Here is a 1,010,316-nt window from a genome sequence, read left to right on the forward strand (position 1 = left end):
TCTAATGGCAGGTGCCCTTCGAAAGGCAGAGGGACACAGAAGGAAGGGGCCATGTGAAGACAGAGGTACAGACGGAGCAATGCGGCCACAAGCGAAGGAATGCCGGGGGCATCAGAAGCTGGAAGAGGCAGGAAGGATCCCCCCTGGAGCCTCGGAGGGAGCCTCAAAGGGGTCCCTGTGACACCTGGTTTCCGACTATGGCCTCCGGAACGGGGAGAGGATCCATGTCCTGTCTGGCCTCCGGAACGGGGAGAGTATCCATGTCCTGCTGTTTTAAGCCCCTAGTTTGTAGACCTCTGTTACAGCAGCCCCAGGAGACCCTGACACAGACCCGGGTGTGTGGCCGAGGCCGCGCATCCCTGCTCCTTGTCGCCCCCGAGCCAGCGCTGCCTTCCCATCTGCAGCAGCTCTGCTCAGCTCCTCAGCCCTTTCCCTGCCGCAGCATCTTCCACTGTGACCCCATGGGACCCGGCCCCACAGCCCAGGCCCGGCACGCTCGAGTGACTCCACCCAAGGTGGGCCACACAGAAGGGGTCCAGGCAGGTCACAGGCACTGACCCCACATCAGGGAGGCCTGGGGCAGGGTCTCAGGGAGCAGGAGGAGAAGAGGGTTCAGCTGGGAGACAGCAGGCTCAAAGGCCCTGAGGCTGCAGACTCAGAAAGGAGCAAGTGTCTGGGGTGTCTGGAGTATCTGGGGTGTCTGGAGTATCTGGGGTGTCTGGAGTATCTGGAGTCTCTGGGGTGTCTGGAGTGTCTGGAGTATCTAGGGTGTCTGGGGTGTCTGGAGTGTCTGGAGTATCTGGGGTGTCTGGAGTATCTGGGGTGTCTGGAGTGTCTGGAGTATCTAGGGTGTCTGGGGTGTCTGGAGTGTCTGGAGTATCTGGGGTGTCTGGAGTGTCTGGGGTGTCTGGAGTATCTGGGGTGTCTGGAGTATCGAGTGTCTGGGGTGTCTGGAGTATCTGGGGTGTCTGGGGTGTCTGGAGTATCTAGGGTGTCTGGGGTGTCTGGAGTATCTGGGGTGTCTGGGGTGTCTGGAGTATCTGGGGTGTCTGAGTATCTGGAGTGTCTGGGGTGTCTGGAGTATCTGGGGTGTCTGGGGTATCTGGAGTATCTGGGGTGTCTGGAGTATCTAGGGTGTCTGGGGTGTCTGGAGTATCTGGGGTGTCTGGGGTGTCTGGAGTATCTGGGGTGTCTGAGTATCTGGAGTGTCTGGGGTGTCTGGAGTATCTGGGGTGTCTGGGGTGTCTGGAGTATCTGGGGTGTCTGGAGTATCTAGGGTGTCGAGTGTCTGGAGTATCTGGGGTGTCTGGGGTGTCTGGAGTATCTGGGGTGTCTGAGTATCTGGGGTGTCTGGGGTGTCTGGAGTGTCTGGGGTGTCTGGAGTATCTAGGGTGTCTGGGGTGTCTGGAGTATCTGGGGTGTCGAGTATCTGGAGTGTCTGGAGTATCTGGGATGTCTGGAGTGTCTGGGGTGTCTGGAGTATCTGGGGTGTCAAGTATCTGGAGTGTCTGGAGTATCTGGGGTGTCTGGGGTGTCTGGAGTATCTAGGGTGTCTGGGGTATCTGGAGTGTCTGGAGTATCTGGAGTGTCTGGGGTGTCTGGGGTGTCTGGAGTATCTCGGGTGTCTGGAGTCTCTGGGGTGTCTGGGATTTCTGGGCTGGGCTAGAGGGGCTGGGGCAGGAGGGGTGGAGAACTGGGAGGAGAGCCTCTGCCCTAGGGGAGAGTTTTGTGCACAGCAGGGACATTGGCTGTCCCCAGCTGCTAACCTGCTGCCAACCTGGAGCCCCCGTGGGCTGGGCAGGCCTGGCTGATGATACCCAGGATGAGCAAGGTAACAGCTGTGAACAGGGGCCAGGGGCCAGGGTGGAGCCTGCTGGGTCCTCTCTCTGCACCTGCTCCCCATGTTCTCCGTGGCTCCTCTCACTCAGGCCTATCCCTATGGCTCAGAACAGCTCAGAAAGCCCTGGCCAGGGTGCCCCCCAGCTGGCCTGGGCGGTGCTGCAGTCCAGCCTTCCTGACCACCTCGAGGCAGCCATGCAGGGGCCTGGACTCCAGGGACCTGGACAGACCCTCCCTCAGCTGGGGCAGCTCTCTGGGGGTGAACTCAGGAGTTGGAACCCAACGCATTCCTGATCCTCTCCGGGACCACTTCCACTTTCTGACTCCTTTTCCTCCCTGAGCTCAACATGACAGAGGAGGGCTTAGGCCTTTGTTCTGAGCGAGTGAGAACTGATGCTAAACTCTTGGGCTCACACCAGACAGCAATTAAACGTCCATCAGCCTTCCCGTTCCCAGGCTGGTCCTCCTTAGCCTGGGGTGACCTGGAGGTGGCTCCCCACCCCTCCCAACCAAAACTTAAATTGAATAAATAGATGGGACTTCCGAGGGGCCTTCGAGGAGGGGCTCTCCCGAATGCAATCAGCCAAAAAGGGCTGAGAGCTTTGGAAACGATTTCATTCATCAGCCTAATGGCTTTGCAACCCTGTCTGAGGAAGCTCAGGGTTAGGGCTTTTGTCTCTGATGCCAGCGCCTAAGCCCCTTCCCTGGGCAGGAATGTGGGCTCCCTGGACCCCAGCCCAACCCCACCGCCCTGAAACCAGAGCCACAGGCTCAGCCGGGTTGACTTTGGCTACAGGGCCAAGGCCCCCGCTTTTCCCAGGCTCTGCGAGATTTTGTTCCAAGCAGAGCAATTTCTTGGGCACTTTCCCTGGGATCAAGTGTTAGCCAGGGCTGTAAATCTTTTGTTCCAAAATGCAGACCTCATTCTTCTTGGTTTCTGACACAGATTTGCAGTAAATTAAATGAGAGGGGCCTGGAGGTGGGACTTAACGTCCTGAGTGATTCTGTGGGGTGCCAGCCATGAAGAGTGCCGTCTGTGGAAAGGCCACAACCTTGGACCTGGGATGTGGGTTTCTCTCGCTCCTCTTGGTCTGAGAGGGCACCAGGAGACCTTCTGCCCAGGGCCAGGCTGTCCTGGGCACCAACCTCCAACCTTTTTTTTTTTTTTTTTTTTTTTTTTTTTGAGCCATCTCGGCTCACTGCAACCTCTGCCTCCCAGGTTCAAGCGATTTTCCCGCCTCAGCCTCCCAAGTAGCTGGGATTACAGGTGCCCGCCACCACGCCCGGCTAATTTTTGTGTTTTTAGTAGAGATGGGGTTTCACCATGTTGGCCAGGCTGGTCTTGAACTCCTGACCTCAAGTGATTCATCTGCCTCAGCCTCCCAAAGTGCTGGGATTACAGGTATGAGCCACTGTGCCCAGCCAGTGACCTCCAACTTTAACCAGGAGTGGGGCTGGCAGGGGGCTGCGGCTTTGCTGGCTCAGTTCTGTCCGCACAGGGTGCAGGACCTCCAGCCCTGCTGCTTCTGTTCTGGGTCCGCACAGGGTGCAGGACCCCCAGCCCTGCTGCTTCTGTTCTGGGTCCGCACAGGGTGCAGGACCCCCAGCCCTGCTGCTTCTGTTCTGAGTCCTAGCTTTGGAGCACATGGGCCGCGGGCACCCTCCCCCGTACTCCAGGCCCCGGGCCAGCTCTCTCAGGTGGTCTTGTCTTCCTTTCACTGATTAGAACTGGGGCTCTGAGAGTGGTCAGGGGAGGTCTTAGCGGGTCGAACCAGCCTCAGCCCAGTGCTCCGAACCAGTACCTCTGCCCACACCCCCAGATGGCCTCACGTGGGGCAAATGTCACCCAGAAGTTCACGTCCAGCACAGTCCTCAGGCAGCCCCACAGGCGGGGCCTGGATAGTGCTGCCAGGGGCCTTGCCAGCCCAGGTCCTGAGTGTCCCCATCTCTGCCATCTGAGGAGGGCAAGGATGGCTTCGTTCCTTATTGCTACAGAGATTTCTGGGACTGTTCAACCAAGAGCTGCCATGCCTTTGGTGGTGGAGGATCCGGGAGCGGGTCACTGCGGAGGGCCCAGCTCTGCCGAGGAAGCTGCGTGTTCTCCCTGTGCTCCAGGGAGGGCGGCCAGTGGGGCGGGCAGCGGGGCTTGGCTGGGCGACTCCTGCTCAGCTTACTTTGAACAAACACAGTGACCTAAAGCAGAGCCGGGCGCTCCAATCTTTTCATCAGGAAAGATTTAATTTATTGGGAGCGCAGAGCCACAAATCATAGGCCTGGAGATTTATCGCCTCCAGGGGCAGAATTGACCACAGAGGGAAGGCAGCCTTCCCAGGCCCACCTGGCTCCTTTAATAAAGTTGAAAATGTAAAATATGCCCTGTCCCGCACCGGGCGCCTTGGGTCCCACGGCTGAGTTTATGGAGGAGGCAGCATGACCATCATCTCCTTACGGAGAACTCGGCAGGGGCCTCCTGGGCCAGGGCTCGTGTGCTTAGGGTTGCAGTGCTGGTTGGGGTGGCGGTGGGGAGAGTCGTACTCCGCGGGTGCCAAGGAGGTGCTGGGGCCCAGGAGGGGCCCCGAAGATCAGCCTTTGGAAGACCTGGAAGACGGGGAGGAAGAGCGCCAGCATTGTAGGCAGGGGAGCACTGGGGGAACTGGGATCAGCGTGGCCGTCGCGGGCGGGGACAGCACTGGGGGAACTGGGATCAGCGTGGCCGTCGCGGGCGGGGACAGCACTGGGGGAACTGGGATCAGCGTGGCCGTGGAGAGCGGGGACAGCACTGGGGGAACTGGGATCAGCGTGGCCGTGGAGAGCGGGGGGAGCACTGGGGGAACTGGGATCAGCGTGGCCGTGGAGAGCGGGGGGAGCACTGGGGGAACTGGGATCAGCGTGGCCTTCGTGGGCTTCACAATCAACAGAGCCCGCCCCTGCGCTCATGGAGCCTCCAGGCCCCGAGCTGGGCTCTTCACGATGTCTCGTCCCCGAAATCCTGGTGACCAGGCGTCAGAGGCTCTTCCTACTCCTGGCTCACGGGCAAGGATGCCAAGTCTCAGACTGGCAGAGGCCCCTTGTGCTGAGTCCCCAGAGCCTGCACACCCCCGCCCCCGGCTCCTCACTCTACCTCCTCAGGTCCCCAGCTGGTAACACTACCACTCACACACAAACCCCAACCCACCGGGGCTCAGTCACACACTGAAAGTCAGCCCCGACCCTGTGGGCAGAGCTGGGGGCAAGGAAGCCCCAGATGCCCCTCAAGTCCGTGGGAGCCCCCCATGCTGCCTGGGGCATTGAGATCTTTGTGGGGGGTAAGGGATCCCCTTTCCCAGCATTGCAGAGAGCATGGGCAGGCCTGTGATCAAAAGCGGCCCCTGCTGGACCTGGCGCCAAGGCCAGGAGGAGACAGAGCTGAGCTGGCCAAAGGGGCAGGGCTGCTCACCCCCATCCCAGGCTTGTCCCCCTCTGTAGCTGCCACAGCTCCATCCCTGAAAAAATGCCCCCAGTCCTCAGTGAAGAGCCGCAGAGCTGGAGGGACCCTCCTGGGGCCCCCTCCCCGTTCCTGGCTCTCCTGTCCGGGACAATGACATCCTTAGAAGATAAGCTAAGCCTGTGCCATTCAACCTCAATCCACCCGTCAGGCAGTGTCAGCTCCCGAGCCTCAGGGCTTCCCTCAAACTGCCACTTCCAGGGAGGACTGAGCAGGAGCAGGGGTGTTTTCCAGCAGGCACTGCGAGGGCTCAGGGCTGGGCCACAGGCCCCCCGGGAGGTTCCAGAGTCCGAAACTGGGGCCTGGAATCTCGGGACCTTGGACAGTCTGGCAAGGAAAGACAGACTCCCGAACCTCTTCAGCTGCAGCTGGGGAAACAGGCCGGGAGGGAAGGGATTCACTCAAAGCCACAGGGGAGGTAGTGAGCCCACAGAGGGCCCAGCCAGCCTCCAACAGACCACAGACCCAAGGGTCACCCTTGCCGGCTGGGATGGGTCCAGTGTACCCCAGACACCCCCCGGGGCCCCGTACATGGCTCCTTGTTCTTCCGCCCACCCTGCAGTAGGGACACGTCCACTGAAAGTCAGGCTGCCTCAGGAGGAGCCGCCTGCCCTTTGTCCTGCTTCCCAGGTGGGATGTTTGCTCCTTGCCGGAATCAGACAAAACGGTGAAGCCCTTTCTTTGGCCTGAGCTAAATTCTACAAAACAGCACCCCCTTGCAATGTGTGTTTTTGCATGTAAAATAAATAAATAAATTTTAAAAATAAGGCAGTGTCCCCCTAACCTCCATACCCCAGTGGTGCTTTCTTGCAAGTTTATCCAGCAACGCTGAGGGCAAACCTTTCCAACCCGGGACACATGTGACTCTGGGTCTCTCCAGGAGCGGGAAGTTCAGGCTGAGAACTTTCTTCAGCAGGGAAATCAGAGAAGTGGCCTCGGAGGAGAGAGGAGGTCAAGCAAGGTCTGGCAAGGAGCAGAAGTGTGTGTGCACAGACGTGTGTGAGCGTGCACACCTGTGTGCAGCGTTCATGTATGTGTGCACGCGTGTAACTGAGCACAACGTGGCCATGTGCGTGTGTCCCCACACTGGGTGGGCAGCCCCCTGCGTGAGCGCGTGTGTGCACACACAGCGTACTTGCCTGGTGTGTTCATGGATACCTGTGGGCAGCCTCACCTTCTTGGGGCCCTCCCGCATCAGGCCTGGTGCTCCGGGGTTCCAGAGCCCTGAGACCCCAGGGTTGGGATAACCTGGCAGCCCCTGCTCTGAGTCACCTGTGGGCCCCTGGGCAGACCAGGCCTCCCCATGCCCGGGGCCTCCCCAGTGCCCAGCTGCCCAGGCCCTGGCAGAACATGCAGCCCAGCCCCTGCCCGCAGCCCGCTCTCTCCCCTCACCAGAGGTTGCAGCTCTGGGACCACCCACTTGCCCAGCCCGTGCCCCCCCGCCCCCCAAGCACTCTACTTAATGTCTTTCTCATCAGGAGTTTTAAATTATAAGCCTAAATGAGGTCTATAAATTTGACTTCATAAAATCCCGTGCACATCATTTTCCAGCAGAAAAGACTCTGTAAGAAATATTTGCCATGCGACCCTCTGCACCCCCTCCCTGGGCAATAGAACATTTATTCTAATATTAAAATGGCAGGCGTTCTATAAATCGTGAGTCACCAACACTCTTCATTGATTTTCCTGTGGTCTCCAGCCCGGGGTAGGAGCCGTGTGAATATCTGTCTATTCGATTGAGATTCATACCCTATTTGGGGGTCAAAGAGCGAGACCTTGTGAGCTTGAACTATCAGCCCAAAGCTGATCAATACTTGGAGATATATTGGGGCCCGGCTGCTCACACAGATTAAGTGGCCATAAATACGAGGTGAGGGGGTACCTGGGCCCTCCAGAGGGAGGCAGGAGGCCTGGAGGGTCTGATCAGAATTGGAGGCTTCCCTGGGGGCCCCAAGGGGAGGGGTCACCTGAGGGGCTGGATCTGGCGTGGGGGAGCCAGGGGTGCAGGGCCGAGTGGTAGGGCAGGTTGAGGCGCTGCCTCCAGCCCTATGCAGGCCCTCCTGGCCCACCTTGACGGGCTCAGAGGTACGGGAGCCCAGAGGGATAGCCACCAAGGCCTGGGGAGGCTAGAAACAGCCGAGAGACCCTGGTCCTGGGCGGAGAGGGGCCTGGGATGCAGGAGCTGCCGCATCAGAGGGACCTTCTCACCTCCATTCGCCAGAACGTTCTGCAGGCTGGAAGGGCATACCAGGAGGGGTTTTAATCATTCAATTAGATGATTTTCATCACTAAATCACTTGTTTTAATCATTAAAAATGATTTAAATTTTACCCACGTTCTCTGCTTGGTTTCCGGGGCCTCGGAGGCCTGTCCTGTCCTCTCATAGAGAATGAGATCTTGATACTCTGTACAAGTTGATGCGATATCCTGATGCATTTCGGGGAACTCGGCATAAAACGAAGAAATTTGTGCAAAGGGGGCCGGGGGATGAGAGTAGAGACTGTCTGTGCTGGAGCCTGAACTGCACGGGAAGCAGCATCTTCAAGGTTCACATGTCCAGCTACAAGTTCATATGAGTAACAGACCAGGTAAATATTTGAGGTCAAAACCCTACCATGTTTTTGGCCGGGCGCGGTGGCTCACGCCTGTATTCCCGGCACTGTGGGAGGCCGAGGCAGGCGAATCACGAGGTCAGGAGATCAAGACCATCCCAGCTAACACGGTGAAACCCCATCTCTACTAAAAATACAAAAAATTAGCTGGGCGTGGTGATGGGCACCTGTAGTCCCAGCTATTCGGGAGGCTGAGGCAGGAGAATGGTGTGAATCTGGGAGGTGGAGCTTGCAGTGAGCCGAGATTGCACCACTGCACTCCAGCCTGGGCAACAGAGCGAGACTCCATCTCAAAAAAAAACAAAAACAAAAACAAAAAAAAACTTTACCATGTTAACAAAAGTATTTATTTGCTTGGGGAGGAAGGAAAGGAAGGAAGGAAGGAAGGAAGGAAGGAAGGAAGGAAGGAAGGAAGGAAGGAGGGAGGGAGGGAGGGGAGGAGGGAGGGAGGGAGGGAGGAAGGGAGGGAGGAAGGAGAGGGAGGGGAGGAGGGAAGGAAGGGAAGGAGGGAAGAAAGGAAGGAAGGGAAGGAGGGAAGGAAGGGAGAGAAGGAAGGAGGGAAGGAGGGAAGTAAGAAAGGAAGGAAGGAAAGAAGGAAGGCAGGCAGGCTTGCTCCTCTCTGGGCCTTGGCCTCCCGGCTTGTCCTCCTTCCTGGGGCTACTCCCCTGCAGAGGCCACCTCCTCCCTCTCCTGCACTAGACCCACCCTCACCCTCGGGGCCTCTCCTGATTCTGCCTTGGACTCCAGCTCATTCTGTTGGACCTCAGGACCCTTGAGGCAGGCCCAGGGGCTCCCTTCTCCCTGCGCCCTGCACAGCCCTGGGCTGGTGACATGGTTCATCCTACATTTTCTGAGCACCTATTGGATCCCGGTCCCAGGAAAGCATTAGGAAGTCTGCAGAAGCCGGCCCTGCCTCATCTGGGGCAGGAGGAGCCACAACCCCCAGGATGCGGGGTTTTATGAAGGACACTGTAGGGGCACAGCTCACAGGGCCCACCTCTCCTGGACGTGTACATAGGGGTCCCCAGCTCTGCAGGCACGCCCTAGCTGTACCCTTGGGGTGGGGTCCCTCTTCCCGCCTCCTCATAGATCACCCACCCCGACTGGCTGGAGGCCTGCCTGCCTGCCAGCCTCTGACATCATGCATGCAATCTATTAAGTTATTAGGGAGATAAATAATTTGAACTCTGGCCTTTTACCTTTTCCCCTGTGGGCGGCCACCCTGCACGGCACCTCGGGCCGCCCCGCCCAGAGGAGCAATTTCATTAGGAGTATCCGCGGCAGCTGGCAGAGGCCAACCGGTGAGGCCCGCGAGTGGAATTTCTTTATGGAGATGAGAAATAGGAATATGAAATTTTAAGCCTCAGCGGATGTAATTTAACTTTGCATTATTTATCGGGGACACAAATCCTTTCTAATATTGGCGGATTTGGGAGGCCAGGGCAGGGTCTTGGGGGCCTTAGGGAGCTGCCAAGGCACTGGCCGGGCACCCCTGCCTGCCCCCTCCAACCACCCGCAGCCAATAAAAAGCTGCTGGGAGAGTCAGGGGACCGAGGCGTGATGGGCGGGGGCTGCAGATGCCTGCCCGGGCTGAAGGGTGAGAAGGAAGGGCCCCAGCTGGTGGCAGGACAGGGGTCATTGCTGCCAAGGCTGGACAGCAGCCCCAGGCCCTGGAGAGGTGAGGCCCCAGCAGGTGCCCTGGGCTGGAGCCTGTGCCCAGGATGACTTGCTCAGGGCCACACGGGGCCCTGCTCTCCTGTGTGCCCAGCCCCAAGTAGGGACCCTAGTGCACCACGTCCACGGGCCTGGCCAGACCTCAAGGCACAAGTCAGCACTGGCCAGGGACCGGCCCGGGCAGGGGGAGCCGAAAGTAAACCCCTTGGAGACACATTAGTGTCCTGGGGCTGCTATCATAAAGTGCCGCCAGCTTGGCAGTTTACACAACGGAAAGGCATCCTGCCGGTGTCGGGGGGCCACAGTCTGAAATCAAGGTGGCCTGCTGGGGTGGCTGCCTCCAAGGGCTGGGGGAGAATCATCGTCCTGTCCCACGCCTCTCTCCCCGCTCCTGGTGGCTGCTGGCGTTTGCCCGTTGGCTTCCGCCACACCTGCCTCTGCCATCACTTGGCCTTCTGGTAACGCCTCCCATGTGCCTTTGGTCCAAATCCCCCTCTAAGAAGAGGAAATGCCTGGATCCGGGGCAAGGACAGTCTGAGAAGGATCTGCCTTGGATCAGGGCCCCCTACTCCAGCGTGGCCTCATCTCAACTTGCTCTCATCAACAAAGACCATATTTCCAGATAAGGCCATATTCACTGGGACAGGGGTTAGGACGTGGGCATATTTTTTTGAGGGACACAGTTCAACCCCTAACAGGAAGTGGGGGGCAGGAATGGGGGGCCTGTCATCTCACACCCACAGAACGCTCAGAGCACCCAATAGCCCAAGTGTGAAGTTGCATAAGAAAAATTTAATTTGTTGGCCGGGCGCGGGGTAGGTCACATCTGTAATCCCAGCACTTTGGGAGGCTAAGGCAGGTGGATCACCTGAGGTCAGGAGTTCGAGACCAGCCTGGCCAACATGATGAAACGTCTCTACTAAAAATACAAAAATTAGCTGGGCTTGGTGGTGCGCGTCTGTAGTCCCATCTACTCTGGAGGCTGAGGCAGGAGAATCGCTTGAACCCGGGAGGCAGAGGTTGCAGTGAGCCGAGATCACACCACTGCACTCCAGCCTGGGCGACAAGAGCGAAGCTTTATCTCAAAAATAAAAAAAAAAAGAAAGAAAAATGTAATTTGTTAACTATCAGTATTCCATGCTCTTGAATGTTTTTGTTTTTGTTTTTGCATAGAAAAGATTATTCAGCATAGTTATTTTGGTTTTTGAAATATTCAACTAATTTAAAACTGTAGCTGTTCGTTAAGCTTTTACGTTCAGTTTACAAATATGATTCCATTAGGAATCTTAGTAAATTTTAAAAACAATGTGAAGGAACTTCCACTACTCAATTAAATTTCCTTCAACATTTAAACTTAAAATTTGGTTTCCTGGCTGGGCGCGGTGGCTCACGCCCGTCATCCCCGCACTTTGGGAGGCCGAAGTGGGCGGATCACAAGTTCAGGAGATTGAGACCATCCTGGCCAACATGGTGAAACCCCGTCTCTACCAAAAATACAAAAATTAGCCGGGCATGGTGGCAGGTACCTGTAGTCCCAGCTACTTGGGAGGCTGAGGCAGGGGAATTGCTTGAACCCGGGAGGCGGAGGTTGCAGTGAGCCGAGATTGCGCCACTGCACTCCAGCCTGGCGACAGAGCAAGACTCCGTCTCAAAAAAAAAAAAAAATTGGCTTCCCTTTTAATTGCTTCAGTTGTTGGACATAAAGCAAACGTCTCATGAACATGGACCATTCTTTCATATCTTAAAAACACATTAAACTTGCAAACATGAAGACTCTTCAGCCCTCTTATATTTTCGATCTAGTTTACAAAGTTGATCATGGATTGACCTAACAGCTTAAGTCGATGAATTAACCATTTCCTTTTGGAATCGCAGCTAACTTCTGACTAACGGGCCAAGTTACTTTAACCAAGACAAAAACAGAAGAGAGCAAACAGGCAGGTTCCTTTACCCCAGATGCATCGACATTCCTAGAACCAGTTCTCCGTGTTGTTGAGTTCAATTACGCCTACTCCAAATGAAACAATGAGGAGTTGTTTTAGGGGGGACCATGTGGCCCCGACCCCCAGGCCAGACGCAGAGTTGCAGCCTGTAAGAAGTCAGAGCCTGTGCGAGGCCGGGCCGCCTCCTAACGCCACCTCCCCACTCGAGCTGCTGCTGCCTGAGCCCTGACCTCTGTCAACATCTCCCCCATCTGGAAAGCCTGACCCCCCACTCTGGTCAGCTCCCGGCCCCTCCTCACCCCTGCACGGCACTCGCCACTCCTGACGCTAGATGTCAGCTCGGTGGGAGCTCAGTGGAGGACAGGCCGAGTGCCCCAGCGTTCTGGGGGCAGCTGAGGTATTCCCGGGAACAGGAGGAAGGGGTGGCAGGGTCTCGCCGGCTGTCTCAGCTCCCCAGTCCCCCACAGCTGTCCCCATCGACCCCGGGCCCATTAACACCTCTTGTTGCTGCCCCACGACTGGGGGAGTCAAAGGAGATGGTTCCGTTTAAAAATCCCTCAAAGGGTTTGTTAAGGAACAGTGACAGGGGGCGGGTCTGGGCAGGCCTCGGGGGTCCGACCCTTCTAGACCCTCACGTAGTGCCTGCCTGCCTGGGGCCTGCACACAAAGGGACAGATGGATGGCCAGATGCAGGCATGGGGGCGCGGGCGGCAGGGATGGGCGTGGGGTTGGATGGTCCAGGCGGCCACCAGGGCCTGCCTTCTTCGCAGTGGCCGGCCACGTCCCTGGGCCACCCAGGCGGCACCTGCCCCTCAGGTGACTGAGCCCCACCTCCGGAGCCAGCTCCCCAGGCCCACTGGGTGCCCTCCCTGGCCCGCTGCCCGAGGGTGCCACAGGGCAGCCACACGCCTGCCTCAGGGTAGGAGGAGGGAACGGGGCCAATGGTGGAGGTGCCACCCAGGGCGGCTCCTGGGGTGGAGGGGACAGAGCGAGGGCCCCAGAGCCCAGAGGCGAGCTCTGCACAGCAGGAGGGCAAGTGGGCGCTGGCACCGCGCGGTGGCGGGCAGTGGCGCTGGAGCTGTGAATAGGATCGGTAGCAGCAATGGACAGCAGCTGCCGCTGTTCCAGCCGTTACTGCGGGAAACGGTTTTAGGCCTCAGCCTTTCCAAGCTTCCTCTCTTGATGGCTGGGACACACCACGTGGTTCTCCTCCTTCTCTGGGACTCGCCTCTTGCCCACCCCTCCTCCCCACCCCTCCACCCTAGCCCACACCCCCCTCCCAGGGCACCTCTTCACACTGCTGCTGTGCTTGGAGAGGTCACATTCAAAGCTGCCAAAACTTACTGTGTGACCCCAAATGCACCACTCCCCTTGGCCCCTCCCAGTCCCCCGTCCCACGATGGGTAAAAGGGGCTTCCTTCAGTTGTTCCCTCCCCGAGAGAGACCCCTCACTTTCTCTCAGTGCCCCCCAAAGCCGTCACAAGCTCATGACCACATCCACACACATCTCTACCTCCATGCCTAACCCCAGGCCCCGACCACCACCGCCTCCGCCAGGGACATCAGCTGGTCCCTAATCATATTGCTGCCCTGGACCGAGCCCCCCGAGGGGGGCAGGCAGCCCTCTGGGCAACCCAAGGGCCCCCACCCAGCTCTGGCTCAGCCTCTTTGGACCTGAGCTCTTCCCACATCCGCTCTCGCCGGGATGCCCTTCCCAGGTGGGGATGCCTCAGACCTCGTGGGAGCACGGCCTCTCCGGGAGCCTCCCTTGGCCACCGCTGCCACTGCAGCTCAGCTCCTTCCTGACCTCTGACACTGGAAGGGACCCTGCTGCCTCGTTCAAGGTCAATCCCCAGGCTGGGAACAGCATTTGCTCCCTTAACCCTAAGGACAGGCCCACGAGATAAATGTATTCCCGACCCCACACTGCAGGTGAGAGAATGGGGCTTCAGAGAGTTCTGGTGCTGATGGAAGCCAGTTAGCTGCTCTGCGGTGCATCCATAAACCATGAGGGCTCCAGGCCCACTCGACTGTCCCGGAAACGGGCGTGGAGACAGTGTTTCAGAGGGAAACTTTTCTCAGGTCCTCCAAGCTGACCTCAGCCGTCTTTATTATAATTTCAATATGTGAAAATCAGAATGCAGGTGAACATCCCCGGGCCTGTGGCCTTCGGTAATGATAAAATCAAAACAGCTTTGGCTAAAATTCAGAACACTGCATTCCAACTAACCGTTCATTTCAGTGACAAGAAGGCTCCTTCCTCCGTCAACCGTGTCATTGCCGCACCCAAGAAGTCCATGCCCGTCGCGCTGTCCAGCGTCCAGCCCACCCTCATTGCCACCTGGGAGCTGTAGGAACCCTGGGTACCGGGCCTCAAACCTGGGGTTCTTGGCACCTGGGAGCTGTAGGAACCCCAGGTACCAGGTCTCAAACCTGGGGCTCTTGGGGGAGGGTCCCCACCGCCACGCGATTTGTTTCTAGCCCCTCAAGTGGTTCTAAACGCACAGGCAGGGTCAGCTCCAAAACACAAAATTTTAAAGATTCTGGCAAAGCACGCAGGATGCGCTGAGAACGATGGCCCCTTCGCTGCAGCGTGAGAAACTCAACGTCACCCAACCAGGACAGGGAGGGAGGAAGACCGGGGGCCGGGGAGAGCCACAGTGGCGACCGTGAACAGGGTCCCCACATGCTCAGAGGCCCCCTCAGCGACAGGGAGGATTACAGATGGGAAGGGGGAGTGGCCTGGGCACGGGAACATTCTAGAAATGAAGAAGAAGGCTGCAATGTGAAGAGTCCTCCCCGAGGGGTTGCTCCTTTGGTCAGGGAGGTGCCCCTGGGGAGGGGAGATGCTGATTCCCTGGGGTGAGTCCTGGGCCACCGTCCAGACTCTAGGCTGTGTGCGTCTCGGTCTGTGTGTGTGCTGGTGGGGGACTCGTGAGCCCAGGTGCTGCCAACATGGCCCTGTTGGCCTGACGAGCTGCCCCTACTCCGTCCAGCTTGGACGTGGACCATGACTGCCCAGTAGAAACAATGAGAGAGGCCTAAAGGGCCAGCCCGACCTCAGAAAGCTCTGCCACCCCAACTCTGGAGGGTCACCAATGGCCCGGGAAATGGTCATAGTGTGACAATCAAGCCAAGAAGTAGGTTTCAAGGACGTACATCTCGGCCGGGCGCAATGGCTCACGCCTGGAATCCCAGCACTTTTGGAGGCTGAGGCAGGAGGATCACTTGAGGCCAGAAGTTCGAAATTGGCCTGGGCAACATCATGAGTCCCTGTCTCTCCAAAACGTTTAAAACATGAGCTGGGTGTGGTGTCGTGTGCCTGTGGTTGCAGCTACTGGAGGGAAGGAGGGGCTGAACTGGGAGGGTGGCTGAGGCTGGGAAGTGGAGGCTGCAGTGTTTTGCACTTAAGCCTGGGTGACAAAGGACCCTGTCTCAAAACAAAGCAATACATCTCCTAGAAACCCAACCCTGGGGCCGGGGGCGGGGCGTGGTATTTCCTGCCTGTAATCCCAACACTTTGAGAGGTAAAGCAGGAGGATTGCTTGAAGCCAGGAGTTAGACACCAGCCGGGGCACCAAAGGAACACCCCGTCTCTACCCCCGCCCAAAAAAAAAAAAAAAAAAAAGCCAGATGTGGTTCCAGCTGTGGTTGCTGAAGTCCCAGTGACTCAGGAGGCTGAGGCAGGAGTTTCACTTGAGTCCAGGAGTTGGAGGCTGCAGTGAGCTATGATGGCACCACCGCACCCCAGCCTGGGCAACTGAGTGAAACCTTGTCTCAAAATAAGTAAATAAAAATAAAATTTTGGGCCGGGTTCGGTGACTCACACCTGTAATCCCAGCACTTTGGGAGGCTGGGGGGTGGGGGTGGGGGCGGATCACGAGGTCAGGAGTTCAAGACCAGCCTGGCCAAGATGGTGAAACCCCGTCTCTACTAAAAACTACAAAAATTAGCCGGGCGCGGTGGCAGGCGCCTGTAAATCTCAGCTACTCAGGAGGCCTTAGTAAGGCAGGAGAATCGCTTGAACCCAGGCGGCAGAGGTTGCAGTGAGCCGAGATCACGCCACTGCACTCCAGCAAGGGGGGCAGAGCCAGACTCTGTCTCAAAATAAAATAAAATAAAAAATTATTTTTTAATTAAAAAGATAAACCCACCTGGGGCAAAATGTGCATGTGTACCGTGTAGGAAAACCCTGGAAGGAGCAGCAGCAAAATGGGGTCTGGATAGAGGACCTGTGGGGCCGCGTCGGGGTTCTGTTTTCCAAATTCTCCACAATGAGCATATGTTACTTTCGTAACAAAAAATCAGCCATGCGCGTGAGTTTATACACGCTGAGCGAGGCCAGCCTGGCCCCTGGGAGATGGGACTGGAGGAACCCAGTGGCCACCCGGGTCTCTCTGCCCCGAGCCCTGGTGGGGAAGGAGGCAGCCCCTGCCAGCCACGCTGCCTTTCAAATGCCCGGTGGGGTCAGGGCTCGGTGTGCTCACTGGCGACATCATCTCTGCAGGCGGTGGCCTCTCCACACACCCTGGCTGCAGAGGTCCCAGGCCTGAATGTCTCAGCCCCCCGAGAGCCTTGCCACAGCCAGCCCAGCCCTCCCTCGGTTCTGAGACCATGTTACCTGAAAGACTGGGGGGACCCCGCCTGTCCGTGTTCTGACACCAGCCTGGGCGGCAGGAAAGGCGCCCACCCGCCCATAAAACTCCCAGCTGCCTTATCCATCTCCACCACAATCCCAATCCCACCGCCATCAAGTTTCACTTTAACTAATGGGACACTTAGTTTAATGAGGAGAGTTTGCGTAAGAGGAGCCTGCTAATTAAATTTTAAACCTTGTCATTCCGAGGATTACTGAGCTCTGAACAAAGCGTTTGCCAGGGAGAGGAGCGAGCCCCACCCTAGCAGAGGCCTGGAGCTCCCTGGTGTCAGCTGCTCTCTGCCCTGCAGGACGCATTGGGCGTCTCGGGCACAAACCACAGAGGGGCCTCTGGCTGCCACAGCCAAAAAGGAGCTTTCGTCAGGCCTAGGAGTCTCAGGGCCCTAGATCCCCAGGCAGCCCCCAGGAGGGGCCTGGCTCTGGGGCCTTTGCCCTGAAGAGGCGACTTCAAGGGCCCTCCGGCCACACCCTTCCAGGGTGCCAGACCTGGGGGGCAGGATTGCTGTCTCCCAGGGTCAGACCCGGGGGAGTAAGTGCTGTAAGGAACCGCCTGAGGTGGGGCTCCCGGAGGACCCACCGCCCTTTCTGCCGTCCTCCCCCTCCCCCTCCCCCTGCCTCATCCCAGGGTCAGCCCTCTCGGGCTCAGAGCAGGTGGCGGCTGGCTGGTCCCACCACCCCGTCCTCTGGGAGACCTAGCTGAGCCTTCAAGAGTGGCCATCCCTAACGCTCAGCCACCCTCCATATCTCCTAATGCTCAGCCACCCACCATATCTCCTAACGCTCAGCCACCCACCATATCTGCAGCCAGCATTGTTCCCCAAGCAGAGGAAGAAAATGGGGAGGGTGGCATGAGTCATGGTGTCACCCCTAGAACATCACAGGTCTCAACCTCTGACCTCTCTGAAGGTCTGACAAAGCCGGCGGTCAGGGTGGGCCAGCCTGAGGACCAAGCTCTTGCAGAGCTTTTGGCTGAGGACAGGACAGAGCCACTCTATAAATGACCACCAGGCACAGGCAGTCAGTGGGTTTGGGGGGCACTGGAGAAGCACATGCCTGCTGGGCCCCAAGGACCCCAGTTCCCTGCCCACCTGTCTGGGCTCTCCCAAGTGAAGGCAAACCTGTGGAGACGCAAGCCTTCCAGGGAAGCCCTGGGGCTGCAGGAGGTGGGTAAGGACATCCTGTCCGACACAGGCCAGCCGTGATCAGGTGCTGGGCACAGACACGCTGCTGCCCACGGCCCAGCCCTATGCACAGGCCAAACCCGTGTGGTTGACCTGTGCAGGAGAGGCTAGCGGGGCTCAGTCCTGCTGCCCTGGGCCAAGACTCTTCAGAGGGGTGAGGTGGGGAGCGGCTCCCAGAGATGGCAGCTTTTGGAGCCAGGTGGGACGTGGCCCGCACCAGGCTAACCACAAGACTTCCCGTCTGCCTCTCCCACTGGGAGGCAGGCTCATCCTCCAGGGCGGCCTGGGAGGGAGTAATTTTAATTTTAATTGAGGTAAAGTTCACATCACGTAAAATGAACCACTTTAAAGTGTGCCCTGTGCAACCATCGCCACGGTCTAGTTCCAATCCAACCACCACCTCCCGCACTTACGCTCTGGGAGAGCGTGGGGGATGTTTGTGTGTGTACCGTGCAGTGGGTGTGTGACCTCTTGGAGAGCGATGAGCGTGTGGATGAGCAGATGTGGGTGTGCAGGTCGGAGTGGGTGTGCCCTTTACCCACCCATCCCAGGCTTTGCCTCCTCAAGCCCCATGGTAACCCTGGGAAGGAGATTGTACTTGCTCTTCACAGACTCAGAGAGGCTGAGCGGCTTGTCCACGGTCACACAGTGTGGCCAGTGAGTAGCATGGATAAGAAGGATGAGGAGCCAGTTCTCCCGAGCCAGTGCTCTGGGGCCTTTTCTGCCCAGGGCATCCCACCGTGGCTCCCCGGCTCCTGGACCCACCCAGCCCCGACGATGTGACCTGGGGGACCCCAGCCCTCCTGAGATGGCACCCCAGGATGGTGTAGGGGGAAGTGTGTGGAATTGGGTTTGGAGGGCTGTGCGGCATCTGGGGCCTGTGGCTCCCAGGCAGGGCCGCCCCCCACAGCACTGCAGCCTCTCACGCGCACGTGCAGGGCAGACTCTGCCCGGGGGCTGCAGAATCAGGAGTCTTCTCCTAGGTTTGGCCTTGGGCTCCATCCTACACCCTGAATGTGACAGCTGCGTCTTCGTCTCACACCTACTTTTGAATGCCAAGAGGGGGCTCCGCTGGCCAGGACAGAATATTTTTATGGTAAAAAATGACCGGCAGTTGCATCAGCTCCAGGAGGGTGGGAGCCGTCACCCGAGGTCGCACAGGCAGACTGATGAAAATTCTGCTTATAAAGTCACTGCTCCCCCATTAATTAGGGGGGAGGGGGCGCTCCGGAGCCACCACGCACCTCGCCCACGGCCAAAAGCTTGTCAACATTTTCCACGAAGGATGAAAATGTAAATAACTTTCAGATTATTCAATGTCACCAAGGTATGGAAAAAGGTCGCCATACTGGGTGTCATTTATCTCGTTGTGGATTTAAAGAGCTTTTTTCTATTAAATTTCTTAAAATTAATGTTTTATGTTGCTCAGAGTAATTTAAACAATTATGGGCTTAAAGAATTGATCATTACAGCCCCTGGGATTTAGCGCTGCAGGCTGATTCCCCTGAAAAACCTCTGATTTATCAGGGCTGCTACTCGGCCAGGCAAGCCCGGGGATTTGGGCCCCCACCCGCTCCTGTCCACCCTTGGGGAGGGGGGCTGGACCTGCCGGCAGATGGTGAGGAGGGAGAGGAGGGGAGGGCAGGGGGTGTCCCTGCTCTTAGGGAGAGGGAGGGGTGCCTCTGTGACTTCTAAGGCATCCCCTGATTCGGGAAGGTCCTTCGGGCTAAAAGCAGCTCTTCGTATGAATTTCATATTTAAGAGAAAATAATCCCTTTTAATGTGCTGGTTGAAATTACTTTATTATTCAGATATTTAAGTTGGATGATGTAATACAGTTGCCAGATTCAAAGTTAGCAAGCTCCTCCCCCGTCCCGCCAAGGGGACGCCACCCAGAGCCCTGTGCCACCCCCAGCCCCGCCCCCGCTGCAAGGGGGATGGGGTCCTGGGCAAGGGTCGGTCCTCTCTGGTCAGCGACCCCGCTGCCTCTCGGGTCGGGACCCCAACGAGCGGGAAAAAAAAAAAAAGACAGAACGCGTGCCGGGGAGTATGACCCCGGCCCCGGCTCCCTGCACCCCGGGCTGCGCAGAGCCCTCGCCCTCCGGGTTCCCTCTGCCAGCGACGCCAGCAGAGCCGGGCAGGTCCCATCTCGGGGTCTCCCCGCGCCCGGACGACCCCTCTCCCACTGCGGCCCCGGCCCTGCCTCACCCGCCGCCCCACCAGGGTCCGAGACCGGGAGACCCCAGCCGCGGGGGGGGGGGGACATCAGCCTTCGACCTGCCCCCGCACCTCCCGCTCCGCGGGGAGACTGGGCGCCAGGAACCCCGAATTCGGGGCTGACAACCCGCAGGCGCGCGGCTAAAGCTTCCACCGTCCGCGAGAAGGCGTCTCCACCCTGGAAGGAAGGGGGCTCGGACCCAGGGAGGATGAGGGGTCCGCCTTCTCCTTCCCCTCACCTCGCTGCAGCCCAGAGCCCGCAGACAGCCCCGCGGCCCAAGGTCTCTCTCCGCCCGAGGTCTGCAGCTCTGGCTGGGCGTCCCCCGGCCTGGCGGGGGTCCGGGTGGGGGCCGCGGCCCGAAGTCTGATTCTGGGTTCGCCCTCGCGGGTACGGAGCAGGAGCCGGAGGAGGTCGGAGCCCGCGTTTCTGTCCCTGGGGCGCGGGGAGGTCACAGGGCTCCCCCCAGGCCCGCGCGGGGCGGAACCGGGTACGGCCAGAGCGGCGCGCGCTGCGCTCCGATCGGGAACCGGAGGCCGGCGAGGTCACGCAGACGCGCTCTCCAGGGCACCGCGGGTCTCCCATCGCCGAGGCCGCCTCCGCAGGCCCCGCTCCCCTCCCCGCGGCGGCCAGGGCGGTGTCGGGGGCGGCCACGGGCTCCGGGATTATCGACGCGCCGCCAGCTGGAGCGGGCGCGGGCGGGGTCCCCGCGGGAACAGTCGGCACTTTATTAACCTGTCAGCGCCTAAAAGGTCCCGGGCGGCCTGGGGGAGGGGCCGGAGGCCGGGGCGGGGTGGGGGCGCGGCTGGGGGATTTGCGCCCCCTCCTCGGGGCTGCCCCCCGCCAGCCCGCGCTGCACCCCGGCGGCCGCGCCCCCTCCCTAAATTCCGCCTTCGACCTGGGCCCGGAGCCGCTTTCCCCGCGGGCTGCCCGTTGCCCCCGGAGAGTTCGGGGTCGTCCCTCCAGCGCCCGTCCCTGGCCGCGGGGCCGCTGGCTGGAGTCTCTGCCCTGGGGACACCGACTCCGCAGGCCGGCCCCGAACCTCGCACTTTCCCGCCGGCGCGCCTTTGCCCGCACTGGTCGCCGTCGCCACGCGCCATCCTCGCGTCCAACCCCATCTGCTTCCACGCTCGGCTCCAGTGTTGCCGCCATTCCCAGTGGCCGTCGGGGCCCTTCTCCCCTCCCGGGACCGCCCTGGTGATCCGCGCGTCTCTGCGCTTCCCAGGGGTGCTCGGTGCCTCCTTAGACACAGCGTGGCTGCCAGAGCCTGGGGGTCGAAGGCCATGCGCCACAGGGAGGGAGGGAGGGCGGGTGGGGCTTGGGAGGACCCGACAGAAACCCCGTTGACCGCCTGGTCAGCACCCCTCCTTCCCCACAGCGGGGGTTGGGGGGTGGGGGGACCCAGGCCAGGACAGGTCCTTTCCTCCTCTGGGCCTCAGTCTCCCCACAGGCAGAGGCCGCTGGGCGGAGCACAGCCAATTCTAGAAATGTTCATGGAATGAACAGGTCCAGGAGCCTGCCAGAGCCCCTGCCCGGTTTAGCCCTGCAGACCTGGGGTCTGTGGGCGCCTAGAGGTCAGCAGAGGTCAGGGTCAGGGCAGACTGGACATCAGACCTTCTCCCGGTGATGTTCCTCAGAGGTCCTTTGCCCCAGCCCCATCACTCCCAGTCCCCAGGGTTGCCCAAGCCTGCATGGCTGAGGACAGTCTCCCGCTCTTTTCTCCCAAGCTGCCCTCCCCTCTTCCCCCTCTTCCCTCCCCTTCCCCTTCTTCCCTCCTCTCTCCTCCCTCCCCACTCTTCCCTCCCCTCCCCTTCTCCATCTTCCCTCCCCTCTCCTCCCTTCCCTCCCCTTTCCTGGGCCTTAGCTTTCTCTTCTGTGAGATTGAGAGGAGAGGCCGCTGTGGGACTCAGAAGAGGATGTGCCTGACACACATCCCGAAACGATGAAAAGGACGTCCCTTAAAAGACAACTGTTCCCTTGGCCAGGTGCGGTGGCTCACACCTGTAATCCCAGCACTTTTGGAGGCCAAGGCGGGTGGATCACCTGAGGTCAGGAGTTCGAGGCTAGCCTGGCCAACATGGTGAAACCTTGTCTCTACTAAAAATACAAAACTGGGAATGGTGCTGCGCGCCTGTAATCCCAGCTACTTGGGAGGCTGAGGCAAGAGAATCGCTTGAACCCAGGAGGCGGAGGTTGTGGTGAGCGGAGATCACGCCATTGCACTCCAGCCTGGGCAACAAGAGCAAAACTCCATTTAAAAAAAAACCACACAACTGGTCCCAACCAGTTCCCCCCAAAAGATGGCTGGTCCTGGAGAGACTTGGAAGTCTGCAGCTCAGAGCAGCTTCCCTTGGCCACATTCTGGAGGGGCCTCCGCACCCTTACTGGGGGAACTGAGGCCAGTGCAAAGGTCCCCATGAAAGGCATGGGGACTCCTCCACCTTCCCTCCCCGTCCACTGAGAAATAGGGAGCCCAGGCTCCAAGGGGCCTCCTCCCTCCAGCCCCCACTCTGCTCCAGGGAGACCCCCTCAGAGGAAGAGACCCTCAGGGAGGAGGCCCAGCCCTCCTTCCTGCAGGAGGGAAGGCCGAGGTGGAAGGGCCAACCCTGCCTGCTTCTACCACTGCCCCTATAGGAGCACTTACCTGGGGGTGGGGGTGGGGCGCATACAACTTCTTTCTGCCCTCTGAGGGGACTGTCATCACTGTCTTCTCTTTACGGCGGCGGCGGGGTTGGGGGGGTTGGGGGGTGGGGACGGGGAAGCAGGGCTCAGAGGGTTCCAGCCCCCAGCCCAGGGTCACACAGCAAGTTAGAAGAGCCAGGATTGGAATCCAAGCTGGAGAGACTTCCATGACCATGAGCCTGGTCACCCTACCAGCCTATGTCCTGGGGTTGGTGCCAGCTGCAAGCTGTGAATGGCACACACGGCCCACCTCCCACCCCCATCATGCTCTCTGGACATCCCAACCCCTGCCTCTCCCAGGGACAGGGTGTGGAGACCGCAACCCCTCCCCTCCATCAGGAAGGGATGGGCTGTTCCCCCCACCTCCTTCCAGTGCTCATGAGCATGGCCAAGATCCAGGGATAAAGAGAGCCCAAATTCATACTAGGTGCCAGCCCAAGCAACGAACTAGGGGGACTCAGGGCCCCTCCAGGGCTGCCTCTCAACATTCACAGAATGTTCCCCACACCCAACACTCCCCAACCCCCGCAGCCTCAAAAAAACGCGGGCCTTCCATTGACTGTAACTGACAAATTTATTGAAGTCTTGGAAAGAGCTGATCACCCGAGAATAAATAAAAGACACAGAACATTCACAGAACCAATAGGTAGCTCGAGATTCAGGTTTGCGGGAGTGACTTTGACTTACACACAGGCCAGCCTTTGTGTCTGGGGCACGCACAGCTGCGGGCATCTCCCAGAAACTTCTTCCCAAAGGATCTGATGGAGGAGGCAGGGCAGGCTCAGAGGAGCCCCACCCTTCTCCAGCGGGGAGACTTCCCAATCTGGGGCTGGCAGAGCCGGCTCCGGCAGGGAGGGCAGGCTGTTTGGCAACAGACATCTGTGGGTGCAGCCTGGACACCAAGGGCCTGGGGTGGGGTGAGGAGGAGACCCTGAGGGGCTTAGAGAATTGAGCTTGGAGAGAAGGGGCGCCAGGCATTTTTGCCTCCTCCACAGGATACTCGAGAACAGAATGATCTAGAGACCTGGGGATTGGGGAAAGCTTCTCCCGGGGAAGGTGGGGCTGGAGGCAGAGAGGCCCCCTGTGGTCTGGGGAGAGGAGGGGGCCTCTCCCGGAGGACACAGGTGTGTCCCCGCCTCTGCAGCCTCTTGCCTCGACAGGCAAGGCCAATCTCCGACCTAAAGAGGGAGCCTCGGGGTGACGGCTCCAAGACACATGGAGCCTGGGAAGTGAAAGCACAATTATGATGATTTCTCAGTTTTAGAGATGAAAGCGTTTTTCCAGCCCTCGGGCTATGCTGGGCTGGGCTGGGCCTCAGCAAGGTGACATTTCATGTCTAGAAATAGCAGCAAGTGCTCAGTTAATTGGTCAATAAAGGGGAGAAATTTGCTTACAAAAAAGGCTGGCTTGCTGGGAGGCCACCTGGCGGGCCAGCCCTGTGTCAGAGGAGGGGCCAGGTGGGTCCCTCAGCCCCCAGAGAGGGAGCTGTGCGGTCGGCAGTGGGAGGCTCCGAAGGCACCAGCCCTCCCTTGACGCCCTGGCCCCACTTCCTCGGAAACCCCAGCAGCCCCGAGCCGCCCACCCAGGGGCAGCTCCCTCGTGTGAGGTGCAGGGTGGAGCCGGGCCTGGGTCAGAACTGAGCGTGGTCTACCTCATCCAGCCAGGAGGCGGGGCTGGCAGGGAAGTCGGGGTAACCCCCGCTGCTCCCCGTGGATAGGTCAGAACTGGGTCCGTTCCCTGCCAGCACCCTCATGGGTGGGGGCCCGCCGGGGGCTCCCGAGGGCACAAGGCCCAAGCTGGTGTCTGGGTACACCAGGCTGGAGAGGAGGGGCTGGGGGCCAGGGAGGCTCTGCGGGGCGGCGGGGGATGGGGGGACACCGTAGGGGCTGCCGGGACGCAGCTCTCGGTACTGCTCTGGGCCTGCCAGGCCTCCATGCTCCAGGGAGAAGTTGCCCAGGGCTCCCGAGGGCCGGCCCAAGGCCTGGGTGGGTTCCCCCAAGCTCCCGTAGAGGCCATTGGCCGGGCCCATTTCCGCCAAGGAAGGCTCATCTGCAACAGAAGCAGAGGCTCAGTCAGCGCCTGCCCTCCACCTGCGGCCCCTCAGAGTCCCATCCTGCAGGCGGAGGCACCCCTGGGTCGGAGAAAGAGTGGCTGCCCCACACCACATGACAGGTCATAACAGGCCCCTTCTACTGTTGGAGCATGGCTGCCCCTGCCCCTCCACTGCCCTCACCCCTGAGTCAGCCCAGGTGTCTCAGGCCTGGTGGGATCAGAGTCAGGAACAGCCCAGCCAGGGCCCAGGCTTTCAGGACCAGCCCCACAGCAGCCTAGGAAGGGGGCACAGATACCACCACCCACATTTTGCAGACAAGGATATTTAGTTCCAGAGTGGCTGAGTGAGTAGCCCGGGTCACGAGGCAGCCCAAAAGAGAGTGTCTTGTCCACATTCTGAGGATGGGCATCAACAGATGGGGACGCAGCATCCCCGGTGCCCGGAGAATGAAATAAATAATCCAGGCCCCACAGAAGGGTATGGAACCTTCTCTCCCTGACCCCAGGTAGCCCCCTCCCCCAACTCCAAGCAGCTGGGACTTCGACTCAGTCTTTCCCGAAATGCACTGCCCATTCTCCTAAAAATCACTGCAAGGGCTAGGAGCCAGAGAGACGGCCTGGACACGCCCACCCCCCCATGAGAAAGCCCGTAGGCGCCCAGCTTGGGGACAGGTCGGGCCACAGGGATTGTGTCCCCACCAGGGGAAAAGCAGTGGTCCGGAGTGGCCACCCAGGGCGGGGAGGGTGCTGGGGGAGCAGGTTCTGTAAGTGAAATGCTTTTGAAAGTAGAACTTAAGGAGTCCACTAACTCCATGGGAAATTCAGATCCGCGGGCTCCCTGGGACCCCTGCGACCCCGCCGACGCGCGCTCGTCCCCCCCCGAGCTCCGCGATCCCTCCGCCTACCGGGGAAGGAGACCTCAGCGTCGCTGTCCTGCCCCTCCTGAACGCTGTCCTTGTCCGACTTGGAGCCGCCGCGGGAGCGCTTCATGTTGCGGAAATACTGCCCCCAGCGCTGCCGGCCGGCGTCCTTCTTCAGCCTCTTCTCCTTGGCCCGGCGGTTCTGGAACCAAACCTGGGGGCGGGGCGGGGTGAGCGGCCGCCCGGCTCTGCGGGGGCCCCCAAGGCCGCGGGCGGGAGGGAAGCAGGGGCGAGCGCTGACCTGCACCACGCGCATGTCCAGGCCCGTCTCGGACGAGAGCTGCTCGCGCACGTGGCGCGCCGGCTTGGGCGAGGTGTTGTAAGCGCTCTTCAGCGTCTCCAGCTGCTTGGCGGTGATGGTCGTGCGCGGCCGCTTGGCCGTGGCCTCGGCCTCTGCGCGGCGGGCGAGCGGTGAGGCGCGGCAGCCCCTCCGGCCCCGGCCGGACCCCCAGCCCTCCCACCCCGGCCGGCGCGGGGACGTCGGGGCCTCAGGTGCCCACCCCCATCCCGCCCCACAGGCTTCTCGGAAGGCGCGGGCGCTGGGAGCGATTGGCAAAAACGGGCAGCACCCGGGCTGGGGTGGAGGGGGCGCCGGCGGAGGGCGGGTTCTGCCGCGGGGGCGGGGGCGGCGCCTTCCCTAAAATCGCACCTCCACGGCGCCCCCGCCTTCAGCCTTGGCTCCCTTCTCCAAGCACCCTGATTTCCCCGCGGGCTCCCCTTTATTCTAAGGGTGTGGGTATGGCCCAGCCTTCGCGGCCAAGAATTTAGGGCGATAATTCCGACCAGGGGCGAAAAGCCGCACACTTCGGACCGAACGAAGCGGTTCGGGACGCGGGTCTGTCCGTGACTCCGCCGTTCCCGGCCTCGGCTTCCTGCTGCCTACACCGCCCTAGCCCAGGCCCCCTTAGTGAGCGCTTGGGGAGAGAATTTCCCCGGACGCCCCCCTGGGCGTGGCCTCAGCCCCATTTTTTTCAGACCAGGAAAGGTGGGAGCGTCGTCCCCTCGGCTGACCTCGCTGCTTGGCGGTTTCGTAGTCCGCCTTGCACACGAGCCGGCTGTCCTCCATGAGGTAGAACTCGTCGCCCGTGGCCAGCTGCCGCTTGCACACGACGCAGGCAAAGCAGTGCAGGTGGTACACGAAGTCCTGGGCGCGGCGCACCACCTGCGTGGGCGGGATGCCCAGCTGGCACGCGGCGCACTTGGTCCCGAAGCGCCTGCGGGACGCACAGGGCCGGGCTCAGCGCGGAAGCGCGAGGCTCATTTCGCCCCGAGCGGGTTGGAGAGAGGCAAGCGGCTGCCTGGGAAGGCGGCCCCGGAGGAAGGCTCTGTCCGGCCCTGCAGGGTGGTCGCCAGCCTGGCCGCCGGGGCAGAGCTGCCCACTCCCACTGAGAAGGGAACCTCAATCTCAGAAAGACCTCGGGGAGCCCAGCCGCCATTGCCTGCAGGACCCATGCTGGATCTGGGAAGGTGAATCCGGAGGGAGAGGACCCATCTGGGGCCAGTCCCTCACACCCCACAGCTGGAGCCATGAAGGCCACTGGGCCAGAGCCGCTGGGTGCCAGCATTAGGAACTAAAACATCACCAATTTCGGAGGAACTAAGTCCAGTAGAATCCTACAAATAGGGGTGTATCTTCTCTAATGACTGCTTCTGTGATTTAGGTAATAAATTGCTTTTTTTTCCAAATAATACTTGCTGATGTCCCAGCCAGGCCCAGCCACCCAGGGAGCACCCATGGAGAGGCCCCACCCTTAATTTGGCCAGGCCACAGGGTGCCCTGCCTGGGTGACAGGAGTGGGCTGGGATTGCGAGAGACGCAGGCTTCGAGGGCCTGGCCTTGGTGATTGTGAGGGGAGGAGTCCCTGGGGCAGGCGTGCCCTCCGCTCCCACACTGAGGTGAGGTTTCGGGGCTCACTTGAAAAAGTCGTCCTTGCAGTAAACGCTCTCCCCTCGGCTGAAGCAGCGCTCGGCCAGTGGCGTGTGGCAGTCGCTGCACTTGAGACACTTGCTGTGCCAGTGGCGGTCCAGAGCCTTGAGGATGAAGCGGTCCAGGATGTGCTGGTCACAGCCAGCGCACAGCGGGATCTCTGTGGGCACGAGGAAGTTCTGGGTCACCTCGTAGACCAGGAGGCAGTGAAGCCACCTTCCCACCCCAACGCGAGCCAGTCTCCCCTCCGGCCCACAGGACTCAGGGCTGCCGAGGGGTCCTCCTTTCCCTACACACCCTCTTCCCCAGCCAGCTTAAGTGGCCCCGCAAGTTCCGGGAGTGTGCAGGCACCGCATCCTATGTCAGGAGCTAAGGGGAAACTGACATCGGTCTAAAAATGTGTGTGAGCAAGAAAGCAGCCCAGGCCATTTCACGAGGCTGAATACTCAATTACAAAATGTTGCCAGTGCCAAGAAGGGTGCATGTGGAGCTCAAATGAAAACCCCACCCCAGGGGGATCTGCTCTCTGAAGCCCGGCAGGAAACATAGGGAAACGGGTCTTCACCATCACCTGGAGCTGGGGCACCCCATCGGGTCTCCTTCATGTTAAGCGTCATGGCCACTCTTTCTAGGGACTCCTCGCAAATGTGGCTGCCCTGCCTGGTGGCCCTGTCTGCAGGCCTCCGGGGTAAATATCAATGCCTTCCCCATCATTGGGCAGCCGCAAAATTACTTATGAGTGGACTGGACAAGCCGATCCACTGCCTTTGTGTCAGGCGTGGGTGCCCCCAACACCGTCAGAGTTACTCAAACGTCTGGCTTCCCGCTGCTTCTGCCCCCCACACCCCACTTCGGTACTGCAGGCCCCCTGGAGGAACCACACTGGGGAGGTCCAAGGGTGCCCTGTGGGAGCCTCGAGTCTGTGAGCGGGTTTTCCAGGTGTCAAGGGCTGAGGACTCCCTCTTCACTTAGAAAAAGTCTCTGGAAGAGAGGAGTGCCCGCTGAAGGGACCGGGATTTACTGACATATTGCACCCGCCTCCCTGGCTGTGGACCCCGCCGGCTCCAGCCCATCTCCCAGTGGGTGAGAGACACCAGGAAGGGGCTCCCTCGACCTCCGGCGGAAAAAACTGGGCTGCGCCTCCCCACGCAGTGGCGGGAAACCGGCGATGAATGCGCCCCGCATCCGGCAAAACCGCAGCTCCGGGTGCGGAGCGTCGAGGACCCGCTGCGCGCCCGGGGTCCCCATCGTGGGCAGCGATCGCAGGCGAGGACCCGGCTCGGAGCGGGGCGGCCCGACAGGCCGACACAGCGCGGATTCAGCACCGCGGACCGGACAGCGCCTCGGCCGCAGCTCGCCGCCGGCGCCCGCGTCGGGCAAAAGCCGCCCCAGCCCACCCCGCGCCGCGCCCGCGACCCCAGCCTTACGCTGCATGGCGACTCCAGCCCTGGCGGGGGCTCCTGTGTCAGGGATGGCGGGGTCGGCGGAGCCTGGACGCCAGCCCGCCCGCTCCGGCCAGCTCTCCCGAGCGCGGGCGCGCAGTCCTCCTTCCTCCCTCCCTCTCTCCGCCCCCCAGCCCCCGCGGCCAACCCCTCCCAGGAACCGTCGAAAAATAAATAAATAAGTAGGGAACCGCGAGCCCCCACAGCCTGGATGTAACCCCCTTCCCGCCGGCCGGTCCCTCTCACTCCCCACTGGCTCCGGGGCCTCCTTCCCCATCCTGCGGCTCCAGCTGGCCCGGGAGTCGAGGAGAACTGCCCAGGTTCCCTAAGAACCAAAGTGCTGGGAGCTAGAGTGGTGCCACCAGGAAGCTGGGGGGCCTGGAGAAGAGAGGCTTTTTCCTACAGACGGGCCCTGAGCGGGGATAAACCGAGCGGGTGTCTGTGGGCGCAGACGCTGAAACCTGACTTCGGGGAGACCGACGGTCGGAGTTCAGCTCGACCTTGGCCCCTGCATCTGACTCTGTTCCGCTGGAACGTGGAAAGAGTCCGGCTGGGGCGGCCTTCTTGGGGACCCTCCTGTCCCGTGGTCACTGCCCCGCCACTGCTCCCTGCGCCTCCTCCAGCCCAGGGAGCTGGCTCCGGGCTGCAGAGGTCTCCTAAGCCCACCCTGGACCCCCGAGAGCTCCCTGGCCGGAGCAGCGCAGTGCCACAACCTCACTCACTCCCTGACAACCCAGGCCAGGGGCCCTGCAACAAATACAGGCTGAGGCGCCCAGGCGCGGACGTTCCGGGGTCCTCGCGCCCACTCCCGCCCAGATCCTCTAGCTCCTGCCAGCCTCCGCGGCCAGGCCCGGAAAGGCCTGAGGATCTCCTGGTCTCCCCGGTGCAGCCACTCGGCCCGGGCACCCACCTCGGCGCAGGTCCGCCCTCCGCGCCAGCAGTGCTAGCAGCAGGTCGCCTCCCGCCGACTCCCGGGCCGGGCCCAGCTCCCCGCGCGCCTCCATGGGTCCCGCCGCCCGGCGTCGCCACTCTCCAGTCCCGAACTTTCCCGGGCCCAGCGACGCCACCCCGCAATAGCCCCGAACCGGCGTCCAAGCGACTCCGGGTGCTGCTGGGCGCTGCGCCCGCGGGCCGCCCTGGGGCCCGGAGCCTCTGGCCGAGCGGAGGGCGGAGCGGCCGGGGGGCGGGGCCGCGGGGCGGGGCGGGGCCGGGGGTCGCGGAGACCAGCCCGGGCCACTGCGGACTCTGAGCGCCTTTGCGCCGGGACCTGCGGTGCCCAGAGGCCGCCCCGCGTGCCCGGCCCGAGGGCGGGCACCGGTAAGGGAGGGCCCAGGTCAGGGCTTCCCGCCAGCGTTCGTCCCGGCCCCGCAGCTTCCTGCGCCGGAGCGGCCCAGAGGCAGAGGCCTGAGCTGGAGCACACGCCAGGAGGGCTAAGGTTCCCGGGAGAGGGGTCGAGAAGGCAGCAGGGTCCTCCCGCCGCTGAGGTTTGGCCTCGGGAGCAGCAGATGGTCGGCGGGAGCTCAACCCGAAACGCAGAAGGGGTGAGTGTGGCGCCGAGGGCTGCGTACCGGAACCGCAAGGTGCCGGACCGATCCCAGATGCTAACAGGCTTCTGGGCTCCACCCCTGGAACTGCGGCCCCGGACGGCTCAGGGAGGAAGGGCAATCCTTGAGAGAGAACAGGCTCTGTGTCCTGGACACGCAGCCAAGACCTCGGGTCGTGAGGGGCCGAGCTGGGGAAGCCCCAGGGCACACCTTCCATTTCCAGCCCCCAGCACTCCGGCTCCATTGGAACACGGTCCCTTACCTGATATTTCAGCCTCTTGCCCCAGTCCACACAGGTGAGCTCTCCAGAACCCACCTGTCCTTGCAGGCAGAGGGACGCACCCACCCCTGCCCAGAGGGCCCTGGGCCAGCACCAGCCCTGGGCAGCCACCCGGGGAAGAACACAGCAGTGGGTGGCCCTCGGCAGCACAGGACTTGGCAAAGGCAGGGGTGCCCTGGCAGTGCGCAGAAACACACAGGAAGGGTTGGGGGACCAGGGGCTGATGCCATCCTGCAGGTCCCTCTCCCTGTGGGTCTCACAGCAATACTCTGTCCACTCTGCCTATGGCTTCTGGACTGTGAGCTTTAAGGGCCCAGGCCCAGAAGGATGGGCACAAGAAACCACAGTCCCTCCCTCCTAGCTCCCAGCAGGTCCGATGTGTCCGTTTTGAGCAGTGGCCCATGCAGCCAGCTTTCTGCCCCTTCACTTTGCACAGCACTTGTTACCCAAGAAGGGCCAGGGCAAGGACACGCGGGTGCAAAGCCGAGTGTGTGCGGGCTGTGCTGGGTGCAGGTGGCTGAGTGTCAGCTGCTGCCGAAGCGATCAGGGGTCGTGTGTGGCAGGACTGGGGAAGGGGCGGCGGCAGGTTAAGGAGGCGGCCCACCCTGCTGGCATCTGGCCAGCCCTCCAACAATGCCTCCATTATTTCCCAGCGTCCGTGGTGATGGAATGGCCCTTGGGGAGGGTGGTTCAGGCGGGAGACACAGGCTTGGGTCCCCTGCTGTGGGGTCCAGAGACCTGGGCCGGGCTGTGTGCAAGAGCTGACGGGCACTGGTCACCGGGGGAACCTAGCACCCCTTGGTCGGCCCCATCGCCCCCCAGCTGTGCCTGCGATGCCCCCTTTTTTTCTAGGGGCCTCCACTCCAACCGCTGTCCCGCACTCTTGCAGGCCAGCGTCAGGCCCTCCCCGCCACCCTGGGATCTGGAAACTCACTCTCTGCAGTTTCCATCTCTGTGTCCCGCCTGCAGAGCGGCGGGACTTTCTTTGCCTGGCCGCTGGCCCTGCACGCACCCCCTTCCTCGCGCCTCTGCCGCCCTTGCCGTTTCTGTCCTCAGTGTCCTGCTGGGGCTTACCCCGAGTCCCGCCCAAGGTGCAGACGGCGGCGGCCCCGGGCCTCGCTCGGTCGCGCTCGAGCCCCGTTTCCAGCAGCATCGCGGCCACCAGGCCGAGTGGCGCGAGACGCGCTCCTCCTAGGTCAGCGTCCCCTGGAGGGTTCGGGGCTCCCAAGTCCCGCCGCGTCGTGCGGGGCAGGGAGCCCGGGAGCCACTGGGCCTGGCGCTGTCCGCGGTGCTGAAGGAGGCGCCCGCTGCCCGCCCCGCCCGCGCGCCCGCCCACCTCCCGGGGCCCCTCTCGTCGCCCCGGTCCCCACCCCCGCCTCTGCCCCGTGTCGGGCGCGCCTCCCTCCCTGGCTGGGTTGGGCCGCACTCAAGGCAGCCCCCGCCCTCACCCCTCTGAGACCCAGGGTGGCCGTGCCCGCTCCTCCCTAAGCTCCAGGCCCTGCTGAGGCGCTGGGATTCGCCGAGTTTCGCAGCAAGCGGGTCGTCCAGCCGCAGGGCAGGAGGACACTGACCCTACCCTTCTGGCGTGCAGCCTCTGGAAGGCAGTGCCCAGGCCGTGCCCCGGGGCAGCCCCATGCGTGATCAACTCCAGCCCAGGGCTCACTGGGGCACTCTCCTGCAGGTGTTTTGCTGGTCAGGGAACTTTCCACTCTTAACCTCCTTGAACTCAACCCCCAACTTCTGGGAGGAGCTCAGCCCGCACCCCTCCGGGCTGCCAGGAGGAGAGGCACCTGCAGTCCCCTGTAACAAAAGCACTGCTGAGGACTCAAGACCTTGGGCATAGGCAGGGCCTGAAGGAATCGCCCAGTACACACCCAGGCTGGTGTCTGCTCGGTGCCTGACGAGTGACTGAGTTACTGCCAGCCTCTGCACAGCCTGGCCAGGGAGGTGCCAACCGGCTTCCTCCACAGCCACAGGCAAGACTGTTGACCACTGCCCTGCCCCCACTGGCACAGCAAAAGTAGGGGAGGGGCAGAAGACAACACGGGGTCAAGGGCACCCCACAGAACACCACAAACAGCCTTAGCAGGACACTCACACCCAGGAAGCAGAGGGATGGCCACTCAAGCAAGCTGGGGGTCCTCTGAGGTGCCCTCAGGCTGGGCTGCCGCGCGTGCTCTTTGAAGTGTGTAGCTGACATGCATCTCAGCTGCCCTTTAACCTGTGTAAAATCAAGGGTCTTGTCCTGTGAGTCTCGTCCAGATCAGCTCCAGGGAGATGATCTATCACTGCTTTCCATCTTCTACTTTCCATCCGACCCTTGGGCTGTGTCCCAAAAGCCAATGATTCGATAGGAGAAACTCTAGGATTTCAGATGTCCAGTACGTGAACAAAAGAGGGGTCCATTCTGCACCCACCGCCTCTACCACAACTCCCACTGGTAGAGCTGGTTCACATTTCAAAAGAATCACCATTTTTTCAAATGTCAGATTTCTTTATTAAAATGTGCACATTATAGTTTACTTAAATACAAAATGTTCACTTTCCTTGCAGGTAAGAAATTTCACTGACATTTCCATGTCAATTAGCTTCTTTTTAATAAAAATCCTTCCACTGAAAATAAATAAGCATTTAAATTACTGAACTATTATATTCATTAGTCTCAATACCTCTTAAAATACTTAAAACTTTAGAAAATAGACTCTAAACATTGCCTAAAGGTGGCATCCAGCTCTGAGCAGGCCACACAAGGTGTGTCTGAGTATGGCCATATGACTCCTGGGGCCACCTCCACGACGGCCCAGCCCCACCGACGCTCTGCTGAAAATCCTGCCCCTCAGCAGGACGCAAGCTTGTTCCCCAAATAGTGGTGACCTCAAACTGCAATATGATGAAACCTGCAGCCAACACTGCCCTCCACAAGGGTTTCTGGAAAGGCTGAAGCTGGAGACGGTAAACCACAACACCGTCCCAGGTCACTCCAGGTCACCCCAGCTAAAGACATTCAACACCAGCCAAAAGGCTAAAGTTTAGTTTGAAGGGTTCAAAGGCAAATACACTGAAACCCACGTGTAAACCTGCCTGGTTTTCAAACTGGAAGAGAAACACTTTGGTGTCTTCAATAACCCAGGCCTGCACTGGATGAAGCAATGAAGGCAAGGTCACGGCTGCTAAAGCACAGAGGGGTTAAAAAGTGTGAAACCAGAAGCAACTCTCGAGTGAGACACGAAGCAGCAGGCTGACGCACCAGACACCGCTCCCACCAGACACCTCTCCCGCCAGCTGCAGGGCCCTGGGCAGCGTTCTCAGCCCAGCCATTCTGTGACAGTTGTTGAAAGAATCAGCTGTTGCCTTTTTTTCTCAAGCGACAACAATCACATCAATATTACATGGTCTTATGAATACATCCATGTCATCAACTTGTTAGTAAACACATGATTATACAACATAAAGTAGGCAAAGCGGAAAAAATATCTACAACCGTCAAAGTCTCTCTCTCTCTCATACACACACACACACACACACACACACACACACACACACGGGCACACAAATACATCTGAGCCTATTTTAGCCAAATCAAATTTTGCCTGTGAGACACACCAATAGCCACAAAGAATCTCAATATAAATGTTCCCAGAAATAGTGTATTTGTTTGTTTACATCTTCAGAGGCAACGGACCACTAAATGTTTTGGGTTTAAAAACAATGTTTAAAATTATCAAATGGTAAAAGACATCATGACAAAAGCTTGGGAGATCAGTGCCTGTGTGGAGACCCTTCCCAAAACAGCTTCAGGCAAAGGAAGCCTGGCCCCCTCCGTGGGCCGAGTGAGATGCTTGTGTGTGCAGCAGGTGCCTCTGTGGTGCTGGGTGAAGAGCAGACGACAGGGGGGGCTTTAGAAGTCTCCCTGGGGCCTACGCTCCCAAGGGCAGACTGCTCTCCTCCCCATCCCCCAACAGAGGGGCCTGTGCTCTAAGCACTGCCCGCTGAGCCCAGAGCTGCCCTCCAGGCACCCGCCGTCCCAACGGCCCCCATTTACTTGTCTCTCTCTTGTCACCAGATAGACAGACAAAGGCGCTGCCTCTGAGGGTTAAATGAGCCCCCATCCTTCCAACCCCCAGGTCCACAGCCCAAGGCCTCTGGGGGTTATTTTCTGAAACGCAGCACAGCCACAGAATTCCTTGGCTCCTCCCCTGTTGAAATCCCCACGTCTGGTGTCGAACACCCGGAGGAACAAGGAGAGCCCTCAGGAACCTGCCCTAGGGAAGCAGCTACAAACACAGGATAGTCCCTGGAGCACTTGCTTGGAGGGGCTGCAGAGGCCGACTGCGCTTCCGGCTCTGTCTGTCCCCGCCCGGCTAAAGGAAAACACTTGGCAGCCTGGAGCAGGGGGCGTGGGGGGAGCGGGGGGAGGGGGAGCGAGGGGAGTGGGGGGGAGCCAGGAGCCGCGGGGGGGATGGGCGAGGTTCTCCAAATACAAAAACAAGGCCCTGCAGGATGGGGCGGAGTGGAGGAAACGAGATGAAAGTGTGTGGGGAAGACTATCTGGCCTGGACTCTGCACCCTCTTTTCACATCTAGAAGAGTAAAAATACAGAAGTCTTTTTGCTGTAAGACCTGCAAAAGGAGCATGAACAGACTTGAGTACGCCAGGAATGCAAATATCCCCACAAAATTACCCCGTGTTCTTCCCTTGTTAGAAGAGCGTTTGTAAAACCAGGACTTTGAAGCCAAAAGGTGCCATCCGATGTGAAACCAGGCCCGCATGTTTATAAAATCCCTGATCATAAATATTAAAGCTGCAGGTGGCACGGGGCAGGGCTGCCTCCAAGGGAGCTTCCGCCGTGGCTGGCAGCACCCGGGCACTCACACGGCCGGGTGGTGGTGCTTGACCTTCCACCGCCTGGACCTCACCCGGAAGAAGAAGTACATCACCATGAGGAACAGGGATGAAGCCACGTACAGCACGACACAGAGACTCATGTCCAGGCTGGAGAAGTCAACCCCGAGGAAGGGTGCGGCCCCGCCCACCTCCTTGTGGGCCCCGGGCCCATCCAGACTCTGGAGTTTCCCGTCCAAGCTGTGATGCAAGCTCTCTGGAAGGGCAGGCCTGGGGCCCAGTGCACCAGGTGGACGGACGCTCTGGGTGTCTCGGTCTCCATGGGACACCTCTGGGGGAGTGAGTCTTTTCTCCTCTTCCTCACCCCTGGCCAGGGTTCCTCCTTCACTGGAATCCCCCTGGTCTGCGGAATACGTGTCTAAGAGGTTGTCGCGGCCATAGTGCTGCTTCAAGAATGTGAGCACGTGGCCTTCATCCCAGCTGGCCAGGCCCTTAATTTCCTCATGGCAGGCTGGGCAGAGGTCCGGAGTGGGCCACTGAAGCTTTGGAAACCGGGGATCCTCACTCAGATGGCCTAGGAAGAAAAGGAAGCGGGAGAGCCAGAGGGAAGGAGGCTTTGTGCAGCCACGTGCAGCGTGCGGCAACCGGACTCCCACTCCCACCCACCACGGGCCTCCACTGCCCTGGCCCAGGGTCCTGCCAGGCCTCCCTCCCTGCCCTTCCCACCACCCGTCCCTTGCAGTTCGGCCCAGATAACATCCTGCTTCTGCAGGCCCCTGCGCACGTGTTCCCCTCTGCCGGTTCCCATAGCCTGCAAGTGAGGAGACGCTACACGCTCGGCCTCCGCCACTTCCCAGACCACACCTGTCCCAAACCACCCAGCACTCCACTTCCAAAACGGAGCATGCAGCTCTCACCTGGAGGCCTTTCTCCGCACAGTGCTGCCTGTGTGCCCCTCCCCCCACTGCTGCCCCTCTGCCCTTTCCTGAGGGTGCACCTGAGGCCCACTACCTACAGAGCCCCGGCCACCTGGGTGCTATGGACAGTGGGCCTTAGGTGCACCTTCAGGAAAGGGCAGAGGGGCAGCAATGAATTTCCACTGCACTTCAGGTACACTGGCCCTTTCCGGACTACAAATCCCTTCAAGATCTCCAAAACTCGTTTCTGAAGTGACATGTGCTCACTTCCAGGCCCAACAGGCATCCGTCATGCAGAAGCTGCGGCGCACGGCGCCTCCTAGCTCTCGGAGCCCCTGCGACCCGACTTGCTGACACCTGGCCACCCTCACAGAGCTTCCAGAAGTGAATGTAAACACAACCACGTTTGTCTGGGGGACTTGAGACGTGCCTGAAATCAAGAGATGCCCTACTCGGGCCAGTCACTGACTGCGTGCTTATCCGGCCAACCGGCAGCAGGTGCTGCACACGAAGCCAGAGGGGACAAGCACAGACCAGTGGCACCTTGGTCAGAAGCTGCCAGAGCTTCATGTAGGACTGTCAAATAAGGCGCCAGCCCTGGGCAGAAGACCCCAGGCACATCTCCGAGGGGCCTCCCAGGAGCTTGGGTCTCAATGCACAGGCTGGAGGTGGGACTGGAGTGGGAATCTCAGGAGTGACAATCACACTGGGCTGTAAGGCCCCTTTCTGTTGCAGTCTCATGACTGGGGTAGTGGGGGCACATGCGGGCTGGGGCCACAGGTAGCAGCAGGGGCTCCAGGTCCAGGCAGGCCTGGCGAGGGTCCTGGTCCCACTGCCTCAGAGCCGAGGGCTCGGGGAAAGCACAGGGAGCTCTGTGGGCGGCGGCGATGCAGAGGCTGCCAGGGCGGAGAGACGGAGAAGCTGCGCTGACCGAGGGAACAAACCCCGCAGACACACAGCGCCTTCGTCACATGACCCCGGCCCCGGCAGTCAGGCTCAGGGCAAAGAAAAACCAATTTCTTTAGTGCTTCAGCTGTAATATGTTTTTCTAACACAGTGGATTAAATAAAAACCAATAGTTTAGTGGCATTTTCTATTCATCTCTATTAAGATTTCTCAGTGGAATTATTTTTAAGCCTAATTTTAATCTGCCACTGATTTAGGAACAGTTTGAAGTACTTAACTCTGAGAAAATACATGTGCCCTATTTAATTATTTTTTTTTAACAAAACAAAGCACTTTGAGAGGTTTGGTTTACGTTTGGACAACAGATTTCCATACTACTAAAATTCCTCATCAAAAATTAATTACGTTCCAAGCTTTCCAGAGTCAAAAACATCTTCAGAGTCTAACGGGCTACCAGTGGGTACCGATGGGGGAAGAAAGAGCCACACCCATTTCCACGGGGTCGAAGAGCCCCCGGAGTGAGAGAAGCATCTAGAAAGCCGGGGACAGAAGCAGCCTGGGAAAGGCTGCAGCTCTGGCAGCTCTCAGCCACCCAAGTCCTGATCCCGTCAGCACAGTGGGTGGCACGAGGCCGCAAAGCTCAGGGACAAGCCCCACGGCAGCCGTGCCGTCCTTGCTGTCCCAGGACCAGGGCCTCCCTCCGCCCGTGCTGAGCCCCCCATGCCCAGGGGCTTCTCACCTGCCAGGCGGCCGTTCACCATATTATGCTTCTTCCACAGCCAGAGGATGGCTTGGTCTGGGGTTTTCACCGAGTCCATGGATTCTTTAGCCATTTCCTCAAAGTGCTCACCACATTCCTTACACCCAAAGAAGGTGTGAACGTACCTCCTCATTGTCTGCAGCACAGCCTGGGGGTCGTCTTCAAAGCCTGCAGGGGAAGAAACACTGCTGACAACGGCAGGTGCGTGGGCATCACCTGACCCCACGCTTGTCCAGAGAGCCTGGGGGGAAACCGCTCCTGACATGTCGGGAAGCCACCTCATGTCTCCCCAGGGGCCTCAGGCTGTGGGCACAGACCAGAAGCCAGCACCTGCCAAGATGTCCAACACGCCCACGGGTGCTGCAGGCTCTGGAGACACAATGACTGTGGACAGCCCAGAGGGCGGACATGCTCCCCAGATGCCCTGGTGCCAGGAGGATGAGCCACGGACTCGGCCGCCAGGGCCCAAAGGAGCCCTTCCAGGGGCGCCTCCCACCTCCCACCAGTCTTCCAGCCGTCTGTGCCAGAACGCCCGGAGTGCCGCTCTTCCCCGGGATTTGCCAGCTGGGTGCAGTCTCTCTTGCCTTACAAGCAACTCTCAGGGGCTGGTACCAGGGCAATGACTCTGCTCATTCTAAACCTGCAGCTGTCGCGTTTGAAAGCCCTGCAGGACACCAGCCCAAGTGGGGACACGGCCTTAGGAAGTGACTCTTAAGCTGCCGCCAGCCACGGGCGTGAGGATGTGGAGCAGGTGGGCAGGCACAGGGACGGGTGCACCCACAGCCAGAGTTTGTGCCACCGAACGTATTAACAGACATGGACAGGCCGGGGCGCTTCCGCAGATACTGTGAATGAACAACACACATCTCAAGAAAGCAACACCTGCCCACAGGTGGCAGGAAGCAGCCAGCACCGCAACCAAGGGGAACCCCTGAGAAAACCAAGGGGGCAGCATGGGGCGGGGCTCGGCAGTCCCCACTCAGACGACTGACACAGGAGCTTGAACGCACAGATAGGAGACCCATGAGATTAAAACAGATTACATGTCAGCATTAAAAAAAGACATGCTTTCGCGAATGAATCCGTCTTCATCGACAGCAGGCCCTGGGGGAGCTTCCCGCGTGAGTGCAGGCCTGACGCTTGTCGTGGCTCCCTGCAAAACACAGCTGCGTGCAGGCCCTGACCTCAGCGTCCTGGTCGGTCCCAAATCCCGACACTTCTTGTTTATTTCACCCAGAAAGGTGAGAGCAGAGCAGAGCAGACCACCTCCTCCTCAGCCTTGAGCGTGTCCACGGGCAGCTGGGCGGTGTCTCAGATGGGACCGCAGGCGCTGGCCCTGTGACCCGGCCCGTCTGCCCTGCTCTCCTGCCGGGAGGGCTCCACAGACATCTGCCTTGCATCTCCACGTAATCCCCCTCCTCTTCCCCACATCACCGCAGGCGCGGGGCCACCCTAATCTTTAAAGTGGACAAGAACCATAAACCTCTACCTGTGGGAGGATTAGAGGCCTTCACAGGCATTTTACTAGATAGGGCTTAAACATACAGTAAAGAGAAGAAAAACCTTCCAAGACTTAATCCCGTGGTCGCCTCTGACCCAATTCTCTTGGCAGGAGGCTACTCCTGGAGGCTGCTTCCAATATGCTGATGGGCGGAAGGAGCGCTGAGGGTCTTGCTAGCAGTGTGCTTTGCCATCACACTGCTCTTACAATTCCACTACACTAGGGCTGGTCCTAGAAGAGTTTAAAATCAAATACCCCGGTCACTCAACTTCTCCCCTTGGCCAACACTGTACCCACACTGCCTTCAAGGAGCCGTTCCTCATGCCTGCGTGTGCCCGTGTGATCAGAGCAGACGGAAAGGGGGATGGCATGTCAGCTCATCTCCTCACCAGAACTTTCCATGTGTAAACGTGAGGTTTCCTAACTCAGGCTCACGCTTCAGAAGCAGTTTTGTTGTGTTTTTTTTTTTTTTTTTTTTTTGAGACAGTCTTGCTGTTGCCCAGGCTGGAGTGCAGTGGCATGATCTTGGCTCACTGCAACCTCCAGTGCTGGGATTACAGGTGTGAGCCTTGTGCACAGCTCAGAATCAGATTTACATGGTCTGGCTGGGCATTCGGTCGGAATCAGGTTTGCATGGTCTAGCTGGGCATTAGATCAGGCAGTGTGGATGCTGTGATTTCAATTTCTGTTTGGACAGCTCCCAAGGTTTCTCCCCAAAAACATACTACTCTTTTTTTCTGTATGATTATGAAAAGGATTTGAGGTTAAAACCCACCCTCTCCCCCAACCAGACCCCCGAGAAGCAGTAATCCAATATCACCTTGAGGAGGGCCAAAACAGATTTTCAGAAGGCCACTATAGTGCCCCCATCCCGGGACACTCTCCCATTAACAGGTGGAATCTATTTCTCTCACCACGAATTTAGGCTGGGTCAACAGGATGCGGCAGAAGTAATAATATGTGACTCCACACTGAGGTGGACTCTCAGGGGGTCCTGCCTGAACCTGGTGCTACTTGGTGGGGAAGCCACGTTCAGGAGTACGAGGCATTCCAAGGTCCCCTGGACTGACCAGCTGCCACCAGACGAAGGCAGACACACACGAGTGAGCCCAAGCAGCAACTCACAGAAGAACCGCCCAGCCGAGCCCAGCCCAAACTGCTGATCCACAGCATGATAAGCAAACAGTGGTGGCTGCTTTAAGCCCCAGCATTTTAGGTTAGTTTGTTATGTGGCAAAAAATAACCGTAAAGGAATTTGAGAATCTTACTGGAAAGAGCGTTGAACTGTGTGAGTCAAGACTCCACTTCGGCTTTGAAGTAAACATTAATGAACCTGAATTACTGCTTCAACTGGGAAGCACACACACAACAAAATTCAGGGGGGATAAAAAATCCAATACATACTTTAGTGTTCTGTGAAGGACAGAAAATTTGTTTTTATCTATTTCCTAGTAATTGAAAATTATTAAATCCAACTTCGAAGTTTTATAGGTTTTAACCCCTTGTGGTGGGCAGCCTCTGCGACGGTCCCCACAGATCACACCACCTATACTCACGCCTCCTGTAATGTCCTCCCCTTGCGAGTGGCCTGGGCCTGGGGACTGACTAGTAAGCAGAATCTGACAGAGGTGATGGAATATCATCCTCGGATAGGCACCCTCTCACTGGCTTGCTGATGAGGCTTGCTGCCATGATGTGAGCCGCCCGATGGAGAGGCCCTGAGCGTGGCCTGCAGTCAACAGCCAGCATGGAGCTCAGGGCCTTAGGCAAGCCACGTGCAAGGAGGCAGGCCCTGCTCTCTGCCCCATGAGGGTGCTGGGAAGCCACTCTCCCCAGGTGGGCCTTGGGTGACCCCCCAGGCCCAGCTGACACTCCGACTGCAGCCTGACCAATCCTGAAGAAGAGGACCCAGATGAGGCCATGCCCGGCCCTCAGAAACCATGAGCTCATAACCGTGCGTGGTTCCCGTGGTTCTGGCTGCTAAATTTTGGGGTGATTTGTTATACAACAGCTGATAATGAGAACACCTCTCCAAACAGATTTCACTTATTCTGTCTTTTTAAAGCAAAAAACAGGGAGTTTACACTGCAGGGAAACTCCCAGCCAGCACTCTTTCTTCTTTATGGTTTATTTCCTGCACGTTAGCCATGCACATCCTTGCGAGTTCTGACAAGGGGAACTCGTGCCCCCGCAGCCACAGCCCTGGGTGAGCTGACCGTGTGAGAGGAGTCTGAAGTGCCATTCCCCTGCCTCAGTGGCCTGGCGACATGCTGCCTCCCATACAGCAGTACATGCCTTTGCACACACCGGCTGGGTTAACTTGTTAGGCAGACCATCGGCCCCTCTGGCCTGTATGGGCACAGCTTACCTGTGCCAACCAGTGCATCTGGGTGGGTCGAGGCTTCAACAGTCAAAGTGTGGAACAGTTTCCAGAGAGAACACGGGTAACCCCTCAACTCAGATCGGCTTCCTTGACATCCAACCCACTTTATGTGATTAGTAAGGAATATTCCAGAAATCTGAAAAACAAACAAACAAAAAAACCCCAAAGAATAAAAGATAATTGTTGAAATTAAAAACAGTCGACAGCTGCCTTCTTGACTGGGGGGGGTGGATAATGGGGGTGTGGTTTACTGAAGCTGTATCAACTGTACACATAAGATCTGTGCCTCCTACCATATGCAAATTTAAATTCAATAAAACAAAAGAGAGGAAATGGTCTCCTTTACTAAAGGAGCTCTCAAGCCAATCTCTGAAGAGACAGTTCTTCTGTATCTTGATAAACCAGTAATATTAAGCATAAAATGTATCCACCTTTTCTTTTAAATTAGAATTAGTTGTAAGGACAGTATTAAGAGAAAAGGCAACTAACAACAGAAAAAAGCTCAACTGTCAAATAATTCTTGGCCAGAACAAACAAGGTGTGTTCACTTTGAAAAAGCAATAGGGTGGCCATCAGAGTGGGTGACTGCTGGACTGGGAGGGCTGAGAGCCCCAGGCAGATTCCGCTGGGTTTGGTTTCGTGTCTCATCAACCTTTTCCTCCCTAAGGACTCCTGAGCCCAGGACGTGCTCTCGAGGGAGATGTCACACGTCGCAGTCACGTGAGAGTGCTCCCATGACCTCGAGCTCGGAGTAGAGTCAAGGTGGAAGACAGACTCAGGCAAGAAGCCCGGCACCGTCTGCTTCTCAGCTGCAGCCAGCAAATGACAAAGCTGGCAAAATCACGGCACGACAAGTGCACCTTACAGGATTCCCAGAAGATCTGCTGTGTGCACTGACCACGCGGGCGTCGGACAAGCAGCACGCTGGGTTTACTGCCCGCGAGTAAACACTCTGGGGGCCACAGAGAAGCTGCTGATCTGGACTAAGGAGGGAATGGCAGGACGGAGTGCCAGGACCTCTTGGGGTGCTGGTCCCCTGAGCAAAGACTGGCACCTGCTGGCACCTGGTCTTGGGGAAAGCTCTGGAAAGGCTGCCACACTTACTGAATACATCAGTTTTCGTCAGATTGGCTTACTAAAAATTTAAAAAGCCCAACTACTACGTTGCTTGAGAAAACCCCATTTTGTCCAAAGGACAGGTGGTCACAGTGCACTTTTGGTGAGCTGTCCTTAAACTGAAGTCCCAGCATGACGCTGCCAAGGCAGACAGGAGGCCATGGCCATGATGCTGTCGTGGAGACAGTAAGTCACTGCTCCCCTTCCTCACAGCGGAGCCCGGGCCCCGAGCAGGGAGATGCACCAGCTAAGGGCAAGGGAAGGAAGGCGAGGGAAGGAGGGTGCAGCGTGGCTGGCGAGGGTTCTGGGGCTCACCCGCATCTTGTTGTTGACCAGGTCAAGCACGGCGTTGTAGGGGATCCTGTCCAGGGGAAGGCTGGCCAGCCACTCCTGCAGCATCTCCAACAGCTTCTTGACTGGCGGCCGTCCAGGGAACAGCTGCATGAGGAAGGAGCCACCTGAGAGCTACAGACCCAAACCCGGGCCCGCCCCCACCGCGGGGGGCACCGCACCTCCAAAGAGAAGCACTCCATCCGCAGAGGGGCTGAACCTAGGATGGGGCCTCTCATAACTCGGGTTTCTCTGATGGGAGGCAGGAAACCCAAGGGGCCATGGGGTGGGCATCTAGCCTGCGCCTCTCCCCAGGACAGCCTGTGCCCACGGCCATGCCTTTCTCCAGCCCGTGCCTGCAGCTCACCCACCTGCGCCCACGGCCTCGCTCCGGCCAGGTGACAGGCAAGGTCACGGTGTGTGACTCATCATGGAGCTGGCGGGGGCTTGCTGATTTATTCTGCCTTCCTCACGAGGAGCTGTGCTGACCCCGCCTGCCCGCCCGCTGGGCTTCCCCTCTGCCGTCACTGACTGTATGAAGGGCGCGCGGCAGTGCACATGCGCCGGCAGCCGGGGCTAACTGCCTATGGGCTTGTGTGGGCCGTGAGGCTGGCCGACATCAACACAGCTTGGGGAGGCGTCTGGCTGAGAAGATCCCAGGGCTCTGTCTTTTTAGGAGAAACTCTGATCAGCTGCTGCACCACAAACTGTGCAAAACATAGGCTGCCGAAAGAGCTCCGAAAACCCGAGCTGAAATCTCACGGGTGGCAATGCCAGACCAGAAACACCAGCCACCAAAAGAGTTCCTCAAACCCGAGCTGAAGCTCACAGGTGGCGATGCCAGACCAGAAACGCCGGCATCTTCAGCTCAGTCCAATATATTTTCTCCCGTGCAGGTTAAAAAGTACCATGATTAATTTACCAGAATCAAATTTATTTTAGACATCCAAGTAAACTTCAGAAAAATATTAAGAATAACTTATTAATACCCTGGCCTCAGGAGTTGCCCAGAGCACAAGTGTAAAAGCTCCAAGCCTAACTAGACTAAGGGGAAGACGGAGAAGCCGGGAGAGGAGAGCAGGTCTGCCTAGCGACAGCTGTGCGACTCCAGCGAATTAGCTGGCCGGCGGCCACCACCACTAAGAGCCACACTGTCCTCCACTAATATGATGGACAGATTAGCAGGACACTTTCTTAAAGGAAATGAGGCCAGCTAGAGATTTCTGAACTCTGGATGGCACCGTGGGGGAAAAAGCTGCCTGGGCAATGTTCATGCATTCATCTGAGGCACCTCCAGTCCTTCAAGATTTCCTGTACTTTTCACAAATCACTTTGTAAGTAAACTCTATCCAAAGTGCTCACTATAAATTATTCTATCATGCATCTTATTTTTGGCAAGATAAATATTTTAAGCCTAAGCCTTCTTGTCATTTAGACAGTAACAAGCAACCGAGCTCATGGAGTTACACCTGGCCACCTCCCTGGCTGGTCCTCTTCAGCCTGACCCTGGGCACGGCCAGGCCTGAGCTCTGTTGGGTGGCATCTCTGCCCGCTCCTGGCGACCCCCTCAGTGGTCTCAGACACCACATCTGTGCTGGTGATGGTGCTGAGCGTGAAGCTCCCAGGACCCCTCCCTGAACCTGGCTGGTGGGGCAGATGCACACCCCACCTGGATCTGCACAGCCCTTGCCTCTCCCTCTCTCTCTCCCCCCAGCCCCCGTGCAGCGCTCCTCTGAGAGCCAGCTGAGGTGTGTGTGGGCCTCCGCTCCCTCCTCCATCTACTCTCCAGGCAGCCAGAGCTGGGCTTTTCCAGCAGGTGCTCGGCTCACACCCCCGCCCCTCTCTACACCCACCGCCCCAGCCCCAGTGCTGGGAACAGCAGTGGACGCAGGAGGCACTCGGGAAATGGGTGGAATGAGTTGGGGCGTGGGCCTGGGCGACAAAGCAAGGTGGAGAGCACCTCAGCGGAGCTGGCGGAGCCCCCGCAGTGTCCGACGCCCCCCAGGGCCCACTCTGTGCAGAGCCAAATTCCCACATGCAGCCCAGACCAGCACCGTCCCAAACCTTGGCCAAGACAGTCACAAAGTCCTTGAGCGTCTTCAGCTCTGCTCCGGCCAGGGACTTGTGGGCTGCCAGCTCCACCCGCAGGAGGTAGTGTAGCCCTGACTCCAGGTCCACCGTGTACAGCTTCGACCTAGGACGGGATATGGCAGCGTCAGGGAATGCCCAACCTTTCCCTCCACAGCAAGTCTCCCTGTCCTGGCTCCTCCCCACGGACTCCCAGGGCCCCTGGGAGGGCTCCTGAGCGGCCCTCACTGGCTGGGGTGGGTTTCTGAGTAAACCCGCCCTGCAAGCACGCAGCCTTCGGTCTACACGCACTGTCTCCGGGGGCTTCAGTTCAAGAGGAACACTTGCTTGTCAAATTCTCTCCAAACCACGATTTCTGAATTTTCTTCTTTGTGTGGCTTTTCAGGCAAGGGAAGCGATTTTTTCCTCACATCCGGCAATGACTTCAAATAAGACGAAAAGAAGGCCCGCAGAGGCTTCACGCTGTGAGAGAGGGGAGGGCAAAGGTGAGAAGAGCCTCCTTTATAAAATCCTAAAGTAGGAGCCGTGGCATTCAGGACAGCTCTGGGCCACCCCTTTCATCCTTTGGGCATTTATTGGGGCATGGGAGTCAGTGGGAACAGCTGACACCCCGCCTGGGCTCCGGCTGCGCTTCCACCTGGGGGATAAGAGGAGACACACCAAATCCACAGATTTACAACCAGTTCCAGTTGTAATAAGTACTATGACTCATTTATGTTTGTGGGGACCTTAAGGCGTTTTGTAAAGCTGGGTTGAGCATCTGCCAAGATGAGCTTTATTCTGACTGCGATTTCCAACACGCCTAAGAGCCTTCACCGACGCGCCCACAATCTGCCAGCCCTGAGTGAGGCATCTGGAAGTCGGGGCCTGGGGTGGACGTCAGCCCCTCCCTGATGTCAGGCCCCTGAGCTCCCTGCGTGCCCACCCTGTGTGGACAGGGTGGAGCTGAGCCCCCTGTGTGCCCACGCTGTGTGGACAGGGTGGAGCTGCCTTCTGAGGACACCCTCAATGCCATTATTGAGCACTTCAGTGTGACGTGGAGCTTGTTTCCAAAGACAGAATGTAGCAGTGCTATTTGCAAAAACATTAAAATATCTATAAAAATATTAACATTATTTGACACTAAGAAGTTGTCTAGATGATACTTTTAACACTAAACAAACATCTGGGAGTGGTTCAGGCCGCTCTGCCAAGTGCAGTGCTGTGCCCCAGGCCTGGAATGGGCCACCTCGTTGGCAGAGCCAGGCCCCCAAGCACTCAGAGCATCTCCCAACAAGCTCAATGGCCTCTGTGGTTACCCTGAATTCCAGCTTTATCTTTTGTATTTTCACTCATTTATCTATTTTTGAGACAGGATCTTTCTCTGTTGCCCAGGCTGGAGTGCAGTGGTGCAATTTCAGCTCACTGCAGCCTCAACCTCCTGGGCTCAAATGATCCTCCCACCTCAGCCCCTTGAGTAGATGTAGCCACAGACATACTCCACCACGCCCGGCTAATGTTTTATTTGTCATAGGCTGGAGTCTCACTATCAACCTGGGCTGGTCTCAGACTCCTGGGCTCAAGTAATCCTCTCATCTCAGCCTCTGAAAGTGCTGGGATTACAGGTGTGAGCCTGGCCTCTTTTTCAAAAGGAAAGAAAAATACTTAAGAAACTGCGGTGTTCTGGGCTTCTGTAAGGCGCCCTCTATGCCCCAGTCGATCTTTGAGGAGGCTGAACTGGAAGCCCCAAGAGACAGGAAACACGTCCTATCTTCTCACTGCTGTGTCCCTGCACCTCGGAGCCCGGCGTGGTGAGTCACCAAGAGCCGCAGAGTCAACCGTGGCTAAACCAGCACATGCTGGAAGCCTGCAGGTGCTGCAACTTCAGGCCAGGGGAAGGGGCCACCCAGTGTAGGGCAGGCTAGCCTCACGCTGTCCTTCTCCTCACGCTGTCCTTCTCCCCAAGGTGAGGAGGAGCGGGGCCCCTCCAGCCTCAGGACGTTACTTAACTTTCTCAACCATTTTTCATTTTCTTTCTTTTTTTTTTGAGATGGAGTCTGACTCTGTCGCCCAGGCTGGAGTGCGGTGACAGGATCTCAGCTCATTGCAGCCTTGACCTTTGAGGCTCAAGTGATCCTCCCACCTCAGCCTCCTGAGTAGCTGGGACTACAGTGGCACACCACCAGACCTGGCTAGTCTTTTTTTTAGTATAGATGGGGTCTTACTATGTTGCCCAGGCTGGTCTGGAACTCCTAGACTCAAATGATTCACCTGTGCCCAGCCTCATTTTTCTCACTGTTCTTTTTCTAACCTGATTCAAGTTGTTTACTTTTTCATTGGGCTTATCCGAGGGGCACACAGGCACTCCACGCAGAGGCAAAGGGCTTATCCTCATGAGGGGCACACAGGCACTCCACACAGAGGCAAAGGGCTTATCCTCATGAGGGGCACACAGGCACTCCACGCAGGGGCGAAGGGCTTATCCTCATGAGGGGCACACGGGCACCCCACGCAGGGGCAAAGGGCTTATCCTCATGAGGGGCACACAGGCACCCCACGCAGGGGCGAAGGGCTTATCCTCATGAGGGGCACACGGGCACCCCACGCAGAGGCAAAGGGCTTGCCAAGGTTCTGCAGTTCTTAGAGAAAGAGCAGAACGTGAGGGGCAGGGCCTGGTGCCCACCCCTACTTCTCATTCTGCAGAGGTGGGCACGTGGGCTTGTCTGCCAGCCCCAGACACAGACCCAAACTGCATCCCAAGAGTCCACCCAGAGCAGGGTTTTAGGAGCATCGGCTGCTCCCAAAGCCCCGGCCCAGCAGCCCTCATGCATGTGCTGGTTTAGCCACGGTTTCCTCTGCGACTCTTGGTAAGTCACCACGCCAGGCTCCTCCTAGGTGCGGGGACACAGCAGTGAGAAAACAGAAATCCACGAAAACACAGCACAGATCAGCAATACCCACGGGCTGAGAGCCAGGGCCCAAATCTGCCCAGGGAAGCGAGGCGGAGGGGCCAGGGCTCCCCCGATCTCACACCAGACTTGCACTGTCTACTCGGAGCCTCTGTCCGGTAACTCCGAGCGGCACGGAGTTCCCAGACCCCACCCGGGCACTCACACGTTAATCAATCCATGCGACCCATTTGGGTAGATCAGGTAACACGAAGGGACTGAAGAAACACCAAGTTTCTCCAGAAATGCTTTGTCCCCGTCCAGTGCTCGGGTCACCACGATGCTTTCATACGGGATCAGGTCTAAGATCACCTGGGGGATGAGAACACAATGACACTTCCACAGGGGCTGGCAGTTTCTCAGAAAACACGACGTGCAGACACATGGCCTTGCAGGGAACCTTTCACAAAAGGGCATGAAGTCTGTCCCCCTGCAGGCAAGACCCTCACTCAAATCTTCACTCTCATTGCACTTTAAGGCAACTGACGGCACACACGCCATGAGCAGAAACCACGGTCTTATTCGGCAATTTTACAAACTCATCAAAGAAAACACTTATCCGCGAATTTGCACTTGACTTTCTAAAACCAGCGCGCCCCCCACAACACTGATACTGGTCAAGTGAGTCCCTGCACACAGCAGCCACACCCCACGGCCTCGCACTCCCGTCCCGCGTGTGGAAGCTTCGTGGCCGGGGCAGCAGGCCTCGTGCTGCCGCTCCTCCCCAGCCACCCTGCTCCTGTCTGGTTCTGCTCAGGCTGAAGGGGCAGCAACAGGGTCTCCGTGGCAGAGAGACCACAGGAGTGGCATCTCAGGATTTTGGAAGAAACCCTGCGTGCGCCACCACCACATCGGGCGTACGTCTTTCCTTCTCTTAACAGAGGAACAAAACCAGCTGCTCCTCAAACCAAGGGCCCTGGCTAAAGGTGTGAACTGGGCGCCCCGCGTGGCCGTGCCTCTCCTGAGCTGGGTGTGTCTGCGAAGAGCTGATCGCTACTCTGGGGCCACACTGGTCTCTGCTCTGGGCCATGCCGTGACTCTGTGCTGAAGAGCACTCCTCCTGCACGAGTGGAGCCTGGCTGCCCCGAACGCACCAGCATGCCAGGCAGGTAGGGGAGCGTGCCCGGCACCAAGACGGTCCCACACCCGCCTCTTCTCAGGGGAACACCTGCCTCTGGTCTGCGTGTGTGGAGGCCCCGCCCGAGACAGCAAGGGCACGAGGGGCCTTGGGACAGGGGTGAGGGGTCTGGGAGAGCCACACACTGCTAGCGGTTCCTCAGCCCTCCACAGAGAATCCTGGCCAACCATCTGGAGGCAGCCTGGCGTCACCATCAAACCTGGAGGGGGCGGTGCTGGGGTGCCAGGAGGGCAGCCAGGGCACAAAGCGAGACGGTCACAGTGCAGGTGTCTGCAGCTGCCTTCCCAAGTGCGTCTCCAAAAGCCCTCGCAGGGGCAAAGCTGTTTCCTACATTCACCGCAAGGCCCCTCACAGTGGACAGAAAAACAGTCGCCTATCAAGTTGCAAGGAGGAGGAGGAGAAGCTCAGGGTGAGTGCTGGGCGAACGCATGTGCAGTGAGGCCTTTCTCTCGTCTCCGGGAAGACTGTCAGCAATAATGACTCTCCGTGAGCTGCCCCTGCACCTGGTCCCTGGACCTTATTTAGACTTGGCCAGAAGCAAGGCTTCAGAACTGTACGTGTGAAATCAAAGTATGACGATAGAAACGACGTTTTACAGAATCTTGGATTTGGCAAAAATGTTGAGAGTTCAGAATACGGCAACGAAAAAAATCTTAGTAATAATGCATACAAAATACAGAATGACCTCAAGGTGAGCTGGGCGTGTCATAAAAATGAGATCTTCTGCAAAGCCCCCTCTTAGTTTCAAACCTAGGGTTAGGCCACCTTCTGAACCCCTCCCACCGCCAAGCTCATTCATCCTAACAGTCTTCTCCAGACACCAGTGACTTTGCTGAGTAACATTAACTAAGCTTCTGATAATGAACAAGACCTAAAGCCACAGACAGGACACGAGATGCCGACACAGTGACCGGCACCTGCAAATCTCATCACAGATCCACCGCCAACCCCAATCACACCACGTGTGACACCTGGAGCCCACGCAGAGGCCGTACCTCCCGTCCAAGGTAGGAGCTGTTGCTTTCAAAGACAATAGCCACGTAATGGCTGCCACGGTTGTCAAGAAGGGAAAGAACATCACTGGGCCTTTCAAGAGGAAAAAAAGAGGCTTTTAGTGCCGTCAACAGCAGCGAGTTGGCCACCACATCCCAGTGGCCACATCACTTAATAGAAACCTATTACGTTTCTTGCACAGTTCAACACGAGTCTAACGGCCGCCTTCTTCATGGAGCTACTCACTGAATGGGGTCTAGGCGCGGGCAGGCAGGGGGCCGGCTTCCTTCCGTGTGGTTCTGCAGGAAGTCAATCATCGTCTGTCTGACTGTTCGCAGCTCTCGGTCAGGTCCTGCCGGAAGCACACCAGGGTCAGAGCTGTGTGTGCGGCTGTCCTCGTGGGGCAGGCATACACCCAGGGACAGCAGCCCCGTCCCAGCCTGGGGCCCAAAGACAGCAGGGTGCAGGTGGCAGCAACATGTGCAATCCCAATGGGTGTGCCCAATGCCACCCACAGGCGTGGTACAGACAGCGCTGGATTCACACAACTGGAGACCACACAGCAATGACACAAGCATGGGTGGGCCACAGGGACAGGCAACAGAGGCAGATGGCAAGACACGGCACTGCGAGGAGCAGGCCAGGCGGCTCCACTGGGTCACTCACAGGCAGAGCCCCCCCAGGGCGCGGCGAGGAGCAGGCCAGGCAGCTCCACCGGGTCCCTCACAGGCAGAGCCCCCCAGGGTGTGGCCTGCGGGGTCTGATCACACTCTGGGCGATGCTCGGCTGGGTGGGATCATTTGTAAAAATTCATCGGGTGGGTACATGTGATCTGTGCACATCTCCAAATATTTTTACAATAAAAAATTTACTCTGAAAAAGTTTTTACTACAATATTTGCCAAGCAAGGCAAAGCACAAAATTAAAATTTCTCTTTGAAACTATTAATATCTGAACTCTTAAGGGAAAGCAGGCAGGAAGGTCAGCAGAGGGAAAGGTGCTGACCCAGGCTGGGAGCTCCCCAGGCTCTGGGACCGTGTGTCTTTAGCAGGTTTATGAGGGGAATCTCAGGGACTAAAATACAATGCTTATGTCCTTACCTTTAAAATTTTCTCCAGTTGTAAACTCCTTTGTAAATGCTTTAAAATACTAAGAGGAAAAACACAGAACAAGTAAGAGGCAGCCTTCCATGGGCATCTGCATGTGTTTAAGCAACAAAACGCCCGTCACCTTAGAGGGAGCTTTACTCAATTTCCTTCGGAAAGTTTTCATAAATTAATGACAAACCACACGCTTCTCCTTGTCTTTGTGCATATTAATGTTTCCTGTCAGATTTACGAGGGGGCTAAGGTTAGCTCCAATCAGCATTCCCATCATTTACATTTTCTGACCCAACAGGGCTAGAAGCAAGACAGTTCAACTGGGCTGGAATCATAAAAGACACCGCTCTCTGGGACTTGGTAGTGAGCCTATGTCTTAATGGTTAGCTGTAGCGTTAGCTGTGACAACACGGAGGATGTGCAGGAGGAGGAGACACCACGCAGTATCTCTGAGTGGATGATTAGGTTCTTATGTTAACATTAAAAACTTTCTTCATCAAAGGGTACGTTAGAGACAGCGACGAGACAAGGTTACATGATGGCGGAGATGAGGTCGGTAAGAAAAGCACTGGCCAGCTAAGAGGGAAACGTGCAGATGACAGGAAGACACTTCACCCATGACACCCACGGCCCACAAAGCCAGATGTGCTGGCACTGCAGCCGCCAGGGAAATGCAAACGAAGCCGCCAGTGCTTCCTGCTGCACTGGTCCCTGGGCGAGCACAAAACTGCCTGACACTGCTGGCCCTGCAGGTCTGTTGTGCACAGACCCGGTTCGCGGCCCAGTGGCTTCTCTCCCAGCCTCAGCTCTCCCCTTGCCCGGGAAGGCGCACAGCAGCGCCGTTCAAAGCCACCAAAGCCTGGAAGAGCCCACACACCTGGCAACGGGGGGCTCTGGTTCTCAGAGTGACGTCACTGGACAATCCCATCCAATGAGCATCGTAGTGGATCTGGGCAATGTCCCATTAAGTAACAGAAAGAGGGCCCGAAAGTTTACATACAGCACAGTGTGAACTGTGTCTGAAGCAAAATCAAAATACAACAGGAAGCCATGCTGACGTAATCACACGCAGAGGCAGGCAAGCAAGTGTGCGACACAGGCCCCGAGAGGCCCTGGGGCAGGGCTGACACCGGTGCCGCCCAGCGTGGCACCTGTTAGGGCAGGACCACAGGTGCTGCCAGCACAGTGAAAACAACAGCCCCCAAAATACAAGCGAAGCCACCATGACATGACACCACACCACACAGCAAGGCACCAGGGCTGACAAGGACGGAGTTTTACTCAAATTGACAAAGCTTCCCAGGAAGTGGGCCCAAGGCGCCCACGTTTCTGGAGATGTCCATGTCAAGGCACGCAGGAGGCAGTGGCACCCGCAGGTACACACATGCTATGCACGGGCCTGCAACAGGGTCACAGGTACCTCCGCCCCCTAGTGGGAGCAATGGGCACAGCCTTGTCTGCAGGGCTGACTTTGGCTGGGGAAGGCAGAGGCCCTGTGCCTGTGTGTGCGTGTGTGTGTGCATGAGTGTGCATGTGTGAGAGCCCCATGGTACACGGACCACACGCGTGGCTTCAGGCTGGGGTGCCAGCCCTCGCAGTCCTGGTCTCCTTGCGCCCCCTGGCCGTGCAGGCTGCAGGGGGTCTTTTCACGCATCCCCTCCATGTGACCGGGTCTGTGTGAGCGTGGACAGTCCCACAGACACTTCCACAGCACAACAGGGTGGAACAAGAGCTGCCCCCACCAAACATCAGCTCCTACAATTCCTACGAAGTTCCAAGGAGAGAGCCAGAGAAGCCGAAAACACAGGCACTATGATGTGGCGAATTTCAACAGACAAGCAGCCGCGTGATGCTCACCTGGAAGGTGGGGTAGAAGGTGAATTTCAACGGACAAGCAGCCGCGTGATACTCACCCGGAAGGTGGGGTAGAAGTGGATGTCGTAGTCATGGCACACGGCCTGGTTCTTCTCTTCCATGCAGTCCAGAGCTGCGACGCGAATGGCACTGGCCCAGTCTGAAAAGCAGGAGCATGACCTTCAGTGTGGTGAGCACTGGACTCCCGGGAAGCCCAGGACCCAGCAGTCCCCACTCCAGGCTGCGGCCACCTGCGAGACCAGCCCACCTGCCCCCTCTAGGTCATCAGTTAGGCCCTCATCACACAGAGCGTCTATGTGGAGCTAGGAGAGAGAACTCCACCAACAGCACGATGCCTCTCCTACCACAGATAGTCACAGAACAAGCGGATTTGTGCTGAACCTGCACATCACGGAGCAGGGACAAGGCTGTGGGCCCCTAATTAAATGACACCCTGATGGATGAAAGCGCTGGTAACAGACGCGGCTGTCAGCGGCCGGCACTTAAGTCAGGACAGCAAGCAAGTACGTGCAGATTAATCAGATACGGTCCAGGCTGTTTGGCAAAAACATTCCCGTGTTCTCACTCCAGCGAGTACTGGCAGCATCTGAGCAGGGTCTTTCAAGGCAAGGATGCGTGCACAGACACATGTGAAGTGGTTTCCAACACCATCCCAGACACTGCCCGCAAACCCTGGAACACCTATGCCATTTTGGGGAGGCTAAAAGGAACCATAAATTTTTTTGTTCCTATCTCTAAAGTTTTTGCTATGGAAAATTTCTAACATGCAAATAAAATAGAGATAAAAATGTAACAAATCCCACACATTCTACCTCTTGGATCAATAATTATCAGCTCAAGGTGAATCCTGTTTTGCCAAAGTCTCCACCCACTTTCAGAACTGTCCCACAACAAATCTCAGCACGTCATTTCTACACAAAACCCACCAGGCTTTGCCTCTGAAAGATGAAGGCTCTCCACTGGGCATGGTGGCTCATGCCTGGAATCCCAGCACTTTGGGAGGCCGAGGTGGGCAGATCGTTTAAGCCCAGGAGTTTGAGACCAGCCTGGGCAACATGGTAAAACCCTGTCTCTAAAAAAAAAATACAAAAAATTAGCTGGGCGTTGGTGGCGCACACCTGCGGTCCCAGCTACTGGAGAGGCTGAGGTGGGAGGACCGCTTGAGCCCGGAAGGCACAGGCTGCAGTGAGCCGGCGACAGGGGGAGGCTCCACCTTAAGAAAAAAAAAAAGTCCCTATTTGTTCGTTTAAAGTTTGTTTGAATCAAGATCCCAGCGAGGCTTGTTGGTTACTGCTGGTGGGTCCTGGCACTTTCCTTCTCTGGGTTTGACTGACAACATCCCGGACTCCTGGCATTTCTGTAACAGGGCACTCAGATCTAGATTCTTGTCTGATTTGTTTGGTGACATTACTTTGTAGGTAGTGGAACATGCTTCCACCCAGAGGCAAGCGACGCCTCTCTCCTTAGTGATCACGACCTAAATGCATTAATGCACCAGGGCTGCAGTGAAATGGTGACGTGTCATCTCTCACCGTTTGCTCATGATGAGCTGGGACAATTCTGTAAAGAGAGACCTGCCCTCACTGCAACCCAGCGGAATGACTCACATGAGGAAGGGGAGTGCCTGGCTCGTGCTTCAGTCACCAGTATCAAAGTCATGGTTTCCGAAGCTGACCAGTGAGGTTTTCTTTTTAAAAGATTTGTGTTCTTCCTCTGGGATGTAAAAATTGCACTGCCAACAATTCACAAATATTTCCTGGCTCCTCACTCTGTAGGGGTCCTTCCAGGCCCTGAGACTTTGAGGGGACAGCCTAAAGGGGCACCACTGGGTCAAGGGATGGGTGCTGGCTATCCTGGAGCCTGGAGGCCTCAGCAGAGTCGGCAGTGTGGCAGGGCACGCCGCACCGTGGGAGAGGCAGGTGCAGAGGCGAGACCCAGGCACCCAGCAAATGGACCTGCCTGGAGGAATGGAGCCAGCCACGTGGGGTGCTGCCCTGGCACAGCCTTGTGACCGGAAGCCCAGTGATTTCTGAACGGGAGGGAACGTTATGTCTGCCTGTCACTGAGATACTGATGAGGCTCTTTTTTGCCTTGTATTCCGATTCTGCCCACTTGTCTAAATCAATGATTCCACTATAAATCATGTAAAAAGAGTAAGAGTCTTTTCTGAGAGCGAGCTATGATCTCAAACTCCAGAGGTTCTGTTAAAAGCATGCCTGGAAGAGACGGAACATATCACCAGACTCTGTACAAATATGAAGGCTTGTGTGTGTTAGCGGTTCAGATTGCTATTTTTCTACATAATATACCACAGCTCTGTTTCAGATACTGGCCTTTTCTCCCTGTAATTTAAAAATAAAAAAGAAAGAAACCTCTTTCAGAAACAATGACCAAATACCGTTCCCGCTTACGCTGGCTAAGTGAAACCAATTCAGGTTTTGAGGCCACTTTCAGTGGATGAGGGAGAAGCGACACGAGCTCTCTGCATCCCCGGCCACTCCTTGCCCAAGCCTCAGACCACATGGAACTGAGGAAGAAGGGTTCATGCTCTCACCCAGTCAGCGCAGCAGACGGCACGGGACGCGGAAACAGGAGGTGCTCCCAGCAGCCCCGCCGTGGGCAGCTCACGGGCGGACCCCTCCACAGCCCCGGCTCCTCAGCCCGTGCATCCTGGCGAAGTGTCTCATTTCTGTGGCCTTTTATCTGGCTCACAATTCCACATGGTTTCATTCTGTTTATTGGGAATTTCTATAACACATTTTTATTCCACACTTTTTTTAAAAAAAAGCACCTTTGTGCCCAGAAAGAACATGTAACAAAACAAAAAGTTGCTCTGAGAGCCCAGACTGCACACACAACAGAATCACGGCCGTGTGACATCATCAAGCCGGCCTAGAAACAGCAAAAACAAAAGACGGGAAGAAGAAAACGTTCCAAGATGTTTGCCAGGATTTGGTTTTCACGGTGGGATCTGGTCCCATCTGTGGTTTCTCAGATTTGTCTTAGGGCATGTTACCTACACAAACAAACACACAGCACATCCCTGCTGCCCCAGGCACTTGCTGGCCACATCACACCCTGCCCTCCTCTGGCCACCTCTCCTGCATGTTTCCTAGTTTCTATCTTCCCGTAGATCTTGGTACAAGGTGGCAACACAGAGCCCTGCACAGCGACCGTGGAACTCTCCCGGCACCTCAGGTGAAGGCCGCTTGGACAGTCTGGGCCCAGGCCAGGTGGTGCTGCTCTTTTTAAATAACCCTCCTGGCCGGGCGTGGTGGCTCACGCCTGTAATCCTAGCACTTTGGGAGGTCAAGGCAGGCAGATCACGAGGTCAAGAGATAGAGACCATCCTGGCCAACATGGTAAAACCCCGTCTCTACTAAAAATACAAAAATTAGCCGGGCGTGGTGGTGCGTGCCTGTAGTCCCAGCTACTTGGGAAGCTGAGGCAAGAGAATGGCATGAACCCGGGAGGAGGAGGCTGCAGTGAGCCAAGATAGCGCCACTGCACTCCAGCCTGGCGCCAGAGCGAGACTCTATCTCAAAAAACCCTAAAATTAAATAATTCTCCTGAATCTCAGGCAGCGCTAGAGAGAATGTGAAGAGTTCAAATGTGGCCGGTGGGAATGGCTGTCAGCCCTGCAGTAAACAACTCTGTAACACCTGGAATGCAGAATCCCAGGTGCCAAAGGGCTGAGCCCAGGAGGAACAGAGGCATGATCCGACCCAGGCCTCACAACTGCTCTGATTCCTGTGCCCCACTCCCAACAAGCTCATCCACCGCAGGGCGCTGCCCAAAAACACATGAGCCTCAGTACTCGGCCTCCGTGACGGCATCCTTATCACGTCGGGCCACAAATCCACCCTGTCACTGGCTCCTCACAGGCTGTCCCCAATGAGGCTTCAGATTCCCAAGACCAAATGTCTGCTGGTTGTTTCTACCTGTTACTCTTCCATGATAAGCCAGTAAACACTCAAATCAAGACTTAAGTACATAATTCTAACATTCTGAACCGAGCTGGAAGGCGCCTGGGAGAGTCCCGGCCTCCAGAGGATCCGCCAGACCCAGCACTGCTCCGCTCACTTGTCCCCTCCTCTCCCCTCCAGCCATGCACAGGCCTGACCTCCGTCCCACCACCCCTGGGCCTCTGCCCTGTCTCCTCCCTGGTGGAACTCTTTCCACTGATCTGTTCCTGGTTGCTTTCCCATCTATTTCACAATTTGAACACAGGTAACACCTCAGCAAGGACTTCCCTGACCCCCTGCCCAGGCCTAGTTTCATTGGCAGGAAAAGCCTCCGACCGGCCTTGTTTCCATGGGAAGTAAATTTACACAGCCCTTTACAGTTGACAAAGCTTTCTGACCAAATTATCTACCACGGGAGTGGCCTGGTGACAAACGCAGGATCCTACAGACGGGGAAACTGATGCTCACAGAGGCCGAGGAAGGCTCCAAAGTCCGTCAGGTCCGCATAGCACACACCTCGAGCATGGAGGGCAAACGTCCTAACAGGCGTGCCCGACTCCGACTAGCGTGTGACCAGAATACGCCCCCATCCTACCGTGGCGAATGAAGACTCCCCGTCACGCAGGTGACATGCTGCAGCCCAAACATGCATCAGCTACGCCCTGAGGCAAACACCTGTGGAGGAATCATTCCACCAACTCCCTTACAAAGGCTCCCGCAGGACACGCTGCCTCCTTCAACATGTAGAAAACCAAGGCTTTGCAAAAGCAAAAGATCTTCATCTTCCCAACATATTTCACACCGTCTCTCCACTAGACCAGAGGGCTCTGCCCTTGGAAGGCAGGGATCCGTGTCCAATCAGCCTGGCGGCCCATCCCCACACATAGGAGGCCCCTGGCCAGTGCTCAGGGGCTTGTGCGAAATGACGCGGCAGAAGGGCAGTGCCCCTCACAGCCCCACACTGATCGCTCCTTACCCAGCCCGCTACCATGGCCTCCGTGCAGTTTCTTCAGCCCTTAATGCTTTGGAAGCACCCGGACCCACCTTATTCCTTTTGAGCTTCCATCAAAGGCTGTGGTGTGAATGTCACCGCCCCTACTTGGCAGATGAGGACACCGAGCTCCAAGTCCTCAGAGGCCGAGAGAGGGAGAGCGAGCCTCAGGGCCGGCAATCCGCCCCCTCCACCCCCTCCACCCTCTCCACCCCCTCCACCCCCTCCACCCTCTCCGCCTCCTCCGCAGGTCCCATCTGCCAGGCTCTCCCAGCGAAGAGAAACCTCTGCTCTGGAACTGTCCCACCCACTGACCCTCAGACACATAAACAGGGAGGCAGAGGAAACTAAGGAAGTCCTCACTTCGTGTCACTGACAGGCTCCTGGAAACGGTGGCTTGAAGGGGAAGGACACATAACAAAACCAGTTTTTTTTCTCTCATCCACGTTATAAGGAAATGACGTTGACAGAAATGTCGTTATCTGAGGACCTGCCGTCTTCCTTGCACTTCGCGTGGCAGTTTGCAGGAACCGTTGAGGCTGTGCAGTGAGCGCTTTCCGCACAGGGCAGGCAGCCTCCCTCACCTCCTGTCCCCTCCTCTTCGTGACACATGGGAAGGGGTCACCTTGACCAATATGTCTTTAAACTGCGTGTGTCCACTTAAATACGCACATTTTTTCAACAAATGTATTGGGAAATTTTTTGGAGATATGTGACAATTTGAAAAAACTTGCAGATGAGCCACACGGCCTAGAAATATACAAAAAATTAAGAAAAGGCATGTCATGAATGCAGAGACCATATGTAGATGCTGTTTTATCATTTACTACCACAAAATATATACAAATCTATTATAAAAAGTTACAATGCATCAAAACTCACACACGCAAAACTTACAGACCACACACAGCACCATTCACAGTACAGAGAAAGGTAAACCACTGTCAGGATACAGCGTAAGTCGGGGCCTGGAGGCTCATGGCTATAATCCAAGCACTTTGTGAGGCTGAGGCCGGTGGATCACTTGAGCCCAGGAGTTTAAGACCAGCCTGGGCAACATAGGGAGTCCCTGTCTCTGCAAAAAATTTTAAAATTAGCCAGGCACGGTGGTCCCAGCTACTCAGCAGGTTGAGATGGGAGAACTACTTGAGCTCAGGAGGTCAAGGCTGCGGTGAGCCGAGATTGCACCACTGCACTCCAGCCTGGGTAGAGTGAGAACCTGTCTCAAAAAAAAAAAAAAAAAAAAAGAAAAAAGAAAAAAAAAGAAAATCATGGAGGAGAAAGGACATCTGCCTGAACAGGTATTTTTATGCAGGCGCAAGTGCCCTATTAGGGAAAAAATGCCACAAAGGACATGAATTAGGAAGGAAGAGGAGCGAGCACCAGTCGGGAGAGGCTGACTCTGCTGTTTGTGCACACGCTGCCGGGTGTATCAGCAGGACTGCCCTTAGCTATAAAGCCGCTAACCCTGAGCCTCGAACAAGAAAGACAAACAGCAGCTGCCAGTCTTCTGGTTGCACGAGAAGGCCTGGGCAATGAGAAACACTTTTCCAGATGCTTTGTCCCTGAAGCCAGGAAGTACCTTCCAGTAAGGGACTGCCTTTTACAGTGATTTCATCTTGCTGAATGCCCCTGGCCACGAAGAACTCATGAGTTCAACACCGAAGGCTTCATCAGTCTACCTGCTCCCCAAACACAATGAGCCTTACTCTAGATCTGGGGTCCTAAGGCCCTTTAGGGCTCATTACACAGTCCTCTCAGGACGGCCAACACGGTGGCAGAGAACCTCACAGAGGAAACATGATGACAGCTGGAAGGACTGCACCACTGAAGACGCCATCGTTGTTATAGGAAGAGCCGTGAAGGCTGTCGAGCCCACACAAACTCCCGCTGGAGAAAACTGTGTCCACAGGCTGTGTCTGACCTCACGGGATTTATGACAGAGCCAATCAAGGAAACCACGAGAGGTCGTGGATGTGGTCAAAAGGGAGGGGAGAAGGGTTCCATGAGACGAATCGTGCAGCAACTCAAGAGAACAGAAGACGACGCTGTGGAGCCAAGTGCCTCCTCACCAGTGCCAAACACAAACGCACCATCACCTGGCAGGACTCTCAACACTCGAGACGGTTTTTGCTTTCTTCTATGACACGGACCCTTTTCTAAAACAGGCACTAAAACTAAAGCAAACAGTGGAAGGAAGACTGGGACCACACAGAAACCGTTTAGAGAAATAAAAAGCAAGAAAGCCAGACAGAAGGCACAACGTACCTCCATGAAGTGACACGGAACACGCCTGCCTCCCCTCTACTGCCTCCACCTCCTCTGCCGCTGCAACCTGGGGCAGGACAAAGGTCTTCACGAGGCTCCACCTGGGGCAGCCTGGCCGGGACAAAGGCCTTCACGAGGCTCCACCTGGGGCAGCCTGGCCAGGACAAAGGCCTTCACGTGGCTCCACCTGGGGCACTTCCTGAGCAGAAGGCCTACTTCTCTTTTGTGCGACGATCTTCTCTAGCTTCCTTTACTGTAAGAACACAGTACGGAACACGTGTAACACACAAAGTTTGTGTCAATCGACCGTTTGTCACTGGTAAGGCTTCCAGTCAACGGTGGGCTATGAGCTCAGTTTTTGGGGAGTCGCAGGTTATATACACATTTTTGACTGTACAGGAGCTGGCACCCCCAGCCCGCAAGTTGTCTGAGGGTCAACTGCACACGTAACGGGAGTGCTGCCCTTCTAACTGAGCCCCTGGAGGGCCGCCCAGATGTCCGGCAGATGTCCCACACCTTTTCCAGCTCAGCGTTGACAACGCACCATCCTAGAGCAACGGTGGCAAATTCTTCTTGGCCTGACAGAGACACTTTATGGAGAAAAAAGTGACAGAGTTCACACAGCCCCTTCAGAGCTAGCACGCTGGCACCCAGGAACCTTCCTGGGCGTGAGGCTGCTGTCACTAAGACCTCTCCTGTGAACCTCGCATCAGCAGGTGGAGACGGAAGCAGGGCCCTGGAGGAAGCCCCGATGGCCATCCCCGGCTTGGGAGCAAGGCTGGTCTCCACAAGGCCCCCCAGCTCCACTGCGCCCGCCCCAGCCTCATCGCGCCACACCCCAGCTTGGGAGCAAGGCTGGTCTCCACGAGGCCCCCCAGCTCCACTGCGCCCGCCCCAGCCTCATCGCGCCACACCCCAGCGACCACAGGCGAGTCTTGCTCCAGTCATGTCTGGACTGTGTGACCCCCGCTCCCTTTACCGGGCTCGTTCCTATTTGCCTTCCAGGTCTCCATCCGAATGCCACTTCATCTGAGTCTACCCTGACCGCTGTTCAACTGGTTCCCCCGCCCATGGCCCATGCTCAGCAGACCCTCCTTGCAGGTGGAGACCCAGCCAGGCAGCTTCACATCCAGCTCTGCTGCTTACTGGGTTTTGAGAATTGGGGCAAGTAACAATCTCTTCTTGCCTCAGTTGCTCCATCTGTAAAATGGAGATGCCAAGGAAGATCCATCTCCCAAGGGCAGTGTGAGGATCGGCGGGGTCAAAGGCACGAGTGCTGGCACAGCACACCCCCCGGAGGAGGGCCAGGACCAACATGCCCACTCAAAGGCCACGTCCCCACGACGGCCACACCTGCAGGGACTGACAAGCATGTGCTGGGGATGCAAGACCAGGGACACTGCTGGGCCCTTACGGGGAGTGACGACCAAGGAAGGAGAGAAGGAGAGAAGACAACTCAGGCTGGCAGGGCAGAAGGGGAGGCGGCCGCGGGAGCACCTGGAGTCAGGGACACCGTCATACGGAAGACGAGGGGAAGCCCTGAGCTGGGCTCGGGCCGGTTCACAAGAGGCTGCAGATCTTGGTGCAGACTTTGTTCTTTGTCTCAACAGCCACGGGCAGCCACTGATGTGCGTGGAGAACTCATAACCACCACGACGTCTGAGTGAAGGAAGACGGTGGCCAGTGAGCTGGGTGGCCAGCAAGCATAGAGCGCTGGCATCAGCCAGAGCCCTGAAGACCACCTGCTCCCCTCTCCCTCGCGCTGGGTCACACCCAGGCGACCCGTGGAGCTCTGGTGGCTACAGAGGCAGCATGGCCCAGTGGTGGCCAAGGCTGAGCCGTCTCTTCTCCACATCCAAGACCACGGACTCCGGGCACACAGAAAGGCATGGGTCTCCGGCTCAGCACCTGCAGGCACTTCCTCTATGAACATTTTCATCAGCGACACTCTCTGGCCTCAGCTTCGGGAGGAACTGGGCTGTGGAGAGCAGTTTCCATCGTAAGGATGATGTATGGAACTTCGCAGCCACCGTAGCTGAGGGAGCAGCCAGTCTCCCTCTGGGTCCGAAGTCACTGGCAGTCAGGGTCAGGGCCAGGATGGGGGCTGCACCCCACCAAGTCAACCCGGACCTCTCCCAGTCTAGACTCTGCAAGCCACCTGCCACCCACCACCTCCACTCAGCTGTCCCAGGCATCGTCACAACGCTCCTGACCCTCCACCTCCTCCCCACTCCCTGCTCCGCACAGAGAGCCAGGTAGACAGCTCTCCTCCATGGGGCACCCGGAGACAGGACTGGCTGCTGCCCAAGGACAGAGGGCTGTGTGCCGGCCCCTGGGGAGACGCACGGTGTGCGGAGATGGGGCAGATGCTAGGTGGCAATGGTGATTCTCCTTCAGCCGGACTAGACGGATATTCACAGGTATCTGAAACAGGACGCCCTCTGAAACAGGCCGCAGCTGCCAGCTTAAATAAAGGAGACAGAAAAAACCCACCTTGCTTTCCCTCCAGTTTTGGCCAATCTGAGGCTTTCCTCACGACAGCAGAAGAGCCAGCGCTGCAGCATCACCCAAACCACAGGCCCCCTGGCCAAACGGGTGCTCCAAAACCCAGCGTGCGCCCCGAGACTTACACGGGTGCACTCCACCTTGACACCTCTGATAAATAAAATACCGGGTGAATTCCCAGCGTCAGGAGTGCACATCTGAAGCCCGTCCTGTGCCAGCGACACCTGAAGCCAGTCCTGTGCCTGCGTCACGTGGAGCTCGTCCTGGGTCTGCGTCACCTGGAGCCCGTCCTGGGCCAGCGTCACCTGGTGCCCGTCCTGGGCCGGCGACACCTGGAGCCCGTCCTGGGCCTGCATCACCTGGTGCCCATCCTGTCCCACACCTGGAGCCTGTCTTGTGCCACACCTGGAGCCCTTCCTGGGCTGGTGTCACCTAGAGCCCGTCCTGTGCCACACCTGGAGCCCGTCCTGGGCCTGCATCACCTGGTGCCCGTCCTGTGCCACACCTGGAGCCTGTCCTGGGCCGGCGTCACCTGGAGCCCGTCCTGGGCCGGTGTCACCTGGAGCCTGTCCTGTGCCACACCTGGTGCCCGTCCTGTGCCACACCTGGTGCCCGTCCTGTGCCACACCTGGAGCCTGTCTTGTGCCACACCTGGAGCCCATCCTGGGCCGGCGTCACCTGGAGCCCGTCCTGGGCCTGCATCACCTGGTGCCCGTCCTGTGCCACACCTGGAGCCTGCTCTGGGCCGGCGTCACTTGGAGCCTGTCCTGTGCCACACCTGGAGCCCATCCTGGGCTGGCGTCACCTGGAGCCCGTCCTGGGCCTGCATCACCTGGTGCCCGTCCTGCGCCACACCTGGAGCCTGCTCTGGGCCGGCGTCACTTGGAGCCTGTCCTGTGCCACACCTGGAGCCCATCCTGGGCTGGCGTCACCTGGAGCCTGTCCTGGGCCTGCATCACCTGGAGCCCGTCCTGTGCCACACCTGGAGCCCATCCTGTGCCGGCGACACCTGGAGCCCGTCCTGTGCCGGCGACACCTGGAGCCCGTCCTGTGCCGGCGACACCTGGAGCCCGTCCTGTGCCACACCTGGAGCCCGTCCTGTGGCGGCGTCACCTGGAGCCCGTCCTGTGCCACACCTGGAGCCCATCCTGGGCCAGCGTCACCTGGAGCCCGTCCTGTGCCATACCTGGAGCCCGTCCTGGGCCTGCATCACCTGGTGCCCGTCCTGTGCCACACCTGGAGCCTGCTCTGGGCCGGCGTCACCTGGAGCCCGTCCTGTGCCACACCTGGAGCCCATCCTGTGCCAGTGTCACCTGGAGCCCGTCCTGTGCCAGTGTCCAAGTAGAATTTTCCAAAAGCTAAACACACGATTCTCACACAAACGCAGAGTGAACATGCGTCAACAACATTCTTCCACTGGGACTGCTGAAGGAAAGGGTGAGGCCAGGTGGGGAGCACAGAGAATAGTGCTATCTGCCCCCAGGGACAGTGCACAAAGAAACTGTCCTATGGGGCAAGAAAACCACAACCTTTGGGCTTTCCTTGTCTACCAGACAGATGAGGTCGGCGAGCTCACGAGTAACCACAGAGCCTGGGCCCTTAATCAGCAGTGAACAGCAGGATAAACACACAGATGTCCGTGCCCCAGGTCACAGCCCTTGGGCGAGCCTGTGCAACACCCCAACATGATGCTGAGAGGACACAAGACTCAGCTTTTTGTCCTATTTCCAGGTTTTACCTAATATTTCCTTAGCAACAGGATGCAGAAAACTAGTCAGACGGGGAAACTGATCAGCCAGGGGCCAGGAACAAGAGCCGTGCCCTGGGCAGGAGCGAAACACGCTGCTCCGCATCTCAGGTGCGTGCCCACCTCCCTGCACCCTCTCATGCTCCAAGAAGACAAGACATGGCCTTCGGTAACTTTTGCCCAAACACTGTCTACATGACCTGAAACCACAATTCTACCAGGAAGGCACAGACTTCCCCTTTGTTCCCCGAGGATCCCTCACACTTCAGGGAACCCTGAGCTGGCCTTCCAAAGACAACGCTCCCCGGGCCTCATTCCCGCCTCGCAATCCAGGCCCTGAGCAAGCCCGGCGGGCAGCCTCCTCCCACCTGGCTGTGCCAACCCTCCCTCTGCCCCTCAGGCCCCAGCTGCCACGCGCGGCCTGGCCTCTCTCACACATCCCACTGTGCTCCGCTGGTTTCTGGTCTTCAGTTCTCCAGAGAGCAGCCAGAGAGTTTTACCTAGAAACCAGGTTTCCCTGCTTAAAATTGTTCTTTGGCATTCTGTTGCTCAGGAAGAAGACAAGCACCGTTTACTGAGCCTGCATCTGCCTGCTGCCGGGCCCTCAGGGACCTCGTGGTTGCCCCCTTGAGCGACCAAGACCCTATCAAAGTCCTTTTAGCCGGGCGTGGTGGTACCTGCCCATCGTCCCAGCTACTTAGGACGCTGAGGCAGGAGGGTCCCTTGAGCCCAGGAGTTCAAAGCCAACCCGGACCACACGAAGAGACCGATCTCTAAAACAAAAGGTCCCCTGGACACTGCAGTCTTGGCTGTCTCGGGTCCTCTGTGCTGGCCATGCCCCTGGCAGGGCCTTCACCTCGTGGCTCCTCTCCCAAGTCGCTGCCCTCTGACGCCTTGCTCTACCACCCAGGGCCACTCCAGTTTCTTTCTAATTGGTCTGTTCATTTTTCTAGGAGTTACAACCTATAGGTAACTCATTTATTTTAATTTGAGACAGGTCTCACTCCGTCACCCAGGCTGGAGTACAGGAGAGTGATCACGGCTCACTGCAGCCTCAACCTCCTGGGCTCGAGTGATCTTCCCATCTCAGCCTCCTAAGTGGCTGGGGCCACAGGAGTGGGGATCTTGCTATGTTGCCCAGGCTGGTCTTGAACTCCTGGGCTCAAGTGATCCTCCCACCTTCCAAAGTACCGGGATTACAGGCGGGAGCCACTGCCCCGGCCACTTCCTTGTTTTATTTGTCTTCCTGTTGACTGTCTGCTACTCCCTCTAAAGCACAGGCTTCCTCAGGTGGGGACCTCCCTGCTTTGTTCCCTGCTGTTCCTCCAACAGATGAATTTCCAGCGCAAATTCATCCCGGAGCGTGAATTCACGCAGAGCCCCTGCACACACTGCAGGGCGAGGGAAGTCCAGCTCCATCCACCAGTCCGCAGGGGCAGCACCTCGACCTGCCTCAGTAGAGCTACGCTCCCAACACCACCACCCCACTCAGGGTCAGTCCTGGTGAAGGGGCATGCGGGCACCCCACGTCGCCTTTGTCTGTCCTTGAAAGAATGCCAGGCCGTGTGCTCAGGGAAGGCCGAGCAGATGAGGGAGAATTTCAGTTACACAGGCCTCCCTCAGCAGCTGAACAGGCGCCAGGAGTACCGGCAAGGACTCGGCAGATGGACGGTATTCATGGCAACACAAAAGATATGGTAGTCCATATTATCAAATCAAATACAAAACACGTAAAAGGCTTAGCTTCAGGGCACTGGCCTCATTCAACGGGTACCCTCCCCTTCTCCTGCTCTGCCCACCTGTCTAGCTCTGAACCTCTAAAGCAGAATGCAAATGGCCTGCTTTCATTGGGCCTCTGGGGTTAGAGCCAGCTGAGAGGCACAGGGTGTGGCAGGGGCGGGGGTGCCCAACCCAGCACAGCCAGGGGGTTCCAAAGGGAGGCAGAAATGAGACCGCAGGCCTATTCTCACTTCTGCTCAAGAGCCTGGCTATTTTAGGACTCCAGTCTTAAAAATACTTGGGAAATAATTAAGCTTCTATATATAGTAGATTAACATTTATTTCAAATGTGCTTGTCAAATAACTCTAATACTGAATCTAACAAGGTTAACTCTTTACTGCTTGTCACGTTCTAATGAAAAAGTCTACAGAAGTCTAATGTATAGTCCAGTATCAAATCGTTCTAGAAAATGATTACAGTAAAGATAAAACAATCTCCCAAGTTGAAAGGCAACTAGGGAGCTGTGTTTAAGGGACAGAGGTCCACTGCAGCCTCTCCTTCCTGAGTCAGGGCCATGCTGGGGTCTCGAACTCCGCATACCAGTCCCTGGAGAAGACCCTCTCTGGGTGGAGCCCCCTCTTGGCTGAGCAAAGGTCTTCTTAGCTAAGCTCCAAGTTCAAGGCACAAGTTTGGAATAACAGGCCTGGGTAGAAATGAAACCCACCTAGCGACCAGGAGAGCCTAACACAAATCACCTAGAAGTTGCCAAGGGCTGGTCTGAGAAAACCCGGGCACACGCTACGGTCGCCTCATCTGGGGACTGAGGGCAGGGCTGGGTCCCATGGACTCTTGATCCCCAGCATTTAACTCAATTCTGGTAAACCAAAACTACACGTTCTTCAGCCTCGAAGGGTGCTCCGAGGTGACAGCAATTCCAATGCTGTTTATCTGTTGGTAGGGAATGACAGTCCCTCAGCCCGTCCTCTGTCAGGGAAGCCCAAGCAGTGCTTATGACCTGGGTCACCCCATGGCACGACGACCGGCATGACACAGCGGAGACGGCTCCCTGGACGTGGCTGTAAGGCCCTCTTAGCAAACCATCCCGTCTTACTTCAACAACAAGTAAGTGGCCTGGGTCTCTCGGTGTAGTCTCAGACGCACCAACCACAGCCACTGGGGAGGCCAGCGGGGAGCCCGGCTGCTCCGATGCACCATCCTTTCTGTAAAATACTCATGTGGTCGCCACAGCGGGGCTACATTAAGCCATTTCTGGGCCCGTAAGGAGACAGGAGGCCTCCACTGCCCAACTCTTCCTCCTTCCACCCTCTCCATCCTCCCGAGTCCAGTGAGCACCTGGCAGCTCTCACGGGCCGTCAGCCCCGCCAAATGCCCGCTGACACCTGCATGTCCCCCTCCCTCTGGCCCTTATTGTTTCTTTTTCCAGTAAACGGACAATGAGCCTGTGGGGAACACCAAGTTCTAATTCATCTCCAAGAAGCCTGCAGCCTAGTCGAGTAGACAAGAAACCAGACCAAGTGGGACAGAGGAGCTGGCAGCAATCACAGAATGCCCTACCCTTCCTTCAAGAGATGTCGGATGTGTCCAGCTCCCAACCCCCACCTGTCCTCTACAAAGACACAGGAATGAACTGCCATGGCTCCAGGTCACCCACACCTGGACACCCATCCCGGCCTGTCACTCAGCTGCGTGACCGTGACTATCCCACGCAACCTCACGTGCTATCACCTGCAACATGAGCGCCCCCGCACTCCTGAGGACAGGTGTGGGAGGACTCGGCCTGTTCCACGCAACCTCATGTGCTATCATCTACAACATAAGCGTTCCCGCCCTCCTGAGGGCAGGTCTAGGAGGACTCAGCCTGTTGTGGGTGGTGGCCTGCCCTGTTTTCTCAGGCTGACCAAGTGAAGGAGATGGGAGGGAACAGGCACCAGGGCCACAGAGGGCGCACGGGGACACAGGCCCTGCCTTTAGGGTGCACCCTCTTGTCCACTCAAGACTGCAGAGGCATTTCGGAGATCTCACCGGTCAGACGGGCCAAAGTGTAGCCCCAGGCCCTGGTGCCTCATCTTCCATCACAAACCCAGCAACCATCACTGCCAGGCAGATCTTCAGGAACCCAACAAGGTTTTGTTCTGCAAAGTACTTAGAAGTGACAGGCTTAAGCCAAATCTCCACAAACACTAGAATGACACTTGGTCACACCAAACAGTACAACTTTTGTTTCTTAAGCCACCTTCTTATAAGAAAAAACATTTATTTTCCCAGCCTTGAAAAAGCCAGTCAAGAGCTAAAGTTCAATCCAAATTTCTGAGGAAAACAAAGGTGCCCTGGCCTGTCCTGCTCCTTCCAGCTGGAGGCTCCTGGGAAGCAGAGCCCACACCTAACCATCCTCTCCAGCAGCCACAGGCATGAAGAACGCAGGGCGTGGCGGGCGCTGGCCAGGGGGACCAGTGGGAGAAGGCGGCTGGACACTCTAGGTAGAAGTGGGGGCCCAAGCCATGGCCTGTGTGCCCCCAGGGGATCAGCAGGATGACCTAAGTCACAGGTGATTGATCAGGGCCACAGGTGACTGATCTGAGTCAGGTCAACAGGGACATAAGAAAACATGAGAATGTTGACAACGGGAATGCCTGCATGCAGCCAGACCCCTGCACTGCCACGGGCAATGGGCGCCCTATCCCTGTGGGACAGCTCCACGCAGGGATGACAGACAGGGAGCCAGGCGCCAAGCAGACAGTTCTGAGCTGGCAGGTCTGGGCTGGGGCTGTGGAGAAGCAGGCATTTCTAACAAGGCCCTAAGTGGCCCTACTTTGAGAGTCCCAGCCTTAGAACAGCTCCGGGGACTCCTCAGTGCCAAGGGCCTTTCATCCCTTTCTACCCGGACTCTACCTCCCACAAGCCTCATGGGCACAGCTTGGCTCTCAGGACTGTAAACCAAAAATAAAATCCTGAGTCCCCTAACTGACTGAATTGAACCCCCTCTTGGCCAAGGAGACCCCAGGGCAACCTGAGGAAAGAAATTCCAGGCCCTGACGGCAAGGGAGGTCAGACACGCCTGGTTACATCACCTCCCTTTGGAGTTTAGGCAGAGCTGACCAGCGTGATGAAACAGAGATCACAGACAGACAGCACAGCCTCAGCAGCAACGACACCAAACTCCAGCCTGACTCGGGTACAGCACCACATGACAAATAGCACACCCTGCAGGAAATCAAAATATTTCACCCCCAAATACATTTATTTCCCTGACATATTTGAAATGGTCCTGCAAAGCTGTCTTTTGTGAGGGAAATTTGCATCTGTAGAGAATCTCCCTCCCTTTCTAGGTCTTTCCTGGATCTAGGAGACATTTAACGAGTCTGACAGCATTCAGGTCTGAAAAGAGACATTTACCCTCTATTCTCCCCAAGGCTGCTGCCTGTGAGGCTTCATCTACTTAACCTTGGCCTCCACAGCCCCTTTAGCTTAACTCAAGCATTTCTCTTTGCTGACTTCAAGTCTTTAGACAAAGCTTAACTCTTTCAATCAATTGCCAGTCAGAATCCACCTATGATCTGTAAACCTACCCCTTCCTATACCTTACATGTACTGATTTATGTCTCTCTGCCTATAACTTCTGTCTCCCTAAAATGTATAAAATCAAATTAACGTGACTGCCTAGAGCACACTTTCTTAGGACCTCTTGACACTGTTCCCCTGGCCATGGCCACTACACTTATTGGCTCAGAACAAACCTCTTTCAGTATTTTATAGTTTGGCTTTTTAGCCAACAGGACCCTCTGCCTGGGCTCCCTGAAGCCCTCTCCCTGCTGCCTGGTCAGGTCACCGCTGTCTTTCACTTTCAGCCATATCCTCCTCCAGTCTCAGTCTCAGGCACAAGCCTGTTCTTCCTGTCGTGACTGGGAAGACAGTCAGCCTCACTAAAGGAGGCTTACTGAGTTGAGTTCATCACACCACTGGGTATGGACGTTACTGTGTGGCTCTCAGGAGGGGCCTTCCTTCTGAGCTCCAGGGACAGTTCTCAAGGCTGCCTATGTGCTGCTTCGGTTACAGAATTTGCAATATTTGAATCTGGTACGATCTTTAGACTTCAGCGACTCAACTGAAAAAAAAAAATCAAAACCAAAACCCACAAAAAAAGTGACCAAGTCCTGCCAGGGCCACCTGCATTTTAATGAACATATCTGTTTCTGCCACTGAATAACACACAAGAACTGAAGGGTTCCCTACGTGATTGAATTACTTGTTTGTTTTCCTAAAAGCAGTGTCTAAAAACCCCACTGAACAGTTTTTCTGTCCATCTCTTCCAGTCTCTGACCTCAGTTCTGAGTCAGGTCAACAGGGACATAAGAAAACATGAGATCAAAGAGGAGGAATCCATTAGAATCAAAAGGCCCCAGCTCTCTAAGAGGAGAATGCATTTTAAAGATAACCATTTACAGTAACATACAAAAGCCCTACTTAGACTTGAAAAAAAGTTTCTTTACAAATCTGTTTGCGATGAGAAAAATACAGCAGGATTGGGTGTAAGGCATAAAAACAAAGGTGCAGGAAGAAAGAGTAGCAATTTGTTACAGATCTTGCCCACTGAAACATGTAATTTGAGGTTAGCACAACACAGGAAGTCCTGCCAAACCTCACTGGGTCGGGAGGACCTCCTACTTCAGTGATTTAAATACCATTTTAAGGGAAGGGTGTTGTGAATGCCCCCTCCCACGCCAACTCTAACCTGTAGAGCAGGCGAGTAACTTCGTGACTGGTTAACAACGTGCGACCAGATGAAAGCACTAAACAATAAAGTGCGGAACACTACCAGCAGTTTGGTGAAAGATTTCTCAAAGGCTGTGCATCTGTGATCAAGGAGCCCACCAATGAAATTCTTTGTAGAGTTAAAAAAATTGCTTTATAGGTTGTTTTGGGGTATTATAGAGAAGTCTCCAGAGTATTTGGACTTCTAAGTTGTGGGTTCACTTTGAGCACCCACTATATGGCCAGCGATCCGAACCAGAAAGTTAATGATGAAGGTTCAAAGGGAATGGGGTGGCTACGAGTGTGGAATAGGAATGAGGGATCCTCAGAGAACAGGAATTCTGGGCACTGGGGATGGGGTGTGTGGACGCTAGGAAACAGGTAGGGTAGGAGGCCTGGAAGGTCAATGAAGTTCTTGGGGCTCAAAACATAGGTATTTTGAGAGCTGGGATACGGGAGGGCTTCCCTATCCCCAAGCGTGCGGTGAGGGCTGCGGGAGAATGGTTTCATTTTGACTTCAGACAGCCCAACTCGTCAGGATCTAACGGGGATTAACTGGGAGAGACATGGGGAGCAGCTGGCTTAGTCTCCCGCCCCTGGAAAGGCCAGGGTTGGTCCGAGTCGGGTGCCTCTGTGGGGCAGGGACTGGCTCTGCGGTAAGGAAAGAAATACGGGGGAGGGGCCCCGGGACCCGCCTTCTGGGGCGGTCGCAAGGGGTCCCGGAAGGCCGCGGTCCCGGGGGTCGGGGGGTCCCCGCGCGGGGGCGCGCCTCACCTCGCACATCCCCAGCCAGGGCCCGCCAAGTGGGCGCGTAGCCGATGCAGTGGCCACACCACGACGAGTAGAACTGCACGAGCCACGCGGCCGAGCTGTTGGCGGTGGCCCCGCGCACGCTGCCGCTGTCCAGCACCCACACGGCGTCCTCGCCCGCGCGGTACAGCCGCGCCGCACCGCCCGCGCCCGGCCCCACCGCCGCCGCCGCTAGCAGCACTAGCAGCCGCGGCAGCCGTGCGGCCCGCGGCGGGGGCGAGCGCCGGGCTCTCAGCGCAGGTCCCGCTCCGATTCCCGGGCTGCGCGCCACCGCCGCCCCGGCCGCCGCCATGTTGGAAGTGCCGCCGGCGCGCTGAACTTTCACCCTGGCAACCACCGTCACGTGCGCCGGCGCGCCCGGCCCCGCCCCCGCGCGCCCAGTTCTGTTCCGCCCCGCCCCCTCACGTCTGACCCCGCCCTCTCTCCCCGCCCCCGCCCCCGCCCATGCGTGGCAGCCCCGCCCCCAAGAGTCTGATGACGCCATCTCCCCGCCCAGGCGCGGCAGGCTCCGCCCAGGCCCCGCCCCACCCCGCCGCGCGTTCCCCAAACCCCTTCCCTGAACAGGGCCAGGTGGCCACATTTAGCAAATGGAAGTGCACGACGCCAGGTTCAACGTGAATTTCAGACAAACAGTGAGTCGGTTTTTCAGCCTAGGTCTGTGCCATGCCTGAAATACAAATTTAACAAGACATTCTTAGACGTAAAAAACTATTCCGGGGTTCTTTTACTTGGCAACCCCACCTGGGGCTTCAGAGGGTCTGCAAGCCAGCCTCGACTTTTTAATATGATATTGGAACGCTTAGAAAATGCAGCAAAACATCCACTCAAAGTCAGATGTGTTGTGTGCTACCTTTTAGGATGTTCCAGTCGAATGCAGCTTCACGGTTTGGAAATGAAATCATATGACTTTTTTGCTTCATTGAACAGGATACCTGATTTTTTTTTTTGTTCCTATTCCTAATTTTTACACATGTCAAGATTTTCTCTGAACTGTGTGACCAAAACAAAACAAGGGAGTGGGCGAGCCTGGGCAACATAGCGAGAGCCCATCTCTTAAAAAAAAGAAAAAAGCCGGGCATGGTGGTGCACACCTGTAGTCCCAGCTACTTGAGGGGCTAAGGTGGAGGATGGCTTGAGCCTGGGAGCTTGAGGCTGCAGTGAGCCGTGACTCTGCCACTGCACTCCAGCCTGGATGACAGAGCGAGACCTTGTCTCAAAATAAATAGATAACTGTATTGTGGGGTTCTGTGTAAGATTTTGTTTAAAAGGTTTTGCTGCTAACAATGGTTAACCCCAGATGAGAGGATTCTCCCCAGAGGGCCCCTGGCCAAGGCGTCTGCTCCCTTTTCCTCACGTCCTGCGTCTCCCTGTTCATGTTTCCTTCCATCACCCACGTTTCCTGGCTTCTGCTCTGTGCCAAGCCCTGGAGACAAATCAAGAACAAAACCGAGCCCCCAGTGTCCCTGGCCTGCATTTGGGCAGACCCCAAACAAACCAACGCGTAAAGCAGCCACCGCGTGCTATGAAAAGCAATGAAGCCGGACACGGAAGCAGGTGCCAGCAGGGCTGCCGTACAGAGGAGGGTGGGGAGGTCTTTGAGAAGGTGACCCGAATGGAGAAGGAGGTGAGGGAGGAGGCACACATGCAAAGGCCCTGGGGCAGAAGGGTGCTGAGCACGCTGGAGGAACAGCAAGGAGCCGGACCTGGTGGGAGCGGAGCAAGCTGGGGGAAGCGTGGGAGGGAAGAAAAGCTGAGAGCCCGAGCGAGACCCAGGGGGCCTCACAACCTGGGCCGCAGACTCAGACTTTGATGCTGAATGGGGGGGTGGCCACGGAAGGATCGGTGCAAGGATGCAGCTCTGCCCTTCTAGTTGCAGAGTAGGAGGGGCAGGAGGGGAAGCAGGGGACCTGGGAGGGGCCGCCGCCTCCTTCCACAAGCTGGAGGGACTCCGGGGAGGGGTGAGAGGCAGTGCTGGTGGAGGGGTCGGCTGAGTCTGGGTGGAGGCAGAGGGTGTCACATTCGCAGAGTTTGGGCCAAAGCAACCAGAGGAATGGGGTTGCTTACGGCTGAGACTAAATCCTGCAGCGGCGAGATGGGAGAGCTATGCTGGGGAGGATGCCATGAGTTTGCTTTGGACCTGTTACATCTGAGCAGCCTTTTCAACCTCTAAGGGAGGTGTCAGGTCAGGGTTTAGAAGTGGGAGTCGAGTCTGGAGCTCAGCGCTTGAGGCTGCTTGAGGTCCCCCGGGGAGGCTGTGGGACAGAGGGGAGGGCCACACACTGAGCCCCAGGCCTCCAGAAGGAGCAGCAGCGAGGTGGCAGGGGAACAAGGAGTGGAGGAAAGGAGGCTGATCTGGCTGAGACAGAGGACGTCATGAGCCCAACTGGAGGGGCACATTCGGAACATCGGGGCAACACCTCACCCCAAACCTGCTCGGTGAAACGGAGCCACCCCTGGGACCAAGCTTAGCCCAGCACTTAGAGGCCACACCCCAAAACAACCAGAGTTTCTCCCATCTAAGGCAGGGCGGGGGAGGGGAAGGGGTTAGGATTGAATCTCGGAGTCTACGTAAGAGCTGTCTGTGCTGAGCCAGATCCTGCCCAAAGCCTGCGTGAAATCTGCCCCCCACCCCACCTGCAGGAGAGGCATCGCACGTCGCTGTGGCAAAGGCCAGGTGACTGCAGGCGCGGTTAGCGTGCGTGCCGCGGAGCGAGAAAACACGCGGCCAGTGGCCATTTTCAGATGCCCTGACAGAGACAGCTCTGGCTTCAAAGAGATCAAAATGCGGGGAGATCACATCTCAGACATGATGAGATAAGGCACTGTGCAGGCTGAGGCAGCAGCATCTTGGACCTAATCTGCTGTGTTGGATCCTGATGAGCCTGATTCCGGGAAGGCCTCCAAGATTTCCAGTTGATCTGTTGTTCCCTGTGTAGAGCAGGTACTTGCCGTAAATCCCACCCTTAGGGCACAAAGCCTTGATGCTGTCTGCTTCAGGTTTCTGCACGTTCCTTCTAAACCAGCCTCCCCTATGGCAGATAAGCCCTGGGCCTGGGGGTGGTGGCGGGATCCCGTCTGTCGGTGCCTCCAGAGACACAGATGTGGCTTCCATTTGTAAGTCCCTACTAAATGTTTCTTCCTGAGAAACTGGACTTGTCAGCCTCTTTCTTCTGCCTCTCAGCCTCCTCCATCTTTGGGGCAGGTTTGCAGAGGCCTACCCATCGTGGAACAGGTATTGATATTCCTGTTTTACAGAGGGAGAAACTGAGGCTCAGAGGGCTGACTACTGTGTGAGGTGAAGGGCACATGGCATGTATGTGACAGAGAGGAGGGCCTCAGGCCCACGTGCCTCCCAGAACCCAGGAGGGCCCACTCTGATGCTTGCATTGGAGACAAAGACAGAACCCAGCTCTGAGCCGCCTCCCTTTCCACATGGGGAGAGCAGAGATGAGGCCCAATGGATTTCAATGGCCCCGGCTCCAGGACTTGCCCTGCTGTCCACGTCTCCCCCTTTAGCAGGAGTTTGGCATGGAGGGCTCAGCTGCTTAACGACCACCACCCATTTTGGGAAAACTTCTGAGGAAAAATTCTGCACACCTGTGCCAGCCCCTGAGCACTGGCGACGTGCCCGGGACAGTGCCTGAGGGAACAATTCTTCATGTCCTCACTAGGACACCATGAGGAGGTGGGTGGCCACCCTCCAGGGACTGTGGACATGGAGGCACGTCTGGGGGCAGGGGCTCCTGCCAGACCCCTAGGGAGAGGTGGAGCAGGGCCCAGGCAGCCTCAGAGCCCGAGCTGGCTCCCAGCACCAGTGTGGTTGGTGCTGTATCGGCTACAGCCTGATGGACATGGTGAGTGGCGGGCAGGAGAAGGGCGGCTGGGAGCCCCGGGGCAGGGCCAGGGCCAGGGGGTGTGTGTGATCCCATCCTCCGCTCCCAGCTCTGATGCTGCCATGCGGGGACAGGGCACCATGGGATGGCTGTGGGACCTGCCAACACTCTTCCAGGACCCCAAAGCTGCCTGGGGAGCTGGGAAAAGGACGGCTTGTGAGCCTGGCTTTGCTGGGCATGAACGGGCCAAGCTCGACCCTGGGGACAGAGAAAATGACCCGCAGGGACCCTGCTCCGCCTGGGCAGTGAGTGAGCTCTCCCAGCGCCCTGGGTGCCTGGAGGCTTTGCTTCCCAGGAAAGTGTGCGGCCGCCACCTTTCATAAAGGGCCCCCGGCCTTCATGCGTGTTTTATGAGGGTGGCCGTGATGGCCACGCAGGGCAGGGAATCAAAGGGACTCGTAAAGTTTGTCTGATGATTTGGGACTCGGAGCACTGCGGACACGTTCATGGGCATTTTATGCAGGAGGGAACCGTTAAGCAGGGAAGCTGAAAGAGACAGATCACGGGAAAATTAAATGTAGGGTTTAACTGAGAAATAATCATTTTCTATGAAAGATAATGACTTCTCTGGAGGCTGGTATCAAGATTTATTGGCCCAAGCGGTGACGACAGATCAGAGCCCAGGCAAATACAGCAGGAGACCTTGAAGGGGAGGAACCTTGGATTACCATCTTGCCCGGTCAATATATCTGAATGCCAAAGCCCTCCGCTCTGTATATGTCCTGTTGGGAGATTAAATGCGTTTACACCTCTGCTGAAGCGGCTTTTTCTCCGGTGCTCAGAGTAACCTGACGGCTCCGGCCCCCTCCAGGGCCGCTGTCCTTGGAAGCCCTGGCCCGGGTTTTCCTTCGTTCCTCACGACCAGCCCCCTTCAAGGGCACCCTACCACCTGCCAGCGACGCGAGGCACCTGCTGGGCTCCCAGGGAAAGTCACGCTGGTTCCAGCTGTGACTGCAGCCGCCACCGCATTGCGCCGCACGTCAGCACCAACCACGTGGCAGCGAGCCTGGGAGCCATCAGATTCGCTGCAAATCTGCGGGGCTTCAGTGGTGGAGATTTATCGTCATGCCAGATGCGTGTGTGTGAGATACATAATTCCTCTCACACGGCCTCATAAATCCAAAAGGGTCAGCAATAAATGGAAAAAAATAAAAAATCACAGACTAATTTGTTCAGAAGACTAGAAGGGGATCAATGAGAAAGCTGTAGCTCAGCTCAAAGTTTGTTCTGAAATTGGGAGCATGGAGCAGGAACACATTCCCCACTGGATCCAAACATCTGCATTCTCAGGTGGGCTGGGCAGGAGCTGGTGCAAAATCAGATGCATGGCCCGAGCTGGGCTTCCTGTGCACATGGTGAATGGGGACCCTGACACAGGCCGGCCATTGTTAACGGCACCTGGGGCTAAGCAGCCGCCCCGGGGCTGGAGAAGGCAGGCTGGGTCCAGCTGCTCCCGGGCGAGGGGTGTCTGGAGAGGGGCTCTTGCCTCACGGCAGGGGGCCCAAAGAGGTTCTAAGGGGCCTGGGGTCTCTCACCAGAGCTATGGGGTAGAGGGCCTTGGCAGCTCCGTGTGTCCTGTGACCTGGCATCTTAGGGCTTTGCCACGCCAGCTTTGTGATGCCTCCCACCAGACTGCATGCATAAAGTCTGGAGTATGCTCCTCTCTGAAGTGGAGGAGGCCTGAGGCCCTGGACAGGAGAAGCCACATCCTGGAAGGATCAGTGCTGGGACACAGATGTCCCTAAGGCCAACACGCTGCTCATCAACTCCGCATTCAAGAAGAGACCCTCAGATTCAAAAGGGTCCCAGAGAAATTACAGGGGTCCCAGTGAATCCTCTGGAAGCAAAGAAAAGTCCATGGCACCAGGAGAAATCAGCTGCCCTGGCCTTCCAGGCACAGCAAGTCCTGAGCATGCTCCAGAAGAGACCTTGGGCCACTGATCCCCAGAGGAAAAGCCCCCGGCCGTGCGGGCTGCGCAGAAATGACCTTGGGCCCTTGAGCCGTGGCTTCCTCTGGTCTGTGCAGCTCAGGTGTGAGACATCCATGCCCAGTCCACCCAGCTGCACGTCATGTGCCGGCAGTTTGGGTGTGGGAGGAGCCTCCAAAGTCAAAGCAGGCAGATGCCCCTGACTTCTAAGCAGGGCTCAGGGGTGTGAGTCAGCACCAGTCAGGCCCACCCCAGCTCTTCTTTTCCCCAGATGTTCTCTCTTCCTCTCTTGGCCTTCGCTGATCCCCATGACCCCCTTCCTGGCATAGGCGCTGCTCCGCCCCGTCCTCGTTCCTGCTCTTGGCGACTCTGACTGTTCTTGCCTCTGGGCTGCAACGCCTTTTCTTGGACGCCTCTTCGTGGCTTTGATGCGAAGAAGCAGGTGTGCAGTCCGGGCCTGGCTTCAGGTGACCGTCCCGCGGAGCCGGCGCCCACCCTGTCCACCGGGGGAAGAGCCGGCCACCCACCCGGTCCACCCCGGGAAGGTCCAGGCGACCGTCCCGCGGAGCCGGCCGCCCACCTGGTCCACCCTGGGAAGAGCCGGCCGCCCACCCAGTCCACCCCGGGAAGGTCCAGGCGACCGTCCCGCGGAGCCGGCCGCCCACCTGGTCCACCCTGGGAAGAGCCGGCCGCCCACCCAGTCCACCCTGGGAAGGTCCAGGCAACCATCCCGCACAGCCGGCCGCCCACCCCGTCCACCAGGGGAAGGTCCAGGCGACCGTCCCGCAGAGCCGGCGCCCACCCTGTCCACCAGGGGAAGAGCCGGCCGCCCACCCGGTCCACCCCGGGAAGAGCCGGCCGCCCACCCGGCCCACCCTGGGAAGAGCCGGCCGCCCACCCAGTCCACCCCGGGAAGGTCCAGGCGACCGTCCTGCGGAGCCGGCCGCCCACCTGGTCCACCCTGGGAAGAGCCGGCCGCCCACCCAGTCCACCCTGGGAAGGTCCAGGCGACCATCCCGCACAGCCGGCCGCCCACCCCGTCCACCAGGGGAAGGTCCAGGCAACCGTCCCGCACAGCCGGCCGCCCACCCTGTCCACCGGGGGAAGGTCCAGGCAACCGTCCCGCACAGCCGGCCGCCCACCCGGTCCACCCTGGGAAGGTCCAGGCGACCATCCTGCACAGCCGGCCGCCCACCCGGTCCACCGGGGAAAGGTCCAGGAGACTGTCCCGCACAGCCGGCCGCCCGGCCGGTCCACCCTGGGAAAGTCCAGGCCTCTAGGTTCTTACTCCCACGTGTGCATGTGTATGCCACACACAGCTCACAATGACATTGTGGACGCCTGTGCACCTCTGTAGTTCCAGAAAACACTCCCTAGGGGCTGCACCTGGGGGCCTGTGTGGAGAGAGCTGCTAAGGAGTCACGCAGGACCCTCCTGGTGAGCCACGTGGAGACCAAGTCCACTGCCTGGTCTCTCTCCACACCTGGGAGATGGGTACAGCGGCCTGAGTCTGTCTCCAGGAGCGGCTTTCTGCCCAGTGAGCCCTCGGGCCTGGGTGGGTCCTCTACCTGGCAGCTCAGGCCTCCCTCAACGTCCTCACCAGCATGCTCAAGGGACCCAGACTTTCCACTGGCGGCCAAGGGCACTTGGCCTGGGAGAGAGGCTGCCGGGGCTGCCAACCAGGGACATGGAGGTGTGGCTGCCTGTGGGGGTGTGGCTGCCTTCCTGTTCTTACCCAGCATTTCTTTGGGGTCTTGGCCCCTGGTGGGGGTCTTGGCCAAGCAGGCTCGGCTGCCCAGGGACCCTGCCGCAGGTGAGGCAGTGTCCAGGAGCTCATCCAGACCCACTAAGAGCTGCCCCGCTACCCACCCCGGCTCTCTGCATGCCCAGAGCTCTGCGCTCCTTCCCAGGGCTCTCCCCGACTGCCCAAGACCTCCTCAAAGGCCACATCAGCCCAGAACCCTGTGCCCAAAACAGGAGCCCAGTCCGCCGATCATCACTTCCACGTCACCAGCTGCCAACAGCCCTGACAGACCTTCCCTGGCCACAGAGGCCACTCTGGATGGAGCTGGGGGCTGCACTGATGGCCCTGGGAGCCCTCCAGGGGCACTGCCTGACCCCTCACACGACGAGTGCCCTGGCCAGCTGACAGGTTCAGGCCACTGGCTGCCTCCGGCCTCATCCCCTGCTGCAGAACTGCATCTACCCAACTGGTCGTCAACGCTTCCACCCGGACCAGCCACCCCTGGGCAGAGCCCCAACTACTGGGTTCCCGCCGACCCCTGGGGCCCAGGAAACAGTCCCTCCGGCAGACTCTCCTCAGACAAGGAGGACAAATCCTGGGTGGTGATGGCGGTGTCCTCCTCAAGGGGCCCCGAGGGCGGGGAAGGGAAGGCATCCGAGCATGGGTTGGTGTCTTCACCATCACTCTGTGCTTGGGGAGTGGGAGGAGGTGGGGGTAGGGGGGCCTCCCTGTGGATGGAGGACGGGAGGTCGGCACTGCCGTAGGACAGCAACTCGTCCACGGGAGACAGGATCTCAGTCAAGACGTCACCGGCAAGTAGGGGACAGGCTTCCTCCAGGACAGTGGGGGCCCCATTCCCACCAGGCCCAGGCGCCCGGCTCTCAGCTACTGGAGGTGCCAGCCTGCCTGGGTCCCCAGGAGGAGCCTGCAGGGTCACCGGGGTCTCGGGCTCTGGCATGAGGTACGGGAGTTTGCTCTTGGTGGATGGGCTCGGGTCAGCATCCCGGGTTCCCTCCTGGTAGCCAGAAGTCTCTCCTCCTTTGCCGAAATCTGCCCCTTCACTCAAAGAGGTCCACGAAGGAAAGACCAGCAGTGAGTCCGAGTCACCGGCAGAAGAGATTTGCAGCGGGAACACCACACCGGCGGCCTCAGGGGGTGCCTGGAGGGCTTCTCCTGTGTCTGACACCCCCATCAGGCTCTCGCTGGTCCCAGAAGCTTCCAGCCCCTCCCCAGGCCATGGGGACGGAAGAGCCACCTGGGGCTCCATGCCGCTTCTGACACCCCCTTTCAGGCTCTCGCTGGTCCCAGAAGCTTCCCGCCCCTCCCCGGACCGTGGGGAGGGAGGAGCCACCTGGGGCTCCACGCCGCTTCCAAGGCCCAGTGAGCCACCTGCAGGCAGGGAGCTCCCCGAGGCTGGCTTGGCCCCGGTACAGGGTTCTGGCAGGTCCTCCTCGCAGTCCTCCTCCCAAACTTTGCTGGAGGCCTCTGACAGCTCTGACCCTGACCTTGGAGAGGGGATGTCTGGGAAAGGCAGTAGCCAGCCTGCCTTTGGGCTTTGCTCCGGCGCTGAAACTTCTGCCATGGCCGTGTCCAAGGAGGAGCCACGCAGGGGGCCGGCCCTGCGGCCCTGGGGCCTCTGCCAGGTCACCCATCCTCCACCCCCAGGAGCACTGCCTGGCCGAGGCTCACCCTGGTTTGACCGCCAGGACAAAGGCAGGCCAGCTTCCCCCGAGGAGTGTCGGGCAGAGAGCTCTCCAGGCCAGCTGAAACCTTCGTCTGGGGAGTCTTCAGCTTCCAAGCTGGGAAGAGAGCTGGAGCTCCCAGAAAGCTGGATCAGGGTAGCCGCTGCTTTCTGGAACTCCCAGAGAGAGGGACAGGACAGGCTGCTCACAGAGCCTGCTGGGGAGGTGTGGGATGACACCGTGGCTTCTTCCGAAGGCCCCCAGCAGGTTCCAGAAGCAGACTCAGAGCCTGGACCGCAGGAGGAGGTGGTGGGGAGAAGGGGACTGCCCTGGTGCAGGATTGGGGGCGCCGCCTCCTCAGGGACCACAGGAGCTGCTAAGAGAGGGGGCAATCAACAGTGGTCACCCTCTGCACCCTGGACCCCATGCATATCCCACGACCCCCAAAGCCAGGAGGTCAGAACAGAGAAACACCCTGAACAGAGGCAGGAAAAGCGTCGAGGGTGCCAGCGTGTTCGACCCTTGTGATTCCAACCCAGGGGTTCACCACGCCCACCCCCACCCACACGCAATGAGTCATGTCCAGGGGCCTTGCCGAGCCTCGGGCACCCGGCCTCATAGCACCACAGCTGTGGTTCAAGGACTGACTGGTTGGCTCTGCCTTGTTTTATTTTCATTAGGGATGTGGGTGGATCCAGACAGAGGATCCCTGACCGTCACTCACCTCCCCTGGCAACCCTGTGATGGGGAGGTGCGTGGGCAGAGCCCCCCAGCTAGGCAGTGGGGAAGGCAGGGGCTGCGTATTGTGGGGAGAAGCTGGCTCTGATGTAGAAATGGCTTGGGGGACCCTTAGTGGGGACTCGATGGCTGAAGGAGGGGCTGGGGGCTGGGGCATTACCTGGGGAGGCAGCGGCCTGGGCAGCCTCCAGCCAGGTGGAGGAGATGCCGGGGACCTCCTGCTGACAGGCCTCCGTCCTGCAAGCACATTCGTGGAGAACCCTGTGGGGATCCTGGTCCTCCTGGCCTCTTCCCCAGGGCCCACTGTCAGGGACCCCACCAGGCTCAGTCCACAGCTCACACTCGAAAAACATCCCAGCCAGTCCTCTGCCACCACCTGAGTGACCCTGAGGGCAAGGGCTCCCCGAGGGCTTGTCTTTGGGGGCATCCAGTCTCAATCCCACTGGATCAGGTGGCAGAGAGGGGGGTGGGGCTGCCACTCCCAGGGGGTTCGAAGCCGCTCTGCTGACCTTGGGCTGATTCATGGGTGACATTTTTATTTCCAAAAGTGGGTCAGACCCAGGAGGGCTCAGGGTGGGTGCAGGGCTGTGCCCCGGCAGCACAGGTGTGCCAGGAGAGAGTGAGGGTCCCCACAGCAGGGGGACAGGGGGTACCGGCTGAACCCGTCTCCGTGCCTCACGCTCCACCCCTGCTCCAGGGAGCTCAGCCCCACACCTCTGCTCCCCCGATCGCCAGCTCTCGGTTTCCTGGGACTCCTCCACGGGGCTCTCAGCAAAATCCAGCCCCGATTCCAAGCCCTCTTCGCTCATGCTGTCCTCAGCCACCTGCTGGAGAGACGTTGCAGAAATGACACTGTTGGGGTGTGGCCTCTGTCTCTGTCCACCTCCCGTAGCTGGATGGAGCCCCTGTGCTTCCAGCGACCACGGTAAAGGAACAAAGACCACTCAAAAGAGGGCTGTGGAGACCCCCACTTGCCAGATTCCCCTCCTCCCATTGGGCCCTGCCACCATGGAAAAAAAGTCTGTTTTTCTGCCCAGGTGTTGAGTCTTAGGGTGAGACCCAGAGAACTGGCAAACCTCAGAACTGAAGGCATCTGCTGGGAAGGGCCCTGGGGCACCCATGGGATGGACCAGGAGACCCCTCAGGGCCACACAGCAAGGCCGGGCCCCACACAGCCCACAGGAAGGGCACGGCCACACCCGACTCACGCTGGCTTCTTGTGGGCCACAAGGACCTTCTCTGCCGCAGGAGCGTCGGCTGCGTTCCCTGAAGCTCCCCACATGGCTGTCTGTTGGAGCCCGGGGCTTCCCTGCTAAGGAAGGGCCGGGCTTGGTCTGAGGGTCTCCTGGAGGGCAAAGGGACTGTCAGCACTGGTGGGGACAGAGGCAGGGAGCAGGAGCAGCTCCCAGGAATTCCGAAGCCACATAAAACAAATCTTAAAATTCAAAGTGGTGTACACCTTTCTACAGTGCTTGGTTAGTATGAGGGCGGAAACATACATGGTAGTTTGCTCCTAAAATGATCCTGTCATTGGACAGTTAGTGATCAAAGTCCCAGCCAAAAGTTTAGAGAAAATTCGTTTAGAATTCAGAGGCCGGCTGGGCGCAGTGGCTCACGCCTATAATCCCAGCACTCTGGGAGGCCGAGGCGGGCGGATCACAAGGTCAGGAGTTCGAGACCAGCCTGGCCAATGTAGTGAAACCCCGTCTCTACTAAAAATACAAAAATTAGGCGGGCATGGTGGCGGGGGCCTATAATTCCAGCTACTCAGGAGGCTGAGGCAAAAGAATTGCTTGAACCCGGGAGGCGGAGGTTGCAGTGAGCCAAGATCACGCTACTGTACTCCAGCTGGGGAGAGAGTGAGACTTTGTCTCAAAATTATAATAATAATAATAATAATAATAATAATAATTTAGAGGCCTCTTTCCCTCCCTTGGGGGAAACCTTTTGCCAGAGCTTGTTCTTCCCCCTCGGTGCCGTCCGACAGACACTGGTGTGAGGCAGGGGTGGTGCAGAGGGCCGGTGGGGGGCAGGCCTCGGACACAGCAAGGCCACCAGTGCACCGCCGGGGATCACAAAGGGGGACAAAGGGACGGGTGGGGCCACCGCAGAGCCCTCCCCAGGAGCACCAGGCCCCCCAGCATTGCACCTCCATCTCCCTAGACTTTCGTTCTGTGGGGTCAGGGGACTCTGAGAGCCAAGGCCACCTGGCTAAGGGAACCAGAGCTGTTTGTCTAAAGCCCAAGGAGGGGGAAGCTCCATCAGTGGGAACACCTGCCCTCTTGTCCGTGGCTCCGGGTGACCCCAGCGACCACAATGGGGCGTCACCCAGGGAGCCCCTGCAAGCGCAGTCTTTTGATCAGAGAGCGGCCGGCACCGCAGTCAGGCAGACTCAGGGTGAACCCTAGACCACGTGAGAACATAAGTCAGGCCTCAGGCTCCTCCTCTGCTGCGTGGGCATAACGAGTGAATCCACCTCCAGAGGCAACGAGGACCCATGGTGGGTGCAGGCGCCTGGCTGGCCCCCCGAACGGTGACAGCTGGTACACGTGGCCATGCGGCGAGGGAGGCTTCAGGCTGAGCAAGCTTCACGGTGGCCGCAGAAGCCTGAACAGCGCAGGCCCGGAGGTGACGCGGGACACAGAGGGAAAGCGCTCTGTATTCACTCCGCCTCCCAGTGTCACTGGCCTCTCCAGGGAGCCCCACCAGCCACGCTCTCCTGGGCAGCCCCACAAGTGCTTCTGATCTCTTTCCGTCTCAACCCATCTGTCCTGAGGTTTGCTCTCCCTGGCCCCAACGGCAGGGACCCCCCAGTCTATGCCACCCCCCTTGGGTGGCATAGTCTCCCTGCTTCCGAGGATGGACACTGGGTGGGGGCCTTCTGAATTCGGCACCCAGGGCTGGTCAGGGAGCTCCGAGGTGGCATCGCAGGGCACACAACCCCCCACTCTTCAGCCGGCGGCTACCAGACGCACCACCAGGGTTCCCTGACACTGTGAGTGCATCTGCTCCCGCCCCACCTGCAAATTGGGGACTTGGCTCTCGGGGGGGGCCCCGGCCAAGTGTAAGGTTCAGAAAGAGAAAAATGTAATCGGTGCAGAAACCTCCGTCAGCTGAAGACGCTCAGGCAGTGCTGGCTTCCAAACACTTAAAAATCTGCCCCAGATGAACGAAGTTGCGACTAAAACAATCCCAGCCAGTTATGACTTTTAATTTCTCCAGAAGAGCCGCTGCGTCACCTCCGGTAGGAGATGGAGCCGGCCACTCTTCTTGCAGTGAAGGGGTCTGAGGCCAGGGTGGGGGGCCACCAGGGCCCATCTTCTTTGCTTTCCGTCCTTGTCCAGTGGCTGAGCTCCAGCCTCGGACAGGCTCTGCTGGATGTGGGGGAAGTGTCTGGCGCCGTGGAGGCCCACGCGGTGTTTCCAGGGTGCTTACCTGGGGGTGGCTCCTTCACCTCCCGAGACCTGCACTGAGCTGTGGGGAGGCGCCCCTCCGCCTCCTCGGCCTGGGGGGTGAGACGGGAGTGGACATGGCACAGGGCCCTGAAGGGAGGGCACCAAGGGCCAGGGATAGACCAGGATGGATGGGGACAGATGGGGACAGACTGGGGTGGATGGGGACAGCCGGGGGCGGACAGGGACAGATGGGGACAGGCAGGGACAAACAGGGACCCACTGCAGGAACCAAGGACCGGCCACAGGAACCAAGGGGCCCCAACCAAGATGAAGATCAAGTCACAGATTGGCAGAATGTTGGGGGGGAGGGTACCAAGATGAAGATCAAGTCACAGATTGGCAGAATGTTGGGGGGGGGTGGTCCCTGAAACAGGCGGTGCTGGGGAAAGGGCTTCCAGGGAGAGTGCGTACGGGAAAGGCTGGGCCCAGCCGCTGTCCGTCCGGGGGGCTCACGTGCTGCAGGCCCAGCAGAGGGGCCCGAGGCTGCTCCCCAGGCTCTGAAAGACACAATCCCAGGAGTCACCAGCAGCAACCACAGACTGAGACCAGGAAGGGAAGGAAGGAGGCAGGGGCAGAATGGAGCTGCCAGGGGGTGGGGGATGGGGAGAGACAAGCTAACCTCAAGGGAGACAGGGACGGCCTGGGGCCACATCCAGCAATCTGCCCTGCCATGTCCCCTGCCTGGAGGCCCGAGGGTCTGCTCAGCCCCAGCCTGGGAAAAGCAGCCTCTGAGACAAGCGCAGGGCAGGCCCTGCCCAATCCTCCTTCTGCCCTGGCCAGGGGCTCTCTGTGGGCCTGTGTTTCTGGGACCTGCCTGGCAACAGTCTGAGGGCTGCACGTGGCCCAGGGGCTCTGAGTAGCCGCCCCATGAGGAGCCCTTCCCAGACAGAACCTGAGTGGTTTCCCGGCTGGCACACCCCTCGATCTGTATCTTGGGAATGCTGGCTGCCAGTGCACGGGGTGGCCCGCCTGCTGGCAAACCCACTGTGTGCTCTGCTGTGCTGAGATGCAGAAACAGGGAGGCCGGGGTGGCCCGGTCACAGGCGGGGCACAGCAGGCCAGAACACAGGCCTACCTGACCCTGGGCCTAATGCCACCCCACACTGCCCAGGGCCCACTGAATGAGCATCCGTCTGACCCTGGGCGGTCGCCGCGGCTGCTCATTACCTTGACTGACATGGCTGCCACTCTCCACCAGCGGGCCCTGGGGGTCGTGTGTGTCCTCGCCCCATGCTGGCCTCGGAGGCTGCTGGTGACCATCTGCATCGGAGGTTGTCTGGGGTGGCGTCACATCCTGCTGCTCAGTGGGAGGGCTGCACGGCCATGCAGAGTGGAGGTGACCGCCCGCCCGGCTGCCCCTTCCCAGGTGTCCAGCCCTGGCCACAACCTCCACCAGCACCCTCTCCCTGGGAACAACCTCATGTCACATCCAGGGATGGCTGTGGTCAGTGGCCAAGCAGAAGACGGGACTGTGACCCCCTCACCCAGGCAAGGTGGGTGGGAGAGGCCTGTGTCTCCCCAGCATGTGGCCCCTTGAGACTTCTGCCTGGAGATGGACTGTCCCTCCCAGGTGCACATGCTGGGCCCCCGAGAATCACGGTGCCACCCCAGGCCTGCACTGACCTCCAGGCACCCCCCCATCTGACTCTGCCTGGGTCACACTGCTGGGGTGGCAAGAAAACTCCTGCTGTCTCAGGTGCCTGCCCGGCGACACGTCGTCTGCCTCCCTTTCTCCCCCGGGCACCTGCCACATCTGGGCACAGCTTGTTGCCTCCACCCAAGGGTGCCCCTGAGCATTTCCCCCCGGATTCACAGATGGTCCAGGGTGAGCAGGAGGTTCAGAGGAGGGTGGCCCTAAGGGCCTGGAAACCCTGTATCCCAAGGTAGATGCAGCTGAGGGGCTGCAGCCCGCACTCTCACTGGGGCAGCAATGGGAGGGCATCTTGACGCCAGTGTGTGCCCCACACAGGCTCTGGAGGGAGACAGGGCAGTGCCTCCAGGGCCCGGCACTCAGCCCACAAAGCAGACCAAGGCACTGTGCTCTTAGAGCCGCCCCAGAAACAGAACAGGCTGAATAAAAATGGGAACAGGAACCCCCATGTCCTAAAGGATTCATTCCCCTCCCCTACACCCTCCTCGGCACGCGGCGTCTCAGGCCAGGACCCCACAGCAGCTCCATCTGCTCTGTCCAGCTTCTTCCTCACTCCCGTGGGAGTGCTCATAGACACACCCCGACCCCAAGGCGCCCAGCTCACAGCTGAGCTTCTCTCGAACGGCCCAATGAAGGAGGGAAGCGCACCTGCTCCCGTGTGGCAGGACCCCCAGCAAAACACCGCAGGCGAGCTTCTCGTGGGTAGGCTCCCAGGGAGCCGAAGTTTTCTCTGTGAATACCTCACTTTTCTCTATTTTCTAGCTGTGGACAGTGCTACACATCGCTGGTGTGACAAGCCGAGCATAGGGTGTACCCCTCCGCCAGGAGGGTGGGCTGACACCCATGCTGGGGTCCAGGTCTGCAACCATACATGTACCGGCCCCTCCCCTCCAGCCCTATAAGCAAACCCTGGGGGACCAAGGGGCGGTATTTGGCCTGGAAGCCTCTTCAGAGATTCCTGGGACTGGCAACTGGTTGCAATGTGAATGACAGATCAGTCTGTGCCCAGGTTTATTTGAAAGCTTCAGGAGGAGGCACGGAGCCAATGGCCGAGCCTGAGTGGCCAGCAACTCCCCTCACTGCAGAGGCCCCTCTGGGCTGGGAAAGAGCCTCAGGACGCTCCCCCAGGCAGACAGGGGCCTCCAAAGGCTGCTCCCCCGGGTCTGCGCTGCCCCCCGCTTTCTGCTTCGAGGGGTTCTGTGATAGAGTCTTGAGGGCTGCTGGCCCTGGGGGCCTGAGCTCAAAGGAGAGAAGGCCTCCTCGGCCCTCCAGGGCCATTTCGAGCCCGGAAAGAAGAGCTGTTCCCAGCATCAGGAAGCCGGGAGGCTCTTGATGGGAAAAACAGCTCCTCCTCCCATGGCCAGGCTCTCGGGCAGCGGCCAGGCTCTCGGGCAGGTGACCCTGGTCATCACTCCCCCTCCCCTGCTCCATGGGGACAGTCCAGGCAGAGCCCTGGTGCCCTTTAATGAGGCGCTTTTGTTGCAAACCAAAGCCAACGGCCATACGGCCAAGCCTCAGAGAAGGTTGAGCTGCCACCGGCCGGCAGAACAGCCCCCAGCCACCCTGGGAGGGGATGCCCAGGGCTACACGTGCCACCCCGGCCCCTGAGCCAGGCTCGTCCACCGGCCACCCGGGGCAGAAAAGGCTTCTCAGGGGAACATCAGGGTCCAGACCCCGACCCCCGACCCCCTAAGACCAACCAACTCACCGCGTGGCCTTTGAGCTTGCGGGGCTGCTCTGGGGGCGATGGCTGGTGGAGCTGCTGGGCCTGCATGGGGTCAGGGGACACAGGGAGGCCTCTGGCTGCTGGCTTGTCTCTGAGCCTCCCTCCCAGGCGGCCTTGACTTTGGGGCTGGAACCCTGTAAGAAATGGTGCAGGAGAGCCTGGCAAGGCCACCTCTGCCCATTTCCTCCTCAGAAAAGCTGGTGGCTTCACGTGGCTGTGGCTGTGGCAGGGCTAGGGCAGTGCCGGGGCTGCTTGCTCCCCACTGGGTGCCAGGCTGAGACAGGACCTCTCATTTGAGCAGGGGTCCTGCACCCCCACTGAGAGGTATGGATGGGAGGCCCAGAATGAGGAGTTTTTCCCAAGGCTGGCCAGAGACCCCCATGCCCAGCTCTGGAATCAGGTTGCTGGTGTCCCCTCTCCTGCAGCCCAGCCTGGAGCAGGTGCTTCAGAGAGCTCAGATCATTCAATCCTCATCCCCACCCTCCAGGTGAGCCTGCTGCCCTCCCTGCCTTACAGAGGAGACGCGCAGGTGGGGAAGGCACATAGCTTGCCTGGGGACAGTCCCCCACCCCTTGTCCACACAGCGTCCTCACTCCGTCTGCCGGTGGACATGGGGGACAGGAGCCTCCCTCCAAGGATGCAGCTGCTGCTTGGGGTCCCTGAGGGGCTGGCCTCCCTGAGGAGCTCCCAGCCACACTCTCCTTCCTGCCTGGGTCCCATGAGATCCCCAGTCCTGCTTATCCTCCCCACCCAATCCACCGCTGCCCCCACCTGAAGTCTGGCTCTGCTCTAGGGCCTGGCCAGGACCACCCCATCCAGGAAGCCTCCTCAGCCCCCCAGCAGTGTCCCCTCCCTCCCTCCATCTGCCCCACCCCACCCCCCAGCAAGTCTGCCTGGGGCCACAGGCTTTTTTTTTTTTTTTTTTTGAGACGAAGTCTCCCTGTCGCCCAGGGTGGAGTGCAGTGGCATATCTCGGCTCACTGCAGACTCCGCCCCCCGGGGTTCATGCCATTCTCCTGCCTCAGCCTCCCGAGTAGCTGGGACCACAGGCACCCACCACCTTGCCTGGATAATTTTTTGTATTTTTAGTAGAGACGGGGTTTCACTGTGTTAGCCAGGATGGTCTCCATCTCCTGACCTCGTGATCCACCCGCCTCGGCCTCCCAAAGTGCTGGGATTACAGGCGTGAGACACCGCGCCCGGCCCACAGGCATTTTTACAAGGGACTTGCACGATCATGGGAAGGGGACAGCATTTCTGCAGCTGAGTCCCAGCCCAGGCGAGAGCACCCACCTGCTGCAGCTTGGCCTGGGCCTGCAGCTCGTGCGCTGGGACGACGTCCGTGGGCCCCGGGATGGGGAGGATGTCCACAGGCCCCGGCATGGAGACGACGTCCCTCTGATGCTGCAGAAGCAGCTTCCTGTCCCGGTGCCTGAACAGCTGCGTGTGTCTCAGGTATTGGATTTCCCTCTGAGCAGGCAAAATAAGCAGATGTCAGCATAACCCCGGAGCCAGCAGGGGAAAAGGCCAACAAAAGGGAAGGGGTGTCTGGGGGGATGCCCTGGCCCTCACACTGGGAGGCCTCCCTTTCCCTCCAATTGGCCTTTGCCCGCCCCTCCTGCCGGGCCTAGGATACCCCCATGGCCTTGGGCTTCCCTGGGCTTGGTGGAGGAGGCAGCTGCGGGCGGCAGGAGGGAGGCAGGTACTCTTTCCCCAGGGCCCACGCAGGGCTGGCACAGGCTGGCTGGGCCTCGCCCTCCCTCTCTGCAGGCTCCAGGCACTGCCCCCACCCCGTCACTCCTTTACAACTGTTCTTTCTGTTCCCCACAGCGTCCCTGGTGGACGCACCCTCGGAACAACCTTGCACAGAGCCCAGGGCCGGGCCGGGCCGTTGCACACTCGCCCTGGGAGACAGCAGCTTCACTGGTGAGACGGGAAAGCGAGGCTCTGCCAAGCGGGTGTCTGGTCCATGGCCCCACTGGGGAGTCCCAGACCCCACCTCCACCACGGCATCTCTATCTGCGACACGCAGCCTGGCTGTGGCTGGGAGTCCCTGGCCCCGGCCAGCTCCAGCTCCTCCCGCCTGGGATCCCTGGGCAGCGCCTGTTCTGCCAGGCCCCGTCGTTGCCATGTGACATGCAGACCCCTTCTAAGCCCCTTTTGTTTCCCCGGCTCACGTTGTTCTCTGTGGTGCCTGCCTTTTCCTGTTTCTCCGTATCTGAGAGGACCTGTGCATGGGTCTGTGGCCTGGGTCTCCGCCCCCAGCTCCCTTGCCTGTAATGCCCCATGCCTGACACCCCAGGTCGTAGTATGTACAGGGCATCCAGGGCAGGGATGGGGATCCCGGGGCTTTCCAGTCAACATAAGGTCCTGCACTGACCCCATTTCCCAGCAGAGGGTCGTGGGCAAAGTAGTCCCCCACCCCAGCTCACCTTTTTTTTTTTTGAAACAAGGTCTCACTCTGTTGCCCAGGCTGGAGTGCAGTGGTGCAAGCTCAGCTCACTGCAGCCTTGACCTCCCAAGCTCAAGCAATCCTCCCATCTCAGTCCACCAAATAGCTGGGACTATAGGCATTGGCCACCTATAGTGGCAGATTTATTTTTTGTAGAGACGGGGTCTTGCTATGTTGCCCAGGCCTGTCTCACATTCCTGGGCTCAAGCGATCCTCCCACCTTGGCCTCCCAAAGTGCTGGAATTACGGATGAACTGCCTCACCCAGCCAGGTTCTTTTATCTGTACCAAGGGTGTTAGCGCCAGCCTCTGCCCCACAGCATGGGGGCACTGAAGTGAGGATGCAGGCACAGCGGCCGCGACCTGTGAGGAGCCCTTGAGCCTGTGACCTGGGCAGGGGCCGGCAAGGGTCCTCGTCCTGGCTCTCAGGCTTGCCCCTCAGCCTTGCTCTCTGCCGCAGGCAAAGCCCTGACTCTGGCAGCTTTTCCCCCCTCCACATGTGCCCCCAGCACCGACTTTCCCTGGGGGTCTGCTTCCTCCAGTCCCTGGTGACAACGATGGCAGGAAGGCAGGTGCAGCCACGGATGGAGACCCCTCCCTGCCAGGCGCGGCTAGGGATTCACCTGCACCACCCTCCCAGCCCCCATGCATGTGCACATCAGGCTTCTCCCCATTTTTCAGATGAGGGAACTGGGCTCGGAGCAGCTGGGAAAGTCCTCTGAGGGCGTACATGGCACACGTCCACCCGGGTAAGTGCTGGCTGCACTAAACTCTCCCAACCCCCTGCTTTACAGAGACCACAATTATTCTCTGGTTCCAAGGAGGAAACTGAGGCTCCAAGAGACAAAGCCACTTGCTCAAGGTGACATCCAGCAAAAGGCTGAGCCTGGTCTGGAGCCAGGGCCACAGGGCCACCCTCCACTCTGGCCACGAGGCCCCCAGAAGGCCGCAGACACTCCTTGTGTACAGGACCACGCTCCACCCTGGCCGTGATGCCCTCTTGGGCCGTGGACACTCCTTCTATACTTCGGGGTCCTGTATGGCCCTGGAGGGTGGCAAGGGCTTGGGAATTCTTTAGCTCTGTTGCTGGGGAATGTTCAGATTCCAGGCAAGAAGATGACACGACTGCCTCTGTGAGCCGCCCACCCTGACCCACCAGGCCTGTGCTGGCCCCACCTGCTCCTTCTCCAATCTGCTGAGGGCTTGCTGCTGCTTCTCAACCAGCGCGGCCAGCACAGCTCTGTCCCTCTTGCTGTCCAGGCACCTGGGGGGAGGTGGCAACATCACTGCCAATGTTGACAGCCCGTGCAAGTGGATATAGAAAGTCACAGACACAGCCAGCCCTGGTCGGCCACATCAACCTGGAATGCCCTCCCAAGGTGCAGGCACCAGGGAGGACGCAGCCATGCGTGGACAGGCTTGGAAGCCTTGGGGTGGCCAGATGGCCCAACCCGGGCTGTCACTCTTCCACCCCTCACAGCCACTTTTGGACTTTTGGGTCTAAAGAGACAAAGGCTAGCCGAGAGCCGCCCCTGCCACCCTGAAGGCCCAGCCCAGGCCAGTGGGTCCTCTGGGGAGGGAGGTGGGGGTCACCCACATCCACCCCCCACCCATCATGGAATAAACACCCTCAGTCTGGCCCGCTCAGACACCGGGTGAGGATGTTAACTGGAATCACCTTTCTGGAGACCAATGTGGCAGTATCAAGCGGCTTCCAGATGCATTCTCACTGACCCGGTCATTCCATTTCTAAGGTTTTACCTTAAGGAAATGATCTCTCTATCTTCATTAATAATGGCAAAACGTTGGAGACAACCTAGAGGCCCGGAGATCCGGGACAAGCGAAGGGAGTTACAGCCCTGTCTCTACGCCGGTGCGCCCTGTGTGTTATAGCGGTTATGTAGCTACACAGAAAGGTTTTCCTGACATATAAATTGAAAACGCAAGTTACAAAACAGCACGTACTGCCCATTTGCAAGTTGAAATAGCCATGTGTGTTTCTCCCCAAAACAGAGTATCCGCACTGGGCGTGGTGGCTCTCGCCTGTAATCCCAGCACTTTGAGAGGCCGTGGCTGGCGGATCAACTGAGGTAGGGAGTTCGAGACCAGCCTGACCAACATGGAGAAACCCCATCTCTACTAAAAATACAAAATTAGCTGGGCGTGGTGGCGCACACCTGTAGTCCCAGCTACTCGGGAGACTGAGGCAGGAGAATCCCTTGAACCTGGGAGGCGGAGGTTGCAGTGAGCCTAGATCGCGCCACGCGCCTCTACACTCCAGCCTGAGCAACAAGAGCGAAACTCTGTCTCAAAACAAAACAAAACAAAACAAAAAAACAAAGTATGCACAAAGATGATCTCAGAGGTCACCTTTGGAACGATGGGGGTATTTTTTTATTTGTGTATTGAGTACTTTACTGCCTTATGTAAGTTTCAGCAAACACCTATTACTGTTTGGACCAGTACCTCTTGTTTCTCAAAACGCTGTCGGGGCCACGGGCGGGACCCGGACGGGGCAGGGAGGGGGCGGGGCTACAGCAGGGCGGGGCTACAGCAGGGCGGGGCTACGGCGGGGCGGGGCCGGCGCCAGGCGCATGCGCTCACCCTCGTCGATGCTCCAGCCAGGCCAGCTCCGCGAGCGTTTTCTCCTGGAGCGCCATCTCTCGCAGGCGCAGCAGCGCGGCCTGGTGCTGTGCTCGCAGCTCCTCCTCCCGCAGGCTCCGCTCCAGCATCTGCAGCTTGAAGCGGCCCAAGGCCCCTAAAGCTCTGGGTTCGGTGCTTCCGGGCCTCGCGGGGCTCCAGTAGGGTGGGCCGCGTCACCGCCTAGCTTCTAGACCGCTCCCAGCACAGGCCACCGCCTCCGAGAAGCCCTCTCGGACTGCCCGCCCCTCCCATCCCCCTATGCCGCCCTCGCTTCCCCGACTGTGAGCTGGCGGGGCAGGCAGGATCTTTAGCATCTCGGCCTCACCACCAGCCCTGATCCAGGAAGCCCAGGCCACCTGCCCTAAAATATACAACCTGGGCGGGGGCTAACCCTGCCCAAAGCACCATGTTGAAATGCCTGCCCCCCTCTGTCACCCAGGGCGGGAGGAACGGGCTTGGGTAGCTGTCAGCTGGAAGAGCGGGTGACGCGATCGCCGGAAGAACCTCCCAACCCAGGACCTGCCTTGGCCCTTCTTAGTGGAAGGACAGTTGGGTCCGGGGCCCACTACCAGGGCCGTGCTGGGTCCTGAAATTGTGCCTCTCCCCCAGGGGACCTCTCCACGTACCTGGTGGGTGGGGTTGTCCGGAGGGAAGAACTTGGCCAGGGGAAGCTGGGAGAGGGCTCCGTCAGGGCCCTCCACCTCTGAGGAAGGAAGCGCCATGGTTGGGTCATGTAGGGGGTCTGAGTGCCCCGTGTCAGGGGCCATTTCTACCGGAGGGCCTCATAAAAGTAGGAGGTCTAGGGCAGTTTAGTGTCCCCATCCCATCCCGGACACACAGGGCTTCACGCAGAATCCACAAGACCACGCGGGAAGGGACAGGCAGTCTCTTGATGTGAAGTTGTGGTTTGTGACCCTACTGATCATGGGAAAGACCAGACCAAAAGTAGAGGAAGCTCAGGGAGACAGCCCAGCTGCTCTGCGTCTACAGGCTTCTAAAGGAGGGGAGAGTGAGGCCCAGAGAGGGAGAAGGGCTGTCGGGGTCTAGCACCAAGGAGCTGGCAGGTGACAGCAGATCCCAGATCCCCAGCTGAAGTAGCTGACCTGCTGCCGACCTCTGCTGGCCATGCTTCTGTTCTGAGTGATGGAAAAAGGAGCCTGTACTTCAAGCGATCCTTAAGGACGTTCCCTCCCACCAAAGACAGAGCAAAAGGGACTGGATTTTGGCTTTGCCATCCCATCTGCAACAACTGAAAAAATCACGTAAATACACACACACATGTGTGTTTATATAGAGATATGTGTGTGTATACATATATATATATTTTTTCACACACACATATGAAATAACAGTTTTCCAGGCACTGGACTTGAGGCAACATAGCACAGTGATCCCTGAGAGACAGAAAACAAAGGAGGGGAGGAGACTTGCGATGCTCACGGCTTACTGCCTCAGAGAGTTGCCAGGCTATGGTGAGGGAGGGGAAGCTGGCTGAGCTGGAGGACTCCCTGGGTAGAGGAGACAGCAGAGAGTCTGGGAGGACCAAGGCAGCTGGAGTTTGTGGGGGCAGAGTGTCAGAGAGGAGAGAGTCGCACAGAGAGAGGACCTCTGAGATGTATCAAGTGTCCCTCTGGAGTATTCAGTAGAGAACTGATGGATGAATGCGTGTCAAGAAGCTACCAGATGCTGGGACAGAAGCGTTCCGGGGGACTGGAAGCCTGGTAATGACGCCTGTTTCCAGTAGTCAGGCTGGAGGACCTTAGGACTCCCAGGTCACTGGGCAGGCAGTGTACACAGAACGTTCTTGCCTTGACTGTCGGAAATGATTAGCCCCAGGCTGAGCACTGATCCAGATCGACCTAACACACTATTAATGAAAAGTCTGAAAGGACCAAATTACTTCTAAATAACTGCAGTCCCGAAGAAAGCTTAAGAATGTTTATAGGGGCCAGTGCGGTGGCTCACGCCTGTAATCCCAGCACTTTGGGAGGCCAAGGTGGGTGGATCACGAGGTCAGGAGATGGAGACCATCCTGGCTAACATGGTGAAACCCCGTCTCTACTAAAATACAAAAAATTAGCTGGGCGTGGTGGTGGGCGCCTGTAGTCCCAGGTACTCGGGAGGCTGAGGCAGGGGAATTGCTTGAACCTGGGTGGTAGAGGTTGCAGTGAGCTGAGATTGCGCCACTGCACTCCAGCCTGGCAACAGAGTGAGACTGTCTCAAAAGGAAAAATTAAAAAAAAGGAATGTTTACAAGAATACAAAAATATCTAGCACTCAGCAAGGTAAAATTCACAGGGCCCAGAAGATATGCAAAGAAACCAGAAAAACACAACCAGTAATGAGCAGGATAATTTATTAACAGTATCCCAGGCTTGACGTGGGTGTGAGAATTGGCAGAGAAGGACATTAGAAGTTTCGTAACTCTATCGCATATGTTAAGATGTTAAGTAGAGCCACAGAGGATATAAAACGAAAAGATCCAAATGGAATGTGTAAACTGATGAAAATTAAATCACTTGAGATGAAAAACACACTGGATGGGATGAAGGGCAGACTAGACACTGCAGAAGGAGAGATGAACGAACTGGAAGATATAGCAATAGAAACTATCCAAAAGGAAACAGAGAAGAAAAAAGAATAAAAGAATACAAAGAGCTTCAGTAAGCTCACAACTTCAAGTGGCCTAATGTATGCGTAATTGTGTAAGCTCCAGCCCTACGGGGCTTAGCAGGTGTTCTCCCCATGTGCGGAGATGAGAGATCGTAAGAAATAAAGACACAAGGCAAAGAGAGAAAGAGAAAACAGCTGGGCCCGGGGGACCACTACCATCAAGAAGCGGAGACAGGTAGTGGCCCCCAATGGCTGGGCACGCTCATATTTATTGTATACAAGACAACGGGGCAGGGTAAGGAGTCTTAATCACTGAGTCGTCCAAGTGATTAAAAAGGTCAAGCAAGTCACGTGATCATAGGACAGGGGGCCCTTCCCTTTTAGGTAGCCGAAGCAGAGAGGGAAGGCAGCATACATCAGCGTTTTCTTCTGTGTACTATAAGAAAGATCAGAGACTTTAAGACTTCCACTATTTCTTCTTCTGCTATCTACTACGAACTTTAAAGAGGAACCAGGAGTATGGGAGGAACATGAAAGTAGACAAGGAGGGTGACCACTGAAGCACCACAGGGAGGGGTTTAGGCCTCCGGATGACTGGGGGCAAGCCTGGATAATATCTAACCTCCCACAAGAAGCTGGTGGAGCAGAGCGTTCCCTGACTCCTCCAAGGAAAGGAGACTCCCTTTCATGGTCAGCTAAGTAACGGGTGCCTTCCCAGACACTGGCATTACCGCTTGACCAAGGAGCCCTCAAGCGGCCCTTATGCGGGTGTGACAGAGGCCTCACCTCTTACCTTCCAGGTCACTTCTCACAATGTCCCTTCAGACCTGATGCTATACCCACCGGTTATCCCTAGGTTATATTTGTAATGCAACAAAGAGTAATATTAAAAGCTAAATGATTAATAATGTTTATCCTAATGATTGATAATTGTCCATGATCATCTCTATATCTAATTTGTAATATAACTATTCTTGTTCTAACTATTTTCTTTATTATACTGAAACAGTTTGTGCCTTCAGTCTCTTGCCTCGGCACCTGGGTAATCTTCTGCCCACATAATTGGAGTCCCTGAAGGAGAGGTGAGAGAAAGAGGAGCAAAAAGATATTTGAACAAATAGTGGCTGAACTATTTCCAAATTTGAAGAAAATGAAAAATCCACAGGTCGAAGAATCTCAACAAACCCAGAGGACAAGAAATATGGTCTGGGCGTGGTGGCTCCTGCCTATAATCCCAGCACTTTGGGAGGCTGAAGTGGGCAAATCACCTCAGGTCAGGAGTTCAAGACCAGCCTGGCCAACATGGTGAAATCCTGTCTCTACAAAAATACAAAAATTAGCCGGGTGTGGTGGTGGGTGCCTGTAATCCCAGCTACTTGGGAGGCTGAGGCAGGAGAATCGCTTGAACCTGAGACGCAGAGGTTGCAGTGAGCCGAGATTGTGCCATTGCACTCCAGCTTGGGCAACAGAGCGAGACTCTGTCTCAAAAAATAAAAATTAAAAAATGAAGAATAACAATAACAAAGGACATCATAATAAAATTGCTCAAAACCAGTAACAAAGAGAAAGTCTTTTTTTTTTTTTTTTTTTGAGACGGAGTCTCACTCTGTCAGCCAGGCTGGAGTGCGGTGGCGCGATCTCGGCTCACTGCAAGCTCCGCCTCCTGGGTTCACGCCATTCTCCTGCCTCAGCCTCCCGAGTAGCTGGGACTACAGGCACCCGCCACCGCATCTGGCTAATTTTTTGTATTTTTAGTAGAGATGGGGTTTCACCATGTTAGCCAGGATGGTCTTGATCTCCTGACCTCGTGATCCACCTGCCTGGGCCTCCCACAGTGCTGGGATTCCAGGTGTGAGCCACCACGCCTGGCTGAGAAAGTCAAAAGCAGCCAGAGAAACAAAGACACGGTGATGTACTGACGAACCAAGAAGAATGGCAATCAATTTCTTGTCACAAATAATGCAAGCAAGAAGACAATGGAGCAATGTCTTCAAAGTACTGAAAGGGAAAAACTGCACCTAGAATTCTATGTCCAGGAAAGAGTACGTCAAAAACAGAGATGAGATGAAGGTGTCCTTAGACATCCAAAAGCTAAAGACACCAGCAGACACGCACCACCAGAAATGCTAAGGGAAATCCTTCCAGCAGAAGGAAAAGGATGCGGGTTAGAAATCTACATCTACCGGAAGCAATGGAGAGCACCAGAAATGGTAAAATGACGACTATGTGCAGATGTAAATATAAACACATATATTATTTAAAACTTTTAACAAGATAATTGGCTGTTTAAACAAAATGATAACAATGTATCGCAGAGTTTATAAAACATTTAAAATAAGCCTGGGCAACATGGCAAAACCCCATCTCTACAAAAAATACAAAAATGGCCGGGCGTGGTGGCTCACGCCTGTAATCCCAGCACTTTGGGAGATCGAGGCAGGTGGATCACCTGAGGTCAGGACTTCGAGACCAGCCTGGCCAACATGGTGAAACCCCGTCTCTACTAAAAATACAAAAATTAGCTGGGCGTGGTGGTGCACACTTGTAATCCCAGCTACTCAGGAGGCTGAGGCAGGAGAATCGCTTGAACCTGCAAGGTGGAGGTTGCAGTGAGCCAAGATTGCACCTTTGCACTCCAGCCTGGGCAACAAGAGCAAACTCTGTCTCAAGAAAAAAAAAAAAACAAAAACTAGCTTGGGGTGGTGGTGCATGCCTGTGGTCCCAGCGACTTGGGAGGCTGAGGAAGGAGGATTGCTTGAGCCCAGAAGGCAGAGGTTGCAGTGAGCCGAGATCTCACCACTGCACTCCAGCATGGGTGACACAGTGAGACCCCCATCTCAAAAAACAAACAAAACATTTAAAATAAAATTCATGACAACAATAACTTAAAGGCCAGGAAAGAAGAATTGGCCTTGTACTATAAGTGAAGTGGTCAACTGTATATACTATTATAAATCCTAAAGCAGCCACTAAAATAATAAGAGTTATAGCTCCTGAGCCAACAATGGAGATAAAATGGAATCATTAAAAACATTGCTTAATCCAAAGGGAGGCAGAAACTAAGTGGAAGAAGAAAATAAAGGACAGACAGAACAAAAGAAAAATAACCAGGTGAGACTCAAACCTAACCACATCCGTCATCACGTTCAATGTGAATAGTGTAAGCACCTCAATTAAAAGGCAGAGATTGCCAGATTGATTTTTTTAAGCAAGATCCAACTCTATGCTGCCTGTAAGAAACACACTTCAAATACAAAGATGCAAATAAATGGAAAGTAAAAGGATGGCAGTGGAGATATCATGAAACACCCGTTGAAGGAGAGCCGGAGGGGCTGTATTAATATCAGACAAAATAGCCTCTGAAGCGAAGGATACTGCTGCGGCTAAGAGGATTATTGCATCATGATAGAGGGGTGAGTTCATCAAGAGCACATAATGATCCCGAGTGTTTATGGGCCTGGTGTCAGAGCTTCAGAATACACGAAGCGAAACCTGGTAGAACTGCAAGGAGAACTCGGCAAATTGCAACGTGATATTTCAATTCCAGTCTCTTATTCATCGATAGGAATGTTAGGCAGAAAATCCAAGATGCAGTAGATTTGAAGAGCGTGATCCACCAACTTGATCTAAGTGTTACCACAGGACACTCCCCCCAGCAACAACAGAATAGACATTGTTTTCAAGGAGCACCCACTGACGTAGACTGTCTTCCAGGCCAAAACCTAAGTCTGGACATTACGAGGTTCACACAGATGTGTTTTGTGAACACAATGAAGTTAAACTAGGAATGCACAGCAGGTGCCAAGCCTGGAGATGGGGCGACTGTGGCCGGCTGGGAAGTCACCGCATCTGCCATGATCACACTGAGGGCTGAAATCACCTTGTGGTGGTCTTGCCGCTCCATCCCTACAACCTGCACGCAGACCCTTCCTTGTTTGCTGACACACATCACACGAGAGGGGAGTCTGGACCAGGTTTCTGTGCAGCCCACGCTGGGGAGGCTGTGCAGAGAGCTTTCCCACCAGGGAAAGCCGCTCAAAGGAGTGGAGGTGGGCGTATCAACGGGCCTGGAACCAGGGAGGGGTTCCTGTTCCCGAAGATGCCAAGACAGGTTGTACCCAGGCTTCCAGGAGATGGCAGCCACCTGGAGGCCAGCCTGGAGGTCATGCCAGCTCAGAGGAGCTGAGACCCTCTGTCCCGGAGCAAGGCCGACAGCAGCCTGTGCTCACCTGGCCGAGCTGCCGCATTCACCCTCCCTGGGCTGCGGACCTCCCTTCGTGTCAGGCTGGTCCCCCAGCTCTAGGGAAGCTTTCCTGCTGAGATCCTGACTCAGCTCCCCAAGGCTGGGTGGGTGGAGATGGTGTCTGCCAGCTGTCTAACCCAGTTCCCCGGGCTCAAGCGATGCCAGGGGCTAGGGCTGCCCGAGGGTCAGTCACGCGAGTGCTGGAGTCAGACAGACCTGGCTGCAGATCCCAGCTCCGCTCTGCATGGCCTTAGGCAGCCACTGTAGCCCTCTGGGCCTCCCTGTTGTGCACCTGCCTCGGGTCCCCCCTCTCGGGTTCACACTGGCCGAGGGCTCTGCCTGCCTCCAGGCCTGGGTGGGGTTTTGAAGACACCGTCACCTGCAGAGGCTGGCTTGGCCACCACATTCTCTGGCCTGTCCTCGGGACCCTGGGAGGACGTGGCAGCATCTGTGTCCAGAGGCGGGTGTGACCTACAGGTGAGGACATGCCCGGGAGACTTGGCACCAGCGCCCGCAGTGCCCACCCCACTGCCTGTGCCCAGAGACTCTGCAACCTGCATTTCCACATTGGGAGGGGGTGGCCAGCCCCAGCCCCCGACCTCACCTGGGTGTGGCCATCCCTGTGCTCTGAGAGGCTGTGGTCGGCTCTCGGTCCTTGCACATCGGAGGCTGCTCCAGCTTCAACGCCTCCTCTGGCCTGGCCTGGGTCGAGTGTCTCTCCATCAGCTGCTGTGAGGAGTGGGAGGTGTGTTGCGGAGAATGCAGGAGGCGGCTCCACAATTGTGGGCATTGGGTCGGGGCGGTCAGGCCAAGCCCAGTCCCAAGGAGGAGCCTGAAGCTGGGCAAGTCTCCAACCTCAGGGGCCTCTCTGTCCATCCTGCAAGTGGGGCCGACAGCCCCCTTCTGCCTCCCAGAGAGGCCACTGCAAGGAAGCAGGGGTGGCCAGTGCCCCGCCAGGGCTGGAGGGTGTGGGAGCTGGGGGACCAGCTGCATGGAGACGGGTGGGAAGGAAACCCCAGCTCCGGTCCCGGCTGGGGGTGCTGGGAGGGCAGGCACAGGAGGGGAGCAAATCCTGTGATGCGGGGAGCAGGGAGGGAACAGGCAGGGACACAGGGCAGGGTGTCTCTGTTGCTGTCGGTCTGAGGCTGCCTGTATGTGTACTCCCACACACACACACGTGCACACACACCCACACGCGTGCACACACCCACACGTGTGCACGCACATACTTCCATCACTCTCCTGGAGATGCCCCCCAACATGTACCGTGGATGTACTTCCCACCATCGACCCCTGAACCAAACACAGAAGAAAGGTCCACCTCCCAGAAGGTTTATCCCCTCCAGCCAGGTCACAGCCGTCAGCCACCCGATCAATCCCCTGCCAGGGTCACCGCTCCTCGGACTGGGTGACATTGTCCCCTCATGGGGCAGGTGCTGAGCCACCCCGGGCAGTGGGAGCTGCCTTTCGGAGGGGACACTATTGGTGCAGGACGGCCCGGCAGAGGTGGCTCAGGAGACACTAAGCTCCTTCCTGTCTGGCAAGAGACCTGCCGGGGGTGTAAGCACCACATGCATTTTGGGTTGCATGCTCCCATGGAGAGCCCAGGGCTCAGGGGCCTACCAAGCCTGGGACACGGACAGGTGGGAGGCTCCAATGGCCATCTGTGACCCAGCTCTGGTTCCCGCTGGGGCACCCCCCAGTGCCAGCGCCCCCAGGACACATGTGGCTGAAACCTCCTGTTTCTGCATAGAGACTTTGCTTTAAAGGGAGCTCTAGCCTCTGGCTTGCCTCCTCTTGACGAGGGGCACCCACTGTTCCTATGGAAGTCTCCGCATTCCTTCCCAGTGTGACTGACCTTCCCACCCAACCTCCTGCAGAGACAGGGGCTCCCCCTGTGGCAAGCGGCTGCTACCTCCAGCCGCCTCCTGAAGAGCAGCCCATCCAGGGTCTGCTGTGTCTCCCGGGCCTCCAGCTCTGCCCGCTGCCGCAGGAGGGCCAACGCCTGCTTCTGCTGGTCCAGCTGCAGGGAGAGCCCACAGCTCACGGTTCCTGCTGCCCCCAGCCAGGGAGGGTGGGCCCCTTCCTCGGGGGTCACCCCAAGGGATCCTATGTCTGGGCAGGGCCCCTCCCTCCAGCCCCCCGACTTTCTCTCCCTGCCAGGGGCTTCCCCATCAGCCCGGGAAGGCCAGGCGCCCTCTGTCTGTTCCTCCCACCTGCATGCTCCCCTCCCTCTCACCCGGCCACTCTGTTTCTAAATTCTATAGTCTGCACATTAGTGCCACTTCTGCTTGGCCTCTGGGAGACAGAGGCTGCTCCCGGCTCACCACCTAGCAGAAAGGGGACCCAGCTGTCATCGGCCTTGGGCAAACCTTCAGAGAATCCAGAAAGCTGGAGGTCTTCTGTTGGGTGTTGGGAAGGCATCTCACACATGGGTCCTCCTGCTGACCTGTGGAACCATGGAGGGGGATAGCTGAGTGGCCCAGGCCGCTCTCCCGGCCTCCCCTCGCCGCTGCCTTAGTGCACCATGGCATGACAGGTTAATACAGCCTCTCCACCTGCAGGGAAACTGAGGCACAGAGGCCAGGAGTGCAGGTGGCCTGAGTCCTGAGCCCAGCTGGCATCAACTCCATCAACAAGAGCCCCTGCCCTGCATGTCGAGGAAGGGCTGGGAGGGCTGCAGCCCCACGGAAGGACACGGAGACCCACTGCATCTCCTCGTCCCTGCTAAGGCTGGCTCTGCCTGACCCCGGCCAGGACCAACTCCAGGATGGATGGCAGGAGTCTGTGGGGAGGGCGGAGGCCCAGGACATGGGCTTTGCCCCCAGACAGACCGGGTCTGTCATGCATTTGCCATGTGACCTTGAACAAATCACTTGTCAGTCAGAGCCCAGTGGGGACACAGAGGTTCCTCCTTCCCTTGTGTGAGGGTCCAAGGAGATAGTTTGGTACAGGCTGGCTGTGCACTCAGCAGGTAGAAGCTGCTGCTGATGGTGTGGACAGGGTGGGTGGGTGATGACGGGGTGGGTGTGAACGGGGTGGGTGGGTGCTGATGGGGTGGGTGGGTGCTGACAGAGTGGGTGGGTGCTGAGGGGGTAAGTGGATACAGACAGGGCAGGTGGGTGCTCACAGGGTGGGTGGGTGCTGAGGGGGTGAGTGGGTGCAGATGGGGTGGGCGGGTGCTGACAGGGTGGGTGGGTGCTGAGGGGGTGGGCAGGTGCTGAGGGGGTGGGTGGGTGCTCATAGGGTGGGTGGGTGCTGATGTAAGCACCTGGCACAAGTCCAGGGCTCTCCTTGGAATTTCTGGGATTGGTCCAGAGCTTGGGTATGAAAACCTCAGCCTCTTCCTTGGATAGTGAAGTCCCCAGCAGCAGCGGAGGGGGCTTCCCTTTCTCCTTGGTGGCCCCAAGTCCCAGCTCTGACTCTGAATGCTGTTGGAGCTCCTGGCCCCACAGAGGCTGCCACCAGGAGGTGCTGCATGCAATGGGGTCTGCAGATGGTGGGGCCCTCGTGATGGCTTGTGGATGAGCGCCTTGGTCACTGTTGGCTGGTGTATGGATGGAGCCAAGACCAGGATCCCCACTCCGACTGTCCCAGAACCGGCAGCTCCTCCAGTGGACTGCTCGCCTTCCCGGAACGGAGCAGCTCAGCCATGAACCACAGCTAAGCCGGTTCCTGGGCGTTTCCACAGCAGCAGAGGACACCCCAAAGCACCGAGACAGGGTGAGCAGCAGGGGCGCCTGGCCACCTGGCGTGCACTGAGCATTCGGGGTCACCCCCGTGGCCCCCATCTAACTGGTGATGATGGGAAGTGAAGACACTCTTACACTTCTTTGTTTGGGTTCAGGTGTCTGTTCTGAGCTGAAATTCCTTTTTTGCAAAGGGAAGAAACCATCTTTTGCTTTTGTTTCATGGCCCTGAGAGAGGCTGAAGCCAGAGAAGGGTCCCCAGCCCCACCAAATGCCCCTCTGGCTCCTGGGAGCCCCACAGTCCTGCGGCCCCCACAGATCTCCCAGCTGTGGCCTGAGGAGGGGGAGTCCTGGTCATCACCGGCCATGTCAGCACCCAACAGATCAGAGGACATGGGGGGACATGAGCTGTTTGTTCCTGAGCTCTGAGCTGTGACCCCGGAGAAAGCGAGCCGTCCCCGAGCTGGGCACGGCCCTGGCTGGACAGAGACTGCAGGAGTCACCCCAGTGAGTGCCCTGACTCCTCTAGCAATGGGTGAGGAGCCCCAAAAGTCTAGCCCCACGTGCCACCCCAAAGTCCCTGGTAGCTGTGAGGATGCAATGGGACAGTTTGACAGATCTTGGCACATGGCAGCTGCGGTCACTGCTGGTAGTGATGATGTTAACTAGCTACGTTCTCAGTCATGTGGCTTGGGTCCTGGGGAGTCACAGCCTCAAACCAGAATGAGGCTGACAGGACCCTTACCCTCAGTGGGGGCTGTGGAGTTTGAGAGCCAGGGCCCTGCTGTCCAACATGGCGGCTGGCAGCCACACCCACCGTTTACATTTAAACTTAACAGAAAATAAAACATAAAATGCCACTCTTCAGTCACACTGGCCACATTTCATGGCTTGACAGCCACATGTGGCTGGTGGCTACCATATTGTACAACTCAGAATCCGGAACATTTCCCTCATTGCAGAAGGTTCTGGTGGACAGTGTGGTGTACCTGTTTAAGTCTAGAAAGTTCCACTGGACAGAGCTAGTCTACATGTTTAAGTCTAGAAGCTTCCATTGGACAGTTCTGGTCTAGGTGTTTAAATCTAGAAGGTTCCATGGACAACTCTGGTCTGGGTGTTTAAGTCTAGAAGGTTCCATTGACAGAGCTAGTCTACATGTTTAAATCTAGAAGCTTCCATTGGACAGCTCTGGTCTAGGTGTTTAAATCTAGAAGGTTCCATTGGACAGCTCTGGTCTGGGTGTTTAAGTCTAGAAGGTTCCATTGGACAGCTCTGGTCTGGGTGTTTAAGTCTGGGTTTCACTGGACAGCTCTGCTCTGGGTGTTTAAGTCTAGAAGGTTCCATTGGACAGCTCTGGTGGAAGTGTTTATGTCTAGAAGATTCTCTCGGACAGTGCTGCCTCCAGTCATAAAAACTAGACCCAACAGACTCCTGTTGCCTGTCCCCCTGGGGCTACTGCACATTCCGCCCATAGGATGGTGAATGAGGTATAGGGGTAAAAACTGCCCCTTCAGGCTGCCCCTTCCAAGGAGGAGGCAGAGCCTGACTCTGACCTCACCCCCTTGGGAGATCCTGGCCAAGACGTGGCTGTCCTGCAGCCATTGGAACTGTCTGTGACTCACAGCAGCCAGCCCCTGCCCATCCAGCCTTCAGGAAGGGCGGTCAGCAAATCCAGCAGTGGGAGAACGGAGCCCCATCCCAGCCCATACCCGGGCACTCTGGGAAGCTTGCTGCACCTCCCTGGGCTGCACTTTCTGGGAAGAGAAAAGGTGCTGCTATGGTTTGAACATTTGTCCCTCCTCATGTTGAAATACAAGGCAATTCAGCCATGAGGCGGCAATTCAGCCACAAGGCGATTCAGCCATGAGGGTTCCACCCTTGTGAATGGATGAGTGCCATCATTGTGGGTGCAGGTTCACTATAAAAGGAAGAGTCCCACCCCGTCGTCCTCTCTCCTTCTCGCCCTCCTGCCTTCCTCTCTGTGTTGATGCAGCAAGAAGGCCCTTGCCAGACACCGGCATCTTGTTCTTGGACTTCCCAGACTCCAGAACTGTGAGCCAATACATTTCTGGTCATTATAAATCATCCGGTCTCTGGGATTCTGTTACGACAGCATAAACAACCAAGGCCAGAGGCCCACGGGGGCCTTCCTGGCTCTGAACTGCCGCCCCACCCCACCGGCACATGCGCTTTCTGCCTCTTCCTGTTGAATTCTCCCCTTGGCACTCATGCCTCAGATCCCACACACTGTGTATCCTCACTTGCTCATCTTCTTACTGCCCACTTGCCCTGAAACACAGGCACTGTAAGGGCCGGGGCCTGCTCTCTCAGTGCCAGGCAGGCAGTGATGCTCAGAGGGTGTGTGTGGAAGGAAGGGGCAGGTGCATACCAGGGCTGCAGAGGCTCCCACACCCTGGAGACTGGGAGAGTCTCCCAGGGGAGGGGCCGGGGTGGGGAAGACGCAGACCCTTCCTCCCTCAGAGGGCTTCAGGTGTGAGCCCGACAAGCCCTCCCCTCCATACACACAAGCAAGCATGCACACACACATGCACGTGCACACACACACAGGACCCTCTCTGCTGGTCCACAGAGAACAGCTTCCCTGAAGCTGCCAGGTGTGGCTCCAGGGCCCTGGGTGGATGCTATCAGTTGGGGAGGACCCGATGAGCACTCCCAAGCCCCACAGCCGGGAAGCAGACTCCAGGAGGGCTCCAGCCCAAGGCTTTGAACCCAGACCAGGACTGGAACCCTTCTCCTCCCCCTGGCACTGGCCCTGCAGCAGGAACACCTGGGGCTCCGCCCACTCCCCCAGGCCTTCCTCAGGCCTCCCCGCTGCCAGCCAAGGAGGGTGCAGGTTGTATCTGGGGCTGCTCTGGGGTGGTGGTCCAGGGTTAGGGGTTGGATGGGGGCCCCCATTCACTCAGAATGCACCCTCCCACCATCTCTCCCCCAGCCAGACATGAATGTGTTTTACTCCAATGCTCAAAACCTGTTCTTTTGAAGAAAATCAACAGACAATGATGAAGCGGCAAACGGGGGTCCCCCACTTCTGAGTCCACACTCAGTTCCCATGGCTGCACCAGCCCCTCCAGCTGCCCTGCCAAGCCCCCCAGCCAGGAGGGTCCTACAGCGCAGCCCACGCCAGCACGAGGCCCTCAAGCCCAGGGCTTCAGCAGCTGCTGGGTCCCTTGGGCACCAGGCAGTGGGCACTGCTCGTTGGAAACCCCGGATGAAAACACTCAGTAGCAGAAGAAAAAGTCGAATCCGAGCTGATGGGACTGTAAGGAAGCGCCCTAGGAGGTGGGCTGGGCACAGCGGCACGGGGCATGGCTGTCATGAAATAAGCACGTGGGTCTCATCCACCGAGGGCCCATCACTGCAGGTGTGGTGAGCACAGAGCACGCAGAGGGTCCCGAAAGCCTCTAAAACCTTTAATAACGAGGCGTGGATGCTCTCCACGTGGAAAAGGATTTCTCTACCCCGTAGGGCCAAGCTCGAGTGCTAGGCAGTGGAAGGTGTTCTCGGTGGATGCCCCGGCCACCCGACCAGCCAGCCCAGGGCCTGTCCGCAGGGTCGCCCTTACCGCAGCTCCGGGGGGTGCAGGGCGCCACAGAATCTGCCCCTCCGACCGACGGCGTCTCCTCCAGTCCCAGGGAGCCCCAGATAGGGTGCAGCGTGGCTGGGCCCGCATATGAGCTGGAAGACACAGGCACACGTGTGGCAGGGCCAGGCCCGTGGAGGAGACAGGAGGCAGGGAGATCCGGGGGACAGCCCCTCATTGAGCAGGAACCTGGGCTCCCGTGGCCTGGAGCAGCTCTCAGACCCCCAACAGTGTGCCCAGGGTGGGACCCAAGGGCCAAAAGCCTGGCGGGGGAAGGGCCTGAGGCCTGGGAGCCAGGAGGCAGGGGTGAGCGGGAGGCAGGGGTGAGTGGGTGGGGCCTGAGCATGCGTCCCAGCGTGGTGGCGTGGGCTGAGGTGAAGCCACCAGCCCACATCTGGGAAGCGTTGGCGCCAAGCCTGGCTGCTCGGAGCTCTGCACTCGGACCCCAGGGGGAACAGGGGTGTGCACGGTCAGCTTCCGTGGCCACCGTTGGTCCCCAGGGCCAAGATCAGAGTCTTCCCAGCCAGCGTGGTCATCGGGACCATCTCTACCATCTACTAAGGGCACTGCCCACCAGGCCCAGAGCGGAACGGGGTCACGCATCAGCTGTGACCCTCACCCCACTGCTCAAGGCTGGCACTGGAGACTGCAGGGCAACCTATCTGGGGAGCACCCGGGCTGTGACCATGGAGGCAGGTACAACTGGACCCACACACCTGCCCCCACTCAAGCTGGCCAGCACGCAAGGCTGACAGAGCCAGGAGCCAGGTGTGGCCACTGACCTTTCTCCCAGAGGTGGCCAAGTGGTGAGGGAGAGCTACCAGGCACGGGGAGGCAGTGCTACTGGGATGAGGGGTCTTTGGGGTGCACAGAGAGACGGGTTTGTGGGCGGAGCATGTGCTGAGCCTGCATCCGGGGCATGTGGGCGGGGCATGTGCTGAGCCTGCATCTGTGAGCACGGCTCACCTCACTTCGCATTTCTTATCAGGGCCCCCATCTGTGCTTCCTGGTACACAGTGACCCAGAACCCACTGGAGTGGCTGAAGATGCTGCCCACACCTGTGGCCCAGGGGTTGTTAGGCAGGGGGTAGACACGCCCTCCCTCAGCAGCCCGCAGGGCCCACAGGTGTTTGTCTCACACCTGCTGTGGGCAGGAGCTGTGCAGGGTCTGGTCATGGTGGTGACCCACCTCCCAACCCCCGCCCGCATTCCTGGTGCTGCAGGGGAGCTGGACGTGTGCCCAGGCCGTGAGGGGCTGCATGGCACCTGGGAGCACAGGCCTGGAGAAGTGTTCTGGAACCCGGGCTGGGTGGCTAGAAGCCCCAGTGCCTCCACCACTGAGTGCTGGGCTCCCATGGGACAGAGGGGACAGACTCACCCCAACTCAGAAATCAGTCTGAGGCCGGGCACAGTGGCTCACGCCTGTAATCCCAGCACTTTGGGAGGCTGAGGTGGGCAGATCACAAGGTCAGGAGTTCGAGACCAGCCTGGCCAATATGGTGAAACCCCGTCTCTACTAAAAATACAAAAATTAGCTGGGCGTGGTGGCGGGTGCCTGTAATCCCAGCTGCTGGGGAGGCTGAGGCGGGAGAATCGCTTGAACTTGGGAGGCGGAGGTTGCAGCAAGCTGAGATCAAGCCATTGCACTCCAGCCTCGGCGACAGAGCAAGACTCCATCTCAAAAATAAAAACAAAACAAAACAAAAAAGAAACCAGTCTGAGAGGCGGCCGGGATCTGGGGCACCCGAGAGGCTCAGCGTGGGAAACGCACCAGATGGCAGCAGGTGGAACCAGCAGAGGCTGTGTGCGCCAGCCCTGAAGCTCCAGCCCCTCAAGTGGTGAGTGGCAACGGACAGGCCAGGCCCCTTTCCTGGCTGCCCGAGCAGCGGCGGAAGCCTTGGCAGGGCCCAGCGAGCCTCTGAGCCTCTCCCTAATCCCTGCTCTCCACCAGCCCGGGTCCCTCCGGGCCACGGTTCATGAATATGATTCCGCCTCCTGCTGTCTCTCTGCCGCCTCGGCAGGGCTGTGGGGGTGGAGGGCACAGTCCAGTGCCCAGCCCTGATGGGAATGTCTGGGTGCCATTGCCACAGGGAGCCCTGGCCGCACCTCTGCCCCTCTGGCTGCACCCAGGCTGTGCCAGGAACGCTGAGACCTCAGCCTGGGTCTGGCCCTGGGGACAGATCTAGCTGGTCCCCCGGGAGCCCGGGGCACTGAAATTAACCTTTTCAAAAATTCTCACTGCCTCCGCCTCTGCCTCCCACCCCTTCTCAAGGGCTGGGCAGAAGTCGTCCTGGGCATTGCAGGCGACAGAGGCGAGGTCTGGCCCGATGCTGCCCTCTTCTGGTCACAATGGCTCAGTTCCATGGGCCGGACTGGGCCTGGGCAGCAGGTGGGGTTGGGAGTGAGATGGGGCACAACCCAAAGGCCCTGGCGCAGGCACCAAGCCCGCCATCCCCTGAGGGCAAAGGGGGCTTCAGGAGAGGAAGCTGGTGGGGTTTCCTAGGAAGGATGGGCAGGGGAGACCTCGGGCCAGGAAATGTCCCAGCAGGAGGAGAGGGGAGGGGAGGGGCAGGGAAAGGAGGGAAGGCTGGGCTTCGGGAGAGGGCGCCTCCTTCCCCCACATGTGGACTCTGGGCAACAGCCCCTCTGCTGCAGTGCCCACTGCCACCCTAGGGCTACACGTGGTGTCTGCCCTCATGCCCTCGGCCACCCAGCAGAAGACAGCTTGGTGGAGGTGGGTGGCATGACCCAGGCCCTGATGTCTGGGGAGCCCACGTCTAGGTGTCCCTGGTGGACCTGGCCACGCATTGAGGGTGCACAGAGCTTTCCCGAGAGACCGCCGCCGGCCTGGCCTCCTGCTTGCCCCGCCCGTGGTGCTGAGTTTTCGAGCCCGGGTTCCGGGGCTGCCTGGGAAGCAGCTGCTCAGGTCAGGCCGGGGTCCCTCATCCAGGGTGCTTCCGTCAAGGACAGAGGGGTGAGAGTGGCCGGGAGTGGCCCAAGAACGCCTGGCAGTATGCGGTGTGCAGGGAGCCGCGGGGACCAGGAGGGCACTGCTGGCCAGGAGGCCCTGGACAGGGATCCCGGCCCACACCAGCAAGAGCGAGAGGCCGGCTGGGCAGGTGGTGGGCTCGGAGGAAGATTTTTGGTGGGGGGCAGGTGTGGAGGGGGTTTTTTCAGGAGAGGAGATCCAAACGTGTTCACAAATCCCCAGGAGGGACTCAAGGCCACAGCTGCTGCTGAGGCTTAGGTGCTCGGGAGGGAGCGGCCGCCTCGTGCACTGCAACCTCTGTCACGAGCATCTAACTCAGTTTCCACCTGCAAAGCCCCCATGGACCAAGCCTGCTGGGCTCCGCTTCAGCCTGGGGCTCACTGGGGCTGCAGGCGCTGGGGTAGGGCAGATGCTCCCCCAGGGGGAGGGAGTTGGGCTGAGAGGGGCCTGGGGGCGCGGGACAGGCACAGTGTCCCCGGGAAGGGGCTTCAGATGTACCTGTGTGACATGGCCCCAGAGGAGGCTGCAGCCCGTGCTGGGGATGGGAGCCAGGTGTGTGAGGCTCCATGGACAGGCAGCCCTGAGAGCTCAGGTGGGGTCGCCGGGCCCGGATGGCAAGGACCACCCGAGTCACTGTCCCTGCACTCAGTCTGGAGCAGCAGGCAAGAGGGAGCTGCACCAGTGGCGTCCCCGAGGCCCGCAGCCAGTTCAGGGGGCATTCGTGGGGGGAGTGTCTGACGCGGGGCTTCCCTGCCCCGGCCAGCGTCCGAGCCAGCACCACCTGCTCCGGGTCCCTGGCCGCAGCCTCTGGACCAGCATGACGGGGACACATGGGGGTGAAGTGAGAGGCAGCCCGTGAGCGTGGGCGGGCAGGTGGGCAGGTGGGCAGGTGGGCAGGTGGGCAGGCGGGCAGGTGGGCAGGTGGGCAGGTGGGCAGGTGGGCAGGTGGTCTTACCTCCCCGCAGAGGGGCTGAGGGCCTGGAAGGGGGCCACGCCTCTCTGCAGCCTTTTGTCTGGTTTCACGTCCACGTGTCCCTCCTCTGGAAAACCTTGGAGAAGAGGGCACCTGGCTTCACTCCCTGGTCAGCCGGGAGCACGGGACGGGGGACCCAAGCCATCACAGCAGGAGAGGAGCCTGAGACACACCTGACAGGGGTGGGGGTGTGGCAGCCTCCCTGGCCCTCAGGCCTCTCTGCTGGAGGAAGGGCAGGGAGGCAGCAGGGAAGGAGCCACTGGAGCGGCCTCACCCTTCTGGCCAGAGAACAAGACAGGAGCAATAGCTGCTGCGGGTGCCATGTGCCACACAGGAGAGCTCACACATCCCACAAGGATGAGCCCACACACACCACATGCCACGTGGGAAAGCCCACGTACACTATGCTGCTCAGACCCCCTGGACTGTTGTCCTCCTAGCCCCCTTTCCAGAAAGGAAACCAAGGCTCAGAGAGAAAATGGGGTCCCCATTCCTCCCAGCCCACAGGACCCCCTGGCCACCCAGCGGTCACCGTGTCCCGGGTGCCGGCCTACCTCGGGGCTTGCTCTCGCAGTGGGCCCTCGGGCTCACACTCTGCTGTTGCTCCCAGCTGGGGCCCCACGACAGTGTCTCGCCGTCCAGGAAGTAGGTCGGGGGCAGAAGGGGCTGGGGCTGCATGCTCACCCACTCCCCAGGTGCCCCTCTGCCCCAGTTGGGCCCCAAGGCTCCAGGGCAGGCTGGGGTGGCAAGCGTGGGGGTGGCGAGCGTGGGGGCGGCAGGTAGGCTGTGGGGGCACGAGCGCAGCAGGCCCACAGCTGGGTCCCTGACGGTGTCCAGCGCTTCGGCACCCTGCAGCTTGGCGGTGAGGCTATCGACCCGCTGCTTGAGGACTTTGGCTGTGGTCTCTAGCGCCTGCAGCTGCGCCTGCTTATGCCGGAGGTGCAGGGAGCTGGAAGTGCCCAGGTGCTCAGCCTCCTTTGGGTCCAGGTAGATGCACATCCCCCGGGGTAGGTAGCGGGTGGTCAGGTCCTGGAGCTCCAGGGATCCCAGAGAGGGTGAAGCTGACAGCAGCACGGGGGCATCCCGGCCATCTTGGGGGCCCCCCATCCCTGGGGGATCTAGGGTCTCAGCATGGTTCCAGGCTCTGTTCAAACACAGGCAGAAGCTGCAGGAAGAGAGACGTGGACAGATCAGCTCAGGCTCGGTCGCCCCAGCAGGGCACGGAAAGCACGCGTGTTTTGCAGGTGTGAGCGTCACAGCAGCGTCTGTGACGGACCCAGTGTCTGTCCGCAGGGACCAGGGAAGCGGTGACGGTATCCACACAACAGACCACACAGCTGCCGCAAAGAACAGGGCCAGGCGTGAGCGAGGGGGCAGAGGAACTGGATCCCGGGCACTGCCGGTGGGGTGTAAAACCGTCCTGCTGTGGCCAGAGGCAGTTTGGTCAAACATAGAACAACCACGGGTCTGGCAAGTCTGCCTCTGGCCACGCACCCAGAAGAGCTGAAGTCAGAGTCTCAAAGACATCACCCATGTTCACAGCAGCCTTATTCACAACAGCCAAAAGGTGGAAACCACCCAGTGTCCATCGAGGGACGAACGGAGAAGCAAAATGAGGTCCACCGACACGGCGGAATAGTATTCAGCCCTGAAATGGAAGGACATTCCGACGCAGGCTACAACATCACCCTTGGTAGAATAAGTCAGCCAGCCACAAAATGAAACTGGCCCGATGGTCCCCTGGAACTCACGTTCATGGTTTCTTTTGAATAAACATAGAAATGAGCCTGGCCGGTCTTAACATGTGAGAAAGTTTCATTTGTCTTACCTGAGTTCCTTTCTCAGGAAACCTACCATCAGGCCTCCCACATAGAATCAAGGAGCTGAAACGCACCAGATCACCGCAACTGGACAATGAGACGCCAGAGTCCTCGTTCATCACGCTTGCTTCCTTACCCTTCCCTAGTTCCCGTTTCCTGCACGGAGCTGCATTCCTTCCCTGATACGCAAGACCCCAACTTTAGTCAGTCAGGGAGTTGGATTTGAGACTGAGCCCCCACCTCCTCGGCTGCGGCACCCAATTAAAGCCTCTTCCCTGGCAATACTCATTGTCTCCGCGATTGGCCTTCTGTGTGGCAAGCAGCAAGACTGAGACCAAACCCCTGGTGTTTCAGTAACAAAAAGGACAAGCATGGCGTGTTCCTGCTCACGTGAGGGTCCTGGGACAGGCAAATCCATAGAGACAGGAAGTAGAATGGTGGCTGCCAAGGGCTGGGGAGGAGATGGAGAGTTAGTGTTTCATGGGGACAGAGTGTCAGTTTGGGAAGATGAAGAGTTCTGGAGAAAATAGAGATAGGGTCTCACTATGTTGTCCAGGCCGGTCTCAAACTCCTGGCCTCAAGCAATCCTCCCACCTCAGCCTCCCAAAGTGCTGGGATTACAGGTGGGAGCCACCATGCCCAGCTATAATTTTTTAGGTGGGGAAAAAAAAGGACAAGGACATGATGAAGTGAGATGAGGCCCTGCAGCTGCCCGAGACGACGAGTCCCAGCTACTCGGGAGGCTGTCAAGCAAACGGAGCCCGACGGTGGCCAGTGGGGGAGGGGCTGCCCTTGGGAAGGGGGTGGCATGGCGGGGCCAGCATGGGATGCTCACCCAGCGGCATACTCAGGACCTGCGTCCTTGTCTTACTGGACATTGACAGATGCAGCCCCTGGGCTGCCCTGTGACCCAGACTCCCGGGAAAGAATCCCAAAACGAGTGCCTTCAAGACAAAATGGAGCCAAAAGGAGCCAGAGGGAGGGGTCGGGTCCTGCAGAGAGGGGTGGGAGCTGAGCTCCCAGGGGCCAGCCTGAAGCCCCCAATACCAGCTGCCAAAGATACGCCAGGGGCAGCCCTGAGGGAGTCCAGGGTGGGACGCTCTGGTGGGTGGGAGCCCCTCCCTGGCCTCTGAGCCAGCTCCCCCTGCCCGCTGGAACCCAGGGCATGCAGGAGGCCTGGCCGTGAGCTCCTCACAGGTGCCTAGCGTGAGGCCAGGCCAGAGAGTGTTTGCCACTGGCCTGAAGCTGGGGCCTTCCACAGCCCTTCCTGGGCGAGAGCCAGGCTGGAAACTGTAGTGAGACCCAGGCGCAACTCCCCCAAGCAAAGTTGGGGGAGGTCTTCAGACCCCATGTGTGTGATTCACGATGCCCCAGGGGGAGGGGCCTCCAGAAATTAAAATACACAGTAGTCAAAGCAAAACAGAAACACAGAAAAGAACCTAAAAGTAAGCGCTGTGAGGAAGTGGGGAGATGGGGACCCTCACGCCGGCCGGGGGATGGGAACCAGGGCGGCTGCTGTGGAGAACAGGGTGCAAGTTCCCGAGAAAGCTGCACACAGAGGTGCACGTGCCCATGCAATTCACTCTCAGGTGTGCACCCAAGAGAAACAGCTCAAGGGCCAAAGCAGGTGCAAGCACCCATTCACGGCAGCGGCAGGTGGAGCCCGGGCATCCGTTGGCCACGAGGTTGTGAAGAAAAGGTCACCTGCCCACAGCCGGGCATTATTCAGCCACAGACTCAATGAAGTTCTGACTCAAGCTGCAACATGAATGAGCCTGGAAAACGTTATCTTGAATGAGCCTGGAAAACGTTATCCTCGGTGAGAGAAGCCAGACCCGTACTTGGTGATCCCATTTAGATAAAATGTCAAGAATAGGCAAATCCGGGCGGGGCGCGGTGACTCACTCCTATAATCCCAGCACTTTGGGAGGCCAAAGCAGGTGGATCACCTGAGGTTGGGAGTTCGAGACTAGCCTGGCCAATGTGGTGAAGCCCCGTCTCTACTAAAAATACAAAAAATTAGCCGGGCGTTGTGGCAGGTGCCTATAATCCCAGCTACTCAGGAGGCTGAGGCAGGAGAATCACTTGAACCTGGGAGGTGGAGGTTGCGGTGAGCCAAGATCGTGCCATTGCGCTCCAGCCTGGGCAACAGAGCAAAACTCCATCTCAAAAAAAAAAAAAAAAAAAAAAAAGAATAGGCAAATCCGTCGAGGCAGAAAGGAGACCCCCATGGCTCCCCCACAAGGGCTGCAGGAGGGGCTGCCTCCTGAGGGTGGGGGCTCATGGGGAGATGGAATGTTCCGGAACTCAGTAGAAGTGGTGGTTGCACAGCACACGGGGAAGGTGCTCAATGCCACGGAACGTGCACTTTAACGTGGTGGATTTAAGTTTGATGCGACTCTTGCCTCCATGAGAACAAGCACAGTGGTGACCGCCTCCTCCAAGCAGGCAGGTGGCACTGTGGGCGGGCAGGGCAGAGCCTGCCCCACCTGAGGAGCCTCTCGGTCATGAGGCAATGTCACGAGGGCCCCAGAACGCACCCAGAACTGTTCTTGGCCCCCCCCAAGGCCCCGCCCGGCATGTGCAGCACCCACACTTTCACACCCACCTGCCTGGGGCTTCCTGGCCCCCCAGCACCATGCCAGAGGTCACTTTGCTCCATTCCAGCACTGGGGACTCCAGGCTCCCGGAGGCTTCCAGGCCCTAAAGTAGAGGGCAATGCCATCAGAGCCCCCCGCTCGGGAAGACCACACGCCCCGTTCTCTCAGCCTCAGAGCTAGGCCTTGACCTCCCTTGGGGGTCTCAGGCTGCTTCCCCAGAGTCTTGCAGGAATCGGGGTCCCACTTCAGGGGCTGTGAGAGGCAAGGGGGTCCCTCCGGAGCCCCGTTGCACCCAGGGGCAAAGGCGCCCAGGTCTGACCCTGCACCTCACCAGGGCCTCCCCCAGGGAGGCATCCACAGAAGCTCTGGCTTTCTACAGGCAGTGGCAGCGACGCCACGAAGTCCCCAGCCCCCAGCTGCAGCCCTCGCCCGGCCACTCCCTGGAGGACACCAGGGGGCTGGAGGCAGCACCTGAGCGCCTAAGCCTCTGGCCCATGGCTGAGCCGAGTCCCCCCAACCCAACCCCAGCATGTACCCCGGACTGTGCAGAACTGGGGACAAAGGTCACGATGCCAGGGGTGGTCCGGGAGACCACGGGGACCGCCCTGCCGAGGACGGCCTCCCTCTGCTGCCGGTAGACCTCCTGCAGCCTCCGGCTCCTCAGCTCCCGTGTGCGCAGGGCCGAGGCCTTCTCCTCCAGGGCCTGCCGCCGCCGGGCCTGCGCCTTCTGGCGCATGAACTCCCGCAAGGACTCAGAGCTGTGCGAGGGTCCCAGGAGCCCCCGGGACCTGGGGCAGGGCCGCAGCGTGTCCTTCTCCTTCCCAAGTGGGTTCTGAGGGAAGCTCCCGGTGGGCCTTGGCAGGGCATGCTTGGCAGCCGAGACGGGGGAGCCGATGCCTCTGCCCTTGCCCTGGGGGCCGGCCCTCTGCACGCCGGAGCTGCTCCAGGGCCGCTGGGCTGGAGGACTGGGCCTTTCCAGAGGGTTCCGCAGTCTGGGGCCAGGGTCCTCCCAGGTTTCACAGGCAGTCCAGGCCCTCCGTGGACAGGGCTGTGTGGCTACAGCACTCCAGGGCTGCTGGGGGAAGGGGCTCCGCTTTTCAGGGGGGCTCCCAGGCCTCTGGGAGGAGGGGCCCTGTCTTTGGGCCCCCCAGGCCCTCTGCGGACTGCAGGCCTGCCCAGCCAGTGCACTCCAGGGCCTCTGGGAGAAGTGGCCCAACCTCTCATGGGGACTCTCCGGCCTCTGGAAGGAGCGGTCCTGTCCTTGGGCCCCCCAGGCCCTCTGCGGACAGGACTCCCGTGCAGTGGAGGAGCTCCAGGGCTCCCAGGTGTGGACACTCCTAGCCCTCTCTAAAGAGGAATGCTTCCTCTCTGTCATGGCCCAGGGACTCTTAGAGAAGGAGCTCTGGGCATTGGGGTCCCTGCAGCAGCCCCTCCCTGCCACGTCCTGCAGCCTCCGCTTTGATGGCCCGAGCTCTTGCCCTCCCTTGCGGGCCTGGGCCAGCTCCAGCCCAGCCTGGATTTGCTGGCGCAGGTCTTGTAGGATGGCCATGGCCGTCTGTATGGTCGCTGGCTGGTCGAAGGAAGCCAGGCTGGGTGTGTTCCCAGACACCTGCTGGTCACTGTAGGCGGAGGTGGCATCGGGCAACTGGGCACAAACCGGTGAGCACTTGGCAGCTATGACTTTCTCGCTGTCTCCTGCAAAGACAGGAGTGTCAGGGGTGAGGAGGGGAGCGGAGGGGAGAGCAAAGCCAGCTCCTCCATCCGGGCTGGAGGCAAGGAGTGTGGGGGCGGTGAGGAGGCCCTCGGGCCCCTGCTGGGCAGAAGCCCTCTGAGGGTGGGCACCACGCCTGTGTGATGAGCCACCGCTCTGCACACAGTAGCCAAGCACAGGTGTGCCTGTGTCTGGGGAGCCCCTGCCGGCTCCCATCCTGCCTTCCTGCCAGGAGAGAGCCTCGGCAGCATGCCTGCCCCGGGAACTGGCGATGGAGCCTCCCAGGGCCAGAAACCCTTTTCTCAGGCTTTGAAAACACTTATTGCCCAAAGTCCCCAGTTGAATGGGTGGCAGGTTTGGAGGGTGTTTGCAGGCTGCTGTGAGAGGCGCCAACACCTCTTCCTTCCAGGCGGCCTGGAGCCTGGGTGTCTCCTTCTCTGTGCCCGCCCCCAGATGCCACAGCAGAGCAGGACAGAGCCCATGGCAGAGGCACAGGTACCTAAGTCCACGGTGAGAGCCGGGTCTCTCGAGGGATCCTTGCTATGGTGCCTGCGGAGGACGGGAGGGGGCCCAAGCAGCGACCTCACCAGAGCTTGTCCCTTTCTCCAGGCGTAAACACCAACCAGCTCCGAATCTTAAACAGAGAAAACATACACACAGCCGGGCGCCCCATGGCCCTCTGGGCACTGGCCCGGACGGGGAGGTTGGTGGCTCTGCAAGCGCCAGGAGGCCACTTCAACACTCCCAGAAGGCACCGGGAGGATATCCCTCATGTCCAGGCCCCTGTTGGGCAGAGCGGGACCCTCAGCCTGCACAGGGCAAGGCTGAGTCTCAGGGCGGCCATGGGCAGGTGGCTTCCCTGACCCTCAGAGTCCTCCTCCTCCCTGACCCTCAGAGTCCTCTTCAGGAAATCGTGGACAACAGGACCTGCCCCACAGCTCTGCCGGTGAAGCTCTCAGCACAGGCCGGGCACGCAGCACATGTGAAAGAAACGCCGAGCAGCAGCAGCAGCTGGAGTGACAACCGCGAGCCAGCAGCCCCACCCTCCGCTCCGTGCTGCACATCGGGCTCCGCGCAGCACGGGAGGTCCTGTCACCGCTGGCCACGTGTGCCGAGCCACAGGAGATTAACCTGCTTTTAAGCCAGCAGAGCCAGCAGTCACACGGGTGGGCAGCGGTGAAGGCTCCCCGGCTGGCAGGGCAGGGAGTCCCGGGCATCGCTGCAGCAAACGGCCCCACGTCCCGAGTACAAACGAGCCTTCGCACGCAAATGGCATCATGCAGTGAGTGGCGCTCATCCAGGTGGCACTTCACAGCCCAGCTCACGGCCACCGATGCCAACACCAGCCCCACCAGCCCCGTGGGCCCAGCTGCGAGGGCCCTGGCAAAGGCCGGAGGTAGGGCCAGCCCTGGGCTCACATGCTCACACACTCACAAACACTCACATTGCTCACACACTCACAAACACTCACATGCTCACACACTCACAAACACATGCTCACACACTCACATGCTCACACACACTCACATGCTCACACACTCACAAACACATGCTCACACACTCACACTCACACGCTCACACTCACATGCTTACACACTCACTCATGCTTTCACACTAACATGCTCACACACTCACAAACACATGTTCACACACTCACACTCACATGCTTACACACTCACACTCACATGCTCACACACATTCACATGCTCACACACTCACACTCACATGCTCACACACTCACAAACACTCACATGCTCACATACTCTCACATGCTCACACACTCACACATGCTCACACTCACACTCACATGCTCACACACTCACAAACACATGCTCACACACTCACAAACACACATGCTCACATACACGCTTACACACTCACACTGACATGCTCACACACTGTCACACACGTGCCCACAACTCCCTCACGTGCTCCCAGGCTCACACATATGCACGCCAATGCTGACAGGCACTCGCATGCTCACACTCATGCTCACACTCTGTCACACGCATGCCCTCGCACGTGCTGTCACACATGCTCAGTCACATGCTTTCACATGCTCACTCATGCATTCACACATGCACACACACTTGTACACACTGACATGCTCACACACGGTCTCATCCTCACACACTTTCACACAGACACACATGCTCTCACACTCACACTACCACACACTCGTTCTCACACACATTCAGTCTCATATGCTCTCTGACTCACACGCTCACACACAACCACACACACTCATACACTCATATACACACTCCCTCGTGCTCTCCCACACACACATGCTCATATACACATGCCCTCACATGCTCTCACACACACACTCACACTCATATACACACGCCCTCACATGCTCTCACACACACACTCATATACACACGCCCTCACATGTGCTCTCACACACTCACACGCTCATATACACACGCCCTCAAGTGCTCACACTCACACACTCTCACACTCATACACACGCCCTCACATGCTCTCACACACACATTCACTCACACGCTCATATACACACGCCCTCACATGTGCTCTCACACACACTCACACGCTCATATACACACGCCCTCACGTGGTCTCACACTCTCACGCGCTCATATACACACGCCCTCACATGTGCTCTCACTCTCACACGCTCATATACACATGCCCTCACGTGCTCTCACACACACATTCACTCACACACACTGCTTATTCCACCTGGCTCTGCAGGGCCAACACCACACATGCCAAGGGTCCCTGGCCCCTATGCCCCTTCCTTAGGCCCAGCCCAGGGCAGCTCCACCCCGTGGCCTGGGGTCAAGACCACTGTGGAGTCTCAGCCAGGGCTGGCCCTGGCCCCCATGAAGGGGGACTTTCTGCCAAATGAGAGTGCCTTGGGCAGGGACCATCCAGAGAGCTGAGCACCCAGGGGCAGGCTCCCGGACTGAGTCAGGGACTTCCCTAGCACCCCCCAGACACGGCACCCTCCTCACACTGCCCTGACCCCTGGCCATCAGCCACAGGCCTGAAGCTACCTCTCCAGGAAGGTGAATGGGCTACATGGTTGCACCCACCAGGCCATGCCCTCCCAAAGCCACGTCCCCAAGGACAGGCTTCCCATGGCCACGGCCTCTCCAGGACAGGACCCCAGGCCATGCCCCACACCCACTTTAGGGCAGGACCCCTTAAGGCCATACACTGTCTAGGACAGGACCCCAAGGTAGAGGAAGGTTTAGGGCGTGGTCTCAGGATTCTCAGACCTGGGTTTAAGTCTGGCTCTGCCACTCACCAGCCATGGGCCTCAGGCAAGTGTTTCACTTATCCATGCCTCAGTTTCCCCATCTGTAAAATGGGGTGCCTATCTCACAGCACCTCCCATAGGGCCACAAGAATGAAAGGGCAGTCACGATCATTGCAGGAGTTAGGCCTGGAAGAGGGTCAGGATTCCACTGGCTCAGGGTGGTGTCAAAGGCCGGAGTTGAGGCCAGCGTGACCCAACTGGTCACAGCTGGGTTTCGGGGGGGACCCAGCGTGGAGGGGAGCCCCGGTGGGGTTTCTCCATCCTAGTCCCTACAGCTGCTCTCCCTCGCTGGGTTGCTGGGCCAGGGACCCGCCTGGGGAGGGGCTGCCCGCCTGCCCGCCCGGCCCCTCCATTGCTGGCCACTCACTTCCCCATTAGCCCGCCAGAGGGTCCCGCTCGATAAATGGGTCCTGATGGGCACATTTTTTCTTCCGCTGAGCAGTTTAATGGCAATTAATTTTTTTACGAGAGGATTTTTAATCTGTGGAAATGGATGAAGTCCCCAAGTGCCCTGTCAAAGTTCTGGGGCCGACCTAATCTATGATAAAAAATGCAAAGTGAGGTGATATAATCTGAAATTAAATATCAGGCTTCATTTTCCTTTGGCCCGGATGGATGAATATTTTATAACTATTGTGATTTAATTTTTTGTTAACTACAGCAAATTTCTAATTCATCCAATTCCCAAGTCCTGTGGCTCTGACCTCTGAACCGAAACTCATCTCTCCTTAGCCCAGCTGTGACTTCGTCACTGACAGAAACTAATGGTCAACACTGTCAGGGTGACACGGTGTTTACGATGATGAATGCGGCCGGTGGCATGCCCTCTGACCCAGTGTCAGGCAGAAAGCAGGTCATTTTTCAACAGAGCCATTAAAATAAAACAAACCAAAGACCTGGGGGAGGGAGGGGGTGATCATGCAGAAAATTGTTATATTGTACGCATGTTTCCACGGCCTTCCGGAACCTTCTGGGTGCCCGGGTCCCTACATCGCAGTCCCCTTCTGCTCGGCCTCTGGCCCCGCTGAATGCACACGGTGGCCCCGCAGCCCCGCTGAGCTCCCACCTCACCCGCGTGTCCTCTCTGGGTATGGGCACAGAGGCGTTTACTCTCGGCTGGAAGCTGCTGCTCTGCCTAGGAGCAGAGGGGCCGGCAACTGATGACACGGGACAGATGCTTAGGCACCTGGGCACGGACAGAACGCACGCCACGCAGTGCCCCTCCCCACGGCCCCAGGGCTGTGATTGCACGCAGTGTGGAGAAACTGAGGCATGGAGCATTACAGGAGTGGCCAGCGAGCTGGCACTGCTCACACTTGGAGTGAGGGTCCCACAAAGCCAATCTCAGGCGTTCACTCCACCTGGGGGCTCTTGCTGGTGTCTCCAAAACGCTGTGGTTCGGTGGCCCCAGAATCCACGCCTGGAGGGTGGCCTCGACAAGCTGCCCAGGCGTGGCCCCAGGTGCACACGGCTGGGCTTCCAGGTTAGGAGCACCGGCCTTGGGCTGGACGGGTGGGAGGCTCTGCCTCTGTGCAGCCCCGGGCAGGCTGTGGAAACTCTGTGAACCTCGGTTGCCTCATCTACAAAATGGGAGCAAGACTGCCAACCTTGGCGGGGAACCAGGAGGCTGCAGTGAGCTCACAGAGTGCGGGCACTGGCCACTCCCCTGACCTCGAAGACGCCCCAGAAGGAAGCCCCAGAGGGACTCTGCCTGCCACCCACCCGCTCAAGGGCAGGGGCCGCTGTCAGGTTCGCCCTGCAAGCTCTGAAACCCATGCCCAGGCTGGGCCGCTGGGTCTCTGCAGGGCACTGACACCTCTGCCCAGTCCTCAGCAGGGAGATGCCTGGATCAGAAATTCCTCTGTGACCACTGGGATCCACCCACAGGATTACCTGACTGGACTCTCCGGGAAACACGCATGAAATTAATCGTAATGCAAGCACATGGCTGACTCACACACCCCCTGTGCCTGCACAAAGTCCCCAAGCTACTGGAGGGAGTGGGGTCTGCGGAAGACCCTCTCCCACCCCCAAGTGTGCAGGTGGAAGGAGATGCCCTGGGCTTGCTCACTAAATGTGAACGTGTGACAAAGAAAGCAAGCACGGCTCCCTCGGCCAAGCGTGCCCTGAGCTGCCCACTGCATGTGCACACATGCCAGTATCTGTTACTGCTCTGAAGAGCCGTGAGCTGCAGGTGGCGTGAGCTGCAGGTGGCGTGAGCTGTGGGTGGCGTAGGCTGTGGGTGCCGTGAGTTGCGGGTGCCATGGGCTGTGGGTGTCCTGAGCTGCGGGTGCCATGGGGTGTAGGTGCCCTGAGCTACGGGTGCCGTGAGCTGCGGGTGGTGTGAGCTGCGGGTGGTGTGAGCTGCAGGTGGTGTGAGCTGCGGGTACCGTGAGCTGCCAGTGCATGCTACAGTGTGGTTGAACAGCTCTGTTTTCTTAGACTCGCCCAGTCTCTGGGTGTTGAGAGGACAATAGTGCCTGGTGTTTGGTGGACTTTCACTTTGTCTCAAGGGACACGCCCCTGCCCGGACAGGAACCACCTGCTGCTCCAGTGGTGGCCAAGGTCACCAGTTGCCTGGGACACCAGCCCTGACGCTCCAGCCGGGCCTGCCGATCCCAGGTGCCCTGCAGAACCCTGTGTACATGGCAGTCCGACTGGCCAGCCCCAGCCCCAGCCCCAGAAATGAAAGCCATCTGCCTACCTAGAGTGCCAGGATCATATGCACCTAGCGTGCCAGGGCCCCAAAATAGCAAACCTTACCTTCGTCTTTGTGTTTGTCTTTGGCCGCTCTTCTAGGGGAGGGCAACTTGGGGGTCTTCTCTCTTTTGCAAGAACTGCTTTTGACCCTTTTGGGTTTTTCCCTCAGAACTTCAGTGAGGAAGAGAAAGGAAGGGAGGGAGGGAGGGTGAGCAGTAAAGTGACACACGGGCCCCCCACGTGGCTACCCCGGGGTCCTGTGCAAACACAGTCCCTAGAGCCATACACATTGCCAGTCCTGCTCCCTGCTTGGCGAGAGCCAGGGTGGGCAGCTAACGCTGGGGACAGGCCACAGTCTGACTGTCACGTCCCCTGCAGTGCTCTGCCTGGGGACTGCCGCTGGGGACTCCTCCTTAGAGAGGCAGGCATACCTATTCAAATTCCCTCCCGAGTGTCTGGTGGCCTCCCCTCCAGGCCCAGAGGTCCTGAGGACAGGAACCAGTTTCTCATCTCTGAATCCAGCACCCAGCTGGGGGCCCGGGCCATGGGCACTCAGGACTGTTTGCTGACTGAATGAATGACTGGACGGGCCAGGCCCCAAGTGAATGCACAGAGTGGCAGCGGCCGGACTGAACATCTCTGGGACCAGGGCCAGGAGGAGTGAGGGCCAGACCTGGGGGGGCCTTGGCACCATGGAGTGGACCCCTCTGCCGATGGGGAGGAGATGGAGAGCCCGAGGGGGCGGAGTTTGTTCAAAGTCCCGCAGCGAGTGCAGCGGCCACCGAGAGGGCCCGGCTCCAGAGGCTGGCTGGTCATCTTTCCCTGCTTCCGACTTCCTTTAGTCTCTGCACAGCTGGGGTGGGGGAGTATCTGGGAAGCCGCCATGCGAGAACCTGCCTTGTCCCCATGGGTGGGGAACCACAGAAGAGGACCCTGGCCCAAAGGCGTCTGGGCCTCCAAACGCCACTTGGTCCAGGCTGGGCCTGTCTCTTGGTTTTCCAGGCCCCAACTCTGCTGGCAGGAGGAGCCTCAAGAGCCAGGTCCTCTGCAAGGGACACAGACTGTGATCCCACTCTATGCGGTCCCCAGAGTCACTAGGCCCATAGAGACAGGAAGTAGGAAGGTAGGTGCCAGGGGCTGGGGGAGAGGGATGGAGAGTAAGTGGGGACAGAGTTTCAGTTTGGGAAGATGGAAAGTTCTAGAAACAGAGGCTGGCAATGGCTGCACAGTGCTATGAATGTGCTCAGCGCCACTGAACTGGGCACTTTAAAAAAGGGCCTCCTCCATGCCTGCTTCTGGAGAGTTCTCAAACTCGGAGCGTGAAAACGAGGCTGCCAGGAGCCGGTGACTGATAGGATGGGGTGGTTGAGGTCCCTGAGTGACCCATTGCTGGACCCTGAACTTGACCTGGGGCAGGGGCAGAGAAAGTGGTCACCAAGCTGATGCCATTGGGGTCCCCCTGGAAGGCGGAGGAGGGAGGAACAAAGTGGCGCTGACCACAGGGCTCAGGCGGAACCGGATCTGGATGGACAGGAGTTCCCCGGCAACTGTGGGGTCAGGGAGATGGCTCTGTCCCCTGCTCTCCGAGGGGCCAGCCCTGGACCCCGCCCACATCTGCACTGGCTCACACTCCACATGGGAGGGACACACCCAAATGCCTGCCTGTGGCTGCTGCCCAACCAGACCTCACGGAGAAACCACCGACCTGGACCCACCCGGCCGGCACTGCACCGCTGGGATGGACAGCAACTGTCCCCACAAAAACGCACATGATTCCCTGTGCTGAGCCCGAAACGCCTCCGCTCCCAAGCTCCCCATCCTTCATTCTGGGCCTCAGGAATCTTGCCGGCGTCTGCCTGTCTCTGGACTCGAGAGAGCCTCCTGCATCCATTTTGCCCCAGCAGCAGAGTGAGCCTGCCCAAGCCCAGCTCACGGCCATTCCCTGCCTAGACCTTAATGGCTCCCATTGCCCGGGATGAAGGCCACATCCTCCAGCCCCCAGAAGCAGCTCCTGCCCCCTCCATCCTACCCCTTCCATTTGTTGAGCAAATGAGTAAGCAAAAACCTGGTGGGGCCCTTGGCCCCAGCCCCTTCCTCACGGGCCTGGGAGCCCGCCAACGGTTCAGCGTTTCCCCATCTGTGGGCTGGGGGGGCAGTGCCTCCCATCTACAAGACGGAAAAGTGAGCCCAGGAGCTGGCAGGGACCTGGAGGGCCCCAGACCCACTCCCTGTGGCTGGCATGCAGCCACACAGAAAACTCCTTGCCTGTTCTGTGCAGGAGATCTCTCAGCAAAAACAAACAAACAACAACAACAAAAAATGCCCCTGCTCAGCTCCCCTGCCCTGCAGGGCCTGCCTGGGTCCTGCCCCACTGGAGAGGCAGAGGGTTAGAACACAGGCTCCAGAGAATGGCAGTCTGGCTCCAAATCCCCCCTTGGCCTCTTTCCAGTTGGGGTCCTCCCTGACCCTCAGTGTCTTTGTCTGTGAGGGTGGCCCAGCATGTGCTGCCCCCATCATGGCCTGAGCATCCAACCCGGAGCACCAGGGCAGCCGCCGCAGAGCCGCTCACCAGGAACCTGGTGCTGGGAGACCCTGGAGAGCTCGCGCCCCTGGCCGTGGGATGCCTTGGCTTCAACTCTGCGCTCAGCTGCACTCAAGATGCTGAAACCTGGAACAGGGTGAAAAGAAGAAGGCAGCGTGAGAAGAGAGATCCGCAAAGAACTTCCAAGAAAAGGTTCCAGTTTGGCAGCAGCTCAAGAGCATTTATTTATTTATTTACTTGAGACAGGGTCTCACTCTGTCACCCAAGCTGGAGTGCAATGGCGCAATCTCAGCTCACTACAACCTCCGCCTCTTGGGTTCAAGCGAGTCTCCTGCCTCAGCCTCCCGAGTAGTTGGGCCAACAGGTGCTGGCCACCACGCTTGGCTAATTTTTGTATTTCAAAAGACTTTTTTTTTTTTTTCTGAGGCGGAGACTAGCTCTGTCGCCCAGGCTGGAGTGCCATGGTGTGATCTCAGCTCACTGCAACCTCCACCTCCCAGATTCAAGCGATTCTCCTACCTCAGCCTCCCGAGTAACTGGGATTACAGACGCCTGCCACAACACCTGGCTAATTTTTTTGTATTTTTAGTAGAGACGGGGTTTCACCCATGTTGGCCAGGCTAGTCTCGAACTCCTGACCTCACGTGATCTGCCCACCTCAGCCTCCCAAAGTGCTGGGATTACAGGCGTGAGCCACCGCGCCCAGCCTCAAAAACTTTTGAATAGCACATCTGACCAATGTTCCAGGCCTGAGAATGCATCCAGTGGGGCCATCAGGAGCTGCACCAGCGCTTGGCACGACGCAGGCATCTCACACAGAAACGCCTCTGGCAGTGGCTCCGCGGAGCCACCAGCAGTGAGCCAGGCCCTGCGCGCCTTCATGCTGTGCCCTGGGTGGGATTTGGACCACGTAGCACCAGGAAGGAGGTACCACAGTATGGGATTCAACTCCTGTTCTTGCAAAGGGAAGTAATGACTTAGAGGGGTGCACCCCAAAGTATTCGCTCAGGCAGGTTGGGGGAGGAAGGTACATGGGGAATTGGAATGATTTTTATTCCATTTTATTCATTATTTGTGCTTATTATACCTCCCACCGCTACGAAAACATGCACTGCCTTAAAAAAACAAAGTCACAAAAGGACAAATTCTGTGATTCCACTGATAGGAGGTCCCCAGAGTTGTCAGAGCTACAGAGACAGGAAGTAGGATGAAGGGTCCCGGGGCTGGGAGGGGACGGGGGTGAGTGTTTCATGGGGACAGAGCTTCAGTTTGGGAAGATGAACAGTCCTGGAGACGGAGGGTGGTGGCTGCAGGACCGTGAATGTGCTCAGTGACATGGAATCATGCACTTTAAAATGGTTAAGATGGTACATTTTATGTTATGCATACGTTACTTTTTTTTTTTTTTTTTTGAGACGAAGTCTCGCTCTGTCGCCCAGGCTGGAGTGCAGTGGCGCAATCTCGACTCACTGCAAGCTCCGCCTCCTGGATTCACGCCATTCTCCTGCCTCAGCCTCCTGAGTAGCTGGGACTACAGGCGCCCGCCACCATGCCCAGCTAGTTTTTTTTGTATTTTTGGTAGAGATGGGGTTTTACCATGTTAGCCAGGATAGTCTCGATCTCCAGACCTCGTGATCTGCCCGCCTCAGCTTCTCAAAGTGCTGGGATTACAGGCATCAGCCACCGCTCCCGGACTACATATTTTTTTTAATCAGAAGTTATCTTAAAAATAGAGGAGGCTGGGCACCGTGGCTCACACCTATAATCCCAGCACTTTGGGAGGCCGAGGTGGGCGGATCATGAGGTCAGGATTTCGAGGCCAGCCTGGCCAACATGGTGAAACCCCGTCTCTACTAAAAATACGAAAATTAGCCAGGCATAGTGACGGGTGCCTGTAATCCCAGCTACTCGGGAGGCTGAGGCAGGAGAATCGCTTGAACCCGCAATGAGATTGCACCATACTCCAGCCTGGGTGACAGAGCGAGACTCCATCTCAAAAAAATAAAAAATAAATGTAAAATTAAAGGAGGAAAACATCTTCCCTGTTTTCTTAGGAAAAGAGTTAAATACCTGGACACAGAGAATCCACAGGACTGGCTCTCAACATCACTCCAAGAGGGAAGCCGTTTCCAAACTTCTTTAGTTACCCCTCCCACCCCTCACCCTTCCAAGGACAAGACCCCCCCACCACACTCCCACCCCCTGTCCCTGCAGGAGGGAAGCTGCCAGACTTTCCAAATCCCAGGCTGACTTTTTAGGGCGCTCCTGACCTAAGCCCCCACAAATCTGACCATGCAGCCCCCCAAGGCTACAGGGACAAAGGCACAGACTCTAGGTCCAGGGACCAGGCCCCCTCTTCCAGTGCCACAGGCCCTGTGTGCCCCTCCCTCCTGGGCGCTGGCATCTCCACCGCTCCTCTGTCGTCTCCAGGGAGGGATCCTCATCATGGACCCAGCTCAGAAGCACCCCTTCATGACTCCTAATCCCCACCCTGGGGGCACGCTGCATACACCCGGCTGGCCCCCACCACGTGTCCAGCACAGCCCGATCCTGCCCGCTTTCCACCCTCCCGACAGCCTCGCAGCCCTCCTGCCCCTCTCTGGCAAAGTGGCCACTGACCTGAGCATTCAGGGGCTGGAGGGGGATTTTTTGCCTCTTGGCCTTTCCTCCTAAGCATCAGCGTGGAGGCTTTGTGGAGTCTGGAGGCGCTGGAGGGGGCTGAGGTGCCCAGGGACGCACAGCTCCCCTGCTGCCACGCCTGGGCCCGGATCTTGTCTCTCAGCTGCTCCAGCCGCGCGTCACTCTTTCTGGGCCTCTGCTGGGGCCCCAACACCTGGGGTGGCCTCTCCTTCCAAGACACACACACGTCGTGGCCCCCCGAAGAGCACGAGAGGCGGCCCGATGACACCGAGCTGTCCCCATCCCTAGCCTCCGGGCCTGTGGACCACATGGGCAGGCTGCACGCCTTCCCCCAGGGTCCTGGTTCCTTGAGGTCGTCAGACCCGACCACGTGGGGAGCTGCCCAGGGTGGGTCTGGCTGCTGGGAGGGCCCGGGCCACCTCAGGGCTGCCACGTCATCCTCAGCTGCAGGTGCGCAGAGCCTGGGAGGGAACGGCAGACATGCCGGTCAGACATGCAGGCGCAGAGGTGCCGAGCAGAGCCGCTCAGACTGGCCCCACCTCCCCGGGCATTCCTGCTCCACAGACTGGAGGTGGAAAGGAGGGCCTGGAATACACCCCACCTGGAGGACAGCCCCGGCATTCTCTCTCAAGCCCTGACCACACCCCTCTGAGGTAGGTAATGTGATCGGCCCGATTTACAGATGGAGAAACTGAGTCTCAGAGAGGCCGGGCTGCCTGCCCAAAGGCACGTGCAGAGGCAGGCACGTCACTCTGACCCCACGCCCTTGTACCTCCCACAGAGCCGCTGCCTCCAGCGGCAGGCATGGCACCTGCCAGCAGTGCAGCCCCCCGCCTAAGTCCACGCAGATGCTACCTGGGCTTGGCAACAGCCTTCCAGTCGGCTGCTCTCCCTGGGGCCCCATGGGAGAAGGGGCCCTGCCTCTGGCTGTTCTTGTGGCAGGGCTGAGGTGTGTCCCCCAGGCAGGTGGGCGGCGTGCCCACGACCAGGGTCGGCATGGCCGCGGGGCTGAGGGGAGAGCAGGTGCAAGGTCAACCTGGCCCGCCCTGCCTGGGGTCGCTGCTGCCTTCACATGGCGGCTTCGAGGCCTGCAGCCCCACCTATGACCCTGCCCGGGATGGGCTGGCCACTGCCTGGCTCCGGATGCCCGCCTGCGCCGGTCCCCTGGCCCACGATGGAAACCCTCAGGTGGGTCATTGAAACTGGGCTGGCACGGTGGGCAGCCCGGCCCTGGGCTGGCCACAGCTGGGGGCCTTCCTAATGAGCTGTCTCTTGGTGGGGTGGGGGAGAGTTCCGGCTGGCCCCGTGACAGCATAATAACCTTGTCACTCAGCGACAGAGCCTCTGGCCTTCAGCTCCTGATGGGGCTCTCAGCGGTGCCCCACCCAGTCCGCCCAGGCCCAGAATGACATGCAGGGAGGGAATGGGGCCGGGCTGGGCTTGTGGGGTCAGTGTTGGGCAAGTTTCTGGTTGGTGGGGGCGGGGCCTAACCCCAGGTCAGGGTTAGGTTCAATTCAGTCTGAGGCACAGAGGTCCCAGCAGCTGTGGGGCCCAGCCCAGACATCCCAACAGAAACACATCAGCCACCATCTCTCAGTTCCATGGGGCTGGGCAGGGGAAGGGGCGCTGGCTTCTGGGCTCACCCTGGTGCAGGCCAGAAGACACCCTTTGCCCACAGTGACAGTGGCAGAGATGCCAGGTGCTGCCCCAGGTCAGGAGCCCCCGCTGGCCTCCTCGGACCCTGCACATCCCAGTGGGTCCGTGACACGGCAGTGTGGTGGGGAGGACATGGCTCTGCAGTCCCTGAGGGGAACTCAGACTCAGATCCCAGTTCCCTCCCAGCTCCTTCCCCACCCCCACTGGCAGTGCCACCTTGGAGCCTGGGGACCACCCCCTCCCCCAATGCTCACCATTGTGAGCCCCTGGTGAGTCCATCCCCGCGGGAGGTGGCAGTGGCACGGAGCTGCGATGATCATGAGCACGGATTTGTTCCAGGAATGGCCCTTAAGTTGACCCTTCCCAAGTGGCCCCAGAGAAGGGAGGTCTGCGCGAAAGACCTCTTAAGTCTAGGAAGGCACGAAGGATGGAGGGCCCTCCTCCAGGCTCACGCTATAGAACCTGTCCTCTGGAACCGCCAGGCAAACGCCTGGAGACACCGCCCAAGCCCAGCCCCACATAGGCACGGGGCCCAGGGGAGATTCCAAGCCAAACGGGGCCCTGGCTGCCGGCAGGCACAGCCACGGGCATCCAGGGCACAGAGGCTGAGCCACCAGCAGCCTCGGAGGGGAGGGAGAGAGGAGCCATCCAAAGACAGGCAGGCCCTGCGTATAATGTGAGGTGCGGCCACCTCCAGCCCCACCTGGCCTGTCTGCACCCTCCTAGCGCCAGGGCATGAGCCCTTTCCTGTGATGAGGCAGGGACAAGGATGAGCCTCGGGCTGTTACACCCTGGGGAACATGTCTGGGATGTTACAGGGAGCTTCAGGGAACCAGCGGTGTGACCACAGGGTCCCCCCACCCTCGGAGCCTGAACGGCTCTCAGGCACCCAGAAGGCAGCTCCACTTCCAGCCCCCTTCCATTCCTACAGAGCCTCGCCCTGCCCAGGGACCCCTCTGCAGCCTCTGCTTCCCAGGGCCATCCGAGTGGTGCACAGGCCTGGCCCCCCTGCTGACGGGTTGCCACCTCCCTGCCAGGCCTTCAGGCTCCCAAATCAGCTGTGGTCCTGGGCTCTCAGCCCTGCTCCCATGAAGGGACAGGGGCAGGGTCCTCCTGAGCAGAAGAGGCCAAGTCTGGTGGCTCCCTTTCTCCCATGAGCAGGAAAACCACCCAGCCACTCAGCAGCTGCCTGGAGGCTCTGGAAGAAGGTGCATCATAAATGCGTGGAAATGCGTCGCTGTGACTGGGAACAAAATCATGACAGCAAATGCCTGGGAACGGAAAAGCAAACCCAGCGAGCAGAGCATCGCGAGGTCCTGCGAGTTGCCCCCACCACCGGCTTCCTTCCTTCTCCTCCCCACCTGCCCTGGGGGACAGCGGAGCGTCTGCCTCCCTGGCCTGGTCACCAGCTGAGGCTTCCAGACGCAGCTCTGAATCAGGAGACACACGTCAGCTCCCGAAGGCGGGTCCACCTGTCCAGGACCCTCTGCCGATGTTGTCCGTGCCACGGGGACCGCTCACAGCCTGCACCGGCTGGCGCCCCTGCCCTGCCCCCAGGAGACTCACGCCTGCTGGGGTACGAGGCTCGGGGCTACTCTGCATGGGGTGGACAGGAGCAGCAAGGCTCCAAGAAGGCCACTGGGCAGAGGCTGCAGCCTGAGTCAAGGGGTATCCCCTGGGCAGGCCAGGCCCCCCTGTCCCCAGCAGCACGGGAGCCCTGCAGCCAGGCCCAGCCAGCCACATCCCCACCCTACTCCGGGCCTAGCTGGGTCCGTACCCATTCAGACCCTGCACCTCAGCTCCTGGCCTCTCCGCAGCCACACTGCTCTCTCCACTCCACCCACCATGCTCCAGTCCAGCTCAGTGAGGCACATGCAGTTCCCCTCCTGGGACCTCTGTCACCCCTCCTGAGCCTCCCTCCCTGGGGGGACGGTCCCCTGGGGGCAGGAAGTAGCCTTGCCCATGGCACACACTGGCGTGCAGATGCTTATCGCTGGAAGAGCGTTCCAGGGCCCCCAGTGCACCACGCGCCGTGGCAAATGCTTGATGACTTATCTTACGTCGTCTCAGGGCAATCCCACCAGAGAAAAACAGGTGCTACTTCCACTTAACCAGCGGATGAGGCTCAGCCTAAGTCATGTGTCCAGGGTCCCAGCAGGGTCAGAAGGCCGGGCGTGCCAAGCTGTCCTACACCTTCCATGTCCCCAAGGCCAGGAGAGAGCAGCAGCCACCTGGGGTCCCAGCACCACGCAGAGCCACTGCATGGGGATGGCTCCTCGGCTGGGAGGGGCTGGGATGAAAACCCCACAGAACAGCCACACACCTCCCCTTCCCAGCAACGGTGGGGCCCAGAGGCCAAGAGCCGTGACTGGCCCAGACATGCGGCTGTCTCTGAGGCCGGTGATGGCGGGCCAGTCGTTCAACCCGCTGGACACGGGTCTTCCCCTCTGTAAAGTGGGCGGAGAGTCAGCCCTGGCTGCTGGGGCTCCTGGGAGTCAGAAGACACATGGAGTACACAGTGCTCACCCTGGGGCTGGGGCGGGGGGAGAAAGGAGGCCAGGGAGGGACCAAGACGGCACCTCTGTCCTCAAAGGGCAGCTCCGCGCCCAGGAAAGGAAAAGGGCAGGTTTCCAGGGCCCAGGAGAAGCCCTCCCAGCAGCACCAGCTCCCAGGGGTGACCCAGGTGGAGGGAAATGACGCGCAGGGGACGAGGATGCCCGGGCACTGTGGGCTCCGCACACCCAAAAGCACATGCCTCCCCGTGATACACAACACACAGCACACACACACACAACACATAAAAGTACACACACACCACACATACTACATGCACCACACACAATACACATGCACACACACACCACACACAATAAAGCACACACACAACACTCACACCACACACAAAGCACACACACACTGCATGCACCACACACAACACACACCATACACACAGCACACACAATACAGACATACAACACACACCACACCACACAACACACACAAACACACATCACACACAGACACGCAACACACACACCATATGCCATACACAATGCATAACACACACATCTCACACACACTACACAGACATACACCACACACAACACACAGACACACCACACAGATCACACAACACACACAGACCAACACACAGAAACACACACCATACACATCACACAACACACACAGACACACAACACAAGGACAATCCACATCACACACACGATACACAGACAACACACTTCACATAGACACACACCACACACAACACACAGAAACACACACCACACACATCACACAATGCACACACAATATACACTTCACACACAACACAGACAACACATATCACACACAATACACAGAAACACACACCACACACATCACACAACAGACACACAACACACACTTCATACACACAACACAGACAACACATATCACACACACAATACACAGAAACGCACACCACACACATCACACAACAGACACACAACACACACTTCATACACACAACACAGACAACACATATCACACACACAATACATAGAAACGCACACCACACACATCACACAACAGACACACAATACACACTCATACACACAACACAGACAACACATATCTCACACACAATACACAGAAACGCACACCACACACATCACACAACACAGACACACAACACACAGACAATACATGTCACACATACACGATACACAGACAACACACAGAAACACACACCACACTCATCACATAACACACAGACACACAACACACACACTTCACACAGACAACTCACATAACACACAGACACACAACACACACACTTCACACAGACAACACACATTACACACAATACACAGAAACACACCACATACATCACACAACACAGACACACAACACACAGACAATACACATCACACACAACACACAGAAACACACCACACACAACACACAGACAACTCACAAACACAACACACAGACAATACACATCACACACACAATACACAGACAACACACACAACACACAGAAACCACATACATCACACAATACACACACTTCATACAAACACAATACACAGACAATACACATCACACATAACACACAGACAACACACACACCACACACAAACGCACAACACAGACACACATTACACACATAACACACAGATAACACACACACCACACAACACAAACACATATCACACATACACACAACACAATCACACAGACACACACACCACATGCAGACACACAAACTCACAGACACAACACACATTGCACACAGACATCATGCACACACACAAACAACACATCACATCCATATTATACACACATCACACACACACAACACACATTACACACAGAACACACAGCACAGACAACACACATCTCACACACTGACAACATCCATTATACACACATTACACACACAAACACACACCAGACACACAATACATGGAAAAAACACATAACACACACACACCACACATGCAGGCAATGTACACAACACACAGAGACAACATGCACACAACACACACAACACACACAACACACACCACACACCTCTGCCCAGCTCCGTACAGGTGTAGCCTGCAGGTGGCACCTCCCACGGCAAGCGCAGCCGGCTGCCGCCGTGGAAGCCTGTTGGCTCTCCAGCCTGTGGCATATGCCGCACTACTGCTGCGGTCTTGGCTGGCGGGGCTGGGTGGGTGGCAGGGTGGGGGGCTTCCTCCTGGAAGCTGGTGGCAGCTCTGCTCTAATTAGTGACGCTGTTTACTTGGCACCGCCTCAACCTAGAAAAGCAAACCCTGGGCAGGCCCAAGCAGGCCTGGGGGATGGAACCAGCGGGCCGTGAAGGAGAGGTGCCCGCCACGCCCCTGCCTCATGGGGCCCAGGGCTGGAGACCACAGAGCCCTCCGCAGCCACAGCAGCCGAGCACAGGCCTGGACGTGAGCATGGCACCCAGCATGGCACCCAGCCTCCACGTCCCCAGCCCCAGCCCTGGGTGCCAAGCAGTGGCCCCCAGCAGCAGACACACCAGGCTGGCCCTGCACCCTGGCCAGGGGCTCCAGCCACCCTCAGCCATGCCCTGAGGCCACCAGGCATCGAGGAAAGGGGCAGGTTTCCAGTGTCCCAAGAGAAGCCCTTCCAGCAGCGCCAGCTCTCCAGGGGCTGACCCAGGTGCGGGGAAATGACCCGCAGGGGACGAGGACGCCTGGGCACCTGGGGACCCATACACCCAAAAGCACATGCCCCCTGTGATATTCAACACACAGCACACACACCCACACAAACACAACACACACAGACACACAACACACACAGATACATACACACGCGGTGCACGCACACCACACACAAACACATACACACACAAACACAATACACAGATACACACAGTGCACACACACCACACACAAACACAACACACACAATGCACACAACACACACAGATACACACAGTACACACACACCACACAAAAACACACACAGACACACAAACACAACACACAGATACATACACATGCAGAACACACACCACACACAAACAACACACAGACACACAACGCACATAATACACACAGATACACACAGTGCACACACACCACACACAAACACATACACACAGAGACGCACAAACACAACACACACAGATACACAGACACACAGTGTGCACACACAACAGATACACACATCACACACACACCATGCACACACATGAGATACACAACACACACAGGCACACAATACACAGACCACACATCACATATATTCCACATGCACACATCACACAACGCGAATACCCAGACAACACACACTGTACACACATTCACATACAACACACACACACGCCTGCCCGGGTCTGCAGGGCAGGCAAGGCCAGCCCAGGCTGCTAGGGTGACTGAGTCCAGGCACCTGCCCCTCCAGCTTTGGCTACCCCATGATGCTGTAGACGGCTCTAGACACCAACCACTCCCCTGGGGCACGGGGGGACTGGGCCACATGGAGGTGGCAGATGCAAGGGTGGGAAGGAAGTGGCACAACAGCCAGTGATTTGTGAAGACCCTAGGGGAGGGTGCCACGGGAGAAGGCAGACGGAAACTCTGAAAGGGGTGAGATGAGGTGGAGAGAAATCACAGGGAGAGTGGCCCTCAGAGGAGTGACAGGTAGGACCCGGGGTCACAGCTGCTGGCACCCCCCACCCTCTGGGCCCCAGCCCCTGCAACGCCCTCGGCCAGCCGCCAAGTGTGGTGACGCAGCCCCTAATAAAAGGCCCTGGCCTACGGCACACACGGGTGGCTCAGAGCTGCTGGGAGACACCGTCCACCCCCGCCAAGGAGAGGCCACAGCCACGGCAGCAAAGCGTGAGGGCGGCAGTCCCCGCAGCAGGCCACCCGGCACCCCCCAGGGCCACTGTGGATAGCAACGTCTCCCAAGCCTGCGTGGCCCGGGCACCCAGCCCTGTGCCCAGCATGTTTCCCAGGCAACCATGCAGCTGTGGAGCCTGGGACCCGGCAGCGGCCGGCATGGGATGCCACCAGGAGAGGAGCCACGACATCCCCGCCTCGGGGTGCAGAACGGTCTGCTGGGCCCCCTTTGTGGGGGTACAGTGGTGAGCCTCTGTCAGCCGGCTGCCTCCACCTCTACCACACGCTGCCCAGCAGGACCAAATGCAGGACCAGGCATCAGCCATCTGGGGCTGGGCAGTGTTTATCCCCATTTCACAGATGGGGAAACTGAGTTCATTACATGACGACTTCATCCCAGGGCCCCACGTGGGACCTGAGCCCAGAGGCGGGGCAGCCCAGTGGGTGGGGAAGGAGAAATTCCTCTCCTGGAGATAGCCTGGCTATGCCTCTGAGGAGGCCCCAAGCCCTCAGAGGGAGCCCCTAGGTGGGAAGACCCCCTCCCCTACCCAGGGGAGCTGGATGGAGGAGTGTGGGCTGGTCTCTCCCGGCTAAGTTCCTGGAAAAGGCAAGTCTAAGCCCCTCCTCACCGGTCTGTGCCCTTTCAGCCCCACCCATCAACCCTGCTGGCTCTCCAGCCCCAGGCCCCTCTGCTGGTGCTTGGGAAGGACTGGGTGGGGCTCAGGTAGAAGCCCCCTACTCACCCGCTGGAAGGCCCAGGCCTCCCTGTCCGTCATGGGAGGCACCTGTGACTCAAAGGCCACTGCCCTGAGCACACAAGAACCCTGGGAGCTGGCGCCTCCAGGGAGGGGAGGGACGTTGTTGCCAGAGAAACCCTGAGGCGTCTGTGCGGGCTCCTCCCCGGAAGCTTCAGAGCCCTGCGCAGCCCCAGCACTCACCAGGGGCCTCACCTGTACGATGCCCGCCCCCCGGCCCCCCAGCCCTGCTGTGGGCAGGATGGGGTGGGGCACACACCTGGGGCGCTCCACCCTGCTAGGCCCTGAGGGGCTGTGGGGGACAGAGCAGGGGAAGGGTCTCCAGGCACCACCAAGGACCCCACCCTGGCTGGCAGGGGGTAGGCACGCACTCGGGGCACCCCGCCCATGCCCCTGCTGTGCTCCCGAAGAACAGCAGGGGAGGGCGGGGCCATCAGAGTCCCCAGCAAGCCCTCCCAGCTTGCTGCACCCCTCATTTCTACATCCTCTCCGGGGACCCCCCACCCAGCCAGCAGGGCCCAGCAGCTGCAGGCTTCCAGTCCGGAGCTGCTTCCGAACCTCGAAGCAGTTCTGTTGAAGGGGGGCCCATGGGGCACTTTGGGCCTGGCCAGGGGACTGACAGAGGCACAGCCGAGTCCAGTGGCACCAAACTCAACCCTGAAGGCCACTCGGCTGCTGGAGTAGAACCTATCTACTACCAAAACAAGTTAAAACTTAGCCAGGCTGGGGTGGTCAGTCGGGGGAGGAGTAGTAACGGGAGGGCTGTGGGGGGCCCGGCTGCCGGCCTCCCTCTCCTGCTGGGCCCCACGGCCCCTACTCAGGGTGTTGGGTCGCTGGGTCCTTGTATGCCGAGCTTCCCCGTAGGCCATTAGGCCAGTTTTTCAACTAAGGGTGCTAATTAGTTTGCAGGACAGGACGTGCTGCCCCCACTCCCTGCCCCACTCCCAAAGCGGGCGCCTTGGGGCCCAGGGGTCCCCTTAGGGACAGGCAGCCTGTCTGACCCCTGAAAATCCAGGGTTCTCCCAGGGGACCTACATGGCCATGGGGGTGCCAGCAGGTGGCACCCTCTCCCCATCCTGGTGGGGTTGCCCGCAGGGCTGTGCTGCCTGTGGAGAGGGTGAGGTCCCTGACACTCATCACCTGCCCCCCAGAAAATGTGTCCCTTAGCTGGATGCGGCGGCTAACGCCTGTAATCCCAGCACTTTGGGAGTACAAGGCGGGTGGATCACGAGGTCAGGAGATCGAGACCATCCTGGCTAACACGGTGAAACCCCCGTCTCCAATAAAAATACAAAAAATTAGCTGCGCGTGATGGCGGGTGCCTGTAGTCCCAGCTACTCGGGAGGCTGAGGCAGGAGAATGGCGTGAACCCGGGAGGCGGAGCTTGCAGTGAGCCGAGATTGTGTCACTGCACTCCAGCCTGGGGGACAGAGCGAGACTCCGTCTCAAAAAACAAAAAAAAAGAAAAAGAAAATGTGTCCTTCCAACCCAGAAAATCGCCCTACGAAAACAAATCTGTTGCCGAGAAACTCCTTTTGGTGTTCAGATTGGAGCTGGGGGCAAAGGCTGGGAGGTGGCCTGGTCTCTCCAGCACTCAGGGTGTCCTGCCCCTCTGCAAGCAGCTGGGGGCAACAGTCCCTTGCTCCCCAGAGGTTGCTCAACCCTGTCCCAGGCAAGGCCATGCTGCAGGTGGCCCCTATCCTTGGGCAGGCGGCCGGGGCCAGGCAGCCCCCGCAGGAGCTTCTTGGACCGTTGGCCTCAACACGGCCAGGAGGTGTCCAGGTATCCCAGATGAGGCCCTCGTGGGTTTATTCCCACCGCGGATGGGCTCAGGTTTGTGCCGTCCTGGGTGGGCTTTTGGAGACAGCCTGACTTTGTCCATCAATGTCAGAGAAGCAGGGGGATGTTCACCTGGCCCAGGGCTGTGCACAGAGCCTGAGACCTGCAAGAGGAGGCAAATTCCTACTGAGTGTCCCAACCATCCCCTACCCGCGTCCCTTCATGCTGGGTTGTGGCCCCCAAGTGGACAAAACGAGACAGCAGTGCTGCCATGGGGACACACCAGTTCCTCCCTACGCTCACCTGTTCTCTGACGAGAGGGAGCAGCCCCTGAGGCCTGTCTGGGGTGTTGGCTTCATGAGGGTTCACAGTGTTACCAACAAGAGCCTGCGTGATCACAGAGCTCAAATACCACCCAGCCCTCAGCAGGCCCCACTCCCACAGAGCCCTGGGGTCAGGGTTCCAGGTGCAGGCCGAGGGTCCCCATGCACTTCAGCAGTTGTGCCAGCCCCAAAGCAGCCTTCCTCCATGTCTACAGGGGGTGGCCCCAGCAGCCGGCTCAGGGGAGAGCTCTGGCAGGAGCTGTGTATGGCTCCATGTTGCTCAGAAGAGAGCCCCTGGCTGGGCATGGTGGCTCACACCTGTATTCCTGTACTTTCAGAGGCTGAGGCGGGAGGATAGTTTGATGCCAGGAGTTTGAAACTGTCCTGGGAGACATGGCAAGACCCTAGCTCTACAAAAAAATTTAAAAATCAGCCAGGTGTGGTGGCATGTGCCTGTGGTCCCAGATACTCGGGAGGCCGAGGTGGGAGGATCACTTGAGCCTGGGAGGTCAAGGCTACAGAGAGCTGACATTGCACCATTACACTCCAGCCTGGGCAACAGAGTGAGATCCCACCTCAAACAAAAGGAGAGCCCTCCCTGCTCCCTGCCCTCCTGCTGTGAGAGGCTGCAGTGAGTCTTTTCCCACAATAGAGGGGTGTGATGTGCTTCCCCCCACCACGGGGGCAGGGCAAAAAGTAGATAAATTGGTATTACAAGTGTTTTTGCAAAACAGCCAAATAATGCTATGGGGCTTCCTATGAAAAATAATTTCCTTCTCCTTTCCCAGAAGCAAGCACTCCCATTTCTAGCAGACTCCTTCGGTGTTTACTCTGTGCCACTAAAAAGCACACTCCTATGGCCGCTCCCTGACCTGTCAGGTTTAGGGGTTCCCCGTGCACCCCCACCTCTTGGCTTGTCTGACCACATATGTCCTTCCCACCCTCCTCATAAACTCAATATTCAGAATTTACATGAAAACACTATTTACAGCTGACCCTATAGGGTCTACAAATACTTTTCCTCTTGCTTTCCCCTTGGATTGTGTAATTTTCGGTGCTTATGAATAACTCAGCCTCAAATTTTCTTCCAATTGTCTAAATTTCCTGTGTACATACAAACATCTGAGGCAGGTATTATCACTTCAGTCTTCTGGAAGAAATTCCTCCAGAATCTTCTCCCCTGCTCCAAACTGGGCTGATGCCAGAGGAAGGGTGGCATCCCAGGATCTCCCCAGCAGGGTCATTCTGGGCCTCCCAGTGCTTCTGCTCTGAGGGGAACCCCCTGTTCCCTCTTCTCTTTGTAGTTAGGCTCCTTTGTTTGGGGCACCACGTCCCTCAAGTGGCTCCATGAGAAAGGGCACATGCCTGAAGGTGTCTTTATACCACCTGCCGTGTGAGCACTGGATGGTTAGTTTGGCTGGGTATAGAAGTCCAAATTGGGAGACATTTTCCTGGAGAACTCTAAAGGCCTTTCCACACTGTCTTCTAGCTCCTGGAGTTGCTCTTGAAAAGTCCAAAGCATGCCAGCCTGGAAATACCATGAACTGTGTGTCCAGAAAGACCCACCAAAGACTTGTGCTCCAGGATAGACCACTTACAACTCATCAAGGCCGCATGGCTGGCGCTGGTCAGAAGGACACCAGCACCTCCAATGAGGTCAATGGGGACTCCCCTGAAGGCCAGGGGCTGTTACAGACAGCAATAGAGATGAGAAGATCCTAAAATAACAGAGGCTGGAGGGTGATGCTTAACTGCTATGAGATTGCAAATATCCTAATTAATGGAAGGGTCAGAGGGGCATCACCCTGGAGAGTTATGGAGATGATAAACATGGTGTCCCTGGGGCAGGATAGATGGGCAGTTGTCAACTTGTACTAGCAGAGTAAATGAAGGATGAGTGACTGATGGCGGTAGCCCCAATAAAAAGTCACAGTCTTTGCTGGGGTTTGGACCTGAGCCAGTCTTTAGACCTGGAAATGTTGATTGAAGAGGTTACCAGGAGGGACATGCAATATTCTGGCCAGCCCTTCTCCACAGGGACCTATAGGACCTGCGCTGGGATAGGGGACTGCTGGACATTTGAGGACAGTGGGGTCAGGGTGACACAGATACCCAGAGACCCAGAATGTCATCATGCCCCCACATTGGAGCAGTCATTGGCGGAGTTCTGCCCAAGCTGCAGTTCGCAGTGGTCCTTACCCCAGGCTCTAAATGAGGGCTGGGATTGACATGTGTGGAGGGGGCCACTGGGGCCCCCACATTGGACCCTTGATCTGCAGGATAAGAGCTCTAATTATGATTCCATGGGGAAGGGCTGGGTGAGAAAAGGCCTCTGGGATACACATGCATCCAACAGGGCAGTGGTCTCGGGCGGCAGCGGTGTGCCCAGCACTCATCCACAGTGCCATGATGGTTGAAAACCTGGAAAGATTCCGAGGCCTACCTCATCCATAAAGTATTTAGAGGGGTGGTGATTGGGGTGTTGCTCGGAGGTCGGGGAGTTGCTCAGTGGTCGGGGAGTTGCTCAGTGGTCGGGGTGTTACGCAGTGGCTGGGGTGTTGCTCAGAGGTCGAGGAGTTGCTCAGTGGTCGGGGTGTTGTTTGGTGGTCAGGGTGTTGTGCGGTGGCTGGGGTGTTGCTCGGTGGTCGGGGTGTTGCTCGGTGGCCGGGGTGTTCCTCGGAGGTCAGGGTGTTGCTCAGCAGTCGAGGTGTCGCTCGGCAGTCAGGGCATCACTCGGTGGTTGGGGTGTCTCTCCATGGTCGGGGTGTTGGTTGGGGTGTTGTTTGGTGGTCAGGGTGTTGCGTGGTGGCTGGGGTGTTGCATGGTGGTTGGGGTGTTGTTTGGTGGTTGGGGTGTTGCTTGGTGGTCAGGGTGTTTCTTGGTGGTCGGGGTGTTGCTCCGTGGTCAGGTTGTTGCTCAGAGGTCGGGGTGCTGCTCAGTAGCCAGGGTGTTCCTAGGAGGTCGCGGTGTTTTTTGGCAGTTGGGGCATCACCCGGTGGTTGGGGCGTCGCTTGGTGGCTGGGGTGTCGCTCCATGGTCAGGGTGTTGCTTGGTGGTCTGAGTGTTGCTTGGTGGTTGGAGTGTTGCTCGGAGGTTGGGGTATTGCGTGGTGGCCAGGGTGTTGTTCAGTTGCTGGGATGTTCCTGGGCCTCTCCTCCAAAGTGAAAGCCAGATGGTTGTCTCTGCACCACCTGCTGCAAGGAAAGAAGCACAGACCCTGGAGGCCTGTTGGGTTCTGGGAGGCAGCACAGCCACACTGAGGAATATGCTCTGACCCTGTCCCAGGTGGCAGGAGGAGGACACACAGCAGGGAAGGACTCGGCGGCAGGCCCAGGCTGAGGAGCAGAGAGCCCTCCCGGGGCCATCGCGGCTGGCAGACCTGCTGGTGTTGCCCACAGCAGGGATGGGAAATGGGGCCAGGGGCTCATGGCAAGGCCCAGCATGAGAATCTCAGCCCAGGCCCCAGGGTTCTGAGCGAGGCTTTCATCTACAGCAGGGCAGGGAGCCACGCACTGCTATGGAGTGAATGTGTGTCCCACAGTTCATAGGTTGGAGCCCTCACCCTCTGCGTGGGCAGTCGGAGTAAGGAAGTGACGAAGGTGACAGGAGGTCCCAAGGCCAGACTCTGATCAGATGGGGCTGGTGTCCTAAGAAGGACACACACTAGAGAGCTGACTCTCACCACCCCAGGAGAGGCCGCATGAGGACACAGCACGGGGATGGCTCTCTCTCTGTCAGGACCCAGCCCTCACCAGAAACTGAATCAGAGAACCTTGACCTCACCCTGGCAGCCCCAGGGCTGTGAGGAATGAGCAGTCATTTAAGCCACCTTCCTATGGTGACTTGCCACACCAGCCCACGCAGACCAAGACACACAGCTTTTGAAAACCAAGTCCTGCTGGGCTACTGGACCCCAGTGGAGACAGACACCTGGCCAGGCATGTCAGGGCATGAGGTGGCAAGAGCTGCCCAACGTGAGCTGGCACAGCCAGGCCCACCCAACCCTAAGGTGGCATGCCCAGCAGAGTTCGCTGTGCAATGGACGTGGACGCGTGAGGACAGACGTGGGGAAGGCAGAAGGCACCACAGTGTGGGCAGGTGCCCAGGCCCAGTCCCGCAGGGCCCACCCACCCTCGGGGGCTCTCCCAGGACCGCTGGAGGAGGGGTAGCTGGCCAGGCTTGGGTTACGGATGGATGGGCTCAGGGAGCACCGAAATGGGCGCAGCTGCATGCCAGTGCCTCTGGGGAGGCTCTGGAAGGCTGTGGTGCAGTCACCCTCAGGGGGACTCTGACACTGCCCCGGTCACCCTCGCGTGGGGGAAGGGACGCAGCCTGAGGGGAGAATAAAAATGGAGTCATGGGCCGAGGCAAATGGCCTCTCTGGCTGGTTAGGAATCTTCAAGAAAAAGATGGAGCCGTCAGGGAAAGGAGGCCTGGGCAGAGGCTTGTGGGGTGCGAGTGGGCTCCTGGGAGGCCTGGGCAGAGGTGTGCGGGGTGTGGGGGACTCCTGGGAGCAGAACAGTGCACGGTCTTTGTATCACAGTCTGTACCCTCCAGAGAGCATCTGCCGAGACACTGAGAAGCCATGCACACGGCACCGTCCGGCCCGCCGGGCATCAGCCACCCCCGCTGGCCAGTAGTTCACCCACAAAGTGGCCATGATGGCAGACAGGCAAACTCTCAGGGACCCAGCAAGCGGTCCAGCTCTGTTCCCTGTCTCTCTCCATGCTGCACTCCTCCCCAGCCGTGCAATTCCACAGCGGGGTCTCCTCCCTGGCCCCTGACCTCTGTGATGCACAGTTTGAGATGCAAACAAACTCCCTGAGTCGATGCAGTGGGGTGTGCGAGGGGCTCAAAGCTGACGCACCTGCACAGGAAACTCAGTCTGCCCTCCCCAGACGCCTGTTAGGCTGACCCTGGAGGCCCTGGGCCCAGGGGAGAGGAGCCCCCGCAGCCTGCAGAAGTAGGGAGGGGGCTGCTGCAGAGGTTGCAGGTTTTCATGGCAACCAGCAGCGGGTCACTGGGCCCAGGGTGGAAACCGCTCAGCAGAGGCTCAGGGGAGAGACTCTGCGAGGGTGGGTGGGGCCGGGCGGGGGTGCGCTCCTTCAGTGTCATCACGGTCAGACAGTCCATCAGACAGACGCAGGGCGGGCGCAGGGTGGGGCCCAACTGAGGCTGGCACTGTGGCCTGGGAGGAGCCCCGCCTTGCACCTCATGGCCATCTGGCAGGACATGTCCACTGCCAACAGTGAGCCCAGCATGGGCCTCGGAGGCCCAGCAAGGCAGACTCGGGGCTTCCTGAGACCACCTGGAGTAGCACCCACTCAGCTCCCAGGGTGCCTGGTCGCCTCCACCCCATGCTCCCCATAAGGCCCAGGCCAACCTGAGCACAGCCCCCGCTCTGCCCTTCCCTGGCCCTGTCCTCATGGTGAAGTGGTCCCAACACCTGGCATTGTCCTCCCTGCACTGCTGTGCCCGCTGCGGGACTGGCATGTGCCCCTCTGGCCCATCTGGCTGCCCCGTGAGTGGCTCAGGGTTGCAGGGTCTGAAGCCACACATGAAGTGGGGGAAGGCTGGGGGCTGGGAACTGGGCCTTCCTCCTGTCTTGGGACCAAGGCCTCCGCTTGTGAGCCGCTGAACTGGGCCTGAGCCGACACCCTGGCTGGACCCTTTCTTTTTTTTTTTTTTTTTTTGAGACAGAGTTGTGCTCTGTCACTCAGGCTGGAGTGCAATGGCGCAATCTCGGCTCATTGCAACCTCCGCCTCCTTGGTTCAAGCGATTCTCCTGCCTCAGCCTCCCGAATAGCTGGGATTACAGGCGCGTACCACCACACCCGGCTTATTTTGTATTTTCAGTAGAGACGGGGTTTTACCATGTTAGCCAGGGTAGTCTCGAACTCCTGACCTCTGGTGATCCACCCGCCTCAGCCTTCCAAAGTGCTGGGATTACAGGCACCCGGCCCCCTTTCTTTTTTTAATTTAATTTAATTTTAAGCTCCAGGATACACACGCAGGATGACGGGTTTGTTACACAGGTAAATGTGTGCCATGGATACACGTTTGTGTCCCACAATTCATAAGCTGGAGCCCTCACCCACCGTGTGGGCAAACTTGGAGTAAGGAAGTGACGAAGGTTACATGAGGTCATGAGGCCGGGCCCTGATAGGTTTGCTGTACCTATCAACCCATCACCTAGGTATTAAGCCCTGCATGCATTAGCTATTTTTCCTAATGCTCTCCCCCACCGCCCTCACCTGACTGGCCCCAGTGTGTGTTGTTTCCCTCCCTGTATCCATGTGTTCTCATTGTTCAGCTCCCATATATGTGAGAACATGCAGTATTTGGTTCTCTCTTCCTGCATTAGTTTGCTGAGGATAATGGCTTCCAGCTCCCTCACATCCCTGCAAAGGACATGATCTCGTTCCTTTTTATGGCTGCATAGTATTCCATGGTGTATACATACCACATTTACTTTATCCAGTCTGTCACTGATGGACATTGGGGTTGATTTCATGTCCTTGCTATTGTGAACAGTGCTGCAGTGAACATACGCATGCATGTGTCTTTATAATAGAATGATTTCTATTCCTTTGGGTATATACCCAGTAATGGGACTGATGGGTCAGACGGTATTCCTGGTTCTAAATCTTCGAGGAATCGCCACACTGTCTTCCACAATGGTTGAACTAATTTACATTCCCACCAACAGTGTAAAAGTGCTCCTATTTCTCCACAACCTTGCCAGCATCTGTTGTTTCTTGACTTTTTAATAATCACGCTTCTGACTGGCATGAGATGGCATCTCGTTGCGGTTTTGATTTGCATTTCTCTAATGATCAGTGATGTTGAGCTTTTTTTCATGTGTTTGTTGGCCGCACATTATGTCTTCTTTTGAGAAATGTCTATTCATATCCTTTGCCTACTTTTTAATGAGGTCTTTTTTTCTTATAAATTTGCTTAAGTTCCTTGTAGATTGTGGATATTAGGCCTTGTCAGATGGATAGATTGCAAAAATTTTCTCCCATTCTGTAGGTTGTCTGTTCACTCTGATGCTAGTTTCTTTGGCTGTGCAGAAGCTCTTTAGTTTAATTAGATCCCATTTGTCAATTTTTGCTTTTGTTGCAATTGCTTTTGGTGATTTCATCATAAAATCTTTGCCCATGCCTATGTCTTGAATGGTGTTACCTAGATTCTTCTAGGGTTTGTATAGTTTTGAGTTTTACATTTTATTATTTAACCCATCTTGAGTTACTTTTTGTATAAGGTGTAAGGAAAGGATCCAGTTTCAGTTTTCTGCATATGACTAGTCAGTTCTCTCAGCACCATTTATTTAATAGGGAATAATTTCCCCATTGCTTGTTTTTGTCAGGTTTGTTGAAGATCAGATGTTGTAGATGTGTGGTTTTATTTCTGAGTTCTCTATGCTGTTCCATTTGTCAATGTGTCTGTTTTTGTGCCAGTACCATGCTGTTTTGGTTACTGTAGCCTTGTAGTATAGTTTGAAGTCAGGTAGTGTGGCTTTGTTCTTTTTGCTTAGGATTGTCTTGGCTATAGGAGCTCTTTTTTGGTTCCATATGAATTTTAAAATAGTTTTTTTTTCTGATCTGTGAAGAATGCCAATGGTAGTTTAATGAGAATAGTATTGAACCTATACATTGCTTTGGGCAGTATGGCCATTTTCATGGTGTTGATTCTTCCTATCCATGAGCATGGAATGTCTTTCTGTCTGTTTGTGCTGGCTGGATGCTTTCTCTGGTGGTCAGGCCAGGACCTCCCTGCCATGTCTGCGTGTCCCTGCATGCCCCAAGCCCTGCCATTCCTCAGGATTGCTAGGCTGTCCTCTCGGTGACATTGCTCAGAGTCTCCACTGGAGGAAAGTCCCAAGGCTGTCTGCAGGCCATGACTGAAACGTGCTGTCCCCTCAAAGGCACGGTGGCTGAGCCCAGGAGCCGGGTCCCTCACGGCCAGAGAGACGAACTTCCCCGACATTCTAGACGGACAGGGCCCTCCCGGAAAAAAGCTCTCTCAGTGTTCAACGGTGTTTGTGCGTCAGCCGCGTCGGCCCCGGGCTAGGAGCTGTGGTTCTGCTGGCCCCTGCGCGCCTAGAGACACAGGTGTTCTCCCCGACAAGGGGATGGGAGAAAGGGGACAGCCTGGTGTCCACCTGCCAGGACCTGGCTAAATGACAGTGGTACATCCACAGCGTGAATTGGATACGGCCCCTGTTATGCTTGAGGAGAGTTTTTAATTTGTTTTTTGAGACAAGATCTGACTCCGCAGGATCACAGCTTACTGCAGCCTCAAACTCCTGGGCTCAAGCGATCCTTCTGCCTCAGCCTCTCCAGTAGCTGGGATCACGGGCATGTGCCATCATGCCTGGCTAAATTTTTAAAGTTTTTTTTTTTTTTTTTTTTTTTGTAGAGACAAGATCTCCTTGTGTTGCTCACACTGGTCTCAAACTACTGGCCTCAAACGCTGAGTGCTTCCCAAAGTGCTGGGATTACAGGCGTGAGCTTCTGTGCCTGGCCGTGAAGACCTTTCAGTGATGCATTTCAGTCCATTCCTGCTGCCGTAACAAAACACCTGAGCCGGGGTCATTGACACACAATAGACATTTATTTCTCACGCTTCTGGAGGCTGGAAGTCCAGGGTCTCGGTGCCAGCAGCCTCAGTGGGAGTGGGGGCTGCTCTCTGCCTCCCAGTGGGTGCCTCTTGCTGTGTCCTCTCCCGGCGGAAGGTGAGAGGACAAAGGGGAGGGGGCCTCGATGGCTTCCCAAGCGCTTCAATGGGGACCCTGGTGACTTAATCACCTTCCAAAGGCCCCACGTCTTATAACGATCTTCTTGGGTCTCAGGTTCCAACATATGAAGGCTGGGGACACACAAACTCAAACCACAGCAGTGACACCCGGGAAAACAGTTGTGACACGCTGTGACAAAGGAAAGCCGCAAAGCCACACGCGTGGACCTGATCCAAGTTACGTGATAGCGCAAGGGGGTGCATGGAGGACTGAGTGGGTGGTGATGCTGCCCCAGAGGCTGTCCCTGGGAACTGTGCGTGGGGACTTATTTGGGGAAAGGGTCTTTGTGGATGTAATTAAGGACCTCAACATAAGACCATCCTAGATTAGGGGTGGCCTGCAGCCCCTAGAGCTGACCTGGATGAGCATGGACCCTCCTCTGTGACCCCCAGATTCTGAGCTCTGGTCCCCCGAGCTGTGAGGAAACACATGTTGTTTTAGGCCACCCAGTGCAAGGTCATTGGTACAGCAGCCCCGCGAGACTCCTTCGAGGCCCACAGCTCAGCACAGCCACGTTTACCGAGTGCCCTCCGTATGCCAGCCACGGTTCTAACTGCTCAGCCTCCCGCAACCCTCGGAGGTGGAGATGGGCGGGGAACGCGGAATGCGCCTGGGCCTCACAGCTGGGGAGTGGATCTGGGATGTGTACCCCTGCACTGTGCGGCTTCTCTCCCCCAGAGGGTTTCAGACTTACACCCGGCCATCGCACTCCGCAGACTGGAAACTCGCAACTCAAACCCCTAAAAGCGAAAGCTGGGGTGCATTTTCTGTTTGCCTTGGAGGGACTCCCTAGGATTTACTGGGGACGGCCGATTTGCCCTCCTCATCCTGTTTGGTTTGAGCTGATGTTAAAAGACTCGCCTCCCACCGCAGACCCGGGGGGAGACCTGGGGAGCTGCCCTCGGAAGCTGAGCAGCACAGACTCTCCCAGGCATGTGCACCTGTCTGTACATGTGTGCATGTGTGTGTGTGTGCGTGTGTGTGTTTCCCTGGCACTCACAGCATCACCATCTGCCAGGCTGGGTGGGGCGCAGATGAGGAAGACCAAGGAAGTTCCACACGACCTGCCTCGCCATGATGAGTGAGCGTGAGCTGCCTCCTGTGTGCCCTGCCTGCCCAGAGATCCCGGGGACATCACCTGGCTGACAAAGTCTGCAGCTGCCAGCAGTCGGCCAGGAATGCCGCATGGCCAGGTGTCTCATACTGGCGTGGGTGTCGTGCGGCCTCACGCGGCCCTTGAGCTATTTCCAGGTGTGGGTATCATCTCCCAGCGAGGTGCTCAGCCCTGGGGTGGGACAGACCGTTTCCTTCTGGCTCCCTGCAGAGCTTGTGGGCCCCTCCACCCACCCTGCAGTCCCCAAACTCCAGGGACTTGGAGGTCCCCAAGGAAAGGACATGGCAGTGGGAGATGATGTCATGAGGGGACTTGGGCAATGGGGAGGAACACATGGCCAAGCTGGGAGGAAGAATAAGTTCATTCTCAGAGCAACGAGATTATGTGAACATGGTAAACCCAAGTGTTCTTTTTAAGTGAGATTACTGGGAAACAAAGCTGAAACTGTTCCTTCTGTGTGTGTGTGTGTGTGTGTGTGTGTGTGTGTGTGTGTGTGTGTGTTTGGGTGTCCTTCACTGTCTCCCTCCCCACTCCCGGCCTGCTTCTTCCTTCCCCAGCTTGGAATCCACGGTTGAGGCTGGTCAGGAACCATCAGGACCCAGCATGGGTAATGGCAGCTGCTGGTGCCCTAGCCCCCACTGGGTCCTACAGTAGCTGCTTGTTGGGGAAGGGGCCTGAAAAGGTGGGAGCAGAAGGAAGCCAGGGTCTTGGGGCCGTGGGCTGCCACAGCCACCACAGAAACACTCCAACTTCTCCCAGCCCTAGCAAACCAGTGGAGGTGTGTGCTGGTGCTTTGTTCCTGGGGTGGCTTGGGGCCGCCTGGCTGCCTCTCCCGAGCCTGGCCCTCACCCAGGAGGCCACACCAGCCTCGAGTGCCCACCTCCGTCCAGAGCCCCAGCTCCCCACTCCTGGGGGCTGAGCCAAGAACCCTGTGGCTGTCCCACCGTCGCCTCCCAGAGGCTTGTCCGGCGCAACAGGACAAGGAAGGACTAAGGCTTAGAGTCGGCCCGATCAGGTGACGCCTGAGCTGTCACCGCTGTCACCACTTACACACAGGGTGTGTGGACAAAGTGGTGCGTGCCAGGGAGGGCTAAGTGACCGAGGGCAGGCACGTGGCAGGCTCCTGAAGGTGGAGGTGGCGCTGACAATGGCCACCAGTGAGCAGGGCCCTGTGTGTGCTGGGGCTGACTCCAACCCCTTGGCGCTGCCACGCAGGGGCTTGGGAGGGCCCCTCCCCAGGCACATGGGAGGTGGCCCCTCCCTGACCACGGAGCCATCGTGTCTGCAGAGGCCCACCCTGCGCCCTGTGCTGCTGCCTGGGGCCAGAAGAATAAGTCGATGTGAAATGGCTTTTTCTTTCCTCACCCCCCTTTGGGAGTCAGGCCCGTTAGGAATGGAAGGGGCTGTGCTCCTGGTCCCCTGGGGGAGTGAGCTTCCCGGACTCTTGGGGGGATCTGGTAAGGTGGATGGTGGGAGGCTCGAGGGTGTCCAGAGCCTGATGGGAGGGGGTGGCAGTGGAGGGTCATCCCTCCAGGGTCTCCCTTCTGGATGTGGACACCACATGTCAGGCCTGTCACCTGGCCTTGTCACACTCCATCTCTGGGTCCCCTTCATAGGTTTTCTCGACAGGAGAATCAGGTCCCTGGATAGGAGGAGACGCCCCTCTGTGCAGTGTGGTGGGGATGTACCCCCAATCCAGCCAGGACCCACTGCAGGGGCCCAGCAGGGGCAGGCACGAGTGTGAGAGCAACATGACCCCAGCAGCTCTCGCTGTGTGCCAGGCACATGGACACGCACCACACAAACCCCACCGTGTGCCAGGCACACGGACAAGCACCGCACAAACCCCACTGTGAGCCACTAGGCACATGGACAAGCACTGCACAAACCCCACTGTGTGCCAGGCACATGGACAAGCACCGCAGAAACCCCACGCCTCAGTGACCCTCCACACCTTGCGGGACGGGCAGCCCTCAGGTGACAGAACCGAGGCTCAGAGAGGGAAAGCAACTTGTGCCAGGTCACACAGCCTCATAGCCCAGCTCGGCCTAACAAAGCCAGAGCCCTCGGGGGTGCAGGTTTCCCCACAAGTTCTGATATAATGTTGGGGCTCTCCCGGCCCAGGGACACAAGCTCCCAGCTCTCTGCATCAAGGAAGGAGACCAGGAGAAGCTCCCCCAGCAATGACAGCTACGAGGCTGCAAATCTCTCCCTCCCTCCACCATTTGTGCAATGTCTTTTGTCCCCACTTCTCTTCACCAGCCTCCCACCACTAACCCAGGGGACCCACAAGGGGCTCACAGTGTTGGTGTGGACCCTCTGTGGGCCTCCTGATGGCAGCAGCGCCTGGGGAAAGAGGGCTGAGCTGAGGCCTGGCACAGGCAGGGCCCCCAGCAGCCCCTGCCCTTACAATGGGATGCTGGCTCAGGTGCCCGAAGCCCAAAGGAGGTGGCCCGGAAGGTTGGAGCTTCAATCGAAGGCCTGTTCTCTGCCCGCAGCCAGGCCCAGGGCTGTGGCAAAGGAGGGTGGTGCCCCAGCCAACACCACTGTCCCTGCCGGCCAGCAGCCACGGCCCCGGCTGGAAGGGAGCAAGGCTCTGCCTGGCTTCTGTGGTCTTTGGGGGAGGGCACGTGGGCCCAGCAGGCAGCTTGCGCTGCGCTCAGGGCACAGATGGTTCTCATTCCCGTTGCCTCCCTTACACAGGAAAAACAAACCAGCCCGGGGCCAACAGACCCCTTTTTAACCTCGTGTTTATTTTCCTTCCCATGCTTGAAAACGCTGACTGTCCTGTGGGCGGCAGCTGCTGAGGGTCTTGCCAGGACGGCACTTTCCTGACCTCAGGGCAGCTCTCCCAGGGAGGGGCTGGGGTGCACGGAGGGGCCCCGAAGGAATGCAGCCCATTTCCTGCTCCTGGACTTCTCCGAGTCATACCCGGGGTCGCAGCTGCCTTTCAAGGGCCTGGAGTCTCCTGACACCACCGGAAGGCCCAGGATGCTGTCGGGGGCAGGACAGAACCCGGGGAGGCCGGCTGTGGGCCTCGCTGGCTGCGGAGAACCCCCCAAGCCATCGGGAGCTGAGGGTGGGTGGAGGGGAAGCCACGTCACACCACATAGGCCCACAGGGCTCCAAGAATTCAGAGGAGGAGGAGGAGGCGGTAGGGGCTGGGGTCCCGGGACCCCGGGTGGGCACAGCCTACTGTGCCACCTGCATCCTCCCTAAGCCTGCACAGTGCCCAGGAGGAAGGAAGGGGCAGGCTGCATCCCCATTCCGGGGGAGCTTGGGAGGGGAATGTGGCCACCCAGGGTCTCAGAGGTGGGGGGCTTACCAACCGTCCCACAGGCCAAGCAGAGCCTGTATTTGTCATCGGTGCCCCAGGTTTCTCTAAAGCAGGCAGACAGCATCCCCACGGCCTGCGCCCCATGGCCCAAGGCAGAAGTTTGGAGAAGGGGGCAAAGCCACGTTGGGGCTGCACAGAAGAGGAGGGTAGGACCCCCGAGGCGTAGGGCGCCCACCAAGAAAGGCAAGGAGGCCTCAGCAGCCCCTCCCCACGTGGGTGAGGCTGCGGGGCTCACCAGGCGGCCTGTGGATGAAAGGAGCCCAGAGGCCAGTGTGGCTGCACTGTGACCCAGGGACCCCCGCGGGCCCTCAGAAGTCCCCAGGGGACCAGCAGCAAGGCCAGGCCCAGGCCCTCTCCCCTGCATTCCCTGGGGTGGGGTGGGCTGGGGCCCACACCCCCTCCCCCCTCCCCCCTCCCCGGGGACTGCCCGCCTCACGGCGCCCCTCCCCCCGCGTCCGCCCCGCCCCCCGCAGAGGGAGGCACGCGGCGGTGGCCGCCCGGTCCGCGCCCCCTCCCCGCGCGGGCGGCGGTGACATCACGGCCACGGCGGCGGGAGGGGCGGCGGCGCCCCGCGCACATCACTTCCTCGGCGCCTCCCCGGGGGAGGACGGGCGAACGAGGCGCGGACGGACAGGCGGACAGCAGGGCGGACAGCAGGGAGGACAGCAGGGCGGGCAGGGGGCGGACGGCCACGGCGCGGGGGGCGCTCCCGGCTCCCGCTCCCGCGTCCCCGACCCATGGCGGGCCCGGCCCCGCCCGCGGCCGACGAGCTCCCGGGCCCGGCCGCCAGGCGCCTCTACTCCAGGTAGGACGGGCCGGGGCCGGGGCCGGGGCCGGGGCTGGGACCGGACCGGGCCGGGTCGGGACGCGGGGGAGGCTGCAGTTGGGAACAAAGGCAGCTCTCGCGGGCGCGCAGCGTGGCTGAGGACGCGCCCCTCCCTCCAGGCCGAGCCCAGCCCGGCGTGTGCCCGCGTGGGCGTCCCCTGAAGCCCTCTTTCCCCCAAGCCAAGGGGAAGGGGGTGGGGGGCCGGGGGGCTGGAGGCGGGGTGGGCAGCTTCTCCAGCCTCACTCCCCTGGCACCTGGCAGGGGCACCGTGGGGTGCTTCCCTCCCAAGCCTGGCCCTGCCATGCCCGGGGCACTCAGGGGCATCATGGCCAAAGAGACCTGGCTGCTCTGGATGGGGCTCTGCCCCTCACCAGCCCTCCACGAGCCCAGTGGGATCCAGCTGGGTTGGAAGGGAGCCAGCCAGGTGGGTGTGTACCTGCCTGAAAAGGCATCTACTCTCCGGGCACATTCCTGGGTGATCCCAGTGACTGGGCTCTGTGCCCCACGCCTTTGGGGATGACAGGGTGGCCCTGCCCCAGGTGGCATGCCTGCCTGGTGACTCCCAATGTCCCCCCAGGGGCTGCCCTGGGCCCAGCCGGGCAGGTGCCTGGAGCCCCAAGCAAGGCTGGGTGGTACCAGGCCTCAGGCAGAGCCACACGAGCGTGAGGTCCAGGCAGGGGCTTGCGAATGGGTGGCAGCCGTCAGAGGCAGGCCTGGCTCCCCAGAGCGAGGGACACTATTGTCCTCTGGACATCCCTAAAACCTGGTGACCTCCCTGATAGGGGTCCCAGCAGCTGATCCCGGGGGGCGCCTAGCCTGGCCCCCAAGGATTCTCTGGCCCCAGCCAAGCAGCAAGCCTCTGCCTGGGGCACCCGAAATGAGGTACTGGTGGCGGCACGGCGGACAGAGGCCTTGCTGCCTCCGGTCTGCTCTCTGCTTTGGTCCCAGACACAGCCCCATTGTGCCGTCCTGGATGGAGCGCTGAGCCCCTAGCCTGGCTCCTGGGCCCCACGCAGGGGAGGGGCGTGAGGGTGATTTTGCTGGCAGCTGCTGCCAGGGGCCTGCCCTAAAGGATTTTCAAGGGTTTCCTCCGCTGATCTGATCGGCTGTGCAGGGCCGCATGTGCTCCAGGGCGGCCGTGCTGTGAGGGGGATGGATAGCAGCCCTGGCTGGAGTGAGTTTGAGTGTGAGTGTGTGGAGCTGTGAGAGAGTGTGTGTGTGGAGCTGTGAGAGACGGGTGTCCAAGACCTTAGCCTTGGGTGAGGCCTGCACAGCTGACCATAGAGTTGGGCATTCTCCAGGCTACAGCTAGAAGCCTGGGGTCCCCTGGGGACACGCCAGGCAGGAGCCAGCCCCTGGCAGGGGCAGTGCTCAGGGGGACCACTCAGAGAGACCCCAGACCCAGCCTTGCATCCCCCTAAGCAGGGAGTCCAGTTGAGCTCCAGGGTGGAGTCAGGCCCAGACTTGGGGGAAGCGCGCCAAGCCCTCCAGCAGGGCCTGTGACGAGGTCCCCCCGGGAGTCTGCACCCCACCGTGTAGCCACAGCCCGGTTTGGGCAGGCGGTTCCTGGTCGGAGCTGGCTTCAGAGCATGGATGCCTAGACGTGTTCTGGGCCAGTGGAAGCTGCGGGCCAGACGGGAGGGCCCTTTGCTGTCATGCTGGGGCTGGAGAGCAAGACACGGAAAAGTCTCCTGTCTCCTGAAACCCGAGTGCTGGGGGCGGCCCACCTGCTGGCGTGGGCGGTGGGCATGTGGATGCCCTGGAGGTGGGCGGAATCCGTGTGGGCACTCCTCACGTGGCTGTACTGGGGTCCCTCAATGTGGATGGGGCTCCAGGTTGGCCCAAGGTCTCCTCTGCCCCGTCTACTGCCTTCCCACACTGACATTCCTTCCTGGAGAGAGGAGTTTCAGCTTTTAAAATGGGGAACTGTGCCTGGAAAACACACTGACAGCGAGGCCCATGAATGTGCCCATGAGCCCACTGGGTACCCTGAGGGGCCCTGGGTGCTGGGTCGGTGGGGACGGGCCCCTGGGTTCTGGGTCGGTGGGGACGGGGCCCTGGGTGCTGGGTCGGTGGGGACGGGCCCCTGGGTGCTGGGTCGGTGGGGACGGGGCCCTGGGTGCTGGGTCGGTGGGGACGGGCCCCTGGGTGCTGGGTCGGTGGGGACGGGCCCTTGGGTTCTGGGTCAGTGGGGATGGGCCCTGGGTGCTGGGTCGGTGGGGACAGGGCCCTGGGTGCTACAGTTAATGCTCAGAATTCTGGCCCACTTGCCAGGGGCTCCCTGGCCCAGAGCAGGGCTTTGGGGTGAAGAGGCCTGGCGGGGACAGGCCAGTGGCTGAGAAGGCCCCGGAAAGTGGGGAAACCCTGGGTGGTCGTCTCCTGGCCTCCCACCTGCTTTAAGGCCAGCTGAGTGCTCCCCGGGGCTGGGGCCGGGAAGGGGCAGCAGAGCCACCCACCTTGGGGTGACCCTGTTAGAGATGCCCTCCAAGCAGCAGTCACCAGCTCCCAGACAGGACGTCCTCAGGTGTGGACTGGGCCCCCCGCAACCTCTCTGGCCACATGGCCATGCTACCCCCTACCTTCACTCCATCCTTCCTCCCTCCCCTGTCCCCGTCCTGGGCACCATCCCTGGTGGGTCGCTGGGCAGCGACGGGCCCTAGGAATTCCTGGCAAGCCTGACCCCAGGTGCTTCCTACAGCTGGGTGACCTTCAGTCCCCTCTCCAGTGATTCCAGCTCCCGCTGTGCTCCCAGCCCGGTCCTGCGCCTCACTCTCTCCCCTCCCCTGGCCACTGAAGGGGAGTCGGTGTGGTTTTCCCTGGGGGTGTCTGGCTGGGGGATGGGGCAGATAGAGCCAGCTGTGAGCAGAGTCTCTTCAGCATCTGCTCAGGGGCCAGCATGTAGGTGACGGCCTTGGGGAGGGGCAGGTGCCAATTCTGTTAGCAGGGCTGGGACTGAGGGACACGGCTTTCGGGTGGCCGGAGGTAGTAGGAGTTGCAGTGCTGGCTTGGGAACTGGCCTTGGTGATGGCACCCCAGCCACCACGGAGGGTCTGAGGGTTCAGTCTGTTGACGAGGACTGGGCAAGGGAGAGGCATTCTAGGTCCTGCCCCGCCTTTGGCCAAGCTGTCCTGAAGGTGGACAAATGGTCTGGCCTGAGTAGGACCCCTGAGCCCACAAGGCCTCAAGGTAAGGAGGAGAGAGCCCAGGGCCTGAAGACCCCCACCTGTCCTTGGATTCCTGCCTCTGCTCAGACCCCGTGGCCGTCTCAGGGATAAGACCTGCCCCCCCAGTCCCCCGCCTCTGTCAGGTTCCAGCCTCCTCATGGGCCACAGGTGGCTGGAGAAGCTGGGAGCCCAGCTGAGAAGGACGCCGGGGGCTTGGGAAGTTTGAGGAAAGGAGCCAGGCTAGGGGAACGTGGTCCATGCCTCCCAAGCCCCACGACCTGGGGAGCGGCATCCCCCAGGCCCCACGTGGCCCTGACCCCGTCAGACCTGGGGCCCTGTTCGCACCTTGGCCAGTCAGGTGAGGGAGAGCACAGAGGGCCCGGCAGACGTGGGGCTGGCATGGTGAGGACTCTGAGCCCCCCCCCCCCGCTGCCCCATGCTGGCACCGTGGGCTGGTGCCAGGGAGGCTGGGGAGGGGGCCAGGTGGGGTCGGGTGGAGCAGAGGAGGCACAGGGGCCTGGAGAACCGGTAGGCGGCCAGGGGCCACCACTGCGCAGAATTCCAGCTTTGCCCAGCCCTGGGCCAGGCCTGGGGGAAGAGGTGCTGGGCTGGGGGCACTCACACACTCTGGACGCCATTCCTCTTTCCATTCACAAACGTGCCTGGCGCTCCCGAGTGAGCCCGGTCCTGGGGCAGAGCAGCCCCCGCTGGGAACTGGATAAACGTTTGCAGAGGAGTTGGCGGGTGACTGACGGGAGGGCAATGCCGCTGGTCCCAGTCCCTGGAGGAGCACGTTGGACGGGATTACCCCAGGGCTCCCCGCCCCGCTGCTGACGAGGCTGACCCAGCCTCTGAGCTGTCCTTGATCCCTTGATCCACGTCAGGGATTGGGGAGGCCCCCGAGCACCTGCTGGAGGACTGGCAGTCCCCCGCCGAGCTTTAAACCCACCATCCTGGAGGTCAGAGGGCAGGGAAGCCTAAGGCCAGCCCACCCCCCAGGACCCGTGGCCATGGTGGGGCGAGGGCTGGCTTGGGGGAGGAGGGCCTGGGGCCTGGCGATGCCATCCCCTGCTGGGGAGGGCCCGCCTCTGGCCCTGAGCTTGGCGGAGAAGGCCGTGTGCAAGGTGGTGTATGGCGCCCCCCGCCCCCGCCCGCTGCTGCTGCCCGTGGGCCTGGAGCTGTGGCTCTACGTGCAGAAGATGCGAAACCTGCAGAGGAAGAGGTGCGGCGGGCAGCGAGTGGGGTGGTCACGTGGGTGTGGGTGCCAGGGCGTGGTTGGAGGCTGTCTTGGGATGAGTGGAGGGGACACCCACCTGGTGCAGCTGCAGGTGGCTGGCTGCATTGCCTGGATCCCAGATTGGAGGTGCAGAATGACAGAGGCCCATCCGTGCACCCATCCCCGACTTTTAGGCCCAGGCCCTTCCCAGGCCAGAAGCCTCCTTCGCCTTGAGCCTCGGATGCCACGTCTCCGGCTGGAAGGGAGGCGGGAGGTGGCTCCCATCATCAGATCTGCGGAGCAGCAGCGTCTGGGCTCCACAGACACCCAGGCCTCAGGCCTGAAGCCCCTCTCCTCCGATGTTGCCTGGAAGGAGGGGGCAGTAAACCGAGTGAGACCACTTGAAAAGTGGCTGGGTGGGGCAAGTGGGCCTTAATCAGGAAGCCCCGTGCGTGGCGCTGGCTGCAGGATGGGGCTTGGCTGGTTGTCATGGCGACGGTGGGCTCCTGTGACCCACGTGGCATCCGGATGGCCATTCCCAGAGGGATGGGTGAGGTGGCTGTGAGGTGCCTGGCAGGTAGTGGGTGGGAGGGCCTGGCCCTGAGGTGAGAGGATCACTTGAGCTCAGGAGTTTGAGACCAGCCTGGGCAACATAGTGAGACCCCCATCTCTACCAAAAAAAAAAAAAAAAAAAAAAAGCTGGGCATGATGGTGCAAACCTGAAGTCCCAGATACTTGGGAGGCTGAGGTAGGAGGATGGCTTGATCCTGGGAGATGGAGGCTGTAGTGAGCCGAGATCGCACCACTGCACTCCAGCCTGGGCAACAGAGCAAGACCGTGTCTCTATAAAAATAATAATGGTAACATAAGTTTTAAAAATGAAAAATGAAAGCAACAGAAAGCAAACAGGAATGATGGGGCCGGCCTGCAAGCAGCCGAGGCTGAACCCTTCCCCCACTTCTCTGAAATCAGGTCCCTCCTGGGCTCCAGCTGTGCCTGCCACCTCCTGGGGCCCCCCAAGCTGCGCCCTTGCTGAGTCTTTTGTGGCTCTCCGGGGGCACCCTGCAGATGGGGGCCCGCCTGCTCACACTGGCCACCCCATGGCATCTGCTGGGTGTGTCCTCCCCCCGCGACCCTCCACCCAGGGCAGCGCAGCAGCCTGAGGCCCATGTGACCTGTAAGAGTAGGATGGAGGAGGACACCAGGCCCCAGAGCAGGCAGCAGGGAGGTGCGGAGCCGGGCAGCCACGGAGTGACCCCACACTCCTCCCCGGCAGCTGAGTGCCAAGGGCAGCTCCCCAAGGCCCAGGGTGGGGGTCCCTCGGTGAGCAGGGCTAGGGTGGCAGCTGACGCACAGGGTGCTTGGGGGTTGTGCAGGGCCCAGGGTGAGGGGTTTCTTCTCTAAAGTCCCTGCCCGAAGGTGGGGGACCACGGCCAAGCAGGGCGTTGGTGTTCAGAAGAGGGCCTGGCCCTTGGGGTTAGGTGGCGCTCACACGGCGGAGTTCACCTTGGGATGGGGCGCCATCCACATCTTCCCACAGCAGCGCTGGGGGTGGCGGGCAGCACCTGGGAACAGCGGGTTCTCAGGCCTGTCCTGGCTGGCAGCGGCGAGCGCTTAGCTCTGTGGGTGGGGGACCAGGAGGAGAGGGGCTGGGACTGGCTAACCCGCAGCCACACCTCCGCAGCACTGGTCTCCCCTGGAGACTTGGAGGCTGACTGAATCCCCAGGCCCTGGCTGGGAGAGCTTGGGGGTGGGGGAGGAGCCGAGATCAGATCCCCACCCCACCCGACCCCCATGTGGCCTTCACAAGCCCCCACTACCGTCTGGGAGCCTCAGTTGTTCTTGGTGGGAATTAGGGGGGCCTCTCCCAGCAGCTGTGGTCGCTCAGGAGGATGGCTAGGGTGCCTGGCCCCTGCAGCCCGTACCTCTGGGATTTGGGTGAAGGCAGGGTATGGGGGCCACACCCCCTGCAACACCGGCCCCTGGGCCTGAGGGTCTTGCCGGGGTCACAAACTCACACCTTTGCCCCAGTGGCGTTCCTGACCTTGGCCGCACAAGGGGTGGACAGGAGGTGCTGGCAGAGGTGTGCTGGCTGGGGCGCCCTTGGGCCGCACACGTGCTTCCAGGCCTGTATCCCAAAGAGACACTTAGGTCTGTGAGCACAGATGTGGTGTGTGCCCTAGCCCACCCAGGGGCGTCGTCTGTAGTGAAGCCACGGAGGTGCTCCGGCCCCGGGGCGACTTTGCCAGGGCTGGGCCATGACGCCAAGTTCCTCTGCACAGGATGGAGGCGTCCTGCCTAGAGCTGGCGCTGGAGGGCGAGCGTCTGTGCAAGGCGGGCGACTTCAAGACAGGCGTGGCCTTCTTTGAGGCTGCTGTGCAGGTGGGCACCGAGGACCTGAAGACACTGAGTGCCATCTACAGCCAGCTGGGCAACGCCTACTTCTACCTGAAGGAGCACGGCCGGGCGCTGGAATACCACAAGCATGACCTCCTGCTGGCGCGGTGAGTGGGGACGGTCCTGCTGGCGGGTGAGTGGGGCGGCCCTGCTGGCGCGGTGAGTGGGGACGGCCCTGCTGGTGGGTGAGTGGGGCGGCCCTGCTGGCGCGGTGAGTGGGGACAGCCCTGCTGGTGGGTGAGTGGGGATGGCCCTGCTGGCGGGTGAGTGGGGACGGCCCTGCTGGAGCAGTGAGTGGGGCGGCCCTGCTGGCGGGTGAGTGGGGGTGGCCCTGCTGGCAGGTGGACGCTTCCTGTCCTCAGCAGTTACAGTTTGAGGAGGGGGACAGGGCAAGCAGGGTCTAAGGGAACGCAGTGGGGAAGCCCTCACCTGGAGGGCAGCCAGGGCTCTGGGACCCCGGCAGGGAGCTGGGTTTCAGCTGACAGGCGTGAGTGGGTCTGTGTGTCTGCGTGTGAGAGCCTGGGCTGTGACCCGCGTGCTGTGCGTGAGCACTCGTGACTGTGTGTGGCCCATCTGTGATCCTGTGTGGCTCAGAGCCCCACCCTTTCCCTGGCCCCAGGCCCCAGGCCCTGAGCCCCGGGCCCACTCCCAGCCACTGCTCAGTGAGGTGTGGTCCTGCCCTGGGGGCTGTCCCTGCTTTCCCATGGACCCCAAGCTCCCACTCACAGCCTCCTTCCTGCCTGGCGTCATCCACTCCCCAGTCTCCCCAACCTACTCCCCGCCGCCCCTTGGGGTCTTGGGGTCTCCAGTCGGGTCCAGCCCCCAGGCCGTGCCTCACGGGAGCACGCTTCCCTTGCCTCAGCCCTGCCCAGCGCCCTCCCCCTCAGCCCTGCAGCTGCCCTGACCTCTCAGCAGGGCAGAGCTTCTTGGAGCAACCCTCCCGCACTGGCCAGTGAGCTCACACCTGCTCCTCAGCACCCAGCTCAGTGTCTGGTGGGCATGCACCAAACGTCCTCTGAATGAGTTAGCAGGAAGTTAGTTCTCCACCATCAGGCCCCCCAAGTCCTCCCCGGATCCTAAGAGCTGCAGACCCCAGCCCCCTGCCCCAGGCCCAGGCGTGAGGTCCTGTGTGTAGCTCCTGGCACCTGTGTGCAGCCTGTGTGGTGATGGGCAGGAGCCTGTGCCCCAGACACAGCCCAGCAGAGCCCATACCCAGGGCTGCCCTCGGGCCTCACTTGCCCGGCCTGTGGGCCCCTGCCCAGTATCACCTCAGGGGTTGCAGGCTCCTGTCCACTCCATGCTGGTCCCTGAGGCCCAGCTACCCCACCCCATGCTCAGCCTCCCCCCGGGCCCAGAGGCCTGACCAGTCCTCAGCCTGACCCCTCACTCCTCCCTGCCATCCAGGACCATCGGTGACCGCATGGGGGAGGCCAAGGCCAGTGGAAACCTGGGAAACACACTCAAGGTCCTGGGGCGCTTCGACGAGGCTGCCGTCTGCTGCCAGCGGCATCTGAGCATCGCCCAAGAGCAGGGAGACAAGGTGGGGGCTTGGTCCGGGGCTGGGTGTCTCCCACCCCTGCACCGGCCTGCGTCCAGATCCGGGATAGGGGCGGGCGGGTGACTCACCACTCATCCAGCTCCTCATGGGAGGGATGACAGGGAGGTCGGTCCCCTAGATCCCGAGTGACTCAGGAGAGTGTGGGCCCCCAAAACAGGCCCCCCCAGCCCATGCTGACACTGCAGCCCAGGCCCCCACCTTCCACCCTCAGTTCTGCCGCCCCTCTCGGTGACCTCCCCCCGAATCCCTCCACACCCCCAGTCACTCACTCCCTGGGGGGCCCAGCGGGAGGCAGGGGGTGGCTCTGGGCTGCGGCAGTGGGAGGCCGATTTCAATGGCGGTGGTGACAGCAGGAAGAGTGGCTCCGTCTCCGCTTGTGCTGGACCCGAGACAGGCTTTGCTGACCTCCCTCCATGGCCCTGTGAGGCGAGAAAACCAAGGCTGGGGGGACGTGACTTACCCCCCGTCACACAGCTGGAGGTGACCAAGGGGGCTTGAGGCCGCAGCATCTGGTCCCAGCTGGAGCTTTCAGCCTCGGTCATCAGAGGACAGAGCTGAGGACCTGGCACCCTGGCCACGCCAATCCGCAGAGGAGGGAGGGATGGTGAGGGAGGGCGGAGGCTGGCTTCCCGGGTGTGCCGTCCTCAGGCTTCCGCCCCTGCCTTAGTGTCTGTGACTCAGTGGGAGCCCCCAAGGCCCTCGCTGTCGAGGGCTGGGACAGTGAGGACACCGGTGTGCCGGCTCTGCACATCGTGTGGGGGGCCGTGGAGGCATGCCCCCAACCCTCCGTACTGCCCACAGGTTGGGGAGGCGAGGGCCCTCTACAACATCGGGAACGTGTACCACGCCAAAGGCAAGCAACTGTCCTGGAACGCCGCAAACGCCACGCAGGACCCCGGGCACCTGCCGCCCGATGTCCGAGAGACCCTGTGCAAGGCCTCCGAGTTCTACGAGTGAGTGGGGCAGGGCCAGCCCAGGGACCGGGGCTGGCCTGTGCGTTTCTGAGCTCCACAGACACTTCCAGACCCCCGACCCCAGCCCCATACCTCCCGACAGCTCCCAGGGCAGTGACGGCCAGGTCCGCCCACCCCCGCTTTCTCAGCTGCTGGCTCCCTCCCCTGAGCTTGCCCCTGTCAGGGACTTGGGGGACATGACCAAGCCCCAGGTCTCAGAGCTCGAGGACCCTGGAGCCTACCCTAGCCACCCTCTTTCCAGGGCATGGCCCTGAGGCCGCATGGAGGCCGCTACTCAGCTCTTCTAGCCTGGGGTGGGTGAGGACATGGGCTGGGAGGGACACGGCTCAGAGGCACTCGGCCCCCAGGAGGAACCTGTCCCTGGTGAAGGAGCTGGGCGACCGTGCGGCGCAGGGCAGGGCCTACGGCAACCTGGGCAACACCCACTATTTGTTGGGGAACTTCACAGAGGCCACGACCTTCCACAAGGAGGTGAGCCGGGCAGGGTGACAGGGTGGAGGGGCCGGGCTGCTGCAGGGGCAGGGCTGAGCCACCCTCTTGGCGGTCCCTGAAAGGGCAGGGTGGTATGGCCAGGCAGCAGGCCCGCCCCACCGAGTCCTGGCCTCATCTGCACTTGGTCCTGCAGCTGCTAGCTGCTCACCCGGACACACAGATCTCTGGCCGGCCACCTGGGCAGGGAGGCAGCCCCTGTCCGCCCACGTCAGGCCCCGGGGCTGCGCCATGACCACCTGGCCTCCGGTGTGTCTCCGCAGCGCCTGGCCATTGCTAAGGAGTTTGGAGACAAGGCAGCCGAGAGGAGGGCCTACAGCAACCTGGGGAACGCCCACGTCTTCCTGGGGCGCTTTGACGTGGCCGCCGAGTACTACAAGTAGGTGGTCCCCACAATCTCCCAGGGAGACAGCAGGCCGGGGGGGCTGGATGCCAGGCCAAGGAAGTGCCCGCCCCAAGCTGGGAATCTGACTGCCTCCCCTCCCCTCCCCAGAAGGCAAGGTGGGGTTCTAGGCTGCCCCGGGAAGGGCAGACGGACAAAGCTCATGGGGAGGCAGGCGGTGGGGGAGCCGGCCTATGGGAGGTCTGGGCCATCTGCCTCCTGGCCTGAGCCACAGAGCAGCGCCTGCCGGGTGGAGCCCGGCTGTCAGCACGGGGTCCTGTGCCCAGCCCTAAACTTAACCCCATCTCAGCCTGAGCAGTGGGCACAGCAGTCTCAGGTCCTCCGGGGAGGAGTGGTGGCGGCTCAGGGTGGTCAGGCAACTTGCCAGAGCCTGGCAGGACCCCCCGTCCCCCTGGGGCCAACAGTCCCGCTCTGTGGCCATGTGAGGGTGGGGATGAAGCTGGACCCCAGAGAGGCCCCAGTGGGATTCCGGGGCAGGGGACCATCGGGCAGACTGCGTCCCCATTCTTACCTTCCACCCCTCACCCTGGAGCCCTCCTCCTGGGGGCTGACCCTGCCACTCTGCACAGGAAGACGCTGCAACTGTCTCGGCAGCTCAGGGACCAGGCAGTGGAGGCGCAGGCCTGCTACAGTCTGGGCAACACCTACACGCTGCTGCAGGACTACGAGCGCGCGGCCGAGTACCACCTGCGGCACCTGCTCATTGCCCAGGAGCTGGCCGACAGGTGCGTGGGCGCGGACGCGGCGGGCAGACCCGGCCCGGCCCACAGGCTGAATTACCGCGGCCCAGGCGAGGTGGCCTGGGTCCCATCCCCTGCTCTGCCACTGACCATGCTGTGACCCAGGAGTGGCAACGCCACTGTGGGGACTGAGCCAGACAGTGTGGACATTGGGCCGGCCACTGACCCCTGGCACAAGCGGGTGGGGTCCCCCTCCCATCCCTCAATTCGCCACCCTGTTGCCCCCACCACCCATGTATGTATGTAAATATCACTCTCTGGAGAGAGACAGGCTGGCAAACCACAGGCCCCTAAGTACTGTCTTGTGTGCAGGTCTGGGGTGGGTGGTGGCCGGAACAAGGGGCTCAGAGCCACAGGCCTGTGGCCTTTCACAGGCAGCAGAGAGGAGAGGTCTTTTGAAAGGCTGCCCTGCCTGGAGGCTTAAAAGTGGCCCAAGGTTTTCCTTTGTGGCGTGGTGAGGAGAATGTTCTGGAATAGACAGAGGTGCCGGTTGCACAGCATGAATGTACAAAATGCCAGTGGATCGTCCACGTGAAAATGATCAAATTCCTGTTAGACGCATTTCCCTCCAATATAAAAACAACCCCCTCACCCAGTGACTTGGAGGGTGCCCGTAAGGGTGGAGGGAGTGCAAGGGAGGAGGCTTGCCGGCCGCCAGGGGGCGAGCGAGGCCAAGGGCCCAGAAACTGCCCGCAAAGGCAGAGCCGGCCACAGGCCAGGTTGCTTGGACTCTGCGCTAATCCTTTTAATGGGAAGAAAAAAGGCAGAGCTGATTGGGGCTTATGCTTGAAGGTGGCAGAATTTGTGGGAGGTCCAGCTGGGGGCATTATCCTGTCATCCGGCCAATGCCCCTTGGGCCTGGGGGCCCCTGATGACCCTCGAAGCCAGGGTCATGCTGGGGCCGTGACCACCAGGGGAGGGGCTGGGGCTGGGGGCTGGCCTGGAGAGGGCGGGTATGAATCTGGTCTCCCTCTCTGGCAGAGTGGGCGAGGGCCGGGCGTGCTGGAGCCTGGGAAATGCCTACGTGTCCATGGGGCGCCCAGCGCAGGCCCTGACCTTCGCCAAGAAGCACCTGCAGATCTCCCAGGAGGTGAGCCAGGCCTGCCCCCAGAAGTCCCGGGCACTGCCCAGCCCACTCCAGACGGGCCGGGTCCCCTCTGCCCCGAGCGAGCGTGTGCGTGCCTGGGCCCCCCTCATCCTTTCAGGGCCATTGCAGCTGCCTGGTCCTTCCGAGGCCTGGTGATGACATGTCTACCATGCCCGGGGGTTTTTCCTGCAGCCCCCAGCTGGTGCCTTCCTGGGCAGCTGCGTCTCCTCCTCCTTGGAGAGTTTGCACAGGGTCTCTGTGGGCTCCGCCCATCAGCGCCCTCCTACTGTGGTCAGGGCGGAACATCACAGATGAACTGTGGGCCTCCCGGCTCCCGGCCTGTCCTTACATCACCCACTCCCACGCCACCTCCCTCTGCACACCCCGAGCCTGTTCATGCTAAAGACGGTGCCAGCCCCTACTGACCACCATAGACCCATGTAGGAGGTGGCCGGGTGGGGAGGCCTGCAGGTGCCCAGGTGAGGGTGGAGAGGGGCGGGCATGGGAAGGTCAGCAGAGCCCTCGTCTGAAGAGCTTCACTGGCAGCCAGCAGGCAGCCCCCGTGTCCCTCTGAGTGCAGGCTACAGCCTCCAGGGCCTTCCAGGGCTCCATGTGGCCCTCCCCCCAACCCCATGCCACCTCTCTTCTGCTTGACTTAAGCAAACAGTTAGTTCCTGAGTGATGTGGATGTTCCCGGGAGGGTCCCCCACAGAGCCTCGGCGCACAAGGCAGGGGCTGAGAGAGGTGCAGCCGGGCGGGGCCGGGCCCCTCGCGCACCGGAGGGCACAGGCCCAACCGCCTGGGACCCCAAGCATCTCTGGGGTGAACTAGGGGCTGTTGAGGACCTGTGGGGCCACCTCACCCAGGGACAGACCCCCAGACTCCACCTCCGGGTCCACAGTGAGTCCTGGTTCCCTCAGAGGCCCAGGGGTCAGTGACCAGTTCAGGTCACTCAGAAGGTCAGGGACGGGTGTACTGGGGGCCATTAAGGTCCCCTTGGAGCCCACAGCAGGGCCCCCAGCCACACCTGCCCGCTCCGCCACCCCACTCGCCGCAGATCGGGGACCGCCATGGGGAGCTCACGGCCCGCATGAACGTGGCGCAGCTGCAGCTGGTGCTCGGCCGCCTGACCAGCCCGGCAGCCTCAGAGAAGCCTGACCTGGCCGGCTATGAGGCCCAGGGTGAGTTCCAGGGTTGTGGGGGGGTCTTGCTCCCCACAGGCACGGACCGCATCAGGAGCTGCGGAGGGGTGGGATCGAGGCCAGGCCAGCATGGCGGAGGTGGCAGCCGCCAGAAAATGGCGCCTACAAGCCAGTTCTTCTTGGCCTCAGGGACAGCACAGGCCTGAGGTTCACCCTGAGCCCTTCCCACCCGCATCCTGAGTGGCGCTGCAGGGCTGCTGGATGAAGGACAGGAGGTGGTCGCCTGTTGCCCCACTGGCTGCTCCAGGGCCTCCACCCCCACCTCCCCCTGGAGCCCTCGGTGCAGGGAGGGCTTCTGTCCTCAGACCCAAGTAGGAGAGGGCTGCTGGGAGGCGAGAGGGCATCAGCCAGAGGGCTGGGCTGGGCTGGGCTGGGCTGGGCTGTGGGAGCCCTATGTGCCTGGGGCAGTAATCAGGCAAGGCCCAAGGCCATGCGAGGCCACCGTGGTGACCTCATTCATGGACCGCTGGTCGTCCCATGCCGGTCAGCAGTGCTGCAGACACAGGACAGAACGTCCCCTGCAAAGCGAAAAGACTAATAGGTGCCAGGGGGGTGGTGCCAGGTTGGGCCGACTTCCTGAGGTGGCTGGCAGGTGGGTGAGGGGCAGGCTTGGGGGGAGCAGCTGCCCCACCCATGTGTCCCCCACTCCCAAAGGTCTTGAGTTTGCCAGCCCCCGAGAAGGGATGCCTGCCTCCCAGAACGTACCTGGTGCCCCCCAGGCCTGCTAAGGACCAGGCTGGGAACACCAGGCTTGGATGTGGTGCTGGGCTGCCGGAGTTTCTTTTTCTTATCTTATTTTTAATAATTAAATGTTTTTATAGAGATAGGGCCTCACTATGTTGCCCAGGCCAGTGTCAAACTCCCAGCCTCAAGCGATCCTCCCATCTCGGCTTCCAGAAGTGCTGGGATTATAGGCGTGAGCCACCGTGCCCAGCCATCCCCTGGGTTTTTGTGCCACAGTGCTCATGGGTTTCTGACGATGACCTCTCCTGGGAAATTGGGGGTGCATGTCAGCCACCGCAGAGGCTGAAGACAGAGGAAGGAGCAGAGGCTCTGGGGCCCTCAGCGAGTCCGTGGGACAAGGTGCTGTGACCGATGGCAGTGGGTGGGTAGGGGATGGGCTGGAATGTGCCCCCCAGGATGTCCAGGCCTATTTCTACCCATGGCCGGGGTTTCCTAAGGGTGGGGAGCTCTGCCGAGAGCTCCTGCGGCACCCCTAGTACCCTCCTGTGTCCCTGGCTCGGCACTGCCACCATCTGGGACCCCAGCAGCAACTGGCAGCAGGGCTGGGAGCAGCTCTGGAAAGGCTCCGCGGAGGCTGCGGCTCTGGGTCCTCCCGACGTTTTCTTTCTTGGAGCCAAGGAAAAGGGGGGCCGGAGTGGGAGGACGCTGGAACAATGCAGCTTCTGTCCCTCTCTGGCTCCTCTGTGCCGCCCCGAGTGCGGGACCCCTTCCAGCCGGCCGGACGCCTCCTCCCCCAGGGCTGGGGAAGGGTCCTCCTCCCCGCCCAGGGCAGCCCGGCAGCCTGGCTGGGGCCGCCGCCCGGCTGCCGCTGTGGGAGGCAGGCTGCACACCTAGAGCCTGGGCGGCCCTGGGTGAGACCCCGGCTCAGCTGAGCCTGGCAGGGACAGGGCCTTGAGGCCGGGAGTCTGGACCCGGCGTTGCGGGTTGGGGGCGCCACGGAAGGACCCACGCAGCCTCCCCATTCGGCAGGTGCGGAGGGCGGGGTGGATCTGCGAGCTGCGGGAGGGGAGGGGGGTGCAGAGCCGCGCTAGAGCCTGGCCGTGCGGAGGGGGCGCCAGGGCTGGGGGCACAGGAGGGCGCTGCCCAGCGGGGTGTGGGCAGGGAGGAGGAAGTCGTCTGGAGGTGGGGCTTCAGCCCGGCGGGGACGCGGTGGGGCGTGGCCTTGCTGTTGTGGGCGTGGTCCATGGGGGCGGTGGGCGTGGCAGAGGCTGGTGGGTTTGGTGTCCCGTTGATAAACACAAGGAGACTTACGTGCGGCTGGAGGACAAAGAGCCTTGGCGCGGCTCAGTCAGCGTATTAATCTCACCGCCCTCTGCTGGCCCCTCCCCAGCCAGCAGAGAAGCCCCAGAAGTGTGTCTGGGGGTCACCACCCTGCCAGCCACTGCCCTTGTCCAGCTCCTCTGGGTGTGTGGCCTCTATGAGACCCTGACAGCAACCAGCCCCCACCTCCCTGGCCAGAGGGCACAGGCCCGGGCCTCCCACACTTGCTCCTGGGCTGCCCACCCCCCACCCCAGCAAGGGTGCCAGGCAGGACGGAGGCTCTGCTGCCACTCTTGGTGCGGGCAGCATGATTGGCATGTTGGGAGGAGGGAGCCGGCCCTGAGCCCTGCAGGACCGCCCCCTGCCCTTGGCCTGTCCCCGATGGCCCTGCCTGTCCCACAGGATGTGCGACTGCCCTCGGCCCTGCTGACCGTACTTCTCAGCCCTCCACCGTCTGGGCCCTGCTCAGGGCGTTGTGAGCACGGTACACAAGAGTTACTGGGGGAGCATGCCACCAGCCTTCCTGGGAGAAGTCCCCTGAACGTCCCAACGAGTGGCCTTGGGGTCAGGGATGTGCATGGCATAACCTCCCCTGCAGTTTAGGCTGTGGGCTCCAGCCCTGGCCAGCTGATCAAGTGACTTGACCCACTTGTGCCTCAGTGTCCCCATCTGGGGAACGGGCCCATCAGTAGTGCTGGGAACAGAGCTTGGCAGGGGTGAGAGGCCAGCGAGCCTGAGGGCCCGTAAGCCTGTTGCGTTCGGGCCCTGGGTGGACGAGGCAGGTGTGGCTGCAGCACCATCCGCCTGTTCCAGCAGCCCAGTGGCCCTTGGGCAGCCGCCGGGATGGAGGATGCACCCTCTGTCCGTGCGCCTAAGAGGGCCCAGAGGGGACAGTGTGTGGGAAATGGCACACAGGGTCCCGCACGCAGCAGATACACAGTAAATGCCTGCTGCTTGGTCACCAGGCTCCTGCCGTGTGCCAGGCACTGCTGGGGCCCTCACTGGCACCAAGACCGCTGAGCCGCGTCCAGCAGCTGATAGGTGAGGAACGGGGAGCCCAGGAGTGAGCCACATGGGATGAGCTTTGGGAGAAAGAAAAGCCCAACAGGGAGGTGCGGACAGGAACGGGGGAGGTGCGGACAGGATCGGGGGGAGGCGCGGACAGGAGCGGGGGGAGGCGCGGACAGGAGCGGGGTGGGGGCGCGGACAGAAGCGGGGTGGGGCGCAGACAGGAGCAGGGGAGGCGCGGACAGGAACAGGGGAAGCAGGCTGCAGCACCTTTGGGAGATGACCATCATGGTCCATTCCGACTGCCCTCACAAAGCACCGCAGGCCGGGGCAGCAACAGCAGACGTTTACTCCTCACGGCTCTGGAGGCCAGAAGGCCAGGGTTTGGGTGCTGTGTGCTCGGGTGCTGGCGAGAGCCTCTTCCGGGCTGGCAGACGGCGCTTTCTTGTTGTGTCCTCACCTAGCAGAGACAGCGAGGAAGAAGGGGGAGCTTGAGAACACTGGTGGCTTCTCTTAAGGCCACTTGTCATTATGGGGCTCCATTCTCATGACCTCATGTAAACCTCAGGACCTCCTAACACCATCCCATGGGGAGTTAGGGCTTTGATCATGATGCTCCAGCAAAGACTGGAAGTCAGAGAGAAGTGAGCCGCAAGCTTAGACGGAGGAACAGCAGTCTGGGCAGAGATAACAGCCTGTGCAAAGGGCCTGAGGCAGGGGCCAGCCTGGTAGGTGAAGGGACAGGGAGACTGTCTGGAGCTGACGGAGCAAGGCGAGGGCCTTGGCCGAAGAAGGGAGGGCCTCGTGGGCCCTTGTGTGAGACCCCCTCCCCAATGGGGCGGGGCCCTCAGGACCCAGCAGAGAAGGGGCAAGGCCTAGGCCAGCCCTTACCAACCCCATGGTCCTTGCATGGAGAGGGGACTTAGGGGCAAGGCTGGGGCAGCAGGCAGGTGAGGGGCAGGTGATCCGGCTCCAGGGAGGTGAGGAGGGGTGGGACTCTGGATCTGCAGTGAGGCGGGGACAGACTGGATTTCAGACCAGAGGTGGGCGTGAAGGAACCGTGGGCAGCTGAAAATCGGGGTTGCTGAGGTCTGAGCCAAGCCGGCGGGGCGGGTGCTGCCCTGAGGGGTCCGGCAGGCACAGGGGGCACCAAGATGCTCGATGGGCTTGAGTTGGCCATTGCACATAAACGTCTGGAGCTGGGTGAGGACAGAAATGATGATGACAGTGTGACGGTCAGCGTCGGGTGGCCATGGGGCGGTGCTGGGAGAAGTTTCCAAACGTTGCCCTCGCAGGCGGGAGAGACAGGAAGCCAAGCCAGTGGGCCGGGCCTGTCTGGGCAGCTCAGCCAAGGGCGCTGGACTCACACTCAACGCCTCAGCCGACTCTGCAGACAGAGGGTGCATTGAGCCAGGCGCAGCGGGCCTTCCGCCCACCGTCCGTGCCTGGCCATGAGGGCGCCCGCCCTGGGGCCAGACGCAGGCTGTGTCTCAGAAGAGCATTTCAGCCGCTGCTGCAGCCAGGGCCCATCCATGCGGTGTCCTGGTGGAGGGCCAGGCCTGGCAGAAGCAGCTGTGCCGGGCCCAGGACCCGGAGGATGCGGTGGGGAAACCAACTTAGGCCCCCATGGCACTGGGGGCGGCAGAGGGAGAGCCAGGCCCTCAGGCAGTGCACACCGGGAGACGGAGCGGGGCTCTCGCTGGGTGTGGTAAGTGAAGGGCCCGCCCCAGCACAGACGTGCTCCTCTGTCATTTCCATGGTGTGGGGAGCAGGCCCCGAACTGTGTGGGGTCAGCAGCTGTCCTCAGAGCTACCTTGCTCATCTGGGTGGGGGTGGGCAGCTGGTGGCCCTTCAGAGAACAGGCCGTCGACCCCAGCCCCGTTCTGTCCCTTCAAGCTGCACCACCCGAGGCTGGGGCGGCTCCACCTCAGTGCCTGGCCGGATCCTGAATGTGCCGGAGCTAACCCTGATCCCGCTGACCACTGTGGCCACAGGGTGGCGATGGGAGCCCTGCCCCGGGCGTTTGTGTTGGGAGTGGGAGGAGCAGTGGACGGCCCCAGGTCCCAGTGTCCTGCTCAGGCCCCTGATGGGCCCCACGTGTGCCTCTGGCCGCACAGGTTTCCATCCCAGGCCCCTGGAGAGCAGGAGCTTAGGGTGTGTCCTCGGAGCCCAGAGGCCAGGCCAGGGAAGCGCACAGCCCACACTCAGCCAGTTCCCGGTCCCTGCCCAGCTCTCATGAAGCTGTAGGCATTCGCCGTGGGCTGGTCTGGGGCCAGCGGGCTGGAGGCGGAAGACCAGCCTGGGCCCCCAAGTCCTCAGCTCCCTCTGCTCCTGTCCCCTTCCCCCCAGCTGCGTTTAGGAGCTCACCATTTAAACGGGTCACATGGACAGACTCAGGAAGGGGCTGCTAGCAGCCAGGCCGATCCAGGGGCTCCCCTCTGCCCCATAGGTAGCACCTTGCTGTCCACCAGGTGCCTTCTTAGCCGTCTGAAGCCCCCAGTGCATCCTCATCACTGCCATTCACTAGGTGGCAGCAGGACCCCCTTCCCAGTTGGGGGTGGAGGCTTGGACTCCATTTGGTGGCACAATGCTCAGACAGCAGCCCCCCAGCAAGACCCAGGCCTGTTCTCATCCGCAGCATGGGCCTGTAAGGGAGACCCTGAGAGACCCTGACACTCGGGCCCATTTCCTCCCTCCCTCATGGTCGGGGCCAGGCTCATATTTAAATCAGGGCCCTGCTGAGGCTGGGGTCAGGGGGATGTTGGCTGAGTGACAGCTGTGCAGGTGAGGCTGGGAGGGGCTGTGTGTGGGGCCCAGTGCCTGAAATGACCGAGTGACTGCCCGCCTGAGCCGGCTCTCTCCCTCTGTGGATGTTGTGTTCCCCGGCAGGGCCCAGAACCCAGGGCTAACGGTGGGGTCCGGGTGCACCTGAGGCCCCGGCACCCTGCCTGGCCATTCATGCTGCTAACTTTGACGAGTGCCCCAACCCTGGTGGCTGTGCTCCCTGATGCAGTGGGGCCTGGACAGGGTAAGGGGGTGTCTGGGCCTGCCCCCCGACATCTGCCTGATGCAGGCAGCCACCAAGCAGCTTCACTTTAGGAGCTGAGCCTCTCGGGGGGATGAGTGCGGAGGGGAACTGCCCGGCCCGGCCCATCCATGCCGGCGCAGTCTGATGAGGAGGGCGCTGAGCTCCGAGGCGTAGTAATGGGGCCAAGTCTGATGGTCTGGAGGTGCCAGGACTGGATTCTCAGAGTGCCCACTGATGCCAGGGCTGGTTCTGGCCCCGCCCTCGGACTCACACTGGGTGTGCGCAGGGCTCCTGGGCACAGCCCGTGTCCAGTGTGTCCACGGGTGGAGGGACGCTTGGTTCCCAGGAAGACTGGGTAAGGGTGGGCATAGGGGGGTGGGAGCTGTGGGTGAGCAGGGAGGAGGATGAGGGTCCTCCCAGCTGCGAGAGTCTCCCTGGAGATGTGCCAGGCGTAGGGACAGCAGAGACAGGGTCCTCAGTGTCAGCCTCGTTCCGCCGTCGTCCCCTCTGCCTAGAACGTTCTGCTGCCCTTTCCACAGTGGCTGTGCCCCTGTCCGTCCCGCCGCCTCCTCAGGGAAGCGCCCGCAGACCCTGGCTCTCAGCCACAGCATCGGGCCCTTCCCACAGGGCTTCCTGCCTGGTTGAGGACATTCCCCACTTCCCGGATTCCATCCCATTTTTTCCGTTCGCCAACTGATTTCTGATCTGCCAGGTCTGTCGTGCCCTGGATACAGGCTCCTGAGAGTGCTCAGGGAGCGGCTGGGCTGAGGTAGGGCCCACTCTCCCAAACTCCCAAATCCTTTCGGGCCCCGCAGGGCTGAGCGACACCCGTCTCTGCCAGGGCTGTGTTGGGACAGGGCTGAGTGACACCCGTCTCTGCCAGGGCCGTGTTGGGACTGAGGCTTGAAGGTGGGCCTGGCTGTGGGGCTTCCCAGGGGCCCGGGACAGGCACTGGTGGCTCCGCTGAGTCTGCAGCTGGCCAGTGTTGGGTCAGGCAGCTGTGCCCCACCACCCCACTGCGGCTAGAGGGGATGGGGGTCCCTTGGGTGGAGACACGGCCAGTAGGGTGAGCCCCGGGCCAGGAGGGATGGACAGGAGCCCGGGGAAGGTCCCACGGCAGAGCTGGTCTGGGGGATTCATCTGAGGCCTTTGCGTCCCCGACCCTGGCCTGGGCTGCCCGCAGTGAGCTGGGAGTGGACCCACAGGCCCGCCCCACCTGCCTCCGGGGCACAGCATGATGCACCCTCAGGAGGGGGGATTGGGTGGCCTCACAGAGGTGACCAGGGGCCACAGGAAGGGTGATCCAGGCAGAGGGAACAGCAGGACTGACGGGGGAGGCCCTGTGTGCGGCAGGGGAGAGGCCTGTCCAGAGCCGGGCCCTTCCAGCACAGGGAGCCAAAGCCAGACCCCACCTGGCCCCAGCCAGGACGCGCTCTGTCTCGACACCTGTCCCCTTTGACTCTGACAGTACAGTCGGGGAGACGCAGAGGACACTCAGACATGGCGCTCGCCTCCACAAGGGGGGCTGGCTGTCAGAAAGCCATGGCCGGGCTGGTCCTTGGCCCCCCAGAGACTCTGGCCTGGCCCACCCAATGCGAGGTGCCAGGGTGGTGCTGGGCTGACCGGGTCCCTCTGTCTTCAGGGGCCAGACCCAAGAGGACGCAGAGGCTGAGCGCGGAGACCTGGGACCTGCTGAGACTCCCCCTGGAGCGGGTGAGCCAGGGACACGGGACCGATGTCAGCACAGCCGCTGCCAGAGCATGGGCAGCGGGGTTAATGAGGCAGAGCCACCGCCACCCACCTCAGCCCCTGTCTGCTGGGAGATAAATGTGCCCTCCTCGGCCTGATGCCCTGCATGGCCCATCTGCCACCTGCTCACCCATGTCCCTCAGCGTCTGGCCAGCTGTGCCCCAGGCGAGGCATGGTCCTCACACATTTCAGGCCCCCATACTCCACCCAGCTGCTATGCCACCACACCCTCGGGAGCCCACAGACAGGGGCACCCACTCCTGCCTGCTCCCTGCCCTCTCGGACTCTGACCCAAAGTGGGCACAGCTGCTGCAGGTGCAGACACTGGCTGGGGTTCAGCAGACCCACACAGACAGATTCGGGGGCTGCCTGGCGTAGGGCCCTGGGCTGGCCCTGTGCCTGTCGGCAGTGGGTGCTGTGTGGCCTGGGCCAGCAGCCTGATCTCTCTGAGCCTCTGGTTCCTCTGGTGTGGCCTGTGTTCAGTTGTGGATGGCCGTCAGGGTTCTGCTGTGGGGACGAGACCCAAGGACGCCCACAGTCACTGTCATTGCTGGTATAAGCCGGCTGACATTTGCGGGGGCCACTGGCCCTCAAACACCCCACCCTGCCTCTCCCGGCCCCAGCCAAGGGCCCACAGCCCCAGTCCTCTCCTCCTCTCTGGGTACTGGGCACCTACGGCGTGCATCCATGAAATGGAGGCGGCCTGGCCTTCCCTTCAGGGTCCTGGGATGGGGACATTGGTTCACAATTGCCCAGGCCACGCACAGCCTTACCCCTCCCCAGGAGCAGAATGGAGACAGCCACCATTCAGGGGACTGGCGGGGGCCCAGCAGGGACTCGCTACCCCTCCCCGTGAGGAGCAGGAAGTACCAGGAAGGCCCGGACGCTGAGAGGAGGCCCCGGGAGGGCAGCCACTCCCCGCTGGACAGCGCCGACGTCCGGGTGCACGTGCCACGCACGGTAGGCGTCTTTGACGGCAGATCCAGGCCGAGAGGGAGGAGAGCTTGGCAACTGCGCCCCAACTCCACTGCCAGCCAACGGGGCCAGGTCAGGCCCGGGCACTCCGGGGAGGCAGGGGTCCCTCCCCGGTGCACCTGGTGCAGTGCTGTCCTGGGACCCCGGTGGGGGCTCTGGGCAGGGCTCAGTGTTTAGCATTGTGGTCGCACCTGGCCTCAGAGGCCCCGGCCACCGAGGAGCCTCCTGGGGACTCTAGGCTGGGCTCTTCTGCATGGAACGCCCCGCCTCTCTTTGGGCCTCAGTTTCCATCTTGTTCACCAGTTGGGGGCTGGCTCTTCCCAGCCTTCAGGTGGCCTCTCTCTCTGACTCCAGCCCCCACCCTCCTTTGTTGGGACCCTCCAGACCCATCCGCTAGTCACAGGAGCGTGTCCCTGAAAGGAACTGGCTGCCTTCACTGTGAGAGCCGGGCTGCACAGATCCCCTGATGGGGTGCCCCTTCCTGAGGTGGCTCTTGGAGGCTCTGGCCAGTGAGGTCAAGCCTGTGTATCCTACCAGGGCCCTGGAGGGGTGGACGAGGCCAACACAGTCCCTGGGGGAATCCTGGGATCTCTGACACCTGGCGGGGGTCCCTGAGCAGAGGGGCCTGAGGGGCACCCAAGGGGTGGGTGGGAAGCCCCTAAGCCACACCCATGGTCAGGCCCTGGTGTGGAAGCACCTGCAGCTCCAGCTGGGCCAAGGTACTGGGGCCTCTCCTTGTGGGTGCAGGGGCCGGGGCAGGACCGATGGTGAGTGGGGTCATGGAGGGGATGCAGCTGGGTGGCCTGTGCATGGCTGCAGAGCCCCTGGTGAGGGGACAGCAAGGGGCTAGGTCCACTCAGGGTTCCTCCTGGTCAGGGGCTGGGAGGCCCCACCCTGCCCTACCCCACCTGGGCTCAAGGTCACGAGTGGAGCAGAGGGTCACAGCCCAGCAAGCAGCAGCAGCGCAGCCTGGGCGCCACCCGGGTCCTCAGGGCTAGCCAGGAGCCCCCCGCGTTGCTGTGGCACACAGAGGTGGCGGGAGGGGTGGGGCAGTTGCAGTGACTGCCAAGTGTATGGGTGGACGGACGGGGGACAGACAGACTGGTGGTCAGACTCGGGGTTGGTGGGGGGACAGGTGACAGGCCGGGCCTGTGCCTGGCAGGTGTCAGCTGTGCCAGGGCCACCCCAGCCACGGGAGAGCTGGTTGGTGTTCAGGGGCACCGATGGGCCGAGTCCGGGTTCGGAGGTCAGCCTGGAGCTCCCCCGAGCAGGACGGCTGGGTCCAAACCACTAGAAATAGTCTGAAATTGTTCTTCCGTGGGCACCAACCTGCAGAGGGGTGTGGGTGCTGGGCTGGGATTCGCAGCCCCCCGAGGCTGCCCAAGCCCATCCTTCCCACCAGCAGGGCACAGCCTACCTTCCCCTCATTCAGCCCCAGCACTGCCCAACCATCTGGGCTAGGTCCATCCGTCCACTGATGGGAGAGGTGTGGAGGGAAGGGCACCCAGGGAGCACCTGGTCAGGCCTTCCCGGGGGTCCCGGTGATCCCCCAGCCTCCCTGGGCCTGGAGGGAGGAGCAGGACTGGGACCCAGACACCTGCCCTGTCCACAGCTGGCCCTGCCCTGTCCACAGCTGGGTCTGCCCTGTCCACAGCTGGCTCTGCCCATCACATCTGGGCCGCCAAGGAAGGAGTGGGAGGCTGGCAGCATGTGTGGGACAGACCAGTCAGCCGGCCTCAGGGGCTGATGGCTTTCTAGAAAGCACAGCCTCTGAGGGCTTCCAGGCTTCACGTCACCCCAACAAACTGCCCTGGGTCTGGGCCAGCAGGGCAAGGGGACACAGTTCCAAGTGTCCAGCTGCCTGGCCCAGCACTCTGGAGGCCTTGGCCAGGGCCCCAGGGAGCCCCCACCTGCTGCGGGCCCTGCTCCCCTGGCCCCTGCAACCACCGCGGGGCAGGACGCCTGGGACAGCCAAGATCCTGGCCCCAGACAAACGGGGTTCCCAGGGTCTGTGAGGACGTGGCAGGGCCTCTTGGCTTTCTGCTGACCTGAACCCCACTGGCCTTACCGAGGTCAGAACCTTGGGTACCTCCGAGTAAGGACCGTCTGCACCCTGGTGGCAGCCTGTATGGGGACTGCAGCGAGGGTGGGTGGGGGATACATCCCTGGGGCGTCAGTGGCCGGGTGGGCCCCCTTCCCCCTCTGCTGGGGTCCTCAGGGAAGGGCTTTCAGCTCTCAGTTGGGGTCCTCATCTGCAAAGTGCAGCTGATACCAATACTGCGCCGTTGCTGTTGGTGACACCAATACTGCGCCGTTGCTGTTGGTGACACCAATGCTGCGCCGTTGCTGTTGGTGACACCAATGCTGCGCCGTTGCTGTTGGTGACACCAATGCTGCGCCGTTGCTGTTGGTGACACCGATGCTGCGCCGTTGCTGTTGGTGACACCGATGCTGCGCCGTTGCTGTTGGTGACACCGATGCTGCGCCGTTGCTGTTGGTGACACCGATGCTGCGCCGTTGCTGTTGGTGACACCGATGCTGCGCCGTTGCTGTTGGTGACCAACCAGCCCCTGCCCCTCCCCACCCTGTGCCCAGACAGTGCAGGGGCCTTGCAGCCAGCACATTCGGGGCTTTGGGATCTGAGGCGGTGTGGCTGGGTGTGGTCTGGGGGTCCAGAGAACTCATTCTGGGGTGGAGGGTAGGGGACAGGGCAGGGTTGGCCTCAGAGGCTGGAGACAGTGTAGGTCCAACCAGGAATGAGACAGAGAGGCAGCAACCAGAGGCTTGAGTTGAGCTGGCCGGGAGGCCCTTGAGCCAGGGCACTGGGGAGCCACCGAGGGCTGTGGGACAGGAAGGGCCGTCCCGGACAGAGGAGTCCAGATGAGGACAGCAACCCGCCCAGGTCCTCTGCGCCTGCCTCCGTAGTCAGGCTGAATAAAGAGGTGGCTTTCCCCACCTGGCCCAGCTCTGGAGGGAGGCCCAGGGGCCCAGGTGTCAGCGGGAAAAGGGCTCTTCGGCAGGCTGTCTGCCCACACAGCCCTCCAGTGTGCCCGCCCACAGGCACGGGGAGGGGGAGGTTCACTGCTGCACTTGCTGGGGGAGTGTTTACGGAGTGCGCCTGTGTGTGAGTGCGAGCCCACGTGCGTGTGTGTGAGCCTGTGTGTGTGCACGCACTCAAGTGAGCAGGGGCGGGCGCTAGGAGGGCCGAGCCCTTGCCCAGGGTCCTATTTAAGCCTCAGGCATCCCAGCATTGAGGCAGCACTTGGCACTTTGGGCAGGGCGGTGGTGGCCCTGGGCACCTTGTGTCCTGCCTGCGCTCTGTGTGGCCAAGCACCCAGCGTGGCTCCCTGCTGCTGTGGAGACAGCCTGTGATCCGCGTGAGTCTGGGGTCCCTGGGGTCCTAACAGGTGGAGGCTGAGGGAGCACACGGGCCTCTGTGAAGCCGGGTGGGGTGGTCTTGGGCCGGGTGCATTCCCCTCCTCCGCAGGAGAAACTGGGCTTGTGCCAAAGCAAGAGAGACTAGAGTCAGACTGCAGGAGGGACTCTGAGGCCTCCGGGAAGGAGGGAGCCAGGGCTTGGGGCAAGGGAGAGGTTAGAGCAGGGAGGCGGAACCCCGAGTCCCACTGGATATGTTCTACTGGGACATAAATGCAGGGGAAGGTGGCCTTGGGGCCCAGGGTCCTGCTTCTGAGGGGCTCCAGGAGCCCCAAACTATCCAGAGCCTTTCCCCGTACCAGGCACTGAGCCACGGTTTTGCACCTGCAGTCGTGGGCCCCTGCCCCCATGTGAGGGAGGCATCAGCCCCTCAACAGCTGGCCCCAGCCTCAGGGAAGGGGAGGGCTGCCCGACATAGGACCCTGAGAGGGGCTCTGCCATGGGGCCTGGGACATGGCCCCTGACGGGTCCTGCCTTTCCCAGGAGGGACCTTGCTCAGTCCACCTGGGCCCCGGGTCACCTGGGGGAGTCCAGATTGGGCCAGAGGCAGAGGCCCCCCGCGGCTGTGCCCTAGGTCATCATAGCCCAGGAGCCAGTTCCTTTTAGACCAGGAGGCCACATCCTCCTGGGGAGGTACCTGTGTGGCCCCAACTGGCACTCAGGCTGGCAACCCCAGTGCCACCCTCTGCCTGGACCTGCAGCTCCCAGAGCCCTGGCCCAAGTGGATGTGGCCCTCCCCACAGACTGGGCCAATTCTCCCCTCCCTCCTGGCTGGGGAATCCGGGGGAGTGGGGGTGTTGCCTTAGGCCTGAGCCAGGCTGCAGGAGGAGAGCCCTGCGGGGAGAAGGGGGTGCTAGAACTCTCCCTCCTCAGGTCTGCCTCAGGGACAGGAGGTACCTCAGGCTTCCGTGACAGCTGGGGACTGACTCCAGGGGCCAGAGCCAGGTGGGGTCTCTCCTAAAACAGGGCTGTCCACAGGGCCCTCGGCTCAGCTCAAGGGTCTGAATCCCAGCTCTTTTTTGCTCCAGCATGACCTTGGGTAGGTCACACATGTCTCTAGGCCCCACTCTCCTGTGCCCTGGGCCGAGTCCAGCAGAAAACTGGAAGCAGGACGGGAGCCCTAGTCCTGGGCTGTGGGGGTCAGGTGTCGGGAATTCCAGTTGTCTGTCAGACAGCTGTCCGTCTCCTGGGCTGTGGGGGTCAGGTATTGGGAATTCCAGGCAGCATCGGGGACCCGGGAGGTGCCATCTCCACCAACATTGCGTCTCTTGTTAACTCGTTCAGCTGTGAGCCCAGCATTTGCAGACCTGGAAGAGGCCACCAGCCGTGAGATGGACAGGCTGGGGCCGGGCAGGGGCTGCCAGCGCCGGTCGGGAGGTGGACGGGGCTTGGAACCATCACAAACACCCTTCAGCCCTGGGGCCCGGACCAGGCCCTGTGAGGCTGGGTCACGGGGTGGACCTGCTTCAGCTGGGCCCCTTGGGGGGCCACAGGAGACCACGCCCTCCAGCCTCCCTTGTTTGGGTGTGTGGACTGAGGCCCAGGGCGGGGTTCATTCCTTCGAGTTCATTCACACAGCAGACACCGGTGAGGGCTGTGTAGGGCATGGACACAGGGAGCTCATGGCAGGGCTGACACAGGGTGTGGTGGGCACAGGGACAGGAGGCACGGGAGGCTTCCCGGGATGTCTGGGAAGTGTTCCAGGCCAAGGCTGGGGAGGCTGGCCCAGGGCAGGTGACGGACAGAGGCCTGGACTGGGGTAGCACCCATGAGAGGGGAGAAGTCCGGGGCAGTCGGCGGGTGCCGAGGGTGAGTGACACGTCCTGGGGGAGGGGTAGCCGGGTGCCGAGGGTGGATGACACATCCTGGGAGAGGGGTAGCCGGGTGCCGAGGGTGGTGACACGTCCTGGGGTAGGGGTAGCCGGGTGCTGAGGGTGGGTGACACGTCCTGGGGGAGGGGTAGCCGGGTGCCGAGGGTGGGTGACACGTCCTGGGGGAGGGGTAGCCGGGTGCCGAGGGTGGGTGACACGTCCTGGGGGAGGGGTAGCCGGGTGCCGAGGGTGGGTGACACGTCCTGGGGGAGGGGTAGCCGGGTGCCGAGGGTGGGTGACACGTCCTGGGGGAGGGGTAGCCGGGTGCCGAGGGTGGGTGACACGTCCTGGGGGAGGGGTAGCCGGGTGCCGAGGGTGGGTGACACGTCCTGGGGGAGGGGTAGCCGGGTGCCGAGGGTGGGTGACACGTCCTGGGGGAGGGGTAGCCGGGTGCCGAGGGTGGGTGACACGTCCTGGGGGAGGGGTAGCCGGGTGCCGAGGGTGGGTGACACGTTCTGGGGGAGGGGTAGCCGACAGGGGGCAGGTTAGAGTCCCGATCTTGGCCAGGGTCTCAGAAGTGTGTGTGGCCTGGGCAAGCAGCCCCCGGTCTCGTCTGGGGGTCTGCGGGGCTAGCTTTGGCTGCGGTGACCCCACTCCCTCCCCAGAGCATCCCGAGGGCCCCGTCTTCGGACGAGGAGTGCTTCTTTGACCTGTTGACCAAGTTCCAGAGCAGCCGCATGGACGACCAGCGTTGTCCCCTGGACGATGGCCAGGCCGGGGCTGCCGAGGCCACGGCCGCCCCCACCCTGGAGGACAGGATCGGTGAGTGCCCCCCTCAGCCGGGCCCTCCCTTGGGCTTGTCTGCAGGGGCCAGGACCAGGGCTCCCGTCCTGCTTCCAGTGAGGAGTTTTCGGGGGCAGACCAGCAGGCCAGCTGCAGAGCACCCTGTCACTGAGGGCGCCCTCCGCAGCCCCCACAGAGCAGCATCCCGGGAAGCGTGTCATCAGCCCGCCCTCCGGGACACACTCAGGCTGCAGGGGCAGTCTCAGGGAGGGGGCAGGGCGTGGGGGACTGGCGTTCTCCTCCTGTCTCCTCCTGTCACCCCCTGGAAGCCCCTGAGGTGGGCGTGGGAGCCACAGCAGGGGGAGCAGCTGAGAGCTGCCTAGGCCGGTCAGCGGAGACTCCCCCAGGAGCCATGGCCCCAGCAGCACAGTGGGCTGGGCTGGGCTCAGAGGTCAGAGCTCACTGTGGCCGCAGCCCGAGCCTCGGGCTTGACCCCGCACTGGGTCCCAGGTCTCACCCTCTGGCCCCCCGCAGCCCAGCCCTCGATGACGGCCTCGCCCCAGACCGAGGAATTCTTCGACCTCATCGCCAGCTCCCAGAGCCGCCGGCTGGACGACCAGCGGGCCAGCGTGGGCAGCCTGCCGGGGCTGCGAATCACCCACAGCAATGCAGGGCACCTCCGAGGCCACGGCGAGCCCCAGGAGCCGGGGGACGACTTCTTCAACATGCTCATCAAGTACCAGGTGGGCTGCGGCCCTGGGCGGGCGTGGCTCGCGGCCCCTTTGCCATCCACGTGTGTGGAGGCAACTTGTGTCCTGAGGGGTGAGGTGGGCGCTGGTTCTGCCATCTCCGGTCATGTTTGAGGGACTCCTGGGGGACTCAGCCAGTGTCACCACATGACCAGGGGTGTCTGAGCCTGAAGCCCTACTCCTGGGAACCCCGGGCTGCTGGAGACACCAGAGACCCCCCCTGGCAACCCCAGGACACTCCCAGGCTGTGCCACCCCCCTGCCATGCAGGAACTCGGGGTGGGGGCTGGGGGGTCACAGGTCCTGGAGCTCATGGCCTCAGGGATTCCCCACCAGCCCTCCACACCCGGCAGGGAAAACACGGGCCAGATAGCACCCCCAGAGTGGGGAGGGCAGGGGGATCCAGGGCTGCCAGCTGGCTGGTGGGACAAAAACAGGGACCATCCAGGGACCACACAGTGGACGGCATGGGCGGAGGGTCCAGCCCCAGAGGGCAGAGCCAGGGCCGGGGCTCCAGCCTGGCAGCCACGCCAGGAATGACCTCCTCATCTGTGTGGGGGTGAGCCAGGTAGGGTGGCCGGAGTGGAGACTGCTGAGCCAACTGCTATCCCAACTAGGACCTCAAACTCTGGGGGTCTCGCCATCCCTGTGGGGTGCAGCCATTGCTGGGAAGGGGTTCAGGGTCCGTAGACTTGGGAACAGGCTGGGGGTGGAGGCCGCTTGGCCCACCACGAACCAAGCCAGCACGTTTCCAGGTCTGCCGTCCTCCCCACAGCAGAGAGGAAACCTCGGCCCGGGGCCAGGCGTCCGACCAGCCACCTCCAAACCAGCCCCACCCAAGAGGCCCAGAGTCCCCCATCCACACGCATGCCTGCGCCAGCTCCCGTCCCTCCTGCTCCAGGCGCTTCAGAGAAGCCCAGACAACCCCTTGGCCCCCTGGCCTGCACACTGGAGCAGGCGAGGCCCACGGGGTCAGCCACCTGACACAAGGGGAAGCCCTGGGGGGCGCCACACTTCGGGCTCTGGAAGCTGAGACCTCAGGCCTGCCAGGGTCAGTCCCAGGCTGTGCTGGTTTCCAGGGCTGGGCAGAGGGACGGCCACGCATGCCCGTCCCTGGGGATCAGCAGATGTGGGGAGCAGGCATCCAACGCCGCCCTAGCCACTGTCTCCTGGGCCTGGCACACCCATGCCCAGTGGGAATCGCTGGACCTGCTTTTCCTGGGCGGGCCTGCCCTGGGCTCCTGCGGGTTGGTGGCGGGGCCACCAGAAGACTGCGCTCAGGGCCCGGGCTCCCAGCACAAGACCCCAGAGCGAGGCAGGCCCCAGAACCAATTTCCTGGGTGGACAGGGGGAAGCCCGTGAACAGTGCACGCTGGCCTCTGGAACCACCGCTGCTGACCAGCCCCGGACCACTGGGGCTGGGGGGGTGAGGCCGCCAACTGCACTGTGTCCACCCAGTCCTCCAGGATCGATGACCAGCGCTGCCCGCCACCTGACGTACTGCCCCGGGGCCCTACCATGCCGGACGAGGACTTCTTCAGCCTCATTCAGAGGGTGCAGGCTAAGCGCATGGACGAGCAGCGGGTGGACCTCGCCGGGGGCCCGGAGCAGGGGGCAGGCGGCCCGCCCGAGCCCCAGCAGCAGTGCCAGCCTGGTGCGAGCTAAGGCCCTGTGCCCACCGCCAGGCCCACCCTGCCCCCACTCCTGGACGCCGGTCTCACAGTCACAGCCACGTCCTCCCGAGGCCATTGCCGAGGACAGGCACTGGGCATGCAGCCCCACGGCCTCCCCGACCCAGGGCGACAGGCTCAGGCCAAGCTGCCCGTGGTGGGAGGGCGTGCTTCCATCCCGGGCTGGCCCCCATGGCCCTCAGCTTCCTCCCTTCTGCCCCTGCCGCAGGCCGGACGGGGCCTTCGGCATGTCGGCCCCGACCTGGTGCTGTCAGACTCCCGCATCCTCTCCCCCAAGCCCTTCCCGTTCTGCCCTGCCCTGCCAAATGTGAAACCCTGCTGTCTCCCCCACCCTCCCCAAAGGTGTCTCTGAGCCGCCTCTTGGGGCCACCAAGGACAGGGCCATGTTCTGTCCCCCCAGAGCTGGTCTTGGGATGGCCGTGTGACAGGCATGCTCCACCCCTCCAGCTTCGTCCTGGGGCAGGGCTCCCTCCAAGCCTGTCTCCCCACTCCCCGGCCAGAGGTCAGCAACCACAGAAGGCCCCCCAGACCACGCATGGCAGACCAGGCTGCAGTGGCAGCCCTGAGGTGCCCCCCGCCGAGTCCCAGGGCCCTGCAGGGGCCTCGACAGGAGCCGGGCCTATCTCTAAAGCAGAGGGAATGGCTGGGCATGAACTTCGACATTCCAAAACCCCAAGCCAGGAAAAAGGGCAGGGCCTGGTCCTAGGGATGCTTACTGGCAGCAAGAGCAGTGCCCAGTCAGGGTGGGAGGTAGCACCAGGCTCTGTGACCCTCACCCAAGTGGGGGGGTGGTCAGTGGAAGCTGGGGAGGCTTCACTCAGCTCAACCCTGCAGACCCCCCATATGAGAACCCCCCTCCTCCCACCAGCTGGGGGAGATGACATCACTGCTCTCTCCATGGGGAGGGGGCTCACAGGGCACCAAGTTCGGGATCCTAGGACTGGCAGGACCTGCTGGAGCCTGAGATGGGCCCCAGGGGCCTGAGGTTGCCTCCTCCTGTCCAGACCCAGCCTTGGCACCTCCCAAGACTGCCAAGGGCCCTACCATGGCCCCACAGCCCCCAGGGCTGGCAGTTCCATCTAGGAGGGTGCCTCTAGGCCCCACTCTCAGGCTAGGATGGAGAGGCAGATCTGGGCCTGGTGAGGTGACCTGCTTCTGGAGGGGCAGGGCCGCACCCGAGAGCAGGGACAGGTGCCCGAACACAGGGTCTCCAGGACGTAGCGCCCCCCCGCATACTTGAATGTATGTGCGTATTTATTGCTCACGTCTGTGCCATGTTGTCAATGGGTCCTTTCCAACCCAAGAGGTACATTTGTTTTTCTGTTTTTCCTGAAAAATAAAGTCGGCCAAGTGAGTGTGGTCCGTATGGGCTTAGTCCCGGGTGGGGGCCTAACCCGGTAAGAGGCTGCACTGTGCAAAGTGTCCACAGATACCCACTGTCTGGGCCCTCTGAGACCTCAGAGAGATGGAGTTCCCACTGCATTTAACCACGGGGGAGCTGGGGCACAGAGGGGTGAAGTGGCTGCCTGCTGTCACCACTGATTCCTGCACCCCTACCTCCTCACGCTCCCAGCCCCTAGGGAAACAGAGCATGCTCTGAGCTGACACTCACGTGGCCGGGACCAGCCCCCAGAAGCAGCAGCCCCCAGGTCAGCCCCACGACCCCCTGAGGACCCAGCCTGCTGCCGCCCACCCAGCACCCGGGGGAGGGAGGTCCTTTCCTGGAGTCTGATCCGGCTGGGCTCAGGGTCTGGACACTGAGCCACAGTGGAGGAGCCGACGGCAGATCTGCAGTCTTGGGGCTTGTCTGGGCGCTGCTTGTGGTGGGTGGCACCCCCACGGGGCCCCCGTCAGGGGACACACAGGTGCGCCGGGCAGTCCTGCTGCCCCTCGCCACAGCCCACCTGGCCATGTTGGCAGCCACAGCCTCTGTGCTGGTTGACTCCGTTGCCTCCTCCACCCCAGAAGGGGCCTTGGGAACCAGAATCAACGTGTACTCCAGGTCCAGGGTCCCAGCCAGCTTGCGTGTGGTGGTACACGCACACAGGGTCCAAGTAACCGTGCAGGGCCCAGGACCGCGCACAGCCAGGGAAGCGCAGCAGTGCCGCCCACGCTACTGGCTGGGACAGCCTCTGAAGGTGCGGCCGAGGAACCTGCTTGGAGAGACGCTGTGACGAGGGATGCCCAGGCCAGCAACCGTGCCCGGGAGGCAGGGATGTCCTGGGGCGGGGGGGTGTAGAGTGGCAGGAGATTAGGATGGCAAAGCCCCTTGCAGAAACCTGGCTGTGGGATTGGGGCTGCGGGGAGGGAAGGGCGGAGGGAGACAGGGTCCAGGGGGCCTCAGGCAGGAGCTGGCGGGATGCTTCTGGCACGCGGGGGGTAGCCATAGGTCTTCTCTAGGAACGTGCCAGCCTTGGGAAGGATTTCCCTCCAGGGCCAGCCTGGGCCCAGAGGTGCTGGCATCAGACAGAAAAGACATGGTAACGTCCACATCCCAACTACCAGCCGCCATCTCCCCATCCGTAAGAGGAGGGGTTGGCCCAAGCGGCTCTCCTTGCTCTAATTCTGCACTTCCAGGTCCAGACGGCTCCCTGGACCTCCCCACATGCTGGTCCAGGCCCTCTGGAGGCAGTGAGGCAGCCAAGCCAAGCCCAGCCCCACTGCACTTCCAAGCCCCCAAGAGACCCCCAGCCAGTGCCTCCATGGAGGAGCAGGCCTGGGTGCCGGTGGCTCAGCCGAGAAGAGGACAGTTTCCACAAATGGCACAGAAGGCTCTGGGTGGGAATAATAGAGGGTTGTTGGCTGAAAGAAGGACAGGGGGTAATCGAGGCAAAGCCCACGCCACAAGCACACTGGGAACGATGCCGCCGCGCCCCGGCCTCCCACGGGCCGGATGTGAGCTGGCAGTCCTGGCCGTGTCCCGCTGGGAGGGGCCGCACTGGGTCCCTGTCGTGCTCAGTCCTGCCTCCACCTCCCACCTCGCCCCATTCTCTTCCCTGCCGGAGTGTGGCGGGTGATGAATGCTGAAGGTTACGCTGCCCAGAACGCTTCTGCAAATAAACAGGCTGCTGTGTTTGCTCGCTTTCATAAACACGGGAACATCCTGCGCACAGACAAGGCTGGGAGACAAACCCCACACACCTCGGAGGGCCCTGGGGACGTCCAGAGCGCTGTCCACCGAGGGAAGGAGGCCCAGGTGGCTCCCCCGGGAGGGGTCTGGAGCTCCTAACACACGGCCACGCCATAGCTGCTCGTCCTGCCTGGGCCAGCAGGCAGCCTGGTTTGCTCACTGTTTCGCCGACGGCCGGCGGCCGAGGACCAGGGCTCAGGTCTGCACTGGCTCACGGAAGGGAGGCCGCCAGAGCTGGCCAGGGGGGCGGCAAGGGCCTTGCAGAGGAAGGCTGAGGCTCACAGGGGTGGTGACCTGCTCAAAGTCACGCAGCGACAGCCAGGAAGGGCTCTGACGCCACATCCAGCCCCCTTTCCACGCGACTGTGGCCTCTGTGGGCAAGAGCTGGGTGACTCTGTGTAGAAGGAACTGTGGTGAGGCGAGAGGTCCTGCGGCTCCTATGTCCCACCCAGCAGCACCAGGGATTCAGAGCAATCGTTCTAACTCCAGAAAAAGAAAGGCCACGAGGGCCACAGGCCCCAGCATCTGGAAGTAATGTCTGTTTATTGATAGAAAACAGGCCACGTCCAGAGAGGCCCAGGGCCAAAACCTCCTTCTGGAAGGCCGAAGTCCCACAGTGCCGGGGAGCGCAGGAGTCAGCTCGGCTCCGTCTTGCCAGGGCTGGGGGGACCCTCATCCTCACCCGCTTCCGGAGCTGCAGTGGATGTGGGGGCCCCTGCAGCCTCCAGAACCAGTTCCAGGGCCCCCTCGCCCGCCACACGGTGCACCTGCTCGCCTCTGGCCGTCAGGATCTCTTCGATATTTCTGGGGGGCAGGGAGGCAACATGGCTCTTCAGGGCCCCCCAGCCGCCCTGCACTTCAGTCCCCTCAGGGCGCCCCATGGCCAGGCCAGAGCTGCAAGCACCAGGCCCAGCACTCCTGTGGCATCAGGCCACACGGGCACTTCAGACGCTGGCCTGTGTGCCCTCACCAGCCCTGTGTCTCTGCCGGTATGCGCCGCCTCAGGAACCCAGTCTCCTGCTCCTGCCCCCTATGTGCCAGAGGGAAGAATCTGCAGCCCCGGGTCTGATGGGAGGACAGTCCCAGCTCCAAGGGCCAGGTACCACCAAGCACCTGGCATGCTGGTCTCAGACCTGCTGTCGCTGTTACTGTCCTGCCCAGGACCTCCCGGCCAGGCAAGGCCCGGACCAGGCTCCCGGCACCACCTCCACTGCTCTCCCAGCAGCCAGGGCCCAGGCCACACCTCCTGGTCCACACCCCAAGCCTTGCTGTGGGCCAGCCACCCCAAGATGGCAGAGGGCAAAAAAGTTCCACGCTAGAGAGGGACAAGGCTGCCAGTGATGGCAGAGGGCAGGCAGAGGCAGGGAGGCAGGGCCACAGGGCTGGCAAAATTTAACAAATAAAAACGCACCCCCTACTTGGGGCATACTTAAACTCAAAAGCTATCTGGGCTTTATAGGAAATTCTCATTTAACTGTGTGTCTTGTATTGATAAGGTGGCTGGATTTCCCAGGTGAGATCTATAAACCTCAACACTAGGGCAAGGTTCCCCCAGGGAGGCCAGGGTACTTCTGGGTGGCCTTCTGGCCCAGCCCTGGGGTACAGGCCTCACCTCTTCCCATTCAGGTCCGAGAACCAGCCCAGGTTGTCAGCGATGATATGGTGGTTCTGGCAGCCGGGGCAGGTCACAATGACCACGCCTTGGTGATAGGCCAGCTTGGAGATGCGCTTGGAGGACCTAGTCCCGCAGACCTGGCTGGGACAGGGTAGCTGGTGAGGCTGTGAGGGCCGCCACGCCCCTCCCGGGAAGACCCGCCCCTCTAGGGGTAGCTCCAGCCACCTCACCCTCTCCAGAGAAGGCCCCGCCCCCGAGGGATAGCTCCACCCACCCCCAACCTCGCCCTCTCCCGGGAAGGCCCCGCCCCAGGGACGGCTCCACCCCTCCTCATGGTCCGCCTCCGCTCCCTCCCAGAAGCCCCAAGGGGTGGCTCCACTCCTTCCTGTGACTTGACCACGCCGCCTCCCGGATCCCCGGCGGGCCGCTTCTCCCCGCAGGCCGTGTAGCGTCAGATACGGGTCTGTCCCCGGTTCCGTCCCGCCGCGCGCCTACCTTGCAGGTGTAGACGAGCTGGTAGTGCGCCGCCTCCACGCGCCCCAGAGCCGCCGCGGGCCCCGGCCCCTGCTCGGAGCTTGAGCGCCGCCAGCCCCAGGCCCAGGCCCGCCGCCTCCCCGCGACCTCTGGACGGGCCCCGCGGCCCCACAGCCGCCTCAGGCAGGGCGCCCGGGGCTGCACGCGACTCAGCAACCTCGGCGCGCCGCGCAGCGCAGTCCGCAGCATCCCGCTCGCCGGCTCCGTCCGCCCTGCCCCGGCCCCGCCCCGCCGCCATCTTGGAAGTGGGCGCCGGGCGGAAGCGGCGTTCTTGGGCTTCCGTCTTCCGGGTCGGGGGCGCGCTGCGCTATGCCGCCCCCTGGCGGCCTGAGGGGGCCCTGCGTCCACGTGCAGCTCGCACCCCGAGGACACCGCGGGCCGCAGCGAGGAGGGACGGCCGCGGGGCTGCGCGCGAGTGTCCGAGCGGGAATGCGGGTCACCCGTGCTGTTTATTTACGCAGCTGTGTTTTCTAACACTAATACAATGCATGCATGTATTGTGTGTTACATGGTGAAACAGAACAGATCCTGAAGTTACACAGATGGCGTGTGCATGGGGGTGGTGAGCACCCGCATGGCCTCCGCAAAATGAGTGCCGCTTAACAAACGGCCCCAATGCCCGGCAGTCCGGCTGGGCCTTTCAGGGCACCAGATTCCTCGTTCCAGGCCAAGTCAGCGACGGCTCGGGGAAGTCTGCGCCCCAGGGCGTCGGCACCCCCGGGTGGCAGGAGGCCGGGCCGGTGGGTGTGCCCTGGTCGGGGCCTGCGCTGCTGCGGCTAGGAGCCCTCAGTGTCGGTGTTGTCGCTGCCCGTGGTGTTCTCCCGGTCCTCCTCCCCCTGCCGCCATCCTTTCTGCATCTTCCTGAGGGCGCGCTTCCTGTGAAGACAGGTGTCTCAGGCGCGACCCGGCTGCCGCTCCCCAGCCCGTTTTGGAGAAGCCTGGGGGCCGCCCGCCTACCTGCGGTAGTTCTCAAAACTCTCTTTGAGGCGCCGCCGCTCCTTCTCGGGCGGCTCCCCGCTGCTCAGGCCTGCGTCCTGGAGAAGGGGGAAGGCTCGGGCTCCGGCCGGCTCCCCTGAGGGAACCCGTCCTTCTCACCCGCCCCCCACTGGCCCCTGTAACTGCAGACTGGTTGGGAGGCGAGGAGCCCAGACAGCCTCAGCTCAGCGCCAAGCTCTCCCTGTGGGACCTGCCTGTACCCCTGGAGGTGAGCCGGTGTGGGTAGCCTGCATTTCAGATGCCAAGACACACCCAGGAGGCCAAGCCACGGCTCCAGCCTGGGGTCCGGGCCATTGTTTCTACAACAAAGCCCGAGGTGGTGCTTGCTCTCAGGACTCCTGTGTTCACCTCCTCATCCACTGTAAAGGCCCTCGGAAAACCAGGACCAGGCACATCCACGTCCAAAAAGCCCCCCAAGCTGCTGCAGTGCCCAAGAAAGGGGGATCCACTTCGCAGCCCAGACACCGCACCCCGAGCACTGTGGGCAGAGACCTTGTGGTCACTCCTCAGCTGTCGTCGGGGCCACCGCAGGGGGTGCCCAGGGCAGGGAGCCACTCTCCCTGTGATCGGTCACCCTGAGGCCCACGGCTGGGAGGACCCCACCCCGGGGAAGCCTTACATGGGGGTTCCGCAAAACCTGCTCCTGGTGCAGAGCTGCAAAGGGCTGTTTCGGGCTCCCCCCGCCGGCAAGGCAGCCTGGAAAGGAGAGTCGTGCCTGTGGGACCTGCCCATCTGCTGGGCCACGTATAGCACGGCTGCCCCACCCCTCCCCGGCATTGCAGTGGGGCTGTCTTCCAAGGCCTGGTGGGATCCCCACATGGGTCCAGTGTAGACTCTGCTTTCTGTAGATGAGACTGAGGCCTTATGGCCTCGCTTGCCTGTTCATTGCTCCAGGAGGCCGCCAGATGCCAGCCCAGGCCCAACGCTCCCGCCAGTGACCATCCCTCCCCCGAGCTGGCTGCCTGCCAGGGAGGAACGCCTCCCAGACCTCGGGGGAACTTAAACCCTGGGCCTGAGCAGCACCGTCCCCCATCACTCCAAAGCATCTGTGGGCATGGCGGCCCTGGGGAGAGAGTTGGGGACAGCTACAGTGGCTGTCTGGGTCCTCCTGAAGTGGGGGCAGGGGTACTGCAGCAATTGGGAGAGAACCTTCAGGCGGCTGGACCCCCTCAGAAACCGCCAGGACCTGGGCAGACCAGGGATCAGGACCCTTGGGCAGAAACCACGCACGTCCAGTCTCAGCCCCACTGCGGTGAGGGCCAGGCCAGGGCTGTCCTGGCCATTGGCAGCCCCTTAGAGCCAGCCCCTCCCCTGCTCACCCTCCAACCTTCACACCTGCCCCTGCTCCTGCCACAGCCACCCAGGGGGATGGGGGCAGTGCCTGAGCCGGACTCCTGGGTCCTGCTCGCCTCTGTGCCTACATGGGGGCTTGGCATCCCCATGTTCAAGTGTTCTGAGCTGCAGCCAAAGGCGCTGGTCTTCACTTCCCCGTCTGCGGCTCCTCCTTCCCCTTCCGCCTCTGCTTGGAGGCCACGGCCTGGTACTCAGGAAGCTTGTCCAACTCCGGTGCAGCCTCCCAGGACCCCTCTGCTGGGCCCTCCCCAACCCCTACCTGACAGCACCTTCAGTGCAAACACCTACCTCATCACCACTGCCCACTCCTGGACACTCGGGAGCTGCTCCCAGCTAGCCACCCAGTCCTTCCCCCAGACAGGCAGAGGGGGCCTGCCCTGCCCGCTAGAAGCCCCTGCCACTGCCTTACCCCCACTGCACCGGGACACAGCAGGCCCTTGGCCACCCCTGCATTCAGCCCTTTCCCTCAAGCCACGTGGGGCCCCATCTCGCCCCATCTTCTAGCTTCATGCACCTGGTCGTTCGCTCGTTACCACCTCCCTCTGTCCAGGAGGAAGCTTGGAGCAGCCAGGACTGGGCCTGCTCACCTCTGCACCCCGTGGGGGCTGCCCAGAGGGGCCCCACACTCTCAGGACGGTGGGCCTGCTCACCTCTGCAGCCCATGGGGGCTGCCCAGACCCCCACACTCTCCACCCCAGGGGACACTTGTCCCACTAGCTGGGGCCCTGGGTTCCAGCTGGGCTCTGTAGTTTGTTCTCTAGGTGACCTTGACCATTTTACTTATCCCCAGCCCCAGTTTCCCTGTCTGTGGAGTGGGGGTTGTGGGGGTTGACACAGGCATTGCGGCACGGGCTGCCTGTGCTGAAGATGGGCCTCACTTGGGGAAGCTGGGAGGCCTCTGGGTGTACTGCTGTCCCCACCTCACCTTTGTCTGAGAGCTGGGTGTCCTCCAGGTCCTGGGGGAGTGAGAGCTTCCAAAGAGAGTCAAGATGTCCCATTAGGCCACTTCGCCAAGGACTGGACCCGGCCACACTGCCCACCCCAGCCCTTGGCCCTCAGCTGGGTGCAGCCATTGCCGTCACCCCCTGCACAGAGCTTCTCAGAGACTCAGGTGCCCAGCAGACGGACATTGGGCGGCCAGGAGGTGGGCACTGTCCGTGCCTTACCTTACCCCTTGAGCCATCAGAGGCCTTAGCATTTGGCCACCTGCTCTTCCTCCACCCAGCCCAGCCCACCGAGCAGGGCCATGTGACGGGCAGTGTGGGGCTATGCCTGGTGGCAGCTCAGCCAGGACCCCAGGTGAAGGAAGGCCAGCCTCGTGCTGGCTGGGGTCTCACTCACCTCCTGGGACCTCCTGGGTGAGCCATCTTCCAGGTCGGAGCTCTGTGGTCATAGAAAATGGGGTGGGTGGGCTGTGAGGGCAGAGGGCTCCCCAGGCACAGGGTGGGCAGGGCACAGAGCGGGATCCTCCAGGGAGCCCTGGGCATGCCCTCAGCCACACCAGGCCCCCTCCATGCCCAGAACAACCTGCTAGGCTGCCTGATGGCCAGGCCCAGGACCCACCCCGGCCCTGCAGCCCCACTTCCTGCTGGGACCCTGAACTGCTCGTGTGCCCTCACCCCACTGCCAGGAGGGGTTTGGTTAGGTTGGGGCCCGTCACAGAGAAGGGTTGGGTCGGGAAGGCCGGGGCTGAGGCTCCGTGCTCCCCTGGCCCTGCATCCCACGCGCCGGCTCCCCTCCCTGCCGCAGGCCCCAGGCCCACCAGGACGAGCGTCTCCAGCTGCTGCCGCCTGAGCCTGCCCTCCACGGCCAGTAGCTGCGCCTCACACTGGAACACCTGCAGCTGCAGCTCATCCGCCTTCTCGCCCAGCTCCCGCACCTGCTTGCGCAGCGCGTCCTTCTCCTGCAGGCCCCGGGCGTGCTGTGCGTGCAGCTCCTCCCGCGTGGCTATGGCCTGACGGGACAGCACAAGGCCGACCCTCAGTGAGGGCCCCAAGCTTGCCCTGGGCCCTCGGCCCGGCCGCCCAACTCCAAGCAGAGGCTCCGGAGGACGTCAAGCCGCTGGGCGCGGAGGCTGGTCACAGCCCCTCCATTTGTGTGCTCTGCGGACACGAAGTCAGCACGTGGGGGATTGTAAATGTGACAGTTGTCCCTGCTGCCCTTCTGTCTCCTCCCAAGCCTGCACCCCCGGTGGACACAGCGTGTGCTATGTACCCCCACACGTGCACATTTGATAAATTTTGGACGCGGCTTGATATGGAGACCCTGACTGTCCATAGCTAAGCGTCCTTCGTGACCGCAGCACTCTTTACCACCCCTGTCCTCACTGCGGACACTGAGACGCAGGAGCGAATGTGCAAACACGACGGCTTGACCACCCCTGCAGCCGAGGCTGGGAGGCCCTCACCTAACCCCTTCTGCCCAGACTGGAGCAACGGCTGGCAGCTTCCCTAATCCCTGGCCAACGCGCTCCCGGGAAGTCCCGTGGGAGCCCCCGCCCTGGGAGCCACACCAACCCCCATGGGGGCACAGCTGGATCTGCCCTTTTCCCCTGCCTTGGCGTGGGCCAGGCGCGAGTGAGGCTGAGGTGGGGCTGAGACAGGAGCTCTGAGCCTGGGCTGCTCTCATGGGGGCCGGGGCTTCCTTTGTAGCCCCAGGGGTCTCGTTTTAAGGCTCCTGATGTGGACAAAGTGCCATCCAGCATTTAGCCGAAGCAGCAATGGTGTCCATTGGAAACAACCTCCAGGATGGGACTTGGGACGGGGCATGGGAAGCAGACACAGCCCTGCCCCGCGACGCTCCATCCGGCTCACAGCACGTAGCACTGGAGGCCTTGCAGGCCTCACTCCCGTGGCCCAGGCTGGAGTGCAATAGCGCAATGGTGACTTGCTGCAGCCTCAGCCTCCTAAATAGCTGGGACCACAGGCATGCGCCACCACGACCAGTTAATTTTTTTTTTTTTTGAGACGGAGTCTCGCTCTGTCACCCAGGCTGGAGTACAGTAGCGTGATCTCAGCTCACTGCAACCTCTGCCTCCTGGGTTCAAGCAATTCTCCTGCCTCAGCCTCCTGAGTAGCTGGGATTACAGGCGCCCGGAACCACACCAGGCTAATTTTTGTGTTTTTAGTAGAGACGGGGTTTCCCCATACTGGCCAGGCTGGTCTCGAACTCCTGACCTCAAGTGAGCCGCCTGCCTCGCCCTCCTAGAGTGCTGGGATTATAGGCGTGAGCCACCGCGCCAGGCCAATTTTTGCATTTTTTTGTAGAGCAGGGATCTCACCGTGTTGCCCAGGCTGCTCTGGAACTCCTGGGCTCAAGTGATCCGCCCGCCTCAGCCTCCCAAAGTGCTGGGATGACAGGCGAGAGACACCACGTCCAGCCAAGCTTTTTTTAAGATTAAAAAAAGCTACTGGTAAAACAAGACAGAATGTTTCCATTTTTGTAAAACAAAACCAAATATATAAATAGATAGATAGGTGATAGATGATAGACAGATGGATACATGGATAGATGACAGGTAAGTCTGTAAGGTGGAGCGGGAAGGTTGAACACGGTTTTCCCTGACAGTAGGCTGGGGTGGGGAAGTATTGACTTCATCATCGTTTACTTTTTTTTAGTGTTAAGTATTGCTTCTGTCATTTAAAAAACAGACCAGGTGTGGCAGCTCAGCTTGCAATCCCAGCACTTTGGGAGGCTGAGGCCGGAGGATTGCTTGAGGCCAGTAGTTTGAGGCCACCCTGGGTGACATAGCAAGACCCCATCTCAAAAACAAATAACAAAGATTAAAAATCCTCTGACAACTGCCCTCAAGGGCCGTGGCCCTGGTGCACCCACCCGCGAGTGGGGTGCTTTGTCCTGCCCCTGCGAGTGCCCACCTGGTCCCGCTCAATGGCGACCTCCTCCATCTGCAGCAGGATGGCCTCGATGCGGTCCTTGTACATCTTGGAGTCCTTACGTAGTGCCAGGCACTGCAGCTCGAACATCTCCTTCTCCTCCATGCACTGCAGGGGGCGGCAGCTCAGCCCCCACAGGCCTGAGGCCCCCCATTCTGGCCCTTGGGGTATACTCCGGGCAGGGGCTCAGAAGCATGTGGTCAGGCCAGTTGGGATGTCGGGGGAGGCCATAGGAGTCCCCAGGCCCCTACCAGCCCTGCACTTCCAGACCGCGGCAGGACAGGGCCCTCCGGCAGGCCTCAGACACTGCTGTGCCTCAGGCACCATGAGCCCAGAGGTTGGCCTTTGCCATGGGGGGCAGGCGGGCAAGGAGAGGGCACCGTCCACTGTGCCTCCAGGAGTGGGTGAGTGGAGGCGCTGCACTGGGGTCTCCACACCCCACCTTCCAGGCACGGAGTGGGCGGAGCTCAGCCCGTCCAGCCTGGCTTGGACCCCAGGGGCCATGTCTCCCCGCCTGCCCTCCTACCCGGAGGCGTCGGGCCTCGCCCTGGCGGAGGTCCTTGCGCAGGGAGAAGATGGTGTTGGCCTGCTCCTGGTGGTCCCGCAGCGCCTGCCGCCAGTCCTCCTCCAGTACCTGGATGTAGGGGCTGCTCCTGTCCAGCTTCCCCTCCTGAAGGGGGCAAAAGGCAATGGCCTGGCTGGGAAGGCCCCCACTGCCCTGCCTGGGCTGCACCTGCCCTGCCTACGGCCCCACCTGGACGGAGGCCTCCAGCTCCTGCACCCGGGCCTGGAGCAGGGCCTTCTCCTGCTGCAGCTCCCACAGCAGCTCCTGGCTGGGCCGCTGCTCCATGGCGTGCCTGAGCTTCAGCGTGTGCTTGCGCTCCACCTTGCAGTCGTCCTCGGCCTTCATGAGGCTGTGCTTGAGCTGGTCAATCTGCAGAAGGTCCAGTGAGCCTGGCTGTCCCCTCCAGGCGGTGACCGCAGACCCGTGGGGCCACCCCCGACCGCCCCGGCCTGCAGACCCCGCCAGGCCAGGCGAGGGTGGCCTGGTTTCCCGGGGGCAGCGGGCGCACCTCCAGCTGCAGGTCACGGTTCCGCATGAGCGCGGCGCCCTTCTCCTCACTCTGGTGCGCCAGGCGCATGGCCAGGTCGTAGTTCTCCTCCTTGCAGCGCTTGAGCTCGCGGCTGCCGGCCTCGCACTCCTCCTTGAGCCTCTGCACACGCTCCTGGTGCTTGCGCAGCAGGCTGTCCTTCACCCGCAGCTCCTTGATGAAGTCATCTTTGGAGCTCAGCAGCGCGGTCAGGTCCTGCACCTTCTTCTGCAGCTTCATGACCTCAGTCATCAGCAGCTGAGTCAGGCCTGACTCCCCGGACGCGTCTGTGGGCCAGGCCAGTGTCAGATGGTGCCGTGTTCCCCGGTGGCCCAGCTCCATCACGCCCTGCGCTGTGGCAGGAGCTCAGGGCTCCTAGGGATGGGGGCCAGGCAGAGGACCCAACACCACTGCCCGCTCCCCGCCAGCGCCTCCCCTGTCGGCCCCGCCTCCCCCGTCACTCACCGATGATCATGGAGAAGACGCGGGCCGGCTCCTTGCCTGTGACCTTCTTGTACAGCTGCGGGTAGTAGAGCTCCAGGCTCTCGAGGAAGGCCACGTAGCCCTTGTGGCCGGTCCGCTGCAGGATGTCCAGGAGCACACCTGCGGGCCAGAGAGGCCTAACTGGGGGCGGGGCACAGGCGAGGCAGAGGGCTGGGGTGGGTGGGCCTGGGGGCAGGGACAGGTGGAGGCTGGCATGCAGATGAGGTGTGCCGTGGTCTGGGTCTTGGATGAGGTACCCTGCGGGTCTTGGTACTAGGCTGGGGACCAAGTGCTGCCCACCCGCCCCTTGGCTGTCTCAGGAGCCCCCGCTGCGGTGGGAGCCCCGCTGCCCCTCTTGGCAGCACCAAGCCGGCAGGAGAGGCTGGGGGACGGGCCACGTGCCAGGGTTGAGGTTGGGCCTCAGTCAGAGGCCAGGGGCAAAGCCAGGCGGGGCTCTCCTGGGGTTGAGGGTCAGGGTGGCAGAGCGTGCAGCCACCTCCGAGCTGACTCTGTGGTTGGGTTTGGGGCCTGGGGCCCGCGGGGCAACACTGACCCACTTTCCGTTTGCGGATGACCAGGTTGGGGTCGCTGAGCACCTGCTCCTCATCATCGGGGTTCAGGACCTTGCACTGCCGCAGGTAAGGTGTGATGCGTGAGGGGTCGATGACCGAGGTGAGCGTCACCCGGAAGCCCTCCAGGACGCTCCAGCACTCGTCATCGTTCTCGTAGTCCGACATGGCCTCAGCAGGCAGGCTGGGGAGTGTGGGGCAGTGCTGAGAGCGATGCCGGCTCCTGCCCCCACCCGGGCCCAGCTCCCACTCCTTCTCAGACGCTGGGCCAGGGCTCTCGTCAGGGCATCGAGGGGGATCAGCCCAGGGGCATCCAGGAGAGGTGCCCAGCTCCATGTCCCATCCCCACGCTGGATCCCCCAGGGAGGCAGCAGAGACACAGTGACCCCGCTCCCCACCAGACCAGCCGAGGGCCCCTCCGCAGCCTTTCCCAGCCCTTGCTCCTGCCCGTTGGCATCCATGTCACCCAGATACGCAGCGGGGGAGGCACAGATGGGGTCTGAGAGAGGAACTCCCCCTACAGCATGACCCCCTCTGGCCTCTGCCTCCTGGACACTCCCATCACGCCCTGGAGCCTGCAAGGTTAGCCACCTCCATGGCTGGAATGGGCAGAGGAGCTGAGGGCAACTGCCTGGCACTATGGCCAGCCCAAGCTGGGTGAGAGCAGGTTGGCCAGTGGCCCTCCCACCAGCACAGCAGCTGGGGGAGCCGGTTCTTGTGGGACTTCCTCATTCCCCTGACCGACGCCTGCTCACATCCCTGGCTGTGCCCTCCCTCCTCCACGGCCGGCTGCTGATGATGCAAGAGTGGCCACCCAGCCCTGCTGCAGCTGCGGGGTCGCTGCACTGGCCGGGAAGAGCTGCCCACAGGAGCGTGTCTCTGTCACCCCCTGCCGGCCCCGCAACCCTGGGAGGGGCTGTCAGTGTTGCCCTTGGCTGGCCAGGAGTGCTGCTGCGGTGTTTTCTCCAGGTTGAGGTGCCGGGCACCAGTGAATCCCTGGACTCTTCTCCTGCCCCAGATGAGGCCCGGCCCCCATCCCAGTGGCTGCAACAGAACTACCCATGTTGGGACCAGCCACTGCTGTCCCTTTCTGCCAGCATGGTGGGGGCCTCAGCCGCTGAAAGCCACTCCCTCTGAGACTGGGACTGCGGCAAGGCTGGGAGCAGCCACGTGGTCCTCAGACAGCCTCCAGCCCCGCTGGGAAACGCTGGTTTCCAGCCCAGAGGAGCTGGGTCACTGCTCCTGGAGACATAGTTGCCCCAGGCTTGGTCTTTTGAGGCATTTCTCAACTTCCCGCTGCACTTTGTCACCCCATTCAGGACAGTTTTGACAGACAAGGGACTGAATAAAAACACTGGCCACACGGTAGACAGTCCTGGGAACACTGGGCCCCTTTCCTGCTTCCCCAGCTTGAAATGCAGGGTCCCATCTGCCACCGTAATTCCACTGAAATGAACACATCTCCGCCCAGGGGCCGTGAAAGGGACGGGGCCGCATGGCGGAGGCTGCCTGGCTGCCTGTGGGAAGCCTCAGGCTGCTCTGGGGGATCAGTGCCAGGATCCTGAACTAGGCCAACGCCAACCTTCCTGGCCACCTTTCAGAAAGCACCAGACCCACCCACCTGAGGGTCTTCCAGGAGCCACCTGCACTGCAGACACACCAGGAGCCTGGGCCGCGGAGCCTCTGGGAGATGCTGCCCGGGGCTGCAGGGAGGGAGGAGCACGCCGGACGCCTGTGCACTTCCTGATGGGTTCTGCTTAACTCCACAGTCCCGCCAGTCCTCCCACAGGGGGACAGTCCCTGGTGACCTGCTTTCTGATTCGCCCAGCCCAGGAGGCCCCAAGAGGCAGACGGAAGTGGAAGTCCGCTGCCCTCCAGAGGAAAGCTGCTCCCAGCCCTCCCAGCCTGGCCGGGGGCTGGGGGTCCTGGGGATGCCCCAGAGGCCCAGCCCTGGCACCTGGCAAGTAGAAGAGACAGCAGAGACCCCCAGGGGGCTGGACAAGGCCAGCCCGCACCCAGCCACTTTGACCTGGTCACAGGCTTCTGGAGACTTCTTCAGTAAGGCATGCTTTGCTCTGTGCGAACACCCTCGCCCTCGCCAGCATCTCAGGACAGCGGGGCAGGGCATGTGCAGGGGGGCACACAGCCACACGGCATGGCCAGCACACGCCTTGGTCACAGAAGGGCTGCAGCCCACCTTATGGAGCCCAGGAGGCCACAGCAGCCTGCCAGGGGCCATGGCATCGGCCACCACCCAGCTGCACACGGGGGAGAAACGTCCCTTCCAGAAGTGTCGTTATCCTCGTTATCCCCATCATGAGGCATCCCTGCTCTCCACCAGGATGCATGTGAGGACTGAGGCCACTCTCGGGGTCCCCCAAACCAGCTTCAGAAGAGCCGGTGACAGCAGGGCACAGCTCGGCCCCCATCCAGGGACAACGGACAGCAGAGTCTGCCCTGAACTGTGCACTTCAGCGTGTGGGCTGCCAGAGCCTCATCCCTGCAGGCTTGGGAACCCCCAGGCCCCGCCTCACCCGGTAAAGCTGGTTGAACTGAGTTGCCACCCAACAGGTTCGAGAAGGGGCCGCCAGGCTGGAAGGCAAGGAAGCTGGTGTGGAGCTTGCCTAACCGTTCTCAGCCTCCAGCCCTCAGGCCTCTGTGCGGACAACGTCTGACATCACACATTAAGGAGCGGACAGTTAGGGGTCCTCCTGGGCTCTCGGGAATGCCACATTCCAGGGGGCCGTGCCCCTGCTGGACCCCTCACCATCAACATGAGCGAGTGTGCAGGCCGGGGCCATCCTGGGCCCTGCCAGGGAGCGAACCGGAGCTGGCACCAGGCCCTCATGACCCAGTGTTTCCCCAGCGTTTAAAACGCGGACCTTAGTGACTTCCCTGTGGTGTGTGTCCTTAGGAGTGAACACACATACCATGTTCTCTAACCATATCGGAAGCTAAAAATCGGTAACAGATATCGGCAAAATCTCTAAATATTTGGAAATTAAATAATATACCGCTAAATAACCCACAGATCAGAGTGGCCCCCAGACTAGGCACCAGACTAGAGAACCAGGCACAGCAACACATACTCAGGAGTGAGGTCGGCCATGGGACCGTCCCGTCTGCCAGGTGCCCAGGGCTGAGGCCCCACAGTGGCTCCAGTGAAGGATCGAAGCCCAGATAGCCAAGGGCCTGGGGGCGCTGCTGCCACAGAGACAAAGGAAAGGGAGCTAGGGGACAGACGGAGAAGATGGGGGCTAGTCTTATGCCAATAAAGGCCCATGCAAAAGGAACAGTGGAGGGTGGGGGCTGCCGCCGTGTCGGGGTAGCCAGGTCATCTGTTCCAGGGAACCCCCTGGGTCAGCCAGGGCAGCGCGAGGGCTGGCAGCCATCTGGGGAGGGTGCCGGCTAGCCTGAAGGACAAAGCCACAGATGCTTTCCAGGAAATGGGCGAAAGAAAGCCTGCTTCTCTGACAGGAGGGCAGCCGGGGTACGGGAGGCCTTCCAGGACCCCAGCTCTGGGCCCCCAGCACCCTGCTTGTTCCCGAACTGCCTGCACTAGGGTGGCTCAGCCACTAGGCAGCAGCCTGACCCCAGCCAGGTGGGGGGTCCCTGTACACTGCCCGGTACCTCAGGACAACAAAACCACAACAGCCTGTGTCCAGCTCCACAATTAAAAACAGAACTTTATTCCTCCAAGTGTTCAGGTGTGCACTTGGGGAACAGCCATGCTCCATGCCACACAGTCAGTCGGCAGGCCCGCCTCTGTTCACTGCGGACCTGGTCAGTCAGCGGCCAGCAGATACCTGGCCTCTGGCTGCCTCTCTTGCAGGCTGGGGGTGGGCTGTCTCTCGTCAGCAGGGCCACGGGCTTCTGAGAAAGTGCTTGTCCTGGAACACAGGAACACCAGGTGGGGGGTGCCCTTGACCCCAGCCAGACCCCAAGCAGGGCTGGGACAGACAAACAGGAACCAAGACCACCCCAGCGCCGGCCACGCCCAGTCTGCTTGGTAAACCTGACCCACATGCGCCAAGGGCCAGGCCAGGGCACCAGGGCTCCAGCAGTGAAGAGCCAGCCTGGTGGCTGCGGTTGGGGATGGTGATCGTTTTACAAGCTGGGAGACGACGCAGCAATGCACGGGAACAGGGCACCACCAGAGCACAGCGGCCAGGGAGGAGCCCAGACCCCAAAGGCAGGGAATGAGCCTATGGTCAGGGGCACAGTGGTGCCAAGGCCCGAGGCATGGGTGGCCAGCAGGAAGGATGTGGGTTAAATGCTTCTCCCCCTGGAGGGCCTCCATGACCCTGGACCTGCCCACCTAACCCAGCACACCTGCTGTGAGCGCCAAAGAGCCGAGCAGAGGCCAAGGCCCCCTGCCATCTGGACACCACTCTGTCCCCTGGGTTGTAGGGCAGTGGCCTCCCCACTCAGGACTCACCTGCTGCTCACACCAGCCGCCTCCGCTTCCGGGTGTGCCTGGCATGCCGGGTTCTGAGCACGTCCAGGTCGTCAGGGTCATTAGAAGTATCCAGGCAGGAGGAAGCAGAGCATTTACCAGAGTCTGGGGCTCCCTGAAAGAAAATCCAGGCAGTGGGGACAAGAGTGACACCCCCGAGCCATGATGGACGGGGAAGGGACGGGAGTGAGGAGGGGCCCTGTGGGTGAGTGTCCCACTTGGGACAGGGCACCCTCAGCTCAGGCGGGAGCTGCTCCAGGCACTCCTGGGGCCACACGTGACTGTGCACTCCCTCCCTCGGGGGCTCTGACCCCATCCAAGCCATCCCTCTGGTGGGCCTCCCACTCCCCCATGGGACAGCCATCACACCCAGGCAGGGCAGGAGGCTGTACATGGATGGGGCACAGAGGGCCTCTTCCCCTGGCTGGCCGGGGTCCTCCCCAACTCTTGGACATTGCTTCCTCCCACACTTCAGCCCAGGGACTTGCGAGACACAACCCTGGGGAGAGATGGAAGGCCCTCTGCCACACTCCCTATGACAGGCCCACAGGTCCAGCTGAGGCTGCCTGCTTCTGGTGGTTTCTCAGGGAGGCCAGCCTCCCAGCTGCTGCAAGTGGGCACCCTGGCACCAGGGGAGGAGGCCTCTCTGGGGGCCCCAGCTCCACATGCTTTCCAGGGTTCCAAACATGGTTTCACCTACAGAGATTGGAAAACTCTCCCCAAGGACACTCAGAGAGGTGACAGCAGAGAGGGACCTTTGGGACCCCAGAAATCCAGAGACAAACACAGCCACCACCCTCCACTGTGCCCATGGCCCACCCTGGGAGCACACGTGTGTGTGGCGTGTGCGGCTCAGAGCCGGGTCAGCGTCCATCCCAGAGCTTCTCGCTCAGACAAGGCCACCTGGCTGGGCAGCATCAGGATGGCCGGAGGCTCCTGCACGAGAATGAGGCCTCTCTTCTCCCCTTTTCCACACTGCCCCAAAGGGAGGCCACTTCTGCAGAATCTACACGCAACTGGGCAGGCCAGGAACCAGCTTCCTCCTCCTAAGACACCCAGCAGCCAGCCTTCCTGCCCGCAACTTCCACCAGCCCCCACCCCACTGCTCCAGGCAGGCGAGGGCACCCCAGGGACCGCCGCCTGCCATGGGGAAGTGGGGCTGGGCGCCCACCCTACCTGAATGGGGCATGTGGCTGTCGTGCAGCCCGGCTGCCCGTCCCTGTCTGCAAGTTCCAGCTCACTCAGGAGGTCTTCATCCTCACTCTCAGAGCCCACCCTCGAAGGTACTGAGAGGGTGGTGCGGACGCCTTGGGGGGCCAGGGTGGCCAGGAGCGCAGGGAGGGTGAAGGCTGCCAGGAACCGCGCCCGCAACAGGAGGTAGGCCGGGTTGTCCTGGAGCTGCCCCCGCACCAGCCCCAGTGAGGCTTGCAGTGCTCCGGCCGGCCGCTCAGCCTCGCCCCCCACCACCAGGGAGGTGGCCTTGTGCTCCAGGGCCTTCTTGTGGAGTAGGAGACCGGACAGAGCTCGCAGGCTGCACAGGGCTGGGGGCTGATAGGGCAGTCTGCTGCCCAGAAGAGGCACACGCACCCCCCGCTGGCCCCCCAGCCACTGCTGTGTGGCCGCCTCGCCCTCCTGGGACAGCAGGCCCAGGTCCAGGGCCCCCTTCTCAGGCCCAGGCTGGGGTAGGGGCGGCTTCTCCAGGTCCAGGGCCCCCTTCTCAGGCCCAGGCTGGCGCAGGGGCAGCTTCTCCAGGCCCAGAGGCCCCCTGGGCTCCTGTGTCCCTGAGGGGGACCCCGGCGTCCCCCTTGGCTCAGTTGCTGGGATGACACCACCGAAGGCTGGCAGCCTCCCGGACCAAGGGGGTTCTGCTTCAGGAGGGTCAGCGTGGGAGGACGTCCTGGGCTCAGGTATCTCCCTGGCCACCTGGGCCTCTCCAGGGACAAAGGCCACACTGCCATCCGCTTCTGCAGGACTTTGGGAGAGGGCGTGTGTGGGAGGAGCTGGGGTGTCTGTCCTGCAGGAAGGCTCCGGTTCCCTGTTCATATTGGCTGGGGGCTGCCAAGAGCTGCTCAACGCTGGGGCCCTGGGGCCCTGGGCCGCCCGAGTCTCAGTCAGGGGAGGCAGCAGAGTGGCCAGCAGCCCTGCGGGGCCAGGGGTCCCTGCTGGCCTGGGAAGGCTCACCACAGCTGGTACAGGAACAGGGAGAAGCCCCTGGGCTGTGAGCACCCAGGTGACAGGCAGGGGGACACTGGTCGCCACATGTGGCCCTCCTATGTGCGTCAGGCTGAGGGGCTGGACGGGCAGTGGGGTGGGGCTGGGGGCTGCGGGGAGAAAGGGTGGCGCCTCAGGCAGGCCCTGCTTCCGGGATGCAGCGGGGGCCTGAGACTGTCCGAGACCACTCTCGGGGCAGCTCACAGAGATCTGGCCGGGGCCCAGGGCAGGGGCTTGGGAAGCAGCAGGGGCTGTGCCCTCGGCCTCTGAGAAGACAGGAGCGAGGGGCAGGGCTTGCATGGTGGAGAGTCTCTTGTCCTTGGCTGAAGTCCCAGCCTCCTGCCAGGAGCCAGAAGTGCCAGGTTTGGCTGCCGCGGGGGCCCCAGGCCCAGAGAGCGGTACATTTAAGACGGTGGGACCCGGGGCTGGGCGGCCGTGTGGGGTGTGTGGTAGAGGGGGCTGGAGGATCACAGACGAGGAGACCAGCAGCTGGGACGGGAGCACCACCGGGCCCCGGGTGGCCTCCCTGGCACGGGCCTCCTGAAGCCGCTTCTCCTGAAGCAGCTCCGACACAGTCTTGGGCTTGGGCCGGGGGCCGGTTGAAGCCAGCAGGGACGCCTGGGGTAGGGTGCGCTCCACCCGGCTGGACGCCAGTCTTCGGCTCCCTTTGTGGCTGGCACTCTTTGAGGCTTCTTGAGCCGGCACGTTTGGGAAGAGGTGGCCTGTGGGGAGGAAAGACCCACACTTGATAAGCCCCAGGCATCTGGCCCAGGGACAGCCCCTCGCTGCCATCCCCTCATCAGGAGGGACCATGTGGGGAGCCTGGGGTCTTGAGCCAAGAGAGGGTCAAGCGGCACATCCTGGGTCTCCCAAGTCACAGTGGCTACCCCAGATGGCAATGCTCCGGCCAAAGCCAGGGCAGTGGGCACTCTGGGAAACCCAGCCCATTTAATGCTGGCTGAGATCAGCCGGCAGCCCAGCTTGCCGGTGTTGGGCATGGGCGGACGCTCGCTCCAGACGACCCCTGCCTCTGGGCCCCATGCTGGGGAAGCCTTAGGGCTGCAAGGGGAGCCCAGGGAGCTCCAAGCTGGCCCAGCCGGACTCTCATCCCTGTGGTGGGACTCGAGGGAGCTCTGTCACCAGGGGCCACAGGCTGTGCTGCTTGGGGGCTGTGGGTGAAAGCCAGGGCCAGGTTAGGCCTCTTCCCCGCCAGGGCCAGGTTAGGTCTCTTCCCCACCAGGGCAGAGAAGCAGAGTTACCTGGGGTGCTCTGGGCACTTGAGGATGCCTGGAAATGAAAGAGAGGAGAGTCAGCAGCTCAGGTGTCCTCTGCTGGCTTGGACCACCTCTCCTAGCATCTGGACTATCCCCTGCCACTCCCTGAAATGGGACGAGGCCCCAAGGGCTGGTGCTGGCCTCCCACACGCCTCTGTAGGAACTCCGGGGCCACAGAAGGAGCCAAGCATGTGGCCCGATCCCATGTCCAGTGGCTACGGCACAGAGCCACCCAGAGTGGGCAGCGGTGCTGGAGACACGCTCTGCACCGGAGGCTCCTGAACCGCAGGCTGCTGCTGGCTGTGACCCCTTGGGTAGGGGACGTTGTCGTGCCCTGCACAGCAGGCAAAGGCCTGGCCTTGTTCCCCCTGCCAGTGCAGCTCCTCCTAAGGGTGCCCTCAAGAGCTCTTCTGGGGGGTTGGGGGCAGGGTGGGGTCTGCAGGGAGAGGCGGGGGGGCTGGAAGCACAGAGGCCCAGGGGTACCCCACTGCTGTTCCTGCTCCTCCAATGAGTGACACTGCTTTGTCACCCCACCCCCAGGTGACGGGGCTCAAGGGTGAGGAGGCCTCGCTGAACTTCTGTGAGTTTGGTTTCTGGAGCAGAAAGGCAAGAACCAGGCATCCCCGGCAGACAGCGCCCATGTCCATGACCGCCCAGCGGGGCTATGGGGGAAAACAGGCACGTGGGCCCCAGTGTCAGCCCCGACCTGCACCTGCCTGACTTCCCCAGGGCCTCTCAAGGCTGCGTCCCCTCAGGTGGGAAGTGCAGATGCCTCCCTGAGGGGCTGCGGTGGAGCGGGTGGGGCGGGCAGCCAGCCTCCGTGGAAACCCACTCCAACGCCGGGGCGGGCAGTGGCCATCCTCACTTCTCACCCCAAGTGCCTGCTACCTGCAGAAGATGAACTGGTGGGTCCCGAGCACCAGCCTGGGGCAGCCTGGGTGGCAGGGCCTTCCTCTCTCGGACGACCTCCAAGCAGCCGGCAGTATCGATGTGGAACAGCTGCGGGACACAGGAGGCAACCTAACCATAGCTGCTTTCGGGAGCAGCTCCGAAGCTCCAGAGGCCTAGGCAGAACCTGGGGCAGCCCTGAGGCTGGGGCGGCTACCTTGAGACCTCAGCCTTCCTGCCCTTCTGATGCAGATGCAGGGGAGGCCATGAGGCTGTGGACATCCAGGATGGCCTCCCATGAGACCCAGGCCTGCTCTCCTCCCCCGGCATCTTCCACTCATACTGGGGCCCCGGGGACCCCCTTCCCCGGACACTGTTTAGCCCGATGGGGGCAGTGCACACTGTAGCCGGCACCCCTTCCACATTCACTTGCTAACAGTGTAAGGCATGAAAAGTGCATTTTCAAGGCTAGAAAACTTTAGATAGCTAGACTTTAAGGAATGAATCTACTGCAGATTTCAAAACTTCACCAAAAACTTTTTACAAGGCAAAGGAAAACGAAGCTCTGCCCAAGTAGCTTACCTGGGTAAACAGGGTAAACACAGGGGTGCTGGCCAGGCGGGCCTGCTGCAGCTGCTCCCTGAGGCCATCCGCTGCGGGCACAGGGGGATAAGTGGAAAGCAGCCCCAGCTCCCATGGGCACAGGGGGATGGGTGGAAAGCAGCCCCAGCTCCCACGTGCCTTTCGAGGCGGCTCTGGGAGCCAGGCCAGGGTGGGAGGGGAGGCCTTGGAACCAGCACCCCACAGCCACGCCTGGACAAGGGTGGGCCCTGTGAGCCCTGTCACCACCAAGCTGCCACATGCTTGGCCCAGGAAGAGTGGTGGGGTAGGGAGGGAGGGCTGGCTGTGACTGGGTGTCCTGGAAACCTTCAGGGACGGGAAGCTGACCAGAGGTGGCGCCCACCCCAAAAAGACTCCCCTGCTGAGGCCACTTCCCCAAGTAGCCACCGTCTGCTAGGCTGGATGTACTCTTCATCCTCACCCCTCGCCCCCAGGATGCTCCCAGAGGAGCCCCAGGCCATACCTTGAGTCTGCACTACGGCGGGTCTCTGGGAAGCCTGTGTGCAGGGCACGACAACGTCCCCTACCCAAGGGGTCACAGCCAGCAGCAGCCTGCGGTTCAGGAGCCTCCGGTGCAGAGCGTGTCTCCAGCGCCGCTGCCCACTCTGGGTGGCTCTGTGCCGTAGCCACTGCACATGGGATCGGGCCACGCTGTCACCAGAGCTGACCCCTGGGGATGAGGTGGGCAGGGGTGGCTGCCTCAGCTGCTCTTTCTGTAAGGAGAAGGCAGCACCTGGGGCCCATGGCCAGGCTCGGCCCCCGGAGTGGACCCTGCCCAGTGGCCAGTGCTGCCCTCCACCCCCATCAGGGCATGATCGACGGGGAGAGGAATCACTCAGACCAGGGCGGGGCACGTGGTGGCGTGCGCGTGGGTGTCTGCAGCAGGCCTCACCTGTGTGCAGCTCCGAGCAGCCGTGTTGGCCCTGAGCACCCTCAGCACGGTCTCCACAGGCACTGTCAGCAGACGCCTCCCACCCTGATGAGAAAGCTGCCTGAGGCGAGGCACGCGGGGTGTACGGGACACATGGGGGCCCTCCCCTCGCTGCCCACACACGACTGCCTCTTCACCCAGGCTCCAAAGCGTGGCTGTGTACAGCTCTGCTCTGCCTCATGGGAACGTCCACCATGGGAAGCGTGGGTTCCCCAGGCAGGGCCTCCCAGCTAGGCCTGGCTCCTGGGACATTAACAGGGTCCCATGCCCCCCAGCCAGTTCCTCAGGCTGACAGCAGCAGCCCTTCCAGGTGACGCCCCGGCCTAGGGAGATGCTGGCTGTGCAGCAGCGAGCCCCATGCACCTAGCTCTGCCAGTAGCTTCAGTGTCCACTGTCCCTGCCAATGACTCCCAGGACAGACCAGCCTGTTCAACTCTGACTGCTCCCACAGACATGGCCAGAGATGGGCCTGACACGGTGAAGACCAGCCAAGACGAGCAGACACACCACAAGCCAGGCTTGTCCCAAGCAGGTGGACAGGCCCTTCCCAGGGAGGGCCTCCAGGTGCACAGGCTCACGAGGAGGGAGGAGGGGCTCCTCCCACTGCTGCCTCTGCCCTCCCCAACCCTGGCTTGGGGGTGAAATGTTTCAGAAATGCCTCCAGGTCCAAGTGCCCATTCAGCCATACCCCTGAAACAGTCAACAAGCCAGGAAAAATGGAGGCTTCCCCAACAGTCCCCCCGACGCACAGCTGTCCAGAGCTCAGCCAGAAGTAGCACGTTCTGATGCACACGAACCCTGGGGCCCCTGCTGCTGCACTATCCCCAAGCGTCAGCCCTGGCGAGCGAGTGCCGAAAGTGCACTTCCCGTGGTACACCCAGGGCCGGGGCCTACCTCCAGGGCCTGCTTCTCTGCGCCCGCCGGGCGAGTGTCTGCTGAGTGGGAGGCCTGGGCAGACCTCGGGACAGGGCCGTGGGCCCTGGCAGGGACCTGCACCGGACTCGTCTCCTCTCCAGGAGCCGCGGCTGTGGTGGAAGCTTCCTTGCTGCCGCCCTGGCTGGCACTGGACCCCTTGGGAGGGCTGAGGGAGGCAGCGGGGCCTCCCAGCCAGGCCCCTGCCCCTCCTCTCCATGGCTGGCTGGTGCTCTGCCTGGCAGGAACCCACAGGTCCATGTCCGGGACCATGTACTGTGGGGACAGCAGCGCTCTGTCACCCTCCCCGGCCTGCGCCTGCTCTGGCTCGTCCTCCTCGCTGCTGCTGCTGCTGCTGCTGCTGCTCCCTCCACTGCTGCCACTGCTGCTGCCGCTGCTGCTGGTAGAGCTCCACCGGACGCTGTGACGGGCCCTCCGCCGCCGCCTCCGGAGACCCTGCTTCTTCTGAGGGGAGGAAAGAGCTACTTAGAGGCCTTGGCAAGCCCGGTTCACCCATGATGGCAGCAAGCAGGCCAGCCCTTTGGGGAGAGGCCCAAGCGGGGGCGCCTCCGGGGTCAAGAGCAGCCGCTGCCGAGGCAGGGTCTCCCTTTGCCCTTGGCCACCCAGAAGAAGAAATGCCAAGACCAGAAACCGAACGCCCCCCTCCCCTCCCCTCCTCCTGCCTGCTGGACCCCCCAGTTGACCAGGCCATTGTCTGGTTTCAGATAAAGAAGGAGCGAGTGGCTCACCCCCATCATGATCTTCCACTTGCTCAGACACTGGGAGCCAGACCGATGGGGCAGCTCAGAAGCTATTTTTGCCCAGTGACCTGCAAAAGCCAAACCCCATGGAAATGCCTTCATCCAAAGATTCTTCCCCAGGACAGGCTTGCTGTTCCCCAGGAGACTCGCCGTGGCCCCATCAGAGTGGAGCCTCCTGTGCACTCTCACGCTGGGGGGTCAAGCATGTTGGGTGCCTACAATTTGGCAGCATCTGATTCTCATTGGATGCTCAGCCCCTTAGGAAAGTTCTGCCAAACATGTAACTGAGAAGGAAAAATCGTCCTAAGCGCACACCACGGCCCTCACATATCTGCTCCCCCCAGGCTTCCGCACCAGCCACCTCCCACGATTCCCGCTCTTCACAGTGTGGGGCAGCAGGAGGAGCACGGGTGCTGCTCTCACAGGGCAGAGCCACAGTATCTGGTGTGTCCTTGAACGTGGCAATACCACAGCTAGGATTTACTCTAAGGGGACATTGCAAATATAAGCAAAGACTTCGCTACAGAACACTCAGCTCGTCGGGTGTGGTGGCACACACCTGCAGTCCCAGCTACTTGGGAGGCTGGGGCGGGAGGATGGCTTGAGCCCAAAAGTTTGAGGCTGCAGTGGGCTATGGTCGCACCACCGCACCCCAGCCTGGACGACAGAGCTTGCTCTGTCTTTATCTTGATCTCTTTTCTAAGAAACAAAAAACAAAAAAAAGAAACTAGAAGAACAAACTGTCAGCAACTTACCGACACCATATTTTTCTATTAATTCAATTAACTGTTCCTCTTCTTTTAAATTCCACCGACCCTTTTTCAAGCTGAAATGTAATCTCCTGAGATACCTGAACGTGACATGAAAAGCAAAGAACGTTTTAGATGCCGAGACGCCGCCCGCTGCTGCCCCAAGCTTCTTTAATGGTTTCTTGGATATGACACTAAAGGCGCAAGCAACAAAAGAAAACTACAGATAAAGTAGACTTCATCAAAAGCTAAAGCTTTTGTGTCCCAAAGGACACCATCAAAAAAGTAGAAAGTGTACAGGCTGGGAGAGAACGTTTGCAAGTCACGTGTCCGATAAAGGACTTATATCTGAAACATATGAAGAACTCTTACAAGTCAGTCATAACTAGACAAGTAATGTCAAAAATGGGCAAAGGACTTCAACAGACACTTCTCTAAAAACCTATTTCTATGAACAGTCACCAACCACATGAAAAGAGGCTCCACATCAGCCACAGGGAAGCGCACGTCAAAACCACAAGACACCACTTCACACCCGCTAAGATGGCTAGAATCACAGACAGATCACAAGTGCTGGTGAGAGTGTGGAAAACCGGAGCCCTCATACATTCCTAGTGGGAATACGAAATGGTTCAACCTCTTTGGGAAACAGTCTGGCCATTCCTCAAAAGGTTAAACACAGCGTTACCCGGACCGAGCAATTTCACTCGCAGGATATAGCTGAGAGAAATAAACAGATATCTATGTAAAAAAGTGCAAGCAAATGTTCAGAATGTTTTCAGGGTTCATCCATGTTGTATCAGAATTTACAGAAACGCGGTATTTATATGAGAATCCCACTCCCCCCCCTTTTGTTTTTTTTGAGACGGAGGCTCACTGTCGCCCAGGCTGGAGTGCAGTGGCGCAATCTCAGCTCGCTGCAACCACCAACTCCCAGGTTCAAGTGATTCTCCTGCCTCAGCCTCCCGAGTAGCTGGGATTACAGGTGCCCACCACCATGTGTGGCTAGTTTTTGTATTTTTAGTAGAGACAGGGTTTTACCATATTGGCCAGGCTGGTCTTGAACTCCTGACCTCATGATCTGTCCGCCTTGGCCTCCCAAAGTGCTAGGATTACAGGCGTGAGCCACCGAGCCCTGCCAACCCCTTTTTAAGGCCGAATAATATTCCCTTGTATGAAAATTTTATTTTCCACTCATCTGCTGATGAATGCTTGGGCTGCTTCCGGCCTTTCACTCTTGTGAATGATGCTGCTGTGGACATTGTTGTATCTGAGCTCCTACTTTCGATTCTTTTGGGTTTTATGCTTATCAATCTTGGGGGTATAATTCTATGTTTAACTCGCTGACGAACTGCCATGCTTTCCAAAGAGGCTGGACCATTTTACAACGCACAAAGGTTTCAATTTCTCGACATCCTTGCCAACACGGTGACTTTTTTTTTTTTTTAATTAACAGCCATCCCAACGCGTGTGTGGTTTTGACTTGCACTTCCCTAATGACTCATGGCGCCAGGCATCTCTTCATGTGCTCACTGGCCATCTGTGCATCTTCTTTGGAGAGACGGCCACTCAAGTTCTTTGCCCGCGATTAGATTGGGTTGTTTTTGTCGTTGAATGGCTTTTTCGGGTGATGAAATGTTTTACAATTGATTGTGGTGATGGCTGCACAGCTCAATGAATACTAAATACTAAAAACCACTGACCTCTACCTCTACACTTCATTTTTTTTTTTTTTTTTTTGAGACGGAGTTTCACTCGTCGCCCAGGCTAGAGTGCAATGGCGTGATCTCGGCTCACTGCATCCTCCGCCTCCCAGTTTCAAGCGATTCTCCTGCCTCAGCCTCCCGAGTAGCTGGGATTACAGGCATGTGCCACCACGCCCGGCTAATTTTGTATTTTTAGTAGAGACGGGGTTTCTCCATGTTGGTCAGGCTGGTCTCAAACTCCCAACCTCAGGTGATCCGCCGGCCTCGGCCTCCCAAAGTGTTGGGATTATAGGCGTGAGCCACTGAACCTGGCCTTCTACACTTCATTTTAATTAATTAATTAATATTTTTTTGAGACAGTCTTGCTCTGTCACCCAGGCTGGAGTGCTGTGGCGTGATCTCAGCTTACTGCAACATCCACCTCCCAGGCTCAAGCGATTCTCCTGCCTCAGCCTCCCAAGTAGCTGGGATTACAGGCGCCACCCCCACCATGCCCGGGTAACTTTTGTGCTTTTAGTAGAGATGGGGTTTCGTAGAGACGGGGTTTTGACCTGGCCTCAAGTGATCCGCCTGCCTTGACCTCCCAAAGTACTGGGATTACAGGCGTGAGCCACTGCGCCCAGCTTCGGAAATATACACTTTAAATGAACGCATCGCATGGTGTGTGAATTATCTCAACGAAGCTGTTTTTGAAAGGAAAATAAGCAGGAAAAGGAGGGAGCTGCAGCTGTGTGCCCAGAGGTCCTGCCTATCAGCATTCTGAGAGAACTGAGACAACTAGGGTCAGGAAAAGCCGCCCAGGGAGCTGTCTCAAGTGGAGCCCATGCGTTGCTCCGGCAGACAGCAATACAGAAGTCAGGCTTGGAAAACACAGCTCAGCCGGGCCAACCCTGGCAAGCAAGCGCCCACAGCCCACACCAGAGTGCACCTGGTCAGCGACCCACACGGGCCCCTCCCTCGCCCAGCGCTGGCCGCTGTCCCCCAGCCCGCCCACAGCCCACACCAGAGTGCACCTGGTCAGTGACCCACACGGGCCCCTCCCTCGCTCAGCGCTGTGCGACTCACCGATCTCGGCACTGGGCATCGCTCCTACCTGGCACCTCTTCCCGGATTTTAAACCAATCCTGCTCCCCGTATTTGGCAACAGCTTGAAGCAACTTCTGCAGGAAGGGACAGGCAGACAAGTGAAGCCTCTGCAGGTACGGCTGCAGCCTCCCCACCCTGAACCCAGTCAGAGAAGGGACCACTGGGGCACAGCAGCCGCTGAACACAGCCGCGTTACCTTCCCAGAGCCCAGTTCTCCTAGGGTCCCGCACACTTACAGCATCTTCCTCCGGGGCCCAGTAACCCTTCTTCAGACCAGGATCCAAGCTCTTGGTCCATCGGTAGATCAGCTGCATGGAGTCTCTCCCTTCCATATAGTAGACAACTAGGGACAGAGGAACAGGGAGGTCCTGTGGGGCCGAGACACACACCCTCCATAGAGTAGACAGCTAGGGACAACAGGGTCCCGTGGGGCCGAGACACCCACCCTCCAGATGGGTCACATAGAAAAGAATCACTTTGGCCAGGTGCAGTGGCATCATGCCTGTCATCCCAGCACTTTGGGAGGCAGAGGCTGGCGGATCACCTAAGGTCAGGAGTTCGAGACCAGCCTGACCAACATGGTGAAACCCCGTCTCTACTAAAAATACAAAATTAGCTGGGCGTGGTGGCGCATGCCTGTAATCCCAGCTACTTGGGAGGCTGAGGCACGAGAATCGCTTGAACCCGGGAGGCAGAGGTTGCAGTGAGCCAAGATCATGGCGTTGCACTCCATCCTGGGCAACAAGAGTGAAACTCCATCTCAAAAAAAAAAAAAAAAAAGTCACTTGAGTCACCAAGAAGCGAACTGTGGAACAGCCAGGACTGTCTAAGCCCTCGTCTGTCTTGTTGCTTCTCTGTGAATTTTCCCTGCAAGTCTCCAGTGTCCTGATATGGGGCCCTGTGACAGCCTGAGAGCCGTCGGGGTGGAGGGGCCTCACTTCTGCGGTAGGGGATGTGGCTGCCGACGCGCATCTCCTGCACCAGCTGCGTGAGCATGCGGTCCTCCTCCTCTGTCCACTCCTTGCGTTTCAGAGCTTTGTTGTGCTGCTGGAATTTCTGCAGGCACTGGAAGGCGCTGCGGCTGGTCTTCCCAGGCCCAAACAAAAGCAAATGAGTGTTACTGCGCGGCAGGATGTCCAGATCTGGCTCTGAGTGCCCCAGGGCACAGGTGGGCCCATGAGCCACTGGGGTGACCCTTCTGCAGACCCCAGCTCTCCTCCTCCCAGACTCCTGTGGGCTGATGGAGAGCACCCCACGGTAGGAAGACAATACACTCACTAAATAGGACCAGGAAGGACCAGGTGAGAGAGGAATCAAACCTTCACTTAAGAAAATATTAAGAAAAATTCACAATAGGTAAACTGATATGACTCCAAAACCACACTGCAACTCACTCAACAGAAACTCCCAGCTTGGCAAGGGCTGGGAGACGCACTGCTCTGCATGTGGCATGCTCTCTAAATGCAGTTGCTAGCACCTTCTCTCCCTTCTCGAGCTCTAGAGTATCTCTCAGCTAAGGGGTATGGGGTGGAGGAGGTACGGGACAGCCCTTGGTTTGGTGTCCATGTCTCAGGAGACGCCCTCAGAAGAGAGTGCCCCAAAATGACTCTCCCAGCTTCCCTGTGTGGCTCGGCTCAGCAAACCCACCCTCAGTCCACACAGTGGACCATCTGCCCAAATCTTTTCCTCACTCATCTTCTCAAGGGGTTTTCCAAGAGCTGATGAGTGCTACCTGAACCCTGTTCTCTGAAAGTGAGCTGCTGGGTGGCACAGGGCACACAGGGCTAGATATGCTCTGAGGTTTGCTTTTTCTGAAAGTGAGCTGCTGGGTGGCAGAGGGCGCGTGGGGCTGGACGTGCTGTGAGGTTTGCTTTTTCTGAAAGTGAGCTGCTGGGTGGCAGAGGGCACGCAGAGCTGGATGTGGTGCCGCTGAGCTGTGAGTTTTGCTTCCAAGGCTTTCTTCCCCACCAAGTCCTTCCCAGCTCGCTACATCACAGGTCTATCTGAGACTCGTTCACCACAAACAAAACCACCACCCCGGGGTGTGCAAGCTGCAGGGCAATCCTAGTCAACGTGTGTGAGCCTCGCCCGCACGCCCCCAAGAGAGTGCTTCTGGGAACATAACACACTCAAGGCCTCACCCGTCCTCCTACACTCAAGCTGGCGCTTCCCAACCAGTGGAAAGAGAGACCCTTCTCACACCCATCCCAAGCCTGCCGAAGGAGTTGGGAAGGCAAAGGACTGGGGGGTGGGGCGGGATTCAGAGCTGGGCCCTGCTCGGGTAGCTGAGAGCAGCAGCTCTCAAAGGGGGCTGGAGGGTGGCTGGAGTGAAGCTGGAGGGAGGCTGCTGAGGCCTTAGCCTGGCTTTTCTTGACAGTGACTAAAAACACTTCCCTGGAAGGAGAAAGAATCTGGCGGGGGAAAGTGCTGGCGTCACGCTTTCTGATATTAACAGAGAAGCATGTCTGACTATGTGTTCGAAGGAGAAAAAGCCATTAATGGATGGAAGACAGTTGAATTCCCAAAAATCACAAGGAGAAAAACCGGACTTACAGTTTCATCAAACCAGCAAGACAGAGTGGAAGGAAAAGAGGCCACAAAGTAAAACGGACTCGACACACCAGACCCAGGAGGACACCAGGAACACCCACCCTCCCACAAAGCCAGAGGCTGGTCAGGCGGGTGGGAAAGCAAAACCCAGCTGCACGCTGCTTTCATGAAAACACTTGGAAATGACGATTTGTTAAAAGGCTGAAAATACAGGGATGGGCCGGGCGCGGTGGCTCACGTCTGTAATCCCAGCACTTTGGGAGGCTGAGGCCGGCAGATCACAACGTCAGGAGACTGAGACCATCCTGGCTAACACAGTGAAACCCCGTCTCTACTAAAAATACAAAAAATTAGCCGGGCGTGGTGGTGGGCGCCTGTAGTCCCAGCTACTCGGGAGGCTGAGGCAGGAGAATGGCGTGAACCCGGGAGGCGGAGCTTGCGGTGAGCTGAGATCGTGCCACTGCACTCCAGCCTGGGCGACAGAGTGAGACTCTGTTTGAAAAAAAAAAAAAAAAAAAAAAAAGGAAAGAAAAAGAGCTAATGAGCTAACGCAAGCTGGGCTGAATCCCTGGGTGATGGGCTGATCTATGCAACAAACCACCATGGCACACGCTCACCTACGGAACCAAACTGCACATCCTGCACACACAGCCCTGAACTCAAAAAATATGAAAAACAAAAAAGAAAAAAAGAAAGCAGACCCCGATTAAAAAAAGTTATGTGTACCAAACTATGTAGCAGTAAAATATACATAGAAGAAAAACCGATTTGTATTTATTTATTTATTTTTTTTTTTTTTGAGACGGAGTCTTGCTGTCGCCCAGGCTGGAGTGCAGTGGCGCGACGTCCGCTCACCGCAAGCTCCGCCTCCCGGGTTCACGCCATTCTCCTGCCTCAGCCTCCCGAGTAGCTGGGACTACAGATGCCCGCCACCACGCCCGGCTAATTTTGTATTTTTAGTAGAGACGGGGTTTCTCCATGTTGGCCAGGCTGGTCTTGAACTCCCGACCTCAGGTGATCCGCCAGCCTCGGCCTCCCAAAGTGCTGGGATTACAGGGGTGAGCCACTGTGCCCGGCAGAATTAAGCATCTTTAAAGGCAAACTCAATTTAATAGCTGATATAGAGTAGGCCCTACTTACAGAGAACATACCTTTTTCTTAAAAACAGTTTTGGCAAGTTTAGCTGGGTCTGCTATAATCAGGTGCTCTGCCATAAAAAAGTAAAATATATTTGAAAAATGGAGATTTTATACATCTCGCCCCTAGTTCATGTTCCAATCAAATTCAGATAAAGAACCACCACAAGAACTCCCAGAAATCCAACTATTTAAAAACGGAAACATACACTCCTAGATACACCTAGGTCCAAAGAGGCAATAAAAATGGAAACTAGAGCTACTTTGGAAATCTATGAGAAGAAGAGTTCACGCCAAGCTACTCTCAGGGTGGCCTAACAAGCCTCGTTATCAAGACAAGAGACCCAAGTCAGTAAAGAACTGAGTCCTTACTCAGGAAACCAGAAAAGCGGCAAGAACTCACACGAGGAAAAAGCGCTTTAGAAACATCAACAGAATAAACTCCCGAGGCTGATGGAGACAGAAGAAGACTAGAAATAAGAAAGGAGACAAACTCCGGTAAACTGGGCATGCACCGCTGCATGGGGAGACCTGGAGGACTGGGAAGGCCCAGAGGAGCTGCGGCAATGGCCTAGTGGCAGAGAGGGCTGGGCAGGCTCCTTCCCTAGGGCCACAGCCTGGAGGTGGCAACACATAGAAACCTGGCGGTGAGTGAGCACTGGGGACCCCGCACCCGTCCAGCAGCCTCCCGCTATAGGGCCCACACGCCCTCAGGTCTCCTGGCCCCTGGGGTCCAGGCCAGGCCCTTACCCCCAGCTCCTCTGCAATCTTCTGCCACTCCAGGTGGCCGTGTGCAGCCGCGATCGCCTGCAGCCGCTCCTCCTCCTCCCTGCTCCACTCCTGCTTGTTGATGCTGGGGTGCTCCGAGTTCTGCCAGAACTTCCGGATCTCCTCTGCACTGCGGCTGCCTTCAAACTGCACCGACAGAGACACTCAGCCTTGCAGGCCACTGACCCCAGGGGCACCCTAGACGCAGCTCCAGGCTGAGCTGTTGCTCTCCGCCAGCTGGAGGCTTCCACGGCTGCAAGTAAGCGCAATCTTCGTCCAACTCACTAGGCCTTGCATAGCCAAACATGTAGACTTGGCTCCAGATGCAAGGCCGGGAGCCCTCCAGACCATCTCAGAAAGGGCCGTGCACCAGCCTGAAGGCCCTCGTGAGTCCACTCGCCATTCCCGACTGTGGGACATGTGCTTGACCCGGGTGGGTGGGGGGTCACAGCAGAACCTGTTGCCAGGGAGGGTGTGGCCTTACCACCCAATTCCAACTGCACCCGGGCTACAGGGAGCTGTGCTCCAAGCTGCTTGGGGCTCAGACCTGCCCCTGACTTACGTTAATATTGGAAATCTTCTCCCAGTCGTGGCTGTCCAGCCTGTTTCCCAGCAAGGCCTCTTCTGGAAGCTGGCTGGTGGAAGGGATGAGGGTATTGGCACCACGCCTGGCTTGTGGGCTCCCCTGGGCCCTCCCGGGAGGCCCCCCTCACTTGATGTCCTGGATCTCCTTCTCGGCTTCCCTGCCCTGCTTCTCCAGGGCTTGCCTCTCCAGCTCACTGGAGACTTTGCTCTGCTTCTGGTGCAAGTACTCGAGCCTGCAAAGCAGAGCAGAGGCAGAAGGGCTGGGGCACGAGGGCTGCGGGGCGGGGCAGGTTCTCTGCACATTACAGGGCAAGGAGTGTGAGCTCAGCAGAGATTCCGAGCCTCCCTCACCCTCCCTGCCTCGGCCTCCTCACCCATGAGGGAAGCTGTAGCACCCACCTCCAGGCTGCCACCGGGGTGGGAAGGGCTGCAGTGTCTGCTGACACAGAGGCTACCGCCTGCTGGCCCCCGTGTCTCAGAGCCTCGCCACAGCCCTCCGGAGCCTCAGTGCCCCAGCTCCCAGCCTGTGCCTGGCACAGAGACACAGCCGTAGGCAGATATCCTGACTGGTGCCCAGTGAGGAGGCCAGAGGCTGTGAGGCCACAGTAAAGAACCACTCCCCAGAGCAGGCCAGGGAGGAAAACCCAGCTCTCCCCGAGCCTGAGGAGAGACCCACCGTCATCACTGCAAACCCTGACCATGCACATCAGGCCACGGGGGGCAGGCGGGACCCGGGACCCCTGGCATGGCCAAAGCCCTCTCAGTGCCCAGAGATGCCCTGGCAGCTTGTATTCTAAAGGCACCCCCTCTGCCTTGAGAGCTCATGGTGGCCCCACAGAAGACAGATGGGGACCTGCTGTGCTGTTGAGTGGCCAACCAGGTGCTGCTGGGTCTCTGGGCTCTGGGAGCAGCTCTGTCTTTGACCAAAGTCATCAGGACAGCAGCGCCTTCTATCAAGTGCGGACAGTAAGGCTGTGCTGTGCCTTCTTTGGTCACGTGATTATCACCCCATCAGCAAACAGCAGGTTTCAGGAATGGGAAAGGGAAGCCCAGAGAAGCTGCCTGAACCACACCCCTCATCATGGCCGTGTGGACCGACCCCATGCCCCGAGCCACACCTCTCATCGTGGCCGTGTGGACCGACCCCGCGCCCCGAGCCACACCCCTCATCGTGGCTGTGTGGACTGATCCTGCGCTTAGCCGCCCGCCCGGCCATGGGGAAGCCCCCTTCATGGGGAAGGGGCATAAAGTCCAGGCATGAGCATCTCTCCATGGCCTGGCAAGACCCGCTGCAGAGAACGGGCATACAGCTAAGCTGAACCTCTGCCAAGCCCAAACCAACCAGCCTTGGCTTTTCCTGTTGGCCAGGAAAGGCTGTTGTGTTTGTTTTTGAGACAGGGTCTCGCTCTGTCACCCAGGCTGGAACGCAGTGGTACAATCATGGCTCACTGCAGCTTTGACCTCCTGGGATCAATCGATCCTCCCACCTCAGCCTCCCGAGTAGCTGGGACCACAGGTGTGCACCACCACACCCAGCTAATTTTTTTACTTTTTGAAGAGATGGGGTCTCACCATGTTGCCCAGGCTGGGCTTGAACTGGGTTCAAGAGATCCTCCTGCCTTGGCCTCCCAAAGTGCTGGGATTCCAGGCATGAGCCCTATGCCCAGCCTGAAGACCGTTTTTGACTTATGGTTTTAGACTTACTTCAGTAACTTGGGCTGAAGCAATCGCTGCAGGCGGTCACTCACCACTGACTTTCGGAGCAAGGCCTTTTCCCAGTTTTTCCCTGAGGAGAAGCCACAGCATCATCACTGGGGGTCTGGATCCTCTCCACGGCCCAGCCCCCACGGTTGGTGTGCACTTCCCGAGGCAGTGGTGGGGGGCCCCACAGCGAGTAAGCAGCACGCCAGACCTACTGACGTGGCCCCTCCACCCAGCTGACAGAGCTCCACCCGAGGCCTGGCGCCAGCTCACACGTAAAGCCACAGGGCTTTGCGGCCCAAGACAAGGGCGGGGAGACTGAGCCAGAGGGTGGGGTGCGGCCTGGCTAGCCCCTCGTGACTGGTGTTCTGGAAAGGACCTGCTCAGTGTGGAAAGGCAGGAGTCAAGGGGCCAGTCCCAGTGGTCAAGGCCTGAAGGAGCCATGAGGTCACAACAGAGAGAGGTCTGAGAACTTGGGGAGAAACTGGGGAAAGGAGGGCCATGGGGAGGTGTCCCAAGCTCAGGGGTGCCGCAGGGCCGGCCAGGGCTCTTACATTTGGTCACAAGGAGCTCCTCGAAAGCCTTGATCCCCTGGGCAGCCTTCTCTCGTGTGTCCTCGTTGGCAGGTGGCCCCTGTCAGGGTGCACGGCATCACCACAAGCACAGGCCACATGTGCTCCCTGCAGGCCCAGCACATCCCTCCAGAGCCCACAAAAGGACTCGGGCTCCCCCTGCCTCCTGTTCTCCCGTACTGTGAGGCTGTGGGGGTGCAACCCTGCCGGCCACTCCATGAAGCCTGATGAGGTCAGGCCTCGCACAGACAACACTGGCACCTCCACGAGGGCTTGCTCATCGCTTCACAGGGCAGTCCTGGCAGCCCAGCGCAGAGCAGAGGGCAGCTTGCCCACCACGGAGGAGGCAGTTTGAAGGAGGTTGGCCAATGTTATCTTGAACTCACAGGAATTCACGACTCCCTGCAGCAGGACTTGGGGACAAGAACCCTTCCCACGGTGCAGAGCCTTGCCGACAAGAGCAGGGCCTCGGCCACTCACCACGCCCGTGACCTTGTCCTTGAAATACGGCTTCATGAAGTGCCCCATGTATGTGCTTGGGGGCAGGCTTTTGCCATCTTTCACCTTGGTGCCTTTGGACCCAGCCAGATCCCTCATGAGTTCCTCCTGTGACAGACACAAGGCAGGGACCCCTCTATGGACCAGCAGCAATGACTCTCCCTGCGGAGGAGACCCGGGGCAGAGGAGAGGCAGGGAGCTGGGGAGCCCTGGACCTGGGAGGCCCAGCTGTGGGGGGCTCTGGGGGTGGGGAGGTGTGGGCACCGGGGGGCCGAGGCCCATCCCACCTGCTGCTCCCGGTTCTGGGCCAGCAGCAGGTTGGCCTCAGCCAGCTTCTCCTGGATGACCTCCTGGTAGACCATGTTCAGCTGCAGGCAGGTTTCTGGGTCTTCAGGGAGGGTTTTATCCTTGGGATCGTCCTCGTCATTGCTGGCTTCGCCCCACCTTTCTTCTTCCTGGTAACGAGCCAGAAATGGCATGTGACGAGATGAGACGTGGATGCTCCCCTGTCCTCGGCAGCCAGTCGCCCATCGCTGGGCCTCTGGGACACCGAGGCAGCTCTGGCATAGCAACACCCAATGTGGAAGCAGGAAGTGACCCTGGTGGGCAGCGGGAGGGCGTCTGAGTTTGGGAGTGGAGCCTGTCACTCTCAAGGCGGCCTGTGTGCGCCTTTCCTAATCCACGGCAGGCAGAGCCTCCAACCTGGAACACGCCAGGGCTGCGGCTGCTGCAAGGCAGCAGGCAGCTTTCCAGGACCACAGGCGTCCTGTGAACCCTGAACTCTGTCCTGAGCCCCTGTCGTGTGCATCACCAGCAAAGCACGGGGAGCAAGCCTGTGTGGGAGGAAAGTCTCTGCAGAGCCAGGAAGTGGACGCAGTGAAAATGCCCACTGGGAGGTGAGGTGCCCACAGGCTACAGCAGGGTGCTCACTCACAGAAGGTGAACCACACAGCCACGCAAACATGAGGAAACTCAGTACCCACTAACTTTGCAGAAAAAGGAAGCAGCAAATCGCCAACGTTTTCCAAAGTAAACAAAAGGCAGCTAATAAAATAATCACTGGCCTCACAGAGCAGTTGCCAGGTGCTGTTTGGGTGCTTGTGTATTTTTCTTTTTTTTGAGACAGGGTCTCACTCCATCACCCAGGCTGGAGTGCAGTGGTGCAATCACAGCTCACTGGAGCCTCGGCCTCCTGGGCTCAAGTGATCCTCCTGCCTCAGCCACCCAAGTAGCTGCGTCCACAGCCACGTGCCACTGCACCAGCTAATTTCTGTATAGCTGCTCGTGTTAACTGACTTGTGCTGTAAACGTCCCCGCTGCCCCACAGGAATCTGAGGCACAGAGAGGCGAGCTGTGAGGGGCAGGACGCAGGTGCACAACTCACAGCTTTCCGCAAGTGACAGATGCCACACAGGAGACAGAGGCATACAGCAATGAGCTCAGAAAAAACCCAAGGGGTGTGATCACCAAGCTGTTAACAGTGGTTATTTCTGGGGACAATTTCAATGACAAATGCTTTTTAATTTTTTTATAACAAACGTGAATCATTTTTATAATGCAGAAAAACCAATATGGGTTCAAACCACGCCCCCTCCCAGGCTACTTTGGAAGGTGGTGGCAGGCCTGACCCAGTGGCACAGCCAGATCAGGCCAACAGTTACCGAGATCGGGGGATCGGCAGGATCCAAGTCCTCAGAAGGCAGTGAATCTGTCAGAAACACAAGCAACACCGTGTTGGTAACCAGCGTCTTGGGCAGGGTGGGGGCGCAGCTCACCACTGCTTCTTGGGCAGACCTGGGGTTGTGAGGTAGTGACAGCGCCTCAGGCTGAGGCTGGCGGTGAGCGGACCTTCCCTCCCTGACAGCGGGGTGGGCACTGGACCAAGGCCGGGTTAGCCAGATAGAGAAAACTCTGACCACACACTGGGGACCTCCAGGCACACAGGACAAAGCTACACAGGGTTCACTGGATGGCACAAGCTATCTTTACTGGAGAGACAGGGAAAGTTTAGCAGAAAACGGACCTCTCCTTCAGGAGCTTAGCCGGTCAGATGGGAGGCACGGATGTAGAGGCCCTCACCACAGGAGAAAGATAGCAGGTTGCCTCAGAGGCAGGCCCTGGGTCTGGGAGAGGTGGGAAGCAAGGCTGGGGGGGTCTCCTGTCAGGGCAGCAGCTGGTGGGGTTGGGGTAGGCTCAGAAGCTAAAGGGAGCATGGAGGAGAGCATGTGGGGAGGGGAGCATGTTGGGAGGAGAGGCTGTGGGGTGGGGAGCCTATGGGGTGGGGAGCACATGGGGAGGGGAGCACGTGGGGTGGGGAGCACGTGGGGAGGGGAGCACGTGGGGAGGGGAGCACGTGGGGAGGGGAGCACGTGGGGTGGGGAGCACGTGGGGTGGGGAGCACGTGGGGAGGAGAGCACTTGGGGTGGGGAGCACGTGGGGAGGGGCACATGTGAGAAGAAGAGATCCTAGGGGTGTGAGCTGTGTTGACCATCCAGGCATGGACTGTCCAGACTGCCATCTGGTGAGGTTCAGGCCTGCCCCCTCCTCCCAGGATGGTCCACTCCAGAAGCCCTGCACAGGCCCAAGGAGGCCAGGCCCAGACCCTGGGATGCCTAGAGCCCAGTGTACACACACAGCCAGCTGGTTCAGGGGCTAGCAAAGGAGGAATTGTCAGAAGCTCTCTGGCTGGAGTACAGAAAGACACCAGTGTTGGCAAAAAATTGGGTCTGGTCCAAGCAGCACCAGCCATCGTTTATTATTATTATTATTATTTTTAGAGACAGGGTCTTGCTGCGTTGTCCAGGCTGGACATGAACTCCTGGGATCAAACAATGCTCTCACCTCAGCCTCAGGAGTCCCTGGGTTTACAGGCCTGAGAAACCACACCCGGCTACCATCACTCCCTAATGTGCCTGAGAGGAACCCAGGAGGCAGACCAGCTGTTCTTACCAGGACCCCAGGAGGCTAGGTACAAGGGGCTTACCTGCTTCAGAATCTGACTCGAGACTTGATTCTGAGATCTCCACGTGGGAGCCCGAGGAGCCGGGATCCAAAATCCTTTCCAGCTCCTTGATCTCCTGTGTTATCTTCTCTCTTTCAGCATCTACATCCATGACTCCCGCCTGCCTCCAAAACACACCCCGAGATGTTAGAAACCAAGACCGTGCCGGGATCCCATTCTCCTTCAGACACACCCGCCCATGGGGGATGGCAGGAGCCTGCTCGGCAGTGGGCACTGGGCTCCCCAGAGAAAGATTAATAGGCCAGGCACAGAATCGGGGAACCCTGGGACAGGAACCTCAGACCCCACAAACTCCTGCTATGTGCTCTGCCAGGAGCCTAAGCCCCAAGAACATCTCCCGCCTGCTCTGAGGCTGCAACCAGCACAGGCAGGGAGTGGATGAACAAGGACAGGCCCCACTGTCCCGTCTCTGCTCCCACACCAAGCCACATGGAAACTGGCCACCCAGCGTAGAAGGTGTGGGGTGCAGTGGCAAAGTCACTACAGGGCAAGGACACAGCCCGTGACCCACTTTGGCCATCCTGCTCTCCCATGACACAGAGCCGGACCACAGAGGGCATTTGAGAAACGTTCACAGAGACACACACTGAGACTGCCCAGGTGGCAGGCACTAACAGCATGGTTGGGAAGGAAGCTCCCAAAGGGAAGGCTGGCTGTTCTCTGTACATCCAGAACAACGCCTGGAACGTGGCAGTGCCTGACACTAACAAATGTTTGTCAAGCTTTTTTCTTAGGAACTGTGGTCCAGGAAGTCTGAAGGGAGAAGGACGCTAGAGAGAGAGTGGGAGAATGAAACATTAGCAGAGAAAATCTAAAGGAATCACTAGCACAGACCCGGGAGCCCAAAACACCCAACAACAAAGAGAAACGCCCTCCCCCGTCCTTGGCGTGGCTCTCCCTGCTGGAGGCTGACTGGGGCCCTGCCCAACTGGAACAAAACCAAAGCATCCACCCGCGAGCACCGTTAGCCGCATCAGCAGCCCAGGTCCCCTCACTCCTTCACAAAGCCCCTTGTTTATGCCCGAAATGCTTGTGAACCTGTAAACTCAGTTAACAGCCGGCCAGAGGCAGAGCTGGCAGCGACCGCAGGCTGGTTCAGCGCCTCCGGGCCGGCGGAGACGCTTTCCTCTGGAAGCCTCACACGAGGCTGCTGCCTCCCCCTCCCCGTGTCGCTCAGGTGAGCAATGATCAGCAGGAAGGAGGTCAAAGTCACACGTGCTGAGCCACTGACATCAGGGGCTGTCCCTCTCCCCGCACCCCTCTCCCAAGGGCTGGTCATGAGGGCTGCCCACCAAGACGGAGCGCAGCAGGCGGTCCCTCCAGCCCCAGCTGCGGGGACGCCACCCAGACTCGGCTGGGCCCAGGGAACCCCAGGATGCGCCAGGACGATGGGCGTTTAGGCACTGGCTTGGGAGACAGACCCGGCCCAGGCCCAGTTCCGCCTCCTGCTCGCTGCGTGAACTGGGGAAACCCCCTCCGAGGCTCGGCCACCGCGGAATCGCCGGCGCAGTCCCCGAGACGCACGCGGGCGCCCTGCAGCCGGGGCCGCCCCGCCGGAGCCTCCTCGGAGCCCGCAGCCCGCTCCCAGCCGAGGGGCTCCCAGGGCCAGAATCCCCGCGCGCCCAGGCTCGGCCGGACGGGGGCCACGCCGGGCCTCAGTTTCCCCGACTTTGGGCGCTGCCCCGCCCCCGTCCCGGGCCTCGGCTATCCGCTCCTCGGGACAGCGCCCCCTCCACGGGGAGAGCCCTGAAGCTGCCGACGCCACCCGCGCCTCACCTGCTGGGCGCACACCTTACCTGGCCGCGCGGACCCCGCCGTCGCCCGGGCGACTGCAGACTCGACGCTTCCGGCGGCTGCAGAACAAGAGCGCCGCGCGCCGGAAGTCCCGCCTCCTGAGGCGCGGGGCACGCCGGGACGGCCGCTGCGGCCTGCCGGGACTAGAGAGGCGAACGGCTCGATGCTGCCCTCGCGCGGCCGCCCTGGGGGCCGCCTCCGCGCGCTCTGGAGGGGCGCGGGTGGACGCGGGACCTCAAGGCAGGGGACAGACAGGGACAGGCACCCGGCCACCTGGTCACGATCCGGAAGACCGGCCCTTACTGGCTGTGACCTTCGGCCATCGCTGGACCTCTCTGTGCTTGTTTCATCCTCTGTTAACGGACATGTTGGGGTTTGGTTAAGCAACGGATGAGAAAGTCTACGTGAAAGGCTTTTTCCCCAGCCTGCCCTGCATGCTCAGGATCGCCGAGGCCAGGCCGATCTCCAGGCACGTGCAGGAGACTGAGGCCAGAGGGTGGGGGCCCGCACCACACAAACTCGCTTCCCTGGTCACCTGTGCACACCCTCTGGGGTCTCCTGGCCTGGAGAGCTGCCCCGGGGCCCTCCCCTAAGTGGGCATTCATTCCTTCAGGAACGTGCCAGGGCTAACTCGGCCGGGAGCTGGGCAGGGGCCTACAGTTCCTGGCTCCTGAGAGCTTCTAAGTATCGGTGCTGCAAAGACATCCTGGGCCCAGCCAGTTGAGGGGGCCTCCACTCCAGCCTGGGGTGAGCTAGGGGCATCAGCTGGAGAACTATAAAGAGGGTTTGCCCTGCCTACCTAGGAGGTGGGCTTTTGGTGGCAAAGGGCTAGGCCCAGGTGAGGCCAAACTGGGAGCTAGGGATTGGCAAGAAACAGATGGAGGGGATGGAACCAGGCGGCTGGGGGCTCCTCGAGCGCCTCGTTTCAGTCCCTGCATCGGGCTTGAAATCTGGAGGCAGAAGGCAGGCACTAAATACCGCGCCACAAATTGTATTTTTAAACTTCTTACTATCAAACGCTTCAAACACAGACATCAAAAGAGAGGGGTGCGCAAAACCCACATGCCCATCCCCACCGCGCTTCCCTGGGCCCCACCTGCTCCATGAGCTGCTGGCATGAGGGCCAGGGGACCACCCCACTTCACACGCATCTGGTGGATGGGACCCGCCTGGCGATCTGGCCTTTGTGACCCCCACCCCATCAAATGCTGTCTCTCCCAAAGGGCCTCAGGGAAGGCCTGTGGCCTGAGGCATCCTCCCCAGATGCCCCCATCCTGCTGCTACAGGGCTCCCAGAGCTGCCTATACACTCAGAACCTCATTCCGGCACTTCCCAACCACAGCACCCTGTCTCAAGTCAGCTCTGCCAACAGAATCCAGAGCCTGCTTTCACCAACCAGCAGGAGCAGGAGGCGCATAGGGCTACGCAGCAGGACCGCTCCACAGTGACTGCTGGAAAGCTCTGGCCTTCACCTGTAGCTAAGGCTAGGGGTCTAGCAATTCAGACGCCTTGTTTGAAAAATTCAACCACATGATCCGAAAAGATGATCCAATGCTAGAATCCAGTCTGTCCAGCTCTGAAACGTGCAGCTGCGTGACTCACACGTCCATCACGTGTGGGTCCCAGTGGTCAGGCCCAGGCAGCAGTGGTCTGAGTCTGCCCCTAACCCCAAGGGCTGAGGACCTGGAGAGAATCTGCCAGCACAAGGCACCAGTTAGGGCAAGAGCAAGTGAGGTGTGGAAGCCCACGGCGTTCTCCAAGGACTGGCTAAGTCAGCAGAGAAGAGACAGTGCGGTGAACTACAGAATTTATTAAATAAGAAAGCTATCAATTGGAACAGGAGGAAAAAAAAGTTTTAAAAAAAATCTATAGGAAAATAGTCAAAAAAGCATTTAGTGCTCATCGCCGTCCCTCTGAGGGGGGCCGTCAGAAAGGCAACTGGGACCTGACAGACCCGGGCACATACTTGAAATTCCTGAATTCTAACCTGCATTGTACAAAATGCCACTTGAAACGTCCACCAGAACCCCCAGCCAAAGAGGCACATCTGGACAGCTTCACAGCACGGAACGTGTGACCTTGGTCCCCGTGGGTCCCGGAGGAGGACAGCAGCAGCCACGCGGTGGCCCCTGCGCACTCAGGCCATGACTGCAGGGACCACCCACTGGGGCCACAAGAGTGACCCGGGAGCCAGAGGGAGCCCTGAGCATCGGCGGAAGGCACAGGTCCCTGCCCGGGGTGGCCATCTCAGAGGCACATTTAGTGTTTGTTCTACTTATGAAATCAAGGACAACCAATTGTACTTATCTTACAACTGATGTTCTGGGATGGGACTGGAAAACATTGATTCCAGAACCACTCTTTTTCTTAAAATCACTGGCTTTTATGACAATGTCTTCCAAGAGCTCATTAGAATCTATAAGATCGCAGGAATTTCGCCAAGAAGGGCTGCATAGAAACCACAGAGACAACTCGGCCAGGGCTGCTCCCATTGTGGTGGCCAAGAACTGGCTGAGGGCACGACACTGGACTCTTGCGATCAACACTTTACTCTGGGTGAAGACTGCATATTTAAGGACACAACTGCACATTTAGATCGAGCGGTGGTGACCTCAGGGTATACACGGAGCTTCATGCTGAGAACACCCAGGGGTCCTCAAGAGTCTTCCTCCTCGTCTTTAACTTCAGAAATTCTGTCTATAGATTTAAGGATTTCGGCAACAAGATTCAGTGTCTCAGCTCCGGAAACCAGTTGCCTGAAAACAAGCATGGATATCAGGATGGGTGGCAGCAGCTACTCAGCAGCAACAGGGTTCTGGGGGGAGAAAGGGGAGGGGTTGGTAGGGGGAAAAAGGGAGGGGTTCCAAGGGGTAGGGAAAGGGGAGAGGTTCTGAGTGGGAGGAAGGCGAGGGTTTCCAGGGGGAAGAATGGGGAGGGTTTCCACAGGGGGTGGGGGGCAGAAAGGGGAGGGGTTGGTAGGCAGAAAAAGGGGAGAGGTTCTGAGGGGGAGAAAGGGGAGGAATTCCGGGGGTGGGGGTGGGGAAGGAAGGGGAGGGTTTCCAGAGCGGGGAGGGATTCCACAGGGGAAGGGTTCTGGCGGGGAGAAAGGTAAGGGGTTCCAGGGAGAAAGGGACAGAATTCTGGGGGGAGAAACAGAAGGGGTCCCAGGGAGCAAGGGGTGGGGTTTGCCGGGGGGAGAAAGGGACAGGGTTCCAGGGAGCAAGGGGTGGGGTTTGCCGGGGGAGAAAGGGACAGGGTCCCAGGGAGCAAGGGGTGGGGTTTGCCGGGGAAGAAAGGGACAGGGTTCCTGGGAGCAAGGGGTGGGGTTTGCCGGGGGAAGAAAGGGACAGGGTTCCTGGGAGAAAGGGAGGGGCTGGGGGAGAACCACAGGTTTTCCACTCCTAGCTCCTCTTGGAGGAGACCCACACCTGACTTCACAGGAGACGGCTCCCTTGTTCACAGGGAGTGCTCTGGGGGCCAACACCGCCCTGCAGAGCTCAGCCCAATGGGTGGCAGACACTCACCACTGTCACAGTCATGGTGGCTGGCGTGTCCCCAGCCAGGCACAGCAGTAAGGGCCTTCTGGGAAGTGGCTTTTTCAGCAGGAGGGAAACCCCCACTATTTCCTTTATTCAGAGCTTCAGCGCCCACATGGGGTGGGGCTGAGGTTCAGTGCAGGGTGCTGTGGCTGTCTGCACCTCCCAGGTGGGATCAGACACTGCGAGGCAGGTTAGAAAGCCTGTGGTCTGTCCACACAGTGACCCAGAGAGCTAACAGGACCACTGAGCACGCGTCCCTCCCTGCAGCTCCCTGGTCCTCCAGCCACGGTGCCATCAGCCTGGGCCCCCACCCAGGATCACTGACGACCACTCCAATCTCACCCCTTTCCCCGCCAGGCTTCCCGGTGCCTCCCAGGCACTCACTTGATGGAAGCCTGTGCACTGTTCATGACCACCCGGAGGTTCTGCAGGGCCACGTCGGCGTTCTGCTTCACCACGGTCAGGCTGGCACCCTGGCCGCACCGCAGGGCTTCATTCTCTCGCTGGAAGTTGGAGACCTGCGCCTGGGGGGACGGTTACGGCTAAGGACAGAGCAGCTCCGAGGCAACCCGGCTGAAAGTCACCACCTGGCGAGGCGAGGGCTTACCCGTGGGGGCCTGGCACTCAAGATGCATGCTCTGGCCTAACTGGGGGCTCGCCTCTGGGACTGGGGGCCTAATGGCTTCCCCTTCACTCCAGTATATGCTCAGCACCTAGCTCTATGGCAATAGGGACTCCTACAAGTGGATGCCCCGTGCCAGACCCCAAACTCCCAACAGAGCTCCAGGGCCTCCCTCTGCTTCACGCCCTGACAGGAAGCGGCTGCTGTCCTCATTTGAAGTCCTTTCTCTGCTTGGGCTCAGGGGAAACCCCAGCAGAGTCTTTCGCCTCTTTCTTACTGAATTCATTATGTGACTCCACAAATCAAAGAAAAACACTGAAGTCCCTTCCTTTAATTACCTGGAGCAAACTGATTTCCTGTTTTAGTTTCACGACGTGGTTTTCTGCCTTTACAGCCCGTTTCTGTTACCCAAAAAAGAAAAACCACAAAAAGCATCACTGATGTCCTCACATTCATACCGGACACGGGCCCCAACCCAGGGAGCAGGAGGGCACCCAACCTGGCTGTGGCCCTTCACAGCCCCTGTGCCCCTCCCAGTCCCGCCTCCACTCTCAGACCACCCCTGGGAAGGGCTCATCGTGCAGTGTCTGTGCTCTGGCCCCCCACTCCCCACGGATGCCCTCGTGGGCCAGCTATCCCCAGGCACAGCGAGACAGCGACGTCAAAGAACACCAGTCCCAGAGAGCCACATGGCCCCGCTCCCAAGGGCAGGCTGCACCGGCTGCTGAGGACAACAGCACTTTCTCAGGAGCGCTCCTGCCCCACCCAGCTCGTCCGATTCAGAGAAGAAACCCATACGGTCATCAGCTCCAGGTTCTGCTCCACCTGCTGAACCACCGACTCCAGGTCGTGGTAGTCGCTTTCCTCCTTGATCATTTTTGCTTCTAACTTCCGCTCAAGCGTCCTCACCCTTGTTAAAGAAAAACCCGAGTTGTTAATTTCTGTGGCTACTTTTAAGAGGACTACAAAAAGATACCTCATGAGCCAGATAAAACCCGCTAAGAGCCTGTGATGGAATGGGTCTCAGGCACAGAGGGGAGGCAGCGGCAGCCTCAGGCCTGGACCTGTAGCCACCAGGCAGGCGTGCAGGGAGCGGCTCTCACAGCACTGCTGCTCCAACAAGGTGTTTGGTGGCTTTTTGCCTAAAGTTTAAAATAAACCTTGGCCAGGCGCCGTGGCTCATGCCTATAATCCCAACACTTTAGGAGCCTGAGGCAGGAGGATTCCTTGAGCCGAGGAGTTTGAGACAAGCCTGGGCAACATAGTGAGACCCTGTCTCTACAAAAATAAGATTTAAAAATTAGCCAGGTGCAGTGGCAAACGCCTGTGGTCCCAGCTACTCAGGAGGCTGAGATGGGAGGATTGCTGGAGCCAAGGAGGTCAAGGCTGCAGTGAGCCGTGATTGCGCCACTGCACCCGAGCCTGGGTGACACGGCAAGACTGTCTCAAAATAAACTTTTAGGCAGAACACAGAAATGTGTTTGATGCTGAACATTTATATACAATAAAACCCAGATCTGGTTTGACTCTGATTACTTCATTATCATTTAAAAACGGATTTCCCTGTGTATTAGATGTTGTGGATTGCATTCCTAACTAAAAGCTTACATACATTTCTGTTTGAGCTTCAGAGAAGCTCTGAACCTCATTCAGCTTTCTTCTCAGCTTAGAATTTTCATCTTTCAGCTGTGGAGAGAGAACATCCTTATTAGAAAGTCAGCATGTCTGGCTCAAAAGGGCGTGTGCTTCTGCGGTGTGGCTCCAGAGCCTCCTGATAAGCAGAGATGCTGGGTCAGTGCAGCATCCACCTGCAGCCACTACAGAGGGAGACCACAGACGGAGGCAGGCACTTTTCAAAGACCTGTGGTCACAGATGCCAGTTAATTTTACTCAGAGGCCGGGGGCAGTGGCTCGCGCCTGTAATCCCAGCACTTTGGGAGGCCGAGGTGGGCGGATCACAAGGTCAGGAGTTTGAGACCAGCCTGGCCAACACGGTGAAACCCCCGTCTCTACTAAAAATACAAAAATTAGCCAGCAGTGGTGGCGGGCACCTGTAGTCCTAACTACTCGGGTGGCTGAAGCAGGAGAATCACTTGAACTCGGGAGGCGGAGGTTGCAGTGAGCCGAGATCGTGCCACTCCACTCCAGCATGAGCAACAGAGTGAGACACTGTCTCAGGAAGAAAATAATTTTTCTTTTTTTTGAAACAGAGTTTCGCCCGTCGCCTAGGCTGGAGTACAGTGGCGTGACCTCGGCTCACCGCAACCTCCGCCTCCCGGGTTCAAGCGATTCTCCTGCCTCAGCCTCCCAAGTAGCTGGGACTACAGGCGCCTGCCGCCACGCCCAGCTAATTTTTGTATTTTCAGTAGAGACAGGGTTTCACCATGTTGGCCAGGCTGGTCTCAAACTGCTGACCTCAGGTGATCCACCCACCTCGGCCTCCCAAAGTGCTGAGATTACAGGCGTGAGCCACGGCGCCCAGCTAAAAAATTTTTTTTTTTATTCAGAGCTTATAACCTTTTAGGTGATTATAATTTTTTAAAAATTTTCCTCCTCTTGGAATACTTAGCAAGCTGGCGACTGCAGCCTGCCTTTACTGAGGGTACAGCCCTGTAAGTGCCCAACTGCATCCAATTCACAGCTTCTAGCTCACCAGTCCTCTTTAGCCGGTTCTATTCCCACGTGTAACCAGAAGCAAAGTCAAAGGGAAAGTGGATAGCAGGCTGTCACGCAAATCGCCTTGTCCTGGAAATCAAACCAGGCCACCCAAGAGGTAGGATGGCTCCAGGTTCTCCCCGGGAGAAGCCGCTCGGACAGGCGCTGTGCCAGAGGGCGCCGTGAGGCTCACTTACTGCGTCGTAACTTATCTGCAGCGTCCGCAGGTGCCTGTCTCCCAGAGACTCTCCATGAACCGCAAAGTCTGCGCTAGGACTCCCTGCCGGAGAGGCCGGAGACACGCGAGAATCAGTGTCACTCAACGCCCACGAGGGCAGAGACTCAGGCCCTGCCAGCTCCGACGGGGTGGAGAAAAAGGAAAGGTATGTGCTGCAGGGCGACGTGCCGGCAGGGACCCTCTCGGGGTGAGTCTGCTCGATGGCGGACGGCAGGTAGGCCCCACTCCATCCGGTGTCCTCATCCTCCTCCTCATCCAGGAGGTCACCAGCCCCTGTCGGATCCTCGAAAAATGGCTGCTGATACTCCAGGCCATACCCGCCGGTTTGGGAGGGTGGGGAGTTGTGGTCAAGTCCCAGGGAATGCCTCGAGGCTTCCTAAAAAAAAAAAAAAAAAAAAAACAATGGAGGCCATGCTTCTGACTCGGAGCGCATCTTCCTTTCTGTGTTCTGCCTCGCAACAAGAAGAAAGGCCCAATCTCTCTACCGGAAGGAGCCCAGCAGCTTCTGAGCCCAGAGCTGCTCCCCAGCACTGACGCCTGCCTGCTCTGCCACACTCATGCACGATTCCTCCAAAGGAGGCTGCAGAGGCCGGAACAGAAACGTCCCACAGAGCCATCGCCCACAGTGCCGTGGATTTACCTTTGCATAAATTCTGCTGGCCGGATCCTCTTTCGAGAGGCCGAGGTTCTTGGTCTTCAGAAACTCTCTAAAAGAGAATGGATTTGCCTCTTCCAGATCTTCAAATCTGTCATCTGAAATAACAGACATCACAAATGCATAAAGTCTACTGAAGAGCGTTGAAAGGGAACCTTCCTGTTCACCTGTCTTTCCAGAGCATGGCCACATGTGAGATCGGGCAGCCACGCTTGTCATTCTACCATGACTCAGGCAGCACTAGGAAGTGTGAAGGTGGCTGAAGGTGGGCAGTGACACAGACGTGCGTCTGCATTTGCAATCTTCTCCTTCCACCCCTCGGCCCCTGCTCCCACACTGTGCTGCTCACTAAAGCTCCCCTGGGGAGCTTTAAAACGACCCAAGCCACTCCACTGCACACACCCAGCTCCCTGGTGTGAGGTCAACCTGTGCTAGGAGCTCTCAAAGCTCCTCAGGTGGCCAGGTGTGGTGGCTCACGCCTGTACCCCAGCACTGTGGGAGGTCAAGGCGGGCGGATCACGAGGTCAGGAGACTGAGACCATCCTGGCTAACACGGTGAAACCTCATCTCTACTAAAAATACAAAAAATTAGCCAGGCGTGGTGGTGAGCGCCTGTAGTCCCAGCTACTCGGGAGGCTGAGGCAGGAGAATGGCGTGAACCTGGGAGGTGGAGCTTGCAGTGAGCCGAGATCGTGCCACTGTACTCCAGCCTGGGCGACAGAGCGAGACTCTGTCTCAAAAAACAACAACAACAACCAGCTCCTCAGGTGCTGCAACGCTGGGGACCCAGTGCCCCCTGACCCTCTTCCCGACTTTCCTACCTAGGTAGCCTAAATAACGCCCACTTTTCCCTTCTCCCTCTTGCCACCGCCTTCCCACCCTCCGGGGACTTAAGCAGCCACACTCGACCCTCCCAGCTGTGAGCCCCATGTAAAGCTGGCTCCTGTGGCCCCAGCCCCCCAGGTGGGGCTTCCCCGCTCCCTGATGTCACCTCGCTGCTACTCTAGGATCAAGACTGAACCCTTGAAATCCCACCCCCACCTGCTCTTTTGGGCTCCAGCTACACCACATAGCCAGTCACATTGACAGTCCCACCAGACACGTGCCTGGCACTGTGTTGGATGGAGACAAGAAGAAAAGGTTGCTGAACTACTCTACCTCCAAAATGTGTCCCGTGGGCTCCTGACGGGCTCTGCTTAGAACATTTCCCCTTTCCATAGCCAAAATCTGCAAAGAAACAATGTCACCCACCATGCTGGCAGGAAGTCTTTATGACCTCACATTTGGTTTTTTTCTTTTGCACATGGAGTCTCCACTGCAGTGGTTCTCACAGTCTAGAGAACTTTTTTTTTTTTTTTGAGACGGAGTCTTGCTCTGTCGCCCAAGCTGGAGTGCAGTGGTGCGATCTCGGCTCCCTGCAAGCTCCGCCTCCTGGGTTCACGCCATTCTCCTGCCTCATCCTCCCGAGTAGCTGGGACTACAGGCACCTGCCACCACGCCCGGCTAATTTTTTTGTATTTTTTGTAGAGACGGGTTTTCACCCTGTTAGCCAGGATGGTCTCAATCTCCTGACCTCATGATCCGCCTGCCTCGGCCTCCCAAAGTGCTGGGATTACAGGCGTAAGCCACTGCGCCCGGTCAGCCGAGAAAACTTTAAAAAAAACACAAGCTCCCAGACTTGTGACCCTGGAGATGGCCTGACTTGCAGACTGGCCCTGGTGTCCGTGGTCTGAAAGCGGCTCCTCAGCAGATTTTGAAGCCCAGCCGGGGCAAGCGCGTCCTCTTGTCTTGTGACAACCCCCGAATGTCCTCAGATCCTGGCATAACCACACAAACACTCCTGCACACCCCGGGCACCCAGCAGCACTTCTGCTTGGGTAGAACGAGGACGAACCAGATCTGGCCACTGCCCGGCTGTGGAGGCAGATGGAATGCTCCAGCTCGGTTTCCAATCACTGCCCACTAGGTGAAGGCACCCCGACTCCAGCCCCACGAGGAAAGCGGGCGGGCTCCTGTGCTCCCCGGGCACTAACCATCCTGTACTGGAACTGTCTGTCTTGGGGGAGGTCTCCCCGCAACCAGACTGTGAGCTCCTAGCAGGGGACTCCGCCTTTGAATTCCGAGTGCCTGGCACGCAGTGAGCGCTCTGCACATTGATGGGTCAATGGACGAGCTCGTGCTGCAGCGGAGGTGCCACACGTGGCGCGGGAACTGGAAGCGTCCCCGGGGCCGGCGCCCTCGTCTCTCACCTGTGTCTCCCACGGAAGCCAGCACCGGGCTGGGCACATAGCACATAAAGGCCGGCCGAATGCCGAAGAAGGGGGAGTCCAGGTCCCTGCCATGGGGGCGCTCACAATTTAGCTGGGGGAGACAAGACCGGCGCTCATAGAACGCTGGAGCTGGAAGCAACGACAACAGCGACTTTACTGCGTGCCGGGGCGGCCGCCGCCCACCTGGACCGCTGGACTCGGCCCCTGCCCCGCTCACCGTCGGGAATGGCGAGGCTCCGGGCTCGGGACAGCGGGGTGGCGCCCGGGCGGCGCTGGTAGCCCGACATCGCCGCCGGCCCGGCGGGGCACGACCTGCCTAGCCCGGCAGCGGCGGCTCCATGGCCCCGGCTCCGCCCGTGCCGCGGCCCGCGTCGCCCGCCCCCGTCGCCCGCCCCCGTCGCCCGCCGCTCGGCCGCCCCCGCGCCTCCGAGCCTCTCGCCGCTGCTTCCGCTCCGAGCACCGAAAGCGCGTGCCTGAACGCCTTGGGCCGTCGGCGAGGGGGAGGGGAAGCCGTGGGCGGAAGCGGAAGTGACGACTGAAGCGGGGCGGAGACGCAAGATGGCGGCTGTGGTGCTGGCGGCGACGCGGTTGCTGCGGGGCTCGGGTTCTTGGGGCTGTTCGCGGCTGAGGTGAGCCAAAGGCGAACCAGGCTTCGGCCTGGGGCGGGGGCGGCTCGAGTCTTTCTGGACGCTCCGTCTTCGGTTTCTACAGGTGACATGGCGCCCGTGGGACGGGCTCGCACTTCGGGACACTGGTGTCCCCGAGGCGACGGGGGCCCTGCCTTGCTTTGCGCCTCGAGCCCGGGGACGCAGTCCCATCTGTCTCTCCTCTCCCCGGCTGCTGGGTCCTCTCCCCCCCTCACTTCCCGGGTCGACGGGCCTTCTCCGAGGCCATGCCTCATATTTGCCCCCGCGCTTCACCTACCGCGTGCTCCTTCAGGAGGCTGAGCCGGTGGGGGCCCAGCTCTGTTAGACCCGCAGGGTTCTGACACCAGGGTCCAGGCTCTCGGTTGCTGCGGTCTGTCCGTTGATCTCTGACGTTTAAGAACCCTTTCCGTACCCACCGCTCCTCCCACCCAAGTGACCGGGCCTGCCTTTCCCCACGCTGGAACTTTGTTCCGACAGCACAGGCGTCGCCCCTCCCCACACAACGAGCGCCGTTTCAGGGGTGCGGAGGTGCTGCCTCCAGGAGATGGATACAGGCTGGAGCGTAAACAAAATATCGGCAGTCGCGTAAATGCTTTGGAGTAAACAAGCAGCCTTTCATGATAGAAAATAGCAGGAAAGACTAGACTGGTGAGGGATAGTCCTCCATCAGGGTGACATTTAAGGGAAGAGCTGAAGAATGAAAGAAGGGGTAGGCATGGGCAAAGGGCAAGCCCTGGAACGGTGAAGAAGCTTTGGGGTTGATGAGTCAAATGTGTTCCAGGAATTGACAAGAATCAGTGTGACCAGGACCTATGGGAGTGTGGGGGTTCAAGAGATGAGTTTGGAGAGGGAGACAGAGGCCAAGTCACACCCCGCCTTCGGACCAGGTTAATAAGGGATATGGCTTTTATCCAAGACTTCGGTGGTGCTGTTGGAGGGCAGAGCTGTTAAGTGCTTTATGTGTACAAACTGCACTTAGAGTGAGTTACTGTTAATAAGCCCTGTTTTTACAGAGATAGCAACTAAGACCCAAAGGACGGAACCAGCTTGCTCCAGGTCCCGTGGCTGAGCCTTTGTTGTCAGCCTCTGCTTTGTCTTCCAAAGTCTGTAGAAATAAGTCCTGTAGAAAGGCAGATGCTCACTTTTAACCCAGACAAAACATAACTAACCGCACCTAACAGGTCATCACAGGTTTGTTGTCTCAAGCCTGTTGTAACTGGGCCGCTTTCTCTGTTTTAGGTTTGGACCTCCTGCGTACAGACGGTTTAGTAGTGGTGGTGCCTATCCCAACATCCCCCTCTCTTCTCCCTTACCTGGAGTACCCAAGCCTGTTTTTGCTACAGTTGATGGACAGGAAAAGTTTGAAACCAAAGTAACCACATTGGATAATGGGCTTCGCGTGGCATCTCAGAATAAGTTTGGACAGTTTTGTACAGTAGGAAGTAAGTACTGTTGTGTTGTCGTGGGTGGTCCCGCAGTTTTAACATGCACATGCTTTAGTTGACTGTTAGTTGTAATTAGCATGCCAATTATGAATTGTACCCTGAGTGGAAACAAAGTGTACGATTTCATAAATGTTGAGCTACACATATACCTGTGAAACCATCAGCACAATCACCCTCATGTAATTAAATCTGATTATCATGTCATATTGACATCTTAAAATGTTTCTCTTGATTAAATCTTATTTTGAATATCTGATGTAACCTGTCAATTTTCTTTTTACTACTAGTTCTTATCAATTCAGGATCGAGATATGAAGCGAAATACCTTAGTGGAATTGCTCACTTTTTGGAAAAATTGGCATTTTCGGTCAGTACCCAGTTTTGTAATTTTTTAGACTATACTTTTGAAGGATGTTTGAGATTTTTCTTGTCTATAATGGTTATTTTAATAAATTATCAAGTTGCTAAGTTAATGTTAATAAAAGACTTTTAAGTTAAAAGATAATTTTTGTATGTGTGTTAAAAGCAAAAGTAGATTTTAAAAAAAAATTGTGTTTCAGGGATAGCCTGGATTGCTTATTTAGGTTTCCTTATTTATTTTTACTAGTCTACTGCTCGATTTGACAGCAAAGATGAAATTCTGCTTACGTTGGAAAAGCATGGGGGTATCTGTGACTGCCAGACATCAAGGTACACCAGCTTTTGTGTACAAACTGACTTTGGGTCCTTGGGAACTGACGTTCTTGTCGTTGCTCAGATTCCCTCTGAGCCCCTCCCAGCGGGAGGTGTGGAGATTCACGGGGAGAAGGAGCCCTGTCCTGGATGGAGACTTGGGTGGATGGCGCTTACACAGAGAAGCACAGCCCCCAGGAGCTCAGTTGACCCCCGTCAGTTCCTCCAGGCTGTTGGCTGCATGCCAGGGATGTAGAGCAGGCCCTGTTCCCAGATAGAGCAGAGGGCCTTGCATACGTAATGGACCCCGTAGCCAAAGGCGGTAGGAGCCAGGAGGATGAGTGGCTGACTTGGTCTGGAGTTGGGAAAGGAATCATAGGAAATGCAGGGTTGGGCTGGTTCCAGAAGGAGTTTGCTAGACACACGGGGCACAAGGCATTCCAGACCAGGAGACAGCAGGGGCAAAAGGCACCGAGCCAGGGAGGTGCCGGCTGCTTGGTGGAGGGAGGGGGCAGTGTTGCCTCGAGCACAGTGCAGTGGTCTTTGCATGCCAGGTGTGGAGCTTGTTCAGAAAGCACTGGGCAATGTGAGATGGGTGAATATAGATCACAGATTTTTAAAATTGTTGATTTAAGTTTGAATGCTAAAAAAATTACACATAAAAGACACATTAAATGCTAAGAATTAAAGTTAGCTTGGAGGTAACATATTCATGTTCTAAAACAAGGCCTCTTAATACCCCCTGACTCCCAGCTGCCCCTGCCAGGTTCCTGCCTGGTGTGTTTGATTCTCCGACTCTTGCCTCGAATCTCACTCATCCCAGATGAACTCCTTTCTCTGGCCAGGTGGCTGGTGTCCTGACTCAGACCCAGCCCCCCTCGCCCTCAGCTCAGGCTTTTGTTCTTGCCATTCTCCCCATGTGGAGAGCCAAAGTCACTGAGAATGGCTCCTCTTCAGGGTGAAGGTCCAGCCAAGTCCCCTCTTCAGAGGCACTGGTGACTGCGTCCTGCCTCCCAAGCTCCCTCTTCTTCGTGGCTGTTGCGTCTGCTCTGCATGGTCTCCCTTGATCACACTTGATCTCAGAGCACCCCATGATTTCGTGCCTGTCCCATGGGCCAGCTCTGTGCACTTCTGACTGTGCAGTGCCTCATGCCGGGAACAGATGTTACAGTGAGACAAGCTCCATACGAGCCAGCCATTGCTGTCCCCCAAGCCAGCCAAGGCCGGGCATGTTTCCACACTCACCAGTGGGTTCGTTCAGTCAACAGGAGGCTGGGATGAAACACTTCACCTTTTGAGAGAGAGTATAGTTACAAAAATCTGTATCAGAAGTGGCTCCATTTTGACTCAAGCTGTGTGTAGCTGTGAGTCCTGCCTACCAAGCATTCACACTGTAAGACAGGAAAAGAGAAAGGGGAAAAGTGTCTGCTGTTCCCCGATGAAGGGTAGGAGGTGTCCCCTGGCACGCAAAGCCCAAGCGTCCCTGAAATGTCTGCTGGGCCCCAACAAAAGGTAGGTGCCCCTGGCATGCAAAGCCCAAGTGTCCCCTGGCTGTTGAGCAGAGTGTGAGCTCAGGGCCTGGCATTGTCCACCTGGCACGCAAAGCCCGAGCGTCCCCTGGCTGTTAAGCAGAGTGTGAGTTCAGGGCCTGGCATTATGGGCTTGTGTTTTCTTCCAGAGACACCACCATGTATGCTGTGTCTGCTGATAGCAAAGGCTTGGACACGGTGGTTGCCTTACTGGCTGATGTGGTTCTGCAGCCCCGGCTAACAGGTGTGGATCCCAGCCGCTGGCGTTTGAGGTGGGCTTGGACATAGGGAAGACCGGAAAGGTTTGCAGAAGCCCTGTAGCCATGAGGGAGAGCACCATGTAATTGGAGCTTTAGGCCAACACAAAGTGACAGCGAGATCTCATAAGAAATAGCGCTGGGGCTGGGCATGGTGGCTCACACCTGGAATCCCAGGACTTTGGGAGGCTCAGGCAGGCAAATCGCTTGAGCCCAGGAGTTTGAGACCAGCCTGGGCAACATGGTGAAACCCTGTCTCTACAAAAAAGATACAAGAATTAGCTGGCTGTGGTTGCTTACACTTAGAGTCCTAGCTACTCGGGAGGCTGAGGTAGGAAGATCGTTTGAGCCTGGGAGGTTGAGGCTGCAGTGAGCCATGATTGTGCCACTGCCCTCCAGCCTGGGCAACAGAGTGAGGCTTTGTCTCAAAAAAAGAAAGAAAGGAAAAAGAAATAGTGCTAGTAGCCAGGCGTGCTGGCTCACGCCTGTAATCCCGGCATTTAGGGATGTAGAGATGGGAGGATCACTTCAGCCCAGGAGTTCGAGACCAGTCTGAGCAACATAGCAAGACTCTGTTCTCCACAAAAAGGAAAAAAAACCCACTGGTGATTGTAAAAGTCCTTAGTGTTTGAGAGAATGTGTATTTGAGACATCTGTGCCCTCATCCCTGTGGGATGTTTTTAGCGAAATTGGTTCTTTGATTTCGGAAGGGCACCTCGGACCGTCTTTAAACAAGTGGAATGGTGTGTGCCAGAAATTTCCATTTCACTGTTTCCATTACCCTCCTCAGCCTTGCAGATGGCAGGACTTTGAGTCCCTGTCAGGGGTGGACCAGGAGAGGGGAACGTTGGCTTTTCCAGATACCCTAAGGGTGCAGTTTCACAGCAGCTTGCGCTTGGTGTTCAAAGGCTACAGTCCCACGTTAAGATCTTGTGGTCACAACTGATGAAAGGCGCCCTTGACATCTGTCTGTGCCTCTGTTTCTTTTTGGAGATAGAGTCTGTCTCTGTCACCCAGGCTGGAATGCAGTGGCGCGATCTCGGCTCACTGCAACCTCCACCTCCCAGGTTCAAGTGATTCTCCTGCCTCAGCCTCCTGAGTAGCTGGGATTACAGGCGCCCGCCACCGCGCCCAGTTAATTTTTGTATTTTTAGTAGAGATGGGGTTTCACAGTGCTGGCCAGGCTGGTCTTGAACTCCTGACCTCAGGTGATCCACCCACCTCGGCCTCCCAAAGTGCTGGGATTACAGGCGTGAGCCACCGCACCCAGCGTGTGCCTCTGTTTCTAAGCACCTTCATGTCTGGTCTCGTGTCCTCACAGCAGCACTTGGGACAGACAGGTCCAGTGTCTTCGGTGCCTTTCACCAGCAAGGAAGCCAGGGCTTAGCAGGCTCACGTGGCTGCTTCATGGCTGAGGCGGGATGTGAGGCCCAGGTCCCCTAGCTCCTGCTCCCTGTAGCAGTCCCCCTCACTCACACAAGCACCCAGTCTGCCCCTAGATGAAGGCAGAGGTGACTGCCAACAGCCACCAACAGGCGACACTCAGGCCAGCACACAAGCTGTGGGTCACTGCTGTGTTCCTCATCTCTGCCTGTGCAGACTCAGCCCTGGCCTTTGGGTTCTCTTGCAGATGAAGAAGTCGAGATGACGCGGATGGCGGTCCAGTTTGAGCTGGAGGACCTGAACCTGCGGCCTGACCCAGAGCCACTTCTCACCGAGATGATTCATGAAGTAAAATGTCAAACTCGAGAATGCCCCCGCATCTCGAACAGTGGTCCTCGGGACACCAGGGGTGGTGGGGAGGGTGCCTCCGTGATGTTGTCCTTGCAGGTTATGGATATATACAGAACATTTTTTTGTTTTTTGAGATGAGGTTTCTCCACATTGCCTACGCTGGTCTTGCACTCCTGGGCTCAGCTCAGGTGATCCTCCTGCCTCTGCCTCCCAAGTAGCTGGGATTACAGGCGTGAGTCACCGCACTCAGCTTAGAACATTCTTGATTTCTGAGTCTGCTGTTTATACAATGTTCGTATTTTCCAGTTTTTATAGTAACTAGGTCTTTACTACTAAACACAATTAATCTTAGGCTTTTTGTGAATTTGTATTCTGGAGAGGCAGATTTTACTCTTTATAAATACGCACGCAGCTGCTATTGCCAGAGTGCAAGTAAAATATCAGCTTGCGTCGGATTTTCCCAGGGCTGGCTGCAGATGGGCGCTGGTGCTGCTTGTTGGAGGAAGCCTGGTCATGCTGTCTTCAGTCACCTGTGTCTGTGGCTCTTCCCCATTAGGCGGCTTACAGGGAGAACACAGTTGGCCTCCACCGTTTCTGCCCCACAGAAAACGTAGCAAAGATCAACCGAGAGGTGCTGCATTCCTACCTGAGGAACTACTACACTCCCGACCGCATGGTGCTGGCCGGCGTGGGCGTGGAGCACGAGCATCTGGTGGACTGTGCCCGGAAGTACCTCCTGGGGGTCCAGCCGGCCTGGGGGAGCGCAGAGGCCGTGGATATTGACAGATCTGTGGCCCAGTACACTGGGGGGATTGCCAAGGTGAAGTAGCGGGAACGTCTCATGGCCTCGGGTGGGGAACACGTCCCCTGGCCCGTGGTGTGACCTGTTTTTGTATTGATTCTGAGGGTGATAGGTGTTGACTGCATGTGTAGCTTTGCCTTAACACATGCTGTAGTCCCACAGCAGGGCATGGACTGTGTCCCCTGCTGAGAATGAGTGCTGCTAGGCCTGAGAGCAACACAAAAGGTGGATGCGGTTCTTTCTCTAGGGGAGTGGGTCTGCCACTGCGTGTTGCATTTTTTTTTTTTTTTTTTAGAGATGGAGCCTCGCTCTGTCACCCAGGCTGGAGTGCAGTGGTGCAATCTCGGCTTACTGCAACCTCCACCTCCCAGGTTCAAGTGATTCTTCTGCCTCAACTTCCCGAGTAGCTGGGATTACCACCACGCCCGGCTAAATTTTGTATAGAGATGGGGTTTCACTATGTTGGCCAGGCTGGTCTCGAACTCCTGACCTCATGATCTACCTGCCTCAGCCTCCCAAAATGCTGGGATTACAGGCGTAAGCCACCACGCCCAGCTTATATGTATATACATATGTTTTTTTTTTTTTGTCTTTTTGGTAGAGGTGGAGTTTTGCCACATTGCCTAGGCTGGTCTTGAACTCCTGGACTCAAGTGATCTGCCCACCTTGGCCTCCCAAAGTGCTGGGATTTTAGGCATGAGCCACTGTGCCTGGCTGGCATTGGATTTCTGTGTAACCACTCTGAAGATGATCTCATCTGGGGTTTGCGAGCCCTCATTGTTTTTCACATGGCGACACTTGCTTGTTTTCTTGGTTACAGCTAGAAAGAGACATGTCCAATGTCAGCCTGGGCCCGACCCCCATCCCCGAGCTCACGCACATCATGGTTGGACTGGAGAGCTGCTCCTTCCTGGTGAGTCCTGGTGCTGGGTCTGATGGCGTTCCTGATGCAGTGTGGCCGGCTCAGCCAGCCCTGCCCTCTGTCCCTGGCATCCGACAGCGCTCCTGATGGGGCGTGGGCGGCTCAGCCAGCTCTGCCCTCTGTCCCTGGCATCCAGCAATGCTCCTGATGCAGTGTGGGCGACTCAGCCAGCTCTGCCCTCTGTCCCTGGCGTCTGACGGCGCTCGTGACACAGCGTGGGTGGCTCAGCTAGCTCTGCCCTTTGTCCCTGGCATCCGACGGCGCTCCTGACGCGGCATGGGTGGCTCAGCCAGCTCTGCCCTCCGTCCCTGGCGTCCAGCGGCGCTCCTGACGTGGCTTGGGCGACTCAGCCAGCTCTGCCCTCCGTCCCTGGCGTCTGACGGTGCTCCTGACGTGGCGTGGGTGGTTCAGCCAGCTCTGCCCTCCGTCCCTGCAGGAGGAGGACTTCATCCCCTTTGCAGTGTTGAACATGATGATGGGCGGAGGTGGCTCCTTCTCGGCTGGTGGGCCCGGCAAGGGCATGTTCTCCAGGCTCTACCTCAACGTGCTCAACAGGTGGGTTGCACTCTTTTCTGTATCCTCAGGCCACCAGGCCAGGCCAGGTGTGTTTTTGGACCATGAGGCCACCTTCCAGGTGACTTTTCTCCAGTTTCCCATGGCCTGATCCTGGCGAGTCCCCTTCACTCCCATGACTCTCGCTTCCTCCCAGGCACCACTGGATGTATAACGCGACCTCCTACCACCACAGCTACGAGGACACTGGCCTCCTTTGCATCCATGCCAGCGCCGACCCAAGACAGGTGAGGGCCCCGCCTGCCACCGTCCTCAGTGCGGTTGCCTGTCCAGACCTGGGCGTCCCTGCCTAGACGGGTCAGTAGGCCGGCAGGCGCAGGCCACACTGTTATCGTCTTGCCCTTCTTCGCAGGTTCGAGAAATGGTAGAAATCATCACAAAGGAGTTTATTTTAATGGGCGGAACCGTGGACACGGTAAGTGCAGTGTGGCGCCATTTCCAGGCGTACCTGTGGTGTCTGACAGGAGACAGCCACGTTGTAGGAGTGGCCACCTGTGGGCCTGGTCCCTGAGCCTCAGGGCCAAGGTCCCGGCAGGGCAGGGCAGGGCAGGGCGGCCAAGGAGGCACAGCCTGGGGCTGAGCTGCTCCACCTGGGAGCCCGCTGAGGCTGTTCTTCCCTGGTCCAAACCCCGAAAACAGAAAAACAGACCACCGCCCTCCCCCAGTGCTCGGTCCACTACTTCTTTCTCTGAGCCACTGGGTGAGTCGTGGGACTGACCATGTGACTCTCTCAGCTTTGCTGGCGAAACGCTGCAGGAGTTTTTGTGTCCTTCTCAGCCGCCTCTGTGAGGTGACTGGGGTGAAGCAGCTCGCACAGGTGGGCTGCAGCGTGGGGTGTCTCGAGCCTTTCCCTGGCTCCATTCTATGTTTGAAACTGTATTTGTTTACCAATTTTTTTTTGTTCTTTTTAAGATGGAGTCTCACTGTCTCACCCAGGCTGGAGTGCAGTAGCTCAAATTCGGCTCACTGCAACCTCCACCTCCCGGGTTCAAGCGATTCTCCTGCTTCAGCCTCCCAAGTAGCTGGGATTACAGGCATGCGCCACCATGCCTGGCTAATTTTTGTATTTTTAGTAGAGACGGGGTTTCGCCATGTTGGCCAGGGTGGTCTTAAACTCCTGACCTCAAGTGATCCGTTGCCTTGGCCTCCCAAGGTGCTGGGATTACAATTACAGGTGTGAGCCACCATGCGTCCCTGTTTACTAATTTTTTAAGCTTAGTTTTTGATGCTTTACACATTTGGGAACCTCGTTACTTCCTGGACCAGAAGTGGTACAAATAAGCAAGTTTTATACACACACTTTTTTTTTTTTTTAGACAGAGTCTTGCTCAGGCTGGAGTGCAGTGGCATGATCTCAGCTCACTGCATCCTTCCACCTCCCGGGTTCAGGTGATTCTCCTACCTTAGCCTCCTGAGTAGCTGGGATTACAGGCATGTGTCACCACCCTAGCTAATTTTTTTGTTTTTTGTTTTCTGTTTTTTTTTTTTTTTTTTGAGACGGAGTCCTGCTCTGTTGCCCAGGCTGGAGTGCGGTGGCATGATCTCAACTCATTGCAACCTCCGCCTCCCGGGTTCAGGTGATTCTCCTACCTCAGCCTCCTGAGTAGCTGGGATTACAGGCACCCACCACCACACCTGGCTAATTTTTTGTATTTTTAGTAGAGATGGGGTTTCACCATGTTGGCCAGGCTGGTCTTGAACTCCTGACCTCAAGTCATCTGCCCATCTCGGCCTCCCAAAGTGCTGGGATTACAGGTGTGAGCCATTGCACGCAGCCCCATGGCTAATTTTTGTATTTTTAGTAGAGACAGGGTTTCACCACGTTGGCCAGACCGGTCTTGAACTGCTGACCTCAGGTGATCCACCTGCCTTGGCCTCCCAAAGTGCTGGGATTACTTTGGGATCCCGGTGTGAGCCACCGTGCCCGGCCAGGAAAAAAAGCATTCAAGAAATAAAGTTGTGGTTAAATTAATACGCTTCAGTTCCACTAGTGCACTGCTAGAAAAACAGTCCTCCACTAACGTGAAGTCAACTTGAAATAAATATGAAGTATTTAGGTATTTGCCTAAAGTTGCAAAAAGACCTAAGAATTGTTTTACTTAAAAGAAATGGTATAGAGGCCAGGTCCGGTGGCTTATGCCTGTTTTCCCAGCACTTTGGGAGACCAAGGTGGGAGGATCACTTGAGCCCAGGAGTTCAAGACTGACCTGGGCAACATAGCAAGACCCTGTGTCTATTTAAGAAAAAAAAAAAAAAGTGTAGCATCTCTGCGGCCCATCAGTTTTTGGTGTTTGTTTTTCAGTATGCTGGCTCCTAGATCTGCATGTCCTTCTCACAGCACCCCTGCCTGTGCCCTGAGACAGTCTGAAGGCAGCCTAGGACCCGCACTGCCTCCCTCAGAACCTCCCAGGGACTTTGCTAAAACCAGCTGCCTGGGCCCTGCGCCGGAGGCGTCTGGGGAAGCCCCAGAACCTGTGTTTCATTTGTTTTCCCCGATTTTGCCGTGTGGCCACTTTGGGGCCCTGGCATTTGGGAGTTAACTATTTTACCTTCTCCCGCTGCATGTCACACAGACAATGAAGAACTCAAGGGAGGCACATTGCTCCTGTATTTCAAGTGTGGTAGAAGCCGGGTAACACGTAGCACAGCCCTTCCCTAAAAAACCTGAAGGGGAGACCAGCAGGGTTGCCTGTGACTTGGGCCTGGGTTCCCGTTTTTTTTTTTTTTTTTTTTTTTGAGACAGAGTCTTGCTCTGTCGCCCAGGCTGGAGTGCAGTGGTGCGATCTGGGCTCACTGCAAGCTCCGCCTCCCGGGTTCATGCCATTCTCCCGCCTCAGCTTCCTGAGCAGCTGGGACTACAGGCGCCCGCCACCACGCCCAGCTAATTTCTTTTTGTATTTTTAGTAGAGAAGGGGTTTCACTCTGTTAGCCAGGATGGTCTCAATCTCCTGACCTCGTGATCCGCCTGCCTCAGCCTCCCAAAGAGCTGGGATTACAGGCGGGAGCCACTGCGCCCGGCTGCCCTTCCCTTTCTTATGTTCAGCTTTGGGCACAGAGATGGCGTTTTGCCATTGCTCGAGTGGGGGGTGGAAGGTGGCACGGGGCGGGTGTGTGCTCACCTGACTGGACCCTGGCCCCAGGTGGAGCTGGAACGAGCCAAGACGCAGCTGACATCAATGCTCATGATGAACCTGGAATCCAGGCCTGTGATCTTCGAGGATGTGGGGAGGCAGGTGCTGGCCACTCGCTCCAGAAAGCTGCCGCACGAGCTGTGCACGCTCATCCGTGAGTACCGCAGGGGTAGTGAGGGGCTGCCGCAGGCCTCGGCCAGGCTCAGAGGAGGCCGTCTCGCCCTCCCGCAGGCCGTGGTGGGCCTGTGGTATGTCCATCACACCCAGAATCTGGGGCCTTCACCAGTTGTCCTCAGCAGGGGCGGCCAAGGGCAGGGTCGTGGGGTCGCAGACCTGGTCTCACTTCCCGGCCCCACCATGCACCTGCTGCCTCCTTGGCAGGTGACCCCACCCTCTGCACCCCTGGGAGGGGCTGTCACTACTGCCCAGAGTTGTTAAAGAGCACTCAAGTTAGTAGGCGAGAAGGGCTCAGTAGAGGACTGCTACATTGTACGTGGAGTAGCAGTGGCTCGGAATGCCGCTGTACCGTTGCTGGCTCTCGGGCAGGAGTCTCAGCCCCAGGTTTCCGGGGCCCCCATGAGTGACCTTAGGAGGTCTGAATTTCCTGAAACTGCCAAGTTGTATGTGCATCGGACTCTTCTGGGGGACAGGCTTAAAACCTGGCAAGGCTGCCTATTACGTTGGGGTGGCTCGGGCTTATGGTGTCACCTGTGGGCATCTCCTTTCCAGGCCTGGAGTCCCGGGCACTTGCCCTGTCCCGTGTGGGCCCTCGTCCTTCCCTCAGGAGCCCCCGCTTAAATCCTCAAGCGAGTGTCCAGCCTCTCTCGGGCCTCGTTTTCTGTAGAAAACAGACCCACCTGGACCCTATCACTCCTGTCCTGGGGTTCCTGGGTGCAGCCCTTTGGCCTTCTCTCACCCCACCCTTCTGTCCATGCGGCCCTCGGGGGCTGGGGGTTTTTTCTGCAGGCCGTCCTAAAGTGAGTTCATCAGACACGGAGCTCGCTCTTCTGTAAGTGTAACTCTTCTTGGGTGGCTTTGTCCTATATTTTTAAGTCATTGCCATGTCCCCATTTACTGAGAACTCAACGTCTGTCACTTGTGGACTCACCCTTGGCTACACCCAGTGGCTGCCTTTGGGCCCAGGTGCCCCCATCAGCAGCACAGCGTGAGTGAGTGGTACAGACCAGCCGCCCCCTCCGTGTGTTTACTGATGCAGCCTCAGCGTGGGGGCCGTGGCGCGCTCGTGTGACACGCGTTTGCCCTCTGCACTAGGCAACGTGAAGCCGGAAGATGTGAAGAGAGTCGCTTCTAAGATGCTCCGAGGGAAGCCGGCAGTGGCCGCCCTGGGTGACCTGACTGACCTGCCCACGTATGAGCACATCCAGACCGCCCTGTCGAGTAAGGACGGGCGCCTGCCCAGGACGTACCGGCTCTTCCGGTAGAACCGCTCCCCGGCCTGACAGACCCAGGGAGCTGCAGCTGGAGCCCGTTCCCGTGCGTGTTAGTTTGGACACGAATTTAGTCTAAAAAGCTGTCTGGTTGTATAAACGGTGCAAACAATGTCGCCACAGCACCCACGCGGTTTGCATTCTTTTGGAACTCAATGTGCCGATCAGTGGAGTCAGTATCGAGCCTGACCACCGCAAGCCAGGAAGCAGGTGAAGTGCCCAGCGCTGGAGTGCAGCGTGCCACGAGGAGGGCGGTCGGTGCTTCCCTCCTCGGGCTGTGGGCACATGGGGCCCCGCAGGTTCCTTGGAGGAGCCCTGAGCTGGGAGGCAGCAAAGGCTGACCTATCAAAGCCTCCCGGAGGCCACCGTGCTGGGTACCAGGACTCACCTCTGACAAGCAGGAGAAGGTAAGGGCCCGGTCAGCTCCAAGGAGCGCGCTCCACGCGCGTGCACACAGCTTCCCTGGTAATAAAGAGCTGGCATCTTTCTTAGCACGGTGTTTTCCTTCTCGCCTGGGGAGGGGCGGTTCTTAAGGGCTGTCTGAATTGGCAGCTTTTCTAACATGGAGGCCTTCCTCCCTGTCAGTCGTCCGGTTTGACCCCGTGTCTTGAAGCCTGTTCTCGTGCGACGTGCTGATGTCAGGGGTGTCGCAGCATGCATGGGGTGGGGTGACGGGGGGTAATGGTGACCGGCAGCGAAGCCTGCAGGTGCCTTAGAGGTGGGGAGCACCGCCAAGCCGAGGAACGGCCGCAGATGTGGGTGTTTCCAGAGATCCGAAAGGCCGCATGGCTTAGGGAATAGCGGCTACGGGGTAGCCTTTCATGTGGTGTAAAAACTTGTACAAGAGGCCGGGCGCGGTGGCTCACGCCTCTAATCCCAGCACGCTGGGAGGCCGAGGCGGGCGGATCACCTGAGGTCGGGAGTTTGAGACCAGCCGGACCAACATGGAGAAACCCCGTCTCTATCGAAAATACAAAATGAGCTGAGCGTGGTGGCGCATGCCTGTAATCCCAGCTACTTGGGAGGCTGAGGCAGGAGAATCGCTTGAACCCGGGAGGCGGAGGTTGCCGTGAGCCAAGATCGCGCCACTGCACTCCAGCCTGGGCAACAAGAGTGAAACTCCGTCTCAAAAAAAGAAACAAAAACAAGCAAAAAACGTGTACAAGTTAAAACTTGTAACGTGGTTCTCAAACACCCATAGAAACCTCGGGAGCTCCAAGGGGTGTGGGGAGGTCGGGCCTGGGAACCTGCATGGGCCACCTGCGGTGCTGCCTGTAGTCCAAGGGTAGCTTCCTACATGTGTGACTCCGTGGGCTGCACAGAGCTGTGTGGCACAGTTTTGTCAGGAGGAGAGAACGTCTCTGGTCCTGTCTTTTGAGTAGCTGAGAGGTGCAGCCTCTTTGCAGGACCGATGGGAGAGGGAGTGGATATTTTCAGGAAATTAAACTTGTAAGCTTTACTCCTCTTAGCCTCTTACTGTCCTCTGGCTGTTGTAGTTTCTGTAAGACCTGGTGCCTTTACAACACACACACTCCAGCGACGGTGACTGCTTGAATTTGCCCATGTGGGAAGCGTCAGCTTGCTGCCCACCTGGTGGGATTGGAGGGCCGGAGCCGGAGGACGATGGTGTCTGTTCTAACAGTGGACTTCCTGTTAGAAACATCCTAGTGTTAACCACACCTGGGACAGAAGCTCCCGGCAGCACGCAGCCCCTGATGTTCAGCTGCACAGTGAACGCAGAGCTCCGGCGCCACACGCGTCAGGCCTGGGGTTGAGCTTCTGAAGATTCCGGTGAAGCACAGTCCTGCTCCACCTACCGAGTAGCCCGAGGACATTCTAGAAACTGCTACCAATTAGCCCTCGGTGTCTGTGGTTTGGAAGCCGAGGCCAACAAAGGTTCTCTCCATTCCCTGCCACATAGCTGGCTCTCCCTCGCTGCCTCCTCTCTAACCAAAGGTCGCACACCCGCCCTCCCTGCCACACTCCTCCCCACTTCGCTTTTTTTTTTTTCCCTTTCTTTTTTTGAGATGGAGTTTCGCTCTTGTTGCCCAGGCTGGAGTGCAATGGCGCGATCTCGGCTCACCGCAACCTCTGCCTCCTGGGTTCAAGCGAGTCTCCTGCCTCAGCCTCCTGAGTAGCTGGGATTACAGGCATGGGCCACCACGCCAGCTCATTTTGTATTCTTAGTAAAGACGGGGTTTCACCATGTTGGTCAGGCTGGTCTCAAACTCCTGACCTCAGGTGATGCACCCGCCTTGGCCTCCCAAAGTGCTGGGATGACAGGCATGAGTCACTGCGCCCAGCCCCACTTCACTTCTTTGGAACTAAGGTGCACTTGAATTTGTTTATAGTCGGCTGCCTTTTTAAGATGGTCACCTCCCCCAAGCAGGCTATTTGGCTCATTCCAGTGTCCCTGCTGGTGGCTAGACCGTCTGGCCTGGAGCAGAGCTAGGAAAGTACTTGCTGAACAAAAGACAAGCAAAGCATGCTTGAGAGAATGAGAGCTGAATTTTTTTTTTTTTTTTTTTGAGATGGGGTCTTGCTCTGTCGTGCAGGCTGGAGTGCAGTGGTGCAGTCTCGGCTCACTGCAAGCTCCATCTCCGGGGTTCACACCATTCTCCTGCCTCAGCCTCCCAAATAGCTGGGATTCTAGGCAACTGCCACCACGCCCGGCTAATTTTTGTATTTTTAGTAGAGACAAGGTTTCACCATGTTAGCCAGGATGGTCTCCAACTCCCAACTTCAGATGATCCGCCTGCCTCGGCCTCCCAAAGTGCTGGGATTACAGGCGTGAGCCACTGTGCCTGGCCCCGAGAGCTGTATTTTTGAAACCACCCTCACACAGTCGTATTTCACAGATTCTTTTCTTTATTTTTTTGAGATGGAGTTTCATTCTTGTTGCCCAGGCTGGAGTGCAATGGCACGACCTCGGCTCACTGCAACGTCCGCCTCCTGGGTTCAACAGATTCTCTTGCTTCAGCCTCCCAAGTAGCTGGGATTACAGACACCCGCCACCACACCTGGCTAATTTTTTGTATTGTTAGTAGAGACGGGGTTTCACCATTTTGATCAGGCTGGTGGTGAACTCCTGACCAGCCGCCTAGGCCTCAGGTGATCCACCCACCTGGGCCTCCCAAAGTGCTGGGATTACAGGCGTGAGCCACCGCACCTGGCCACGTTTTTTTTTTCTTTTGCCAAATTTAGCACTGGAGGATAGGATACCAAAGTTGACACTAATATTAGGTTCTAAGAACCCACTACTATCGAGCCAGCTTTTTTTTTTTTTTTTTTGAGATGAGGTCTGGCTCTGTCGCCCAGGCTAGCCCTGGAGTACAGTGATGCAAGCACAGCTCACGGTAGCCTTAACCACTGGGGCTCAGCGGATCCTCCCACCTCAGCCTCCTGAATAGCTGGGACTATAGGCGTGCTCATTGCTGTTTTAGAGGTGTGGTCTCACTAGGTTGCCCAGGCTGGTCTCGAACTCCTGGCTTCAAGCAGTCCTCCTGCCTCAGCTTCCCAAAGTGCTGGGATTATAGATGTGAGCCACTGTGCCTGGCCGTATTTAACAATTCTTTTATTTTCCAGAGATTGGCCAACATCATTTGCATTCATTTAAACTCCTTTCTGAGTGAAATTCCATTAATCTAAGATCTAGCGGTGAGTGCCAAGGGAATCACCTGACTTTCGATCCATGATCTTACTAGACACGTCATATCCTGCCCTCCCCACCGCCGCCGCCGGAAGACTTGGAGCCTCTTACTGTCAAGCCACGTGAACACACTCCAGGGTCGGACCAGAATCTCTTTAACAATTGTTTGGGTCGGAGAAGAGGCCTAGGAAGAAGCCATAAAAGCGGACTCATTTGAAGCCCCATTACCATAAACATCTTGGTACAGATTTTCAATGAATTAATTTGAAACTTAGGGCACATTTGTTCAGGCAAAGTCTTTTTTTTTTTGGAGACGAGTCTCACTCTTGCCCAGGCTGGAGTGCAATTGTGCAATCTTGGCTCTCTACAACCTCCACCTCCCGGGTTCAAGCAATTCTCCTACCTCAGCCTCCTGAGTGGCTGGGACTACAGGCGCACACCACCACACCCGGCTAATTGTTTGTGTTTTAGTACAGACAGGGTTTCACTGTGTTATCCAGGCTGGTCTCGAACTCCTGAGCTCAGGCAATCTGCCCTCCTCAGCCTCTCAAAGTGCTAGAATTACACCCAGCCCAAAATGTTACACACGCCACACCCAGCCCAAAATGTTATACATACAGGACATCAGACTAGTTGACTGAAATTAGATGAGATTGGCTGTGCCCTCTCATTAATGGAATTTCTATCGACGACTTTTTTTTTTTTTTTTTTTTTAAGGAGTCTCGCTCTGTCGCCCAGGCTGGGATGCAGTGGCACGATCTTGGATCTTGGCTCACTACAACCTCCGCCTCCCAGGTTCAAGCAATTCTCCTGCCTCAGCCTCCCAAGTAGCTGGGACAACAGACACCCGGCTAATTTTTGTATTTTTAGTAGAGATGGGGGGGGGGGGGCGTGGTCTCACCATTTGGCCAGGCTGGTCTTGAACTCCTGACCTTGTGATCTGCCCACCTGGGCCTCCGAAAGTGCTGGGATTACAAGCATGAGCCACCACGCCTGGCCCAAGAGACTCATTTTTATCAAGAGACTGGGTGTTTGTTTCCCTACTTTTTAAGATGCTGCTAATAAAAGTTTTCTATTATTCACTGAATTGTTGATAACCAGCGTGGTTCATCAGGTCTCAAGTATTTGTGTTTTCCTCAAAAGACTCTTTTCCATCTAACGCTGATCTCTTGGGCAGTGAACTAGGAATGCAGGATTTTATGTATTTATTTATTTTGAGATGGAGTCTTGCTCTGCTGCCCAGGCTGGAGTGCAGTGGCGCAATCTCGGCTCACTGCAACCTTTGCCTCCTGGGTTCAAGTGATTCTCCTGCCTCAGCCTCCCCAGTAGCTGGGATTACAGGCGCCCGCCACCACACCCGGCTAATTTTTGTAATTTTAGTAGAGATGCAGGGGTGGTCGCACCATGTTGGCCAGGCTGGTCTCGAACTCCTGACCTTGTGATTTGCCCACCACTCAGATGATCCATCTGCCTCAGCCTCCCAAAGTGCTGGGATTATAGGAGTGAGCCACCGCACCCAGCCGAATGTAGGATTTTAAAGATAGCAGAGATGAACCGGACAAGATCATAGTCAGCTGTTGAGGGTTGAGACCAAACTTTTTGCCTGTGGATTTTACAGCCTTTCAAACAAGGACATTGTGAGAACGGGATATGCATGTATATTGTTGCTTCCAGGTTTCAGTCTTTGGCCAGAAAGAGATTTTAAGACTCAATATATGCATTTATTTAAAAATATAAATATGGAAAAATAATTTAAAAGACTAGATTGAATGTCCCTAGATTTTCACACATTCAAAGACTACATTTTTTCAAGAGATGGAATGGGACACAAAGCAAGAATGAACGGTTCTATACTCTCGAAGAAAGAAACCCGGGACATGGTGGGGATCCCTGGCCTAGGTGTTCAAGGTGGTGGCATCCTGAACTTCCAGCAGTTCCCTAGCCCGGTTCCACTAATGTCATTCCGCGGCTGGAGTTAAAGAAGCAAACGGTCTACGTCACCAAGACCATGAGACGGTTTCAAAAATGGTCTACGTCACCAAGACCATGAGATGGTTTCACACAATAGGCTTGGCCTATGAGAGGAGGGGAAGCAGCTTCTTACTCAGCTGGGGAGGCCCTTATACTGGGGTGCAGGCCTCCTCGCCCCATGGCAGGCGACTTGCAGCCAAGTGGAGGGGAACCGTGCCACGTCCTGGAGGCTGTGTGGCTTCCTCAGCTGGGCTCTGGGGCCCACTCAGAGGTCTGAGGCCCCAGGGGTCACCTAGCCCAGATCCAGCCTTGCTCTGGATACCCGTGTGACATGGGGTGGTGTGTGTTTGAGGGGCTGCCAGGAGGACACAGATGGACGCCTGCTTCGGGTGTGGAGGGAGAGGCTGGTGCAGAGCACGGGGGTGTTGGGGGGCTCTGTGACTGCCCCCAGGGCACAGGAGCTGCTCAGGAACGGATTCTGACGTCTGCCCCCGAGAGTGGCTGGGGTCCGTGGTGCTGCTGGGCGGGTCCAAACCCTGCCACCCATGCTGTATGGACCTGCCATGGAGACGGGGGTCCAAGCCCTGCCCACCCACACCGTGTGGACCTGCCACAGAGGACAGGCTCGCTCAGGGTTGGCTTCCTTCCTGGGACGCTGGCACAGAGGCACGGTCGCCACAGTCCCTCGGATCCCCGAAAGGCGGCAAACTCTTTGTCCTTCCCAGTGGGTTTTGATCAATACAATCACCCCACGTTGCAGCTGTGAGTCCTCGTTCAGCAAACTTCAAGAAACGGAGCAGATGGTGCTGGAGTTCTGACTCTGTAGTGCTTGCTGCCTCTGAATCTCCTTCGAAATCCGTCTTTTAATTCCTAGTAAGTACAGTTCTCTATCAAATTTGCCAGCTGCCAACGGAATGCTGTGGAGGAGGAGGGGGCGTTAGGAGGGCACCCAGGGCCAGGAGGAGGGGGCGTTAGGAGGGGGCCGGCCCCGGAGGAGGGGGCATTTAAGAGGACACCCAGGGCCAGGATGAGGGGCTGTTAGGTGGGCACTGGCCCAGATTGGCCCTGCCTCTAAGCACACGGAGGCCTGTTCCTGGGACAGAGCCGCAGGAAGGACAGGGCGGATGCCTGAGTGCTTAAGGCCTTCGTCCCTCCAGCTGGCCACACCCAGCCCCCCAGCTGGGCCTCTCTTCACTTTCCAGAGCCTCTCCCCTTCCTGCCTTCTCCTGCTCCAGGATGAGTCCAACCGATCCCGGGGAACACAGCCCTGAAGGTCCCAGAACAAAGCCCCAAGTGGAACCCCACGATGACAGGGACCCTCTTAGCTCATGGGACGACGGCACGACCCCCAGGCCCAAGGGGGAAGGTGAGCGGGAGAACACTGACTTGTCTCGCCCCGGCCTCACTTTCACCCGGAAGAGGCCATACACAGGGCGGTGGTCGGACGTCTTGATCCCGGGGCAGGAAGAGTAGCTCACAGGACAGATGTCACCCTTGTGGCGGCTTCTGTACAAGACGCGGTCCTTTGGGAAGATTGCAGAGGCAGGAGGTCCAGTTACTTGTGAGGAGCCGTGGGGCGTGGCCCGCTCACCTCCCTGCTGTTCTCAAGCGCCCCCCACAAGGAAGCCTTCTGGGACCCCTGACACTCATGCCCATTTTGTTGCCTGGCGTCTGTGGCCAGCTGGGCCAGGGCCTGTCCCTCGCCGCTGGAGAGACCCTGTGGACAGCGGCTGCTCCTACCCTGCCCTGCCTCAGTGGCTTCTTGAGGCTTCCAGCAGATATCCAGATATCGGGACATGCCCAGAGATGCAGCCATGGGCCTGGCAGGAGGGTGAGCGAGGGTGCAACGGGCAGAGGGCAGAGGCTCTGCAGGCCGGAGGCGAGGGCATGGCTGGTGCCCTGTGTGCCAGCCGGCTCACCCAGCCTTGAAAACACCCATGGAGAGGGCGCCGTTCTCCACCAAAGGGGACTTGCCACAAGGCCAAGGTGCAGAGCTGAGTTTCAAGTCCAGGCCGTCCAGGCTCAGACCCCTGACGCCAGGCATCGGTTCCCGGCTGTGGGAGATGCCTGCCCTGGAAGCACTCTGCACCGCAGCGGTGGGCAGGCCTCACCGTGTATGAGGGCGTCCTCTGCTTGGAGGTGCTGTCGTACGTGTCCTTCCCGATGTCAAACTTGTATGATGGGAGGAAGTGGATGTCCGGCTCCTGGAAGCCCTTGAAGATGGACCCTGCCACAGGATGGGCACTCGGACTGGCTCAGACCAGCTTGTGCCAGCCGCCGCACCCCAGGCCCTCACCTCTCCTCATCTCCCACCACGCCCACCCTCCCCCCACCCGCCGCAGGCCCTCACCTTTCCTCATCTCCCGCCACGCCCGCCCCCCCAGGCCCTCACCTCTCCTCATCTCCCTCCACGCCCGCCCCCCAGGCCCTCACCTCTCCTCATCTCCCTCCACGCCCGCCCCCCAGGCCCTCACCTCTCCTCATCTCCCTCCACGCCCGCCCCCCCAGGCCCTCACCTCTCCTCATCTCCCTCCACGCCCGCCCCCCCAGGCCCTCACCTCTCCTCATCTCCCTCCACGCCCGCCCCCCAGGCCCTCACCTTTCCTCATCTCCCTCCACGCCCGCCCCCCCAGGCCCTCACCTTTCCTCATCTCCCGCCACGCCCGCCCCCCCAGGCCCTCACCTTTCCTCATCTCCCTCCACGCCCGCCCCCCCAGGCCCTCACCTCTCCTCATCTCCCTCCACGCCCGCCCCCCCAGGCCCTCACCTCTCCTCATCTCCCTCCACGCCCGCCCCCCAGGCCCTCACCTTTCCTCATCTCCCTCCACGCCCGCCCCCCAGGCCCTCACCTCTCCTCATCTCCCTCCACGCCCGCCCCCCCAGGCCCTCACCTCTCCTCATCTCCCTCCATGCCCGCCCCCCCAGGCCCTCACCTTTCCGCATCTCCCGGATGAGCTGGTCGTGCTGCAGCAGCGCCGGCACGTCCACCACCAGGCCCTGGCACAGGAGGGCGTCCACGACTGTGCGCCCGCCACTCAGGCGGAAGTTGAAGTCTCCAAACCAGAACACCTCATCGAAGCGGGTGGTGACGTCCGCTGCGGCACAGTGGGCCATGTGTGGGCACAGGCAGAGGGACGGCAGGTCCTTCCCCTTCCCCAGAACATGGCCTGGGAGTGGCTCTCAGGGGAAGTGGGTCTTGGGCGCCAGCCGGTGGGGCCGGGCCCTCAGGGGTGGGATTCGCACTGGGACAGTTCCAGAAGGCACCTGGAGCAGCCTCAGGAGCAGACGATGCCCATGGCAGGCGATGGCCACGTCCCTGCTCCTCTCCACACAGCCAGGGGAGGCGGCGGGGCGGGCAGTGGCGAGGACCAGGACCCAGGCTAGTGGGCCACGCCGAGTGGACAGGATCCGCCCACCCCACTAACCGTGCTAAAGAACCGCGAGGGGCCATGCGCTGGGGGCACTGGACGTTTCGGCCCTCGCTTCCCAAAGCTCAGGACGCTGCCTCTTCAGAACTGCCCTAAAAACGACGGGCGCCCGTGTGCGAACCACGGCGGCACCACCCACACGCAGCGTGGACGCCCTCACCTGCGCTGGAGCGATAGGGGTTGGTGTCGGGCACATTTCTGGGCAGGACCAGGGCTTGTACAGTCCTGGTGTAGTCCAGCAGCCGCTCCGCCACCTTCCCGTCACCTGCTGTGGGAACAGAAATGGGGTAGGGACCACAGGGTTCCGGATGCTCGAGTCTCCCTAAAGCGCCGCACCTCTGGACTGTGCCCTGACTGCGCACCCCCGGCAGACGCAACCCCACCGGGCATCCGCTGCCGGGCCCAGCCAGTGACATTTCCGCCTCGGAGGACAGAGCACGGGCCCAGCACGGCACGCCCTCGGTGCCGGGGTCTGCCGGGGGTCCTTGGCGTGCATCTTAGCAAGCGTGGTGCCCACCCCACGGCCCTGGGTGGAAGATGAAGCCAGCGGTCAGGACCCCTGCCTTGGACAGGGTCCCGGTCAGGAGAGGAAGCTGTTCTCACACAGCACCTGCGGTGCGGGCACCAAGCAACTTACAGGTGAAGTGGGACGTGATGAAGAGGAAGGAAGTGCCAAAAAAGGTGAAGCTGATGCCCAAGGCCCCCTTGGTCTTGATCTGAGACACGATGCGTGTGGTCACCGTGGAGCACTCCACCTCTGTGGGAGGGGCAGCCCTCAGCTCACCTGTGGGACGCTGCCACCTTCCAGCCGCGCCCACCCCTCCAGCCGCGCCCACCTGAGCAGAACCAGATGAGGTCCCTGCGGATGAAGAGCGACATGTAGAGCACGCCGTGGGCCGCCGAGGACAGCAGCACATAGTGCGGGCCCAGCGTCTCCTGCAGACGAGTCTCCCACTCCCGCCTGCAGAGGAGGAAGCACGGCCGGCTGGGGGACATGGCCTCCCAGCTCCGCCACCCCCAGACCTGCTGCCCAGAGCCCCTCGAGGAGCTACCAGGGAAACCCCACGACCTGGCCTTGGTGTCTTGCGCGGAGAAGCAATTGCCAGAAGGCCTGGTGGGCCAGAGTTGGGACCTGCCGGGGGCCACAGGCCCCAGTTCCACTTGAGTGGCTCCCCTGGACCCCCGCCGAGACCCCAGTGAGCAGAGCTCCTCCCGCCTGAGGGACTCATGGGCCAGGGAGGTGGGGCCCACCTCAACTCCTTCCCCCAGAGCACCTGTGTGGGCGGCAGCCACCTGCTGTTCCCGCCATGACATGGGGGCCCGGGAGGCCTTGGGGCCCGGCCCTGCTCCGGCTGCCCTTCTACTCTCGCACGCCAACAGTTTGTTACCAAAATCAAATCTCATTGATTTTAAACTCTCCGAGTTGCCACTGGAAAAAAATCTGACCCATGCCTCCCACCCAGGCGTGGAGGCTGCCCGTGCCCGGCCGCCACCCGGGTCTCAGCGCCCAGCAGCTTCAGAGACGGCAGCCCCCGGGCAGGCACTGCAGATCTGTGCCCGGCCACGAACCGGGTATCAGCGCCCAGCAGCTTCACAGATGGCAGCCCCCGGGCAGGCACTGCAGACCCGTGCCCAGCCATGACCACAGGTCTCAGCACCCAGCTGCTTCAGAGACGGCAGCCCCTGGGCAGGCACTGCAGGGCCTGCAGCCGCCCTACCTGTCAGAACAGCCCTCCTGGACCCCGATGACATACAGGTCCTGGGCATAGTCGGCCTCGGCTGGGAGCAGGAACTCGTCCAGGCTGGGCGGGAGCTCCTGGAAGGAGGGAGCATGTGGTGGGCCGGCTCCTCCCGAAACCTGCAGGCGCCTGTGGGTGAATCCCACTGCGGTGCCTTGAGTACCAGCGACTCCTCCGAATGAGGGGAAACTGAGGCCAGGGCCAAAAAGGGAGCTGCCCGGTCTCCGAGGCAGCCTCTGACACACCAAACACGCCTCACGTTGGCCCTCGGCCTGTTTCCCTCTCCAAGCACGAGTCTGTCCAACGACCACCCCTGTATGACCCTCCCGTCACCATGACCCCAGCCCGTGCTGCCCACCCTGTCCCTGAGCCACCCCTACGCGTGCCCCGCTGGCCGCCCTCCCGCTCACCTTGAGCAGGTGATTCTCGGCCAGGCCCGTTGCCCCAACCCCCTCCCCTACTTTCTGCAGCCACGTGGCCAGGGAGGTGCAGGTGGGAGCTCTGGGGGATGGGGGTCCTTACCCACTCTCACCCTCCTGTACTGCGGTTAGCAGTGGGGTGCACCTCGGGGCTCTGCCCTCCTGGCCCCAGGATGAGGCACAGAGCTGCCCCGTCCCCCTCACCCGCCTTTGTCCAGCACCACCCCACCCTTCCCCGCCCAGCACCACCCACAGCCACTCACCTTCTGGCCCTGCATGTTCCAGGTGGCCACGAAGAGTGCCACGTTCCGGTCTGGGAAGTAGCGGGCCAGCTCATCCGCCCCCAACAGGGCCCCGCTGGCCAGGAGGCTGCCCTCCAGGTAACTCCTGTGACGGGAGGACCCCAAGCTCAGGGCCAGGCACAGGACACATCCCTGGGGGTCTGGGCCAGGTCCCCAGGGACAATAGCAAAACCCATGGAATGTCAGGAGCTGCCCCCAGCCCCAAGCAAGGACTCTCCTGGCCCCCGCGGCACTGCTGTCTGCTCTCCAGGAACACAAGGCCTGACCTGGTTGCACAAACACCCAGAGCGGGTTCACACCCCCTCCCTACCTCCCGGGAAGAGGCATGAGAGGGTGACGGTTTGGGCTTTTTGGTGGTGGGATCCTGGAAAAGCCACAGAGAGGAGCTCCCAAACTATAAGCCAAGGCAGTGGGCACAGGGTGCTGTTCGGGGAGGGGCTGGTCCTCCTCCTTTCTCCTTTGGCCCCAGCACCAGGCAGGACGGTCTAAGATACAGAGACCACACGAGCCACACGGAAACGCGTCCATCTCCTCGACACCCCGTGGCTTTGACGCACTTTTGGGTTTGCTTGTTTTGGTTTCTAGTGGGGACAGGGTCTCACTCCGTGCCCAGGCTGGAGTGCAGTGGCACTAACACAGCTCCCTGCAGCCTCTACCTCCCGGGCTCAAGTGATCCTCCTGCCTCAGCCTCCCGAGTAGCTGGGACTCCAGGTGCAGTGCCACCACGCCCGGCTAGTTATTTATTTATTTTTTATTTTTGTAGAAACAGGGTCTCGCCACGTTGTCCAGGCTGATGCTTTCAGATTTTAATACGGCGGTGCACACAGATGGTTAAACACCGTGTGGCACAGCAACGTCCCTGCCCCTCCCCACACTCAGCACCTTCTGCCACGAGGGCTGGTAACCCGTCAAGAGGCAACCGCACACGCCTGCCGCTCCGTGGGACATCCAGTGTCTGTCGCCGTGGGCTCTGCTACGGTGGTGCAAGAGCCACCAGGGGATGTGGACACAAGGGGTGCAGCCGTGTGCCCGAGACGCTTGATTTACAGACACTGAAATCTGAATTTTACAATTTTCTTGTACTATGAAACATCATTAGAATGGTTTTGACTTTTTCCAACCATTTGGAAATGTAAAACCCGTTCTCAGCTCGCCGACTATACAGAAACGCCGTGGGCTAGGCTTGCCAGCCGTCCTCCCCGCTCCCTCTCTAAGTAACACTTGTGCGGCTCCTTCTGGATACGCCGTCTTCTGACATGGTTCCCTTCCGCAAGGGGACACGAGAGCATAGTGCCGGATTCCTGTGACCTCCCGCGAGAACTTCTTCAACCCTGGCTGCGGCTCACCAAGCTTCACTGGACACGTTAAATCATGTCAGCAGGGAGGAACCTCGCTACCTCACCCCTAAAACTGTCGACAATCCCGGTCGGGACAGCTGTGTTCACACAGTGGTCATTCGGGACAGAGAGCGTTCCTGTGGGCACCCCTGTCAAGTGATCCCGGGCCCAGCAGGGGCTCCTCGGTCACCAGGCTGGAGGCCCACGGCCCCTTTGCCGGCAGCGCCCATCATGTCCACACCAGCAGCCACGTGGTCAGTCTGCCCAGCTCTGTCCAGAGCATGGTTAGTAACAGCAGGCCAGGGGCGGCCCTCACAGCCATTCCTGTGTCTAGACACGGGCAGGGGCAGAGCTGCCTCGGACCCCCATCCAGGGCCAGGACACTGCACAGCTTCTGCATGAGGACGCTCAGGCTGGCTGCCACAGCCTGGGCCAGCTCTCCGAGCAAAAGGAACGGGTGGGGAAAGGCCCCCTAACCCGCCCTGGCAGCCCCAAGGCACTGGCAAAAGCCAGCAGCCATTCTCAAACAGGGCGGACCCAGCCCGTGCACACGCGGCCCGCAAACTCAGAATGGGTTTTACTGTGTGGAACGGCAGAGAAAGAAAAAAGAGCGAGGTTCCAATGTATGTCCCTAATAGACTCACTGGCACACAGACGCCCTTTGGTCCCCACTGTCTGTGTCTCCCCCTTGACAGAAAGAGTGCGCCGACTCCTATTCTAGAACAGACCGGAGGTCTGGAAATGGGAAGCTGTTAGGCAGCAGAACTGGGTTAAAGGATCCACGTCAACCCTCGTTTCCTGGTTGTTTGAAAACAATGACTTGAGGGTCCAAATTTGAGACACGACTGTCCTTTTCTCTAACAGGTGTATCTACGTCAACCGGATCTAATTTTAAAATGTGATGCTTTAGATGCACTAAGAAATCTCACTCTTTACGAGAAGCCCTGCAGTGAATTATTTTAACAAAAGCAGCAGTCTTGCCCTGGATGTGATCGCACCTGCTCCATCCATGACAGGAGGAGAGTATGGTGGGGGCGCCAGGCACGGGCCCTCACTCCAGGCCTGAGCCCACCTGCCTGCTGGTGCACCACAGACGCGGGGAAGTGAGGCTACCTTCGGGGACTGTGGTGAGCTGAACAGTGATCCCCAAAGCCATGTCCACTCCCAGAGCCCCAGAACCTTGGAATGGGACCTTATTCGGAAACGGGGTCTTTGCAAACGTGTTTAATTAAGGATCTCGAGATAAGACCACCCTGGATTTAGGGTAGGCAGTAAATTCAATGACTGGTGTCCTTATAAAAAGAGAGGGGAACACAGAGAGACAGGGAAGAGGCCACATAAAGACAGAGGCAGAGACTGGAGCATGCGGCCACAAGCCAAGGAACAAGTGGGGCCCCAGGAGCGGGAGGCAGCGGGAGGACCCTCCCCTGAGCCTCTGGAGAGAGGCTGCGTGGCCACACCTTGATTTTAGACTTCTGGCCTCTAGAACTGGGAGAGAGTCCAGCTCTGCTGTTGCAAGCCTCCCAGTCTGTGGTCATGAGTTACAACGGCCCCAGGACACCAACACAGAAACCACCTCACACCTCTCCCTTCTCACACCTGTCCTGCCTCCCGCCGCGGCTGACAGACAAGACTTGGGCACCATGGCAGTGGGGTGGGGGGAGGAAAAGAAGGGTGCAGGTGACTCTGCCAAGTCATAGTGGGAGCATCTCAGGACAGGCCCCCAGACTGAGACCCCAAGACAAGACCAGGCTTGGGAGAGGTCATGGGTTCAGCTGCAGTTCCTTCCAGCAACAGCTGGAGCCCACCAAAATGTTCCTCATGAGCAAGTGGCTAAACGAAAGTAGCCTCAACACATCTGGGGCCTCTTGCCGCAGAAAAAAACAAAGGGGGCAGGCCGGGCGCAGTGGCCCACGCCGGGAATCCCAGCACTTTGGGAGGCCGAGGCCAGGAGTTCGAGACCAGCCTCGCCAACACGGCGAAACCCCGCCCCTACTAAAAATACAAAATTTAGCTGGGTGTGGTGGCGGGCGCCTGTAATCCCAGATTCTCAGGAGGCTGCGGCAGGAGGATCCCTTGAACCCAGGAGGCAGAGGTTGCAGTGAGCCGGGATCGCGCCGCTGCACTCCAGCCTGGGCGACAGAGAGAGTAACAAACAAAAACAACCAAAGGGGCGGATCGTATACATTGACGACATTTCCCAAGACTAAACAAGAAAAAGCGCCAGATACGTAATTGTATGCAGGATGCCATCCTGTCTACCTTAACACAACGTCACGCCCACGAATGGTTCTGAAACGCACAGGAAAAGTTCTGGGAAGGGCGCTGCTGTGGGGTGGGGCTGGGAGATGGGGTGGCTGCGGGAGACCCGCTTCGTTCTTTCCGGTTAGGCATCTTAAACGCTGCTGATGGGAACGGTCTCACGAGGTTCCAGCAGCCTGAACACTACAACGAAGGCGGCGCGGGCGCTGCACCCGCCAGGCCCTCCCTACCTGCTGCGGACGTCCTTGCTGCGGATGGGCGCCAGGAGGCTGAAGGAGGATTTGGCCGAGCGAAGGGAACAGTCGTCGCAGGCCAGGGGGCTCCGCGGCCGGCCGGGGCCCAGGCTGCTGTGGGCCCGCACCAGGAGCGGCTGCGCGCGGAGCTTGTAGTCTGCAAGATCCGAGTCGACCTTGTTTGCTGTCCTCAGGGAGTCGGAGGCGATGTCCAGGCTCAGGGCAGGCGGTGGGCGCGGGGGCAGCAGGCTGGGCAGCCTGGGCGAGCTCCCCGCCACGGCGGCGTCTCTGTGCGGGAGGTTCGGGGAGCTGCTGGCCACCCCAGAGAGAGGGTTACCCCCCGAGGACGGGCTCCCTCTCTCACTGCTCAGGACCCCGCGGGACTTGGGGATTTCCTGCAAGGAGGTGCTCAGGCAGGGCGGGGAGCAGCTGTGGGCGGGGGCCCCGGGGCCCTCGCTCTGCACTGAGCCCCTGGAGGGACTGGTCCCATTCCGGGCTTCCAGGTCCTCCTGGCTGCCTCGAAAACGCCTCCTCCTCCAGCCCTTGTCGTCCAGGGACAGGGCTCGCTCCAGTCGAGGCCTGGCGGGGGGCCGCGGGGCGATGGGTGCTGCTCGGGCTGGCGGGTCCTCGCCGCTGGGCGTGGCCGGAGTGCTGCAGGCAAGCGCGGGGCTCTCGGAGCCCGGAGCATCGGGTGGGGACCCCGCGCGCTGGGCCGGCGGAGCGCCGGGAAGCTGTCCTTGGAGCGTCCTCCCTTCCGGCGGCTGCGGGGCCGGCTCGGAGGGCCGCAGATTCTCCGCCTTGGACGGCATGGACGGTCTCTCCCGGGGCAGGCCTCGGCGCGAGGCCGCAGGCAGCGCGAGGGGTCACGGGTGCCGGGTCCGGGGTCGCCGGCGCAGCGAGGAGCAGAAACGCCGCTGCGGCTCCCGCTTGGGCCGGGGATGGTCGCGGAGGGGCGGGGGCGGCTGCCGCATGGCCCGGGCCCCGAGTCCCGCCAGCCCCTCGGGGCTCCCAGACGCCGTTCCCAGGGCGGTCCGCAGGCAAGGCCTGGGGGAACAGGCGGCTGGGCGCCTGTCGCGGGGGAGGTTCGACCCCGACGGGGACGCCGCTCGGGGAGAGGGGTGGGAAGCGGGCACCCCTGGCTGGGCTCGCAGACTCCGAAGTCGACCCGGTACTCGCGGAGGCCCGGCCGCCCAGAAGCGGAGTCAGCCCGGCCGGGACCCAGCAACCGCCGCCGCGGGGCCGCGCCCGGTCCCCGCCCCGCGCCCCGGCCCCGCCCACAGCGGCCCCTGGCGGCCGGAGGACTGCGCCGCACCGGACCCGGACGGGTCTCCCACGCCCCTCCCAACCCGGCAGCCCCGCAGTCCGGCAGGTCCCAGCGAGGCAGGTGCAGGTCCCCGGAGAGGACCTGGGTGCGGTCCAGGACAGCGCCGAGGCCTGCGGACACCTGCACTCACTCGCTTCCAGCAAACCAAAGGGAACCACAGGTGAAGGTGCTTGAAGGAGCGCAAAATATTTTATTCAACAATTTGCAATGTAACAATTCTCATTTAGGAAAAATAGCCGCTCCCGCCTGGAGGAAGCTTCTTGAATCAAAAGTCGTGGCAGTCGACCCCAGAACAGCGGGCAGAGCCGACCGGAAGAGGTCCCAGGATTCACACGAGCTGACCGAGGGACAGAGAGGGCTGCCCCGTCACAGGGACTGGCCTTTCTCCAAGTGACAAGGACAAATGGATCCAGCGGGACACGCCTGTGGAACATTTTGGAAAACATCCTGGGTGGTCTGGGCTAAATGATCAAGTGAAACAGAAAGCCAGGAAGGATCTGTGCTAATTCCACATTCTACAATTTCTACACTTAAATTTAAAACACCAAACAGTTTGTATTCCTCCAGCAGAACCTACAGAAATTATCTACTGATTTTTATTAGTATTTAAATCTTTTCTTCAGTCTCTTTAGACTTGACAAGAATACGAAGAGTTTCAGAACAGTCAGAGAAGCCTTAAAGCTTTGCATCAGTGAGAGGAGGCCCGTCTCTGAGTTGAACAGGGTTGAGTCCACCAGGAGCTACTCAAAGTCTCAGTGTGGCAAAACTCGGGGCAGAAATACTAAGTTCCAGAGCTGCTGTCAAGAAACTGTGTTAAGATACTCTCCCCAAGTGCTACCAACCTCTGAACCAACGTCCCCCAGGGGAGAAAGTGGGTCATGTGGATTGTACCACGAAAAGTGCTCACGGAAAGTGCAGCCTTTTAGAGAAGTGCATCCAGCTTCCTTAACAGTGAGTCTAACCGTGCTCCTACACACGAAATGAAGCCCAAATCAAACATCACACGGTCAGTTTTCAACCTGGATGACCACCCTGAGCCATCATGTCAGACAGCCGGCTCTCTGGGGCTCCTTCCCAGTGACTGGGCCACACGGTGGGCAGTCCCCAGCGCTTTGGGTACACAAAATCACCCATGGTCCTCATCAGGCCACAGAAAGTAAAGTGAGGCTGGAAGCGTCTTTGCAACAGGAAAGAAATTCACTGCAGTAACTAAGGCCTCTCTCAAAAACCGTGAACTAATGCCGAAGGAACCCCACGGCTCCTCGGAGGCGCTGATTGAGAACACAGCGCCCTCCACTCATTCAGCCAGGTTCAAACACGGCGAGGGCCCAGATGGTGCAGAGCAGGGGTTGGGGTCTGCCTCAGTCACCCTCTCTTTGCTCCCAGCACCTTAAAGGAAGCGCGGGACTCACTGGGCAGTGACTCACAGCTGGGCTTGGAGAGGCCCTGGTTACTACCGACCATGTGGCTCTCCTGTGGCAGAGACAGCTCCGGCTTCAATGAATGAACATTCTTAAATGACCAGGAATACTATATCCTTAAATCATCCTAAATGACTAAGAAAGTCACATCATTCTTTTCGGCAAACAATTCTGAGTCAAAGATTCAGTCTTTCCATCCAGAATCTGAAAGGATGGTGGAATTAATTTTCAAAATAATTCATTACGATGGGCGGTGAGGAGGGAGGCACAGTGTGCGACCAGCTCTGAGTCACTGCTGTGTCTCCCTGGGGGCGGGACGGAGATCGCGGAGGTCGGTCGGGTTCTTCGGGGAGAACAGCAGCGTCAGGGCTCCAAGTGCAAGTTCACAGCAGGGCAAGCCTAGTTCAGCACCAGGTGCTTCCTCTGGCCAATCCTCCCTAGCCTTGAGCTCCCGGAGGTGGCGCAGGCCTGGAATGAAATCAACAGCATGACCTCTGCATGCCTGCCCCCAGGGTGAGCAGTGCTCGGCTGCAGCGTGGCAGGGGCTGGTCCACATAATGAACCACACGGGCCATTGGCGCTGACAAGCTGAAGGCTTCGTTTTTGTTTCCAAAAGCCTCTGGAAACCGACAAGTCAGTGCCAAGTCCTGGGCTCCCTTGAAAGCACTGTATCCTTAACCATCAATGTTTACTGTGAGGGTGGCCAGGAGGTGCCGTGGTTTCATCAGGGCCATGAGACCTGGAGCTGCTCTGCAGAGCCAGCCTGGCTGTCCAGAGTCCAGGGACAAGTGGTGGCCAGGCCTGGCCTACTGCATGGGACGCGGGGACCTCAGTTGCAGACAGCTGGCCAATGCAGGCATCCACTCTTGCTCCCTCGCAAAGCCTCATGGAGGGGAAAGCCAAGGAATTTTTGTAAAGGCACTAACCACATGGTAAAGGGAGCAGGACAATACCAAAATCGACTAGTCTGGATGCTGAAAAGCAGGTGACAGCCAGGGGCCAGCTTGGGGGCAGTGGTCCTGGGAGCCTCGGCCTCGTTTGTAGAGGACCAGGGCAGGAGTGCTGGGCCCCAGCCCAGGAAGCCTGCAGTCAAGAGTGTGTGAGGCTGTGAGGGCAGGCTGGGGTGACAATGGGGCTGAATCCCAAGAGGCCCCAGACCTTGGACCCCGCTCAGCTCCCCTACACTGGCAGCCAGTCTATACTCCACAGGCAAGGGAGAGGGGAGGAGAGACGAGGCTGAGGGAGGGAAACCACAGGAAACATTCTAGAACACTCCCCAGCTGAAGGGCATGCAGTCAGGCCCAAGGGGGCTGAGGGTGAAGCCCTCCAGGTCCCAGGGAAACGGACCCTGAAAGGGGCTGCAGGCAGAACGGCCCTGGGGTCTCAGCAACCACAGGCAGCAGGAAACCTAAGGCCACTTGCAGTTCTGAAGAAAGTGACTTTGGCCCAAGAATTCTACCAGCCAGCCAGATAGGCCGGAGGAGAAAGGCAGCTCCAGACGTGAAAGGCATCTCCCAAGTCACCCTGGGACCTTTCTGTCAAGAAGCTATTAGGAAAAAGAAATAAAAAACATACAAAAAAAGCAAGAGCTACCAGAGGATGTGTGTCACCAAGACAAACAGAGTAACTAAGAAAGGCAGCAACATAGGATTCCAAAGCTGGGGGACCCACTCCGGGGAGACCCGGGTGCCCGGGCCAAGGGAGGAGAGATCACGCTCGGCTCAGAGACCACGGGCTCCAGGAGAACAGAATAGCAGACGTGGCAGAGCTGGGGGCTGAATGAGGGATACACAAGTAGAAAGCCAAGCACATTTTACAAACTACAACCTAGGAAAAGGCAAAGCGAATACAGGAGCACGGAGGGCCTCGTGTCGACAGAGCTCCACACGGGAGCACGGCGGGCCTGGTGTCCACGCAGAGCTGAGCACGGTGGGCCTGGTGTCCACACAAAGGGAGAAATGGCAGCCGGGGAGGGCCCAGCCTGGCTCCTCACAGTGCCCTGTGGACTGCCACCCAGTAGGTGTGCAACTTTCATTCAGAAAAGAGAAGCTGGGCACGGTGGCTCAAGCCTGTAATCCCAGTGCCTTGGGAAGCCGAGGTGGGAAGATCGCTTGAGCCTAGTAGTTCAAGACCAGCCTAGGCAACAAGGTGAGACCGTCTCTACAAAACATAAAAAATTTGCCAGGTGTGCTGACCATGCCTGTAGTCCCAGCTACTCAGGAGGCTGAGGCAGGAGGATTGCTTCAGCCCAGGAAGTTATGGCTGCAGTGAGCTGAGATCAGAGATCGCACCACTGCACTCCAGCCTGGGCAACAGAGCAAGACCCTGTCTCAATAAATAAATAAATATATTTTTTAAAAAGAAAGAAAAAGAGGATCTAGGGCAGAAAGCTGCCATCACTGAGCAGCAGGGTCAGGTCGTCAGTGGGCGTGTTAGGGTCTCGTAGGGAAAGGTAGGAGTCACTCACCTGTGCCAGCTGAGCAGGGTTGTAGAAGGGCATGGCCCCGCTGGGAGGGCCCCCTGCAGCAGGGAGGTCGCCAGGAGCCTGAGAAGCACAGAGAAGTCACCTCAGCAGGGCTGCGCTGCACAGCAGCTGTCACTTCAAGTGCAGATACAGACACCGCTTCTGGGTGGGATTTACAGTACTTTTACATAAGCTACAGAAGCAGATCCAAGACACTTCTTGCAACACTGGATTTAGTTATTTAATGGTTCAGAGAAAAATGGTGAAAATCAAAGCAACGTGCAGAGCCAATGTTTTAAGCACCGGAACATGCAATGGGAAGGTGCACACAGCACTGAGGTGGCACCGAGCGTGCGAGGTGGTGAGGAGGTGCCCACGGCTGCAGCTCTAAGGCTCCAGCCATGACACGAGGCCCAGGGCTCTCATTTGCAGGCGGAAGGGTCGCTGCAAGCCTTTCTGCTGAGCCACGGCTGCAGCTGGTGCCTGGACAGGCAGAAGATGAAGCGTTCGTTCACCTCCCTCCCACATTGGCCGCAGGTCACTGCTGCACCCGCCCCGGCCTCAAACCAACGTTCTCATGCTTGATCAGAAAGGAGCAATCTTCCTTCCAAAGGAGAGCATCCTGACCGGGGAAACACTCACTCGGCGAGGCCACGACCCAGGCCCGTCATTGGAAAAACCAATTTGGAAAGAGCAAAATGACAGAACCCACTCATTGACTAGGACACCTCAGGGTCGATCCAGTTGCCCCATGTATGTGGAGACTGAACAGCAAAACCCCCTTTAAGGCCATTTAAAGGAACACTGCTGTAATCTCAGCACTTTGGGAGGCTGAGGCGGGCGGATCACCTGAGGTTGGGACCAGCCTGACCAACATGGAGAAACCCCGTCTCTACTAAAAATACAAAATTAGCTGGGCGTGGTGGCTCATGCCTGTAATCCCAGCTACTCAGGAAGGCCGAGACAGGAGGATGGCTTGAACCCAGGAGGTGGAGGTGGCGGTGAGCTGAGATCACACCATTGCATTCCAGCCTGGGCAACAAGAGCGAAACTCCGTCTCAAAAAAAAAAAAAAAAAAAAAAGGAACCCTGTACCCTTGGTCACGTGACGCTGAGGGAGACAACGGGCGAGGTTAGTGGCAAAGCGCACGTGGCGAACCGGCACCGCGTGCTCAGGAACACAGGCGGCACACGCCAGCTCTCATGTTAGTGAGGACCACCAGCCGCAGGTACCTGATTAAAATGCTGGCTCACTTCACGTGATAATGAACTCATTGAACTACAGCGCGAAAGCTACAAAACAGCAAGAACACACATAAAACACGGACGAAAGTCAACATGCACGTCACTGTCCAATCCAAGCTGTCAGTTCCATTTCAAAAGCTTTGTGATGCCATTAGAATCAACATAACTCAAAAGGGAAAAAAAAGCCAGTGTTAGCTTAAGATTCCTGTCTTAATGTAAAGCTGTTATCCCGAAACAACCATTAGCTTAGGGGAGGGCTGGGAGGAAAAGTCCAGCCTCGGCCTAAGCCAGCTTCACCTCCTGACACCTCACAATTCAAGACAATTCCCGTGCTGTTGAAGGGAGAGGACCGGGACTGAGGCGACAACTCAAACCCCCTGCACCCCTCCTGGAGCTCCCAAACAGTTTTGTTAAAACAAGTGCAATTTTTTTTCCCCCAGGAACACCACCTTCGAGGTGCTCTTGTTTCTAAACTGCCTCTTCCTACCCAGTACCGCCCCTCCATAAAGGAAGAGGCGCCTGGACAGTGAGCTGCTGGGGAGGCCTGGGCTGCGGGGGGCCCTGGCGTCGGCACTCCTTACCTCTCCTCCCTGGGAACCCTCAGGCCTGGAGGAGGGGAGTTCAGAGCCAGGGAGTGACGCTGCAGAGCTTAAAACCTGCCGAGGAAAAGAAGAATTGCAGCAACCAAATCCCAGGGAATTTAAGTCTCTCACACCAGGCCAAAAAATATGAAACTGTTCTGGCCTGGGTTACAAACGCCCTCTTCCACGTAAAGTGCTCCTCAGAGAGAAGTGAAAAGTGCCTCACACGTGGGTCCAGCCGCACAACCCTGTTGACTCTAGACCCCTGCAGCTCTCTACCAGGTGCCTGTGTGTGCCCATGACAGGCTTGCAATCTGGGGCTACTGTTATTCCCATTTTACAGAGGGGAAAACTGAGGCTTAGACAGGTGAGTGACTGCCCCATGCTTTACACAGCTGATGAATGGAGAACAGGATTAGGCCCAGGCCTGTCCCACCGTACAGAGTGCAGTCTGAGCTGGTTTTTTTTTTTTTTTTTTTGAGATGGAGTCTGGCTCTGTTGCCCGGGATGGAGTGCAATGGCGCAATCTCAGCTCACTGCAACCTCTGCCTCCTGGGTCCAAGCGATTCTTCTGCCTCAGCCTTCTGAGTAGCTGGGATTACAGGCACCCGCCACCACACCCAGGTAAATTTTGTTTTTTTTTTAGTAGAGATGGGGTTTCACCATGTTGGCCAGGCTGGTCTCGAACTCCTGACCTCAGGTGACCCGCCCAGCTCAGCCTCCCAAAGAGCTGGGATTACAGGCATCATCCACCACTCCCGACTGGTCTGAGCTGTTCTACTTCACATGGGAGTCATTTGTTTTTTGTTTTTTTTTTTTGGATGAAAATATACTTAACTTTTATTATCGGTAGGTAATTTCTCTGTAACTTAGAGTAATTAATTTTACTTTTTCCAATTTTAAAAATTGTAAAATATACATACTGTAAAATTTGCCACTTTAATCATTTTTAAGTTTTAAGCACATTCACCGTGCTGAGCAACCATCACCGCCACTATCCCCAGATCTCCGTCTTCCCAAACAGCTCTGTCCCGCCCGGCACCCTGCATTCTACCTTCCGTCTCTACCATACATAAGTGTGAGGCGTTTAAGGCGGAACACTCTACGTACACATTGGATACTGACTTGCAGAAGGCAAGGCCCTGTCTGGCAGGATGGGGAGGTGCCTCCTCACTGGGTACCTTTCCCCTTTCCCACCGTACCCGCTCACCTTGGGCTCTGGGGCAGGCTCTGGATTGGCCAGGCCCCTAGCTGCTGCAGGCCCTTCCCTGCCAGTCCCGTCTGGAAGCTGTGGTTCTTCTGCATCTGGGGATGAGAGAGCGAGGAGGCCATCATTCCGTCCCGAACGTCCCTGGGGTCTCACTGAAGACACTCCGAGAGGAAGAGAGTTTCACACTGCACACGCGGCACACTCATGCAGAAACAGGCAAATCAAAAAAAAAACCACAAACCAACCCCAGGCTCTCTGCATGCTGGCCAGGTCATTCTTTTAACGGGAGATTTAGGAGAGACTCATAGAAAGAGGATCAAAGGTCAGGAGACTGGGGGCTGACCTGGAGGGGCTGGTGCTCGTGCTACCTACCTGGGGTTGGCACGAACAAGTTAGAAGGAATTGGGAGTGGCGCGAGTGGAGCGACAAAGTCCGCAGGAGCGAGAGCCGGCTCGCTCCGCTGGGTCCCGCTTGGGTTCAGGACGTCAACGTAGCGAGCTCTGGTTCCTGCTGCAAAGGGGAGGGAAGCAAATTGAGGTGAACGCGCCAGGTGGCCTCCAGCTTCCAAATGCTCTGCGCTCACTGCGTCAGAGGAAAAGCACGCAGGGACGTGCGGGAAGCCACCTCCTCCCCACGCACAACAGCTACACATTGGCCTCTCTCTCTGGGACAGTTAATCGTTCAAGCAAGCTCCCACTCCAAGGCCACCCTTACCTGCTCTTCTAGAGTACATGTTCACGGGGGCTCCAGGAGGCCCTGGGAGGGCAGGCGGGGCAGCTTGCACAGTCTTGGGCATCGAGGTTGGAGGTGGGGGCGGGGCTTTCTTCTGCAGAGGGAAACACAGCTTCAGACACCCACTGTGTGCACAGAAACCCACTGGGATGGCACAGTCAGGAGGCTCCAAAAGGGGCAACAGCCACCCAAATATCACAGGGCCACATGAGGCTGTTCCCTCCACTCACACCTCACACCCAACAGGAACTAGAATGACAATTTACCTCCTCTTCTGGCTCATTTAAATTCACCCACTGGTTTTTCTTTTCATCCCAAACAATCTGCCAAGATTTTAAAAAGAAAAAAGGTCAGCAGACTGAACCTAAACAGAATTAGCATCTGATTAATGATGACACTTCAAAACTTCAGGAAACACCTACTCAGGTCTGCTCTGAAAGTGACAGAAAAATCATTACAATTCTTCGGACGTCCCGTGCGTATTTGACAGCACTCACCGATTTGTTCTTGTCATCTGGCAAATAAGCTTCTGTCTTTTTCTTTCCAGGTAGCCAACGAAAGAACCAGGATTCACCCTAAATATAAAAAACACGAGAACAACTTTGAAAACATTATGTTCCATGAAATAAGCCAGGGCAAAAAGACAAATTCTACATGACCCACTTCTGTGAGGCCCCAGAGTCGCCAGATCCACAGAGACACCAGGAGAATGGAGGTGGGAGCAGATCCACAGAGACACCAGGAGGATGGAGGTGGGGAGCAGATCCACAGAGACACCAGGAGGATGGAGGTGGGGGGCGATCCACAGAGACACCAGGAGGATGGAGGTGGGGGGCGATCCACAGAGACACCAGGAGGATGGAGGTGGGAGCAGATCCACAGAGACACCAGGAGGATGGAGGTGGGGGGCAGATCCACAGAGACACCAGGAGGATGGAGGTGGGAGCAGATCCACAGAGACGCCAGGAGGATGGAGGTGGGGAGCAGATCCATAGAGACACCAGGATGGAGGTGGGGAGCAGATCCAGACACACCAGGAGGATGGAGGTGGGGAGCAGATCCACAGAGACACCAGGAGGATGGAGGTGGGGAGCAGATCCAGAGACACCAGGAGAATGGAGGTCGGGGGCAGATCCACAGAGACACCAGGAGGATGGAGGTGGGGGGCAGATCCACAGAGACACCAGGAGGATGGAGGTGGGGAGCAGATCCACAGAGACACCAGGAGGATGGAGGTGGGAAGCAGATCCAGAGACACCAGGAGGATGGAGGTGGGAGGGAACCGGGAGTTGTTTCGTTTCAAGGAGACAGAGTTTCTGTTTGGGAAGGTGAGACAGTTCTGGAGATGGATGGTGGTGATGGCAACACAACAGTGTGAATGTACTTGGTGCCACAGAACTGTGCACTCAGAAAATGGTAAAAATGTGCATTTTGTTCTGTGTATTTTACTGTCATTTAAATAGGTCAGAACAGTAACGTGCCTTCAGGAACTTTTTACGTCTAAACACTGACAAAGCTTCCGACGTCCTCCCCTTTGAGAAGTGGAAGGCGGGCTGTCCAAGTCAGTGTGTGTCGGAGGCAGATACAGCCCTCTGTGTTTCCCATGTGTGGAGAATTCGGTTATTAGGAAACTTTACTTTATTCTTCACATGATGCACTTCATTTTGGTTTGTTAGTTTTCTGAGACAGAGTCTCGCTCTGTCCCCCAGGCTGGAGTGCAATGGCGCGATCTCGGCGCACTGCAACCTCTGCCTCCCGGGTTCAAGTAGTTCTATGCCTCAACCTCCTGAGTAGCTGGGATTACAGGCACCCACCACCATGCATGGCTAATTTTTGTATTTTTAGTAGAGATGGGGTTTCACCATCTTGGCCACGCTGATCGTGAACTCCTGACCTCATGATCTGCTCGCCTCAGCATCCCAGAGTGCTGGGGTGACAGGCGTGAGCCGCCGCACCCTGACTCCCAGAATGCTGGGGTGACAGGCAGGAGCTGCTGCGCCCGGCCTCCCAGAGTGCTGGGGTGACAGGTGTGAGCCGCCATGCCCGGCCTGATGCACTTCACTTCTACTGAAGAAAGAGGAGAAGCCTCAGCAGCTACTACACACCCTCAATTCTGTTTCTCTGTGAGTTCTACTGGCCAGACAAGCTGTCCCGGGGAGGCCTGTGATAGCCTATGCACTGGAAACCTGCTCAAGTATCATGTTTTATCTCAGAGCTCACACAAATTTGGAATTAAATGTGTGTTTATTTTCAAGACAGCAGCCATAAAAGAAAAATCTGATCACTGAACTTTATTAAAATGAAGAATGATATTTTTCATAAAATACCATTACTAGGCCGGGCATGGTGGCTCACACCTGTAATCCCAGTACTTTGGGAGGCCAAGGCAGGCAGATCACTTGAGGTCAGGAGTTTGAGACCAGCCTGGCCAACATGGTGAAACCCCATCTCTACTAAAAATACAAAAAATTAGCTGGGAGTGGGGTGGGCACCTGTAATCCCAGCTACTGGAGAGGCTGAGGCAGGAGAATTGCTTGAACCTGGGAGGCGGAGGTTGCAGTGAGCCAAGATCATGCCAATGCACTCCAGCCTGGCTGACAGAGTGAGACCCTGTCTCAAAACAAACAAACAAACAAACAAACAAAAAACCATTACAAGTAAAAAGGCAATCTACAGATTGGGAGAAGATATCACAATAAATACACCTAACAGAGGACTTATATCCATAATACAGAAAGGACTCCTGCAAGTCCTGAAGAGAACACCATTAAAAATGGAAAGGAAAGCCAGGTGTGGTGGCTACACCTGCAGTCCCAGCTACGAGGCAGGAGGATCACTTGGGCCCAGGAGTTTGAGACCAGCCTGGGCAATAGTGAGACCCCATCTTTATGGGGGAAAAAAAAAACAACGGATAGAGACTTGAACAAGCACTGCCCCAAAAGAGTGGTGAGATGGTAACAGGGACACGAGAAGGTGCCCAGCGTCACACCTCGCTGTGGAGATGCAGAGGAAGACACAATGAGATGTCATCAGCCCCAGCACAATGGCTAAGTTAAAGAACCGGCACTGCCCAGTATTGGTGAAGATGAGGGATATCCAGGGCCCTTGTCCTCTGCTGCAGGATGTGTGACTTGGGGCAACCAACCATTTAGGACAACTGCTCAGCAGTGTCTCCTAAAGCTGAACACACGCTCATCCTGCGAGCTAAACCCTCAGCTCCTTGGCACGCACCTAAGAAAAACAAGCGCATTCGCCAATAGATAGGCAAGGAGGCTCCTGGGGCCTGACGGATCCCAGCCCCACACTGAAAGCAGTCCCAAAGTCCACGGCTGGGAGAAAGGATCTGTGAGCCGGCAGCAGGCACACACCACAGTGACAAAGCAGCGGCTGCCGTCTGGTCCCTTGCGGGTGGGTCTGACAGGTAGTGGCCAGAGGCGACCTCTGGGGGCCGGGCTGTGTCCCCATGCTGACCTGGGTGGGCTATTATCCTATTATCTGAAGGCACAAATACACAGACACCCATCATGCCGTGTGCACTGTAGACACTCGGCTGTTTGTATCAGGAGGCTATTTGCATGTGTGGTGAATTAAGAGGATGGCGCTCTGGGAAGCGTGCCTCCTGCCCAAACCCTCCCGGCCGCCAGGCGCACCGTGGGCAGGCTGTACTACCTTCTTAGGTTCCTTCGTTTCTTTCTTGGCTGCCTGTCCGGGTCTCTTTGTTTCGGGAGCGGGTGAGAGAGACAGAGGTGGCTGCGTGGGACCCGAGTCGGCACGATCCCACCCTGGGGGGGCCTCCGAGTCTGGCACCGTCCTCGAGGGGGTCTGTCGCAAGGAAATGCAGAACAGGCTCTCCTGGGGCTCCTCACAGGAACCGAAAGAGAGAGGGGGATGCAATTCCCCAGGCGTGTTTCCTAAATACATCACTGAGAGGCCGGATGACTCTGGTGACCAGAGGGAGGCAGGAAGGGGGCTGGGGAGAGCAGCCCCCTGACTGGGCCTCCCAGAGCCTCTACCTGGCCTGACTAGAGAAGAGCCAGCCGCACTTAATAAGCAGCTCCGTCTGGGAGCACTCAGCACTCAGAATGCAAATGAGGGCGTTCGATGGAGATTCCGGGCTGGAAGAAACGGAGTGTGAGCATGCACTGAGGGAAGACTGGCCAGAGGGGGGCGATGGGTGTTCTCAAAGATACAATGATTTTTAAAAATATTTATTCCTGGGTCAAGTCCCAATTTTTAATAGCTCAACCCTCATTTTTACTTTTCCAGGGACACAGTATTTTAAAGGGTAAAACACCTAATGCAAGTTCAAACTATAGCAATCGCCTACTGATGGGATGCCCGTGAAGGGCTGGGTATCTGTAAAGAAGGTTCCAGAATGCGGTCTGTATAAAAGCAACCATCCCTCCTGGTTAGGAGTAGAGCAAACAGAGGAGGTATTTATACCAAACATGTCTAATGAGATAAATCTCACTTTCAGGAAAACCAGTGACAATGTTAGAAATTCTACTGAATTCCAGGACATCCTCTTGTGAGATCAAAAAATTAGAAAAGAAATTCTACTGTAGAAAAAGAGACGGCCGGGCTGGGCGGGGTGGCTCATGCCTGTAATCCCAGCACTTTGGGAGGCTGAGGCAGGTGGATCATGAGGTCAGGAGTTCAAGATCAGCCTGGCCAAGATGGTGAAACCCCATCTCTACTAAAAATACAAAAAAAAATGAGCTGGGTGTGGTGGTGGGCGCCTGTAGTCCCAGCTACTCAGGAGGCTGAGGCAGAGAATTGCTTAAACCTGGGAGGCAGAGGATGCAGTGAGCCAAGATCGCACCACTGCACTCCAGGCTGGGCGACAGAGAGAAACTCCATCTCAAAAAAAAAAAAAAAAAAAAAAAAAAAAAGAGATGGCCAGGTGCAGTGGTTCACACCTTAATCCCAGCACTTTGGGAGGCTGAGGCAGGCAGATCACTTGAGGTCAGGAGTTCGAGACTAGCCTGGCCAACATGGCGAAACCCTGTCTCTACCAAAAAATACAAAAAATTAGCCAGGCATGGTGGCACATGCCTGTAGTCCCAGCTACTTGGGAGGCTGAGGCTGGAGAATCACTTGAACCTGGGAGGCGGAGGTTGCAGTGGCCAAGATGGCGCCACTGCATTCCAGCCTAGGCGACAGAGCGAAACTATGTCTTAGGGAAAAAAAAAAAAAAAAAAAAAGGCCAGGCTTGGTGGATCACACCTGTAATCCCAGCACTTTGGGAGGCTGAGGCGGGTAGATCATGAGGTCAGGAGTTTAAGACCAGCCTGGCCAACATGGTGAAACCCCATCTCTACTAAAAATACAAAAACTAGCCGGGCATGGTGGCACACACCTGTAGTCCCAGCTACTTGTGAGGCTGAGGCACAGAACTGCTTGAACCCAGGAGGTGGAGGTTGCAGTGAGCCGAGATCGCACCACTGCACTCAAGCCTGGGCGACAGAGCAAGAATCTGTCTCAAAAAAAAAAAAAAGAAAAAAAAAAGAAAAAGAGATGTAGAAATCAGAGAAGGTACCCATTTTGGAAGAATTAAAATTAATAAGGGGATTTCATGATATTTGGGTATTTCTTCTACTTAAAGTAACTGTTTTTACACTACTGAATTCTCTCTTCCCCATCTTTCCCTGCCAGTGTTTTCACCAACTCTTCATATTTTAAGGATGAAAGCTATTTAGAAGCACTTTCACTTTAAGAAACAATTTTAGAAACAATTTCATAGTCCTCACTACCATCATCTTACAACTCAACAAGGAGTCTGGGTGCCCACTCGATGAACTTTATGGAAAACAAACAGTTTAAGAAAATGTGACAAAGTACCAGATTAGCAAATTTTCCATCAAAATTTTCTTCGCTTAGCTCGGAAAGTGAGTTTCCAACAGGCGCCTCCTGCGGCACTATCCCTGTCAACGGGAAAGAGAGCAACTATGATCTCAGTCACGAGAAGGCGGGACGTGTGTGTGGCGCACAGATCAACAGGCACACCACCTTCCCACCCAGCTACCGCCACACCAGCATGATCTGCAGAAACCAAGGCTGAACATCTTCCCACATGTGTGCACACTCTTTCATTTTTAAAACTAGGCCTATGTTTTGCTTTGTCCATATACACACATGTAGACATAGGCACAGACCAGGGACAAGATCCACCAAATCGAGTTCCAGACAGTTCATGACCTGCCCCTGTGCATCTCACCAGGCGTCCAGCAGGGCCGTCTAAAGACAGACCCCAGGAGACCCATGGCCACCATGCCCTGCCCCAAATGGCCATTTAAGCTTCACAACAAAAAGCCAAGTTACAAAAGGAACTGGCATTAACACTGCTGTTGTAGTGAGACTCTGAACCCATCCAGTCTGTAACTTCCAGAATTTCTGGTCTACGTTAAGACAAGTAATGTAAGTTGTTTCAAGCTCAAATAACTTCAATCTCTTCCACCAATCCCCACAAACACCACACCCCATGCTGCTTCTGCTCTCGAGACAGCATCTCTGCAGCCCCACCTGGGTCTGGGCTCCTGGCTTCCTGGAGCAAGTGTCTCCTTTCCTGCAGAGGTGGCACACCAGGTGGGAGGCCAGGCCCGGAGGGCTCCAGGAAGCCAAGTGCAGGCCCTGGGGTCACACAGCCAGGACCCGGCTCCAGGGGCCCCGGGGGCAGTGGCACTGGGAACATCGGCACTCTGGCAGGACTGGCCAATGGGCCGTCAGGGAGCGTCTGCGGAGCTGCATGGGAACGGTGGAGAAGAGGTCTGGGGTTACTGAGGGTAGCTTGAGTTACTGGAAGGAGCTGACACTCGACGTGTTTATGACAAGTTATTTTGTACAGCCCCATTTCTTTTATAAGGGAGGTCCAACAGAGCAGAAAGCCTGAAGCCACCACCCCACCGCACCATCCGTGGTTTGCAGAAAAGCAGAGTATCCGCTTCCTTTTCTAGGGGAGGGGCACTTGAGCAGTCACAGCGGCACGCGGGCTCCAGGGCCCGGCCCACACGCAAGCCCATGGCGGCCGCCTGGCACAGAGCTCTGCTAGGCCCGAGTCCCCTCCTCCACGGCCAGGGGTCACACAGGCCACTCGTTCATTCCTTCATTCTTCCGACTCAACATAAAACCTGAGAGGGCTGCTGCCTACCAGCACCATGCTGGGCCCTGGATGCTTCAACAACAAAAGAAATGCTGGGTCCTCATGGGGGTCGGGACAGATGAACTGAGTAAGAGAAAGCGCTAAGGACAGCAATCAACCAGGAAGTGGTAACGGTGTCTGAGGACGAAGCAGACTGGACATCAGGCAGGGAGGGTGGGCAGTGGGCCCAAATCAGGAGTGTGGCTGGTCCACAGCGTGGGAGTGGACATGGCACGAGGGCAGGAGGGCTCAGGGCCAAGCTTGGAGGGCCTGTGGCCACCGTGAGGACCCTGGCTTGTCCTCAGGTGAGATGGAGAGTCTGGAGGGTCTGGGGAAGAAGCAGGAGGCGAGCAGGAAGGAGCCCGTGCTCATCCAGGCATGCGGACCTGCGTGCAGGCCGCGCTGGTGAGGTTCACTGACGAAGGAAGCCGAGAAGCGCGAGAGAGGAGGGGGCATCTGGACTTGACTCCCTGGAGCTCTGGGCTGGCCCTTCCACCGACGGGGCCGACTGGGAGAAGCAGGTTACAGAGGGGCACAGCCGAGGGCGCCGCCCAGACACGGTGCGGCTGAGGCTCCCGGAGAAACAAGCAGGGAGGCTGAGCAGGCAGCGGGCGCTCAGGGCAGTGTCGCCAGCACATGGATATTTATGGACATGGAAAGCCATGAGCCTCCCCTCCATGGGCTCCTCAGGGGAGGAAGCATGAAGGGAAGAGGGAGGAGACCGAGGAGCCCCACAACCACCGAGGTGGTGTGAGACACTGCCTCCAACAGTCCACATCTGAAAGCAGTTCTCCAGGAGGCAAGGGTGCAGGCCATGGCTCAGCCCACAGGAAGCAGGGGCTTGTCTGAGGGCAGCAGCCGCGCACCTGGGCTCACCTGAGGGCAGCAGCCGCACGCTCGGGCTCGAGTGCTCAGGGCTCGGTGCAGGCACCGCCAGCAGAGGGTTGGCGATCCCCAGGGCTCCTGGCTGACTGAGTCCTGGCCTGTCCAACTGCTCCATCTCGGAACTCGGAGTGCCAGGACACTGCTGCGGGAGGGCTCCATCCTGATGCCATACTCCAGCCCCCTCCTGAGGGAGAACAAGACCTGCCCTGTGGAAGCCGCCTGTGGCCGCTCTGCAGCGCTGCCCGCCTGCCACCACCGCGCTTGCTGTGTCCCTACTTCAGGACAGGAGGCACTCAAAGCCCTTTCTGGGGAATTAGGGAATTCTCATAGGCACACGTTTGCAGTTACACTGTCTTTACAGATACATACTTTCAGTGTGGAAATGACAGGGACAGAAGCCACCTTGCCAGACGCCTCTGTGCCACCCCAAGCCAAGGCTGTACCTTAATCTGCCGCTCCACCTGCTGCAGGTGAACCAGCCACGTGGGTGCGGCCAAGGACTCCTCTTCTGGCTTCTCTTTCAGCTGGGGATCGAAGAGTCGTAACTGGGAAGCCATCTAGACACGGGCAAAAATCAAAGGCCCCTGTCACCACCGGGTGATGGCAAGTGAGCCGTCTTCAAAATGCCGGGCAATGCAGCTTCAGTGTTCACTGGCAATAAAGTTTAATTAGCTGCCTATATGTTTCTAGTATGTGCTTAGGTGACATACACAGCACATGGGACGCTGGGTGACTGGGAAGTTGCTGTAGACGACCTCTTGGCCCACGGGCACTGGGTTGGCAGTGCTAGGCACCCCCCTGGAACAGGCCTGGCCCGAGACTACCACCTGACCACGTGGACCTGACTCAGCAAAAGCTGGACTCCCCCAGGAATGTCTGCATGCTTTCATCGGGAATTTGGGGGATGCAGAGCGGGACAGAGGGGGCAGAACACAAGTTTGGCCCTGTGTTCGTAACCACTAAGGTGGGGGATGAGCACCTAAGGACGCATGCATGAATGACTCTCTGAACTTTGAAATGGGTCTAAAAATGTCCCTAATACAGTTTTTGGGTATCCCATGAGCACGTTCTCACAAATGGAACTACTGACAAGAGGTGAAGATCCTGATGCAACACGGGCGCCTCCCATACTCTCGTCAGTCATGCCGCCTCTGTTTTACAGGCGAAGAAACTGAGGCCTGCAGCAGTACAGCCAGGACTCAAGCAAAGGCTGCTGGACTCTGGACACTTAAGCTATCAACCACCAGACTAAATTGCCTCAAAATAAGAATATCCTGGCCGGGCGTGGTGGCTCACGCCTGTAATCCCAGCACTTTGGGAGGCCAAGGCAGATGCATGCATCACTTGAGGTCAAGAGTTCGAGACCAGCCTGGCCAACATGGTGAAACCCCATCTCTACTAAAAATACAAAAAATTGGCCAAGCGTGGTGGCAGGCGCCTGTAATCCCAGCTACTTGGGAGGCTGAGGCAGGAGCATCACTTGAATCTGGGAGGCGGAGGTTGCATTGAGCCGAGATTGCACCACACTGCACTCCAGCCTGGGTGACAGAGTGAGACTGCGTCTCAATAAAAGAAGAGTATCCTACAGGTAGTTCCTTCTGATTGTGAAACTCGCTGCCAAGGCTCTGTGCTGGCACACGGTGCCTGAGAGTTCCCAGGCTAAGACGCAAAACACGAAGCCATTCAAAGATCTTTATCCGCCCAAGAGGCAGGTTCTGAGCGCCTACCACAATGCGCGTCTGAACCATCGCTACCCCCATGCCCGGGGGCTCTGGCAAGCCCTCCTTCCCTGCAGTCAGCACAGCATCCCGAGGACAGGCGCCAGGGGCAGCACCTGCACAAGCTGGCTGATCAACACCGGGGAATACAGGTGCGGCTGCGTCAGGATGCTCTTCGCGATGGCCTCACAGTAGTGGAAGGCTTGCGTGGCCAGCCCCATTTCCGCCAGGCGGCAGGAGTAGATGAACTTAAACACCTGAAACGACAGAAGCCTTGCTGCCCTGCGGCTCCCCCGCGTCCGAGCATCGCCGATGGACAAAGCCTTGTACTGCCCTGAGGCTCCCCTGCATCCGAGCATCGCCCTGTGAGCTGTGAACTCTTCTGGACACTTCACTCATCATCGTCTCCCACCCACCACGCCCGCTGACCACAGTCCTAGTCCCTGTTCCCCAAGGGATTTCAAGAGCAAAGTAAACGACTAAGCTGGTAGCAAACTCACTCTGCTTTCCCCCCAACCCCTTTCATGGGGCCACTCGGCTCTCACAGTCACAACGCCCCAAGAGCACGGCACTGAGACCACTGCCTTCCGTGTAGCTTAAGCTGCTCCACAGACATTCTCTAGATACTTCATTCTTTTTTATTTTTTTTGACAGGGTCTCACTTTGTCACCCAGTCTGGAGTGCAGTGGCACAATCACAGCTCACTGCAGCCTCAATCTCCTGGGCTCAAGCAGTCCTCCCACCTCAGCCTCCGAGTGGCTGGGAACACAGGTGCATGCTGCCACGCCTGGCTAATTTTTGTATTTTTTTTTTTTTTTTTTTGTAGAGACAGGGTGTTATTATGTTGCCCAGGCTGGTCTCTAATTCCTGAGCTTAGGTAATCCACCCACCTTGGCCTCCTAAAGTGCTGGGATTACAGGCATGAGCCGCCATGCTCAGCCTCTCATGTATGTTTTATAGACACCACCCCCACACTGCATCAGAGAATACCGCCCTCAAATATTAAAAATAGCTCGTACGGCTGGGCGCGGTGGCTCACGCCTGTCATCCCAACACTTTGGGAGGCTGAGGTGGGCAGATCACAAGGTCAGGAGATCAAGACCATCCTGGCTAACACGGTGAAACCCCATCTCTACTAAAAATACAAAAAATTAGCCGGGCGTGGTCGTGGGTGCCTGTAGTCCCAGCTACTCGGGAGGCTGAGGAAGGAGAATGGCGTGAACTCAGAAAGCAGAGCTTGCAGTGAGCGGAGATCGTGCCACTGCACTCTAGTCTGGGTGACAGAGCGAGACTCGGTCTCAAAAAAAAAAAAAAAGCTCATACAGGCTAGGTGCGGTGGCTCACGCCTGTAATCCCAACACTCTGGGAGGCTGAGAGGATGACTGCTTGAGCCCAGGAGTTTAGGATCAGTCTGGGCAACACAGTTTTTTTCTACAAAAAATAAAAAAAATTAGTGTGGCATGGTAGTGCTGCTTGTAGTCCCAGCTACTCTGGAGGCTGAGGTGAATCACTTGAGCCTGGGAGTGATCAAAACAGTGCACTCCAGCCTGGGCAACAGAGTGAGACCCTGTCTCCCTTAAAAAAAAAGCTCATGAAAATAATTGAAATCAAATGCAAACGGAAAGCCTCAATTCAATGGGATCTTGTTTCTTAGCATTTTAGATCAAATGTCTTCTCAAGATCCTCCCCCAAAAAACTCACATCATTTTTTTCGATACCAATTCAAACAATCTAAGTAGCCAAAAGCTTGTTAGCACTGAGTGCCTGCCCAGCCATGACAGCTGCAGGCTGGCAGCACCTGCTTACCTGGAAACTAGGCAGGGGGCAGGTCTCGGCACCCAGGGACTGGGCGTACTCATAGGCTTCCGTCCTCTGGATTGCTTCGTTGGTTGCGAACTTTAAGAATGGCAAACTGTAGAGGAAGTGAATTATTTTGATTTGGAAAAAATGGCCAATTATTGGCATAGTCAACCTTGGAGCAAATCATCCAGAAGTGTGTCCCACCACGTGACAAATAAAGACATGATTCTGGCCATTTCTGAATTCACTAAAGGAGAAGGATTTTGTTTTACTTTGAAAGGAAAACTTACAGGACTACACTGACTTGGTTCTTTACCTGTGATTGGATCCGATTAAGACAAGCTTTGTAGTTTTCTTCGTGTAAACACCAAATCCCGCCTGGGCCATGAGGTAGCAGAAGTGGGCCGCATCCAAGAGGCCCCTTGAAGCTGCGGAGAGACGACACGACACACGGCGGGGGCTCAGCGACCGGGAGCGCTTGCAGAAGTCAAGGACGCGCACAGAAGGCACCAGAGACGCCAGCCGGACCGAGAAGGCCGGGTTCTGGTGATTTCTGCCAACGCCACAGACAACCGGGCCTTCGGCGCTCCATCCGCGACACCCAATGCCCATCTCCACCCCTGACCTACCCAGAGTGTCGCCCATGGTAGCCATCGTCCTGGACTCGACGTCCATGTTGTTGTTCAAGTTGGACAAGACCATGGCGAGGTGCGGCCTCCAATCTCCCCATTTCTCGTCTCCACAGCACTAACATGAGGAAAAACAAAACGAAGCCTCATCCCCGGAAGCCAGCGCCATTTCAATTCCACACAGCTGGGCTCACCAGGCACCTCACGGCCTGTGACAGCGTCACCCACGAGCAAACTCCACACAGGCAGTGGAGCCTGTGCAAGCCACCAGGCAGTGCCACTCACCGTGGACGCGGCAGGCATCCGTCCGGACATGAGCTGGTAGACTGTCTGCAGAGGGTCGTTGATTGGGAGGCTGTTAGCAAACCTAGGCAGACATAAACACAGAAAGACCCCATGCTGGCTCAGCTAAAAGAAAAAAGCCGGCCGGACATGATGGCTCACGCCTGTAATCCCAGCACTTTGGGAGGCCAAAGTGGGCGGATCACCTGAGGTCAGAAGTTAAGAGACTAACATGGAGAAACCCCATCTCTACTAAAAATACAAAAATTAGCCGGGTGTGGTGGTGCACACCTATAATCCCAGCTACTCAGGAGACTGAGGCAGGAGAATCGCTTGAACCCAGGAGGCAGAGGTTGCAGTGAGCTGGGATCGTGCCACTGCACTCTAGCCTGGGTGACAGAGCAAGACTCTGTCTCAAAAAAATAAATAAATAAAATAGTAATAAAATAAATTTTTTAAAAAATCAGCCCTAAGCCCTCTGATGTAATGATTAGACTTATATTTCACTTAGGCAAAGTACACACATCTCAATATTTTATTTTTCTTTCTTATCTCAATATTAAAAAAAAAAAAAAAGCTGTAAAAGATAAGGCCAGGTATGGTGGCTCACGCCTGTAATCCCAGCACTTTCAGAAGGCCAAGGCGGGCAGATCCCTTGAGGCTAGGAGTTTTGAGACCGGCCTGGCCAACATGGCAAAACCCACCTCTACTAAAAATACAAAAAATTAGCTGGGTGTGGTGGTGGGTGCCTGTGGTCTCAACTACTTGGGAGGCCAAGGCGTGAGGATCACTTGAACCTGGGAGGCAGGGGTTGCGGTGAGCTGAGATCGCGCCCCTGCACTTCAGCCTGGGCAACAGAGCAAAACTCAAAATTTAAAAAAAGCTATAAAAGATGAAGACTGAGGAATTCACTGAGATTTTACATGAAGTACTAAAAACCATGCAGTTAATTAAAAACTTTTTAAGCTCTCCACAACACGACCCAAGGAAGCCTCGAGGCCAAGGAAGCCCGAGTTCGTGTGGGAGCACAGCACAGTCAAGTGAGATCCGCCTGCCGCCTGCCCCCAGGGTGCGGACGCCGCGTGCTACAGGGAGCCAGCAGGGCTCGCCACTGGACCAGGCCACTGTGGGACTGTACCTGGTCATGACTCGGGCGTGTGTCCGGCTGTCCATCTTACTTGCAAGTAGCAGAGCGTGACCCCACAGGCCATTCTTCATTGCAGACTCCAAAGCATCCTGCAAAAGGCATTTCAGGGACCTTGGTGGGTTATCGGCGGCGCTCACGTGACATGAGTCAAGACAGGCCATGTGTCCTCACGCAGCAGCAGATACACAAACAACCCAAAGGCCTCAAAAACACACTTATTCACCATTTGGAGACTAAAGACACGTAGCGATTCATTATTTTCCTGAGTTTCAAAGTCCCTGTGGTAGTGGGTATTTGTAGATATTTGCTGCTTTTATCCATTTTCAGCATAAAACACAAGCACGCTAATCACAAACAGGGCTAATCACGCAGCGCTGCCCACCACGCCGCCCCATCCACTGGGAAACACGCTCGAGTCAACTCCCCAGTTCTAACAGGAGGCCTCCGCGAATATCCTGTCAACACGGAGAGTGACTCCAGTAAGGCAGCCTCCCCTTTCACCAAAATCATCCAGGGCATAATTTAGAACTTCTGGCTGGGAGGCAAAAACGTTACAGTAGAGAAAGATGTTAATAAAAGCTAACAGGTTACATGACTTCAATCAGTTATAAAACATCCATAATAGACTCATACTGATCAGGCCGGGCGCGGTGGCTCATGCCTATAATCCCAGCACTTTGGGAGGCCAAGGTGGGCGGATTGCTTGAGCCCAGGAATTCGAGACCAGCCTGGCAACATGGTGAAACCCCGTCTCTACAAAAAAAAAAAAAAAGTTAGCCAGGCGTGGTGGCATGCAGCTGTAGTCCCAGCTACTCAGGAGGCTGAGATGGGAGGATCACTTGAACCCAGGAGGTCGAGGCCACATTAAGCTGTGATCACGCCACTGCACTCCAGCCTGGGCAAGAGTGAGACCCTGTCTCAAAAAAAATTAAAAATAAAAAAATAAAAATACTGGTCAAATATGCCCTTTCTGAGTTTATCATGATATAAAAGGACAGAAAACTCTCAGCCTATCCCATGTCTCTGCTGTTCAGGGCCACACATGCTTCTGAGACTGGCCTCTCTCCTGCTTAGCACATCCAAAGCAAACATCATGCACCCTAGACAGCCCCTCCTGTGCACATAGTGTCACTGCTGCAGTCACTATGGACCCCCCAACCCCACTGTCCCAGAGCAGGCTCCTGTCTCAGGCCCCCCACCTGCCCCAGTCCCCACGCTGCTGTGACCCCAGTCACTGGACGCTACACGCACTGGCTGCTCTCTTGCCCATGGCCTTTCCATGCACTGCGCCTCTGACAGGTTCAGTGTGCCCTCCCAACTCCCAATGACTTCTGGGCTGTGGACTCGAGTCTGACTTTGTGAGAATGCCACAACTTGTGTCATGCACATTTCATCCGAGATTTGGCACACACAGCAGGGGCACGGCCTGTGCTCAACATGTGCATTTATCGAATAACTGAAAATTTAATCTGCAGGTCTCCAACACTGGAAACAGTTAGAAGGAAACCAACATTAACACCTCCAGAAGGATGGCATACAAGAGTCAGGCATTGTTCAGGAAACAGCAAGACCCGAAGCCCCACACTGCAGCGCGGATGCTCCCAAGAGGGGGCCACGTCCCTCCCTGAAGGCTGCAACCCCGCACCAGGCCCGACCCAGTGGACATGTGCAGGCGCCAGGTGCCATGATGAGGAGGCGCACCTTCTTACGGCCATACAGCAACAGCTCCCTGAACCTCTCGGTCTCTCTCTCGAGCGAGCTGGCGGCAGCCGCCGGACCACCAGTGAGGAAAGAGAGCTGGGCCTCACCAGACTCCTCCTCTTCCACCTGCTCCACTGCCTCATTCGTGAAATCAATCAGGTTTGCTTCATTGGGCGACTTCCCAGGAAGCCACACTGTTCTGTGGTCTCGTAACAGAAGCTCCGCAATGTCGGTCCCTACCACGGTCTGTTTGGGTCAACAGGAACAGGAAGGAGAACAACGGCTCTCAGGTGAGGACGCGTTGGACCACCACAGGCACAAAGCCCCACCCTGGACACAGCCAGACCCACAACTACCCGAAAGGCTGGCAAGGCTGGGCTGAAACCTCATCCCATCCCAACCGCACGTTCCCTCTCCCTCCCTACCCAGCCACTACAGTGTGCTTCCTAAGGGGGCCCTCGAGGCTCCCATAGCTGGCCACGCGGATCCCGCCCTGCTCCTTCGGGAGGCTGAGCATTCCCAAGACGAAATGAAGACCAGCAAGAAGAAACACTCTAGAAGTAGAAAGAAACATACCCCATTTTGTCTGCATAAGAGAACAATAAAATTCCAAAGAAGACTTGCAGACTCTTTGTCAATTAAGTTTTCATTCTGCAAACATTTCATAGCTTTGTTCTGTGCAAAATTAATGACATCCACCTTATGGGTGTCGTCTCTGCAGAAAGAACACACAGTGAGCAGTGATGTCTGCAAGGCCGGGCTCACAAAGAAATGCCTCAACAAGGAACATACTTGGCCAGGGGTCCCGGGAACGCCCGCATCTCCTCCTGCTCAGACGTGTGCTGCAGCAAGGCCTACGAGGAGAGGGCCGTGGGTCAGTGGCAGCCAGTGCGCAGCCACCCTGCTGGCAGGCCGGCCAACCCAGGCACGGATGCTGCCCGTGAGAGGAGAGGATGGCATGGCCCACCTGCCCCGCCCCACAGCAGGTGAAGGCTCTGTCGAGGCTGTTACATGGAACATGGCCTGTGTGGACCACAGCCATGATTTCAAACTTTATTTTAAGTAGTGAAATCCATTTTCTCTCCCCAAATACTGAGGCAGAACCCCAATACATGTGACAGAAGCCTGCAGAAGCTGCAGGAAGAGGCGCATGCCAGCCCCCGTCACCTCGGCAGCGCCGTGCACGTCCACCCCACCCGCCCCCCTCACCTGGGCAGCACCGGGCCCACCCACTGCATCTATCATTGAAAAGCACCAATAAAGCAAACATCCCCAAAACGAGGACAGAAAATGCATATACAATCAAACCACGTTGAACACCCAAGGCAGACGCTTACAATACTGACTTCTAGGAGGAAAAATATATGATCAAATAGAAGAAAAACCCTACAAATTGAAAATTCACAGGAATAAACATTTTCCAAGGACGTATGTCCAGAGACAAGGTCTGACAATTGAAGATGACAAACTGCAAAGCAGAGAGTTCCCCAGGGCAGCAGAGCAGTGACGCCACGCTTCTGCGTGTGCCATTACCTCCATGCTGTGGACCTCCACCAAGGCCGGCTGTCCTTCTGAAGGCAGATTGGGAATCACTTTGATAAGCTGACCGCCAGGGCCAAACCTGGCACAGACATGAGGCACTGAAAATTTTTCAGGAGAAGTTGGTCTTGATGAAACTGCATTTAAAATAAATTGAAAAAGAAACAATCAGCTTGTCACTGATGCTTCTGAGCCTAGATTTTCAATGTGCTCACACAGCTTAAATCACAGGTTAGATTTATCACGACAGACTTCCAACTCAAAAGTCGGTAATTGTTTAATATCATACTTAAAAGTAGAACTTCAGCATACGTCAGGAAAAGAAAAATGTCTGAATCATTAAGCATGAAAGCTGTTCCCTTGTACACTGAGAAAGCTCCCGCAACACCCTCATGAGCCGCCCTGAGGCTCCTGCCACGGTGCGTAATCCTCCCAGGCCTGGCCCACTCCCGAGCTCTTCCATTTTCACAAAATCAAATTCAGACTGCGATGACCACACAGCACCCAGCAAAAAGGACAGCAAAACACCTCAAGCAAAAAAGAAAATAAGGAGCCAGGCATAGTGGTGCATGCCTGTAATCCCAGCACTTTGAAAGGATCCAAGGCAGGAGGGCCACCTGAACCCAGGAGACAGAGACCATGACCGTGCCACTGCACTCCAGCCTGGGTGACAGAGTGAGACTCTGTCTCTTAAAAAAAAAGAAATGAAAAAATGTTAACTGAAACAATACTTTAAGAAAGTAAGGCCGGGCACAGTGACTCACACTCTAATCCAAGCATTTTGGGAGACCGAGGAGGATGGATCACTTGAGGTCAGGAGTTTGAGACCAGCCTGGCCAACATGGCAAAACCCCATCTCTACTAAAAATACAAAAATTAGCTGTGCATGGTGGCAAACACCTGTAATCTCAACTACTCAGGAGGCTGAGGCAGGAGAATCGTTTGAACCCGAGATGCAGAAGTTGCAGTGAGCCAAGATCACATCACTGCACTCCAGCCTGGGAGACAGAGTGAGACTCCATCTCAAAAAAACCAAAAAACAAACAAACAAAAAAACTCAGCCTACCATTAAATTCTGTAACTTTATATCTTTACGTATATTTCTGCAATTTGCCAAGAAAAAGCATTTGAGCATCCTGGAAGGGAACTCTGACTGACACGCGGGACAACTGCAGGAGCGGAGTCTCCAAGGGGAATGAGCAGCTCCCTCCTGCACGCCTGCTGAGCCACGGGGTCTGCGATGGGGATGTGATCAGGGGCTGCCCAGAGCCTGGATATGAGCTGTCCTCAGAGTCACACTTTAAAACGCATGTCGGGGCAGGCAGGGCAGCTCTCAGGCCTTAAACCAAACTGCAATCGAAGAGACAGCATCGGCCCGTCCTGACACACCCTGCTTCTCGGAAGGACGGATTGGGTCAGAGCCAGGCCAGGACATCACAATTCCAATCCCAGCCCTGACTCCCGTGTTCAGATGCCAGGCTGGGTGGCCGCCCCAGTGGGGTTAGCCGGTATCCCTCTGTCCTGCTGAGCACACACCTTGCTCCATGGCAGGCCAGACGGTGTCGGCAGGGTAGCCATACTCTGGGAAGCCGGGGCCACTGCTGAAATTGCTGCGGTAGGTGCCGTAGGCAAAATCGCCGTGAAAGGAGCCTGGAGGAAGCGGGGCCTCGTAGGAACCGGCAGCCACATTGTGGCTTCTGTAAATCTGACTCTTAGAAAACAAAGCAAACGGGCAAAATCAATTCCCCAGGCACAGCAGTAAAACTTTAGGTACATTGCAAACAGGATGGTGGTTCTAAACACAACCGTCCGCGTGTCTGTGAGGCGCCGCCGCGTACCTGGTGCGAGTGGGAGCTGAGGCTGCTGCGGCGGCTGGCCAGGCTGTGTGCGCTGTGCAGGCTCCGTGCCGAGTGCTCGCTGTGGACGCTGCGCCGGTCCACCTCTTCCCCATAAGGGTCTCTGTGCGGATCGGGGTCATCGTCAAAACTCCCCGTGAAGCGAGGATCGTACCTCCAGTTGTTGTCACGTTTCTCGGGCCTAGAGGAAGCCGGGGGACAGAGGCAGAGGAATGGGAGTGCCGGAGGCCCCGTCCCCATGTGCCACGCAGCTGCCCAGGAGCTGAGACCGAGACCCCTGGGGCCGAGGCACAACACAGCACACCCGACACTCAGGGCCCTCTGACGTGCAACGTTAGAGAAGTACTGCGAATGCGTCTCCAGTGTGGTCACTTCTCTGGGCTGCAGGGCGCGACCGGTAAGAAGGGACGATGAGAAAGAGTGAGCCCAATCTCCCAGGTGCTCCCAGAGGTGCTGAACAGTCCTCTTGCTGAGGCCAGTTCTCCTCTAACAGTCCAAGCTGGGAACCCTGGGAGGGTCTGCTCCCTCCTTCCTTTCAGACAGGGACCAAAACATCAGGCAGATGCTCACCCAAACTACCACAGCTCTTTGTTAAAACCCAGACATGAGGGCAGAGAAGCACTAGCGCGCCCTGGCTGCCCCCAGCCTCTGCCTCCCCAGGGGTGCTCCACCAACCTGTCCCCGAAGGCAGAGTGCTCTCTCCTGTATGCGTCATACTCTGCATCACACCAATACCTCCGGTCATAGGTGCGGGGGTCCCTGACTCTAGCACTGTAGTGGTAACGATCCCAGTGACCTGGATCTGTGAGCAAGGAATTAATGATTAATACAGTAACATGCAAAAGAAGAAATGCCTCAGATATCACTAAAGAAGCGACACCACCCCAGGACTTTATGCTCCAAGGACTCCTCGAGAAACCCAGCTTCTTCCTGGAAACCAGCACGACACCAGGAAGCCATGAGATCTGGAGGGCCCTAGCTACCTAAAGGCAACTGGCTGATTTTTCTCTCAATACAAGTGTTTTAGATTAAAAGGAAAAAATATTTTTAGAAAAGGTGCTAAAAGATTTCTTTATTAAGTCCTTTTTCTTCTTCTTTTCTTAAACAGAGATGGGGTCTTACTATGTTTCGCAGGCTGTTCTTGAACTCCTGGGCTCAAGTGCTTCTCCCACACCTCAGCCTCCCTAAGTGCTGGGATCACAGGTGTGAGCCACTGTGCCCAGCCAGTTCTCTTTCACGGTTGCTGCTTTTGACTAGTTAATCCCCTAACTGTAAATTTTACTACTATTTCTTCTCCTTAATGTGACTCATAAGGTTTTCAAAAATAATCTCAATATTAAAAGGTTACTTTAAAAGGGCTCTAAACAAACTGGATATACCATTTTCAGCAAGTGTTTTTAGCAAGTATTAAGAAAAAGTTCTTAAAAGGTCTTTTATCATCTTTTCTAAAGATGTCTTTTCTTTTTTAAATTTATATTTAAAACAGGTGCAAATATCAAAGAGGATATTTGATACTTGTCAAGGGGATTCAGGGCCCAGAGCACTAGAGGCCACAGCCAGGGCAGGAGTGACCGGAGGAGGCTCTTCCCGGGGACATGGCCACTGTGCCGCACACACTGCATGGAGGACAGATGTGGCTGCAGCTGGACGTCGCCAGGGAGCACCCAGGTCGCTGCCCGGTGGGGTGGCCCATGTCCACACCGCCCCAGGCAGCAGCTGCCAGCCTCCTGTGGTCAGGAGTGCGGGAAACACGGCTGGTGGGACCGAGGAGATGGTTTTTCATTTCACTTCCTTTTCATCCGTTTATGTTTACGAAGGCACGTGTGGACACAGCAGCTCTCGAACTGCTAGTTATGTTCCACTAGAAAATCAGAGAAATCTGCCAATATGACAAAGATGCACTCATGCTAAGATTAAGATGTAATTTAGTAATGAAAAATATCAATATAATTATTTCCAAATACAAAGTATTTTCAACTATTTTGGCTTTTGGGCAAAAACATAAAGAGATTAATAAAAGGGGACATTTCCTGGAAGTCACCAGCAGGTGCTGGCTGGCCAGGGCTGCATGTCATCAGTGTCTTTTGCACAAGGCACCTGCTAAGGCCAGCTGCTTGGAGTTCCTTGACATACCTCCATAATCGTACTGGCTGGAGTAATAGCTTGCATAGTAATCGCTCTGACTGCTCCATCCACTTTTGGAACTATAGTATCCTTCAGGATATCCTTGCCTGAAAAAACACACAGTGCTGTTAAAACACAAATTACCTATTTCTTAAAGTGTGACATCAGCCAATACAAATCATTCCCAAAGCAATGGGCATTCATCAAAGCACTTTGGTTGTACAAAAATTCCAATTAGAAGATTCAAAACAGTAGCAAGGATGAGACTGTGGAATTTCCCACCATACGGCTAATTCAAATTCATCTTGGTAAAATAACTAAGAGCCGTTCGGCTAAAAAGAACTGACCCTTTTTGTGTTCTCATTGCTGTAGCCTATAAAAGTCAATGCTAAAATAAGTCCTAGAATTTTTGATATTATGCTCAGTAGAGGACAAAATGGACTGAGCTTTCTTTTTTTTTCTTGAGACAGGTTTCACTCTGTCGCATAGGCTGGAGTGCAGTGACATGATCTCAGCTTAACACAACCTCCACCTCCCAGGCTCAAGCAATCCTCCCACCTCAGCTTCTGAGTAGCTGGGACTACAGGCACGCGCTACCACACCTGGCTAATTTTTTATATTTTTCATAGACATGGGGTTTCACCATGTTGCCGAGGCTGGTCTCGAACACCTGGGGTCAAGCGATCCACCCACCTCAGCCTCCTAAAGTGCTGGGATTGCAGGAGTGACCCACAGTGCCCGGTCTCACTGAGCCATTCAAACCAACCTAAAATGCCAGTTTCACAGCCTCGACCCCAGACCACTGGCTGTTGGTACTCCCTGTACCCGTGCAGGGTACCCCCGTCAGAGCCCGTGTGTGTGCTCCTGGAGCGGGATTCTAATGGCCCCACCTCCCCCTCAGGTCTCCTGGAGCTGACGTGGTGTCAGATTCCTACACGTGCCCCAGAAAGGCTGGTTTTGTAGACCAAGCCATGATCCTGACTCTCACTACAGGAGAAGCACAAGTTAGTACAATGATCAAGTATCAGACCTTCTGGTACCTTCAAGATTCTTGAAAGGCCAGCCTGGTAAACACAGTGAGACCCTGTCTCCATAAAACAGTAAAAAAATTAGCCAGGCATGGTGGCACACACCTGTAGTCCCAGCTATGCAGGAGGCTGAGGCAGGAGGATGGCTTGAGCCCAGCAGGTTTTAAGGCTACAGTGAGCTATGACGGCACCACTGCACTCCAGCCTGGCTAAAAGGGTGAGACCTAAAAAGACTCTTGAAAGGATGTAAGAGCATTTTATAATTTTCATACAATATTTAATTTTTAAAACGTGACCCTTCCCACGCCCCTTCAGGAGACATCACGGGAGCTGCACACCCGCCGCTGAGGTTGGCTGCTCGGTTGGCGCAGCACCTCTGCATGAGACGGGGCTGCTGCTGGGTGGCATGGGGCCCGGCCCACTTGTCCCCCTACATCCAACTGCTCAGCCACAGTAACGAGCCCTGCTGACCGACAGCCTGAGTGGCCACAGCAGGTTCTGGAGAAATTATCTGACTTGGGGTTTCCAAGGAGCCGCCGTGTCCTCAGCCGACCTTTCCAACCCCAGTCATTCATCAGGAGCAACACAGTCTCAAAAACAACAAGGCTAAGACAGGCAGTGCCTGCGGGGATCTGACCACACCAGGCCCAGAGAGTTGAGTCCATGCCACGCACAAGCACGGAGGCTGAACAAACATGCAAGACGTGTGCTCCCCAACCAAAGCGGGGGAAGGAGCAGAAAGGATTCCCCAGAGCCTGCGCAAGCCAGGGCTGAAGGCAGCCGCAGGATCCGAACACAGGAAGGAAGAGTAAGCCTGCGGATCTGGTGACAAAGCCACTCCTGTGGTGACCTGACCCTGCCTCTGGTGAAAGGCCTTCTCCGTAGCACGAGCCACCACTGGCCTCTCAGAATCGGTTCCTAGGTGAGCCTGGCAGGGCGGCCAGCAGCAGAAGGAAAACGGAACAGTGAGAATGCTCCCTGGCTGTCTCTCCTCCGTGCTCTCGCCTCTCAGGGCCTCTAGGAAACACCTGTCTGCTCACCCTCACCCGGAGCTGGAAGGCTTTGAATCGGAATATGATCTTAACTTCAAACCCCGCTTCCCAGGTGACAGGGTGACACACAGTAGCTCAAATCCTGGGAATTTTCTCACAATTACAGCCTCCAGAGAGGTGAAGCCTCACAGTGCCGCCTGCTTCACAAAGCACCTCCAACATCCAGCTGCACACCGCCCAGTGCATGCCCTTGGAGCCGAGTACACCAGGGCCAGCTGCGTGGGCAGAGGTTCACAGACAGAGCCTTTGTCTTTAGGTAAGCTCCTAAAAACCTCTAATAAGCACGAGGAACCTTTCAAAAACAAGTGCAGGTACAAAGTCTTCATTAATGAGTAGCTTTTTCTCTATTACCAAGTTTAAGAAGCAATATCCCCTTGCAGGAAGGCTCTATCTGTGAGACAGTCTCTCTCAGATCTCACAAGGAGCAAGTGCAGCTAAGGCCCTGGAAGGCGCAGCCTAGCGCGGTGGCCAGGACCACGCCCACCCCTCGCAGGGCTCTGCGCACCTCCCTGAGTGGAGATGAAAATCAACAACAGCCTCCTCTGCTCTAGGGCCCAGGAGGACTCTGACCTGGCTTAAAGGGCTACTCAGCTGAAGCCACAGTGCCACAGGTCTTTCCAAACCCCTCTTCTGTAATGGCAAACAGAGGAATGGCTGGCCTTCAAGCAGAGGCGGCAATGTCAAGGAGAAACATAGGCTGGCCGGGCGCAGTGGCTAATGCCTGTAATCCTAGCACTTTGGGAGACCAGGGCAGGAGGATCCCTTGAGGCCAGGAGTTCGAGACCAGCCTGGCCAACATAGTGAGACCCTCGTCTCTACAAAAAAAAAAATGAACAAAATTAGCTGGGTTTGATGGGGCATGTCTGTAGTCCCAGCTCCTCGGGAGGTTGAAGTGGGAAGATTGCTTGGGCTCAGGAGGTCAAGGCTGCAGTGAGCCAAGATGGCACCATTGCACTCCAGCTTGGACAACAGAGTGAGACCTGCCTTAAAAGAAAAAAAAAGAAGAGGAAACACAGGCTTTCAAGCCCTGCTTTCTGTAGCCAGCCTGACAGGTCTAAGAATTAAGTCACCTCTGTGACCAGTCCTCCCAGGCCTCCGGAGACCGGTGAAAAGCTGCCGTGTCTCTGGGGAGCCTGAACACCCCATTAGCAAATGGCCGGACCAACAGACGTGCCCCGTCAAGAGGGGCTCACAGACAAGTCAGAGGCTGCTTCTCTGCAGCCCTGAGCAGGGTCTGGCCCCAGTAGGGGTGGCGCCAAATGCTAACTGACCAGCACAGCTAATGACCACCTGGGGCAGTGTTTAATTTCATTTAAAAACACACCCTACAATTTGTCCATACCAAGAAAATGTCAACATATGTTAGATAAGTTTGTACAATTCTTCAGAAATACAGAACTTTTTGAGTCACTAAGTTATCCCCATAGCAAGCAACACAGACATGGGTCTGAGTAGGACAGAGAGGCAGCCAGGGTGGGCGCGGCCGCACCTGGGAGGTGGCCGTTCCGAGGAGTGGCTGGCTCGGGAGCTGGGCCGCTCGGGCTCGGGATAGCGGTAGTTCTGGGCGTAAGCAGACGCAGCACCATCATAGGGCCTGTATCGAGGCTCATAGAGGCTGTAGACATCCTGTGGGAGGAAGCATTTGGGCAGGATTAGACACCAATCAAGAGCAAGCTCGTCCAACAGCCAGCCTGAGCTGGAAACATTGCAGAGGGCGGGCAGCATTAGATACCTACCAAGAGCAAGCTCGTCCAACAACCAGCCTGAGCTAGAAACATCGCAGATGGCTGCTCTCCAGCAGGACTGAGCGTGGCCCTTCCCTCATACACAACCACACAGACCTCCAAAGCACAGCCACACCCACAGGCAGCAGGGTGTCCTAAGACCCACAGCCCTGGCCCTGTTCAGGAGACCTCTGGATGGACCCAGGGCACCAGCATGTCAGCAGACAACCCCAGGGGGCTGTGGCGACTTCTGGAAGGGGCTGTTAGGTTTCTGCTTCCTGATAAGTCCAGTGTGGAGATGCCATGATTTGAACAACCCCTGCGTCCCGCTTCAGATGCCACCTCAGTTAAGTCAGAGAACCAGGGTCCCAGTGAACAGAGCCCCAGCCAGGAGCAGCCTCTAAAAGCGGACCGTGCTTTATTCTCGGGAGGCTTCAGCCCCATCACCAACCAATTCGTGGCCACAGAATTGTTCCCAACGGGGCCCATGTGGACACATGAGGATCTGAAGACATGCAGTGCCCCGGACACACGCCAGAATTCACGCTTAAGCGCCTCAAAGCCTCAAGGCCTCGACGCTGCCGCTGCCTGGCAGGAAATGTGAAATCACAGCAAAACAGACTCATCCTTGGCCACCCGGACACCACAGCAAGAGGCACGGCGGGAGGAGTGCACTCCTGCGGAGGGAGGTGGCTCGCAGCAGGAGGACCGGACAAAGGACCCGAAGTGAGGCCACGGCTTCCCGTCGCTCTGCACCAGCCCCACCCCAGGGCTCCCAGCAGAGCTGAATGTCCTTGTATGGAAATAAAAAGTGCCTGGGCTCCTTCTGGAACCTACACAGGTCTGAGGGGTCAGGTGTGCACCTGGTCACACGCACACAAACCATGATGCTCGAGGCCCATGGGGGAGGCCCAGCCCCATTCCCCGGGGCAGTACCCAGCAAGCCACGGCAGCCTTGCTCCTCGGGGCGGGCCCCCTTCTGACTGCAAGGCCTTCCTGTGTGGCCCCAAGTCTGGTTCCAACTGGCCTTACATACCGCAAGACCATGGTTTTCCAATTCCCTATCACACAATCCTTCTACCTGGGGTGACACTGAATCGGTGAACCCAATCGGTGTATGTTGAACTGGGTTAGAGGGTAGGAAAAGCAGATAATGATCAAATGTGTACACAGACACTTTTCGAACGACTGCAGGATTATGCGGAACCTAACTCAAATGTCACTCATGAGCTGGTGTCCCTGTGAAAAAGAGGCACAGAAGAATCTTCTGCACGAGCACAGCCGGTCCCCGAGCCGCTGCCCGCACCACCACGTGCTGACAGCAGCTTGCGGGACTCCGCCTCGCTTAGCTGATGCGTGTGGCTCATGCTCCAAAACTATTTTCTCTCCATGTTTTTATTCTCCAGGGGCATTTAAAGGACTATGGTTATACCCAATGCTTCTGACGTAAGCTTCCAGAGGCTAGCCCAGCTTCCCAAGGCATGCAAGACAGAACTTTTCTGCAGACAGCCAGCAGGAGCAGGGGTGACAGCAAATGGAGGGCTCTTTTTGTCACATAAGCTGGGGAGGCTGGTTCAAATCCTAAGCAAGTATTATAAGCAATTCAAGATGCTAACGCGTGGTGTGAACTAAGGGTGGCCTGTGCTTGGGAGAGTAGGTTCTGGAGCCGGGAGCCCTGTCCTCAGGAAGCGTTACTGGAATACTGTTCTCACGCCTGCGGGACTGTGGGTGACCCCGGAACCAAGCGAACAAACACTACTAAGGAATACACTGTGAGTGAGACTCAACTGGTCAAAGCACAGACAGAAAAGTGGGTTACACATACGACTCGACTCTTACCTGGTAATAGAGGGAGGCTGCGCCAGGCTCCGGTGGGTACGGCAAAGAGTACTGAGGCTGGTAGGCATCGTACAAAGGCCGGTAGTAGTAGTAGGCGGCCAGGTCCTGAGGCGGTGGGCCGGGGGCAAGTGCAGGCACTGGCTGTGGCCACGGCTGCTCTGACGGCACAGCTGCCTGGCCGGAGCCACTGGACACCAGAGACACGCTAGAGGACTGAGGAGGCCGAGGGGGCAGCTGCTGACCCGCGTCGACCAGAACCAGACTTGCTGGTGACTGTGCTGAGTTCTGGGCCTGTCCCTGTGCGGGCAGACTTTCTGGATTTGACAGCTCCGAAAACATGGCTTTGGGTAGTTGTGGGGGAGAAGCCTGTTGCTGGGGTGGCACCAGCTCCTGCTGGGCTCTTTCGAGGCCAGGCTGGCCCTGGGCATCTTTCGTGACCTGCTGATAAAAACGGTCAAGGTTAGGCGCCCCAGGCCCAGATTGTCTGGGATGACTGGCAACACTTTGCTGAGAAGCGAGGCTGTCAGAATGGGACGGGTTGTACACGTTTACAGGATTTTCCAAAGTCCTGCTTAAGGTAAAGTCTAGGGCTCCGTAAGTGTCTTCCTGATGACTGGAATGGTTTGCCTTATTACCATCAGGCACCAGGGTGCCGTGTGCAGGTGGAACTAACACCACACTTGTGCTTCCAGCAGGGCTATTAGCAAATCCGGGAAGAGCACTTCCTGCCTTACGATCCTTTTGACTTTCTGGAACCAAGTTCTCTGGAACTGGCTGGGATGGTGGTTGAACCAGCAAATTAGCAGGCTGATTAGAAACCATTTCGGAAGCACCAGAACCTTGTGGAAAATTACTTTGGGCAACACTGCTAGGCAGAGACAAGCTAAGGACAGAGCTGGTTGGAATCCCAGACAAAGAAGTGTTCTCCCCAGAATCACCACCGAGAGCCCAACTGCTGACTGCAGGTCTATCCCCCACCAAAGCCTCTCTCCAGGACTGATTCTTCTCATGAGAGTTCGATAAGGACACAGAAAAGTTAATGGGCTGAGCCAGATTATAGCTGTGATCAGGCTGAGCAATCAAGACTGGAGGATTCTGCAGAGACTCAGTGGGCGGTGAGGATAATAAACTTGCATAACCAGAACTCGCCTGGGACTGAAGGGCCTCCTCCTCTCCCATTTTGGGAGGATTCTCAAGGTTCTCAGAAGCACCAATGCCACCTCGGCTCTGCACCGGGGCCGCCGAGCTTGGGTTCCGTGACTGCTGCCCGGACATCGCCTCTTCTGGAGGCTGAACAACAGGTGGCTGAGGTTTTGCACACACATAAAGCGCCGGGGCTGCAGGGGCCAGAAGGACGTTGCCTCCAAAATCTGGCAGCTCACTTTGCGCCCACAGAGTCGTTGCTGGGCTCTCACACTTCACGGGCCCCTGGGTCCTGGCTGAAGGCCTCTTCTCGGGTGCTGGATACACAGTATCCAAGGGCGGTGCCCCTGCGTGCGGAAGCATGTGCACAGCTTCCGTGGTGGAGTTAAGAGGCAGGGGACAGACCTGGGGTGCACAGAGGGTCTCCATGTTGTCTGGTGGCTGCTCCAGGTTGCCAGGGGAAGCATCGGGCAGGGCGGCAGCTGGTCTGCACTGCTTCTGGCGGACACAGGTCTCCCTTACTTCACCAACCACGTTGGCGCGATCTGCCTCAAATGGTTTTACCCCAACTAAGTGAGATTTTACCGGTTCGAAAGAACTATTTGCACTTGTCTGAAATATTCCTGTAGGTTTCGGGGGGCTCGGGGTTGAGGGCTGGGACACGCTGCCACGGTAATTCTGGCTCACAGTGGTCTCGTCTGTTTCACCTCCTACGGGAGAAGAATCGATTTGCTTAAAAAAACTACCTGAAGCTTCATCCTCGGGTTTTCCAACTTCTTGCTGAATGAATGTGCCAACCAGCTCCTGGGGCCTGGCTGAGCCTGAGAGCCTTCCGTGGCTTCTGCTGCTATAGCTGGATGACACGCTGTCAGGGTGCACTGTATGCAGTGTGGCATCAGGGGCTCCGGTGTGGCACACAGCACCATGCCTGGGCACAGCTGGCCCAGGAAGGGGCCCATATCTGAACTGGTCACTCGGGGAGGAAGGGTCCAAATTGAGGGGCTCACTTGGCAGAACTTCTTGATTCTGAACAAATTCTAAGTTCTCAACATTCTCATACTGCGAGCCGCTGGCATCCGGCACCCCTGTGCTCGCTGTGTCACCCCACACATCACCAGCAGCCTCATTGCTGGGGCCTGGGAGAAGGGCCTGGCAGAGGCTGCCTGCCCCCACGTGTGTAGGTGCGGGCGGACGGCCTAGCCCAGGGCTGGAGCAGAAATCGTCAAAGTCCGCTTGACCAGATAAGCCTGCTTTTTCAGATGAGAGATTCTCCTCATTTTCTGTCTCTCCCCCTTGGAAAAACATCGCCAGAGCTCCTGAAGCTCCTGAGTCTGCTTCTAGCGGGGCACAGCCAGACCCGGCCCCAGCCCCCAGTGGGTGGTGCGTACGGTTTTCTGGGCTATCTCCCCGGGCGAGGGGGTTCACAAGAGCAGAGGCGGGCCGGTGCTCATTCTTCACTCCTGGATTCTGCCTGAGCTCTGGGCTTGCCCAGTGATTCACAATTCTGGGATTTTGCCTGAATGTACTTTCAGGATCAGAGTTATTGGCCAGGTGGCTTCCACTTTGCAAGTGGCTCACCTCGTCTCTTCCGTCACTGGGCAAGGCTGCTGGGGGAGCCACCAGAGGGCTGTGTTGCTCATGACCAGGGCCCTGATGTAGGATGGACGGGGTGGGGAAATGAGGAACGCTGGTGGCACAGGGCACCCCGCTGGGAACAGGTCCTTCAGGGCAGGGTGAACGATGTTGCCCCGAGGGCTGTGGGCCTCCCTGCACTGGCCCCCACTGTCCTGGCATCTGCAGACCAGGCTGAGGGAGGGAAGGGGATGCTGCTGGGGTGACCACACCGTCATGTGGGTTTTGCCTGCTCAGGGGTCGGTCGAGCCCAGGCATGTTCCCATGAGGGTGGCCCCCATGAGACGTTTCAGGATCCACTCCTGGAATGTAGTGAGGAAGATATGGCAGAGTCTGAACTTCAGGCTCTGAACTGGGACCGACCTCTGCACTCCTGTTCATCTCAGGCCCAGGAGGTGCTGAAGGTGTCAATGCACCAGAAAACGGACTGGCATGTGCTCTGGGCTGTGTCAGAGGTCCAGGCAGGGGCTCACAGGGTCCCTGAGAGCTATCTCTGGCATGTGTGTGAGGAACAAGCAAACCGGGGTGCTGAGAAAACCCTGCGGGGGCTGGGCCTTGCAAGACAGGTGGACTGCTTTTGGACGAACTGCCCAGTGGTGTACTTTGGAGCGCCTGTCTACTAAAAGCAAATGGATCCGTGACCGGCTGCAACGGGCAAGTTGTCGGAGCCACTGCTGCATTATTATTAGCCCGTCTCCTGTAAGGGCTGCTAGCCCAGAACACGCTCCGAGGATTCCCGGCTGGAGGTGGCCCAGCCATGCCAGACGGGACCGTCTGGGGCGGTGGCTGCATGACTGAACCCTTGCACAAGTCGATGCTGCTTACAGAAGGAAGCAGGATATAGCTGTTCCTTAATTGGAGCTGGAAAAGAAAAAGAGAAAATCAGCATAAAATCCATATATTCAAAGTCCTAGCTGCAATCAGGAAAACTAAGGAAAAAGAGAAACATTGAACATGATTTTATGTCACTTAAATCCCAAGGACTCTCTCTCCCCTACACCCCACCCCAGCAGAGAACACCTGTCCCTGAGGAACTGTTCTGGGGGGCAGGGGACAGAGTGAGAACCCTGGATGGCCTGGCTGCGAGCTGATGGAGTATGTCTAGATGGCCACTCCCTCCCCTGGGATCCTCTACTCACAGGGCCCATTGCTGCCGCAGACCCGCGCCACAACAACAGGGACAGTGCGGAACCTGACCACTGCTGTGATATGCTACCAGACCCACAGATACTCAATGTTTTCCTGTAAACCATCCCTAGATCCAGGAAGAGCCAACTCTTCTATTAAGAAAGAAAAACTGGCCAGATATGGTGGCTTACGCCTGTACTCCCAACACTTTAAGAGGCCAAGGCGGGAGGACCACTTGAGCCCAGGAATTCGAGGCCAGCCTGAGCAACAGGGGGATCTCGTTTCTACAAAAAATACAAAAATCAGCCAGGCATGGTGGTGCACACCTGTAGTCCCAACTACTCAGGAGGCTGAGGCAGGAGGATTGCGTCAGCCTGGGAGGTTGAGGCTGTCGTGAGCTATGACAGCACCACTACCCTTCAGCCTGGGTGACACAGTGAGTCCCTAGCTCAAAAAAAAAAAAAAAAAAGGAAAACTTTATATCATACTTTCCATACATGTTAATTTTAAATTTCAAAAGGGATACAAAAGTTTAAAATTCATTCTTCCATTTTCTTTGATGAAAGAGCATTATGAAGTATAGTTATAAAAGCTGCAAAATAGGCTGGGTGCAGTGGCTCATGCCTGTAATCCCAGCACTTTGGGAGGTCAAGGTGGAAGGACTGCCAGAGCCCAGGAGGTCGAGACCAGCCTGGGCAACATAGCAAGACCTTGTCTCTACAAAAGAAGAAAGTTAGCCAGACATGGTGGCACACACCTGTAGTCCCAGGGACTCAGGGGGTTAAGGAAGGAAGATCACTTGTGTCCATGAGTTCGAGGCTGCAGTGAGCTATGATTATACCACCGCGGTCCAGCCTGGGCAACAGAGCAAGACGGTCTCTATTTTAAAAAAATAAATAAATAAAAAGTGACACAATCATTTTTTTAAAAAGCACTGCAAAATAAATATATTCATCTAAATGCCTTTTATCACACCTCTTCATAGGTCTCCGTTTTTGTACTGTGACTGGCTTAAGGTCTGAAAGGACCACCAGCAAGATGTTACCTTTGAACTGGAGCCGTAACTGTGCCTGGAATGGAAACTCCCAGGAAACTTAAAGCAGCTTTACAAGGCACAGACTGGATTCCAACACTTTCAACAACAGGCAGAATTGCCAAGAAACCTCTTACAGAAAAGAAAGGGGCAAAAACCTCCATCAGTTTTTAAATAAAACATAGTAGATACAAACTTGAATAGTTAACCTGGCCTCTTAAGGCAAAAATTCAAGGACTATATCTTTAGGAAAGTTCTTTTCTTTCTATCAGTCTTTCTTCTTGTCAGCACCACCCTCATGAACAAACAGATAAGTTTAGCCAATCAAAGGAAAAATTAAACCAAAGGGGAGGACTCTGTAGTTTAATCCACACATTTTTTTTTTTGAGACGGAGTCTTGCTCTGTCGCCCAGACTGGGGTGCAGTGGTGCGATCTCGGCTCACTGCAAGCTCCGCCTCCCAGGTTCATGCCATTCTCCTGCCTCAGCCTCCTGAGCAGCTGGGACTACAGGCACCTGCCACCATGCCAGGCTAATTTTTTGTCTTTTCAGTAGAGATGGGGTTTCACCATGTTAGCCAGGATGGTCTTGATCTCCTGACCTCATAATCCACCCGCCTCGGCCTCCCAAAGTGCTGGGATTACAGGCGTGAGCCACCGTGCCTGGCCAATCCACACATCTTTGCAGATGTATATTATTTTGGTCTCTTGGAAATCTTTCTGATATTCAGATAAAAGAAGAAAACACTGGCCAGGTGCAGTGGCTCACACCTGTAAGCCGAGCACTTTGGGAGGTAGGAGGACCACTCGAGTTCAGCAGTTTGAGACCAGCCTGGGCAACACACAGCGATACCCCATCACCAAAAAAAAAATGCCGGTCGTGGTGGTGCGTGCCTGTAGTCCCAACTACTCGGGAGGCTGAGGTGGGAAGATCGCTTGAGCCAGGGAGGTTGAGGCTGCAGTGAGCCTTGTTCAAGCCACAACACTCCAGCCTGGGCGACAGAGTGAAACTGTCTCAAAAAAAAAAAGAAGAAAACACTGATCAATGTATTTTAAGTCAAGCTATTTACTAGGAACAGCAGCAAAGGCTTCATGGAGGTTTTAGGCTCTCATCTGAAAACAAAGAATGTTCACAGCTCTATTTTATATGGACTGAAAGGAGAACAGGCAGAGCATCTTCCTCTGATCTGTGCACTGGCATTATCTTCCACTGGGTCCTACCAGCTGCACAGCCACAGCAGACACAGCGACACCTGCAACCACGGCCAGAACACGCAAACTTCCAAGCACCTCCTGAAACTCTGCTGCCAGAACTGGGGTCCTACCTCATCTCTCAAGACATGGCCTTCCCCGGGAAGATCCTTATCATCCTCAAAAGCTTTTGTTTGCTTTAAACACAGAGCACGGGCCTAGAGGTTTATTCCTTGGCTGCTGCTGTGAGAGCAAAACTGAGTGTCCAGGTGAGTGGCTCGAGGCAGCCACTCCTCTTTCTGCAATGTATTTTTGTCTATAAAATGCGAGAATCGATGTGATTATTTTTTCCTAAAAAACCCGGGTTTAATCTTATGAGATTCTACTCACAGTGGATTCTGGGATGTCCTAATCCCACCTGCTGTTTAACAGGGGTGGCCGGGCACGGTGGCTCACACCTGTAATCCCAGCACTTTGGGAGGCCGAGGCGGGCAGATCAAGAGGTCAGAAGATCGAGACCATCCTGGCTAACACGGTGAAACCCCGTCTCTACTAAAATACAAAAAATTAGCCGGGCGTGGTGGCGGGCGCCTGTAATCCCAGCTACTCGGGAGGCTGAGGCAGGAGAATGGCGTAAACCTGGGAGGCGGAGCTTGCAGTGAGCTGAGATCGCGCCACTGCACTCCCGCCTGGGCAGAGCGAGACTCCGTCTCAAAAAAAAAAAAATTATTCCGCAGCTCTCCTAGACTAAGAGCTTTTTTATGGCAAACATTATCACTTACAAGGAGCATTCCAACCTTCATGCTCCCTAATTGAGAGCTTTTTAGCAACATGCCACTTTCATTTGGAACAATCTTGTGACTTGAACTGATTTTTTTGATCTTTTTCTCTACTCACCAGGAGAAAAACAATGCAACTGCCTATCACCTATGTCACCACTACAGGGAATTTTATTCTTTTTTTTTTTTTTTTTTTTTTTGAGACGGAGTCTTGCTCTTTCACCCAGGCTGGAGTGCAGTGGCGCGATCTCGGCTCACTGCAGGCTCCGCCCCCCGGGGTTCACGCCATTCTCCTGCCTCAGCCTCCAGCGTAGCTGGGACTACAGGCGCCCGCCACCTCGCCCGGCTAATTTTTTTTTGTATTTTCAGTAGAGACGGGGTTTCACCGTGTTAGCCAGGATGGTCTCGATCTCCTGACCTCGTGATCCGCCCGCCTCAGCCTCCCAGAGTGCTGGGATTACAGGCATGAGCCACCGCGCCCGGCCCAGGGAATTTTATTCTGTAACCTCAAGTCATCTAATTCTTTTATTGTTCCAAAGAGGCCAGCTGATCTTGAAAATGCAGTATTCATAAACCTAGCTAGTCAGTTAAACTGCCTTGTAACCATGTGGATACCTAAGCAAAACTCTTTTTAGTACAGTTCTGGCTACAGAACTGAGGCATTTAAAATGCATGCACACCCCTCTCCTCTTGCTGCCACTGGCTTCATATTTTAAGTGAGGAAAACAATAGTGTGCCAGGAAGCCCCTGAGTTTACCTACTGCCTACAGTCTCCCTCACGGTGGCTGCTAGTGACGCCCTGTCAGACTGTGGGATGCTTGACACAAAGACATGATCAACTCCAACTCTTCTAAGTTAGAATCGCAACCACATACAGTTAGATGTTGAAGAGGAAGCCAGCGACAGAGGAGGCCAGCAGCCTAACACTGATGAAAATGACGAAGACCCTGGTATTCATGAAAGATGCTTACAGAAGAAGAAATCACATTAACATTTACCCACTACCATGACCTCTTGCTGGATTTGGCAAAAAAAGACAAAGAAAAAGAAAAAAAAAGTGCCCACTGCCTCAAAGAAAACTTTAAGTACAATTTTGAGACTCACTGTAGTAACCACTATTAACAGTAAACGAGGAACAAGGAACAAGAAAGACACGCTATTTTGCCTCTTGTCTACAAGATACCAGCACCTGAAACTTAAGAAAGGGGATGAGGAAAAAACGCAGGGAGGCTGCATTGTGCTGAAACTTGCAAAAGTATCACTTCTAGGAAGAACCGTCTGCGGTTCCGTTTGCTTCGTATTGCCACATGGGGGATGGGAAATACCTCTTTGGTTAACATCGGCATCACACATGTAAAACAAAATCTTAATATACAATCCACACCCAACTTACAAGCCATTTAAAAGTGTTCTTAAGCGGCAAAAACTGACTTTAAATGGCTCTGATGTTTCTGAAGGCTCTACTGTAACACTTCCATCACAAAGGGGCGAGCCGGATCACACACACTCCTCTAACCCTCGGCCTCTGTTGCAACATCCTGATCGCCCAATCAAGAAATTACAAACAAACAACTCTGCTCTTTGGTTCAAATGTAAATGTGTCTCTTCACCAGCATCGCTAAGGAAGCCTTCTAGCCGGTGAGGACAAGACACGCTCATTTGAAAAGTTAAGAGTCTTACGAGGGGTGCCTGGGGGTCCAGCCTCCCGCCCCGGGAACCGGCGTCACCGCAGCCCAGCCGGGTCCACGTCAGTCCCTCGAGTCCCACGGCGGCCCGCGCCGCGTCCGGCCTTCCGCTCTGGCCCGGGGGCCCGGACGTCTGTCCCCTCGACCGGCCCCGGCGGGACCCGAGATGCACCGCCCGCTCGGGGCTGGGCCCAGCCGCCTCCTCTCCTCCGCGCCCCGACCTCCACGGCCTGGCTCCGCCGGCCGGCCTCCGCCTTCCTCCTCCCGCGCTCGCCCCCTCACCCGCGCTCGCCCCCTCACCCGCGCGGCTGAGACCGATCCCTCAGGAGCCGCGGGCGAAAGCCCACCCGACGCTGGCGACGAGCACAGACACCTCAGCCGCCGCAGCCATCTTGGCACATCCGGCTCGGGTCTCCGCGGCCGCCGCGCCGCCGACGTGTCCGGCTTACGACATCAGCGCGCGCCCCGCCCCTGGCCCCGCCCCTCGGCTCGTCGGCCCAGACGCGTTCTCTTTCAGCCCTTCACAGCCCATCCCTCGGCCCCGCCCCTCGCCGGCGTCCGTCCTCCCCGCCTCATCCCTCTGTCCCGCCCCCTCTGCCCCCGCCCCTCGCCGGCGTCCGTTCTTCCCCGCCTCATTCTTTCGTCCCGCCCCCCGCCCGTCTTCCACGCCTTATCCTGTAGTTCCCGCTCCCCTTGGCCCCGCCCCTCTTCCGTCGTTCCTCGCCTCATTCTTTCGTCCCGCCCCCTTAGCCCCGCCCGTCGTCCGTCTTTCTCCGCCTCATCCTGTCGTTCCCGCCCCTTTGGCCCCGCCCCTCGGCCGTCCTTCCCCGCCCGTGGCCCCGCCCCCCTCCGGCGTCCGTCTGCCGCCTCACCGCTTGGCCCCGCCCCTCGCCACCTGCCCGGCCAGGCGCGCCGGGGCCGTCCCAGTACGTCGCCCTGTTTACGCTGGCTCTTTCTCCCAGTCTTTTTTCGTTTTAAGATGTGAGAAGAGATGGGATTCTTCAATCAAGGCCACAAGCGGGAAATCAGTCTGCAGGACCGATGCCAGCAGGCTCACGCACCGAGAACGGCTACTCCGCCCAGCTGAGAAGCGCGGGGCCCTGACGCGGGCGCGCTCCTCGCATTCTTCCGTTGGGCTGGGAGGCTGGAGGGCAGGCGGCGGCGGCCGCGCATGCGCCGGGAGCGGCCGGAGCTGCGGGACGCGGAGGGCCGACTGCGCCTGCGCGCTGGTTGCCTGGTTACGGCGTGGCCGCGGGCACCGAGCGGCGCCGGAAGTTGGTCGATGGCTGCCGCCAGTCCCTGGCCAGCGTCCTGGGGTTTCCCCGACGCATCCTCTACTGTCCCTTCGCTCTGCACAGAGGCCCGGGCAGGGAGGGGCGGCCCGGCCACCGCGCGGAGCCGGGTGTCCGCCGACTCGCAAGGGGGACGCGCGGGCTCCTCGTCCCCAAGCTCCGCCCTGCGCCTTTGCTGCGCCGGGCCCTCCCAGGCCCACCCTGGCCCCAGCCCTGCTGTCCTCCCGGGGAGGTGCGGCCTACTCGGTTCGTTCCCCCGGCCGCCAGCCCCACAGGGGCGCTGGGGTCCCAGCCTTGGCTGAGTGCACGTCGGTGGCGAGTGGGCCCGGGCGCTCGGGCGGCCAGAGCGACCCAGCGGAGGGGTGAGGCGGGTAGGCGCTCCTGTGCCTGCCACGGCCAGGCCAGGCAGCATCCACGCCCTCCCGCGGAAGATCGCAGGGAACAGGTGGGCACTATCCTCTGTGCCCTCATTTTTCGGAGGAGCCGAGGGAGGCTGAGCGGTTGAGGAAGCGGCCAGCCATGCCGGGCCCACTCACCTGCACACCTGCCTGGCAAGGGCAGGGAAGAGCCGCGGCCTTCCTCTGCTGCTCCTTCCAGAGGGCAGGCGCCGTGGTGGGGGTGCCCGCCCGATGGCATCGCGGGAGGCTGAGCTCCCAGCAGCGGCTGAGGTCCTCCCTGGGTGGGAGCCACCCTTGTCCCCAGCTGGGCCGGCGGCTGGTGAGGGAGGGGGTGATATCCGTGCCACGCCAGCAGGGCCGCAGGCGGTGCAGGGAGAGCTTCAGTCCGGCTGACGTGGCACCAGGGCCAATCTGCTCAGCTAACATTTGCCTTTCAGGAGTCAGATTCCTGACCTGTTTGAACAGAGTTAGGGAGCACGTGGTAGGGCCCAGCCCCAGCCCCGCTGCCCCCATCTGCTTCTTCCCAGTGGTCGAGGCGCTCTGCACCCTCCGCGGAAGGAGGTGTCATTGTTTGCCCTTTCCAAAGAGGGGGATGCAGAGGTGGATGCTGCCTCTCAGGCGTGGGGCTCGCCTTTTGCCGCTCGCGAGTTCAAAGAACCCAAGAGCCAGGAGCCCAGGGCTCGACCCTCTAGGGTCCTCCGAAACCCTGTGGTCCCACCGGGGTGGGCACTAAGCTATGGGAGAGACCATAGCTGCAGAAACCAACCCTGCCCTAGGCATAAAATGCAAGGTCTCTGGACCTCAGGGCAGGGATGTTAGACAGCGGCTTCTGTTGGCTCCTAGGGGTGTGAATCACCACATCACCTGCAGGGGGCGCGGCTGTCTTTCTTCCCCCTCTTCTCCCTAATCCTGAGTGCACGGAGACAGCTCTCAGCAGTTTGTAGCCTGATGTGGAGTGGAGGGTTCCTGCACCCTACACCCGAGCCCATCCAGCCTCTGGGCCATAGACCCTTCCGTTGAAGGCCCAGCCTGCCCCTGAGACGCTGTGTGCCCTTTTTCAACTTCCTTAGTCTCTGAGCATCAGGTCTTCATCTCTAAGATAGAGCAAGATGAGCACCTAAACGTTTCAGGGCTGAAATGGGGTTGCCAGGACAACAAGCATGGCAGGGGCGAATGGGGACATCAGGTGACTGACTGCGAGCCAGCAGAGGCCTCCACCCAGTGCTGGGAGGTGTCCCGCCGGTGGTGGCCATCACTATTCCTGGTGGGGCTTTGCTGCTTTTGCCTGCAGCATCCGCTGGTTTCTCCATTCTCCAAGTCTCTGCCCCTGCTCACACCTGGAGGCTGGACACAAGTGTCACCACTTCCCTGAACCCCCCTAGGTGGGCTGGAATCAGCATCTGGTGCAAAGCTCTGTGACCACTGCTGTACCACATTATGCAGAGCACACAGGACAGGCTGGTGCACCTCCAGGCTGTGCCAGGAAACCCGCTGCCTTTGCGTCACCACAGCCTTGGTCACAGCGTGACCTTGGTGCCTCCGACGGGTCAGCTCCTCCCATTAGCCATGCTGTCCAGCACGGGGGCCGCTGGTGCTTGCTGTGAGACTGAGCTGGGCTCTGAGTGTAAACTACATGGTAGGTTGTGAAGGATGCAAATATCGAATCAATCATTTTTTATTGCATATTAAAATGACAATATCTTGGATGTATCAGATTAAACAAAATACTATTTAATTTTATTTCACCTGTTTCTTTTGTTTTTGACATAGCTGCTGGGAAATGTAAAACTCCACATGGGGCTGGTGTTACATTTCCACTGGACAGTGTTGGTCTAGAAGGCAGGCACTCAGCACCCCTAGCCTGTGCTTATAGCCTCCTATGATAGGGGCCTGAAATGCCAGAGGCTGATGGGTGGACCTGGCTCTTTGCTGACAACTGGCGGGCCAGTGGCGGTCCTCCAGGGAGCCCCCAGCAGAGCAGCAGTCTCAGTGAACGCAGGACGGCCCCTCACTGTGAGCTTCTGCTCCTCTTTCCTACCTGGTGTAAAATAGCAGTGGCGAGTATGTCTGGGTGCTTGTGGAGGTTTACTGGGCAGGCCTGCTCCCTGCCGGACACTGTCCTCAGCCCCTGACACAGACCCTTAGTCCTGGACGCTGAAGCTGGAGGCTTGGCCTGGAGAGAGGAAGGGGCAGTCTCTGTGAGACGGTTAGCTGGGTGGTCCAGGCAAAAAAACATATGAAGGCCTCCAAGGTGGAGAGCACTGACACGGAGCTCTTCCTGGAGGAGGAGGGAATAGGGCTGGGAAGCTGGAATCAGGGGAGAGGAAGCAGATCTGGAGGCAGGGTCCGTAGAGTTTGTTCTGTGGCGTTTGTTCATCAGGCCCCTGCAGGGGTTCCCTGTCAGCATGCCACCAGGCTGGCCAGAGGGTGGGCCAGGCTTCCTCTTCTTACCCTCATAGAGGAGAGGAAGTCACCTCTGTGAGGGGAAGGCCAGACCCCCAGGGCCATGGTGGGCAGTGTGGAGGGAGCTTCAGTCCCACTCACTTCCATGCACAAGGCCTGCCAAGCACACAGCATAGGGTCCGCAAACATGCTCACCACGCTGCCACCCCCTTCCCGTGTTCTACTCACCTCTGAGCCCCACCCTAACCTGGAGTGCTCGCCCGGTGTGCTCGCCAGGGGTGTGCAGCGAGACAGCACTGTCCACTTTCTAGGCCTTCCCAGGGCTGACATGAGGCTGAAGGTGCATCCCCGCCCTGGCACATGTGCCCTTGCTCTCGGCTGCTGGGGAATGGGTCCCACAGCGCCTCCTCCCAGCACAGGCAAAGGCATCTCCTTTTGGGCGCCCACCTGGCTAGCAGAGCACAGGTAAGATGGCTCCAGCAATGGTGGGCTAACTACCGTGTGTCCAGCTGTACTGCAAGCTTCCAGAAGTCAGAGACCCTCAGCCACTACCCAGGTGTTCAGCCTTGGGCAAGCTACCTGGCCTTTCCAAGCCTCTGCCTCCTCCCCTGTAAAAGAAGGTGACAGCCTTGCCCTTTCCCGGCCTCCTGCAAGGACTTCCTGGACCTGACCTCACAGGGTGGCAAGCGTATCCTCCACACCAGGCCTCCCCGGAGGCACAGGGCACATTGACGGCATTGCCAGCAGCCTCGTTACTGCAGGAGCGTCATGCTCCTCATCTCCAGCATCTTCAAGCATGTTGGGCACATAGCAGGTCTCAGAGAACATTTTTCTGGAATCATTGAGCCAAGTACTTACCATGTAAGGTGCTAAAAAGCACTAGGAATGAAGCAGAAAGCTCAAGGCTGATGTCGATGTCACAGTAACCTGGGACCGCAGGCCCCCAGGGCCACAGGAGGAACTGCTGGCTGTCCTTGAGCTGAGGCAGGGTCTTGGTAAGCTCACGAGTCCTCTATCCCCAAACCATGCACAGATGTCTGCTGAGTCCCTGCTGTACCCCAGGCACTGCTAGGAGCTGGGCTGTGGCCGTGAGACAGACAAGCCCAGACTCTGCCTCCGGGGAACATGGATGCTGGCTGGCCACAGAGGTGCCCATACAGAGGGCACCATGCAGTGTCTGCTGGGGACAGGCAGGAGGAGAAGGAGCATTTCTGGCTGAAGTGAACAGTCCACATGAGGCTTCTGCGGGGTGAGCGGCCAGTGGGCGTAGGCTAGTGTGGACTCTGTAGGCTTGCTAAGAGACCCGCAGGTGGTGTCTGGAAGTATAGGAAGCTTCCAGAGGCTTTTCAGCCAGGAGCGATGCAACCAGTTTGGGCCCCAAAGGCTCTCCAGGTTAGGGTTCGAGCTAGGGGCTAGGGAGAGCCAGGGCCCAGGAGGCAGCCTTGGGTGGCCTAGGAGAAAGAGGCGCTGAACCCAGGAGAGTCCCCAAGAACCCGGGAGAGTCCCCGAGGGCACAACCCCAGCACAGCACGGGGTTCACACACAGCAGGCAGGAGACAGTCCTGAGCATTGAGTGATGATTTAAGTGGTGGACATGGACTTGGTGGCCTGGGGACTGTAGATAGGGAAGAGAAAAGGGCCCGGGTGGAGCTGGGAAGAGCTCCAGTATTCGATGCCAGGCCAGTCGTGGCATTAACTCCTGGCAAAGTATCCGATGCCAGGCTGGCCATGGTATTGACTCCTGGCAAAGTGGCCCAACAACCCCCTTCTCCCCTCTGAGCAGCCGTCTCCCTGTCTGAAAAGTCACCAGGCTGGATGGCATCAACTCTACAGGCCTTCCTGCTCCTCTGAGGGCAGGTGACTCCTCGTGGTTTGACACGGACCGGGAATCACATAGCCCTGGCTCAGTGAATGGGCGAACTTGGCTAAGTCGCCTAACCTCTTTGAGCCCCAGCTTCCTCATGTGTAAAACAGGATAATAGCAGTGTCGCGGGGGATGGCCCTGGGCGTGGGGTGAGGGCCATTTCTGCCCTGTGGTCACTCGGGAGGACCTGTGGGGCGCTGGCAGAGCAGTGCCACCAGGGGGAGGCAGAGAGCCGCCTCTGAGTCGGCCAAAGTAACAGGTGCACGCTTGCCAGGTGAGGTTGCTCCCATCTGTCGTCTCAGCATTTTGGGAGGCCAAAGTGGGAGGATCACTTGAACCTAGGGGTTTGAGACCAGCCTGGGCAACATAGCAAGATTCCATCTCCACAAAAAGAAAAAAAAGTAAAGTTATACACTTTTCTTTTTTTTTTTTGAGACCGAGTCTCACTGTATCCCCCAGGCTGGAGTGCAGTGGTGCAATCTCAGCTCACTGCAACCTCCTCCTTCCGAATTCAAGCAATTCTCCTGCCTCAGCCCCCCCAAGTAGCTGAGATTCTAGGTGCCCACCATGGTGCCCAGCTAATTTTTGTATTTTTAGTGGAGAGGGGGGTTTCACCAGTTGACCAGGCTGGTGTGGAACTCCTGACCACAGGTGATCCTCTCGCCTCGGCCTCCCGAAGTGCTGGGATGACAGGTGTGAGCCACCACGCCTGGCCGTAGTTATAACTTTTCTAAGGTTCATTTTATTAAATGGAAAAATGCCAAACAGAACGACAAAGGCTGTGGTAGAATGTGCACGTTTGTGTGGACCCAGGGCACATTTTCACCAGAAAATCCCGTGCGATAGAGTGGAAGATATACCAAAAGCCACAGCAAATATCACGCGTGACTCCGCAGAAAATTATAGATTCCTAACAAACACTGAGAGTGTGTCCTGTGCTGTAAGGTCCAGGGATGGGCCACAAGTTCAAGGTTGTGTGAAGAACAACGGAAACCCACCTCTGAGGCCCTGGGCACCTGGCACCTGTCGTGTTGGGCATGAATAAAGCTTCGCAGCTCAGTCCTGCAATCTCCATGAGCCTAGACTTGTCCATCTTAAAATGTAGACGGTTAGGACACCTGCTGAAGGGGCCGCCAGGCTTAACTGTGCCAACACGGCATGCAGGTGGAGAACAAAGAATGCGATTGAAAACCTCCTAACGATAACAAGAGCTGTTCCCTTTCTGAGCCCTCACCCCATGCCCAGCGTGCACCAGCAGCTCACCATCGCAGGCCCAGGGCCAGCACCCAGGTCCCCACTTGACCCACGAGGACACTGAGGTACAGCAACAGCCAGGACAGCAGCCGCCAGGTGGAAAGCAAAGACACAAAGCAGCCAGATCGGGAGTCACGTCGGGGCAGGCGACTGAGGCGCCACCCAGCCACCTTCAAGATGCAGATTGAAGAACAGCCTTTCCCAAAGCTCGCTCACTCACTGACCCTGCGTCTTCGTCTGCAAAGCCTGAGTAACGTGGGAGGCCCTGCAACGCCCCCTCTGAGAGACCTCCACTAACGCCAGCACTTTTTTTTTTTTTTTTTTTTTTTTTTTTTTTTTTTGTGAGAGTGTCTTGCTCTGTCGCCCAGGCTGGAGTGCAGAGGCATGATCTCTGCTCACTGCAAGCTCCGCCTCCCAGGTTCACGCCATTCTCCTGCCTCAGCCTCCCAAGTAGCTAGGACTACAGGCGCCTGCCACCACGCCCGGCTAATTTTTTGTATTTTTTAGTAGAGACGGGGTTTCACCGTGTTAGCCAGGATGGTCTCAATCTCCTGACCTTGTGATCCACCCGCCTCAGCCTCCCAAAGTGCTGGGATTACAGGCGTGAGCCACCACGCCTGGCCAACGCCAGCACTTTCAACGCACCGGGACCAAGCTGGACCCGGTTTTGTTTTGAAACACTTTTACTTTTGCAGACGAATACGTCGGTGTCCCACCAGGAACCGCTGCTGGTGGATGCTCACCACGGGAAACAGCCGCGTGACGCTCCCCCTTGTCTGCCTCTGCCCAGTGCTGCCCCCTCCAGCAGAGCTCCTCATGTGTGGTTCGTGGATTTGGGTCCACGATGAGATAAGGAGCCACACAGAACGAAATCAGTCCACCGCTGAGCACGCAGTTGAGCCCCACGGACACCCTTTGCAAGTGAGACTTTTGGGATGAAGGCAGCACAGGCCTGTCGATCCCTGGAGCAGCCCGGGGGCTACGGCACCGTGCTTCCCTCTTGGATGGAGGCAGCCCTGCCTGCCGGGGGCCTGATTTGTGGGCCCTGATGAGTTGGTGCCTCCGGGCTCTTGGGACCCTCCTTTGCTCTATCCAGAGGGACGCAGCGCCACACTCGGGGTTCACGCCGGCAGCGGCGTGGAGTGAGTCACCAGGCTGAAGATACACTTGGTGTTTTCCTGCGCTGGGTGGAACTGTCTGGAGCCCCCTTGGCATCCTGCTGAAGAGTCCGAATCTGGACGTGAGCCTCCTGGAGATACTGAACACCTTTTAAAGTGTGGCCAGGCCCAATCTAGGGTGCTGTGAGTGTACTGTACATCCTGGGTTTCAAAGACACAGTACCAAAAACAAACAAACAAAAAGAATATAAAACATCTCATTCACGGCCGGGCGTGGTGGCTTACGCCTATAATCCCAGCACTTTGGGAGGCCGAGGTGGGCCGATCACGAGGTCAAGAGATCAAGACCAGCCTGGCCAACATGGTGAAACCCCCTCTCTACTAAAAATACAAAAATTAGCTGGGCGTGGTGGCAGGTGCCTGTAATCCCAGCTACTCGGGAGGCTGAGGCAGGAGAATCGCTTGAACCCGGGAGGCGGAAGTTGCAGTGAGCTGAGATCGCACCACTGCACTCCAGCCTGGGTGACAGAGGGAGACTCTGTCTCAAAAAACAAAAAACAACAAAAAAAAACTCATTCACTTTTTATGTTGTGTTAAAATAATATTTTTGATATATTGGATTAACTAAGCTGTAGTATTAATATACACTTTGCCTGTTTCTTTTTACCTTTTTAATGTGGCTACTGAAATATTTAAAGTTGCATATGTGGCCAGGCGCAGTGGCCCACACCTGTAATCCCAGCACTCTGGGAGGCCAAGGTGAGGAGAGGACTGCATGAGCTCAGGAGTTCGAGACCAACCTGGGCAACAAAGTGAGACCCCATCTCTGCAAAAAATAACAAAAAAATTGGGTGGGTGAGGTGGTGTGCACCTGTAATCCCAGCTGCTAGAGAGACCAAGGTGGGAGGATCACCTGGGCCCAGGAGGTTGAGGCTGCAATAAGCTATCATGGCACCACTGCACTCCAGCCTGGGTGACAGAGCAAGACCCTGTCTCAAAAACTTTTTTTAATTAAAAAAAAAAAATAACATATTGAGGTGAGACTCACAGAACCTAAAATTAACCACTTTAAAGTGTACGAGTTAGGCCAGGTGCAGTGGCTCACGCCTGTAACCTCAGCACTTTAAGAGGCCGAGGCGGGTGGATCACTTGAGATCAGGAGTTTGAAACCAGCCTGGCCAACATGGTGAAACCCAATCTCTACTAAAAATACAAAAAAATTAGCCGGGTGTGGTGGTAGGGGCCTGTAATCCCAGTTACTTTGGAGGCTGAGGCAGGAGAATCACTTGAACACAGAGGCGGAGGTTGCAGTGAGCCAAGATCACGCCACCACATTCCAGCCTGGGTGACAGAGCGAGACTCCGTCTCAAAAAAAAAAAAAAAAAGTGTCCGCGTTATTGGCATTTAGTGCACTCGAAGGGCTGTGCACGCACCACCTCTCCCTGGGCCCAGAACATTTGCGTCACTCCAAAGTAAAACCCCGGGCCGTCTTCATCCACGTCCCTACAAAGGACATGAACTCATCATTTTTTATGGCTGCATAGTATTCCATGGTATATATGTGCCACATTTTCTTAATCTAGTCTATCATTGTTGGACATTTGGGTTGGTTCCAAGTCTTTGCTATTGTGAACAGTGCCACAATAAACTAAAACTTAAAGTATAAAAACAAAACAAAACAAAAAAAAACCCCGGGCCGTTTAGCAGCCACTCCCCTTTCCTCCTCCCCCCGGCTCTGGGAACCATCAATCTACTTTCTGTCTCCATGGGTTCGGTGACCACAGGCACCCCATAGAAATGGAGTCACTGCACCTGCGGCCCTTTGCGGCCGGCACCCTTCACTGAGCACCGTGCTTCCAAGGCTTGTCCGCATGGTGGGTGTCAGCGCCTCCTTTTCTACGGTGGAATCATATTCCCTCGTGCGCATTCGTCAGGGTTCTTCCGGCAAGCGGAGCCCATAAGACGTGCCACTGGAGAGGTTATTGCAGGGAATTGGCCACACGACCTCGAGGCCTGCAGTTCCCAGGGTCTGCAGTTGCAGGCAGGAGGCCTGATGGCGTTGCGAGTCCGAAGGCCGGTGGGCTCCAGGCCCAGGAAGAGCCCACGTTTTCAGTCCAAGTCTGAAGGCAGGAAAAGACCAATGTCCAGTGCAAGCGGTTGGGTGGGAGGACCCCTGGCACTCGGCCTATTGTTCTCCCCAGGCCTCAGCGGACCGCACGGGGCCCACCCACACTGGGGAGGGCGGACTGCCTTACCCGGGCTGTGGATGCAAATGCGAACCTCATCCAGAACACCTCAGAGACACACTCCGTTTGGCGAAATGGCCCGGCCAAGCTGACACTAAGGTTCACCGTCACAGCAGACGGTTTTGCTGACCCGTCGTTGGCAGTGGACGCTCAGGCTGTCTGTGGCTGTACTGAGTGATGCCGGGACAGCAAGTGGCCACGTGCGTTTGTTTGAGTCCCTGTTTTCACTTCTTTCGGACAGACCCCCAGGAGTGGAATTTCAGGGTGCTGGGAGTTTTATGGGCAGGACTCCGGCTGGGTCACCCCCTTTGAAGACAAGAGTCAGGCCACTCACTGCAGTTCCACGGTGGCCCCTCCTGGTCCTGGTGCCCAGCGCTGGCTGGCAGACGCAGCCCCCAGCCATAGTAGAGGCCTCGGGCTCACATCCCTCCTTGGAGAGACTGGGCCCAGGGCAGGCAGTGCTTTGCAATCCAAAGAGGGATCTCAGACTCCCCACCGCTCTGGTTTGAAGCCACTGGCCTGCCCTGAAGGTCTGGGGCTGGGCAGAGGCCCAGGCAGTGGGGAGAGAAGGGGCCCACCCTTGTGTGAGGCTGGCAGCTCTATTCAGGGGCAGGGCCCCAGGACCAGGCCGCCTCTGCCTCGCTCAGCCAGTTCCTTAGGATCACACAACTTTCCAGACTCTGCCACGACCCATGCTGCCCTGCTCATAGGCTTCGACAGCTCCCTTTGCCCTCCTATAGGGGCCAGAGTCCTCCCTGTGGTCTCCAGCCCGTAGAGGGGTCATGCCACTGCCTCAAGGCCCTCCCTATGCAGCCCCCTGCCTGCTGCAGAGCTCCCTGAGGGGCTGTCCCCAGGATGGCTGGGTGGGACCTTCATCCCTCCGAGGCTGAGAGGAGAAGAGCCCCGAGCTGCCAGGAGGGCCAGACTCACGCATGGTGTCCTGGGAGCCGTGTCACCCCAGGCACGAGCCCCACCTCCCATAGGGCTGCAACCCCCTTGCTGCTGTGTGTCCATCTCCCTACAAAGGGCCTGGACCAGGCAGGCTGCAGACACCATGGAGTCCCTGGAGGCAGCGTGGTCCCCACACCCCCGTGGGCCAGGACTAGGCAGCCTCACCGTCACTCTCCCAGCAGAAGGGGCCCTCGACTCCTGGCTCCCTCAGAGCATAGCAGCCCTGCCTCCCTCCCAGAAAGGGAGCCAAAGGCCAGAGCAGAGGGGAGTGGAAGCCAGATCACCATCAGTATCATTTTTATTGCAAATCAGTTAACAAAAAAGATGAAAAAAATACATCATCTACAGTTCCTCATGTAGATCACTTTTAAAGTCTTTTTCTGTAAACTACACTCTATTTTATAAAACACAGTAAAAATCAACATCTTGGGACGCATCTGGTCATGCCCCCTGGGGATGGCACCACGCGGCCCCCGTAGAGCCGGGGGAGGCTGCCCTGAGGAGTGCAGGCGGCACGGCAGCGGAGCGTCCCCAGTGCATGGGCGGCTAAGGCTCCCCGAGCTGAGCCAAGTCTGACGTCCCTCACTGGCATGACACACAACAGACTCATTCATTAAGATTTTTTAAACAAAATCCACCTTTAAAAACATATTTACAGACATTTTTTCTGCCATAGGCTATACTTGGTATTGCAAAAATCTGCTCCTCCCAAACTAGGAGGGGTGGCCCAAGGGCAGCCCCCGCCTCCCTCCAGCCCCTGCCCGACCGCATGCCCCCTGCCAGGGCTGCGGGGACAGGACCAAAGGACGCAGCCCACGGCGTTGCACAGCTCAATGTGCCCGGCTCTGGCAAGTCTCCTACAAAACACGGGAGCCCACGGGGGGTCGGGTCCCGCGAGCTGGGGCCCAGGCTGTGTTGCTGGAGCATCTTCTTCGGAACCTGGGGGACACTGTGCAGGCTGAGGTGCTGGGGCCGCCACCGGGGTCAGCCCAGGCAGTGTCTTTCCCCAGAAAAGGGTAGGATGCCTCCGTGTGTGACCCAGGCAAGTGCCACAGTCCACACATCTCATGTTTGACATGCATGATGCCTACATTTCAAGAACGGGCAGGGGGCCGGGGTGGTTCTGGAGGGACCAAGAACTTGTATAACCAACGAACAACTACATAATACTGAACCTGAAACAAAGATTCATGATTGGTACCATGGGTGCACTCTTGGCATACACACTCCGAGAACACATTTTCACAAGCATGCTTGCAAGAAACCATCTAAAACACATGGCAACATCTAACCCATATGCTTTCACTTGTTTCCTATTTCAGATGCAAATTAATCCGCGTGCGGAAGGTGAGCCAGCTTTGCCTCCGTTTGCCTCTGGATGCAGCTTCTCCTAACAGGCAGGTGATGCTGGTGGAGCGGCCGGGCTGGCTTGGGGTTGGGTGGGCGTCGGGGAAAGGGCGCGGCCTGGACGCCCCAGGAGCTTTTTGGACTATGCTCGTTCAACTTCCCTTCTCCAACATCATTTCTTTTTGGATTTTGAAAAAAGGAATCAATAAATAAATGGCATTTATAAATCATGAATCTTTGTTTATATTTTATAAACACAGAAGAATCTTTTCATCCTACGTAGGAAAACCCTGGCTCTCAGAACTTGCTTGTTTTCTCAGAATAGATAAAAGTTTCTACCTGGGGCCAGATAAAACAGTACATATAAATAAAAAGGCAGTGTTTCTGTGTAAAATAAAAGTACATAAATAAATACTAAAAAAAATTAAAATCCTCGTTCTTATTTTGTATAAAAACATGTGTTTTAAAAAGGCTCCTCTGGTCGGCCCTGGCATCCACAGAGCGCACACAGACGCCCGAAGGCTTGGGAAAGGAAGCCGGGGTCTCGTGGGGCGCGCCGTTTACTTGAAGGCCTCCGGAATGCGGGCGATCTGGGACTGCATGCTGGTGGGAGGGCTGGAGACGCCCTCGGACCAGTCGGAGACGTTGGAATGCGGGGACGAGCTGGACCACTGGTCAGGGGACTCAGGGGACGGGGTGAGGAAGGGGTGCTCAGGCACCTGTAGCTGGTGGCTGGGGGTGTTGTCCACAGGCGAGGAGTAGCTGTGCTGCGAGGGGGGCGTCAGGAACTGGGCTGCGGTCACGGGTGGGACCAGCGAGGATGGCAGCGACGTGGGCAGGGCGGGGCTCTCCTGGGGCAGAATAGTGTGCACCGCCAGGCTGCTGGGGCCCAGTGGCTGCACGTCTGCCTGGCTCGGCTCTCCACTCAGGAAGCTCCGGCCCAGGTGGCCGCTGGCTGCTGAGCTCACGCCAAGGTGCGGCTGTGGTGGTGGTGGTGGCGGCTGCAGGCTTTGCTGCTGCTGGATGTTTGCTGGCTGCAGGTTCTGCTGCTGCATCTGTAAGTTTTGTGGCTGCACCTGCTGGGTCTGCACCAGGTGAGGCTGGGTGGCCAGCCGGGTGCTGGGCAGGCCCTGGTAGCTCATCATCTGGGACAGGGCGCTGGCAGCAAGGCTACTGTGCAGCGGGCCTACCATGCCATGCTGCAGGGAGGGGGCCTGTGTGCTCAGGGGGCCTGGTGCCACACTCCCCCGCAGAGGGTTGTATTGGTTCGGCACCATGCCGCTCTGCAGCCGGGACAGCCACTCGCATTGACCATTCAAACTGGTGGACCCGCCCACAGTGAAATTCAGGGCCCCTCCGCTGCTGGAGCCCAGGACGGTGCTGGTGCCAGAGGCCACAGGCAGGTGGGAGAGACGAGGTGGGCCAGTCTCAAAGGCCAGCCGGCCGCCCCCACCCAGCGCCGCCATCTCGGGCTTGGCCGCCACGTTCAGGTGCCCGATGCCCAGGTGGGTGTCGGGCATCCCAGGCAGGTGGTTGAGGGGCACGGACGGAGACTGCTGGAACGGGGAGGGCAGCAGTGGCGGCGAGGCCACGTCTGACAGGTAGCCATGGGGTGACTCCAGGGAGTCCACGGGCGAGAGCATGCCGGAGCTGTCCAGCAGGCAGCCCTTGCCGTCCTGGGACTTCTTCCTCCGTGCCTTGAGGTCCTTGGCCTCCTTGCTTCCACAGGCCAGGCCTTTGCTGCTGGGCTTGCGGACCTTCTTGCCCTGCACGCCGGGCTTGAGGCTGCCCAGGTAGCCGTTGGGCGAGCAGAGCGGGGGCGACAGGGTGGGCGTGCCCCCCAGCGGGGCTCCGTGCAGCTGCGGGCTGCGCACCAGGTTGTACTCGTCCAGCAGCCTCACGATGTCGTGATGCATGCGCTCCTGTGCGATGTCGCGCGGCAGGCGGTCCATATGATCCGTGATGTCCCGGTTGGCAAAGTGGTCCAGCAGCACCTTGGCGGTCTCGTAGCTGCCCTCCCGGGCGGCCAGAAACAGGGGTGTCTCCTCCTGGGGGATGAGGGCGGGGGCCGGTGAGGGGGGCCAGGCCAGGCGTGGGGACCCTCCCCAAGGTTCCATCACCAGAGGAAGCAGCAGTACAACCTCCTCCGCGGGGTGGGGGCAGGCAGGCTGCTCCTCAGGACCCCACCCCAGCGTCCTGCAACCACCTAGCCTGACTCTTGTTAAATGTTAAGGCTTTGATACATCTTCTGAAACCCACCCAGAGAGGGGATCTGTGCAGTCCTCTACCCTAGATCAGCGGGGCTCCACCTCTATGGGGGGGTCACAGACCCCACTGAAAATCTAACCAACTGCAGGCCCTCTTCCCTGCCCCCAATAAGGCACAAAAGGAAATTCCTGGAGCGGTTCAGAGGCACCGGCGAGGGCACCAGGGAGGGAGCTCGTCATCTGGACGGCCATCAAGCCACCCTGGTGGCCACCAAGCTCCTTCCTGGGGTCTCCTCTGTGCGGTGGACACGTCACAGGTCTGGGTGAGGCTGCTGTGTGGGAGTGGGAAGGGGCTTCCCAGGCCTTGATGCCCTCTGGGGCCCAGTCTCTGTGGGGCCATGCTGCCACGGACTGGGGAGCGCCTGGGCCAACATGCCCCGGTGCCCAGGCCCGCTGTGTGCCCTCACCCAGGAGGGAGAGACGCCTGAGCCTGACATGCCAAGGGGGCAGCAGGAGTTGGGGGCGGGGGTGGGGGTTCTGGCGGCAGGGAGGTGGGGGTGTCTGCACCTGTGCCCTGAGCACCCAGGGGAAACCAACAGCAGCTGCAGGGCCAGGAGCTGCAGGGCCAGGATGAGGGCTGGGGGTGGCTCCCCTTGGATATAGTCCTGAGACTTCTTCCTCTGAGCCTTGAGGTCCTTGGCCTTGGTGAACACACCAAGAGGCCCCGCCCCGCAGGGAGCTGCCGCCACGCGTGTTCTGGCTCAATCTGCACCACCTGCGTCACCACATTCCCATCCCCACCCCCGCCTGGTGACAGCTGGGGACAGAAGGTGAGGTCCAGGTGACGGTGACACAGCAGTGGCAGCAGCAGCGTTCCCCACGCCAGGCTGTGTGCCCCGCCATGACTGCCGCCCAGGAGGGTAGGGCTGGGTCTGAGGGGCGAGCCGCCGTGTCCTGACAGCTGGACCTGCACTTGGAAGGGCTCCATAAACGGGGGCTGAAGGAAGGCAGGAGCACTAACGAGGTGCCCGCATCATGCGGGTGGGGCCCACATGCGGGCCCAGCGACCCTCGAGACCCTGTGGGTCAGGCCCTTGTGTCCCTGCGCCCCGTGGGTTTGGCCCTCACTTCTCTGTGGATTCAGCCCTCACGTCTCCCCTGGCATCCCAGCCTCGCGCTCACCCTGTTGTTCTGCATATCTTTGTTAGCCCCGTTCTTCAGGAGCACAACTGCGGCATCCACATTGTTCACGGCGGCGGCCCAGTGCAGGGCGGACTTGCCTGCGTGAAAGAAGCAGATGGGGTAGGTTGGAGACCAGCTGGAGGCAACCCAGTCCCACCCGTCCCTGTGGCGGTCCCGCCCCACGACAGAGCAGCCGTGCCCCCGTGGGCTCACCCAGGTCATCTACGGCGTTGACGTCGGCGTGTGAGTTGATGAGGTCCTCCAGCATGCCCTCCACGGCCAGGCGGGCAGCCAGGATCAGTGGCGTCGTGCCATCATGCATGCGGGCATCCAGGTCTGTGGCTCGGTTCCGGATCAGGATCTGGGCAACAGGGAGAGGCTCAGGCGGGTGCTGGGCAGACGTACACCGATGCCTCCTGCCCAGAACGAACGCCTGGACGGGAAGCCCCACTGTCTTCCGGACACAGACGAGACCCTCCTGAGATCGGCACGGCCGGGCAAGACGAAACGCCATGGGGCTGCCCCTGAGGAGGGGCCCGGATGGGGGCAGGGGCTGTGCTGCCCACAGACAGGCCCCTTGGTGACAGTGGGATCCATCGTGACCACGTGTGGCCTCATTTAATCCTCACTGTGGTCCTAGCTGCCATGACCACCTACAAAACAGAGAGGTCAAGTCCCTGCCCCCAACGGCGGTTACAGCTGGCACTCAGGAAGCCGGGCTCACGGCCCTACAGCCGTCTCAGAACCGCCGAGCTAGTGTCCGGCTCTGCCCAGAGAGGGGGTGGGCAGCCCTTGTAATGCAGCCGGGTCTTGGCATCTGGCAGGAGGAATGGCCCCTGCTCACTGGCGGGTGCAAAAGGCAACTTGGCCTGATTCCTGCAAAGCACCTGGGAACTTCCACATCTGTGCAAAGAAGGCAGCTGAGAGAGGCACACACCAAACCCGCACGGGGCTCCCTTCCACGCTCTTTCTGCTCACCTACATTTATTTCTGCGAGATGACAATGTGTCACCTGAGCTAAGAAATCAGGAAATGAGAAGCTCTGTGGTAACTCCCCGGGCTGTGCCCATCTGAACCTGCTTGCTCCAGGGCCGCCTGGAGCCTGGGGACTCGCAGCAGGGGTGACTGCAAAGGCAGCCCCTGCCAGGGACACTCCCTGGAGACCCAGGCATCCAAATCCCTAAATCCATTCTTGCCACGAGCTCACCGGCAAGCTGAGCCCTAGGTCTGCAGGCACCGAGCGGCAGCCTCTAAACCCTGCTTCTCACTGCCACAGGCTACGCCGGCAGCCAAGGTTGAGGGAGGGGCGGGGCTGCGAGGGGCTGCAGCAGTGGAACCTGGACCTTGAGCAAGGCCCACAACCCTGATGGAGCCTGTTTTGCTGGGGGTGGGGAGGTGCTGCCTCACTCAGCAGATCCCCCAGGCCTCCTGCCAGACCCGCCTCTGCCTGACTTCCCTGGAGAACACAGATGGGCCCGACGCCCTCCCCCTCGCACCTCGCTGACTGCGAAGGTCCCAGGTGGAGGCACCAGTTGTCCCGGACTCAGCTGTGCTCGGGGTCAGGCTCCCAGGGCCACGTAAGCCTGGCCACTGCCCCAGACCACCAGGCGGCCCTGAGGAGGGCAGGTGGGCACACAGGCAGCCACTGCCTACCTGGAAGACACCTTGTGCGTCGGCAGACACAGCCGCATGCAGCGGGGTGCGGCCCATGTTGTCCTGGATGTTGGCATCTGCGCTGGCCTCCAGCAGGCGCTTGGCGGCATCAGAGCGTGAGTAGCGGGCGGCCAGGTGCAAGGCGGTCTCGCCCGTGCGGTCTGTCTGGTTGTGCAGGCTGGCGCCCTGGTAGATGAAGTCGGAGATGACGGCCGGCGCGTCCTCCTCTTCCTCGCTGTTGCCCGTCTCCAGGCCGCCCCCGCTGCAGGAGGCGATCATGAGCGGGGTGAAGCCATCTGCAGAGGCAGAGACGGGTGCTCAGTCTGGAGGGCCGGTCCCCAGCTGCAGCCCAGGGGGAGGGGGGCAGCAGCCCCAAGCTCAAGGGGCCACGGTGTGGATGCACCACCCAGCACTTGGTGGCCCCGTGCACACAGCCACCAAGGGGCAGCTGAAGTCCGCCTGGGCTGCTCAGTGGACAGAGCCGAATCCAGCTTAAACTCCTGGCGGGCAACTGCTTCCTGACCTGCCCAAGACCTGGCACCCAAAATCCACCCAGGAAAAAGAGGACCCCAGAAGCATGCAGTTAGAAAATTAATGCTTCAGCAGGATGCGGAGGCTCACGCTGTCATCCTAGCACTGGGGGAGGCCGAGGTGGGCGGATCACCTGAGGTCAGGAGTTCGAGACCAGCCTGGCCAACATGGTGAAACCCCATCGCTGCTAAAAATACAAAAATTAGCCAGGTGTGGTGGCAGGCGCCTGTAGTCCCAGCTACTGGGGAGGCTGAGGCAGGAGAATTGCTTGAACCCGAGAGGTGGAGGTTGCAGGGAGCCGAGATCGTGCCACTGCACTCCAGCCTGGGTGACGGAGCGAGACTCCATCTCAAAAACAAAAAAAAAAGAAAAAAAAAAAGAAAAAGAAAATCAACGCTTTCCATGTCTCAAGAAGGTTTCAGAAAAGAGTAATTTACAGGGACAGAGTGGCCCTGCGGTATCACCCCAGGAAGGGGTTGGTGGAAGAACAGGAGGACTCCAGGACCCCCCCACGTCTACTCTGAATGGGAAACACCCCAAGGATGAAAGCTCTCACCCCCAATTCTAAGTTTCCAGAGTATCAACTGTACCCCAGCCTCGGGGCTTAGGGGAGAGAGGCAGGTGGGCCACGGGGCTAGGGAAGCCCTGGCTGCTGGCACCCTTACCAGGCCCGCGGACATTGACGTCCATGCAGTCGGCGTCAACCTCACCCTGGGGCGGTGTGGGGGCCATGGCAGACATGCGCAGGTCAGCGGCATCCAGGTGCTGCTGAGTCCACTGCCGGTGGTCTGTCTGGTCGTCCAGGTCAGGCAGAACCACGGGCTCCTCGAACTACATAGAGGGAGTGAGCAGAGCCTGTCAGGGCAGCCCGGCAGCAGGTGCCCGGGAGCCCAGGAGCCCGGGAGCCTCGCGACTCACCCGGAACTTCTTGGTCTCCAGGTCCTCGTCCCCCCACTCATTCTGGTTGTCGTCCATGAGGGCACCGTCTGAAGCGTTCTTCAGGGGCCTGGGGGGTGAGGGGTCGAGAAGTGAGGCTGAGCGAGCTCCCTAGGAAGCCCCCAGAGACCCCTGGCCCGGGCCTGGCGTGGGAGGTGGGCCCTGGGTCGGGAGGGGCAGACTCCCGGTGAGGATGCTCGGCCAGGTCCCACCTCCCACCGGGGACCCAGAAGCAGGGGCGGCGTCCGCTCACTTGAGGCCCACGGAGTCCTCGCCGAGGGGCTCCCGCCGCTTCTTCTTGCTGGCCTCAGACACTTTGAAGCCCTCAGGGAACCAGAGCTGGCCATGCTGCCGCCGGCGCTTGCGGGACAGCAGCACCCCGCAGCCCACGAAGAACAGAAGCACAAAGGCGGCCGCCGCCACGTACATGAAGTGCAGCTGCGCCGGCGGGGGCGGCTCCACGGTCTCACCTGCGGGCACGGGGGCCAGGGGCAGGTGCCCGGACATCAGGCAGCGGCTACGCAGCAGGCTGGTGGCCGGGGGGCGGCGGACTGGCTCCGCGTCCGGGCGCCTCCTCACCCACTCTCCTCCATCCCGCCCTCCAAAATAAGGTCATTTTCTACGCGATTAATCAGAATTGCAAACTATCGCTAAATTCTCTCCTGCACCAGCCGACTCTATCTGGAGACGGCTTTTACTTTTTTCTCCTTTAAGGAAGGAGGATTAGTCAACTTCAAATCGCTGCACTCGCACTGAGCTGTTAAGACAAAGGATTTAGAGGGATTTTCAAGATACAAACTTCAACACTTCACATGACACCGATCAATTCTTCTCTCTCTCTCTTTTTTTTTCTTTAAAAAAAGCCGTAATGATTTTGAAATAATACCCAACAAAGAAAATTCAGGAGGAAAGGGTGGGGAGAGAAGCAGGCACCCACTTTCCCGTGGCTGGACTCGTTCCCAGGTGGCTCCACCGGCAGCTGTGACCGCCGCAGGTGGGGGCGGAGTGCCATTCAGAAAATTCCAGAAAAGCCCTACCCCAACTCGGACGGCAACGCTCACACCCGTGGGTAGCAACTGGCACAAACAGCCAGCGTGTCTGGGGCACGGGGGGATGGCACCCCCTGCAGGCAGAGCCTGTTCCCGGGATGGGGCCACACTTACTCTGCACGGCCTCGATCTTGTAGGGGATGTTGAGGCTGCCCAGCGAGGCGAGCGCTCCCAGGAATGCGGCCACGTCGGTGGCACTCTGGAAGCACTGCGAGGAGGCCTGCACACACTGCCGGTTGTCAATCTCCAGGTAGACGATGGAGCTGGGCGGACAATCAGAGAGGGGCTGGGACCCGAGGCTTCCTCCTCCCCCGCCCACCGGCCAGGGATGCTGCCGCAGGACACTGAGGCCCATGACGCCACAGTCAGGACATGGTGAGGCAGCCTGGGGTGGTGGGAAGCCAGGTCTGACAGCAGCTACCCTGCAGGGGACTGGTGCCAGCCCCCCGACTCCGGCCAGTGCTGATCACGGCTCATCCCAGATACCCACCAACGCGCTCTCCCTGGCCCGCCCTGACACCCTCTCTGGCTCCTGCTGGTGCCACAGACACGTTTCCTCATCTCAGGACAGAGTATGTGCCAGGAGCCCAGTCCTCCCCCAGGAGCCATCCCCAGGCCCTGCAGGAAGCACAGGCGTGAGGTGGGGGTGGGTGCAGCGGTGGTGGGCTGTGTGGTGAGGCTGGCTGGGGGTGAGCTCTGCTCCCCAGGACTGGGTTCCCGTGAGCAGGATCCCATCCAGCCTGTGAGATGATGCTTCTGACCTCCAGGATTGCTCCAAGCCAGCAGAACTGACAGGCAAACCCACCAGGGTCAGGCACACGAAGGGCACAACCAACCTGGCTCCTGGGTCCAGCTGCCCCAGATCGAGTAGGCATGGGCGGGAGCCTTGTGGGGTGCCCCCTGCACTCAAGCTGCTCCTGCCTGTGTTCTCCCACCGTGGGACCCCCCACCCCCACCAGCTCCTCCTCCAACTGCAAGGCCCAGCAATGCCCCCTCCCAGGACCTCCACCTGCCTCCTCTCCAGCCCAAGCCAGGCAGACGCCATGACCAAGCGGCATTCTTGTCTGGGGTGGGGCTGTTCAGCCCTGTGGGAACCCCTGGAGAGCTGAGTGTTTTGTTTTTTACTTCTTTTAATACTTTTTTAAAAAAAACAGAGACAAGGTCTCCCTATGTTGCCCAGACTGGTCTCGAACTCCTGGGCTCAAGGGCTCCGCCTGCCTCAGCCTCCCAAAGTGCTGGGATTACAGGTGTGAGCCTCCTCGCCTGGCAGAGGGCTGAGTTTTAATCAGTGTAGTATCCAGTGCCTAAGGCACAGCTCAATCTCAAAATCACCTACTGGGCACAGGAGTGCCGCCTGTCCAGGGGAAGGCAGTGGCCCAGGAAAAGGGTGTGGCTGTGGGGTCAGGGCCCTGAGCTGGAATGCTGCCTCTACTCCTTGCCTGCGCAGGCCCTGAAGTCCCAGGTCCTCTCGGAACCTCCGTCTCTTTTACCATAAAGTGGGGAGAGTACTGCTTGCCATGGCGCCGGCCGTGAGGGGCAGGGAGGCCGTCGGGGAGGGCCCAGGAGAGTTGCGGGGATTGACCGTGGGCGCCGGGTCTCACTCACCCGCGGACGTCCATGGGGTCCAGCTCCCTCCGCCGCCGCCCACCCTCGCTGCCACCAGGGAGCAGCGAGGCCTTCACCTGGCCCAGCAGGGCGTCAGGTGCGGCCCAGCCCTCGGCGGCACGCTTGATGGGGTGCTTGCGCAGCTCCTCCTCGCGGCCGTAGTAGGGGAAGATCATCTGCTGGCCGTGTGCGTCACGCTTGAAGACCACGTTGGTGTGCAGCACGCGGCTGAGCTCCCGCAGGAAGTGGAAGGAGCTGTTGCGCAGCTGCTCCGGCGGCATCAGCACCACCACCACCAGCGTGCCGGCCGCCAGCCTCTCGGGTACATGCTCCGCACAGTCCAGCCCGTCCCACTCGCACTCCGCGCTGTTGCAGCCCTGGTCGCAGTGCCCGTCGCTGAAGTGGTCCTTGCAGTACTGGTCGTACAGGGGGCTGTGGGGGGCGGGACACGCTCAGGCCGCCTTCCTCGGGGGGCCTCGCACCCGCCGTCCGGTGCCTCCAGCCCACTGGCCAGCCGCGGGGGACGTCCCTGCACCCCCTGAGCAGAGCCTTAGAACTGCATGCTGGCCTCCGGGCCCAAGCCAGGCCACATCCAAGTTCAGGTCCTCCCTCAGCCCCATGAGCCCCGCAGCCTTACTTGCACTGGCCTTCCGCACGCTGGCAGTCAAAGCCGTCGAAGAGGCAGCCGGCTGAGTTGCACTGGCTGTCACAGTGGCCGTCACTGAAGTACTTCCAGCACTGCAGAGACTGCGTGCAGTTCTTCCAGGGGTCATTGAAGTTGAGGGAGCAGTCACCGCCGTCCCAGCCGCACGCGTGGTTGTTGCACTGCAGGCTGCAGACCTTGTTGCCCGCGTCCTCCTGGCACTCGGGCAGCTCGCACGCCTCCTCGATCAGCGGCGGGGGGATGTCGCGCCCGGCCCCACCCCCGAAGCTGTAGTCCAGGATGTGGCACAAGAGCCCGTTGAATTTGGCGGGGCACAGGCAACGGTAGAAGGGGCTCTCGGATGTGGGCTCACAGGTCCCCTGGTTGTAGCAGGGGTTGCCGCCCAGGCAGGGGCTGCTGGCCGGGAACTGGCATTCGGGGCCCGTGAAGGGGCCCAGGCACAGGCAGGTGGGGCTGCGCGGGCCGGAGATGCATGTGCCGCCGTTGAGGCAGCGCAGGCTGCCGCAGGTACGAGCGTCATTCTCACACGTGGCGCCCTCGAAGCCCTGCCCGAGAGGGAAGACAGGACGGTGTCGGGGTGGGCCACCCCCCGCCCCCCCGCCACCTCACACCCAGCCCTCGGCCAGCAGTGCCACCGCTCTCCTCTAACCTGGGAGGCGGCCTGCAACCTTGCCCCCAGCAGCAAAACCCTTTACACACATTCTACCAACAGAGAAAGATCGGGGGTGCCAGGGGGTCGGGAGATGGAGGAAGGGGTAAACTGGTGGAGTGCTGAGGACTTTAGGGCAGGGACTCTCTGCCGTGATCCTGCGAGGGTGGGCAGGCATGTCATACCTCAGCCCAAACCCACAACCACAAAGCCAAGGGCAAGCCCCAGGTACAGGAAGGGCTGCTGTTGGTAACAATGTATCACTGAAATCCAGAGTGAAATTGATGCAAGCTGCTAACCAGGGGAACTGCGTGCAGGGGACAGCCACCCCAGGGAGTCTACTTCCTGCTCCATTTTTCTATAAATCTAAAATGTCTCTAAAATCATTTATTGAAACTAAAAAAAAAAAAAAGACATCAGGGTGAGGAGGAGGATGAAGGCCGGGAGGATCACTGCCCGGTCTGCGCCCCGAGGCCCCCACGTGGACCTCTCCAGGTGTCTCCCCTGGCGGGCCCCTGCCTCCCTGCACCCCTGCACCTACCGCAGGGCACTTGCAGATGAACCCGCGGGCGGTGTTGGAGGCCACGGCGCAGGTGCCCCCATTCTTGCAGGGCTTGCCTTTGCAGCCATTGATGACGGACTCGCAGCGGCGCCCTAGGGGTAAGAGCAGGGCAGTGAGAGGCTCACCCTGCTGCCCCACACGCCCCACCCGCCTGGGCGCGGCACCCACCGGTGTGACCAGCACGGCACTCGCAGTGGAAGTCATTGACGCGCTGCACGCAGTTCTGGGTGCCACGGGCGTCGCAGGGATTGGACAGGCACTCGTTGACATCCCCCTCACAGCGCTCACCCACGAAGCCCGGCGGGCAGGTGCAGCTGTAGCCGCCCACCTGGTCCACGCAGGTGCCGTTGTTAAAGCACTTGGGGCTCCGGGACACGGGGTCAACGGGGGGATTGCAGTCGTCCACGTTGATCTCACAGTGCACACCTGCGGGGCCAGGTTTCGTCAGTGGCCCAAGCCCGCCACACCCCGGCCCTGCCGTGCCGCGTGTCCGTCCCGGAAGACGAGCGCTCAGGTCTGGGGCTGCACGGACACTCGGGAGAGGCAGGTGTCAAGGGTGCCGTGGAGACGCCCTTCCCACTGGGACCCCCGCTCTGGGCCCTTTCCCTGGGCAGCTGTGAGTCGGCCTTGGCCTCACACAGGAAAATGGGAGTTTCTGGCTGGTTCCTGGATGCCTCTGGCCGGTCCCGGGGTGCCTGCCCTGCCCCTGCCCTGGCCATGGATGGCCAACACCAGCCCTCCGTGCAGCGGCCCTTACCCTGAGTGCCCCGTGGGCAGGAGCACTTGTAGGTGTTGGGGAGGTCGAGGCAGGTGCCCCCGTTCTGGCAGGGGTGGGAGAGGCACTCGTCGATCTCCTCAGAGCAGTTCACCCCGTGGTAGCCGGCCACGCACTGTGCAGGCGACAGAACGAGGGGCCCTTCGGCTCAGCCGGCGCCAGGATGCAGTGCTCCCACACCCCACTGTGAGGGCTGACAGGGCCACATGAGCTGCCCTCAGGTCCAGCGAAGCCACGGGCCCCTCGCTCCTGTCAGACCTGGAGAGAGACCCAGCCCAACAGACCCTGGCGGGGCCTCGGTGACCGGAGTCACTGCCTGTTGGGGGTGGGTGGACCCCGTCCCATAGGATAGAGGTGAGGGCCTCAGGGTAGGTGTTGGCCAAGCCCAGACACAATCTAGGGGAAGGGAAAACCCCATCCCACTTCTCAGTATAGGTACCCTCCTTCAGGCTTTCCACAGGCCACCTCTTCCAGGCAGTCTACCCTGATTACCCCAGCCCTCCCCTAATGAGACTGAACAGTGCATGGGCCTATCAGGTTCAGTTTTCTCCACTGGGCCAGCTCCCAGCCAGGGCCTGGTGTGTGGCAACACTCGTGCCGGCCACAACCCTTACCCTAGGAGGGACCCCCACCTTGCAGGAGTAGCCGCCCAGGTAGTCCGTGCAGGTGGCCCCGTTCTGGCAGGGGCTGGGTGAGCACTCGTCCACCAGGTCCTCACAGTAGCTGCCTGTGTAGCCCGCCTGGCAGCGGCAGTGGTGCGTGTTGCCCGCGTCCACACAGAGCCCTCCATGCTGGCACAGGCGGGCAACGTCAACACCTGCGGGGGATGGGGTGGTAGACAGGTGAGGCCCAGGCCCACAGAGGACCTTGATGGGCTGGGACCCGAGCTGGGTGGGCACAGCAGGTTACCTTGTCGCTGCGCAGCCACCTCACAGGACACGCTGGGCACGTCGCAGTAAAGGCCGGTCCAGCCGCTGGGGCACTCGCAGCGGTACTGGGTGTGGGTCTGCCAGCATTTGCCGCCGTTCTTGCAGGGCGAGGAGTCACACCAGTGCACAAGGTTCTGGGGACAGATTGGGGTCAGCTGGGTGCCCGCGCCCCGGCCATTTCCCCGGTAGCTCAGAACGCACATCTGCCAAGGGGCCTACTCCAACCCAGGCTGCAACCCATTCTACAGAAGTGGAAACTGCCGCCCCTGGACTCCCCACCACCCCCACACCAGGAACAGCCTGGGCTGGGTCTCCCTCAGGGCCCTCAGCAGGTCCAGACCACCCTCGGCCTTTGCTAGAAGGAACACTTTTCCTCAATTCCCCAATTCCTGAGCTCCTGCCCCGGCTCCAGAAACCTGGGATTGAAACGAAGGTGCCTGCTGCTTCCGCATCAGGTTCCTTCACCGGCTGCTCAGATCCCCAGAAACCCTCTGCCCGGGGGTGTGGGGGTGACCCCGAGCCGACACAGTGGGACCTGGGGTGACCGTTCCCACCTCCCGCAGGTAGGCACCCACCCAGGGCCCCTCCTTCGGGCACCTCTGTGGCCGGCGCACTCACCTGGCAGTTGGGGCCAGTGTAGCCCTGGGGGCAGGTGCACCTGTAGGAGCCGCAGCCGTCCTGACAGGTGCCGCCATGCAGGCAGGGCTGTGAGTCGCACTCATTGACATCGTGCTGGCAGTAGCTGCCCGTGAAGCCGGGTGGACACAGGCAGGTGAACGAGTTGATGCCGTCCACGCAGGTGCCACCGTTGAAGCAGGAGCTGCAAGGGGGTGGGCAGGCGGGGGCTGAGTGGAGGGCATTGGTGGGTCCCCGCTCCAGCAGATTCTGCCTCGCCAGCACCTCCCCTTCTGCTCAACCCTAGGGGCCTGATGGCCAGGACAGGCCCAGGGCAGCCTGGCTGACCCAGGGAGGCCAGTGGGAACCCGGGGCCCGGCTCTCACACCACGTCACACCTCCCTCCCCTGCTTTCTTTATAAGTCAGGTCGAGAGTGGTTTTACCAAACGCGTGGGCATAGGGTGGTTAAAGTAAATGAGGGAGAAACCAGAAACCGTCCTGGTAACACGGGAGGTAATTACGTCAGAAACCAGGGACGAGACTGACGTTTACCAAATGAGCTTCCTGGCAAACACGGCAAAAAGGAAACAAGAACGGACAGAGTTCTCGTTGTCTAATAGAAGGAAGCGCACCAGTTCTTCAGGACAGACTACCGGCGCTCCTGGTGCGGGACACAGGAGGAGGTCACAATGGCCCTCTCAGGAGGGACAGGTCGGTACAATGAACAATGTCTGGACTCAATGCAGCCAGCGCTAAGTGCCCAGCCGGCCTAGGCGGACGCCTGCATGGTGTGCCAGGCTGCCAGCTACTGCGTGTGGCCCGCACCGCCCGTTCCCTTCCACGGCCTCACTCGAGCCCCGCACACCTCTCTGTGCAGTCAGGCGTGTTGTTCTCACAGTGGATCCCGCTGAAGCCTGCGGGGCAGGTGCACGTGTAGCTGTCCACGCAGTCCGTGCAGTTGGCCCCGTTGCGGCAGGGGTCACTGGCACACTCGTTGATGTCCTCCTCACAGAAAGTGCCCCGGAAGCCGGGCAGGCAGTCGCAGAAGGCCGTGTTGATGCCGTCTGTGCAGGAGCCCCCGTTGTGACACGGGTCTGGGAGAGGACGGAAGGGTGAGTGTGAGGGGCAGGCACAAACCCACACCTGCGGGAGGGGGCCGGGAAGGCTGCATGGCTGGGGACAGCCCAGCCTTTCGTTGCCGAGGCTGCGGCAAGCAGCCCTGTGACAAAGGTGTCTGGTGGGGAGCCCCAGCACCCACAGGCTGCGTCACACCCGTCTCCTGTGCTTGGGGTCTCTCTCCCCACCTGCTCCTGTCCTCAAGCTCCAGGGCAGGGGGCAGCTTTGCAGGCTTCACAGACCGAGCAGGGGAGGAGAGACAGTTCTTGCCTCTGCCTGCCAGGTGATGCCAGCAAGACCCCCGGCTTCTGCCAACCTCAACCTCTGTGAAGCAGGGCTGGGAGGCCTGAGAGCCCTGGCCTGCAGCGGGGCCCGATGAGCCAGGCGGGAGTGCAGGCCGGGCCCGAGCCATCCTCGGCTCAGTGAAGAGCCGTGGGAGGGGCTCTCGTGACTCTTCCGCGAAGTGCAGGGAGGAGCAAGCCGGCTCTGGGGCCCTCCTGAACCACCCTGGCCATCCCTCAGCACATCCCCCACACCTGACCCAACCCTCCCCGGCCACACTCCGGCCTCCCTGGGTGCTTATGGCCAGCACCATGCGCACCAACCCTGCCCGGGGGAACTGAGGCCTGAGAGCTTCCTGGAGGAGGCCAGAGCCGCGGGGCTACTCACTGGGCCGGCAGTCGTCGATGTCGGTCTCGCAGTTGCGCCCACTGTAGCCGGCCTGGCAGTGGCAGCGGTAGCCGCCGTGGGTGTTCTGGCAGGATGCGCCGTGCCGGCACGGGCTCAGAACGCACTCGTTGATGTCGACCTCACAGGTCTGCCCTGCGGGGCAGGAGGAGGCCGGTTGGTCACCAGCGGCCCCTGGCCCTCCAGGCCCTTCCCAGGCTGGCCCACCCACCTACAGTGCCTCTCCCGACCCAGGAGTAGGCTTCCGTGACCCCAGGACCATCCCCTCTCCCCTAATTTTGGCCTAAGAAGGTCACAGGAACTGGAGTTGGGAACGGTGCTCCCAGGTCAATTCCTGATTCCAGAACTTCTCCGACCAGGGCCTCCTCAGCACCCACCAGCTCCTCTTCAAAGACTCATCTAGCCTGCCTGGGAGCTGCCTGTGTCCCGCAGACATCCTGACCTCCCATCCCAGCCCTCACCGGGCCCTGGCCAGCCTCACCTTGCCAGCCCGTGGGGCAGACACAGGAGAAGCTCTCATAGTCCTCGGATTGCCTGCACTCCCCGCCGTTTCTGCAGGGGCTGGGGGCACACGGGGCCAGCACCACCTCACACGTGGCACCTGCGGGAAGGAGACACACGTGACCCCGGGAGCCTCACCCAGAGGGATCTCCCAAATCGGCCACCGCCTGCTGGTCTTTCCGCCATCAGAGTGCCGTCTGCTGGTCCCGCCGGGAGGCAAATGTGCACCGAGACCCCTGAGCGCTCCCGGCTGTGCCAGGACCCTGACCCAGGGAGGAGTGGAGCACAGATGGGGGGACGCTGAAGACAAGCTGCACAAATGTCACGCTCAGAAGCCACCCCTCATTCCCGGTTGGCAGCGGGGCACAGCCTAGGCCTCACCCCACCAGGCGTGCCCAGGAACAAGGACTGCACCAGGAGAGGCGGCCTCAGTCGGGTGGGCTCCACGACACTGCAGGGACCTGGGCCCACCCCGGACGCAAGCCCCCTCATCTCTGGGTGACGAGGAAAGGCCCTGGCCTGAGACCGAGGCCTGAAACTAATCCTGGGGCTCCGTGTCACAGGCAGCAAACGCCCATCACGGGAGGCCAACAAACAAGGGCTGCGATGGAGGGGACAGGCCCAGGCCCCCAGCACATCCTGCGTGTCGGGGCACGGGGCACGGCCTGGAGACCTCCAGGGCCACGCAGGGTGTCTGGCAAAGGCTATGTGGGAACCACGTGCACAGCCGAGGGCCTTTTTCTGCACAAGCCCATGGCCGAGCTTCCTGTTTATAGCCGTGGGGACTGCGTTATCTTCCCTGTCCCCCATTATCTCCCTGGCCTGCTGGGGCGACTTTCCAGGGCCTCTCTTCCTATTGGTTTCCACGGTGACCCGGGCAGGCAGGAACTGCGCCAGAGTTTCCGACAATTGTGCGAAAGGAAGCAGGAAGCGGGCAGATAGGAAGCGGGTCAGCACCGCCGCTCCTCCTGCCGGCCCGATCGACGTGTCTGAAAGGGACAGGGGCGCCCAGCCGTGGAGGGAGGGTCCTCACTGACTGACACAGGAGAGAAAACCCAGGTCCTTAACTTCGGTCAAAGAAAACAGCGTTCTGGCCACAGGCTGCTGGATGTCATGGGAACCGCAGGCGTGGGACCTCCAGCCCGGCTGCCTGGCCCAGGCAGGCCCTCCCTGACCAGGCCCCGTGGCAGCACCCTCTGCCCGCTCCTGGGGAGCGCCAGGACCCCGGTGCTTGTGGACTCTTCTTTGTCTTTTCTAGAGGAGATCATTTCCTGTGATCCCCTTGGCTGGGTTCATAGCAGGGGCTGGACAGTTGGGGGAACATCCCCCTCCCCGCTCAGCCCAAACAGAGGGCTCCTTGTTCCGCTCACACAAAGAGAGCCCGCCATCAAAGGAATCCCTCAGGTCCGGCTGGCGGGGGTGGGGAAGCCCGGCCCCCAGAGACCCCAGCAGGGTGGGCGCCGGGAGCACGGAGCCCAGTGACCCAGGCCCGGCCCTGCTAAGGATTCACCTGCATCTTACCTGTGTCTTGCGGCAGGCTTGCCAGGTAAAACACATGCTTGCATGAAAATTTTCTCCCAGGCATCCTGTATCTTTGCTAATCTGCCAACCCCACCCCCGGGAGAAGGCCCACATACTGCAGGGGCCTAAGGCACTCAGTGAGGCGCAGAACCTTCTGGAAGGCCCCGCCCCAAGAAAGCCACCACTTTACCCTCCAGTCACGGCTTCCCAGGCCGCCCCCACCCCTGGCCCCACCCTCTCCAGCACAGGCTCCGCCCTCTCCAGCACAGGTCCCGCCCCTCCCACATAGGCCCCGCCCCCTCCAGCACAGGCCCCACCCACCCCTCACCTGTGTAGGGCAGCAGGCAGTTGCACTTGTACCCGGCAACGTCGTCAATACACGTGCCCTGGTTCAGACATGGGTTGGACGCACACTCGTTGATGTTGGTCTGGCAGTTGGGACCTGGAGGGAAGGGGACAGCACTCGGCATGTCCAGCACTCCCAGGCACCTTGGCAGGGCCCCACAACAGCAGCCCTGGGCCTGCTCCCCACCCCAGGCCCCTCCTCATCTCCAAGAGCCAGAGGCCTGGAGCTAAGGCTTTGCCACGGGAGGGAGACACCATGCATGGTGCTGGCTGGACCTGGGTCCCGATCCTGTGTCTCCAGCTCCCCAGACTCGAGGGCGGCCCTCTGCACTGAGAAACGCGCAGCCCACTCACCGCTGAAGCCCTCCCGGCAGGTGCACACGTAGCCACTGGTCATGTCTTTGCAGGTGCCGCCGTTGACACAAGGGTTGGATTCACACTCATTGTTGTTGATGTCACAGTTGGTCCCACTCCACCCAGGGTCACAGTCGCACTTGTACCTGCAAGGGGGACCACACTGCAGGTCGAGGGAGGCCCGAGCAGCACGGCCGGGGCCTGGGCACTCCCGGGTCTGCAATGCCCTATGGGCTGGCGGAGGTGCCCATCCACTCAGACTCGCAGAGTCCTTTAGTGGGGGCAGGCTGGGCGCTGTGGCTCACACCTGTAATCCCAGCACTTTGGGAGGCGGGGGTGGCTGAGTCACTTGAGGCCAGGAGTTCAAGATCAGCCTGGCCAACATGGCGAAACTCCCCCACCCCATATATACTAAAAATACAAAAATTAGCCAGGTGTGGTGGCACATGCCTGTAATCTCAGCTACTCGGGAGGCTGAGGCAGGGGAATCACTTGAACCTGAGGGGTGGAGGTTGCAGTGAGCTGAGATCATGCCATTGCACTCCAGCCTGGACAACAGAGCAAGGCTCTGTCTCAAAATAAAGAAAAAAGTGGGGGCCGCAGCGCTTCCCATACCCAAGACTGCGGCAGGGGTTTGGTTCATTAGCGAGGGGACCATGCCAAGTGCAGGGCAGTAGGGTGCTGCGAAAAGCCCCCCACCACTTGCCCGCTGTGTGGCCCCGAACAAAGCACGTGCCTTCTCTGCGCCAAATGAGGGCAATGGGGTCCCTGCTGATTTAAATGGTCCCATCCAGGCAGAGTGCTGCCAGGCACATCATGGGCATCAGAAACACTTGCGGCTGTTACCATGGAAACGTGTTCCAGGGTCACTGTGGGCCTGTGTCCTGAGCACACCATGCAGCCCACAAGGACACGCAGCACACAGCTGCTGGGTGTGGACTGTAGTCTGACTGAGGACCCAGAGGCATGTGCGTCCCCGAGGGGAGCTCCCTGCCACCCAGCCCCGTCCGAGGCCCGTTTCTGGCCCATCTCAAGCTCTGTGCAGGTGCCACCCTCCTGGCAGCAGAGCTCCCAGGGTTTAGGACTGATGTGTCCCCATGATCGGCCCCGCCGCATACCCGTTGAGGCTGTCCCGGCAGGCCCCGTGGACGCAGGGGTTGCTGTTGCACTCATTGACCTCAGACAGGCAGGTGGGGTCGTGGTAGCCCTCGGGGCAGCGGCAGGTGAAGCCATTGATGCCGTCCTCGCAGGTGCCCCCGTTGTGGCAGGGGTTGCCCGCACACTCATCGATGTTGATGTTACACATGCTCCCTAAGGGCAGGGCGGGTCAGACTCCGAGGCCCAGCGCCCAGGGGGTCCCACCCACGTCAACCTCGATTTCCCTGTCTGTTGAGCCGGGGCGATCACCCTTCTGGCCACATCCTTCCAGGTGTCAGAAACCATCTTGGATCACAATGTGCCATGTGCCAGCCTCCCCGGGCACCAGTGCCCACTCAAGTCATCCTCCCAGGGGCCCCAGGGGCAGGGGCTACTGCAGCCCTGACTGATGAGAATCTGAGGCCCAGAGAGGCAGAGGGACCTGCTCAAAGGTGCTGGTGAGCCACAGAGGCAGAAGGTACTTAAGCCTGGCCTCAGGGCTGGCTGCTCCCTCTTGGCCTGCTGGGCCACTCTGCCAACACGGCCTGGGACAGCTCTGACCGGAGACAAGAGGGGTCGGGGGGACCCATCGTGCTGCCAGTTATAGCCCTGGTCCCGCTGCAATCTCTGCTGCAGACCACGGTCTGCCCAGGTGGGCAGCACCAAAGCCCTCACCCAACCCCTCAGCAGCCCCAGGGCAGAGTGGCTGACCTTGACCTCTGAGCACAGTGCAGTCAGCCCCCACGTGCAGGGCCGCTCACCTGTGTAGCCCGGCTCACAGGCACACTCGTAGCCATCGATCTTGTCCAGACAGGTGCCCGAGTCGCAGGGGCTGCTGGCACAGTCATCCAGGTTGATCTCGCAGTTGGGTCCTGAAGGGGTGGCACGTGTCGGTCAGTCCTCAGGCCCGCCCTGCCCACTGGCCCCCCGCCGGCCACCCGCCTGGCCGGCCACCTGTGGTCCCCTTCAGGCAGAAGCAGAGGTAGGCGTTGTCGCGGTCCTGGCAGGTGCCCCCGTGGCGGCAGGGCTGGCTGGAGCACTCGTTGATGTTGGTCTCGCAGTGGTGGCCCGTGTAGCCTGGGCGGCAGAGGCAGGTGAAGGTGGCGACGCCGTCCTTGCAGGAGCCGTAGTGGCAGGGGTCGGGGTCGCACTCATCGATGTCCACCTCGCAGTGCGTCCCCGTGTACCCTGGACCGTGGGAGGGGCGGGCACAGGAAGACTTAGGACTGGCGGCCCCCGGGACACCCATGACCAGACCTGGGGTCACCTGTGCCAACCTGAGGAGGGCTCCGAGCGTGGCATTCCCACCTACTCAGGATTGGGGCTGAGCTGTGCTCTCGGCCTCTGGACCAGGTGGCCCAGACCAAGGTGTCCATGACCTTGTCAGTTTCACTGCCCTGAGTGCCCTGTCCCGTCCCCAGTCCCTCCCCGCTGGTGGGCGCCAGCCCGCACCTTCCGTGCACACACAGGTGTAAGTGTTGGGTCCGTCCAGGCACTTGGCACCATTCTTGCAGGGGGTGCTGGCACACTCGTCCACATCGTACTGGCACAGATGCCCAGTGAAGCCTGGGGCCGGGGAGGGGAGGGGAGGGAGTCATGTGCAACAGCACTATGGCCCTTCAGGGACCCCTGGCCAGACCCCAGCAGTGAGCGCCTGGCTGGGCTCCCCAGGGCACACTCAGCCTGAGCTCAGCCAGCTCCAGCTCTCCCTGCCTCCCGCTGCCCGCTCCCCGGATCAAAGCCCCTCCCCCAGCACCACACGCCCTCGCTCCCACAGAAGGGGCCTTTTTCCCAAACCGACTGGGTTGCTATGGCTACAGTGGAGCCGGGCTGAGAATGGGGCTCCCCTCGCTCCAGTGTCTGGGACGGGTAATCTATGTCTTGGGAGCCTAGGCTTGGGCTGGCAACGCCTCCCTGGGCTCTGCGCCCCGGCCCCCAGCTCTGGGACAGATGGAAACACCTTTCACCCAGGCCCCTGAGAGTTCCTCCAAGTCCGCCCCGGGCAGCCATCATCTCCATTGCAGGCCAACCTGCCCCACGTGGTTCTCTGCATACCCTTGTCGCTGGCGTGCCGTTGGGCAGGGGACATGGCAGGACAGGGCAGGCTGGCCTCCCTCCCAGCATCGAGCCCTCAGAAAGCCAGGCTGGAGCCTCCTCCCTGTCTGGGCACTGCAGCTCCTGGTATACCCTTCTCTCCAGGCAGAAGGGGCTGCACCCAGATCAAGGAGGATCTCCTGGCCCTGGGCTCCACCGCGACCCCTGGGCAAGCTCCCACTCCCCACTGGGCCCTGCCCTTCCTTCGGGGAAGTCTGAAAACACTCCCATCCACTCATGAGGCAAAACCCTCGCTCTCCTGGGAATCTGAACACAACCAATGGCCAGGCCCCCCTCAGAAGGCCGGGGTGCAGACGGCCCAGGGGCAGGGGACACAACCTACGGCCAGGCACCCCTCAGGAGGCCGGGGTGCAGACGGCCCAGGGGCAGGGGACACAATCCACGGCCAGGCCCCCCTCAGGAGGCCGGGGTGCAGACGGCCCAGGAGCAGGGGACACAACCCACGGCCCTCACCCCTCAGGAGGCCGGGGTGCGGACGGCCCGAGGGCAGGGGGTGGGGGCGGCCCTCACCCCTCAGGAGGCCGGGGTGCAGATGGCCCGGGGGCAGGGGACACAACCCACGCCCAGGCACCCCTCAGGAGGCCAGGGTGCAGACGACCCGGGGGCAGGGGGCGGGGGTGGCCCTCACCCGTGGGGCACTCGCACTGGAACTCATTGATCTTGTCCAGGCAGCGGCCATTGTGCAGGCAGGGGCTGCTGGCACACTCGTCTGTGTTGACCTCGCAGTGCACACCCTCGTAGCCTGTGGGGTGGGGCAACAGTGAGGGGGGCACGCGCGGCCCCAGTGCCCCACTGGGCACAGCTGTGGACTTGGGACAGAAACGAACCCTGCCTCCAGCCCAGTGTCCCAGCCACCACGGGCCCCCTGCGCACCCGCTCCCCTGCAGCCCGTGGCCCCTGGCCCGGCACCCTCATCTGCCTAGCACTGCCCCCGTGCTCTGCTGGCCCTGTGGCCTGGCCTCAGTTTCCCCATGCCCTGTGCAGGCTGTGGGCCCAGAAGGCATGGAGGCTGGGGAAAGCGGAAGCAACCCACAGATGTTCCCGGGGCTGCCCCTCCAAGGCTGCCCAGCCTCGACTCGGTTTCCCGCCCTGGCCCCGGCCGACGCACCGGGCATGCAGATGCACTGGAACTCCCCAATCTGGTCCAGGCAGGTGGCGTCGTTCTGGCACGGGTTCGAGACGCACTCGTTGACGTCGATCTCGCATCGGGGGCCCGTGTAGCCCTGCAGACACTGGCACTCGAAGGAGCCCAGCGTGTTGATGCACTTGCCCGCATGCTCGCAGGGGTTGGCACCTGGCGAGGGCACACGGGTGAGAGGCTGCTCCAGGCACCCTGGCCCCTGCAACACCTCACTGCACACCACCCCCATCGGACTGGCAGGGTCCCATCCCCCATCTAACTGGGCACCCCCTGAAGCCAGAATCGACTTCTCATCGGTTCTGGGGCCAGGCTGCCACCCCCACCTGGCCGCACCCCCTGTGCTGGCACCTACCCAGCGAGCACTCATCCACGTCCTGGCTGCAGGCCGGGCCCGTGTACCCCGAGGGGCAGGTGCAGATGGCCTTGCCATTGACAGGGTTGGTGTCGCAGTTGGAGCCCTCGTTACAGGGGTTGCTGATGCATGCGTCGTTGAGGTGGCACAGCAGACCTGGGCAGGCAGCGGCGGTCAGTGGGCACGGCCCCTGGGCCAGGCATGGCACACCACCCACGGCTGGGGTCCAACCCCACTGACACCCCAGGAGGAGCTGCCCGCCGTGACCCCGTCGGGCATCCCGTGACACTTGGGACGTTCCGGGGGACTCACAGCGACCACCGGCCTCCCTGACCAGAAAGGCCCTTTCAGGTTATCCTGGGTGCAGGAGGGCCACAGTCCCTGGGTGAGGTCACACAGCTCAGGCCTGGCCCATGTGAGCCCCCTGCGCCCACCTGGGCCTCAAGGCACTCACCTGTGCGGCCATGGGGACACTCGCAGTAGAAGGAGGCCACACGGTCATGGCAGGTGGCGCCGTGGAAGCAGGCGGCGCTGGCACAGTCATCAATGTTCTCGCTGCAGTCCTCACCAGTCCAGCCGTTGACACACACGCAGTTGTAGCCACCGTGGGTGTTGTGGCAGGTCCCGCCGTTCTGGCAGGCATTTGGCATCAGCTGGCACTCGTCCACATCCTCGGTACAGTACTGACCTGCAGGGAACAGGAGCTGTCGGCCCCGGGCAGCTGCCACTCCCTGAGCTCCCTGTCCCCTAAGACGCAGGGTGGCAATGCCGCCCCCTCCAGGAAGCCTTCCTGGGCTGACTCCTCCACCCACCGCCAGCCTAAATCACTCCTTCCTCTGCAGGCCCAGCACCATGGAGTCTTGCCTCCTCTTTGTGCTCTGTGGACACTGCTGCGTCGGGGTGCACCTTTGCCCGTCACCCCACCAGAGGGTAATTCCCGAACACAGGGCCTGTCTGTTCATCCAGGCATCCCTGTGACTGGCCCAGGAAGCGTGGCCTGAGTGGGGTGCTGAAGGCCCTCAATGCCAGGACACCCCACTGGGCACAGGGGCTGCCTGGAGCCAGGTTGCAAACGGCCCACACAGACCAACCAGGGCCCTGTCTGTGCTGACCCCCGAGGTGAGGGGCACCAGACCCTGGCCACGGGAAGTGGGGCCCCCATCATGTTGTCCTTCTCGGCCAACCCTAGTCTGCCTGGCCTGGGACAGGGTCTCGGCTGCTCCCCGCTATGCCTGTGAGTGCAGTTTAGTAAGTGGGTAGCAGCCCCGCCCCGGCTACCCCGCCCTGCGGCGACCCGTATACGCGCCTGTCCACTCTGGCGGGCAGCGGCAGTTGTAGGTGTTCACGCCGTCCACACAGGCACCCCCGTTCTTGCAGTTGTTTCCTGGACAATCGTCGATATTTTCCTCACAGTTCTGGCCGGTGAAGCCTGCCGCAAGAGGGGCCGGGTCAGCCTCTTCCCTGAGGTCCAGTCCGGCTCCTGCCTGGACCCCCGACACACTGCTCTGGACACAAGAGCCTGGCCTCCACGGCCCTGCCCTGGGGCCCCCGGGGTCTGTGCCCGTCCCCTGCCTCACTCCAGTGCCCAGAGGGACACGCCCTGCTTGAAAGAATCATTTTGGACAGGACTGGCTAAACAGGGACTCAGGAACACAGGGTTCCAGAAGATTCTGTCACAAAAACCCTTGGGTCTCTTTTAAGAGGTTCCGGCAGCTCCTGCACCTGGGTGCCGCCTGCATGCTCAGAGCTCCCTACAATGTCTCCACAGGGGGGCCGCACACCCCATCTTCAGGGGCTGACACTGGGGCCTGGGCTCTGAGCAGCAGGGGGACATGGGGCCAGCAGGCTGCTGGCTGGGGCAGGGTGGGCCCCTCGCAGCCCCAGGGAAGCTGCAGAGATTCAGATGGCCCATCCTCCCTGGGGCAGAGCTCTGGTGCCCACCTCCTCCTCCCCCTCCTCCTCCACAGGCTGCCAGGGCCCCCTCCCCCGAGGTATGGCCCCACCCAGGCCTCCAAGGCAGCCAGTTAGCTATTAATCCACTCAACTCCCGCTGGTTCAATGATCAACCCAGAAAGGCGCGTTCGGCAACAGCCAAACCTGCAGCCGGTTACTAATTGCCGCCCTCCCGAGATGCCTTTGAACCCCCGTTGCCCTTGGAGCTCCCACCTGCTCGGCCCCTCCCTCTGAGACATTGCCCCACCGCCACCACCCCGTCCGTTCTGTCTGTCTGCTGGACCGGAGCAAAAGCAGGCAGCCAGAGACAACCAAAATCCAAAATGCAAATCAGCTTGGGGAGCACCCAAAACCAGACCCCAGCCCTGGCGCGGTGGCTCACGCCTGGAATCCCGGCACTTTGGGAGGCTGAAGTGGGTGGATCGCTTGCGCCCAGGAGTTCAAGACCAGCCTGGACAACATGGCGAAACCCCGTCTCTACAAAAAAAAATACAAGAAGTAGCAAAGCGTGGTGGCGCCGGCCTGTGGTCCCAAGCTACTTGAGGGGCTGAGGCAGAAGGATCGCTTTAGCCTGGGAGGTCAAGGCTGCAGTGAGCTGAGGGCACGTCACTGTACTCCAGCCTGAGTGACAGAGACCTGTCTCAAAAAAAAAAAAAAAATTCAGAGCCTGGAGCCTGAGTCCCGGTCCCACTCATGTGTGGGGCCCTGCACCCCGGCTCCGAGGCAGATGGGGCCCCTGGCTGGGCCTGCGACCCCAGGGCTGCCCTGCAAAGCACTGGCTGAGGCACACAGTGGGGGAGAGGGCGGGAAGCCAGCGAGAGCCCCGTGGACCCCAGCTGGACCCTCTGCGACGTAGCCTCGGCCAGCGACCCCACGAGGAGACAGTGCTGACGTGCCAGGCAGGCTGTGCGACCCCAAATCCCAGCCAGTTCCCGGGCCTGCAGAGCTCAGGGCCGCCCCCATCTCGGTTCCCCGTGACTCCACACACAGCTGTCTCCTGGGCTCCTGACCACCCAGAGGTGGCTGAGGGCCCTTCAGGGGGCCTGGGTGCAGGGGCCGCCGGGGACAGTCTGAAGCTGGGGTCTGGCAGGCCTGAGTCATTTGGGGAGGCCCCCGGATGGTCATCTCACCCTGAAACGGCCAGACTCCACAGCAGGCAGTGAGCACACCCCTCACCGGACGGGTGACCCAGCCCCCAGCACCCCAGCCTCTGAGATCTACCCACACTCAAGTGAGTGAACCCCACCAGCCCCTCCCCTTCCCTCCCTGCCCACTCCCCAGGGCCCTGAGCTGCCCCTGCACGGGCAGTGGCTCTGAGCCGGCCCAGCACCCCTGGCATCTCTGCCGCTGGGCCTCACCAGGAGGTCCTCACCCACCCTGCCCAAGGCGGGTGGGCATCAGCTCTGCACACAGGTGGCCTTGGACAAGGCCGCACACACCCCACCTGCCCTAGCCTGAACCACGGCCCCCCAAGAGCTTGGCCCCTCAATCCGTGTGACTGGAGGTAGGGTCCCGTGCTGCTAGGAAGGCATCTGAGCCCCCACCAGCAGAAGGGCTCTGCGCCCCACCCTGCAGAGATCCAAGCTGGCCAGGGAGTGTCTGTCCCCACCCCACGCTCGCCCAGTGACTTGCAGGAAACGCACACGTCTGGTGTCTGCACGCAGAGGTGGCTGGGCTCAGCTGACTGGGCAGCCAGGGAGCTTCCCCTTTGCAGGGGCCAGGCCAGCTTGGGGCTTCCAAGGGGGTGGGGCAGCCCTTGGGCCACCCGTGGGTCAGCCAGGACCCTGTGCACCCTCCAGCCCCACCCCTGCCTGAATGCCCTCTCCCCATTCCCACCTAACAGCCATTCTGTGCAGCTGAGATTGGAGGTTTTCTTTTTTCTCTTCACTTTTTTTTTTTTTTTTTTGAGACGGAGTCTCGCTCTGTCGCCCAGGCTGGAGTGCAGTGGCGGGATCTCGGCTCACTGCAACCTCCGCCTCCCGGGTTCAAGTGATTCTCCTCCCTCAGCCTCCTGAGTAGCTGGGACTACAGGCGCGTGCCACCATGCCTGGCTAATTTTTTGTATTTTTAGTAGAGACGGGGTTTCGCCGTGTTAGCCAGGATGGTCTCCATCTCCTGACCTTGTGATCTGCCCACCTCGGCCTCCCAAAGTGCTGGGAGTACAGGCGTGAGCCACCACGCGCGGCCGAGACTGGAGGTTTTCAAAACTCTTCCTTATTTTTAGAGCTGCTGCAAAATTTACTCAAACAAGAACTACAGCAGAGAGGCTCCTACGTACAACACGGGGATCGGGGAGCACTGGGGACACGGGCAGGCGGCTGCGCCTACCTGTCACCCACACCCGCAGGAGACCAGCAGGATGGCAGGAAGGGCCATGGCTTGGGAAGTGATGGTGCCCCCGCAGCTCCCACGCCCTCTCCGGCCCCAGCCCCACTGCAGGGGAAACCCTGGGGGTTGCGCAAGTCAGGGTGCCTGCACTGGGGGGAGGCAGGGCGTCCTACAGCTCGAATGTGAGTTCCGGGAAACTCCAGAGACACGGGCTGGCACCTGGACCCTGTGCAAGCCTCCTCCCAGCGCACACCCCGCTCCAGACGCGTCCCCCCGACACCACACGCAGTCTGGGGAACTCGCCATCCCGCCTTCCCAACTCCCCGCCATGGGCCCTCCCAGGGCTGCCCCTACACCAGGCGCCCCGTTCCCACCCCCTGGGCCTGGCAGCCGGGGAGGGGCTCGTGCACCCCGGCCAGCGGGCAGCACTACCTGGCAGGCAGGCACACTCGTGGGTGACGTCGCCCGTGGGGCGGCAGGTGCCCCCGTTCTGGCAGGGCGAGGGGCTGCAGGGCACGTAGGGCCGCTCGCAGTTGGGGCCAGTGTGGGTGGCGCGGCAGACGCAGCGGTAGGAGCCGACCTCGTTGTGGCAGGTGCCTCCGTGGCGGCAAAGCCCGGGCTTCTGGCCACACTCGTTGACATCCTGCCGGCAGGTGGGGCCATGGAAGCTGGGTGGGCAGTGGCAGATGTAGGAGGCCTCGAAGGGCAGGCACTGGCCACCGTTGGCGCAGGGGTTGGAGGCGCACGGGTCAGCCTGCTGGCACGATTTCCCTGGAGACAAGGGGACAAGAGGGTCGTGCTGGCCTCACTGCTCCCCGAGGCCGGGCCTTCCCTCCCTTCAGGCCACCTGGAGGTGCCAGCCTGGGCTCCACCTTAGGTGCTATCACATTTGATCCTCAGGACCTGCCGTGAGACCGGTCGCCTTTGGCAGATGAAGGACCACAGCTCCCAAGAGGCCTGAGCCTGGGCCGTCTCTTCCCAGAGCTGACACCTCCAGACACCCTTCACCCTAACAGGTGAGGGCCAGTGCACGGCAGGAGGAAGGGGGCAGGGGCGGCCTGGACACAGAGGCTCCCCTTGTCTCGCAGAAGCGGGGACAGCAAGAGTTGGGCCAGAGCAAGCAGCTGAAAACGAGGCGATTCCAGGTCTGGGAGGGGGGCAGGGACCCTGGGGCAGGGGCTCCCAATTACTTCCGGGTCAGAGACCCGGGCCTGGATCCCGCCAAGTACCTCAAGTTGCCTGGGCAGCTGGCGGCGGGCCTGGGTCTGCCCACCCCTCAGGCTGTGGGTCCTCCCTCACCTGACCAGCCGGGCGGGCAGCGGCACTTGTACTCCGTCAGCGTGAGCAGGTCGCAGGTGCCCCCGTTGCGGCAGGGGTTGGTGAGGCAGGCATTGTCCAGGGGTGTCAGGCAGAGGGGCCCAGAGAAGCCCAGGGCACAGCTGCAGGCATAGTCTGCCACGCCTCTGCGGTCCACCACGTGGCATGTCCCGGCGTTCTTGCAGGGGGTGCTGAGGCACGGGTTGGGGTCCTGGCATCGCGGGCCCACGAAGGCCCCGCCACAGCTGTTGGCAGATGTGCCAGGGCAGTTAGTTCCCACCTGCTTCCCCAGCGCCCCCGCCACTCAGCACCGGGAACCTGTCATGGGCACAGCCGCCTCCCCCCACACCCCGGGCACGGGCACAACGGCTGCTTAGCGGGGTTCCCTTAGGGCTGATAAAATGTTCTGGAACCAGACACATGCCGCGATTGCACAACTTTGGGAATGTACTGAATGCCACTGAATGAGGCTGAAGCAGGAGAATCACTTGAACCCAGGAGGCAGAGGTTGCAGTGAGCCGAGATCACGCCACTGCACTCCAGCCTGGGTGACAGAGCAAGACTCAAAAAAAGAAAGAAAGAAGAAGACAAATGACTGCTAACTTGGGGAACAAGCTAGAGACTAGGATGTTCCAGCAGAACCCAGCTTGGACTCCACAGCCCGGGCAGGGGTCTGGGTCTACACCCGCGGAGAGCCATGGAGAGGAGCCGGGTGCATTAGCTCCGTAGAGCCTCCGGGTCTGCAGGCCTATCTGCTTTTCTTCCCAGCTTTGCTAAAGCGAACAGGCATTGCTTGGGCAGTAACAAAGGCCGTGGTTTTTCCAACCTTCAGGTGTCAACATGATGGCAGCCACGGAAAGTGTGGATCAGCCCCTTCCTACGTGGAAGCCTTTCTTTTTCTTTTCTTTTTTTTTTTTTTTTTTTTTTGAGTCTTGCTCTGTTGCCCAGGCTGGAGTGCAGGGGCGCGATCTAGGCTCACTGCAACCTCTGCCTCCCAGGTTCAAGCGATTCTCCTGCCTCAGCCTCCCGAGTAGCTGGGACTACAGGCACCTGACACCATGCCCAGCTAATTTTTGTATTTTTAGTAGAGACAGGGTTTCACCATGTTGGCCAGGCTGGTCTTGATCTCTTGACCTCGTGATCTGCCCGCCTCGGCCTCCCAAAGTGCTGGGATTACAGGCGTAAGCCACCGCGCCCGGCCAGGAAGCCTTTCTGATGGGACACCTCAGGCTGAGACTGCAATGGGGATGGGACATCTCATGTCAAGATCGCACTGGGGATGAAGGCTGGCCCGTTCCCTGCCCACGCTCAGCCCCCAGACACGTTTCCCTTTCGGCATTGAGTCTTCATAACTCACATCCAGGCACATCAGCCAGGAGCAGAAGCACCCACATTACAGCCGGGGAAACCAAGGTGCCAGGAGGAGGTCCCTCTGCCAGGTCTCTGCAACCCCGTCAAGGTGGGTGAAAGGCTGCCCCTCACCCCGGACACACAGTCTGGGCTCAGAGAGAACAAGGGGAGCCAGGGGAGGGGTCCTGCATCTCCACCCAGGCCTGGTCTCACCTGTTCCCTGCGGCAACAGGCGCAGAGCCTGCCCCCCCCAGCCACCTGCTGTGGTCATAAATCTCCGGCCCCAGTCACCTCCTGGCCTTGCGCTCCGGGAAAAGGTCTGGGACCCGCCGGGCGCCGCTCTTCCCAGTGGTGAAGCCTCTGAAGCAGAACATGCCACCAGCCTCAGCGGCCCCAGCGGCCCGGGAAGGCAGCAGCCTCACGGCTCAGGCCCTGGGTGGGCATGGCCTCCTCCAGATGGGATGTACAGAGGGAACCGTCCCGCCTTCCGGAGCCCACCTGGGTGCGGGGCTGCGGCGGCCGCCTGCCCCAGGACCGGCCCTGAAGCTGCCGGCTTCCCACAGGACCCCCACCGGCCCCCCAAGTCCTCGCCTCCTCTCCCGCTTATTCCCACCCCAGTGTCTCCAATCAAACCTGTGCTATGTGTGGCAGTGGCCTGGGGGGGCCTTACCCCGAGGGGCTTGTGGAGGCTGGGGGTGGGGGTTCCTGTGCGTTTCTCAGCAGCCAGCCACGCCCCTGTCCCAAAGGCCCGGGAGGCATCTGTCTTCCCCGAAGGCTTTTACCCGTGACCACGGCTTGGGTAGAGAGAACGCAAAAGGGCCACTCTGGCCGACCATCTGTTGCCAGAAGCCAAAAGTCCCAAACCAACTGGCTTAAAGAAAACACATGTCACCCCTTCCAAAGGGGCTCTGGGGAATTCACTCAGGCCTTGCTACGGCTCCTGCCAGCCCAGTGAGCGACGGGCACAGCCCCGGAATGAGGCTCCCCCTCCTCCATCCCATGTGGCCGGTCACTCCGGGGCTGCAGCGACAGACCTGCCTCTGCGGGCACCTGTTGGGAGGGCAGACGTGGTTCCCACTGCATGCAGATCCAGTTACAGGCTGGCCGGTCCCCGAGGTGGAGCGGCCGCTGGGAACCCGTGGAGTGCACAGGCTGGGCTGGGCTGGGCTGTGGCCACAGGAGGGGCGCCCTCCCTCCACATAAATGCCCCATTGTCAGGCGGGAGTTGGCCACAGCTCCCGCTTGGAGAAAAGGCCCTTTTTGCTTTCCCAGCCGCTGAAGTCGGCAGGGGGTGGGTACAGGACAGAGGGCGCTCGGTCATCAAAGCCGGGGCTGGAGGCTCCTCAGCCTGGCCCATGCAAGCTGGTCCCCTGCCTCCCGGCCCCTCGAGGCTCCAAGGAGCGGGAAAAGCTCACCTGCTGGGCAAGACGGGGAGGAGGGGCAGGGGAGGCCCATCCCACAGCTTTAGGGGACCCCAGAGGGGAGACGCTGGAGGTCCGAGCCCCTAGAGCAGTCTCCCACCAAGTGCCCTGAGGTCACAGGACATTGGCTGTCCCTGAATGGACCACGACACTCTGCCCGGACACCGGGCCCCACTCCCCACCCTGAGCGCGGACCCCAACGTGGAGGACTGTGGGAGAATCTGCCCAACCGGACGCATCCCAGTTAACGAGGCTGTATCACGCCGGGCCAGCAAGAGGAAAACACGCCCCATAAATCAGGCGTCGGTGCTCGGACAAAGGGCGGCTGGGAGCAGGTGTCAGACGTGGCGGCAGCTGCTCCCAGCGGGTGGGGCAGGAGCCCCAGCCGGAGGCCTGAGGAGGCTCCCGTGGGGGAATGCAGGCTGAGAGGGCCCATTGTCCGCCCCCACTCCCAGCCTGGGCATCGGACACCACAGGGAAGGCCCCTGCCACGGCCCCACAGCCACGGCTTGGAGGTTCCGTGAGACGCGCTAGCTGGGGGGAACCGGGCCGAGCCTGGAGAAAGTTTTGAGCCAGGTGTGGGGGTCTGTGTGTGGGGGGCAGCTTTGGGCCCAGTCTCCCGCTGCTGCTGTGGGCAGCCTCCAGCCTGTGCCCGCCCCAGTCTGTACCTCTCTCCCACATGGCCACAGAGCTGGAGCACCCTACAGACGGCGAACACCTGCCCTCCGCACAGCACCCAGACGTCCCTGAGAAGGTGGGAGGGACCTCAGGCCTGCAGCATGGCCATGGCCAGGACCACCAGCCTGTGAGCAAATCCTTCACAGCTTTGGCGCTGGCCACACCCCCGGTACCCGGGCCACTCTGTCTTCAATGCTGTCCCGGCGGCCAGGTGGGTGTGGGCCGCGAGGTGGGCGCCAGGGCTTGGCCGAGTGAGGTGGCACCCAACAGCTGCCGCGCCCACGGGGATCCTCAGGGCTTCCATGAGTGACCCGCACCCCACCTTCCACCGTCCCCGCATCTCCTCCTATCAGGGGCGGTGGGGAGACCCCTCTGGGGCTAAAAAGTGAGGCTTGAGATAGGGAACGCCAGTCTCCCCCGACTGGACGAGAGAGCTGCCCTGTCCACCAAGCCACCCAGCTCTCGGGCTCCCACGGAGGAGACCCAACCCACGCCAGGTGTGCCCCCGTGGACTCCCCTTCCGTGCGTCCCTCTTAGGGTCACCCGGCACCTGCCTGTCCCATCCCCCACGCTCAGTGGCCTGGCGGCGCTGGGGTAACCTGTCCTATCTGGGCCCCCCGCAGGTGAGCGGCGGGCGGGGACTCCAGGAGGGCTGCGGGGGGAGGGTGCCAAGTGGCCCCGGCGCCTGCTGTGCCGCTCCCGCCACCTCTACCGCCACCACTTTGTTCCCGCCTCAGTATTTCCACTGTGCCACTCCCACCCTCCCTGCCAGGGCCGCTCCATGGAAATGCGACTCCAGAAAGCAGCAGGAGGCAGATGCTGCCGAGACCTTTCACCCAGGACGAATTCTAAATTGTGCTGTTTTCCTTTCTAAGCTAAGCGGCCATCTGCCACCCCCAGGGGACAGAAGACAGTTCCCTCCGCCCCAAAATGAGAAGGAGGGGTGAGAGGGACTCAGTGCGGGTAGGACTCACTCACTTCCTGCCCTCAAGGAGTTTATGGTCATGCAGGGCCAGGGATGGGGGCACAGGCAGAGGCCGAGCAGAGGGGTGGGGGTGTGGGGTCAGCTGGACCCAACCCAGCTGGGGTGTCAGTGATGTGGCTGGCTCTGCACCCGCCACAGGAACCAGAGACCCTGGGTGGGAGAGGTGCTTCCCATGGCTCCACCAGGTGACAGCACCTCCCAAGGCAAGGATGGGCAGGGACAGTGGGGGGGGATGGGCAGGGACAGTGCGGGGGGGATGGGCAGGGACGGTGAGGGGGGGATGGGCAGGGACAGTGTTGGGGATGAGCAGGGACAGTGCGGGGAATGGGCAGGGACAGTGAGGGGGATGGGCAGGGACAGTGGAGGGACGGGCAGGGACAGTTGGTGGGACGGGCAGGGACAGTGCGGGGGCCTCTCCGGTGCACAGGAGCTGCACTTCCCAGAGGGGAAGGAACGGCCCTGCACACCCCGGCTCCCTGGGAAGGGAAGGGGAGGAGCTGCCCGGCTGAAATCAGCATCTTAACACATCCCACCTGCTCCCCAGCAGAGCCACAGGTCCAGCCCCACCTGCCCTCCTTGGGCCTCACTGCCAATCCCGGCCCACTGTCCTGCCACAGAAGCCCAAGGGTCCCCTGGCAGCAGTGTGGTCCCTCACAGGGCAATAAATGGGGGTCTTCTCCCCAGACACCCCCAACAGCTGCTGCTCCCAGGGAGCCCGTGGCCACGTCCTGCAGGAGCCAATCGCTAGGCGGCCAGCCTGAGGGTGCCCCTGCCCCTGGGACCCCTCCCTCACCAGCAGGACCTGCCCCCAGCCTCAAGGGGCTTTCTGCCCAGAGGGGAGTCTAGGGCTCCCACTCTGCCTGCTCCTGTGATGGCAGGGGCACCCCCACGCCCTCCCCAGACCCAGATCCTGCCGTGCTCTGCTAAGACCCAGCAAGGCTGACCACCTTCTACCTACGCCACTGACAGTGGGCCCCACCAGGTGACCTGGGCCACACAGACAGGCCCACCCATCGGCCTGCCCAAGCAAATGGGGCCATATGTGGACTGGCTGGGGGGACACTGTGACCCCCTACTGGAGACGGGGAGACAAGGCCAGACCTGGGTGGGGATGCTTCCCAAGGCAGGCTTCCATGAGGCCAACGAGCCCAGCTCTAGCCCGGACCAAGGCTTCTGGGGCAGGGGGAGTCCTGGGACCTCAGCCCCTCCCTTGGGTAGAGGCTAGACCAAGTTTCCCCAATCCCAGTGGGCACCACCCACCTTCCAGGAGGCACCGGCTGCTAAGAAATGAGCTGGGCAGGGGGCTCGGGGTCCCACCTCGGGTCCTCTCCCACTGGAACGGCCAAGCAGCCCAGCCCTGGGGGATGGAGGAGGCTTGGGAAGATGCTGGAACCTCGTTGCTCACAGCCCCTTCCCTGGCCTCCCCAAATCCCCCAGAACAAAGAGCTATAGCAAGGAAGGCCCCGGGCTCCTCAAACCTGCCAGGACCCTGTGTCCCAACCCCTGTTCAAACAGCTGGCTGGAGCCTCTGCGGTGGCTAGGAGGCCCTGAAAGGCGCCCTGCAGCCGCTGGGTCTTTCTTCCCTTTCTGCTCCCGGCTTCCTTCCCCATCTTGGACAGGAGAGAGGGATGCAGGCACCGAGGGGGCCAAGGGGCCCACGACAGCCCAGCACCACCAGGCCTGTTCACCGTTGGAGCACAAAACCACGAGATTGGGGGCTGCGATGTGGGATGGCTGCCTCCAGCCACCACCTGCGGTCCCACCTGAGCTGTGGTCTTCCCCAGCGCCTGCAGCCGTTGGGCTGGAGCTGCTGAAAGCTGCACGGGGGCCCTGCCCTGGCTCCCAGGGCCCCAGGAAGGAGGAAAGGGGCAGTGGGGGCTTCAGGGAGGTGGGGGCCCAGAAAAGGAGCCAGCCCCAAACAGCCGCCGCTCCGGAGACAGCGGGCAGCAGGGGGCGGAGTTGGGTGGGGCGGGGGTCGCGGCCGGCCCGCCACAGCGCAGGGACCCAGCCGGGGTCTGAGCCGGGGCCAGGCTTTCCGGCCCAAACAGCTGTTGCCGGCACCCCCAGCTCTTTTGTCTGCAAATCTTTTCCCCCAGTTGCATCCTCGGATGGTTTAAAATGTGCGAAGGAGGAAGTGCAGGAAGGCCAGGTTTCCTCCTCTGGCTCCGGGGAAACCCTTTGTGTGGGAGGCGGGATGGGGACAGAACCTGTCCTCCCGGGAAGCTACCTTTCCCGCAGCCGGGAAAACAATGCCCTCACCCGACATGGGAACGGCTGTCTGCATCTGACCGACAGAAGGCCCGTGGAGATGGCGGAGCTGGGGTGGCCACTCTGGGGGCATGTGGCCAGCCCCTCCCCAAAATGCCAAGACACAGCCCAGCAGGCTCTGAGACCCCAGGAACTAGGTGTCACCAAAGTGCCCCCGCAGGCTGTTTGGAGTGTGAAAAACGCCTGCTGGAGCCCCACCTGCTGCTCCACTGCGGGAATTTCCCACGCGGATCCCCCAAAAGCAGGCATGTGTCTCCTGCCCTGGGTCACCCCAACGGCCCCTAGGGACCCATGTGGACAAACCTCTTGAGTTGGAGAGGCCAAGATGGTCATGACACGCCGGGGCTCTGCTCCCAAGAAGACCCAGCCCAGCCCTGCACCCCACGATGGCTCAGAGGCAGGGAAGGCAATGGACAGGCCCACAGCAGCGCTGCTGGAGGGCTCAAACCACACTCCATGAATGAAGTCGGGCATCACAGGCTGCGCTCCGGGCCAGCGCCAGACATGCTTCTGGCAACCTCCCACCACTGCTCCTGAACAGATCCTGTCGCTGGGGGTGGCAGGAAGGGGCTCCCCGGAGGGGCTCCTGTTCTCCTCTGGAGTGAGCCCCACAGCCAGCAGGGCAGTCGCCCGGAGGTGCTGACTCCATGTCCAGCGTCCTTGTTAAGAATGCTGCAGGGAGGGAAGGGATCCCGAGACATCTGTCCGGCACACACCAGCCCAGCAGTGAAGAAACTGAGCCCACAACCCTCCTGGCCTGACCTACACTCGGGCTTTCCAAGCTCTGTCTCATGGGACCCCCACAACCGCCCTGGGGGCGTGTAATGGGCCCATTTCACAGGTGAGAAAACGGGGCAGCTATGCCCAGCACACCACCCGGATCTGAAGGCAGCTCAGAACCACACCTGCTGATGGGGACCAGAGCGGGGCAGGGCAAGGCAGCTCCCCAGGGTGGCACAGGAGTGGCAGAAGCTCCCTGGGAAAGAGGAGGAAGGCGCGTGTCCCCCGCACCCCCAGCCCCACCCAGACGGTCTGGATGTTTTGCCTGACCACCTGATCTCCCAGGACCGGGAAGTCTGGAGCAGACAAAGCATTCTTACAGCTCCACCGAAACACAAAACCCTAGGGTGGTGGGGGCAGAGCCCTGGGCGAGAGAGACCCAGCCTCCCGCTCCCCTTCCTTCCTCCCGCCCAGCAGGAGGGCACCGATGCCCCTTCACCCACAGCACCCGCGGGGCGTCGGCACTGGTGAAAGAGGGACGAAGCCGAAGCCCACGCTGCCGGAGGAGCACTCCTGGCATCCCGGGGGCAGACGCCGCCCTCCTGCGCCTCCTCCCGCCTGTCCCGGGAAACCACCAGGACACCTCTGTGTGCCTCCCGATTCGGCCGCAGATGGACGGCGGCTTCAGTGGTGGCCCCAGAGGTCACCTCATCCCCATCACACCCGCCGGCTCCCTGCTCTCTGACCACACGAGGCACAGAGGGGCCTCCGAGCCCAGGAATCCTCCTCTCGGAACACCGCTCGCCTGCCGGCCCAGTCCCAGCGCCCAGCCCGGCTCACATACTGGCCCACTGTGCCCCTGGCACCCCCTCAGAGCCTCACTCTGCCCGGGCCCAGCGTGATCACCGGGCGCCTGGGATTACCCCACACTTGGGAAGTGGGATCCAGGCAGGTGCCTGCAGCCCTGGGAGGGGCCCATAAGGAGGGGCACCTGGGGGAGGGGCCTGCAGTGCCACAACCTGGGGGACACCAGGGTGTCCCAAGACAGCTGGCACAGGCTGGGGACTGTCTGGGGTACCTTTCCCTGTGGGGAAAGTTGGGGATTCTTGGGCTGGACTTGGCAGGTCCTAAAACTTCTGCCCCTCCAAGGCACTGAATAATGCCCAGCCTCGCCCAGTGCCTCGCGGCCTCGCCCAAAGATCTCGCACTACCTCACCCAATCCCGCAGGACCTCGCCCAAATCCCACACATGACCTCGATCAAATAGCACACAACTGCATGCAAATCCCACACAGTCTCCCCAGAGCCTGTGGCTGGCCTCTGGGAGAGACCTTCCTGGAGGGGCCCCCACAGCACCAGGAAGGGGCTCCAGGGTGGATGACACAGATGACACATCCCCGGGGGAGCCGGGCGTGCCGCCCGAGACCCAGCTACACCTCCCACAGCCGCCATGACTCCGTAGCCAACTCAAAAGAAGGCGCAACAATTCGCGGCAGTCGCCCAGCCACGAGGACGGCAGCTGGGGCTGTCAGGAGCCCTGGGGGACACTTCATGGCCCCAGCCGCTTCCCATCTCCTAAGGAGGAGGGGAGCTCAGAGAGGTGGTGGCGGCCCGGGGTCGCACGGCCCACGTGGGGGAAAGAAGTCCGTGGCCTGTGTTGTTGACCCAGTGCCACCCCACACCTGGAAGGGGGAAGGTCTCGTGGGGGTGGCCGGCCTGGACTGCAGCCCCTGCAGGCTGGAGCCAAGCCTTCCAGTCACCTGCAGCCACCCACCTGCCTCCACCTCCATTCCCACTGCCCACCTGGCCCCAGGGCTGCCGACAGCCCAGCCAGGCCCGTCCACCAGAGAGCTGCAGAGCTCTGTGCTGGGCCAGACCCTGGAGGCCCAGGACAGGACCTCGCCACGGCCTGAGCCCCGCCACCATGTGGACCCTGGACACTCAGCCCCGCCCGGCCTCCCCACCTGGCTCTCCGTCAGACAGGAATGAGGCCAGCCTCCTTCTGACCACTGAAGGGGAAGTAGGAGGGGCCACCCAGGGGCTGCACCCCGGGAGCTGGGACCAACCCAGGTCCCTCTATAAGGATGGAGAGTGGAGGCCCAAGGGGGGGACTCTGGCCCAGCCCCCTCCGCGCACCAGCCAGTGCCCAGCCTGAGCTCAAGCATCTCTTACTGAAAAGCCGTCAGGGAAACCACACATGTTCAACCCCTGGCGGCTCCCCCAAACCTCTCATTTCCAGTAACTGTGTGTTTCCGCTCGTCAACAGCTGAAACCGAGCGGAACTTGGGGGGCCCCACCACGCGGCCCTGCTGTGCGGCACGGGGCTCATCTGTCCCCCGGCTGCGGGGAGTCAGCTCTCACCGCCCACCTCCTTCCCAGATAGTCTCTGTGCCCACTCGACGGCCCGGCAAGCCCAGCCCCTGCCTGCCACGGCCACAGCAGCCTCAGAGAGCTGCCCTCTCTGGCCAGGGTCAGGGCCTGAGCTGCTGCCTCCCGCAGGGTCGAGGGCAGGACACTTGTCTGAGGCTTGGGTGGGGCAATGGCACCTCCTCAGGGCCTCAGCCCCCGGGCAGGCTCGGTGACCATGGGCCTACAGCAGGGAAAATTCTGGGCCAAAAGCTCCAGCCTCCTACTAGGGCATCTGTCTGCAAATGCACCTTAACCTGACCGCTTGGGCTGTGGGGGAGCCTGTTTCAGGGAAAGTGAGGGACGCGCCAGTTTCCTCCTTTGGACTTGATGAGGCACGAACGCATCTCTAATAAAGCCAGGTCTCCCCGCCGTGGCTCCCTGGGCGGGTGCCTGTGGCTCGGGCCATGAGTCACGCTGGGTAACCCCACTACGGGGAAGAGGGCAGGAAGCTGGGAGCCACCGCCTCTGTGCCCGGTTGTCATCTCGGCACGAGGGCGACCGTCGGCTTCGTCCTGCCCTCATGGCTGAGGGCTTTTGGGATGTGGCGGGAGACGGGGGAGTCCACTTCTCAAACCCGGTGCATCCTGCAGGGCCGCTGCACTCACAAAAAGGCTGACTCCACACAGGACCTGCCTCCCTGGGCCTTGGCTCAGGCTGGGGCGAGACTGGCCTCCTGTGCTACCTGTGGAAGAGTTTGTTCAGCAAATTGACAGTGTCAACAGAATGTCAAGGGGGCATTTACCCAGCTTTAAACAACCAATTCAAGCCCTTCAGAGATGCACAATGGACTCCGAGGCCAGGGGACTGCGTAGACAGGGTCGACATCTGATGACAAATTCTCATCTGCCAATTAGAGCAAGGTCGGGGCGTGTCACCAACCTCAGTGCCAGGCGGAGCAGAAGGAACAACACGACTATTTCTTGGGGAAAAATCTCAACTAGCAACCAAGGAGCTGGCAGGCCTCCCACTGGGCGAGAACAGCGCCCACCTGGTGCCCACCAGACTGAACAGCCCCGTGCAAGTGAGGCCGGGTGAGTGTTCTGTGGCCATTGGTCCCTACTGTGGCGGCAGGCGCTGTGGGGGTTGGGTCCGGGCAGCATCTGGGCCTGGCCTGATCCGGAGACGCCCTTGGTAGTGGCCACTCACAGACTGTGATTGCGAGGACCCCGATGGGGCCGCTGTGTGTGCCTGGGAACTGCAGGTGTGGATGTCAGAGGCAAAGCCTCCCCTGTGCACGCCCAGCACATCAGAGCCCCCCAGTTCCCTCTCACAGAGCCCCCAGTCCCTCCCCACAGAGCCCCCAGTCCCTCCCCACAGAGCCCCCCAGTCCCTCCTCACAGAGCCCCCGAGTCCCTCCCCACAGAGCCCCCAGTCCCTCCCCACAGAGCCCCCCAGTCCCTCCCCACAGAGCCCCCAAGTCCGTCCCCACAGAGCCCCCAGTCCCTCCCCACAGAGCCCCCGAGTCCGTCCCCACAGGCCCCACTGGACACCAGGCCCCAGACCTCCTTCCAGGAAATTGCAGGAACCACAGCAGGGCAGCCCCACAGACCTGAGGGAACCGCTGCCCCACCCCCGCCCCACAGAGCCCTGGTGTCTGGGCTGCAGCTGAGGCTGAGGGGCTGAGGACTCGGAGGATGGGATCTCCCGCCCAGCGGGTGCAGCCAGGTGGGAGGGGCCAGGCCCCCAGGGTTCACAAGGCCCCTTGGGGACCCACCCGAAGCCACCGCTTTGCATTAGGCAGGGCGTGCGGAGAGGGCCCTGTTTAACCGTGCGGGCTCAATCTGGAGTGTAGACGGCAGGACGCCCCCAGCCCTGGGCCCCTGAGCCTGTGAGTGGGGGGTTCAGAGGTGAGGCCTCTACAGAAGTCTCCCTCCCAGGGGCAATGGGTGCAGGGTAGGCGGGGAGCACTCAGGATCCCTCCCAGGGGCAATGGGTGCAGGGTGGGAGTGGGTGGAGGGGGGAGCACTCAGGATCCCTCCCGGGGCAATGGGTGCATGGTGGGTGGAGGGGGGAGCACTCAGGATCCCTCCCAGGGGCAATGGGTGCAGGGTGGGTGGAGAGGGGAGCACTCAGGATCCCTCCTGGGGCAATGGGTGCAGGGTGGGTCGGGGGGAGCACTCAGGATCCCTCCCAGGGGCAATGGGTGCAGGGTGGGAGTGGGTGGAGGGGGGAGCACTCAGGATCCCTCCCGGGGCAATGAGTGCAGGGTGGGTGGAGAGGGGAGCACTCAGGATCCCTCCCAGGGGCAATGGGTGCAGGGTGGGTGGAGGGGGGATCACTCAGGATCCCTCCCAGGGGCAATGGGTGCAGGGTGGGAGTGGGTGGAGGGGGGAGCACTCAGGATCCCTCCCGGGGCAATGAGTGCAGGGTGGGTGGAGAGGGGAGCACTCAGGATCCCTCCTGGGGCAATGGGTGCATGGTGGGTGGGGGGGAGCACTCAGGATCCCTCCCAGGAGCAACGGGTACAGGGTAGGGGGGCGCACTGAGGACACTGCTGGGGAGTTTCTCCTCCCAGAATTCCACAGGTCTCGGAGATACACTGAAAGCAACCCCAAAATGCTAGGACCGCCTATAACCGCCCTGCACCACCCCTGGGGCAACCAGGCACCCCGATGCTAACACGCACGCATCCTCCCGACAGGGAGAAGTCCCCCAGCTGCCTGCAGACAGGGCCTCGCTGTCAAGGGCCACTGGCTGGCCTGGTGCCCTGCAGGGGACATGGCGCTTCCCCGTCCCAAGGGCAACTTGGAGAGGACACCATCTGTGTCTCAGAGTGAGGGGCCAGGTTCCTAGCTCTCTCCTGTCACACGGGCCTGGATCTAGGCCAGGGCATAGCCAGTCACTCTAAGCTGACCCTGAGGGTCCAGGGGGAGAAGCAGCCTGGAGCCAATCACACAGAGCTCTGTCCAGGGAAGGGAAGGCCCCGGAGCAGGCAGACTGGGCGGGTGGGGGCTGAGATGCCTGCCCGCCCCATGGATGTGTCCAAAGCCTCACTGCCCCCCGCTGCCCCAGCCACCGCCGCTCCTTTGGTCTGGAGCTCCCTGCCGCTGACCCTGTCCCAGCCAGCGTGGAAGCTGCTCCGTGGTGGGCCTCACTTGAAAGCCACAGCAGGTGCACCCAGATGGGGTCCCACAGCACTGACTTTGCACACAGGAGGCCATGAAGGCTGCAGTGACTACCCCTAGCTTGTGGCCAAGCCCGTCCATCCTGTGGCCTGGTTCTTAAGGGGCATGCTCCTCCCCTGCCCAGGGGGGCCTGCATCTGCCGTGCCCACCCATACCCCAGGGTTCAGCATGTAGTAGATGCTCAATAAAGACCCTCTACTTTGCATTCTTACAGCACCAGGCGTGTGGACGCTCAGTGACCGCGGCCCCACTGTGTGCCTCCTGGGGGCTAAGGGATGCTGAACAGCTTGGCGGCTGGCATGAGTGAGGCCCAGGGACAGGTTGTGAGCCTGTCTCGGAGTCCTGAGCAGGACAGGGGCCGCGGGCACGCCAGTCCATCCTACAGGTTCACCTGGGAATATGCCAGGACTCCCTCTAGGGGGCTCTGTGGCTGTCGGGTGGCTGCACCGGCCCAGAGTGAGCGCCATCTCTTCCAGGAAGCCACCCCGGACGCCCTCCCAACACCTGCCTCCTCTGGACTGTCTGGGAGCTGGGATGCTGGGGTCCACCTCTGGCCAGTCCCTGATGCTTCTGGAGGCTAAAATGTAGTCCTCAGAAGAATGCAGTTCTAGTCCACGCGTGACATGGATGAACCTTAAACACATCACGCTCAGTGAAAGAAGCCAGGGGCAAAAGACCACCTATGGCACAATTCCATTCATAGGCAACGTCCAGAAGAGGCGAATTCAGAGGCAGAAAGCGGGTTAGTGGTTGCCAGGGGCTGGGGCAGTCAGGGCAGAGTGACAGTATTTGGGTACAGTTTCTGTTTTGTGCAGTGAGAAAGTCCCGGAACTAGATAGTGGTTGAATGAACTTGTGAATGGACTAGATGTCAAGCAACAGCATGCTTTAGTTCAAAAGTCACATTTTCAGCCTGGACAACATAGCAAGACCCCGCTTCTGCAAAAAAATTTAAAATTAGCTAGGCATGGTGGTGCACACCTGTGGTCCCAGCTACTCTGGAGGCGGAGGCAGGAGGATCGCTTGAGCCCAGGAGTTTGAGGCTGCAGTCAGCCGTGATCCCACCACTTCACTCCAGCCTGTGTGACAGGGTGAGACCCCATCTCAAAAAACAAAAAAGTGGCCATGCACAGTGGCTCACGCCTGTAATCCCAGCACTTTGAGAGGCCAAGGCAGGTGGATCACCTGAGGTTAGGAGTTTGAGACCAGCCTGACCAATATGGTGAAACCCTGCCCCTACTAAGAATACAAAAATTAGCTGGGAGTGGTGGTATGTGCCTGTAGTCCCAGCTACTCAGGAGCATCGCGTGAATCTGGGAGGCAGAGGTTACAGTGAGCCAAGACTGCGTCACTCTAATCCAGTCTGGGTGACAAAGCAAGACTCCATCTCAAAAAACAAACAAAAAAAGGCAAATTTTGTAATATGAATAAGTCATCACCCAGAATCCCTCCATATACATATCCATCCCCAAACCAGTCCTTAGCTCCCTTTGCTCCCAGGGAGCAGGGTGGGGTGGGGCAGGGCCACAAGGAGAACCCAACCAGGCAACTTTGGAAAAGGGCTTCCCTCCACCCTCCCACCCCTGCAGCCACTGCCCCTTCCCCAGCTGGGGCGACCACCGAGCCCAGCGCAGGCCTCGCCGCAGGGCCCACAGCCACCACCACGCCTTCAGCCCGCCCCAGGGTCCCGCTGGCTGTAGTTGGAAGGGGAATCACATACAGATGGGGAAACTGAGGCCCAGGGAGGGGACAGTGTGGGGAGCACAGCAAATCAGAGCCAGCCCTGCTTCACAGCCCCTCGGAGCTCCGGGCCCCACAGGAGAAAGCGCCAGCGCTGCCTGGGAAACTCGAGGCCGTCAAACGCAGCCCGGCCCACAGGTGTGATGCCCCAAAGCCAGCCGCTCGTTAAAGCTGCTGGTATTTCCTCCTCAGCCCGGGGAAAGATCCGGAAAGTTCTGGATATGCCTGCACATGAAGGTGAAAGCTGACGCCAGCCTGCCTCAGATCCCCACGCCCTCGCAGCCACAGCTTTCCCACCTGTGCGCTGGGGATGAAAACTGCACTGGCACACCTGGAGGGTGGGCGGCCGTCTGCCAGGGCTTTTACGAGGCTGGGTAACAGCGGCGTCCTGAGTGTGGAGCTGTCATCGCTGCATTATTGAGGAAGGCAAGCTAGACGCCCAATCGATTCTGCAAAGCCACATCCTTTCACTATTTATAGACGAGACATGAAACAGGAAAGGTCCCCTCCCCACAGCAAAAGGGTGCAGTCCCTCGGCCCGGCCTGGAACTGCCCAGTGGGCACCGGTGGCCGCTGCTGCCCATCACAGGTGCAGGGAATGAGGAATGAAGCCAGTCCCGGCTCCTGTGGGGTCTCCAGTTTGCCGCCCGCATCTGGGGGTCCCCGCACCCAGCTCTGCCCTGTGGAAGCACTTCCCCTGGTGCACTGTCTGCCCTGCCCTACCCTCTTCCTGCCAGGGTTGCTGTTTTCTTTCTCCCTCTCTCTTTTTCTATTATTATTCTTTTCAATGGAAAACATGTTGGCTGCTGTTCAGAGGCAGGGCCTGCCCCAAGGAGCCAGCTTCCTTCAGAGCACTCCAGGCTCCCACCCCAGTCTCCGCCCCAGGCCTTCCTGTTCCTGATGTCTCCCCAGTCTGAGTAGGTGAGACTTTCTATTTGACACTGTGTGGGGTTTTTTTTGTTGTTTTTTGTTTTTTTGAGACAGAGTCTCACTTTGTCACCCAGGCTGGAGTGCAGTGGCACGATCTCAGCTCACTGCAGCCTCCGTCTCCTGGGTTCAAAGGATCCTCCTGCCTCAGCTTCCCAAGTAGCTGGGATTACAGGCACACGCCACTGCGCCTGGGTAATTTTTGTATTTTTAGTAGAGACGGGGGTTTCGCCATGTTGGCCAGGCTGGTCTTGAACTCCTGACCTCAGGTGATCTGCCCACCTCGGATGCTGCATGTTTTTAAACATGTTTTTCTAACCCTGGCGCCCTTGAAGACCAGGTTCTGCATAAACAGGAGGTCCTGTCACAGGCCTTTCCGCTCAGCTCAGCATGAGGAGGAGAATCAACCTGTTCCTCCCCTGGCCACGCCCAAGACGAGGCAGGTGACTCAATGGAAAGAGCCAGACCGGGTGACAGGAGCTACCCCGTCCCTCCCCAGCCTCCCAGGCCGGCTGCAGGGCCAAGTCACTTCCCGCCTGAGCCTCCTTCCTCTTCTTTTAAGGGGAAGCCACGCCCCCAGTCCGCTTGTAGTCGGGAAATGACGGGGCAGCTCAGGCTGGCTGGGGCTGTGTTTAGGGACATTCGCTTGGGAGAAGGAGAGGGGCAGGGCTAGTAGGAATTCTGCCACTGCTGTGTGACCCTGGGGCTGATGGCGACTTCTCTGGGTCTCTTCTTCTCACTTATCGGTGCCTGATCCAGACAGCTTTACGGGGCTGCCGGGAGCTATGCCAGGCCACCACCGGGCCGGCACACCCCCAACATGTCCCACATGTGAGCTAGGTGCCTCTCTCACGCCTTGCTGGGAAGTGAACTCCACAGGAGCAGGGGCCATGTCTGCCCTGTCCCCACCGGGGGCCTGGCCTGGAGCAGAACGCAGCACACAGCAGGCGCTCAAACGTGTCTGTGAACTGGAGCCACCCTGGGAGATGGACTTCCCCGGAGCTGGAGCCATCCTGGGAGATGGACTTCCCCAGAGCCGGCAAGTCCCTCCCCAGGCAGTGCCAGGCCCAGCCCACCAGGCAGCACCTTTAGGATTCTCTGAATTCACTCGTCAATCAATTAAACATTCAGGAAGGAGGCTCTGGAAACCAGCACTGTCAGCCAACGGGGAGAAGGCGGGGAAGAAAGGAGCGCTGACCAGGTGCCCTCTCCACACGGTTCTCATGCAATCCTCACACACCACCAAGAGATCCAGCGTGTATCAGCCCGGCTGACATGCTGGGGAAACTGAGGCTTGCATGACCTGATGACCCAAGGTCACAGAGCTAGTGGCCAGGCCAGGCCTCAGACACGAGGTTGTCCAAAGCTAAAGCGCACCACCCAGCAGGCAGCTGGACATCCTCCTGGAGGTGCTGGGTGTGACAGCCTACCCCCATTTCTCCCAGCTCCTGGAAGACGCCCCGTGCCATTCTGACTCTGCCGTCAGCAGCCAACATCTTAGCTGCCCCCTGCCTCAACGCCCAGCCCAGACGCAGGCAGCCCTGGGAGAGCGTTTCAGACCAAGGACGTAGTCTCACCCAGACAGATAGGGTCCCTGCAGCTCTTCCCAGCTCTCCTCAAAACAAAGAGAAAAAAGGTGGAGCCCTCTTCAGTACCCCTTGCTCACACTGACGGAGCTGATGAGGGGGCTAGAGAAGAGCCAAGGGCCACAGTGACCCCCTGGGCCTGCTCAGAAGGCCACCATCTCCGACCACAGCCACCACGGCCACACCTCGCACAGCAGCTGCCCAGAGACCAACCATCCTCCGCCCACCAGCATGTGCTGCCAGGTGCTTTCTACCTGGCCACTGGCTGACCAGGCCACGGCGACACTCTGACCTCCTGGGAAGGCATTTTGCACCAACAAAACCACTTTTTCCAATCCCGGGCCCTGCAACCACCTGATTGGCAGCTTCCGGTGAAGGTTCCTTCTCTTTGGGATGGAAAGAAATGATTCACCCAGTACTAGTGAGCCAGGCACTGTGACGCCCATCATGACCATGCCCCTTCTACAGCGGAGGCAGCAAATGGCACCAAAAGCCAAAGCTCTTTCCGGGGTCACAGCTGGATACCACGGGGCCAGGATTCCCACTCAGGCTGGCAGGGCTCCAAGAGCCTGCACCCCAGACTCTTTCGAGAAACAGTGTGGGTTTCTCCCCTTGCTGGGGGAGCCAGGCCTCCTGCAGGTGCCCTGGCTAACTCCTGGACAGACCTCCTGGGCCTTCTGAGAAGGATGGGCAGGAACGGGAAGGCAGAGGCACCTGAGGGGTGTATGTTGGGTGGGGCTCAAGCCCAGGGAGGGAGCCCGGGGCCTTCTCCGAAGCGGCTGCAATGTCCCCCAGACTGCTGTGTGAGCCCTGACCTGTGCCTCCACAAGCCGGGCTCGGCTGTGGCCCTGGCCTCCAACTCTGCGGCCCAGAAGCAGGAGCCTGAGGACGCGCTTCCGTCCCATCTTCTCGTTGGACTTGTGGGGTGTGCACAATGGGGTCTCTGTGGGCTGAGCTCGGCTGCCTGTCAGGCCAAACTGAAGCAGGCTTCCCGCCAAGAAGGAGGGGGCGCCAGGCCCCAGCAAAGGGGACAAGGCCAGGCACCAAAGCCATGGTCGGCGGCCTGCCTTGGGCTGGAAACAGCTCACCGGGATCCCAGGTTTGGGGAATGGGAAAGTGGGCCCATGACACCAGTGTTTTGCGGCCCTGTGGCAGGGTTTTAACCCAGACACCAGGGAGCTGCAGCAATCTGTACCCCAAAGCACAGCGCTCTGGCCCAGGGAGACCTCAGTCCCAGACCCCTGTGGGCCAGGCTGTGCCTACTCCCTGGTGCCACTGAGAAGAAGCAACAGGCCCCCAATTTTCCCAGCACGGTGTTCCTCCCACCCTCCCAAAGTCCTCTGCAGGAGCAAGAAGCTTCTCCCAGAGCCCCGAATGGGTGAGAGGCAAAGTCCGAGCCGGGAGCGCAGTGGCGGGGAAGGGGGTTATACATTCTGGGAAGCCACGCATAATTAATCACACGGCATTAATCCGCCTCCCCCAACAATAGCTGCTGCACTTCCCCTGGATCCCAGCTGTCGGTCTCTGAATGAAAGGAAACAAGATTTAGGGCATCAAGCGTCCGTGCGGCTTCTGCAGAGGGAGAAGGGGGCCCCAAAAAGCAAAAAAAAAAAAAAAAAAAAAAGTAGTGCGCATTCATTAGTGTCTGACAAAGACACAATCGGCTTTGTCCATTAAACTGCTCACAGACCTGCTTAATTGGCTTCAGTTTGGGGAGGGTGGGGGCCGGGGAGGGAGGGGGCCTGCTGCCCACAGGCTGGGCAGTCGGCACAGGCAGGAGCCGGGCTGGGGTTGTCAAGGGAATGGGACCTTCTGCAGTTGGAATGAGGGCGCGCAGACTGGCTGGGGAGCCATTTCTTCATCTGTAGCTCCTGGGGGGCGGAGGGAACTCTTTTTCCAGACACCAAACACCTCCTCATTATTCTCATCAGGGATGGACTCAAGTTGAAGGGCATCGGCCACAGCAGAACAGTTCCCCACGGCTGATGGGCACTCACAGGCAGGCAGGAGGGAGCGGTTCCGCACGACTTCCCGGCCCCCTCAGTGCCCATTTTACATCTGAGGCTGGCAGACCAGAAGGGCCACGGGATTTTGAGGTCAGAGTTTGCAGATGCCAGGACAGAAACCAGACTCAATAATTACCCCACACCCCACGCCAAAACATGAGTTCCACCTTCTCTTCCCCAGCCCCAGCCTGAGGCCGGGAAGAGGGAGCTGGGGCAAACAGAGAGCCCAAAGGCGGGTCCGATTTTGAAGAGTCAATTTCCTTTGAAGAGGCATCACCCACCCGGAGGTGGCATCACCTGCCCAGGAAGTATCACCTGTGCCTAGAGGAGGCATCACCCGCCTAGAGGAGGTATCACCACCCAGAGGAGGCATCACCCACCTAGAGGAGGTATCACCACCCAGAGGAGGCATCACCCACCCAGGAGGTGGCATCACCCGTGCCCAGAGGAGGCATCACGCACCCAGAGGAGGCATCACCCGCCCAGGAGGTGGCATCACCTGTGCCCAGAGGAGGCATTGCCGCCAGCCCAGGAGGCATCACGCACCCAGAGGAGGCATCACCCGCCCAGGAGGTGGCATCACCTGTGCCAGAGGAGGCATCACTACCAGCCCAAGAGGCATCACCACCCACCTAGGAGGCATCACCCCCGAGAGGAGGCATCACCTGTGCCCAGGAGGCATCACCCGCCCAGAGGAGGCGCCCCAAGTTGGCAGGGTGGTGGGGGCTGGGCCTCTCAGTAAATGGTCCAGAGCTTCCCCTGGCAGATCAACTGTTTCTTGGGGACTTAAAGAAGAATTGGGGTACTGGGACTCCCACTTAGTGACCCCGGAGCCTGAGGTGGCCCACGGAGGAGTGCCCAAGCCCTCAGCAGCCAGACCAGCTCCACACGCAGCATAATTGCTGGTGATTAAGTAATTGCCAGACTTTGTCCAATAAAAGTCAGCACGTGACCGTGCCCAGACTCTGGGCCATCTCCAGAAGACAATGGCCTAGTGTTCTGTCCCCTGCGCGGCTGCAGAAGGCAGGGGCTCTGCCCTCGACAAAGCAACAGGTCCCGCAGGGGTGGTACTCACACGCAGGCCTCCGTGCCATTGGCCGCTTCACACTTCCCGCCATTCAGGCAGGTCTCACCGGGCTGGGAGCATCGCGGGCCTAGGCAGGGGCAGGAGAAGAGAGGTCAGTCTCACCCGCACCACCACCACCGAAGGCCCTGGTTACCCTGGGGGCGGGGACCTGCACCCAGCCAAGGGGCATCGTCCGCCCCCTACCCCGGACGCACTCTGCTCAGTATCATGGGTTGCTGGGGCACGGGTCCGCAGGAAGCCCCTCCATGAAACCAAAGGGGCGTCAACATTCTGCCCAGAGTTCTGTAGTCAGAAATGGGGGGAAGGGGAGCAGCAGGGAACACGTCCTGCTTGAAGCAGGGTGGGGTGGCCTGATGTGCCGCCTGGACGCAGTGGGGGAAAAGCAGAGACAAAGTGGGCTACTCTCCAAAGCGTTGCCCCCCACCCTGGAGGCTCACTGAGGAGTCTGGCAGGGCAGGGCCCCCCATCCAGCCGCCGAGATTGCCTCTGTTCAAACCCGTTCTGCAAGGGGGCAGAGCTGGACGGGGGGAGGGGGGGTGGCCACACTCAGCTCCCGCCCGTGGGAAAATGCGACAGCTGCTCGCCCGCTACCCCGCCCGCCAACAAAGCGCCGGCCTCCGCCTCAGAATCAGAGCGGCCCATTGTGGAGTCGGGGCCGCCTCCAGGGGCACCGGGACAGCACCCTGGGGACGCGGCCCCGCCTCCGCCGACACCCAATACCTGCCTCCGCGGGCGCGCATCTCCAGGGCAGCCCCCATACACCCACAGGAGGGGGATGAAGGTCCCCCATTCGGAAGGAATTCGACCCCATCTCGAGAAGGGATCAATTACTCAAGCCCCTCCCTCCCCATCTTACCGGGGCTGAGAAACGGGGGAGGGGGGTGTGACACAGAGCCGCACTTTCTGGAAGAGGACAGATAATTCTCGCCTCCAACTCTCGGAGAAAGAGTGGATTAATCACTCGATTCCCCAGAGACCCCGCTCGCTGTGCGGCGGGGAGAAATGTAAGAGCCCCCCACCCGCGTCCCGCTCTCCGCCCCCAAGCTTTCCAAACTTCAACTCCGCAAAGCAAAAGGAAAGTTCAGTCCCCCCGGGCGCGGCGGCTTCTTACGCAACCCCTCCCCCAAACTGAGAGCCGGGCTGGGGGGCACCGGCGGGCGGGGCGACCGGGAGCCCGGGGACCCAGCCCGGCCGCGCGGGTCAGTGAAGGCGAACGCGGCGCCGCAGAGCCCACACTCCGCGCCCCAACATCCGCCCCGGCGTGGGCCAGAGGCGAAGAAGAAAGAAGATAAATGGCCCGGAGAAGCAACAGGAAACCAAAACCGACTCTATTCAAATCGAAAAATAGTAGGCAGCCCGCCCGCCCGGCCGACCGGCGGCAAGCCCCACGCGCGGCGGGTGAAGGGCGGGCCCGGAGTAGGGCCTCCGGGGCCCCAGCACCCCACACCGGCCTCCTAACTCGGCTCCAGGCACGGGCGGCGCGAGTCCGCCTCCACGGGGGGATCGAGGGGGAAGGTCGGTCCTCCCTGATCCCGGGACTCCAGAACCCCACGCCCCGGGCCGCCCGCTTTTCCCTCTCCATGCTGGCCTCCCCGCCGCCCGCTCCCAGCCGTGGGGCGCGCGCGCCGGGCGCCGCCAAAGTTTCCAAAGGGCGCGGAAAGTGGGGGCTCGCGGGTGGGTGGGCGCCTACCTCGTGCGGCGAGCGCGGGCAGCAGCGCCAGGCAGAGCAGGGGCGCCAGGAGCGGCGGCATGCCTCCCCACCGGCTGCCCTCTGCGCCCGGGCGGCGGCCTCCTGCGCTGGCCGGCGGGGCTGGGACGCACACGCGCGGCGTACGGTCCCGGGGCGGCGGCGGACGGTCCCGCCCTCTCTTCCCCGGCTGGCTGGCGGCGCTGTGCTCTCGCAGGCCCCCGGGCCCGGCTCCGCGCCCGGCTCGTTCCTTCGCTGCGCTCGCGCCCGCGCCCGCGCCCCGCGCCCCGCGCCCTTGCGCTCCCTCCCGCGGCCGAGGCACTAGTGAGGCTCAGAGTCGAGGTGCGCTCCGCCCCCGCCGGCCCCGCCCCGCCCGGCCCCACCCCCGCCGGTCCCCCCGCCCCCTCCGCGGCCACCTCCTCCCGCACGCCCCGTCCGCCTTTGCGCCTCCCCGAGCTGAGCCGCGCGTCCCGAGCCCAGCCTCTCCGGGGAGGAGGGACCCGGCGGCGCGGCGTGGGTCGGGAGCGGGCGCCTGGGACTACTTCTCGTTTGAAAGTTTTCAGAGGCCAAAAGTTTGAGCCGGGGCTGCGGAAGGATCCGGCTCTGGCGGTTGCCGCGCTCGGCGACAACTGGCGACTGAAATTTGCATGTGAATAAGCGGAGGAGCCCGGGGCGGAATGGGGAGGGCGAGGCCGCGGACAGCCGTGTGCACCGTGCGCTGGGCCGGGCGGGGAGCAGCTGAGGCCACGTTGGGGGACCCCGGGCCCGGGGCAGGGCTCTGGGAGAGTGGCCTAGCCGTGTGTGCGCCCCTAGCCCAGCGGCTTCACTCCCTCCCGAGGGCCCCGTGGCCGCGGCTTTAGGCGTCCAGAGGATCGATCGCCGCCAGACATCCCTGGCCGTGATTGCCCGAGCACTTGACCGCGAGGGATGGGGGCGCCGCGGCCTCTGGGCAGGGGACTCCGGGCGCCCCGAGGGAGCAGCCGGGACCAGTGCCTCGCGGACGGATTGTGCCCCGCTCCCCCAAGGGGGACCCGCGTCGACACGCTCCTCGGTCACCGTCCTCCTCCTGCCCGGGCGCCGCCTGCCTAAGGTGGCCCCAGAAAGCACAAACGGGTCGGGCGGATCTGCCGCTGGCGCCGGCGCAGCCCTTCCCACGTGCTCCTTCCGGCTGATTTATTTCTCCACCACGATGCCAGGCACGGGCACCCTGTGCCAAGCCTGGTTAAGCGCCAGGAGTCCAAAATGCCTGCCATAGTCCCTGCGCAAAGTTCACGGCCTCGTGCCAGGGACAGACAGCGCCCCCTCCCCACCCCAACACAGGGTGGTGAGTGCGATGGCAGAAGGCGCGTGTCCCGGCGCCCCTCCTGGAGTAGGAGGGCTAAGCCTGCCCTGCGGGGAGACCGAAAGGCTGGGAGGGACCTAGGACTGTGGGGGCCTGGGGGGAGGGCTGCAGAAACCCCAGAGCATGGTGGCAGAGGCAGGCACAGAAAGCAGGACAAATCTCACACCTGACCCCAGCAAGCCTTTCCTGGCACACCTCTTGCCAAATGCTGAGCACTCTGGAAACAGCCAGTGCAGGCGGCCTGTCCCGCCCCTGTAGCTGCTGCTGGGAGCCTCCCTCGCCTGCGTCCTCCCAGAATCTGGCCTCACTTCTGCAGGCCTGGGGTAACATCTTGGGGTCAGCGCCCCAGGAGAGGAGGCGCCTGGAGGCAGCAGAGATGTTTATGTAACAGCAGCCAGGCAGCCTGGAGGAGCAGATTTTCCATAGAAGGAAGCGCGGGGCTGTGCAGCTCCCAGGCTGAGGACTCTGCCCACCACGACGTCCTCTGCTCCTGGTGGGTGGGGGTGGGGTGGGGCATAGGGAGGCCCGAAGGCCTCAGGCCTGGTGCTGATCGGGTGCGGGTGCGACTGCCTGTGTGCCTCCATTGGCATCTCTGCCTGTGGGCCCCAGGCCAGAAGTAATGGCCCATGTAGCCCAGGCCCGGGGGCCAGTCCTCAGCATTTTGCGGAGGGGCGGCCTGGGAGGGGAGGAGGGGATCCCTGGATAGGGGGTCTCCCCTGGTCTGCCCCAGCTGTGCCGACAGCACCTCCACCTTGGGCCTCCATCCTCTACCAGCAGAGAAGAGAGTGGCCCATTCGGTGTCCACCCGTCAGGCCACCCAGCAGCCAGGCACGCTCATAAGCCCGCGTTACGGATGGTGCGGCCGGGTGCACAGGCCCGAGGGAAGCACAGGCCTCGGCCTCCCAGCTCCCAACCCCTGCACCACCCACAGCCGGGAGTACCCCATGGACAGCTGTGGCCGAGGAGAAGCCAGGGATGAGGGGGATGGGCCTCACCTCCCCACCAGCCTGGGAAGGGGGTAGGCCCCTGGCAAGTAGGTGAGAAGCTTTTTCATTCACAAGTTGTCCGGGCTCCCCATTCCTCTTTGTCAGGCCAGCGGGTGTGGGCAGTCGGGGGAGGCTGGGGTCCTGACACAACAGGAGTACATCTGCTGGCCTAGGGCCTGGAGACCTTCTCCTACAGGTCGGGAGGCAGCCCTGGGCAGCGGGCATTGCGGGGACTAAAGAGAAACAAGAGCAGGTTGTGTGCAGGGCACCCCAGCCACTCCAGAAACCCAATGGGAGGGTGGGGGCTAGGACCCCAAGAAGCTGAATTGGGGTGCAGTGCCGCCAGGCCTCCCCTGTAGGAGTCACTTTGGGCTTCCTGTCCCAACTTGTGGTGGGAGCTGGGGCAAGGTTCCAGGGGTACCCCGAATGAATGGGGCTGTTCCCAAGCTGGCCAGGGAGCCTGGAAGCAGATGAGATGGGGCCGCAGAGCCTGGTTTGCGGAGGGGAGAGGCAGACGTGTCCTGCAGCCCTCTCTTCTTCAGAGGCCCCCTGCGGGTGCTGAGGGGAGAGTGGCTTAGGCGTTGCACCCCAGGAGACTGAACTGGGTCAGTTCCCCCTTGTTTGCTGCCAGAGAAATGGGGGTACCATTGTCAGGGTGAGCTAAGGAGGCCCTGCTGACATTGGCCCAACCAGGCCCCTCCTTTGCGGCTGCTGTGGGGACTTTCGAGAGCAGAGCACACCCCTAAGTGCGTGGAGAGGTAAGCACAGCTGGTGAGCACACGGGGACAGCGACGGAGCTCATGGAGACCCAGGTGACCTTAAAACACCCCAGGGCCGGCTCCGGCCCCAGAGAGATGTGGTCCGAGTAGAGGGGGGTCAGCAGTGACCTGGTGGGTGGGTGTATTTGAGGGGTGCCTGTGTTGAAAGCTCTGCAGTAGATTCTAAGGAGCAGCCAGGGCTGAGACTCCCGGTGCTGAGCCCAAGGCCCCTTTCCTTCCTGCAGGAGTTCATCTTGGCTCTTGCAGCCCCCATGACCCTGTGGCGCTGGGGGGCGGCTAGCATGATGCTCCCCATTTTTCAGGAGGGAAGCTGAGGCTCAGAGACATCATGAGGATGCCAGCTCAAGGCCCAGCCAGGCCTTGGTCCTCAGCTGCTGTCATCCAGTAGGGTAAGTGGGACCCCCAGGAGGTGTTGGGGGACACTCCTCCCCTCCCCCACACTCACAGTCTGTTCACCGCCCAAGGCAGCAGGCTGGACTCGGTGCAGGGACCATGGCTTGGCGTGGCCAGGTTGGAGTGGCCCCTGGGACTGAAAGCAGGGGGCGTGGGGGCTCTGAGGCGGGGCCGAGTGCGGGGACGTCCTGTGGCGGGTACCCTGCTGGGTCCTGGGTGGGGGCCACCACCAGGCAGCTGTGGGAACATTCCAGACCACCTAGGAGTAGGGCCCCTTCACCGTTTGAAGCTGACTGTAAAAAACATCTGACCTGTGTGCAAAGCTCAAGCCCAGAGGCCTCCAGGGTGTCCAGCCTCCAGGGTGCCTCCTACGCAGCCTCCACGTCCCCATCCACTGCAGCCCCTGACCATCGGGCACACCGTGGGGCCTTCGCTGGCCGCCGGGCCTCAGGTTCTGCTGCACCAAGTGATTTTTAAAGCCCCATCTGCCTTTCTCCACTTATAAAGAACTTGGGACATTTCCTCGAGGTTGGGCATTTTTCCAGATGTGGTTTCAGTGTCTCGCTTGCTACCTGGTCCCCTGTGCTGGGCGGTCCGCTGTGACGCACCTGGCAGTCCTTGCTCTAGGATGGATTCGGGCCGGCCCTTGTTCTGAGAACAGAGAACGGCCCTTGTTCTGAGGAGGCTGGGGTCTGGAATCTGCTTCCTGGTCCCCTGCTGTGTGCAGACAGCCACCGTCACCCAGGCCCAGGGGTGCCTGCAGGTGCTGGGCATCTCACCCTGGCCCCCACAGGGGCTCCCCATGCCCTGCACCCCTCGGTCTGTGCCGGGGACTTCCCTGCTCTGCTGTTGCAGGCCTCGTCCTTTGCCGAGGGGGTCTCTTTCCCACGTGTCCCTGAGACTCCTCAGCCATCCCAGAGGCTCTCGGCCGTCTGAGCACCCCTGACCATGAAGCCTTCCTGGCCCACTCTCTGTGTGTGAGGCAGAGCCCATCCCTACCATTCCGACCCACACCAGAGGCTCCGGAAGGTTTGCTGACTGACCTGTGACTGCAAGAAGCTGAAGGAATGTGGGCGCAGACCCGGCAGGGGCTTTTCTTGGTGCAAAGTCAACTGGCTGTCCATGCAAGCCTGCTGCTGTGGCCAGCCCTCCCGCCAGGCGCCTGGTACCCTCCCTGGACCCAGTTGCCAGGACAGTGATCCCCAGCTGTGGCCAGGACTCTGCCCGGGGCCCTGTCTACTCAGTGTCTCCAGTGGTCCCCATGCAGAAACTGCCCCCCTTGCTGCCCATGAGGCATGGGATAGGGTCAGCATCCGAGAGGCAGGCCCTGCTGTTCCCCTCTGCACAGAGGCTGGGGGAGTGAGTTGCCCGGGCAAGTCCCCGGGCAGGCACTGGGCCTCCTGAGCAGGTGAGCTGAGAAGGCCCCAGCTGGTGTAGGCCTCGAGAGCTGCAGGACTGGCCATGGGGCAGACCTGGCATTGTCATTCTAGAGCTGGGCCTGGGGGGTGGCTGGTGCAGTGCAGATCTCAGGTGGAGGCCACCTGCCCGTCCTTTCCACGTGGCTCAGGGCTCAGACCCACCTGCCTGTCCCTGGAAGCCCCTAGACTGCTCAGAGCACAGACCTCAGTGGGAAAGACAGTAGATAGGCCTGGGTATGGTCTCCCAGCCCTGAGAAGTGGGGAGCCCACTCAGACCTTTCCAGGACCCCAGGTCCCCTCAGCAGCCCACAGAGCGTGGGTGGAGCCTGGGCTGGGGTTGGGTCACTTGGGAGCCAAAGGCCCATTTCTGCTGCTTCCAGGGAGTCCCAGGGAGACGGCAGAGGCAGTGCCTGGCTGGGGCCCTGGTTGGCGTGCCGTTTGAGGGGTGCATGCACTGGGAAGTTGGCCAGGCCTGCCCAAATCAGGGGGCTTCCAGGAGGAGAGACATCAGGAGGATGGGCACAGAGGCGGCTTAGCACCAGGGCTGGCACCTCCAGGTAGGGGCTGTGGGGGGCTGGACCAGACAGGGAGGCTGTCACGATGCCTGGCTGTTGGATGGGGGCACAGAGGCTCTGAGTGGGGTGGCAGAGCTTGGCCACCAGGTCCATCTGCACCCCCCATGCCCCCTCACTACCCCCAGACCCCCATGATCCCAAACTACTCAGTCCCAGGGACCCCTGCAGAGCCTGTGGTGGGGGTGATCTTCCACCCTGCCTGGCCCCTGCCCACCTCACCTCAGAACTTTCTCCAAAAAGTAAGAGCCCCGGGGGACGAAACTTCGAGGCTCCACCCCTTGGGCTCTGGTACAAACCCCGAGCCTCCTCCGAGGGCTGAGTCACTGGGAAAGCCGGGATGGGCTGGCCCCTCCCCCTCCCTCTCCTTCCTTCCTCCTTCCCCCTTTCTCGGTCTCCCTCTTTTTCTCTTTGCTTTACTTCTCTTTCTTGCCTCCCTCTCTCCCTCTCTTCTTTCGTTCCTTTCATCTTCTTCCCTTCCTCCGTCTTTGCCTTTCTTCTTTTCTGAGGGTAAAAATAGCTGGAAAACCCCCTTAAAAAAGTTTATTTTAATCTTAGAGGGACAATGTTGGTGTCCCAAAGCACAGTCCTTTGCCCCGGAGGAGCCACCGGCAGAGCCAGGAGCCCCTGAAGGACTTTGACCACACCCCCCACCCCACCCCGACCTGTGCCTGGTGCCCCAAGTGGAGCCTGGGCCATCCTTGACCTCACCGCTGGGGTGATGGAGAAGCAGCCGCCCGAGGCGAGAGTTTCTCAGGTGGCCGGGGTTTCCCCCCATTTGCTCCAGACACATTTAAACAAGCTGAGAACTTCCGTCCCCCCATACTCCCCCCCGCGGACCCCCACGGACCCCCTCTGCAAATGAACATGGGCCTGGAAATCGGGGTGTGGGTTACAGAGAGCACGGGGAATTCTGCTCGTGAAGTAACACGGAGCACGAACATAAGCAGGTACCGCACATCTGCGAGCTATTCGGGTCTCCGGGGGAAGGCAAAAAGCCCCAACAAGCCTTAAGTAAGACCAGGACGCTTCTATAGTTTTGCTTTGACAGCTAAGGAAAAAATCTGCCAAAAACCAGAGGCGCTGCTGAGTGTTGGCGTGGGAATGCTAGTTTAGTCAGAGCCTTGCTCTGGGCCATTTAAATAAAAACAGACATGTTGGTGGCAAATGCCAGTTGAACACGCAGGAGAGCGGTGCTTCTCGGGCCCGGAGAAGGGTTTGCAGCTGCACTCTCTCTTCCCTTTTCTCTTGGCCTCCCCAGCCTTCTTATCATCACGATCAGCATTTCACTGGTAAACATTTGGTGCAATAATTTTCAAAAATCAGCAAGAAAAGTCTGAGCGTTTCATGTGGCTGTGACTGCGTGGCCCCAGCTGGAAGCATGGATTCCCAGCGCCTCCCAGAGCCTGTCTCCGAGGGATACTCTAATCACTTGAGGGCCTTTGCACGACATAAATCAGACCGACTATCTCTAGAGTGGAGAGGGGGATAAACTCACTTGTAGCAAGTGAAGGCCAGAGGCTGCCCTGGGATGGCATTGCCTGTTCCCAGGGGCTTGTGGTGGTGCAGCAGACATGGGGACCCCTGGGCCCCTTCCCCTCCTTGCTGGGGATGCCACACAGACCCACGTTCAGGGACCTGAATTCAGAGCCTGCCCCAGGGGTGGCGAATGTATCTGGGACACTGAGGACCCCCCTACCGGGTGCATCTCATGGCCTTTTGGTCTTTTTTTTTGAGACGGAGTCTCACTTTGTTGCCCAGGCTGGAGTGTCATGGGGCGATCTCCGCTCACTACCACCTCCGCCTCCCGGGTTCAAGCAATTCTCCTGTCTCAGCCTCCGAGTAGCTGGGATTACAGGTATGTGCCACCACGCCAGCTAATTTTTCTATTTTTAATAGAGATAGGGTTTCACCATGTTGGTCAGGCTGGTCTTGAACTCCTAACCTCGGGTGATCTGCCTGCCTTGGCCTCCCGAAGTGTTGGGATTACAGGCGTGAGCCACTGCACCTGGCCAGCCTTTTGGTCTTGAAGGGTCTCTGGGAGGGCCTCAGAGAATGTCTTGGTTTCCTCACTCTTGGGTTCCCATCGACTGAGGTCAGGGCTGGGAAGGGGTGATGAGCCCAGGACTCTTCTGGCGAGAGCGAGGGTCTATGTTGGGGGGCTCCCTTCTGCCACCTCTCCTTGGTGACATGGGGCTGGCTGGAGAGTCCCTCCGTGCCTGGGAGTTCCTCAGTGTAGGGGGGGAAGGGGGCCACTGCAATGAATCTGACACCAGCCCCCTCTCTCTCCGCCCTGCTGGCAGCCCTCACTCATATGGGGGGCGGGTCTGTCCTCCTTTCCCCAAAGCTGGGGGTCCTGAGTGTGGTTGGGGTAACGTCTGGTCCTCCTTAGAACAGTGGGGCTTGGAATTCATTCAAGGGAAGAAGAGTGAAGGAACGCAGATGCCGACTGCATGGAGCCCCCCCGGGCTGCAGCCCCTAGAGCCTGGGCGCTCTGTGAGCCAGAAAGAGAACGGCTGGGGAGAGGGCTGTGTGAGGCCCTGTTCTTCCAAGACCGCTGCGGAGGACCGACGGGGCCCAGGGACCCTGACTGAGGTGTGCCGAGCACAGCAGCTCTGGACAGGCCGCACCGGCCTCTCTGTCTGTCATCTGTCCACCTGTTGGTGGGCAGGAACAGACCTGATGCTGTAAGAAGAGGCCCCCAGGACCCTGCCTCTCCCATTGGCTGAGCCTGGACTGTGGAGCCAGCCGCCCTCACACTGGGCACAGATGACCGACTTAGGTTTTGAGAAGATCCAAACAGCAGCAGGACGTGCACCTGGTAGGGGTAGGAGGGCCTCCCCTGGACTCAAAAGTGTATTCGCGGAGCCCCTTCCCTGCAGCGTAGGCTCTGGGGGGACAGTGGCCAGGACGGAGGCCCTCGTGGAAAGGGGGAGATGTGAACAGTGAGCCTCCTGCATGCAGGCATCTGGGAAAGAACATTCCAGCCAAGTGGCTCTGAGCACACCCCGACCCTGGCCACCCTGGCCCTGTGGACCAACCCTGGGGCCCAGGATTAATGACAGCCAGTGCTCGCTGGTGCCTCCAGCCTGGGCCAGGCCTGTGGGCTGGTCCCTTCAATGATGGGGCAAGCTCAGCCCCGTCCACACCCTTCTCCTCCTCCTCTGTGCTTCCCTCCACCCCCAGGAGTGGGCTCCAGGTCTGTCACTCGTCACTCATGGGGGGCTGTGGGTTGACTCGTATTCCCCCAAAAGACTCGCTGTATACCCCCAGAGCTTGTGAGCAGGACCTGTTTTGGAGATGGGTCTTTGCAGATGTCGTCGAGTTAAGACAAGGCCATGCTGGAGTGGGGCCTGCCCTAATCCAACGACTGGGGCCCTTGGCAGGAGAGGGAGGTTTGGGGAGAAGGCGCTGGGAAGACAGGCAGAGGCTGGAGACAGTGCAGCCCCAAGCTGGGAGCACAGGGGTTGCCGGCACCCAACAGAAGCTGGAGGAGGTGGGAAGGATCCTCCCTAGAGCCTTGGGAGGGGGCCCGGTCCTGTGACACCCAGATTTTGGATTTCTGGCCTTCGGAACTGAGAGAGCACACATTTCTGCGGTTTGAAGCCACCAAATTTTTGGTAATTTGTTCTGGCCAGGAAATTAATACCAGGGATAAAGGTGTTTTAATGCAGACAAAGACAGTTTTTGAATTAACCAAGCTTTGCGCAAGGCTGCCGGGATTGACTGGGGGAAGTGAGGGACTCAGCAGCTTCCCCGACGCTCGCCAGGCACCGGCCTCCATACACGCTTGCTGGCGGTGGCTACGGCAGGTCGCTCTTCAGGTGAAACCACATAATGAGCAGCCTTAAGCCTGTCGATTTACACAGCAGAGGCTGCCTGGCCTGGCGCTCTTCCTGGCTGGAGGACTCTGCCTTCCCCCTCTGCCTGCCTGTGGCCACTCCGGCTGCAGAGGAGACTGGCAGACGACGTTCTCATCCCTGGTCGGGGCAAAAGTTCTGCTCAAATATGACAACGGTGAAACTCGGAATAGCGACAGAGCCAACCCATGATTGAGGCAGGGCTGGAGGCTTTCTGGAAAACGCACGGAGAAACACGAGGGCCCAGCTGTGCCCTGGGCCGCCCCATGAGTCCAGCCTTCTTCGTCCTAGTCCCTTCTCCAAAGAAAGGACAAAACCACTGAAAGGGTTCGTCTGGGTCACAAACGTCCCAAATTGGCTTCCGCGTGGAAACTAAACAAGGGTAGGTCCCAGCCCCTGGGATTCAGGTGAAACCCGAGGCCTGTCTGAGGTCACAGCGTCTTCCCGAGGACGTCAGCCCTGTTGGCTGTGTCTGGGGCCAGGCTGAGGCATAGCGGGCCAGGAGGCCGAGCTTCCCAAAGGAGCTGCACTGTCTTTTCCTTAGAATATGAAATCAATGTCTGCCACCTTGAATCCTCATGGACAAGACTCCTTGGAAGCCAGCCTGTGTCAGGGCCAGCGTCCCCCAGGGCTGACACCTACACCCTCGCATTCTCAGCGTGACTCGGGACAGTGGCAGAACCCGCTGGGTTCTCTCTACGGGAGTGCTTTTTTTTTTTCTTTTCTTTTTTTTTTTTTTTTTTTTTTTTGAGTCGGAGTTTCACTCTTGTTGCCCAGGCTGGAGTACAATGGTGTGATCTCGGCTCACTGCAACCTCCACCTCCTGGGTTCAAGCAGTTCTCCTGTCTCAGCCTCCCGAGTAGCTGGGATTACAGGTGCACACCACCATGCCTGGCTAATTTTTGTATTTTTAGTAGAGATGAGGTTTCACGGTGTTGGCCAAGCTGGTCTCGAACTCCTGACCTCAAGTGATCCACCTGCCTTGGCCTCCCGAAGTGCTGGGATTTCTGGCGTGAGCCACCGCACCCAGCTCGGAGTGCGTTATGACTAGAGGCAAAGACAGCAGCATGATCTTCAGCTTGCAAATGAGACACAGAATGACAATGAATCTTCACCGAAGTTAACTTGAACCTGGATGGATGAGTGGCCGGGTCGCCAAAAAGCTCCTCGGACCCTGCCAGAGTGTGAGCTCTGCCAGGAGGGCCGGGGCTCCAGGATCCCAGGCTGGGCAGTCACTGGCTCCCCCAGGAAGGGCCACATTCCGGTGGGCAGACAGAGGGTTGGGGAGGGTGGTGGGCAGCCAGCCGCCTGGATCCCGGCCGGGGCACCGTCCCGCAGAGCTTGTCCCGCACAGACTCAGTTTCCTAACCCAGCAAGTGGGAGTCCACTGTGAGAAGTCCAGCCCTACGCAGATGCGTGCGAATCCCCTAAGAGCCATGCCTGAGCCCTTGGCGGAAGCAGTTGGCTCCTCGTGTCATGCAAAGGGCGGCATTTTCATTCCTAACAGGGAGGTGGCCCCGGAGCATCCAGTTCAAAGGAGCTAGGATGATCCAGGGTCCTCTCACGTGGGCCTTGGTGAGTGGCCACACCCTCTGAGACCCCCTTTCATCCCCATAGAAAGGTCCTAGCAGGGCTGTGCCAGGGGGATCCGCGGGTGGCAGGGTGGCCCCATCTGCAGTGGGCCCAGGAGGATAGCAACAGGACTTAGCAGTGGTGGGATTGTATTTCTGGGCCCTTCTTCCCCCACAGCCCACAGCCTCCTGACGGGACCCCTCCCCCCAGAACCTGAAGGACGGACCTCAGGTGTGGAGCTCCCTCACCAGACAGAGGGGAGGAGCCCAGGTCCATCTCCTCAAAGGGACCCACCAGCCCCTCACGCGGCTGCACACAAGGCAGTCCCAGCCAGGCCCCAGGTTGAGGCAGACTCAGCCTATGTCCTCAAGAGGCTCCCTGGAGAAGGCAGGACCCAGAAGCTTCTCTCTCGGCTGACATGGCCTTTGCGGGCAGCCTTCCCACCCACATCCCCAGCATGAGCCCCAGCTCCTTGGAGCCCAGAGTCCAAGAAATGGCCTTTCTGCCACTGACCCCTCCCGTGGAATGGCTCCTCCCGAGCAGGGAACCTCTGCTGGGACCCGTCAGCTGCAAGAAGGCCCGTCCCCGAGAGAGCCCTGCAGGGCAAGGGGAGAGGGACCCCGGGGTAGGGGTGGAGAGCAGCTGAGGGGACAGACACAGAGAAGACCAGGCAGGGGCATAGCCTGCTGATGGGGGATGCCATCCTCTCGGTCACAGCTGAGCCAGGGCAGCCTCTAAGCTTCCTAAGTGGGGAAACCAAGGCAGAGAACCCCAGGACTGGGGCCACCGCTGTGGTCAGCCGGTTGGGGGTGGCCTGGGCCTCTCCAGTCTCCACTCTTCCATCCAGCTTCATGGGGAGCAACATTTTTTTCACCTCAAGGCCAAATTAGGAAGAACAAACATGTTTTATTTATCAGTGTCACTTTTTTTTTTTTTTGTTTTAGAGACAGGGGTCTCACTATGTTGCCCAGGTTGGACTTGAATTCCTGGGCTCAAACAATCCTCCTGCCTCAGCCTCCCAAGTTACTAGGACTACAGGTGCACCACTTAGTTACATTTTTTTTATACACGTGAAAACAGCTTTTTTGCTGGGCGCAGTGGCTCACGCCTGTAATCCTAGCCCTTGGGGAGGCCGAGGCAGGTGGATCACCTGAGGTCAGGAGTTCGAGACCAGCCTGGCCAACATGGTGAAACCCCGTCTCTACTAAAAATACAAAAATTAGCTGGGTGTGATGATGGGAGCCTGTAGTCCCATCTACTCAGGAGGCTGAGGCAGGAGAGTGGCATGAACCAGGGAGGCGGAGGTGGCAGTGAGCCGAGATCGCGCCATTGCACTCCAGCCTGGGTGACAGAGTGAAACTCCATCTCAAAAAAAAAAAAAAAAAAGAAAAGAAAAAGAAAGTAGTTTTTTTTCCCCCTATGCTAAAAATTCAAACAAAGCAAACAAGCAAATTTTTAGAGAAGAAAATTCCATTGGCCACAATCTGTAGCAGGGAGAGCTGTTTTTTTTGTTTTGTTTTTGTTTTTTTTTTGAGGCAGAGTCTTGCTCTGTCACCCAGACTGGAATGCAGTGGTGCAATCTCGGCTCACTGTAACCTCTGCCTCCCGGGTTCACGCCATTCTCCTGCTTCAGTCTCCAAAGTAGCTGGGACTACAGGTGCCCGCCACCACGCCCAGCTAATTTTTTGTATTTTTAGTAGAGACGGGATTTCACCGTATTAGCCAGGATGGTCTCAATCTCCTGACCTCATGATCCACCTGCCTTGGCCTCCCAAAGTGCTGGGATTACGGGCGTGAGTCACTGCACCCAGCCTGAGGGCTGTGTTTTAAATGAAACATGCACCTCTTTGCTCCTTGATATGGTTTGGCTCTGTGTACCCCCACCCCCAATCAAGTTGTAATCCCCACATGAAGGAGGGACCTGGTGGAAGGTGATTTAATCATGGAATGGACTTTCCCCTTCGCTGTCTCCCTCTCCTGCTCTGGCCGTGTGAAGACAGAACCCACTTCCCCTTTGCCTTTCGCCATGATTTCCTGAGGCCTCCTCAGCCATCCCTCCTGCACAGCCTGTGGGACTGTGAGCTGATTAAACCTCTTTTCTTCATAAATTACCTAATTCTCAGGTAGTTCTTTATAGCCGTGTGAGAAGAGACTAACACAGAAAATGGTACTGGGAGAGAGGCACTGCTCTAAAGATGCCTGAGAATGTGGAAGCAGCATGGGAACTGGGTCGTGGACAGAGGCTGGGACAGTTCGAAGGGCTCAGAAGAAGACAGGAAGGTGAGGGAAAGTTTGGAACTTCCTAGAGATTTGTTGAATGGTTGTAACCAAAATGCTGATAGCGATACGGACAGTGAAGTCCAGGCTGAGGTGATCTCAGATGGAGATGAGGAACTTATTGGGAAAGGGAGGAAAGGTCACTCTTGCTATGCTCCAGCAAGGAGACAGGCAGCACTGTGCCCCTGCTCTAGGGATCTGTGGAACTTTGAACTTGAGAGAGATGATTTAGGGTATCTGATGGAAGAAATGTCTAGGCAGCAAAGCATTCGAGATGTGGTCTGGCTGCTTCTAAAAGCTTATGTTTATTTGCATAAAGAAGGAAACGACCCAAAATCGGAACTTATGTTTAAAAGTGAAGCAGAACATAAAAGTTTGAAAATTTTGCAGCCTGACTATGCAATTGAAAAGTAAAACCCATTTTCTAGGGAGGAATTCAAGCCTGCAGAAATTTGCATAAGCAAAAAAGAGCCAAATGTTAATCACCAAGACAATGGGGAAAATGTCTCCAGGGCATTTCAGAGACCTTCACAGCAGCCCCTCCCATCACAGGCCTGGAGGCCTGGGAGGGAAAAATGGTTTCATGGGTCAGGCCCAGGGCCCTGCTGCTTTGTGCAGCCTTGGGACATGGCACCCTGCATCCCAGCCACTCTAGCTCCAGCCATGGCTGAAAGGTATACCTCAGACCATTGCTTCAGAGGGTGCAAGCCCCAAGCCTTGGCAGTTTCCATGTGCTGTTGGGCTCACAGATGTGCAGAAAGCAAGCGTTACGGTTTTGGAGCCTCCACCTAGGTTTCAGAGGATGTATGGAAATGCCTGGATGTCCAGACAGAAGTCTGCTGCAGGGGGTGAGCCCTCATGGAGAACCTCTACTAGAACAGTTCGGAGGGAAAATATGGGGTTGGAGCCCCCACACAGAGTCCCCGCTGGGGCACTGCCTAGTGGAGCAGTGAGGAGAGGGCCACTGTCCTCCAGACCCCAGAATGGTAGATCCACTGACAGCTTGCACTGTGTGCCTGGAAAAGCCACAGGTACTCAATGCCAGCTTGTGAAAGCAGCCACAGGGGGCTGTATCCTGCAGAGCCAGAGGGGTGGAGCTGCCCAAGGCCTTGGGATCCCACCCCTTGAGTCAGTGTGGCCTGGATGTGAGACATGGAGTCAAAGGATATTGTTTTGGAGCTTTAAGATTTAATGACTGCTTCAGATCACTTGAAGTCAGGAGTTTGAGATCAGCCTGGCCAATGTGGTGAAACCCCATTTCTACTAAAAATACAAAAATTAGCTGGGCGTGGTGGCAGGTGCCTGTAATCCCAGCTACTCGGGAGGCTGAGGCAAGAGAATTGCTTGAACCCAGGAGGCGGAGGTTGCAGTGAGCCGAGGTCGTGCCATTGCACTCCAGCCTGGGGGACAAGAGCAAGACTTCATCTCAAAAAAAAAACAAAAAACCGTTTAATGACTACCCTACTGGGTTCAGGACATGCATGGGGCCTGTAGGCCCTTTGTTTTGGCCAATTTCTCCCTTTTGAAATGGGAGCATTTACCCAGTGCCTGTACCCACATTGTATCTTGGAAGTAAGTAACTTGTTTTTGATTTTACAGGCTCATAGGCAGAAGGGACTTGTCTTGTCTCAGATGAGACTTTGGACTTTTGAGTTAATGCTGAAATGGGTTAAGATTTGGGGGTCTGTTGAGAAGGCATGATTGTGTTTTGAAATGTGAGAAGGACATGAGATTTGGGAGGGGCCAGGGCTGGAATGATATGGTTTGGTTCTATGTCCCCACCCAAATTTCATGTCAAATTGTAATCCCCACATGTTGAAGGCGTGGCCTGGTGGGCCATGATTGAAGCACGGGATGGACTTCCCCCTTCGCACTCTCTCCTGCTCTGGCCATATGAAAATGGTGCCTGCTTCCTCTTTGCCTTCCACCATGATTGTAAGTTTCCTGAGGCCTCCTCAGCCATGCCTCCTGAACAGCCTGCAGAACTGTGTCAATTAAACTTCTTTTTTCATAAATTACCTAGTCTCAGGTAGTTTTTATTTTTTGAGACAGAGTCTTGCTCTGTCGTCCAGGCTGGAGTGTAGCAGCTTGATCTCGGCTCACTGCAAACTCCACCTCCCAAGTTCAAGCGATTCTCCCGCCTCAGCCTCCTGAGTAGCTGGGATTATAGGTGCTTGCCACCATGCCCAGCTAATTTTTGTATTTTTAGTAGAGACAGGGTTTCACCATGTTGGTCGGGCTGGTCTCGAGCTCCTGACCTCGTGATCTGCCTGCCTTGGCCTCCCAAAGTGCTGGGATTACAGGCTTGAGCTGCTGCGCCCGCCCTTAGGTAGCTCTTTATAGCAGTGTGAGAATGGCCTAATACACTCCTTTACTTTTTAGAGCCCCTAGGAGCAGAGTTAGGGGTAGAAGTGTGTCCTGGGGTCCAGCTCGATCCCTTTCCTCAGCTCACAGGACCCTCTGATGGAGCCTTCCACAAGCCCCACAACCCAGACTGCTGGGCTCGTCATTATGGTTGGAAACCACAGTCATTTTCTTAAAACTTCACTCGGTGCCCATTGCCCCACCAGACTGGGACCTGCAGAGGACAAGGGTTGGGTGGGTGCAGCATGCCAGGGTCAGCATAGACTTAGTGCGGGGATGGGTGGTGAGTCAAGCCGGGGCCCTCCGAGGCAGCACTGGGTCAGCTTTCAGAGCATCGGTCCTGGGACTTTCTCTGTGGCGTCCTCCCGGTGGCCATGCCCTCCAGCCACGGGAACTCTCCCTTGTAGCCCAGGGTACTTGGCATCTCAGGAAGGCCCTGCGTTCCAGGTGGGCCAGGAACCCCTGCACAACTCAGCTGATGGAACCAAGTGGACAGGAGACTAACCCAAGATGCTCTGTGCTCCAAAAGTCACTGAGTCTCTTGAGAACAGCCTTTGACCCAGTGGTGGGGAGGCCCCGTGGCCTGGTCGTGGCCGTGGTCAGATCACCGTGGCCGGGGTGAGTGAGGACGTGTGCTGGACGGTAGCCTTGTTTTCTCTGGACAGTGCTGGAGCTCATCTGGGACTCCACCACCACCCAGTGCTTGCCCGCGACCAGTGGCTCCTGTGAGGAGGGGACCCCGTGGCCCGTGGCTCCCGTGCTCCTGCGTGGACCGCATGCCCTCAGTTCTGGCTTCTCCTGGCCGCCTCGAGTCCCACAGCCGAGAGGGAAGACTCCCGAGAGAGCTCCACCCAGAGGCGCTACTGAGGGCCCACGCTGGCCGCGTGCGACCAAACCCTCCTGAATTGTTCACCTTAGAGCCAGTGTGTGTAGCTCATCTTAATCATTGAGTTTGCATTTGTTTTAGAGTGAAAATATGATTTGCCCCAGGTGAGGCCCAGCTCCGGAATGAATGTGCTGTGCTTTATGCCCAGGACTTGGGCTCTCCCTGGGGTCCAACGGTTGCCCCTGTTGCATCCTCCTCACCCCAGCTTTCCCCCCAAGGCAGGAAGGGACACTGAGGCGGCAGGTCTGGGATGGGCATTAGGACTCGCTTCCTGCCCTGCAGGGCTCCAGAATCACTGGGGAAGCCCGAGGAGAGCTCAGGAGTTGAAATTCAGCCCGTGGAACCGGGATCCTTGATCCTCATATCCACCTGGTCTCTGCCTGAAGCTGGGTGACCTCAGGCAGGTGACACTTCCGCTCTGCACCTTGGGTGCCCTTCTGTGGAATGGACTCACTTTTGGCACCTGTGAGGGGATGAGGTGGGCTCAGTGGGCACTTGGTGCTTGGCCCTGGGCCTGGCTTGTGGTCAGCACTTTCAGTGGACAGCTGTGGTTTGGGGACCCACTGTTCCCCTAACCATCTGCCCACGTGTTTGGACTTCTGGGCCCAGGCTGCCTGGAACAGGGGGGCCTAGGACCTGTGCAGACCCTATCTTCCAGGGGAGTTGCCGACCTGGGGGACATGAGCCATCTTTGCCACACCGTGGGAAGGGATTACCAGGGAGGGAGCCCACATCAGGGTCAGGGAGCCCAAAGAGGGACAGACACAAAGTCCAGGCAGCATTGCCGGAGCCCTGGATCCAGCCACGCCAGGAGCTGCTGTGATTCTGCAAGCGTTCACTGCTTACAAGGCAACTGAACAGTCATCTTCCCCTTTTGACCTCCAGCGACCACCCCTCAAGATCACTGGGAAACTGAGGCCTGAGAGGGAAGGACAGCATTGAAGGTTGTCCAGGAGGTTAGAGCAGACGGGAGGAGAGCCCCGGCCTCCAGGTCTCCTTCCCACGGGAGCCCGCTGGCTGGGTGTGTGGGCCGCCTGCCTGAGCCGCTGCTGTGGGAACCACCCGCTTCCTGAGCTCCCCTGAGCCCCCGCCCGCTGCCAAGCCAGCCTGGGAAAGCCCCTGTGGCGGTGAGCTCGGGGCTCAGAGCAGACCCTTGACCCAAAGCCTGTCACAGCAGACGCCGCATCCTCCCCTTTCCTCCCAGCCCGCGTGGCTAGGCTGGGGTCTGCCCTGCTAGCGGCCTCTGGCCTGGAGCCTTCTCCTGCCTAGGCCCAGCAGTGGGCCCCCCACCAGCATGGACCCTTCTGTAGTCCCTGCGCCCACCTCCTCAGTCCAGAGCCAGCTGGGGCAGGCTGGCCGCACAGCACATTGAGGAGAGGCTGTTGGCTCTATCGGGAAATGGCGACCCGATGTCCTCCCACATGCTGAGCTGCACCCACCCTGCCAGCAGGTGCTTCGGGAGACTCAGAGGTTCCTGGTGGGGTCAGAGGCACCTAGGACCCCAGGGCCAGGCCCTCGTTTCTGTTTACTCCTGGAAGAAGAGAGTTCTTGTCCTCCCTGGCAGGAGCTGGGCTTCAACAAGTCCCCTGAGGGCCCCTGGACCCTGGCAGTCCCTGCGCTGAGCCAGGAGCCGCTGCGGACCAACCAGACCAGGGTCTGACACCTGCCGGGCTGAGTCTGGTTTCTGTTTCTCAGGTCACAGAGGGGTTTGGTGGCTGGCGTGGGGGCCATGGAGCTGGGTTCTCAGGCGACTCTGCTGCGTCCACACTGTTCCCTCAGTCAGCTCCATGTTCTCACCTGTACAGTGGGGCTATGGTGAGACACGCAGCGGGTGGCTGATCAGGTGCGCTCAGCATGAGGCCAGCAGGCAAGACCCCTGCCCAGAAAGCTGTGGGGCCACCTGCCCACCCGACAGGGCCTGGACCATGCCCTCCATGCGAGAGCGAACTGCCCAAAGCAGCTGCCCCGGGACAAATCTCCCCCTCCCTGGCCCCGTCATACCCCAGGCCCTGGGATTTCCAGAGGCCCACGGGCTTGTGGCTCAGAGCTTGGGAAGTGCTCAAGGGGAGGGGCCCAGGACTAGGCAGAAGGGCAGGATTGGGGACAGGGCCGTGGGACTCCTATAGTGACCGCAGGGAGGAGCAGCCCAGGTCACAGCAGAAGGGGCTGAGGAGGGGGGTTGTTGCACGCTGAGGGTGGGTGTGAACCTGACCAGGAGGCAGCTGCCAGCCTCACCTGGGAGGGGCGCCCTGCAGCCACGCCTGGCAGGAGGTCCCTGGAGCCTGCCCGCAGCCTCCTGCCTTGCCCCAGAGGCTGCATTGTCTCCCGCTGGAGAGGCAGGGAGGGCTTCCAGGAAGGGGCACAGCGGGCAGCACCCCAGGCCTGGAGCTAATGCGCTGGCTGCATGAAGGAGCCGGCCCCGACCAGCCCAGCTGCCTGCAGGCCGGGACCTGGGGGCCGAGGCCCAAAATGGAATCTGACAGCTAAGCCCAGCTCAACCAGGTCAGGGCCCACCTCTGGGGTGCAGTAAACAGGAAAGTCCACAGGGGACCAGAGGCTGCCACGAGAAAGGAAAGGGCTGGGCCAGAGGGTTTCACAAGATGTTTCAGATCAGCAGGAAATGGTGACTTCTCACTGTCTGACTCCACTGGCCTTATTGAGCCAGCACTGCGGCCAGCAACCGCGCTGGGTGTGTCTGTGAATTTCAAGGGAGCCCACACGTGGGCGGCAGTCGCCCCGCTGGACTCCCAAGAGGAAGCCCCAGCTCCCAGCCTCACCTCTCACCCCGTCCTAGTGAGGCCCTTCTGCGTGTGCGGTGATTCTGGACCTGCCCAGGCTCCCGGCTGGAGCTGGGCATGAGAAACTGAGGCCCAGCAGGGTCTGGGCTGACCCAAGGGTCCCCGCCTCCCATTGATGGGGCCCCACAAAGAAGCCCCAGGTGTCTCGGCAGGTCCCTGGCCCTTCTGAATCATTCCCCAAAATGTAAAGCTGGCTTTGTGCATCTTCTAGCGTGAGAACTGTTTGAAATTGGGTGGGCCAGGCAGTGTGAGGCCCCGCAAGCGCAGTCCTGGGTTGGGTCAGCCATGCAGCGTGAGGCCCTGCAAGCGGAGTCCTGGGTGGACAGAGCACCGCACTCCCGGCATCTGTGCACGGCCATGCAGGCCCAGCTCCTTTCCGGAGAAGGTCCCGGCTCTGTAGAGGGGTCCTCGCTCTGTTCCAGATGGAGTCCAGATTCCTTCTGACGACCGTGTGTCCTAAGAGGCATAAAATGCTCGCATTTTTGACCTAGTGATTCTCCTTCTGGGAGTTTATCCCGAGGAAATAGCACGAAGCCAGAAAACCTTCCGTGGGAGACGCCCCCGCCCGCGTTATTTATAACCGGGAGAAGCTGGAGCCGGCCCAGATGCAGGGGAGGCCCGGCTGGGAAAACCATCCCGTCTGTCTAATTGAATGATGTGCAGTTGTTAAAAGCAATGCCTGTGGAAAGTTCTAACAACGTGGGAAACACTCATTATGGGATGGGAGGTAGAGACGTGGATGTGTCGGCCGCCAAGGACTCTCAGCCGGCAAAGCAGACCAGGGCTGTGAATTCGAGACCTGCGCGTGTGGGAGGGAGGAGGTGCCCCATGGCCACCCCGGCCGTCCTGCAGGGGAAGAGGTGGTATGGGTTCTGCCAGGTTCCGCCCCGGTCCTGGCCACATGGTGATCTATGGGGGACCCTCTTACCAAAATGAATATGATTTATGGGACTCTATCTTCACCCCAACTCAGAGACTTTCCCCATGAGGCCGCAGGGGTCAGGATTCCAAGGTCTGTCTCTGAGTTTCTGAGTGGGCGGGGTGAGTAGGTGGCAGGGGAGGAGCCAGTTCCCACTGGGGCCAGCAGACCCCCTCCCTAATGGGCAGAGAGTCCCCTTGGGGCCTGCTCCAGCTGTCCTGGGAATGGTTTCCAGGCCCCAGGCCTTTGGGATGCAGCAATGACACCGGCTGTGGGGGTCGCAGCCCCAAAGGGGAGGGAAGAGTCAGTGGCTCCTGGGGAGTCCCGCAGATGCTCCCTCCACATTCCCCGAACCTCCGTCCCTCTCCAATCTATGTGGCTCACCCTTCCCACCCGCTCGGCTGCTGCGAGCCCGCGAGGCCCTTGAGGCCAGGCACAGGGCTGGACGTGGCAGGTGCCCATGAACAAGGAGGGATGAAGACTGAGGCAGGATGGGGCGGGTTGTCAGGGGTCTGATCAGGGGAGGGTGGAACCCCTCCACCAACACCGTGTGCTGACACTGGAGTGAGGCCTAGGCCTCTGGATGGGGAAGGTGGGGGACAAGGACCTGAGCCCCCAAGGGCCAGCGGGTCCCAAGGAGCACAGAGCCCTGGGGTGGGGACAAGGGACCCCTGCCTTCGGCTGAGTCCCTGGACCCCGACCCCGGAAGCACCAGGCCTGGGGCGCAGCCACCTCTGGCCAGCAGCGGCCGGGTCTGCCAGGCCAGAAGGCAACTCAGGACTCAGTGCGGCCGGCACTCTGCCCTCCCCCTAACCAGGGCGGGCCGAGGAGAGGCCTTCGCACCCCAGGTGCACAGGTGGTCCCCGGTGGGCTCTCACGGCAGCAAGGGGTAACAGCAAACGACTGGGCAGCCGAGGGCTCTGCTTCTCTTTTGTCTGACTCGTCATCACAACAGCCCTGTGAGGTGGGTCCACGTTAAAGACCGGGTGAGGAAAAGGCAGAGGCCGGTGGGGCCCAGACCACTCCAGCAGCCACTCAGGCCCCAAGGAGGTCCCGGGACTCCAGGGAGATCTCCTGGGGAGAGGATCTGAGCCTCTGCCAGACCCCAAAGCTGGCGAGCCACGGGAAGGCGGACACGCGGGAAAAAGGCAGATATGCGGGAAGGCGGACGGCCAGGGCTTCTGTCCCTCAGGCTGCCCTGAGCCCCATGCCCCACACTGGCCACTGGCACCCATCCCAGATAGAGCAGCTGGGAACTGACCCGGGCCAGGGAGTGGCCGTGGCTGGGCTTTGTACATCTCCCGGCAAACAATCTGTCCTTTCTACTGAAGACTTGAGTGCGAGGATGATCTACAGCCCCAGGGAGCTGCCTGGGCTTGCGGGGAGGGTCTGCCAGGGCTGGGGGGGGAAGGTCTGCCCGGGCTGTGGGGGGGGGAGGGTATGCCAGGGCTGGGGGGGAGGGTCTGCCAGGGCTGGTGGGGAGGGTCTGCCCGGGCTGGGTGGGGGAGGGTATGCCAGGGCTGGTGGGGGAGGGTCTGCCCGGGCTGTGGGGGGAGGGTCTGCCAGGGCTGGGGGGGGAGGTTTTGCCAGGGCTGGTGGGGAGGGTCTGCCCGGGGGAAGGTTTTGCCAGGGCTGGGGGGGAGGGTCTGCCCGGGCTGTTGGGGGAGGGTCTGCCTGGGCTGTGGGGGGAGGGTCTGCCCGGCCCCCTGTGAATTTCGGGCCTATAAGGTGCCCCGGGTACGGCAGACATTTTTCTCACCATTAATCATTTCCATACCTACATAAGATGCAAACGAGGCGAGGTGAGATGTCTTTCTCCACCCTGCACAGCGGATGGGATGGGCCCAGGCTGGCCTCCCCCAGGCTGCTATGCGTGGGAGGGGCTCCCTCGGCCCTTCCCCAGGTGCTGCAGCCTCTGTCCCTTTCACTGTGCTCAGGGCCACACCAGGCCCCTGAGGCTGGAGAGTGCAGTCTCCGCCTCTCAGAAGGGGCTGGGTGGCAGGACCCTCGGGGAAGCCCTGCTCTGTGACTGCTGATGAGCCCATTCGCCCGCCGCGCCTCAGTCTTCTCTCCTGAAAACCAGGCAGCGCTTCCTTCCTTCAGGGGGGCTGGAAGAGCCCCTGGCTCCCGGGCGGTCCTGGGGACCGGCAGAGGCCCTCAGACCTGAGCACTTCCCTGAGCATGAATGGGAACGACCAGGAACGAAGTCTGACCCAGGCCACGTGCGGAGAAGCCCCGAAAACCCTGTACTCTGTGAGGCAGCAGACACCCAGGCCACACGCGGTCACATTCCATTGCCATGAGACGCCCAGAGCAGGCCAGCCCGGGGATCCGGGTGCAGAGAGCGGATGGGACCAGGGAGGGGGTGATGGCTCCTTAGCGGGTAGGGAGCTCCTTAAAAAACGTTTGGGAGTCAGAGGCAGCGCCACACGACCTCCGGCTGCACCGAATGCCACGGGGCTGTACGGTTTTGATGGATGTGAGTTTCAACTCAATTTGAAAAACAGAAGGGGTGCAGGTCGCCCTCTCTGGGCGGCAGCCCCCACCCCAGCTGGAGGGGAGGTGATCTGCCCACAGGCTGTGGGTGGGGCTCAAACCCGGGTCTCTAACGGCCAATCGAAAGTGCAGAGAAGCCACCCGGACTCAGTTTCCCCTTCCAAAATAGAGGTCTTGTTCTGGGGACCAAGGGCCTGTGTTCCCGAGGGCACCCTTAGAGCAGGAACAGGCTGGAGGAGTCATGGGCGGGGTAGGGAGGGAGAGGGTGGTGGTGGGGGCTGAGTGGGGCCATTCACAGCTCCTTAGGAGGGACAGCCCTCCACCCACATCCGGGGCGGCTGATGGCCTGAGGCTGGGCCTGACCCTGTCCCCAAATAGCTCCTGTCCCCTGCCATGTCCCTGCGGCCCCTCACCCCGGGTACAGGCCTCTGTTCCCCTCCTCTGAGCTGGGGCGGGCAAGGGACCAGGAAGCTGGCCAGGCATGGTCTGGAGCCAGGGCCAGGGCTGAGCTGAGGCCTCTGCTTCCTGTCAGGTCCCAACTAGCACTTGAACCCTGTCTAACACGGTAAGCACAGGCCCTGGACCCCTGTGGTGACCGCCTCAGCCGGGACTGGGAGGGTGTGACACAGCCCCCATCCTGTGTCCTGGCCTGGTTGCCCCAGGCCCTCCTGCTGGAGGCCCAGGAAGATCTGGCGCCGGCCCCTGCACTGTTTGGTCACCATGTTCAAGCCCCTTCCCTCCTCCAGGCCGCTGCTCTCACTTCAGCCGCCTCTTCAGAGAACCTCCCCAGCCCTCACCCCTTCTCCCTGCAAGATAAATCCCCCGGCAGCCCTACCCTCACCTCCACGGACTCCTCCCTGCCCCACCTCGCAGGTGATGACCAACTCTCAGGGGGGTTGGGGGAGCCCAGAGCATGTGGGGGCTTTCACCCACTCGACACCAAGCCCAGGTTCCTGTTGACTGTCCAGGGCTGTATGTGTGCCTCTGTGTGTGCACTTGTGTGTCTGTGCACATGTGTTTGTGTGTGCATGTGTTTGTGTGTACGTGTGTGTGTGCAAGTGTCTGCATGCACGTGTGTATCTGTGTGTGCATATGTCTGTATGCGCATGTGTGTGCACGTGTTTGTGTGTGTGCATGCGTGTGTTTGCGTGTACGTGTGTGTGCATGCATCTGTGTGTGCGTGTGTGTCTCTGAGTGCATCTGTGCCTGTGTGTCTCTGTGTGTGCATGTGTCTGTGTGTATACTGGTGTGTGCCTGTGTGTATCTGTGTGTGCATGTGTGTGTCTCTGTGTGTGTACTGGTGTGTGCATGTATCTGTGCGTGCATGTGTCTGTGTGCATGTGTCTCTGTGTGTGTAGTGGTGTGTGTATGTGTGTGTCTCTGTGTGTACTGGTGTGTGCATCCGTTGGAGCATGTGTGCATGTGTGTGTGTCTGTGTGCACGTGTGTGCACGTGTGTCTGTGTGCATGTGTGCATGTCTGTGTCTCTGTGTGTGTACTGGTGTGTGCATGTGTGTCTCTGTACTGGTGTGTGCATGTGTGTGTCTCTGTGTGTGTACTGGTGTGTGCATCTGTTGGAGCATGCGTGCACGTGTGTGTGTCTGTGTGTACATGTGTGCATTGTGTGTGCAAGTGTGTCTGTGTGCACTGTGTTTGTGTGTACATGTGTCTCTATGTGTGTGTGTATTGTTTGGGTGGGGGTCCCCTGCTTGCTCTCAGCCCTCTCTTGGCCCGACCCTGCATCCCTGGGCCTGACAGCAGGTGGCATTGGCTTGGGCAAGCGGAGGGGAGAGGTGACTTCTGCCCAGGTGCTGCTGGCGCCCTCCTGCCTTCCCAGGCCTGTGGGATGGGAGGCTCAGAGCAGCCCAGAACAGAGAGGAGGGGAGGGCACCCCACACAGGGCATAGGCAGCGAGCTTAGAGCAGACCCTTGGCCCTGGCTGGGCGTGCAGTCACCATGGCACCTGACACAGTCACGCCAGGGTCACACCAGGTCAGCGAGAGGTTCTTGCCACAGACACAGCGTCTCTGGACCTCTGACTCGGGTCCCCAGTCCCTAGCCCTGCTGCTACCCCCAGGTTTTGCTAGGCTGTGCCCGAGATGTGCAGACCTCCTGAACTATCAACCAGGCTGGGCAGTCAGGCCCCGGTCCCCAGCCCGGGATCATTGTCTGCCCCGCCCTTTTGTCCTCTGGCCTCCCTCACCAGGACTGACCCCCATTTTCCCCAGACTTTTTGGTGCCCCCTGCACATCTCTCCTTCCCTTGCTGGGTGGCCCTGCTGGAGCCCTTCGCCCTGTCCCCCAGGGGGCCAGTGGGCTGGCACTGCCCCACCCCGAGATGGAAGGGAAGAGCTGCCCACCCCGAGCTGGGGAATGAGCAGCTCCCGGGCCTCTGGGGGCCCTGGCCAATCCCCTGGCCCCGGCCGGTATGCTGGTTCTCAGTGCCTGGCTGCCGGGGCCAGGGACAAAGGGAAGGGTAGGGCCCTCACCCACTCCCCAGCCTCTCCACAGCCTCCACAGAAAACCTGCTTCCAGGACAGCACGACGCCCCACGGCTGGGACAGACAGGGGACAGACCCCTGTGCCCAGGGCCTCCTGGCTGCCCTGGCCTCCTTTCCCCTAGGTCCTGGCCTCTTCCCTCCTTTGTCCTCCTGAGGCCCCCACAACCCTCCCCTCCCTCGCCTGCCGTCACCCCCGGACAGGTCCCACCTCCCGGCCTTCGCACACAGTTCCTTCTGCCTGGTGTGCGTCTCCTGGGAGCCCGGGAGCCGTGGTGCTGACTCTGGGCCGGCCTCTCCTTCTGACGTTTATCGGCCGCTCACCTCCCACGCCCTGGGAGTCGTTACCACCTCCCCAGTTTCACAGACGGAGACACAGGGAGTCGTTACCACCTCCCCAGTTTCACAGACAGAGAGACAGACACAGAGACAGAGACACAGAGCCCCGACACTCAGAGCTGGGGTCAGTCCCAGGCGGCCTCAGCCACCACACCGCGCCACGCCCTCGGTGAGGATCCAAAGAGCCAACATTCTAGGGGGCTGAAGGGCAGTGTGGGGGCTTCAGGGATATTCCCCACTTGGTCCTTCCTGGCTGTCCCCACTGAGAACAGCCCTTCCTAGTCCCATTTCTGAGTGAGCTGGGGTTCCTGGAGTGAAGGCCATGGCTTCAAATGTAGGCCGGGGCAGCCTCCCCCGGGTTCCTCCTCCCCGTGTGGACAGCTCAAGTCCCTGCAGTCCCCTCCACCCTGGCCCTTCCCTGCTGTCCTGTGGGGTTTGCTGGGGAATCTGAAAGGCCTTGGAGGGAACAGGAACCAGGTCCTAGGAGCCCGCAGGGACTTCTGAGCTGCTGGCAGTCTCCCCACGCTGGCCGAGCTCACAGCCCCAGCGCTGGCCCAGAGTGAAGGTCTGCACGATGGACCCCATGCAGCCGCCCACATGGCCTTCGGCCTGTCGGTCAGGAGGCCTCGCCCTTCTCACGTCCTTAGTGGATTTCCTCCCTTCCTCTGTCCCCTTCTGCCCCATCTCAGCTTCCCATCTCCCCCACGCCCTCCCCACCTTGGGCTGAAAGCAGATACCTTCTCAGGACGGGGTCTCCTGTGCCATTTTACTGCTGAGACCACTGAGGCCAACAGAGTGGCTACAGGGTTGCTGGCAGTTGTAGCCACCCAGGTCAATGGCACTCCCGGGAATTGTGCAGTTTACAACCGGCACCACTGTGCTTGGCAGCTCTTGATGACTCCTACTTGGTGCTTAAACCTGGCCAGTCTCATCTCTCCCTACCCTCTGTGCTGACAGGCTCGAGTGACAGCAAGCGTCAGAGGCTTGGGGGTGCGGGGCCGGCCCCTTGGTGGGCTCTGCCAGCATTCTTGGGATGCCTGTGTCCATTCAGCAGTCAAGGCACTCACTATGCAAACATGCAGGGCCTCACACAATGGTCCCCGCCAGACTTTCCCACCTCCTCTCTACCCCCATTGTCCTTCCCTCTGGGGAAGGGCAGCATAGCCAGGAGGCAGAGACAGAGCCAGTGCCTTTCTGCAGGGCGGGTGTACCCAGAGATGAAGGGCCATGCACATAAGACACTGATGAATGAGGCCAGCGTCCCCAGAAACGCGGCCCTGGAAGCTGCCCCAGCCCAGGCCGGAGGGAGGGGCTGTCCCACCTCCCTGTCCCTCCCGCATCTCTGGACCTGAAGCTCAGACCCTGGGAACTCCCTTCGGGTGGAGGGGGCTGGCTTGTCGGACCTCCCGCCTCAGCGTGGTCCACTCCCTTCCCTCCAGCTCAGTGCAGCCTCCTCTGGGTCTGGCCCCTCACAGCATTGCCCTTGTCACAGGAAATTGTCATCACCCACAGCTTGTCACCCTGTCCCTCTGCCAAGGTCTGAGTTTGAGAGCACAGGGCCTACCTTGCAGGGTTGAGCTCTGTCTGCCCAGTGCAGCAGTGTGGGATGAGTGAATAAGCAACCGGTGGGCCCTTCCCCATGAGGCCCTGCAGGCATGCTGAGTTTCCACCTGCCCTGGGCACCTGTCTCTGCGTTCCGCCCCGCTCTGCGCTCTCTCACCAGCTCTGGACACCAGTGGGCACGGCTCCCTTCTCACCTGCAACGTGGAACTTAGAGACAGTCCCTTATCACAGCCCGAAAACCTCCTTCCTCGGTCTTTTCTTTGCTCGTCGAATATTCTGCTGTGCTGTGTGGCGTGCACAGGCCAGCGATGAGTATGTAGGTTTTTCCTGAGAAGCTAAGGAGCTGCGCTGCAATGACCTCGTCCCCAAGATCACCACAGGCAGCACGACTTCCTCGAAGCAGGGTCAAAGGATTCGTCCTTCTGAGAGATTTTTCCGAGTTGCCCTCTGTAGGGAGTGCAACCACTTACAACACTTGCTGGTCCCTGCCTCCTCCCGGTGCAGACAACACCATGTAATCAAAGCCATGGCCAACCTGATAGGAAACACGCTGTCAGTGCCGTTTTAGTTTGCATTTCTCTCACCAAGAAGGAGGTGGAGGACCAGGCGCGGCGGCTCACGCCTGAAATCCCAGCACTTGGGAGGCCGAGGCAGGCAGATCACCTGAAGTCAGGAGTTCAAGACCAGCCTGGCCAACATGGCGCGGCCCCATCTCTACTAAAAATACAAAAACTAGCCGGGCACGGTGCCACACACCTGTCATCCCAGCTACTTGGGAGGCTGAGACAGGAGAATCGCTTGAACCCGAGAGTTGGAGGTGGCAGTGAGCTGAGATCGCACCACTGCACTCCAGCCTGGGGGACAGAGCGAGACTCTGTCTCACACATACAAAAAAAAAAAAGAGTGGGGGAGCATCTTTTTGCATGTTTATGGAGCATTTGTTTTTCCTTTCGTGTGAATGCTCTGTTCGTATTCTTTGCTTTCCATTTTTTCCCTGTGCTGGATTATAACCTCATTATTGATTTGTTAGAGCTCTTTCTAAATGAGAGAATTCAGCCCTTCGAGGGGGATAGAGTTCACAAGGAATTTCCCCGCTTGCCTAAACAGCAGACTTTGACTTTGCTTAATGTGGTTGTTGCTACGCAGAAATTTTATTTTATGGAGTTGAATTCATTTATTTATGTATTTGAGGCCGAGTCTTGCTGTGTCCCCAGGCTGGAGGGCAGTGGTGTGATCACGGCTCACTGCAGCCTCTGCCTCCTGAGCTCAAGCGATCCTCCCACCTCAGCCTCCTGGGTAACTGAAACCGCAGGCATGTGCCATCACGCCCAGCTAATTTTTGCTTTTTTTTTTTTTTTTGTAAAAACAGGGTTTCTCCATGTTGCCCAGGCTGGTCTCAAACTCCTGAACTCAAACGTCCACCCGCCTCGGTCTCTTAAAGTTCTGGGATTACAGGCATAAGCCATCGCGCCCAGCCTATGGAATTGAATTTATTTTTAAAAATTTATGTGTTGGATTTTTGTATTTTGCATCATGCTTAGGAAGGTCTCGCCTCAAGCTTCTAAAGATGCATCTTCTGTTGCTTTCTAGACTTTGTGGTTTTATTTTTTACATTGAAATCTCAGATCCATCTGAAATTTATTTTGGTATGAGGTGTGAGACATTCAACTTTATTTTTTCTGGATGGCTCCCCGGCTTCCCAGGTGTGGAGGGGTTTTTGAATGATCTGTTTTTATCACTGATTTGACATTCTGTCTTTGTCACATGCCACATTCCTTATCTGTTTGAGTCTGTTTCTGGACTCGGCGCCGTTGGTCTTCGTGCCTATTCTTGTGCCAGTATCACTCTGTTTTAACCACTGTGGGGATTTTTTTGTTTTGTTTTGTTTTTTCTTGAGACGGAGTTTCGCTCTTGTTGCCCAGTCTGGAGTGCAGTGGCGCGATCTCAGCGCACTGTAACCTCCGCCTCCCAGGTTCAAGTGATTCTCCTGCCTCAGCCTTCCAAGTAGCTGGGATTACAGCCATGCGCCACCACCATGCCTGGCTAATTTTTGTAGTTTTTGAGTAGAGGCGGGGTTTCACCATGCTGGCCAGGCTGGTCTTAAACTCCTGACTTCAGGTAATCCGCCCGCCTCGGCCTCCCAAAGTTCTGGGATTACAGGCGTCAGCCACCGCGCCGGGCCACATCCTCCCTTTCCTAACACCCATCTGTGAACAGGCCTCGCTCTGCCACTGCTCGGCCGAGTCTGTCCTCATGAGGCAGCTTTTTGTTTTGTTTTGTTTTGTTTGTTTGTTTGTTTTGAGACAGAGTCTCGCTCTGTCACCCAGGCTGGAGTGCAGTGGTGTGATCTCGGCTCACTGCAACCTCTGCCTCCTCAGTTCAAGCAATTCTCCTGCCACAGCCTCCTGAGTAGCTGGGATTACAGACATGCACCACCACGCCTGGCTAATTTTTGTATTTTTAATGGAGATGGGGTTTCACCATCTTGGCCAGACTGGTCTTGAACTCCTGACCTCAGGTGATCCACCCACCTCAGCCTCCCAAAGTGCCGGGATTACAGGCCTGAGCCACCGCGCCCGGCCCTGATAAGGCTGTTACACCTCAGCGTCCGGGACACAATTTGGTTACTTAGAACATCAGCAACGGAGCTGTGCTGCTCTACAAAGATCTCAGCGATGTCTGATCCAGCCCCCTGTGGTACAGATGGGGAAACTGAGGCACAAAGCAGCAGCGTGATCTGTGGAAGATCACAAAAGGAGACAGGGGGTGTCAGGCACAACCGTCAGCACCGGAGTTTATTGGGCACCTCCGAGGGGCCGGGTGTAGGTGGAGTCCGAGGGGCCAGGTGCAGGTGGAGGACCTGCCGTTGTTGTCTGGTTTTACCCTCTCTCGTAAGGCTGGGCCTGAGTCCTGGCGAGAAGGGCAAGGCGCGGAGAGGCAGTGGACTGGCCTGAGGCCGCACCACCAGCGGGGCGGGGAGGACCAGGTCTGGAGCCGGGAGGTCTACACCTCTGGGGTCTGCTGATCTCCAGCTCTGCTGGCCTGCAGTGTTTTGGCTGCTGGCCTCTGCTGGGAGCTGGGGGAGGGTGGGGTGGCCTGGCAGAGGCCGAGGAGCCCAGCCCCACTTGAATCCAAGGCCGCGTGTCTGCAGGTTGGGGGTATCAGGGAGCAAGTCCAGCCACCTGGAAGAGGAGCCGAGGCAGAGGCTGAGGGTCCAGACAGAGGCCTCCTGCCTGCCCAGCTCTGCCAGTCGCTGTCACACACCGATGCTTGCAGAGACATAACAGGGTGTGGAGGTGACCGGGTGGCCTGGCAGGACCCCCAACAGGCACAGTCACCCGGGATCCGGCAGAGGACACCTTGTCAGGGCAGGCCTTGTGTGCAAAAACAGGTGCCGCGGGCCCAGCCTGCCCAGCCTGCCCAGCCTGGGGCCCGGACTCCACAAGATCTGGGGCTGCACCCAGCCCCCTGCCAGCCCCCTGCCAGCCCCCTGCCAGCCCCCTGCCTTCCCTCCATTTTCACCACCACATGCTTCTCTCTCTCCTCGTTCAGTCTCCCTCCCAAAGCTTCATTCCTGCCCGTTCATCAAGCCGTGTTTGCACATGAGGTGCTGTGCCAGGCCAAGGACCTCACTGCCAGCTGGGCCTGGCAAGGAGAGGGGAACTGACTCATCCTGGGAGCCCAGGGTGGTGGGGCTTTCCCCACTTGGGCCAGGGTAGTGGTGAGGAGGCTGTCTCCGGAGAGGCTGAGGTGAGGGCAGGAGTAGCGAGAAGATTTAGGGTCGTGGCAAGGCTGGCCTAGGCCCTGTGGGGTGGCAGGAGAGGGCAGAGCCCGGGACTCGGGTCCCCACTTCCAGCGGAGGCTGGGCTGTCAGGAGGGCCACACCCTCATCCACTCCTCAGTGCCCCCTCGTCCACTCCAGAGGACACAGTGGTCCCTGCCTCTTGGCCTCCCACCCTTGGCTCACAGCGCTCTGCTGGGAACTCCCCTCACTCCCCTTGAGTAACTGGGGGCCTTTGTTCCCCAGAGCAGTGAGCCAAATGGTGAATGGTGGCCCCCAAGAGCCATGTCCACCTCCCAAGTCCCGGAACCTGCAGATGTGCAGATGGAAACTTGTTTTTTTGTTTGTTTGTTTGTTTGTTTTTGGAGACAGACTCTCACTCTATCCCCCAAGCTGCAGTGCAGTGGCACGATCTCGGCTCACTGCAACCTCCGCCTCCCGGGTTCAAGCGATTCTCATGCCTCAGCTTCCTGAGTAGCTGGGATTACAGGCATCCACCGCCACACCCGGCTAATTTTGGTATTTTTAGTAGAGACGGGGTTTCACCACATTGGCCAGGCTGGTCTTGAACTCCTGACCTCAAGTGATCCGCCCGCCTCGGCCTCCCACAGTGCTGGGATTTCAGGTGTGAGCCGCCGCAAAGCCCAGCTGGAAACTTACTTGGAATTAGGGTCTTCGCAGTTGTGATCGAGGTAGGGATCTCCAGCAGATGATATTATCCTGGAGTACCTGGAAGGGCCCTAAATCCAGTGACAGGTGTCCTTCTAAGAGGTAGAAGAGGAGGCACAGACACAGAGAACAGGAGGCCACTTGGCAGTGGCGTGTGGAAATCTGAGTAGACAGTGGCTGAGGCTTCCCCCGTGCCTGTCGGCCCCATCCAGGCTCCAGGAAGAAGGAGGTGTCTGTCCTTTTCTCTCTCACGCTGTGTCCTCAGCACCTAGAACGTAACAGGTATTTGTCTGCGGATGGACACAAAAAGAGGCGAGACTGGATCAGAGATCCCAGCGAGCAGCGCCCAGGCTCCAGGGCCGGAGGAGCTGCGGGGCTCGGACAAACCCCAGGTGCTGGCGGCATCACCGCGGGCTCCTTTGACTTCAAGACCCATAAGTGTAAGGCCGGGTGCGGTGGCTCACGCCTGTAATCCCAGCACTTTGGGAGGCTGAGGTGGGTGGATCACGAGGTCAGGAGATCGAGACCATCCTGACTAACACGGTGAAACCCCGTCTCTACTAAAAATACAAAAAAATTAGCCGGGCGTGGTTGCGGGTGCCTGTAGTCCCAGCTACTCAGGAGGCTGAGGCAGGAGAATGGCATGAGCCCGGGAGGCGGAGCTTGCAGTGAGCCGAGATCGCGCCACTGCACTCCAGCCTGGGCGACAGAGCGAGACTCCATTTCAAAAAAAAAAAAAAAAAAAAAAAAAGACCCGTAAGTGTTCCCAGTCTTCCAGAAAATGCTGATTGCATCTAAAGAAGTAATCCCATAAACTGGAGGTAAATCTGCGCAAGAACGCGGGCTTTGGTTAAGATGGTTTTGGACAGGTGGAAACCAGCCAGCTCTGACGGTTCCAGCATGGGAGTGTGTGGCACGTAGGCATCCCTATCGTGACCATGCAGTCATCGCGCTGCGCTGCTGGCCTGGCACCTCCCGGATACCAAACACCCAGACAGCACCTCCTGCTGAAATCCCCACAAACACGGCCGGGGGACACTGAGGCCCAGAGGGTGGGGTGTGGGGGTGGCCTCGGGGCATGAGCCAGGCTCTGGGCCCCTCCCCACACCGGGGCTAGCTGGCTAGCTATTTCTCTTCCTGAGTGATGAGAACTTCGAGGCAGGGACGTTCTCTGAAAAGCCAGATACAACCTGAGCCCGCTGTGGTGCAGCAGTCGAGCCGCCGGGCGCCCCCACCGCTGTGGCCCAGGAGCCCTGCGCTGGGGAACCCTGATTTCCTGGCGGGAGGCTGTGTCTGTGGGACTCTGATTCACAATAGCGGGAAGATTCAAAGTGACAGGGTGAGGCTGTCAGTCCCAAGCCATGTCCCCTGAGAACACCATCAACCTGGAGTGTAAAATGTGACAAGGAAGAGGCTGGAAGGGGCCGCCCTCCCATCCCACTCCCCGGGGTCCGTGGGGCAGACCTTCACCTGCAAGTTTGCAGCCTGGACCAGGCAGCTTCTCAGGAAGCCCAGCCGGGAAGCTCTGTTGGGGAGCACTCTCCCCACCCAGCAACGTTCAGGGGCCTGGCCTGGGGCGGGGCCTGTAGTCAGAGGTCCCCGAGGCTGGGGGCCCACATGAGCCCAGCAGGGACTGCCATTCCCAAAGAAGTTATTTTTATGCCATAAGTGCTTGTGGGAAAGTGAGGGGGACCCATGGGAGGCAAGGGAAACATTGAGACCCCAGTCACGGGCAAGAAGGAAGGAACTGTTTGCTCCAATGAGGCTGCGCCCACCCCAGCCTGGGGAGGGACATGTGGGCGGGGCACCACAGGAGGAACAAGCTGGCCTTCTCCCACCTGGCTGAATGCCAGGGGTCAGGGGGAGGGTGGTGGCCCCACATCACAGGGCCCCTGGTCCTCCCAGGGGATGTGGCTGGGCGCTGGGGGAGGGGCTTGGAGCTCCACACTGGGGCCAGGCGCCTGGCCTCCGAAGGAGATGTGGGGTCTCTGGGACCCTCACCTCTGCCTTTAGCTCCGATTCAGGGCTCATTCTGGCCACTGAGCATGGCCGGGGATGGGGGCCCTGCCCCACACACTGGGTGCTGAAATGAGCCTGTTCAGACAGGACCCACGCAGTTTGTCTCCCTCAAAATCCAGGTGCCTCCTTCAGTTCCCAGCTGTGTTGAGCCACCTGGGGCCCAGGGCAGCCCTGGCAGGGCAGGGATGGTGTCTGCCCAGCTCTGCCTTCGGCCAGGCCCCCAGACCGTTTGAGGCTTCAGCCTCAAACCGGGACCTCCAGCAGGGTGAGCCTCCTGCAGGCAGTGCTCTTCCCCTGCGCTCACCTGCAGCCTCTGGGGCCCAACCCAAGACCCGCTTAGAAGGTAGCACATCCTGCTGGGAATACCCGCCCCTGCCTGGGCCTCCCCTCCCTCACCCCTACCTCTCCTTCACTCAGTCACTCGCTCGCTCACTCATTCACTCACTCCTTCACTCAATCACTCACTCACTCACTCATTCACTCACTCATTCACTCATTCACTCACTCATTCACTCCTTCGCTCATTCATTCACTCACTCATTTACTCACTCATTCATTCACTCACCCACTCATTCACTCACTTGCTCATTCACTCACTCACTCATTCCCTCACTCATTCTCTCTCACTCCCTGACTCATTCACTCACTCACTCATTCCCTCACTCACTCATTCCCTCACTCATTCCCTCACTCATTCTCTCACTCACTCCCTGACTCATTCACTCACTCACTCATTCACTCACTTATTCCCTCATTCATTCACTCATTCACTCACTCATTCACTCATTCACTCGTTCACTTACTCACTCACTCACTCGTTCACTCACTCATTCACTCACTCACTCACTCGTTCACTCATTCACTCACTCACTCACTCGTTCACTCACTCACTCACTCACTCGTTCACTCACTCACTCACTCATTCACTCACTCATTCACTCACTCACTCGTTCACTCACTCATTCACTCACTCACTCGTTCACTCACTCATTCACTCACTCACTCACTCGTTCACTCACTCACTCATTCCCTCACTCACTCGTTCACTCACTCACTTATTTGCTCACTCATTCACTCACTCACTCATTCACTCATTCCCTCATTCACTCACTCACTCACTCGTTCACTCACTCACTCATTCCCTCACTCACTCGTTCACTCACTCACTTATTCGCTCACTCATTCACTCACTCACTCATTCACTCATTCCCTCATTCATTCACTCATTCCCTCACTCACTCATTCACTCACTCACTCACTCATTCGCTCGTTCACTCACTCACTCATTTGCTCGTTCACTCACTCACTCATTTGCTCACTCACTCACTCATTCACTCACTCACTCATTCACTCACTCATTCACTCACTCACTCATTCACTCACTCATTCACTCACTCACTCATTCACTCACTCGTTCACTCATTCACTCACTCACTCACTCGTTCACTCACTCACTCACTCACTCGTTCACTCACTCACTCACTCATTCACTCACTCATTCACTCACTCACTCGTTCACTCACTCATTCACTCACTCACTCGTTCACTCACTCATTCACTCACTCACTCACTCGTTCACTCACTCACTCATTCCCTCACTCACTCGTTCACTCACTCACTTATTTGCTCACTCATTCACTCACTCACTCATTCACTCATTCCCTCATTCACTCACTCACTCACTCGTTCACTCACTCACTCATTCCCTCACTCACTCGTTCACTCACTCACTTATTCGCTCACTCATTCACTCACTCACTCATTCACTCATTCCCTCATTCATTCACTCATTCCCTCACTCACTCATTCACTCACTCACTCACTCATTCGCTCGTTCACTCACTCACTCATTTGCTCGTTCACTCACTCACTCATTTGCTCACTCACTCACTCATTCACTCACTCACTCATTCACTCACTCATTCACTCACTCACTCATTCACTCACTCATTCACTCACTCACTCATTCCCTCACTCACTCATTCCCTCACTCACTCATTCGCTCGTTCACTCACTCACTCATTTGCTCATTCACTCACTCACTCATTTGCTCACTCACTCATTCATTCACTCATTCCCTCATTCATTCACTCACTCATTCACTCACTCATTCACTCGTTCACTCACTCACTCACTCGTTCACTCACTCACTCATTCACTCATTCACTTGTTCACTCACTCACTCATTCACTCACTCATTCACTCACCCACTCATTCACTCACTCATTCACTCACTCATTCACTCACTCACTCATTCCCTCACTCACCCATTCACTCACTCACTCACTCACTCATTCACTCACTCACTCACTCATTCACTCACTCATTCCCTCATTCATTCACTCATTCACTCACTCACTCACTCATTCACTCACTCATTCACTCACTCATTCACTCACTCATTCACTCGCTTACTCACTCACTCGCTCACTTACTCATTCACTTGCTCACTCACTCGCTCACTTACTCGTTCACTCACTCACTCCCTCGCTCATTCACTCCCTCGCTCCCTCACTCACTCGCTAACTTACTCATTCACTCACTCACTCACTCCCTTGCTCATTCACTCCCTCACTCACCCACTCTCTCACTCTTCAATCACTCACTCATTCACGCATTCATTCACTCACTCATTCACTCACTCATTCGCTCACTCACTCATTCACTCACTCACTCATTCACTCGCTCATTCACTCACTCACTCATTCACTCGCTCATTCACTCACTCACTCATTTACTCACTCACTCATTCAGTCCTTCACTCACTCACTCAGTCATTCAGTCACTCACTCACTTATTCACTCATTCACTCATTCACTCACTCATTCACTCTTTCATTCACTCACTCATTCATTTGCTCACTCCTTCAGTCACTCACTCACCCACACACTCACCCACTCACTCACCCACTCATTCACTCAATCACTCATTCACTCGCTCATTGACTCTCAGTCAGTCACTCACTCATTCACTCACTCATTCATTCATTTGCTCACTCATTCATTCACTAACTCACCCACTCATTCACAAACTCATTCACTCATACACTCACTCATTCACTCTCACTTATTCAGTTGCTCACTCACCCACTCACTCATTCACTCACTCACTTGCTCATTTACTCACTGAATCACTCACCCATTCACTTACTCATTCAGTCACTCACTCATTTGCTCACTCATTCATTCACTCATTCGTCCATCCATTTATTCAACAGATGTTGTCTGAGCCCAGCTGTACACCAGACACAGAGATAAGGGAGGTAGGGAGACAGGAAAAAGGGAGGAAGGAGGGAGCCTCATGGCATAGGAACCAACTGACCGCCTCTGTATCCAGTGCCCTGTGGGCTGTTGCAGGCAGGAGGCACTGGATGTTCCTGGGGAAGGTTGCCACCCGTGTCACAGGTGGGGCCAGGCCTGCCGTGTGGCCCACTGGCCCCTGTGGCTGTTCTTCTGCACTTGAGTCTCTCCTGGTAGGCACCATGCACCGTGGAAGCCTGAAACGGGTCCTGGGACAGCAGGACAGGGCAGCGTGTGTTTCTGAGGCCTCTCAGCTCCCTGAGACATAGGTGGGCAAAGGGGACACTGCCAGCCACACCTTCCTGGCCTTGCCCTTAAGGTGCCTGGAGTCAGGTGCTTCGTCTCCAGAGAGACCCAGGGATGGGCCAAGCATGAGCTGCCCCTGACCCACTGGGCACCTGTCACTGAGGGAGGGCCACCCCCCACTATCCTGGCCCAGCTCAGGGAAGCCCACCTATGCCTCCTTGGGTTCCCAGCCACGCTGAGCCACCTGGGGCCTTCGATAGCCAAGACAGTGCTTGGCAGGGTGGGGCAGAGATGGAGTGTGTCTGCATCCACCTGTGCCTGCCTGTGCCCAACTGTGCCAACCTGTGTCTGCCTGTGCCCACCTGTACTCACCTGTGCCTACCCATGCCCATTGTGCCTGCCTAGGGCCTTATCTGATGGGCCTGCTGCATCCCTGGAGAGCCTCTCTCTGCCTCTCCTTGCTTGGGGGCACCCCTCCAGGCTGGCTAGCCGGCTCCAGCCCATCTCAGTGTGGCCTGAGATAAGGGCCCAGCTCAAAGCTGCTTTGTTCAGCCAACAAAAGGACATTTCTGCAGCACCCTGGGAGCTGGGCCATGGGCTGGCCCGGGCTGGCCCAGGCTGGGGAGGCCCGGGCCCAGTGCAGGCACCAGCTCGAGAAACCCTAGCCTGGCCCTGGTTGTGCCTCAGGGGCTGGGGACGCTCCCTCCATAGGCTTCCCAGGCCCTCAGGTCCACAGGCGGTGTCTCCTTTCTATGCCCGGCCTGGGTTGGGCCCTGCCTGTGGCCAGTGCCGCCCATTGCCCAGCCCCTGCCTTTGAGGCCTGGAGCCTTCACATCCATGGCAAGGAAGGCCACCCGTGCAGAGTGGAGCAGGTGCACAGCCAGGACCCTGAATACCCAGCCCTGCCCCCTGGCCTTTGCCCAGGGTGTCCCCTCTGCAGGTGCACTTTCCCCACAGCTTCCCCGGGAAACTGACTTGAGGCCACTGGGGGCTGGATGCAACCCCTGGGGAGGCAGGGGCAGTGCCGGGGCAGAGGGGCAGCCCCGGCTGAGGGCCCTGGCATTGGGAGTGGGTTGAAATGTGGCCCCCCAGGATGCATCCACCCGGAACCTCAGAGTGTGAACTTACTCTTTGCAGATGGAATTAAGGTTGGGATCTCGGGGTGAGACCTCCCTGGCCTCGGGTGGGTTCTAAACACAGTGTCAAGCGTCCTCATGCCAGCGGGAAAGGCACAGAGGCCAGGGACGCTGGAGTGAGGGAGGCAGAGGCCGTACTGGCCACCGGAGCTGGGAGGGGCGGGAAGGGCGGGAAGGGCCTCCCGAGGGAGCGCAGCCCTCCTGACACCTGCGTCCTAGGCTGTTGGCCTCCAGAAACGGGAGGGGATGCATTTCTGCTTTAAGCCACCCAGTCTGTGGTACTTCGTTACGGGAACTGGAGGACAGGCTTTCAAGGGAAAGTGACAAAAGCAGGGTGAAGGACCAAGGCCCGATGGCCTCAGGACTCCCACCCCCACAGCGTGGCCAGGGGCTTCCTTGGGGCCCGCCAAGTTCCTGGGACCCTCCCAGGCTAGTCAGGGCTCCCAGCAGGAGCCCCCTGCACCGAGACGGCCGTGTCCCCTGCTCCATGGGACCACAGCACCCACTGTCACACACACACAGCCACCGTCCCATCAGGCACCCACATCCCCGTGGGGCCCGGCTCAGCCAGGGGTTGCCAGCCTCCCAGGGTATCCTTGACAGCTGGGGGAGGCTGGCCTTGGCCCCATCTCTCTCTACCCCACTGCTGGGGGTCTGAGGCCCTCCCACTTCCTCTCCTCTTCCCCTAAGGTCCTGTCACAATGAGGAGCTCCCAGGGGCCGGCGCTGCAGCCACCCTCCCCGGGCAGGCTGGAGCCGGCCTTCCTTCCACCTCGCCCTCCGCTTCCCACGGGTAAGCTGCTCGCAAGGCAGCCGGCACGCTCGGGTCACGAGGTCAAGGGCAGCAGGAGCGACCAGGGAGTTGCAGTCACCCTGCCCCGTGCCACAACCTCGTTCACAGGAGGGAAATCAGGCAGGCCCAGAGACGGCAAGCAACCTGTATAAGATCACACAGCCAGCGCAGGGTGAGGCCTGGGCTCTGGGCACCTGACTCTCACGTGTCGGTTGCCTCTGCTCCTCCCTCCGTCAGTGCTGGCTGCCCCCTGAAGCTGTCATCCAGGGACCAGCAAACAGAAGTGTCTGAATGAGGCAACAGCATGGCCCCCGCCCCAGCAGTTAAAGGTTTGAGGCAGATCCCCATAGGACTTTGGGCCAACACCTCCAAATCTCTGAGCGGGACAGGGAGATGGGGCCAGTGGGTGGAGACGGGCAGCCCAGGGTGAGCACGTGGGCAGGGAAGGCCTCTCTGGGAGGAGCCGTGGGGAGGAGCAGGGAGCTTGCTGGGCAGTTTTCCACCTGGGCCCTGCATCCCTTTCCCGGCTACTGGCGCTCTCTCAGCTCAGCATGGATTGATTTCTTCATTCATTCTCTGCTCGAAGATCTGCTGAGCCTCTTGAGAGTCAGGCTCTGTCGGGGTGTAGCAGTGCCCTCCCTCCCCCAAGACCCTGCATGGGAGGGGCTCACCCAGCGAGGATGAGGCACCTACCCCTGCCGTGGCGAGGGCCCCCCAGGGTTCCAGCCAAGGCCAGTAGGATGGATGGGGTCACGTAAGCCACCAGAGGGGACAGCGAGGTGCCCCAGACAAACAGACCAGAACCCTGGGGTGGCTGGAGGGCGAGGGCAGGGGGCAGGCTCTTCCAGGCGGGGCTGCAGGAACTGAGCCCTGCAGTCAAGGGGAGGGCAGAGGGTGGCTGGAGCTGGGCTTCCCAAAGATGCTTTGGCTGCAGGGAGCGGCTAGGGTGGCGGCCCACAGAGCCAGCAGCTCTGGAGGCCATAGAGAGGGGCCAGGCCCCACCTGCACCCTACCTACCTGCTGAAGCATAAAGAGGGAGACCGGCCCCACACCCATCCCCATCCCTCACTGACACACAACACCTGCATGCGCCTGCAGGAGATACCCACAGCCGTTCATCCCGGGACGCAGCGGGCAGGGTCATCCTGGGACGCATCAGGCAGGGTCATCCCGGGATGCAGCGGGCAGGGTCATGAGCCCCCAGGGCCCTGTTTGCAAGACTCCCCACCTAGGCCAGGGGGATGAGGTGGGGAGCAAAGGCTCTTCCAGATGGCGGGAGGCCAGACAAGTCCCCAAGGTCCCCAGGGTGGCGGATGCCCAGTCCCTCTGTGTGGGGAGCAGGCTCGGCAGGGCACAGGTCCCTGGTCTGCTTGGAGAGCAAGGGTGTCCCTCTACATCCCAGGGGACAGCTGCTGCCTCCCTCCACACAGGGCCTGAGGATGGCTGTGGCAGCCGCAGGCTTCAGGGGCCAGGCCTGTACCACACTACATCATGGTCTTCTCTCGGGCTCTGCCTCCTCAGCTACAGCCTGTGGCAAATTCTCCTCTGAACACTCACCCAGGCAAAGTGGGCTAGGAAAAGGACAGGGGGTGGGGAGACGCACAGAAGGGGCGCCAGGGGCCACTGTCACACCCACAAAGCCGGCGTGGGGTTCCCGGGGAGAATGACATTCAGGTGTGCACGTGTGAGAACGTGTGCGTGTGCACCAGTGCTTGCTCACCTGAGTCCACACGCAGGTGTGCAAGTGTGTGCCCGTGTGTGTAGAGGGGTGCATGTGTGTGCCTCTACATGTGAGGGGTGCGTGTGTGTGCATGTGTGAGAGTGTGTACGTGTGTGTGCTTGCTCACGTGAGTGTCCACACACGGGTGCTCCCGTGTGCATGCGCGTGTGTGCTCGTGAGTGCTTGTTTGCATGTGTGTGCACTCACATACGTGTATGCCAGTGTGTGAACATATCTGTGCATGACCTCAATGGTGTAGATTGCACGTGTATGCTTGTGTGAGTTTGTGTATGTGTGTGCCTGTGTATGCACACTGTGTGAGCATGTGCATATGTGGGAACAAGTGTACACATGTATGCACACATGTATCCACACGTGTGTGTGCCTCTGTGTGTGCAGGGCAAGAGGGTGGGGACGCCATCGGGGTCTGTGGCCCAGGTGAGCCTCCCGGAGGGCGTGGCTCTGGTGAGTGGCGGTGCCTGGCAGAAGCTGGCCCTCCAGAAACCCTCCACAGTGACGATGGGTTGAGCAAGGCCTGCGGGGCTGAGCCTCCAGCCATCGCCAGGGTGCTGTGATGAGGCAGCCAGGGAGGCCGAGCGGGACCTGAGGGTGCAGCACTGGGCCGAAGCCAAGCTGGGACCCAAAAGGGGCTTGTGCTGCCCATCTGGGTGGGTCGGCCCCGGGCCCTCCTCAGTCTCCCCATCCAAGCTCATGTGTCCATAGCCCCGATCCCGTCTGCGCTGGGCTCTGCAGCTTCCTCTTCTTCCTCACTTCCTCCCGCACCCCCCTCCCCACGGGCAACAGTCCCAACATCTGGTTGGCGTTTCCAGCAAAGCCGGGGGCGGGGCCGGCAGGAGCCAGAAGAGCAGCTGCGGACAGTGTGGGAGTCTCCGGCGGGGCTGTGAGAACCAGCACTAGCCGGATGGTTGCGTTCCCAGTGCAGCCCCCGCCAGTGTGGTGGGGGGTGCTGGAGACCAGGGAGGAGAGGTGACTGGGTCACAGCCACTCCGGAGGCCGGGCGCCTCCCTCAGACACGGCTCTGCTGGAGGAGGGGGCTGTGGGCTGCCGAGCCTCCACCCCAGCCTCCAGGCAGCACAGGGCGAGGGCCTGCCCTTGCTCCTGGGCCCCCTGCCGTCATCTCACCCCAGCCTCAGTTCCCTCCTCTCTGAAATGGGCCCTGACGGTACCTGCCTCATGAGCTGTGGGGAGGACTCCAGGAGCTCAGGCTCGGAGGTCGCTGCCCAGTGTGGTAGGGGTGGCCTCACCCCTCGGGCCCACTCCCGGCTGTGTGGGTTCATCCATCCTACAGCAGCGAGGGCTGCGGAGGACACCGTGCAGGCCTGGAGTCAGACTGGGCTCCGAAGCCCGGGAGCAGGGTCTCAGGGTGTCAGCCCAAAAGCCAGGCTGGCCCACTGCCCAGCAGGTGGGCACCAAGGCGGGGGCCTGGTGCAGCATCTCCAGCCTCAGCAGGGTTAACTCCCAACCCCAACCCAGCCCTGGCTGCAAGGGGGGTGCTGGGCCAGTTGCGGGGGAGGCGGGGGCGGGGGCGGGGGGTACTCAGCTCCAGGAGCCTGCTCAGGATCAGGCCTCCCGCGCGGCTCAGCCCTTCCGGGTGAGGTCATGGGAAAAACCGCCTCAGACACCCCCAAGACAAGGACCCCCAAGGCTGCCTGCGGGTTAATAGTGGCTCCTCCCAGCTGCAGGGGCCGCTCAGCCAGACCCTGGCTCCTGAGCAGGTGTGCGCCCCCCAGGTCCCAGGTTGCACACCCCCATGGGGGCGGGGGAGGCAGTTTCCTGCTTCTCAGACTTCTCCCACCGGGGCTTCTTTCCGGCTGCGGCTTTGCTTTTGTTGTGTGTTTTTGTTCACTCCCCCTCCCCGCTGGAGTCAGTCTCAGGAAAGCTTCTGGGGCGATGGGAGCAGCGGAGGAGCCCAGGCCGGAAAGGGGACAATTAAACCCAGGGAAGAAAGGGTTAACCCTGACTCCGCCCCCCCCCCACCCCCATTCACCAGGAAATAAACAAGGAGCTTTGTTTCCATTCACCCTGAAAAATACAAGGATTTCCTCTCCCACTGGTCTGCACTGTCCCCCAAGGACCCCTCAAACCCAGAGGGGCAGGGCAGGAAGGGGACCCTGAGGTGGGCAGAGGTACTTGGGCTTCCGGAGACAGGGAGATGTTTGGAAGGTTCAGCTCAGCCTGGGTCATGGCAGGTGACCCAGAGCCACTGAGAGCAGGGTGAACCTGGGGCCTGTCCTCACCCACCCACTCACCCGTCTGTTCCTAGAGGCCCTGCTGTGTGTGGCTTGCAGAGGCCGGGCCGATGAGAGTCTGCCCCCAGGAGCGCACCACAGGCTAGAGAGGACGCTCCCACCCTCGCAGCCCCCATCAAAGCCATGGAGGGGAGAGAGCCACGCTGGGAGAAGTCGTGTGTGCCCCGGATGGTCTGGAAAGGCCTCTGGGGCCTTGAGGGACAGGAAGGGGGCCTGGGCATCCCCAGCAAAAGCGTATACAAGGCCTTGTGGCAGGCAGGCTCCCGGGCCTCCAAAACAGACAGGGGAAGTGGAGGCCACTGGATGGTGGGGCCCATCCCGAGGGAGCCCAGCTGCTGGGAGGCATTTTGCATCTTGATGTGATGACAGTGGGAAGTCCCAGGGCAGCTCTGAGCAGGGGATGCTGCCTGCACCTTAGAAACTGCAGCTGTGGGTTGGGCGTGGGGGTTGAAGGAGGAGAGAGGTGTGGGAACAGGGGTCCTGGCCTGGACATGCCACGTGGGTAGGGTGCCGTTTGCTGAGGCAGTGTGAGCGGAAGAGGCAGGGGTGGTGGGGAGGGGGTCTGGTTTGGGATGTGTCCAGTCTGAGAGGCGTATGGGAAAGTGGCTGACCCTAGACCTGGTAGGGGGGTGCAGGTGGGACCTGACGAGGCCTCCCTGAGAGGGCAGTGGAGGAGGCACGGTCTGAGGACCGGACCTGGCAGGGGCCTGAGTCTATCAGAGGCAAGGAAGGGGTGAGGCCGTGGTCAGCTCCCGGGGTGTGTGGGCTCCGCAAGGCCTGGTGGGAGCGAGGTGCTGGGTCCTTCTCTGTCAAGTGGGGACAGTGAGTGAGTGCACTGAGCCCGAGAGGTTGAGACACTACAGAAACAGCAGCGGCTCAAAGAGCGGAGGAAATCTGTGGATGCCCCCACCGTGCGATGTCCCCCCCGCCATGTGACACACCCACCATGCGATGCCCTCTCATCCACTGTGATCCCCCCACACTGTTCAGTGCTCCCGCCACCACGCGATGCCCTCTCATCCAGTGTGATCCCCCCACACTGTTCAGTGCTCCCCCCACCACGCGATGCCCCCCTCCACAGTGCGGTGCCCCCCTCCACAGTGCGATGCCCCCTACTGTGTCCCCTTGGACCTCTGCCATCTCCATCAAGGTGTCATCTGCTGGTGATACCTGTGCCCTCACCCACTTGGTTCTCGGGCCAGAGTTGGCACCATCTGGGGCAGCCAGGGGCCCTGCGAGGCTGCTCCAAGTTCTGCACCATTTCCCAACCCGGGGGACAGAGCCCTGACCCACGCTGGGAGCCGGCAGCACACCTGCTGGTTACCTCCCGTCCTCCATCCACCCCCATCCTGTGCCGCCTGCCTTCCCAAATAGATGGCATCAATATGCACCCTGGTCCTCAGGGGTGCTTCCAAGAGCCACACTAAGTCAGCTGGGGCCAGAAGGGACTCTGGGAGGGGGCTCGGGATGGCTGAAGGAGCCCCACTGCTGGGGCAGTGGAGGGTGACAGCCCTGGGGTGCAGTGCAGTGTTGGACCTCTGCCATGGCGACTGGGAAGGGCCGTGGGAGCCGGAGGCCCCTGCCACGCGGTTCTCCAGCATTCAGGAGTTATGGAGGCCACAGTGACCATGAGGACGTGGGAGCCGTGGCTACTGGCCAGTGTCACAGTTGGGGCCCGGCTGGTTTCAGCTGACCTCTCCTCTGGCCATGGGACACAGTAAGGGCATTGCAGTAAGGGAATTGCAGAGGAGGCTCCTGGAAGTCTCCCAGGCTGGGATCAGGGCTCTGACCGAGAAGGAGTGGGCCTGAGTGCTGGCCTGGGCCACCTGGGTGTGTCTGTTTGAGAGGATGACCTCCCAGAAGTGCCTGCTCCTCCTCCATCATCTCTGCCTCCCCATAGAGTCCCGAGGACACCCCTTAGTGGAAGGCGTCAGGAAAGCTGCCGTCAGCTGCAGCGAGAGAAAAATCCTTCACAGTGTTCTAGACGTGGCCGGCTCTCAGATCCAGAGCCCGCAACTGGAGGGGCGGCCAGGTGCCCTTGAGGAAGGACCCTACAACACAAAAGCACACATGCACAGTTCCCCCACTGCATCCCCAGAGGGACCACTGGCCATTTACTAGAGGAACTGGGCGCTGGAGAAAGGGCCCACCCACTCCATCAGTGCTGTCTGATGTCCAGCCTGGCTGACGCCAGTATCAGGAGACCACAGTGACCTCATGGCATGGCCCCTGTTAAGGCGGGAAAGGATGGACACTGGGTGATAAATGGGGCCCTGGGCCAGCTCCATCCAGTGGGCCCCTAGGTCCCTGGGCCACTCTGTGGCCACTCCCCTTGGCCTGAGTGTGTGGTTGGAGGAAGGGCTGGATGTGGCAGCTGGCAAAGCCCTTCTGTCACTTCCTTCTGCGGCGTAAGAGCCTGGATGGCTGAAAAAACCAAGTTGAAACTCCCAAAACCATGACTCCCCATGCGTACACACCAAGATGGGAAACCCAAAGCAGATGCCTTCTGAGATGGCATGGATTCGTGCCACCCAGAAAGCCTTGACAAATACACACACAGTGGTCCCAACCTATTCTCATCGAGTTCAGCAGTCCGGCCCCTGCGGAGGTCAGACAGACCATGGCAGGTGGGTGACGGTCAACCTAACAAGCTGGGAGTCCTGGCCACAGCCACTCTGCCAGAGGTGATGTCTGGACTGGGGAACAGGCCAACACAAGCTCGAGCACCCGGCCTGGGGCTCCCTGGAGGCAAGTCTGGAGACCGCACGGATCCCAGTCCCTGTTGGGGTGGAAGGAGCATCATAAGCAGTCTGCACGGGCATGGGAAGGACAGTAGTGCACGTGCACGACCCCGCCCAGGGCGGTGACTATGTTCCTGCTCTCCACACAGCCCTGAGACTCGCAGGCCATCCAGACGTTTCTTGGAACATCGTGAGAGCTCAATGCACAAAGGCTATGGAGTTAATCTTCTGGGGAAGCAGGAGTCGCATTCTGATGCTTTGTGCTTGTGTGCCAGAGGACAGACGGTAAACCCACCGAGATTCTGGGGCTACCATATCCGCTTTCAGGGGTTCAGTGGTCTGGGATGTGATGGCAGGGACTAATGCACCCTTGGAGACTGCAAGGAGACAGGTGGTCTCCTCCACATAAAGAACAAGTTATTCAGCCTGGGCAACACACTCAGACCCATCTCCTGCCTGTGGTCCCAGCTGCTTGGGAGGCTGAGGCAGGAGGATCCCTTGGGCCCAGGAGGTAGAGGCTACAGTGAGCTGTGGTCACACCATTGCATGCATTCTGGGCGGCAGAGTGAGACCGCATCTGTAACAAAGAACGAGTGATTGCTCCTCACACCTACACCAAGGAAGCAGTGCAATGCTTGGCTGTCTCTTTGGGTTCAACAGGCAGCTTCGGCAATGCTCTGCCCATTTGTTAGATGACCCAGAAGACGATCACTTTCGAGTGGGGCCCAGAACAACAGAGGGCCCTGCATCAAGCTCAGACAGTGGTGTCAAGACCCCGAGCCACTGGAGGCGTCCATGCAGATCCAGACACTTGGAGCCCCCCAGACAGCTGCAGCCTAGGGGGCCTCCAGGATTCCAGGGCAAGTTCATGGCGTCTGCTAGCAGAGAGGCCCCCTCCAGAGCCTCAGAATGTGACCTTACCAGGAAATAGAGGTTTGGAAAATGGAATTAAAGATCTCGAGATGAGACTGTCCTGCATGTAGGGTGAGCCTTTAACCAAAGGACTGGTGTCTTTATAAGAAGAGGAGAGGACGCAGAGACACAGGGGAGAAGCCACATAAAAACGGAGGCAGAGACTGGAGCCAGGCGCCCACAAGCCAGGAATGCCTGCAGCATCAGAAGCTGGAGGAGGCAGAAAGGACCCTCCCCTGGAGCCTCTGGAGGGAGCGTGGCCCTGGGACACCCGGGTCTCTGACTTCTGGCCTCCAGAGCGGGGAGAGCACATTTTGGGTGCTTTATGCCCCCCAATCTGTGGCCCTTCGTTACAGCAGCCCCCAGACACGGAGAGCATCTGACCTTGGGTCCTGGAATGACCCTGTCAGAGCCACCCGCATCCGTCGCTGGAATGACCGTGTCCGGGCTGCCAGCGTCTGTCACTAAGTCATGAGTCCAGGCAAGAGTGTGCTGGGTGTGGGTGACCCTGGGCAGCCCTTAACCAGCGACAGGCCCGAGCCAGCCTCAGAGCTGCTGGGCCAGCTCACCTTGCCTGCCTGGCTACCCCATCTGTAGCGAGGCTTCTTGGGAGAAGGATGGGGGTGGGACCATGGGAGGGAACACATGGAGTGCTTGGCAGCGTAGACAGTCCCAGCTCCACCTCCACCACTGAGGCCCATGGGGTGAGGCTCCAGCCCCCGGTTTGGGTTGCAGGGGAGCGTATGGCACCCTTTAGCGGCCACCTTCTCCTCCTCTCTCATCGATCCCGTCCCCACTCCTCCTGCCCCTCCCCATGAGCTGCGGTCCCAGGGCTGCCTCTGGAAAACCCCAGTGAAGACCCCAGCCGCACCTGCCTCTGGAGAATCCCAGGCTCCAGCCAGCCTCGCTCCCTCATCCTTGAATCCTTGGCTTTGTCCTCACTGTCTCTGACAGCCTCTTCTCTTTGGTCCCCAGCCCCAGTATACCCTGGCTCTCAGTCTCTTAACCTTCTGTTCCCTTGTCTCTGGCTTCCACAGGACCATGAGCCCTGTAGAGGTAGGGGTTCATCTGTCCCACCATCACAGCCTGGGGTCCGTCTGTCCTGACATGGCATCCTGGGGTCCGTCTGTCCTGACGTCGCACCCGGGGGTCCGTCTGTCCTGACGTCGCATCCTGGGGTCCGTCTGTCCTGACGTCGCATCCTGGGGTCCGTCTGTCCTGACGTCGCATCCTGGGGTCCGTCTGTCCTGATGTCGCATCCTGGGGTCCGTCTGTCCTGATGTCTCATCCTGGAGCCCAGTGCAGAGCTGGCAACCAGTGGGTCCCCAGGGAGGGTTTGTTGAATGAATGGCCGACCTCGGATGTTGAATGAATGACACTGAACCCTGCCCCCAGAGGAAATGAGGCCCCAACTGTGGATGGACAAAGAAGCTTAGAGGAACACAGGCAAGAAAATTAAAAAATAAATTTGCACTAAACTTCTCTGCATCATAGGACACTGTCAAGAGTGAAAAGGCAACCCAAGAATGGGAGGACACACTTGGAAGTTATATGTCGGGTAAGAGGTTCATATCCAGAATATATTTTAAAAACTCCCACAACTCCACAAGAAGAAAACCAAACAACCCAATTAAAAACAGGTGAAAGACTGCAATAGACATTTCTCCAGAGAAGATACACAAGTGGCCGCTAAGCCCATGAAAAGATGCTTGCCATCATTAGTTAGCAGGGAGATACAAATCAAGAGACACCACTTTACACCCGTTATCATAGTATTATTTTAAAAAACAGAAAGTAAGTGTTGGTGCAGAGGTGGAGAAATCAGGACACCGTGCGGGAACGTGAAACCGTGCAGCTCCTGGAAAACCATTTGGCGGTTCCCCAAAAACTTAAACGTAGAATCACCACGTGATCCCACAATTCTGACTTTCAGTTTATGCCCAAGAAGATTGAAAACAGGAACTTCAACAGGTATTTGTTGGGATTTAACTAGCCCCACTGAGGGACACTGAGCTTGCCCCCAGTGTCACGGGGCAGATGACGATGCTGTGGACTCCCTGTTGGCACCTTGGCCCCACCATGATCCCTCCAAGGCCAGCCCTCAGCAGCAGCGTCCCTGGGCGTCTTTAAGTGTCAACAGCTCCTACCGAATGGCCCTGCACAAACTCAGTCCAAGTGAAAGCGGGGACTCAGACTCAAACTTGCACACCCATGTTCATGGCAGCATCAGTCCCAGCAGCCAAAGGTGGATGCAGCAGAGCATCCGGGGACGAGCGATGGAGAAACAAAATGCCACCCGTTACGCAGTGGAATACTACGCAGCCATGAAAAGGAAGGAAATTCTGACCCACGCTAAAACCGGATGAGCCTTGAGGACATTATGAGAAATGAAATGAGTCAGCCACGAAAGAACGTGTCCTATGGTTCCACTCATGGACGGTCCCCAGTATTGTCAGGTTCATAGAGACAGGAAGTAGAAAGGTGGGTGCCAGGCTGGGGAGGGGACGGGAAGTGAGTGTTTCATGGGGACAGAGTTCACTTTGGGAAGATGGAGAGTTCTGGAGATGGAGGGTGGTGAAGGTCACACAATTCGAATGTGCCTAGTGCCACTGAACTGTTCACTTAAATAGTGAAGGTGGTCAATTTTATGTTACGTCTGTTTTACCACAATTTAAAGAAGAACAAGAAGGAGGAGGAGGAGGAGAAAGGAGGAGAAGGAGGAGAAAGAGAAGGAGAGGAGGAGGAGGAAGAGGAAGAAGGAGGAGGAGGAAGAGGAAGAAGGAGAAGGAGAAGAAGAAGAAGAAGAAGCAGCTGCTGCTCATGGGGCATTGCAGAGGCATTTCGGGGAGTTTGGATGCCAGCAGAGATGGGCAGGGTGACTCTCTGAGCTGGCATTCTGCTGCCTGCCTCCTGCAAAAGTGACTTCAGCCTCCACTGGGAGGCCCTTGCTGTGGGAATGAAGCAGAGGCGATTCAGCACCGAGTGCCACCCTTTATGGGAGCAAGTTGAGAATGGGGTGCCAGGGTGCGCCAGGGCGAGGGGGAGTCAGGAGCCCCTCGCCCAGCAGCCCCTGGAGGAATGCACCCTAGTCTGGCACAGCCGTCTGCAGGCGCGGGGGGCTCGTGGATGATGACGTGATAGTCCACTGATGTAACCCCTAATTAGGCCCCAAAGAGGATGGCAGGAAAGGCCTCTCAGATAAGGCCGATTCGGTGGAGGGACAGAGGTCCCCCGAGGGGAAGCTGGGGGGAGTATCAGCTGCAAAGTCAAACAGACCATGAGTTCTCACCAGTGGGCATGGCAGGACCCTCAGCCTCCTCATCTGTGCAATGGGACAATGGTAGCGCCCGCCCACAGGAGTCACGCTGCGAAATCATGCTCACAGCACTCGGTAAACCATGGGAGAGGGCCTCGGAGAAGATCCAGCGTGGCGATGAAACGTAAGTTAAAGGAATGTGTTTAGTGGTCCGTTCGCGATGTCTTGTTAGCCTCTCGTGATGTATTGTTGGCAGCTCGTGATGTGTTGTTAGCCGCTTGTGATGTATTGTTCGATGAAAAAAGCAGTTTGCAAAGAATGATTAAATGACATTCCCGTGAGCTTCCCTGATTCCTACCCGGCATTCCAAAGGGTGAGGCAGCACCTCGGCCAGCTCACCTTCAACAGCACCCCTGGAATGGGCCCAGAGCCAGGCCCTAAGCCCCCGATACTTGCTTGGGGGGGCTGAATGAAGGGGATGAATGAATGAATCAATGAAGACTGGCCCCAGTTTTGTGAACAAGATGAAAAAACACACTGGGGAGATGCTCCCCCTGATACCAACAGGCTGGAATTACTGGCGATTTTTTATCTTCCTTTTTGTGTGACATTCTATTTTGCTTTTGTGTTTTTTGTTTGTTTGGGTTTTTTTTTTTTTTTTTTTTTCATTTCCAAAGTGCTGCAGGGAATGTGTGGGACTTTTGCATTCACATAAAAGGTCACCATTGGTGAATGTTTAATAGCCCTTGTCGAGGTGGGTGTAGGTGCAGGATTCACACGCCCTGCTCCCTGGCCCTTCTGCAAGGCTGGATGGGAACAGGGAAATTCTTAACCCAAAGGACATTGGGCACCAGAGGCCCCAGTGGGCACAGGTGGCAAGGCCCAGCGTGGGCCATGTCCCTCCCCTCCTTCCACACCCTACCCTCGGCACACGGCATTTTGCAAGGGATGAGAAGGAAAAAGAAAGGTCCTCCCGGCTGCCGTGTGCGGGCCCTGGGTAACAAAAGTGATTGTGTACTTGAGGAAAGGAGACGGTTATGAGAAACACTCCCCGTTACAGCATTTTACGTTCGCAGGGAAAATGCCAGGCCTTGCTGGGTGGGACCAGCCGGGCTTGCACAAAAGCCCCTTTGTTCACCCCCAGCGCCCGACAACGGCACAGAGAGAAATTATCTTTTCAGCAAAAGATTAAGCGGGCTTCCAAGCCCAGGCTGGCTCATTTCCATGCGGCTGAGGGGAGACCCCTCTCTGGGGCCGCCCATCCTGGTGCCCTCTCCTGCCCCAGGTCCCAGTGGGCCCCCAGGAGGAGGCGGCAGCAGCTGGGGTGGAGGAGGGGACTGGAGTGGACAGGGCGCCGCTCGGCACAGGGGCACACTGGGCACAGCCCTGGCGATAGGATGCCATTGCCCCAAGTTACAGTTGAGGAAGTGGAGGCAGGCAGGCTGCTGCCCAGGCCTCTGCAGAAGGCTCGATCTGGCATCCCTGGGCAGGACAGGCCCTCCCTGCCTTGGGAGAGGGATGTTATCAGTGGGAGGGGCTCTGGCCACCCAGCCTGGCATCAGGGGATGTCGGTGTGTTTGAGTATTAACCCCCAGCGGGGCTGAAAAACCAGCCTGCCGCTCTCACCTGCCCACCTGGCCCCAGCCCAGCCTGGCACCCGAAACTCCTGGTTTCAGTCTTCACTGTGTCCGAGGCTGGGGGCTCCTCCTTCTGCCAGCAAACCCCAGCCCCTGCCCCCATCATCGCTCCTGAGAAAGCCCCTCCCACTCCTGAGGAAGGGGTGCCTGGCCGGGCCCCACTGGGTGGGGCAGGCCTTGCGGGGCTGGGGCACTGGAGTCACTAGGAGCAGGGCGAGTCTGGACAGGTCAGGGCCACCCTCGAGTCTCCAGGCTGGTGCCAGTGGGGCCTCCGCAGCCCACATGGGAGCAAGAGCAAGGTCTGCCTGTGGAGGAACCTCTGGCCACTCTGTGGAGGGCCCTGCACTGGGAAACTGAGGCCATCTGCATCTTTACAAGACGGAGGAGACAGGGAGGGTGGGGCCTAGAGCCAAGGAGGGTGGGGCTCAGAGGGCAAGGCTGTCCCAGGGGGAGGGAAGGGTGGAGGGCCCAGGTGGCAGGAGATTGGGGTCCAAAATGCCCCAGATGTGGGGGGCTGGGCTGGGCTGCACCCACCAGGACTTCCTTGGGTCACCTGGCACCTCCTCTGTCCTACGTTACCCACCCACTAGCCTCACCTCCAGGCCCAGAAACTCCACAGCAGAACTGCAGCCGTGGGAGCTGGGGAAGCCCCTGAGTGCGGGGTCCAGCTGCTGCCCCATTGACAGGGGAAAGTCAAGGCTGGGTGGGGTGGGGGGGATGGGCAGGAGCAAAGGCGGCTCCCATTGGCCACCTCCAGTCTGAACCCAGCAGCTAGCACAGTGGAGAAGGCCCCAGAAGCTGCCCTCCCTCTCCACCCAGCTTCCTGCTGCTAAAAAAATGGACACAGGCCTGTCTCTGACACTTCAGTGACCACCAGGCGGTGCATGGCCTGGCCCTCGAGCCAGTCCAGGCTACTGCCTGCAGAGCCCGGAGTAGGGCTCACATGCCCACATGGGCCAGCGATGGGCCCGCCATTGCGCTGGGGGCCCAGGGCAGAGACGGCCCAGCAGGTGATGTGAAGGCCATGAGCGTGTGGGACACATGGGTGCCCAGGGGAACACCAGGAGCACCTGGGGCAGTGTGGGCATGAGGGCAGCAGGGCAGTGTGGGCAGGAGCACCTGGGGGAGTGTGGGCAGGAGGGCAGCAGGGCAGTGTGGGCAGGAGCGCCTGGGGCAGTGTGGGCATGAGGGCAGCAGGGCAGTGTGGGCAGGAGCACCTGGGGGAGTGTGGGCATGAGGGCAGCAGGGCAGTGTGGGCAGGAGCACCTGGGGGAGTGTGGGCATGAGGGCAGCAGGGCAGTGTGGGCAGGAGCGCCTGGGGCAGTGTGGGCATGAGGGCAGCAGGGCAGTGTGGGCATGAGGGCAGCAGGGCAGTGTGGGCAGGAGCACCTGGGGGAGTGTGGGCAGGAGGGCAGCAGGGCAGTGTGGGCAGGAGCGCCTGGGGCAGTGTGGGCAGGAGGGCAGCAGGGCAGTGTGGGCAGGAGCACCTGGGGCAGTGTGGGCAGGAGGGCAGCAGGGCAGTGTGGGCAGGAGCGCCCGGGGCAGTGTGGGCAGGAGCGCCCGGGGCAGTGTGGGCAGCGGGGCAGCTGGGGCCATCCCTGGGCCTGTTGGGCTGCTCAGCCCCCTCCCAGTCCCCAGGCCCTCACTGCCTTTGGCCACTGTAGGTTTGCGTGGCCACTGGCAATCTGGGCCCAGCCTCCTGGCGGGAGTGCCTGATGAAGAGCGGGGGCCACCACCCCTTCCCGTCCCAGCCAGAGGCCCCCAGCCCTCCTCACAAGACCCCCAGGAGTGTCCCGGGCCTGCCCTCATGTTGGGGTGGGGCTCACAAGGCTTAGCGGCCAGCCAGGCCGCAGGGCAGCATTCCTGGAAGCCCGGTGGAGTCGCCCGGCTGAGAGGAAAAGCCCAGTCTCTGTCCCCGCCTGCACCAGGTAGGACCTGTGCCTGAGCCCAGGGCGTGGTAGGATCCTCTCTCCCTGTGGTTGCAGTACCCACGGAGCTCCTCAGCACCACCCCGTCTTCATCGCCTCCTTTCAGGGCGTCTTCATCGCCTCCTTTCAGGGAGGCACCCTCCCTGCCTCCCCTTCACGCTGATGCCAGCAGGAGCCCTGGGAGACCCACAGGGGAGGTCCCAGGAGGAAGGGCTCCCCTAGGACCTCAGGCTTCCCAGAGCCCTAGGTCCAGCCCAGGGGACCCCAGAGACTCACCGGGTGGCCTCAGGACATGCTGACGGGGGTGCAGGGCCTCCCAGGCATGACGGGCCGTTCCCGTGCCCTCCCTTGTGGCCTCTCCCCTCCCCTTGTCCCCTTGTCTCCCGTGGGGTCTGCTGGGCTGAAGGGGTAGGCTCCCAGCGTCACCATCAATGTTGGTGGGAGTGGAATTGTGCTTGAAGGAGCCCCCACCCCAACTCTGCTCCTGTACCAGGATCCTGTGGGAAGCCCCAAGAGGGGGGCAGGAGTCAGAGGTGGCCTGGGGTCATGGCCCTGCCCCCGCGTGACCCCTCCTCTGGCACTTAGCCTCCTGAGACCCACGGCTGGGCAGGGAGGGATTCAGCAGACAGTGGGGTCTGGCCCCCAGAGCAGGAGGTGGGGAGGGAGAGCCAGGTGGCCCTGGAAGGCAGGCGGGTGCCCAAGGCCTGGGAAGCCGGAGGGGAGTGGGTAGTGGGGAGGGGCTCTGGGGCTCAGCATCCGCCGCCCCCCTCTTGCCAACCACCAACTGGCGGGCCCGGGAACAGGGGCTGTGCTATCGGCTGTTGTCTCAGGCCCTGCTCTTTGGTGTGCAGAGGGTGGGGGCTGCCTCCCAGGGCCCCATTCAGCCGCCTTCACTCTGGCAGGGGGGCCAGCCGCAGTAACACAAAGAAAACTTTGTCCCGGCAGCCGGTCCCCAGGGCCTCCCGTCCATGTGCAGAGCAGGACTCCGGGCCAGCGGCACAGGGCTGTGCCATTGAGGCAGCTCAGGGTCTCCCAGCCTCCCAGCCTCTGTCTGCTCTGAGAGCATGCAAAGCCCCCCGAGGGCGAACAGGAAGCCTCAGAGCCGCAGAGCACAGGGGCCTCTGGCTGGGGGCAGGGAGGGCCGGGGGCTCTCGTCCTGCCACTAATTCCAGCTCCCTGCTCTCTGCTCACACAGGGGCGTGTGTGGCCTGTGCTTCTGCCAGGGAAGGAAAAAGCTTTCTCAGGGCCTCGGGCTGGCTGCGGGCTCAGGTGGTGGTGGAGGGAACAGCCATGGGGCCCTGCCGGGTCCGGAGCTCCGGGCCTGGAGCACCCAGCCAGGTGGGGCTGTGTGTGTAAAATGCAGCAGCAACCCGTGTTGGTGGGTAGGCATCACACCTTGGTGTGTGTGCATGTGCGAGAGAGGGCATCAGCACACGCCTGCGTGCACTGAGGAGTGTGTGCACTAAGGAGTGTGTGCACTGAGGAGTTGTGCACTGAGGAGGAGTGTGTGCACTGGGGAGTGTGTGCACCGAGGAGGAGTGTGTGCACTGAGGAGTGTATGCACTGAGGAGTACGTGCACTGAGGAATGTGTGCACTAAGGAGTGTGTGCACCAAGGAATGTGTGCACTGAGGAGTGTGTGCACCGAGGAGTGCGTGTACTGAGGAGTGTGTGCACTGAGGAACCAAGGAGTGTGTGCACTGAGTGTGTGCACTGGGGAGAAGTGTGTGCACTGAGGAGGAGTGTGTGCACTGAGAAGTGTGTGCACTGAGGAACCAAGGAGTGTATGCACTGAGGAGTGTGTGCACCAAGGAGGAGTGTGCACATTGAGGAGTGTGTGCACCGAGGAGTGCGTGCACTAAGGAGTTTGTGCACTGAGAAGTGGGTGCACTGAGGAGTGCGTGCACTAAGTGGGTGCACTGAGGAGTGTGTGCACTGAGGAGGCGTGTGTGCACTGAGGAGTGTGTGCACTGAGGAGGCGTGTGTGCACTAAGGAGTGTGTGCACCGAGGAGTGTGTGCACTGAGGAGGCGTGTGTGCACTGAGGAGTGTGTGCACTGAGGCGTGTGTGCACCGAGGAGTGTGTGCACTGAGCAGTGTGTGCACCGAGGAATGTGTGCACTGAGGAGTGTGTGCACTGAGGAGGCGTGTGTGCACCGAGGAGTGTGTGCACTGAGGAGTGCGTGCACTGAGGAGTGTGTGCACTGAGGAGGCGTGTGTGCACTGAGGAGTGTGTGCACTGAGGCGTGTGTGCACCGAGGAGTGTGTGCACTGAGGAGGCGTGTGTGCACTGAGCAGTGTGTGCACCGAGGAGTGTGTGCACTGAGGAGTGTGTGCACTGAGGAGGCGTGTGTGCACCGAGGAGTGTGTGCACTGAGGAGTGCGTGCACTGAGGAGTGTGTGCACTGAGGAGGCGTGTGTGCACTGAGGAGGCGTGTGTGCACCGAGGAGTGTGTGCACTGAGTGCATGCACTGAGGAGTGTGTGCACACGCATGCCGCAGGACCCTGTGTGCCTTAGCGCAGATGCCCGCCTGCACGTCCGCATGTGTGCCTGCATCCTGCCAGCAGTTGACAGCATCTTGGCATCCCCGGCGTGCGTGGTGTGCTGCCCGGGCAGGTTCCTTCCCCTCTCCGCCGGGGCCCTGGCCCCTTGGGGATGCAGGTCATGTCTGGACACTGAGCTCTACTGGCACTGGGTGGGGGGAGGGCCAGCACCCCCCTCCCTGGACTCCTAGAAGCTGTGGGCAGCCCCCCAGCCGAGGGCCAGGGTGGGCGAAAGGTAGAGAGGACTCCTGCCCAAGTTTGCCAGGCTGGGGCCTCAGGGCACCTCGGTGATGCCCTAGGGACAACCCTGAGTTGGGTACTGAGGGAATCTGGATGGAGCCCACCCCTCAGAGCGGGAGTGGGCGAGAGACGAGAAAGGGAAGGCCCCAAAGCCAGGGTCGAATGGAGTCAGCGGCCGAGGGGGCAGGTGGGCGGGCGGGGTTGGGCGGGGTTGGTCGGGCTCCCAGAGGAGGGAGCTCGAAGGGCCACGGGACTCCTGCGGCCGGGGGCACAGCCTCCCTAGCTGCAGAGTACCTCATCCTCATCCCGGGTCCACCCGCCCCAGTGCTGGCAGGTGGCTGCGGGGCCAGCGGGGATGGGACCTGGCCTGCCTCATCTCATGGTTCCAGTGTCTGTCAGCAGTGAGTTTTGCAGCTGGGGCGGGGACAGGGGGAAGGCGGACAGGAGGCGGGTGCAGGTGGAAAGGACATCTGCCTGGGAACGTGGAGCAGCGAGCGCTCGGCCTGGGGCACCACAAACATCTGGGACCCAGGAAGGGGAAGCGAGACTGTACTTTGAGGGATCGTTTCTATAGGTCACTACTGGAGAAGCGTTTCTGAACGTGCAGAGCATAGAGGAGGAAGCGACCCCCGCCCCATGGTTGGTCGGGGGAGGGAGGAACGTGTGGGGTCGGGTCTCCCAGGCTCCCAGGTGGGCTTCAGCTGACCCCCTGCAGGCCCCCCAACCCCGGTTCGGGCACTGGCTTACACATTCTCAGCTGACCACCCCCCACCCAATTTCTGTCCTGGGAAAAGGGCAGGAGCCATGGACCCAGCCTCTTCAGAGAGGGTGGCCCCAGGGCCCGACCCGGCCTTTTCCCCAGCATCCCACCATTCCTACACCAAGGTTCTGTTGCTTTGGTTCAGCCAGTGCCTCCGAGCTTATGAAGTGTGGGTAGCAGTCACTCACACTCCAGCAAGAACGGTTTGCTTCCATCCTCTGCCAGGGGCCTCCTCAGACCCCTTCTAAATGCCTGGCGCTGACAAAGTGCCCAGAACCACTTATCATCTGTGACTCCTCCCTACTGTGACCTCCACCCCCACCAAGCCTTGGCTTTTCTGTCTCAGAGCCACAGGCCCTGGAGAGCGTGGGGATGGCACCCCTCCCGGGAGGGCCTGGACCCTGTGCCAGGGACTTACTGGCCACTTTGTGTACACTGTAGACTCTACAGCAATTCCTACGATATTCATGCAACATTTTGGGGCCTGCATTTTCTCCCCGTCTTACACCAGAGGAAACTGAGGCCTGGCGAGGCTAAGCTAGCTGCCAGGCCTCCACCTGGGGGGCAGAGGGAGGTTGGAGGTGGGGCTTGCGCCCGGGTGTGCCTGCCTCTAACGTCTGCGCTTCTAGTCATGGCTTTTATTGTCCCCAGTAAAAGAGCCCTGGACTTCGGGCTCTGTCAGGTACTTGGGGCTGCGAGTTGTGAGTTGGGGAAACAGGCCGCCGGGAACCAAATATGCTCCCAGGCTCCACAACCAATGAGGGTGTGGCTGGGATTTGAGCCCACATGCCAGGGGTCCTGGTGGGGTCCAGGGCCTGGCTGGGGCTGGGAGGCGCCGGTGCTTGTGGGAAGACCAGCCAGTGTGGGGCTCTCCTCTGGCCCAGGTGCCTCCAGGCTACTCTGGGTGACCCTGTGACACCCTGCATTCTCCATTCCCCTAGGCCTCAGTTTCCCCACCAGTCAGAAGGCAGAGACACCTCCTTTCCAGTGAGAGCTTAGCCTGAGGCCCAGGGACTCCTCCCAAGGTGGCCCACAGGTGAGCCTCCTGGGGTCTGGAACTCCTTGAGACTCTGAAAATTGGGTGTGAAATGTTGTGCGTTTTTCCAGGGAGACGGCCCATGCTGTGTGTCACAGCTAAGGTGTCTGCTGTCCCCAAAAGAAACCCAAATGGCCATTGCAGAGATGAGGAAGTAGCTGGAGAAGTCGGGGTTAGAGGTGTGGAGGGTGGGGCAGGTGCTGGCTGGGGATGAGGAGAGGAGGAGGGAGGTCTGGGTGCTGGGAGATGCAGGGCCATGGGGGCCGGCAGGTGGAGGGGGTGACTCGTGGGTGGGGCCGAGGGCCATGGTGGGTGGAGGTGCTGGATGGGACGGCTCCGGCAGGAGCTGCCACCTCGCTGAGCTCAGAGACGCCCCAGGCAGGGCTGGGACTTCCTGACGGACTGTGTGTCCGAGCGGCTGGTTGGAGGCCGGGGTGGGCAACGTCCTGGCCCTCGGCGGGGTGGCTCCTGGACAGGATATCCCCGGTCCCACCGCCTGCACTCTCCCATCCCCCAAATCAGCGCTTAGGCGGGGCCTGGGAAGGGAGGAAGGAAGGGAGAGCACTGCCCGCAGGGCGGGGAAGGTTTATCGCCTGGGACTCCAGGCCCTCCCATCAGGAGCCCTCTATGGCGCCCCCGTGCCAAGATCCAATCTCCCCTGCCCAAAAGTCAGCCCCCAAATCTGGGCTCCCCGAAGTCCAGCTTCATCCCAAACCCCTCTGCCTATGAGCACGAGGTGTCCCTCCACCGCACCCTGAACACATGCAGGTCCTCCCAGCTCCGCATCGAGAACTGCCTTCCCCATCGCCTCAGCTGGGACACCATCCATAAAGGGCTGGGGGAAAGCCCCCTCCTCCAGGAAGCCTGCCGTGATAGCCCACCTGCTGGGCTCCACTTGCTTCTCTGACGGATGGCCATGGCCAGGCACATCACCCCCATTTTCAAGAGGAGGGGGTTTCCTGGGGTCTCCCAGCAAGTCAGTGGGGAAGCTGGAAGCCGCCACAGGCTGAGCCCCATGCCTTGGGGCTGCCCCACACAGGCTCAGAGAGGCATCGGACCGGGGGCCTGGGCCTCCACCACTGTCTGCGAATTTCAGCCCAGAATCCCCTGCCCTCCCCCAGCCCCACCCAGGCCACCCTTTCCACGAGGGTGCCCGAGGTTCCATCTCCGGGCTTCCGCCTGCCCAAGCTGTTAGGGCCATGCTGACTGGCTTATCAGCTCCTTCCCCTCCCACCGCCCGCCTGGGGGCCTGCCCAGGCCCAGGGCCCTGCCTCTTCAGGCGCTGCCAGCACACTGCACGTCCAGGCTGGAGGGGACAGCAAGCAGCGCTGGGGCAGGGGAGGGCGGCAGGAGGCTGGAGGCTCTCCATGTACTCACTGCTCCGCTGGCCAAGGGTGCCTGAAGGTGGGAACCAGAGGCCATGGCACCCCAGGACTGGGTGCTGGGTTCCCACAGGGAAGCTAGGTGAGCTCAGGGCCCTCCTGCCTCCCGGGTTGTTCTAAGAGCCTGTGGCCCTCCTGAGATCACGGCGAAAGTGAACTCGGCCTCCTGGGGTCACGGGGAACATGAGCCCGGCTTCCTGTTCTTGGGGCTCACAGGGGCACCGGGGCCTGGGTCAGGAGAGGCCACTCAGTGCTGGGCAGCCGAGGGTCAGCAGGGCTACGGCCAGCAGATTCTCGGGCCTGGAGGCGCCCTGTGCCTCATAGCTGTGGCCACAATTCTCAGCACCCCTGAGGGCTTGCCCAGGCCGCCCGTCTGCTCCATGTGAGAGGAAAGGAGTCCAGGCCGCCTGAGCTGCAACTGCTCAAATCCACGTTCTTCTCGTCATCTCCACGTTTAGTTCTACAGTAACTCATTCATTTCATAAGTGGCACAATATTGGCTCACTGCAGCCTTGACCTCCCAGGCTCAAGAGAGCCTCCTGCCTCAGCCTCCCGAGTAGCTGGGACTACAGGTGCGTGCCACCATGCTAGCTAATTTTTAATTTTTTTTTTGTAGAGATGAGATCTCCCTATATTGTTCAGGCTGGTCTCGAACTCCTGGACTCAAGTGATCTTCCCCGCCCGGACCTCCCAAAGTGCTGGGATTCCAGGCATGAGCCACCGCACCTGGCCCATTTAACAAGTCTTTACCAGGCCCCTAGTGTGTGCAGGCTCTGATCCTCCAACCAAACAAGCCAATCGGGATCGGTGGAGACAGCAGTGGGTTCAGTGCTGGGGCCTCAGGCAAGGCCTGTGCCCAGGCCGGGAGGAGGGCAGAGAGCCAGCGCTGGGCAGAAGGAAACCCAGGAGGCGTGTTCTGGGGGTTTGAGGTCTGTCTGGACACCAGTGTGGCTGGCACCATAGGATCCGGGCCACGTGGGATGTAGAGGGGGAATCCCGTTCCAAGCCCCTCCCCTGGACGGCAGCTCTTGGCTGGGCCCCAGGCAGGACCTGAGGCTATTTCCAACCCGCCAGAGGCAAGGCCCCGGGGCCGGCTGTTTGCCTGAGAGACCTGGGTGACGCCAGCTGCCTGGGTGGCTACAGAGGCACTTTCAAGAGCCAGGCACAGGGACAGAGCTTTGCTCCAGCCTCAGGGGTGCAGCCGTGCTCTGTGGGCCAGGGGAGCCTGCAGCAGGCCTCCAGCTCCCTCCGCCCTGCAGACGCCCAGCTCTGCAGCCTCGTCCCATATCCAGGCCCTCACACTGAGCTGCCTGAAGGCCCCCAAACTCATGAGGCTGCTGGGCCTCTGTCCAGGCTTTCCCTCTGCCTGGAGTGCCCCTCACCCCTGCCCTGGATCACCCAGCGAGTGTCTGTCTCTCTTTAGGTCCAGCTGAGATGTAACCCCCAAACCTTCCCAACAAGGCTGGCACTGCTGGGGTCCCACACCCCACTTTGCTCTCTAAACGGGAGCTGGACACCTGTGTCAGGCTGCTGGGAGACGGGGGCACCCACAAGCCCTGACGTTACCCCGAAGGCCCCTGGGAGGCCCAGGCAGTGGGAAGGGACGGCCTCTGGGAATCCCCCTTCTGCCTGGCCTCCCTCTGTGTGGAGTCATGAGGAGTGGATGGCCCTCGAGGGGAGCCCGTCCAGCCAGCCGCCCTCTTGAGGGAGAAGCCACGTGGCCGTGAAGCTGAGAGGCCCTGCACAGGGACCTGTCCTGCAAGCAAGGCCGGCTCCGCCCTGGGAGTCAGCAGCCACCTTTACTGTACGTGTGAGAGTGAAGCCGCCTCCTCTAATTACACCCCTGGACCTTCTCATCCGCCCCCAGCCCTTCCAACTTCAAAGGCCTCTGGCCCCTGGCAGGGAGGGAAAGTTTCTGGGTGCCTGTGAGTACCCTGCCTCCTTGAGGCAGAAGCGTGGGCTCCATCCAGGCTGAGGTGGCAGCCGGGCCCTTTCTCCCGGGCCTGGGGTGCGGTGGGGCTGCCAGCTGGCAGTGTGGGCAGTGCCCTGGCCTGTGATGCCCCCACCTGCTCGTGGCACTTTTAAGTTGGGTCCATCCTGAGTTTGCCAACTGGCTGCCCTGAGCTGCAACCTTGGCCCTGGTCCTGTCCTCAGGGGGTCCCAGCCAGAGACACACAGAACCACACCCAAAGACCACAGTCTACCCTGCATAGGGGTGGGGTCCCAAAGACCAGAGCTGGGGCAGGAGGGGAGCTGACGGGCAGAGTGGCCCGCGGACGCCCAGGGGCAGCTGGTCTGGACAGGTGTTTGGGGAGGCGGAGCAGAGGGTTCCCAGGCCAGGGACCCAAGGGGGTGGGCCCAGTGGCTAATTCCAGATGGAGCCAACATGCACCAGGGAGGCTGTGCGGGGAGGGCCCGGACAGTGACGCCCCCACGGCTGTAGCATGGAGTCGCCCCGCCCTGCCTTGGCCCCCAGCAGCTGGACAGCTCCGCACAGATCCAGCGGCTGGATGGTTCCCACAAGGCCAGGAGGGAATGAAGGCCGGGTCAGAGCACCTGGGCTGAGACACCAAACAGAGCCACCTGCGTGAGGATACCAGGGTGTGGAGCCTGCTGGTGACGTTAGCAGAGGCCCAACGTCCAGGAGGAGGGAGGTGATTTTCTCTCTCCTCAACAGTCCAAGGCCAACTCACTGGCCCAGGAGGCCTCCCTCACCCCTGACTGCTGAGTTGCTGCTCCCAACACCTTTCTGCCCACATGGTCCTTTTAGAGCTGCCGCCCCCCAGCTAGCCTGGTGCCAGCCAGGGACTGGCAGTTCCCTTCTGCGTCCTCAGCCCAGCCTGAGGACACCTAGAGGAGGTACACAGTCAGCATCAGCTTGGTGGAAACATATTCCCTCCCTCATGGCTTTGTCCTCAAAGAAGGGAGGAAGAATAAAGGAGGGGAGGAGGGAGGGAAGAAGAGAGGGAAGGAGGGAGGGAGGAGGGAGGGAAGGAGAGAAGGAGGAGGGAGGGAAGGAGGGAGGGAGGAGGGAGGGAAGGAGAGAAGGAGGAGGGAGGGAAAGAGGGAGAGAGGGAAGAAGGGAAGAGAGAGGGAAGGGGAAAGGAAGGAGAGGAGAAGGGGGAAGGAGGGGAGAGGAAGGGAGGGAGGAAGGGGGAAGGAGGGAGGTAGGAGGGAGGGAGGGAGGGAAGGAGGGGAGAGGGAAGGAGGGAGAGAGGAGGAAGGGAGGGAAGGAGGGAGAGGGAAAGAGGGAGAGAGGTAAGGAGGTGAGAGGGAGGGAGGAGGGAGGGAAGGAAGGAGGGAAGGAGGGAAGGAGGAGGGAGGGAGGGAAGGAGGGGAGAGGGAAGGAGGGAAGGAGGGAGAAAAGAGCTCAGGAATCCTTTAGCCTTTGAAGTGGCTCCCAGGGGGACAGCCTCACTGTCCCTGCCCCAATTACACAGTTACACAGTAAGAGCACCAATAAAACCTGAGCATTTGATCCCAATTTCAAAGATCTTTGATCCAGCCTGTGCCTCCCCTGTCCCTGTGCCCGGGGCGCCGGGTGGGGCCCAGCCTGGCCTCCCTGGTCCTCCTGCAGAAGCCCCTCCGCATCGCTCTCGGCCGGGTCTGTATCTCTCCTCCCCATCTTCTCTGGATGCTTCTGTGACTCTCTCCTGACTGGGTCTCTCTCCTTCAGTCAGTCTCCCACTGTCTCTCTGTCTCACTGTCTGTCTCTTTCTGTCTCTTTGTCCTCTGGGCACTGGCCCCACTTCCTGGGAAAACAGGAGCTGCGGGGTCTCCTTGTTGAGGGACAAATGCCAAACGGGCCGGGGCCATCTGCTCAGGGGCCCTGGAAAACTGGCCCAAAGCTCCAGCAAATGGCCCTGACGATGGGGCCTTCCCCGCCCCTGCCCTCTGCGGGGCTCTTCCTGGAGAGGCTGTAAAGAGTTACTGAGTGTGTTTCCCCCGGGTCTGTTGCGGGCAGGCGGGGTACCTGGTGGCTGGGGGAAGGGAAGGCATGGCATGCCCCTGCTCTGAGGAGGGCATCCCAGGGAGAGTGGGGGTCTTCTCCCCTGGAATATGGCCCAGACCCCTATCTCAGGAACCTGAGGCCCCCAGGGCAGGGCCAGGCGGGTGGGCGGCCATGGCCAAATAGGGGCTCCAGGCAACTCCCGGTCAGTGTTGCGCGGCCCCTCCCTGCAGCTGCCCCTCCAGGGTGTCCACAGGACATTCCCAGTGCCTGCTGCACCCCCAGCCAGCTGCCCCAAGGTCACATTTCTTGGCAGATAACCCTCCCAGCACCCACTGACTGGCCCCGGGCCCCAGACTTTTCCTGAGCCCCCTCTCCAACCCCCCGCACTTTTTGGGGACCCACTTTCCACCATCACCGCTAGGGACAGGTCGGGCTGGGGGCAGGTCAGGCTCGGAGGGGAGGCCCCTGGAGGAACAGTGGCTCTGAGGGTGAGCAGCTCCTTGGGAAGCACCGCTGTAGCCGGGCCAGAGGACCGCGGCTTCTCTGCCTTTCCCTCGGCAAATCTTTTCCGAGCACCTGCTCTGCCAGGCCTGGAGCAAGTCAGTTGAGGTGCGGAGGAGACTGGGCACTCTCTGTCCCCCAGAGCCCATCTGTGGGGTGGTGGCAGCAGCCACAGGCCTTCAAGCGCTCAGGCCTGGGGCTTGGAGGGTGACCCAGAGGTCTGCGCTGCCTGGAAGGCTGCCGCCCCTGCGCCCTGGGGTACTAGATGGCCCTGGCATGCGCCTTGGAACGAGCGGGTGGCATTGGGGTATCCAATCTCCCCCCGCCCCTCCCTGCGATGCTGCCTCCCTGCCAGAAGTGCTTGCCAGTGGAATTGCCCCTCCCACCGGGCCGGGCAGTGGAGGGCAGAGCTATCAGAAGGCTCCCCAGCCCTCATGGGCTTCAGGGGACAGAGGGACCAGGGAGTCGGGCAGGTTTGGCCAGCTGCCACCTCCCTAAGGCACCTGCAGGGAAGGGCGGCAGTTTCTAGGAAGCCAGCTGGCAGGGTGGTCCTGCCCAAAGGGTTACCGAGGGCTGCTGTGTGGAGTGGGGCTGCAGCTCAGCCAGGCCTGGGGAGGCGATGTGACTGCAGCACTGGAGAGCCCCTGCACAGCCCGCCGCCCTGCGCTCCAGAACCTACCGTCCTCTGGGGCTCCCAGGGCCAGGTGTCGGCTTCACAGCAACAAGGCCCAGGACTTGCATGGGGCGGGGGAGGGGGGTGGGGGGGCGGAGGGGAGGGCGACTTCGGTGTTTTCCAGCATTATTCTAGTGGCCACAGCCCCCAGGCCTGTTTCCTCTGTAAATGGAGATGGCAGCCCACCCCACGGGCGCTGGAGGGGAGCTGACCCTCAGGCCAGTCAGGAGCCCTGTGACGGGACTCGCTGGAGGGCACCCACCCTCGGGACCAGGCTCCCTGGACTCCAAGCCTGCGCCCCCACGTCCACCCTGCTGGTAGGAGGCCTCGGGGTGTGGCCCCTGCCAATGAGCTGCTCCATGAGGCACTGAGCCATTGACCTCTGCCCCAGGCTGTGTGGCCCGAGGCTCAGCGCTCAGCAGTAGATATGGGCATGAGGGGGAGGTCAGGTCAGAGCCGCAGAGCTGGGAACTCAGCGCTCAGCAGTGGACGGTGGGTTCCGGGAGCAGAAAAGGTTCTGGCCTCTCCCTGTAGCCTGAGCTGGGAAGGCGGCCATGGGGGGCAGGTGCGGCCAGGCAGGGGAAGCGGCCATGGGGGGCAGGTGCGGCCAGGCAGGGAGGGCGGCCATGGGGGGCAGGTGCGGCCAGGCAGGGAGGGCGGCCATGGGGGGCAGGTGCGGCCAGGCAGGGGGGGCGGCCATGGGGGGCAGGTGCGGCCAGGCAGGGGGGGCGGCCATGGGGGGCAGGTGCGGCCAGGCAGGGGGGGCGGCCATGGGGGGCAGGGGCGGCCAGGCAGGGGGGCGGCCATGGGGGGCAGGTGCAGCCAGGCAGGGGGGGCGGCCGTGGGGGGGCAGGTGCGGCCAGGCAGGGGGGGCGGCCGTGGGGGGCAGGTGCGGCCAGGCAGGGGGGGCGGCCGTGGGGGGCAGGTGTGGGCAGGCAGGGAGGGATCCCTACAGGTGGCAGCTCACGCTGCAGGACCAGCGGCCCCAGGAACACAAGGGCTGCCCTGTGTGTGTCTGGGGGACCAAGGGGGTGAACCTAGGCAGCCGTAGACCACAGGCTGGGTGGCCACTCATGTGGAGTCCAGGGGACCCAGGGAGCTCCAGGAGGCCTCTGGAACCCTCCAGAACCTTCCAGAACTTCACACTTGAATTTTGTTCTGTCCCAGGCAGGTTCTCCAGCCTCAGGTCCAATGGCCAACTCATGCCCAGGGCAGGCCCAGTGTGGGGCTTGGGCGCCGAGGGAGGGACCGCACACCTTGAGTTCCTGCCGAGTCCAGAGAATGGAGGAAGTGGCCAGTGAGGGCCCAACTTGCTGGTGGGCCTCTCTGAGCCCAGCATCCTCTTCTGAAATGGGGGCGTGATGTTCCTGCCTCCCAGGGAGATCTGCAGACCAGCCCTGCGAGGTGTGGAGTCAGCCCCTGCGCGTGCCCGGTCCCCACTCACATTGCCACCTGCCTCCGGTGTGGCTGCGAAGTCGGAGGGAGGAGAGAGCCAGCCAGGGGTGTGGGCGCCAAGATCAGAGACTCGCACGCTGCTGGACGGAATGTGGACCGGCCCAGCTGCTGGGTCACCTGCCGGCAGCTCCCGAAACAACCAGTCACCACGAGACCCAGCAACTCCACCCCTAGGTGTGCGCCCAAGATAAACGGAAGCTCCTGTCCGCACAAACACCCGTGCGGCTTCCTTCACTAAGGGTGGAAACGGCCCGGGTGCCCATGGGTGGGTGACGGATGAACCGGGTAGACCGTCTGTACAATGGAATATTTATCCTTCCGCCACAAAAACAGAAGAAATTCGGACGCAGGCTTCAGTACGGACGGGGTTTAAAGTTGTGATGTGTACGCCACAGTCCGTGTGTGATTCCATTCCCGAGAAGCCCAGCGCTGGCCAGCCCCTGGGAACAGAAGGTGGCTGAGTGGGTCTTTATGGCTGGGGGGCTGGGGCTGGGCTGATGACGTTTATTTTTGATGAAAATGTTCTGGGCCAGGCTTTGTGGTGGCTCACAACTGTGATCCCAGCACTTTGGGAGGCCGAGGCGGGCGGATCACCTGAGGTCAGAAGTTCAAGATCAGCCTGGCCAACATGGTGAAACCCCATCTCCACTAGAAATACAAAAATTAGCTGGGCGTGGTGGTAGCACGTGCCTGTAATCCCGGCTACTCGGGAGGCTGAGGCAGGAGAATTGCTTGAACCCGGGAGGCAGAGATTGCACTGAACCGAGATCGCGCCACTGCACTCCAGCCTGGGCGACAGAACGAGACTCCGTCCGAAAAAGAAAAAAGAAAATGTCCTGAATGGACGGTGGTGACGGCCGCACGTAGCTGAACGTGCTGGAGATGGTGGAATCGCCACTGTCGGTGGAGAAATTCATGGAGCGTGAATTACGGCCGACCCCGGAAAAACGCGGGTTTGAACTTTGGGCTCACCTGCACGTGGATTTTCTCCTTTCTCTGCTGCTCCTGGGTCAGCAAGACCAGCCCCTCCTCTTCCTTCTCCTCCCCAGCCTCCTCAGCATGAAAAAGACCAGGATGAAGACCTTTAGGGTGATCCGCTTCCACGTGGAGACGAGGAAATGCATCCTCTCTTCCTTAGGATTTTCCGAATGGCATTTTCTTTTCTCTGGCTTACTGTATTGTAAGAACACACTATATCACACATTCACGATACAAAAACGTGCATCGACTGTTTATGTTATTGGTAAAGCTTCTGGTCAATAGTAGCCTATGAGTAGTTAAGTTTCGGGGCAATCAAGAGTTATACTTGGGTCTGGCGCAGTGGTTCACAACTGTAATCCCATCACTTGGGGAGGCCGAGGCGGGCGGATCTCGAGGTCAGGAGATCGAGACCATCCTGGCTAACACGGTGAAACCCCATCTCTACTAAAAATACAAAAAATTAGCCGGGCATGGTGGCGGGCGCCTGTAGTCCCAGCAACTCAGGAGACTGAGGCAGGAGAATGGTGTGAACCCAGGAGGCGGAGCTTGCAGTGAGCCAAGATCCCACCACTGCACTCCAGCCTGGGCGACAGAGCGAGACTCCATCTCAAAAAATAAATAAATAAATAAATATAGAAACCCCAGCACTTTGGGAGGCCAAGGCAGGCGGATCACCTGAAGTCAGGAGTTCGAGACCAGCCTGGCCACATGGTGAAACCCCATCTCTACTAAAAATACAAAAATTAGCCAGGCATGGTGGCGTGCACCTGTAATCCCAGCTACTTGGGAGGCTGAGGCAGGAGAATCACTTGAAACCAGGAGGTGGAGCTTGCAGTGAGCCGAGATTGCACCACTGCACTCCAGCCTGGGCAACAGAGCAAGACTGTCTAAAAATATATGTATATATTTTTTTTGAGGTCAAGAGTTTGAGACCTTATAATATATATAAATAGAAGGATTTTCAACTTTGTGTGGGGTTGGCGCCCGAGTCCCCCATTGATCAAGGGCCAATTGTGTATCTCAATAAAGCTGTTAAGACAAAAAAGACTTGCCCAGACTCCCTGAGCAGGGTCAGGGCTGCAGAAGCCAAATGGGCTTGGGAGGGGCTGGCCGGCTGTGGCTCTGTTTTCACTCTGCAGGGTCCCTGGGTGTTTATTCAGCAGGCCTGGGCCCTGCTCCCCACCCAGCCAGAGGCCTCCTCCCCTCCCCGGAGTCTTCCCAGAGGATGTTTTTCCAGGGCCCGGCTGGGCAAATGGCATTTGGATTCTGGCCGGGGAAGCCTGGGGGGACAGTCCCCACGTCCTAGCCCCGTTTGGAAGCAGCCTGTTTCCTCCAGCATCCAGCCAGAGCCCTGCGGATTCATTCTCGGCCACCCGCTGCCCCTCGGAGCTGTGGGACCCCAGGGGGTGCACCTCCTGGGCTGTGCTGGCCTTGGCAAGGCTGGGCAAGGCGAGGCTGGGCCAGGCACCCCTGAGCGTGAGGGACCTGAGGAGGGGTTCAGGCAGGAGCCTCGTGTGGTCTCCCTGTGATGATATTCGGGGCCCCCGACCCCTGCCCGGTGAGGGAGCATGTGGAGCGTCAGGGCACACGGGATGCACAGCTCAGCAGCCCAGGCAGGCCTCTGGTGGAGACGTCCCACACCCCACCCCACCCTCCGCCCCGGCTCCCGCCTTCCCCACCCCCAGACCCGGCCCCTAATCACAATGCACTTCCCACAGCTGGTCCCCACAGCGAGCTCTGCGCCATCCGGATTGAGTGGGGGTGGGTGGGAGTTTTCCCAGAAACGGGCCTGTGAGTCACCAGCCAGGCCAGGAAGTGGCTGCCTCCTGTCCAGCCCCCCAGCTGACCACTGGGCCTCAGTGTGGATCACACAGCAAGGCCATCCATGGTGACCCGAGGACTGACTGAGCGCCTGCTGCCCCCCAACCTCCAGGCGCTCCCAGGCTGTGACTGAGACTGCGGTCAGCGGCCCCGTGCGGGCCCTCATGGAGGAGCACGAAGAACAGGTGCTTCAGGGAGGACAGGATTTTGGGGAGCCCCTGGGGGGGCCTTCCTAGAGGGGAACACGCGTGGGGAGCCCTGAGGTCAGAGCTGACACGCGTGCGAAGGAGGCCTTGGAGGCTGCAGCTCAGCAGGTGGGGCCGGGCTGGGCCCCGAGATGGAGAGGGGAGGCCTTCCCAGGGGCTGTCAGGCCAGGGGTGCCACCAGGAAGCCCAGAGGAGGGGGGGGCCGCTCCTGGGCCCCAGTCACCCAGCCTGGTATATGAGAGTAGGGGGGACCAGAGAGGGAAAGATGGTAGGCAGCCCCAGGCCACACAGAAACCCAGGCAGGACCGTAAAACCCAGGCCTCGACCCGTCAGCCTCCAGCCGCTCTCCGAGGCACCTTGCAGGGGGTGGGATGGCAGTGGGGAGCCTCTCACAACAGGAACTGGGGTCCCAGATGCTGCCCGGAGCCTGGAACTGCGAGTGGCCGTGGCGGTGGCTGTGCTGCTCTTATACGGGACACCCCGGCACCCGAAGGTCGAGCAGGGACCCAGCCCCTGCCACAGCACCTGCCAAGCATCTGGGTGACACTGTGGTCGGGTGGGGCGGGGGGCTTAAGTCAGGTGAATTTGTCAGCTCGGGCAGCTGTGACAAAGTTGCACAGACCCTGGTGGCTTCAACTGCAGGAACTGATTCTCCTGGAAGCCCGAGATCCAAGGGCTGGCTCTTCCGAGGCCCCGCTTCCCGCTCTTGCACACCGTCTTCCTGAGGCGCCCTCACATGGCCATCCCTCGGGGCGTGTCTGTCCCAATCTCCTCTTCTTACAAGGACGCCAGTCATATTGGATCAGGGCCACCCTGTCTTACCTTGACAACCTTTACCTGTCTCCAAACACAGTAGCACACTGGGGCCCTGGGTGCTAGGGCTTCAGCTTGTGAATCTGAGGGCCTTTGTCTGCCCAGGCACTGCCTCCAATAGAACCTTTGGTCCTGCAGGCCGGCAGGTGCCTCTGCCTCCATGCAGCCTGGCCTTAGCCCTGCCTTCATTCCACCTCCCCTCTGGGACTAGGGATGGTGCTGGGAGGCCAGACAGGCTTTGGGGAAGTTACCTGACCTCTCTGAGCCACGAGGTCTTCATTTACAGGATGTGGCTGTGTGTCTCACTGTGACTCTGGGGAGGGACAAGGCTTAGTCAGTGCCTGCCCGGACGCCCACACCCAGCACACAGTAGGTGCTCAGAAAACGCAGCCCAGATTGTTGGAGGCAGAGGGACCCAGGGGCCCCTGGAACAAAGCCCTCGTTGAGCTGGTAGAGACCAAGGCCAGAGAGCCCTAGGCACCTCCCCCGTCTCCCAAGGCCTCTGGGGACCCCCTTTCCACCGAGACCCCTCTGCCCCTGCCCCTCCGGTGACTCGGTGGTTCCCACGTCAGTGACAGCAGGGCCCCTCCCGCCCAGGACAAGCACCACCGCAGGCTGGGGCTGCCTTTCCCTCCTCCGTCTCCCCTCTGCCCACTCGGATCCCACCAGCCTCCTCCAAGGGCCTGTCTGGCCTGCCCAGTCTGCGGGACTCCAGCCATGGTGACGATTCCCCACCATCTCTTGGGAAGGACTGGAGTCATGGTTCAGCTCCAACTGGGGGAGTGCTCCGGTTGCCAGCGGCCAGAGGACCCCGGGGTTGGGGCTGATCCTCGTCAGTCACCCCATCACCAGCTGAAGACCCCCAGCGCCTCCCATGCCCCCTGAGGTGAGGGGGCTGCCTGGAGCATGTGCCCCTGGGGTGACTCGTCCAGGCTACCAGAGAGGCTGCCCAGGAGCACCCGTGTGAGGGGCTGGCCTGGCTCCCATCGTCAGGCACGTGAGGCTGCATGGGGGCTGCATGGGACTTCGCGCCCTTGTCCCCAGGTAGAAGAAGGGGGCGCAGATACCCCCCAGGATGGTCACAGACCCTCCCCATCCCCCTCCAGGGCCAGGGCCAGGTGGTTCGCAGGCTGAGCCTGGGCTCCTGGATCTTGGAGACAGAGGAGACAAAGGAAGAGGTCTCCAGCCATCTGGGCCATTGGTGCACTTGGGGCCTGAGGTTTCTCCAGCCCGTCGGGATTGACCCCTGCTGTCCGAGTAGCCTGGGGTGTGGGCCCCCACCCTGTCCATCTCATATGTGTCCCCCCGGCTCCCCACCAGAGGGGATGAGTGTGTGGAAGGATGTCGGGGGGCTGCTTTGCTTTCTCAGGTCAAAGAAACATTGCCCTTGCCTTTCTGGAGCCCAGAGAAGTGGGTTCTCCAGGATCCAGCCCACGGAACATTCCAGAACCTGGTGGGGGGGGCCTCACCCCTCCCCTACCTCCCCATGGGGGTGATTTCCTCTGCTCGGCCACTCCCAGGCTCACCTCCAGAAGGTCCAGTTGCTGGACCAGGCAGGTCACAGGCCGAGCTCTGCTTCCAGCTGTCCAAACACACAGTGCCTGCAGGGCGACCTGGGGGTGATGGGGGTGTGGGATTGGGGGCTGGGGGCACAGGCCTGAGGGAGGGCCTTGCCCACTTCCCTGCAGGAGCCTCGGCCAGCCCTGCCTGTCTCTGATCTGTTGCCTCTTTGGGTTTAGGAAGTGCCAAAGAGGGCCATTATGGGGAGACCCTCAGGACTGCAGGGGGAGGGGCTGAGAGCCGTGCAGGAGATGTGGGCCGCCCACGGGGTGTGGCGGAGTGGGGAGGACAGGGCCCTTGGAGTTCGATGGCACTGGTGTGGGGACTGGCAGGCCCCAGGTCTGGGACCAGCACCCACACAGGAGACGCGAGCCCCAAACGGTATGGCGGGAAGTGGTGGGGCCCGTGTGCTGGGAACAGGTTCGTGCCTCCTGCAAGCTGTGCCGCCACGCTGGGCCAGGCTACTGAGTCGAGCAGCATCGGGTGGGCCTGGCCCTCAGGGGCTTTGCAGGGCCTGGGGCTGGTTGGAGCTGAAGGAGGCGGCCCCTCCAGACCAGGTGCCCTCCGGTGAGTGTCTCTGTCCTGTCCTCTCCCCTGTGAGTTGGAGAGAATGGCGGCACCCTGAGCCGCTGCAAAATGAAAGAGATCGTGGGTGAGAAGAGGCTCCTTGCTGGGGGCAGCTCTGTAGGCTCCTCTACTTGGGGCGATCGGGAGGCTCTGGAAAGAGCAGGCATCTGAGCTTGGCCGGAAGGCCTGGCCCCGGCGGCTGCTGCCCCTGGGACTCCCACATGAAGAGGCTGGGCAGGGGCGTGCCTGGAGGCCTCCCAGGCAGGTGCAGAGAGCGGCTGGCAGAGAGCTAGTGTGGAAACTGCCTTCCAGGGCAGTAAACTCCCCAGCAGCCAAAACCAGAAGGACATGAGAGGGCCCTAGGTGGGGCTGTCAGCCGGGCACCCACACCAGCCACAGCCAGCCTAGGAGAAGCTAGGGAAGAGGTGGGCTTGCCGAGGTGTATGGAAGAGGGTTTGGGCTGAAGGAGAGGTCATTCTTTTAAAGGAAAAGGCGACACAAACTCAGAGTCACTGTCAGCACGTGGTGTCTGGCCTGCTGTCACCTGGGGGAAAGGCACAGGTGCTGGGAAGTCCTGCCCGGCCGCTCTGCCTGTGTGAGAACCACCTGGGGGAGGCCTGGGGGGCCACCAGCCCCAGCGGGGATCTCCAGCCAGCCCAGCCCTGTTTTTTCCTCTCCTCCCACCTCCGCACTGGCCAATTTTCCTCTGTAGTGCAGGCATTACTTGCTGTTTTGTGAAGCACGTGCTGAACCCAGCGCAGGCCTGTGGCAGGTGCTGCCAGCCAAGACCTGCCTCGACGAAGGCCCCACACCAGGCACTTCTGCCGGGTGCGGCCCCTCGAGGCGCAGGAGCTGGTGGTGCAGGCAGCATGGAGGCCGGTTCCCGGGGCACAGCTCTCCTTGGAACTAAGTGAGACCTAAGTCCCACGTGGACGGGACCCTGGCCATCCCCCTGCACCCCTGCGTGGCCGTGGCCAGTCTCCGTGGGCGCCCACTGCTCCGTAAGCACCTGCCATCTTTCACTTCCTTATCCTGTGAGGGAAGTGGTGAAGAAGCCGAGGCTGCTGGCTGGGTCACACCACCAGCAAGTGGCAGAACCCCACCCAAGTCACACCGGCCCCGAGGCCAGGCTCTGAGCCACAGCCCAACAGCCGCAGCTGGGCCAGGACATGCCGGCTCTGGACGCAGGAGCACGGGGCAGTCTGGGCAGTGGAGACTCAGCCTGGGCGCCAGGACACTGCAGCCCCCACCTCAGATGTCCCCTGGGGCCAAGGAGGGAGTGTGAGGGAGGCGGGTCCCAGGAGAGGAGGCGGAGGCCTGGGGTGCCTGAGGTCCTTGGCCTGCCCCTGCTCTCCCGGCTGCCACTTTCCTGCGGGAACAGCTTCCTGGCTTTCTGGCTGACGGCACGTTGGGAGCAAAGGTGGGGAGGCCAGGAGACCAGAGCCCTCGCTGGCACACATACGCTGTCCGGGTGGAGATGAGCACACCTTCCACCTAGAGAGGCATGTGAGTTGGGCCAAGCAATGGGCAAACATTTATGGAGCGCCTAATGTATGCCAAATCCAGTGGGGGGAGACAGGGAAGAACTGGATGCACCAACTGTCCTCAAATAGCCAGAAAAGGGCATCAGTAGGGGGTGCCCCATTGCCCAGGGAGGCCGAGACCCCTTCTGGGTGAGGCAGTCCAGGAGGACTTCCTGAAGGAGGAGGAGGAAGAGGGGGAGGAGCCTTAGGGACCCTTGGAGGCTAGGCACCTCTCTGGATCTCATTTTCTCTGAGGTAGGGAGAAGAGGCCAGTCCTGCCACGGGAGGAAGAGGGGGAGGAATTTTAGGGACCCTTGGAGGCTAGGCATGTCTCTGGGTCTCAGTTTCTCTGAGCTAGGGAGAAGACGCCAGTCCTGCCACGTGGGTTTGGTTGGGTTCTTTTCACCAGAAACAGATGAGCTTATGGCCAGGAAGCACTGGAGCCCCCGTGTGCATTTCCCCACTTTCCAGATGGGTGTAAGCGTCATGTCCCTGTGTTCACTGGTGAGGCCGGTGGTCTGGGGACTGAGCCCTGGCAGGCACAGGGAGCCGCCTTGCACTACTGGCACCCCCAGAGGAGGCTGCGGTGCTTGGCCCCGACCCACAGAGCCCAGCTGCTTCAGTGACTTGTGACCACAGAGCAGTCAGAGGCCGGCACCTGACCAGGGCCTGGGCCAGCGGCGCTCACCGTCCAGAGGTTGCGCACAGAGTGGAGAGGAAGCCGGGCCGGGAACTCTGTGGTGCACCGCGGTTGTTTGTGTTGACCCAGGAACTTGTGCAACGAACTGGGGCCCGGAAGGCTGGCTGCCCATGGCCACACGCAAGGGGCAGGCCGAGGGGCCACCCAGGAGGCTGCCCAAGAGCCAGGGTGGCCTGGGCCAGTCCCACCAGGTCGAACCCACCCAGCTGGGGTCACAGTCCAAGAACAGTGAAAACTGAACATCTCTCCTGGCCCCGCAGGACCCTCCCCAGTCTCTGCCCCTGCATGGTGAGGGAAGAAGAGAGGCAGGAGGCCCGTGTCTCCCGGAGTGACGGCCTTGCAGAGGACAGCCTGGAGTGTGCAGGGGAGAGGAAGTGGGGAGGGGGCTGCAGACCCTCCCTCAGGACTCCCGGGCCTCCGCCAGGCTGACCTGGGGTTGGGGGTGCCGCTTGGACCGTGTCTGTCTCAGCTCCCCTGACAGAGCTCGGGCCACAGACCCCAAAGGCCCAGCCAGGCCAGTTATTGGGCCCCTGCCAGACCCAGGCCGGAGGCCGGAGAGGGGTGTGGGGCATTTCCAGCCCCCCACAACCAGCGCCTGCTATCTGGAGTGGCCTGGTCCCACCCGAGATAGTCGCCCACAGCAGAGATGGACGCTGAGACCTGAGTGCAGGGCCGGCTTGGGCTGGAGAGCCGCTCCATGTCTGCCCAGGGCACCTGGAGGGGACGCCCGGGGGCTCCACACAGCTCGGCAGAGCCTGGCAGCCTGGGCAGCCCCTGGAGGAAGCACGCCAAGGCCCAGAGAAGGGGGCGAGCTGCTGGGGTCACAGGAGCGTTTGGGCCCACACTGAGCTCCGCTTCCCAGGGGGCTCCTCCTCCCAGACCCTCGCAGTGGCCTCTGCATGCGGCTGCACCCCTGCAGGCCCCCAGGGGCTCTCCTCCTGAGAGGGGACCTCAGGACGGAGGCCGCAGCCCCCTGTGCCCATGGGGCCACCCCTGCGGCATCCCCAGCCCGCAGGCCTCTGCCGGGAGGAGCCAGTGCCTCCCTCCGCGCCGGGCCCAGCGTGCGATTTCTGGGGACGGGGAGGAGATGCCCACCCCACCGCCACCTGGGGCCCCCCGGGCAGAGTGCGGCTGCCTCGCCCGTGTGGGGGGTCCTGGGATTCCAGAAAGCCCCCTCTTCCCACACGAAAGTCCTTTCAGGCCCCCCTAAGGCCCACCCAGCGCCTGCGGCCAACCTTTCTCTGCTCTTGCGACACCCGCCTGAGTGCTGAGGCAGAAATCTGACTCCCCGGCTCAGGCCCCAACCTGCCGGCCGCCCTCTCCGCAGGCTCCTCTCCCACGGGGAGGGCGCACCGGGCACAAGGACCCCGTGGAGACCTGCTGGTTCTGGGAGGCGGCGGGGGTCCTGCCCTGCCACGGCTCCTTGGGAAAAGGTGCTCTGTACACAGACCCTCGGCAGTGAGGTCCACCAAGGCCCCCGTACTGTGGCTTTCCCGCCTCTGAACAGGATGCTCTGCCGGGACCCTCACCAGATGCGTGGGCTGTGGCAGCCCCAGCCTGGCCCACGGCTGCTAGAGTCTGAGCCATCCCACCTCTCACAGGCAGGGAAGGCTGTGAACAACCACGTCTCCCAGGGCCCACGTTGTCCCCAGGCTGACCTCCCCAGCACAGCCCCTCTCGGCTCATGGGGGAAGGGGAGGGACCCTTGGGTGTGGAGTCTTGCCCTCACCCCAGGGACCCTGGGTGTCGGGGGAGATGGTGCGTTCTGCCCAGGCACGTATGGGGCTCAGGACGCCTCTCCAGGACACGATCAGAGCCAGGGTGAAGAGGCAGGGCTGGGTGGGCTCGTGGGGCTGGGTGGGGGTAACCTGGCTGGAGGCCCACAGGCTCATGTCTAGCTGAGCCCAGCCTCACCTTCCCCCTGCTCCTCCTAGGCTGGGAACAGGTGGCCTGGTCCCCTCGGCTTCCCATTCCCAGCGCCGGCCGCCGCAGGTGGGGTGGGTAACGGGGGCCTTCCTTCCTCTGCAGCAGATGGTGAAGGAGCCGTGGTGACCTGGCCATAAACAAGGGTGGCCCCTCCCTGTGGGGGAAGCTGCCGGGGCAGGATGCTCGAGGTGGGCTCAGTGGTGGAGGGGCTGGCCATGGGATCAGGAGGCTCCTGAAGGTGGGCAACCTCCTCTCTACCCCAGGACCAGGCCCCTGCCATCCTCCAGGCTGAACCTGGTAGCGTGTGGTTGTGCAGGTTGAGCACTGCTCACAGGACCCGGGGCATCTTTCTAAGGTGTGAATTGGACGTCTTCGTGCACCAGCGAAACCCACCCCTGCCCGAGGGATGAAGTTCGAGTCCTTGGCCCCTGCCTGTCCCCCAACCCCCCACCTCATCCCGAGTGACTCCTCCGAGAGCCAGGCCAGCGAGCCACCCTGCTGTCCCCATCAGTGCCCGGTCACACGTGCCATCGCTGTGTGGTCCCTGGGACATCTTCTCCCCTGGTCGTTGGGTGCTGCCACGCCTGGAGTGGCCTAAATAAAACCACTTTGGAATCTCCAGGGTCCGACAGGAGCCCCTCACACTGAGGCTTGTGGAAGCCAGGTTTTGCTGGTGAAGGGTCCAGGACTAGAGTGCTGAGTGAGCCGAGGGCTGGGGGGCAGACAGGCCCAGGGGATCCTCTGGTCAGGGCCCAGCACAGCCCAAGGCAGGTGAGGACAGACCTGCGGCCCACCAGGGAGGGCACGGGCGGGACGCCAGGCCCAGCCCCATGCCTCAGGCTCCTGAGTCCTGTAGCCCCCAGGACCTGCGCCCTGCCTCTTCTGCCTCATCACACAGACACGTGGGGAGCAGCCTGGATCTTCTCTTCTGTGCAGGGGCTTTGCCCGGGCACCGCTCTCCCTAGCCACGGTGCCGCCCCTGCTGTCTCTCAGGCACATCGGTCGGTCTGCAGCCGCCTGGGGCATGAAACGCCTCTTCCCGGGAGCCTCCCCGGAGCTCCTGGGCAAAGCTGGTGTCTCCCCAGTCTTGCTGGGGCCAAGGCTGAGCCCCCTACAGGGAGTCCTGAGGGGCCTTCATGGGCCTGGTGGGCTCTGGGGCCGTTGGAAGCCCCTTTGTGGTGCAGAGACTGGGTGGCCTAGGTCAGCTGCATCCTTGCTGGGTGCCTCAGTTTCCCCATGTGTGAAGCAGACAATATGTCTGAAGCCAGTGGGCCTAGGAGGCTCCAGCCAGAGCCCCGTGATGGGGGACCCGCCTCTGATGCTGCTGGGCTCTCAGGGCAGCCCCGGCCGGTTCCCACCAGGCAGCTCCTGGTGTGGAGAGCGGGCACATGCCCGGGCAGCATCCTCCACAGCTGGCTGCTCAGAGGACGGGGCGCCTGCCCCACACCCACCGTGGGCTCATGCCCCTCAGGGTCAGGGTTCAGGGAGGCCCCGTGCACTCCTGGCTCTGGGCCCCTCCTCCTTTCTCCTTCCTTCTCTCCAGTGGCCCACGAAGGACCCGGGGCCACTCCTGGGACCCAGAGACCAGGCCTCGGTGCTCCCGGGGCCCTGGGTGAATGCTGGGAATGTGGGGCTCCCTATCCTGGGAACCCCAGGGCTGCCAAGGAGGCCCAAAGACTCTGGGCTCTGTGTCTGGCTCTTGGGACAGCAGGACAGCAGGGATCTCTGGGGTGGCCCAGGCCCCACACCTGACCCAGGGCCCACCACAGCCCAGATCAGTGACTCCAACAAGGAAGGAACTGCTCTGGCGAGCCTCCTCCACCCCTACAGACCCCTGCTGGCCACATGGCCAGACACCCAGCTCTGCCTCCTGTCCTGATGGAGACAGCTATTTAGCGCCAGCTGTGTGCAGCCACGCACTGCTTCAGGGGCAGAGCTGAGGGGCAGGCGTGGGAGCTGCAGCCAGGGGCCAGCCCCCGAGGGGCTGGAGGTTGGTACTCTCTGCCCCAGCTCCAGGACAGGGCCAGGGTCAGCGGCCAGGAAGGGCAGAAGCTGGGGGCTGGGCTCAAGAAGGTGGGCACTCACCTGGAGCCACTCCACACCCTCCTCCCCGGCTCAGCACTTTCTCACGCTCAGAGCTGGCACGGGGGCCAGGCCTCGCTGGGGCTTGTCCTGGCCCTGGGAAGGCGGGCGAGGCTTTCCTCTGGGCCCAGGGGCAGGGGCCGCTGCAGGTTGGGACACGTCTGGAGTGGGGGAGCCCGGTTGCAACACCGGCTGAGCAGCTGCAGGATCTCGTGGGGCTGCAGGAGGCCCAGCCCCCACTGCACATGTCCCAGCCTGCTCGGTCCCCAGAGAGGACAGGGGGCATCAGAGAGAGGCAGCTCCCAAAACTTGGACCTAGAGACCTGGGCCAAGGCCCTGTCCCTCCCTGGTCCTCCATGTTCTCCCTTTGAATTTGGGGAACCTGGTCAGAGCACCCATGTGGGATCTTGTGCGCACAGCACACACCACGCCTTGTCAGGGCCTGGGATGGTCAGCAGCATCTCAGCCTCAGCGCTACTCTCTGGAGAGTGGGATGACGGGGCCACGTCAGCTGCTGGGAGGCTCCCAGGAGGAAGCCGCACACTAGGGACTCTTGCCCAGCTGTGTGGTGGCTGTGCCTTCAGGACGTGCAGTCAGGAATTCCTAAGGGCCCCTGAGCCTGAGGACTGGGGATGGAGCCCTGTGGCCCCTGGCTCTCAGCCTCACCCAGCCCCAGGCTTTGACCTCAGAGCTGTCCACCCAGAACTGCTGGGGCTCCTCAGCCCCCTGGAGCTGGGAGCTGGGCGGAGTCACCCTCAGACGGTGCACCTGCCCCAGACCTGCTCCAGCCGCCAGCCAGTCTCTCAGAGCCAGCCGGGCCCCTCTGGCCACACAGGCCTCGACCCCTGCACGAACCCGCTGGAGGTGATGCCTCACCTGGAGGTCTCACCCGCAGACTCCTGGGATGGGCCTCTGGTTCTAAGGACAAACTGGCTCCTCCTGGGACCCACCTGCCTCAATGGGTCTATAGGGACCCAGGCTGTTGTCAGCCCCCAGGAGCAGCCAAGGCCCCCGTGCATCCTTGGCCAGTCAGATTTGTCACACTGGGATGAGAGACAGGCCAGAGGGGCCTTGGATGGCTCCCGTCCAGCCATCACCCCTGCCCACTCTGTTCCTGGGGAAACCGAGGCCCAGGGAGATACAGACCCATGGCTGGCTTCCTGAGTCACAGAACCTGGGGGAAGCGCCCGGCCTCTCCCACCTTGGTCTGCAGGCCTGCAAAGCCCTCCATCTCCCCGGCCCCTCGCCCTGGGCAGGAAGGCGGGAACGGGGACACTGGGCTCTGGGGAAGGGAACTCACAGGTTAGGAGCTCCATCTGCAGGAATCTCGTGCTGTCCTCAGAGCTGGGCAGGGTGAGAGGCAGGTCCCCTGGGAGGCAGCCCCCGACACCCAGCCACTCTCTGGCAGCCTCCCAGGCCGGCGTGGGAATGTGGCTGGCGGGAACGGGGCCTCTCCCCTGGGGAATCAGCTGCTGGGTGCTGGCCAAGAACGCTCTGATCCAAAGAGGAAGCAAAGTTCAGCTGCAGCAACTTGACCCAGGACAGCTGGGGAAAAATGGGCGGCCGGGGCAGGGGCAGAGACTGTCCAGACCAGGTTGAACTCCAGCCCCTGCCCTGGTCTGATCCTTAATCTCAGCTACAGTCTGAGCCCTGATCCGAGCTACAGATTAAGTCTTGACAGACACAGTCTGCGTGTCTACTCCAGCTATGGACTCATCCCTAATCCCAGCTACAGGCTGGCCTCTGATCCCAGTCACACACTGAACCCTCATCCCAGCCATACACCAAGTCCTTACCCCAGCCGCAGACTAACCCCTGAGGCCACCTATAGGTCGACCCCTCACCCTGGTCACAGACTGAGCCCCCATCACCAGCCCAAATTGACCCTTGATCCCAGACTAAGCTGAGCCCTGGTCAAAAGCATAGACTGACCCCTGATCCCAGCTACAAACTAAACTCTGCTCCCAGCCATAGCCTGAGCCCTGACCCAGGCACAGAATGAGTTCCCATCCCAGCCACGGGGTGACCTCTGACCTCAATCAGAGCCTGGCTTCTGATCCCAGGCACAGACTGACCCTGGCTCCAAACCAACCTTAGCCTCAGCTCTGCGGATCTCCAACTCAAACTCTGCCCAAACCCCAGACTGAGTCCATCCCGAGTGGCATTTGCCGAGGGCGAGCGCCTCCCGCCACTCTGGAAGTGACTGTCGACTCTGCTGGGCCCCATCATGCCTCCCTGGCTGCCATGTCCCCTCCTGGCCCTGCACTTTCAAGGGAACTCGGGCCAGCTGGAGCGGGTGCAGGAGGGAGGCCAGGCGCAGGCCGGAGGGCAGCTGAGGGAGCCAGGCAGGCCAGTGTGGGGCTGGGAGGCCAGGTCGCCGGCTTGCCAAGTGCCTGCTGTGTGTCAGCACGTCCCCTCCACCACCTCAACTCTTCCTAGCCAGCACCAAAAGGTGGAGAGCCAGGCTGGACGGGGCAGCAACGGCAAAGCAGACAGCAGGTGCATGGTGGCCGAGCTCCAACCATGTCCATCCAAACCCAACCTGGTTGGCCCTTGCTGGAGACAAACCCCAACCCCGTCCGGCAGATGCCCACCTGCAGGGTGGGACTGCGGGGGTGGCAGGGGCTCCTGGGTTGGTGGTGTGCCCCGGGGTGCCGGAGATGCCTCGGACCGGGAAGCCAGAGCCACGACGGGTCGGGGCAGGGGTCGGGGCAGGGCGGGGCAGGGGTGGGGGCAGGGCGGGGGCAGGGGTGGGGGCAGGGCGGGGGCAGGGGTGGGGGCAGGGCGGGGGCACCTGCACTCTCAGCCCTTGCAGCTGCCAGCCTGGGGTCTGGTGCTGGGAATCCCATGCTGGGGGAGAAGAAGCTGTTTATTGGGAGCTGAGCGATCCTCTAATCTCTGCCTTATCGCCGCCTGTTTGCCCAGTGAGAGTGCAAACACAGGGGTGGAGGTCACAGGGCTGTGGGGAGGGGCCCACACTATTTGCCTGACTTCTCCCAGTGGTGTTAAAAATAGCACAGAGCTCTGGGCTCAGAGGGGTCTACGGAGTTCCCGCCTGGCCCCTGGCTCACGGGCACCAGCTGCCAGGTGGAGGCCTGAGGTATTGACACTCCCCGGCTCTGTGTTTGGCTTCTGATAGCGGCCCAGGAGGGCGTGGCTGGAGGGGCCCTTTCTCAAGAAAAGCCCAGAGAAGTGGTGTCCAGCCCCCTGCCCTGCCCACCTCGCCGCCCCCCACACCATCCCAGCCCACACCTGGACTGGGGGCAGGGGGGACCCAGGAAGCCCAGCTGGAGCACGGGGAGGGGCTGGAGGCTGGCTCCCAGCTCCCTGCTGCTGCCAGGACTGGCTGGGGCTGGGGTAGTGAAGCCCCAGGGAGAGGCAGGCCCAGTGCCGAGTCTGAGCCCATCCAGGGAGCCCCGTGCTCTGCCCCTAGAAGGCAGCATTGCCTGGTGGTGGCGGCACCTGAAGGGTTCCATGACCTGGTGCAGCCGCGGAACTGTGGAGCCTGTTTCCCCAGCTGCAAAGACGGGTACTCATGGTTCCTACGTCCTGAGGTGTGGCAGAGATGGATGCAAAGCTCATTGCAATGCAGGCATCAGCACTGCTCCACAGCCTCCAAGCCGAGGCCCTGCCTGTCCTAGCGTGCTTCTCACGGTCATCCCCGCCTGGTGGAGGACACAGGCTGGTGCCGGCTCCTGGCACCCCGAAGAAGATCCTTTTCCTTTCTGAGTTGAATGAGATTTAATCACCCTCATTACCTGGTTTACAGTGCCTCTGGGGTGCTTCAAAGCTCTCCTGGCACCAGCAGCGTGGGGAGCCCTCCCTGCCCCCGGGAGACGGATGTTGGCTGGAAGATCCCCAGGTTCATGGAGCCACGGGGCCACCCCACAGGCTTTGGGCCCAAAGGACCTGGAGAATGGGGCAGGGAGATGATGGGTGGGCTTGGTGCCCTTGAGGCGCCTCGACGGGGCCACCAGACCGGCAGGTGCCATCACTGTATCTGCCCGGCACAGACACAGACTCGCTCCACCCCCAGGGCTGCAAGGCCAGGCAGGGTGGGCCCGGCCAAGGCGGTGATAACACAGTGGCCATCTCGGGGGTGGGCCAGCTCGGGCCAGGGCTGCGGCGCCACATGGATGGGGCCGGGGCATCTTCCTGAGCACCCCTCCACAAAAATAAAAGTAGTAAACAACATCATATTTTATGTCTGTGCTGGCATAAAGACAAATATATTCATATTATGTATTAAAGCATTTTCTTGGCCCTAAAAGTTCAGTTTTTTTCTCCTGATTTTAAAAGAAATTAAAATATTTCTGTGAGGCCCTGCAAGCCTCCCAGGTGCTGGTGTTCGGGCCTAAAGCCGGAGTCGGCCCGCAGGGGATGCCAGAGCTCAGAGATGGGGACCGAGAGAGGGGTTAGAAAAGCGTCTCAGAGCCATCGGGCCGGGAGAGAAGAGGCAGGAAGAAAGGGGGGTCGCAGAGACGGTTGTGGAGGCCAGCTGGTCCCAGCAGCCGTGCCTGTGGCCACAGCGGCCGGAGGTGGCAGCAGCTGGACGAGATCCCGCAACATCCTGGAGGCTGCGGGCGGGGCGCGTGGAAGTTGGGGGCTGCGGGCGGGGCGCGTGGAAGGTGGGGGCTGGGGCTCCGGGGAAAGTACTGCTGCTGGGGTCGGCTACGGTGGGGCCTGGGTCCAGCTTTCTGGGGACTCAGTGAGCAGGGGTGCTGAGGCCCAAGCTGGCTGCCGGGGAGATCAAGTGGCTGGCCCGAGCCCCAGGCCTCAGTTTCCCCACCTGTACAAGGGAGGGTTGGATAAGAGGGTCTCCAGAGAGGTTCCTAAAAGCCAAAGGAAGAAATTGTGGTGCTGGCGGAAAGGGGAGTGTCATCTCGGTCAAGGGGTCTTCACCCAGTATTCCAGAAAGGCGATGGGGTGAGGCAGCTCCCCCCGGCCCCACAATCACTGTGTCTTCCAGCTAGAGCTCAGCCCTCTCTCCCGGGACTCCTCCTGGGGTCTGCCTGCCCAGGGACAGACGCCGGGCCAGCTGCCAGCCGGCCCTCTGTCCCCCTACCTGTGGGCGAGCGCCTCCCCCTGCCTTCTTGCTCCCTCAGGGAAGCTGCCATCAATCAGGCCCCAGCGTTTCCTGTCACTGCGCAGGTTCCCACGGCCTCTGCCCTTGACCCCCAGCCTGGGCATGGCCCGCCCACCCTCCTTGGCCCCCAGCAGCCCCTCAAGGACGCAGGGCAGGCCCCCCGGGCCTGGTGGTAGCAACCCTGCCTCATGGACCTGCCTGTCCTGTGAACACTGGGAGAGCCACTCAGAATCCTGGCTTCGGACACCGCCCTGTGCACCTCGAGGAAGAAGCTGCAGCTGATGGCACAGGTGAGCAAGCGGGAACTCCACAGGCTCCCTGCCCTGGGTTTGCCCCTGGGGCCCTCGGCTCCTCTCCCCAGCAACCTGTGTGTCCGGGATTCCCCCGCCTCTGTCCTGTGTCCAGCTGGGGAGTGGGGCCCCGGGATGGATCGTGGGAACAGCCACGGGGCCACTGAACAAGGCTTGAGAGGGCTGGGCAGGGTGGAGGCGGCTGCACCTGTGCCTGTCTTGCTGGGGGGTCCCTGGAGACTGGGGTCCTCGCCTGGGCCCTGTGCCCACCACTCTGCACTTTGGTTTCCTGGTGGCATCAGGACCCATCACTCTGGGCCAGCCGAGGGCTATCCAGCTAGGACACCCAGGCCTGGTGGCTGCCCAAGGCCCCTGAGCCTGGGCCCGGTCAGGGCTTCCCAGCCCCTTCTCCCTTCTTGGCAAACAAAGGCCCTGCCAGCCATATGCTGCGACTCTGATTTGTTGGGCGGGGGACCTGGGGCATTGGGCACACCTCACCCCACCCACCCTGGCACAGCACAAATGCTTCTTAGCCTGCACAGTTCCTCTCTGCACCCCATAACCTCTCAAACTAAGCTGCTCCCCACAGCTGGGTCACCATCACCCCAGCTGCCCAACCGAGGCGTGTCACAGTGAAGGCCCCAGCCCTGCCTGTTGCAGGGGGGAGGGGAGGGGGGCGACGACACCACCCTGTCCCCAGCTCCACTCCCTCAGGCACCGTCTCCTCCTCACAGCCCCCACTGGTCTCCTTACTGCGGTGCCCAAGACCCATCCTGGACTGGGGTCTGGTGCTGGGAATCTCACACTGGACCCCCAACCTGGCTCCCATGGGCCTGTCCTGCCCAGCCCCAGGCTGCCCCTCAGCAGCTCTCACCCCCTAGACCCCAGACTCCTGTCTCCCCTTCCCCACTCCTCCCAGGCTGGGCTGGGTCCCGCTGTGCCCATGTCTGCCCGCATATCTGTAGGACCACTCGCTGCCTCACCCCTGCACCCCCACCTGCCGGCCACAGCCACTCCCAGCCTGCACCTGCCAGGGCTTCACAAATGACCAAGGGGAAATGAAAACACAACTCTTCTGAGTTCAGCTGTCCAAGGCAGAGGCTGGGCAGTGCCCCCTGCCCACCAGCTCCTGGAGCTGAGCCAGGGGCTCTGGGAGTGGGGGAAGGAGTCAAAGACCCCCGAGCAGAGGAGAGACTGGAGAGGGACTGGTTGGGGTGAATCGGCCTCCAGCGTCTTCCAGCAAAGCGTCTCCTCCCACCCACGCTGGCCTGCGACCATTCCCCAGACACCTGGCGCCACCCACCGGGCCAAGTGGAGGCTGCGTGTGGGAGGGCTGTAGCCCTCAATGCCCTGGGGTGCTCAGATGAGGAGGGGGCTGAGAAGGGGAGGGGCCCTAGATGGGGAGGAACAGAGAAGCCCTGTTAGACGCATGCCTTGAAGAAACTTGGTTTACACACACACACATGCTTCCATGTGCATGCACACACTGGCAGACACACGTACATACACACGCACACATGCTCACACAGATGCCCATGCTTGCACACACCCATCCACGCTCACTAATACACATGCACGCATGCTCACAAACTGATGCCCGCATGCTCACGCACAAGCACACGTGCTCACACACACATACGCATGCATGCTCACACACATATACACGTACATGCATGCTCACACGTGCACACATACACACGCACCCATACTCACACACATACATACATGCCTGCACACACACACGCATGCTCACACAGACTACCGCATGCTCGCACACGCACACATGCACACATGCTCACATACATACACGCATGCATGCTCACACATATACACACGCATGCATGCTCACACACATGCTCGCACACATACATACACACATGCTTACACACACACGCACGCATGCTCACAGACTCCCGCATGCTCACACACGTGCTAACACACGCACGTGCTCACACATACACATGCACAAATGATCACACACACACCTGCATGCATGATCACACATGCACACATATGCACCCATGCTTGCACACATGCTGACACACATACGCACGCAGGCATGGTCACACGCATACACACGCACACATGCTCTCTCACACACACACATACATGCACACACATACATGCTCACACACACGCACACATACACACACACCCATGCTCGCACACACACACGCATGCTCACACACGCACACACGCACCCATGCTCACACACACACCACACAAGCATGCTCCCACACATACACACATACATGCTCTCACACACTCTATCACACATACGACTGTTCCTGGGGCTGTGCTGCCCTCCTGTGGCTGCTGACAACTCCATGTCCAGCCCACTCAGCTGCCGGATCCCCAGGAGGGCCACCATGGATGTCTGGGGCCGAGGAGGCACACAGCCACCCGGGGCCAGGGAGCACCGAGGCCTGGGTAAGGGCAGAAGCCGCCAAGCCCCCGGTTTGCTCCACCCCTCAGTCCCCATCACAGTCTGGGCCAGGACTCAGAGCCCTGGGTTCCCCAACGAACCTGCCCCTCCAGGGAACCCAGGACCCCTTAGGACAGAGCTCCAGACCCCATCAAGGACTAAAGGAAGAAAATTAAGCACAAACAAGGTAGAAGAAATAATGAAAACACGAGTGGACAGAAATGAAGTAAAAAGTGGACAAACAACAGAGAAAATCAAGGAAAGCAAGAGTGAGTGATTCGGAAAGATCCACAGAACCCACAGATTTCCAGCTGGACGAATCAAAGGAAACAAAAAGAAGAAACCACAAATCAGCACTGTCAGAAAGGAGAGGAGGCGCCATCTCACCTCCCACAGACACCGAGAGAGTGAGTGTCAGGAAGGAGAGGAGGTGTTGTCTCACCTCCCACAGACACTGACAGAGTGAACGTGTCAGGAAGGAGAGGAGGCGCCGTCTCACCTCCCACAGACAGCAAGAGAGTGAACGTGTCAGGAAGGAGAGGAGGCGCCATCTCACCTCCCACAGACACCGACAGAGTGAGTGTCAGGAAGGAGAGGAGGTGTTGTCTCACCTCCCACAGACACTGACAGAGTGAACGTGTCAGGAAGGAGAGGAGGCGCCATCTCACCTCCCACAGACAGCAAGAGAGTGAACGTGTCAGGAAGGAGAGGAGGCACCATCTCACCTCCCACAGACACCGACAGAGTGAACGTGTCAGGAAGGAGAGGAGGCGCCGTCTCACCTCCCACAGACACCGAGAGAGTGAACGTTTAGGAACGAGAGAAGGCGCCATCTCACCTCCCACAGACAGCGAGAGAGTGAACGTGTCAGGAAGGAGAGGAGGTGTCGTCTCACCTCCCACAGACGCCGACAGAGTGAAAGTGTCAGGAAGGAGAGGAGGCGCCGTCTCACCTCCCACAGACGCCGACAGAGTGAAAGTGTCAGGAAGGAGAGGAGGCGCCGTCTCACCTCCCACAGACACCGAGAGAGTGAACGTGTCAGGAAGGAGAGGAGGCGCCATCTCACCTCCCACAGACACCGAGAGAGTGAACGTGTCAGGAAGGAGAGGAGGTGTCGTCTCAACTCCCACAGACACCGAGAGAGTGAACGTTTAGGAACGAGAGAAGGCGCCATCTCACCTCCCACAGACAGCGAGAAAGTGAACGTGTCAGGAAGGAGAGGAGGCGTCGTCTCACCTCCCACAGACACCGAGAGAGTGAACGTGTCAGGAAGGACAGGAGGCGCCATCTCACCTCCCACAGACAGCGAGAGAGTGAACGTGTCAGGAAGGAGAGGAGGCACCATCTCACCTCCCACAGACACCGACAGAGTGAACGTGTCAGGAAGGAGAGGAGGCGCTGTCTCACCTCCCACAGACACCGAGAGAGTGAACGTTTAGGAACGAGAGAAGGCGCCATCTCACCTCCCACAGACAGCGAGAGAGTGAACGTGTCAGGAAGGAGAGGAGGCGTCGTCTCACCTCCCACAGACACCGACAGAGTGAAAGTGTCAGGAAGGAGAGGAGGCGCCATCTCACCTCCCACAGACAGCGAGACAGTGAACGTCTCAAGTTTATTAACAGCTTTATGACCACAAATTTCCCAACTTAGATGACATAGAAAAATTCCTTGAAAGACACTAATTGTTGGATCTGGCAGAAGAAGTTTCATCACCAAAATGGCCCTAGATCTAGTAAAGAAATTCCATATACAACTAAAACCTTCCCACAAAGACAATTCCTGGCCCAGATGTCTTCCCTGGTGAATGCAACCAAACATTTAGGGAACAAATAATATCCATTCTACACAGACTCTTCCCAGAAATACAAGTTTCGAGGCCACCATTACCACAAGCTCAAAACCAGAAGAGATATCATGGGAAAAGGAAATTACAGGCCAACTTTCCTCACAGACATGGACACAAAATAGTTTCTAGAACACTTGCCTGAAAAGCAAATAGAGGCCGGGCGTGGTGGCCCACGCCCGTGATCCCAGCACTTTGGGAGGCCAAGGAGGGCGGATTTCTTGAGGTCAGGAGTTTGAGACCATCTTGGTCAGCATGGTGAAAACCCGTCTCTACTAAAAATACAAAAATTAGTCGGGTGGTGGGGTGCACCTGTAATCCCAGCTACTTGGGAGGCTGAGACAAGAGAGTCACTTGAACCTGGGAGGCGGAGGTTGCAGTGATCCGAGATCGTGCCATTGCACTACAGCCCAGGCAATAAAGCGAGACTTCGTCTCAAAAAAAAAAAAAAAAAAGCAAATAGAATAATTTTTTTTAAACACATAGACACAAAAGTTGTAATGAAATAAATGCAAAGTAAATCGAATTGTGCAATATATAAAGAGGATAATACATCAACACCAAGGGGAGTTTATCCCAGGAAGGCAAGGGATCCAGCTTTCTTTTTCCTTTTTTTTTTTTTTTTTGAGATGGATTCTCGCTCTGTCACCCAGGCTGGAGTGCGGTGGCAGGATCTGGGCTCACTGCAAGCTCCGCCTCCCGGGTTCACACCATTCTCCTGCCTCAGCGTCTTGAGTAGCTGGGACTACAGGCACCAACCACCACACCCGGCTAATTTTTTTGTATTTTTAGTAGAAACAGGGTTTCACCGTGTTAGCCAGGATGGTCTCAATCTCCTGACTTTGTGTCCGCCTACCTCGGCCTCCCAAAGTGCTGAGATTACAGGTGTGAGCCACTGTGCCTGGCCCCTTTTTTTTTTTTTTTTTTTTTGAGATGGAATCTTGCTCTGTCACCCAGGCTGGAGTACAGTGGTGCGATTCTGGCTCACTGCAACCCAGCAGCCTCCGCCTCCCAGGTTCAAGTGATTCTCCCGCCTCAGCCTGCCAAGTAGCTGGGATCACAGGTGCGCGCCACCACGCTCGGCTAATTTTTGTATTTTTAGTAGAGACAGGGTTTCACCATATTGGCCAAGCTGGTCTCAAACCCCTGACCTCGTGATCCACCCACCTCAGCCTCCCAAAGTGCTGGGATTACAGGCGTGAGCCACTGTGCCCGGCCAGGATTCAGCTTTCTAAAGTCAATCAGCATAATTTACCATGTCCAGCTAACTAACAGACAGAGAGGGACTCCCTAAAAGAAGAGCTGTTTATTTGGGACTAGCAAGCTGCAAAGGGAATGCTTGGCCTCTGTAAACTACGTGCATATTCCTGTAGGGAAAGGAAGAGGAGGGTTTCTAAGGGAAAATGGGGAGAATCATGTTGTTTTGAAAATTATCCTTGGCTACAAATACCAACAGCTGGGGTGAGGCCAGTCAGAGGTTGGACAGGCGGTGGCTGAGCAGACGTCCTTGGAGAAGCATTGTTTGGGTCTCAAGGCCTTCGTGCAGGGCTGTGGTGCCCATAGTCTTTTTCCTCAGGCACAGGCATGACACATCTCTTCAGGACCTCGCCCAGCTCTGTTTGTCACGGTTTGGTGGTGGTGGTGGTGGTGTTTTATTGGTTATTGAGATGCCGTTTTGCTCTCGTTGCCCAGTCTGGAGTGCAGTGGTGCGATCTCGGCTCACTGCAGCCTCTGCCTCCCGGGTTCAAGCGGTTCTCCTGCCTCAGCCTCCCGAGTAGCTGGAATTACAGGCACATGCCACCACACCAGGCTAATTTTTGTATTTTTAGTAGAGACGGGGTTTCACCGTGTCGGTCAGGCTGGTCTGGAACTCCTGACCTCCGGTGATCCTCCTGCCTCAGCCTCCCAAAGTGCTGGGATTACAGGCATGAGCCACCGTGCCCAGCCTGTTGTTGTTTTAACACCAGTGACCTTATATTTATTCTGACAACTTTCACATTCATGTTAACAGAATAAGAAAAAAATCCATGTAATCCCCTCAGGCAAAATCATGACAAAATGCGTCATCGTTCGTGGTGCAAACTCTCAGCAAACCAGCAATGGAAGGGAGCCAACTACACCGACAAGACCATCTATCCAAACCCATCGCTGAAGCCATGGCTGATGGTGAAACACAGAAGGCCCCGGCCGAGGTGGGGAGCAGGGCCGGGGGCTTCTCTCGCCACCTCCCTCTGCGCCGTGCAGGAAGTCCCGGGGCAATAGGGCAGGAAAAGGAAAGGAAGACATACATGATCCGACATGTAGAAAATCCTTTTAAGGCCGGGTGTCGTGGCTCACGTAATCCCAGCACTTTGGGAGCCCAGGAGTTGGAGACCAGCCTGGGCAACACAGCAAGACCCTGTCTCTATAAAAAAATTTTTGAAAATTAGCTGGGCATGGTGGCACGCACCTATAGTCCCAGCTACTCAGGAGGCTGAGACAGGAGGATTTCTTGAGTCTGAGAGGTTGAGACCAGCCTGGGCAACATGGCGAAATCCTGTCTCTACTAAAAATACAAAAATTAGCCAGGCATGGCGGCACATGCCTGTAATCCCTGTTACTTGGGAGCGGAAGGCTGAGGTGGGAGGATCACATGAACCTGGGAGGTGAAGGCTGCAGTGAGCCGAGATTGTGCCACTGCATTCCAGCCTGGGCAACAGGCTGTCTCAAAAAAAAAAAAGAAAGAAAGAAAGAAAAAAATTGAACCTTAACTTTATTTCACTCTGCACAAAAATGAAATCAAGATGAGTCACATAGACTTAAACATAAAATCCAAGACCTTCTGGAAGAAGACGAGGGACAATCGTCACAATTTGGGGTAGGCAAAGACTTCTTTCAGGTCACAGAAACACCAGACATACAAGAAAAGAAATTGATAGCAAAGTAGATTTTTATCAAAATCAATTTTTTTTTGCTGATCAAAAGATACCATGAAGAAAATGAATAGGCAATCCAGAGACTGGGAAAAATATTCATTGTAGATATCTCTGACAAAAGATTTGCATTCATGGCTGGGTGCAGTGGCTCACAACTGTGATCCCAGGAGCTTCGGAGGCCGAAGTGGGTGGATCAGCTGGGCTCAGGAGTTCAAGACCAGCCTGGCCAACATGGTGAAACCTCGTCTCTACTAAAAATACAAAAATTAGCTTGGTGTGGTAGTGGGCCCTCTAATCCCAGCTACTTGGGAGGCTGAGGCAGGAGAATCGCTTGAACCCAGGAGACGGAGGTTGCAGTAAGCCAAAATCATGCCACTGCACTTCAGCCTCGGCAATAGAGTGAAACCCTGCCTCAAAAAAAAAAAAAAAGATATTACACAAATGGCCAATAAACATAGAAAGGTGGGGGTCAGGTGCGGTGGCTCACACCTGTAATCCCAGCACTTTGGGAGGCTGAGGCAGGCTGATCACCTGAGGTCAGGAGTTCAAGACCAGCCTGGCCAACATGGTAAAACCCTGTCTCTACTGAAAATACAAAAATTAGCTGGATGTGGTGGTGCATACCTGTAATCCCAGCTACTTGGGAGACTGAGGCAGGAGAATCACTTGAACCAGGGAGGCAGAAGTTGCAGTGAGCCAAGATCTTGCCACTGCACTCCAGCCTGGGTGACCGAGTGAGACTCCAACTCAAAACTAAATAAATAAAAAATAAAAATAAAAAAACACAGAAAAGTGCTCAACATCTGTAGAACCAGAGAAATGCAAATTAAAATTACAGTGAGATGCAGCCGGGCGCAGTGGGAGGCCGAAGCAGGCGGATCATGAGGTCAAGAGATCGAGACCATCCTGGCCAACATGGTGAAACCCATCTCTAAAAATACAAAAATTAGCCGGGTGTGGTGGTGCGTGCTTGTAGTCCCAGCTACTAGGGAGGCTGAAGCAGGAGAATCGCTTGAACCCAGGAGGTTCCCAGGTTGAACCCAGCCTGGCAAAAGAGCAAGACTCCATCTCAAAAAAAAAAAAAAAAAGAAAAATTACAGAGAGTTGCCGGTACATACCAGTTCATCAATGGTAGCAAACACATCTCACGAATGTAAGACGTTAAATAATCAGAGAAACTGTGTGCAGGCTGTATGGAACTGTCACGAGACAACATTGCAACAAATTCAACTTAAAAATCTTAATTGGCTTTCATTCACAATTCTGAAATTGGCTTAGAACCAGGACAAATTCAGACCTGGAGCTGCACAACGTTCATGGAAACGGAAGTGATGCGCAGAGGCAGTTTTGGTGGTGGCCGCTGGGCACTTTGCCTTGAAATCAGCGGCCACTGGCAACTGACAGCTGGCAGCTGCGGTGACCTGGACCCAGTCCCTGTGACAAGAGGCCAGCCTTCTGTGGCCTTCAGGCCATGCCAGGCTGCAGTTTGCTGTATGGACTCATGCCCCAGGCCTCCTCGGTGAAAACTTAACAGGACTCTCGGGTTCATTTTGAAACCTTTATGTAAGTCTTAGCCGGGCACGGTGGCTCATGCCTGTAATCCCAGCACTTTGGGAGGCTGAGGCAGGTGGATCATGACGTCAGGAGTTTGAGACTAGCCTGACCAACATGGTGAAACCCCGTCTCTACTAAAAGTACAAAAACTGGAGGCCGGGCACAGTGGCACATGCTTGTAATCCCAGCTACTCGGGAGGCTGAGGCAGGAGAATCACTTGAACCCAGGAGATGGAGGTTGCAGTGAGCTGAGATCGCGCCATTGTACTCCAGCCTGGGCAACAGAGCAAGACTCCATCTCAGGAAAAAAAAAAAGAAGAGAAACCTTTATGTAAGTCTAAATCTATTCTGAAATTAAAAGTTGATGTAAAAATCTTTAAAACGTAGGCTGCAGTCACATGGGGGGAAGCCAGAGGAGGGGGAAGATGAGTGAAGCCCAGCTCTGCTCCTGGGAGCTGAAAGCACAGGTGTCAAAACACCAGCCGGGAGTGCGGCAGTGCAAGGCCTGGCCCTGCCTTCCCCAAGTGCTCAGGACAGAATTTTCCATCTGTTTTATTTTTTAAATTTTTATTGATTGATTCATTCATTCATTTATTGAGATGAAATCTCGCCCTGTCGCCCAGGCTGGAGTGCAATGGCATGATCTCGGCTCACTGCAACCTCCACCTCCCGGGTTCAAGCAATTCTCCTGCCTCAGCCTCCCAAATAGCTGGGATTACAGGGGCCTGCCACCACACCTGGCTAATTTTTTTGTATCTTTAGTAGAGACGGGGTTTCACCATGTTGGCCAGGCTGGTCTCGAACTCCTGACCTCAGGTGATCTGCCCGCCTCAGCCTCCCAAAGCACTGGGATTACAGGTGTGAGCCATCGTGCTGGGCCCATTTATTTATTTATTTATTTGAGACAGAGTCTCGTTCTCTCTCCCAGGCCGGAATGCAGTGGCGCAATCTTGGCTCACTGCAACCTCTGCCTTCTGGGTTCAAGCGATTCTTCTGCCTCAGCCTCCCGAGTAGCTGGGATTACAGGCACCCGCCACCACGCCCAGCTAATTTTTTGTATTTTTAGTAGAGATGGGGTTTCACCATGTTGGCCAGACTGGTCTTGAACTCCTGACCTCAGGTGATCTGCCCACCTCAGCCTCCCAAAGCACTAGGATTACAGGTGTGAGCCACCACACTGGGCTTATTTATTTATTTATTTTATATATATATATATATTTTTTTTTTTTTTTGAGGCGGAGTCTCGCTCTGTCACCCAGGCTGGAGTGCAGTGGCATGATCTTGGCTCACTGCAACCTCCATGTCTGGGTTCAAGCAATTCTCTGCCTCAGACTCTCGAATAGCTAGGATTACAGGTGGCCACCATCACTCCCAGCTAATTTTTTGTATTTTTAGTAGAGACGGGGTTTCACCACGTTGGCCAGGCTGGTCTTGAACTCCTGACCTCAGGTGATCCGCCCGCCTCAGCCTCCCAAAGTGCTGGGATTGCAGGTGTGAGCCACCCGCCTGGGCCATTTATTTATTGTTTGAGGAACTGCTATATTGCTTCCCACAGTGGCTACATCGTTTTACATTCCACAACATCACACAAGGGCTCCCATCTCTCCACACCCTGAACAACACTTGTTACTTTTTTTTTTTGAGATGGAGTTTCGCTCTTGTTGCCCAGGCTGGAGTGCAATGGCGCGATCTCGGTTCACTGCAACCTCCACCTCCCGGGTTTAGGCAATTCTCCTGTCTCAGCCTCCTGAGTAGCTGGGATTACAGGCGCCTGCCACCACACCCAGCTAATTTTTGTATTTTTAGTAGAGATGGGGTTTCATCATATTGGTCAGGCTGGTCTCGAACTCCTGACCTTGTGATCCACCCGCCTTGGCCTCCCAAAGTGCTGGGATTACAGGCGTGAGCCACCGCACCTGGCCACTTTCTTTTTTTGAATAGTAACCATCCTAATGAGCCTGAGGGGACATCGAGCTGTGGTTCTACTTAACTTCTGAACAGAGGGAATACAGCAAAAACGACTGCTTCAATGCCCACCTCTGCTCATTCTCACATCTGTGTCAACTTTGGGATGGTTTTACCTTTTTTTTTTTTTGTCATAGAGACAGGGTCTTACTATGTTGCCCCATCTGGTCTTGAACTCTTGGCCTCAAGTGATCCTCCACCTCGGCTTCCCAAAGTGCTAGGATGACAGGCGTTAGCCACCGCACCCAGCCCTGGGATGGTTTTGATTACATCATTTTTCTCATCATGGGTCCCGTTCTCCTGCTTTTCCCATTGCCTGGCAGGTCCTCTTCCTTTGGACGCCAGTCCTTGTGAATTTCACCTGGCTGGGTGCCGGGGATTTTTGTCTTCCTGGAAATCTTCAGCTTTGTCCTGGACGTGCGGTTAAGTGATCTGGAGGCAGTTTGATCCTTTCTAGTCTTGCTTTTATGGCTTGGTAGGAGGGCTCAGAGCACAGCTCGGGCTCAGGCTGATCGTCCCCCGCCGAGGCAAGCCCTTCCCAAGGGCTTCACCCAAGGCCCCGTGAGTTACGAGATTTCCTGCTTGGCTGATGGGGAGAGACACTGTCCTCAGCCCTGCAGGAGTCGGGCCCTGTTCCCTCTCATCCTTCCGGGTGCCTTTTTACCCACCCTGGGGAGTTTCCTTATGGGGATCCGCAGGGCCATGCTCTTCCAAATACTCCAGGGGTCCCATCCAGGTCTTCAGGGTCCCTCTCTGTGCGACCCTCTCCACTCTGGTACTGTGTCCATGAACTCGAGCCGCCTCGGTCTGTCCAGCCTCGGGGGTCCACTGGGACCTGCGTGGGTTCCGCCTTCCCACCCACAGCCTGGACTGCCTCCCAGGGCAGTGAGCACGGGTGACTAGGGCACGGCTGTTCCCATCACTCAGGGTTACTGTCCTCTAATGCCTGGTGTCCCGTGTCTTGGAAGCCATGTGTCTGCGTTTTGTCTGGTTTTGTTTTGCTTTTTGGCTGTTTCGGGTAGGAGGGTAAGTCTATGACATCCCGCCTCAGCTGGACGGAGAAGCTTTTCCTAGAGTAATGGAAATATTCTCAATGTGGTTTTGGATGGTGGCTCCGCAGGGTCTGCAGTGGACACACTCGCTGACCTCATGCAATCCGGCGACTCTGCTGCAGATGCTGGGACTCGTGGGCCCCCACCGTCGGGGGAGCCGGTCCCCATAAACTCTGCCGTCGCGGGGGCCGGTCCCCGTAAACTCCACCGTCGCGGGAGCCAGTGTCTGTAAACTCCACCATCGCGGGGGCCGGTCCCCGTAAACTCCACCGTCGCGGGGGCCGGTGTCCGTAAACTCCACAGTGCACTCACAGTGCACGCCCAGAGAGCAGCAGCAAGGGGGCTCAGCAGGTGATAATTTTCTGGAGAAAAGAAAGAAGTGGCCTGGTTGGTTCCCCATGCCTAAGATTGGGCCTCCCGGCCCCTCAGCCTGGTGCCCTTGAGCATCTGTCCCTGCCTGACCTGGGGCTGTCACTCACCCACCAGCTCCTCCCTGTCTGCTGTGCCGCACAAGCCTACCCCACACACCAGACAAGACCTCCTCTTTTCCCCCACGTTTTCCATGAATGTTTGCACACAAAGGCTCAGTTCAGGGCCTATTAACTAAAAATTTTTAATGTTTATATTTTTATTTTTATTTTTTTGTTGAGAAAAGGTCTCACTCTGTCACCCAGGCTGGAGTGCAGTGGCACAAACACAGCTCCCTGCAGCCTCCTCCCGAGCTCAAGTGATTCTCCCACCTCAGCCTCCCAAGTAGCTGGGACTACAGGCAGCACATTGGCCAATGTTTCAATGTTTTTGTGGAGATGGGGTCTTGCTGTGTTGCCCAGGCTGGTCTCAAACTCCTGGGCTCAAGCGAGTCTCCCCCCTCAGCCTCCCAAAGTGCTGGGATTACAGGCATGAGCCACCACACCTGGCTGTGTTTTTTTAAATTTTAAAAGCAATGTGTGCACTTAGTTTAAAAGTTTCCCCAAGACATAGAGAAAATAGCAACTCCAACTCCAGAAGTGATCACTTAAAATTCCTTTTTTTTTTTTTTTTTTGAGACAGAGTCTCGCTCCCTTGCCCAGGCTGGAGTGCAGTGGCGCCATCCCGGCTTACTGCAAGCTCCGCCCCCCAGGTTCACGCCATTCTCCTGCCTCAGCCCCCCAAGCAGCCGGGACCACAGGCACCCGCCACCAAGTCCGGCTAATTTGTTTTATTTTTTAGTAAAGATGGGGTTTCACCGTGTTAGCCAGGATGGTCTCCATCTCCTGACCTTGTGATCCACCCGCCTCGGCTCCCCAAAGTGCTGGGATTACAGGCGTGAGCCACCGCGCCTGGCCCACTTAAAATTCTTTTAGCCAACTTAGCTCTTCTAGCCGGCATTACTCCCTATTTTGAAATAATATGCTCATCATGCAGGTCCTTGAAGCTTCCTGTTGACTTCCTACCAGAAGATGAGGATCTCACTTTCCCGTCTCTCCTGGCCAGTGCATGCCCTTCTCCCCTCCCACCTTCAAACAGACGACGGATCCTGAATTCTTCACACGGATAGTCAGCACTTGCATTAATATAACTCTGTAATTGTTCACTCTTGAGCCAAGTACTATATGATAAATGCATTTCCTTTTTATAACTTTTTGTTTTTCCTGGAATTCAAAGTTGCTTCCTTTTTCACTTGCTTAGTTAGAATATTGGTTAAGTTACTGAGGCAAAGAACCAAAACAACAGGAATCTAAACATGATAGAGTTGGTTTCTCCCTCACATGAAAGTCCCGAGGCTGATGGGCTTCCCTGCCGCTCTCAACACGTGGCTGGCTCAGGACCAAAGGGGCTGCTCCACCTCTCACCATCTCCCTGCCTGCAGGAGGGAGGGAAGGGTCAACAAGAGAGTGACCCTGGCCAGGCACGGTAGCTCACACCTGTAATCCCAGCACTTTGGGAGGCCGAGGCAGGTGGATCACAAGGTCAGGTGTTCGAGACCAGCCTGGCCAATATGGTGAAACCCCAACTCTACTAAAAATACAAAAATTAGCTAGGTGTGGGGGCGGGCACCTGTAGTCCCAGCTACTTGGGAGGCTGAGGCAAGAGAATCACCTGAACTTGGGAGGTAGACCTTGCAGTGAGCTGAGATCACACCATTGCACTCCAGCCTGGGCAACCAGAGTGAAACTCTGTCTCAAAAAAAAAAAAAAGGAATAAAAGAAAAAGTAAATAAAAACCAACCACCTTCAATCTGATAATTCTGGGCAGAAAACTGAATATAGTTTGGACCAGATCTTCGAGAAAAATTCATATACACCAAATTAACTAGTTCTGTTAAAAGGCTGCTATAAAAATACACATCATCATGAGATATACAGAACTTTAGAATCCAGCTAAGAGTGGAGAAATACTGAATTTCTTAATTTATCTGGAGGGGGCTGTAAATCCAAAGGTAGAAGGGCATTTCAGCGTTCTGGCGTGTTCTGAGATTCTAGGGTATAGTATCTCCCATACACACAGAGGGCATTTTGAAGGTGGCTACGGCCAGGACACCTCGGGTGGGTTCTCCTGGAGAATGACCCTTTCTTTTAATGGGAAGATCCGGAAGTGACACCTCCCACTCCTGCTCTGGTCCCATTGACCAGAACTTGGTCACAGGCTAAGTTAGAGTCTGCAAGGAGGCTGGGAGACGTGGTCTTTAGCTGGACAGCCTTGAGCCCGGTGAAACCCCTTTTACCGTGAAATGGGAGGGCACAGCTTGGGTGACGATCAGAGGTCGCCGCGGCACGGGTGGTCCTCACCCAAGCTCTCCCACGGAGCCGCAAGGCTCGTCCCCGTGTTCTCACACGCATCAGGTCATCACTCCTTTCCATTTCTTTTCTTGAAGGCATCTCCTGGCCTCCTGGAGACTTTGCCCCACCCGTCTCCTCTGGACTGGCCACTCTGGTCACTCTGACAGCCTCCCTTCAGCTGTGACGCTGCCACTTCTTCTTTCAGTCATCACGGGAATGCCCCCTGTGGGTTTTCCACATTTGAATCCCAGAGATTCGGCAGCCGGCCCCTCCCCAGAAGATCGCGGGGACCTACTGCCCCTGCAGAATCCCTTGGCCTGCCCCAAAGCCGGCAAGCAAACCCTCACCCCAAAGCGTCTGGCATTCCCTGGTCACCTCAGGACAGCCCAGCCTGCCATCCTCCCCGATATGCAGGCCGTGCCGCCGTGTGACTCGCAGGATTCAGGAGTCAGGGGGCCAGAGTCGGCAGCCAGGCTTTCCCTGGAGGCTGTGCCCAGAGCTCCTCAGAGTGTGAAATGTGGTGACAGCGGTGCCCGCTGGCTGCTTGCAGGATCCTGGCAGTGACCCGCGGGCAGGGCCCCCCCGGACGGCCCCCTGCGGAGGGCGCAGCCTTGCAGGTGGGGTCGGAGCACAGGGTCCCAGGGTCCCAGGCCCCACTTCCCAACCAAGCCAGGTCCTCTCTCCGCCCCTCTCCTCGAATCTTAAGAGCCTTTGGAGAGAAGCCACGCAGGGCGGGACGCACAGGCTGTCAGGGTGGGAGGGGTGCGTGTCCCACGTGCAGGGAGCCCCGCCCAAGGCTGGCAGCAGCAGGGTAGAGGCCACTGGTCCGGGGCAGCTTCCGCGGGGAAACACCGCCGCGCTGTGAGCATTGGGGGAACTGCAGCCGCCGCCCCATCTGCCGGCTGCGGGTCGTTGGGGGGGCCCCATGCCAACGGCCACGGAGGCCAAGGACCCCCGGAACCCCTCGGCCTTTGTCCCAGGAGAGGCTCCTCACACCCTCGGTGCCAGGGCCCTGGGAGCCCGTGAGACCAGGGTTCTCCCTGCTCAGACTCTTCCTGTGGCCTGGAGGGGACAGTGGGGGTGACAGGCACTGACCACCAGGCAGGCAGCAGCCAGGCAGAGCCTGGGGTGTGAGGACACAGAGGTGACCAGGTGCTGAGCCCCTCCCTGATGAGCTCAGCACGGAGGTGGGAGCCCCTGACCCTTTCCCAGGGCTCTGAGTCAGCCTTGGAGAGTGTGGCGTTGAGCCTGGCCAGAGGTCAGCAGATGGCGGGCGGCTGGCGCTGGGGCCCCGGCTCTGCAGAAGGGTCAGGCCCCAGCACACCCGGGCATTTCCTGTGCAGCCCCAGATGGGTGAGGTCAGCTGAGAAGGGGAGAGGCCACAGGGGACTTCCTCTATCCTCTCAAATTAGCGGAGGCAGGGCCCCGGGCCGGGCCAGGGCCTAGGGCGGACGTGCTCTGGATATGGCAGCCTCTCCTCTCCCACCCCCCAAGGAAGCGCCACTCAGCTACAGCCCCAGCCCCAGTTGATGGGTGGGAAACTGAGGCACAGCCAGATCCACAGATGACAATGGGCCCGGTCGGCGACTGCAGGTGGCCCTGCGCTCTCTGGCCTGCAGGTCACAGGCTCCAGCCACGGCCAACAGAAAAAGACTCTCACGGCCTGGCTCACCCACTGTCAGTCAGGGACGCAAAGGTCCCTCTCACAGCAGGGCCACGACCTGAATCTAGCCACTGGGCTCAGGATGCCTCCCCGGGAGGCAAGCGAGAGCCCTGTCACCACGGAACAGGTTAGAGGGGCACAAGCCTCTGTGGGCCTCTCCCACGCCCCCCACCCCCCACCCCCCGTGCTTCTGCAGAAGTGGGGGCCTGCAGGGGCTCTGGTGCCTTCCCACAGCAGGTGTCATCAGGGCAGGAACACAGTCCCCACCGCCTACCCATGGGTTTCACGTGCTGGGGGCAGTCATCACCCCAACCTCAAGAAGCCAAGAGGACTGGATGTGGCCCCAGCACCCCACCAGCAGCCATGTCCTCCCAGGGAGGGAGCATGACTTACGCCTGGGGCAGAATAGGCTGCAGGGCCTGCTGGGAAGCCGTTCCCGGACCCCAGCTCAGTCCTCCGGCAGATTCACTCAGAGGAAGGTAGCACTGGTGACCTGGCCGGTGCTAGGCCCCCAAGCCCGCCCGCCAGCGTTCTTCAAGTCTGCACGTCCGAGGGCGGGAGGGAGCATGGACCCTGTCAGCCCCACCCTGACTGGGGTGGCCCCATATCCACCAGAGGGCAGCTGGGCCCAGTCCGGGCCATCCCCTTCGGGAGCCAGCACAGCAGGAGGGCCCCTTGTCAGCCAGAGCCTGGGTGGACGGCAGAGCCCCCGGGGCCGCCTCTGGACTGAGTTTGTGCCTCACCTAGCTGGGGCCTGACCTCGAGAGGTCACTGTTGCCCTGGGCCTCAGTTTCCCCATCCAACAGGTGGGGAGAGCGTTAGCACCCACATCACGGCGGCCCCACAGATCAGTGCAGCGTGAAGTACTCAGCTAACCCTCCAGACCCCGGAGGCTGGGCCTCCCACCCCGCTGCCCCTGACCCATCCTGCACATCTGCCCCCACCTGGCTCCGCTCGCTCCCCTTGCTCCCCTCAGCCTCCCGTCCCGCTGGGTGGGGGCCTCCAGCGCCTCCGCCTCCGCCTCCGGGCTTCCAGGCAGGAAGGCGGCGGAGAGGAGCGTTTCCGCGCAGGCTGCTGTGCTGGGAGTGCAGCCTGTGATAAGGACACACATGGCCGGCTGCACGTCCGCCTTTTGTCCCTGGCTCCCGCCAGCCCTTCCTGCTCCGGCCTGCAGGGTGGGGACTATGGGCCCGGCTGCAGCCCTCCCCCGACCCCCACCTCCACTCTGCCCCTGGCTCCACAGCCCCTGGGGTCCTGGCTGCCCTGGGGGAGTTTGAGGCCCCCAGTAGCAGCTACGGCTGGGGCCCCGGACAAACTGGGGGTGTAGGAGCTCTAGGAAATCAACCCCAGGGAGGCTGCTACGGCTAAACAGAAGCATCAGCCCCAACCCAGCAGGGCCAGATGTTCTGCTCTCCCTCCCCCAGTTTCGGCTGCCGGGAGGGTCCCCACCGAGAGTCCCCCCCGACTCCTGCACAGGCCTAGCCACAGGCTCCCTCCCGGGCTGGACCGACCACTCTCCTGCTTGAGGTCCCAGAGAGGCGCTGGCCTGGCCCGGCCCATGTGCCCCACAAACACCCCTGGCTGCTCCTCCGGCATCTGTCTTAAAGTGCCAGCCCAGCGTGAGCCCCGCATCAGCTACCGAGAGGTATCCATCCTTACCCCCGACTGCCCATGGTGCCTACGCGGCAACCTCACAACCGGTCTGCTGAGCTGGGTGGAGGAGAGGTTCCACCCACCCCAGAAGGAGTCCACTCCCATCCCCTAAACTCCAGGAGCTGCCCTTGGCTGAGGAAGGACTGCAGAGGGCACGGGGCAGGCTGAGCCCAGGGTGGCAGGGGCTGCATGGTGCCCGGGATGCCTGGCAGGAGAGAGACCCGCAGCCCAGAAGGCTTCCTCTCCAGGACTGGGGGCCCCTCAGTGCTCACACTTCCCACTAACTGCCAGCATCCCCTACAACATGGCCCACGTCTCAAGGGATTGGAAGGAGCCCCCGCAGAGGCCATCGGCACGGACTAGAATGCAACCCAGTGGGGCATCCACCGATGTGGTCAAACGCTCAGCCAAGATGGTGGGAAGCGTTCAGGTCTGAGGCATTTCTTCTTTTTCTTGAATAACACCTTTATGGCTGGCCACGGTGGCTCATGCCTGTCATCCCAGCACTGTGGGAGGCCGAGGCGGGCAGATCACCTGAGGTCAGGAGTTTGAGACCAGCCTGGCCAACATGGTGAAATGCTGTCTCTACTACAAATACAAAAATTAGCTGGGTGTGGTGGCGGGCGCCTGTAATCCCAGCTACTAGGGAGACTGAGGCAGGAGAATTGCTTGAGCCCAGGAGGCAGAGGTTGCAGTGAGCTGAGATCGTGCCACTGCATTCCAGCCTGGGAGACAGAGTGAGACTCCACCTTGAAAATAAAATAAAAATAACAGCTTTATTAAGAAATCATTTATATACCATACAATTCACCCATTTAAAATGTACAATTCAGTCCGGGCTCGGTGGCTCATGCCTGTAATCCCAGCACTTTGGGAGGCTGAGGCGGGTGGATCACCAGGTCAGGAGTTTGAGACCAGCCTGGCCAATATGGTGAAACCCTGTCTCTACTAAAAATACAAAAATTAGTCGGGCGTGGTGTTGGGCACCTGTAATTCCAGCTACTCGGGAGGCTGAGGCAGGAGAATCACTTGAACCTGGGAAGCAGAGGTTGCAGTGAGTTGAGATCGCGCCACTGCACTCCAGGCTGGGCGACAGAGGGAGATTCTGTCTCAAATAAATAAAATAAAATAAAATAAATAATAATAATAAGCGGGCGCAGTGGCTCACGCCTGTAATCCCAGCACTTTGGGAGGCCGAGGCAGACGAATCACCTGAGGTTGGGAGTTCAAGGCCATCCTGACCAACATACAGAAACCCCATCTCTACTAAAAATACAAAATTGAATGGGCGTGGTGGTGCATGCCTGTAATCCCAGCTGCTCGGGAGGCTGAGGCAGGAGAATCACTTGAACCCGGGAGGTAGAGATTGTGGTGAGCTGAGATTGCACCATTTCACTCCAGCCTGGGCGAAAAGAGTGAAACTCCGTCTCGAAAAAAAACAGAAAGAAAGAAAAAAAAGAAAATAGTAATAATAATAATAAAACGTACAATTCAGTGGGTTTGAGTAATAATTACATCATTAATTCTTTAAAATTATCAAATTATACATAACATAATTTGCCATTTTTTCCATTTTTTTCCAGACAGAAGTAACTTCTAAAACATTGCTAGGGAAACGCTCTGACATCTTCCGTAGAGGTGAAAAAGCACAGGTCTGACTCAGGTAGCTGCGAGTTCAAGTTCAGCCGCAGGCTCTTCCCCAAGGTGCTGGTCTTCGCAGGAACCCCTTGCAGGCAGCTGCAAAGAGCAGCACGGCGCGCACACACAGGGTCCGGCTGGCGTCTGGCCAGAGCAAGGGAACAGTAAGTGTGTCCTGGAGGCGCTCGCCATGCACTCACACGCCATCTGTGGATTCGGAAGTGACCTCCCCCTCGGTTGATGAGGGTTCTCTGCGTCTGGAGAACACAGGACGTCCACAGGAAAGTTCTCCCTCCTGCACTCCCGGCTGGCTCTGAAAATTATGAAGTAAGTTGAATGCTCTGAGGGCTTAATTCCATCTGCCCAACTTTTACATAAAACAAGGAAGTTGAGCCCAGTTTAGGGGAAGAATGTACAGAGCACCAGGAGGCAGGGTCTCCTCTGAAGTCTTTTTTTGGACCGAATCTCACTCTGGCCCAGGCTGGAGTGGAATGGCATGATCTCGGCTCACTGCAGCCTCCACCTTCCGAGCTGAAGCAATTCTTGTGCCTCAGCCTCCTGAGGAGCTGGAATGACAGGCATGCGCTACCATGCCCGGCTAATTTTTATATTTCTAGTAGAGATGGGGTTTCACCATGTTGGCCAGGGTGGTCTCGAACTCCTGACCTCAGGTGATCCACCCACCTCAGCCTCCCAAAGTGCTGGGATTACAGGCGTGAGCCACTGCGCCCGGCCTCTCCTCTGAAGTCTTATTGCCTACGTTTTTTTTTTTTTTTTAACAATTAGGCATTGTATTTTATATTCTTTTCTTTCCCTAGTGCACTGACTACTTATTTTATTTATTTTTTTGTTATTGTTGTTGTTTTTTAAGACAGAGTCCCACTCTGTTTCCCAGGCTGGAGTGCAGTGGGGCAATCTCGGCTCACTGCAACCTCTGCCTCCCAGGTTCAAGTAATTCTCCTGCCTCAGCCTCACAAGCAGCTGGGATTACAGGTGCCTGCCACCAAGCCCGGCTAATTTTTGTATTTTTAGTAGAGACGGGGTTTTGCCATGTTGGTCAGGCTGGTCTTGAACTCCTGACCTCAAGGGATCTGCCCACCTTGGCCTCCCAAAGTGCTGGGATTACAGGCGTGAGCCACCACGCCCTGCCTGTTTGTTTTTTAATTGACAAACGTGGTACATATTTATGGTACATGGCACGTTATGGTCTATGTGGACATTCGGGAACAGCTACGTCGAGCCAGTTCATACCTACATCACCTCCCGTGCTTACCTTTGTGGTGATGAGAAAGACTCTCTCGGAAATTTTCAAGAGCACAGTGCCTTTATTCACTCAAGTCGCTGGGTGTCCCATAGATCTTGGCACCGACTCCTCAACTGAAACTTTGTGTCCCATAGATCTTGCACTGACTCCTCAACTGAAACTTTGTGTCCCATAGATATTGCACCCACTCCTCAACTGAAACTTTGTGGCCTTCCGCCAACATCTGGCCACCCCGCCCCGCCCACCCCTGGGAGCAACTGCCCCACTTTCTGCTTCTAAGCTCCACTATTTCACACTCCACATATGAGTGAGAGCATGTGGGATTTGTCTTTCTGTGCCTGGCCTATTTTACTTAAGATTGTGACCTTAGGCCAGGCGCAGTGGCTCACGCCTTTAATCCCAGCACTTTGGGAGGCCGAGGCAGGAGGATCACCTAAGGTCAGGAGTTTGAGACCGGCCTAGCCAACATGGTGAAACCCCATCTGTACTTAAAAAAGTACTAAAAAATTAGCCGGGTGTGGTGGCGGGCCCCTGTAGTCCCAGCTGCTCAGGAGGCTGAGGCAGGAGAATTGCTTGAACCGGGAGGCAGAGGCTGCAGTGAGCCGAGATTGTACCACTGCACTCCAGCCTGGGCGACAGAGTGAGACTCTGGCTCAAAAAAAAAAGATTGTGACCTCCAAGTTCACACATGTGATCACAAGTGACAGGTCTCCTTGCTGAAGGGTGAACAGTGCCCCGCTGTGTGTATCCGCCACACTTATTCATCCATGCATGCACTAACTTTGTTTCTTGGCTATTATGAACAGCGTGCGACGCCCGTGGCCTGCAGCTATCTCTTAGACACATCGATTTCATTTCCGTTAGGTCTATACCCAGAAGAGGGATTGCTGGGTTACATGCAATGTTTAATGTTTTGAGGAACCTCCACACTGCTGTGCCACTTTAGCCATTTTTAGGTGTCCCTCAGGGGAATTCTATTCACAATAGGGTGCGATCACCACCACTATCTATGTCCAAAACTTGTTCATGCTCCCAGAGTGAAACTCCACGCACCTCAGGTGTGTGTCCCCGTTCTCTCCTCCTGCGGTCCTTGGTAACCACTAAGCTGCTTCCTGTCTCTATGGCCCTGCCCGCTGTGGACATCTCTTGTCAATGGAATCACTCAGGGCTCGTCCATGCCGCAGCTCCTGCCAGGGTGTCATTCCATTTTTTTTTTTTTTTTTTTTTTTTGAGATGGAGTCTTGCTCTGTCGCCCAGGCTGGAGCACAGTGGCGTGATCTCGGCTCACTGCAACCTCCACCTCCCGGGTTCAAGCAATTCTCATGCCTCAGCCTCCCAGGTAGCTGGGATTACAGGTGCGAGCCACCATGCCCAGCTAATTTTTGTATTTTTAGTAAAGACAGGGTTTCACCATGTAGGTCAGGCTGGTCTTGAACTGCTGACCTCAGGAGATCCGCCCGCCTCGGCCTCCCAAAGTGCTGGGATTACAGGTGTGAGCCACCGCGCCTGGCCTAGTGTTAATTTTTTTTTTTTGAGACGGAGTCTCGCTCTGTCGCCCAGGCTGGAGTGTAGTGGCGCAATCTCAGCTCACTGCAACCTCTGCCTCCGGAGTTCAAGCGATTCTCCTGGCTCAGCCTGCTGAGTAGCTGGGACTAAAAGCGCGCACCACCACACCCGGCTAATTTTTGTATTTTTAGTAAAGACGGGGTTTCACCATGTTGGCCAGGCTGGTCTCAAACTTCTGACCTAAACTGATCCTCCTGCCTCAGCCTCCCAAAGTGCTGGGATTACAGACGTGAGCCACCACCCCGGGCCTCATTCCTTTTTTTTTTTTTTTAATTTTTTTTTCCCCTTTTTAAATATTTGAGACAGGGTTTTGCCAAGTTGCACAGGCTAGTTTTGAACTCCTGAGCTCAAACAATCCACCATTCTTGGCCTCCCAGAGTGCTGGGATTACAGATGTGAGCCACCGCCCCTGGCCAGAGCTTCATTCCTCTTTACGGCTCAGCAGTGTCTCACTGTACGGATGGGCCTTGGCTTGTCAATGCACTCATCCGTGGATGCGCATCCGGGTCTATCCACCTCTCGGCTCCTGTGAGCACAACGCTGTGTGTACATTGCGCGTCTGTTTGAATCCCTGCTCTAGGGGAATGTACCTAGCGTGGAGTTTTGGAGACTGTGGTAATCCTATGTTGAGTCTTGTGAGAAGTGGAGGGACCCTTTCTTTGTTTGTTATTATTTTTAAATTTTTTTCCAAACTCTCTTCTCTCTGAAATTAAAATGTGTTCATATAAACTGTGGCCCTGGAGTTGGGCGTGGTGGCGTGTGCCTGTTATCCCAGCTACTCGAGAGGCTGAGGCAGAGAATCACTTGAACCACAGAGGCGGAAGTTGCAGTGAGCTGAGATTGCGCCGCCGCACTCCAGCCTGGGTGACAGAGTGAGACCCTGTATCAAAAAATAAATAAATAGGCCGGGTGCGGTGGCTCACACCTGTAATCCCAGCACTTTGGGAGGCCGAGGCAGACAGATCACGAGGTCAGGAGATCAAGACCATCCTGGCTAACACAGTGAAACCCTGTCTCTACTAAAAATTTAAAAAATTAGCCAGGTGTGGTGGCGGGTGCCTGTAGTCCCAGCTACGTGGGAGGCTGAGGCAGGAGAATGGCGTGAACCCAGGAGGCAGAGCTTGCAGTGAGCTGAGATCGTGCCACTGCACTCCAGCCTGGGCGACAGAGCCAGACTCCATCTCTAAATGAATGAATGAATGAATGAATGAACCATGGCCCACTCAGACTGTGGACTCCTACGAAGCAGTACTGAGTCACAGACACACACAGCACTGACCAACCCTAACCCATCACGGCCACGCGCAGTGGCTCACACCTATAATCCCAGCACTTTGGGAGGCCAAGGCAAGCGGATCACCTGAGGTCAGGAGATCGAGACTGTCCTGACCAACATGGTGAAACCCCATCTCTACTAAAATTAGCCGGGCATGGTGGTGTACACCTGTAATCCCAGCTACTCAGAAGGCTGAGGCAGGAGAATCGCTTGAACCAGGGAAGCGGAGGTTGCAATGAGCTAGGATTGTGCCACTGCACTCCAGCCTGGGCTACAGAGTAAGACTCTGTCTCAAAAAAAAAAGAAAAGCCATCGTGCTGGGCACAGGGCACTGGCCACTTGGCTTCCACAACACAAATCTCCCAGGAGCAGCAGAGAGCACGTCGGGGCTGCCAGGGGTCAGGCAGAGTGTGAGGGGCTTCGGAGGGGTGGGAAACATCCTATCCATCCTTGGCGGTGACGATTACACGGGGGTGCTCATTTGCCCAAATGCATTAAACTGTCCACGTAAAGAGGGTGCCTCTCGGACGATTTTAGGGCAGAGACGTCCGTGCCTGATACTGTCCTGGCAGCCACGTGCCCTCATACACTTGCCCAGACCCTGAATGTGCTACACGGAGTGACCCCAATTACACCGTGGGCCCCGGGTGACTGCGACATGTGAGTGCAGGTTCACCCACGTCACAGACGAACCGCTCCGGTGCAGGGGGAGCTGCGCACGTCGGGGCGGGGGCTGTGGCGTGGGACCTCTGTACCTTCTCTCAATTTGGCTGTAAGCCTACAACTGCCCTAAAATAAAGTCTCTTTATTTATTTTTTTATTTATTTTTACGCAGCTCTCTTTTCCTTAAAATAAAGGCTCTAAAATTGTGTGATTCCACCTCCCTGAGGCTAAGCGAAAGAGCCGCGTCTGCCCCTGTCCTTCCCGGGGGCTGGCAGGGAGTGGGTGCCCGGCGGTGACTCAGCCCTGCAGCCTCCCAGCCCTTCCCCGTATGCGGGCAGGTGATGCGGACGCCTCCGACCCTCGTGGGGTTTGTGGAGAGCGTTGATCAGCGCTGCCGTCAGAACAGGACCTGTGCGAGGCCTCGCAGATGCCGGGAGCCGGGCGGTGCTCTCGGTGCTTCTCATCAAATCCACTGGCTCTTCGAGAGGAAGCACATGTCACAGCCCAGCTCAAACAAGAAGCAAGAAAATCACTCTTCATTTTGGAATTGTAAAATAAAGTAGAAATTATCCTCAGGCTAGAGTGACCTTCCCGTCCTGCCCCAGCCACCCCCCACCTCCCAGCACCTGCCGGTAACAGCCCTGCACACAGCCCCGAGACCCTCCGCCAAACCCAGCCCACCACCCCCGGGAGGGCTGTGGAAGAGGCTAGAGAGCGCATCCCCTCTGGCTCCTGGGGTGGAGGCCTGCTGTGGGTTGGCTGGAATCAGCCCCCCTCCCCCGTGTCCTGGGCCCCTGCAGCCCTGCGAGGCGGACACCTAGCCACCCCTCATCCCAGGGAAGCCAGGGCCAGGGAAGGGCCCAGGAGGGGAGGGTTCGCCCTTCCTGCTGGATGTCGTTCCTTTAAAAATCCCTGCCGCTGGCCGGGCGTGGTGGCTCACGCCTGGAATCCCAGCACTTTGGGAGGCCGAGGCGGGCGGATCACGAGGTCAGGAGATCGAGACCATCCTGGCTAACACAGTGAAACCCCGTCTCTACTAAAAATACAAAAAATTAGCCGGGTGTGGTGGGGGGTGCCTGTAGTCCCAGCTACTCGGGAGGCTGAGGCAGGAGAATGGCGTGAACCCGGGGGGCGGAGCTTGCAGTGAGCCAAGATCGCACCACCGCGCTCCAGCCTGGGAGACAGAGAGAGACTCCGTCACAAAAAAAAAAAAAAAAAAAAAAATCCCTGCTGCTGGAGTGGTTGGGGGAGCCGGCTGGGGGTGCAGACTGTGGTGCCACTGTGGCCGCCGCCATCATTGTCACCATCATCAGCATCACCATCATCAGCTGCCATCCCTGAACCCTCAGGCTTTGCTGGTGGCTGGGAGGGAGGCCGAGGCTGGCATGGCCTGCTGCCCTGACCTGCTTCCTGAACGCTCCGGCCACCCAGGCCTGCGTGGAGTAGGGTCCACGGGCAGACAGATGGGCAGGCCCCTTAGGCAGAGCAGCCCTCCCCATCCCGGCAGTGTGGGGGTCTGCCGGGCAGCCTGAGAGAGGAGTTTCCAGTCATTGCCCAGGCAGGGGTGGCTCAGGAAGCTGCAGTCCCCCCCAAGAGGCCTGATGGTGCTGGGCGGGTTTGCAGCATCCCGGCTGAGAGTCCAGTTGGTGTCACCTGGGCCAGGATGGTGGCCAGTGGCAGCAGCAAGGATATAGGCATGGGGGTGTCCTGCCTGATGCAGAGTCATGGCCAGGGCCTGGGGAGGGACCTGCCCCGTGTCCCCTCCCTGCCTGGGGAAGGGCCCGGACCACCTTCACACAGTCACCCTAGGGCACTAGTGGGGAGTGAAGGAGCCGCCCCCCAGAGCAGGACAGGGAGCTGGTGTGGAGACATGCAGGACAGGGCGCTAGGATGCAGGGGTGCAGGGTGCTGGTGTGGAGAGATGCAGGACAGGGTGCTGGGGTGGAGACTGCAAGGTGCTAAGGTGGGGACGCACACCTGGCAGGGCTGGAGGGAGCACGGGCTGGTGGCAGCCTTGCCTCTCAGGCTGCTCCGGGCCAGGGTGACTTGGGAAAGCCAGGCTCGAGAGGTGAGGCGTTGCCTGGGGTCACACGGCTGGCAGGAATGGCCAGGGCTGGCTGCAGGGGCCCGCACTGCCCTCCCGCCTCCACCAGAACCCGCTATGTTTATTCAGGGACGTGAGGGGGTGCCCAGGTCCAGCAGGTGTTAAGCCGAGCAAAGCCTGCAGCCCCAACGAGACAGCCACGGGAGCTCGGCACCCTCAGTCCCCCAGACAGGGCTCTTCCCCTCTTTGGGCCTCAGTTTACCCATAGGTGAAAGGAGGGCACAGTTAGATGGTCCCTAAGGCCCCAGGGACCCAGGCCAGCCTTGCCCTCCCCCCAGCCCCAGCAGTAGGGCATCTGAGCCTTTCATCAGGAAAAGGAGACTAAATTTATGCCTCAGGCCCCCTCTGCGCTTGGCGGGGCAGAGGTCAGGCTTCCGGCAGCCCCCACCCCTTGACGCAGTTCCCCTTCCCCTCTGGGGGGCTCTGGGGGGGCTCTATTGTTCTCGAGGGCTGGTTCCCAATCTCCCCGAACACTCACTTCCTGTTTCCTGGCTGAGAGGAAACAGAGATTCCTGACCAGGCAGATGCCTTTTTTTCCCTTTCTCTCTTTACATTTTTTAAGGGTATTAAATAATAGTGATAATATGACGGCAGCCTTGGTGCTGAGGAGTGTGGACTCGGGGACTGGAGGAAGCCCAGGGCCACCTGCATGGGGCTCTGTTGACCCTCCTTCGAGAATCTGCTGGAAGCTATGGACCCCTCCTCCCTCCCCACCAGGGAAGGGCCCAGGCATAAACTGTGTGCACTGTGACTGGGAACAGGGAGACCCCGGCACCCTCCCCAGGACTCCCAAGACCCTCCACGCCCTGATCTGACACGTGGGGAAACTGAGGCAGACAAGCTTTCAGGGCACCTATGGTCCCTGACCCTACCGGAGCTCTATGACAACCCCGCAAGAGAGACAGGGATGAAGCCTCCAGGGAGGGACCCTCACACCCTTCCCAGAAGCCCACAGACCCCAGACACACGGGCATCCCCAGGGGAGGGGCCCCCCACCACTGTGCCTTGCGGAGACTGGGGTCCCTGTGGCTCTGGGTTCCAGTCCAGCCCTGCCGGGGAAGGCCCTGGGAGCTTGAGCAGCCACTCCCATGGGGCCTCAGTTTCCTCATCTGTAGATGGGGTCAGATCATTGCCTCCACTTCGCAGGGCCAGGGCAACGGCCCCAGGAGGAGACACCCGAACGCAGCACCTGCTCACAGGCGTACACCGTCTCTCCCGCTATTTTCTCCCCTAAAAGCTTGGAGCGCCTGGTCCCCAGCTCTCCCCACACGGGCAGGCGGGGAGAGGACAGGGCGGCCCCCAGATCTCCCCAGGCGGGCAGGTGGGGAGAGGACAGGGCGGCTCCAGCTGGGGGCCGGGCTGCTGAACTGCCGCCACCTCAACTGGCTGCCCCACAGGCCCTGAGCTCTCGGGAACTTCTCCTTCCGTCGCGGGAGATGAAGTGCTTTTTCCTCTTGACGTTAACGGCTGCCCCATCTGTCGGGCCTGGGCAAATCACAGCCCACCGAGTGGGACTTCTGTGCCATGTACTGGCGCCAGGCGTGAGGGCAGCCTCAGGGGGCCGGCAAGTCCCCCTTCCTCAGCCCCATGGGAACCTCAGCAGGGGTGGGAAGCAGTCTCCAGGGCCTGCAGGAGCGGGATCCCAGAAGCTGGACACTGGGACCAGCCCCGTTCGTGGCGCTGAGGACCCCGAAGGGACACGCGAGGCCCTGGCAGCTGCATTGGGTGGGGACTCTGAACTCACTCGAGGGTCACATGACCCTCCTTCAAGAATCTGCTGGAAGCTACGGACCCCTCCTTCCTCCCTCCTGGGAAGGACCCAGGCACAAACTGTCTGCCCCATGACTGGGAACTGGAGACCCCGGGACCCTCCCCAGGGCTCCGAAGACCCTCCATGCCCTGGTCTGACACGAGGGGAAACTGAGGCAGAGAAGCCTTCAGGGCACCCATGGTCCCTGACTCTACTGGAGCTCTATGACAACCCCGCAAGAGAGACAGGGATGAAGCCTCCAGGGAGGGACCCCCCACACCCTTCCCAGAAGCCCACAGACCCCAGAAGCACAGGCATCCCCAGGGGAGGGGTGCCCCACACACTAGGGGCTCCATCTGGGGCTCACGCTGCTCCACAAGGCTTTCTCAAGTCAGACCACCAGTGCCCACCTCGTGAGCTGCCAGGCAGCACCCAGTGTCCATCTGGGGACCCCTCTCCCAGGCTCACTCCACAGTGGAGGCCTCTTCTCTCTCCTCCCCTCCAGACTCCCTGGGTGCTGCTGGGGACATCCACGGAGCCTGCAGCACACAGCCCCCTGAGCCCACACTGCGCTCTCACCCCAGCCAGGTGTCTCCCCTGTGAAGCAAGTCTCTCCCTAGGGACGGATTCTGCCGTTTAAAAAATAAGATTTTCTTCACCTTCCTACATGAACAAAAATAACAATACAGCAATACCACTGCAAAATCATCAGAATGGCTAAAATGAAAAAGACAGACAACAGCAAGTGCTGACAAGGGTGTGGGGCGGCCAAATGCTCCTGCACTGCTGGCAGGGGACCTGAGAACTGCAGGGCATTCCCTGGCTTCCTGCCCCTCCTGGGACTGGGGACCCCCCAGGGACAGCCTAAGGGAACTGCATTTATCTTCACGTCTGCCAAAAGATAACACGAAGATGTTCAAAGCTAAGCCCCCAGGCTGGTAAGAGCTCCAAGGCACCAGCAGTGTGTGCAGAACTGGGGGGAGTCTGTTCTCCCAGGGATGCTCCCATCACCTGCTGCCAGCAGTGGGGCATGCCGGTCCCCTGGGGTGTGGCCAAGGGGCTGTGTCTCCTGCCCGGGCTGCCGGCCCCTCTCAGGTTCACTTTCCCATCTCTAAGCCCACGTCTCGCTGCAGTTCAAGTTTGCCAGGCCACCAACGGGTGACACGCCCGGCGCAGTGGGGGACTCCGCACTTTCTGCGCACCTGCTCCAAGTCACCTCTTCCAGGTCCGGGTCCCTGCCCTGTGGAGCGCGCACCCGGGCAGGGGCATGGAGCACCGGCAGGACTGGACTTTGTGCTGAGTGTGGTGGCGCCTTAGGAGGAGGTCACACAACCCGATGTGTCCCTCCGCGAAACTCCCTGAGCACTGGGTGTGAAGGGCAGCGGCGCCCAGCAAGGCCGAGGAGGGGCGACTGTTATCCAGGCAGGAAGCGGGGTGGACCGGACCAGGGTAGGGGCAATGTCAGGAGAAGGGGACACTCAGATGCAAAGCCGGTGGGGACCTGCCAAGAAGCCAGCCCACAAGGCCATGGACTCCTCCACGCCATCAGCTGGAGCAGTGGGCAGCCCCAGGAAGGGAGACGGGAGCGGCCAGGGGAAGGGCGAGGGGTCCCCCGGGCGACCCCCGAGGCTCAGGCGCCCGGACTCCAGTCCTGGGCCTCCGTTTTCCACCCTTGAACAAGCGGCTTCCACCTGTGAGCCAGCTGCCTCCTCTGAAAATGGAAGCCCCTCAACTCAGAGGGTGTCGCTCTGGGACGTGGGTCAGGGGCCGGAGCAGGCAGGGAGAGGTGAGAGGAAAGGCTGGGGACCCTCACTTCTCCCTGCCCAAACCCTCGCTCGGGAGCAGACGGCTCCTCTGCCCGCAGGCACCCCTGCCTGGCAGCTCCCTCCAGCCCCCGTCGGGTCCGGGACGTCCTCTGATGGGAAGGTTCCACCACATCCGTGGCTGACAGAGCCAGCCCGTCCGAGGCCGGGGGGCGCTCGGGGTAAACAGGAAGCCCCATCCCTCCCGCACTCTGCTTCACTCCCTCCTCCTGCACCTCCTGCAGCCCGGCTCCCGCGGCCGCGCCTGGTGCCCCTCTGTCTCGCGCCACCTGAGATGCCCAGGCTGGCCTCTGCCAGGGGCTTAGTCTGCCCTCTCCTGGGGCTTCAGAGGCCAAAAGCACCCTGGTGAGGGGTCCGGGAGGCCCGGGAGGGCCCGGGGGGCTCTGCCAGGCCCCTCCACGCCTCTCTGCCCAGCCAGCACGCTCTGGGAAGGTAAGGCAGCCCTTCCCCTTATAACTAACCTCAGAACATTCCCAGGTGGCTGGAAGGCCACTGGACAACATGGCCCTGCTGACAAGAGAGACAATGGGGAAACTGAGGCCTGTGTGGGGCACAAAGCTGGGACCAGAGCTCCAGCTTCCTGCCCCTGCCGGGCCTCCACCTCTGACACCACCCCAGGCAGGGTGAAGCCCTGGGCTCCAGACCTTCCAGTGCCCAGATGAGGACAGGCGCAGGCCTTGGGGTGGCCACACTCTCCCACCAGGTCTCCCCCTCTGTGCTGGGCCCCTGAGGTGAGGGGAGGAGGCCAGGCGTGGGGCCCGGCCTGGCTTCTGTGGGGCTGGAGCCTGGGCAGGAGGCACTGCTGACTCCCAAAATGATTCCCTGCTGAAGGTCTGTGCCATGATCCCAAACACACACCACCAGAGCGGCCAGGGCAGGGAAGGGGGCACCTCCAAGGACCGGAGGGTGAGGGAGGGGCCCGCCTGCCCCTTGCTGAGCCCCTGGGCCTTGGGCACAGAGTGTGCTCCACCCATACCAGAACCCGGGGGCAGCCCCAACCCCCTGGACCCCCAGTACCCTCTGGCGTCCAAGAACCCATGTCTGTCCCCTGCCAACCCCCCGCCCCTCCTGTCCCCGCTGGGCCCCCGACATTAGGGCAAGGCCGCAGCCCACCTCCTGTACCTGCCTCTGAGGCTCCAGGAGCCCAAGAGAGTGGAGTGCCCCTCCTGTGGTGGCTCCAGGCTATGGGATAGGGCAAAGCTGGCACTCTGGGCCTGAGCCCAGGCCTCCTTCCCTTGGGGAGGGTCTAGTCTTGGCCTGGGGAGGGGCTGGGGGCAGGGCAGAGCTTATCAGGAGGGGGTTGCAGTGAAGAACAAGTTGGCAGCAGGCGGTGCCCAGCCCCCCAGGCTGTCACCCAGGAGTCCAGTGCCAGGAGGACAGCCTGGGGAGGACGCAGACTCTGCCCTCGCCCCTTGCCTGTAAGCACAGCAGTCAGTTCACCGGGAAGGCCCCCAGCGGGCCAAGCCTTAGCAACTCGTGCACTCGGCTACTTAGCTATTCCTGCCCCGAGCTGTCCCCTGGCCGGATAGGTCTGATGACAGGGGCTGCTCCAGGTTGGGACATAGGACAAGCTGGGGTGGGGGACATGGGGCTCCCCAAGAAGAGGAAGGAAGGGTGAGGCAGCCTCCTGTGCCGAGCATCCCAGCCCTGTCCGGCCTCCAGGCTCACCTGGGCCGGTCACTTCTCCCTCTGGGCCTCAGTTTCCCCCTCTGTACACAGAAAGGGCTGGATCTAGCCCACCCCATGCTTGTGGGTCCTTCCACCAGGAGGCCAGGGCAGATCCAGGGGCATGCAGGTGGGGGAGGAGGGGGCAGGCCGCAGGGATGCAGGCAGAGGGCAAGAGGGCACCTCCTGGGATGGGGGCACAAGCCTACTGGGCCCCTATACGGTGGAGTAGCTAAGTAGCCGAGTGCACGAGTTGCTAAGGCTTGGCCCGCTGGGGGCCTTCCCGGTGAACTGACTGCTGTGCTTACAGCCAGGGGCGAGGGCAGAGTCTGGGTCCTCCCCAGGCTGTCCTCCTGGCACTGGACTCCTGGGTGACAGCCTGGGGGACTGGGCCCGGCCTGCTGCCAACTTGTTCTTCACTGCAACCCCCTCCTGACAGCTGGAGGGACAGGCTGGCCAGGGCAGGATGAGCCCCTGGGTGGGAGAGCCAGGGGGCCGAGGGAGGCACAGGGCGGCTGAGGGTGCAGCCAGTAGGGTAAGGGCCAGATCCCAGGGTGGCCTAGTGTGGAGGAGGTGGGGAAATGGGGTTCTGCCTATCTGCTCCAACCTCAGGGCAGGGGCCACCTCTGGAAAGAGGCCCCTCCCGCTCAGACCAGCGGTGCCTGGGTGCCAGGAGCGCCCCCTTAAACCAGCTCAGTGACCATGAAGCAGGTGCAGAAACAGGCCCGGAGAAGAGTGAGGTCCTGCCTGGCTGAGGCCCTGAGCCCTGACCACAGCCTGGCGCCCAGAGCAGACCCTTCCCCTGGCCGTGGGTAGAGGGGAGCTGGTTCCTGCTTGAGGGGGAGGCGCATCGCGTGTGGGTGAGGTTTCCACCTGCCCTCCAAAGTCCCGTGGGGAATTTCCCCAGCTGCCCCAGCCTCCCTTGGCTCAAGTTGCCCAGCTGAGTGGGGCTGGAGAGGTGGGGGCACACTGACCGCCCAGGGCCAGGGAAATGGGGGTGTCCCAGGCATCAGGCCGACAGGGGCTGACCCCAAAGCAGGGCTCACACCCCACGGACAGCGGGGTTGGGAGAGGCCCTGCTCTCCTGGGGTTCCAGGCGTGCCCTCCAAAGCCACCCAGCTCCCTTCGGCACCGTGTCCCCTCCCACCCAGCCCACCTTTGCCACAGTGGCTCGCTCGGCCTGAGGCTCCCACTGCCGTGTGAACAGGGAAGATGAGGGTCAGACCTGGAGGCTGGGACGCCGGGAATCTGACAGAGCACCCCCTGTGATCACCCACAGTGTCCCGCATCCCTCCCCACACCCCCGGCCGCAGCCTGCTGCCAGCCCAGAGCACCCCTGTGAAGTGGGGCTGAGGGCATTGGGCCTGCTTGCCCATCTCCAGGGCAGGGGCTCACAGCCTCACTGGCAGCTCTTTTAGGGGAGAGAGCTTGGACTCCATGCTTGTCCCCTCCCGTCACCCCCTCACCATGGGCCTCAGGGACCCACGGAACAGGCTGTTCTCGGACCGCTCAGCCTGTCTTGCCACCCCAGTCCCTTCCTGCCGGGCCTCGCCACTCGCCATCCCTCACTGGTCAAGGCTCCTGTGTGGCTGGTCCCTGCCTTGGCCTGGGGCCCCTCCAAGCTCCCGTGCTGTGTCACACACATCTGGGGGTGTCCTGGGGGAGGGCCCAGCATCCTTGGCCCAAAGATGCAGCAGCTCCCTTCTGTCCAGCCACACGTGAGCATGGCCTGTGAACCCACGGTCCTGGGAGGGCCCTGGGCTTGCGTCCTCCACCCCACACTCTCCCCAGGGTCTCCAGCAGGGTCCAGCCCTGGTTTCTGGCTGTTTTGGGGCTAGACTCTGATGGCCCAGGGGACGGCTTCCCCACCCCTGGGCAGTTTGTCCAGGCCCCCTCACACGGTGGCCCCCACCCCCCTCAGCCTCCTGTTTGTCCGACGACACGTCCCCGTTATCAGCGGAGAACACACACAGGAAGTCCGGCTGGGAAGGGCCCATCCCAATCCCGATTACCCAGGACGGAGCATAAAAAGCCGCCCTTCCTCGCCCGGGGGGAGCCTCCCTGCACCAAGCTGGCCCTGCACGGCTGCAAGGGAGGCTCCTGTGGACAGGCCAGGCAGGTGGGCCTCAGGAGGTGCCTCCAGGCGGCCAGTGGGCCTGAGGCCCCAGCAAGGGCTAGGGTCCATCTCCAGTCCCAGGACACAGCAGCGGCCACCATGGCCACGCCTGGGCTCCAGCAGCATCAGGTATGGCAGGGGTGGCCTCGGAGGGGCAGGGAGCGGACAGGGCGGGCCCCCCATTCCCCTCACTCCCGCTGACCGTGGCGCCTGCTGGCTGCTCCGCAATCTGCTCCCCAGCGAGGTCACAGGGGAGGGGTCCCAGTCTCCTCCCCTTCTGCACAGAGGAGGCCACTGAGGCCCCTTGGCCAAACGCCTGCTAGTGGGTGGCCCAGCGTAGATCCCAATCCAGTCTGCTGACTCCAACACTTCACCCCCAGTCGCCCTTCCCCTGAACCCCACCCTCTGGCCTTTCTCTCCCTCCGCAGAGCAGCCCCTGTGGTTGGCAGCAAAGTTCAGCTTGGCTGGGCCCGCTGTGAGGGGCTTCGCGCTACGCCCTGCGGTGTCCCGAGGGCTGAGGTCTCCTCATCTTCTCCCTAGCAGTGGATGAGCAACCCAACGGGGGCCCGGGGAGGGGAACTGGCCCCGAGGGAGAGGAACCCCAAAGCCACATCTGTAGCCAGGATGAGCAGTGTGAATCCAGGGTGCGGGACGTGGGGCTCGGGCTTAGGGATGACTTGCTGGGTGCGGTGGGCAAATGGGTGACTCTGTGGGCCCCCCTTGGACCCTGGAGACGCCCTTGTTCTCCCTCTCCCCAGCCTCATGCAGAGTGGCTGAAGCCCCATCCCAAAGCCCCCAAAACCACAGTGGGTCCTAGAAGGCCCCACTTTTTGTCTCATACGTCCACACCAAGAAGCCTGTCTGAGAACCCCCACTTTCCAAATGGTGCCTAGCCAGGATGGGGGCAGCGAGGGCTGAGTCGGGGCAGCCCTGGAGCTGCCCTTTCTGCTCCATCGCCTCTTCCAGACTCAGGCAGGAGAGGTGGGGAGGCAGGTCAAAGGGTTAAGTGACCGCAGATCCAGAGATGAGGCCAGGGGCAGGGGACAGGGAGGGTGGCGGTGGCTCTCCCACCCAGAGGCCCCCTAGGCCCCACTCTGAACACTTCACTGCTGGGGGCTAGGTAAGAGCTGCCCTGCGTGGGCTCAGGGCGCCAGGAGGCCTAGGACTCCCCAGTCAGATGAGGAACGCCCCCTGACAGCAGCTGCTCTGGTCGTCCCTTGGACCACGTGCCAGGGGCTTCCAGGGCCCCTGGTCCAGAGCAGTGGCCACTGGATTGCAGGGTGGGGCGGCCTCATTTTGGGGACTCCTCTCCAGGGACCTGGGCCCCTCCCTTCCTCCAGCTCCCATGCACCAAGGTAGGACCAAGCTGGTGGCCCTCTCGGACCCATCTGCAGGCCCCTTGCCCAGCACCCTGGGTTACATGGAGAGACCTCCAGCTCCACTCACAGCAGCCTCCCATCCCCATGCCAGGGAGTCCAGGGCTGGAGGCAATAACCCCATTTTACTGAGGCCAGGGGCTGCGGATCCGAGAGGACAATCAGCTCAGGACAGGATGGGGTCGGGGTAGGTGCAGGACAGGGGCCTGTAGGCCTAGTGCAGGCGGAGGTCCCACAGCAGCACCGAAAGCTGGTCCCGGGCCCCTTCCCAGCCCCCAGACATCAGGGTGACCAGGACTGTGCATAGGCACTAACCCACAACTCCTCTCCAACCAGCAGCCCCCAGGACCGGGGAGGCACAGGTGGCCCCCACCACCCGGAGGAGCAGCTCCTGCCCCTGTCCGGGGGATGACTGATTCTCCTCCGCCAGGTGAGTCCCAGCAAACCCCTTGCTCCGAGGGAACACTTCTCACACCGGCGCCCACGCGGGTTATGACACAGGGCGCTGGCTCCGGCTGGGGTCTGAGGGGCTGCTGAATTGGGCTGGCCCGAGCCCCACGTGCCGCGCCCGCAGTAACAGCTGTAACAATTGTTGTGTGGCCACGACCTCACCGTCACTAGATCCCAGGGCTGTTTAGCCCCATCTTATAAATTTGGAAATGGAGGCCTGGAGAAGAGAGGTGACCAGCCCAGGGACCTCTGGTGTGAGGAGACTCTCTGGGGGCCTGTGGATTCGCTGGGAGGAGTGTTCTGCGATGGCCCTGACTGTGCTGAACTCAGCAGTGACCCAGTGACCCCGGTGAGGGTGCCTGATGCCTGAGAGAGGGCCAGGTGGGGGCCGGCGCAGGGGCCCCCAACCTAACACGCTAAGGCTAGGAGGCAGGCCTGGGCTCTGCCATGTGGTCTCAGAGGAGATCTGGGTCTCTGGGCCTGCGGTGGGGACGGTCATGATGCCCACTGCCTGCGAGGCTGCAGGACCCAGCTCAGTGCTAACCTGCGCCGGGCGCCTACCGCGCGGCCCCCCAGCGGCTGAGATGGGCGTCCCGGGGTGGTTTTCAGCCTGGGGGGCTTGAAAGCTAGCAAAGGGCCCGCAGCCCCGTCAGTGTGGGCGCCCTGGGCGGCCTCTCCTGGCTCCTGGCGGCCGGGCTTGGTCGTGCGTCCCCAGCGACCGCGCAGCGAGCGCCCTGCCGCGGGGACTCGGGCCCCAGGATTCCCGGAGGGGGTGCTGGCGGGCCGCGGCTCAGAGGCGCGTTTGCGTCAGCCCCGGGTTCCAGCAGAGTCACTGCCCGCCCGGGGGCAGCTCGTCCGCCGCGGGGCCTCAGTTTCCCCGTCTGCGCAATGGGGGCGGGGCGGGGCCGCCAGGTGGGGCGGGGCCGGGGGCGGGGCGGGGCGGGGCTCGGGGCCCCCACGGCGCGGGCTCGGGCGGCAGTGGCGGCGGCGCGTGCGCGCCCCGGATCCGGCGGTGAGTGCGGAGCGAGCGGGGCGCGCCGGGGTCGGGGTCCGGTCGCCGCCCGGGCTGGGTCGAGGGCGGGACCCGCGGAGCCCCCGGGGGCGGGGAACCTGGCCGCGCGCGGAGCTGGGGGCGGCTCCGGGACGAGGCAGCGCGACCGCTGGGGCCGGGGGCGGAGCGGGCCGGGGCGCCCGCGGCTGGGTCGGGCCGGGCCGGGAGAATGGGCCCAGCGGCCCCGGGAACCGGCTCCCCCTGCCGGCGGCGGGCGGGCGGGCGGCGCGGCGGGGAGGGCCGGGGTCGCCGCGGCCCCTCGTCCGACCCGGCGCGACTCAGCGCCTCGGGGCCCAGCCTGTGCCGCCTGCTCCGCCCCCCGCGAACCCCGGAGCCAGCAGCGCGGCTGGGAGGGGGCGGCGGGCAGGTCCGTCTCGCTCCGCCTCTGCGCCCTCCCTCGTGGGCCCCGCGGTCCCCAGCCCTGCTCCCGCCGCGAGGGGTCCGCCAGTGCCTGCGGCGCAGCCAGGCCCCTCCCTCTGCGGACCCGGCCTCTCGCGGGTGGGGGCTGCGGGGCTGCTGCCGGGCAGGTGGGGAGGGAGCCCGTGGGCGCTGGGGGCACGGGGACCGGACTGCTGGTCCACCTGGCGCCGCCGCCCCCTCCCCGCCCGGCACCCCTGGGTCGAGGCCGTGGCCCCCCCCGGGGAAATGGGGCTTGCAGCACCGGCTCGGAGAGCACCACGGGCTTCCTCTGGCCTCGGGAAAACATGACTTTCAAAAATTGAGTCTCCACTTAGCACCGCTTCCTGTCCAGGCGACTCTCAGGAATTGTGGGGGGGAGCTGTGCCAATATGTGTGGGGGGCAATGAGGTCTGGGAGATTCGCCTACCCCCAGGCCCGCCCTGGCATCCCCCTGCCCACATCAAGCCGCCGGGCCGCTGCCCTACCTCTTCCTTCCCGGGTCCCACTCCCCAATGTCCCCCGACTTCGAGTCTTGCCTTGAGGTCGCACCAGACCCAGCCCCTAACAGTGTCCTTCATCCAGGGCCCATCCCCAGAGTTAATCTCCAGCCAGCTCTGCCCCCTCGACAAACTCCTGCCCAAAAACTGCTGTGATGCCCCCCCTGCCCCCAAGCTAAGTCCCCACCCCTCAGCTGCCCAGGGCAGCCTCTGCCTAGTTGGCAGCCTCTGCCCTGCCCTCCTCTCTCCAGCGCACAGAGGACTGGAGGCCCAGGAAGGACCCCCAGCCACCCTCCCCGCTGGGACCGGGTGATGCCTTGGCAGTGCCCGTGGGAAGCAGGTGTGGGATCGTGCTCCACACCCAGTGGGGCTGGCCAGCAGCGACTGAGGACAGTGTGACTATTTATAGGACTGGCTGTCAGAGCTGAGGAGGGGCCTCAGAGACCCTATTCTAGTGTGTGAGGAAACTGAATCCCAGAGAAGGGACAGCCTTACCCCAGCCTCTGCCCCGACCCGAAGCCTGGCCTTTCCCTGCGGAGGGCCCTGCAGTGCCTCGGAAGGAACCCACCCAGCCTTTGGGAAGCACCCGTGAGAGGCCCTGGGTGGGACCCTGCAGCATGGCAGGGGCTCGCCAGGTCTCCAGACCCCTGGCTGCGCATAGGACAGAATCCCCATCCCCGGCATTGCCACAGACCATTAATTCTGGGCTCTCATGCTCTCAGGAAGCCTCACCCGGGCCCCTGGCTCCTGCTGCACAGCCAGGAGGGGGTTGGATTCCGGTTCCGGTGACACTGTCGGGGGCTGCTCCTCACCCCCAGGTGTGCACCTGGCACAGCCACTGTCCCAGGATCCCTGGAGGCTGATTGCACACATATCCCAGCCTGGGAAGGACCCCCTCTAAAATGAAGGCCGCCCCTCTGGTGGTCTTAGAATGTGTGCACCCTCCGCACGGTTCCTGCTGGCTTGCAGCTGCTGGCCCACCTGCTGGGGCCGGTTCCACACTCAGATGAGAAATCAAATTCCAGAAGGGCTGAGGCCGGCAGGTCCCTGGTGGGGCTGGATCCCAGCTCTGCCCACGAACACCCCGTTTGCATAGACTGGGGTGCAAACTCACCCCTGCCCTGCTGTGAGGAGGGCCCTGGAACCAGGCAGGACAGGAGAAACGGCCACCCGTAGCTGGAGCCATCCTTCCCGGAGCCTCGGGCAGATGCCCAGCAGGATCCACTCGATTCCTGCACCAAGAGCTCTGGACAGCGTCACCCCCCCTGTGCCCCCAGGCTGTGGCCCCAGCTGTTTGTGCCTGGCGAGGGTCTGGCTAGCTGGAAGAGGGGGCCAGCGGAGGAGAGAGTGGGCGCCACCGTGGGGCTGTCCCACCGGTGGAGGCTCCAGCGGAGATGAGCTGGGCAGGCCTCGCGGAGCAAGTGCAAACTGCACCCGCGTCCTGGGGGCATCTGCGGGGAGACTTAGGGGTCATGCTTTGTGCCCCAGGCCACCCAGAGGAGAAGGCCACCCCGCCTGGAGGCACAGGCCATGAGGGGCTCTCAGGAGGTGCTGCTGATGTGGCTTCTGGTGTTGGCAGTGGGCGGCACAGAGCACGCCTACCGGCCCGGGTGAGCCAAGCCCTAGCCTGGGAGTGCTGGGGTGGGGGGACCGGGAGCCCTCAGCACCTCCTAGAGGCGGCCCTCAGCACCTGTCGGGGACTCCCTGGGGGCTCCTGCTGAGGGTCCTGCCCCGGCCACATGTTCCCATCATTCTTGGGTCCTGCTCTGGGACTCCTGGGCTGACCCCCTCTCCACCCCCGCAGCCGTAGGGTGTGTGCTGTCCGGGCTCACGGGGACCCTGTCTCCGAGTCGTTCGTGCAGCGTGTGTACCAGCCCTTCCTCACCACCTGCGACGGGCACCGGGCCTGCAGCACCTACCGGTGAGTGCCCCACCACACCGAGCTCACCCAGCCCCAGCCTCCCAAGTCGGCCACACATCAGCATGTCAGGGGCGAGGCGGGGGTGAATCCTGGGACCCAAGATGGGAAACTGAGGCCAGAGCCATGAGAGGGCTGCCTGAGATGGGCGACCCAGGGCGGCCGGAGCCAAGGGGTTCCACGATCACCTCCAGTGTCCTAATCCTTGCTCTTGCCCCGACACGTCTCAAAGGACCGCACCTCTAAGAGCATCCCCATGTTTAGAGGGGTCACCCATCCTGTCTGCACCCCTCCACTTCCGGGGGACTAACCCCTCCCTACCCTGGCATCCCTGGCTGCAAGTTCCCATATACACAGAATGGTGCCTGACTCCCCTGGTCCCACTCCACTGGGCACCCCCCTCCACATGACGGCCCCCAGTGGGCACAGATGAGACCCTGAAATGTCCTGTATGCCCACACAAGGGGCACACACCCCTAAGTCTCAGAGTCCTCCTTCCTGGGTGTGGGAGCTCCACCCCCTGCTGGGGGAGGGGCCTGGGAATTCAGACTTCTGGAGGTTTAAGAAGGGCTCCGATGCCCAGGGCCCACACTCTGCCGTGACTCGCCGTAGGCCGGGCACACCCTCTCCTCTGGGCCTGGATGCCCCCACAGTAGGAGACCAGATAGGTGGGGGCACACACAGGCCTGGCCACTGCCTCTGCTCCATGCGGAGTGTGGCTGGGCCTTCCTGCTGTGGCTTGAGTCCCGGCCAGCACCGGAAGGCCCAGGCAGGGAAACGGCTGTGCAGTGACCCCTCAGTGCCATCCCTTGAGGAGAAGACCCTTGGGGGCATGCTGGGGTGACCCTGTGCACTCTGAGAGGGGACTCTAGATGCCCAGCAGGTGACTAAGGGGGAGTAGGATGCCCCTCTGAGCTGTCCCACCCACCCCACAGAACCATCTATAGGACCGCCTACCGCCGCAGCCCTGGGCTGGCCCCTGCCAGGCCTCGCTACGCGTGCTGCCCCGGCTGGAAGAGGACCAGCGGGCTTCCTGGGGCCTGTGGAGCAGGTGAGGGCTATGTCCCTCGGCGCCCGGTGTTAGGAGGGCGACTGTTCCCCAATCTTCCAGCAACGCTCCTGCTGCTTTTCTTGAACCCCGAGCAAAGCACCACCTTGCCGCAGAGCACCCACTCCCTAGCAGCTGCCCCCACAGGGTGCTGGGGACCCAACTGAGCTGGTGACCAGCCTCCCCCGCCCACAGCAATATGCCAGCCGCCATGCCGGAACGGAGGGAGCTGTGTCCAGCCTGGCCGCTGCCGCTGCCCTGCAGGATGGCGGGGTGACACTTGCCAGTCAGGTGAGGCTGGCTCTACCCTGGGGGGCCCTGGAAGGGTCCTGGGCACCTCCTTGCATGTCCTGGGGTTACTGCTGGCCCATGAGTGGGTGGTTGTGAAGGGAGCTGTGTGGGCAGGACCCCTCCCGCAGGCATGGCCGCCTGACACCCCGTTTCCTGCAGATGTGGATGAATGCAGTGCTAGGAGGGGCGGCTGTCCCCAGCGCTGCGTCAACACCGCCGGCAGTTACTGGTGCCAGTGTTGGGAGGGGCACAGCCTGTCTGCAGACGGTACACTCTGTGTGCCCAAGGGAGGGCCCCCCAGGGTGGCCCCCAACCCGACAGGTAAACAGCCCTGGCTGTGCCTGGCCTGGGGAGGCGGGCAGGCAGTGGACATTGCCGTGTGGCTGTTAGGCATGGTGGGGGGCACTGGAATCTGGGCGGAAGGCGGTGGGGACTCCCTCTCCAGGGAGGGAGGATGGGGAGGGAGGATAGGTGGGTTCCCGAGAACTGGGGGCAGGTTGCCCGGAGCCTCATATCAGCCAAGAAGGCAGAAGTGCCCCGTCCCGGGGTCCTGTCTGCATCCAGCGCAGCATTCTGGAAGACGCCACGCCTCCGCTGGCGACGGGACATTATTACTTTTGGTACGCGCTGTGACACTTCAAACTCGTACCGTGAGTAATAATGCGCCGTCCACGGCACCGCATCGAAAACGCCGCTGAGACCTCAGCCTTGACCTCCCTCAGCGTGGCCGGGACCCTGAGCCTCTGCGCAGAGCCACCCGCCCCGACGTACTTAGGCGGCATAGCCCTGAGACCTCTGGCCAGCGCCAGGCAGGCAGCGGGGGCGGCAGAGGCCTGGGCCTGAGTCTTCTGGCTCTGCCTCTCCCTGGGGACAGGAGGGAGCCTGGGGGTGTGGGTGGGGAGCCGGCCGGCCGTGACCCAGCGCCTGGCTCTGCCCGCAGGAGTGGACAGTGCAATGAAGGAAGAAGTGCAGAGGCTGCAGTCCAGGGTGGACCTGCTGGAGGAGGTGAGGCATTGGTGGGGGGGGGGGGGGGCAGGCAGTCCAGGGTGGACCTGCTGGAGGAGGTGAGGTGTGGAGGGGCAGGCAGTCCAGGGTGAACCTGCTGGAGGAGGTGAGGCATCGGGGGGGTAGGCAGGCAGTCCAGGGTGGACCTGCTGGAGGAGGTGAGGCGTCGGGGGGGCAGGCAGTCCAGGGTGGACCTGCTGGAGGAGGTGAGGCGTCGGGGGGGCAGGCAGTCCAGGGTGGACCTGCTGGAGGAGATGAGGCGTCGGGGGGGGAGGCAGGCAGTCCAGGGTGGACCTGCTGGAGGAGGTGAGACGTCGGCAGGGGGCAGGTCTTCACAACAGCAGAGGCCCAGGCCCGGGTACAGGCTCCGTAGTCTCCTGGGACATGGTCCCGACCCACGGATGGCTGGGGGTGGTCTGAAAAGGTCCTGGCCCTGGGGAGGTGGCTTCCTCGCTGCTGACTGCCGAGGGGGCCCTGGCCTGGATCCATGCTGGGCAGAAGCAGCTGGACACTGACCAGGACCCCCCAGGGCCGGAGGAACCAAGCTTGACAGCCCCCCAGACAATACACAGAGCCTGGACCCAGACGAGACCTCCCCACCCCCCCATCTTTGTCCCCACCAGGACAAAGAGCTCTTGCCAGTCTTCCCACTGGCCAGTGGTCCAGCTGTCCCCCTAGTTCTCCTGCCAGGGACCCCAAGGCTGGGACCACCCCGCCAGCCTGATGCCCCAGGCACCCACTCTGCGGCAAGCTTTTCTGCCACGGCAGCCCCCTCTAGTGGACACTTGGAGCCCTGCCGCGGAGGCGGGGGCTGGAGGCTTGTGGAGCCCTTCCCAGGGGTCCTCCCTAGACCCCGGTGGAGCAGAGAGGGCGGGGGCCGGCCCAGGGTCACTGCCCTTCTGCACCCACAGAAGCTGCAGCTGGTGCTGGCCCCACTGCACAGCCTGGCCTCGCAGGCACTGGAGCATGGGCTCCCGGACCCCGGCAGCCTCCTGGTGCACTCCTTCCAGCAGCTCGGCCGCATCGACTCCCTGAGCGAGCAGATTTCCTTCCTGGAGGAGCAGCTGGGGTCCTGTGAGTGCCCCCACCCTCCAGAGCCCTCCTCCCGGGTCTGGGCCCAGTGGGCCTAGAGGGGCTACCCAGGCTTGGGGGTCGGGGGCGACCAAAGGCCAAGGGGCCAGTCAGATCTAGCTGGGCGGGGAGGCTGTGGGGAGCAGTGATCTCTGACCTTCGCCTCATCCAACCCTAGGCTCCTGCAAGAAAGACTCGTGACTGCCCAGCGCCCCAGGCTGGACTGAGCCCCTCACGCCGCCCTGCAGCCCCCATGCCCCTGCCCAACATGCTGGGGGTCCAGAAACCACCTCGGGGTGACTGAGCGGAAGGCCAGGCAGGGCCTTCCTCCTCTTCCTCCTCCCCTTCCTCGGGAGGCTCCCCAGACCCTGGCATGGGATGGGCTGGGATCTTCTCTGTGAATCCACCCCTGGCTACCCCCACCCTGGCTACCCCAACGGCATCCCAAGGCCAGGTGGGCCCTCAGCTGAGGGAAGGTACGAGCTCCCTGCTGGAGCCTGGGACCCATGGCACAGGCCAGGCAGCCCGGAGGCTGGGTGGGGCCTCAGTGGGGGCTGCTGCCTGACCCCCAGCACAATAAAAATGAAACGTGAGCTGCTGTGTCAGTGGATGGACTGGGGGCCTGGGAGGAGGGCGCTCACCTCCTGGCCACCCCTCCCAGACCCACTGCTGGGTGCCAGCTGGCAAAGGGGGCCTGGTGGAGCGGGCAGTCGTGGGGTGGGGAGGGGGTCCAAGGCAGAGGGGGTGGGCAGGTGGTTTCTGTGAGGCCACAGAGAGCTTTGTCCTGGGGACATGTTGGCCCCAACCAGAGGCCAAAGAGCAAATCTCTGGCCTCCTTCCCAGTAGCCTGAGGATCCCGGCACACTTGCCCGTTAGGCGACACCCCCACCCATCGATGGAAGTAGTATAGGGTGATGTGGGTCCACTCCTGGATAGGGAACACGGGTGGGTGGCGGTGCCTGCACCCTGGGCCTCTAGGCAGGGCAGCTGGGAAGACACAGCGTCGCCTCCACCGCCCTGGTCACCTGCCCGCCCTGTGAGTGACCACAGCTCCCCAGCCACTTCCAAGAGTGTGTTTATAAAAAAACAGCAACGGAGTACAGTGCTGACCCCACAGAGTCTTCCAGGCCAGCAGGAGCAGCAGGCCCCGATTCCCGGCTCCCTGTGGCCCAGGGTGCGTGAGTCTGGGACTCCTGGCCCTCCAGGCCCCTCCTCTCCCAGAGAGCCTGATGCAGCTTGTGGGCTGGACCCTGGAGCCCAGCTGCACCCTGGTGGGTCCCAGGCGGCTGAGCAGAGGGCTCGGACAGTGTGCGTCTGGCCTCGGGGTCCTCCCATCTGCTCCTGGGCCATCGGGGGCCTTGTGGCTCAGCCCACCAGCGGGCCACAGCCGCAAGCCTCATCTTTATCATCCCAGCTCCCAGAGGTGCCGTGGGCGCGAGTCCCTGCCCTCGAGCCCGGGGAGGGTCCAGCTGAGCCCCCTGCAGGGGACACCAGGGGCCTGTGTCTGAGGCCAGTGACAGAAGGGGCTTCCTGCTTCCCGGGCTGAGTGAGAGCTGGGGGAGCCGGACAGAGTGGTATTTGGAAGCCGGGAGGAGTCCCCTCTGCCCATCCTCCAGCCATCGGCTTCCACCTGCCCTCCCCAGGTCATGCCCTGCCGTGGTCTGGGCTACTGGGCCGGCTGCACGCCAGACCCCGCAGTGGCCCCGTTCTCCTGGGGGGTCTTGGAGATGTGGAGGAAGGTGGTCCTCATGGCCCGGTGGCAGGTGTCCACGAGCGCAGGGACGTCCGCCGCAGTGAGGCCGCTGGTGGGGATGGCTTCCAGCACCTGCACTGTGACTGTTCCTGTGGGGGAAGCAACAGACCTCAGTGGCCTGTGGGGAGCTGGGGCCCACCTCAGCCTGCTGCCCTGGCCTCGCCTCTCCCCAGCCCCCCACAGCCCCTCCCTGGGAAGCCCGAGGCCGGGCTCTTCCCCTGGACTCCCTAGCCGTGGTGGGTTATTTTAATTGCAGTAACGTTGCTGCAGTAAACCCCATGGCTGCCTGGCCTTCACGCCGCATTTTCGACAAGTCTGCGCTCCCCTGTTACTGCCCCCAGAAAGCCCCACTTCCTGATCAGCCCCTACCTCACTGCCTGGCCTCTGCCCTCCATACGGGGCGAGGGGCTGTGGGAGAGATGGAGCTGGGTTCCCCCACTGCTCTCCAACTTTGACCCCACTGTCCTGCCTGGGCACCAGGTGCCCACGTTCTGGGAACTGGCTGGAAGGGGCAAGAGGTCATGAGCCCCGCAGCCTGTGCCCCTGGGCTGCCTGGGTTCCATCTACCCTATGCGGGCATCAGCCTGGACACATGGGCTCAGAGGCCGCCCTCCAGGCCCCCAAGCTGTGTGCACAGCTGGGGTCCATCCGTGTGAAGTCTCTTGGAGCCTCAGTTTTCTCATCTGAAAAATGGGCCCAGCACCACCCATCTCACAGGGCCATGAGGCCATGAAGCCCACAGCTGGGACTCCAGCCTGAGTCACTCATTCGCCACATGGTCACCGTGTGGCCACGCCACGGGTGCCACCCGGAAATGGGAACGATGAGGGGCCCGGGGCTCCGTGACTGTAGGGTCAGGCGGGGCCTACACCCCGGGTGCACACATGTGGGGGTACCTGAAGTGAAGAACTTCTTCTTGGTGTTGTAGAAGGAGGAGAAGGAAGAGTACACCACGGGGACGATGGGCACCTGCAGGCAGGGAGACGCACAGCTGAGGCAGCCCTGGGGACAGGCCAGGCACACCCCAGGCTGCATGTGGTTGGGGAGCCCTGTCCTGCGGCCCACCCACCCCTGCCTTCGCTGCTGCCATGGGTCCTTGTGGCTGTCCTGCCCCTGGGACCTGGGATATGTGTCCTGCTCTGGTTGGCCCAGAGTTCCATAAGCTCATCCTGCAAATTTTTACTCATCTCCTCTAGGAAGCCCTCCTGAGCTAGCACGTGTTTGCCTGGTTCACACCTGTCCCCATATTGGGTCTGCAGCTAGCCAGGGGGGCAGGGCCCTGTCCGGTTTAGGAGGAGATTATGGCACTCTTCCCTGCCCACGCCTCTCTCCCAGTCCTCTCCATCTCAGGAAGCCAGTGAGGGAGGCAGCCCTAGCCCGGGGGAGGGGTGGAGCCTGCTGGTGTTCCTGGAAGTCACCGGGGTCAAATCCAAGGGCACTTGGGGGTGATCATTAACCCGAGGCAGCCAGGGAACCTCCAGGGGGCCAGCAGGTAGGCTGGGGACTGGCAGCAGGAAGGGAGGGGGCCAGCAGGTAGGCTGGGGACTGGGAGCAGGGAGGGAGGGGGCCAGCAGGTAGGCTGGGGACTGGCAGCAGGAAGGGAGGAGGCCAGCAGGTAGGCTGGGGACTGGCAGCAGGGAGGGAGGAGGCCAGCAGGTAGGCTGGGGACTGGGAGCAGGGAGGGAGGGGGCCAGCAGGTAGGCTGGGGACTGGCAGCAGGGAGGGAGGGGGCCAGCAGGTAGGCTGGGGACCGGGAGCAGGGACGGAAAAGCTGTGGGTCTCCTGGCTGAAGCTGCACTGCGGCCACCCCCAGCCACCCCATCACAGCCGCCCGTCTCCCCTCTGCTCTCCCAGAGCTGATCCAGCCCTCACTCTGCCCCCAAAGGGAAGTGACATCAGCCCCAGGCTGGGCAGGTGTGCCCCGCACCTGGGCAGGGCTGGGATCAGAGCCCAAGGATGCTCACCCAGCCCAGCGCCTCCGGGGCTCCCCAGGCCTCACGGCCTTAGCTGGGAGCCTCTGGAAGGAGGGCCCCCTCCCCACCACCTTGCACAGGGCCAGGCACTGGGGGCCACTAGTGGCCAGTGTGAGGGAAGGAGCTGAGACCCCTGCCCTGAGCGAGACCCCACCCAGATGGGTAAAAGCTCCTTCTCCTGACGCAACTCTTCCCAGCACAGCGGCAGAGGCAGGACAGGTGCTGGGGGAATGGCTATACCCTGGCCTCTCCCAGACACCCTAGGATGCACTGCACCCCTGGAGGCTGGGGACCAGGAAGTCCAGAGTCTGGAGGCGCTGCTTACAATGAGCTCCACCCACCCTGAGCTCTGGTCTGGCCTGATACTACACCAAAAGCCTGGCTTGTCCAGACCCACTGCCCATGCCCTGAAGCCCACCCCAGCCAGGCACAGGCCCAGAAATGAGCCTCCTGAGAGCTCTGCAGCAGAGGCGAGCGGCCCGGCTCCCCACCCCTCTACCTGCCCAGCCTCGCAGGCCAAGCACTGGGTGCCCACCAAGGGCAGCTGGTCACTCTGGGCTCTGTGTGGGCAAAAGGCCCAAGGGGCTGCCCTCCCTGGTCGGTCAGGGGGCAAGTGCAGGAAGGGGCAAGGAGGCCCTGTCCCCAACTCAGTGGGAGGAGTCCCTTGTGTGTCAAGGGTCCTCAGCTCGGCTGGTGGTCACCTGCTGCCTTAAGCCAGCCTGACCCCGCCTCCCCAGCCTGCACCCACCCAGGGAGGGCTGGGCTCAGCCTACCTGTGCCTGGACTGCCAGGTAGAAGGCGCCCTTCTTAAAAGGCAGCAGGTCCCCATTGTCGTTGCGAGTACCCTCGGGATAGATCCACACTTTGAGCTGCAGGGAGAGGAGAGCCTGGACTGACCTCACGCCCAGGCCACCCCAGAAAGGCCACGCCGCCTCGCCTCCTAAGAAGCCCCACTTCGCAAAGCAGCTGGCATGGGACCCCATCTGCGGAGCATGGATGATGTAGGGGTCTGGCGTGGGACCCCACCTGCGGAGCATGGATGATGTGGGGGTCTTGTTTTTTCTGCCAAAACCAAGTCACAAGCTGGCCCCTGCCTGGCCCCGCCCAGGCCCCACCCCAACCCCACCGAGCCCGGCCCTGCACACTCACGTTCTCCCTGACCATGCGCTCGCCCAGGTCGGCCATCACTGTCATGGCAGTGCTAGAGCGCTGCCGGTTGATGAAGAAGACGCCCCCGAGGTACATGATGAGGCCCACGGGCCCCAGGAAGAGCAGCTCCCGCTTGGCGATCTGCACGCAGCGCTCCGGAAGGACCTCCATGAGGCCTGGGAGACAGAGAGACAGAGACAGAGAGAGAGGGGGAGACAGCGTGCGCTGGAAGACAGCTGCTGAGCACCCACAGGCCTGCCTGGCACCCTGCCTTCTCCCTGGCTACCTGGACGGGTCGTGTGGCCTCCGAGCCTCTGTGTCTGGCCCTGAGGGAGGTACTGAGGCCGAGCTCGCCCAGGCACAGGCAGCCCTGTGTCCTCGTCCCCGGGACCCAGCCCCACACAGCCCCAGCTCAGCCGGCCCCACTCAAACCCCAGAAGCCACCCCCGAGGCCCGGCCTACCCATCATGTCCAGGATGCTCTGGTGGTTGGAGACGATGACACAGGGACGGGCCTCCTGCAGCCTGCGCGGGTCCCGCACCTCGAAGCGGAGCCCGTAAAAGTACTTGAAGCTTCGCACGAACCAGCCGATGATGCTGCAGGGGAGGCCACCATGAACACGGGTCCCACAGATCCCGCAGCCGAGGCTGGGGCGCGAAGGCCTGGGGGTGGGGTGTGGAGGAGGCTGGGGAGGGGCCCTCCTGGCACGGGGCAGGAGACCGGGAGACACAGGGGAGGGAGCCCCTGAAGCGGACAGAGTCCCGGGCCCGGCTCACCCACCTGGACGGCTGCCCTGCCTCCGTCTCCCCAGCAACAGAGGAAAACCCAGAGCCTCTGGAACTCGGATGCTAGGAGCATGGGAAGGCGCCCACTTCCAAATCCACATCCAGGGCCCACCCAGCCCTCATCCACCCCACAGGGGACCCAGCCGGAAAGGAACTGGCACTGGCTCTCACGTCCGCTATGAAGGACCCACGTCGGGGAGAGCAGCCTCTGCACCCCAGCAGAGGAAATGGGGCCCCACACACCCTGGGGAAGGTCACTGGCCCCTCAAGGCAGGGCCACATCAGGAAGAAAGTGTCGGCGCCAGTGGAGACCTCTGAAACGACCTCCGAAAGGTTCTTCCAGAAAAGAGCCGAGACCGAGACCCTCTCTCACCCCTACCCTACAGAATCAGGCCGGTTCCCTTTCCCCGTGAAGAGGCGGCGAGGGGCTCGGGGCTTGTCTGAGGTCACACCAGGAGCAGCAGCAGAGCCAGGGTCTGGGCCACCTGAGCCCTGGCCACAGCAGCCCCCACTCTGGCAGGGGCCCAGCCCACTGGGGGCTGCCCTTGGAGCACCTGCAAATGTGAGGTGGCCTTGTCCAAGCAGCCCGTCATGGTTGGGACCAGGGATGTCCAAGGGGTACCCGAAGACTCTGACCAGCTCCGAGCGTCCCAACCTCTGCCCTGCTGTGCTGCCAGGAAGCTCTGGGCACACCCCAGATAGGGCACCCCATCACAGGGCAGCCGGCGGGGATGGAGCCAGGAGGACGGAGCTCCACTCCGAAGCTCCAGCAGGGGTGGATGGCCGGGGCAAGGCTGTGCCAGCGCTGACTGGGGGGCTGCCAGTGCTGCTCCCCTCTCCATGCAGACTAGTGCCCCCCACCATTTGATCCCCCAGCAGTCCTAAGGGCCCCACACTTTCTACAGATGAGTCTGAGTAACTGCCCCAGGCCACAGAGCAGAGATTCAAAGCCGGGGCCTTCTCTCAAAGCCATACTGGTGGGGATTTTTGTTGTTTTAACAGGGTCTTGCTCTGTCACCCAGGCTCCCCTTGCTCTGTCTTGCTCTGTGACACAATGTGTCACATTGTGCAGTGTCACAATCTGGGCTCACTCCAGCCTCCACCTCCTGGGCTCCTCCCACCTCAGGCTCCTGACTAGCTGGGACCACAGACGTGAGCCACCACACCTCGCTAGTTTTTGTATTTTTGGTACAGATGGGCTTTCACCATCTCTGGCCAGGCTGGTCTCGAACTCCTAGGCTCAAACAACCTGCCGACCTCGGCCTCCCAAAGTGCTGGGCTTACAGGCCTGAGCCAACTCGCCCGGCCTTTAAAAAAAAATTGTGGTAAAATACACGTAACATAAAATGTATCTCCTTGGCCTTTTCCGGGTGCACAGTTCATGGGCGCTGGGCACATTCGGTGTCTAGCAGCCATCTCCTCCCTCTATCTCCAGAACTCTCCACCTTCTCTGGCTGACGTCTGTTCCCATGCGACACAAACCCCTGTCCCCTCCCCAGCCCTGGCACTCTGCCCTTCCATGTGTGAGCCCAGGCCTGCGGCAGCACCACCTCAGGCTGATGGGGCAATGCTCATGACCCCCTGTTGCAGATGGGGAAACTGAGTCAAGGGGGGCCTAATGGTTAATTCTGGTGATGAGTCCAGCCGTCCGTCCCTGGACTTGGAAGCCTGGGGCCTCCTCAGATCTGCCTTCCTCAGCCAACTCTAGATATCTCCTCTCCAGGCCGCGCCGGCCACCGTCCCCTCCCACCCAGAAGGCACACCCGGGCTGGTAGCACCCGCACACTCAGGGGAACTGCAGGGCTGTTTTGCCTCCACACTCATTTGCGCAATCCAGCTTCCCGGACCCCTGTGACGCTCCAAGAAGACGAGGAGGCAAAAGCCGGCAGTTCACCAACAGGAAACACAGAACTGTCTGGTGCTAGCAAGACGGCCGTGTCGCCAATCAAAGAAGCGCAAATGGAAACAAGAGACTGTCCTCATCCTTCCCCCTGGCACAGATTAAAACGCCTGATAACAGGAGGTGCCAGCCAGGGTGTTGGGAACAGGCCCAGCGGCTGGCAGGAGTGAGGAGTCGCACAGACAAGATACTTCTGTGGAGGGCAGGTTGGCAGGCCCGGCCAGAGCCCTGAGGAAACCTGGCCCCTCCCCTCTCAGAATCTTCCAGGAATTCGCCCGACGGCTGGAGTGAGAAGCCTGTGGTGCTGAAGTGTGCAGTGAATTAGGAAAACCTGAAAATGCTTAAATAGCCACCAGTAGAAAGAGGGAAAGTAAATTAGGGTCCATTTCACAGACAGCTGGGGCGCGGGGAAAGAACAGGACAGGTCCACACTCATCTCCTGTGAAGGACATGTGTATGATTTCTAGCAGCAGCCAAGACACACCTGCAATTCCAAAGCTAGCTGCCTGCAGGAGGCTCGGGCCACATCTGAAAGGGACATTGGTTCCCTCTGGTAGTGACATTGGCCAGTTCCATCTTTTATTTACTTTTTTATTTTTGAGACAGGGTCTCACTCTGTCACCCAGACTGGAGTGCAGTGGTGTGATCTCAGCTCACTGCAACCTCTGCCTCCCGGGTTCAAGCAATTCTCCTGCCTCAGCCTCCTGAGTAGCTGGGATTACAGGTGCCTGCCACCAGGCCTGGCTAGTTTTTGTATTTTTAGTAGAGACGGGGTTTCACCATGTTGGCCAGGCTGGTCTCGAACTCCTGACCTCAGGTGATCCTCCCACCTCGGCCTCCCAAAGTGCTGGGATTACAGGTGTGAGCCACCGCGCCCGGCCAGCTAGTTTCTTAGTGTTAACAACTGCATCTTGGTGATGTAAGATGTTAACAAGGGAGGAAACTGGTGAGGGCCACATGGGGTCCCCCGTAATATCTTTGCAACTTCTCTGTAAATCTGAAATTATTAAAAAATAAGATCTTCATTTATTTTTTATTTTTTTTGAGACGGAGTCTTGCTGTCACCTAGGCTGGAGTGCAGTGGCGAGATCTCAGCTCACTGCCATTTCCACCTCCCGGCAAGCGATTCTCCTGCCTCAGCCTAGCAAGTAGTTGGGACTACTGGTGTGCGCCACCACACCCGGCTAATTTTTGTATTTTTAGTAGAGACGGGGTTTCACCATGTCGGCCAGGCTGGTCTCAAACTCCTGACCTCATGATCCGCCCGCCTCGGCCTCCCAAAGTGCTGGGATGACAGGAAGGAGCCAGCGCGCCGAGCCCTCCTCTGTTTTGATTGTGGTATAACACGCACCACCTAAACAATATAATTGTACCCATTTCTCAGCACACGGTTCCGTGGCACTCGGCGCATTCACTGCCGTGTGGCCAGCACCACCCTCTAGCTCCAAAACTTTTCCTTTTTTTTTTTTTTTTAATCTAAGCTGCTTAGGGGTTGGATCGTGCACTGATACTTCTCTCAGCTGTGAAAGACACGGGGTACAAACCCCCGCCCAGCAGGCGGTGCTGAGCAGGCGCTGTGTCCCGCCGCCCACCACCGGCCCCTGGTCCTCAGGCCAGACAGATGGACGGACGGAGGCTGCCCCAGGCCAGCGGGAGGCTGTGGCTCTCTAGAACTCTGCAGCCCACAGTGTGGCTGGGGGAGAAAGGTATACCCTGGGGGTGGAAGAAAGTTGAAGTTGATGTCCTCAAGGGGACAAAGGGCCATCTGCACCAGCCACGTGAGGCCACCGCACTTCCCCCGCGGTGTCCCGTACATAGTTCAGAGCTTTCTGAAAGCTGGTGGGAAAGTCTAGACTCACTTTACAAGCGGTTCCTGGATGGGCGGGTGGCTCACGCCTGTAATCCCAGGACTTTGGGAGGCCAAGGCGGGCAGATCACCTGAGGTCAGGAGTTCAAGACCAGCCTGGCCACCATGGTGAAATCCCGTCTCTATTAACAATACAAAAATCAGCCAGACGTGGTGGCAGCTGCCTGTAATCCCAGCTACTCGGGAGGCTGAGGCGGGAGAATCACCCGAACCAGGGAGGAGGAGGTTGCGTTGAGCCGAGATGGTGCCATTGTACTCCAGCCTGGGTGACAGAGCAAGACTTCATCTCACACACACAAAAAAAGTGTTTCCTCAGAGAGGAAGGGACTGAACTAAGCCCTGCAGAGGCTCCTGCGGCCGAGGACACCCCCGGGAACCCAAGCAGAGAAAAATCGCCTTCTAAGCACAGAGGCCCCCTGCACCTCCTGTGTGCAAAGCCTCGAGACAAGGGCTCTACATGAGTCACCTCCTTTTGTTCTGACAGTAACCCCCCAGGGTAGGTACGATCATAACCCCCCTCTTCAGATGAGGAATGCGAGGTTCAAGGTTCAGCAAAGTTAAGTGACTTCCCCAAGGCCACACAGCAGGGAAGCCAGAACAGGCCTGAGCCCCCCTCGGAACCCTGCTTCGGAGCTGGCAGAGTCGTGCTGGGGCGGCGCGGGCCCCCAGTAGGACTCTAGGAGCTCATCCTGAGGCTCCCTCCCTCCCCCGGGCTCCGCAGTCCCCTCAACCCCTCAGCAGGGCTGGGAGCTTGCTCCGGCCTCCCCCAGCAGGAAGCTCAGAGCAGCCACTGTCCCCAGGCTTCCCCCACCAGCTTGCCCAGCCCAGTCCCTGTCCTGTGCCAAACACCCTGCCTCACTCAAACTCCCCTCCCACCAACCACAGGCGGACGAGGGGCTGCCCTGTCCTTTCCTCAAAGCCTGGGGCAGGTGTCGCTGTGCCAGACCAGGACACAGTCACACGGACCCCAAATCCAGGTCCTGGACTCCTTGCCTCCCCGGGGAGCAGGGGCAAAGCCAAGGTTGCCGGAAGCCTGGAGCTCAGGGAGCCCTGCTGGCCACTGCCAGGCGGGTGACTTGTGCCAGCTTTGCCCAGCAAGGCAGGAGGCCCAGGGAGCAGCCCAGCACCCAAAACTAAGTGAGGCTGAGCCCAGACTGGGCCCTTCTGGTGGCATCGGAGCAGTGGGCTCCTGCTGAGGGAAAGCCCAGGTGCTGCCTCAGTCTTTTTCAGGAGCCCTCAGACTGGAGTCCACTGGCCTCGAGCGAAGCCCCGTAAGAGACCCCTCTGGGGTCTGCAGGAACCCAGCCTCCTCAGACCGCCTGAGCTCAGCCCCCAGGCACCTGGGCTGCTCCCACACTCAGGCTCTGGGCCTGACGGGGATTTGGATCCCATTTCCCTTCTTCCCAGCTATGGCCTCGGGCAAAGCATTTGACCTCCCAGGCTCTTGTGGAAGGGTGTGCAGGCTTACATTCTATGAGGCGGAGACACCCGGGGCACCATCGGGCCAGGGCAGGACCTCCACCAACAGTGGCTGTGATGGGGATGACTAGGGGGTGGGGGGGAGGGGGGGAAGAATCCAAAATGGGTGGGGCCGGGCACGGTGGCTCATGCCTGTGACCCCAGCACTTTGGGAGGCTGAGGCAGACGGATCACTTGAGCTCAGGGGTTTAAGACCAACCTGGGCAACAGAGCGAGACCTTGTCTCAAAAAATAAAAAAAAAAGTCCAAAGTAAATCGAAGCAAAAGGCCCCTCAATGTGCCTAAGCCCCCAATCCCACCAGCACCTGGCTCAGGCAGCTGGGAGGCGGTTCTAGGTCAGGGCCCAGGCCACTGGCCAGGCTGTCCTCGTGGAAGGCCACTCGCTGACCCTTGCCTTGGTCCTGGGCTGGGACACTCCCAGGAGACCCAGCAGCTCTCTGAGCCAGGACTTGCCCATCTTCAGCTGCGTGAGCTCATTCAGGGCAGCCCCCTCCCCCTCTGCTGGGGCTCGCTGGGGCCACCGGGGACAGGGACCCCAGTGAGGAATCTGGTGTTTTCCGACAAGTGTCATCCAAGCTGCAGCACAAGGCGGGATGGGTCCATAGGGGTGCGGGGTCCAGCCCACACAAACACCCGGATGTGGGGGGTCCCCGTGACTCCTCAAAGCGGATGTGTAGGAGTGCAGGTGTGGCGGGCGGGAAGGAGGTGGGGCCAGAGAAGCCCTCCCATCCCTCAGTCAGGACAGCTCCAATTTCTGGGCCTGCACAGAGACACCTGGAGCGCTCTGGAGGACCAAGGTCACGGTCTCCCTTGGGACTAAGACCCCAGTGCTGTGGTGACACAGGGCCCCCGATGGCATCTGTCATCACCGGACATCTGTCAGAGGACCCGGGACCATGCACTGGCCGGCAAATCTGGGTCAAACCTTGCCCGACATCCCAAGTCCCCTGTGCGTTCTCCCCACACTGGGCGTGTGGTGTGGGCACGTGCTCCATGGGGACAGGAGCCTGCCCTGCAGCCAGGAGCTGCCACAACCACTAGGTCCCGGCCTCCAGATACCAGCAGAGCGTGGGGTTCAATTCGGGGAGCATCCTTAAGAGGAAGAGCACCCCTTTTCTGTCTGGGACCCTGAAAATGGTGGGAATAGAGGTCAAAGGAGCCGGAAACTAACTGCTGTTTCCCTAGGCTGCCCATCTGGTCTCCTTTGCTGTATGAAAAAGTAAACTTCTCTGTGGATTAAGCTGCTGTCTTGAGGGTTTTCTGATCCTGTAGCTGAACCCAGCTGTAGGACACGGAGCCGCTCTGGGCTTTGCTTTCCTCTGTCGAATGGATGTACCAGGGCATCGGCCCCTGGTGAGGAAACGTCCCCTGCAGCTCCACCGTAACTGCGCACACAGGGAAGGGCTCAGGGGACACCCCCTGCCTGGAAGGGGTCCGTGGTCTCAGCCCCAAGCCCGGTGGGAACGAAGGCTGCCTCAGAGGTTCTAGTCCCATCACTGTCCCTCACACGCTCAGAACTACGGTGTAGACGGTGGGGGTCTCTTGGGTGCCGCCTGGAACCCCGTGGGGAGGGGCTGGGCCTCAGCCAGGGCAGCCATTGCTCAGGGGCAAGATGGAGCGCCCCTCCCAGAGCTCAGGCCTGCCGCAGGGCTGCCTCACCAGCCCCAAGCGCTGGGCTGGGAACAAGGGGAAAGGGAAAAGCAGGTACTCTGGAGTCACTGTCAGTGGGTTCGAACCCCAGTTCCACCCCATCCTGGCTTGGGGACCCTGCCCCAGTTTCAAGTTGCTTATCTCAGCCTCAGTGTCCTTATTTGTAACACAGAGCACACGCGAATCCCTGTTCCTGAGGCTGGAGGCACCCGTGGCGTACAGCAGGAACAGAGGCCGAGTATCCCCTCCTTCCCTTCCAGCCCCCCGGGTCCCTTCCCTGGAGTGACAAAGCGCCTGCTCTTCATCTGCCTTTCTCACCCCTCCCGACGGCCCCCACGGAGGGAACGCACGTTCGCAACAGCCCCACTCTTAGCCATTGCTGGGAGTCTTGGAAGTCATCAGGGACCCTGGGGCCTGGGGAGCACGTGCAGAGGTGTGGGGGAAGGTAGCCATGGAGCCCCAGGCCTCTCCTCCAGACTGCCCTGCCCTCTGGCCCTCCCTTCTCTTCAGGGACCAAAGCAGGAACAAAGCACCTGCTGTTAGTAGCCAGTGTCCCGGAAGCCACTACTCCACAGGCCTGAGCCTGGGTGCTGCCCTGGAGAGGTGAGGGCGGCAGGAGGGTCCCATCCAAGCACCATCAGAGGCCCCAGGTCCCGAGGACACCCAGGTTAGCCAGAATCTCCAAGCTGAGATGGGGACAGGGCCCAGTGGGGCAGCAGGGCCAGTGCCAGCCAACCCAGCCTGCCAGGTCCATAGAAAGGGCAGCAGGTGAACTGTGATTTGGTCCCTGGAAAACAGCTAGGAAGTCCAGGCAGAGGCCCCTGCAGAACAAGCCAGGCTTTCTCACACGAGGAGGCCGCCGATGAAGAGGCCCGTGGCCTGTGGCCTGGCTCAGTAGTGGGGTCTGCTCCAGGGTCTCCTAAGTCAGGTGCCCCATCATTTCTGCCAAAAGAACAGGACCCCGTCCCCTGTCCACACCCCAGGACACGCCCAGCACAGGATGCCCTGCAGGCATCAGAACCACACAAGCCATTTCCTCGGGGTGGGGGGCACCCCAAGGAACCCACAGACTGGCCCCTCCTCAGCTGGGAAAGCCGCACCCTCGCCCCTACTCTGAAGCACCCCAGGGGCTGAGGGGGGCCCCTCACAGAGACCCCTGCCTACAGGGGATCCCAGGGCCAGAACCACAGGTGAGGCCTTCACAGATTCCAGCACAGGTGCCCAGAGCCCAGCCCCCAGGAACTCCCTGTTTCTGCAAACTGCCTTCCTCGCTGAAGGGTGCTCCACTGGGGACGTCAGCGCCAGTCACCACCTGGGCCAGCCCTGGAGTGTGCGCTCCCCGGGACCCCGGCCTGGGCCACCTGGCCCACATCACCACTGGTCACACACGTCTGGCTGAGCAGCCAGCAGGCCCTTCTCGGACTCTCCATGCTCACCATCAGGCCCAGGGTCCTCCTTCATATTCCTGGAGCTTCTGGGGCTCCGTTGGAAGCCATGACTGTAGGCCCGTTCCAGCAGCCTCAGTGCCCTCCCAGGGCTGGCAAGGACAGCGAGTGCAGGGAGCTAGCAAACCCTCACCCACTGCCCCTGGAACCACGGGGAAGGGGGCCTCTGGGGCCACAATGCCCCCACCCCAGGCCATTGCAAAAGCCACTGGCTGGGCAGTCCAAACAGGGCAGGGAGAAATGTAGCAACAGCCTGGGGACGGCTAACAGGGAGAGGGGGCAGGCAAGAGCCTTCTCCAGCAGCCACCCCGCCCAGGAGCAGGCAGCCCCCGCCGTCTTTGGCAGCCCAGTCTGACCTCTGGCCCCCAACCCCAGCCTGGCAAAACCAAGCTCCCACCTTCTGGAAGGCGTCCAGGGGAAAATTTCAGCCCCGCCGAACCCTAGTCCTAACTCTTCCTTCCCTTCGCTTGGAAGCTGGGCCCCCGGAGCTGTAGGCCAGGGGCGCGCTCCCCAGCACGGAAGCAGGTCCCCTCCGGGTCCCCCACCTCCCTGCGAAGAGGAAAGGGAGAGAAAGGGGAACCCGCCCCACAGGTGCGCCCATCACCGGGCGGACAGTCAGGAGGGGGTCGGAGGGAGGCCGAGGGGTGCCCCCACGCCGTCGTGCGCCCTGATCAATAGCCCTGGGGCAAGTCCCCGCCGCCCCGGCCTCGGTTTCCCCGCTCAGGAAGCAGGGCTGAGCCTCTCCCAGCGCGGACCGGCCCCCTTTCTCTCCGAAAGCTGCTCCACCCCCGGAACCCCACGCCGGGCTGCAGGGACGCGGCGGAGGCCGAAACCGGTGTAGACGCCCGGGGCCAGGGCGGGGGGTGGGGTGCTGGGCACTGTGACGCCGGCTCCTTGACCCCGTGACTCCGGGACCCCCTGACTCCGGGACCCCCTCCTGTGCCTGCCGCCGGCCCAGGCGCGCTCTCCCCGGAGCCCCGGAGCGGGGCGGGACGGGCGGGGCAGGAAGGAGGGAAGCCCAGAAGAAAGTTAGGGAAGCGGAAGCGGCGCGGCGGTTCCCCGGCCCCTCCCGGCGGCCCCCGGCCTTGCCTCATGTTCTCCACCGTCCGGCCGCCGTGGCGCAGCAGGCAGACGAGCGAGGCCACGGCGGACACCGTGAAGCACAGCGCGCAGTACAGGGCGACCTTGGCGTAGAACTCGGCCGCGCGGCTCAGCTGCACCAGCAGCAGCAGCAACAGCAGCGCCGCGGCCAGACACGGCCACAGCTCCATGGCCCGGCCCGGCGCCCGACGGCGCCGCCAGCTCGCTCCCGCTCCCGCTCCCGCTTCTCCCCCGCGCGCTCAGGCCCCTTATTGCGAGGGCGGCGGGGCTGGGCGGGGCGGGGCGCGGCGTGGGGGAGGAGCGCGCGGCAGGGAAGGGCTAGGTGCGGCGCCCCGCCCCGACACTGTCCCCAACAACGCCCCGACACGGTCCCCTCACCAGGCCCCGCCCCGCCACTGTCCCCAACCCCGCCCCGACACGGCCCCCCCTTCCCGCCCTGGGTCACCCGGCCCGGACCTCCCCTCCACGCTCCCTCCCCACAGCCTTCTGCCAGGTTACCGAGGCTCTGGCGCTCTGCTCCCACCCTCCCGGTCCCAGGGGACCCCCCCATCATGGCTTGCCGGTGGCTCGGGCTCTGGCGCTGCCCCCCATGGTCTGGGCCTCCTGCCCCGCCCGGTGCCCCCTCCCCCCGCTGCCGGGGCAGCCACAGGCTCCCGCGCGCAGAACCACAGCTCCCCAAGGGCGTAAAACCAGCGGGGATGCGCCCGTGCCAGGCCGGTGGCCACGCAAAGGGCCGCCGGAACCGCCCCCGAGTGACCAGTGGCCACCTGGCAGAAAGCCTGGCTCTTAGGGTGTTCTCGGTCCCCTGCGGGGAGACTCGTGGGGGCGCGCAGGCCAACTGGGGCGTGTGTCTGGGCGGGGCTGGGTTGCCCCACCCTGGGTGCCAGAAGTAGCCTTGTCACCAGGGACGCTCCGGGGGCAGGCGAGGTGGGTGTCAGGTGGCGGCGTTCACATCCGCTTGGCAGCACGGCCAGCGTGGCAGGGCAAGGTGCAGCTGGGACAAGGGCAGCAGTCACCTGGCCCGGCCCCCACCCGGCGTCCCACCTCAGGGAGCAGATGGAGATTGAAAAGCAGTTTCCTGGGGTCCCTCCTCATAGGGACTCTTGGGTTTGCTGCAGTTGCGGGAGTGCTGGCCGCCCTGCGCTCTAACGGGTCAGCAGGGGAGCACGGCCCCTCTTTTTTCAGATGCAGAGTTGAGCTGTTAAAACATTTCCCTGAACATTGTAACCACCCCCCAAACTGTACTGAGAGAATGACAAATACAGAAACTGCTCTTCAAATGAATGGGGAACTGCGGTCCTGAAGGACGTGGGGTCTCGCTGCCTGGGCTCAGCAGCCCCTGCCCAGGCGGTCCCAGCTTTTCTTGAAAGTGGAGACACATCCTTTTGCCTTAGGCCTGTAGGCATCTTACAGCGAAACCCAGGAGAGCATTTTCCAGCCCAGTCTCCTTCCAGATCCATATGGGCTTCATCTGGAATCAGCTTGGAGGGCCTGGCTTGACCTCTTTCCACGCTTGGAGCCGGAACTGCACACCCCGCAGCCGGGAGGTCTGAGAGCTGCACTGCTGTGCCTCTGAGAGGCTGAGAGGTGGCTGCTGACGGCTGCGGGGTTTTCATCTTCCAGGGCAGATGAGGTGGGTGCACCCTGCAGACAGGAGTGCCGCTGCCGGGAGCTGGGGGATGCGGGGGTGTGGGCTGGGGTCCCAGGTGGACTTCCTGGAGGAGTGGGGCTTCACAGCACCTTCAGCTGGAGGCTCTGTGCACCCAGGTCCCGAGCAGGTTGTACCCTGGCTGTGGAATCCAGTCCTCACAACCATCAGGCCTGTCCAGGGGCTTTACATGCCAGCCCCCTTCTTGTCCTTTACCTCCCAGCCCACCGACCTTTCCAGGGTGGCCACCATCTTCCTGCACCCCTAGGTGACTGTGTGTGTGTTGGACACCTCTCCCTCCTCTCCTCCCCCCGGAATGGAGCCCGTGGGGCCTCATCTGTTTTGTGCACCATGTGCGACCAGCACTCAGGCCAATGTCTGGCACATAGCAGGTGCTCAGCACACACTTTCCATAGTAGCAAAGGCATCCCCATTTTACAGAGGGAAAACTGAGGCTCTCAAGGGTGAACACCAGACAGCCGGGACGTGACAGAGGAAAAGAGGCTGACTCTGAGCCGGAAGACTCCTGCCAGGGCTGGCAGGAACAGTGCCAGGGCAGCACACGGTGACCCTGTTGCCTCCCCAGACAAGGTGGGGTTTTGCCCACTGCTCTCCTGAAGAGGGTGAGACCTAATTTCACCTCCTCCCTCTTCTCTGCACCTTGCAGAAGTGTTGAGAGAAACGTCCACTTTTCCTCCGACAAGATCCAAGAGGAGGCGGGCCAGGGACTTGGGGAGTGATGAGGAAGTACTGTGTATTTTAATATAATGCCACATTTGGGAAGCTAACACATTATTTGTTTCTAGAAGTAAAGCTCCAGAGAATCTTATGGGCTGGCAGAGATGCCAAGAAAAGAGATTTTCTTCTTCTTTTTTTTTTTTTGAGACGGAGTCTCGCTCTGTCACCCAGGCTGGAGTGCAGTGGCGTGATCTCGGCTCACTGCAAGCTCTGCCCCCTGGGTTCAAGAGATTCTCCTACCTCAACCTCTTGAGTAGCTGGGATTACAGGCGCCCGACACCACACCCGGCTAATTTTTGTATTTTTAATAGAGACAGGGTTTTGTCATGTTGGCCAGGCTGGTCTCAAACTCTTGACCTCAAGTGATCTGCCCGCTTCGGCCTCCCGAAGTGCTGGGATTACAGATGTGAGCCACCGCGCCCAGCCTAGAAAAGAGATTTTCTCTAAAATGAGTGCTTCTCACCCAGGGAGGGCTGGCATGGGCTCTGCTGGGTTTATCCCAAGAGTGTGGTGAGGGACTGGGAGCCTGGTTCTGTTGTGTAGGGATGGCCAGCGCCCTGTCTGACCCTTGAGATGCCCTCAGCTACCAGGGGCAGGGAGTGCTGGGCCGGTGGTGGCCGTGCGGCTGTACCCACCCAAGGACAGCTGAGAGTCCTCCTGGGCATTTGCTGGGACCCGGCCAGACAGCGCATGACACCAGGTGACAGTGAGAGCTGAGTTGGCACCGGCTGCTGAGGCCCGGGGAGCCCACACAGCTCAGGGAGCGAGTGAGGACGGAAGGACCAGCCAAGCCTCTCCAATTCCAGGAAGCAGAGATGAAGCCAGTGCTGTGTGGCCCAGGAAGGACTGGCAGGGGCAGGGCAGCCGGGCTTTGAAGACCAGTCCATCTGGCTTTAAACCTAAACCCTGAGTTAGCCAAGGCACCAGAGCCTCGGTTTCCTCATCTGTAAAGTGGAGACGTGACGCTCGCCGTGCCCAGTGTGTGACAGGAGGCAGCTGCCGGGCTGGCGGGGCACATGGGCCTGACTAGGCCTCTCCCCAAAGACCTGCCCCGGAGAGACACCAGGACAAGAGCCAGGGAAGGGGAGAGCTTCTCGGCAGCTGGAGACACGGGGACGTGTGGCCAGGGGGCAGCCACGGCACAGCTGGGCCTCGGGCTGGACCCTTCAGGGGCTCCTTCCTTCCAGGGAGGACATCAAAGCCTGGCTTGGGGGCTGGACGGGGAGGCCAGGCTATGCCGGGACCTCAGCCTGCACAGAGTGGCTGAGGTCCAAGCCGGGCATGCCTGGGGCTCTCGGGCAGAGCGTACCCTGGCCGACGGGTTGTCCGGCCTCCTGGTGGGTGTGCTGGGCGCAATGCCATTCCCACCACCTGTAAATAAAGCAGCCTGTGAATCTTTCATGGGTTTGTGCTTAAAAATAGATGAGGTGAGCCCTCTGGGCTGGCTGCCCAGACCTCTGCAGCAGGCGGGGCGGTCCACACTCTCCCTAGGGAGTCAGGGAGGGCGGGTGAGGGCTCCAAGGGGCGCTGGCCAGGGCACGTGGGACCTTGGGACATATGGCCCCAGATGTAGGAGCCAACAGGAGGTCACGCCTTTGGATGTCCCATCCGGAGCTCTTAGGTCACAGGCTGGGGTGGGAGTGAGGGGCAGAGCACACCCCACAGGGTCCTTCTCCTGCCAGGATGATGTCTGGGCTGGGAGACAGAGGACAGAGGTGGATGGAGAGGACAGGGGCGGGGAGGCATCAGGAGACAGAAGGGAGGAGACGGCCCAGGGAGGAGGGGCCCACACTGCAGTAGCCCTTCCCTGCCCAGAGCAGCTGTGCCCTATGCACGGCCTCTCGCACCCAGCACACCTGTGTCTAAGTGGAGCCTCTGAGGAGCAGGGAGCCCGGGCAAGTCGGGCTCCGTGGCAGGAAGTACCAGAGCAGACGCAGAGCTCCGGCCTCTGACGCAGCCATGGCTGGAGCTCACACAGGACCACGGAGGCCCAGAGGGTGCCTGGGTCCCAGTCCGAGAGGGGTGTGGTGTGGGGCTGAAGAGCCCAGGGTCAGGGTCAGGCAGCCCGACCCAGCGAGGAGACCCTGGGTGACCTTGGATCAGCCCTGCCTCTCTAGGCCTCAGTTTCCCTTTCGTGCAGGGTGCGTGTGATGATTCAGTGGGACCGAGGCTTGGGACGGCCCAGGCCAGCCCAAGCAAGGCAGGGATGAAGGCCCAGCCCCCAGCCTCGGCCTCACCCCATGGCTTTTTACTCACTGCTGAGGGCGGCGTCCAATCAGGCCTAGGGCCTCCAAGCCCCCTCCTCTGGTATCTCGCCTAGGGCACAGGAGGGAGGCAAGTGCCCCAGAGAATGGGCGGTTCAGGAGCCCCCTCCACTACCAAGGCTGCCCCACCCACCACAGCGGGCTCTGCTCCCTGAGCCCCTCCAAGGGCCTCCCGACTGTGGCGGGGCTTGGAGCAGCTGATCCCACTGGGGCAGAGGAGCCGAGGTCCCAACCCCAGCAAGCGGGGGCAGGGGGGCCTGGGCTGCAGTCGGCTCCTCCTTCACCCTTCCCCCAAATACCTCCAGAGCACCTATTTCCCCAGTTTCCCCACCGGCAGTGGTGTCCAGGGGCTTGGCTCTTGCAGGGTGGCCCTGGCTCTGGCCCTGCGCCCTGCCCATGATGTGGTCGGAAGGGCCTTTGGCAGCACCGGTCCAAGCCTTAGCAAACCCAACTGGGGGCTCAGAGCCGCCCCCCAATTTCGGGAGCGACTTCACCTTTCCACAGGATCATCCTCTTGGCAAGATGAGGCTGAGGCCGGGGGTTCGGGGCTCAGCATCGAAAGCCGGGGCCTGGGTGCCACAGGCCGTGACCTCTTCCACCAAATGAGAGAAACGGCAAGACCTCCAGGAAGGGCCGTCGGAGCCCAGACGAGGCTGCAGCTTCCTTTGGTGAAGCGTCCGAGGGCCGGCTCTGGCGCCTACAGGGGCTTCCGACGCTGGGTCCTTCTCAGGCTGAGCGCCGCACTCCCACGGCCACCCGGGTGGTGCACACAGTTTCCAGGGTGTCCAGGCAGCCCCCAGTGGACCTGGTGTCCACGTCCTCCTCTGAACCATGCCAGGCCTGGGCCGTGGGCATCCGTGCTGCCGTGTGGGGCAGGGGCCTGTGTCCTGGGGCCGTGTCAGGCCTGGGCTCCTGTGGGCAGAGGCAGGCGGGCTTCCCTCCCCACCCGACCGCCCACCCGTGGGTTCGCTTCCAACACCCTCTACTCTGCTCCTGGCCCATGGCAGGTGCCCCATTGGTGAGTGAATGAGTGACGGAAGGAGGGAGGAATCCGCCCTTCCGATCCCAGTGGCAGCGTGGACTGTGCAGAGCCTGGAGCCCTCAGTCGTCAGGGGCCACCTGGGAAACGACGCACCGAGAGCCTCTGGACATCCTGGGAAGGAGCGGCCTTCGGGGATGGTGGCTGGGCTTCAGCCAGCACCAGGGGCAGCCTCCGAGATCCAGACAATGGGGCAATGACTGGGACCCAGTGAGGGAGGAGAAGAGGATCTGGAGCCTGGGAACCTAAGGCTGTTTCACGCTGACTCCGTAGAACAAAATCAAATGGAAACACATCAGCTACAACAGGAAATAACCTCTCCGTTTACATAGGGCATATACCAAGTAACCAGTGGAAACCTCTGGAGCATATTTAGACCCCAGGCAGTTCTGTAACAGGGCTCCCGACCCCCTGTGCTCAGCCCGGCTCCCACTGCACTGTGGAGTGCGCGTTCATGTTCCACACGTCTCTGCCTTTGCTGCTTCCTTCTTCCGTTGCTTTGTGCATTTTGTCCAATTCTTTGTTCATGATGCCAAGAACCTGGACACCCTCTGCCGGACATGAGGCTGTGCTGACCTGCCCTCGGCTCGGCCGGCGTCTGCCCCACACTCTCCATTTTCTTCTTTTCCATCCCAGAGGGTTGGGGTGTCTGAGCCCAAGTTGAATTCCAGGTGGAGCTGTGACTTAAATGTCATCAAGGAGACTCCAGCAGGAGTCCAGAGGCCACAGTGAGGGCGGGCGCACGGCAGGCAGGGAGAGAGAGAGGAGGGCAGGACCTGGGTGAGGAGGGAACCAGAGGAGCTGCCCCGGGCGCCTAGCCCAGCTGTGCAGGTTGTGCACTGCACAAGCCTAGAGGGTGTCAGCAACACTAACTACACCTGCAGCCGTGCCTTCCGGAGCAGAGGACACAGGGCTCTGGCCTTTGACCTATACCACGCCCCTTACCACCCCAAGGCCTCAGCACAAGAGCCCTGAGTGCAGGTGAGTAGGTCAGGTCCTCTTGCCTCTGGGTAAGAGGTGAGGGTTAAGGTCCAGCAGCTCAGCCACCCAGCTCCCACCCTCCCCGCCCTGCCGCACCCTGCCTGAGTCACAGCCCCGTCTGAGTCACAGCCTTGGGCAGGTGTGGCAGACGGTGGCCATCCCTGCCGAGCTGACTGCAGCCCTGCCTGCTCCTGGGAGCCGCCTTCCGAGAGCCTGCAGGTCACCTGTGCTGCCCCTGGCAGGGTTGCCAGATTTATCAAACAAAACAAAAACCTAGGGCTCAGGTTAGATCTGCACTTCAGATTGGCAAGGAAGAATATTTTGGCATAAACGTGTCCCGTGTAATATGGGGACATACTTATACTAAAAAATGTTATTTGTTGTTTATCTGAAACTCAGATCTAACTGGGTGTCCTGTATTTCAGCTGGCGACCCCTTCCCCAGCCTAGGGCCAAGTCCAGCAAGGCCGCCCCTGGATTCTCCCCAAGGCCTCTGCGAAGGGCTGGGCAGCACTGCCCTCTGGTGGACAGGCCCCGGGATGGGGTAGGGTGGGGTGGGGTGGAGGCAGCGCCAGGCCACAGGGCAGAGGGACGGAGGGATGACGGGGGACATGTGGCCCCAGACGCGGGAGCCCACAGGAGGTCACGCCTTTGGATCTACCATCCTTCGTCCTTAAAGCGTCCCCAGGGGCACTTGCCACTTGCCATGCTCCAACCTTCCGCACAATCCGAGTCCTCTGATGAGCGCTGGGCTGGGCGGGTACCACCCCAGGAATCCGCGGCCCCTCCAATACTCAGCAGCGCCAGGCAGGAGCCTCCCAGCCCCACCCACGGGGTGCGTCCTCCGAGCAGTGGGTGCCCCCGGGCCGCTAGTGGGAACCAGCATGGAGCGGCCCTGAGACTGCGGCTCTGCCTGCATGACTGGAGCTGCACAGGCGCCTCCGAGCGTTTGAGGTGCACTGAAGTTCCTCCCCTCTGCAAGTCCACCCATCGTAGTTTCTGGGCTTGGGGAATTAGTTTTCCCTCCCTCCCTCCCTCCCTCCCTTCTCTTCCTTTCTCCTTCCCCATTCCTGCCAGTTTCTGGGTGTCCTTCATCCGCATCCCCGGCGCCCCCAGTTTGCTGTTGCTCAATGGCCAGGACCCTCCGCACAGGGCGCGATGCCTGGGGGCCCCGGGCCCTTTGCCTTCAGGGGCTCCTTCCTTGATAAAAATACATTGAAAATTATATTTTATGAGTGTGTTGGTGTAAAGACAGATACAATCTTCCACTCTAAACATTCATTTCCAGCCGGGCGCAGTGGCTCACACCTGTAATCCCAGCACTTTGGGAGTTCAAGGCGGGCAGATCATGAGGTCAGCAGCTCGAGACCAGCCTGGCCAACATGTGAAACCCAGTCTCTACCAAAAATACAAAAATTAGCCAGGCATGCTGGCAGGTGCCTGTAATCCCAGCTACTTGGGAGGCTGGGGCAGGAGAACCGCTTGAGCCTGGGAAGTGGAGATTGCAGTGAGCTGAGATCGTGCCATTGCACTCCAGCCTGGGCAACAGAGTAAGACTCTGTCTCAAAAAAACAAAAACAAAAACACTTTCTTTAAATGACATTAACCTCGCCCTGTTGTTGCTCAGTCACCTGTATAAATAAAGGCAGACACATTCTCTTGCCAGCACACTGCACTGCCCAGCACTGTGGGGCCTGGCTGGGCACAGTGCCCGGGCCCTGGGCCTTCCTCCTCCCCAGCCTCCCAGAGAACCCTGCTGAGAGCACCTGGCTGCGGCCCTGGGGCGACGTCAGGTGGCTCTGTTTTCACGCCACCTTCTTAATAAGCAGGCAGAAGCCAGGCGGGCCAGGAGAATGTGTCCTAGCCCGCAAGACAGATGGTCAAGAGGCCTGGCAGGAGCCCAGTGTCTGCCTGGTGAGACCACAGCTGGTCAGGAGCCCATCCCCACAGGCCCAGGGTCATGGTAGGCTGCACCCCCTGGGGAAAGCCTGCCTTCAGGGAGCTCGGCCTTGTGGGGGAGCCCCACACGTCCCCCCAGGCAGGCACCCGGGTCCTGATCCGTCTGAGCTTTAGGTGAAACCCCCCTTCCCTCTGTGCATCCTGCTCCATCTCCTAGGCTCACCTTCTGTCGAGGAGGGCTGAGCGTCCCCCGCGGAGTCGAGCACAGCAGGGCCAGGATCTTCTCAGGGACCCCCCGTGCCAGCTGCACGCACGGCTCTCCGCAGGGCTGGTGAACCTGTTCCCTGGAGGAATTTACACACCACGGGCTCACACGGCCAGTGCCGATGTGCACTGCTCCCCTTACGTGACATGGGACGGTGACAGGTGTTCGGCCGCCTGCTGTCTTTGCACGTCCATGTGCCCTGAGTGTCTCCGGCCAGGGCCACCTGGCACCAGCTGCTGTCTGTGCCACAGCACCGGTTCTAACCAGCCCCGCCGAGGGGCCCCGGGCGCCCAGGAAGCCACACACCAACACTCCCACCAAGGGCTGTGGGTTGCACAGACCAAGCCCAGAAGCCCACGGGAGGGCAGGAGGTGACAGATGCTGGGAGGTGAGGGTCCCTGGGGCCCCCTGGGGCCTGGCCACCGCACACCCTGTAGGACACACTAGGTCTAGACAGGTAGACTGTGATTAAAACACAATAGGAGGCCTGGAGATTCGACCTGGTGCAGAACTTCCCTGGGCGACACCAGACCCTGCAACACAGGCCCTCAGCAGATTCTCACCGCAGCCCCGACAGCAGGGTGGGCTCCAGGCTGTGCGGGTGAACAGCTGGGGTGTCAAGAGGAGGAGCTGCCCCTCCAAGTCACGTGGTTGAGGCCGTGCAGCCAGGACTGGGGTCTCCTAGGCCAGTCCAGGACTCAGCTCTCCACCACTGCCTGCACCTCCACCCCCCAGCCTGGCGGAGCCTGGGGGGCCTGGGGCGCAAATGAGGCCCAAAGATGTTTTTATTCAGATTGCAAGATTCCTCCCCCTCCTCCCTCCCCTCCCCCTCCTCCCTCCCCTCCCCCTCCTCCCTCCCCTCCCCCTCCTCCCTGCCCTCCTTCCCCTCCCCTCCTCCCTCCCCTCCCCCTCCTCCCTCCCCTCCCCCTCCTCCCTGGCCTCCTTCCCCTCCCCCTCCTCCCTCCCCTCCCCCTCCTCCCTCCCCTCCTTCCCCCTCCTCCTCCTCCTTCCCCCTCCTCCTCCCCCCTCCCCCTCCTCCTCCCCCCTCCCCCTCCTCCTCCCCCTCCCCCTCCTCCTTCCCCCTCCCCCTCCTCCTTCCCCCTCCTATCATCCCTCTCTTTTCCCCTCTTCCCTCTCCCTTCTCCTCCTTCCTCCATCCTTATCTCAACACCCTTGCTGGTCTCTCAGGAGCTTCTAGAGGGAGGAAAAGAAGGTCACAGCTCCACTGAGGGACCCTGATCAGGCCGAAGTCCAGCCAGGCTCAGGGGGAGGCCAAGGGGACTCTGGACTGGGAGCGTCAGGAGCCGCAGGGTCAGCGGCCTGAGCCCAAGGGGCCCTTCGTAGCAGAGCTGAGCAAGCCCCAGGGTGTGTGTGTGTGCACGTGTGTGTGTGCGCGTGTGTGTGCCTGTGCGTGTCAGTGAGCTCTCCGGAAGGAGTGTGTGTGCATGAGTGGGCGTGAGGGAGCTAGCCCTGGCGTGCGCCTGCGTGTGAGAGCGTGTGCGTGCGTGCATGTACATGCCTCCACCCCTCTGCTGAGGTATGGAATCAGCGGTGGTCAGCACGGGGACAGAGACAGGCAAGGTGGTTCCTACCAGATGGGGCTTGGGGGCTAGTGGGGAGCCCAGCAGGAACGGGTGTCTGCATGACCTGTTGGATCAGGAGGGCCTCCACGAAAGGGAGGTCATAGGAGCTGGTCCCCCAGGGTGGATTGCTCACGGGGCCATCAGGCGGGTGGTTGGAATTCCTGGCATAGGGAATAGCATTGGCTCCAAGGCAAGGCAGGACCAGATGAATTCTGGGACCAAAAGAAGACGGGACCAGAGGAGGATGGGTAGGGGGCTAGTGAGGCTGGGGTCCCAGGGAAGGGCAGTCTGTTCCCCCGAGGTTGTGCCTGGGGAGAGAGGGAAGCAGCCCCCCGAAGGGCCGCTGCCCCAGAGTCCAGTCAGCGCTGCCACCAGGGAGTCCCACGAGACTGGGGTGGGCTGCGTCTCTGCCTCAGCTACCCCCAGGGGTACCCTGCTCTCTGGAGCAGGTTATGATAGAAAGCCACCCGTTCAAAGTCTCTGACCCAGAAATGTCACCTGCAGGAATCTGTCCCCAGTTAATAATTAAGGAACGGGACACAGACATAGCCAGTTGTGCAAACAGTGTGTTTCAGAAAAAGAGACAGTTTAGACATCCTAAGTACCCACCAAGAGACACTTGGTTGCATAAATTACGGTCGATCCAGGAAACAGAACATTATGCAACTTTTTTTTTTTTTTTTGAGACGGAGCCTTGCTCTGTCACCCAGGCTGGAGTGCAGTGGCGTGACCTCGGCTCACTGCAAGCTCCTCCTCTTGGGTTCAAGTGATTCTCCTGCCTCAGCTCCCCAGTAGTTGGGACTACAAGCACACGCCACCACGCCCGGCTAATTTTTGTATTTTTAATAGAGATGGGGTTTCACCACGTTGGCCAGGCTCATCTCGAACTCCTGACTTCAGGTGATCCACCCACCTCGGCCTCCCAAAGTGCTGGGATTACAGGTGTGAGCCACCATGCCTGGCAGCAACTTTTACGGTGGAGCTGAGGTCCAGAATGTCCTGAACTTGAATTCATATCCCTTTAAAGGAGGTGCACATTCCCCAGGATCCTGGAGATCGGCCTGAAGACCCACAGGGATCTCACGGTGCTGCCTGGTCACCCTCACGAAGTCCACGATGTTGGGGAAAAAACAGTCTTTTTGATGCCCAAGGGAAGCTTTGCTTTTATGTTAGTGGTTACACAATTTCTTTTACATATCATCAGCAGGAAAACATCATGTTTAAAACTTTGCTTAGAACATGTGATTCCCCAAACGCTGCGTGCGGAAGGCCGCAGGGTCCTCTGCCTAGGAAAACCAGAGACCTTTGTTCACTTGTTTATCTGCTGACCTTCCCTCCACTATTGTCCTATGACCCTGCCAAATCCCCCTCTGCGAGAAACACCCAAGAATGATCAATAAAAAAAAAAAAAAAAAAAAGAACATGTGATTCCCAATAATATGGCTGAGACCCTCAGTTCTTTTGAAAAAAGCAACAAGGTAAAGTAGCCCCTTTATGCCAAATGCATATGTCTGTGCCTGTGTATGTTTTTACGGCTGTGTGACTGTGTGTGTGTACATATAGTCAAAAGTTCCCAATCTGTCATGCCTGTAATCCCAGCTCTTTGGGAGGCCGAGGCCAACAGATCACCTGAGGTTGGGAGTTCCAGACCAGCCTGACTAACATGGAGAAACCCCATCTCTACTAAAAATACAAAAAATTAGCTGTGCGTGGTGGCAGGCGCCTGTAATCCCAGCTACTCAGGAGGCGGAGGCAGGAGAATCGCTTGTACCCGGAAGGCAGAAGTTGCAGTGAGCCGAGATGGTGCCACTGCACTCCACTCCAGCCTGGGAAACAAGAGCGAAACTCCGTCTCAAAAAAAAAAGGTCTCAATCTGGAAGGATACACATTTGGGTTCCACAGTGATTCCATCTGTCGGATGGCCAGGTCACAGCTGACTTTACTTATTTTTGCTTACCTGTATTTTTTTTTTTGAGATGGAGTCTCCCTGTGTTGCCCAGGCTGGAGTGCAATGGTGTGATCTCGGCTCACTGCAGCCTCCGCCTCTGGGTTCAAGCGATTCTCCTGCCTCAGCTTCCCGAGTAGCTGGAATTACAGATGCCCATCACCATGCCCAGCTAATTTTTGTATTTTTAGTAGAGACGGGGTTTCACCATGTTTGCCAGGCTATTCGCGAACTCCTGACCTCAAGTGATCCGCCCGCTTCAGCCTCCCAAAGTGCTGTGATTACAGGCGTGAGCCACCGCACCCAGCCCTTACCTATATTTTTTTATTGAAGTGAAATTCATGTAACATAAAATTATTCTAAAGTGTACAATTTGGCCGGGCACAGTGGCTCATGCCTGTAATCCTGACACCTTGAGAGGCTGAGGTGGGCAGATCACCTGAGATCAGGAGTTCGAGACCAGCCTGGCCAACATGGTAAAACACTGTCTCTACTAAAAATACAAAAATTAGCTGGGTGTGGTGGCGCATGCCTGTAATCCCAGCTACCTGGGAGGCCGAGGCGGGAGAATCACGTGAACCCAGGAGGCGGAAGTTGCAGTGAGCCAAGATGGTACCATTGCACTCCAGCCTGGGCAACAGAGTGAGACTCCATCTCAAAAAAAAAAAAAAGTGTATAATTTAGCACTTTCAGTTTTTTGCAACGCCTCCAATGTTTTGCAACCATCACCTCCAGAACATTTTCATCCCCCCAAAGGGAAACGCCTTCCCCATAGGCACTCGCTCCCCACTGCTCCCTCCCCCAGCCCATGGCAACCACTCATCTTCGTGTGTCTGTGGATTTGCCCGTTCTGGAAATTTCATAGAAGCGGAATCAGGACCATGTGGACCTTTGTGCCTGGATTCTTTCACTCAGCATGACAGCTTCACGACTCACCCACATAGCCTGGGCCAGAACTTCATTCCTCTGGCCGGGCACAGGGCCTCACGCCTGGAATCCCGGCACTTTGGGAGGCGAGATGGGGGAGGATCACTTGAGGCCAGGAGTTTGAGACCAGCCTGGACAGCATAGTGAGATCCCATCTCTACTAAAAATAAAACGTTAGCTGGGCGTGGTGGTACATGCCTGTAATCCCAGCTACTCGGGAGGCTGTGGCACGAGAATTGCTTGAACCCGGGAGATGGAGGTTGCAGTGAGCCGAGATCGCACCACTGCACTGCAGCCTGGAGGATACAGCAAGACTGTGTCTCCAAAAAAAAAAAAAAAATCAGCCAGGTGTGCTGGCAGGTGCCTGTAATCCCAGCTACTCGGGAGGCTGAGGCACGAGAATCGCTTGAACCTGGGAGGTGGAGGTTGCACTGGGCCAAGGTTGCCCCACTGCACTCCATCCTGGGAGACAGAGCGAGACTCCACCTCAAAAAAAAAAAAAAAAAGCTCATGCTGTCTACAGGGAAAGCCCCTACTGGAGACAGCTGCGCTTGAGTGAGTGGGACTACAGTGCCAACGCTAGGGCTTATTGTGTTGACTGTGGGGTCACCGCGGTTGCCACGTTCCGAGGACACGGTCACTTCCTCGACCGCCTGTCCTGCCTCAGATGAACCTGCATATTTTACAATGAACGTTCAAGACGTCGGTGATAAGGACATGAACAACAGCGACAAGGGCTGTTTTAGAGGAACCCGCCTGAGGTTCCCGGCCCCAGCCTCTCGAAGGACGCAGCTCTGTGCTCAGCCCTGCCTCCCTTGTCTCTCCACCCCCACCTTCCTGTGTGCTTCAGCCCACCTGGGACATCCGAATTTTCTCCAGGAGGAGCGGCAGGTACTAGGGTGATGACAGTTATGAACACGAGTCACAGCCCCGCTCGGTGGGATGGCCTCCTGTGTTCCCTGTGACTCGGACGCTGAACGTTGCTCACACGTTGACAGCATGGAGACGGTTTCACCGTCTGCTACTTTCGAGTTTATTGTGGTGTCTCTCTGCGTCACCCTCATTTTGAGCAGCTGTGGAGGATCCGGGGGCCCCAGCGCCCGCAGGATTCAGGTTTGTCTCCGCCGGCCAGGACATCCTCACAAAGCAGACGTTTCCTCCCCACGGGTCTGGAGGCTGGGGGTGGGGGCGCCCCGTGGTCCGGCTCTGGTGAGGGTCCTCTTCCTGGCAGATCCTGGGAACCCGCCTGAGGTTCCCAGCCCTGGCCTCTCTAAGGATCCAGCCCTTTTCCCCGTTCTCAGCCCTGCCTCCCTTCTCTAGTGCCTTCTTGCTGCGTCCTGACGCGAGGGTGGGATAAGGAATAAGGGGAGGGCACCTGTGCCCTTTCTACTAAGGCCCACCCTCATGACCTCATCCACCCCCAGGCACCTCCCATAGGCTACATCGTCAATACCCTCTCCTTGCAGGTTAGGGCTTCCAGGAAGGAATTTAGTGGGGACACGATTCAGTCCCCCCACTTACACCTTTGCAAATAGCAAGAGAGGGCTGGATATGGTGGCTCACGTCTGTAATCCCAGCACTTTCGGAGGCCAAGGCGGGTGGACCACCTGAGGTCAGGGGTTCGAGACCAGCCTGGCCAACATGGTGAAACTCCATCTCTACTAAAAATACAAAAAATTAGCCGGGCATGGTGGTGCGCGCCTGTAGTCCCAGCTACTCAGGAGGCTGAGGCAGGAGAATTGCTTGAACCTGGGAGGTGGAGGTTGCAGTGAGCCGAGATCGTGCCACTGCACTCCAGCCTGGGTGACAAAAGTGAAACTCTGTCTCGGATAAAAAAAAAAAAAATAGCAAGAGAGGTTCAATCACCTATACATGGAAGGAACACAGGGAGATTGACACACACACACACACACGCACGCGGGCACACACCCATGTGCACACACACACACAGAGCTAAATGACAAAAATGAAAATGGTACCACACTGCACGTGCTGCCCTGCACCTTGATTTTGATACTGCAGTGGGTTAAATGGTGCCCCCCAAAAGATAAGTCCCCCTGGAATGTGTAAATGTAACTTTCTGTGGAAATGGGGTCTTTACAGCTGTAATTAGGTTAAAGACCTCGAGTGAGATCAATTTTGCCTTTTTTTTTTTTTTTTTTTTTTTGAGATGGAGTCTCACTCTGTCACCCAGGCTGGAGTAAAATGGCGCGATCTCGGCTCTCTGCAACCTCCGTCTCCCCGGTTCCCGCGATTCTCCTGCCTCGGCCTCCCGAGTAGCTGGGATTATAGGCGCCCACCACCACACCCAGCTAATATTTGTATTTTTAGTAGAGATGGGTTTTCACCATGTTGGCCAGGCTGGTCTCAAACTCTTGACCTCAGGTGATCTGCCCGCCTCGGCCTCCCAAAGTGCTGGGATTACAGGTGTGAGCCACTGCACCTGTATAGTTCAAGATAGTTTTACAAGATGGAAAAGTTCTGGAGCCAGATGGCAGTGAGGGCTGTACAACAATGTGAACATACCTAATGTCACTGACTGTGTGCTTAAAAATGATTTAGAGGGCCGGGCGCGGTGGCTCACGCCTGTAACCCCAGCACTCTGGGAGGCCAAGGCGGGTGGATCACCTGAGGTCAGGAGTTCGAGACCAGCCTGGCCAACAAGGTGAAATCCCATCTCTACTAAAACTACAAAAAATTAGCTGGGCCTGGTGGCAGATGCCTGTAATCCCAGCTACTCGGGAGGCTGAGGCAGGAGAATTGCTTGAACCAGGGAGGCGGAGGTTGCGGTGAGCCGAGATCACACCACAGCACTCCAATCTGGGCGACAAGAGCGAGACTCTGTCTCAAAAGAAAGAAAGAGAGAAAGAAAAGATGTGTCTCTGCGAGCAGAAGGTCTTGCCGCTCTGACAGTCACAGATGTGTAGGTCTCCTGACCGCAGCTGCACTCCCACCGAGGGCAGAAACTAGGAAGTCCTTGGAGCTTTGGTTCCCTTGACAGATGGGGGTGGAGCCCCCAGTGTTATTAAGGAGGCATGGCCCAGCTGCTCCTGCACCTTTCCAGCCAACTCTAGATCTGTCCTGGGGGCACAGTGAAAGGTCTCTGAAGTCTGTGGCATGTCCTGCTGCTCTAAGGGGGGCTCTGGCCCATTTCAGGAGGTTTTGCTGACAGACAAACTCACAGGAAGCCACAGTTGAGACACGGGGTTTGCAGTCCTGGTGAAGGGAAAGTGACTGTCCTAGTCAGCTTTGACAAAACACCACAAGCCAGGTGGCTTACAAACAATGGAAATGCATTTCTCACAGTGATGGAGGCCAGAAAGTCCAATATCGAGGTGCAGGCAGATTCCGTGTCTGGTGAGCGCCCGCCTCCTGATAGACGTCACGTGGTGAATGCAGTCAGGGGTCTCCTGGCAGCCGGGGTGGGGGTCTCTTCTTTTTTTTTTTTGAGATGGAGTTTCGCTCTTGTTGCCCAGGTTGGAGTGTAATGGCGCAATCTTGGCTCACTGCAACCTCCGCCTCCCGGGTTCAAGTGACTCTCCTGCCCCAGCCTCCCGAGTAGCTGGGATTACAGGTGCCCGCCACCACCCCAGGCTGATTTTTGTATTTTTAGTAGAGACGGGGTTTCACCATGTTGGCCAGGCCGATCTCGAACTCCTGACCTCAGGTGATTCACCTGCCTCGGCCTCCCAAAGTGCTGGGATTACAGGCTTGAGGCCCCGTGCCCGGCCAGGGGTCTCCTTTATAAAGGCCCTGATCTCATTCATGAGAACTCCACCCTTATGACCTTGTCACCTCCCAAAGGCACCACCTCCCAAAACCATCTATATTAGTCCATTCTCACATGGGTACAAAGAAATACCTGAGACTGGGTAATTTAGAAAGAAAAGAGGTTGAATTGGCCCACAGTTCCTCAGACTGTACAGAAAGCATAGCGGCTTCTGCTTTTGGGGAGGCCTCAGGAAACATCATCGTGGCAGAAGGTGAAGGGGACACAGGTGTGTCCTACGTGGCTGGAGCAGGAGGAAGAGGCACCACTGAATTTTATTTATTTATATTTATCTATTTATTTATTTTGAGATGAGTTTTGCTCTTGTCACCCAGGCTGGAGTGCAGTGACACGATCTTGACTCACTGCAACCCCTGCTTCCCAGGTTCAAGCGATTCTTCTGCCTCAGCCTCCCGAGTAGCTGGGACTACATGCACCTGCCACCATGCGTGGCTAATTTCTGTATTTTTGGTAGAGAAGGACTTTCACCATGGTGGCCAGGCTGGTCTGGAACTCCTGACCTCAGGTGATCTGCCCGCCTCGGCCTCCCAAAAGGCTGGGATTACAGGCGTGAGCCACCATGCCCTGCCCGGCTAGATTAAAGTTGTTTAAAGCAAAATAAGGAGCAGTCATTGCCTGAGGCCGTCTCTGTACTGGGAGTTCCCACTAACCAACAACAACTTTATTCAGTAGTTTGTTAACAGATAGCCAGGTTTCAACCAATCAATCACGGGCAGCCAACCAATCAGACCACACCCAAATAAGGCAAAGGTCTTGAGTTATTTCTTTTCTTTTTTTTTTCTTTTTCTTTTTTTTTTTTTTTTTTGAGACAGAGTCATGCTCTGTTGCTCAGGCTGGAGTGCAGTGGTGTGATCTCGGCTCACTGCAACCTCCGCCTCCTGGGTTCAAGCGATTCTCCTGCCTCAGCCTCCCGATTAGCTGGGATTACAGGTGCACACCACCATGCCCAGCTAATTTTTGTATTTTTAGTAAAGACGGGGTTTCACCATGTTGGCCAGGCTGGTCTTGAACTCCTGACCTCATGTGATCTGCCTGCCTCGGCCTCCCAAACTGCTGGGATTACAGGTGTGAGCCACGGTGCCTAGCCTGGCCTTGAGTTATTTCCGTACTTCACTTCCACATTCAGCCTGTAAAAGCCTGCTGCTCACACTGCTAAGACAGAGCTCCCAGAGCCTCTTCCACCTTTGAGTGCTGCCTGATTCATGCCTCCTTTAATGCTCAAATCAACTCTGTTACATCTATTTTGTCTAAAGTAGGAAGAATCCTCAAATAAGATTGCCACTGGGACACCAAGCTCGAGTTGGCCAAATGGTGCAAACTCCACAGATCCAGCTGAAAACAACATGGCAATGGCTACTAAGCCATGGGGCTCCCAAAACTGAAGTAGATGGGTCAGCTGTGAGAAGCTCACTGCCTGGTACGGAGCATTGGATGGATTGAAAATCATGGAACAGTCCCTGGCTGAGTCATGAGCCGTTGCCACGCTGCCTGAAAATAAACGCAGAACCTTGTTCATGGACTTCCTCCTTCCACCTCTCACCCCCCTCCACTTACGTTAGGAAGAAAGATGATTAGAGGTTCCCAGGCCGTGGGCACCATCCAAGTGTGCTGGAGAACTTGGAGGAGAAGAAGAACTCAAACTTTATGGCTCTGTCGGATATGAGTAGCCCACATCACTCTCCTGTTTGGACCAGTGGAAGGAAAAGTTCTCTGGATTCCGCTCACCGGATTTGTGCACGGTTTGAAATGGGGAGTGAAGGCTGATGTGATCTTGTGGGTGTGGCATTTTGGGCCAATTCGATGCCCTGTTTTTGATGCTTCTATGTGTGTGTTGCCGCGTAGGAGCTGTGTTTCATCCCCATACTTCCATCCTGTACGTGCCAGAGGGGACTCTCCCTATTGGCAAGCACTGAATGCAGAGAAGGGCCAGTGGGATGTGTGAATCTCTCTGCAACCCGCTTTCAGGGCGGGTACAGAATCCCAGAAGCGGTACAGAATCCCAGAGGGAAAAAGGCGCATCAGAGGTTTGATTGAGGGATTAAGGGCAGTAGGGGGACTAAGAGATGAAATATGGGGCTGGGCGTGGTGGCTCACGCCTGTAATCCCAGCACTTTGAGAGACTGAGGCCGGTAGATCACTTGACACCAGGAGTTAGAGACCAGCCTGGTCAACATGGTGAAACCCCGTCTCTACTAAAAATACAAAAAAATTAGCCAGGTGTGGTGGCGGGCACCTATAGTCCCAGCTATTCGGGAGGCTGAGGCATAAGAATCCCTTGAACCCATCACTTGAACCCGGGAGGTGGAGGTTGCAGTGAGCCGAGATCGTGCCACTGCACTCCAGCCTGGACAACAGGGTGAGAGTCTGCCTCAAAAAAATAAAGGCTGGTCGTGGTGGCTCAAGCTTCTAATCCCAGCACTTTGGGAAGCCGAGGCGGGTGAATCATCTGAGGTCAGGAGTTCAAGACCAGCCTGGCCAACATGGAGAAACCCAGTCTCTACTAAAACTACAAAAATTAGCTGGGCATAGTGGCGGGCCCCTATAGTTCCAGCTACTCGCGAGGCTGAGGCAGGAGAATCATGTGAACCCAGGAGGCAGAGGCTGCAGTGAGCCGAGATCACGCCACTGCACTCCAGCCTGGGTGACAATCACTGGGTGACACTCCGTGTCAAAAAAAAAAAAAAGAGATGAAATATGGCAACACAACATCCCTGAGTGGCCAGTGGAGCAGGTAAGAGCTGCTGGTGGCTGACAGTGGATTACCACCAACAGAAGTCAGCCATTGCTCCCAGAGCCCTAGCTGTCCTACACACTGTGACCATACCGAGCCCATCACGTGGGCTCCGGGTACTTGGTACACTGTCTTGGATCCTGCCAATGCCTTTTTGCCACACCACTGGCAGGGGAGGAGCAAGACCAGCTTGCATTCACATGGCCAGGTCTCCAATACACTTAGGTGTGTTCCCCGTACACGCCCCGCCACTGGCCACCTGTGGGCAGGTTAGGACTTCTGATGTCCACAGGTGCCATGATACAGATGATGTCCTGCAGGTTGGCAGCTCAGAAGCCTTGGGTCTCTAGAACTAGACAACTAGACGGGGGTACTCTCATACCTCCCTGTCCACAGAGGCAGGCAAAACATCAACAGCGTCCAGTGGCTGCCTCACCAGGTGGAGTTTCTTGGGATGAGGTAGGTGGAGGTGGGTCCACAGCACTCACTGCCTCAGCCAGTCAAGGAAAACCTGTTGTCTCTTTGCTCCCTCATCTCACCCAAAAGGACAACCCAGCACTTGATTGGACTGTGTGGGTGTTGGAGACAGGATGTGCTTCATTTGGGCATTCGACTTGGCTTCTTAAATTAGTGAATCCAGGTCGGGCGAGGTGGCTCACGCCGGTAATCCCAGAACTTTGGGAGGCCGAGGGGGGTGGACCACCTGAGGTCAGGAATTTGAGACCAGCCTGGCCAACATAGCAAAACCCTGTCTCTACTAAAAATATAAAAATTAGCCAGACGTGGTGGTGTGTGCCCGTAATCCCAGCTACTCGGGAGGCCGAGGCAGGAGAATCGCTTGCACCTGGGAGGTGGAGGTTGCAGTGAGCCGAGATCACACCACTACATTCCAGCCTGGGCAACAGAGTAAGACTTGGTATCAAAAAAATAATAATATAAATAAAATAAATTAGTGAACCCACAAATCAGCCTGCTTACGTCAGGGCCTGAACCAACAGGCTATTCCAGCTGCCGCCCCGTGAGCCACAGGCCACTCTCTCTCCCGCTGGGGCCTCACAGCCCTGTGATCCCTTTGAACGACAAGTCCCTGTGGCTGACGATCCCGTTATCTGGAAACTCCAGAGAAAGAAAACAGCCTCTGCCCAGATGTGCCCCTTGGGGTGGTGGATTCACTGACTCTCTGACACGACTACTAGGTTCACCCCTTGTTTTCAAAAAGCAAAATTAGCTTACAACGAGCTCTTGTCCCAGTGAACCACCTGACCACGGAGGCCTTGTGACTGGAGCCTGACAGTCCCATTCGGAGGGTTTTCAACTCAGACACAACCACCACAAGGAAGGAGGGCCCTAGAGCTTCTCTTTGCAAACAGAAGACTCTGTATTCAACAGCAGCGGGCGGGTCCCCGGTGATATGTCAGCTTCTCATCGGAAGTGGCAGCTCTCCCTTTGGGGGAAACTTGACGCGCCGCACTCCACCGTCTGAGGGAAAGCTCGTGGCTCTCCAGGGCCCTCGATCCACCAGGGCCCCCTAAACGGCTGCTCACCTGGTGTGCTCACCGGCTTGCTGTCAATAAATACGTGGGTAAATCTCTGTTCGAGGCTCTCAGCTCTGAAGGCTGTGAGACCCGATTTCCTATTTCACACCTCTATATTTCTCTGTGTGTGTCTTTAATTCCTCTAACGCCGCTCGGATAGGGTCTCCCTGACTGAGCTGGTCTCAGCACGTCTCTACTAAAAATACAAAAAAAGGCCAGGCGTGGTGGCTCACGCCTGTAATCCCAGCACTTTGGGAGGCCGAAGCGGGCGGATCACGAGGTCAGGAGATCGAGACCATCCTGGCTAACACAGTGAAACTCCGTCTCTACTAAAAATACAAAAAATTAGCTGGGCGCCGTGGCAGGCGCCTGTAGTCCCAGCTACTCGGGAGGCTGAGGCAGGAGAAAGGCGTGAACCCAGGAGGCGGAGCTTGCAGTGAGCTGAGATTGCCCCACTGCACTCCAACCTGGGCAACGGAGCGAGACTCTATCTCAAAAAAAAGGTCTGGGTGTGAGTAGGGGATGCCTGGGGAAGAGACGCAGTTATAGCAGTTGGAATGGGACATGCCAGTTTTGCAGCAGGGCAGGGAGAGCAATGGGCCCCCTGCTTGGGGAGGAAACTCCCAGGCCTCAGGACGAATGGGAAGGAAAGACAGGGCAGGAAGGTCCTCCACTTTCAGAATTGTCCCCGGAGCCTGCCCCGAAGGTGTGTGTGATCCTGTGTCTCTGCGTCTGTGTCTGTGCAGTGGACCTTTCGTTTACCTGTCGTTTGCCCTGGCCAGGGTTTGAGCTCAGGGCCTCAGGCCACGAAAGGCCCTAGAAACAGCAAGGCACGGCCCAGTTCCCGCCCCCACACCTGAGATACCAGTCAGCACCTCCCGGGTCCTCTGCCCCATTCATGTTCCAGGCAGGTGGATGTCACCCATTGGTGGCGTAGAAACAAGGGCCCCAAAACGAGAACTAGACCCATTCAAACTGAACTGGAACCCGGCCAGTGCCCATTCCATGAACACTTGATGGGCTAGTGGCCACGGACAGTGTGCAGGTTCTGGGCCAGGCCTGCAGATGCAAAGGAGAACGTGGTCACTGGTCCCTGCCTGGAGGGAGCACCGCGTCCCGCGGGCCCTGCTGGGAAATGCCTTTTTGGAAGATCTCGGGGACAGGGTCACCCAGGGCCGGCTATGCGCTCACCAGGCACTCCTCCCAGGGCGGGCCATCTCCCTCCTGGCAGCCTGGGAGTGGCACTGAGGCTGCGCTCATCCTTCTCATGGCCCACACCTTCCCCAGATCCTGACCCACGGATCACGCTCTCCTGCGCCCCTCCCCCAGGAAGCCCTCCTCGGGAGACCCTCCAGAACTTTCTTGGCCGCGGTCTTGGCCTGGCTCACATTGACGGAAGGTGTGGGCTCCTGCACCCTCCAGCTGAGCTCCCTGCAGGCCGGACCGACCACCACTGCCCTGCACCCACTCCCCCTGGCCCTGGGACAGCCCTCCTGCAGGAGGAGGACAGGCCATGCAGGGAAGCACATGCTCTCCCAGCTGTAAACATGGCAAGGCCTCCCTCCAGGCCGGGAGAAGCCTACGTGTTGGCCTCTTGGTGCTTGTGCTCTGTGTCCCACCCTCTCGTACTGCTCTTCCCTTTCTTGGGCTCCGGGACCCTCGCTGGCAGAGAGACAGTGCTTGGATCGAGGGAGAGAGGAAAGGTCACTTGGGGACATGGCAGTCCCTCTTCCCAGCCTGGGCTACGGCTACCTTGGGGGTCACTGAGACTGGGAGGGTCTGCCTGCTACTTTCTCCCACTGGCCCCTCTCCCCTTCCTCACGTTGCCTCCAGCCCTGTCCATCCAGGTCGCTGGCCTAGGCCACTGCCACACCCCCAGGCCCACCCCTCCTTTCTATACCTGGCATAGAACCCTGACCCCATTGCCCCCTGGCCTTGTCCCTCTCTGTTTAACTCCCTGCCATGCAATTCTGTGGGGAGGGGCTCATCCTTTCAACAGATGATGCCAGAAGGATTGGATGTCCATGTGCAAAAAATGCTAACAAAACCCCCAAGCCCCAAACTGAAAACCCTCTGATCCACACCCTGCACAATACACAAAAGTTAACTGGAATTGGGTCATTGACTTAAATATGAAGCCGAATACTATACAACTTCTAGAAGAAAGCACAGAAAACCTTTGTGACCTTCGGTTAGGCAAAAATTTCTTAGAGATGACACACTCAGAGCACGATCCGGGCTGGTGGCAGTGGCTCACTCACGCCCAGAATCCCAGAGCTTTGGGAAGCCAAGGTGGGAGGATCGCTTGAGCCCAAAAGTTCAAGACCAGCCTGGGCAACATGGCAAAACCCCATCTCTACAAAACATTAAAAAATTAGCCTGGTGTGGCCAGGCACGGTGGCTCATGCCTGTAATGCCAGCACTTTGGGAGGCCAAGCCAGGCGGATCATGAGGTCAGGAGTGATCCTGGCCAACATAGTGAAACCCCGTCTCTACTAAAAATACAAAAATTAGCCGGGCATGGTGGCTTGCACCTATAGTTCCAGCTACTTGGGAGGCTGAGGCAGGAGAATCTCTTGAACCTGGGTGGCGGAGGTTGCAGTGAGCTGAGATCGCGCCACTGAACTCCAGCCTGGGCTACAAGAGTGAAACTCCGTCAAAAAAAAAAAAAAAAAAAAGGAAAAGAAAAGAAAGAAACTGTTAAGAGAATGAAAAGAAAGCCACAGACTGGGAGAAAAATCTTTGCAAATCACATGTGTAATAATGGGCAGATATCCAGAAGATATAAAGAAGTCTCGGACCAGGCATGGTGACTCACGCCTGTAATCCCAGCACTTTAGGAGGCTGAGGCAGGTGGATCACTTGAGGCCAGGAGTTTGAGACCACTCCGGCCTGGGCAACATAGCAAGACTCCCTCTCAAAAAAAAAAAAAAAAAAAAGTCTTGGCTGGGCACCAGGTGACTCATGCCTGTAATCCCAGCACTTTGGGAGGCCAAGGCAGGATGATCCCTTGAGCCCAGGAGTTCGAGACCAGCCTGGGCAAAACACTGAGACCCAGTCTCATTCTAGATATTAAAAATTAAAACCAAAATGTAAATAAGTCTCAAAACTTAATAATAAAGAAACAACGTGATTTTTATTAATGGTCAAAAACTTGAATAGACTTTGGAGAAGATACACAGGTGGTAACTGAACACGCAGAAAGTGTGTTAAACACGCGAACCACAGCCCCAGCGAGACGCCACCACCAGGGAAATGGCTAAAATGTAAAAACCTGCCGATAGCAAGAGCCGCCCGGGATGCGGAGCAGCTGGAAGCGCCGGCGGCCGCGGGGAGGGAGCGAGTCTTGGCAGCTGCTGGCTGCGCCCCACATCCCTCACCGTCCAACTCAGCCCCCCCAGGTGTTTACCGAAGTGCAATGAAAGCTTCTGTTCACACGGAACCTGCCTATGGAGGCGGCAACGGCTCATCCCCGAGCACCCCACGCGGAGGCGAAGGAAGTGTCCTCCCGGCGAGTGGCCAAGGCGCGGGGTCTCAGCCAGGAGGGAAGGGTCGGACCCCGGGGCGGGCTGCAGGCTCGGCCAGCCCAGGGCTCCGCGCGTCTGACCCCATCCTGAGGACCCAGGGGAAGGACCAGCCCTGGCTCTGCGGCCTCGAACCGGGGGCGCGCGTGGGGAGCCCTGAACCCCGCAGCCTGCGTAGCGCACGGGGCCTCTCTCCAGCGTGGGAAGAGCCCCCGAGACGCCCAGGAGCCCGACAGGCGCGCCCCCGGCCCCGGCTCCGCCTCCCGGCCCATCCCGCGCGCCCCCAGCCCCTCCCGCAGCACCGTTGCATGAGGGGCGGGGTCTGCGGGTGGGCGGGGCCTCGGTGCCCGCCCCCTCCTCAGCCGAGCCGGGGGTCGAAGGCGGGCCGCGCGCCAAGCCCCGCCCCCGCGCGCCTCCGCCGCGACCCTCCCCCGCGCGCCCCCGCCGCGCCGCCGTCGGCCGACAGAAAGGCGCGCGCCCTCGCCTTTAACGCGGGCCCGGGGGCGCGCGGCCCGCATGGCGAGGGAGCGGCGGCCGCTGCGGGCCGGGCCGGGCCGGGGCTGAGGCCGAGCGAGCCGCGGGGCCCGCGCAGCCCCGGCCGGAGCCCACCATGCGGCGGCTGCGGCGCCTGGCGCACCTGGTGCTCTTCTGCCCCTTCTCCAAGCGCCTGCAGGTAAGCGCGGTGCGCGCCCGCCGCCCCCGGCCGCCTCTGCCTGGGGAGGCCGAGCTCCAGCCCCGGAGTGGGCCGAGTACGGAGCGGGGCCCCGGGTTCGGACACGAAGGGTTCATGAGCCCGGGGTGGGCAGCGGGGAGGGGGCGAGTGGCTCCGGAAGGACGGGACGCTGGGGGAGGGGCGGTGGCGGCGACAGGAGGGTCCGGGCGCGGGGATGCTGCGGCCTGGAGGCCCTCGCCCCGACCTGCAGGCGGTCCCTGCCCCCCAGGCCCAGAAACCACACCGAAGTCCTTTCTTCTTTTCTCCACTTAAAAAATGAGGTGTGTTATTCTGCGGTAGAAAACTTGGGACGCACAGAAACGCCCTGGCAAGGACATGACCTCCCCGCCCCCTGCCCCTTCATCCCATCAGCCAGCCGTAGCGCGGGGACCCTGCCCTGACCCCGGGATGACCTTGAACCACCGTCCCCTCCAGGGGCCTGGCCGGGTCCGCAGGGGAGGCCCGGGCCGCCTTGGGTTCCAGCTGCCAGGAGCCCTTTCACCTTCTGCTTTGGGGAGATGCAGGCCAGGCCCATCAGGCTCCAATCATCCGGGGCCCGGCCTCGGATGGGATGCCCTCCCAGACCCTCCAGGACCCCAGCCATCTGCCGGAGGCGCCAGTCCTGGTCAGATTTGCCTGTATCTCCCCGGCCCCCGCAGGGTGGTCCTGGGTCAGCAGGAGGAACCCTGCCTGCGTCCTGCCTGAGCTCAGGGCCTGGCTGGCCTCAGCTCCCCTTCTGGGAAGAGCGTATGGAACCTGGCAACCCACAGATTGCAGCGAGACCCTCTGTGCCCACTTGGGGCTTCAGGTTGTGGTGGTCCCGGCTCAGCCTTGGGGCAGGGTGAGAGCTAAGGGGTCTGAGGACCACCCCAGTCGCTGGGAGGTGGGGTGCACAGTGGTCCCCTCCCCCGAGGAAAGGCCTCGACCAGCAGCTGCAGAAGAGATGCTGATGCTTGGAGCTCCGCCCAGGAATGGCAGCAGAGGGGTGTTGGCTGCTCCCAGGGTGGCTGGCTCGGGGCCAGAGCCCTGGTGGGAGCCCAGCCTGCCCCTCTAGTGGCGAGGGCCTCAGTTTCCTGGCCTTGTGAACTGCTTTTCTGGGTTAGTGCTGTGGGGCTCCTGGCCCACGGTCTGAGCCTGCTGGGCTGAGGACCACTGTGCTGTTCCCATCCCCTGGGTGACCTTCCCTATCCTCCAAGTGGCTACACCGGGAGCTGGTCCCCACCTGCCCCTGCAAAGCCCCAGCCCAGGTCCTGGATGGTGGGGCCACCTCCACACTCAAGCTTTGCCCGTCCATCTGTGCCAGGCCCGGGAGCCAGGGTGGGCCAGGGAGCACTGTGGGGGCCTTGCAGAGCAGCTGCTTGGGACCCCAGGATCCACAGCAGGGTCAGGGATGGCAGCTGGGGAAGATCAAGACCTAGGGGAGAGCTGGGCAAGGTGGCTCCTGCCTGTAATGCCAGGCCTTAATGGGAGGGTCACTTGAAGCTGGGAGTTCGAGGCTGCAGTGAGCTGTGACTGGACCACTGCACTCCAGCCTGGGCAACACAGCAAGACCCTGTCTCAAAAGAACAACAACAACGAAAGAGCTGGGGGATGAACCAGAGCTGGCCAGGCGGAAATAGGCCCTGGCCCAAGCCCAGTCGGGGCTCTGGGGAGCAGAACTGGGTAAGTCCCTAGCTTGGTGTCACTGTCCCCAGCTGGGGTCAGCCCTAGGCCCGAGGCCAGCTGCAGCCTCCCTCCTCCTGGCTGTCCTCCGAGGCCCCGCCCATGCTGGGCCTCCCTGCATGGCCCTGCCTTGGGCACGTTCACCCCAGACGGAGCCATCCGACCTTATCCTGCCAGAACAACACCCACCCCCCATTGTTTCTCTGCTTTCCTGTTTTTCATCTTGAGCAAGTCTGCCGGAAACAGATTCAGTGCCCAGGACAAGTGGTCTGAGGGGGCGGAGACCAACCTGGGCCTGGAGGGCTCCCCACACCGGAGCCACGCCCTCTGCTCCAGGACCCCCAGGACCCCACTGCTACTGGAGGTCTGGGCCCTTCCCCAGCTGCTGGGGGTCCTCCCTCTGTAGCCCTGCCTGGGGCGGCCATCCGTGAGTGGATGCCGGGGAAGCAGGAGACCAGGGCCCACCCATCCTGAAAGAACCAGAAAAAACGACCTCAGCTGCCTGGGCTGTGCCTTGTCCTCGTTGAGGAGCTGGTGGCCCCATTTTAGGGAGGAGTCCCCTGCTCACGGCCTAAGCCGGGCTGCAGCCCACGACCTCTGATGGGGGCTCTGGCTTGGGCAGGTGGGGGTGTGGCCAGGCGCTGCCGGGAGGAGGATGTGCCCAGGGCAGCCTCTCCCTGGCCGCAGGTGGACAGGAGGCCACAGGGAGTGCTTGGAGCCAGCAGTGGGGCCTCTCTGAGGGGAAGCTGGCCCCCAAGCCTGGGCCCTTCACCCTTCAGCTGCAGGTCAGGGATGTCTGAACCCCTGTGTAGGGCAAGTCCCCTCTGCTGGCCAGTGCCTGAGAGGCCTGAAATTTGCTAGGGGGCTGGGGAGAGGGAAGGTGGCATGCAGCTGTCCCTGGCTGTCACCCTTGGAAGCCCAGCTTGGAGGCCTGCACCCTAGAGCCGGTGCCTGAGCCTCCTCAGGCCGGTAGGGAAACCAAGGCAGAGGGACTGAGGATGGCAGAGTGACCTGGAGCCCTCCCTAAAAGCCGGCTCCCAGACATCTGGGTCAGAGCTTTAGGCAGGGGCCAGGGGCTGCCTGCTTACTTTTTTTTTTTTTTTGAGACGGAGCCTCACTCTGTCGCCCAGGCTGGAGTGCAATGGCGCCATCTCAGCTCACCACAACCTCTGCCTCCCGGGTTCAAGCGATTCTCCTGCCTCAGTCTCCCAAGTAGCTGGGATTACAGGCATGCGCCACCATGCCTGGCTAATTTTGTATTTTTAGTAGGGATGGCGTTCCTCCCTGTTGGTCAGGCTGGTCTCCAACTCCCGACCTCAGGTGATCTGCCTGCCTCGGCCTCCCAAAGTTCTGGGATTACAGGGGTGAGCCACCACGCCCGACCTTAATTTTTAACTGCGGTAAGATACACATGGCATAAAGTGTATCATCTTAACCCTGTTTAAGGGCACAGTTTAGTGGTCACCTCCCTCTGTCCGCAGAGCTCTCCGCCTTCCCAAACTGAAGCTCTGTCTGCATCAAACGCACACTCCCAGTCCCTTCCCAGCCCGCGGCTCCCTCTACTCTCCTTCCTGTCTCTATGGTTTTGGCGACTCTGGGGACCTCGTGTAAGTGGGTCCTGCAGGATTTGTGCTTTGGTGACGGGCTCGTTTCACTGAGCCTCTTGTCCTGGGGCTCCTCCCTTCTGGGTGGACATCAGATCTCCTTCCTTCTCAGGACACAGTCACTCCGCAGTGTGGATAGGATAGACGCAGCTGCTCTTCCATCCCCCGGCTGTGAACTTAAGGACTGCCCACCCCTGGGCTGTTGTGAACATCGGTGTCTGAGTCTGTGTCTTTTTTTTTTTTTTTTTTTTTTGAGACAGGGTCTCGCTTTCTCACCCAGGCTGGAGTGTAGCGTGGGGTCACAGCTCACTGCAGCTTCAACCTCCCGGGTTCAATCAATCCTCCAGCCTCAGCCTCCCAAGTAGCTGGGACTACAGGCGTGAGTCACCATGTCCAGCTAATTTTTGTATTTTTAGTAGAGATGGGGTTTTGCCATGTTGCCCAGGCTGGTCTCGAACTCCTGAGCTCAAGCAAGCCACCCACCTCAGCCTCCCAAAGAGCTGGGATCACAGGGTGAGCCACCGCACCCAGCTAATTTTTGTATTTTTGTAGAGGCGGGGTTTCCCTATGTTGCCCAGGATGGTCTCAAACTCCTGGGCTCAAGCAATCTGCCCGCCTCAGCCTCCCCGAGTGCTGGGTTTACAGGGTGAGCCACCATGCCCGGCCCGCCTGCGTCTCTTAAAGGCTTCCAGGATGTGGCTGCGTTGGGCTCCTAGGGCCCCGTTCTCCAAACCTGGTTCTCCTTGTGGGTCTGGTCCGGCCGGAACTTCCCACCAATCTGCATTACGGTGGACGGTGGGAAAAATAGGGGCAGTGTCTCTCGCGGTGGGCGCGCTCACCTGGCCTTGTGCGGAGGTGACGATGTTATGAAATGAGATCAGGATAGGAAGGGTTTGTAAAAATATCTTCATTCGGCCAGGCACAGTGGCTCACACCTGTAATCCCAGCACTTTGGGAGGCCAAGGCAGGTAGATCACCTGAGGTCCGGAGTTCAAGACCAGCCTAGTCAACATGGTGAAACCCCGTCTCTACTAAAAATACAAAAATTAGCTGGTCGTGGTGGTGCATGCCTGTAGTCCCAGTTACTCGGGAGGCTGACGCAGGAGAATCACTTGAACCCGGGAGGCAGAGGTTGCAGTGAGCCGAGATCGCGCCACTGCACTCCAGCCTGGGCTACAGAGTAAGACTCCCTCTCAAAAAAAAAAAAAAAATTTCATTCAGCAGAGGAAAGAATCGGCCACCCTGTAGTCCCCTGGTTTTGACATTTATTTGTACCTGCCCATAACACTGAAAAGTCTGGGCAGCGCCTGCCCCCACCTCCGGCCCCTGCAGCCCCTGGTATGTGACCCTGGAGAGGCAGAGCCAGGAGTGGGTGTCGCTGAGCTGGGGGTGATTCTAGAAGACGGGGGTGCCAGGGGGCCAAGGGGATGGCAGGGGAAGGCTGGGGTGGATCCGGAGGCCCTTCCTGTGGGAAGTGGGGTTGAGAGCACCCTGAGCCTGGGTGCCCCGAGGGCACCTCCTCACGCAGCCCCTTCCCCCACAGGGCCGGCTCCCAGGCCTCAGGGTCCGCTGCATCTTCCTGGCCTGGCTGGGCGTCTTTGCAGGCAGCTGGCTGGTGTACGTGCACTACTCGTCCTACTCGGAGCGCTGTCGCGGCCATGTCTGCCAGGTGGTCATTGTAAGTGTTGCTTGTGCGGGCTGGGGACTGGGCCGTGCCCCCTGCTGCCCAAGATGCTGGGGCACCAGGCCCTGGAGACACCTTCCTCCCCAGACCCAGGGCCCACGAGGCACGTGGGTTTCTAGGTGGAATCTGCAAAGCTGCCTCAGGCTGGGTGTGGAGGACAGGGGTCCAGGGGAGGACGGGGGAGACGTGCGGGGCTGCCTCAGGCTGGGTGTGGAGGATGGGGGTCCAGAGGAGGATGGGGGAGACGTGGGGGCTGGGGGCAGAAGGCAGGGCAGACTCCAGAAATCTTTGGGAGGGAGGATGTTTAGCAGGAAGCCTGGGGTGGGCAGCTGGCCTCACTGCTCCGGGATAGAGACCCCCGTGTGGTGTCCTCACTGGATGGGATAGAGACCCCCGTGTGCTGGCCTCACTGGTCCAGGATAGCGACCCCCGTGTGCTGGCCTCACTGGCCTGGGATAGAGACCACCGTGTGCTGGCCTCACTGGTCCAGGATAGAGACCACTGTGTGCTGGCCTCACTGGTCCGGGATAGAGACCCCCGTGTGCTGGCCTCACTGGTCCGGGATAGAGACCCCCGTGTGCTGGCCTTAGTGGCCTCGCTAGCCCCCCTGGGACCAGGGGTCCCCTGAGGCAGGTGGCAGGGCAAGGTCCTCCACAGCCTCCACCTCAGGGAGATAGGGCTAAGTCCCCTGGCGTATGTGAGCATGTGTGTGTCTGGGAGCAAACGTGTCCACATGAGTGCACACCAAGGTGACCCCCTGCCCCTCTCCACACCCTGTGACTAGCTCAGAGGGGAGGTCATCCCAGCTCTGTCTTCCTGGCAAACCCTAGACTCGCCCAGAACTGGGCAGGTCCCCCACTGAATTTTGACCCCAGGCTGCCCGATGACCAGGGTTCCGATGCCTCCACTCCCCTTGGGGTCAGGCCTGGGCATAGAAGGATCTGGCCTGTAGCAGCGGCCACTGTGGGTTGTCATAGGGTGATTGGGTGCAGGGAGACCCCAGGTTCGGTGTCTCCTCCGTCAGATGGGGAGAGCACCTCTCCTGGCAACTGGGTGGTGGATGAAGCTAGCCGGGTGGGCCTGGGCAGGCCTGTGTCCCACAGAGCCATGTCTGACGGGGGCCACATGTGGAAAGGCCCAGATGTGGCAGTGGAGGACTGGGGTGTGGGGTCCGGAGCTAGGAGAGCTTCTGTGCCCAGGACTTGTTTGGAGCCCATGCCAGCCCAGGGGAGGCCTCCGGGCCCCTGGACCAGGCCTTGCTCACCCTTGAAGTCCAGGGGGCCTCTGAGCCCAGCAGGGCCGGAGGGTGGCACATGGGGCTCGTCCTGGGGCCATGGGTGGGGAAGGCTGTGCCCCGATCAGATGCACCCCTGGAGCTCCTAGAAGGACCAAGGAGGTGGAGGGGCCGGACCTCCGGGCCGGGATGTTGTGGGTGGGGGCGGGTGGGGGTGAGCAGAGGATTCACGTGGCCAGGCAGGTTCTGAGCACCTACTGGGTGCCGGGCCGCAAAGCAGGAGGAGGTGCCCCCACAAACAAGAGGAAGCTGCAGCGTCGGTTTCCCAGGGTGCCCTGGCCCTTTGCCCAGTGGGGGTTTCCCTGGCTGCTCAGAGCCTTCCCAGAGGTCAGGCCAAGCCCAGCTCTCCCGAAGCCACCCCAGGGGCCATGGAGACGTCCCCTCCTTCCCAGAGGAGGTTCCCTGCCCGGCCTCGTGGGGGCATTGGACGCCTCAGAGAGGCGCAGAGGCTGGCCCAGCGCACACAACGAGGCAGCAGCAGTGCAGGGCCAGTCCCAGCTTCCACCAGGGCCCTCGCGAGGCCAAGAACTAGACCGTGAGTCCCCACTGAGCCCTGCTGCAGGCGGGGAACAGGCTGGGCGGTGAGGGGACCGATGTGCGGCAAGGGCCCTGAGGAGGCCAAGCACACGCCCGCCTCAGCCTCTGAGGAAGCCTCTCCACACTCTGCTAGGTGCTGGTAGGTGCCCAGGACCATGGAGGCAGCTCCATCTCCCCACCCCTGGGGGACCCTGGAGCCCCAGCCCCAGCCCCAGCCTGGCAGACAGCAGTGTGGCCCACAGGCTCCTTCCCCAGCACCACTGTGTGCCAGGAGCAGGGCAGCCTCCTGCGGTCCTGGGGCTCCGGGCACAGGGGCTGGTCTGGGGCTCCGGGCGCAGGGGCTGTGTGATCTGGGGCTCCGAGTGCAGGGGGCTGTGTGGTCTGGGGCTCCGGGTGCAGGGGGCTGTGTGGGCTGGGGCTCCGGGTGCAGGGGCTGGTCTGGGGCTCTGGGTTCAGGGGGCTGTGTGGTCTGGGGTTCCAGGCGCAGGGGCTGGTCTGGGGCTCCGGGTGCAGGGGGCTGGTCTGGGGTTCCGGGTGCAGGGGCTGTGTGGTCTGGGGCTCTGGGTGCAGGGAGCTGGCTGGTCTGGGGACGGGAGTGGACTCCGGTGGCAAAGGGCCTGCCTGCAAGGTGGAGGGTTGGACAAGTGTGCAGTTTTCCTTCATTTTCCTTTTCTGTCTTGACGAAGAGCCGGCGTTTTCTTGCTGCCGGGACAGACGCTGCCTTCATGACTCACGTGGCGGGGTCCTCGGCCTCCAGTTGGCCCATCTCACTTCTGTCCCCATCCTTGGTGTGTGGGGGGCGGGGACCCTCCCTCCTCCCCAACCCTGGAGGGCGGGGTGTTCCGCAGCTCCCTTCCCCAGCTCCCTCCAAGCCTGCTTGGCCAGGCTCCATGGCAACTGAGGCTGTACATCCAGGAATTCTCCCCCCCCCAGAGGGGCGGGCCAGCTCCATCCCTCCATCACCTCCCGTGGGGCGCTGGGATTGAGGGGCTGCCAGGCCCCTGGAGCTAGGGTGGGGGCTGAGGAGGGGCGGCAGCCAGCCCCAGGCCTGATGTAATTACTGCTAACAAAGTCTCCCTGGGGGTCTGGCTAAGGAGGGGGCCTGTGGGACAGGGAAGGACAGGCCCGGAGTCATTGTGGGGCCCCAGGGGTCCGTTTTCTCAGCCTTGACAAACAGCTCTGACAACGGAGCGCTTGAGCCTGGGCACTGGCCTCGGAGGGCTGGGAGAGGAGGTAGAGGCTGGGGCTCCGTTGCCGGCTCCACCCCAGGGGTACCCTTGAGACTGTCAGCTCTGGTGGTGAGCCCTGTCCTGGCTGCACTTGAGGCAAACAGTGAGGCCGCAGCCTGTCCTCCTGCCTCAGCCTGGGGAAGGCTGGGCCGGGCCAAAGAGGGAGGCCAAGTCCTTGGGACAGGAGGAGACCCACACCTGAGATTAGTGGAAACCCAGCCAGAAGCTGCCATGCAGGTGTGGCTCTGGGCATCAGGATCTGTCGTGAGAGCCCCCATGAGTGCCCAGTGCAGAATGGCTGGCAGCCCGCCCTGACGGGGAGCAGAGGGGCTGGACGCGGTGCCCTTCACGGGATGACACCCAGCTGTTTGCCCTGTGTCCAGGGGGTTGCTTCTCTGACAGAGGCCCTATGGCTCGTGTCTGACTCCTGTCCAGGTTCTGCCAGCCTGACCATCCATCGCTCTGGCACCAAGAGCCCACCCTTTTGTTCTTCCTGGCGTCCCAGGGAAAGCCCTGCCTGGGTGGGGCAGCTCCTGGCCCTTCAGATGGAAGACGCAGTCCAGTCAGCACCATCATAGGAAACAAGTTCAGAAATGTCTCACTTACTATTCCGGGCAGGGAGGGCGCCATGAGTCAGGGGGTGCATCCTCCCTCCTGGCGTCACCCGAGGCAGGAATGAAGAGTCAGGCAGAGAGCGCGCGTGTGGCAGCTGGTGGTGTAGATATTAGGGACTAGTGTGAATTCTAGTTCACCGGCCAATGCCTGGATGGTCCAGAGCTGGGTCGGCTGGGCGGAGAGCTGCCTCCAGGTTCCTGCCTCTGGCCCTGGCGTGGGGTCGACACTGGGTGTGGTGTGTGTCTCATGTCCAGGCAGTGGCCTTTGCTGTGCCGTCCTGTTACAGGAGCCAGGATGGTGGGGACGGGACCGGACCGGAGGGTTGGCGGGGCTGCCCCTGCAGCCGACAGCCCCATCCTGCAGCCACCAATGGCATGACCCAGGGCCCCGGCACTGCCTGTGTGAGGGGCTGGCAGCTTTCCAACTGCAGCAAGTGGAGGCCCCTGCCAGCTTCGGGCCTGTGGGCAGGGGCTCAGTGGGGCAGGGGTGTGGCTGCCCCGCCCGGCACGCCTGCACCTGTCTCCTCAGTGTGACCAGTACCGCAAGGGGATCATCTCGGGCTCCGTCTGCCAGGACCTGTGTGAGCTGCATATGGTGGAGTGGAGGACCTGCCTCTCGGTGGCCCCGGGCCAGCAGGTATAGCCACTGGCAGGGCGGGTGGGCCTGGGGCTGATACTGCCCGTGCAGTGGGAGGGGGATGTCTGCACGGAGGACCTCTGTGGCCCTGTCCAGGTGTACAGCGGGCTCTGGCGGGACAAGGATGTAACCATCAAGTGTGGCATTGAGGAGACCCTCGACTCCAAGGCCCGGTCGGATGCGGCCCCCCGGCGGGAGCTGGTACTGTTTGACAAGCCCACCCGGGGCACCTCCATCAAGGAATTCCGGGAGATGACCCTCAGCTTCCTCAAGGTCAGGCAGCTCTCCTAGGGGGCAGGGCAGGAGTCCACACCACGGTCATATGCCCAGCAGGCGGCCCTGGCACCAACATGCCCAGCGCAAAGGCACAGATGGGCCCAAGTGGACCCTGGGCAGACCTCCCATCCCCCAGCCCCTGGGCATGAGCCCTGCCAGGGAAGGAGCCTCTCCAGGGCTGGGGGCAAGGGTTGGGGGCGCCGGTGGGCTGGCAGCTGAGGTCGAGGGGAGGCTCCTGCAGTCAAGGGCCGTGTGTCCAGCAGGGCAGGTGCCCCGAATGGAGACCAGGGCTTGTGGAAAGGGGCCGCTTCCCAGGGCTTCAGCCAGTGCGTGCCCTCTGCCCTGTGCCGATTCTCATCCTCAGGGAAGCTCTGAGGCTTCTCTGCCCAGGTGCCCACCCCCGAGCTCCCCAGGTGCACCCAAGGCTGCCAGGAGGCGGGAGGTCTGTCTGGCAGCAGCCACACAGGCCAGCAGAGTGAGCTGACACATTGCTGGCTGCGTCCTCCACCCGTGTAGCTGTGGGCTGGGACCCCTAACCTGGCAGATGTGCTGGTCTGGCCGGCAGACCACCCCGCCAGGAGGACCAGGTAAAGGCCAGGTCGTGCTCCCAGACATCAAATCAGCTGGCTTTTCCTTTCTTTTGGTCCCAAACGCCAGGCGAACCTGGGAGACCTGCCTTCCCTGCCGGCGCTGGTTGGCCAGGTCCTGCTCATGGCTGACTTCAACAAGGACAACCGGGTGTCCCTGGCGGAAGCCAAGTCCGTGTGGGCCCTGCTGCAGCGTAACGAGTTCCTGCTGCTGCTGTCCCTGCAGGAGAAGGAGCACGCCTCCAGACTGCTGGGCTACTGTGGGGACCTCTACCTCACCGAGGGCGTGCCGCATGGCGCCTGGCACGCGGCCGCCCTTCCACCCCTGTTGCGCCCACTGCTGCCGCCTGCCCTGCAGGGTGCTCTCCAGCAGTGGCTGGGGCCTGCGTGGCCTTGGCGGGCCAAGATCGCCATCGGCCTGCTGGAGTTCGTGGAGGAGCTCTTCCACGGCTCTTACGGGACTTTCTACATGTGTGAGACCACACTGGCCAACGTGGGCTACACAGCCACCTACGACTTCAAGATGGCCGACCTGCAGCAGGTGGCACCCGAGGCCACCGTGCGCCGCTTCCTGCAGGGCCGCCGCTGCGAGCACAGCACCGACTGCACCTACGGGCGCGACTGCAGGGCCCCGTGTGACAGGCTCATGAGGCAGTGCAAGGGCGACCTCATCCAGCCCAACCTGGCCAAGGTGTGCGCACTGCTACGGGGCTACCTGCTGCCTGGCGCGCCCGCCGACCTCCGCGAGGAGCTGGGCACACAGCTGCGCACCTGTACCACGCTGAGCGGGCTGGCCAGCCAGGTGGAGGCCCATCACTCGCTGGTGCTCAGCCACCTCAAGACTCTGCTCTGGAAGAAGATCTCCAACACCAAGTACTCTTGATGGGGCAGTGAGGGGCCTGGCCACCCTTCCTGGAGCTGGCCAGGTGCCAGGGTCCAACCCTCCCTCAAGGAATCCTGTCAGAAGATGTGAAATGCAACTGTGTTGCAAAATCACTCCCCTACCGTCAGGGCTCTGGATTCCAGCACCACAGACATGAGACCCCAGCTCGGAGCAAAGGCGGACATGGACATCCCGGCAGGAGAGTCCTCCAAGGGGGTTTGTTACTCTGAAGAACGTAATGTCAATAAACAGCTTTTATGTAATGCCCAGGGCTGAGCACCCTGAGCCCCCATCGATGCTGTGTGTGGGACCCTTCGCCCCGCTGTGGATCCACCCAGCCCAGGCACTCAGGCTGGGGTTGAGCCCCTGAATCCTTCCTGGCGAGGCAGCCCTCAGGTGTTAGTCCAAGGTGAGGTCTATTGCAGAGCTGCCTGCCCTTCAACCCACACACACCTCTGAAGCCGCCAGGGCAGTTCCCCAAACACAGCGGCTTCTGAAACAGTCAATGACCAGTACCCCCCAAACCTGGGCTGTGCACAACAGACCAAGAAAAAGGTGTTCCAGTAAGAAAACAGATATATGCGGTATTTTAAAAACTGATTTTACAAAATCCAGCCATGAGATGTACAACTCATTCCCTAGGAAACAGCCCAGGAATGGCCATCTTCTCCAGCCCCGTACGCTCTCCCCAGTAGCCCAGGGCACCCAGCAACCATCCCCTAGGAGAACAGGCAAGGACCCTCGTGGGAAGATCCCACCACAGCAACACCTTTCTTCAGGGCGGGCTCTGCTCCGCAATGTGTGAGTCAAGACAATCCATTCCATTCAAGACCAATTTACTCTCAAATTTTGCCAACACAGAAATATTATCCTTAAAGAAATGTGCATTTAAATCTTTTAATTCACTTCATCCTGTATTTTAAAATAAATGTTTTCCATATAGATTTTCCCCTTGGGGGGGAAAAGAATTCAGGGTCTTAGGTTCCAGGCAGTTCAAAAACAGCCACGCGGTTCTTTTTTCTCCACCAGAATACCACAATAGCAGAACTTAAGAATCGGGATATGAAAAGGGAGGCGTGGTCCTGGCAGTGGCCCCTGGCCGGCAGGAATACACAGCAACACCCAGGCAGGGGCAGCGGCTGCCCCCATGCCAGCCTGCCCATCCCTGTAATGACAGCAGGGCAGGAGATGCAGCTGTGGCCCTGGGGGCAGGTGGGCTCTGAGGCTGCAAACACCCTGAGTGCCAGTGGTCCCAGAGGGGGTGAGGCCTCTATCTGTACCTTTATTCCAGCCAGCCTCCTGGCACAGGGCTGGGCCCACATCCTGGCCTCTGCATCTGAAAAACAAACAAGGACAGTGATGCAGACCAGGGTTCTTTAACCCGGATTCACCAAATGACCCTCAGGGAACCCAATTTATGAAATCCCGAAACTGTACTTTTTTTTTTTTTTTTTTTTTTGAGACAGAGTCCCACTCTGTTGTCCAGGCTGGAGTGCAGTGGTGCGATCTCGGCTCACTGCAACCTCTGCCTCCCGGGTTCAAGCGATTCTCCTGCCTCAGCCTCCCAAATAGCTGGGATTACAGGCTTGCGCCACCACACCTGGCTAATTTTTGTATTTTTAGTAGAGATGGGGTTTCAGGCAGTTGGCCAGGCTGGTCTCGAACTCCTGACCTCAGGTGATCCACATGCATTGGCCTCCCAGAGTGCTGGGATTACAGGCCTGAGCCACCGCGCCAGGCCTCCAGAAAGTGTATTTTGAAGTTATCTTTCTTGATACTGTCTCTTAGCAGGAGTCTGACACTGGCACTGCTGACATTTGGGCCACATCACTCTTCACTACGGGGCGTCCCAGGCACTGCAGGACATGCAGCTGCGTCTTTGGCCTCTGTACCCCCATTGCTACCCATTTTGGGGAGAGGATTCCTGTTTCCAAAGTGACCCAGACACATCTCTGGGCAAGGCAGCTCCTGACCCCTACCCAGGGCCCTTCCTTTGTGCACAGGAGTTGCAGCCCCGCCCCCGCCCCCCTGGGATGACTAGTGCTGGACAAGGAACAGCCTGTTTATCCAGCTCGACTGTTCTTAATCAAACTTGCCTAAGGCCTCCCAGACAGACCTACAGAATCGTTTCCAGAACGAGGCCTGGGAGTGAGACGCACACTCCTGGTAACCCCACAAGTGCCCGAGCTTCAGATACACACACAGCTCATTTATACATATCTACACCTCAGGGTTCCCAGCGATGTTGCTGCCCCTCCCTCATGGAGCAAACCAGGTAAGGTGGTTTCCAAAAGCGAAAATCCAAATGCTGCCTGGCTTTGGTTGCAAGTAATGTCAGGCCATAAACCATTCTCAGTGCCCACTGGTTCCCGAGCACTGAGTGTAGAAATCGCCACTTTCTCTTTGCCCCGAGGCCACAGGCACAGCAGAGCAACTGTCTGTGGTGCCAACAGGTCCAGGACAGCATCCGCAGGGCAGCCGCTCACACGCACCCGGCAGGCAGGGAAGGAGGGCAAGCCTCCGCCTCACCTCTTACCTGGATCAGGGCTGGTGCTGGTCAGCCTGGTCACTCTGGCCAGTGCTCACACTGGAAGTCCATCACAGGCGAAGTCACCTCCTTCCCGTGTTAAATAACAAGAATGCTTGGCAAAGAATCAAGAACACAAGCGGCTGCCGTTACTGCTATTAACCGAGACGCCAGCAAACCCTTCCCCAGTCCTGTCCTGCGTGATCCTGACACGGTGTACGGCATGATCCAGCGCGTACCTCACCTGACCTGACCGATCCTCACAGGTTCTTAAAACTCACTCATGAAGGCTGCTCCTGGTGAAGGCACCCTCCACCTTCCCACTATCCCTTCAGACCCCTAGAGGCCAGCCTAGCCCAGCGCGAGAGTTAGAAAGCCCACTCACAGGGCCCACCCTCTCTCCCAGATACCAGCGAAGGAAAACAGATGCCTGTCCACAAAACAGGAGTGTGAGACTATCAAACATTCAAACGTTCACGGGGCAGAACGCTGAGCGTAGACATAGCCTCTCTAATCTCTGCCACCTAATGACACAGATGTGACACGGCAGCCACAGCTGCAACGCCTCTAGGGGCAGTGTCCTGTTGAAGACTAAATAATCCGTTTTTACTCCCCTGGAGACAGCTTCTAGCCTCAATGTGAACACAAGACCGACTGGTCCCTCCAGTCACTTAAGATGTTGCACAGGAGGGCTTAGTTACATTGGAGGATTGACCCTGTTCCAGCTCCAATGCACCAACTTACCCAACACCCCACGCACGTGTCATCTCCAGTGAGCAGACGTCCTAGAGAAAAAAAGAAACCGCAATTTTGTATAAATCTTGCAAACACCACAGAGGAGCATCACATAAACACTGCGTTTTTTGGGAGGCCGAGGCGGGCAGATCACTTGAGGTCAGGAGTTCAAAACCAGCCTGGCCAACACGGTGAAACCCGTCTCTCTAAAAAAAAAAAAAAAAAAAGTTAGCTGGCCTAGTGGCTGGCGCCTGTAATCCCAGCTACTCTGGAGGCTGAAGCAGGAAAGTCGCTTGAACCCAGGAGGCAGAGGTGGTAGTGAGCTGAGATCGCGCCACTGCACTCCAGCCTGGGCAACTGAGACTCTGTCTCGAAAAGAAAAAGACTGCGTTTTGCTGCATCTGGTCTCCAGGAAGGCGGACCAAAGAAGCTCCCTGCCACCAAAAAGCTCACTGTCACAAGGGCCGTTCTAGAAAAATCCGACCCATGTTACTCTCTCCCCTTACTCTACGCTTAATTTGCGGGAGGGGAAGTTGGAGTTACAACACAGTGGCCACGAAACGCGGGCTGCTGATCCCCTGCAGGTATCAAGGGACCAGGACCACGAGGCGGAATGCCCACCAGACAACCGAGCAGTCCTCCTCCCGCCAGAACAGCCTCCCGCTGAGCAGCCACAGTGACAAGGAAACCACCTGACGCAGCATAAGAAATCAATTTTTCAAAGATGCCGACAAACATCTTCCCACAGCCTGAGCGACTCAGGGAAGCAGCGGCAGGAGCGGAAGGGTCGTGGGTGAACGGGGTGCCTTTCTCTAAGATCCGAATTCGCGCACTCAGCTCTCACCAGGCTTCCCGAAGCTTCCTGGCTGGAAACCGCGCAGGGCCGGCAGCGCCCTCTCCACCAAGGGACACACCAGCGGCGCCTCCTCCGCGGCCCGGGCCCCCATCCCGCGGCTCGCGCGGCCAGGACGCCCCAGGTCGGAGCCTGCCCCCACCCCGCACCCGGAGGCCAGCAGCCCAGTCCCCTAGGCCGCGCAGCGCCAGCGAGAGCGAGGCTGCAGGGCGAGGCCCGGTGAGGCGCTCGAGAACTGGCCGGGAGGAGAAGTCAGGCGGCCCACCCGCCACGGCAGCCTCCGGCGCACGCAGAGGACGAGAAGGGAAGCGCCGCGCCTTTTATAGCGCGTACGGCGGCCCGCAAGAGTCAATCCGCCCCGCCCAAGCAGCGCCCCCCAGCGGTCCCCGGCCGTTCAGCTCCCCGCGCCCGCACGTGGGCGCTGCTCAGTGGCTGGCGGGCGGGCGTGTGGGTTCGCCACGCAGAGCAGCGGCAGCGCCGTGACCCGTGTCCTGCACCGCGACCGCCCCACGGGGCCAGCAGCCAGGGCCGCGCCGTTTCCGACCCGCCGGGTGCCGGGCACGCCACGGACACGCGCGGCTCCCCGTTTTCGCGGAGGATTCCCAGGCCGGGTCAGGAGGACGCTCCACGAGCCCGTGGGTCCCGGTGGTCCCAGCCATTGGGGCGGCTCCCGTGACTGTCGAGCAGCGCCCACCCCGGGCAGCATGGGGCTCCCGCGACGCGCTCCGTCCCTTCCCCACCAGGGGCTCTGCCGGTGTCGGCCATGGGCGCGGGTACACACCAGGCGCCTAATGAGTGCTGAGGCGGGCGAGGGTCCCGGCAGGCGGGATTACCGCGGCCAGGCCTGACTAGCGCCCTGTCTGCGCTGTGTCCTGGGACCTCGGTCACCGCGCAGGGCGGGACACCGAGGCCTCGCGGCCAAGCGACTCGCCGCGGTCGCCGGGCTGCGAACGGTGGAGCCGCCGGGACTCGGACCAGGACGCGAGCTCCAGAGCAGGGGATGACAGGCCTGAGCCGCAGGGGCCGGGAGGAAGGCCGCGCTGCTGTCCTGGGGCTGGGCAGCCTCCGCATTGCACAGCGCAGACCGCTCTAGCCTTAGGCCTGGAGGGGACACCAGGAGATGAGGCTTCTGGCTCAGCCTGCTCTCTGCAGCCACAGGCAAAGGCCAGGAAGGCCGGGGTGCGGGAGCTGGCATAGGAGCTGGCTCCAGCTCGGGTACTGGCTTAGAGGGAGCAGGAGCTGGTGATAAATTCAACTCAAATTTTCATTGCCTTTGCAAAGCCAGAAAACACCCCAGGGCTCCTAAGAAAAGCCCCAGCGCAGGACCCCAGGACACTTTGCAACTGGGCTGCAACTGCGCGGTCTGAGGCTCCTCCCTGTGTGGCCCCACCAGCAGGCTGGGTTCTAGCTCTGGTGTTGGGGCTGGAGCTGGCACCACAGCAGGCTCCACCTCCAGAGATGGTGCAGGCTCTGTCCTAGCACTGACACGGTTGTTGGAGACAAGCTGGCTCTGCCCCGGGGACCGATGCTCTGGAGCTGCCTCTAGCTGTGTTGCTGTTGCTAGTCTTTGCCCTGGGAAAAGTGTCAGAGCTGGTCCTAGCTCTGGATATGGTGCTAGAGCTGGTTCTTGATTGGATTTCGCTCTAGAGCTGGCAGGAACTCTGGCTCTCGTTCTGAAGCTGGTGCAGGTCTGAGATGGCTGTAGCTCTGGAGCTGCCTCTAATTCTGGTTCTGGTTGTGGAATCAGCCATCGCTTTATATCTGGTGCCAGCTCTGGCTCTGGAGGTGGTGCTGCAGCTGGCCCTTCCTCTGAACCTGGCACTGGCTTGAGGTCTACACCTGGAACTGGCTGAAACTCTGGAAGTGGTTTTGGAGCCGGTGCCCGAGCAGTCACCGGAGGTGGCACCAGATTTGGTGATAGAGCTGCCTCTGTTTCTGGAGTAGGTGGTAGAGCTGGTGCGGCAGCTGGAGTGAGATCTGGAGTTGTGCTGGCTGTGGCCATAGTTCTTGAGCTGGTACAGGAACCCGCACTGGTGTGAGCCGCGGTGCTGAAGCTGGGCCTGTAGCTGATGCTGGCCCTGGCTCTTTTTCTGAACCTGATGCTGATATTTGGCCCTAACCATGCAAATGGTTTTGGAACTGGTCCTGGCTAGAGGGCGGATGCTGGAGCTATAGTGGAGCCGGCACAGAAGTGACCAGAGCTGCCCCTGTCTCTGGGTGTGCTGCTGGAGCTGTTGCTGGAGCTGGCTCTGATCCTGGAACTAGCACCCGAGTTGTAGCCGGAGCTGGCTCTACCTTCTGAGCTGGTGCAGGAGTTGGCTGTAGCTCTGTAGCTAGTGAAAGCTCTAGCTGTGGAGAGAGGGCAAGAGACATCTCCTCCTTCAGAGATACTGAGTCCATTGCACCCGACCCAGCACTTGCTCCATGCTGCGGGGTAGATCTACCAAGCACTTACTGAAACCAGTATGCATAGCCCCGGAGCAGACCATGACCTGCTGAGACCCAGGAGAGGACCTGAGCCCCAGCACCTGAGAGAGGAGCTACCCCATGACAGTGGGGTACTTAGAAGGTGGAGATGTCACATCCCCTGCCCCAGGTCACATGACAGAGGTCAGAGGGTAGGTAGATGGCACTTCTGTGCAGGTCAGCCCAGGCTAGGTGCGGTGGCTCACGCCTGTAAGGCCAACACTTTGGGAGGCTGAGGCGGGCGGATCACCTGAGGTCAGGAGTTCATGACCATCCTGGCCAACATGGTGAAACCCTGTCTCTACTAAAAATACAAAAATTAGCCGGGCATAGTGACGCAACCCTGTAATCCCAGCTACTTGGGAGGCTGAGGTGGGAGAATGGCGTGAACCCGGGAGGCGGAGTTTGCAGTGAGCCAAGATCGAGCCTTTGCACTCCAGCCTGGGCGACAGAGCGTCTCAAAAAAACAAAAAAAAAAATTCTGGAGAAGATGATGGGGGTGATGGTCGCACGACAATGTGAATGTACTTAATGCCACTGGAGTGTGCACTTAAAAATGGTTAGGGCAGGCCGGGCGCAGTGGCTCATGTCTGTAATCCCAGCACTTTGGGAGGCCGAAGTTGGGCGTATCACCTGAGGTCGGGAGTTTGAGACCATCCTGACCAACATGGAGAAACGCCATCTCTACTAAAAATACAAAATTCGCCGAGCGTGGTGGTGCATGCCCGTAATCCTGCTACCTGGGAGCTGAGGCAGGAGAATCGCTTGAACCCGGGAGGCAGAGGTTGTGGTGAGCCGAGATCCAGCCATTGCACTCCAGCCTGGGGAACAGAGCGAGACTTTGTCTCAAAAAAAAAAGGTTAAGGCCAGGCCGGGTGTGGTGGCTCACGCCTGTAATCCCAGTCCTTTGAGAGGTCAAGGTGGGCAGATTGCTTGAGGCCAGGAGTTCCAGACCAGCCTGGGCAACACGGTGAAAATTAGCTGGACAAAATTAGCCAGGCATAGTCTGTAATCCTAGCTACTCAGGTGGCTGAGGTGGGAGGATCCTTTGAGCCCAGGAGTTGGGGGCTGCAGTGACCTGTGATTGTGTCACTGCACTCCAGCCTGGATAACAGAGACAGAACCTGTCTAAAAAAAAAAAAAAGGTTAAAACGGTGAATTTTATGTTCTGTATATTTTACTGCAATAAAAAATTTAAGGAAATTATTTATTTACTGCCTTAGTTTATTTGTGCTGCTATAACAAAATACCTGGGACTGGGTAAATTATAAAGAACAGAACAGTTCTGGAGGCTGGGAGGTCTGGGAACAAGGTGAGTGTCTGGCGTCTGGTAAGGGCCTTCTTGCTCTGTCCCGTAGCAGCAGAGCAGCCTAGCAGGATGCTGCTTCAGAAGGGCCTTCATCCCATTCACACGGGAGGAGACCTCATGGCCTAATCGCCTCTTCAAAGGCCCCACCTCTTGATATGTTCACACTGGCAACATCTGAATTTTGGAGAGGACACATTCAAACCACAGAACTTACCATTCAAAACAAAATAGAAGCCCACCAGGCGCGGTGGCTCACGCCTGTAACCCCAGAACTTTGGGAGGCCAAGGTGGGTGGATCACCTGAGGTCAGGGGTTCAAGACCAGCTTGGTCAATGTAGTGAAACCCCATCTTTACAAAAATACAAAAATTAGCCAGGCATGATAGTGGGTGCCTATAATCCAAGCTACACAGGAGGCTGAGGTGGGAGAATCACTTGAACCCAGGAGGCGGAGTTTGCAGCGAGCTGAGATTGTGCCACTGCACTCTGGCCTGGGCAACAGAGTGAGACACCGTCTCAAAAAAATTTTAAAAAAATTTAAAAACCCAACCAAAGAGGCCTGGCGCAGTGGCTCACGCCTGTAATCCCAGTACTTTGGGAGGCTGAGGCGGGTGGATCACCTGAGGTCAGGAGTTCGAGACCAGCCTGGCCAACATGGGGAAACCCCATCTCTACTAAAAATGCAAAAATCAGCTGGGCATGATGGTGCGCACCTATAATCCCAGCTACTCAGGAGGCTGAGGCAGGAGAATCACTTGAACCTGGGAGGCAGAGGTTGCAGTGAGCAGATATTGTGCCACTGCATGCACTCCAGCCTGGGCGGCAGACTGAGACTCCCTCTCAAAAAAAAAAAAAAAAAAAAAACCAAAACAAACAAAACAAAAGTGACAGCAACAGACAGCCCGCAGTCTCAGAACACCCACACTCTGTGACGACTCAGAATTTCTTCCAGACTTCACGGATCACCATTCTGGATAAAACAACAAATCAACTAAACGTGGACGCCTTCCCCTCCCTGCTTTGGCTGCCTTGTGGACACAGGTTCACACCAAGGTCATTACCAAGGGTTTGCATCCCCCCCAAGCTCTCCCCCCCACCCCCCGCCACACCCCTGAGGGTTGGGACATTCTGGAATTGCTTTGTTGATTGGCGCTGATGAGGAGGGCTTTGAAGGAGCCGTGTGAACATCCTTCAGGTCAAGGCCTGGGCGAAGCTGGCCCTGAGGCTGGAAGACATTCCTGGAGAAAATGCAGGGGCTCCTGGCCCCTACACGAAGTCCAAATGCAGAGGGCTGTGAAGTGGGCGGTGGGTGTGGGAGTGGGAAGGTGGAGGTGTCACGCCCCTGCCCCAGGTCACGTGACAGAGGTGGAAGGGTAAGTACAAGTCAGAGTACCCAGTGGAGCCCTGCAGGGCTGCTGGCGAGTGCTGCTGGGGCTGCAGAGTGTGTGAAGCCAGGCACCCCAGGACGTTTTGGGCATGAACAGGGATCAGGCCCCCATGGGGAAGGGGAGAGTGCTGGGGAAGTCTGACCCTGGTGGGGGCAGATCGGGGGAAGGTGACTGTGCAGGGCTGAACACTGTCATTCCACCTGAACCTGTGAGCATGACCGTGTGTGGAATAGTGTGTCCGGGTGCAGCTGCTCACACCTGTAACCCCAGCACTTTGGGAAATCAAGCTGGGAGGATAGCTTGAGCCCAGGAGTTCGAGACCAGCCCAGGCAACATAGAAAGACCCTGGCTCTACAAAAAATAAAAACAAATTAGCTGGGTGTCGTGCTGCACACTCATCCCAGCTACTCGGGAGGCTGAGGTAGGAGGATCGATTGAGCCCAGGAGGTCGAGGCTGGAGTGAGCCATGATTGTGCCACAGCCCTCCAGCCTGGGCGACAGAGTGAGACCCTGTCTCAAAAAAACAAATCGAAAGACAAAATAAGGTCCTAGATCCAACGACTGCTGAGAAGAGGGGGGCTGGCCACAGCAGACAAGGCCTCCGGAGGGCGGGGGCAGTGATGGCAGAGGTGCAGCCCCAGCCCCAGAACACCCAGACCTACCAGCACCGCCCGCGGCTGGAAGAGACAGGAAAGAGCCTCCTTCAGTGCCTTCGGAGGAGCGTGACCCTGCAACACCTGGGTCTGGACTTGGAGCCTCTAGAACTGAGAATGAGCTTCTGATATCCCCAGTTTGCAGGGCTGGGGCGTGCCAGGACCTCCCACAGCTGGTGGCCGTTCACAGTGCAGGCCTGATCTGGGGCTGCAGACACACTCAGCCTGACCCCACGGTCCACCTGGTTTTCGTCAGCTGGAGGTTGGCCCTTCCTATCTGTAGGGTCCAGCCCCACAGGGTCGGTGGGTTTTCCTCCTCGTGTGTGCAGACGAGAAATTGTAGAAATAAAGACGCGAGACAGATAAAAGAAAAGACAGCTGGGCCCGGGGGATCACTACCACCAAGACGCGGAGACCGGTAGTGGCCCGAATGCCAGGCTGCGCTGATATCTATTGGATACAAGATAAAGGGGCAGGGTAAAGAGTGTGAGCCATCTCCAATGATAGGTAATGTCACGTGGGTCATGTGTCCACTGGACGGGGCCCTTCCCTGCTTGGCAGCCGAGGCAGAGAGAGGGAGAGGAGACAGAGAGAGAGACAGCTTACGCCATTATTTCTGCATATCAGAGACTTTTAGTACTTTCACTAATTGACTACTGCTATCTAGAAGGCAGAGCCAGGTGTACAGGATGGAACATGAAGGCAGACAAGGAGCGTGACCACTGAAGCACAGCATCACAGGGAGACGGTTAGGCCTCTGGATAACCACGGGCGGGTCTGACTGATGTCAGGTCCTCCACAGGAGGTGGAGGAGCAGAGTCTTCTCTAAACTCGCCCGGGGAAAGGGAGACTCCCTTTCCCTGTCTGCTAAGTAGCAGGTGTTTTTCCTTGACACTGATGCTACCGCTAGATCATGGTCCGCTTGGCAACAGGTGTCTTCCCAGACGCTGGCATCACCGCTAGACCAAGGAGCCTTCTGGTGGCCCTGTCAGGGTGTAACAGAAGGCTCGCACTCTTGTCTTCTGGTCACTCCTCACTATGTCCCCTCAGCTCCTATCTCTGTATGGCCTGGTTTTTCCTAGGTTGTGATTATAGAGTGAGGATTATTATAATATTGGAATAAAGAGTAATTGCTATAAACTAATGATTAATGATATTCATATATAATATGTCTATGATCTAGATCTAGTATGACTCTTGTTGTTTGATATATTTTATTAAACTGGAACAGCTCGTGCCCTCAGTCTCTTGCATCGGCACCTAGATGGCTTGCCGCCGACACTTACCCAGTTCTTTGAAACTGTTAGGGCTTTTGCTTAACAGAAAGCAGAAAGATGACTCAGCCATGTGCAGTGAAAAAGCCGTCAGCCCCAATTGGTGACTCTGGGTCTTTAAACACCTTCCATGGGGCCACACAGGTGCCCAGCCCCATGCCAGAACCTTTGGGAATTGCAGACTCTGACCAAAACTGTGGGGCTCTCGCAAGAGCCTCAGGCCACTCCCTGCTGCCTTTCGTCCCCAACCTGGACCTCAGAGGCCCAGTGAAGTGACCATTGTAACTCCAGGACAGAACTGCACAGGGCCCTCGGGAGGTGGGGGGTGTCCAGGAGCACTGGCCAGCCCCATCGGCCCGGCCGCAGCTGTCTCTGCTGCCAGCCAGCAAGGATGTCCACAGGCTGTGGGCTCACCGGGGGTTCATCTGTAGCAGACACACCTATGGGCTCCCCCAGATTTTTTTTTTGGTTTTTTTGAGACAGAGTCTCTCTCTGTCACCCAGGCTGGAGTGCAGTGGCACGATCTCTGCTCACTATAGCCTCCACCTCCTGGGTTCAAGCGATTCTCCTGCCTCAGCGTCCCAAGTAGCTGAGATTACAGGCATGCACCACCACGCCCGGCTAACTTTTGTATTTTTAGTAGAGAGGAGGTTTCACCATGTTGGCCAGGCTGGTCTCAAACTCCTGACCTCAGGTGATACACCTACCTGTGCCTCCCTTCCAAAGTGCTGGGATTACAGGCGTGAGCCACTGTGCCCGGCCTCCCCTGGATTCTTGTTCTCATCTTCCTCCAGAGAGAACCCTGGCCATGCCACTGCCTCTGAAATGGGGGTCAGGGAAATGGTGTTGTCTGGGAAGCAGCTGAGGCTATGGTGTCTCTGAGGCTCACTCCAGGGCCACAGAGTGGGCCTAACCCACAGGGCTGTGTGTGATGAAAGGGCATCATAGACCGCACGGGCCCTGTGGAGGGTGGAGGGTGGTACCCACAGAACCGTCAGCAATTCTGACCCACCAGGTGGCACGCTGCGGAGGGAGGTGCACTGGCACGGGTGGTGTGTACGCGTCTAACCCCTCCTGCTGCCCCTCCCTCCCTGCCCGTGGGACCCCAAGTGCTCCCCTCTCCCCATTCTCCCAGCTCCTTCCCTTCTTCCTTCTTCTCCTCCCCACTGACAGGATTGAGTTGTGGAAATGGCTGCTTCCCTGGGCCCAGGGAAGGGGGGCGCAGAGCCCGAGCCCCCGGGACAGAGCCAGGCCCAGGGAAGGGGGGCGCAGAGCCCGAGCCCCCGGGACAGAGCCATTGCCCTCACCCTGGTGAATGGGTGGTTCAGAGGCCCACACTCGGGGTTCTCAAGGCCGGACAGCAGTTTGGGGCTCCTGCTCAGCTCGTGTCCTGCCTCTGCAGCCAGCCTGCGTGAGGGAGCAGAGACATCGAAGGGGGGCCGGGGAGCCTGGGCCCACCTCTCCATGACTGTGCCTTGGCCTGGGATTCTGGAAGAAGTAGTCACGTCTCTGCCACTCTTTAATGTTTTTTGAGACAGGGTCTCCTCTCTCACCCAGGCTGGAGTGCAGTGGTGCAATCGGCTCACAGCAGCCTTGACCCCCTGGGCTCCAGCCATCCTCCCACCTCAGCCTCCTGAGGAGCGGTCACCACGAGTGCGTGCACCACACCTGCTACATCTAAATCCTGGAGTTTCTTTCTTTCTTTCTTTCTTTTTTTTTTTTTTTGAGACAGAGCCTTGCTCTGTTACCCAGGCTGGAGTGCAGTGGCATGATTTCAGCTCACTGCAACCTCGACCTCCCAGGTTCAAGTGATTCTCCTGCCTCAGCCTCCCGAGTAGCTGGGATTACAGGTACCTGCCACTATGCCTGGCTAATTTTTGTATTTTAAGTAGAGACGGGGTTTCACCATGTTGGCCAGGCTGGTCTCAAACTTGTGACCTCGTGATCCGCCCGCCTGGGCCTCCCAAAGTGCTGGGATTACAGGCGTGAGCCACCACACCCAGCCTGTATTTTTTTTTTTTTTTTGAGCTAGAGTCTTGCTCTGTCGCCCAGTGGAGTGCAGTGGAGCGATCTCGGTTCACTGCAGCCTCTGCTGCCTGGGTTCAAGCGATTCTCCTGCCTTAGCCTCCCGAGTAGCTGGGATTACAGGCACCCGCCACCGCACCTGGCTGATTTTTGTTTTTTTTAGTAGAGACAGGGTTTCAGCATCTTGGCCAGGCTGGTCTTGAAATCCTGACCTCGTGATACACCCATCTCGGCCTCCCAAAGTGCTGGGATTACAGGTGTGAGCCACCATGCCCGGCTGTATTTTTTTTTTTTTTTTTTTGAGATGGAATTTCACTCTCGTTGCCCAGGCTGGAGTGCAATGGCATGATCTCGGCTCACCACAACCTCCGCCTCCCGGGTTCAAGCTACTCTCCTGCCTCAGCCTCCCGAGTAGCTGGGATTATAGGCATGTGCCACCACGCATGGCTAACTTTGTATTTTTAGTAGAGACAGTTTTTCTCTATGTTGGTCAGGCTGGTCTCGAACCCCTGAACTCAAGTGATTCACCTGGTTCAGCCCCCCAAAGTGCTGGGATTACAGGCGCCCAGCCTTTTATATATATGTCATAATATATACTATATATATATAATATTATATTATATTATATTATATATTATATATATATCTCATATATATATATATAATTTTTTTTGAGACAGAGTCTCGCTCTGTCACCAGGCTGGAGTGCAATGGTGTGATCTCAGCTCACTGCAACCTCCGCCTCCTGGGTTCAAGCAATTCTTCTGCCTCAGCCTCCTGAATAGTTGGGATTACAGGCGTGTACCACCACGTTTGGCTAATTTTTTGTATTTTTTAACAGAGACGGGGTTTCACCATATTGGCCAGGATGGTCTCGATTGCTTGACCTCATGATCCGCCCGTTTCAGCCTCCCAAAGTGCTGGGATTACAGGTGTGAGCCACCATGCCTGGCATATATATATGTTTTTTGAGACAGTCTCACTCTGTTGCCCGGGCTGGAGTGCAGTGGCACGATCCTGACTCACTCAACCTCCCAGGCTCAAGCAATCCTCCCACCTTAGCCTCCTGAGTAGCTAGGACTACAGGCGCCCACCACCACGCTCAGCTAATTTTTGTATTTTTTGTAGAGATGAAGTCTCAACATGTTGCCCGGGCTCCAAACTACTTTTTTGCACACAGGAGAGCTTTATTTCTCATAAGAGATTGCAGCCAGCAGGGCAGCCCTTCTGACAGGCTAGGAAGCGTAGCCTCAGGCCAGAAGCCTGGAACAGACACTTGGAGGGGAGGGACAGAGGGGACAGGAATTTACGCTGAAGGAGATGGCCAAATAGAGATGTTCAATAAGCTTCAGGAGGAGTCATGAATATTCATGAAAGGAGAAGCGTGTACTGGTCCAGCTGAGCAAATTCTCCATGGACTGCCCAGAACCAATCTCTGATCTCTTCTCGGGCCAGAAGGAGGGGCTGACCCCTTACCCCGTCATGGCTGAGGACTCGGGTTCAGGGTTTCTTTGGGATCCCCTTGGCCAGAAGAAGGTCCATTCATTCAGTTGGGGGGTTCATCTCAGACAACCTCCCGTCATCACCCCTTGAGTGAGACCTAAGCCTTCACCGCAGCCTTCGAGGTGCCGTGGTCTGGTGGGCCCCCTCCTGCTCCTCTGTGGCTCTCCCCGCCGCCATTCTGATACTGGCGTCCCCAATCTCCTTGAGAAACCATTTTCTCTACTCTGATGTCTTTTCAGAAGTCACATCCTGTTCTGGGGATGCACCCCTGCTCCTCCAGCCCCACCCAAACTGACTTAACACCCACCACCCTTCCCAGGTCAGCCCAAATGCCACTTCCCCCAGGAAGCTCTCCCTGATGCTGCCCTGGATGGAATGAGTCAGACCTGCTGTTGTGGGGCCCTGGCCGCGCCTAGATACACTTCTAGGGTCTATACTCGAGTATCCAGGTGATCTAGGGTCTATACTCGAGTATCCAGGTGACCACACTGCTGAAGTTGGCTTCTCCTGATCAGGCATCAACTCTGGGACTGCGTTTGCCGATTCTGTTCCCTAACGCAGCCGCAGGGGCCAGCACGCTGCCTGGCACGTCATGGGGGCTCCTCCATGTTGGGTGGATATGCGAACGGCTTCCTGAGAAAGTGCAGGATGTAAAGGAACGCGGAGGGTGGCGGCGGCGTGGAGGGCAGAGGCAAGGCACACGGCGAGGACTGCGTTGGGCCGGCCTGTGGTCTGTTTCACAGCAGACAGGGAATAGCAGCAGCCTGCAGTGTGCTCCAGAAGACAGTGGGGAAGGGGCCTGGCTGACATCTCGCCACCCGGTCAGCCTGTATCCTCCTTCCCCCATCTTTCTGTGATCATAAAGGATCCCTTGAGCCACTTGATTTTCACACTGTCAATGACCTAGAGTCACCAAACACCTCTCAACAAGCCGTGGTCTCCACTTGACATCTGGAACAACGCTCCTCGGGTCTGGGAGGACCACGCGTCGAAAGGGAAGAGCAGAGGACGCTGGCTCTCATGGCAGGATGGTGTGTGTACGGGACGCTGTGGGAGAGGAAAACAGCCACATGTGGGCTGGCTGCTTGGAGGAGACACATGAGCCGTGAACACGTCTCCCCCGGCCGCTCCCTGGTTCCATGCGTGCTCGTCTTGGGCACCACGAGAACACAGCCATGCAGCCCCCGATCCTGCAGCCACAGCCACGGCATCGCCTGGTCGGATGCAGCATCTGCTCCGGACGCCTCTCGCTGTCGGTGCCAGGCCTGCCAGGCCAAGCCCCGATTCTCAGGGGCGGCAGGAGGTGGGAGGCACGTTTGGGCGGATCTTTCAAATGGCACCTTTCAAATGGATCCTTTCATCTCTCCTTCCCCCAATGAATCAGCTCCCCAATGGGACGGGCAGGTAGGGCCAGGAGGGCAAAGGGCTGAGGGCACAGCTTACCGTCTTTCGGGAGGATGACGGCGGCCTTGGAGAGCCCCAGAATGTCACAAGCGTCCATGAATTCCTTCAGACTCTGGAAGCTCGAAACATTCTGCCTATCTGAGGTTGAGATCAGGATCACATCAGAGACTCCAGCTCTGGCCATTTTAGGGTCTGCACCCTGACCCCCATCCCTACCCCAGGAGCTGCTGAAATGTCCTCAGAGCTTAGGCGTGAAGCAGGGGTTGGCCAGGGGAGGACAGCGGCCGCTGGGCCCCTCCCCACTTACGAGGCAGCCAGGCTCGGGAAGCCAGGGTCACCACGCTGTCACCTGGGGAACCCTCTCTGCCTGCAGAGTCCCCTCCAGCCAGCCCCTCAGCTGTGCCCCAGCTTGCTGCACCCTGAGCGTGCCCTGCCTCGACTGAGACCCCAGGACCCCACCTCCCCTCTACCCGTTCCAACCGGGAGGGCCACTCCTTTCCGTGTACCCCAAGTGGTTGGTGTCTAGAATTGGGTTTGTGGCCCTTAACCCACACTGGGTCACTTCCACACCCCTCCATCCCGGGCAGACCCTTACCTGGGACCCCTCCCACGCCTCCTCATCCCCACTGTGTCCCTCACCCAGAACGTTGCACCTGCACCCGCCACCATCCTGGTGGCCTCCGCTCCCCCTGGATGGCCCACCTTTCTCTGCAGCCTCTTCCTGACGTCCCCTATCCTTGCTTCAGCGACCTCCAGGACCTGACTGCTGTGGTCTCGGCTTCCATTGCCCCTGCCCTGACCACCGCCCCAACCCCCACTCTCCCTGCCCGCCTCACCTCCTGCCCGGCCCCCTGTGCCCAGCGCCCCTCTATGCCTCCCTCTGCACCCCCTCCACCATCCTCTGCCATCCGCTGTGCCTGCTCACGGAAGAGCAGCAGGTTCTTGTAGTTTTGGGTTGCACGCCCCAGGCGGAGGTAGACCAAGCCGTAGCTGTAGTCAGTGGACAGCACGTGGAAGGCCTTCACCCCTTTCACTGAAAGAGATGCCCAGAGATGCCCGCTGGTTCCCGGATGGCGTGGCTGTGCCCGCCCACAGCCCTGACCCCTGGTGCCCGAGGCCTCAGAGCCCCCACCCAGGTGCAGGTGTCCAGAGGGACTGAGTGCCCTCCCGGGGCCTCCCCTCCCGGGCCAGGCCGCCCAGCACATGACGTGTGGGCTCTGGGAACACAGCCAGCCTGACGCCTGCCTGCCACGTGCTCTCGGGGACAAGGGGCCTGCTCAAGGCACAGGGGGGTCAGAGGCATATCACGCAGCTCCTCCAGGGCCCAGAGCCCAAGCACACCTCCCTCCTGTCCTTCCCTCGGGCCCGCCGCGTATGCACAGGCGTTCCCAAACACCGGCTTCTTCCCGTCTTTCCTCAGGATCACCTCCTGGGACTGGCACCCCTTCAACCTGGGGCCAAGGCGGGGGCTCAGGCTGCAGACCAGGGAACCCCTCCTCCCGCCTGCCAGCCACCGAGCCCCACCCACACGTCTCGGTCCCGCCCCTGCTCCCGTGGGACCCGGGAAGGTTGGGGCCCCAGGTCCCCAGTTTTTTGCTTCACTATCCAACTCGTGTCAATCTGAGGCTCTGTGGTTTGAGGATTTTCCAATTCGGACTGGGGCCTGTCCCACGGCACGAGAGAAACTCCCAACACCCACCCGTGTGGGGCCCAGGAGCTGCAAGCGGCTTCCTCCCAACACCTACCCATGTGGGGTCCCAAGGTCTGCAGGCAGCTTCCTCCCAACACCCACCCATGTGGGGTCCCAGGGGCTGCAGGTGGCTTCCTCTGAGTTTAGGGGGAGGAAGTGGGGGGACGGTTCTTGTGGAACTTCCAGACAGACAGGCTCCTCCCAGACTCCTTTCCAGCCCCGAGGCAGCTCCCTCCTCCTGGAAGGGGAGACCCTTGCCTGGGGGGCGCTGCCCACTCACCGTCTGAAGGCGAGGAGCACGCGGAGCTGGCCCACTTTGTTCACCTTTACCACGGACGCCCCCAGCTTCCTCTTGTCCCTGGCCGGCAAGAATCCCTGGGCATCAGTGGCAGTGGCCAGAATGTACCAGAACCCTGAAAACTGCGCAGCGGATGTGTGGGCGGGGACAGGAGCTGCCACCGGGGGCTGTCCCCACCCCCGAGGTTCCCAGCTAGAGAACCCAGGAGACAAATGACCCTTCTGTGAGCCGGAGTCCCAGCTCCGCCCAGGTGCCGCCTCGGTCCCGGCCACTCAAGCCCTGGCCACTGGAGCAGGGCTGCAGAGAAGCAGGTGCCCGGCTGGTCAGGGACCCCAGGCAGCAAAGGGCTGGGCTGTGGGCGCCAGCAGGTGGGAGGCCCCCTACCTCAGAGGCCCCGGCTCCTTCCCACATGGCCTCCTGGGGGCTGGGTACTGCTCGGCCACTTCCCTTCCTGCCGGCCCCCGGCCCCCAACTCTGCCTGCTGCCAACCCTAGCGCCCTGGGCACCGCCGTGCCAATGAGTGCTGCTCCCACGGCTCACTCAGCAGGTGCCCGGGCCCTCCCGCTACAGAATATGCCCCGCTTGCTCCACACCCACTCTGCACTCTGGGCGTCTCCCGACCTCCTCGGCCACAGCTCTCTGGGCCCCTCCACCCTGGCCCTCCCTGACCCCCCTGGGCCCCCGAACCCCCTCGAGGCTCCCTGCCTTTGCCCTGCAACTTGCGGGGCCCCTGTGCTGGAGGCTGCAGTGGGAGAGGCCAGGTGGGCAGCGCCCGTGCCTGGAACTGCTGGTAGCCCTGCTCCTGGGCGGCTGCCGGGAGACTGTGCAGGAGCCTGCTCCAGCTCCAGAGCCGGCGCCCGGCTCAGGGACCAGTGGCACATGGCTCACCTTGTTCCAGTTGAGGGCGTGGGACTCCCTGGGGTACCACTCCTGCACCTGGGACCCTGCAGCCAGCACTAGCACCAGCACCAGCACCAGCGCCAGCACCAGCAGCCCCTGCCTCATCTTCACCCTCCTCCCTCAGCCGCCAAGGCCAGTGTTTAAACCTCTCTGGAGCCGCCAGCCTGTGTCGGGAGAGGAGGGAGGGGAGGGAGCGGAGGGAGGCAACAGGTGTGGCCTTGGGCTCTGCTACCCTCTCCCCGCCCAGGGACCACCCCCAGACACTCCAGGGAAGCCGGCACTGCCCCACCTGGTGGTCACTGCTGGCCTGGGCTGCCCTGGCAGACAGAGGCCCCTCTGAGGCCCCAGGACCCTCCTGCCCTCAGTGCCCGGCCTGGGGTCACTGTGTGTGCCCCTGAGACTCATTAAGCCCTGGCCCTCATCCTAGACCTCCCAGGTGACAGGCAAAGGGCTGGTCGTGGCCCTTCTGGGGCAGATGTGGACATGGTGAGCTCTGCGCGGCAGCCACACACACAGCCCCCACCACCTTCTTGAGGGCCTGGCACCAAGCACCTGAGCAGGTGCCGAAGGGCGGGCCGGGGCTGTGTGCCCGTGCCCATGAATGTGTGTGTGTGCATGTGTGGGTGTGTGCTCACATGTGCATGCGTGTGCATGCCCAGCCTTGCAGGTCAAGGCATCTGTGTGCACCTCGCCTCACTCCAGCATGAGCCTCACACAGTCCCCAGCCCCCCATCCAGCCCCGAGACCCCCATGGCCTGTGCTTCTCCCAGGACGGCAGGCAGCGCAGCCCCCCACACCCATCAGAACACAGGAGGACCTGCAGGCTCAGGTGTCTGGGGTCCCTGCCCCTGCCCAGGCAAGAGACACAACCCCAGCCCAGAGAAGCCTGAGCCTGGGGAGTCAGGGGCTGCTCTGAGCCCCACCAGCCACCTCTCTCTTGTCCTGGGCAGTCCTTGGAGCCTCTGGCACCCCAGCTGCGGTCCTGGTGGAGCTCACTGCTGGCTTCCTCCCAGGCTGTGTCCTCTGACCAGCCCCCGCCTCTGAGCCCGGGCCTGAGTTTGGGTGTCTGAAGACCCAGAGGGGCTCTGGCAAGGGACTGGGTTGGGCACGCGTCTTCTTTGCAGCTGGCTCTATGGTTCTGTGGCTTGGCCCTTGGTGACGACCCCCGCCATCCTCCCCGCAATTCCCCGGCTGGCCCCCAGTCAAAAGCATCCTTGGTTTGCTGTGGAATCGCTTTATTCTGAGCTGGTGCTGGGCCCCGGGAGCCGCTGAGCGAGGTGGGTGGACACTGGCCGAGGTCACAGGACCCTGTGGGCGCCATCCCTACTGGGGACGCAGCACTCACTGAAAACCAAGAGGAGTGTGAGGGGGCCCAGCCCACCATGGAGGCTCCTCCACACCCTCAGCTGCCTTAGAGACAGTGGAGCCATGAACCCCGTGGGCTTGGGCAGAGGGTCCTCCCACCCACTGTGCGTAGGGTGGCCTCCCCCACCCCCTTCCCCCAAGAGAGCCCAGGGTGAGGCTCAGGATGGCGGCTTACCAGAAGGATCTTGTGAGCACAGGTGACTAGAAGGGGAGGCAAGACTGGCTGTGAAAAAGGACTGAGCCCCCCAGCACCCCAGGGCCCCACCCACAAGACTCGCCTGCCGTGGGGACAAGACCCCCAGGCCTGACTTTGGGCAGGGGCAGGTGAAGACCCCCTCAGCCTGCCTGACTCCTTCAGGGCGACTGAGTCAGGCAGAAGCCAGAATCAACCCCAGGGTCTCTGTCACCCCATCACGCCCTGTGGGCTCCAGAACTTGCCCCAAGCCTCCCCCGAGGCTGCTCCGGTGGACACTCACGGTCCTTCTGCAGCTGGGCCTGCTACTGTGACAGGAAGCCCAGGCTCCTGCTCCACTTGGTGAAGAGCCCCATGGCCTCCTGGCTGGCTGTCTCCGTCAGACCTGGGGGCACCAGGGCAGTGCAGGGGGAAGCAACCTCTGAGAGCTGGGGAGGGGCCGGGGAGGGGCTGGGAAGGGTCAGGAAGGAGGCCACCTGCCCTGGGATGCTGGCCCCGGTCCTTCCAAAGCCACCTCCAGTGCAGCGAGCCTCAAGGTGGGGGAACTTGGCCTGCATGTGGTCCTGTGCGGCCCACCCACCACACAGCTCCCCACATGGCCCCCGAGCGGCCCACTCACCACACAGCTCCCCATGTGGCCCCAAGCGGCCCACTCACCACACAGCTCCCCACATGGCCCCCGAGCGGCCCACTCACCACACAGCTCCCCACGCGGCCCCCAAGCGGCCCACGCACCACACAGCTCCCAACGTGGGCCCCGAGTGGCCCACGCACCACACAGCTCCCTACGTGGGCCCCGCACAGCACACTTACTGTACAGCTCCACGGTGTTGAAGGGCTCGTCCCCGAACTCCAGCTGAGTGAAGATGATGGCATAGTCTCTGAAGTTGGTGGCCAGCACCCAGAGCTCCAGCACGCCTATTGCTAGGAAACAAAACCCCCCGCCTCAGGGGAGGGCAGCTGCTGTATCCATCCAGGGGCCGCTGAGCTGATGCTGGCCACAGGGACAGAGGGGCCAATTCAAGTGAGAGCCCCCCTCCCCAGGAGACCCCTCCAAGCACACCCAGAGCCCCCAAGCTTTGTCCCCCACCCCCGACCCCACCTGGTGCCAGCATCAAGGGGCTTTCAGACACTGACGGACAGACAGACAAGCACTGCCCCAGCCTGTCCCAGGTGTGAACGAGGAGCGGCTGGGTCACACCAGCCCAGCCCTGTACCTGTAGACAGCCACTAAACAGGCCCCTCGCCCTCTGCACCTATGGGGACCTTGGCTGGACCTCACTGGTGTCTGAGCCTGCTGGGAACAAGGTTCCAATCCTCTGTCCAGGGGCTTCTCTTCACCCTCAGGATGGGCAGCAATCCCAAGACCAGAACCTGTAGCCTCCTGGCTCTCGGGAGCGGAGTCAGCCCTCCGTCCCTGCCCGCAGGGGGCCTGGGGATGCTGCAGGGAAGAACGGCCTGGGTGAGGCCGTGGCCGTCAGACTCACAGGGATTCTCAAACACCCATCCGGAGTTTCGCTTTATCAGGTCCATGACACTCTGGTCACACCCTCCCAGCCTGGAAAAGAAGGGGCCTGTCACCCACTCAGGGTCAAGACCCCGGGGCCCGGTGAGAGGAGACGGAGCTCAGGAGTCCAGGCCAGGCCAGCCAGCAGTGAGGCCAGAGCTTCCATCTTCTGCCAGATGCCCCGATGCCCGGAAACCTGTTCTCGGAGAGTGGACGGCGTGGGAGTCCTGAGAGGGGCGGACACTCCCATTCACTTCCTGAGAGATCCTCAGTGCCAGATCTCCACCAGGAACGCTGAATGCTGCTGAGGACACAACAGGAGACTCGACAGACGGGAGGTTCGCCCGCGACTCGGGGGAAAGATGGGGTGGGGTGGGGGTTCGCCCGTGACTCAGGGGAAGGATGGGGCGGGGTGGGGGTTCGCCCGCAACTCAGGGGAAGGATGGGGCGGGGTGGGGGTTCGCCCGTGACTCAGGGGAAGGATGGGGTGGGGTGGGGGTTCGCCTGCGACTCAGGGGAAGGATGGGGCGGGGTGGGGGTTTGCCTGCGACTCGGGGGAAGGGGCCGGCGCTCCCTAAGTGGTCAGTCCCCAGAGTGAGCAAAACCCAGCAAAGGTGCAATGGTGTTTGCCAAGGAAGGAAACTGAGGCTGAGTCCATGCGGGAGGAACAGCAAGAAGAACTAGGAAAGCCACGTGGGAGCTGCCACCTCAGCCTGGAGCCCCTTGGTCCCAGCTCGCCCTGAGGCCAGGCCTGGCCCGGGGGGTGCAGTGGGGCCCCTGCCCATACCCTGCAGGCGCAGGTGCAGGGGGAAGGCACGCTGGTGAGGAGGGCAGGTTCTTCTCTCTGGGCCCCGTACCTGGCTCAGTGGTTCAGGCCTGGGCTCTGTCGCCAGCCTGCCAGGGGGTAGACACCCACCACGCCACCCAGCAGGCCACTCTTCTGTGAAGGGAGGCGGGCACCGACTCCTGCCCCAGCACGGCTACCCCCACAGCCCGGCTGCCCTGTAGGTGTCCCCTGTGTAGCACGGCCGCCCCACAGCCTGGCCCACCCGACCCCTGCACGCCGCCACCAGCCATGCATGTGGTCGGGTGCGCCTGCCTGAGGCCACAAGGCCAGTCTGGCCAACAGCGTCCATGACCATATTGTTTGGGGATTTATGTTATGAAAGAACCAGTGGTTCTTAGGTCCGAATGCATTATCCTCCTTTAAACAGAATTCCCGAAAAAGGCCTGCTGAGAGGACAGGCTTCCCCAGCTCTGACCACAGCCTGCAGCCCAGATGACCCAGGACAGGGATGCATGAAGGAGCATAGTCAGAGCAGTGCCCGCCGCGGTATTGAAGGTGGGAGTGCCACCTGGAGGCCCCAGGGACACAGATGTGAGTAGCTGGGCAGAGGGCTGGTGGCTCTGCACAGAGCCCAGTGGGAAAAGTGACGGGGGTGCAGAGGGGCCGTGGGAAGCCCCCAGGCCGCGGTGCCCGGGAGCAGATGTGCAAAGTACATGATGTGGCTGAGCCACAGTCCTGCCTGCGGGAAGGCCTGGCAGGACCCGCCCACTCACCCGTGCTGAGAGGACAGCGTCCGCAGGTTGTTTTCTGGAGTGAGGGTCACCACCACCCCCACGACGTTCTTCATGTCCTTCTCCATGGCAAAGCCCTTTTCCCGGGAGGCCACCGCAAGCACGTACCAGGGCCCAAGAAGCTGCATTGAGGCGGCTCCCGTTAGGGCCGCCAGCCCTCCAGCCTCCAGCCTCCAGCCTCCAACCCTCCAGCCTCAGCCTCCAGCCTCCAAACCTCCAGCCTCAGCCTCCACCCTCCAACCATCCAGCCCTCCAGCCTCCAGCCTCCAACCCTCCAGCCTCCAGCCTTCCAGCCCTGCAGCCTCCAGCCTCCACCCTCCAACCATCCAGCCCTCCAGCCTCCAGTCTCCAACCCTCCCGCCCTCCAGCCTCCAACCTTCCAGCCTTGCAGCCTCTAGCCTTCAGTTCTCCAGCCCTCCAGCCTCCAGCTTCCAACCCCCCAGACCTCCAACCCTCCAGCCTCCAGCCTTCCAGCCCTACAGCCTCTAGGCTCCAGCCCTCCAGCCTTCCAACCTCCAGCCTGCAGCCCTGCAGCCTCTAGTCTCCAGCTCTCCAGCCCTCCAGCCTCCAGTTCTGCAGCCCTCCAGCCTCCAGCCCTCCAGCCTCCAGTTCTACAGCCCTCCAGCCTCCAGCCCAGCAGCCTCCAGCCTCCAGTTCTCCAGCCCTACAGCCTCCAGCCCTCCAGCCTCCAGTTCTCCAACCCTACACCCTCCAGCCCTGCAACCTCCAGTCTCCAGCCTCCAATTCTCCAGCCCTCCAGCCTCCAACCCTCCAGCATCCACCCCTCCTGCCCTGAGGCTCCTGCCTGTGGGACTCCCCAAGGGCTGGCCCAACTAATTCCCCACTGCTCATGCTGGTCTGGGCTAGCCCTGGGGGGCCCAGAAGCTGTGTGGCCTTAAAGGAGGGGCTGGCCCCCGAGGACCAGCTCTCCCCACCCCCAGGAGGACTGTACCTGCTCAGGGTCCAGTCTTCCCAACCACACGGCCTGGGCCCTGGGCACCGAGACCAAAGCCAGAAAAGCAGCCAGCAGCAGGCCGCCCATCCTCCCAGGTCTACACTGCGCCGCAGGCCCAGGATGTGCAGTCCCTCCAGGCCCTGGAGACCCGTTTATATGGCTCTGAATTTCTCCGTGTGGGTGGCACTAACTGCCAGGAACCCTCCTGGCCTCCTGCAAAATTACCCAGGGGAGCACTGAGCAGTGGCAGCCTCTGAGCCCAGATCAGACCAGCTGCACAGCCAGGAGAGGGTCTGGAGTGTGTGGATCAACCATACTATACTGATCCCCTGCTTTCTTCCACCAGAAGGTTCCAGAATGGGCATCCTAAAGCCAGCCGCACCACCTCCCCCGTTCCTGGGGACCCACGCTCTCCCTCGCCCAGCCTGGGAAGCAGGGAGACTGCTGTCCGCTGCCAGGCCCGGCAGGAGGCCAAGGTCAAGCCCAAGGAGAGGAACCAGGGCGAGAACAAGTGGTTCTCAGGAACTGCGGTTTTGGATATCTTTTGTTTCAATCATTAAATATAAAAAGTCCCTGAAAGCCTTTTGAAAAAGGCTCCCACCTCCTCCTGGCCCACCCACCATTCTGCTTTGTGGCCTGGCCTCTGTCCCCCACAGCCAGCACCCCCAGAACAGACTGTCCTGTTCCTTCCACCTCTGCAGCCCACCATCCGGCCCTGCTGCCTCCTGCCTCCCCTCCCTGGGACCCTGGCCTGCTTGTGCCTCCCAAGGCCCCTTGAGAGCTCTCTGCAGCCCCAGTCCGGGAGCAGAGGACAGAGGTGCTCGGCAGGGTCTATCTGAGCCCCTGAAGCCCACTGGGAGGCAGCCGGGAGGGTCCTCCCCCAGTGCCGTGGCCTGCACCCTCTGGGATTCACTCCCACACACCTTCGCTCATTCATCAACAAGGGTGCAAGGAGCACGTCCATGCAACAAGGCTCCAGTGCCCAGGGCCGCCTGCACTCACAGAGCTTATGCTGCAGCCCTGGCCACCTGCCCTGTACCCACGCAGCAGGGCCTGTGACCACCAGAGTGCAGGAGGAAGGCAGAAACCACACAGCTACTGGGGGCTGGGCCTGCGAAGACTGACCGGGCAGTGGGGCCACGGAGGTGCCAGCCACAGCCATGGCAAGCAGGAGTTGCCCAGGGGCTGAGCCACAGAACAAGGGAGCGGGACACTTAGGCCTGGAGCCTTCAGGAGGGAGCCGTGGCTGCTCGCGGTAATCCCAGCACTTCAGGAGGCTGAGGCGGGAGGATCACTTGAGTCCAGGAGTTTGAGACCAGCCTGGGCGACATAGCAAGACTTCGTCTCTACAAGCAAGTTTAAAAATTAGCTGGACATGGTGGCGTGCTCCTGTAGTCCCAGCTACTCAGGAAGCTGAGGTAGGAGGATTGCTTGAGCCCAGGAGGTTGAGGCTGCAGTGAGCTGTGATCGTGCCACTCCTCTCCAGCCTGGGTGATGGAGCAAGACCCCATCTCTAAAATAAAATAAAAATACAAAAAGGAGGAAGCCGAGCAGCTGGGCCAGGCCTCTGAGAAGGAAACACCTGCCAGCCCCACTAGTGTCCCTAAGGGCTGCGGGGAGCCTGGTTCTCGAGGCAGCCACAAAACAGCACGCTACATCAGCCGGGTGTGGTGGCTCATGCCTATAATCCCAGCACTTTGGGAGGCCGAGGCGGGCAGATCACCTGAGGTCAGGAGTTCGAGACCAGCCTGGCCAACTTAGTGAAACCCCATCTCTAGTAAAAGTACAAAAATTAGCCGGGCGTGGTGGTGGCGCAAGCCTGTAATCCCAGCTACTCGGGAGGCGGAGGCAGGAGAATCGCTTGAACCCGGGAGGCAGAGGTTGCAGTGAGCCGAGATTGCGCCACTGCACTCCAGCCTGGGTGACAGAGTGAGTAAGACTCCGTCTCAAAAAACAAACAAACACACAAACAAACAAACAAACAAAAACAAAGGATAAACCTCAGAGTCTAATGAGACTAGTTCCCTGCTGGGGTGGGGAGCTGGAACAGGGTGGGGGGATGAAGTTAGACTTTTTTGAGTAAACGTTTTTGTATAGTTTTGACTTTGGAATCAAAGTAATTTGGTATGTTATACTGTTATACTCAAAAGTAAAATAAACAAATTCCAAACATGGGATATAGTTGCATTATAGATAAATGACAGCCACACTGAAGGGGAAAGGACTGCCCCTGGTAACTTCTGAACACAGTAGTTTTTCTCTGTATTCTCAAGCTAACAGCAGAAAGAGCTGTAAACACATCCTAAGCTCTCATGGGCAGGTTCATGACTAACAGTGGTTTGGGTGAGCAATTCTGATACTACTTTCCGTGTGCTCTAGAAGGGACCAAATGAGTAAATATATCAAGGATAATGGGTTTCTCTGTGTTGGAAAAGAGAATTATAAATATAGACATATAGAAAGGGGAGAGATCAAAGTGAACCCTGTGGCGTCTGATTAGAATTGGAAATATCCATGTGAACTCCAATTTTGGTAGACACATGGGGAGAGGCAGGGAGGGAAGGAGAGAGGGAGGAGGGGAGGAAGGAGGGAAGGGAGGGAGGGAGGGCAGGGAGGAGAGGAAGGAGGGAGAGAGGGAGGGAGAAATGGGAGGGGAAGGGAAGAAGGAGAGAGAGAGAGGGAGGCAGGAGAGGGGAAGAAGAAGGAGGGAGGAAGAGGAGGAAGGAAAGTCCAGGCTCTGTGTGTTGAGAAGGTTTAGATACAATCGGACCCAGTAAAAGTAAAAGCACACCCAACACTCAGAGCTTGGTTTCTCCACACACCATTCTATATGAAAAGGAACCAGGACTCTGGTGAATTATTCAAACCTGTGTACAGAAAATGCAAGAGGAACTTGGAATGTTTTTTGTGCCAAAAAGCAAAAATGTGCTCAAGGAATCAGGGAATGTACCAACAACACTCTGAAGCCACTTTGAAGGCACTCCCATTGGGTAGAAATGATTGTCATAAATTGTAACCTATGGAAGAAAACAGGAACTGCTGAGTCCATGCTGATATAATTAAGTAACCAAATGGAGGGCAAGGAATGCAGGTTCCAGTGGGCTCACTTGGTCCCCACTTGTCACACGGATCTTCTTCCTGCAGACCTGAGTGGCCATCCAGAGTCATTTCCCTCTGCCTAAGGAACATCCTTGGCATTTATTTATTGTACTGAAGCTGTGCTAGAGATAAATTCCCTCAACTTCCATTTGTTGAAAAGTATGTTTATTTGACCCTCAGTTTTGAAGGATATTTGTCCTAGATAAAGAGCTCTGCGTTGATTTTTTTTTCATCAATGTAAAGATGGCCTATTGTCATCTCCTGGTTTCCATTTGTCATGAGAAGACAGCCATTGTGTCCCCCTGTTTATGCCCTGTATTAGTCCATTCTCACATTGCTATGAAGAACTACCTGAGACTGGGTAATTTATGAAGAAAAGAAGTTTACTTGACTCATGGTTCCACAGGCTTTACAGGAATCACAGCTGTGGAGGCCTCAGGAAACTTTCAATCATAGCTGAAGGTGAAGGGGAAGCAGGTACATCTTTACATGGCCAGCAGGAGAGAGAATGAAAGGGCAAGTGCTACACACTTTTAAACAACCAGATCTCCTGAGAACTCACTCACTGTCACAAGACCAGCAAGGGGAAATCTGCCTCCATGATCCAATCACCTCCAACCAAGCCCTACCTCCAACATTGGGCATTGCAATAATGCCACATGAGATTTGGGTGGGGACACAGAGCCAAACTATATCATGCCCTGTCTTTTTTGTTTGTTCTTAAAGAGAGACAAAGTCTCACTATGTTGCCTAAGCTGGTCTCAAACTTCTGACCTCAAGTGATCTTCCCGCCTCAGCCTCCCAAAGTGCTGGGATTACAGACGTGAGCCACCAAACCTGGATGTGCCCTGTCTTTAATCCACAGATCCCTTTAAATTTTTATCCAAATCATTGGTTGGCAGTGCTTTGACTATAATGTCCCCAGGTGTGATTTTTGTGAGGCTTTCTTTTTCATCCTGCCTGGGTTTCTCTGAGCCTCTGGGCTAAGTTGATGTTTCCATCAAGTTTGGGTTATTTTGGCCACTGTTTCTTCATGTATTCTCACTCTCTTCTCTTTCTCAGGCTAGTTTACATTCTTTATCTTGCCCCACATATCTTTGAGGTGCTATCAACCATTTTCTTCTCTGTTCCTCAGACTGGATAATTTACATTGATTTGTGCTCAAATTCATGGACATTATTTTTGCCATGGCCAACTCCTATTAGTCTTTCCAGTAAATTTTTCATTTATTGTACTTTTCAGTTCCATAATTTTTTCTTTTTTATAGTTTCCATTTCTCTCTTGATTTCCTGATCTGATCTCCTACATTCACTCCTTAATTCTTTATCAATTAGTTAGTCCTTTAATGCTATTGTGTCACTATTTCTTTCCTTAGAGTATATCTTGCTTTTCTTTTAACTACTTATAATGGCTGTTTTAGACCTTTATCTTCTGAATACAACTTTGGGTCTTCTCGGTGTCAGTTTTTAGTAACTTTTTTTTTCTTTTTTTTTTTAACATAGGTCATACTTTTCTGTGTCTTTGGACGTCCAGTGACTTTTGGGCAGGACGTTGTTGATGACGGCAGCCCTGCATCTACTGTCACCCTCTAAACAGCACTGACTTTTGTTCTGGGATGAATTCTGCCCTCCCAAAATTCCTGCGTTGAAGCCCCAGATCCCATGGTCACTGTTTCAGGAGATGGGACTCTTAGGAGACAATCGAGATTAAGTGAGGTCAAAGGGAGTGGCCCTAATTTAACAGGCTGATGTCCTTATTAGGAGAAAAAGAGGCACCCAGAGAGCGCTCCCTGCCAGGTGAGGACACAGCGAGGGGCTGCCTTCTGCGAATGGGCAGGAAGCCCTCACCAGAAACTGCACTTTCCGGCACCTTAATCTTGGACTTCCACCCTCCAGAACGGTGAGGAAATACAGTTCTGTTGTTTAAGGTGCCCAGTCTGGGGTATTTTGTCACGGGAGCCTGAGCTGACAGCGAGAGTGACAGCCCCTCCAGCAGGAAATCCAAGTCCAGGCGAAGCTCCTTGAACCCGTGGGCTTCGGCCAGGCACAGCTGCGCAAAGTCACGGCTGTTTCCCAGGAGCCCCTAACTTGTCAGAATGCAGCCTCTACATGTCCCTCCTGTGGGTCTCGGGGGCACAGTTCTGGATTTGAGGCGCATCTAGGGTGCAGCCCTTGTTCCTAGCAGGGCCTTTCCAGTGTCCCGGCCGTGCTGGGGGCTGGCGAGGTCCCCCTACTCGGGCTGTTCCCCCAGAGCTCCCGGCACCACTCGACCTCAGGTATCATTTTCCGCCGCCCCGACGAGGCAGCCACCCTCATAAGCCTGGGTTGTCTCACCTGCATATGTGGGGACCGGCTGATTCCCCAGGGGCCTGGGCGCAGAACCTCCGGGCTGACACTGTCACTTTCCTTGCCCTTCCCGTGTCCCAGGCCAGGCGGGAGGAGAAAGTGATGCAGTCGGCTGGTGGCAGCCGAGGCCACGGGGTGACAGCCCACTGTGGAAGCGGACACTGAGCAGGGCTGGGCAGCTGGGGGTCCAGGGAGGCTGGAAGCGGGGCCCATCGGGTAGGGCCTTCAGCACGGGCCGTGAGCCTGGAGCCCTGGGCAGTGGGGAGCCATGGAGGATGCAGGCAGGAGGGGTGTGGCCTCCATGCGTTTGACAGACCTGCTGAGACTCCACCAGGAGCCCTGTTTCTGTCTCTGGTCTATACCCTGGGGCAGCCTGACCACGACCCTAGCAGGGCGGGAGGGCAGGGGTTGCTGCCTTGCACGTGAGCTGCACTGTTTGTCCAGTAACCACGGAAAACACACCTCCTGTTGCCAGACCTGGGGCGGGTGAGTCCCCCCACACCTGTCACCCATCGGCCCTCCGGAAGGACACACCAGGCAGTGGCTTGACTTCACAGTTTATTCAGAGCAGGTGCAGGTGACCTGGTGGGCAGGGTGCCCAGGAGGGGCAGGGGTGGGCGGGCGCTCCGAACCTTGTGGTCTGAGGCAGGAACTCCATTAAATCAGCTCCTGCGACACAGAAGTGCAGGGGCTCAGGCCCGTGTGGTCTCTGGAGGCCCCACGGGGCTTCGATGAGGGCCACACGGCGGGACTTCTGTCCTCGCTGCCTGGTTTTGCGCAAAGCACCCAGCTCCCTGAGCGCCTTCTCAATCTGCAAAATGGGGTAACAGGCCCAGCCTCTAGGGCCAAGACAAAGCGAGGTGAGGGAGACACTGGGTTCTCGCAGTGCCCAACATGGGAGCCCTGAGGCAGCGCCCGCAGGATCTGTGCCCCGCCGCCGACGGGACCTTCGGGGGCAGAAGCAGCCGGCAGTCCTGCACAGAACACCGAAGAAAAGGCGCCATTTCTGCTCCCCTGCCCCACCCAGCTCTGCACCCCGTGACCCCAGCCTCCCAGGGTCCCTGCCTGGCAGCCTAGGGTCACCACCCTGGAGGTTCCAGCTCTTTCCAAACCAGGAGACAGACTCATCTCTGGAGCTGCCCACCAGTGGTGTTTGGTGTCCTGTTCACAGGAAGGGGTGAGAAGGCCCAGCCCAGGGCCGGGAGGCGGAGCCACGGGGGCTCCTGACAGGGCCAGGGACTGGGCCAGGGGCCCGGGAACTTCAGCACAGGCCAGGGTCGGGGGTCAGGCTCACCTCCTTCAGGAGCTCGGCACACCGCCCTGCAGGATAGGCCAGCATGAGGAGCTGCAGAGTCAGCCCACAGGGCCCAGCCCAGCCTCCACCCCAAGGCCCCTGGGCTCACCAGGCCGGGCCGCCAGGTAGAGACCAGTGTCTGCTGTCAGCTCCCGAAACTTCCAGAACCCCAGCCGGTCCTTGTCCTCAAGGCTCCGAGCTGTGGGGCACAGGGGGGCTGGGCGGGCAGTCCCTGGGAGAGCAGCAGCTGGGCAGAGCCCCCCAGGGCCAAGCTTACTAAAGTACTTGAGGACGCGAAAGTTCCTGCCCCGCCACATCAGGGACACCCGCAGGATGGCGTAGCCCTCGTAGTCGGTGTCCAGCACGTGGATCTCTCTGTGGCCTTCAAGAGCCGGCCATGGCGTTGGGGGAGACGTCTGAGGGGGACGGACCTCGAAGGCCAGGGTCTGCAGGGTCTAACTCCATCCTGCCCCCACCCAGTCCCAGCACTTGAGTGGTTGGAGACACTACAGAAGCTTTTGAAGGATGATCCAGTGTGTTGGTGGGAGAATGGGAAGGTCTGGGGCATGAAATGTGCAGGGAACAGCATGGGGAACAGTGCAGGGAACCCTGCAGGGAACAGCATGGGGAACGGTGCAGGAAACAGCATGGGGAACAGTGCAGGGAACAGCATGGGGAACAGTGCAGGGAACAGTGCAGGGAATGCATGGGGAACGGCACAGAGAAAAGTGCAGGGAACAGCATGGGGAATAGTGCAGGGAGCAGTGCGGGGAACAGTGCAGGGAGCATTGCAGGGAACAGCATGGGGAACAGTGCAGGGAACAGTGCAGGGAATGCATGGGGAACGGCACAGAGAAAAGTGCAGGGAACAGCATGGGGAATAGTGCAGGAAACAGCATGGGGAACAGTGCAGGGAGCAGTGCGGGGAACAGTGCAGGGAGCATTGCAGGGAACAGCATGGGGAACAGTGCAGGGAACAGCATGGGGAACAGCGCAGGGAACAGCATGTGGAACAGCGCAGGGAACAGCATGAGGAACAGTGCAGGGAACAGCATGGGGAACAGCGCAGGGAACAGCATGGGGAACAGTGCAGGGAACAGTGCAGGGAACGCATGGGGAATGGCGCAGAGAAAAGTGCAGGGAACAGCATGGGGAATAGTGCAGGAAACAGCATGTGGAACAGTGCAGGGAGCAGTGCAGGGAACAACATGGGGAACAGCACAGGGAATAGTTCAGGGAACAGCATGGGGAACAGTGCAGGGAACAGCACAGAGAACAGTGCAGGGAACAGCATGGGGAACAGTGCAGGGAACAGCATGGGGAACAATAAGGCCTAGCTGTGTGCACAGCCGGGTTCCACCTGCCATCACAGGGCAACTGCACTTACCAGGAAAAGCGAATTTTCCCGTACTGTCTATTTCTGAGCCCACGATCTTCTCTATCTCACAGCTTCCTGAGCTGAAAGGCAGCAAAGTGCCCATCGGTAAAATGCTAGCCTGTGTCCCGCCTGCTGGGCTCCTTCCCGGAGTGGGGCTGTGTCTTTAGGAAGGGCACAGGCAGCACTGTGGAGTATCCCAGGCCTGGAGCAGGATGAGGCGGGGAATGTGCCAGGTGGGGCCTTCCCCTGGGGATTCTGTTCCCTCCAGCCAGTCACCTGTCCCACACCCCTTTTCCTTCCTTCTAAGTTCACGGGGCTTCATTAAAACACTATGCTTATATTTGGGATAAAATGCAGATCCAGGAGCCTGGGGGTCGAGGGCTCAGGCAGACGGGCACCGGGAGTGCTGGCCCACCAGCGGGACGGCACTCAGCCCAGACCCCACGCTGCAGCGGGTGCAGCAACCCACGCCCAGTCCCCGGCCATGCATGCCTCTTCCTCTCCAGCAGCCCCCAGGCCTCTTACCTGTTATATGCAACCTTCACGGTCAGGTTACTCCCGCTCAAGGTGAGGAACAAGCCCTCCACCCGCTTCGGGGCCGTCAGCACCAGGCTTTGATCGGAGGCCACACCGACTTCCCTCCAGAATCCTCCAATCTAGAGAGATACGGAGCCTGGCCAAGAGCTGAGCAGTGGGTCTGAGACCCCCAGGGGCATTCCACGAACCCCCGGGCAGGGGCCTGCTGGGCTCTGAGAGGTCAGCAGATGGCTGTGAGGCTCGGTGGCAAAGCAGCAAGACATCTGTGAGCCCACTGTCCCCAGGCATGTGTCCCTCCAAGCGGTGCCTTCAGGCCATCAGACAGCAATGCCCACAGGGCAGCCCCTCCCCACTGGGCCATCTAGAGCTGCGGAACAGTCCCTAGGGCTTCTGCGACATGTCGGGAGGAACCACAGGCCCTGCCTGACCTCGGAGGCAGGACCCAGGAGCAGAGGCCTGGAAAAGAAAGCCCGCAGGGCGCGGCGGAGTGAGAAACGCCAGAGAACAGGTGGCTCGGGTAGCGCAGCTCGCCAGCCTGCCAACCACGCCAGAGGATGGGCCTCCTGCCCTCAGCAACCCGCCCAGAGCCGGGACTTCCGCTGAGACTTTTAAAAACCCTACCATTTTCGGGAGGAAAGAATCTTCGTCTCCGGCATCTACCTTCTCTGGGCCTGCTAATGTGCCTCTGGCCCAGCAGCCGGCACAGACTCAGCGGAGAAGAAAATGCCGCTAACAGGAAGTGTCTAGCCGGGCACCAGCGTCCCCACGAGCTCCCCACACCGGGAGAGGCCTCCTTCCCTGAGCCTGAGGGGTTGGGGGTGTAGGAGGAGCCCCACCAACTAAGAAGGAGAAGCCACCTTCTGCCGGTCCAGCTCCTCCATGGCTGCTGCCACCTGCGCCCGGAGCACCACGAGGACACCCAGGATGGTGCACGGCAGCCTGGCCTCCGTGGCGGGGTCCGGGCTCCGGGTTCCCCTGCTGCACAGCCTGGGCCGATTCTATACGGACAGTGCAGGCTTGTGCGCCCACCCGGGAATGTCATCAGGACAGCTTGGCTGCTGGCAGCTCAGAGACGTGGGTTTCTGCACAAGCGCCATCGGCCCTGGTGACACCCACGCCCACCGCAGGGGTTAGCCTGGCCTAGACAGCAGCCTGCCCAGCCACCCTCCTGGCATATGGACAGCGGTGGACGCTGCTGGGGCCGTCTCGGAGCCTGAGAGGAAGAGGAGCTCCACCCACACCACCTGGGGCTCGGTGACCCCCACCCCACATGACACTTGTTTTTTTGGGCTCGTTCTGGCCTGCGCTGCGAGGGCTGTGGGCACTGATGGGCAACGGACCAGAGCCTCCAGCACTTTCCTGTGCCACCCCACGCCTGGCCCTTTGAAATGTGTGCCAGACGCAGTGGGCAGTCAGAGCTCCGGAGGCCGGAGGCACAGCGCCAGCGACCAGAGTGACAGTGACAGTGGGGAGGGCCTCTGCTGCACCAGGCATCACCACCCGGGGGCAGTGTGGAGCCCGGCCCTGGAGCCTGATCACCCAGGCTTGCAGCCCGCCTGGCCTCTTCCTGGCTGTGCAGCCTTGGATAAGTTACCCAACCCTTCTGTGCCTCGGTTTCTTGATTTTTTTTTTCTTTTTTTTTTTTTCCTGAGACAGAGTCTTGCTCCATCGCCCAGGCTGGAGTGCAGTGGCACAATCTCAGCTCACTGCAGCCTCTGCCTCCTGGGTTCAAGCGATTCTCCTGCCTCAGCCTCCTGAGTAGCTGGGACTACAGGTGTGCGCCACCACGCCCGGTTAAGTCTTGTATTTTTAGTAGGGACGGGGTTTTGCCATGTTGGCCAGGCTGGTCTCAAACTCCTGGCCTCAAGTGATCCACCCGCCTCGGCCTCCCAAAGTGCTGGGATTACAGGCATGAGCCACCGCGCCAGGCCAGTTTCCTGATCTTTGAAATGAGGAGTACGCTGGGTAGCTACCTATGTCTGTGGGTCTGCTGTGGAGCGCTCAGGCTGGCTGGCAGTCCCCTGGCCACAACGGTGACCCATTTCCAGGGGTGTAAACCAGGTGCCCACGATCATATCAGTGGTGAGGGGCAAAACCCAAGTGGGCCTAACTCCCCGGCCTCCTGCAGCTCCCCCAGCTCCCCCCCCGGCACCGGGGCCTGTGTGCCCAGCACAGCCCCAGTGGCCGGGCCGTCTTCACAGGGTGCCCAGTTCCCCACAGCACTGCAGACCCATAGGGACTGGGCCAGGATGCTCCATTCTTCCTGTGGGTGCAGCCCCCACACAGGCCAAGAGTGGCTGCTGCCTCCTGCCCCTCCCCAGGGCCCCTCACCCCTGTCCCCTGCCCCCTCACCCAGGGCCCTTCACCCCTGCCCCCTGCCCCTTCCCAGGGCCCCTCACCCCTGCCCCCTGCCCCTCCCCAGGGCCTCTCACCCCTGCCTCCTGCCCTCTCACCCCTGCGTCCTGCTCCCTCGGCCAGGGCCTTCTCACACTTGCCTCCCTGCCTCAGTCTCCCCAGCAGTGCTGGGGTCAGTCAGGGGCCCGCATTGCCCTCCCCCAGGGCATGTCCAAAGAGGTGAGGGCCATGAGGCTGCAGCATCTGTTTATTGAATAGAAAGAGACGTCCCACAAGGCATCCCACAGGCGGGGGGTGGAGGATGGAGAGACTCCAGGTGGTCCCCGAGGGCTGTGGGTCTTGACTCCAGGGGCAAAGGCGCCTGCTGCTTTGGCTCCACCTGCGTAGAAAACGCATGCCTACTCCATCACCCACTCCCGCGACAAACGCCCTTCCTGCTCCCCACAAGCTGGGCATCACTCTTCCAAAGCCACCACTGACAGGCCAGGGAGAGCTCATTCTGCTCCCAAAACTCCTGCAAACCTGGAAACACACACCAGCTACCACTGCTGCCCCAGGCGAGAGGCTGCCCCAGAGGCCATCCCTGGCTCCAGCACTTCCCCACCTTCCCCGGCGCGGGAGGACCCAGTGCCATGCCCCAGTCCCTGGCTGAGTGGCAGTGAGCCATGGCCTCTGCCTGGTCCTCGGTGAAGGGGGCTGCATGGCAAGAAAAGCCCCGGAATGTCCATGAAGCCACCACAGAACCCACAGCCTCCACGGTCACGCGTGGTGGCCCAGGCGGGGCACTCTACCCCGAAAGCTGCTTCTTCAAGATCATGGCGGGATGGGGCTACATGTTCTGCCCACAGAACCTTCTGGACAAGGGCGATTTGGTGTTGCCCCCCATGTTTCCCAACCCAGCGGGGGTGTGCAGGGAGACGTTGGTGCAGACTTGTGCAAAGCTGAACAGCCCCAGTGTCCCCAGGCAGGACGGCGAGTCTCCAGGGAGAGGGTCCTGGGAGTGGAGGCGAAGCTCATGGAGAGGAGCAGAGATGCAGGAAACGCAACAGCAGCACGGCAGAAACGCAGGAGAAACAGCCCCGCCTCAGAGCCGCCCACCTCCTCCCGCCATGCCAGGAAGGGCCAGTGTCCCTCCAGACGCCGGTGACTGTCACGTCAGACACGTGACGTGTGGCTGTGCCCAGATTCTTGGCGGTGAGCCCCGGCGAGGGACCCAGCGGTCTCCCGGCGTCTGGTTTAGGGGGGGATCTCCGCAAGACCCCGCCCGCACGTGGCTCCTGTGAGGGGCACTGCGCGCGAAGGCTGTGGTCTGCCCTCCTGGGCCCTGGGGGAGAAGACAAGGCTCCCACAATTACAAGGCAGGACCCTGCCCTGGGGAGGGAGCCAGGGGCTGTGTGGATACAGCGGGGACACAGAGCTGTGGATTGAATCGTGTCCCCAAAACTTCAGGCCCACCTGGAACCTCCGAACGTGGCCTTATTTGGAAACGGTCTTTGCAGATACCACTAGTTTAGAATCTGGAGATTAGATCATCCTGCATTTACAGTGGGCCCTGAATCCAAGCACAGGCATCCTCCTAAGAAGAGGGCCGTGGGGCACTCGCTTCGGCAGCACAGACACTAGGGGGCAGTTTGGACACAGATGCACAGAAGGAAGGTGGCTGTGGGAGGACGGAGGCGGAGACAGGGCTGATGCTTCCACAGGCCAAGAAATGCCCAGGACAAGCGGCAGCCGTGGGAGCTGGGGGGGCGGTGTGGGAGGGAGTCTCCTTCAGAGCTTCCAGAGGAACCAGCCCTGTGGACATCTTGATTTTGGACTTCTGGCCTCCAGAACTGGGAGAGATAAACGTCTGCTGGTTTTGTCTGTTTGTTTTGAGATGGAGTTTCTCTCTTGTCACCCAGGCTGGACTGTAATGGTGCAATCTCGGCTCACCGCAACCTCCGCCTCCTGGGTTCAGGCGATTCTCCTGCCTCAGCCTCACAAGTAGCTGAGATTACAGGTGTGCACCACCACGCCCAGCTAAGTTTTGTATTTTTAGTAGAGACGGGGTTTCTCCATGTTGGTCAGGCTGGTCTCGAACTCCCAACCTCAGGTGACCCGCCTGCCTCGGCCTCCCAAAGTGCTGGGATGATAGGCATGAGCCACTGCACCCGGCCAAACTTCTGCTGTTTTAAGTCGCCCCATTTGTGGTACTCTGTGATGGGTACCTTAGGAAATCAAGGGAGGCTTCCTGGAAGAGGTAATGTCTAAGCTGAGGCCTGAAGCATGGGGTCGCCAGGCAGAACAGCGGGGCAGGCATGGGGCAGACAGAACCAGATGTCAAGCTGCGATAGGGAGGGGAGAGGCAACCAGGGCATCCCCTGCAGGGCCTGGAGAACCCACCTGGGAAGGGCGGGGGTGGGGCTCCGGAGGTGTCAGGGCGCCTCCTTGCTCTCAGGGTTGCATGCATCTGTGGGGAGGAAGACATCCGTGAGATGCTGACGGCCAGGACCGCCCTCGCTTCCCGCAGCCCCCAACCCCTGGGTGCCAAGGGCCACTGGACAGCTCCACCATCCCCAGAGAGTGGAGCCCAGAGCTTCCCTCCCAGCGCTGCCCAAAGCCTCTCCCGTAGTCTGTTCTGGGGGAGGTGGGGTAGGGGCTGCAGGGGCTGCCAGCCCACCCCTGGAAGAGAAGACCACCTGCTGCCCGCACACTGCCTGTGCTGTGAGGGGAAGGAAGGGTGGGCTCATGGGAAGGGAGGGAGAGGCTGGGGGGCATGGGGTGGGCGGGGCTTGCCAGGGTACCTGACTGGGGCAGCATGACCATCATGTCCTTGGGGAGCCCCAGGGTCGGGTAGAAGTCCTGGAAGGACTTCAGAGCCTGGGGACTCACATCCTGGGTCCGGCCTGGGCAGAGCAGAGGTCACTGTGAACTCAGCAGCTCACAGGAGTGCAGCACGGGGTCTCCTGGCCTCACTCCACCAGCCTGAGGGCTGACAGCAAGGCCGCCACCCTGGGTTGGGCAGGTTGTGCGCGGCATAAAGCTCCTGCCTGGCTGAAGGAAACTTGGGGCCCCCTTCCCCAATTCACACCAAGATGTCTGGGAGGTTGGGGTGGTCTGGCTGTCCTCCTGGGCCCCACTACCCCTTGAGCCTCTTTCCCTGCAGCCCGGAAGCCTCCAGCCTCACTCTGTCGGCTCCAATCGGGGAGTCCCCAGGAGTTAAAGAACCTGAGCCCCAGCCGGCGCGGTGGCTCACGCCTGGAATCCCAGCACTTTGGGAGGCCGAGGCGGACGGATCACGAGGTCAGGAGATCGAGACCATCCTGGCTAACACGGTGAAACCCCGTCTCTACTAAAAATACAAAAAATTATTTATATTTTTACAAATACAAATACGGGCATGGTGATGGGCGCCTGTAGTCCCAGCTTATCGGGGGGCTGAGGCAGGAGAATTGCTTGAACTGGGGAGTCGGAGGTTGCAGTGAGCCGAGATCGCGCCACTGCACTCCAGCCTGGGCGACAGAGTGAGACTCCATATTAAAAAAAAAAAAAAAAAAGAACCTCAGCCCCAGCCCCAGAACTCAGGCAGCGAGGCCAGGCAGGGAAGGGCGGGGCACCACTCTCAGGAGGCCAGAGAGGAGCATGCACCGCGGGACCCTCCCCCAAGCCAACCTCCTCCACATCCAAAGCACGGCGGGCCCAGCTCCCACCCCACCCGGTCCTGGCCAGGCCAGGAGTGTGTGCGAAGGGTCACAGCAGGAGAGGGCATGGGGCAGCACCAGAAGGGGCGGGCCCGGGGATGAGGAGGCGGAGCCTAAACTCGGCCTAAAAGGCGGGGGGCGGAGGGGTGAGGGCGGGGCCTGTGAGGAGGCGCGGGGCGGCAGGCGGGCGGGGCGGGGGTAGGCAGAACGGGGGGCGGGGCCTGTGGGAAGTTGGGGAGGGGCCAGTGCGGGGAGGTGGGACAGGCACTCACTGTAGAGCTGCACCATGGTGCTGAGGGCCCCCTCCAGCTCCTTGTAGATGTAAAGGACGGCGAAGGAGCTGTAGTCTGTGTCCACGATGCGCACGTCCAGGTAGCCCAAGGCTGCGGAGAGGCAGGCGGCCTTTTCAGGCTGGAGAAGTGGATGGGCCCGGGCACCGACCCCACCCATGCCTGCCCCTGCTGCTGGGCTGTGAGCCTGTTCCCCGAAGACAGAGGAGGGGCGGGGAGGGCGGGCAGGGGGCTGGAGACTGGGATGGACAGCTTGGGCCCGGGTGGAAAGTCAGCCCCACGTCACCCCCAGAGAAGCGGCATCCAGCACCCCTGAAGGCAGAGGAGGCAGGACCTACCCGGGACTCTGAAGTGTCCCTCGGAGCCCACCTTCAGGTACTCGGCATCCACCTGGTTACAGCCGTCCGCCCTGGGGGTGCACAGCCGGCTCACTCATGGCACCCAGCTACCTCAGCTCCCCAGCCCAGCCCAGGCAGCCCAGCCCAAGTAACTCACCCCGGGAACTCCATGTGGACGTGGAGGCCGCCCTCCTCTGTGGGCCTGATGGCCCTGGTGGACATGGACAGGTGGTCCTTCTTGCCCAGGAAGACCCTGCAGTCAGATGCCATGGAGACCACGTACCAGAGGCCTGAGAACTGCCGGGGGCTTAGTCACCCGCAGGCCAGGACAGCCAGCAGCAGGGCCCTCCTTGCCCAGGGACCCAGGGGACAACTCAGAAGTCACACAGCAAGGGGTCTCGGAGTGGCCATGTCTTGGGTGTGAGCTGAGCCCAGGTGGACAGGAACTCATCTTGGGTAGGTCACAGTGCAACTGTGAGCCTCAGTTCCCAGCTGTGAAGTGGGTGCAGTAATGATCCATTCACAGGTTGGTTTAGGATTAAGCGCAGAGTGGGTCTATAGCACGTGCCTGGCCGGGCACAGAGCAAGCGCCCCAGGAAAGGCAGTTGTCACAATTATCACGTTGTCTCTGGCAGGGGCCCAGCTCCCACCCACCACAGGACAGCAGAGGCCCCTGGTACCTTTTCAGCATTGAAGTCAGGCTGCAGCAGAACCTCAGCCTGAGCCGTGGGCGCCCAGAGCAGGGTCAGGATTGCGCCGAGCAGGAATGACATCATCCCCTCCCCTGCCCTCCAGCCCCTGGTGCTGAGTCCCCAAGCCCCAGGGGGCCAGCTTTATAGCCCAGGCCACCACCTGGGTGCACCTGCTCCTGGGCGGAGCAGATGGAAGCGGAAGGCACTTCGGCTCTGAGACTCCGGCCCCCTTGTCCATTGTTTGGCACAATCACTCGGATGTCCCCCAGCCCAGGGGGTCATTTCCTGGAGGGCTCCAGACAGCCAGGCTCTGGCCTGATGCACCCGGGCTGAGGATTTGTCCCCTAGGCCTGCCAGACTATGTCACCAGTCACGGGGCCACTGCCAAGCCACAGCAGAGACTTGTCCTGCCTTGCCTGGACTCGCACCCAAGCCCCTCTGTCCACACTCTGTCTGGCTGGGCTGGGCCAGGGCCTTTGGGGTACAGCTGCAGAGAGCTGGGCTGGGGTTGGTCTGGCTAGGCCCCCTCTCCTGGGATCTGGCCACCCAGAAAGCCCCCTTCTCTCACCCCCAACATGGGGGGTAGGGTCACACTGGCAGAGTGTCCAGGGCAGAGCTTGTGCCCCCACACTGTGAGAGAGGCCTGGGCACCCCTCACTCCAGACCCCCACCACCCCCGATGCAGCCCCCAGCTGGGCTTCCAGCAAGCAGGCCAGGGACCGGACGGGACCGGACAGGGCTGGGCTGGCCCTGGGGAGGATTACGGCATTGGATACCGCCTTATCACTGGTTGTATAAGCGTGCAGGGGGCAATGACGCCAGGAAGGCGCCGCAGTCTGGCAGAGGCAGGAACCTCCCAAGTGACCTCTCTGTGTCCCCACAGAGCACCCAGGGACACTGGGCAAGGAGCAGCAGGTGGCCTCGGAGCACGCCCAGACCCCTCTGGTCAGGGGCGGGAGTCCTGCCAGGGAGGCCAGCACTGCCAGTCCTCTGGAGTGAGAGTGAGGCAGGAGAAGAGGGCCTGGACGCAGGGAGCCCAAGGGCGTCCTAGAACCAAATCAACTGGAAACACTAACGATGACGGGAATGTGAATGGCTTTGTACCTTCACTCCATCCTCTCCGTTTACGTAGGGCTCATACCGAGTACATGACTTCGTTTTGTTTGTTTGTTTTTTGAGATGGAGTTTTGCTCTTGTTGCCCAGGCTGGAGTGCAGTGGTGCACTCCTTGGCTCTCTGCAGCCTCTGCCTCCCGGGTTTAAGCGATTTTCCTGCCTCAGCCTCCTGACTATCTGGGATTACAGGCACCCGCCACCACACCCAGCTAATTTTGTATTTTTAGTAGAGACGGGGTTTCTCCATGTTCATCAGGCTGGTCTTGAACTCCCGACCTCAGGTGATACACCCACCTCAGCCTCCCAAAGTACTGGGATTACAGGCGTGACAGTATGCTCAGCCGAGAAAATGACTTTGACTTCATCCTCTTCATTTACATAGGGCATACACCAAGTAACCAATGGTAAACCGCTAGAGGATATTGAAACACTAGAAAATTCTGTAACCGGGGCCCTTGAGCTGCTTGCTCAGCCCGCTCCCACCCTGTAAAGAGTGCTTTCATTTTCAATAAATTTCTGCTTTTGTTGCTTCATTCTTTCCTTGCTTTGTTTGTGTGTTTTGTCCAATTCTTTGTTCAAAATGCCAAGAACCTGGACACCCTCCACTGGTAACGTGAGAGGGGGACAGGGTCAGAGAAAGACCCTTGGCCCCCAGCATCGGGGAAGGGAAGGAGCCGAGGGCTTCTGCTTGTGGCCTCCACTGGTCTTCAGGAGGTTCCAGTTCCCAGCCACGCCCCTGACAGGTTCACCTAAGCCAGCAGTTAGATACAGCAGGAAAACTGTGGTCAGCAAGCCACCCAGATGCCGAAGCAAGAGACCGAGGGCACGAGCTGTTCCAGTTTAATAAAATATATAAAATAACAAGAGTTATACTAGATCTAGATCATAGACATGATTATATATGAATATTATTAATCATTAGCTTGTAGCAATTACTCTTTATTCCAATATTATAATAATCCTTGCTCTACAATTATAACCTAGGAAAAACCAGGCCATACAGAGATAGGAGCTGAGCGGACATAGTGAGAAGTGACCAGAAGACAAGAGTGCGAGCCTTCTGTTACGCCCTGACAGGGCCACCAGAGGGCTCCTTGGTCTAGTGGTGACGCCAGCGTCTGGGAAGACACCTGTTGCCAAGCGGACCGTGATCTAGCAGTAGCGTCAGTGTCAAGGGAAAACACCTGCTACTTAGCAGACAGGGAAAGGGAGTCTCCCTTTCCCCGGGGGAGCTTAGAGAGGACTCTACTCCTCCACCTCCTGTGGAGGGCCTGACATCAGTCAGACCTGCCCGCAGTTATCCAGAGGCCTAACCGTCTCCCTGTGATGCTGTGCTTCAGTGGTCACGCTCGTAGTCCGCCTTCATGTTCCATCCTGTACACCTGGCTCTGCCTTCTAGATAGCAGTAGTCAATTAGTGAAAGTACTAAAAGTCTCTGATATGCAGAAATAATGATGTAAGCTGTCTCTCTCTCTCTCTCTCCGCCTTGGCTGCCAAACAGGGAAGGGCCCCCCATCCGGTGGACACGTGACTCACGTCACCTTACCTATCATTGGAGATGACTCACACTCTTTACCCTGTCCCTTTTGCTTTGTATCCAATAAATATCAGCACAGCCAGACATTCGGGGCCACTACCGGTCTCCACGTCTTGGTGGTAGTGGTCCCCAGGCCCAGCTGTCTTTTCTTTTATGTCTTTTTCTTGTGTCCTTATTTCTATGCCCTCTCATCTCAGCACACAGGGAGAAACTCACCAACCCTGTGGGGCTGGTCCCTACAGAAAACATCTACAAAACGCATACACCTGAGACGAGACTGAAATCCAGCATCCATGAGGAACTCCCAAGACTGAGTAATAAGAAAACAAGCCACTCCATTAAAAATAAAAAGAGGCCAGGTGTGGCATCTCACGCCTGTGATCCTCGCATTTTGGGAGGCCGAGGCGGGTGGATCACCTGAGGTCAGGAGTTCGAGACCAGCCTGGCCAACATGGTGAAACCCTATCTCTTCTCAAAATACAAAAATTAGCCGGGCATGGTGGCGGGCGCCTGTAGTCCCAGCTACTCGGGAGGCTGAGGCAGGAGAATCGCTTGAACCCAAAGTGAGGTGGGTGGGGGGAGGTTGCAGTGAGCCAAGATCGCGCCGTTGCACTCCAACCTAAGTGAAAGAGCAAAATTCCGTCTCAAAATATATATATAAACAAATAAAAATAAAAAGGCAAGAGATCTGAAAAGATACTCCACCAAAGAAAACATCCGGATGGGAGATGAGAACACGCTCAGCATCAGTCCATGGGAAGATGCAACCTGGAAGCTTTTTGAGACCCCTCTGTGCACCTCGCAGACCATGGAAGGCGTTCCACAGAAACAGGCTCAATCCCTAGAGCCTGTGAGGGCTGGGAGTCAGCAGAGCTATCACCCTCTGCGGGAAGAACAAGACGGGACCACACTGCAAAACTTCCTGGCAGACTCTCATGCAGTGAAACATTCCACCAACCTACCTACTTATGGAGGTCTCCACCCGGGAGAAATGAAAACTACGTTTACAGCGAACTTGAGCACTTCTGCATGAGCAGCACGTGATGGACACTCAGCAGTAAAAGGAACGAAGGTGGCTGAATCCCAGGTGCACCCTGCAGAGGGACAGAAGCCAGGTGGAAAAGGCTGCGATCTGCGACTCCTTTTATACGACGTTCTAGGACAGGTGAGCCCACAGGGCAGGGGGCTTCCCAGTGGCTCTGAGGGCTGAGGTGCGGGCAGTGATTGACCGCAAGGGACCTCGAGGAAGCTTTGTGGGCACCAGAGCTGCTGTGTCGCACTTGCAGTGGTTCCATGAACATTTGCATTTGTCTAAACTCACACAACTGTGCCCTCAAAGGGGCGAATGCAGCTGTGCATACATCATACCTCAACTTTTATTTATTTGTGGTTTTTCTTCGTTTTCTTTTCTTTTTTTCTTTTTTCTTTTTTTTCTTTTTTTTTTTTTTTTTTTTTTTTTTTTTTGAGACGGAGTCTCGCTCTGTCGCCCCAGGCGGGACTGCGGACTGCAGTGGCGCAATCTCGGCTCACTGCAAGCTCCACCTCCTGGGTTCACGCCATTCTCCCACCTCAGCCTCCGGAGTAGCTGGGACCACAGGCGTCCACCACCATGCTCGGATAATTCTTTGTATTTTTAGTAGAGACAGGGTTTCACCATGTTAGCCAGGGTGGTCTCGATCTCCTGACCTTGTGATCCACCTGCCTCAGCCTCCCAGAGTGCTGGGATTACAGGCATGAGCCACCGTGCCTGGCCTTGTTTTGTTTTTTAAGACGGGGTCTCACTCTGTCACTCAGGCTGGAGTGCAGTGGTGCAATCTCAGCTCACTGCAATCTCCACCTCCCGGGTTCAAGCGATTCTCCTGCCTCAGCCTCCCATGTAGCTGGGATAACAGTAGCCACCATGCCCGTCTAATTTTTTTTGCATTTTTAGTAGAGACAGGATTTCACCATATTGGTCAGGCTGGTCTCAAACTCCTGACCTCAGGTGATCTGCCCTCCTTGGCCTCCCAAAGTGCCGGGATTACAGGCGTGAGCCACTGCGCCTTGCCTTTTTTTCGTTTTTGACATAGTGAACTGGGGTCCTTTCTCAGAGCTCAGTCCCCTCCCACCCCAACCCCCATGCACGGCCCCCCCCCGCCACCCTGCCACCCCCCCATGCACTGCCCCCCCCGCCACCCCCCCATGCACTGCCCCCCCCGCCACCCCGCCACCCCTCCATGCACTGCCCCCCCGCCACCCCGCCACCCCTCCATGCACTGCCCCCCGCCACCCCCCCATGCACTGCCCCCCCGCCACCCCGCCACCCCTCCATGCACTGCCCCCCGCCACCACCCCATGCACTGCCCCCCCCGCCACCCCGCCACCCCCCCATGCACTTCCCCCCCGCCACCCCGCCACCCCCCATGCACTGCCCCCCCCGACACCCCGACACCCCCCATGCACTGCCCCCCCGCCACCCCGCCACCCCCCATGCACTGCCCCCCCCGACACCCCGACACCCCCCATGCACTGCCCCCCCGCCACCCCGCCACCCCCCATGCACTGCCCCCCCGCCACCCCGCCACCCCTCCATGCACTGCCCCCCGCCACCCCCCCATGCACTGGCCCTCCCGCCACCCCGCTACCCCTCCATGCACTGCTCCCCCCGCCACCCCTTCCCCTTGAGCTCTTGCTGGGCTCCTGGCTCCTGCCCTGAGAGCTGCTCCAGTCCCCACCTGCTTGTTCTCCAGCCTCCGCTAATCCTCTGAGCTCAGATATTCTTCCAATAAATTCCCAATGGCTTCGGTTAGCCAGGGCTGCCACTCATCTGTCTCCCCCACGCCAGGCCTCGCCCCCACCCCGAGTGTCCCAGGCCCCCGCCACTGCACCCTGCCCCTAATAGCACTTCCTAACCCGAGACCTCTGCCCTCAGAGGAGGAGGAAAAACCTTCCTCTCTCTCTTTGCCCTGCTGAGGGGGTCTGCCCTGCACGACAACACCAGGGGGCCCCGAGCCCCCTCCCCTTCCCTGGGCAGCCTCCTCACTCACGCAGCCTCATCTGCATGGCTCCCCTCCGCGTGCTGGTGGCGTCCCTCCATTCTTCCACCAGGGGGCAGTCTGCTCTGCTCTGCGCTCTGGGCCCCGCCTGCCCGCACCCCGCCTGCCCCTCACCCCGCCTGCCCCGCACCCCGCCTGCCCCTCACCCCGCCTGCCCCGCACCCCGCCTGCCCCTCACCCCGCCTGCCCCGCACCCCGCCTGCCCGCACCCCGCCTGCCCGCACCCCGCCTGCCCCGCACCCCGCCTGCCCGCACCCCGCCTGCCCGCACCCCGCCTGCCCCGCACCCCGCCTGCCCGCACCCCGCCTGCCCCGCACCCCGCCTGCCCCTCACCCCGCCTGCCCGCACCCCGCCTGCCCCGCACCCCGCCTGCCCCGCACCCCGCCTGCCCGCACCCCGCCTGCCCCGCACCCCGCCTGCCCCTCACCCCGCCTGCCCGCACCCCGCCTGCCCGCACCCCGCCTGCCCCGCACCCCGCCTGCCCGCACCCCGCCTGCCTCTGGGTACATCGTTTCTTTGGGTTGGAGCTACCCCTCAGCGTCCCTCCTGAAAGTGTGTCAGCGCTGAGCCAGGATTGGAAAAAGAGATCGTCAACGTTTTATTCTGGTGATAATCCTCCAAATAAAATCATTACCAAGTCACGAATTCTCCCTGAATCATCATCTATAAACTTTTTTATCTTTATTTATTTTTTAAATTTTTCTGGAGACAGAGTCTCACTCTGTCACCCAGGCTGGAGTGCAGTGGTGCGATCTCGGCTCACTGCAACCTCCGCCTCCCGGGTTCAAGGGATTCTCCTGCCTCAGCCTCCCGAGTAGCTGGGATTACAGGCGCGTGCCACCTGGCTAATTTTTGTATTTTTAGTAGAGACGGTGTTTCACCATGTTGCCCAGGCTGATCTCGAACTCCTGACCTTAAGTGATCCGCCTGCCTCGGCCTCCCAAAGTGCTGAGATGACAGGTGTGAGTCACCGTGCTCAGCTTATTTCTTTACTTTCTTAATAAACTTGCTTTCACTTTGTGGACTTGCCCCAACTTCTTTCTTGCACAAGGTCCAAGAACCCCTCTCTTAGCGTCTGGATCAGGACCCCAAGAATGAGAGAATGGGAAGGCGCAGGGCGTCCAACAGGACTTTCCGGGAGCATGTTTGCCTGACTCCAGGTGGGCCCTGTCGGAAGCTGGGTCAAAATGAAAGACAGCTGCCAGTTACTACCCACGTCCTGGGCACGGGGGCCATTGCTCCGGGCTTGCTGTGGGCTTCCCGCTGGCTGCTGGAATCAGAGCTCTGTCCTGGTAGGGTCTGCTCATTGTCCATTTGCATATTCCCGTCTCCCACCATCCAGAAAACAATGTAACAGGAAGGGCACAGTGGCTGACGCCTGTAATCCCAGCACTTTGGGAGGCCAAGGTGGGCAGATCACCTGAGGTCAGGAGGTCGAGACCAGCCTGACCAACATGGAGAAACCCCGTCTCTACTAAAAAGATACAAAAAAATTAGCCAGGCGTGGTGGCTTACGCCTGTAATCCCAGCACTTTGGGATCAGGAGTTCGAGACCAGCCTGACCAACATGGTGAAACCTCGTCTCTACTAAAAACATATAAAAAAATTAGCTGGACATAGTAGTGGGCACCTGTAATCCCAGCTACTGGGGAGGCTGAGGCAAGAGAATCACTTGAACCCAGGCGGCGGAGGTTGCAGTGAGCCAAGATAGTGCCAACTGCACTCTCCAGCCTGGGTGACAGAGCAAGACTCTGTGTCAAAAAAAAAGAAAAAAGAAAAAAAAAAAAGAAAACAGTGTAGCAGGCAAAGGTTTGATTTCCACACCAAAGCCTAACTCTGAGAGCATGGTTTTCTTCCAGATTCTCTCTAAATACTAATTTCAGGGAAGACAGGCCCATTCCCAGCCTCCTGGAAATCCTTCTCAACACAGTTCTTGAGTCTGTGGTCCCTCCCATGGTCCTCCCCACCAGCACTCTGCTGTAGCTCTCAGGCTGCTCTGCCACCTCCCCTCCCCATCTACCTGCTCAAGGACTGGCCCGTTTGCTGTCTTGGGTGGAAGGGGCAGTCCTGAACTCTCTTCTTCAAAGTGACAGTTTAATTCTCCACCCCTTAAATCTTGGCGGGAGGGGCACCTTGTGACTGCTTTTGTAACCGAACACACATTCAGCTGCTCAAAAGCCAAAACTCAAGAGACAGGAGTTGGTGGGAAGAAAGCAATTTATTCAGACAGCCAGCAAACCAAGAAGATGGTGGACTAGAGTCCTAATGTGCCATCTCAGGTGGGTACAAATTTCAAGCTCTTTTTATGTTAAGGGCAGAGAAAGAGAAGGTGGTTAGGATCAAGAAGTGATCTACAGTCGGGTGCGGTGGCTCACGCCTGTAATCCCAACACTCCCACTTTGGGAGGCCGAGGCGAGCAGATCATCTGAGGTCGGGAGTTCGAGACCAGCCTGACCAACATGGAGAAACACCGTCTCTACTAAAAATACAAAATTAGCCGGGCATAGTGGCGCATGCCTGTATTCCCAGCTACTCTGGAGGCTGAGGCAGGAGTATCACTTGAACACAGGAGGCAGAGGTTGCAGTGAGCTGAGATGGTGCCATTGCACTCCAGCCTGGGTGACAGAGCAAGACTCCGTCTCAAAAAGAGGTGACCTACATCTGGGTGGGGTGGCTCAAACCTGTAATCCCAGCACTTTGGGAGGCCAGGGCAGGTGGACCACTTGAGCTCACAAGTTCGAGACCAGCCTGGGCAACATGGTAAAACCCTGTCTCTACAAAAAATACAAAAATTAGCCTAGCATGGTGGTGTGCACCTGTAGTCCCAGCTACTCAGAAGGCTGAGGTTGGAGGATGACTTGAGCCCAGGAGGTGGAGGTTGCAGTGAGCCGAGATGGCACCACTGCACTCCAGCCTGGGTGATAGACCTTGTCAAAAAAAAAAAAAAAAAAAAAAGAAGTGGCCTATGAGCACAGACATCTCAGACATCTGGGCACCAGCAAGTCTGAGGAGGTTGGGAACTTCTTTGTCCTTAGTCAGGTCGCAATGCTTTTACACATATTTAATAAAATATTGTTAGTTGTTTATATACTTTCAACCTCAGAGTTAGTTTTTAAAACTACATGATTACTGTTTTTCCATATTATCTCAGTGCTCCGAAATTATCCTAGCCTACGTGCAGGATGGGTAAAGGCCCCTTGAACACAAACGGAGTGAGTTATGTTAGTTCTACTGTTTTACTGTTATACTTTGGCCAATTGAATACAGTGGAAGGGATGCTGTGCCAGTTCGGGAGTGGCCTGGAAACTGCTGGAAACTGCTAAACTGGCCTGGAGACTGCTACTTCCTGTGTCTTCGAAGTCCACTGGCACATGAGAAGTACAACTGCTCAGAGGCAGCCATGTTGAAAGGAAGCCCAAGCAGCCACATGAACACCCTGGTTTACAGGCCAGCAGATCCCCCAGCAACAGCCATCATTAGCTGCCAGCTACTTCCTGCAACAATGTGATCCTAGATTCAGCAAAACAAAACAAATCCTGTTGCTGGTTTCTCCTGCTCAGGCCTGGAGGCATCCAGACCTCACCAGAACAGACACACAATATAGTGGAACTGATGTGTAGACGCAGTCAACACACAAGAACAACCATCACCCGGGGAGTCAACCCTGACCCCAGGGCGGGGGAGACCAGAAACTCTCTCCCATGTCCTCTCTCCCCTCGGCCTCAGGAGGGACCCATGTGGGCACTGGCATCCAGGATGAAGACTACACTTCCCAGCATCCCTTGCAGCAAGCAGTGGCCATGTGACCAGGCTGTGGCCAATGGGGAGGCGAGGCCTGTGCACAGCGGCTGCCTTTAGAGGAAGGAAGTTTTGTGCCCTGTTGTCCCCTTCTCCTCTCCCTGCTGGCTGGCAGGAGACAGGGTGGACTCTCAGGGGGAAGCTACACCCTAAGGAAGTCAGAACAGCAAGATGGAAGGAGGCTAAGACCCTAAAAACTGCATAGAGAAGAATCTCCCGACTGCCTTGGACTTTCATGTGAAGGGAATGAACCTCTGTCTTAGTTAAGCCACCGTGATTCAGGGTCCTTGTCACATTCACCGAGGCTGTAACCTAATTGGTAGAAAGAACAGGAGCGGGAGGGGAGATGGAGTCAGAGAGGCAGGCAGAGGTCAGATCACATCAGGCCTGCAGGTCAAGATGGAGGAAGAAACAGGCAACATAGGACTCAAGGACCACACCTGCTCCCAGGTGAAGGGATTTTGCCGTGGGTGCCCCTCCCTGTCTGCTGGAGAAAGCTAATTTGACCCACTTCCCTTTAGGACTTTGCAAGATGCACATCACAGTCACAGGTACTTGTCTCCTAACAGTCCTTTCAGGGGAACTGCCCCACCCCTAATTAACCCAGCCTCAGGTATTCCTTTATAGCAATGCAGGTGGACTGACACATATCTTTAGTGTCGTGAGACTGTGACAAGAGCAGGAAAGAATCCTCGTGTGCATCCCTCTGAGCGTTGGGAGCTGTTGTTGTAGCAGCTGCTGTTACTCATCCTGACTGATACACAGACACCGCCAGTAGCCCTCTCTCCTGGAAACGCCATGTAAGTTAGGTGAGGCATGACCCAGGAAAGCTCTCAAGCTGACTTCCCTCCTACCCTCAGGGCTGCGGAGCAGGTCCCTCATTATCTAAGATCAGTTGGACACCTGTACGCCTGCCATGGCCTGGAGCAAGTGCCAGGCACTGTGGATGATGAATATGAGAACAGCATCAACCCTGCCCTCCTGCAGGTGACTGGCCAGACCGTGGGATTCCTCCACAACCAACTCTGCACACACAGCTCACTCATGTCGAGCAGGAAGCGGAGCTTGGGATCACCTGACCCGCTCCCCTCACCTGGGAGCAGCTTATATAGAAGCGCCTGTAGTTCACACAGGGCTGATGGTTCCAGCTTCCAAGACACCCCGAGGCCTCCTGGGCTGCTTGGTAATCAGACCAGGTACGTGCAAAGAGGCATGGCTCTTTATTTTCACTTAATTGAGAAAACCACATCAGCAAAGAGAGCATCCAAGCTCAGTGGCCCTTTCTCCCCACAACAGTGACCATTAACCTTTTAAAAGATGCTTTATGGGTTATTTGCCAAACCTCCTTCTTCATGCCGAGGTGTGATGAGGCTCATAAATAGGCCAGACTTGGGAGGGGACAAATGCGAGCAATGCCACCAATGAGAGGCCCAGGCAGAGCCGGTCTCGGGGCTGCCCAGCCATGTGTGCACCAAACATGGATGTGTCAGTGGCCGTGCCAGGAGTCAAGCTCTTGGCCAGGGGCCTCTGGGTGGCCAAGGCCAAGTCTTGTTCAAAAGGTGAGTTCAACTGAGCCAACCATGGCAGAAATACATAAGGGAGACCCCATGCCTCCTCTGGGTAAAATCCCCTGCTAATCCCACCTGGCTCAGAGGAGGAGCCATGTCCTCACAGCAGCCTGCAGTCCCCGCCTGACTCAGCCTCCTCTCGGCTCTGATTCTCCATGCCCCTCTACCCCTCTCTGTCTCCTCTCCCACCCCAGAAAGGGGATCCTGCAGGTTCATCCTGGTGGATTCAAACCCATCTTTGCCACACAGATAGTCATCAGAATGAATGGGCATAATCTATAAAGAGTCCTCTTGAAAAAGAAAAAGGCAGGCCAGGTGCGGTGGCTCACATCTGTAATCCCAGCACTTTGGGAAGCTGAGGCAGGCAGGTCACCTGAGGTCAGGAGTTCCAGACCAGCCTGGCCAACATGGTGAAACTCCACCTCTACTAAAAATACAAAAATTGGCTGGGCATGGTGGCTCACGCCTGTAATCCCAGCTACTCTGGAGGCTGAGGCAGGAGAATCGCTTGAACCCGGAAGGCAGAGGCCACAGTGAGCGAAGATTGTGCCATTGCTCTCCAGTCTGGATGACAGAATGAGACTCCGTCTCAAATAATAATAATAAAAGAAAAAGGTGCCAGGTGCTGTGGCTCACGCCTGTAATCCCAGCACTTTGGGAGGCCGAGGTGGGCGGATCACGATGTCAGGAGATCAAGACCATCCTGGCTAACATGGTGAAACCCCGTCTCTACTAAAAATACAAAATAATGGTAATAATAATAATTAGCCAGGCGTGGTGGCGGGCGCCTGTAGTCCCAGCTACTCTGGAGGCTGAGGCAGGAGAATGGCATGAACCCGGGAGACAGAGCTTGCAGTGAGCCGAGATCGTGCCACGGCACTCCAGCCTGGGCGACAGAGCAAGACTCCATCTCAAAAAAAAAAAATGAAAAAATAAAAAGGCAAAAATTCAGACAACTAAACGGAAACTGGGCAAAAGAGTTGAACCAGACCTGGCTGGGCACAGTGACTCACACCTGTAATCCCAGCACTTTGGGAGGCCGAGGCGGGCGGATCACGAGGTTAAGAGTTCGAGACCAGCCTGGCCAATATTGTGAAACCCTCTCTCTACTAAAAATACAAAAAATTAGCTGGGCGTGGTGGTGCATGCCTGTAGTCCCAGCTACTCAGGAGGCTGAGGAAGAAAAATTGCTTGAACCCAGGAGGTGGAGCTTGCAGTGAGCCAAGATTGTGCCACTGCACTCCAGCCTAGGTGACAGAGTCAGACTCCGTCTCAAAAAAAAAAGAGTTGAACCAGCCCTTCACAGAAAAGGAAATGTGAAGGAAAGGGCAATAAAAACATGAAGAGGGTCTCAGCTAACAGGATGAGGATCACGTGTCACCCACCAGACAGCAAAAATCCCACAGCCCAATCAATGCAAGGATTGGGAAGAATGGAGAGCAATAGGAACCCTCAGCCACTGCTAAGAATGATGTGAAATTGTTTTTGGTATCCCTGCATATGAAAGGGTGTGTTTTGTGGGTTATGAGGAAAATTACATTTCTTACCTGGGATGAAATTGTAAAAACTGAAAGCTACTGACCAGGAGAAATGTGCACCTGTGTACAAAAGAAAGGCCCAAGAGCATTCCCAGCAGCACAGTCCTCAGGGCCCCAGCCTGGCTGAACTCTCGTCCACAGGAAGATGAAGACATTTCCCATGCTCCCCTCAGACGGCGGGAGATCGTGCAGCAATGAAAAAGACTCATGTTAGTGTGGGTGGGTCTCAGGAAGAGAATGGAGACGGGAGATCACGCAGCAATGAAAATGAACCATGTCAATGTGGGTGGGTCTCAGGGAGAGAATGGAGGACAGAAATAGACATCAAGCAGATACTCAGACCCAACGCAGTGTAGGAGCAGCCACCCAGGAGAATTCCTTCACATCAAAGTTCAAAACTACAGCCGAGGCAACAGAGCCCTGTCTCAAAAAGACAACAGAAAGTTGAAACAGAAACTAGAACGAGTCTGAGGGTCATGGAGCTGGAGACCCGGGGAGGAGTCAGTGCTGCTGTTCCAGTTTGCGGGTCGTGGATCTGGAGACCCAGGGTGGAGCTGGTGCTGCTGTTGTAGTTTGACGGTCATGGAGCTGGAGACCTCGGGAGGGTCCATTTGAAGAGCAGCACCGGCTCCTCCCTGGGCCTCAGGCTCCACGACCTTCAGACTTTAAAAGCGGTAATACCGGCTTCTCCCTGGGTTTCCAGCTATATAACCCTCAGACATGAAGCGCAACAGCACCGGCTCCTCCCCGCCTCCAGTTCCATGACCCTCAAACTACAACAGCAGCACCAGCCTCTCCCCAGGTCTCCAGCTCCACCACCTTCAAACTAGAACAACACCACCAGCTTCTCCCTGGGTCTCCAGTTCCACAACGCTCAAACTAGAACAACACCAGCTTCTCCCCAGGTCTCCAGCTCCACAGCCCTCAAACTAGAACAACGCTGGCACCTCCCTGATTCTCCAGTTCCATGACCCTATAATTAGAACAACACCAGCTCCTTCTCTGGTCTCCAGCTCCACAACCCTCAAACTAGAATAACACCAGCTCCTCTCCAAGTCTCCAGTTCCATGACTCTCAAACTAGAACAACACCAGCTCCTCCTCAGTTCTCCAGCTCCACGACCCTCAAACTAGAACAACACTGGCTCCTCCCCAGGCCTCCAGCTCCATGACCCTTAAACTAGAACACCACCACCAGCTTCTCCCCTGGTCTCCAGCTCCATAACCCTCAAACTAGAAAACACTGGCACCACCCCGATTCTCCAGCTCCACTAACCTCAAACTAGAACAACACCAGCTCCTCCTCAAATCTCCAGGTCCAGGACCCTCAAACTAGAAAAACACTGGCTCCTCCCCAGGCCTCCAGCTCTGCAATCCTCAAACTAGAACAACACCATCTCCTCCCCAGGTCTCCAGCTCTGTGAACCTCAAACTAGAACAACACCACCAGCTCCTCCCAGGTCTCCAGCTCCCCAACCCTCAAACTGGATCAACACCAGCTCCTCCAGGGTCTCCAGCTCCCCGACCCTCAAACTGGATCAACACCGGCTCCTCCAGGGTTTCCAGCTCCCCAACCCTCAAACTGGATCAACACCGGCTCCTCCTCAGTCTCCAGCTCCGTGACCCTCAAACTGGATCAACACCGGCTCCTCCTCAGTCTCCAGCTCCCCGACCCTCAAACTGGATCAACACCAGCTCCTCCAGGGTCTCCAGTTCCCCGACCCTCAAACTGGATCAACACCAGGTCCTCCAGAGTCTCCAGCTCCCCGACCCTCAAACTGGATCAACACCAGCTCCTCCAGGGTCTCCAGCTCCCCAACTCTCAAACTGGATCAACACCGGCTCCTCCAGGGTCTCCAGCTCCCCGACCCTCAAACTGGATCAACACTGGCTCCTCCAGGGTCTCCAGCTCCCCGACCCTCAAACTGGATCAACACTGGCTCCTCCTCAGTCTCCAGCTCCGTGACCCTCCAACTGGATCAACACCAGCTCCTCCAGGGTCTCCAGCTCCCCGACCCTCAAACTGGATCAACACTGGCTCCTCCCCAGGCCTCCAGCTCCGTGACCCTCAAACTAGATCAACACCAGCTCCTCCAGGGTCTCCAGCTCCCCAACGCTCAAACTAGATCAACACTGGCTCCTCCAGGGTCTCCAGCTCCCCAATGCTCAAACTAGATCAACACCAGCTCCTCCAGGGTCTCCAGCTCCCCAACCCTCAAACTAGATCAACACCGGCTCCTCCTCAGGTCTCCAGCTCCCCGACCCTCAAACTGGATCAACACCAGCTCCTCCAGGGTCTCCAGCTCCCCAATGCTCAAACTAGATCAACACCGGCTCCTCCTCAGGTCTCCAGCTCTGCGACCCTCAAACTAGAACAACAACACCATCTCCTCCCCGTCTCTCCTACTTGCATGTCCATTTATAGGCTCTCTGCAAGAAGAAAAATATGGCTTTTTTTGCCCGAACCTGCAGGCAGTCAGACCTTATGGTTGTCTTCCCTTGTTCCCTAAACATTGCTGTTATTCTGTTCTTTTTCAAGGTGCACTGATTTCATATTGTTCAAACATACATGTTTTACAATCAATTTGTACAGTTAACACAATTATCACAGTGGTCCTGAGGTGACTTACATCCTCAGTTTACAAAGATAACAGGAGTAAGTGACTAAAGTAAAGACAGGCATAAGAAATTGTAAAAGTATTATTTGGGAACTGACAAATGTCCATGAAATCTTCACAATTTGTGTTCTTCTGCTGCGGCTCCAGCTGGTCCCTCCATTCGGGGTCCCTGACTTCCTGCAACATGCTGGCATGCACCTGTAGTCCCAGCTACTCAGGAGGCTGAGGCAGAGAATTGTTTGAACCTGGGAGGTAGAGGTTGCAGTGAGCCAAGATCGCTGCCACTACACTCCAGCCTGGGCCACAGAGCGAGACTCCGTCTCAAAAAAAAAAGAAAGAACTGGAGGCTGACACAGGCCAAAGAAGCAGCTCAGGCTGAAATTGAACAGTACCACCTGCAGAGGGAGAAAGAGTTGAAAGCCAAGGAAGCTGCGGCACTGGAATCCATGGCACTGGCAGCACCAAAGTGGAGAAGGAGACCCAGGAGAAGATGACCATCCTCCAGACCTACTTTCCTCACAACAGGGATGAAGTCTGGGATAACCTCTTGGCTTTTGTCTGTGACATTCAGCCAGAAATGCATGAAAACTACCGCATAAATGGATAGAAGAAGAGAAGCACCTGTTCTTTGGATAGGCATTTTAGATGCCCTCATGAAATATGAAGCTTTAGCATAGCTCTAGTTATAGTCTTATGAAATTATGAAGGGGACCTGCCCCTCCACACCTGCGGGTATTTCTCACCAGGTGGAGATGAGAGACTGAGAAAACAAATAAGACACAAAGACAAAGTATAAGGGAAGAAAAGTGGGCCCAGGGGACCGGCACTCAGCAAGTGAGGAACTGCACCGACGCTGGTCTCTGAGTTCCTCAGTATTTATTGATCACTAGCTCTACTATCTCGGTGAGGGGGACATGGCAGGACTATAGGGTAATGGTGGGCAGAGGGTCAGCAGGAAAACATGAGCAAAGGACTCTGTGTCATAAATAAGTTTAGGGAAAGGTGCTGTGCCTGGATGTGCACGTAGGCCAGGTTTATGTCTGACTTTACACAAACCTCTCAGTGCAGTAAAGAGCAGTATTGCCGCCAGCATGTCTCACCTCCAGCCATGGGGCAGTTTTCTCCTATCTCAGTAAACAGAATGTATGATTGGGCTTTACACCAAGACATTCCATTCCCAGGGATGAGCAGGAGACAGATGCCTTCCTCTTATCTCAACTGCAAAGAGGCCTTCCTCTTTCACTAATCCTCCTCAGTACAGACCCTTTATGGGTGTCAGCCTGGGGGACGATCAGGTCTTTCCCTTCCCATGAGGCCATATCTCAGGCTGTCTCAGTGGGGGGAGACCTGGACAATACGCAGGCTTTCTTGGGCAGAGGTCCCTGCGGCTTTCCGCAGTGCACTGTGTCCCTGGTTAATGGAGAATGGAGAATGGCGATGACTTTTACCAAGCATACTGCCTGCAAACACATTGTTAACAAAGCACATGCTGTATAGCCCTAAATCCCTCAAACCTTGAGTTAACACAGCACATGTTTCTGTGAGTACAGGGTTGGGGCTAAGGTTACAGATTAACAGCATGTCAAAGCAGAAGAATTTTTCTTAATACAGATCAAAATGGAGTTTCTTATGTCTTCCTTTTTCTACATAGACACAGTAACAGTCTGACCTCTCTTTCCCCCACATTTCCCCCTTTTCTTTTTGACAAAACCACCATCATCATCATGGCCCATTCTCGATGGTCGCTGTCTCTTCGGAGCTGTTGGGTACAGCTGCAGACTGACAACAGACAGAAGCATTAACACGAAATTTACGATAGCGGAACTTCCGAGGGTTTTAACCCAAGTGACAGGGTTAAGACTTGTGAGGCCGGCTGGGCACGGTGGCTCACGCCTGTAATCCCAGCACTTTGGGAGGCCAAGGTGGGTGGATCACGAGGTCAGGAGATTGAGACCATCCTGGCTAACAGAGTGAAACCCTGTCTCTACTAAAAAAATACAAAAAAATTGGCTGGGCGTGGTGGCAGGCGCCTGTAGTCCCAGCTACTCAGGAGGCTGAGGCAGGAGAATGGCATGAACCTGGGAGGTGGAGCTTGCAGTGAGCCGAGATAGTGCCACTGCACTCCAGCCTGGGCGACAAAGTGAGACTCCGTCTAAAAAAAAGAGAGAGAGAGAGACTTGTGAGGCCATCAGCAACTCCCGCAATTGCCTCAGTTCCTGGTACCAAATTTAAATGGGCTTTTGATGCTTCAAAAATTTGTTCTTTTAATATCACCATTCTGTTCATCTGGCGAGTCAATGGTGCTCAATTGCGGTGTCTCTGTCTCCACGGAGGCGTTTTTCTTTGCATCTCCGATGGGTTCATTGTAGAACTTTAAATGTCTAGTGGGTATCCAAACAGGAAGCTGATTTTCTCCTGGTGAAACACAAGCAAAACCTCTCCCTCACGTTACCACCTTCCCTATTTCCCATGTCTTATTTTTGTTGTCTTTCCACCAAATTAGTTTTCCTTCATGTGGGCTGTTCTTTTTACCAGTAAGATGTTGTTCTGCAGAGGTAGTAGTCTGATTTCTATAAAGGTTTAAAAAATTTAAAGTATAGAGTGCTAGGTTAAGTTGCATCTGAAGAGTGATATACTCCGTACTGTCTCCCTCTTTTCTTTGTTTAACCAATTGAGTTTTCGGTGTTCTATTAGTTCTTTCAACTATGGCCTGTCATTGGGAATTATAGGGAATTCCTGTTGTACGTGCAATTTTCCACTGATTCAAGAATTTTTGGAAAGCTTTACTATAGTATCCTGGTCCATTGTCAGTTTTAATTTTTTCTGGAACTCCTATGACAGCAAAAAAAGAAAAATAAATGTCTTTTAACATGGGAAGTACTTTCTCCTGTCTGTCAGGTTGCCCACATGAAATGTGAATAAGTATCAACTGTTACATGAACATATGACAATCTTCCAAATGAAGGAACATGCGTGACATCCATTTGCCATAACGCATTAGGACGCAGACCTCTGGGATTAACTCCTGCCTCCTGAGTGGGCAGGTGTAGGGCTTGACACCAGGTGCAGTGTTGTGCAATACTTTTTGCCTGTTTCCATGTGATATTAAATTTATTTTTTAAACCTGTTGCATTTACATGACTCAAAGCATGAAGTTCTTGTGCTTTTGTGAATGCAGATGATACCAGTAAGTCAGCTTGCTCATTTGCTTTAGTTAAAGGCCCTGGTAAATTAGTGTGTTCTCAAATATGAGTAATATAAAATGGGAGATTTCTTCTTCTCACAGTTTGTTGTAATAAATTGAACGGCTGGTTTAACTGATCATCCATGCTATGTTTGATTAGGGCTGTCTCAATATCCCTTGTGGCCTGTACTACAGATGCAGAATCTGATACAATATTAATAGGCTGATTAAAATCTTGTAACACTGTAATGACGGCAACCAACTCTGCTCTTTGAGCCGAATGATATTGAGTTTCAAGGCCTCCTTCTTTTGGCCCAGTGTAAGCTGCTTTTCCATTGCTGGAACCATCAATAAACACAGTCAGATCATTTTCTAAAGGTTTATGTCTGGTAATTTTAGGTAAAATCCAAGTAGTCAGTTTTAAAAACTGGAAGATGTTTGTTTTTGGGTAATGATTATCAATAATTCCCACAAAATCAGCAAGACCAGTCTGCCATGCACTAGAATTGATAAAGGCTTGTCTAAACTGTTCCTCGTTTAAAGGAACAATGATTTGTCTGGGTCACTTCCACACAATTAGATTATTCGTAATCTTGCCTGACCAATTAATGTAGCCATTTGATCCAAGTACAATGTAAAAATCTTAACTGTACTGTGAGGAAGGAATGACCACTCCACAAGATCTGTATTTTGAACAATGATGCCTGTTGGAGAATGTGCAGTAGCAAAAATCAAAAGTTGGAGTGGAGCCAAGGGATCTAGTCTATTTACTTGTGCTGATCGAATTTTCTTCAAATAATTTGGAGTGCAGTGGTGCGATCTCGGCTCACTGCAAGCTCCGCCTCCCGGGTTCATGCCATTCTCCTGCCTCAGCCTCCCAAGTAGCTGGGACTACAGGCACCCGCCACTGCGCCCGGCTAATTTTTTGTATTTTTAGTAGAGCTGGTGTTGCACCGTGTTAGCCAGGATGGTCTCGATCTCCTGACCTCGTGATCCACCCACCTTGGCCTCCCAAAGTGCTGGGATTACAGGTGTGAGCCACCGTGCCCGGCCTCATTTAATATTTTTAATGTATCTTTTCTTATTTCTATTTTTTGTGGTTTAATTTTTCTATTTTCTACCTGTATCCCTAAATAATGAAAAGGAGTTGTTGTTTGAATTTTATCAGATGCTATCATCAGTCCTGCGTTGGCAACCTCTGCTTGTAGAAATGTGTAACAGTCAGTTAATTTATCTCTCATTTCTGAAGCACATAGAATATCATCTACATAATGAACAATATAACAGTCTGGAAACTTGTCTCTAACTAGTTGAAGAGCTTGACCTACAAAAGTCAGACAAATAGCTGGGCTGTTTAACATTTCCTGAGGTAACACTTTCCACTGAAACCTGGTGGCTGGTTCCTTATTATTTATGGCTGGTATAGTATAAGCAAATTTTTCAAAATCCTGCTTCACCAGAGGAATGGTAAAAAAAAGCAATCCTTCAGATCAATTATAATTAAAGGCCAATCTTTGAGGATCATGGCTGGAGAGGGCCATGAGGGCCAGAGAGGGCGGGTTGGAGAGGCCCCCATGGGTTGAATTATGGCGTTAATGGCTCTTAAATCATTTAGCATTCGCCATCTGCCGGATTTTTTCTGAATTACAAACACAGGAGAATTCCAAGGCGAGAATGAAGGCTCAATATGTCCCTTTTCTAATTGTTCCTTTGCTAATAAATGTAAAGCCTCCAGTTTTTGTTTTGGTAGCAGCCATTGATCTACCCATACAGGTTTTTCTGCTTTCCAAGTTAATGGAATGGGTTTTGGAGGCTGTACAGTGGCCGTCCCTAAAAAGGATAACCTATTCCCTTTTTTTCCTTGATTTCCCTCAGCCTCAATTGGGACTTCAATACCATTTTCACTCTTTCCTAGTCCGTTTTCTGGTACATGTCCCATTTCAGTCATGATTTTTTGACTCATGGGGCTGGATAATGGAGCGGGCATACTGATTTCCATACTCCATTGTTGTAATAAATCTCAACCCCACAGATTAACAGGAATTGGAGTAATCATTGGCTGAGCAGTACTTTTTTGATTATCTGGCCCTAAACAATGTAAAATCATAGTACTTTGATACACTTCTGAGGCAGTGCCTACGCCCACCAAACTTGCAGCCATCTTTTGGCCAATTTCTTGGCCACTGATGCAAAACAATGATAGAGACATCCGCCCCAGTGTAGGGTCCAGCCCTACAGGACCTTGTGGGTTTCCTCTTCATGTGCAGAGATGAGAGATTGTAGAAAGAAAGACATGAGACTAAGGGATAGTAGGAAAGACAGCTGGGCCCTGGGGCCACTACCACCAATGCGCGGAGTCCGGTAGTGGCCCCGAAGGCCTGGATGCACTGCTATTTATTGTATACAAGGCAAGGGGGCAGGGTAAGGAGTGTGAGTCACCTCAAGTGATTGATAAGGACAAGCAAGTCAAGTGTCCACATGACAAGGGGACTTTCCCTTTGTGGTAGCTGAAGCAGAGAGGGAGGACAGCAGACGTTAGCATATCTTCTATGCACTTATCAGAGAGATCAAAGACTCTAATACTTTCGCTAATTCTGCTACTGCTATCTTCTAAGAACTTAAGAGAAGCAGCAGGTGTACAGGCAGAATATGAAAGTGGACAAGGAGCATGACCACTGAAGCACCACAGGGAGACGTTGAAGCCTCCGATGACTGCGGGCAGGCCTGGGGAATGTCAGGTCCCCCACAAGAACTGGTGGAGCAGAGTGCTCGCTAACTCTCCCAGGGAAAGGGAGACTCCCTTTCCTGGTCTGCTAAGTAACGGGTGCCTTCCAGGCGCTGGCGCTACCGCCAGGCCAAGGTCCGCTGAGTAACGGGTGCCTTCCCAGGCACTGGCGCTACCGCCAGGCCAAGGTCTGCTGAGTAATGGGTGCCTTCCCAGGTGCTGGCGCTACCGCCAGGCCAAGGTCTGCTGAGTAACGGGTGCCTTCCCAGGCACTGGCGCTACCGCTAGACCAAGGTCCGCTGAGTAACGGGTGCCTTCCCAGGTGCTGGTGCTACCACTAGACCAAGGAGCCCTCAAGCAGCCCTTATCTGGGCGTGACAGAGAGCTCACACTCTTGTCTTCTGGTCACTTCTCACAATGTCCCTTCAGCTCCTAACTCTGTATGGCCTAGTTTTTCTTTGGTTATAATAATAATACAAAGGTTAATACAGAAAACTAATGATTGATAATATCCATATATAATCATCTCTATATCCTATTTCGAATATAACTTTCTCTTTTCCTAACTATTTTCTTGATTATACTGGAACAGCTTGTGCCTTCAGTCTCGTGTCTCGGCGCCTGGGTGGCTTTCCGCCCACACCCCAGGGTCTACTAACCCTTCAAACTGTTTTCCCTGAATAATGGCCTTACACACAGGTCTGCTTTCTGAGACCTGACTTGCCCAATATGCAGCCTTTCCTGCCAGATCAGTGCTCCCAAACCCTCCTGTTCTTTTTGTCTCACTGTTTCCAACCTTAATATAAGGCAGGAGTAATAATTGAGCAATTCCGTCTCCTGGACGGGCACTCCAAGGAATTGAGGAGCTAATAACCAATTGAATTTCACCTTTGTAATCTGTATCAACCACACCAGTATGAATTTGAACTCCCTTTAGATTTAAACTTGATCTTCCTAAGATGAGTCCTACAGTCCCCTCGGGCAGTGGGCCGTATACCCCTGAGGGGATTTTTTGTGGGGGCTCCCCTGGAAGCAGAGAGACTGCTGGTATAACACATAAATCTACTGCTGCACTGCCGCTTGTGGCGGGGGACAATTGTTGTATTGTGGTAACTGGCCCGTTCCCTGAGGCACTTGTGACAGTGGAGGTTGTTGTCCCTGAAAACCCTGAGGAACAAAAGGCTGAATCGGGAACGCCCCAGTTTGTTGCGAGGCCTGAGGCTGGCCCCTCTTCCAGTTTTCCGACAATGGTTGCCCATTTTTATCAAATTTAGAACGACATTGATTAGCCCAATGTTTTCCTTTTCCACATCTTGGACACAGGCCAGGTGGCTCTTTATTTTTGGCTGTAGTAGTTTGATTTGTTATATTCTGTTTATTTAAGACTGGGCAATTCTTTTCTAAATGACCAATTTGACCACAATTATAACATTTTCCCTCAAATGTTCTAACTTGTCCTCCTAAAGCAACCCCAGTTTTTGCTGGAGCCATTAGCATAGCTTTATGCATAGCCCCTCCAATTCCATCATAGGCTTTTACATACTCTGAGACTACATCTGACCCTGCTGGGACATTCCCTTTTAATGGCTTAATGGCTGATTGACACTCAGGATTGTCGTTTTCGTATGCCATCAACTCCACTATGACCTTACGGGCATTCTCATTGGCCATTGACTTTTGAGCAGCATCTTGGAGCCTTGCCACAAAATCAGGGTAGGGCTCTTTAGAGCCTTGTCTTATTGTATTGAATGAGGGGCAGGTGGTTCCCGGGTCTTGGATTTTTTTCCCAGGCTCTAAGGCAGATAGCTCTAACTTGCTCAATGGCCACATATTGTATTATTGCTTGTTGATTAGTAGTGCTCCAATTTTGACCTGTTCCTAATACTTGATCTGCATCTGTGTTAACTGGAGGATTGGCAGCCCTATTTTTTCGGACCTGTTCTTGTGTCCCATCAATCCACCAGGTCTTAAATTGTAAAAATTGAGGTGAGAGTGATGATTTGGCCAAAATCTCCCAATCATAAGGAATGAGTCTATGTCCATGAGCAGTGGAATCTAATAATGTTCTTATATAAGGGGAGTTGGGTCCATACTGTTTTACTCCCTCTTTCATGTCTTTTAGCATTTTCATAGAAAAGGACCCATTTCTGGCATCAGCTCGGGGAGGCGCTCCCTCTTGGGCCCCTCTTCCAGGTGGTATGGGTTCTAATATTACCGGGGTCTGCCACGCGTCAGTATCCCCTTGTTTTGTCTTTTCAATAATTTTATGTAATGCACGACCCTGTCCACTAGGTGGTGCTGTAGGATTACGTCTCATAGTGGGCGGCTGCGGCTATAGCGCCCTGCCCTGCGGTGCTGGAAACATCCTGGCCATCCATACTGATACTCTGGGGGCGGCCGATACTGAAGTTTGGCTGGCGGCCAGTATTGATAGGCTACCGGCAGTTGGGTCTTATTTTCTACCAGCTGATATTGTGGATACTGCATCTGGATTGGCATTGCTGGGATAGAGACTCTTTCCTTTTCTATTTGATATTCTCTTGGGGTTTGTACTTGTCTAACCTGCATTTGAGGTTGTAATGTTACAGGCATCTGAACCGCGGGAGGAGGAGTTGATGGCCATCGTGGTTTAGACTCTGATGGCCCCAATAATTCTGGACCTTTTCCCCCCAATTTTAGTGGTCCAGAATATATTACCTCCTGTAATTGATTGTAGTCAACATTTTGCGCTGACCGAGGCATTACAGACTCTGCTACATATTTACAATGTGAACTTTCCGTTCCTTTCTCGAATTCTGTCCCTGCCTCTTCTTCACAATCTATTACACAGCTTTCAGGGGCATCAGAAACTGAAACGCTATCTTCTCCTGTTTGAAATGATTCTAAAGCTGCTTTAATAATGGCCCAATCATTCCATACTGTAAGTGGGATGATTTTACCTTCCCTATTTGCTTGCTTTAATTCTTTGCCAATTTTTTCCCAATCTTTTAGATCTAAAGTTCCTTGTTTTGGAAACCATGGGCAGAATTGTTCTATTGTTTGAAATAGTGTAATTAGATTTTCTGTAGAGGCTCTAACTCCCCCTCTTCTTAAAAAAATTTTAATGAAGCTGAGATAAGAGGCATATTTACTTTCAGTTTGTCCCATTGTTACCCTGGGTTCCTCCGAGTGCACAAGCTTACCGCGAAGCTGACCACGGACGTACTCGTTTTGTCCTAAACTATCACACCATAGCGTATCTTCACCTTACAGAACGGAACCCACGATGGGTGCCAGATGAAGGGGGCCTGCCCCTCCACACCTGTGGGTATTTCTCACAAGGTGGAGACGAGAGACTGAGAAAAGGAAATAAGACACAAAGTATAAAGGAAGAAAAGTGGGCCCAGGGGACCGGCGCTCAGCAAGTGCGGACCCACGCCAGCACTGGTCTCTGAGTTTCCTCAGTATTTATTGATCACTAGCTCTACTATCTCGGCGACGGGGATGTGGCAGGACTATAGGGTAATGGTGGGGAGAAGGTCAGCAGGAAAACATGAGCAAAGGACTCTGTGTCATAAATAAGTTTAAGGAAAGGTGCTGTGCCTGGATGTGCACGTAGGCCAGGTTTATGTTTGACTTTACACAAACATCTCAGTGCAGTAAAGAGCAGTATTGCCGCCAGCATGTCTCACCTCCAGCCACAGGGCGGTTTTCTCTTATCTCAGTAAATAGAATGTACGGTTGGGTTTTACACCAAGACATTCCATTCCCAGGGACGAGCAGGAGACAGATGCCTTCCTCTTATCTCAACTGCAAAGAGGCCTCCCTCTTTCACTAATCCTCCTCAGCACAGACCCTTTATGGTTGTCAGCCTGGGGGACGGTAAGGCCTTTCCCTTCCCACGAGGCCATATCTCAGGCTGTCTCAGTGGGGGGAAACCTGGACAATACGCAGGCTTTCTTGGGCAGAGGTCCCTGCGGCTTTCCGCAGTGCACTGTGTCCCTGGTTAATGGAGAATGGAGAATGGTGATGACTTTTACCAAGCGTACTGCCTGCAAACACATTGTTAACAAGGCACATCCTGCACGGCCCTAAATCCCCTAAACCTTGAGTCAATACAGCACATGTTCCTGTGAGCACAGGGTTGGGGCTAAGGTTACAGATTAACAGCATTTCAAAGCAGAATAATTTTTCTTAGTACAGATCAAAATGGAGTTTCTTATGTCTTCCTTTTTCTACACAGACACAGTAACAGTCTGATCTCTCTTTTCCCCACAAATGGCATTAAATTATTTCCATATATTATAGAGTAGGTCCTTCCACATTTTGAAGAGTAGCAAATCTAGCTTTTTTGTACAGACTTATAAATTATCTAAAGACTTCAGCCTTTTTTTTTTTTTTGAAACAGAGTCTCACTCTGTCGCCCAGGCTGGAGTGCAGTGGCACGATCTTGGCTCCCTGCAACCTCCACCTCCCAGGTTCAAGTGATTCTCCTGCCTCAGCCTCCCCAGTACCTGGGATTATAGGCACCTGCCACCACGCCCGGCTAATTTTTGTATTTTTAGTAGAGACGGGGTTTCACCATCTTGGCCAGGCTAGTATTTAACTCCTGACCTTGTGATCCACCTGCCTCGGCCTCCCAAGGTGCTGGGATTACAGGCGTAAGCCACCGCACCTGGCCAAGATTTCATCTTTTTACCTCATATTTCTTAGGAATTTAATGGTTATATGTTGTCTTTTTTCCCATGCCTTTTGGCTCAAGCAACACGTATATCAGTGTTGACTTTTTCTTTCTTTGATCTAGTTTAAAAAAAAAAACCACATAATAATTCTTTGAAGAAAGGAAGGGGTTAATTTTTTTCCCTAGCACTTTCTTGAAGATCAGGGACTTTATCGATGAAAAAGTAGTAAATAGTTATTTGTAACCTGTGTGAAGCAGCAGCCTGACTTGAAGTCCTCCGTTCTTGCTAATGGTTACACCAGTGAATACTAGTGGAATTGTTTGGGCTGATTTTAGTTTCTCTTAATCAAAATTACTAGATGATAGAATTCAAGAACTTGTACATGTTATTACTTGGTGTATCGATAATTATTTGAAAGTAAAGACTCTTTGTCATGCAAAACAAAAGGAGTTTGAGGCTCAGCTACTAAGCTGCTGGTTACAGAACCACTTTGCTAAACAGTGATTTTATACATCCCCACTCCGTGGTGGCTTATGAGAAATTCAATCCCTGATTGTAGTCCTCAAGCAAAATAACACTGACAATCATCAGGCCTCTGCAAGTGTGGGAATGAGGCCCGGCCGGGGGGAGGAGCGCACGCTCTCAGCCACGCCCCGCCCGGTGCCCGCCTTCGCCCCGCCCAGTCGTCGCCGGAGGTCACAGGGCCCAAGCTCCTAGAGGCGTGGCCAGGCCCCAGGCCCCACCCCTCTCCCCTGCGCTCTAGCAGGCTCGATCCATGCTCCGCCCCCAATCCAAGGCCCTGGCCCCTCCGCCTGCACCCGGCAGGACCCGCCTCTTAGAACCCGACACCTCCGCCTGCGCAGGCCCGCTCCCCGGTCCTGTCTCTCAGGCCCCGCCCCCAGGTCGCGTCTCCAAAGTCCCGTCTCTCAGGCCCCGCCCCCAGATCACGTCTCCCAGGTCCCGCCCCCTCCGCCTGCTGCCGCGCGGACCCGCCCTCAGGCGCCGTCTCCTAGGCCCCGCCCCCTCCGCCTGTTCCAGCGCGGGCCGGTCCCTAGGCCTCGCCCCCAGATCCGGGCCCTGCCCCTCCGTCCGTAACTGCGCAGGCCTGTCCTCTGGGCCACACCCCCAGGTTCCCGTCCCGCCCTTCCGCCTGCGCCTGCGCAGGCCCGCTCCCCGAGCCCTGCCAACCATGGTGAACTTGGGTCTGTCCCGGGTGGACGACGCCGTGGCTGCCAAGCACCCGGTGAGAAGGCCGGTCTGGGACGCGGGCCTCAAACCCCAGAAGCTGACCTGAGCGAGGCGGGGGGCCGGGGCGTGGGGGTGCCCTCGTCAGGGAAGAGTGGCGGAGGCTGGGGGCACTCTCTTGCTAAGGGGCTCAGGGCGTCCGGGTGGGCATAGGGGAGGTGGGACGTGTCCAAGCGCCCAGGGTCTCACTCCTCCACAGCCAGGGTGTGCCCAGAGGAGGGACAGGAGAGGCGGTGAAGGAAGAGGGCAGGGGATCGAGCCTTCACCCGCCTCTGCCACCCCAGGGACTCGGGGAGTATGCCGCATGCCAGTCACACGCCTTCATGAAGGGCGTTTTCACCTTCGTCACAGGTAGGCTGCGTCCAGGTGTCCTGCGGCTGGGAGAGAACGCACCCTCCCGCCCTGCCCTGACTCCCCAGCAGGGGGCGCCAAGTCACCTGCCCGCAGGTGCTGGGGGCCTGGCAAGGTGGGCCCTGGCTATCCCCGGGTACAGGTTGATGGGGACCTCGGCTCTTTGCAGGCACCGGCATGGCCTTTGGCTTGCAGATGTTCATTCAGAGGAAGTTTCCATACCCTTTGCAGTGGAGCCTCCTAGTGGCCGTGGGTGGGTACTCCAGGGCCCCTGCCTGGGCTCTTTGAGGGGTGGGTTTCTGCTAGGGTTGGGGCTGTGGTTCTGCGTCCCTGACTCTGACATGGAGCCCCAGGTCTCGGCGGGAGCCCCACCTGAGCCCACCCACCACGTCTGTCAGGAAGTAGCCTGTGCCCGGTTCTCTTAGCCTGGGAAGCACAGAGGCCCCAGCCCTCTTCCATTTCCTGCTCCACAGTTGCAGGCTCTGTGGTCAGCTACGGGGTGACGAGAGTGGAGTCGGAGAAATGCAACAACCTCTGGCTCTTCCTGGAGACCGGGCAGCTCCCCAAAGACAGGAGCACAGGTGAGAGAGCCTGGGGGTTAGCGAGAAGTGAATGCCACCTCTCCAGCACCCAGAGTTTTGGGCAGCCAAGCCTGGGTGCACCATGCGATAGGCTAGACAAGGTCCCTCCCTCTGGCCCGGCCTCCTCAGCATGTGACTGCCAGATGGGTTGGAGCTGGGGGTGGGCGCAGTAGACAGATCTTGGAGAGCTCCCTTTGAGGAGAAAGAACCAAGAGGGGCTGGGGTGCCCCTGAGATTGAGAGGAAGGGTGCAGAGTGAAGGGTGTGGCAAGGCCACAGCAGCCACGTGGGCACCCGAGAGGAGTGAGGCTGGACTGAGAAGCCCCGCATTGGACCCAGGCCTGGCCTCCACTGCCCGTTGTCCTTGTTACGGAACCCAGTTTCTGCCATGATAAAATGGGCACAGGGATGCCCAGCCACGATGGATGTGGTTCGAGCTTGTCTCTCTTTGCCTTTTACAGATCAGAGAAGCTAGGAGAGCTCCAGCAGGGGCACAGAGGATTGGGGGCAGGAGGAGTCTGGAACACAGCCTTCATGCCCCCTGACCCCAGGCCGACCCTCCCCACACCCTAGGGTACCCCAGTCGTATCCTCTGTCCGCATGTGTGGCCAGGCCTGACAAACACCTGCAGATGGCTGCTGCCCCAACCTGGGACCTGCCCAGGAGGTTGGAGCAGAAAGGGCTCTCCCTGGGGTGGTGTTTCTCCTCTAGGGTATTGGGATGCATGTTCTGCACTGCCAGCAGAGAGGGTGTGTCTGGGGGCCACCACCTATGGGACACGGGGTCGAAGGGGCCTGTACACTCTGTCATTTCCTTTCTAGCCCCTGCATCTCCAACAAGTCCAAGGTGACAGCTGGTGCTAGGGGCGTGGGGTTAATAAATGGCTTATCCTTCTCTCCACCCAAGTTTCCACCTGACCAGGTGAAAAACAAATCAGAAGGGTAAGATGATGACAGGTCACATGAAACCTTTATTACCCTACAGTTGATATATGAGGATCACATGCAAGTTACATACTGAGGATGTACAGGGAAGTTCCCAGCGCTGAACCCCAGAATTAGACGTTCGCATCAGCCCCGTAGGCCACGTGACACCACCACAGCCTCTCTGTATGGGGGTCTGCCTCTGTAGCACTTGGCATGTAGGGGCAGAGCAAAAGGGGCCAGGCTGGCCAGAGCCTGGCTGCTGGGAGAGGAGGGACTTGTGGGCCACGCCCACCTGCCTATCATTCCCCACTCATCTATTAGCCAAAGTCACTCCCCAGAGGCAGAGCTAGCCCGTTGTAGCCGTGTCTGTGTGGAGGGAAAGCTTCTGAGTGGGCAAGCCTACACACAGCCCCGAGCCCCAAGAGGAGGAAGAGGTGGAGACCAGACGGAACCTCCACAAGTCCATCATGGTTACAGCTGGCTTCCCCGCAGCACCGAAGACCCACAGCATGGGCCCTGCTGCCCCCGACCCAGCTCAGCTGCCACGCCTCACCTTGCCAGGCACTGGAAAGAAAGTTTATTGAGTACCTACTGGGCCTTCAGAGTGACAGGAAGCTCAAGTTGACAGTGGCTTCAGCAAGATGGAGCTTTATTTTTCTGTTTTTTGTGGTGTTGTCGTCGTTGTTTGGAGACAGAGTCTCGCTCTGTCACCCAGGCTGGAGGGCAATGGCGTGATGTCGGCTCACTGCAACTTCCACCTCACCAGTTCAAGCCATTCTCCTGCCTCAGCCTCCCAAGTAGCTGGGATTATAGGCACCCACCACCACGCCTGGCTAATATTTATTTATTTATTTATTTTGAGATGGAGTTTCACTCTTGTTGCCCAGGCTGGAGTGCAGTGGTGCAGTCTCAGCTCGCCACAACCTCTGCTGCCCGGGTTCAAGCGATTCTCCTGCCTCAGCCTCCCGAGTAGCTGGGATTACAGGTATGCGCCACCATGCCCAGCTAATTCTGTATTTTTAGTAGAGACGGGGTTTCACTATGTTGGCCAGGCTGGTCTCAAACTCCTGACCTCATGTGATCTGCCCACCTCGGCCTCCCAAAGTGCTGGGATTATAGGCGTGAGCCGCTGGGCACCGCGCCGGGCTGAGCTTTATTTTTCTTTCATGTAAAAGTCCAAGTGAGTGGTCCAGGGTTGACAGGGAATCGGGGACCAGGCTCCTTTCAGTCTGCTCCCTGCTGTAATGGTCTCTGTTCCCAAATCTGCCTCATGGCCCCAGGCGGCTGCACCAGCTTCGGCCATTGTGTCTTTATCTCATTTAAGAGGCAGGAGAGAGGGCAGCTTGCCTGCCACTGCTGCTCTCACTCTGTTGGCCTGAACGAAGTCATCAGGCACATCCAGTGCCAGGATGCTCAGGAAGGCAGAGTTGCTCTGGGCAGCCATGCGCCCACTAAAATTCAGGTGTTTTATATCTGAGGAAGAAGGACAGCAGGTAGGCTCTGCCTCAGCTAGATTCCAAGCCTGGCCCCCAAGAACGAGGGGGAGGTAAGCAGACCACACCCTTAGCAGGACATCCCAGCACCCTGAGGGTGAGGCCTGGGTGGGAGGGAGAGAAGGGAGAACCTGGAGTTTGCCTGGACTGGCTTTCCAAAAACAGTGACCAGAAAGGGAAGGGATCTATGTGACAGCACATGGGCAAAGGCCATTGTCGGGCTGGCTTGGGTCCCCCCAAATTTCTGTCCCCCAGGACCTCTGCATGTCTCTGTATTTGAAGACAGGGGCTTTCCAGAGGTCATTAAGGTAAAATGAGGTCATTGGGGTGTCCTCATAAGAAGAGGAAATTAGGACACAGACACACAGAGGGACGGCCACGTGAGGACACAGAGAAGACAGCATCTGCAAGCCAAGGAGAGGGGCCTCAGGAGACACCAGCCCTGCTGACCCGTGATCTCAGCCCCCAGCCTCCAGGCTGCTGTTCACATCCCCCAGTCGGTGGCGCCTTGTTTTTTTGTTTTTTTGTTTTTTGTTTTTTTGAGATGGAGTCTTACTCTGTCACGCAGGCTGGAGTGCAGTGACGCGATCTCAGCTCACTGCAACCTCCACCTCCTGGATTCAAGCAATTCTCCTGCCTCGGCTTCCCAAGTAGCTGGGACAGGCGCCCACCACCACACTGGGCTAATTTTTGTATTTTTAGTAGAAACGGGGTTTCACCATGTTGACCAGACTGGTCTTGAACTCCTGACCTCAGGTGACCCACCCACCTCAGCCTCCCAAAGTGCTGGGATTACAGGCGTGAGCCTCCACACCTGGCCAGTGGCACCTTGTTATGGCCGCCTGAGCCTACTAAGGCAAGGCTGGGAAAAAGTACCCCATCTCGTGTGTACCCCATCTCGTGCATACCCCACAGAGTTCCAGGCTGCCTGGTGCTCCAGGTACTCCCCTCTAAGGGAAGGGTGGAGGGGGTGCAGAGATGGAGAACATACCCTTTCTGGAGTGACACATGAACCCAAGACCCAGTAATTCCCAAAGGAAAGTGGGGGTGAAGCAGGGTGGGCTCCAGACAGCACAGAGAGGTCAGGGACAGAAGTCAGAAGAGATAAGGTGGGGGTGTCCCAAGAGCCAGGTTACCCAGTGCATGGAGTTTGGACTTGGGGCTGGGGGTGGGGGGTGCAGAGGGAGGTCCCGTAAGGCAGTATCAGAATAGTATCAGAATCGTTTTAGGAGGCTCGGCCTGCTGCTTTGTGGAGGATGGCTTGGGGCATGGGAGGGGCCAGGGAGGGAACCCAGTGCAGGTGTGAGCTGCCGGTGCTGCAGACCCATCACAAACCTCCCCCTCAAAGAAAGCACATCCGCCCGGCAGAGCTCCTAAGCCTCGAGCAGCTGCCAGGAGACTCATTTCAATTAGGACACATGTCTGGAGGCCACCCCAAGGTGGCTGGGGGCAGAGTGAGGCAGGAGGCCCTGCAATTCCAGGGTTGCCCAGGCACTGAGAATCCTGGCTCTCATCATAATGGGCTGAGGTTCTGGGGACAATCTGAGTGGCGGCTCTGAGCAAGCTGAGCCCAGGGAGGCTTTGAGGTACACAGGGTCCCTTGGGGGGCCTGAGAGCAGCCATGAGGAGGCACAGTGAGACAGATGTGGAAGAGCAGACCCAGGAGCTGAAGACCATCACTCAGCTCCAGGGTGAGCCTGCACCGCCGTGACCAGTCTCCCTTTCCCGTCTGGGGGTTTCTGGGTGCACAACTTTTTGTGGGGAAAAGAGAGATCAGATTGTTACTGTCTATGTAGAAAAGGAAGACATAAGAAACTCCATTTTGATCTGTACTAAGAAAAATTGTTTCTGCTTTGAGATGCTATTAACCTGTAACTTTAGCCCCAACTCTGTGCTCACAGAAACATGTGCTGTATTGAATCAAAGATTAATGCATTTAGGGCCGTGCAGGATGTGCTTTGTTAACAATGTGTTTGCAGGCAGTATGCTTGGTAAAAGTCATCCCCATCCTCCATTCTTGATTAACCAGGGACACAGTGCACTGCAGAAAGCCGCAGGGACCTCTGCCCAGGAAAGCCTGGGAATTGTCCAAGGTTTCCCCCCACTGAGACAGCCTGAGATATGGCCTCGTGGGAAAGGAAAGATCTTACCATCCCCCAGCCCGACACCAGTAAAGGGTCTGTGCTGAGGAGTAGTGAAAGAGGGAGGCCTCTTTGCAGTTGAGATAAGAGGAAGGCATCTGTCTCCTGCTCGTCCCTGGGAATGGAATGTCTCAGTGTAAAGCCGACCATTCCCATTCGTTCTATTCTAAGATAGGAGAAAACCGCTCTGTGGCTAGAGGCAAGATATGCTGGCAGCAATACTGCTCTGTTACTCTTTGCTACACTGAGATGTTTGTGTAACGTGAAACAAATCTGGCCTACGTGCACATCTGGGCATAGTACCTTTCCTTGAACTTATTCATGATAAAGATTCCTTTGCTCACATGTTTCCCTGCTGACGTTCTCACCACCTGTTGCCCTGCTACACTCCCCTCACCAAGATAGTAAAAATAATGATCAGTAAATACTGAGGGAACTCAGAGACCAGGGCTGGTGCAGGTCCTCGCATGCTGAGTGTGCCAGTCCCCTGGGCCCACTGTTCTTTCTCTATACTTTGTGTCTTTTTTTTTTTTTTTTATGAGATGGAGTCTTGCTCTGTTGCCCAGACGGCAGTGCAGTGGCGCGATCTCGGCTCACTGCAAGCTCCACCTCCTGGGTTCACGTCATTCTCCTGCCTCAGCCTCCCAAGTAGCTGGGACTACAGGCACCCACCACCATGCCCGGCTAATTTTTTGTATTTTTAGTAGAGATGCGGTTTCACCGTGTTAGCCAGGATGGTCTCGATCACCTGACCTCGTGATCTGCCCGCATCAGCCTCCCAAAGTGCTGGGATTACAGGCGTGAGCCACCATGCCCAGCCTCTGTGTCTTATTTCTTTTCTCAGTCTTCATCCCACCTGACGAGAAATACCCGCAGGTGTGGAGGGGCAGGCCCCCTTCACTTTTAGGGGATGTTTGTTTGGAGACAGAGTCTCGCTCTGTCACGCAGGCTCGAGTGCAGTGGCATGATCTCGGCTCACTGCAACCTCCACCTCCCGGGTTCGAGCGATTCTCCTGGCTCAGCCTCTTGATTAGTTGGGACATCAGGTGTACGCCACCACACTCAGCTAATTTTCGTATTTGTATTTTTATTTATTTATTTATTTTGAGACGCAGTCTCGCTCTGTCACCCAGGCTGGAGTGCAATGGTGCAATCTCAGCACACTGCAACCTCCACCTCCCGGGTTCAAGTGATTCTCCTGCCTCAGCCTCCCGAGTAGCTGGGATTACAGGTGCCCACCACCACGCCCAGCTAATTTTTGTATTTTTAGTAGAGACGGGGTTTACCCATCTTGGCCAGGCTGGTCTCAAACTCCTGACCTCAGGTGATCCATCCGCCTCGGCCTCCCAAAGTGCTGGGATTACAGGCATGAGCCACCGGCGCCTAGCTTATTTATTTTTTTGAGACAGAGTCTCATTCTGTCGTCCAGGTGGAGTGCAGTGGTGCAATCTCAGCTCACTGCAACCTCCACCTCCTGGGTTCAAACAATTCTGCCTCAGCCTCCTGAGTAGCTGGGACTACAGGCACACACCACCACACCCAGCTAGTTTTGTATTTTTAGTAGAGATGGGGTTTCACCATGTTGGCCAGGCTGGTCTCGAACTCCTGACCACAGGTGATCCGCCCACTTCGGCCTCCCAAAGTGCTGGGATTACAGGTGTGAGCCACCGCTCCTGGCCTAGGACTTTTAGTTTTAATACAGGGACAATCCAGGACATGGAGGGGAAAACAGACCCCCCTACTGCCCACTCCCTGACAGAGCTGGGAGAAGGGATCAAAGGGACCTGCATGGAGGGACTAAATCAGAGAGAGGGGCTTCAAGGAGACGTGAGCATAAGAGCAACACGGGCCCCAAAGCCAGAATGGACAGGAAAACACCCACCTGCTTCCATGGGCAGCAAATCTGGACGGGACCACAGGACCCTGCCATCCCTCTCCTTTGCCTCACCCTCCCCACCTGTCCACCTCCCCGCACCTGTCCACTGAGAGCCCTTCAGACAGCTGCTGCTGGGCAGTGGAGCGGTGTCCCCCAGGACAGGGCGGGAGGAGGGATCTTGGCCATGGAGGGGGCATCCCCCTGGACCCTGGGGCCTGGGGCCTCCCTGATGCAAGCCTCCCCCAGGGGATTCCAGGCCAGGCCCTTGGCCCAATCCTAGCCACTGTGTCCCCTCCACCTGCCCACAGAGCAGTGTCGGGCACTCCAGATCCAAGGGGTGAAAGAGAATATGGACCAGAACAAGGCCACGCTGGCCCTCCTGCGCAGCAACATCCGCCGCGGGGCCCAGGACTGGGCTTTGGCCAAGAAGGTACACAAACGCCGCCCCTCCCCTCTGCCTGGCGAGCAGGGCAGGAGCTGAGTACACACACACTCGGAGGGCGGGCACCTCCTCTCCACCCCCACCCCAATCTTTCTGGATCCAGGGGGCATGTGAGGAGGGGCTCTGCTAGGACCTGTGCCCTGGGCTCCAGTCACCCCAGCATCCGGTGGGCAGGTTTCCCACCACCCAACCCGAGGGCTTGGCATCTGTGAGCCCACATCCTGCAGCAGGGGCCCCCTCTGGCTCTCCGGCCAGCTAGGGGACACCCAGGCCCTCCTCTGCATACCCCCCTACCACGTCGCCTCCGAACTTGGATGGCCAGGATGGGGTCCCGCGGCTCTCTGCTCCTCGTGGAAGCAGGGATCTCGCTACTGGGCTAGCGTGGGATACAAGAGGCCCTGGGGAGAATGCCTGGAGGAGCCAGCGGCTGCGGGTGCGCAAAGGGCCCGCTCTAGCTCAGCCGCCGCCGCTCCGCAGTATGACCAGTGGACCATCTCCAAGGCCTGCGGGAAAAACTTGCCTTTGCGACTGGCGCACTGCCGCAGCACCATGGAGGTAACCAGGCAGGAGGGGCCTCGAGACCCAACCCTCCCCACCCCTGCCAGCACCCCCCCACTAGATGTTGCGGAGCCGACGAGGGACGGAGCAGGTGCCCAGCCCCAGGTTCCCTGTGGGGTTGCCACGAGCCTCCACCCGCCCGCCTGCTGGCGGGCTCCATGGCGGCCCCCTACGCAACCACGAGTGGGCGGTGCCCTTCCCGACCCAGGTGGTGCGGGAGAAGCTGCGCAAGTACGTCTTCGACCGCGTGAACATGCACAACCTACTGATCCACCTGGTGCGGCGGCGCGGGCAGAAGCTGGAGAGCATGCAGCTGGAGCTGGACAGCCTGCGGAGCCAGCCCGACGCCAGCAAGGAGGAGCTGCGGCTGCTGCAGGTGGAGAGGCGGGGCTGGGAGGGCGGGGCGGAGTCCACTGGGGCAAGACTCACGGGAGGGGCGGGGCCACCGGGGGGCGGGACTTGCGGGTCCCCTGGGGAGGGCTCACGGGAGGGGCGGGGCTAAGAGAGCACGACCCTCTCCGGAGAAAACCCAGCCCCGACACCCTCCGGGCGGCCGGTCCCCACGCCCTCTCACTGCGCCCTCGGTCCGCCCCAGATCATCCGCCAGCTGGAGAACAACATCGAGAAGACAATGATCAAGATCATCACCAGCCAGAACATCCACCTGCTGTATTTGGACCTGCTGGATTATCTGAAGACAGTGAGCCCAGCGGCCCGGGAAGGGCGGGGGTCAGGGGCTGGGATCTGGGAGGGGCGGGAGCGTCCTGGGGCGGAGCCGCCCCGCACCCGCCAGGGAGAGGGAGCTCTGCCTGACCACCGGCTACGCAGGACGCCGAGGCATGTGGAAAACGTTTTTTTAAACTTCATTTTTGGCTATTCCAAAAAAGCATATCGTGGGGTATATCAGAATTCTTCGGACTTTCTTGCACGTATTAAATGATTTGGTATTGTTTGTATCTTGCCTGTCATTTTCTCATTGCCTGGGCCTCTGAGAGTCAGACAGGTCCTGCACCCTCAGAAAGTCCTTGCACCTTTGAGGGTCCGCTGGGCCTGTAAGCAGGGCTTGCTGCCGTCCCAGCCAGCCCACCCGCCCTGCTCCCTGCAGACGAGGCCAAAGGCAGCCAGCAGTCCGATTGTGAGGGAAGACCCCCTTCATGGGAGGCTGAGCACCGCCCCTCGGGCTGCCACAAAGCAGAACCTACTCCAGATGGGCTGTAGATAGGGAGAGCACAGGAGGTGCTAAGAGGAGCAACCTGTGGATGGGGCGGGGAGCCAGCTGGAAACACCCTCACCCTAAGACTGGGCAAAGGGGAGCTCTGGAGAGCCATGCTTCGGGAAGGTGACAGCATGGAAGTGCAGTTTAGGAGGAGTGGTGGACGGAGGCTGCATCGCAGCTCTTTTCCTGCTGTGGTCCCAGCCCAGGTGGCTCTCAGCACCGTCCTCTGCTTGTCCCTCTTGCCTTGGCCCCTGGTCCTATTGGCTCACCTGGAAGCCCTGCCCCTCTATGCTTCCTGGGCCCACCCCTCTCCCCACCCCTGTCCATGCCCCTCCTTCGCCTGGGTGCTTTCTGTTCCTCTGGTAGCGCCTTCTTCTGTTTAGAACATACACACTTAAAAAACAATTATTCCCGGCCTGGGCATGGTGGCTCATGCCTGTAATCCCAGCACTTTGGGAGGCCAAGGCAGGCGGATCACTTGAGGTCAGGAGTTCTAGACCAGCCTGGCCAACATGGTGAAACTTCATCTCTACTAAAAATACAAAAAGTAGCCTGGCATGGTGGTGCATGCCTGTAATCCCAGCTACTCGGGAGGCTGAGGCACGAGAATCACCTGAACCCAGAAGGCAGAGGTTGCTGCAAGCCGAGATCGTACCATCGCACTCCAGCCTGGGTGATAGAGTGAGATTCAGTCTCAGAACAAAGGAAAAAACAAGCAATAATTCCCATAGTCATCCATATTTTTAAAAATGAAGATTCTACACTTCTAGTTTTGTTTTTGTTTGTTTTGTTTTTTGAGATGGAGTTTCACACTGTTGCCCCAGCTGGTGTGCAGTGGTGAGATCTCGGCTCACTGCAACCTCCGCCTCCCGGGTTCAAGCGATTCTCCTGCCTCAGCCTCCCGAATAGCTAGAATTACAGGCGCCCACTACCACGCCCGGCTGATTTTTTTTGTATTTTTAGTAGAGACAGGGTTTCACTATGTTGGCCAGGCTGGTCTCTAACTCCTGACCTCATGATCTGCCTGCCTCCGGCCTCCCAGTGTTGGGATTACAGGCGTGAGCCACCGCACCTGGCCTATACTTGTAGTTACAAAAAACAAACCACTATAGCAAAGCTATCCTGAGCACGTATGTACCTGGTTCTGGGCTAAATAATTCCTTTTACACTCAATTCATCCTGATGGCAACCTTCTGAACGAGCCATCATCTTACAAATGGGGACACAGAGAGATTAAGTAACTTTCCCAATGTCACACAGCTAAACTAGCTGGTCAGAAGCTGCCTTGGCCTTGAATCCTGACTCTCTGACCCCAAGCCCATGTCTTGAGCCCCTCTGTTTCACTTCAAAGCAGAACTGTCCCCAAACCTCCCCGGGTTTCAGTCAGCCTTTTCTGCAGAGCATTTCATCACAAACTCTCTCAGTCTCTCTGGGTTGTTGGACCCTAGGTGGTGAAAGAGTCCACCAGGCCAGCACTGTCCACTCCCTGTGAAACACCTTTCATCACCGTTGTGCCCAGCGGGGAGTGGGGGAGGTGGCTGGGGCCACAGAGGAGAACCTATCACTGTTCTCAGGGCTCTTAGTCGGGGGATAAAAGCTCGGGGCAACTGCAGCCCACTCTGTAGGGGCCACAAGAGAACCCCATTCAACACAGGTGCTGGCAGGATACCCCATTGAGCTGGACAAGCTGCAGAACCTCGTGGTCAACTACTGCTCAGAGCTGTCGGATATGAAGATCATGTCCCAAGATGCCATGATGATCACGGATGAGGTCAAGGTGAGCTCAGGGCCCAGGGCTGGGGGCCCCCCAGGGCCAGCCCTCTTGGATCTTCGGATGGGGTCAAGGTGAGCTCAGGGCCCAGGGCTGGGGGCCCCCCAGGGCCAGCCCTCTTGGATCTTCGGATGGGGTCAAGGTGAGCTCAGGGCCCAGGGCCGGGGGCCCCCCAGGGCCAGCCCTCTTGGATCTTCGGATGGGGTCAAGGTGAGCTCAGGGCCCAGGGCTGGGGGCCCCCCAGGGCCAGCCCTCTTGGATCTTCGGATGGGGTCAAGGTGAGCTCAGGGCCCAGGGCCGGGGGCCCCCCAGGGCCAGCCCTCTTGGATCTTCGGATGGGGTCAAGGTGAGCTCAGGGCCCAGGGCTGGGGCCCCCCAGGGCCAGCCCTCTTGGATCTTCGGATGGGGTCAAGGTGAGCTCAGGGCCCAGGGCTGGGGGCCCCCCAGGGCCAGCCCTCTTGGATCTTCGGATGGGGTCAAGGTGAGCTCAGGGCCCAGGGCTGGGGCCCCCCAGGGCGGGCTCTCTTGTGTCTTCTGGCCAGGGTCTCTCAGGAGACCCCCATGCCCACACTGCCTACAATCCCCAGAAGGATCCAGTGGCCAGCCCGGCCAGCCTGCTCTGCTCACCCACTGGACAGAGCAGGTCCCATCCAGCACAGGAGCCATGAAGTAGAGGAGAGGGAGAGAACTGGCCGGGCCAGGGCGGGGGTCACCTATTCACCCAGTCTGTGCCAAGGTCCCTGCAAGGCTCTGGGGATACAGCAGGGACCGGGACAGGCAGACCCTGTCCTCCTGAAGTGGGTGGCACTCATCCAGTAGTCCATGAAGAAATGCCACACAGCCCCTGAGCCAGCTCAGCAGAGACAGGTGGGGTGGCAGATGGCTTTCCAGGAAGACAGTGCTTGAGCTGGGCTGAGGGATTGAACCCGCAAAGGTCAGGTGTGGCCAGGGCTAGGGAGGAGGAGGTACAACTTGGGAAAAGGCCCTGGGCTGGGAGGGGTGTGATACATGGAGCAGCGTGTGGCCAGGGCAGTGGAGGCTGCAGAGGCACAGGCCCCAGGAGTCCACGGAGGCGGCTGGGCTGGGGGCCCAAGGACTGACCTGGAGCCCTGGGAGGAGGTGGAGGAAAGATGTGACCAGGTCTGTGCTTCAGAAAGGGTGTACTCAGGCTGCAGGGACTGGAAGGTGCCAGGGCAGAAGCGCTGATCACCTGGGTATACCCGGGGTGGAGAAGGGGTGGCCAGGAGCAACGGAGCTGAGAACTCCTCAAGAGGCAACCCCACTAAGCGCTGGCAACGAGAGTGGCGAGGGTGAGAGCAGTGTCTGGGGTGCGTGAGCAGGGGTTAGCAGATGACGGTTTTAGCTGCCCAAGGGCACGCTGGAAGAGGCCAGGTTTTGGGGAAGAGGATGAATCTGTCTTCAGGCAGGCTGAATGCACTTCCGTGAGTTCTAGGTGGACCTGGCCAGGAGGCAGCTGGGGGCCAGCGGCTGGAGGGCAGCAGAGCGTCTGGGCTGGCACATGCTCTGAGGCATGGGCAAGGAGGGCCGTGAGCTGAGGGGCCACGGGCACAAGTGGTTTAGGAAAAGGGTGTGGCCATTGGCCGGGGATGCAGTTCCAAAGTCTAGTAAGGTGAGCATGGCCAACCGCCCGCTGGCTTTACTGCCATTAGGGGCCTTGTTGAGACAGCTCCCCAACCCTGTGCCCACCCGCATGTCCCCAGAGGAACATGAGGCAAAGGGAGGCGTCCTTCATCGAGGAGCGCCGGGCAAGGGAGAACCGGCTCAACCAGCAGAAGAAGCTGATCGACAAGATCCACACGAAGGAGACCAGCGAGAAGTACCGCCGGGTAAGCCCCAGGCCAGGGCCTGGCTGGCTGCCCATCCCCATGACAGCTGGGTGGACACAGGCTCAGGGCCACCACTCAGGGCCCACTCCCTGCCAAGGATGTCTCATCCCTTCCCCGCCCCCACCTCCCATCAGGGCCAGATGGACTTGGACTTCCCCTCGAACCTGATGAGCACGGAGACCCTGAAATGTAAGCGCTCAGCTCCCCACCTGCCCCCAGCCAGGGTCCCAAGGAGAGGCTGGCACTGATTCAGGCCAACGGATCAAGTCACCCTGAGGCCAGGTGTGACATGTGGTCGCCAGGGTGAAGGGAAGGACAGGTCCCTGCCTCTCCCTCCAGAGGCTGAGAGCCTGTAGCCAAATGTGGCCTCAGAGATGCTGGCCCCAGCACCCAAGGGCCCTGCACCAAGGGCCCAGTCCCCAGTGACTCTGCAGAGGATGAGCATCCTGACCCCTAAGCTGCCTCTGAGAAGCACCACCGGGCCCACAGTGCTCACAGTGCTGCGCCACTCACTCCGGGTCCACCTCTGCTCTGGGGCTGCCTGGGGCGTCCCTGCAGGGCTGGGCTGAGGAGGGAGCAGGTTGGGGCGGGGGCAGGCATCTCTGAAGGATGCCTGTGTCTTGGGTGGCCGCCCCAGCAGCTGGGCAGGTACAGAGGTGTCTGACAGCCTTACACAGAGCCCCTGAGCCATCCCTGCATGCTGACTGCCCCTCCCCTCTGCTCTGCCAGTGAGGAGAAAAGAGACCTCCACAGCAGAAATGGAATACCAGTCGGGCGTGACTGCTGTGGTGGAGAAGGTCAAGAGTGCTGTACGGTGCTCTCACGTCTGGGTAATGCCCCTGGCGCTCCCAGAGAATGGCAGGAGGGTGGCTGAGCCTCTCACGTCTGGGTAATGCTCCCTGGCACTCCCGGAGCATGGCAGGAGGGTGGCTGAGCTGGGCTGGGGTCTGAGGCACTCTGAAATGGACACACAAAGTGGCAACTCCCTCGGCCGCCCCAAATCCTTTTATCTTAATCCCATCTGTGTATCTGCGTTTATTATTATTAGGCCTTGAGCTCCTAACCACTGCCCTGACACAAGCTTGTCCACTGTCAGACAAGTGACTCAAGTGACACAACGTCCTTCAGTGATGATCTCCTTATCTCTACATGGGGTTATCTACCCTCTCTGCCTGCCATTAGGGTCGTGTGCAATGACATCCACAAAGCGCTTCACCCCTGCTAAGTGTGGTGGTGCACACCTGTGGTCCCAGCTACTCAGGAAGCTGAGGTGGGAGGATCGCTTGAGTCTGGGAGGTTGAGGCTGCAGTGAGCTGTGATCACACTTGTGAATGAGCACAGAGAAAGTGCACTAGCGTCTAGGAGGGGCCCAGAAGAAACCAGTTCTGTGAAGCCCCCTCTGCCCACCATCCTGGCCCACACCTGCTTCTCTCTCCCCCGGACTGGCCAGGACATCACTAGCCGCTTCCTGGCCCAGAGGAACACGGAGGAGAACCTGGAGCTGCAGATGGAGGACTGTGAGGAGTGGCGGGTGCAGCTGAAGGCCCTGGTGAAGCAGCTGGAGCTGGAGGAGGCCGTGCTCAAGTTCCGCCAGAAGCCTAGCTCCATCAGGTGCCCCGGGCTTCCGGGGCTGCGGGCCACCCACCCCAGTCTCACAAAGGCCCCGGGCTGCAGCCAGGCTGGGAGCTGGGAGTATACCCACTGCCAACAAGCCTGTGTGTCCCACAGAGGGGCCAGGGGACTCCACTTGCACACACCTGAGCTTCTGAGTCCCTGATTCTGGCACAGCACCCAACTCAGGACTGGGCTCCTGGGTGGCCCACCATGGCTCTCGGGCCTGTGCCCCTCACTGCTGTGTCCCTATTGCCTTCTGCAGCTTCAAGTCCGTTGAGAAGAAAATGACAGACATGCTAAAAGAGGAAGAAGAGAGGCTCCAGCTGGCGCACAGCAACATGACCAAGGGCCAGGAGCTGCTGCTGACCATCCAGATGGGCATCGACAACCTCTATGTCCGGCTGATGGGCATTAACTTGCCTGCGACCCAGGTACCGGGAGTGAGGCTGAGCTGCCACACACCAGGTCCCTGGGCAGGGCCAGAGGGGAGATGAGACCCTCCTCCCGGCCTACAGAGAGAAGTGGTGCTCTCCAACACCCTCGATTTGAACAGCAAGCTGGCGTACTGCGAGGGGAAGCTCACGTACCTGGCTGACAGAGTGCAGATGGTGTCCAGGACCGAGGAGGTAGCCCCGGGCTGGGAGGAACCTGCACAGCCCACGTCCCCTCAAAGCTGACAGGCTCCCGTTCAGAGTGTCTGCACGGCTGAAGGGGGCTTTGCCCTGCAGGGCGACACAAAGGTGAGGGACACCCTGGAGTCCTCGACTCTGATGGAGAAGTACAACACCAGGATCAGCTTTGAGAACCGGGAGGAGGATATGATCGGTACAGGCCCCGGAACTGGGGCCCGGGCTGCAGGCGGGTGGCTGGAACACAGGTCGGGGTGGCGCCGGCTCCCATCCCACCGGGACATCCTGGAGGGACAGCGGGGCTACAGGGTGCATCAGTTGTACCTGCAGGACTTTAATTGATGGAGGTGACTTAGTGATGCCATGGGGAGGCTAAAGCCACTGAAATACCTTGTTAATTTCTCCGAAAGGAGGAGGCATGCCATGCCAGACGGGCCCGGAGGAGAGGCACCAGGGCTGGAGCAGGGAGGAGCGCGGTGAAGGCCTGGGCCGGAGCTTCCACTGGGGGTTCTGCGGGAAAGGCTAGGCAGGGCAGCGTGAGCCGCTGCGAATGGGCTGGGCTGAGTCCTCCCGGCACGCTGGGGCTGTCCCTGGGGCAAGGCACCTGGCCCGGGTCGGTGGAGGGCGGGGGCGAGAGGCGGGTCGGGCGGCTGCGCCTAGCTGGGCTAGCCCCGTGTGCGAGCCGCCGCCTCCGCCCGCAGACACCTTCCAGTTCCCCGACATGGACCACAGCTACGTCCCTTCGCGCGCCGAGATCAAGAGGCAGGCGCAGCGGCTAATCGAGGGGAAGCTCAAGGCGGCCAAGAAAAAGAAGAAGTAGCCCCGCCGCCCCGCTCCCTGCTTTGCTACACAAATAAACATTTTTCCAGGACTGCTGCGGACGCTGGGGCGACCGGGGTCTCGGAGAGGAGCACGGGACACGCAGGATCGGGGGAGGTTCTGCGTAAGGAGGCAGCCCGGGCCCGGAACTGCGCGCCAGAACCGCGTGCGCATGCGCCGACCGCGCGCGCCGCGCCCCCGCGGCCCTCGCGGCGCCCCGTAGCCGCGCACCCCTCCCGTCCCGCCGAGCCGGCGCCAAGATGGCGGCGCTGACTCCTGGAGAGCGGTCGCGCCGGAGGCCGCGGGGGCCGGAGCGGAGCAGCCGCGGCTGAGGTTCCCGAGTCGCCGCTCGGGGCTGCGCTCCGCCGCCGGGACCCCGGCCTCTGGCCGCGCCGGCTCCGGCCTCCGGGGGGGCCGGGGCCGCCGGGACATGGTGCCAGTCGCACCCCTTCCCCGCCGCCGCTGAGCTCGCCGGCCGCGCCCGGGCTGGGACGTCCGAGCGGGAAGATGTTTTCCGCCCTGAAGAAGCTGGTGGGGTCGGACCAGGCCCCGGGCCGGGACAAGAACATCCCCGCCGGGCTGCAGTCCATGAACCAGGCGTTGCAGAGGCGCTTCGCCAAGGGGGTGCAGTACAACAGTGAGTGCGGCGGGCCGGGGGGGCGCGGGAGCGCCGCGCGGGTCTCCGAACCCAGGCCCCGGGCGCCGCGCGGTGGTGGGTGTCGGTCTCACCTGCTTGCCGGTTGTGGGGTGCGCTGGGCCCGCCGGGCGCTCCGGGAGCGGGGGCGCGGGCCAGGGGACGCGAGGAGAGGCCAGGCCAGGGCCGGGTCCTCGCGGCCCCCGAGCCGCGGGTCGTTTCCCAGCCGCACTCGCCTGCCGCGTGTCGCTCCCGCCGCGCTGTGCAGTGGAGCGGGTCGGCGGCGGCGGGGTTGGCCCGGCTGCCCGGCCCGGGGGTGATTACATAATGCCAAGCAGGGCCCGCCGGCCCGGGGCGCCGCGCCCCCGACGCTCCACGGTGCCCAGCCCCGGGCACCACTCACCTGCAGGAGGTGCGGGGAACCCAGCCGGCCTTGGCGCTTTCAGCGGGATTTTTCTTTGTTGACTTCCTACTGAGTTTGAAGACAGAATATTAGCTACGCCACACATTCTCGCCTTTTTTTTTAAAAGAAGCGTTTGTAAGAGACGTATCTAGAAAAGCTCCAGAAGGCACGGGCTGACTTGCGACTGTAGGAGACATCCCATTTCTCGTAGGAAGGAGGAGTCATTTACGGACTCCTGAGTGCCTGGGACGCTCCATTCCTTTGTTATAAATTGTGTAAATTGTCCTCGACCTCTTATGAGTTTTTCCATCTTGCGGGCTCTTTCCCAGTAGTTTTTGAAAGCTTTTATGTGGTTCCCTGTTTTGACATTGCTTCCCTCTTAGCCATTTCCGTATGTTTCTATGAGGTTTTAGGACGCTACGCCTATCCAGTTTTTTGGTCACTTTAAGGGGAGCCTTAGAGCCTCCGTGATATTTCCATGGTAATGTAGAATTTTAAGAACTAATGATCAGAAAGACTCTTGTGCAGGTTTAAAAGCAAGTTCATGAATTCGCGTGCCGTGTGCACGGAGAGAGGCCGTAGTTCCTGGGGCTGGAGCTAGTCCAGGAGGACAGTGAAGATGTCGCCTTCCTTAGTCCCCCGGCCTGTGAGCAAGAGGAAGCTGCAGACCACTCGGGCCACCCTCACCCAGACACCTTTAGCAGTAAGCAAGATAAAACAACTTCTTAAAGATAAGTCTGAGCATCTAGGTATGAAAGTTGGTGTCCGGGCCGGGCACGGTGGCTCATGCCTGTAATCCCAGCACTTTGGGAGGCCAAGGCGGGCAGATCACGAGGTCAGGAATTCGAGACCAGCCTGGCCAACATAGTGAAACACCGTCTCTACTAAAAATACGAAAAAAAAATTTAAAAGAAAGTTGATGTCCGAACCAAGGGCCGTATTGGCTTTTCTTATACTCTAGAACATACGACGACAAAGAAGATTTTGATGAAGTTCAAATTAGAGTCAGCGTGCTCATCAGAAAGAAAGCGCAGCCAACACGTTTAGGAACAGAAACGGATTATGTTGAAGACAAACAATCCATTGCGTTTGTGTTCAGTAACCCAAGCATCAAAGGAACTTGTGGCTGGGGAGAAGGCTTGACTATTTGAAATCTCAGGACTCCTCTGTCCAGGAGCTCCCAGACTCCCGTGGAGTGGAAGCCTGGGGGCTCGCTGAAGAAGTCACGTGACTGGAACGTGCTTAATGCTTGGCTGTCTGGTAAGGAAAATAAAGTGGTGCATTTTGAATAAAAATAAAAGCTGATTTTAAATGTGTTATAATTGAAACTTTATACATAGCTGGCATTCGGAGAAGAGAATATTGAGTCAAAATAACTGAGTTTACGCCAGTTTTTAGACTCTGCGTTTGGATCCTTTATTTAATTTTATTGCTTACAGTATTGGCTAAGCTCAGTATTAGTCCCTGGGAAATCAGGCCTGGACCTGGAAACTGTTCACCTTCTGAAAAGGCTCCCCGAGGGTCCTGGGCAAGGTCCACCTCATGCACCAGGACCACCCCTGTGTGGTCCTGGGCGAGTGTGACTAAAAAGGGCAATGGGGTCCTTCCAGAGGAGAAAAGCCAGTCTCCAGTACTTGGAGAACAGGTTATGATCTCCTAGAACTGAATGAAAGGTGGTGAGACAGAGAGAAATTTGAATTTGTACCTAAATTACATTTTAGAAAGATGTTATCTTTATAGCTGAATAACATGCAATTTTAAAACTTTTGAGTTTCTGTGTTAGAATAGAAAGTTTCTAGTATTTCTTTTCTTTTCTTTTCTTTTTTGAGACAGAGTTTTGCGTTTTGCTGTGTCTCCCAGGCTGGAGTGCAGTGGCGTGATCTCAGCTCACTGCAAGCTCCTCCTCCCGGGTTCACACCATTCTCCTGCTTCAGCCTCCCGAGTAGCTGGGACTATAGGCACCGGCCACCACGCCCGGCTAATTTTTTGTATTTTTAGTAGAGGCAGGATTTCACCGTGTTAGCCAGGATGGTCTCAATCTCCTGACCTCGTGATCTGCCCGCCTCAGCCTCTCAAAGTGCTGGGATTACAGGCGTAAGCCACCATGCCCGGCTTTCTGGTATTTATTTTCTCAAATATTTTACAGAGCGTAACAGACCAGCAATGTGATCAAGACAGAGTCGAGGGTTTTGGGGGTGAGAGTTTCTGGGAACTGCTGCGGGTTTCCAGGAGTCTGGGCTCTCCTCCTGGGCCCTGCATTTGCTCGGAGTTGCTAGTGGTCCCGGTAGACGTGTGGGACACCCACTGGTTTTAGAATAAAAACTCGAATGAGACATTGGACCATAATGGATGAAAAAGTCAAACTCTGTCAAATATTTGAAGAGATTTATTTTTGAGCTGAATATGAGTGACCATGGCTCGTGACATAGCCCTCAGGTGACCCTGAGGACATGTGCCCAAGGTGGAGGGCACAGCTTGGTTTTATACATTTTAGACATGAGACAGTAATCAAATACATTTAAGATATATGTTGATTTGGTCCACAAAGGCGGGACAACTTGAAGTGGGGGCTTCCAGGTCGGAGGTAGTTTAAAAAAATTGTGTTTTTTTGCCGGGCGCGGTGGCTCACGCCTGTAATCTCAGCACATTGAGAGGCCGAGGCAGGCGGACAACCTGAGGCCAGGAGTTCAAGACCAGCCTGGCCAACATGTCGAAACCCCGTCTCTACTAAAACTATAAAAATTAACCGGGTGTGATGGTGGGTGCCTGTAATCCCAGCTACTCAGGAGGCTGAGGCGGGAGAATCGCTTGAGCCCAAGTGGCAGAAGTTACAGTGAGCTGAGATTGTGCCACTGCACTCCAGCCTGGGTGACAGAGTCAGACCCTGTCTCAAAAAAAAAAAAAAAAACAATTGCACCACCACACCCAGCTAATTTTGGTATTTTTTAGAGAGACAGGGTTTCACCACGTTGCCCAGCTGGGCTCAGACCCCTCTACTCAAGCAGTCCGAACCCCTTGGCCTCCCAAAGTGCTGGGATTACAGGCGTGAGCCACCGCGCCTGGCCAGATTATGTTTCTTATCAGACTTAAAGTCAGTGTTGATGTTAAATGCTGGTGAGCTTTTCCTGAATTCCAGAAGGGAGGAGGCCACAATGAGGCCTGTCTGACTCCCCTCTTCCCATAATGGCCTGAACCAGTCTTTCAGATGAAATTTGGATGGCCCTGGCCTAGAAGAGGAAGTCCATTCAGATGGTTGGCAGGCCTTGGGATTTTAATTTTGGTTTACACAATTTTGAAATTATTTGCATATAAAATTATTAGGAAAATTATTTGAAATTATTTGGAAGAAAGATTGTTGCCTGAGTTGGTCTGTCCCTTTCTACTGTGACTGGACACAAAATATCAGTTGTATTTGGTGCAGAATTTTTCTGTGGAGTTGCTCCTGAGTGAGCATTATTGTGCAGCTCTGATACTGGCCTGGCCCAGGAGCTCGGACAACCAGAGTCCTCTCTGAGTAGACACTGGTGCGAATTTAGAAATGGGACTTAGCAGGCCGGGCACGGTGGCTCACACCTGTAATCCCAGCACTTTGGGAGGCTGAGGTGGGCGGATTACATGAGGTCAGGAGTTCAAGACCAACCTGGCCAACATGATGAAACTCATCTCTACTGAAAATATGAAAATTAGCCAGGTGTGGTGGCGTATGCCTGTAATCCCAGCTACTCGGGAGGCTGAGGCAGGAGAATCGCTTGAACCCGGGAGGCAGAGGTTGCCGTGAGCCAAGATCACACCACTGCGCTCCAGCCTGGGCGACAGAGTGAGACTTCGTCTTAAAAAAAAAAGAAAAGAAAGAAAAGTTTATATGAATATCCAGTCAAAACAAACAAGGAAGGTATTACCCTTGAAATGTTGTCTATACGAATTTCCAAGGAGACCACAGGACTGTAGACTGTCTTGGAATGTCCTCAGAGAGCTCTGTCATTGATCAGGTAACGGAATAAAAACCCCAGCGTCCTTTCTTTCAAATGGGAGAGGGAAAGACAAAGGGACAGAAGCCGTTCAAACTTTGTCTTCTTTCCTTGTGGCTTGTGGTCACCTCTGCCTCCCCAGAAGCTGCCTCGCCCACCAAAGCCTTCCTGGCTTCTGCCACCACCTCATCCTCCAAAGCTTCCTCTACCTCCATCACAACCCCAAAGCCACCTTCGCCCTTAGGTTTGGCCCAGTCCAAGTTACCTTTGTTTCCCTCAATTTCACCATCTTCCGCGGCCTCCTTGGCGCTTTTGGCATCCTCCTCACTGTTGCCATCTACAGAGCCAAAGCCTTTGGGGCACCCGGTTTCCTGGTTGGTGACTACCCTTGCCCAACAAAGCTGTCGAATGACTAAAGCCTCTTCAGTGGTGTCCTCAGACAGGCCTTTGACAGACAGTTTTAGATGGCTGGCTCCTGGCATCAGGTGGTCCTTGCAACTCCAGCCTGATTGCCCTGCCCCCAGTTTCCCTTTTATTACAGGAATTTAAAGCTGCTTTATCATCTTCAAATGAAGCGAACTGTAAGTGCATGCACACCCTTTAGATTTGCCATTTTGGTTCTGGGGCACTTTGATAAAAGTTGCCTTGTCTCAGATTCTTTCTGAAGAGTTTCTTCTGTTGCACTGTAGGAGAGGTTGCTTAAACCAGAGTTTTTGATTCACCCCTCCAAGTGGTCTCTCTAGTCTTGATTTAGACCTTTCTCTCCATGATAGTGCAGGGAAATAGATCGGCCATCCATCTCTGTTCCCTGCGTTTCTTCAGAAGTTTTCTCTGCATTAGCTTCTGTCTTAACCTCAATATAAGCAGTCCCTTTACTCTTCCCATCCTTGCTGACTAATCCAATCTCCACAGCATCTTCAAACACTTTTTTGTTTTTTGAGCCAGAGTCTCGCTCTGTTGCCCAGGCTGGAGTGCAGTGGCCGTGATCTCAGCTCACTGCAAGCTCCACCTCCCAAGTTTGCGCCATTTTCCTGCCTCAGCCTCCCGAGTAGCTGGGACTACAGGCACCCGTCACCACACCCAGCTAATTTTTTGTATTTTTAGTAGAGACAGGGTTTCACCGTGTTAGCCAGGATGGTCTTGATCTCCTGACCTCGTGATCTGCCTGCCTTGGCCTCCCAAAGTGCTGGGATTACAGGTGTGAGCCACTGCGCCACTGCGCCCAGCCAAAACACTTGTAATTCATCCTGAGTGACTTTGTAAGGGAGATTTGTAGCCAAAAGTATTCTCACATCTTGCTCTTTCTTACTGTCTTTTCCTTTTGGTTTCTCTAGTTTAATTTCATTGCCAAAGTCTTTCAAACCAGCGAGTTCCAAGGCTCTTTCCAGGTCTTCAGCAGCTTGAAAATCCACATAGTCAGATTTCCTTGTCATACCCATTCTGACATCCACAACAGCAAGATCATTTTTAGCAAAAATATCATGGATACTAGTTTTTGTTTTTCTTTCTTTTTCGAGACAGGGTCTTGCTCTGTTACCCAGGCTGGAGTGCAATGGTGCTCACTGCAGCTTCCACCTCCCGGGTTCAAGTGATTCTCCTGCCTCAGCCTCCCCAGTAGCTGGGACTACAGGCACGCACCACTACGCCCGGCTAATTTTTGTATTTTTAGTAGAGACAGGGTTTCATTATGTTGGCCAGGCTGGTCTCAAACTCCTGACCTTGTGATCTGTCCACCTCAGCCTCCCAAAGTGCTGGGATTACAGGCGTGAGCCACCAGGCCTGGCCCATGGATACTAGTTTTTAACTCAGGAGCAGACTTGTTAAAGTTCAGGTTTCCAACAAAGATTGAAAGACGTTCCAGCCTGGCCAACATGGTGAAACCCCGTCTCTACTAAAAATACAAAAATTAGCCGGGTGGTAGTGGTACACGCCTGTAATCCCAGCTACTCAGGAGGCTGAAGCAGGAGAATCACTTGAGCCTGGCAGGTGAAGGTTGCAGTGAGCCAAGATTGCGCCACTGCAGTCCAACCTGGGCGAGAGAGTGAGACCCTGTCTTAAAAAAAAAAAAAAGGCACAGTTGGTTCTGTGCTTCTCACTCTCCACTTTGTGTTTCTTGGCTTCAGAAGCTGCTGTTTGGTCATTTCCTTCATTTTCCAGGTGCTTCTTTGACAGACCCTTCCTCCTCTTTGTCGTCTTCATCACTTCATCCTCTTCATCATCGTCACCCTCGTCCTTGTCCTCATCATCCTCTTCATCTTCATTCCCAGCCATCCTCTTGGCTTTCCCAGGAACAGCATTTGTAGAAGCTTTCTTTCCTTTGGCTGGTGTTGTTTCCATAGGTGCTGCTTCAGAGCCATCTTCCTCAGCATCGTCCTCATCGTCCTCGTCCTCATCCCCTGAGGCAGGGGCACCCGCTGCTGCCTTCATCACTGCTGGTTCAGAGTCATCCTCCTCCTCATCGCTGTCTTCCTTCTTGGCGTTCTTGCCGTTCTTTGCCCCCTTGGCTGGGGTGTCCCTTCTTGCCAGGAGCTGCTGCCAGTGCTTTGCCTGCTATGGCTCCCTTCTTGGCAGGTGTGGCGACTGCTTTGCCTGGAGTGACAGTTGCTTTCTTGGTGGGTGTGGCACCTGCAGCCTTTTTTGTTCGGGAAACTGTCACCTTCTTGGCTGGGGTTGCAGCAGCCTTCTTGCCTTTCTCCTGAGGTGTGACAGTCTCTTCTCCACAGCTGTCATCTTCTTCATCTTCTGACATTTCCTCATCTTCACTTCCTCCTTCTGCCTCCTTTGGGGGAGCAGCCATTTTCTTGGGGTCACCTTGGTTTTTACCTGCCTCGACACCAAGTAGTCTGAAGCTGCTGAGGATGGGAAATCTTTGCAGGGTGCAGAGTGGGAGAGGAGCAAGGTGTGGCTGACACCAGCTGCAGCACAGGCTGTCAGGGTGGGGAGGTGGCTGGGCCCTTGTAATGGGCCCAGGAGATGCTGCTGGCACTGTGAGAGGGCCTGGTTAGGAGTTAAACCTTCATGCATCTGAGATAAATCATAAGCTCTTCTTGGTATGAAAATGTAAGAAAATTATTCCATATTTTGCAGGAAAGCTGCAGGAATGTGAAGGAGTTAAATTGAATCAGGGTAAGAAAGGCTCAGGGCCTCAAATAGAGCTCTGTGTTTTCTGCATTGTATCTTCTAAAACAAGCTTAGAACAGAGGTCGTGTTCACATCCCGTTTAGTAAAAGAGCAGGTTTACCATGAGGTTAAGTACAGGTAAGTACAGGGCTTCTTAGCGTTTCTTGGATGAATCCTAAAGGTTTTCCAGGAGAATCACTTAGCTTATTGCAGCCAACATTTAAGATTCTGAAGTTAAGCAGAAAAAAAGAAAACCCAAGATCAAGGGACCAGCAGGAGAAAAAAAAGATTCTGAAATTGATTTTATTTATTTAGGGTCTTGCTCTTTCGCCTGAACTGGAGTGCAGTGGCGCAATCTTGACTCACTGCAGCCTTCACCTCCCTGGCTCAAGCAATCTTCCCACCTCAGCCTCCTGAGTAGCTGGGACTACAGGTGCACGCCACCATGCCTGGCTGAGTTTTGTAATTTTTGTAGAGACAGTGTTTCACCATGTTGCCCAGGCTGGTCTCAAACTCCTGGGCCCAAGCGATCCATCTGCCTTGGCCTCCCAAAGTGCTGGCATTACAGGAGAGAGCCACTGCGACCAGCCTAACTTTTTAACTTAAAAGTAGAGGTTAAGTTGGGCATGGTGCCTCACTCCTGTAATCCCAGCACTTTGGGAGGCCGAGGTTGGTGGATCACTTGAGGTCAGGAGTTTGAGACCAGCCTGGCCAACATGGCAAAACCCTGTCTCTACTAAAAATAACAAAAATTAGCTGGGTGTGATGGGCACATGCCTGTAATCCCAGCTACTCAGGAGGCGGAGGCAGGAGAATTGCTTGAGCCTGGGAGGTGGAGGTTGCAGTGGGTCGAGATCGCGCCACTGCACTCCAGCCTGGGTGACAGAGTGAGACTCTGTCTCAAAAAAAAGGGGGGGGGGGTAATTTTTTAAAATAATTAAATCAGATTATTTTACTTGCCTTATTTCTGATGTTACAGGATTTCTTGTAATTAGCTTTTTTAAAAAAGAGTTTGTGGCCATATAGTAGGTGTGTATATGGGTAATTAGCTTTTAAAAGGAGTAAATTTCATTTCAAGGGAGAGAAAATAAGACTCTTCATTCTCAAAATGTGAAGATAATAGAAAACAAATGTATGTTAAAATTGATAAAGATGTAAAAGGAAGCAATCTTAAGACTAGTCAAGACTGTATGCCCATGATATGTGCAATTATTATGTCAATTATAAATACAAAAAACCATGAGCAGACAGTTTATGTTTGAAAAAGAAACAGAATGAAAACCTCTAGAAATGAAAAACATAGTCATTAACGTTAAATCAGTCAGCAGCAGGAGAAGCAGCACGAGAAGCAGCACTAACTCAGCTGAAGAGAGGAGCAGTGTTGGGAAGAGATGTGCGGCCCAGGGAGGAGGCGATGCCAGCCCATGTCCAGTACAAGTTCCAGAAGGAGAAGAGAGCAAGAAAGGAGAAAGGGAAGACTGAGGACTTTCCAGAGTTCATGAAATACAGGAAACTCCAAGAAGTCCAGAGTTTAAAAACATCCACAGCTAGATACATCATTGGAAATTTTCAAAACATTAAAAAGTAAACATCTTAGATGCAACCAGAACAAAAAGACTTCCCTGAGAGGAGCATGCAGTGGACTGGTGACCAGCTCGCAGCAAACCTGTGGCTGAGGGGAGGCCGACGTGGGCTGAGGGGAGGCCGACGTGGGCTGTGGGGAGGCCGACGTGGGCTGAGGGGAGGCCGACGTGGGCTGTGGGGAGGCCGACGTGGGCTGAGGGGAGGCCGACGTGGGCTGAGGTCTCTGTCTGATGAGCACTTGAGAGCCGTGTGACTGGCTCCACTTCTGCCGAAGCTTGAGGCTCACTGTGCAAAGGCTCTTTTAGAAATAAATACTGAAGGTTATTCTTCAGAGAGGTGGAGTTGAGCTCGAAACACAGGAGTGGATTTCAAAAAGCAAAGGGGGCCGGGTGCTGGCTCACACTTCTAATTCCAGCACTTTGCGAGGCTGAGGCAGGTGGATCACTTGAGGTCAGGAGTTTGAGTCCAGCCTGGCCAACATGGTGAAACGCTGTCTCTACTGAAAACACAAAAATTAGCCGGGCATGAGGGCAGGCGCCTGTAATCCCAGCTACTCAGGAGGCCGAGGCACAAGAATCGTGTGAACCCGGGAGGCACAAGTTGGAATGAGCTGAGATCGCGCCGCTGCACTCCAGCCTGGGCAACAGAACAAGACTCCATCTCAAAAAAAAAAAAAAAAAAAATGACGGGCACAGTGGCTCACGCCTGTAATCCCAGCACTTTGGGAGGCCGAGGCGGGCAGATCACGAGGTCAGGAGATCAAGACCATCCTGGCTAACACAGTGAAACCTCGTCTCTACTAAAAATACAAAAAATTAGACGGGCGTGGTGGCGGGCGCCTGTAGTCCCAGCTACTTAGGAGGCTGAGGCAGGAGAATGGCGTGAACCCAGGAGACGGAGCTTGCAGTGAGCCGAGATCCCACCACTGCACTCCAGCCTGGGCAACAAAACCAGACTCTGTCTCAAAAAAAAAAAAAAAAAAAAAAAAAAAAAAAAAAAAAAAAAACCAAAGGTAAGCAAAGAAACTGGTAAATATGTGGTGAAAATGAAATAAGTGTTGGTGGGTCAGGTGCGGTGGCTCACACCTGTAATCCCAACACTTTGGGAGGCCAAGGTGGGTGGATCACGAGGTCAGGAGTTCACGACCAGCCTGGCCAACATAGTGAGACCCCATCTCTACTAAAAAAAATACAAAAATTAGCCAGGCATGGTGGTGCGTACCTGTAGTCTCAGCTACTCGAGAGGCTGAGACAGGAGAATCACTTGAACCCGGGAGGTGGAGGTTGCAGTGAGCCAAGACTGCATCATTGCATTCCAGCTTGGGCAACAGAGTGAGACTTAATCAAAAAAAAAAAAGGAAAGAAAAGGAATAAGCGTTGGTTATGTTAATCAGTGGTGATCATGATTTATATAGGGTATATAAAAGAAGAAACTACCAGAAGTAACACAGCCCAGGGTGAAGCTGGACAGTCAAGGCGTTCAGATCTCTATATTATTATTAAGAAGAAGTGTTAACTTCAGACTTCACTGCAGCAGATGTGAGTGTTGAAAACTTAAGGGTTCCCAAAGTGTAGAAACAGGTTGCAAATCTTCCAAATAAATACCAGGTAGAAAGAATACTTTCTGAAAACCACCTTGTCCAGGCCGGGCGCGGTGGCTCACGCCTGTAATCCCAGCACTTTGGGAGGCCAAGGCGAGTGGATCACGAGGTCAGGAGATCGAGACCATCCTGGCTAACATGGTGAAACCCCGTCTCTAATAAAAATACAAAAAATTAGCCGGGCGTGGTGGCGGGCGCCTGTAGTCCCAGCTACTCGGGAGGCTGAGGCAGGAGAATGGCGTGAACCCGGGAGGCGGAGCTTGCAGTGAGCCGAGATGGTGCCACTGCACTCCAGCCTGGGCAGCAGAACGAGACTCCGTCTCAAGAAAAAAAAAAAAAAAAAAAGAAAACCACCTTGTCCAGCTTTAATCAAAGGCATAGAAGGCTGGGGGAGGGGCAAGGGAACCAGAGCTGTAACTAAAAATCATAAAATAACATGGCAGCAGCAGTTGTCAGTAAACAGAACTCACCAGCTCGAAAGAATGTGAGATTCGAGGAATTTTTTTTTCTTTAATTTGGCTATGTGGTGTATAAGAGACACATCCAAAACATAATGGTGTCGAAAGGTTGAAAGTTAGGAGTTGGAAACAAGACACTAGGTAAACATTAACCATAAGAAAGCTGCTCTAGCTATAGTCCTAGTGCTACAGCGACAGTGATGCCATATGCAGAATATACTTCAAAATGAAAGAGAGCGGGTAGAAATGTGAAGGGTTACCGCAGGCTCAGAGAAAGTCTCTGGACCTGAAGGCTCAAGGAACATTGATTAAAGTGGACCATCCTCACTGGTGCCGTGGCTTATACCTGTAATCCCAGCACTTTGGGAGGCCAAGGCAGGAGGATTGCTTGAGCCCAGGAGGTCGAGACCAGCTTGGGCAAAAAGCAAGACCCTGTCTCTAAGAAAAAAATAGTAAAAAAACTAGGCATGGGGTGGTGGCTCACATCTGTAATCCTAGCACTTTAGGAGGCCAAGATGGGCGGATTGCCTGAGCTCAGGAGTTTGAGACCAGCCCGGGCAAAATGGTGAACCCCTGTCTCTACTAAAATACAGAAAATTAGGCATGGCGGCTTGCGCCTGTAGTCCCAGCTACTTGGGAGGCTGAGATGGGAGAATCACTGGAATCCAGTAGGTGGAGGTTGCAGTTAGCTGAGATCACACCACTGCACTCCAGCCTGTGCGGCAGAGTGAGACTCCATCTTCCAAAAAAAAAAAAAAAAAAAAAAAATTAGCTGGCAGATGTCTGTAGTCTGAGCTACTTGGGAGGCTAAGGTGGGAGGATCACTTGAGCCCAGGAGATTGAGGCTGCAGTGAGCTAGGATGGTGCCACTGTGCTGGCTCTAGCCTGGGTGACAGTGAGACCCTGTTTGTAAAAATAATTTTGTTGTTTTTTTTGAGACGGTTCTGTTCTGTTGCCCAGGCTGGAGTGCAGTGGTGTGATCTTGGCTCACTGCAACCTCCACCTCCTGGGGTTAAGCAATTCTCCTGCCTCAGCCTCCTGAGTAGCTGGGATTACAGGTGTCCACCACCACACCCGGCTAATTTTGTATTTTTAGTAGATACGGGGTTTCTCCATGTTGTCCAGGCTGGTCTCGAACTCCTGAGCTCAGGTGATCCGCCCGCCTCGGCCTCCCAAAGTGCTGGGATTAGAGGCGTGAGCCACCGTGCCCGGCCAATAATAATTTTTAAAAAGCAAAAATAAAATCAAAGGAAGGTTTAGAAAATAAAGGGAAAATCTCACAGCAAAATGACAGCTGGTAAATGATATGAAAAAAATAAACAGAGGCTGAGTGTGGGTGTTGCAGTATCCGAATAATATATATTACGAAAAGAGAAAAATATCAATGGAAATTCAAGGAAAAGTGCGGCCAAGACGTCCTTCAGTAGATGAATGGATCAACTCCGTGCATCCAGATGGTGGAACATTATTTAGTCCTGAAAAGATGTTCTCAAGCCGTGGAGAGGCCTGCATGAGCCTTAAGTGCGTATCGCTGAGTGAGAGAAATTATTCTGTGTGACCCCAACTCTCCGACGTTCTGCAGAAGCCAAACTGGCCAGATGCCTGGAATGAGCTCCCCGCGTTCATGAGGGCTGGTTTCCGGCAGTGGCATTGGGAGGCTTTGTTAACATTGGTTCTTGTGCTTGTCTGCCTTGTTTAAGTTCCTTACAAAGAGCATGTGCCATTTTTACAAAATGAAGGAAGTGGGTTCTGTCCCGTAGGGTTGAGGAGCCGAGATGCGGGGACCAAGGGACGTCAGCGCGTTGGTTCTGGCCGCGGGAAAACGGGCGGTCGCTGTGACCGTCTCTGCGCTCTCCGCGTTGCTAACGCCCCACTCCCGGGAAAGACCCGGAGACGGGACCACCGCATGTGGAAACCACCGGGAAGCACAGCGCGTGGGCCGCCTGAGCGGTGCCGGGGCGGGGAGGCAGGGCCGCCGCTCAGGCCGTGGACCTCGGGGCCGCGGGACGGACGTGGATGGCGCCGCCGTTCTCTCGCGGGCCCAGCGAGGCTATGCGTGCGCGGCCCGGGCAGTCTCTGCGAGCCCGGGCTGCTGCTCATCTGGGGGGGACGGCGGCCGCCCGACTGAGCCCAGAGCTGTGGGCCGCGCCCGGGTTCCTGCCTCGGGCCGGAGGAGGGAGGGCGCCGCGGCCCGTCTCGGGCCTCCCGCCGCGCTGGGGCCTGGCTCCCTCCTGGCTGCGCTGAGCGCCTGCGGCTCCGCTTGGGGCTGCTGTGCTCTCCACAGGCCGGGCCGCCGGGCTGGAGGGCGCTGCAGGCGGCCTCTGTTCTCCAAGTTCTCCGCGGGAGAGGGAGGGGAACGAGGGCCCAGCCTTCCGCGGGGTGGGCTCGGCCGGGAGAAGCGCGGAGCCTCCTGGCTGCCCCCAGCCGGTGCGGCCGCCACCGTGGCCGTGAGGGCGCCTGGGTCCCCTCTGGAGGTTTTGCCGCAGCGCTGGCCGGCGCCGAGATATGACCAGAGGCGTTGAAAGTTGGCGCGTTGAGGTACCTAGGATGGGCGAGGAAATGAACAAGCTTCAGGGGAGAAGAAATGACTGTGGGAACAGGTGCCTTGAGGTAGAGGGAGGGGACTGGGCCAGGAGAGAGGAGCCGGGTGGGGCACAGGGACAGCCCAGGGTCCCTCAGAGCTTCGAGGCCGGGCGCCCTCTGCGTTGGGAGCTTGGGGTCCCCCTGACAGAAAACCTGGGGGGGGCGTTGCGGGAGTGAGAGGAGGCTGCAGACCTGACACAGATGGGGGAGCGGGCGGGAGGCCCGAGACCTGGGGAAGTGGGAGGAGCCTGCAGACCTGCTCCTTGGTTGCCTCTGCTCCCCACCAACCCGGCTCCCTTCCCTGGCTTCCCTGGCTCTCCCCTCCTGGAAACGTGGAGGACGGCCAGGGCTTCTCTCTCCCCCGTGCCTGTGGTGGGTTCACCAAGGCCTGTGTGAGAAGCTCTCGGGGTCTGCCCAGGTCCGAGGGCAGCTGTCTCAGTGCTGGCTGCTGCGTCCGCACAGCTTCTCGGTCATTCTCGATCCTGTTCTTCCAGCACCTCCGCAGGCTGGGTGTTCTTAGTCCAGTCGGGTGCCAGGTCCATCCCCATCTCCACCCGTTCTGAGCCACCTCCCGCCTTTGCTAAGTCCGTGCTCCCCTCCCAGCTGCCCTCCCTCCCCCATCACATTTTCAAAACAAGCTGGGCAGTGGCCTCTCCAACCCAGCCCCGGAGCAAGCAGGCCCAGGCCCGGGGCTACCCGGCACACACGCGTTGTGCGTGAGCTGGGATGCAGGCCCCGCGTTCTGCAGAATTGTGCACTGAAGACGCCAGGGCTCGCAGTGGCTCACGTCTGTAATCCCAGCACTTTGGGAGGCCAAGGCGGGCGGATCACGAGGTCAGGAGATCGAGACCACCCTGGCTAACACGGTGAAACCCCGTCTCTACTAAAAATACAAAAAATTAGCTGGACATGGTGGCGGGCGCCTGTAGTCCCAGCTACTCGGGAGGCTGAGACAGGAGAATGGCGTGAACCCGGGAGGTGGAGCTTGCAGTGAGCCGAGATAGCACCACTGCAGTACGGCCTGGGCAAAAAAGCGAGACTCCGTCTCAAAAAAAAAAAAAAAAAGACTCCAGGGCTGCAGAAAACCTGGTTAGGAGCAATCCGCAGAAGCCTGGGGTGCTGTGGAGAGCTCCTCAGGTGGTGGGCCCTGACCCTGAGGGTCACCAGGGGTCCCAGGGGTGGGCTCTAGGGCAGAACCACGTCCTCCAAGTAGAAAGCCTGACCTGGCTCCAAGTAGAAAGCTGCCCCCTGGGCCCGGTTCGCCGTTGATGCTCTGTGTGCTGCCAGGTGTCCTCCTGATGGGAGAGGTTGCCATGGTACCCACCCATCGTCTTCCTCCCCTGCCTGCCGGTCACCTGGTCTGATTCTAGCAAGAAAGATGAAACAGGTGGCAGCAGAACCGGCTCTCCTTGTAGTTGCTCTTAAAGCTGCAGCTTGGGTTCGGTTCGTTTAATTTGCCTTTTCTTTTTCTCTTCCCGTCCCCAGTGAAGATAGTGATCCGGGGAGACAGGAACACGGGCAAGACAGCGCTGTGGCACCGCCTGCAGGGCCGGCCGTTCGTGGAGGAGTACATCCCCACACAGGAGATCCAGGTCACCAGCATCCACTGGAGCTACAAGAGTAAGTGTGGTGGGTGCCCCAGTGGGTTCGGGCTCCAGGCTTCTCCTCCCTCAGCCCTGGTTCCTGGGAGATGCATTCCCCAGAGGGGGTCTCCCCGAAGAGTTCTTGTCTGTGAGGGACCCTGCTGACGTGGGGGCCCTGGCGTGAACTCTGGGGCTCTTTTGGGGTGGATCACCCTGCTGCCTGAGTGAGCTTCATGAAGCCCCACTGACCTGGGAGGCTCAGCTTGGGGCAGCGTTGGCCGCAGGTGAGTGGGCACGCGGGCGCCTCGGGGGCTGAAAAGAGGTACATTCCGAGGAGCATTCCCTTGCCTGCACCCTCTTGGTGCACATGGTATTTTTTCTTGGGCCCCAGCCCGACATCTTCTCCACCACCAGAAACAGTAATAAGACCTTTGTTTGAGCCTTGCCCTTGTGGAAAGTTCGTGTCACTAAAAGGTTCAGTGAGGTGGGCTTGATGGTGGGATAGACCCCTCCCCCAGGTCTCAATTGGGTGTGGGTGGGCTGGGCCTGGGTAGATGCGGGAAGGTGGGGGAGGTGACAGCTGTGGCGAGGCTCCTGCTGTGGGAGGCAGAGCAGCTGCCCTGTGTGTTCAGAATCGTGACAGCAAAAAGCCTTGGGGCTGGTTTTTTTGTTTGTTTGTTCGTTTGTTTTTTGGTTTGGTTGGGTTTTTTTTTTTTTTTTTTTTTTTTGAGACAGAGTCTCACTGTCGCCCAGACTGGAATGCAGTGGTGAGATCTCGGCTCACTGGAACCTCCGCCTCCCGGGTTCAAGCAATTCTCTGCCTCAGCCTCCTGAGTAGCTGGGATTACAGGCGCCCGCCACCACACCCAGCTAATTATTTGTATTTTTAGTAGAGACGGGGTTTCACCATCTTGGCCAGGCTGGCCTTGAACTCCTGACCACGTGATTCACCCACGTTGGGCTCCCAAAGTGCTGGGATTATAGGCGTGAGCCACCACTCCCACCCAGGGCTGTTTTAAACACCTTTCCTTTTCACTGCAAAAAAAAAAAAACTAGTGGGTTACTAGTGGGAGGCAAAGATGAGTTTGAGCTGCCACGTGGTGACAGCTGACACTTGGACTGCTGTGCAGGAACAGCCGTGGAGTTGCTGGGCATCTGCTGCTCTCTAGGGCCTGGGAGGGTGGTGCTGGGCTGACAGGACACAGAGCCCACAGGGCCGGCGCACAGAAGCTCTACCTGCCACCGCACCCTCTTCCTGGTTTGGGGTGAGGCTGATGGCAGCGTTCATGCCCCTCTGCTCAGGCGACGTGGATGTGATTGGTGTGGGGGCAGATGCCTGGCTGTGTGAGGGCCCCGGGCGTGCCTCTCCCCTCTGGTTCTCCCTTCCCCTTGGAATCCTTGGGTGGGCGGGAGGCTCCATCCATCAGCTCCCCCAGTCCCCAGCACGCCCCACAACAGAGCACAGTCATGGGAGCTCAGGAGGAGTGGTTGGCACCAGCAGGCCCAGCTGCGATGGTGCGGTGTGAGGCAGGCCTGGGGCCTCTCAGGTGGCTCCGAAGGGAGGGTCCGGCCTCCGCCCTCAGTGATTACTTAGATTCTGCTCCCTCAAAGTGAACTAGAGGCCAGTCACTGGATGAAGAAACAGGGTCAGAAGGTGACACAGGCGGGCCCATTCATTCGCACCTGTCAGCAGAAGCGTACTCCATGGGCAAAAACACAGACATCGACCCAGCCAGGAGGGTCCCCTTCCAGTATGCTGAGGCCAGGAGGGGCCGTGCCCAGGATCGGGGCCCGGGAGGGAGGGGCCGTGCCCAGGATCGGGGCCGGGGAGGGAGGGGCCGTGCCCAGGATCGGGGCCCTGGAGGGAGGGGCCGTGCCCAGGATCGGGGCCCGGGAGGGAGGGGCCGTGCCCAGGATTGGGGCTGCGGAGGGAGATACCGTGCATTCAGTTTGTCACTGAAGCTGTGTCTGAGCGAAGGCCTGAAGGAGCCGCCATGTGGTCGTCTGGGGAGGACACATCCCCTGCTTCTGGACACTCGGAAGTCCTGGTGGGAGCCGGTGGCTGCGGGGCACAGACAACCACACCAGCTGGACCGCTTTGTGCCACCTTGGGAACTTCATGTTGGGCACTAATTTTAGGATTCTCCCTGTTTCAGCCACGGATGACATCGTGAAGGTTGAAGTCTGGGATGTAGTAGACAAAGGTGAGGCGTCTCTGTTCTGTGTCTGCTTCTCTCTGGGACTGTGTGCTCTGCGCAGAGAGGCTTCCTTTCTTTCCCCCGGCGCCCATGCATCACCCACCATCCTCGTGGACGGTGCCCAGGGTCTTGCTGCTCTGCTCCCCTCCACATCCAGTGGCGACCCCGCAGCGTGGCGCAGCCCCTCCTGTGGCACTGCATGCTTTGCTGCTTTAGCATACTCCCCGTCTCTGAGTGACCGCGTGCACGGTGGCGGCAGGTGCAGCCGGGGGGTGTGCTTTGAGCCCCAAGGCCCAGGGTGCTATTTTGGGAGCCCTCCTCCTGCACTGCCTGGCGGAGTAGCCCAGCACCAGGCGGCCCCCTGCCCATAGCTGAGGACCCAGCTCCTGCGCTCCTGTCCCTGCCAGGGATCCCCAGCCACACAGACCTGCACTCTGGGGACCGTGGGAGGGCAGCACCAGCCCCCGGGGTGTCCTCGACATCGTTGGTCTCCTCCTCAGCCACAAGGTCATGAGTTCCTCTAAGTCCTCAGGGTGGAGCTCATGGCCCTCCCCGGGGCCCATGGTCCGTGTGCATGTGTGGTGTGTGCAGGGCTGGCCACGTGCACGCCCCGGCCTCACAGGCCTGGCTGTGGCCTCGTTACGAGGCTCTGCTGGAAAGGCGGCCGCCGCCTCTGTGTGATGGTGTCTGTTCGGATGGCGCATGCTCCCCTCCCTCCACCTGTGCTTTGTTGGGGTGGGTTTGGCCATGGGGGGTTAGAGGCAGGTGCTCATGCAGTTCCCGCAGGGGTGCTGGGCCCCTGCGGCTCCCACCACATTGCGCTGGACTCTTGTGGCCCGTGCTGACCTGGTGTTCCAGATGCTGTCTCTGCAGAGCTCTGCGTGGTCTCTGGTGTTAGAGAGGTGGCCACCCACCGCCCTATCATTGTCCTCATCCCCACTGTGAGGAGAAGCTATCAGATCTGCCTGTGGCCCCCAGGTGGCTCAGGAAGGGCCGTCCTGACCCCCATCCTGGCCCCTTTCGGAGCTGCAGAGATTTCCTGTGCCTCCAGCTCTGGCTTCCTGGGTCTGTCCTTGGCGTGGAGCGGGCACAGGCTTCCCGTAGACACGGTTGCCCAGAGTGGGGTTCATAACTGGGCACTGTAAAGGGTGTGGTCTCCACGGCTTAGGATGGGCCCCCCCTTCCTGGTGGCCTGCTGTGCCCGGGGCTGGTGTGGAGGCCTGTGGGTGCAGAGGCCGCCTGGCCCTGGGCTTCCTCTGGGGTTACATGTGTACCCTTGCACCCACCTGTTAGCACCCACCGGGAGAGTCTCACTCAGCCTAAACCAGGGCCCCTCAGGAGGAAAAGGTCCCCAGCTTCATGATGGGGCCCAGTGTGCCTTCCATCCCCGCCCTGACTCAGTGCCCACTGTGCGAGGTGTGAGCACTGTCCACAGCAGCCAGGGCGGCCGGTGGGGAGTGCATTGGAGGGGGTTGAGGTCTCTTGGGCACCTGGTGAGTTCTCAAGGGTGAGAGGAAGCCGAGGCCATCAGGCTTAGCTGACGCTGCATGGGGCAGGCTGCCAAGAGGGAGGCTGAATGGAGCAGCCTCAGGTGAGCCGACAATCCTCACCTCCGCCTGGTCAGCCAGGACCCGGCTCCCCTCCAGTCCCGCCTGCTTTCCCCAAAGCAGATCCAGCCAGTCTCAATGGCTCGCCCGGGGGGTGCTGGTTAGGCTGTGAGCATCCTTCCTGGGTGCAGGCCCCCGACAGCCAGCAGTGCTGTGCTGTGTGTGTGTTGGGGACTCTGCTGAGCCCTTTGTGGCCAGACTGGGGAGGCTCCTCCGGGCTGGCTCTGTCCCCTGTACCTTGTGAGGGAGGGGCTGACCCCCTGACTGGGTTACATCGTGGTGAGCAGTTCAGAAACAAGCTGTGGAATGAAGTGGACGTGGCGTTTTAAACACATGAGCCCCATCTGTTCTTAGGGGTTTTGTTTGTTGTCCCAGTCCGTGACTCCAAGACTGGGACCCCCAGAGTTCCCAGGATGGTCTGGAGCCTTTATCCTCAGGTCAGCATTGTGGAGTTAAAGGGAGGGGACCACGGCCCCTCATTCTCAGGAGAGCCATGGTGACCTTGATGGCGGAGGCTCAGGGGGACCTGGACCGTGGACACCACACAGCTGCCCTCCTCCCTCCCGAGGCCATTTCAGGGCTGGAATCCCTGCCCCCCTCTCCTTTCCTCCCGGGCTGGTTGTTGCCTTGAGAGTCCGTGCGCTCATCTCCCCACTTTTACCCCAGGGGGAGGCCCCTCACCTTCCCACCATATCCCTTGTACTTCCTCCCACCCTGGACTTGGGGGAGCTGGGGGGAGGGGGCCCTTCCTTCAGCAGCAAACCCTCCTGGTGTAGGGCTGTAGGCCATCCCACCGCAGCCTGTCCAGGAGCTGCTGAGCCTGTCAGCCCCAACTAGCACCTCCTGTCCAGGCCCGGCCCAGCCCTGCCTCCAGAGCCTACAGAGGGGCCTCGCCCAGGTCCTGCTGCTCCAGAGCTTGTGGGTGCCCACGCTGCAGGCTGTTTGGGGTGGTGGAGTAGAGCACCCGCTGGAGCTGGGGGCTGAGTGGCCATGGGGGGACCATGCTCCTCCTATGGCCCAAGGCCCAGGGGTTCCACCTCGTAATTTTTGTTTGTTTTTAAATAAGGAAAATGCAAAAAGCGAGGCGACGGCTTAAAGATGGAGAACGACCCCCAGGAGGTGAGTGCCAGGTACACAGTGGGTAGCAGTGGCTCAGGGCCCCGGGGTGCGTGAGCCGGTGCCCAGCGCTTCACACGCTTTTGACCCCAACCACCCCAGTTATGCTGTGGCCACGGGGGCCGCTGGCCTTCCCAACTGCTCTGAAAACCCCACACTGCCATGGCTGTATCTGGGGGTGGCCGGCTCACCTGCACTCGACAGACATCACGTTGGACTGACCCCTATTTGCATTTGAGTGACCTGAGAGGTATTTAAGTGAACTCGCCAAACTTTTATCCCAGTCTCGGTGGGCTCGGCCCTTCAAAGCACAGGACACATCTCGCAGCGCCATGGGCGTGAGTTTCGCTCACCGGAGCCACCTGGGGCCAACCCAACCTGAGCCCGACACACCCAGGGCCTCGCACTCTCCGTGCGGTGCCTCCCACTCCCTTTAGAGCATGGGGTGGAGTGACTCTGCCCACAGCACTGCAGCTAACCCTGTTTGTGGGCACTGGAACCTTCCGGAACGCACATCTAGCTGAGGGCAGCTGGTAGTCCAGCACCCACTTCTATTTTCGAGTGGTGGTTTGGTTATCCGTGAGGCCTGGGGCGGACACTGCTGTGATCAGTGGGAGGTCCTGGGTAGGAGGCTTGTTCAGGGAGCCATCAGCGAGGCTGGTGTTGACCGTCAGACCCTTTGGGGCAAACCTATGTTTAGCTATCCCATCTCTTCAGCATATCGTTTCCAAATGGAAATGGCTGTTATCTTTTCAGATTAGAAGACTATCCAGCCTTTTCTAAAACTGTGGGCCACACGGGTGGGGCCCAGCCTGGGCCAGTCTCACACCTGTTCCCTCCTGTCCCCAGGCGGAGTCTGAAATGGCCCTGGATGCTGAGTTCCTGGACGTGTACAAGAACTGCAACGGGGTGGTCATGATGTTCGACATTACCAAGCAGTGGTAAGAGGGAGCTGGCGGGGGCAGCTGCCTGTGACTCTCACCCCCCTAGCCCCTTGGGCGCCCTCTTTGTGCAGCAGATAATGGTTAGAGCAGCATCGTTCTGCAGGACCGAGGGACTCTTGCTGGGCAGCTGTGGCAGCTCAGCCACAAGGGGCACTGGCCTGGATGTCGGGCTGGGCAACGACTATGCCTGTGCCTATGGGGCGGGATGGCGTGGGCCGGCTGCAAAAGGCATCTGGGGCAAGGCACGCACCTTCCATAGCCCCACTGTTCTTCCTGAAAACCCATCTGAGACTTGGCGGAAGCAAGTGGCTGCTTGTGCTGGGGGCTCCCCGCGACCTCCGTCTTCATGACCTAGGAGGACCCACAGCCAAGATTCATTCTAGCAAGAAGATGACAGCGAAATCAGCTAAGGGCAGTGGCACACAGGACGATCTCTGGGGGACCAGGCGCAAGCCCCCAGAGTCCACTGTGGAGTCGCATGGGATCCACTCAGCTCCTCAGGAGTGCAGTGTCCCCCAGGACGCACCGGAGCCCCAGCGGGGGGGTGCTGCGGACGCACACTTGGCACAAGGCTCCTAGAAGAACGAGGGCCGCGTGAAGACCAGTGTCCTGGTGCAGGGCCCCTCCTAGCCACAGCCAGTGCCCGGAGCACCAGGAGCAGCATGCCCGACACGTCCAGGCATCTGCTCTTCCCAGCAGTGGGTCTGGCCTGGGGGCCTAGTCAGCAGCTTCTCTTACTTGGGAAGACCCCCACACCAGGGTTAAGCGTACCGCCTGTCACGGGGCCGCACACTCAGCACGCATCAGCAGCCCAGGCCTGAGGGCGGCTTGAAGCACCTGACCAGCCATGCTCTGGGCCTCTGCCAACCTTTGCCAATGCTGGGAACCATGCCTGCCCTCCCAGCCTTCAGCACCACCACCAAGGACTGACCGCAGGCACCCTCAGGAGAGCCCTCGGTGGGGGTGTGGCACACGGATGGCAGGAGAACCACACACGGGGCTGGCGGCCCCACCCCAGGGCACGAGTTCAGCTCGGGCGCACACGCTGGCCTCACCTGGGCGAGCAGTGGTGCTCCTCTCCCTCCGGCCTCTCCTGTCTAGGCAGCAGGCCAGCCTGGTGGGTGGGAAGTGGCTTTTCCCAAGCGAAGTTGAGTGTGGACACAGTGTGGCCTCCACGGCACCTCCCACTGCTGCCACAGGAACGGCCTGGAGGGAGCTGCAGCCGCCTGGGCTGCCGTGCGAGGAGTGGGCGGGAGTGACAGCGAGACTTGAGCCAGCCTGAGAAGACGCGGCAAAGGCGCTTACCTGTGGGCCCGGAGACCCTGTTGGCAGCACCAGCCTGGGCAGGCGATGCCTATGGTAGCAATGCTCTGTCTGGAGCCCCTGGTGCCCAGCAGGAAGGATGGAAAACACTGGCTCAGACAGCGGCTTCAAGCACCACGCAGGCCCTTCACAGCCACGAGAGGCAGGAGACACCAGAAGGCCACCTGCTTAGGAGGCCAGAGGTGCCCCTGGGCCGGCCTTGGTGAGGGGCCCGTTTAAATGACTGCGTGTAAATGAAAGAAAATGAAGTTAGAAACAGGATGTTGCATTTTTTACTCCCTTATGTTGGCTTTCAGTCGTGGGGAAGTTTTGTCACTTGAAGCGCTGGTTATTTCTTCACAAGCCATTTGGAAAACCACGCAGCTGGGAAACTGGCAGTTCCACGCCAGGCAGACTCTGGAGACTTGCCGTCCGTGCCAGGAGATGTCTGCTTAAGACAAGGCTCTCCAAACAGCCCGCTTCACCGGCAGCCGCAGAGGCACCCCAGGGTGTCCTCGGCTGCCCCGGTGGGCAGGGAGCCTGGAGGACCAGCCACAGGGTCGACACCAAGGGGCACAGAGGACAGTGCGGAATGAGGGTGGACACAGATGAAGCCAGAGGTGGTTTTGTAGGGATGCGGACATGGGGTGCTCTGAGGGAAGGCAGGGACAGGCAGGGGCGTTCCAGTGTGGGGTGCGGTCAAGTACCTGCCGTCAGGGAGAGGGACGGGCGGGGGCTGCAGGCTGAGGGGTGCGAAGGCCCTCGAGGCACTTCCCTCTAGCTCTGCATGCACGAGGCATGCTTCTGCTGGGTTGGATGTTGGAAATGAGAAGCAGCCACCATCCTCGGGCCTGGGCGCACAGCACCTTTCCAGGGAGGGACAGGGCGTCGCAGGGCTGAAACTAAGCCAGGTCCTCACCTGTTCTCCGAGGACCTTCAATTACATTCTCCGGGAGCTTCCAAAAGTGCCCACCCACGTGCCAGTGTGCGTGCTGGGAAACTACCGGGACATGGGCGAGCACCGAGTCATCCTGCCGGACGACGTGCGTGACTTCATCGACAACCTGGACAGGTGGGTGCGGTGGCCCTGCTCCCGAGGGACCCTGCCCGGTGCTCCGGTGTGCGGGGGAGGGTGCTGAGGCAGAGGCCCAGGGAGGGGTTAACGTTAGCATGGGGCCCGGCGGATGTGGGTCTCGCCGCTGAGTGGGGCTCACTGAAGCCTGGGTCTCCCCGATGGCAGGGCCGGGAACTGTGTGCTGGGGAACTGTGTGCCAGGGTGAAGTGCTGGCACTGTGGGGTCACCTGCAGAAGGGCACTCGGCTTAGCTGCTTAGCAGGGCTCAGCAGGGTCCTGTGGCCTCAGGAGCCTGCAGGAGGAGGGAGGGCAGTGCGGACCCACAGCTGTGGGCCCAGGGGTGATCCTTGGCACCAGGGCAAGGGTCTTTCTCTTGCATCTTTTTTCCTTTCTGAAAGCAGACCTCCAGGTTCCTCCTACTTCCGCTATGCTGAGTCTTCCATGAAGAACAGCTTCGGCCTAAAGTACCTTCATAAGTTCTTCAATATCCCATTTTTGCAGCTTCAGGTAAGCACTCACCACGTGGGGTGGAGTGGCTGCTGGTCTCTCACCTCCTTCCAGGTGTCTCCTGTGTAGCAACGGGTCTCCCTCCTAACCCCTGAGAAAGCTGTGGACCTGCTCGGAGATTGGCTGCTGGCAAGGGCCCAGCGTTCTACTGCACCTGCCTGCTCTGGGTGGCAGAGGGTACAGGGTCCTGAGGGCTAGACCCAGTCCCAGGAGCCCCTCCACCTCTGCGGGGACCCCTTGCTCAGTTTCCCCCAGTGTTTTTGGTTGTTTTTGTTTGTTGAGATAAGGTCTTGCTGTGTGGCCCAGGCTGGAGTGCAGTGGCGCAATCATGGCTCACTGCGGCCTCAAACTCCGGGGCTCAGGCAATCCTCCCACCTGTCTCCCAAAGTGCTGGGATGCCAGGCGTGAGTCACCGAGGTACTCGCTGTTCACATCTCACATTTCCCTGGTGCTTGTGTCAAAACCAAGGAACCAACTTTGGCCTACGGACTAAACTCACTTTCCTTTGTAGAAACAAGGGCCAGGCCAGCTGTGGCTGCAAAGTAGCCCAGCAAATGATGAGGCTTGAACCTCCTCGCCCTGGGCTGCCCTGATTGGGTCTGGGGGACCTGAACCTCCTCGCCCTGGGCTGCCCTGACTGGGTCTGGGGGACCTGAACCTCCTCGCCCTGGGCTGCCCCAGCTGGGTCTGGGGACCTGAACCTCCTCGCCCTGGGCTGCCCCGCCTGGGTCTGGGGACCTGAACCTCCTCGCCCTGGGCTGCCCCGCCTGGGTCTGGGGACCTGAACCTCCTCGCCCTGGGCTGCCCCACCTGGGTCTGGGGACCTGAACCTCCTCGCCCTGGGCTGCCCCAGCTGGGTCTGGGGGACCTGAACCTCCTCGCCCTGGGCTGCCCCAGCTGGGTCTGGGGGACCTGAACCTCCTCGCCCTGGGCTGCCCCAGCTGGATCTGGGGGACCTGAACCTCCTCGCCCTGGGCTGCCCCGCCTGGGTCTGGGGGACCTGAACCTCCTTGCCTGGGCTGCCCCGCCTGGGTCTGGGGGACCTGAACCTCCTCGCCCTGGGCTGCCCCAGCTGGGTCTGGGGGACCTGTACCTCCTCGCCCTGGGCTGCCCCGCCTGGGTCTGGGGGACCTGAACCTCCTCGCCCTGGGCTGCCCCGACTGGGTCTGGGGGACCTGAATCTCCTCACCCTGGGCTGCCCCAGCTGGGTCTGGGGACCTGAACCTCCTCGCCCTGGGCTGCCCCAGCTGGGTCTGGGGGACCTGAACCTCCTCGCCCTGGGCTGCCCCGACTGGGTCTGGGGGACCTGGGGCCCAGCTGCAGCTGCAGCAGCCTTGGTCTTTCTCCAGAAGGATGTCAGGCTTGCCCAGGAAAGGGGCTGTGCTGTCGTCCTGGTGTCAGAAGAAGTGAGGATGCCTGCAGGCTGGGACTGCTGCTGGGGACGTTTGGGTTGGAAGGAAGGCGGCAGTCAGACTTGTCCTGTGCCGGCACTGCTGGGGAGGCCCCTCCTTCCTGCAGAGCCGTCCCCTCATCACTGGGTTGATTACTCCTTAGAGAGCTCCCCACTGCTCAGCTGCTCCATTCCCTAATGGTTTGCCCTCCAAACCCTTCCAAAGCCTCCCAGGGAGAGAACGGGACCCTGGACAGAGTCTTGAGCTGGAAGCGTAGGGCTGAGCTGTGTGTGACTATCCTTTTGCTATGGATGTGTTCAAGCAGATCTGATGTCCTCGCCTGTCTCAGCAGCGGGACCCCTGTTTCCTCTTTGTCTTGCCCCTGGATTGCCTGGAAGCAAATTTCAGGCCTTCTTTATGTCACCTAAAAATATTTCAAACACATCTCTAAAAAAATCAGTTGTTTTTTTAACCTGACCGTAGTACCTAATGTAATACCGCATGTTAAACTCACAGAAGGTTTTTCTTGGAGAAATAAGCCACAATAACAAATTGAAAAAATAAAATTCCCAAAGAGTTCTTCCAGTCGTCAGATATTTGGTCAGTATTCAGAGTAGGATCCAGAGTTCACACATTACATTTGGTTGACAAGTCTGTAGATTTCTCTTTGTAAATCACATTTTTTTGTTGTTGTTATAGCCTGGGGACCTTAATGACTTTAATACACTCTTTTTTTTGGAGACGGAGTCTCACTCTGTCCAGGCTGGAGTACGGTGGTGCAATCTTGCCTCACTGTAACCTCTGCCTCCTGGGTTCAAGCGATTCTCCTGCCTAAGCCTCCCAAGTAGCTGGGATTACAGGCGCCTGCCACCACGCCTGGCTAATTTTTGTATTTTTAGTAGGGACGGGGTTTTGCCATATTGGCCAGGACGGTCTCGATCTCTTGACCTCGTGATCTGCCCGCCTTGGCCCCCCCAAAGTGCTGGGATTACAGGTGTGAGCCACCACGCCCAGCCTCACATTTTTATTTTAAAAACCTCTCCAGGCTGGGCGCAGTGGCTCACGCCTATAATCCCAGCTGTTAGGGAGGCAGAGGTGGGAGGACAGCTCGAGCCCAGGAGTTCCAGATCTTCTGCCTGGGCAATATAATATAGCATGACCCTGTTCTAAAAAAAAAAAAAAAAAAAAAATCTCTGAAAAAGATGATTCAAAAAAAAAAAAAGGAGAGGCCAGGCAAGTAGCTCAGGCCTGTAATTTCAGCAGAGGCCAAGCTGGGAGGATCACTTGAGTCCAGGAATTAGAGACCAGTCTGGGCAACATAGCGAGACCCCATCTCTATTTAAAAAAAGAGAAGGGGCCGGGCACGGTGGCTCCCGACTGTCATCCTCGCACTTTGGATGCTGAGGCAGCTGGATCACCTGAGGTCAGGAGTTCGTGAGGCTCCGGCGTTTGTATTTCATTTGAATCTAAAGTGAGCAGCCACAGGGACCCGCAGCTCATCAGACCAGCCTGGGGTTCCAGGCCAGGAGGGCAGTGGTTTGCTCCAGAGCCAGCTGCTTGTGGGTGTGGGACGGTGGCGACGCGTGCACCGGGGATGTGTCCTGCCACCAGAGGAGGTGTGCGTGGCGGGGAGCAGAGGGGCTTTGTTTCCCAGGTGAAGGTGCGGCTTCTTCACTCTTAGAGGTGCGTGTGTGGGTGGGGGTGCTTGCTGTTGAGGTTTATGCCTGTGACTGACAGCTGTCCCCCAAGCCATGCTGGCAGTGTGTAGGTGTCGTGCCGGCCACCGCAGAGGAATCCTCTGGGCTTCTGTGGTTCAAGTGGGGCCCAGCGCAGAGCTCCATGAGTTGCTGAGCAGCCAGCCCTGCAGCATCTCCTGGTTTTGGCAGCAGGAGGCGTCCCCTGTGCATTCAGGGGCTGTGGGGCTGGGGCACTCGCAGCAGGAAGGAGCCCTGCTCAGGCCTGCGTGCTCCCTTTCTGCAGAGGGAGACGCTGTTGCGGCAGCTGGAGACGAACCAGCTGGACATGGACGCCACGCTGGAGGAGCTGTCGGTGCAGCAGGAGACGGAGGACCAGAACTACGGCATGTATGTGGCCGGACCCGCCCGTGCGGGCGGTGTGGGGGCTGCGGGCGTGGCCGTGGTGCAGGGCCATGGGCTGCACCAAGGAGACAGCAGAGGGGAGTGTCCCCTGTTTGGGGTAAATTAGTCACCTTTGGGCACGGGTGGAGGAGGACTCAGGTTTGCACTGCCCCCAGCAGCCCCCCCACAGTCACCCCTGGCGTGGACTCCTCATACAGGTCATGCTGTGCCTGCCACTCTGAGTACCGCTGACCGTGGCCAGGTGCTGGTGCTCATGGAGTGCTGCTGGGGCTGCCTGCCCATCAGGGGCTTGGCCTCCCAGATTGATGCCAGCATGGGGTGTGCTTTCTGGGGAGCTGCTTGACTTTGGGAAGCTCCCTGTGTTGAAGAGGCATACAGGCCAGGACATGGAGGTCTCTGGTCCTCGATAGCAGAGGGCGGCTCAGAGCATCCTCCTGAGTGGGCCTGGGCAGTGCATAGCCCCGGGGTTGCGGCCAGTGGGACAGCTGGCCCGTTCTCTGCCTCAGGCTCCTGTACAGCTAGGGGCTTGGTGCCTCCCCTGGGACCCAGGCAGGGACCACGGAATCAGTGGCCCTCCTGAGGCCCCCCAGGAGGTCTCTGTTTCCAGAAGGAGAGCCCTGTGGGTCACCTTGGATCTGGCTGTTGGCTCAGACACAGCAAGAGACCGAGAGGGAAGGCAGTTTGATGCCTGGAGAGGGACCCGTGGCTTCCAGCTGCCAGGCCAGCCCCAGAATGGAGCCCCCCGCATGGGCGCTTCTCTGTTGAACCAATCCTGGCATTTCCTGGGCCTGAGAGTTGGGTCAGCTGGATGCTGCGATGGCCGCACGTGCTCCACCAAGCCCCAGCCCCCTCCTCTTCCCAGAAACCCCCGCTCACGGGAAGGTCCAGTTGCTGCCATCTGGCCACCTCTGCATGGAGCCCCCAACAGCTGTGCCTCAGAACAGATCCGAAGTGACTTTCAGGGGAGCTGGACACATGTACGCTGGTGCCTGCTGTCCCCACCCTTTGGCACTGCTGCTCTTTCTTTTTCTGAGATGGAGTCTCGCTCTGTCGCCCAGGCTGGAGCGCAGTGGTGTGATCTCGGCTCACCGCAAGCTCCGCCTCCCGGGTTCACGCCATTCTCCTGCCTCAGCCTCCCAAGTAGCTGGGGCTACAGGCACCCGCCACCACACCCGGCTAATTTTTTTTGTATTTTTAGTAGAGACGGGGTTTCACTGCGTTAGCCAGGACGGTCTCCACCTCCTGACCTCGTGATCTGCCTGCCTTGGCCTCCTACAGTGCTGGGATTACAGGCATGAGCCACCGTGCCTGGCTGGCACTGCTGCCCTTGGAAGTGGATGGGGATGATGGCCTCTGTGGGGCGGGTGGCCCAGAACACAGTGGCTCTTCCCAGCCCCAGCAGCAGCAGCAGAGAGCCCCCTGTCACCTGAGGGCCTCAGGGAGAGGCAGGGGAGCCAGGCTTCTCACCCGCCTTCTGCCTTTCAGCTTCCTGGAGATGATGGAGGCTCGCAGCCGTGGCCATGCGTCCCCACTGGCGGCCAACGGGCAGAGCCCATCCCCGGGCTCCCAGTCACCAGTGGTGCCTGCAGGCGCTGTGTCCACGGGGAGCTCCAGCCCCGGCACACCCCAGCCCGCCCCACAGCTGCCCCTCAATGCCGCCCCACCATCCTCTGTGCCCCCTGTACCACCCTCAGAGGCCCTGCCCCCACCTGCGTGCCCCTCAGCCCCCGCCCCACGGCGCAGCATCATCTCTAGGCTGTTTGGGACGTCACCTGCCACCGAGGCAGCCCCTCCACCTCCAGGTAGGCCCTGGAGCTGCCCCTCCCAAACTGGTCCCAGACCCCCAGGCCCTCACAGGTGGGGTCCTGGATTTCGGAGCGCTCCACGCTTCTTCCTGCTTGTCCCAGTCCCGTGGGCACATCCCGGGTGGGCCTGGCTTGGGGTTGGGTGCAGTGAGGGTTCTGGTGCCGAGTGAAGAGGACCCGGCATCACTGTTCACAGAGCCAGTCCCGGCCGCAGAGGGCCCAGCAACGGTCCAGAGTGTGGAGGACTTTGTTCCTGACGACCGCCTGGACCGCAGCTTCCTGGAAGACACAACCCCCGCCAGGGACGAGAAGAAGGTGGGGGCCAAGGCTGCCCAGCAGGACAGCGACAGGTGAGGGGTGGGCCTGGGCCTCCTCTCCCATTGCCCCCCAGCCTCCAGGGTGCCCGAGCAGCAGGTGGGGCTGGCTTTCTAGGGGCGCAGAAGGGGCCCCCCGCCGGCTGGTCACTGTTGGCTGAGGACAGAGCAGCTCTGTGGCTGGAGCAGACGAGGGAAGGGCTTGGACGGGGCTTCCAGACATCAGAAAGGCCTGGCCACCTGCTCTGCCCACACCCTGGAGAGGACAGGGGCACCTTGGGGTCTTCTGTGGGCAGATGCCACATGGAAGCCATTGGAGAGGCCACTGCAGGTCATATGGGAGGTTCAGGCCACCAGATGTGGTCTCCACAGGGCCAGGATCCAGGTGCTGCAGAGACAGGGGCGGCTTCCTGCAGGTCCTAGAGCTGGGAGCTAGAGCCGCCTCCCCAGCCATCTGCCAGCCCCTCCCACCACTCTGTCTGCCAAGCTGCCCCAAATTTTGCCTGCAGCAAAGCCCTGCATTTGGTCCCAGGACAGCCCTGGACAAGCTCCACCCACAGTGGCCTCAGCACCTCAGCCTCACCCATTGCTGTGGGGCAGCGGCTTCCTCCAGAAATACACAAAGGACAGAAAGCCCCGTGGCCCTGAGCTGGGCCCGCCTCCTCCACGAGCGCCCACTTGTGCGGCTCCACATCCTTCACCCACTGAGCGGCCGCAGGGCAGCACTGTGTCCAACCTTGTGCCCCCGACCCCTTCCTGCTCAGAAGCCCTGTGACCATGAGGGGGCCTCTCCACAACACAGCACCTGGGGTGGGGTGGCCCCACGGCCAGGGTGTGCTGGGTACCAGGGCGCCTAGAACCAAGGCCCGTGAGCCCGGCCAGCCATCCCTACCCCGTGGCCCTTGACCGCTTTGCCCCCTGCTTTGCAGTGATGGGGAGGCCCTGGGCGGCAACCCGATGGTGGCAGGGTTCCAGGACGATGTGGACCTCGAAGACCAGCCACGTGGGAGTCCCCCGCTGCCTGCAGGCCCCGTCCCCAGTCAAGACATCACTCTTTCGAGTGAGGAGGAAGCAGAAGTGGCAGCTCCCACAAAAGGCCCTGCCCCAGCTCCCCAGCAGTGCTCAGAGCCAGAGACCAAGTGGTAAGGGCAGGTGTCCCCACGGGTGCGGCCTGGAGACCCGGGTGGGGCAGTTCAGGACGCCTCCAGAGGACCCTGACTGACCCTCTGCTTGTCCACAAAGGTCCTCCATACCAGCTTCGAAGCCACGGAGGGGGACAGCTCCCACGAGGACCGCAGCACCCCCCTGGCCAGGCGGTGTCTCTGTTCGCACAGGTCCGGAGAAGCGCAGCAGCACCAGGCCCCCTGCTGAGATGGAGCCGGGGAAGGGTGAGCAGGCCTCCTCGTCGGAGAGTGACCCCGAGGGACCCATTGCTGCACAAATGCTGTCCTTCGTCATGGATGACCCCGACTTTGAGAGCGAGGGATCAGACACACAGCGCAGGGCGGTAAGACGAGTCCTCCCGGGGCAGAGGTCAGCCAGGTGGCCAGGGTCCCTCCCACAGGCCTGATCTGGGTGGGTGCAGTGGGAGGAGGCTTCTGGAAGAGGCATCTCATGTCCCCACACTTGGGCCTTGCCGGCCTGGTTTGAGATCCCACAACCCCTGGGGGTGTGGGAGGGATGATGGCCTGACCAGTTGCTCTCCCTGCTCCAGGATGACTTTCCCGTGCGAGATGACCCCTCCGATGTGACTGACGAGGATGAGGGCCCTGCCGAGCCGCCCCCACCCCCCAAGCTCCCTCTCCCCGCCTTCAGACTGAAGAATGACTCGGACCTCTTCGGGCTGGGGCTGGAGGAGGCCGGACCCAAGGAGAGCAGTGAGGAAGGTGGGTGGGGGCACCAGAGTGCGGTCAGCCTGCTGGAGTTTGGGTAGAACGTGGGCCTCCTCCCAGCTGCTGGCCGCTGGCCGGGGTCCTCTCCTGAGTCCAGGATGCTGTGCCATGCTCCTGGCAGCCCCCTGCAGGAGCTGATGTTTGCAGTGTGGTCCTGTCCATCAGCAGGGCCTCCTGGAGGGCTGGGGCTCGCTGCTTTGTGAGTTTCTAGAGAAGTCCTGTCACCCAGCTTGGGGTCCCCGTTGGCCTGAGTTTGAGCCACTGTCTGTCCTGTCTGTGCAGGTAAGGAGGGCAAAACCCCCTCTAAGGAGAAGAAGAAGAAGAAGAAAAAAGGCAAAGAGGTACTGGCTACTCCCCTTCCTGGCAGGCCAGGACTGGGTGGCATGCGGTCCTGGGACCAGGGCTGTGGCTTCCTGTGACTCCATGGCGCCCCATCCTTGTGCTCCTCAGGAAGAAGAAAAAGCTGCCAAGAAGAAGAGCAAACACAAGAAGAGCAAGGACAAGGAGGAGGGCAAGGAGGAGCGGCGACGGCGGCAGCAGCGGCCCCCGCGCAGCAGGGAGAGGACGGCTGCCGATGAGCTGGAGGCTTTCCTGGGGGGCGGGGCCCCGGGCGGCCGCCACCCTGGGGGTGGCGACTACGAGGAGCTCTAGGCCGGCGTGGGCAGTGGCCGCCCTGGGGCGGGGGGCGTGCCTGTCACTGCCTGGGGAGGCATTTGCCTCTGTACCATCGCCTTTGCCGCTGCCCCGTGGCTGCCGTGTGCGCTTCTGAGCTGGAAGAGGCCGGGCATTGGTGGTCCCCAGGCTGGGCCCTGCAGGTGCTGGGCCTTCAGGCCCAGTGTGAGCCTGCTCTGCAAGAAGGGAGGGGACAGCTGGCTTCAGCCAGGCTCGGTGGACACCCTGGCCCTCTCGGGGCAGAGCCGCCAGTGTTTCTCAGGGATGTGACTGAGGCCCAGGAGGGACCTGTGAGGGTCTGTTTACAGAGGCTGGGCAGGGGCCGCTTGGCTGTGGGGTGTGCGCTGCCCCGGCACCTGCTTGCCCTCCGCGCTCATCTGGGGCCGCAGCATGCCTATGGTTCCGCTTCCGGCCGGGAGCCCTGAACACGGGTGTGCAGACTCACCCTAAAGGGCGGCCCAGGCCCCACGCTAGAAGGCTGGCGAGACCGAAGGCAGCATGTGAGGCCTCTCCTGGGAGTGGGGGTTGTGTTTCCCACAGTGGCCTCAGCTGCGCCCCCGCTCAGGTGAGCCCGAAGGCAGGAGCCGGGAGGCACTCCTCCCAAACACTCCACTCAGACCATAAAGCACTCCTGTTTCACTCTGCGTGTGTCTGTTCTTCTGCCTGTACCTCTGCTCCCGCTGCCCCGGGCCCAGGCTGCCGTGGGTTGGCAGGAGGCTGCCCAGCAGTGGTGTGAGGACGTCCCACCAAGTCTGGCCACACCCTGGGTACATTCCAGCCCACCTGTGCCAGGGCTCAGCAGCTGCACGCAGCACGCTTGGCGACCTCAGCCCCAGGAGGTGGAAGTCCACTCTGCAAGGCTCCCAGGCAGCCGCCTGCAGCCCTGCCCCCCGCCTTCAGGCTCCTGCCCCCTCCAGCTGTCAGCAGCGCCCAGCCTCCACCCCCACAGCTACTGTTGCCATGAGAACCCTGCAGGGCAGGCAGGAAGAGTGTGCCAGTGAAGGGGAGGAGGTGGCCAAGCTGGAGGCTCCTCTGCCTGGGAGCCTTGTGGCCCCAGGGTGTTGGGCAGTCACTGCAGTCCCTGAGCAGGTGCTGTGGCCCACAGCAAGCTTAGCCTGGCCCCTTAGCCCACAGCCCATGAGGTCAGGGCCGGGTTCAGGGGTTCGCCTGGTGTGGGGATGGGTCGACAGTACGTGAACTTGACAGGATCACACCATGGACGGCTATGTTGGGGTTTCAGTGGGCCCTGCTTTGAACAGTGCAGAATGGGGTAGGTCCTGCCCTTCAGAGCCAAGGGCATCAGCTCCCCACCCCTCTGCCAAGCTAGAACGTTCCCAGGCCCAATGCCTTGGGGAGGGGCTGGCAGAGTGGGACGAGGACATTACCAGGCAGGTATGGCAGGTCACGTGCAGGCCTTCCCAGGCTGGCAGGGACCGGATGCAGGAGTGGCCTCACCCAGAGAGGATGGCATCCTGGGGACACAAGAGGCTGCAGGGGCCATCTGGCCCCAGGTACCCGCCAAGATTTTGGCATTGGCAGCCTTGAAGCAGATAGGGCCTGGGGAGAGGCCAGTGGGGCACAGAGTAGCCCATCTGCTCCTGCCTCGCCCGACAGGAGATGCGAATTCCAAGATGCCCCTGACCAATCTCTGCAGCCCAGGCCAGGGTTCGGGCCCCTCCTCTCAGGCAAGTGTGTTGGGGTGACACTGGCGGGACTGGCAGGCTGCTCCGGGCCACAAGACTCCTGCTTAGACACTGAGGTCTGTGTCTTGGGGGTGCTGCAGGGACCCTGTGCTCTGCACAGCCCCAAATTGGAGCCAGTGCAGCTCATGATCCCCAGCTCCACGGTGCAGCCCCCACTGGGTGCGGCCCCTTTAAGTACAGCCCCTTCAGCTGCCATCAGGGGCAGCACTGAGCAGCCAGGCCAGGATCCGCGCTGCTGCCTGGAAGCTTCTGCCCGTGCCGGGGACGCAGCAGTGCCGGGGACACAGAGGAGCCGACCTGGGGGTGGCACAGCCCACCGGGGCACAGCCAGAGCAGCACCCAGGTAAGGGGCTAGGGGCCGAGTTGCTGAGTGTGTCACCGTCATGGGCGGGGGAAGCTGCCTTAGGGCAGCCGAAAGGATGGGGAGTCCCCGCCCCCAGGCAACACCGGCTGTATCCCTTGAAGGGCCGCTCCCAGCCAGGGCAAGGCAAGGCAAGGCAGGGCTGGGAGGTGGGGAAGGCCGCCAGCCATCTCCGTGGGCTCCAGAAGGCCTTGGGCCCGGGAGAGGGCCGACCCCACCCCCATCCCCACGGGAGGGGGTGTCACCGACAGCTGCAGCCAGCAAGGCCGACTGTCACCTCCCTGGGGTGGAGCCTCACACCCTGTCATCCGGCCGGATTCCGGCCTGGCCTTGAGCTTAGCATGAAAGAGGGAGCAGGAGGGTAGACAGTCCTGCCACGGGTGGGGTGGAGGGGGGAGATGGGGGGGTGGGCGGGGGAGGCTGGGATGGGCACAAGGCCTGGGACTCGTGGCCCTGACCCAGAAAAACAGCCCTGCCAGCAGGAAGCCCCTGCACACCTGGGACACAGAGGGGGGACCCGGCCAGACCCCGAGAGGCCCATCCACCTGAGGTTCTGCCCTGCAAGGGGCCTGGCCAGGTACCCGCTTTCCCCAGCTCACTCTGGGGTAGACCCCCCAGACCAGGTGTTGGGTGTGCAGAGGCCAGGCCTGTGGCCACTCTCTGACGCACCCCCCAGCTGGCTCTGGGATCACAGAGGGGTTGGCAGCCCACATCTGAACCCAGGCCAGCCTGCCGCGTGGGGGCCTAAGAAATGCAGGTTTCCATGGAACCTTCTGAGCGAAATGGGGAGGGCCCTCTCCTGCAAAGCAGTGGGGCTTCCCCCACCCTCCGCCCTGCCCACCCCCAGCGGGCAGCTTCCAGGCCTGGTGCGCAGCTCAGAGGAGGGGCTGCCACGAGCTCGCGGCTCGATGGCTTGGGACTGCCTTGCAAACCCTAGGGGGGTGTCCTGTGCGTTTACACAAAGCTGGGGCCTTGTTTCAACCACCCAAAGATACTTGGGGTCAGAAAAGGTGTCGGCAGAGGAAAGGGAGATTTAGGGCCCGGGTATGCTCTCTGGGGGCATTTTTCTGGCCTGGGGCTCGCGGGAAGTTGAGGGCACCTAGGCGTGGGTCCTTGCAGTGCTGGGGGCGGGGCTCTGTGCTCGGCCCGGCCAGCAGGTGGGGTGGTTGGTGTCACCCACTTGGTGCAGAGCCGGCTAAGGCTGAGGCCCAGGGACTCGCCTTCCACTGTGCGCGATCGGAGGGGTCGCTCTGCAGTGGGCGCTGTGACGGGGGCGCAGTCACTGACGTCTCCTGGGGCAACACCTATAAATAAGGCCCAAATGCGGCCCGTCCTTCCAACTGCGGACACCAGAGGGCGCAGCCCCAGGACCACGCCCCCACTCCCCTACCCCACCCGGAAAGGGGTCCACCCGAGCCGACCCCGCCGTCACTAGTCGGGGGAGGGGAGGCCCTGGAGCTTCACGCGGGAGCTCCCGCCGCGGGAACCACAACCACGGCTAAGCCTTTCTGGCCCGCCCGCCCCATCGCAGGGAGAGGACGGGGGGACGGGCAGGACGGGCGCCTGGACAGCTGGGTTCCTCCCGCAGGTGCTTCTGACCCCGGCATGGAGGAAGCGCCCGCGTTCTCGGCCCAGGCCCGCAGCCAGGGCTGCTCCGCCCGCTGCGCCCCAGGTAAGCCGGGCCAGCGTGGGGGAGTAGCGGGGCCTGGGCTGCGGAGGGGGCCGCCCTGACCCGCGTCTCCCCCCAGGGCAAAAGCCCCGCAAGGCAGTGTGAGCTGGAGCCGCCAGCCTGGGGACCTCTTTTAAGATGACCCGTACGGACCCTCCGGACCTGCTGGTGTCGACCGTGTACCAGGACATCAAGGTGGCGACCCCGGGACCCGCGTCCAAGTGCTCGCCATGTGAGCGATCCGTGGCCCGGCCTGCTGAGCCCGCGCCTTTCAACAAGCGCCACTGCCGCAGCTTCGACTTCCTGGAGGCGCTGGACGGGCCGGCCATGGAGACCCTGCCGGAGCCACCGCCGCCGGAGTCCGCTGTGCCGCGCGCCCGGACCCGCGAAGCCGAGCCACGCCGCCGCGCCCGCTCCAAGAGTGCGCCCCGCGCGCCCCCGGGCCTGACGCCCGCGCCCGCCTCGCCGCCGGTGTTGCCCCGCCGAGGGCGGGAGGCCCAGCGTGCGGCGCGGGCCGAGGCATCGCCGCGCCGGGAGCCCGCGTACCCGGCGCTCCGCGCCCTTGCCAACGAGCTGCATCCCATCAAGTTGCAGCCGCAGCGGGGCGGCCCCGGCCGCGTCGCGCCCCTGTGCGCCGCCGCGGGCCGCTGCGCACCGCCCGAGCCACCCGCGGGTCCCGCCCCCCACGTGCGCTGCCGCCTGGACATCAAGCCAGACGACGCAGTGCTCCAGCACGCCACCCGGGGCTCGCGGTCCTGCGGGCCCACCGAGGCCGCGCACTGGGCCCGCCCCGCCCCGCAGTTCCACGGCCTCACGGTGCCCGGGCCCCGCCACATGGCGCTGTCGCGCACCCCGACGCCCAGCGACTCATACTGTGCGGATCCCCGGGCGTTCTACTGCGACGGGCCCCTGCCTGGGCCCCGGGACTACGCCGAGCGCCGCAGTCTGCCCTTCACCACCCCGCCGGGCCCCACCCAGTTCTTCTATACAGAGGAGCCCCAAGGCTTCCGGGGCAGCTTTGCAGCCAGTCCCGGCCCAACCTTCGACGCCTACTACCCCAGGCCCTATCCGTCCGAGGAGCTCTCGGGGCCCAGTCCAAGGCGCATGGGCGGCTACTACGCAGGAGAGGTGCGCACCTTCCCAATCCAGGAACCGCCCTCCCGCTCCTACTATGGGGAGGCTCCACGAGCCTACGGCCTGCCCTACGGGCCCCGCTATGTCCCCGAGGAGCCCCGGGCCCACTCCACCGCCCGCCCCTTTTACACGGAGGACTTCGGAAGGTACCGCGAGCGTGACGTCCTGGCTCGGACGTACCCGCACCCGCGCAGCAGCCCGGCCTGGGCGGACTGGGGCCCGCGACCGTACCGCACCCTGCAAGTGGTGCCGCCCTCTGACCCCGACCCGTTGCTCGCCTCCTGGCACGGCGGCACCGGCACCAGTCCGCCCCGGCTGGCCACCGACAGCCGCCACTACTCGCGCTCCTGGGACAACATTCTGGCCCCGGGGCCGCGCCGAGAAGACCCGTTGGGCCGCGGCCGCAGCTACGAGAACCTGCTGGGGCGCGAGGTGCGGGAGCCGCGAGGCGTGTCCCCCGAAGGCCGGCGCCCGCCCGTCGTCGTGAACCTGTCCACCTCTCCCAGACGCTACGCCGCACTGTCCCTGTCCGAGACGTCGCTGACGGAGAAGGGCCGCGCGGGCGAGGGCCTGGGCCGCAACTGGTACGTGACGCCCGAGATCACCATCACTGACAATGACCTGCGCGCCACCGAGCGCCCGAGCGCCAGGGCCTGGGAGTTGCCCGGGGGCCGCACGCGGCCACCTCCCCACGCGGCCCCCGACGGCCCCACCTCTGGCCGCCAGCGGAGCCTAGAGCAGCTGGACGAGCTCATCACGGACCTGGTCATCGACTCGCGACCCACCGCCGGCCAGGCCTCAGAGCCCGCGGCCGACTGCCTGGGCCCCCAACTGCGCCGACTGCTGGACTCGCGGCCCGCGGGCTCCGGGGCCCCCGCGCTGGCGCCGCCACGCTCGCCCCCCGCCTCGGCCGGCAGCGCCGAGGAGCCCGCGGCCCCGGGAGAGGCGGCCGACGCGTCCCCCGAACCCAGCGCCGACGAGGACGACCTGATGACCTGCTCCAATGCGCGCTGCCGGCGCACCGAGACCATGTTCAACGCCTGCCTCTACTTCAAGTCCTGCCACAGCTGCTACACCTACTACTGCTCGCGCCTGTGCCGCCGCGAGGACTGGGACGCCCACAAGGCGCGCTGCGTGTACGGCCGCGTGGGCAGCGTGTGCCGCCACGTACTGCAGTTTTGCCGCGACAGCGGCCCGGTGCACCGCGCTTTCTCGCGCATCGCGCGTGTCGGCTTCCTGTCGCGCGGCCGCGGCGTGCTCTTCCTGGGCTTCCCAAGTCCAGGCTCGGCCGACAACTTCCTGCGCTTTGGCCTGGAGGGGCTGCTGCTATCCCCCACCTACCTATCGCTGCGTGAGCTGGCCACACACGCGGCGCCCCTGGGCAGCTACGCGCGCGAGCTGGCGGCCGCTGGGCGCCTCTACGAACCGGCAGAGTGCTTCCTGCTCAGCGTGTCCGTGGCCGTGGGACCCGGCACCGCGCCACCGGGGACACCGGCCCTGCCCGCGCCCGCGCCACGCAGCCACGGGCCAACAGTGCGCAAGTTCGCCAAGGTAGCGCTGGCGGCCGGCAGCCCCGCGCGGCCGCCCCCGGCGCGGAGCCGCGAGCCCGACATGGAGACGCTGATCCTGACGCCACCGCCGGGCACGGCGGGCCTGGATCAGGACGGCGAGGCGGGCCGGCGCGCGCGCGAGGTGGCCTTCATCCACATCCAGCGCGAGCTGCGGCTGCGCGGCGTCTTCCTGCGCCACGAGTTCCCGCGCGTCTACGAGCAGCTTTGCGAGTTCGTCGAGGCCAACAGGCGCTTCACGCCCACCACCATCTACCCCACGGACCGGCGCACCGGCCGCCCCTTCATGTGCATGATCATGGCCGCCTCCGAGCCGCGCGCGCTCGACTGGGTGGCCAGCGCCAACCTGCTGGACGACATCATGTGAGGCGCCGGGCCCACCAGGCCTAGCCCAGGCGCTGGCCCGAACCCTGCCCTGCCCACTCAGGCCCCGCCCGGCCCACCCAGGGCCGCCCCCGAGCCCCGCCAGGGCCCCACCCCGACTTCTTCTAGGCCCCGCCTCTAATTCCCCAGCCTTCCAAGCTCCGCTCAGTTCGGCCTCCAGCTCCGCCCAGGCCCCCACCCCCCGGCCCTTCGTCCCCGTAGTGTTCCTCACAGGCCCTTCGCCTTCCCACCCCCAGCAACCCCTCTCCCTCCTCCGGGCCTCCTCCCTCTCCCAGCTCGCCCTCGAGGATCCCCAGAAGAAGTCGGTCCTCGCCCTCGGTGCTCCCCGCTGGGAGGCGGGGTGGGCCTGAGGACCGCCGAGCTCTGCCTTCACTCGGAGGGGTCACTACTGCACAGACCCCACCCGTAGAGATCCGGTCCCCGTCGGTCCGCGGGGCTCTCGCTGGAGCCTCCCCGACTCCGGTTTCCCCTCGTCCAGAAGCCCGACGTAACCAAAGCCCAGTCTGTCACTTTAAACACGCCCCGCCCCGCCTCCCGCGGCTGTGTTGCCTCCTCGCTGGAGAACACCCTGGTCGACCTCTGTGCGTCCGTGTGCGCGAGCGCGTCCCGCCGAGGCGGTGGGCAGGGCGGACGGTGCGCAGTGCGTTCCCGCTGGTCGGAGCCAGCACACTAACCACGCCACGCGCCCTGCCGTCCCTTCGCCTCCAGCCGCTGCAGTCTGGGCCCTGCAGGAGCTGGGAAAAACCGCAGGGAGGTCTTCAGGCCGATATGCAAGTCTCCCAGCCGAAGGGGCAGGGGACCTGAACAGGGGAAGCAGAGCACCTGGGCCTGGCCAGAGCTGACACCTGGCTAGGAGAGGAAGGACCAAGGGACGGGGCGTTCCCAGGTGGGAGCCTGGAGGGCAAAGCGTGGTGCGAGCAGGTGAGGGAGAGAGCTAGTTGGTAAGCGTGGAAGCCCACCCGAGGGGGCTTGACCTGTCCCGAGAGGTCCCCGCACACCCGCTCTGGCCGCACGCCGTACTGCGGGCGTGGAGGCGCAAGCCCGGCGGCCCGGCCTCCACCTGTCCCCCAAGTGCACCCTGGTCCGCGCCCAGAGCTCTCTGGAGGGTGGGGTATGCGGGAGAGGGGTGGAGGCCAAACGCAAGGGCCCTCCTGGAGTCCCCAGCCCTACTTCGGAGCCAGGGGAGGGGGCACCAAGTGAGAGAAATTGGGCACCCCCGCCTCCGCTCCTGCTTTCGCACCCGGCACGCCCATCTCGTCCCCGCGCGTCTGCACCGGCCAGGCGTCCCGCTTGCCCACCCGCCGCCGCGCCCCGCGCCCCCTACCCCAGGGCCTCTGCATTCGGCCCCACCCCTGAGGGCCGGCCGGGAACGCCCCTGGACCGGAATAATTTCCAGGGGGCAAGAGCTTTCGAACCAAGTAAAATAGAACTTGAATGTAGCGGCTGCCGTTGCCTCCTTGTACCGGTAGCGGGGTTGGGGACGGAAGCCTTCGGTCGGTGGAGAGGAGAAAGGGAGAGGCCTTCGGGCGGTGGACGGGGAAGAGAGGGAGTCCTTCGGGCGGTGGAGGGGGTGGAGAGCGAGGCCTTCGGGCGGTGGAGAGCGGGGAGGGGGGAGGCCTTCGGGCGGTGGGAGGGGGAGAGAGGGAGGCCTTTGGGCGGTGGGGGCCACGGGGAGGGTGGTCTTCGGACTACGTGCGGGACAGGAGGTCAGGGCTGGCAAGTCCCTCAGGCCTCCCTCGTTGCCCCAGCCTCGCGGGCCGCCTAACTGCCCCGTTCCAAGGGTGCCACCGGACCCCGCTGGAGAGGAACTTCTCCGTTGGCTGGATTTCATCACCACCCATTCCCGATTCCACGTTTCCTTTAAGCGGGGCTGGCGGAGCCGCAAGGCGGCAAGGAACTGGATTGCGATTGGTCAGCACGTGCCTCGGTCGGCGGTACAATTGGCTGAGGCGCTGGGCCTTGGGAAGCATTCCCCGACGGGATTGGTCGTCGCTCTCGCAGAGCCCGCCTCCCGCAGTACAAGCGGCCCCCGGGTCGGGTGGGAGGAGGGGACTCCGGGAGGAGGAACATGGCGGTGGCGGACCTCGCTCTCATTCCTGATGTGGACATCGACTCCGACGGCGTCTTCAAGTATGTGCTGATCCGAGTCCACTCGGCTCCCCGCTCCGGGGCTCCGGCTGCAGAGAGCAAGGAGATCGTGCGCGGCTACAAGTGGGCTGAGTACCATGGTGAGGGCGGGACCTGCGGGCATGCCAGGGGCACGCCTGGCGAGGCGGGGGCGGGGCTGGCGGGACGGAGACGGGGCTGACGAGGCAGGGGCGGGGCTGGCGGGGCGGGGGCGGGGCTGCGGGCCGTAGCGGACTGCGCTCTGCTCCGAGTCCTGCCCCTGCTAGGTTTGACCCAGGCTGAGGTCCTGGGCGGGAAGGGCGTGACACGGCCTGACACCCTCCCCAGCAGTCTCCCAGTTCCCGCGCCCTCCCCGGTTCCACCCTCCTTCGCTCATTCATCCCTGTCCCAGCCTCAAGGGGCTTCGTCTCTCCTGGGGAAGGGGCTGTTCAGAGCTGGGATTTCAGACCCCTTCGGCTGGGAGTTCCTCCCGCGGCCTCCAAGGGCGGCCAGGGCACGTCCTGAGGCCGCCCTCCCATCCCAGCGGACATCTACGACAAAGTGTCGGGCGACATGCAGAAGCAAGGCTGCGACTGTGAGTGTCTGGGCGGCGGGCGCATCTCCCACCAGAGTCAGGACAAGAAGATTCACGTGTACGGCTATTCCATGGTGAGCCGCAGCCCCGTCCCGCCCTGCCGGAGGCCCCAGTACCAGCTTCGAGGCCCACCTGAGCCTGCTGCCCTGACCCGTGGCCCCAGCTGAGCACGCAGGCTTCCTGGGGTTCTCCCAGGGTCGGCGGCAGAGCCCTCCCTCCAGGGCCCATTGTGTTCCTGCATTCCCCCATGGAGCACACGCCAGACCTGAGGGGTGGGACGGACACCCCCAGACATGGCCGGCTGTCTCCTCTCCCTGCCTTGGGAGGCCTTGCTGGGCTCTAGCTGTCCTCCAGCACTTTGGGCCCTGGGCCCCCAGAGGCAGTCAGTACCTGGGTGGAGCTCAGAGTCCCCACCTGTGCTCTTCACAAAAACCACCAGCAGATGAGACCCACGTGCGTCCCTCTGGGCGCCTCAGGCCCCAGGATCCACCATCAAGGTTTGCTTGCCTGTGGAGGTCGCCTCTCCCCAGGGGAGCCCCCAAGGGCGGTCGGGATGGTGGGTTTGGCATCCCCAGGCACTGCCTATCCCTTTCCCACACTCGCTTCTGGTGTGGCTGGTGGCTGGATGCCCAGAGCCGGGTATCGGGTTGAAGGGTCCAGGTAGTGCCAGCAGGCGTCTTCTCTTCTCCAGGCCTATGGTCCTGCCCAGCACGCCATTTCAACTGAGAAAATCAAAGCCAAGTACCCCGACTACGAGGTCACCTGGGCTAACGACGGCTACTGAGCACTCCCAGCCCGGGGCCTGCTGCCTCCAGCAGCCACTTCAGAGCCCCCGCCTTTGCCTGCACTCCTCTTGCAGGGCTGGCCCTGCCTGCTCCTGCGGCAGCCTCTGGTGACGTGCTGTCCACCAGGCCTTGGAGACAGGCTAGCCTGGCCACAGAATTAAACGTGTTGCCACACCTGCCGGCTTCTGAACTCTGTCCTTGGCTTCCTGCACCCTGCGTCACCACCTCCGGGGGCCCCCAGACCCTAACTAAAGCAGGTGGGTGGGGGAACACAGGAGTGGCCCCAGGGAGTGGCGGTGCACACTCAGCCCTTTGGGGTCTGATAAAGGGGCCCGCTGATGGCCTGACTGCTCTTCCCACGGCCATCGTCCTCCAGGGCATCTTGGAGGAGGTCTGGCAAGCCCTTGCGAGAGGAGTCAGGGCCTGGTCCCTCGGGCTGGCCAAGACCTGGGGCGCCCACCAGTGCTCCCTCCTATGAGCCCATCCCAGGGCTCCCCAGTGTCCTGTCTGCCCTGAGGCTCCTTCCGTGACCTGCAGGCTCCTTCCATGACCAGCCCCATGGGGCCTACCAGTATCCAGGGTCAGGTCGCACAGCTGCATCTACCCCACAGGCTCACGTTGACTCTGGAGGCCCCTCCCAGGTCCCTCTTGCACCCGGCAGGGCTGTGGGCAGGACACGGGTTCAGGCCTTGCCCTGGGAAGCCCCATACACAGTGGGACTCCATGGGGTGGTGCAGGGGCACCCTGGGGGCCAGGGCTGGTTGTACACAGGGCACCCCCACCTTTGTCAGCTCACTGGTCCTCCGGCCAGCCTCTCCAGACGGGCACTGTCATAACCACATTTTACAGACCGGGACACTGAGGCTCAGTGACACAAGCTCCGAGGTCACACCATGGGAAATCACAAACAGGGCCTGGCCCCAAATGCCACACTCCTTCCCCAGCCCCAAAGACCCTGCCCCAAGCATGAGTCTGCTCCATGAGAAACCGAAGTTTCTGGGCTCCTAGGGACCCTGTATCTGGCACCGGACAGCACCTGGCTGCTCAGGACGAATGAATGACGGCGTGATCCTCCACAGCCTGACTTAAAGGCAGGTTCCCCACGGCTGAGAACGCAGGGACCAGCTCTGGTGCACGTGCTGGACTCCTGCAGCTGCTGGACTGGTTGAGTCCTGACCTTGGCCAGCACCACGCTATTGCCAGAGGCACAGTGAGAGGCCACGGCGGCCTCTGCCCGCCCCACACTGCCGAGCAGAGTCCTGGTGGGGTGCCTGGGTCCCTCCCCATTCCAGTGGGAGCCTCCCCTTCACCAGGCAGGGCAGGGCAGGGTGGAAGAGCCTGACCTTGTGTCTGAGGGAGCCGGGCAGGTGGGAGCTGACCCTGGGTCAGAGGCCCCCTCCTGGGGCCACTTTCACGGCCCATGCTTGGCACCGTCAGCACTGGGTGGGGCCGGGCCGAGGGGCCCTCCACTTAACAGCAGAGTCAGCGTGCGGGGCCAGCGCAGGCTGATAACCGCACGGAACTTCCCAGGCACCCTGTGTGGCCGCACTGCTCCCTCTGGCCCAACCATGCCTCTGTCCAGCCACCTGCTGCCCGCCTTGGTCCTGTTCCTGGGTAAGTAGTCTGGTCCCACTCCTGAGGCAGGACCAGGGGCCCTGGCTTCTGAGCCTACCATCTGTGTGGCAGTGACGGACACCAGGGCTGATGCCTGAGCCCCAAAGGGAAGGAGGGTTGCAAGGTACTACCTTGGCCGGCCTGCAAGGGGGGTGACCTGGAATCAGCCCATGGGGTCCTCGGGCCTGCCAAGCAAAGGAAGAGGCACGACTCCCCTCCCAGTCTGGGACAAGAGGGCTCAGGAGGTGCCCCCAGCTCTGCCAGCCTTCATCTGCCACCCTTGGACTGGGTGGAGCTTGTGGAGGCCCTGGGCCGCCCGTCGATGCCTCCCATTGGGGGTCGCCCTCCCAGTGCCCAGTTCCCTGCTGGGCACTCTGGGTTCCTGCTACCTTTCTTGGGGTGCCCCATGGCCGGGTCCCCCTCCCCAGCCTCTTCAGGGCTGGAAACAGGAACGTGCTGTGCTTGGTCCTGAGCCGGGTGGGAGTTCTCTGTGGGTCCCAGCCCCTCCCTGCTCCATCTCCTGGTCTGAGGGGCATCCCCGGACAAAAGATGTCCAGTGCTAAAACTGAATAGTCCTAGGCAGGCTGGGATGGCTGGTCACCCTGCCCCCAGGCCACCTGGCTGTCAACCTCCCAGCAGCAGGGTCCTCAGGCTGGGCCTGGGTCCCCAACCACTGCAGGAGCCCTGGCCAGGCCGTGTGCAACTTCGTGTGTGACTGCAGGGACTGCTCAGATGAGGCCCAGTGTGGTGAGCCAAGACCAGATGGGCGGGCAGGGCCAGTGCGAGCAGGTCTGGCACACACCTGACCACCCACTCTCCCAGGTTACCACGGGGCCTCGCCCACCCTGGGCGCCCCCTTCGCCTGTGACTTCGAGCAGGACCCCTGCGGCTGGCGGGACATTAGTACCTCAGGCTACAGCTGGCTCCGAGACAGGGCAGGGGCCGCACTGGAGGGTCCTGGGCCTCACTCAGACCACACACTGGGCACCGACTTGGGTGAGGCCAGGGCAAGTCTCTGTGCGCCCCTGTCCCAATACCCTCCTTGCTCCCTGCCCCGTCTCCTGACCTCTCACCTGCGCCAGGCTGGTACATGGCCGTTGGAACCCACCGAGGGAAAGAGGCATCCACCGCAGCCCTGCGCTCGCCAACCCTGCGAGAGGCAGCCTCCTCTTGCAAGCTGAGGCTCTGGTACCACGCGGCCTCTGGAGGTGCACCCTGGACCCCCAAGGCTCGTGGGGGGTGCCCAAGGGGAGGGCGGGTGGGCAGCTGGGGACAAGCAGGGCCGCAGCTGCCCTGGGACCCCTGACATTGCAGATGTGGCTGAACTGCGGGTGGAGCTGACCCATGGCGCAGAGACCCTGACCCTGTGGCAGAGCACAGGGCCCTGGGGCCCTGGCTGGCAGGAGTTGGCAGTGACCACAGGCCGCATCCGGGGTGACTTCCGAGTGAGCTGGGAGGGTCTGGACGAGTGGGGGCCTTGAGGAGGGGTCTGGGCCCTGACTTAGGTCCTAAGAGCCTGTTCTCTTCAGGTGACCTTCTCTGCCACCCGAAATGCCACCCACAGGGGCGCTGTGGCTCTAGATGACCTAGAGTTCTGGGACTGTGGTCTGCCCAGTAAGGCACCGCCTCTTCCTGTTCCACCCCCGGGAGGGCCCCCACCTGCCCACTCCCCTGCTCAGACCCTGTCTGCCCCCGAGTGCTCTCCCACTCCTGGGGCCTCGGTGAAGGGTTAACCCTGCCCCACCCAGCCCCCCAGGCCAACTGTCCCCCGGGACACCACCACTGCCAGAACAAGGTCTGCGTGGAGCCCCAGCAGCTGTGCGACGGGGAAGACAACTGCGGGGACCTGTCTGATGAGAACCCACTCACCTGTGGTGAGGCCGGAGTGGGGGCCCAGAGTGAGGCTGGGAGACTGGACGCCTCGGTGGGGGCCCTGGCACTCATCCAGGAGGGGGTGCCTTGGATCCTTGGATGGTCCTTCTTGGGGTGTGGTTGCCAGGGCCCCCCTGGAGCTGGGGCCATACGGCTTCAGGAAGCACTGCCTGGTGGCCCTGACACGCCCACCTCCTGCCCTAGGCCGCCACATAGCCACCGACTTTGAGACAGGCCTGGGCCCATGGAACCGCTCGGAAGGCTGGTCCCGGAACCACCGCGCTGGTGGTCCTGAGCGCCCCTCCTGGCCACGCCGTGACCACAGCCGGAACAGTGCACAGGGTGAGGCCCACAGAGGACCCGGCCCAGGCCCTGCCCACGCAGCCACAGCCCAGTGGCCCTGGCCCACTCCCGTCCTTTCCCGCAGGCTCCTTCCTGGTCTCCGTGGCCGAGCCTGGCACCCCTGCTATACTCTCCAGCCCCGAATTCCAAGCCTCAGGCACCTCCAACTGCTCGGTGAGATGGGTGGGGCTCACAGGGCCTCCCTGCTCTCCGTGCTGGCTGCCCCGGTGCAGGCCCCCAGCCAGCTCTTGGTTCCACAGCTGGTCTTCTATCAGTACCTGAGTGGGTCTGAGGCTGGCTGCCTCCAGCTGTTCCTGCAGACTCTGGGGCCCGGCGCCCCCCGGGCCCCCGTCCTGCTGCGGAGGCGCCGAGGGGAGCTGGGGACCGCCTGGGTCCGAGACCGTGTTGACATCCAGAGCGCCTACCCCTTCCAGGTAGGGAACAGCAAGAGGGTGGGGTCTGGGGAGCCGCACTGTGGGCAGGGGAGGGGAACCCACAAGGTACCCACTGCGGGTGGACAGGGACCAGACCCCAGGGGGAAATAGGCTGGGCACCCCCTGAGCCCCTCTGCCCTCAGATCCTCCTGGCCGGGCAGACAGGCCCGGGGGGCGTCGTGGGTCTGGACGACCTCATCCTGTCTGACCACTGCAGACCAGTCTCGGGTGAGCCTGCTGACTCTGCCCTACCCTGCCTTGCCCTGGAGAGGCACAGCACTCCCCATCCCTGCCTCCTGACACCAGTTCTGCCCCCACAGAGGTGTCCACCCTGCAGCCGCTGCCTCCTGGGCCCCGGGCCCCAGCCCCCCAGCCCCTGCCGCCCAGCTCGCGGCTCCAGGATTCCTGCAAGCAGGGGCATCTTGCCTGCGGGGACCTGTGTGTGCCCCCGGAACAACTGTGTGACTTCGAGGAGCAGTGCGCAGGGGGCGAGGACGAGCAGGCCTGTGGTAAAGGGGCTCAACCTCCTGCAGACCTCCTGCTGCGGAGCCAAGGGGGTAGGCGCCGGGGCAGGCTGAGGACTCTGAGGACTCTGCCATTCAGTGCCGGCTGCTGTTCCAGGCACCACAGACTTTGAGTCCCCCGAGGCTGGGGGCTGGGAGGACGCCAGCGTGGGGCGGCTGCAGTGGCGGCGTGTCTCAGCCCAGGAGAGCCAGGGGTCCAGTGCAGCTGCTGCTGGTGAGGCCCAAGGCCCAAGGCTCAAGCCCCCGCCCGGGTGTGAGCAGCGTCCTCAGAGGGGTCTCTGCTCTGCCTCTGCACTACAGAGGGTCTCTGGACTGGGGATCCCTGAGGGACAGAGTGGGGCCCTGGAAGGGATGAGGCTCTGAGCACCATGCTCTTCCCCTAGGGCACTTCCTGTCTCTGCAGCGGGCCTGGGGGCAGCTAGGCGCTGAGGCCCGGGTCCTCACACCCCTCCTTGGCCCTTCTGGCCCCAGCTGTGAACTCCACCTGGCTTATTATTTACAGAGCCAGCCCCGAGGTACCGCCACACTCCGCAAGTTCCCTGGCCAGCCCCTGGGTGCTCCCTGCACAGTGGGAGGGGTCTGGGGCCGGGTGACCCACAGTGCCCCCCGCCCCGCTGGCCAGGCTTCCTGGCACTAGTTGTGGTGGACAACGGCTCCCGGGAGCTGGCATGGCAGGCCCTGAGCAGCAGTGCAGGCATCTGGAAGGTGGACAAGGTCCTTCTAGGGGCCCGCCGCCGGCCCTTCCGGGTGAGGAGGGCAGCCCAGAGTGGGAGCTCCGCTGGAGCGGGCCCTGACTTAACCATCCTCCTCATCCCCCTACCCCATGAAGCTGGAGTTTGTCGGTTTGGTGGACTTGGATGGCCCTGACCAGCAGGGAGCTGGGGTGGACAACGTGACCCTGAGGGACTGTAGCCCCACAGTGACCACCGAGAGAGACAGAGGTTCCTGCTGCCCATCCTCACTCCCACCTGGGTGCTCCCCTTACACTCCTCCAGGGACCCCGGAGCTTCCACCTTCTCAGGGCTCTGGAGGGGGAGGGGAGAAGGTGTGTGACGCCACCTGGCCCCACCCCCAGAGGTCTCCTGTAACTTTGAGCGGGACACATGCAGCTGGTACCCAGGCCACCTCTCAGACACACACTGGCGCTGGGTGGAGAGCCGCGGCCCTGACCACGACCACACCACAGGCCAAGGTAGGATGGGCGCTCAGACCGGGGGTGGCTTTCAGACGAGAGTGGGGCATCTCTGCAGCACAGCCCCATGCCCCCTGCAGGCCACTTTGTGCTCCTGGACCCCACAGACCCCCTGGCCTGGGGCCACAGTGCCCACCTGCTCTCCAGGCCCCAGGTGCCAGCAGCACCCACGGAGTGTCTCAGCTTCTGGTACCACCTCCATGGGCCCCAGATTGGTGAGTGGACCTGGAAACAGGGCAGAGCCTGTGGGGAGGCCCCCGGGGGTTCAGAGTCCCCCGCTCTGACACCCATCAAGGCACAGGAGAGAGGTCAGTTATGGACTGGTCCCCTCCCTGCAGGGACTCTGCGCCTAGCCATGAGACGGGAAGGGGAGGAGACACACCTGTGGTCGCGGTCAGGCACCCAGGGCAACCGCTGGCACGAGGCCTGGGCCACCCTTTCCCACCAGCCTGGCTCCCATGCCCAGTACCAGGTGAGGCCTGGCACCCGGGTGGGAGGACAGGGCAGGGCCCCTGGCCAGCTGACACCCTCCACCCCCAGCTGCTGTTCGAGGGCCTCCGGGACGGATACCACGGCACCATGGCGCTGGACGATGTGGCCGTGCGGCCGGGCCCCTGCTGGGCCCCTAATTACTGCTCCTTTGAGGACTCAGACTGCGGCTTCTCCCCTGGAGGCCAAGGTCTCTGGAGGCGGCAGGCCAATGCCTCGGGCCATGCTGCCTGGGGCCCCCCAACAGACCATACCACTGAGACAGCCCAAGGTATGGGGGCCTGGCAGGGGCAGGGATTGAGGGGCTGGCCAGGGGCTGGCAGGCTGATGCTGGCACCTCCAGGGCACTACATGGTGGTGGACACAAGCCCAGACGCACTACCCCGGGGCCAGACGGCCTCCCTGACCTCCAAGGAGCACAGGCCCCTGGCCCAGCCTGCTTGTCTGACCTTCTGGTACCACGGGAGCCTCCGCAGCCCAGGTGAGGGGCTTTGGGAGGGGGCCCCAGTGGGCTCAGGGAAGCTTGGCCTGGTGTCCCCACCAGCCTTGTGCTGAGGCCACTGGGGAGCCTCTTGCGCCCGCCAGGCTGGGAGCCTGGGAGCTCAGACCAGGGCCTGCAGGTGCTCTCCCCACACTGCTGACCTGGGCCGCCCCTGCTGGCAGGCACCCTGCGGGTCTACCTGGAGGAGCGCGGGAGGCACCAGGTGCTCAGCCTCAGTGCCCACGGCGGGCTTGCCTGGCGCCTGGGCAGCATGGACGTGCAGGCCGAGCGAGCCTGGAGGGTGAGTGCAGGGTGGGGTGCCCCTCCCCCTCCCCCTCCCCCGAGGGCTGCCTGGACCCGCTGAGGCTGCCCTGCCCTGCACCCGCCAGGTGGTGTTTGAGGCAGTGGCCGCAGGCGTGGCACACTCCTACGTGGCTCTGGATGATCTGCTCCTCCAGGACGGGCCCTGCCCTCAGCCAGGTGGGAGCCCTGCCGTGGCCTCGGCCCTGCTCTGGGGTGCCTGCCTAGCCCTTTCCCTTCGTAGTCGTGGTGCCCAGGGCTTGGGCCGTGGGGCAGCACCACTCACCCACCCATGTCCTGCAGGTTCCTGTGATTTTGAGTCTGGCCTGTGTGGCTGGAGCCACCTGGCCTGGCCCGGCCTGGGCGGATACAGCTGGGACTGGGGCGGGGGAGCCACCCCCTCTCGTTACCCCCAGCCCCCTGTGGACCACACCCTGGGCACAGAGGCAGGTACGTGCCCACTGGAGCCAGGTGGGGAGGCACACACAGCCACCTGGCCTCCTGCTGCCCACCCACAGAGTACATGCCCCATCCAGAGGAGGCCCTGCTCACCGAGCCTCTGCTCGGGCCCTGAGGGCTGGCTCTGCCCATCAGCTGGGCATCAGCCTCCTCTTGTTCCCAGGCCACTTTGCCTTCTTTGAAACTGGCGTGCTGGGCCCCGGGGGCCGGGCCGCCTGGCTGCGCAGCGAGCCTCTGCCGGCCACCCCAGCCTCCTGCCTCCGCTTCTGGTACCACATGGGTTTTCCTGAGCACTTCTGTGAGTCCGGCTGGGCCAATGGGTGCCTGGGCAACGGGGGCAGCAGGGGTCCAGGAGCAGAGGTGGGGAGGTGGCCTCCCCAGCCCGCCCCTGGTTAGGCGTGCAGGAGCCCCAGGACCCCAGGCCTGACACGCCCTGGCCCTGCTCTCAGACAAGGGGGAGCTGAAGGTACTGCTGCACAGTGCTCAGGGCCAGCTGGCTGTGTGGGGCGCAGGCGGGCATCGGCGGCACCAGTGGCTGGAGGCCCAGGTGGAGGTAGCCAGTGCCAAGGAGTTCCAGGTGAGGCTGGCTGTGGGCAAGGAGCCTCCTCCTCCTCCACCCAGGGCCCACACAAACTCCTTTCCTTCTCCATCAGATCGTGTTTGAAGCCACTCTGGGCGGCCAGCCAGCCCTGGGGCCCATTGCCCTGGATGACGTGGAGTATCTGGCTGGGCAGCATTGCCAGCAGCCTGCCCCCAGCCCGGGTGAGCCCTGGGCTGCAGTGGAGGCACGGAGGAGGGCCCAAGGGGCCAGCCTGGCTCGGGGTTTGCCAGGCTTACCAGTGTGTGGTCCCAGGAGCTGCGAGCATGCTGCACCCAGACAGGACAAGAGAGCTGCCAGGCCCAGGCCCTGTGCCCTCCTCACTCTGCCCTGCTCACCCCTGGGGCCGCTGCCTGGGCTGGGCTGTCCCTGGGGTGCAGCCTCTGGGGCCTGCCCTGCCTGGCTGTGGCCTCTGTGCTCCCTGTGCCCACACCCAGGGCAAGGTCCATCCTGGAGGAACCGCCAGCCGGGTCAGGGCAGCCACTGACTGCTCTCACTTGGTGAGGGAAAGAATCTCGCCTGGGGCCATGAGCCCCACCAAGTCTGCAGACAGCAGCTGCCTGTCTGCCAGGCCCCATCCTTGTGGTAGCAGAACCAATACCCTCTGCCTTTGAAATAGGGGTGAACCCCAGGAGCCAGCAGAGGCTGAGGGACCATGCAGCCCCAGGCTTCCTCCTTAGCCCCAGATGTGGGGGCTGCTTTGGAGGGCTCACATGTCCCTATGGCCCACAGGGAACACAGCCGCACCCGGGTCTGTGCCAGCTGTGGTTGGCAGTGCCCTCCTATTGCTCATGCTCCTGGTGCTGCTGGGACTTGGGGGACGGCGCTGGCTGCAGAAGAAGGGGAGCTGCCCCTTCCAGAGCAACACAGAGGCCACAGCCCCTGGCTTTGACAACATCCTTTTCAATGCGGTAGGAGCCCCTGGGGATGGGTGGGCAGGAGCCTCTGTGCTCAGCTGTGACGCTGGAGGGCGGGCAGTGGCGGGACACAACCCCCCGGGGAGGAGCCCCCACCTGTGCAAGGCCCATCCTTGCCCTCCCTGCCCTGCCTCTCCCAGCCACCACTGTCAAAGCTCCTCCTCCTTGGCCGGGCGCGGTGGCTCACACCTGTAATCCCAGCACTTTGGGAGATTGAGGTGGGCGGATCACCTGAGGTCAGGAGTTTGAGACCAGCCTGCCCAACATGGTGAAACCCCGTCTCAACTAAAACTAGAAAAAATTAGCTGGGTATGGTGGCAGGAACCTGTAATCCCAACTACTCGGGAGGCTGAGGCAGGAGAATCGCTTGAACCAGGGAGGCAGGGGTTGCAGTGAGCGAAGATCGTGCCATTGCACTCCATCCTGGTTGACAAGAGCGAAACTCCGTCTCAGGAAAGAAAGAAAAAAAAAGCTCCTCTTCCTCCTCCTAGGATGGTGTCACCCTCCCGGCATCTGTCACCAGTGATCCGTAGACCACCCCAGACAAGGCCCCGCTTCCTCACGTGACATCCAGCACTTGGTCAGACCCTAGCCAGGGACCGGACACCTGCCCCGCCCAGGCTGGGACAGGCTGCAGGTCTCAGGATATGCTGAGGCCTGGGCGTTCCCTGCCCTGTGCTGACTCTGTTGCTCTGTGAATAAACACCCTGGCCCATGAGGGCAGCCCAAGCTCCCAGGGTGAAGTCAGTGTGTCCACACTTTACCAGCCAGTGAGGGTGGGGGCTGCAAGTGTTAAGTGACGTGCTAGGGGCGCCTGCTTGCTTCTGGATGCAGCTCAGGAACCAGAGACAAGGGGACCCTCTCTCATCAGGACACAGACCCACCCAGGACAAGGGCCGGGGCAGGCCCTACCAGCTAGGGGCTCTGCATCTATTGAGGACAACAGTGAAACTGACCCACAGCATCAGGGGCATGCAGAGGAGATGACCCTTAGGGGACAGGGTGCATGGAGCAGGCCTGGAAGGGAGAAGTGCCCCAGCTGGGCCCACTGTCTGTGGTATAGGCCTGAGCTGCCCCAGGGGCTGTGGGTCACAGTACCCAGGTCACCAGGTGCCCCAGGGCTGTGGGTCGCAGTGGCCAGCTAAGTGGGTGCCTCAAGGCTGCGGCTGAGCCCTTCCCTTTGGCCCCCATGCCTGAGCAGGAGGGTGACCCTGTGAAGCTGTCACTGGGCCTGGGGCACCAGCAGAGGACTGCCATCCTAACGCAGGGTCAACGTCACTAACCTCAGCTCCCAGAGCTCTGCTCCTCCATGTGGGTGACTTGGCCACTGCCCCATGGTGAGGGCCTGGTCTTGTGGCTCTGAGGCCTGGCTGTGGGTGGCTGTCCCCAGGGAGGGTAGCGATACCCAGACCTGTGCAGCCAGGCCCCCTCCTGCCCACAGGAAAGCCCTACCCTGCCTCATGAACACACATCTGCCCCCAGGAGCCATGCGGTGTTGGAGGGCACAGCACAGCACCCTTGCCAGCCGCTAGGCTCCCATCCGCCCTGGGGACTAAGTCCCAGCGGAGGGCGGCAGTTGGGCACGGCTACCGCCGTCCCTCGTCTTCAGGTGCCGTGGGGCTGACCAGTGCCCACCAACTGTCCACGCAGATGGGCGAAGAGGAAATGGCCCTGCAGAGACCTTCAGAGCTCCCCCCGGCAGCCCACTCCCGGGCATCAGTCATGAAAATTCACCAGCTTTCCCCACAACTAGGGGCCTGGGAGCTGAGAGCAGGACCGGACAATCTGGCCCCAGCGCCAAGGGCAGGAACTTTTCCCAGCTTCTCTTCAGAGCTGCATCAAAGAAAGCAGCGCCCAGTGACACCGCTCCTCTTCCTTCCACGCCTCAGGCCTCCACCCCTCACCCTTGTATAAGGTGGTGCTCAGAGCTCCCCGAGGCCTCTGAGCCACAACCGCTACTGGGCAGACACCCCAGGACAGGAAGGTGGAGTTCTGCACCCTGATCTGAGGAACGCGATGTAGGGAGAAAAACAGCCAGCAGAACCCAGCGCTTTGCAAGGTTTTGTTTGTTTGACAGCAGGAATGGGCTGGGGAGGGTCCCCCGCAAGCTGGACCCCTTGTTCCGTTCGGCCCGTGAGGAGAACGGAACTGGCGGCCAAGGGGAACCGGCGGAACGAGATCAGCTGGAGCGCACTGATTTCGAGGCTTTGTGTTCATTTCGCCCTAGGCCCCTTCTCGATGGGCTTTCCAATGTCCTTTCCCCGGAGCTTGAGGCCTGAAATGAGCCACAGCCACTGGCCACTGCAGCACCAGCTCCCTCCTCCCCCCAACGCTGCCCCTCTTCAACATCTTCCCAGGGAAGGGGGGCCACGCCGCTCCCGTGCCTCACTGGGCTCTCAGCACACGAGCACTCCTGGTTCCCACATCTAATTTTGAAGAGGATGAGTCTGATCACCTTAGACAGCAGAGCATGAACACCCCTCTCCGGAAGAACCGGAGCCGGGGTCCTCTGTGGAACTGGCTTCCGGCCCCATGCTGACAGGGCCCGGACCCGCTGTGCTCAGGCTCAGAGAACCATCGCCAACAGCACAGGCTGACGGGAACTGGCAAGGGGAAGGGACTCGGACTCCACTTGCTCTTAGGGGTTTCCTGAGGCCTGCAGAGACCCCACCATCCCTCAGTCTGTACTACCTGGAGAAGCAAAGCTCCAGAATTCAGAGAACAGGGGACCCCCAGGGCCATCTTCTTCCCCCGAGTCCCACTCTCACCAACCCCAGCTGGGAGCGGGTAGCCTCCCTGTTCAGCGGACCCGGCGAAGGGTGGAGGGACACTCACCAATGGCCCGCTCGATTTTGCCAAGCACCTGGTTATTGGGTATGGCCCGTCCGCTCTCATAGTCCGCGATCACCTGTGGCTTCTCATTGATTTTCTAAAGAGAAGATGTGCTTTATACACATCAGCTCCACTAGGACTGCTGCAAAACCAGGCGCGAAGCGTCGCCTGAGAACAGCAGCTTCTAGGGCCCCTGGGGTACGCACCCACACGCAGCTGGGTTTTGTGCGAGAGGCAGTGAGAGCCGGGCTGACCTGGCTTCCCGAGGCATTCCCTGCAGGGGAACCAGGGGGGTGGAGCCCACCCTCCCCGTGCTATCTGAACACCGGCCATCCCCCTCCCCAAACCCACAACCCCAGGAGTGAGAGCCCCGGCGCAGCCTCACCGTGGCCAGGTCCTTCTGCGTAAGCCCCTTGCTCTGCCGACCTTGCTGGATCACCTTGCCCACCTCCAGGGTCACCCTGTCATGGTGCAGCTCCTCTGTCTCCCGGTCCAGCTTGGCCGTGTTCTTGGTAATAGAATGTTGTTTGTTCTGGCCAGCAGCCCCTGGAGTCGGTGTGAGGCAAAAGCAGAGGAGAGGATTTGGAATTAACCTGAAGAAAAACCATTTCAAAGCGGTAACCAGACCCCAGAGGCTGCCTGAACTCAAGGGGACATGGGAACCCAGGCTGTCCCAAGTTCACACACCTCAGGTCGTGGACTTCCAGAGTTTTCTCTCAGTTATGAGGACAGGCAGCTGTACTCATGCCAACCAGAGCTGCTCTGGGAAGATGGCTGCCTCCCAGGGCTCCGGCCAGCACCGGTGCAGGCAGGCACTCAGCTGACAACGTCCCCGGGGGCGCCGCACACACCACACCCACCAGCACATGGACCCCACAGCACAGCCTCATGTTGCAAGCGGAAACACAAGTACCTACATTTCTTGGAAGTCTCCACATCTTCTCCTCGTCTCTGTGCCGCTAAGATAGCCTAGAAAATTAGAAAACATCAGTGGATCAAAATTAGCTTTGACAGTATCCAGCACACACCAATTCAGGCCTGCTGTTAGCCAGTTAGCACACTGCTAAGGACTAGTGGTGCCCAAGGACTGATATGCAGTCCTGGGTTCAGTTACCTAAGCTCAACTAGGCACCATGGCTTATGCCTGTAATCCCAGCACTTTGGGAAACCGAAGTAGCAGGATCACTTGAGGCCACGAGTTCGAGACCAGCCTGGGCAACACAGCAAGATCCTGTCTCTACAAACAATAAAACACAACAAAACCCCAAACTCATTATACAAAAGCCTCTACAATCAGATGTCTAAGAAAGTCACAGTTAACTGCTAAGAGAACACCACTTCCTTTGCTGTTGAGAAAGACACACTAGGGATTTTTTTTTTTTTTTTTTAGAGTTGAGGTCTTGCTATGTTGCCCAGGCTGGTCTGGAACTCCTGGGCTCAAGTGAGCCTCTGGCCTCAGCCTCCCTCCTGAATAGCTGGTATGCGTTAGTGGATTCTTTTTGAGAAATCATATTTAGCACAGATTTACTTTTCTGCTGGACTCTACTGCAAAAGTAGGAAGGAACACCAAATACTGGCCTGGTGTGGCCTTCCTCCCTGAATCTGGTTCCTAGTAACACAGAGATGACACATCTCATGGAAGCCTGCAGGCTCTCCAGAAACATCACCAATAACAGTGATGCCATCTCATCTACAGTCACTGAATATTAATATAATGTATTTATTAACTTTTTTTTTTTGAGACAGAGTCTCACTCTGTTGCCCAGGCTGGAATGCAGTGACACGATCTCGGCTCACTGCAACCTTCGCCCTCCGAGTTCAAGCAATTCTCCTGCCTCAGCCTCCCGAGTAGCTGGGATTACAGGCTCCTGCCACCGTGCCTGGCTAATTTTTTGTATTTTTAGTAGAGACGGGGTTTCACCATCTTGGCCAGGCTGGTCTTGAACTCCTGACCTCATGATCCACCTGCCTTGGCCTCCCAGAGTGCTGGGATTACAGGCGTGAGCCACCGCGCCCGGCCAACATTTCTACCACTTCAGAGGAGTGACTTGTGGAGCATCCTAAGTGTGATCTGCTCACAGATGCTGCCACGCAATTATTCCCATGACTCCTAGCTTGTGGCCATTAAGTTTCCTTTAAAAGAAAAGGAGAGTGAATTTGGTTTTGACTGTGCAACCAGTAAGGGTAGGGCAGACCAATGAATCCCTGTCACCAGAGCCCCAGCGCATCCTGGCCCAACTGGCCTCAAAGGCTTCAGCCCTAGGCCACCTGAGGGTACGAATGAGGCAGAGGCGGTGACTAAACTGTCCTCCCTATTACATCAGACTCACAACTGACCCTCGGATCCATCAGCCACATTGGTAATCTCCTTCCACAAGTACTGTTCAGGGCACGCCCATCTTCCACCTGTGCAACAGGGTCCACCTGCTCATGGGGTCCCCTGAAGCAGGCACTCTCTACAGCCTGTGATGCACCCAGGCAGGCTCCCTGGGCAGTATCTGACCAGCGGAGACCAGTAGAACCAAGCAGGTCCCAGGCAGAGAGAAAACTCTCAGGGAGGAGCCTACCCCCTGTCCCCAGCTCCCACTCAGGTCACTAACCTCTGCCCCGTCACCCAGTCTCCCGCCCCAGGCCCTCAACTGCTGTCCAATGGCCCCCAGCCCTATCCCAACCCCAATTCCCCACCTTCATCGCTGGTTCCTGCTGCTTGCCCCAGTCCCCACCCCTGTCCTAAGCCCTGTACCCCACTCTACCCTGTTCTTCCAAGCCCTGTCCCCATCTCCATCCCTGCCCCCGTTCCCAGTGCCCACCCTGGTTCTCTGTCCCCTATCCTCACACAAGGCCCCCAGCCTTGTCCCCGTCCCCGTCCCCACCTCCTGCCTCTGTCCTCACACCTGTCCCCACCAACAGTCCCTGCCCCTATCCCCTCCCCGCCCCACCCTGGCACTGGTCCCGGCCCTATCGCCTGCCCCTTGCCCCGTCCGGTTCCCTGCTCCTCTCCTCCTCCAGTCGCCCGCCCCCTGCCTCCTGGGTCCGTCCATCCCCTCCTGGGTCCGCCCCCCACCTTCCCACCCCTGTCCTGGCCCGGTCCTCCTACCCCTGCGATTCGCCCCGCCCTTCGAACCCCGTCCTGCCCCCGGCACCCCAGCCTTGTCCCCGTCCCCTGCGCCCTGTCCCAGGCCCCGCCTGCCCTTCCCCGAGCCCCCTGCCCCACGGTCCGTGGCCCCGGCCCAGCGTCCGCCCCGCCCGGCCCGGCCGCTCCTCAGTCAGCAAAGCACCTGCTTGGATTTGGCCTGGGCGGCCGTAGGGCCCTTCTTGCGCAGCACCGTCACCGTGTCCCAGTCGCTCTCGGCCATGGCGGGCGAAGACGAGCGTCCGTCCGGCGGCTCAGCGGCAGCTGCTAGAGACCTGGCGCGGCGACGCTACGTCCCCTCGGCACCTCCCCGCTTTCGGCGTCCCATTGGCTGGCTGCACGCGGGGGGCGGGCACTTCCCGTGCTCGGGGCCATTCGGCGTTCGGCTCGTCTGAGGGACGTCGTGGCCGGGCGCCGGCGACGTAGGGAAGGCGACGTCGGGGCCTGGCCTGGCCTGGCGAGGCGCGGTAGCCGCTGGGGCTGCAGGTCGGGAGGACCCCGGAGCCCGGGCCCCGCGGCCTCCGAGCACACGCGGGCGGCGGCTGCGCCCCGACGCGCAGCCCCCGTGCCTCCCCGGGCCCCGCACCCCGGCCGGGCCACGCGGGCGGAGGGGGCGCGGGGTCTCCGCTCTAGCCGTGCGGCCGCCCCCCTTTGTTTTGCCGCCTGCGCGGCTGGGACCTGCGCTCGAGGACCAGGGCCGTGGGGCCCGAAACGCAGCGTGGGGTGGGACACTTTTTTTTTTTTAACTTTTATTTTTTGAGATGGAGTCTTGCTCTATCGCCCAGGCTGGGTGCCGTGGCGCGATCTCGGCTCACTCCGTCTCCCGGGTTCATGCCATTCTCCTGCCTCAGCCTCCCGAGTACCTGGGACTACAGGCGCCAGCCACCACGCCCGGCTAATTTATTTATTTTATTTTATTTTATTTTTAGTAGAGACGGGCCAGGATGGTCTCGATCTCCTGATCTCGTGATCCGCAGGTGGGACTCTTTAAGAAAAAGAACGCAAGCCGGGCACGGTGGTTCACGCCTGTAGTCCCAGAACTTTGGGAGGCCGAGGCGGGCGTATCACCTGAGGTCGGGAGTTCGAGACCAGCCTGACCAACATGGAGAAACCCCGTCTCTACTAAAAATACAAAATTAGCCGGACGTGGTGGCGGGCACCTGTAATCTCAGCTACTCGGGGAGGCTGAGGCAGAAGAATCAGTTGAACCCGGGAGGCGGAGGTTGCGGTGAGCCGAGATCGCGCTATTGCACTCCAGCCTGGGCAACAAGAATGAAACTGCGTTTCAAAAAAAAAGAAAAAGAATGGAAAACTGTGAAAACATCGGTTGCAAAAATGAATGGTTTTGCATGATGTTTATTTTCTGTAATGTATAAAGTGTATATGTTATATGACAATAATTCTGTAATACCCTATTTTCCAGCCGTTTTGTATAATGAGAAAGGTCATTATACATTATCATTGAACAACTTTTTTAGGATTTTTATTTTTATAGACAGGGTCTCACTCTGTGGCCCACGCTGGAGCACAACATTGAGATCTCAGCTCACTGCAGCCTCGACGTCCTGCGCTCAAGCGATGGGACTATAGGCGCGGCCCCCACGCCTGGCTAATTTTTGTATTTTGTGGGGTAGAGATGGGGTCTCCGTGCCGCCCTGGCTCGTCGGTCTGGAACTCCTGAGCTCGCGTGATCCTCCCGCCTCGGCCTCCCAAAGCCTGGGATTACAGGCTTGAGCCACCGCAGGCCCTAATCATAGTATTGACTTCCGGGCTTTGAATAGATGCTCCACAAACAAGGAACCTGATAAATGCAGTCTCCATCCAAAAAGAAAACATACATAAATGCTGTATTAAATTGGAAATGCTGCATTAGCAAATGCACTCCGCGGAGGAGACAACTGTAATTCTAACCAGGCAGTGGGAAGTTGAGTCTTCTGCTTACCGTTTTTCACACCGGATGATTGGAAGAACCTTGGGGACACACTGATGGCTCCGTCCATACAAACCTTGCTTCTCTGTTTCCCGCCGACTTCCAGCACCAAGCTCCGTTCGGCTAAGGACTCAACAGCCTCAGCCGGCCAGCAAGGATGTGCTTCCACTGAATGAAAATAATCTCTTGTGGCCGGGCGCAGTGGCTCACTTCTGTAATCCCAGCACTTTGGAAGGCCGAGGCGGATGGATCACGAGGTTGAGAGATCGAGATCATCCTGGCCAACACGGTGAAACCCTGTCTCTATTAAAAATACAAAAATCAGCTGGGCATGGTGGTGCGTGCCTGTAGTCCCAGCTACTCAGGAGGCTGAGGCAGGAGAATTGCTTGAACCGGGAGGCGGAGGTTGCAGTGAGTCGACGACACCGCACCATTGCACTCCAGCCTAGGGACAGAGCAAGACTCTGCTGTCTCAGAAAAACAAAAAAAAGAAAGAAAGAAAAAGAAAATATCCCATAAACTCTGACTGGATGTATCTCCACTCAAGTCCCCCTTTGTTGTGTGCCAAAAATGCTTATCGTCACTCCAGTGCCACCAGCCCCCAGGAAGATTGTGATGAAGGTGGAGTTGGCCTGGAAAGAGGCAGCCTTGTTAACACTGCAGTTCAGGCCTCCTAACATGACAAACTTAACCAACACCTGATCTCATGAACGCATTGGGAGGCCCTTTTCAGAGCCTGGGAGACCCATGCAAGTGGGGCTCAGCTAGCTCCGTAGTGAGCCTGGGCTGAGAGAGAGGGGACAGCTACATCTAGCTGTCCTCTGCAGGTGTCCACCAAGACAGCCGTTGTCCCATCTGGCCCTCCATCGGGAGTCCAGGCCTGATGCCACAAGTCACTTGTGCCCTGTCCTTGGCACTCCCTGCACCAAGGCATGATGGATACAGGTGTCTGTGTGAGGCTGTCCTCACTGCCCACTCCGTCCCACTCCATCCCACTCCGTCCGTCCCACTCCGGGGTCGTTTGTTTGCACTCCCTCCTATTCCTGGATTCTTCCGACTTCGGGCCCAGAGGAAAGCAGCTGATACAAAGAAGCAGCTTTGGGGGGTCTGGTGAGCCTCTCGTATCTCACTGGAGATGTTGCACCAGTCTGTCTACCAGTTATCCATTTAGCTTCATGCATGGAGAAAAGACAATTCCAAAGACTTCTGGAGAAAAAAAGTCTCTTCATTTCCATCTGCAGATCTTAGTGTCTCTCTGGCATAATTTCCCTCCAGCCTTTCTTCGGTCCTTTTAGTACCATCTGCTGTAGTTTCATCTTTCATTTAACTGAAAATGTCTCTATTTTGCCCTTGTGTTTGAAGGATACACTATTGTATAAACGTCATCCCATTGTCTTCCAACTTCCATCCTTGCCAGTGAGAATCAGTGATCAGTCATTTGTGTCCTGGTTCCCCAGCAGGTTATGTGACAATGTGGCATGTCCTCTGGCTCTTTCAAGACTATCCCTGTCTTCAGTTTTCTTTTTCTTTTCTTTTTCTTTTTTTTTTCTTTTTTTTTTTTTTTTGAGACAGGGCCTCACTCTGTTGCCCAGGCTGGAGTGCAGTGGCACAATCATGGCTCACTGCAGCCTCAACCTCCTGGGCTCAAGTGATCCTCCCACCTCAGCCTCCCAAAATACTGGAATTACAGGCATGTTCCAACACCCCCAGCCTGATCTTCAGTTTTCTTAGCATGTGCCTAAGCATATTTTCCTTTGTATTTACCTTGCTTGGGTTCACTGAGCTGCTTTTTTATTTTATTTTTTTTTGAGATGGAATCTTGCTGTGTCACCCAGGCTGGAGTGCAGTGGCACGATCTTGGCTTGCTACAACCTCCACCTCCTGGGTTCATGCCCAGCTAATTTTCTTTTCTTTTTTTTTTTTGAGATGGAGTTTCGCTCTTGTCATCCAGACTGGAGTGCAGTGACATGATCTAGGCTCACTGCAACCTCTGCCTCCCAGGTTCAAGTGATTTTCCTGCCTCAGCCTCCTGAATAGCTGGGATTACAGGCACCTGCCACCACGCCTGACTAATTTTTTGTGTTTTTAGTAGAGACGGGTTTCATCATGTTGGCCAGGCTGGTCTCAAACTTTTGACCTCAGGTGATCCGCCCGCCTCGGCCTCCCAAAGTGTTGGGACTACAGGCGTGAGCCACCACATCTGGCCCACTGAGCTTCTTAGGACTATATAGTACCACACATTCACCATGTCGGAAACATTTTCCTACTATTTATTTATTTAGAGACAAGGTCTCACTGTGGCATCCAGGCTGGAATGCAGTGGCGTGATCACAGCTCACAGCAGGCCCAACCTCCCAGGCTTAAGCGATCCTCCCACCTCAGCCTCCCACAATGCAGCACTTTGGGAGGCCGAGGTGGGAAATCGCTTAAGGCCAGGAGTTCGAGACCAGCCTGGGCAACATGGTAAAACCCTGTCTCTACAAAAACATACAAACAATTAGCTGGGTGTGGTGATGTGTGCCTGTGGTCCCAGCTACTCAGGAAGCTGCAGTAGGAGGATCACTTGAACCTGGAAGGTCAAGCCTATGGTGAACCATGATCATGCCATCGCACTCCAGCCTGGACAACAGTAAGACCCTGTCTCAGTAAATAAATAAATAATAAAAGTCTCACAGGACAGCTTGGATTTTTAAAAAATCAGTGGTCACCCCCTGTCCCTCTGCCCACCATGTTCCCAATCCCCAGAGGTTACTGCTTCCAAGTTTCACAGCTGCTTTGTACTTTTGGGTGTTCACTTCCACATGTTTAAGTGACATGCTTACTCCGCTCTCACTATGTCTTCTTTTTTCTGTTTTTGAGACGGGGTCTCACACTGTCGCCTGGGATGGAATGCGGTGGCGCGATCTTGTCTCACTGCAACCTCCGCCTCCCAGGTTCAAGCAATTCTCCTGCCTCAGCCTCCCAAGTAGCCAGGACTACAGGCACATGCCACCAAGCCCAGCTAATTTTTGTATTGTTAGTAGAGACGGGGTTTCACCATATTGCCCAGGATGGTCTTGAACTCTTGACCTCATGATCTGCCTGATTAGGCCTCCCAAAGTTCTGGGATTACAGGTGTGCCCAGCCAATATCTCAGTTTTCATAAGTAATCTAGGTAATCTGTTAAAAATAAGTATATTAGTACACACAATGCCAATGTGCCCTAAATACGTAAATAAATAAATAAATACATTACGTAAATGTAAATCTGATAAATTCGTTATTTTTTTGCGACAGAGTCTCACTCCATCTGTTGCCCAAGCTTGAGTGCATTGGCACAATGTCAGCTCACTACAACCTCCACCTCCTGGGTTCAAGCGATTCTCCTGCCTCAGCCTCCCGAGTAGCTGGGACTACAGGTGCACGCCACCACACCTGGCTAAATTTTGTATTTTTAGTAGAGATGGTGTTTCACCATGTCGGCCAGGCTGGTCTCGAACTCCTGACCTCAGGTAATCCACCACCTCAGCCTCCCAAAGTGCTGTGATTACAGGTGTGAGCCACCAAGCCCAGCCAATTAATTCTTATAAATGAACTTTTCATGTACTTTAAATTTTAAAGTTGTGTTATGTTAAATAACAGATGTTCTTTAAGTGTGTGGATCATTTCCATATAACATGTGCTTCTGATGAGGAAAAATATAAAAAAGGCATAAAATGTGATCTTTATTTTTTTAAAGAATAATTTTGTCTAATTTGGAGGTTATTTCAAGGTTATTTCCAAATATGAAATAAGATAGGAATCAGTAAGCAGGAAAGAGAAATGTGAAGTTATGGATATGAAGATATATTTTGGTAAGTAAGTTTATAAAAAAGAAATAGCCAGGCATGGTGGCTCATGCATGTAATCCCAACACTTTGGGAGGCCGGGGCAGGCGGATCACAAGGTCAGGAGTTTGAGGCCAGCCTGGCCAATATGGTGAAACCCCATCTCTACTAAAAATACAAAACAGCCAGGCGTGGTGGTGGGTGCCTGTAGTCCCAGCTACTCAGGAAGCTGAGGCAGGAGAATCACTTGAACCTGGGAGGCAGAGGTTGCAGCAAGCCAAGATCACACCACTGCACTCCAGCCTGGGCAACAGAACAAAACTCTCTGTCAAAAAAAAAAAAAAAAAAAAGAAAGAAAGAAAGAAAGAAAGAAAAGAAAAGAGAGAGATAATAATTTTAAATAAGAAGGAATCACATATGGTAAATGTTTGTCCTAAAGTGACCGGTTATTTAAGAAAAAGAAACTGGCCAGGTGTGGTGGCTCATGCCTGTAATCCCAGTGCTTTGGAAGGCTGAGGCAAGGTGGATCACTTGAGCTCAAGAGTTCAAGACCAGCCTGGGCAACATGGTGATACCCCATCTCTACAAAAAATATAAAAATTAGCTGCCCATGGTGGCACACACTTGTAGTTCCAGCTAATTGGGAGGCTGAATTTGGAAGATCACCTGAGCCTGGGAGGTGAAGACTGCAGTGAGCCAAGATAGAGCCACTGCACTCCAGCCTGGGCAACAGAGTCAGGCCCTGTCTCAAAAAAAAAAAAAAAAAGAAAGAAAGAAAGAAAAAGATAAGGAAAGAAAGCAGAACCATAGGACAAAACAGAAAGTCCAAGCATGTCACCAATAGTCTGAGTAAGTTTTTGTTTTTTGAGACAGTCTTGCTCTGTTGCCCACGCTGGAGTGTAGTGGCACAGTCTCAGCTCACTGCAACCTCCACCTCCCGGGTTCAAGTGATTCTCCTGCCTCAGCCTCCTGAGTGGCTGGGATTACAGGCACATGCCACTATTCCTGGCTAGTTTTTGTATTTTTAGTAGAGAGGGGTTTCGCCATGTTGGCCAGGCTGGTCTTGAGCTCCTGACCTCAGGTGAGCCTCAGCCTCCCAAAGTGCTGGGATTACAGGCATGAGCCACCACGCCTGGTCTGGTATGAGTAAGTTTTGATAAGACTTGTGAAAAGGGAATTTATGAAAGGTATTTTGTGTGTAATTAAGTTAGCTATAATTAGAAGGAATTATTTGTAAGTCTTTCTAAATATTGATCTTTTCTATTAAAAATACACTAATACAAAACTAAAAAAACTGGTCACCTATGTCATACATTGCTTTTTTTTTTTTTTTTCCAGGGACAGAGTATCTCTCTGTTGCCCAGGCTGGAGTGCAGTGGCATGACCTTGGTTTACTGCAACCTCTGCCTCCTGGGTTCAAGTGATTCTCCTGCCTCAGGCTCCCGAGTAGCTGGGACTACAGGTGCGCACCACCATGCCCAGCTAATTTTTGTATTTTTAGTAGAGACAGGGTTTCACCATATTGGTCAGGCCAGTCTCGAACTCCTGACCTTGTGATCCACCCACCTCAGCTTCTCAAAGTATTGGGATTACAGGTGTGAGCCTCCAAGCCCAGCCCAAAGTTTTTTGATTATCACTCTGGTTACTATGATTCTATTTTTATTAAGTGTTTTGAATCTTTTGACATCTTTGACTGGCTTCCCCAGGATCAATATCCTAAGTTAAGTCTTTTTGACCTAAATTTAACTTTGCGATTTTCCACTTCGGTTCATGAAGAGCCTCAAAGAATATACACCTCACTTTGTAGAGATATTAAATGATAAGACTTATTTGATAAGTTGTCAAATGATAACACTAAATCTTTCAGTTATATTTATTAGTATTTATTGGTATAAATGTTCCACAAATTATAAAAATTCATGAAAATTTAATGTTAGTCATAATTTTGGTTATGTTGAACTTTTCCTAAAGTTATATTTGTATAGATACGTTTTTGTTTGTTTATTATAGACAGGGTCTCTGTTGCCCAGGCTGGATGGAGTGTACTGGCATGATTATGGCTCACTGCCGCCTCAAAATCTTAGACTCAAGAAATCCTCCCAGCCAGGCGTGGTGGCTCACATCTGTAATCCCAGCACTTTGGGAGGCCGAGGCGGGCGGATCACGAGGTCAGGAGATCGAGACCATCCTGGCTAACACGGTGAAACCCCGTCTCCACTAAAAATACAAAAAATTAGCCAGGCGTGGTGGCAGGCGCCTGTAGTCCCAGCTACTCGGGAGGCTGAGGCAGGAGAATGGTGTGAACCCTGGGGGGCGGAGCCTGCAGTGAGTCGAGATCGTGCCACTGCACTCCAGCCTGGGTGACAGCGAGACTCCGTCTCAAAAAAAAAAAAAAAAATCCTCCCACCTCAGCCTCCCAAGCAGGTAGGACTATAGGCATGTGCCACCACCCAGGTAATTTATTTTATTTTTATTATAGGTGGGGTCTTGCTATGTTGCCCAGCCTGATCTCAAACTCTTGGCCAAAAGTGATCCTGTCACCTCAGCCTCCCAAGTTACTGGGATTACAGACATGATCCACCACACCTGGCTCTGGATATGTTATTAATGTATTCTAAAAATTATATGAAATTTATAAAAGTCTGATGGCCCTGATGTGACACTGGTAGTCACCATTCTGGTTGCTATCTTAACATGCTGCATGTAATGGAAGTAACTAAGTTTCCTTGTCACTTGGGAACTGTCATCAGATTTTTAACTGTGGCTATTTTAAGTTTTTATCATTCACAATGGTTTTCTGAAAGCATTTGGAATAAGGTACAGTCCAAAATTGGTTTTCATGGAAAAGACTCTAACAAGTACTCTTGAACACAGATTTCTGATAACTGTTTTTTTTTTTTTTTGAGACGGAGTCTTGCTCTGTAGCCCAGGCTGGAGTGCAGTAGCGTGATCTCGGCTCACTGCAAGCTCTGCCTCCCGAGTTCACGCCATTCTCCTGCCTCAGCCTCCTGAGTAGCCAGGACTACAGGTGCCTGCCACTGCGCCCGGCTAATTTTTTTTTGTATTTTTAGTAGAGATGGGGTTTCACCGTGGTCTCGATCTCCTGACCTCGTGATCTGCCCGCCTCGGCCTCCCAAAGTGCTGGGATTACAGGCGTGAGCCACCGCACCCGGCAGATTTCTGATAACTTTAAGGTCAATGAACTAAATTAAAACTTTCAGAACTGTAATAAAGAAACTGATGGGGCTGGGTGCAGTGGCTCAAGCCTGTAATCCAAACTGTCTGATGTTATGACCAGAGACATTCAAACTACAAACCAGGAGGAGAAGCTGATGTTTAAATGCTGCAGACAGCCTTCCCAAGACAAAGGAATGAGACTCCACATCATAACAAAACCTTTATCCCTCTTAATGGTACCTTTCCACTTTGCAGGGTAATGCTGTGAAATTTCACAATCAGTGCCTTCTGCTGGTAGCTTAATGGAACCTAAACTAAGCAATCCTTGAGTGGTCATTGGTTAAATAAGAAAATGTCTGTGTCACCGCCGATACTACATGCTGTACCTAGATAAGCTCCTCTAAGAAAAGTTGAGACCCTGATACACAAAAGAAGAGCAGGCCACACAACTGCACCAGGTTTCGCCTAATTTCCTAGGGCCATTTGACTTACTCAATTCACATTCTTCCCCACCATCTGTGTCAGCTGCTGCACCACCTACAGTGAGAAGCACCCGGCAGGCCCCGGGACCCTCCCCGGCTCCACCACAATGAAGACACATGGACATCACACCCAGAGACAGTGCGGCCCTCTCTCTGGACATCTGTCCTTCCTACTTTTTGGCAGAAAACGTTCCCTCCTCTCTTATTACATATTGGCACCCAGTCTGATGGTAGCAGTTTCTGTTATTTTTATTTTTTAATTACTGTTTTTGAGACAAGGCCTTGCTCTGTTTCCCAGGTTGGAGTGCAGCAGCTCAATTGTGGCTCACTGCATCCTTGACCTCCTGGGCTCAAGTGATCCTCCTGCCTCAGCCTCCCAAGTAGCTGGGACTACAATCATATGCCACCATGCCCAACCAACTTTTTTTTTTTTTTTTTGAGACGGAGTCCCGCTTTATCGCCCAGGCTGGAGTGCAGTGCGCAATCTTGGCTCACTGCAAGCTCCACTTCCCGGGTTTCTGCGATTCTCCTGCCTCAGCCTCCCAAGTAGCTGGGATTATAGGCACCTGCCACCATGCCTGGCTAATTTTTTTGTATTTTTAGTAGAGACGAGGTTTCACCATGTTGGTCAGGCTCATCTCAAACTCCTGACCTCAGGTGATCCGCCCACCTCAGCCTCCCAAAGTGCTGGGATTACAGGCGTGAGCCACCGCGCCTGGCCAGTCTTTCCTGTTTTTCAACTCATGTTCTTTCTGTTCTAATTTTGGGAGATTTCCTCAATGTATAACCTTTCTACTTAACATTTTTCTTAACTTCGATATCACATTTTTTATTTAGAAGGGCTCCCTCTTATATTCCTTCTTTCTTTTTCTTTCTTTCCTTTCTTTCTCTCTTTCCTTTGTCTTTTTCTAATACGGTATCTGGCTCTGTTGCCCAATTGGTGTGCAGTGGTGCAATCTTGGCTCACTGCAGCCTCCACCTCCTGGGCTCCAGTGATCCTCCTGCCTCAGCCTCCCAGGTAGCTGGGATTATAGGCATGAACCACGACATCTGACTCCTCTTACATTCTCTTAAGTTCTTTTTATAGCATTGAATTTTATAGCATTCTATTTCACAAATTCTTCTCTTTTTTCTTCTAAGATTACTAATTTGGTTCTTCTCACATTCTCCTCTGGTGCCTGTACCCTCCCTCTCCGCTCTTTTGTTTGGTTCAGGGCTCTGTTTTTTCCCTGTGTCTGGCAATCCTTGCTAAGGTCAGCCCACATGCAGAGCAGCCTTCTGTGCCCGGCGGGACTTTCCATTATTAATTCCACTGCAGGATGATGGGGTGGGACACGGCCATTTCTACTGGGGTCCTAGAGAGCAACATGGTCCCACCCATGGGGAAGTGGCCTCCCCACTGCCAGCCTCCAGCGAGCCAAGGGAGAAGAGCTGAGCCTGGTGCCCCTGAGGCTGGAGGGCCCCCAGATCCACTGTCTCCTGCCTGCTGTGGGAGTGAGGAGGGGAAAGTCGCCTGGCTGTGCTGGCTGATGAGGGGAAGTTCTGGGGGTCCCAGACAGTTCTGGAGGCTTAAGCCCCAGTAGGCAGCCCTGCTGTGCAGCAGCTCCCAAGGCCTCTCTGTCCACTGTCGGCACAACTTGCTCCCCTTTTTTTTTTTTTTTTTTTTTTTTTTTTTTTTTGAGGCAGAGTTTTGCTCTGTCTCCTAGGCTAGAGTGCAGTGGTGCCATCTCAGCTCACTGCAACCTCCTCCGCCTCCTGGGTTCAAGTGATTCTCATGCCTCTGCCTTCCCAGTAGCTCCCTCTGTCACCCAGGCTGGAGTGCAATGGTGCAATCTCGGCTCACTGCAACGCCCGCCTCCTGGGTTCAAGCAATTCTCCTGCCTCAGCCTCCCACATAGCTGGGATTACAGGTGCCCGCCAACACACCTGGGTAATTTTTGTATTTTTAGCAGAGACGGGGTTTCACCACGTTGGCCAGGCTGGTCTTGAACTCCTGACTGCAGGTGACCCACATGCCTTGGCCTCCCAAAGTGCTGGGATAATAGGCGTGAGCCACCGTGACCGGCCTGGCTCCTGTCTTCGACAGCAAAACAGGACATTAGTTGTATAATCATCACCGTGTGGGGCCACTTGGGAGTTTTCATTTGAATTTACAATTATTTTGACTGCAGAGAGATCTGAATGTCACTAGGATCACCTTAAAAAAACAAAGACACAGACAGAATCACAATGTCTAGAATGTCCTGTGAAGTGGGAGTTTTATAAACCAAACACTATGTCCTGTGGTCAAGGTTCTTCCTACCTTTGTGTATCTGTGGCTTTAAGTGAAAGACAATTTTCTAAATTCAAGTGAATAAAAAGTGTTTTCTGGTTGACCATGAGGAAAAATAGGTGGATAAACATAGCTGGAGTATCATGACAACAAGAAAAAGATCAATTTTGACAAAGTTGTCAAACTTGCAGATGTTAAAACTCAAAGCCATGCCGGGCGCGGTGGCTCACACCTGTAATCCCAGCACTTTGGGAGGCCGAGGCGGGCGGATCACGAGGTCAGGAGATCGAGACCATCCTGGCCAACACAGTAAAACCCTGTCTCTACTAAAATATACCAAAAAAAAAAAAAATTAGCCGGGCGTGGTAGCGGGCGCCTGTAGTCCCAGCTACTCGGGAGGCTGAGGCAGGAGAATGGTGTGAACCTGGGAGGCGGAGCTTGCAGTGAGCTGAGATCGTGCCACCGCACTCCAGCCTGGGCGACAGAGCGAGACTCCATCTCAAAAAAAAAAAAGCAAAAAAAACCTCAAAGCCAGAAACTGGACTATAATGTTATCATTAATTAATACAAAAAACCAATAGGTTTGGCTTACACCTATAATCCCGGCACTTTGGGAGGCTGAGGCAGGTGGATCACCTGAGGTCAGGAGTTCAAGACCAGCCTGACCAACACGGTGAAACCCCATCTCTACTAAAAATACAAAATCGCTGGGTGTGGTGGCAGGCCCTGTAATCCCAGCTACTTGGGAGGTTGAGACAGGAGAATCGCTTGAACCCAGGAGGCGGAGGTTGCAGTGAGCCGAGATCTCACCATTGCACTCCAGCCTAGGCAAAAAGAACAGAACTCCGTCTCAAACAAACAAACAAAAAACCAACAAAAAAAACCCAATATGTTGGCCAGGCAGTGGCTCACACCTGTAACCCAGGACTTTGGGAGGCCAAGGCAGGAGGACTGCTTGAGCTCAGGAGTTCAAGACCAGCCTGGGCAACACAGTAAGACTCCATCTCTACTGCAAACTTAAAAAAAAAAAAAAAAACTTAGCTGAATGAGGTGGGGTTTGGTGGCTCACGTCTGTCATCCCAGCACTTAGGGAGGCTGAGGCGGGCAGATCACTTGAGGCCAGGAGTTTGAGACCAGCCTGGCCAACATGGTGAAAACCCGTCTCTACTAAAAATACAAAAAATTAGCCAGGCGTGATGGCTCACACCTGTAGTCCCAGCTACTCAGGAGGCTGAGGCTGGAGAATTGCTTGAACCTGGGAAGCAGAGGTTGCAGTGAGCCAAGATCATGCCACTGCACTCCAGCCTGGGCCACAGAGCGAGACTCTGTCTCAGAGGAAAAAAAAAAAAAATTTCCATTACTTTTTTTTTTTTTTTTTTGCAGGGACAGAATATCGCTCTGTCACCCAGACTGGAGTACAGTGGCACAGTAATAGCTCACAGCAGCCTTGAACTCCTGGGCTCAAGCCATCCTCCTGCCTCAGCCTTCCAAGCACCTGGGACTACAGGTGCATACCACTACATCTGGTTAGAAAACGTCCATTACAGCCGGGTGCCGTGGCTCATGCCTGTAATCTCAGCACTTTGGGAGGCCGAGGTGGGAGGATCAGTTGAGGTCAGGCGTTCGAGACCAGCCTGGCCAACATGGTGAAACCCTGTCTCTACTAAAAATACAAAAATTAGCCGGGCATGCTGGCATGTGCCTGTAATCCTGGGAGGCTGAGGCAGGAGAATCACTTAAACCCGGGAGACGGAGATTGCAGTGAGCTGAGATTGTGCCATTGCACTCCAGCCTGGGCGAAGAAGCGAGACTCCATCTCAAAAACAACAACAACAAAAAATGTCCATTACATTAACATATTTTTCCAAAAGCAAGGGGTAAAGGGTACTTATACCATCATATTAGTATTTATTTATTTATTTATTTATTTATTTTTGAAACAGAGTTTTGCTCGCCACCCAGGCTGGGGTGCTGTGGTGCGATCGTGGTTCACTGCAACCTCCGCCTCCTAGGTTCAAGTGACTCCTGTGCCTCAGCCTCCAGAGTAGCTGGGACTATAAGCGTGAGCCACCACACCTGGCTAATTTTTTGTATTTTTAGTAGAGATGGGTTTTCACCATGTTGGCCAGGCTGGTCTCAAACTCCTGGCCTCAAGTGATCCACCTGCCTCAGCCTCCCAAAGTGCTGGGATTACAGGCGTGAGCCGTGTCCAGCCGGTAATGGAAATTTTAATCCACCGCTTTTGTATTGTAAAGTTTATTTAGCGTATTTTTTTATTTTTGAGACAGGGTCTTGCTCTGTTGCCCAGGCTGGAGTGCAGTGGTGCACACACTGCAACCAGAGCTCACTGCAGCCTTGACCTCCCCAGGCTTAGGTGATCCTCTCACCTCAGCCTCCCTAGTAGCTTAGGCTACAGGTGCATACCACCATTCTGGGCTAATTTTTGTATTGTTTGTAGAGATGGGGTTTTGCCATGTTGCCCAGGCTGGTCTCAGATTCCCGGGCTCAAGTGATCCTCCTGCCTCAGCTGAGTAGCTGGGATGACAGTTGCGTGCCACCATGCCCGGCTAAATGTTGTATTTTTAGTAGAGACAGGATTTCACCATGTTGGTCAGGCTGGTCTTGAACTCCTGACCTCATGATCCGCCCGCCTTGGCCTCCCAAATTGCTGGGATGGCAGCAGCTTTTTTTTTTTTAACGGGCATGTTGTGCAGATGTGGTTCAGGAGAGTGAGCCAGTGGCCCAGGTCATCCCCAGGTTTCTCCGCCAGCAGTGACGCCCCACCCTGGGGAGCAACTTCCCTTAGGCCCAGCTAGCTGCAGAATGGGGGTAGTTGGAGGGAACCTAGAAGGACCTAAGCGCAGGGCCCTGGCAGGTGAGCACAGCATAGGGAGGTGCCAGGTGGAGAAGTGTGCAGGGAAGCAGGGAAGGATGGTGGAAACATGGCGGCCCAGGGGCAGAGGTTGCAGATGGTCGCAGTTGCCCTGGTCCCGGGACCAAGGGGCGAGAGCTAAAAAAGTGGGAGGCCCCACTGGGGAGGGTGGCGGTAGGGCTGGGAGAATGTGGCTGTGGCAGGGTGGGCGGGGACCTTCCAGCCACCTGGAGCATCCTGGGTGGAGGGTTGGGTGGCCTTGGCCAGATGGTCACAGTTGCTGGGACCAAGTGTGAGCACAGACCTCTAGAGTTTGTGGGTGTGAAGTGCAACCGTGGTGACTGGTCCTGGCGGGTGCTTAGGAGGCGGGGGCAGAGACATGGCTCACTCCAGCCTCAACCTCCTGGGCTCAAGCAATTCTCCCACCTCAGCCACTCAGGTAGCTGGGGCTACAGGCGTGCACCATCACGCCCGGCTATTTTTTTTTTTTTTTTGAGACAGAATTTGGCTCTTATTGCCCAGGCTGGAGTGCAATGGTGCAATCTCAGCCACAACCTCTGCCTCCCAGGGTCAAGTGATTCTCCTGCCTCAGCCTCCCAAGTAGCTAGGATTACAGGTGTGCACCACCACGCCGGGCTAATTTTTGTATTTTTAGTAGAAACGGGGTTTCTCCATGTTGGTCAGGTTGGTCTCGAACTCCCAACCTCAGGTGATCTGCCTGCCTCAGCCTCCCAAAGTGCTGGGATTACAGGCGTGAGCCACCACACCCGGCCTAATTTTTGCATTTTTTGGAGAGACGGAGGTTTCACTATATTGCCCAGGCTGGTCTTGAACTCCCGAGCTCAAGTGATCCAGCCTTGGCCTCCCAAAGTGCTGGGATTACAGGTGTGAATCTTCTATTACTTTCCTGTGTGTCCTTCCCAAGTTCACAGAAAACACAAGCTGACAGAAATCCATTCTTTCCCACGGTTGCTGGCACGGATGCTGCTGTGTGACAGCACAAGTTCATGTGCTTGAGGGTCTCCTGGCCACAGCCAGCCCCAGGCTTGCCCTGGACAGGCGGGCTTCAGATTCCCCCCAAGGTTCTATGCCATTGAGTTGGAGGACAAGAGCTTCCCCACTGTCCAGCGTTGAAGCAAACCTCCCTCCAGGTCCCACCCCTCCCCAGGCCTTTGTCCTTTTATCAGGGATTGCCCTGGGGGAGCCCCCCTGGGGAGCTGATGAGGAGGGAGCCTCTGTGCCCCGTGCACTGGCCTGAGGGGGTGAGGCCAGGGCTGGGGCTGCTGCAGGGGACTCTGGCCCGGAGCTGCGGCTGCCTTCCTGGAAACACTCCTGTCAGATGACTGCAGAGTGAGAGTGAAACCAGCTTCCCTCGGAGGCTGCAGCACAGGGCTGACATGCAAACGTCTGAAAAAGAGGCAAGCTCTCGGTGTGAGCAAGTGGACTGCGGCTATTTGAGGTGGGCACTTCCCCTGGGGACAGCACCAGGCACACAAGGGTCCCTTGTTCATGGTCCCGTGGGGGGCCCAGCTTGGACATTCTGCCTCCTGGCTCCATGTGCAAGCTGGGCTCTGTCGTCCCAAGACCTGAGTAAAAGGACATGAGGTGTGAGCCTTCAAGGGTGCCAACCACGCCCAAGGGAAGCCAAGCATCCACAGAGCCCTGCTGGGCACAGAGGGCAGACGCAGCCGCTGGATTTCAGATGCATCCACAGAGCCCTGCTGGGCACAGGGCAGATGCCAGTGGCATGGCGGCCCCTCACCTCCCGTGCTCTGCAGGCCCAGTAGGTAGCTGTGGGGTCCTCCCTGGCCAGGCCAGTGAGTGGCTGGCATCCACGGCAGCATCTGCTGTGGTCCATGGTCATGCCGCCCCTCCAGGGACACTGGCACCCTCGTCAGGACACGGAGCCCAGGACAGCAGCTGCATGTGTCCATCTCCAGGTTCCAACTGCTGCCCTCCTTCCTGCTCCTGCAACCCCCATCCTCAGGCAGTGAGAGGGTGCTGGGGCTTCTCCTGAGACTGCCCGGGGACATACCCTCCCCCTGCCCCTGCTGGAGGCCTGGGTGGCTGACTTTTGCTTTCTTTTCGGCAGGAAGGAGCCCACGTGGGAATCCCCTGAGCTGCGCCATGGCCAGAGTGAGTCACCCCTTTCCAGCCAGCAAACAAGGCGAGTCCCCAGGCCAAGGTGTCACAGCTTCCAAGCTGGTGGGCGGGGTGGGGAGGCCGCTTCCCAATCAGTGTGTGCCTCTGCCTCTCAGTCAGGCTGGTATCAACTTGCTATGCCTTACAGGCCTGTCATCACAATCAATATTATTAGACAGAGTCTTGCTCTGTCGTCCAGGATGGAGTGCAGTGGCGCAATCCTGGCTCACTGCAACCTCCGCCTCGCAGGTTCAAGCGATTTTCCTGCCTCAGCCTCCTGAGTAGTTGGGATTACAGGCACCTGCCATCATGTTCAGTTAATTTTTGTATTTTAGTAGAGACGGGGTTTCACCACCTTGGCCAGGCTGGTCTTGAACTCCTGATCTCAGGTGATCTGCCCACCTCAGCCTCCCAAAGTGCCGGGATTACAGGCGTGAGCCACCATGCCCAGCCAGTTTTTTTTTTACGTGTCTGTGCCAATCTTCTGGAAACAGAGCAGTATAAATTAAACAAAGGCATTTTCATGAGAGCAGCACTGGGGCAAGTACTCTGAGACTGGGCGGCACGGGGCAGTCATCCTGGTCACTACCTGCTCTCGAGGGCTGTGGGCATTTGCCAAGCTTGGGAAACCTTTTCTGGACTTGGGGTGGGGCTGAGGTGGTCTCAGACTCAGCCCTTCAACACTGTCATCATCCAGGACCAGTGAGGTGTGTCACCCCATGTTGGAGGCCACTGTCTGAAAGCTGTTAGAATGACTTTCCCGTTACCCTGAAGGAAGTAGAGTGTCCTAAAACAGGTGAACCCCTTCTTTTTTCTTTGAGATGGAGTCTTGCTCTGTCACCCAGGGTGGAATGCAGTGGCGTAATCTCGGCTCACTGCAACCTCTGCCTCCCAGGTTCAAGTGATTTTCCTGCCTCAGCCTCCTGAGTAATTGGGATTACAGGCATCTGCCACCATGCCCAGCTGATTTTTGTATTTTTAGTAGAGACAGGGTTTCACCACGTTGGCCAGGCTGGTCTTGAACCCCTGACCTCAGGTGATCCACCCACCTCAGCCTCCCAAAGTGCTGGGATTACAAACATGAGCCACTGTGCCGGGCCTTTTGTGTATTTTTTTTTTTTTTTGAGATGGATTCTTGCTCTGTCGCCAGGCTGGAGTGTAGTGGCGCAATCTCGGCTCACTGCAACCTACGCCTCCCGGGTTCAAGTGAATCTCCTGCCTACTCAGTCTCCTGAGTAGCTGTGAGTACAGGCGCGTACCACCATGCCCAGCTAATTTTTGTACTTTTAGTAGAGACAGGGTTTCAACATGTTGGCCAGAATGGTCTCGATCTCTTGACCTCATGATCTGCCCACCTCGGCCTCCCAAAGTGCTGGGGTGAGCCACCGCGCCCGGCCTTTTGTATTTTTTTAGTAGAGACGAGGTTTCACCATGTTGGCCAGTCTGGTCTCAAACTCCTGACCTCAGGTGATCTGCTCGCCTAGGCCTCCCAAAGTGCTGGGATTACAGGCATGAGCCGCCGTGCCTGGCTGTTTTTTCTTTTTTAAAAGAGACAGGGTCAGCCAGGCGCAGTGGCTCATGCCTGTAATCCTAGCACTTTGGGAGGCCGAGGCAGGCAATTGCCTGAGCTCAGGAGTTCGAGACCAGCCTGAGCAACACGGTGAAACCCCGTCTCTACTAAAATACAAAAAAAATTAGCCGGGCGTAGCGGTGTGCGCCGGTAGTCCCAGCTACTCCGGAGGCTTAGGCAGGAGAATTTCTTGAACCCGGGAGGCAGAGGTTGCAGTGAGCCGAGATCGCACCACTGCACTCCAGCCTGGGTGACAGAGCAAGACACCGTCTCAAAAAAGAAAAAAAAGAGACAGGGTCTCACTCTATAGCGCAGCCTGGAGTGCAGTGGTGCAACCACAGCTCACTGCAACCTCCACCTCCTGAGCTTCAGTCATCTTCCTGCCTCAGCCTTCCAAGCAGTTGGGACTACAGGTGTGCAGCACCACACCCAGCTAAATTTTTTTTCCTTTTTTTGGTAGAGATGGGGTTCCCCCATGCTGCCCATGCTGGTTTCGAACTCATGGGCTCAAGCGGTCCTCCTGCCTCAGCCTCCCAAAGTGCTGGGATTATAGGCATGAACTGCCACGTGAACCCTTTCTCATCCCGAGCTGGCTGCTGCAGACTCAGGACAGCTTTGAGCCTCCCAGGTGCAGCCAGGAGGAGACGCCTTCTTACGTTTGAGAGCTCAGTTAGTTCCTGGGCTTGAGCAACCTCACTGAGCCTGCAGGTGCGGACTTGGGACGTTTCCATGGCTGCTTGCAGCAAACTCAGGGGTGATGACGTTGATGGAATCCGATGGCTTCCTGAGTTCCATCTCAAGGCCTTGCTGTCCCAGGAATGTGGGTTTGGGGCGGAGGGGAATTCCAACTGCAAACCAAGTAACATATATGAAATGTGGCATTGGCGCCTGGGGACAGCGTGGCCTGTGTAAATTATGCAACTTCAAAGCCTGCCCTGTTTTGCAGTGTATTCCATCCTTGAGGAGTCCCGTGGTCTCAGGGTCTGAATGCTTGGAGGAGACTTACCTCCGTGAACGTTTCCTTCTCTGCAAAGCGGGGTGAAAGGTCTCCATTTCACCAAAGGCTGGATGGAGAGGGGGTGGTGTGTCCAGTGCTAGCCCGTGCACCGCCAGAGAGAACCTGCTGCAGCTCCCGTTCTCCTGGGCAGATGACAGTGCCGCCTCCCCCATGCAGCCCACAGGACTCCTAGGGCAGCCCCTGTTTTGGCCGCCAAGGCCACTGTTTTCATTTGAGTGTCTGGAGGCCATAGGTTGTGTTTTCACTTGAGGTCGGGAGTTCAAGACCAGCCTGGCCAACATGGTGAAACCTCGTCTCTATCAAAAATACAAACATTAGCCGGGCGTGATGGCGGGCGCCTGTAGTCCCAGCTACTCGGGAGGCTGAGGCAGGAGAATCGCTTGAACCCGGGAGGCGGAGGTTGCAGTGAGTCGAGATCGCGCCACTGAACTCCAGCCTGGGCGACAGAGTGAGCCTCCGTCTCAAAAAAAAAAATAAATAAAGTGCACAACCCAGTAGATTAGCACACCGGCCATGTCGGGCGGCCGTCACCACTGTCCGGTTGCAGAGCATTACCTCACCCCAAAAGGAGACCCCATAGCCTTAATACCTTACTTAAGTGTGCAGTATTCTTTTAGTCCTGTTTCTCATAAATGTTACCCAAATTGAGGCGCCGCTCTGCGCCCGGCACCGGGGGAGGCGGAGGGACCCGCAGGTGTCGGGTAGGTGCGGCCGCCCCGCCAGGGCCCCGCGTCCCGCGCGCGACGCGCGCCTCGTGGGAACCGGTGTCGCCCGGCTTGGGCTCCCGGCTCACCTCTCGGGTGTGCGGCAGGGGTCTCCGCCCCGGGGCCACGGGAGGGGAAGCAAGGGCCTCGCTGTCTCGCCGCACCTGGGGAAGGGACCCAATTAGCGCGGACCCCACAGCGCAGCACCTCACCAGCTCCCCGCACCAACGCCCCGGCGCGCTCTTTGAGGAAAAAGCAGAGGGCGACTTAGGTACCCACGCCGTCTCAGCGCCGACCAATCGGCGCACGCTGCGGCTCCTGCGGGCTCGCTGGTTGGCTCCGGCGTCAGTCCGTCAGGCGCGCTCGGAGCGGGGCGTATCTGGCCAATGGCTCTCGCTACAGCTTCCTGAGGGCTGGCTGGTTGGCTCCCATGTCCGTCCGTCAGGCGCACGCGGCGGAGCGGCGGCGGCGGCGGCGGCGTTGGGGGCGGTAGCTGGGCGGGCCCTTAGTTCCGGGCGCGCTGCGACCGTTGGGTGAGGCGAGCGCGGGGTCGGGTGCGGGGTCGGGCGCGGGCGCGGGGTCGGGTGCGGGGTCGGGCGCGGGGTCGGGCGCAGGCGCGGGCACCTCTCAGGGAGACTCCGGGCCGGAGCGGGAGCGGGGGCGGGAGAGGCCGCGGGGCGGGGGCGGGGCCAGCCCGAGGGGATTTCTCTGAGCCGCTGGGCCGGAAACCAAGTCCGAGCGTGGCTGGCGCGGGAAAGTTCGGGAACGCGCGCGGCCGTGCTCGGAGCAGCGCCAGGGCACGGTCCGGGGTTTTGCGCGGGGTCGCGGCTCCCAGTACCGCCTGAGGCCCGTGGGCGGCCCACCCGGCCCTGCCCCGTCCCGGGTCCGTCGCTCCCCCGCACCCTGTCGCCCCTCCACGCTCAGCTGTGGGCCCCTCGTGTCCCCGAAGCCCCGCACCCTCAGCCGGCTGCGTGCTCGGGAGGGTCAGGGGCGCCTCCGACCCCTGAGTTTGCCAGCGCCCCCCAGCCAGGGGTCGGGGAAGACCAGTGAGGCTGGGGGCGGAGCCGACTCTGCTGCCTTCCTGCCCAGTGGCTGGGGAGACCCAGGCTGAGCCTGGGTGAAAAGTCCCTCTGGCTGCTGGGAGGGTCGGGGGCAGCAAGGAGCCAGTGCGGGGATGGGCTGCGGTGGACCGGGCCGGGATCGGGGCCGGGGCCTGGTCCTGGCAGTAGCAGGGGATGTTTGTGGAAGGTAGAGCCGAGAAAAAGAGGAGTTGCAATGTCTGCAAGAATCTGGCGTGAGCAGCTGAAGGCTGGTGCTTCCTAGGCCAAGATGAAGGAGTCACAGCGCCCATGGCCTCTCGGGAGGCGGCCAGATGGGCAGCCTGGGGTCAGGGGAACGGTCAGGGCCAGAGCTGGGTATTTTGGAGTTGTCATTTTGAGGCCCCGAGGGCTGAGGGTCAGTGCAGAAGAGCACCAAGCCTCCACTCGGTGTAGGGCCGACAGGGGGTGGGGTGTCTGGCAGCCGGTGAAGACGGGGCTCGGAGGAGGAGGGAGTCTGGTCTGGGTCAAGTCAAGGGAAACTAGGACTGAGAACGGACCCTGCTCTGTGGCCACATGATTTTGAAGGGACGGAATTACTGCCCTGTAACTCAGTCTCTCTCCCTGTTAATAGCCCTAGTTTTTAATAAGAGGAACTGAATGTATTAATGGGTGGACACTTGTAAGGTTCAAGATCTCCTCTTCTACCACGCTTGCTTCTGATACTTTTGTATAAACAGTTGTTAAGAGTTTAGGTTGTTATCAAGCTTCTATTTGGTATTATTTTGAGCCTGAAAAAGATGGGGTTACATATAAAATTGTAATTTTATTTATTTATTTTTTGAGATAGTTTTGGTCTTGTTGCCCAGGCTGGAGTGCAGTGGCTCGATCTCGGCTCACTGCAGCCTCCGCCTCCTGGGTTCAAGCGATTTTTCTGCCTCAGCCTCCCGAGCAGCTGGGATTACAGGCGTGCACCACCACGCCCGGCTAATTTTTTGTATTTTTAGTAGAGATAGGGTTTCATCATGTTGGCCAGGCTGGTTTCAAACTCTTGACCTTAGGTGATCCACCCGCCTCGGCCTCCCAAAGTGCTAGGATTACAGGCATGAGCCACCGCGCCCGGCCATGAAATTACAGTTTTAAAGTTAACTTCTAGTATTTGGAGGGCCTCATATTCATGGCTGCATGCAGATCAGTGTTCCTGAATATTACTCAGATGAGCTTTTATAGAAGTGGGTTAGAATCAGGTGCCATTGACGCCTGTAGTCCCAGCTACTCCGGAGGCTGAGGCAGGAGAATGGCGTGAACCCGGGAGGCGGAGCTTGCAGTGAGCCGAGATCGCGCCACTGCACTCCAGCCTGGGTGACAGAGCGAGACTCCATCTCAAAAAGAATCGGGTGCCACCCAGTGAACTCTTACGTGGAGTCCAGTATTGTATGAAGCAGTTGTGTGCTGTTGGTGGAGACATGAATTGAGGTTTGAATCTCCAGCATTTGGGGCATCTTGGAGTCTGCTTGTGAGAAGGGCGAGGCCTGGGTTGAACCCAAGCGTTTGCGGCGACTAGGTGACCCCTGCAGCGGCCAGGTTGCACCCATATCTGATTTGATGTCATGGTTTGGGCAGTGTTTGACTTGTGTAACAATACAGCTTGTCCTTTTGAGAGTCACCGATGCCACCAAACCATGTTCACACACCAGAGTCAGGATGCCAGGTCTCAGCTGCCTGATGACTCCAGCTTAGTGAAGGCCTCTGATTTCTTGTGGGGGTGTCCCATTGTGAAGGGAACACACAGCTCGGCCCTACCAGCAACAAGGGTGCCAGATGCCCCCACTCTCCTGTGGAGGGGAGTCTCGCTCTGTCACCCGGCTGGAGTGCAGTGGCACGATCTCGGCTCACTGCAACCTCTGCCTCCTGGGTTCACGCTATTCTTCTGCCTCAGCCTCCCGAGTAGCTGGACTACAGGCACCCGCCACCACGCCCAGCTAATTTTTTGTATTTTTAATGGAGACGGGGTTTCACCATGTTAGCCAGGGTGGTCTCGATCTGATCTCGTGATCCGCCCACCTCGGCCTCCCAGAGTGCTGGGATTACAGGTGTGAGCCACCACTGAGGGGCTTTTTTACGTTAAAACTTGTTTGTTTGTTTTTCTTTTTTTGTTTGTGTGGTTTTTTCTGTTTTTTTTTTTTTTTTGAGACGGAGTCTCGCTCTGTCCCCCGGTGTGAGCCACCACGCCTGGCCTTTTTTTTTCTTTTTTTGAGACAGAGTTTCGCTCTTGTTGCCCAGGCTGGAGTGCAATGGTGCGATCTCGGCTCGCTGCAACCTCTGCCTCCCAGGTTCAAGTGATTCTCCTGCCTCATCCTCCAGAGTAGGTGGGATTACAGGCACCCACCATAATGCCCGGCTAATTTTTGTGTTTTTAATAGAGACAGGGTTTCTCCACTTTGGTGAGGCTGGTCTCGAACTCCTGACCTCAGGTGATCCACCTGCCTTGGCACTCCCAAAGTGCTGGGATTACAGGTATGAGCCACCTTGCCCGGCCTTAAAACCTGTTTTTGACATTTCTTTGCCATTTTAACTTTTTTGTTATTTTATTTTTATACCTGAGGTCTTGTTATGTTTCCCAGGCTGGTCTCGAACTCCTGGCCTGAAGTGATCCTCCAACCTCAGCCTCCCAAGTAGCTGGGATTACAGGTGCAAGCCACTGTGTCAGTTGGTCACCGCATGTGTGAGAGTTCCCCCCACACTTATTCAGTCGGTCACCACTTGTGTGAGAGTCGCCCCTGCATGCTCATTCAGTCGGTCACTACATTTGTGACAGTCATCCCCGCATGCTCATTCAGTCGGTCACCGCATGTGTGATAATCACCCCCGCATGCTTGTTCAGCTCGTCACCGCGTGTGTGAGAGTCCCCACCGCACGCTCGTTCAGCCGGTCACCGCGTGTGTGAGAGTCCCCACCGCACGCTCGTTCAGCCGGTCACCGCGTGTGTGAGTCCCCCCCGCACGCTCGTTCAGCCGGTCACCGCGTGTGTGAGTCCCCACCGCACGCTTGTTCAGCCGGTCACCGCGTGTGAGTCCCCACTGCACGCTCGTTCAGCCGGTCACCGTGTGTGTGAGAGTCCCCACCGCACGCTCGTTCAGTCGGTCACCGCATGTGTGAGAGTCCCCACCACACGCTCGTTCAGCTGGTCACCACGGGGGTGGCACTTTTGTTTTTAGCTGACTTAGCTGATAGAATTGGGAGTTTTAGAGTAAAACTGATCTGGAAGCCTGAAAAAACCAGCAGCACATTGTTCGTTTCCAGGTTGAATCGCTCCTAGCTGACCCCTCACGTCTCTTATGATACGTACAGAAAGCAAGAGCAGCCCATGCCGTCCGGCCGCGCACCAGGTCTCAGTCTGTGTGTCTGGTTCAGGTGACCATGGTGTTCAGTTCAGTTCCTCCTGCCTCGTGTGTAGGCCACTGAGAGCTCCCTAGTCTAAGCCGGAGGAGGTTCTGGTAAGTGCTAGGCACAGTGGAAGTCGGATTCCAACATGTGCGCAAATTGGGGCACTGTCAGAAGTGTGCTAAAATCTTGGTGTAGCACTTTTGAGCCTTCGTGGTGGTTTTCATTAGTTCTTAAAATGTATTTATGAATGAGATTCAAATAAAATGTTTAAGGAATCTCTAAGCACAAAGAACCCCAGAGTGTAGTGTGGGCATCAGTGGGACCTCAGGGTCCCCTGACCGGGCTGCCTGCCGTGTCCTGGCTGTCTGGGGTTGTGTTTTCATTTGGAAACAGGAATAATGATCCCCGACCTTCCAGCCGTGTCAGGATGTCACGATGGCCACGTGAGGCCGTGTCTGTGAGAAGCGTCTGCCGGTGGTGGAGGACGTGCACTTTGTTGTGAACCTCGGCTCACTGCAGCCTCCTCCTCCCCAGGCTCAGGTGATCCTCCCACCTCAGCCTCCTGAGTGGCTGGGACCACAGATGCGAGATCCTCCCACCTCGGCCTCCTGAGTAGCTGGGACCACAGATGCATGCCATCACACTTGGCCATTTTTTGTATTTTTAGATTTGTTTTTTTATGTGTGTTTTGTTTTTGAGACAGATGGTTGCTCTTGCTCAGGCTGGAGTGCAGTGGCATGATCTCAGCTCACTGCAACCTCCGCCTCTCAGGTTTGAGCGATTCTTCTGCCTCAGCCTCTGGAGTAGCTGGGCTTACAGGCTTGCACCACCATGCCTGGCTAATTTTTTGTATTTTTAGTGGAGACGGGGTCTCACCATGTTGGCCAGCCTGGTCTTGAACTCCTGACCTCATGATCCGCCCGCCTCGGCCTCCCAAAGTGCTGGGATTACAAGTGTGAGCCACCGCGCCCAGCCATTTTTTTGTGTTTTTGGTAGAGACAGGGTTTCATCATGTTCCCCAGGCTGGTCTTGAACTCCTGAGCTCAAGCAATCTGCCTACCTCGGCCTCCCAAAGTGCTGGGATTATAGGTGTGAGCCACCATGCCTGGCCCATTTTTGTGGTTCTTTTATGTCTGACAGGCATGCCTAGGGCAGGGAGGGCACACCTCTGTCTCCACCTTCAAGAGCGCATTTAGGAGGAATGTCGATATGAAAAGAATCAAGCTTTGTCTGAAAGATGCACCAGGACACTCTTCAGTGACATTGGGAAAAAAGAACGCTCACCCTGAATCTTTTTTTTTTTTTTGAGACGAAGTTTCGCTCTTTGTGCCCAAGCTGGAGAGCAGTGGTGCGATCTTGACTCTCTGCAACCTCTGCCTCCCAGGTTCAAGCGATTCTCCTGCCTCAGCCTCCCAAGTAGCTGGAATTACAGGCGTGAGCCACTGCACTCGGCTAATTTTGTGTTTTTAGTAGAAATGGGTTTCTCCATGTTGGTCAAGCTGGTCTCGATCACCACCTCAGGTGATCCACCCGCCTCAGCCTCCCAAAGTGCTGGGATTACAGGCATGAGCCACCGTGCCCGGCCCATTCTGAATCTGTCTACCCTAGCAAAACGATCCTTTATTTTACTTTCTTGCCCCATTCGTACACTGGCATGACTGCACTCATAGGGTTCTTCACATTTTATATCCTATTTAACATCTTATAATAAGTATAAAATAGGATTTTGTCCTAAAGAATGTGGTTTAAGGCCAGGCGCGGTGGCTCACGCCTGTAATCCCAGCACTTTGGGAGACCGAGGCGGGCAGATCACGAGGTCAGGAGATCGAGACCATCCTGGCTAACACGGTGAAACCCCGTCTCTACTAAAAAATACAAAAAATTAGCTGGGCATGGTGACTGGTGCCTGTAGTCCCAGCTACTTGGGAGGCTGAGGCAGGAGAATGGCGTGAACCTGGGCGGTGGAGGTTGCAGTGAGCCAAGATCGCGCCACTGCACTCCCGCCTGGGCGACAGAGCGAGACTCCGTCTCAAAAAAATAAATAAATAAAAAGAATGTGGCTTAAAAACCAATGATACTTAAAAATAGAAAATTTCTTTGTCCAAAGTGGATTAGAAGCCACTTTGTTCTAAAACCATTAAACCTTTTTAAACTGTTAGTGGCTCAGCCAGGCACAGTGGCTCATGCCTATAATCTCAGCACTTTGGGAGATTGAGGTGGGCAGATTATCTGAGGTCAGGAGTTCGAGACCAGCCTGGCCAACATGGTGAAACCCTGTCTCTACTAAAAATACAAAAATTAGCCAGGCGTGGTGACAGGCGTCTGTAATCCCAGCTACTCGGGAGGCTGAGGCAGGAGAATCGCTTGAACCTGGGAGGCGGAGGTTGCACCTTAGATCACACCGTTGCACTCCCGCCTGAGCGACAGAGCAAGACTCTGTCTCACATGAATAAATAAATAAACCATTAGTGGCTCATGAAATCAATGTAATAGCTTCTGACCAGAACAAAAGAAAGAAAATAGAACACTCAGAATGCCTCTTATGAAGACTAAGTGTAGTTCTGTGAACCTTTTAGTGACGTACATGTATGTAGCACGTCTCCACATGTCATGATGAATGTGCGCTGAGGGTGCAGTCCTGGTGAGCAGGCTACCACCTCAGTTTGCCACGGCTGGTATGCATCTGTGAGCTCCGGAACATCCACATAGCTCTGCCGCCCACAGGAGCAGGTGCACCCACCTTCGAGAAAGTGGGAGAAACAGGTGTGGCGTCCCCACCGAGGGACCTTGAGCACTGGGCAGGCAGAGCCCCAGCGTCCCTTCTGTTGGGTGGTTGGAGGAGTAAGTTTAGGTTATAAGCATGTTTTCTGAACTCTGAAGTGCCACACGAATGTAAGGTCTCACTAAATTACAGATTCAGAAGCTGGGATTGAAAGCACACCACTGCTGGCTTTGGGGGGCAGACAGGTGACTGACAGTCTCGTCACAGTTTCTCAAGAGTCAGCCCTATTCAGGTCAGTGAGCGCAGGTCAGGGATGAGGTCGCTGCACTCTGCGTTCCCCAGTCCTGTATGCGGCGTCAGTTTTGGCAGTCCACGTGTCTCTCCTGTAGAGGATTAGAGGGGCCAGCCCCATGGGTCTGCAGGGTTGGCGCACCGTCTGGGGAAGACACTTGGAATGTGCTTTCGTTGGTGAGCCAGGTCAAGGAAACTTTGGGGAATGTTTGCAGAGAGCTGAGGATGGTTGTCTTGGGGCCTAAGTTTTTCTGACTTAAAAAGCACCTCCTATTTGGGGTCTGTGTGGTAGTGACCCTTTTTCTTTTTTACTTTTTTTTTCGAGACGGAGTCTCACTGCAATGCGCAGGCTGGAGTGCAGTGGTGCAATATCGGCTCACTGCAACCTCTCCTTCCCGGGTTCAAGCGATTCTCCTGCCTCAGCCTCCTGAGTAGCTGGGATTACAGGCGTGCACCACCACGCCCGGCTAATTTTTGTATTTTTACTAGAGATGGGGTTTCACCATGTTGGTCGGGCTGGTCTCAAACTCCTGACCTCGTGATTCTCCTGCCTTGGCCTCCGAAAGTGCTGGGATTACAGGTGTGAGCCACTGCGCCTGGCCTTTTTTTTTTTTTTTTTGAAATGGAGTCTTGCCTCATCGCCCAGGCTGGAGTGAAGTGGTATGATCTCAGCTCACTGCAACCTCTGCTTGCTGGGTTCAAGCAATTCTCCTGCTTCAGCCTCCACAGTAGCTGGGATTACAGGCACACACCACAATGTCCGGCTAATTTTTGTATTTTTAGTAGAGACAGGGTTTCACCATGTTGGCCAGGATGGTCTCGATCTCTTGACCTCGTGATCTGCCTGCTTCGGCCTCCCAAAGTGCTGGGATTACAGGCGTGAGCCACCGCACCTGGCTGGTAGTGGCCCTTTTTCAGGGGTTTACAGGTAAACTTTCCTTCCACTTTTTGAGATCTGGGGACATTACATGGGAGTTGGAGGCAAGTCTCGGAAGGCTGCTGGGCCTTGTCCTGGGCGCAGGCTTCTTAGGCCCACCTCAGGGTTGCCAAGGGGCAGGTGTGCAGATCCATAGGGACCAGCACCGGGGCTCTTCCAAGCAGGGCAAAGGTGTTAAGGGAACAGAGGAGAGCAGGGGGATTGGGGGCATCATGAGGATGGAGGGGGACAAGGCCAGATGGGGCTAAACCCAGTGGCCGGGTTTCCTTCTGAGTGCCCAGGATGTTCCTAGGGAGCCCTCAGTGAGGGGTGCCCTATTGTGGGTATGAAGGAGGAGCAGAGAGCAGGGTCGGGGCCAGAGAAGGGGCTAGTGCTGGCAGCATGGAGGCAGAGCCAGTGGAATTGGCCTGTGATTGGACAAGGAATGGGCTCAGAAAGCATCCTGGATAGCTGGGCATGGAGGTGCACTCACCTGTAGTCCCAGCCACTGGAGAAACTGGCGGGAGGATCGCTTGAGCCCAGGACTTCCAACCTGTAGTGTGCATGATCACACTTGTGAATAGACAGCGTACTCCAGCTAGGGAAACATAGTGAGACCCCTGTTTCTAAAGAAAAATGAAAGCCTCCTGGGTTTGGCTGAGTCCCTGGTGAATGGTGGAGCGGTCCTGAGAGCTGGGAAGACCTCTTTCTGGCACAGCAACCGGGGCAGAGGTGAGAGGAGAAGGGCCTCAGCAGTGTTCTGGCCTTTTGGGTTCATCCAAAACTTGCCGGTCCTGGGCCTGCTGGGAGAGGTCAGCCCCTTTCAGGTGAGCAGCTCTGGGGCCGGGTGACCCACGCCACCGTGTCGGGCACACAGTGGTGCTTCGTTTTCCTCACTCCTGGGGCCACAGCCTTCCTGCTGCGGTTCTGCCTGGTGGGTGGGTCCATGCTGCTTTGAGGAGGCAAGTGACCTAAGGCTTCCGGGACACTCTTTTGGCAACTTGGGCCTTGGAAGGACAGCAGAGCAGGTGTGCAGTGTTAGGACCTGTGGCTGAGCTGACCTAACAGCCTGCCTGGAGGCATCAGTCAGGCTCAAGTAGAACAGCAAGGCCCCCATCTTGGGGCTGTCGTCCAGGCACAGAGCGGTCAGCATCTACTGTCCTTCCTGGAGAAAAAAGGGAAAATGCATTTGTCATTTAAATGTTGGAATGGGCCAGGCACGGTGGCTCCTACCTGGAATCCCAGCACATTGGGAGGGCAAGGTTGGATCACATGAGGCCAGGAGTTTAAGACCATCCTGGCCAACATGGTGAAACCCCATCTGAAAAATACAAAAAATTAGCCACCTGTGGTGGCGGGTACCTGTGGTCCCAGTTACTTGGGAGGCTGAAGCATGAGAATTGCTTGAACCCAGGAGGTGGAGGTTGCAGTGACAGATTGCTCCACTGCACTCCAGCCTAGGTGACAGAGCGTAAGACTCTGTTTAAGGAAAAAAAAAAAAAAAAAAAAGGAATGGTTCTGAGAAGTCATTCCTTAAGTAAATAAATTGCCACCCCAGGTTGCCCTCTTGGGAGGGGACTCTGGAGGCCGCCCTCCACCCTTAGGCCAGGGCCTGTCAGTCCCTGCCTCCCTGGGCTGCCTCCTGGGGATCTCAGCCGACACCATGCCCCTGTCCTTCCTCCACCTCTTTCCCAGGTTGCTCTGCCTGCAGTCCACCTTCTAGGAGTGAGCCCCCCCACCCCCACTGGAAGTCCCTCTCTAGCTGTCCCCAGTTCCCTGAATCAAGACTGCTTCCCTGCCAGAGAGATGACCCCAATTCCTGCCTCCTCTCACTAGGCTCTCAGGGGCCGGGACTGGGGACAGAGCATACTTAGAGCTAGCCCTGGCCCTCGGGCTGCTTTTGGAAGGAGGAGCATGGCAGGCGAGCATCAGGTGACACGTGCCCCCACGGGGAGCGCAAGAAGGCACTGGAGGCTGTTGCGAAGGAGCAGTGGGTTTCGGGTCCTCATGACCGGCCCTGGTTCCGGGTGTGAGGCTGTGGAGACGCATGGGTCTGCCTTTCTCATCCGCAGCTTCCTGTTGCTACTTGGGAAGCTCCATGTTTGCTGTCCGGTTGTGTTTCGAGTCTGTTCTCTTGGGCGTCTGTGCCGTGGAAGTTCCTTGTGCTTGATAGGGCCAGCACGTGTGAACAATCTTCACTTCAGCTAGAAGCTTTGAAGTCTTTGGACTCAAGCTTTACCCAAACCGCTTATAAGGTTGGGGGGAACCGAGTGCCTGTCTCTCCCCGCTTTTTTTTTTGAGTGGAGTCTCGCTCTGTCACCCAGGCTGGAGCACAGTGGCGCGATCTTGGCTCACTGCAACCTCAGCCTCCTGAGTAGCTGGGACTACAGGCGCCCGCCGCCACGCCCGGCTAATTTTTTGTATTTTTAATAGAGACGGGGTTTCACCGTGTTAGCCAGGATGGTCCCGAACTCCTGATCTCATGATCTGCCCACCTCGGCCTCCCAAAGTGCTGAGATTACAGGCGTGAGAGTTGTAGTTCGTTGAGAGGGAGACAGACCTCGAGGAAATGCTTGGTGTGCCTGCCGGGTGACTGCTCGCTCTCCTTGTCTGCTCACTCTGCCCAGTGAATGGGTCTAGGCATCCTCATTGTTCCCTTCCTCTGTCCTCAACATCAGCCCAACCCTGACCAGGCCCCTTCCTGAGGTTCCCACACAACAGGGGCTCCATGTTCAGAAGGGGAGAGAGAAACCCACCTGGGGATGCTCTGTAAGGAGAGCAGAGCCCAGTGGAGTCTCTGCCCGGGACGCTGAGGGAGGAAGAGCTGCGGTTAATTCAAAAGGAAGGGTGAGGTGCAGGTATTGGCTGGATGATGCTCAGAGAAGCAGGAAGAGTGGGCATGGCACTGAGTGGCTGAGGCCATCACTGGTGGCCTTGGTGCTTAGGCAGAAGGAGAGGGCATGGTGCAGGGCGCTGAGGCCGTCTGTGGCTGCCTTGGTGGGGCTTACTGAGTTCTAGTGGACAGCAAGGTGCCAGGGCAGGGCTGGCACATGGAGGGCTCTGAAGGCCATGTGTATCGTCTGAAGTGAGGGAAACCCGTGGTAGCTAAAGGGAATGCACTAGCCAGCCCCAGGTGCGCCACATTCCTGCTCTAGGGGCTGGAGGGAAACCCGTGGTAGCTAAAGGGAATGCACTAGCCAGCCCCAGGTGTGCTACGTTCCGCTCTCGGGGCTGGAGGGGAACCCGTGGTAGCTAAAGGGAGTGCACTAGGCAGCCCCAGGTGTGCTACGTTCCCGCTCTCGGGGCTGGAGGGAAACCCGTGGTAGCTAAAGGGAATGCACTAGGCAGCCCCAGGTGTGCTACGTTCCCGCTCTCAGGGCTGGAGGGGAACCCGTGGTAGCTAAAGGGAGTGCACTAGCCAGCTCCAGGTGTGCTACGTTCCGCTCTCGGGGCTGGAGGGGAACCCGTGGTAGCTATAGGGAGTGCACTAGCCAGCCTCAGGTGTGCTACGTTCCCGCTCTCGGGGCTGGAGGGGAACCCGTGGTAGCTAAAGGGAGTGCACTAGCCAGCCTCAGGTGTGCTACGTTCCCGCTCTCGGGGCTGGAGGGGAATCCGTGGTAGCTATAGGGAGTGCACTAGCCAGCCTCAGATGTGCTACGTTCCCGCTCTCAGGGCTGGAGGGGAACCCGTGGTAGCTAAAGGGAGTGCACTAGCCAGCTCCAGGTGTGCTACATTCCCGCTCTCGGGGCTGGAGGGGAACCCGTGGTAGCTAAAGGGAGTGCACTAGCCAGCCCCAGGTGTGCTACATTCCCGCTCTAGGGGCTGGTCTGGCGGCATGGCTCTCTCCTGAGTGCCTTCAGAGCCTGAGTGCCAGCAGGCAGGCGTCTCCTGCCCAGTGGGTTTGGTAAGATATATTTCAGAAGGCATCCACCACTCTAAAACATGCTTATTGCAGGAACCATGGGGGAGACCAAAGGGCCTAGAGCCTTGAGAACCTCTGACCATTAGTGTTAACAGGAAGGCAGCCTGTTCCCCTAGCTGGGGAGGGGGTTGTGCGTGGCAGGAAGCCCGTGCGTCTGTGTCTCTTTGGAGCTGTGGGTTGGTTGTGTGGATGCCAGCTGTGTGGTCCCCAGCCTCACTGAGCCTGAGTTTCCATACTAGCGGCGGGAGATGGGACTAGAGGGTCTCCAAGGCTCCCTGAAGCTCTGCGATTCTGCTTCTCTGAGTCTTGACCGCAGGTCAGTGGGGACCCGGCCCCTCACCATCGCCTGCTACTGATCACCATTGGTTTGGTTTTGTCTCGAGGACTGTTCTGGAATTGAGGTGTAACGTGCTGTGTGTTCTTCCTTAGGGCTTTGTTCGCGGGGGTCACAGCTCTCATGGCTGCAGCTAGCGTGACCCCCCCTGGCTCCCTGGAGTTGCTACAGCCCGGCTTCTCCAAGACCCTCCTGGGGACCAAGCTGGAAGCCAAGTACCTGTGCTCCGCCTGCAGAAACGTCCTCCGCAGGCCCTTCCAGGCGCAGTGTGGCCACCGGTACTGCTCCTTCTGCCTGGCCAGCATCCTCAGGTGCATGGGGCCTGCAGGCTGGGAGGAGGGGCAGGCAGGCTAGGCTGGTTTTAGAGCCACGCTGCCCAGCCTGGTAGCTCCCAGCAGAGCCGGGTCCAGCTTAGATGTGCTCCAGTTATCGATACTCCCTGGATTTCGGAGGTTTACCACAAAGAATGTAAAATTAATAATTTTAAAATAGCAATTTGAAATACGATTTTGGATACATGGGGTTAAATATAGTACGTCATTACAGTTAATTTTATCTTTTTATTATTTTTAATGTGAGTACTGGAAAGTTTAAAGTGCCACCTACTGCTCACTTTTTGGCTGCTCTAGGCAGCTAAGACAGCCGCCTTCCTTGCAGCGAGTGGTCTGAGAGGTGTGGCCTGTGCACATCGGCAGCAGCTCGGCCTGTCGGGAGAGCCGGCAATACCTGAGTTACTGCAGCAGATGTCCTTGGCGGTTCAGGCGTGCCTTCCTCACAAACGGAGTGATAAAAACAGTGTGCTGTGAATACTGGGGTTTAAAACATGTCCTGTTAACATTTGCCTGCTGTTGGTTTCACTAAGGATGAGAAAGTTTAAACTGTGGTGTGGAGGTAGGTTTTTGAACTGAAGCAAATGGTGTTTGTTTTTTGCATTAGGTTTCACAGTGGGTTGTTTTTTGCCTTTTTTCCCCACTAGCTCTGGGCCTCAGAACTGTGCTGCCTGTGTTCACGAGGGCATATATGAAGAAGGCATTTCTATTTTAGAAAGCAGTTCGGTAAGTAAAATGTCTTGAAGCTAAAAATGTTGAACAGAAAATGTCTTAATTTCCTTTACAACATGGGTGGGGCTGGGCACAGTGGCTCACACCTGTAATCCCAGCACTTTGGGAGGCCCAGGTAGGGGGATTGCTTGAGTCCAGGAGTTTGAGACCAGCCTGGGCAACATAGTGAGACCCTGTCTCTACAAAAAGCAAAAAACTTACCAGGGGCCGGGCTCAGTGTCTCACACCTGTAATCCCAGCACTTTGCAGGGCCAAAGTGGGTGGATCACCTGAGGTAAGGAGTTCGAGACCAGCCTGGCGCACATGGTGAAACCCCATCTCTACCAGAAATACAAAAAATTAGCCGGGTGTGGTGGCGCACGCCTATAGTCCCAGCCACTTGGGAGGCTGAAGTGGGAGGATTGCTTGAGGCTGGGAGGCGGAGGTTGCAGTGAGCCAAGATCGCATGCCACTGCACTCCAACCTGGGTTACAAAGTGAGACCCCTCCTTTAAAAAAAAAAAAAGAATAAAGGGCCGCCAGAAGTTGTCCCTTAGCAGACTCCTGAAGTTTAGGGTTTGGAAACTTTGGCATCAAGGTGAGTCCAAAAATAAAAAGGAATCAGAGAGTCATCCTCTGCTCCTGGAGTGGCCTGGAAAGGCGATGTGACGCAGTATTGGTTGGTTTGGACGTGTGGTCTGTGTTCCTTGGTTGCTGCAGGGAGTCTGGGAGGAGGTTTAACCCGAGGGATATTCCTCTCCCCAGGCCTTCCCAGATAATGCTGCCCGCAGGGAGGTGGAGAGCCTGCCGGCCGTCTGTCCCAGTGATGGATGCACCTGGAAGGGGACCCTGAAAGAATACGAGGTAAAGATGCCTGCGTGTGGCATGGTGACAGAAGCTCCAGCAGTCGGGAGTCGTCCACGCTCCCCAAGCAGTTATGACCTTGTCCTGCACGTTCCTCTCACTGGGGCTGAAGCCTGTCTGATGTCTGTGGAGGAAGAGACGGAGCTGCTCCTTAGAGTATGTCCATTTAGAAACTCAAGTAGTGCAGAGCACAGACCTGCACCATGGAGCTTGGGCTGTGTGACCTCGGGCGAGGTATTTACCCTCTCTGTGCCTCAGGTTTCTTGTCTGTCGATGGGGGTGCAGGATCCCACCATCGTGGGGTGGCTGTGAGGGTTGGAGGTGCCTGTGTGAGCCCTGGGAATGCCATGGTTATCTGAGCAGTAGCATTTCCTGGGAATGAAGGGGAGATCGCTGTGCACCAGGACCTGCAGCTTTCAAGTTTGGTGGGGGTTTTTGTTGTGTCTCTTGTATCCACAAAGGATTGCTTATTTTGAATTGTGTTGACACTGGAAATTGCAGAAATAATGGACACACTTGTCCTGTGGTCACAGCAACATAGGCAGTGGCCCGCACTTCACTTGGCTGTGGTTTGTCCCTGTGTGCTGGGCGAGCCGTGCACGCCTTCCTGCACTGGGGATTTCAGTGTGATTCTCACGTCACCTTTTAGGCATTTGGAAACTTCACCTGTAGTGTAGAGGCCAGGAGGTGCCGAGAGAGCTCGTCGAGGCCACTACAGCTCGCCAAGTTATGCAGTCTTCCTTCTTGTAATGAATGCCCTTTAAGAGGTTTCTCTCTGGGATCCTTGTACAGGATTCCTGGAGTAACACTGTCCACAGAGCCCAAAGGTAGAGGCAGCCCAGTGTCTGCGGATGAATGGATAAACACGGGAAGTGTGATCTGTGCACACAGTGGGATATGATTCAGCCTTAAAAAGGAAGGCGATTCGGACACACACACCCCAGGGATGAACTCTGAGGACAGTGTGCTGAGTGACATGAGCCAGTTACCAAAGGACAGATCCTCTGTGATTCCACTTAGGGGCCACCCTTAGAGTCATCAGATCCATGGGTACAGGAAGTAGAATGGAGGAGACAGGGGTCATTGTTCAGTGAGTACCGAGTCATACATTGGAATGAGGCAGTACCTTGATGCCATCCAATCCAGCCCCAGGTTGGTGAGGCTGTGAGGGCTGTTTGCTCAGAATCCTGGCTTTCTGCACTTAGGGGAGCTTCCTGCCCGGGCCAGAGCTGGGATCTCCTGCTCAGCCGGACCCTGGGGTGTTACCGGCTGGGTTGGAATTGGACCTGCATTACTGTGTGTTTCTCCTCTCCTGCTCCCCGCCCTGTGAGCCTGGCCACGCCTCCCTCTTCTCCTCGCCCACTCCCCACCCTGTGAGCCTGGCCACACCTCCCACGATCTTTTGACAGACTCTGCTTTGTGGTCTTTGGGCTCCAAGTTTCGTTTTTTCAGAAGAACTGCCCCAGCTGTGTCTGGGGTGAACAAGATGTGCTTTCCTCCCTAGCACGGGGATTGCGTCCTGGACACGGAGCGGTAGCTCCAGGGCACTGCCCTAGAGTGAGACTCCTACCTCTGTGGGCAGAGATGCCAGACCGCCCTCAGCCACGACGTGCGATGCAAAGCTTTCTAGGCTCCTGTGTGGCTCTGCCGCACAAACGGCTGTGGCGCATGGCATTGTACCCCCCACTCCCTGCTCCTTGAAAGAGATGCAGCTTGGTCATTGCCCAGTGCTGTCTGCAAGGGAGATGGCTCCCTGGGGAGGTGGCCCAGGGTCAGGGTCTCCCTGGGAGGGTTGGGGTACCAGCTGGCTGCAGGGAGTAGGGGTGCTATGCGCCATGCCACCCTTTGAGAGGACTGAGGAGTGTCTGGGGGACAGGTGGGATAATAGTTTCCAGCTCTGCACTGGACCCTGAGTCCTCTGGGGTCTCTGCCACCTCCAGGCTCATGGGATGCCACATTGACAATTATGAGGGCCTCCGGCTGAGGGCCAAGGACTATAGCCAGCCCCTGGCCTGGGGCGCCACGCGGTCCTGCAGGCACGCAGGGTGGAAAGTCCCTGGCTGCACCTTTGAGAGCTCTGGAAAGTCCCTGAGAGGAGCCGGGTTTGGTCATGTGGGAGGGGCGGGCACTGCTCTGGAATAACTTGGCTGTGGCCTTTGATTTTGTTGATAAAACCTCTCACTGGCTGTAAATGTCACACATGGGGACGGAAATCAACCCGTCTATACAGTTGGGAGCCGCTCTGCCCCTCGGAGCCGCCTCTCTTTGCTCTCCGGGTGCTCGGAGTGTGCTGCTAGTTGGGGCCTTATTGTAAACACAGTACGGAGGCTAAGGCTGCCTTTCCTCCTTGATGGTCGGAACTTTATTGGAAAAGGGGAAAATCCTGCTTAGCTTTTGAATGTTTGTCCTTTGCAATGATGCCTTTCTAGGAACTGAATGATTTTATTTATTTATTTTTATTTTTTTGAGACGGTCTTGCTCTGTTGTCCAGGCTAGAGTGCAGTGGCGTGACCTCGGCTCACTGCAGCCTCCACCTCCCAGGTTCAAGTGATTCTTCTGCCTCAGCCTACAGGCGCCTGCCACCACATCCGGCTAATTTTTTATATTTCTAGTAGAGATGGGGTTTTACCACGTTGGCCAGGCTGGTCTTGAACTCCTTACCTCAAGTGATCCATCCACCTTGGCCTCCCAAAGTGCTGAGATTCCTGGCATAAGCCACTGCACCTGGCCAAATCGAATAATTTTAAAACTTTAGGTAAATGTTGATGGAGTGCTTGCTGAGTGCCAATAGCAGAACTGAATTCCCCAGTGGGCCCCTGAGCTACTCGTTCTGGCAGCTGGATGCGGGGGTGCGGGGAGACTTTCCAGAGAGGACATAGGCTGGCTGCACGAGCAGCGGAAAGGCCAGGAAAAGCCAAGTATGCTCGGCCTCATGGACATTCTAGTGACATTCAGAGGGATGACGACTGTATTTGCGTCAAATGTGTAGTTTGAATTCTGGCTGAATAAATATTGATTTTTTTTTTTTTAAACTGTGTCTGCTGTGGGTGGGGAGAAGACTGAGACAGATGGTGCTGGTGTAGATGTATCTGCTGCAGGACAACCCTGGTCCCACTGGAGATTTCAAGTACCGAGTGCCAAGAGAAAGGTTTTTTTTGTTTGTTTGTTTGTTGTTTTTTGCGATGGAGTCTCACTCTGTCACCCAGACTGGAGTGCAGTGGTGCGATCTCGGCTCACTGCAAGCTCCGCCTCCCGGGTTCACACCATTCTTCCTGCCTCAGCCTCCTGAGTAGCTGGGACTACAGGCGCCCCCACCACTCCCGGCTAATTTTTTTGTATTTTTAGTAGAGATGGGGTTTCACCATGTTAGCCAGGATGGTCTCGATCTCCTGACCTCGTGATCCGCCTGCCTCGGCCTCCCAAAGTGCTGGGATTACAGGCGTGAGCCACCGCGCCCAGCCAAGAAAGATTTTATTTTTGACATTTCGAGCATGCAGCGCATCTGAGCAGTGAGGCTGAGAGTAGAGGTGTGCCGCTGCCCCACAGGCCTACATGCTGCCCCGCAGCACCTGCCAGCCTTCGCCAGCCTACTTTCAGCCCTTCAACCCCCCACACACATTTTTTTCTTTTCTGGCTTATTTTAAAGCAAATGAAGATGTCATATCATTTCACCTATGAGCATTTTATTACTATTATTTTTAGAAATAGAGTCTCGCTCTGTTGCCTAGGCTAGCGTGTAGTGGTGGGATCATAGCTCACTGCAGCCTCAAACTCCTGGGCTCAAGTGATCCTCCCACCTTGGTCTCCTAAAGTGCTGGGATTACAGGTGGGAACCCACTGTGCCCGGCCATTTTACTATGTTTTAAAGAACAGTCTTTTTTATTTTTATTTTTTTATTTATTTGAGATGGAGTCTCACTCTGTCGCCCAGGCTGGAGTGCAGTGGCACGATCCCGGCTCACTGCAAGCTCCACCTCCCACGTTCACGCCATTCTTCTGCCTCAGCCTCCCGAGTAGCTAGGACTACAGGCGCTCACCACCACTCTCGGCTAATTTTTTTTGTATTTTTAGTAGAGACGGGGTTTCACTGTGTTAGCCAGGATGGTCTCAATCTCCTGAGCTCGTGATCCACCCGCCTCGGCCTCCCAAAGTGCTGGGATTACAAGGCGTTAGCCACCGCGCCTGGCCTAAAGAACAGTCTTTTAATTAAATCTAAGAACATTGACTATTTGTGCTTTCGTTTTTAGGTTTCATAAGCCAGAATAGTTGCTGAGGCTCCTCTTTGATTCAGCTTGATGGTGGCTTGTTACACACTAGTGTGGCCGAGGGCTGGGTCCTGTCCCGTCAGTGGGTAGCAGAGTGCAAGGCGCTGTTGGGTTCAGGGAGTTGGTTCCTTTAGCAGGCTTAGCTTGGGCCAGTGCCGCTGGAGGTCTTGGAGGGCTGGGCCCATGTTCCCTGGGGCGCCTCTAAGGAGTAGTTGCTGTGCCTGTGTGAAGGTTTGGGAGGAACACTCCCTGGGGAGGTTGAATGGAAGCCAGCCCAAGTGCCTGTGCTGTCCAGAGCAGGGTCTCCCCTCTTGGGGGAAGTAGCATTAACCTTTCCTGAGTCACTTGGGGCTCCTGAGCTGTAGCCAGCTCTCTATGGAGCTGCTGACCCCCACTCCCCACCCCATGAAGGGCCCCGCAGCCAGGTCCTCTGCTGCCCTGGCCTCTCAGGAACCTTCCTCTCAGCACATTGTCCTCCTCTCTCCGGGTTGTGCCCATCGGTACAGAATATGCTCTAGTCTCTCCTGTCTCAAAACTTAGTGTTGTGCTCAGTGAGCTAAGCTAGGCACAAGAAGATAAAGACTGCGTGAATTCACTGACAGAGTCCCCGGAGTGGTCAAATTGAGAGCCAATAGATGGTGCTGGGGGCTGGAGCAGGGGAATGGGGAGTTAGGGTTTAACAGGGACAGGGTTTCAGGTTTCTACAATGGGAAAGCGTGATGGAGGTAGATGGTGGTGATGGTTACATAACATCAGTGAAATGTACTTAATACCACAGAACTGTGCACTTGAAAATGGTTAAGATGATACATTTTATGTTTATCATGATTGAAGAAACAGCAGATTTTCAACTTCCTGTTCCTTTGACTTCCATTCCCTTTCTCTGTTCCCAGTCATAGCAGACTTCTCCCAAAAGACGTGTTTAACTCTGGCCAGGCACAGGGGCTCATGCCTGTAATCCCAGTACTTTGGGAGGCTTAGGTGGGCAGATTGCTTGAGCTCAGGAGTTCAAGACCAGCCTGGGTAAGATGGCTCTACCGCCGGGCGCGGTGGCTCACACCTGTAATCCCAGCACTTTGGGAGGCCAAGGCAGGTGAATCACGAGGTCAGGAGATTGAGACCATCCTGGCTAACACGGTGAAACCCTGTCTGTACTAAAAATACAAAAAAATTAGCCGGGTGTGGTGGCGGGCGCCCGTAGTCCCAGCTACTCAGGAGGCTGAGGCAGAAGAATGGCGTGAACCCAGGAGGTGGAGGTTGCTGGTTGCAGTGAGCCGAGATCGCGCCACTGCACGACAGAGCAAGATTCCATCTCAAAACAAAAACAAAAAACCAAGATGGCTCTGCCAAAAATACAAAGAAATTTAGCTGGGTGTGGTGGTGCGTGCCTGTATTCCTATAGTCCCAGCTATGTGGGTGCTGATGTCGAGGCTGCAGTGACCTGTATTCTTACCCCTGCACTCCAGCCTAGGTAACTGTATCAGTCCATTTTCATACTACTATAAAGAAATACCCGAGACTTGGGTAGTTTATAAAGAAAAAGAGGTTGAATGGACTCATAGTTCCATGTGCCTGGGGAGGCCTCACAATCATGGAGGAAGGCAAAGGAGGAGAAAGGCACGTCTCACATGGCAGCAGGCAAGAGAGCATGTGCAGGGGAACTGCCCTTTATCAAACCATCAGATCCCATGAGACTTACTATCACGAGAGCAGCACGGGAAAAACCCACCCCATGATTCAATGACCTCCCACCAGGCCCCTCCCACAACACATGGGGATTATGGGAGTTGCAATTCAAGATGAGATTTGGGTGGGGACACAGCCAAACCATATCAGTGACAAAGTGAGACCCTGTCTCAAAAAACAAAACAAAACAAAAAGCCCTGTTTAGTTTTATTTCTGTACCTCACCAGCCCCTTATGGAGGCAGGTGGGACCTCCTGTGGCTTGGGCCAGAGGCCTGAGAGTCCTTCTTGACTTCTCTGTGTTCCTGTAAGCGGCACGTTCAGTCTGCCGGCAGGTCCACGTGGCTCCCCAGACACATCCTGAATCCGGCCCTCTCTCCCGTTACACTAGCACCTTTGTAGTGCCTGCCACCCCGTTCTTCCTCCTGTGACTGCTGCGGCTTCCCAACCTTAGAGTCTGTGAGAGGTGCAGCTGCCAGGCAGTCCTGGAAGGGTTCAGCCACATCCCGTCACCTTGCTGTCCTGACCCCTCACATTCGGGCAGAGCCCTCAAGACGGTCGGGGAAGCCCTGCCTGGGGCAGCAGTGGGCTGGAGAGGTGGCTGGGTTCTGCATCCTACATTCTTGATTCTTCCTGGCCTGGGTGTGGCGAGGAGCTGGCACCGCCTCCCTTCCCTCTGTGTCCTTTTCCCTTGCCACCCTGGCCATCTGTGGACGTCCACAGTCCTCTGCCTCGCCTGACGCTTAGCCTGCGGCACCGGCTCCCGCTTCCCTAGTCTGCAGTCTGCATCTTGTGGCACCTTCCCCGGCCCTGCCTCCACTGCCTGCCTTCCCTGGTGTTCTGGCACTGGTGGTCACTACCAGGTTGTCAGCTCCAGGAGGGCAGGGCCTCTGCCCAGCTCCTGGGTGGCTCAGTGTGTGGGAACGTGTAGGTGCCTGAGTGACCTTCCTGTGTGTCACTGGCCCTCGCCTGTCTTCCTCGCAGCTTCGGCCCTTTCAGATGCGTGTGCTGTGCAGCTAGACCCAGCTCCTGGCACCTTGGCCTGGTGGGCTTGTGCCTCAGGCCTTTGCTGGCTTCCTGGTGCTGGAGGCAGAGGCCAGCTGCCCGCATGCTATCTCCCGTGCGTGTTCCCTACCTCTTCACACCTCCCACCTGCAATGAGGATGGGGCTGGGACTGGCAAGACTCAGCCTGGACCGCGTTGGGCTTGGTCATCAGATCGAGCGTGGCCTGCTTTCTCGGTTAGGAGCTGGTGTGTGTGGCAGGGACCCGCTGGCGCAGAGCAGGGACTGTGCACTTGGCTGTTTCAGGGGGCAGATCGGGGAGCCTGGTGGTGGCAAGGCATCCACACAGAGACCCCCATGGCAGAGCATCCCCTCAGCTCAGTGTGCGGTGAAGAGAGTGGAGACGAGGACACACTGATCTGATCTCCTCCTGCCCTCCCACCTGTGGGAGCCCTGAGAGCTATCTGCAGAGGGCGGCCCCCAGGACCAGCATGCGGACACCAAGCCAGCGCTACATCGCCTTGTGTCCCCGGGTGAAGCTGTGGCTGCCCAAATGTCCCACGCGAGTTCTACTGACGCTTCCTCCTTTCGTTGCTAGAGCTGCCACGAAGGCCGCTGCCCGCTCATGCTGACCGAATGTCCCGCGTGCAAAGGCCTGGTCCGCCTTGGTGAAAAGGAGCGCCACCTGGAGCACGAGTGCCCGGAGAGAAGCCTGAGCTGCCGGCATTGCCGGGCACCCTGCTGCGGAGCAGACGTGAAGGTGCGTGGGGTGGAGCAGCAGCCTGTGTGGCTGCAGCCATGCGGGGCTGAGCTGGGGAGCTGCGTGCTGGCCACTGCGGCTGCGTCGGCCCCTTTGCACTCGTTCCACCCCCTCGGCCCTTTCCCTGGAGACACGCGGGCGGATGTTTCTTGGCAGAACTGGGAATGGGTGTGAAGTTAATGCCGAGGCCTTTCAAAAGCATTTTTGTAAGCCGGGCACGGCGGCTCACGCCTGTAATCCCAGCGCTTTGGGAGGCTGAGGCGGGCGGATCACGAGGTCCGGAGTTGAAGACCAGCCTGGCCAACATGGTGAAACCCCGTCTCTACTAAAAATGCAAAAAGTTAGCCAGGAGTGGCCAGGTGCGGCGGTTCATGCCTGTAATCCCAGCACTTTGGGAGGCCGAGGCGGGCAGATCACGAGGTCAGGAGCTCGAGACCATCCTGGCTAACATGGTGAAACCCTGTCTCTACTAAAAATACAAAAACAAAATTAGCTGGGCATGGTGGCGGGCGCCTGCAGTCCCAGCTACTCAGGAGGCTAAGGCGGGAGAATGGCGTGAACCCAGGAGGCGGAGCTTGCAGTGAGCCGAGATTGCGCCACTGCACTCCAGCCCAGGCGACAGAGCGAGATTCCGTCTCGGAAAAAAAAAAAAAAAAAAAAGCCAGGCACGGTGGCGAGTGCCTGTAATTCCAGCTACTCGGGAGGCTGAGGCAGGAGAATTGCTTGAACCCAGGAGGCAGAGGTTGCAGCGAGCCAAGACTGCACCACTGCACACTAGCCTGGGCAACAGAGGAAGACTCTGTCTCAAAAAAAAAAAAAAGAAAAAAAATTTTTAAAAAAAGTTTGTTTTTAGGACAAAAAAGCATTTTTGTCTTAGAAAAGTCTAAATGCATCAGGTAGAGAGTGCGGTGGTGGGTGTGCGTCCGTCCTCGCCAGGCCTGGGCTTTGCTCTCAAGACAGTTGCTCAAGTCTGACTTCGCCTTCCCCAAAGCGTTGGTGAGAATAGCGCCATGTCTGAGATGCAGCTGTGACTGCTCACATGGCCTGCAGCCTGTGTCTGCGTCCCTGTTGTCTGTCTTTGCCTTGGTGTATCTGAATCACGATCCATACAGGGTTCCTGCCTTTGGTGGAAATGTCTCTGGGTCTCTCTCTGCCTCTGGGGCCCATGGCATCTTTTTTCCTGGGCTCTTGTCCTTCAGGAGCCCCACTTCCCTGAGACCCATCTGCACTTCCCTGTAAACTGTCAGATGGACGGGCCTGACCATAGCACATCTGGGGTGCCAAGCCCTCCGCAGCAGCATGTCAGGGTCTGTCTTGGAGACGTCCCGCATGCCGCCAGCCCTGCCCATCCGCCAGGCCCTCCCACCGGCCTCGCCTCCCAGCGGGAGCAGCGTTTCCCCATCTTCACCGGGGCCGTTGTTTCACGTGGCTTCCAAATCTCCTCTGGTGGCTTGGGTCTCCCTCGCATTGCCCTGAGCTGGCAGAACAAACAAAGCGTTAAGATCTCCGAGGCTCCTGGGTGGTGCTGGCAGGATCCTGCCCGGGAGGAGCACTGTCCTTCGAGGCTGGAGGGTGACCACGTGCTCCTGCGGCCCCTCGGCGCTGCCCAGCCTGAGCACTGTGTGCCGCCCTCCACCCGCGCCTGGCATTGGCGTCCACCCTCACACTCCTGATCCCTTCTTTTGAAGGCGCACCACGAGGTCTGCCCCAAGTTCCCCTTAACTTGTGACGGCTGCGGCAAGAAGAAGATCCCCCGGGAGAAGGTGAGTGTCCTTCACCTCCTTGGAGGACCGCAGGGCGGGGCCCATGTGTTGGACGTGAGGGTCCCGTGGGTGGGGGTGGGGCAGGTTATGACCCTTGTGCCCAAAGGAACAGCAGTGCAAAGCCCCTGTAACGTTGGGTCATGGATGCGTTCAGGGTGGCGGCCGCTCTCCTGAGTGGGCCGGGGGCCAGGTGGCTGAGTCCCGAGCCCTCTTCCTCATCCTCCAGTGTACATAGCTGCTTACTTTTCAGCAGGTCACTTCCTAGTTATCCTGAAAATGAAACATTAAAGTTCTCATCGCCCTCCATGTGCTGCTTATGAGAAATGTTGTTACTGACTTTGAAGCTGAATGTTTGCAGCAAGCGGTTGGGGTGGAGACTGGGCGCCCTAGTCTGGTCTGCTGCCACAGCCGTGAAATGTGGGTGGCTCGCCTGGCAGAACTTTGTCCCTGGTGTCCTTACTTCTTTCAGGAAAATGGTTTCTCTCCCAGTTGAGAGTTAACTGCTGCAGATGACACCTTTAGGAAAGGAAGCTGGGAAATAATACGCATGGAAACATTTTCCCAAACTGCCTCCCTTGTTGGAGGTGTGAGGGTAGCTCATCCAGAGAGGCTGAAGCTCTGGAAGGGGCACCTGCTCTGTGTGTCAGAGGTCCAATGTGGAGGCCTCACAGGTGGCAGCCCCCATCTGGGCAGCTACAGGAGGGGTCAGGCTGGCCAGGCCTGCCCGCGGGCTCAGCCTGACAGGTGTGTGCCTGTCTTTCTGATTTGCTTCTGTTTAAATATAGGTCACAGCCCAAGTCCTGAAATGGGTAGGGCTGGGGGACGGGACAGGGCTGTCTCCTCACCTCTTTCCACTTGTCTGTTAAATGTCCCGCACTGTGAGCTTGGCCGAGTGCTGTCTGAAAGCATCCTTTCCCTTCACCTGGAGACTGGAGCGCCATAGAGGCTATGGCTGCTGCCATGCCCCCTTCAGAGGCCAGGACGCCTGCCTGGGGCCCGTGTCTGTGAGGCTGTGTCCCCTGCTGGTGGGGCCTGGAGGTGCCCCCGAGAGGTGCCCTCTGCGTGTGCCCCAGTCTGTGTCAGCCCTTGTCTGTCCTGAGGGGGTTGTACAGAGGAGTTAGGAGGTGATTCTTTCCTTGAGACTGTTTCCAGAGTGAAAGACGAAGACGGGCGCCCACGCAGCGCGGTGGTGTCTGGTGGGTTTTGTCCCCACCCATCACTGTGAACACGGGGCTTTCTCTGTGCATGGTGCATTTTCATCCTTCCCGTCTTTTTTTTTTTTTTTTTTTTGGAGACAGAGTTTCGCTCTTGTTGCCCAGGAGTGCAATGGTGTGATCTCGGCTCACTGCAACCTCTGCCTCCTGGGTTCAGGTGATTCTCCTGCCTCAGCTTCCCGAGTAGCTGGGATTGCAGGTATGCACCACCACACCCAGCTAATTTTGTATTTTCAGTAGAGATGGGGTTTCTCCATGTTGGTCAGTCTGGTTCTTGAACTCCCAACTTTAGGTGATCCACCTGCCTCAGCCTCCCAAAGTGCTGGGATTACAGGCGTGAGCCACTGCCCCAGCCCATTGCATCTTTATTTTGATGTTCACAGGGCCTCATCTTCAGACTGAGGGGCCTTTCAGGCTCTCTGAGAATGAATCTCTTGGGCCCCGCCTGCTTCCTCAGGGCAGTCCTGTCTAGGCATGGAACTCTGGCCCTTCAATGCAGGCCGACATATAGGGGCTGCATGTATGTGCAGGGTGTCCTGGGGCTGTCTGTGCCCCCTGGCCCGTTCCAGAGGAGAATGCTGAGAGTGCTCTCAGGTGTTTCTAATGTGTGTGGCGTGCTTGGGATTTTCTCTTATCTCTTTTTTTTTTTTTTTTTTTTTGAGATGGAGTCTCGCTCTGTCACCCAGGCTGGAGGGCAGTGGCGAGATCTCGGTTCACTGCAAGCTCCGCCTCCTGGGTTCACGCCATTCTCCTGCCTCAGCCTCCCGAGTAGCTGGGACTACAGGCGCCTGCCACCATGCCCGGCTAATTTTGTTTTTGTATTTTTAGTACAGATGGGGTTTCACCGTGTTGACCAGGATGGTGTCGATCTCCTGACCTCGTGATCTGCCCACCTCGGCTCCCAAAGTGCTGGGATTACAGGCGTGAGCCACTGCGTCTGGCCCTTTTTTTTTTTTTTTTTTTTTTTTTTTGGAGACAGAGTCTCACTCTGTCGTCAGGCTGGAAGTGCAGTGGCGCAATCTCGGCTCATTGCAACTTCTGCCTCCTGGGTTCAAGCAGTTCTCTGCCTCAGCCTCCTGAGTATCTGGGATTACTGGCACCTGCCACTCCACCTAGCTAATTTTTGTATTTTTAGTAGAGACAGGGTTTCACCATCTTGGCCAGGCTGGTCTTGAACTCCTGACCTGGTGGTCCACCCATCTCGGCCTCCCAAAGTACTGGGATTACAGGCGTGAGCCACTGTGCCTGGCCTCTCTTATCTTTTTTTAGTGTTGCAAATCTTGGTTCCTAACACTGGTAACGTATTTGTTTTATGTTATATATAGAGTAGGTTTAAAATTAAAAATACCTACTGAGCATGGTGGCTCACTCCTGTAATACCAGCATTTTAGGAGGCTGAGGCGGGAGGATCACTTGAGGCCAGTTCGAGACCAGCCTGGCCAACGTGGTGAAACTCCGTCTCTACTGAAAATACAAAAATTAGCTGGGCATGGTGGTGCACACCTGTAGTCCCAGCTCCTTGAGAGGCTGAGGTGCGAAAATTGCTTGAACCCAGGAGGTGGAGGTTGCAGTGAGCTGAGATCGCACCACTGCACTCCAGCCTGGGTGACAGAGTGAGAGCCTGTCTAAAAAAACAAGTCAAGGCCAGTTGTGGTGGCTCACATCTGCAATCCCAGCACTTTGGGAAGCCAAGGCAGGTGGATCACCTGAGGTCAGGAGATCAAAACCAGCCTGTCCAACATGGCAAAACCCCTTCTCTACTAAAAATACAAAAATTAGCCAGGTGTGGTGGCACAGGCACTCCTGTAATCCCAGCTACTTGGGAAGCTGAGACAGGAGAATCGCCTGAACCCGGGAGGCACAGGTTGCAGTCGCAGTGAGCCAAGATCGCGCCAGTGCGCTCCAGCCTGGGCCACAGAGTGAAACTCCATCTCAAAAAAAAACAATAAACAAAAACCAGCAACATGGCTTCTGATGATGAGGCCACTGATGATGAGGCCACCTGTTTCTTCGAAGCTCTTTTTGTTCTTGGAAGTACATCTTATGAAGATGTGGGGTCCACATACCATGTTCTTATTATAAAGGAATTTTTTTTTTTTTTTTTTTTTTGAGATGGAGTCTCTCTGCCGCCCAGGCTGGAGTGCAGTGGCGCAATCTCGGTTCACTGCAACCTCTGCCTCCTGGATTCAAGTGATTCTCCTGCCTCAGCGTCCCTAGTAGCTGGGATTACAGGTGCCCACCACCATGCCCGGCTAATTTTTTGTATTTTTAGTAGAGACGGGGTTTCACTATGTTGGCCAGGCTGGTCTCAAACTCCTGACCTCGTGATCCACCTGCCTCGGCCTCCCAAAGTGCTGGGATTACAAGTGTGAGCCACCGTGCCCGGCTACATACTATGTTCTGAGGTGAACTGGAATACATTTTTTCTTTGAGTTTATGTCAGCTGTGGTATATAGTTCATTTGCTTCAGGTTCTTTTAAAATGTGAGGGTTTTTTTTAAAGATTTGCTTTTGTTCTTTGACGATGTAAACTATTGGCCTGCTGTCTTATCAGTCAGAGCTGTGCAGAGGCACAGGCCCCATCTCATCCTCCCAGCCCCTCCTCTCCATCTTTGCTGGTTTTGCTGGAGCCTTTCTCGGTGACCATGCTCCCAGGGCTTGGTCGGGTTCCTCACCACTGCCTGGGACATGTGCAGGGCTGAGCCGAGCATGGGGCGGCGTATGTTGGGACCTGGTCCTTTGGAGGCTGACCTGTGGGGCTCGCTGGATAGGAGAAGTGGGCCTGGGCCTCATGGCCAAACAGCCCAGAAGCCTTGGCAGTGACGGACACCTCGTGTTTGATAAGGTGTTTGCCCCTTCATGGTGATGCTGGCAGGAACCACAGACGGGCAGTGTTTAGTGTTTCCTGGGGGCCTGGGGGTTGCCCTCCTGCCCTCACAGGAACCCTAGGGCACCCTTTATCAGATGAGGAAATTGAGGTTTACAGAGGCCAGGCGCCCAGCTGGCTTCCAGTTCCATGGACGGCCCTGCCGTGGGCAGCCTGGGGGACTTGTCTCCTCGCTTCCAGCAGTGCCTTCTCCCACACCTACCCTACCTGGGCGATCGCACCCCCCATTCCCAGCATGCTGCGCACATGCCAGGTTCCTGGCCTCTTCTCCTTCAGCTTCCTGTGGTGGAAATTTCTGAGCCTGGACAGATGAGAGAGAGCACATTAGAACTTGGGGCCCTGCTGTGGCTCAAGATGGGGGGTGCCCAGTGACAGTTCTGTTTCATTCCTGCCTCCACTTCTTCCCGCAGCCCAGTGTTTCATCCGAAAATACTTCAGTGACAGCAGAGGGATCCTTGCTTTATTTTAAGAGAAAATACATTGTGGGTTCACACGGATGTTTGCATTTCAGATTCTTACCCAACTTCCATGTTGCTGTCTCCTTTCTACAGAAAGTCGTGGTTCCTGTTGACATTGCTATACATAAGAACGGTGTCAGTAGCACTGAGTCTGATCCATGGCAAATTATGTGATGACGAAGTTCTCTTTCTAGTTCTCTTTGCTTTTAGAGTCTGTATTGAGTTGCTGTGTCATAAGTCATTCGAAGCAGCGTCTCTGGGCAGGCGGCTGTCTCAGTATTCCACGGAGGCCCATTTGTTTCATTTTGCTTTTGAGTTTTAAAGATTGCCCTTTAAAAAAAAAAAGGCCGGGTGCGGTGGCTCATGCCTGTTATCCCAGCACTTTGAAAGGCGGAGGCGAGCGGATCACCTGAGCTCAGGAGTTTGAGACCTGCCTGACCAAAATGCAGAAACCCCGTCTCTACTAAAAATACAAAATTAGCCGGGTGTGGTAGCGCATGCCTGTAATCCCAGCTACTCGGGAGGCTGAGGCAGGAGAATCACTTGAACCTGGGAGGCAGAGGTTGCGGTGAGCTGAAATCATGCCATTGTACTCCAGCCTGGGCAACAAGAGAGAAACTCCGTCTCAAAAAAAAGTTTTGTAATTTTGTAAAATGGTTACATGGCACCAAAGCGAAAACTACAAAAAAGGTGCATTCTGAGACGTCAGAGGGAAATGTGTCAGGCTCCCCGTCCGCAGCGCCGTGCGGTCGTTCAGAAATTTGCATTCCCATAAGCATTGTGGGAGCACCGTCTCCCGAGACTTGCCAGCACAGTGTGGTGTGAAGGTTGGACGTGCCACTGTGATGTGTGAGAAACACATCAGTCCTCTGTATCGGGGGTCCACGCCGTGGATCCAGCCAACCGTAGGTTGGAAATGTTCAGGTAAAAATGCACTGAACACGCGCGGACATTTTTTATTGACACAGCGTTCACGTTGTATTGGTCATGAGTCACCGAGAGCTGATTTCAGGTATGAGGGAGGGTGTGCTTAGGCTCTGTGCAAACACTCTGCCATCTTCCATCAGGGACTCGAGCATCCTTGGGTTTCAGGGACCCTGAGACCAACCTCCTATGGGTGGCAAGGGACAGCAGAGCCTCGAGGCGGTTCTGACGGGCGTTTCCCAAGCTGTGGTGTGACCGAGCCCATCTGTGCTTCTCTTGCTGTTCATGACTCCTGCCCACTGAATAGTGTTTTTGGTTTTTGTTTGTTTTGGGGGAAATTGTTCAAGGTTCTTATGTGACTGTTTCTGGAAACTGATTCACAGTTACGGCCGTTTCCCTCCTTCCGGGTATGAAATCTTGTGCTGCGTCTGGCATGTGTGGGTTTGGTTTTCTCACACTCAGAGCCGCGACACACCTGCCATGTCACCTGGGAAATGGAGGAGGAACTTGGGGTTCATGTTTTTCCTCGGGCTGTTCCTGCATCCATAGACCCATGTCAGATACCACAGTGTTAGTCTCTGTTTCTTCCCTGGTTCGATGTTCCTGTTGTATGTGAGTGTCTGTGTGCACTTGGCCCCTTTCTGGATTTTACGTTTTGCTTCATGTCGTGTCTGTGTCATCCTGTACCACCACGCACCGGGTGAGCAGTGGGCGTTTGATTCTGGGTTTTGAACCCAGGCCCTGAGGCCTCAGCACCGCATGTCCTGTGGACTGTGATAGAGGGACAGGCGTGCCATGTGACACACAAGCTGGGGTCTCCACAGGTGTCCCGAAATGCTTGCCCATCTCAGTTACTGGCACAGTGTGCATGTTTGCACGTGTGTGTGCACAGGTGTGTGAGCGTGTCGCTTTGGAAATGGGCTGTTGGGTTTCATTCAGTGTGAGAGTGAAGAGGCCAACGGGGCAGGTCATGTAACCTCTGTGTCAGTCAGTGTGGTCCATGTGGAAGTGCTGAAATGCATCAGAACAGAGAAAGATGGCTCTGTGACGTCACTCCCTTGTAGTTTCAGGACCACGTCAAGACTTGTGGCAAGTGTCGAGTCCCTTGCAGATTCCACGCCATCGGCTGCCTCGAGACGGTGAGTCGGGGGGTCTGAGGTTGGGGGCCACCCCTCATCCTGGGTGTGGTCTTCACTGCCTCCAGCCCAGTGCTTCCTGGTTTCCTTCCAGCTGCTCCTCAGCCACCTCTGCAGCACTGCCTCCTCCTGCCCCGGCTGTCCGAGTGTTCCCAGCTTGGTCTCTGGGCTGGCAGCCCTGTCCACTCCCTCCTGGTGGCATTGTAGTGCCTGGCTTTGACTGCCACCTGTCTCTGAGGATGCCCAGTGTGTGTGCCCACCTGTCGCCTTGAGCCTCCCTGGGTGTTGAGTGCACGTCTCAGATGTACCCGGCCGGCTCGCCACGACCACTCCTTGGCCGCTGTCTCCCTGCCCCCATCTCACACAGAAAAGGGCAGCACTCTAACCCAGCGGCTGTCGCTGAGCCCTCCGCCACCAGCAGGCACTCGGGCCCCTCCTCTCGCCTCATGCTTCACGTTCGGGCTGACAGAGGTCTCGTCTACCCTCAAATGGTCCCCCCAGCCGTCACTGCCCTGTCCACATCATCCTCATCTCTCACTGGGACCCAGGCTCAGGCGCTTATGGGACCCCCGTTCTTTTCCGTTCTGGCCTGTTCACAGATGGAAATCGATCACAGCTCTTCCTCATGGCTTCTCATTCAGAGTGGCCTGCTCCTGTGATCTTTCCCTCCCCTCAGCTATCTCCTCTGCCCTGCTCGCTGGCCTGAGCTTCCTTGGGCATGCCCACTTGTGCCCACCCCAGGCACTTGGGCACTGGCACAATGGCCAGGCGCCTGGGTCTCTCCAGGTGGACCCCCCTGCTCCACCCCTGCAGACTCTGCCCCTCTGTCGCCAGCACCTCGTGTCTTTGTCTCTTGTCCGTCTTGCCCTGTACAACAGGAGCCCCTTGAGGTCAGGACCCTCGAGGAGTACTGGGCCCAGAGGTGGTCCCCAGCTGAGGTGTGTGCCTGATGGATGGAGAGGGGCAGGCCGTGGGTGCAGACCCTCCCCTGGCCAGCTCACTGGGCGGGCACCTTCCTTGCTTGAAGACAGGGATGTCTTGACGGCATTTGTGGTAGAGTCAGTTGCTGACTTGATTCTATGTGGCCTTAGGTATTGTGTTTTTTTCCTAATGGTGAAAAGGAGCGTGGCTGCTTCCATTTTCTTTGTCTGCGTTGGATAGTCTTCTGCTGTCCGTGTTCTTGTCTGTTTCCTGCTCTGACGTGGCATCTGCCATCTCTAGGAAGCCCAGGCTTCCCGTGCGGGAGGTTGCGTAGTGACCACCCGGGCCTCAGTGGTGCTTGCTGCCGCCACCGTGCTCCTTGTTTCTGGGCCTCTTGGTGTTGAGAAATGAGAGAGAACACAGCGTGAGTCTGTGGCGATGCTCGCTTCCCGTTTGCACAAAGGATCTCCCCGTGCTGGCACACCCACCCCAGGCTCAGCCAGGGCCTGCTTTTTCCACGCCGCGCACAGCATGGTCCCAACAGCAGCACTCTCTGAGAAAATGCAGGGCGAGCTCTCGTCCAGCTGTTTGTGTCTTGAGTGCCCTTCTGCTCTCTGGGTGGTCATGCCTCTAGCTGGGTACACATGTAGGTCCATTTGTTTCTTTTACTGTAATTTTTTTAGAGTGTTTTGTTTATATATATATATATATATATATATATATATTTATTTAATTAATTAATTTATTTATTTTTGAGGTTGAGTCTTGCTTTGTCGCCCAGGCTGGAGTGCAGTGGCATGATCTCAGCTCACTGCAACCTCTGCCTCCCGGGTTCAAACAATTCTTGTGCCTCAGCCTCCCAAGTAGGTGATAAAAGGCCCAAGTAGCTGTGATCACAGCTGTGTGCCACCACACCCGGCTAATTTTTGTATTTTTAGTAGAGATGAGGTTTCACCATGTTGCCCAGGCTGGTCTCGAACTTCTGACCTCAAGTGATCCTCCTGCCTCAGCCTCCTAAAGTGCTGGGATTACAGGCATGACCGCGCCTGGCCTCATTTTCAAATTTTGTTGTGGAAATTTGAAAATAATTTAATTGCAAAGTCAAGTCTATAAAATGAGGTATGTTTAAGGAGGCCTAGCTTCCAGCCCTGTGTTTTCACCTTCCCCTGTGGGTGGCTTTTTATTTCTTATTTTATTTTGTTTTATTTCATTTTATTTTTGAGACAGAGTCTTGCTCTGTCACCCAGGCTGGAGTGCAGTGGCGCCATCTCGGCTCACTGCAGCCTCCACCTCCTGGGTTCAAGTACTCTCCTGCCTCAGCCTTCCGGGAAGCTGGGATTACAAGCACACACCACCAGGCCCAGCTAATTTTTGTATTTTTAGTAGAGATAGGGTTTTGCCATGTTGACCAGGCTAGTCTCAAACTCCTGACCTCAGGTGATCCGCCCACTTCAGCCTCCCAAAGTACTGGGATTACAGGTGTGAGCCACTGCACCTGGCCTATTTTAATATTTATTTATTTATTTATTTATTTATTTATTTTCGAAACAGAGTCTCGCTCTGTTGGCCAGGCTGGAAGTGCAGTGGCACCATCTCAGCTCACTACAGCCTCCCTCTCCTGGGTTCAAACTATTCTCATGCCTCAGTCTCCCGAGTAGCTGGAATTACAGACATGTGCCACCATGCCCAGCTAATTTTTGTAGCTTTACTAGAGACAGGGTTTCACCATGTTGCCCAGGCTTCTCTGGAACTTGTGGGTGGCTTTTTTTTTTTTTTTTTTTTGAGACAGAGTTTCGCTCTTGTTGCCCAGACTAGAGTACAGTGGCGCGATCTCGGCTCACCACAACCTCCACCTCCCGGGTTCAAACAGTTCTGCCTCAGCCTCCCAAGTAGCTGGGATTACAGGCGTGCACCACCACGCCCTGCTAATTTTGTATTTTTAGTAGAGACAGGGTTTCTCCATGTTGGTCAGGCTAGTCTCGAACTCCCGACCTCAGGTGATCCTCCCACCTTGGCCTCCCAAAGTGCTGGGATTACAGGCGGGAGCCACCATGCCCAGTCATGAGTAGCTTTTTTAAAATGGTGTGTTGCTTTTATTTTTCTTTTCTCTTCCTTTCTGTCCCTCCCCCTCCTTCTTTCCCTCCCCTTCTTCCCTTCATCCCTTCATCTCGTCCTGTCCCGTCCCTTTTTTCTTTTCTTCCAAACAGGGTTTTGCTGTGTCAGCCAGGCAGGGATGCAGTGGTATGATCTCGGCTCACTGCAGCGTCAACCTCCTGGGCTCAAGTGATCCTCCCACCTCAGCCTCCTGAGTAGCTGGAACCACTGGCACACACCACCATGCCCAGCTAATTTTTAAAAATTTTTTGTAGACGTGGGGTTTTGCCATGTTGCCCCAGCTAGTCTCCAACTCCTGGGCCCAAATGATCCTCCCGCTTTGGCCTTCTGAAGTGCTGGAATCACAGTTGCTAGCTACTGTGCCTGGCTGCAACTAAGTTCTATAGCTTCACGTTCTTTAAACACACCTGACTTTCAGTCTGTCATACACAAGAAGGATCAGCCATGACCAGGCCACCCAGGCATCCCTATCTATGACCCTGGCCTGTCTCCTCAGCTCAGCTGAGGCCCACGTCTTGGTGGCCGTCCCCGGGTGGGAGCCGAATGGTGGATGGAGCCAGCAGCCTCCCTGCCCTGTGTCCGCAGGTAGAGGGTGAGAAACAGCAGGAGCACGAGGTGCAGTGGCTGCGGGAGCACCTGGCCATGCTACTGAGCTCGGTGCTGGAGGCAAAGCCCCTCTTGGGAGACCAGAGCCACGCGGGGTCAGAGCTCCTGCAGAGGTGCGAGAGCCTGGAGAAGAAGACGGCCACTTTTGAGAACATTGTCTGCGTCCTGAACCGGGAGGTGGAGAGGGTGGCCATGACTGCCGAGGCCTGCAGCCGGCAGCACCGGCTGGACCAAGACAAGATTGAAGCCCTGAGTAGCAAGGTTTGTGCCTGCCGGGTGGCCAGCCATGAGGAGGACAGTGTAAAGGGGGATAGTGTTCGTGCCCCAGCAGGTTCTAGCAGGTCCTGGAGCTTTAGAGCCCGGACAATGTAGAACTCCATCTGCAAACCCCAGTCCAGTGTGGTTTAGGGGAGGCTCTGGCCCCCTTCATTTCTGAGTCCTGTCATCTAAGGGGCCCAAACCCTGGAAGGTCCTAGAGGCCAGGCCGTGGGCAGGAGCCTCTTCTCTCTGATGGGAGGGCAGAGTCAGCCATGGATGGGGATGTGCATGGCCTGGTGTGGCTTCTGAGCACGCTTGCTGGCCCGGAGCTTCTGTGTGGACTTGGAGCCACCACCTCTTGGCGAGGGTGGGGTTGGGTTCTTGTGTGCAGGGAGTGGACATGAGAAACATGGAGCCCAGGGGTGCCCAAGAGCACTGTCCTGCTGGAGATCGGTGGGTGTGGGAGGCAGGGGCTCGTGCCCGCACCCCTCCTGTAAGAGGGAAGGTGGTCTTGGCACCCGGCAGGTGCAGCAGCTGGAGAGGAGCATTGGCCTCAAGGACCTGGCGATGGCTGACTTGGAGCAGAAGGTCTTGGAGATGGAGGCATCCACCTACGATGGGGTCTTCATCTGGAAGATCTCAGACTTCGCCAGGAAGCGCCAGGAAGCTGTGGCTGGCCGCATACCCGCCATCTTCTCCCCAGGTGTGGTTCTAGGACCCCCACCTCACTGCAGCTGCTGTTTACTTGGCACCTGGGTCCCCTCACCCCTGTGACCACATAGGATGGCTCCCAAGGGTGGGGCTGGGATACGACCCCCAGTGATACCGGGAGCAGCTACACCTCCCTGAGTGGCAAGTGGGGTAGCTGAATATGGGCTGGCCGGTGGGTGCCCTCGGGCAGGGGTCGGGGTAGGGGGGTTGGGCCGGCTGCCCTCCTGCCGTGCCAGCCCTCGAGGTGTGCCCCTCGTCACCCACAGCCTGGTCCTCTGGCACACAGCCCTAAAGCAGACATTACATCAACAGGCTCTCCTGCCTGATCACAGCTCCCAGGAAGACAGGGCGGGTGGGGGTGGCTGTGGGGGTGGGACATGGCTCTCAGGGCCTTGGAGCTGAGCTAGTCTGATCCCTCCCAGGTTCATTTTCCACACGGAGCTCAGGGAGGGTGTTTCTCACACTCCCCCACCTTTTTTTTTTTTAAACCCCAACTATGGGGTCTCTTGAGAGGGTGCTCGTGGGGTCTCCCCTGGAGGGCACTGCTGGAGAGGGGGTGGGGTGGTGGCTGCCCAGCTGCAGGCTCCTGCCAGGACTGTGCTTCTGGGCGCTGCAGTCCAGAGGCGGCCCCCCTGCTGTCCCTCGAGGCCCTGGCTGACCTTGTGGCGGCCCCAGCCATCATCTCGGCCCCAACTCAGTCACTCCCTTCTTGGGCTTTGTTGCCATGGCTCAGAACACGCCCTCGTGCAGACTTTATTTTTAGGCTGAGTTGGTGAACCTGCTGATAGAATCTTAGGTTCTAGGATCAAGGCCGAGATGCTGTAGGCACCTTTCCTGTTTGAATTTAGCCTGGCACTGCTCGTGAAACTCAGCACTGGGGGCCATGGCAGTCCTGTGCTCTGGCGCCCTCGAGGCGGAAAGAGACCCAAGCGTCATCTGGAGGGGCCGCCACATTGTGTGGTGCCTGCTGCCAAGGCCTTCAGCAGGGACCAGAAACAAAACTCACACTCTTTCTTCTCTGAGTTGAGACTGGAAAAATGAAAGATTGTTTTAGGGGAAACTTGAGGGAACAGTCTGGGCAGCCTGCAGGGCATGGCCCTGTTCCTCCAGGGCTGGGAAAGTCAGCACTGCTTTCTGGTGGCGACCTTCCCTCTGCAGCTGCTGGCTCAGCCGATTGTATATGCTGGGAGCTCTGCACTAAGCGTTGGGTGAAGGGTCAGCATTGTGGAGGCCCTGCCACGGAGGTGGTCTTCTTGGGAGCTGCACTCAGGCAAGAGGACCTGTTTGTGTGGAACATCTGCTTTAAGCAATGCTGGTGAACACAGCTTGTGTGCGGCACGCGTGCAGGCTGAGGACAGGCAGAATGGGCCTGGGGGCACGGTGGAGGACGAGGATGGGGAGGATGGGCCTGGGGGCACGGTGGAGGACGAGGATGGGGAGGATGGGCCTGGGGGCGTGTGGAGGACAGGGATGGGGAGGATGGGCCTGGGCACGTGGTGGAGGACGGGGACGGGGAGGATGGGCCTGGGCATGTGGTGGAGGACTAGGACGGGGGGAGGATGGGCCTGGGGGCATGTGGAGGACGAGGATGGGGAGGATGGGTCTGGGGGCACGTGGTGGAGGACGAGGATGGGGAGGATGGGCCTGGGGGCACGAGGTGGAGAGGACTAGGACAGGGAGGATGGGCTTGGGGGCACGCGGTGGAGGACGAGGATGGGGAGGATGGGCCTGGGGGCACGCGGTGGAGGACGAGGACGGAAGGGTGGTCCTGGTGCTGCCACAGTGGGGTCCCTGCGTGCAGACCTTTGCACACAGTGTTCTGTCATGTGACTTGGAAAGCAGCCTCTGCCGGGTTCTGGCTGTCACTCACGTCTGTGTCTTGTTGGGTGGGAAGGAAGTCGACTCTTCTTGTTTTGGGGTTCACTCTAGCCAGTGCCTCTTCTGAGGCAGGCTTGGGGCCCAACCTAAGCCCTGGGCCGGTCAGGGCTCCCTCTGTGGCTCTGCCGAGGTCCCAACCACTGCATTTAGTGGATCTCGCCATGTGGCTCTGCTCATCTTCTTAAGTTTTGGGGGTTACATTTGGGATTCTTAGAAATGCTTTTTCTGGCTGGGCACAGTGGCTCACACCTGTAATCCCAGCACTTTGTGAGGCCAACACGTGTGGATCGCCTGAGGGCAGGAGTTTGAGACCATCCTGGCCAACATGGTAAAACCCCATCTCTACTAAAAATACAAAAATTAGCCAGGTGTGGTGTCGAGCGTCTGTAATCTCAGCTACTCAGGAGGCTGAGGCAGGAGAATCGCTTGATCCCAGGAGGTGGAGGTTGCAGTGAGCTGAGATTGCGCCACTGCACTCAGCCTGGGCAACAAGAGTGAGACTCCATCTCAAAAAAAAAAAAAAAAAAAAAAAAACTTTTTCTAAGTACTACCTTTTTTTTTGTAATGAAATTTGTTTTCATTGGAAACTAACTGCATAGTTTGAGGGAAAAAAAACTTTTCTTTGCACCCCAGAACCTGAATGTTTCTTTGTAGGTGTTTTTGTCCCTGGGGGAGGGCAGCCAGGCAGGAAGAGCCCTGCCCCGCCCTTGCTGAGTGTCAGCTCACCAGGCACCCCTCCTGCCTCCCCAGCCTTCTACACCAGCAGGTACGGCTACAAGATGTGTCTGCGTATCTACCTGAACGGCGACGGCACCGGGCGAGGAACACACCTGTCCCTCTTCTTTGTGGTGATGAAGGGCCCGAATGACGCCCTGCTGCGGTGGCCCTTCAACCAGAAGGTGAGGCCGTCCCTGCAGGCTTCGCTAGGGCCGCACCTGGGAGTCCCTCTGGGCAGTGCAGCTTCTGTGGTGCAGGGTTGTGCGGGACAAGGTGGCTTGGGCTCGCTGGACCAGGTGTCTGCAGCAGGCACGTCACCCTGTGATGCTGTGTCACGCGGTGGAGAGCTCTGGCAGTTTGTTGTTTCCATGATTTCTGAGCACTGGTCCGTGACACAAGCACCTGGCTTCCTGACCTGTCAGATAAATATAAATATGACTAAGAAAAAGCACAAGGCCGAGTGGGCGGGGAGTATGTATCCCTGTGATCCCAGCACTTTGGGAGGCTGAGGTGGGAGGATTGCTTGAACCCAGGAGTTTGAGATCAGCCTGGGCAACATAGTGAGAACCCATGTCTACAAAAAAAATAGAAAAATTAGCCGGGCATGGTGGTGTGCACCTGTATTCCCAGCTATTCGGGAGGCTAAGGCAGGAGCATTGCTTGAGCCCAGTAGGTTGAGGCTGCAGTGAGCCGAGATCACGCTACTGCACTGCAGCCTGGGCAACAGAGCAAGAGGGGGCTCTAAATAAATGAACAAAAGGACAAAGCACAAAATAATGCAAGTTTGGGGGTGCCCAGCTTTAGCCCAGGACTCCAGATGTTGATGGGCATCTGGACCAGTAGTTTGAAAACCCTGCCCTGGAGAGAGAGTGCAGAGGAAGGAACACAGCTTCGGAGCCCTCTTCGTCGGAGGTGTCATTTATTTATTTACTTATTGTTAAGACGGAGTCTTGCTCTGTCGCCCAGGCTGGAGTGCAGTGGCATGATCTCGGCTCACTGCAACCTCCCCTCCTGGGTTCAAGCGATTCTCCTGCCTCAGCCTCCTGAGTAGCTGGGACTACAGGCATGCACCACCACGCCCAGCTAATTTTTGTATTTTTAGTAGAGATGGGGTTTCTCCATGTTGGCCAGGCTGGTCTTGATCTCCTGACCTTGTGATCCGCCCACCTTGGCCTCCCAAAGTGCTGGGATTGTAGGCGTGAGCCACTGTGCCTGGCCTATTTTGAAAATCAGAATCTATTATTTTGTGGAATTGAAGATGCAGAGACTAGACTGGAATGAGAGAAGGTCCCTTCCTTTTGCCACAGTTGGCCCAGACTTGCTACTTCCCCCACCCCCTATAGCTAGTGGAGTAGGCAGAGCAGAGTTGGGTGGGGGAGGGGGTGTGGAGGGCCCACAGGCCCTTGTCTGTCCTGGGGCATCCAGGTTCACAGTCCTGACAGAGGCAGACTCAGGTTCTCCCTGAAAAGTGCTCTTCACGAGTGGGCAGTGGGTGCTTCATGATCTCTTTGGCAAGAAAATGTCTTTGCCAGATGTGTTATTTTTTGCATTTTCCTAATAATAATTCAAGTTCAGGAGTGGTAAGCTTTAGTCTAGGACTCCAGATGTCAGTGGACAGGAAAGGCCAGAATGGACACAGATTCCCCAGAGAGAAGCGGAATGCCGGTGGCTGGGGAGGGCTGGGGAGCCCGGGCGCTGTGGCAGGAGCAAGGCCGCCCACCACGTGGTCTCGGCTGGGCCTCAGCCTCTGGCCTGGGTCCTGGGATGGCCTCCTGCTGGTGGCCCTGCCAGTGTCCAGACCCTCGGGAGCCAGAGAGAGACGGCCCACAGACCTGTGTCCCCTCCCTGGGGCTCTCTCCTCCAGGTGACCTTAATGCTGCTCGACCAGAATAACCGGGAGCACGTGATTGACGCCTTCAGGCCCGACGTGACTTCATCCTCTTTTCAGAGGCCAGTCAACGACATGAACATCGCAAGCGGCTGCCCCCTCTTCTGCCCCGTCTCCAAGATGGAGGCAAAGAATTCCTACGTGCGGGACGATGCCATCTTCATCAAGGCCATTGTGGACCTGACAGGGCTCTAACTGCCCCCTACTGGTGTCTGGGGGTTGGGGGCAGCCAGGCACAGCCGGCTCACGGAGGGGCCACCACGCTGGGCCAGGGTCTCACTGTACAAGTGGGCAGGGGCCGCGCTTGGGCGCTTGGGAGGGTGTCGGCCTGCAGCCAAGTTCACTGTCACGGGGGAAGGAGCCACCAGCCAGTCCTCAGATTTCAGAGACTGCGGAGGGGCTTGGCAGACGGTCTTAGCCAAGGGCTGTGGTGGCATTGGCCGAGGGTCTTCGGGTGCTTCCCAGCACAAGCTGCCCTTGCTGTCCTGTGCAGTGAAGGGAGAGGCCCTGGGTGGGGGACACTCAGAGTGGGAGCACATCCCAGCAGTGCCCATGTAGCAGGAGCACAGTGGATGGCCTTGTGTCCCTCGGGCATGACAGGCAGAAACGAGGGCTGCTCCAGGAGAAGGGCCTCCTGCTGGCCAGAGCAAGGAAGGCTGAGCAGCTTGGTTCTCCCCTCTGGCCCCTGGAGAGAAGGGAGCATTCCTAGACCCCTGGGTGCTTGTCTGCACAGAGCTCTGGTCTGTGCCACCTTGGCCAGGCTGGCTGTGGGAGAGGGTCTGGTCCCACGCCGCCTCTGCTCAGACCACTGTGTGGGAGGTGCACAGCACAGCCTGCGGGTAAAGTGTGAGAGCTTGCCATCCAGCTCACGAAGACAGAGTTATTAAACCATTCAAATCTCTGTGGTCAGTGGCATCCATTTGATTCCAGGTTGCCTGCGGCTTCCAGCCTTGGCAGTGGTGACCCTCTGCGGGTCCTCCTGGCCTCTCCTCTCACAGACCCCTCCCCACGGGGTGCCTAGCCCCTGCCTGCTTCTCTAGCTAGCCAGGCTGTGTTCTCTGTTCCTCACCTGATGTAAGCTCCCTCTTCTCGAGCCTTGTTCCCTCTTCTGGAATGTTCTTCCCTGTCCATCTCCTCTCCTGGGCCTCCCCAGGGACTCCTGTGAGAGCAGAATGAGGATGAGCCAGCCCTGGTCCTGCCTTTCTGTGCACAGGCTCCACCGAGCATCCTGGCTGCACCCGGGGGGTCCTGGCCACACCGAGGGTCCTGGCTGCACCGCCCCTGTGGTGTGTTTTTGGGACAGTGCAGGCAGGCGTAGGCACGGCTTCACACTCGGTGTCAGGGCAGCCGTGCTGGGACCTACTGGGCATCTGTATCGGGGTCCAGGATAAAGTGCTGTCCCCTCTCGACGTCTTCACGCACTGCTGTAGTTTGAGAAGTTGACCACAGAAAAGTACAGAAAATAACTCAGGCACGGAGCTGACCGACGGGCATTGTCTGTGTTCCGTGAGTGTGTACTGGGCCTAAAGAGCAAGCATTGCAGAGCCCTGCTGTTCCCTTTCCCGGCCTCACCTCAGCTCCCCAGGCCACGTGGCGGGAATTGAGGCGTTCCGGTTCTCTTTGGGCTTTAGAATTTTGCATCTGTACGTTTCTGTATTCACAAATAAGAATATTGCATTAAAAATGCAGAAACCATCCACTGGGTCAGCTGCAGGTAGCTGGGCTTTTGACTCAGCCTGGCTACTTTTAATGCATCTTGTGCTGGGCACTCTACATGGTGGATTCTGACTGCCGTGTGTGAGTTCCCTAGAGAGCACCTTCCAGTCTCTTCCCGTGTCTTCAGGGTTTGGTGACTGGAGATAGCCAGACCTGCTCTCGTGGGTCTCCTGTCAACCTGGAAGGAGGGTTGGTGGTTTCTAGGCCTCCCCTTTTTAGCAGTTGCCAGCTTGCTTTGCAGAGGGGCTGCATCCGGTCCTTCCACCAGCACCAGGGGGAGGGTTCCCATCACTCCCATCCCTCCCATCCCTGCCCGTGCTTCGTGTTGTTGGAATTGAGATGCTGCAGCGTGCTGTGTGTGAAGTGAAGTGGCATCGCTGTCACGTGCGTTTCTCTGATGACTCGGCGGAGTCAGGCGTCTTTACCACGCTTACCTCTCCCTTGGATTCTCTCCCGTGCGAATTGCCTGTTGATGTCTTTTTCTCATTTTTCTTCTGGTTGTTGGTCTGGGTCTTATTCTGCTGGTTGGTAGGAGTTCCTGATATTCCTGATTACGGATTCTCGGTTGTGTCTTTGAACTGCGTTTCTGTTGCTCCTGATGTGCAGAAGCTTAAGCCTTACACATGATCAGCTGATCTTATCCTTTATGAATGGTGCTATTTCCGACCGACTCAGAACATCCTGACCTTCCCTGAGGCTGGAAACCACTGTCATGTTTTCGTCTAATGATTGTGAAGTTTTGTCTTTAACATACTGGGCTTCTATATTTGGGGATTTGTTTGTATGTGACAGGTTTTGCTGGGTCACTGCAGTTTGTTAAAACAGATTGATTGAGGTCATCTCTTCTCACTTAAAACGAAATGGAACTGTGAAATGAGAGGAATGGACCAAAAAAAAATCCTCCCCCAGGGACAAAGATGGGGAAGAAGCCAACATCCCACAAAGGATTTGAACCCATTTTGGAAGGTGGGAAGTGGGTTGGTGGGTGGCTGCTGAGCAGAAGAGGGCTGAGGGGGAAGCTGGCCACACCGGGAGGCCCTGGCATGGAGCAGAGTCTAAAAGTGGATCAACTGAAAGACGGGGCAGAGCAGCTACCTTGGAGGTCCTTTGCCAGAGCAGCCGGATGGTCCTCCTGGCCCTCACCTCCCTGCAGTGGAGATGGAGGTCTGGAGAACCTGGGGAAGAGCTGAGGACCGCACCCCCCACGCAGTGAGAGCAGCATCGGGCTCCAGGCTGCAGAAGGGGCAGAGGTCTGCACTCGGAACAATTCCCTAGGCACTGGCTGCCACACCAAGAGGCTCCCACGAAGCAGACCAAGGCCCTTGAGGGACAAAATGCTCTGGAGCAGCCCCGTGGGCAGGCCTGGCCCAGCCGCCTCATGGCCTTCTGGGGAAGTGACAGGCTCTGTGCAAACCCACAGAGGTACCATCGTCACTACCTAATTTTGGGACATTTCATCACCCTGCAGAGAAACCTTCCCTTAGCAGTCACTGTTCCCTCCCGCTCAGCCCCTGACAGCCAGCCATAAACCTACCTTCTGTCTCTATAGATTTGCCTACTCAGGACATTCATGTGAATGTGGCCTTTGCTTTTACTCAGCAAGATATTTTCATGGTTCCTGTGTGTTGCAGCATGCATTGGAGTTTCATTCCTTCTAATGGCTGAATAATCTCTTGTATGGATGCACCACACCTTATTTATCCATTCATCCGTTGCTGGACATTTGGGTGGTTTCTACTTTTTGGCTACTCTGAAAATGCTGCTGTGAACATTTGTGAACAAGTTTTTATGGGGACGTGTATTTGTTTTCATTTCTCTTGAATATTTATACCGAGGAGTAGAGCTGCTGGGCCGCTTGTTCAGCTCTTGGAGGAATTGCCGAACTTTTGTGTCACCTTACATCTCCCTCAGGAAGTGTTTTTTTTTTTTTTTTTTTTTTTTGAGACGGAATCTCGTTCTGTCTTCCTGGCTGGAATACAATGGCACAATCTCGGCTCACTGCAGCCTCCGCCTCCCAGGTTCAAGCAATTCTCCTGCCTCAGCTTCCTGAGTAGCTGGGATTACAGCTGTGAGCCACCACGCCTGGCTAATTTTTGTATTTTTAGTAGAGACAGGGCTTTACCATGTTGGCCAGGCTGGTCTCGAACTGCTGACCTCAGGTGATCTGCCCACCTCAGCCTCCCAAAGTGCTGGGATTGCAGGTGTTGCACCTGGCCCCTAATAACATTTTTAAATTTCACGTAGTAAAATTGATTTGTTCTTTTGTTTTGTTCATGGAACATTCAATTCCATGGATGTTCACACCTGTGCAGATGTGGGTAAGCACCATACCTGGGAGACAGGCGAGCCCTGCCATCTCAGAAGACTGTTCCACTTTCCCCATAGTCACCACCCCGACCCGTGGCAGCCACACACCTGTCCTCCACCACTGTAGTTATGTCTTTCCAAGAAGGTCCCATAATGGAGTCCTACAATGCGTGGCTGGGAGCAGCGAGATCTGCAGAACGCCGCTGAGACTGATCAGGATGCGTGCATCAGCATTTGTTTTCTCTCTTTTTTTTTTGTTTTTTTTGGAGTAGTGCTCTATGGATGGATCAGTTTGTCTCGTCACCTGTTGAAGGGTGTTTGGGTTGTTTCTAATGTTTTGCAGGTCTGAATAGAGCTGCTATAAACATTTGTGTACAGGTTGTTGAGCAAGTTTTTATTTCATTAAGGTAGTTAGCAGTGGGGCTGCTGGATCACACAGTAAGTGTATTTTTAAATTCAAAAGAAACTGCCAAGCACTTTCCAGAATAGCTGTAGCCTGTTGTGGAATGCCAGCATGAGCCACAGTTCCCGCTGCTCCACATCCTTGTGGGCACTTTGTGTTGTCAGCATTCTTTTTTAATTTCTTTTTAAGATATAGGGTCTTGCTCTGTCACCCAGGCTGGAGCGCAATGGCGCAGTCCTACCTCACTGCAGCCTCAAACCCCTGAGCTCCAGTGATCCTCCCACCTAGGCCTCCCAAGTAGCTGCGACTACAGGTTCACACCATCGTGCTCAGCTTATTTTCTTTAATTTTTGTAGAGACAGAATATCACTATGTTGCCCAGGGTGGTCTCAGACTCCTGGTCTCACACTGTCCTGTCTTGGACTCCCAAAGTGCTGGGATTATAGGCATGTGTCACTGTACCTGGCCAAACTTTATTCTTGTTTCTCTTTTTCTTTTTTTCCTTTTTCCTCCCTCCCTCCTTCCTTTTTTCTTTTCGTTTTCTTTTCTCTTTTTTTTCGTTTGCCCTGCCCTGCCCTTTTTTTTTTTTTTTTTTTTTTTTTTTTTTTAAAGACAGTCACAGTCTCGTTCTGTTGCCTAGGCTGGAGTGCAGTGGTACAAATCCTACCTCACTGCACCCTCGAGACCTCAGGCTCAAGCAGGTCTTCCCACCTCAAGCATCCCAAGTAGCTGGGACCACAGGCACACCACCACACTCGGTTAATTTTTTAAATTTTTAGTAGAGATAGAGTTTTTTTTTTTTTTTTTTTTTTTTTTTTTTTTTTGAGACAGACTCTCGCTCTGTCACCAGACTGGAGTACAGTGACCCATCTTGGCTCACTGCAACCTCTGACTCCTTGGTTCAAGCGATTCTCCTGCCCCAGCCTTCCAAGTATTTGGGATTACAGGTGCATGCCACCACACCCAGGTAATTTTTTTGTATTTTTAGTAGAGTCGGGGTTTCACCATGTTGGCCAGTATGGTCTCGATCTTCTGACCTCAGATCTGCCTACCTCGACCTCCCAGAGTGCTGGGATTACAGGCATGAGCCACTGCACCCAGCCGGAGACAGGGTCTCTCTGTTGTCCAGGCTGGCCTGAAACTCCTGGGCTCAAGTGATCCGCCTGCCTCAGCTTCCCAAAGTGATGGGATTACAGGCATTAGCCACCACGCCCAGCCAGTTGTTGTTTTTCAGAATTGTTTTCCCTATTTTTGTTTGTTTGACAGTACATATATATTTCACAGTCAACTACAAAAAAATTCTGGGATTTTGATTGGAATTGCGTTAAGTCTACACATCAGTTTGGGGAGAATTGACATCTGTGTTGAGTCAGACAATCCATGAACATAGTCTATCTCTATTCTTTATCAGCGTTTTGTAGTATTTCATATGTATGTTGAACTGGCTGGAATGCAGTGGCATGATCGCAGCTCACTGTGGCTTTGACCTCCTGGGCTCAATGGATCTTCCCACCTCAGCCTCCTAAGTAGCTGGGACTACAAGTGTGTGCCACCACGCCCGGCTAATTTTTGTATTTTTTGTAGAGATAGGGTTTTGCCATGTTGCCTGGGCTGGTGTCCTGGACTCAAGTGATTCACCCACCTCTGCCTTCCAAAGTGCTGGGATTATGGGCATAAAAGTCACCACACCCAGCCAGTATACATATCTTGTACATGTTTTAGTAGGTTTATGCTTCAGTGTTTCTTTTACTTATTTATTGCTTCCTATCCCACAGCTTACTTTGTTTCTTGAGCTGTTGTAAGAGGTTGTTTTTTGAATTTTGGTTTCTGACTGTATATTTCCAGTGTTTAAAAACAAAACTGATTTTTATGTGTTGTTCTTATACCTCATAACCTTGATGAATTCACTTACTGGTTGTAGGAGATTAGGATTTTGTTTGTTTTTATAGATTTGGGGGGATTTTATGTGTGAACAATATGTCATCCATTAATAAGGACAGTTTTATTTCTTTTTATTCAATCTCTATGCCTTTTATTTCTTTTGCTTGCCTTGTTCCATTGGCTGACTTCCCGTTTATAAGGTTGAATAGTAATGGTAAGAGTCTATAGCCTTTCCTCATTCCCACTCTTGGGGAAAGCTTTCTTGCTTTCACAATTATGTATCATGTTACCCACGGGGATTTTTGGTGATGCTGTTTTATCAGGTTGAGCAAGTTCCCTTCTACTTCTAGTTTGCTTCTAGGGTTTTTTTTTTTTTTTTTTATCATGACTAGACATTTTATCAAGATGTTTTTCAATGGCTGGGTTTGGTGGCTCATGCCTATAATCCCAGCACTTTGGGAGGCCGAGGCAGGCGGATCACCTTAGGTCAGGAGTTTGAGACCAGCTTGGCCAACATGGTGAAAACCCATCTCTATTAAAAACAAAAATTAGCTGGGCATGGTGGTGCACTCCTGTAATCCCAGCTACTTGGGAGGCTGAGGCAGGAGAATTGCTTGAACTGGGAGACGGAGGTGACAGTGAGCTGAGATCGTGCCATTGCACTCTAACCTGGGCAACAAGGAAACTGTCTTCCAAAAAAAAAAAAAAAAAGATGCTTTTTCTATACCAAGTGATATGTTCATGTGGTTTTTCTCCTGTACAGTTAATATGGTGACTTATGTTGATCTTCAAATATTGGACCAACCTTGCATTCCTGGAATAAACCCTACCTGGTTATGGTGCACTATCACTTTTATATATTGCTGGATTTGATTTAAATTTTTTTTGAGGATTTTGCATCTCTGTTCATGAAGGACATTTGTCTATAATTGTCTTTTGTATTGTCTTTGTCTGGTTTTTGGTATCAGGGTGCTGTGGGCAGAAAATCGAGACCAGGAGTGGGTTTGTTGTCATCACAAATGCTCGAAAAATGTGGAAGCAGCTTTGGAACTGGGTAGTAGGCAGAGGCCAGAAGAGTTTGGAGGAGCGAGAAGAAGCTTAGATGCCATTCATGGAGTGTAAAGGGTGATTTTGTTGAGGGCTCAGAAGAGAACTGTAGGGAAAGTCTGAAGCTTCTTTGAGAATACTTAAAGTGGTCATGGTCAGAATGTTGGTAGAAATCTGGACAGTGAAGGCCATTCTGGTAAGATCTCAGACAGAAATGAAGAACAAGGTGTCAGAAACTGGAGGAATGACCATCCTAGTTATAAAGTGGCAGAGAACGTGGCTGAACGGTGTCCATGCCCAGTCCTTCCTTTGTGGAAGGAACTGGGATATCTGGCTGAAGAAATACTCAGGGTGTGGCATGTTTTCTTCTAACTGCAGAGAGTAAGATGTGAGAAGAGAAATGAATTAAAGATGGAATTTATAATTAACAAGGAAAGAATAGGGATCGTAAGGATTTTCAGCCTGCCCATTTAGGGAGTAAATAAGATGTCTTTAGGAGAACAGACCAAGTGTGTGGCCAAGCAACTTAGTATGGACAGAACGAAGCCAGAGGCTGCTCATCAGGACAGTGGGAAAATGGCCCCAGAGGCATTTCAGATTCCTGGTGCTGCCCCTCCCACCACAGGCCCAGAGTGCCAAGGCCTTTGGGAAGGAAATATGTCAAAAGAGAGGTGTAGGGTGTGGACCTTAGAGCCTGCTGGCCAGGGCCACCCCAAGTCTTGGCTGTCTGCATTCCAGTGCAGACCCCCTAAGCCACTCCAGCCTGTCTCATGTGGACCCAGGGAAGGTACAAGTCATAAGCCTTGGTGGTGTCGATTCTGCAGCCTTGCAGGAGCTGTGGGGACATGGCTTCATCCACTGGGTGTCACACAGGATGTCACAAGTCTCCAGGCCAGAGCCATGGCAGAGAGCCCACACTAGGGCAATATGTGGTAGAGCCTTGGGGATAAGGCCACCCCTGAGACCCCAGAACTGGAGAGCCTCTAGTGTTCATTGCCAGCCTGGGAGAGCTGAAGGCACGAGACTCCAACCTAAGAGAGTTGTGTGAGGTCTGAGCCCAGCAAAGCTCTAGGGGTGAGGTTCCCAAGAGCCTGAGGACCCAGCCGCACCCCACGGCGTGCAGAAGGCAGGATTTGGAGTCAAAGATGATGATTCTCAAGCCTTAGGATTTAGTAGTATTCTCCCTGTTGGACTTTGGACATGCTTTTGAGGCCTGTTATTCCTTTCCTCTTTATAATTTATCCCTTTGGAATGGAAATGTCTGTTCTATGCCTGCCCTACCATTGTATTTTGGAAGCACGTAACTTGTTTAATTTCACAGGCTCATAGTGGAGGGAAAGTTGCCTCAGGATGAATCATGCCTTGAGTCTCACCCATGTTTGATTTAGACGAGACTCTGGGCTTTGGACTTTTGAATGGGGCCATTGGGATGGAATGAGTATATTTTGTATGTGAAAAGAACATGAATTGGTGTAGGGGCAGGGATGGAATGCTACGGTTTGAATGTTTTTATCTCCCAAACTCATGTTAATATTTAATTGTCATTGTAACAGTGTTAAGAGGTGGGATCCTTAAAGGGTGATTAGGTCAGAGGGAAGATAGGCTGGAATTGGTGCTGGTATAATAAGATGAGCTTGGCCCTCTCTTGCCCTTCCACCTTCCACAGTGACACAACAAGAAGGATTGCACCAGACGCTGGCACCTTACTCTGGGACTTCCCAGCCCCCAGAACTGTGAGCCAATAAATTTCTATTCCTTATAAATTATCTGGTCTCAGGTATTCGGTTATAGCAGCAAAAACAGACTAAGAGAAGACAATGTTTGTGCCCCCCCCACCCAATTTCCTGTGTTGAAACATAATCTCCAATGTGATGGTACTTGGAGGCAGGACTTTTTAGATCATGAGGGTGCAACACTTGTGGATGGGATTCGTGCCCTTAAAAAGAGGCTGCAGCCCAGTATGGTGGCTCACGCCGTAATCCCAGCACTTACGGAAGCCGAGGCAGGCGGATCACTTCAGCCTAGGAGTTCAAAACCAGCCTGGACAACATGGCAAAACCCCATCTCTACAAAAAATATAAAAATTAGCTGGGTGTGGTGGTGCATGCCTGTGGTCCCAGCTACTTGAGAGGCTGAGGTGGGAGGATCACTTGAGCCTGAAGGTCGAAGCTGCAGTAAGTCATGACTGTACTGGTGACTCAAGGCTGGGCAACAGAGTGAGAACCTGTCTTTTTTTTTTTTTTTTTTTTTGAGATGGAGTCTTGCTCTGTCGCCCAGGCTGGAGTGCAGTGGCGCGATCTCGGCTCACTGCAAGCTCCGCCTCCTGGGTTCACGCCATTCTGCCTCAGCCTCCCGAGTAGCTGGAACTTGGTCTCGATCCTCCTGACCTTGTGATCTGCCCACCTCGGCCTCCCAAAGTGCTGGGATTAACAAGCGTGAGCCACCGCACACGGCCTTTTTTTTTTTGTATTTTTAGTAGAGACGGGATTTTACCATGTTGGCCAGGCTGGTCTTGAACTCCTGACCTCAGGTGATCTGCCCGCCTTGGCCTCCCAAAATGTTAGGGTTACAGGCGTAAGCCACCGTGCCCAGCCTTTTTCCTTCTCTTTTTATAGATACCTAATCTTGGTATGAATGGTCCTTTTTACATCTTCTATTTTTTTGCTGAGACTTTCATATTTTTACATCCATTGCAAAATGTTTGTGATTGCTTGCTCTGGCATATTTATAGTAGCTACTTTAAAGCCCTTGTCAGATAATTTCAGCATCTGTGTCTGTGTCACTTCCTCCCAAGCCTGGCGTTTGGTTGGTGAGGACTTGCAGGTTCCCCCTGCATATCGGGAAGTGTGAGTTTTTGTTCAGGGTGCATCTACCTGGGGCCATGGCATAATGTTCATCTGCAATGATTGTAAGGTGTTCAGATTTTGTAAATCCAAATAAAACTGTTTTAAAGAACACAATCCTCAGCCGGGCATGGTGGCTCATGCCTGGAATCCCAGCACTTTGGGAGGCCGAGGCGGGCGGATCACGAGGTCAGGAGATCGAGACCATCCTGGCCAACACAGTGAAACCCCGTCTCCACTAAAATAATACAAAAAAATTAGCCGGGCATGGTGGCGGGCGCCTGTAGTCCCAGCTACTCGGGAGGCTGGGGCAGGAGAATGGCATGAACCTGGTAGGCAGAGCCTGCAGTGAGCTGAGATCGCGCCACTGCACTCCAGCCTGGGCGACAGAGCAAGACTCTGTCTCAAAAAAAAAAAAAAAAAAAAAAAATCTCTCTCTCCTACATTGCTGTCTGCAAAACAATGGAGGTTATGGATGTTAGATTGCATCTCGATGTTAAACCTTTGCTAATGTACTTATGGGAATCACAAAGATTCTGTTTGTAAATACAGAAGTGAATTGTAGACATAAAATGGTTGTGCCATGTGGATAATGGCAGGCACTAGGTGACATTTATGTAGTAACTAATGACAAAAATTCATGGCTAGTGGCATATAAAATACTCTTTGCAGTAAAATATTTCCTTGATTAATGTTATAGAAGGGGGACATAACAAGGAACTCACAGTTGGTGTGGCAGCTAGCCTCAAAGACTGTCTTTCATTTGGTTTCAGCACCTCCTGTTTGGGGTTATTAGCATCTTAGAAGAGCACGGTGGCCTTGTCTGATGAAGCCGAATTGTGCTGGTCTGTTCCGAGCTGGTTTAAGTGTTCTGATGGGCAGCTGTGGATGTTGGGGTTCAGAGCTTAGTCATCGTTGCCTGAAATGGCACTAGACTCTACAATTTCTGCCTTGGAGAACACTCAGTTCTTACTTGTGATTTCTGGTAGAACAAGCTTTATTTTTCTAGCCTAGTAATGATCTTGAAGCAGAGGAATCCCAGTGCCTTTTAAGAATTGTGTTGGCCGGTGCGGTGGCTCACGCCTGTAATCCCAGCACTTCTGGAGGCCGAGGCTGGAAGATTACTTGAGCCCAGGAGTTTGAGACCAGCCTGGGCAACATAGACCTCATTTCTACAAAAATTAAAAAATAATAAAAATTTGTTGTGTGGTTTTTTAAAAAAGCTACTAATTGTTTTTGGGAAATAGAATTTATGGGTCTTTACCTTTGCACATTGAATCTTTTATTTTTTATTTTTATTTTTTAGAAACAGGGTCTCTGTCACCCAGGCTGGAGTGCAGCGGCCCGGTGATTGCTCCCTGCAGCCGTGGCCTCCCAGGGAACTAGGGTTTCAGGTGTGAGCCGCGGTGCCCAGCTGCAAGTTGAAATGTTGTGGTTCTTCGTGTGTCAAGCAATTTTGGGCTATATTCTAGACATTTTGAATATGACTTTATGAGATCTGGGTCATGTTTGAATCCTGTGGGAAATGTTGAAGTCTGGTTAGCAGGCACTTGGTCCTGTGAAGGTTGGGCCCACATTGTTCCTGCCCGCATGAGTATCTTTGGTTAGCAGGCACTTGGTCCTGGGATGGTCAGGCCCACACTGCTCCCACCTGCGTGGGTGTCTTTGGTTAGCAGGCACTTGGTCCTGTGAGGGTTGGGCCCACACTGCTCCCACCTGCGTGGACTCCTGTCTTCAGAGCTGCTGGTCTTTGGTCTGGGACCCAAGGCTGGTCTGCAGTTCCCCACGTCCATGGTGTGATCATTAGACCCATGTGTCTGCATGTGAGCTGAGCCCGGCATCCACAGCCACCCCATGTGGGTGCTTCCCAAGCTCCCCACGCTGGGTTTGGTTGCTGGGCTCACTCACTGTCAGTTCAGACAGTGACATGCCCTTGACTGGGCCGCGTTGGAGTCTATGTGGCAGGAGGACAGGGGAGGAAAGCTAATGGGGGTGGTCCCACCCTCAATACAGCCGCACTGAGCTGTGAGGGACTTTCTGGCCCCAAGTTTGGCTCTGATGGGTTCCTGTAGCCACCACTCCCACTGCCATCAGGGTCACAAAAGAATGGAGAAGAGGGTAAACCCAGGGCATTGCCTCACTGACCCTGCGCATCGGCGTGGGTTCCTTTCCCTGGCCCTTAGGGCTGCTCTGGGCTTTCTGCCTGGCCCCAGCACTCACGTCCGGTGTTGCGGCTGCGTGGAGTTCAGGTCATGGATGTTAGGTCAAGCACCAGTTCTGCGAAACTTGGGATCTTGCTGCTGCTCCCTGACCCAGCTCTCTGGCAGCTGCTCCAGGCCCCGTGCACAAGTTTCATAGCTGCAGTTTCACAGAGTTCACTCTGTCGCCCAGGCTGGAGTGCAGTGGCGCAATCTCAGCTCATTCCCGGGTTCAATGAATTCTCCTGCCTCAGTCCCCTGAGTAGCTGGGATTAGAGGTGTGTGCCACCACGCTCGGCTAATTTTTTTTTTTTTTTTTTTTAAGTACAAAAGGGGTTTCACCGTGTTGGCCAGGCTGGTCTTGATCTCCTGACCTCAAGTGATCCGCCTCGGCCTCCCAAAGTGCTAGGATTACAGGCATGAACCACCACGCCCGGCCTGACCTCAGCATATGTTTTCTGAGGACTTCTGTTCTTTTGCTAATTCAGTCACTTTCTCTTTAAACACTGGGTCTCCACCCCTGCCCCGTAGATGGGGTGGGGGCATGCATGCCGCTCCATTCCCCTCCCAGGGCTGTGTTTCTTTCGTCTCCTCTGTGCCATCTTCTGCTGCCTGGTCCTCTCGTCGAGTCTGTCTGGTCCAGCACTTTCCACATATCAAGATTTTTTTTTTTTTCTTTTCCTTTTTTGAGACAGAGTCTTGTTCTGTCGCCCAGGCTGGAGTGCAGTGGTGCAATCTCGGCTCACTGCAAGCTCCGCCTCCCAGGTTCACGCCATTCTCCTACCTCAGTCTCTCGAGTAGCTGAGACTACAGGCGTCCGCCACCGCGCCCGGCTAATTTTTTGTATTTTTAGTAGAGACAGGGTTTCACCTTGTTAGCCAGGATGGCCTCGATCTGACCTCGTGATCTGCCCACCTCGGCCTCCCAAAGTACTGGGATTACAGGCGTGAGCCACCGCGCCCGGCCTACGTATCAAGCTTTTGATGCAGTCACTCGCCCTGTCATTTTCCAGTGTCTAATTGGCTCCCTTTTTATTTTGAAATGTCCAAGTCCTCTTGATTTCTGTCCCCACTTTTGTTTTATGGTGCATAGGAATGTTTTTGTTAGTCTCCTTGAATGTGAACGTAGGTAAGTCCTTTTCAGGAAATTGCTCAATTCTTTGGAGCCTGCCCGTGGTGTGCTTGCATTTACAGAATCTGTCAGCTCCCTTCTGAGGGTGTTAGTCTCAGGGCAGCTTATCTTGTCTGGGGGTCTTTGGTGTGTCTTCCTTCCTTTCCTTGTTCTCGCCCACGTTGGGGGTTTTATTATGAACTGCAGTGGTCCCCAGGGCTTCCCAGCTGGAGACCAGGAGTTGGCAGGGCAGAGGCTCCGTCCCTCTGGGTGGCGCAGCCTCTCTCGGTGGTGCTGTCCCTGATCCCGTCGGTGCTCGAGCTCAGCCCCAGGGTCTCTACCTGCGGCCCACGTGGCTCAGGGGAACCATCACCTCGACACTCACTCGTCTCCTCTGCGTCCTTTCTCTGTACGGGGTTGCTTGCTGCCATGTTTGGAGCCACAAGCTCTGTGTGCTTCCTATAATGGGCAGCTGACCCGAGTGCCAGGCTCTACTCCTGCCATCTTCCTTGTCACCACCATCGCCCCGGGCCCCCGAGCTCCCGGTGCAGTTCCAACAAAGCCTGTGGGGTCCAGCTGGAGCTCCACCTCTGCTCCCACTTCTGGGCCCCTGGTCCCATCCTCGCCGGCCTGAACTGACTGTGGAGACCGCCCTGGCACTGGGAGCGACACGGCCTGCCGACTCTGGACCCAGCAGCCGAGGGACTCCCTCAAGGACGGGACTGTGGGGGGCCGCCCTGGCACTGGGAGTGACGCAGCCTGCCAACTCTGGACCCAGCAGCCGAGGAACTCCCTTAAGGATGGGACTGACTGTGGGGGCTGCCCTGGCACTGGGAGCGACGCAGCCTGCCGACTCTGGACCCAGCAGCTGAGGAACTCCCTCAAGGACGGGACTGACTGGGGGGGCTGCCCTGGCACTGGGAGTGACGTGGCCTACTGACCCTGGACCCAGACGGCAGGCCCTGCATGCTGCCAGCCCCGGCACATGTGCCAGGCATCTCCCTGGAGGTCATGGAGGACAGGGCAGTGTGACAAAGTCTGGCACCAGCACATGACCTCAGACGCACATGTCACCTGTCAGCAGTGACTGCAACATTCACTCCAGTAGGACCACTGTGCCAGCAATAACAGCGTCACCCGTCAGCAGTGACCATGAGGTCCACTCCACTGTGCCAGCAGTGCCCACAGTCTCCCTCCCTGCAGACAGAGACTGGACAACAATGTGCTGTTGCCAACTGTTTATTCAGGGCCCTGAACGGGTGGTGCGTGGACATGCAACACACTCGGGCCCACAGCAGCGTGACCGGCCGCTCCCAAGCCCCGGGCGCACAACCACAGCCAGGAGCAGCCCCTGCCACCACTGGGCCACCGTCCAGGGCCCCACAGGACCAGCCGAAGGTGCCCCGGGCCGAGGCCAGCTGGGTCAGGTGTACCCCTAGCCTGGGGTTGAGTGAGGAGCGGCACCCCCAGTATCCTGTGTACCCCAAGTTGCCCAGGAGGCCGAGGGGGCCTTGGGCTCCATCTGCACTGGCCACCCCGTGCCAAGCATCACAGCTGCGTGAGCAGGTTTGTGTGTGAGCGTGTGGCGGGGCCTGGTTGTCCCCTTCCTAAGGCGTAACTGCTATAAGCATCTCCACCTCTCCCGCTCGGGAAAAAGCCACAGAGCCTGGCGATGTCCTCAAGGGGTCCCGGTGGCTCCAGTGCACCCAGCACACCTCAGCGCCTCTGGCTGGCAAGCCAGGAGAAGAAGGTGCGAGGCCGTGGGCGAGGTGCCTGGAGGACGCGCATGGTGCGTGGGGAGCGCCAGGCTTTGATGGTGGCGTCGTCGCTGGCCGTGAGCAGCAGCTCCTGCTCCTGGGGACTGAAGACCACTGAGTTGACCACATCCTCGTGCCGCAGCCTGGCCAGACAGATGTTGTAGTGGCGGTCCCAGATGTAGCCGTGCCGGTCCTCCGCCCCGCTGCAGAACAGCGCCTGGGTGAGCCGGCCGCCCGCCCGCTGCTGCCCACACCCGCCCTGCACCACGCCGCGCCCTGCACCTGGCCACGAAGTCCCTGCTGACGTCCAGGAAGATGAAGAAGCACTCGTCGTTGGGCGTGTAGGCGCGGTGCGCACGCAGAGCCCGCCTCACCTCCCGCATGGTCTTGAGGTCGAACACCAGCAGGTCAATCTCCTCCGCGATTGGTGGCGGCTGCATGGGGTCGGCCACCACCGCACCGTTGGGCCAGGCGCGGCTGTTCACGTACAGGTACCTGGGCGAGGGGCACTGTGCTAGGTGTGGGCCGCCTGCGGGCACCCCGCCTGGGACACTGGCAAGAGGCCCACCTGTTGTCGGGCGACAGGCCCATGCCGATGATGTGTCCGTGTATGTCTATGACGTGGTCCAGCGCGTCGAAGAAGGCATCGGAGCCCCGGCCCTCACCCAGCACGGGCCCTGCCGTGGTCATCTGGTGTGGCAGGATCTGCTTGATGCCTGCAGGGAGGGCTACGGTGAGGGTCCCTGTCCAATGCCCCAAGGACATCACTCCAGGGCAGCTTCCTACCTCAGTGGTGTCTCTGGGGCTGTGAGCACCACAGAGGTCCGTGGGCACTGCCTGCTCCGGGGGCCCCAGACCTGAATCAGGCCCGTCGGTTGCTTGCTGGCCAGCGGCCCTGCCTGCGTTTGTTTTCACTGCTCATCCCACAGGCCCCAGGTCTGGGCTTGTGACCCCAGGGGCGAGTGAACGATCCCAGCTTTGCCTGTGGACTTGCTTGCTGTCTGCCCCTCAGGACCCCTGCCCGGCCTCCCCCAAGCTCCTAGGACCGAGGCGGGCAGCATGGCGGCAGGGGTGTACCGATCTGGTGTGGGGAGTAGGTGAGGCAGCCAGTGGTGAAGATGAGGTACTTGCTCTTGGCGCCTGTGGCACTGCGCTCGGGTGGCTTGGTGTGGCCCTGGGCCAGCAGCTCGGCCACCTTGGTCTCTAGCATGCGCTCCGACAGCTGTGGCTGCGCCCGCCCCTCCAGCACGCGGTCCAGAAAGTGCCGCAAGCCCTCCTTGGCGTGGGCGGGGGCCGGGCCAGCCACCACCTCCTCGTTGTCGCTGCCCAGGTCAAAGATGCGGCAGGGGGACGTGGCCGGGTCACCGGCTTCCAGCAGCAGGTCAGGGCTGTCGAAGCGGCTGCAGTCGGCCACCATCACCGTGCGGACGGTGCTGGCATTGAGGTTCTGGATCTTGAACAGCCGCTTCACCACGTTGACGTTCTCTGACTCCACATCCTGGGGGCGGGGGCACGTGCCAGGTGGGCGCCGGGCGCCAGGCCCCAGGAGGGCAGCCCCGCCCCTAGCCCCGCACGCACCTGGAAGGCATTGTTGAGCCACAGCACCGAGCAGGAGGTGATATCTCCGATGCGGTGCAGGTTCCCCGAGATGAGGCTGGTCTCGGTGAGCCAACAGCCAAACACGTCATAGGGCTTGTTCCGCACGCGGGACAGCAGCGCGAAGGAGTCTGTGGGGAGGCCGGGGCTGGACAGGCTGTCGGCGTGGGGCGGGGGCAGGGTCAACCCGCCGCCCGTGCTCACCTAGGCTGATGACAGCAATCTCGCCGGATGAGGAGTTGTGCGGCCCCAGGAACACCCCCGAGGCCAGCAGTAGCGAGTCGTCCTTGTTGAACTGGGAGAACTGGGTGTAGCTCCAGTTGTAGGGCCGCATGTCCGCGCTGTGCAGCAGCGAGATGGTCAGGTCGTTGCTCCAGATCTGTTCGGCAGGGGCGGCTGTAGTGATCGCCTGGCCAGGTCGCGGGGCGGGGGCCTGCTACTACACAGCCATGAGGCCCCAGCTCTGCCAGCCCTACTCAGAGGCCACCAGGGAGCAGGGACCCCTTCCAGCCACTGTCATCCACTCGGGGGGCATTGGTATAGAGCGGAGGAGCCTGCCCCTGAAGCAGGCGGCTGTGTGTGGGACCCTCTCCTCAGCACTCAGGGCCACCCTGCACCGCTCCTGATCCTCTGTGGTCCCTCCGCTGGATGCAGGGAGGCTGCTGTCACCTCTGGCCTGACCCACCCCCCCCCCCACCACCACCTGGTTGGAACGCCTGGGTCCTGGGACCTCCGTGCTGCGGCAGAGCTGGGTGGGGTGTGCAGGACACCTGGCCGTCCTCACCTTCACAGTGCAGTCCTTGGAGCAGGACGCGAACTGGTACCCGGAATGGGAGAAGCTGAGGTGCAGGACCTGGTCTGTGTGTTCCCGCAGCGTCTGCACCTCCACGCAGGGCACCGTGTCATACAGCCGCTGGAACTCCTCGTACCAGGACATGGCCGCTGCGGGTGGGCAGTTGTCAGTCCTGGGCCCGGGCCTTCCTCGCAGTCACGGCCATGAGCCGAGTGTGGCCCCAGCAGTCCTGGCAGGCCCCGTGGTGCCCCTGGAACCCACTAGTCATGGCATAGGCCTCGGCTGGGGGATTCAACCCTGTAGCTCACAGAGACCCCTGTACCCCCCACCCCCCAAGTGACCCAATGAACCCTCTGGCCTCCAAGCTCTGAGGGGCGCCTGCGCTGTGTCCTGACAGGCCTCTATCAGGGTGTGGGGGGGTGAGCATGGACACGCGGGGCCGCGGGGCGGGCCCCCAGCCAGGCTGACCCCCAAGCGCAGGGGCCCGGGGCCCTGGCTGCAGAACGTGGGTAGGGGCCCCACACGCCACTGACCTGGGTGTCGGGGCACGTCGCGGGCCACCTGGTAGTAGCGGTAGAACTGCTCCCTCCACAGGAACTCGTCCCGCGACACGGCCTGCCATTGGCGGCACACCAGCCCGGCGGCCAGCACGTCGGCCGGGCCCAGGCTCAGGAAGATCTGGTAGACCAGGCTGTCGGGGAGCAGGGGCGTGCCGCCCTCGTCCATCGTGACATTCTGCCCAGGCGGCCCTGAAACCCACCAACGGCTGCCCTCAGCCCAGGCCCGGGAAGGGAGGCCGAGAGCGGGCGTCCTGTTCCTCCAGCCCCAACCGTCCCGCCGGGAGTTCCACGGGGCTGCGTGTCTGCAGGGGACGCCCGGGTACCGCCGCCCAACCAAGGACCCGGCAGCTCCGGGCGGGCCGGGCCGGCCCCTCTCCGCCGCGTCATCCCCCGGCCTCCTGCGGCCGGCAGCGGGCGCCCCTCAGCCCGCCAGGGCCCGGACCGCCGCACGCGAGGCACGGGGACACCAGGCGCCGTCCGGGGACGGGCTTCCGCCGAGAGGAAGCTCGGGGCGGCCAGGCAGTGGCCTCCGCCCTGCGGCCCTGGAGCAGCTCTGCCCGGCGGGCTCGGGGCGGACGGCGGGGACGAGCGCACGGGCGGCCTCGGGGCTCCTGCACTCGCCCAAGGCGGGCGGGGACGACAAGGCGGGACCCCCGAGGGCCGCAGGCGCACTCACCACGGCCGCCTCCGCCCGCTGCGCCGCCCCCGCCCTGCGCGACCCGGACCCGCTTCCGCTGCCGCAGCCGCTCGGACCGCCGCCCCCGCCCAACGGGGAGCCCGCCAGGCCCGACGCCACGAGCCCCGAGGCATCGATGGCCGAGGAAGGCAGAGCGCGCGGGTAGCCCGCATCCGCCCCTCGTGCGCCTGCGCCTTGGGCTCCGGCGGCCTGGCCGGCTTTTCTTTGTGCGCCTGCGCGCACTCGGGCGCATTGGGAACAGCGCCCCTTGTGGCCAGCGGGCGGCGGTCGTGGGCGGGGTTGCAGGCGAGGCTCAACGAACGCTGGTTCGGGACCCGCCTCCGGCGCTCCCTGTTGCCGGGCCCTGAGCAAGTGGCTTCATGAACCCCGTGACGTTGGCCATGGAGATAAGACCACTGGGTGATGGTTTAAGGAAGATAACGTGTAAAGGGCTAAGGACTGTCGGTGGAAATCAGGGGTGCAGGAGAAATGGATAAACAGCCAGAGGTCAACTCGGACTTTGTACATAGGACATGGTGCCAGGGCCCTGCCAGGAAGTGCAGATCGAAGCTAGGCTCACGAGGAGGCTGGAGGTGGGGGGTGGGGAGGCAACGGATGGACATGGACTTCCTGGGCTGGGCTCTGTGACAGCAGAGTAGACTCTGTCCTGGGACTTGGTGGTGCTACCCTTGGCCTCCCACAGTCCTGCCACCCTGCTGCCGCCACCATGCTGCCCCCTGGGACTGCGACCCTCTTGACTCTGCTCCTGGCAGCTGGCTCGCTGGGCCAGAAGCCTCAGAGGCCACGCCGGCCCGCATCCCCCATCAGCACCATCCAGCCCAAGGCCAATTTTGATGCTCAGCAGGTAGAAGTTGGGGGGGGTAGAGGGAGGCAGGTAGAAGTTGTGGGAGGGGTAGAGGGAGACAGGTAGAAGTTGTTGCGGGGGAGAGGGAAGCAGGTGAAGTTGTGGGGGGTGTAGAGGGAAGCAGGTGAGGGGCCCTCCCACAGTGCCCTCGAGTTCTCCCATGGTCTGCCCCCAGTTTGCAGGGACCTGGCTCCTTGTGGCTGTGGGCTCCGCTTGCCGTTTCCTGCAGGAGCAGGGCCACCGGGCCGAGGCCACCACACTGCATGTGGCTCCCCAGGGCACAGCCATGGCTGTCAGTACCTTCCGAAAGCTGTGAGTCCCAGAGCAGCCCTGCACCCTAACCCCAACCCTCCTCTCAGCCCCCGGACTTCAGCCCTGCTCTGGCCCCTGACCCCACCCCGGCTGTGGCCTGGACTAGGATTCCTGGTTGGGGTCTCCCAGCCTGTGGTGCCTCCTCCCCGCCCCCCCAGGGATGGGATCTGCTGGCAGGTGCGCCAGCTCTATGGAGACACAGGGGTCCTCGGCCGCTTCCTGCTTCAAGGTGAGGCAGGGGCTGCAGGGCATGTGGGTGGGGGATGACGCAGCCACTGTGGCTCTCTGACATGGCTACTGTGGCTCTGCCCCAGCCCGAGACGCCCGAGGGGCTGTGCACGTGGTTGTCGCTGAGACCGACTACCAGAGTTTCGCTGTCCTGTACCTGGAGCGGGCGGGGCAGCTGTCAGTGAAGCTCTACGGTATGTGGGGGCCAGCCTCTGTGACCAGGCAGGCGCTCAAGCTCTGCACACTCACTGGGCCACCCCGAGGGGCTGGGTGAGCCCATGGGGACACACTTCCTTTCTCCCATCCTGATCCTCCTGCTAAGCAGGGGCCCAGGGAGTAGTGACAGACAGGCCTGGTGTGGGAGCAGGGAGAGGGCCCCGAGGGGGCAGGGGACACACAGACCCCGTTTCCAGAGCCCTCCACGCCGCCTGGTGCCAGGACCCCAGGAACCCTGTCTGCCCTGCAGCCCGCTCGCTCCCTGTGAGCGACTCGGTCCTGAGTGGGTTTGAGCAGCGGGTCCAGGAGGCCCACCTGACTGAGGACCAGATCTTCTACTTCCCCAAGTACGGTGAGTGTCCCCAGCAGGTCCCCAGCTCAGCCACCCCCACTCTCTGGGCTGATGTCCAGCCTGACCCCTGCCTTGGGCCCCCAGGCTTCTGCGAGGCTGCAGACCAGTTCCACGTCCTGGACGGTGAGTGCACAGCGGGGCAAGCATGGCGGCGTGGTGAGGGGGGCCACTGCCACCGGCTGAGTCTCGTCTCTGCTGCAGAAGTGAGGAGGTGAGGCCGGCACACAGCTCCAGTGCTGAGAAGTCAGTGCCCCGAGAGACGACCCCACCAGTGGGGTGCCCGCTGCCTGTCCTCCGTGAAACCAGCCTCAGATCAGGGCCCTGCCACCCAGGGCAGGGGATCTTCTGCCGGCTGCCCCAGAGGACAGTGGGTGGAGTGGTACCTACTTATTAAATGTCTCAGACCCCTCTCTGACTCTTCTGTCCACTCTGGACCGGCGCCAGTACCACCAAGGCCCTCTCTGCCCCCACCCCGCCTCTTTAAAAGCCCGGCGCTCCCTGTTGGCTGGAGTCCACGCAGTGGGCACTGGGCCGATTTCAGCGGCTCTTGGGATTTGGGAGGGGAGATCCTCTCTGGCATATGCCCATCTTGTGCCCTGCTGGGACCTGGGGGCGTCCAGCCTCACTCCAAGGCTGCTCTTGCCTGGGCCATTGTCCTGCAGCCCCCGGGCTGCTCTTCCGCCCCCGTGGGAGGCCAGCTGTCTCCCGTCACTGCCCATTTTGGCCTCTTCCGAGCCGAGCTGGCACCAGCTGGCCCGTGTTGGTGGCAGCAGTTGGTGCTGTCCACCCACAGCCACTGCACTCTCTGCACACCTCATCCACTCCCACGTCCCCCGTGAAACCAGGAAGCAGAAGAGAATGTGGGGGTGGGCCAGCTCTGCCCTCGGGGCAGCCCCTGGGCTAGGGCCGGAGAATCAGGAACCCGGCATGGCTTGACCATGCTGGGCCTGGACCTGGCCGCTAAGCTGCTCCTCTCAGGCCCTGCCTGCGGCCACTGGCATTTGTTTGATAAGCATTTCTGAAGGCCCACTGTGTGCTGGGCCCTGGGACCACCAGGTGGGCTGGTCCCTCCCCCTAGGAACTTACAAGTCCAGGGATCAGCCACCAATCGGCCACAGTGGGCAGGGATGGGAGGAGAAGGCACCTTGGAGTTGGTCCCAAAGCACACGGCCTGGGTGGGGGCAGGGAGGAGCCAGCAGCTGCTTCAGGGGGGTCCCCATCCCACGGGCGGGGCTCCCCCTGCCGTGCCCACCTGTTCACTAAGCTGCTAGACCCCAGGAGGGCAGGCAAGTCAGGTGGTGGGAAGGGGAGGCAGGGGCCCTGACTGCCGGGACCTGGGAAGGAGAAGGGCCCAGGAGGTCGTACCCTTGCATCGCCTTCCCCCACTCCAGCTCCATGTCCCAGAGACCCATGAGATAGCAGGGCGCAGCAGAAGGGCTCAGGGTTCAGAGCTGGCAACGCCGGGAAGACTCTAGGCCTGAGCCCCAGGAAAGCCTCCTCCATGCCTGGCCCCACATCCCCCAAACAGAAAGTGAGGGTCTCATCTGGGGGCAGGAGGAGTCGGGTAGCTGGCCACGGTCACAAGCTTCAGGGAGGGCTGAATGTCCGAGGGGTGGCGCCAGAGACCCACCCGATGACCTTGGGTGCTGTGGTTGGTGGCAGAGTGGCCCAGCCTGACCCTCCACGCCTCTGACTGCAGGGCTGGGTGGGTTCCCGCACTGAGTGAAGTGCGTGGCCACTTGGCTGTGTGCTCTGGGACCAGAGGATGTGCAGCGCAAGGATTACAAGGCATTTCATTTTCACAGAAGCATTGAATGAGCTCTAGTTAAATTTCAAACACTACATAAAATCACGATAGCTCTGTGTGAATCATTGTTCTTTAAAATAGTTTGCATAATTTGGCTGGGCGTGGTGGCTTACGCCTATAATCCCAGCACTTTGGGAGGCTGAGGCGGGTGGATCACTTGAGGCCAGGAGTTCAAGACCAGCCTGTCCAACATGGTGAAACCTTGTCTCTACTAAAAATACAAAAATTAGCTGGTCATGGTGGCAGGCGCCTGTAATCCCAGCTACTCCAGAGGCTGAGGCAGGAGAATTGCTTGAACCCAGGAGGCAGAGGTTGTGGTGACCCGGGATCATGCCACTGCCTCCAGTCTGGGCGACAGTGAGACTCTGTCTCAAAAAAAAAAAAAAAAAAAAAATCTATGGAAATGGCTGGGCGCTGTGGCTCACGCCTGTAATTCTAGCACTTTGGGAGGCTGAGGCGGGCAGATCACTTGAGGTCAGGAGTTTGAAACCAGCCTGGCCAACATGGTGAAACCCCGTCTCTACTAAAAATACAAAAAAAATTAGCCAGGCGTGGTGGTGGGCGCCTGTAATCCTAGCTACCCAGGAGGCTCAGGCAGGAGAATCGCTTGAATCCAGGGGACAGAGGTTGCCGTGAGCCGAGATCGCGCCATTGCACTCCAGCCCGGGTGACAGAGCGAGACTCTGTCTCAATTTATTTAAAAAACAACAACAAACAACAACAAAACTATGCAAACTGGCTGGGCACAGTGGCTCACACCTTTAATCTCAGCACTTTGAGAGGCTGAGGCAGGAGGATCGCTTGAGGCCAGGAGTTCAAGATCTGACTGGGTGGGCAACATAGTGAGACCTCATCTCTATTTAAAAAAAAAGTTTTTTCATCTATAGAAACTAACATTTAATTGTTAGCAGTCTTGCCCAAGACCTGCGGGGTCAGGAGTCCAGGACTGTCCTGGGTGCCCCCGCCTTGCCTGGACGTGAGAGTGCTGTGTGGGGCCCCGGGAGCCCCTGGTCCCACAGGCAGGGCCGACAGGCAGGTGCCGTGCCCGTCCTCCCTGCCCACGCAGGTGCTCAGAGGGACAGGTGGGCCAGGACTCCTCCATGTGGGGACGAGGCACCCTCCTCCCCAGCCACGCCCCAACCACCCCTGGCCCCCCACCCCACCCCCAAGGGGCCTCCCAGCGCCCAGGACCGTGTCTGGGAAAAGGTCTTTGCCCGGAGAGTGGGAAGAGAGAGGGGAGGGTGAGCAGAGGACAGGCCGGGAGTTTTCCGGGAACGGAGGAAGAGCAGTGGAGGGTAAGTCTGTCCTTGTTGCTGTGGGGAGGCCGAGATGAAGGCGATGGGTTGGGGGTGGGGGTGCCGGGGAGCGAAGCAGAGGGAAGAGAGGACCTGATGGGAGGGGTCAATGGGAGAGGCCCCAGGGACCGGTCCCCACGGTGGGCTGGGGGTCCAGGGTGCTGAGTGGAAGCGGCGGTTTCCCTCCCGCCTCTCAAGGACGCCTTGCAGAAGGCGCGGCTGCTCCTCCCCGTGGCACGCAAGCTCCCGGGCACCGCCTCCCGCCTCGGCCTCCCAAAGCGCTGGGCTCACTGGCGTGTGCTGCCGCGCCCGGCCCGCCCACCCCAGGCGGTATGGAAGGCCGAGGTCAGAGCCAGGACTCCCCCGGGAGCCCCGCAGGTGCCTCAAGGCCCGCGTCCTGCACGGCCCGTTCCAGCGCCGCCGGCCCAGCCAGGCAAAGGCACCTGCAGGGCCCTGATTGGGCGGCGGAGGTCACGTGCCCACCCTCCACCAATCACGTTAGACGGGAGGAGCAGCACCTGCGTCTGCCCCGCGGTGGGGGGAGGAGGCGCGCCGAACCCATTGTCGTGTCCGGGAGGCTCCTGCAGGGGACGTGGGGGGCACAGAGGTTAACGGCAGCAGCCAGTGGCTACCTGGAGGCACACACAGACCCCCCAGGGCGGCAGGAGTGGGTCTGGGGGAGGGAGCATGGGGCCTGAGGCGCTGCTTGGAGCCGAGGGACCCTCCTCTGTGTCGAGGACTCGGCCCACCCGACCTCTGCTGCTCAGTCTCTGTGGGTCTCGGGCTGGCCAGGGAAGGCCCGGTTTTCCTCCCGCAGGGCCCTGCATGGGCGGGGTCCGTAGCGGGGACTGTCCTGTACATGGGCTGTGTGCTGTGATCCCAAATCTCCCCAGTGCCCTGCGATAAGACGGGCTCCGGGAGGGGTGCCTGCTGCGCTGAGAGCGGGACCCTGGGGCTGCGGACAGGCGCTCCTAGGCTGGCTGGGGCCAGGGGGATGGTGGAGAGTCGAAGGCGCCTTGGGGAGTTCAGGGGAATGAACAGATTATTTCCAACTTTTCCTTCCCTGGGCCAGCCTCCTGAAACGCTAGCGTTGTGCTGGTGAGACAAGGCACAGCAAGCTGCCCTTCTACGTGGGCAGTGAGGCCTGGGACAGAGCCCAGCCCTGGAGCCCTGAAGTCCTGGGGGCTGGGCTCTTCGAGTGGCCAGGCTGGGGCTGCCACCCAGGGCAGGCTGCCGAGGCCCAGGGCACCTCCTGGGATGAGCCTAAGTCCCTTGTAAGCAGGGCTGGATGAGGGGAGGAGGTGGCCAGGACAGGGAATCTGGGGTGGGAGGGGGCAGCCAGGACAGGGACCTGGGGGGCCTGGACAGAGGCTCACAGGCCAGGCACACGGTGAGTGGGAGGCACCTGGCTCACCCTTGGTGACCCCTAACATGGAGTCCAGCACCCAGAGGCTTCAGCTACCTGTGAGGATGGGAGGAGAGGTCAGGAAGGGGACTCCACTCCCTAGCCCCATCGTCCAAGGGGTGCCAGGGCAGCTAGAAGCCCCAAGCCTGCCATTGCCCTCCCTGCCAGCCCTCTGTTTACATTTTATTTTTATATTTTTAGAGATGAGATCTCAGTCTTGCCCAGGCTGGAGTCCAGTGGCACAATCATAGCTTACTGCAGGCTCAAACTCCTGGGCTAAAGCAATCCTCCCACCTCAGCCTCTCAAGTAGCTGGGACCACAGGTGTGCACCACCACCCCCAGCTAACTTTTAAATTTTTTTGTAGAGATGGAGTCTCGCTATGTTGTCCAGGGTGATGTCAAACTCCTGGGCTTGAGAGATCCTCCCACCTTGGCCCCCCAAAGTGCTGGGATTATAGGCATGAGCCTCTGTGCCTGGCCTACTAATCCTTTCTTTTAGGCAGGACCAGCATGGGGTGCCCACTCCCATTAGTGGGGCTTCCCAGCCCTGCCCCTCCCTCTGGGCAGAGACTGCGTTTAAAATGCCCCAGCTGTCCTCACCAGGTTGCCTGGGTGCTCTGCAGGCCCCAGCCTCCCTCCTCGCCTGCTCGGGCCACCTCCACCCCGGCCTCATGGCCACAGGGCCCCTCCCTGGTCCTGTTCTTGCTCCAGGGCCACGGCCCACGCTGCGGTTCAGGCATGTGTGGAGCCAGGCAGGGTGGGGGTAGGGGGGCGGCTGGCAGGCCCAGGCCCTGCAGGGGGAATGCCCGGGTTTGGCCACAGCTGGGCCCTGTCCCTTATGGCTGCGGCAGGTCACGCTGTCTGCCTGGGACGCAACATTCTGTGACAGGGAGGAAGGCTGGGGCAGGCTGCGTGGGGCCTCTGAACCCCCAGCATGGGGCACTTGGAAGGGGGCTGAAGGGGGCAGGGCCTCAGAAATGAGAAGAAGAGGTGGAAGGTGGACCTGGGGGCCCCTCCTACCCCACCTGGCTGGAACCCAAGAGACCGCAGGTGGGTGGGTGGGACCTGAGGAGAGCCCACACCAAGCCTGCCCTGGGCACCACCTCTCCTGCCAGTCCTGAGGAGGGAGGCAGAGGGGCACACCCCCTTGGGAGGGGCACCTGCTGGGTATGTGCATGAAGAGGTGGGTCTCTGGGTCACCTGCCCATGGCCACTTCCTTCTCTCTGTCCCTGTGGGCCCAGCAGCTGCCAGGATGAGGCTGCTGTGTGGCCTGTGGCTGTGGCTCTCCTTGCTGAAAGTCCTGCAGGCCCAGACCCCAACCCCCCTGCCACTCCCGCCCCCGATGCAGAGCTTCCAAGGAAACCAGGTACAGGGGTTTTGACGGAAGGAGAAGCAGCCGGCTGGGTCTGAGTGCAGGGAGAGGCTGGTGGCTGAGCAGGCCTGGGGATGCTGCCCAGAGAGCCAGGACCAGCCGTGCTTCCAGGAGCCCCCAGGCGGGCCCCTGACCTCCAGCAGAGGAGGGCCCAGCGCAGACCTTCCTGGCACCCATTCCCTGCCGTCAGCCCAGCCCATCGCTCCCTCTGTGCGTGAGGGGAAACAGGCTCGGGAAGGCCGCACAGCCACTGGCCAGGGTCACCATGTCCCTGCCAGACCCAGAGTAGGCTCTGGTTCTTGCCAGTGTCCCTGGCGCCGGCCCAGCCAGGAGCACTGCTCTGTGAGGGGTCCAGAAGCTGCCAGGGAGGGCGGGAGGGGGCTCCTGACCCTGCCCACTGCCACCCCTGCCCACCGCCGCCCCTGCCCACCACCGCCTCTGTAGTTCCAGGGGGAATGGTTCGTCCTGGGCCTGGCGGGCAACAGCTTCAGGCCGGAGCACAGGGCGCTGCTGAACGCTTTCACCGCAACTTTTGAGCTAAGTGATGATGGCCGCTTTGAGGTGTGGAATGCGATGACTCGGTGAGTGGCTGTCCCTGCCGTTCCAAGCGGGTGAGGAGGATCCCGGGCCTGGGTCCCAGCCGCCAGTGGCTCAGGTGCGCCATGGGCCCTGTCCCAGCACAGGCAGCTTCATGACTCTGCCTGCCAATGACCAAACCCAGCTGGGGAGTATACAAAAAAGTGTGGGCAGCTGGGCGCGCTGGCTCACACCTGTAATCCTAGCACTTCGGGGGCCGGGTGCGCTGGCTCACACCTGTAATCCCAGCACTTCCGGGGCTGGGCGCGCTGGCTCACACCTGTAATCCCAGGACTTCAGGGGCCGGGCGCGCTGGCTCACACCTGTAATCCTAGCACTTTGGGGGCCGGGCGCGGTCGCGCACACCTGTAATCCTAGCACTTTGGGGGCCGGGCGCGGTGGCGCACACCTGTAATCCCAGCACTTTAGGGGCCGGGCGCAGTGGCGCACACCTGTAATCCCAGTACTTCAGGAGGCAGAGGCAGAAGGATCACTTGAACTCAGGAGTTTGAGACCAGCCTGAGCAACATAGTTAGACACCATCTCCACTCATGACGCTTGGCCACTCCCGCCGTGGGTCCCTCTGAATAAGTGGCTGAAATCTCCTGAGGGGCCCACCTCAGCATGGACCTGCCAGCTTCCGGAGCCTTCCGCCTCCACCTGTCCCCTCCTACAGAGGCCAGCACTGTGACACATGGTCTTATGTGCTGATACCGGCAGCCCAGCCTGGGCAGTTCACTGTGGACCACGGTGTGGGTAAGCCAGTCACAGGAGGGAGGGACGGGGTGCTGGCCCACAGGGATGTGACGTCTGTGCCGCCTCAGAGCCCGGGGCGGACAGAGAGGAGACCCGGGTGGTGGACAGCGACTACACCCAGTTCGCCCTGATGCTGTCCCGCAGACACACGAGCAGGCTGGCCGTCCTCAGGATCAGCCTGCTGGGTGAGCCTCCCACCCCGTCCTGGGCCCGTGTGTGGCCCTGGAGGCACCTCCTTCCAGGCTTTGGGTCAGACCCTGCCTCCCCACCCCGCCTGGAGTGACTTGGGGGTACAGATAGTTCAATCTCCCACCTACCCAGCCCCCAACCCCCTGCCAAGTGCACAGACCCATGCTGGGCTCCCTGGGCTGCAGGCAGGAGCTGGTTGCTGCCTCCCGGGACGCTGGACCAGTTCATCTGCCTGGGCAGAGCTCAGGGCCTCTCGGATGACAACATCGTCTTCCCAGATGTGACTGGTAACATGGTTCACCTGCAGGCATGCTGGGCAGTAGGCACGGGGCCCGCAGGAATGAGTTTGGTTGACCCTAGAGGAGCTGGACCCAGTGTCTACCCAGGGAGCTCAGCCCCAGCCTGCGCTCAGGGGTCTCCAGGCTCCTGGGTCCCTGTGCTCAACCCAGGCTCTGAGCCACCTCCTGCCGCCCCGGGTCCCCTGTCCTGGGCCACCTCCTCCCACCCCGGGTCTCCTGTCCCGGGCCACCTCCTCCCGCCCCAGGTCCCCTGTCCCGGGCCACCTCCCCCTGCCCCTCCCGCCCCAGGTCCCCTGTCCCGGCCCACCTCCTCCCACCCCGGGTCTCCTGTCCTGGGCTACCTCCTCCCACCCCAGGTCCCCTGTCCCGGGCCATCTCCTCCCTCTGGGTCCCCTGTCCTGGGCCACCTCCTCCCCTCACCCATCCCTGCTCACAAGGAGCTTGGACTCATCCCAGGAGGTGCCCTGGACCTCAGCAGCCTGCCCTGGGTGGCAGCCCCAGCCTGACCACTCAGACAGCCGCGGCCCCCAAGGCCTGACTCTTCTTGTGGGAGGGCGAGGTCAGCCTGAGTCCCTCCTCTTCCTGGAGGGATGCCCACCGTGCCCTTCTGATTCCCGCCTCTGGTCCTTTACATGTGCATAACCACATGCACACACACTCACGCATGAGCAAACGTGTACAGACTGGCACATGCCTCCACATGCGAACACCCACTTACACACACGCCACTCACACTGGCACACATGCTGTCTACCCGTGCACAGGCACACGTGCTGGTCTGCACACACCTGCACACACCTGCACACTCGCTATGCCAGGCCTCCTGGGTCTGCAGTGAGTCTGGGGGCCCATGGGGACAGGGACAGGTGAGGGGCTTCCTGAGGACCTGGGGCTGTTGGGAGCCGCTGTGGGCCACATCTTCTGCCCCTTCTCAGCCTCCCTCACCCCAGCCCCTTCCCCTAGACCCACTGCTGGTCCCCTTTCTCCCTCCTGCTTCTCACCTGAAGCCACCTGCCCCTCCTTTGTGCCCTCCCTTGCTTCCTCCTGGGCTCTGTCCCCTGCTCCCCCTTTGTCCTCCATCCCGACTCCATCTCCCCCACCAGGCTGGTCACCCCAGGCCAGCGTCTGTTGAAGGATGAAGCAGCTCCTGTCCGGCCCAGCCCTGCCTCACAGCTGTGCGAGCTCTGCCCTCCTCAGCTCTCAAACCTGAATAAATGCACCAAGCCCAGAGCCCCAGAGTGTGACCACTATGACCTTGGGTTGGGCAAAGAGACAGGAGCAAGGCGACCGCTGACCCTGCAGGGCTGCAACAGCTCCTTCTCTGGGCACACTATGGCCCCCCAGCCGGCTGTCTCTGGCCAGTGTGTGTGACTCTGTCAGTGAGGGCATGCACATGTATGTTCATGCATGAGTCTTTGCCCATGGTTGCAGGTTGTACAAGGTCGTTCCCAGGCCAAGGCCCCTCCATCCCTGCCCCTTGGGCCCTTGGCTGTGGGAGTTCGCAGGCTCTTCTCCACCTCCACCCTGGTCAGCACTCGGGGCTGCCATACCAGATGCAGCCGGGCTGGAGCTTGCCCCGGAAACACTCAGACCCCGAGCTGTCCCAGGCAGCGGCTGTTCTGTCAGGGAAGCTGGCCTGGAGCTACCAGGGTCCCAGAACAGGAGGAGGCCCTGGTGCAGATGCCCCAGGCCTGGGAGAGGGGAGGCGGTGACAAGCAGCCTCGGGCTGGAGCCTGCTGGGCACAGAGACACAAAGGGTCTGAGGTCACAACCCAGACACCCACTCCCAGCCTGAGCCCCCCAACCCTGACTGTACACCCCTGCAAGATGTCTGTATTCGGACGCCCACCCCCACCGGCCAGCCAGAGCAACTCATTTCTCAGCCCTCCGATGTCTGTGTCCATCTCAGCCCCCACTGTCCTCCGGGCAGGGAGAGCAGGACACCACCCAGGGCGGCCATGGACCCTAGTGGTCTCTGGCCTTGCTAGAGAGTAAAGAGCATCCAGAGACCCCCAACCTGGTGCCTAACCTTCACCCACCAGGAGCACCCCGCTACTCAGAAGCATGGCCCTTGTTTAGAATCCTTCTGCCATCATGTGCACCTCCTGCTGGGCAGGCTGTACAGGATCCAAGCAGATTCTGGAACTGGAAGACGGACAGAGACAGCAGACAGACTGGAATTCCTCCCTGCCCTGACGGCCCCAACGAGATGGATCCCCATGATCAAGTCAAACGACACCAGCTGTGGTGCTTACTGCAGCCACAATTCAACCTTTTCTGTGTGTCTGACTCCCCAACACACAACTCCCACAAGGGCAGGCACAGGCCTGCTTTGTCCATCACTCTATCCCACATTCCAACATGGCGCCTGACACAGAGAAAGCTGCTGAAGGATGGATGGATGGATGGATGGATGGATGATGGGTGCATGGATGGATGGATGGATGGTTAGATAATGGTTGCGTGGGTGGATGGATGGACAGATGAGCAGATGAATGGATAAATGGAAGGATGGGTAGATGGGTGGGTGGATGGATGGGTAGATTAATGGATAAATGGATGGATGAAGGGCTGGGTGGACGGATGATGGATAGATGTTTGGATGATGGATGGGTGGATAGACGGTTAGATGGATAGATGGATGGTTGGATATTGGGTGGATGGATGGATGGGTAGATGGATGGATGGTTGGATGATGGGTAGATGGTGGATGGTTGGATATTGGGTGGGTGGGTGGATGGCTGGTTGGATGATGGGTGGATGGATGGATAGATGGTTGGATGATGGGTAGATGGTGGATGGTTGGATATTGGGTGGGTGGGTGGATGGATGGTTGGATGATGGGTGGGTGGATGGATGGTTGGATATTGGGTGGATGGATGGTTGGATGATGGGTGGGTGGATGGATGGTTGGATATTGGGTGGATGGATGGTTGGATGATGGGTGGGTGGATGGATGGTTGGATGATGGGTGGGTGGGTGGATGGATGGATGATGGGTGGGTGGATGGATGGATGGTTGGATGATGGGTGGGTGGGTGGATGGTTGGATAATGGGTGGGTGGGTGGATGGATGGTTGGAGATGGGTGGGTGGATGGATGGTTGGATGATGGGTGGGTGGATGGATGGTTGGATGATGGGTCGGTGGATGGATGGTTGGATGATGGGTGGGTGGATGGATGGTTGGATGGTGGGTGGGTGGATGGATGGTTGGATGATGGGTGGGTGGGTGGATGGTTGGATGATGGGTGGGTGGGTGGATGGATGGTTGGATGATGGGTGGGTGGATGGATGGTTGGATGACGGGTGGGTGGATGGATGGTTGGATGATGGGTGGGTGGGTGGATGGATGGTTGGATGATGGGTAGGTGGGTGGATGGATGGATGAAGGGTGGGTGGATGGATAGTTGGATGGATGATGCTTTTTTGCTCTTTTTTTCTTGTGCCCTAGATGGGGAGGCTGAGGTTAAAAGCAGCAAGTTTGGTTGTGTCTGGATTGGGAGATATTCTATACTGTGTGGTTGTGAGGACACAAGCCTGGGTGTCAGAAATCCTGGACCACAGCCTGGCATATATTGGATTTAACCCTAGGAAGGTTGAGAGTGAAGGTGGCTGTCTTTTGGCAGAAAGGGCTTGTTGGGTGTTCTTTCCTGAACGCGTCAAGGAGGTGTCCCTCAACCCTGGGGTGGGGGTCAGACACAAGGTCCCCCAGAGCAATGGCCTCACTCTCTACTCTCTTAGTCCTTTCCCTCATCCCTCCTCCTACTGGGCCACGGTGTCCCCATGGGTGAGACTCACTCTACAGGGCCAGGACTTGGGCCTTCACCAGCCTGGGGCCTGGGCCACGCCCTCACCCGATGCCTGGCTGCAGCAGGGGATGGCTTCTGCATGGGGTCCAGGCACAGGACCTAGGCCAAAAGAGAGGAGTGGCCTAAAGAGGCTCAGCTTGAGAAGAGAGCCCTGCCCTGCCCCTGACAATCTAAGAGAGACTCCGCAGGCCACCTTCTCCCTCTTGACCTGGCACAGCCTTTGCCAGCGGAAATTCTTTTCAGTCCCTCTGCACAGATGGGGAAACTGTGAGGTTCAGGAAGGCTGGCTGGTCACTTGGCAGGGTCACCTTGCCCCTGCCAGCTTCCCTCCCCCAAGGCAGGGAACATAACCCCGGCTGCAAGATCATGACCACCATGTGCTGGTGGGAGCCACCGCCTTCCTGGCACCCAGCTGTACCCTCCAGTGGTGACCAGCTCCCCGGACAAAGGCACAAGCAGAGACTAAGACTCCCTGGCGGTGCCCTCCTCCTCCCTGGCGGTGCCTCTGCAAAGCCCAGCGCACTCCCCTTCCCTCCGTATCAGCTCCTGGCTGGGGAGACAGGAGATGCTGCCTAGGCCTGCATTCCTTCCCAGCTCTTATGGGGAGGGCGGGCTTCAGGCCTGGCTGGATCCAGGGCCCCAGCCACCCCCTTCTGTGTCACTGGCCCTGGCCGGAGTGGCTGTGCAGTCCCATTGGCCCACTTCACTCCCACCTGGGTTGCAGATGGTCTCTCTCCCAGAAGTCCTCAGTCCTGGGTGGAGGCTGTGTTCCCCCATCAGTGGTCAGGGGACCCCTCCACACAGCCCTCCCTCTCTTGGACTCCAGCTACCACAGCCCCCCTCATCCCATCTTTCCTGGGGTGATACAACTCTCTCTGGCCCTGGTGGTAGCGGGCCCTGTGTGAACCTCCTCCCCGCAAGTCCCCCAGGGGCACCAGCCCTTCCTGGCTGAAGACCCTTTCCCCATGTCTGCACCAGGGGACGGGGCTGGGAGCTGGCGGCGTGGAGCCGAGGCCAGGAGAGGCCAGGCAGGTGGTCCAGGCATGTCTGCCGGCATGTGAGCCCAGAGGCCTGGGGCTGGACACAGACCAGAGAGGGAGCCCGCCTGCCCACCTGTCTGCTTGCTGGAGTCAAGCCAGGCTGGCCCAGTGGGGTGGGGTGTCCTGCTGGCCCCTACCCCCATGCCCCAAGCACGGCAGCCCAGGCCCCTGTGGGTGGCCAGATTGAATCTCTTTACCCTGGCCTGAATCTCTTTACATCTGGGCCTGCTGGGTCTGGGAACAGCCTGTGCCTGCCCCTCCCACAGAACAGGGTCAGCGGGGTTGGGAAGCAGGTAAGTTCTGGTGGGTGGAGGGGCTGGACCCAGGGCTGGCTTCCGTGCCTCCAGTGGCCACCACCACCTCCCGGATCAGCCCCTGCGGTGGCAGAGGGGGCCTTTCCCCGAAGGCCAGCTGTGGTCCCTCTCAGCCTTGTCCAGGGCCCACCACAGCCACACAGAGCCTGTGCCTGCGACGGTGACCACAGGAGACTGTGACAGTGACGGTGACCACAGACAGGCCACCCAGGGCTCAGGCTGGGTATGGTGGGCTCTGGTGGGAAGCAGCTCCCGCACGGCTCACGGTGGGGAGGGTCCCTTCCGGTCCTCACCCCGCGATACCCCTTCGCAGAGCTCATGCCCCCTCGGGGCACTCTACCCACCGGGTACCTTCCCTGGGCTGCCCCACAGGTCAAGCGCTCCACCCACGCCCTCTCAGACACCAAGAGGCAGCCTGGGAGGGGCTGGGCAGGCGGGAATGGAATTTTCGGGTCTGGGCCAGGCTGTCCACAGGCCCAGGAGGGGGACCAGGCCCAGCTCCTCTTCACACTTCTCAGACCTGGGGCGACCGGAGGCTCCTGGGTATCCACCCCAGCACCCCAGACCAGGAAAGTGAGGCACAGGTGGTAGAAGACCTGCCAGAGCCGCCCAGCACCTGGGCCCACACTGCTTTCCCAGGATCAGGCTGCAGAGCCCCTGGGCGGAGTGGGAAGCACAGGGTCCCCTTAGCGTTGTTCTGTCTTTGTGGGTCCTGGGCCTGCTCCCGTGCAGACCTTCATCTGAGGGCGTGTAGTGTGTGGTGGGGAGGTGGACACAGCTGTGCCCTGACCTCAAGAGTGGCCTGACCTGGGTGCGGGGCTGGGTCTGTGTCCAAAAACAGACACAAAAGGCCACACATTATGTGATTCCATTTATGAAGTTCTAGAACAGGCCAAGCTCCTCTCCACTATTAGAAATCAGGTCTGTGGCTGCTGCGTCCGGGGTGGGGACACTGTGGGGTGGGGTGGAATGTTCTGTGGCCAGGGGTGAGGGTGCTACCTGCAGCTGGGTGGCGGGGGGGTAGAATGTTCTGTGGCCAGGGGTGAGGGTGCTGCCTGCAGCTGGGAGGGGTAGAATGTTCTGTGGCCAGGGGTGAGGGTGCTGCCTGCAGCTGGGGGCGGGGGTTGAATGTTCTATGGCCAGGGTGAGGGTACAGCCTGCAGCTGCGGGGTGGGTAGAATGTTCTGTGGCCGGGGGCGAGGGTGCTGCCTGCAGTTGGTGGGGGTAGAATGTTCTGTGGCCGGGGGCGAGGGTGCTGCCTGCAGTGGGTGGGGGTAGAATGTTCTGTGGTCAGGGGTGAGGGTGCTGCCTGCAGCTGGGGGGGTGTGGAATGTTGGAATGTTCTGTGTTGGGGATCGGAGCGCTGCCTGCAGCTGGCAGGAGGTGGAGGGGGTCTGGAATGTTCCACGTCAGGATCAGGTTTTGCTCACGTGGGTGTTCATCGAGGTGTGCGACTCAGGTGCCCGTATTGCTGTGAGACGGCTCCCACGGTGGGACATGGTGATGCCACGCTGGATGCCCCCACGTGCACCTCTTGCCGTGTGTGGGTGAAACTCCTCCCGCTGAGTGCTGGGCTCCCGGGTCTGGGTCTGGGGGTGCAGCACACGTTCATGTTCGCATTCTCAGAACACCCACTGACCCTCTCCCACCAGGCAGAGCCCACCCTCCCTGCCTTCATGTCTGCAGGGCCTGGCGCGGAGCACGAGGCCGCTGGGCACTGACTATGGAGCTCAGAGCTGTGTTGGTGGACCAGGCATCCCGTGAGGCCACGGATGGTGGCCGTGGATCTACCCTGCCTGGCCCACTTCTCCTCCACACTCCCCTTCACAGCGCATGACTAGGCAGCCAGGGCCCTGAGCCCTGCAGGAGGAGTTGAGGGGTACACACCAGGACTGGAAAGCCTGGGGCTGTTGCACAGAGATGAGCGGGGAGGCCAGGCTCCTCAGGAACTCGAGTGGAAGCCCCACCCACCAGGGCCTGCAGGGACAGGGCTGCGAGGGGACTGCCTGCAGGGCTGCTGGGAATGGGACCTGGAGCCTTGGCTGAGCAGGGCGGGGGCTCCTGCTGGCTCCTGAGCCCAGGGCCGCCCAGCTCAGCTGGGCCCAGCACTCCCTGTCCCTCAGGCCCTGCCTGATCCGGTCTCTTTATCTTGGCCGAGAGCAGCGCCCTCCCGGCCACCATCTGGGCCTGCTGGGCCAGGACCAGCTGCCTGGGGCTTTCCAGCGCTGCCTCTGCATGTTTTCTGCAGGAGGAAGAAGGAGGGTTGGGGGCAGAGTCATCCAGGGACTGAGTGGGCGGCATGGGGGGCCAGACCTGTGGTGCAGAGCTGAGCTGGAGACCCCCTCAGACCCTAGGCCCTGCTACCTTTCCCCCGGTCCCTGGGAAGCACGTTTTCCCAGTAACCTCCTGGCGTGAGAAACTTGGCCCCGGCTCGCCGATTCCCCGAGACTCACCCCACGTGCCCCATACATACAATGCGGGGACTCGGGGCTCCTGGCAGGACGGCCCACAGAGTCAGGACAGCCACCAGGGCCCCCACACAGGGGGACAGGTGGGCTGAGGGGCCCCTCTCTAATCCTAGGGTGTGGGGAGGATCTGGCCTCCCAGTCCCCAGGGCCCCTCTGCTGGAAACGGGGTGCTATGATATGAACGTGTCCCTAGATTTCACATGTTGACATTTCATCCCCAAATCCACTTTTTTTTGTTTTTAAGACAAGGTCTAGCTCAGTCGCCCAGGCTGGAGCAGAGTGGCGCAACCTCTGCTGACTGCAGCCTCGACCTCCCTGGCTCAAGCGATCCTCCCACTTCAGCCTCTCAAGTAGCTGGGACCGAAGGTGCGCCACCACGTCTGGCTAATTTTTAAGTTTTTTGTAGAGATGGGGTTTCTCCATGTTGGCCAACTGGTCTCGAACTCCTGGGCTCAAGTGATCCTCCTGCCTTGGCCTCCCAAACTGCTAGGATTACAGGCGTGAACCACCTTGCCCGGCCCTCAAATTCACATGTTGGTTGGAGGTGGGGCCTCTGGGAGGTGATTAGGGTTAGATAAGGTCCTCAGGGTTGGGCCCATGGTGGACTTGGTGGCTTTATGAGAAAAGAGAGACCTCAGCTGGCAGCTCTTGCCCTCTGCCACACTGCAACTTGGCCCCTTGACGTTGGACTTCTCAGCCTCCTGAACTGTAAGAAATAAATTTACTTTCTTTGTACATTTCCAATGTCAGGTATTCAGTTATAGCCACAGAAAGCTGACTAAGACGAAGGGGGTGAAGTTTGTGGGGGGCTTGTGCAGGGGCAGCCCAGGGTCCTCAGAGCCAACCCCAGGCAGCTCCACCCACCCCAGGGGCTCTCCTGAGGTGGGCCATTGGGGGAGCCACCTCCTAGTGTCCTCTTGGCAAACCAGAACTAGGAGTGGGCTGGGGCTGTGGGATCTCAAAGAAGGAGTGGCTGTGGGTACAGTCACCATGGTGAGGGAGCAGCAGCTGCCCAGGATGTATCAGGGAGGTTGAAACATTGTCTCCATCTCTGTGCACCGCCTGCCTAGGCGTACACATGCCAGATACATGTGAACACACAGAGGCACACACGTGTGCACACAGGCACACACAGGCACACGTGTACACACACAGGCACTCACAGGCACACCCATGCATGCACACACGCACACACGTGCACAGGTACACACATGCACACAGGCACACACAGGCACATATACACACACGCGCGCATGCACACAGGGCCTTTGCTCTGTGATACAGTCTCCCTTGTTTCTTCTGAAACATCTCCCAAGGGATGTGGACGTGTGGGCCCCGTTGGAGAGGAATGCTGGTGGAAAAAGCTATTTTGTTTTGCAGGAAATTGTCTTATTTCTTAGGTTTGTGTGGATTAACTGGGATTTGGGTTTTTTCCATCCAGCCAGCAACTGTGCACTTCAGTGGTGATCAGAGCGGGTCCCTGGCTCTGTCCCCACGGGGACTCTGCCCTGGGAGGGGGCTCAGGGTTGTAGGGATCCTCAGGCCGGACCCCGAGTTGGCTGGGAGGATGCCGATGAGCGTCTTGCCCCGTCCCTGCCTGACTCGGGACACAGAGCCCAGGGCCTGGGAGTGCTCAGGGCAGGAGACGCGGCAGATGCCAGCATGAGGACGGCCCAGCCTGGCAGACAGATGTCAGACAGAGGAAGAGGAGGCAGTCCACATGCCAGTGGGGCCAGAGGCCAGCACAGAGCACCCTTCCCATGGGGTCTGAGTCCTTGTGGGATGAAAGAACCCCACACTGGATGGTGAAGCCGGCGGGTCCTTCCGCATTCAAGGCAGGCGTCCTCTTTCTGTCGATGGGGCCCCAGGCCTGCCCTGGAGCCATCGCTGACCTCCCAAACCAGGAAAGGCCACGAGCCCAGGAGATGGGGCCGGCTGGGGGCAGGGAGGAGGAGAGGGCTGGGCTCTAAGGCCGGGCTGAGGATGTGGGCCTGGGGTCTGGGGGTTGCTGTTCCGGAGCCAGCGGAAGCCCCTGGATGAGGGGAGAACAGACTCCACCGCTGGGCGGCAAGGCGAGGCACGGGGTGGGTGGGCTGCAGGGCTGGGGCTGGGGGTCAGCTCAGGGAGCAGCAAGCAGGCTCGGGGAACCCCTTCAGAGGCACCTGGGAGTTGGGGGAGGGGGCCCATCTCATACCCACACTGTCCTGTGACCCTTCCAGGGGGGACCATCCCAGGCCTGGCAGGGGAGAGGGAGCACCGTGCCCACCCTGGCCCTGGAGGTGGTTCTGGGGCTTGGGGTAGTTTCTCTTCTGCTCTCCCCCTCCCCTCAGGCTGGACAGCGCCGGGGTTCAGCCCCCTGTGACCGTGGGGCACCCTGGGCAGACGCTCGCTGACCAGGGGCCCTGCAGGCCTGGCGCTGACCTCAGACGGGCAGGGGGTCTGTGAACCCAACGATTGCTGCCTTGGGCAGCTGTAGGCGTGGCAGTGCCCCAGGGTTCAGCACCTGCCTGACCACACGGCATCAAAGCCGCCTGTCCTCCCCAGCCCCCGCACAACCTGCCACTCCCTGCTCGGCAGAGGAAGGAGACTCGGGCCACACCCAGGGAGGGACCTCCTCTGGCTCGACATGGAAACCTAGGCTGTAGCTCCCTGCTTCCCCGGCTGTGTTTGTGTGGCCTGGTGGCTGAATCTGCACAGAGAGCAGGACGCCAGGTGCGCTCCCGGGAAGCTGTCCTAGAGAGGGGCCGGACCGCACACCTGGCGCTGGAAGCCTCCATGACTGGATGTTTGCAAGAAACAGAAAGAAACTTCTGTCCAGTCTCAGCCACAGGCACGCCAGGTCCTCTGCTGCCTTGCCGCAAGCTCGGGGGTTTCAGTGAGACCCTCTCCCACTCCCACGGCCTCGAGTGGACCAGGTAGCCCTGGTGTTGCTCCCTGGGTGCTCTTGACCCCCCAAGGCGGCTACAGGAAGGAGAAAGGCCTATCTTGAAAGGACTGGAAAACAGTGCGTCAGTATTTTAAAAATTAAGCTACACCATCATAGGACCTGGCTATTGCCTTCCTGGGTATTTACCCAAAAGAGATATAGCACACACCCACGCACGATGCGTGTGCCCACGGCGGCTTTATCTGTAATGGCCCCAAACTGGAAACACCCCCAGGTCCACCCACAGGTGAAGGAGAACAAATCGTGATGTATCTGTGCAACGCGACACTGCCCAGCAGTGAACGAAGGAGCTACTGATGCTCTCAACAACCTGCAAGCCCCAAAATAACCGCGTGGGGCAGAGGGCGGAGGGCGGAGGGCGGAGGGCGGAGGGCGTCAGGCAGCGAGAAAGGTGGTGCACGTGGACTGGACGCGAAGCCCCAGAAAGCCAGGCTCATCTCCAGCGACGGAAACACAGCAGTGGCCTGGGGGCAGGGGAGGTGGTGGAAAGAGGAGGGAGGGAGGGACTCCAGGGGGGCTCAGGGAATCTTTAGGGCGACCAACACAGCTGCCCCCTGATTGCAATGATAGTTTCGTGGGTGTGTGCGTCAAACCATATCGCAGAGGCCGGGCGCGGTGGCTCACGCCTGTAATCCCAGCGCTTTGGGAGGCAGAGGCGGGCGGATCACCTGAGGTCGGGAGTTCAAGACCAGCCTGGCCAACATGGAGAAACCCCGTCTCTACTAAAAGATACAAAAATTAGCCAGGTGTGGTGGCGGGTATCTGTAGTCCCAGCTACTCAGGAGGCTGAGGCAGGAGAATCACTTGAACCCAGGAGGCGGAGGTTGCGGTGAGCCCAGATCCCACCACTGCACTCCAGCCTGGCGACAAGAGCAAAACTCCATCTCAAAAAAAAAAAAAAAAAAACCATTTCGCAGAGAAGGACGCAGAAGCCAATGGAAAAGCTGCCAGTAGCTGCAGCTGGCCTGATGTGAGCCACAAAACCGGATGTGACAGTAGGGTGTGAGCCAAAGTGTAAAACACCTGAGGTCCACACGGATGTCAGTGAAGGGCTGTGCCCACCCATGGGAGAGCAGAGACAAATGATCTCGGTGCAGCAAAGTTGCAAATGTGTGTGGATTCCCCTTCCGGGGGAGGTGAGGGCCACACACAGGGACTTCATCCAGAGAGGACAGTTCAAAAAGAAAAAGACGGAGAGGTGCAGGGTTAGGGTGGGGGAACCTCAGCCAGGTGACCAAGGTCAACATGGGCAGTGAAGGTCGCGCTGATGGTGTCCCCCATGTGATGTGGTGGGAGGAAGCCCCGCCCCCATTCTCTTCCTCCCGACCATCACCGGATTCAGCGTGAGAAACTCAGCAGACGGAGCCCAACTGAGGGACGCCCCACAAACACCCGAGCAGCGCCCCTCAAGGCTGCTGAGGTCATCAAGGACCGGGAAAAGCTGAGAAACGTCACTCAGGAGGAGCCCGTGGAAGAGAGACAGAATGTCACGTGGTGTCCTGGAGAGAAAGGGACCTTCAGTAACTAAGGGAATCTGGAGAAAGCCTGGATGTCAGCTGACTCGACGTCCCAACACTGGCTCACTGATTGTGACAAAGGGACCATGAGAATTAGGACGCCAGCGAGAGGGAAACTGGGGGAGGGGCACGCAGGAACTCCCTGATCTGTCTTCACATTTTTTTTCTGTAAATATAAAACATTCTACACTGGGTGCAGTGGCTCATGCCTGTAATCCCAGCACTTTGGGAGGCTGAGGCAGGCAGATCACCTGAGGTCAGCAGTTTGAGACCATCCTGGCCAACATAGAGAAACCACGTCTCTACTAAAAATACAAAAATTAGCCAGGCATGGTGGCAGGTGCCTGTAATCCCAGCTACTCAAGAGGCTGAGGCAGGGGAATCACTTGAACCCGGGAGGGGAGGTTGCAGTGAGCTGAGATCGCACCACTGCGCTCCAGCCTGGGCAACACAGCAAGACTCCGTCTCTCTCTCTCTCTCTCTCTCTCTCTCTCTCTCTCTCTCTCTCTCTATATATATATATATATATATATATATATATATATATATATATATTTCTAAAGTAACTGTTTTTTTTTTTTAATTTTTATTTATTTATTTATTTTTGAGACAGAGTTTTGCTCTTGTTGCCCAGGCTGGAGTGCAATGGTGCGATTTTGGCTCACTGCAACCTCTGCCTCCTGGGTTCAAGCGATTCTCCTGCCTCAGCCTCCCGAGTAGCTGGGATTACAGGCACCCGCCATCTATGTCCGGCTAATTTGTGTATTTTAGTAGAGACGGGGTTTCACCATGTTGGCCAGGCTGGTCTTGAACTCCTGACCTCATGTGATCCACCTGCCTTGGCTTCCCAAAGTGCTGGGATTACAGGCGTGAACCACTGCGCCCGGCCCTATGTTAGTTTTTTATAGTTTTAAACTATATTAGTTTTTTCCAAGAGTCAGCTTTTGACTTGGATCTTCCTATTACATCTTTGTTTCTGTTTGTTTTTGTTTGTTTGTTTTTTGAGAGAGTCTCACTCTGTCACCCAAGTTGGAGTGTAGTGGCTCGATCTCGGCTCACTGCAAGCTCCACCTCCCGGGTTCACGCCATTCTCCTGCCTCAGCCTCCCAAGTAGCTGGGACTACAGGCGTCTACCACCCCTGAACCCGGAAGTTGCAGTGAGCCAAGATCATGCCACTGCACTCCAGCCTGGGCGACAGTGGAAGATACTATATCCAAAAAATAATAATAATAATAAAAGTTTACATTCAATAAATAAAATTTTTAAAAGGATATTTACATCAGTGTAGTATGTGAAGTAAACAAGAAAAAGATAAAACTCACTTTTTAAGTAAAAACAATGAGTCATGTTCTTGAAGTATGTTGTAATCTTTAAATATCAGAAAATTAAGGGAAGTTAATTTTTATTATTACTATTATTTTTTTTTGAGACACAGTCTTGCTGTCGCCTAGGCTGGAGTGCAGTGGTACGCTCTCCGCTCACTGCAAGCTCTGCCTCCCAGGTTCACGTCATTCTCCTGCCTCAGCCTCCCGAGTAGCTGGGACTACAGGTGTCCGCCACCACGCCCAGCTAATTTTTTGTATTTTTAGTAGAGACGGGGTTTCACCATGTTAGCCAGGATGGTCTCAATCTCCTGACCTCGTGATGTGCCTGTCTCAGCCTCCCAAAGTGCTGAGATTACAGGCATGAGCCACCGCACCCGGCCCCTATTACATCTTTGTTTCTATTTGTTTAATTCTCGGTCTGGTGAGGGTCAGCCCCCACCAAGGGTCCTGGCAGTTTCCCTTCTAGGCTCGCCCCTCCCCTGCCCACGCCCCGGCAGCCCTCACCCCAGCGTGGCTGGGCGGGTGGGGGAGGGGCTTCTTCCTGGGAGGGAGGGGCCCCTGAGCCCCCTGCACACCAGCCGGGCCCCATCTGTGACCTCTTTGCCACGCCTCTAATACCGCTCGCTTGCTCAGAGGGCACATGGCCGGGGGGTCCTTGGGAGTCTGTGCAAAGCCTTAGTCACATGGAGGGACCTGAGGGAGGCTGGATGTGGAGGAGACAGTGAGAGAAGGTGAGGTCCCCGTGTCATGTCACCCACCACCTGCCGGCCACCAGGTTCCTGCCTGGGACAGCTGAGCCCTGACAGCCCTCGGCGAGGAGGCCCGGGCTCTCTAGCAACCTGGCTGCAGCTCCTGACACAGGCTGGGCTGCCCTTGGCCCAGGGCCCTCCAGAGATAACCCAAGTGCCCTGTGAGCAGGCCTGAGGGAGGGTGGGTAGCCCAGGACAGGGCACCTGGGGGTGAGGCAGAGACCAAAGACCCACAAGATGCTCCCCAATGCAGGCTGAGCTCCAGGGAGCTGCTGGGATCCTGGAAGAGGACAGAGGCCCCCCAAGGCCTTAGAGGAACCCAGAGACTGCTGGGCCCAGTGGGAGGTGTCTGGACCCTCCAGCCTGCGCCCACGTCCTCTGGCCCACCTGCCCATCGTGCCTCTGCCAACGGGCCCAGAGCTGACGCACCCCCACAGCCCAGCGCCCGGGTCACCAAGTCCTGAACTCAGAAATGCACATATTCCCTGGGACCCCTGAGAATTGGGCTGTGGCCAGGCCAAGGCCAAGGTCCTCTGGGGAAGCCCCAGCTAAGGTCAGCAGCGGCCTCCCAGGGTCAGCCATCCCCAGGGGCCTCATTACAGGACCAGGGTGGTAAGAAGTCCGCAGCCCCGCACAGCAGCTGTCGAGGGGAGGCAGATGGGCTGAGGGCCCTGGGGGAGTGGGGCCAAGACCTGCTGCACCCAGGAGAGAGGAGGCTTGGAGGACAGGGGTGGGGCTGCATCTGGGAGGTCCTGGCCCAGACTGGACCCGTGGGCAGAGCAGGGTGGGTGCCAGCAGCCTCAGCACAGACACACTCCGTCCCACCCACCACCAGCGCTCTGGAGCCTGCCCCGGGCCAGGGAACAGCTTGGCCTGATCCTGCTGACGCCTCAGGGCAGGACAGGGCAGGGAGGCTCCAGGCGGCCACCCATGCTGGGCACACAGTGGACTCTCGCACGGTGTCTTCTGCCGTCACACCCTGACCCAGGGCTGGCCGGGAGCCTTCGGGGCGACAGCTCCGAGGATGGACGTAGGGGTACGAGGGCAGGGACCCGGGCTTTGGGAATCAGAGCTGAGGCCTGGGGCCTCCCTGGGAGCTGGTGGTCTCTGCGGGTGCCCACCCTCAGCCCACATTTCCACCCCGCTTCCCCTCCCAAGGTTGAGACCAGGGAATGGTGGGCACCAGTGGAAGGCACGCTCCTCAATCTTTGCTGGGCTGAGTCCAAGGAGGGCCCCCTGCCTCCCCAGCCCAGCCTCCCTCTGCCCTGCCTCGCCCCTTAGCCCCGCTGCTGAGGAGGGAGAGGGGCAAAATCTCACCCTTCCTGCACTTGGAGAAAAAGAGGTTGCTTGTCCTGGGGTGGGGGCCAGCAGGGGACCTCGTTACTAGGGGGTCCCAGCCCAGACCCTCACCCACCCCCTTCCCCACCCCCATCCTCACCCCCTGCCAGGCCAGCTGCTGCCCCAGAGTCCTGCCCCCTGCAGCCCTGTGTGGAGCCCTGGGACTCCTGTGGGTGGGCCTCACCCTGCTGGGGACGGTCCAGCCACAGCGCCAGGGCCCCCAGAGGGGCCTGAACTTGCCTTTCCACAAGATCTGTCTCCAGCCTGGCCTCAGAAAGGAGCGGGTGAGTGGCCTCCAGGATGGGGAAGGAGGAAGGAGGGTGCAGCTGGGCCGATGGGCCTGACTGCCACAGTGAGCATGGCCCTCATGGCCCTGGAGAACCCTGCCAGGTGGGAAGAGCTCACGCCCTCTGTGCAGGTGGAGAAAGTGAGGCTCAGGAAGGCTGCCCACCCACTGGCCAGGGTCACCCATCCCTGTCAGATCCGGACTCCTGCCAGAGTCACGGGTGCCAGCCCAGCCTGGAACCCCTGCCTGGGGAGGGGGTCCTGGCCCTGCCCACTGCCAGCCCCTGCAGTTCTGGGGGAGTGGTGCGTCCTGGGGCTGGCGGTCAACACTTTCAGGCCGGAGCGCAGGTCCCAATTCAGGATGTTGGTGGCAGCCGTGGTCATGTCCAGCCTGCTCACCTGAGGCTGGGTGCCCAGAGCCCCTGCCGGGTGATGGGACTGCCCGGGGAGGGGAGACGGAGGGCTGTGGGGTGGAGACCCTTCATACAGACAGGCAGGTGGGTGGACCCCGTGGGTGGAAGGAGGCAGCGCCTGCCTTGAGGGAGCTCACCCACACCCTCAGCACAGCTGTGGGGCCCCTGCTTCTCCCCCGGGGCCTGCAGTTTGGAGGAGGAGCCTGTCCTGAGACCCAGGGGCAGGGGAAGATCAGGGCAGGGTGCAGGGCCCAGGGACATGGTGGCTGTGGCTGGGACATCCCAATTCCATGCATCCAGTGAGAACTTCCACGGGGAGGGGACGTGGTCAGAGGCGGGGACAGGCAGGCTGCCAGGAAGAGCAGCCTCAGGAAGAGTGGGGAGCAGGACCCTCCGGGAGGCCAGGAAGCCTCCCCTCCCCAGCTCATCCGACCTGCCCCTCCCCAAAGCCTTCACCCCAGCCTCTCCCCACCACAACCTCCTCCCACAGGGACCCACCCTGCAAACGCTGGGCCAGGACCCCTGTCCCGGAGAAGCAGCCAGCTCAGAACCCCCTTGGAGGCCGGGAGGGTGAGTCTTCCCTGCCTGACACCCCAAGAAAGGCCCAGAACTGCCCCAGGTTAAGGTCACTCCACATCTGTAATCCCAGCATTTAGGGAGGCCGAGGCAGGAGGATCAACTGGGGCCAAGAGTTCGGGACCAGGCTGGGCAACATGGGGAGAGCCCATCTCTACAAAAATAAAATTGAAAAATTAGCTGGGTGTGGTGGTGCATGCCTGTAGTCCCAGCTACTTGGGAGGCTAAGGAGGGAGGATTGCTTGGGCCCAGGAGGCTGCATTGAGCTGTGACCGTGCCACTGCACTCCAGCCTGGGCGACAAAGCAAGACCCTGACTCGAAAAACATAAATAAATTAAAATGGACACTCCAGGGAAGGTCTTGGTGTGGCCCCAGAGGGGGCATGATCAGCAGCCTGTCCCCAGCAGTAGGGTCCTGAGCCCTGCCTGACCCGCCTGCTCCGTGCAGAAGTGGGGTTGGAAAATGACGAGATGGAGGCTACGCCGAGACCAAGCGCCAGGAGAAGGGACCCAGGCCAAGCTGCTCGGTGAGGCCCTGAGCACGGCGGGAAGGGGCCATGCAGGACCCCCTGAGGGCTGGGCTGGGGAGGGAGGGGTCTCCCCAGGGCTCACCCCCCTTCTTGGCACAGGGCAGGGGAAGGAGCTGGATTTAGACCTGAGGGAGAAATTTATCAGATTTGACCAGATCCTGGGCATCAGCCTTGACCACATTCCCTTCCTGCCCCAGACTGGCCCCGGCAGGCCTTGGGGGTGTGGGGTAGGCAAGCAGAGACCACACTGATGCGGGGAGGTTGGCCCAGAGCCCTGCAGGCCAAAGCCTGGGGCCGGGCAGCAGTGTCCGCCGAGGAGAGGGTGTCTGGTGCCTGAATGACACAACCTGAGAGGCACCAGCCCCAATCCTGTCCGTGCAGCCCAGCGGGGAGGACTGCCCAGGAGACCATAGGGGTCCGGAGGTCAAGGCCAGGTGCCAGAGGGTCCTGGCAGGACCCGGGGTCACTGGAGGCACCCCACGTACACGGCAGGCGGAGGGGACGGCAGTGCCGGAGGAGGGGCTGCAGGGAAGCCCTTGTCAGCCCCCATTTCTGACCCAAGGGCCTTGGCCGGGAAGGCCAAGCTTGAGGCAAGAGGGTTCTGAGCTGGAAGAGGCCAGGCCCCCCAGACGCAGGGGCCCCGTGGGAAGAGGGAGGCCATGAGCTGAGGCCACAGCAGCTGAGGCTCTGAGAGCTGAGAGTGAGCTGGGGCCCTGCCGGAGCCTCGCTACCAACTGCTCCAGGTGTGGGGGACACTGCGGGGCCCAAACCTGGACACACCTGCGGCCTGGAGTGTCCCCCCCACCCAACCCAGGGCCTCTGAGGGTCTCTGCCCAAGCTCCTGGGTCCCCTGTACTGGGCCACCTGCAGCTCCCAAGGCAGCCCTGGGGGCAGGCAGGAGCCCCCGGGTCAGAGGTCGTGCGACCCTGGCCTTGGACCCTTGGGCCTCTGACCAGCACTCCTGCCTCACAGAAGAGCCCGTGGTGAGCCACGAGTGTGACTGCCAGGGGTCCTGGGGGTCCCGGGCCACTCTGGGATCCACGAGGCCCTCCTTCCTCCTGGCCCTGGCACCCCCTCCACCCCTCTCTCTCCTGCAGGTCTCTGCTTCTCCCTCCTCTCACTCTAGCCCCTCCGTGATTCTCTGCCTGGGCCGGCCACCCTCTGTCCTGAGGACGCTGGAGCCTGGCCCGGCCCTTGGCAGCCCCACCCTCACCGCCCATCCCAGCCTCGCTGGTGCCCCCTCCACGTGGGAGGCTCAGCCACACCTGCCCCCACGACCCCATCAGAAATAAACAGTCTGTGCCAGGAGAAGCCGGATCCGACTGTCCTTGAGCACTGGGTGATGGGTGGGCAGGGCCTCGGGGAGCAGCCCAGGTTCCAGGCCCAGGAGGAGCTGAGCTCGGACATTTGTCCTCATCTAACCCCCAGTGGCTGCCTCCCTCCCAGCTGGGTGCTCTCCTGGCCCGTCCCACGCTCTCTGGTGAACAGAGCCAGATTCATCCTCAAACATAGGCCACCCTCCATGGCGCCCAGCAGAAACTGCCCTAGGCTGGAGGGCTGGGACCGTGGGGTGACAGAGGCTGCGGAGGCCTGTGACCAAGGGTCCCTGCCCAGCTCCACAGCACCTGGCAGCCCTTGCCCCTGCTAGGAGCGCCCTTTCCTCACCGCTGGCTCTTCTCAGATCTGTGGCCCCATCCCCCTGGGTTGCCTCAAAGGAACCCCAGAGTGAGAGGCAGGAGCCCCCATCTCAGGGGCGTGGGCCCAGGCTCCCTGTGTGCCACCCCACGTTCCCCCGATGGGAGGCAGGAGTCCCTGAAGATCCAGGCCCAGCCCTGACCGGGGGTGGGCACAGAGGTGGGGAGCAGCCTCTGGGATCGGGTCTCCACCTGTGCCCTGCCGGAGCCAGCCCCTGCGCTGAATGGTACTTCCGGCTTCTGGTCTCTGTGGGGAGCGGTGCCCAGCCTGGTGCTACAGTGACCCAGGGGTCCTTAGGCGAGGCCCTCCCAGGCTTGGCCCCTGCCCAGACCCTGCCCTCCTGGGGAGCTCCCGCCCAGCCCCTAAATGGGTGAGGTGGGGACACTTTAGCCCTGACCTTCCATGGCCGAGCTGGGCGCTTCCTGAAGCCAGACTGGGCCTCAGAGGTCCACTGCACCGGGATCCTGGAGCTGAGCTTCTCGAGGCCAGGGGTGTGGGTGTGGTGTCGGGTGTGGGTGCGGGTGTGGTGTTGGGGGTTGGGCCGCCCCCTCCTCCCGGCCCTGCTACCTTTGGGATGCGGCAGCCTCTGACCAGCCTGCTGGACCCCACATTGGACAGATCGTTCAGCACCCCCAAATTGCCATCTGTCCCCCACAGACAGCCAGCCTAGCCCTGGCTCCAAAGCTGCAGAATTGGCTGAGGCTTGGCCATAACCGTCTTTGGACCCCATGGCCAGCAATGCACATATGAGCCTCAAGTCCCAGGGACATATCTGCTCCCCTATCCTCTGGCTTGTCCCGGGCTGCCCTGTCCTCTGCGCCGTCCCCGGCTGCTGGGCGGGCCTGACCTCCAGGGTGGTGCTGGGAGAGGTGGCCAGAGGCAGCCAGAAAGGGTGAGCGGAGAGGTGGCCGTCCCCCATGTCAGTGAACACCCAAACAGACAGGCACAGAGAGGAGGGCTGGGTGAAGAGTGGGTCCCATGTGCTTTGAGCAGCTCAGAGATGCCCTGAGGAGGGGCTGTCCCACGTGGCCCGTCCACTCAGGCCTCCTTCAATCACAGAGCAGCTCCCTTGACGCAGGGAGGCCTTGGGGAGAATTTCTTGCCCCTAGAGGAGCCCTGAGCTGCCCCCACCGCACCCGGCCCTGGTCTCCCCGGCTACAATCTCAGGGGTGCTCCTGCTCTGCCCCTGACTTGTCCAGAACACTCCACAGCGTCTCAGTGATCCCGGGCACTGCCCTTCCCTATGGAAGATCCTCAGCGGGGCAGCTCTGGCAGGAGTGAGCCTCTGGGGCCGTGAGGCTTGGGTACCTCTGAAAGGTGGGGTGTAGAGGCTGCCCCTCCCCAGTCCCAGGCTGGGGGAGTTGATCCCAGGCTGCAGGTGGGTGGGGCTCACGAGGTCCCCATGAGTTTATTTGAGGCTGGTGGACACTCAGTCGAGCTCAGCTCCCACCAGTCACTGGGACAGCCTCGGCCCTCAAGGGCAAACCATTGGTGGGGATGCTGGACAGGGTCATCACTGCCCCCGGAGGATGCTGGCCGGGGCCCCAGGGTGGAGACAGCTTCCCTCCAGGAAAAGGTTGGGGTCAGTTCTGGGAGCTTAGGCCCAGGCCACCAGGCTTGTCCATGACCTGCCTGGGCCGCAGGCAGGGGGATGGCCTTGGTGACCTCTTAGGGTGGAGGCCAAGTCTTTGCATTTTGTGACTCAAAGAGACTGGTTCCCAGAGAGCAGGGTGGGGCGGCCAGCCTTCTTCCTGCCCAGCCCTCCGCCAGGCTCCACTAAGGTCCTGCCTGGCAGCCAAGCTCAGAGCAAAGGGAAGGGCACAGAGAGTGTGCAGGGTGGTCCTTGTCCCTGCCCAAGCTGCAAGAGGCTCTGCGAAGGTCCCTCCTGCCCCTGTCCACCTTGCACAGTCCTAGCCGGGGGAGGAGGGGAGAAATCTGGCGTGCCAGGAGCTGGCAACTGCCCAGCCCTTCCTGGATGTGGTGAGAGATGAATCTCCAGCCCTCGGGTGGGCCCAGGTGCACCCATGAATCAGGGCTCGTGGGCAGCTCCCACTCACTGGTCCTCACTCAGCCGTGTCTGGGGAGTGTCTCTGACCACCTGCTGGCCATCTTGACCACAGGGACTGAGGAGTCCGTCCTGAACCGAAGCATGATCCTGTTAGCTCTTCCAGCTCTCCAGGCGCCAACGACCATATGGTCTCGGTAACGACTGGTCAGGGAGGAGAAGGGACATGGGACCTGCTGGGCTTTCTGCAGCCCACTAGAAAATGGGGAAGAGGAGGGGCTTGGTCCCTGTTCCAGGCACTGGGTTTGAGGGCTGGACACCCGAGATCCCTGGGAACCCCTCTGGCTATGGGAGGACCCGGCCCCATCAGACTTCAGAGTCCCTCCCTGGCAGGTGACCCAGGCCTGCCCAGACGGAAGCCATTCAGACCCAGAGCCACGTGTCCTGGGTCTCCCTGCCCCGGGCCACCCGCCACCACACCCCAGAGCTTGCTCACCACCGGGAGGCGCTCTTGTCCTGGACCAGCCTAGCCTGGGTTGGGACCTCCAGCCAGGCCAGTCAGCGAGCCACCAGCCCCACCAGAGTGGAATGACAGCCAGGACTCAGCTGGCAGCGGGCAGGAGGCCAGTCTTGTGGTGATATCCCAGCCGCAACTCTCTTCCTGCCCCTCCCCTGTCCTGACGGCAGCCCCCAGCTCTGTAGCTGAGCCAGGCTTGCGGGCCACGCGGGGTCCCGGGTTTAGGCACCCCACCCCTATCTGTTCCAACAGACTCTCCCTCTCAGCCCATGGCACAGATGGCATCTGAGCTAGCAGCACGCTGCTGCTTCAGGCAGGGGTTGATAGGAGGTCCAGGTGGAGGAGTGGGTTCTCAGGACTGCCTTGGCCCCCCTGCACCGCTGCCCTCCTTCTCCCTGCCTCTCAGGTGCCTCCCGGCTCCCTGGGACTCACTCCCTCACCTTGGCCTCTGCCTGGGATGCTACCCGGCCACCCCCACCAGCCCTGACACCAGTGCTGCCCACTAGCCCCTGCTGCTACATAGGCATGCGCCTCCCCCAGTCTGGGCTCCTTGACCCCCGGGCACTGGGGAAGGGGAACAAGGAAGCAGTCCACACCAGCCCACTCCCAGGGCTCGTGCGCCCCCAGCAAGGGATGGGCCACAGAATCCAGGAAGAAGACGGGCTCCGGCCCCCAGTGGTCGCCAGCAGCCCCGTAGAAGCTCACCACCCCACCCCATCCGACTCACTCCTGCTCTCATGTACATTTCCCAGCTCCCCACCCGGGCTCACCTTCAGACCAGCGGCAGCGCTCACCCACCACGCCTGCCAGGGAAGCTCAGTCCCAACAGAATCCAGAGAGGGCCCACCACATGTGCCTGCCTGTGACGGCCTGTGACAGGGCCCCAGCCAGGGCCAACGAGCTGGAGGGGCCCAAGGAGCTGGGTGCAGCGCTGGGGTAACAGGACAGCCCCACGGGGTGCTCCCGAGTCTGGACCAGACTCGGGGTGGGGAGGCCCAGACTCGGCGGGGGGCAGACTTGGGGTGGGGGGATTGCTGGGGGAAGTTGGGGCCTCTGGCAAGGGATAGGGCCTGTGCTCAAGCCCAAAGGTGCCCCAGGCTGAAATGGGCACCCAGGGGTCACTATCAGAGCCCCAACAGCTGGCCATGGGGGAAGCCATGCCCAGCAAACCTGGCCCTCGGGACCCTGCGGGCCAGATCAAGTTTCTCTACCTTGGCCTGAGCTTCTCATCAACACTTCACTTGCTGGGCGTTTCAGGACCAAACTCTCAGGGTGGAAGTGGGGCTTGTGTCCCCTTCTGGGGTGGCAGGGCTCGGAAAGGGAATGATGGTAGGGGCTGTGAGATGTGGGTCCTGGCCCCCAGTGGGAAGTCACCAGAGGCCTCGGAGGCGGGCATGGCTGAGGAACACAGCCCCTGCCCTATCAGGGCCGCTGGGTTGGTGGGCCCTGCCAGCAGGAGGAGGGTGGGCAAGGTCCCTGCCAGCTCTGTCTCTGGGACCAGTGGGCAGGGGCCTCTGCCTCACCCCCACGCTGCCTCAGCTGGGGCAGCAGGCCCAGGCCTCTTGCATAAGCGCCCTGTGGGGGACGAGGCTGCAGCTGTGCCTGGCCACCCCATCCCCCAGCATCACGAGTGTTCAGTGGGCTGTCCCCGGGCCCTGGGTGGAGGCCAAGCCTGGCCCATAAATAGGGGTCTCCTCAGTGCCCTCCGCTCCTCCTGCACACCTCCCTCGCTCTCCCACACCACTGGCACCAGGCCCCGGACACCCGCTCTGCTGCAGGAGAATGGCTACTCATCACACACTGTGGATGGGACTGGCCCTGCTGGGGGTGCTGGGCGACCTGCAGGCAGCACCGGAGGCCCAGGTCTCCGTGCAGCCCAACTTCCAGCAGGACAAGGTGAGGGGCTTTCCTGCGTCATCCCCAAGGGCTACAGGACCCTGTCAGGGGAAGGGCACTTTCCGGCTGGGTCTTCCCCCTGGGAGGAGTGAGCGAAGTCCCGCAGTGCCGGGCAGTGCCGGCCAGGGACTGAGCGGGCGCGCAGGAAGGAGGCTGGGTAGCCGCCCGAGGAGGCTGCCCGCGAGAAGCCCTCCCTGGGCACCGCGTCCCGTCTCCCCTGATGGGCCACGCAGACACCGGGCCACACACGCGCCCACGCCAGCCAGACACGTCCACCCCTGTGGGCACGCGACCCCCAGAGGACACACGAGCGCACGTTCCACACCTGGGTGCCAGGACACGGGCGGGTGGGGCACAGGGATGGCGACAAACACTCCGTGCGCGGTGGGGGTTGGGAGGGACGCGCACCGCACAGACAGCCGGCGACGCGCGCTCTCGCCCGGGAGCTGCTCGGGGAAGCGCCGGAGCGCGGGTCCCCGCGCCGCGCGCCCCTCCCTGGCGTCGAGGAGAACCCCAGCGGTCCGCAGAGCTGAGCCGAAGACCCGCCCCGATCCCCGCCAGGAATGCGACGTCCTCTGCCGCCCGCTGTATGGGCCAGGCGCTCAGCCAGGGCACAGAATCGGGACCGGGGGCGGAGGGGCCGAAGCTGGCTGGTGGGCGGCGTGCGAGGGTGAGGGACTGTCCTCGGGAGGGGCGTGGCCAGACGGGGGTGCTGGGTGTCAGGGGCGTGGCCAGCTTCTGGGGCTGAGGCGTGAGGGGCGGGGCCATCTCCGGGGGAGGGGGAAGTGGGGCGTGGTCATCTCCTGGGGCGGGGCGTGAGGGGCGGGGCCACCTCCCGGGGCGGGGCGGGGGCCTGATGGGCGTGGTCAGCTCCTGGGGCGGGGACGTGAGGGGCGGGGTCAGCTCCTAGGGGGGCATGGGGCGTGAGGGGCGCGGTCAGTTCCCTGGTTGTGGACATGAAGGGCGGGGCCAGCTCTTGGGGCGGGGTCGTGAGGGGCGTGGTCAGCTCCTGGGGCGGGGATGTGAGGGGCGGGGTCATCTCCTGGGGCGGGGATGTGAGGGGCGTGGTCAGCTCCTGGGGCGGAGATGTGAGGGGCGGGGTCATCTCCTGGGGCGGGGATTGAGGGGCGGGGGTCAGTTCCTGGGGCGGGGCGTGAGGGGCGTGGCTGCTCGGGGGATTGGGCGTGGGGGCGGGGCCGGGTTGGAGACCGGAGGAGTAGACGGCAGAGGCGCCCCCGCAGGTAGGCGCAGGTGGGTCCGGAGGGTCCTGGCCGACGCGGGTGGGGGTCGCTCGCCGCAGTTCCTGGGGCGCTGGTTCAGCGCGGGCCTCGCCTCCAACTCGAGCTGGCTCCGGGAGAAGAAGGCGGCGTTGTCCATGTGCAAGTCTGTGGTGGCCCCTGCCACGGATGGTGGCCTCAACCTGACCTCCACCTTCCTCAGGTGGGACAGCGGGCAGGTGGGTTTCTGGGACGGAGAGGTCCAGGGACACCCTCGGGCCTAACCCCTGACCCTGAGGTCACCCACCTACAGGAAAAACCAGTGTGAGACCCGAACCATGCTGCTGCAGCCCGCGGGGTCCCTCGGCTCCTACAGCTACCGGAGTCCCCGTGAGTGGGGCCTCCACCGGCCCCCTGGGCCCAGCCTGGGGGCGACACTTGCCGGGACGACTCTGGGCCAGCCCCCTGCCGCGGAGATCCATGGGGTGGGAGGTGATGGCTGCCCCACCAGCGTCAGAGGCAAAGGCCAGGCCTGGGCGTGACTACCCATGCACAAGTGTTAGGGACAGAGAGACCCTTCCTCCAGGGGGTTGGATCCTCTCTGGAGCCCACCATTGTCTTGTCAGGCCCCTTCCCTGCCCTCTGGAGTTTTCCCCACATAAGCAGCCCCCCAAGGCCCCTCCATATGCCTCCTCCCAATTCTCCTCCCCAGGACCCAGGGGTTTCCTCACTCCCACCTGGGGAATGGCTCCCACGGGGAAACCTCTTCACTTCCGGTTCTGGCAGCGACTTCTGCGGCTGCACCAGGAATCCTGGTTTTCTGAGCCTGGCTCCCCCAGATTCTGGTTTGGGGACAGGGTTCACAGGCTGTGCAGGCGAGAGCAGGGCACTGGCTGGAGAGCAGCCGGGTGGGGGAGCATCCCGGGCCAGCCGAGGGGCTGAGTGCCCCCAAAGCCCACAGGTGCACCCCTTCCCTGAAGCAGAGGTGAGGTTTGGGGGGCTGAGTCCCCGACAGGGTTGTCTCTTGGGTTCCCAGACTGGGGCAGCACCTACTCCGTGTCAGTGGTGGAGACCGACTACGACCAGTACGCGCTGCTGTACAGCCAGGGCAGCAAGGGCCCTGGCGAGGACTTCCGCATGGCCACCCTCTACAGTACGTGCCCCGTGGACGCCGCCCACACGCAGGCCTGACCAGAGGGGGCTCCCCAAGACCCAGGGCAGGGCACACAGCATCCCCCCCGCTGAGGCCAGCTCCGTCTCCACCCTGTCCCAGGCCGAACCCAGACCCCCAGGGCTGAGTTAAAGGAGAAATTCACCGCCTTCTGCAAGGCCCAGGGCTTCACAGAGGATACCATTGTCTTCCTGCCCCAAACCGGTGAGGGGTCCTAATCTGATGGGGAGAGGATCAAGGTCAGATTAGAGGCAGGCAGGCAGTCTCCTGACTGGGGGAGGCAGAGGGGAGGAGGTGGCCCCGCCCTGCTCGAGGCCTGGGCCAGGGACAGAGGGGGTGAGTGTTCAAGTCAGAACCTCCCTCCCGCAGCCCCTTCATGAGGAGCCCCCTCCATGGGGGACATGGAGACCAGGCGCCCACTCTGTGCCAGGCCCCAGCAGCTCCCAGGATGTGGGGCTTCAGCCTGGTGGGGGGCATAGGGTAGAGGGTGCCCATGGGGGATACAGGGGAACCAACCATACTGGGCTCAGGCACAGCCTCCTAGGGGTGGACAGCCTGCTCTTGGCAGAGGTGGAGAAAGACCCTCTCTTTGTTTCCAGTGCCCAGGGAGAGGTGGGAGGTGATGGGGGATCTGTGCAGTTTGGGGGCTCAGTCAAGACGAGCTCTGCGTTACGGGAGGAACAGGAAGCCCAGTGGGAAAATTGGCCTAAGTCTGGGGTTCTGACGACAGCCCCTGGCTTCTTTCTTGGCAGATAAGTGCATGACGGAACAATAGGTGAGCCACTCCATTCATTCATTCATTCATTCATTCATTCATTCATTCAACACACATCCACCCAACCCACTCTGCGATGGGATGGATCAGGGCCCCAGGACAGCCTGGTGCTGCAGACCCATCCTTCCCGATGGCTGCAGTCCAGGGCCGGGCGGGAGACACTGGGGCTGCCCACATTGATGGGTGCACAGGTGTGAGGCTCAGAAGGAAAACCTGTCCCAGTGGCTGGAACAGGGCTGACTCCTGAAGGCTCATGGTTGGGGGGTGCAGGTGCGAGGCCCCAGGCAGACAAGGCCAAGGGGCTATACCACAGGGACCACCTGGCAGCAAGGGTGTCTGGCTCCTGGGCTAGGAGGAAACCAGGGTGGGGGAGACAGGATGGGAGGGAACAGGGGATGGAAGGGGAGGGCCAAGGACGCTACATGGATGCCGTGGGACAGCTCGGAGAGCAGGCTCAGGGCGGATTCACCCACCACCCCCAGGAGGGAGGCCTAGGCTGGAGCTGGAGTCTGTGGACCCTGGGGCTGGGAAGGGTGGAGTCTGTAGACCCTGGGGCAGCGGGGATCCAAGCCCCAGGGATGGATCTTGCTCTCTCAGCGGGGCTCAGTGGGGCTGGGGGCAGAGAAAAGTCCCCGTAGCCCGCACCTGCTCCATCGACTGGAGTGGAGGTGGGCTGGGGTAGACTGCAGTCCTCCATCCTAGCCTTTCGGTCACACCCCTCAGGACTCCCCAGGGCTGAAGCTGGGATCCCGGCCAGCCAGGTGACCCCCACGCTCTGGATGTCTCTGCTCTGTTCCTTCCCCGAGCCCCTGCCCCGGCTCCCCGCCAAAGCAACCCTGCCCACTCAGGCTTCATCCTGCACAATAAACTCCGGAAGCAAGTCAGTAGAGCTGGCTCCTGGCTGTCTGCGCTGTCATCACCCGTCCTGGGCCTGGCCCTGGCCACCCGGACCTCCCCCTCTAAAATCTCAGCCTGACGTCAACAAAGGAACAGGCCCTCTAGTGTTTGCTCCCAGTGGGGTCTTGAGTCAGGACAGCTAGGAGGGGGTGTCCCTCACTGTCTCCCACCCACCCCACACAGTCGTGTGCCCCTGCCCCACAGCCCCACACGTCGAGCCATACCCCCTCAGCTGCCACTGCCACCAGGCCGGTGCTGAGCTGGGGGTCAGTGACTCAGCTAATCCCTTAGGCAGGTGCCCTGCACCCCCAACGCCACCCTGTCACCCCCTCAGCAGTAAAGGCCTGAGGCTCGAGGCCCCAGAGGAGCTTTGGACCTGTTGGGTATCTTGAGGTGTGGGATTAACGCACTGAGATTGGGCAGAGATAAGGGTTTCAGGGGACAAAAAGAAACATTTGTTTGAAACATGCCAGAGTGTCTCCACCCCGCATCAGGACAGACTGACAGAGTGGGCTGGGGACAGGCTACCCCATATCCCTTCTGGCTCCCTGTGCGCCCCCTGCCCTCTGACCTGGGCCTCCAGATCACAGCCTTGTCCACTCACCAGAGCCCTGGCACCACGGCCACACCATGCCCGGCCAGTGCCCTGCCCAACCCTGCTCCCTTCCAGATTCCCACCCAGGCAGCCATTCTCAGGTACACAATGTGCAGGACTCACTGTGACCTGCCCACCAGGCCCCCCCGAGGCAGACCCTGCAGAGGCACCAAGCATTTTGAGGCTCGGAGGTGAGGGTGAGCTTCTGGGTGGCCTTCCCGGAGAAGGGGGCTTAGGGCTGTGCCTGAGCTCAAGGTAGGGGGGATTCCAACATCCCAGAGGGGCTGCAGAAGGCCGAAGAGGCAGGATGGGTGAGCTGCAGGCCCCCTAGCCCAGAGGCCCGTCAGAACTACCCTCAGCTGCCAGGCATCCGGCCCCACCCCGGAGGAAAGGCAACGGATGGCTGGGGTTGGGTGGAGGGAGCCAGGCCAGAGCGCTGCAGGGTGCAACTTGATCAGAAGCCTGTCACAGTGGGTGCAGTCCCAGGCCAGCCGCCCCAGGGCACCTCAGGGGCGTAAAGCCTACAGAGGAGCCACCTCAGCTCTGCCCTGCTCCCGTGTCCGGAGGAGATGCCATCTTGCTGCATGATGCTTCGGGCTCTGCTGATCAGTTCCCTCCTTGCCCTGCTCTGGGCATCCCCAGGCCAGGCCCAGGTCCCCATCCAGGCCAACTTTGATGCCAGCCAGGTGTGCCCAGCCCTGTTTCCTCCTCATCTCCAATGAGTCCTCCCGGCTTTGGTGCTGCACCCCGGGTCCCTGTCCACACCCTCTTTGATCCAGGCTCAGCAGGGCTAGGGGCAGGGGAAACCCCCACCTCACCCGCTCCGTCTGACTGGAGTAGGGGTTGGCTGGGGAAGACTGCAGCCTCCATCCTACCTTTTCAGTTGCATCCCCCAACAATCCCCAGGGCCCAAAATAGGGACAAGTTGGTTGCCTGTGCCTCACTGTCCCCCACCCACCCCACAAAGACCTGTGACCTTGCCACAGCCCCACCCATCCAGCCGTACCCCCTGGGTGCCAGCTGCAGACAGGCCGGTGCTGGGCTGGTGGGGGCCAGTTGCTCATGTACTGAGGCCCCCCTCCCTCAGTTCTGCATCGGGGTCGAGATGTGTACAGCAGCCCCTGCCGTGGCCAGGAAGCAGCTGTGTCGGGGCAGAATGTGGTGGGCTCAGGCCCAGGGCACAGGGGCGGCCTCCCAGCCTTCCCTGCACTTGCCCTGCAGTTCCAGGGCACCTGGTACATGGTCGGGGTGGTGTCAGATGACCAGGACTTCCTGGACTCCAAGGACACCATGAAGATGGCTGTGGTCTTAGTGACCCCCTTGGGGAATGGTGACCTGGCCCTCAAGTTTGGATACCCCACGTAAGTGACCACACGAGCCCATCAGACTCAGCCTCAGAGGATGGCCAGCATGAGGCCACATGAAGGTCCAGAGGGACCATGGTGTCCCCAGCACATTGAGGTCAGACCACGGGTCCTCGACGGCTCTGTGCGGCAGAGCCCCAGATGGCAGCCACACGGAGTCCAGAGGGACCCAGGCCCTGGAGGAAGCACTGCCTGAGGCCTGGTGTTGAGAAAAGTGTCTGCATGTCTGTGTCTGTGTGTGTATCACTGTATGTGGCTGTGTCTCTGTGTATGTGTGTCTATTTCTGCATGTGTGTGTGTCTGTGTGTGCGTGTGTATGCATGTGTGTCTTTGTAGATGTGTACCTCTGAGTGTGTATGTGTGTATCACTGTATGCGTCTGTGTGTCTGTGTGTCTGTGTATCTGTGTCTGGCTGTGTGTGTCTATCTCTGTGTGTGTCTTGTGTGCGTGTCTATGTGTGTGTCTGTCAGTGTGTCTGTGTCTGTGTCTATCTCCGTGTGTGTGCATGTGTGTATGTGTGTGTCTTCTGTGTGTCTGTGTCTGGAAGGGGGACCTGGAGGCCCTGCATTCTAGGCTGTGTGCCTGTGAACAGGTACTTAATACCCACCCCACCCCCAGCAGGAGTGTCCCCACCTCTAAGGTCATCCTAAAGTCCCATGTCCTCTAAGGATTGTGAGGGTGAACAGGGGACCCTGGGCTCAGAGACAGCAAGGTAGGCTCTAGGCCTGGGCGCTGGGCAGGGGTGGCCACTCAGGGGATTGGGGCTCTTTCTCCCCAGGCCCCATGGCGGGTGCCAGAAAATGGACACGACCTTCACCGAGGGTGCTGTACCGGGGCAGTTCAGCAACCCAGGTGAGGTGGGGCAGCAGGCAGGGCTGTGGCGTGGGGGCCCTGGAGGCTGCATGGACTGCTGGATTGGCACCTGGGGCCGGGGCGTGAGGGGTGCCACGCTCGGGGGGGAGGTGCCCTGGGCCTGGGGTCAGCGGCTCTCGCTCCTCCAGCCATGGCCCTGAGTGACATCCGAGTGGCCTTCTCCGACTACCAGCACTTTGCCTTGCTGTACTTGGAGATGCGGAAAGGGGGCCTGCGGAACCAGTGGCTGCAGCTCTACGGTGGGCGGGCTGCGGGGCGGAGACCCAGACACCCCCGCTTCGGGTCTGGGATGTCACCCCTGTGCCTGCACCAGCCCTTTCTGCACGCGGAAGGTGGAACCGCTGGCTCCTGGTGTCTGTGGCCGCGGGTCCCGGCCCCTCCCTGCCCCTCTCTCCCTCTCTTCGCCCCTCCAGCCCCTTCCCTTTAGCTTACCCGCCCTCCCCACCTTCAGCTCGAGCGCCCGAGCTGTTTCCCGAAGGCGCCCAGAAGATGCAGCTACTGGCGCCCCAAGTGGGCCTGAGCCCCAGCCAGGGCGTCCTGCTGCCGAAGTCGGGTGAGCGGTGCCGGCAGCCCTGCTGGGAGGGCCAGGCCCCGGGTCACACCCCTGCTGGAAGGGCCAGGCCCTGGTCACTCCACTGATCTCAGATTCGGGACAGAAGTGCCCGGGGCAGACCCAGCCTGTCTGGGTCGGGGGAGGGCGAGACGTTGCCCAGGCCGGTGTTCCCAGGAGGAGATCGCCTTGGGGCAGGTCGGGGGCCTCCGTCCCAGGGAAGGGGGCGCGGGGTGGCGCCTCAGGCTCGATCTCTCTGCAGACCAGTGTGCGGGCGCGCTCTCCCGGGTGAGTAGACCATGGCCATGCGGAGCCGCGGACCATGGGCCCTCCCAGCTCGGTGGGCTGCACCGCGGGGCCCTCTACCTTCGGGGCAGCTAGGGACGACAGCGGGGGTGATGGGGCACCCGGGCGGATCCGAGCCGCAGCAGCCTGGGGAACCGCGGGGCTGCGCGTCGGGAGGGGGCGGAGGCAGGGGACGCCGCCCACCTGCTCCTTGTTTTGCAGTGAGGGGTCCAGCCCCTGAGTGCCCGCAGGGGTCAGCTGCTCCGTGCGCCCAGCCCTGCCCAAAGAGCCCCCTCCCTCCACACCCTGGCCCCAAGCGCAATAAACACCCTGAATGCCTGTGGCGCTGTGCGTTTCTTGGGGGCAGGGAGGGGTGGCGGGGGGGCGGCCAGGTACATGGGCGCCCTGGGGGAGGGGCCGGGTCACCCCCTGTTGCCCCTCTGGGTAGGCGTTAGCCCAGGAGGGACCGAGCCTCGGCTCCGTGGCAGGGAGGTTCCTCAGGACGGGCCCCAGCCCCAGCTCTGGGACTTTTCTACCTCCGCACGGACCCAGACCCCCAGACTGGGGGCGCCGGGAGGGCGGGACACGGACACCACGCGGCGCGCGCCCCAGGCTTCAGCGGACACCGCCGCGCGACGTGGCCTTCCGGGTCCTCCCAAGCGGCTGCCCCAGTCAGTGTCGGCGGCTTCCATCCCCAGGCGCCCCTCCGGGTCCCCCAGCTCCCCAGCCCCTGACTCCTGGCTCCAGGACCCGCCCCAGAGGCCTGGCTGTTCCGGAGACCAACGAAGCGCTCCCAACTCTGACCCAGGGCCTGTCCACGGAGAGTGGAGGGCGAGGAGGACAGGAGGAGCCGCATAAAACTCTGCCCTGCCTGGAGTCTATGTAGGACAGTGTTGTCTTTTACAGACAAGTCTCGAAGAATTTGAAGGAAAATAGCCTACTAGCTGTAATGTACCTAGTTCAGCAAAATAATAATAAAAATACTGGTTGCAAATCTGTGAATATTTGGATAGTGTTTAATCTGGGTGATGGGTCTACGGGGTGCAGTATGCTCTGATTTCTCCTTCTCAGTTGGTCAGAGTTTTGTTTGTTTGTTTTTTTGAGATGGAGTCTCGCTCTGTCGCCCAAGCTGGAGTGCAGTGGTGCGATCTCGGCTCACTGCAAGCTCCACCTGCCAGGTTCAAGTGATTCTTCTGCCTCAGCCTCCCAAGTAGCTGGGATTACAGGTGATCGCCACCACGCCCTGCTAATTTTTGTATTTTTAGTAGAGACAGGTTTTGCCATGTTGGCCAGGCTGGTCTCAAACTCCTGACCTCAAGCGATCCACCCACCTTGGCCTCCCAAAGTGCTGGGATTACGGGCGTGAGCCACTGGGCCCAGCCCAGAAAATTTGTTATTAAAAAACACCACTCGGGCCGGGCCCAGCACTTTGGGAAGCTGAGGCGGGCGGATCATGAGGTCAGGATATCGAGACCATCCTGGCTGACACGGTGAAACCCCGTCTCTACTAAAAATACAAAAAATCAGCCGGGTGTGGTGGCGGGCGCCTGTAGTCCCAGCTACTCGGGAGGCTGAGGCAGGAGAATGGCGTGAACCTGGGAGACGGAGCTTGCAGTGAGCCAAGATTGTGCCACTGCACTCCAGCCTGGGCCACAGAGCGAGACTCTGCCTCAGAAAAAAAACAAAACAAAACAAAAAAACACCACTCGGCGGAGCACAGTGGCTCTGCATCCCCCCTGCATTCCCAGGAAGATTCCGAGCCGGGAAATGCAGGTTGCCCTCCACAGCCTCAGGGATGCCCTTTCCTTCCTTCCAGGGTGGGGCAGCCTCTGGGGGTGGCTGTGGGTCCAGCTGTGGTCAGCCCCCAATCCCTTGCAGACGCATCGAGTCCCTCACCTCCCACGCTCAGCCCTTTCTCCACCTAGAAGCCCAGGGGATGGATTCACAAGATGTGTCAGATCAGGCCCCCCTGCTCAGCACCCCACAGTGGGTCCCATTGCACTGAGAGTAAAGGCCTAAGTCTTTTTTTTTGGAACGAAGTTTCGCTCTTGTTGCTCAGGCTGGAGTGCAGTGGCGCGATCTTGGCTCACTGCAACCTCTGCCTCCCGGGTTCAAGCGATTCTCCTGCCTCAGCCTCCTGAGTAGCTGGGATTATAGGTGCCCGCCACCACGCCCAGCTAATTTTTGTATATTTAGTAGAGACGGGGTTTCACCATGTTGACCAGGTTGGTCTTGAACTTCTGACCTCAGGTGATCCACCCACCTCGGCCTCCCAAAGTGCTGGGATTACAGCCGTGAACCGCCATGCCCGGCCTCAGGCCTAAGTCTTGATGGTGGCCAACAAGGTCTTCTCTTTTAGGCTTTCCTTTGACCCACCATCCACTCCCCTCCCTCCGTCCTGCTGCCAGCCCCTCACGTGTCTCAGGGCCTTTGCCCAGGTCACCCCTGCCTGGACTGCCCTTCTCCCAGTGCCACTCAGTGCACTCACTCCCGTCTCTGAAGTCTTGCTCAAATACCTCCCTTGGTTGTTGACCTCTGCTACCCCAAAACTTGACTGGCCCCCACTCCCCTAGAGCTCGTTCTCCGGACCTTTTGCTCCTCTTTTTGGCCCAGCTTCCAGGTGCTCTATGCCTTGGGAAAGGTCAGCCCTTTCCCTCCCCTGTTCTGCCTCCATCACCGACTTCAAGTGTGTGCGTGGGGACTTTGTAATCCCTCTCCTTCTGCTTGCAAAGCTCCACTAACCTTATATCTCATACACTGTATTAATGTATCCTACATTAAAGAAAATTGCTCCCATGGCTGGGTGCAGTGGCTCATGCCTGTAATCTCAGAGCTTTGAGAGGCCGAGGCAGGCGGATCACCTGAGGTAGGAGGTCGGGAGTTCGAGACCAGCCTGACCAACATGGAGAAACCCTGTCTCTACTAAAAAATACAAAAATTAGCCAGGTGTGGTGGTGGGCATCTGTAGTCCCAGCTACTCGGGAGGCTGAGGCAGGAGAATCGCTTGAACCTGGAAGGCAGAGGTTGCGGTGAGCCGAGATCGCACCACTGCACTCCAGCCTGGGCGACAGAGCGAAACTCCGTCTCAAAAAAAAAAAAAAAAAAAAAGTATAAAAAAGTATCTCAGAGAAGGACGTGGTGGAAGCCAGTGGAAAAGCTGCTGCCAGTAGATGAAGCTGGCCCGATGTGAGCCACGAAACAGAACATGACACCAGGGTGTGAGCCAAAGTGTAAAATAAACACCTGAGGTCCACACGGACCCAGCCTGAGGCTAGTTAAATGAAGGTTTTGCAGTTTTCTCGTCATGTTTTGGAACTAATCTTTGTTTCTGGTCTTGTGTCAGTTCCTACAGCTGCCACAAATTATCACAAACTTGTAGCTTGAAGCCAGAGTTCAAAATCAGTTTAATAGGGTCGAGGTATCAGCCGGGCTGTGCTCCCTCCGAGGGCTCTAGGGGAGAAACCTTCCTTGCCTCTTCTAGCTTCTTTGTCTTCTTTTTTTGTTGTTGTTGAGACAGAGTCTTGCTCTGATGTCCAGGCCAGAGTACTATGGCGCGATCAGATCACTGAAGCCTTGAACTCCTGGGCTCAAGCAGTCCTCCTGCCTCAGCCTCCTAAGTAGCTGGGACTACAGGCATGCATCGCTATGCCTGGCTAATGTTTTCTTTTTAGAGATGGGTCTTGCTGTCTTGCTCAGGCTGGCCTTGAACTCCTGGCCTCAAGCAGTCCTCCCACTCTGAACTCCCAAAGCACTGGGATTGCAGGCATGAGCCACTGGGCCTGGCCTCTTCTGGTGGGATACCCTACCTTGTTTCCACCTGAGTGACCCTCTCCTGGCAGAGAGAGAGCCGGACACACTCCATTTTAGTTTCTTCACCTGCGGCCCCCTTTCACCTTCCTCCCTGAAGGCATAGCTAGTGTAAACTGACTCAAAGCACGTCCAGGAATGCACCTACTGATAAGACATTGAGGCAAGCTGCACCAGCAGCTCCTGGGGACACGCGTGGTGGATGGCACCCAAAACCCCTGCATTTATCTCTTTGTGATAGTTTAAGCCTCTGCACCTGGAACTGTTTATTTTTTGTAACTGCATTTGTAACCAATTAATTTTTTTAACTTTTTGCCAGTTCTGCTTCCGTAAAAATTGCTTCAGCTAAAATCCCCCCTCCCCTATTTAGACCACGGTATAAAAACAAAACTAGCCCCTTCCTCGGGGCCGAGAGAATTTTGAGCGTTAGCTGCCTCTCAGTCGCGGCTAATAACGGACTCTTTAATTTGTCTCAAAGTGTGGCGTTTCTGTATAACTCGCTTGGTCACAACACTGGCTTCTGATAGCAGCCTGTAATCCTTGGCTTGTGGGCTGCATCGCTCCAGTTCCTCCCTCCATGCCATGCTGCCTTCTTTTCTGTCTCAAAGCTTCCTCTGCCTCACTTTTAAAAGGCCCTTGAGATGGCACTGAGGGCCTCCCTGGGCAATCCAGGATAATCACCCCATCTCAAGGGAATATCTGCAAACACTCCTTTCTTTTCTTTCCTTTTTTTGGGGGGAAGGGGAGACAGGATCTCACTCTGTTGCCCAGGCTGGAATGCAGTGCCCAGCATCTTCCATAGACAATAGCATTCACAGGTCCCAGGGATTAGGGCCTGATATCTGGGGCCTGCTACAGCCAGCATCTCAGAGTTCACATGACAAAGAAGAGGCCCCCCAGTCCTCTCCAAATCTGCCCCACCCCAGTCATCTTGGGGATGAATCTCCCCTTTCCACTCTTCCCAAATGCCAGGGCCATCCTTGATTGTTCTTTGTCTCCTCCTCCCTCCACCTCCAGTCCGAGCCCATGGTCCACCCCTCTCCTCTGCAGCCCCCGTCCTCTCTCCTCACAGCACAGAATACGGACTTCACACACATAAGTCAGACGTGCCACTTCCCATCCACCCCTGCTTAAACCTCCAACAGCCACCACCCCCCATTCATTCATTCACAATGTTTATTCAGTGTCTGTATGTGCCAGCCATTGTGTAAGCGCTGAAGAGACGGATACACTGGCAGGTAAAACAGACAGAAATCCCTGCCCTCATGGACCTCCTGGGGTGATGGACAATAAGCAGGGTAAATAAGTGTATTGGTGGTCACTTACTGCAGAGTGACAGGTTACCCCAAATGCAGCTGCTTAACCAGCAGGCATGCATTATCTCCCAGTGTCAGCCAGGCAGGACTCTGGGCCTTTGACACAAAGTTTCAGGAGGCTGTGGTCAAGCTGCCGGCCGATGATGTGGTCTCATGGGAAGGCTCAGCTGGGGCGTCAGCTTCCCGGTTCCCTTGCTGGCCATGGTCATCCCCTTAGGGCTGCCTCATGTCACACCCAGCAATTCAAGAGCAATTTTGTCCTATTCTAGTTGCCAGAAGCAAGTCATTAATAAAGTCCAGCCCAAGGGGAGGGGAGTGCAGAAAAGTCTAAACCCAGGAGGGTATAACAGGGAGCTAGCTGCCAGAATAAAGCAAGCCAAAGTGTACTTTCTACAGTGAGAAGTGTGAAAAATAGGGAAATGACAGGAGAGAGGGATGTGAGAGCTGGGCAGCATGCTGCAATGTCAGAACAACACCAGGGAAGGTCTCACTAAAGTGACTTTTGAGTAAAGACCTGAAGGAAGCATGTGAGTCTGGGGAAAGGATGTGCCAGGCAGAAACAGCAGCATGTGCAGAGGCCCAGGGGGCAGGAGCCAGGACTGGGAGTGAACTGGGAAGCAGGAGGAGGTGAGGCAGGCTTGCTGTGGGAGCACTCCGATATGGAAGCGTAGCTTACAGACCCACTGGCCCTCCCCACAGCACCATGCTGCCAACCTGGCCTTCTTGCCGAGCCTTGAACAGAACCATTATTTATGTGGCCAGGCCTCCGCCTGGGATCTCCCTGTCCCTGGTGGGAGCCATCCTCTTCCTCCTGCCCTCATAGCACCCGCTGCAGTTTCTCCTGGCGCTTGGCCCTGCCTGAGAGTGTGGTGTCTCTCCTATTGGATCCTAGAAGCTCCAGGGAGTCAGAGACCTTGTCTGTTGATCGATATCCAGGCCTAGGACAACAGGCACGTAGGAGGAGCTGGAGGAATACCATGCGCGGGACAGAGAGCGCAGAAGCCTTCTTCCCTGGAGATCGCTCTGTACTGTGACTTCTTTTTTTGTTTGTTTGAGACAGAGTCTCGCTCTGTTGCCCAGGCTGGAATGCAGTGGCGCGATCTCGGCTCACTGCAACCTCCACCTCCCTGGTTCAAGCAATTCCCCTGCCTCACAGGCGTGCGCCACCACACCTGGCTAATTTTTTTGTATTTTTAGTAGAGACGGGGTTTCACCATGTTGGCCAGACTGGTCTCGAACTCCTGACCTCAGGCAATCTGCCCGCCTCGGCCTCCCAAAGTGCTGGGATTACAGGCGTGAGTCACCTTGCCGGACCAACCGTAACTTCTTACGATTAGAGTTAGGAAGCTTCCGGTTTGTGTGTGAAGACGATGGAAGGGCGGGGCTCCAGGATGTATCCGCAGAGCCACGGAGGGAACCTGGACTCGGCTGGACTTGGAGCCGGGGCGGGGGCGGGAGGGGGCGAGGTTCGAGTGGGGCTGCTCGCGGGCGCGAGGGCCAGAGCCCGGGATCGCGCCGTGGAGCCCACGACCGGCGAGGCCAGCGCTGGGGGCAGGGCCTCTGGATCCCTGACCCAGGACGCCCTGCTCCGGCCCGCCCCGCGCACTAAACTCGGCCTCTAGTCGCCTGAAGCCCGCGCGGGTACCGGGTCCGCGCGGCCCGGCCTGTGCCTTTAGCCCCGCCCCGAATCCCCCCACCCTCATAACCCCGCCCCTAACCCCGCCTCCACACACAGACCCCGCCCCCAACCAGACTCCGCCCCGCGCAAGCTCCCTAAGCCCGCGACTGGCCTGCACCCGGCTCCGGAAGTCGTTCTTCCGCGCAGGAGCCCTGAGCCCGCACAGCCCCGCCCCTCCCGGCGCCCAAGCCCCGCCCCGCCGGGTTCCCGCTCGCCCGGCGCCATGGATCCGCTGTCGCCGCCGCTCTGCACGCTGCCGCCGGGCCCCGAGCCGCCCCGCTTCGTGTGCTACTGCGAAGGGGAGGAAAGCGGGGAGGGGGACCGCGGCGGCTTCAACCTCTAGTGAGTGGGGGTCCGCGGGGAGGTAGGGGTGCAGGGAGCTCCGCGGGCGGCCCCGCCTGACAGGCCTTCTCCCCCAGCGTGACCGACGCCGCGGAGCTTTGGAGCACCTGCTTCACGCCGGACAGCCTGGCGGCCCTCGTGGGTAACTGGGCGGGTCTGGGAGCCGCCACACCCCTCCTTGCAGTGCAGATCGTCTATGGGGCGACAGACATCTGGGATTCCCCAGAAGGCTCTGACACCCTCTGCCCGCCCTGTAGCTGTAGTCCTCCCATTGGCTAGGGCTCTGGGGTCGGGCAGGTTTCGGGTGCCCCCAGTGGGCCTCGGGTTCCAGGCAGCTCGTGACAAGCCCCTGTGCTCTCTAGAAAGCCCGTTTTGGCCTGAGTGCGGCTGAGGACATCACCCCCCGGTTCAGGTGAGACCCAAGCAGGGAGGAAGGACGGGTGGGGAGGAGGAGGGTCTGCCACAGCTCTCCGCACCTCTCCTCTCCCAGGGCAGCCTGTGAGCAGCAAGCTGTGGCTCTGACTCTGCAGGAGGACAGAGCATCCCTGACGCTTTCAGGGGGGCCCTCGGCACTGGCCTTTGACCTCTCCAAGGTACCAGGCCCAGAGGCAGCCCCCAGGCTGCGGGCGCTGACACTGGGCCTGGCAAAACGCGTGTGGAGCCTGGAGCGGCGACTGGCAGGTAGGATTGGGGGTGGGCACCTCATACCTTCACTGGGGTCCCCTGCTCTTGCCCCCACTCCTGGCACTGAGTGGGGTTCCCATGGGCTTTCCTCCCCAGCTGCAGAAGAGACAGCTGTCAGCCCGAGGAAGAGCCCCCGGCCTGCAGGGCCTCAGCTCTTCTTACCAGGTAAGGCATGTCCGCCTGTGACTCAAGTAGGGCTGTGCTCTTTAACCTGGAACTCAGTTTCCCCCCAAACAAGACTCACGCTCCAGAGAGAATGCCTATCTATTCGGAGAAGGTTGTGGTTGGGATGCTGCCAGGTTCAGGAGCTGCCCCTGTCCTGTTTTCCCCCAGACCCAGATCCCCAGAGAGGTGGCCCTGGACCTGGAGTCAGGAGGCGGTGTCCAGGAGAGTCGCTCATCAACCCCGGGTTCAAGAGGTACCCTCCCACAGCCCCCTTCCTGCGCCCAGGGTCCAATCCTGGACCCCACCCCTTTCTCCACACCATAGTGCCATAGTGACACCCCTCTTCCCTCCCAGTAAGAAACCAGCTGGTGGCGTGGACTTCGATGAGACCTGAAGGTGCAGCACAAGCGTGGCCCCGCGGGGAGTCCGCCTATGAGGGGAGAGGCAGTCTTTGAGGCCCCCATCAGAGACCCCCCGCCACCACCTCCACCTGCCTGTCCTGGGCCAGGACTAACACGGCTCCTCAAATTCCTTCCCTGTCAAATAAACAGCTCCCTTGGTTGGAGGCTCTGGTGGGGCTCTGACTCCTGGCACTGGCCTGGGAAGGGATCAGGGAACACCCCTGGGCCTGTGTTCTGGGTGTAGGGCCACAGGATGTGAACAGATGCTGCAGCCTCTCAGCTCCCTGGAGACTTCCTTGCTGGGCCGGAGGGAGGTGAGCACTCTCAGACCGTCCAGCTATTCCAGCCCTGCCAGCCCAGGAGCTGAGAGGGGCCCAGCCAGGCAGGGCCAGGGCTCCCCAAGGCTTAGAACTTTGTTCCCACCCTCCCAGGCCGCACCCAGGTAGGGCACGGAGCCCCGTGGGAGGATGCAGACAGAAGTCCCGTGTAGACCCTGAGACACTGGAAGTGCCCTGCGGGGAGGGGAGCGCCTGCCCCGGGACAGGATTGAGGAATGTGCCAGCCCCCATCCACCTGGGGCACCCCGCCCCACCCCGGCCTGACTGGTTTGGGAGCCCAGTCCGGTCCTGGAGATCCCTGAGGCCACCGGTTGCAGGAGGCCTGGAGTCTGCGCCTTCTTAGCGTGGAGGATGGGACCGGCCCGACCCCCGGCGCTCCTGCCCCTGTGGTTCTGGGCTATCGGGCTGAGCGTCCCACCCTGGGGTTTGGGGATGGGAAGTGATCCCGAGACCTCTGGCCCTTCAGATGTCAGGACACCCTCACTCCCGACAAAGATGCCTTTATTGGGCGACAGACGCGGGGTGGGGCGCTAGCGGGGGTGCACGGCGGGCCGGTAGGCCGCCAGGATCTCGGCGCTGTGCGGACACGTGTATTTGAACTCTTTCTCCTGCATCGCGCTGTCCAGGTAGCGGCGTACGCCGCGCAGCTCCGCGGGGATGGGCGCCTGGCGGAAGTGCGCGCACACCGTCTGCGGGCAGGATCGCGGGGCGCGGTCAGGACCTGCCGTCCCCCAGGCGCGCCGCGGTCACCCTCCCGCCCGCCCACCTTCCGTGCTCACGTCGACGATGTGCAGCTTGGGCAGGAGGCTGCAGTCGGCCAGCGTGAGCCTGTCGCCGTCCAGGAAGCGGCGGCGGGACTCGCGCAGCTGCGGCTCCCCCGCCAGCTCGTGCTCCAGGGGCGCGCGCAGGTAGCTGTCCAGCCTGGCGAGGGCGCGCAGCAGCTGCTGGTACAGGGCTAGGGGGCAGGCGGCGCGGTGAGGACCAGGCCCAGGGCGCCCTCCCGCCTGGGCACCCGACCCCCTGACCCCGCTTCACCTTCGTCCTGCGCGGGCACCGGGTTCTTGATGAACGCGGAGAACTTGTGGAAAACGTCGTTGCCGGCGGTGTTGGACTCCCTGTAACGAGGCGCCAGGCTGGGGAAGCTGCGGGATGAGGGGGTGGGACTCCATTAGACTGGGGGCAGCCCCGTCCCGGCCCCACAGTACCCCCACAGCGCCTTCCTGGGCTCTGTCTTGCGCGCGTCCTCCCTGGGCCCCCCTCTTTTCCCCTCCCACCCTGCCGGGGCTCTCACTCGGGCGGCCCCAGCGTCTCCTCCAGAAAGTCCTCGATCTGCAGCGTGTCTGTCTTGGCGTCGCTGTCATAGAGCAGGATGGGCAGCTGCGAGCCGGGGGCGAAGTCCTTCAGCACGTCCGGGGACCTGCGGGCAGCAGCGGGGTGGGAGGAGGCCGGCCCACCAGTGTGCGAGGCCAGGCGGGGGTCCACAGGATGGGGCCTCACCTGCGCGTGTCCACCGTGGTGAGGGTGAAAGGTACGCCCTTGAGGAGCAGGACCATGAAGAGCCGCTGGCAGGAGGGGCAGTGACCCACGCTCTCCCCGTCCTCACTCGCCTGGGTGGGTGGAGCGGGGGTGGGGGGTCAGGGCTGGAAGCAGACCCAGGCATCCTGCCGCCAGGCTGGGCGGGACCCGCCTCCCACTGCCAGTGGGATTGGAGGGACGCCAGGGCTCCAGCTTGGTCGGCGCGACTTCCAAGTGCCCAGTGAGGGCCCTTGACTTGGTCCCCAGAACGTGGGGAGGGGGGCAGAGCTGCTGGGAGCCTTGAGGCCTGGGGCAGGCTTGGCCCCTGGAATCTTGTCAGAGCCTGGACAGAGGCCAGGCCCCTGGGCTCAGTCCCCAAAAGCTGGTTGCAGGGGTGGGGTGGGCCTCACAAGCTGTTTTCTGAGTGATTCACACATGAGACTGGGCACTGTGGCCAACAGCACATCAGTCCCCCACCCCAGTCCCCGACCTGAGAGCTGATGGGGCTGCCTGGCCCAGCACCCCCCATCCTGGAACACCGACCGTAAGCTCCACTGTTGGCAGCCTGCTTGGTACCTCCCCACCAAGGAGCTCTCCTCCAGAAGACTGGGCTGGGCCCAGGAGCCAAGGCTGGGAGCAGGACCAGGGCCACTGACCCCTCTCTGGGTGACTCGCTGGGTCCCACTTTACTCAGCCTCTGTAGGGCTGCCTGAGTCCCCCTAGCCACCCACAGGAAGGGGCTCAGACATTACTGGGAGGCCCACCCCACAGCCTGCCACAGAAAGCAAAGCCCAGAAAAGCGCTTCCTCCCAGACACCCTCCCCGCAGCTGAGTCCGCCCTGCACCTTGACAAACAGCTGGAGCTTGGTCTCCGCCATGGTGGGAGCTGCCGCGGTCAGGCGCGGGTGGGGACCTGGGGAGCTCTTTAAGTCTCCCTGTGCGCCCCGCCCTCCCTGGCCGAGGGGCCCGCCCCGTGGAGCCACCTAGGCGGGCAGATGAAGCTGCCCAGCGCGCAGAACCAGCTGCCTGAGCAACGCCAGCCCGGCCCCGGGGTGTCTGAGCCTGAGGGTGTGACCTCAGGGTGGCGGAATGGTGTGGGGGGCTGCCCTGGACTTGAGTCTGGTGTGCACGGAGATCCGCCCACCCGGTACTGAGTGTGCTGGGAGCCAGCGTGGTGGGTGGAGACCAGGGGGCAGGGCATAGGGAGAGCCTACAGGCCAGAAGGGTGCAGGGGGTGTCACCTGGGAAGGGGGCGGCTCTGGGTCAGGACCACCTCCACCGTGAACCCAGCTCAGACCCTGCCCTATGGCTCTCCCTTCCGCAAATACCCCTTGTCAGGGCTCCCAGCCCAGAAAGCCAGTGGGTGTGGGTGAGCAGGAGAAATGGCCTGCCCAGCCTGGCTTCAGTTCCCCATCTGCAGCACCAGGGCATCGGGAGGGTGATAAGCCCACCTGGGGGAGCCGCCCCTTCCCAGCTACGGAGCAGTCAGGCAGGGCCCTCCCCGCTCAGGGCAGGGCTCAAATTCCAGACCTGCCCGCAACAGGGCGGGGAGGCCAGCCTGGCTTTGGTGTTTGGCCGGCAGTGCAGGTCTCCACCCCACCTCCCATCCCTCCCACTGGCGCTCAGCGCAGGTTTCTTACCCCCAACCCCTTAACCTTTAAAAAGAAGCAGCAGGAGAGGGGTTAGAAGCCACAGCCTGCGTGGCTGGAAGAAAGAGGCCAGGGGAGGGTGGTGGTCCACAGGTGTGAGCCTGCGCTGAGCCTCCTGGCGTGATTGGAACCCACAGTTCAGTCTGGCCCTTTGGGGTCGCCAACTGTGCCTTCCTCCCACCTGGCCCTGACGCTTTAGGGTGCAGCCCCAGGGAGGTACACCGAGGGGAGATTCCACCCAGAGACCTGGGGTGCCCACAGGATTGGCCTGGCCACACCTCCCCCAGGCGGTGTGGTGCCTCACCAGCCTGGACAGGGCAGCTGAGGTGGCACTGCTCTCCTGCTCACCTTCTCCCCAGGGCCTTGGTACGGGCCCCTCATCCGTCCCCGGTGGAACACACTCCAGTGCTGCCCCAGTCAGCCCAGCCTGATGCTTCTCTGGATACCACGCCAGTCGGGGCTCCTGGACACAGAGCCTTGGAAATACCATGTGGCTGCCCCATCCTTTGGTGTCCTGAACCTCAATTTCCCTCCATCCGGCCTCCACCTCGATTCCAAGCCCTAGTATTTCAGCTCTTTCTGGACACTGTGGTTATAGCTCCGCTTGCTGGTTTCCCACATCCCTGGCAGGCAAATGGCCAACCACAGAGAAGCCCCAGGCCCCCAGCCCCCTCTGCTGCCCCGGCATCCTGTGTCTTTAACACCGACAGACGCACCCTCACAAACCCACAGGAAAAATGACGGCACGGACAGAGGCCGTGAACCGGTGGCTCAGAAGGAAAAAGAAAACAAGACACAGGAAGACCATTCACCTCACGCCCGTCTCAAGAAACAAACCAACAAGACTCGGTTCACCGCTGCAGCGGCCCCACTGCGTTCTGTGGGCGTGGGCTGTGGACTGTGGAGCGGCAGTGGCCATCCAACACCCCCCTGTGCCCTCGCCACCTGGGAATCAGCCCGGTGGCTTCCTTTTTTTTTTATGGTTTAATCAATTCATTTATTTACTAGAAACAGGGTCCTGCCATGTTGCCCAGGCTGGTCTCCACCTCATGGGCTCAAGTGACCCACCTGCCTTGGTCTCCCACAGTGCTGGAACTACAGGCGCGAGCTGCCACACCCGGCCGGTTTCCCTGTGAAGGGCAAGTGAGTGCTGGCTGCCCCACTGCGTGGCGTGGCGTGGCGTGGCGTGGCTCCGTGGCACGGCCACCACCCTGTCTATGGGAGACTCCAGTTGTGTCCAGGGAGAAGGACGGAAAAGGTGACTCCATGCATGCCCACTGCAGGGAGGGCCTGAGATTAGGTAAATGGCGTGGCTTGTGTCCCCTTAAATTTAAATTCTTAGGCTGGAGTCCTAACCCCTAGTGCCTCAGAATGTGACCTTATATGGGCCGGGCACGGTGACTCATGCCTGTAATCCCAGCAGTCTGGGAGGCCGAGGGGGGTGGATCACCTGAGGTCAGGAGTTTGAGACCAGCCTGACCAACATGGTGAAACCCCGTCTCTACTAAAAATACAAAAATTAGCCAGGCATAGTGGCAGGCACCTGTAATCCCAGCTACTCGGGAAGCTGAGGCAGGAGAAGTGCTTGAACCCGGGAGACAGAGTTGCAGTGAGCAGAGATAGTGCCACTGCATTCCAGCCTGGGCAACAGAGCAAGACTCCATCTTGGAAAAAAAATAAAGAATGTGACCTTATGTGGAAACAGGGGCTTTTTAACATTTTTTTTGAGACAGAGTCTTGCTCTGTTGCCCAGGCTGGAATGCAGTGGTGCAATCTCGGCTCACTGCAACTTCTGCCTCCTGGGTTCAAGCAATTCTACTTTCTCAGCCTCTGGAGTAGCTGGGATTACAGGTACACGTCACCACGCTGAGCTTTTTTTTTTTTTCCTTGTATTTGTAGTAGAGACAGGGTTTCACCATGTTGATCAGGCTGGTCTCGAACTCCTGACCTCAGAAGATCTACCCACCTTGGCCTCCCAAAATGCTGGGAATACAGGTGTGAGCCACCGCACCCGGCTGAAATAGGGTCTTTATAGAAGTTATCAAGTTAAAATGTGGTGAGTAGGATGTGCCCTGATCCAATATGACTGATGTCAGTATAGAAAGGCGAGTTTGGACACAGATGCACAGGGAGGGCCGCAGGCAGAAATCAGGGTGGCACATCTGTAAGCCTGGGAGCCAAGCGGATGCTCTCCAAGGCCCTTGGGAGGAAGCAGCCCTGCCCAAGCCTAGGTGCTATGTCTGACCTCCAGACTGCTAGGCAGTGAGCTTCTGTTTTTTTTGTTTTTTTTTTTTAATGAGATGCAGTCTTGCTCTGTCGCCCAGGCTGGAGTGCAGTGGCACAATCTCGGCTCACTGCAAGTTCTGCCTCCCCAGGTTCACGCCATTCTCCTGTCTCAGCCTCCCAAGTAGCTGGGACTACAGGCGCCCGCTACCACACCTGGCTAATTTTTGTATTTTTAGTAGAGACGGGGTTTCACTGCGTTAGCCAGGATGGTCTCGATCTCCTGACCTCGTGATCCGCTCGCCTCGGCCTCCCAAAGTGCTGGGATTACAGGCGTGAGCTCCCGCGCCCCGCGGTGTTGTTGTTTTAAGATGGAGTCTCACTGTCACCCAGGCTGGAGTGCAATGGCTCAATCTCGGCTCATTGCAACCCGCGCCTCACCGGCTGAAGCGATTCTCCTGCCCCAGCCTCCCGAGTAGCTGGGATTACAGGCGCCCACCACCACGCCTGGCTAATTTTTGTATTTTTAGTAGAGACGGGGTTTCACCATGTTGGTCAGGCTGGTCTCAAACTCCTGACCTCAAGTGATCCGCCCACCTCGGCCTCCCAAAGTCAGTTTCTGTTGTTTTAAACCCCTCACTTTGTGGTCCTTTGCATGGCAGCGCCAGCAAGCTAATAAGTAAAGCAGGGAGAAGCCAGGAAATGGAAGAAAATCAGCATTAGGATCTGTCATTCTGAGTCTCTACTTGAACAGAGCTGAAAAAAGACGCAAGGAGCTGTCTGTGGGATGACCCCTGACAGGCAGAAACAGGCTTTCAGTTTTGCTTCCTGTCTGTCCACACTGTTTGCATTTTCTACCACATTTTTGTAATACCACATTTTCTACCACAATTTCATAATGTTTTGAAGTAAGAACAGTATCACAGCCACTAACCTTAACTAGACCCTGGTCCCCGAGGCCACGGGGTTATCCCTAAACCTCCCGTCCCCTGCAGCCCCTGCTCCTGATTCATAGAGCCAGCGTTAGAGGGGCCCAAGCTGAGGTCCCGAGGCTGCTGCTCTGGGACTGACTGACTGGTGGGTTAGAACTCTCTCCCTCCCCAACACCCCTCCCTGTAGGCCCCTTCCAAGGGGCTCTTTTTTTTTTTTTTTTTTTTTTTTTTTGAGACAGGGTTTCACTCTGTCACCCAGGCTGGAGTGCAATGGCGCAGTCATAGCTCACTGCAGCCTCCACCTCCTGGGCTCCAGTGATCCTCCTGCCTCCGCCTGCACAGGGCCACACCCCAGTGACATTTGAGCAGCTCTGTTCTGAAGGGAGACACACACCTGTTTGGGGGGCCGGAGGGCTGGGGGCATTGGGGTATTGGTGCAAACTTGTGCAGAGATTTATCTGCTCTGTGCATGGAGAGAGCCTAGAAGCAGTGAGACCTCGGGAGCGGTGAGACCTCGGGGGCGGCGAGACATCGGGGGCGGCGTGACCTCGGGGGCGGCGAGACCTCGGGGGCGGCGGGACCTCGGGGGCGGCGGGACCTCGGGGGCAGCGAGACCTCGGGAGCAGTGTGCAGACCAGAGCTCAGATTCTGGTCCCAAAGCCCATCTTCCCTAAAAGGAACCAGGGTTCTGCTAGGGACTGAATGTGTCCTCCCCAAAATTTGTGTGTTGAAACCCTGGCCCCTAGGCCAGGCACATGGCTCACGCCTGTAATCCCAGCACTTTGGGAGGCCGAGGTGAGTGGATCACCTGAGGTTGGGAGTTCCAGACCAGCCAGACCAAAATGGGGAAACCCTGTCTCTACTAAAAATGCAAAATTAGCCGGGCGTGGTGGCACATGCCTGTAATCCCAGCTACTCGGGAGGCTAAGGCAGGAGAATCGCTTGAACCTGGGAGGCAAAGTTTCCGGTGAGCCGAGATCACTCCATTGCACTCCAGCCTGGGTGACAAAGCGAGACTCTGTCTCAAAAAAAAAAAAAAAAACAAAACAAAACCCTGTCTCCTGCAAGGTGATGGTGTTAAGAAGTGGGGTTGGCTGGGCGCGGTGGCTCAAGCCTGTAATCCCAGCACCTTGGGAGGCCGAGGCAGGCGGATCACAAGGTCAGGAGATCGAGACCATCCTGGCTAACATGGTGAAACCCCATCTCTACTAAAAATACAAAAAATTAGCCGGGCGTGGTGTCAGGCGCCTGTAGTCCCAGCTACTCAGGAGGCTGAGGCAGGAGAATGGCATGAACCCAGGAGGCGGAGCTTGCAGTGAGCCAAGATTGCGCCACTGCACTCCAGCCTGGTGACAGATCGAGACTCAAAAAAAAAAAAAAAAAAAAGAAGCGGGGTCTTTTGGAGGTGGGTAGGTCATGAAGGTGACACCCTCGAGATGACCAGAATCAGCGCCCTCATAAAAGGGACCCCGGAGAGCTCCCTCGCTCCTCCTGCCAGGTGAGGAGTCAAGGGAAGTCCACAACCCAGAAGAGCCCTCGCCAGAACCCAGCCATGCTGGCGTCCCGACCTCGGACTTCGAGCCTCCAGAGCTGTGAGGCATGAATGCCACCCGTCCAGGGTCCTTTGCACAGCAGTCCTGGTCGGACTGAGACAGGCTCCTTGGAGAGAGGCTGATTCCAGGTGTGGGGCAGGGAAGGCAGGGACGCACTCAAAACACATCAGGAGCTGGTTACGAAGACACAGAAGCCGTGCTGGAGGGGCGCCTGCTGGAGGGGCACCGCTGGCTGGACCTCAGGCCATCTGAGCATAAGACAACAGTGGATTGTGCGTTATGAATGGTTAACGTGATAAATGTTACATAGATTTTACCACCATCAAAAAATTTTAAAAGAGCCAGATGCAGTGGCTCACCCCTGTAATCCCAACACTCTGGGAGGCTGAAGTGGGAGAATCCCTTGAGCTCAGGAGTTGAAGACCAGCCTGGGCAATATAGCAAGACCCTATCTATACAAAAATAAAAATAAAAATTAGTCGTGTGTGGTGGCACATGCCTGTAAGGAGGCTGAGGCAGGAGGATCACTTGAGCCCAGGAGTTGGAGGCTGCAGTGAGCTATGATTGCACCACCACACTCCAGCCTGGGTGACAGAGCAAGACCCTGTCTCAAAATAAGTAATTAAAAGATGACAGTAATGCATGTTAACACATTAATTTTTTTAAACCTGCAAGTCTGTACTGATAGACTTTTTAAAGTGGAGGGGCCCTTGGTGAGAGAGAAATGCCAGCCAGTAGATGCAGAAATGGAATAGAGGCAGGAAATGGCCATTTTGCAGCTGCTGGCCCTGGGTGACGGGGGTCGGGGGGCGCGGCCACGCAGCACCCAGATTGCGTTCCCACATCTAAGGGAGGGAGAACTGGGCCTCAACCAGGCGGCCACATTCAGCATCACCTGCTGAGGGACAGATGGACACCTGGAGGTGACCGACACAGCGTGTCCCAGTGCTGCTCCGGCCAAAAATGTCCAACCTGCATCCAGCCAGGAGGAAATGAAGACACATCCAGAGCTCAGCCTGGGCCTGCGGAGCCTGTCCCCCTGGAAGGGCAAGAACGCCAAGGCTGGGGACGGCTCAGAGGGGCCCCGGGGAAGGCAGCAAGACACAAGGAGTGCCTCGTGGTTGGATCCTGGATTTTTATTTCCTTTTTTTGTTTGTTTGTTTGAGACAGAGTCTCACTCTGTCGCTGAGGCTGGAATGCAGTGGCACAACCTCAGCTCACCGCAACCTCCACCTCCCAGGTTCAAGCGATTCTCCTGCCTCAGCCTCCCGAGTAGCTGGGATTACAGGCATGTGCCACCACACCCGGCTAATTTTGTATTTTCAGTAGAGACAGGGTTTCTCCATATTGGTCAGCCTGGTCTTGAACTCCCAACCTCAAGTGATCCACCCGCCTCGGCCTCTCAAAGTGCTGGGATTACAGGTGTGAGCAACCATGCCCAGCCTTTTCTTTCTTTCTTTTTTTTTTTTTTTTGAGACGGAGTCTCACTCTGTCACCCAGGCTGGAGCGCTGCTCACTGCAACCTCCGCCTCCCAGATTCTAGTGATTCTCCTGCCTCAGTCTCCCATGTAGCTGGGATTACAGGCGCTACAATGCCCAGCTAATTTTGTATATTTAGTAGAGATGGGGTTTCGCCATGTTGGCCAAGCTGAACTCCTGATTTCAGGTGACCTGCCTACCTCAGCCTCTCAAAGTGCTGGGATGACAGGCTTGAGCCACAGCACCTGGCTGATCCTGGTTTTTTGGAAAAACTCTAAAGAGCATGCCTAGGGCCGGGTGCAGTGGCTCACATCTGTCATCCCAGCACTTTGGGAGGCCGAGGCTGGGAGATCACCTGAGGTTGGGAGTTCGAGACCAGCCTGGCCAACATGGTGAAACCCCCATCTCTACTAAAAATACAAAAATTGGTCAGGCACGGTGGCTCACGCCTGCAATCTCAACACTTTGAGAGGCCGAGGCTAGGCGATCACCTGAGGTCAGGAGTTCAAGACCAGCCTGGCCAACATGGTGAAACCCCATCTCTACTAAAAATACAAAAATTGGCTGGGCATGGTGGCACACATCTGTAATCCCAACACTTTGAGAGGCCAAGGCTGGGTGATCACCTGAGGTCAGGAGTTCGAGACTGTGGGCGGCAAGCTACCCAGGCACCAAGGCAAGAGACCGAGGACATGAGCTGTTCCAGTATAATAAAATATAAAACAAGAATAGTTATACCAGATATAGAACTTAGATATGATTATATATGAATATCATTAATCATTAGTTTGTAGCAATTACTTTTTATTCCAATATTATAATAATCCTCGCTCTATAATCATAGCCTAGGAAAAACCAGGCCATACAGAGATAGGAGCTGAGGGGACATAGTGAGGTGTGACCGGAAGACAAGAGTGCGAGCCTTCTGTTATGCCCGGACAGGGCCACCAGAGGGCTCCTTGGTCTAGCGGTGACGCCAGCGTCTGGGAAGACGCCCGTTGCCAGGCGGACCGTGGTCCAGCGGTAGCAAAAGGTGTCAAGGAACAACACCCGCTACTTAGCAGACCAGGAAAGGGAGTCTCCCTGTCCCCGGGGGAGTTTAGAGAAGACTCTGCTCCACCTCTTGTGGAGGGCCTGACATCAGTCAGACCTGCCCGCAGTTATCCGGAGGCCTAACCGTCTCCTGTGATGCTGTGCTTCAGTGGTCACGCTCCTAGTCCGCCTTCATGTTCCATCCTGTACACCTGGCTCTGCCTTCTAGATAGCAGTAGTCAATTAGTGAAAATACTAATAGTCCCTGATATGCAGAAATAATGGCATAAGCTGTCTTTCTCTCTGTCTCTTCTCTCTCTCTCTGCCTTGGCTGCCAGGCAGGGAAGGGCCCCCGTCCAGTGGACACGTGACCCACGTGACCTTACCTATCATTGGAGATGGCTCACACTCCTTATCCTGCCCCTTCTGCCTTGTATCCAATAAATAACAGTGCAGCCAGACATTCGGGGCCACTACTGGTCTCCACGCATTGGTGTTAGTGGTCCCCCGGGCCCAGCTGTCTTTTATCTCTTTGTCTTGTGTCTTTATTTCTACACTGTCTCGTCACCGCACATGGGGAGAGACCCACCGACCCTGTGGGGCTGGTCCCTACACGAGACCAACCTGGCCAACATGGTGAAACCCCATCTCTACTAAAAATACAAAAATTGGCCAGGCGCGGTGGTTCACACCTGTCATCCCAGCACTTTGGAAGGCTGAGGCTGGGGCAATCACCTGAGGTCAGGAGTTAGAGACCAGCCTGGCCAACATGGTGAAACCTCATCTCTACTAAAAACACACACACACACACAAAAATCAGCCGGGCATGGTGATGCGCGCCTGTAGTCCTAGCTACGCAGGAGGCTGAGGCAGGAGAATGGTGTGAACCCGGGAGGCGGAGCTTGCAGTGAGCCGAGATTGTGCCCCACTCCAGCCTGGGCAAGAGAGTGAGACTCCGTCTCCTCAAACAAATAATAATAAAAAATAAAAAAGGGCATGCCTGGGCCACCGGGGCCCTGAAAAGCCTTGCTGTACCCTTTGTTAACTCTGGGCTACCCTGGCGGCTCTTGGGGGAAGGAGGCTGCAGGGCCGGGGCTGGCAGGTCACAGCTGCTTGCTTTCACATGGGGCAGCACAAAAGTGGGTAGAGCGACGGTGCGTGTGGCAAGATTTCACAGGCGCATCGGCTGAAGATGCGGCGTGCGCTCTGCTATTCTCGCAACTTTCCTGAAAGTTTAAAATGTTCTTTTTGCTGTTGTTTTGAGACAGAGTCTCACTCTGTCATCCAGGCTGGAGTGCAATGGCACGATCTTGGCTCACTGCAGCCTCTACCTGCCAGGTTCAAGTGATTCTTCTGCCTCAGCCTCCCGAGCAGCTGGGAATACAGGCGCCCACCACCACACCCAGCTAATTTTTGTAGTTTTAGTAGAGATGGGGTTTCACCATGTTGGCCAGGCTGGTCTCGAACTCCTGACCTCAGATGATCCACCTGCCTCGGCCTCCCGAAGTGCTGGGATTACAGGCGTGAGCCACCGTGCTCGGCGGAAAATGTTCTGAGGAAGATGCTGGGGGGTGTGTTTGCTTTCAATGCTGCATTACACATCATGAAAATGAAACCTCTAGGGACGATGCCCCCGTGAACTGTGTCAGTCTGTGGGCGGCTGTCCAGGTCCAGCCTGGCCTGGTCCTGCGCGCAGGGTCTCCCTGGGCCTCGGCTGGGCCGTGTTCCTTTCTCGACCTCTTTCTGCCATGATTCAGCCCCTACAGTTGCAGGACGGAGGCTGCTGCGGCCTCCTGCCTTCTGGCGGCTCCCCCACGCATTTCCCTTGGCCGACCACCAAACCCACACCAGCCCCTCCAGTGAGCCACTGTTCCTCTCGGTTCTTCCAGAGTGAACCGCCCCCAGGGCCCAGGACAGCTTCACCCCAGTGACCCAGCCTCTCAGGGACTCCAGCATGGTCATCCCACTGCCTCTCAGGTGGTCACAGTGAGTGCCTCATAGGAACCCAAGTGGATGTGTTGGCCCAGCCCACCCAGTGCCCTCAAGCCCATGGGCCCCTCCCCTGTTGTCCCCCATGTGGCACCAGCCCTCAGTGAGTCCACCCTCTACCCTCCTGAGGAGCCTTGAAACGGCCTAAGGCAAGAGTCTGAACTTGGCCCAGATCACGGGGCGTGAGCTCTGGGGGCCATTCATGCCCCTCCCCCATCTCCTGCCCACAGTGTGCCAGGCTCCACCGCTGATGAGCCTCAAAGCTTCCAGGTCCTGCCTCCCTGGGGCCTTGGCCTGTGCCCTGCCCTCTGGCTGGGATGCCCTTCCCTTAAGGAATCTTCACAGACTTCGGTCTCCTCCTGGAGGTCGCCTCTTCCTGGAAGCCCTCGCTGTCCCTTCCATGACACGGAGACAGCCTAGCCCAGGCTGCTGCAGGCCCCACGTGGGCAGCAAGGGGTGAAGGAGGCTTAGAGAGGGCAGGTGGACGGGAAGATGAAGGCTAAGGGGAAGGGGGCCGGGAGCAACCCCTGAGGGTGGGATGAGGGGGACAGTGAACCATGGTGAACCACCCTGCCTCAGTTTCCCTCCTCCAGACCGACCCAGCCACCCCCTGCCAGCACCTGTGCCTGAGGGGCAGGGCCTTCTGGAGCGCTAACCCACCTGATGCGCCCATCCTCCCCACCCTTCCCAACCCACACACGCAGACCCGCAGACATTTTGTTTATTTATTTAAAACAAACATCTGTGCGCTATGTACAGGCCCGGCTCCCAGGGAGGTGGGCGGGCAGGGGGCCAAGCTGGGTGGGAGAGCGATGGCAGCTGGGGGTTGGGGGGGGTCTGGCCCCTTGCCTGGCCAGCAGGGTCAGCTTCTCCATTCCTGCCACCTGCCAGCTGGCCCAAGCTGATGGCTTCCCGCAGGACAGCCACCTCCCTGCAGGAGAGCAGGGCCAGAGGAGCCTCTTCTCAAAGCAAAATAAATACGGGACTGACCCAGCTCCGCCCACAGCCCGCTCTCGGCATCAGCCTTCATCGTAAGAGAGAAAAGCTGGTTCCGAGGCCGGGCAGGAGAAAGGCCAGCAGTGCCTGGTCCAGCCGGCGTCGCCTTGGGCGGTGAGCAGTGCCAGGCAGGGGCGAGGGGCCGGGCAGACCCCGAGGCTTTAAGGCAAAGCAGGGCAAGGGTGTACGCAGCCCGGGCCGGGTCAGCCTTTGGCACAATTAGGGGCGGCAACCGCAGTGACCACAGGGCATGGCCGAGTACAGGGGCTGGAGGACCAGAAGCCCCTTGGTCCTGAACCTCCACTCCAGGCCCTGGCAGGCACTGGGGGACTTCTGTCCCCATTGTTGAGTCCCTGGCCCAGCTCTGGGTGGTCAGTGGAGCGTGTCCTCCCTGGCCCAGCTCTGGGTGGTCAGCAGAGCGTGTCCGTGTTGAAGGACAGCTGGGCCTGTGCACAGGGGAGGTCAGGCTTATGGGGCATCCTGTGCCACCCCCTGCTGGGGCTGAGGACACTTGTGCTGGCCCGCCCCGGCCCTCCTGCAGGCTGGGCCTGGACGCAGGGTCTCCCCACGAGCTCCCTCTGTGTCTGGGCTCTCCCGGGCCTCCGTCTGCCGAGTCTGGGGGCCACTGAGTCTACATCGGTCCCCTGTTCCCCGGCTCTGGTCCCCTCTGCCCCACCCTTGCTCTGTGCCCCTCAAAGACTCTAGCAAGTCTGGACCATGCAGTTACGTCTCTCCAGGCCTATCTGCAAGTGTCCCTCGCCCACTCTGCCCCCTTGACCTCTGGACAGCAAGCATCCTGGGGCCAGTTCTCCCCCGACCCCACCCGCGGCTGGAGCCACCAGGCAGCCTGGGTCCAGTGGGCAGAGCCCTGGACAGCCATGAGAGCAGCCTGCTCACCCGCTCCTCCTCGAAGCTGATGAGGCCCTCGTCCTCCGTGTCCAGGTCCTCGGGCTCGTCTGCCACAAGTGCCCGGAGCTCCGTGGGGGCAGACCGGGGCCGGAGCAGGCTGAGCAAGCAGCCGAGAGGGGACTGCAGTGCGGATGGCGGCTCCGTCTCCTGCTGCTCCAGGTTGTCACTCTGCTTCTTGGCAAAGTTCACGAACACCTGGTGGGTGGCGCAGGCGTGTGGGGAGGGGGCTGGTCTGGGGTGAGGAGGGGCAGGGCGGGTGAGGGGAGGGGCAGGTGTGGTGCGCAGTGCCCTTGGGGCGCTCACATTGTCCAGTGTGGTCTGGCTGACCGAGTAGTCCTCGATGCCCAGCACGCCAGACACCTGCTCCATCTTGCTGAACACCTGGGCCAGCGAGATGTGCTCCGACTTGAGCTGGTACTGCACCTTTGTGTGGTGCCGCTCCTGCAGGGGGGGAGGTCAGAGGCCTGGCAGCGCCCCCCCACCCCGTAGCGCCCCCTCCACAACCCTGCCCGGGACGGCGCACCTTGAGCATGGCTTCCGGGAAGTTGCGGTTGAAGAACCGCACCACGTCCTTCACACTCTGGCTGCTCTTGGTCCGCACCGTGATCATGTAGCCATCTCCAAACCTGGTGGGACAGGCCGGTGGCCCGGAGCCCTGCGCCGCCCAGCCAGAGCCCCAGCCCCCCAGCCTCCCAGCCCTACAGCCCCCACAGGCACCCCAGGAAGCCCCATAGCCTCCCACAGCCCCCCAACCCCACAGCCCCCACAGCCCTCCAGGCTCCTCCCCTGGCCCCACTGCCCCAGTCCCCCCAGCCCCAGTGCCCCCAGCCCCCCTGGCCCCACAGCCCTCACAGCCCTGCAGCCACCCCCACTCCTGGCCCCGCTGCCTGGCCGCCCCCCCCGGGCCCGCCCCAGCCCACCCCTGGCCCTGCCCCGGCTCACCGGTTCTTCAGGTGCTGGATGCTGCCCAGGCACCGCAGGCGACCGTTCACCATGATGGCCAGCCGCGTGCACAGCGCCTCGCACTCCTCCATGCTGTGGGACATGCACAGGCTGGCACCGGAAGGGGTGCTGTGGGGTGGGGGCACAAAGAGGGGGTGGGGGCGCCCTCACCTGTGTGATGTCAGCACCACTGAACGCCCTGTCTTGATGAGGTCAAGGATGAGGTTCCAGAGGAAGCGCCGGGCCTTGGGGTCCATGCCTGTGGTGGGCTCGTCCTGGGGATGGGTGGCAGGCTCAGCTGCTGCCAGGCCCACACACCCCAGCCTGAACGCTGCCCCTGCCCGTGCTCACCAGGAAGTCAAAGGCCAGGCAGCCACCCCCCACCCACCCAGGACTTACCAGGAAGATGAAGGCTGGGTACCCAATGAGGGCGATGGCCGTGGAGAGCTTCCGCTTGTTGCCGCCGCTGTAGGTGCCAGCCGGCTTGTCTGCGTACTTGGTCAGCTCCAGCTTCTCCAGAGCCCACTTCACCACCTGGCCAGGGAACGCAGGTGTCAGTGGAGGCAGGGCCACCCAGCGTGCTGACTCCCTGCCCCGCCCCACAGATCCTCACCCGGGCCTCGTCCTTCCAGGAGATCCCACGCAGCCGCGTGTACAGCTGCAGGTGCTCCCGGGCCGTGAGCTCGTCGAACAGCGCGTCACACTGCGGGCAGTAGCCGAGGCTCTGCTGCACCTGGAGCAGCTCCTTCAGCACGCTGGGGACACGGCAGCTGTCAGCGCGTGAGGACGCGGCGGCCCCGCCCACCCAGGGCTCCCGCCCCACCTGTGTCCATTGACGAAGGCCTCGCCCCCCGTCGTGCTCTCGTCGCCGGTCAGCATCTTGAAGGTGCTGGTCTTGCCCGCACCGTTGACGCCCAGGAGCCCGAAGCACTCGCCAGGACGCACACCCAGGCACAGGCGGTCAACGGCCAGGATACGGCCAATCTTCCGGGACTTGTAGACCTGGCCAGGAGCCTGCCCACTCAGCGGGGCATCCTGCCCCCACCCTGCCCCTCTGGCCCCACCCCACCCAGACCCTGCCCCACCTCCAGAGCCCAGGGGGCCACGTGCCCCACAGCCCCACCCCATGCAGGCCCCACCCCCAGAGCTCAGGGCCCTGCCCACCCAGGCTCCACCTCCACTGCTGGGGCCCCACCCCCCTGGCCCTGGCCTACCCCACCCAGGCCCCACCCTACATGCCCAGAGCCCACCTTGGTCAGGTTCTCAATCTTGACCATGTCATTGTCGGCGTCTCCCCGGAGCACTCGCTGCCGCTCACTGGCCACGTCCACATCATCCTCCACAGGCTTGGTAGACACAGGCATGCGCCTTGGGGGACAGGGTGGACAGTGTCCAGCAGCTCGCCACCCCCACTGCCCCTCCCTGCCACCAGCCTCGCATCCTCTGGCTGTGGCATGTAAGAAGGGTGGGCAGGCCCCTCTGCTGTCCCCTGCCTCACCCCCTCCTGCCCCATCCCTGCCCCCACCCCCGCCCCTACCCTGCCCCACCCCCGAACCCATCCCTGCTCCCGCCCCGCCCCCGCCCCACCCCGCCCCCCACTCACTGTGGCCGCCGCAGGAAGTTGTACTGGCACATGATGGTCAGGAGGAAGCCCACGACGCCCTCAACCGCCATGGCCACCAGTCCGCGGGTGACAATGTCCCACTCGAACGGGGACTTCATCTTGTCAAACTGGCCTGCGGGGAGACAGCTCAGGGCCTGTGCTCTGGGCCTTGCGGGGCCCCCACCGCCTTCCCCGCCCCACGGGCCCCCTCACCAATCTTGGCGTAGTACTCGTTGATGTACTCGTTGTAGGCCATCTCCATGAGCCCGTGGCCCAGGTTGTAGTTGGGGAAAATGAGGAAGCAGCTTTTCAGGTAACTGTTGACAACCTTCAGGTCCTGCGGGGTGGCCGGGGTCAGGGGCACAGGGGTGGCCGGGGTGAGGGGCACAGCCTCCGCAGGGTCCGCCACCCCCACCATGTCGTCACCGCCCCACCTTGTCGTGCTCGAAGAGCTGTAGCAGGAAGGTGGCCACGGTGGCGGTGATGCCGATGAAGAGATTGATGACAATGAGGAACACGTAGGCGGAGCTGGGGACCTCGAACCAGAAGGAGGCCGGGTACATGATGGGCGTGATGGACCACCTGCGGGCAGGTGGCGGGCAGTGGTCACCAGGCAGCCCCGGTCCCACCTGAGGCCGCTCCCCCCTCCGCTTCCGCTTACCCATAGAGCAGGAAGAGGGAGAGGACGGCAGGGAAGTTGGTGGGCGACGTGTAGGCCGGCAGGTCGAACACAAACAGGATGATGACACAGCAGGTAGCGGGGACCAGGTAGTTGAGCTGCAGGGGTGGGGGCGGCTGGTGAGAGACCCGGGGCAGGGCGGGGATGGGGGATGAGAAGGGCCGGGGCACCCCATGGCCACGCCGGGCGCACCATGTCCCACACGTAGTTCGCCAGCCAGTAGATGATGGGGTTGCAGCCGCTGACAAACTGCAGGTGCTTGGCCTTGGTGGACTTCTCGGCCACGAGGAAGACAACGAAGCTGGCCGGCACGAAGGACATGGCCACGATGATGAAGATGGCGATGACGACATCCGTGCCCTGCAGCCTGGGGCAAGGAAGCCCTCAGTCCTCACGGCCGGGGCTGCAGTGCCCACCTGCCCCACCTCATCCCCCACTGGCCACACTTACAGGTAATCCAGGGAGAGGCTGGCGCTGGTCTTATTCATGGGGTGGTTGGTGACGGTGATGCCTGCACACGGCGGGGCGGGGGCGGCAGCTTCAGGCCCCAGCTCCTCCCCGCCCCGGCCCCAGCTCCTCCCCGCCCCGCCCCGCCCTGCCTATGTCAGCTCACCGTAAGCCGCCGGGTTGCCCTTGCTCTTGGGCAGGTTGGCACGCAGGATGGCGTTGTTGAGGCTGTTGAGGTAGGTGGGCATGCTGTGATAGCCCTTGTTGTTGTAGAAAACCTGCAGAAGGAAGAGGACACAGAAAGGCCCCAGGACCTCAGACCTGGGTCCCTGCAGACCTCGGGCGGCGCTACACACAGCGGGGCCCAGGCCCGCAGCCTCGCTCACCTGGGCAGCCCTGCGCACCGCGATCTTCCGCACCATGGGTGGGGCCCTGGTGCCAAATGAGGCTGGGATGGACTTCAGGACGTTTCCAAAGGTGATGGCCCCATACCTGGGCAGGCAGGTGGGAGGGGCGGTGAGGCTAGGCAGGCAGTGAGGCTAGAGGGGCAGGAGTTGAGACTAGGTGGCTGGTGGCCGGCCACCCTCACCCACAGCCTCCCCACCCAGCTCACCGGTGCAGTCGGAAGCGGTCGGAGGTGAAGAGCAGGTACTCAGAGACATTGTGGCCGGTGATGTCGGTCAGGATGTCGCCTGTGACCACCCGCATCTGGGGCGGGTGCCCGCCCACACTGCTGGGGCAGGAGAAGCCGGTGCCCTGCGCAGAGCAGGTGCAGCGGACGGGCTCCCGTACCAGGCGCGGCAGGGAGGGTGCCGACGTCCACATTTCTGTGGGCACAGCATGGTGCGGTGAGAAGGACCCCTCACTGCCCCTGCCCCCCCAGCAGGCCCCCTGAACCACTACCTGGCCCAGCGGTGGGCGGCAGGGAGACGTTCCAGGCCTGCAGGTCCTCATCCGGGGACGCTGGCGAGTCAGATGGGGCGGGCGAGGGTGGGGGTGGCACGAAATTGGACAGTGGCAGCCCCTGTGTGAAGGACTCCAGACACATGCTGTCGAAGAACCGAGCCGCCAGCAGGCGCGACTCCCCGCTGCTCAGGTTCAACGTGGGCCCCAGCGAGCCGTTGGCGGGAGACTTGAGCACGCAGGTGGCACCCACCCCCGACGGCAGCCGGAACGTGCTCACGAGCTGCTGGGGGCTGGCGTCGGGCGATAGCCGCAGCCTGCGGGCACCGACAGTGTGAGGTGGGGCTGCCAGTCTCCGCCCCTCGCCAGCCCCGCCCCCTCGCCCGCCTGGCCCACCAAGGCTGTCCCCGCCCCTTCACTCGCCCCACCCACCAAGGCTGCCCCCGCTGGAGGCCTCACCGGTACTCGCGGCGCTCCTCGTTGGCGTAGGGGATGAAATTGCCACGGGGCTGGGTGTAGTTGTGGTACTGGGAAGGTGACAGGACCAGCGGGGGCAGATCACCTGGCAGGGCGAGCAGGGAGGCCTGAGCAGGTTCTGCCCTCTGGCCAGCGGCCCCCAAGCCTCGGTCCCCTTCCCCCAACCCCAAGGGATCCACGCCTGGGGTCTGGGACCCGAGGAGACAGGACTCCCGGATGAACCCCGGTGCGTGCCCAGCCTCAGGTGTGGGGTGAGGCCCAGAGTCAGGAAGCTCAGGAGTGGGCATCATCAGGGCTCCCAGCGGGCGGTGGGGGGAGGCAAGCCCAGCACCCCTGTCCAGCCGGTGGCCTACCAATCTCCGGGACGGACAGGGCCACGGTCATGGCCACGCAGACGAAGAAGGCTGGCAGCAAGATCTGGGAGAAGAGTGCCTTGGAGTTGCGGCGGGCGCAGTGGAAGCGTTTGACCAGCAGCCCGTGGAACTGGCGCACCTTCAGCCACCCGCCGTCCAGCTTGCGGCTGCCCTGGCCGACCCTCGACAGGGCCTCTGCCTCCACCTCTGTGCAGAGAGGTAGAGGCTGAGCAGGTGGTTGCACGCTACCCTCTCCCTACTGGCTGCCCTCATGCCGCTCCCCCGCAACCCTGCTCCCCCTCCCTTGCTGTCCCAGCCTCACCCTGCCACCCCCACCTTGCAGGCTGACATTGTCTGGGTCCTGTGGGTTATCAAAGAGGGGGCGGTAGTCGCCATAGACGTCGGTGTAGCCAGCTCCCTCGTCGCCACGGGCAGAGCCCACAGATGACGCCGACTGCAGCGATGCCTGCGACTGGGTCAGCTCCGAGCACCGGGCCAGATTGCCAGCGTGACCCTCCCCAGACGCCGGGCCCTCCGCCCCAGGGAGCACATCCTTCCTGGACTCCTTCACATCTGCCGCAGTGGAAGGGCCGAGGGGACACTCAGGGCTACTGGCCCCTAGGCCTGCCCAGGACCCCCATCCCCGGTCTTGACCCCAGTTCCCAGGCTCATACACCTGTCCGGGACCTCTGGCCACCAGGACCACCCACCTAGGACCGCAGGCTAACCCCGGGGCGTCCCCTGGCTTCCACCCAGGACCAGGGTGGCGCCCCCAGACACCAGGCAGGAGTGACAGCGCAGGCCCGAGCTGGGGCCTTGTGGGTGGGGTGGGCTGAGCAAGTGGTCCAGGCCCCTCACCGGCCTCACTGTTCTCCAGCGACTGATCCTCCTCCGACACCTTGAGGAACACTTCCTCCAGGGTCGTGTCCATCAGCCCGAAGCTGCTGAGGTGCAGTGCATCCAGGCTGCGCTCCAGGTGCTGCAGGGGCGGTGGAGGGGGAGGCTGCGGCAGGGACGCCCAGGCAGGAGTGCGCCCACCTCCACCACCTGCAACTGCCCCCCGACCCGTGCGCCCTCACACCTGGAAGAGGCGCTCGAAAGCCCCCTTCTTGGCGGCCTCGCTGGGCAGGATGTAGGAGAGCTCCGTGCTTGTGTCTGAGACCAGCAGGCAGGAGGCCACATGCTTGCGGATGAACTGGGACACCTGGAGCTCGGAGCAGCTGCTCAGCGGGGCCCGACCTGGGGGGCTGGATGCCAGCCCTGGCTCTGTGGGGGACGTGGGAGCAGGAAGGAATTCACTCAGGGGCTGGGAGGAGGGACCCCCAATGGGAACCCAACTGGGTCAAGATATGGGCATTGGAGAGGAAGAACCAGGCCCCAGCAGGTATCCTGGGCCCAGGGGGTGACGCTGAGGACCCAGCCTCTCCAAGATACGGGCGTTGCAGAGGGCGGGCCAGGCCCCAGCAGGCATCCTGGGCCCAGCGGGTGACGGTGAGGGCCCAGCCTCTCCATTGTGGATTCTCAGGTGGGGGTCCCGGGGAGAAGGTGGCCCGAAGCCAGCTCAGGCAGCTTCAACACAGACCTTGGGGGCCCCCCGGCTCGGCGGGCCGCTTGACCAGCGTGAGGCGGTACCCGTCGCCATAGGTGCCCTTGAGGAAGAGCGGGGAGCCGCAGCACTTGAGCTTCCCATGGGAGATGATGGCAATGCGGTCCCCAAGCAGGTCAGCCTCATCCATGTGGTGGGTGGACAGAAGGATGGTGCGGCCTAGGACAAGGCCAGACCCAGGGTCAGGGGGCAGGGGAGGCGCCGCCCGCACCCCTGCCCACACGGCACCCCACTCACCTGGCTTGTACTTCAGGATGAGGTCCCAGATGGCGCGGCGCGCGTAGGGGTCCACGCCCGCCGTGGGCTCGTCCAGGATGATGGCGCGAGAGCCGCCCACGAAGGCGATGGCCACGGACAGCTTGCGCTTCATGCCACCCGACAATGTCTGCACCAGTGAGTGCCGTTTGTTGGAGAGCTCCAGGTCCTCGATCATCCTGGGACAGGGAGGTGGGGCATGGGGCTGCTGCTATGCAGAGCCCCAGGGCCTCCGCCCACCTGCCCCGCCCCCCGCCCAGCCCACCCACTTGTCCATCTCTCTGCGGATCTCCTCCTGAGCCATGCTCTTGAGCCGTGAGTAGAACCAGAGGTGTTCCTCCACCGTGAGCCGGTCAAAGAGCACATTGTGCTGCGGGCACATGCCCAGGTTCTTGCGGATCTCATCCATCTCCGTGCGGATGTCGTGCCCGTAGATGGTGGCGGAACCCGACGTTGGAGGGAACAGGCCGGTCAGGATGGACCTGGGTAGGTGGGCGGGGTCATGACCCCACGCCCTCTGCAGGGGCCCCACCCTGCCCTGACTAGGACTCCTGCTCTGGTCAGCAGATGCCCACCGCCCTGCCCCTCCGACACTCACATGGTGGTGGTCTTGCCCGCCCCGTTGTGGCCCAAGAAGGAGACCACCTGGTTCTCGTAGAGGTTCAGGCTCAGCTTGTTCAGGGCCAGCTTCTTGTCGTCCTTGTAGACCTTGGTGAGTTTGTCCACGCAGACAACCAGAGGCAGGTGGGTGGGCTCCTCCTCCATGCCACGGGTCTCCTCTGCACCAGGGCTGTGGATCAGCAGGGTGGGGGCGGCGCCAAGGCCACCCAGGACTCTGAACCCAGCGCCCACCCCAGCCACCATTCTGATGCCAGCCTCACCAAAGCGCCGGCTCTCCATGGCACAGGCCTGGTCCTCCTCCATGACACTGAGGCGGGGGGTGCGTGCCCACGGCCAGCTCCACTCCCAGGCTTCTGTCCGCCCACTGCCCAGCCAGTAGGACTTCTGCAGTGGGAAGTACCAGGGCCGGGGCAGCCCGTACATGCCTGGGGGTCGGGGAGGGGAGGGGAGGCTGACCTAGGGCCTGGGGTGACCATCCACCACGTGGGCCACGTGCCCACCCAGGGAGCCACCCGTGCTGCATCCAGGAGTGGACACAGACTGCTGGTCCCCAACCCTGGCTGGGGACCCCTGCCTCTCCCCTGCCCTCCAAGGGCTGGCCAGTACCTGGGTGCACAGCCTCAATGTACCACGTGAGGATGCCATAGACCACGGCGTCCACCATCAGCATGGTGACAGCCAGGAGCAAGTTGAAGTCGTCCCCCTCCACCGGGGACTGGCTGAAGGTGTGCCACTGGATGCCCACGCCGGCCACCTCATACAGCGCGAAGTACTTAGAGCCCAGACCAAAGGCCGTCGTGGACATGAGGGACTGAGAAGGCAGTGGTGTCAGCACGTGGGGTGGCCCGGCACCCCAGCCGCCCGCCTGCCCGCGACCCTCACCGCGATGCACTTCTCGAAGGCCGTGATCTTATCATGCGCCACCTCCTCTCGGATCGCCACGTACATGTAGGGCACGTAGCTCAGGAAGTAGATGATGCCACCGCAGGCCGAGGCCAGCTTGGCCTTGGAGTACAGCACAGACACCAGGAAGCTGGGTGGGCAGGGGCCACGCGCACCGTCATCCACCCGCACGCCCGGCCTCCTGGGCAGGCCCGTGCCAGGGTCCAGGGGGCTCTGAGAGGATGTGGGGTGAGCTTGCTGGGCAAGTGCCTGCCCCAGGTCCCTCCTACCATGGCCCGCGCTCACCAGAACATGATGGTGGCCACCGCGTAGACTGCCAGGAAGAGCCAGATGATGACCACGTGGCTGTGCATAAGCACCTGGCCGTACTTCAGGATGGCGGTGAGTGCTGTCACGGAGATGGACAGCTGCACAAAGCCGGTGATGAACCAGGCCACCCAGTGCACCGCGTTGTTCAGGCCCATGGTCTTCATCACCTGCGGGTGGGCCAGGGGCTTGGGGCAGGCCCCGGGGAGGACGCCGCCCCTCCCTGCCAGCCCGCGCCTCCAGGGAGAGTCCCGGCCCGCGCACCTCCTTGAGCCGGTGCTCCTTCTCCGCCACGATGTGCTGGATGGTCATGGCCACGGAGTAGACCCAGGAGATCACCATGCACAGCGGCATCATGTGCTCAATGACAAACAGGAAGCTGCGGGGAGGCCGCGCTCAGGCGCCACTCAGCCCCAGCCCCAGCCCCAGCCCCGGGCGCCCAGCACTCACTCATCGCGTGTGTAGCAGGGGTAGGGGAACATCTGCACGTAGCTGCCTGGCTCCACCACATCGTGCCCCACAAAAGTGTCGATGATGGCGCGCTCCATCATGTCTGTGGGTGGGGGCAGCCATCAGGTGCCGGGCAGGCCCTCTCGTCCTCACACCTGTCCTCCCCCATGAATCCTCCAGCCGGTCTTCCGGGCCTGCTCCTCACCCTGGATCCAGACGAAGCCGTAGAGGAAGTAGAAGCGGCCGCCAGTATTGGGCCCAGGCCGCCAGTAGGCGCGGCGGATCTCGTTGGTTTTCTCGGTGAAGCTGGAGTTCTGGCGGATCTTGTAGTGCACGTGAGGCGGGAGCGAGCCGTCCTTCCGGGTCTGGAAGATCACACCTGGGGCCGGGAGGTTGGGGCGGGGCCAAGATGCAGGGGCGGGACCAAGGCGTGGTGGGGGGGAAAGCAAGGCACGGGGGCGGGGCCAAGGTGTGGGGGCGGGGACAGGAGGGTCCAGGGAAAGGTGGGACAGGGCTGGGGTGGGGGCCCCAGGGGAAAGGTGGGCAGAAGTGGGGAGGTGCAGGGAGGGGGCGGGTTGTGGGTTGGGGCCGTTTGGAAGGGGCAGGGGTGGGGAGGGGAAGTGGCGGGTGAGGGGGGAAGGCCAGGGCGCGGCCAAGGAGTGGGAGGGCACAGGGGGACGGGTGGGGCTGGGCTGGGGAGGAAGAGGTCTGTGGGGGGCTGGGGCGGGGCGGGGAGGGCAGCTCACTGGCAAAAACAGTGACGTTGTCCTGGTAGGCCTGGTTGAGGGTGTAGTTGACAATGCTCTCCTCGTCGGGGAAGCCCTTGAAGATGTCCACGCTCACCTAGCGGGAGGGGCATCGCTGGAGCCCGCCGTGGGCATGTGCGAGGCAGGGGGTGTCGTGGGTTGGCTCGGAGGCCCCACCGCTCACCTTGGACATGAACTGGATCCAGCCGCAGGCCGCGTTGTCAATGGTATCCAGCTGCTGCAGGAGGGCCATGCCACTGGGCAGCGAGAAGTTGTCCTGTCTCAGGGCCGGCGGCAGCTCATCCAGTGACAGGTTCAGTGCCTCGGGGTGCAGCCGCAGCTCTGCTACATACTTGGGGTGGAGGGGCGGCTCAGAGGGGGACCTGCGCCTGCCGAGCCGGGCAGAGAGGGGCTCCCCACACCACCCACAGCCGCCTCCCTCGCGGGCACCCTTGGCACCTGCTGCAGCCAGCGCAGGTGTTGCTGCAGCCTGCCCTGCTCCAGGAAGCTGCGGATCTCCGCCGAGATGTTGAGCCAGACCTGGGCATAGTGAGTCACGTTGCCCACAAAAGCAAAAGTCTCGTTGGCCTGCAGGGGGTGAGGCAGGGGCATGGAGTTTCTGGACGGACCCCCACCGACTTGGGGGCTCTCACCCCACTCACCTCCCCAGTGGCTGGTCCATTGCCAACAACTAACCCTCCCCACCTTTTTTTTTTTTTTTTTCCTGAGACAGGGTCTCAGTCACCCACGCTGGAGTGCAGTGGTGCAGTCCCAGCTCACTGCAGCCTCCACCTCCCAGGCTCAAGGGATCCTCCCGCCTCAGCCCTCCAAGTAGCTGGGATTACAGGTGCCCACCACCACGCCTGGCTAATTTTGTATTTTTGGTAGAGACGGGCTTCCGCTATGTTGCTCGGGCTTGTCTCAAACTCCTGAGCTCAAGCGATCCTCCCACCATGGCTTCCCAAAGTGCTGGGATTTCAAGCGTGAGTCCCACGCCCGGGCTCTCCACTCCTTTCTGCGGCGCTCAGGTGAAACCTGCTTTGCCCTCCACTCCCAGGGCAGCACGGCCTCCGGACCCCCAACTGCCCAGCTGTGCCCACCAGCTCCTTTGCTGGACCTGTCTCCATGTGTCCCTTAAGCACCCAATGCTCCACCCTCATCTGTCCCACCCTCATCCTAGGGACCCCCTCTACACCCAGGATTGGCCTCGTCCACAGGCCCTCCCCTCCCAGGCCAATGTCCAGCCCTGGCCTCTGCTTGTTCCAGACAGGACCCCTCACCCAGAACCCAAACTGCCCAGCTGCCCGCCCACGAGACACTCTGGAAGGTCTCTGGACACACCCCTCCTCCACCAGCACTGCCCTGGACCGGCCACCCCCAGCCGGAGGACCCTGCCAGAGCAGACTCTCCAGTGCCTTCCCACAGCAGCCCCTGGAGCTCCCGAAAGGAAAAGCGACCCCCTGGTCCCCCACCTGCAGAGCCTGTGTCCCATCCGAAGCTGCACCCCGTACCCCTCCCGTGTCAATTCTGCCGACACCCTCTGCCCAGGGGTCCCAGGCCTGCAGAGACCCCCTCCCACTCTGCCTGTCAAACATGGAGCGTCCCAGACCCGTGCACCTTGAGGATGACGCGGTCGACCTCAGAGCCCGCAGGCGCGTACAGGATTTTGGGGTTGCTGGTCATGAGGTGCACGAGGAGGCCCAGGTTCCGCTGCTCCTTGCTCGTGAAGCCCAGGGAGCTCATGTTGCCCCGCCGCAGCGCCTCGGGTTCAATGGTGCTGGGGTAGGGGACAGGGGGCCGGGCCAGGCCGTTAGGGGGCAGGGCCGCGAGAGTGGGAGGGGCATCGGGATGGGGCAGGACTTCGGGGCACAGGGCAGGGCGCCAAATGAGACCTCCAGAGCCAGAGCCTAGATTCAGGGCTCACGCCCTGCCCCTGGCTGTCCTCCTCACCCCCATTCCCCTGCCGCCCACCTACCGGTTGTTGCCACACAAGATGGGCTGCAGGCCGGCCCAGAGCTGTACGAAGGCTGAGCACTGGCCCTGCAGCGTGTCCGGGGTGGCCAGTGCTGCAGCAGAGGGTGCGCCCTCCTCAGCGGTGGCGTTGGGGCCCATGACTGCCCCTGCCCCAGTGCCATTGGCCGCCCCACCCGCACCACTGGCTGGGGGTCCGGGGGTCCGGCCAGTGCAGGCACCCTGGGGCAGTAGCAGGGCCAGGGCCGACAGGACATCCACATCCTGCAGAACCTTCTGGGCATCCAGCAGGTCCCCCAGAAGCGCCTGCAGCCTCCGTGGGGGTGGCGCCTGTGGCGAGGAGTCCGAGCCGTTGGGGGCATCCAGGCCCAGCTGAGGGGAAACAGGCACGTGGGCAGTGCGGGGTGAGATGGACTGCAGGTGGGTGATAGGTCAGGAGTGGAGCAGGGAGACAGCAGCAGGGAGACACAAGCTAGGGGTGCTGGGAGGGAGTCTGCAGCCTGGGTAACGGGAGCCCAGGACAGGAGCTGGGATGGTGAGCAGGAGTGGGGCACCAGCCATGGTGCCATTGGATACCCACCCACAGGCAGCATCCCACGCACAGCCTGGGCCCAGGAGCCCTGAGCTCTCCAAGCGGTCCCAGCCCCTCCTTCAACTCAGGCAGCAAGCAGCGCAGCGGGCAGTGGGCAGGCAGGGCCTCACCTGCTGGGAGACCTTGGCCACGTCCAGCTGGTTCCGGAGCTCAGCAGACAGCCCAGAGAAGCGCCTGGCACGCGCAGCAGCCTGCCCACTGCAGACAGCATCCCGGTAGCCCTGCAGGGCTCCCTTCTGACTCTCAGGCACAGTGAGGATCCGGCCCAGCTCCCCCGAGCCCGGCGTGCAGGTGAGCTGCTCCAGGAGGGCAGGAGCCAGCAGCAGCTCCTGGGATGGGCACAGGGGTCCGTGGAGCCACGGCAAGGACTTTGTCCCCAACCACTAGGGCCTCAGGCCTCACCCTGCCCCACCCACTGGCTGGCTCTGGGGCTGCCTGGGTCCCACGACATGCCTCTACCCCTCATGCCTGCCATAGACCCCTGGGACCCTCCCCCTCTCCCAGGAGGAGCTCCAAGTCACCAAAGGGGCCCTTTCCTCACCCACGGAGCAGAAGCACCCCCAGAGGCAGGCAGCACTCCAGGCCCATCCCACACATGGATGCCCTCACCTCCATCCGGAACAGGGGATTGCCCCCTAGGCGGCTCCAGGGCTCCTGACCCTTGTGGAGGCCAGACTGTGAATCCAGGGCAGATGAGGGACCAAAGAGCAGGTGGTAGACCTAGGAGGTGTGGGGGAATGGCTCAGATGGGGTGTGGGGGGCGTGGCTCAGATGGTGGGGGCGTGGCTCCGATGGACGTGTGGGGGCGTGGCTTAGATGGTGGGGGCGTGGCTCAGAGAGTGGGGGCGTGGCTCAGATGGTGGGGGCGTGGCTCCGATGTAGGTGTGGGGGCGTGGCTCAGATGGTGGGGGCATGGCTCAGAGAGTGGGGGCGTGGCTCAGATGGTGGGGGCAAGGTTCAGACGGTCTGGGCGTGACTCAGGCTGAGCATCCTGAGGATGGCTCAGCAACCAGGGGGCGTGGCTGGGGCAGAAGGGAGTGGCCAGGGCTGGGAGCTGTCCCTGCCTTACCTCGGGCGGGTCCACACGGGCGGCCAAGAGTGCTTGGGCCGTGCTATTGGGCAGCGACAAGTTTTGCGTCAGGAAACGCCAGAGCTCCTGCGGGTTTCTGGCCACCGAGTCCAGAGAGAAGGAAGACACTGGACAGGCAGGAAGGCGAGGCTGAGAGGCCGCTGCACCTTGGCAAGGTGCCCCCACATGCGCTCGGAGCCGAGCCCAACACCACAGCTCTGCCACTGCAGCCTGTGCGTGGCTGGGAACTCAGTGCAGGTGGAGGGGCCCAGAGTGGATGTGGGCTTCAGCCCAGTGACAGCAGAGCTTTGCCCGCAGCCCTGCCCCCCAACTTCCCTGCACAGGGCACACCTGTGGATCTGTCCAGGTGGCTCCCCGAGGTGCCCGGGCCCGCACTGAGGGCCTCCAGATGCTGGCGTAGGGCCTCGAGCTCTGAGCCCAGGCTGGGCCGCGCTGGGTCAAACAGGTTGCCTTCCTCCACCACGCGGTCCAGGCGCTCAAGCAGCTGCGTGACCCTGCACCATGGCGGATGTCACTCACTGGATGGGCTGGGGAGGGGTGGGTGCTCCGAGGGGCGGGTGGGCACTCACGTGGAGTTGGCGTACTGCAGGAAGCCGAACTCGTCTCGCTGGCCGTCCGGGCACAGCGATTGCATGACAGGCAGGATGCCGGCAGACGTCAGGGGCGCCGCTGTGTAGAAGGCTGGCAGACCCACGGGAGAGGGCAGGGTCGGGGGTGAAAGGGGAGAGAGAGAGAGAGGAATCCAGAAGGGGAGGGAGACAGAGGCCGAGAGGAGAAATTTAGAGAAAGTCAGGAAGGAGAAGCAGCGTTAGGGAGAAGGCGGCACAGAGCCCTGGCCCCAGCTGGGCTACAGGCCAAGCGTTCTGGGGCGAATGACTCCAGCAGGTCAGAGGTCAAAGAGCCACTCACCACCCCTTCTGCCATAACTCCCAGAGCATTCCTTTCCTTTCAGCCAGTGCAGGCCCACATGCCCTGGCACTCTCCCCCCGAAAACGTTTCAGGTGTGGCACTGCCTACAGAGCCCAGGGGAGGACAAAGGACCCCCTCTGGGCAGTGACCTCTGACCTCTGGCCAGCTGGTTAGCAGAGTGAGTGCAAGAGCCTGAAGGAGTATGAAGGGAGAGTAGCCAGGCCGCTCCAGCCCCAGCCCAGGCCAGCCCAGCCTCAGCCCAGACTCAGCCCAGAAGCCGAGGCACCCCAGCCCTAGAAGGCAAGGCCAGGCAGAGAGATGCCGCCTCAGCTTGACCCAGGCACCAGCTGTGCCTTTAGGTGGCCGGGCCTTTCACTCCCTACCACCTCCCACTTCACTGCCTGCCACCCCCCATCTGGAGCCAGCTGTTCCTGAGGCCGGCAGGGGGCCCGGGAGGGCTGTTAATGCAAGCGGGGAGGGCGCTCAAGCCAGGACGGCCCATGGGCCCCCCGCAGCTGCTGCCCAGGCCAGCCAGGAGGAGGTGGCCGCTCACTTACAGACTGCATGCCAGCCGAGGACAAGAGACCATGCGGGGAGGGAGGGGGATCAAAACAGAACAGAGGAGACCAGTGAGTGCCCACATCACCAGGAAGAGGCGTTGGCATCATCATTCGCGGCCACAGGCCAGCCCCGACCTCCACAGCCCAGCCAGGAGGCACGGCCCAGGACCACACAGGGGAGCAGGCACCGCACCTCAGGGACTCCGGGAGCAGGACACCCGTGTGCAGATGTGCACACACAGCGCAGGCGTGCGAGGTGCCGCGCTCCCCCGGCTGTGCCTGGGGCCTCCTGCCGCACTCACCTTCCTTCACGGAGATGGTGGGCTTCTTCTGTCGCAGCCCCAGCAGGATAAAGAACAGCACCAGGGGGATGAAGATCTCGAAGGCCAGGACCCACTGGAAAGGGTGGGCCCAGTGAGGGATAGGACAGACCTGTGCTCGCCTAGGCCCTCCCCAGCCTCCCATAGGGCTGGCCCAGCCCAGACAGGACCACGTGCTCCCTGGGGCCAGGGAAGGTGGGCACAGGCCCTTCGGAACCACTGAAGGTCTGAGCCCCTTCCAGGGCACTGAGGGTAAGGATTGTCTGGCTCAGCAAATCAGGTTTCCCGTCCCCAGCCCACACTGGGCCTACGTGCCCTCTGAGGAGCCTCAGGGCCTACAGGGACAAATCGGCCAGCTTGTGGTCTACTCTGACCCATGTATATCCCAGCTCATCTTCTCCCTCCCCACCTCCAGGGCTACCTGGGCAAAATCTTGGGGACCATCTGAGCCACTAGCCCCGCCTACACTTCCCACACTGCCCCGGGTTCACCTTCCTCCCACTTCCTCCCCACCAATACCGGGGCCTGGGGAGATGAGGAGGCCTGGTTGAGAGGCTTGGCCTGCGCCCAGGGCCCTGAGCCTCGGAGAAGACCTGGTAAGGGGTCTAACAGCCCCAGTCCCTGAAGCAAAGGCACCTTTTTTTTTTTTTTTTTTTGAGACGGAGTCTCACTCTGTCACCCAGGCTGGAGCACAGTGGTGCGATCTCAGCTCACTGCAAGCTCCGTCCCCCAAGTTCACACCATTCTCTTGCCTCAGCCTCTCGAGTAGCTGGGACTACAGGCGCCCGCCACCATGCCCAGCTAATTTTTTGTATTTTTAGTAGAGACGGGGTTTCACCGTGTTAGCCAGGATGGTGTCGATCTCCTGACCTCGTGATCCGCCCACCTGGGCGTGAGCCACCACACCTGGCCCAAAGGCACCTCTTTCTGCCCTGTCCCCTCTCCTGACCCGGGGCAGCCAGTCTTGGGCCTTGGAGCTCAGTTTCCCCAGGTCGGCTCCTGCTAACCCAGGCTGGGCACCAAGGTGAGCCCTAGTGGGACCTGCGTGGAGTGAGAAAGAGGTGCTTTGCTCACTTCACCTGAAAACCAAGGACTTTACCGGTTCTTGTGTCCCAGCCCCCAGCTCAGGGAGGAGGAGGAGCTTGAGCCAGCTACCCTCCAGAGAGCCCTCGGCAGACCAGCCCTCTCTGAGACCCACAGGACAGAGGGGCCCTGCCCTCCCTAGCCCGAGGGCGAGCACCCAGCTCGGAGGCATCCTTTGTCCTCATCCCCATCCCAAAACCCTTCAGAGCCCCCAGTGTGCTGTGTGGCCCGGGCCGAGTCCCCGGTCCCTGGGGTGGGGGCGGCTGCTGTGTTTACTGTGCTTGGACAATAGGGCTTTGTGGCCAGGAACATCATGCTGTGGGTGTCCCATGCCCGCCCCAGCCCGTGCCAGCCTCCACCCGCTCCCTGAGCCAGGACGGAGCCCAGGGTTCGCCAAGGCACTGTGGGCACCAACAGGCACCAGGGCGAGGGTGGCTGCAGGAGTGAGGCAATGTCAGAGGCAGGGGTCACAGCACGGGGCGCCAGCCCCGCCCACACCCGGCCTGCTATGGGCACTGTAACTGCAGCAACAGGCCCGGCTGCCTCCCCCATTGCTATAGCAACGGCCTCGCACGAGCTACTGGGAGGAGGAGGAGAGTCCTGGCTGGCAGGCGGCGGGCGCCACAGCAGCATCTGGTTACAGGCGGCAGCACAGGTCTAGCACGCCCTGGGTGCCCCACACAGGTGCCTCCAGGTGGCCCAACCTCCGTCCCTCGAGACCAGCCCAGTGCCTTCACATCGCCTGGAGGCCTAGATGCCTTCTCTGGGCATGACCCCTCCCTGTAGCTCCCGCCTACTGTGTCGGGGGGAGAACAGGTGAGACCCGAGGGTGGCGCTGCCATCTGCCATCCCAGTGACTTCATGACAGTGACCCTGTCCCTGCACCAAGAGCAGCCTGTAGCCCAAGGGTAGACCCAAGTCCAGCTAACTAAGAGGAGATAGGCCACACTCACAGACAGGGAAACTGAGGCAAAGAGCTTGGAGGAGCCTGCTAGCAGCACAGAGGTCCTTGGCACCCACCCTCCAGACCCTGAGCTCTGCCCAGGGTGGAGCTCTGCCCAGGGTGCACCCCTGCCCCAGCAGGGCGCATGGCACACAGGGCAAACCTCTGTCATCCAAGCTTGGCCCCAAGAGTCCAGCTCTGATGTCCAAGATCCTTCCCAGGAAAGTGGGGACCCAGCAGGAGTGTGCCCAGTGTCCAGCCAGCCCCAGCCCCACATCACAAGCCTGGCAAGGACTCAGCCTCCCTGGGGGAAACAGTTCCCCACCTGCTCCAGCCATGGGCTAAGGACCTCCACTGTGGCCCAGTGGGCCTCTGGGAGCCCTGTAGGGTGGGGACCCAAAAAGGTCCTGGGGGGCAGCCCAAACCAGCAGCTGGGAGTCACTCTTGCGGTCAGGACAGTGCACACCTCCCACCTGCTTGCCAGCTGCCCTCATAGGCCACACTCCCTTCCCTGAGCATTGTCCCCACTGGAACAGGGGCCACCATTCCAGCCTCTGCTCCCAAGCCCAGTGGGGACCTTCCTGACAACCACCCCCGGGGACTAATACTAATGCATGCCACATGCCACATCCCTGTTCCCTTGGCCCTGCTCTGCTGTCCCCAGTGACTCAATGCCAGGGGCTGCAGGCCTGATCCATGGGACCCCACTCAGCCAGCTCCAGGTGCCTGGCCAGGGCATGTACCTAACCCAGGCTCCCCGCCAAGGCCAGGTGCCCAGGGGAATTCTGCCAGCCATGGTGATGATGGCCACCCCAGCTGACTGCAGCCTGGGTTTCCTGCAGTGCATGTTGAAAGATAAACAGGCACGGACTGGTGCAGCCCAAGGGGTCCCGCCCGGGCCCTGGCTGGGCAAGAGGATGTCTGCCTTAGGCCCCCACCTGCTCTGAGCCCTGGCCTGGACAATCCCAAGGGCCTTCAGAAACCTAAGCTGGTCCAGGCCTGTGGCCTGGGAGGTGTCCCTTCCCTTCCCAGGCTGGAGCCAAGCTGGCCAGCTGGGGGTATGGCAGGACACCCATATCCCCAAGCCCCTCGCTCCACGAAGGACTTCTGTCCCTGACAGCCATGTGTCCTGCACCCTCAGGTCCACTGGCTGCCCAGGCAGTGCTGGGAAAGCCGGGGTTCACAGCTCCAAACAGTAGACCCAGCCCCCAGAGCAGGTGGGGGGACCAGGAGGCAACAGAGTGGATCAGGCTCGGGGAGAACTGACCCCAAAGGACAAATGGGTGCAGAGATTCAGGCTGGCCAAGGCTGGCACAAGGACATTCCCAGTGGCGAGAGCATGAGCAAGGGTCACGGATGTGCCAGGAGGGGAGGCGGAGAGATGCCTGGGACCAACCTCTATGGCAGGCCGCGGCCCAAGGGCAGGGGAGGGGTGGACGGAGGGAAGGGACAGGGTCTCCTCCGGGACCCCAGGGAGGCTGGGCCCAAGGACCATGGAGCCTCGCAGCTGAATGGAGCCCCCCAGGCCTGCCTTCTGTCCTGGGAACCAGGGCCTCCCTCGAGCCAGAGTCCTGAGCGCCGCTTGCCCCCCGCCCACAGCGGCCCCAGCGAGCGCGCTGCAGAGGGCGCGGGTGCCGTGACTCAGCCGAGCACCGCGATGTCAGCGGACGCGGGACCGGACTGGACACGACCGAGCCACCTCCCCGGAGGCCGCAGCGCCGGCAGGCGAGGGCAGGGCCCGGCGGGGAGGGGGCTCGGGCCCGCGCCGCCCCCAGCGCCCGCCGGGGTCTGCGCGCGCCCGGCCGTCCGCACGTGCGCGCGGGGAGCGCGCCTCTGGCCGCGGTGCGCGCGGCCTCGGGCTGAGGGCGGGCGCGTGGGGTGGGCTCACCGGGCTCCGGCGTTTGAGCGTCACGTTCTTCCAGAGCAGCAGCTGCAGCTGGTGCAGGAAGCCCATGGCGGGGCCACGCTCCGCCGCCTCAGCGCCGCGGCCCGCTCCTCTGCGCGCCCCGCCGGGCCCCGCAGCCCGCCGCGCCGCTGGGCATCGCCCGCGCGGGGGCGGGGCGCTCGGGCGTCCGGGACCCGATCCGCGCTGGCTCCGCCCCGGCGGCCGCGGCGACAGCGACTCTGCCCGCGCCCCGCCCGCCCCCGCTTAAAGGCGCCGCGCTCCGTCCGCGCCCGCCAGGAGGCGCCCGCCGCCCGCGCCGCGCCCGGGACCGACCCGGGCCCGAGACCCTGCGCGCGCCGCCGCCGGGAAGCCTCCGGGCCGCCCCTCGCCGGGCGTCACGCGACGCGCCCACATCGAATCCGAGACCCCGGCTTAGCCTTCGTAGGCCGGGGGACCCTCGGGCGCTGCGCTCTTCTCCCAGAGGCATCCGGCTGCGCCCACCGCGCTGGCGACTCTGCAGAGGCGCCCCAAGCCTTCACTGTCCCCGGGGCGCGCCGAGCGGACGCTGGCGAGGGGCCAGCTCACCCCCGTAAGGGTCTCCTGTGTGCTTTGTAAACCAGCACTTGGAGTCCAGGTGGTGCCCACCTGGAAGGGAGGCAGGGCGGCCAGGTGGGTCCGTCCCGCGATTCCGAGCAGCCAGCGGAAGGGGGGAAACTCGAGGCCCCAGGAACGCTCGCCGTGAGCGGAGCAGGCAGGGGACCGAGGCGGCCCCTGCTGCACGCGGCTCGTTTTTCTCCCCATATTCGGGCGAGTCTGGTCTCTGCACAGGGAGTTCGGGATCAGGCGGTTCTGCGGCTGTGGCTTGGCACCTGCTGGGGCGCCCCGGGAGGTGGGGCAGTTCCTCCGCGTGGCCTGTAGAGAGCGACAGAGGACAGGCTGACCCCATGGGTGGCTCTGACGGCGCTTCCCAGACTCAGTTTCCCCCCTGTGAATGGGGTGGAGTAGCGCTGTGTGGTGTCCAGTGTCAGGGCGCACATAGAAGGCGCATCCTCAAGTGAATGAAGACCTCCGAGGCCACAGCTCCCCACTCCTCCCAGCTCCTTTGCAGCAGGAAGGTGACCCTGGGCTAGTGAGTGAGGGATCAGCTTCCCACCCCAGCCCGCAGCCTCAAGGCACTTGCTTTTCTCTGCTCAGTCCACAGGGCTGGGTCAGGGCAGGAAGCTACCAGCAGGTCTTTCCCACAAGCCACAGCCATGGGTGAGGGGGGCTTCCTGCCCTCAACCTGCCCACCCCTACCTGGGGTAGGGACAAGCCCTGTGCCCCAGCCCCGGGGGCTTAGCCTGTTGGGGCCCTGGTCAGCACCACCCGTGGGTTGGCCTCTCTCCTCCTCGCCCCACTCTCCACCGTCCACTACAGGGGCTCCCTGGCTGCAGCCGCATCCCCAGTGCCTCCCCAGCACTGGCCACCAGAGGGAGCTACAAGGCACAGGTCAGACCCTGTCACCCCAGACACCCTCCAGCCTGCGGGCCTGGGAGATGGGCGATTTCAGCCTGGCCAGGCCTCTGACGTCCGTTCCCTACTCTTCCCCAACCTTGGCCTGTTTTGGTTTTTGTTTTGAGACAGGGTCTCATTCTGTTGCCCAGGCTGGAGTGCTGTGGTGTGATCACGGCTCACTGAAGCTTCAACCTCCTGGGCTCAAGCCATCCTCTCACCTCAGTATCCCAAGTAGCTGAGACCACAAGCGTGAGCCACCACGCCCTGCTAATTCTTGTATTTTTGGTAGAGATGAGATTTCACTACACTGCCCAGGCTGGTCTCGAACTCCTGGGCTCATCGCCTTGGCCTTTTGGGGGACACAGAAGGCTCTCTGATAAGGGGCCGTCTGGCGGAGGCTGTAGGAACTGGGGTAGCCAGTGGGCAGCCCGGCACAGGGAGGGCTCTCAGGCGGAGGGTGAGCAAAGGCCCAGAAGTCAGGCGACAGGACCCCCCGTGGGGAACAAGCAGCCCCATGGCCGTGGGGGCGACATGTCAGGGGAGGGCAGATGCAGGCTCTGTGGCCCTGCACGGAGGTGACCCATGAGACACTGGCCAGACCCACGAGGCACTGCTCAGATGTTTATTGTCCACCGCCCTCCCTCCCTGAGCCCAGAACAAGCTGGTTTGCTCCCCGTGGTCTCCTGGGCCCCGCCCCAGCCTACACACAGGGACCTCAGAACTATGGACGTGGCAGGGACCCGTGCCTGTGTCTCGGGGACCACAGGGCCTCTGCTACCGAGGAAGCTCGGGGTCCCAGGTTTGGCCCCCACAAACTTCAGGCTGGGGTGCCCCCCAGCCCCAAGGGCCCTGCCTTTCACCCTCTTCCAGCCAGGCCTTCACCCACCCAAGATTTGTTCAGGGTGGGGAGGGTCCTCGGCAGCCTTTCCCCTCCCGTCTGCCGCAGCAGGCACCCGTTACCTCCCTCCCACTCTCACCTCCTCTGCATGCTCCAGTGCCCACCTGCACCCCCCACCCCTGCTTCCTGACCTCTGTGCCCAGCCTCCCGTTAGCCCGCTGCTTGCCGGTAAGGGCCGGATGCCTGGTGGTTTGATTTCGACACCCAGCCCTTCCACCCACACCCACCTCCCCCGGCCAGCGGATCTCAGGCCTGAAACCAACCCTCAAGGTCCTCATAGACTTGGCTGCGGGGTAGGTGTGGGTAGCGGTCACAGATGGCACAGAAACGTTCCCGCCAGTCGGTGAACAGTCGCACGCGGAGCCTGTCACGCCAGGCAAAGAAGCGTTGGTATCGGCTCTCATTCATGCCAGTGAGGAAAGCCGCCAGCTCTCGGGCTGAGCCAAAGTCATCCACATGCACGAAGGCGTCAGCCGGCACGAAGGCCTCATAGGTGGCCCGTGGGGGCCCCAGCACCACTGGCACAGTGCCAGCCACCAGTGCGTTGCGCCAGAATTTCTCCGTAATGTAGTCGCGGTGCTGAGAGTTCTCAAAGGACAGGTAGAAGCGGTACTGGGCCACGGTGGGCACCAGGCAGCTGGCGCACAGTGGCCGTCCATTGGCACGGCCAAAGACATCCACCCGCAGATGAGGCGCCAGCTGCCGGTACAGCCTGGCACGCAGCTGCCGCTCCTGGAAGTTGCTGACCACCCAGGCGGCCACCCTGCTCTTGGCTGGCAGCGGTGGCGAGGGCCCCCAGTGGGGCTCCAGGCGGCCATAGGGCACAAAGATGTCCGAGTCGCGCCGGTAGCTCAGCACCCAGTTGAAGATGCCTCGGAGGTGGCTGAGGCCGTGGGTGTGGCTAGGAGACTCCATGGAGGCCCACACCCAGGGCTGCCCTCGCGGCCGCTGGGCCAGGGGCAGGTGGGACCGCCGGGTCTGCAGCTCGCGGTGGTGGAAGACCACGGCGTCGGCGCTGGCCAGCAGGCTTCGGTTGGCACTCAGGTGGCAGCGGGCGATGCCGTAGCGGGTGCAGGTGTCGCTGGGCAGCTCTGGGGGCTGGTCAGTGAAGGGCCAGTGCCAGACAAGGATGGTGATCGTGGGCTGGGGTGCCGGGGTACCCCGAGGGGCTGACCCCAGCAGCCACAGGAGCCAGAGGGCAGCGAGCAGAGCCACCCCGGCCAGGACCCCCAAGCCTCGCAGCCTCCGGGTGGGGCCGTGCCCTGCAGCAGCACGAGGGAGGGGAGGCTCTGTCACTTGGGCTCAGGGACATCCACACGCCCCACTCAGCGCCAACCCCGTCCTCCCCTCCCATGGGCTCAGGGACACCCACATGCCCCACTCAGCGCCACCCCCGTCCTCCCCTCCCATGGGCTCAGGGACACCGACATGCCCCACTCAGCGCCACCCCCGTCCTCCCCTCCCAGGTTGCCTAGCTGTCCCCAGCTTGGGCCTCCCCGAGGGCCAGACACTCACCAGCATTATTCATCCACAGTCTCCCAGGATCAGTCAGCCAAGAGACCCGAGATTCTCAAATCACGGCAGCCGCCAGAGGTGCCCCTGAAATCACAGCTACGCCCTAGCTCAGCCCCGCCTGGAACTGTGCTCCTTTTATCTCTGCCCAAGGTGAGGGAACTCAGGGGACCTTCCTGCTCCTGCCCCGCCCCTGCCCCCACAACCTTTGGCATCAACCACTGTCCCCACCCCCATCTCGGGGACTTGCTAGTCCTGGGGCTGCTGGGAGGGGTACAGCCACAAGAGGGATGCCAAGCCAGGGCAATATGACGCCCCCACAGCCCACCCCACTGGTCTCCAGAGAGGCCCAGAGATGTCCAGCTGGGCAGGCAGAGGACAGAGAGGCTCGGGCAGGCTTGGCCCAGGGCAGAGAAGGCCCAGGTGCAGGCACCCTGAGCACAGATGGCCCCCCAGCCCCCACCCAGCTACCCAGGCCTGGGCGCTGCAGACAGCGAGTGCACTTCCCCAGAGGGCCAGGTGGCTCCTCCCACGGCAGTATCACCCACTTCCCCCAGCTCACCACCAGCTGGGCCCTGGTCTCCCAGGAGAATCTTACACATTGAAGATGTACTGTGCTCAGCTCTTTGCCGGAAGCTAAAGCTCCCAATTGGGCCATCCCACCCCACTCTGCCACCTCTGCCATCTAGGAACCCAGATGCCCGGAGAGGAGGTCTGTCCTGGGGCCCTTAGTGTCTTCCCACAGGAGCCCAGCGCGTGCCTGCAAGGGCCTGGTCCCGGAATGAACTGTGGATGGAGGCTGCTTTGTCCTTTTCCCCGTCCAGATCCATGCCCATAGACACCGCTGACTATAGGCTGGGCCCAGGGTCCCTTCCTCCAGCCTGCAGCAGAGGGGCTTTCCAGGCTGGAAAGGGAAGGAGTCCTTTTGTCCCTGACGCAAGCGGGTTGGGGGCCAGCACCCGCTCCAGGAAGAGGAAGGGATCCAGCCTGAAGTCCAGACTCCCCGCTCCCTCTAAGCCAGGGCCTGGAGCCTGGAGGCCAGGTTCCTTCTTCTACACCAGCCCACGTTGGGTGCCAGCCAGGCTGGGATGGCCCTGCGGGGTCACCCTGAGCCCCAGCCAACCAACACCCCACTCTCAGCCACAGTGGGAGGCCCCATCAGCCTCTTCACCCAACCACGTTGCCACTCTGCTGCACGGGACCTTGTGTGGTCCCAGGCGTGGCCAGACCCAGACGTCCTGGAGATCTCAATGCAGGTCAGGCTTGGTTTGTTTGTTTGTTTGTTTGTTTGTTTTTTGAGAGGGAGTCTTGCACTATCGCCCAGGCTGTAATCCCAGCATTTTGGGAGGCCAAGGCTTGTGGATCACCTGAAGTCAGGATCAAGTGGTGCGATCTTGGCTCACTGCAACCTCCACCTTCCGGGTTCAAGTGATTCTCCTGTCTCAGCCTCCCAAGTAGCTGGGATTATGGGTGCCTGCCACCACGCCCAGCTAATTTTTGTATTTTTAGTAGAGATGGGGTTTTCCCATGTTGGCCAGGCTGGTCTCAAACTCCTGACTTCAGGTGATCCACAAGTTTCAGCCTCCCAAAGTGTTGGGATTACAGGCATGAGCCACCGCGCCCAGCCAAGTTTGCTTTTTTGTGTGTGGGTTTTTGTTTTTTGTTTTTTGAGACAGGGTCTTGCTCTGTTGCCCAGGCTGGAGTGCAGTGGCGCAGTCACGGTTTGCTGCAGCCTCAACCTCCTGGGCTCAAGCAATGCTCCCACCTCAGCCTCCCAAGGAGCTGGGTCTATGGGTGTGCACTACCATGCCTGGTTAATTTTTTAAAATTTTTTGTAGAGGCAGAGTCTTGTTATGTTGTCCAGGCTAGTTTCAAACTCCTGGCTCAAGCAGTCCTCCCACCTCGGCCTCCCAAAATGCTGGGATGCTGGGAATGAGGACGCGTCTGTCCTGTCAGGTCTTTTGGGGGCTCAGATCGTGTGTCCTGGGAGGAATGGCAACCATGAACTGTTGTCCAGACCTTTGCCCCAGCACCCTCAGAGGGGGCCTGCCTCCCACCACCCCTGTCCCTGTCCTGTTCTACTTTTGGGCCCCAGGGGCTGCTGGCCTCTCCCCGGCCCCACAGTGAGGACAAGGCTGCCTTGGGAGGGGAACCAGGCAGCTGGAGACTGAAGTGGGAGGATCCCACTGTGGGGACAGAGGCAAGACTGGGACAGGGTGGTAGTCAGAGGCCCCCACCCCTGTGGCGCAGTGTAGCCTCTGAGCTGAGCTTTGCTGCGGAACTTGTGCAACGGCTGGAGGGAGGGGGGCTGGAGGGAGGGGGACTTGGAGGGAGGGGGCTTGGGAGGGGGGCTGGAGAGAGGGGGGTTTGGAGGGAGGGGGCTGGAGGGAGGGGAGCTTGGAGGGGAGCTTGGAGGGAGGGGGGTTTGGAGGGAGGGGTGCCTGTGGGCGCCACGGGAAACTGTCAGTGCCTGAGCTGCTTGGCTTAGGGGCTGGCACCAGAGTGGGCAGCTGCCTCCAGCCCCGCCTTTCCAGCCTCCCATGTTTTCGGTGATGACCACAGTGGCACCTGGGCCTTTAATCCCACCCCAGCGTTCCTCCTCTGGCAGGGGGCCCCCGGGGAGCCACACCTTGGCTTCAGCCTCACACCACCCCATCTCTTCTCCTTGAAACAGACACCCGGCGGCAGTTCCTGCAGGAAGGAGGCTGTCCTGCCACGCCTGCGGGTGACCCGGCCTCTGGTGCCAGAGCCTGCCATCCTTCCTGTTTGTGCTGCCAGGCTGGCAGGGTCCCTTGCCACCGACCTCAGCCGCAGCCACAGCCTGCTCCCTCCCTGGGTGGATTTGAAGGAGCCTCCCCCACCCTCCGCCCCTAGCTTGCTCCTTGAGGACCCTGGGCAGGGTGGCTGCCATGGGGCCCAATCGTGCGTGGGAACCTGCGAGCTGGCAAACGGGGCTCGGGGGTTTTGCCCAGAAATGGGTCAGAACGAAAGCCTCTCAGAGGAAAGAAAAGGGCATGAGTCAAAGAGAAAGTCGGGGGGCAGGGGCTCCCCCTCATCTCACCCCACCCAGGCCTCCTGACTCCCTGGGTTTGTGCGGACCCAGGCAGGCAGCCAACCCCAGCTCCGTGGTGTGTGAGCATCGTGATGATCAGGACACAAGCTCTTCCCCGCTGAGCCTTCACTGTGGGCCAGCTTCCCGGTGGATGCCCACTGAAGAGGCCTCAACCCAGTGGGCCCCACTCCAGACCAAGAGCAGACCATTGGCCAGCTGCCCCCTGCAGACAGCGGCACCCGGGGCAGCAGCAAGGTGAGGGGCACCCAGCCCCAGCCCCAGGGGCGTCTCAGGGAGCGGGCTGAGCCTGGCTGTCTTCCTGAGCCCCACCTGCTTCATGGGTTGGCTTGAGCAAGGCAGTCCAGATGCGTGTCTCGAGCGCTCCCTGGCGGCATGCTGCAAAGCTACATGGCTCCGGCAACAAGGAAGACTGCCCTTATTCTCAGTAACAGGTGGAGCTGGGGGCTGGAGAGCCCCTCGGACCTCGCCTTGGGAAAGCTGGGTGGGTGCACGGAGCCTGGCAGGTGGCCAAGGGGACCCCCAAGTGGAGGGATTGGTCGAGGGGCAGCACAGGGTGGTGCAGTGGGTGAGCTCAGCCCCTCCCCTCCAACTCTCATCCCATTGAGCCCCAAGGCGTGGGGGGATCACGTCTGTCCTTGTTCTCCTCCAGGTGGAGCTGCTGGGTGGGGCTCTGGTCCTCCAGGGACCCACTCTGCACCCCAAGTTTTGCCGGGACCCGCTCCTCTGTGTTGTGTGGCTGTAGGGGAGGGCTGCAGCCAGGGACTCTGAACCCGGGGCCGGCCCACCCAGCCACCCAGGGTGGGGAACAAGATCGCCTCCCAGGGCCAGAAGCTGGGGATGTCCTTGCTTCCTAGGATGTTGGCTAGGGGATCACACGCCCCACATTCTGGGTCAAGCATGGTCCTGCCCCAGCATCTTGCTGGGTTGGGGGCATCTCTGCACAGATGAGTGCCACCCCAGCGTCTCCGCCAGGGTCTGGGCATGTCACTCTTGGGCATCTGTGCTCAGGAGGTCACCAGGTGTGGGCAGGGCACCAAGCAGGGAGGTAGCCGAGGCTGGAAGATGCACATCAGTGCCCCGCTGGGCTTCCTCAAGTGGGAACTGGTGGAGGGGGCGCTAGGCTGCCGGGCCAGGGTCAGCAGGCTCAGGCCGGCTCAGGGCTCAGAGTTGAGCCAGAAACCAAGGTGAAATCTGCCTCTTACTGCCGCCAGGGCCCTTGGGACAGGGACAGGAACAGCAGAAGGTAAAGTGGAAAGGAATTGAGTAATGGGCCCCCAGGCAAGGCTGAGCCAGGCCCCAAGCCCAGGATTGGGGTCTCCAGAGTCCCTGGGGGCCCCAGGGCAGCTCACCCACAGCCTGGGGCCTATGGGAGCAAGGGGGCTCCTGATGGGTGGGGGCAGGAGCTTGGACAAAGTTGAAGGCCTTCTGTCTGAATTGGCCAGGGGCCAATGAAAGCCAAAAAGCTGGTGTGGTGGCTTATGCCTGTAATCCCACTTTGGGAGGCCAAGGCGGGTGGATCACCTGAGGTCAGGAGTTCGAGACCAGCCTGGTCAACATGGTGAAACCCCATCTCCACTAAAAATAGCTGGGCGTGGTGGCAGGCACCTGTATGTAATCCCAAATACTCGGGAGGCTGAGGCAGGAGAATCACTTGAACCTGGGAGATGGAGGTTGCAGAGAGCCAAGATCATATCACTGCACTCCAGCCTGGCTGACAGAGTGAGAATCTGTCTCAAAAAAAAAAAAAACAATTCCAAAAAGGCGAGTGGGGAGCAGGGTGCTAGGCTGCATGGGGGCCTATGCCCCCACCGGAGGACCTAGCCCCCTGCCAACCCTTCCCCAGCTCAGGCCCACCAGCTCCCTTCTCACACAGCTGCTCTGGGAGGGAGTCCTTCCTTGCCAATACCTAAGAGAATGGGCAGCAGGGACCCTGAGGACAGGTTGGGGACACCCAGAACAAGAAGAAGATGGGACACACTAGGAGGCTCTTGGGCCCCTGCGTCAGGCCAGCAGGATAGGTGTGTATTGTGACCTGAGGGACTGAACGTGGAGCTCCAGGGGAACCTCCCAGCCAGTGACACGCTGGCCTTGGGCCAGACGCTGCCCTGCGCCCTTGAGTGACGCTCGGGCCTCCCTGCACCCACCCGCTTTCCCTGTGGCTAATGGCTTAGAGTGAAGGATGGTGGGCGTGGGCGTGCCACGTGGGCTCAGCGTCCACCCTGCCCCATGCACGCAGGCACCCATCACACCAGGGCCCACACACAGGCTCCCATCACACCCTGCCCCATCACAGCAGTGCCCAGAGGGACATGGGGCTCCCAGCTGAGGGCCAGCCCAAGGTCACAGGTGAGGAGTGAGAGGTGAGAGGCAAGGGGGCTTCCTGGTCTGGGTGGGCTGTGGCCCCCAAAACATGTTGCTTAGGTCAAGCCAGTCTCCCCCAGCAGGGGTGAACAATTTTCCCCCAGCCTGCCTGGCCCACCCTTTCTCCAGGGACGGTGCCCAGTGGGCCTTATCTTCCCCATGCCAGGTGTGATGGTTAATACTGTCAATTTAATTGGATTGAAGGATACAAAGTATTGATGCTGGGTGTGTCTGAGAGGGTGTTGCCAAAAGAGATTAACACTAGAGTCAGTGGGCTGCGGAAGGCAGACCCACCCTTCATCTGGTGGGCACCATCTAATCAGCTGCCAGCGAATGTCAACCAGAAAAACGTGAAAAGGAGACGACAGGCCTCGCCTCCCAGCCTACATCTTTCTCCTGTGCTGGACGCTTCCTGCCCTCGAACATCGGACTCCAAGTTCAGCTTTGAGACTCGGGCTGGCTCTCCATGCTCCTCAGCTTGCAGACGGCCTATTGTGGGACCTTGTGATCGTGTGAGTTAATACTTAATAAACTCCCCTTCATATATATATGTATTTCTTTTTTTTTTTTTAACACAGTCTTGCTGTCTCTAGGCTGGAGTGCGGTGGTGCAATCTTGGCTCACTGCAACCTCCGCCTCCTGGGTTCAAGCGATTCTCCTGCCTCAGCCTCCAGATAGCTGGGACTACAGGCACACGCTGCCATGCTTGGCTAATTTCTTGTATTTTAGTAGAGACGGGGGTTTTACTGTGTTGCCCAGGCTGGTCTCGAACTCCTGAGCTCGGGCAATCCGCCCGCCTCAGCTTCCCAAAGTGCTGGGATTACAGGCATGAGCCACTGCACCTGGCCCCCCTCTCTCTCTCTCTCTATATATATATATCTCCTATTAGTTCTGTTTCTCTAAGAGAACCTGACTGGCCGTGTGTGGTGACTCACGCCTGTAATCCCAGCACTTTGGGAGACCGAGGTGGGCAGATCATCTGAGGTCGGGAATTCCAGACCAGCCTGGCCAACATGGAGAAACCTCGTCTCTACTAAAAATACAAAATTAGTCAGGTGTGGTGGCGCACACCTGCAATCCCAGCTACTCGGGAGGCTGAGGCAGGAGAATCGCTTGAACCTGAGAGGCGGAGGTTGCAGTGAGCCGAGATCACGCCATTGCACTCCAACCTGGGCAACAAGAGTGAAACTACGTCTCAAAAATAAATAAATAAATAAATAAATAAATAAATAAATAAATAAAAAGAGATCCCTGATTAATAACACGAACACGCCAGGGCTGTCTAGGTGCCTGGACCTCCAGACTCCTAACAACCACTGAGGGGCTTCTGAACCCAGTCCTCCTACGTCCCCAGCATCAGTGGGACAGAGAGTTTCAGCCCCCGCACGCTGACCTGGTACTGGCCTGATCTGGGCACTTTTGACCACATGATTCCCCTTCCTCCCTCGGGGCCTTCTTGCTCCAAATTTAGGAGTGGCCAAGTCCCAGCTCCAGGCGTCCAGGCCCCTCCCATCACACCCCTCACCTGGCCCCCTGGGTCCACCTGGCTCTGCATAGCTGGTATCACACAGGTACCTCTGCCTGCCATCCCTCCTCCGTGTGCTGCAGGGCCTGGCGGCCGTGGTCCCCATGAGAAACCCAGACTCAATGTCTGCATTGTTTTCCTTCTGCCTGGAGGTGGTGGGCACCCACATCCAGGTGCGTGTGGACTATCACCTGCTCCAGCCCTCTTTATCACACAGGATGGGGTCTTCCGGGCCGCAGAGCCAACCCTGGGCTGGCCCAGCCCTACACTACACCCTTCCCCTCTCCCACCTGCGTAGAAGGGTCTGCAGGGGTGAGGCCTGGCTGAGGAGGGTGGGGATGATCCCGTGGCCTCTCCTCCAGCTCCACGGGATGGGAAGGTCCTCCTAATGAGCGAACAGAAAGGCCTCCTCCCTCTGGGGGTGCAAGAGCAGACCCCAGGCCCCCCACTCAGGGGTCCGTCTACCAGGGCCCCAAATGGGAGATGAGGCGGTGGAAGATTAACCCAAGCTGGCAACACAGGCAGAAGCCGCAGGTCTGAAATGGACTTTAATTGGCTTTTGTCTCTAGAATTACCCACCCGTTCCTGCGCTCTACGGTTCTCCATGCCCCCTCCAGTTTGGGGGTCTAAACCGAACAGGAGAGGTGCAGGGGACCAGGAGGTGTCCTGGCACAAAGGTTCGGGGGTCTCCCTGGCAAGGGGTCCCAGGGCCTGGAGCCCGAGGCCCAGCCAAAAGCACACAGCATCAAAACATGTTTTTAGTGGGAAGCTCCAGGCCCTGCCCCTCCCCGGGGGCCTCGAGGTCGGGGAGCAGGTGGGCGTCTGTCTGCCTCCAGGTCATGGCAGTGCAGGCGGTGAGCTGGGGGCCGGCAGGGGCGCGGACAGTGCGGCGTGGTCGAACAGAGGGTTGCGCACCTCCATTTCCCCGGTCTGCGAATGTGGGTGTCAGGCTGGGCAGTGGGTGGGCTGGGGGGATACTTGCTGGGAGGGAACCCCAGGAGATGGTTCGCCCCTCCCTGCACCCTGAGGCACTCACCGGGGCCAGGCCCGGGCACTCGTACACCGTGAAGTCTCCGTCCTCATTCTCCTCATCCGAGGAGGCCGTGTCCAGCTCCTTGGGTGGCTCTTTATGCCTGGGTGGGGGGGGATCGCTGGGTCCTCCCCATGCCCTCGAGGTGCCAGTGGCCCAGTCTGGAAGTGGGCACTCAGCCCACCTCAGCCCTGGGGTGGCAGGGGAGCACAGCCCAGGGTGAAGTTGGCCAGGGGAGGTGAGGGTGCAGGGCGGCGGGGGAGGTGAAGGTTAGCGTGCAGGTGAGGGTGGCAGGGCCTGGGGTAAAGTTGGCCAGGGGAGGTGGAAATGGAGGTGGAGGTGGGGATGGGGGGTGGGTGGGTGGGGGTGGCAGTGCCGGGGCGGCCACTCACCGCTCCAGGCACAGCATCTGTTGCCGTTGGTGCTGGTAGTGGTACATCTCCGCGCTCTGTGCCAGCCGCTGGTCCCCAGGCTGTGGGAAGGAGGAGGCGAGGGTCAGTTGGCGGCCAGAGTTGGGCGGGAGCCTCAGGGCTGAAGGGGGCCACACACCGAGATCCGGGGAGCTGCAGGTGAGCCAGGGGCCTTCGCAGTGGCGTAGTCGGCCTTCTGAGTCAGGCGGATCTCACGCTGCAGCCTGTGGGGAGTGGGGCCTGAGACCTCTGAGCGTGTGGCACCCTCCCTGCCCTGCCCGCGGCCACTGGCTCACCTGCACCAGCAGAGGGAGGCTACGGAGAGGGCGGCTGCACCGGCCACACAGAACGCCAGGATCAGCACTGCAGGAGGGGGCGTGTGAGGGCGGCCTTCTGCAGGGCGCCCTGCTGCCCCTGCCCACCCCCGACCAAGACCTACCAAGGGCGAGGCCGTCGCCTTGCCCTCCCCGGGGCTCCAGGGGCGACATGTGCACCGGGTCGGATGACACAGGGGAGCCCAGGGAGGTGTGGGGCGTGGGCGTGGGGGTTCCTGGAGTGGAGGGGAGGCCCAGCTCCAGCCCCTGCCCCCGTGCCGAGAAGCCCAGGGTGGCTGCGAGAGAGGACAGGTTAGAATGAGAGCACTGGGCTAGGGACAGGGCCGTGGGGCAGGGGAAGCGGGGGTCTCACCAGGCTCCGGGAGCCGCTGTCGGTCCTTGGGTAGGGGCGGAGTTGAGTGTCCAGACTCCTTCCGGGCAAGCTCCTGGGCCAGGAAGTCAATCTCATCTTCCAGTCTGGGCTGGGGCCGGCCCCCGCCTGGGGAGGGTGAGGGGCCATCAGGTGGAGGGGTCCGTCCAGGAGGTAGCCCCAGGCCCGGCCTCCCCGCTTCTGGCAGGTTCCTCCCAGGAGCCTGAGGACTGGGTACACGCCTGGAGGCCCTCTCCCTCCCAGATTGCCATGGTGACAGCGCGGGCGCTTCCTGTGAGGGGCAGTGCTTCCCGGAAAGTGGAGGCAGGGCAAGGGAGGAGGCGCTAGGGAAACGTCCAAAGACCGGGCACGGGGAGGAAGGAGTGGGGTCTCTCGCCCCAACCCATGTCCATAAAGGGCTGGCCAGCACAGCCCCTTCTGCTTCCCCACCTCCAAGCACCTTCTCGGGTAGAGGGGCAGGGACTCCCCAAGGAGTGGGGGGAAGCCGAAGGAAGCCAAGCACCCGGGACCCCTCCCCAGGTCATTGGGAGAACGGGGGCAGCTGTCAGGGGTGGGGCTGGTGGCAGGGCTCCACCGGTACCCACTGTGGGCTGCACAGTCTGGGTGGACGCTCCCAGGTTGGCAGGAGGTGCATCCACACAGACCCTTACAGCCACTTCTCGGTGCTCCTCTCAACACCTCCTCCAGGAAGCCGCTGCTGCTCCCACCCCCAGCACCTCTGAGCAAAGCCCTCACCACACCTGAAGTCACTCAGTGACTGGCCATCCCGACAGATGCGGCTCAGGCTGGCGAGCGGGGCATCCCCAGCACCCAGCCAGTGCTGGCACCCTTCAACATTTGCCAACAGGCGGACAGGACAGTGAGTGGTGGAAAAGAGCAAGCTGCCTGGGGACGGGGAAGTGGGGGCCTGGAGGGCTTCTGGGCAGACCCTGCAGAGCCCAGGCCCGGGGAGAATGGGCCCTTCCTCTCCCGTGGCCATCCCAGCATTTCACATCGTGCAGCCCTTCTCCTGGGAGGGCCTGACTGCCCCAGGCCTGGGCCCACCTCCATTTGGAAAGGATGGGAGGCTTCGTGGAGAGTGAATGAGGATCTCCCAGGCCTTGGACCCAACACCCCACAAGGTCCAGGGGCCCCAAGACCACCTGGCACAGGCCTGGGCATTGAGGCTGCAGGCTGCTGCTTTTTTTTTTTTGAGGCGGAGTCTCGCTCTGCCGCCCAGGCTGGAGTGCAGTGGCGCGATCTCGGCTCACTGCAAGCTCTGCCTCCCGGGTTCACGCCATTCTCCTGCCTTAGCTTCCCGAGTAGCTGGGACTACAGGCGCCCGCCGCCACGCCCGGCTAATTTTGTTTTTGTATTTTTAGTACAGATGGGGTTTCACCGTGTTAGCCAGGATGGTCTCGATCTCCTGACCTTATGATGTGCCCGCCTCGGCCTCCCAAAGTGCTGGGATTACAGGCGTGAGCCACTGCTCCCGGCCTTCTTTTTTTTTTTTTTTTTTTTTGAGACAGAGTCTCGCACTGTCGCCCAGGCTGGAGTGCAGTGGTGAATCGGCTCACTGCAAGCTCCGCCTCCCGGGTTAAAGCAATTCTCCTGCCTCAGCCTCCTGAGTAGCTGGGACTACAGGTGTGTGCCACCACACCCGGCTACTTTGTATTTTTAGTAGAGACGGGGTTTCACCATGTTGGCCAGGCTGGTCTTGAACTCCTGACCTCATGAGATCCAACAGCCTGGGCCTCCCACAGTGCTGGGATTACAGGCATGAGCCACCGCGCCCAGCCGGCCGCTTCTTACAGGGAGAGGTTCATGCAGGGACATCCCCCCATCGACTTCCCCCTTTGCTCTCGTACCTGGAGGCCGGCGCATCCTGGGCACACAGAGCCCTTGCTGGTCCTCCTGGAAGGGCTGAAGGCAGGGCCCACAGGCATGTGCACCAGGAGGACACCTTGCCCGCCTCTTCAGGGCACAGTCCAGGCTCCCGGGACAGGCGGCTACATCTGGGAAGGAAGCAGAAGGCAGGGCCGGCTCACGGCCCCGCAGGGCTCGGCCCCTGCACACGGCAGCGCTGCCCCAGCCACCCGCCCCCGTCACCCCCCGAGCTGGCCGGGCCTGGTTCTGGCCATTGTTCTGGACATGCCCTTCCTCCCTGACGCCAGGGCTCAGAACCCGGAAGCGAACAGTCCTAGGACTTATCAGAACTACCCTGCCCCACCCCTCCCCAGGGTCCACTTCCAGGCCTGATAGAGCCCTCAGCTCAGAAGCTGAGTCTCGCCGTCCAGGCAGTGCTGAGTTCTCCTGGGCAGGGCCGTGCAGCCCCACAAGCCCAGCCTCCGGCCTCAACATGCCCCACAGCAAGCCAGGAACCCCGTCCAGATTGGGAGTCCCAGAGGGAAGGGCCCAGGTCTGTCTCTGGGGAGCAGCAAACGATGCCGCCAGCGACCTCTCCTTCCCGTGCGGCTCTCCCCAGAACCCGGCACTGACAAGTGTGCAGCCTGGAAGGGATGCTGCTCCTCCAGCCTCTGGCTTGTCCCCCAGGCACCGAGGACACCTAAGATGGAGTCTGCTGACCTCACTGGCCTCAGACACAGAACCCAGGCAGGTCACTCCCAAAGCCACCACACCAGGGGCTGCAGTCAGGGGCCAGGTGGCACCCGAGGGCCTCAGGAGGCCGAGGTTGGCAGTGCTGGGGATGGCAGGCCAGGCCCTAGTTCCCTAGTTCCTAACCACACTTTCATCTCGCTGATGAGGGGCCCAGGCCACGGTGCCAGCTGACACATGTGGCTAATCAGTCTTATCCTGGTGCTGGAGAACGGGGCGAGGGGGCAATGGCCCTCTGCCTCAGTTTCCCCTCTGGGATATAGCTGAGTTGCCTCAAAGCTAAGGAATGTCCCCAGTCACAGCAAGCCAGTGGAGCCAGGGGAACCCCAGCAGGGCCATCAACCCTGCCTGGGGAGTCTGCGGTGGCACCTCTGGCTAACCAGGACTCTTCCTCTCTGCCCAGCCCCACACTGCACACTGCAGGCAGGGCCACGGGGGCCACACGGGGCATCATCCTTCTCCAGACCTTGGTTGGCTGGTTTGGTTTCCTTGGTAACCTGACACTCAGGGCCCTCAGGCTGTCCGCCTTCCTTCAAGGCAGTTCCAGCAGCCGCAGTGGCAGGTGGGCACAGGAGCCAACGCCAGGCACCGCACACCCTCCACAACCTGGGGCAGCAGCCTCCAGTATCAGTGGGCCGGGACTTGGGCACGTTAAACATTAAACCTGTGCCAGCAGGTCCACCTGGGCCCACCCGCCAACTTGGCACCTGGGGAGTGAGGCAGTCCCCGCTCCTGTGCTGATACCCCACCGTCCACCACGCCAAAGGCAGGGGCCTGAGGTACAAAGCTGGCTCTAGGGTCTGGGTTCCAGGCCCCTCCTAGCCCTTTTCCCCAGCCCAGGAGCCTCCATCCCCCACTTCCTCCTCCTGAAAAGAGGTCGCAGGAACAAGAGCAGCTGGACGGTGGCTGGCACACCCCCCTCCACCCGCCAACGTCTGGGCTGCCTGAGGGCCCTCCCTTCCAAGCACTGGGCACTGGGAATGGGAGGAGTTGCCTAGGGAGGGCCCTGCCAGGTCTCCCGGTGAGGCAGACACGAAGCTGCAGAGGCCGGTGAACTGAGGACTGGCACCTGCCACCCACCCGGGCTCAGCACAGCAGCTGCAGCCCCGTTTCCTGAATAGGTGGCCTCCGCCTTTCCTGGCTGAGCACACTCTGATTCTCGGAAGCCTCTCCTGTTCATGCCCACCTCCCATCCAGGGGCACTGAGCCCAGGAGGAAGCCGGCCTCACTCTGGCCCCTTGAGGCCACACACACAGAACCAGGCTGCCCAGGACAGCGCCTCAGCTGTGCCACAATCCACTTAACTTCTCCATGCCTCGGATTCCTTGCCTGTAAAACGGGCTCACAGCACCTCTTCTGCAGGGCTGCCAGGAGTACTGTACGAATGCAGTCGCAAAGTCTCCCAGTTCAGTCCCCCCAGAAAAACGTCAGCTTTGCATCCTGGGTTCCTGCAGGGAGCTCTGCTCTCTGGACCCTCAGGACCCATCTGTGCAGGTGAGAGGGTGTCCCAGGACCCTGGGCTTATCACCCTCCTCCGGAGTCCACCTGCAGCCCTCAGTCCCAAAGACAGAATGCCAGTGCCCTCGAGGGCAGGGGATGCAGGCGGAGGCTCTGAGGCTGCAACAGTCTCCCTCCTATTGAAGCTAGAACAGCACCCCGAGCCTGCGCCATAAGTGCCCCCAGAACTTCAGCGCCCACCATGGCGCACAAGGCCGGTGCCCAGCGCCACCCAAGGCGTGAGGACAGGCAGAGCAGCACTGAGGCCCCGACCCCGGGACGCGCACCGGCAGCGAAGCCGGCGGGCACTCAGGGCCAGCCCCACACCCGCAGGAGCCCCGAACACGGAGACACAGAGACGCACACAGGCAGACTCCCGGCGGGCCCGCCCAGAGCCAGATGGCCGCGGCGCGGAGGCCTGAGCCAGACGCGCTCCCGGCGGAAGAAGCCATGAATGTAAGGTACGCCTCTGGGAACCGGCAGAAGCCCCATCCGGCGCGGCCTTTTGGAGGCTCCGCGCTGCGCCCTCCGGCCAGGCCTGTTTATTCCATCGTGGGCGAGGCGGGGCCCCCGCCACCAGCGGACCAGGCCTGCAGGGCCTGCGGGCCTGGGCAGGACGAGGGCGGCGGCGCCCGGCAACCCGGTCCCCGCCCGGCGATCCCGGCCCCGGGGCGCCCCGCGGCCTGCGCCCAGCGCGCTCGCTCACCCGGGTGGCCGGCGGCGGCTCCACGCAGGGCGGCGCCGAGGACGAGGCCGGAGAGCAGCAGCCGCAGCAGCCGCAGGTGCCGCGGGGAGGGCGGAGGCAGCGGCGTCGCCATCCTTCAGCGCCGCCGCCGGGGCAGCATGGCACCGCGAGGCCAGGGGCTCGGCGCGGGCTCCGGGCTCCGCGTCGGGAGCAGCGGAGGCAGCGGGGGAGGACGCAGGAGGAAGAAGAGGCGGATGCCAAGGAGGAGGAGGAGGAAGAGGAAAGGCACGGGCGGCGGCGCTGACGCTGCAGCAAGGATCCGGGATGGAGGCGCCGGCGAGGCGCGCACGCGGAGACTGCGCCTGCGCGCTCCACCTGAGGGGGCGGGAGGGCGGCTCCAGACTGCGCCCCCTCCCCCTGCTCCAGTTCTGGTCCCCTCTCCGGGCCTCGCTGGACCTCTCTCGGCCTCAGGGTGTCTCGGCACCTGCGGTCTCTGGGGCCGGTGCGGTTCCCAGAAGTCCGGCTGGGTTTGGGCCGCGGGTGGGCTTCTCCAGGATGCGCTCCCTTCTGGCCTCTTCCCGGTAGGACTCCGAGCCCCTCACCCGCACCCGCGATGGGGCAGAGGACCTGTGTGGGCCTAGCCTCGCGAGCGCACAGAGACACAGGAGCGCCGGGCGCACGCAGACAGGTGCTCACGAGCTGGGCAGGTGCACAGGAAGGCACAGGTGTGCCCACAGAGGCAGGGGCACCCCCACTCGCGGGAAAAGCAAATACAGGAACACAGAACGGCCCCGGCCCCGACTGCAGCTTTGGCTGGAGCCGCGGCGGCCGCGCTCAGTGAGGCCACCAGGGGGCAAGAGTGATCCGGAGCCACTGAGGACCGGAGCTGGGAGCTGTCCAAGGTGTTCAGGGTCCCCAGGTGACAGCCCTTTAGCTCCCTCAGGACAATGGGCATCTTTTTTTTTTTTTTTCTTTGAGACAGCGTCTCTGTCGCCTAGCCTGGAGTGCAGTGGTGCCATTTCGGCCCACTGCAACCTCCACCTCTCGGGTTCAAGTGATTCTCGTGCCTCTGCCTCCTGAGTAGCTGGGATTACAGGCGCGTGCCACCATGCTGGGCTAATTTTTGTATTCTTAGTACAGACGGGGTTTCACCATGTTGCCTCAGCTGGTCTTGAACTCCTGACCTCAGGTGATACGCCAGCCTCAGCCTCCCAAAGTGCTGGGATTACAGGCGTGAGCCACTGTGCCCAGCTGACAACGGGCATCTCTGATGCCCCCCTTGCACCTCACCTGTTGCCTCCCAAGAGCACGCCCACCCCATCCCACTAGAAACCTCCTTTGACTAGTCATTCAGAGAACAAGAGTGAGACCTCCAACCCGGGGTGTCCCCTTGGTCCTTCCAGTCTCAGAACTCCAAAGCTGGGGCTGGCTGCCCTCAGGTTTATCAAATGACTTTAAAAAAAAATGGTGAAGAGGGGAGGGAAGAGCAGAATAAGAACCACCACCCTCCTCGCCAGGGCACTGAGCATAGAGACAGTGTCTAAGCTCACTTCCCAGGAAGGTGAGGAGGCGAGTGGGCAAGACCAGGCCTTCCCATCCTGGAGAAAACTGGCTTGGGGAGGGGCTGCAGGGCCTGGCTGGGGCTGCAGGATGCCTTTTGGAGGTGCAGGACACTCAGTCCCAGGTGAGAAGGGCAAGGTGCCCTGTGCCATTGCATGGCTCAGCTCCACAGCCAGGTTCTGTGCAAGATTCCTGCCTATGGGTCCTGGTCCTGATCTCATCTCCCACCCCTGTGCCACCTCCTGATGTGGGCCTGCCCTCCCGCCAGTCTCTACCAGCACTGACTGCCCCCTAGGAAGCCGCCTGGCTGGCTGCCACCCACTCTCCGCCACCTCCCTGACCTCTACCCTCACCCCCAGGCTCACTGTACCAGGACCCAACCTTCAGTCTGGCCTTGGTCACCAACGCAGATCTGGATGTGATGGTTTTGGGGAACTCTGCTGGCCAGAGAAGACTCAAGGGCCCAGGAACATTCCCTCGGGCCAGCCATCCTGCAGCTACTCTAGGCTGCCACGGCACACCAGGGCAGCAGCCAGTGCCCCAGGCCTGGCTCCAGAGCAGAAGGCAGTAGGGAGGGATGGTGTCCACCCTCAGGACCAAGGGCAGGCCCGTGCGGCTAGAACAGCGGGAAGGTGGGGGCACAGGCCACAGCAAGGATGCCCCACCCCACAGACACTCTCCTTTCACGTCTCTAGGAAAAACTTTTTATTACAAAATTTTTACAAGTAGGTGCTGGGCTGGCTGCCAGCCCGTGGGCTGTGACCCTCCCCAGTACAGACCCAGACTACACAGAAGGAGCCTCTAAGGGCTGATTCTCAGGACCAAGGCCCCACTCTCTGGAGACCCAGCCCTGAGGAGGAGGAGGAGGAGCACGGGGCCTGCAGTGATGCCCAGGCTGAAGCGGGCTGGAGGGGTTCAAGGAGCTGGATTGAGCGCTCTTTGCCCACCCAGGCTCCTGTGGGTACCAGAGTCTCAGTTCCTATTTCCTGGGCTGCCTTAGGGGCAGAGACGCTGAGGGTGGGGTGGAAGGATGGAGAAGACAGTGGTGGGGTGGAGCGGTGGGGGATAGAGGGTGGGTGGAGGAATGCAGGATACAGGGGCGGGGAGAGAGGTTGGGAGAGGGGTGGGTGGAGGGGTGGGGATACAGGGGTGGGAGGTACAGGGGTTGTGGGAGGGGTGGGAGTACGGGGTGGGGATACAGGGGTTGGGGGAGGGATGGGGCAGCTGCCCCCGTCGGCCCCTAAATGGTGCTTGGCAGCTTGGCGGAGTGCACCTGACGCAGCAGCAGGACAAGCGCAGCCAGGAGCGCGGAGGCGAAGAGCAGCAGGAGGACGACCCAGGAGCTGAAGTCTGTGCCCTTGCGCAGCCCCGGCGGGTCGGCGGGGATCAGGTTGGTCAGGTTCAGCATGTAGCCGAGCGCCCAGCCCACTGCAGTGTCCGCGGCCTGCGGGGAAGGGCGTGGCCTCAGCTCCCGAGAGGCCCCGCCCCGCAAGGTCGGCCCCGCCCCGCCCCGCCCCAGCCCACCTTCTTCTGGAAGATCACGCCGCCGAAGGCGCGCTCGTCGAAGCCGTAGCCGCGACTCAGCAGCTGCTGCACGAACATGGCCCCGGCGCAGTAGTCGGCCAGGCGGGCCCGTTGCCCTGGCACCCGAGCTTGCAGCTGGGACGCGGGCGGGACACCGTCAGGCAGGCGACCACCAGGAGGTCTCGGCCCCACGGGGAGAGGGGGCCGGCGGCGTGCTTCACCCCTCCCCAGACACACACGGGCCGTGCGAGGCCAGAGACCACCACACAGGCCCGGACACGAATGGCAAGACCGAGTCCGAGGGGCACCCCCGGCAGGGCACGCTTCCATCCCTCCCCAGCCAGCGCCCATGCCTGGAAGGCCAGTGAGGAGGGACAGCAGGCATGGCCACCAGGGAGCAGGAGGCAGCAACACCTTGGTGTGTGGCCAGGGGAACAGGACGAGCTCCAGGCCTGAGTCTGCCCGCTGGCTCGCCGCCTGTCCCCACCTCCCTCACCCCAGTCTGTCTGAGACTAGGCCCTGGGAGGACAAAATGGGGCCTCGCTCACCACCCCGGTCCTGGGACGACTCGTACGTTTCTCTTGGAGTCTCCGGTGGGCACACTCCCGGTGCCCAGACCCACTTCCATCTTCCCTTGTGTGGTACCATGGAGGGAACCAGTGGCAGAAGCCAGAAACCTGGGCACCGGCCTCCCCCTGCCCTCCAGATCTGGGATGAGGGTCGGGCCTGGCGAAGCTTCTCCAACCCGCCCGACTTGTTCACAGCCTACCGGCCACAGCCACGCCACCTCTGGAGTCAGCCTAATGCCTGCCATCGCCCCCACTGCAGCGGGTGCTCCGAGAGGCCTGTCCATGCAGGGCTGGGGAGGCATGCGGAGGCGGAGGCTGAGCCCTTCCGCACAGCCCTGAAGGAGTGGGAGCGGGGCTCACCTGAGCCCAGGTCTGGTTGCAGACATTCACTGCGGCTGCCTCCAGCTGCTGCAGGGTGGCCACGGGCAGCCCCATCGAAGTCCGCAAAAAGTCCACAGTGTAGAAGAAGGCAGAGAAGGCCTGTAGGGGGCGCAGTCACACTGTGACCGAACCCCAGCGGCTCAGAGCACCTGCTGCCACCCGCCTGTCCCTACTCACGACAAAGTTCCCAGCCACCCGCCTGCCCTTACCCACGACAAAGTTCCCAGCCACCCGCCTATCCCTACTCACGACAAAGTTCCCAGCCACCCGCCTGTCCCTACCCACGACAAAGTTCCCAGCCACCCGCCTGTCCCTACCCACGACAAAGTTCCCAGCCACCCGCCTGTCCCTACCCACGACAAAGTTCCCAGCCACCCGCCTGCCCCTACTCACCACAAAGTTCCCAGCCACTGGGGGCTGGAAGACCCCATTGAAAGAGCATCGGGAGAAGGGGCAGGAGGAGAAGCTGAAGAGCCCAGAAACCAGATCTCGGCAGAGGTGGGGGTCACTGCTCCCTGACAGGCTGACCCTGGCACTGCTGTTGAAGTTCTGGGGCCGCTGGGCCATGGTGCATGGTGACTGGTACACATCCCCGAGCAGCACTTGGGTGGAAAAGCCCCTCGGCCAGCAGGGGTGGAAGCCGTGGGTCTGGGGGAATCACCAGCGTGACAGGGTGGCACCACCACCGCTCCAGAGGACCAGCCTGACAAACCTCCCACAGGTCTCACTCTGGCAACTTCACTTTTGTGCTCAGGGGCAATCCATGGCTCCCCACTGCCTGCTTGACAGATCCCAACGCCCCTGACCAGGCTCCCTCTGAGAGCCGTCCCTGGCCCTCCCTTCTCCAGGCCCAGCCCAGCCACTGGGCCTTTGCTCATGCTCTGACCCTCCCACCTGTCTTTCCAGCCAATTAAAGCCCAGCCTGGAGAAGCCTTCCACAGCACAGTGGCTGTCCAGGCTCTGCTCCAGGAGGGAACAGTGCAGTGCAGGTGAGCCAGGGTGGAGGGGCACCTGGAGGGCGCTGGCCAGCAGCCTCTGGAGGACCTGGTCACGGCCATAGCAGAGGAAGCTGTGGGTGTAGACTCGGTAGTGCTGGCCGTAGAGATGCAGCTGGACCTCGCTGGCTCTGTCCTCAGCTGGACTGGTTGTCTCAAAAGTGATCTGGGTAGAGGCACCCCCCAGGTCCATGGCCCCCAGTGTCCCCTTCCGTGGCCGGAACCACCGGCCCACCCAGCCGTACTGTGGAGAGGGGAGTGTGGGGTCAACCAGGGGCCGAGGGCGCCCACGCCCCCTGGCTCTTTGGCTGGCTGCTGGGCCCACCTTGATGAAGTTCTCCAGCAGGTAGTTGGCAGTCACCCAGCCAAACACCCCCTCTTCCTGGCCCGAGAGGATGCGTGCACCCCGGAAGTCAAAGGGGTACTGGGTCAGTGTGTGAGTCACTGCCATGAGCACACTGGTCGAGGCCTCTGGATTGGTCAGGCTGCAAAACACAGAGAACTCCAAGAGGCCTTCTCCCCAGGTGGCTGTGAGCCTGCTGTAGGGGTGCTCGGAGTCCGCCCTGCAAGGGGTCACAGCCAAAGGCCATCATGGGGACAGGGCCAGGGCACAGGCACACTCACTTGAGCAGGCGCATACCCGCTGTGGCTCCCAGGTAGAGGGGTGTGCCCGCGTGTCTCTCTTTGGGCACATCCTGAAGCGCCTGTTCGAGGCATCCAACAAGACTCTGGCTGGCCCCAGAAGGGTTGTCTGCATAGCTGGAGATGCCCCCACCTAGAGGGAGGCAGAGAGATGAGCCTATGCCTCACGGGCAGCCCCTAGGTGGGCCGTAGGCCAGGAGAGTGAGGGTGGGGGTGGGGGCCGTGGGCTCCCAGACCAGGTGGCACACCTTCCCTGCTTAAGCCCCCAGAAACGCCCAGGTTGGAGACAAAGGGGCCCAGGTGCCACCCGGAGACCAAGGCTGCTGCCTGCTGAGAGGGTGTGGGTGCAGGTGCTAGGACAAAGCCCTGGGCATGGTCAACCCAGGTTGGCCTCCTGAGGCCTGCCTGGGTGTGTCCGCCAGGCCCCCAGACCTCCTCCTGCTCCATCTGGGGCACAGAAGCCAATACTGGGCCCGGCGAGGCTCAAACCTCCCCACCTGCTGCCTAGGCTTCCTTTCTAGAATGCAAACGACTCCTGGCCCCACTCAGGCGCAGGGGCACCAGCCTCTCTCTTTCCAGGGCTTCTGCCTGGAGTGAGCCCCACCCAACACTAAGCAGAAGGACCTGCACTGGCTAAGGCTGGAGAGGGTCCCAGAGACCCTGCAGTGAGTGGGCGTCCTGGCTGGGCTGGGCTGGGCCTCACCTGGAACATCACAGGAGCTGTGCTGGCCCACAATGCCTGTGTCGTTCTCCTTGTCTGCCGGCCACTTGTAGATAAACATGGACGTGTGTGAAGAACCAGCGTCCAGGACGATGCCATACTGCGGGGGAGGGGGAGGGAGTCAGCCTGGGGTGTCCGGGGGCCCTGACACCCTGACACCAAACGTGAAGTTGGGTTCCTCCAGTTTGCCACCGCTCCCCCCCCCACCCAGTCATGTGCCAAGCCTCATGCTGAAGCTCAGAGGAGGCCAGGGCCTCCTCTGAGGCCGTGGTTGGAAGGAGAACAGGGAGGTGGTGGGGAGGTGACTCTTCCCTCCTGACTACCTGAAGCCAGCATGCCAGGGTCTGGGCAGCAGCCTTCCTGGCAAGGGCAGACTGAGGGACTGAGTCAGGGACAGAGGGACAGAGGGTCCCCAGGGACTTTTCCCTGGGGCACAAGTTTCCCAGGCTCAGGGAGAGGAAGCTCCTCTGCAAGAGGAGCTCCCTAGAGTCCCTCTTCCTTCCTCCCCTCTTCCTTCCTCCTCTGTCTCCTTCCAGCTCCTCTGACGGCAGCCCAACCTGAGGATGCAGGAGGCAGGGCCCCAGGTGAAGAAGGTCCACCGAGGCTGGCCGTGGGCCTCAGAGCCAGGTCAGCTCTAAAGACACTCTCCCTAGGCCTCCAAGCCAGGGCCAGAGAGAGAGGCTGGCCCTGCCTTGTTGGGGGTGCTGGGTGGGCCTTCCTGCAGACCTGAGTGGCACGAGCTTGTAAATGCCCTTTTCCAGCTCCTGCCCCAGCATCCTGGATCCACCTGGAAAGCTGGGGACCAGCCTCCCAGGCCCGGGCGCCAATTCCAGCCTCCGAGAGGGCCGCACCAGTCCATCCCGACCAAGGCTTCCCCAGAGCCCAGAGCATCAACAGGTCAGCGCGTGCACCGCCACATGGCCGTCCTGCAGGGCCGCAGAGCTCCCTGCTTCTGACTCCCCATCAGGCTGGGGGACTTGGCTCTCCACCCCACCCCCCTACAAGCCCAATAAAGGGTTAAAGGGGCCGACCAGGAGGTCCCTGGGCCTGCTGGAGTGGAGATCCAGGCTAGCCTGCTCCAACCTTTTGAGGACCGGCCAGGGCTGCTCCGGTCAAGCCCTCCTGTCTTTCTGGGCCACTCTCGTGTCCTGGCGGGGGCCCTGGGTCCTGGGGCTTGTGGATCCCCATCTGGGCTGAATACCCAGTCGATGTGGCTCTAACCGCACCCTCCGGGGCGGCGGCACAGGGCAGAAGTGGCCCGGAGTGCCCCTGGGGGCCCGCACAGGCCTGGGGGCGGGCGTCCGGCAGCACCCAGGGGGCATCGCTGGGCTATCCCGGGAGCGGGGACACAGCCCCTGGGCTGCGTTGACGGACTCGGCGGCGGGCGCGGAACTCCCGGGACTTGTTCCTTCAGCACCGCGTCGCCCTGGAAGCGCCACCGCCCCCCGCCCCCTCCGCGTACCCGGTCGGGGAGCGCAGAGCGCGGAACCCGGGACCCCACCCAGCCCGCCAGGAGCAGAGCACGGTGGGGGTCCCGGGCTGATCCTGCTCAGGTTCCCAGCCGCACCCCCTCCCCGGCTCCAAGCCCGGCCCGCTGCTCCCCAGACGTGCGCTGGGTGCCCGGGCGCGCACCTTGAGGGCGGGCGGCTCCCGGACGTCGCGGGTGGGGACGCACAGCAGTAGGAGGCCGGCGAGGCCCGCGGCGGCCAGCAGCAGCGGCGGCAGCAGTGACCGCACCTTCCCGGCCATGGGCGGGCGGGCGCGCGGGAGGACGATGCGTGGACCCGGAGAGTGCGGGGAGCCGGAGGCGGAGGCGGGCGGGGCCGCGGGACCGCGGGGTAGGGGCCCCGGGGCGGGACGAGGGGCGGGAGGCCGGGCGGGCCCGCCCATCACCGGCCACGCCCACGGGCGGACAGGTTTCGCCTCCGCTCCCAAGCTTCCGCCGTCCGGCCCGCGCAGGTGAGAGACGCGGGCGCGGCTGAGTCACCAGCACCGCCCCCCGGCTCCCGGGTCTGAGCCCGGGCGCCCCGCGGCTATGGCCCACCTTCCCCTTCCCGCCCACTCAGCAAGGGGATCCCCCGGCCGTGGAGGCAGGAGACCTGGCGTGGGGGTGGGCGGGCGAGGCTGGCTCGGAGGGTCCTGTGCTGGAGAGCCGCGCTTTTCCCGGGCCCGGGAAAGGAGGCCAGACTCGCTTGCAGGAATGAGGCACTGTCGGCTGCGGAGCCACGCGGGGCCCGGGCTGGGGACTCAGGAGGAAGCCGAGGGTCAGCACCTGTTTGTGGAGCAGGGCCCTGAGCGCCAACTCCCAGGGCTGGTGAGGACCAGGCTGGCCTGCGGGATGCCCTCCCGGCCAGCAAGGATCCGCCAGCCTGCGGCGCTGAGCCAGCGCAGGTCAGCTCCAGAGACACGCAGCTGACCCAGGCCAGAACTACCCTTGAGGCCCAGTCAGATCCACCTCACCTGGGCCCTGTACTGAGGTGAAGGTGAGGACGCAGGAACGGGGAAGGGGAGGGACGGCCCAGGTCACACCGAGCCGAGAAACAGGAGAAGCAGCACAGACCGGGCCAAAGGTCCATACCTCCCAGCCCAGGGCCTCAGCCGCGCCTGCTGCCCCCTCGGCCTGAGGGGAACAGAGGCTTGGGCTGCGGAGGCCAGAGGAGGCTTCCCCAGGACGGAAACAGGTGGGGCCTCTACGTGGCCTGAAAGGCAAGGAAGAGGGTCCCCAGGCCAAGCTTGGGGTGCGGGTCAGCAACAGGCTTCTGGGGACGGCTGGGGCAGGCGAAGCGCAGCTGGCCCCAGACGCAAGCCCTGCTCCTCCGTCCCACGACATGGCTGGCCTTTCGGCTCTGCAGCCTCACAGGCCCCGCATCCCAGCCCGGCCAGGGGCCACCCCCTTTGCGCCTGCTGCAAAGTGGGAATTCTTGTCCCAATAATTCCAGCCACACAGCGTCAGGGAGCCACGAGGCAAGGCCACCAGGGAGTGCAGGCTGCTGGGGCCCAAAGGGCAGCCCCATGGGGCAGGGTCCAGACCATGCCCGGCCTTCTGGAACGGGCAGTGACAATTGTGCTGGGATTGCTGCCTGGGCTGAGGGTCTGGCGCCACAGGCCCAGTAAAGGCATCTTTCTTCCAGCTCAGGACCCCAAAGGGAGGGGTGGGAACCCTGGGAAGCCTCTCTGCTGCCTCAGCCTCACAGCCCAGCCTGGCGGGGCTCCAGCAGGCAATCTCTGGGTGTTGCCGGTGCTAAGCTCCAGGCCCCAGGCCCCAGTTTCCCCCCACACACCCCAGGCCTTTCTTCCACCCCTGACCGCCCAGAGGAGGGAGAGGCACGCACAGTGCACATCATGCCTGAAAAGGAAGGAACAAAGGCCGCCCAGAGGCAGGGTGCTGCGACCCCCACTGGCCTGCGGTACCCCGCTTCCCTCCAGGCCCAGCGGGGCTTCCTGGTGTTCTGGACTCTTTTCATGGACAAAAAGCTCAAGCCAGGGAGTGGGAGGTCTGCCAGGCCTGAGAGGATGGGGAGGGAGAGGGGAGCTGGACTCTGCCCCGGGGAGACAGGCTCATGGCCGAGTGCCCAGCTTCGCCTGCGGAGGGAGAGGCAGGGAGCCCAGAGCGGCCAGGACAAAGGCTGAGGCTGAGCTCTCTTTGAGACGGAGTGAGGGCGGGGGAACGCCCCTTCCTGGCATGGACTCAGGGACCCTGGAAGGCAGACTTGGGAGAGCGTCAGAGGGAAGCTGGCAGGAGCTGAAGGGGTGGAGGGGCCTCTGGGTGGGGCAGCTCTCGGCTTCCAGGACCCTCTCGGGGATGGGGCCTCCAGATGTGCTGCACATGACCCCGGCTGAGCTGGGAACATGCGGATGCAGAGAGGTTAGGGGAGAACCCCTGGGGGAGGGAACTCGGAGCCTCCCGCCCACGCAGGGCTCAGACCTCCCAGGGAGGGGGGCTTTCCTGAGGCCTGCTGACATCTTGGCTGCCCTGCCTCAGTCTCCACATCAGAAGCTTGTGCTGTGTGGCTCACGTCTGTAATTCCAGCACTTTGGGAAGCTGAGGCAGGTGGATCACTTAAGGTCAGGAGTTCAAGACCAGCCTGGCCAACATGGTGAAACGCCGTCTCTAATAGAAATACAAAAATTAGCCGGTTGTGGGCCGGGCGCGGTGGCTCACTCCTGTAATCCCAGCACTTTGGAAGGCTGAGGCGGGCGGATCATCAGGTCAGGAGATCAAGACCATCCTGGCTAACGCAGTGAAATGCCATCTCTACTAAAAATACAAAAAATTAGCCGGGCGTGGTGGCGGGCACCTGTAGTCCCAGCTACTCGGGAAGCTGAAGCAGGAGAATGGTGTGAACCCGGGAGGCGGAGCTTGCAGTGAGCCAAGATCGCGCCACTGCACTCCAGCCTGGGTGACAGAGCGAGTCAAAAAAAAAAAAAAAATTAGTCGGCTGTAGTGGCAGACACCTGTAATTCCAGCTATTTGGGAGGCTGAGGCAAGAGAATCGCTTGAACCTGGGAGGCAGAGGTTGCAGTGAGCTGAGACTGCACCACTGCACTCCAGCCTGGACGACAGAGCGAGATTCCATCTCAAAAGAAAAAAAAAAAAGAAACTTGTGCTGTGGCCGAAACACCTTGATGGTTTAATTGTGAAAGGCCTTTCACTCACTGCTCCCTTTCTGCAGGTGCTCATTAAGTCATTCAACAAACGCTTGCTGAGTAGTACTCCTGGGTGCCCAAAGCACGCCAGGCTCCATGCATGCACAGGGAGCCCTGTGGGGAGGGCACCCACTGGCCTGGGGAGAGCAGACTTTGCAAAGGCCCACGGGAGGCGGGGAAGCCTGTGCTGTCCTGTTCGAGGTCGGAGACACAACAGAATGGGAGGTGCACATATGCACAGTTGGTAAGAGCAATGCCAGGGTGGCAGCAGGACCCCATTGGTGGTCTCTGATGTGCTGGACGTGCTGTTCTGGGACTTGCTTCTTTCACTCACGTTACGCGTTTGGGATTCACCCTGTTGACACTGAGAGGTGTGGCTTGTTTGTTCCTTGCTGTATTCCATCCTGTGAGTGAGAACATGCAGACGGCGTGTCGCTGCAGCTGGTGAACACACAGTGTCTGGCTTTAGGCTTTGCTGAGATTGCTGCTCTGCACATATACACTCTTTTTTTTAATTTTATTTTTTATCTGAGGTGGAGTCTGGCCCTATCGCTCAGGCTGGAGTGCAGTGGCGCGATCTCAGCTCACTGCAACCTCCACCTCCTGGGTTCAAGCGATTTCCCGCCTCAGCCTCCTGAGCAACTCGGATTACAGGCGCCTATAACCATTCCCCACTAATTTTGTATTTTTAGTAGAGACAGGGTTTCACCATATTGGCCAGGCTGGTCTCAAACTCCTGACCTCAGGCGACCCGCCTGCCTCGGCCTCCCACAGTGCTGGGATGACAGGTGTGAGCCACCGCGCCCGGCCTCTCCGTCTGCGTCGGCCTCCCACAGTGCTGGGGTGACAGGTGTGAGCCGCTGCGCCGGCCGCATGTGTGCTCTTGAGAGCACTTCTCTGGGGAGCATCCCGGATCTGAACTGCTGGTTGTCAGGCAAGTGTGTGTTCTGCTTCTCTAGCAAGTGCCAAATTCTTTTCTGAACGATGGCTCTAGCTGGCACTGTGAGCATTTTATTTCATTTTATCTTATTTTATTTATTTACTTTGAGACAGACTCTTCCTCTGTTGCCCAGGCTGGAGTGCAGTGATGTGATCTCGGCTCACTGCAATCTCCGCCTCCTGGTTCAAGCAATTCTTCTGACTCAGCCTCCCAAATAGCTGGGACTACAGCCGTGTGCCACCAGGCTAATTTTTTTGCATTCTAATAGAGACGGGGTCTCACTGTGTTGCTCCCAGGCTGGTCTCAAACTCCTGAGCATCCGCCCATCTCGGCCTCCCAAAGTGCTAGGATTACAGGCATGAGCCACCGTGCCCAGCCTAATTTTTGTATGTTTAGTAGAGACGGGGTTTTGCCATGTTGGCCAGGCTGATCTCGAACTCCTGACCTCAAGTGATCCACCTGCCTTGGCCTCTCAAAGTGCTGAGATTATAGGCGTGAGCCACCAAACCCAGCCCCCCATCTCCTTTTATTGGAGACCGGGGCCTCACTATGTTGCCCAGGCTGGTAAATTCCTGGCCTCAAGCAGTCCTCCTGAGTAGCTGGGGACTAGAGGTGTGTGCCACACCCTGCCTGGCTTTGGCCTTCTTTGATTTTGAAACCGGCTCAATTGTCCCGTGGAACTGATGTTTATGGTTTCTTTGAATAAACACAGAAATTGATCCTCCTAGTCTTAAAATTTGAGAAAGTGACATTTGTCCTATTTGAGTTCCTTTCTCAGAAAACCAACCATGAGGCCCCCAGATAGAATGAAAGAGCTAAAACTCACCAGATCACGGTATCTTGACAATGAGACACCAGACCCCCCAGCTGTCAAGATTGCCTGGCCAACCACCAGCTTCCTGTTGACCAACTCCTCTTCTTCAGCTGCCCCTAATTCCTGTTTTCTCACACCTAGTTACGTGGCTTCCCTGCTCTATAAACCCCTAATTTCAGTGGGTCAGGGAGACGGATTTGAGACTGAGCACCCATCTCCTTGGCTGCGGCCGGCTTAAAGCCTTCCCCCTGGCGGTGCTCCTGGTCTCCGTGATTGGCTTTCTGTGCAGCGAACAGCAGGACCTGGACTGAACCCCTGGTGTTTTGGTAACAGTCTCTCCCCTCCCCTGCCACCTGCTGCCTCTTCCCTGTAAGTAGGTAACAGGCCTTTGGTTTGTTTGTTTTAGCAACAGGGTCTTGCTCTATTGCCCAGGCTGGACTGCAGTGGTGCAATCATAGCTCATTGTGGCCTCAAACTCTTGGCCTCGAATGGTCCTCCTGCCTCAGCCTCTGCAGTAGCTGGGACCACAGGTCCACACCATGGCTGGCTTCCCTTTGCCTTTTTTTTTTTTTTGAGACAAGGTGTTGCTGTGTCACTCAGGCTAGAGTACGGTGGCTCAATCTCAGCTCACTGCAACCTCTACCTCCCGTGCTCAAGGGATTCTTGTGCATCAGCCTCGTGAGTAGCTGGGACTACAGGCATGTGCCACCACACCCAGCTCATTTTTGTATTTTTAGTGGAGACGGGGTTTCCCCATGTTGGCCAGGCTGGTCTTAAACTCCTGGCCTCGGGTGATCCACCTTCCTCGGCCTCCCAGAGTGCTGGGATTACAGGTGTGAGCCACCGTGGCTGGCCTCCTCTATGGTTTTGATATCATGATGGTCTGACCTGTAATCCCAGTACTTTGGGAGACCGGCCTAGGCAACATTGTGAGACCTCGTCTCTACCAAAAACAAACAAACAAAAAAATTGCTTTAATTTTTTTTAAATTAGCGTAATATTTGGATTATCTGTTCCTGCAATTTATGGTAGAACTTGCCTGAAAAGGCCGGGTGCGGTGGCTCACGCCTGTAATCCCAGCACTTTGGGAGGCCGAGGCGGGCGGATCACGAGGTCAGGAGATTGAGACCATCCTGGCTAACACGGTGAAACCCCGTCTCTAGTAAAAATACAAAAAATTAGCCGGGCGTGGTGGTGGGCGCCTGTAGTCCCAGCTACTTGGGAGGCTGAGGCAGGAGAATGGCGTGAACCCAGGAGGAGGAGCTTGCAGTGAGCCGAGATCGAGCCAGTGCACTCCAGCCTGGGCGAAAGAGCGAGACTCTGTCTCAAAAAAAAAAAAAAAAAAACTTGCCTGAAAAAAAAAACACCTAGGCCCAATTTTTCTGTGGGAAGTTTTTTGTTTGTTTTGTCTTTAAGAGATGGGTTAGAGACCAGACTTACTATGTTGCCCAAGCTAGACTCAACCTCCTGAGCTTCAAAAATCCTCCCACCTCAGCCTCTGGAATAGCTGGGACTACAGGCATATGCCACTGTGCTGGCTTCTACAGTACTGTTTCCATTTCTTTGATAGTTACAGGGCCAGACCCCTATTAACTATTCTTCCTGAGCCAATTTTGTATTTTTTTCTTTTCTTTCTTTCTTTTTTGTTTTTTGAGATTTGTTATTATTATTTTTAGAGACAGGGACTCACTCTGTTGCCCAGGCTGGAGTGCCGTGGTGCAATCACAGGTCACGGCAACCTCCGTCTCCTGAGCTCACGTGATCCTCCCACTTCAGCCTCCCGAGTAGGTGGGACCACAGGGGCACATCACCACACACAGACAATTTTTTTATTTTTTGTAGAGGTGGAGGGTCTCCCTGTGTTGCCCAGGCTGGTTCCAAACTCCTGGGCTCGGGCAGTCCTCCCGCGTCAGCTTCCCAAAGTGCTGGGATTACAGGCGTAAGCCTGCCCATGTGGCTGATTTTGTATTTTTCTAGGAAGTTACCCACTCCAGCTGAATTGGCATAATCTCATTTAAAATATCCTCTTAGAATCAGCTTAACTTCTGCAGCATGTGTGACTATTTTGCTCTTTTTTATTCCTAATATCATTTATTTGTGCCTTATCTCTTTTTTCTTGATTAATTTAGCCAGAAATTTTGTGTACTTTTTCTCAACCAAGTTTCTGTCATGTTTGTTTCCTATTTTACTATTCTTTTCATGAAAGAGGAAAAGCTATTTATACCTTTATTGGTGTGTGTGTGTGTGTGTCTGTTTGAGACAAGGTCTCACGCTACCACCCAGGCGGGAGTGCAGTGATGTAATCTTGGCCCACAGCAGCCTCGACCTCCCAGGCTCAAGCAATCCTCCCACCTCCACCTCCTGAGTAGCTGGGACTACAGGCACGCGCCACCACACCGGCTAATTTTTAAATTTGACACATAAGTTGTTTAGACGTGTCTGCTTTAATATCCAAAAGTCTGGGCCGGGCGTGGTGGCTCACGCCTGTAATCCCAGCACTTTGGGAGGCTGAGACAGGCACATCATGAGGTCAGGAGATCGAGACCATCCTGGCTAACACGGTGAAACCCCGTCTCTACTAAAAATACAAAAAATTAGCCGGGTGTGGTGGCGGGCGCCTGTAGTCCCAGCTACTCAGGAGGCTGAGGCAGGAGAATGGCGTGAACCCAGGAGGTGGAGCTTGCAGTGAGCCAAGATCGCGCCACTGCACTGCAGCCTGGGCGACAGAGCGAGACTCCATCTCAAAAAAAAAAAAAAATTCCAAAAGTCTGGGCTTTCTCGAATTCTCTCTTTTCTTTCTTTTATTTATTTTGAGACAGGGTCTTGCTCTGTCACTCAGGCTGGAGTGCAGTGGCACAATCATAGCTCATGGTAACCTCAAACTCCTGGGCTCAAGTGATCCTCCCACCTCAGCAGCCCCAGTAACTGGGAACACAGGCATGAGCCACCACATCTGGCTAATTTTTGTATTTTTGGTAGAGTCAGGGTTTTGCCGTATTGCCCAGGCTGACCTCAAACTCCTGGGCTGAAGCAACCCTCCCGCCTCTGCCTCACAAAAGGCTGGGATTACTGGTGTGAGCCACTGCACCCGACCGATACATGTTTATTTTATTAATATTATTTTTTTGAGACGGAGTCTCATTCTGTAGCCCAGGCTGGAGTGCAGTGGTGCCATCTCAGCTCACTGCAATCTCTGCCTCCTGGGTTCAAGCAATTCTCCTGCCTCAGCCTCCCGAGTAGCTGGGACTACAGGCGCCCGACACCACGCCTGGCTAATTTTTGTATTTTTAGTAGAGACGGGGTTTTACCATGTTGGCCAGGCTGGTCTCAAACTCCTGGCCTCGGGTGATCCACCCACCTCGGCCTCCCAAAGTGCTGGGACCACAAGCATGAGCCACTGCGCCCGGCCTAGTCTTCTTTATAGCATTAAGAGATCATGCTTTTCATGGAGTAAGGAACTATAAATACCACTCCTTGTTCATGTTTCCAGAAATCTCTTTTATTTCTTTAGATATATAAAACACTGTTACTTTATATTCTCTCTGATAATTCTAGTATCTGGGTCTAGAGTCAATCTGTTGCTTCTGCTGGGTCTCATAGTGTATTGTTTCCTTGTGGTGTTTATGAATTTTTAAACCTGGATCTCTCATTTTCTTTCTTTCTTTTTTTTTTTTGTAGAGATGGGGTCTCTCACTGCGTTGCCCAGGCTGCTCTGGAACTCCTGGCCTCAAGTGCTGGGATTCCAGGCGTGAACCACCACGCCCGGCTGAGATGTTCCTTTTCCTTGGAACTTGATCAACACAAAATCCTGAGGCCTGGTGTGGGTGTGTTCCTCTGGGGCAGATTCTCAACTGGGGACACTTCTGCCCCCAAGGACACATTTCAACATCCTGAGACATTTCCGGGTGTCATCACAGTGTGCACGCACGTGTATGTACCTGCACACGCTACTGGCACCTCGCGGATAGAGCCCAGGGACGCTGCTCACATCCTGCACGGAGACTGACCCGCCCAGCGTCCTAGGGCAGGCTCCAGGCAGGGTCTGCATGTGCCTCTGCCAGCCACCTAGACCCTGCCAGCCGGGGCCTTTAAATTCTCCCCTCGTGGTCTCCAGGGCCACTCACTAGCCTGATTTCAAGCTGTAAACTGGGAGGACCTATTTCTTTTCACCTTGCACGGAACACCAAGGCTGAAAGGCAGTTTTTCCGGAGGTGCCAGCCTGTCTCACATTTCCGCTTCAGCTGCGGGGTCCAGCTCTATGTGGGCGGTCTCCTGATGAAGTCACCCCGGGACAGACACTGTTCTGTCTCCTGCTTCCAGTCCAGTAAAGATGCCAGGATCCCCCAGGGCATGGCAGGCACCCTCAAAGGCAGACGTGGGGAGGCCCTGGTGGGCAGACCCCAGCCTGCTGACGGGGGGCTTCTCCCTGGCTGCCACTGGCCCACCCACTGCGCTGCAGTCCACCTGGTGCTGGGGCTGTGGGGCACAGGCCCTCAGGACCTGCACCCTTTCCTGCCCAGGAGGTCCAGGCCTGACATCCTTATGTCCCCTGGAAAGCCCACTCCCATCTTCAGGGTAGGAGGGCAGCTGCATGCTGGGCTGACTTGGGCCTGTCCTGGGACACCCCTGCAGACCAGGTGCAGCAGGGAATGTGGCTCTGTGGGGTTGCTGTGGGCAGGTTAGCATGGAGCTGGGCTCCGGAAGGGAGTTGCCACGCTGCCTGCCAGGGCCCCTCCTCTGAGACAGGTGCCTTGTGGGACAGTGTACCAAAGTGCCCTGGACACGAGGGGGCCCTGCGCCCCCCACGCACTGACCCCGCATCGGAGGCCCTGCGCCCCACACACACTGACCCCGCATCGGCATCGGGGGCCCTGCGCCCCCCACGCACTGACCCCGCATCGGGGGCCCTGGGCTGCAGAACCCATCGATGCTGTTGCCGTGCCCCTGGTTCTGGTGACACTGGGACCCTCCAGGTTGGGCTGAGCAGGGCCCCCCCACCAGTGCGTACTCCAGCACCAGCGGGAGTGGGCCTGGGCAGGGGCTGAGGGAGTGACACCCAAGGGGACCTGCCCCAGCCTCCTCCTGTACCCTGGGGGTTCTCGTTTTCCTTGGCTGAGGGAGGTGGCCTCTCCCAGCTGAAACCTGGGGACAGGCTGGGCGTGAGAGCAAAGGGGGGTGAGCAGGACCCCAGGCCTTGGAAATCCTGAGTCGGGGGAACAGGCTTTGCCTATGACGTGCCTGGGAGCTGTCTGGGGGCCCTCCTGGGGAGCCAGGCTCACAGGATGTTGTGTGGGACTCAACGTGGGGCAACGTCCCGGCCAAGAGGGGGAAGGCCATCACCCCAGGGTCTGTGGGAGGCACATGCAGGCCAAGCTCTCGCCCACCCGGCGTGCCGATCCGCTGCAGCCAGGGTCCCTCAGCCTTGGCCAGAACCTGAAGTCCGACCGCTATCCCTGGGGCTCCCCAGCCAGGCAGGCACCCCCCGCTTACAGGCCGTCCCCACCCCCTCCATCTACTTCCGTCCGTCCGAGCTACAGCCACCTCGTCCTGGTGCCCTGGTTGAGCGGGAAGCTGCCCTTGGACCCGCGTCGGAGCCGCCCCGCGCCCTCTGCTGCCCGTTGTTGGAAGTGCAGCCTGGCGTGGGCAGTGCCTTTCCCTGAAGATGGGACCCAGGGCGGCACCGCTGGAAACGGGGGGACGCTAACTCATGGAGGGGTACCCCACTGTCCACTGACAGCGGCAGTAGTAGCTGCGGACTATGCGGACTCAAGAGAGCCCCAGCCCATGTCAGCACCAGGAGCCAAAACGGAGTCAAGCGCTCGGTGCGGGGACCAGCCGGGGGCAGGCCTGGGGAGCCCATCTGGCAAGGGCGGCAGGAAGGCGCCCACTCCGGGACTGTGCCTGGGCCTGCCGGGGGTCTCCAGCCAGAGAGGGTGGGTGCGATGGGGCGCCCACCCTCGAAGGGCTGAGTGCCAGGCTGGCCCTGGGGGCCCACGCGGCCCACAAGGACTAGATGAAGGTGGAATCCAGAGGTCCCCCGTCCTGCTGGCTCAGGGCGCGGGCCTCAAACAGCTGCTTAATGAGCGCCGACTTCTCCTGCTCCAGCTGCGTGATGCGCTCACTCTTCTCGGTCACCTCCTGGGCAGGTGCACAGTTGGTCAAGGCCTGCGGGGCCTCACCCCCACCCCTGCACCCCTCCCGCGCCTGCCCTACCTGGGTGAGGAGTCGGTTCTGCTCCTTCAGCATGAGGATGGTCTGCTGCTGCCAGACCGGGGGTGAGGTGGACGTCAGGGCAGGGCAGGGGGGCCCGGAGGAGGACGGGGGCAGGGCCTGCGGGAGGGCAGGATTAGGCAGGCCTGGACGAGGGCGGGGAAGCACTAAACTGGCCTGGGCCCCAGCGTGGGTGTGGGGGTTTGGGGTACACTCACCCGGCTGGCACAGGCTGCAGCCAGCAGCTCCCCCAGGCACCGGGCCACCTCTTGTACCTTGGGCAGTAGCCGCCCCAGTGGGCGGGGGCTCCCTGCAGCCCCAAAGTCCTGGGAAGAAAGCAGAGGACAAGCGGTCAGAGAGGAGGTCCAGCCGGGGCCAGCAAGGTGCCTTGATAGGGGTTCCCACAGGTGGCTCTCCTGCCTCCTGATGCTGCAGAGAGCCTAGAGGGTCCCAGGGGCATTGCTGAGGTGGGAGGTCTGCCCAAGACACCTTAGGCCCTAGGAGTGGGGCAGCCACAGGCGGAGAAAGGGATGTCTCAGCATCCTGGGTGGAATCGACAGCCACTGTGTCCGGGAATAGGGGCAGCCACAATGCCCAAGGGTGCCTGGGGTGAGCTGGGGTCCCCATGTGTGGGGATCTGGGGACAGGGCTGTGGCACTCACGGCGCTGGCTCTGCTCTGGCCCAGGCGGCGCTGGCGCTCCTGCACTCGTTGCAGCTGCTGCTGGTACCAGTCGCGGCCCCGCGCCATCATCTCCAAACCCTGCAGCAGCACCTCCTTCTCCTGCTCCAGCTCCTTCATCTGCTTCAGCTGCAATACGTGCATTTACATGGAATGCCTGGCCCCAGTGAGCACGCACACGTCCACACATGCATGAGCTCACCTGTGGGTGGGCACCAGAGCCACAGACACAAATGCAGCAGCACGTGTACACGTTTGCAAACACCCACGGACGCACGCTTCTGCTGACACCTGCATGTGTGAGCCCCATAGGCCCATTTGGAGCAGGAGCCCCGTTCCTCCTGCTGAGGGGTCTTGGCCTTTCTTAGCCCCTCCACTCAGGCTTCCCTGGGGGAGGGGTGACGGACCCTTCAGCTGAGCCCACCCTCCCGAAGTCTGCCTGTGGTGAGCACACAGCTGGGAAGCCAGACTGGCTTGCAGCAGCAACCTCGTGAGGCGGGCTGGGCAGCCACCATAGCTGCCCTAAACGACCTCTTGACCTCCCTCTGCCTGACCCTGGGCCATCCCTCCAGGGGAGTCAAGCCCAGGTAGGGAGAGAGATGTCCAGAGCTGACTGTACTTCCGCCATGGACTCCCCCAGGCTCAAGGCCCCCCTGCTCCCATCCCGGCCTCCAGCCTCCAGGCAAGATGGAGAGCCCCACAGAGCCCCAGTCCCTGCTCACCAGGCCGCAGTCCACGCCGCTGGCGATGGTGTGCCTCCGACGTTCCCCTCGGGCACGGGGAGCCCGCCGGGCATCCCCTGAGTCCGCCTCCAGGGCCCTGCACGCCACTGCACCTGTTATGGAGAGGCATGGGCCTGGCTCACCTCCAGACCTGCCTGGCCAGGCTCTGCTGAGGTGCAGCGGCCTCCACATCTCAGCCCACCCTCGAGGTCTCGGGCACCAGCCTGGCATGGCCCACGTGTAGCCTCTGTGCCAGGCTGGAGTTTGGTCCCTCTCCCCTTTCCAGCTCCTCACACTGGCTTGGGGAGGGCTGTGCCGCCAAGCCCGCATGTTTGCTCAAACACACACCCTGCCCCCTCATCGGTCCGTGAGCTCTCTGGGGCCAGAGGCCTTATCCAGCTCTCTTCTGCACACCCAGTGCCCAGAACATGGCAGGCACACCCTGGGTCTCCAAGGCAGCTGGGTAAGGGAGGAGTGGGCGGGGGGGTTCTGGTCCTGACTACGCCTCTCCCATCTGCACGGGGTCCTGCAAGGCAGCAGGAGATGTGGGTGTGAATGACGGAAACCTAACTTTTCCCAGGATGGTGACTCTGATAGAAAGTTAGTCCCGCATGGCCGGGCACAGTGGCTCACGCCTGTAATCCCAGCACTTTTGGGGACCAAGGCGGGTGGATCGCTTGAGCTCAGGAGTTTGAGACCAGCCTGGGCAACATGGCAAAACCCCATTTCTTCCTTTTTTTCTTGAGACGTTGTTTTGTTCCTGTTGCCCAGGCTGGAGTGCAATGGTATGATCTTGGCTCACTGCAACCTCCGCCTCCCAGGTTCAAGTGATTCTCCGGTCTCAGCCTCCCGAGTAGCTGGGATTACAGACACCCACTACCATGCCCAGCTACTTTTTGTATTTTTTAGTAGAGATGAGGTTTCACCATGTTGACCAGGCTGGTCCTGAACTCCTGACCTCAGGTGATCCACCCACCTCAGCCTCCCAAAGTGCTGGAATTACAGGCGTGAGCCACTGTGCCCGGCCGGCAATACCCCATTTCTATTAGAAACACAAAAATTAGCCTGGTGCAGTGGCATGCACCTGTGGTCCCGGCTACTCAGGAGCCTGAGGCAGGAGGATTGCTTGAGCCTGGGAGGCAGAGGTTCCACTGAGCCCAGATTGCGCCACTGCACTCCAGGCTGGGCAACACAGCAAAACTTTGTCTCAAAAAAAAAAAAGATCCCTTGCCGGGCACGGTGGCTCACACCTGTAATCCCAGCACTTTGGGAAGCTGGGGCGGGGGGGGATCAGTTGAGGTCAGGAGTTCAAGACCAGCCTAGCCAACATGGTGAAACCCTGTCTCTACTAAAAATACAAAAATTAGCAGGGCGTGGTGGCATGCACCTGTAATCCCAGCTACTCGGGAGGCTGAAGCAGGAGGATCGCTTGAACCCAGGAGGCGGAGGTTGCAGTGAGCTGAGATTCGCGCCACTGCACTCCAGCCTGGGCGACAGAGCAAGACTCCATCTCAAAAAAAAAAAAAAAAAAAAAAAAAAAAGTCCCGCGTGTGTGATACGCCAGGCGGTGCACCCAACTGACAAGTCAGGCACGTCCTGGTGCTCACAGACCCCTGCTCTGAAGTTTGTTTGAGGGCTCCCCCTGGGGGCAGCCAAGAGTATCGCGTTGGTGCCACTCCGGCCCAGCTTCCTGGTGAGGGAGTAGGTGCACCTCCCCAGGCTACAGAAGTGGGTACAGGTGTGGAGGAAGGCATCCTCCTTCGGCCTCCAGCTGTAGCCCCAGCACCAGGCACATCCTTAGAGGCCATGCCCCTGGCACCTGGCCACAGGAGTCAGGGAGTGATGCAAGAATTGGGCCCAGGTAGGCACGGCAGAGAGCCTGGCTCCAGGCAGGCCCGAATTCGCACTCCAGCCTGCGGTGCTGAGCGGCTGGCAGCTCTGGGGCAAGACAGTGGAAGAGCACACAGCCCTTCAGGAGGTGGGAGCAGAGAGGGTACAGACAGAGGGAGGCCATAGAGGAAGTCCCAGGACACCTGGGCCCGGTCTGTACAGTTGAGTCCATAGAGCAGCTCCTGGGTCCCCAGATAGCAGCGTGCTGGGTGATGAGCTAGATGGCCTCTAGGTGGGGGTGGTGGCTCTGCCCCTCCAGGGCCCTGAGCCAGCAGGCCACACCTCCAGGGCCACAGCCAGCCTGGAGCAAACACGCAGTCCCAGGTGGGAACAAGGAAAGAGGCCCTGAACATCTGGGCTGGGGGCTTGGAAGGCTGTGTGTGTTGGCAGGCTTTCTGGGAGTTGGGGTGACCTCAGAGCTCCAGATTTGACACCCCAAAAGCCAGCTGTGTCAATCAAATATGTCACGCCATTTGTCTGGCCCTCCGTTTGCCTGTGAGAGGGTGACAGCTACAGCCCTAGCCATGTGGCCTTCAGGGAGATGTGGTACGTGAGCCAGTGCCGCATGGGGCATCAGAGCAGAGCAGGGGTGGACCACAGGCTTAGGCCTCCAAACCCCAGGCCCGGCCACAGCGTGCAATCCCATGGCTGATTTCAAACTGCATGGCCACATGGATGACGCTGACCCTGCATTTGGAGCCAGATACCCTCTGAAGGTTCCCTCACCATAGAACTAGGGGTCCCCCAGCCTGGTGTGGCTGCTGGATCAGATCACCAGGGAGGCCAGGGCCGCCGTGGCTCCAAACACCAGCTGTAGGGCTGGAGAATATGGCTGAGGTGGGGGAGCAGTACAGGGAGGGTGGCAGAGCAGCAGGCAGCACAGGGACCGGCAGGAGCCACCGGTGGGCAGGCCTCCCCTGGCAGAACGGGTGCACAGGCCGAATGGGCTGTGGGGCCTGGGGCCCCTCTGGGAGCTTGGCCCCCCAACCCCAGCCATAATACAGGTCCTGTTCCCAAGGCAGGCACTGGGTTGGGGGAGACAGGGGACCATTCAGCAATCTCCCATCACTGCCAACTGGACCGGAAGGCAGGAGAGGAGTGTGCCAGCCATCCCCAGGGACTACGGCCTATGTCCCTCCATGGCATCTGCCATAGTACAGCCCCACTGGGGTGCAGGAGATCCACCCACGCCCCTGCCCATCTTGGCAACAGGGCCAGGTCCTCTTGGGCCACCAGCAGCAGCCCCCGCCTGCCTAGGCCTCAGTGGGGTCAGTGGGCCCAGCCCCCCTGGCTAAGCTGTCACACTGAGAAGGGGGACCCTTTCTTTGAGAAGGAAGCACTTCTGCCTGAGCAGCCACAGACAGGAGGCTGAGGGCCCAGGTGTCCCCAGGTGCGGAAAGGGTATTGGAGATGGAGAGCCCAAGCTCAGGCTTGGTACAGGTTGGGCTCCCGGTGGGTTTTCTGAGTCACCTGCCACCCCCCGGCCCTGGTGGCCTTATGCTGTGGCAGGAGAGGGTCTGGCTTGCCTCCCTAAGCAAGCCCCTGGGCTCACCGCGACAAGCATGAAGCCCTTTCCCTCCAGACCCGCCGAGGCGCCCTCCAGGATCCGGAGTCCACGAAGAGCCGCTCCCCGGTCCCGTCCCTTGTGGGAAATGCACGGGCAGCAGCTGTGGGACTGCGGTTTCTGGCCCGGGCCCGGGAGAGCTACGAGGGTGCCCGGGGGCCGTCCGGAACTCACCTGCGTCCGCGCTGGAGCTCGGTTCCAGCGCCGCGCTCTGGGACCGCTCGGGCTCCGCGGGGCAGGGCGCCGCCTCAGCCGGGGCGCACAGCTGCTCCGGGCTGCGGGCGGCGGCGCTGGGACCGGCCAGAGGGGCGCGCACGCCCAGGGGCAGGGGCTTCCTCTCCAGGACCGTCCGCGGCTCGTCGGCCGGAGCGAACACCAGGCGCTGCGGCGGCGGCGGCGGCTGATCCCCGGGCCGGGCCGGGGCGCGCGTGGGGTCCCGGGGGCCGCCGTCGGCGCTCAGCAGGGAGGTGCGCAGGCCGGCCACGAAGCGCTCGAAGGTCAGGTAGCCGCTGGCCGGGGCCACCTGGCGCAAGCCCTCCAGCACCCCGCGGGGCAGCTCCCGCGCGTCGGTGCCCTGCCAGCGGGACTCGATCTCGCGCAGGTGCACGCAGCCGCGCCGCCGGTCGTCCAGGATGTCGAACAGGGTGCGCAGGCTCTGCAGGAAGGCGCGCGGCAGCCCCTCCGTGCTGGGCGCGGGTGCGGGGGGAGGCACGCGGCCCCGCTCGGCCATGGCGGCCCCGGCCATGGGCGCCCGGGATCGGTCCCCTCGTCCACCCGCGTGCGTCCCAGCGCGGCCCCACGGAGGGGCCGGCCCGGCGAGCTCAGCCCACGGCGACAATAGCGACTACTTTTGAATGGGGCCCTCCTCGCGGCGTCAGCCCTCATTAACATGCGCCGCGGCCATTGGCCGAGCCCGTCCCATCTGCTCTCTGATAGGCTGAGAGGAGGTTTGATTTTTTTTTTTTTTTTCTTGCCGAGTGGCCCTGGGAGGCGCGCGGAGGCCCTGGGCAGGCGGAACCGGATCCCCCAGCTCCTGCTCCACTCTGGCCTCGCAGACCTTCCTTTCTGCCCCGCCCCAGCCCCACCAAACCTCCTGCCGCGGCCAGGCGCTTTCTCGGATCCAGCTGTGGCTGGCTGCCCCGGCCACCTCTCCAAGGGGCGGGGCCTGGCACCCTACAAAAAAACCTGTCTCCAGGTAGCCTCGTGGGGTAAGAATGGGGGGGGGCACCCCCTCCAAAGATCCCACTTTTCCCCTCTAGTTCCCTGGCCGCAAGCACAGGTGACCCTGCGGCCCCCTTCTCTTCCACCAGGAGGGCCCCAAGAGGATCGTAGGCTCCAGCCAGCTGGGCGCTTCCCACTCACAGAGGCCTTTCTGTCCCCACTGCTGCTGGCTCCTCCTCTGGTCCCTCGGGACAGTCTGGCCTGGCCTGCCTGCTGCAGAACAAAGCCACTTTCTCCTGTGTCCCCAGATCCCCATCTAGTGACCAGCTCCCTCTGCCTCTTGCTCTCCTCTCCTCCTTCCCCTGGCTGGACACCTCCTCCAGCTGCTCTCCTGGCTCCCGCAGCCCTGTCCCCCTGCCTCTGCTGTGTTTCCAGCTGGGATCTGGTCACTCTGTCTTCATTTGGTCTGTCCACATGGGAGGTGAGACCAGGCCTTAGCCTGGGTTCTAGCCCTGGGAGCCCATCTCAGGGCTGGCCAGTAGTACCCTCTAGGTTCCAGGGAGGTGTTCAGGGTGCAAACACCCTCCCCAGACAGGCCCCCAATCCGAGACTTGCCTTGGCCCTCTGCGGGTCTCCCACCCTCCCTCCTGGGCAGGCCTCAGCTGGCATACCTACCTGGGTCTCTGTCCTCAGGCCTGAGCCACTGGTGCCTGTGTCTCAAGCTGTAGAGGCATCTTCCCAGGCCAGGGAGTATCCTGGGTCCACTTCTCTTCTGGGTCACTCACTCTAAGTGGGACTCCTTCATCGTAGGGAATGCTGGAAGGACATAAGAAGCTCTGAGCCTGGAGCAGCCCATCAGAGCTTGGTCCTGTAAGCCAGCTTCCCCTTTAATGGCTGGTCTGCTCAAAAACCCAGCACGAGGCCGAGGCGGGAGGATCACTTGAGCTGGGGAGTTCAAGACCAGCCTGGGCAACATAAGGCAACCCTATTTCTACAAAAAGTTTAAAAAATTAGCCAGGCGTGGTGGTGCATGCCTGTGGTCCCAGGTATTTGGGAGGCTGAGGTGGGAGGATCCCTTGAACCCAAGAGGTTGAGGCTGCAGTGAGCTGTGATTGAGCCACTGCTCTCCATCCTGGGTGACAGAGCGAGATCTTGTCTCAAAAACAAAACAAAACAAAACAAACCAGCACAACACGCAAGCCCCCGCCCCCCCATCCCCACACCTACCCTGCTTCCAGCACACCCCTCACCGCCAGTGCCAGGCCTGGGGTCCCTGCACTCCCTCACTTCCAGGCCCCTGTGCCTGGTGGCTCTTCTACCAGGAAGGCCCTTCCCCTCTGCTCCAGGCTGACCGCACTACATCCTTCAGAACTCTGCTCTGGCCCCAGTCCCCTTCCCCCTGAAGCCTAGTTAGATAAAACACAGGGGACAGCTTTCTCCTGGCCCAGGGGGCCCTGGCTATTTGCAAGCAGGACAGGGCTCCTTCTAGGCCTGGCATTGGCCTGGCCCACAGTGGGTGCTCTGTGAATGGCACTGGGGAGCCGTATCCAGTGAAATCATATGGGAAACACCATCCTTGAGTGGGCACCAAGCCAGGCTGAGGCCTAAGGGATGGGGAAGGGCTGGGAACAGCTCAGTGGTATGGCAGGGGAGGCCAGTGTGGATGTGGAGTCGGTGGCCAGCAGTGAGCAAGGCTGCTGCAGCTCAGGACAGCGTGGCCAGCAGTGTCCAGGCCAGGCCAGCCATGGCCCCGCATGGAACTGAACCCACCGTGCAGATGAAACAAGGGCTTTTCATACCATCCAGAGCCTTGGGGGAGGCGGCCCCAGCTGGCCCTTGGTCTGTGGGCTTCTCTGTGGCCCCTGGCTGGGTATTGGAGGAAGGTATGAAAAAGACTGGAGGCCGGGCACGGTGGCTCACGCCTGTAATCCCAGCACTTTGGGAGGCCAAGGCGGGCGGATCACCTGAGGTCAGGAGTTCGAGACCAGCCTGACCAACATGGAGAAATCCCGTCTCTACTAAAAATACGAAATTAGCCGGGCATGGTGGCCCATGCCTGTAATCCCAGCTACTCGGGAGGCTGAGGCAGGAGAATAGCTTGAACCCCGGAGGTGGAGGTTGCGGTGAGCCAAGATCGCGCCATTGCACTCTAGCCTGGTCAAGAAGAGCAAAACTCCATCTCAAAAAAAAAAAAAAAAAAAGGCTGGGCACGGTGGCTCATGCCTGTAATCCCAGCACTTTGGGAGGCCAAGGCGGGAGGATCACGAGGTCTGGAGATCGAGACCATCCTGGCTAACATGGTGAAACCCCGTCTCTACTAAAAACACACACACACACAAAAAATGAGCCGGGCGTGGTGGCGGGCGTCTGTAGTCCCATCTATTCGGGAGGCTGAGGCAGGAGAATGGCGTGAATCCAGGAGGCGGAGCTTGCAGTGAGCCGAGATGGCACCACTGCACTCCAGCCTGGGCGACAGAGCGAGACTCCGTCTCAAAAAAAAAAAAAAAGACTGGAGGCTGTGCCTGGCTTTGGGCGTGGAGCTAAGATGTGGTCCTGTGTCCTTCCTGTCCTGAGCTCTGACCACTTCCTCCTTCACTCCACTTTCCGGCTGGCCTGATAGTTTCCCAATCCTTCAGGTTTTAGTGCTGTGTCACCCCTGGGGGTCCCATGCTGTCCCTGTACTTTTGGAGGCCCCATCTTAGCTGTAATTGTGTTCTCACTGTGTAAGCCTGGACCACTCTGGGCAGAGGTGGCAGGAAGACCGGCCCCTCTGTCCCCTGATGTATCCCCAGCAGTGGGCACCAAGTGAAGAACTGGCAACAGCCACCCAGCCCCTGAGCCTCCCAGGGCTCCCCGTCTGCACTCCTGGCCTCTGAGCCTTAGGGCCTTGCTCCCCTGGGCCTCTTGTGAAGACAACTGCCTGGCCACAAGGTGGTCCAGGAGGTTGCTGCCCACCTCAGCCTTGCCAGCACTCCCACCCATCCGTAGGCTCTGTCGGTCTGGGCAGGGTCGCTCCTCCCCTTCTGGTGCCGCAAGTGCCTCTGGCTGTACAAACCTTGATTTTCCAAATCTTCTATTACAGCCCAACCCACACCTTGAGGTGGGATTTGGAATCACCCTGACCTACAGGGCCAACAGTTCATGTCCTGACACCTGCCTCCAAGAGACATGTGCCTCCTCTGCTGCCCAGCCCTGCAGGGGTGATAAGGGTTCCCATGGACTCTGGCCTGGGGCGGGAAGCCTGCTCTGCTCACCGGATTCCGCGAGCCTCCCCTCCAACTCCAACGTTCACCTAAACGATGTTCAACCACCACAAACCACTGGAGCAGAACAGGCCATTCATTAATTCATTCATGCAGCAGGTACTCCCTGAACATTTGCTGTTGCCCAGTCACGGTGTGGGCTGGGGTTCAACACTCGTTTGTTCAATCAACAAACATTGATTGAGTGCCTACTGTGTGCTGCATTTACCTGAGGTGATGGGGGCAGACCACTGGCCTAAACAATGCCCTGCCTGGGCTGGGCACGGTGGCTCATGCCTGTAATCCCAACACTTTGGGAGGCCGAGGCGGGCAAATCATGGGGTCAGGAGTTCAAGACCAGCCTGGCCAACCATCGCTACTAAAAATACAAAAAATTAGCTGTGTGTGGTGGCGGGCGCCTGTAATCCCAGCTACTCAGGAGGCTGAGGCAGGAGAATCACTTGAACCCGGGAGGCGGAGGTTACAGTGAGCCGAGATTGCACCACTGCACTCCAGCCTGGGCGACAGAATGAGACACGGTCTCAAAACAAAAAACAAAACAAAACAAAAACAGCAACTCCCCGCCTTTGTGGGGTTCGCTTCTCACAGGGGAGTCAGGTAGCCAAGAATGCAGAAAGGCAGCCTGGCACGGAGGATGGGAAGGTGCTCACCGAGTGGGCGTGGCCTGGGGAGCTGAGGCCTGACCAAATGCGTCCCCAGCCACACGTTTCTCTGGGGACAAGCGGTCCAGGAGGGAGGAACAGGAAGTGCAGAGACCCTGAGGCAGGCCCGAAAAGCAACTCCATGCAGGTCCAGAAGAGTGCATGTGGGCCTTGCCCCAGGGGTGAAGCCCCCTCCCAAACTCAGTGAGGGCATGTGTGTGGAGGTGGGGGCAGAACCCAACTGCAAGGAAACACAACTGCCTGAGGGGTCCACGGGGCAGCATGAGGGAGATGTTAGTTTTCATTTTGGGTCCTAGATCACTGTCAGAGGTGTGTGAACCAGAGCAACTCCATCTTGAATGGGAGCTGGGTAAAATAAGGCTGGGGCCTACTGAGCTGCATTTCTGGATGGTTAAAGGATTCCAAGTCAGGATGACACAGGAGGTCGGCACAAGATACAGGTCACAAAGACCTTGCTGATAAAAGAGGTTCCGATAAAGAAGCCGGCCAAAACCCACCAAAACCAAGATGGCAACGACAGTGACCTCTGGTTGTCCTTGCCGCTACACTCCCACCAGCACCATGACGGTTTACAGATGCCACTGCAACGTCAGGAAGTTCCCCTATATGGTCTACAAAGGGGAGGGATGAATTATCCACTCCTTGTTTAGCATGTCATCCAAAAAAACATAACAATGGGCAACCAGCAGCCCTCAGGGCTGCTCTGTCTGTAGAGAAACCATTCTTTATTCCTTTACTTTCCTGATAACTTGCTTTTGCTTTACTGTATGGGCTTGCCCTGAATTCTTTCTTGCGCAAGATCCAAGAACCCTCTCTTGAGGTCTGGAACCTCTTTCCTGTAACAGCATGATTTGTTTTTCTTTTTCGGTTTGTTTGTTTGTTTTTTGAGACAGAGCTTCGCCCTTGTTGCCCAGGCTGGAGTGCAATGGCGCGATCTTGGCTCATGGCAACCTCCGCCTCCCAGGTTCAAGCGATTCTCCTGCCTCAGCCTCTGGAGTAGCTGGGATTATAAGCATGCAACACCATGCTTATATATTTATATTTATATTTAATATTTGTATCTATTTTTAGTAGAGACAGGGTTTCTCCATGTTAGTCAGGCTGGTCTCAAACCCCAGACCTCAGGTGATCCGCCCGCCTTGGCCTCCCAAAGTGCTGGGATTACAGAAGTGAGCCACTGCGCCCGGTTTTTTTTTTTTTTTTTTTTTTGAGACAGAGTTTCGCTCTGTCACCCAGGCTGGAGTGCAGTGGTGCGATCTTGGCTCACTGTAACCTCCGCCTCCCGGGTTCAAGTGATTCTCGTGCCTCATCCTCCCAAGTAGCTGGGACTACAGGTACACGCCACCACACCTGGCTGATTTTTGTATTTTTAGTGGAGACGGGGTTTCACCATGTTGCCCAAGCTGGTCTTGAACTCCTGGGCTCAAGCGATCATCCTGTCTCGGTATCCCAAGGTGTTAGGATTACAGGCATGAGCCACTGCACCTGGCCACCATTTGAATTCTTTTATGCAGTCACATATATTACTTTTAGACTTACTATATAGTTTCTAGGAGAAAGTTTTGTGCCCAACTGGCAGAAGCTACCCTTTCATATTTTTCACAAGCAAACTATTTTATTTTTATTTTTATTGAGAAGTCTCACTCTGTCTCCCAGGCTGGAGTGCAGCAGCAGGATCTCGGCTCACTGAAACCTCCGCCTCCTGAGTTCAAGGCCTCCTGCCTCAGCCTCCCGAGTAGCTGGGACTACAGGCGCCTGCCACCACACCCGGCTAATTTTTCTATTTTTATTAGAGACGGGGTTTCACCATGTTGGCCAGGCTGGTCTCGAATTCCTGACCCCACTTAGGACTCCCAAAGTGCTGGGATTACAGGCTTGAGCCACCGCGCCGACCACAAGCAAGATATTTTAAAACCTGATAGTAAAATAACAATGTGGGCGAGGGGCTGCAGAGCGCTCTGGTCACCAGGCAATGGGAAGCAGGAAGGGTGTGCGGGAGGGAGCCCCAAGCCGCGGGATGGCATCCCGGAACCTGGTCTGGTTCCAGCCTCCCAACAGCTCAGCCGTAGCCCAGGCCTCTTCAATGCACTCTGGCCGGTTGTCTCTGCACCAGGAGGTCTCCGTCCAAGTCTTGGTTAGCGCAAAGGTGGCCATGCCACTCTCAGGTTCAAAGCCCGTGCTGGGACAGAACCTAGCTTTCCCCTGCGGGGCGTCCCTGGGGCCTCTTCCTCCCTTAGCTCAATGGTCGATTCCTCTGCCCACGCCAGCTGGCGCGACCCAGAGGGTCCTGGGATCTCTCGGGGCGGGGCGCGGAGTGGACAGGGCGGGCATGGGCCCGGGGCCTGGAGAAGAGCAGGAACGGGGACGGGAGCTCGAGGGAGCAGGCCAGGGCCAGACACCGGAGCGGGTCCAGGGGACGGAGAGGGACGGGGGACAGGCTGGAGAGATGGGGCTGGGCCCTGTCTCGAGTCTCGGACCGGACGCGGGGGGGCTGGGGGGATGTAGACAGGGCGGGGTCAGAGAGAACCCGGACAGAGTCTGGGGTGCGCAGCGGGGGTGGGCGGGCTCCAGGGCAGGGCGCGGGACCGGGCGGGATGGGGCGGGGCGGGGCGGGGCGGGGCGGGGCGCCCGGGGCCCGCCCCACTGGGGGGTCTACACCGCCCGCCCGGTCTCGTGACGCTGGTCAGTGGCGCGGGTCACGAGTGCCGACTTGACAGACGGCAGCGGCGACATGGCTTCGGAGCAGGACGTGCGCGCCCGGCTGCAGCGCGCTGGCCAGGAGCACCTCCTGCGCTTCTGGGCCGAGCTGGCGCCGGAGCCACGAGCCGCGCTGCTGGCGGAGCTGGCGCTGCTGGAGCCCGAGGCGCTGCGCGAGCACTGCCGGCGGGCGGCGGAGGCCTGCGCGCGCCCCCACGGCCCGCCGCCCGACTTGGCCGCGCGCCTGCGGCCCCTGCCCCCAGAGCGCGTGGGCAGGGCCAGCCGCAGCGACCCCGAGACACGGCGGCGCTGGGAGGAGGAAGGTAAGCGGGGTGGGAGGCCCTGGGGGCCGGCAGGGGGTCGTGCCCACGGAGCGGGTGGGAACCGAGGCCGCGCTCGGGGAACTGTAGTTCTCCTCGCTACTTTGAGACGTGTCTCGCCTCACGCGTTCCGGCCCCCGAGTCCTGGCGCCCCAGCCCCAGAGTTGGTTTCCCCTAAAGCGGAAGGGTGGGCGGGTCCCGGGCGTCCCTTCACGGCGCCCGTACCCCCAGGTTTCCGTCAGATTTCTCTGAACAAGGTGGCCGTCCTGCTGCTGGCTGGGGGGCAGGGCACTCGCCTGGGCGTGACCTACCCCAAGGGTATGTACCGTGTGGGGCTGCCCAGCCGGAAGACCCTGTACCAGCTGCAGGCGGAGCGGATTCGGCGGGTGGAGCAGCTGGCCGGTGAGCGCCACGGGACCCGCTGCACCGTCCCCTGGTGTGTCCTGCCTGCCCTACCTCGGCCCGGAGGTACCCTTCCCCACGCCCCCCCACATCCCCGCTCCAGACGCGAGCCCCAACCCCGGCACAGACCGGGACATTGCCCAGAACCGGCCCAAAATGGGGCCTGGCCCCAGCCCCAACTGGACACTGGACCCCGAACCCCGATGCCGGCTCTGGTCCGAGCCCCGTCTGCCTGCAGGGCCAGGCGTACTCGCGGCCGGCTCACCGCGCCTCCCTTGCAGGTACGTCATGACCAGCGAGTTCACTCTGGGGCCCACGGCCGAGTTCTTCAGGGAGCACAACTTCTTCCACCTGGACCCCGCCAACGTGGTCATGTTTGAGCAGCGCCTGCTGCCTGCTGTGACCTTTGATGGCAAGGTTATCCTGGAGCGGAAAGACAAAGTTGCCATGGCCCCAGGTGTGGCCCGTTCCTGAGACGGGGAGGGACCGCCCAGACTAGAACTGGGAGCGTAGTTGGGGGTCCACGCGCCCGGGTTCGCGGCTGCCCCGAGGCTGTGTGGTCCTGGGTTAGGCGCCTCTTTTTCTGGGCCTTGATCGTCATTTGTCACATGGTACACCAACTGGGCTGTCTGGTTAGTGACCAGGGCTGCCTTAGGCACAAGGCCGGGGCTTCCCCCGCCTCCAGCACGTCCTAGACTCCCAGAGCGATCCCTGGCGGGAGCCCTCGCGATGCCCATTCCCTTCTCCGTCTGCAGACGGCAACGGGGGCCTCTACTGCGCGCTGGAGGACCACAAGATCCTGGAGGACATGGAGCGCCGGGGAGTGGAGTTTGTGCACGTGTACTGTGTGGACAACATCCTGGTGCGGCTGGCGGACCCTGTCTTCATCGGCTTCTGTGTGTTGCAGGGCGCAGACTGTGGCGCCAAGGTTAGCGCCCGACTGCGCGGCGCCCCGCACCCGAGGCTGGCCCCGCCCCTCACGGAGCCCCGCCCCTCCGCCCAGCCCTCGGAACCCATCCCTGGTCTTGGCTGCAGGTGGTGGAAAAGGCATACCCCGAGGAGCCCGTGGGCGTGGTGTGCCAGGTGGACGGTGTCCCCCAGGTGGTGGAGTACAGCGAGATCAGTCCTGAGACCGCACAGCTACGTGCCTCCGACGGGAGCCTGCTGTACAATGCAGGCAACATCTGCAACCACTTCTTCACCCGAGGCTTCCTTAAGGCGGTCACCAGGTGTGCGGCAGCAGGTGGCTGCGGATTGCCGGCCAGAGCCGCCTGCGTTGACCAGGGACCCGCGGGGTCCCAGTGAGCTGAGTGCCCTGGGCCACAGCGGCTGTGGTCAGGAGTGGCTGTGGTCAGGCACGGCTGATGGGTCGGGGTGGAGAATGGATCCTGAGCTTGCAAAGGCAGAGGTGCTGGAGATCAGGCACAAGCCGTGCTCAGCAGGCAGCTGCTGTAAGGCTCTGTGATCAAGTCTGCCATCTCCTCCTTCTGGGGACCTGCCCTGGTGCCCAGGGTGCTACCTCTGCTCTGGGGCTTGCCAGTTTGTTTGCCTGGGCAGGGATGTGGCTGATGGTGCCTGGCACTTGGCACAGGGATGCAGGGAGGAGGCCTGTGCCTGCTTCTCCCTGGAGATCTGGCCCTACTCTGCCGCTTCTGTGCCCTGTAGTGTCCTTCTGCCATCCTGTCCCACCCAGCTGGGTGTGCTCAGAAGTGGGGACAGAGCCCCCAGCGGTGCCATATCTGATCTGTTTCTTTCCTCCCCTCTGCTCTCCCGTGCCCCAGGGAGTTTGAGCCTTTGCTGAAGCCACACGTGGCTGTGAAGAAGGTCCCGTATGTGGATGAGGAGGGGAATCTGGTAAAGCCGCTAAAACCGAACGGGATAAAGATGGAGAAGTTTGTGTTTGATGTGTTCCGGTTTGCTAAGTTAGTAGTAGAACTCATTTATTTTCCCCTTCTTCCTTCTCTCAGTTTTGGTGGTGGGAACTGAGGCGCAGCTGGTAGGGAAGTAGAGGCTTGAGGGAGCCAAGGGCCCCGCGGGCAAGTCTCAGGGAGAAGACCAGAGGGTGCTCTTGGCCCTGAGGGTAAGCAGCCCCTGAGGTGGGGGCATAGGGAGTCCTTGGGGCTGTGGACTTGGGAGGACAGTAGTGCCACCTCCCGGACCTTCCACTGCCCCCACCCATGGTTAGGAGAGGTCTCCTGGCCAGGTTGCCAGGGCGGCTCGCAGGGCCTTTGGCCCTCACTGCAGGGGTCCCAGGGTTGGGCCTTCGGCTGCTGGAAATGGCTGCTGGGATTGGGCCATCCCTGGCGTCTCAGGAGCAAAAACACTCAGTACCTGCGGGGGCTCCTCCCTAGACTTGCTGCCCATGGGACCAGACCTTCACTCTGTCACTGGAAACCTGGCCCAGCTCTCACCTGCCCGGATCAGGGCCTCTGTGCTGGGACGTGGGTGACTAGCCCTTTCCCCACCAGGAACTTTGCTGCCTTGGAAGTGCTGCGGGAGGAGGAATTTTCCCCACTGAAGAACGCAGAGCCAGCCGACAGGGACAGTCCCCGCACCGCTCGCCAGGCCCTGCTCACCCAGCACTACCGGTGGGCTCTGCGGGCCGGGGCCCGCTTCCTGGATGCCCATGGGGCCTGGCTCCCAGAGCTGCCCAGGTGAGTGTGGCCCTGGGGTAGCTACAGCCAGAAGGGGAGGGCTGTCAGGACCCAATCTTCAGCTCCAGAGCCCTGTTGGCTCTGCGACAGCCATGCTGGGGAGGGGTCTTCCTTCCCGGCACCACCGCAGGTGCAGGTAGCCTTGTGCCCAGCCAGCTCCAGGTCACACGGTGACTGTCGGCACAGCCTCCTGGCCCGACCCTTCAAGTTGTGCTCAGTGCACTGAGGGAGGCAGGGGCTCCCCAACTCCCTCCCCAACTTATCCACAAGGTTTTGGTTTGTTTACAAAGGCATACTTAGATTTGGCTTTTATTTATTTATTTTTATTTTTATTTACTTTTTTGAGATGGAGTCTCGCTCTGTCGCCCAGGCTGTAGTGCAGTGGTGGGATCTCGGCTCGCTGCAAGCTCCACCCTCCCCCGGTTTCCGCCATTCTCCTGCCTCAGCCTCCTGAGTAGCTGGGACTACAGGCGCCCGCCACCACGCCCGGCTCATTTTTTTGTATTTTTTTTTTTTTTTAGTAGAGACAGGGTTTCACCGTGTTAGCCAGGATGGTCTCAAACTCCTGACCTGTGATCTGCCCGCCTCGGCCTCGCAAAGTGCTGGGATTACAGGCGTGAGCCACCTCACCCGGCTATTTTTTTATTTTTATTTTTCTTATTTGTATACATTTGTGGGGTGTGTGTGCAACTTTGGTCAGTCAGGTCAGGGCTTTTAGGGGATCCATCACCCAACCAACGTTGTTCCCATTTATTCACAGGCTTTGAAACTGAGCCCCGGGCATGAATTTAGAAAGTAGCAGGACAGTTTGATTTCAGGGCTGGGAAAGAAAAGGACGTTTGGCTTCCATCTCCCTGATTTTCTAGGGCCACCCCTAAATCTAGCTGCCTAGGCTCTGCGTGGGAGGCCTGTGGGGGTGCTTTCTACCCCAAATCAGGTCCTGTCACTTGGCAGTGGGATGTGTGCTCAGGGTTTGGGGTGTCCAGAGGAAGATGAGCTTGCTGAGACAGGAGCTGTGGGGAGCCAGGTGTGTAGAGCTCAGTCTCCTATCGGGACTGGGGGTGCTGGGGGAGGGCTCTGGGCAGGTGCTGCAAGGAGATATTGACAAGTGGACTTTCCCTAGCTTGCCCCCAAATGGAGACCCTCCGGCCATCTGTGAGATATCGCCCTTGGTGTCTTACTCTGGAGAGGTGAGAGCTGCCCATCCCTATCTGGGGCTTTTCTGGTGTCAGGTTTGGAATACCATCTGGGGAGAGGTGGCTGCTCGGGTGGAGACGGCACAGCTCTACCTCGGTTAACCAATGGGGTCGGTGGTTTAAATTTGCAGAAGACTTTCCAAGATATGGGTTGGGGTGGGGTGAGGCATCCAGAGGCCTTTGCAGGTCCTGGGAGGGCATGGGGATGAGACAGCCCAGGTCTGAGCCCAGTGTGGGGCCAGTCAGGCCTTGGTGGGGGCCTTGCGGAGGGAGGACACCGGCCTCTGCTACCTCCCTGACCTCGGCTGCCCTTGCCCCTTTCTCTGGTCAGGTCAGACCTGTGCGTGACAGGAGGGTCCCCTGCTGGCCTAGGGTCTTGAGTGTGGTCTTGGGTGGCCTTGCAGTGTGTGTCTGCTCCTGGCCCTGGAAGCCTTTCTGTCCCCACCCCTCCCTGACTCCAGGCAGACCTGGGATCGCACCTGGGGACTGTGGCTCTTGGTGTGGCCAGAGGGGCTGTGACCCGCCAAAAGGTGGGTACTTGGCCATTGTCCCCTGCTCGTCTCCAGGGTTTAGAAGTGTACCTGCAAGGCCGGGAGTTCCAGTCCCCGCTCATCCTGGATGAAGACCAGGCCAGGGAGCCGCAGCTGCAGGAGTCCTGACCCGCCCAGACTGTCCCCAGACTCCCCCGAGACCTGCCAGCCCCGGCATCCTGGAAGTCCCGACTCCCCCCAGACCTGCCAGCCCCGGCGTCCTGGAGCTGGGGGCTACAGCCCAGCCTGAGCTCTGGGTGGGAAAGCAGCCTGCCCCATGCTTCCAGCCTGCAGAACACAGAATGAAACATGCTGGTAGACTCCACGAGGGCAGGGCCTCTCCTGTCGCCTCTGGACACAAGTGGCGACAGCCTGCTGGGGGCTCTGTGGCTCCATTCCTGGCTGTGGGGTCTAGTCAAGAGGCAGAGGGACTTGGGACCTGGGAGAATGGGGCTGAGAGGAGGCTTCGGGTTGGGGCCCAAGGGAGGTGTGGTGTCATCTGGGGAGAACAGGAGGGCATGTCCCTTTGGGAGCCCGCCTTGTGGATCCACCACACCCCACCGAGCACTAGAAGCTGCATAAGCTACACAGGATGTGCTTCTGCAGCCTACAGATGCAGAACCAGAATGAGGGGGACAATTCCACCCACTCGAGGGCTGCCCCCTCTTCCTTAGCAGACGAACCAGTAATGGGGGCAAGGCTGGGGCATCCCAGCCCACACACCCTGGATGCCCAGCAAGGCCACAGAAAGAGCCTGATGTCCATGATCCAGGTGGCTCTGAGAAGCTTGGCCTGGACACCTGAGCCTGCGGCCGGTACTCCTGCCTTCTCCCCATCTATCCCCAAGGCCTCTGCCTCTCAGCCTCTTCCATGGTCGGTTTAGGCTGCTGAGTTTTCTGTGCTTCCCCAAGAACCAGTGGGATCAATGCCGGCGGCCTCTGTGATGGTTGCTGACTAATCCGGGATTTCATGAGTCAGAGGCACCACCCCTCACCCCAGCTGCCTGCTGCTTCTGACGGATCTTGGTGCTCAGGCTGCCTGGCTCTCCGAGTGAGGACGCAGCCTCCATATTTGGTGCACTCAGGCATGGCTGGGACAAGCCAGCTGCCCCAGGGTTCTTCCCCTGGTGATTCTCGCCTGCTTTCTCATCTCAGGGGAGGCAGTGGCACCTCCCTCTCCCTGCTGACATGAAGAGAGCTATGATATGCCACTGCTGCCAACTCATCCTCTGCCCCCACCTCGAAACCCACAGTCCCCAGTGGAGGGCCACTACTCATCCCCATTGGTTTCCCAGGGGAGGGGTGTTGTCTGGAAGGGCAGGTTCAGATGCAGCCTTCCAGATTTAGAGGCACTGGGAGGACAGTGGCTGAGTGGAGGCGCCCAGACCTGGGCAGGCAGCAGGCTCAGGCCCACACCTTGTGATTTTTGAAACCAAAGCCCAGAAGATGATGTTTACTTCTCTCTCCCTGGCTCTGCCCTTCTTACTGCAAACCATGCTGTGCCTTAGGGCCCTTCTCATAGCTGTTCCTCATGGCCATGACTGGAACAGGGATGCAACCTCTTTCTACACAAGCACAGTTAGTTGGGTGAAGTCTTTTTTTTTGTTTGTTTTAGACGGAGTTTCACTCTTGTTGCCCAGGCTGGAGTGAAGTGGCGTGACCTTGGCTCACTGCAACCTCCAGGCCAGCCTCAGCCTCCCTAGTAGCTGGGACTACAGGCACCCACTACCACGCCTGGCTAATTCTTTGTATTTTTAGTAGAGATGGGGTTTGACCGTGTTAGCCAGGATGGTCTCGATCTCCTGACCTCGTGATCCACCCACCTCGGCCTCCCAAAGTGCTGGGATTATAGGTGTGAGCCACCGCGCCGGGCCGGTTGCTGGCATCTTAATGTTCTGTAGGTGGAATATTTCCAATAAACACAAGGTGCCGTAATTGACTGCTACTCTGGCAAGTGCAGTTTTTGGGCAGTGCACGGGTGTTGGGAACAAGGATCAGGTGTTCACAGCTGTGTCCCAGGGCTGGAGCTCACTGGGGGCCCCCTTAGGGACAGGAGTTCACACATGAAGGCCAAGACTACTTGGGGTGCCAAGGAATCCCCCCGCGGTCCCATCCCACTCTTCACCAGGGTCTCAGGAGGGCCTGAGACAACCTGCGGTCAGGAACCTCGGGGCGCTCTCCAGGGCAGGCTTCTGCATGCTCAGCTCTGACAGCCTGGAGACTCGCTCTCCTGCACCTGCATCCTTGAGATGCCAAGGTTTCCCTGCTAACCACGTGAGGATGCTTGGGGTACTCCAGGGACTGACAAGAGTGAGTGGTGTCAACCTAAAGAGAAACTCAGGCTCTCCAGAATAAATGAATTTAATCAAGAATAACACATAATTGCAATGCAGAGTATGCAAGCCTCAGTGGGTCACAGGCATGTGGTGGGGGGGTGGGGTGGGGATTGAGGAAAGGGGGAATTTTTTTTTTTTGAGACTGGATCTCACTCTGTTGCCCAGGCTGGAGTGCAGTGGTGCAATCATGGCTCACTGCAGCCTCGACCTCCTGGGGCTTAGGTGGTCTTCCCACCTCAGCCTCCAGAGTAGCTGGGACCACAGGTGCACACCACCACACTGGACTCATTTTTTTATTTTTTGTAGAGACAGGGGTTTCACCATGTTGCCCAGGTTGGACTCCTGAGCTCAGGGGATCTGCCCACCTTGGCCTCCAAAAGTGCTGGGATTACTACAGGCATGAGTCACTGTGCCCCGCCCACGGGAAATTTCTTTTTTTTTTTTTTTTTTTTTTTTGAGACAGAGTCTTGCTCTGTTGCCCAGGCTGGAGTGCAGTGGTGCCATCTCGGCTCACTGCAACCTCCACCTCCTGGGTTCAAGGAATTCTCCTGCCTAAGCCTCCCGTGTAGCTGGGACTACAGGTGCCTGCCACCAACCATGCCCTGCTAATTTTTTTGTGTTTTTTGTAGAGACGGGTGTCTCACCATGTTGGCCAGGCTAGTCTTGAACTCCTGACCTCAAGTGATCCACCTGCCTCGGCCTCCCAAAGTCCTGGGATTACAGAAGCCACCGCGCCTGGCCCCAAGGGGAATCTTTTAAAAAAGAGAAGTTCCCATAAACTGCTTTGAAACCATAAAGACCAAAGGTTAGAAGGGTTTGCCGCAGGCGCTCCGTTGCTAATGTTTTTGTGAGGGCTTCTTCAGGGCCTCTTGTTAGAGTGTGACATAAACGACTTCATTTGGGTACCAGCAAGTGTCACAGGGGGCAGAGACCAGCAGAAACCTAAAGATGACCCCTAGAAGAGCAGGAGGCCAGGGGAACAGAGTTAGACGAGCCACGTGCTAAGCAGGACGTCGCTGCCGGGGGAGCTCTCCAGACACGCAGAAATGCCACAGTCAGGACCGTGGGACGCAGCGGATTCGCCCAAGGGCAGGAGCAGCCTGGCCAGGAGAGAATGAAGGAGGGGCCGGGCGTGAGGTTCGGCTGGGGAGAACCCAGGCAGGGAGGGCCTCGGGCGGCCACGGACGCCGCTTTGCCATTTTGGGCGTTTCTGGGGAGGACAACGCGTGCAGGAAGCGCAGTCATCTCAAGCTGACCTCCAAGGTTACCGAGTTCGAGGGCTGGGAGCCGGGTCTGAAAGCCCCGACCCGCCTATGGCGCGGGGACTGTGGGTCCAGCCGGCCGATTGGCCGCCTCGCTCGGCGCCGGTCCAGGCGCAGCGCTCGGGCCCCGGGGACCGTGAGATGCGGCGCAGCCAGCTTAGCTCGGGGTAGCAGCCACCCCAGCCCGGGTGCCGCCCGGCCTGGTCCGCGACTTCGGGAGGGTCCGGTCCTTCCCCCGGCCCCCACGCCTGGGTGAGGCCCTGGGCTTCTTGCCGGTGACCACGCGGCCAGGGTGGGCACCAGCCCAGGACGGCGCCCAAGGGCAGCCCAGCTCCATCCCCGCGCCGCGGGTTCCGGAACCGAGGCGCGGGACGCTGGGACTCTCTGCCAACATGGCGGCCCCGCCCGGGCGCCTCCCCGGGTCCCTAGTGTCTGCGTCTCCCGTGAGGGCGTGGGCAAAGTCGGTGCAGCCAGACGACAGGAGGCGAGAGAAGCCCAGCTCCAGGCCCATGAGGCGAACCACGTGGGAGCCCCAGACAGCGACCACGCCCCAGGCGAACCAAGGCCCGCCCCGTTGCTACAGCTACGCTCGTAGCACACCTGGGCAGGCGCTGCCGGACGCATGCGCAATGAACCTGAGGGCAGGGCGGAGTCGCAGCAGTTGTCTGACGCAGTCGCCGTAGGACGCAGCCCCGTACGCTGGAGCGCAGCGGAGACAGGCGCGGGCGCACTGGCCGCATAGAGACGCAGCGCACGCGCAGTCGCGTATCCGTGTGATGGGCGGGCTGTTGACGGCGCTGCGATGGCTGCCTGCGAGGGCAGGAGAAGCGGAGCTCTCGGTTCCTCTCAGTCGGACTTCCTGACGCCGCCAGTGGGCGGGGCCCCTTGGGCCGTCGCCACCACTGTAGTCATGTACCCACCGCCGCCGCCGCCGCCTCATCGGGACTTCATCTCGGTGACGCTGAGCTTTGGCGAGAACTATGACAACAGCAAGAGTTGGCGGCGGCGCTCGTGCTGGAGGGTGAGGGTCGCGCCGGGCTGACTGGGGCCCGGGGCTGCCGTGCCCGCCGCCCTCCCAGACTGCGGCTCCGAGCGGGACCTGGGCGGGCGGACTCGACTCCCCAGGCGCCGCCCTCTCCACCCCTTCCCCGCAAAAAGGGGCAAATGTGCGTTCCTGGTTGGGGCAGCCGTGGGCGGCTCGCCTGCAGCGGTCTCAGCGGCCCAAATTCTGCGGGGCGGTGGTGGGAAGAGGGCTCAGAGCCCCAGCAGGTTTTCTGGGCTTCGTTCGCTTTTCTGCAAGGTCCTGGCCCAGGCGCCTGCCCCTCTTGGAGCGGAAACCGGAGGTTCCCCGTGGTGTATGCTCCCCTCGGTACAGTGAGAAATGAGCCCCTCTTGATTGGCTCCTGGTCTGTTCGTGGTGGTCTCAGGCCGAAGGGCATTGATAACCACATGCGGACTGTGCATCGCCTGGGCGGTGCCTGGGCTACATCTGTGGGAGTCGCAGGAGTCTTTCTCCACTGTTGATGAAATGTGACAGAAATGTTTCTGCTTTTTTCTTATCCTCGTCTCATCTGCACCACTGTATTAACGACATCTGTAGTATTGTCCCAGCAATGTTCCTACTCCCTGCTGAGAGGGAACTTCTCCCCATTCAAAATAAATAGAGCTGGCCGGGCACGGTGGCTCATCCCGCGTTCCACCCACTACACTCCAGCCTAGGTGTAACAGAATGAGACCCTGTTTCCAAAAAAAAAAAGAAATAGAGCTGAACACTGGATCTTCCAGAAGAATTCCTTATTGTCCTCACAGTTTGTGACAGTTGAGACGTTCCGTGTGATATATTCAGTAAGAAATGTCATTCTCTGTACCTCCCTTAGAAATGGAAGCAACTGTCGAGATTGCAGCGGAATATGATTCTCTTCCTCCTTGCCTTTCTGCTTTTCTGTGGACTCCTCTTCTACATCAACTTGGCTGACCATTGGAAAGGTATCAGAAACACGTGTACTTGAAAACGATATCTGTGTTGAGGGTTGATTGGGCAGAAGCAATCTTGCATTCTACCTTAAACAGCTCCAGGAGGCATATATGGCAACGAATTGGCAAGAAATCAAGATAAAGAGAAAGGTAGAGCTGTATGTAACCACCTGGCTAGAACACAGATGTTAATTTGATGCTGTCTGACTACTTTCTAGGTCTCTGGTGTAAGTACTGATATGTCCAGCCTCCCTTATAGAGTAAGTCAGCTGGTGGGCTTGAACACTCAGCCTAAATAACCACACAAATTTCGTAGCACTCATTAGCGTGTGTTTGGAAAAGACCAGGCAGAGTTCTGGTGAGGATGTGGAGAATCTCTTCTCACTTGGTCTAAGATGCTTCTCTTTGGAGCAAAGCTAAAGGGCTCCTGCCCACCTGCCACATGCTGAACGTCCCTGAATGGAAAATAGGAAGGCAAAAGATGTGGGGTTCTGTGTTATGGACAAGGACACAAACTGCCAAGTGTTTTGAAAAAGATTTCATTCCCTTGGGACATTGTTGAATTCATTTCAGTGACTATCAGGTATCATAATGTTGATTTGTAATGGATAGTGCCTGCCAAGTGTTTTTATAAAGCAGTTTAAATCTCTTGTAGGCCTTGTGGCATATTTGAAATAAAATAGCTTCTGTTATTCAGCTCTGGCTTTCAGGCTAGAGGAAGAGCAGAAGATGAGGCCAGAAATTGCTGGGTTAAAACCAGCAAATCCACCCGTCTTACCAGCTCCTCAGAAGGCGGACACCGACCCTGAGAACTTACCTGAGATTTCGTCACAGGTACTTTGAGCAAATGGTGTGGGGTTATAACTGGGGTTCAATCCAGAGGCATTTCAAACCACTGAAGATTGAGAAGAATTATTTTCCTTTACCATTTATTACCACGTGTTTACCTCTCTCTCGTTTTGGACTGGTCGGATAATACTTGGGGAAAGAGAGGCGTAGTCTTTGCTTCATTCTTTTTGAAGACCAGCCATGGCCAGTTCCGGTTTTACTTCTGACTGTGCAGTGTTGAATAAGACAGACCTGTTTCCTCTCAAGAGGCCACAGCTGGTAGGAGAGGCTGGTGAGAAGCCAGGCACAGATGGGCAGAGGCAGATGGCACATGGTGTACATCCTATGTGGAAAAGAGCAGGGCGCTGGTGAAGAACAGTGGCTGGTCCTGAGGGTTCAGGGGAGGCCGTGGCACTGAGGGCAAGATCTGAGGGCTGAGAAGCTGCTGGCACCGGGCAAGGTGGGGAGAGGCAGACTTGAGCCTGAGTGAAACTGCCTGAGGCAAGGAGGACCTTGGCATATGCGGGAAGGTGAAATTCCCAGGGCTGGGAGAGGGAGCAGGGGTTGGCTCAGTCCAGCTGTGGTCCTGCAGGTCCTGGAGGCAGCATGGAGGGTCCAGTTGATGTATGCGGGAAGATTTTGGCGTGGACTGGAGGTCTGAGATGTTTACTGTGAAACTGCTCTGGCTGGGTGGAGACACAGTGGAGGGCAGGAGGCCAGGAGAGCTGCCTGGCCGTGGGAAAAGCTGAGTGGGGGGAGGAGTGCTCCGCAGGAGTGGGCCTTGGGAGAAGGAGGGTGAGTCCCCGGGTGGAGGGGCCAGCAAAGGCTGTGCAGGCTCTGGCTTGGGGACACTGAGGAGCTCCGTTTTGGATCTGCCCACTGTGAGATGTCTGGGAGGCGCCATGGAGACCTTGGTGGGCAGGTGGTGCCAGGATCAGAGTCTGCCAGGGGAGACAGGTTTTAGGAGTCCCTAGGTATAGGTGGTTTGTGTCCTCTGGAAACGTTGGAAGAAGGGGCCAGGCCTAGTCCTGGGCACCACCAGGCTGAGAAGATTGGGGTCAGGGAGGAGGGCAGGGGGAGTGGAGACTGGGGATGGGTCAGGAGGCAGCTGGAGAACCAGGAAAACGTCCTGTCAGTGAAGGTTTGGTTCAGGAAGAACAGCCAAATCCCCGACACCGTTGAGAACACCAGGGTGGTGCTGACTCTGGTGTGGCTGCTCGGAACCCTTAGAAGGCCCTTAGGGTGTTAGTTACTGTTGTTGGTACATCTGTGATTGTGTCTAGCAGGTGTGGGAGTGCCTTGGGAGCTTCACCTGTGGCCAGAGTCCTCAGCGCCAGGTGGACTTCCCTGCAGGGCTGTGACAGGGACAGACAGCGCTTTCTAACAGTGGCCTTGGGAGTGGTAACCTGCCGAGGAACAGCTCCTGGGCTGGGGAGCTGGAGGCAGGCTGCTGCCCACTGGCTAAGGATCTCAGCAAGAGGGGCATTGGGGCATTGGCCCCCATGAGCTTGGGCCACCCTCAGACTGCCGTGGGGGTGTTTTGATTTTTTTTTTTTTCGAGGCGGAATCTCACTCTGTCGCCCAGGCTGGAGTGCAGTGGTGTGATCTCAGCTCACTGCAACCTCCGCCTCCCGGGTTCAAGTGATTCTCCTGCCTCAGCTTCCCGAGTAGCTGGGATTACAGGCGCCCGACACCACGCACAGCTAACGTTTGTATTTTTAATAGAGACGTGTTTCACTATGTTGGTCAGGCTGGTCTCGAACTCCTGACCTCTTGATCTGCCCACCTCAGCCCCCCAAAGTGCTGGGATTACAGACATGAGCCACCATGCCCGGCCCTTTGATTTCTTTAACAAGAAAATGTGTCCTTTTAAAATTTCTATAAGCTCAATAGAGAGGGGATGGACAGTACCAAAAAGCAGAAGGAAGCAAACCCACATTCTCCTTTCAAAGGCAGCATTCCTGTCGCTGAGCAGCTTCTCCAAGGGTGGTCTAGCCGGGCAGAGGGTGTAGGGTGGGAATTGGCCCCTAGAAGGTGCCGTGCCTGATGGGAGAGTCCTGCTCTTGATTGGCCATGGGGCCACTGCTCCACACTCTTCGGTGTGAGGATTTCTGCCTTTGACCAAGGTCTTTGTCTACAAATTGAATTTTCCTGACTGGAAAGCCGACAGGTGCTTCCTTTCCTTCTTTGGTCCTTCGTCTCCTTTGCATATGGAGTATCGTAACTGCCTGAGAGCAGACTGTGGTATTTTTTCCATTGAAAGATGTGTTTCCACCACTCACAAGTGACCCATAAGCCAGCACCTAGTGTCCAGGAGCAGCTGGGGTGGTGGATGGTGAATATTTCTGTCTTTCTCAAGCATTGACTTGGAGACATCCTGCCCTCCAGGGATCACTTGCACTGCCTCTCCTGTTCAGACCCTGGCACTTGTCTAGACCTGGTTAGGGATGAGGCTGTGTTTAGGCCAGATCCCTTTCTGTTAACGTTTTACTTTGGTTGAGTTCAAATTTTTTTGTTTTATATTTTTTTTTTTTTTTTTTTTTTTGAGACAGAGTCTTCCTCTGTTTCCCAGGCTGCAGTGCAGTAGCGCAATCTCAGGTCACTGCAAGCTCCACCTCCCGGGTTCATGCCATTCTCCTGCCTTGGCCTCCTGAGTAGCTAGGACTACAGGTGCCCGCCACCACGCCCGGCTAATTTTTTGTATTTTTAGTAGAGACGGGGTTTCACCGTGTTAGCCAGGATGGTCTTGATCACCTGACCTCGTGATCTGCCCGCCTCAGCCTCCCAAAGTGCTGGGATTACAGGCGTGAGCCACCACGCCCGGCCTTAAAATTATTTAATAGAGATGAGGTCTCACTATGTTGCCCAGACTGGTCTCCAACTCCTGAGCTGAAGTGATCCTCCTGCCTCAGTCTCCTGAAATGCTGGGATCACAGGCATAAGACACCACACCTGTCTGATTTCAAATGTTATAGGGGCTTAGGAGAGAAAATGGGAACATTGAGAAGGTATAAAGGGGAATACACAGCCACACATTACCCCTGTTCCCAGTCCAACTCTTGAAACACTTGGTATATGTCTTTCAATTTATGTGGCTGGGTATGGTGGCTCACACCTGTAATCCCAGCACTTTCAGAGGCCAAGGCAGGCAGATTGCTTACGCCCAGTCTGGGTAACACGGTGAGACCACCATCTCTACCAAAAAAAAAAAAAATTAGCCAGGCACGACATGCCTATAGTCCCAGCTACCTGGGAGGCTGAGGTGGGAGGATCGCTTAAGCCAGGGAGGTTGAGGCTACAGTGAGCTATGATCCAGCCTGGATGACAGGGAGACCCTGTCTCAAAAAATAATAATAATAATTTTATTTGGATAAACACATGTATACATCATTGAGGGTTAGGGGCTGGATTGGTATTTGGATACACACGTGTGTACGTAATTGAGGGTTAGGGGCTGGATTGGTCCCTGTTTCTTTTTTTATGCACATGAGAATATTCCCTTTCATACAGATTTTTATAGCTCTTCTCCATTGCTTGGATAAACCATCATTTTCTAAATCATTTATCTGTTGATTCTTTCTTCATTTGTAAATGTCCCCATTACATCCGTTGTACGTAAACTATTAAGAGTTAAAGGTTGTGAAGATTTTGATGTCCTATGACGTGTATCATGACAAACTATTCCCGAATTTGCTTCCCCTGCTACGGTGCTGAGAGTAGCAGTCAGTGGTGCCATGGCAGCACTGGGCATTCTCGTGTCGGCAATGTTTCCAATGCAACAGTCAGAAACTGGCGCCTGCTTTTCGTGGATGCTTGTGTGTCTTGCCTAGAAGCAGGGACACTTACAGGAGGGGAGAGGTGATGAACGGCCCTATGTGCTCCCATCCCGGAAGCTGTCCGTGTCCTTTGATGAGTCTTAGGACTTTTATATTTTCCTTTATTATTGGTATTCCCTTTATTATTAGTATGACTGTTGTGAGTTAGAATATTTCATCCTTTACCAAGTATGCTTCTTATGACTTCATCCGGCTTAGAAATTAGTTTTAGAGAACTTTGCTATATAGTAGCAGTAATCAATTAGAAAATGTTATTGAAAAGAGATCTCAGGAGGTTGCAGTGGCTCACACCTGTAGTCCCAGCACTTTGGGAGGCCGAGGCAGGCGGATCACTTGAGGTTTGAGGTCAGGAGTTTGAGACCAGCCTGGCCAACATGGTGAAACCCCATCTCTACTAAAAATACACAAATTAGCCAGGCGTGGTGGTGCGCACCTGTAATCCCAGCTACTCAGCAGGCTGAGGCCTGAACTGGGAGGTGGAGGCTGCAGCAAGCGGAGTTCGCACCACTGCATTCCAGCCTGGGTGATAGTGAGACTCAGTCTCGAAAAAGAAAAGAAAAGTGATCTCCATCACAATCACAAGAAAAGAATGCCACCAAGTCCGTAGGAGTAATCCTGATACTAAAATATATAAAGTCAGTATAAATAAAAGTACAACACTCAAGGTATTTGAAAAGACCTAAATAAGTAGACATTTTATTCTTCTGCTGTGAAGATTTAAGCAGTGGCTCACGCCTGTAATCCCAACACTTTGGGAGGCTGAAGCGGGTGGATCACAAGGTCAGGAGATTGAGACCATCCTGGCTAACACAGTGAAACCCCGTCTCTACTAAAAATACAAAAACAAAATTAGCCGGGCGTGGTGGCAGGCACCTATAGTCCCAGCTACTCGGGAGGCTGAGGCAGGAGAATGGCGTGAACCTGGGAGGCGGAGGTTGCAGTGAGCCGAGATCGCGCCACTGCACTCCAGCCTGGGCGACAGAGCAAGACTCTGTCTCAAAAAAAAGAGAAAAGATTTAAGTTCTCCCTAAATTCATCTGTAAATCCATTGACTCCCTATCAAAATTCCAACCTCTGTTTTTAAAGATGATTTTAAAATTCATATGGAAAGAAAATTTGGGAGTAAAACTCAGATGAACTTCCCTACAAGATCATAAAACTGTGATCATTGAACCCATGGTGATTTTTTTTTTTTTTGAGACAGAGTCTCACTCTGTTGCCCAGGCTGGAGTGCAGTGGCACAATCTCCACTCACTGCAACCTCCACGTCTCGGGTTCAAGTGATTCTCCTGCCTCAGCCTCCCAAGTAGCTGGGATTACAGGGATGTGCCACCACGCCCGGCTAACTTTTTGATTTTTTGTAGAGGTGGGGTCTCACTTTGTTACCCAGGCTGGTCTGGAACTCCTGGGCTCAGGTGATCCTCCTGCCTCGGCCTCCCAAAGTGCTAGGATTACAGATGTGAGCCACTGCACCTGACCCTCGTAACGGTGATTTTTAAGACTAGGTGATCTTAGTGACATAATTCTAATAGTTTGTTCCGACCTTCCACTGTGGACTCAATAGCAGGGAGATGAAGAGGACAGTGATTGCATGACCTGGTGGAGAAGAGACTAGAGAAACACAGTGGAACTAGTGGCTCACATCTGTCATCCCAGCACTTTGAGAGGCCGAGGCAGGCAGATTGCTTGAATGCAGGAGTTCGAGACCAGCCTGAGCAACATAGTGAGACCCCATCTCTATTAAAAAAAAAAACAGGCTGGGGCCAGGCATAGTGGCTCATGCCTGTAATCCCAGCGCTTTGGGAGGCTGAGACGGGTGGATTGCTTGAGACCAGGAGTTCAAAACCAGCCTGGCCAACATGGTGAAATCCTGTCTCTACTAACAATACAAAAAATTAACCTGGAGTGGTGGCGGGCGCCTGTAATCCCAGCTACTCAGGAGTCTGAGGCAGGAGAATCACTTGAACCCAGGAGGCAGAGGTTGCAGTGAGCCAAGATCACGCCACTGCACTCCTGCCTGGGCAACAAGAGTAAAACTCTGTCTCAAAAAACAAACAAACAAAAAAAACAGGCTGGGCATGGTGGCTCATGCCTGTAATCCCAGCACTTTGGGAGGCTGAGGTGGGTAGATCACCTGAGGTCAGGAGTTCGAGACCAGCCTGGCAAACATGGTAAAACCCCATTTCTACTAAAGATACAAAAATTAGCCAGGTGTGGTGACACGCGCCTGTAATCCCAGCTACTTGGGAGGCTGAGGCAGGAGAATCGTTTGAACCCAGGAGGTGGAGGTTGCAGTGAGCCAAGATTGCACCATTGCACTCCGGCCTGGGTGACAAAACAAGACTCTGACTGGGATTACAGGCGTGCGCCACCACGCCTGGCTAATTGTTCGTAATTTTAGTAGAGATGGTGTTTCACCATGTTGCCCAGGTTGGTCTTGAACTCCTGACCTCAGGTGATCCACCTGCCTCCCAAAGTGCTGGGATTACAGACGTGAGCCACCGTGCCCAGCCATAAGTAAGCATTCTTTCCTTTTTTAAAAAAAAAAAAAGTGGAGCAATCTAAATATCCATCAGTAAAGAAGTACAAAATTATGGCTTGTGCCGGGCATGTTGGCTGCAACCTGTCATCCCAGCACTTTGGGAAGCCAAGGCAGGAGGAATTCGTGAGGCCAGGAGTTTAAGACCAGCCTGGGCAACATAAGGAGACCCTGTCTCTATAGTAATAATAATAATAAAAATTAAGGTTTGGTAATACCACAGAAAACTGAGGCCATAGGAGAGAATGGATTTGCCTCTAGACTCACGTAGGAGGACCTAAGCCTCAGTCCGTGACACGGTCTGCAGCTTTCCCACGCTCCTGTTCACGTGGGGAAGGGAGCAGAGGACGGGGCTCTGTGCCTGCAGGTGTGGAAACAGGGAACAGGGTGGTGGGGGCTGGCTAGAAGGCCCGCATCACACAGCAGGGGGCGCCTGGCAAGGGGAACCCAGCTCCATATGTCATCGGAAGCTTTGTGCTTTGTAGTGAGGATGTGGGTGCCTGCCTCACTTTGCAGATGACTGTGCGGGAGGCCTGGGGACCCAGAGGTGTTGCTGGAGCTGGTGTTTACTGCAGCCCTTTGTTATTAACGCTTTAGGACCTGTGAGAGTTTGGAAATATTCCCACCGTGGGAGGGGCTTAAGCGTTTTGTCTGGGGCCGTTTAGCCAGTCGGCAGTGTCCCCAGGCTCCTAAGGAGCTGTCTTCTGAAGCTGCCTGTCGTATTGAAAAACGAAAGTAATTTAGTCAGAGGTCAGAAGCTCAGTCTGTGAGGTGTGGGCTGCACCTGAGGGCGTCCCATAGAGGGAAAGAAGGGCAGCTCGCAGACACCCCGTGATTTCCTGTGTGACCAATTTCTCTACAGAAGACACAAAGACACATCCAGCGGGGACCACCTCACCTGCAGATTAGACCCCCAAGCCAAGACCTGAAGGATGGGACCCAGGAGGAGGCCACAAAAAGGCAAGAAGCCCCTGTGGATCCCCGCCCGGAAGGAGATCCGCAGAGGACAGTCATCAGGTACAGAGCGCAGGGCAGGCTGCACGCCGCCGCTCAGGGCTTGATGTTCCGAAAAACAAGATTGCGGAAACGCATTGTGTCTGAGATCTATTTTCCTTTGAAACTGACAGTGTATGCTCTGTAATCTGTCCTCATTAACCTTAGATTACAGAATCGAATTTTTAAAACTGGAGGTCAGAGCTAAATTAGGTCCCCGATAATGTCCTCATGGTATGCAGTAACATTTCAGAATGTTTTGTGTGCGTGTGAAGGGTGCACAGGTGCGTGGGGATGGGGAGCCAGGCTCAGAGGTGGACGCTGGCTGCCTGGGCCACCTCCTTTCCCGAGCCCCATCTGGTCGAGCAGAGAGCAGAGGGAGAGGGAGTTGCCCGGTGCCCAGGCTCCCAGAGTGCTGTCCTCTGCCCGGTTCGTCAAGTCCAGGTAGTGGATCCCAGTGGAGCTTCGGTGCTGGAGGCGTCTCTGCCTCGTTTCCGGCTCCATGTTACGCTCTTAGAAACGGAGTTGATTGTGGTTGAGGCGGAAGGAAGGGTTCCCCGCAGACGTCCTCTCTCTTCTACAAAGTGTGGGCAGAGCCAGGGCCAGTGAGGGCTGCTGTGCAGGAGTGGCCTGAGACAAGCGCTGTCCGCCGTGAGAGATGGGCTCCGAAGAAACGGGCCCAGAGGCCCTGAACTCAAGCGCGTGGTGAGAGGCGTGGACATGTGCATGTGAGGGGTCCTCACGGCCAGGAGGAGAATTTGAGGGCCACTGTGCTCTAGTTAGCGTTGGCATGAATGCAAGGACGCTTTACTTCCAGAGCAAAAGAGGATTTGACCTCAGCTTGTCAAAAGTGCCACGTTTGTACTCCCAGCATGTAAGCCATCTGTGGTTGTAAGAGGCCTTTTGCTGATCCTGGGACAGATTCACCACAGGGCCCCAAGAGAACGCTCGGGCCCAGCCACAGTTAGGAGGTTGCGCGGCAAACCCTCTACACAACCTCATAGCTGTTCCTGATGGCCATTGGACAGAACTCGATGGGGAGTTTGAGTGGCCATGCGTCTCGTGTGTAGGGACAGCCCCCGTCTGTGTGGCCATCCTGGCATCTTGGGGCCACCTCACTGTCACTAGTGCTCCTGTTTGGATGAAAGATTCTCTACTCCTCCACCATAGAGGCCCCCCGCCTCCGGCCTCTGCAGAGGGATTTCTCACGATTCTCCAAGCTCTGGTCTCTGACCTCAGGCCAGCCTTGACCCTGGAGCAGTGCTGTGGTCTTGGCTCTCAGGCACGGGAGCTCAGGACTGAACTGTGTGTTTCCTGCCACTCAGCAGCCTGCACCTCAGGATGATGGGGCCGCTTTGGGTGCAGGGCTGTGCCTTGGCCGTGGGTATGGAGCGTGGGGGTGGGAAACATGGAGCCACAAATGTTTGACGGCAGCTGACACCCTTCCTTCTCCCCCGAAGCTGGAGGGGAGCGGTGATCGAGCCTGAGCAGGGCACCGAGCTCCCTTCAAGAAGAGCAGAAGTGCCCACCAAGCCTCCCCTGCCACCGGCCAGGACACAGGGCACACCAGGTGAGGCCACACCTGCACCCCTTCCTCCCCGGGCGCTCAGGGGCTGGTGGCTGATGGGTGCAGGCTTCGTCTCAGCCATGGTGGGTGGCGCCCCCGCCCTGGTGTGCACCTTGCCCTTCAGCATCCCCCTGTTGTCTGAGTCCTCACAGGCTCTGCAACCTTGGTGACACCATGTGGCTCTTGGCCTGCTGTCCCTGAGCACATGGCTGCAGAAGAAGGTGTGTCTGAGAGGTTTGTGTCTGGGCCAGGCTGCCCCACGGGATCCCTGGAGACTGCTGCCCGTGCTGTGTCCCCTGTCTCGGCCTGGCCAGTCCCAGGCAGCTCTGGGGGCCACTTCATTCTCAGCACCGTTTGTTGGGGGCCTCCCAGGTGCGGGCCTTCGGCCAAGCTCAGTGCATGACCTGAGGCCTCTTTCAACCTCATGACACCCTCTGACACGATAAGCCACTCACCCTCCCGTTCTCCAGACTGAAAAGCAGGGCTGAGGACAGCCACCCCCAGAGTCGTTTGCTTGTCTGTGGGGGCTCATGGCAGGTCGCTGAGTCTGGAGCCCTGCTCTCATCATGCCCCCCAGGTGTCTCTGAGGTGGGGAGGGAGCCCAGAGCCAGGACTCCCAGCCCCGGGCCTGTGAGGGATGTGTAGCAATCTCTGCGGCATCAATGAGGGCAGAGGCAGAGGCAGAGGCATAGACATGCCATGAGCACAAGGAGGCCTCAGAACCTTTCCTGAGAGGACGTGTGGTTTGGTGCCGTTACACACGTGTCAATCCACACATTAGTCAATGTTGGCCGGGCGTGGTGGCTCACACTTGTAATCCCAGCACTTTGGGAGGCTGAGGTAGAAGGATCTCTTGAGTCCAGGAGTTCAAGACCAGCCTGGACAACACAGTGAGGCCCCATCTCTACAAAAAAAAAAGAAATTTATATATATGTGTATATTTGAGACAGAGTCTTGCTTTGTCACTTCACTGCAACGTCTGCCTTCTGGGTTCAAGCAAGTCTCCTGCCTCAGCCTCCCTAGTAGCTGGGATTATAGGCACCCGCCACCACACCTGGCTAATTTTTGTATTTTTAGTAGAGACGGGGTTTCGCGATGTTGGCGAGGCTGGTCTCAAACTTCTGACCTCAGGTGATCTGCCCACCTCGGCCTCCCAGAGTACTGGGATTACAGGCGGGAGCCACCGTGCCCAGCCAAAAAAATTTAAAAAAAGGGAACGAAGGGACTGTAGCGCGTGTGCACAGTGCGATTCCCGTGGAGCACCTGAAGCCCACGTGGCAGAAGGAGCGTGTTTGAGTCGAGGATGTTCATCGCGAGGTCTGCACCCGTCCGTGTTTCACATTCTGAGTTGGCACCACACTCACCCACGTCTCCACAGGCTGTGCTCACTGTGCTGTCCCAGCGCCCTTGGGGCAGCCACCCTTGTCCCTTTGGCCAGAGGCCACCGAGGCCCAAGGAGGGTGTGCCTGCCCAGGCGCCAGGTGGAGGTGCATGGGCCCCAGTCAGGTGGTCGGGTGACAGGTGCCATCCTGTGCAGTCTCCAGAGGTCTCAGGCCCTTGGCAGGCTGTGTTCTCCCTGGGGGCTGCTGCAGCCTCTGTGGCCCTGGCCTTTGCTGTGCCCACCACCGCCCTTCCCGTCGTCCCAAACCCACCGTCATCTTTGCCCCATGGGGGTCACAGCAGTGCTCTGCCTGAGGGTGTCCATCTGTGCCGACGCCAGGACCACGTCCGCCATGGCCTGTGCTCTCTCCCCCCTACTAGTGCATCTGAACTATCGCCAGAAGGGCGTGATTGACGTCTTCCTGCATGCATGGAAAGGATACCGCAAGTTTGCATGGGGCCATGACGAGCTGAAGCCTGTGTCCAGGTCCTTCAGTGAGTGGTTTGGCCTCGGTCTCACACTGATCGACGCGCTGGACACCATGTGGATCTTGGGTCTGAGGAAAGGTACCTGGTGCTTTCTGGGGAGGGGCTGAGCCCTCCGTGTGGGCCTCGTGTGCTGAGGCAGAGTGTGGGTTGCACACGGGGTGAAAGCTGCTGTTTGCATCTGACCATGGGTTTTCCCTTCTCCTGGGTGCGGGAGTGGACGTGTTGGCTGTGGTCAGTTCCTGTTCTTGTCCAGCCACCCAAGGCACACACAGGGCCGCTGTCCCCAGACCTCTGCAGGAGTTGAGTGTGGACTCTTTGGGGGACGTCCAAGGGACATTCCCAGGCTGTGCTTCTCTTGCAGCTGGGGGTGGTGGGATGAGTGACTGTGGGGCCCCGCTGGTCCCAGATCTCAGCAGCATCCTTCATAGACCAGCACATCCACTTTGAATTGGGAGTATGTGTCTTCGGTTATTTAAGCGATAATTTAAACATTTGCCTAATTTTTTGAATAGGTTGAAGACCACCAGTAAACGACGTGTGTAATTTTTTTGGGTCGTAGCCTTTGGTTGTGACCCATTGGTGGCCATAGCAACTGCACTGCTGACTCCGTTTTATTAACAAATGTTGACGACTTCAAGATTTACCCCCTTGAGATAGGAGGTGATATTGAAGCCCTGCAGGGGAACGATAACGCCCCAGACATGGGTTTGGTTTTTTGTTTTTGTTTTTTTGTTTTTGAGATGGAGTCTTTCACTGTCTCCTGGGCTGGAGTGCAATGGCGCAATCTCGGCTCATTGCAACCTTGGCCTCCTGGTTTCAAACGTGGGTTTTTTGGAGACAGAGTCTAGTGGTGTGGCCCAGGCTGGAGTGCAGTGGCACGATCTCAGTTCACTGCAGCCTTCGCCTCCCGGGTTCAAGCTATTCTCATGCCTCACCCTCCCCAGTAGTTGGGACCACAGGCATGCGCCACCATACTCAGCTAATTTTTGTGTTTTTAGTAGAGATGGGGTTTTCCCATGTTGTCCAGGCTGGTCTCTAACTCCTGGGCTCAAGCAATCCACTTGCCTCAGCCTCCCAAAGTGCTGGGATTACAGGCATGAGCCACCACGCCCAGCCAAATGTATTTTGAAGATGGATAGATAATAGGAAAACGTTGGAGCCATCCATTTGTCTCTGCATCCTTTACTGTTTTATGTCATAGAATTTGAGGAAGCCAGGAAGTGGGTGTCGAAGAAGTTACACTTTGAAAAGGACGTGGACGTCAACCTGTTTGAGAGCACGATCCGCATCCTGGGGGGGCTCCTGAGTGCCTACCACCTGTCTGGGGACAGCCTCTTCCTGAGGAAAGCTGTAAGTGTCTTGGGGTGTCCTGCAGGGAGATGGTGGACTCGCATTCAAGCAGTTACCCCTTTAGTGGACTTGTGGGGACGTGACTGTCTTCCTGTTTCCTCTTCAAATGCACTGGAGTCTGTTTCTGAGCTCATATTCGTGAGCTGATGAAGCCACTTTGATCACCACTGGCCTTGTAGAGACATTCACTCAGTGCAGAGTGATGCCCGTTTCCTTGCTGCTGTGTTGACCCCAGAGAGCCTTCAGTGTCTCCACTGAACTGCATGAAAGGGTGTAGACGAGGCCTCTGGGTGACCTGAACGTTGGTTCTCTACTCTGCTCATATACCAGGAGGATTTTGGAAATCGGCTAATGCCTGCCTTCAGAACACCATCCAAGATTCCTTACTCGGATGTGAACATCGGTACTGGAGTTGCCCACCCGCCACGGTGGACCTCCGACAGCACTGTGGCCGAGGTGACCAGCATTCAGCTGGAGTTCCGGGAGCTCTCCCGTCTCACAGGGGATAAGAAGTTTCAGGTAAGGGGGCAGGCTTTCTGGCTGGATGCGCCTCCCCTGGAGCTACCTTTTGCTCATCACAGCAGGTACTGTGTGTGTGTGTGTATGTGCATGTGTGTTTTCAGGTTTTTTACTGTGATAAAACACACAAAACGCACCACCTTAACCATTTCCAGGCGTGGTCGGTGGTGTTACATTCACGCTGTTGCAGGCGTGCAGGTCGGTGGTGTTACACACATTCACACTGTTGCAGGCGTGCAGGTCGGTGGTGTTACACACATTTGGGCTGTTGCAGGCGTACAGGTCAGTGGTGTTACACACATGCTGTTGCAGGAGTACAGGTCGGTGGTGTTACACACATTCATGCTGTTGCAGGCGTGCAGGTTGGTGCTGTTACACACATGCTGTTGCAGGAGTACAGGTCGGTGGTGTTACATGCTGTTGCAGGCGTGCAGGTCGGTGGTGTTACATTCACGCTGTTGCAGGCGTGCAGGTCGGTGCTGTTACACACATTCCTGCTGTTGCAGGAGTACAGGTCGGTGGTGTTACACGTGCTGTTGCAGGTGTGCAGGTCGGTGGTGGTACACACATTCATGCTGTTGCAGGAGTATAGGTCGGTGGTGTTACACACATTCACTGTTGCAGGCGTGCAGGTCGGTGGTGTTACACATTCACGCTGTTGCAGGCGTGCAGGTCGGTGGTGTTACATTCACGCTGTTGCAGACGTGCAGGTCAGTGCTGTTACACACGCTGTTGCAGGCGTGCAGGTTGGTGGTGTTACATTCACACTGTTGCAGGCGTGCAGGTCGGTGGTGTTACACACATTCATTCTGTTGCAGGCGTGCAGGTCAGTGTTACACACATTCACGCTGTTGCAGGCGTGCAGGTCGGTGGTGTTACACACATTCACGCTGTTGCAGATGTGCAGGTCGGTGCTGTTACATTCACGCTGTTGCAAGCGTGCAGGTCGGTGGTGTTACATTCACGCTGTTGCTGGCGTGCAGGTCGGTGGTGTTACACACATTCACACTGTTGCAGACATGCAGGTCGGTGCTGTTACACACATTCATGCTGTTGCAGGCGTGCAGGTCGGTGGTGTTACATTCACACTTGCAGGCGTGCAGGTCGGTGGTGTTACACACATTCATGCTGTTGCAGGCGTGCAGGTCGGTGGTGTTACACACATTCACACTGTTGCAGGCGTGCAGGTCGGTGGTGTTACATTCATGCTGTTGCAGGCGTGCAGGTCAGTGGTGTTACACACATTCACGCTGTTGCAGGCATGCAGGTCGGTGGTGTTACACACATTCACGCTTTTGCAGGCGTGCAGGTCGGTGGTCTTACATTCATACTGTTGCAGGCGTGCAGGTCGGTGGTGTTACATTCACACTGTTGCAGGCGTGCAGGTTGGTGTTACACACATTCACACTTGCAGGCGTGCAGGTCGGTGGTGTTACACACATGCTGTTGCAGGCGTGCAGGTCGGTGGTGTTACATTCACACTGTTGCAGGCGTGCAGGTCGGTGGTACACACATTCACACTGTTGCAGGCGTGCAGGTCGGTGGTGTTACACACATTCATGGTGTTGCAGGCGTGCAGGTCGGTGTTACACACATGCTGTTGCAGGCGTGCAGGTCGGTGGTACATTCATGCTGTTGCAGGCGTGCAGGTCGGTGGTGTTACACATTTTCACGCTGTTGCAGACGTGCAGGTCAGTGGTGTTACATTCATGCTGTTGCAGGCGTGCAGGTCGGTGGTGTTACATTCACGCTGGTGCAGGCATGCAGGTCGGTGGTGTTACACACAACGCTGTTGCAGGCGTGCAGGTCAGTGGTACACACATTCACGCTATTGCAGGCGTGCAGGCCGGTGGTGTTACATTCACGCTGTTGCAGGCGTGCAGGTTGGTGTTACACACATTCACACTTGCAGGCGTGCGGGTCGGTGGTGTTACACACATTCATGCTGTTGCAGGCGTGCAGGTCGGTGTTACACACATTCACACTTGCAGGCGTGCAGGTCGGTGGTGTTACACACATTCACACTGTTGCAGGCGTGCAGGTCCGTGGTGTTACACACATGCTGTTGCAGGCGTGCAGGTCGGTGGTGTTACATTCACACTGTTGCAGGTGTGCAGGTTGGTGTTACACACATTCACACTGTTGCAGGCTTGCAGGTCGGTGGTGTTACACACATTCACACTTGCAGGCGTGCAGGTCAGTGGTGTTACACACATTCATGCTGTTGCAGGCATGCAGGTCGGTAGTGTTACACATTCATGCTGTTGCAGGCGTGCAGGTCGGTGGTGTTGCACATTCATGCTGTTGCAGGCATGCAGGTCGGTGGTGTTACATTCACGCTGTTGCAGGAGTACAGGTCAGTGGTGTTACACACATTCATGCTGTTGTGCAGCTATCACTTCCATCTCCAGAGCCCTTTTCATCTTAAAACTGAAGCTCTCCCATCACACAGTGACCCTTCATGTCCCTCCCCAGTCCCTGAAAAACACTGTTCAGGTTTTTCTTCCTGGACCTCATTGTGTGGAGTTCCTCGTGTGAGTGCAGTCACACACGATTTGTCCTTTTTTTGTTTTCGTTTGTTGAGACAGAGTCTCATTCTGTCACTCAGGCTGGAGTGCAGTGGCGTGATCTCAGCTCACTGCAACCTCCACTCCCAGGTTCAAGTGATTCTCCTGCCTCAGCCTCCCAAGTAGCTGGGATTACAGGCGCCTGCCACCACGCCCAGCTAATTTTTGTGTTTTTATTAGAGACAGGGTTTCACCAAGTTGGCCAGACTGGTCTCAAACTCCTGACCTCGTGATCCACCCGCCTGGGCCTCCCACAGTGCTGGGATGACAGGCGTGAGCTACCACACCCGGCTGATTTATCCTTTTATTTGGGCTCCTTTCACTCAGCGTCTTTAAGCTTCATACGCGAAAGATGCTTCAGAGATTCCTTTTTCAGGCTGAATATCTGCTGCGTGGCTAGGCCACTTTTTGTTTAATCCTCTCTCCTCTGGTGGACACCAGGACTGTGCTGTTTTGGTTGCTGTAAGCGCGGGTGCACACGCCTGCCTGAGGCTGTGTTTTGGCCGTTGTGAGTGTGGGTGCACACACCTGCCTGAGGCTCTGCTTTGTTGTGAGTGCGGGTGCACACACCTGCCTGAGGCTGTGTTTTGGGTGTTGTGAGTGTGGGTGCACACACCTGCCTGAGGCTGTGTTTTGGGTGTTGTGAGTGTGGGTGCACACACCTGCCTGAGGCTGTGGCGCGATCTCGGCTCACTGCAACCTCCACCTCCCGGGTTCAAGCGATTCTCCTGCCTCAGCCTCCCGAGTAGCTGGGACCACACCCACCACCACACCCCGTTATTTTTTTGTATTTTTAGTAGAGATGGGGTTTTGCCATGTTGGCCAGGATGGTCTGGAACTGACCTCAGGTGATCCACCCACTGGCCTCCCAAAGTGCTGGGATTACAGGTGTGAGCCACTGTGCCCGGCCTCTTTTTACTTTGTTAATGGTGTATTTTGATAGATAACAGATTGTCATTTTCATGAAGCACAGCTGGTCAGTTTATTGTTGCTCATGTATTTGGCCTCATGTTCGAGTCCCTGTTTTTAATCATGAGCTGGACACAGCCCTCTTTAGAGCAACTGTGACCACTTGTGGTGAGAAGTGCAGCCCACACCATCCACGTGAGGCTCCCACACGCCATCCACGTGAGGCTCCCATGCAGACATTTAGAAGGCGTTTTCACTGCAGCTCAGAAAATGGCCCCAGGCCCCCATGGGCACCCCCATGTCACCAGGGCCTCTGGTTGCTGCCGGTACACAGGGATAGGCAGCCAGGCCTCGAAGGTGCTGGGCATGGGTTTGGGTGTCTGCGTTGGGTAGAGACCCGGAGCGCCCTTGCTGGGCGTGCCCTAACATCCCGGTACCCTGTGCCCCTCTGTGGGCCAGGACGCCTGGTGCTGCCAGCTGGGCGTAAGCCCTGAGGAGCTGAGGGTGGCTGTGACTTGGAGGATGAGTAGGAGCTCACCAGGAGGGCGTGGAGCCGAGGCGTTTAATATCATCAGGAGCAACACTGGGCTCAGAAGGCAGGCACACTTGCCGTCCCTCCAGAGCCATGGCTGACGGCCAGGCCTGGTGGGCTCTCGTGAGGACAGTGCCTGTGGTTGTCAGATGCTGTCCCTTCGAGTAAGGGATGAGAGCCATCCTGAAGATGGGTCAGCTCTGTGGTGACCACCCGTTGGGAGCAGTGACATTCAGGTGCGTTGCACTGGTGGCTGTGTGGCTGTGTGGTACGGCCACCAGGAGCCATGTGGGCAAGGACAGCTGTGGGCTGGGCACAGAGCTCTCTCTGCTGGGAGTCAGTCGGTGCTGGGGCGAGGGGAGGCAGAGCTCACAGAGCCCCTCTACAGCTCACCCTGCAGCTCGGCCCTGGCCAGTAAACCCACCATCCCCCTTTCTGCCGCAGGAGGCAGTGGAGAAGGTGACACAGCACATCCACGGCCTGTCTGGGAAGAAGGATGGGCTGGTGCCCATGTTCATCAATACCCACAGTGGCCTCTTCACCCACCTGGGCGTATTCACGCTGGGCGCCAGGGCCGACAGCTACTATGAGTACCTGCTGAAGCAGTGGATCCAGGGCGGGAAGCAGGAGACACAGTGAGGCCCGGCCCGCTGCCCCCAGCTCCCGCGGCTCCCCCGTTCCCGCAGCCCCCCACTCCTGCTGCCCCCAGCTCCCACGGCCCCCGCTCCTGCTGCCCCCCGCCACACTGTGTGTCAGGAAACCGCAGCCGTGCCAGGCCTGGCCCAGGCATTTATGTGGAGGGCGTATTCATTCACCTCTCACCGTGGCCTCTGGGGGGGTGAGGGGGGCATCTTCACTGAGGGCCATGGGCTGTGCAGGGTGGCACCTTCTGTCCGGCAAGGGCCAGGCCTGCTGTACTTGTGTGGGCCCAGGATGTGCCTGTCCCTGGTGCCCCACGGGAGCCGATGCACCGTCCTGGTAGAGTGAGATGACTGCTGGTGTCCACAGGCTGCTGGAAGACTACGTGGAAGCCATCGAGGGTGTCAGAACGCACCTGCTGCGGCACTCCGAGCCCAGTAAGCTCACCTTTGTGGGGGAGCTTGCCCACGGCCGCTTCAGTGCCAAGATGGTGAGTGTGTCTGCGGGGCCTTCCGGCCGCCGCCCCTTTTACCTTGGCTTCCAAGGTGCCTGAGTCATGATGTCAAAAAGAACGAAATCCTGGCCATGGCGCCCACGTGGAGGCCCTGGGTGGACCGTGGCTGCCTGGCCAGGCCTGTCTTGGCAACAGGGCAGTAAGGCCTTGTGTGGCACCTGGGGTGGGCAGGGCTTCCCCAGGGCAGCTCCCTCCCCGTGCCCGGTGTGTAGCAGGTCCTCGGGCGGTGTGTGGGGGCCGGGTTGGAGGGCCTGGTCCAGGCAGCTCCGCTGTTCCATGCCAAGTGCCCTCGCGTGGCCTCCCCTCCCAGGGTACCAGGGCCGAGGCAGCGCTGGGCTCCCACGTTGGCTGCCCGTGCAGCTGCAGGCTGAGGGCAGGGCCTGGGATCTGGGGCTGAAGAGACCCTCTGATTCCAGGACCACCTGGTGTGCTTCCTGCCAGGGACGCTGGCTCTGGGCGTCTACCACGGCCTGCCCGCCAGCCACATGGAGCTGGCCCAGGAGCTCATGGAGACTTGTTACCAGATGAACCGGCAGATGGAGACGGGGCTGAGTCCCGAGATCGTGCACTTCAACCTTTACCCCCAGCCGGGCCGTCGGGACGTGGAGGTCAAGGTGGGCCTGGGCCTGGGTCAGGGTCCATCAGGAGGAGGGTGCTGGCAGGGCTGGCCTTGCCCTGAGCTCTGCTCCGCCCACAGCCAGCAGACAGGCACAACCTGCTGCGGCCAGAGACCGTGGAGAGCCTGTTCTACCTGTACCGCGTCACAGGGGACCGCAAATACCAGGACTGGGGCTGGGAGATTCTGCAGAGCTTCAGCCGATTCACACGGGTGAGCACCTGTCCTCGCCCCGCGTGGTCACGGCCACCGGGCCACAGGCACGGCTGGGCTGTGGGGCTCAGGCTGGCTCCGCTCTTGGTGGTGGCTGTGACCTGGATCCGGGAGGGGCGGGCTTGCCGCAGCCTCGGGGTGGCCACACTGCAGCTTGGGGGCCCTGGCATCCCCATCCCCACTGAGCTTCATGGTTGTGGGACCCAGAGTACTTGGAGGGGCTGGGCACCCCTCATTTTCATTTCTCAGGGCCTGTCTAGGGAGGGTCTCTGCTGTGGGCCCAGCATCCCCCCAGTTTAGGAGGCACACGCACCCATGACTGGGGCACCATCCCCACTGTGGACCAGGCCCTGTTTTAGGTCACGCCCTCCACGCCAGAGTGTCACTTCCTGGCTCTGCTGTGATCTTGGCCTGAGGCCCCCGCTGCCTCCGCTCCCACCGTCTGCCCTGTGCCCTGTGCCCTGTGCGGCAACTGTGAGGCCCCCTGAGCCCAGGTTCTGGGGGAGGCGGTTTCTGTCGTGGTCACTTGAGGGTTGTTGGCATTTCCAGGTGGGCTCCGGTGGAACCACACGGCTCGCCTGGGGGTGGCCATCATCCAGGCGCCCTCCACCCTGAGCTTGCGCTGGGGGCCACATTCACCATGGGGTGGAGAGCGCTTCGGTGATGAGGCTGAGGGGGGTGCAGGGTGCCCCCCGTGTGGTGACGAGGCCCTGGCTGCTGCACAGGTCCCCTCGGGTGGCTATTCTTCCATCAACAATGTCCAGGATCCTCAGAAGCCCGAGCCTAGGGACAAGATGGAGAGCTTCTTCCTGGGGGAGACGCTCAAGTATCTGTTCTTGCTCTTCTCCGATGACCCAAACCTGCTCAGCCTGGATGCCTACGTGTTCAACACCGAAGCCCACCCTCTGCCTATCTGGACCCCTGCCTAGGGTGGATGGCTGCTGGTGTGGGGACTTCGGGTGGGCAGAGGCACCTTGCTGGGTCTGTGGCATTTTCCAAGGGCCCACGTAGCACCGGCAACCGCCAAGTGGCCCAGGCTCTGAACTGGCTCTGGGCTCCTCCTCGTCTCTGCTTTAATCAGGACACCGTGAGGACAAGTGAGGCCGTCAGTCTTGGTGTGATGCGGGGTGGGCTGGGCCGCTGGAGCCTCCGCCTGCTTCCTCCAGAAGACACGAATCATGACTCACGATTGCTGAAGCCTGAGCAGGTCTCTGTGGGCCGACCAGAGGGGGGCTTCGAGGTGGTCCCTGGTACTGGGGTGACCGAGTGGACAGCCCAGGGTGCAGCTCTGCCCGGGCTCGTGAAGCCTCAGATGTCCCCAATCCAAGGGTCTGGAGGGGCTGCCGTGACTCCAGAGGCCTGAGGCTCCAGGGCTGGCTCTGGTGTTTACAAGCTGGACTCAGGGATCCTCCTGGCCGCCCCGCAGGGGGCTTGGAGGGCTGGACGGCAAGTCCGTCTAGCTCACGGGCCCCTCCAGTGGAATGGGTCTTTTCGGTGGAGATAAAAGTTGATTTGCTCTAACCGCGATGTCGCCTGTGTCTTTAGGGATCTCCATGACTGGAAAGTCTGGGCGGACGTTGGGGAGAAGGTATTCTTCAAGTCACGTCTCAGAATTCGGTTTGCTGAGACTGGACTCTAGCTGTCCCCTGCTGGTGGGCAGGGAGAGGCCACGGGGAAGCTCCGTGTCCCTGGCCCCACGGGGCAGATGCTTGGCGGGAGGCATCCTTGCGCCTGCGTTTCACACAGGGCCTGTTTCCCTGCAGGGCTGGCACTGAGGCGCACAGCTGAGGGATACACGGGCCCTCAGGTCAGGCAGCTCCCAGCAGCCTGGCATGGCTATGGCCCCGAGCCCTGGGCTGTGGTGGCAGAGTTGTCCTCATCATCACTCTACTGCTGTCCCTATCCCAGGGCTGACCCTGGGCCTTGGCTGGGTTCCCCCCGACCCTGAACCAGGTGACCTCTTAGGACCACGCCCCCTCGCTCTCCCCTGTGAAAAATCCATCACCTTCACTTCCGGAAGACTCCCCTTCCCTGGGAAGCCAGAGCCGGTGGCGGCACAGGGCAGGGCTACCCGGACCCAGCCCAGGATTGCCAGCTCCGCCCCTCGGGACGTCCGGGCCCCGAGTGTGGGCCTCGGCTCTGCCTGTCCCCACAACCCCCAACATCCCACAGCAGCCACCTGTGTCCCTCTGGGGACAGTGGGCACCCTGGGGCTTCGTCTCCCACTTCATGCTGGGCCCTGATCCTGCACTCCACCCTCTGTGCCTGGAAAGGTGAGAACATCGGCTGTCATGTGACCCTGGCGCCTGCCCCTTGTCACGGTGGGCCCAGCACGGCCCTAGCCTGCCCCTTGTCAGTACCACCCTAGCCCGCCCCTTGTCACGGTGGGCCCAGTGCTGCCCTCCTGGACCAGGTGCCCCATGGCCGGCTGAACGGGCAGGACTAGGGCAGCAGGTGGGGCCTCAACAGCCGGAAAAGGTGCACCTTCTCCATCTCACCCAGACCTCCGAGACTAACGTGCTGGGGGCGTGGTCCCAGAGGGTGGAGGGACAGCAACTGCATGCCCCTTGGGGGCCAAAAGCACTGTCCAGTGGCCTCCCCTGGAGGGGTCGCTGTGTACAGAGGATGTCAGGGAAGGAGTCACCTTGGAGGTGTGGCTGCAGCCTCTGTCTGCTGCGGCTCAGCAGAGCGGGGCTTCCTTGCGGGGCACTGCCCCCCGCTGCCCTAAGGAGCAGACCTGAGCGTTGTGGAGCCTCTACCTTGTGGAGCACATGGCATACCCGGCCTGTGTGGGGTGCGCCGCGTCCCCAGCCGTGTCTCCGAGGGTCCCGCTCCCACAGCCTGCGTGTGGGCCCCACAGACAGGAAGGACGGGACATACATGGCCAGGCCTCCAGGCGTTTATTCAGCCCCTTCCCTCTGCCGCCAGCTGCTTGAGTGAAGCCCCCACTCCATGAGGAGCCTTGAGACCCCTCCAGTCCTGTGCTCAGAGGCTGAGTCTGGGCCCCCCACGCAGAGCTGGCTGCTGCTCACGCCTGGCTGCCTTTACCCACTCGCCGATGATGGTGGCCTCCAGCTTCCGCGCCTCAACCACGGAAGCAGGATCTTCTGGGTGGGAGGCTCTGGGGAGCGGGCACAGAGGGGGCCCGTCAGCCCCAGCCCTCGGTGAGCCTGTCCCGCCCGACCCGCGACCACCGCCAGGCCACCTCCCTCCGCACCTGAGGTCGAGGTGGTGCGCTCCCCCCTGGATGGTGACGGCGATGACTGAGGCACTCAGGTTCCTCCGAATCTGTGGTCAGTGGAAAGAACTCCATCAGGTGAGGAACGAGGCAACTGCCCAGCCTCCGTGGGCCCATTGGAGAGGAGACGTGAGAGGGCGAGCCGAGACTCAGTGCCCATCAAGCAACCAGAGAGAACCAGCCAGAGACGGAGGTGGGAAGTGACGAGATGATGGGGGCAAAACCGGGTGAGACAGGAGCAGGGAAGGGGCAGGTGTGAGGCCTGTGATCCCAGCACTCTGGGAGTAAGACAGGAGCAGGGTAGGGGCAGGTGAGGGGCCTGTGATCCCAGCACTCTGAGGGTGAGACGGGAGCAGGGTAGGGGCAGGCGAGGGGCCTGTGATCCCAGCACTCTGGGGGTGAGACGGGAGCAGGGTAGGGGCAGGCGAGGGGCCTGTGATCCCAGCACTCTGGGGGTGAGACGGGAGCAGGGTAGGGGCAGGCGAGGGGCCTGTGATCCCAGCACTCTGGGAGGCCATGCGGGGAAGATCGTTTGAGCCCAAGAGTTCGAGACCAGCCTGGGCGATATGGTGAGACTGTGTCTCTACAAAAAAATATTTTTTTAAATTAGCTGGGCATGTTGGTGAGCGCCTGTAGTCCCAGTTACTGGGAGGCTTGAGCCTCAGAGGTCAAGGCTGCAGTGAACCCTGATCTCGCCACTGTATTCCAGCCTGGGCGCCAGAGAAAGACCCTGTCTCAAAAAAAAAACAAACAAACTAACGGGGTCATAGGGCCCAGGCCAGGACTCACCCCGCCCCCTGCCCAGGGGTCCAGGTTCCCGTTGGAGAAGATGATGTTGCTGGCGGCTCTGAGATCTGCAAGGGGCAGAGAAAGTTGTGATGTGGGCCCCTCACGGGGGCTGTGAGCCATGGGCAGGGGGTGCAGAGCTCGGGGCAGAAAGCAGGACGCTGGCCCACCCCCCCTCAGCCTTACCACCCCCCCAGAAGCTGGTCAGCAGCCAGTCGGGCCGGGGCCACACGCCCCAGGTGTCCAGGCAGTACCGCTGGCGGAGCTCGTCAGTGAAGGGCAGGTCCGGGAACATATCGGTCACATTGTTGCTGGCGAAGGTCAGGTTGATCTCGGTGCAGGCCTGCAGGTGCCCCAGCCTGAGTCAGGCCAGCCCACGCCCACCCTTGCCCCCGAGTGGTTCCAGGCCACCCACACCCCCACACCTGGTAGTCCCAGGCCCTGGCGTCGGGGCCGGTGCCGCAGCCAGTGGGGTCAGCACAGCTGTGGTAGAGCCGGTAGATGTCGTAGCAGTGCTCGGAGCCCGAGGCGTTGTAGACCAGCCCTGGGGAGGAGAGGCGCTGGGGCCCAGCGGCCACACACAGACACACCGCGGGCTCCGGCCACCAACCTGTCCCCCCTCGGAATGGTCCTGCAGGGGATCTGGGGCTCTGGGATCTGTAGGTCCCAGTGAGGAAGGCCCTCCAGGCTACCTGCTTGGAGGTCGGCGGTGTCTGTGCTGCCAGCCCCGGGCCTGACTGTTGAGGGCCCCCCCGCTCTCCACGGGGCAGGGTGGGGCCTGCTGCCCTCTGTTGCCCTCCATGCTGGGGACCCCAGGGGCCCCTTGGGCAGCACCCACCAAGCTGGGCCTGGCTACAGCCAGTGCTGAGAGGGTCCCCAGGGACGGCCCCTGCCTCCCCCAGGGTTTCTGGGAAGGTCGTGCTGTCCACCCCACCACAGCCCTGGGGCAGGAGGCAAAGCCCCTGGCCGGGCTGCGGATCCTCGCCCCACCCGGCCCCAGGACCCAAGCCAAGCCTGGGGTCTCCACACTTGCCCATCTGGGGCCGGGGGAAGGGCACCTGCCAGTGCTCGCAGCCCCGTGATCCTCTGGGCCTCACTCAGCAGCCGATCACAGCCCACCTGGAGTGCAGGGGCAGCGGCGACTCAGCGGGGTCCCCTCCACCAGCTCCGCCTCCCTGGCTCCCAGGATGAGGGTCAGGCCGCTGACCACCAGCCTCGGGACACTCCAGCCGGCCTCTCCCTGCGCCCTGGGAGGCGGCGCCTCACCTTGACGGGGTTGGCAGGGAGGGGACCCAGGAAGTCAGTGGGGTAGGGGTAGTCCATCATGGCCAGCACGGTGAAGGCATTCCGGGCGAACATGAAGAGCTGGGTCAGGTCCTTCTCGTCTGACAGCGGCTGGCAGGTGCCGAACTCCCAGCGGACCGTGTCGTAGGCTGCGTGGAAGGGGCAGAGACTTGAAGTTTGGGCATAGCTGGCGCTGGGGCGGGTCAGGCAGTGGGAGGCGGTGGGAGGACCTCACCTCCCTGTAGGAACAAGTCCTTGATCTGTCGGAACGCTTCCCGCACACCCTGGGTGCATTTGGGACTCTGGCCCTCAAAGTCCTGGGGGAAAGAGACCGTGCTGACTGCAGCTGCTGTCCCTTAGGGGGCCTGGAGGACCCCAAGCCTCACTCACCGCCGTGACGTCCCGGAAGAACTGGTTGGAGTCGCCGAGGCCTGCCACAGCTAGAACGGGCGCGCTGGCCGCCAGCGCCCCCGCCACCAGGTGGGGATACTTCATCCTCAGGTAGGCACTGAGCATCCCCCCATAACTGGGTGAGGGACACAGGGTTAGGGCTGCTGCCCCCAACACCCCATTTCCTCTTTTCCTCCTCAGGGGCCCACAGGTGCCACAAGGAGGACGACACTTCTGAGACCCACAAATTCCAACCCTGGGCCAGGTGCGGGTGCAGCTCTCACTGGGAAAGGCCGCTAGTGTGGCCGCACATCCAAGCTGAGCAGGTGGCTGGGAGGACAGGTGGGAGGGCTTCCTGGGGGAGGCAACACTAAGCCTGGAACCACTGCCTGAGGCCTTACGAAAAGGCAGCGGTGGGAGTCAGAGGGGAGTGGGGAGAAGGGCTGGGGGCGCTGGGTCGGGGCAGGGGAGGGAGGGGGTGCGGAGGCCGGGGGAGGCGCCCACCTTCCACCGAAGGCGATGGCGGGGGCATCCTGGGCCCCGAGGTCGCGTCGTAGCGCGCGGAGCAGCTCTGCGAAGTCGGCCAGGGCCTGCTCCACCGTCAGCAGCTCCGTGTGCCCGCGCTGCGTGGACTGCGCACCGAACGGCAGCGACTTCCCGTAGTAGCGCTGGGGGAACGTGCCATTGAGCCCGGCCCCGCGACCCCGCCCGGCACCCGCGTGCCCCGCGACCCCCGCCCGCGACCCCGCCCGGCACCCGCGTGCCCCGCGACCCCCGCCCGCGACCCCGCCCGGCACCCGCGTGCCCCGCGACCCCCGCCCGCGACCCCGCCCGGCACCCACGTGCCCCGCGACCCCGCCCGCGACCCCGCCCGGCACCCACGTGCTCCGCGAAGACCAGTAGAGCCCCCCGCTCGGCCGCCAGCTCCGCGACGAAGGCCGAGTTGTTGGCGAAGGCCCACACGTCGCCCTCGTTCCCAGTGTAGAAGAAGATGGGCCCCTCGCCCCGGACCCAGAACCTGTCTGTGGGGAGGGCGGATGAGGCGAGGGTGCCGGGGGGCGGCGGGACGGCGGGGGCGGCCGGGCCGGGGCCGGGGTCTCACCCGACACCAGGAAGCGCTGAGGGAAGGTCTTGTTGCCGAAGCGCTCGAAGTTGAAGTGGTCCAGACGCTGCTGGAAGAAGCGCTCCTGGAAGCCGGGGTCCGGGGCCCTGCGGGCTGTGGGGGGACGCGAACCTCAGAGGCGGGGCCGGGACCGGGGAATGGGCCGGGGGGCGCCGCCACTCACCCCCCGCCTGGAGGCCGCGCAGCCCGAGCGCCAGCAGCAGGACCGGGGCCCAGGGAGCGGAGCCCATGTCGCCTTCCGCGGGCGCCCGTCACGTGGGCGGGGTCACGGGGCCGCCAGGGCGCGCTCCTCCCTCCAGGCCCCACGTGTTTCGGGCGCCCGCGGTCCCCACGGAGACCGTCGCTGCTTCAGCGCCGCGCCGGGGCTGTGCCCCCCAACACCCCGCGCCCCGCGGCCGCTGCCCAGGGGTCCTTCCCGGGCACGGCGCGGGGAAGCAGAGGGCCCCCGGGCCATCTCCGCGGCCTCCCGCCCCACTGGCTCGTCCTCCTACCGCGGCCCCATCCGGAGCTGCGCTAGGGCGAGTCCCTGCTGCGCCCGCCAAGCCTCCCCAGCACTTGCTCCTGGCAGGTGCCCCACTCCAAGGCAGGGCCGGGAGAGTGGGGGCCGTTCTGCTGCCCTAAGGGCGGGAGGGAGAGGGTCCCAAACAGAGTGCTGGCCCCCCGAAGAAAGCAACCCAGGGTTTGTCCAAGCGATAACGGGCTGGGCTTGGCGGGGCGGGGCCTCGCAGCGGGCAGGAGTGTGGGGTGCCCCTGGAGCGTCTGGGCAGGGCCGGGATGTGGCCGGGTAGCTCCCAAGAGCTGGGAATCGCCACCTGCCCTTCCGACTGGCACCCAGTGTGCCCACACAGCCCTGCAGGGACAAGGGGGGACCAGAGGCCTCTGCTGGGAGCTGGGGCCTCCTCCCTGGGGAGCACCCAGAGGATGGAAGAAGTCACCTTTCCCCAGCGTCCAGTTCAGGGAGTGGGTGAGGGGGCCGTAGTGGTGGGTGCCAGACTAGCTACGTGGAGTCCTGCTGGGGATGTACATGGGCCGCTAGCCAGGCCCAGAACAGGTGCAGGGGCAGCAGGGGCTCAGCTACAGAGAGTTACCCTGTCCTTCTCCCAAGACTACCCTCGGCCAGCATGACCCTGCCCTGCCCATCCTGTGTGGGGCTGAGCGGAGAAGACCGGCCACTTCCACAGCCCCTCACGCCATGGCCCTCCCGTGCCTCACACAGAGGCACCCCCCATGGTGGGTGACTGGTGGCTGGGGCCCTCAGCATGGTGGCAGTGACCATCACGTCACACTGCAACACGAGGTCATCCAGGGCCACACACCGTCCCCACCACGGCCCTCACATCTGGGCCCTGTCCCATCCCTACGCAGTTCCTGGGGCTGCCTGCCGGGGCCCCCGCAGGACGGGGGTGAGGACAAACAGCAGACCTCCTTGGATGTGGAGGTACCCCACGGCGTCCCCCACCCCACACCTCTGCTCCTTTGGCTCCCTCGGGTGCCTTAGGTGGCCAGAACTCCACCAGCAACCCTCACCCAGGACCGCAGCTCTGGAGACGCCAGCTAGGCCGAGAGCTGGCCAGCTCCCCAAGCACACCAGAGCCTGGAGACGCTCCAGGCTTGGCTGGGCCCACAGAGGGGCCAGAGCCTCAGGGAGGGCTCCAGGAGCAGGGTTTCCAAGGAAGCCACTTTCCCTCTTGTCCACGGCCCAGGCATTGATGCCCCTCTGGGCAGCAGCCAGGGCCTCCCAAGCCGGGAAGGGTGGGCATGGGGCTACCCAGCATGGCTCTGCCAGGGGTGAGGGTGGCCACAGTCCCCTGCCCACATCCCTGTGCCCACAGAAACATATGCTGTATGGAATCAAGGTTTAAGGCATCTAGGCCTGTGCTGGTAACCTGTAACCTTAGCCCCATCCCTGTGCCCACAGAAACATGTGCTGTATTGACTCAAGGTTTAGGGGATTTAGGGCTGTGCAGGATGTGCTTTGTTAACAATGTGTTTGCAGGCAGTATGCTTGGTAAAAGTCATCGCCATCCTCCATTCTCCATTAACCAGGGACACAGTGCACTGCGGAAAGCCGCAGGGACCTCTGCCCAAGAAAGCCTGGGTATTGTCCAGGTTTCCCCCCAGTGAGACGGCCTGAGATATGGCCTCGTGGGAAGGGAAAGACCTGATCGTCCCCCAGCCCGACACCCATAAAGGGTCTGTGCTGAGGAGGATTAGTGAAAGAGGGAGGCCTCTTTGCAGTTGAGATAAGAGGAAGGCTTCTGTCTCCGACATGCCCCTGGGAACGGAATGTCTCCGTGTAAAACCCGATCGTACATTAGTTCTATTCTGAGACAGGAGAAAACCGCCCTGTGGCTGGAGGCGAGATATGCTGGCGGCAATGCTGCTCTGTTACTCTGCTACACTGAGATGTTTGGGTGGAGAGAAGCATGAATCTGGCCTACGTGCACATCCGGGCACAGCACCTTCCCTTCAAGCTATTTGTGACACAGATGCCTTTGCTCACATTTTCTTGCTGACCTCTGCTCTGCTGCCGCATTCCTCATGCAAAGATAGTGAAAATGGTAATGAATAAATACTGAGGGAACTCAGAGACCGGGGCCGGTGCGGGTCCTCCGTATACTGAGCGCCGTCTCCTGGGCCCACTGCCTTCTCTATACTTTGTCTCTGTGTCTTATTTCTTTTCTCAGTCTCTCATCCCACCTGACGAGAAACACCCACAGGTGTGGAGGGGCTGGCCACCCCTTCACTGGCACAGCAACCTGACATGTGAAGGGGCCCAACTTCTGCAGGAGGACCCCAGGTCTGCATCGCCAGGGCCCTCGTCAGCCTGTGCAGGGCACAGTAGGTCACCCAAGGGGCAAGTGAGCCTAGGCTGCCCATGCCTGTGCAGACACCCCCGATCTCTCTCTGCCCATCCCCGGAGCAGCACAGACGGGCAGGTTGGCTGCAGAGCCACCAGCTGAGGGGGTGAGAGGTCCCTGGGCAGGGAATCCTGGGAGCCTGGCCAGCAAGGGTGAGAGGCTGCTGAGCCCAAACCCTCCCCTCGAGGTCCATCTGCCCTCTCCAGACCATCTAGGCAGCTCCTCCACACCCCGATTCCTGCTGGGACACCCAGTCCCACCCTCTATGGCTCACAGACTGGGGGCCATGCCCGGCCACACATCACGTCTGTGCTGTCCCTCAGACTGAAAGGCTATCGGCGGGCGGCTGGCCGTGACCTACTGCATCCGCACTTGGGGCCGTGCTGGTCTGTGTGCTGAATTATACATAATATAAAATTGACCACTTAACCACTTCCGCGTGTGAAATTTGGTGGCATTAGGTACATTCCTGCCTTCACAACGCTGTGCACCGTCATCACTATTTTCCACTATCTCATCACCCCCAGTAGAAACTGTAGCCATTAAACAATGGACCCCAGCCCCTGGCACTCACCATTCTACCATCTGTCTCTGTGGCTCTGCTGACTCCAGGTACGTCATATCAGTGGAATCCTACAGCATTTTGTCCTTTTTTTTTTTCGAGACAGAGTCTCACTCTGTTGTCCAGGCTGGAGTGAAGTGACACGATCTCGGCTTACTGCAACTTCCGCCTCCTGGGTCCAGGCCATTCTCCTGTCTCAGCCTCCGGAGTAGCTGAGATTACAGGCACCCACCACCACGCCTGGCTAAATTTTGCATTTTTAGTAGAGACAGGTTTTCAGCATGTTGGCCAGGCTGGTCTTGAACTCCTGACCTCAGATGATCTGTCAGCCTCAGCCTCCCAAAGCGCTGGGATTACAGGCGTGAGCCACCACACCCGGCCTGTTTTAGCCATTGTGAATATTGATGCGATGAACATGGCTGTGAAATGCCTGCTTTTTTTTTTTTTTTTTTTTTTTTTGAGACAGTCTCGCTCTGTTGCCCAAGCTGGAGTGCAATGGCGCAATCTCAGCTCACTGCAAGCTCCACCTCCCGGGTTCAAGCAATTCTCCTGCCTCAGCCTCCTGAGTAGCTGGGATTACAGGCGCACATCCACATGCCTGGCTAATTTTTGTATTTTTAGTAGACACGGGGTTTCACTGTGTTAGTCAGGATTGTGGGTGGCAAGCCACTCAGGTGCCAAGGCAAGAGACCGAGGACATGAGCTGTTCCAGTATAATAAAATATAAAACAAGAATAGTTATACCAGATATAGATCTTAGATATGATTATATATGAATATAATTAATCATTAGTAGTACTTATTCTTTATTCCAATATTATAATAATCCTCACTCTACAATCATAACCTAGGAAAAACCAGGCCATACAGAGATAGGAGCTGAGGGGACATAGTGAGGAGTGACCAGAAGACAAGAGTGCGAGCCTTCTGTTATGCCAGGACAGGGCCACCAGAGGGCTCCTTGGTGTAGCGGTGATGCCAGCATCTGGGAAGACACCTGTTGCCAAGCAGACCATGGTCTAGCAGTAGCGTCAGTGTCAAGGGAAAACACCTGCTACTTAGCAGACAGGGAAAGGGAGTTTCCCTTTCCCCTGGGGAGTTTAGAGAAGACTCTGCTCCTCCACCTCTTGTGGAGGGCCTGACATCAGTCAGACCCGCCCGCAGTTATCCGGAGGCCTAACCGTCTCCCTGTGATGCTGTGCTTCAGTGGTCACACTCCTAGTCCACCTTCATGTTCCATCCTGTACACCTGGCTCTGCCTTCTAGATAGCAGTAGTCAATTAGTGAAAGTACTAAAAGTCTCTGATACGCAGAAATAATGGCGTAAGCTGTCTCTCTCTCTGTCTCCTCTCCCTCTCTCTGCCTAGGCTGCCAGGCAGGGAAGGGCCCCCGTTCAGTGGACACATGACCCACATGGCCTTACCTATGACTGGAGATGGCTCACACTCTTTACCCTGCTCCTTTGTCTTGTATCCAATAAATATCAGTGCAGCCTGCCATTTGGGGCCACTACCGGTCTCTGCGACTTGGTGGTAGTGGTCCCCCTGGCCCAGCTGTCTTTTCTTTTATCTCTTTGTGTTCTGTCTTTATTTCTACACTCTCTCATCTCCACACACGGGGCGAGACCCACTGACCCTGTAGGGCTGGTCCCTACACAGGATGGTCTTGATCTCCTGACCTCATGATCCGCCCACATTGGCCTCCCAAAGTGCTGGGATTACAGGCGTGCGCCACCATGTCCAGCCTGTGGTTTTGATTTGCATCTCCCTAACGATTAGTGATGTTGAACATTTTCCCTGTGTTGACTGGCCATTTGTATGTCTTCTTTGGAAAAATGCCTATCAAATCCTTCGCCCATTTTTGAATTGGGTTGTTTTTTGTTGAGTTTTATGATTTTTAAAAATCATCTGGATTGGCCGGGCATGGTGGCTCACGCCTGTAATCCCAGCACTTTGGGAGGCCGATGCGGGTGGATCACGAGGTCAGGAGATCAAGACCATCCTGGCTAACACAGTGAAACCCCGTCTCTACTAAAAATACAAATATATATATATATATATATATATGTTAGCCGGGCGTGGTGGTGGCTGCTTATAGTCCCAGCTACTTGGGAGGCTGAAGCAGGAGAATGGCGTGAACCCGGGAGGCGGAGCTTGCAGTGAGCCAAGATCACGCCACTGCACTCCAGCCTGGGCGACAGAGTGAGATTCCGTCTCAAAAAAAAAAAAAAAAAATCATCTGGATCTCGGCCGGGCACAGGGGCTCATGTCTGTAATCCCAGCACTTTGGGAGGCCAAAGCGGGCAGATCACAAGGTCAAGAGAACGAGACCATCCTGGCCAACATGGTAAAACCTCGTCTCTACTAAAAATACACAAATTAGCTGGGCGTGGTGGCAGGCGCCTGTAATCTCAGCTACTCGGGAGGTTGAGGCAGGAGAATTACTTGAACCTGAGAGGCAGAGGTTGCAGTGACCTGAGACCGTGCCATTGCACTCCAGCCTAAGCAAAAGATGGAGACTGTATCTCAAAAAAAAAAAAAAATTAGCCAGGCGTAGCGGCGGGCACCTGTAGTCACAGCTACTCGGGAGGCTGAGGCAGGAGAATGGCGTGAACCCAGGAGGCGGAGCTTGCAGTGAGCCGAGATCGCGCCACTGCACTCCAGCCTGGGCAACAGAGCGAGACTCTGTCTCAAAAAAAAATAACTAAATAATAAATAATCTAGATCTCAATCCCTTGTCATATATGTTATTTTCAAATCTTCCTGTGGGTTGCTTCTTTATTCAGTTGATACTGTCTTTGAAGTGCAAAAATTATTATTTTTTGAGACAAGAGTCTCACTCTGTTGCCCAGGCGGGAGTGCACTGGCGCGATCTTGGCTCACAGCAACCTCCCCCTCCTGGGTTCAAACAGTTCTCTGCCTCAGCCTCCAGAGTTTAGTTGGGATTACAGCGCCCGCCACCACGCCCGACTAATTTTTGGATATTTAGTAGAGACGGGGTTTCATCATCTTGGCCAGGCTGGTGTTGAACTCCCGATCCACCCGCCTCAGCCTCCCAAAGTGCTGGGATTACAGGCGTGAGCCACCGCGCCCGGCCGATGTGCAGAAATTATTTTGATGACATCCACTTTGTTGGTCTCTTGTTGCTTGTGCTTTTAGTGTCATTTCTAAGAATCTGTTGCCAAATTAAAAGTTGTGAAGGTTTATCCCGTTTTTTTCCTAAGAGTTTTATAGTTTTAACTTTTTTTTGTTGTTTTTTGGGTTTTTGTTGAGACGGAGTCTCGCTCTGTCACCCAGGCTGGAGTGCAGTAGCGCCATCTCGGCTCCTGCAACCTCTGCCTCGCAAGTTCAAGCGATTCTCCTGCCTCAGCCTCCCAGGTAGCTGGGATTACAGGCGCCCGCCACCACATCCGGCTAATTTTTGTATTTTTAGTAGAGTCGGGGTTTCATCATGTTGGCCGGACTGGTCTCTGTGGGCGGCAAGCCACCCAGGTGCCGAGGCAAGAGACCGAGGGCACGAGCTGTTCCAGTATAATAAAGAAAATATACAGAATAAGAATAGTTATACTGGAACTAGAATATAGATATGATGATATATGAATATTAATCATTAGTTTGTAGCATTACTCTTTGTTCCAATATTATAATAATCTCTGTTCTACAATTATAACCTGGGAAAAACCAGGCCATACAGAGATAGGAGCTGAAGGGACATGGTGAGAAGCGACCAAAGACAAGTGTGAGCCTTCTGTTATGCCCAGACAGGGCCACTAGAGGGCTCCTTGGTCTAGCGGTAACGCCAGTGCCTGGGAAGACACCCACTGCTTAGCAGACCAGGAAAGGGAGTCTCGTTTCCCCAGGGGAGTTAGAGAAGACTCTGCTCCACCACCTCTTGTGGAAGGCCTGACATCAGTCAAGCCCGCCCGCAGCCATCCGGAGGCCTAAACGTCTCCCTGTGATGCTGTGCTTCAGCGGTCACGCTCCTGGTCCACTTTCGTGTTCCGCCCTGTACACCTGGCTGTGCCTTCTAGATAGCAGTAGCAGAATTAGTGAAAGTATTAAAGTCTTTGATCTCTCCGAGAAATACATAGAAGAAATAATGACATAAGCTGTCCCCATTCTCTCTCCGCCTCGGCTACCAAATAGGGAAGGGCCCCCTGTCCGGTGGACACGTGACTCACATGACCTTACGTATCGCTGGAGACGACTCACACTTCTTACCTGCCCCCTTGCCTTGTATCGAATGAATAACAGTGCAGCCAGGCATTCGGGGCCACTACCGGTCTCCATGCCTTGGTGGTAGTGGTCCCCTGGGCCCAGCTGTCTTTTCTTCCATCTCTTTGTCTTGTGTCTTTATTTCTACGATCTCTCATCTCTGCACATGAAGAGAAAAACACACAGGCACAGTAGGGCTGGACCCTATAGTCTTGAACTCCTGACCTCGTAATCCGCCCGTGTTGGCCTCCCAAAGTGCTGGGATTACACGGGTGAGCCACCGCGTCTGGCCCAACTTTGTTCTTTTTCAACATTGTTTTGGATCGCTTAGGGAAGTATTAACATCTTAACAATGCTGTCTTCCTACTCGCGAACGAGGGGTCCTTTGCACTTATTCAGGTTTTCTTTAATTTCTTTCAGCAATGTGTTGTAGTTTTCAGTGTGCAAGTATTTCACCTCCTTGGTTAAATTTATTTCTTGGCATTTTACTTTTTAGATGTTGTTATAAATAGAATCGTTTTCTTCATTTCCTTTTTGGACTGTTCGTTGCAGGTGCACAGAAATGCAACTGATTTTCTTGTTGATACTACGCCCTGCAACTTTACTGAATTTGTTTACTAACTCTAGTAGCTTTCTTGTGTATTCTTTGGTATTTTCTATATGTAGGATCATGTTATCTGTGAATAGAGATAGTTCTACTTCCTTCTTTTCCATTTGAATGCCTCTTATTTCTTTTTCTCATGTAATTGCCCCTGGGCAGGACTTTCAGTACAATATTTAATAGCAGTGGTGAAGCAGGCATCTTGTTCTTTTTTTTTTTTTTTTTTTTTTTTGAAACAGAATCTACCTCTGTCACCCAGGCTGGAGTGCAGTGGCTCAGTCTCGGCTCACTGCAACCTCAGCTTCCTGGATTCAAGTGATTCTCCTACCTCAGCCTCCCGAGTAGCTGGGATTAAAAGCATGTGGAAAAAACACGCAGCTGGGGCCAGCGCGGTGGCTCACGCCTGTAATCCCAACACTTTGGGAGGCTGAGGCGGGTGGATCACCCAGTCAGGAGTTCAAAACCAGCCTGGCCAACATAGTGAAACCCCGACTCTACTAAAAATACAAAAATTAGCCGAGCATGGTGGCGGGCGCCTGTAGTCCCAGCTACTTGGGAGTCTGAGGCAGGAGAACTGCTTGAACCCAGGAGGCAGAGGTTGCAGTGAGCTGAGATTGCACCACTGCACTCCAGACTGGGCAACAGAGCGAGACACCGTCTCAAAAAAAAAAAAAAAAAAAAAAAACCACGCAGCTGGCTAGGTCACAGAGCGGTCAAGGAACCCTACGTTTCTGTCAGGACAAGAGAAACGGCAAGTGGAACTGGGGGACCATACTGTGTTTTTGGGGGTCAGATGGGTAAGGCGCTGACTTTGTAAGAAGGTTTGAGAAAAGCACATCTCACATGAGTGTGAAACCAAATCATCACACTGAGGAACTACAAAAAATCAGTGTTTACAGACGTTAATTTCCACCTGAGCACAACCTGGCTCCATCCCATACATTCTGGTAGTTTCTGCTCTCGTCTTCATTCATCTCTAAGTATTTTCTACCTCCCCTTGTAGTTCTTCTTTGACCCATTGGTTAAGAGTATGTTGTTTAATTGCCACAGATTTGCAAATTTTCCAGCTTTTCCTGTTACTCGTTTCTTTCTTTTTTTTTTTTTTTTTGAGACAGCGTTTCGCTTTTGTTGCCCAGGCTGGAGTGCAGTGAGGCGATCTCAGCTCACTGCAACCTCTGCCTCCTGAATTCAAGCGATTCTCCTGCCTCAGCCTCCCGAGTAGCTGGGATTACAGGCACGCATCACCATGCCTGGCTAATTTTTGTATTTTTAGTAGAAAGGAGGTTTCACTATGTTGGCCAGGCTGGTCTTGAACTCATGACCTCAGGTGATCTGCCCGCCTCAGCCTCCCAAAGTGCTGGGGTTTACAGGCGTGAGTCACCACACCTGGCCTCCTGTTACTCATTTCTAATGTCATTCCATTGTGGCTGAAAAACATACTTTGATGGATGGACACACTAACTCACACCTACAATCCCAGTGCTTTGGGAGCCCCAGGTGGGAGGCTCATTTGAGGAAAGGAGTTCAGGACCCACCTGGGCAACATAGTGAGATCCCATCTCTACAAATTAAAATTAGCCAGGTGTGGTGGTGTGCACCTGTAGTCCTAGCTATTTGGGAGGCTGAGATGGGAGGATCACTTGAGCCCAGGAGTTCAAGGCTACAGTGAGCTATGGATCATGTAACTGCACTCCGGCCTAGGAGGCAGACAGACACACACACATGTGCACCCACGTGTGTGTATATACATACTGTATTATTTCAACCTTTGAGGCTGGGCATGGTGGCTCATGCCTGCAATCCCAGCACTTTGGGAGGCCGAGGTGGGCAGATCACCTGAAGTCAGGACCAGCCTAACCAACATGGCGAAACCCCGTCTCTACTAAAAATACAAAAATTAGGCCAGGTGCTGTGGCTCATGCTTGTAATCCCAGCACTTTGGGAGGCCAAAGCGGGTGGATCACGAGGTCAGGAGTTTGAGACCAGCCTGGCCAACACAGTGAAAACCCGACTCTACTAAAAATACAAAAATTAGCCAGGCGTGGTGGTGGGCGCCTATAATCCTAGCTACTTGGGAGGTTGAGAAAGGAGAATAGCTTGAACCCAGGAGGTGGAGGTTGCAGTGAGCCGAGATCGCGCCACTGCACTCCAGCCTGGATGACAGAACTAGATTCTGTCTCAAAAAAAATTAAAAAATAAAAAAATTAGGCTGGGCGCGGTGGCTCACACTTGTAATCCCAGCACTTTGGGAGGCCGAGGCGGGTGGATCACGAGGTCAGGAGATCGAGACCATGGTGAAACCCCATCTCTACTAAAAATATAAAAAATTAGCCGTGGTGGCCGGCGCCTGTAATCCCAGGTACTCGGAGAGGCTGAGGCAGGAGAATGGTGTGAACCCGGGAGGCGGAGCTTGCAGTGAGCTGAGATCGCGCCACTGCACTCCAGCCTGGGTGACAGAGCGAGACTCCGTCTCAAAAAAAATTAATTAATTAAAAAAAAAATTAGCCAGGCATGGTGGAACATGCCTGTAATCCCAGGTACTCGGGAGGCTGAGGCAGGAGAATCGCTTGAACCTGGGAGGCGGAGGTTGCAGTGAGTCGAGATCACGCCATTGCACTCTAGCCTGGACAATAAGAGTGAAACTCTGTCTTAAAAAAAAAAAAAAAAAAACTTTGAAAATGAAAATATAGGCCAGGCGCAGTGGCTCATGCCTGTAATCCCAGTACTTTGGGAGTTTGAGATAGGTAGATCACCTGAGGTTGGGAGTTCGAGACCAGCCTGGTCAACATGGTGAAACGCCATCTCTATTAAAACTACAAACATTAGCTGGGCATGGTGGCACATGCCTATAGTCCCAGCTACTCTGGAGGCTGAGGCATGAGAATCACTTGAACCCAGCAGGTGGAGGTTGCAGTGAGCCGAGATAGCACTACTGCGCTCCAGCCTGGGTGACAAAGTAAGACTCTGTCTCAAAAAGAAAAAAAAAAAAAGAAAATATCTTAAGGCCAGGTGCGGTGGCTCATGCTTGTAATCCCAGGACTTTGGGAGGCTGAGGCAGGCAGATCACCTGAGGTCAGGAGTTTGAGACCAGCCTGGCCTAGATGGTGAAACCCCGTCTCTACTAAAAATACAAAAATTAGCCAGGCATGGTGGCGGGAGCCTATAATCCCAGCTACTCAGGAGGCTGAGGCAGGAGAATCACTTCAACCCAGGAGGTGGAGGTTGCGGTGAGCCGAGATCGTGCCACTGCACTCTAGCCAGGGCAACAAAGAAAGCAAAAAAAAAAAAAAAAAAAAAAAAATATATATATATATATATATTAAAACTTCTTTTAATATATTTTAATATGTGGCCTAACACATGGTCTGTCCTGGAGGATGTTCCGTGTGCTTAAAAACTGTGTGTTCTGCTGTTGTTGGGTGAGTGTTCTGTGTCCGTCCTTTCTAGTTGATTTTAGCACTGTCCAGACCCTCTATTTCCTTGTTGATCTGCCACCTAGATACGTTTTCCATTACTGAAATAGGTTGAGTGACATCTACAACTATTATTGTAGAACTTACTTCTGTCTTCAAATCTGCCAATGTTTGCTTCATATATTTTGGGGAGCTGTTCTTGGTACATACATCTTTATTTATTTTTTTTTTTTTGAGACGGAGTCTCGCTCTGTTGCCCAGGCTGGAGGGCAGTGACGCGATCTCGGCTCACTGCAAGCTCTGCCTCCCGGGCTCATGCCATTCTCCTGCCTCAGCCTCCCGAGTAGCTGGGACTACAGGTGCCTGCCACGACGCCCGGCTAATTTTTTTGTATTTTTTAGTAGAGACGGGGTTTCACCGTGTTAGCCAGGATGGTCTCGATCTCCTGACCTTGTGATCCACCCACCTGGGCCTCCCAAAGTGCTGGGATTACAGGCGTGAGCCACTGCGCCCGGCCATACATCTTTATAATTGCTATAATGTGTTCATGAATTGACCCTTTTATTACTATATAATGTCCTTATATCATGTAATAATTTTTTTTTATTTTGAAACGGGGTCTTTTTCTGTTGCCCAGCCTGGAGTGCAGTGGTGCAATCATAGTTCATGACTGCCTCAAACTCCTCGACTCCCACAATCCTCCTGCCTCAGCTGCCTGAGTAGCTAGGACTATAGGTCCTAATTTATTTTATTTTTTGTAGAGACGGGATGTCACTATTTTGACCAGGCTGCTTTTGAACTTCCTGTCTCACTTGATCCTCCCACCTCAGCTTCCTCAAGTTCTGAGATTACAGGCATGAGCCACTGTGCCCAGTCCATCCTTTTACTTTCAATCTATTTAAATCTACTTCTCAACAGCATCTGGAATTTGGCCATTCTCCTTCCTGAACCGTATCTTCAATGATGAGATGTTTTCCTGGTTCTCTGGCTGCCCTTGCCCTCCTCCCTGACCCCAATCTTCTCAGTCTGGTGGCACTCAGGACTAGGCCTGGCCCCTTCTTCCAACCTTTCCGGACGACAAAAACCATCTATACCTAGGGACTCCTAAAACCTGTCTCCCCTGGCAGACTCTGATCCCGGCACCACCTGCCCACCAAGGTCTCCATGGCGCCTCCCAGGCATCTCACAGTGGGCAGATCCAAAACGGAGCTCCTCAGTGTCCCCAAGCCAGAGCCTGCACAGCCTTTGCTGGCCCCTCCACCCAGGGACCCGCCCTCCTTTTCCCAAGGCCCACTCCTGCGGAGCCCTCCTCCCCCACTCAGCTTTTCCCACAGCCAGGCAGCTCTCCTGGCCTCCTGCCCTCCAGTGTCTCCACCCAGCCAGAGCAGTTTCACAGTAAACATCTCAGACCTCCAGTCCACGCCAAAATCTTCCCGCACATCAACTGAACCCTCCATGCTACCTCTGTAGCAGGACGAGCCGCAGACAAAACCCCTGACAACGGGTTAAAGACGGAAGTGGCGAGACTCCGTCTCAAAAAAAAAAAAAAAAAAGGAAGTGGCTTCATTCCGCGGGAACTTCGGCAGACTTGCGTCTTTAAGTACCGAGCTCCCTGAAAAAGAAATTCCCGGCCCTTTTAAGGGCTTACAACTCTAAGGGGTCCACATGGAAGGGTCCTGGTAGATTGAGTAAGCGCGGGAAATGTGACTAGGGGCTATGCATCAGCTCACAGAACAGAAAGTTTTACAATGCTTCTGCATACAACGTCTGGAATTTACAGATAACACAAGTAGTTCAGGTCAGGAGCTGATATTATTATTATAATTATTAACCACCAGGGCTGGGTGGTGGCGCCAAGGTCGTCTGGCTATTTATCTTACTTCTGTTTCTTTCCAACTGTTTGCTTTCTCCCTTTCCTCCTGCCTTATAAACTAGGCAAGGTGGGGAGAGGAGGCCAGCAGGAAAAGTGGTGGTCTGCTTCCTTACCTCCAGGACCTGTAGGACCACGGATGGACTGAGACAACCCCCACTCCGTCTCCCAGCCCTGGGAATTTCACCGTCTCAAATATGCCAAGGTCCTCCTTGCCTCAGGCAGTTTCGCTCAGGCTCAAGTCAGCCCCCTCCCCACCCTGCCCGGTGCCAGCAGCTTCTCAGCCCTCAGATCTTGCCTTCAGTGCCGCAGCCTCCGCTGAGCCCTCAGAACCAGCCACGGTTCTTCCCCAGGGCCCTGCTCTTTTCCACACAGGACGTACACATGTGCCACCTGCCTCTGCCTGTCTGTGGCTGGCTTCTCACCAGCCTCTCCTACAAATCTGTTTTATTCATCTCTGCAGTCAGAACTAAAACGGCAACTGGCCACGGTAGGCGTTCAAGGAGAATGAAACAAAGAATATGCCTGTTTCTTCCCAGCCAAGAATAGGTTGTGCTCCCAGAGACAGACACAAAAGGGACTCAGAAAGGCATGCTCTGAGTTGAGAGTCTCAACTGAATCTCAGTGACTCTCCGACTGAGAGTCTATAACGCCCTTAAGCCAAAGACCACTGCAAACACGCCTGTAGTTAAACAAGTTGGGTCTTTTACTCTACGTACAAACACACCAGGTTGAGACGTTGAGGTGTCTCAGCAACAGGGTGTTCGGAGGAAACTATTACAGGATTTCACCTGTAGTTGGGTGATTTGGGGGATGATCTAAGGAAGGAGGATTTGGTTCTAGATTAGACGCACGCTGGAGCCCAGGAGGTCGAGGCCGCAGTGGGCCATGATCGCCACTGCGCTCCAGCCTGGGCGACTAAGCGAGACCTTGCCACAAAAACATAAAAAAAGATTAGACGCTGTGGGAAGGAAGAGGGTAATTCTCAGCTTATGATCGCTGCATGTGACAGGGTGAGCTGTGCGTTCCCTGCTTAGAATCAAGAAGAGGTCTTAGTTCATCTCACTTTGTCGTGGTGTCTGCGTGGCGCTTCATGCCTCACAGAACATGGGCTGGCTACGAGGGTCAAACCAGGCCACAGCAACGCGTCAGGGGCCGCTTGCTTTCTTAGGAGCAACAGGTCCAGAGGCTTCCGCTCCAAGAGGGACTGGGGCCTGGGCCAGGACCTTGCCGAAAAGCAAACGAAGCCCAGACAACCTGCTGGGGCTCCAACCCTTCCTCCCACCACCACCGCCCCGCAGAATTTGGGTCGCTGAGACCGCTGCAGGCGTGCCGACCACGGCTGCCCCGGCCCGGAAAGCAGATTTGCCCCTTTTTGCGGGGTAAGGGTGGAGAGGGCGGCGTCGGGGGGAGTCGAGTCTGCCCGCCCAGGCCCCGCTCGGAGCCGCAGGCTGGGAGGGCGGCGGGCGCAGCGACCCCGGGCCTCGGTCCGCCCGGCGCGGTCCTCACCCTGCAGCACAAGAGCCGCCGGCAGTTCTTGCTGTTGCCGTAGCTCTCGCCAAAGCTCTGCGTCACCGAAATGAAGTCCTGATGAAGCAGCGGCGGCGGATGCGTGGAAGGGGGCCTCGAGGAACCACCGGCGGCATCAGGAGACCCGGTCCTGTAAAAGACTGAGAGCTCCGCCTCTCCGATACTCGCGGGCAGCCATTGCGGCGCACAGAACCGTCCGCGTGTGAGCAGCGCGCACGCGCACGCAATGCGCCTCAACCCCGCAGCCTATGCGCCTGCACTGAGAGCTCACGGCTTGCGGCGCCTGCGTCTACCCCGCGCGCAGTCGCCACGGCAACAGGGCGGGCCTTGGTTCTGCTTCGGGCGTGGTCGGTGCATGGTCCTCCAGCACTGTTCGCCCCGCGGGTCTGGTCCTGGGTTCCTTTCGCCTCCTGTCGTCGGACGGCACCGGCTTTGCCCACGGCCTCGCGGGGAGACGCAGACACCCGGGACCCGGGGAGGCGCCCGGGCGCCGCCGCCATGTTGTCAGGGAGCGCCCGCTCCCAGCTCTTCGGTTCCGGGACCCGCGGCGCGGGGATGGGGCTGGGCCGCCCTTGGTAGCCGTCCTGGGCTGGGGGCCACCCTGGCCGCGTGGTCACCGGCAAGAAGCCCAGGGCCTCACCCGGGCGCGGCGTCGCGGGGGCCGAGGGAAGGACCGGACCCTCCCGAGGTCGCGGACCCGGCCGGCTGGGGCGAGGCTGGGGTGGCCCCTACCCCGAGCTAAGCTGGCCGCGCCGCATCTCACCGTCGCCGGGGCCCGAGCGCTGCGCCTGGACCGGCGCCGAGCGAGGGGGCCAAGCGGCCGGCTGGACCCACAGTCCCCGCGCCATAGGCGGGTCGGGGCTTTCAGACTCGGCTCCAGCCCTCAAACCTGGTAGCCTTGGAGGTCAGCTTGAGATGACTGCGCTTCCTGCGCGCGTTGTCCTCCCCAGAAACGCTCAAAATGGCAAAGCGGCGTCCGTGGCCGCCGGAGGCCTGTGTTCTCCCCTGCCGAACCTCACGCGCGGCCCCTCCCTCATTTTCTTCTGGCCAGGCTGCCCCCTGCCCCTTGGGCGATTCTGCTGCGTCCCACGGTCCTGGCTGTGGCATTTCTGGGTGTTTGGAGGGCTCCCCCGGCAACGACGTCTAATGTCTATAATCCCGGCCCTTTGGGAGGTCGAGGGGGGGCGGGGGATCACTTGAGGTCAGGGGTTCAAGACCAGCCTGGCCAATATAGTGAAACTCCGTCTCTACTAAAAATACAAAAAATAGCTGGGTGTGGTGGCGGTTGCCTGTAGTCCCAGCTACTCGGGAGGCTGAGGCAGGAGAATCGCTTGAACCCGGGAGGCAGAGGTTGCAGTGAGCCGAGATCGCCTCGTTGCACTCCAGCCTGGGCAACAGAGCGAGCCTCCGTCTCATAAGATTAAAAATAAATAAGAAATCACAAAAAATTAGTACGTATTTTGAGCTGAATAAAAATGGAAATATGCACATGAAAATGTATAGGATGCAGCTAATACAGTGCTTAGAGAAAGTTATAACTGCAAACTCTTAACGTTAGAAGAGGTGAGGCCGAGAACAGTGGCTCACCCCTGCGATCCCAATGCTTTGGGAGGAGACTGAGGCCGACCCCGGAGGATTGCATGAGCCCAAGAGTTTGAAATTAGCCTGAGCAACACGGTGAAGCTCCATCGCTACAAAAAAATATGAATTAAAAGGCCGGGCGCGGTGGCTCATGCCAGTAATCTCAGCACTTTGGGAGGCCAAGGCGGGCAGATCACGAGGTCAAGAGTTTGAGACCAGCCTGGCCAATACAGTGAAACCCCGTCTCTACTAAAAATACAAAAAAAAAAAAAAAAAATCTAGCTGGGTGTGGTGGCGGGCACCCCAGCTACTTGGGAGGCTGAGGCAGGAGAATTGCTTGAACCTGGAGGGCAGAGGTTCCAGTGAGCCAAGATCGTGCCACTGCACTCCAGCCTGGGTGATAGAGCGAGACTCCATCTCAAAAAAAAAAAAAAAAATAGGTGTGTTGATGCACACCTCTAGTCCCAGGTACTTGACAGGCTTAGAAAGTGGATCCCTTGAGCATGGGAGGTGGAGACTGCAGTGAGCTAGGATTGCACCACTACACTCCAATCTTGGCAACAGAGTGAGACCGTGTCCCCCCCGCCCCCCCCCCCCACACACACACACAAAATCCAAGCTATTCGGAAGACTAAGGCGCGAGAATTGCTTGAGCCTGGGAGGCAGAGGTTACCGTGAGCCGAGAATACACCATTGCACTCCAGCCTGGGCGACAGAGTGAGACTGTCTCAAAAAAAAAAAAAAGAAAGAAAAAAGGAAGTCAGTGAACTAGAACGCGGAAAAACAACAGAACATCTATGAAATAGAAAGTTTTTATTTATTCACTTATTTTTTTTCGAGACAGAGTCTTCTCTGTCGCTCAGGCTGTAGGTGCAGTGGTGCTATCTTGGCTCACTGCAACCTCTGCCTCCTGGATTCAGCGATTCTCCTGCCTCAGCCTCCGGAGTAGCTGGGATTACAGGCGCCTGCCACCACACCCAGCTAATTTTTGTAGAGACAGGGTTTCACCAATGTTAGCCAGGCTGGTCTCTAACTCCTGACCTCATGACCCACCTGCCTCGGCCTCCCAAAGTGCTGGAATTTCAGGCGTGAGCCACCGCACCCGGCCTGAAATAGAAAGTTCTGGCCGGGCGCTGTGGCTCACGCCTGTAATCCCAGCACTTTGGGAGGCCAAGACGGGCGGATCACGAGGTCAGGAGATCGAGACCATCTTGGCTAACACGGTGAAACCCCGTTTCTACTAAAAATACAAAAAATTAGCCGGGCGTGTTGGCGGGCGCCTGTAGTCCCAGCTACTCGGGAGGCTGAGGCAGGAGAATGGCGTGAACCCAGGAGGCGGAGCTTGCAGTGAGCTGAGATCGCGGCCACTGCACTCCAGCCTGGGGGACACAGCGAGACTCCGTCTCAAAAAAAAAAAAAAAAAAAAAGAAAGAAAGTTCTTAAAAAGTTGTTTCTTAGAAAAGATCAACAAATTTGATAAATGTTTAGCTAAACTGGCCAAGAAAAAACTAAAATTAGGAATAAAAGAGGGGCTATCACTACTGCCCTTCCAGATACAAAACGATTGTTAGAGAATACTACGAACAACTTTATGTCAATAAATCAAGCAGCTTAGATGAAATGGACAAATTTCTTAAAGCATATAAATTGCTGGCCGGGCACGGTGGCTCACGTCTATAATCCCAGCACTTTGGGAGTCCGAGATGGGCCTCAGGATTACCTGAGGTCAGGAGTTCGACACCAGCCTGGCCAATATGACGAAATCCCATCTCTACAAAAAAATACAAAAAAATTAGCCGGGCGTGGCGGCGGGCACCTGTAATCCCAGCTACTCGGGAGGCTGAGGCAGGAGAATTGCATGAACGGTGGAGGTTGCAGTGAGCTGAGATCGGGCCACTGCACTCCAGCCCTGGGAGATAAGAGCAAAACTCTGTCTCAAAATAAATAAATAAATAAATAAATAAATAAATAAATAGCCAAAACCAACTCCCAAAGAATAAAAAATCTGAATATAGCTATAAAGAAATTGAGTTAGTAATTTTAAATCTTTCTACAAGAAAAAGAAAAATGCTCAGGCCTAATCAATTTCACTAGTAAATTCTACCAAAAATTTCGGATAGAATTAATTCCAATTCCGACCCATTCTATAAGGTCCATATTCACCTAATACCAAAGCCAGAGAAAGATATCACAAAAATACTACACACCAATATCCTCCTTTAATATCAATGTAAAAATTCACTACAAATTATTAGCAAACAGAATCCGGAAAGATAAAAAGGATTATACATCGTAACCAAGTGGGATTTATTTCAGGAACATTTTGAGGATTTTTGTTGTTGGGTTTTTTGTTTTGCTTTGTTTTGTTTTTGAGACGGAGTCTCGCTCTGTCGCCCAGGCTGGAGTGCAGTGGCGCGATCTCGGCTCACTGAAACCTCTGCCCCACCCTGGATTCAAGTGATTCTTGAGCCTCAGCCTCCTGAGTAGCTACCACACCTGTCTAATTTTTGTATTTTTAGTAGAGATGGGATTTTGCCATGTTGGCCAGGCTGGTCTCGAACTCCTGACCTCAGGTGATCCGCCTGCCTCGGCCTCCCACGTGTTGGGATTACAGGCGTGAGCCACTGCACCTGGCCAGGAATGTAAGGTTTTAATATTCAAAAATGAATTGATGTTATGTACTAAGTTACTAGACTGAAGCACAAAAATTACATTATCATCTCAAGAGATACAGAAAAAGCATTTGACAAAATCCAATACCTGTTTACAATAAATATTTTTAACAAACTAGGAAAATGGTAACTTTTTTTTTTTTTGAGATAGAGTTTCATTCTTGTTGCCCAGGATGGAGTGCAATGGTGCAATCTCAGCTCACTGCAACCTCCACCTCCAGGGTTCAAGCGATTCTCCTGCCTCAGCCTCCCAAGTAGCTGGGATTACAGGTGCCCGCCACCACACCTGGCTAATTTTTTTTTTTTTTTTGTATTTTTAGTAGAGACAGGGTTTCACCATGTTGGCCAGGCTGGTCCTGACCTCAGGTGATCCACCCGCCTCTGCCTCCCAAAGTGCTAGGATTACAGGCATGAGCCACCATGTCTGGCCAGGAAAAATGGGAAGTTTTAAATGCTTTTCCAGTAGCACTGGAGACAGGGTGAGATGTCTGCTCTCATCATTTATATTGTCACGGTGCTGGGTTTCTATACAGTCCTCTCAGGCAAGAAGAGAAATAAAAGGTGGCTGGGCGTGGTGACTCACCCTGTAATCCCAGCACTTTGGGAGGCCGAGGTGGGAGGATCCCTTCAGCTCAGGAGTTTGAGACCTTCAAGACCAGCCTGGACAACACAGTGAGATCCCATCTCTAAAAAAAAAAAAAATACAAAAATTAGCCGGGTATGGTGGCTTGCACCTGTAGTCCCAGATACTTAGGAGGCTGATGTGGGAGGCTCACCTGAGCCTGGGGGGTTGGAACTGCAGTTAGCTGAGATCATGCCACTGCACTCCAGCCTGGGTGATAGAGCAAGACGCTGTCTCAAAAAAAAAAAAAAAAAAAAAAAGGCTGGGCACAATGACTCACACCTGTAATCCCTGCACTTTGGGAGGCCAAGGCGGGCAGATCAACTGAGGTCAGGAGTTCAAGACCAACCTGGCCAAAATGGTGAAACCCTGTCTTTACTAAAAATACAAAAATTAGCCGGGCGTGATGGCGGGCACCTGTAATTCCAGCTACTCAGGAGGCTAAGGCAGGAGAATCACTCGAACCCGGGAGGTGGAGGTTGCAGTGAGCCAAGATTGCACCACTGCACTCCAGCTTGGGTGACAGGGTGAGATCCTGTCTAAAAAAAAAAAAAAAAATCCAGTCAGGAACAGGAATGCTAAGGAATCAAGAGCAGCAACAACAAGCTAGCAGAAGTAACAACTAACGAACAAGTTCATAAAGATCACAGGGAGGACCAGAAGACCTGCATTCACTGTCAATTTTATTTATACTTATTAACAATAAATGGTCTGAAAATAAAATTAAGAAGACAGCTTCATTCACAATTGCATAGAAAAATAAAATACTTTAGATTAAAATTAAGAAAATAAATGCAAACCTTGTACATTAAAATCTACAAAACATTGCTGAGAGAAAGCAAAGACAGCCTAAAAAAATGGGGAGTGATCCTATGTTCACAGATTAGAAGATTCAATATTGTGGCCGCGTGTGGTGACTCATGCCTGAAATCCCAGCACTTTGGGAGGCCGGGGGCGGGGGGGGGGGTGGATTATGAGGTCAGGAGTTCGAGACCAGCCTGGCCAAGAGACCAGCCTGGCCAATATGGTGAAACCCTGTCTCCACTAAAAATACAAAAATTAGCCGGGCATGATGGTGGGCGCCTATAGTCCCAGCTACTCGGGAGGCTGAGGAAGGAGAATGGCGTGAACCCAGGAAGCAGAGCTTGCAGTGAGCCGAGATTGCAGCACTGCACTCCAGCCTGGGCAACAGAGTGAGACTCTGTCTCAAAAAAAAATATATATATATATATATTATTTTTATTTTTAGTAGAGACAGGGTCTTACCATGTTGGTCAGGCTGGTCTCGAACTCCTGACCTCAGGTGATCCTCCCATCTCGGCCTCCCAAAGTGCTGGGATGACAGGTGGGAGCCGCCGCGCCCGGCTGGGAGGTGTTCTTTCTAGACCTCACCTGGGAGTCACGCACCATTACCTCTACCACGTTCCATTTGTAAGTGCAGGCCATGTATGCCTGGAGGGAAATCAATCTTCTGCCGAACAGGGTGGTGTTCAAAGCACCACCGGCTCCACCACACTCTGCCTTTTATTCTGCATTCTGTTTCTTGAGACCACGCGCCGCTACGTGGAATGGTCTCAGGAGCTCATGTGTTTGTGCTCCATGAAGTCAGAAAGTCCAGCCTTTGCACTGCCACATACCCACCCTTAGAACAGCGTCTGGTACACGGTAGGTGCTCAGTGAATGTGCCTAGTGGAGTAAACGTGCGGTGCGGTGCTGCCTGCGGTCGGATCTGTGGGGATCCTGTGATGGGGAAGACGGCTACCAGGAAAGGTGGAATTTGGAAAGTCAGGACAGGGAGAGAGGAGGGACTTTGTGGAGGCAGGAAGGTATGGGAGCCAGTCCAGCACAAGGGCTGGCGGGAAAGCCTCGTGGGTGTCAGAGACTATACCTCTGTGAGGGTCCCTGGGCTCCCCCAGGTCAGGGCAGAGGTCCTGACCCCAGTCTAGCTCTTTAGCGGGGGCCAGGCCCGAGATGGCCAGCTCCGTTTCCCCTGCGTGGCCTGGCAGCCCCTCCAGGAGCTGGCACGGGAAGCAGGCCTGTCCTCCACGCCCTTGGCCGGCCTTGGCTGCGATGGGTGGAGACGCTTCTGCCCGCCCCACCCCTGTCTGTCTGCCTCCTCCTCTCAAGCAGGCTTCCTCTCGACAGAAATGTGTCTGCAGGTGGCTCTTGAGCCCCAGTTCTCAGGGATTCACCTGCAGAGGATGTAGAGCCGGGGTCCCTTCCCTGCTTCTGATCTGCCCAAAATCCTAGGGAGAGCCCTGATTGGCAACCCCTCGGCCAATGGACTGAGGCCAGGGCGCGTCTGCACCCGGGTTGACAGCCCTGACTAGAACCGCGAGGCTGGGGTCAGGGAGGAGCAGCCGCCTCCCGCCGGGGCCGCAGCTGTCAGAGTGGGCAAGGGGATCTCCACAGAGGGAGACTGTCCCACAGTGGCCCGGGGTAGAACAGCGCTTCCCTCCCCACCCAGCGCCTGACTGCTGGCCCCGGGCCCATCCCAGGGCAGTGCCCCAGGTCTCTGGTCCTCCCCACAGCCTTTGTCTCACCAGGTCTCAGAGGGGTCCGAGTCCAGGCTCATCTGTTGTGGTACCACTGCCCCCTCCCTCATGGTTGTGGAAGAAGCCCACGGGGGGAAAATGCAGAGCAGAATCCAGGAAAGACTCGCTCACAGGAGGAGCTGTGGCCTGGAGACGCGGCCTCCACCCCATCTCCATCATGGACAACCTGCCAAGGGGTCTTGAACAGAAGCTTGGGGACGCACATACGGTCCGGTGGGGCAGTGACCCACTGGCAGACCAGCTCCCTGAGTAGAAAAGAAAAAGCCCTGGTTTGTGGGGTTTGATGATTCCGTGGCAGCAGAGATAATCCCACTGTGGCCAATTTCGAAGCCTGACTGTAACAGCTGCTGGCAGGTGTCTGAACATTTAGCGATCAGCTCTCCAGGGTCAGCGGGAGTCGCTCCAGCACCCCACGGGGTGGGGGTGGGTGGGTGGAGCCAGGGCCTCTGCTGCAGCCTCCAACCCCTTTCTTCCACGCTGATGAGGCGCTGTCTGGGCTCAGGTCTACCCCCACGCAGCTGCCAGGCTCTGGCCTGCCTGAGGCGGATACTTTTTTTTTTCTTTTTTTTGATGGAGTGTTGCTCTGTCGCCCGGGCTGGAGTGCAATGGTGCGATCTTGGCTCACTGCAACATCCGCCTCCCAGATTCAAGCGATTCTCCTGCCTCAGTCTCCCAAGTAGCTGGGATTACAAATGCCTGCCGCCACGCCCGGCTAATTTTTGTATTTTTAGTAGAGACAGGGTTTCACCATGTTGGCCAGGCTGGTCTCGAACTCCTGACCTTAGGTGATCCACCTGCCCTTGCCTCCCAAAGTATTGAGATTACAGGCATGAGCCACTGTGCCCTGCCGAGGTGGAAGTTTGGAGATGGGCCACAAACTCCTGGAGATAGGGCCAGCTCAGTCCCCCTGAGCACCCACACACACCCTCCTGAGAGCCAACAGAAGGAGTGAGGGCCCCGAGGCGGATGACCCGTGTGCCTCAACCCGAACGGGGAGAGGCGGGGTCTGCAGCAGGGTACGGGCAGGTGATCCCCCAAGGAAAGATTTTCCTGTATTGAGAGAGAAGGGGCCAAGAGGAGGAGCTTGTCAAACACCACAGCCCCTCCCCCTCCTCTCAGCTCCAGGGGGTCCCTGGTGCCAGTGTTCGGCTGATGGAGAGAACGGCAAGCGGGAGAGAGAGTGTGACCCCTGTGGGCACATGACTTCCCTTGCTGCACTGCTGCACATAGCAGAGGTGTGGTGACGACCCTGTTTTGTCCCATTGGGGGCGTTTGCTGTTAGGTCTGCAGAATCCTCAGTTGCTATTGGAAATGGTGACATCACTGGCAGGGGCGGAGCTTCAGCCATCCTTCAAGTTAGGGAGGGGCACGCACACTCCAGGGGTGGAGGGGGACAAAGACAGGGTGGTGTGGACCAGAGGGATGGGTAAGGCTCTGGAAAAGGGGGCGCTGGGAGCGCATTGCGAGGGGGCTGGAGAGGGAGAGAGGAGCGGAAGCTGAGGGTGTGAAACGGCTGGCCCCGAACACACCTCGCGGCGCTCCAGTGATTCCTGGTGTCCGACCTCAGCCCCAGTCAGTGCGGGTCCAGTTTCCAGGCTCTCGCGGAAGGCCTGGCTGAGCACATGCGGCAGCCACGGTCACCCTCCCTATTCCTCTTAGCCCGAGGAGGGGGGTCCCAAGTTACATGGCCACGCAGATGGGGCCTCTCCCTCATTTCTGAACCTTGTGGGGAGGGGAACCTTGAAGGGAGCGCCCCCCAGAGCCATGGCTTAGGGCCTCCCCCACCCCTCTGGAGCTCCAGTCTGCAAGAGTCAGGAGCCGAAATATCGCTGACTGTGGGTGACGACTCTTGCGCGCACACACACATACAAGCGGGCACGACGCGTTCGGTCCTATTAAAAGGCACGCAAGGGTGCGGGCTGCACGCGGTGACACGGACCCCTCTAACGTTTCCAAACTGAGCTCCCTGCAGGTCCCCGACAGCACAGGCCCCTGTCCCAGGACCCCTCCAGGCACGCGCTCACACGCACACGCGCGCTCCCCGGCTCACGCGCGCTCCGACACACACGCTCACGCGAACGCAGGCGCACGCTCTGGCGCGGGAGGCGCCCCCTTCGCCTCCGTGTTGGGAAGCGGGGGCGGCGGGAGGGGCAGGAGACGTTGGCCCCGCTCGCGTTTCTGCAGCTGCTGCAGTCGCCGCAGCGTCCGGACCGGAACCAGCGCCGTCCGCGGAGCCGCCGCCGCCGCCGCCGGGCCCTTTCCAAGCCGGGCGCTCGGAGCTGTGCCCGGCCCCGCTTCAGCACCGCGGACAGCGCCGGCCGCGTGGGGCTGAGCCCCGAGCCCCCGCGCACGCTTCAGCGCCCCTTCCCTCGGCCGACGTCCCGGGACCGCCGCTCCGGGGGAGACGTGGCGTCCGCAGCCCGCGGGGCCGGGCGAGCGCAGGACGGCCCGGAAGCCCCGCGGGGGATGCGCCGAGGGCCCCGCGTTCGCGCCGCGCAGAGCCAGGCCCGCGGCCCGAGCCCATGAGCACCATGCGCCTGCTGACGCTCGCCCTGCTGTTCTCCTGCTCCGTCGCCCGTGCCGCGTGCGACCCCAAGATCGTCAACATTGGCGCGGTGCTGAGCACGCGGAAGCACGAGCAGATGTTCCGCGAGGCCGTGAACCAGGCCAACAAGCGGCACGGCTCCTGGAAGATTCAGCTCAATGCCACCTCCGTCACGCACAAGCCCAACGCCATCCAGATGGCTCTGTCGGTGTGCGAGGACCTCATCTCCAGCCAGGTGCCCTCCCCCACCTCCGCCACCCACCTCCCCTCTCCTCCATCCTGCAACCCCACACCCCCAGTTTCATTCCATCCTTTCCGTGCCCCCTTCCTCCCTGTAAGACACCACCCCAGAGTCAGCTGGCTGCTTCCGGGAGGCCTCGTCTCACTAGGAACCAAACACCAGGGTCTGCTGGCTCCCCTATCTTGGCCTGAGACCAGTCACCTGCCACCTTGGCTGGTCCTCAGAGGGCCCCTGGGGCTCCAGGCCCTGACTGGTGTGTGTAGACGTGGGGCTGGAGTGTGTCAGTGTGGGGGTGGGCATTCCGGGTAAGAGAGTAGAAGCGCCTGTCCAGCTACATGCCCGCCCTGCAGAGCTTTAAACAGGACGGGGCCTGGGGCCATCTTTGTTTCTGCTTCCAGGTTCTCCTGCCCTTTCTTTCGTCCCTTCCCCCTACCGATGGGTCCGCCTGGGAAGAGAAATGGCTCAGGTGCCACGGCAGGACGCTTTGTGGGGGTGGGAGTGGGGGTGCACACGCGAGAGGCATCAGGGCATGGGAGCTGTCGGCAGCCAGCGCTGCGGGGGAGGACGTGGCTCCTGGGATTTTGCCTGTCGGAGCTGTCCGCCCCTGGGCCGAGCGCCTGCTGAATTCCAATGAGGCTGCAAGGATCTGCAATGCAGCCCTTTATGTAAGAGGCAAGACAGACATCCAGCCTAGCACCGCTCACACGTGCCTACCTGATGGACACACCACATCTGTGGACACACATGCTCACACTCACACCAAATGTTACATTAGCACACACTCATGCACCTCAGCATCACACAATCAATTTCATATGCTCATCTGCACACATGCAGATCCATTGACACCTGCTCATGTGCCACACACGGCTTGGCATGCATTCCCAGAGGCACGTGCAAACATGCACATTTACACACATGGTTCCAGTCATTCACACGCATGTACACGAACAGACATGCCAGGGCATGTGATGCACATAACCATACCCTAGCACACGCGTGAACACCTGCATGGTCACACACGGACCTACGGGTCTTTGCCAAGCACCTCTGGGTGCAGGCTGGAAGCAAGAGCTGGGGGAGGGAGAACCACTTCAAACAGCTGCAGCTGCAGGGCCCACACCAGAGTTTTCTCAGAAATCCTCCCTCCCCACTTCACAAGCCACCCCCGTGCCCCAGCCCAGGACACCATGGGATGGGACTGGGGGGATGCATCTGTAGCCAGTGGCTGCAGTCACATATTCCATCTGGGACTGGGGAGGGACACGGAAGGTGGACTCAGGAAATCCAGGAGGGGCCATTCCTGGGGAATTGCTTCAACTCACGCCCATGTTGCTGTCTGTCTGTGGGCATGGCCTCTGCAGCAAAGGCAATGCCTGCAGCTACCACTCACGGAACACACCCCCGGCCAGGTACTGTCCTGCCACGTGGGGCCATGCAGTGCACGCCCCCATTCGCCAAAGCTCTAAGAGGCACAGGCAGACTTGGGGACAGACGCAGGTCCTTGCTGTGTGAAGGTGGTGTGGACCACCAGCTGCCTGCCTCCCTGCCTTGGGAGGCTGGGGAGAGAGGGAGGCATCAGCTCCAGGGGGCTGAGCCGCTGGCTTTAGATCTGCCCCATGGGGCCTTGGTCATGGGCAGGAAGGCTGGGCTGCACCCCCAATGCCTCCCTTCCCTTCCTTGAGGATGAGGCCAGCACTCAAAGTAAGGGCTTGGTGTTGTTCAGACAGAGCCCGTCACAGGCCCTGCCCCTGGAGACACCAGCAAAAGGGATCTCGGCCTCTTTGGCAGCTCCTAGCTGCTTCCCCCTGAAGTCCGGTACCACCCTTCAGAGCTGCCCGCCCTGTCTCGGGATGTGGGCTGGCCCCACCCCTGGCCCATCAGGAAGGACGGGTGGGTTCTGAGAATCAAGGCCATCATGATGCAGGACCAGCCATCCTCCCCGGTCCACCTTGGGTGCGTCCCGTGCTCCAGGCCCCCAGGACATCCCAAGGGCAGTCCTTCACCTGGCCCTTGAGCACAACACCTGCAGGGCCCTAGTCAGCAGTGTGAGAGGAGTGAGGGGAGGTCCGGGTGGGGTCTCCCTCCCCTGCCCTGTGGGCATGTGTGCATCTGGGCCTGGGCATGTAGCATGTACCCGAATCATGCCCCCAGCCCCCCTTAGCCTGCTGGGTTCAGCCCCTGCTGCTTCCAGATCTCAGCCTCTAACCCAGTGCCTGGCTCACCCCTGACTCAAGCTGATCATGTCTCCTGTGTCCACAGGTCTACGCCATCCTAGTTAGCCATCCACCTACCCCCAACGACCACTTCACTCCCACCCCTGTCTCCTACACAGCCGGCTTCTACCGCATACCCGTGCTGGGGCTGACCACCCGCATGTCCATCTACTCGGACAAGGTAAGCCTGACTGCCAGACCAGGCCTTCCGGCCCTCGGCCCCAGGGCACAGCCTGGCCACTCCAGGAGCAGCGGGCCGACCCGCTCACATGGAACTCACACACCACAAACAGCCACACAGCTCCCCCACATTCATGCACGTCCACACGCTCTCACGTGTCCAACTCACACATCTGCAAACATGCTCACATGCACACTCATGTGCTCTTACACACACAATACACACTCTCTTGCACATAGAGGGCTCACGTGGAGCCCAGCACGTGCCCCCAGCCCAGAGCAGGCCAAAGGGAGGGGGCACACATCACACACTCACACATCACACACACATCACACACTCACACATTCATACAGCACCCACACGCTACACTGCTATGCTCACCCTCCCCACACATGAACACTGACACACCCATGGATTCGCACAAAGTCACACACACTCACTGGCACAGGCACCAGTGACACCCCCTCAGGACGAGAGGGCCCGTGGGCTAGGAGAAGGGATGGCTGGGAGGCTTTCTAGACAGGTGGACTTTGAAGGGGAGTTTGGAGAGCTGGGGGTTGCTCCAGGAGGAAAGGGGTGTGCACGCAGCCAGGGTGGTGGGGCCAGCCTTTCCCACTGCAGGCATGGGTGGAGAGCAATGTCTGTGGTTGCAGCTCAGGGTCGGGGGCGCTGGCCTGGGGGCTTCCAGCCTCTAGGGCTGAGGGCACCTTGGCTTAGCCTCCTGCAGACCCTCCTGGCCCACAGGCTATGAGGAGGGCTTCTGTCCAATCCTGGAACATCAGCTGGAAGAGAGGAGGGTCATCCAGTCAGTTTTGCAGGAATCTCCAAGCCAGAGAGCCATGGGGGCTTGCTCTAGGTCACACAGCCCTCCGTCTACCCAGGATGCAAACTGGGCACTGAGAGGCTGACCAACCTGGGGCCACTGGCAGACAGACCTGCAGGGCCACTTGGCAGGGGACATCCAGTTTGGTGCCAGCGCTGAGGAGCCAGAGGGCTGGGCTGTGCAGCCAGGCTTCTGGGTCCCCCACCTTCTCCAAATTCCTCCTGCCCAGAGTCCACAGTCCTTGGTAACACTGCCTTAAAGCACAGGGGTCGCCCCAGCCAGGCCCAGGCTCTTCTGGGAGGATGGAAGGCCCCAGAGGCAGGAACTGAGACAGAGGCTGGAACAGCCACCTTCCTGAGGCTCTGAAAGCCCTGGCGTGCCCCCTCGGCACCCAAACTGCTCCTCCCAGGTGACTTCACCTCTGGCCATGGGAAGGTGGGGGTCTCATTCCTGTGCCCTCAGGCACGACCTCCTTCGCCTCTCTGGGCACCAGTTTCCTCACATGTGAAGGAGAGAAGATGGCCTTACCCAGGAAAGCAGCCAGTGGTCAAATGAAAGGCGGGGGAAACGGATGCCCCTGGCCCAGAGCAGGCCAAAGGGAGGGGGCACAGCTCACAGCTGCACCCTGGCCTTACCACAGTCTCTACACTACAACCAACCTGTGCCCAAAACATGAACCGGCAAGGCCAGGTCAGAGCTAGTCCAAGACCTCAAGCACAGCCTGCCTTGCCACCACGTCACCAGGTGGATAGACAGAAGCAGGGGACATTTTTGCACCCCAAGGCACTGCCCCAGGCCACAAAGAGGGAGCAGGTGAAAAATAACCTGGAAGCCTCAGAGGACCACAAGATCAGCAAGAGTCCACAGGGACACTGAAGGAACCAGGGCTTACCTGGACAGACACAGAGAACTGAGGCAGAGGGGGGCAGAGCCTGCTCCACTCCCGGCCATGCCACGGCACTCCGTGGCAGCTTGAAGCCAGGAAAAGCAAGCCAGGGCAAGCAAGCACCACGCTCTCGCCTGGGGAGATGAGGCCTTTAGCCCCAAGAGTGAATTCTTCTTCATACATAGAGTTGTTTAAATTTGGGAGGACTCTATGGGCAGCCCCAGGGGGATCTTCGAGGCGCTATGTGTCATCAAGAATTTCCTGAGCTCAGCTTGTCCAAAGGTGGTGGGCTGCAGGGGAAGAGGTGAGCTCACCCCAGGCACAATTCCACAGAAACCCACGTCCCTTAGGGTGCTATGGGGCCAACACTAAACCTCCTCCATTTCCGAGATTATATGTGGGAGGAGAGGCCGGGGTGGGAGAGAGGTTCCCAGGGTCTAAAAAGTGTCCCCAGGATGGTGGGGACAGGGGTGGGAAAAAGGAGGGGTCCCAGTGTCTAGAAAGTGTCCCCAGGTTGGCCGGGCGCGGTGGCTCACGCCTGTAATCCCAGCACTTTGGGAGGCCGAGGCGGGCGGATCACGAGGTCAGGAGATCGAGACCATCCTGGCTAATACGGTGAAACCCCATCTCCACTAAAAATACAAAAAAATTAGCCGGGCGTGGTGGCGGGCGCCTGTAGTCTCAGCTACTTGGGAGGCTGAGGCAGGAGAATGGTGTGAACCCAGGAGGCGGAGCCTGCAGTGAGCCGAGATTGCACTCCAGCCTGGGTAACAGTGCGAGACTGTTTAAAAAAAAAAAAAAGTGTCCCCAGGGTGGTGGGGACAGGGGTGGGAGACAGGAGGGGGTCCCAGGGTCTAGAAAGTGTCCCCAGGGGTGTGGGGACAGGAGTGAGAGGAAGGGGGTCCCAGGGTCCAGAAAGTGTCCCCAGGGTGGTAGGGACAGGGGTGGGAGACACGAGGGGGTCCCAGGGTCTAGAAAGTGTCCCCAGGGTGGCAGGGATGGGATGGGAGACACGAGGGGGTCCCAGAGTCTAGAAAGTGTCCCCAGGGGTGTGGGGACCGGGGTGAGAGGAAGGGGGTCCCAGGGTCCAGAAAGTGTCCCCAGAGGGGTGGGGACAGGAGTGAGAGGAAGGGGGTCCCAGGGTCCAGAAAGTGTCCCCAGAGGGGTGGGGACAGGAGTGAGAGGAAGGGGGTCCCAGGGTCCAGAAAGTGTCCCCAGAGGGGTGGGGACCGGGGTGAGAGGAAGGGGGTCCCAGGGTCTAGAAAGTGTCCCCAGAGGGGTGGGGACCGGGGTGAGAGGAAGGGGGTCCCAGGGTCTAGAAAGTGTCCCCAGGGGTGTGGGGACCGGGGTGAGAGGAAGGGGGTCCCAGGGTCCAGAAAGTGTCCCCAGAGGGGTGGGGACAGGAGTGAGAGGAAGGGGGTCCCAGGGTCCAGAAAGTGTCCCCAGAGGGGTGGGGACAGGAGTGAGAGGAAGGGGGTCCCAGGGTCCAGAAAGTGTCCCCAGGGTGGTAGGGACAGGGGTGGGAGACACGAGGGGGTCCCAGGGTCTAGAAAGTGTCCCCAGGGTGGCAGGGATGGGATGGGAGACACGAGGGGGTCCCAGAGTCTAGAAAGTGTCCCCAGCGGGGTGGGGACAGGGGTGGGAGACACGAGGGGGTCCCAGGGTCTAGAAAGTGTCCCCAGGGTGGTAGGGACGGGGTGGGAGACACGAGGGGGTCCCAGGGTCTAGAACGTGTCCCCATGGGGGTGGGGACAGGGGTGGGAGGAGGGGGGTTCCCAGCCTCCGGCGGGTGTTCCGGCAGTGGGAGGCGGGTGGGAGGGCGGGTCCCCGCGGGTCCACCTCAGCCCGCCGTGCCCCCGCCTCCCGCAGAGCATCCACCTGAGCTTCCTGCGCACCGTGCCGCCCTACTCCCACCAGTCCAGCGTGTGGTTTGAGATGATGCGTGTCTACAGCTGGAACCACATCATCCTGCTGGTCAGCGACGACCACGAGGGCCGGGCGGCTCAGAAACGCCTGGAGACGCTGCTGGAGGAGCGTGAGTCCAAGGTGAGGGTCGGCGCCGCGGGTGGGCGCCTGGCGGAGCCGAGGTGCAGGACGGGCCGCCTTGTGTCTGTGGCTCCGTGTGTGACACCCTCTTCTTTCCATCGTGCATGGTCAGCACCACCACGTCTGGCGAGCGCCCGCCCCAGCCTGTCCTCGGCTCATTTCACTCGCTTTTGCCATTAGTCGAAATCTCCTTCGTGTCAGTCCCTGCGGGGCGAGGGCCAGACCACCTGGAGCTCCGCAAACACCCCTGCCCCGCGCTGCCGAGCGCCCTCGTCCCCTCCTCCTGCCCATGCCCCTCGCTCCCTGGAGGCCCCAGCCGGGCTTGGGACTCGTCACCCTTCCCGCCCACCCTGTCCTGAGTCCCCAGCAGCCTCCCTCTGGGCAAGGTCTCCCCTGTACACGACCCCCACATACCGCCCCTGCAGGCCTGTCCCCTCCTGGCTGGGCCCATTCCCTGTCCTCCCCCGCGTGGCCTCCCCTGAAGCTCTGCACCTCATGGCTCAGCAAAGCCCTGTCCACAGACACCTGCCCCCCAGCCTGGACCGCCCCTGTGGGCTCCACTCCCCTCCTTGCCCCCACCACAGGGCTCCCTCTGCACTCCTCACCAAGACCCATTAGCCACCTGGTTCTAGGACACACTGACCCCCAACACAGCCAGGCGTCCACTCTGTGGGGCTGCAGAGAGATCAGAGCTGGGATTTGGGGGGGTCCGAGCGACCCCTTTCCCCTTCCTTACCACTCCCATTTGCAGTCTGGGGCAGAGCTGGTTCTCGGCTACAGACCCCCGGAGCCCTGGGTGCTCAGCACCTGGGCCAGCTCCTGATCAAGCAGTGGGAGGAGGCCCAGGCTGAGGAGGGCCAGACCTATGGGTGGCTGGGAGCATGTTTCGTGTCAGAGCTGGCTTCATCGGACTTAGGGCCAACCTAGCACCCCCCAAGGCACCCCAGGCCCCGGGAGGGACCAGAGGGCATGGGTCGGGGGTAAAGCCAGGGGCAGACCAGAGGGTCCTGGGAGTACTGTCGTGGGGGGTCTGCTGAGTCTTGGGGGGGAGGGGCATGGGCACCAAGGGCCCCACCCAAGACAGTGCCCCTCACCCCAGTGCCCGACAGGCCCCTCCCCCCAGCGCCCGACAGGCCCCTCCCCCCCAGCACCCGACAGGCCCCTCACCCCAGCGCTCGACAGGCCCCTCACCTTCTGGCATGTCCACCCACGGCCACGGACTCCCATCACACACTCACCCCTGCGCACCCAACTGCCTGCTTTCACTCACAGGTGCATGCACACATTCCCATCACACTCCACACCTCTGGCCACAGGCTCAGGCTTGCCTCCATGCAGCTCCAGCGCCACACACACACCTGGACACGTACTCAGGTGCGCTCCTCACACACACACCTGGACACGCACAGGTGCGCTCCTCACACACACACCTGGACACACGCTCAGGTGCGCTCCTCATGTGCATGCTCACCCTTACTTGCGCCAGCCAGCACAGACACACATGCACACACGCACACACGTGCACAGGCACACACATGCACACATGCACACGCACACACATGCACACACGCACACACAAGCACGCACACACGCACATGCACACATGCACACACACAAGCATGCTCAGACCATCTGGCCCTTCCCCAACCTTCACAGGCCTTTGTGGACTAACCCTCCCATGCTGACACCCACAGGCGCATGCCACCCCTGCAGGCGCACATAACGCACACACACCCTCTTGGGCGCATATGCGAGCCGAAGGGCGTGGGCACCCCAGTTAGTGAGGATACCTCGGTCTCTTGAGAGGCAGAGGGAGACCAAGGAGAGGGAGGGGGAGGGACATGGGGACAGGCCCCGGGGGGGCTGCTCACCTCCCACTCAGGACTGACACAGGTTGGAGTGGGCACTGCTGGGGCCACACAGCAGGTGCACGGCAGGGTGGGGGCGGCAGGTGGGGCTCCCTCCGAACGGTGGACGCGGACAGGGCCTCCTTTTCTCCCGAGAGCGACCGTTTCCAAGAGCACAGCTTCGTGGCAGGGAGCCTCCACGGCCCCGCCCCTACGACCCTCACCCCCAGCTCCACCCCGGCCCCCAGCCCCGCCCCGGGCCTCGGTGTTTGCGAGCTCCAGGTAGGAGCCCGTCTGCAGACGTGCCGAGGAGGTGGTGTGATTGCTTTAGCGCCGTCATTTTCAACCGTTTATAATCTTCTTCTGTGTCTGCATATTTTCTCTGTGCACATTATTCATCAGAGTAAAAAAAGGAACTATGAAAACCTCGACCAACTGTCCTATGACAACAAGCGCGGACCCAAGGTATATATGCATGGACGTGCACGCCACCCACGGCTAGGGAGCCCTGGCCTCGGCGCCTCGGCCACTAGGGCCACTGTCTGGCCCAGCCGCCGAGCCGCAGGCCCAAGCAATGAGGAGAGGCAGCCGGCAGCAGGCAGGAGAGGGCAGGCAGGAGAGGGCAGGCGTGGCGGCGTGGGTGCCTGAGGCCCACCCGCCGTGACCCTAGCCTGCACCCTCGAGGCAGGCGCGGCTGCAGGAGGAGCTGCTCTCCGGGAAGTGCATGCGAATCTCCGAGACCCCAAGGGTTTCCTCGTGGAACCCGGGAGGGAGCCCGCCCGCCTGGCCACCCACTCGCCGGGGCCGGGCTGCTCCTCAGGGGCCTGCGGAATCAAACCTCAGAGGACCTCCCATGGTTTTGGAAAAGTCAGCCCCATCTCTTTTCCTGGTTGCATTCCAAAACTCTTTTCTGTTTCCCGTCCGCTGCACGCCTCCTGAGTCTGGGTCCACTTCAGCTTGCATGCTCAGTGCAAAGATGAGGACAGGAGTGAGGTGGAGAGAGAGATCCAGAGAGAGCAGAGAGAGCACAGAACGAGCACAGGTGAGCGCGCAGGCTGAAGACAGGACAGGACCGGAGAGGCGAGGCCAGGCCAGGCAAGGACTGAGGAAGGCAGGCGGAGGCGCAGGTGGCAGGCGCAGACCATGGCAGCCCTAGCTAAGCTGCCTCGGGGTTCCCAGCGGCTCCGGCCCAACTCTCACCCCTGAGGCGCTATGTCCCCTGCCCCAGCCGCCTGCTAACACTCTTGCTCACACCGCAGGCAGAGAAGGTGCTGCAGTTTGACCCAGGGACCAAGAACGTGACGGCCCTGCTGATGGAGGCGAAAGAGCTGGAGGCCCGGGTCATCATCCTTTCTGCCAGGTGAGGCTGGGCAGGGCCCTACACACTCCACACAGGATGGTACCTGAGCCAAGTACCCGCCATCTGAGCCAGAGCTGGGACATTGTTGGGCACAGTGACCTTCAGCTTCCAAAGCACCTTCACCAAGGACAGCCACCCCCACCCCCACCCGCACCCACACTCCTATCGGCATGGCTGATGTGACACCCTCCATCTGTCCCTCCCTTCCTGGGCCCTTCCCCATTCCACAGTCACATGCTGCTGCTGCCCTGAGCTGGGCTGTGGGAGAGGGATATGGAAGAGACCCTGCCCTTGGGAAGCCCCGCAACTCAAGGGGGCAAACCTGTGCAAACAAGGCCCAGGCCTGGGGCCAGGGACTAGGCCCAGGGAAGTGATGTGCAGGTGTGCCAGGCGAAAAGGCCCACAGCAGGGAGAGGGCCAGATTTCCCAACTGAAGGATTGCAACAGCTGCAGCAGTAGCTTAGGGGGAAATCAGTTAGGTACCCGGGAAATCAAGCTGCTCTGGACAGGTCCGGTGCCACAGAGCAACCTTGGGGTGGAGCCCACTGTAAAAAGCTCCCTATTTGCAAATGGCTAGGTTCTCCCGGGAAGGAAAAGCCTGGGTGACTGGGAATAGGAAAAGCAAGAGTGGGGAAGGGCAGGGTGAGGAGCCTTGCCCCATGGGACAGCCAAAACCCCACTGTCCCTGACCTAAAAGCTCTGCTAGGCTCCAACAGAGCGGAGCAAAACAGCAGTGAAACACCCGGAGGAACACAGCCCAGCCCTCCAGCCCTGCATATGGGAAAGAGCCGGCGACACTCTCAGTCCCAGGGCAGACCACCATTTCCACGGTCCATCAAATGACCCTCTAGCACGGAGACAGATGCAGCCCCCTCACCAGGGCAGAACGCAGGGTGGGGCCAGCCAGGGCTCCTCGGACTAGAAGGCAGGAATCTCCCCAGCCCAAGGTAGGGTTGTTGCTTAGAGCTGCCCACGGGGCCTTACATGCTCCTCCTGCAGCTGCTATAAAAAGGCACTAATCGTCCCCCATTACGCCCCCTGCACTCGGCTTTAAGCTCACAGGTCACTTGTCCACTCCACTCATCCAACTGCAAGCCCCAGGGAGGGTTGGCCTGGGCTCCAGGAAAAAAGATTTTTAAAGACGTGACCAGGCAAAGTCCCAAGGGTATGCACAGGTCCCAAAGAAGGAATGCCCCGCCCAGGGAAAGACCCGCCCAGAAAAAAAGACCCGCCAAGGGAAAGCTCCGCCCAGAAAAAGACCTGCCCAGGGAAAGCCCCGCCCAGAAAAAAGGTCCTCCCAGGGAAAGCCCCACCCAGGGAAAGCTCCACCCAGATAAAAGCCCGCCCAGGGAAAGCCCCGCCCAGAAAAAAAGATCCGCCAAGAGAAGTCTCCGCCCAGATAAAAGCCCCGCCCAGAAAAAGACCCGCCAAAGGAAAGCCCAGCCCAGAAAAAAGACCTGCCCAGGGAAAGCCCCACCCAGGGAAAGCTCCGCCCAGATAAAAGCCCGCCCAGGGAAAGCCCCGCCCAGAAAAAAGACCAGCCCAAGGAAAGCTCCGCCCAGGGAAAGCCCCGCCCAGAAAAAAAGACCTGCCCAGGGAAAGCTCTGCCCAGATAAAAGCCCGCCCAGGGAAAGCCCCGCCCAGAAAAAAGACCAGCCCAAGGAAAGCCCTGCCCAGAAAAAAGACCGCCCAGGGAAAGCCCCGCCCAGAAAAGACCCGCCCAGGAAAAGCTCTGGCCAGATAAAAGCTCAGCCCAGGGAAAGCCCCGCCCATAAAAAAGCCCCGCCCAGATAAAAGCCCTGCCCAGCGAAAGCCTCGCCCAGGGAAAGCCCCACCCAGAAAAAGACCCGCCCAGGGAAAGCCCAGCCCAGAGAAAAGACCCGCCCAGGGAAAACTCTGCCCAGATAAAAGACCCGCCCAGGGAAAGCCCCGCCCAGAAAAAGTCCCGCCCAGGGAAAGCCCCGCCCAGAAAAAAAACCCGCCCAGGGAAAGCCCCGCCCAGAAAAAAGTCGCGCCCGGGGAAAGCCCTGCCCAGAAAAAGTCCCGCCCAGGGAAAGCCCCGCCCAGGGAAAGACCCGCCCAGAAAAAAGTCCCGCCCAGAAAAAAGTCGCGCCTGGTGAAAGCCCTGCCCAGAAAAAAGACCAGCCCAGGGAAAGCCCCTCCCAGAAAAAAAGACCCGCCCAGGAAAAAGCTCTGGCCAGATAAAAGCTCCGCCCAGGGAAAGCTCCGCCCAGGGAAAGCCCCGCCCAGAAAAAAAGCCCCACCCAGGGAAAGCCCAGCCCAGAAAAAGACCCGCCCAGGGAAAACTCCACCCAGAAAAAAGACCAGCCCAGAGAAAGCCCAACCCAGAAGAAAGCCCCACCCAGGGAAAGCCCCGCCCAGGGAAAGCTTCACCCAGAGAAATTCCCACTTAGAGAAATTCCCACTCAGAGAAAGCCCCACCCAGAAACGTGCCACCCAGGGAAAGCCCCACCCAGTGAAAGCCCCTACCAGAAAAAGCCCCGCCCAGAAAAAGCCCCTCTTAGAGAAAGCCCCGCCAGACTCTCAGAAGTTAATTTCCTTTTTCGTTGTTTTGAGAGGGAGTCTTGCTTTGTCACCCAGGCTGGAGTGCAGTAGTACAATCTCAGCTCACTGCAACCTCTGCCTCCTGGGTTCAAGCGATTCTCCTGCCTCAGCCTCCCGAGTAGCTGGGACTACAGGCACAAGCCACCACACCCGGCTAATTTTTGTATTTTTAGTAGAGACGGGGTTTCACCATGTTGGCCAGACTGGTCTCGAACTTGTGGCCTCTTTTTTTTTTTTTTTTTTTTTCTTTGAGATGGAGTCTCACTCTGTCACCCAGGCTGGAGTGCAGTGGCTCGATCTCGGCTCATTGCAAGCTCCACCTCCCGGGCTCACGCCATTCTCCTGCCTCAGCCTCCCAAGTAGCTGGGACTACAGGCCCCTGCCACCACGCCCTGCTACTTTTTTGTATTTTTAGTAGAGACGGGGTTTCACCATGTCAGCCAGGATGGCCTCAATCTTCTGGCCTCATGATCTGCCCGCCTCGGCCTCCCAAAGTGCTGGGATTACAGGAGTGAGCCACCGTGCCCAGCCACTTGTGGCCTCTTCTGTTATTTTCTGAATTGTTTACACTTCCCTTACTCATCACAGAGCTTGAGAGAAATTCTGTAGCTGTGATGGGATAAAAGGATGGATGGGCAGGTGAACAAATGGACAGACAGCTGGCTGGGAAGTGGAATTTCTTCATCCAAGATGGGTCAACTCAAGGAATCGATTGCCCTAAAACATACCTGTTCCACTGTTGGCCACTTTTGCAATAGACAAGTTCACATCAAGCTAGACCTGCCTGATCCCTACATTCTAACTGGAGTGACCAACAGGACACGGGAGAGAAAACCACATACAAAACCAATCCACAGAACCCCGCCATGCCCAGGTCCCCACAGAGAGGGGAGGGGGCGTTTTCTCCACTTTTTTTTCTCGGCCTGTGAGCCCCTGAGCCGTGCACTGCGGTCCCACAGGTTGACCCCGCGTTGCCAGCCTCAGGGCCAAGGTCACGTTTCCAGACATGGCCCTAAGAAAAAGGCCAGCCCAGGGGAAGGGACATGGTCAGGGCACACAGGAACCACGTGCATACCACACATCCATGCCCATGAGCACACACCACACACCACATGTGTATGCACATACCATACACACGTGCACAAATGCATGTATACACACTATAGTCACACCATGCATACATCTCTACCCACACATGCAGAATCATGTACAGGTCATACACAACACACACGCATGTATGCACATGCCATATACACACCACATGTACCATGCATACACCATACACACATGTGCGCAAATGCATGTACACACACCATCACACCACTCATACATCTCTACTCACACATGCAGAATCATGTACAGGTCATACACAACACATACACGTGCACACATGCCATATACACACCACGTGTACACACATGCACCATGCATACACCACACACACACGTGCACAAATGTATGTACACACACCATAGTCACACCACTCATAGATCTCTACCCACACATGCACCATCATGTACAGGTCACACACAACACATACACATGTGCACACATGCCACATACCACGTGTACACACATGCACCATGCATACACCATACACATGTGCACAAATGTATGTACACACACCATAGTCACACCATGCATCATCTCTACCCACACATGCAGAATTGTGTATAGGTCATACACAACACATACGCATGTATGCACATGCCACATACACACCACATGCTCCATGCATACACACACAAATGTATGTACGCACCATAGTCACACTACACATACATCTCTACCCACACATGCACCATCATGTACAGGTCATACACAACACATACACATGTGCACACATGCCATATACCACATGTGTACACACATGCACCATGCATACACCATACACACGTGCATCTACACATACAGATACAGGCACACACACCACCATATACATCACATACAAAGACATCCACTGATATACGCACACCTACATACATGTACACACAGCACACATGCACATACATCACAACACACATGCGCACCACACACCATGTGCACACCCATACACCCATGCTACATGCACACCATACCCCACACATATGCATACACTGACCACAGCACACATCAACCACACACCCGCCAACATAACTCTTTCTCTTTTTTGGGGAGATAGAGTCTTGCTCTGTTGCCCAGGCTGGAGTGCAGTGGCGTGATCTCAGCTTACTGCAACCTCTGCCCCCTGGGATTCAAGCGATTCTCCTGCCTCAGCCTCCTGAGTAGCAGGAATTACAGGTGTGTGCCACCATGCCCGGCTAATTTTTGTATTTTTAGTAGAGATGAGGTTTCACCATGTTGGCCAGGCTGGTCTTGAACTCCTGACCTCAGGTGATCCGCCTGCCTCAGCCTTCCAAAGTGCTGGCATTACAGGCATGAGCCACCGTGCCTGCCTTTTTTTTTTTCTTTTTTTTTTGTGTGTGTGTGTGAGACAGTCTTGCTCTGTCACCCAGGCTGGAGTACAGTGGCACAATCTTCGCTCACTGCAACCTCGGCCTCCCAGGTTCAAGTGATTCTCGTGCCTCAGCCTCCCGAGTAGCTGGAATTACAGGTGCAGGCCACCATGCCTGGCTAAGTTTTGTATTTTTAGTAGAGACTGGGTTTCGCCATGTTGGCCAGGCTGGTCTCGAACTCCTGGCCTCAAGTGATCCACCCACCTCGGCCTCCCAAAGGGCTGGGATGACAGGCATCAGCCACCACCCCCAGCTCCAACAACTTTTTTTTTTTTTTTTTTTTTTTTTTTTTTTTTTTTTTTAAGATGGAGTCTCACTCTGTCACCCAGGCTGGAGTGCAGTGGCGCGATCTTGGCTCACTGCAACCTCCGCCTCCCAGATTCAACCGATTCTCCTGCCACGGCCTCCCGAGTAGCTGGGATTACAGGCATGCGCCACCACCCCGGCTAATTTTTTTGTTTTTGTAGAGACGGGGTTTCTCCATGTTGGTCAGGCTGGTCTCAAATTCCTGACCTCAGGAGACCTGCCCGCCTCGGCCTCCCAAAGTGCTGGGATTACAGGCATCAGTTACTGCGCCTGGCCTCAAAATACTTCAGAGCAATGGCTCTGGACTGTCAGGGCTGGAAAGGACCCTCCTCTCACATGCTGAGCTCCTTGGAGTGGAGGCCAAAGTCCCACAGCAGAGGCCGACTGGCCCACCCAGCATGCCCATCTCCCAGGAGTGCAGAGAGGCAAGCCCTGGGCAGTGGCAGGCACAGGCCTTCTTGACCCCAGACCTTCAGCCTGTCATATTTTGGCTCCTCCTTAGTGAAGGTTGTTGAGGGTGTTTTGCAGAGAGACATGACGCCAATCTTAATTTTTGACAATTTTCCATAGCATGCAGATAATTTGTTTCCAAAACTTTTCATTTTCCTGAAGTCATCTTGATTGGTATCAGCTATTTCCATAAAACGATCGGATGAGTTTTGATGGACAGATCAGGCTTTTGTTTACAACTGTTTTGCTCCTAATCATTCCACCACATCACATGTCATGGACCTGAATTGCGTCAAGAAGACGGGCTTGTCTGTCAGGCCCTGGTGGGCACTTTGATAGCGGGCATGCTGTGCCATGACACGTGTGGTGTTGGGTCTTGCTGGACAAGCTGTGCTGTGTTCAGTGTGCGGAGCCTCTGCTAGATGCTCTCATTTGGGGCACTGGGCCAGTGCTACTGGGAGCACTTCTGTTTTGTGTCACTGACATCCAATAGCATCGTTATGTAGAGCAAACACCGAAGGGCTGCATTTCTTTGTGGGCTTATTCTCGAGAAAACTGGGGGCAGATCCCTCCTCAAGGAGGGGAGGGCCACCTTGGTTTCCAGTCAAGTATTGTGAAAATTATCCAACACTCAGGCAATCCACCCAACCCTGCTGCCCATGTCTGGAGAAGCAAAGTGTCAGGGGTAGTCCAGGCCCACCTGGAGACAGGTCAGGCCCTGCAGAGAAAGGTCTGACAGACGGGGGTGAGGGAAGACCCCCCAAAGGCCTCCAGAGTCCCACCAGGTCTCCAGGTCCTTGTCATAACCAGAGAGGCCCCAGCCCCAGAGGACCAGGTCCCCTGCTCCACTGTCCACAGGGGCCCACCTGCAAGCACACTGGCAGAGCTCAAGACCACACATGCCTGCAAGGTGAGGCCTGTCTGGGCTCTGTCCTCCTGCAGGCCCCAGGCCTGGGTGGCTGGGCGAAGGCAGCTGCTTATGCAGACTCCAGGGGGAAAGCCGCCTCTCATCTCTGGCCGTCCCCAGGACGCTGGATCCACCAATATCTCACCAACCTGGAGAGCCACTCAACCCCTCATTTCACATGTTTGAACATAGAGGACCAGAGGGGTGTGGCCTGTCTAGGAGGTCTTAGGAGCTCGGGTCCTGACTCTGCCACTTACCAACTCTTGTGTGTCCCATGTGCCTCCGCTTCCCCTCGGGACACAGAGATATTGTGAAAGTTAAACAACATAATCCCCGTAAAACACTTCGAGCAGTGCCTGGTATCTGGCCAGCAAGTGATCAATGGTGATCCATTACCATCCTGGGACCCCATCAGAGCCTTCTGAGGTGGAGGGAAGGGCGTGCTGGGGAGCACAGGTGCAGGTCACAAGAAGGAAGTCAGTCCCATAAGCCAGGTATCTAACCCCATCCCTGCTCCCCCAAGGTAAGGGCCAGCATCTAACCCCACCCCTGCTCCCCCAAGGTAAGGGCCAGCATCTAACCCCATCCCTGCTCCCCCAAGGTAAGGGGGCCAGCATCTAACCCCATCCCTGCTCCCCCAAGGTAAGAGCCAGCAACGGAGGCCTGGGAGGCTCCTGGGTTCTGGGCCGCAGCGCCTCTGCGAGGTCTGCAGGCTTCGCTCTAGGAGGGGATGGGGGCTGGGCAGGTCCCTGCTCCAGAGGAGGAGGACCTGGGCCTGCGGAGCGCCGCGGTGGGAGTGCTGGAGTCCTGGCCCGTCATCCCCGTCTGCCCCACAGCGAGGACGATGCTGCCACTGTATACCGCGCAGCCGCGATGCTGAACATGACGGGCTCCGGGTACGTGTGGCTGGTCGGCGAGCGCGAGATCTCGGGGAACGCCCTGCGCTACGCCCCAGACGGTGAGTGCTGGGCCTTGGCGGGGTCCCCGAACGGGGAGGACCCCACGGGCTCTGAGTCGCATGCTCGCCTAGGCATCCTCGGGCTGCAGCTCATCAACGGCAAGAACGAGTCGGCCCACATCAGCGACGCCGTGGGCGTGGTGGCCCAGGCCGTGCACGAGCTCCTCGAGAAGGAGAACATCACCGACCCGCCGCGGGGCTGCGTGGGCAACACCAACATCTGGAAGACCGGGCCGCTCTTCAAGAGGTGGGCGGGGCCTCCCCGGAGCTGGGCGGGGCTGCTCTTGGGGAGGTGGGCGGGGTCACTCCAGAGATGGGCGGGGCCGCTCTTGGGGAGGTGGGCGGGGCCACTCTCCAGAGCTGGGCGGAGCAGCTCTCAGGACTAGGCGGGGCCGCTCTTAGGGAGCTGGGGGAGCGCTCCTCAAGAGATGGGTGGGGGCACTCTCGGGGAGGTGGGCGGGGTCGCTTCCAGGAGGTGGGCGGCGTCGCTCTCAGGGGTACTGCAGTGGAGCCTGCTGCCAACATCCTCTGGACACTGTTACTTCTCTCCTCTCCCCCCACACCCCCAGCACCACCACATCTAATGGCACAATCATCTGCCCTCTTCTCAACACTGACACCAGTACCTGGGCCGTCACTGGAGTGGGGACTGGCTCCACTGCCTCCGCCCCTACTTTCCACACTGCAGCCCACCCTGAAACAGCACCCCTCTCCCTGTGTGGCTGGCAGCCTTTGGGAGGAGGCTCTTGATGCAGATGGGGACTGAAAGCTTCCAGGGACCCAGGAGGCCAGACAAGCAGCCCAAGAACAGCACACGAGCCTTAGACAGCCAGGGTTGGCCAAGGCCCAGAGACCCAAGTGAACATCTGCAGTGTGGCAGGAGTTAGCTCACAGCACGCCTGGACACCATGCCATGCCAGCTCACCCCCAGATCCCCAACCACTGAGTAGCACGTGCAGAGCCACCATCCACAACGCCCACATAAGTGCAGATGTAGGCAGCACGTGTGCACACACACGACACACATACACAGAACCATGTGTGCACACAGACTCAGGCACATGACACACATGTGACACAAGCACATGCATGGGGTGCACCCCACATAGGGATCACGTGTGCACACAGGTTCACTGATGTGGCCCGATGGGTACAATGCACACGTGCACACACAGCCGGACAGGACAGCCTGGTGGTTAGAGCTGGCTCAACCTCGCCTTCACTTGCTGGCAAGAGGGCAGGCATCCTTCTGAGCTTCTGCCTCCGTCTCTGTAAGGCAGGATGGTTCTGAGGACAACGTCCTAACCCACAGAAAGCCGGGTCTGGCACCCATAAACCACTCAGCTGTCATGAACCACACCGTCCATCTGGTGCAGGCAGATACCACGGTGTCCAGGGTCTGGCGTCTGCTGATCTTTCCGTTCTTGGGACTGGGACAAGGGAAAAGCCCAAGCTGCTCAGCCGGCAGGAGAAGGAGCAGGGAGAAGGAGCAGGGGGAAGGAGCAGGGAGAAGCAGCAGGGGGAAGGAGCAGGGAGGAGCAGGAGAAGGAGCATCTCTGAGAAGCCTCAGCTATGCTTCCTTCCCTAGAGTGCTGATGTCTTCCAAGTATGCGGATGGGGTGACTGGTCGCGTGGAGTTCAATGAGGATGGGGACCGGAAGTTCGCCAACTACAGCATCATGAACCTGCAGAACCGCAAGCTGGTGCAAGTGGGCATCTACAATGGCACCCACGTAGGTGGGGGTCATGAGGGGGTGGGGGCTGGGGCCTTAGGGTCCTGGGGCCAAGACCCCTGCGTGGCCACCCTCCATCTCATACTCCCACCCCCAGGTCATCCCTAATGACAGGAAGATCATCTGGCCAGGCGGAGAGACAGAGAAGCCTCGAGGGTACCAGATGTCCACCAGACTGAAGGTGGGGGCCCCACAGACCTCCCTCAGTGTCCCCACCCCAGACAGCCCATCCACCCCCTCTGGCCTGAAGGAGGAGGGTGCGGTGAGGTCAATGAAAGCCACTAAAGGAAGTGGGGGTGGGGCCTGCTTCCCCTGGACACCGTCCAGCACACCTGGCACAGCACAGGAAGCAGAGAGAACAGGAGGGAGGAGAGGAAGCTGCCCCCATCCCACAGGGGGTCTCCAGTGCCCCTCTTGACCCAGCCCTACTTAAGTCTGGGGCAGTTAGTTGTCTGACAGGACCCTGCTGGGGAAGAGCAGATGGGGGACAGCAGGCAGACCTCAGCTTCAGCACTCGCTGTCCCCAGTCCTGGTCCTCCACACCCCTCATCCCTCCTCCAGCCTGCATTGCTCTTGATGGGACCGGGTCAAACTGTCCTCTTCCACCGTGTGGGACAGCCCTTCCTGACTCCCCTGGGCCTCTGAGAGCCTCTGCCCTCGCCGGCTTCCTCCTCCAGAACATCTTTCCCTTGGCTCCCTACTCCAGGGTGCTCTCCTGGCCATTCCTCCCCGGGCAGAGCCACACTACCCCCACTCCACACACACTCCAGTCCTGGTAGCATCACAGACCACCAAAGGCAAGGACCTCACAGGCGACACGCCCACCAACCTTCTCTCGGTCATTCCAAGCCCTCAAATGTCTCTTGACCCTGTCTGTTTTCTGAGCCCACCCCTGAAGCTTGGTGTCAGCCCCTGTGACCTCTCACCCAGGCTCCCTCCCCTGCTCTGCACCGGCCCCTGTGGCCTCTCACCCAAGCTCCCTTCCCTGCTCTGCAGACAGGGTGGGGTTTTCCAGTGCCAGTGTGGGTTTCATTGCAGCCCAGACACCTCACACTGAAAAGTCTGAAAGCAGCGGTCAAACGCTAATGGCCAAAAGGCCCCATCTAGGCTGTGAGATGGAGATGGCTTTTTACAAATTTGTTTCTGGCCTCACTAATTTTTTAAAAATACTAGCATATATATTACCTGTATAACAGGAAAATGTAATGAAAGTTTTATAAAGCAAATCAACTTCTTCAATGGCTCCTGATTCCCCTGGGGATAAAAGACAAAATGCTGCCTGGAGGCTGAGGGTGGGCGGGCCTGCCCCCCTCTCAGGCTCACCCTGCCTAGGACATGCCGGGAGGGTGCCTCTCCCACCACCCCCACGCCTCCCTGCCTTTGCAGTTCTGGACTGCAGACTCCTCTGCTCCACCTGCCCTCAGGCACCTGCTTGATCCCTGCCCACCTTGAGGGCTCAGCTCTGACACCATCTCCCCTCACAGTTCTGGCAGTGTGCTATGCTCTATTCCAGCCCCCTGTGCCCCAGATCCCTTCCCCACCCCCATGCCATGGTCCCTTGAAGGACAGACAGGAGGGCGAGCCCAAGCAGGAGTGTGGGTCGAAGAGGCCACGGCGCGGTGGAGCACGTACACACGGGCAAGAGAAAGGAGCCAGAGACCTACATTCAAAGCCTGAGGGCTTCGGGACTGGGGGCCGGGACAGGCAGTGCGCCGGGATGAAGGGAGGCACGGGTGGGTGGCCCCACGGGTCCCAGGTCCTGTGCAGGTGCAGGGTCGGCTTTGTGGACATGCCCCTGTCCTCGTGGCACAGCAGGGTGGGGGTCAGCCTGCAGGCTGGGCTGTTTCTCACCCCAGGAAGATGCCTGGCATACACGGGACATCAGCGGCTCCTCTGCTGGAGGGAATCATGTCTTTTTTTTTTTGAGACAGAGTCTCGCTCTGTCGCCCAGGCTGGAGTGCAGTGGCGCGGTCTCCGCTCACTGCAAGCTCCGCCTCCCGGGTTCACGCCATTCTCCTGCCTCAGCCTCCTGAGTAGCTGGGACTACAGGTGCCCACCACCACGCCCGGCTAATTTTTTTGTATTTTCAGTAGAGACGGGGTTTCACCGTGTTAGCCAGGATGGTCTCGATCTCCTGACCTCGTGATCCGGCCGCCTCGGCCTCCCAAAGTGCTGGGATTACAGGCGTGAGCCACAGCACCTGGCGGGGAATCATGTCTAAGCCAAGACTGGAGAAAAAGTGGCCAAGAGAAGGGTCCAGCTCTCCAGGAGTCTTTTCTGAGCCCCCAGCCCCCACCCCCCCGGGGCTGCAGGCAGACGATGCTGACGGTGGCTGGGGAGGACGTGTCCTGAACACTTGGGCTCGTGAAGAAGCTCCAGAGAGGGGCAGTGGCCGGCGGCGCAGGGCGGGGGGTGTGAGGGGTGCGTCGGGGATTAAGAGGGGCGCCAGGGGAGGCTGGGAGCTGAGAAGAGACTGCCGCCCTGGGCAGCCTTAGGTCGGTGGTCCAGGCTGGGTCTCCCCTTCCCCCCCAGATTGTGACGATCCACCAGGAGCCCTTCGTGTACGTCAAGCCCACGCTGAGTGATGGGACATGCAAGGAGGAGTTCACAGTCAACGGCGACCCAGTCAAGAAGGTGATCTGCACCGGGCCCAACGACACGTCGCCGGGCAGCCGTGAGTGCGCGGGGCAGGGCGCGGGGCGCGGGGCAGGGCGCGGGGCGTGGGGCGGTCTGGAGCCCAGCAGTTACCGCCCGCACCTACCCAGCCCGCCACACGGTGCCTCAGTGTTGCTACGGCTTTTGCATCGACCTGCTCATCAAGCTGGCACGGACCATGAACTTCACCTACGAGGTGCACCTGGTGGCAGATGGCAAGTTCGGCACACAGGAGCGGGTAGGCTGGACGGCGGGGGTGGGGACCAGCGTGAGAGGGGCCTGCAGGCGCGGTCGGAGTGGGTGGGGCATGGAGTAGGCGGGGCTTGCAGATGGTGGGGGGTCCTGGGGTGAGTGGGGCATGGAGTGAGCGGAGCCTGCGGGCTGGGTCCTGGCGTGGGTAAAGCATGGGGTGGGCGGGGCCTGAGGGCTGGGTGGGGCCTGACATGGGAGGGGCCTGACGTGGGGGTCGGAGTGGGTGGGGCACGGAGTGGGCAGGGCCTGCAGGCGGGGGTCTGGAGTGGGCGGGACGTGGAGTGGGCGGGGCCTGCTGGCTGTGGTGGGGCCCGCCCGGCGTGGGAGGGGTCTGCGAGCCAGGGCGGGGCTGGAGTGGGGTGGGGCCTGCGAGCTGGGTAGGGTCTTGGGGAGAAGACCCCCGGAGTGCTCTAGGGCGGCTTCAGTCGGGGGTACCTGTGGCGGGAGCTGGGAGGACGCTGCCTGCATGCCCGCCGGCTCTGTCGCCTCGCAGGTGAACAACAGCAACAAGAAGGAGTGGAATGGGATGATGGGCGAGCTGCTCAGCGGGCAGGCAGACATGATCGTGGCGCCGCTAACCATAAACAACGAGCGCGCGCAGTACATCGAGTTTTCCAAGCCCTTCAAGTACCAGGGCCTGACTATTCTGGTCAAGAAGGTGGGCAGGGGCCGGGTGGCGGGGTGGCGGCGGGGGGAGTCCCTGGAGGGCCCGGGCCGCGCTGACCTCGCGTCCCTCCGCAGGAGATTCCCCGGAGCACGCTGGACTCGTTCATGCAGCCGTTCCAGAGCACACTGTGGCTGCTGGTGGGGCTGTCGGTGCACGTGGTGGCCGTGATGCTGTACCTGCTGGACCGCTTCAGGTGAGCGCGACCCGGGGCTCAGACACCTCCATCTGCGGGGCGCGGAGCCGGCCAGGGGCGGGGCAGGGCCGCCTCTCCCGCCCTCTCTCCCGCCCGCCCTCTGCGCCCCGCAGCCCCTTCGGCCGGTTCAAGGTGAACAGCGAGGAGGAGGAGGAGGACGCACTGACCCTGTCCTCGGCCATGTGGTTCTCCTGGGGCGTCCTGCTCAACTCCGGCATCGGGGAAGGTAAGGCCCCGCCCGGCCCGCCTGGTCCCGCCTCGGCCCTCTAGGGTCTGACAGAGCCCCCCGCCCGCCCACAGGCGCCCCCAGAAGCTTCTCAGCGCGCATCCTGGGCATGGTGTGGGCCGGCTTTGCCATGATCATCGTGGCCTCCTACACCGCCAACCTGGCGGCCTTCCTGGTGCTGGACCGGCCGGAGGAGCGCATCACGGGCATCAACGACCCTCGGGTGAGGCCTGGCCGGGCTGGGGGAGGGAATGCGAGGTGAGCTGGGGTCGGCCTCGGTTAGGGGCCTGGGGAGCCGCCGCCGCGATCCCTGCCCTCCGACCCTGCAGCTGAGGAACCCCTCGGACAAGTTTATCTACGCCACGGTGAAGCAGAGCTCCGTGGATATCTACTTCCGGCGCCAGGTGGAGCTGAGCACCATGTACCGGCATATGGAGAAGCACAACTACGAGAGTGCGGCGGAGGCCATCCAGGCCGTGAGAGACAAGTGAGGCGCGGGCGGCCACCCTGGCGGGGCGGGACAGGTGCGGGGAGGGGGAGGGTGGCCTCCACCGGGCAGGAGAGCGTCCGGGCCGGGCACCCCGGAGGGCGCGGGCGTGGGGCTTCCAGGCTGGCAGGACCAAGGCCCCCGTGACTCCGCCTCTGCCGGCAGCAAGCTGCATGCCTTCATCTGGGACTCGGCGGTGCTGGAGTTCGAGGCCTCGCAGAAGTGCGACCTGGTGACGACTGGAGAGCTGTTTTTCCGCTCGGGCTTCGGCATAGGCATGCGCAAAGACAGCCCCTGGAAGCAGAACGTCTCCCTGTCCATCCTCAAGTGAGTGTCCGTGCGCCCGCGTCCCTCCTCCGCCCCTCTCCGCCAGAGGTGGACGCCCTCCCCAGTGCCAGACCACTCCGAGGCCACCACTGATTTCCCACCCAGGCCGGGCGCTGCCCACTCCACGCCGCACCCTACCCCGCAGGCCCCGCCCCGGCCCCGCCCCCAGCTTGCTCCTTCCCGTCCTGGGCCCCGCCTCACTGCAGGCTCACTTGTTCCCACCGCCAGGTCCCACGAGAATGGCTTCATGGAAGACCTGGACAAGACGTGGGTTCGGTATCAGGAATGTGACTCGCGCAGCAACGCCCCTGCGACCCTTACTTTTGAGAACATGGCCGGTGCGTTCTCCTTCATCCATTCTCGGGTGGGTTCTCCGTGGGCTGCGGCCTCCCTGGCCAGCAACTGAGGCTCTGGGTCCCGGCACACAGGGGTCTTCATGCTGGTAGCTGGGGGCATCGTGGCCGGGATCTTCCTGATTTTCATCGAGATTGCCTACAAGCGGCACAAGGATGCTCGCCGGAAGCAGATGCAGCTGGCCTTTGCCGCCGTTAACGTGTGGCGGAAGAACCTGCAGGTAGGGCAGGCCACCCTCCGAGGCCTGGTGCCCAGGGCCCGGCCTGGCCACGGCCCTCCTCCATCCCCGAAGGCCGTGGCACTGGCTCTGGCTCTGGTGGGCAGGACTGGAGCTAGGAGCCATGGCCAGGGGCAGTGGTGAGTGCTCCCAGGGCACGGGGGCAGCACCGGTGGGGGGCTGCCTGCAGGTGGCTGCCCACTGCAAAGCCGGGGCCGAGGGAGGCCACGCACCCTGCTCCAAGCCTCCGCCTGGCCCCTCTGTCTCCAGAGTCGCCCGCCGGTACCCATTCCATAGGAAGGCAATCAGGCAGGGTAAGACAGGGGCCCGCCTGTGTATGGCACGTGAGTCCAAGATGCATTTTGCCCTCCGCCGACCCAAGCCCCTTGACACCCTTCGGAGACCCCCCCCTTTCCTGCTATGTCCTTGTGCTCCGTGACTCTAATCCGAATTGGGCCAGGTCCGGTCCTGCCTGGTGCCCAGGTTGTATCCATGAGAATTTGCCACCAGCAAGGGCAGCCACGGCCCACCTGGGACAGGGTGGGCAGTGGGCCTGTACAGGCCTAAGGGCTCGTGGCCCGCGGTCGAGTTCCGGTTCACTCCGTCTCTTCTCTTTCTCTGGGTGCCGTCCTGGAGCCTGTGTCCTGAGATGAAGCCGACAGTGCGGCCAGGGCTGCTGGGGGATGGGGGTTGCTGGAGGCTCCACACCTCTCATCCGCCCGCTCTTGCTCTTGGCCCCCACAGGTCCCCTGGGGACCTGGCCGCTGCCAGCACTGGCGGGCACAGGCCACCTGGCCATCAGACCTGAGGCCAGAGTCCCGGGAGCTGCCTCTGTCACTCCAATTCCACCTCGACACCTGCCTCCAGCCCTCGGCCCCTTCCTGAATCTTGGTGTGTGCCCCTTGGGGGTCAGTGGCCTCCACGCAGACAGCTGGTGTGGCCTGAGGGGCAACTCCTCCAGTCCTCAGAGGACTCCTCCTCCTCGGGACGCCTGTAAGCCAGGGCCACCCAGGAGCCAGGGAGCCAGGCGGACCTCCCAGGAAGAGCCAGCCGAGAGCCCCCAAGCCCAGCCCCAGCACGAGCAAGGTCAGGCCCGAGACCCCGGGCAGGAGAAGAGGCCACCCTCGAACGTCCGCTGTCGGCCCGTCTGTCCAGCACAGGGAGGCAGGCAGGAGCGAGGGCCCAAGTGGCCGGCCAGGCTGGGCAGCGGCCCATGCAGGAGCAGGCGAGGGCAGGTGTGGCCACCACCCTAGCCATCTAATCACTTATACATATTCATTTTAGGATAGAAAGAGTGGTAGAGCAGAGCCTGACCCTAAAAAGAAAGCCACATTTAGGGCTATCACCTCCACCCTGGCTTCCAGCTTCAAGAGGCGTAGGTCCTCCAAAGACACGGTAAGGGGGAGAGCACCCCAGTCCCGCGTCCGACTCCACCTGCCCTGCCCTGCGTGTGTCTCCCGCCCCATCACCCCGCCCCGGACCCTGGGCTCCTGTGGCCCACTCTGCCCCTGTCTCCCTGTGGCGGCCGCTCTGCCCAGCCCGCCCATGCTGCTCTCTCTCACTCTCTGGACCTTTCTCCCCGGCCCTCCTGGGTCCTCGGCTTTCCCCGTGTGTCTCCGTTAGTCTGCCCGCCCACCTCCCCTGCCATGACCCACACGCCATCTTGAAGCCTGTCATCTCGTTGGTCAGTCAGTCAGCCACACCACCTCTCGGGGCCAGGTCTGGGGCCCTGGGAGCCCAGCGTGGCCCCATCCTGGACTCCTCAGCTGCCGGGAGGCCACACCACTTCTCTGTTATGTCCCCGTTTCTCTCGCCTCTCCCAGAGGGGCCCGCCGCCCTCACTTCGCCCCTGCGACGGCCCTGGAGGGGGTGGCTGTGATGTCCCATCCCGTCCGTCTGTCTGGCCACTGGCCCCGCCCCCCAGACACCTGTCTCACCTGTCTCACCAGAGCCATGCGTGTTGCATCTTCATGTGGTCTCTGTGTGGGCCGGGGGCTGGGGGCCGGGCCTGGGTCCGTCTGGGTGGACGGCTGGGGCCTGGAGTTGGAACTGGCCCCGGCCACAGGGGACTGTCAGGCAGGGAGTGGGGTGGGACCAAAAGGGGTGGCTCCCACCCCAGGCTGAGCGGGGGCCCTGCAGGAGGTGTGGCGGCAGCTCCCAGAGGGTCTGAGAATGGGTAGGGGCGGCCCCACAAGCCCTGGCCTGCAGAGCCCAGGACGACACTGAGGTTCCCAGACAGGGAGGCCTCTGGAAGGGAAACGACCACCTCAGCTCCTGACCCCAGCAACCCCACAAGGCCCACCCCAAAGAGCCAGGCCTTCTGCCCTTTGGAGCCCAGAATCCCCCACCTCCTGCTCGGGGCAGCTTGTCCCTGTAGCGGATATGCACACTCGGACCAGAGGCCCCCAGAGCGAACCCAGCCTTGCTAGAGGCACCCCAGGCCCAGGCACCATGGTGGGGAGGGGCTGCCCAGAGAGGCAGCGGAGACCTCAGCCCCGTGGCCACCCTGCAGTCCAGGGACCAGTCTGGCCCACAGGAAGCCCCCAGCCCATAAGCAGCATCACCAGAGAGAAGCTTACGCCCGGGGGAGGAAGTGCGATTTGCAGCCACCTGCCCCTCAGTGCACTGGAAGCGGGGCAGACCTCCAGGGCACAGACAGGACTTGGCATCAAGCAAGCCAAATCCCGAGATGAAGCCACCAGGGTGCCCCAAGAGGGACCCATGAGGCCTGGCTGCTCAGCTTCCTGGGGAAGGGACTTGGCATGCAGGATGGGTGGACAGTGAGAGCCTGTAGGCCTGGGGGCCACTGGAGGCTCAAGGAGCAGGTGGAAGCACCATTCCTGGAGCCACCTCTGCTGCGGAAAGCGGGCAGAGCTGATGCTGCAAAGTCTGAGCCAGGAGTCCCGCAGGGAACAGGGAGGGGGAATAGCGCAGGGATCGTGGGCTGGGCAGGCTGGGGAAGAGGGGGTGTCCAGGCAGACAGGAGAAACAGCGATTTGGGGCAGGCAGCCACGGGGGGCAAGCACAAATGTCGTGCAGGTGATGGGCCACTTTCAGAGGGTGACACTGGGTCCCAGGGCCCTGCCTGGAGCGAGGCCAGGTGCAGCTCAGAGACCCTCATGGTGCCCTCCCAGGGACATGTTCCCAGCGGAACCCTCACCCGAGCCTCTCTGGGCACCAGGGACCGTCCTCTGGGGCCAGTTCTGGCATCACGTGGCATCTGGGGCTGGCCCCGCCCTGCAAGGCTGAACTGTGGGGGGCACTGCCAGCTGGGGGTCTGGGCAGGGGAGGGCAGCCCAGCTCCCACCTGGTCTCTGGGGCTGCGAGCTTATTCAGAGGGAGGCGTGGGTGGGGGGCTCCTTTGGGTAGGGTGGGGTCAGTCCGGCTGCGGAGATCCCCTGCCCCTGTCCTGTGGCCGGTCCGGGCCAGGGCGGCACTGGGCGCTGAGGGCTGGGGTCCCTGGCGGCCGGCGGGGCCAGCGGGTATTGATTGTTGGTTCTTATTTATAGAGCACCGGGGGTGGACGCGGCGCTTTGCAAAACCAAAAAGACACAGTGCTGCCGCGACGCGCTATTGAGAGGGAGGAGGGCCAGCTGCAGCTGTGTTCCCGTCATAGGGAGAGCTGAGACTCCCCGCCCGCCCTCCTCTGCCCCCTCCCCCGCAGACAGACAGACAGACGGACGGGACAGCGGCCCGGCCCACGCAGAGCCCCGGAGCACCACGGGGTCGGGGGAGGAGCACCCCCAGCCTCCCCCAGGCTGCGCCTGCCCGCCCGCCGGTTGGCCGGCTGGCCGGTCCACCCCGTCCCGGCCCCGCGCGTGCCCCCAGCGTGGGGCTAACGGGCGCCTTGTCTGTGTATTTCTATTTTGCAGCAGTACCATCCCACTGATATCACGGGCCCGCTCAACCTCTCAGATCCCTCGGTCAGCACCGTGGTGTGAGGCCCCCGGAGGCGCCCACCTGCCCAGTTAGCCCGGCCAAGGACACTGATGGGTCCTGCTGCTCGGGAAGGCCTGAGGGAAGCCCACCCGCCCCAGAGACTGCCCACCCTGGGCCTCCCGTCCGTCCGCCCGCCCACCCCGCTGCCTGGCGGGCAGCCCCTGCTGGACCAAGGTGCGGACCGGAGCGGCTGAGGACGGGGCAGAGCTGAGTCGGCTGGGCAGGGCCGCAGGGCGCTCCGGCAGAGGCAGGGCCCTGGGGTCTCTGAGCAGTGGGGAGCGGGGGCTAACTGGCCCCAGGCGGAGGGGCTTGGAGCAGAGACGGCAGCCCCATCCTTCCCGCAGCACCAGCCTGAGCCACAGTGGGGCCCATGGCCCCAGCTGGCTGGGTCGCCCCTCCTCGGGCGCCTGCGCTCCTCTGCAGCCTGAGCTCCACCCTCCCCTCTTCTTGCGGCACCGCCCACCCACACCCCGTCTGCCCCTTGACCCCACACGCCGGGGCTGGCCCTGCCCTCCCCCACGGCCGTCCCTGACTTCCCAGCTGGCAGCGCCTCCCGCCGCCTCGGGCCGCCTCCTCCAGACTCGAGAGGGCTGAGCCCCTCCTCTCCTCGTCCGGCCTGCAGCCCAGAACGGGCCTCCCCGGGGGTCCCCGGACGCTGGCTCGGGACTGTCTTCAACCCTGCCCTGCACCTTGGGCACGGGAGAGCGCCACCCGCCCGCCCCCGCCCTCGCTCCGGGTGCGTGACCGGCCCGCCACCTTGTACAGAACCAGCACTCCCAGGGCCCGAGCGCGTGCCTTCCCCGTGCGGCCCGTGCGCAGCCGCGCTCTGCCCCTCCGTCCCCAGGGTGCAGGCGCGCACCGCCCAACCCCCACCTCCCGGTGTATGCAGTGGTGATGCCTAAAGGAATGTCACGCAGTTTTCGGTCTGTGTCGCTTGTTGACGCCGGCAGACAGTGTAAAGGGAGGGCAAAGGCATGGGGGAAGCTTCGAGCGCTCCAGGCGGCCGCGGCCGCTCAGGCTTGGGCGGCAGCGGCGGGGCTCCCCGGGTCCGCGGGCGAGGCACAGCCGTGGGGGTCGGGATCGGGGTTCGGGTCTGGCGGTCTCGGCGGGCGGAGGGCGGCGGTGCGGAGGCGGCGGCGGCGCGCACGGCAGGCGGTGAGCCCAGAGCCCAGCGCCAGGCAGGAAGCCAGGCTGACGAGGAAGGAGGCCGGCCCGAGCGTGTAAACCACGGCCAGGTCCCGCAGGGCGAGCGGCTGCGCGCAATGGCTAAAGGCGGCGTCGGAAAAGGCAGTCAGGGGGCTGAGCGTCAGGCGTCCCGGCCACACGCAGAGCACCGTCTCGGCCTCTGTGGGACACAGACAAAGGCGCGGCGTCAGGTGGCGGCTGCCGCACCGCCCTGCAGACCCCGACCCGCGTCCCCAGCAGCTCACCTGACGCGGGCAGCGGGTGCCGGCGCAGCCAGGCGCAGAGCGGGCGCAGCGCGCACCCGCAGCCCCAAGGGTTGCCGCGCAGGTGCAGCGCGTCTAGAGCGGGCAGGCGGCCCAGCAGCCCCGGCGCGAGTGCCGCCAGCTCGTTGTCCTGCAGGCTGAGTGAGCGCAGCAGCGGGAGCGCGCCTAGCGCCGCGGGCTCCAGGCGCGCCAGCCGGTTGCCGGCCAATGAGAGGTTGCGCAGCGCGCGCAGCGGCGCGAAAGTCCCTGGTGCCAGTGCTTCCAGCTGGTTGGCGCTCAGGTCCAGCAGCTGCAGCGCGCCCAGGCCCCAGAAGGCTCGCACATGCACCGAGTGCAGCCCGTTCTCGCGCAGGTCCAGGCGCTGTAGCGCGCCCGCTCCCGCGAAGGCACCTGGCGGCAGCGCACGGACGCGGTTGTGGTCCAGCAGCAGCGCGCGCAGGCGCAGGCTCAGGCCCGGGGGCACGGCGGGCAGCGAGAGTGCCGAGCAGCTGGCCAGGCCTCCCGGCACGCACGTGCACACCTCGGGGCAGTCCGGGGCGCCCAGGGACCCCGAGGGCGAGGCCGTGGCCGACACCTGGGCCCAGACAGGCCAAGGCGACAGCAGCAGCAACAGCAGCAGCAGCGGCCGAGGCCGCGACCAGGAAGGGCCCCGCATGGGGGCAGCCCCCCCGCCCCCGGCACCCGCGGTGGGAGGCCCGCTGCCTGTGCGTCCCTGGAGCCCGTCGTCCGCGGAGCCCGTTCCTGCGGCGCCTGCACAAATATTAACTCTCTGGCCCGAGCTCAGGCAGTTCCTGTCCCACGGCTGGATCCACGCTTGGGGCGGGGGCAGGGCAAACAGCCAACGCCCGGCACCGCCAGCCACCTGTCCGGGAGCTCCAAACTACTCTTGGCTCAGCGCCGGCCACAGCGCTATCAAGACCACCTCACCCCGCCTTGTCCACCACCGGGCGCCCGCCGAGCCCTGACCTGAGCAGCAGGACACCGCCCACCTGCACCCGCCCAGCTCACGGCTGCAACAGGCGCCCACACGCAATGCAACCCAGAGGTCCTGCTCCTCACCCGTCTCGACCCCACCCAGGCTCCGCAAAGTGATCCCAACGTGCACATGCGGAGTGGCCCCCACGCAGGGATGGTCCCATTCCCATGCTGGATAGGGCCTGGGTTGGAGACAGGCCTTGGGGTGGAGGGAGACAGCACACCCGAGGCAGGAGAGGCGTGCCTGCCCCACCCCTCCCCCCCAGGACTCTCCTGGGATAGAGGTACAGACCAGTGCAGTGGGGCAGGGGTATCAGCCCAAGTCCTGCTGTTAAACCCAGCGCCCTTCACAGTTGCCAGTTGCAGGTCCTGTTCTAGGGGCTTTCCAAAGCTGGGTGCAGGAAGGAGCCGGGCTGACCAGCTGTGGCAGAGAAGGTGGAAACATTAGGGGTATGGCTTACTGCCAGGGGGCAGAGGAACAGGGGAACTTGCTGTGGGGCCTGGGCACTCTGCTTTGATGAGACCCATATGCGCGTGCACCCCCCATGATGCAGCCGTGAGGGGTGTGAGGGCCTGCAGGGAGGACGGTGCACAACCACTAAACAAGCTTTAATTCCCCTCCCCCAGCTGCCCTCAGGAGGGCCTGCAGGGAGGACAGTGCACAGCCACTAAATACGCTTTAATTCCCCTCCCCCAGCTGCCCTCAGCCCTCTACTCAGGTGGTAGGGGCGGGGGTGGTGGCGGCTCCTCTGAAGAAGCCTCCATGGGGATGGCCACAAGGCTCTGATCCTCTAGTGGTGGCACCAGGGAGACCTCCAGGTCAGCGTCCATTAGCTGGGACTCCACGTAAACCGGGTGCAGGTCCATGAGATCTTCCTGGACCCCAAAATTCTCCACCAACCTGCATGACGGGCCGGGTCATCACGAGCTGGTAGAGTCCTTGTTCCCCCAGGACAGGCTGGCGTCTGGGACAGTGCACCCCCACAAAGGGCCTCCCTTGGGACAGCACACCTCCTCTTCCAGGGACAGCACCCCTCCTCCTCCAGGGACAGCACCCCTCCTCCTCCAGGGACTCCCCTGGGATAGCTCCCCCCGCCAAGGGCCTCCCCTGAGACAGCGTGCCTCCCTCGAGGGCCTCCCTGGTGCTCACCTGTTGTCCACTTGTCTCGGGCATGTTTCACTGAGGGGACGAAGGCCAACATGAGTCCTGGAACAGTGCTGGGCCCCCGGAGCTCCCCCAGCACACGCCTAGGAAACGCCATTCCTACCCCAGGTGACAGCCCACCCAGGGGGTAAAGCCCTTCTTGCAAGACCAAGGGCCCAGGGCAGCCAGCCTGGCCTCACTCCCATCCTCTCCCGGCCCCAGGGTTCACGCACCCCTTGGCCCGCAAGACACCAATTGCCACGATGACGAGGGCACAGAAGCAGCTGGCACTGATGCCCGCCAGCACCACAAGGAGGGCGATGAGGGCCTCGCGGCTGAGGCCAAGGCTGCATTCACAGTAGGTTCCAGCTGCAGAGACAGGGCCACATGGCCATGGGCCGGTCACCTGCCTGCAGAGGGCCCCCAAGTCTGCCCCTGCCCTGGTAGCCACCAGAAGGACACCAGAGCTCCCACCTTGCCTGGGGAAGGGGAGCCATGGCTGGGAGTGGAGTGCGGGGGCAGGAGGAGGCACCTGCAGCAGGGATGAGCAGAAGGGACAAATATGTGAGGCCCAAGGGGCCACCACGCAGGCAGGACACAGGCCAGGGACCGGGGGCCATGTCCAGCCCTGGCCCCACTGCACACCTCTGACGGAACTGTTGGAAGGTGCTGACTTCACAGTAGGACTGTGAGGTGGGGGTGGGGGGGCTCACAATGCCAGTGTGTCATTTGCCCTTGGGCACCGCAATTCAAGGAGCCATGGCCAAGCAGCTCTGGGAATGGGACAGGTAGGGTGGGCAGAGGCCTGAGAGCCCAGCCAGCTCAGGCCAGCTCTGAGGCAGAGGCAGCAGTGGGGCTGGCCTGGTCTTACGGGCAGTCCTTCAGTGGTTTCACCGTGTTAGCCAGGATGGTCTCGATCTCCTGACCTTGTGATCCGCTCGCCTCGGCCTCTCAAAGTGCTGGGATTACAGGTGTGAGCCACTGCGCCCAGCCAAATCCTTCACAGTGAAAGGGGGTGGGCAGCACTCCAGGCCCCGATGTGGGTGCGGTGGCCTGGCAACCTTGCAGGGTGGGCGGCAGGCAGCCTCGGCCTCAGCTCCCTCCCAGCATAAGGGCTGCGGCAGCTCAGCATGTGGGCTGGGCTCCAGCTGGCTGTAGGTCACCTTCCTCCAGGGCTGGGGCAGGAAGGGGCCAAGGAGGGCTAAGGGGGTGGGCTTGCACCCATCCTCCCTCCCCACTGCTTCTGGGAGGGTCTGGCTCACGCCCTGGCAAAGCTCAGGTCAGAAGGGCTGCCGGCACCCAAGGGAATCCCCCATCAACTTGGAAAGGTCTGGGGGACACTGGCCACCCCTGTCTGAGCAGGACCCCAAGCCCTGCCTCCCAGACATCCCCCAAGGCTCCAGACTAAAGGTGTCACTGAAGTTGGAGCCCCCAGGAGCTTTCCCCTCTGCAGAAAAGACAAGCGTTGCCCAAGGAAGTCGACCGCAGGCCGGCATGGCCAGGGTTGCTTTCAGCCTCCTCCCTGCACCTGCTATTCCAGGCTGGGAGAGAGGCCCCTGCCCTCCCAGCCTCCCCTCCTCTGGACCTGCCAAGCAAACCGCCAGGCAGCAAAAGGAAACACCTGCCCCACAGCCAACGGAGGCCAGGCCTTCTGCCAGCTCAGGACACATGGGACACGGGGGGTGGGGGGGGTGGGCACAGTCTGGCCCCAGTGGCCCTGGGCACCAGGGACCCCCTCGCCTGTTGACAGGCACCCTCCTGCTGGGGTCCTCCGACCTCTGACTTGCCGAGTGACACCGTGACCCGAGATGCACCCTTCGCCCTTGTCTTCAGGACACAACCAGAGATGGAATCCACAGGACACAGAACAAAAGGTGTACCAGAGCCAGGCTGGCAGTGACACTCGACAGGCCAGCCCAGCAGGTTTGTATCCTGGTTAGGACAATGGCACACCCAGCCTGGGGCCAGGTGGTGGCCACAGACAGCGGGATCCAGGCAAGGCCACCTTGCTCTGAGGGGGCATCAGAGCAATCGGGACCATCCCACCAGAATTCAGGAGAGGGGTCCCTCTTTTTGTGACAGCAGCACAGACAGCCTTGGAGTGAAGTGGAGCAGGTGGCAGGGCCCAGGGCTAGAGGGGAGATACCGCACAGGCGGAAGCAGCCCTCCTTGGCGGGGCAGAGGCCTGATGGGCACAGGCTGTGCATCTGGCGCCTGCCTAATCCCGGCCACTTCCTCCTTCAAGCCCTGAGGCAAACAAGAGTTCTCCAGAGCAAGGAGGGTGCAGGAATGTCCACTGAACGGGACGGCTCAAACAGGCCAGAGCTGGAGAGGTGGGAGGGTGCTGGGCGGCAGCTGCAGGAACCCACGACAATGGACATGGGACCAGCAAGGGCATCAGGCCAGAGCTGGAGAGGTGGGAGGGTGCTGGGCGGCGGCTGCAGGAGCCCAGGACCGTGGACATGTGGGAACCAGCAAGGGCATCTGGGGACAGCGGTGGGAGCACTGAAACCAGGCGCAGCTCACAGCCTGGGAAGGCGCTGCAGCAGGAGCGGGACTCGAGGCACCAGTTCAAAGGGCCTTTGTCCCCCGCGAGGACGGCGCCATCGGGGTGGAACGTGTCTGGCCTGGAAACGGCACCTCTGGGACAGAGGCCCAGGTTTGAGCAGCAGAAGAGCCCAGAACTGGACCCTAGGGCCCTTGCTCAGTTTTGTGGCGTCTCCCTCTCCTAGTGCCAGCCTCTAGGACAGGACCTGGGCAGCCTGCACACGCGTGACCACACGTGTGAAGGACGTAGGGGCGACCTGCCTTTCTGAGGCACACCTGTGAAGCTGAGCCCTCCGGCCACCCTGCCTGAGTGTGGAGCAGGGGACAAGTGCCCAGTCCCTCTGGCCACCAGGGCACAGCCTTCGGCAGAGCCTCACTGCCAGAGACGAGGCGTGTTGGCCTAGAGGTCATTCGCCAGCCTCAGCAATTCCAACCGAACCCGCACAACGTCCCAACCTCGCCCGAGACCTCCTGGCCGAGCGTGTGGAGGTGGGCACAGGCTGAGCAGAGGGTGACCCCAGGGCTCCTTCTAAAGGCCAGAGGCGCAGGAATGGAGCTGGAGGTCTGGCGGGTAGCAAGCACTAAGCCCTAGGACGTGGCTGCCTGAGCCGTGGCCCGGGCGTGACGTGGACCTTCACGTGCCGCTCCCTGAGCACCCTGGGTCGGGGGCGGCCCGGGATTCTCTCAGGAGGCTACATTCCCAGTGCAGATGTGTAGGCCTAGGTGGCCCCTCACCTGCTGCTGAGGAGCAGGCCCTGCCAGGCTGAGAGAGAGGCCCAGGCTAGAGGAGGATCCTGGGGGGCCCCACAAAGCCACCAGGACAGAAAAGGATGATCTGACTTGCTTTAATCTGCACACTGCGGGGGTGGGGGTGGGCATGCTCCTCAGCAGTGCATTCTGGGACACGGGCGGGCGGGGGCTGGCACGGGAGGACGAGAGCACCTGCAGGGCAGCGCCTGGCGGGCGGGCGGGCGGGCGGGCGATGTGTCAGCTGCAGTTCTTGGGCAGGCGGTAGACGCCGGCCGAGTAGACGAGCTGCTGGTCCCGCACCTTCTTCTGCAGGTAGCCCTGCAGCTCCTGCAGGTCAATCTCGGCCAGTGCAGGCCCAGTCACCACAAACATGCGGAGCATGTTGTAGATACGATCCAGTGAGAGGCTCTCCAGGTTGGTCAGCATGGCCTGGATGTACGTCCAGAAGAGCTGCGGACACAGGCCAGCCCCCGTCAGGCACCTGCAGGCCTCGCCCCCGCCCCCTGGCCCCCCGTGGGGCCTGCACGCGCACCAGCAGCTCCTCCTCCTTCTGGTCGGCCTGGGAGGCCATGCCGGAGTCGCTCTCGTCGTCACTGTCAATGAGCACCATGTTGTCCCGGTCCTGAGGCCGCTCCTCCTCAATGACAGAGAAGGTGCCGGGGGGCTCCTCACGCAGCACACCCTGCTGCAGCCACACGGACATCCGCCGCCGCAGCAGCGCCACGGGCATCTTCACCGCCTTGCTCAGTTCCTCCAGGGTCCAGCTGGCTGCGTGCAGAGTCACCGGGACGCTGGGCAGCCTGGGCACGGGCTGCACCTCCCCTGCCTCCCGTCAGCCGAGAGGTCGGGGGGCTCCCGGGCCACCCTGCCTTGCCCGTGGGAAAGGGAAGGGTGCCGCCTGCTGGCGCAGCTGCCCCAAACCACACCCTCACTGGGGAACAGCCCCTCACCCACAGCTGGGCCGTGTGGCCGGGGCAGGCCAGCTAGGGGCTGGTGGGCTCACCTTGGTCCTGAAAATACAGCAAGATCACCGCCTGTACTGGGGTGACCGCCACAGACAGCGTGCGGTCGGCCAGCTCCACGTCCATGGTCACCAGGCCCAGGGTGTGCTTCCAACTGAGGGTCCGCATGGCCTAAGGAGGGCCAGGGTCAGCACGGGCAGCTCGGCTGCAGGGCGCTCAGGCCCGTGGGCTCTGCCACCTGGTACCAGTGAGAAAGGGGCTCCCAGAGCCACCTGCCCCACCCCACCCTGGCAGGCAGGTGAGCAGCGAGAGCACAGGACTGGGTGGGGTCCCCACCTGCTCAGCCACCATGGAAGGGCAATGGGGCCAGCATCATAAGGTGTGTCCCGAAAAGGCTACAGGGGCCTCCTGACCCCCAGTGCTTGGAAATGTGGCCATATTTGCAAACAGGGTTGATGCAGATGTAACTGAGGTGCATCCTAACCCAACTGACTGGGGTCCTTCTAAGAAAAGGAAAGATAGGAAGACACAGGCAGGCGGGGAGGGGGCCACACGAAGACAGAGACCACCTGGAGCAACGCGGCCACAAGCCAAGAAACACCAAGGGCTGTGGCAAACACCAGAAGCTGGGGGGCAACGGAGGTCTCTAAGAGGGTTCAGAGGGAACGGGGCTGCCAGTACTTTCATCTTGGACTTCCAGCCTCCAAAACTAAGACAATCTATTTCTGTTTTTTAAGCCACCCAGTTTGTGACACTTTGTTACAGCAGCCACAGTAAACGAACAGATTTTGGTACCAGGAAGGGCCAGGAGGGGTGCTGCCAAAACCTAACACCAAGAACTGTGGCAGCAGCTTTGGAAGTGGGTGATGGGGAGAGGCTGGAAGAACTGGTGAGGCCTGCACGACTGCTGGTAGAAAGGCATGAAGACAAGCCTGGAAATGGCTGGAAGAGGAGAGCTGCCGCCGTCTTGGAGAATGCACACAGCATCACAGACTGGATGTCGGCAGCAATGCCGACCCAACAGGTGCTTCCAGTGAGGTCTCAGATGGAAATGACCGTGCTACTGGGAACCGGAGGAGGCAGCAGAGAGCTTGGCTGGCTGCTGCTCTGCTGTTGGGTGCGAAGTGGGACCTGCAGCTGATGAGCCTGGACATCAAGCTGAGATTTCCAAGCAGTGTGGAAGGTGCCACCTGGCTTCTCCTTGCTACTTATAGCAGAATGCAAGAGGGAAACAATCAGTGAGGCAGGGACCATTAAGCAAAAAGGCACCAGCCCTTGGGGATCTGAAAAATACTCTATCCAGGCAGCTCTGAGACGTGGCCAAGGGTGTGGCTGGACCAGGGTTTGCTAGACATGAGGTGTGACCTGTGTATCCAACTAACCATCTCAGCAGCAGACAGGGACAGGTGGGGCCTCCGGGAAAGGGCTGCGGACCCGCCTGTCTGAAGGCTTCGGCACTGGTGAGCTGCATAAGCCAACAAGGTGTGAGAATTTTACACCCGCAGAAGTGCTGCCAGGCTGGAGTGAAAGGAAGGCAGGCTCCAAGAGCAGAGCCGCCGAGGCCAAGGCTGACGGAGCAGGGGGCCAAAGAGGATTCGCAGGCCTGGAAGTCAAGTGGAATTTCGGCTGCTGGGTTTGGACTCGCTGTCCTTTTTCCTCCCAGTTTTCCCTTTTGGGGTGGGAATGTGTATGCTTGTCTTACGGCTGAACTTTTGAAACAGATCATCTGTTGGCTGATTTCACGGCGTCCCAGCTGGAGGAATGGCGCGCACTCCAGCCTCACCTGTACCTTGTTTAGATCTATTTACGTAGAGGAATGGCGCACACTCCAGCCTCACCTGGACCTCGTTAAGATGCATTTACAGGCTGAGATGTGTGTGGAACTTTGTGTGGATGGTAGTTAGATGAGATTTTGGACTTGGAGTTGATGCTGAAATGGTGAAGACTTTTGGGGACACTGGGGCTGTCACTTGCACGTGGGAGGGGCCCACCATGGGGCAAATTGTCATGCACTGAATTGTGCCCCTCGAAAAATGACACATGAACCCCTAACTCCCGGTGCCTCTGATGAGATCTTATTTGGAAATACGGTCATTAAAGATATAATTAAGATGACGTCACCCTGGAATAGAGAGAGTGTTCTTCTAAGAGGGAGATAGGAACAGAGACACGGGGGAACATCACGGGCGACGCGGCAGAGACCAGAGCGAGGCACCCACAGGCCCCGGAGCTCCTGGAGCCCCCAGAAGCTGGAAGAGGGGAGGAAGCAGCCTCCCCTAGAGCCTTCGGAGGGCCCTGCTGACCCTGACTTTAGACTTCTGACTTCTGTAAAATGATATGTTTCTTTTAAGCCCGCTGGTTTGTGGTACTTTGTTCTGGTAGCACTGGGGCACTGACACACCTGCTCTGTGGGCCAAGGGCTCCTGAGTCCTTCCAGGATCCGGCAGCTTCTAATGGAAACAAACCCCTCTTTATGGACAGAAAATGGAAGTGGAGTCAGTGGCTTGCTAGGTCCTAGTTCTGGCTCCAAGGCCATGACCTCCACAAACGCCGCCACTGGTCAGCCTGCCGCAGGACACATGCAAGGGCTCAGGGGTGACGCTGTGGGCTGCATGGCCAGCCACGTGTCCAACAAGGTCGCTCGGCCAGGAGCTCTGCTGGTGGGACCTCTCAGCACAGCCCCGGGGCCTCCCTGAGCCACTCCTGTGTCCCACTGAAGTTAAGACAAAGGGCACTAGAGTGTGGCTGTCCCAGCACATCAGGCCTGAGCAACAGGAAGTGGCTGAGTCATGCCTGGGACCCAAGGCAGGACCCTGGAGGGAGGCCATTGGGGCCTTGCCTGGAAGCAACGCTGGAGAGCCTGAGGCAGCCAGAGGGGCAGGGGGAAAGGGACCGAGCACGGAGCCGGGCCACACGGATGATTTGTACCAGAACACAGCGGGGCACGGTGCCCGCAGGCTCCAGAGACACCAGGCTGTATCACAGGCCAGAGCTCGAGGTGTGGGGATGGCCAGGGTGCTCCTTTCCACCGAGAGCAGGTGCAAGCCACACAGACCCTCCACAAGCTGCAAGGGACACCTGGACTCTTCCAGAGCCAAGCTGAGGCCTGGAGGGAGGCAGCAGGCATTCGCCACCATGGTCAGCAGCCCGGCCCTACCACAGCCCCTTGGCCTCCTGCCCTGGGGGCCTCCGCCTGGCCCTCCCCTTGTCTGTCTCCGGAAGGAAGCTTCCCCCTTGGTTTCTAAAGTGGACACATCGCCCTGCCCTCCCCTAGGAGTAAGTTCCCTTGGTTTGTCAACACAGCAAGGCCCTCTTACTTGCAAAAGAAAAAGGAAAACACATCTAGGTCCAGCCTCCTTCACAGCAGACCTGGAGAAGCTGTGGACCCTCCCTTGAACTCAGCCCCGCCCGCCCGCCGGCCTCCTGGCGGCTCTGTCCTGAGGCTGCTCCTCCTGCCTGGGCCGAGGCTGGACCATCCCCTTCCTGGGGTACCTGGGGTTGGGGTCTGCAGACTGGATGCTGGCTGTGCCCCAGAACCCTCTCCTCACATGTCCCCCGCTGGGGTGCCCGCCTCCCCCCAGTCCTGAGCACTCGCTGGGCACACTGGAGGCCTCACAGGCCCCACACATCAGACAGAAAGCCCTGGAACCCGCCTGTGACGACCATCCCGACCCCTTCCTCCCCGAGCCGACACCTCCCACCTGTGACGACCATCCTAACCCTTCCTCCCCGAGCTGACACCTCCCACCTGACTATGAGCTCAGGGAAAGAACCGCCAAGCCTAGTTCCATCCCTCAGGCTCTGGACGCCTGTACTGGGACTGCTGGGATCTCAGCAGTGCTGCCAGGGGAAGTGAGCCAAACGTGGCCAATACCATCCTCTGGGCACACTGTCCCCATCTGCCAGTGACCTCCAGGCCAGGGCTCACTCCTCCACTCCCCACATCTGCTCCCCTCCTACTCCCACCACAGACCCATAGCCCCGGTCCTCAAGTACCACTGGAGCCTGCAAAGGCAGTTCTCGAGGAAACAGACCTGGAGAAGGGGGCAGGGCTGGGGTCCTGGGGGTCAGGTGCGCCTGGGAGTGCTGCCCTGGGCAGAGGGCAGCCCTGGCTCCCTAGCTGCCTCCCTGCAGTGACGCAAGGCACCCCAAGCCCCGGTTCTGAGAGGCAGAGGGTGGATAGCAAAAGAGGAGGAAACGCTCAGAGGGCAGGGCCTGCTGTGGCCACAGGGGTCCCCCTGAAGCAGTTCAGGAGACCTGGGCCCAGCACAGCCCACCCAAGCGCCTGTGGGCCGCGCGGACGCTCGCTCACAGGGGACACGGGGTTGCTGGGAGGAAGGCGGAGAGAGCGTGGGCCAGGCCCACTCCCTCTCCTGCAGAGGCGGCTGCGAGACAGGACCAACCCAGAGACACTCGGGTGACAACGGGGCAGCCACAGGCACCAGGCTGCTGGGAGCCCCGCAGTGCAGGGTAGGGGTGCCAAGAGCCCATGGGGTGGCCTGGCATGGAGGTACCTTGAGCTGCTCATACTTCTTGCAGTAAGCCTCCAGGGCTGCCCTGATATCCTCGGGGACCTCCAGCTTCTCGTCCTTGAAGGGCGGCCAGAACTCACTGGACAGGATGACAGCGTAGACCCCGAACGGTGGCTGCTCCTCTGCTGGCCGCTTCTCATCCTCCTCCCGGATGTTGGCATTGATGCGGCGGGAGTCCGCCATGTCCTGAGGAGGAGCCGGTGTCACGGGGGACCTGCGGGGCGGCCGGGCAGCGGGCGGGGCTGGGACCCACCTTCAGCATGACTTCACAGAAGTGCATTGGGGCCTCGCCAAAGCGCAGCTTCAGCAGCTCCACGTTGCGGATCTCCCTGGAAAGACGAGTGTCTGGGCAGGGGGTCGTGATGAGCCCCAGCCCCAAGGAGCACCTGTGGCAGGGCACGGGGGTGCCCCCCAGGCAGAGCAGGGAGCCTGTGTGGGCACCCCAATGGCTAGCACACCCCCAGCCAGGAGTGGGGGCGGAAGCACAGCTCCAACCAGGCCCCAGGCACGGCGTCAGGGCCCTGTCCCGAGAGAGGCTGGGCAAAGGCCCCGGCACCCCTGGAGATGGCCAGCGCGTCACAGGCCTCACCGCTCGGGGCTGAAGCTGAACTGGTGCAGCAGGCGGTCGGCCAGCAGCGAGCGGTACTCATTGATGAAGAGGTCCTTGCTGCCGTAGATGCTGACCAGCAGGCTGATGATGTCCGATGAACGCCGCTTGGAGCTCGACTTCCCTGGCATGGTGGGGGCAGGGGTGTCACCTGACAGGCACCTGGGCAAGGACAGGGCCGCCCTCCTCCCATCCCGCCCAGCCAGACGGCACAGCCCAGCATGGCTCTTCCTGAAGGCCCTCGAGGCTGGGAGCAGCCCTGAGCCTCCCGGGAGACCTGGAGTCAGGTCCTGGAGCAACAGCTTCAATCCCCAGCCCCTCTCACCCCACAGGGACCTTCCGGGACTCCCATGCAGGCTTAGGGGACAAGCCAAAGGTCCTGGGGTTTTCCTCTGAGAGAGACTAAAGATGTGTTGAAGACTTACCATCTGTGCCAGGGCAGGGGCCAGGCCTGGGCCCCATAGCCCTCAGAGCCCTCGCAGACGAGGGCCAGGCACAGATGGGCTCTGAGCAGGAGCTGGCACCCTAACGGGACTTTGAGGCCCAAATCAGTACAGAGCTCAGGGGTCACCCACATCTTCACTCCTCTGCCAGGTGCAGTGGCGGGGCAGGGACACCCCACAGCTCACAAGCGGTGGGAGGCAGGGCATCCCCCACGGCCAGAGTGACCAGCCACAGAGGAAAACAGCCCATCACCGGCCTGCCCAGGCTGGCAGGTGGCGGAGCACTGCCCTGACCTTTGACACCCTCAAGCCTCTGAGACACTAGCGACACCTGACACAGCCAAGCTCTGTGACAAGGGATGAGTCCAGAGCGGACGGCCTGGCTGAAGCGCCCCCCACACTGGTGAAAGGGACCATGTGGGGCAAGCTAACCTGGATCGGCATCCACAGGGTCCGGGACCCAGTCCTCTGGCTCGCCTGAGTCATCCTCACTGTCCTGGCCTGTCTCCAGGCTCGCCGGGTCGGTCTTGGACAGCTCAACAGCCAGGTCCCCTGTCCCGTCCGAGTCCCCCGTCAGCCCAGCCACAATCTGCCGCACTGTGTCCTCCCGCGTCCTGCCGATGTGAGTGCTGCTGTGGCCCACAGTGTGGACACCCCGCGCGCACCTCCCACCACTCATTCCAGTCCCGGCCCCATCTAGGCCAGCACCACCGACCCTGCCTCTACACTCAGTGGTGATGGGCTATGTACTAAACACAGGCCCGTCAGACTCCTTAAAAACAAATAAACCCAACGTTACTTGGGAGCAGCAGGAGCTGCGAGCGCAAGGCCGGCCTGCGCACCTGCAATCCCAGCACATAGGGACACTAAGCCAGAAGACCTAAGCCCAGGTGTCCGAGGCTGCAGGGAGACAGGATTCTGCCACTGCACTCCAACAGAGCGAGAGCCTGCCTCAAAAAAAAGAAAAAGAAAAAGAAAAAAGGGCCGGGCACGGTGGCTCACGCCTGTAATCCCAGCACTTCAGGAGGCCGAGGCAGGCGGATCACGAGGTCAGGAGATCAAGACTATCCTGGCTAACATGGTGAAACCCCATCTCTATTAAAAATACAAAAAGTTAGCCAGGCTTGGTGGCGGCCTGTAGTCTCAGTTACTCGGGAGGCTGAGGCAGGAGAATGGCGTGAACCCGGGAGGCGGAGCTTGCAGTGAGCAGAGATCGTGCCACTGCACTCCAGCCTGGGCGAAAGAGTGAGACTCCATCTCAAAAAAAAAAGAAAAAACAAAGAACTGGCTCAGAAGCCAGGCCAGTTACAGCCACAAAGCACCAAAGGAGTCCAGGTAGGGGCCAGACTCCACCGGCTCCTGCTGCTCGGCTCCTGGGGGCCACTGTGCCTGCCAGCCCCGGGCCAGGGCCTCTGCGACCCCTGAGGAATTCCCAGGCAGCCATGTCAAGGTCCTCATCCCAACACATTCTCCACCGAACAGCCCCAGGAGTGTCTGTTCCTTGCCGTGGGAAAGGCCAGGACAGCAGAGCCCACTCCCCTTGCCTGGTCGGCCTTGGGGACTGGTCAGCACCAAGGCGAGGCCAAGTGGAAGAGCTTCTCTCTGTGCTGGAGATGGGGAGGCTGAGGAAGGGCTGTGGTGGGCCTCTGGCAGCTGCACACAGAGGGCACGGTGACACCGTGTGACAAGGACAGGTGCCCGGCACGGGCAAGAGGAAAGGAAAGAGCCTCGGGCCTGATCCCGTGCACTCAGCCCAGCCGGGGGAGACCTTGTGTCCTGACGGCCGAACACACCCTCCGGCTGCCCCCCAGGACCACGAGGAGCTCAGCAGGATGCCCAGGGTCCCAGTGGCTCCTGGGCCAGCTGCAGCCCTCACCTCAGGTAGCGGCGGATAGGCTCACAGGCCACCTCCAGGATGACCATGGAAGGGTCCAGCACGCGCAGCGCCTTGATGGCAGAGATATAGAGGGTGATGATGTCACACGTGTTGACGCCTACAGCCAGGGCAGAAGCCAGCAGTCATGCAGTGCCCGGGACCACAGCCTCCCAGGGGCAACACCCGAGTAGACAGCTGGCCATGCCGGTAGGTGGTCTACAGGTCCCCACTGCAGCCTCGTTCCCTTGTCCCCCCATCCCCACCTCTACCTGTTCACAGGTCCCGCCCTGCAGGGAGGTCTGTTCTGAGAGAACTAAGTCTCATCACCTCAGACCTACCGGTCAGTCCTGACTCCCTCCAAAGAAGAAACAAGCAAGCTGACGGGCACCTCAGATCCCCTAAGGACCTCACCAATTGCTTCTCAACCCATTTCTTCCTTAGACCTACAAGTCCAGGGCTGGCAGACTAGGCCCCAGGCTCCCTGGACATGGGTCCCCTGGTGAGTGTCTAAGCCCAGAGTGCTGGGTGGCCGGGCAGCACACAGCACCTGGATGCAGGAGCCGAGTCTCCAGGGCAGCCTTGAGGGACACGAGCAGCTG

The 1,010,316-nt window shown here is 59.2% G+C and overlaps 48 protein-coding genes, 23 long non-coding RNA genes, 12 other non-coding genes and 3 pseudogenes across 327 annotated transcripts in view, besides 297 other annotated features; 39 read left to right on the forward strand and 47 right to left on the reverse strand.

The window, feature by feature from the left end:
- Positions 2,230–3,063: an enhancer, noted in NCBI's record as "H3K4me1 hESC enhancer chr9:139067483-139068316 (GRCh37/hg19 assembly coordinates)". NCBI's record gives its function as "activates a minimal SCP1, AML or CMV promoter by ChIP-STARR-seq in primed H9 embryonic stem cells {active_cell/tissue: H9 hESC(primed)}" and the evidence as "EXISTENCE:reporter gene assay evidence [ECO:0000049][PMID:30033119]".
- Positions 13,857–14,357: an enhancer, noted in NCBI's record as "H3K4me1 hESC enhancer chr9:139079110-139079610 (GRCh37/hg19 assembly coordinates)". NCBI's record gives its function as "activates a minimal SCP1, AML or CMV promoter by ChIP-STARR-seq in primed H9 embryonic stem cells {active_cell/tissue: H9 hESC(primed)}" and the evidence as "EXISTENCE:reporter gene assay evidence [ECO:0000049][PMID:30033119]".
- Positions 16,916–17,862: an enhancer, noted in NCBI's record as "H3K27ac-H3K4me1 hESC enhancer chr9:139082169-139083115 (GRCh37/hg19 assembly coordinates)". NCBI's record gives its function as "activates a minimal SCP1, AML or CMV promoter by ChIP-STARR-seq in primed H9 embryonic stem cells {active_cell/tissue: H9 hESC(primed)}" and the evidence as "EXISTENCE:reporter gene assay evidence [ECO:0000049][PMID:30033119]".
- Positions 17,863–18,808: an enhancer, noted in NCBI's record as "H3K27ac-H3K4me1 hESC enhancer chr9:139083116-139084061 (GRCh37/hg19 assembly coordinates)". NCBI's record gives its function as "activates a minimal SCP1, AML or CMV promoter by ChIP-STARR-seq in naive H9 embryonic stem cells {active_cell/tissue: H9 hESC(naive)}" and the evidence as "EXISTENCE:reporter gene assay evidence [ECO:0000049][PMID:30033119]".
- On the reverse strand, positions 22,843–31,721 carry LHX3 (LIM homeobox 3). 4 transcript variants are annotated; one of them, NM_178138.6, is made up of 6 exons: positions 31,527–31,721; positions 27,175–27,346; positions 26,271–26,473; positions 25,501–25,652; positions 25,245–25,413; positions 22,843–24,336 (listed from the first exon to the last, which is right to left on the reverse strand). In NM_178138.6, the coding sequence occupies exons 1-6, from the start codon at positions 31,603–31,605 to the stop codon at positions 23,918–23,920; spliced, it is 1,194 nt and encodes a 397-aa protein (NP_835258.1). In that variant the 5' UTR covers positions 31,606–31,721; the 3' UTR covers positions 22,843–23,917. The 4 variants fall into 4 exon arrangements, with proteins under 4 accessions (NP_835258.1, NP_055379.1, XP_016870657.1 ...); NM_014564.5 differs by lacking the exon at positions 31,527–31,721 and adding an exon at positions 29,539–29,782; XM_017015168.1 differs by lacking the exon at positions 31,527–31,721 and adding an exon at positions 28,614–28,620.
- Positions 24,288–24,979: an enhancer, noted in NCBI's record as "H3K27ac-H3K4me1 hESC enhancer chr9:139089541-139090232 (GRCh37/hg19 assembly coordinates)". NCBI's record gives its function as "activates a minimal SCP1, AML or CMV promoter by ChIP-STARR-seq in naive H9 embryonic stem cells {active_cell/tissue: H9 hESC(naive)}" and the evidence as "EXISTENCE:reporter gene assay evidence [ECO:0000049][PMID:30033119]".
- Positions 24,980–25,669: an enhancer, noted in NCBI's record as "H3K27ac-H3K4me1 hESC enhancer chr9:139090233-139090922 (GRCh37/hg19 assembly coordinates)". NCBI's record gives its function as "activates a minimal SCP1, AML or CMV promoter by ChIP-STARR-seq in naive and primed H9 embryonic stem cells {active_cell/tissue: H9 hESC(naive and primed)}" and the evidence as "EXISTENCE:reporter gene assay evidence [ECO:0000049][PMID:30033119]".
- QSOX2 (quiescin sulfhydryl oxidase 2) lies at positions 32,926–72,405 on the reverse strand. Its single transcript, NM_181701.4, has 12 exons — positions 72,069–72,405; positions 53,367–53,467; positions 51,454–51,502; positions 50,600–50,705; positions 50,356–50,446; positions 48,389–48,534; positions 45,623–45,757; positions 45,272–45,401; positions 43,193–43,315; positions 41,747–41,897; positions 37,857–38,045; positions 32,926–35,868 (listed from the first exon to the last, which is right to left on the reverse strand). Exons 1-12 carry the CDS (start codon positions 72,394–72,396, stop codon positions 35,321–35,323), a joined length of 2,097 nt encoding a protein of 698 aa, NP_859052.3. The 5' UTR covers positions 72,397–72,405; the 3' UTR covers positions 32,926–35,320.
- Positions 35,028–35,579: an enhancer, noted in NCBI's record as "H3K4me1 hESC enhancer chr9:139100281-139100832 (GRCh37/hg19 assembly coordinates)". NCBI's record gives its function as "activates a minimal SCP1, AML or CMV promoter by ChIP-STARR-seq in naive H9 embryonic stem cells {active_cell/tissue: H9 hESC(naive)}" and the evidence as "EXISTENCE:reporter gene assay evidence [ECO:0000049][PMID:30033119]".
- Positions 35,580–36,129: an enhancer, noted in NCBI's record as "H3K4me1 hESC enhancer chr9:139100833-139101382 (GRCh37/hg19 assembly coordinates)". NCBI's record gives its function as "activates a minimal SCP1, AML or CMV promoter by ChIP-STARR-seq in naive H9 embryonic stem cells {active_cell/tissue: H9 hESC(naive)}" and the evidence as "EXISTENCE:reporter gene assay evidence [ECO:0000049][PMID:30033119]".
- Positions 38,027–38,803: an enhancer, noted in NCBI's record as "H3K4me1 hESC enhancer chr9:139103280-139104056 (GRCh37/hg19 assembly coordinates)". NCBI's record gives its function as "activates a minimal SCP1, AML or CMV promoter by ChIP-STARR-seq in primed H9 embryonic stem cells {active_cell/tissue: H9 hESC(primed)}" and the evidence as "EXISTENCE:reporter gene assay evidence [ECO:0000049][PMID:30033119]".
- Positions 42,600–43,103: an enhancer, noted in NCBI's record as "H3K4me1 hESC enhancer chr9:139107853-139108356 (GRCh37/hg19 assembly coordinates)". NCBI's record gives its function as "activates a minimal SCP1, AML or CMV promoter by ChIP-STARR-seq in naive H9 embryonic stem cells {active_cell/tissue: H9 hESC(naive)}" and the evidence as "EXISTENCE:reporter gene assay evidence [ECO:0000049][PMID:30033119]".
- Positions 51,978–52,027: an enhancer, noted in NCBI's record as "active region_29300". NCBI's record gives its function as "activates an Ori minimal core promoter by ATAC-STARR-seq in GM12878 lymphoblastoid cells {active_cell/tissue: GM12878}" and the evidence as "EXISTENCE:reporter gene assay evidence [ECO:0000049][PMID:35858748]".
- Positions 52,208–52,287: an enhancer, noted in NCBI's record as "active region_29301". NCBI's record gives its function as "activates an Ori minimal core promoter by ATAC-STARR-seq in GM12878 lymphoblastoid cells {active_cell/tissue: GM12878}" and the evidence as "EXISTENCE:reporter gene assay evidence [ECO:0000049][PMID:35858748]".
- Positions 52,418–52,637: an enhancer, noted in NCBI's record as "active region_29302". NCBI's record gives its function as "activates an Ori minimal core promoter by ATAC-STARR-seq in GM12878 lymphoblastoid cells {active_cell/tissue: GM12878}" and the evidence as "EXISTENCE:reporter gene assay evidence [ECO:0000049][PMID:35858748]".
- Positions 54,718–55,917: an enhancer, noted in NCBI's record as "MED14-independent group 3 enhancer chr9:139119971-139121170 (GRCh37/hg19 assembly coordinates)". NCBI's record gives its function as "activates an origin of replication core promoter dependent on BRD2, BRD4, P300/CBP and CDK7 cofactors, and independent of MED14, by STARR-seq in HCT116 cells {active_cell/tissue: HCT116}" and the evidence as "EXISTENCE:reporter gene assay evidence [ECO:0000049][PMID:35650434]".
- Positions 65,806–66,334: an enhancer, noted in NCBI's record as "H3K4me1 hESC enhancer chr9:139131059-139131587 (GRCh37/hg19 assembly coordinates)". NCBI's record gives its function as "activates a minimal SCP1, AML or CMV promoter by ChIP-STARR-seq in primed H9 embryonic stem cells {active_cell/tissue: H9 hESC(primed)}" and the evidence as "EXISTENCE:reporter gene assay evidence [ECO:0000049][PMID:30033119]".
- Positions 66,550–66,679: a silencer, noted in NCBI's record as "silent region_20502". NCBI's record gives its function as "represses an Ori minimal core promoter by ATAC-STARR-seq in GM12878 lymphoblastoid cells {active_cell/tissue: GM12878}" and the evidence as "EXISTENCE:reporter gene assay evidence [ECO:0000049][PMID:35858748]".
- Positions 71,933–72,342: a silencer, noted in NCBI's record as "silent region_20503". NCBI's record gives its function as "represses an Ori minimal core promoter by ATAC-STARR-seq in GM12878 lymphoblastoid cells {active_cell/tissue: GM12878}" and the evidence as "EXISTENCE:reporter gene assay evidence [ECO:0000049][PMID:35858748]".
- Positions 72,373–72,642: a silencer, noted in NCBI's record as "silent region_20504". NCBI's record gives its function as "represses an Ori minimal core promoter by ATAC-STARR-seq in GM12878 lymphoblastoid cells {active_cell/tissue: GM12878}" and the evidence as "EXISTENCE:reporter gene assay evidence [ECO:0000049][PMID:35858748]".
- Positions 74,440–75,294: an enhancer, noted in NCBI's record as "H3K4me1 hESC enhancer chr9:139139693-139140547 (GRCh37/hg19 assembly coordinates)". NCBI's record gives its function as "activates a minimal SCP1, AML or CMV promoter by ChIP-STARR-seq in primed H9 embryonic stem cells {active_cell/tissue: H9 hESC(primed)}" and the evidence as "EXISTENCE:reporter gene assay evidence [ECO:0000049][PMID:30033119]".
- Positions 76,566–133,494, reverse strand: CCDC187 (coiled-coil domain containing 187). Of its 20 annotated transcripts, none has more exons than NM_001378188.1 (26): positions 130,281–130,687; positions 129,405–129,886; positions 126,813–126,911; positions 124,307–124,414; positions 118,754–118,888; positions 117,079–118,238; positions 116,552–116,646; positions 112,678–113,288; positions 112,106–112,199; positions 108,144–108,256; positions 103,244–103,320; positions 102,787–102,894; positions 101,476–101,600; positions 101,251–101,342; positions 94,642–94,718; positions 93,977–94,104; positions 92,549–92,636; positions 90,215–90,391; positions 88,904–89,055; positions 86,712–86,857; positions 85,956–86,041; positions 85,525–85,594; positions 83,298–83,434; positions 82,804–82,916; positions 82,250–82,326; positions 76,566–81,727 (listed from the first exon to the last, which is right to left on the reverse strand). In NM_001378188.1, exons 1-26 carry the CDS (start codon positions 130,421–130,423, stop codon positions 80,187–80,189), a joined length of 6,234 nt encoding a protein of 2,077 aa, NP_001365117.1. In that variant the 5' UTR covers positions 130,424–130,687; the 3' UTR covers positions 76,566–80,186. The 20 variants fall into 20 exon arrangements, 16 of the variants coding, with proteins under 16 accessions (NP_001365117.1, XP_047279344.1, XP_047279343.1 ...); XM_047423388.1 differs by having other exon boundaries at positions 76,566–81,724; positions 93,977–94,110; positions 102,730–102,894; XM_047423387.1 differs by having other exon boundaries at positions 93,977–94,110; positions 102,730–102,894.
- Positions 77,407–79,080: a meiotic recombination region, noted in NCBI's record as "meiotic double-strand break mapped by DNA meiotic recombinase 1 chromatin immunoprecipitation followed by single-stranded DNA enrichment and sequencing in the germ cells of some male individuals with the PRDM9 A/A and PRDM9 A/B genotypes". NCBI's record gives the evidence for it as "EXISTENCE:chromatin immunoprecipitation-seq evidence [ECO:0000229][PMID:25395542]".
- Positions 77,407–85,263: a biological region, named in NCBI's record as "9q34.3 QSOX2 distal recombination region". NCBI's record gives its function as "recombination_partner: LOC108254695".
- Positions 78,417–78,429: a nucleotide motif, noted in NCBI's record as "nucleotide motif; similarity to the predicted 13-mer PRDM9 A binding motif (LD hotspot motif), CCNCCNTNNCCNC". NCBI's record gives the evidence for it as "COORDINATES:motif similarity evidence [ECO:0000028][PMID:19165926]".
- Positions 78,724–78,736: a nucleotide motif, noted in NCBI's record as "nucleotide motif; similarity to the predicted 13-mer PRDM9 A binding motif (LD hotspot motif), CCNCCNTNNCCNC". NCBI's record gives the evidence for it as "COORDINATES:motif similarity evidence [ECO:0000028][PMID:19165926]".
- Positions 79,011–79,023: a nucleotide motif, noted in NCBI's record as "nucleotide motif; similarity to the predicted 13-mer PRDM9 A binding motif (LD hotspot motif), CCNCCNTNNCCNC". NCBI's record gives the evidence for it as "COORDINATES:motif similarity evidence [ECO:0000028][PMID:19165926]".
- Positions 80,263–80,317: a recombination feature, noted in NCBI's record as "recombination_hotspot; EGL057 recombination breakpoint sub-region, resulting in a terminal deletion". NCBI's record gives the evidence for it as "EXISTENCE:DNA microarray evidence [ECO:0005524][PMID:21729882]".
- Positions 80,269–80,281: a nucleotide motif, noted in NCBI's record as "nucleotide motif; similarity to the predicted 13-mer PRDM9 A binding motif (LD hotspot motif), CCNCCNTNNCCNC". NCBI's record gives the evidence for it as "COORDINATES:motif similarity evidence [ECO:0000028][PMID:19165926]".
- Positions 80,380–80,392: a nucleotide motif, noted in NCBI's record as "nucleotide motif; similarity to the predicted 13-mer PRDM9 A binding motif (LD hotspot motif), CCNCCNTNNCCNC". NCBI's record gives the evidence for it as "COORDINATES:motif similarity evidence [ECO:0000028][PMID:19165926]".
- Positions 84,169–85,263: a meiotic recombination region, noted in NCBI's record as "meiotic double-strand break mapped by DNA meiotic recombinase 1 chromatin immunoprecipitation followed by single-stranded DNA enrichment and sequencing in the germ cells of some male individuals with the PRDM9 A/B genotype". NCBI's record gives the evidence for it as "EXISTENCE:chromatin immunoprecipitation-seq evidence [ECO:0000229][PMID:25395542]".
- Positions 84,647–84,659: a nucleotide motif, noted in NCBI's record as "nucleotide motif; similarity to the predicted 13-mer PRDM9 A binding motif (LD hotspot motif), CCNCCNTNNCCNC". NCBI's record gives the evidence for it as "COORDINATES:motif similarity evidence [ECO:0000028][PMID:19165926]".
- Positions 84,961–85,051: a recombination feature, noted in NCBI's record as "recombination_hotspot; EGL096 recombination proximal breakpoint sub-region, recombines with the EGL096 recombination distal breakpoint sub-region within the 9q34.3 CACNA1B recombination region, resulting in an interstitial deletion". NCBI's record gives the evidence for it as "EXISTENCE:DNA microarray evidence [ECO:0005524][PMID:21729882]".
- Positions 93,830–93,989: a silencer, noted in NCBI's record as "silent region_20505". NCBI's record gives its function as "represses an Ori minimal core promoter by ATAC-STARR-seq in GM12878 lymphoblastoid cells {active_cell/tissue: GM12878}" and the evidence as "EXISTENCE:reporter gene assay evidence [ECO:0000049][PMID:35858748]".
- Positions 94,054–94,429: a silencer, noted in NCBI's record as "fragment chr9:139159307-139159682 (GRCh37/hg19 assembly coordinates)". NCBI's record gives its function as "represses an EF-1alpha promoter that drives an FKBP-Casp9 reporter gene in an ReSE screen in phorbol 12-myristate 13-acetate-treated (for megakaryocytic differentiation) K562 erythroleukemia cells {active_cell/tissue: K562(+PMA)}" and the evidence as "EXISTENCE:reporter gene assay evidence [ECO:0000049][PMID:32094911]".
- Positions 94,230–94,299: an enhancer, noted in NCBI's record as "active region_29303". NCBI's record gives its function as "activates an Ori minimal core promoter by ATAC-STARR-seq in GM12878 lymphoblastoid cells {active_cell/tissue: GM12878}" and the evidence as "EXISTENCE:reporter gene assay evidence [ECO:0000049][PMID:35858748]".
- Positions 109,836–113,913, forward strand: LOC124902308 (uncharacterized). Its single transcript, XR_007061862.1, has 2 exons — positions 109,836–109,999; positions 113,417–113,913. It is a non-coding gene; the product is annotated as an uncharacterized LOC124902308 (long non-coding RNA).
- Positions 110,374–110,433: a silencer, noted in NCBI's record as "silent region_20506". NCBI's record gives its function as "represses an Ori minimal core promoter by ATAC-STARR-seq in GM12878 lymphoblastoid cells {active_cell/tissue: GM12878}" and the evidence as "EXISTENCE:reporter gene assay evidence [ECO:0000049][PMID:35858748]".
- Positions 133,170–133,259: an enhancer, noted in NCBI's record as "active region_29304". NCBI's record gives its function as "activates an Ori minimal core promoter by ATAC-STARR-seq in GM12878 lymphoblastoid cells {active_cell/tissue: GM12878}" and the evidence as "EXISTENCE:reporter gene assay evidence [ECO:0000049][PMID:35858748]".
- Positions 136,131–136,180: a silencer, noted in NCBI's record as "silent region_20507". NCBI's record gives its function as "represses an Ori minimal core promoter by ATAC-STARR-seq in GM12878 lymphoblastoid cells {active_cell/tissue: GM12878}" and the evidence as "EXISTENCE:reporter gene assay evidence [ECO:0000049][PMID:35858748]".
- On the reverse strand, positions 148,895–153,916 carry DKFZP434A062 (uncharacterized LOC26102). The gene has a single exon (NR_026964.3). It is a non-coding gene; the product is annotated as an uncharacterized LOC26102 (long non-coding RNA).
- Positions 150,509–151,135: an enhancer, noted in NCBI's record as "H3K27ac-H3K4me1 hESC enhancer chr9:139218370-139218998 (GRCh37/hg19 assembly coordinates)". NCBI's record gives its function as "activates a minimal SCP1, AML or CMV promoter by ChIP-STARR-seq in primed H9 embryonic stem cells {active_cell/tissue: H9 hESC(primed)}" and the evidence as "EXISTENCE:reporter gene assay evidence [ECO:0000049][PMID:30033119]".
- Positions 151,136–151,764: an enhancer, noted in NCBI's record as "H3K27ac-H3K4me1 hESC enhancer chr9:139218999-139219627 (GRCh37/hg19 assembly coordinates)". NCBI's record gives its function as "activates a minimal SCP1, AML or CMV promoter by ChIP-STARR-seq in primed H9 embryonic stem cells {active_cell/tissue: H9 hESC(primed)}" and the evidence as "EXISTENCE:reporter gene assay evidence [ECO:0000049][PMID:30033119]".
- Positions 152,966–153,260: a silencer, noted in NCBI's record as "tiled region #1004; K562 Repressive non-DNase unmatched - State 8:EnhW". NCBI's record gives its function as "represses a minimal TATA promoter and a strong SV40 promoter by Sharpr-MPRA in K562 cells {active_cell/tissue: K562}" and the evidence as "EXISTENCE:reporter gene assay evidence [ECO:0000049][PMID:27701403]".
- GPSM1 (G protein signaling modulator 1) lies at positions 154,132–186,194 on the forward strand. 4 transcript variants are annotated; one of them, NM_001145638.3, is made up of 14 exons: positions 154,132–154,356; positions 161,040–161,261; positions 162,559–162,694; positions 163,514–163,665; positions 164,034–164,157; positions 164,439–164,554; positions 165,148–165,303; positions 166,300–166,408; positions 167,463–167,586; positions 175,290–175,360; positions 176,180–176,356; positions 182,283–182,439; positions 182,935–183,143; positions 184,607–186,194. In NM_001145638.3, the coding sequence occupies exons 1-14, from the start codon at positions 154,289–154,291 to the stop codon at positions 184,811–184,813; spliced, it is 2,028 nt and encodes a 675-aa protein (NP_001139110.2). In that variant the 5' UTR covers positions 154,132–154,288; the 3' UTR covers positions 184,814–186,194. The 4 variants fall into 4 exon arrangements, with proteins under 4 accessions (NP_001139110.2, NP_056412.5, NP_001139111.1 ...); NM_015597.6 differs by lacking the exons at positions 175,290–175,360; positions 176,180–176,356; positions 182,283–182,439; positions 182,935–183,143; positions 184,607–186,194 and having other exon boundaries at positions 167,463–168,431; NM_001145639.2 differs by lacking the exons at positions 154,132–154,356; positions 161,040–161,261; positions 162,559–162,694; ... (6 more) ...; positions 175,290–175,360; positions 176,180–176,356 and adding an exon at positions 179,629–179,748.
- Positions 154,294–154,823: an enhancer, noted in NCBI's record as "H3K27ac-H3K4me1 hESC enhancer chr9:139222157-139222686 (GRCh37/hg19 assembly coordinates)". NCBI's record gives its function as "activates a minimal SCP1, AML or CMV promoter by ChIP-STARR-seq in naive and primed H9 embryonic stem cells {active_cell/tissue: H9 hESC(naive and primed)}" and the evidence as "EXISTENCE:reporter gene assay evidence [ECO:0000049][PMID:30033119]".
- Positions 154,824–155,352: an enhancer, noted in NCBI's record as "H3K27ac-H3K4me1 hESC enhancer chr9:139222687-139223215 (GRCh37/hg19 assembly coordinates)". NCBI's record gives its function as "activates a minimal SCP1, AML or CMV promoter by ChIP-STARR-seq in naive and primed H9 embryonic stem cells {active_cell/tissue: H9 hESC(naive and primed)}" and the evidence as "EXISTENCE:reporter gene assay evidence [ECO:0000049][PMID:30033119]".
- Positions 159,410–160,042: an enhancer, noted in NCBI's record as "H3K4me1 hESC enhancer chr9:139227274-139227906 (GRCh37/hg19 assembly coordinates)". NCBI's record gives its function as "activates a minimal SCP1, AML or CMV promoter by ChIP-STARR-seq in naive H9 embryonic stem cells {active_cell/tissue: H9 hESC(naive)}" and the evidence as "EXISTENCE:reporter gene assay evidence [ECO:0000049][PMID:30033119]".
- Positions 166,030–166,079: an enhancer, noted in NCBI's record as "active region_29305". NCBI's record gives its function as "activates an Ori minimal core promoter by ATAC-STARR-seq in GM12878 lymphoblastoid cells {active_cell/tissue: GM12878}" and the evidence as "EXISTENCE:reporter gene assay evidence [ECO:0000049][PMID:35858748]".
- Positions 169,430–170,211: an enhancer, noted in NCBI's record as "H3K27ac-H3K4me1 hESC enhancer chr9:139237289-139238070 (GRCh37/hg19 assembly coordinates)". NCBI's record gives its function as "activates a minimal SCP1, AML or CMV promoter by ChIP-STARR-seq in naive H9 embryonic stem cells {active_cell/tissue: H9 hESC(naive)}" and the evidence as "EXISTENCE:reporter gene assay evidence [ECO:0000049][PMID:30033119]".
- Positions 170,212–170,993: an enhancer, noted in NCBI's record as "H3K27ac-H3K4me1 hESC enhancer chr9:139238071-139238852 (GRCh37/hg19 assembly coordinates)". NCBI's record gives its function as "activates a minimal SCP1, AML or CMV promoter by ChIP-STARR-seq in primed H9 embryonic stem cells {active_cell/tissue: H9 hESC(primed)}" and the evidence as "EXISTENCE:reporter gene assay evidence [ECO:0000049][PMID:30033119]".
- Positions 171,527–172,180: an enhancer, noted in NCBI's record as "H3K27ac-H3K4me1 hESC enhancer chr9:139239387-139240040 (GRCh37/hg19 assembly coordinates)". NCBI's record gives its function as "activates a minimal SCP1, AML or CMV promoter by ChIP-STARR-seq in naive H9 embryonic stem cells {active_cell/tissue: H9 hESC(naive)}" and the evidence as "EXISTENCE:reporter gene assay evidence [ECO:0000049][PMID:30033119]".
- Positions 172,181–172,834: an enhancer, noted in NCBI's record as "H3K27ac-H3K4me1 hESC enhancer chr9:139240041-139240694 (GRCh37/hg19 assembly coordinates)". NCBI's record gives its function as "activates a minimal SCP1, AML or CMV promoter by ChIP-STARR-seq in naive H9 embryonic stem cells {active_cell/tissue: H9 hESC(naive)}" and the evidence as "EXISTENCE:reporter gene assay evidence [ECO:0000049][PMID:30033119]".
- Positions 179,310–179,604: an enhancer, noted in NCBI's record as "tiled region #3186; HepG2 Activating DNase matched - State 8:EnhW". NCBI's record gives its function as "activates a minimal TATA promoter and a strong SV40 promoter by Sharpr-MPRA in HepG2 cells {active_cell/tissue: HepG2}" and the evidence as "EXISTENCE:reporter gene assay evidence [ECO:0000049][PMID:27701403]".
- Positions 186,076–190,337, reverse strand: DNLZ (DNL-type zinc finger). Of its 2 annotated transcripts, none has more exons than NR_073565.2 (3): positions 190,080–190,337; positions 189,582–189,725; positions 186,076–188,773 (listed from the first exon to the last, which is right to left on the reverse strand). NR_073565.2 is itself a non-coding variant. In NM_001080849.3 (3 exons), exons 1-3 carry the CDS (start codon positions 190,305–190,307, stop codon positions 188,605–188,607), a joined length of 537 nt encoding a protein of 178 aa, NP_001074318.1. In that variant the 5' UTR covers positions 190,308–190,337; the 3' UTR covers positions 186,076–188,604. The 2 variants fall into 2 exon arrangements, 1 of the variants encoding a protein (NP_001074318.1); NM_001080849.3 differs by having other exon boundaries at positions 189,582–189,721.
- Positions 189,693–189,972: a silencer, noted in NCBI's record as "silent region_20508". NCBI's record gives its function as "represses an Ori minimal core promoter by ATAC-STARR-seq in GM12878 lymphoblastoid cells {active_cell/tissue: GM12878}" and the evidence as "EXISTENCE:reporter gene assay evidence [ECO:0000049][PMID:35858748]".
- LOC124902309 (uncharacterized) lies at positions 189,962–195,890 on the forward strand. The gene is made up of 2 exons (XR_007061863.1): positions 189,962–190,045; positions 194,217–195,890. It is a non-coding gene; the product is annotated as an uncharacterized LOC124902309 (long non-coding RNA).
- Positions 190,073–190,572: a silencer, noted in NCBI's record as "silent region_20509". NCBI's record gives its function as "represses an Ori minimal core promoter by ATAC-STARR-seq in GM12878 lymphoblastoid cells {active_cell/tissue: GM12878}" and the evidence as "EXISTENCE:reporter gene assay evidence [ECO:0000049][PMID:35858748]".
- On the reverse strand, positions 190,549–200,262 carry CARD9 (caspase recruitment domain family member 9). 2 transcript variants are annotated; one of them, NM_052814.4, is made up of 13 exons: positions 200,125–200,262; positions 198,488–198,687; positions 197,917–198,054; positions 197,434–197,738; positions 197,115–197,294; positions 196,887–197,030; positions 196,343–196,468; positions 194,230–194,421; positions 193,809–193,850; positions 193,393–193,438; positions 191,734–191,810; positions 191,146–191,152; positions 190,549–190,755 (listed from the first exon to the last, which is right to left on the reverse strand). In NM_052814.4, exons 2-13 carry the CDS (start codon positions 198,669–198,671, stop codon positions 190,718–190,720), a joined length of 1,479 nt encoding a protein of 492 aa, NP_434701.1. In that variant the 5' UTR covers positions 198,672–198,687; positions 200,125–200,262; the 3' UTR covers positions 190,549–190,717. The 2 variants fall into 2 exon arrangements, with proteins under 2 accessions (NP_434701.1, NP_434700.2); NM_052813.5 differs by having other exon boundaries at positions 190,549–190,994; positions 191,076–191,152.
- Positions 190,603–190,702: a silencer, noted in NCBI's record as "silent region_20510". NCBI's record gives its function as "represses an Ori minimal core promoter by ATAC-STARR-seq in GM12878 lymphoblastoid cells {active_cell/tissue: GM12878}" and the evidence as "EXISTENCE:reporter gene assay evidence [ECO:0000049][PMID:35858748]".
- Positions 190,914–191,804: an enhancer, noted in NCBI's record as "H3K27ac-H3K4me1 hESC enhancer chr9:139258773-139259663 (GRCh37/hg19 assembly coordinates)". NCBI's record gives its function as "activates a minimal SCP1, AML or CMV promoter by ChIP-STARR-seq in naive H9 embryonic stem cells {active_cell/tissue: H9 hESC(naive)}" and the evidence as "EXISTENCE:reporter gene assay evidence [ECO:0000049][PMID:30033119]".
- Positions 191,805–192,694: an enhancer, noted in NCBI's record as "H3K4me1 hESC enhancer chr9:139259664-139260553 (GRCh37/hg19 assembly coordinates)". NCBI's record gives its function as "activates a minimal SCP1, AML or CMV promoter by ChIP-STARR-seq in naive H9 embryonic stem cells {active_cell/tissue: H9 hESC(naive)}" and the evidence as "EXISTENCE:reporter gene assay evidence [ECO:0000049][PMID:30033119]".
- Positions 200,130–200,424: an enhancer, noted in NCBI's record as "tiled region #3996; HepG2 Activating DNase unmatched - State 1:Tss, and K562 Activating DNase matched - State 1:Tss". NCBI's record gives its function as "activates a minimal TATA promoter and a strong SV40 promoter by Sharpr-MPRA in HepG2 and K562 cells {active_cell/tissue: HepG2 | K562}" and the evidence as "EXISTENCE:reporter gene assay evidence [ECO:0000049][PMID:27701403]".
- Positions 200,444–201,157: an enhancer, noted in NCBI's record as "H3K4me1 hESC enhancer chr9:139268303-139269016 (GRCh37/hg19 assembly coordinates)". NCBI's record gives its function as "activates a minimal SCP1, AML or CMV promoter by ChIP-STARR-seq in primed H9 embryonic stem cells {active_cell/tissue: H9 hESC(primed)}" and the evidence as "EXISTENCE:reporter gene assay evidence [ECO:0000049][PMID:30033119]".
- Positions 202,164–226,763, reverse strand: SNAPC4 (small nuclear RNA activating complex polypeptide 4). 9 transcript variants are annotated; one of them, NM_001394203.1, is made up of 24 exons: positions 226,727–226,763; positions 224,892–225,030; positions 223,570–223,616; positions 222,196–222,363; positions 221,891–222,016; positions 221,393–221,471; positions 220,842–220,923; positions 219,266–219,370; positions 219,115–219,187; positions 218,535–218,699; positions 215,037–215,184; positions 214,335–214,441; positions 214,078–214,172; positions 211,313–211,407; positions 210,546–210,625; positions 209,779–210,261; positions 208,846–208,929; positions 208,417–208,582; positions 207,915–207,985; positions 207,333–207,443; positions 206,430–206,457; positions 204,136–205,892; positions 202,942–203,074; positions 202,164–202,393 (listed from the first exon to the last, which is right to left on the reverse strand). In NM_001394203.1, the coding sequence occupies exons 2-23, from the start codon at positions 225,019–225,021 to the stop codon at positions 202,949–202,951; spliced, it is 4,326 nt and encodes a 1,441-aa protein (NP_001381132.1). In that variant the 5' UTR covers positions 225,022–225,030; positions 226,727–226,763; the 3' UTR covers positions 202,164–202,393; positions 202,942–202,948. The 9 variants fall into 9 exon arrangements, with proteins under 9 accessions (NP_001381132.1, NP_003077.2, NP_001381131.1 ...); NM_003086.4 differs by having other exon boundaries at positions 208,417–208,666; NM_001394202.1 differs by having other exon boundaries at positions 224,892–225,034.
- Positions 224,047–225,246: an enhancer, noted in NCBI's record as "CDK7 strongly-dependent group 2 enhancer chr9:139291906-139293105 (GRCh37/hg19 assembly coordinates)". NCBI's record gives its function as "activates an origin of replication core promoter dependent on BRD2, BRD4, P300/CBP, MED14 and CDK7 cofactors, with strong dependence on CDK7, by STARR-seq in HCT116 cells {active_cell/tissue: HCT116}" and the evidence as "EXISTENCE:reporter gene assay evidence [ECO:0000049][PMID:35650434]".
- Positions 226,421–226,530: a silencer, noted in NCBI's record as "silent region_20511". NCBI's record gives its function as "represses an Ori minimal core promoter by ATAC-STARR-seq in GM12878 lymphoblastoid cells {active_cell/tissue: GM12878}" and the evidence as "EXISTENCE:reporter gene assay evidence [ECO:0000049][PMID:35858748]".
- Positions 226,601–226,730: a silencer, noted in NCBI's record as "silent region_20512". NCBI's record gives its function as "represses an Ori minimal core promoter by ATAC-STARR-seq in GM12878 lymphoblastoid cells {active_cell/tissue: GM12878}" and the evidence as "EXISTENCE:reporter gene assay evidence [ECO:0000049][PMID:35858748]".
- Positions 226,801–227,010: a silencer, noted in NCBI's record as "silent region_20513". NCBI's record gives its function as "represses an Ori minimal core promoter by ATAC-STARR-seq in GM12878 lymphoblastoid cells {active_cell/tissue: GM12878}" and the evidence as "EXISTENCE:reporter gene assay evidence [ECO:0000049][PMID:35858748]".
- Positions 226,976–227,912: an enhancer, noted in NCBI's record as "H3K27ac-H3K4me1 hESC enhancer chr9:139294835-139295771 (GRCh37/hg19 assembly coordinates)". NCBI's record gives its function as "activates a minimal SCP1, AML or CMV promoter by ChIP-STARR-seq in naive H9 embryonic stem cells {active_cell/tissue: H9 hESC(naive)}" and the evidence as "EXISTENCE:reporter gene assay evidence [ECO:0000049][PMID:30033119]".
- Positions 227,161–227,210: a silencer, noted in NCBI's record as "silent region_20514". NCBI's record gives its function as "represses an Ori minimal core promoter by ATAC-STARR-seq in GM12878 lymphoblastoid cells {active_cell/tissue: GM12878}" and the evidence as "EXISTENCE:reporter gene assay evidence [ECO:0000049][PMID:35858748]".
- Positions 228,515–237,207, reverse strand: ENTR1 (endosome associated trafficking regulator 1). Of its 11 annotated transcripts, none has more exons than XM_005266050.5 (10): positions 236,921–237,207; positions 236,683–236,832; positions 235,592–235,660; positions 234,419–234,531; positions 233,738–234,154; positions 232,498–232,571; positions 231,711–231,795; positions 231,224–231,286; positions 230,648–230,787; positions 228,515–229,480 (listed from the first exon to the last, which is right to left on the reverse strand). In XM_005266050.5, exons 1-10 carry the CDS (start codon positions 236,988–236,990, stop codon positions 229,381–229,383), a joined length of 1,281 nt encoding a protein of 426 aa, XP_005266107.1. In that variant the 5' UTR covers positions 236,991–237,207; the 3' UTR covers positions 228,515–229,380. The 11 variants fall into 11 exon arrangements, 10 of the variants coding, with proteins under 10 accessions (XP_005266107.1, NP_001034796.1, XP_047278612.1 ...); NM_001039707.2 differs by having other exon boundaries at positions 231,684–231,795; XM_047422656.1 differs by lacking the exon at positions 236,683–236,832.
- Positions 231,708–231,777: an enhancer, noted in NCBI's record as "active region_29306". NCBI's record gives its function as "activates an Ori minimal core promoter by ATAC-STARR-seq in GM12878 lymphoblastoid cells {active_cell/tissue: GM12878}" and the evidence as "EXISTENCE:reporter gene assay evidence [ECO:0000049][PMID:35858748]".
- Positions 233,516–234,104: an enhancer, noted in NCBI's record as "H3K4me1 hESC enhancer chr9:139301375-139301963 (GRCh37/hg19 assembly coordinates)". NCBI's record gives its function as "activates a minimal SCP1, AML or CMV promoter by ChIP-STARR-seq in naive H9 embryonic stem cells {active_cell/tissue: H9 hESC(naive)}" and the evidence as "EXISTENCE:reporter gene assay evidence [ECO:0000049][PMID:30033119]".
- Positions 236,310–236,469: an enhancer, noted in NCBI's record as "active region_29307". NCBI's record gives its function as "activates an Ori minimal core promoter by ATAC-STARR-seq in GM12878 lymphoblastoid cells {active_cell/tissue: GM12878}" and the evidence as "EXISTENCE:reporter gene assay evidence [ECO:0000049][PMID:35858748]".
- Positions 236,830–236,879: a silencer, noted in NCBI's record as "silent region_20515". NCBI's record gives its function as "represses an Ori minimal core promoter by ATAC-STARR-seq in GM12878 lymphoblastoid cells {active_cell/tissue: GM12878}" and the evidence as "EXISTENCE:reporter gene assay evidence [ECO:0000049][PMID:35858748]".
- Positions 237,020–237,109: a silencer, noted in NCBI's record as "silent region_20516". NCBI's record gives its function as "represses an Ori minimal core promoter by ATAC-STARR-seq in GM12878 lymphoblastoid cells {active_cell/tissue: GM12878}" and the evidence as "EXISTENCE:reporter gene assay evidence [ECO:0000049][PMID:35858748]".
- On the forward strand, positions 237,251–250,354 carry PMPCA (peptidase, mitochondrial processing subunit alpha). 5 transcript variants are annotated; one of them, NM_015160.3, is made up of 13 exons: positions 237,251–237,332; positions 238,590–238,792; positions 239,083–239,162; positions 239,403–239,485; positions 241,146–241,240; positions 242,884–242,984; positions 243,544–243,807; positions 244,610–244,702; positions 245,148–245,266; positions 245,421–245,511; positions 245,637–245,699; positions 248,425–248,569; positions 249,688–250,354. In NM_015160.3, the coding sequence occupies exons 1-13, from the start codon at positions 237,262–237,264 to the stop codon at positions 249,855–249,857; spliced, it is 1,578 nt and encodes a 525-aa protein (NP_055975.1). In that variant the 5' UTR covers positions 237,251–237,261; the 3' UTR covers positions 249,858–250,354. The 5 variants fall into 5 exon arrangements, with proteins under 5 accessions (NP_055975.1, NP_001269875.1, NP_001269873.1 ...); NM_001282946.2 differs by having other exon boundaries at positions 241,148–241,240; NM_001282944.2 differs by lacking the exon at positions 241,146–241,240.
- Positions 237,320–237,409: an enhancer, noted in NCBI's record as "active region_29308". NCBI's record gives its function as "activates an Ori minimal core promoter by ATAC-STARR-seq in GM12878 lymphoblastoid cells {active_cell/tissue: GM12878}" and the evidence as "EXISTENCE:reporter gene assay evidence [ECO:0000049][PMID:35858748]".
- Positions 237,440–237,489: an enhancer, noted in NCBI's record as "active region_29309". NCBI's record gives its function as "activates an Ori minimal core promoter by ATAC-STARR-seq in GM12878 lymphoblastoid cells {active_cell/tissue: GM12878}" and the evidence as "EXISTENCE:reporter gene assay evidence [ECO:0000049][PMID:35858748]".
- Positions 242,551–243,750: an enhancer, noted in NCBI's record as "CDK7 strongly-dependent group 2 enhancer chr9:139310410-139311609 (GRCh37/hg19 assembly coordinates)". NCBI's record gives its function as "activates an origin of replication core promoter dependent on BRD2, BRD4, P300/CBP, MED14 and CDK7 cofactors, with strong dependence on CDK7, by STARR-seq in HCT116 cells {active_cell/tissue: HCT116}" and the evidence as "EXISTENCE:reporter gene assay evidence [ECO:0000049][PMID:35650434]".
- INPP5E (inositol polyphosphate-5-phosphatase E) lies at positions 255,212–266,438 on the reverse strand. 5 transcript variants are annotated; one of them, XM_047423603.1, is made up of 10 exons: positions 265,201–266,438; positions 261,333–261,456; positions 260,630–260,727; positions 259,748–259,872; positions 259,549–259,668; positions 259,072–259,176; positions 258,417–258,578; positions 257,595–257,710; positions 256,870–257,006; positions 255,212–256,353 (listed from the first exon to the last, which is right to left on the reverse strand). In XM_047423603.1, exons 1-10 carry the CDS (start codon positions 266,010–266,012, stop codon positions 256,347–256,349), a joined length of 1,806 nt encoding a protein of 601 aa, XP_047279559.1. In that variant the 5' UTR covers positions 266,013–266,438; the 3' UTR covers positions 255,212–256,346. The 5 variants fall into 5 exon arrangements, 4 of the variants coding, with proteins under 4 accessions (XP_047279559.1, NP_001305431.1, XP_016870415.1 ...); NM_001318502.2 differs by having other exon boundaries at positions 255,212–256,400; XM_017014926.2 differs by having other exon boundaries at positions 259,072–259,179.
- Positions 262,597–263,105: an enhancer, noted in NCBI's record as "H3K4me1 hESC enhancer chr9:139330456-139330964 (GRCh37/hg19 assembly coordinates)". NCBI's record gives its function as "activates a minimal SCP1, AML or CMV promoter by ChIP-STARR-seq in naive H9 embryonic stem cells {active_cell/tissue: H9 hESC(naive)}" and the evidence as "EXISTENCE:reporter gene assay evidence [ECO:0000049][PMID:30033119]".
- Positions 264,642–265,275: an enhancer, noted in NCBI's record as "H3K4me1 hESC enhancer chr9:139332501-139333134 (GRCh37/hg19 assembly coordinates)". NCBI's record gives its function as "activates a minimal SCP1, AML or CMV promoter by ChIP-STARR-seq in naive H9 embryonic stem cells {active_cell/tissue: H9 hESC(naive)}" and the evidence as "EXISTENCE:reporter gene assay evidence [ECO:0000049][PMID:30033119]".
- Positions 264,642–266,596: a biological region, named in NCBI's record as "hESC enhancers GRCh37_chr9:139332501-139333134 to GRCh37_chr9:139333770-139334403".
- Positions 265,217–265,326: an enhancer, noted in NCBI's record as "active region_29310". NCBI's record gives its function as "activates an Ori minimal core promoter by ATAC-STARR-seq in GM12878 lymphoblastoid cells {active_cell/tissue: GM12878}" and the evidence as "EXISTENCE:reporter gene assay evidence [ECO:0000049][PMID:35858748]".
- Positions 265,276–265,910: an enhancer, noted in NCBI's record as "H3K27ac-H3K4me1 hESC enhancer chr9:139333135-139333769 (GRCh37/hg19 assembly coordinates)". NCBI's record gives its function as "activates a minimal SCP1, AML or CMV promoter by ChIP-STARR-seq in naive H9 embryonic stem cells {active_cell/tissue: H9 hESC(naive)}" and the evidence as "EXISTENCE:reporter gene assay evidence [ECO:0000049][PMID:30033119]".
- Positions 265,617–266,106: a silencer, noted in NCBI's record as "silent region_20517". NCBI's record gives its function as "represses an Ori minimal core promoter by ATAC-STARR-seq in GM12878 lymphoblastoid cells {active_cell/tissue: GM12878}" and the evidence as "EXISTENCE:reporter gene assay evidence [ECO:0000049][PMID:35858748]".
- Positions 265,911–266,544: an enhancer, noted in NCBI's record as "H3K27ac hESC enhancer chr9:139333770-139334403 (GRCh37/hg19 assembly coordinates)". NCBI's record gives its function as "activates a minimal SCP1, AML or CMV promoter by ChIP-STARR-seq in naive H9 embryonic stem cells {active_cell/tissue: H9 hESC(naive)}" and the evidence as "EXISTENCE:reporter gene assay evidence [ECO:0000049][PMID:30033119]".
- Positions 266,167–266,346: a silencer, noted in NCBI's record as "silent region_20518". NCBI's record gives its function as "represses an Ori minimal core promoter by ATAC-STARR-seq in GM12878 lymphoblastoid cells {active_cell/tissue: GM12878}" and the evidence as "EXISTENCE:reporter gene assay evidence [ECO:0000049][PMID:35858748]".
- Positions 266,397–266,596: a silencer, noted in NCBI's record as "silent region_20519". NCBI's record gives its function as "represses an Ori minimal core promoter by ATAC-STARR-seq in GM12878 lymphoblastoid cells {active_cell/tissue: GM12878}" and the evidence as "EXISTENCE:reporter gene assay evidence [ECO:0000049][PMID:35858748]".
- SEC16A (SEC16 homolog A, endoplasmic reticulum export factor) lies at positions 266,698–311,333 on the reverse strand. Of its 52 annotated transcripts, none has more exons than XM_047424244.1 (32): positions 311,059–311,333; positions 301,791–304,277; positions 300,642–301,079; positions 298,568–298,704; positions 295,008–295,105; positions 293,550–293,676; positions 292,857–293,055; positions 292,555–292,729; positions 291,013–291,155; positions 290,272–290,333; positions 290,056–290,194; positions 289,480–289,725; positions 287,770–287,867; positions 286,635–286,716; positions 286,350–286,467; positions 286,037–286,148; positions 285,727–285,832; positions 284,037–284,177; positions 282,646–282,759; positions 282,194–282,386; positions 280,702–280,920; positions 280,021–280,103; positions 277,849–278,001; positions 274,677–274,754; positions 274,446–274,502; positions 274,162–274,273; positions 273,820–273,957; positions 273,448–273,542; positions 272,238–272,312; positions 271,645–271,704; positions 270,416–270,493; positions 266,698–268,416 (listed from the first exon to the last, which is right to left on the reverse strand). In XM_047424244.1, exons 2-32 carry the CDS (start codon positions 304,206–304,208, stop codon positions 268,348–268,350), a joined length of 6,363 nt encoding a protein of 2,120 aa, XP_047280200.1. In that variant the 5' UTR covers positions 304,209–304,277; positions 311,059–311,333; the 3' UTR covers positions 266,698–268,347. The 52 variants fall into 52 exon arrangements, with proteins under 52 accessions (XP_047280200.1, XP_047280202.1, XP_047280198.1 ...); XM_047424246.1 differs by having other exon boundaries at positions 266,698–268,831; XM_047424242.1 differs by having other exon boundaries at positions 273,448–273,608.
- Positions 274,240–275,439: an enhancer, noted in NCBI's record as "MED14-independent group 3 enhancer chr9:139342099-139343298 (GRCh37/hg19 assembly coordinates)". NCBI's record gives its function as "activates an origin of replication core promoter dependent on BRD2, BRD4, P300/CBP and CDK7 cofactors, and independent of MED14, by STARR-seq in HCT116 cells {active_cell/tissue: HCT116}" and the evidence as "EXISTENCE:reporter gene assay evidence [ECO:0000049][PMID:35650434]".
- Positions 308,781–309,526: an enhancer, noted in NCBI's record as "H3K27ac hESC enhancer chr9:139376640-139377385 (GRCh37/hg19 assembly coordinates)". NCBI's record gives its function as "activates a minimal SCP1, AML or CMV promoter by ChIP-STARR-seq in naive H9 embryonic stem cells {active_cell/tissue: H9 hESC(naive)}" and the evidence as "EXISTENCE:reporter gene assay evidence [ECO:0000049][PMID:30033119]".
- Positions 308,781–309,575: a biological region, named in NCBI's record as "H3K27ac hESC enhancer GRCh37_chr9:139376640-139377385".
- Positions 309,256–309,575: a silencer, noted in NCBI's record as "silent region_20520". NCBI's record gives its function as "represses an Ori minimal core promoter by ATAC-STARR-seq in GM12878 lymphoblastoid cells {active_cell/tissue: GM12878}" and the evidence as "EXISTENCE:reporter gene assay evidence [ECO:0000049][PMID:35858748]".
- Positions 309,806–309,915: a silencer, noted in NCBI's record as "silent region_20521". NCBI's record gives its function as "represses an Ori minimal core promoter by ATAC-STARR-seq in GM12878 lymphoblastoid cells {active_cell/tissue: GM12878}" and the evidence as "EXISTENCE:reporter gene assay evidence [ECO:0000049][PMID:35858748]".
- Positions 309,986–310,165: a silencer, noted in NCBI's record as "silent region_20522". NCBI's record gives its function as "represses an Ori minimal core promoter by ATAC-STARR-seq in GM12878 lymphoblastoid cells {active_cell/tissue: GM12878}" and the evidence as "EXISTENCE:reporter gene assay evidence [ECO:0000049][PMID:35858748]".
- On the forward strand, positions 310,088–312,660 carry C9orf163 (chromosome 9 putative open reading frame 163). Its single transcript, NR_172629.1, has one exon. It is a non-coding gene; the product is annotated as a chromosome 9 putative open reading frame 163 (long non-coding RNA).
- Positions 310,272–311,016: an enhancer, noted in NCBI's record as "H3K27ac-H3K4me1 hESC enhancer chr9:139378131-139378875 (GRCh37/hg19 assembly coordinates)". NCBI's record gives its function as "activates a minimal SCP1, AML or CMV promoter by ChIP-STARR-seq in naive H9 embryonic stem cells {active_cell/tissue: H9 hESC(naive)}" and the evidence as "EXISTENCE:reporter gene assay evidence [ECO:0000049][PMID:30033119]".
- Positions 310,316–310,745: a silencer, noted in NCBI's record as "silent region_20523". NCBI's record gives its function as "represses an Ori minimal core promoter by ATAC-STARR-seq in GM12878 lymphoblastoid cells {active_cell/tissue: GM12878}" and the evidence as "EXISTENCE:reporter gene assay evidence [ECO:0000049][PMID:35858748]".
- Positions 315,454–315,503: a silencer, noted in NCBI's record as "silent region_20524". NCBI's record gives its function as "represses an Ori minimal core promoter by ATAC-STARR-seq in GM12878 lymphoblastoid cells {active_cell/tissue: GM12878}" and the evidence as "EXISTENCE:reporter gene assay evidence [ECO:0000049][PMID:35858748]".
- NOTCH1 (notch receptor 1) lies at positions 321,026–372,641 on the reverse strand. Of its 2 annotated transcripts, NM_017617.5 has the most exons (34): positions 372,319–372,641; positions 370,617–370,695; positions 350,310–350,572; positions 349,443–349,781; positions 346,036–346,158; positions 345,184–345,417; positions 344,730–344,885; positions 344,345–344,530; positions 343,865–343,978; positions 342,574–342,687; positions 342,076–342,309; positions 341,883–341,993; positions 341,103–341,295; positions 339,985–340,130; positions 339,614–339,727; positions 337,745–337,864; positions 337,246–337,398; positions 336,326–336,554; positions 335,463–335,664; positions 334,825–334,978; positions 334,548–334,732; positions 333,898–334,030; positions 333,309–333,566; positions 333,120–333,232; positions 331,903–332,474; positions 331,266–331,697; positions 329,775–329,923; positions 328,865–329,081; positions 328,594–328,681; positions 328,341–328,506; positions 327,145–327,440; positions 325,705–325,852; positions 325,492–325,589; positions 321,026–324,151 (listed from the first exon to the last, which is right to left on the reverse strand). In NM_017617.5, the coding sequence occupies exons 1-34, from the start codon at positions 372,377–372,379 to the stop codon at positions 322,664–322,666; spliced, it is 7,668 nt and encodes a 2,555-aa protein (NP_060087.3). In that variant the 5' UTR covers positions 372,380–372,641; the 3' UTR covers positions 321,026–322,663. The 2 variants fall into 2 exon arrangements, with proteins under 2 accessions (NP_060087.3, XP_011517019.2); XM_011518717.3 differs by lacking the exons at positions 349,443–349,781; positions 350,310–350,572; positions 372,319–372,641 and having other exon boundaries at positions 370,617–370,650.
- Positions 324,733–325,932: an enhancer, noted in NCBI's record as "BRD4-independent group 4 enhancer chr9:139392592-139393791 (GRCh37/hg19 assembly coordinates)". NCBI's record gives its function as "activates an origin of replication core promoter dependent on BRD2, P300/CBP, MED14 and CDK7 cofactors, and independent of BRD4, by STARR-seq in HCT116 cells {active_cell/tissue: HCT116}" and the evidence as "EXISTENCE:reporter gene assay evidence [ECO:0000049][PMID:35650434]".
- LOC124902310 (uncharacterized) lies at positions 336,066–352,170 on the forward strand. 2 transcript variants are annotated; one of them, XR_007061865.1, is made up of 3 exons: positions 336,066–336,572; positions 349,911–350,026; positions 351,691–352,170. It is a non-coding gene; the product is annotated as an uncharacterized LOC124902310 (long non-coding RNA). The 2 variants fall into 2 exon arrangements; XR_007061864.1 differs by lacking the exons at positions 349,911–350,026; positions 351,691–352,170 and adding an exon at positions 337,623–339,334.
- Positions 346,161–346,219, reverse strand: MIR4673 (microRNA 4673). Its single transcript, NR_039820.1, has one exon. It is a non-coding gene; the product is annotated as a microRNA 4673 (primary transcript).
- Positions 352,904–353,775: an enhancer, noted in NCBI's record as "H3K27ac-H3K4me1 hESC enhancer chr9:139420763-139421634 (GRCh37/hg19 assembly coordinates)". NCBI's record gives its function as "activates a minimal SCP1, AML or CMV promoter by ChIP-STARR-seq in naive H9 embryonic stem cells {active_cell/tissue: H9 hESC(naive)}" and the evidence as "EXISTENCE:reporter gene assay evidence [ECO:0000049][PMID:30033119]".
- Positions 361,937–361,986: an enhancer, noted in NCBI's record as "active region_29311". NCBI's record gives its function as "activates an Ori minimal core promoter by ATAC-STARR-seq in GM12878 lymphoblastoid cells {active_cell/tissue: GM12878}" and the evidence as "EXISTENCE:reporter gene assay evidence [ECO:0000049][PMID:35858748]".
- Positions 365,283–365,422: a silencer, noted in NCBI's record as "silent region_20525". NCBI's record gives its function as "represses an Ori minimal core promoter by ATAC-STARR-seq in GM12878 lymphoblastoid cells {active_cell/tissue: GM12878}" and the evidence as "EXISTENCE:reporter gene assay evidence [ECO:0000049][PMID:35858748]".
- Positions 365,443–366,110: an enhancer, noted in NCBI's record as "H3K4me1 hESC enhancer chr9:139433302-139433969 (GRCh37/hg19 assembly coordinates)". NCBI's record gives its function as "activates a minimal SCP1, AML or CMV promoter by ChIP-STARR-seq in primed H9 embryonic stem cells {active_cell/tissue: H9 hESC(primed)}" and the evidence as "EXISTENCE:reporter gene assay evidence [ECO:0000049][PMID:30033119]".
- Positions 365,893–365,982: an enhancer, noted in NCBI's record as "active region_29312". NCBI's record gives its function as "activates an Ori minimal core promoter by ATAC-STARR-seq in GM12878 lymphoblastoid cells {active_cell/tissue: GM12878}" and the evidence as "EXISTENCE:reporter gene assay evidence [ECO:0000049][PMID:35858748]".
- Positions 365,993–366,052: an enhancer, noted in NCBI's record as "active region_29313". NCBI's record gives its function as "activates an Ori minimal core promoter by ATAC-STARR-seq in GM12878 lymphoblastoid cells {active_cell/tissue: GM12878}" and the evidence as "EXISTENCE:reporter gene assay evidence [ECO:0000049][PMID:35858748]".
- Positions 366,271–366,955: an enhancer, noted in NCBI's record as "H3K4me1 hESC enhancer chr9:139434130-139434814 (GRCh37/hg19 assembly coordinates)". NCBI's record gives its function as "activates a minimal SCP1, AML or CMV promoter by ChIP-STARR-seq in naive H9 embryonic stem cells {active_cell/tissue: H9 hESC(naive)}" and the evidence as "EXISTENCE:reporter gene assay evidence [ECO:0000049][PMID:30033119]".
- Positions 367,790–368,084: a silencer, noted in NCBI's record as "tiled region #6589; K562 Repressive non-DNase unmatched - State 14:Gen5'". NCBI's record gives its function as "represses a minimal TATA promoter and a strong SV40 promoter by Sharpr-MPRA in K562 cells {active_cell/tissue: K562}" and the evidence as "EXISTENCE:reporter gene assay evidence [ECO:0000049][PMID:27701403]".
- Positions 368,324–369,006: an enhancer, noted in NCBI's record as "H3K4me1 hESC enhancer chr9:139436183-139436865 (GRCh37/hg19 assembly coordinates)". NCBI's record gives its function as "activates a minimal SCP1, AML or CMV promoter by ChIP-STARR-seq in naive H9 embryonic stem cells {active_cell/tissue: H9 hESC(naive)}" and the evidence as "EXISTENCE:reporter gene assay evidence [ECO:0000049][PMID:30033119]".
- Positions 371,476–371,525: an enhancer, noted in NCBI's record as "active region_29314". NCBI's record gives its function as "activates an Ori minimal core promoter by ATAC-STARR-seq in GM12878 lymphoblastoid cells {active_cell/tissue: GM12878}" and the evidence as "EXISTENCE:reporter gene assay evidence [ECO:0000049][PMID:35858748]".
- Positions 371,756–371,805: a silencer, noted in NCBI's record as "silent region_20526". NCBI's record gives its function as "represses an Ori minimal core promoter by ATAC-STARR-seq in GM12878 lymphoblastoid cells {active_cell/tissue: GM12878}" and the evidence as "EXISTENCE:reporter gene assay evidence [ECO:0000049][PMID:35858748]".
- Positions 372,026–372,285: a silencer, noted in NCBI's record as "silent region_20527". NCBI's record gives its function as "represses an Ori minimal core promoter by ATAC-STARR-seq in GM12878 lymphoblastoid cells {active_cell/tissue: GM12878}" and the evidence as "EXISTENCE:reporter gene assay evidence [ECO:0000049][PMID:35858748]".
- Positions 372,306–372,865: a silencer, noted in NCBI's record as "silent region_20528". NCBI's record gives its function as "represses an Ori minimal core promoter by ATAC-STARR-seq in GM12878 lymphoblastoid cells {active_cell/tissue: GM12878}" and the evidence as "EXISTENCE:reporter gene assay evidence [ECO:0000049][PMID:35858748]".
- On the reverse strand, positions 372,766–372,852 carry MIR4674 (microRNA 4674). Its single transcript, NR_039821.1, has one exon. It is a non-coding gene; the product is annotated as a microRNA 4674 (primary transcript).
- Positions 373,206–373,305: a silencer, noted in NCBI's record as "silent region_20529". NCBI's record gives its function as "represses an Ori minimal core promoter by ATAC-STARR-seq in GM12878 lymphoblastoid cells {active_cell/tissue: GM12878}" and the evidence as "EXISTENCE:reporter gene assay evidence [ECO:0000049][PMID:35858748]".
- Positions 373,498–374,409: an enhancer, noted in NCBI's record as "H3K27ac-H3K4me1 hESC enhancer chr9:139441357-139442268 (GRCh37/hg19 assembly coordinates)". NCBI's record gives its function as "activates a minimal SCP1, AML or CMV promoter by ChIP-STARR-seq in naive H9 embryonic stem cells {active_cell/tissue: H9 hESC(naive)}" and the evidence as "EXISTENCE:reporter gene assay evidence [ECO:0000049][PMID:30033119]".
- NALT1 (NOTCH1 associated lncRNA in T cell acute lymphoblastic leukemia 1) lies at positions 374,435–376,337 on the forward strand. Its single transcript, NR_121577.1, has 3 exons — positions 374,435–374,694; positions 375,725–375,811; positions 376,139–376,337. It is a non-coding gene; the product is annotated as an NOTCH1 associated lncRNA in T cell acute lymphoblastic leukemia 1 (long non-coding RNA).
- Positions 376,234–377,145: an enhancer, noted in NCBI's record as "NANOG-H3K27ac-H3K4me1 hESC enhancer chr9:139444093-139445004 (GRCh37/hg19 assembly coordinates)". NCBI's record gives its function as "activates a minimal SCP1, AML or CMV promoter by ChIP-STARR-seq in naive H9 embryonic stem cells {active_cell/tissue: H9 hESC(naive)}" and the evidence as "EXISTENCE:reporter gene assay evidence [ECO:0000049][PMID:30033119]".
- Positions 376,234–378,057: a biological region, named in NCBI's record as "MED14-independent group 3 enhancer GRCh37_chr9:139444236-139445435".
- Positions 376,377–377,576: an enhancer, noted in NCBI's record as "MED14-independent group 3 enhancer chr9:139444236-139445435 (GRCh37/hg19 assembly coordinates)". NCBI's record gives its function as "activates an origin of replication core promoter dependent on BRD2, BRD4, P300/CBP and CDK7 cofactors, and independent of MED14, by STARR-seq in HCT116 cells {active_cell/tissue: HCT116}" and the evidence as "EXISTENCE:reporter gene assay evidence [ECO:0000049][PMID:35650434]".
- Positions 377,117–377,236: an enhancer, noted in NCBI's record as "active region_29315". NCBI's record gives its function as "activates an Ori minimal core promoter by ATAC-STARR-seq in GM12878 lymphoblastoid cells {active_cell/tissue: GM12878}" and the evidence as "EXISTENCE:reporter gene assay evidence [ECO:0000049][PMID:35858748]".
- Positions 377,146–378,057: an enhancer, noted in NCBI's record as "NANOG-H3K27ac-H3K4me1 hESC enhancer chr9:139445005-139445916 (GRCh37/hg19 assembly coordinates)". NCBI's record gives its function as "activates a minimal SCP1, AML or CMV promoter by ChIP-STARR-seq in naive and primed H9 embryonic stem cells {active_cell/tissue: H9 hESC(naive and primed)}" and the evidence as "EXISTENCE:reporter gene assay evidence [ECO:0000049][PMID:30033119]".
- Positions 378,690–378,759: a silencer, noted in NCBI's record as "silent region_20530". NCBI's record gives its function as "represses an Ori minimal core promoter by ATAC-STARR-seq in GM12878 lymphoblastoid cells {active_cell/tissue: GM12878}" and the evidence as "EXISTENCE:reporter gene assay evidence [ECO:0000049][PMID:35858748]".
- Positions 379,090–379,139: an enhancer, noted in NCBI's record as "active region_29316". NCBI's record gives its function as "activates an Ori minimal core promoter by ATAC-STARR-seq in GM12878 lymphoblastoid cells {active_cell/tissue: GM12878}" and the evidence as "EXISTENCE:reporter gene assay evidence [ECO:0000049][PMID:35858748]".
- Positions 390,207–391,067: an enhancer, noted in NCBI's record as "H3K27ac-H3K4me1 hESC enhancer chr9:139458066-139458926 (GRCh37/hg19 assembly coordinates)". NCBI's record gives its function as "activates a minimal SCP1, AML or CMV promoter by ChIP-STARR-seq in naive H9 embryonic stem cells {active_cell/tissue: H9 hESC(naive)}" and the evidence as "EXISTENCE:reporter gene assay evidence [ECO:0000049][PMID:30033119]".
- Positions 391,068–391,929: an enhancer, noted in NCBI's record as "H3K27ac-H3K4me1 hESC enhancer chr9:139458927-139459788 (GRCh37/hg19 assembly coordinates)". NCBI's record gives its function as "activates a minimal SCP1, AML or CMV promoter by ChIP-STARR-seq in naive H9 embryonic stem cells {active_cell/tissue: H9 hESC(naive)}" and the evidence as "EXISTENCE:reporter gene assay evidence [ECO:0000049][PMID:30033119]".
- Positions 395,100–400,488: an enhancer, noted in NCBI's record as "VISTA enhancer hs2207". NCBI's record gives its function as "enhancer in: neural tube[5/6] | hindbrain (rhombencephalon)[5/6] | midbrain (mesencephalon)[5/6]" and the evidence as "EXISTENCE:transgenic organism evidence [ECO:0001131][PMID:17130149]".
- Positions 395,100–400,560: a biological region, named in NCBI's record as "VISTA enhancer hs2207".
- Positions 397,398–397,925: an enhancer, noted in NCBI's record as "H3K27ac-H3K4me1 hESC enhancer chr9:139465257-139465784 (GRCh37/hg19 assembly coordinates)". NCBI's record gives its function as "activates a minimal SCP1, AML or CMV promoter by ChIP-STARR-seq in naive H9 embryonic stem cells {active_cell/tissue: H9 hESC(naive)}" and the evidence as "EXISTENCE:reporter gene assay evidence [ECO:0000049][PMID:30033119]".
- Positions 398,452–398,979: an enhancer, noted in NCBI's record as "NANOG-H3K27ac-H3K4me1 hESC enhancer chr9:139466311-139466838 (GRCh37/hg19 assembly coordinates)". NCBI's record gives its function as "activates a minimal SCP1, AML or CMV promoter by ChIP-STARR-seq in naive H9 embryonic stem cells {active_cell/tissue: H9 hESC(naive)}" and the evidence as "EXISTENCE:reporter gene assay evidence [ECO:0000049][PMID:30033119]".
- Positions 398,980–399,506: an enhancer, noted in NCBI's record as "NANOG-H3K27ac-H3K4me1 hESC enhancer chr9:139466839-139467365 (GRCh37/hg19 assembly coordinates)". NCBI's record gives its function as "activates a minimal SCP1, AML or CMV promoter by ChIP-STARR-seq in naive and primed H9 embryonic stem cells {active_cell/tissue: H9 hESC(naive and primed)}" and the evidence as "EXISTENCE:reporter gene assay evidence [ECO:0000049][PMID:30033119]".
- Positions 399,507–400,033: an enhancer, noted in NCBI's record as "H3K27ac-H3K4me1 hESC enhancer chr9:139467366-139467892 (GRCh37/hg19 assembly coordinates)". NCBI's record gives its function as "activates a minimal SCP1, AML or CMV promoter by ChIP-STARR-seq in primed H9 embryonic stem cells {active_cell/tissue: H9 hESC(primed)}" and the evidence as "EXISTENCE:reporter gene assay evidence [ECO:0000049][PMID:30033119]".
- Positions 400,034–400,560: an enhancer, noted in NCBI's record as "H3K27ac-H3K4me1 hESC enhancer chr9:139467893-139468419 (GRCh37/hg19 assembly coordinates)". NCBI's record gives its function as "activates a minimal SCP1, AML or CMV promoter by ChIP-STARR-seq in primed H9 embryonic stem cells {active_cell/tissue: H9 hESC(primed)}" and the evidence as "EXISTENCE:reporter gene assay evidence [ECO:0000049][PMID:30033119]".
- LOC124902311 (uncharacterized) lies at positions 402,145–404,270 on the reverse strand. Its single transcript, XR_007061866.1, has 2 exons — positions 403,817–404,270; positions 402,145–402,557 (listed from the first exon to the last, which is right to left on the reverse strand). It is a non-coding gene; the product is annotated as an uncharacterized LOC124902311 (long non-coding RNA).
- Positions 403,223–403,342: an enhancer, noted in NCBI's record as "active region_29317". NCBI's record gives its function as "activates an Ori minimal core promoter by ATAC-STARR-seq in GM12878 lymphoblastoid cells {active_cell/tissue: GM12878}" and the evidence as "EXISTENCE:reporter gene assay evidence [ECO:0000049][PMID:35858748]".
- Positions 405,383–405,909: an enhancer, noted in NCBI's record as "H3K27ac-H3K4me1 hESC enhancer chr9:139473242-139473768 (GRCh37/hg19 assembly coordinates)". NCBI's record gives its function as "activates a minimal SCP1, AML or CMV promoter by ChIP-STARR-seq in naive H9 embryonic stem cells {active_cell/tissue: H9 hESC(naive)}" and the evidence as "EXISTENCE:reporter gene assay evidence [ECO:0000049][PMID:30033119]".
- Positions 411,516–412,167: an enhancer, noted in NCBI's record as "H3K27ac-H3K4me1 hESC enhancer chr9:139479375-139480026 (GRCh37/hg19 assembly coordinates)". NCBI's record gives its function as "activates a minimal SCP1, AML or CMV promoter by ChIP-STARR-seq in naive H9 embryonic stem cells {active_cell/tissue: H9 hESC(naive)}" and the evidence as "EXISTENCE:reporter gene assay evidence [ECO:0000049][PMID:30033119]".
- Positions 425,438–425,971: an enhancer, noted in NCBI's record as "H3K27ac-H3K4me1 hESC enhancer chr9:139493297-139493830 (GRCh37/hg19 assembly coordinates)". NCBI's record gives its function as "activates a minimal SCP1, AML or CMV promoter by ChIP-STARR-seq in primed H9 embryonic stem cells {active_cell/tissue: H9 hESC(primed)}" and the evidence as "EXISTENCE:reporter gene assay evidence [ECO:0000049][PMID:30033119]".
- Positions 427,040–427,571: an enhancer, noted in NCBI's record as "H3K4me1 hESC enhancer chr9:139494899-139495430 (GRCh37/hg19 assembly coordinates)". NCBI's record gives its function as "activates a minimal SCP1, AML or CMV promoter by ChIP-STARR-seq in naive H9 embryonic stem cells {active_cell/tissue: H9 hESC(naive)}" and the evidence as "EXISTENCE:reporter gene assay evidence [ECO:0000049][PMID:30033119]".
- Positions 427,814–428,665: an enhancer, noted in NCBI's record as "H3K4me1 hESC enhancer chr9:139495673-139496524 (GRCh37/hg19 assembly coordinates)". NCBI's record gives its function as "activates a minimal SCP1, AML or CMV promoter by ChIP-STARR-seq in primed H9 embryonic stem cells {active_cell/tissue: H9 hESC(primed)}" and the evidence as "EXISTENCE:reporter gene assay evidence [ECO:0000049][PMID:30033119]".
- Positions 431,280–431,460: a silencer, noted in NCBI's record as "fragment chr9:139499139-139499319 (GRCh37/hg19 assembly coordinates)". NCBI's record gives its function as "represses an EF-1alpha promoter that drives an FKBP-Casp9 reporter gene in an ReSE screen in K562 erythroleukemia cells {active_cell/tissue: K562}" and the evidence as "EXISTENCE:reporter gene assay evidence [ECO:0000049][PMID:32094911]".
- Positions 432,066–432,915: an enhancer, noted in NCBI's record as "H3K27ac-H3K4me1 hESC enhancer chr9:139499925-139500774 (GRCh37/hg19 assembly coordinates)". NCBI's record gives its function as "activates a minimal SCP1, AML or CMV promoter by ChIP-STARR-seq in naive H9 embryonic stem cells {active_cell/tissue: H9 hESC(naive)}" and the evidence as "EXISTENCE:reporter gene assay evidence [ECO:0000049][PMID:30033119]".
- Positions 433,766–434,615: an enhancer, noted in NCBI's record as "H3K4me1 hESC enhancer chr9:139501625-139502474 (GRCh37/hg19 assembly coordinates)". NCBI's record gives its function as "activates a minimal SCP1, AML or CMV promoter by ChIP-STARR-seq in naive H9 embryonic stem cells {active_cell/tissue: H9 hESC(naive)}" and the evidence as "EXISTENCE:reporter gene assay evidence [ECO:0000049][PMID:30033119]".
- Positions 438,621–443,774, reverse strand: LINC01451 (long intergenic non-protein coding RNA 1451). The gene is made up of 3 exons (NR_135288.1): positions 440,717–443,774; positions 439,296–439,496; positions 438,621–438,763 (listed from the first exon to the last, which is right to left on the reverse strand). It is a non-coding gene; the product is annotated as a long intergenic non-protein coding RNA 1451 (long non-coding RNA).
- Positions 441,910–442,204: a silencer, noted in NCBI's record as "tiled region #9516; HepG2 Repressive non-DNase unmatched - State 20:ReprD". NCBI's record gives its function as "represses a minimal TATA promoter and a strong SV40 promoter by Sharpr-MPRA in HepG2 cells {active_cell/tissue: HepG2}" and the evidence as "EXISTENCE:reporter gene assay evidence [ECO:0000049][PMID:27701403]".
- Positions 456,296–456,827: an enhancer, noted in NCBI's record as "H3K4me1 hESC enhancer chr9:139524155-139524686 (GRCh37/hg19 assembly coordinates)". NCBI's record gives its function as "activates a minimal SCP1, AML or CMV promoter by ChIP-STARR-seq in naive H9 embryonic stem cells {active_cell/tissue: H9 hESC(naive)}" and the evidence as "EXISTENCE:reporter gene assay evidence [ECO:0000049][PMID:30033119]".
- Positions 457,058–457,177: an enhancer, noted in NCBI's record as "active region_29318". NCBI's record gives its function as "activates an Ori minimal core promoter by ATAC-STARR-seq in GM12878 lymphoblastoid cells {active_cell/tissue: GM12878}" and the evidence as "EXISTENCE:reporter gene assay evidence [ECO:0000049][PMID:35858748]".
- Positions 457,360–457,891: an enhancer, noted in NCBI's record as "H3K4me1 hESC enhancer chr9:139525219-139525750 (GRCh37/hg19 assembly coordinates)". NCBI's record gives its function as "activates a minimal SCP1, AML or CMV promoter by ChIP-STARR-seq in primed H9 embryonic stem cells {active_cell/tissue: H9 hESC(primed)}" and the evidence as "EXISTENCE:reporter gene assay evidence [ECO:0000049][PMID:30033119]".
- Positions 457,892–458,423: an enhancer, noted in NCBI's record as "H3K4me1 hESC enhancer chr9:139525751-139526282 (GRCh37/hg19 assembly coordinates)". NCBI's record gives its function as "activates a minimal SCP1, AML or CMV promoter by ChIP-STARR-seq in primed H9 embryonic stem cells {active_cell/tissue: H9 hESC(primed)}" and the evidence as "EXISTENCE:reporter gene assay evidence [ECO:0000049][PMID:30033119]".
- LOC105376325 (uncharacterized) lies at positions 466,480–471,069 on the reverse strand. Its single transcript, XR_930446.4, has 3 exons — positions 470,739–471,069; positions 470,337–470,614; positions 466,480–467,994 (listed from the first exon to the last, which is right to left on the reverse strand). It is a non-coding gene; the product is annotated as an uncharacterized LOC105376325 (long non-coding RNA).
- Positions 470,916–473,625: a transcriptional cis regulatory region, noted in NCBI's record as "candidate enhancer chr9.4291 targeted for multiplex CRISPR interference". NCBI's record gives its function as "positively regulates EGFL7 gene expression in K562 cells {active_cell/tissue: K562}" and the evidence as "EXISTENCE:mutant phenotype evidence [ECO:0000015][PMID:30612741]".
- Positions 470,916–473,650: a biological region, named in NCBI's record as "CRISPRi-validated cis-regulatory element chr9.4291". NCBI's record gives its function as "regulatory_interactions: EGFL7".
- Positions 470,983–471,032: a silencer, noted in NCBI's record as "silent region_20531". NCBI's record gives its function as "represses an Ori minimal core promoter by ATAC-STARR-seq in GM12878 lymphoblastoid cells {active_cell/tissue: GM12878}" and the evidence as "EXISTENCE:reporter gene assay evidence [ECO:0000049][PMID:35858748]".
- Positions 471,303–471,432: a silencer, noted in NCBI's record as "silent region_20532". NCBI's record gives its function as "represses an Ori minimal core promoter by ATAC-STARR-seq in GM12878 lymphoblastoid cells {active_cell/tissue: GM12878}" and the evidence as "EXISTENCE:reporter gene assay evidence [ECO:0000049][PMID:35858748]".
- Positions 472,256–472,953: an enhancer, noted in NCBI's record as "H3K27ac-H3K4me1 hESC enhancer chr9:139540115-139540812 (GRCh37/hg19 assembly coordinates)". NCBI's record gives its function as "activates a minimal SCP1, AML or CMV promoter by ChIP-STARR-seq in naive H9 embryonic stem cells {active_cell/tissue: H9 hESC(naive)}" and the evidence as "EXISTENCE:reporter gene assay evidence [ECO:0000049][PMID:30033119]".
- Positions 472,593–472,642: a silencer, noted in NCBI's record as "silent region_20533". NCBI's record gives its function as "represses an Ori minimal core promoter by ATAC-STARR-seq in GM12878 lymphoblastoid cells {active_cell/tissue: GM12878}" and the evidence as "EXISTENCE:reporter gene assay evidence [ECO:0000049][PMID:35858748]".
- Positions 472,954–473,650: an enhancer, noted in NCBI's record as "H3K27ac-H3K4me1 hESC enhancer chr9:139540813-139541509 (GRCh37/hg19 assembly coordinates)". NCBI's record gives its function as "activates a minimal SCP1, AML or CMV promoter by ChIP-STARR-seq in naive H9 embryonic stem cells {active_cell/tissue: H9 hESC(naive)}" and the evidence as "EXISTENCE:reporter gene assay evidence [ECO:0000049][PMID:30033119]".
- Positions 473,253–473,442: a silencer, noted in NCBI's record as "silent region_20534". NCBI's record gives its function as "represses an Ori minimal core promoter by ATAC-STARR-seq in GM12878 lymphoblastoid cells {active_cell/tissue: GM12878}" and the evidence as "EXISTENCE:reporter gene assay evidence [ECO:0000049][PMID:35858748]".
- On the forward strand, positions 473,277–480,689 carry LOC102724193 (uncharacterized). 2 transcript variants are annotated; one of them, XR_930443.3, is made up of 4 exons: positions 473,277–474,137; positions 475,291–475,672; positions 479,989–480,111; positions 480,287–480,689. It is a non-coding gene; the product is annotated as an uncharacterized LOC102724193 (long non-coding RNA). The 2 variants fall into 2 exon arrangements; XR_007061867.1 differs by lacking the exons at positions 473,277–474,137; positions 479,989–480,111 and having other exon boundaries at positions 475,540–475,672.
- LNCEGFL7OS (lncRNA EGFL7 opposite strand) lies at positions 475,203–487,014 on the reverse strand. The gene is made up of 2 exons (NR_135132.1): positions 486,914–487,014; positions 475,203–475,658 (listed from the first exon to the last, which is right to left on the reverse strand). It is a non-coding gene; the product is annotated as a lncRNA EGFL7 opposite strand (long non-coding RNA).
- Positions 481,695–482,319: an enhancer, noted in NCBI's record as "H3K27ac-H3K4me1 hESC enhancer chr9:139549554-139550178 (GRCh37/hg19 assembly coordinates)". NCBI's record gives its function as "activates a minimal SCP1, AML or CMV promoter by ChIP-STARR-seq in naive H9 embryonic stem cells {active_cell/tissue: H9 hESC(naive)}" and the evidence as "EXISTENCE:reporter gene assay evidence [ECO:0000049][PMID:30033119]".
- On the forward strand, positions 485,449–499,271 carry EGFL7 (EGF like domain multiple 7). Of its 15 annotated transcripts, NM_016215.5 has the most exons (11): positions 489,509–489,701; positions 490,001–490,216; positions 491,285–491,378; positions 494,834–494,955; positions 495,150–495,266; positions 496,199–496,314; positions 496,507–496,602; positions 496,762–496,923; positions 497,543–497,607; positions 498,519–498,681; positions 498,857–499,271. In NM_016215.5, the coding sequence occupies exons 4-11, from the start codon at positions 494,876–494,878 to the stop codon at positions 498,877–498,879; spliced, it is 822 nt and encodes a 273-aa protein (NP_057299.1). In that variant the 5' UTR covers positions 489,509–489,701; positions 490,001–490,216; positions 491,285–491,378; positions 494,834–494,875; the 3' UTR covers positions 498,880–499,271. The 15 variants fall into 15 exon arrangements, 12 of the variants coding, with proteins under 12 accessions (XP_016870288.1, XP_016870287.1, XP_016870284.1 ...); NR_046367.1 differs by lacking the exons at positions 489,509–489,701; positions 490,001–490,216 and adding an exon at positions 485,449–486,223; XM_017014799.1 differs by lacking the exons at positions 494,834–494,955; positions 496,199–496,314 and adding an exon at positions 485,449–486,223 and having other exon boundaries at positions 489,378–489,701.
- Positions 496,026–496,527: an enhancer, noted in NCBI's record as "H3K27ac-H3K4me1 hESC enhancer chr9:139563885-139564386 (GRCh37/hg19 assembly coordinates)". NCBI's record gives its function as "activates a minimal SCP1, AML or CMV promoter by ChIP-STARR-seq in primed H9 embryonic stem cells {active_cell/tissue: H9 hESC(primed)}" and the evidence as "EXISTENCE:reporter gene assay evidence [ECO:0000049][PMID:30033119]".
- Positions 496,528–497,027: an enhancer, noted in NCBI's record as "H3K27ac-H3K4me1 hESC enhancer chr9:139564387-139564886 (GRCh37/hg19 assembly coordinates)". NCBI's record gives its function as "activates a minimal SCP1, AML or CMV promoter by ChIP-STARR-seq in primed H9 embryonic stem cells {active_cell/tissue: H9 hESC(primed)}" and the evidence as "EXISTENCE:reporter gene assay evidence [ECO:0000049][PMID:30033119]".
- Positions 497,195–497,279, forward strand: MIR126 (microRNA 126). Its single transcript, NR_029695.1, has one exon. It is a non-coding gene; the product is annotated as a microRNA 126 (primary transcript).
- AGPAT2 (1-acylglycerol-3-phosphate O-acyltransferase 2) lies at positions 499,736–514,050 on the reverse strand. 3 transcript variants are annotated; one of them, NM_006412.4, is made up of 6 exons: positions 513,769–514,050; positions 504,016–504,149; positions 503,554–503,729; positions 503,178–503,273; positions 501,328–501,400; positions 499,736–500,520 (listed from the first exon to the last, which is right to left on the reverse strand). In NM_006412.4, exons 1-6 carry the CDS (start codon positions 513,948–513,950, stop codon positions 500,345–500,347), a joined length of 837 nt encoding a protein of 278 aa, NP_006403.2. In that variant the 5' UTR covers positions 513,951–514,050; the 3' UTR covers positions 499,736–500,344. The 3 variants fall into 3 exon arrangements, with proteins under 3 accessions (NP_006403.2, XP_047278592.1, NP_001012745.1); XM_047422636.1 differs by lacking the exon at positions 513,769–514,050 and adding an exon at positions 512,671–512,789; NM_001012727.2 differs by lacking the exon at positions 503,178–503,273.
- Positions 501,368–501,867: an enhancer, noted in NCBI's record as "H3K4me1 hESC enhancer chr9:139569227-139569726 (GRCh37/hg19 assembly coordinates)". NCBI's record gives its function as "activates a minimal SCP1, AML or CMV promoter by ChIP-STARR-seq in primed H9 embryonic stem cells {active_cell/tissue: H9 hESC(primed)}" and the evidence as "EXISTENCE:reporter gene assay evidence [ECO:0000049][PMID:30033119]".
- Positions 505,422–506,121: an enhancer, noted in NCBI's record as "H3K4me1 hESC enhancer chr9:139573281-139573980 (GRCh37/hg19 assembly coordinates)". NCBI's record gives its function as "activates a minimal SCP1, AML or CMV promoter by ChIP-STARR-seq in naive H9 embryonic stem cells {active_cell/tissue: H9 hESC(naive)}" and the evidence as "EXISTENCE:reporter gene assay evidence [ECO:0000049][PMID:30033119]".
- Positions 506,122–506,821: an enhancer, noted in NCBI's record as "H3K4me1 hESC enhancer chr9:139573981-139574680 (GRCh37/hg19 assembly coordinates)". NCBI's record gives its function as "activates a minimal SCP1, AML or CMV promoter by ChIP-STARR-seq in naive H9 embryonic stem cells {active_cell/tissue: H9 hESC(naive)}" and the evidence as "EXISTENCE:reporter gene assay evidence [ECO:0000049][PMID:30033119]".
- Positions 508,343–509,205: an enhancer, noted in NCBI's record as "H3K27ac-H3K4me1 hESC enhancer chr9:139576202-139577064 (GRCh37/hg19 assembly coordinates)". NCBI's record gives its function as "activates a minimal SCP1, AML or CMV promoter by ChIP-STARR-seq in primed H9 embryonic stem cells {active_cell/tissue: H9 hESC(primed)}" and the evidence as "EXISTENCE:reporter gene assay evidence [ECO:0000049][PMID:30033119]".
- Positions 512,655–513,516: an enhancer, noted in NCBI's record as "H3K27ac-H3K4me1 hESC enhancer chr9:139580514-139581375 (GRCh37/hg19 assembly coordinates)". NCBI's record gives its function as "activates a minimal SCP1, AML or CMV promoter by ChIP-STARR-seq in primed H9 embryonic stem cells {active_cell/tissue: H9 hESC(primed)}" and the evidence as "EXISTENCE:reporter gene assay evidence [ECO:0000049][PMID:30033119]".
- Positions 512,655–513,806: a biological region, named in NCBI's record as "H3K27ac-H3K4me1 hESC enhancer GRCh37_chr9:139580514-139581375".
- Positions 513,237–513,806: a silencer, noted in NCBI's record as "silent region_20535". NCBI's record gives its function as "represses an Ori minimal core promoter by ATAC-STARR-seq in GM12878 lymphoblastoid cells {active_cell/tissue: GM12878}" and the evidence as "EXISTENCE:reporter gene assay evidence [ECO:0000049][PMID:35858748]".
- Positions 514,027–514,226: a silencer, noted in NCBI's record as "silent region_20536". NCBI's record gives its function as "represses an Ori minimal core promoter by ATAC-STARR-seq in GM12878 lymphoblastoid cells {active_cell/tissue: GM12878}" and the evidence as "EXISTENCE:reporter gene assay evidence [ECO:0000049][PMID:35858748]".
- Positions 514,697–514,776: a silencer, noted in NCBI's record as "silent region_20537". NCBI's record gives its function as "represses an Ori minimal core promoter by ATAC-STARR-seq in GM12878 lymphoblastoid cells {active_cell/tissue: GM12878}" and the evidence as "EXISTENCE:reporter gene assay evidence [ECO:0000049][PMID:35858748]".
- Positions 523,681–524,191: an enhancer, noted in NCBI's record as "H3K27ac-H3K4me1 hESC enhancer chr9:139591540-139592050 (GRCh37/hg19 assembly coordinates)". NCBI's record gives its function as "activates a minimal SCP1, AML or CMV promoter by ChIP-STARR-seq in naive and primed H9 embryonic stem cells {active_cell/tissue: H9 hESC(naive and primed)}" and the evidence as "EXISTENCE:reporter gene assay evidence [ECO:0000049][PMID:30033119]".
- Positions 524,192–524,700: an enhancer, noted in NCBI's record as "H3K27ac-H3K4me1 hESC enhancer chr9:139592051-139592559 (GRCh37/hg19 assembly coordinates)". NCBI's record gives its function as "activates a minimal SCP1, AML or CMV promoter by ChIP-STARR-seq in primed H9 embryonic stem cells {active_cell/tissue: H9 hESC(primed)}" and the evidence as "EXISTENCE:reporter gene assay evidence [ECO:0000049][PMID:30033119]".
- Positions 527,763–527,922: an enhancer, noted in NCBI's record as "active region_29319". NCBI's record gives its function as "activates an Ori minimal core promoter by ATAC-STARR-seq in GM12878 lymphoblastoid cells {active_cell/tissue: GM12878}" and the evidence as "EXISTENCE:reporter gene assay evidence [ECO:0000049][PMID:35858748]".
- Positions 527,963–528,012: an enhancer, noted in NCBI's record as "active region_29320". NCBI's record gives its function as "activates an Ori minimal core promoter by ATAC-STARR-seq in GM12878 lymphoblastoid cells {active_cell/tissue: GM12878}" and the evidence as "EXISTENCE:reporter gene assay evidence [ECO:0000049][PMID:35858748]".
- Positions 539,165–551,335, forward strand: DIPK1B (divergent protein kinase domain 1B). Its single transcript, NM_152421.4, has 5 exons — positions 539,165–539,321; positions 544,170–544,304; positions 548,514–548,621; positions 548,718–548,894; positions 549,555–551,335. Exons 1-5 carry the CDS (start codon positions 539,259–539,261, stop codon positions 550,365–550,367), a joined length of 1,296 nt encoding a protein of 431 aa, NP_689634.2. The 5' UTR covers positions 539,165–539,258; the 3' UTR covers positions 550,368–551,335.
- Positions 539,828–540,752: an enhancer, noted in NCBI's record as "H3K27ac-H3K4me1 hESC enhancer chr9:139607687-139608611 (GRCh37/hg19 assembly coordinates)". NCBI's record gives its function as "activates a minimal SCP1, AML or CMV promoter by ChIP-STARR-seq in naive H9 embryonic stem cells {active_cell/tissue: H9 hESC(naive)}" and the evidence as "EXISTENCE:reporter gene assay evidence [ECO:0000049][PMID:30033119]".
- Positions 540,893–541,022: an enhancer, noted in NCBI's record as "active region_29321". NCBI's record gives its function as "activates an Ori minimal core promoter by ATAC-STARR-seq in GM12878 lymphoblastoid cells {active_cell/tissue: GM12878}" and the evidence as "EXISTENCE:reporter gene assay evidence [ECO:0000049][PMID:35858748]".
- Positions 543,875–554,777, reverse strand: LOC124900276 (cuticle collagen 2-like). The gene is made up of 5 exons (XM_047424334.1): positions 554,474–554,777; positions 553,639–553,679; positions 552,904–553,009; positions 551,648–551,703; positions 543,875–550,593 (listed from the first exon to the last, which is right to left on the reverse strand). The coding sequence occupies exon 5, from the start codon at positions 546,866–546,868 to the stop codon at positions 545,933–545,935; it is 936 nt and encodes a 311-aa protein (XP_047280290.1). The 5' UTR covers positions 546,869–550,593; positions 551,648–551,703; positions 552,904–553,009; positions 553,639–553,679; positions 554,474–554,777; the 3' UTR covers positions 543,875–545,932.
- Positions 546,033–546,082: an enhancer, noted in NCBI's record as "active region_29322". NCBI's record gives its function as "activates an Ori minimal core promoter by ATAC-STARR-seq in GM12878 lymphoblastoid cells {active_cell/tissue: GM12878}" and the evidence as "EXISTENCE:reporter gene assay evidence [ECO:0000049][PMID:35858748]".
- Positions 550,250–550,544: a silencer, noted in NCBI's record as "tiled region #5701; K562 Repressive DNase matched - State 14:Gen5'". NCBI's record gives its function as "represses a minimal TATA promoter and a strong SV40 promoter by Sharpr-MPRA in K562 cells {active_cell/tissue: K562}" and the evidence as "EXISTENCE:reporter gene assay evidence [ECO:0000049][PMID:27701403]".
- Positions 551,187–554,777, reverse strand: SNHG7 (small nucleolar RNA host gene 7). 3 transcript variants are annotated; one of them, NR_024543.1, is made up of 5 exons: positions 554,474–554,777; positions 553,639–553,679; positions 552,904–553,009; positions 551,648–551,703; positions 551,187–551,532 (listed from the first exon to the last, which is right to left on the reverse strand). It is a non-coding gene; the product is annotated as a small nucleolar RNA host gene 7 (long non-coding RNA). The 3 variants fall into 3 exon arrangements; NR_024542.1 differs by having other exon boundaries at positions 551,187–551,703; NR_003672.2 differs by lacking the exons at positions 551,187–551,532; positions 551,648–551,703 and having other exon boundaries at positions 551,808–553,679.
- Positions 552,697–552,830, reverse strand: SNORA17B (small nucleolar RNA, H/ACA box 17B). The gene has a single exon (NR_002975.2). It is a non-coding gene; the product is annotated as a small nucleolar RNA, H/ACA box 17B (small nucleolar RNA).
- On the reverse strand, positions 553,340–553,472 carry SNORA17A (small nucleolar RNA, H/ACA box 17A). The gene has a single exon (NR_002958.1). It is a non-coding gene; the product is annotated as a small nucleolar RNA, H/ACA box 17A (small nucleolar RNA).
- Positions 554,525–555,204: a silencer, noted in NCBI's record as "silent region_20538". NCBI's record gives its function as "represses an Ori minimal core promoter by ATAC-STARR-seq in GM12878 lymphoblastoid cells {active_cell/tissue: GM12878}" and the evidence as "EXISTENCE:reporter gene assay evidence [ECO:0000049][PMID:35858748]".
- Positions 555,358–555,527: a silencer, noted in NCBI's record as "fragment chr9:139623217-139623386 (GRCh37/hg19 assembly coordinates)". NCBI's record gives its function as "represses an EF-1alpha promoter that drives an FKBP-Casp9 reporter gene in an ReSE screen in phorbol 12-myristate 13-acetate-treated (for megakaryocytic differentiation) K562 erythroleukemia cells {active_cell/tissue: K562(+PMA)}" and the evidence as "EXISTENCE:reporter gene assay evidence [ECO:0000049][PMID:32094911]".
- Positions 555,975–556,124: an enhancer, noted in NCBI's record as "active region_29323". NCBI's record gives its function as "activates an Ori minimal core promoter by ATAC-STARR-seq in GM12878 lymphoblastoid cells {active_cell/tissue: GM12878}" and the evidence as "EXISTENCE:reporter gene assay evidence [ECO:0000049][PMID:35858748]".
- Positions 559,185–560,029: an enhancer, noted in NCBI's record as "H3K4me1 hESC enhancer chr9:139627044-139627888 (GRCh37/hg19 assembly coordinates)". NCBI's record gives its function as "activates a minimal SCP1, AML or CMV promoter by ChIP-STARR-seq in primed H9 embryonic stem cells {active_cell/tissue: H9 hESC(primed)}" and the evidence as "EXISTENCE:reporter gene assay evidence [ECO:0000049][PMID:30033119]".
- Positions 561,854–562,353: an enhancer, noted in NCBI's record as "H3K4me1 hESC enhancer chr9:139629713-139630212 (GRCh37/hg19 assembly coordinates)". NCBI's record gives its function as "activates a minimal SCP1, AML or CMV promoter by ChIP-STARR-seq in naive H9 embryonic stem cells {active_cell/tissue: H9 hESC(naive)}" and the evidence as "EXISTENCE:reporter gene assay evidence [ECO:0000049][PMID:30033119]".
- Positions 564,763–569,533, reverse strand: LCN10 (lipocalin 10). 7 transcript variants are annotated; one of them, NM_001001712.3, is made up of 6 exons: positions 569,380–569,533; positions 568,474–568,613; positions 567,845–567,954; positions 567,429–567,536; positions 566,543–566,641; positions 564,763–566,146 (listed from the first exon to the last, which is right to left on the reverse strand). In NM_001001712.3, exons 1-6 carry the CDS (start codon positions 569,494–569,496, stop codon positions 566,118–566,120), a joined length of 603 nt encoding a protein of 200 aa, NP_001001712.2. In that variant the 5' UTR covers positions 569,497–569,533; the 3' UTR covers positions 564,763–566,117. The 7 variants fall into 7 exon arrangements, 3 of the variants coding, with proteins under 3 accessions (NP_001001712.2, NP_001355018.1, NP_001355019.1); NR_160515.1 differs by lacking the exon at positions 567,845–567,954; NR_160516.1 differs by lacking the exon at positions 567,845–567,954 and having other exon boundaries at positions 568,249–568,613.
- Positions 568,938–569,037: a silencer, noted in NCBI's record as "silent region_20539". NCBI's record gives its function as "represses an Ori minimal core promoter by ATAC-STARR-seq in GM12878 lymphoblastoid cells {active_cell/tissue: GM12878}" and the evidence as "EXISTENCE:reporter gene assay evidence [ECO:0000049][PMID:35858748]".
- A 1,076-nt stretch (positions 569,534–570,609) lies between the features above and the next one.
- LCN6 (lipocalin 6) lies at positions 570,610–575,118 on the reverse strand. Its single transcript, NM_198946.3, has 7 exons — positions 574,987–575,118; positions 574,017–574,156; positions 572,437–572,507; positions 571,763–571,873; positions 571,233–571,334; positions 570,932–570,957; positions 570,610–570,735 (listed from the first exon to the last, which is right to left on the reverse strand). Exons 1-5 carry the CDS (start codon positions 575,074–575,076, stop codon positions 571,255–571,257), a joined length of 492 nt encoding a protein of 163 aa, NP_945184.1. The 5' UTR covers positions 575,077–575,118; the 3' UTR covers positions 570,610–570,735; positions 570,932–570,957; positions 571,233–571,254.
- Positions 572,754–576,504, forward strand: LOC100128593 (uncharacterized). The gene is made up of 3 exons (NR_033913.1): positions 572,754–572,794; positions 573,671–575,165; positions 575,339–576,504. It is a non-coding gene; the product is annotated as an uncharacterized LOC100128593 (long non-coding RNA).
- On the reverse strand, positions 573,486–573,563 carry MIR6722 (microRNA 6722). The gene has a single exon (NR_106780.1). It is a non-coding gene; the product is annotated as a microRNA 6722 (primary transcript).
- A 4,474-nt stretch (positions 576,505–580,978) lies between the features above and the next one.
- LCN8 (lipocalin 8) lies at positions 580,979–585,136 on the reverse strand. 4 transcript variants are annotated; one of them, NM_001345934.2, is made up of 7 exons: positions 585,044–585,136; positions 583,631–583,761; positions 583,115–583,185; positions 582,005–582,109; positions 581,837–581,926; positions 581,728–581,753; positions 580,979–581,102 (listed from the first exon to the last, which is right to left on the reverse strand). In NM_001345934.2, exons 1-7 carry the CDS (start codon positions 585,134–585,136, stop codon positions 581,091–581,093), a joined length of 528 nt encoding a protein of 175 aa, NP_001332863.1. In that variant the 3' UTR covers positions 580,979–581,090. The 4 variants fall into 4 exon arrangements, 3 of the variants coding, with proteins under 3 accessions (NP_001332863.1, NP_848564.2, XP_016869761.1); NM_178469.4 differs by lacking the exon at positions 585,044–585,136 and adding an exon at positions 584,500–584,836; XM_017014272.3 differs by lacking the exon at positions 580,979–581,102 and having other exon boundaries at positions 581,492–581,753.
- Positions 584,851–585,040: an enhancer, noted in NCBI's record as "active region_29324". NCBI's record gives its function as "activates an Ori minimal core promoter by ATAC-STARR-seq in GM12878 lymphoblastoid cells {active_cell/tissue: GM12878}" and the evidence as "EXISTENCE:reporter gene assay evidence [ECO:0000049][PMID:35858748]".
- LCN15 (lipocalin 15) lies at positions 586,227–591,111 on the reverse strand. Of its 2 annotated transcripts, none has more exons than XM_011518672.2 (7): positions 590,986–591,111; positions 590,463–590,558; positions 590,306–590,376; positions 589,950–590,060; positions 588,781–588,882; positions 588,380–588,446; positions 586,227–586,376 (listed from the first exon to the last, which is right to left on the reverse strand). In XM_011518672.2, exons 1-6 carry the CDS (start codon positions 590,994–590,996, stop codon positions 588,412–588,414), a joined length of 426 nt encoding a protein of 141 aa, XP_011516974.1. In that variant the 5' UTR covers positions 590,997–591,111; the 3' UTR covers positions 586,227–586,376; positions 588,380–588,411. The 2 variants fall into 2 exon arrangements, with proteins under 2 accessions (XP_011516974.1, NP_976222.1); NM_203347.2 differs by having other exon boundaries at positions 590,463–590,602.
- Positions 589,834–590,481: an enhancer, noted in NCBI's record as "H3K4me1 hESC enhancer chr9:139657693-139658340 (GRCh37/hg19 assembly coordinates)". NCBI's record gives its function as "activates a minimal SCP1, AML or CMV promoter by ChIP-STARR-seq in naive H9 embryonic stem cells {active_cell/tissue: H9 hESC(naive)}" and the evidence as "EXISTENCE:reporter gene assay evidence [ECO:0000049][PMID:30033119]".
- Positions 592,757–592,806: an enhancer, noted in NCBI's record as "active region_29325". NCBI's record gives its function as "activates an Ori minimal core promoter by ATAC-STARR-seq in GM12878 lymphoblastoid cells {active_cell/tissue: GM12878}" and the evidence as "EXISTENCE:reporter gene assay evidence [ECO:0000049][PMID:35858748]".
- Positions 592,817–592,866: an enhancer, noted in NCBI's record as "active region_29326". NCBI's record gives its function as "activates an Ori minimal core promoter by ATAC-STARR-seq in GM12878 lymphoblastoid cells {active_cell/tissue: GM12878}" and the evidence as "EXISTENCE:reporter gene assay evidence [ECO:0000049][PMID:35858748]".
- On the reverse strand, positions 592,936–596,745 carry LOC107987143 (uncharacterized). The gene is made up of 3 exons (XR_001746981.2): positions 596,675–596,745; positions 594,354–594,742; positions 592,936–594,267 (listed from the first exon to the last, which is right to left on the reverse strand). It is a non-coding gene; the product is annotated as an uncharacterized LOC107987143 (long non-coding RNA).
- Positions 597,397–597,897: an enhancer, noted in NCBI's record as "H3K4me1 hESC enhancer chr9:139665256-139665756 (GRCh37/hg19 assembly coordinates)". NCBI's record gives its function as "activates a minimal SCP1, AML or CMV promoter by ChIP-STARR-seq in primed H9 embryonic stem cells {active_cell/tissue: H9 hESC(primed)}" and the evidence as "EXISTENCE:reporter gene assay evidence [ECO:0000049][PMID:30033119]".
- Positions 600,350–600,644: an enhancer, noted in NCBI's record as "tiled region #7361; HepG2 Activating non-DNase unmatched - State 4:PromP, and K562 Activating DNase unmatched - State 8:EnhW". NCBI's record gives its function as "activates a minimal TATA promoter and a strong SV40 promoter by Sharpr-MPRA in HepG2 and K562 cells {active_cell/tissue: HepG2 | K562}" and the evidence as "EXISTENCE:reporter gene assay evidence [ECO:0000049][PMID:27701403]".
- ATP6V1G1P3 (ATPase H+ transporting V1 subunit G1 pseudogene 3) lies at positions 606,534–606,901 on the forward strand (annotated as a pseudogene).
- Positions 614,296–614,595: a transcriptional cis regulatory region, noted in NCBI's record as "candidate enhancer chr9.4332 targeted for multiplex CRISPR interference". NCBI's record gives its function as "positively regulates TMEM141 gene expression in K562 cells {active_cell/tissue: K562}" and the evidence as "EXISTENCE:mutant phenotype evidence [ECO:0000015][PMID:30612741]".
- Positions 614,296–614,662: a biological region, named in NCBI's record as "CRISPRi-validated cis-regulatory element chr9.4332". NCBI's record gives its function as "regulatory_interactions: TMEM141".
- Positions 614,503–614,662: an enhancer, noted in NCBI's record as "active region_29327". NCBI's record gives its function as "activates an Ori minimal core promoter by ATAC-STARR-seq in GM12878 lymphoblastoid cells {active_cell/tissue: GM12878}" and the evidence as "EXISTENCE:reporter gene assay evidence [ECO:0000049][PMID:35858748]".
- Positions 617,324–618,363: a silencer, noted in NCBI's record as "silent region_20540". NCBI's record gives its function as "represses an Ori minimal core promoter by ATAC-STARR-seq in GM12878 lymphoblastoid cells {active_cell/tissue: GM12878}" and the evidence as "EXISTENCE:reporter gene assay evidence [ECO:0000049][PMID:35858748]".
- Positions 617,937–619,910, forward strand: TMEM141 (transmembrane protein 141). Its single transcript, NM_032928.4, has 5 exons — positions 617,937–618,017; positions 618,304–618,370; positions 618,540–618,623; positions 618,844–618,951; positions 619,412–619,910. Exons 1-5 carry the CDS (start codon positions 617,964–617,966, stop codon positions 619,423–619,425), a joined length of 327 nt encoding a protein of 108 aa, NP_116317.1. The 5' UTR covers positions 617,937–617,963; the 3' UTR covers positions 619,426–619,910.
- Positions 622,352–622,853: an enhancer, noted in NCBI's record as "H3K4me1 hESC enhancer chr9:139690211-139690712 (GRCh37/hg19 assembly coordinates)". NCBI's record gives its function as "activates a minimal SCP1, AML or CMV promoter by ChIP-STARR-seq in primed H9 embryonic stem cells {active_cell/tissue: H9 hESC(primed)}" and the evidence as "EXISTENCE:reporter gene assay evidence [ECO:0000049][PMID:30033119]".
- Positions 622,931–634,334, forward strand: CCDC183 (coiled-coil domain containing 183). The gene is made up of 14 exons (NM_001039374.5): positions 622,931–623,060; positions 625,695–625,816; positions 626,306–626,383; positions 626,595–626,762; positions 626,982–627,086; positions 629,257–629,379; positions 631,095–631,220; positions 631,355–631,409; positions 631,950–632,050; positions 632,671–632,831; positions 633,097–633,265; positions 633,350–633,460; positions 633,563–633,659; positions 634,165–634,334. Exons 1-14 carry the CDS (start codon positions 622,991–622,993, stop codon positions 634,281–634,283), a joined length of 1,605 nt encoding a protein of 534 aa, NP_001034463.4. The 5' UTR covers positions 622,931–622,990; the 3' UTR covers positions 634,284–634,334.
- Positions 623,570–623,864: a silencer, noted in NCBI's record as "tiled region #12102; K562 Repressive DNase matched - State 5:Enh". NCBI's record gives its function as "represses a minimal TATA promoter and a strong SV40 promoter by Sharpr-MPRA in K562 cells {active_cell/tissue: K562}" and the evidence as "EXISTENCE:reporter gene assay evidence [ECO:0000049][PMID:27701403]".
- Positions 626,134–626,837: an enhancer, noted in NCBI's record as "H3K4me1 hESC enhancer chr9:139693993-139694696 (GRCh37/hg19 assembly coordinates)". NCBI's record gives its function as "activates a minimal SCP1, AML or CMV promoter by ChIP-STARR-seq in primed H9 embryonic stem cells {active_cell/tissue: H9 hESC(primed)}" and the evidence as "EXISTENCE:reporter gene assay evidence [ECO:0000049][PMID:30033119]".
- Positions 626,134–626,918: a biological region, named in NCBI's record as "H3K4me1 hESC enhancer GRCh37_chr9:139693993-139694696".
- Positions 626,574–626,750: a silencer, noted in NCBI's record as "fragment chr9:139694433-139694609 (GRCh37/hg19 assembly coordinates)". NCBI's record gives its function as "represses an EF-1alpha promoter that drives an FKBP-Casp9 reporter gene in an ReSE screen in HepG2 liver carcinoma cells {active_cell/tissue: HepG2}" and the evidence as "EXISTENCE:reporter gene assay evidence [ECO:0000049][PMID:32094911]".
- Positions 626,759–626,918: a silencer, noted in NCBI's record as "silent region_20541". NCBI's record gives its function as "represses an Ori minimal core promoter by ATAC-STARR-seq in GM12878 lymphoblastoid cells {active_cell/tissue: GM12878}" and the evidence as "EXISTENCE:reporter gene assay evidence [ECO:0000049][PMID:35858748]".
- Positions 626,929–627,138: a silencer, noted in NCBI's record as "silent region_20542". NCBI's record gives its function as "represses an Ori minimal core promoter by ATAC-STARR-seq in GM12878 lymphoblastoid cells {active_cell/tissue: GM12878}" and the evidence as "EXISTENCE:reporter gene assay evidence [ECO:0000049][PMID:35858748]".
- Positions 627,522–628,049: an enhancer, noted in NCBI's record as "H3K4me1 hESC enhancer chr9:139695381-139695908 (GRCh37/hg19 assembly coordinates)". NCBI's record gives its function as "activates a minimal SCP1, AML or CMV promoter by ChIP-STARR-seq in naive H9 embryonic stem cells {active_cell/tissue: H9 hESC(naive)}" and the evidence as "EXISTENCE:reporter gene assay evidence [ECO:0000049][PMID:30033119]".
- CCDC183-AS1 (CCDC183 antisense RNA 1) lies at positions 630,520–635,441 on the reverse strand. The gene is made up of 5 exons (NR_024580.1): positions 635,320–635,441; positions 633,422–633,795; positions 632,978–633,130; positions 632,643–632,721; positions 630,520–632,177 (listed from the first exon to the last, which is right to left on the reverse strand). It is a non-coding gene; the product is annotated as a CCDC183 antisense RNA 1 (long non-coding RNA).
- Positions 633,485–634,080: an enhancer, noted in NCBI's record as "H3K27ac-H3K4me1 hESC enhancer chr9:139701344-139701939 (GRCh37/hg19 assembly coordinates)". NCBI's record gives its function as "activates a minimal SCP1, AML or CMV promoter by ChIP-STARR-seq in naive H9 embryonic stem cells {active_cell/tissue: H9 hESC(naive)}" and the evidence as "EXISTENCE:reporter gene assay evidence [ECO:0000049][PMID:30033119]".
- Positions 633,485–634,677: a biological region, named in NCBI's record as "H3K27ac-H3K4me1 hESC enhancers GRCh37_chr9:139701344-139701939 and GRCh37_chr9:139701940-139702536".
- Positions 633,953–634,182: a silencer, noted in NCBI's record as "silent region_20543". NCBI's record gives its function as "represses an Ori minimal core promoter by ATAC-STARR-seq in GM12878 lymphoblastoid cells {active_cell/tissue: GM12878}" and the evidence as "EXISTENCE:reporter gene assay evidence [ECO:0000049][PMID:35858748]".
- Positions 634,081–634,677: an enhancer, noted in NCBI's record as "H3K27ac-H3K4me1 hESC enhancer chr9:139701940-139702536 (GRCh37/hg19 assembly coordinates)". NCBI's record gives its function as "activates a minimal SCP1, AML or CMV promoter by ChIP-STARR-seq in naive H9 embryonic stem cells {active_cell/tissue: H9 hESC(naive)}" and the evidence as "EXISTENCE:reporter gene assay evidence [ECO:0000049][PMID:30033119]".
- Positions 634,383–634,552: a silencer, noted in NCBI's record as "silent region_20544". NCBI's record gives its function as "represses an Ori minimal core promoter by ATAC-STARR-seq in GM12878 lymphoblastoid cells {active_cell/tissue: GM12878}" and the evidence as "EXISTENCE:reporter gene assay evidence [ECO:0000049][PMID:35858748]".
- On the forward strand, positions 634,541–667,780 carry RABL6 (RAB, member RAS oncogene family like 6). Of its 3 annotated transcripts, none has more exons than NM_001173988.2 (15): positions 634,541–634,919; positions 650,118–650,252; positions 652,372–652,419; positions 655,087–655,139; positions 655,986–656,077; positions 658,314–658,454; positions 658,855–658,963; positions 662,335–662,438; positions 663,939–664,255; positions 664,455–664,608; positions 665,502–665,714; positions 665,815–666,079; positions 666,287–666,458; positions 666,747–666,805; positions 666,915–667,780. In NM_001173988.2, the coding sequence occupies exons 1-15, from the start codon at positions 634,790–634,792 to the stop codon at positions 667,113–667,115; spliced, it is 2,193 nt and encodes a 730-aa protein (NP_001167459.1). In that variant the 5' UTR covers positions 634,541–634,789; the 3' UTR covers positions 667,116–667,780. The 3 variants fall into 3 exon arrangements, with proteins under 3 accessions (NP_001167459.1, NP_078994.3, NP_001167460.1); NM_024718.5 differs by having other exon boundaries at positions 658,858–658,963; NM_001173989.4 differs by lacking the exons at positions 662,335–662,438; positions 663,939–664,255; positions 664,455–664,608; ... (3 more) ...; positions 666,747–666,805; positions 666,915–667,780 and adding an exon at positions 660,313–661,012 and having other exon boundaries at positions 658,858–658,963.
- Positions 634,603–634,662: a silencer, noted in NCBI's record as "silent region_20545". NCBI's record gives its function as "represses an Ori minimal core promoter by ATAC-STARR-seq in GM12878 lymphoblastoid cells {active_cell/tissue: GM12878}" and the evidence as "EXISTENCE:reporter gene assay evidence [ECO:0000049][PMID:35858748]".
- Positions 634,683–634,812: a silencer, noted in NCBI's record as "silent region_20546". NCBI's record gives its function as "represses an Ori minimal core promoter by ATAC-STARR-seq in GM12878 lymphoblastoid cells {active_cell/tissue: GM12878}" and the evidence as "EXISTENCE:reporter gene assay evidence [ECO:0000049][PMID:35858748]".
- Positions 634,823–635,352: a silencer, noted in NCBI's record as "silent region_20547". NCBI's record gives its function as "represses an Ori minimal core promoter by ATAC-STARR-seq in GM12878 lymphoblastoid cells {active_cell/tissue: GM12878}" and the evidence as "EXISTENCE:reporter gene assay evidence [ECO:0000049][PMID:35858748]".
- Positions 635,872–636,467, forward strand: LOC100422233 (iron-sulfur cluster assembly 1 homolog (S. cerevisiae) pseudogene; annotated as a pseudogene).
- NCLP1 (nucleolin pseudogene 1) lies at positions 639,181–642,124 on the reverse strand (annotated as a pseudogene).
- Positions 648,884–649,772: an enhancer, noted in NCBI's record as "H3K4me1 hESC enhancer chr9:139716743-139717631 (GRCh37/hg19 assembly coordinates)". NCBI's record gives its function as "activates a minimal SCP1, AML or CMV promoter by ChIP-STARR-seq in primed H9 embryonic stem cells {active_cell/tissue: H9 hESC(primed)}" and the evidence as "EXISTENCE:reporter gene assay evidence [ECO:0000049][PMID:30033119]".
- On the forward strand, positions 657,550–657,616 carry MIR4292 (microRNA 4292). Its single transcript, NR_036251.1, has one exon. It is a non-coding gene; the product is annotated as a microRNA 4292 (primary transcript).
- Positions 664,909–665,790: an enhancer, noted in NCBI's record as "H3K27ac-H3K4me1 hESC enhancer chr9:139732768-139733649 (GRCh37/hg19 assembly coordinates)". NCBI's record gives its function as "activates a minimal SCP1, AML or CMV promoter by ChIP-STARR-seq in naive H9 embryonic stem cells {active_cell/tissue: H9 hESC(naive)}" and the evidence as "EXISTENCE:reporter gene assay evidence [ECO:0000049][PMID:30033119]".
- Positions 667,970–668,264: a silencer, noted in NCBI's record as "tiled region #5679; HepG2 Repressive DNase unmatched - State 5:Enh". NCBI's record gives its function as "represses a minimal TATA promoter and a strong SV40 promoter by Sharpr-MPRA in HepG2 cells {active_cell/tissue: HepG2}" and the evidence as "EXISTENCE:reporter gene assay evidence [ECO:0000049][PMID:27701403]".
- Positions 668,434–669,315: an enhancer, noted in NCBI's record as "H3K27ac-H3K4me1 hESC enhancer chr9:139736293-139737174 (GRCh37/hg19 assembly coordinates)". NCBI's record gives its function as "activates a minimal SCP1, AML or CMV promoter by ChIP-STARR-seq in primed H9 embryonic stem cells {active_cell/tissue: H9 hESC(primed)}" and the evidence as "EXISTENCE:reporter gene assay evidence [ECO:0000049][PMID:30033119]".
- Positions 668,434–670,196: a biological region, named in NCBI's record as "H3K27ac-H3K4me1 hESC enhancers GRCh37_chr9:139736293-139737174 and GRCh37_chr9:139737175-139738055".
- Positions 668,761–668,900: an enhancer, noted in NCBI's record as "active region_29328". NCBI's record gives its function as "activates an Ori minimal core promoter by ATAC-STARR-seq in GM12878 lymphoblastoid cells {active_cell/tissue: GM12878}" and the evidence as "EXISTENCE:reporter gene assay evidence [ECO:0000049][PMID:35858748]".
- Positions 668,890–669,184: an enhancer, noted in NCBI's record as "tiled region #13741; HepG2 Activating non-DNase unmatched - State 1:Tss, and K562 Activating DNase matched - State 25:Art". NCBI's record gives its function as "activates a minimal TATA promoter and a strong SV40 promoter by Sharpr-MPRA in HepG2 and K562 cells {active_cell/tissue: HepG2 | K562}" and the evidence as "EXISTENCE:reporter gene assay evidence [ECO:0000049][PMID:27701403]".
- Positions 669,071–675,394, forward strand: AJM1 (apical junction component 1 homolog). Its single transcript, NM_001080482.5, has 3 exons — positions 669,071–669,182; positions 670,789–670,872; positions 670,949–675,394. Exon 3 carries the CDS (start codon positions 671,008–671,010, stop codon positions 673,936–673,938), a length of 2,931 nt encoding a protein of 976 aa, NP_001073951.2. The 5' UTR covers positions 669,071–669,182; positions 670,789–670,872; positions 670,949–671,007; the 3' UTR covers positions 673,939–675,394.
- Positions 669,211–669,540: a silencer, noted in NCBI's record as "silent region_20548". NCBI's record gives its function as "represses an Ori minimal core promoter by ATAC-STARR-seq in GM12878 lymphoblastoid cells {active_cell/tissue: GM12878}" and the evidence as "EXISTENCE:reporter gene assay evidence [ECO:0000049][PMID:35858748]".
- Positions 669,316–670,196: an enhancer, noted in NCBI's record as "H3K27ac-H3K4me1 hESC enhancer chr9:139737175-139738055 (GRCh37/hg19 assembly coordinates)". NCBI's record gives its function as "activates a minimal SCP1, AML or CMV promoter by ChIP-STARR-seq in primed H9 embryonic stem cells {active_cell/tissue: H9 hESC(primed)}" and the evidence as "EXISTENCE:reporter gene assay evidence [ECO:0000049][PMID:30033119]".
- Positions 670,197–671,077: an enhancer, noted in NCBI's record as "H3K27ac-H3K4me1 hESC enhancer chr9:139738056-139738936 (GRCh37/hg19 assembly coordinates)". NCBI's record gives its function as "activates a minimal SCP1, AML or CMV promoter by ChIP-STARR-seq in primed H9 embryonic stem cells {active_cell/tissue: H9 hESC(primed)}" and the evidence as "EXISTENCE:reporter gene assay evidence [ECO:0000049][PMID:30033119]".
- Positions 674,414–674,463: a silencer, noted in NCBI's record as "silent region_20549". NCBI's record gives its function as "represses an Ori minimal core promoter by ATAC-STARR-seq in GM12878 lymphoblastoid cells {active_cell/tissue: GM12878}" and the evidence as "EXISTENCE:reporter gene assay evidence [ECO:0000049][PMID:35858748]".
- Positions 674,944–675,173: a silencer, noted in NCBI's record as "silent region_20550". NCBI's record gives its function as "represses an Ori minimal core promoter by ATAC-STARR-seq in GM12878 lymphoblastoid cells {active_cell/tissue: GM12878}" and the evidence as "EXISTENCE:reporter gene assay evidence [ECO:0000049][PMID:35858748]".
- Positions 675,394–675,453: a silencer, noted in NCBI's record as "silent region_20551". NCBI's record gives its function as "represses an Ori minimal core promoter by ATAC-STARR-seq in GM12878 lymphoblastoid cells {active_cell/tissue: GM12878}" and the evidence as "EXISTENCE:reporter gene assay evidence [ECO:0000049][PMID:35858748]".
- Positions 675,534–675,613: a silencer, noted in NCBI's record as "silent region_20552". NCBI's record gives its function as "represses an Ori minimal core promoter by ATAC-STARR-seq in GM12878 lymphoblastoid cells {active_cell/tissue: GM12878}" and the evidence as "EXISTENCE:reporter gene assay evidence [ECO:0000049][PMID:35858748]".
- Positions 675,794–675,853: a silencer, noted in NCBI's record as "silent region_20553". NCBI's record gives its function as "represses an Ori minimal core promoter by ATAC-STARR-seq in GM12878 lymphoblastoid cells {active_cell/tissue: GM12878}" and the evidence as "EXISTENCE:reporter gene assay evidence [ECO:0000049][PMID:35858748]".
- Positions 675,974–676,253: an enhancer, noted in NCBI's record as "active region_29329". NCBI's record gives its function as "activates an Ori minimal core promoter by ATAC-STARR-seq in GM12878 lymphoblastoid cells {active_cell/tissue: GM12878}" and the evidence as "EXISTENCE:reporter gene assay evidence [ECO:0000049][PMID:35858748]".
- On the forward strand, positions 676,002–677,617 carry PHPT1 (phosphohistidine phosphatase 1). 6 transcript variants are annotated; one of them, NM_001287343.2, is made up of 4 exons: positions 676,002–676,183; positions 676,606–676,730; positions 677,096–677,153; positions 677,348–677,617. In NM_001287343.2, exons 1-4 carry the CDS (start codon positions 676,024–676,026, stop codon positions 677,380–677,382), a joined length of 378 nt encoding a protein of 125 aa, NP_001274272.1. In that variant the 5' UTR covers positions 676,002–676,023; the 3' UTR covers positions 677,383–677,617. The 6 variants fall into 6 exon arrangements, 4 of the variants coding, with proteins under 4 accessions (NP_001274272.1, NP_001129333.1, NP_001274271.1 ...); NM_001135861.3 differs by having other exon boundaries at positions 677,099–677,153; NR_109807.2 differs by having other exon boundaries at positions 676,606–677,153.
- Positions 676,244–676,323: a silencer, noted in NCBI's record as "silent region_20554". NCBI's record gives its function as "represses an Ori minimal core promoter by ATAC-STARR-seq in GM12878 lymphoblastoid cells {active_cell/tissue: GM12878}" and the evidence as "EXISTENCE:reporter gene assay evidence [ECO:0000049][PMID:35858748]".
- A 1,321-nt stretch (positions 677,618–678,938) lies between the features above and the next one.
- On the forward strand, positions 678,939–687,392 carry MAMDC4 (MAM domain containing 4). The gene is made up of 27 exons (NM_206920.3): positions 678,939–679,055; positions 679,695–679,802; positions 679,878–680,051; positions 680,138–680,263; positions 680,370–680,500; positions 680,585–680,669; positions 680,804–680,929; positions 681,132–681,269; positions 681,355–681,443; positions 681,530–681,703; positions 681,847–681,931; positions 682,024–682,212; positions 682,325–682,441; positions 682,611–682,742; positions 683,303–683,419; positions 683,500–683,634; positions 683,758–683,891; positions 683,960–684,179; positions 684,252–684,389; positions 684,572–684,690; positions 684,779–684,869; positions 684,993–685,139; positions 685,312–685,446; positions 685,598–685,725; positions 685,802–685,910; positions 686,479–686,657; positions 687,155–687,392. Exons 1-27 carry the CDS (start codon positions 679,010–679,012, stop codon positions 687,194–687,196), a joined length of 3,414 nt encoding a protein of 1,137 aa, NP_996803.2. The 5' UTR covers positions 678,939–679,009; the 3' UTR covers positions 687,197–687,392.
- Positions 684,237–684,874: an enhancer, noted in NCBI's record as "H3K27ac-H3K4me1 hESC enhancer chr9:139752096-139752733 (GRCh37/hg19 assembly coordinates)". NCBI's record gives its function as "activates a minimal SCP1, AML or CMV promoter by ChIP-STARR-seq in naive H9 embryonic stem cells {active_cell/tissue: H9 hESC(naive)}" and the evidence as "EXISTENCE:reporter gene assay evidence [ECO:0000049][PMID:30033119]".
- EDF1 (endothelial differentiation related factor 1) lies at positions 688,712–692,901 on the reverse strand. Of its 5 annotated transcripts, none has more exons than NM_001281298.2 (5): positions 692,774–692,901; positions 690,413–690,464; positions 689,944–690,041; positions 689,499–689,592; positions 688,712–688,938 (listed from the first exon to the last, which is right to left on the reverse strand). In NM_001281298.2, exons 1-5 carry the CDS (start codon positions 692,849–692,851, stop codon positions 688,877–688,879), a joined length of 384 nt encoding a protein of 127 aa, NP_001268227.1. In that variant the 5' UTR covers positions 692,852–692,901; the 3' UTR covers positions 688,712–688,876. The 5 variants fall into 5 exon arrangements, with proteins under 5 accessions (NP_001268227.1, NP_001268228.1, NP_003783.1 ...); NM_001281299.2 differs by having other exon boundaries at positions 689,935–690,041; NM_003792.4 differs by having other exon boundaries at positions 689,881–690,041.
- Positions 692,603–692,792: a silencer, noted in NCBI's record as "silent region_20555". NCBI's record gives its function as "represses an Ori minimal core promoter by ATAC-STARR-seq in GM12878 lymphoblastoid cells {active_cell/tissue: GM12878}" and the evidence as "EXISTENCE:reporter gene assay evidence [ECO:0000049][PMID:35858748]".
- Positions 692,893–693,202: a silencer, noted in NCBI's record as "silent region_20556". NCBI's record gives its function as "represses an Ori minimal core promoter by ATAC-STARR-seq in GM12878 lymphoblastoid cells {active_cell/tissue: GM12878}" and the evidence as "EXISTENCE:reporter gene assay evidence [ECO:0000049][PMID:35858748]".
- Positions 707,352–707,401: a silencer, noted in NCBI's record as "silent region_20557". NCBI's record gives its function as "represses an Ori minimal core promoter by ATAC-STARR-seq in GM12878 lymphoblastoid cells {active_cell/tissue: GM12878}" and the evidence as "EXISTENCE:reporter gene assay evidence [ECO:0000049][PMID:35858748]".
- Positions 707,522–707,571: an enhancer, noted in NCBI's record as "active region_29330". NCBI's record gives its function as "activates an Ori minimal core promoter by ATAC-STARR-seq in GM12878 lymphoblastoid cells {active_cell/tissue: GM12878}" and the evidence as "EXISTENCE:reporter gene assay evidence [ECO:0000049][PMID:35858748]".
- On the forward strand, positions 708,551–753,200 carry TRAF2 (TNF receptor associated factor 2). Of its 5 annotated transcripts, none has more exons than XM_011518976.4 (12): positions 708,551–708,626; positions 709,260–709,303; positions 725,306–725,521; positions 726,187–726,265; positions 727,015–727,113; positions 734,663–734,824; positions 736,513–736,587; positions 743,134–743,208; positions 746,827–747,108; positions 747,631–747,808; positions 750,445–750,593; positions 752,276–753,200. In XM_011518976.4, the coding sequence occupies exons 3-12, from the start codon at positions 725,334–725,336 to the stop codon at positions 752,492–752,494; spliced, it is 1,506 nt and encodes a 501-aa protein (XP_011517278.1). In that variant the 5' UTR covers positions 708,551–708,626; positions 709,260–709,303; positions 725,306–725,333; the 3' UTR covers positions 752,495–753,200. The 5 variants fall into 5 exon arrangements, with proteins under 5 accessions (XP_011517278.1, XP_011517279.1, NP_066961.2 ...); XM_047423829.1 differs by lacking the exons at positions 708,551–708,626; positions 709,260–709,303 and adding exons at positions 716,263–716,329; positions 716,942–717,135; XM_011518977.3 differs by lacking the exons at positions 708,551–708,626; positions 709,260–709,303 and adding an exon at positions 712,850–712,872.
- Positions 708,567–708,756: an enhancer, noted in NCBI's record as "active region_29331". NCBI's record gives its function as "activates an Ori minimal core promoter by ATAC-STARR-seq in GM12878 lymphoblastoid cells {active_cell/tissue: GM12878}" and the evidence as "EXISTENCE:reporter gene assay evidence [ECO:0000049][PMID:35858748]".
- Positions 708,807–708,936: an enhancer, noted in NCBI's record as "active region_29332". NCBI's record gives its function as "activates an Ori minimal core promoter by ATAC-STARR-seq in GM12878 lymphoblastoid cells {active_cell/tissue: GM12878}" and the evidence as "EXISTENCE:reporter gene assay evidence [ECO:0000049][PMID:35858748]".
- Positions 708,957–709,026: an enhancer, noted in NCBI's record as "active region_29333". NCBI's record gives its function as "activates an Ori minimal core promoter by ATAC-STARR-seq in GM12878 lymphoblastoid cells {active_cell/tissue: GM12878}" and the evidence as "EXISTENCE:reporter gene assay evidence [ECO:0000049][PMID:35858748]".
- Positions 709,057–709,496: an enhancer, noted in NCBI's record as "active region_29334". NCBI's record gives its function as "activates an Ori minimal core promoter by ATAC-STARR-seq in GM12878 lymphoblastoid cells {active_cell/tissue: GM12878}" and the evidence as "EXISTENCE:reporter gene assay evidence [ECO:0000049][PMID:35858748]".
- On the reverse strand, positions 711,373–712,847 carry LOC105376326 (uncharacterized). The gene is made up of 3 exons (XR_930448.2): positions 712,691–712,847; positions 711,886–711,943; positions 711,373–711,727 (listed from the first exon to the last, which is right to left on the reverse strand). It is a non-coding gene; the product is annotated as an uncharacterized LOC105376326 (long non-coding RNA).
- Positions 712,534–712,663: a silencer, noted in NCBI's record as "silent region_20558". NCBI's record gives its function as "represses an Ori minimal core promoter by ATAC-STARR-seq in GM12878 lymphoblastoid cells {active_cell/tissue: GM12878}" and the evidence as "EXISTENCE:reporter gene assay evidence [ECO:0000049][PMID:35858748]".
- Positions 712,884–713,693: a silencer, noted in NCBI's record as "silent region_20559". NCBI's record gives its function as "represses an Ori minimal core promoter by ATAC-STARR-seq in GM12878 lymphoblastoid cells {active_cell/tissue: GM12878}" and the evidence as "EXISTENCE:reporter gene assay evidence [ECO:0000049][PMID:35858748]".
- Positions 712,884–713,805: a biological region, named in NCBI's record as "H3K27ac-H3K4me1 hESC enhancer GRCh37_chr9:139780929-139781664".
- Positions 713,070–713,805: an enhancer, noted in NCBI's record as "H3K27ac-H3K4me1 hESC enhancer chr9:139780929-139781664 (GRCh37/hg19 assembly coordinates)". NCBI's record gives its function as "activates a minimal SCP1, AML or CMV promoter by ChIP-STARR-seq in naive H9 embryonic stem cells {active_cell/tissue: H9 hESC(naive)}" and the evidence as "EXISTENCE:reporter gene assay evidence [ECO:0000049][PMID:30033119]".
- MIR4479 (microRNA 4479) lies at positions 713,326–713,396 on the forward strand. The gene has a single exon (NR_039697.1). It is a non-coding gene; the product is annotated as a microRNA 4479 (primary transcript).
- Positions 713,806–714,541: an enhancer, noted in NCBI's record as "H3K27ac-H3K4me1 hESC enhancer chr9:139781665-139782400 (GRCh37/hg19 assembly coordinates)". NCBI's record gives its function as "activates a minimal SCP1, AML or CMV promoter by ChIP-STARR-seq in naive H9 embryonic stem cells {active_cell/tissue: H9 hESC(naive)}" and the evidence as "EXISTENCE:reporter gene assay evidence [ECO:0000049][PMID:30033119]".
- Positions 728,376–728,695: an enhancer, noted in NCBI's record as "active region_29335". NCBI's record gives its function as "activates an Ori minimal core promoter by ATAC-STARR-seq in GM12878 lymphoblastoid cells {active_cell/tissue: GM12878}" and the evidence as "EXISTENCE:reporter gene assay evidence [ECO:0000049][PMID:35858748]".
- Positions 728,926–729,385: an enhancer, noted in NCBI's record as "active region_29336". NCBI's record gives its function as "activates an Ori minimal core promoter by ATAC-STARR-seq in GM12878 lymphoblastoid cells {active_cell/tissue: GM12878}" and the evidence as "EXISTENCE:reporter gene assay evidence [ECO:0000049][PMID:35858748]".
- Positions 764,037–764,650: an enhancer, noted in NCBI's record as "H3K4me1 hESC enhancer chr9:139831896-139832509 (GRCh37/hg19 assembly coordinates)". NCBI's record gives its function as "activates a minimal SCP1, AML or CMV promoter by ChIP-STARR-seq in naive H9 embryonic stem cells {active_cell/tissue: H9 hESC(naive)}" and the evidence as "EXISTENCE:reporter gene assay evidence [ECO:0000049][PMID:30033119]".
- Positions 764,651–765,263: an enhancer, noted in NCBI's record as "H3K4me1 hESC enhancer chr9:139832510-139833122 (GRCh37/hg19 assembly coordinates)". NCBI's record gives its function as "activates a minimal SCP1, AML or CMV promoter by ChIP-STARR-seq in naive H9 embryonic stem cells {active_cell/tissue: H9 hESC(naive)}" and the evidence as "EXISTENCE:reporter gene assay evidence [ECO:0000049][PMID:30033119]".
- On the reverse strand, positions 767,028–771,331 carry FBXW5 (F-box and WD repeat domain containing 5). Of its 6 annotated transcripts, none has more exons than XM_017014812.3 (9): positions 771,187–771,331; positions 770,484–770,699; positions 769,942–770,099; positions 769,362–769,536; positions 769,140–769,288; positions 768,693–769,059; positions 768,130–768,277; positions 767,844–768,056; positions 767,028–767,764 (listed from the first exon to the last, which is right to left on the reverse strand). In XM_017014812.3, the coding sequence occupies exons 2-9, from the start codon at positions 770,674–770,676 to the stop codon at positions 767,521–767,523; spliced, it is 1,647 nt and encodes a 548-aa protein (XP_016870301.1). In that variant the 5' UTR covers positions 770,677–770,699; positions 771,187–771,331; the 3' UTR covers positions 767,028–767,520. The 6 variants fall into 6 exon arrangements, with proteins under 6 accessions (XP_016870301.1, NP_061871.1, XP_011517091.1 ...); NM_018998.4 differs by having other exon boundaries at positions 768,639–769,059; XM_011518789.2 differs by having other exon boundaries at positions 769,362–769,566.
- Positions 769,744–770,509: an enhancer, noted in NCBI's record as "H3K27ac-H3K4me1 hESC enhancer chr9:139837603-139838368 (GRCh37/hg19 assembly coordinates)". NCBI's record gives its function as "activates a minimal SCP1, AML or CMV promoter by ChIP-STARR-seq in naive H9 embryonic stem cells {active_cell/tissue: H9 hESC(naive)}" and the evidence as "EXISTENCE:reporter gene assay evidence [ECO:0000049][PMID:30033119]".
- Positions 770,345–770,414: a silencer, noted in NCBI's record as "silent region_20560". NCBI's record gives its function as "represses an Ori minimal core promoter by ATAC-STARR-seq in GM12878 lymphoblastoid cells {active_cell/tissue: GM12878}" and the evidence as "EXISTENCE:reporter gene assay evidence [ECO:0000049][PMID:35858748]".
- Positions 770,795–771,374: a silencer, noted in NCBI's record as "silent region_20561". NCBI's record gives its function as "represses an Ori minimal core promoter by ATAC-STARR-seq in GM12878 lymphoblastoid cells {active_cell/tissue: GM12878}" and the evidence as "EXISTENCE:reporter gene assay evidence [ECO:0000049][PMID:35858748]".
- On the forward strand, positions 771,836–773,568 carry C8G (complement C8 gamma chain). 2 transcript variants are annotated; one of them, NM_000606.3, is made up of 7 exons: positions 771,836–772,051; positions 772,227–772,363; positions 772,522–772,592; positions 772,678–772,785; positions 773,058–773,159; positions 773,244–773,282; positions 773,361–773,568. In NM_000606.3, the coding sequence occupies exons 1-7, from the start codon at positions 771,914–771,916 to the stop codon at positions 773,372–773,374; spliced, it is 609 nt and encodes a 202-aa protein (NP_000597.2). In that variant the 5' UTR covers positions 771,836–771,913; the 3' UTR covers positions 773,375–773,568. The 2 variants fall into 2 exon arrangements, with proteins under 2 accessions (NP_000597.2, XP_047279799.1); XM_047423843.1 differs by lacking the exons at positions 773,244–773,282; positions 773,361–773,568 and having other exon boundaries at positions 773,030–773,122.
- LCN12 (lipocalin 12) lies at positions 775,790–783,131 on the forward strand. Of its 10 annotated transcripts, none has more exons than XR_007061284.1 (7): positions 775,791–776,261; positions 778,913–779,034; positions 779,485–779,621; positions 780,293–780,372; positions 780,747–780,848; positions 781,317–781,419; positions 781,964–783,131. XR_007061284.1 is itself a non-coding variant. In XM_006717065.4 (6 exons), the coding sequence occupies exons 2-6, from the start codon at positions 778,921–778,923 to the stop codon at positions 781,364–781,366; spliced, it is 1,068 nt and encodes a 355-aa protein (XP_006717128.1). In that variant the 5' UTR covers positions 775,790–776,261; positions 778,913–778,920; the 3' UTR covers positions 781,367–783,131. The 10 variants fall into 10 exon arrangements, 6 of the variants coding, with proteins under 6 accessions (XP_006717128.1, XP_011516864.1, XP_011516862.1 ...); XR_001746279.3 differs by lacking the exon at positions 775,791–776,261 and adding an exon at positions 780,441–780,557 and having other exon boundaries at positions 778,866–779,034; XM_006717065.4 differs by adding an exon at positions 780,441–780,557 and having other exon boundaries at positions 775,790–776,261; positions 780,747–783,131.
- Positions 776,263–776,362: a silencer, noted in NCBI's record as "silent region_20562". NCBI's record gives its function as "represses an Ori minimal core promoter by ATAC-STARR-seq in GM12878 lymphoblastoid cells {active_cell/tissue: GM12878}" and the evidence as "EXISTENCE:reporter gene assay evidence [ECO:0000049][PMID:35858748]".
- Positions 776,383–776,882: a silencer, noted in NCBI's record as "silent region_20563". NCBI's record gives its function as "represses an Ori minimal core promoter by ATAC-STARR-seq in GM12878 lymphoblastoid cells {active_cell/tissue: GM12878}" and the evidence as "EXISTENCE:reporter gene assay evidence [ECO:0000049][PMID:35858748]".
- Positions 779,506–779,687: a silencer, noted in NCBI's record as "fragment chr9:139847365-139847546 (GRCh37/hg19 assembly coordinates)". NCBI's record gives its function as "represses an EF-1alpha promoter that drives an FKBP-Casp9 reporter gene in an ReSE screen in phorbol 12-myristate 13-acetate-treated (for megakaryocytic differentiation) K562 erythroleukemia cells {active_cell/tissue: K562(+PMA)}" and the evidence as "EXISTENCE:reporter gene assay evidence [ECO:0000049][PMID:32094911]".
- Positions 785,450–785,950: an enhancer, noted in NCBI's record as "H3K4me1 hESC enhancer chr9:139853309-139853809 (GRCh37/hg19 assembly coordinates)". NCBI's record gives its function as "activates a minimal SCP1, AML or CMV promoter by ChIP-STARR-seq in naive H9 embryonic stem cells {active_cell/tissue: H9 hESC(naive)}" and the evidence as "EXISTENCE:reporter gene assay evidence [ECO:0000049][PMID:30033119]".
- Positions 794,560–795,061: an enhancer, noted in NCBI's record as "H3K4me1 hESC enhancer chr9:139862419-139862920 (GRCh37/hg19 assembly coordinates)". NCBI's record gives its function as "activates a minimal SCP1, AML or CMV promoter by ChIP-STARR-seq in primed H9 embryonic stem cells {active_cell/tissue: H9 hESC(primed)}" and the evidence as "EXISTENCE:reporter gene assay evidence [ECO:0000049][PMID:30033119]".
- Positions 795,062–795,561: an enhancer, noted in NCBI's record as "H3K4me1 hESC enhancer chr9:139862921-139863420 (GRCh37/hg19 assembly coordinates)". NCBI's record gives its function as "activates a minimal SCP1, AML or CMV promoter by ChIP-STARR-seq in primed H9 embryonic stem cells {active_cell/tissue: H9 hESC(primed)}" and the evidence as "EXISTENCE:reporter gene assay evidence [ECO:0000049][PMID:30033119]".
- LINC02692 (long intergenic non-protein coding RNA 2692) lies at positions 796,005–799,477 on the forward strand. The gene is made up of 5 exons (NR_157392.1): positions 796,005–796,066; positions 796,479–796,652; positions 797,557–797,636; positions 798,091–798,169; positions 799,270–799,477. It is a non-coding gene; the product is annotated as a long intergenic non-protein coding RNA 2692 (long non-coding RNA).
- A 2,193-nt stretch (positions 799,478–801,670) lies between these two features.
- Positions 801,671–803,386, forward strand: LOC124902312 (uncharacterized). 5 transcript variants are annotated; one of them, XR_007061870.1, is made up of 4 exons: positions 801,671–801,847; positions 801,988–802,069; positions 802,266–802,507; positions 803,142–803,385. It is a non-coding gene; the product is annotated as an uncharacterized LOC124902312 (transcript). The 5 variants fall into 5 exon arrangements; XR_007061871.1 differs by having other exon boundaries at positions 802,266–802,504; XR_007061869.1 differs by lacking the exon at positions 802,266–802,507 and having other exon boundaries at positions 803,142–803,386.
- Positions 803,387–804,096: 710 nt separating this feature from the next.
- Positions 804,097–808,335, forward strand: PTGDS (prostaglandin D2 synthase). The gene is made up of 7 exons (NM_000954.6): positions 804,097–804,285; positions 805,586–805,725; positions 805,816–805,892; positions 806,539–806,655; positions 806,776–806,877; positions 807,426–807,448; positions 808,172–808,335. Exons 1-6 carry the CDS (start codon positions 804,172–804,174, stop codon positions 807,446–807,448), a joined length of 573 nt encoding a protein of 190 aa, NP_000945.3. The 5' UTR covers positions 804,097–804,171; the 3' UTR covers positions 808,172–808,335.
- Positions 805,157–806,136: an enhancer, noted in NCBI's record as "H3K27ac-H3K4me1 hESC enhancer chr9:139873016-139873995 (GRCh37/hg19 assembly coordinates)". NCBI's record gives its function as "activates a minimal SCP1, AML or CMV promoter by ChIP-STARR-seq in primed H9 embryonic stem cells {active_cell/tissue: H9 hESC(primed)}" and the evidence as "EXISTENCE:reporter gene assay evidence [ECO:0000049][PMID:30033119]".
- A 1,250-nt stretch (positions 808,336–809,585) lies between the features above and the next one.
- LCNL1 (lipocalin like 1) lies at positions 809,586–812,351 on the forward strand. Its single transcript, NM_207510.4, has 3 exons — positions 809,586–810,301; positions 811,083–811,156; positions 811,306–812,351. The coding sequence occupies exons 1-3, from the start codon at positions 810,180–810,182 to the stop codon at positions 811,602–811,604; spliced, it is 495 nt and encodes a 164-aa protein (NP_997393.3). The 5' UTR covers positions 809,586–810,179; the 3' UTR covers positions 811,605–812,351.
- Positions 810,924–811,481: an enhancer, noted in NCBI's record as "H3K27ac-H3K4me1 hESC enhancer chr9:139878783-139879340 (GRCh37/hg19 assembly coordinates)". NCBI's record gives its function as "activates a minimal SCP1, AML or CMV promoter by ChIP-STARR-seq in primed H9 embryonic stem cells {active_cell/tissue: H9 hESC(primed)}" and the evidence as "EXISTENCE:reporter gene assay evidence [ECO:0000049][PMID:30033119]".
- Positions 811,482–812,037: an enhancer, noted in NCBI's record as "H3K27ac-H3K4me1 hESC enhancer chr9:139879341-139879896 (GRCh37/hg19 assembly coordinates)". NCBI's record gives its function as "activates a minimal SCP1, AML or CMV promoter by ChIP-STARR-seq in primed H9 embryonic stem cells {active_cell/tissue: H9 hESC(primed)}" and the evidence as "EXISTENCE:reporter gene assay evidence [ECO:0000049][PMID:30033119]".
- Positions 816,830–817,124: a silencer, noted in NCBI's record as "tiled region #3127; K562 Repressive non-DNase unmatched - State 23:Low". NCBI's record gives its function as "represses a minimal TATA promoter and a strong SV40 promoter by Sharpr-MPRA in K562 cells {active_cell/tissue: K562}" and the evidence as "EXISTENCE:reporter gene assay evidence [ECO:0000049][PMID:27701403]".
- Positions 818,571–818,860: a silencer, noted in NCBI's record as "silent region_20564". NCBI's record gives its function as "represses an Ori minimal core promoter by ATAC-STARR-seq in GM12878 lymphoblastoid cells {active_cell/tissue: GM12878}" and the evidence as "EXISTENCE:reporter gene assay evidence [ECO:0000049][PMID:35858748]".
- Positions 818,871–819,250: a silencer, noted in NCBI's record as "silent region_20565". NCBI's record gives its function as "represses an Ori minimal core promoter by ATAC-STARR-seq in GM12878 lymphoblastoid cells {active_cell/tissue: GM12878}" and the evidence as "EXISTENCE:reporter gene assay evidence [ECO:0000049][PMID:35858748]".
- Positions 819,015–820,569, forward strand: PAXX (PAXX non-homologous end joining factor). Of its 7 annotated transcripts, none has more exons than NR_138077.2 (7): positions 819,015–819,155; positions 819,233–819,297; positions 819,518–819,567; positions 819,646–819,836; positions 819,936–820,004; positions 820,173–820,257; positions 820,359–820,569. NR_138077.2 is itself a non-coding variant. In NM_183241.3 (7 exons), exons 1-7 carry the CDS (start codon positions 819,037–819,039, stop codon positions 820,396–820,398), a joined length of 615 nt encoding a protein of 204 aa, NP_899064.1. In that variant the 5' UTR covers positions 819,015–819,036; the 3' UTR covers positions 820,399–820,569. The 7 variants fall into 7 exon arrangements, 2 of the variants coding, with proteins under 2 accessions (NP_899064.1, NP_001316607.1); NR_138074.2 differs by having other exon boundaries at positions 819,233–819,293; positions 819,714–819,836; NM_183241.3 differs by having other exon boundaries at positions 819,233–819,293.
- Positions 819,208–819,750: an enhancer, noted in NCBI's record as "H3K4me1 hESC enhancer chr9:139887067-139887609 (GRCh37/hg19 assembly coordinates)". NCBI's record gives its function as "activates a minimal SCP1, AML or CMV promoter by ChIP-STARR-seq in primed H9 embryonic stem cells {active_cell/tissue: H9 hESC(primed)}" and the evidence as "EXISTENCE:reporter gene assay evidence [ECO:0000049][PMID:30033119]".
- Positions 820,570–821,200: 631 nt separating the features above from the next.
- On the reverse strand, positions 821,201–823,161 carry CLIC3 (chloride intracellular channel 3). The gene is made up of 6 exons (NM_004669.3): positions 823,104–823,161; positions 822,241–822,350; positions 822,035–822,160; positions 821,779–821,885; positions 821,523–821,698; positions 821,201–821,432 (listed from the first exon to the last, which is right to left on the reverse strand). Exons 1-6 carry the CDS (start codon positions 823,134–823,136, stop codon positions 821,274–821,276), a joined length of 711 nt encoding a protein of 236 aa, NP_004660.2. The 5' UTR covers positions 823,137–823,161; the 3' UTR covers positions 821,201–821,273.
- Positions 826,759–826,878: an enhancer, noted in NCBI's record as "active region_29337". NCBI's record gives its function as "activates an Ori minimal core promoter by ATAC-STARR-seq in GM12878 lymphoblastoid cells {active_cell/tissue: GM12878}" and the evidence as "EXISTENCE:reporter gene assay evidence [ECO:0000049][PMID:35858748]".
- ABCA2 (ATP binding cassette subfamily A member 2) lies at positions 833,827–855,515 on the reverse strand. 4 transcript variants are annotated; one of them, NM_212533.3, is made up of 49 exons: positions 855,310–855,515; positions 850,736–850,829; positions 850,431–850,433; positions 849,534–849,645; positions 849,295–849,458; positions 848,944–849,071; positions 848,484–848,594; positions 847,985–848,203; positions 847,287–847,654; positions 846,929–847,088; positions 845,771–845,899; positions 845,496–845,663; positions 845,312–845,408; positions 844,771–844,944; positions 844,566–844,668; positions 844,380–844,494; positions 844,095–844,285; positions 843,789–843,939; positions 843,513–843,717; positions 843,167–843,331; positions 842,884–843,064; positions 842,555–842,767; positions 842,268–842,464; positions 842,007–842,189; positions 841,506–841,690; positions 841,283–841,403; positions 840,761–840,997; positions 840,425–840,631; positions 840,054–840,156; positions 839,595–839,911; positions 839,305–839,518; positions 839,078–839,183; positions 838,858–838,969; positions 838,695–838,755; positions 838,437–838,611; positions 838,227–838,342; positions 838,000–838,147; positions 837,779–837,902; positions 837,566–837,698; positions 837,213–837,330; positions 836,786–836,964; positions 836,576–836,717; positions 836,362–836,496; positions 836,134–836,237; positions 835,963–836,055; positions 835,544–835,646; positions 835,324–835,461; positions 835,009–835,215; positions 833,827–834,557 (listed from the first exon to the last, which is right to left on the reverse strand). In NM_212533.3, exons 1-49 carry the CDS (start codon positions 855,463–855,465, stop codon positions 834,522–834,524), a joined length of 7,401 nt encoding a protein of 2,466 aa, NP_997698.1. In that variant the 5' UTR covers positions 855,466–855,515; the 3' UTR covers positions 833,827–834,521. The 4 variants fall into 4 exon arrangements, with proteins under 4 accessions (NP_997698.1, NP_001597.2, XP_047278877.1 ...); NM_001606.5 differs by lacking the exon at positions 855,310–855,515 and adding an exon at positions 854,668–854,830; XM_047422921.1 differs by lacking the exon at positions 850,431–850,433.
- Positions 837,029–838,228: an enhancer, noted in NCBI's record as "CDK7 strongly-dependent group 2 enhancer chr9:139904888-139906087 (GRCh37/hg19 assembly coordinates)". NCBI's record gives its function as "activates an origin of replication core promoter dependent on BRD2, BRD4, P300/CBP, MED14 and CDK7 cofactors, with strong dependence on CDK7, by STARR-seq in HCT116 cells {active_cell/tissue: HCT116}" and the evidence as "EXISTENCE:reporter gene assay evidence [ECO:0000049][PMID:35650434]".
- Positions 849,186–849,765: an enhancer, noted in NCBI's record as "H3K27ac-H3K4me1 hESC enhancer chr9:139917045-139917624 (GRCh37/hg19 assembly coordinates)". NCBI's record gives its function as "activates a minimal SCP1, AML or CMV promoter by ChIP-STARR-seq in naive H9 embryonic stem cells {active_cell/tissue: H9 hESC(naive)}" and the evidence as "EXISTENCE:reporter gene assay evidence [ECO:0000049][PMID:30033119]".
- LINC02908 (long intergenic non-protein coding RNA 2908) lies at positions 854,057–864,548 on the forward strand. Its single transcript, NR_171031.1, has 3 exons — positions 854,057–854,504; positions 858,591–859,824; positions 861,243–864,548. It is a non-coding gene; the product is annotated as a long intergenic non-protein coding RNA 2908 (long non-coding RNA).
- Positions 854,908–855,087: a silencer, noted in NCBI's record as "silent region_20566". NCBI's record gives its function as "represses an Ori minimal core promoter by ATAC-STARR-seq in GM12878 lymphoblastoid cells {active_cell/tissue: GM12878}" and the evidence as "EXISTENCE:reporter gene assay evidence [ECO:0000049][PMID:35858748]".
- Positions 854,908–855,715: a biological region, named in NCBI's record as "H3K4me1 hESC enhancer GRCh37_chr9:139922830-139923574".
- Positions 854,971–855,715: an enhancer, noted in NCBI's record as "H3K4me1 hESC enhancer chr9:139922830-139923574 (GRCh37/hg19 assembly coordinates)". NCBI's record gives its function as "activates a minimal SCP1, AML or CMV promoter by ChIP-STARR-seq in naive H9 embryonic stem cells {active_cell/tissue: H9 hESC(naive)}" and the evidence as "EXISTENCE:reporter gene assay evidence [ECO:0000049][PMID:30033119]".
- FUT7 (fucosyltransferase 7) lies at positions 856,767–858,681 on the reverse strand. The gene is made up of 2 exons (NM_004479.4): positions 858,572–858,681; positions 856,767–858,318 (listed from the first exon to the last, which is right to left on the reverse strand). Exons 1-2 carry the CDS (start codon positions 858,582–858,584, stop codon positions 857,303–857,305), a joined length of 1,029 nt encoding a protein of 342 aa, NP_004470.1. The 5' UTR covers positions 858,585–858,681; the 3' UTR covers positions 856,767–857,302.
- Positions 858,716–858,825: an enhancer, noted in NCBI's record as "active region_29338". NCBI's record gives its function as "activates an Ori minimal core promoter by ATAC-STARR-seq in GM12878 lymphoblastoid cells {active_cell/tissue: GM12878}" and the evidence as "EXISTENCE:reporter gene assay evidence [ECO:0000049][PMID:35858748]".
- Positions 861,231–861,430: an enhancer, noted in NCBI's record as "active region_29339". NCBI's record gives its function as "activates an Ori minimal core promoter by ATAC-STARR-seq in GM12878 lymphoblastoid cells {active_cell/tissue: GM12878}" and the evidence as "EXISTENCE:reporter gene assay evidence [ECO:0000049][PMID:35858748]".
- Positions 861,231–862,171: a biological region, named in NCBI's record as "H3K4me1 hESC enhancer GRCh37_chr9:139929142-139930030".
- Positions 861,283–862,171: an enhancer, noted in NCBI's record as "H3K4me1 hESC enhancer chr9:139929142-139930030 (GRCh37/hg19 assembly coordinates)". NCBI's record gives its function as "activates a minimal SCP1, AML or CMV promoter by ChIP-STARR-seq in naive H9 embryonic stem cells {active_cell/tissue: H9 hESC(naive)}" and the evidence as "EXISTENCE:reporter gene assay evidence [ECO:0000049][PMID:30033119]".
- Positions 862,172–863,058: an enhancer, noted in NCBI's record as "H3K4me1 hESC enhancer chr9:139930031-139930917 (GRCh37/hg19 assembly coordinates)". NCBI's record gives its function as "activates a minimal SCP1, AML or CMV promoter by ChIP-STARR-seq in naive H9 embryonic stem cells {active_cell/tissue: H9 hESC(naive)}" and the evidence as "EXISTENCE:reporter gene assay evidence [ECO:0000049][PMID:30033119]".
- A 1,507-nt stretch (positions 864,549–866,055) lies between the features above and the next one.
- Positions 866,056–872,770, reverse strand: NPDC1 (neural proliferation, differentiation and control 1). The gene is made up of 9 exons (NM_015392.4): positions 872,471–872,770; positions 869,520–869,666; positions 867,655–867,780; positions 867,407–867,577; positions 867,264–867,330; positions 867,107–867,191; positions 866,950–867,029; positions 866,564–866,660; positions 866,056–866,457 (listed from the first exon to the last, which is right to left on the reverse strand). Exons 1-9 carry the CDS (start codon positions 872,580–872,582, stop codon positions 866,365–866,367), a joined length of 978 nt encoding a protein of 325 aa, NP_056207.3. The 5' UTR covers positions 872,583–872,770; the 3' UTR covers positions 866,056–866,364.
- Positions 872,835–873,504: an enhancer, noted in NCBI's record as "H3K4me1 hESC enhancer chr9:139940694-139941363 (GRCh37/hg19 assembly coordinates)". NCBI's record gives its function as "activates a minimal SCP1, AML or CMV promoter by ChIP-STARR-seq in naive H9 embryonic stem cells {active_cell/tissue: H9 hESC(naive)}" and the evidence as "EXISTENCE:reporter gene assay evidence [ECO:0000049][PMID:30033119]".
- ENTPD2 (ectonucleoside triphosphate diphosphohydrolase 2) lies at positions 874,700–880,654 on the reverse strand. Of its 3 annotated transcripts, none has more exons than NM_001246.4 (9): positions 880,474–880,654; positions 878,824–878,941; positions 878,103–878,253; positions 877,804–877,963; positions 877,495–877,722; positions 876,877–877,131; positions 876,463–876,582; positions 875,534–875,599; positions 874,700–875,453 (listed from the first exon to the last, which is right to left on the reverse strand). In NM_001246.4, the coding sequence occupies exons 1-9, from the start codon at positions 880,588–880,590 to the stop codon at positions 875,250–875,252; spliced, it is 1,419 nt and encodes a 472-aa protein (NP_001237.1). In that variant the 5' UTR covers positions 880,591–880,654; the 3' UTR covers positions 874,700–875,249. The 3 variants fall into 3 exon arrangements, with proteins under 3 accessions (NP_001237.1, NP_982293.1, XP_011517514.1); NM_203468.3 differs by having other exon boundaries at positions 875,534–875,668; XM_011519212.3 differs by lacking the exon at positions 880,474–880,654 and having other exon boundaries at positions 875,534–875,668; positions 878,119–878,253; positions 878,824–878,924.
- Positions 875,237–875,765: an enhancer, noted in NCBI's record as "H3K27ac-H3K4me1 hESC enhancer chr9:139943096-139943624 (GRCh37/hg19 assembly coordinates)". NCBI's record gives its function as "activates a minimal SCP1, AML or CMV promoter by ChIP-STARR-seq in primed H9 embryonic stem cells {active_cell/tissue: H9 hESC(primed)}" and the evidence as "EXISTENCE:reporter gene assay evidence [ECO:0000049][PMID:30033119]".
- Positions 875,766–876,294: an enhancer, noted in NCBI's record as "H3K27ac-H3K4me1 hESC enhancer chr9:139943625-139944153 (GRCh37/hg19 assembly coordinates)". NCBI's record gives its function as "activates a minimal SCP1, AML or CMV promoter by ChIP-STARR-seq in primed H9 embryonic stem cells {active_cell/tissue: H9 hESC(primed)}" and the evidence as "EXISTENCE:reporter gene assay evidence [ECO:0000049][PMID:30033119]".
- Positions 876,632–876,691: a silencer, noted in NCBI's record as "silent region_20567". NCBI's record gives its function as "represses an Ori minimal core promoter by ATAC-STARR-seq in GM12878 lymphoblastoid cells {active_cell/tissue: GM12878}" and the evidence as "EXISTENCE:reporter gene assay evidence [ECO:0000049][PMID:35858748]".
- LOC105376327 (uncharacterized) lies at positions 878,938–879,968 on the forward strand. Its single transcript, XR_930455.2, has 2 exons — positions 878,938–879,468; positions 879,603–879,968. It is a non-coding gene; the product is annotated as an uncharacterized LOC105376327 (long non-coding RNA).
- Positions 880,640–880,709: a silencer, noted in NCBI's record as "silent region_20568". NCBI's record gives its function as "represses an Ori minimal core promoter by ATAC-STARR-seq in GM12878 lymphoblastoid cells {active_cell/tissue: GM12878}" and the evidence as "EXISTENCE:reporter gene assay evidence [ECO:0000049][PMID:35858748]".
- Positions 880,810–880,889: a silencer, noted in NCBI's record as "silent region_20569". NCBI's record gives its function as "represses an Ori minimal core promoter by ATAC-STARR-seq in GM12878 lymphoblastoid cells {active_cell/tissue: GM12878}" and the evidence as "EXISTENCE:reporter gene assay evidence [ECO:0000049][PMID:35858748]".
- Positions 888,720–897,150, reverse strand: SAPCD2 (suppressor APC domain containing 2). 2 transcript variants are annotated; one of them, XM_011519180.4, is made up of 7 exons: positions 896,483–897,150; positions 896,297–896,386; positions 892,855–892,967; positions 892,115–892,261; positions 891,671–891,778; positions 891,456–891,572; positions 888,720–891,380 (listed from the first exon to the last, which is right to left on the reverse strand). In XM_011519180.4, the coding sequence occupies exons 1-7, from the start codon at positions 897,051–897,053 to the stop codon at positions 891,252–891,254; spliced, it is 1,275 nt and encodes a 424-aa protein (XP_011517482.1). In that variant the 5' UTR covers positions 897,054–897,150; the 3' UTR covers positions 888,720–891,251. The 2 variants fall into 2 exon arrangements, with proteins under 2 accessions (XP_011517482.1, NP_848543.2); NM_178448.4 differs by lacking the exon at positions 896,297–896,386.
- Positions 890,402–891,179: an enhancer, noted in NCBI's record as "H3K27ac-H3K4me1 hESC enhancer chr9:139958261-139959038 (GRCh37/hg19 assembly coordinates)". NCBI's record gives its function as "activates a minimal SCP1, AML or CMV promoter by ChIP-STARR-seq in naive H9 embryonic stem cells {active_cell/tissue: H9 hESC(naive)}" and the evidence as "EXISTENCE:reporter gene assay evidence [ECO:0000049][PMID:30033119]".
- Positions 894,369–895,349: an enhancer, noted in NCBI's record as "H3K27ac-H3K4me1 hESC enhancer chr9:139962228-139963208 (GRCh37/hg19 assembly coordinates)". NCBI's record gives its function as "activates a minimal SCP1, AML or CMV promoter by ChIP-STARR-seq in naive and primed H9 embryonic stem cells {active_cell/tissue: H9 hESC(naive and primed)}" and the evidence as "EXISTENCE:reporter gene assay evidence [ECO:0000049][PMID:30033119]".
- Positions 894,702–894,751: an enhancer, noted in NCBI's record as "active region_29340". NCBI's record gives its function as "activates an Ori minimal core promoter by ATAC-STARR-seq in GM12878 lymphoblastoid cells {active_cell/tissue: GM12878}" and the evidence as "EXISTENCE:reporter gene assay evidence [ECO:0000049][PMID:35858748]".
- Positions 895,052–895,101: a silencer, noted in NCBI's record as "silent region_20570". NCBI's record gives its function as "represses an Ori minimal core promoter by ATAC-STARR-seq in GM12878 lymphoblastoid cells {active_cell/tissue: GM12878}" and the evidence as "EXISTENCE:reporter gene assay evidence [ECO:0000049][PMID:35858748]".
- Positions 896,478–896,527: a silencer, noted in NCBI's record as "silent region_20571". NCBI's record gives its function as "represses an Ori minimal core promoter by ATAC-STARR-seq in GM12878 lymphoblastoid cells {active_cell/tissue: GM12878}" and the evidence as "EXISTENCE:reporter gene assay evidence [ECO:0000049][PMID:35858748]".
- Positions 896,578–896,627: a silencer, noted in NCBI's record as "silent region_20572". NCBI's record gives its function as "represses an Ori minimal core promoter by ATAC-STARR-seq in GM12878 lymphoblastoid cells {active_cell/tissue: GM12878}" and the evidence as "EXISTENCE:reporter gene assay evidence [ECO:0000049][PMID:35858748]".
- Positions 896,798–897,207: a silencer, noted in NCBI's record as "silent region_20573". NCBI's record gives its function as "represses an Ori minimal core promoter by ATAC-STARR-seq in GM12878 lymphoblastoid cells {active_cell/tissue: GM12878}" and the evidence as "EXISTENCE:reporter gene assay evidence [ECO:0000049][PMID:35858748]".
- Positions 897,312–898,291: an enhancer, noted in NCBI's record as "H3K27ac-H3K4me1 hESC enhancer chr9:139965171-139966150 (GRCh37/hg19 assembly coordinates)". NCBI's record gives its function as "activates a minimal SCP1, AML or CMV promoter by ChIP-STARR-seq in naive H9 embryonic stem cells {active_cell/tissue: H9 hESC(naive)}" and the evidence as "EXISTENCE:reporter gene assay evidence [ECO:0000049][PMID:30033119]".
- Positions 900,875–901,488: an enhancer, noted in NCBI's record as "H3K27ac-H3K4me1 hESC enhancer chr9:139968734-139969347 (GRCh37/hg19 assembly coordinates)". NCBI's record gives its function as "activates a minimal SCP1, AML or CMV promoter by ChIP-STARR-seq in primed H9 embryonic stem cells {active_cell/tissue: H9 hESC(primed)}" and the evidence as "EXISTENCE:reporter gene assay evidence [ECO:0000049][PMID:30033119]".
- Positions 901,199–901,258: an enhancer, noted in NCBI's record as "active region_29341". NCBI's record gives its function as "activates an Ori minimal core promoter by ATAC-STARR-seq in GM12878 lymphoblastoid cells {active_cell/tissue: GM12878}" and the evidence as "EXISTENCE:reporter gene assay evidence [ECO:0000049][PMID:35858748]".
- Positions 903,943–904,032: a silencer, noted in NCBI's record as "silent region_20574". NCBI's record gives its function as "represses an Ori minimal core promoter by ATAC-STARR-seq in GM12878 lymphoblastoid cells {active_cell/tissue: GM12878}" and the evidence as "EXISTENCE:reporter gene assay evidence [ECO:0000049][PMID:35858748]".
- Positions 904,043–904,292: a silencer, noted in NCBI's record as "silent region_20575". NCBI's record gives its function as "represses an Ori minimal core promoter by ATAC-STARR-seq in GM12878 lymphoblastoid cells {active_cell/tissue: GM12878}" and the evidence as "EXISTENCE:reporter gene assay evidence [ECO:0000049][PMID:35858748]".
- On the forward strand, positions 904,110–911,131 carry UAP1L1 (UDP-N-acetylglucosamine pyrophosphorylase 1 like 1). 4 transcript variants are annotated; one of them, NM_207309.3, is made up of 9 exons: positions 904,110–904,414; positions 904,643–904,847; positions 905,095–905,270; positions 905,569–905,741; positions 905,849–906,042; positions 906,595–906,735; positions 907,282–907,467; positions 908,591–908,657; positions 909,230–911,131. In NM_207309.3, exons 1-9 carry the CDS (start codon positions 904,126–904,128, stop codon positions 909,320–909,322), a joined length of 1,524 nt encoding a protein of 507 aa, NP_997192.2. In that variant the 5' UTR covers positions 904,110–904,125; the 3' UTR covers positions 909,323–911,131. The 4 variants fall into 4 exon arrangements, with proteins under 4 accessions (NP_997192.2, XP_047280022.1, XP_006717380.1 ...); XM_047424066.1 differs by having other exon boundaries at positions 904,110–904,847; XM_006717317.4 differs by lacking the exon at positions 909,230–911,131 and having other exon boundaries at positions 908,591–909,223.
- Positions 904,303–904,362: a silencer, noted in NCBI's record as "silent region_20576". NCBI's record gives its function as "represses an Ori minimal core promoter by ATAC-STARR-seq in GM12878 lymphoblastoid cells {active_cell/tissue: GM12878}" and the evidence as "EXISTENCE:reporter gene assay evidence [ECO:0000049][PMID:35858748]".
- Positions 904,373–904,472: a silencer, noted in NCBI's record as "silent region_20577". NCBI's record gives its function as "represses an Ori minimal core promoter by ATAC-STARR-seq in GM12878 lymphoblastoid cells {active_cell/tissue: GM12878}" and the evidence as "EXISTENCE:reporter gene assay evidence [ECO:0000049][PMID:35858748]".
- Positions 904,834–905,712: an enhancer, noted in NCBI's record as "H3K27ac-H3K4me1 hESC enhancer chr9:139972693-139973571 (GRCh37/hg19 assembly coordinates)". NCBI's record gives its function as "activates a minimal SCP1, AML or CMV promoter by ChIP-STARR-seq in naive H9 embryonic stem cells {active_cell/tissue: H9 hESC(naive)}" and the evidence as "EXISTENCE:reporter gene assay evidence [ECO:0000049][PMID:30033119]".
- Positions 910,005–910,334: an enhancer, noted in NCBI's record as "active region_29342". NCBI's record gives its function as "activates an Ori minimal core promoter by ATAC-STARR-seq in GM12878 lymphoblastoid cells {active_cell/tissue: GM12878}" and the evidence as "EXISTENCE:reporter gene assay evidence [ECO:0000049][PMID:35858748]".
- Positions 910,005–910,346: a biological region, named in NCBI's record as "ReSE screen-validated silencer GRCh37_chr9:139977971-139978205".
- Positions 910,112–910,346: a silencer, noted in NCBI's record as "fragment chr9:139977971-139978205 (GRCh37/hg19 assembly coordinates)". NCBI's record gives its function as "represses an EF-1alpha promoter that drives an FKBP-Casp9 reporter gene in an ReSE screen in phorbol 12-myristate 13-acetate-treated (for megakaryocytic differentiation) K562 erythroleukemia cells {active_cell/tissue: K562(+PMA)}" and the evidence as "EXISTENCE:reporter gene assay evidence [ECO:0000049][PMID:32094911]".
- Positions 911,539–913,410, reverse strand: MAN1B1-DT (MAN1B1 divergent transcript). Its single transcript, NR_027447.1, has one exon. It is a non-coding gene; the product is annotated as an MAN1B1 divergent transcript (long non-coding RNA).
- Positions 912,932–913,161: a silencer, noted in NCBI's record as "silent region_20578". NCBI's record gives its function as "represses an Ori minimal core promoter by ATAC-STARR-seq in GM12878 lymphoblastoid cells {active_cell/tissue: GM12878}" and the evidence as "EXISTENCE:reporter gene assay evidence [ECO:0000049][PMID:35858748]".
- Positions 913,502–913,731: an enhancer, noted in NCBI's record as "active region_29343". NCBI's record gives its function as "activates an Ori minimal core promoter by ATAC-STARR-seq in GM12878 lymphoblastoid cells {active_cell/tissue: GM12878}" and the evidence as "EXISTENCE:reporter gene assay evidence [ECO:0000049][PMID:35858748]".
- On the forward strand, positions 913,578–935,776 carry MAN1B1 (mannosidase alpha class 1B member 1). 4 transcript variants are annotated; one of them, NR_045721.2, is made up of 14 exons: positions 913,578–913,811; positions 914,668–914,776; positions 914,861–914,991; positions 915,462–915,598; positions 922,830–922,984; positions 924,421–924,530; positions 926,289–926,474; positions 927,598–927,746; positions 928,077–928,265; positions 932,718–932,908; positions 933,282–933,402; positions 933,843–934,040; positions 934,124–934,255; positions 934,981–935,776. NR_045721.2 is itself a non-coding variant. In NM_016219.5 (13 exons), the coding sequence occupies exons 1-13, from the start codon at positions 913,593–913,595 to the stop codon at positions 935,182–935,184; spliced, it is 2,100 nt and encodes a 699-aa protein (NP_057303.2). In that variant the 5' UTR covers positions 913,578–913,592; the 3' UTR covers positions 935,185–935,776. The 4 variants fall into 4 exon arrangements, 2 of the variants coding, with proteins under 2 accessions (NP_057303.2, XP_006717008.1); NR_045720.2 differs by lacking the exon at positions 914,861–914,991 and having other exon boundaries at positions 933,868–934,040; NM_016219.5 differs by lacking the exon at positions 914,861–914,991.
- Positions 913,712–913,941: a silencer, noted in NCBI's record as "silent region_20579". NCBI's record gives its function as "represses an Ori minimal core promoter by ATAC-STARR-seq in GM12878 lymphoblastoid cells {active_cell/tissue: GM12878}" and the evidence as "EXISTENCE:reporter gene assay evidence [ECO:0000049][PMID:35858748]".
- LOC124902338 (small nucleolar RNA SNORD62) lies at positions 920,938–921,023 on the forward strand. Its single transcript, XR_007061912.1, has one exon. It is a non-coding gene; the product is annotated as a small nucleolar RNA SNORD62 (small nucleolar RNA).
- Positions 922,581–922,710: an enhancer, noted in NCBI's record as "active region_29344". NCBI's record gives its function as "activates an Ori minimal core promoter by ATAC-STARR-seq in GM12878 lymphoblastoid cells {active_cell/tissue: GM12878}" and the evidence as "EXISTENCE:reporter gene assay evidence [ECO:0000049][PMID:35858748]".
- LOC124902313 (uncharacterized) lies at positions 928,272–931,569 on the forward strand. 36 transcript variants are annotated; one of them, XM_047424353.1, is made up of 5 exons: positions 928,272–928,505; positions 928,700–929,524; positions 929,605–929,687; positions 929,803–930,227; positions 930,265–931,569. In XM_047424353.1, exons 1-5 carry the CDS (start codon positions 928,350–928,352, stop codon positions 930,801–930,803), a joined length of 2,028 nt encoding a protein of 675 aa, XP_047280309.1. In that variant the 5' UTR covers positions 928,272–928,349; the 3' UTR covers positions 930,804–931,569. The 36 variants fall into 36 exon arrangements, 35 of the variants coding, with proteins under 35 accessions (XP_047280309.1, XP_047280306.1, XP_047280326.1 ...); XM_047424350.1 differs by having other exon boundaries at positions 928,272–929,687; positions 930,265–930,344; positions 930,422–931,569; XM_047424370.1 differs by having other exon boundaries at positions 928,272–928,627; positions 929,369–929,410; positions 929,453–930,227.
- On the reverse strand, positions 937,139–944,899 carry DPP7 (dipeptidyl peptidase 7). Of its 7 annotated transcripts, none has more exons than XM_011518600.2 (13): positions 944,512–944,573; positions 941,056–941,169; positions 940,836–940,971; positions 940,458–940,621; positions 939,954–940,089; positions 939,799–939,880; positions 939,546–939,712; positions 939,338–939,398; positions 938,705–938,823; positions 938,466–938,622; positions 938,283–938,347; positions 937,473–937,543; positions 937,139–937,376 (listed from the first exon to the last, which is right to left on the reverse strand). In XM_011518600.2, exons 1-13 carry the CDS (start codon positions 944,556–944,558, stop codon positions 937,241–937,243), a joined length of 1,455 nt encoding a protein of 484 aa, XP_011516902.1. In that variant the 5' UTR covers positions 944,559–944,573; the 3' UTR covers positions 937,139–937,240. The 7 variants fall into 7 exon arrangements, with proteins under 7 accessions (XP_011516902.1, NP_001425039.1, NP_037511.2 ...); NM_001438110.1 differs by lacking the exon at positions 944,512–944,573 and adding an exon at positions 941,240–941,326 and having other exon boundaries at positions 938,534–938,622; positions 940,836–940,975; NM_013379.3 differs by lacking the exon at positions 944,512–944,573 and adding an exon at positions 941,240–941,326 and having other exon boundaries at positions 940,836–940,975.
- Positions 941,022–941,171: a silencer, noted in NCBI's record as "silent region_20580". NCBI's record gives its function as "represses an Ori minimal core promoter by ATAC-STARR-seq in GM12878 lymphoblastoid cells {active_cell/tissue: GM12878}" and the evidence as "EXISTENCE:reporter gene assay evidence [ECO:0000049][PMID:35858748]".
- Positions 941,202–941,551: a silencer, noted in NCBI's record as "silent region_20581". NCBI's record gives its function as "represses an Ori minimal core promoter by ATAC-STARR-seq in GM12878 lymphoblastoid cells {active_cell/tissue: GM12878}" and the evidence as "EXISTENCE:reporter gene assay evidence [ECO:0000049][PMID:35858748]".
- Positions 941,392–944,371, forward strand: LOC124902314 (uncharacterized). Its single transcript, XR_007061874.1, has 2 exons — positions 941,392–943,637; positions 943,764–944,371. It is a non-coding gene; the product is annotated as an uncharacterized LOC124902314 (long non-coding RNA).
- A 5,202-nt stretch (positions 944,900–950,101) lies between the features above and the next one.
- Positions 950,102–950,201, reverse strand: LOC124902353 (small nucleolar RNA U13). Its single transcript, XR_007061927.1, has one exon. It is a non-coding gene; the product is annotated as a small nucleolar RNA U13 (small nucleolar RNA).
- Positions 954,804–955,013: an enhancer, noted in NCBI's record as "active region_29345". NCBI's record gives its function as "activates an Ori minimal core promoter by ATAC-STARR-seq in GM12878 lymphoblastoid cells {active_cell/tissue: GM12878}" and the evidence as "EXISTENCE:reporter gene assay evidence [ECO:0000049][PMID:35858748]".
- Positions 956,004–956,083: a silencer, noted in NCBI's record as "silent region_20582". NCBI's record gives its function as "represses an Ori minimal core promoter by ATAC-STARR-seq in GM12878 lymphoblastoid cells {active_cell/tissue: GM12878}" and the evidence as "EXISTENCE:reporter gene assay evidence [ECO:0000049][PMID:35858748]".
- Positions 956,444–956,953: a silencer, noted in NCBI's record as "silent region_20583". NCBI's record gives its function as "represses an Ori minimal core promoter by ATAC-STARR-seq in GM12878 lymphoblastoid cells {active_cell/tissue: GM12878}" and the evidence as "EXISTENCE:reporter gene assay evidence [ECO:0000049][PMID:35858748]".
- Positions 965,290–965,584: a silencer, noted in NCBI's record as "tiled region #8071; K562 Repressive non-DNase unmatched - State 20:ReprD". NCBI's record gives its function as "represses a minimal TATA promoter and a strong SV40 promoter by Sharpr-MPRA in K562 cells {active_cell/tissue: K562}" and the evidence as "EXISTENCE:reporter gene assay evidence [ECO:0000049][PMID:27701403]".
- Positions 965,747–995,349, forward strand: GRIN1 (glutamate ionotropic receptor NMDA type subunit 1). 9 transcript variants are annotated; one of them, NM_001437330.1, is made up of 21 exons: positions 965,747–966,337; positions 968,606–968,740; positions 972,319–972,495; positions 974,745–974,807; positions 975,602–975,702; positions 983,262–983,383; positions 983,456–983,630; positions 984,972–985,116; positions 985,214–985,297; positions 987,649–987,790; positions 987,882–988,009; positions 988,517–988,681; positions 988,765–988,883; positions 988,997–989,109; positions 989,184–989,332; positions 989,439–989,596; positions 989,762–989,923; positions 990,152–990,261; positions 990,352–990,497; positions 991,779–991,889; positions 994,004–995,349. In NM_001437330.1, exons 1-21 carry the CDS (start codon positions 966,080–966,082, stop codon positions 994,118–994,120), a joined length of 2,880 nt encoding a protein of 959 aa, NP_001424259.1. In that variant the 5' UTR covers positions 965,747–966,079; the 3' UTR covers positions 994,121–995,349. The 9 variants fall into 9 exon arrangements, with proteins under 9 accessions (NP_001424259.1, NP_001172019.1, NP_001424260.1 ...); NM_001185090.2 differs by having other exon boundaries at positions 994,367–995,349; NM_001437331.1 differs by lacking the exon at positions 991,779–991,889.
- Positions 978,024–978,343: an enhancer, noted in NCBI's record as "active region_29346". NCBI's record gives its function as "activates an Ori minimal core promoter by ATAC-STARR-seq in GM12878 lymphoblastoid cells {active_cell/tissue: GM12878}" and the evidence as "EXISTENCE:reporter gene assay evidence [ECO:0000049][PMID:35858748]".
- Positions 981,615–987,653, reverse strand: LOC105376328 (uncharacterized). Of its 4 annotated transcripts, none has more exons than XR_007061876.1 (3): positions 986,781–987,653; positions 986,302–986,370; positions 981,615–985,579 (listed from the first exon to the last, which is right to left on the reverse strand). It is a non-coding gene; the product is annotated as an uncharacterized LOC105376328 (long non-coding RNA). The 4 variants fall into 4 exon arrangements; XR_007061877.1 differs by having other exon boundaries at positions 981,615–985,582; XR_007061878.1 differs by having other exon boundaries at positions 981,615–985,582; positions 986,777–987,653.
- Positions 989,380–989,879: an enhancer, noted in NCBI's record as "H3K4me1 hESC enhancer chr9:140057239-140057738 (GRCh37/hg19 assembly coordinates)". NCBI's record gives its function as "activates a minimal SCP1, AML or CMV promoter by ChIP-STARR-seq in naive H9 embryonic stem cells {active_cell/tissue: H9 hESC(naive)}" and the evidence as "EXISTENCE:reporter gene assay evidence [ECO:0000049][PMID:30033119]".
- Positions 994,283–995,147: an enhancer, noted in NCBI's record as "H3K27ac-H3K4me1 hESC enhancer chr9:140062142-140063006 (GRCh37/hg19 assembly coordinates)". NCBI's record gives its function as "activates a minimal SCP1, AML or CMV promoter by ChIP-STARR-seq in primed H9 embryonic stem cells {active_cell/tissue: H9 hESC(primed)}" and the evidence as "EXISTENCE:reporter gene assay evidence [ECO:0000049][PMID:30033119]".
- Positions 994,917–995,036: a silencer, noted in NCBI's record as "silent region_20584". NCBI's record gives its function as "represses an Ori minimal core promoter by ATAC-STARR-seq in GM12878 lymphoblastoid cells {active_cell/tissue: GM12878}" and the evidence as "EXISTENCE:reporter gene assay evidence [ECO:0000049][PMID:35858748]".
- Positions 995,267–995,376: a silencer, noted in NCBI's record as "silent region_20585". NCBI's record gives its function as "represses an Ori minimal core promoter by ATAC-STARR-seq in GM12878 lymphoblastoid cells {active_cell/tissue: GM12878}" and the evidence as "EXISTENCE:reporter gene assay evidence [ECO:0000049][PMID:35858748]".
- Positions 995,351–996,644, reverse strand: LRRC26 (leucine rich repeat containing 26). The gene is made up of 2 exons (NM_001013653.3): positions 995,864–996,644; positions 995,351–995,778 (listed from the first exon to the last, which is right to left on the reverse strand). The coding sequence occupies exons 1-2, from the start codon at positions 996,534–996,536 to the stop codon at positions 995,447–995,449; spliced, it is 1,005 nt and encodes a 334-aa protein (NP_001013675.1). The 5' UTR covers positions 996,537–996,644; the 3' UTR covers positions 995,351–995,446.
- Positions 995,617–996,136: a silencer, noted in NCBI's record as "silent region_20586". NCBI's record gives its function as "represses an Ori minimal core promoter by ATAC-STARR-seq in GM12878 lymphoblastoid cells {active_cell/tissue: GM12878}" and the evidence as "EXISTENCE:reporter gene assay evidence [ECO:0000049][PMID:35858748]".
- Positions 995,779–995,863, reverse strand: MIR3621 (microRNA 3621). Its single transcript, NR_037416.1, has one exon. It is a non-coding gene; the product is annotated as a microRNA 3621 (primary transcript).
- Positions 996,297–996,356: a silencer, noted in NCBI's record as "silent region_20587". NCBI's record gives its function as "represses an Ori minimal core promoter by ATAC-STARR-seq in GM12878 lymphoblastoid cells {active_cell/tissue: GM12878}" and the evidence as "EXISTENCE:reporter gene assay evidence [ECO:0000049][PMID:35858748]".
- On the reverse strand, positions 997,451–998,649 carry TMEM210 (transmembrane protein 210). Its single transcript, NM_001282477.2, has 4 exons — positions 998,533–998,649; positions 998,234–998,369; positions 998,007–998,036; positions 997,451–997,757 (listed from the first exon to the last, which is right to left on the reverse strand). The coding sequence occupies exons 1-4, from the start codon at positions 998,618–998,620 to the stop codon at positions 997,568–997,570; spliced, it is 444 nt and encodes a 147-aa protein (NP_001269406.1). The 5' UTR covers positions 998,621–998,649; the 3' UTR covers positions 997,451–997,567.
- Positions 998,650–998,724: 75 nt separating this feature from the next.
- On the forward strand, positions 998,725–1,004,374 carry LOC124902315 (uncharacterized). Of its 3 annotated transcripts, none has more exons than XR_007061879.1 (3): positions 998,725–998,971; positions 999,751–999,923; positions 1,001,610–1,004,374. It is a non-coding gene; the product is annotated as an uncharacterized LOC124902315 (long non-coding RNA). The 3 variants fall into 3 exon arrangements; XR_007061881.1 differs by having other exon boundaries at positions 998,725–998,788; XR_007061880.1 differs by having other exon boundaries at positions 999,834–999,923; positions 1,001,610–1,001,695.
- Positions 1,001,377–1,010,316, reverse strand: part of ANAPC2 (anaphase promoting complex subunit 2) — a 13,777-nt gene continuing 4,837 nt past the window's right edge. The window contains exons 5-13 of one of the 4 annotated variants that reach the window (NM_013366.4): positions 1,010,265–1,010,316; positions 1,009,718–1,009,835; positions 1,008,274–1,008,455; positions 1,007,381–1,007,522; positions 1,007,045–1,007,120; positions 1,006,774–1,006,977; positions 1,002,301–1,002,430; positions 1,001,830–1,002,065; positions 1,001,377–1,001,747 (exon numbers count right to left, since the gene is read on the reverse strand). The exon at positions 1,010,265–1,010,316 is cut by the window's right edge and continues 68 nt beyond it. In NM_013366.4, coding sequence (NP_037498.1) covers positions 1,001,535–1,001,747; positions 1,001,830–1,002,065; positions 1,002,301–1,002,430; positions 1,006,774–1,006,977; positions 1,007,045–1,007,120; positions 1,007,381–1,007,522; positions 1,008,274–1,008,455; positions 1,009,718–1,009,835; positions 1,010,265–1,010,316 — 1,353 coding nt within the window. In that variant the 3' untranslated portion in view covers positions 1,001,377–1,001,534. Of the gene's footprint in view, positions 1,001,748–1,001,829; positions 1,002,109–1,002,300; positions 1,002,431–1,004,660; positions 1,004,710–1,006,773; positions 1,006,978–1,007,044; positions 1,007,121–1,007,380; positions 1,007,523–1,008,273; positions 1,008,456–1,009,717; positions 1,009,836–1,010,264 lie in introns of those variants that run through there. The other 3 variants (XM_047423274.1, XM_047423276.1, XM_047423275.1) reach the window with 3 other exon arrangements.
- Positions 1,001,392–1,002,225: an enhancer, noted in NCBI's record as "H3K27ac-H3K4me1 hESC enhancer chr9:140069251-140070084 (GRCh37/hg19 assembly coordinates)". NCBI's record gives its function as "activates a minimal SCP1, AML or CMV promoter by ChIP-STARR-seq in naive H9 embryonic stem cells {active_cell/tissue: H9 hESC(naive)}" and the evidence as "EXISTENCE:reporter gene assay evidence [ECO:0000049][PMID:30033119]".

This window comes from Homo sapiens, chromosome 9 (assembly GCF_000001405.40).
Source record: "Homo sapiens chromosome 9, GRCh38.p14 Primary Assembly".
NCBI lineage: Eukaryota > Metazoa > Chordata > Mammalia > Primates > Hominidae > Homo > Homo sapiens.

Excerpts from the sequence above, each read along its gene's own strand:
- LHX3 (NM_014564.5), bottom strand. The coding sequence starts at position 29,632 with ATGGAGGCGCGCGGGGAGCTGGGCCCGGCCCGGGAGTCGGCGGGAGGC. Across the intron at positions 25,414-25,500 it reads TGGACATGCGCGTGGTGCAG|GTTTGGTTCCAGAACCGCCG; the intron begins GTCAGCGCTCGC and ends CCCCGCCCCCAG. Across the intron at positions 24,337-25,244 it reads CGCTGAGGTCTCCTTCCCCG|ATGAGCCTTCCTTGGCGGAA; the intron begins GTAGGCGGAGGG and ends CTTCTGTTGCAG.
- QSOX2 (NM_181701.4), bottom strand. The coding sequence starts at position 72,396 with ATGGCGGCGGCCGGGGCGGCGGTGGCGCGCAGCCCGGGAATCGGAGCG. Across the intron at positions 45,758-48,388 it reads TCGCATGGATTGATTAACGT|CGTGAAGCCTCTGCGGGCCT; the intron begins GTGAGTGCCCGG and ends CCTCTCTCACAG. Across the intron at positions 35,869-37,856 it reads GGTGAACGGCCGCCTGGCAG|GCCATCTGAGTGAGGATCCC; the intron begins GTGAGAAGCCCC and ends TTTTCTTCCTAG.
- CCDC187 (XM_047423377.1), bottom strand. The coding sequence starts at position 130,423 with ATGCCGACCCTGGTCGTGGGCACGCCGCCCACCTGCCTGGGGGACACA. Across the intron at positions 126,912-129,404 it reads TCCAGCCCCTGAATGCTCAG|GTTTCAGCATCTTGAGTGCA; the intron begins GTCAGTGGCCAC and ends ACCCTGTTCCAG. Across the intron at positions 85,595-85,955 it reads GGCTGGGCCCAGCCTTTCCC|GCCGAGGAGGCGGAGGGGCG; the intron begins GTACGCACTCTC and ends CTCACCCCCCAG.
- GPSM1 (NM_001145638.3), top strand. The coding sequence starts at position 154,289 with ATGGCGGGCCCGGCCCCGCCCGCGGCCGACGAGCTCCCGGGCCCGGCC. Across the intron at positions 163,666-164,033 it reads AAGGCCTCCGAGTTCTACGA|GAGGAACCTGTCCCTGGTGA; the intron begins GTGAGTGGGGCA and ends CTCGGCCCCCAG. Across the intron at positions 183,144-184,606 it reads ACATGCTCATCAAGTACCAG|TCCTCCAGGATCGATGACCA; the intron begins GTGGGCTGCGGC and ends GTGTCCACCCAG.
- DNLZ (NM_001080849.3), bottom strand. The coding sequence starts at position 190,307 with ATGCTGCGGACTGCGCTGCGCGGCGCGCCGAGGTTGCTGAGTCGCGTG. Across the intron at positions 189,722-190,079 it reads AGCTCGTCTACACCTGCAAG|GTCTGCGGGACTAGGTCCTC; the intron begins GTAGGCGCGCGG and ends TGTCCCAGCCAG. Across the intron at positions 188,774-189,581 it reads TCGGACCTGAATGGGAAGAG|AAATATCGAAGAGATCCTGA; the intron begins GTGAGGCCTGTA and ends CCTGCCCCCCAG.
- CARD9 (NM_052813.5), bottom strand. The coding sequence starts at position 198,671 with ATGTCGGACTACGAGAACGATGACGAGTGCTGGAGCGTCCTGGAGGGC. Across the intron at positions 193,851-194,229 it reads AGCTGGAGACGCTCGTCCTG|AGCTCCGACCTGGAAGATGG; the intron begins GTGGGCCTGGGG and ends CTATGACCACAG. Across the intron at positions 190,995-191,075 it reads AGTTTTGAGAACTACCGCAG|GAAGCGCGCCCTCAGGAAGA; the intron begins GTAGGCGGGCGG and ends CTGTCTTCACAG.
- SNAPC4 (NM_003086.4), bottom strand. The coding sequence starts at position 225,021 with ATGGATGTAGATGCTGAAAGAGAGAAGATAACACAGGAGATCAAGGAG. Across the intron at positions 223,617-224,891 it reads CGAGTCAGATTCTGAAGCAG|ATTCACTGCCTTCTGAGGAC; the intron begins GTAAGCCCCTTG and ends TGTTTCTGACAG. Across the intron at positions 205,893-206,429 it reads AAGTGCCCAGAGCACCCCAG|GCCACCTCTTCCCAAACGTG; the intron begins GTAACTCTGCTT and ends TCCTCCCCACAG.
- ENTR1 (XM_017014218.3), bottom strand. The coding sequence starts at position 236,990 with ATGTCGGGCTACCAGCGCCGCCCGGGCGCCACCCCGCTGTCCCGAGCC. Across the intron at positions 231,796-232,497 it reads TCTGAAGCTCAAACAGAAAT|GGTGAGGACGCTTGAGCGGA; the intron begins GTATGTAAGCTT and ends TTCTTTAACAAG. Across the intron at positions 229,481-230,647 it reads AGTGCACAGGCTTCCATCAA|GCAACTGGTTTCCGGAGCTG; the intron begins GTGAGTGCCTGG and ends GCTTGTTTTCAG.
- PMPCA (XM_005266059.4), top strand. The coding sequence starts at position 237,262 with ATGGCGGCTGTGGTGCTGGCGGCGACGCGGTTGCTGCGGGGCTCGGGT. Across the intron at positions 238,793-239,082 it reads ACAGTTTTGTACAGTAGGAA|TTCTTATCAATTCAGGATCG; the intron begins GTAAGTACTGTT and ends TTTTACTACTAG. Across the intron at positions 245,512-245,636 it reads CCAGCGCCGACCCAAGACAG|GTTCGAGAAATGGTAGAAAT; the intron begins GTGAGGGCCCCG and ends CCTTCTTCGCAG.
- INPP5E (NM_019892.6), bottom strand. The coding sequence starts at position 266,012 with ATGCCGTCCAAGGCGGAGAATCTGCGGCCCTCCGAGCCGGCCCCGCAG. Across the intron at positions 259,669-259,747 it reads CCTCATCTGGTTCTGCTCAG|AGGTGGAGTGCTCCACGGTG; the intron begins GTGGGCGCGGCT and ends CCCCTCCCACAG. Across the intron at positions 257,007-257,594 it reads AGAGGACGCCCTCATACACG|GACCGCGTCTTGTACAGAAG; the intron begins GTGAGGCCTGCC and ends ATCTTCCCAAAG.
- SEC16A (NM_001438154.1), bottom strand. The coding sequence starts at position 304,208 with ATGCAGCCACCGCCCCAGACGGTCCCGTCTGGCATGGCTGGGCCACCT. Across the intron at positions 286,149-286,349 it reads TACCATGGGCGACACTCTGG|CTTCAAGGGGCCTCTTGGAT; the intron begins GTAGGTCAGGGG and ends GTCTCTCCGCAG. Across the intron at positions 285,833-286,036 it reads TTAATCGGATCCAATCACAG|TTTGCCATTCTTAAAGTTCG; the intron begins GTAAAGAACCAA and ends CTTCCTCTACAG.
- NOTCH1 (NM_017617.5), bottom strand. The coding sequence starts at position 372,379 with ATGCCGCCGCTCCTGGCGCCCCTGCTCTGCCTGGCGCTGCTGCCCGCG. Across the intron at positions 341,994-342,075 it reads CTGCCTGAAGGGGACCACAG|GACCCAACTGCGAGATCAAC; the intron begins GTGGCCGGCCAG and ends CCACCCCTTCAG. Across the intron at positions 328,507-328,593 it reads TGGAGACCAAGAAGTTCCGG|TTCGAGGAGCCCGTGGTTCT; the intron begins GTGAGTCGCGAG and ends CCCTCTATGTAG.
- EGFL7 (NM_016215.5), top strand. The coding sequence starts at position 494,876 with ATGAGGGGCTCTCAGGAGGTGCTGCTGATGTGGCTTCTGGTGTTGGCA. Across the intron at positions 496,603-496,761 it reads GGGTGACACTTGCCAGTCAG|ATGTGGATGAATGCAGTGCT; the intron begins GTGAGGCTGGCT and ends CGTTTCCTGCAG. Across the intron at positions 498,682-498,856 it reads GGAGGAGCAGCTGGGGTCCT|GCTCCTGCAAGAAAGACTCG; the intron begins GTGAGTGCCCCC and ends ATCCAACCCTAG.
- AGPAT2 (NM_006412.4), bottom strand. The coding sequence starts at position 513,950 with ATGGAGCTGTGGCCGTGTCTGGCCGCGGCGCTGCTGTTGCTGCTGCTG. Across the intron at positions 504,150-513,768 it reads CGGACGGTGGAGAACATGAG|CATCATCGGCTGGTTCGTGC; the intron begins GCAAGGCCGGGG and ends CCTCCCCTGCAG. Across the intron at positions 503,730-504,015 it reads GAGCATCCTGGACATGATGG|GCCTCATGGAGGTCCTTCCG; the intron begins GTAGGCCGGGCC and ends TCTGTCTCCCAG.
- DIPK1B (NM_152421.4), top strand. The coding sequence starts at position 539,259 with ATGCGGCGGCTGCGGCGCCTGGCGCACCTGGTGCTCTTCTGCCCCTTC. Across the intron at positions 539,322-544,169 it reads CCTTCTCCAAGCGCCTGCAG|GGCCGGCTCCCAGGCCTCAG; the intron begins GTAAGCGCGGTG and ends CTTCCCCCACAG. Across the intron at positions 548,895-549,554 it reads TGACCCTCAGCTTCCTCAAG|GCGAACCTGGGAGACCTGCC; the intron begins GTCAGGCAGCTC and ends CCCAAACGCCAG.
- LOC124900276 (XM_047424334.1), bottom strand. The coding sequence starts at position 546,868 with ATGAAGGCAGCGTCTGTCCCGGCAGCAAGAAAACGCCGGCTCTTCGTC.
- LCN10 (NM_001001712.3), bottom strand. The coding sequence starts at position 569,496 with ATGAGGCAGGGGCTGCTGGTGCTGGCGCTGGTGCTGGTGCTGGTGCTA. Across the intron at positions 568,614-569,379 it reads ACGCCCTCAACTGGAACAAG|TTTTCAGGGTTCTGGTACAT; the intron begins GTGAGCCATGTG and ends TCCGCTGCGCAG. Across the intron at positions 567,955-568,473 it reads GTGCTCCTCGCCTTCAGACG|GTTGAAGGGGTGCCAGTCCC; the intron begins GTGAGTGGGCAG and ends CCTTGGCCCCAG.
- LCN6 (NM_198946.3), bottom strand. The coding sequence starts at position 575,076 with ATGGGCGGCCTGCTGCTGGCTGCTTTTCTGGCTTTGGTCTCGGTGCCC. Across the intron at positions 571,874-572,436 it reads ATGGGTGTTTGAGAATCCCT|CAATAGGCGTGCTGGAGCTC; the intron begins GTGAGTCTGACG and ends TTTGTTTCCTAG. Across the intron at positions 571,335-571,762 it reads CAACACCGTGGAGCTGTACA|GTCTGACGGAGACAGCCAGC; the intron begins GTAAGTGTGCTG and ends TGGTGCCCCCAG.
- LCN8 (XM_017014272.3), bottom strand. The coding sequence starts at position 585,136 with ATGCCTGGTGCAGCAGAGGCCCTCCCCACTGTCACTGTCACTCTGGTC. Across the intron at positions 583,186-583,630 it reads GTGAAGGTTGCATATAACAG|CTCAGGAAGCTGTGAGATAG; the intron begins GTAAGAGGCCTG and ends GCTGCCTTTCAG. Across the intron at positions 582,110-583,114 it reads GGGAAAATTCGCTTTTCCTG|GCCACAGAGAGATCCACGTG; the intron begins GTAAGTGCAGTT and ends CGGCTCTTGAAG.
- LCN15 (NM_203347.2), bottom strand. The coding sequence starts at position 591,081 with ATGATGTCATTCCTGCTCGGCGCAATCCTGACCCTGCTCTGGGCGCCC. Across the intron at positions 588,883-589,949 it reads CACCATGGTGCAGCTCTACA|GCCGGACCCAGGATGTGAGT; the intron begins GTGAGTGCCTGT and ends TGCTCTGCCCAG. Across the intron at positions 588,447-588,780 it reads GGTCATGCTGCCCCAGTCAG|ATGCATGCAACCCTGAGAGC; the intron begins GTACCCTGGCAA and ends TCCTCCCCACAG.
- TMEM141 (NM_032928.4), top strand. The coding sequence starts at position 617,964 with ATGGTGAACTTGGGTCTGTCCCGGGTGGACGACGCCGTGGCTGCCAAG. Across the intron at positions 618,018-618,303 it reads CCGTGGCTGCCAAGCACCCG|GGACTCGGGGAGTATGCCGC; the intron begins GTGAGAAGGCCG and ends CTGCCACCCCAG. Across the intron at positions 618,371-618,539 it reads CGTTTTCACCTTCGTCACAG|GCACCGGCATGGCCTTTGGC; the intron begins GTAGGCTGCGTC and ends GGCTCTTTGCAG.
- CCDC183 (NM_001039374.5), top strand. The coding sequence starts at position 622,991 with ATGAGGAGGCACAGTGAGACAGATGTGGAAGAGCAGACCCAGGAGCTG. Across the intron at positions 623,061-625,694 it reads GACCATCACTCAGCTCCAGG|AGCAGTGTCGGGCACTCCAG; the intron begins GTGAGCCTGCAC and ends ACCTGCCCACAG. Across the intron at positions 633,461-633,562 it reads TGGTGTCCAGGACCGAGGAG|GGCGACACAAAGGTGAGGGA; the intron begins GTAGCCCCGGGC and ends TTTGCCCTGCAG.
- RABL6 (NM_001173988.2), top strand. The coding sequence starts at position 634,790 with ATGTTTTCCGCCCTGAAGAAGCTGGTGGGGTCGGACCAGGCCCCGGGC. Across the intron at positions 658,455-658,854 it reads TTCATCGACAACCTGGACAG|CAGACCTCCAGGTTCCTCCT; the intron begins GTGGGTGCGGTG and ends CCTTTCTGAAAG. Across the intron at positions 664,609-665,501 it reads GCCCAGCAGGACAGCGACAG|TGATGGGGAGGCCCTGGGCG; the intron begins GTGAGGGGTGGG and ends CCTGCTTTGCAG.
- AJM1 (NM_001080482.5), top strand. The coding sequence starts at position 671,008 with ATGACCCGTACGGACCCTCCGGACCTGCTGGTGTCGACCGTGTACCAG.
- PHPT1 (NM_001287342.2), top strand. The coding sequence starts at position 676,024 with ATGGCGGTGGCGGACCTCGCTCTCATTCCTGATGTGGACATCGACTCC. Across the intron at positions 676,190-676,605 it reads GGCTGAGTACCATGGTGAGG|CGGACATCTACGACAAAGTG; the intron begins GCGGGACCTGCG and ends CTCCCATCCCAG. Across the intron at positions 676,731-677,347 it reads ACGTGTACGGCTATTCCATG|GCCTATGGTCCTGCCCAGCA; the intron begins GTGAGCCGCAGC and ends TCTCTTCTCCAG.
- MAMDC4 (NM_206920.3), top strand. The coding sequence starts at position 679,010 with ATGCCTCTGTCCAGCCACCTGCTGCCCGCCTTGGTCCTGTTCCTGG. Across the intron at positions 683,635-683,757 it reads CCTCCATGGGCCCCAGATTG|GGACTCTGCGCCTAGCCATG; the intron begins GTGAGTGGACCT and ends CCCTCCCTGCAG. Across the intron at positions 685,447-685,597 it reads GGGTTTTCCTGAGCACTTCT|ACAAGGGGGAGCTGAAGGTA; the intron begins GTGAGTCCGGCT and ends CCCTGCTCTCAG.
- EDF1 (NM_003792.4), bottom strand. The coding sequence starts at position 692,851 with ATGGCCGAGAGCGACTGGGACACGGTGACGGTGCTGCGCAAGAAGGGC. Across the intron at positions 690,042-690,412 it reads TGTGGAGACTTCCAAGAAAT|GGGCTGCTGGCCAGAACAAA; the intron begins GTAGGTACTTGT and ends CACCGACTCCAG. Across the intron at positions 688,939-689,498 it reads CAAAATCGAGCGGGCCATTG|GCCTCAAGCTCCGGGGAAAG; the intron begins GTGAGTGTCCCT and ends GGCTCATTTCAG.
- TRAF2 (XM_047423828.1), top strand. The coding sequence starts at position 725,125 with ATGGGACTAGAGGGTCTCCAAGGCTCCCTGAAGCTCTGCGATTCTGCT. Across the intron at positions 725,522-726,186 it reads TGCCTGGCCAGCATCCTCAG|CTCTGGGCCTCAGAACTGTG; the intron begins GTGCATGGGGCC and ends TTTCCCCACTAG. Across the intron at positions 726,266-727,014 it reads CTATTTTAGAAAGCAGTTCG|GCCTTCCCAGATAATGCTGC; the intron begins GTAAGTAAAATG and ends TCCTCTCCCCAG.
- FBXW5 (XM_005266089.3), bottom strand. The coding sequence starts at position 770,676 with ATGGACGAGGGCGGCACGCCCCTGCTCCCCGACAGCCTGGTCTACCAG. Across the intron at positions 769,289-769,361 it reads GATTGCTGTCATCAGCCTAG|ACTCCTTCGCGCTGCTGTCC; the intron begins GTGAGCACGGGC and ends GCCTCCCCACAG. Across the intron at positions 767,765-767,843 it reads AGCAGGGACTTCGTGGCCAG|CGGGGCGGAGGACCGGCACG; the intron begins GTGCAGGGCGCG and ends GCTGTTCTGCAG.
- C8G (NM_000606.3), top strand. The coding sequence starts at position 771,914 with ATGCTGCCCCCTGGGACTGCGACCCTCTTGACTCTGCTCCTGGCAGCT. Across the intron at positions 772,593-772,677 it reads CGGCCGCTTCCTGCTTCAAG|CCCGAGACGCCCGAGGGGCT; the intron begins GTGAGGCAGGGG and ends GCTCTGCCCCAG. Across the intron at positions 773,160-773,243 it reads CTTCTACTTCCCCAAGTACG|GCTTCTGCGAGGCTGCAGAC; the intron begins GTGAGTGTCCCC and ends TTGGGCCCCCAG.
- LCN12 (XM_011518560.3), top strand. The coding sequence starts at position 778,645 with ATGAGAAGAAGAGGTGGAAGGTGGACCTGGGGGCCCCTCCTACCCCAC. Across the intron at positions 778,718-778,912 it reads TGGAACCCAAGAGACCGCAG|CTGCCAGGATGAGGCTGCTG; the intron begins GTGGGTGGGTGG and ends TGGGCCCAGCAG. Across the intron at positions 779,622-780,292 it reads GTGTGGAATGCGATGACTCG|AGGCCAGCACTGTGACACAT; the intron begins GTGAGTGGCTGT and ends CCCCTCCTACAG.
- PTGDS (NM_000954.6), top strand. The coding sequence starts at position 804,172 with ATGGCTACTCATCACACACTGTGGATGGGACTGGCCCTGCTGGGGGTG. Across the intron at positions 805,726-805,815 it reads CTGACCTCCACCTTCCTCAG|GAAAAACCAGTGTGAGACCC; the intron begins GTGGGACAGCGG and ends ACCCACCTACAG. Across the intron at positions 806,656-806,775 it reads CCGCATGGCCACCCTCTACA|GCCGAACCCAGACCCCCAGG; the intron begins GTACGTGCCCCG and ends ACCCTGTCCCAG.
- LCNL1 (NM_207510.4), top strand. The coding sequence starts at position 810,180 with ATGGTCGGGGTGGTGTCAGATGACCAGGACTTCCTGGACTCCAAGGAC. Across the intron at positions 810,302-811,082 it reads CTCAAGTTTGGATACCCCAC|GCCCCATGGCGGGTGCCAGA; the intron begins GTAAGTGACCAC and ends CTTTCTCCCCAG. Across the intron at positions 811,157-811,305 it reads GGGGCAGTTCAGCAACCCAG|CCATGGCCCTGAGTGACATC; the intron begins GTGAGGTGGGGC and ends TCGCTCCTCCAG.
- PAXX (NM_001329678.2), top strand. The coding sequence starts at position 819,037 with ATGGATCCGCTGTCGCCGCCGCTCTGCACGCTGCCGCCGGGCCCCGAG. Across the intron at positions 819,837-819,935 it reads CCTGGAGCGGCGACTGGCAG|CTGCAGAAGAGACAGCTGTC; the intron begins GTAGGATTGGGG and ends TTTCCTCCCCAG. Across the intron at positions 820,005-820,172 it reads GCCTCAGCTCTTCTTACCAG|ACCCAGATCCCCAGAGAGGT; the intron begins GTAAGGCATGTC and ends GTTTTCCCCCAG.
- CLIC3 (NM_004669.3), bottom strand. The coding sequence starts at position 823,136 with ATGGCGGAGACCAAGCTCCAGCTGTTTGTCAAG. Across the intron at positions 821,886-822,034 it reads GAGACGCTGGGGCCGCCCGA|CTTCCCCAGCCTGGCGCCTC; the intron begins GTGAGAGCCCCG and ends CTCATCCCGCAG. Across the intron at positions 821,433-821,522 it reads CCAAGCTGCACATCGTCGAC|ACGGTGTGCGCGCACTTCCG; the intron begins GTGAGCACGGAA and ends TCCTGCCCGCAG.
- ABCA2 (NM_212533.3), bottom strand. The coding sequence starts at position 855,465 with ATGGGGAGAAAAACGAGCCGCGTGCAGCAGGGGCCGCCTCGGTCCCCT. Across the intron at positions 845,664-845,770 it reads ACCTGCGCTGGCTGCAGCAG|TATGTAGCAGAGCTGCGGCT; the intron begins GTGCCAAGGGTG and ends CTCCACCCCAAG. Across the intron at positions 836,718-836,785 it reads GCCTTCGTCAATGGACACAG|CGTGCTGAAGGAGCTGCTCC; the intron begins GTGGGGCGGGAG and ends CCGTGTCCCCAG.
- NPDC1 (NM_015392.4), bottom strand. The coding sequence starts at position 872,582 with ATGGCGACGCCGCTGCCTCCGCCCTCCCCGCGGCACCTGCGGCTGCTG. Across the intron at positions 867,192-867,263 it reads GCCTCCCTCTGCTGGTGCAG|GCTGCAGCGTGAGATCCGCC; the intron begins GTGAGCCAGTGG and ends CACTCCCCACAG. Across the intron at positions 866,458-866,563 it reads AGTGCCCGGGCCTGGCCCCG|ACCGGGGAAATGGAGGTGCG; the intron begins GTGAGTGCCTCA and ends CCACATTCGCAG.
- ENTPD2 (NM_203468.3), bottom strand. The coding sequence starts at position 880,590 with ATGGCCGGGAAGGTGCGGTCACTGCTGCCGCCGCTGCTGCTGGCCGCC. Across the intron at positions 878,942-880,473 it reads GGGAGCCGCCCGCCCTCAAG|TATGGCATCGTCCTGGACGC; the intron begins GTGCGCGCCCGG and ends CCTCCCCCGCAG. Across the intron at positions 877,964-878,102 it reads GCGGGTATGCGCCTGCTCAA|CCTGACCAATCCAGAGGCCT; the intron begins GTGAGTGTGCCT and ends TGTGTTTTGCAG.
- SAPCD2 (XM_011519180.4), bottom strand. The coding sequence starts at position 897,053 with ATGGCCGGGGCCGCCATGGCCGAGCGGGGCCGCGTGCCTCCCCCCGCA. Across the intron at positions 892,262-892,854 it reads GCGGCGTGGACTGCGGCCTG|CTGAAGCAGATGAAGGAGCT; the intron begins GTGAGCAGGGAC and ends CACGTATTGCAG. Across the intron at positions 891,381-891,455 it reads AGAACCGACTCCTCACCCAG|GAGGTGACCGAGAAGAGTGA; the intron begins GTAGGGCAGGCG and ends GCACCTGCCCAG.
- UAP1L1 (XM_047424066.1), top strand. The coding sequence starts at position 904,126 with ATGGCTTCGGAGCAGGACGTGCGCGCCCGGCTGCAGCGCGCTGGCCAG. Across the intron at positions 904,848-905,094 it reads ACCCGCTGCACCGTCCCCTG|GTACGTCATGACCAGCGAGT; the intron begins GTGTGTCCTGCC and ends CCTCCCTTGCAG. Across the intron at positions 907,468-908,590 it reads TGGCTCCCAGAGCTGCCCAG|CTTGCCCCCAAATGGAGACC; the intron begins GTGAGTGTGGCC and ends GACTTTCCCTAG.
- MAN1B1 (XM_006716945.5), top strand. The coding sequence starts at position 913,593 with ATGGCTGCCTGCGAGGGCAGGAGAAGCGGAGCTCTCGGTTCCTCTCAG. Across the intron at positions 922,985-924,420 it reads CCGCAGAGGACAGTCATCAG|CTGGAGGGGAGCGGTGATCG; the intron begins GTACAGAGCGCA and ends TCTCCCCCGAAG. Across the intron at positions 927,747-928,076 it reads GCCTCTTCCTGAGGAAAGCT|GAGGATTTTGGAAATCGGCT; the intron begins GTAAGTGTCTTG and ends CTCATATACCAG.
- LOC124902313 (XM_047424336.1), top strand. The coding sequence starts at position 928,350 with ATGTGCATGTGTGTTTTCAGGTTTTTTACTGTGATAAAACACACAAAA. Across the intron at positions 929,333-929,368 it reads ATGCTGTTGCAGGCGTGCAG|GTCGGTGGTGTTACACACAT; the intron begins GTCGGTGGTGTT and ends GCAGGCGTGCAG.
- DPP7 (NM_001438108.1), bottom strand. The coding sequence starts at position 941,306 with ATGGGCTCCGCTCCCTGGGCCCCGGTCCTGCTGCTGGCGCTCGGGCTG. Across the intron at positions 940,090-940,457 it reads GCCATCGCCTTCGGTGGAAG|TTATGGGGGGATGCTCAGTG; the intron begins GTGGGCGCCTCC and ends TCCCTCACCCAG. Across the intron at positions 939,713-939,798 it reads GGACTTGTTCCTACAGGGAG|CCTACGACACGGTCCGCTGG; the intron begins GTGAGGTCCTCC and ends CCTTCCACGCAG.
- GRIN1 (NM_001437330.1), top strand. The coding sequence starts at position 966,080 with ATGAGCACCATGCGCCTGCTGACGCTCGCCCTGCTGTTCTCCTGCTCC. Across the intron at positions 988,884-988,996 it reads TACCTGCTGGACCGCTTCAG|CCCCTTCGGCCGGTTCAAGG; the intron begins GTGAGCGCGACC and ends TGCGCCCCGCAG. Across the intron at positions 990,262-990,351 it reads TACTTTTGAGAACATGGCCG|GGGTCTTCATGCTGGTAGCT; the intron begins GTGCGTTCTCCT and ends CCCGGCACACAG.
- LRRC26 (NM_001013653.3), bottom strand. The coding sequence starts at position 996,536 with ATGCGGGGCCCTTCCTGGTCGCGGCCTCGGCCGCTGCTGCTGCTGTTG. Across the intron at positions 995,779-995,863 it reads GCACCCGCTGCCCGCGTCAG|AGGCCGAGACGGTGCTCTGC; the intron begins GTGAGCTGCTGG and ends TGTGTCCCACAG.
- TMEM210 (NM_001282477.2), bottom strand. The coding sequence starts at position 998,620 with ATGGCCCCCGGTCCCTGGCCTGTGTCCTGCCTGCGTGGTGGCCCCTTG. Across the intron at positions 998,037-998,233 it reads GGTGTCTTGCGGGCCAAGGG|TGAAACATGCCCGAGACAAG; the intron begins GTGCGTGAACCC and ends TCGTCCCCTCAG. Across the intron at positions 997,758-998,006 it reads CCGAGACAAGTGGACAACAG|GTTGGTGGAGAATTTTGGGG; the intron begins GTGAGCACCAGG and ends CCCGTCATGCAG.